Source organism: Apis mellifera, linkage group LG2 (assembly GCF_003254395.2).
Source record: "Apis mellifera strain DH4 linkage group LG2, Amel_HAv3.1, whole genome shotgun sequence".
Classification (NCBI taxonomy): Eukaryota; Metazoa; Arthropoda; class Insecta; order Hymenoptera; family Apidae; genus Apis; species Apis mellifera.
The window spans coordinates 12,467,489-13,492,036 of NC_037639.1; the positions used below are offsets into that span (position 1 = coordinate 12,467,489).

The window sequence follows — 1,024,548 nt, forward strand, 5'->3', positions numbered from 1 at the left end:
ATGGCACTTCACGCGCAGACACGCCTGCGCATTCACCTTCGGAATATATACATAACGGGAAATGTGTTTACATATAGTACAGTACTATTTAAATGTTATCACGTTAACGCTTCATTTTTAAATTATTCCGAAATTATTTCAAAAAAAGAAAAAAATATATACAATTCAAATTATTAAAGTAAACGTTTAATGCGATTATATTTTTCAAGTTTGAAGTTACGTTTAATATTTTGATATTTTTTTTCCTTACAAGCTTTAACAAGATTTATTATAAATATTTAAAAAAATTTGAACATTTTCTTTTCAAGTCATCTATTTACACGTACATAATAAATATTAGGAAAAATACCAAAGGATTTTTGTTACTTTTAGTCAAAATAAGATACGTAATATGATCTTGAATCACAATTTCGTTATAATATAGAATATAAAATGGCATCAGATATTTATACTTAAATTTAAAATTATAGTCGAAAGAAATCCAGTTATTATTCGCTTTCCAATATCGTTCTACCGAATTACACTGGAACAAAAACTCGGCAAATAGCAATTCGAAAGAGAATATATCTCTCGGAGTGATAAATCCTGATCCTCGATCCGCAGGCAAAATGGATCAAGTTCAACAAACTACCCATCATATGTTTCCATGTATCCTTAACGACCGTACAAGATGCATCCGCGTTGTATTTTTCAGCAGGCCATCGATCTCGAATTTTCGTGTTAACATTTAAATCACACCCACACTGTACATCCGGACCAAGACCAAGTCGAAACCAAGGGATAAGTGGAGAGAGAGAGAAAGAAATATATACGTATATACGTTTGTAATATGTGTATCGTGTGCGCAATGGCCCGTGAAAGCTGACTGTCTGCTCGGCACCCAGGAGAAGAGGGATGCAGCCACGCCAGCTATGTTAATTAAACGCGTTTCTAGCCCCCGCATAGGAAATCAGAGAAAAAAGGAGATGAGACGAGCGATGCTCGAGGAGATGGGGCAACGTGAAAGAGGGTGCCGGCTAATAACACGTCCCGTACGACGAACGCACGCCACACGCCCGTCTTTTTCTTCCTCCTCCTCCTCCTCCTCCTTCTTCTCCTGTCTTTCTATCCTCATTCTCATCCTCCACCTCCTCTTTCTCCGCGTGCTTCTTCTTTTCTCGTTCTTCTTCCAGTATTCTTTTTTGTCTTTGTCCCTCGCTTGTCTTCTTGATGCTCGAATATCGCAAGTCCGGCCAACAGTCGGACAATTATGTTCCTCGATATTTTCGAAGATATAAAAAAATTGCAAAGGACAAGATGAAGTTAGATAAAAACTGGTATTCAATTTTCTAATTCATCTCCAGGAGAAAATGATTTCGTTAATTTCGTATTTATTTTTCACAAATTAAGCTTTAGGATCGACGAAGAATCGCGTGGAATTTCTCTTCTCAAGTCTTCAAACTTTTATATTCGCGTTAACTTTTGGAAACGCCTCCGCGGTAAACAGCGATTTCCCTTACAATGATAATCTCTCAACAAGTTTCAATTATCCTGTGAATCTCATTATGCTGTTAATCGCTTAAAAGAGAAAAAAAATAGGACATCGATAAGAGGCTGTCCCAACAACGATTAGCTGAAATCGCGATAAGATTATTGGTTACCACGGTTACCACGGAAATTACGCTCGTCACGGTTTGACGCGTGCACGTGGAGAGAAAAAAAAGAAAAAGAAAGGAGAAAAAGAATAGAAAGAAAGCAGCGTCGACTAGAAAAAAAGAAATATCGTTACTTTAAAGGGACAGCTCAAAGTTGCTCCAGCGACAAATTAGTCGGCCAATAACGGGTGTTGGTGAGGGGTTGGTGGGTTTCACGGAAACGCATACACGGACCACGTGGCTCCCTATTACTATGGGGAAAGGAATGAAGACGGCATATGCCTGACAAGCGTTTAATCATCGGGGAAAATTTTCTGTCGTCGACAGATTAGCCTTTAACAGGAAGCCTAGGTTTTCGGCTCGACTTCTAACGCTTCGATCGTTCGCTCCGTGTTTCGCACCCTTGTTTCCCTTCCGCAATCGAGCCATCGCTCCTTTACGATCGCTCGGCCCGATCGTAATTTCCCCCCTCCCGACGTTTCCTTGTCCTTTTTAGAAGTTCCGCTAACTTTAATGTTTCCGAGAAGCGTCGGGTGAATGGGAACACCGTTCGCGTGCAATTAAGTATCGATTCGCGGCCGCGGAGAGAAAAAAGCCTGTGGAACGGGAGGAGAAGAGGAGGAGGGAAGGAGGGAGGGAGGGGAGATTAAGGGAGCAAATTGTGGTATAATCGTGTGGAGCAGTTCGAGTAAAAATTTCGATCGCAATTTCGGCCACTTTAAACTCAATTTGCACGCGTCCCGGCGTAAGCGAGAGGACGAGTCGAAGAACTCGCGGAAGAGTGTAACGAAACGCGTATAAAGTTGTTCGAGCATGCACGTCGATGATGCGTTAATTCTTTTTTTTTTCTTTTCTCTTTCTCTTTCCTCTTTTTTCACTCCTTCTTCTCTCACCTTTTCTCCCTTTCTCGCTCCCTTCCTCCCTCTCTCCCTACGGCGAGTACGTACGTACGTACGTGCAGGGACACGGAGGGGAGGGAGAGGGAATTGATTCGATTATTCGCGACGAAACGAAGTGAACACCGGTGGAATTATGTAAATTTTTGTTCATTCGATGTTTCTGCCCGGAAAGTTCATTATACGCTCTATGAAACTTGGCCGAAATGCGAACAATAAATCGCGATTATTGGCCAGCGGTATTAAATAACCGTTAAATAAAATAATATATTATACGCGGCCTGTTTACGCGGTTCCTAGTTTACTCGGTGGATTTTAATCGCGTTATCGATCCGATAATTGAATACGATAAACGATGAAATCGATAGAAAATGACACGGGGGAGGGTCAGTCAGGATGGTAGATCGCGCCTTTGAGCGCGATATCCTCGCGATATCCTCCTCGTTCGTTGTTGGACGAAACACGCGAACGCAGGAGCGACGCAGTTTCTTCGATCCGCGACGAGAGGAAGGCGTAGTATGGTTTCTCTTTTTTTTCTTCTTTTTTTTTTCTACGACAACAACGAAGCAGTTTTGCTGAAAAGTTGCCAAGATCGAAGCTGGATGATAAATCTTTGTAGGGAAAGTTTGCACGCGTGTCGAGTTCCGTAAAATCTATTCCCTTCGTTATCGTAAAGTTTTCGCGTCGGCCTTGAACGTTGATCGCGATCCTTTTGACCCCGAAAAACGACCGTAACGGATAATCTTACGTTTCACGATGGTGGAAATTCTTGGGAAACGTCGGAATACTAGCGGAATAATTCGAAGCATCGAGATACGGATAATACAAATTCTCGAATTCGAATAACCGAATGGTGTAAAATATCGAAATAGCGTAAAAAAACCTGTGCTCTTCCCTGGAGCGAGCGTTTTCAACATAAAATGAACGTTCGTTGCTTTGAAACGCTTCAAACAAGTTAACATTTCGGTGTTTTAATCTCCGTTTCGGTGGCGATACTTTGGCAGAGCAGCGGAAAAGAGGAAAAAAAAAGACAAACTCTTTCTGTCTGTTTCGCCCAAAAAGATCTTCTCACGGTGTTCATACCGTGATAATTAAACCGGTGTCTTTGAGGACTGGAATGGAATGGAACGGAATGGAAATCCATGCAACGTGATTTTCGCGAAACAGTTTGCGCTCGGATGGATCCGCTCGATACTCCTTTTTAAACCGAAACTAGCCGACCATTTTCTTTTTTTCTCTCTTTTTTTCCGCCTTTGCTTCGTTATTATTTAGAAAGATTGGCCGTGTTCGTAGCCTCGAAATTATTTTCCGAGCTAACGAGTTCGAGGACGATTTCGAGTACTCGGTGGTCGCGCTCCCACGCAACACGAGAAGATTTTCCAATCTGTCTCGACGAACAGGATAACGGACAGGAAACAAGAGTCCAATTTTTCTTCCAATATTTTCTCGCAAAAATTATAATTACACCTTGAGGGTATAAAGGACAATTAATTGTAGGGATTATGATTAATCGCCGCATCGATAATGATTCATTGTCATCGCATCTAACGATACTTCACGGATAATATCTTTCTCAAAGCTATAATTACACACGGATGAACACACATGGGACAGTGATCCGCACGATTTCGAGACTCTTTTCAATTTTCATATAAAAGCCTGTCGTCCACGTCCGATCCGAATTATTCGAAACGGAAACTGGAAACAAGCTGACTTTTTTTAAATAACCTACCTTAAATTAGGAAAAATATTCGTTGTTATATTTCTAGTTGGGAAATTGAAATTCCCAAAGAGGAAGAGTGGAAGAATTTTAGAGTCTCGTGTCGTAAAGAAATATGTGCGCTGTGAATTTTTAAAAAAAAACATCCGTATCGAGTTCAAAATTCTCTTCTAAAACTGGGCACCAAAGAATATAAAAACACGGAGAGGAAATGTCCCGATCGTTACGTATAAACTTTACACGAAGCTACCTTCCAGGATGTACCTCGTACGCAATCAGAGTTGGTACGTGCAGAAACGCGGCGTTACGTGCAATCTCATCAACTAAAATCGTCGGAAAGCTGTGGCGCAAAAGGAGAGGCAATAGTGGTTGCGTATATATATATATGTATATATATACATATGTATATATATATGTATATATGTATATACATAGAGAGAGAGAGAGAAAGAGAGAGAGAAAGCGCGCGGTCAAAGAAAATATATTTATAAAATTCATGGCAGACGTCTGGCTCGGTTAATCGGTTTCCCGAGGACGTTGATCAATTTCGCCTAGAAAGAGTGGAGAGATATAACGCGCCCTCCGAAACTTCTCTATCTCACCTTCACCCTCTTCATCATCGCCTCTATCCTATCCCCCATTTGCAACGACCGATCTCTTTCCCTCGCGCTGCCCCCGTTTTCGTTTCCCTGCGCACCCTTCTCCTCCTCCTCCTCCTCCTCATCCTTCTTCGCGTCCCTCCTTTTCGAGTCGCCAAAAAAAAATGCCCCTTCGGGCAGAACTCTCGTAGCTTCCGCCGTTCCGAGATACTCGCCGCATTCCCGCCTCCGCTTCGGCCCCGAATCCCCACGTCAATGCCGCGCCACCGCCACCTCCGCCTTTTCTCTCTCGAGCGGTCTGCTCTTTCTGCTAAAGACACGGCCAACCAAAGTGAGCGCTCTCTAGAACCTCTCTCTCTCTCTCTCTCTGTGCATGCTCTCTGTGCAAAACCACGCGCTTCGTCCTCCTCTCCGCCGTACCTGGAGCGCAATATCGGTGTGCATGCATATGCGGGGAGAGAACGATAGATAGATAGATAGATAGAAACGATAGAAACGCGGAGTGGATGGAAAACAGGGACGGAGCGTGGCGGCATAATATACGCGAATATACGGATGCATCGGCATTGCACACGTACGGGTATAGGCTTGTACGGTTTTCTTCTCTCGCACTCGCGAGCCTGTTATATAGAAAAATAAGTACATGGAGCCACCTAGGCACCCAGCGTGAAGAACAGAGGGAGGAACGGAGAAAAAGGGACGCGGCATCGATGGAACGAAGAAAGAAGGAGAGAGAGAAGGAGAGAGAGAGAGAGAGAGAGAGCGGAGTCCTGCACTCTCGGCCCGTTCACCACCTCTCTCTCGGTGTGTCCTCTGCCGTGGTTCATCCGTGTGTTCGCGTGTATCTACGTGTTTCATGTTAGTGGCCCGTACGCTCGTCTTCGTCGCCCGGCTCGCGCCTCTGTCTGCGTGCACGTACATTAGGTACCTGCACGTATATATAGGTACCTATCTATAGGTACCAAATGGTAAATGAGAGGGTAGACGCGAGGTCCGGACGCCCGCAGCTAGCGGCGACCCAAAGCTTCGTCTACCGCGGGGCTGTATGTGCCACCACACGTAACGGGTGAGCTCGAAGTCCCGACTTTTTATCGCTCGTCATTCTCTTCGTCGCCTCGATCGTCGTCGCGATGTATCGATTTCTCCAACGTTTTATCGTGGGGACGGACGACGATTATTCGGGATCGAATCGAAGGTAAACGAAGATCGCGAATTTGGCGTAACGGGAACGAAGTAGAGAGCGAATTTTTGCCAATTTTTTTTTTTCGAGTAGAAAAGTTATGAAGAATTCGTTTCTTTCTTCTTTTTTTTTTTCCGCGTATTAATATTACACATATAATCAATAAAATTCTTTCTTTCGAGAAAAAGAATTTTTAGCCTCGATCGGTTTTTTTTTTTCTTTTTCGAATCGAATTTCCCTCCGAATCGTATAAATTAATTCCTCGTGATAATAATATCCGTCCGTTCGAATTTATTGGTTGGTACGTTTTAATAAGCGGCTGGAAAATATTTTCTGGGCTGATTCATAAAGCCGTTCGAATTGATGGTTTATCGGCCGGCGTGAAACGTTTTCGAAGGCAGCGAATAAAAAAAAGGCGCGGCGGCGACGACGACTACGACGACGACGACGACGACGACGACGACGACGACATGGAGAAAAAGAAAGAAAAGAAAGAAAAGAAAAGGAAAGGGAGGGACGAAAGCGTGGAAGGGTGCGAGAGGCGGAGGAAATGTTGTAAAGTTCGGTTCTCTCGGTGTACATCGCGGCACGAGAGATGAAAAATTTTCTATATCGCCAACTATTATCGTTGCTTTAACTGTATTCCGCCGCCGCGCTTTTTCAATCGCGCCGCCGGCTGTTGAGTGTATTTTGTTCGCAAATCGGAATGAAACTGATGGGGACGGGTGACGGGGGGAGGAGGGGGAGAAGGGGAGGACGGGGAGGAGAAAAATTGCTACGGTTGCACGAAATTTCATATTTTCCCGCCGTACAATAGGCGATAATTCAGAAGCAGACCGAAAGGTGCATCGCGTGATAACGATAACGTGATAACTCGAGGAAAATGGAGCAGAAAGTGCATTTTAAAAAAGTTATGTACTGGGTGAACGGAAATTATTTCGCGATTACATCCTATCGTTATGGAGGAAAATGTATCGTGCGCCTTTATCATTTAGCCTAGACGATATCGAACGGTTTTCAAGTTTTGCCAAACTGTTTGAATGTCTATTGAAGAGGCTCCCCGTAGGCGAGTCCCTCCCTCCCTTCCTCCCTCCCTCCGTGGGCGTTGATATTTGCGAAGTCGTACATTCGAGACGACGAAGAACGACCCCCCCGGAAAATTTCTCCTGCGATCGGCATTGTCGCCATTCCACACGCACACGCGACCGTGCCGAGGGGTTTTCTCTCTTCGCGCGGCCAATGAAACCCGTTGTCGAAGCACTAACGTGTAATCTGCTCGGCCGATCTTCCGAATCGCCCCGGTGATTCGAATTGATTAAGTTCTCCTACTGGTTTCTGATCTCCTCCGTTCGCCACGTTACGGTGAAACGTTTGTCATTGAATCCACTTGACGATGGATACCATGGATATACAGATATACATATATATATGTATAAATGAGATGAATTTTCCTTGCTCGAATAAAAATAAAACATTTTCATATCGTTATTATTTCGATTCGCGAATTACAACGAGCGAAATTAAAACGTTTAAATTTCCCCGAACGTAAAATGAATTTAAACGGTTAGATAATTATTGGACGCGTGTGATCGATTCGTTGATACGAGATAATTATTTTCTCTCTCTCTCTCTCTCTCTCTCTCTCTCACACACACTCTCTCTCCCTCTCTTAATTAACTCCTAATTACAAAACCTGCACACCCGTTGTGCATCGTTTTTTCCCCTTTGTTACGAGGCAAACGCGGCCGTACCGCGGTGTAACGTAACGATGACTCGAGTCCTTCGAGTCGAGATCTCGGCAGCATCGTCGGGACGTTGCTTAGAGAAGATCCTTTTTCTCCTACTTGAAACGGACGGTTCGCGGTGATTAGCAAGAACTCATCACTCCGCCGCTCGGCTGTGACGTGCTCCTCGCACGTGCACCTCGATTTCGCATTCCCGGCTATTCCAGCGTCGCTGACTTCAGCCTTTGGCGTTTCAGAATCCGAAACAATTAACGACGAATAATAAACTTGCCTCGTCAAAGGAAAGAAGCGAAGCTAACGATGCTTCATCCGCAAGCGCTTCCCGCTCTCGCTTACGTGATTCCAATCTTTTATAGTCACGCGAAACTTATCAAAGGAACAGATGCTCCTTCCTTCTTTCCGATTCTACTTGTATATTTTGTCGAAACGGGTATAAGTTCCGTTTTTTTTCTCTCTCTCTCTCTCTTCTTCTTTTCAATTTTTACCTTGATCGCTCGCGATCGGAGAGAAAAAGAAGGAGATAAATAATCGAAAGATTTTTAAAAAAGAATTGACAATGACGCGTCGCGAGACAAGATTCGCGCGGAAATCTAATATTCCGCGGAACACGGCCGGTATTTTCGTTGACGGCCACCAACTAAACACCTGTTATCAATGGTTCCGCACTATTCGACTATTGCACGGGCCTCTGTTATCAAACGCAATGCTAGGCGACCAGAGGCGAATCTCGCGGCACTTTAAATCCGTGCATTGGACGTACGTAGGGCTCGTGTAATTTAAATTGCGACGCGGACGAAAGGCGAGGCGAGGCTACAAAAAACGCTCCTGTCCAATACGAGCTCCTGTGCTCCTTCATCGCGCGATCATTATATTTTTGCGACAATGGTTTTTCGAACAAATTCCCGAAACCGAAGCCAAAAACTGAGCCTCCGCAAGCACAAGCCTCTCGCACGAAAAATCCTATTGTTCCCTTCCCGAACCCTGTAAATAAAAATTCAATTCCTGTCCAATTATAAATCTTTTTCGCGCGAGTAATCGGCTGCCCGAACGTAGACGGGCCGGCGAATCAATCGGTTATCCCTTTTTTTATTTTTCGAAAACTTTCGTTTCGCCGTTAAATATCTCCGATCCGATGTATTTAAATTTCGATCGTACGCGATGGAATCGAGAGAGAGAGAGAGAGAGAAATTGGACAATGCACGGTAGACGAAGGCCTCCGATGTCCTCGATAGAAAGAGGAAAATCCGCGAGTGGTGAGCGCGGTTCTGGAAGGAACACCCGGTATAGAACGACCCGTGTTCCCGTCCACGAACACAGCCGAGGCAGGCCGCGGACTATATCGGTGTAAGAACGGTCGGTCGATGGGATGAGAGAGAGAGAATCGTCGTCCGGAGCTGACGTCTACCCACCGAGTTGATAGGTTGTTCGAGCGAGAGAGCAAGAACGAGGGGAAGAGCGACAGAGAGGATGGAGAACGAGGGTGGGACAGAGAGCAGTGACCGCGGATGCCGCCGGTGCAAGAGAGACGCGGATAGAGCGCGAACGAACGAGGCTGGGTGTAGGAGCGAGAGGGGCGAGCAACGAGATAGAATTAGAGGAAGATGGAAATACCTTTGCCTCGCCGGTGTTCGAGGGTTGAAGAGAGAGAAACCGCGAAAGAGCGCGAGATATTACGGAGAGAAGAAGCGAAAAGAGAGGGAGAGAGGGAGGGAGAGAGAGAGAGAGAGAGAGAGAGAGAAATCGAGAGAAGGAGCGTCGGAGTAAGAGGAGAGAGACTCTTCTTTCTCTCATAGAGGAAGAGAGGCCGCGAGAAAGAGCGGCAGCCGAGTGTGCGTATATGCAAGAGAGGTAGGAGGTGGAGCGAATAAGAGAGAACCGTGTTTCGTTTCGTTCGGCTCCGGCTTTACCTCGGCTTTCGTTCGGCACGAAAACCTAGAAGGGTGGAGAGGATGAGGTGTACGTGGTGGAAGAAAGAGAAGAAAACGAACGGAGGGATGGGCCACGTAGAAATCGTCCTACCGTACCCTGCTACTACCTGCGATCCTGCGGTGAATCCGCCTTCCAGGATCCCTTCCTTCCTTCCTTCCTTCCTGACGCGCTTCTTCCTTCTTTGCTTCGTATCTCTTCTCGTCCTCCCTTTGTCGCCGCTGCTGCTGCCTGCTGCCTGCAGCCTGCTGCTGCTGCTGCTGCTTCTTCTTCTGTTTTCTCCTCAGTTCCATCGACAAAGAACAACCCTACTGCTTTGCATCTCCGTTTCGTCGCTCATCGGCTCACCCGACTCTTCTCCTCTTCTTCCTTTTCTCATTCTTCTTCTTTCTTCTCTTCCCTTCTCCCTCCTTTCGCTCAACTTTTTAAATTTCGAAATTGCAATTTGAATATCCGCTCGCTGAAAATTGAATTTTCTCCTCTCGCCCGGAGAAGATTTTTCCACGCCCCAGTTCCCACTTTTTCGCGGTATCCCTTTCGCGCGCTTCTTCCTTATCCCTCCCCTCGTTTCTTCCCTCATTTCTTTCTTCCTTCCTTTTTCCTTTACTTTTTCGCGCTTATAACTTCAAAGCTTTCAGATCCCACTTCCCACGGCGTACCGGTATATCCATTTTTTCAAGATTGAATTCGCGTAGCCACGCCATTCTCCTCTTCGCCGGGTTTTCTCCTTCATTTTCTCTTTCTCTCTCTCTCTCTCTCTCCCTCTCTGTTTGAAACGACGCGTTTTTCCGTTGCATCTTCGCATCGCACCCTTTGAAATCTCGTTCCGCGCCAAGCTCTTTGTTCGCGGAGATTTCAGCTGGAAATAACGGCCGGGGAAAAATCCTGTCTTCCCCGCGAAAATAACGTTGCTCGTTTCCCCGTGCGAGATTTCGAGCGAAAACGATTTTCATTCGCGTATTTTCCCTCCTCCCCGTTTCCCTTCTCCATCCCCGCTTCTCCCCGTCTTCATTCGTTATGCCTATCCCGTGCCAAGCGTCGTTTTTTATCGATACCTCTAATCTCCAGCCGGTTCGCGATATCGAGGACAACGTCGACTCAACTCGACGTGACCCGGCGCGCAAACTTTATTACAGCCGCCTTTTTTCTTTCCCCCTTCTTTTTTTCTTTTTATTTTTGCCACAGTGGTCTCGTACCACCACCTGCCTCCGAATTTCGTCGGGCGATCCGCTTCCACTCCACGGAGATCCGATCGTCTCCTCTCCTTTTCTCGATTCAGCATCGCGATTTTTCGCGCCTTTTTTCGCGCCGCCCTTTTTGTCCGCCCTCGTTCGCAACAAGAGAACAATCGACGACGCGTGCCAGAAGAAATCCCGTTTTCCCTCTCCTCTCTCCGTTACCGTTTCCCTGCTTTTTCCCAACTTTCTCCTCCAGATCTCTCCTTCCATCTCCCCTTTAATCGTCGCCCCTCCCCGCCCAACGATTGTTCCGTCTTCGCGAGTAACGATCCAGGACACGAAGGAAGAGATTCGAAGAATCTGGATCCTCTCTGGAGCGAAGGAGTTTTGGTTGAAACGGCGCGCGGCGCGCCTATTTCACGACGAGGACTCGGGCGGCCGACTCGGCTGTGAAAAACGAGATAAAAAGGGTGGAGCTGTTTTGAAACGATCGAACGCGTATACGTCGAGTCGGAACTCCGCATGCCTCCGCACGATTAATTGTCTTCTTTTTTTCGGCGTAACACGTCCGCGCCACGAGAAACAAGAAGCGAGAAAGGTGGATCGGTTCGGAAATAGTTTATACGTAGCAGCCGATCGAAAGGAATCGCGTGAAATCGAATTCGCACGCACGTACGACACGCAGGAACGCGAGGGAAGGGAGAGATCCCGGGGTTTGGGAAGGGGAAATAAAAACGAGCCCCGAGGGGGAACGGTGTTGGAACGATCAAAACGCCCTCGATCCTTCGCCCGTGTGTACCGTCTCTCCTCTCGATCCTTCGCCACTTTGAGATCGCCGGTTGCCGAGACGATGACGAGGCTGTTGCCCATCGAAGAAAGCAAATAACGCCACCTCTTATCGAACTCTCGTGCAAACGTGCATCTCGTTTGCCCGATGATTTATCTGAAAAATTTCATCGCCCGCGAACCAGAAACTATTTGCGTTTGTCAAGGAAAAGAGCGCGTGTCATTTTTTTGCCGAGCAACAACCAGCCGCTAATGCGACGGTCATGCTTTCTCGAATTGATCGAATTGTTTCGCTCTCCACGTCCAGAGACACGAATGCGCGAGACAACGACAAATTTTAAATATATATATATATATATGTGTTTCGTAATACATCGACCACTCGATTTTATTACACCGATATTTTGCGATCGCGAGTCAGTTCGGAATATCGAGAAGAAAGATCGAGGCGAAGGAAAATCGTAAAGTCGTAAAATATTCTTCGGGTTCTTTGTGGTTCTTCCTGGTGTTGTACCCTTCGAGCCCCACCCTCGATCATTTTTTTTCTTTCTCTCTCTCTCTCTTTTTTTTTTCTTTTTTTTTTTTTCCCTCGTTTCTTGGCTCAAGCTCGTGTTCCTCGTGAGCGCCAATTTCAAGCATTGCGTAAGACGGTCGTTCGTAAAGTTAAAGGCGGCGAGGCGATAATGATTATCGTTAGCCGCAGATCGGACCACCGAGTTCGAGAGGTAAAAAAGCGATGCGCACGGGATGCCGCGGGATATCGCTATCCCCCTTTGCTACTTATCGGCCGAAGGATCGAATGGAATCTCTGAAATCGTGGGCTCGACTTTTATATTCGGTATTCGATAATTGGTGAAAAATTAATAGACGTCAACGATGTTGCTGATAACGGAATATCGAATCGTCAGATTCCACGGTTGATTTGATTAGAATTAGGAACACGGGAAGCGACGCTAATTACCACCACTACCCTCCTCCTCCCTCCTCCTTCTGATCGTACGTTTAACCGATGTTTACACAGTTGCTCGCGCGAATCGATTAAATAGGAATTCCTCCGAGTTTCAGCCCTTTTCTAAAATGCCATTTCAATCGTCCATCCTTTTTTCTTCTTTCTTTTTTTTTTAGAAAATCAATCGGTTGGCGAGGAATCAAAAGATCAACGAGATATTTATGCAAAAGTAATCTCCGCTTCCTCCTCGCGGATCGGTCGATTTCCGGTATTGCATAAACCCGAGACGATTGTTCGAAGCCAAAAGGCGCGGCACCGATAATAACGTTAAATATTATCCTTGGGTGGGAGGGCGCAGGGCCAACGCAGCCGTCCTTCCTCCCGCTCTTCCCCGACAGGAGGGAGGGGGAGAAAAAAAGCACTGTCCGAATATTTACCAAAGTTTTCCTTCGATTGAAATCCGCGCGCGGCTTAATTTAAAATTTCGCGCAATTATAATAAGAGGCGGGGCGGCGCACGATTAATTCTTTCTTTCTCTCTTTCCTTCGTCGGGGAAATGTTGATTTTTCGGGCTAGGCTCGGAAATCGTTCCCAAGCGCTCCCCTCCTCCCAAGCGCTGGCCAAGAGCGGGAACAGCTATCGTTGATTTTTTAATGACGCCGGAAAATATTTTCGCTCCGGCGAAGATTACGCGCGGAATGCGCGCGGAGAAAATTGGACGGCGGCTTTCTTCGAAATGCGATGGAAACGATGGAAAGAGGATTCTATCTGCGTTTCTTCTCGAATAGTGTAAAAATCACTATGAACGAACGATCTCTGTCGTTTCCTGCGAAACGTATATCACGTGTGATATTATCGTTCATTTCTATCCTCTCTGTTTTCTTCGATTCATTGTTATAAATTCATAGAATAGAACAATTTACGTTCACACCTTGAATTCCGTACGGAGAAAAGGGATGAAACGTCCGTTAATAATTTCACAAGTCGAATCGATCGAATCGATACTCGATGCGAAGTCCCTAGCGGATTTTTCACTGCGACGAAAGTGGAAGAACGATACGCGGCATAATTTGGTTCGCGCGTTAAAACTCGATCGTATCGCGCGCGTGTACGCGCGCACCTATGGCGGAATACCTTAAGCGCGATTCACACTCCCCCGAAGAATCCCCCGCCGAGTGTGCACGCGTACACACGCTTGCTTTTCCGTTGGCCGATCGTGTAGGGCGATAACGATCATGGCCAATTTGTTCTCTCCGAGGGAACGCCTCGGAAGATGATACAATTGATACAATCGCGTTGCCGTAATTATGATAATCACGTAAAAACCGACACCGTGTGATTTTCAGTTAGTCAAGATGGTTTTTCCGATTTTTCCCACTTTCCGCGCGAAACGGTTTGCTCTTGAAATTGAAATATCAGAAGCGTTGCAGCTTCTGCTAGATGCTCGTTCGTTGTCATCGCAAATGCAAGTTAAATCGACGATGACTTTAATCGATCGATTTCGAAAGGAAGATGTATCGAAACGCCGAGTTTCACCGAGTTCGTATAGTTGTCGATGATCGATAATCGATCCGCTTACTCTCCCCTCCCCTCCTCCGAAAGAAAGAATCGTCAAAATGGGGGATCGGCCGATTTTTGGCAACGTTATTAATTTATTGGATTAATTAGAACACGCGGTGTGTCGTGTCCATCTCCACGCTCCGGCCGCAGAAACGTTGAAACGTAAAACCCCGAAATGGAGGAATCCTCGCCTCAACGCGTCCGACACCAATTTATTTTTCCGGACACGGCGTCGTTGGTTTGGCATACCGTTTTAATTATTTCAACATTACGTAGGGGAGGCATTGAACATTATTTAATACATTCGGGACACGCGCGTATGTAACCGCATAAAATGTGGCTTTGTAACCTTTGCAAAAGCTTCGCTTCCAAATATTGGGTAACGCGAGGGGGGCACGTTGGCAGCGGAGGAAACAGTGGCAAATGTAGAGAAGGAAGGGTGTAGGCAGGTTATTAATAATTCTGAACGATTTATGCTGCTTCGAAAACGTTCGTGCCTACAATTTTCAATAGTTCCGGAAGGGAGGGGAGGAGGAAGGAGGGGGGGGAGGGGAGGTGGGCTAAAACTCGAATGCAAACGGTGTATATCGGAGGGAGGGGGAGGGGTAAACTGTTTAGCTTAGCGCGAACAAGCAACGCGGCTGACAAACGCGGTTGAATTCAAAGAGACACAATAGCTTGGACGAAAACGGCGTGCGTACAAACCAAAACCTCGTATTTTCGTTAGTTTCGGAAGGATTATGGTTAATCGCGCGCGTTAGAAAGACGAAGGGCGAAGGTCTTCGACGGATAGGTATTTTGCGGCGAATGCGCGGAGAAGGCAGAAATGAATTTTCGGGATCGGGCGTTTCGGCGAATTCATCTTTCTCCACGGAAAAATCTAAGTCGACGGCCCGGCCGTTAATTATTCGCGAACGAAATCGCAACAAGTGCATAAAACGTTATTTAATCTATTTCAAAACGGGGCGTATGGGGACACGGCCGCATAAAATATCGCTTTGTAACTGCCAAAGGCTCGACTCTCGAAACGAGGAGGGCGTTAATGATCGTGACCAATTTGTTTTCTGCATGAAACGCTTTCCCGCGGCGACTCCGCCGGTCCCGGCCGGAATTTTTTGTTTCTCCCGTTGCGCCGCATTGTTCCACGCCCGTGTGTATCCTCCGCGAGCGTGTACGCGCAATCCGCGCCGCGCAAACGCTGGACACGTGAACACACGCGAACGTACGCTTCGCCGCGTTAACATATTGTTAATCGTTAAACGACTTGATTATGAATTTTCCACCGTACGTACGTGCGACACGTACGCACGATGCGCCGCTATTAATTTGAAAAATTCCACGAGTCGAAGGATTGAAGAGTCGAAGCTTATGCCAATTATATAATTAATCTCTTCTTCGTTCCGCTCGCGCGAGAACGTTGCCGCGCCCAACCGCCTTCCATCTTCTTTTCGTCCTACGCAACTCCGCCAAACTCCAAAATATCACATTACTTGCTTTCCACCAATTGATCGACAATCGCAAGCGCGGTTTACTTTGAAGTTTTCACCGCGATCCCGTATTTTCCGCCGTACCGCCTCTTTTTTACTTTCGCGCAACCCTCCATATCGAAATACTGTCGCGCGTTCGGTGAAAAAAATTTTTCCACGTCGGAAACGCGTACGTAAACGGCCGCGAATGGTCCTCGCAACTTCCGACTCCCCGCGTTTCATCCCCGTTTCACCCCCTTTTTGACCCGCCGCTCCACGATCGTAATAGTAATTATTATTAGCGAATCTGAAATAAACCGGATCGAGCCGATCGTTCCCTTTCCCGCGGCCGGGATAATATCAAGCAACCGTTCGAGGATAAATCTCGACATTTCTTCGAGCTATTCGCGCGTCCTCGTTTGTTCATCATCACTCTCGGTTTCTATGCAAGTGTGTGCGATCGTAGCTAAGACCGTTGAAATACATTCTTGGTTATTTATGATCTGTTTATGGTATTGCGATAAGTGCGTTTGACACGTATTCCAACTGTAATTCCCATGGCTGACTGAACTACGACCATAAGTCTCCTTTAATGTGACTTTCTCGAGTTCTCCTTTCCTATCGAGTCGATATTTCCACCAGAACTATTCCAACACACACACACGTACACGTATGTATATATATATATATATATATTCGTCTTCTTACAAATATACAGAGAAACATGTATTTCTTAGGAGTTCGAAAGCACACGTGGACAAGAGCTACCAGGAATTCCGGATGCGTTTCGAGAACGAGCAACGGACGACACACCTAACAGCCGTTCCGATCCTAATCTCGAGACCGTTCGAGGCTGCTCCTCTTCTTCCCCTTCTCCCCCCGCTCTTAAAACGGGGTATCCTGGTCCAGTGGTTCATGTTCACGTGGGCAGGATTTACGCGCGTTACGCCCCAACACGCGTAAGTTTCTACTGCGGTAAGTTGCATACGAATCGTTTTAGGGATTCCCGCGTGTAAATTACGACGTCGGTGAATCGTGGCAACAAACAATAGATAGATAGGTGCAATGGATCGATGACGAGACGCCAACTTTTTACCGGACGGAATGGCGGAAGGATCCGAAACGATCGTTGGTAATTTTCGTCCGAAGCGAAAATTTATACCGTAGCCGGGGACGAGTATAGCCGGGGGATAATAGGAAGTGGTCGATCAACAACAAAGTTTCCTTCGATCCTCTTCGAACTTCATTCGCTTCCATTCATTTCGACCTCCCGCCCTCCCTCCTCTCCTCTCCGTCCTCCGCTTCTTTCCCTACCGGTAATAGCTACGAAATTATATCCTTTGAAACGGCAAGGCTGCCGGCCACCCAGTGTAATTTTCGTACGACGAAATCGTCACTTCGCATTCCATTCACCGGTTACCGCGAACGAACGGCACCGCGATACCGCGGATACCGCTTCCCCCCCCCTCCCCCTCTTCTGAAACGGACGAAAATATGGATTTCGTTATCTTAATGAGGCCATGTGAACGAGACCACGAGTGGCACGAACACGGCCACGGTAGCATTTCGAAGCCAATCTTAGGGAGTCGAGGCTCGCGAGCGTGACATCCCCGATAAGATTACGGTTTCTTTATAGGCGCCATCGCTCGGTCCGATTTAATTAATTCGACATTAAGGAACGACAACCGGTCAGATAACAGGCGCTGTTTCGAGATTCGTCGATGATTCTTTTTCCCCTCCCTCCCCCTCCCCCCCCCCTCTTTAAACCTGCTCGTTCAAAGGATTATCGGCCCCGCCACGCCATGTAAATTATTTCTCATTACGATTTCTAAGTTCGGGACCGTAAAGATAACCGCGAGGAGCGGCGGGCAAACACTTGGTTGTGCTTATCGACGGGTTAGGAGGAAGTAACACTTGTAAAATATATTACAACACCGTTCCCGCGTATATATTGAAAGATACACCGATAGATAAAGGGGGAAACTTAAGTTCCCCGAGTAGATTTTTCGCGGTTTACGAGAGAAGAGAGGAGAGGAGAAGAAGAAGGAAAAGAAGAAGAGGAGGAGGAAGGAGAAGAGGAGGAAAAAAAAAAATATGAGCGGATGACGATCGTAATCTAGGAAAAACGTAATCGAAGTTATACGAAGAAATGGAGGGAATCGGTGGAACGTGTATGCAACTCGGTTCTGTTTGCCGACGCCTCTTGGTTCTTCGTGCTCGATCTACGCAACACGTTGCTGCAAGTCTATCTGATAACGCAAATCGTATTTATATGACGTTGTAACAGTATATAATCCGACAGCAGGATTGCCTAATAAAGCCTTCTCGTTGATGGCAGTGGGCAAAATATATTGCCGTTTTCATAGGTATTTCAGAATTTATGTGTAATTTTCAGAAATCTTTTCGAAAGATAATGCCTCGTTTTGATAGAGTTGTATTTACCTTCGCTATACCCCAGGTCTTGATCTTTAATTTAATTGTTCGTGATGCAATATAATCGTGTTATACAGTCGTTTTTTTTTTACACGTTTTATTATCAGCAACCAATAGCTCCGTAGCTAGCTTTACTCGTATACTTTACTTTAATAGGAAACGAAGAAAAAAGATAGCCCAATATATCTTTAAGTTGTCGTACAATAAACATAAGCAAGAATATGATTACAAGTAGCATAGGAGGGGAGGGGAGGGGAGGGGAGGGGAGACTTGACACCTTTCGTTCGCGTTTCCGCTAACTTGGGTATCAATTTTTATTTTAAAAGTTCGCCAATTTCATTTCGGGTCGAAAACATCCCGCTTTACGATCAGTCTAGTCCTCTCTGCGATTTCCCGTACACGTTAGCGAAACTCGAGCCACGACTCGATACGCGAACGCGCCATCCCCCGAAACGATATTGCATTCGTTCAATAGGTAACGTAGGCTTTATTTACGTTATCAAAACGCGTAGATCGTGAAAAAAGGAGAGGGAAGAAAAAAGGAGCAAGAGCTGCACAACGACGGTACGTAATCGTAGGCATGCGTACGTCGAGAATAGGTACGTTGCTAGGTTCGCGGGTCACCGACGACGTGGCCACGATAAAAAGTCGGTTTTCGTTCCTTTCTCCCTCTCGTCGATTTGCCTCGAGTCAAAAGTTACGAACGGACTGACGGACAGGTGACGCAGACGGATGCCGCTCATTTGTCTCGCTTCGAGATGAACGACGAAAGGAAGGAGAGAAAAGGTGCGCTCCGCGGTTGGCGCGAAAGGGATGAAGATAGAAGGTGCTCGGAGCGAGGGATCGGGAGGGAGAAGGATAGAAGATTTTTTGGGCAAAGAGGACTCCCCGTCGCGTTCGGCTTCCCGCTGGCACCGGTCAATTTGCTGCTCCTTTTTTTCCCCCTCTTTTTCTTTCATTACGCCAAACTCTCGACCGCGAGAATCTCTCTTTCTTTCCCTCCCTGTCTCCCTCCTCCTTCCACCATTCTCTCTCTTCCTCCCTCCGTCCCTTCCCTCCCCTCTTTCTCCCGATATTTTTCTCTCATCCCGTATCTTTTCCCCTCTCGTACTCTCCTCGTTCTCGTTGTCTTTTGATTTTTCGTTGGATTTTTTCGAAAACGCGGCGCCGATCCATCACCGCCGCGCGACCATAATAATGCAATCGGTGCTGGCTCTAAAAAATAGATCCAGAAGCATTCGCCGCCGCCGCTCCCCTGGAACTCACCGTTCCAGATTCTCTCGCTCGACGATCGAGTTTCTTCGCGAATCGAACACGCGGCCGATCGTCACCGATTTCCTCACCGAGTTTCTTTTCTTCCACCAAAACCGGACAATTATTCTCTTGGAATCTCGACTCTCGGGCGGAAATAAAAATGGTGTACGAGTACGTTCGAGTTCAGATCGATTTGGAGATCGAAAAGAGAATCGGGGCAATCGTCTGCTCGTTCTTGTTGTTTCGCGGACAAGGGAAAGAATCGCGAAGAAGACGAACAAGATCCTAACGATCTCCGATAAGCTACGAAATTTCTTCTCCCTTTAAAAAAAATCCTCGGTCCATAACGTCCTTAATCCGGCCACGGGAAAACGCTTTCCCGCAGTTTCTTCTCCTCCTTCTCTCTCTCTTCCCTCCCCCCTCCCCGCTCCACTTCTTGAATTTCTTTTCTTCCGCGCGAAACGACACGGCCGAACTTGGTCCTCATTATTGCGGTACGAAGGAAGGAACGGCTCTTTTTTATTATCGCCACCTTTTCAAAGGATTCCCTAATGGCGTCTCGTCTCGCCGATAACACAGCGCCAGCGTTCCCTTGTTGTCGCCGCAACTTTTTCCACTTCGGGCTAAGGAGAATGGAAATCTCTCGCGGAATTTCAAAATGGAAAAAGTCACGAAAACGCGTCGATTCGTGAGGGAAAGTTTCGCAACGTTTCGAGCCTCCTCGTCCTTGACGAATCGTAAAGCCTCGCCGATAAATCTTCTTACGAGATGCACCTCCGTGGCGGATATTAAACCGTTTAAATGGGAAGTTTATTCTTTATCTCTCCGGGAATTTCATCGACGTTTCTCCGTTTCTCACAGACATAGACACGACAGACGATGCGTTTCTCAACGATGCGTTTTCGATCGATTGCGGCTCGCCGTTTCTCCGCGACCGATTCACTGCGGCTCGCCAAGAATCGGTACACGGGGATTGAATCGCGAAGAATTACCCGTACCTGTTTATATATATTTTATAGATCTGGATATTCGTTTATCTCGGATAAACACAAGTGACGTGGAATGGAACGAAACGCGTCGATCGATCCATCCACGATCCACGCAGCCACGAAATCGAAGACGCGTTTGCTCGTGTTTCCGTTTCTCTTTTTTCACGCGATCAACGCGGCTACTCGCACGTGAAATCGCTCGCAACAACCGTGGCCCACTCCTTCTACTCCTGCGTTTCACGAGTCGAATTAAAGAGAGAGAGACAGAGAGAGAGAGAGAAAAAGAGCGCGCGCGAGTTCGTCCGCAGAGGAACGTATCGAACGTTATTTCTCCCATTATGTTTACACACACTTATTCTTCTCCGCTCGTCTCTCTCTCTCTCTCTCTCTCTCTCTCTCTCCATCTCTCTCTATCTATCTCTCTCTCTCTCTCTCGGTTCACGTGGCTCGCACCGCGAAGAAGGCGTTACGAGCAATCCCGTTTTCTCGAATACACAACGCGGCTCGCCGCTTGACCAGGAAACTCGTCCCGATCTCGTCTTCGAGAACGGGTTCTCGATTCTCCTCGGTTCGTAAAGATCCTACCATCCCATATATCTAACACCACGCACCGCGGACGCCTTTCTTATCGATTTCTTCCATTTCAACGTAGCCGGCTATTTTCTATTTAACCTCAACTCGGCAAAATCGATCCCCATCCCCTCCCTGTTCCCGGGCCGGATCCGATTTTATTTTATCGCCCACCTCGATCGTCCACCGCTAATTAGTAGTTGGGACGGATTAATGCGCGGGACATCCTCGTTGCGCGATTATCGTATCGGCGGAGGTTGGCCACGGTGGCGAACGCGTCCCTAATCTAATCGGTCGATCGTTGTAGCGATCCTCGGTCGCGATCGATTCCAACGCATATATATATATATATATACATGTGTATATGTATATATGTAGTTGGATGTATAGATGATGTTGGATGTATCGGATATAGTTCACGATTTTTCTTCCCTTTTTTTTCAAAATTGACGACGAATCAACGACACTCGGGTGTATACCAATCTTCTCCCCACTTGCCCTTTCTGCTCTTTCTGCCTTTTTCTCGTGTTTCACGTCCTTCGGTCCAGCAGCGGGTCCGAGGTCCGAGAGAAGGAAGACCGTGGCGGCGGTCTCGTCTTTCTCTCCCTCCCTCCCTCCCTCCCTCCCTCTCCCTCCTTCTCTCTCTCTCTCTCTCTCTCCTTCTCTCCCCCTTTTTCTCGCAGGCCAAAGACTTATGGATATCCATAGCAACGAAGTCAAAGCCATTAATAACTCCGGTGGGAACGCCCATCCTCATCTCGTGCCTTTTCTTTTAAAGTCGAGCGTGTGCAACAAACGCTCGTCTCACGTGAACGCGCTCGCTCGCTCACTCCGGCACTCCTCCGCCGCGCGTTCCATAACGCTATTTCGCGTTAACCAGACAGAAATGGAGAAACGGAGGGGGAGGGGAAGGGAAACTGGGAGCACGGAAAGGGGTGCGTGCGCGTGTGTGCGTGCAGGAAGGGACGTGCGGGCGAGGAAAGGTATCGAGGAAAGGAGGGATCCTCCTCGCGAGACGTTAGGTCGAGGAAGAAAAGGCGGACAAAGGGGGAGAGAAAGAGAGGAGGCGCGGAACAGGTAGATACCGCGCCGCGGAATATATTGGAATACCTGAGAAATTTAGTGGCGGGGCACTAAATTTCACCGCCGTGACTTTGCAGGAGGCGATGCAGAGGCCGAGAGCCACCGGGCGAAACATCTCCCTCCCGCCCCCACCCCCTCGGTAGGCCTCGTGGCGCTCGTGGCCTCGTGGATCGCCTCGGCGGACCTCCAGCGGCCAGCTGGAAGAAATCGTCCGGGATGCGAAATTCGCTCGCGCATTTTTTCCCACTAATTGCACGGTTCAAGCGAAAGGTAGCAAACCCCTCTCTTTCCCCCTCGTGACATAAATCATTAGCCGGTTTATAAGATTTTTCTCGTTTTTAAGCTCTCGCCAACATTTCTTATCTCGCATCCCGGGGAGGAGGGAGGGAGGAGGTAACCAGTTGGCCGAATACGAGCCAAGTCTCGCGTCGCGAATGGATTTCCATTCAACTTTTCTAGAACGTGCTCCTCGGGAACCGTCAAGATTATTAGAAAGCGAATTTTTCCCATTTGTCTCCGAAGGATTTCCATCCGATCCGGTCCGTGTTAACGATCCCGATATCTCTGCTATCCTCTTCTCACTCTCTTTCTTCTTCTTTTTTTCACCCGTAAAATATCCCCGTCTTCTCATACGGAAGTTGGAAATATCGGGGGATAAAAATATCGTCTGGAAATATCACGATGTTGTCGGCATTTTTTCCTCTCTCTCTCTCTCTCTATCTCTTTTTCTCCGTTTCGTCACGGTACGATCATCGGGGGGCGGAGTAAGAGTAGAGAAAAGGGGAAGGTAAAAGGAGAAAAGAAAAAGAGAGAGAGAGAGAGAGGAAATTGACGGGGGAGGTAAAAGGAACGAGGTAATGAACGAGGGGAAGAGTGAAAGGACAGCATCGCAAGCACGGAAACGGCGACCCGACGATGTCGAAGGAACGAATTTTCATGGAAGCGTTTTCGCTCGCTCGAAATGAAAGTGGCGAGGAAGCCGGAGGTGGAGGAGGAACGGTGGGCGCGCTTGCACTCGATTACGCGTTCGATAGACGTTGATTATCGACAAAACACGTTGGTTCGACAGCACCCCTGACGATGACGAGCGGCCCTCTACTACGCGCGTGTGCGTGTATATGTTTGTGTTTGCGTATTTCACGTGGGTGACGATGCGTGGCGCGACTTCGCGATAAATAAACTCCGTGTCTCCGTGAATCGCTATTTTCATCTCCGGTGAAATATTACTGCGAAGGAAATTCGCCAAATTCGTTGGTACTTGGTGGTCAATAAGTAGGTCGTTTCGTCTCTTTCGACGTTACCCTATATTGCGTTTATTGCGGCCTATTTATCGGATTGGAAACGAGACGGGAAGAGGACGGATGTTTTTTGCAAAGGAAAAGGGAAGAGAAGGAGGGACGAGCGATTCGAATGATTCTTAGCAGCGATTTATGGAACGTATCGCGCAGGAAATTGACGCGAGGCAATTGACTCGTTTACTTGCGCCGATAACAAGAAAGGGTCGAAGATATTTCCCATAAAATTATCATTACGAGGCCAAACGGACATTAATCACCGATAAAACTCGTCAATCCGAAAGCAGCCGGGATGACAAACGCGAACGTGGGTGCCGATGCATCGTAGGGGGTCGACGCATCGATGACGCGTATCGTTCTTTTTATGGGGTGTCAAGATGTCTTGTCGTTGCAATCATTGCCTCGCATGGGTCTCACGGGGCAGGTGTTCCGGGTCCCCCACGGTCCTCGCTTCTTTTTTCCTTTCTTCTTTCTTTTCATTTTGCCTCTTCCTCCGCTTCGTTTCATTTATCTCTTAAATATCTCGTGTGGTAAGTACGAGGATTTTTTTTTTCTCCCCCCTCTTCGTGCTAAGAAATCTCGTAATTAGAAGAAGGATCCTGAAACGAAGAGAAGTTAGTTCGCGTTAAACGGAGAATCTAAAGGATAGAAGGAAATATCTCGCGATGTGGAAACGGGGCCGACTATTTATTGGTCATCGAAGTGTAAAAGAAACCGCTTGGTCGCGAGAAAGGCGAATGAGAAAATCCCAAGACCCGATTCCCAGAAATCTCTCACTTACCGGTTAATACGATTCCGGATTGTCGCTGCGGGCCACGGCTTCAAACGCTCGTCTCCCTCCCTCCCTCCTTCCCTCCCTCTTGTTTAAAGGCCGCGTGCACAGTGTCAAGGGGAGAAAGGAGAGCGGCGCTTTCGAGAGAGGCGCAATTCCGATTTCATTAAAAAATGGAGATGGAGCAGCTTCCAGGTGGAGAAACGGACGGAAACAAAGAAAGGAAGGGAAAAGAAAGAAAGAAAGAAAGAAAGAAAGAAGAAAAGGTGGGCCGTATAAGCAATAGAGAAACGAATGGGAGGGTGGGAGTCCTAGGAGGCAGCGTGTGTCGTGTGGCGTGGCCTATCGTGTGTAAAGGTAGCCGGTCGTCGTCGAAAGAGCCCGCAGAAGAAGAAGAAGAGGGCTCAGAGGCCAACTGATCATCGCATGCATTTAAATTGGTTCATTAAAGCCCCACGGTCCACCCCTCCCACCCCCTCTTCTGCCCGACTAACCCCCTCCTCGGGAACCCCTCTCGTTCCCTCGTGACGGCCAGCCTCCAACTCGCCACCGGACGACCCTATGGAAACCCACAACACACGCTTCTCTTTGAGTATCCGGGCGCACCTCTGTCTGCATCCACCGACTGCAACCACCAAAGTGCGCCATCCTACTTATCACGCCGACACCGGCCCAGATCTTCCGCCGTACGTGTTAAATCGTCGATGCAATTACTACTATCGCCCCCTCCCCTTCCCCCCGATTTCTAAACTAATTTCGCCACCGTACGATATCGATCTCGATATCTGAAAACAATTTTAAGGGATTTACAATCCTTTTCTTTCTTTTTTTTTTTTTTTTGAAAAGAAGTTCTCTCTCTCTCACTTTCTTACTCTCTCTCTCTCTCTCCGAATTCATTTTTTTTCAAGCGATTGAATCGATCACGATCACGGCTGAACGAAAATCGCAACGACGTTCGATGCTTCTTCCGATTCGTCGTCACGCGGAAAAAGCGTCGTTGTTCCCTCCTAGCTCGTCTCTCGAATATCTAATTCCTCGTAGAAAGTGTACGAGACTATCGTTTTTTTATTTTATTTTATTTTTTTATCTGAACGCGACTCGAAATATTCGTTATTCGCGCACGCGGTATCGGCGATGACGTAAAAATCGACGGGCAAGATTTATTTTCGCGTGTTGGCAATCTGGCGATCTGCGATCGAAAGGTTAACGCACCCCTGCAGCACGTCTGATTACCAACTGGAAATGTGCGTGCGTGCATCACGCCCAACACGTGCGTTTTCCACGCGCACACGTGCACGAACCGCCGAATGGTGAATTTTTCATATTGAACCACCGATCGGGTTAAGCCCGTTTCGCAAGGTGCAAAATCGGGGAGGGATGCCGCCTAATTTCAATCCTTGGAAAATTTATCTTTTCCTCTTCGTCGCCTCAACTTCGATTACCCTCGTAATTCGGAGAACGGCCGCGATATCGATTAATAAAACGGCAAACGTTTTATCAAAGCGGCAACAATGTTTGTCGTATACGAGAGCAAACGTGGAATTTATTTACACGCGGGTTGTTTACGCGCAGCAAATATGACAAATATTCTGTCGCGGATTGATACGAGTGTTCGCGAATCTTTGAAGGGGTGTTTCGAAGGGGAGGGACAAAAAACGGTACGAGACGCATCCTGTTTTCGGTCGACGATTGCCCGCCGCAATTTGTTAAAGATGGTTAAGGATGAGCGTTCTTGTACGTCTCTGCCTCCAGGTTCGTTCGTTCGCTTTCCCATTAAGATTCCATCGGGATCGACGGAACTTGTTGTACATATATATATATATATATATGTATGTATACGCAACAGGCCTGTATACATATGTACATGAAAAAGAAAGGTCTAGGTGCTTCTTCAAAACCGATTACACCCGAATTGATCCTTCGAACCGTTCAAGGTCGGACATAATTCGAGCAAATTAGCATCGACCCGTCCGATGCTCCCCCGTTCGGGAGCAGGGTCGGCTTTCAACAGCTCGTGCATCGCGTTGACATTTTACCGTTGCAAAATCCTTTAACTTTTCTTACTCACTTTAAAATTCCTATCCTCCTCTCTTCCTTATTGAGATTGACTCTTACGGTACGATCCAAGTGTACGATAAAATTTGAAACGATTCGTTAAAAATACGCGGAGGGAGGGGAAAAAAATAATAATCGCCGATGAACATGTGGTCGGGGAATAATTTAGCGTATTACGGCGTATTGTGTGGGATAAGATTGCCGCGAGGAATATCGGTCTTCCCATGTGTCGAACGGTGCGCGAACAAGAAGAAGCATTTGCCACTTCATCGCGGTTAATTTCGTTGGAATTGCCTTCCCCCGATGCAGTCAAGGTCGCGCGTAATTCGCGTACATTAGTCCCGAATTCGACGATCGATGACCGAATGGGAATGGGTTTAGAAACTGTGTCGACGTCAATTTCCGATATTACGCTTTATTACGGTCTGGTGAATCAAAAAATGGGGAAGAGAGACAGAAAGAGAGAGAAAGGAAGGTAAAAATATGATACGGTTCGTGATACGTCGATCATGTTTATGCTCACCTCGCGGAATCGACGATGAGGTAAAAGTTTCTACAGGCTGCTCGCATTATCCCCTATAAATCACGCGAGGAATGGCCAGGTGTGCCAGGTATGGAAAGAAGAAGAAAAAAAAAAGTGTACGCTGTACGCTTATGTTAATACCCGGACGAAATTATGTTAGTGGGTCCCGAGGAGAGCAGGATTTTTCGATCGACGTGATTAATCGTGTCATTCGTCATCCTTGTACGCGGCCAGTGATAACATTATCGCGTTACTTGGTAAATTCAATTTATCGGATTGAGAGTGGGCAGTAAGCAGGAAAGTGTTGGAAGTACGCGGACCGCGGAACGGTGATGCTGTTGATGATGATGATGATGATGATGATGATGATGATGATGATGATAATGATGATGACGACGACGACGATAATGATGATTGTGATGATGAAATCTTGGCAGGGGGTAAATCTATTATCTATCATTGGTTGGAAATCGCGGGAGAATCATGCATCAGGTGCCACGGCTATCATTATTGTTCCATGAAATATCTGTTTCGTAAAATGAAACGATGGTATCGGTCAGCCCAAGGCGCAACATCGCATCGCGCGCTCGATAATTGATAATAATTGACAGTTTATTCATCGATCCCGGGTACTACGCGTACCGACGATCACCGGCGCCCGTTCTATTCGCCCGCCGACCGCTGCCGTACGTCACTTTCGAGAAAGTAGGATCGGAACGAGAGTTTCCTCGTCCGCGTTGAACCGCGCTGTGAATTCGCGAATCGCGGTCGAATCTGCGATTCGTGGTCGGTTGAACACCGGCCGAGGACGATCTCGTCGTAGCTGGTTACGATGCAAACGCGTTACGATCGGCTATAAATCGGAGGAGTACGAGCAGATCCGCCCTAACACGCGAGCAAATAGGACGTGAGCGTGCAAGGTGTCACGTCACAAAACGATCGGTAGGTGGTTATCCCTGCCGGCAGGGTAGAGGAAGATGGAGCGGATAGAAAGGAGAGTTTTCCAAAGAGACAGGCGCGTGACCGTGGTGTGCAGGCCGTGTGCCGTCGGGGGGCTGTCCGTCACGCCAAGCCCCAGTAGTTACCGTCACGCGGTCGTCCCCGCGATCATCCACGGATCCACCACCCCCGTCGCTATCGCCCTCTTCTCTTCCTCCCCATTGTAGCCAACCCCCTGACTAATCCCATTCCCTTTCGAGAGTGACGGTTGCACGTATAGGTGAGCACGCGATGCACGACGTTTGCACCGAGCAGCACGTGGGAAACACGAAGTGTGCTCGTCCCCTCTCTCTCTTCCAACCCCTCCTACCGTGCTTTCCTTCTTCCGTTTCCGCGGTACACCTACGCCTCTCCTCGTCCATCCGTTTCCGCCTACGATCTCTCTCTCTCCCTTTCTCTCTGTTTTTCGCGCTCTCCCTCCTCTCCTCCCCCGTTCACGGGGGCAAAACATCAACGATCGAGCTAACCACCCTGAACACGAGCACAGGGCCACCCCTCGAGGCGAAGAAGGAGGAGAAGCGTGTAACTGCCGCGAGCTGGCCAAGTGTCGGATCGGGGGTGGAACGATGGGTGAATGCGTGCACGGGACAGGACGCATTCCTGGCCGGCGTGGGGTCGCCGTCCAAGCCGCAGGAATGGTCTTACGGTGTTTGTCCATCACCCTCCGCCAACTTCCACCCTTCGTAATCGTGGCGAGGAGTAGGTTTCGTTAGGATACGTTGGTTTCGGTGTTAGGGTCGCGTGGAAAGGAAAACGATCGCCGCTACTCGGAAACAGTACTCGAGATCTTGGGATCTTCTTTCTGGATCCGAATCTAATTAAGCGTCGCGAAGATCGAAATTTTGATTATTCTCGATGAAAAATATTTTCCCCTTCTCCTCTCCTCCGGAGAGGAACGGAAAGGAAAGTTTTTTCGAGTTAGAAAAGTTTCACGAGTCACGACGGAACGATCAATCGACTCCCTTCCTCTCGTTCTCTTAGTATCAACAATTGATCGTCGCAACGTTGACTCTCAATTATCGCAACAGCCTGCTCCTAGCAAGTTACACTTGCCGCTCCTCGACAACGAAAATATTAGTAAACGAGCAAAGATCGGGATAGGATGGCTGGAGAGAAAGAGAGAGAGGAGAGAGAGAGAGAGATATTTTGTGGGTCGATCGACGAGCAAGAAGGGACGAAGAGGTGGCCGAGGAGGAGGTTGAAGGGGGCTCCACACCGGACCCCTGCTGCGCAGTTTTGTACCAGAAGAGGCCTTGCGCCCGAAAGGGGAACCCCCGTAGTGATAATTAGGGGGCCAAGCGAGTGTTTCTGGCCTTCGTGAAGGTCCTTGAAGTTTCGCCGCCCTGATCTCGAAAAAACGGATCGCCAGTCATCGTGTTTCACCATCGTCTACGTTTCTCTCTTCCTCCTCCACCGGTCCGCCCGCTGTCCACCACCCCTTCGATCCTCCGGGGCGGGTGGAACCAGCGCGGGAACATCAATTTTTCAGTGCCTCGTCCGACCTACGCCCCTCTCTCTCTCTTTTCTTCGCCCCCTCCCCCTTACTTCTCCGTTTCGTGGGATTTCCTAGGTCATGGCTCTGTCATCTGGTGACCGACGTTCGTTCCACTTCTTCTTTCTTACGAAGAACTTTGAGAACCGTCTCGGCGGTGTCGGTTTCTTCCCATCCGTGCCGGCACACGCCGTGAAAACGCGCACCATCTGTCTTCATTCGCGAGTATCGACAGAAATCTGGCAATTTCCCTGCTCCCCCTGGATGAAGGACGGATGAAGCCCACCTCCCCGAGAAAAGAACGAGCGAGATGCGAGAGGATTGGAGGAGGAGAGCTGACGAACGCGCAGATGACGTTACGTCTCCAAGATTGGAGGGGCGAGAGGAGGGGGAGAGGCGGTGAAAGTTTGGGATAAAACGATTCTTCGACCTTTCGAAAATCTCGAAATTCTGTGGAAACGCAGCGCTCGTTTCTCGCCGATCCATCGGACGACGAGCGACAGAAACGGTTAAACGAGGTTATCGTCGACGTGGCATCTCGACGGAATAACGAGAACGGCAGAAGGAACGGCGCGGCACCTGCACGCTACCATCGCGTAGGTGCCGTCCGTCGCTCACGCAGCCGGTCTGTCTTCCGCGCCCTTCGCAATAACCGGCAGACAGTTCCACTTGATTAACCCAATTCATGCGTGCAACGTAGCCCGGCGTGCCTTCTACGCCCTATAATGCACGATCGAAACCACTGTTGCGCGCAAATGATGCACACTTATATACACACGGCTTATACGCGACGAGGCGGTGCCGCCAAAATACGGCACGCACCATGCTCTATTGTCCCGCACGAGTTTTACGCTCGTTTGCCGGTGACCGACCACCGATACGCACCGGGTGTTACGAAAACAAAAGGGATCCACGCTCCACGCGATACGCCACTCCAACTTGAAATCCAGACTGGGGCGGGAGGGGAGGGGGAGAAGACTCTTCCTCGAAAATTCTTCGTTTCGATTCGTCGTTTCGTTCATTTTCTCCCTCTTCTCTTTTCTTTCTTTCTTTCAATTATTTTTATCTCTCTCGTTTACCGTTCGCTCTCGAACGATATTTTTCTCTCGCCGAGGCTCTCCATCTTCTCCGCGCGCGCACGCTACGAATGTCACCGCTGAAGGTATATTTTCCCGCTTCGGGGAATCGATAAAGGCCGATGGTATCTGTTCCAGTAGTACTCGTCTCGCTGCTCCGCATCCTGGCATCGCGTCTTGGATGGAGAAATTACCACGACCACGCTGACGCCCACTCCGTGGAACGTGCCTCCCTCCGAATAGAATTTCTTATTTGTATTTCCATCGATCACACCGTCGAGTTGTTATTATTATCCTCGTAACGCGGCTCCTTCGCGAAAGGGCATCGCCAAGTGTCGTGCGACCAAAGTGATCAGTGCTCGACCAACCCACTTCCTTCGTTCCGTCCCATTGGTTCCAGCGAAGGCGACGCGACAATCGTAACGTTGTTCGTAGGAACCGCGTCCGGTTCGAGGAGGAATCGGCTTGGGGGGCCGTCGACGGTGGCCGTCTTCGATTCGAGAAATTTCCCTCCCCTCGCTGGAATCGGTGACGGGGCCGGTCGAAGGCGGTGGAAGTTTGGAAATTCGTGAGGGCGATCAGTCACCGGTCGGCGAGATAAATCTGACTCATAAGTTATCGGGGAGCTCCCGTAGGCCAAGGGTGGCCGTATCTACGGGGGATAGCGCGCGGGGGAGGAAAAGAGAGGCGAAGAGCGAGAGGACCTCGGTGTAGCCCGTATCAAGATCTCTTTGCATCTCTGCCAGGCGGGGGGGGAGCGGGCGAGTGGGCTACGGGGGTGCTTATCTCCGCGTTATTCCCGAAGGGCGAACCCCGTCAGCCTGGGACCCGACAGATAACGTTTCCCCGTCCCGTGCTACACCCCCCGCCCTATACTGGGTGTCGAAGTCGTCGAATTCGCTCTGCGTGCGCTCTCGCCCTCGGCCGAGATGGAAAGAGAAAGAAAGAAAGAAGGAAAGAAGAGGAGGAGGAGGAGGAGGGGGAGGGGAGATGTATCGAGAAGAAGGAAGGGAGGAATCCGGTGGCGAGTTTCGAAGCGAACGATTTTTTGCCGCGGAGGCAAATGTGAAAAGCCGTGAGGAAAGAATCGTGGAAACAATGACCTCGAAGGGGATGGGGGGAGGGAGGTTTATTGTCACCCGTAAACGCGTCTATTGTACGATCCACGGTACAACGTGGACGCGTTCCGTTTTCAGCGGGCGTAGCGAAAACGCTGGCGCTGTCACCGGCTGATATAAGCCCGTGACGAGCTTAGACCGGCGAAAATACGAACGGATCGGGGAAAAAGATCTCCACCTATACGGATAATTGGCGCGATATCGTCGGGCCCGGATCGACCGGATGCAGCGCAGGATCCAGTACAGGATGATCGAGTCTCGCTTCTGTGCCGAGCTGCTCCGTTGCTGCTGGCTGCTTTCAGATAAGCCGGTCTCTCCGTCTCTTTTTCCCGCGTGTCTAAGAGGGGCTGTCGTGGGAGGGATGGGAGCGGAGAAAGCGCGTGCGGAGACACGGAGTCGAGTAGGGTGGCCGGTCGTTCGTGAAATAAGCTCCGCAGGGTTTTGGTGGTCGCGCTTTGGGGCGGCTTAGGGGCGCCTACACACTCGCCTGGAACGACCGACCGCCGTTGCTCCCTTCCATCCCCCTTCCATTCGCCAAAAATACGGGCTGAAAGGGCCCCCGCGATCCCAGCTGCCGATGATGTTTCCGCATGGCTACCCGCGAGCCTCGCGTGTTTTCGACGTTACCTCGATGATTTCGATTTTCAGCTCGTGCCACCCCTTTCTTCCGCCCTCTCCCCCATCCTCCTCCTCCTTCCTCCTCGGACGGTATCCGCTCCACCTTCTCCGGCGGCGAGAAAGCGTCGTCGTACGATGGACGATTTCGCGCGATTCGTCAAACGCCACGCCGTGCGACGCGAGAAATCGAGAAGAGAGAGAGGATATCTTCTGGGAAGAAGAAGAAGAAGAAGAAGAAGATCGGGAGAAGAAGCGGAGAAGAAGAGCGCGGAGAAAGCGATGGTTGGCGAAACGCGGCGTGGATTCGTGGCGAGAACCGTGTGTCGATCCGGATGGACGACGCGACGAGGCCCGTTCGTATCATCGGCTCGATCGATCGTATATCCCGGCGTAGATCGGTGGCCGATATACACGTGCACGGTAGCACCACCTCGGGCCCGGGAGGATCGCCATAAGTGGTCCTCGACGAGACATTCGGAGGCCTTCCACGCTGCGGGGGTCCTGGCTACGAGATATGCATCGACACCCACTCCTTCGACACCAAGTCGAATTTCTAGCAGGCGCAACAACTTGTCCTCGGCGCGGTGGCGACAAGGTGTGGTTCGTAGGGACGTAACCCGGCCCGTATATATGAACGGCCGCCGCGCCGAGCGGTTTCCGGCTTTTTTCGATTTATAATCGGCCAACGATTACCCGAGGTAGCGTTCTAGGGCTGGACTCGGCCGCCTACTGTTGAGCCTTTCGGCCCGAGGGGATGTTCGATTATATATACCCGTACCTTGCTCTCTCTCTCTCTCTCTCTCTCTCCTCTCCGCTCAGGTCTCTCCTCCCCCCAATGATGATCTTTATGGATCAGACATCGTCCGCTAAATTAGCACCTCTTACGAGTCAAGGACAGGCGGCGAAAAAAAGATAAGAGGATATAGCGTGTCTATGTATCCAGGAAGTGCGGCGGAGAGAAATATCCTCGACGCGGGGGAAATTTCCCTCTGTCTTTTCGAATAACATATAACGAACTTTCCACTTTATTTCGCGTTTAAATTAAATTAAAATCCTCGAGAACGTGTACCTACATATATTATGCGGTATGAAAAGATTAGCATCATAATTAACACCGGTGAGAGGCAAAATTTTCAGCGGGTATAATAAATGTTTTTTAACGTATTTTATTCAAAGCGGTGAAGATATTGACATTTATATTTCTCCAACGGTGTTGGGTCGGACGAGACAATCCATCCGACGTTGGCAAGGTGTGGTTTCACCGACATAACTGCCATATAAACGCCACACGGTTTCGGACGTAAGTGGTTTCCGGCTTTTTCGGTTTATAATCGGCCAACGATTACCGAAGTAGCGTCCTGGGGCCGGTCCCTGGGTGCCTACTGTTGGACTTCCCCCCCCCCCTCTCCCCCCTGATTCAGGCCCGACGGGGGTGTACGATTAGAGGTGTAGGTTTCCTACGCTACAGGCCTGTTCAGCGATGATCAGATATCCACGATCCCGTACCCGTCACGAGCCACCCACCTGATTCTTTATCCTCGTTCTGGAACGGTGTGACACTTCCGACAGATCCCGACCATTGACAAATCGGGCACGATCGAAAGAAAAGAGAAATATCACGGGAGGTGTGTCCCGAAATTCGCTGCTATTCATCGGGCTCGCGACGAGCCAGATCCAGGAATCATCGCGTTTACGCGCGCTGGAAATGGAGAATAAGAACGGTCCATCTTGAGTTTTTCTTCGAGTTTTTACCGATTTTCTATAAAAAAGAAGAAAAAGTCCGTATCGCGAAGTTCGTGTCGTTGAGCGATATTATCCGAAATTTCGGACGGGCGAAAAAATTCCGCCACAGCCCGAGTTTCGCTACTTTTCCCAACATTTTCATTCGACTTGTCCATCGTTACTGGAAAGAGAAAAAGAAAGAGAAAGAGCAGAAATCATTGCGACGAAACGGCGGCGACGACGTTGCCGCGTGGCGAAAAAAAATCGGCGATCGCTTTGAACGGCCCTGTACCGACTCCTAACCGCGTTCACCCGTCGGTTATCCGTGTAGGTGTACAGTGGGATAGAAAGAGGTGGGGGTAAAGGTCGGGGGAGGGTGGTTTAATCACGGGGGCTATCACAATCCCTAAGTGGGCTTCCTGCCCGCTTCGGAATTATAGATAATGTCAGATAATAATAACACACCCTGTAGGGGCAGGCCCCGGAGCCCACCAGAGGCAATAAGTATAAGGTAACCCGAAGAAGAAGAAGAAGAAGAAGAAGAAGAAGAAGAAGAAGAAGAGGAGGAGGAGGAGGAGGAGGAGGAGGAGGAGGAGGAGGAAAGTGGGAGGGGAGGGAGAGGCGGTGGTGGTGGCGACGGTGGTGGTGGTATTAGTAGGAGGATAAGTATAGGCTGTGAGAAGGCAAGAAGTGGGTTGAGGTGGACGGAGAGGAGAAACGAGAGAAGAAAGAAGGGACCCGTAGAGAGAGAGTTCGCTTCTTCAGGGTTAGCCTTCTGGTAGAAGCTGGGAGTCAGGAGTCGGGCCCAGCAGTCTGGGGGCCCCATACGTGCCGGGCCATGGGGTCATCCGGGACCCCCGTTTCCCAGCCCCACCCCCCGCACACCCCCTTGCTCCACCACCTTTTTCTTCCTCTTTTTCCGTACACCTTTCGCGACCCCACCTTTCCAACTGCAACGCGGGATATCGCATAACGTACTCCCTTCGCACGCTCCGTCCCTTTCTTCCTTTCCTCCTTTTGTTTCTTCCTCCTCCTCCTTCGTACCCCCTCGATATTCCTCCACTCCGCTCCTCCTTCCCTCGTCCCTCGGATACGAGATTTCAGCCCGCAACGTTTAGTACACGCACGGGGCCCGTTAAGAACGCCTCTCACGCTCGAATCCCATTCAAAGAAACAACGTATCGATAACCCGTGGAGCGAGGAGGAGAGAGAGGTCGCGGCGATATCGCGTCATTTTCGTCCCACCTTCTCGCCCCTCCTTTCCCACCCGACGCGGCCCCGCATGGGAAAACACGGGGCGAGGATCGAGACGAAAATTAGTTCACTAGGTACGTACCCCGGCGGCACTCCCCGTCCTTTCCAACCACGCTAGAATCCGCGTCCTTTTCGTTCCACCATCGTCACGGAGATAAACTTACCTCCTTCCATTAATTACCACGCAGAAACGTGATTACGCCTTAGAGCCGTGACGAATCCCACGCGTACGTCACGTTCCACCCTTACCGACCATGTAACGCTACCATAACATGGCGTGAAGAGGCGATACGACGTTCATCCTTTCCCGAAACACCCACTTCTCCGCAGACACCTGTTCCATCTTTTTTTTTATTTCTTCCACGCGCGACCAAATATATACGTGCATACATACATACATGCATACATACATACATATATACATATGTATAAACGAGTATAAACGAGTTAGAATTTTCAAAGAGACCCCTCGACGACGATCGCACCCCCTACGGGTTGACCCCGTTCACCCCGTTTGAACGCGTGCCATCGCCTCTATCGAATAGGAGGGAAGTGTCGCGTTCGGCCGAGGGATCGGATCCGAGAAGGGTGGACAGATGGGGGGCGTATCTTCGTCGACGCCTCTCCGCATATCTCCGCAACGCTTTTCCAACCCCGTGCACGCGTTTACGTAAGTGCCTGTATGACCGCCGGTGTCTTCCTCGGCTCGGCCGATTCGTTTTCCGCCTCCTCCCGTTGCGGACACCGCCCATTTCATAGGGGGAGAACCGCTAAAGAGAAAAATTATAGCAATAAACCAACCGGTGCACCGTGTCACGCGGGGGTAATCGTCGCGCGGAGTCGGTGTTACGTTTGTGGGATGGGCCCATAATAACGTATTATTATTAGCCATTGTCGTTACGCGACCAGTTGCGCGACCATAAAAAATGCTTTTTATCGGCGAGCCGTGTTTTTTCTCCATCTTCGATAATTCTTCTCCCCTCGAAACCGTGGCCGGAGAACCGCCGCTTCCTCCCCCCCCTCTCTTCCTTCCCCTTCCCGACGGAAAATAAACGCGTCGAAATCAGTCTTTGATAACACGAAAAATAACACGACGAGAAACGAGATTCGAGTTTCGCGTTTGAATTTGAATTTCCTCCGAACGGAAATTCCAGCAGCATCCCCCTTCCCCTTCACTCGGCCCCCGCAGAAATGAAATATTTTTCCAGTGGCGGTGACTGGTTTCGTGTATATATATATATATATATATATATATATACATACCAAACTCTGGCAAACTATGTTAATTCCCCTATAAGACCTGCTAACGCAATTAGGACAACGCGAAACGTAATTATCCACGGGCGGGGAATCAGCCCGTGGCGCGGCATCCTGGAATTACGAATCGACGGAACACGACGGGTTGGAGGGAAGCCGACACGAAAGGGGGGGGAAAGGAAGAGATAAACCGTCCGTCTCGCGTCCGGTCTGACGCGATCTAAGGCGATATCGCGGCGCGGATCCCACGCAAGGGAGAAAAAAAAAAAAAGAAAAAAAAGGAAAAATTTCTGCTGCCCGATCTCGATGCCTCGCACGCGTCGACGGTCGATCGAAATGTGTACGCGTGTACTCTTCCCCCCCGTTCGATGATCCCACGGCAAACTGAAATATCAACGCGTATAATATTTACCTAGAAACGTGCAAATAAATGGACGCTCGACATTGAAATTGCTTGACGCGAAATCAAATTATTTGACATCAAAGTTAAACGAACGGTTTGAAATATCCATTGTGCGCGCGAAATTAAAAACGAAAAGGAATATTAAACGAGAGCGGCAAACAAATTTATACGTGGAAAAAAAAAGGGGGGTGAAAAAAAAAAAAAAGGAAAAAAGAAATATGGAAGGAAGAAACGAGGGGAGGGTGAGGGGAGGGGGTGCGACATTTTGAAACAAAAAACGACGAACAGAAAAGGTACAAAATTCGTCGCTACGTCGTTTTTTTTTTTCTCTCTTTCTCCCTCTCTTTTTTCTTTTTACCCGGGTGAAGTGAATTTATTTCGGGCGGCGCGGCCCGATCGAAATCACCTTCGAGGAGGAGGGATAGACACACATGGCCGGTGATTTTCGACCTATCTATCGACGACCCTAAGGGCGTCGGTCCGCTCGGGAATCGGCGTCGTCATCGTACTGATGGACCGTAATAGTGGTACCTGTTGTTAATAAAAACACGAGGTCAAACGTGGCGTAACATCATGTGGCCGGGAGGGGGATCGGGACGGAGGGGATGGAGGGAAGAGGGGAAGCGGGGGGTTCCCCGTGCGAAGTGTGATTTCACTGGAGTGTACTCTGTCATGCGCCAGGTGCCGGAGGATGGATCCTCGTGTCCACGGGGGGGTGGAGGAGGGCGAGGGCGGTGCTGATTGCAACGCTAGGAAGTTCTAACGGGTGTTGGCGAGGTTCGTCGCGAGATGAAGTCAAGTGGGGAGAGAGGGGTTCCGCGAGGACCGCCACTTGTAGCTAGGACGTCGGAGGTGTGCAACCCGGTTATTTTCCAGGCCTGGGTTCACCCCAAATCGGGGGTATTAAAGCTCGCTTCAACCCCGTTTTACGGTTTCGACCCTTTCGACCGTGAATTCGAAACACCCCCCCGTGTACAGGGGTCGGGCTGGTGGCCCGCACACAGCAGCCCCGAATCGAGACGGAGCCAAGGATTTGAGAAGAAATATGAACGGAGAATGTTTTATGAATGCGCCCACCATGGTAAAAAGAGAAAGAGAGAGAAAACCGGAGCAAACCTGCCCGCCCCTTCCATGCTTCGTACGCGAGAATATTTCGCAACAGCAGCGCGGTGCGAAAGGAAGCGATAAAAGTAAAAAGGGACCGACGATCGATGTATCTCGGAATAAATAAAATTCTACGACGACCAAGTTCGGCAAGATCGATCGTCGGATCGCGAGAAACTACTGCCACTATCCCGAACTTTCGATCCACGGAGTTACAATCGATTTCGTAACTCCTAGGTTTCATTCTAAGTTTCTTGACGATCTTTCGTCAAGATTTCCTCGCGACGAAAGAGAAGAGAAGGAGAAAGAACGCGCGGGAACCAACGATTTTTCGGGAACCATTCCTCACCGATCGCATCTTCTCCTTCCTCTCGTTGCGACGAAAATCGAACGTTAACTAATACGGGAGGATAATATTAGACGAAGGAGGGTGAAAATCTAGCGAAGGAGAGAAAGAAGAAGAAGAAGAAGAAGGGAGAGGGTGACTGGTCGAGATTGCGTGCGTTTACAAAGCAAATGGCTTGAAAATAACCGAGCGGTGTGCCCCGTGGGCTCCGCGGGGAGAAAGCTTTCGATAGACGTACGAGAGAGTGGCCGAGAGAAAAAGACGGGGAAAATCGAGAGAGGGATGGAGACGCGTTGTACGACAGAGTCAGAAAGGGGGCGAGGAGGAGGGGGGGGGTTGAAACCACCCACCGGTGGCAGAGAATCGAGAAGAGGGTCCCCCCCGCCCGCCCGCGGTAAGGGGCGAGAGAAACGAACGAGATGGAAGTGAGACGGAAGAAGTGGAGGTGGACGGGGGGGAGGGGGGGTCAGGAAGGGGTGGTATAATCGATGCGGACATGTGCAGTTCCCTCGGGGGTAGCAACCCCTAACTCGCCAAACCTATTTATACAACAATACCCGGTACAACCCCCCATAAACCACCCTCGCGCTGGACCGCCGTGGCTGCTGTTGCTGTTGCTGTTGCTGCACACTCCACCGCCCTTCACCCTCGTCCTTCCCCTGCCCACGGTTTATAATCAACCCCTCTTTTTCCCTCCCTCTCGCTCCCTTTCACGCCGTCTTTCACCCTCCTAGACGCACGAACAGTTTATCTTGGGGCCCACGCGGCGAGGACTGGTATTTTAAATAGCAAATACTTATCTCGCTCCCGGGCCAGGGGTGGAAGTACCGATAAGCGGGTTCGAGAGGGTAGATACGCGCACGCGACCGTATCGAAAAACGCAAGACGAAGAAACGCGTGACGGGAGAGATGGAGAGAGAAGGAGAAGGAGAGACACTTCTCTCGGTGTTACGTTCAAACGCGGTGGGACAACTTGAACGATCGTATTTATAATCTATCCGATTAATACGATATCGTGATAGGGAGAGAAAGACAGAGAGAGAGAGAAGTCAAATGTTGGAATTCGTTCATCGTCGTCGCGGGTGTCGAACTTTCGAAAATTTCTCGCTTGTTTTGAAATTGACGCGTGTGGAAACGCGTACACGGTGGATGTAGAATACGCGTACACACCTACGCTTCGCGCTGCACGCGAGATAAAGCGATCCATTCTGTACGTAGCGCGTTGTTATTTACATACGTCGCCGAGTGTCTCGGTAATAGGAATGCCATAAGAACTTCCGTTCCGTGCAGACGCTCTTATAGACATGCGTATATATTATTCTCGTGCGCGCGTGATTCAGCAGATCGAGCGGATGAAACCGGTGGTGGACGAACCGGAGCAATTAGCATAAGTATATTTATGAGGATCGTTCCTACTTAGAAATAGGGAGAGAGATAACGTCCGGAAAAACGGAAATCGAAACCCCCCCCCTCCCCGTTCTTCTTCGAAATTCGTACGACGGATCGAGTGACGGAGAGATCGTTAATGCGGCGGAAAAAAATGCGCTATCGGCGGCGTTACACGACGACGCGGCCCGGTCGTAAGACTGGACCAGCTGAGGCACGAGTAATCCGGATTTCGGATTAGCCTAAGCCCGGACTGAACACCGGGAGGTCGTTCTGGACGCTTCTGGCCGCCGTCTGGCCGTCGTTGAAGCGAGACAGAAGGAATAGAAAATAAGTTCTTGGCCGGTACACGGGAAGGCGAGAAGACACGTTCCATCCGTGTTCATCGTTCTTCTCGATCGGTGACAACGGCCGGTAGACGTTTCCATTGTGCGGCTGTTGGTCGTCGTCGTCGTCGATTCGACTCCTCGTCGAATTTATATGGTTCCAGGAACGGCCGGTTCGCGGAAGAATCGAGCCACGCGTGTTTATACGACAATACGTGGAATTGAAAGGGTTTTTCCACAAAAGAGTAGAGGAATAATGCTCGCGCTTATACTCAATTACACGTAATTAAGACGTCGCAATTGCATCGTTCGTCTTATTAAAACGATACAAAAGGGGGGGGGGGGGGAAGGCGGGGATCGTTGGTTGAAACGCGTAAACGTTAGCGGGAAGCTGCACAACGGTGCAACGATCGATCCTGATTTCCCGAGGAAACGACGGCGATCAAACGGCAATGGCAAGGGTTAATTGGTAGCTTTGCCACGTTAATTCGAGGCAGCGACGAGGCGGTAGGGTTGGAACGTGCGCGGTAAGCCGGCCACGATTTGTAAGGCCTCCTTGCGTAATGATAGGAGAAGAGAACGAGGGGTTTGCGCGACAGGGGCTTGTCTCCCGACACGTGCTCCGCCACGTGAATGTTCGAAACACGCTTTCGACGCTGTGACGCGATCCCCTCTTTCGGATTTTCCGAACCCATCTCGCCTTCCCTTCGGGACCGGAAAAAAAAAATCTCTCGATAAAAATGCTCCGATATAAATTTCTCTTTTAGATCGTGAAACATTTTTAAACATCATTTTTAAAAAAAAGAGAAAAAAAACTGTCTCTGCTTTATGCTTCTCTCCGAGAAAGGATCGAGCAATTTCGTCGATTAAGCTCGATTATCGAAATTGGAATCGTGGCGCGATTTTTTGCGCAAGAATTCGTTGGGTGAGCTTAAGAACGGCCGTCGAGCGAAGAGGGTAACAAAAGTGATACGGTAGGGTGTATACCGACCCGCTGGGACGGTTTGTCTCTGCAAGACTCCCGCGAGACCCCCGTGGTAGTTCCTGGGGCGCGGAGGCGGGCACGCATCTGTCGAATCTCCCGATGGATCTTCTGCGAGAGATCCGCCAAGACACGTATTACACGCTACACCGACGCCCTTCGTCCTCCCAATCACTGTTACAATGTACACACGGTGTACTCTGGCCGCCACTCTATCCGGTTAAATTCCGCGATAAACTCCCGCGAGGACGCGGCTCCGTAGCTCGTCGGGGGATCGAACCGATTTAGAGGAAAAAAAGACGATCCCATCCCTGATCCTTCTCGTCGCTTCTCGTTCTCGTGGAAAATTTCGAAAGTCAGATCGAGAAAATTAATAAATAATAGAAAGTTATCGAACGAGAGTTTCGAGTATCGTCGATTATTCTAAACTCGCAATAGCTCGTTCGAAACGTAGATGCGACCGAAGGAAGGAAGGACCGAATGTGCGAATCGAATGGGAAAAGAAAAAGGAAAAAAAGACGGGTGGAACACGCGAGGAGAGAATAAAATAAAAAGGGGGAACAAGCGATCGTGTGTCCCACGAAACTCATGGAGAAGACAAACGGGCGGGTGCAATATTAAAAAGGTGGCCGGCCACGTTTTCGCGCCGTTGAAAAATACACAGGTATCTGGGGACACGACGGTAAACTGGGTAGGCCGCGCCACGTACGTAGCACTTAAGGGAGGAACACTTGTCGGGAACGATCGTCGAGGGTCGATATCGCGTGTGTACACACGCTTGTATCGCGCGTGTAACACACGTAGCAGAGAGACGTAGGCAGCATCGTTCCTGCCCCCAGCGGGACTGTCAGAGATACGGGGAACGGCGATGCTGAAGCCCCGAGGAAGCGTGCAATCCTCCCCCCTCCTCCTTCCCTCCCCCGTAGGGCAGAAACACATCAAAATCGAATTCACCAGATGTCCAGGAAAACGAATCTCCCGCACTCCTCCTCCCCTACTCCCCGTCGTCGTCCTCGTGGAAAACGACGTTGCACCCGTTTGTTAACGATGTTAGGCCAGCGCCCCGAGTCGCAGATGCGTTTGCGGACACCGGATTGAAGGGGCGCGATGGGGCGGGCCAAAGGACTCGTCGAGTACATATCGATAGTCTCAGGTGTTTATCCCCGCTGGGGATGAATGAAAGAAACCGAGATTTCGACTCGGGGAATGGGGAACGTGTCGGGAATAAATCGGTCCCGATTTCGAGGAAACGGAAGACAAATAAGGAAAGAAAGAGAAAAGAAAGAAATGGAACGTTAAAATACGAATTTCGCGCGAAATTTAATTTTAACGAACCGGATAAAGTGATGATTTACTTACTGTTCCGTGATGATCTTGATGGCGTTGCTTTGGATCGTATAGATTTCTTTTTTTTTTTTTTTTTTTTTAAGCGTGTGGAAAGAAGAAACGAGAGGCAAAAAGAAAAGAAAAAATGCACACAACTGTACGTATACGGAAATACGAGGTGGTTTATTATAATAATATTTATAATCATTATGCATCGAGGCGGCGTGTCTCTTTCTCTCGCGTGTGACGTTTTTTTTTTTTTTTTTTTCTCTAATGCAGTAAGTTACAATTACAGACACAGTTCGATGACAGAACCTCAGCCAACTGATGGTTTTTCGCGCGCTTCTCTCGCAGGAAAAAAGAAAGACAGATTTATTTACATCGATCGCCACCTTAACAGTTACAGGTTACACATTCCTATTTATATTTATACTTTATTGATAAATAGTACAGCGGTTTCTTTAAATGTAGAATTTACGCATGTGTACTGAATGTATCGCCTGTATGTGTACCTGTTGTATTTCTGTTTTTTTTTTTCGTATTGTGTGTTTTTTTTACGTATTTTAGATGTAACGTCTTATGTCTTTTTTTTCTTTTCCGTGATGATCTTTTTTTTTCTTTTTTTTCTTTTTTTTTCTTTTACGTGTGTCTTCGCATGTATTCTCTCGGGTGTAGAACAGCAGATATCTACAGGATTTCTCTTAAAATTAACGTCGAAAATTAATCAACAGGGAGGGTATAATATTACACGATAGGACATTTCGAAATTTTATACACAATAATATTAATAATAATATTTAATAACTCATAATAATAATAATAATAATAATAATAATAATAATAAAAATAATAATAAAATAGTAACGTTGGCGTTGACCAACGACCATAATAATAATAATAATAATAATAATAATAATAATAATAATAATAATAATAATAATAAAATAATAATATTAATAATAATAATAATAAAGATAATAATGTTAATAATGACAATGATAACCGTGAAAGAAACGAAGCTAAACGATCGATCTTCTTATCGTATGCGTATCTTACAGAAACGTACAAGATGCAAAATCGACCTGGCAAATCGACTCTCGCCACTTGGTTCGCACCGCGGCCAAAAGTCTTCGAAGCCGGAACAAAGTCGTACGATCTCCCCATCGGGTACGCGCGATTTTTCTTCTTCGATGATTCGATCGATTCGATTTTTCGCTCGGTCGATGGAAAGCAACATAAACACGAATAAAAAAAAAAAAAAAAAAAAAAAAAAAAAAAAAAAAAAAAAAATAAACGTTAATTAAAACTCGTACTACCAGGCCAGCCCTTCGCTCTGCATCTGGTGCGGCTCCAGGAACCCACCCCCGCCGCCGCCGCCACCTGGACCGCCACCATTCCCACCGGCACTGGGATTACCCTGTGCTCCACCTGAGAAATACCAAATCCATCGAAAACTATTACAGAGAAAGATTATTGAGATTCGAGGAAAGAAAGGAAGGAAGGAAGAAAGAAAGGAAGGAAGGAAGAAAGAAAGAAAGAAAGAAAGAAACCAATTGTTCGAAACGCGTATGAGGTGTTGGAAGGATTTCGATCGCACGATAATTTTGTGCGCGAAAACTTTCTACCATATCGATGCTTTGTTACAATTTGTCAAAGTTTCCAACACCATTACCCAAGAGTCTCGTTAACGCAATTTTAGTATATTAAATGATTAATCGTGTACATCGAGGAAAAAGAAAGAGAGAGAGAGAGAGAAAGAGAGAGAGAACGATTGTTGCGAAAGTGAGGTAGAGGGATGAAATAAAAAAAAAGAAAAGAAAAGAAGAGAAAAGAAAAAGAAAAAGAAAACGTTCTACCGACAGAAAGGCGGTAAAACCTTGTTCGAAAGAATTCAGGTCCGTACCTGAAGGTGCTAGGAACTCTCCAGGACTGCCGCCAGAAGGTGCAGGGGGCCCCTGTCCAGGAGGGCCCGTGAGAAATTCCGGAGGGCCGCCTCCCGCACCCGGAGGTGGATATTCCCCTGTCACCGCCACTGCGGCCGCCATACCCGCTAAACTCGCCGGGTCCAAACCTGTCAGAAACAGATTACGTGTACTATTCAGAGAGGATCGTATCCGGCCAGCTATCTCCGAACCCGGCTGTCATAATTATCGCGACCTACCTACCCGCTACGATGTTTATTATAGCCGCGATAGAACTCGAGACAAGGTTCTGCTTTCGATATATAGCTTCTATGGATAGGATACGTGTGTAACCCAAGTTGAATATCGTATCGAAATTTCTTGCTAAATTCTTCTCCGTCGCGATATAACGGAACGATAACGTACTCGCATCAGTTGCGTCGTTCCCTGATTTCTGAATCGAAAGGAATCGAAAGGAGTGGAAAATCGGGGAATGGGAAGAGTTCGGAGAGAAGGGAATTCGAATTCCAGAGACTCACCAGGATTGCCTGGCCCGCTGAAGGGCGGTCCATGTGGATGAGGGGGCGGATGAGCACCGAAGAATTCATGGTGAAATGCCACGGGCCCGCCGTAACCGAATTCGAACTTCTCCGCGCCGAAATATGGAAAACCGGGCGGCGGTCCGTCCTCGCCGCCCAAAGCACCGGGATTCAGGTTCAAGGGGAAGCCCCTCATTTTTCTAGAGCCGCCGAAGAACGGGCTCCTGCCCATCGACGTCAGTTGTTTTAACCTACGCTCCTTGCTCCTCTTATTTTGAAACCAGACCTGGGAACACCGTTACGCCCGGCTGTTTTTCATTCCATTTAATTGGCCGCCTGCTTAGATTAGGATTAGCCTTGGCCAATCTCTCCTCGAACTCGCTTTATTAATTAATTTCGCTCAATCGAGATATAAAAGAATGCATGATTCCGTCCCTGCCGGTCGGGAGTGCATTAGCGAAACGAAACGAAATGAAAAATATGTGTTATATAAACCTGTATCACTCTCATCGGCAGCCCGGTCTCTTTCGCTAATTGTTCCCTGATGTGCCTGGTTGGTTTCGGGGTAGACGAAAACGCCGACTTGAGAATTTCCAATTGTTTCGCCTTTATGGTAGTTCTCGGGCCTCGCCTCTTCGAGCCGGCACCACCGTCGCCGCTACCACCACCGGCACCACCGTCCGGACTTTTGTTCTCCGTTTGGCTATCCCTCGTTTCGGGATCACCGTCCAGGGAACCTTGGAACCAATCGGCAAACAAACCAGTTTAATAATCGATCCCTCGCCACGAGGGAGGGTAAACGCACTTGTTCCGTGAGAAACAAATGCCCCGAGCGAAAACCTCCCCCCTCCCGAAACTCTCTCCACTTTGTTCAGCCTAATTTCACCGCGCGTCAATTTTCCAATGCACGCGCTCGATTAGAATTCTCGCAGCTAACGAATTTTATTTTTCCATCCGCGAAATCCCCGATGGGGAATTTCGCTTTATACGTATATATGTGTATATATATACAGAGGCCGAATAAATAGCGAACGTTTTTTCTTTTTTTTTTTTTTTTTCTTTTCCTCTCTCTGGACGGACGGTTTCTTAACAAGCTCTACACGCAGACGCGCGTGCATGATATACATATCTCGGAATCTTGATCGGCTGGATCGAGGTAACAACAATCGGAGCCAATCCCCCGGAAGCGATGCGAAACCCCCATCGGATTATCGTGGCTGGTCTACGCTTGAAAGCTACACTCTACGAAGCACGCGTGTGCGTGTGTGCACACGTATACACGCGCGCGCGTAGTTTTGGATCCCAACTCTTCACGATAATCTATATATATATATATATATATATATATATATATGTACCCGGGGAGGTCTTAACCACGGGACAAAGAAAATGTTTGGACAGTGTCACACCGCACTACAGGGGCCACCCTTCGCGAAGACACCCCTCTTTTCCTCTTTGCCGAATAGCATGGTATGGATGCTATGTATACCCGGTGTATAGCTCAGTTCGAGAGAGGTAAAAGCGAGGGGGGTCATTGTGTTACGCGCGCTCGTGATAAAAGAGCAGAAGCGAATAATAGAGCGGGAAGACCTGACGCGCTTAGTAATTCGTGGTGACGTTCCAGGTCAAGCCACCGAATTTCCTCCCTCGTTTCGAGGGTTCCACGAAAGGGCAAGATTGGCCCCGTGATTAAGTCGTTGGTCGATCTCGGTCAATCGTTTCTAAATCGAGTTTCTGCGCGATGACAATTCCTCTTTTTTTCTTTCTTTTTTCTTTTATACGTCTCATTTAAACGTTCGATTCAATTTTTTTTTAACGAGATGATCGATAATAATATTTACGTTTTTCGAATTACGAAAGGTAAATGTGTATAAAATTTGTGTAAAAAAAAAAAAGAAAGAAAGGAAAAACGTTAAACGTTACGGTTATAGTTGAAAGTAAGGTGGACCTACCTTGATCCTCGGAGTCTTCCTGCTTACAGGGATCGCTTCCAAGAGGTAGATCGCCAGTATGACCGACCGTTTGGTCACCGGGACCACCTGGACCCAGATTGTGAGGCCCCAAGTGTGGGCCGCCGACACCACCGTGATGATGGTGAGCACTACCGTCCTCGTCCTCGTCTTCCGATCCTGAACCCATCAACGAGTCTCCTCCTGTCGACAGGTTGGACGATTCTGCTCGTGAACGATCCGAATCGTGTATTTTAATCACATCGCTCGTCGAATCATTGACTTCGAAAAGAGCACCAGTCACTTTTCTGTTCAATGATTTTTTTGTTCGTTACAGCCTACTCAATGCTTTTCGAGTCGCGAAAAGAAACCCCTGTTAAATTTTTCAGGAACGAGGGATCGAATTCCTTTCGAAATCAGCGATTCGATCGGTGGTCGAGAGAGCCTAAAAGATTCGTTCGTTTTTCCCCTCTCTTTCCCTCCCCCTCTTAGAAAAAGACCCACGTTTGTCTACGCGAATCGTAGACAATTTTCCTCGAACGGAATCTCGACTTATTACGATAAAAACGGACGCGAGAAACGGTATTATCGCGTAGGTAGAAAAATTTCGTTGTAAAATAATTGCATCGATCAACGTCAACTTTAGATGTACGGAGCGGCGAAAATATCCGTTATAGTAAATAGAATATAATTTATCAACGGAACGGGTGAATTTGTCGATGTTCTATACGAAATTAGCAATTAAACGTGATTACGGTTACTCGCTCGTGGACACTCTGCGCACGGTACACGTACCATCGCGGTACCGTTCATTTTTTATTCTTTTTCTTTTTCTTCTTTTTTTCTTTCCTTTAAATTTCGCAATTTTCCCCCTCCCCTATATCCGTTCCTATATCTGCGTTTCCGCGTCGCAATTTCGCGTATCCAGGGACAAAAGATGCGACAAAAGTTTTCAATAAACGTTGCTGATTAATCGACACTCGTCGCGTAATTGCTGCGCTTTTCGCGCACGCCGCAGACGATCACCGTGAATTCGACAACTGACAAATGGCTGCACGGTGATAGAGATTAATGTCGGAATACGCGTGGAATATCCATACGTCACGATGTTTGATCATCGAAACGAGTAATCGTTGTCCTCCTCCTCCTCCTCCTCCTCCTCTATGTATACTTTTCGCCAATAGTTCCGTCGCCTCTTCGAATTCGTCTCATCGGAGGAATCGTTTGGAAAAATGGCGCGTAGATATTCGGCCGAGGTGTCGAACGGTCGTCGAATATAATATTTTTTTCGTCCAAGATTCTTCCACGCGAGAAAAAGGGGGGAAGGTGGAGGAGGGCGAGCGAGGGGTGGTCGCGAGAGCATCTCGAGACGTGGAAGGGAAGGACGGTGTGACGCCGCGTCGCGTCGAAATTTGCATTTTCGAAGGAGAAAAAGGAGAGAGACGCGGCGCGCTCCCGTGGCGAAAGAAAAAGGGAAAAGAAAACGAGTCGTCGGACATTTTGCGGTTTCGAGGCGTCGGCATCGAAGCGACAAAAGGTTTGCCCCTGCCTAACGACCTTTCGGTTTTCGTTTCACGGCTTACACACCGGCGAGAGATCCTCGTGAAACCGAGCTGCTGCTCTTTTCCTTCCCTCTCGCTCGCTCTCGCGCGCTTTGCCCCTTTTTTTTTTTTTCACCTCCTCCCTTTCTCCGTTTCTCTTTCGGCTGGTGGCTGGTGGCGGTCGGTTACATGCGCGCTGTTTTCACAGCTTGTGCCGTTCCAACCGGGATAAAACCTACCCCGTGAAAAACCTACCCCCGGCCTCCCTTCCTTTTTTCTCTTTCTCTTTTTTCCTTCTTTCTTTTTTTTTTTTCAACGAAAACCTGACTTCGTGAAATCTCGGACGCGTTGGACGCGTCGAACCGTGCTCTCCCTCCCCCCGTGCGACTCCTCTGCGATCCCTTATTTGTCTTGGAAAAAAAATTAGGAAATCTCCAACGTTCCCTCTCTATCTTTCTCAACCGAACTTGACCACCGAATTACTCGCTGTCGAGACTAATCGGGAGAAAGAAAGGTGAATAATAATGGTGGGATTTATTTTTTCGAAAAATTTCGGAGGAGGTTGAGTCGGGTCGAAGGACGAAGCGAACACTCTCAAATACGATGCGAATTACGCGAACGATCGCGGAACAAATCCGTAACAACGATTTGGTTTACGCACAGGAGCACATGGATGCGCATCGGCTCGGTTTCCACGGCTAAAATTACGATCGTTTTAAATCGCGGCCGTTCATAGAACAAACGAGCGGGTATACAATCGATAACATGCCGCGAGCCTGCAATACCAGTATAGTTCCGCAAATCGGATTCCGGGCAAACGAACGGAACAAAGCGACACGCGGATTGTCTCTGCCTCGCGATGGTGTTTCTCTTCGCGGTGGATAACGAGGGACAATGACACTTGTAACTCACCATGATGACCGTGCACGTGATGCGTGTCCGGCAGCGGCTTGCCCGACAGGTAGTCCTGCTTGCAGACGAACTTGTTGTCGTCCAGGACATAGAGCTCCTCTCCGGTGCTCATCTGCTTCCGACACACCAGGCAGGTGAAGCAATTCAGGTGGAAAACCTTGTCTCTCGCCTTCCTCACGAGATCCTGCGGGCTTATCCCCTGGAGGCAACCGCTGCATTTCGTCCCGTATCGCCTGCAACAGAACGCCGTGCAACGAACCACGTGAATAACGACGAACGAAGCGAGCAAGTTTTTCTTTTCTCTCTCTCTCTCCCTCTCTCTCTCTTTTTTCTTTTAAGTTCGTCCTCGACCAGGAAGCGCTGAAACATCGGATAACGAGCGCACGCGTCACCTCGCGATGATTAATCGTTCGAGGAGGTTTTTCCGTTCGTCGCGAGTTTTCGCGCCTTCTCGAATCTTAGCTTTTTCGCTTCTCTCTCTCTCTCGCTCTCGCTCTTCGGTTTCTTTTATCTCTGTTCAACGCCCGATATGACGTAAACGCGAGGCGATACATAAAATTCACTTTCCTCCGATTTACGTTCGTTCCAATAGTCATAAGTCTTTTATTTTTCTCGCTCCTTTTTTCCTCTTTTTTTTCTTTTTTTCTCTCTTTTTTTCTCTCTCTCTCTCTCTCCTTCTCCTCCCTCCGCGATCAACAATCGCGAACACGTGGACACTCGTCGACGCGACTCGGAACGAAACGAACGAAAAGGAAAGTCAATGTTGTACGTCGACGACGTTTATTGGACTCGAAACTTACAAGTCCTGTCATTAAGCCGCTCCACTCGCAAACGTCGATAAAAGAAATATGGCGCTTTTAAAGAGATGGGACTTTAACGTCCCGATAGGGCATAAAAAGTTAAAACCCTTCGGTGCTGTAAAAGCGCAACGTGGTAACCAGCGCCAGCGCCTGTTCGATTTTCCCTTTTCTTCCTTTTTTATTTTCTCTCCCTCTCCCTCCCTCCCTCTCTGTCTCTCTCCCCCTTTTATTCCTTTAATTCCGCCGTTAATTTTGTATTAGCCGTTCTTTCTTCTCCCTCCCCCTGTCTCCTCATTTTTTTTCTTCTTTTACCTAATCGTTCGTCGAACGAGATCGTTTCTTTGACGTAAACCGTTCCGTTTTTCCGAAGATCGATCGAGCAAAAAAAAAAAAGAAAAAAAGAAAGCAAGGAAAGAAGGAAGGGAGGAAAGAATTACGAGGCGCAAAATAGCCGACGATCCACGCGGGAAAGAAACGGGCACGCGTTTTTCTTTCCTTTCCTTTCCTTTCCTTTCCTTTCCTTTCCTTTTTTTTCAAACAAAACACGCGTCCAACGAACATGGCCGCAACACGTTTCATCGCGCTGCGCGTGATATCGATAAATCTAAACCGAGAAGGATTCGATCCTTCCGCGGCTGTGTTATTACGGAAGCACACCGCATACTTTCCACCTAGTAATCCTCGTAATCTTTTTAATTACAGGAATCGCGCGATTAATTATAGCAATTACCCCCGTGGTCCCTTTAGGGCTGCTGCTGCTGCTGCTGCCACCTTTCGAAAGTAAATATACATCTCAATCGATGGCCGGCGCACACGGAGGCAGGCGAGGTTGCTCGCGGCGCGCGTTTCACCTTCGGCCGAGCCGCGACCACGCGCTGCCTCCGAAACGCGTGTCCGCGTTCAAATCCCCGGTGGGGGATGCTTCCCCTCTCCCTTTCTCTCTCTCTCTCTCCCCCAGAATTTTCCCGCATTGCTCGAGCGTACAATATCGGTTGATCTCGCCACCGCTGTTTTATTATCCCGCGCGTTCCTCGACCGGAAACGTTGTCCACAACGCGACCTACATCGCGCCAATCTCCATTCTTATTTCGTATTCGTTCTCTTTCCAATCTTTTGAGAACGAGAAGAAAATTCGCGAGATTCTGTTGTCGTTCGTGAGATAATCTCTCTCATCGTCGATCATTTCTATTCGATCATCGTTACAGTGGAGAGCGCGCAACAAAGTTTGTTTGCTTAGAGCAAAGGGGAGATAAGTAGGGGATCGAGGGGGAAAAGAAGAGCGGTTACAGAAATTACATGGATTCCGTTTTGTCGATCGATGCGATCATCTATAGATATTTACGCGGAATATCCTATAATCAACCGGCACACTTTTTCAAACTATTCATCAACCTGTCCAAATTAGCAGTCCTACTCGCAGTTCCTAACAATCTTCTCACGGAAGCAGAAGCCGGAGATATTTCTCGACCAACGGTCATTACGCTGCCAGAGCTTCTCCCACCCTTCCCCCCCTTTCTTCGCACTCCCCCTCCACTCCACTTCGCCCATACCGTATCCCATCCTTCCCTTCCTCCTCCGCCTTCCTCCTCCGGCGCACAATCCCCCCAGTCTAATTACAGGAATTATTTAATTAATTATAGCAATTAGCCGATCCCGTGTCAACTTCCCCGAATGCATACGTCACCGAATCGCCGACTCCTCCCCCTCTCCCCGTCCCACGCTTCTTCCATCGCCGCCCTTTCGCCGATGGACGCGCGTCTGCCGTCCCCGTACCGATTTTCTCGTTTTTTCGAGGGCGCGCGAGGGGCAGCAGATCCTTTCTTCCTCGTGGAAGAAAAAGAAACCGGAGGCCGGCCGTAAAAATCATTAATAGAAAGGCTTACGTGGTGCTTTCGTGGCTCGTTCGTGTGTGAGAAAGCGGTTCGATGAGGGCGACCCGCCGTCCCAAGAAGAAGGGGGTGTGGGCTTCTCGGGCTCCCTTAAAGAGGAGAGCGTAAAGAGCCAGGAATTCTTGGCGTGTAGCAAGAAATATAGGACAGCGGGCCTCGGATAAGGAAAAAAGAGAGAGAAAAAAAAAAAAAGAAAGGGGGTGGGTCCGGGCCACGATTTGCCACGGAGCCTCGAGTTTATGTATGCGGTGCGTGCTCGGCTCTCCGCGTCGTCCATCCGTGCTACGATGCGCGCGGTCCCCTTTTTTTCCTTTCGATATAACTATGTGGAAGCTCGTCGCCGCGTTTCGATCGAATCCATCGAACGAAATTCACGGACCGCGATCGATCTCGCCTCGCCGAGAAATCGACGGTCGATTCGTCTCTCCGATCGAAACGAACGGAACGAAAGAAAAATCCGGATCTCTCTGTCTCTTTCTATACATATATATATATATCGATCGTTGAAGCGTTTTTTTCAATTCGGATGGAAGTTCTCTCGATTTATCGTCGATATTTCTTGGCGAACTTCGGTTCTTGATCGACGTCGCTCCCATAATTTCCATCTGCCCGACTCGCGTTGGTTCCCATCGGCGCACATGCGCCTACGCCTCGCTATAAAGGATACGCCGATAAAGGAAATAAACACCGCGAGATCGGTCGGGCGGCGGAAGTCTAATTAACCGAATCCAATTAGCGGCGCGGGAGAACAAACGCTCGTTTCCGTTTCTCGAGACCGATCGATTTCCTCCTCCTCGCTCGATTATTATTCCCTCGTTTGGAAGGGAAAGAAGCGACGACAAGCTTGGACGACACCAGCTTTCCTTGGTTCGAGCGCGGCGCGATTTTCACTTTATCGCGAGGAAAGATCGTAACCCGGTTGCAACCCGGTTGTCGGGACCAGTTTCGGAGCTGGCGCCGATTAATTCCTGAAATATCGGCCGGTTACCGAACGGGGCGAAGGGGGTGTGGAGGAGGGCATGGAGCTGAGAAAACGGTTCGTAACAGTTATGCTAATGTCGGTCGGCGTTGGCCGTCGTGCGACACCGAGCGAAACGTCGCTCCGCGCCGCATAAAAGTCCTTTTCCATCTTCGTCCTCGTTCCTCATCGAACTTTCGCGGTATCGGTCCGGTGTCCGTGCCACTTTCTCCACGATTCGCGGCTAAATACCAAGCGTAACGAGATGACAAACGATCGTTAAACGAACCCGCGCTACGACTGCGCTCACCGCTTACGTAATCCCGATTAAACTTTTGTCACGAGGACCCGACTGGATAATTGATAAGAAAATAAAAGAAGAAAGAAAAAAGGTCGAGAGAACGAGTAAGAGTGAAACAAGAAGAAGAAGAAGAAGAAGAAGGAGGAGGAGGAAGAAAAAAGAATAATTCGACCACGTATGGGCCGCGTACGACGTATGACAGAGAACAGGGTCCTGTCTCGAGAGTATGACGCAAGAGACCGGTGGTTGGCAAAAACGTTCCCTACGTATGAATACGCATCGCGATATATACTATTGCCGTACCTTCCTGGAAGGGAAACAACTCTGTACCCCTCTCTCTCTCTCTCTTTCTCTCTCTCTCTCTCTCCTTCCCTCTAACCCCTCCTCCCTCCCCCCACCTCCCTCCGTCACTCCCTCTCTTTCTCTCCCCCGTTTCTCTTTCTGTTCTCGACCGCGCCGGCCCCGTCACGCCCAACAAACTTCTCCTACGGTTCGTAGCGGGCGTCACGCCGCATTTATAATGTTTCCACGTTCGAGTTTCGACGGGTCTACTCCCGAGGAGGCCAACACCGCGGGTGGAAAGCAAGGACAATGGAGAGAGACCGCTCTCGTCGGCGCCCTTTCGAACCCGAGAAAAGCTACGCCGATCTATGATCGCTTTCGATCGTTTCCCCTGCGTTTCGAGCCGGCCGTTTCCATCGTCCACTTTCTGTCCTCCGCGCCTCCCCGCGCAACTTGGCTCGCACGAGGCTTGGAAACAGGCCACCGTGGCAACGCCAGATTCGGATCCCCCCGGCTGTTAATTGATGCCAACTTTTCCGTCTATCCTCGAGGTGAACCTCCAGCTCCACCCTCTCGAGTTCTTCTCGCAAAGAAACGTAGGCGAAATTCGATTCGATCGGGAACGACGGATCCTCGTGATCGCGTTATTAAGATTATTAAGATTATTCGTTCATCGCTCTCTCTCTCGTTCTATCGACGGATCGAAGGCGCACGGTTGCAACACGCTGGCTATGATTTATTTCTTTCCGAAAGAAAAATGTTCGCGAGCCGGCGCCATCGATGCCTCGATAAATTATCGCGCGAGTACGATTCTCTACGAGTGCGCGTAATTGGTGGGATATCAGCCACGGCGTGGGAGAAGTTTTTTCGAAAAACTGCGAACAAGCGAAAATCCGGTCGATCCTAACCGACTGTTGGCGGATTATTAGCGACAAGGCGCTAGGAGTCTCGAGTCTCTCTCTCTCTCTCTCCGTTGACACCGCCACCATCCCCCTAGCCCCGAGTTAATGTTTTCATCGGGCGTATTTCGACGACGTGGTGGACCATATTTTAAGGTAATAATTTCTTGGTGGGTACACAGAGGGCCATCGACCGCAAGCTACGGCAGTCGAGGCGGCGCTGAAACGGGGACATCGGTTCTTTTGATCCTGGACCCTTTCGGGCCCCCATGGGCCATTATCGACCTTTAAGGACCTTGCTGCGACTCGTAGAGCCGGTTACCATAACCGTGCGTACCGTTCCTTCCAACCTTATACCTTGGACCTCCCGGAGGTGTTACGCTGTATTCCCAACGGCGATTCCCTCCTCGTAGCGGGAGGGAAGGATAGTTCGATCCGAGAAACGACATCGATAGATTCGTCCCCCCTGGTCGTCATCGTCCTAGTCGTCGTCGTCGTCGTGGGAATCGATCGGCCTCCTCCACTCGCCCTGCCTACCGTTTCGCTTCTCCGTACACTTTCTACGGCCAGTTTCGCGTTTTTTCCCTCCCCCTTCTCTTTGTTCCGCGAAACAAACTCGACGCAGACGAGTCTATCGAGATCGAGCGATGCTTATCTCTCGCCGTCCCGATTTCTCACCGCGCGACGCGTTAATCCCGATTTGAAAGAATGCGTGATTGCCGATCAGGCTGTTCGCGCCTGGTGTAACGGTAGCAAAGAGGATAACGCTTAATTAACGGGGACGCCGGGGATCGGAGTTATTTTTGACCCGAAAAGCTTTTCTACGCCGCTCGAGCGTGGCCAACCGTTCGTCTTACATCTAATGAATTTTTCATCGGGATGAAATGCAAAGTGGCTCGTAAAGTATACAACACGTTCGTTATACACTCGTTCGTATAAGTATCAAAGGGCCCCCCTTTAAACACGCCCTCCCCACTTTCCGCGTTCCGTTCTCGGGTCCTTGGCTACAAAGGGGATCGTTCATCGCTTCCAGAAGTCACGAAACGAGAGACGGAGTCTCTCGGAGAATCGGCAAGGTGGATGATTTTTATTTCGTGGTAAACAGGAACAGTCATCCCTATTGTCGGCCTTATTATCGTGAAATTTGTCATCGGTTGATTAATATCTCCGTTTCTCTTGTCTTATCGCGTTAACATTTTTAACGTTATATTTCACCCTCTCTTTTTTATCCCTCGAAACATGAATTCGTTCACAGTATTTTCAAATATCCATACGGATTCGACGTTAGGATAATGAAATTAATTGTTCCCATCTACGCGGCGCGACCGAAAAACCAAAAGTTTCTTCCTTTAACCTTTGTTTTTAACGCGACTCTCGCGTATAATCGAGCTGCAAGTCCTTCGTGCACCATCATTCGTCACACACTTTTTGCAATACTTTTTCTTCCCTCCCCTCCCTCCCTTTACGATTCCACGATTGTACCCTCCGCTTCGTTAAATATTATTTAACGAAGATATTTGCATCGTTCTCAACCTTGCAATCGCGAAAGAAAGAAAGAAAGAAAGGAAGGAAAATTGGAAGAGATGATGAAAATTCCAACATTTCTTCATAATTTAATTCCGACCGATCGACGCTACTTCTTACTACACTCTTTAATCGCATCTCTTTACCTCTTCTTCCTCGAATCCCGTCCCACGACAAAATCACCGGGGCCATCGGCTTGAAACGAAGCGGATCTCGACCCCGTCTTCACGCTCTTCGGATCGGTTTTTCACGCGAATGTCAAGGTCCTTCCTCGACGAGGAAGCGCGAATAACTTCTCGCGAAACCGAGAAGACTCGAAGAGGAGAAAAGTTCCCCTCCTCCCCTCCCCCCTCTCCCTCTCGAGAATCTCGCTCGCGCTCCTCCAACATCGGGATATTTGAAAATCACCGATCCGACTTGGTTCCCGAGTCACTTGGGATCATCAATTCAAACCGCATCATAAATATTCCATACCGAACCACGTTCGTAAATCAATACGTTCGCAATAATCTTCCACGACGTGACTGACGATCCTCCTTTAAAGATTCCCTCGTTCCTTGTCACAATGGGGGGAACAAATAAGAATCGTTAGTTAGTTTACGATTTTGCACCGTTTATTTATTTTTTTTCTTCTTCTTCTTTTTTTTTCCATTTTTCGAATAAACAAGAATCGCACGGATTTATACATATATATATATATATCTTGCCCGATCGAACAGATCGAGAGGACGTAATTATCGAACGAGCGAATTCCTTTTCAACGCGGTCTCGTTAATTAGAATTTTATTTCCCGAATGATTTATGCCGAAAACTTCTCCTGCGCAAAAGGGCAAGCGAGAGAGAGAGAGAGAGAGAGAGATAGAGCGGGCCGTTTCGAGAGGTTGTTTCCATTTAACGCGTCTAACTCTGGACGGTGGAAGGTGGCAAGAAACCGGAGTCTCCAAGTCTGTCGAATCGCCACCAAGAAATCGACTCTCCGTCCGTAGGATATACGATACGACTAACGTCGTCGGTGGAACCGCGTAACGAATCGCGATAGCGGTGGCGCGTTTCGTTCACGGAACGGCTTTCGATCGAGCGAGAGATTTTTGCCTCGGAAGCTCGATCGAATGAAATAACGACGGGAGCTGTCCGGGAAAATGTCAAGGCCCTCCTTTCCATTCGTCGCTCGAAATGCTTTTTTTTTTTTTTTTTTTCTCACCTCGCCTCTCCTCGCCTCTCCTCGCCTCTCTTCGCCTCGCCTCGCCTCGCCTCGTGCTCACCACCGATCAACGTCTTCTAATCGTAAAAAGCGACGAAAAAAAAAAAAGGAAAAAAGGAAAATATCGACGGACAGAACAAACGTCGCCGCGATTGTCCCCTAATGCATCGTAAATCTTTCGATTTCTAGCGGTTCGTCGCCTGCTTGGTACCAGTTGTGACACAGCCAATTATTTAATTATGCAAACGGGAAACAGTCGCCGGTACACCGAGCTTCTGCTTCTCGATGGAAAGGGAGAGGGGGAGAGAGGGAAAAAGGGGGGAAAAGAAAAAAGGAAGAAAAAAATTCCATCTCTTACCGGAGGACTGATCGTGTTAAGCTTTATCGATGAAACGAGCTCGAACGATAATCATTGCATAGAACTGGAGGGACAAGTTCGCGTCGATGAATTACTAACTAATGGCGCTCGTACCTGTTCATATTGTTTCGATCGGCAACTTTTTACCCCCTGCATCGAACGCACGGATTCTAAGTATATATATATACATAGTCAAAGTAGTTGATCAATTTTCGACTGTTCGGTTTGAATTGGAATTACAACTTTGATTCGAGTGTAATGTTTCAATTTTTAAGATTAAAATATTTAAATAGCGACAGTGATAAGATTCGTTTCTATTTTTCATGAAAAAATCATCGAATGGATGAGAATCAACGTAACGATACATTAAAAGAAAAAAAATAATGTCGTTCGATATCCTTCGATTCGAACAACATGTCTTTACTATATCATCCCTCTCCAAATTCGTCAAACTCAAATAGCCTACGATTTTTCCATCGTTTCAGATCTCGCGAGGGAAAAGAAAAGAAAAGAAAAAAAAAAGCAAATGCAAAAGTTGGTAGGAGCGATTACTTACCTGAAGAAATCCTCTCTGCAAAATAGCTTCGCTTCCCTGGAGAAACACTTGTCCTGCAACGTGGTTCTGCAATCGAAGCAGCGGACGCACTCGACGTGCCATGCTCGGTCCAAAACATTCAGCAGGTACTGATCCATAATTGGTTTCTCGCATCCTGCACATGACAGGAGCATCGCCAAACCACGTCTCCCTGCTTCGAAAAGAAAGAGAGCATCTGTGAATACAGAGGATTTAAACGAGACCGATTAACGTAGTTTAACATTATAAAACACAAATATATATATACATATAAAATACATATAACAATTTTAATAAATAACGCTCGCGTTCGATTTATCGCGCGGGGGAGGAGGAGGGGGAGGAGAGGGGGCAGAGGCAGAGGGTTTTCTCGCGGCTATTTATACGCGATCGAGGGTAGGGGAGAGAGGGGAAAAAAAAGAAAAAAAATGAGCGGGTTTGAAAAATATCCATAGAAGCGAAAACGTCGGGCGTCGAGAAAAGTTGATGGAAAGCGCGCGGCTGCGACCTGACGAGGCGTTTTAATTTCGCGCACGTTCGAACGCGCGCGTCATCGTGCGAAAAACGAAACGCGGAAAACGAGGAAATTTCTGCGACACTGTGTGTTTCAACTGTGCACGATACACCGTTTCGACCGTGTGTACGTGTGCGCTTGTGTGTGCGTGCTTCGAGATTGTCCCAGTTTCGCGTTGCATAACGCGTTTTCAAATAAAAACGAAGCTACGATGTTTCGATCGACCCTCCCCCTGTTTCGAAAGGGAGGAAATTTTTGAAGAAACTCTCCCCCCTCTCTCGAGCGCTGAGAAATTTTCCCGGCGCGAACATTTTAATCGTGGGATTAGTTGAAGAAGAAAAAAAGGGAAAAATCCGAACACGCGCGGATCCGATTTGAAACATTCCTGATTATCGATTAGATTACGAACTGAAAGGAAATCGGCCGTACCGGCGGTGATTACGCACGTGCATAACGAACCGCGTATTGTACAGACATTTTTTTATCATTCAAACGCTTTGATTACCGTGCAGCCTGTCAAACTATACAAAATACGAATCGAAAAGAAAACGTAATACTGCAACAGAAATGCAATCTTCTTATTGTTAATGTCGAAGCAAGCTCATCCAAGTGCGTATCTCGAATAAATGAATTTCCCCTTTGAAAACGAAAAAGAAAATTAAACGTTTCAAGATGATCGATAATGCGATGCAATAAAACGGAAAGAATACACGGTAAGATAAAAACAAGCTTCGTCGTGTACGTAACTGTGTTATCCACACCGTTCGAAACGAATTTTCTTTCTTCTTTCCCTTCCTCTTTTTTCCTTTCTTTCTTTCTTTCTTTCTTTCTTTCTTCCTTTTTTCTTGTTTTGTTTTTTCAGAAAAAAGATGCGAGAAAAAAGGAGGAAAAAATGAAAAATCATGCCAAAGTTATAATAACACGGTTAAGGTTGACCGTGTATAACACTTCTGTTTCAAGGAGCAACATAATCTATTATGCCATCAAATTTAATGATCGCGCTTGTATCTTTATGGTATCATAATTGTTTGTCAATAGCCATCAAGCGAGTGTGTGCTCCGTCGAACGAGCCGCTCGATGATTACAATTCGTTGTTAATTAACATTCGTGGACGAGATTGCCCTCTATTACGTTTTCTTCGAGCCTCCCCGCTCGCCTTCCAGTTACCCTTCCAACGCCTGTTCTATCCTCGTCCATTTCTACCTCTCTCGCACCCTCGACCTCCGACTTCTTTTTTCAGCCATTGCTGAACCCTCCAGGGTTCACTCCTCTCTTTTTTTCGCGGTTTCCGCCAATGGGCGGAGTTCCTCCCTGCTGGCAGGGTTGTCAACCTAGCAACCCTTCTCCCACCCCTTAAGGTCTGACCTTGCGCATCTCATCTCCCTCCCGTGCCGCGGGAGGGCGAGAAGAAAAAGGAGGAACGCGACTCGACTCGACCCGACCCGAACCACCCCGCGGTTACCTCGAGATTTAAATCGTTCCACGCGAAATCGACTTACGGGTAATTCCTACGGCGAAATTGTCTTTCCCACGGAATATTTTCTTTGGTCGGACATCGGGATCGGTCACGTCGCGTTCAATTCGCGATAAACACCCGATCCACGTTTCCGATAAACTTGAAACTTTTCATCCTTCAAGATCTACTGCAAATCTAGATCAGATTAATAATAAGGAAAGAAAAGTTGACGAAGTTATAAGAGAAAAAAGAAAAAAGTACAACGATCGAGATTGAAAGAGATAACTCTGTCTCTGAAATACGCAGGTCTTCTAACGTGGTCGACCTTCCATTCGTTAAATCAGATATCACGGAAGAACCGATTTCACGGACGTGGCGCGTGAAAAAGAAGCGGAGGATTTCCCTCGAATCGTGGAAACCAGATTAGGCGTATACGTGAGACGAAAATCTGAACGATCGAAAACGAGGGTTGATTAATCCGATTCATTTCCATCAATCGTGCGACGCGTGCCACCCTTTCCTCGAAAATATTTTTTTTATCCAACCGATAAATAATTTCGCTTTATTACAAATTTAACGATATCGATGTAATAAATTTAATCGAGCAAATTTACTCGATCGAAAAATTTTCGTCCCGAATTTATAGTCGTTCTCTAGTCGAAATGGTAAAAATTCATAACTATCGCGCGTATAACGTAAGTCGTTGGATAGGTTAGAATTATAATGGGAACAGTGGCAAGAGGGTAATTAATCGGTTCAACAGTTAACATAAAACGTTACGTAAAGTCACGGTGAATTAGTAATCAATACGATTGCGGCGCTACGCAAATCCACCAAGTCGAACAAGTGATCCGATACCTTTAGTGTCAATATTTTTCTTCCAGCCACCCTTCGGAATATGTTAACGCGCGTTCTTAAACTCTTCGCGCAGTTTTGTTTTCGCATTGTCTCTCTGCGAGAAGAATAAGAAGAAAGAAAATGTGCCTAACGCGCGATGAAATAGCGGACGGATAAAAAGAGTGTTTAAGGAGGAGAAGAAATTTCAAGAGAAATTGAATTAATTAACGGCGAAGAAAGAAGAAACGATATGGGACAGTTATCGGCAATTTTTTATTTTCATTCGATAACGCCGCGTTGATATTAGACTTAATAAAATATTGTTATTTTATCGCCTCGTCGTTAATATGTTAACGCACGATGGATATTACTTTTCCGTCGCTACGATTCGATATCCGTATCGGCCGCTTAAAATCGATCATAGTTCCATGATTTGTAGCGGATATTTCTCACAGAAGTCGTTACATTTTTTTCTTAGCTCAGCACACTTCGATTCCTCGAGTTCGTCATCGTTCATTAATTTTTGCGAGTAGCAATTCGTTTTTTTTTTTCCTTCTTTTTCTTCTTCTTTTTTCAACCTCTATCATTTTTTCACGGTTAAAAGAAGGAAAAATCCGTCGAACAATCGGTCGCGCTATATAATTCTGCTTACATTCTTTCTGCATCGAGAAAGACGACGATTTTCTTCTCGAAATCCGATCGTTCGTTACGCACAATGACGCGTATTTCGACGAGTGTTCGCAACCCTGTCCGAGGCAAATTTATCCTCGTTAGATTCGAAACGCGGGACAATCCATCACCACGGATAAAAAACGCGCATTCCAATGACACCCAAATTACGGTACGATCAATCAAGATAAGCGAACGAACGGCATTTCTTTCTGAAGAAAAAAGAAAGGAGGGAAAGTATTACAAGGGAGGAACCCCTTTCTCTCGACTCGAATTGCGAGGAATCGGAAAAGAAAACCCTTCGATCTTTCGCGATATTACATACGTGAAGCTAATCTGGCGCCGGCGCTTACGAGATGTTAAAAACCAATGCTACTCCCTTATTGTTTATAATCGAAATATTTCCCGACAATAGAACGCGAAATGTTAATTACTCTTAAAAAAATAAAATTTCTATTCTTGAAAAAAGAACGCAATCGGATTCACGATGGGAATGACGAAGAATACCGTCAATAAAACAGGTAAAACTTAAATTTGTATCGCTTCGCGTATACTTGGAAATAAATATAAATCCAATAAAACTATCTCTTAACAATCACGTTGAGAGAAATCTTAATCTGTTTCGCGCGAATCTTGATCAGTCGACTTCGCATAACCGAAAACTCATCTCGTGAAATATGAAAAAAATCATCTTCTCCAAAAAAAGGAATTTGAATTTTTCGCAGAAATTTCCTCGAAAATTCGCGTGGAAAGGAATTACGAAAGATACGATTATGAAAAATAGATAAAAGAGAAATACGATCGACTTACCTATGTTACAGGCTTGGGTGACGGGCAGGGGTGCGCAGCAGGGCCCGCTGAGGGTCGCGACCCTTATCCGGGGGGTACCAACCCCCCCGGGGCCCCCTCCCCCGCCCCCGGCGCCCCCGTAGCCCTCCACCTCCCCAGCCGCGACTGCGGCCACCCCTGTCCCCACTCCCTTGCCGGGCCCGGGACCACCACCAGGCCCACCTTCCACGGGCCCGTATCGGCCGAACGGTCCCGAGGGCCCCAGTGCACCCACTTTTACTGCGGTGTTATCCCAACGGCCGTTAAATCGCACTTCTCACACTTCCCCCCTTGGCTGCCAGTTTTTTTCCTCAGCACACACTCGATATTTTGACAATTCGCTCCTCTTTTTCCCCTATATTCTATTTGCTTCCAGTTACCTCGGCGTTCGCGTTACTCTCGCCTCTATAAAACACGTTTCGGTTATCACTTTGTTGACGATGGATCTTTTCGCGTAATCTGTCTCGCAGTTGGTACGGTTTTTTTTAATTTTCTCGACTCTCCGTCTCAATGTTTTTCTCGGTCAGATTCTACGGTAAGAATCACTGGTCATTTGAATTCCCAATTTTGTATCTCGATGCCGTTTTATCACCGTTCGTGTATCTCAGCTGACCAGCCGGTACCGCCGGCACATCGTAAAAACTTCGGTTCGTCGCGTTAAAGTCGTTTTCCTTTGGATCTACACACTCCGCGTTGGATCATGGCGCCGATGAGACCGGTATCGCGATAGATCTTTCAGACGCGACGTGCGCGTCCGCGCGACGGACCACATTAAGAGATCTCTGCTTCTTTTAACTTGTTCGCCAAAATCTCGTTACTATCTCTCTTTCGCCGTACCAACAAAACTTTACCCAAATTTCTATAAACAAATTAGAAGAAATCCGCACTCTTTTTTTCTTTCTTTCTTTCTTTCTTTCTTTCTTTTTTATATTTATCTTTCACGAATCGAAGTAAATTGCAACGGAAAAAATATAACTCGAAATGATAAAGCGACTCAAGGAGAACGCGAACAAATCGAAGAAATAAAACCGGTTAAAAACGGTGTGCTTTACCGAACAACACGAAACATGAAACACAACGATCCCGAGCACGCTCGCCTCGAGTTCGCCAGCCAACTGGCTGCACCTGTGACAACCGCGAGGGCCCCCCTCTACTTCGACCAGACGTCGCGCGCCTCGCTAGAACGGGCTACGCCCATTGGACACGACCACGGCGCGGGACCTTCCGTGCTCCGTTTCCATTGGCTGGCTAGGCCCCGCTCGGGCGTAGCCAACCCCGTGCGCCGGCAGACATGGCCGTGGAATGGCTGCGGATCTCTAGCGGCGGACGGGACGCTTCTGTCGTTGCTACTGCTTCTGCTGCTTCTGCCGCCGTGTTGTTGCTCGAAATAGCCTGCCGCCTGATTCTCCTCGTCTCTGACGCGCTATCGATCCCCCTTCGGCGTATACCGAAGAGAAGAGTGCCTCGCGAAATGCCACAGGTTTCAGAGAATCTTTACCACTCGCGCCCGCGAAATATTCCTCTTTTCTCCCCTCCGCCCTTCGCTTCTCGCTTCTCGCTTCTCTACCTTCTCCTTTTCCCTTTTATTTCCTTCTCTTGCTTCTTCCCATTTACCTGATCTCAGGCCATGGCATCTTTCTTCTTTCTTTTTATTTGCCGCTTTCCTTTCCGCGAACGTACGTCAATCTTCTTTCTCGCTTCCTCTGTTATTCGCGCCGATAGCGTATATACCTACCTGTGTACATGTATTTATGCGCCCTCTGTCCGATTCACGAGACATAACCTTATCGCGAGGCTCGTTTTGTGACGGAGGCGTGTACCGAGGCAATGCATTGCTTTCTATCGATTAAGGACCTCTTTGCGCTATTGTTCGATGTTTGGTTTTAAGAATCGATATCAATAAATTTCTGTTTTATATATATCATGAAATATCGTCAATGTCGTTCTCGAGATAAACATTAGGCGATTAATATTTTTTTAATACGACTCAGTTCTGATCCGATCGGGATTCGCGCGTGACTTTCGTATTGTTTGACGACTATTATTTGTTCACTACACAGAGAACGATTCGAAGGAATTATACATATATTTCACGGTGAATCTTTTTTTAAATATATATAATAACAATTTTAATTATACTTTTGTGTTAATTAATTGATTATTTTAAAAATTCTATTGAATTTTAACGTACAAAAATGTCAACAAAAAAAAAGTATAACGGTCATCCGCGTGCCACCATAATTAGCCGTAAACAAGTGGCTTCTATAAATTACATTGGACTGGTTAAGCTTATTACAAGACTATAGACTACTGAAAAGCTGCCAAGATTATTATAGGGTTTCGTGAAAAATCAACCATTCTCTGAATATGACAATTCGTAACATGGTATTTGAGTAAGTAGATATTCCATTGATCATTGTATTTTATTCTCTTTCTGTAAATGCAATAAACATTCTTCTAAAAATTTCCTATAAAATCAAAATTTCCTTTTCTTATTTTTCCATTCTTATTTATCGAACGATTAAAAATTAAAAGAATAAATTCAAAGAAACATCGATTGATAAAGTATGAATAGAAAAGTAGTTTGAATCTGTTATATAAAATTATTCTTACTTGACAACTTTATCAATTTCAGTACATGAAACTGTTAATGATCAGTACAATGATATTCGCGATAAAATGTTATTAGCTTTTCAAATTTTATTGTTACATGATTTACACAATTATTAGCTGTCGATTGTACATTATCACTAATATCAAAATGCTTCCGTTTCGATACATTCCATTATTATTATGTTATAAATTTTACGAAACAGATACATGAAATTTCACAATCCGAAAAGCGTTGTACTTTTTTGTATGTTTTATTTGCAGTTCGATTAATAGTAAATCATATTGTATTATAATATACAGTAAGTATATAAGGATTACCTTTTCAAATTTTATTATTTACGATTATTAACGAAAAATTGATATCCTTTCTCAAATTAAATTCTACTTAACCTCTAAACATTTCGATTGTAACACATTTCAATAATATAAGATTAAATGTCATTCAAATTTAAGATAATAATTTGAAAATATTAATTTTATTTTAATTTTTATATGTGATTTACATAGATATATGATTAATTGAAAAAAAGAAAGTAAGAAAACAAATGTCATAATCAAAAAAGAATTCATTTCAACCTAATATATATGTATATATATATATCTATATATATATACATATATATATATACATGCTATTCATACTTAAAATCATAGTTTGAACAAAATATCTTACAAAATCACGATATTAGTTCCGCGAGCAAAGAAATACGATCAGTTTTTCTTCTTGGTTGACATGGTGATTGTACTTGTGACGAAAAAAATATATGTCACAGGTATGACAGGCTATTCGTTCCTACGCAATGTCGAGCTATTGTTCTGTGGTTGGCTCGTCTGACCCGACAAGACGATAAATGGGAAAATGAACATGGCTATGAATTACGATCTTCCATGTAATTATTATTGATTTTCTAACGAGTCATTTCGGTTTATTTAACTCTTATGATTAATTGAAGAAATCAACATTTTATATAAAAAATTATCAAATACTTACATTATAGATATTTTAAAAACTTTCAATGTTAATTTGTTTTCATTCTTTTTCAATTACTTTTTTAATATATATTAAATTATAATTTATTCTTTATTATATATGGCAATAATTTGATATAATTTGAAAATAAACAATATAATGTTTGTTATTTATTTAATTCAAAATCTTAAAAGACGTCTGACTATATATCTGACAACTCTACTTCGCGCATTCTAATTTTGAACTACAATACCGACATCAGGATTTATATAAATGTATATGAGAATAAACTATTAAAAATTTTGTTGTGCGATTGAAAAAAATTATAATTATATAATTAAAATTATATAATTAAAATTATAATATTGAAAAAAATTTACATATTTACATTTATTTTTTTTTATTGTAAACATTATTTTTAATCAACTGGTATATATAAAGGATGAAATTATAAAAGAAAATAAAAATATTAATAACACATTTTATTTTATTTTTTTTTTTATAGCTGTTTTTAATTTAAAATATATGTTTCAAAGCATTTTCTATATATATGTATCAAAATAAAAATATTCAACTTGTACAATAGTATAATAAAATAAGTATAATTGTATTATAATTTTTGTACATATATAAGTGCAACATCTTTTATTTCATTTGAAAACTGAATCAATTCTCAGAAATATTTGATTTAATTATACTAATTATGATATAATTTTTGATTGGTGGTCATTTTGGATAATAACGTATCCATTTTCTGTATGTAATATTCATTATTTCTTCTACTAAGTTATCTATAGGATGTATTATAATAGGTATAGTTGCTAAACCAATTAAAGTTGGAATCCATCTACTTTTTAAATGCGTATTATTGCTTTTCTTTTGTATAAATTGTACAGCAGCACAAACTCTGTTTATTGTGTAACCAGGAATAATTACAGATGCAAATGACTGCCATAACAAAGTGTCTGTCATAGAAAGTAAAACATTTTTTGATTTTGTAGTAACACTGTTCTGAAACATAAAATGATTTATATAGTAATATTTTTATTAATTATATATTCAATATATATAAATATTTTCTTTTACATTTAACTTACTGAATAAGTGTTAAAGCCACTGTTTATTGTATCTGCAAGAACATATCCACTGGCTACAGTATAACTAAACCATACAATTGAATGTGGAATTATAGGCCTAAAAGCTTCTCCAATTTCATTTGCATATCCTAAAAAAATAATTAATAATTAATAATATATAATATATTACATTTTTTTTAAATAATGTATTATTCAATTTATTTAAGAAAACAAAAATTATTTACGATAATAAAATAGATAATTTTATTTGTTTTACCTAAATATCTAATAGGAGTATCACGATATATATTTATTTCTTTTATTTCGTTCATGATATAAATTTTATTTATAAACTTTCATAGACTTATTAAAGATAACCTACGTCAATTATTTATATCATGTTATTAAATAATACACAATGATATAGAATTGATTTATATAAAAAAAAAAAACAAAAATTTTGTAACTTAATGCTCTGATAAATTAAAATAAATTAAAATAAATAATAATTATAATGCAATAATTTAACAATAAAAGAGAGAAAAGATTCAAAGAATTTGTGATCAAAATTTTGAACATAGGGAATTTTATTTCTTGGTAATTCTGTTAAAATATCTGCAATTAACTTACGGTATTTAAAATAATAAAAGGATAAACTTTCATAAATCAATATTTTATTATCGTATATATTTTTTTATTCATTTATAACAAAAAAACAAATTTATAAATAGTAAAAAGATCGTTTAAAAATTTATTTAAAAAAAAGAACTTTTTTAAATATTATATGAATCTTTGCAAAACGTAATCAGTTATGTCCTTATTATAATTTAAATAAAATTTAAATTTTATTGAAAGAGAATGATAAGTATTGTATTAAATAATAAAAGTTATAGAAAAATGAATTAAAATTGAAGCATATTTATTATGTGATTAAAAATTATAAAAAAATTCAAATATTTGATATAAGGAATATCAAAAGTTACATATAGGAAAGAAAGAATGTTGAAAAAGTAAAGTATTTTAATAGTAAAATAAATAACGAACATTATAATAGTGTATTTATAAAAAAGCATGGCGTCCAATCCTATTATTTCGTTTGTGTATAACATAACCTATCAAAGTCTTTTAAATAAAAGAAATGTTATCTCAAATTTTAATGGAATAGCGTGTTTTTTCAAAAATATGACAGGACCATAATATTAGTAAGTGGAAATACTTTGTACATCATTCAAAATGATAGATTTCAATTTAATTAGGGAATATTTAAGTATGCAAGTTAATGAAATAATTTGTTGGTGGTGGTTTTACATCAATGAAATTTCATGGCAATTGTTAATAGCTATTACCGCATATCTTTGCGTTTGTATTTTTCTCTATTCAATTCTGAAGAAAGTTAGCCACACAGCATGGCAGCTTCCAGGTCCACCTGCTAGAATATTGTTAGTCACAGCACATCCTGATGATGAAGTCATGTTTTTTGGTCCATTGGTATACTGGGTTACAAAATCCAAGGCTAGTGAAATTTATCTTCTCTGTCTTAGTAATGGTATGTTTATTGATCTCTTATAAAAATATTTCAAGAATTAGAATACCTTTACATATTATTTTAGGCGGTGATAAGAGAAGAAAAGAAGAGTTATGGGAATGTACAAAAATATTAGGAATTCCTGAAGATAATGTAACTATAATAATGTAAGAAATTACATACTTAATTTATTTGATGTACAAAATAATTTATTATTAATTATTTGAATGTATAGTTAAATATTATCCTTTTAATCTTCTATCTTAGTTCAATAAATACATGTGTAGGAGTACAGAGTTACCTGATGATCAAAATGTACAATGGCCAACAGAGATAGTGGCAGAATTTATTTTACAATATATAGAAAGTTATAAAATCAATGCAGTTGTAACATTTGATAAGCATGGTATAAGCAGACATAAAAATCATATTTCTTTATATTTTGCCATAGCTGCATTATGCATAGAAAAAAAAGTACCATATTGTAAGTGTTATTATTTATTAAACTATTTAATTTGATAAAATTTTAAATAATTTAAATTTGTTTCAGATTGTAAACTATATGTTTTAGAATCTGTAAATATATTTAGAAAATATGTACAACTTTTAGATTTACCAATTAGTTTATTAACTGCTTCATATTGGTATTTAATAACATATAATCAAAAAAAAATTATAAAAGTAAGTGTACAATAAATATAAGTTCTAAAATGTGTGTTAAAAATATATTTATTTTGTTCATAGTTATTATATATATATAACATAATTTATTTTTACAGAAAGGTATGATTGCACATAAATCTCAATATGTTTGGTTTCGAAAGTTATACATGATATTTTCGCGATATACATTCATCAATACTTTTCAAGAAATGAGTGCTCTTGATCTGGAATTAGATCTCCAATTTGATGATGAGTAATCTAATTAATATATATTACTGTACAAAATGTAATTAATTGTACATACTAAAAAAATTATATTTGTCTATTAATATGTAATAAAACGATTACAGCATTCTCAAATTAATTTTTAAACTATTTTTAAAAATTAAATATGTATATTATATTGTATTAGAAAATGTTTTTTATTCAATCTTACAGACATATATAAATAATTAGAAATAAAAATGTATCTGAAAAGTTATAATAAATTCATTTTTTATTATATGTAATTCGTGCGTCAACTTTTATAATAATATTATTTTAATTCGTATAAAATAAAACGTATTTTTTTAATTTGATATGTATTTTTTATATATAACGTGATTCAGTTTTAATTTATTGCACGCTCAATAGAACTTTGAATTATTTTCGAACAATTTGAGCAAATACAAAATTATTGTAAATTAAATTTATTTTGAGAATATTCATTTAAAATTTTTCTCTTGGCAAATAATATATATTATATGTAACAATTTTTTTATTGTTTAAGTCACATTAAATTTGGCACATTTAAAATTTACGCATAAAGTATAATTTGAACTATTTTTCTATTGTCTTTTTAACATTTTACAATAAATTTGATTTTTTTCAGACAATTATATAGAAAAAATAGATTTGTGATATAAGATAATTATTTATGCTGAAAGAAACCATTATTATTTATTACAAATTCAATTATAAATAAGAACATAAAAATTCTTAATCTTTTTCCTTCAGCATAATTAGAATTTTTTTAATAACAATATACAATATTAATAATTTCCTTAGCTTATTTTAAAAAGGTACAAAAAAGCTGAATACTTTACTTAAAAATATGCTTATAAGAATAATATTAAACACAATATAATAATTTGCGTTAATAAACAGTCTTATGAATATAATATTAAAAAAATTTGTAATATAAAGTAATATATTACTGCAAATAAAAATTTGTTGATATGAATCAAGATATACAATATATATCTTTATATAGTAAATAGTTTATAAAGTATATTCTTTGTGCGTTTATATTTTGCACGTTTATAGTATTGTACAATTTTGTTTGAAATATAATAAAATATATTTAATTAACAAATATGTATGAGGAATGAAATGTTTTTATATGTTATATACTAATACAGAGGTTCAACAAATAATCAAAAAAATTAATATTATAAAAGATGAAATATTTTGTTTTAGTCATTTAATAAATTCATAACTTTAAGAAAAATAAATGCTAAAGACAGTCGCAGAAAATGGACGGCATAAAGTGTTCCCGCAAGATCTTCGATCAGTAAACTACTATTATATTAATTAATTAGTAGAATACTGAGTATAGGTACATAGAGAAGAATAACATTAAATATTTATTAATTTTTATAGATATTTTCAATGTTTTATAAAGGATTCATCGCGAAGATCTCGCGGGCCGTATCCTAGAATCTATCTTTAGCACGATGCGAACTCAAAGTTCCCATACCAGGTTGAGGAGAGTCTGGATCTCCTGGATCTTGCAGGTACTGAAGTTCTTGCAATTCTTGAAACTTTTCATGATCTCTAATGTGTGCATAATTAGCAGATAAACACATCAAATAATGTATGAGACTTAATACAACCAACATAGCAGCTATTGTTGCCAAAATAAACATAACCACTGCTTTTTCAACAAAATCTTTACAAAATAGTTTCACTTCTTGTGGTCCACATACTTTCATATCCTCTATTCTTGTATTATTTGGGAATATAAAACCTATAAAAAAAATTTAAGTATAATTATATGAAATATAATTTTTTTAAAATCTCTGATTAATTAAGAAATATTTTGAAATCTAATTATACAAATCATTAAATAAACAATAACTTACTAAATTGAGTAAAATCAATACATTGATCAAGAGATTGAACACGAGGATTGCTGCATAAACCCCAGAATATAGTAAAAATCCAAGCAATTATAACCAAGAATGCAAATATTAAAAGCCAACCTAGTTGTAATATATAAGTAATTGTCATGAACTAAAAAATATATAACATATCATTCTTTTTATTATACTTTCATACTATGATAATATAACTAATAACAGAAATTACATACAACAGCACAAGAAATACGTCCACCAACTCTAGATCTCCAAGCTCTATATACTTTATGTCTTGTAGCTCCAGTAGCAAGACAACCAACACATAATATCATAAAGCCTAAAGCTGCCATACTAGCACCAATTGTTGCAAAAATCAATTGAACAGCTTCTAACCATCCAAGACGTAAATGAAATACCTTGTAATATATGATTATTAATAACTATATTAAGAAAATAATTGATATTTCACGGAAACAATTATATTGATGATTTACCTGATCCATCATTAAAGAACCCAATGTGACACCTCTATACATTGTTCCACAAAATATACCTACTCCTAAACAACACATTATTGTTGCAATAAGAGTTGCATATGGTACTCTAGCCATACAATCATTACATATACTTCCTATAAATAATAAAAAAAAATTTATTAATAATTAATACATATAAATAAATATTTTTATATTAATTTATAGTGTAGAGGATTATTGTTTTAATCTTTATTGTTACGTATAAATTTATATTAAAAAACTTACTACATGATCGATTATCAAAATAAAGCCCGTGAAGACTTTTTTCGGAAAATCTATCAACACTAATATTACTTTCAAACCGTCTACGTAATGGTAATATATCACCTATATCTTGCTGATTTCTCATGTTTAATTATGAATTTAATATTCAACATTCGTTTTAAGTCTGCCGTAAAACTATGATTGAAACGATGAATGAGTAATCTTATATATGATAGATAAGATTACGATGTGTATCTTATGTGATTATCCGGTGTATTGAATCATTACTAACAAATACTACTATTCGAAAAAGAAATCTATTTTTTTCATTTTATAACATATGCGATAAAAAATATTTTGCAAATTTTTTGCTTACCCATTTTTTAGTTTTAATGTTGTTCAAGGTTAGGTTTATTTTAATAGGTACTGTCTGTTGTTGATTTTGAAACTACAAGTCTAGAATTCTCTCAATTAATGTCGTAATTGAATGTCATTCTATTGTATTAGTGAATAACATCCCACATACTTCTCATAATTACACATCCGTACATTATATACCACTGGTTTATAAAGACTATGATACTAACAGACTGATATTAAATTATTCATTAAAATTAATCAAAATATCTTTTATTTTATTTATTTAAATAATTTAAGTTTAAGAATAAGTCAATTTACTTTAAAATATTTCATACAACAATTATTAATTTTTATATTAAATATTCTTTTTCTTGAAACATCGCTTGTTTTATGGTAATTCTTTAAAAGAAACCAATATGGCGACAAAAGATAAAAGTAAATGGAATTATTGTTTTCTTAAAATATTATAGAATATATAATAGTTATAATACAATATATTTTTTTAGTTAATAAAATTTTATGCTGAATAAAATAATGCTATAATAAATTAAATAACTAGCATTACGTTAAATAGTTTTATTTTAAACTTGATGGAAAATCACATTTGAATTTAAATTTCACACATCCACATCACATATGCATGCGCGCGCTCATACACATAATAATATAAAGATATTAAATTGTTTATATCATAGAATTTTATAAATTAAAATTAAAGTATAAAAATGTAAAAAAAAAAAAAAAAAAAAATAAAATAAAATATATCTATTTTATTATATTCAAAAAATCCGTTATATAATTCATAATTAAAAAATATGTAGTAGATAATTGTATAAAAATTATTTCACTATTATCATAATTATATTACTTTAATTGGTCCAAAAAATATTTCAATTTATTTTCTTCAAAACTAATGTAAATATCAATTTACTTTTCATATATTTAAAAAAATAAAAGATAAAGAAAAAAATTAAAATTGATATTTGCATTGATTTTAAAGAAAAATTGGAATACATTCGAACCACCCTATATATTTTATACAAAATATTTTATGTCTAAATATATAGTTAAAAAATTAAAACTACCGGATATTCTTATGTTTCGGTTGAACAAGATATTCAATAACTGTTGGCAAATGACGTAATTTTTCTTTAATAATATGTGGTACTTCCACATTTTGCTGATAATGCAGATTGTATCTTCTAGCAGTACCATTACTACTTTCATAAATTATATCACCGCCATTGCTGACCTAAAAATAATAATTTTTATTAAGTCATATTCTTTATATAATAATAATAGTAATATTTTAATTTTTAATAATATAATATAAAATATTCTTATTTACAATTAAAGAAGAACCATCTTTATAATTAATATGGATATCTCCAGAAGATAATTGTGTTGCAGTACATATATCTGGGATGGCTATTTTATAAATACTATTATTACTAGTATTTCGTACAGAATTCATTTTTCGTGATCGTGATGCTACTGTTGAAATAACGGAACTCGCATCAAAGGATGGCATCTGAAATATTAATAAATTGAAAAATACCAATATATATGTAACACATATTATATAAAAATTTTATATTAATTATTTACTACGGGTGTATTATTTGTTGCATGCGAAATATTTTCTTTCCCTTGTAAACAAGGAGAATCACTTAAGGCCGAACTAGGCCTGCGTCCAATAATGATAGGAAAACACGAATGATCTGTGGCTGCTTCCAAAGATGTAAAAGTAGATTCTATCAATAAACAACGTTTATAACATTCTGAATAATGTTCATAATAATCGTCTAAATACGGCGGAAATTCACCCTCGATATAAATCGGACCATCACTTTTTTCTGTTATTTTTACAATACCATCAATACGTTCAACCTATAATAATACAAATATTTTAATTTTTTTAATTTTTATAATTCATTTTATTTATTATACCTTCACTCCATTATAAAAATGAACTTCACAATTTGGATGTGGTCCATTTTCCATAAATAAACATTTTGATCGTTGAGTATATAGAGTTATTTTTGGAGTTTTCGCTCTTACAAGTTTTATAAAACGAGAAGCATATATATATTTTTTATGATGACGGGAAGGTAAATTTTCATATGAATAAATACTGTCTGCTCCACGAGCTGGTAATGGAAGTGGTTGATTACCAACATCTGTTGAAGATGTTGGTTTATAGAGAATAACTCTTAAACCATCACTAGATATTCGACATACTTCACTTATTTTTTCCTAGAAAAAAGATGATTATATATAAAAGATAATTAAAATTTATATTTTTTATACATACTATGCCATTTCTACGTTTAATGAATTCAATGCAAACTTCTCCATTATCTAAGATGGTAAGAATTGTATATTTTGTCTTATGTCTAGTAGGTTGTAATCTTTCTGTAGACAGAGGTGAAATTTGTAATTTTCCACCATTTTCGGTACTTTCAAAACAATTTTCAGTCTTTTCTTTTTTCCTATACTTATCATTCTTATGTTTGTCAATCTCCTGATTTGTATCACAATTGCTATATTGTTCATATTGAGAAAAGATTTTACTCTGTGGCGGTAATGGTATTCCGGCTAATACGGAATTTTGTTGTTTAGCGTGATAATCAATACTATTTGTTTTACGTGAATACATTCTTATAATAGGTTCAGATAAAGGTTCGCTTTTTGTACTAATCATAGGTCCAAAACCATTAGACATAAGACCATTAGGTATCGTTGATGTTCTTTCTTCCGATCTAGAACGTATTCTTGGTCTCTCATATGAAGATAATGTTCTTCCAACTCCTGAATCAACAATACCATCTCCTAACAATCCTTTATTCATATTCTTTTCCTATTAATATAAATATTTACAATAAATAAATGAATAGCTTTCTTAATCATTTTAATTGTTACTTACACTATGTAATTTATTTTTTTTTAAATTAATTATAAATGGATGTTTCGGAATATCACGTAAACGAATTCTATCTTTTGGATTTTTTTTTAAAAGTTTATCTATTAGATCTTTAGCATTATCTGATAAATGAGCTGGCATAATATAATCAGCCATAACTACACGTGTTAAAGTACTTTTAACAGCATCTGTATCAAAAGGAGGTTTGCCAACTAATAGAGTATATAGCATGCATCCTAAACTCCATACATCTGCTTCCAAACCATGAGATGATCTTGTTGCTATCTATAATGACATAAAAAATGAATTCAATAAAGTAAAAGTAATATGAATATATCTTTCTAAATGTTTATATATTTTTAAATCATTTAACAGACCTCAGGTGATATATAATTAGGAGTGCCACACATAGTTAAATGTTTTTCATCAGGTCTTGTTAATTGAGTAGCTAGTCCAAAATCTGCTATTTTCTATCAATAAAAAAATAATTGTTTTTAATACATTCAATTATAAAATTAATAATTTACAATTTTACTTACTACTTGCATATCTCTGGTTAAAAGCAAATTAGACAGAGACATATCTCTGTGAAGTATACGATGTGAATGTAAATATAATAATCCTTGTACTACTTGTCTAATTATATGACCAGCTAAAAATAAAAAGTATTGAATAATAATAAAATCAAAACCAAAAATTTATTTGTTAATACCTTGTTCTTCAGGCAATGCACGAGATCCTTGTAATTTAAGAAAACGTTGAAGTTCTCCATTGTGACATAATTCTAATACCAAATAAACATAGTTAGCATCTTCAAAAAAAGTATACAATTCAAGTACAGCTGGATTTTTCAATTTTGAATGAATTGCTACTTCTTGATGTACTCTATCCACCATCCCAGCAGCTTGCATTAATTTTTTGTCGATCTAAAATTATTTATAATTATTTATAGAATAAATATACATTCATATATGTATATATATTTAACCTAAAAACTCATTCAAATTACCATTTTTATTGCAACTTCTATACCGTTGCGAAGACATTTTGCTCGATATACACTTGCGAAACCTCCTTTTCCAAGTAAGTTTAATACTTCATAATCCTAAAATTAAAAATTATTAATTAAATATTATATAACAAAATGCTTCAGGTGACAAATTTGAAAAGCTAACCTCTATCTGTTCACCGAAACCTCCCGATAGATGTGGCATTACCAGCGTCCGAGTGATAAAACTGTATAGATGTCTCAATCACATTTATTAAATTGCACTTTTTTAATACATTTAATCTTTTTGACATTAAATATATTTACAAAATTTGTAAATAGAAATGACATGGCGTGTTTGCCACATATAAATTTATTATATTTTTTCAGATTCAATAGAGGGCGTCTTAAAAACGTATCTCAATTGTCAATTTGAAATGTTTCTAAGATTTAATCAATTTTATTTGTAACAATATATATAAGACTATCACTAAACTAATACTAAAATAGATAAAGATTTAGTGACATATTTTAAATTATTAGTGATATTATAATATATATAAAAAAATATAATAAAAATTTTTATTAAAAAAAGCATAAATTTTTTGGCCTTACCATAAATGTTTAAATTTCTTATATTATAATATTTATTCCAAGTATTATTCTTTATTCAATTTTTACTATTTTTATCTAATCTAATTTTGTATTCATAATTCAAATTTTGTTTAAATTTTACCACTGTCACTTAATAATGCTTCATATCAAAATTCGCATATATATTTTATATATAATATATTAGAAATATATTTTATTAGAAAGCCGATAATATGATATATATAATGTATATTTTTTATATTAAAAGTTAAGATATTTTGAAAAAGAAACAATAAAAATTGATTATTCATATTTTATCTGTTAAAAGTAGAAAACTAATATTAGAAAAATAATAATAGAATGAAATATTGAAAAACATCATTTTCAGAATGTTACAAATGAAAAATAATATAGAAAAAATAGAAAATAATAGAAGAAAAATAAAAATAAAAAAAATAAGAATATACTATCAGCACCATCTTTTGAGTATCAAAAACATCTCAAAAAAACTCTATTCTTCTATTTTGCTCTCTTTGTTTGTGTTTGTACTCCTTCATTTATAGTAGTCTATAAATAATGTTAATTATATAATTTTATTCTATCTATTCTTCTTTCAAAATTTAATCTTTGTTTTGTATGTGATGACAAACCGAGAGAAATTAATTGAACATATTTTTATCAATTTCTTTTAAAATTAAATATAAAAAATATACGTACATCATATTTATTATATTCTATGCTAATTATGTACGTTTTTTGTATAACTTAAATATAGATAAACAATAAGCACTCACATTTTTTATGAATTTAAACGTATTTTCGTTTTTCACAACTGTAATTCATTCTAAATAACTGTAATTACAAATTAATTACAAATAATATACAGCACAATTTTTACATTATGCATTTAGATTGTATTAATGTTTTAGCGAAATTGGACGAAATATTGAAATGCTGCACAATCTTTTGACATTAGAGCACATGATTATTCTCTACAATATAAATACTTTGATGTTTCTTATAATAAATATCTTACTTTTACATTTTTTATTATTAATTTCACTTTCACTGTGTAAGGAAATAATTCATACTATAATTGTACATTTATTACATCTTTCATTTATGAATTATTTGTGGCACAAAATTCGTTTACATCACGTTTTAATTGATTGACCTATGATATAAATTACCATACATGAAAAGTATGGAGTACTTTTTTCTCATAAGGTCAGTCTTTAAAAACAACACAACTACAGTTATTAAGTTCAGCATCATTCAGTACTTTTACTAAAAAAAAAAAAAAAATGACTGACAATACATTAAAGTATGGAATTATTTTGAGTATTCATAGGCATAGAATTCTGAGATCGTTGAGCCGGAGGTTGATAAATAGGTTGTGTGCTTCTTTGTTGATTACGTTTTTTATTGTAAACAGCTTTATTTCCAGGAACAACACCACTTCCGCCTCTTCGAAATTCCATACCTACTATGGAAATTATTATAAATAATTTGCATTTTCATATATTTTATATAAATAATTATCATAAAAAAATTATAAATTTACCACTTATATGATTTTGAGTTTGCTCGTATCGCATCTGTCTATTATTAAATCGTTGATCTGTTTGTTTTTGATCCATAACATAATCTTGAACAACTTGGTTCTACAATAAAATACAATTTTTAAATACTATTTTTAAAATACTAAGAACATATGTATATTTTACGTACATCATCTGTTATAGGCAAACAATCCACTTGAAGCACTTCTTCATAATTTTCAAATCCTTTAAATTGAACAACACATGTCCTGTCTGATACTCCAGTTACTTTCGCATTATAATACTATATTTTAGAAATATTAATCAAAATTAAACGTAAATATTATAGTACAAAGTTTTATTATAAACAATTGTATTATCTTACTCTATTATCTTCCCAATATTTAGCCAAACATTTATCACCTACACGCCAAACCCAAGTGCCAGTAAAAGAAACATGTGTATTTTGATTATTATTATACTGACTCCTTTGGCTGTTAGGTCCTAAAGTCCCTTTGCCACCAGGATTCTCATTTGGTTGAAATCTGTTCAGTTGGTTTTTGTAATTTTTATCAGTTGTGTTTGCAGGATAAGCTCTATGTGTTCCATCTTCTTGTGCTCGATTATGCCTACCGTAAGAAGCATCATAAATTTGTCTATTCCTGACATCAGTCTCATAGTGATTATAATTCCTGCCACTGAAATGTTTTCCTTGTTGATCTTGTGAAGTTTTATAATAATTACTATTATTCATAATATTTGTTCCTTCTGTACGTATTTGTACATTAGAATTTCGAGAATCATTTAATTGAGATTTTTGATAAGTTTTATGTAAAGAATCTTGTTGTGTATAACTATGATTATCTTGATTTCTTTGAAATCTTGGTGGTCTATTTTGTTGAGAATGATTTCCTCCATTATATTGTGAATATTGAGTCGTAGGATTATTAAAATTTGATTTTTTACTATTCTTGTTTTCTTCTAGTCTTGGAGGAATTTGATATCCACGATTTCCTTTTTGAGATCTACAAAAAAATTTTTTATTTTAGTTACATTATAATTATAATTGTAGAAAATTTTAATAATAATAAAATTTACCTTCCACTTTTCCCACTTTGTGATTCGTTATTTTTAAATTCAATTTTTTCATAATTATTTTCTGTATTTTGAGTGTAATTATTTTGGGATAGATTGCTTGATTCCGTAGATTCAGATTGTAAAGGTAATTTATCTTCAAGAAAATCAAAAAGAGAGATTTTTCCGCTACTTGGTTTACCTTCTTCGGTTTTTTTATCGAATCGTTTATTTCGAGGTTCACGCGATTCTCGTGATTCTTTAAATGTACTGAAATTAATAATAGAAATAAAATCGATAATCAAAAAATTATTAATTGAATATATTGAAATAAAAGAAAATAGATATACTTATGCTTATTATCTGTTTTCTGTAAACTTTTTAAAGCTTTATCAACGTTATTTCGATTAACTTTTAAGGCATATTCTGCTTGATCTATAGAAAAGCCTTGATCTACAATTTTTTGTACACTATGATCTAAAAGCTATAAAATAATTATGTTAGAATAAAATTCTTTTAAATTTAAATAATATAATAGATAACTAATAGAATGTACTTGTTTATTTCCTCCTCCAAAAACTTTTTTACTGCCTTGTTTAGAAGCTTCTGCTATAGCATCTTTACGTTGAGCTTCAAATTCAGCATTCTCTTTACTAGATTTTTCTTTTTCTGCTAAAGCTTTAAAATTTTTGTCTTGTTCAGAGACTTTTATAATTTTTTTCCCAAATGGTATCCATGGTGGTGGACCACCTTCTTCTGCAGATCTCATTCTTATATGTAATGCTAATTTCTATTACAAAGAATATGTTTCTTAGTTCTATATATACTAGAATGAAATGATATACATACTTTGTTCAGTTCCCATTTTTCTACAAGATTTGTTACTTTTCCTCCAAGTACTTGTGCTATATTTGAAGGTCTTAATAAAATGATTCCATGAGAAATTGGTAGATTTCCGCAACCAATTAATATTTTTGTACCAGGAGGTGTATTTAAACTATAAATATATAAATTCATAATATAAATTCTTTGTGAAAACTGGAATATAGGGATAATTATTGATTATACATGTAATTAGTCAAATTTTGATGTACCTTAAAAATGAAATGTGTTCAATTTCAATAGCTTGAAAATTATTTTTACCATCTGTTAAAAAGAATTTTAATAAACGTGGAGCTGCACGAGATTCTTCATTATTTTTAGGAGCAGCTACATTACGTATTTTTTGTATTTGTAATACAATATTACCCTGAATTATATCTCCTTGACCACTACCAATCTCTCTTAAATCAAGCTATATAAATAAAAAAAATTAAAATATAAAAATATTATTTTTTTTTTTTTTAAGAAAAAATTATAAAATGCTAGTCTTACATCCAATAATCGTTTAATAATTTTTTGTATGTCAATAACACTTCCAGAATCACTTGCACTATTGTAACCATGATCTGTAATATACCTAATTCAAATATTTATAAATATTTATATGTTCAAATTTAAAATAATATTTGTTTTTAAAAGACATTTATAAATATGACGAAATACATCAGTTTGTATACGCACCACCCCTTATCTTTCAATTTTTCCATAATATGCAACGTCATTTTGTTCTCGAATGAGATTTTTCAGAATGACCGTTTTGATTTGGCAACCTTTTTAGATAAAATTTTATGCACGTTACATGCGTACATTCAAGTTGTACATAAACATGTGTCAGCTGACGTGTAAACCAATAGAAAACAGATCATAAAAGTATCAACAATTTCAAAATCGAAATCAGCTGTTTTTATAGATATTTAAAATCGTTTATTATACGCTACAATGTCACTTTGCTTGTCCAAATAACGAACAAAAGGAACCGCGCCTATTAAACCTTGAATTCTTTGCCACCATCTTGACGATTTGGTGCACTGTGATTTTAAGATCGATATATCGCTACTGTGTATATAATAAGCTAGGTATCGATATATCGTTCATTATTTAAATATAATAATATTACAAGTATTATATTTTAAAAAAATAAATTATTTTGTAACATTTTATTTTATTAGATACGATATTTTATTACATTCTTAAATTACATTCTTAATATGTATCAAAGGATTGTGAATATTCGTTTACTTATATTTTATTTATAGATTGATAAATAAGAGTAATATATTAATTTTATTTATTTATCTATAAAAAATATAAACTAAAATAGTATATAGATTTTAAATCGCAATGTAATAACATATTAAGGGAAAAAATAATTAATTTTTATATCATAAAATAATTATATTTAAATAGAATAGAATAAAAATATAACATTTATATATATATATAAAAATCTTATAAGAAATTTATTAAAAGAAGTCAAATATTAAGGTAAATATATTATATTCATTAATGTATCGTTATTTAAAAATTATGAATATATGAATTACGTGGAATTATGTAGAATATAAATATAAAAGAAAATAGATTCAATTCAGCGATATAAACTTTAAATAATCTAATGAATAATTTAACATATTAGATTGTGATTTATTTTCTATTAATATATATTGTAATATTAAATAATAATCAATAGAAAAAATATAAATATTTATTCAAAATTTTATTTTATTTTATATAATTTTATAAAATATATTATGTGATTTGTAAATTATGACTAGTGAATTTTATTACTTAAGTTTATTATCACTTACAAACCTTATGATAACGAAAAATAAGAAAGATCTCAACTACTGATCGGTTCAATTTGAGTTGATGATTATTACTCGGGTGGAGCCATCGTTTGAACAAACGATGAAATTAGATCAGGCAAGAACTAACTTTGGAGATGACAAAATGCTATAGATGAAGAATATGTCCCACCCATATTGCCAATGTACCAATAATTTTACAAGAATAGGATCTATACAATCATAATTGTCATAAATTATTCATTCAATTTTTTTATAAAAAATATTGACTAAAGATAAATTATTCTTTATTTAAAGTTAAATCATTCTAAATCATTCTATTTTTTTAGATTTTTAAATTCATAAAAAATATTACGATTATATATAAAAATATTCTTTTAAAAATATTTTATATTTTAATTATATTGTACAAACATGAAAAATATTATTTTTTTTAAATTAATATCATGTTTATGAAGTAAAAAATAATTAGAATGTTAAAATGCATCAAATTAAATATAAATATAATTTCTTGCGAAATGAATTTACCATTAGTAATCTTTGTAATATATCAAATTAATTATTACTTAAAATTCCAAATATAAGTTACTATCTGCTATATCACATTCTATACCAATTAGTATATTTCATGAAATTTCTAAGAAGAAAAAAAAATATGTATACACACACACATATATATTTATATATTTTTCATTGTCACGAAAAGAGATACAAATATTCATTCAGAATTTTAATAAATTATAATACGATTATAATAACGATTCATAATATTATTCAGAAATTTCATATACATAATGACCTTTCTTTTATTAAAGGAGAAGAATTCATTAATTAAATCTAGTAATTCTAAGAATTCGATCGAACATTGTGTTATTCGATCGTGTATCGTGCATTCATGTTTATTTGTTTGTTATATTAACTTAAGAATGATACACAATTATCGAATAAGTCCAAATAAATTGGACCCAAATTACATAGATATATATATAGTAATACTCATACATACCAATAACTGGTGACACAAAGATTTATTGAATCTTATTTCTTGTGATTAATACAGGATTCTGTAAATATATGTGTGTGTGTGTGTGTAGCATTCCAACATCATACTCCATCTGGCATACGATATAAAAATATAAGATCTATCTCATTGCATATACATATATCTGACACGCAACGGTCAAAGACGCAGTCATACCCTACTTTCGGTAGCTCTGCCCCTCTCTTTGAAGCATGGATTCTCCGAGCATCGGATCACACGATACACGCAGCATATGTAGAGACAAGGATTTGCGTTGAGTATGTACAGGTATGACAACAAGGACGCTATAAACGATAGCTCGTGGTGGAAAAGAGAGATTTAAGTAACACAGAAGAGGAATGGAACAAGAAGAGAGAGCAAGAAGAAGAGAGAAACGAAGAAAGAAATAATATGAAAGAGAGAGGGAAATAATCAGAGAGACTGAGCAACACGGTGAAGGAGAGAGAAAGAGAGGGAGAAACAGAAGGGAGCAAGAGAGAAGTCTTGTCGGTTTTACCATTTCAGTTTCACTCAGACCCGGCCTGAAATCGCGCGTGTCCACGCCGATACTCGAGCCATAACTTCGTGCCTGAACTAAAAGCGATAATTATCCAAGTTATCGTGTATTTATTGTTAGTATATTATTTAAGAAAATTGTGAAACTAATGATTTTTGCATTTCATTGTTGTCAAAATAATATCTGACCGTGCTCTACGTGAAACGGTGTCACGTTTCATTGGTGAAAGAAATTGTTTATTTTTCGTTTGCTGCAAATATCGGTGACAACGAAGGAAAAAGATTAACATACGGTAAAATCAAGTGAGTAACATTCTTTGATTATCTTTGTTAACTGTCAATTATGATCAATTATACGTGATTTTAAATTCTATCTAGATAAAATTGTAAATTTGATTGTCAATCTTATTTTTAATTGTGAACAATCAATTGTTATTTGTGATATTTTTCTTAATTTCAATCACAATATCCATCTAATTGTTCGCCATAAATTTATTTTACGATTCACATCTTTTATTTTACGATGAAAAATAAAGTATAGTAATTCGTTTCATAGAAATGATAAATATCTATCTATCAGAATCTATCAGAAAATTCAATTTCATCTTATCTCTAGCCAGCTGATGGTAACATTAATATTAATACTCAGATTAATTCATATTCACAAACACGAATTCTAAAAAATTACAGTGATGTTGCAAGTAGTGATAGTTCGAATTACGATTGTGATTGCGTTTCGCCATATCGCGCGAGCAATTTCGATTTCGAATGATCGATCGTAATGAACGATGTTTTCTCGCAATGGCGCATGCGCAGTACGTATATTTACAAATTTACACGAGAATAATCATAGTAAAATACATTAGTATTATATATTAAATAAATTCATTCCAAATGATCAATCATGACAGTCAGGAATTTTCCAGTATCCATATTGTTACGAAGCATGGCATTGTTGCGATCGTTTGCTTTATGCGTCGTTGCAAGGTAAGCCAAGGAAAGAGCGCGTAATTGTAGACGCGAGAGCATCGTGAATGCGAGTTCTGGTTATCGTAGAAATACTCTGTAGACTGTGTAAAACCTGTTGACCTCGGTTACAACACATAACTTTCGACCAACTGATCGAGAGGAACCCTTCCTTTAATTTTGTTTTCGATCCTATCAATTTTTTTTTCTTTTCAAGTTAGATAATGTGTGTGACGTATTGTGATGTATTTCCATATCGCGTGTAACTATTCAATTCTGTATAATATGTGTACAAATGTCTGATTTAATCTTTATTGGCAATGTGCCAAATCTTTGAACGCTGACTCATTTCTTAGTAAATAACTAACCGAAAGCTACAAATTAATTCGTGATATTGTGAATTCGGTGTAAGAAACACCGTTTTTAATCGTTGATTTAATCTTCGTTAAAATAATACCTCAACGTTTTATCAACATTTTACATTCTTAAGATTCTTCATTGTCGCTTCATATTTTCCACATAAATCAACAAACGTTTGTCTCACTATTCATTTCCGAAGAAAAAGAACGATTCATGATAAATAACGACTCCAGAATGAAACGCATTGCTGATCATTCAATATAATAATTTTAATAGATTAAAATTTCGTATGATTCCTCGATTAAAATGTAAAAAAAAAAACAAGATATTATAATTACAATGTGAAAAGGATGTTTTAACTATTACTACGAAATTATTAGTAATTATCCATTATTAATAATTATACATCAATTATTAGTAATTTTTTATTTCTTCTATTATCAATATATATATATATATATATATATATATATATATATATATATATATATATTATAATTTAAATAATCAGCATCAATTTATATATTGTTAAGAATACATGTAAAAAAAAAAAAAAAACATTCTATTTTTTGATGACGAGGGCGACGAGACTCGGACGAAATGTGATCAATACGCATTGAAGTTGTTCAAACGGTCGCAATTACGACGCGGAAAGGAAACTAGACGTCGTCCTAATTAAGTTAGTAACCGCCCGATTACCCGTCCAGGAAGGAAGCATGATGACGTCATATACTCTTTAGTTGCTTTAGGTATTATTTTTATGTTTTATATTGCTCGTGGATTACTTAATGCGAAGGGAGACGGCACTTTCTCTTTCGGATAACGTGTCTTTGAGGCAGTATGTCGATGCGTGACCGAGCCTACTACTTCTCGAGAAGTAGTAGCTCTATAGCTTGTTGCAAAACCGGTGTTGTCCTTCCAGCTCACGATATCGTAGCACTACATGCTGTCGTTACATAACACTTACGCGTTTAAGGTGATTCTTAATTGTCGTTCATCGAGTTACGTCCTGTGTTGCGTCAAGTTCAAGTAAATTATTGTCGCGATTGTTTGTGGATTATTGGATCTATAGCTATAAAAGATAAAAAAAGAAACAACGAAGTTAAAATTTTAAGTTACGGATCAAGTTACGAGCGACGTGTTACCAAGTAAAACAAAGCAGGTTTCGTACCACGATGACTGGTAACTATAAAAAATATCGATGAGGAGCCTAATTATACATGTATAGTATACACGCGATATCACGTGATTTTTTTTTTTTCGTGATGATAAACATGTATTAATTAAGATGTAAAGTTTAATCAAGAGCAAATAAACAAGAGCGTGTGTGTTTATCTAGTTACCGGTTAATAGGACGAAAATGTAATATAACATAACTTCCGTATTCCAAGATTCACTTTTATTATCCTCCGTAATGAACAATGATCGAAGTGCCATTGACAAATGTCAAGGCTTTCGTGCGATTCTATCTAAGGACAATCTCTTGTTGAATTCGAGTTCCGAAGAAAATATTATTTGTCGATTCCTCTGAAGAACAATCTTCTTTTATATAATATCGGAATGAATAACTTGTATGATGATTATAGGTATAAGTACCAGCATTCTCAAACGAGTATTAGCTATTACATCATCGTTATAAAATGCGCGATATTTGACTGTAATAGCCGATGGAAATAATAAATTAAAAATGAGAGAAAAAGAAAAAAAAAAAAAAAACAAAAAAAATAATGTAATTTCGTGATGGATAAAATGCTTTAAAAGCGCCAACTTTTCCTCGAAGCACGATAAGAATCGTTATAAAGAATATATGTAATTGGTAAAAAATCTAAATATTCCTGCGCACGCACGTGTCTAGAAAGATGTGTATTTAAATAACGTAAATAACGTTCTTCTTTTTTTGTATTACACCACTTTCGATGTTATTCGAGTTTTCTTCATCTAGGTCAAATCCTTGGAAGGAAATTGCGCGAGATTACGTGTGATAATTGAATAATTCTCGTGATTCGAGTCAAGAATTCACTTCCTCAAGATTCAAGATTGCGTGCCTTTGAAATTCCACGATAAAAATCATAAAAAAAAAAAAAAAATATCACGGGGTATAATGAGAATTTGAAAGATTAATCCTATCTTAACGATTCTATCTTCTCCCAAGTGCTTATCACGAGTATATTAAATTCCTCTCCCCTCCCTCCTCTATCTTCCTCTCTTTAATGCATTTTCGAGTAGTGTGCATAAAGCACAAGCTAAATTAGCTTCGTATAATTCCCGTATCGATACGTACACGATAGAGAATAATACAATATTAATCACCGATTTGAAGTGACCTATTTCTTTCGGCCTCGAGAGGAGTTACCGATATACCCTCATCCGAACGAAGGTCATCATACATCAGCGGTTAGCAGGTGCTGAAGAGAACTCGGCCGATATTCTATCGTTTTTTCGAAAGGTTGAAACATTGGAGGAGAGCTCAATGCTCATGACGACGACATACGAAATCGATCTTTTTTACGTCAGGTGAAATAAATTCATGTGTTAGTTATGAGAATATAATGGCGGATGTGATATAGTACTGTATGATTTCCTTAACAATAGAAGGGAATATTAGTCATCGTATCGTAGCGTACGATCTTGAAAAAACATGACGCATTTAACCGTGGGGGAGGAATTCGCGCGGTTTATTTAGAAATTAGCTGTATCTAGATTATTTTTCCTGAATGATTCATTCGATAATTTTATGTAAATGAATAGGAAATATTATGATGGAGTAAAGTTTTTTTCCCTCTCGTTTTGAAATTTGAAGTTACACACGATACAAGCAAATATATATATATATATATATATATATATATATATATATATATATATATATATATATATATATCGTTATAATGTGTTGAAACAAAAGTATTTTGACAAGTTAGTTATATTCGGATTCGCTGAAAAAATCATAACATTGCGAATGTAGCAAATATCTTATTATATCGATTTTGAATAAAATTTTACCTTTACACACGTATTTCGTACGCGTAAAGTATGCATAGTGGTGTAATTAAGGTCAATAACAAAAATGTGGGTCGACGGAAGGGAAAAATTGAGGACGAGTTTTATGAAATTATAAAAAATATCTCTAAGATATTGCCGTGACATCAGCGCGGAAACAATTATTAAATCGACTAGGCAACGCCTGATTAGACGTCTTCGAGAATTATAATGACTAAGATTACGCGATTGTTCCTTATACAGATATAGAATCACTGTTGCACTTGCAAAAACAACATTCCGTGGCTTTCCAAGTATCACCACCTTGACGAACACTTTGGATATTTTTAAAACGTTTATCTAATCATCGGTTCACAGTGTCAAATGTATATAAGTTTTGCAATTGCATCCCCAAACGGATCGCATTCACGAAATTACACGTAAATTAGTGGATAAAAGTAATTTGCACGTCGATAATTTACGATTTCTACGTCTCTTCGTGTTTATTTTAAAACTTTGCGTTCACAATCTGAGTTTTTAAATTGATATTTATTTTTCTTTTTTTTTGATTGCAGAATCGAGGAATAAGGAAAAATGGGATACGGCACAGAAATGGATGGCTGCGGTCGTTGCATGAAGTATTCCTTGTTCTTTGTCAACTTAGTAATTTTCGTAAGTATTTGAAGTAATTAAATTATCGTTAAAAAAAAAATCTTTCTAATTAGGGATGATGATAATATGCAAATAACTTTTCAGATCGGTGGAGTGGCGATAATTGGATTAGCAACGTGGGCTCTGTTGGACAAAGTACCATGGATAGGCGAACTAGTGGGGAACGATTTGTTAACAGGTGCTATTTACGTTCTATTGGTCGCTGGGATCATCGTTGCTCTAACATCGTTCTTCGGCTGCTTGGGTGCATCTCGAGAAGTTAAATGCATGCTTCTCACGGTAAATTTGATTATGCCACGCTCCTACGTTTTTAACAAACCAAAAGTTTATTGATCGAATTATGTAATCAAAAAAAAATTGATTTCAGTACTTCATCATCGTGTTCCTTCTGTTCGTAACCATATTAATTGGCGGAGTGCTCGCGTACGTGTTCCGTGAAAAACTAATGAACACGCTTGAGAGGGAAATGTCGAGTTCGATGAGACTTTACGATAGTCGTAAAGCGGTTAGAGAGGCCTGGGACATGACACAGTCGAAGGTGAGCGAGAGAAGATAAGAAATCCTCTTGACTCGCGACAAATATCGAGTATCATGAAAGATATTCGTCTGATTTTAGACTAATATATCTTTGCTCTCATAACTTTTTAGCTCCATTGCTGCGGTGTAAATGGTTGGAGAGATTGGGGGCTCAGTATACCGCAGAGTTGCTGTCGCGAGATTCAACCCGGACAGGTAAAGATTAATTTTCTTAACGAGCTCGTTCTCGGAGTCGTCGGCGAATCCGTGCATATGTAATTGCAGTAATTAGTAATTTACGTGGGATACTCATCGCGCACGAACCATCGTTATACGAGTCTAGCGTTATTACCTCGATGAGATTCAATGATATTTCAAGAATCGAGGAAGAAGAAAAATGAAGCTGTCTGGCGCTCGAATATAATTGCTTTCAATTTGCGTCTATTTGCATAATTCATGAGCGAATGGTTTACAAACAAAGGTGTTCACGTTCTTTGTCGCGTAAATCGCGTATTCTTCGCTAAAAAGAAAAGAGAGAGAGAAGGAGAAAGAGAGAGAACCAGAGAAAAACAATTTTTTAAATTCATTTTTATTTAAATCGTATTCGAAAAACAATGGAGAATACCAACAGTCGATTCGGTAGGTACCTACCATTGTATCGACCAACGATAAAAACTCGTCGACTTCGAATCTCAATCCCCTATATTTGCAATTCGAAATGGATCGTTAGGAAAGCCCGATTCAAACGATTCTGCACGGAATTTCGAAACATCGACCACGACCTATCGATTACATTCAGAAATGCAACAACCATTCCGCGGTAATCCGTTAATCGGACCTCGAGCCTGCAGCTTTGCCTCTCACGCTTTCACATCGATTTCGATCGACTTTCTCAAACCGAATTGTTTCTCATGGTGACCCGATCGATCTTACGTTGCAGCGATTCAACTGTAACTCTGGACCAGACACAGTGAACCCCTCGAATGCCTATCTCGTCGGTTGCATCAATGGAACGCAGATTTACTTGCAGAAGCATGCGACGATCATGGGTGGCGCTGGTATTGCAGTCGCGTGTTTGATGGTAAGAGTTTCGCCGTTTTCATTTGCATTTCAATATAATTTTGATGCAAGTGAAAATCCATTAACAAATGCGTTTCCATCGAGTTCTGCCAATTCGCGAAGAGAAACGCTTTTCCCTTTCTTCTTCTCACTTTCGAATGTTGCGATAATTATGTTAACGTAACACAAATCTAATTACATTGTTTTCGAGAACACCCGTCCTTTTCATCTTTCTTCGTGAAAATTAGATATACAGATTATTTCTTTTTTCTTTTTTTTTTTTTTTTTTATAATTTCTAATATTATTATTATTAATGTTTCTTCACAGTTTTTCGGCATGATTTTCTCGTGCATTCTCTTCAAGTTGATAGAATGACGGGAGAGTAGCGTGCTTTAAAAGACAACTTCGTTCTTCGTGTCTAAACTAACGAAGAGGAAGAAGTGGATGTCAGCCGTCCTCGAGCGACTCATGAATTCATAATCAATGTCATCGTCATTGAGTGCATCTAAGCTGAAGTACGAGAATCAAAATGCATCTTCACGCGCATCTTTTCAATGTACAGTTCTCACCATTTTTTCTTCTTTTCTTCTTCTTTTTTTTTTTCTCTCCTTCTTTTGTTACACTTAGTATTATACTCGATGTACCTTTATTTCCAATTTTGTAAATTTTTAAGAATAATACGTTGAGTATTTCGGGTTTAATACATAGTGTATTGTATGGTATATACATATACATATATATATATATATATATATGCTAATACACTATGTACCTTATACGCGTAATAAATATAAAATCTATATAAAACTTTGTATGAATTTATATTTTGATTATTTCGTTGTTATTTTTAAAGGAAATTGTGAATTATTTTTTTGTAAGTCGATCGATGTATACATTGGTACTTTCGTTGGAATAACAAGAAATGAAACGAATTTCGAGACGTCGGGTAATTCGCGTGTCTTTCCTGGGCGGATATTCAATCGTGTTTTTTAATTCGATTAGGGGAACGTGCATGCGTCAGAATGTTTCCTCGTTGGAAATCCTATTCAAACGTCCCCTTTCGCATTCCCCATATCCTGTCTATCCAATAGCACGCACGAAATGGTTTAGGGAGAAAGATTTGTCACCAACTTCTGCTTGGTCGAACGAATATCAAAAGAAGATAAATATACTTGAAAGTCAATTGAACTGGACTTTTAAATTTTCTTAAAATAAAGCAATTTTTACCTCTTCGTGCCAAACATTTTATTCTCGCCAGTTCAAGTGAATTTAAATAATTTGAAATAAAAGAAAGAAAGAACCTTTGTTAAAGATACAGGAGCAATTTTCATCAAAATACGAAAAACACGATGAGTCAATTCAAGAATTGTAGGAGAACGATGCAAGCTGCGATATTCCAGACGGTCATTGAGCGTACAGCGGAGGCAAGAAATTTTTGTCCGACACGTTTCTAGAACGTACAATTTTTCGTCGATAATTTAAATCAATCGCACGAAAATTGAATAAGTATCTCGACGAGAGTTTGTTCAAATCGAGAGTGTACGCACGAGACTTGCAAAACAGAATTAAAATGATAAACTAAACGGCTCGTCCAACGATTGTCTGACGCTCTAATCGAAGTTTAGCGTTTGAAAGTCTGCGTGTTCAATAACGGCTGCCTTCCGCTATATGTTTGCCCACAGCTTATTCACCCCTTTATTGTCAGGCTGCAAGCCTCCTTGCATTAAAGCACGACGGGTTCCCGTAATCCAGGCGTCTCGCCAAAATAAACCTTCGTCGCATTCTATCAGCCTTGCTTTTTATCTTCCTTTTAATTATCGAACGACGGTACAGTCTACGACAAAAGAGGCCCGCGATGAAAAAATACACGCGATTTATAAAAATATCGTATCGTATCCAGGCATTTTTTTCCAACGTTTCTATATTTTATCCGCGAACCGATTTTACTCGGCGAAGAAGAAATATCCCGTTGCGTTTTAAAATATTCACTAGAGCACGTGTGCGGATAGTTTCTGCCAAATTTCCCATGGCCCCAGGGCAAACCGTACAGACGGAGGAAAAAATTTTCACGGATTGGAGACGAGGTACAATCCTGTCGAAAATTTCTTCTATCGACTCTATCAAGATCTACCAAGAATTATCCATCGTTCAAATTTCCATTATTTATCGTCCAATTGTCCATACACCTCGCGATATTCTAATTATTCGTAATAAAATTTTCCACTTGCGTATATATCATCGTGCGACTCGCATCGTCACGTCCTTCCTTCCCTTTAGATTTATTCACCCCGGCCAGTGTGCGCGTCACCCTACACCGAGTCTTTGCGCCAAGGCGTGACTGGTTGCCATTCCGAAGGCGTTCCGTATATGTGTATCCCGTATACTTTTCCATTTAATCATCCTCCTTATTTTACACCTCTTATTACTTCCTATGTATCGATCTTTCCAATCTGTTGCGTCGATTGGTCAATAGATAGATTACATTTCTTTCTTTTACGAGGAAGAACGAGGAATATCCTTTTCCCCCGTTTTACCCTCCGACTTAGGGTAAACCCCTAATAATGACTCATCGCCGAAAATCGAAGAAACGAAAGAACCTGGAGCTATCCGGGAATTCATACGCTTCCACATATTATTCAACCGTGGATTGAAACTTGTTCCGCGCGATTACTGGCGCGAACAATTCGCGTGCAATCTGCAGAATCGCCCGCTTAACCGAAAATTCAAAAAAGAAAAGAAAGAAGAAGCCAGTCTCTCGATTCGTCTCTCCCTTTCTATCCCTAATTCAAAGTTTCGCCGGGCGTTATTCCATCGGCCCTCGAGCTAGGCGCTCGTCGCTAGGGCCACACACGCGCGATAACTTTTCACGCCGTTTTGCCATTCTGGACACGCGTTCTGGAAAATGCTGTAACCGTGTAAGCGTGTCGTAATCGCACGCGCGCGTGCGCGCACGTAAGTACGAGTCATTCTCGCGCGTTCACCACAAAGGGTCCTCGGACAATGACGAATGAAAGGCAACGCACTACCGGAGCTATAATACTCACTCGCTCCAATCCCTGTGAACAGTAGCAACGCGTACATAGTGTATGCGTGTGTGTGTGCGCGCCGCGTGCACACTTCCCCCCATTCTTTTCTCGCGTTTCTCGCGCCTTGTCGGGGGGACAATTGAAAATCGTCCACGACTCGAGGAGAACGATTGGAATCGGGACTAATGCGGCTCGTCTGCGATCTATGCCAACGTTCGTTGCGAAAAGCGCGAGAATAATATCTCTCCCCTCTGGCGAACTCGTGCTCGCCACTTTTCACTTTTTTCACTCTCGTAAACTTTGCCAAGTTTTCACTTGGTTGAATCTCCAAAGATTCTCGTTACCAATCGAGTTGTTGCTCGCTCGATGATTGTTAGTGTTCCTTTTTTTTATATACAAGGTTGAAAGATTTTCAACGATACAATCGAATTGATAAGATAGAAAATGGAGGAAACTTGATTTTATAAATCGATTCGAAACACGTTTGATCGATTCGGCGCGGCTATCTTTGCATGTCTGAGTGGGTTAAAAATTGGATTTCGCGTTCCCTCCTTTCTTTCTCTCTTTATTGACATACTTTCCGGCCTGCTGACTCCGCTGGTCCCTCATCGGATCAGACGAGAGACGAGAACGAGGGAAAATAAAAAAAAAGAAAGAAAAAGAGGAAGAGGAGCATCGGGTGTGGATGCGAGCAGGGACTCGCGAGATATATCTCTACGTATTGATTTCGTCTCGAGCATTAAATCCGGAATAGAACCGAAGGGAGGGGAGGAGGAGTGGTCCAGGTGGAAACCGAGAACCGCGGTGCCACTTGAACGCCGAGGCGCTCTTCGCTTGCAAATTAAATTGTACTCGAATCGAACTCGGGAAGGCAAGAGCTGCGAGTAGGCCAATGCAATTGGCCCGAGACCAACCGAACTATTATGCAGGATGGAACGTCGTCGTCCGCGTCACGCAACCATTGTACTCGACCAGACTATTTTTGCTTATTATTAAACCACCACCAATAACAACAACGAATCGAGCCATTACGGATTCGACTTGTTGCCACTCCACTATGAAACTGGCGTCACTCTACTACGAGTAAACTTTAATTAGAGACTCATAACGTCGAGGTTACGAACGTTAGAAACTGTTCCCGTGCCTGTTTCCATTGGAAACGCCTACAACCAGCACGGTCGAGCGTTACGTATTCGACGATGTATCTTATCGAGCTGTTTTTCTTTTTTTTCACGAAAACAGATAGAAAATATTATTACTGGGAAGGATTGTAAGAGGAGAATTGCAAGCTCACTCGCGTTGAACGGACACGATCGGTGGCCGATTGATGCGAAACGGGCTCGGACACGCTTTATTCGGCATGCCAATTAATCAGCCGGGCCACGAGGGGCGTGCTTTTTCTCGCTGTGTACACTCTTGGCAAATATTTGCGTTCCACCGTTACTCGTCGCAAAAAAATAGAAGCGGCGTTAATTCGCTCGGCCGAAACGCGCCGCGCGCCACGACGCTGGATCCAATAGCGATGATGCATTCTTCGTTCCGTTCGAGGCTGGAAATCTCGTGGACTGGAAAGTGGAGCAGCGGAACGAGGCGGCGTGCGCGAGTCTTGAACACCTCCTCCTCTTTCTTCTTTCTTCTTCTTCTTCTTCTGTTGGGGTCGCGCAAGGGAGTAACCGACCTAAACTGAAGAAACGAAGCGAAAGGAGGATGAGAGAGGGGAGAAGAGAGAGAGAGAGAGAGAGAAGATGGAATTAAATAGGTAGGGAAAGGTAACGACGAAAAGAGTCCGGTTGGCGTCCGTGTGCTCGCTTCGACTTCTTCCCTATGCGAGATGATGAAAAGGGCCGTTGAAAAGGGTCGCCTTTTGATGAATGGAGCTGGAAACACGCGTGGTACGTTACGTGATCTGGAAGGATTACACGGACAACGAGGAAAGAAGAACGGATGGAATAGCGTGTGTTTTAATTTGGTTGGAGATTTAGGCGAGTGTTTTGGAGCGAGAGGTAAGAGGTGAAGTTTTCAGCGAATATTTCTCGCGTAATGATCGGTTGGGTCGAAGGGTGGATAGGTCGGTCGGTTGGTTGGTTTGGGAAGATAATGAAGAAGGGGAGGAAAAAAGCGTAGAAAGGAGGCTGGGGCTGCATTAAGAAGCTGCATTTTAAGCTTTCCGCTTCTTCCTCATCGTTGTAGACGATCCGTTCAAGCAAGAAACGTTGCTTGCTTCGACTTTGCATAAAACTTTCTTGTTATTGTTCCGATTCCAGCAACATTTCTACGCTCTATTCAAAACCGTAGCTATACTCTACCTCTACCTTTACATCGTTTCGAAGGGAAAAATACCCGTTCTCTCTTCTTTTCTTTTTAACTCGAGATTTACCACTGCTCGATTCGATCTTGGATAAACACGACGAAGAGAGATTCGCGTACGCCTCGCGAGATCCATTTACCGATCTTCGACGATCGCGTGTTCACGGTTCGCGGATTATTGGCTGATGCACCGAGGGTAAGCCGAGCTCTCGGAGGATAAGAAAAAGGGAAAGGAAAAGGGCGGATCGTTTTATAAGTGATTACAAGATGGGCGATAGATAGGAAGGAGGAAAATGTATTCGCGTGGTTTCGCTATCCCCGATGCTGCAACCGTTCAACGCGCCCACAAGAAAGTTATTAAAGTTCAACGCACGTGCTTAGTCTTCGAAAAAGGGAACATCGCGATCGCATCGATAAAACGAGCTGCCCCCGTAACTTTTTCGTCCACGAGTATTGCATCACGATCGAAACATCCGCATAGATCCGTTAAACCGATCGAAATAACGATATTACAATGATAATAATAATTTCGAGAACCAGCCGATTCGACGCTCGCTCGACTACTTTCAACGCTATTCGAATATTCGAAACTTGAAACGTTCGATTAAAAGGATGTACAATTGCGTACAATTTGAAGAAACGAAGGAAACAGTTGGAGAAGTCCCTCCCCGCTCAAGAAACGAAACACGAAAAGGGTGACGCGCGTCTATAGGTGGAAACTGAGCGTCATGTGAACGGAACCTTAGGTTGCGTGGCATCGACACCTGGTTGTGAACGCGCCAGCCAGAGCCCGGCAGATGGTCTGTTCCGTCGATCCCCACCACGGGCACAGAGCTACCGGGCTCCTCCGCTGCGCCACCACCTCCTGCACAGTCGCCAACCACCACCACCACCACCGTCATCGGCCACTACCATGGAAACCGACGAATGCGCATTCTGACTTCAGTTCAGCCGACGGTTTCCAACCTGCCAGGTCGTGCAGGTGTTGGCGAAACGGTTGTTGCCATCCACGGACCGATTTCATCCGCGGATATTCCCTCCGGGGGAACGAGTTCGCGGAATAAGTTGTGGACGGAGGGATTCGTGGATTCGTAGACTCGAGGATCGAGGAGGATCGTCTCTCTCTTCTTGAATTTTTCGGAACGATTTCCACCGGTGCCACGGCGGGAAAACGGGCGTGTGTTAAAAAGCCGTATTGCCGTGGGAGGGCTGCGATTTATGGAACCACCACCCCATGGATAGTAACATGTCGACTGCCGCCTTCATGCACCGGTATGGGATTACTTTTAGATCGATACCATCGCGCTCACGCACACTGGGCACGCGGGCCAGCCTCGCGTGTCTCTCGCTCTCGTCCCACCGTCGGCCACGATTCCCCCGAAAAATAATTTCCACCAAAATGTTCGATCGATCGGTTTGTTGCTATGCAGCGGAGGAGGGGGATTGGCTGCGATACGTGGTCACGGAGTTCGTCAAAGTGTCCCCGAGGAACGGCGGCGAGAAAACCGGTGCGGTTTCGAGGGACCCGGCATCGCGTCCGATAGTCCTCCTATAGTCCCTGATTTTCCACTGTTCTACGCGGCCAAGAAACGCGCCCACTTGCCGCGCTCCGCCAATCGATTTCACCCAACATTTTTCCACGTTCCTCCACACCAAGGGGGAAACCAGATTATTTCGTTATATAGAGAAAAATTTAAATTTTCCGACGCTCGTCAGATATACGTCTGTGTATGTGTGTGAGTGTATATATATATATAAAGGGTGTAGCGCTGGAGCGGAGGGAGAGGAAAAAAGGAAAGACACGCGATGGCATTTTCATCGAGCGATCGTTGTTTGCACAAGGGCGTTGTTGCCCGCCACTTCACCAGTAATCCAGTCTTTCCATTCTTTCCAACGACGAGAGAAAATTACCCCTCTGCCTGTCTCGCGTATATATGATCGATAACTCTCTCTCCGCCGCGGATAATTATTTATTCGCGCTTACGAAACCACTCTTACGATCGACACCCGTTTCGACGATCGAATCGACATTCCTCGTTATTATCTCCAATTATCCGATTATCGAATACAACAATTTTTTTTTCGAGAGAAGAATCGCGGACGAACGTTTCCCTTTCCTCCTTGTACGTCGATATTTCAAAATATCGTCCATTTCGAAACGCCGATTCCGACGAGGACGCGCGCGCGTGTGCCGCAATCCCAACCTGGCATTCCATTAACCTGCATTTTCTTCAGAAGAGCGTCACCTGTTCGGTTTCCCCGTGAACGACACGACGTCGAATCGGACCAGCCCGCTTTCCTTGAACCTGCGGATACCGCAGCCATTGACCGAGGAGAGGCTTATTCCTCCGCTCCGTAACGAAAGGACCTAAGTGCGGTCATTCTCTATTCCTCTTCTCTCTCTCTCTCTCTCCCCATTCTACCCCCTCTCCTCTCTCGCTCCCTTTCTCTCTCTCTCTCTCTCTCTCGTTCCCCTCCGTCTGCCTCTCCCTGTCCCTCGCATTCTCTCGCGCTCGTCGCTATCTTCACCGCCGGTGTCCCAGCCTCATTTGAATATCAGACTGACGCACCTCGATTTATCGAAGGCCACGAAAAATGATTACAAATAACGGCGGTAAGACGCGTTTATTTCAAGTTTATCGGGTACCCGTATTGCGTATCGGCCGTGCAACGACATTACGCACGATACTTTATTTCATTGTTCATGCCTCGTTCGGATCGAAGCTCGGCGTGGAGCTCCTATCGTATCTGCTCTCTCCGTTTCCACTCTCGTATCCTTCTCTCCGTTGAATTGTCTGTAATTGGAATTACACTTCTTCTTATCTTATTAGCGATTTTTTTCTTAAATATATATTTTTCGTATATGGAGAGATATGATAACAAGCGGAAACATCGAAATGAATAATCGGCCGAGAGAAGAAGATACTATCTCTCTCTTTATATACGATACAAACAACAAACTCGTAGAGAAACGCCCGTAGCAAAGCAAGTTAAGTTAACGATCCAACGTAACGCGGAATCACGATGGGAAAGAATAAAACACGAGCCGTTCGACTGTGAACTTCCTAGTGGAGGAACACGCCCTTTCGAGCCGGCACGCCGCGTCGTCGTATCGCATCGTGCCTCGCATACCTCGCTTGCCCGTGGCAAGACGTCGAAACAACGGAGCAGGAGGAGGAGGAGGATACCGTGAAAGGGCGCGGATTACGTAACGAAGAGAGAAAGAGAGAGAGACATTGAAAATGTTTATAGAGGAGAGGTAGCGAAGGGAAATATTTTCTCGATAGCGCTCCTTCCAGCGCCCGCTTAGTCATTCCGCGTTAATTCCAGCCGCGTTACCCTCGTATCTTTCGTGCCCTCCGCCGCTTATCCAAAGTGCATCCTCGTGTCGGGAATGGCCCCACGTTGTCCCCGTGTCTCGTATTCCCGATGGAATCGATACACCGTCCCGAGCTCGCCATAATTCTCGCCGTCTGAATATTCGGATCTCGATTTGAAAAGTTCCTTTTTTGTTTTTCTTTAGAAAAGAATTTCGTGCGAACAAGATTCGAAAAAAAAAATTACAGGTTATCTCTTAGTTATTTTGGATCCGTGACAAATCAGGATTCTCGACAATTTTATTAATCATCGAGAGTGTTCTTTTTTTTTTTTTTTTTCGAAATATCGAACGTGACATATCGAGCTTACGAACTTGTGTACTCGGTTTTATATCTTCTGCTTCCTCGTCTTCTTCCTTCTTCTTTCTCTCCTCCTTCTCTTGCTCCCCTCTCCCTTTAGTCGTAACGACGACACGTAACAGAGGGACTCTGCTTTAGGCGTGATCGAGAATCTCGATACGAGAGTCGGAGCGTTGGTATTCCAGTGGAAAAAACTAGATGCTCGATATGAGTGGCGCGGGGTATAGCAGCTATAGAAAACGGGATTACGAGGAATTTATCGACTTTCGTTCGCGCCTACCGCAGATATCGCCGGTTGGCGATCGTGTGTCGCCTCGAATTCTATGGACGTAGACCAGCTACCGCGAACGGGACGGTGTTTCGTATGACTTATATATACCGAGAAAAGCCTACGATTCCTGTTAGGTGTATCGTTAGGAACAGTTATTTTTTCGATGACAACGGACTTCGAAATGGGCGTCTCACGAATCGTGCGTGAGCGCCATATTCGAAGGGAACGAAACTTTCATTTCATATTGTCACTGTTAAAATCGTAAGGAAATATCAGCCTCGATTTTCCAAGAAAAAAATTATTATTTTTTCCGAAATATTTCAGAAGAGGAGAAGAAGATTGTGTAACTGGAGCAACGGATAGAAAAAAAAGAAAAAGAAGAAAAAAAAAAGGGGAGCGCGAATACCACTTGGCAACCGGTCGTCCTCTCTATTTTTCCAACACGAGCGTGACACTTGGCGAAGGAATAAGGCCATAGTCGTGGTCGTATTAGGGCACGGTGCGTTGCTCGCGTTGTTGGAAGCGCATTCACACGCGTGCACACGAGAGAGATGCTCGCGTACGCGTTCCCGTGCGTACCCGTGACAACGAGGCACGCGGACGAGTCCCGTGGTAACGGCGAGTGCAAAGTGAAACTCGCCGAAGGTTTCCTATAGGGTTACACGGCCATCCATGAGAGAGTGCCCTGCCTCTCTTGTCCCCTTTATGCTCTACCGAAACGAGTTTTACTCGTTGCGCGATATCGGTTACCGAGCGTTCGTTACTTACGTGGAACCCGGAAAAGGCCGATCGATCGGAAGTGGCCCACGCGAACTTGAACGCGAACGCGTCGCGTAACACGGCGCTACCACACGGTTGGAAAAAATCCTCGTTCTCCAGTCAACCTTGAAAAATATTTCGATAACTTTCAAGAGATTTTTTCTTACGTTATGTGGAATGAATTGGAGAATAGCGAAAAGATCGTGCGCTCGATTTCTACGAGATTCTCCGCGTTCTAACCGATTTTTCGTACGATCGAGAGAATGGTTTGGGAATCGGTTTTCACTAGGCGATACTTTCACAGATTATCACAGAAAGGATATCGCGCTCGTGAATGATCACGCGCCTCGAATATGAATGAAGAAGAAGCTCCCATACACCGATCTTTTTCAATAACGTTTACGGAGTTATCCGTGGAAAGAGGAGGAGAGATCGCGCGGCCGCCGCTCGGTTTCGCGTTCCACCGAATCGAAACTAGTTTTACTAGTCGGGTCGTTACGGAATACATACCGGTGAATCGAGCCGCTCGCCACTTATGTGGAACCCGGAAGATCGAGTGGACGGAAGTGATGCGTGTAACGTCGATTCTATGTTTCTTCGTGGAACGTGCGACAGTAATTAATTACCGAGCTGCTCGAACTTTAATCCCAGCCCGGAATTAGATCAGATTTCCAATTTCGAAATTACTTTGGTACTCGAAAAGATCGATTTGATCGTTTGCACTCAAAGATACGACGAACATAAAGCGAAATATTCTCTCGAAACATCGATAATTTATAGGGAATAAAGTTGGCTCTAACTTTTCCCGAGTTTTTCTTCTAACAGAGAGAGAGAGAGAGAGAGAAAAATCTGCACAATACGGTTTAAAACATTGCCTGGATCGTAAAAACATCGAGACGTATTTACATAGTACGGTACCCGGAAGATCTGAAGAAAAAAAGTTCACAGGATTTATCCCGTTTTACGATTGTAAAACGCAATATTGGCGGAAGTGTTTTTAAAATATCGAATCGAAGGATTTGAAACTGCGCGGTTTCGAAAAATCAGCAAGCAATTTCTCCGCGATCTAAAATTTAAATTCCGAATCGAATAACCAAACCTAGGGTAGCAGCACGTGGTACACTCGGCGCGTATCCCTCTTTTTCTCCCTCTCCTCTTTCTCTTTCTTTGCTCCCGCACACGAGAGCGCATTGAGCGCACAATGGAGAGCCAGGTCTCGTTCTACTCGAGGAAACGATATCGGTTACGAGCATTTACCGTACGAACCCGGAAGATCGATCGAGAGGAAGTCGTTGGCGAGCATAAAACCCACTCGCCCTCCTTTTTCATAAACGTTTTTACCACCGTTCCTTCGCGTATCCTACGAACCACTACCCAAGTCTCGTTTCCAAGGAATCGATCAAACTCGAAGCGTTTCAACCGGCTTTCAGAGCTTTCGAATCGAACGGAAAAGAGTGCCGTTGCCCCTTTTTTTCCCCTTCAAGAAGAGCAGCTCCTTCGAGACTTTATTTTTAATTCGAGACCGATAAGAGGTGCGCATCGACTGTGAAAACACCGGTGTATGCAACGAACGAGCCGCAACGTCGCGTCGGTAGGCACGAGAGAATATAGGGGAGCGATAAAATTTTACGAGGTTGCACGCGTCGTTCCAACTGCGGATTATCGCCGTTCCTAAGAATATTCGTTTCTTGCTTATCAAGTAGGATTGACATTTATTAATACTTGCTACAAATTTATTTCTTCATCCTGTTTCTCACTGATCTCCTTCTTCCCCCTCCCTCCCTCCCCTCGATTTCCTTTCTCTCCTTCCGTACACGCGTGTACGCGCACCGTTTCCTCGCGCACAAACACATATCTTTGCATCTTTCCTCGTCGACCACTTTCCTTCCCTTTATTCTTACGCCCCAAGTCCTTAATAAGAATTACCCTTCAAATTATATCCCTCTTGTTGTACCCCTTTATATTACCCTTCTCCTCCATCAACTCCGCTCAAATTTCTCTCCGTCGAATCCTCCTCTTTTGTCCTCGTTCCGATTTACGCGATTTCCGCGTTTAAAGCTCGATATCCGCTCGCGGCTAGCAGCATTCACGGGGATAACGATGCGCTCGCGGTATCATCAAGCCACGAAATAAGCCGAACGTTTTCGTGGTAAGCGGTGTTTGACACGGATTAACATTCATCGATTCAAGCGTGTTGTTTTCGAGGCGTACGACGACAAAGGAACGGGATTATGCGGTGGGCACACAGTCATTATGCTATACACGGCAATAACAGTGCATTAAACCATAGTGTCGTGCATTGGGGAAGACGATAATGAGAGAGCCACATTACACGCGAGAATCGATATTCCTCGCTTCAACGATCCTGCCAACTTTTTTCTTTTTTCTTTCTTCTTTTTTCGCTCCTTCATCGAACTGGTCCTCATCGAAACTTCCACTTTTGTCTTTTGGCCAAAGGGAATTTTCTTCAAACATGATAATTCGAACAATTTTTATCGCTCCCCTAACCTATCCTCCCGTCGCCCTAACCGATCCGACGTTGTTCGTTATACGCAAAGAGCAATCTTGCAACGAGCTGTATTTATCTCTCTTATCCTCGGAGATACAGCCGTTTTAATAATGCACTATTTTAAAGATTCTAAAATTTCCACTTCTTTGGACGACCATGAAGTATGAACTGCTTGTCGTCCAGAAACGCGTTTGTTTTCATAATCGATGCTTCCTAAACGACGGTTTCAAATATATTTTCCTCGAAACAGGGAAACAGTGATCAAAAATCGTGATAATTTGACGATGGAAAGATGATTCTTCGTACGAAACACGAGTGGTAGAGAGAAATAAAAATTCTTCGTTCGAAACTATCGATTTTCTTTCTATAGTCTGCTATAAATGAAAATAAATGAAATGACGATGCGAGGAGAAATAGGTGAACAGTGGTCGCGATTTCAACGGATGGATACATTCTCAGGTACATTATATTCCCCCCGAGAAAAAAAGAGAAGTGCAAGATAAATAGACTCGTGGCGTTTACACGCGTCGAATGTTACCGGACCGAATTCAGGCCAGAGAAAAGAATAAAGGAAGAATGATGTCCTACTTGCATCGTTTTCGAAGAAAAACTTGAGCTCGTGTGATATTCCCCTGTGCATCGAATGCGCACGGTATGCGATGGTGGGGGGCCACGAAATTGCACGGATCGGCATAAAAAGAAAGAAAGAAAGAAAAAAAAATGAGCCGATCTTCTCTTAATAACTCTCTTCCCCTATAATGATTCTCGGCATTAACACATTGATATCACGAGCTTCGAATTTCCAGAATACAGCATAAATGCATACTACTCGCGTAATTATTCTTAAAAAAAAAATAAAAATAAAATCCGATTAATCCGCGATATCGAGCGAATAGAAAATATACTCGTTTGCGCGAGTATAACAGAAATTTTCCAGCCAATTGATTATCCGCGATAACACGCATTTACGTATCGCGTTAATTGAAAGTAAACACATCTCTAGAACGCTTATAATGAATATCTATCCGATCGAGGTACATTGGTTACAACGCGCGTATTACTAATAATTTAACACTTGGGATATGAAAAATTATACGAAACTTGGATAAATCGTGGAATCTCTCTCTCGCGTTGGTCAGCCACGATGATTCAGCCGCGATGGAATTTCCTTTCGTTCACCAACGAAAACGAAAACGTTTAACCGTTTAGAATCGACGATCGGCGAACGTTCATGACGCGAGGAAATTTCTTTTTCTCCTCCCTTCCTGCCGTTTATCCGGACAAAAGAGAGGAAAAGAAAGGAAAGGAGAGGAGAGGAAAGAAAAGAAAAGAAAGGAAAGGGAGGAGGGGAAAAAAAAGGCCTCCTTATGGCTGGAATTGCGGCGTACAAAGGGAACGAGAGAGATGGAACGATGGGTAGATTAGCGCGATGCAATTTAATGCAACATCGTGGCATGGCCTCGGTGCAACCACATATCGGTGGCACTAAACAAACGAACAAGAAGGCCTGTTGCAGTTCGTAAGTCATTATTAACCCACGTATATAATTATACACCGGTTGAACCGAGCTTCCAACCGGCCTAGGAAAAGAAGCCACTATACACCGCGGAAAGGTATTTAAATTGGCTTAGTATAGAGATACGTCGTCCTTTAAGAACTCGCCGCGCGATTATCTCGAGCTGCTCTTGATGCGCCTGCACCACGGATACGCGCGACCGTTGGTGTACCGGTATGCGCGTTCCGAGACATCGGCCTGTCCGATCGAGAATTCCTTTCGACATTCGGATGTTGGACGATCTATACCCCGTATATATCCAGATACGCTCGGGGAAAATTTTCCTCGAGCGAGGAATGACTCGTGTAACGAATGGCAATGATCGGTTATGCTGGACATTCCATTTGGAACGAAGCAAAAATTTTGAATCGATTGAAATTGCCCGATTAAGTGAATTTCTGCTTGTGCGAATTCTTAATATCGAAGTTTTAAATAATAGAAAGAATCAGCGAATTTTTCTTACAAATGAAGATGAGAAATGAATTAAAAGTCGATAATCATAAAGCAGTTCCTTATTAATTTAAATATTTATTATCTATACTAAAAATTGATATTGGATTGGATCAAAATTGTTGTAAAAATTTTGAATTTATACAATAACAATGTTTAAACGAATTGAAATTGAAATTTTCGAAAGGTTTACTTGAATACAGTCAACCATAAAATTAATGCCAGTTCCGTGATCTATCTATCTCTGCTGTAGTTTCCATTTTTTTTTTTTTTTTTTTTTTTAATTAACGACACAGCGATAACATAACAGTTAAGCATCGTTCGTTAACTTCTCTCAAGATTATTACAGAATTCTAACCCAAACACTATATTCCAAGTTTGCGGTCGTTTTTCTTGAAACGCGAGTTAATACGTGGTCGAAAGGAACGGGTCGTGTAAAATTTTATCGCGCGCAATTACGACATAGCTCTCGCTTTTGCCCGCGTACGGATGACAATAATGGCTCGCGTATATTTCATTTGGTGGATGAGGGACGCTGCTCTTTCGACAGAGACCAACGAAAGTGCCCCCAGTGAAAGTTATAGTTTACAGTCACAAATTACAAAGGCCACGCGAACGAATGGCAATTTCACTTTTATTTACAGGCGCCACGGGCACCGGATATACGCGGAAAAAACAGAACACAATTTTCGAACGACGATTATCGAAAGTAGCCGGAGAATGGATGCGTTTCGAGAAAACGTGCAACGATACTGGCCATAAATCAGGAATTATGATATTAATCTAACTTGGATCCCTTTTTTTTCTACAGATTTCTAAGAACCGAAGAGAATTCTTACTTATCACGAGTAAACGTTATATTTTCTCGTCTAAATGTCGTGAGATAGAACGTCGATATTATGGTTCATTCGATTTATACCGATTTTACGATCAAATGCTTTTTCCATAAACTGCGTTAGTTTGATTTAAATGGTTGTTTTAGTATAGGAATGTTATTTTTCTTTTTTTCTGAATCGTTTTATTTATTTATTTATTTCGATTCGTTTGTATCGTGCAACTGTGATGAGATAAAATCAAATAGTAATCCTTCTGAATGAACTAACATTTAGATAGCTGTTGGAAATAAATTCACAACTGCTGACAATTGTTTTTCAGTTGAAATGGTTCCAAATAAATATTTGGAAATTGAAATCTTATTTTGTTGATTGCTAATTCTTAAAATTTTTTACATATATATTATAAACAATATTCTATAGATTTTAATTAAAGAAAAATTTTAATTTGAATATCGCAAGCTGTTCTACCTCTTTTATATAATTCTTTTTTAATCTTCAAATTAATGTTAATGAATTAGCAATTTTTATTTAAGCAAAACTGAACACCAATGATGGACAAATTGAAGTTTTCCACTCGTAATTAATACTCGAGCATGCTTGTACTCGGTTTTCGCAATGAGTATATACGCCGACACAATTCTGGGATTTTACCGTTTCTAGTTCTCTAGCATAGACTTCCTTCGAAATTTTTCCGACAATCGTTCCGACGACTTATGCAATCAAGCATTGTGCGTCTTTTAACGATAGCGATAAAGTAGCGAAACGATAATAGGAGCACGAAGCACGATACGATAAACGTTGAATTTGATTAATCGCGATCTAATTGTTCGACACACGTCGTGTCTGTAGCGCGTGTCGCGTCGTCTGATTCGCATAGTTTACCGCTTCCCAATATCAAGAATTCCGAGAGCGACTCTCAAGGTTCGCCATCGAGGTCGATCACCTCATTTGTTTACAATTACCGACTTACCTACTCAAGGCTGAACCACGTAGGTAAGAGAAAAACGATAAGAAACACATACGATTTCTTTGCTTTTAAACCTAACCTATGCGTTTAAATGAAGTTCCTCGTGCATAAAAGTCAAACGATAAAAAAACTCAATGTTTGAAAAATAGTCTTCCTTCGAAAATGTTTAAGAAACGTCTAATAAAGAATCCATAAATCTTTGTTTATTGCGAGAGAACATTTGTGCAATTTGTATGCGTGAATGCAACGCTCGGTCAATAGGGGATCATTAAACCAAACGATAAATACTGCGAATATTTTAACGTTGCAAAACAAGTGCCAATAGCGTCTTGAAACGTAATGTTGATTCGCGTGAAAACTTTATGCGTGACTTTCCCATAATAATATACTGGTATTTTTTGAAATGATAAACGTTAGACGAATATATTTCGTGTTCAACTCACGTTTTCGATGCTACTTTCCCATCGATCATCTGATTGATGCCGTCAATCGTAATCTGTCATCTTTCGAAATCTTATCGTAATCACGGAACGTTTCGTGTCATTTTAACACTTTGCCCGTTACTCGAATCACGTCTTTTTTTTCCATGCACCGCATTCCGAAGAAATACGCACGATTCGCCCGGTTCGTGTCAGCGATACGGTCACAATCGCACATAACCTGTACGTGGCAAACGAACGAAACGAAACACCGCGTAACACGATCGAAGAAACGCGAACGCGTGTGCAAAGAAATTCCGAAGACCGTGTCGTCCTTGTACGTGTTTCAATGTCAATCGGGACATGAAAACTCGAGACAGGTTCGTGATCGTTATCGTTCCGTTGTTACACAAGACGAGAGTGACACGTAACTCGATATTTGAAAAATTGTTTCGCGAACGCCGAATCGAAGGACCACGAAAGTCAATTGACAGTTACAAGTTTAAAAATGACTCTGCGACGCATGCGCGAAAAAAACTTCGAGTCTTGAAACGCACACACGCCTCTCGTTCGATTTCCACTCGTAATCGTAATACCCCGTTGTTTTACTAGAAATGGAATAAAATTAAAGATAAAAAAAAAAAAGGAAAAGTAAAAAAGCGGTGAAACATTTCCGCAGCGAAGAATAAAAACATTTTTACGTTGATCCACTTTCCCGTGGAAAAACAAAGGGAATAAAGAAGTCGCCACGCAATCGGAAACATCGAATAAGAAGAAAAGAAGAAACGTTGGCACGTCCTTCGTGACTAGATTGTGCAGTTGTAGAAGCGGTAGGCGCTAAATAGCGCGCAAAACGTTGGAAATGCCGCGGTACCAAGCTTGGCATTCGGAAACTCAGGTGCGTGAGAAAACTTACTACTCGCCGTAGCGAGTAAACCGAGAGAACATATCGGCGGGAGATATGATTGGATGAAAGAAGACGAAGAAGAAGGTTGCATAATTAGGGATTGCGATGTCTGTTACGTGGTGGCTAACCTCTCGTGGAAGTGAAGCAAATACGCGGGCTGCCCCTCCTTTTCCATCGTCCTTTCTATACGCGTATTTTTCTCCCCGTCTCGTATATTATACTGTCCGTGGCAGAAATTCTCAAGCGAATGCCATGACATTTTTACGTTTCACTCTTCAACGGAGAAATTGAAAAAACGCTTATAATGAAGTTGTCGATAACTTTTATTCTTTATCGGTTCTTTATCCTTCTTTCAGCAAAACCTATTGCGGGCAATTTAACCATTTTCTTACGTTGGTTGCAGGGAGAAAACAGGCTTCGTTCGTGCGACTCGCGCGAATCAATTGATGGAATAATCGTCTTAAGACCGAAGACTTTGAGATTCGAATCCCCGAGTTCACCAACCTGCGATCGTTGGATTCACTTTCTATAGTTACGAGAGAGAAACGGGATTCATACGATTGATATCGATTATTGGTACCTTTGCTTTTCTTACAGCAGTCAGAATCTCGAATGTTTGCTCAGCGGGCTTAAGCGGGCCCGCTATCTTCTCTCAAATATTGGACGGAGGGAAAAGGACGAACTCTGAAAGTTGAGGTATCAGTTTGCGGCGCCGTCAAGACAGATGTAGACAGATTTTAACTCCATTAGAGAGGATTACTCGGAACGTGTGCGAACGTATTAACAAATACACACTTCGATACTAGTTATTTATTCACAGACTGAACGCGAGCTCGCGCACTTGTGGCATGGGAAAGGTCATTTAAAAATCTCAGCTCGCTCGACGAGCTAGCAACATTGGCAGAATAGAATTGTCGTATTACGTCGTATTACAGGAAGAGACAGGTTGATACTCGTTTCGATCTCGGTAAGATAAGATTCGATCGTTAACGAATTAATCTCATCCTCGAGAAAACGAGTAAAAATCGAATACGAAGTCGATCTCTAAAAATGGAGCAAATTATACGAGTATTTAATATTCGATCGCACGATTTGTAAGATTACAGATTACATATTTTCGATAGTAATGGAGATCAGGTTACGCCTTTTTTTAGATGCTAACTCTTTCACGATCGACGAGTGTAAACAGTCGTGTTCTTCTTCCACGCGAGAAAGTCTGTGTGTCGATAAGTCGCGCGATCTTTACGTGTCAATGACGTTGCATTACCATTGAAAAGCAGCCACCTCTTCGTTCTTCTTACGATACGTTTCACGATCGTGTACCTGTTCTAATCGAGCTCGGAATCATCGTTAAAGGAAAACAAGACAGGCAAGGATCGGATTAATCGGAACAAACGAGCCGACGTTTAATGAATTTCAAAGTCGAACACGAAGCACGATCGCCAGGTTCGTCGAGTTATGTCACGAAACGTGGCTGGTGATCTTGAGAAGGTGGGCTTCTCGGTGAATTCTCGCGATCGCGTATCGCATATTACACCCGACGATTATAACGGACAAGCATCGTCGCGCGTGACGTATGAGCGCGTTACGCAACACACGCCAAGCCTGTGGTGGCTGCATATCGGTTTGAAAAGAGTTACGTGTACACATTCTAGCCCGAAGAGGTTGGATCAACGAATTGACGCCTTAGTAACTTTCCTTTCCTTATAAGACAAACCGGAGAAAACGGAGTCGGCCGTGCTTAAATTAAGCACTCCCTTCTCCCCCATTACACGTAAAAGGAGACTCTAGTTCCCGTTCCCGTTCTATAACATCCCAGTGCAGGATTACTTCCACTCGGTTATTCAATCCGAAGTTCGAAAATATTTTTATCCTTTTCCTTCGCGAGAGATCGATTCAAATGAGACGCGTCGTTCGTTCTTTCCTCTTCCCACTTTTTACATACTAATTCGCTTGCTTGGAAACGTTGCTCCAACGATCATATTAGAGCGTTAAAAATTACGCTCCATCCTGACACAGATTCCATGCATAACTGTAGTTCCGAACAATTAATTTTCACCCAGTCGCTTCTCCTCCCGCGATGGATGCATCCCGTGCGCATCGGAGCAGCGCGAATAATATGTCGAACAAAATAAAAGGAACCACGGTCAGGCCGGAACTCGACGGGACACGAACGACGAATTACACCGATGCTCGTTAAAAACGGACAAAATTGCGGTGGGTCTAGACTTTCACCGAGCAAAAAACTCGTTGTGGTTCGGTGAAAATAACCGATAGAAACAATCGTCCGATAGCGAAACGAGAAACGGATACCGATAGATGGACAGATATAGAAAGCGTCACGGCTCGTGGATTCGCGGTTTTGCGGAAAACCTTATATTTTCGCAGAGATAAATCGGCTGTGATAATTGTCATTTTTCGACGAAATTTCTTTCCATTCCCAGGAAACGATCGAAAAACGGGGGAAACCACGATTTCGATGGAAACCCTGCAATTTGCCACGAGACGCGTTTCCAATGCTTCGTGCCGATTTAGAAAGCGGCGCAACAGCGTCGGCGCTCGGCAAAATGACTGCAATTAACGCGACCGGGTCCCGATCGATCGTCCGCGCGTTTCAAAACTGAACGAAACCTATTAAACGCGGGATCATTTTTTTCCTTTCTCTAATTTATCGAGCGCGTCGAACGAGAAATATCGATAGACGATCGTTTCTCTCTCTATATATATATATATATATATATATATATATTTAACGGTCGATCCAACGATAACGCCGTTAAGCTGGAAAGTCGAATACCTTGGAATATGCATCCCGTCGTATGTACCATCAATGATAGTCGCGTTTGAACGAAAGCGACCGTGTTTCAAGGTAATGGAAATTAACGAACGAAATCCAATACATCTTTGAGATTTCTTGTCGGATCGGCCGAGGAGGTCGGGGAAAGTTGTCCGCGAAAGAAAATCATATTTAATCGGCACGGTTGCGTTGAATCGATAAGGCTAATGGTTACTCGGCTCCGTACTTCGATCGTGGTGAACGGTGCAAGGTCGATAACACCAGGCAGCTAAACATCGAACTTTGTTGCCGCTAATGGGTGTCACTGACCCGGTGACACACTCTTCCCAGTGCACGCGCGTTTCTTCCTCGCCTCGCACTCCGCGGATACTTATATATATATATATATATATATATATATATATATATATATATATAGTAGACCAAACGTGTGTCGACGACCGCGCTCGTCGATCCGTATATCCGATAGCAAAAAGAAAGAAAAAGAAGAAGAAAAGGAAAGAAAGGAAAGAAGAAAAGGGAAAAATCAGCGGTGGATCGAGAAGGATCCGATCGAAAGATTTATCGGCCCTCTCCTCTCTCGGCCTCCCATCGATCAGCCGCTGGTCGATTTTTATCTATAACTCTCTACGTGTATATATATATATATATATATATATATATATATATATATATATATATATATATATTTATATATATGATCCATCTCGACGCGACGAAAATAAACGCGTGGCCGTCCGGTTCGATCATGCGAGATTTATGATTTTTAACGATTTTTAACGATATCTCTCCATCACCCACGAGCGGATACACTGACAGCTACGTCCGAGAAATGGTTAGGCAGGAGAGGAAGGAGAGGATTCTACTTTCACACGCGGAGCGATCGCCATTTTCTTGACATTTTCTCCGCGTCCGACTGATTCTTTCGCTTTAATTATTCCCTTCCCCTTTCCCCCGCCTAATAATAAGAATAAAAATTAACGAACGCGTTACTTTCTACGCGTCGCGTGAAAGCGAATCTTCCGTTTCGTAAGTCGAAAAAAAAAAAGGGAAAAGGAAAGGGAAGAAAAAAAACTGTGGAATGAAACTGTGTTACAACGCGCAGTTCTTTTTCTTGAGCGGGGAAAAAGAAAACGTATCGCGACCCGGAATGATCGGAAAAGGAAAGCGAGAGAAAAAGAGAGCGCGCGATTTTGGCGCGTTGCGCCAAGAAAAATTTACATTACGTTACGTTTGCCAATTCGAAAAAAAAAAAGGGAAATCGATCCTCGAGTTTTAATATTACGCGAGGGAACGCGTTGTAATATTATTTTCCCCTCTGTTTATTTCACGCTGTTGGAAAATAGAAGGATTTTGCAAAGTCGTTTCCTCGCTCGAGACGAATTCCTAATCGCACGGCTCGATTGTTTACCGAGAATAACGTTCGGGAATAAATTCCTCGCCCGTCCACGGGATGAAAAGCGATCCCTTCTACTACTGGAACGCGGAACGAAGCAACAAAAGCGAGCGTCTCTCGAGTTAACGAGCCAACAACAAGTTGCACCCTTTGAGACCTTCTCGGTTCGCTCTCGAACCACGAGGACACGGTTTTCGCGTAACAAGCACAAATTGGTGAACAACGAAGATGCTCGAACGCTAACGAGAAAATATTTGCCTCTCTCCGGAATACATTTGCATTTTATGCGAGTTTCGAGAGACGAGGCGCCGCCGCCGCCGCCATCGCCGCGACACTTGCAACTCGTGAAAATTATCATCGGTCGACCTGGGACTAGACTGCGTTCCCGTTAGGCGTAAAATAATTTACCATTCCGTCGCCATTAAACGGCCATAATCGGCCGTCTTAGAGACGAGTTTGAAAAGTTTACGGCCGCCGGACGATCACCCGTTACCGTTCACCGCAAACATGGCAACCAGTCATCGCGCGCGCTTCTCGACCTTCCCCCCTTTTCCCTCCCACCGGTATACACGCGAAATGGACGCAAAGATGACGAAAAAGAAACTGGTAACGAGGCCCGTAAATCGTCCGCCGAAAGAATCAAAGCGGAAACAAAGCGATCCGTAACATTCCTCTTTCGCTCAGAAGAGGATAGAGAGAGAGAGAGTCCCTTGGTTCTTTGATCGATACATCGCAATCATTTATCATGATTGGACGTTGGACGTGTTTGAAACGGTCGGTCATGGCGTCGATCCTCTTTCGCTCGACTTATTTCTCTCCTTTTTTATTATTCAACGTGGAAGATAAACGTCGATAACGATGAATAAATCATGGTCCCCTTATCGAGACTATGAGACTCGATTAAATCGTTCGTTAAAAGGCGGATCTTAAAGTTTTCTTCGTTCGCGTTTTCCGTTTCGTTCGTTAAAGTCGCTTACTCGGAGAGGAAGAACGGCGAAACGGTGAACTTTAAAAGCGATCGCCATCGCTACTTTTCCGCGTGGCCGTTCGTTGCGTTCGACGGCACATCCAATAAACGGGAATATCGGAAATATCTCAAGGCCAGGAACGGCGGCGTTCAATATCGAGTTAATTGCGAATAAAAGAACGCGGTCGGGGGGGGGGGGGAGGAGGGACTTGATTACAGTAATTCCATTCTTTGATCACCGATATCCGGTTTATCGACTTGGTCGGCCGTCCGAGGCGCTATGTAATTTTTCACTCACCTCGAGGACGATTAGCGTAAAAAAGGAGACGCGAGCGGGGAGAAATCGGCTTGGCTTAGTTTCGTCATCGAAAATCCTCGACGCGACGCTTCGTATCCTTCGAGGAGAAGAAAAAGAGAAAGAAAAGCAACGAGATCGAATAGAAAATCGATCGACGTTTCCGTTTCGACGGATGCGTTGGATATGAACGGAGAATGGGAGGTTGAAAATGGGATGAATGGATCAACGACCGTGGATCGGCGGGGATCGATCGATCGATCGCCGCGGATTCTCGAGATCGAGTGGAACGAGATCGGTGGCGCGTGAAGGGAAGAAACGCGAAACACGCCCGATTCCGAACTATGTTTTTTCCCCTCTCTTTCTTCGATCTCTATCCGCTCTCTACGCTATTCTCCTCGAGGCTTTCGCGCGCGAGCACAGTTAAAGCGGCAACTCGGCCGTGACGAAAAATGAATTCGAACGGAGTTCGAAATTGTGACGCGACGCGTGATCCGACGATAACGGAGCCGGTTGTGCCTCGGACAGGTTAAACGGAGGCCAATTTCGTACACTTGGCGATATCAATTATACACGTCGTTCCAATCGTCGTTGATGAACCGATATCGGCGCCCGCCAATTAGCGACCACGATGGGGGGGGATTACTTTCGAACCTTTGTCTCGTTCCCCGCACTTTCCACGCCAATTTATCACCGATCTCGAATTTCTCGATCGCGAGAAGATTTTATACAAAGAAAAAAAGAACAAAAAAAAGGGAGAGAAAAAAGGAAAAAAATTTTGTTCGAAAACTTTGGAAAACGTGGATCGATAACCGGTTGCGGGTCGGGTAAGATGGCGCGCGCGCGGATGGACGGGTCGTTGGCGAGGAAGAGGGGAGAGCGATATAGCGAATTAAGAGTAGATAATTTATTTCCACGATTAATTTCGCTCTAACATGATGTTCGGCTATTACTCTGTTTCAAAGTTCTCTTGAGCGTACCGCGTAACAGGAACCAGAAAAACCTGTAATCGTGACTTTTCTGAAATACGAGTTCGCTCGATCTTGCCATTAATCGCGGGCCTACGCCGTTCATTACGCTCGCTTATGCGCGGCTACGGCCGCGCGTTAGCGGAATGAAAATTCTTGTAATCGAGATAGCGGAACGCGAAACGTCAATTAGAAGAACCGACCAACATTTCCTCCTTATTACCGGAAATCGGTTAATCGTTATTAATTCTCCTCCTTTTACATAACGCTGGCCATTCCATTCATGAAACGATGACGATCGGCGACGGGAGTCGGCGGGATTCGTTCGGGAAATATCGGTTTCCATTGTCAGCAATACTGTGCACGACTCGTTCCACGGCGCGGAAGAATCGTCATTTTATCGATTCGTAAATCGATACGCCACAATTCGATCACGGTGGAACAGGCTTCGTTGTAAGCCATTTTCCCTCCAACGATTCGAAATCGAAACAATTTACCGTACCCACCGGATCGTAAATATTAATCCACGTTCTCTGCCGGATTAAAATTAATATTTCATCCCGTACGTAGCGTTTACGACCCAGTCGAGACTTCGAGCCACGGTTTTTCACCATCTCCTTCGAAACACGGAGGAAAAGGAAAGTGGAGTCGAAGGCTCCGCGGTTCGATCGTGACCCGATCGTGTCTTCTATTGGCCGAGCGAGCAGGGATCGAAAAGAATCAGAGGAATACTCGTCAGGGCGTGCCTTTTCCGTGCATCGACTTTCTCCGTGCATTGTTCGCGCGCTGGACCTCCCTTCGAGCTCGCATGCAATTATTCGAGAAACTCGAAAGAAAAAAAGAAGAAGAGGAAGAAACGTGGCCGAACTCGAGTCGATGATAATCGCGCGACCGTTGTCCGATCGGTTACACGCGCCACGACGATAAAGTTTTCACGCGTTTCTTCTTTCTCTTCTTTTGCTTTTGCTCTCCTCGAAACGTCGTTGCTTTCTCTTCGTCGAGGGGAAGGCGAACAGGTTAACCCAGACTCCCTTCGCGCATCCCAATTATCATAAAGCGTGAACGGAATCCCTGGTGTCGATAATTCGAGGGTCCTGTTATATTTCGTTACGCTCGCGCGAATCACGGGTATTCGAATAATGCACGCCGCTCCTTCGCCATTGTAATCGAGGCGATGATACAACTCGTTCGATTCGAACGGGCCGATAACTTTTCTCCTTTTCCCCCTCCCCCTCTTTTCCACGATGATTTATACCGCGAAATTCTTTCGAAACTACGAACCAGATTGCCTCGTATATCGTTATAACATCGCGGTTAACGAAACAAAATAATTTGATCGAGAAGCGTGAAATGGAAAAAAGAATGGTAACGCTTTCCCTCCAAAAGCAGCAGGAAATATTAATCCGAGGCAATTTCGTATTCGTATCCTTCCTTTCCTCGAGTCGAAAAAGTCGATAAATTATGTAATAATAATAATAATTCGAGGCATAAACGATGACGCTTCTCGACGAGCTGCACTCTCCTCAAGATTCTTTCTTTCGGAAGACAATAAAAGAAGCGGCGTTGTAAGGAAGAGAACAGTTCGTGACGGTCGTAACACTTTCATGACCGAATCGTTAAGTAGCGATATCGACGACAATAACGGTATGCCGCGAGTGGAATATGTGTATCGATGCCCTTCTCCTCGAACGACGTCCATTGTCCTCCTCAGATTGCATAAGAGATTAAAAGAGTCGGTCTTTTTCAACGACCTCCGGAGTTTTTAGATCGATCACCGAGAAGTGCTCGTTATCGCGTTATCGATGCTTGCAAGATCGAAAGAAAAGATTATCAACGGAGTACATCGACCCCCTGATAGCAACCTAGATAACAATCCTGAACTTTTTTGCTTTCTTCGATATATCGAATTTATATCCACATGCTGTTGGAAAGTTGGCGTATACGTGCACTATCGTTTTCCTTTCTCGGGTCGAACGAACGCTTGTCTCGGATAGAGAAGGGTCGAGGAGGAGAAGAAGGGACGTCGGGTGAACGAATTTTGAAGAGATGCTCACGAACGAGGGCGCGAGGGGCCGCGTTTACCGAGCTGTCGAGAAGTGGAGGCAAGCATCGGGCCGAGTCGTTCAACACCCGTGTCGCTGTTTCCCGGCGCGCCTTCTCTCAAAAGAGCGCGGATCTTTGATAAAGCGACTTCCTTAAGAAACACGGTCGCTTCGAAGGCGACGATTTTAAAAATGCGTTAACAGCTCGTAACGAGTACCTTCCGTGTCGGTGATCCCCGCCACCCGAGGACAAGCCCCTCTTTCTCCTCTCGGGTATCGTCGACGAGAGATTTCGTCGCCTTTTTTTTCGAGGCTCGTGAGAAGAAATCGTCGAGTCGAGGATCGAAATCGGTATCGTTCGAGACGCGGATCTTATTTACCCGTCGGATAAGGAAATTTGTAATTTTCCGATAATTAGGAATGCGCGGTGCGCCCGAGTAAAATGATAATAGGCGTCGTAAAATAGCGGCATGCAAATTGGCTCGGATAGAAAGTGTGCGGCCTTGGCGTCCGACCGAAATGATATCCTCTTTGAAGGAAAGGAAAGGAAAGGAAAGGAGAGAAGAGAGAGAGGAAGAAAAAGAAACGCGAAAGCCCCGAAGGGATCCCTGTTCGGTAAGGAAGGAGCAGACGATGGAATTCCCTTTTGCCTTCGGTTACGTTTGGAATGGGAGGGAGGGAGGAGGCCCTGGGTGGAAGAAAGACGGAGAAGACGAGTCGGAGGCCCTCCAGCTAGGCGGAGTAGTTTCAAACTAGCGTCTCGTTCTTTCTAATGACTGTCATTTACCCGGTGTCATCCTCGTGTTCCACGGCAGCAGACAACCTAGGACGGCCCTTCATACCGTGGCGCGTAATCTTTTCAATGTCCGAGACAAGACGGATTCCCGGCGTCATTAGGGGACATAAAGTGTCTTTCTCTCCTTGCCTCGCCCGCTGCCCCACCCGGCCACCGCTCCTTCTATCCTTCCATCTTTTTCGTCGTCCGCGCTGGAATTTGCCTCGACTCCTCCGCCGACGATTGCGCAGCCCGATGGTGCGCCAGGTGTGGTCATTAATTTCGCGGCGCGCGCTGCGTGGAAAAAGATCCGCGAGATCCGAACAAAGATTGCTCCCAGCAGCGGGCTGCGGCTACAAACACGGCCATTTTTACAGGGCAATTATCGTTGAAGGTGAGCCACGTCGTTGACACGAAATTACTGTAATTCCTCTTTCCACAGTGGACACGAATTTCCCCGACAGTTTTGCTCCTCCTCGTTTCTTTCTTTTAATTGTCCTCTCCTCGTCCAGATTTTGCGCATCGCATTCGTTGGAATTGCGCCTCGAATAATTAAGAAAATATTGATCGTGAAACTGTTTATAGCGAGGAATCGGATCGAACTTTTCCTCGCTTTTCGATCGATTCCTCGGAGAGGAAGGTATATATAAACACGTAGGATATTACCCGCCGGTAATTACCCGGATAGCAGTAGTAAAATCGAGAGGAGGCGGAAATCGATGTGGAAAGGGTTTAAACCGCGAGCGTCGCCGCCATCCTTCCCCCTCCGCGCAAGATATCCCAAACGCGCGTCGGTATCCCACCACAGATATGCGACCAATAATCCCGCTCCACTATTATATTATATGGAGATAGGAGGCGCTCCACTATTATATTAATTGGAGACGGAGAAATCGAAGAATCTCAACGTACGAAGCAAAAAAATAGGACGATTTTCGTTAAATGTATACATATATATATCTCGTATAATCGTAATTATTAGGGAGAAAGACAGTGGTTGGTTCTCGTGTGATTTCACCGAATGTGGAACGCGTATAATGGATTAATACCGAGAAAGTGCAATGTTGTTGCTTTTACGTAACGCGAAAGAGGAGGCTAATTAACGGCGGTTGAATCCAGGATAGAATTACATCGCGAATTCATTCGGTTGAATTGCGAATCGCGCTCCACTTTTCCGGATCGCCGACACGATTCGTTGAACGATGATGAATCGAACGAATATCGTTTCTCTTTTTCTCTCTTCTATATCGTCTCGTTGTTTCGTATCACGAAACGAGGCGCGATCGAAAATTGTCGAGGCGAATCGAATTTAAATTGGAAAAAAATTTTGTCGTTCGCAGGTCGGGTGGTGCATCCGGCACGGCGAGTGCCGGCATGGTTCCATCGACCGGTGGAGGTCCTGGAAATCCAACAGGAGGCGGCAGAATGGCCGTGATCGGTGTGACCAGGAATGTCAGACTGAGGCGGCGCGGAGCGTCCGGATTCGGCTTCTCCCTACGCGGCGGCAGGGAGTACGCAGCCGGATTTTACGTGAGCGACGTGCAACCAGGTAGCGAGGCTCACAGAAATGGATTAAGGGTAAATTCCAAATTCAACGTGTACACCTCGTATTGTATCCGATAAATTATACATCCTTGATCGATTTTTCAAACCGAAGACAGTTCTTTCTCTTTCATTTCGTCGAACGATTTTACTTTTAGTTCGTTGGTTATTTTTCCTCGCTTCCAGGTCGGCGATCAGATCATAAGGGTGAACGGGTATCCGGTGGAGGACGCCGTCCATCAGGAAGTTGCGCTTCTGGCAAAAAATCAGCAAGTGCTCGTTCTCAAGATTCGAAGTAATTATTCATTTTTCTCTTCTCTCTCTCTCTTCCTCTCAATCCTTGCGAGGAATAATAAGAAAGGAAAGCGGAATCGACAATTGGAATTGATCGTTTCGTTTGTTTCAGGCGTGGGAATGATACCGGTGAAAGAGTAAGTATCGATGATTAAAAAATTCCGCGACCGCATTCGCGTCCGTTTACGAGAGACGTTTCTTCTTCTTCGCGTATATAAAAGAATACTTTATGATTCGCAAAGCAACCCGAACGATCCAGTCACTTGGCACATGGTGCAGCAGCAACAGCAGCAGCTACAGTACAACGAAACTGGTTTGGGTACCGTGCCGAGCACCGAAGTCAGGATTCGAATTCTCGTCGGCGAGAAGGGTCGCCTCGGGTGTGGCGTTTGCAGAGGCATCGTGCCAGGCCTCACCGTTCAGGTTAACCATACCTGACATTTAATACTAATTTCGTAACGCGCTCCACATCCATTTTCCTCCAATATTGCTTCCTTCGATTCTTACATATACACACACATACCGATCGCAATAATCGTTTTCGGCGGACAAGTTTAAAAAGTTAATTTCTCGAACGGCGAAATTCGTTTCAGGGTACGAGAGACGACGGGCCGGCGAGGGCAGCTGGCTTAAAAGCCGGCGACATTATAATTTGGTGCAACGGCCAACGGCTCACCGATCTTCCATTCGAGAGAGCCATCGAGGTGATGAGAAGCTCCGCGGTTCTCGACCTGATAGTGCAACGACCCACGCCGAATCACCTTTACGACTGCCCCGAACCACTCTGGACCCGTGGCTCGAGCGGTTACGACTCCGAAACGTCGAGCGTCGCTGCAGCCAGCCCGCAGCCGCAAAATCCTTCCTACTCGCCCCAGCATCACCACGATCCAAGGATGCATCATCGATATCCCCGGGACGATGCTTACAATCGAAATGGAAGGTTGGTAAAGCAAGACCATCTCTGGCTTATCAATCGAATAATTGGGAAACTGGAGAAAATTAGAACGACGTTAGAAATTTCTGTCTCCCTTTCCAAAAATATACGTCGAAGAAGTATAATTGAAACGAATTAAACGGCTCGCTGTCGTAATCCAGACCATTGTACCAGCATAATTATAATTAACTACGATTAGCCAAACCGGAGACTTTCGGGCAAAAGGTACGTCGTTACATGGCAGCGGTTGTATATCACTTTTTCACCGGCGCTCGTTATCGCGTGACGTGGACGAATTTACACCGGGAGAAAGTCGATTCATTAATAGGATATTGGGCGATAACGATCGGCGGGTAGCACGACGAATAATACCTGACCACCGCGTTCATCCTCTGCTCTTAACGTAGTAGCTCGGTAACCATTATCCCGCCGCTTCCTCACGACGCTCTTTAATTGGGATTAGAAAGTTGCCGATGGAAAAATTATCGGTGCCTCCGAATAATTGCAGGATCTGTTGCCCGCTTGCTCTGTCCACCAGCAGCTGCAGTTCCGCGGAATGGCCTCACATGGATCAGGTGAGATAATAATTTTTTCATTATTAAAAGAAAAATGTATATGTGTGTATATATATCGATATTGGACGATTCGACAGGCCCAAGAGTGGACACGTAAACCAAATAACACGACGGTGATCCGTATAAACCAGAGCCAGAACCAAAACCATAGGTACCCGCCCGGCCGGTTGAATTCGCGTGGAAATTACGAAGACGACATCGACAACGAGCCGCTCTACGACCCCGTTGCGCCGAGGATCGACTACGAGGTCCACGACTTCGACGCCAATCCCAGGGACGAGGCGAATCGCCGCTTGGCTTATCGAAGGGACAACATTCGACAGCAGGACGTCATTTACGATGGGCCGGCCGATGACATTCCTCCCTATCATGGATCCAAAGTGAGTGAGATATATATATATATATATATATATTCTTTTCGATAATTAACGAGATTTATTTATTCGAGTACTCTTTGCCTCGAAACAACTTTTAATTATCCCTTAATATCCGATCGAATTGGCGTAACGATCGGCGAGGAGTACGTTTCGAACAAGCAATTCGATTAACGAAAAGAAACGATCGTAAAAACTTATACCGATTCTAATTCTTCCAACGATAGATCGTAAATGTTGTTCTTTTGCAGGAAAACGGGGCACAGGAAGGAGATAGGAAAACGATAACGACCGTGGAGATCCACCAAACCGTCTGCCCACCGGCGCCACCGCCTCCTCTTCCTTACAAGTGGTCCGCAGGTTCGCTGAAATAATCCCCCGAACGATTCTCCTCCTCCTCCTCCTCCAACGTTACGATATCCGATAAATTGTATCGTTTTCCAAAAAAGAAAAAAGAAAAAAGAACGGGCTCGCGCAGTAACCTTAACCTTCGTTTCTTCGGTCGAGAAAAGTAAGAGATGCCGTCGTAAAGAAAACGCAAACGCGTTTCAATCCTTACAGATACGAAGCCAATGAACGCGAAGGGTATGCAAATGGGCAGCACGATGTCGATGGGCAGCACAGGCTCGACCGAGACCGAGTCCAGCCTCGAGTCTTCCTGCAGCAAGGATTCCGCCTCGACCTCCTCGTCCTTATCCACGTCCTCGTGCGAGCCACCGTCGACCGTTTCGTACGGCTCGATCACCGCCACCTCGGCCGGGGCCAATAAAACGAACGACACCACGGCCACGGCACACGCAACGTCCCGTAATTGCGCCACAAGGACATCTCCGATCGCCTGCACCGATCTCGGCACCGCCATCACCCAGGAATTGCAGAGGCGGGCGCAGCAGGTAGGAGAGACGAGCGATTTTTCCTCCTCCTCCTCCTCCTCCTCCCCTCCTCTTCCTGATACGAAATAATACACCGACTGGATCGCGTTACCCGCTTGTTTATAAGTATTATCGTACGCGTTACGTACGGAATCCCGATTTTTCCTTTTTCTTTTTTTTTTTCTTTTTCTTACATAGTATCGATCGATTCTTCGCGAGAGATCTTATTTTTCTTTTCCTTTTTTTTCTTCTTCTTTTTCCTCTTGCGGCTGAATTGGCGCCCGTCAGACGAGACGATATATTCACCGCTGTTTGAATTGGAATTTAGACTCTCGTATTTTTCTTTTTTTTTAATACCTATTGTTTTACGAGCAATTTTGCCTCGTGATTTACGATTCGCGAAGAAATGAAGAGATGAAGGAAAAGGAAATAACTTTTCGAACGATTTTCGAACGAATGGAAAGAATTCTTATGAATTATTCCGTCCCCCCTCTTCGAGTCTCATGAGTCATCTTCGGCGATAACGTTACCCTCGATAGATAACGCAATTCCTGCGACATAATTTCTAATCTATATCCAGCGATGCAAAGTTTCCTTCTTATTCTAATTCAAAAAAAAAAATTTCGTTTCGAATCATGCCTGTGTCATTCGAGTTTGCACAAGCATTCGAAAGTATTATCGATCGATGTGACTCACGACCATCGATATTTTCTCACGTTATGATTAACTTAATAATCTCGCATCGCGAGATAACCCATCAATGATGATACGATAGATCATGTACACGTATATAAATATACATACACTTACGATTCTTTGCAGAGGAATATGAACAACGCCGCGAGAACGGAAGCAGCGAGGGAGAAGGCCGCGGAGCCGCGAAAGCCGCAAAATCCGGAAGCTCTGAGGGCTCAGGAACAGAAGGTTACTCACGATAAGGTAGTCAATATTTGTACGTAACGATAAGGCAAAGTTCTTCCTCTTCGAGTCGTCCACTTGTTGTTGCGCGAAAAGCATTGCGTAAAATCAGTCCAGATCGTCGATTCTAATGCCGATAAACTTACGTTCCTACTTTCCTCCCGTGACTTTTGAACTTTAAACTCTTAAACACCAAACTCGCCTCGTTTTCCAGTGTATTCGCGTTTGCAACACGTTTCGTGAAATCGTGAGACGCAGAACCCGATTCCCGTATCAACAACACCCACTCGATTCCTTCCGCGGCATCCCGACTTGTGCGGCCAACGCACAAGTTCGTTCACTCGCATAAATATATCGGAACGATGATTGGAGTCGATTCGATAATTATTAATTCGCGAGTTAATCGACGAGTTACGTTGTCTCGAATGTCGTAAAACACGCTTTATTCGCGCGTTTTTTTCACGATCGAGACGAGAGAAGGCGTATAAAAAGGAAAGAAAAAAAAATAAAAAGCGTAATTAAATCGCGAGCAGATGCTGAAAAACCGCGCGGTAATAATGAGTAGAGAGAGAGAGGGAAAAAGAGAGAGAGAGAGAGAGAGAAAGCAGGTCTAATTAAAAATTATCGCGCGATGTTGCAAACGATCGAAGTTTCGTAGATGAGCGTTCGAACGACGCCTCATCCGAACTATGCTCGCGAGTTCAGTTTGCGGGCATACGCGGATCGAGTGGGTCGTGAATTTCATATTCTCTGCGTGCCTCCTCTTTGTTCTCCGTTTCCATCTTCGATCGAAAGGGTATAACCGTTGATATTAATATTGGGATAAAAGACAGGCGGAGATAAAAACACGCGTTTTTTTCGCAGCTGATGGAGGAGTTCAAGCGTGCCCACCGAAAGATGTTCAATAGCGCGCAGCAAAAGGTCCATTTCTCAGATCAGGTGGCGGACCAGGTAAGAGAGATATAATAAGATAAAGCTTATCGACGAGCCGATTGTTATTTCTGTATTCTACGAGTTACGGTTATCCTCGGTTCATCGCAAGATTCGTGATATTCCTTCGTTGTTGTTGCTGCAATTGCGATTACGATTGTATCTCTGTTGGGATCATCCAACAGACTTTCGAGAAATTTTCTAAATTATTAATGACCGCGCGTAACGAGCGTGGTCGCGGAGAGAGGCGTTGATTTCTTCATCTCTCTGATCTCTTTCATCGAACGTGGAAGCCGAGCAAAGTTCCTGACGTTTACCATTACACTTTCACCGTTTCCTTTCTTCGAGGACGTTGCAGCGTTTGATTATTACGCGAAAAGATCTCGGCTCGTGGATAAAATTCCTGAGGCGCGACCACGAGCCGATTCCAACACTTCGGAACGTCTTAGCGCTCGCTTTATTTATCAATTAAAAAAGAAGAAAAAAAGGAAAGAGAAGAGAAGAGAAAAGAAAAGCGGAACTAAGCGGGAATACAACACGAGCGATTAATTAAAAATCCTTGTTAAGCCATCCGTTACGAAATTGAACACGTTGCTTGGCAACCAGGAGAGATTCGATGTAAAAAAAGAATCTTACGTGTTCTGGAAAACGACGGATACGCTGTCGCGTCTCGCTTTTAATTGCACAACCTTCTTTTCGAATATCTGGCAAAGTAAATAAGATAAGAGAGACGCGTTTACGAAGAATTCGAAGCCGATCATTGTTCACTGCGAACGAAACATGTGCGCAGCACGCGCAACACGCTCAGTTGCACCTGAAATTTACGCTCAATATATACAGGTATTTACGAGCCACGTTTATTAACACACGCGCGCGTTATATATCGTTCGAATCGTTCCCCAAGAGATAGAGAACGATCTCTTATAATCGCGCAACCCGCTACGTCTCGTCTCAGTCCGAGTGAATCTGCCGCGCGCGCGATTCGAGCCTTAATAACCAGCGATAATTCGCCGACCATACACAACGTTGAAAACGCGCTCCCCTAATTAAGTATCGCGGTTGTAACTAATTAAGGTTGACAATTGATTACGAGCGAATCTTTCTAATTCGATTATCCCGCTAATTAACGATCCAGCTTAATCGTTTCGCGATTGAATAAAAAGAAAAAAGAAAAGGAAAAAGGAAATCTTTTTTATTCCCCCAACGAGTCGCGACGTTGAACGTTCTTGAGGAAAATTAACCGCGAATTCGATGAATCATTATATAATCCGGCGTTATCGGTGTTGTTAAACGTGGTTAATAAACGGTGGACGGTTCAACGGTTCGTTCGAAACAGTGGGTGCTCGGTGTTCGATCCGTTCGAATGTACGCGCGAGTGATCGCCCCCTAGCGGATCGTCATTTCGCCAGGTGGACGGTGTCGGTTCGCTTCTTACGAATTGCGGCAGACGTGGAAAATAATAGAGCTTACATAAGAACGAGTAACCGCTCGCAACTGTTTCCAGTCGGCTCGAATCGTCGTCGCGCGATCGGTTTCAAGGTAGTGCTCAGCGCAAACAACTCGTCGCCGCGAAAATAGCAGCGATTAACGAAAAAGCGCCGTTTAACGTAAAACCGCAGCCAATCAAGACGAAGACGAGTACGACGAGTAATTGGGGGGAAAAAATAGCGAGGACGAATATATGTATATGTATATATGTACGCGTGTAAACGTGTTCGACCTCGAGTTCCACGACCGTGCGCAAAGTGCAGCACTTCTCCGAAAGGCTGACCGTACGTTAAACGAGTCGGAAGTGATTTACAAAAAGACGGTTGAAATTGAACCGTTATGCGCCGTTGCTGTCCGCGCTCCGAGCAGAAGGAAAGTTAATCGAAGGAAAAATGCTCTAGACTTTTGAAACCGAACAAGCATGAACGGTTTGCCGAGCAACGGTGAACGGACGAGCCGCGTGCTGGTTACCATCACGCCGTACGATGTTAGTTATCGAATTTTTATCTCACCAATTACCATTTTTAACCATTGTAATTAGCCATTCTCCTTTTAATCTACGTGCATCTTTACGTGGAAAATTTTTACTTGAATATTTTAAACGCTGCGTTCGGCCAACGACGAGTAAACACTAGTCTCTCTGGAGAAATTTAAAATATCGTATTTTTTACGTACGCTCTAAAGATAAATCGTAAATATTATTATTTTTTTTATCGTAAACAAACTTATCTGTTGAGTTTTCGCCGATATACTTTTTCTTTTTTACAATAACCTCTTATTATCAACTCTGTGTGTTCAACTGTGACCAGGAGCAAGAGAAAAGGGTATTGAACAACGCGACGCCGCCAACGATACCAACACCACCGACCATACCTCCCGCGCCTCCCGCGCCTCCGGCGCCCCCGGCGCCGCCCGCGCCGCCGTCTGCCCCGCCGGCCCCACCGCCGCTTCCGCTTCCCTCCAAGCCCAAGTGCAGCGAGGATTCTGTCGAGATGCAGAGCATAGAGTCGTTTAAATTGAAAGAGACCCCGAACCCGGTCATTCCCAAGCCCCCGCCGACGTACTTCCCCATGCAAAATTCCGCGACTGCTAACGGAAGCCCGCGACACGGGGCCGGAAGCAAGGCGCAAGTGAACGGGAAAGAGTCGTCGTGCCCGTCGTCGAGCCCTGTGTCGGAGACGGCGAAGACACCTGCCCCACCTCCCCCGGCGGCCGCGAGCGCGCAGAAACCGTCGAGCGGAAAGGTGGCCATCAGGATAGGCGCGTACGAAGGGGAAGCGAAGCAGCCGTCTAAACTCGACTTCCTGTCGCAACAGACTCGCGCAGACAGGAACGGCACGGACGAATTGGCGAACGGGCCAGTTGTTTCGAGATTGCAGAACGAACTGGCTGCCACGTTGCAAAGATCGAACCTAAGAAGAAAGACTGACGGGGTGAGTGAAGATTAAAAATTTCGAGTCAAAATTATTTTAAACGTTATTATTGAATAACATTTGTTCGTAATTATAATTGATATAACCTTTGGCATTACGGTAGTCCAGCGATTATTATTATTACGTTTCAAAGGAAATTACAGAAATTATGTGGAAGTAACTTTATTCGTTGACGATTATAAATTTTGCCCATTCATTCTGGATGACGCTCGAAATATTAACTAATTTCAGTTGAGTAAATTGTTATCTCTTTTTAATTTAAATGATATTCTTTTATCCATTTTTACGTTATAATCAAGGTATGTAAAGAAATTTGATTCGAGTTACGAAATAACAAGTTTTTGCCTATTGTTGTTCTATTCGTTTAAAAAAAAAGAAAAAAAACGAACGGTACGCGTGTAAAAAAAAAAGCTATTATTATTATATTGTTGGTAGATAAGCGGTTGGGAATTGTGTGTGTCAGGTAGTGACATCCGATAAAGGTAGAAATTAAGTTAATTATACGTGTATCGCTAAACAACGTGATCGAGTGAGGCGACGAGCGAATTTCAAGGAAATAGTCGCGTATATATATATATGTATATATATATATATATAGCTCGAAAAAAACGTTTCACTTTGTGTTTCAGGAAGCACAGCCGACCATTAAACCGATCCCCGAAAACGCAGCGGTGTCGAACAACGAGACAACCAACTCGGAGCCGGGAAAGTTGGGTCAGAGCAACGTCGAGAAGCTCGCGTCCGCTCTGAACAACAAAGTCACCATCAAAGTGAACCCGGAGCATAATAATCGATAAAAAAAAAACGAAAAAAAAAAAAAACAAAAAAAAACAAAAAAAAAAAAAGTTAGCTTTCGTTTATAAAATAAAAAGGAAAAAAAAAAAGAAGAAAAAAAGGAAAAAAGGAAAACAAAAAAAAAAAAAAAATAAGTCGAAACAAGTCGTTTTTTAGGAGTCCACCATGTACCTCTGCCACTTTGTACATTTTTGCACGCTCTTTCAACTTACATCGACTTTTTTATTCTAGATCGAAAAAGCGCTCCCCCTATTGGCGAGCTTCTTTTTTACTTGTCTTTTATCTCTATGTCTTTTTTTATATGTTATTTATTATCGTACTGTAGCGAGTAAGGAGTAAAAAAAAAAAAAAGGAAAAAAAGAAAAAAAAGGAAAAAAAAAAGAAAGAAAAAAGGAAAAAAAAAATAAATAAAGCTAAAGTACTCTTAATTAACCGAAACGACAGGCACTGCGACACCTTTTACCACGTAGGCCCGAGTCTATTAAAAGAAACTTAGTCCCCTCCGTCGCCGACTAATGTACAGGTCGCGAGACTCGATGGAGGCATTGAACTGAAAAAAAAAAAAAAAAAAAAAAATAAAAACGATGATACCCAATGTGAATTAGATCGTTTCTTCGCTTTCTTCCCCTTTCAAAGTGATCCTAAAAACTAGTTGTATCGTAAGAAAAAGAAAAGAAAAGAAAAAAAAAGAAAAAATATCGTCCCACGATACGACGATACAACAACGATTGATAGATAAGTTTGCTTGCGATCGATTCACCTTTGTGAACCAACTTCAAGCTCGTCGAAACGATGCTTCGAAAAATTACATGAAAACACGCCCTCTAACAAAAGTGATCGGCTTACATCACAACTTCGTTCGGAAGTTTTATTAACCTCTCGCGAGCGGATTCGTCGAACAAATCAAATGGTCGTGTCGAAAAAAAATTAACCGGTCGTGTATCGAATCTTGTACTCACTTTTTTTTTTCTCTTCTTCTCTCTATACATGAATAAAAGTTCGACTCGATGCACCAAACGTACAAAATCAAATCTCGTAATCGCGCGAGGAACCCCGAGGTGGATCAAAACAGGATCAAAAAATTGTTGGCCTCCGAGTATTCAGACTTCTCGGACGTTATCCTCGTGGAATCCCCGTTTGCCGAAACGACCAGGAACGGTCGTGGAATTCGACAAGTTTCCCTCGCTCTCACCCCCTCAAAATTAATCGTAGCTGCCGACGTTTTCAACGAGAAGTCGCAATTCTTCTGCCCGCGTAACCTCGATCCCAGCATCGAAAGTTTCGAGCTTATTTCAGTGTATCCTTTACGATGCGTCAACCTGAGCATATTCAGCAGAAGACATCGAAAAACCTTAAAGGCAAGGTAGACATTTCGCGAGAGGAGGAATGGAGAAAAAAAAAAAAATATCGTCGCAGCGAAAAAAGCGACAGCTTTCACGAGTTTCGCCAAGTTTTTTTCACGAGTAACGTAATTGATCGAACGACCCGTTGACCGATTAATTAAATACCGATTTAGATTTATCGACGGAAGAGTGAACTATTACGAGCTCGGAGGTATACAGAGAAGGAACAGTTTGTGGAAGAAATGGTGCGAACACGTGGAGAATTTGCTCGCGAGCAAGATGAACGGAAGCTCGTTGTCGGAGACAACTGCCGCGAGTTCATCGAGCAGTACGACCTTGTACATCCTTTCCTCGGAGATCGAGATTCGGAAGAACTCGAAGAAAAATGGGAAAAGGGCAGTGTGCAGGTGATGTCGAATAATTATTTTTCTAAATCGTTCTCGTTTCTTTCCTTTCTTTCCCTTCCCCCATCCTTCTTCTTTATCAAGTTGAAAAGAGAAATATCATATTACACCTCTAACTGTAATTCATGAATCGAACGCAGAATATGGACTCATTACGGAGGCGCCGGTGATTACGCGCCTCCGACGTGGTGTCAGAAGGATTTGTATCTCGGCCCATCTTACGACGAGTTGATGAACGGTAAATACGCCCCGATTCCAATACGATTCGCCGGCGCCAGTCTCGAGGACATAAAGACCGAGCTGGAGGATTTCTCGCCGATCAAGATCGAGAAAGTGACTCGTAGCTGGCCTACGTGTCGCTGCTTCAAGGAGAAACACAAGAACGACGTTCTTTGCGACGTGCTGTTCATCAGGGATCACAATCGAAAGTACTACAACACGAGCAAATTCTACACGACTTGCCAGGGTTGCCCCCGCAATCACTTGCAAGCGAAGATCTTGGAGGATCGGGCGATCGAGAAAAGGAGCGTGTGGTACAGGCAGGAAACGTTGGACGAGGTGCTCGCGAAAGAGGAGAGGGAGGAAGCGAGAAGTCCCAAAAAGGGGTTGACGAGGCGGATATCCCGATTCGGATTCGGGGTGCCGGAGAAATGCCACTCGGGGCTGGTCCTCGGCCCGATCAACGCTGAACGCGAGTTCACCAGGGAAATGAGCGTGAAACAGGCGCACAATTTCTACGCTCTGATGGAGAGTGGCGTGAAGGTTTGGGAGGGTAAGAAGAAGGGGCGATGCAAGTCGTTGTACTGCAAACACTTCAGGAGATACGGTATCTGCACCGCGCCCCATTTTCATTACGCCCTTGGCCCGTGGTCGGTCCAGCCGGGAGAACGGTGCACCCTCCAAGGTCGACGATCCTTCAGCTTGGTCACGATACGTCGCCAACCGATCGACTCCGAATTGAAGTTGCCCGTGTCCCGCCGCCAATTGGCGGCCAGCATCTCGTACACCGCTCTTCAATCGGGCAGGTTCGGCTCGATCGGGGCCACCACCAAGGGCCGTATCGTGCTGTTTTGGACCCCGGAATATTGGTACAGACCCAAGCCCGCCTCTGCCGCTTACAGGTAGTAACGAGAGAGAGAGAGAGAGAGAGAAGGAGATAGGGGATAGGGGGATTTGAATGATGGTTCGTTTGTTCGTTCGCAACAGGGAGCTGAGGCAACACTTGACACATTTGAGGAATTTCCGCCAGGAGAAGGAGCGACCGTCGAAACGGAAGTTATTCGGCAGGCGGAAGAAATACCAATACGAAGATTCCATTATCGTGCCCGAGGAGAAGTACAGTTTCCTGGAGAGGATCTTCTCCGGGAACGGATCGTGCAAGAAGAAGAAGAAGTTGGAAAATCAAGAGAGCGGTACCAACGATCAGTTGAGACGATTATTAAGAATGGATTTCAGAATAACAATTTGGGATATAAACAGTGACATACTGGCGATGCAGCTGACCCTGATCGATCGCGACCTCTTCGTACGTATCCCGACGGAGGAGATCGAGATATTGGTATTTCAAAGGAGTTCGAGGAACGCGCCCAACTTGGCGGCGTGGATAGCGTTCAGTCATCGCATATCGTGCCTGATGGCGAGCGAGATTCTGGCCGTGAAAAAATTACCCATGAGAAGCAGGATCGTGGCGAGGCTGGTGAACGCGGCCAAGAAGTGTTACGCCATGGGAAACTTTCATTCGTGCAGATCGATCTTGGCCGGATTACAGGCGCCACCGATTTTCAGACTGCGAAAAACCTGGAATTATCTACGTACTCATCACGCCAATAGGTATATTTAATATCACCTTATACGTTACTTGTAATTTCTGCTCTGTGAACAGAATATTCGACGAATAATTCCTTTGATCGTTCAGATACGAGACCATGGAAAGACTTTGCAAGGTTTACAAGCATCCGTGCACCCAGATGTATCGACAAGAATGGGCCAAAGTTGAAACTTGCAGTTCGTCCTTTATGCCGTACGTGGGCCACCTTTTGCTCAGGCTTTTGGATCTGAGTAGCTCGAACAATTGCCACGACACCGTTGTCCACGTGCACGATGGGGTGAAAAACGATATTTGCAAAAGAATGTCTATCGGTATAATTAATAATAATACGACGTTGAAAAGCGATCAGAGTTGTAATTTGGAGCAGAAGCAGGAGAGCAGAAAGAACATCTTCGCTTCCATTCTGACAAGAATGAAGAATAAAAAGGACGAGAAGATTATTTACGAGGAGAAGTCGGACGGGACGTGGACGATCAAGGAGCAGGATTTAGCGTGGAAATATTTCTTTCGTTGGTACAACGCCGTTTTGAAGAGGAAATTCCGTCACAAGGAAGAGGAGAGATTAAGGGATATGGATCCGAGGATGAAACGAGTTCTGGACGTCGTCACTTGGATGGTGGATTGTCAGAGACGGGCTCAAGGATACAATTTTCCAGGCCACTCGTTCACGAAGGAATTTTTATTGAAGACTCGATACAGGGAGGATCGGGAAAATTTTTTCATCAGCTTGAAACTGGAACCCTCGATGATAACTTGAACAAAAGAATTTAAGGAAACTTGGCAGTTTATTGTCAACAGTAAGAAAGGAAGACAAATAAGGGAGCGGAATTTTTAAGTTATTATTATCACTCGAGTATTCGTTTAAGATCGTCGAGATAGAATTAGAAAAAAAAAAAAATGTATAAAAAACACTTGATAAATAGTAGTGTTTATTAAGTCTTCCTTACGAGTGGCTGAAGTTTTCAATGCAATTTACGTAGTAGTCCTCAAACGGCATGATTAATCATCGTCATCGTCGATCAGGAATAAGTTGTACGCTACAATATAACGATGGATTAAATAAAAAAAAAAAAAAAAATAAAAAAAAAATAAAGATAAAAAAAGAAGAAGAAGAAGAAGAAGAAGAAGAAGAATAACGAGAAAATAAAACAAACATAAAAGAAATTGTAGAAATTAAGTGAATTTATATATACTATATATAAGATATATATAGATATATATACATTTTTTATATACATCGATCATTTGCTGAAACAGTGTATCTACATGTGCTTTGTACTTACATATTTATATATATATATATCGTTTTAATAAAAATTTCAGATCCACTTACAATATATTCGAACATTCATTGATTAAAACCATTTTCTAACAATTACAACAAAATAAATATCTTTTTTCACCATGTTTTTTTTTTTATTCTGAATATAGATATATATATGTATATATTCTGAATATAATGCACACAAAATTGTTGCTATACATGTGCACATATTGTTTTTCTCTTCGATAAGAAGATTTATTCAGTCGTAAACTCGAGGAAAAGAAAAGAGAAAAAAGAAAAAAAGAAAAAAAAAAAAGAAAAGAGCGTTTATAACGATCGGAAGAGTATATCTCTTTCAAAAACGTAAAATTCTTTCACATCAAATTCTTCTGACTAGACACAACTATCGTATATATATATATATATATATATATATATATATATATATATATACGTATATATATACAATTGTAAAATTGCAGTCGATTCGATTTTAATAACAATCAACAAAAAACAAAGAGGGAACGAGAATAATAATCGAGTAAACGCACGATCCACAATGTTCTTTTAACACCTAATATCACGACAATCGACAAAACGCTATTCTTACTCAATGAATATTACGCATACGATAACTTTTTCCAAATACTTTCTCATTGATTTGATTAGCATTATAGTATTTAGAATATACGTGTGTTTGTATTTCCGTTCAACAAGTGAACTTTGTGTCGCCTTACGTATCGCCGGTCACGCATCGAATCATTCCCATTCATTTTGTCGCTTGATTTTCAAGTTTACCCAATTCGATAAAAAAAAAAAAAAAAAAAAAAAAAAGAACCAAGTTCCCTTTGAACTACGAAAAAATACGGAATACACATTCGAGGTACGTAATAATTATCTAGACATTCCAAACTAAGATAAAATGCGTTTAGAAATGCAATGCATCTAAATGCACAAGACAGCAACGATAGTCATTACAATGATTATCAAGAGTATGAGTTTTTTATATATAATGAAGTTCGAGATATATATAATAAATATAATAAATCTCATAAGAGTATCAAAAAGAATTATCTAGAGCAATGGTTCTCTACTGAATGATACATATATATATATATATATACTATTGATACGTCACAGGCAGCTAATTGATAATGGACAATTTGGGCAATTCTGTATAAAGATTTTTATCGTCCAAAAATTTATTTTTATAATATATCATATGTATAGTTGTCTCGATTCTGAATAACTACAGAACTAGTTTAAATAAAAAAAAATCAAGATACTGACTTTGTTTTCTTTTTTTTTTTTTTTCTTTTTTTAATTTTAATCTCTCCTATCTTAAATTCGTATACCTTGATGAAATTTTTAAATTTTAATTTCAGAATTTATGAAACAGTTGAGAACCGCTGATCTAGGATATATTTATTTAGTATCTTTTTTTTTATTTTTATTTGCAAGTGATCTTAATGATTGAAAAAAAGGAATATTTCTCCTTAGAATCGTGTGTTTGATAGTCTTTCTAATACTCTCTATTACAAGGCCCATCGTTAAGAACCGTAAGATTTTTCCTTGCTTCAAGGAAAGAAAAATCGAGAATGTTGAATCAGTCGGGAGACAAAATTATTCAGACAGGTGTTACGTAGGGCTTGGCGAGTATCGAATTCCCAGGGAAACTTTTCTCTTCTTCTCTTTCTCTCATTTTTGTTTGTTTTTTTTTGTTTTTTTTTTGTTTTTTTTTGAATTTTTTTCCGTTTCGATCAATCGAAAAAAAAATCTATATATAGAATATACATCTGTGTACTATTTCTAGCTAGTAGAATTAAGATCACATGCCGCCAGGTTTCGGAAGATTTGTATCGTAAGCTCTGATCACATCCGTCTGAGTCACCGTGCCTCCTTCCTCTTGAGAGAATGCAAATCCATCTGCATCGCGCAGCATGTGCAACAACAAAGATTGCAACCTATTAATCTCTGTTATCACAACATTAAAGAATCAAAACGCATGCAATTTGCAGGAAGAAGGGATTAGTTACAATTTGCTGTAATCGATATTTATTAGATCGTAAAACTACGTTTTTTTTTATAAACTACGTTTTGGAACTACGTTTAGATAGATAATGTTCAAGAACAAATAGAGATTAGTAAAAGATTTACAAGTTACAAAGATATTATTAGTAGTGTAAACTTAATATTAGACTAATAACACAGCGTATATACACTGTTAAGGCGTATGCACGTGCCATTATTGTGATTAAAAAAAATTGCTCGGTTTTGAGGAATATTTTTCTTTATATTGAATAGGCGGAAGCCGTGAGAATAAGCGCGTGCCCTTATATAAAATACATTTGTTAGTAAGAAAGTATTAGTAGAGAAGAAGATACAAACGATGAGCTTGGAAGATTAATAAAATTTCTGTACAAAAGAATTGTTATACTTGTTTCTCTTTCTCTTTCTCTCGATTGCATCTCGTCGTTAATAGATGACATAACTTACGTGATAGTTCCACTTCGACATTAACTCTGGAAGCGGCGTTTGATCGCCTGGTGAAAACACTTTTTACGTTTTTCAGTAGCCGCGCCGTCTCCGTCAATCTGGAAAGCCGTGCATTCAAAATTGTTTTAGAAAACACACTCGTTTGATTGGTTGTCCTCATCCTTATTAGTTCATATTCGATATTTTTTTTTTTTTTTTTTTTCTCTTTCTCAATAACATTCGATGAACCGTATATTTCGCGTGTAACCTTCTCTTCTCATTGGCTATCTAATGGTTATTTACCTCTAAAATGATTCATGCGGTGCTATTATATAATATATTATATATATATATATAATATTAACAAATATCGGTGCGACTCTTTTGATTCGCGATGCTTTTGGTTGTTCTAATATCTATCTAATCTATTAAAATGTCTAAGCTTGTCATCAAAATTTGGATACAAATCGCGTCCCTCGAAAAATTCTATAAAAAAAAAAAAAAATTTAATACCGAGATAAATACAATAAAGATGATATTTAAAAATATTAAAATGTTAATAAAATATCTTCTATGAGGTCACAGCTTATTTCCATCCAACTTTCGATACAAAAAGAATATTAAAGTTGCATTAAAAGATTCGTGATACATAATATTCGTACTTGGTGCCATCGCAAGCGAAACGTCGAAACAATCATGCAATTTGATTTAATTAGCAGTGCTTTTGTTTAAATATAGAAAATTACAAAAGCACTACGAGTTATATACTACATGGGGTACTTACACCTCGCGAGCTCGGCGATGGCATGCACAGGCCTTCACGGGATACCGCGAATAAAACATACCAGAAAACCGCATTAACGAAAAGAGTTTTTACTTCATCGTGACGTGATTTTTTTTTTTTGTGATCTGACAACTAGAAAATTAATTTATTCTCGAAATATTTATCTATTCGTATTATTATTTATCACTTTACGATTATATTTTATTTCAATGTAAATCTAATCGTAAACCAAATTACATAATCAAAATACGAAATGATTAAAATTAGAACAAAGAAAAAAAAAAAATCAAAGTTCCTCTACGTTCATACGCGCGGTATTTTTAAAGATAAATTGTGCTTTTTTTAATACTGCTACTTATGCATATAAAATAGTTACCAGCCCATATCATTTAATAAATTAGAAAGAAAATCTCACTTAACATTAATATAGAATAAGATGTGAAATTAAATAGTAATGAATTGAATGTTAATAAAAATGAAAGTTAATGTCAATGATACAAAAAATGTATGGTTAAATAGAAACACATTTAATGAATATTTTTATTTTTTTTTTGTTAATATATGATGTTTAAATTTATGAAATAATTATTTAATTTTAATTTCTAAGAAAACAAAGAATATATCTTATTTGTATAGATATAAATGTATATGTTATATATAATAAATTTTATACTACATATATATTACATATAAAAGAACAGCACATTCACAATAATCTGTAAATATAATACTCAATAAAAATAAAAGATTAAAGACAAGAATGGAAATAGGATAACAGGAAAACTAGGAAAACAGGTAAGAAATAAAAACATCGAAATGCTTACGGATTTCAAAATGGACAGGAATTTGTAGAAACGTGAATTCGTTAAGGTCATGGAATACGAAATGGTGCAGTTGAGACATGCTCTGCATGGTTAGTGAACCATAAATCCCGTGCCACGAGCGCAATCGGGAAGATTCTGATTTTATTTCGCCTTCGTGGCGACCAGATTGAGGTCCAACACCGAATTAACCATCGCCTCTTCGAATACTTCCTGTTATAATTTTTCTTTTCAATTAAGATGATTTAAAGTTTTAATTATAATTATTGTACGATATCTATTATAATAATTCATCATTCGATTTTTGAGAGAAAAAAAAAAAAAAATAGATGCTACTAAAGCAAATTAAATTAATATCTTTTTTAAGAAATTGTATACTGCATGCATCTAAGTGATAGTTATTTTTGAAAATTTTGTGAGAATTGTTATTCAATGTTATGTATTATAATAATGAATGTTTTTAAAATTTATTAATATTATTTTATTGTGAAGTGATTTTATTAATATGTTACATTCAACAAGCCATGCATATTGAACATTATTTAATAATTTTGTTTTTAATAATCTAATTTTTCATGCATATAAATCTTATATGTTTGATTATATATGAATTTATAATTTCTTGCAAAAATATTAATATTTTAAAAATATTTTATCGATATGAATTATTAAAAGCGTTGCTTCATCATGAAATTTTGATTTTTAACTAATAAATTTTTATAAAATACAATATAAAAAATATATATATATATAAAAACTTACGAGCTTCTATAGTCGTGACTATTAAATACATCTCCGGGATCAGATTTCCGAATCTCATTTTCTCTAGCTGCCGCAGTTACAGATTTCCAAACTGTATTCTTGACTCTAAAAAAACATGTTTCGAAATCTATTAATATATCTAGATATTATATGTTAAAATATTTAATGCATGTATACTCACGCCTTAACTGTAATATCCATAAGTAGTACTGCTGATGGTATAAGTACCAAACCTAGCCAGAATACAGGTGAAGAAAATAACATTCTATCGTTGCCTAACATTACCGCACCCACATTTAGAATAGGCCAAAAATTACTGAAATTACATTAATAAATATTATAATTTAATATTTTTTCACGAGGATAAAATAAATATATATTGAGAAAATTACCTATATATTAAAATAAATAAGAACCAAAGCATAATAGATCCCCACATTGCACAATGAGTGACCCATGTCCAAGAATTAATTATTAATCCTGCTTTTCCACATACCGTTACTACAACATACTATTAACAATAAATAAATAACAATGTAATTATTTGATAATAGATTTCATTAACAATTAATACATACTGTGTATACAAAATTTCCTAAGACAATATAACCACCATCTCGGCCATTTGCCCATACTATTCCTTCTTTTAGAGCCAATAGTGATAACCAATAAAGAAGAGATGAATGTATTAAAGCATTTGCAATCCATATCCAAAATACCTGTGCAAATAATATCAAGATTGTAGTATAAAGATATAATATCAAATAAAACTAATGACATGAAAAAATATAATACTTTAATATTAAATGATGATTCTCCAGTATTTTTTGTGGCATATAATGCTGGATGACTTAAATGAGTTTCCGCAGAACATACTTTATCAAAAAGTCCCATAGCTAATGGAGGTGCTGCTGTAAATACCTAATGTAAATAATATACATACAGTATGTGAAATGGTTTATATTTTAATGTCAAAATATAAATCTATATCTTACAACATTGTAAAGACCAATCGACCACCGCTCAAAAAGAATTTGACCACTCCAGCCAGAATAAATAGCAAACCATAATTCAATGACATAAAGACAAATATTTTTGTAAAATGAGTAAAGTATAAGTTTACACATTCTACTATAATTCCATGATCCATGAACAAATAATAAGCGTTTTAAAAAACGAAATTGTGCAATAGAATAATCCGAAGCACAAGCTGCCTGAAGACCTTCAACACCAGAAATACCTAGAAATGATAAAAATTGATAATATATCTCTTTTGTTTGTTAGAAACTTAATGAATAATAATAATCTTACCAACACCAATATGGGCTTTCTGGATCATTGCTACATCATTTGCACCATCTCCAATCGCAAGTGTTACAGCTTTTTTATTACTTGTAATCAAATCAACTACCTAAAAATTTCTATTAGATTATTATTTTTGTTAAAAAATAATAAAAAAAATTATATAAAAAACTTAAATATATTTGAAATAAAAATCACCTCAGCTTTCTGCATTGGTGAAACTCTACAACAAATAACAACTTTGCAAGATGAACATAAATCTAGAAAATCCATTCTAATATCACAGGATAATGCATATTCTAATGTATTTCCATCTATGATAAGAGCTACATCATTTTGACACTTTAAATCAATTCCAAAATCAAGACAACGCTGTATTATAATTTCTCTTGTTTTCTGCAAAAAATATTGAATTTGAAAAATTTTCTTAAAAATTTTTTTAAAAAAATATAAAAATAATAAAGAATAGTATTCTTAATTTTCTCTTACATCTAAAGATGATTCATTAATTATGTACAATGGCATTCCATGTGTAATTAATTTACAAGAATAGCCAATATTTATAGCAGTTTCTTGTTTATCACCAGTCAACACCCATACATTAATATCAGCCTGTAAAAGAGCCTGTATTGTTTCTGGTACCTACAACATTATAAATTCTCTTCTAATCATTCACTTTCAAAAATGAATACAGAAAAATAAATATCATACATACCTGATCTTGTAATTGATCTTCAATAGCAGTTGCGCCTAATAATCTTAATTTTGTTTCAATAAGATTTGCGGCATTTTCTACCATAGTTTCACGATTTCCTATACTAATTATTGCATTATGATAAGTTTCACGCCACCACTATTCAAAAAAAAATATTGCATCAATTTTATTATAAATAAATATAATATATTTAAGAAAATAATAAAAAATATGTACCTGATAAAAATTGTCAGGTATATCTGCAACAGCAAAACAAAGTGTTCTTAAACCTTCAGATGCAAATGCTTCCAAATGTTCTAAAGTTACATCTCGGAAATCATCCAAACTATTTTGTTCAGGATCACTATTTTCTAAAGAAACTGGGGACAATCTTTCATAAATAACAGAATCAGCTCCTTTACAAAAAAGTTTGATTTTTCCTTCTGGTGTTTTCACAATTACTGACATTCTTTTTCTAGCTGAGGTAAATTCTATTACATTTAATATTTCATAACGAAATCTTTCACCCAAAGCTACTATTTCCACATAAGCAGGTGTTCGAGTATCAAATATATAGTTAAATTTACGTGCTCCATCTACCAGCGCTCTTTCATCTATTTAAATAAATAAATATAAAATTAAATTATAAATAATAATATCAAAGATTAAATTAAAAATAATATTAAAGAAATATTGATATAATAATATATACCTGGAGATGCAGCATGATAAATAATAGTTTCGTCAATTTTCTCGGGAATAACAGTATGACACACAGAAAGCATAATCATAAATTCATGTACTACTTTTGCATGATTTGCAGCCTTTTTATCAACAGGACGAGAAAGATCTTGTATTGATCTTCCTTCAATAATATCTTTAATTAATTCGGTATTGATGCTAATACCATCTTCGTCACCGTTCAAATTTGGATTTGGTAAACTATAAAACATTTTTTAAAAATCATGAGTTGATACATAGTAAATGATTATTGCTTAAAATACTTACTCATATATTTTGCCACCAATTGAACATCGTTTAAACTCCATTACATTTTTTGTAAGAGTTCCAGTTTTATCAGTAAAAACATAATTAACCATACCAAGTTCTTCATTAAGATTACTCGTACGTGCCATTGCTGGTGTATCTGTATCTGCATGATACATTTCTATATCCATATTAATAAATGTAGCTTGAATATATCTCACTACTTCCAATGTAACTTGTAATGAAATAGGTATTAAATTATTAAATAAAATAATAAATGTTAAAAGATTAAAAGCAAAATTTTTAGTCATTTCCTCTGAAACATATAAATAATTATTGTATAATTTTGAAATAATTTATAATAAAATTAAAAAATAAGTTAGTTTACCATTTAAACCTAAATACCATAATCCATCACTATTAGCTTTAGTCCAAAGAATATTAAATATTGAGGATAGAAGGCACAGCAAAAGAAGTATAAAGAATAACATGAGTATTTGTGTATTGGTCAGTCGATCTAAAGTAGATCTTTTTAAAGGTGCAGTTGTAGTATTATTTTGCATTAGTTTTGTATCATGCCCCGTGTAAATTACTACACCAAATACCCAACGTGTATTTCTTAGCATTGCACCACGAAGCAATACTTGATCAGGTCCCAAAGGTACAGATCTAAAAATTGATTTACATATTTCTTACATTTTTTTGCATTTATAAACTTTTTCAAATTTTTACAACAAATATTCATACTGTTTATTAGATTCTCGCAATACTCCATTAAACTCATACAAATGCCTGTTTGGTGGTTCACATTGAATATTTGCACGAAAATTCATTAATTCAGCAGTATCTAAGAGACTGGCAGTGTCAGGATGGGCTTGTCGTATTTTCAAATTGGTCTCTCCATCCAAATTGGCAGTCTCTATGAAAGACATACTCTGTGGCTCCGATGATGATAATAAGATCAAGTCAGCAGGAAAGAAATTGTTGTTGCGGACCTATGCATATTAAAGAAAGCGATTCTAGCAGGAATACTAATAATTACCACATCCATGATCTTGGAGAAAATAGGTGCAACCTTAACCACATCACCAACAGCAATTTTCCTCCATTGTATCCATTGCCAATGACCATCTCTTAAAACTTCTACTTCACGCATATTAATTTCATCATCTGCCCTATGCCTTTTCTAAAATATTATAGTATTTTGTATTATAAAATGTATTATAGTATTATAAAAAATAATATGTAATTAGATACTTACAATATCTTCGACTATTTCCTTTAACGCAGATACACTAAGAATAAAAATTAATGGAACCAAAGTTGTATATCGACCGGTAGGTGATACATCCGGTATTTGCTAAAATTAAAAACAAAATATTATTTACTTAAAAAAAATAAAAAATAAAAAAAAGATATACATATTTAAAAAAAAAGATGAAATTTAGTACCTGCATGAGAGCGATGAATAAGAAGAAACAATTACTATATCGACGAAATTGTTCAAAAAGAAACATAGGTATAAACGAAAGACATGAATACTTCGCAGTAGTAATGTGATTGTTTCTATATTTCGCTGGTTGATGAGGAGCATTTATAAAAACTACTCTCTCTTCACTGCTATCATGTTGATGTGAAGACCGTTGATCGTCACCTTGGGACCCACCATTTTCCGCCCTTACAGGACCAACTGCGATAAAATATATACCATTTTATGTTATTCTAATATTTTCTTTTTCATTAAAACTTAACAATTTAAAATATAATTTGAATGAAAAATTTATTAATATTTTTTCACTTCATCAGTTTTCAATAAATAATTTTAAAAATATTTTTTATCCCGTTTCAATAATGTAAAAATAATTCACGTGTTCATTTATATATATAAATATGATATATATAGATGAAAACAAATTAAATTATTTTTATATATATATTTTTTTTAATATTTGACTTACGATTTTGAGCGTATAGATAAAGATGAAACCGGGATCTGAGTTCGTTGAACCATTGTATCACTTTTGTACCAGCTATTTCCATGTTGTTGTTTATTAAATAAAATGTCTTTCACTTTACTTGTCTTTGGCACTTTGATTCATATTTAACGCGTAATAAAACACTATTATGAACGAAATCTAACATGTCTGATATTCCATTAATGATAATATAATATTATTCATAGGTTATAAAACGATTAATATTTTGGATTTCTTTCTGTTAAATTATATTAAAGATAATTTGAATTTGGATTATAACTTAATTTAAAAATGAAAAAAAACTTAATGATTTTACTATATTATTTAAGAAAGTGACGTAGTTCGATTGTATTATTATCTTAGAGGTTATAATTGCATATTTAAAAAGAAATTCTATAAAAAAACTTCTTTATCACAGTCAGTAAAAATGTTGAACAATAAAAAATTATTCGAATATCACTAACATTATAAAATTATCATTAAATTTTCATTTAACTCATATATATTGAAGATTTTTAAAATAAATTTATATTAATTCATTACTTTATAATTACTACAAAATATTAAAACAAAACATTAATGATAAAATTATAATACATAAAAAATAATATAAAATTATCATATTATTGAAAAATTTTGATCATATATTTATTATAGAGTTAAATTTTTAAAAAATTTACAATTGGTATATACATTTTTAAATATATTCATACTTTATATGAAATTTGTAAAAACATTTTTTCAAGGACAACCGAATATATCTATATTATGAATAATAAATATCTTGATATAAATACTATTACTTCTGTACATACTTTGGGAATATTAAATGTTACGAAATCTACTACATTCAGATCATATTATATACAATAAAAAATATATAATATGAAACATTAGACATGGGTATTGAGTGATTATTCTTTGATAATGCACATACATTATTTCACGACATGCGTATACGCAAAATAATTTGAACTTATATATCCTATAGTTTCTCAACACCAATCATATAATAATTACTTCCGGCGATATATTATCCATCGCATGTCACTACTACTAAAACAGTTGTGTAACAAGTAGCTGAACAATATCAAAATAAAAAATAATGAGAGACAACCTATTTAATATGAGATTATTAGATTAAATATCAATAATGATTGAAAAATAAAAGATATTGAAAATTAATTAATATTAAATTTAAAAAAAATTTAAATAATAAATATTTCAATTATTATAATAAAAAAATAAGAAACAAAACTAATGTATGATTTTGACATTTGATAAGCGGCAACGAATTTCTTGAATTAATAAAAAAAAAGTAATACAGATAATACAAGTAATCAATATTTTATGAAAATCTACACACTTTCCATAAAACAGTAGTTAACATACACTGATCGAACACTTTTCTACTCGAAATAACGATCGGTTAAACAAACTACATATCTGCGTCATTGTAACAGGAGAAGCCTCGCGCTTATTACCGCCACACCCCTACCGATCTAATGGAAACGCGAATGTATAATATAAGCTTATTTAATTAATCTACATAAGATTATTATTTAGAACCAAAAATACTTCACAAAAATTCTCGAATTAAGAACTTCCGTAACCATATCGCGCCTGCGAATTTACTCGAGAGACACTGAATTTACTTCGTAGGTGGCACTGGTCATCATCGGCTTTTCTACCGCGGTATATATAGTCTACTAGATTGTCAACGATTGAATAATTTATACATGCTAAATATTTGGATGACTTTTGGTTTACATTAATATTCAAATTTTATTTATAATTTGAAAATAAATGAAAAAGCATAACAAATGTTAATATAATTAAAAAAAAAATTTTTTTGAATGGGAATATAATTTAATAAATGAATATACCTATATAATATTTTACATCTATATGATATTTCTAATGTATAATGTATAATACCAAAAAAGTTATTACTTGAATTACTAAAAATATAAGTTCCTAAGTTTAATATACTACTATCAAGAGGGTGTCCGCAAAATGTGACAGCCCTGTACACGTGTTACCCCGAAAACGCATGCGCCTGCTACCGGCAACAAGTTGGCGTCAGCACCGTGCTGTACTCCACCAGTATTTTCCATGAATACGGAGATATGTAAGGTTGCATCAATAAACAACCTCGGTGCTCGTAGACTATAGGCCAAGGACACTTCCGCTGGGGTGGGTTGGAGGTAGCTCCGCACCACTGATATTATACCTTATTGGACAATCCGTTCATGCTATTTTGATGGAAATATAACAATGCATGTGCAAAATATGTATAAAAACGTATAATCTTATTTTCATTTTTTATAATATATTAAAATCAAATTTAAAATCAAATTAGAGCAACATTTGAAATGTTTATCATAATCTAACAGTACGTATGAAAAACACTGAAATAGTACATAATTTAAAATCTTGACATTTAAATGTACTGCCATATTTAAATGCCATACAAAGTTGCATTGTGTACGTTAATCCAATACTAGGTATCTAAAATCATGTGTATAACTTCTATCGATCTATATTATTTTTATGTTTTTTATTACAACAAAAAATAAATCTTATTACAACCTTATTAAATTAGTTATTACAACCGTTTTACAAGCATTTATAGATTACATTCTATATGCTACTTCCATTACTGACAAAAAAAATCTTTTCAGTCCTTAATTATATAAAATAACAAAGCAGAAGACATCTTACCTTCAGAACTCGTTTCGTGCGCTCCAGCTTCCTGCAGTTCGATGTGTTCACGTGTCCTTCGATGTCCAGTCGCCAGGGAATCTATATGTAGGCCAATATTATCGACGTTATCGATGTTGCCGAGGTCGATAGGACTACCGATGATATAAGGCCCGGATTGTTCTTGGATTCCATCGTTTGTTCGACCAGTTATAGATGATGAACTGTTACGAACACCGCTGTTTTGTGGGGGTGTACTGTCCATATGAGGTATAGAAGAAAGATCCGGCGGTGTAAATGGACGTAACAAGCCAGGACTGGGAACCTGGGGGTTCCCCCTGGCACTTGGTTGCATTGAACGTAACGGAACCTAAATCAGATCAAATATATTAATGTAACTAATAATATTTATGCTAATTAGTTTAATTTAGTTTCGAGAGAAAAATTTGTTAAAAATTTGAATGATTCAATTATTTAAACATGAAAGAATGAAAATTCGAATTTTTATCTTACAAATAATCTATTTAAAATTAAATTTTGTTTAATTAATGATGAATAATATCGATTATTAGAAATCAGCTATGTTTTTCATATGATAAGATAACATCACAATAAATTATTTCAAATTTTCTAACTTTTTATTAATATAATATAGTTGGCATAACTTTTGGATCAAATCCCAAATCAACAATGCGTTTTCTTCTGCGGTATGCGATAATATAGCAAATACTTAAAATTACAGAAATATATTTTGAAAACGAAACGAACATAAATGATGATTACGATCAAGTAGTAAAATATAATAGTTCTTGACGAATGAAATCCACAATGATGCAATGCTTTCGATGTTAAAAATATCTACATAATACAAACATATATATTTTAAATTTTAAACTGTCTCTAAAGAATCATATTTCCATAATTCTGATTTATATTAAAATTTATTTACTGATTATATTATCATCATTTATATAATATACAAAAAAAATATTTTGGAATAAGAATTACATCATTAACAAGAATTAATATCATAATCATGATTAATTTAATTATTTTTTAAAAATATTTTCTAGATGCTCTAAAAAGCACAGCAGTTTATACATAAACTTTGTACATTAAAAGTGAAAGCAAATATTGATGCCTTGGGTGTGCATCACTGTTAAGTTTCGCGATAATTAACAGTCATACGATAATTTACCTTTGTATGAGTGTTAGTCTAGCAAAAATACGATTATTAGTGAATCAATAAAAATCTATTTAAAGAAAAATAATTCCAATAGTAATGGAATAACACTAGAAGAACAATCTACAATGTAAAAAATTTTCTTACAAGAAGAAGTAAGACGAGAAAAAAAAAATATTTAAAAATTTATATAATTCAAAAATTAATTTTTGATTTTTCTTAATCATTTTTATGTTTTAAATAATTTTATAATATACGATATTTTTTTATTTATAAAAGAATATATCTTAAAATAATATTCACATACTAGTATCCAGTTACTCACTACTTTTAATCGAGTAGGCCAAGGTGGTTTTCTGACGGTCGTTCTTCGACCGCGTTCACGAATTTCAGCCTTCGAAATTTTGTATCACGTTTTACCAGGCCTTTGCTAACGTATGCATACAAAAATAATTTATTTCATCTAACCTTTGCTACAACATACACTATGTTGTACTTTTAAGCGAAACTGTTAATGATTCATCGATACTTTAATCTTATCTATTATCTATTATATTAGCAAGCCACTTCGATACATTATACAAAAAAATTAATTTAAATTAACGGGGAAAAAAAATATATAACAAGATCCTCATCCATGTAATGAATCTCTACGTTTCAATTTCGTCACGGTCACTTATTCAACTAAGATTCAGTAGTAAACTCTATTCTCTAGCCAGACAAGTTGTAGAACACATATCGCAATTCTTCTGCAGCGGAGTAAAATATTCGAAACAACTCGAGAAATAAATTCACCACAAATAGATTGCGTTTATTACATCAAATAACGTATAAATATATAATCACTTCATTTTTTAAAACTATTCTTTTATTTTTAAACTGTTGCGAAGAAAGCGATTGGTTCAAAGCTGATTTCAAAGACTACGCACAATCTGTAATATATCGATGAAAAAAATACCTTATCAATAGTAGCAATATAAAATATACAGTTTATAATTGTGAAATCCTCCGTTACATAAGAATTCGATTTTTTCTTGAACAATTAATCATTATCACGATAAAATCGCTCAATTTTTTTTTTTTACAAAACATACATACGCTTATTGATTAAAATCTATAAAAGATATAAAAAAAAATTTTTTTGATAATGTTATTACCAAAAACCGAAAATGCGAATAATCGTTTATAGAGAATAAAGTTTTTTTTTGGAATTGTTATCTATGTACTTCGATATCAAATATTTGCAAGAAAAAAAATAAATAAAAATCGATCAACGTTCTAATTGTTTTAACCGACTGATTTTATTAATTCATCCATGAACACACTGTTATATATATGATAGTTTTTAAGAATTATAATATACGAATGGAATATAAACTGTGATAAAAAAAGAAAAAATAATCGTATAATTTTATTTACTACGAATACAAATTTCAACGATGACACAGATTGCCTACGTCGAGTAATCAAAACGCTTAAAATTTATATCTAATCAAAATTAATGTAATCATGATGCAACGTATTATCTAATTAAGTATGAAATAAAATTCTCGAAAAAAAAAAATATAGCAATTGATGAAACCGTACACGTGAAACCATAAACGTAATAAGAAAATTTGTATATTTTTCAAAGAACGGCCAAGTTCTCAGAAAAATAATTTCTTAGCATGGCCAGTTGTCATAAAATCCTTATTTCAGATAAGAATCTCGTCTGACAAAATGCACCAAGACACATTATAAAATTTTACGCTGATAAGTTTTACATATTCACTTCATATGCTTTTATTTCCCGCATTCTAATCTATCTCACACGAAGATAATTCAATTTTATTATGATAATCTCTATCTTTTATTTATTTTTTAAAATTTAAAAAAATATATTTCGTTAGTTCAATTTTTATCACGTTTAAAAATCTCTAAAAACAATTGAAATAACATTTTTAAGTTACAATAAATATCACGAACCAATAAAATACGTATCGAAGCACTGTTCTTCGAAATAACCAATCGCTGAATACCACAAGCTAGATAACGGTAATAAATTCGTGATTAGTTTAACAAGGACGTTTTATGCGATAAAATATTGTCAAATATATGCAACGCGCGTTTATTGTCCATTAACTTTTCCATTTTTCTCGATGTCCCTAAGACTAGTACGCGCACACGTGTACTACTTCGTCTCCCTTCCTGAACGCGGGTTTCCATGTCGACGGGACGACGTACACTATTACCTGACAGACGTGTCGGCTCTCGTCTCTCCCAGATATAAACCGCCTACGATCTTCTGCGCGTGCCATTTACTCGCTTCGACTTAGTCATCATTCGATCGCCAAATTAAGACAATAAAATCATGTTTTAAGTATGTATTATTGTATTTTTATTAAATTTCTTTTAAACTGATGATTAAATACGAACATTTAGATAAAATAAAATAAAGCTAATAAAATCAATCGAATTATTCTGATGTATATATGAAAATTATTGGAAGTTTTACAAATAGATTAGAGAATAATTTCCGTTGTATAGCAGCTTCAGGAAGTGAATTTACGTCAAACTATTATTGTTATTCCTCACGCGTATTTTTATGTTTTAATTAGTATATATTGATACTGATGAACAATTAGATAAAATGAATAAATAAATCTTTGTATCACGATGCTATAAAAATTGAGTTGGTAATATAAAAGACTTGAAAATAGTTTTTGTTGCATGTCAAAACGATAAGAAATAAACCTAAAGATTCATATCATGTTCGCTTTTTGTTGTTTATTTCATTTAAAACGAATTGATATATATCTACTAAAATATTTAGCGATATATTAAAATTTCTTATGTGTTATATAGAAATTGAATGAATTCATAAACATAAAAAAAAATATTATTTATTAATATAAATATAAAACACTAAGATAAATATAAAAATAAATTTTCAATTGATTGACAAATTGATTGAACTTATATACTCTTGCTTAAATAAAAAGATGTTTAATAATCCTTAAAATAGTTAACACATGGTTATCTATAATATTTAAATTAAAATATATATATTAAATTTTTAATAAATTCTATACAACATGTAACATGATACAAAACGAATTTCTGATTGTAATACTACGCTACAGCTATAACAAATTAGATCAAGAATTCTTTTTAAGTTTTTTGACTTCTAAAAAATTTCTAATTCCTTACATTACACTGTTAATACTTTCAATATAGACATATAAGAAATGACATATATTTTAAAAATCGATTTTCCAATACGAATATGGAGATGATTTATTAAATTATACTTTGTAAGGGGTAAGTATACTTTGTACATTTAAAGAATGTGCCTTGATATTCGAAATCGTCCTTCACTCGCAACCTATATTCCAGATTAAATATCCTATCTGTTTCGCACGGTCAACACCGCATCCACATTTATCACATTCTATGCAACATGCACAGTTGTCGCTGCGTTATTACCACTCTATTTATCCTGCAACTGCACGTTCGTATTATTATCATTGATAAAATGCAAAAACTACATGAAGCATTTGTCAAAAAAAAAAAAAAAGCTGTCATGTGTATAAGACAAAATAGTCATATTGGTGTTAAAAAATTATGAAAAAAAAAACGTAATTATGCGATTAAAATAATAGAAATAAATCGATCGAAAGGTTATCGAATAATTAAATTTCATCGATTCGAATAATTATATAATATACTTAAAGTTTGGGAATTACGAATAATATAAGAAACATAATCGATTCTTATCCCGTTATTGCCAGGAATCGCCCTTTAGCGGAAATGGATTGACAAGACTCGCAAAGGACATTACACTTTTAACCTATCCATGAAAATGTTAATCCTCCGGAGTGCTTTTATTTCTATCGACTTTCAAGCTACATACAATATACGATTATATACATAAAACGTTTCATTTTTTCATTTATCGTGTTACCGTATTTGGTGGCTACGATTTATGCCATTATTTATGATCCACCTACACATATTAAATTATACAGAATTCCATATATAAATAAATGCATCTAGAAAAATTATATCGATCTATAATTACGATAGAAAAGAAAATATATTTAATCATGCAAAAATTTAAATATTTTTTTAGAATCTATTTGCAGCGAAGTATAAATATTAAGGAAAACTTACTAAACAACCATATAGATGATGAAAAAGATTGCGTGATTCCTATAATTAGTACATAGACGCAATAGTAATTTTTTGAAACAGAAATAAAAGCGAAAAAGAATAATCGAGGGAATGGTGTAACAAGAAGGAGCGGCTCTTTCTATTGGTTCGTCCAATGGGTGCGTATACATAGTTATATGTAAGTCTGTTTATTTATGAGGTTAGCTTTCGTGTTTGCGATCCGTACGACGTTGATGCCGAACTATAGGATATATACATTATGCCACACCCTACTCAAAACGAGATTCTAGTATATTTTTCTTATCAATAAATCGGAAAGTAAATTAAAAAAGAAAATAATGAAACTATAGTATAACTGATGAAAAAAATAATTTTTTTTATTAATTTATATGGAAGGATCGTGCACGAATGATTCGATTCGCGTGCAGATGGAACAACGAAATCAAACCCTAGTAGTTTTTAATATTTCATATTACAATCAGAGAATCTTATTGAATTATTTTGAATGTAACATTTAGATATCGAAAATAAAATAAAATAAAATAAAATCAAAATAATATATTATAATGTTATGGAATCATTTGTCAAAAATTTATTACATTTATTAAATTTATGTATTTCTTACTATTTAATGAAAACTTTTAATTAACAAAGATCAATATTTAAGATCATAAGAATTTTTCTATTTTTTTTATATTACAACGTGAAAATAAATTAGTCTAAATAAACATTTCTTTAATACTATATTTAGACAAAGATAATTATATAACGATTAACATGTTAATTATAATATTACAAAATATCGTTTATGAAAATATTATGTTGCAAAAATTCGATTGAATATTCGTTTATCAGCAAATACAATGTTAGAAACATTTTAGCGCTAGTGAATTGCATTTTAATCACGCATGTAGGCAATCTTCCAAATCACGTTTTTGTAATTGGCACTAGCTAAATTTTGGTTGTCAACGTGATCATGTATCTACAAACTGTTCTGAAACAGGTTGTCTTTGGAAACATCTGTTTCATACACGTGATCGAAATGATATTCCTTCCATTACGAATATCGAGCTACCTGTTGATGTAGACACAGATTTTAAATTGATATTGAAAATGAAATTGAATCTCGAATTAAAATTATCTCTATTCTAAATAGCATTATTTTGGAGATGTATATTTAATAAACAAATCTTCGATAAAAATAAAAAATTGTATTATTTTAATTCAAAAAGTTAAGATTTTTTTTCAAACTTTTTTCAAAAAAGTTTATGATATGATCAGTTGGTGCAATTCATTTAAATATTATCTAACAAGATATAATTTTACAATCGGAAATGGAATTTTTGCCAACTAGTTTTTTATGAGACTGACATGAATTTGAAAAACCATTCTTCTCAAAAATAACCCTATAAAATTGGGACAAAATGAAAAGCTGGCTGATGTTCAGCGACATATGCAATTCATGTGAGAGAAAATTTGTTCCGCGTTTCATAGAATAGCTAAACAAAATGCACGTTGATGGATCATCGAAAGAAACTAGTACAAGAATAATATTTCAATAACTAAAAAATCTAACTATAAAAAATATTTATTATACATTGTTTACATAAGAAAAAATATAAAAATCAATTATAGATATATTTAACGAAATAAATGACATTTTGATAATTTAAAAGCAGAGAGAAAGAAATACAGTTAGATGATAAAATCTAGTATTCAGTATTAACACGCTAACCGTATACTATTGATCATTTGCGAAATTATAGCAAGGCCATTAGTTCATATTGTTGAATGAAAGAAATAAAACCTATCGACTTTTCATATAATGGGATACTAGCACTAGTATAGTATATATACCGGGTGTCGCGCGACAGTTATGTTATTGTCATGCAATTGTTTCATGAGCACACACGTGTAATGCAAACAGGAGCAAATGCATAAAGATGTACAGTTAGGTTAGGTCACCTAAATCGATGCATTATGCAACAAGTAGTCAAACAGAAGTGCAATGTTCAACCGTATTCGCGTGAAAATTCCATAAATATAGTTATATGTTATATGTATATATCAAATTTACTAACATTGCGATGACATTGATATACATAAAGCATCGGGAAAATAATTTTTTTGTTTTTTTATTGTGAATAACTGTTTCGTCCTTGTGTAATCATTTATTTTAATTAGAGATGATGCGTGTACTTACACGCGTAATCGAGTTAAATAAGATTTTAATTTGAATTAAATATAATTATGCTCCCAATTTAAATCACATTTCATCAATGATAGATTTCTAACACGTTTACTATTTTATTTGAAAAAAGAAGAAAAATTATAAGAAAAATAATATATGATAGATTGATATGATTATATTATTTTAATATTAATATAATTATATTCAGAAATAAATAAATTCATAACTGAATAAAGTAAATTAATTGTATAAATTTTTTTAATAATTCTTATTTTTTCTACTATACAATGAAAAAATTGAATGAAAATATGTTTTAAATAGAAAATTAACATAAATTAAAATTGGATATTAAATTTATATAAAATATATAAAATATAAAATATATAATATATAAATAATATAATATATAAACATATAAATAAAAAATATATATAAATATATAAATAATTATATATTATATTTTTATCATATACATAATAATAAATTTCATAAAATTTGTGAATATTATCCATTTATAATGCATTTGTATTGTAATTATAGTTTATTCTCTACAATAAATTGTTATAACATTTACAATATAATTACAATATAACCTCTAATGTTATATACATTTCAGAATAAGAGAATAAAATATTTAAGTATACTTACAGGTACTGAGCCGTATGTCCGTATCAACTATGCTGTCATATGCATGTTGCCAGCTTGTCAGCATTTCACAGCGTTAGAAGATAAATCCAAGCAAACTCCAAGAAAATTACACAGCATGCACTAACACACGAATTATAACCACTAGTATATTCGTTTCGCACTCAGAAAAAGTGGTATAAAAGAAAACGTTTTACACTTAACCTTAACAAAAACATATGATATCCAACTATAGTTAACAGATTATTAGTGTCAATACAATGGATCCTGTTGTGCTTACTTTTAATCTTTGACTTTTTCTTTCTTTTTGAAACGTTTCAGAAATCTGCACGAATTCGTAGCTCGAAAGCGATACTTCGAAGAAATGCTAGCCGCATATGCGACACTATCGAGATCTACGTCGTCTGTCATAGGCACCTAGATTCTAAGGACTAGAAGTAAAACACGTAGAAGTAAAGTACATGTGATAGAATCGGTTATTTATTATTAACCCCCAGGCCATGGGCGCGAAACAACGTCCCTCTACAAGTATCATGGCGCCATGCGCTCAGAATAGTTACATTTTCGTTGTTAGATGTCGTTATATATCAGTGCAAGCGCTCTCTATGATAATAAAAATATCTAGCAACTAAATATTAATATATCGATATTTTAAATTTAATAGAAATATTTTTTAAATTTAAACATTAATTAATATTAATAAATTATAAATTTTATACTTATTAAATATTAAGATTAACTTTAATAAATTTTATCATTTTTAAAAGCAAGATGTAATAAAATACAATTTTATGAAAATTATTAATAAATAATATTCCATATAATATTTCATATATATATAAAAAGAATGATATATTTTTTTAATCAATATTAGTAGTAAATATTAATATTTATTTTAAAATATATTATATATATAAATTAAAAAAAAATTAATTCAATGTACTATATTACTATAAAAACATTATTTTCATATAAACAATTTTTAAACAATAAATCTAAGCGCTAGATTTTGTTAATGCAATTTATATTTACTAGACATGTCAAAGAAGTATTTAAAAATGGCCGCATCTACGAAGTAACTACGAGTGATTTTGAAATTATAATCGATATATTCTTAAAATCATCGTAGTAAATACGTCAATGGCCTAATTTATTTATAGTATCTAATTCTTTTTATTAGCCTGCCAAGTATTTTGACGCAAGAGCCTTGTGAATACCAATTCATACTTTTACATTTCCGCCTTGTCGAGACGGTTTCTGAATCAGTCGTGCATTATTTATTTGAAATGCATCTTTTCGCACAATCGGCTCTATAATACTTGCAGGTAATTGACACTTTTTTTCTCATATAAAATCTTGTTTTTTAAAAGTTGCATCGCAATTAAAATTGTGCAACAAAGTTAACTGTGAACAGCCAACAACCAGAAAGATACATTTTCAAGAGTGTAAGAATTTTGTGCAAAGAATATGTCGCCCGGTGTTAACGATGGTTCACGCAGCACAGGCACACTCCCAAAAAGCAATAGAAGAAATGATAGAAATAGAGAACGATCTGCTGCTAATCAATTTTCTGCTGCTAATCAATTTGCAATCCGTTCTGCTTATCATGGATATGCACAGCATTCTAACAATTTGGTAAACTAATATAAAAATATGAATGATAATTTTTATTTTTAATGTTAATTTATATCTTATATTAAAATATTTATTAAAAAATAAAAAATTAAAGATAAGTTTTAATAAAGTTAAATAATTTTGTTATAATTTAATTATAATATAATAACATATTTCCATTTAAAATCTTAAAGAATATTCTATTGTTAAATAATATTTATAAATATAATATATTAAATTAACTGTAACTTGAACTTTCCAAATGAAAACTTTGTACAGCAATCTGTATATAGTAGTTTAAAAGATAATCTATTAATAGATAGCTGAATAGTGGGGAAGTTCTCTCTAAGAATACATATCCAGATACAATTCTATCTTGAGACAGTAGAGTTTTAGTATTTCACTCATCATTTCTAAAAAATACAAATAATTATTTATATATCTAATTGATTTTTTTTTTATAAATTATATGTAAGTATCAGTTGGATTGGAAACCAGTTGTGGAACAGGAACATTCAAGGATAACAAAGAATAGTAACACAAGATCAGTTTTTTCAGCACTATCTAGTTCTTATCAAGATATACCTGAATTTGGTATATATTAAATTATTTTTATATCTTAATTTTTTATAAAGTTTGTTAATAATTAAAAAATTATTATTTTAGTATCATTTAGTAGTCGACAACCATATAATTATAGTGCAGAAGAATATTCACATTGGCAGAAGATGGTTCCACCAATTGATTCTCAAACTCAATCTCCTCCAAGACTTCAAGGAACAAAACCATCAAATGTTGATAAAATGGTAATGTAGTCTTTAATATTTGATTTATGATTTTATTTATTTAATTTTTTCATTTTATTTAAATTAATAAATTATTATTTCTATTTAATATTTGTTTTGCAGCCTGATAGAAGTCAAGTAGAATCACGTTTAAATCAAATTAGAGATTATATCAGAGTTACATCAACTATGATGGATTCATTGAATCAATCTAGTGATCCTGTAAGTACAAATATTAGTCATAATATAATATTTTCTTTTTTTTTTATAAGTTGAAAGTTTTTCTTTCTATATAATTGTACTATAGCGTGCACAAGCCCAAAATGAGAAGTTGAGTAGAATGGTAGAGGATCTTCATGACAGTGAAAGAAAACTAACTAAACTCTTGGAACAATATCAAAATCATGGAATATTTTGTGAGGTTAATAAACTTCAAGAATTATTATTATTATTAAATTATAAAAGTTGTATATATATAATTTTTTATGCATGCTTCTTTAATTTGAAATTTATAAATCATATTTTATAATTTTATAATTTTATTAATTTTATACATTTACATTATTTTTTAACGAAAGAATTAATAATAATAATTTTAAGTTATTTATATTTTAGAATGGTGAAAATAATAGAGAGGAAATAGAAGAAAATGATGTAAGTAGAGAAATGGAGCTACGTAAGAAAATGGAGGAATCTCAAAGAAAACTTGCACAACTACAAGAACATCAAGCTAGTTTAGTTGGAATGCAATTGCGTGTTAGAGAAAGATTAAATGAAGCACGTCAAGCTCAACAAGCTCTTTTACAACAAGAAAATCAAAATTCAATTGGTTCAGCACTACCATTACCTATGAATATTGAACAACTTGAATCTGAAACAGCTGCATTAAGGGGAAAATTGGCTCAACTTCAAACAAAGAAAAAAAATATGGATCATCTTGTAGCAGAATTACAAGCTGTAGAGATGTCTGATAGAGGCAGTTGTGTCAGTACATTTTTTTTTTTTATTAATTTTATTCAGTTGAGTGATACATATAGTTATATTTTTTATATTTAGAGTTCTGAAGGAATTATTCAAGGAAAATCTTCAAGAAGAAATTCTTCAAGAAATTTCGGAAAAGACAAAGCTGCTGAATTAGAAGCTATGAAAGCACAACTTGCTCATTTGAAATCATTAATGGAAGAAGCAACAAAAGTACGTGAATGTCTCGATTCTAATTCAGATCGTGAAATGGACGTAGATGCAAATGGTGAAACATCTGGTATGGATGGAAATGAAGATGAAAATGGAACAAATATTTCATTTGAACATCAAAGTGATACTGATGAAACAAATCATGAAAAGATCAGAAATACTGGAGATAGACCAACTGTCGAAGAAATTCAAGTATAAATATAAACTGAAACTATATATTATATTGTTATATTTCTATAAATTAATAAATAAAAATTCTTTACAGGCTGTTACCCGAGAACTTCGAGAACAATCAGCTTTATTACAAACTACTAGGGCAGAATTACAACGAATAAAGCAACCCTTATCAGCAATGCATTCTAATTCTACATCTGTATTTTCGACTTCAACTCCTCCCCCATCACTTACAGCATCAACTGGATCTGATAAAAAGCAAAGTAATACTAGTAACTATGAAATTCAATCTGCTCAGGAAAAAAGACGTCAAATCGATGATATTATGCGAAAAGTATTTATTTCAAATTTTACGTATTTATTTTAAATTTTTATATGTAAAAAATAATATTCAATATTTATTTTACTATTTATATTTTTATTAAAAAATAGGAATCATCTCAAATAAATGTCAATCGAGATATAGGAGGACCAAATGATTTAAGTAGTCATAGAAGTTCTAGTTCACATATTAGTCATATAGGTACTCCTGCTAATGTTTGGCCACCTTCAGCAACAATGGGTAATTAAAATATAAGAATATTTATAGATATATTTAATATAATTAAAATTATATTTTGATATATAGGTGGATCTAATGATCAAAGTGTAGATGGCGTATCTTCGGAAAATTTAATGGATATTGGACCTCAAACGACGGCGATTGAAAATGGATTTAGTGGAAATTGGTGGACATATCCACCGCCTCCGTTAAGTCAATTACAACATGGTAAAATATATTTGATAAAAAAAATATATAAATTCTATTATTCAAAATTTATACAATATAATAGTTTTAATTATATTTTATAGGCTCAGCAGAGTATTATCGACAACTCTTATTAGGTTCTCAAGCGCAACAACTTCAAATGATGGGTACTACAATACAACAATGTTGTCAACTATTATGGTCTCAACAACGAGAATTACAAGCTATGCGTACAGCTATTACTCAATTACAATCTCATTTGAGACAAACACAATTACAACAGCGAAACAATAGCGAAAATAACGATGAATATTCTAATTTAAGTCGCAATATTCATCATCTTGGTGAAACATTAGATTCTGCATTACCACCAAGTTCATCTTTGCCAAATCTGGTATCGTTACCAAATTCTTCTCCTGCATTATCTCATATTGCTACAATATCTTCCGTTAATTCTCAACATCAGCAACAACAATTGAATAATCAAGTTCCTCCTGGGAATAGAGCAAACAACTACTGGGATAATTTCAGAAGGTAATAATATGTACATGTATATGTTAATGATGATATGAATTTTATTATTATTTGTCTTAGTGCAGTAGAAATGTTATTGTTATTGAAATGATTAATATAAATTACATCATACATTAAATCGAGATTTTTAAGCATGTAATCATTTAGTACAAAGATGTATTTGATAAAATTTCAAAATATTTATTTTATGATTTATGGAATTCAAATTTATAGCTTTTTCTCTATATAAAATTATTTGATGTTTTCTTTTTAATTTAATATCATTAAAAAAATAATTTTTTTTTATGACTGTAGGTAATTTTATATTCAGATCTTGTGCATATTCATCTCCCATCTTTGTATAAATCTAATGTATCATTACATAAAGTAATAAACTTCACGATCTATCTCTGCACTTTTTTTTATTGTATTTCTTACTTATTACTACCTTCGTTTAAACTATATCACAAAAAATCAATATTAATTTGATTATTTAATCTGTAAACCAAAGATTAGTAAATAAGAATGAGGATAGTATATTGGTACGTAAATTATGGGTACGTAATATATGTTTGAGAATTATATAATAAAATATTTTAACTAACAATAAGTATTCAATATAATAATCATAACTATTTTTCTGTGATATTTTGTTGTGTTTTTTCTTATCATTTTAAAGTATATACTCAAAATTATTGTTTTTTTGTTATTTTAATTATATCATATATTTTATTTTTTCAAGCATGGTATGAATAGTTTGAATAAAATTTTGTATTTGACTTGATGAATATATATTTTTACTATATTTTCAGTTATTCCAGACAAAATTTACTCTCTGGAAATATAAAAACAATGACTGATACTACTTCTGGGCCCATTGCAAATACATCTGGAAATACTATATCAAGTGTTAATACTTCTCTTATGTACGTAATTATATAAATTGTTTCTAACAACTATTTTATCTGTAAAAACTAAATGAAAATTTTAATATATTCTTAACAAAAGGAAGGATAAACGTAATCGAGATCAAGGAACTGATAATATACCTTTACCTGCCTTAAGTGTAGCAGAAACACAATATTCCTCAAATTTGCAACTACAGTCTAACTTGCAGCAACAAGAACGAGAAAATACGGTTATGCGTAGTAATATCTTAACAAATGAAGTATCTCAACAACAAGTTGATAATCTTTGGGAAGATACACATTCATCATTTCGATTACCATCTGTAATAAATGATGATAATCCATTTCAAAATTTAAGGTATATTTTTTTGAAATTTTTTTTATCAAGAAAATATATAACGAAATTAAATTTCTATAAAATTTATTATGTAGTTCTGAAATGAAAGAAGTATTAAGTTCACTGATACATGTGAATAAAAACCGGCCCGATTATCTTGTTATTATATTAAGAGAAATCAAAGCCATAAGCGAAGACCATAGATTGCGACCTCGTTTATGGAGATCATTGCGTGCTTTACAAGATACACAATCTCTAAGTAATCCATTGGTTTGTATATTCATAACATATATTTATATAATCAAATATTAAGTAATATATATCCTCTTGATAGTTTTATTTATAATATATTTATATATGTATTTTTAAAGAATGAAACAACTGATCAAACTGCCAGTGAAAGTTGTCAATCTAGTGATGAAGATTCTGAGGTAGATGTAGTATTAGGTATGGGAACAGAAAATCATTCTATAACAGAATTATTTGTATCATCTCAAGCAGGAACTTCATCTCCTACAGCACATATACCTTTAATAGATCATTTAGATATGCCAGTAAGTATTATTATGAGCATAATATATTTTTAAATATTTAAAGGAAACAAAAATTTATATTTTTCGTATATTTTATATTATAGGGAACATCTTCAGCTGATTCTGCAAGTGTTCTGCCTTTAACATCTATTAAACCAGGTTACAATGAAGATCTAGCAGAAGCAGATCAGTCAAGACCCGAATCTTCTGGTAATCAACAGGTATTTTAAACATATTTTAAAATTATTTGATTAAGTAAAATAAAATATGTCCAAAATATATAAATTATATAGCTTCCTGACAATGAAGAAGAAAGTGAAGAAGGTCAAGGTGAAGTAGTAGGTCATACTGAATCTGCACAAGCAAGATTTAGTGGTGAAGGAGATTTAGAAAGTTTAGCTGCTAAAGCTGAAGATGAAAGGAATGAAGATAATGCAATATTTTGATATTGAATTACATTAAAAACTATCTTTAGTTGTATACATAATCATTGAATACATACTATAAGATTAATACATACCTTTTTTAATTATATATAATATATTATAATGCTATCAAGAGCATATTTTATAGTATTGATTAAAATTATAATTTCTTTTGTAAATTGTTTACTTATTTATATACTAATTTAAATACTTGTCAATATTAATAATTCAAATACAAAAATATGAAATATATGATACAATTTTTTTATTTATAATATATATTATTAGATTATAAGGCTTAGGTTTAAGATTCTCTTTAGAAAAAAAAAATATATATATATATATATTTATTTATTTTTGATTATACATATACTAGAATGTAGTGACATGTATAAGTGCAGTAAGAATGTATGTTTTGTGATACAAATAAAAAAGAATATAAATATTAAAAATAATTATCTATATTCTATTTAAAATTCTGCGCAATCATTATTATCTAATTGTAAACGATAAAACTGATATATTGAACATCCATGTGTTTCAAATAACATATTTTCATATTCAACAATGTTTTCAAGTGATTTATGACTATCATTGAATAACAATTCTTCACAATTTGAATTACTTAAATTAATATGACTTTCTGTTGTCCAATTCTTATTTTTAATCATAGATTGTTGCACATTATTATCAATAATATTTACTTGAAATGCTTCTGATTCACAAGGTGTTGAGCCATAGTCCTTTGTACTTGTTGTGTCTTCATGTACATGGTCCTTACCACCGCCTCTGAAAGGAAACCCATTGCCTTAACTCTTAATTTAACCGAATACCTCCTATACCATTTATTGTTTTCAGCAAATTATATCCTTACCATGAAAAAAAGACCAAACTTACTAAGTGTCATTAGTTTATGAAAAAATATAAGCATCCATGCTTTCCATTGCATACCATTATCCATGGTACAGAAGATGACAGGATGCATTAAGCTTCAAAATAAATTTAATGCCAGGATCGGATGAAAATCTCTGTGATCACATGTAAATATACAACTCTTTTCCCCCCATAGGAAGGAAAACTGAATATTCATATATTGTAATATTTATCATTAGCGATGTACTAATAGAATTGAAGCAATAATAAATAAATTTTACAACGATATCCAAATTTAATATTCGAAAAATATTTTTACTATTACTATATTTAAATATTACATACTTTTCATAATATTTTTCCGTGCTTAAAAATTTGCCGCTTAAAATAAAAAAGGAACAAACAACGACCTCTAACAAGATCTATTTAAAGTATATACGAATATAAATTAATGAAACCGCGGTTTTGTATTATGTATTAATAAATTGATAATCGTACCCTTATTAAGTCTTTATCTTAAAGAAATATAAAAAAATAGAATTATAAATTTTTTCCTACCTCTTCGTAACTTTTTCAGTTGACTTGTGGGATTGAAATCGCTGTTGTGTCGCTTCCGACTTCTGCGTTGAAACATATCCGCATCATAAGTTGTTTGTTGTTGTGATTGTAATTTGTCACTAGCTTTTAACCGATTCTGTACTGTTGCTTTTAAAATTATAGAATCGTTGTTCAAATAATCAGACGTCATAGAATAATCACATCCGTCTTCATCAATTTCCATAAGTGTATCGTAAGAGCAACAATCGATTAATGATGGTTTTGAAATTCCGATATGTTCAAGCATAACGTTATGCTGAGTTTCTTTTTTACAATGTTGTACACAACCATAATACATGTTTGACGATACGAATGATGGAGCAATGATTCTTGATTGATACATAGCATCGCTTGTTATAGCCATTATTATTCTTTTTTACAAGTGGTTTTTAATACTAAAATGAATAATACAAAAATATGTTTTTATATATCACTTAATATAAATTTAATCACATAAAATTGCAAGAAAACATAAAACACTCATGGACACAATGTTCACAACTTTCTAAGAAGAGTAACGAATATTCGGGTCAGAAGCCGAATCCACTCGAGTAATGAATCGGCAATTTTCGGCTTTTCTCGCCCGATTTAGTTAGTTTCTTTAAATCCCCACCAATTTATTTTCAACAATCGACCTATATATGAAAATTTATATCGCTTATGTCAGAATGTGACTCAAGTTCTTAAAACAATTTCTGAATAACAAATTTATTTTTAATTTGATTTCCAGATATTCAAAATAGAATCATAATATTTCCATAATTAATTGCTGTTAATATTGTCTACTAATACTGTCGGTATTATGATTCAATATAATATGTATAATAAATCTTTGAGAATATTTTAGAGATAAATTTTAGATATAATTTTTTGATATAAATTTTTATTTAATTAAAAGTATCAATTATTTCTTTATTATTTAAACATAATTTAAATTTTGTCTTACACACACACCACACATACACACACACACACACACATTATATGCTACGAAATATGTACGAAGTATAATCATAGATAAAACATATTATAGAGTTACCATCTTGTAAAATCTTATATTTTTTATTTTAAAATCCATAAAAATCATTATATTAAATATGTTCTGTACAATTTATAATAATAAGTATAGGAATTACATTTAATCTATCGAAGTTGGTATAGAAATAAAAATGTCGCTTTTGTTACATTGTTATATATGTATATGTAATGTAGCATAATTATCATATATAATATAAAATATATAATATAAAACGAAATACAAAATCAATTTCATAAATATGTCTCTTTTGTTTGAATTTTCTTTACCCCATGCTTCAAAAATACTAAAATTTAATATTATTCTCAATGTTGCTTTAAATATTCATATTAGTATATATTAAAATATATTATATTTTGGAAAGTAACTATTCTATACATTGCAAAATTCAAAAAATTATATATACATTTTTTTATATAAAAAATTAAGAAACATTATAATTTTGAAAAAGACGAAAAAAATATGTTTACTTAATATTTCGTATCATGTCTATAATCAAATTGCCAAATTATATATATATATAAATAAAGAAAAAAAATAAAAAAAGATAGAACTAGCATATAAAATAAAAATAATAAAAATAAAAATAAAAATAGGGTAAGAATTGACTGTCAACGCCATCTTTTGATTAAGATATTTCTTCCAAAATTAAGATAAAATAAGATCAAACTAGCGCCATCTATTGACAATTGGTTGAACAAAAATTGTTAAAATATTTGAAGAGATGTCTTCAGCACTTAAGAGATGGCGCTTACTGTCTATTCTTATTCCTATTTCTATTTCTATCCTTTTCTCATTATTTCTTATCTTTTTTTATATGTTTCATTTGCGCCACTCTGAAGATGGCGTTAATTTCAATATTTTTATCCTATCTCTATCTTTTTCTCGTTATTTCTTCTCCTTGTCCATATGAATTTTGCAAAATTTACATTTTTGATATTTATGATTATTTTAACTATGTTTTCTTTGCTTAATTTATTGATAATATTATTGCAATTTTTTATTTTTATTTTCGATTTTTACATATCTATTATTTTTTTTTATTTCGTATATTTATATATCATAGAATATAAATTAATATATTATATATTATATATATTTTTATATATTTTTTTATACATTAGACAAAATTCAATGCAATAACACAAAGTTTCGTTCTTATGAATACCCTGAAAATTAATATTAATCTATTAATCTTGTATTATATATAAAGAAAAAAAAGAAATAACAAACACTGATTTTTGTACAATCGATATTTCAGAACACAAATTTTATTTAAAAATAGATTTATCTGTGATAGTAACAATAATTTTTTATCTTTTTATAATAATGATCAAATAATAATGATGAATAAAACGCATAAATATTTGTGATTTAATATACAATTAACATATTTAAAAATATTTATGATAAATATATAAATATTCATGAATGAAACATGAATATTATAAAATACAAAATTCGTATGTATAACTTTAGATTATACACAAAATAAAATGCATAGTTTCCACATATCTAAACGGTATAACGATCGAAGAGCAATTAGCTTGTTATTCTTTTTACGCTTAATCGGCAAAATTAAGCGTTACAGGAGGAATATCAATAATTTCTGTAACTTCTCAAACGAATATTTTTAAAATATAAAACATGTAAATGTTACAATTATTAATATTTTACTAACTATTTATTTTATAATTTATAATTATAAAATATTATAATTTATTAAATATATTTTTTTTTAGTTTATTAATCAGTTTATTAAAATTTATCATATTTTAGAAATATTTTTATATTTAGTTTAAAAAAATATTACAATTTATTAAATGTTTATTTTATTTAATAAACTTTTTGAATGTATGTAATAACAATGTATTTTTATCATTTGCATGTATTCTTATTTGTCCACAATCAGAGTAAGACAAAAATGTGATTCCTGATATAAAAATTGATTTTTGAACATATAATGATAAATAATTAAGCAATTTTTAGATTTTTATATTTAATTTTTTCGTTTTTAACTATGTTTTTTTTCAAGTGGGCCAAGAGAATTGAACGTGTTACTATAATAGTTTTATGTTTTATGCTTTATAATTAAAATCAAGTCAAACCAAAAGTCAAAAATTGGATCAATAATATTCGATTATACCAAGATTATAATATTAATCAACGCGTTAAATCATAATACTGTTTTGTTGCTCGAAACAAAATTGTTTAAAATAATCTATCTACAAGAATATTTTAAATTTAGGAAATATCTTCTTTGAAAATTTTCAAATTTAGAAAATGCCCTCTCTGCTCAAATATATTTACCTGGGGAAATGATTACACGTTGCAGTGCTTTTGCCCTTTTTTGCCTTTTCAAAGAGCCCTTTCCGGATAATTTTGGTATTTATGGGATTAATGTTTGTGCTATGAACAATACACACACACACATACACATATATATATATGAATATATATATATATAAAATGATGGGTTTTCGATAGATCGACAGGACAGCTGCCGTGGACACACGCCGCTAAGCAGCTTATGTCGATTCATGAAAATTTTTGCGCTTTTTTGGAAAATCGATCTCTAATCCGACAGGCATTAGAATTATCGGTAATTTCGCCCGAATGAAATGATAATTGATTCGAGGGGGGACGTTGCGGATGAACCCTTCACAGAATGGCGTGTGTTTGCCAAGGAAAAAGAATTTTTATATAAACGTATCTAAGATTCTCAAAAAAAAAAAAAAAAATTCTCATAATATGTAATATCGATTTAATAAAAAGATTCCTACACGTGTGTGAATACGATTCGACATCTTTCTATTCGACGATTAAAATTTGTTTCGATTCGAAAAACGAATTTCAAATTTATATTTCACTCGCTATTTTGCATGTTACAATTGTTTGGCAATTATTAAACTCTTATCTTTGCAAATAAGTAATTAGATTAATTCGAAAACGTTTGAATAACGTTTAAATAAGAAAATTGTTCTGCAACAACATTCTACATATTCTACAGCATTCGAGATGCCCTAATTCTGAATTATGTGTTGAAACGTATCATCGTTGAAGCTTACAAGTTACAAATGAGGCTCATATATCGCCGGATTATATGCCGTTTGATACAGAATTGAAAGAGGAACCGCAGGCCTGAGTAAATAAGGTGGATGGTAATGGGTGGGTTCTTGCCAATGGAGAGAAACAGCTTGTAGAGAAAACTTCAATGGTAATCGCAGTGCATCATGGTTGATACGTGTGAACACGTGAAAATGGCAGCATATGCTCGCATAACTCACAAGAATGTCATTTTCAAAATGGGAATGATCGAAAGGATCGGGCGAAGATCGGTTTATAACAAGAATTATCGCGAGCGGAGAATATTATATACAACGAGATACAAAGAAATAAATAATTCATCGATGTATTTAATTAAATTGTCGATTATTGAAAATTCTATTTGGGCGATGATGTAATTCAACGAGTTGTTGTAATTAATCATATCGTTAATATCGTGCAAATTTTTAGTTTTTTTAAAGAATCGTATTCAAGACTTTGAACGCAGAAAAGTTACTTATCGTTTTATGATTATTTCCATGGATAATGATATTATCTTTTATTTCAGAGATTTCTTTGTTCCACGGACATTGAATGAATGCAAATGAAAGTGAATTAATTAATGAAAAATCAAAGGACAGGATATTCATTATCATTTGTTGAATTGGATCAATCACTCTGTTTATATTTGTAATGTTTCTTCATTATTTATCTTTGGATAACACCTAAAATCATTTAAAAATAACCGGATATTGCAAAATGTAATTCCTAACCTGTTAATAACGGTTGAATTAATTACAAATTGTATTACCTTTCGAGGACATATTCAAACATATTTCTTCGCAAAAGAATATTTGACACGAGGATGAGATACAATGCACTTTGAAACGGAATTTTCGATCATGAAACAAAAAAATAAGAAAAAAAAAAAAAGGAAAAAAGAAAGAAATCCAATACTACGCTTCACTTTTTTTTCATAGACGTTGTTATTTTAGGAATGCTTTGACGAATTTATCTACTCCGTTCACAAGTGTACTTCTCGTCGGACGAATCGAATAACGCGGTGTAATAAACGCGATATTTATACAGAACACTCGAACGAAACTTTGCTTTCACGTCAAAGTTAATTTGCCTTCTATAAATCCTAATACCGCTGCGCGCGCCACGAGTCCAAATATCGGAACAACACATAGAAGGTTATCTCGCCTCGTAATTTTTTCGCTCATTCCCATCGTGAGAACGTGAGTTTGTTTCTACAACGTTCCATCGTCCTATGCTCTTTCCGACGGGATATAATTTATCGCGAAGTACAAGCATCGCGTAACTAACACGGCATAACTAAAGACGAGCCCTCGACGAGTCGGCACTCGAAGCCACTCGAACGCACAATATCGAAATGCTTTTGCTGAAATGGTGTCTCTTTCTCTCTCTCTCTCTCTCTCTCTCTCTCTCTCTCTCTGTCTGTCTGTTTGTCTGTCTGTCTGTCTCTCTCTCCGTGTCGTTCGAGTTTACGTTGGTAAAAAGAAGGAGGGGGAAGTCGACATTGTGAACGTTATACGAGCGATTCGATCCACGTTTACGACACTGGGGAGATGCGTTAAGTAAGTCGAGTTCTCTGCGCGTACGCTCTGTTATTTTTACAATCGACGAAAAACAATCGTGAATTTAATCGAAGAGAATTAATAAGTGGAAAAGTGGGCAACGTTTAATAAATTCTTCTTCGATAACGGATTTACTTGGTTTCAAACTTGATTCAATCTTGGATCGAATTTATAGTTTCATCCTATTTATTTTCGAGAAGATTTCTTTTTGATTAAAGACTCTCTCTTCTCTTCGACGTATATCATTAAGAATCGTTCAATTTTCTTCTCTTTCGCGAACTACTCCATTAGCCTTTCTCGATGAATCATTTCCGGATGGATCGTTCCTCGATACTTTTCCTTTCCTCCTGATATAATTTCGATATACCTCGTGAAAAATTCGTATATATATATATATATATATATATATACACATTAATTTTGCCACGAATCTTGCGAATTTATCCCGTGAAAAAAAGACAAATGCGAGATATTTATACGCATCGCTCCCATAAAAATAGATCAGATTCCCGTTTTAGAAAGAAAGTTTCACTCGAAGCCGGGACCGGTTCCAGGTTTATAAGTGGTTTCACTTCGATTTAAGCTCCACGATTTCCCGTTTTCGACAGAAGTGCGAGGCAACGGGATGTTTTTTGTTCCGTCGGAGGACAGAGAAAGAAGAAGAGAAAATTAGTCTCAGTTGCAAAGTTTCCAACGCGCGTGGCGGGGGGAGAGGAGGAGGAGGAGGAGAAGGAGGAAGGTTTGGCGCGGTAACCGGACCAAATTAAACTTCCGTCTGTGTTTCAGGAACGGAAAACCGAAGAGCGGGGTCACTCTCGTCATCGATTTTCTCGCCTCCCCTCGCGATATTCCGGCTTCTGGAAATTGGCACGATAAATCGTAATACGTTGGTTTAACGATGTCCTCGATGCCTCGAAAACTGCGCGGAAGTAATTTTAAAGCAGTGTACGGGTAATAGTTTCTCGTTCCCCTCCATCCTTTCATCGCTTCCATTCCTCCAAGAGAAATAAAATATACACGCCTATATATATAAATATGTATATATATACGAATCGTCCAACATCCCATGGAAGCTATAAATTATTGTTAAACGTACGTAATTATCTGGTGTGCAAGTCGATGGTAAACCCGTTTGCAATAGGCAGGGAAAACAGGCAGCTTGATTAATATCGAGCCTCGTAAATTACAATGATGCAGAGAGTAATATAAGAGAGATCGTCCAAGCGGATGGGATACCATTATTCGAACGTGAATCATCGCGTTATTTAATACAAGAATCGCGCGATTAGAACCGCTTCTATCGTACCAACGCCAAAAATGTTCTCCGTTCTCGAATGCGATCACGGGCCATTGATCGCTCAATGGGACACACGTTTCTTTCATCGGGAGAGAGAGAAAAAAAGAAAAAGCCACCAGAATTGTACCCTACCTGTTTTTGTGGAAATCACTGTGGAGATGTAGAGAGGAGTGTCCGACTGTTAATCGAGTGGTTTTAGAGGTGTCGGTCGAAACGAGCTAGAATCGAAGAAAGAGAAGAGAAAAAGAGAGGGAGAGAGAGAGAGAATCAGTGTCCTTCGGTGTGAAAGGGCGGCGAAGAGAGGGCGGCGGGGCGAGTGGAGGGAAGGACGGATATTTTCCGACACCTGGTAACACACGCTGCACCCGTACACGATTTCATCGGATCGGAAAATTGCCGTAAAATTGCCGCAAAAAGTGATATTTTATTCCTTTCAGCGATGGGTCACGATTTACCAACCGCGCTCGATACGTTCTTCCGGATTATTTATGGGATTTTATGGACTCGTGTCTCCTCCTCGTGCTCGAGCCTCGTGCACCTGGCTTATTCGATAACGACGACAATTATTTCCATATGTACGATACTTTTTTATCTTCCTTCTCGGATGGATCCGTTTCGACGAGATTTCGATTTTAAACTCCCGTTCATTGTCCTGTATATATATTTATATATACATATACATATATAGTATATGTACGTACGTATATTCAACAAAGCGTATTATTGCGAGAACAATGCGGCCGAGCGATGGCGAAACGCGAGTTCGTTCGTCGAATGAAAGAATACCGTTGGTCTCTATCCCCTATATACGCGTGCACGAATAAAGCATTCGATGAATTGATATTCTATCGAACCTATTGATATTATCCACGATATTGTTCCCCACGGAGAAGATCCGTTCTCCCGACTGACAGGTAGTGAAATCCACGACAAAGATTAGAAAGGTGTATTACAATAAAATATTATTCCTCCGTGTGGTTCTTCATCTTGAATATTTAAAAGTAACCGAGGAAATAGATTTTTCACCAAAATTTTTCCAAATTGGATCGATGATATCGATATATATAAATATCGGTTTTATCTCCTGTGTTATCACTGCTCTTTCTTGGAATCAATCGCAACGAAAAGATGGAATAGAACGCGTTGTCGCGCGTTTAAAAGTTTCAATTTAACGCAATCGCGCCCATTGGCCCCGCGTAATCCTGTTTGCTGCACGCTCGTCGTTCGCGTGATTTTGCGTTTTCGAGGCACGTCCGCAATTCGTAAAACGTGCCTCCCCCCTCCCCCAACCTCCGACGGCTTTGTTACATTCGAGCCCGGCCGTGCACGCCACCCATAATGGGATTAATCACGGCGGGATTGACGCGGAGCCGACAATGAGCCAGTTAGCGCGACGACGTGGCCTTCATCAACCGGTGTCTTCAGGAATTATTATCCTGCCACGCGCTTATTATGCGCCACGTGATCGGTGCACGCATCGAAACTCAGTTACGGGGCAATCTATCGTTCATTGTGCAACCCATCGAACAAACTTTTCCTCGATCGGTCGGAAACGGTTTAACTCGGCCCGCTGTTTCTTCACTCTTCGCACAACGGACCACCGCTTCTCGCGACGCGATTCTTCTCTCGTATTTAGCCCTGCTGATTCGCCACTTGTCTCTTTCGTTTCGCAATAATTTCGTAGAACGGCGAGCGTTGGACGCAGAGGAAGAACGTTAGTCAGGGTGTCCCAAATATGTTGCGATATTCGTAAATTCTGGAGGAGACTTCTCAGGCGTTTTTCGGCCAACATTTTTCTTTCGTTAACGAGTTATTAACGAGGAAACACTGGCTCGAATCGAAGTTGGTTGTCGATCGAGCATAAATAAATTCAATATCTTGGAAAATATGTTGAACACGATACGAGAAAATCATACGACGAAGAAAATTATAATATTCTTGTGTATTGCTCGGAGTTTGTTCGTCGGCACGTAGCTTTCTCGTTAATCTTAAACTCGTTAGACAAAACGAGTAACAAAAAACTTTTGGAAGGAAGGGAAACATTGCTCGAAGTTATTTCGCCAATCTCTAGTTTCGTGTTCCAAACACAAAAAATGTATTTATAATAAATAGATTGGAGAATTAACGTGGCCGGCATCGTATTGTGGAAATAATAAAGGCGATCCATCTTGGCTCGAGTTAGCTATTTACAAGTAGGATGAGATATAACGAGAGTAGATTTTCGATCACCCTTTCCCCAGGTCTCACCCTGATGAATTTATAAAATGATTCAGGACGAACGAAAAGAGAGAGAGAGAGAGAGAGGACGCGGAGGGAAATTGCGAGGAGGAAGAATAGCTCTCGTATCGCCTTGTCATCGAAACTTCATTTTTCGCGATTGTTATTCAACGGGGCAGGGGGATGATAGAGAGAGAGAGAGAGAGAGAGAGAGAGAGAGAAAGCGTTACGATCAACAATGCATCGAGCGAAATACACAATAACCCCATTTTCTTCAGGAACGTAAGCTCCAAATCTGAAACTCTCTCTCGCGCATCTCTTTCGATCCGATTTTTCGCGAAATCACCTTGGATCAGATTCTATTATCTCCAATCGACATTCGCCTGGAAATGGATTCTTCTCCTTCTTTTTTCTTTTTTCTTTTTTTTTCAACTTTATCCCTGACCCATTCGAACGATACACGATTGTTCCGCAAAATTTTAATAATTCTTCATACTCTTTGGAGAGTAACGAGCCGTCCGTTTTAACTGTCCGTGATTTATCGAAGCACGTTGTAGTTACAGATATGGACGTGGAATAATCAGCTTCGAAATTTCAAGTTGGCTGGTTTTAATATCGGCATTATTCAGAGGGAGAATCCTCTTTTGCCCCTTTCTTCTTCCTTTAAGTAATTCATTCTCTCGCAGAGATCTCGAACCGGTCCGTTTGCAAAATTCAAACCTCATTAACAATTAACCCGTCTCTTTTCCATCCCGACCGAGCTCTTTTACGGACAATTTTACATCTGTAAATAAATTTCCTCGGAGAAGAAACAGTGTATCGTTCGAATCTATTCACGCTTTGAACAGGTGTAAAAGTAGAGAACGCTGTATGTTACGTATCCATAATTCACACGAGCTTCGTACACGTTTAGAAAGAAAATCCTCTGGTAAATTTCCTACTGTCTCGAGGAATGGAACGAGCTCGCCTTTCGAGACCTTTTACCCGAAAAGATACACGATTTCCAACAACGTTTGACCAACGGACGGATCGAGTCATTACGCTCTCTACGATACTCTCACGTCCGTCCAGGAAACGAAGAACAGAAGAGGAAGATACAGCGATACGAGGATTCACGGTGCTCAGGAAACCGTGCTGTATCCATGCACAGCGAGGCAAAGATCCGAAGCTGACCGCGTTACTCGTGAAAGCTCTGGGCGCGTGTCGAAACACGGGTACCAAGGCGGAAAAAAAAAAGAAAAGAAAAGAAAAAAGAAGAAAAATCGGTAAGAAGATTGACGGTGGAGCTAGCGAAATTATCGAATGATCCACGCTACGATGATCATCTCGATTCTCTCGTTGTTGGCAACAATGGCGGGCGAAGCAACGAGGGGCCGACAAAAAGGTCATCGATACGGATACGAATTTAAAAATCTCGTGGATCCTTATCTCATAATCTCTACCGGATTTATCCACACGATCCTTTCCTTATTTTCTTCTCGCACGAAAGTTCACAAGTCGCGCAAGCAAAAAGTCATCACGACGATCTCTCTTTTCTTTCTTCCTTTCTTCCTTCGTTCGAGGAACAAGTTATCTCGCCACTCGATTGCTGAGCACGAAGTAGCAGCGGCTTTATCGAGTTGCGGAATGTCGAGTTCGATGGAAGTTGGATATCTCTATGCAGTTAAGTATATACTGCTTACGTAGTTGGCGCGTGTAGATAGATAAGGGGGTTTCGCGGTCCGTCGGATAAACTTTCCTCTCCTCTTCCGAATAGCGAAGTTGACGCGCGACGAACTTTTACTTCGTTACATAAGATTTTCTCGCGCATCGACAACGATACAAATTTCATTCGCGCGATCACAATCTCTCTCGAAACTTGTCTGTCCCCTGAAAGAGTTACGTATTATTTTATCCAGCCTGTGGAGATGATATATATATAGAAGAAGATCGGGGAGAGATGGTTGCGAGCGATATTAATCGAGGGAAGGTCGTCGAAGGAGGTAAAAAGAGCGAAGGGGGTAAAAACGGGAATAAAAAGGATTTCCTCCGAAAAAAACATCGGTTTTTGGGCCGAAGCGTAGCCGAATTATTTGGTCCGGATAGCACGGGAGAAAAGGGAAGATCCGAAATCGTATTTGCCATTCCCATGATTATTATTTACCTCTACCCGCCACCGTTTCATTCTTTCGTTCTTCCTTACTTTCTTTCTTTCTTTCCCCTTCATCAGCCTTCCCTTTTATAGATGACCAATAGCGTAGGTCGAGGTCGAGTTTGGACGAATGAATAGGATGCTCCTTTGGGATCCTGCATTCTAAGAATGCACTTTTCCGCCCGGGTGAAATGAGCCGAGCTAATTTTCTGATCCTTGCCCTCCCGAGATCGAGCAACAGGCCGGAACGAAAAATCGGCCGGCGGCCGATTCGAAATAATGGAATTTGGAAAAGAAAAGGAGTAAGAGTTTTGCCGAGCGCGACGACATTCTCTTCACCCGCGCTCGAGCCATGGAACGCGCCCTGATTTCATTCATTTCTTCTTTCGTCCGACGAAATTGTCGAATCCCTCGAAACGCGTATCGCGCTCGATCATCGAGGAGAGAAGCGACCCCGATTCGTGGGATCGTTGTCTACCTGTCGCCATTGCGTCACGCTTTATCGCGTTAATCTCGAAGGGTTTTCGCTTCGATCGAACCGAGGATTATTCCTTGTTTGTTTGTTTGTTTGTTCGTTGACGTATTTCCTTTGATTTTTTTTCCCCTTTCTTTGAAATTTTGGTCCAATTTTGGACGCAACGGGAAGAAAGGAAAAAACGAGAGAGAAAGAGAGAGAGAGAAAGAGTTTTATTAAGAGCTCGGCTGGGTGATTTAAAAAATTTGGAATCAAATCTGTGTTGAATGTCGGTAGTGGCTTCCAGCCAGCGATTTTTACTCTTTATTATTTGGAAAAGAAAGGGAGGAGAGATTTGAAATATTCATCAGTGACAAAGGATTGTGTTTCTTACGGCAAATTTATTCTCCGTTCAAGATTCCGCGAGGGAGGAAAAAGAAAAGAATTAATAATCCCTTACGTTTCTTGCGAGGGAAAATAGAAGAACGCTTTATCTTTTCCTTCGAAACGGCCGATCACAGAAGAATCTGTCCCGGAAGGAAATTACGAGTCGAAGAGAAGTTTTACGAGTTTAATGCGAATTTGAAAAAAACGTAGAAAGAAAGAAAGAAGAATTCGATTAGCATGAAATTCCTATTACGATCGATGAAAACTTGTCGTTTCTCGACTTTTTTTAAAAAAAAAATGAGAGATAATCGACGTGCCCTCTTCCATTTCACCCTGACTCGAGCTTTCTTCCAGCTTAACCCCCGTTAAATAATTTGGTTCATCGTTGACCCCGAGGCGTTCCGGTTTACGCGCCAAGAAACTTGGAGGTTTGGTTGCCAACCTCGGGTAATCTACGTTGAGGAAGGGGAAGGAGGAGGGAACTCATTAATATCCGCCGTTTAATAATTTTTTGGCAAATGTCCAAATTTATCTCGAGATTATGAACAGGCTTATGCGTAACACGTCAGTATAAACCAGCCTCCCCCCGGATATTAACACAGAAACTATATTGCACTACGATAGTATGAATTTTGAAACTTTGTTCGCACTGATTATACGACGAGTTGCCTTTAATCCATTGTTGAAAGCTAACTATTTTATCGATGGAAAACAGTTTTCAACAGTTGTCAAAAGTGCTCGAAAGCTCGCGGATTCAAATGTTTATTTAAGGCGGTGAGCGAGAATCGAAAGTTGCCATCCATCTTTCAAAATATTCTTACACTAATATCCCGAGCATTAGAGCGGCATCGTTACTTAGGGAAGAAATAATATTGGGAGGAGGAGAGGTTTTAAAACTAGGTCACGAAGGTTATAGGGTATTACCAGCTAGTAAAGAAAATTGAAAAATGCCCAGCTACGTATGCAACTCCTCGAGACGTAACTTTTTGAAACTTTAACAGCAAACAGATTTGGAAGAGGAAAATTGAATTAGAATTCGAAGCTTGGACGACGATTCTCGATTCTCTCGATCCCTTCTTATATTATAGAACGGATTATTATATTATTTTACTCGATATTAATATCAAGTCTCAACCAAGAAATCGAAAATCCGAGTCAAAATATATATATATATTCTTCTTCTTCCACCTCCGTTCGACGAGACGTCTACTCTCGGCTCTCTTCTCTCGAGATTGGGATACGCCCCAAATAAAAAGGGGAGCCAATGGTGATGCCCCAAAGGAGGGGTCCCCATGTGAAATTAAAATATCCTTCGGTCGTAATGATTCGGCGGTAACAAAGTATACGCCGCTGCGCGTCTCTAACTTTTGTTTGCGATATTCGATGTTTCGTTGTCGGAAGGGTGGCAAGGATCCAACCCCTCGCAAGGAGGGTGCGGGCAACCCTTCGAAATCGGCCGGACATATGCTGGAAGAGAGAGAGACACGCGTATTGTATTATTCACGAGCGGCTCCTCGATACAACGTTAACCCCCCCCTCCGATTTTTAATACGGGGTGGTTCCGGCCTCCTCCTCACCTTGGTAACATCGTAATGGGATTAGTCGCGTTATTAGAGGTTTAAAATCAAGGGCTTATGCTCTCTCTCCTTCTCTCTCAATCTTTTCTCAAACGTATTCGCGTTTAATTCGAGCTTGCCTCGAATGCTCTAAGTGGATTAACGCGAAATTATCGCTAACGAAGGGAGCTAAACGTTGAAATTGTTCGAAATTCTCCTGTATCATCTTCATCGACGGAGAGATACGAGTTTCGACGCGGAGCAACGATGATAGGAAAAAAAAGGGAGGCACGATTCGTTACAGATACGTCGTTGTCACCATTATCGTCGACACGTGACGCGGCGATCCTCGAATACGAGGATACGTGTATTCGTGGAGCAGGTGGCCAAGGGTCGAAGAGTACACGTTCGAGTACAGGAAAATGTGGCATCGAGCGACGACGCTGAATACCTCGAAAAGAGGTTTTTCGACGTTAAATATTAATTTTCCGCTTCCTGAACACACACCGTGAACGCGCGACACGGTCGATAAAGCAGCCACGTAGCAATCAAAAGATTAACTCGGCGAGCAGCAAGATACCCTTCTCTAATAAGTCGAAATGGAAGCAAGCCCGTCACTCCGTGTGTTCGACACGGTTCGTTGTTCCATTTCTTCGATGGATTAAATATAACGTATCGGGTTGCCAACGGATGAACTGAAATGAAACTCGAATTCGTTGGCAATTTTCGGGAATAACATAGTTATTCCAGCGAATTATCTCACGAACGAAATTTAATATCTCCCTGCCTCGAAGTATGCGTATTCGTGGAATTATTGAGCGAGCCGCGTTCTCTCCGGAGAACGACAACTGGAACCTGGCCTCCCGTTTTCATCGATCCATGTCCACGTTTTAAGAGTTCGCATAACCGGGATCGTTAAAATTCTCGGCCGTGGAACTGAGTCCTGCTTTAAAATTCATCGTGTATCGATGCTTTGACAAACATTTATTTACTCGTCTTCGATTCTTTCGACCGGTTTAATATTTAAAGATATCTACAGAATAATTTAAAATGTGTGGAAATGTGTGGAAACGAAATTAATGTACTCCTGAATTAAAACGAGAGAGAGGAATCGTTGAAAACCGAAGGATTTTTTTGCAGAGTTCATAGGATTATTATTATTATTCGTTTGATCTAATAAAACGAGCGGCAAACTTTATCGGAAGCGTAAACGTGGAATCCAGATGCTTTCTGGAATGGAAATTGTTCGATGGAAGGAAGAGAGGAAGAAAAAAAGCTGCTCGGATTCGATTTGGATCTTTCGAGTTATTGAATATCGATGTCGGATCCGAAACACTTTTCTCTACGTTCCTACGCGGAGATGAATTCCTGAGAATTTTCTTTTTCTTTTTTCTCCCAACTTAATCGACAAAACTTTTCGACACGATGCTTTCAACGAAATTATTTAACGCTCTTTCCTTTCTTTCCTCTCTCTCCTTCTCTTCGTCGAAATGTAAACCGATCGAAAGTTTCGTACGAAGGAGCCGAAATTAAGGAACGTTACCTGGAAAATTTTCCCTTCGTGAATGTTTCCACTGATTGCCGTAAAACGTTCTCCAATTTCACCCTCCCGAGGAAACCACTAATGACTTAGCTTTCTTTAGTCACGTTGGATTACCACCGTCCCGTCTCCTCCTCCTTCGTCCTATCTCGATCGGCCGAGCAGATTCTTCGACATGTTTTACGCGAACAAATAAAAGACGACGAGCTCTTATTATTCCTATTATTATTACCATTATAGAAAAAATAGTTACAATACCAAGAAACTCGAAAATCATCAACTACTAGACGCAACTCAAACAAACAAACAAACAAACAAACAAATAATATTCACTTTAACCGAACCCCACGCATCCCTGAACGTATATCCTCCGGATTTTGCGCGTGTTTCCGCCAATTTAAAATCATACTTCAAAATCATTGCGAGGAACGAATGCGGCCGAGAATAATAAAAGGAGAAGGGAAGGAGGGAGGGAGAATGGAGCGTGCGGCGCAAGCCAATAATAGTGGAAAGATGGGAGTACACGGGAGTGTATAAAGCTTCCGGACGTATTAGCCACCCGTCGAATTAGCGTTGCGAGAAAATGCCCTACTCGGTGTCGATCCCAGGGGATGCGATCCCCGTTCGGTCCCCGCGCGGGTTTAGGGTGAATCGAAAAGGGGGGCACCCTCGAGAAAAGGGCGGGGCCCCGTACAAAAGGGGGCCCCAAGGAAACCAACCCCTGGGTGGAGTTACCAACCCCCGTCTATACATATATATCTTGGCCGCTGCTTTGCCGGGGTGCAGAGGACGGTTTACCATCGAACCGCGAGCATCTCCGAGTTTTTTATTTTATTTTCTCACCTTTGTCGTTCATTCCTCGTTCGAAAACGATAAGGTTTGGAAAGAGATCGAGTTGCAAGAAAAGTGTTATCGGATACGTTCACGATTGGATCAGATGAAGGATCGAAGCTGTGACAGAGTTGGTGCGGAACGACGAGAGTTCAGTGGTTTCGGGATCGTTTAGCGTTCGAATCTCGAAGGATCTCGTAAGATCTCGAAACTCCAAGTTTCGTGACTTTCACGCGTGAATCGGACGGATAAATTGGTAAACGGTATGTCGCGAAGTTTCCTCGTGGACTCGTTAATCGGGAACAACTCGCCACCCGCCTACCCTCTGCCGTATTACGGCAACCAATTGCCCAGCTACATGTTCAACTTCTTCAACCTTGGGCTGGGCTATCAACCGATAAGGCCGGTGCCGAGGCCACCCGCGATGCCGGTCCCGGTCCCGATCAGCCCGCCCGCTTTGGCCAATTTACGCCCGATGCCTGGCCAGAGCCCCCCGTCCCCTTTCAACACCTCCGCGAGCAGACTTTCCGGTAAATCTCTTCTCCAATTTTTTTTTTCCGCCGAAAAACTCGGATCTTCACCGCCAATTTTTTATTATCTGTTCAGACGTTTCAGCGGCAGGAGAGTCGCCGTCGCGCAACAGCACCCCGACGCCGCCCCCCAAGTCGCCCAATTCCATCAGTAACAGCTCCAAGAGGATACGGACCGCGTTCACCAGCACCCAATTGCTGGAACTGGAGCGGGAATTCGCCTCGAACATGTACCTGTCCCGGCTCAGGAGAATAGAGATAGCTACGAATCTACGATTGTCGGAGAAGCAGGTGAAGATATGGTTCCAAAATCGGAGGGTCAAGTACAAGAAGGAGGATCTTCCCTCGGGACAGAGTCAGAAATGCTGTTGCCTTCGCACGTGCGGGAAGAGGAAGGAGGGGTGCGGTGTTGACGACTCGTCGACGAGTCGGAAATGCGAGCAGGACGACGAGAGGTCGATCGCGAGGAACGCGAGGACGGACAAATCCGTGGACGGCAATGTCGAGGAAACGTGCAACGTCGAGGCGGCGGATCGTTTCGACCGCTCCATCCCGCCTTTCCCCTCCTCTGTGGACAAAACCTCGAAACGGTTTCCGCGAGGGGAGGCGGAGGAGGGATTGAGCGTTGCGGGGGTGATGGGTTACGAGGGGGACGTTCACGGTTTGTCGAAGAGGAGGTTGGACGGGGACGGGGAGGAAACGGACGACAAGAAGAGACGGGTGGATGGGTCGCCGTCGCTTTATCAAAACGCGATTCGAGACACTTCTGTCGCGCCTGTCGTGTTCAGGGGTATAGGATGCACCAAGCACACCGTGGACAGGATCGTTAATTCGTAGAAAATAAGATTCGTAGAAGAAGGAGGACTCGCGTTGTTATTGTGTATGCGATCTACGTAAGTCTTGTAAATATTGTATATATAATGATATTTTTGTACGATAGGAAGAGAAGAAAAACGCTGTATACGAGGAAAAAAAATAAAATGATTGAAATTGATCATTGAAATTTATAGCGTTTCCATGCTTTCAATACCCTCGTTATGGAGCATTACGTTCTGTAATGCACAGCCGTTACTTCTTGATAAACAACGTCTTATGACGTATCCCTCGTTTTTACGTATATATAGAGACGCGATCGATGGTGCAATTTCGTTTGAAATTTATTTCGCGATAATTTCCCAATTTGAAACGATAATGTATAGCAATTGTATGTAAAATACGTGTTATTTCACAAGTTTACGAAAGAATTACGCGTTGAACGAGCGGCGATAAATATTTCATAACGTGGAACGAGATAATCCGTGTCAATTTCATCGTATCGTCGCGCTATTGCTTTGGCCGCAGCGGTAAGCCAGTCAATCACACGATTATATCGATTCCCCTATTATAAAAATTATCATCGAACGAAAAAAAAAAAAATTGATCCGCGAATAGTTTGCATAGTTGTTTATACCTATGAAAAAAAATTGGAAAATGGATCGAAATGTTTATAGATGATACGAATCTTGCAAAAAAAACTCTCTCGTTTCTCTTCCTGCAACGCATTGACAGGATTCGAGTCGTCCAAACAAATAATAAAATCGGAAAGAAATTTTCAATTTTCAATCAGGGAATCGGGGAATCTATAAAAATTCACGGGTTTAAAATACGATATTTTGGATTATTCGTGATAAATAAAACACGAATACGGATCATTAATCGCTAAATATGGATCGTCGTCGTTGGGAACCCGTTGCCAATTATCCACTCTCCGATTGTTAAATGGATTACAAAATGGATTAAAAGAGCGAAAAAGTCGAAGGATGAAAGAAGAGGAGGAGGAGGAGGCAGCAGCAAAGGTGGCAAGGAACGTAGAAAAGAATCGGCGATGAACGGGCGCGTCATTGTCGACGTGAAATCGGGTGTGATGCCGTAAATCCTGGAAATTTGTCAAGAGGCCCCCACTTTGGGCCAAATTTAAGGTAAAACGTAGTTAATGGTGTTAAGGAGCGGCGACGGCTACGACGAGGACGACGACAATGGGCGGGGAGGCACTCGCTCTCGTATCCTCGTCGATCGACAATGGGACACTTGTGACACTCTTCGCGCTGCGGGTGAGCGAAAGAACGAATGAAAACCGGCTGTCTTTTTTTTTTTCTTTTTTCCCTCACCTCCGCCACCAGGTTCCAGGTCCCATTCACGAAATACTCGAGGTTTCGTACTCGGGGGCCTCATTCATCCGCGGCCAAGAATGAGCGACCGTTCGAGGGAAAAAGTCGGAATCAAAAAATTCGGCCGGGCTCGCGCGCCTCGCTTTCCTTTCCCTCCTTCTCCTTTTCCACGGGGAGAGGAGAGCGGTGGTTTCAAAGGATCGGTTTCCTCTTTGATTCACCGGTTCGAGTTAACTCAATGTTTTTAACGGGGGGAGGCCGTTTATTTTACGTAACGTTTCGATGGCTGGAATCGATCGGGCCTCGAGCTAACGTTTTTGCCATTCAACCCGCTCGAGTTTTCGTTCCTCCGTGGGAGGGAGGGGGAGGGTAAAATGTTGAAAGGTTTGGTGAAGAAGTTGATCGGAATCGCGGAGGGAAATACCCGTATTTCGCGTAACGATCGAAACGCTCCTTCCTCTCGTTCGTCCATGTTTCGTTTGTTTGAGGCACAAAGGGAATTGTTTTTCCTTCCTCGCGCGCCAAGGTAAGAGATGAAAGGGGTGTGTGTGTGTGCATCAACGTAGTTGTAATCACATTATCGCTTTGGCATGCAGCGAATTTCGTCTCGTCCTCGAAAATACGATTTTCTTGGGGCGCAATCTACTTACTTAACTTGCTCTCCCTGCTGCGAAACAACGCGTGATCAACAGATCGTGACGGAAACGTGACACGTTATCCCCGCGAATAGTAAATTTTGAAACGAAGATTACTTTCGACGACTTTCTCTAATTTTTCCCTTTCGTTCGTCTTTCGTTTCTTTTTCTCCCTCTTCTCGATCATTCGAACGGAGCAGATTTCCATTTCGATCGCGAAGCGAGCGGCTCGAATTCGAGCGAATTTCGGGGCAAATGATTTGTGCGACTGGCGGTGGCCGGAACGGCAATTCAATTTTCCGGACCCTCAGCCGTGTACAGGCCTCGTCATTCGCCTCAAATTCAATCCGATCCTAATGCACGATATGCAGATATGCAGAGAGAGGCAAGCTCCTTTATTACGAATCCATCTCGACGCTTCGACCAAAGTTTCAAAGTCGAGTAGATAGATGGACGAGATAGATGGAAGAGAGGAAGAAAGAGGGGATCGTGATCGGGGCGAGAAATGAAAATTAAAATCAGGAGACGGACAAATTTTAGGAAGAATTAACGAGGAATCTTTCGTTGACTCGATTCAAAACTCGGTGAAAATTAATCCGCGATTGGAATATCGCGTTAAAGAAGGAAGCCTCGTTGGCCTTTATTACACGATGTTGATTACTATTGGAATTGTAATTACGTTTATAATTGTATCGATGCGCCGCAAACAAAAATATTGGAATCGATTTGGTCGTTCCTGTCTCGAAATCATTCGAGTTGAACAATTCAACCGAGAGAAAGATGTTGAAGAAGCACGACATTCCGTTGGATCGCGCGTACGAACGAGCCGCGTGGAGAAAAATTGCACGAACCGCATTCGGGAAGGGAAACCGCAACGGTTCTCGCGCGTGGAAACGAGGGAGAGAGAGAGAGAGCGAGAGAGGAGGAGGAGGAGAGTGGATGGGGCGAGGAGGGATTGGAAAGGGAAGGAGAGAGGCGAGGATGAAAGGGGGAGGCTTTCCGGTTCCGGAGCGCTAATTCATTTCATCTTATGCGCAGTGAAGAGGCGCTCGATCAAAGTTGAAAAGAGTGAGCGCGACAGCACTCGAGTAGCGGAATGGCGGGGGTTGTTCTCGTCGAGGGGGGAAGCACTCTGGGTGGTGGTGACACGACGAGACGAGAGAGAGTAGAAGCGACGGCCACGGCTCGGTGCGGGCACTCGAAAGTTGAAACCGTTTTCTCGTGTTTGCCATTTGCGGAGGGACAATGGCGAGGCGCGCGGTTTCAACGGTGAATGCAGGGAATCCCTTTTTAACCTTGTCGCACCTCGAGTACCGTAACGAATTTTTTCCTCCTCACAAAGGGCGCGCCTCTTCTCCGCGATACGCGGACGGAATTCCACCCGTCCCCGTGCTCCACCGCTCGCGTCGCTCGCGCTCACCTTGGAATTTATTCGACGCGAGCCTGATACTGAATTTTGAATACCCCGGGATCATACGGGGATTAATGCCTCGTATCCGCCACGGATTTTTATCATTTTCGAAGGCCAACGACGAAATCATCTCTCTCTTGAGAAAATCGTTGAAACGTTTACCGTCGTTAAACTCGATTTCCTTCCTGTCGAATAACGAAAAGTCTTCGAAAAGTGTTCTCTTTCATCGACGTTATTTTCCTTATTTTTTAAAACTCGTATCACGTCTGACGAGCGAACGAATACGAATCTTTACAAAGAACGAATTATTATGGATGGTTGGCGCGCTCACGCGCGCTCCATTTTGTCCCCTCCTTTCGCCTTGACGAAGGCATTTCGCCGCCTTACGACGATGACGGTGCACAAAACCTAAAACGTTTTTAGGGAAACGTGGAGGCGAACGGCGCAGCTTTCTCATTGTGAGGCGGGCCGCATTGTCCGATCGACTGCGCTCGCCAACAACGTAAGCCACCGCAGCTACGCGCACTGTCCTCGACCAATGACACGAGAATAATTCCGCTGCACCGCCCACAACAACGCAACACGGAATTCTTTTTACCTGAATTCGATTTAAAGAACACGCTACACACCTCGACGATATTCAATATCCGAGGCGAGGGCTTGTCATCGATGGAAAGCAATTTCAATTCGAATTGAAGAAAAGCGGTGGTAAAATCATCCTCCCAAATCGTCCATCATTTATCTTTTATCCTTGATAATTAATCCTTCTCCCGTCCCGGTTACATTTACAACTGTTATTCTACTTTTCTGTTATTATTATTAGGGAATTTCATCTACGAGGGAGAATTTGTTCAACTACGACGAGCGTGGAAAAGCGTCAAGTTTCGGGAACGAGTTTCCCTCCGGTTTCTAGAGAAGAAGAATAATAGAGACACGGTTCCGACGAGTCATTAGGGGATCGTTACACGTGGCAGGTGCCTTGTCTCTCTCTCCTCGTGCGCCGTTTGATTTTCTTATTAAACCGTGAACCACGCGCGCGTGTCCCACGCATCTGCCTTCGTCTAATTCTGCCACGCAACTTTCAGGAAATTAAAACGTGCGTGGCCGAGCGTGACGTTCATCCATCCTGGCGTCGAAGAGTTAACGTCGCCAATTCCACGAAAATGGAAAGGAAAAGATCATTCGAAGAAACGAGAAGAAGAAAAAAGTAGGAATCAAAATTTAATGACACTTCAATTCTCAAGCAAAATATGTAAATATTTACTAAAAGAAAAAGAAAAGAAGGAGAATAAAATTTGAATTTTCGAAGTTTCAGACTCGAATTCGATCCATGTTTAAAGATCGTTTGTAATAATATCAGAGTGGATCGACGTAATATTTCCACTTGTTTCTTTTGAAATTCGTCCTTTCGATTCTGTTTGTTACAATCCGCTTTGTGTCTACACGAGAAACTCGAATAGAAATTCTATCCTTTGGGAGGAGAGGATGCAAACGAGACGTCTCATCCTTTCTCATTTTAATCGTAAGTAGAAATAGATGTGCAACCTGTTCGTACACACATATATATATATATCGCTGGTTTGGAGACGAGTGTTTGAAAGTTACGGGATAATGAAATAATAAAATTGTAGAAATGGAAATGAGCATCTGCCGTAGTGGATGATATACGAGGCAGGCTGTTCGTAATTGTTTACGAGCCTCATCGTGGTTGGTTTGTACGCGATGATACGCGAAATATTTGCAAATTGTTACGAATGCTCGACGCGTCTAAATTTCATGCGTAATAAATGTAACGTATGCGAGGAGACCGATGCAATTTCGTTGCATATAAATATATATAATTTCGCGAGTACACGCGGAGAACAAATATTTTTAAAATTATTAATTTATATTTAAAAAAAAAAATAATTATTAAATAAATTATTCTTCCGTTTTCTATCCTTTTTTTCTCCTCTATATTTAACATTCGCGCGATTCGAATGTGAAATAATTCAATTTGAGAGAACGGTCGCAAAACAATCCATGTTAAATTAAAAGCACGAATCAACTTGATGGAAATAATGAAAATTCATTCGCGTGACTTTTTTAACGTCATATTCTTTGACCGTAAAAAAAAAAAACTTGTACTTTTAATTCGTATAAAATGTAATCGTATCACGTTTGGCGGAAGGGATGGATAGCATTGGTAAAAAAAAAAAAAAAAAATACATCGGTCCAGTGAAAGGGGAAAAAAAAAAACGGGCTCAGCCGGGATTTGAACCCGGGACCTCTCGCACCCAAAGCGAGAATCATACCCCTAGACCACTGAGCCTGTTGTGAAAAGTCTCACTTATTACGGCATGTAACCGGTTCCCGTAACACAATTTCGCGGTTTCAAGATTAAATTAATCTCAACGTTGATTGTGGTGTTTCGCGTTTATGAAATGAACTCTCTGCATCGATCGATCTTTTAATAATCGTAATTAAAATTGGAGCTTTGACGTGTAATTTCAATTTCTCTGCGGTTAAACGTAGATACCTATATATAAATGAAACACGAGTAATGTCGTAACAATTATTTGATTAATATTATAATTAACATTTGATTAATATTATAATTAACATTTATACCGATCGTCCGTTCCGTATAATTTGTTATTAATATTTCGTATATTTTTGATTGATTAATCTTTTCGTACACGAAGAAATGTAAAAACAGAGAGAAAGTGGTGAATGAAAGTACGAAGCGCGGCTCGTAGACAATATACACGTAGCGTGTTCTTTTCAAATTCGAGAAGATATTCTGAAGCGCTTGGCAACGAGAGTAACGGTGCAATGAACTTTCAGCGCGTTTTATATCGCGTCGTGTCGATAATCGCACGTATCAAGTGTATAATATTGATAATAGTGATAATCTTTTTTACACAACTCGTTTGCACAAACATCGATACATTATTAGACCAATTAAACCATTCTAAAATTCATCGATCAATTGAATCGTTAATTGAATATCTCGATCGAATAATTTGATTAAGATCCATCTTTAAGACGTGGCTCGTTTTTTTCCTTTCCTTTCCTTTCTTTTTTTTTCACTTTTAATACCATCGTTATCGCGATATTCCCTATATTTAATCGAATAAGTGGATGAAACATCGGTGGGAACTGTTCGATGCTTCAATTTCTTAAGAAACTAGGTCGAAACGATTGCGAAACGAAACGAAGAGCGGAACTCTGTTTCGAGATTAATAGCGAGATCGTAAAGTCTGCCCTATTTGTCATAATTAGCACCATGAAACAGCCACTTAATTTCCATCCCCCCTCCCTTTCGTGAAAGAACATTCTCTCTTTTGTATCATTCGCGGTGATGATACAAAAAAAAAAAAGAAATAGAGAAAGAAAGAAAAAACGCGCGTGTATTGTGCGTGGCCATCGTGATGACGCGAGAACACCCTTCCTCGAACAGGCTACGAACCCGACCAGCAACCCGTGTACAGCTGGTCACGAAGGGGTCGGGAGATTTGTAGTCGTTCCATGATTACACACCGCCTCGCCCGGCCGAGGCAGAATCTAATCCAACCAGAGAGTCCGTAGTTGTCTCGATCCCGATAGAGACGAAGGCAATCGAGAAACCTAGAGATACAATACCTATGAGAACGAGGACTGCTACTATTACTACTACTATTACTATCCTGAGAGAAATGAGAGCTTCGACCTTCGTTGAATTTTCTCTCGATCTCTCCACCGATTCCTTCTTTCTTCGCGTAGAATAGAAATAATAGAAGAGGCGGCGATTTCCTTCCATCCCGAGGATTGCTCCTGCACTGTGTTGGTATCGATCCAAGTATCGATTTCCGAGATGAACGGGGAGAAATTCGAGAGATAAAAAATTACAGTCACGCAACCCTTTGTAACCATCCCCGGGAAGGCAGGAAAACTCGTTTCGATCCGACGGTCACTCTCTGCTCAACCATCAGTGACCACCTTTTAACGTCGCTTTAACAGGTTCAGATACCGATCTACCGACGCTGTTCCCTCAGTTGGAGGGGCACACAGTTTTTCACGCGATGATTCCCGAATCGGAAATTTCGATCGAGGTCCACCACGATTTGGAGAGGAAAGAAAGAAAAACGGAGGAGAGGCGACAGCTCGGTCGATCGGGATTCCAGGATCGAAGACAGGGAACAACCTGTCTTCAAATCTCGTCCAGTCATCGCGCTAATCCTTATTTAACCCTCCCCCTCTCTCGGTTTATCTCGGTACGATCGAGCAGCGGGATTAACTTAACCGTTTCGGGCAACAATGGGGCACACGAGAAGAACACCACTTAGCCTACCTACACCTTCCAACGGTATCTCTCGATCGAGGCCTGGCACCAAGCGGGTACCGAGAATCGGACCTGTAAAGTTGTCAGTCCTCGTGTCCAGATACGTGTCAGCGTAGGAGCCGTTCTGTAATGGAAATCGAGTAAGGAATGCAATTAGCGGGGAACATCGGGCATACGAAAGCGACAATTAATGGTGACACGCTTGACAAGCCGCCGGTACTTAGACAATGCGATAATAATGATCGTTATCGGGTGGAATGATCGTTAACACAATATCTTCTCCGTGTACCGTGTCGATGTTGTGTATTAATTAATCGGTGATATCCGATTGATTCGATTTCATTGTTGCAAACTTCTCTAGTCGAATCTCGTGTTTCATTTTCGTTTGTTTGTTTTTTTTTGAAGAAATCGGTTATGGAGATTAAGATCATCGTACGCAACATCCCTCGTAATTATTATTCGTGGTAAAGAAAATCGTCAACGTTTAAATCGTTTCGAGATTAATTAAACTCGAGTGCGTTGGCTGGAAACGGGGAAACGTGAAAACGTCGCCGTGTTTCAAATGACGGCCCGTTAATGAGGGATTTGCATAACATTAGCCACCCTTCGACGCCGAATTAACGTCCCTCTTCGACGGTGACATAATAGAGGGACAATGAGCTTCGACAGTGCGGAGGGTTGCGTTAACCGATGCTATAAAAAATCGTGCCCACTTATGCCTATGCTAATTTTATCCGCTGGCGTGACCAATCGGCCCGTTGTATCGGCCAAATGTGCCATCCTCGAGACAACGGTTAATTGGTTAAGGATTGCAACGCACAATTGCCGCCAATCAAACCTATTTTCTTTTTTTTTTTATTTCTATAGACCCTATTAATAGATTCGAATAAAGTGAGTTTTAATTCTTACGTTAAAGATTTAATAAGGGAACGGTTGAGTATCAGCTCGAAAATAGCTCGATTTCTTTTCTTTTTTTCTCTCTCTTTCTCCCCATTAAAGTCCTAATTAAAAGTTGAAAATGGCAATGTTAACTCGGTAGCTGAAAAAAAGTTGTTGGTCCAATTGCGTGTTAAGTTTGAACTGGGGCTGGGTTTGAAAGCATCGACCAGGGGCACGATTTTGTTTATTTCTTTCCCGTTTATTTGGTCGTTCGTTTCCCGCGAAAAAAACCAGAGAGGCAATTTAATTAGCTCAGGACCATTCTTGGTGAATTCATCTTTCTCGAAAATAAAACCTCAACGTCACGACGCCCATACAATTACGCTTCCCTCCTCGACTTTTGTTTCTTTTTTTCCCACTTTTCCATTCAAAGCTTGGCCGATAAATTCCCAGATAATAATCACGCCTCTCGACGCCTCGCCCCCACACCGCCTCCATTCCCTTTTCCCTCTTCTTTCGCGAGAAACATCGAGTTCCTTGAAAAAAAATCTCGTCGATGTTGTCCATCCGAGTGTTCACCTCGTGGTGGAAGAAACGAGATAAAATCGTTGCGGTTCAAAAGCGCGTTCGAGTGGAAGTGCGCGAAACATGCGACGGACGTATCTGAACTTGGAGATTTGATTAAACTTTAAATTCGATTTTTGATCCATTTCATCCGGCTCTCGTCACGGTTCTGCGAATTTTTCTTTGTTCGAAACGTGTGGCGTGGATTTTCTGCAAATTTTCTTTTTTACCTCCAACATCGATCGTTACGTTTATTCCAAATTTTTGGAAAAAAACAATCACGTAAATAAACAACAATGGTTCACTATTCTATGTTCGTTCATTAGCCTCGCATTTCCTTTGTATTCGTATTTTAATCACCGATAACTGAAACGTTTCTCGTATCCCGTTTATTAATCGCGCTGCAAGACAGTATTATATCGCCGGCTATTCGTTTCCCGCAAAGAGGACAAAGCACGCGTGATTTACAGCACGATGCAAGTTCCGATTCGTGCGATTATTTCGACGGACAAGTTTCGAAATGGTGGCGACGATCGATAATTTCGCGGTCCGTCGCTTGTAAATTGTTTTTCCCGCCAAATTCCCCCCCGTGTATCGCCAAACTTTTTTGATTTCCTCGGGGAACGAACGCGCACCATTTCCATCCAGTTGAAGAAAGTATGTCGGTGAAAATGGAAAATTTGAATACAAGATAAGTTTACGATGTAGAGCGAAGAAAACGATACAAGTTTGCTTAAAAACTCGCACGGATGTCAGAAATTTGTAAGCATTATTCAGACTTTTTCCTTCGTCTCTTAATTTTCGTAGTATCAGAATCACAAGCAAAAATTTAACAATTTCCTCTTAACATTCGTTTCTGTTATCATCGTTTAGGGGTTATTTGGCGTGGTGTCGCGTATACATGCCGCCTCCTCATAACCCCACTGTTTATCGTAGATTGCTTTGCTCCTGATAACTTATCGCGCAGCTAAGACGGGAGGAGGCCCGGGTCTAGCGGCGAAACGATGGTCGATCGACCTATTTCCTTCGGCTCGTGGGGTCGGAAGGTTGTCTCGCAAGGTCGCGCGCCTTTCCACCGAATTCAACTTAAAGAAAACGTTGTTCGAGACCTCCTTAAATCACCTTTCATTTTGGATCATACAATATCGTGATGTACAATATTTCAAGTTTTCAATTTCTATTTTTTTTTTATATATCGACTTATCAATAGAACAAATTTTCGATCGACAGGTTTTTTCGAAGGTTTTTTCACTCTGGCCAAAAGCAACGAGAGAGAATTTCACGTACGACGATGCTATTTGTTGCGAACCAAGTCTTTCCCATCTGTGGAACAGTGGAACAATGGAACAATGGCGGAAAGAGAAAAGGGTCTGATTTCCTCGAGGCACATTCTTATTTACGCGGTTAATTTAATACGACAAAGAGGGAGTTTGTATAACGTGTCCTTCCATTCTTCGAAATTACTTGGAAAGGCAGGGTCTGGTCGAATCGATACGAGATCGCGGCGAGTACGTGTGCGTGTCTGGGCCAGGTAGCCCCAGCTGGAATTTCGCGGCATCGACGATTCATCGCGATTCTTCCGCATCGCGTGCGAGTGGATCACTCGTGAATCGCTTAAGTTAAATGCCGCCGTATGAATTAACGACGAGCCTCGGGTCTCCTCGATTTTCTTTTCAAAGCGAGCCACTCCAAGTCAACGAGTCCACTTAATTAACGGTCGCCCCCCTTCCTCACTCCACGTCTTTTTAACAGCATTGTTACATGTGACGTGTGTTTACGGATGGGGGTACACCGCGTTCGAGGGTTCGATTCCGACGATTCGACCTGGCAAGTGAACCGTTAAAGCCCGAGTGCCTTTCGTTCTCTCTCTCTCTCTTTTATGCAAACGAGACCGAATATGCATCGAGCCAATTCACCTTCACCGTGCACGAGCATTCTCGAGTTTAATCGATGTCGAGACGTTCCGCCAAGAATTGCTCCACGATATAGCGAATTGTTCGTTCGTTCGAATCATTTCGTAATACGGGCAGTTTAATTTTTGTGTCGAGACGAAAATGGAAGTCGAAGATGAAAACTGACGCGAGAAAAAATTCTGATATCGACTCTACTTCTTTTTCACCGTGGCCGCTTTCTAAACGTCTCGTTAAATCGATGCGGATTGATACGAATCGAAAGATATGATATCCGATGGATCAATTCGGTTCGATCCCCCAGAGAGATACTTTTATCCCTCTCGTGGATCGTTTTAATTTAGTTTGTTTAATCTTCTCGGAATACGGAAATGAAATTTTACAGACACGTTTATCTTGCATTATCCGATAAATATTTAAACGATAATTTTTCTTGATTACGTCGAAAGAAACGTAGAATATCTCGTACACATTTTTCTTCTATTACGAATTGTAACAATGATGATTTATGAATACTACAGATATTCGAGTATAAATATAGCGCAAAAGGGACGATCTCTTACTAGTATTTTCTATGATATTTCCCTCCCTCGTGAAATTAAAAGTATATACTTGTACAATAAATGTTAAAATATATTTCTCAGGCAAGCCCCTCATCCTTTGACTGCTTCTCCATTCCATTATAACGAGAAAATTAAACTTTTAACCTTATGCTATATGATATTTTTGTCCCGAGTATCTTTTATGCACAATCGAATTGAGAGAAAATTGTGAGAAAAAAAAAAGAAAATTCCTCCGACGATGGATCGCATAACGAACTTTCCAAGACGCCAAAAATTATACAAAATTTAATTCATCAGGGTCGTAACTTTTTTAACTTGGCGTCTCTTTCGAACGACAACCCTCTCCGAAATGCAGTTAAAACGTGGCTTCTTGAGTACAGGCGTATAACCCAATAAAAGCGACGAGAGGGTCAGCTTTTCCATGCCAGCCAACATGTCACGGGAGTTCTCAGGTTCACGCCCGTAGATATTTGACGTCGACCCTTTCGAGAGATCCTTCCTTCGTATTTACATTTCCATGTCGTCGTGGTGTGTACAAGGTTACCCGATTGGCCGCGTTAAACGGATTAAAGGGGGGCGTACGTACGACCAACCTTTTCTCATTTCGACTCGTGCACCGCCGATTCCGCCCTGTCACCACAGTGGTACACGCGTGTGTGGAGGATACGACGGGGTTTTACGTGTCGTTACGCTCAACTACACTTTCCTCCAGGCTGCGACCAACCATCCATCCATTCGTGAGTGCACACGGGATTGAACAACGTGTTTCCTCCTCCTTTTCGAGGTCACGGATTAAGCGGTTTTTTCAAAAAGAATTACAAATATAGAAACGTGAGATTTGGAAAGGCTCGATTTAAAAGTGGAGGATTTGTCCATCCATTTTGTCTTCTCTCGAAAAGGACGAGAAACCGTTTCGTCTTTGTACGTTTGTACATTTTGCGATCCTTGTCTAACGCGATAGCGTGGATCACAAAGCGTCGAAGATTTCGCGGCGGATAGGAAACGATTGGTCAATTTTCGAGAGTCAACCGCAGAGGGAAGCTTTTCCTCTCTTTTAAGGAGGAAGGAAAAGGAGAGCGGCGAGAAGGGATTGGCAGTTGGAGAGATTGCACGTCTGTTGCTGGATTATTTTTAAAAAAGGGGAAAGGAAAATACATATACCGTCGTTTGAGAAACGGATGATTCACTCTACCTGTAATTTCATCGATTAATATTTTACATTGGACGGGAATAATCATCGTTTCGAACATTTCGCTACGAGCGTGTTTCGATGTCAAATTGAAAAATTCGTTATTAAGAAGCAACTGTCGGCGAGGAAAAATGGCGGAGGAACACGCGAGTACACGTGTTCCGCATTGAAGCGTTTGAAACATTTACGAGTTCCCGTTCTTAATTGGATAGAGAAATGATAAATCGAGAGAAAGAGATTAAAAAATCGGTAGAGCTCGATTTCGCGAACGGAAAGAGAAATATATATATACCTATAAAAATTCGATAGAAGATTTGTAAAAAAAATTTGATATTTCAACGATATTATTCGGTTGTGCGCAAACAACTGCTCGATCTCGCGGAGAAATCGAGGAACGATCGTTTAATGGGTCGTTTAAACGAGCGGCCATTGTGCGAAGCGGTTCATTCGCTCGGGTAAACACAGATCAAAGTTATGATGCGCAGCTCGTTCCAGCCCGTCGATTATCATTTTTTTTCTTTTCCTCCATAAGGAGCGAAATGAAACGCCCGTACGAGCCTAAGTAAACGAAATCGAAACTGTAGCCTGCGACTCGTTAATAATAAGGCCGTTGCATTTTACCACGCTCGCTTTCCTATATCTTCCTATTCTCTTTCCATTGCTCTTTTATCGCGTCGTAAAAGATATTACTTTTTATAAGCATAATACATTAAACTATAATTTTAAACACCTCGTTATACACGCGATCTTCGATTAAATGTAATATGCACGCGTATCCAAACGTGTACGTAACTTAAAAAAAAAGAAAAAAAGAAAGAAAATTGTAAATAAGCGCAAGCAAGAGATATTAAAATCGATACGGCAATATTTCAAATATCGTTTAACGGCCTTTACAGTCCGATCTAATATTCGAAGCGGAGGGGTTGTAATAATTCGCCGTTCGATAAACACACAAATAACGCGGATGATCCGTGACCTGATATTATAAGGCATAAAGGGCCTCGAGTAAACTCGAGGTACAACTGCGATGAGTGAAAAGTAACCGACTGCGAGATACACACACGTTTCTTTCACGTTTGTGTACGTATCGCTGGCAAAAATTGTGGACGCGCGTTTGATCGAGAAGACACGACCCATTATGCGCCGATAATGCCACGGCAGCATGGTCGAAACCCGGGGCCCGTGGGTGCTCCCCATTGTTACCCATCCACGATGGATACCCTTGGCTGTGTACAGAAGTGCTTAATGCAATAATACACTATAAAGATACCATCGGGAACTCGATGGCCCGTGTTCTTTGCTGCACACCCTGACCTCTCCCCTCACCCTCCCCTCCTTCCAACCAGATTTTCCTTTCCTATACGGGGAACGGTGAAACTAATAAGCGACTGAAACACTTGTATTCTCTCGTCATCTCGACTCTCGATCTCGTCGGTAATTGCTCGAATCAATCGTGTCTCACACCGTAAGAATAGAGCCTAACTGGATGAAATTATTTTTTTCCAATTTTATATCAAGGAGATTTAATTTTTCTTTTTATAGAAACAGTACTATCTTTTATATTATGGCTATATAATCTGTTAAGTGATGAGTGTTTTGAATCTTGGTGAAAAGTAATTTTATAAGTATAGTTTTGCATAGGAACATATAAAAAATCATTGACAGATCATTACATTTGTGAATCTCTAACATGAAGTAATTACTTGATTTTAAGATTCAAATTCCAAAAAAAAAAAGGAAGAAAGAAGAAGAAAAAAATAATTTGTAACGATTTAAATTAAAATAGATGTTTGGATATGTCCATTTTAAAATCGAAATTTAAATGCTTTTTAATAAATTTGCAGAATATTTCTCAGAACTATTGAAACGTGACCGATCAATTAATTCTCTCCCTATATATTTTATTTAATATTTTAAAACAGCTTTAACGTACCTTTATCATACATCGGAACGATTATTTCTTTTTTTGTGAATTTGAAAACGAATTTTGTCTTTTAACTACATTGTTCGCTCGAGTCTATTAATAATGAAATCCGTGACACTGATATTACGGCAAAAGAATCGATCAAAGGGGTAAGAGGGTTAATTTGTTTTTTCGCGTGTTCATTAGAGGCGAGATGGATCGAAAGTGGAGAGGGGAGGGGGGGAGGGGGATTTATCGTTTCATATATGCCAGATCACCGATCTCGAGGAACACACGTTCCGTGACCGAGCCGATCTGGCACGTCAAGCTATTTGCCGCATCATGTTCACGATTTCACGAGCGTACGAATAATTAAGTGGGTCAGGTCAGCTGCCACTTCGCCTATGAAAGTCGTAAAACCCAAAGGAGCCCAACGGGTTCTAATTCTAGGTTTACGAGGTTGCACACAGGTGCTCAATGGGATTAAATTTAATCGAGATACAGATTTATCGGGCTATAATGGAATATCGATGATGTTTACCGGTGAGTTATCGCGCCTGTTTAAAGGGGGGAGGGAGAGACAATGAACGTTACTGTAATCGGGCAACAACGATCTCGGTTTATCAAATATTTAACCTTCCGTTTCTTATTGCGAGCACATTACTCGAAAATGGATAGTAATTGATTCTCGATTCGTGTTAAATGGGTTTAAGGGTTAAGCAAGTTGAAAAGGAGGATTGAACGACGAGGTTTTTTTTTTTTTATATCCATTGGATAATATATTTTAAGTTTTTCCAAGAGAGTTGCGTCGGTCACGCTGATGAAAAAAAGAAAGAAAAAAAAGAAGGAACGAAGAGGGTTAGAGCGCGTATAACAGGGCGACCAGGTAAATTACGTCACACCCCGCGGTGTTCAGGTATCCACCAGGTGTCACCAGCCACTACCCAGTCAGCGAAACCATTAACCATTCGAATTCTTCTCCTCGAAAAACCTCTGTTCGACGAACGCCCCCAAAACTCTTGGCCCTATGTTTTGCCACTGTGCGAGAGTGCAAAGTCGTTCCGTTCGTTCGTTCGTTCCCGACAATTCAGCTTTGTCGGTGGCCGCGATGTCTCGTTGCTTTTCTGACAAATTGGGGAGACGAGGGTAGCCTCGTAACACGGTTTCAAAACAAATTTGTCCGCGCAGGGTCATTGATGGATCGTGTTTCCTCCCAATTTCTCCATTTTGATTCTCCACCCCCCTCCCTTACGAAGAACGTCCACCGATTAATCGCGCCATCTCTTTCTTCTTAATAATTATTTAATTAATTCTTCTTAACATTTATCTTAATAAATTTTAATAATATTAATAAATATATAATTAATAAATTAAATCTATAACTCTTAATTTCTGATGACCAAGTTCATAATTTATTCTAACCAATAATGGTAAACCTAAAACTAATTCACAAACAGAAAACACTAAAAAAATTAAAAATAATCACCTATTAATCTCACATTCAATAATATAAAATAATACAGTAATTACTAAAAATTCTATTAAAATTAAAAAACTCAAAAAATTTACATTATAGTATCATAAAAATATAAAAAATAATAATATTATTATAAATAATAATTTAATAAATCCTAATCAAAAAGCTAAATAGTTTAAACTTAAAGCATTAATTTTGTAAATTAAAATTATATATAATTATAATATTTTAGCTAAATTTATACTCTTCTAGAGAAGATCCAAAGATCCTTTTTCTAGTAATTTCAAAATTTTAAATTCAAATTATCCCAGATGATATTCCTTACTTTCTATATCACTTCCTTTTTAAAAATCTCAAGGAAAAGATCCAGTGAAATGGAAATTGATTATCGACGAACTGGCGAGTCAGTTTCGCTCCACTCGAAGATCTTTTTCTCGTGTATTTACACGGCGCGAAAGAAAAGGTTGCGTAGGATGTCGAGGCCGAGGCGAAGAAAGGGCTTTTGCGGCAGCTGCGAGGCTCGTTGCACGCCGATTTCCGACCAGAAGAGGAGACGATTCGTCGAGAGTGTTCATCGATTTGGAGAGACTCCGTTTAAATTTGATACGCCGGATTTGGGGAGAGATCGAAGAACGCGGTATAGATCGAGGAGCATTTCACGCCTCTCGAGGATATACTGCCGCCTCTTTCTCCGTTCGATCATCTACTCTTGGAACCGAGGGAATCGGGAGAATACACGCGTGCTGCGGGAAGGAAACGGGCAGAGAGGAGGGTTGGAAATCGGTGAATGAGCGCTCGAGTGTCCTCCGCCGTTCCGTCGATTTTGCGGAGAACGCGTGAAACCGGGAGAAATTCATCGCAGATGCGCCTATTCTTCCTCTCCCTCCGATTTTTTTACCTCGATCCATCCTCGTCTCGCGACTCTTCTTGATAGAATTTCGATAATGGCGCAAACGCGTATCAGATATCGCGTAGAGTAGCGCGATCGATATTTAAATTGTTCGTTCAAAAAATAAAATAAGAAATAAAATATATATTACTCGATATATTTCAACCGAATCGTTCGTTGTTCGCTCGTTTCACTTTTTGCTGGGGAAAATTTTAACGATTCAAGTTTAAGAAATAAAGTTACTTTAACTAGAGGTACTTTGAATATAATTTATTATCGAATAATCGCAATTAATTGCGAGCGCCGAAACGAGTAAATTTTATTCGAGCATTTTAAAATTATTACACGAAAGCAAGTAACTTGTTCAAAATTTTAACCAATTAATTTTTTCCATTAGTGGCCAATTTCGAGAATCGTTCTTCGTGTTTGCGAATTATTCACAGAATATGGGCAAGTAAATTTCTCTTTTCTCTTCTTCGAGAGTTTGATCCATCGGTGATCTAATACCTTTCCCAACGATGGAAGTAATATCCTATCTATTCGATTCGTTGTCTTTTCATTTTACCGATCGATCTAATCGAATTCATCTTCTTAAATAACCCAAATTCCATCTTCTTCGTCTCTCTTTTACTTTTATTCTTATGGTTAATCGAAATAAATTTCACGAACGAGATTATTAGAGATTCAGTACGTAGATTTAACGCACTGGGTTGGATCAACGACCTTTTAACGCGGGTCACTCGCGGAGGAAATAATTAAGGAAACGACGATCGTGAGATCATTTCGGTTGAATTATCGCGGATATCGGAAAATTCAAAGCGAGCTCGACTCGTTCGTTCGCGGTCCATGAAACAAAATATTGGCGCGCCAGGGAAAAGGTTAAAGGCACGTTAAAGCGGATAATATACCGTTCCCCGTTCTATTTCTTGTCGATTAACGTCCGTAATTTCCGCTTTATCGCGATCGTGTCCTTATCAAAAATATTCTTTAACGCGATATGCCACGAAGCGTATTAAAGCTTCAATTCTGTTCGAGGTAACAGCTCGAATTCTTCTAACAATTATGAAGAAGTTTTTTTTTTTTTAATACGATTTGCAAGAAATGTATCTTTTAACTTCTTTAAAAATTAATTTTTTTACAATCGTATTATAAAAATTATAAAAACCGAGTTGGTCAAAGACCAAGACTTTATTAAATTGTATTCTTTTTGACTTTGCATACGCGTCGTCTGGTTTATTTTTTTATCGATACCGAGTAGTTTTCCAATTTTCCCGATTTCTTTTCTACGTTGAGATAAAGACTGCAAAGGGAATTGATATCCACGCTTCTTATTCTTTGTCCTCTTCGATTATTATTTCTTTCTGTTTGAAAAATTTAATTCTTTTCGAGTGGAATCTAAAGAAGAGAATTAAAAATAGAATCGTAAAACATCGAAACGGGAAAAAAATAACAACAAATTTACGGAATTCTTCGAGTTTTTCTAAAATAAAATTTGATCCTGCTTTTATCCATTATTCCGTCATTTGAAAGAGAGTATCATTCAGCAAATCCTTCAACGATCGAGAAGACAACTCGAGCGCGAACAAAAGAAGAAAGTTTCTCTTCCGATAAACATTTTTATTGGAAAGTGGCACAATCGACGGTGGAGAAGATGCCAGACGATCGCAATATCGCGTACCGTATTGAATAAAGATAGGTCAGTATTAACAACTAACCGGGGGAAGCGATCGTGACTTTATTACGATTCAATTCGCCACGAAGACGCGAAAGAAAATACGTTCCCCCGAGTTGCCATTTGTCTGTTGGCACTTCAACAATCTGATCGACGACAAAAGGATTTATTTCTCTTTCACGGGAACTGCTTATAGACCGCTCTTTGCAAAATCGATTCCTCGCCCCAGACTTCGAGAAAATTCCACACCTTTCCATTCGAAAAGCTCCCGAGGATTTAGCTCTTCTGTTCGAAATCCTCCGTTTGTATCGATAATTGATAACGACTCGAAACCGTTTCCTTTTATTTTCCAAACCACGTTTTTTAAACGAAATCAATAATATCTCTCTAAAAAAATATCTCAAATTCGAATTACTCGAAATTGAATTATACTCGATCCTATACGAATATTTCCTCTATGTTTCTTCTAATTCGAGATCGCGTAGGCGTGCAACAACTGGGCCACGATAAATTCAACTTAATTCCATAATTCCGATAATTCGGGCTTGTATCGTTAGCAACCGTGGATCGATCGAGTTAAATTTCCAAATACACGATCCTCTTCGATTCGATCCCTTCTGTATACAGGATTCGAGCCGAGAGGAGGATCTGTTGGCGTAGCAACCGCGTTCGAAATATCCCTGGTGGATGGTGCTCGTGAAACGCACGCTCTTTTTCTTTCTCTTCCCGTGACACGCGGGGGATGAAAGGGAGGAGGGCTCGGCTCGAGAGGCTCGAAGATAAAGCCTCGCGCATGATGATAGAGATTCTCGATCGACGTTGGAATCGACGTTTCGTTCGAGATCGAAACGAAAAAAAAAAATGGATTCTCTCCAATTTTCCCTCGCACCTGAGCTCGCTAATACGAAATCGATAGCGCGATAGCTCGACTACGACGACGACGTGGGAGAACGCGACACGCAGAGAGGAAAGAAAGAGGAGAGAGGGAGCGGTTGTCTTCTCTCCCCCCGATTTTTTCTCCTCATTGAGTCGCGCAGGGAACACGTGTCCCCGGGGTCCAGGTCAAGCGATACGGGAAGAATCTTCTTCTCCGTCTCTGGGTGTCATAAACCGGCATAAAGGATATAAGAGAGCGATGCTTCTCGGAGATGCTCGAGGCTCAATGATCCCCGTGAGGCCATTATTATGCTCGTAGTAAGTCGGGGACTGACCAGATGTTAAGCCCGGCCCTCCGACTTGGACCGGTATAGATTTCATTCACAAGACGCTCGGCCGGCTCCTCGAGTCGGGCCCCATTGTGACTTGGAGTACCTGTAACCTAGAAGATGCTAGGAACGGGGGAGGGGGAGGGGGAGGCTGGTGTACAAGGAAGGAACGAAGAAAACGTAAAATTTAAATTTCTCGCACGGGAGGGGGGCGAAGGCTCGAAGGCTCTCATCGAGGAACGCGGAACAGTGGAGAAGAGCTCGGGGGGGGGGAGGGGTACAATGATGAAATGGACGAGGCTGGGACGAGGGGAAGAGAATCGTAGGAGGAACGAATGGAAACGAAGAAATGGAGGAGGAGGGAAGGGATAACCTTACTTGCCTTTCTCTCTCTCTCTCTCTCTCTCTGTTTCTCGAGGGTGTCTCTCGAGGGTGTTTTCTTCTCTTTTGGCGCGAAAGCCGAGTGCCTCTTTCCAGCTTCATTCACAGAGTCGCGGGGATGAATGGAAACCGAACTGGTGGGCGGTAGATGAGAGGTAATGTCATTGGAGAGGTGTTAGGCTCGGCGGGGTGTTTCGGATCGAATACCAGAAACCTCCGAACAAGGGATGGTAGAAGGGAAGTCAACGATGTTTTTAAAGCCTTTGAGGGCGATTAAACACCCATTCGAGGAAATTGGATACGAATGTTATAGAATTTAAAGCTCGCTCGAAATTTTACTTTTATTGTATCGAACGTTGCCAGCAACATCGATATTTCTTCATAATTTTAGCATCTATTTATTTTTCTACGCGTAATTAATTTTATTTTCTACGATTTCAATCTTTTTTTCTTTTTTCGTTCATCGAAAATGAAAGTAAGAAGCGTTTAAATAGCGCTCTCCTGAAGAAAGAGAGAATAGATTTTGAAATAATTAATAAGTCGAGAAAGGAAGGAAGGAAGGTCGATTTTTCGATCGAGGAAAAGTGAACAACGCGAAGAGGAAATGAAGCGAGGAAATCGACTCGAAGGGACACGAGTCTCCTTACTCCTTTTAGCCTCGTCCTTCGAAGAGGCCTTCGATCGTTTTGAAGAACGTTCAGGTGACGCATCGTTCGAAGGACAAGATTTCCAAGGTTCAGAGATTAACCTACATATTCCGTTTTCTCCCTTTTGTGTCCATTTCCTTTCTCTCTCTCTTTTTCCCTCGACACGCGTGAAAGAGATAACTATAAATCGACCACGCGTGTGTTATTTTGTTCGACGTGCACGTTTCTTTAACTCCGTGAATGGCGATACTTTTTCGCCACGACGAAAAAAGAGATGCGAAATTTATTTTCGAGAAATGGCACAATAGGAATGAATTTATTTATTTTTTTCTTATTACATGGAAGAGGAAGGGAAGAGTGCTCCTAAAATTTTTCATTTTCCCAAATTTTCTAATAAAATAAAACCTCTCCTCGCTTTCAAACAACTCTGTTTTAAGATAAAGTTTACCAATTTGCGGTGCGACGTTCGAAATGGCGTCGAACCGTCATTCGAACACTAGTCGATTGACAACATTGTACATAAACCATAATCATTCACGTTGTTGACCATACTCATTGGGCGTGCACGGTGTTCAATGAATTAAACGGAAACGATCGAGCCACTGGATGAGCGTTAAGTTTACTCTTGTACTTTATAGATCAATGGATCCTAATTGAGATATCTGGATGGCGCGGCATAACCGATTCCCTAATACCGAGCGCATAGTTTCCGCACAGTAATTTCGTTTCGACCGTCTCGTTCCGCCGATCATCCAGAGAGATCGAGAAATTGAAGCGAATTTGCGATATCCGAATAGCCGCCCTCCTGCCATTTCGAAGGTGAAACGCGTTTGATTAAGAGAAACGGAGTAGGGAGACGATGGAGAGAGAGAGAAAGAGAGTGATCGGTCGTTAAACGAACGTTTGCGGTAAACGGTTTACGACGATCTAATTTTATAAGCGATATGAGCGAGGAGGGGATCGTAAAACGCAGCGGCGGCTTTCGCAGTCGTAAATTTTGATTTGTCAGAGTTTCTTAAGCCCTGTTTGCAACACCTTGCTCCTTCTGCATTCTTAAGGCAAAAAAGGAAAATGGCCCGGTGGTTGCTCGTAATTTTCCAACGAGGTGTCCCTAAATGTCCCTACCACCGGTTCAACTTTTTCTTAGAAGTTGCATCTCGTTCGAATGGATTCGAATAGGATCCTAAGTTAGAGAATTCAAGAATAATACCAGAGTATTCCAGAATATTGTATTCTTCTAAATGAATTATGTCGCGGCGTTAGAAATTAAGAAGTTAAGAAATGATATCGCAATGGCAAGTTGAAAAATCCTTATGAGTTATTCTAAAAATTTGAAAATATTTATAATTTCGCGAGCGCCGTTGAATCGCGTTGACGTTGACCGTCGTGTTTCTCAACTTTTATTCATTTTTCGTCGCAAAGAAAAATGTGTTTCGTCCGGAATGTGTACCGTTATAAATTTTTATTTATTCAAGTTCCATGCACCACAGTCGGACATTGCGTTCTTACGTTCAGTCGCGACGATAAAAGTCTGCAATGGCCGTCGAAGAAAAAGCCTCTCGCATACCTTTCATCATAATTTTTATTTCGCAAAAGTTGCGAGATAATTTCTCGTAAAAAAAAAAAACGAAAGAGAAAAAATAAAAAACTCGCTATTCACGGTTTCGAAAGCTGACGTAACATTTATAAAATATATAATATTTAATATTATTAATATTCTTACAAGGGAAATAAAAAAATTTCGTCAATGACATCGTCGATTAAATTATTAAACGAGGATGAGATTCGTTTAAGCGAGGATGGAACTGATTTCACTTTGACATACCTACGAGTAGCAAAATAATCTCTCCCGTCTCTCTCTCTCTCTCTCCCTCCGCATCCTCGTCCTTTTCAGGGACGAACCGCAACCCCAGCTTCCTCTCCAGGCGACGTTTATTAAATTAGAAACGAAGGGAGCGCGCTTCTAGATGCAACTAGCGCGAGGGTACAGCTGGACTGCAAGCATCTGGAATACGTGGCGAGGAATCTTTGCCCGCCGTTTTTTGATCAAAAACAGTGGCGCTGGAATTCATCCTTCTGTCTTCCTTCAGTCCACCTACCCGCCTTTTTATCGATCGAGAACTCGAAATCAATGTTTGAACGCGTCTAAAAATACTTCTAGATACGAAAACATGGAGAAAGAAGAAGTAGAATGTAGAGACGAAGGAAATAATTTTCCAATGCGACTATATATATATATATTTATCGTTGGAATATTCGTATAATATCGTTCGATTCGACGGCTCCAGCCGCGTAGCTGTTCGATTAATATCGCATCATCGTAGATTCATCGGTCTGAGAACCCGCAGATTCATCGGATGGCGCATATTCATCCCCGAAAACTAATAATTTCACGATCGTTATACGGCTAGGTGTAGCGACGGGTGGCCCGACGGGATCGACGATTAATCTTCCCGCTCGAGTTTGTTGCCTTAATAAACGCGTGATGTGACAGTTTCGAGCACGGATCCATTGTGGCGATCTTCCTTCCATCGGTGGAGCACCTCGTTACACCTCGAGCACGCTGTGTACACCGCATTTCGTCGAATCACGTGATCGGCCGCCATCCCCGCGCAATTTACATCGCAACGATGCACTTCAAAACGAAACGTTTCCATCCCTCCACAGTTGGCCATTAACGTTGAGAAAAAGTAAAAATTTCGAATAAACTTACTTTAAATGAAAGTTAAAACGAACTTGAATAACGTTCATTTATTACTCGTTGCAATCAGCTTTTCGTACAACAACCTCGTCTTGTTTGACGCTGCGATTATTATTTTCGATCGTTATTAAACGATAAGTTATCGAAACGGTGTAACTTATCCAAGTAATTAACTTCGATTATTAAATTTTGCCCATCACTTGCTCCTATGATTATCCTCGCGTTCGATTTTCAATTCCCGTGAATCAACGCTATCGGTGAGAAATTATCCGATCGATTCGACGTTACGTTCCATTCCAATGGAAGATAATGGATATTTGTTACCATTTCTTGTCTACGATCAAACAAGAGTTTCGAAGATTTATAGAAATTTTCTTGACTTTGAACTTGTTAAAATCTTTGAATAATATTTCGTTTTCGATAAATTACAGTAAACTAATTTCAATTCGAAATATTAAATTTCACTCATCACTTTCCAAATCCTATGTCGAAACCATCGTCTCGTTCGATTTCCAATCAGCGTGACACCGCAAACGGTTCACACGATATCGGTTCGAAATCGACTCGACGTTCCGTTTCGTATAATGGATATTTGTTCTCTGCGAGCAAGAGTTTCGAGACTCTTGTATATGGAAATTTCCTTACGGAGGAGGATACACGCACGCGTATACATCCTCGAAAGGTCTCCGCGTTCAAGTCATCCTTCACTGTCACTCGCGTTTCCATTCCCGGGTAAACAGAGAGGATGAGGAAGGAACACGCGTAATTTGGCCGCGTATGCCGCGATTGAAGGCGATCGCTCGGCCGCGAAATCGGCGAAATGTATATAATATCGGGTGGCAAAAGCGAATTGTGTCCCCGTTTGACGCGCGATATATCATAATTTTGTAACCGGTCTGAGAAAAAAACCGGTCGAGGGGGACCTAGTTTGGGGAGGAGGGGGGAGGGGGCCCAAGATTGAATATGTTTCGTGTATTCATAACCCGACAATGGCCACTTGAACCTGCCTTGTTAGATGGGAGCGGTGAAGCGAGAAACTGGGTGGAGTCTATAGGCCGGCTATAGGTCGTTTCAAGATCCGTTGAACGTTATTGATGATCATATATATATATATATATATTCGCGTATGTGTATGTACTTTGGTTTCTCGATCAATGATCGAGAATAGCTCGACATCGTGTCACTGTAACATCGTGCACGATGTATGCATTCGCTCGATTCACGAGATCGATGTGTAATTTTATTGAATTCATTGATATCGATCGAGGATCACGTTTAAAGGATGCGATTTCTCGGTTTAACGAAAGCGAAAGGCGATCGGTGATCCCTTTGGATTCCGATCGATTCGAGTGGAATCGCATATCTAGATCTTTGTTACGATTGTGATAAATACACGAGGCACAAATGTGTCATGGTATATAAAATAATATTGGAACGATTGGACGATTATTTATCACGGTCGACGATTCTCATCTCGTTTGACGTAATTTCTTCTTTACGCGCGAGGAACGCGAAGAATGCAATTATTTGTCGCCGGTAATCGCTCGTGAATTTTCGGAAGATACGACTCGGAAAGGGTGGATCGATCGAATTTGTTCCGCCATTGGCACAACTACGCAGTCAGAGACCAATATACATATATATATATATATATATATAGCGAAATTTAATTCTTAATTAAAGCACAGAGAGGACGATTCGTTACGCGCTATCGAGCCACCCTAACGCACCTGCAACGCCTATGCCATTCTTCGACACGTGGAATCCGTAGAACGTTGAAACGAATAGCGAGCGAAAACAAATACGCGTCACCCTGGACCAATCCTCGTGCCAGCCAATATGTGTCCTCCACCCTAAATTGTCGAGTTGAAAAAGATGAGGCGACGCGAGTTCGATGCGCCACTCTTCAATCGTGCAATGGCGCAGCGAGTTGTAAGAAATTATTTCCTCCGCAAATTTTTCCAAATTAAATTTATTCGAATCCTTTTCGAATAATTCTGATCCTTATAAATCGTTCTTCCAACGATTTCAACTCAATCGAACGTGGTTCAAAATTTCTTTTAAATCTTAGATGATCGAGGCCACGATTCTTGATCACGATTCATCCTCGTGTTTTTCTTTTTTCTTCCTTTCTTTTCCTCCTCTGACGTGAACCTCTGACGCAGAAGAGAAATCGAAACTGTTTTTCGAAATAACGAGCCAACTTTGAAACGATTCGTTGGTAGCGGCGCCATTGGAGCATCGAGATGCGGGGTCGTTTCGGCACCCCCTCTGCGCTCTTCGTTGCACCGTGCACGTGTGCCATCCCGCGATTCGTCATGCTTCTGGTTTCAAATGCGTTCCACGATCACGCGTGTTAATACACGTTAATGCCCGTTATATATCCACGCGGTGTTTACATTGTGCACCAGTTACAAAAGATATCGAGATCGTTAGCCATCATATTTCTACGCATATCGAAAACGAGAGAAAGAAAGAAAGATGGGCTTGTGGAACCAAAAAAAGAAGAAAAAAAAAAAAAAGAAAGAGAAAAATCAACAGCCTACGAGAAACCTATCCATGTTTGCAGTTTCGAAAAAAAAAAAACGTGTTTACGATGAATGTGAGGAAAGAAAAAAATTAATGATCTTTATCGTTGACCCGACGACCGTCCGGATCGAGAGAAGAGACGGAAATGGAATCGTCATCGATTACACGGTTCACAGTGGACGGCGCTGCGACAAATTTGTATTAATGACCAGGCAACTTTCCTTTCCACCAGTTTTTGCATACTCATCCGACGCAATATGCGCCGTGTAACAGTTGGTAGCGGAGTTTCTTTTATTGTCGATTTCGATTTCGCTTCGCGCGATCATATGTCGAAAGGAAGGAATGGCGTTTGGTCGAACGTCTGTCGCGAGGCTCGCCTCCTTCAAGGGCGGCTGGTTTGGATTCCCTCGATTCCACAGCTCGACTACGTCTGTAATTAATCTGACAGGCGGGATTCGTAACGTCACGTTGGCAGGGGCAGCCCAAATTTACATTCTTCTCCGGTATTGTAAAGTAAACAACGATGAATCGTTATTTGCCCTCGAATAATTACTTGCCAAAGCCAGGCTATATATATTAATCGCGGAGAATTAAATACTAATCGAGCGTGTCGATCGAAATGGAATTGGACGACAGAATTGTTTCTTCCGATCTTCTTTTCTCATATTTCTCCGTTTAAATAATCAATTCCCAAGACGAGTCCCCCCTTCGTCCATCCGAATTTAAAAGCAACCAAACTTGCCGTTTCTGTTTGCTACTCGTTATCTCGAGAGAGAGAAAGAGAGAAAGTTTATAATATTCGATGCAATCGCGATCAAATATAAATACGCGATTTTTGCTTCCCGTGGGACGACGTCCAAATACACGCACACGCACGCGTACGCGTACGCGTGGGGAGGGAAACGGAAGAGCGGTGGACGCACGCGTCTTCGGCTTTGATGCACAATCAAGTGTCTCTCGCGTTATTGTTCGCGGTTATTTGCCCTGCGAAGTAGTCAATGAGGAGTGATTTAGTAAACAAGTAGCATATTGCCGATGGCAGCCCGTTCAACCGTGTGATTTAATGGTTGGAGCGGGATGGTCGGAGCGCGGCTAACCGATCGATTCGTAACCGAATTCGCTCTTATCGGTGGGAAACGGCGGCCCACTCTCTCGCCCTTGTTTTCCTCATTTAAGTGGTTCGCGATTCGTTAAACTTGGCGGATGGATGGACGCCGCGTAACACGTCCATCCATGCGATTTCAGCACGCGTGATTTCGTCCTGGTTCGAGCGATTCATGCGATTAATCAACCGATCGTTGCACCAAGATCGTTTCTTTGCTTCGCGTATTACGTCGATTGCAATTTAACGAATCGAGCGATCGATTAAGGGCAAGAAACATTCACGCTTCGATCACTATCGTTTGTATCTATTGTGGATAACGGATGATGGATAATCGTTAATCGATAATCGTTAATTTTGCCAGATTCCTTTGATTATTTAATTGCAAGAGACGATAAACGTGGCATCAGATTGGGCAATTGCACTGTGAAAGAAGGAACTGACGATTGTTAAAAGAATGTCGATCGTTGAAAGCGTTAATGGAAACAGCTTTGGAATCGAAACGAGAGGAGAGGAGAATAATGTTGAAGAAGTTGGGAGAAGAAGACGCACATTTGGAAGCCCACTTCTTTATCCCGAAGAGGGATAAGTAATGCGAGTAATCTGACAATTTTACGGAACATTGGTTCTCTACAACGTGGACTTGGCTAAAAGTCGCAGGAAGTTGGGTTAGTTTAACGTCTATTTGCGAGAACGGGTCCAACGACTCCACACTCCTATCCCCGTCATCTTTCACCTCGAAAGCTATATTTTTCCTTGCGATACCTTCGCCTCCAGCACGTTCCAAGAACATATGTCGATCCTTTGTGCGAGATCCAGAAGATTTCCAAAAGTTTTTTCCTCTCTCTCTCTCTCTCTCTTTTTTTCGTTCTCGTACCCTTGACACCCTCTAGCCGCCATTCGAACGGGCCATTGGCGCGTGGTCGATCCCGTTAATGACCCACGCCCGTGCCAAACGCTCTTCCCCACCCTCCCTTTGCTCGTCGAGGGGTGGAGAGGCAGTTTCACGCGTCCAGGTATTTTTTTCTCCAAGTCGAGTCTTTAAAATCTTTCGAATCGATGCACGTTTGATCGTCGAAAGTTTTGGTGATAATCGAAGAATCGGACATTTGGAAAACAATTATCTCTCTCAATCCTTTCAATTATCAAGGATAATTATCAGAATAATATTCGTGGAATCACGATAAGATTGTAAGAAGAAAATTCACGCATCGTTCGATTTCTATAAATACTCTAAAAAAGAAAGAAGACGAAAAGAAAAGAGACGATGATCGAATGATTGATAATAAAAAGCGAGCGAAGAAGAGGAGAGGAAAAACGATCCACCGCTACCTCATTTCCTTTAATCCAAAAGTTTCAATTCGATCGGCACCCGCCCGTTTCCGATCTCATTTCCGTTCGAATTATCGAGATCCGGTTTTACGCTGCAGAAGCTAATTAACTTTCGATCAAACATTACCACCGATTTCTTTGACTGCCGGATCGAAATTAATCCGTCAGCCGTCCGTCCATCCTTCCGATGGATCCTCTCGAGAGGGGATTAATCGATTGCGATTAAACGCGACAGTTTTCCAGACGTTCGTCCGGGGAATAAAATTGGCAAACCCCTCGTCGATGATCGTCCAACAAACGGGCGAATGTCAAGGTACGGTTTCCACGATTGGCTCTGATAAATTGGGCAAGAAGACCGGCAAGTGCGACATCGCATGAAATTTTGTGGGCCACGTGTGACAGGGCTTCCTTGGACCACGTTAATTGGACAAATAAACTCGGCTCGCTTTCACCACGGATCTTCCCAAAGGATTAGAACTTAGGAACGATTCTCGAGGGGGGAGAATTCGTATCGTTGATCTGCTTCTTCGTTTTAGACAAGATCGCTCCTTATTATTGCGATTATTACGTTACTTCGAATAAATTTTAAAAATTGGATATATATTGTTATATCTTTTCTTTCCCTCTATTTCTTTCGAATCTCGATCTTCCTTTTCAACGATCTGCTTTTATTCTCATTTAATTACGTCGAAGGAGGATTTGTTATCGCGAGAAGAGAAGACGGTGGTATAAGGCAAACGGTTTTTTTATATCGTCTGCCTGAGATTTCAGCATTTCAAGCTCGCGGATTATTTCGAAATAACGGGATTAAACGGCTGATCGGAATTTAACCGCAATACGCGCGGTTTATTCTCGCGCATAAATCTGCCCATCGACGTTCAAGCGCAAAATTATGCTCGCGTGTAATTAAACGTGGCTATTGGCTATTACTAGTTCCGTTGAAAATCTTATTATAAGAAGTGAGATCTTCCAAAAAATTTCGTGAAAAATTTGGATGGATATTTCACGAATATTTTTCTATAGATACTTCGTGTAACGTAGTTTCGGAAAATCTTTGCTTCCCAACGCGGAATAATTTACATAGGATTTGCATTCGATTTGGGAATAAATCCAACTAACGCGGGAAATAACGCGTTACCCTGGCGGTTAAGTATGGCGCACGAATTCGATTACAACGCGCCACGTTCCTCGAGAGGCGCTGCCAACCGGCTTTACTCCATCCGGCCAAACAGACAATGATCCTCGACGTGGTGAAATAGGGCTACGCCTTCCCTCGAAAATCGATGCTTCCTCGCGCCGGCTGCGAATTAAACCAATATTTTATCCGAACAAGTCGAAATTCATTTACCGATCGTGGACGAGAAAATTCGAAACTGAAGATTCTATAAATAATCTCCTCGTCGATGACACTTTTCGAGTCAACTTCGAAAGTGAATCGATGGAAGGAAAGAGGGAGGGAATTCTTTGCGGTCGAAAGCAAAAAAGACGTATTTCTCTGTGTCATTTACTGATTGTGGACGAGAAAATTCGAAACTGAAGATTCTATAAATAATCTCCTCGTCGATGACACCTTTTGACACTTCGAAAGTGAATCGATGGAAGGAAGGAGGGAGGGAATTCTTTGCGGTCGAAAGCAAACCGATAGCAAAAAAGACGTGTTTCTCTGTCAAGGGAGGAACGAGAGTTCTTTCTCTCGCGCGAACGAAACGCGGTGAATAACGGAAAAATGGAGCGCGCCATTTCCCGAGAAGAAAGGTGAAAAAAATATGCAAATATCAGATGCTACGTACGAGAGGAAGAAAGAGTTTTTTTCTCTCTAACGCGCCCACTACTACTATATTCCAGAGACCAAAATATATTCAGTCTCGTCTTTCTTTTATTACGTTTCATTTCATTCCTCCTCGCCAAAGCGTCGCGCTCTGCTTTGCCGTGGGAACGAATAGTAGTAGTGGTAGTAGTACTTTTTAATTTAGCGTAAATATTCTATATTCGAATTTTTATATATCTCTCGCGTATGTGTAATGCATTCGTGGAAGGAAAAAAAAATAGGATACGTTCTTTGAAAAATCCACGTATAAAGATAGACAGAGAGGGAATGAATGATTTTCGTTTGCAGGAAAGATTTGCAAAAAAAGGTTTGAAAAACGTGTTTTACGATTCTCCTTTCGGGAAACGATAATTTCCCCCAAGATCCCTGCGTGGATAGGATTTAAATTAGCTCGATCCTCAAAGATTTTCACTGGTGGTCACGGTAAGAGGATACACGCGCAAACATCCGAGTTAGAAAAAAAAAGAAAAGGAAAGGGAAAGAGAAAGTTTCTTTTGGAACGATAGTTCGAGAGAGGGATGGTTCCATCGTTCGTCTCGCGCGATGAAATTGCGGTTCCCTCATCGAGGCGGAGAGATATCAAACTTCTCCCCGTTCCTTGACAATTCTCCCTCCGCCTCTCGTATCCTATCCTCCGTCCCTTCCGATTCTTCGCCGTAGAAAACAGGCGTCGAAGGAGGAAGGGAACTAATGCCCAGTGATAGCCATCCTCCGACCGCGTGCCAGAGAACGAAATCAATAAAGCCAAGTTTTACCGTCGCTCTTTCTCTCCCTCTCTTCCTCTCTCCCTCTCCCTCTCTCTCTCTATTCTCATCCTCTTCGTGTCTTTCGTTCCATCTTATTTTTTTTACCTTTATTTTCCTCGTTGCTTGCTCATAGAGTCGTTAGAGACATTTCTTCCATCCAGTGGAACAGGGTTAATCCTCCGGCGAGATGGTTGGAAGGACGAAAAGAAGGGACAGATTTCCAGGAAATGAAAATTAGCTTCGAGTAGATTTGTGGAATTTTTTCTATTTATTCGAAAGCGAGCTTTGGAATCAAAATTGAAAGCTGAATTTTTTCCCGTTTTCGTTCTATATGTAGGTTTTACGTAGAATGCGAATCGAAACGTACGAAACGTTGATAAATGGAGGGATAAGGGTAGGTAGAGAAATTGTTGTTATCGCGGTGAAATGCATATAGCGATTGCATGCATGTAACGTGGAAATCGTATTTCACCACGAAAATATCAAATAAAGATTGAACTTTGGCCGGTGGTTAAAACGGCTCGTTTTTTTTTTTCTTTCTTTCTTCCTTTTTTTTTTTTTTTTTTTTTTAACTAGCTTATGTGCAACAAGGTTTTCAAAGAAGCGCGTTTCCATGGGGGACACGTACGTTTTGTGCACGAAGCCAATTTTAATAAGGTCACGGGGATTAAGTTAGAAAATTTAATTTGCATAAAAAACGTTTTTATCCGCTGCATTCGGAATTATCGAAGTTGACGATGGACCGAATTGGATTAACGGCTGCCTCGTTATTGAATTAAATATATTAAAAAGTGAATCTTTTGATCAAGCTGTGGCGAATATGGTGACCGCAAAACGGTTCACGGTGAAATATTTATTACGCGTGACAAATGAAAATGACGAAGAAAGGGATCACTGATCAATTCTGTTTCGAGTTGATTGACACCGCTTATGTATCTCGTTTACAAAAACGATTAAAAATGTATACATCATTTTTTTTAATTCAACAAAATAAGAATCTACGCAAAACGGTTCACGACAATATTTATTATTCGTGACAAATTGCGTGAAATTGCAATTGAAAATGAAGAAATGCATGTGAAGAAAGATTTTAACAAAATAAAATTAAATAAAACGTTCTTTTTTGAAAATAAATTCGTCGTTCCACGTAAGAAAACACAAAGGAGGATGGTTTAACAGGCAGTGTTTCACAAGAGATAAGGAACGATCGAGACGCGAAAGGAAAGAGGAAGGAATCATGATCGCATATTGAAACAATTTTACACGCATCGTCATTCGATCCAGTGTCTCGTTCAATTATCCCCACCACCTATGCCCTTCTTCCTCGCAGGCAAATGTTATGTCAGCTCCCTTTGATCGTATTCAAAAGATACGATTCGTGCAGGGTGCGACAATGGGAAAGGGGGAATTGTTGCGGTCTTGAGGCAAAGACCGCGCGAAAAGTTCCGGTTTGTCTCGGGATCCGGTTTTTTTTTCACGGTCGCGTCGCTCAACCGTGTGCGTGCGTGTACGTGTGTGTGTGGACGTTCATGCATCGTTCACGGTGGGCGTGCCGCGCTCGACAAATCGCCTTTCGATGTATGCCTGAGTGATTTCGAATGGAATGGAAACAGAGGCTGGAGGAAACAAGGGGGACGGAGAAGCCGTAAATATCATTTCTCTTGGTATCATACGTTACTATCGTGCCTCGCCTTTGCGACAGATTACGAGAGGAAGGGGTTGTTGAATCGTGGGCTGGAAATCTCGAGTGGAACGAAAAAAAATACTCGTTTTTCCAACGATGTGAAAATAATTTTGACGAATTTTCGTGCGTGTTGGAGGATTTTATACGCCGTTCCACGAAAATTTGCCTGCCTGAATGAGAATCCTCGGAACGTTTCTCGAGTAGAACAGTCGAGACATTGAACAGTCGGTGAAACATTGATCTGAAAATTAATTAGTTAGTTGGCTACCCGTTGCAACTCGTGTCTTCGGATACGCTACGTGCGGAAAGAGAGAGTGGCGCGATCGATATTCCCAGCCGAGCCAAAAACTTTCGGCCGGCAAACGGTTCGGGGAGGAGGGCAGGGGGTGGAAGAAATACGTATTCAATGTCGTTCGCAATCACTCGGCTCCAACTTTAATTACATTCTATCCTCGAATTTTAAAATTATTAATAACGCTATACCGCCGTTTGAAACGGGCAATTTTAAAAGTTTCGGGATAAATAATTCTTTCGTTTCCTTCGTCCTTCATCCCCCCCTCCAATGCAAACAATTTGTTTCCATCCGCTACCAATTCCGCGTAAAACGAATTTCTTTTTTTTTTTTTATATAAATTTCGCTCAATCGATACGCTCGCGTCTCGATTATACAATATCTGTGTGCGTTTACTTTCTGAAATAAAAAAAAAGAGAAAGAGAGAAAAAAATCTGTGTGTGTGTGTATAAATTCAGTTCATCGGGTAACAAGCGCGGATGCAATGGAATGGTCAAACTAATGGAAACTTGGAATGAGAGAGACGAGCAAACGGTTCTGTCTGTCTGGATTTCTAAATTCCGTAGTTCAATCGATCTCGATTCAATCTTGTCGTCGGCAAAAGACGCGTCAAGCCTCGTCGATACGACGATACAATGGAAATTGCGAGACAAGAGAGGAGGCATCATCATCGATGCAATATATTCGTACAGACGACGCCTTTTACCCGTTCCTCACAATGCGATCCCTTCCGATCGATCCTTTTCGGGATCCTTTTCCTTTGAAAACGGCGCGGATGCCGTCCTTCTATCGACGAGGTATCGAAAAGGTTAAACGCAATCGCGTCGCCCCATCTGCAGAAAGTTTGGGGAAAGAGAACGGTCGGATGAGATCCGAGACGTGGTTTAATTCGTTTTGACAACGACGCTGTTTGACCCCTCCCTTAACTGCATCTCCGCGCCTCCTGTTATTTCCTCCTTGAATTAGAACGTTGCGCACTTGGGCAGATGCCAGATTTATTTTTGCGATACGAAACATATTCCACTCGATCTAATTCATCGGTTATTATTTTGTCGACGAGGAAAAAACTCTCTGTCTTTTTATCTTCCCTCTCCTCCCCGTTATTCTAGTGGCAATATCCGGAGTATTCGACTATTTGCAGGTGAAGAAAAAAGGATCGTGGAAACTTTTAATTTGCCGACGGGAGTTCGAGTTTGCGTTTCCAATTTGCATGGCTTTAAAGATAAGATAAGAAGGACGATCGCCCGGATTAACGAGCAAATGTCGCGAATTAAATATCGAACGAGAAGAATGCTTCTTGCGTAATAAACGCTTTAGCTTTCTCTCTCTCTTCTTTTTTACTTTCCTTCAGTTAAATGGGTTTATAAAATAATCGACTCGATGTGTACATATCGCTCCCTCCCAAAAAAAAAGAATCAAACGAGGGGAAGTAATAACGCGTTTGTTATAAAGTATACCGTGCGTGAACGGAGTTAATGGTCCTAAAGGATCCATAATAGAAAAACTTTGCGCGAAATGTCGCTTTATCTAACGGAGTCAGGTTATTGCGCCGTTTGTCCACTCCAATATGGCCGGTAATACGATACTCGGGCAACGTTTTGCCTCTTTAATCATAACCTCGAAACCGTACAACGTACGCGTTCCCCGCGTCGGATATCAAGTTTTCGCGATAAGATCTGACCGGCTGCCACGCGCAAACGTTTTATATATTATGAAAGAAAATTATTAGATTCCGATTAGGTGTACCTCATATTTATCGTACATATGTACACCCTTATCTCTTTTTATATACAGCTCCAAGTACACCCTTTCCAACAAGTTTCTCCTAAGCAACTATTACTTTGTCGCGAGCGAAATACAGACAATTCGTCCAAATTCCAAATTCGTTATCATTGTTACTCGAAGTTTATTCGGGTCGCTTACACTTTTACCCGAACTCCGGTGATTTCCAATAATCCGCCCACGTGATACGAAACTCGGCCGACTTTTGAGGCGAGCTATCGACAAGCATTCGACGTGAATAAACTCCACGAAATTTCCTCTCTCGATCGAGAGAATCGTCAGTCGATCAGACTGAAAAAGTTTCGCTTCGCGTCGACTACTTTCGCGAGGCAGCGACATTACATCCGCTTCCGGGGATTCGAAGCGTTTAAGCGTAAACGATATATATGTATATATATACTTTTATCGACCTTGACCGCCATTTCACGCGCGGCAATACGTTTCCATAATCCATACGTTCCACAAAGTTCGGTTTTTCGCCCCTTTCGTCATTAAGGTTTCGACTAATGCTATCTAAAATACAAATAAATTAGTAGTAATATTGGAGGATCAATTTATTTATCTTACAATCTACTATCGCGACGAGGATATTCGTTTTTTCGACACGCAACCGAAGGATTTCGATGGAAATTTCAAAACTATGTTACTGTTCGATTAAACGAAATTAACAGGGAAGAAGAATAGGATTTATTAAACGCGAAAACGCGGATCGATACATCGATGAATCGACTCATTGCACGATATAACGGACAATGAAATTGCACCGTCGAAATTATTCGAGCCGCTCCGTTCAATTTGATCGACCGCAATCAGGTTTAGGAAGGGCGGATTAAACGGGTGCCCAGGATGAATGCGCGATACATACGTTTAAGCATTGTACACGTGCGCCACTTTCTCGGCTCGCTCCTTCCTTTCCCTCCTTTTGTCGGGATCCTTCCTTGTGGATCGTGTGTCACGTGACGAGAATAGAATTGCGGCCCGAATAAAAATCGTCGCGTCGTCAAATGTCAACCCCAAAGTGCAGCCACTCGAGTTACAAGGCAAGGGAAACACGAGTCCGAAAAGGAGAAAAAAAAAAAAAGGTCAGTCTTCGGCCTCGATTGTTGTCGATTGTCGACAATTTCTTGGGAGGGGGAAATTTTCGCGCCTTTATCGATTTTTCCAATTCGATCTCTAATTTTGCGAAAATTTGAATTCTTTCTTCGCGGGGAAACTCGAACATCGCGGGAAAAAATCGGAATCAGGAAATAAAAAAGTAAAAAAGCACGATGAAAGAAGATCGATTCGAGAAATTACCAACGTTGATAAAATAAAATAGAAAATTACGTGGAATAGGATATTCTCGGTAGCGAAATGAAGGTTTTTTTCGCAATTTGAGCATTCGGGGCATCGATGTACTCTCTCTTCGCGAGATGGAGCCTTTCTCGTTATTTTCTCGCCGTTTCATCGGCATCCACGTTGGTAATCCTCTTACTCGCCACGATAAAGCGGCCTGGTGATCCTCCGCCAATGGAATTTAAGAGCTTTGCGCCCGGATCCACGAAGAATCCACGGAGATCCGTGGCCATCAACTCCGTTTTCCCATTTTCGAGGAAACGTCCGGGAGGAAAAGGGGGAGAAGGAAAGTGAGAGAAAAAGATCGATTTATTTCCCTCTCGCGTATCCACCCTCATCCATCCATTTATCTCGACGCCATAAAAAAATTTCCGCTCGGAGATTCGTTTCGACGATCAACGCTCCTTTCGATCGATTCGTAGTTCGAAAAGAAAGAAAGGAAAGAGAGGGAAAAAAGTATGGAGAAAAATTCGCACTCGTCGGAGAACGGCACGGGATCTCACCTTTCCGTTGTTTCCCTTTTTTCGTGCTCGTCCTTCCGGAATACGGGCCGACCTATATTTACATTTAGATTGAATTTCGTATTTTCCAAGAGCGAGTTTGGAGCATCGCCTGGACCACGCTGATTTCTGAACCGGGCGGAGAAAGGATGCGTGTTACCTTCACATTCCCTCCTCCCTTTCTTCTCTACGAAATTCGTGCTTCCTCGTCCCGAGGTTATACGTGAACGAATTTAGAAACGAGACACTCGGATTCGAGTCATTTTTGGCAGCGAATTTGGGTCGTATTCTTTTCTCAAAAAGAAAGAAAAAGAAAGAAAGTTTAAAACAACCAACGAATTAAGGTTCTTGTCTACTGGTTGCGTCGATCGGGCTTAAATCAAGCGAATTTCGATTACAATTCCCCAAGCATCGTTGGTTTATATTATCGACAAGGACGATTGTCTTTTTCGCGATTCTCGGTCATCCCCTTCAATCGTGTTCATTAACGACGCGTAATTACACAGGAAAATTCAAATTTGGGACATCAAACATTCTCTCTTCCTCTCTCTCTCCAACGCAAATCTCTTTTCCTAAAAAAGAAAAATATATCTATCCATAAATATACATATGAAAATTCGTTCATCCTTCTTTTAAATCAATCACGATCCTTTCAAGAGAATACGAAAAATATTTTTTTCGTTCGGAGATACCTTTGTGAAAATTTTACCTCCATCCATTTGGCGAGTTGTTGGCGTTCCAACGTCAGCTTGGTCGTGAAAGCGATGGTTTATGCGCGCGTGGCAGAGGACGGATACGGTGAAGTACGAAAATGGATGGCGATTCGGGGTTTCAAAGGAGACGTTATTCATTGGCTGGTTAAAATGTAAATAGTGTGTACCACGTAGACACTTTTATTCCCAGTTACTCGGCGGTTACGTTATAAATGTGGGTCACAATATTTATTAGTCCATCATTATCGGCTTATAATTATTTCTCGCTCGCAGATGATGCAAATGACGTGACGTAATATATATATATATATATCGCAAGATGATTTAAACAATTTCTTCCCCCCCGTTTCGTCGTTTCATTCTCGATATATTAAAGGATATCACGTGTCATTTTCCTTAACGAACGTTACACAGCTTCCGCCGCTCGATTGTTTGGTCGCGCGTAATTGGATGTTGCGCCTCGATAGTGCATTCGATAATCGCATCGACCGTGGATATTTCGGAGAATCGTGCATCGCTCATCGTCGAAAAATATATAAGTCTCGAATTTCTCTTAAAAGGATAAAAGTGCGAGATTCTTGCGTCGAAAGATTCCCTCAATAGTCTAGAACGCGTCCTCCGTTTCCTTCTCTCCTTTTTCTTCTTTTCTCTTCCCCAATTTACCGTTCGCTGTTTTATTACACGACGAACAGAGCGGGCGAAGTAGTTGCGCGTGCCACGTAAATGGAATGCGACGAAGAAAGATTCTATCGCGGTCCGTGTTTGATTAGCGAGCAGCTGCGAGAAAATGGGGATGGAGAGGGGGGTAATAGGCCATGGAAGAGGAACGACCGACGAGTTCCTCCGAGGGTGGGTTTAATTTAACGAAACACGTCGAGGCTCGCGATAAGCTCTGCACTCTGTATTGAGCGTACCGGTGTCGCGCTCAACCCTCACTGAGGCTGGCTACGTGCAGATAATGCGTTCGCAATTCGACGTTCAATTTATTTTAAACGGCCGCTGCCGTTTATTGACGGAACGTCGTCCATTAAATCGCGGTTTTATATATATATACCACCGGTTTTTCTTTACCGGTGAAATTGTTAATTAGAAGAGAATGTTAACCTGAAAAATTAATCGATTAAAAATTACTTTAAATAATAGCGACTTTGTTTCATCCAATTTGTACGTAATCCGGTTTTAATTAATAAATTGAAAATAAATAAGAATAATACGCTCAACACTGATCCATTAATCATTTTAAATCGTTAAAATTTTGCCCATCTTCGGATTTAGAGATATATTAATAATTTAATATTAAAGAAGCGACAATTTTTCATTACACCCGTGTTGTAAACGTATGACTCGACAACTCCGCAGACGTGGCGTAAAGTAAAGTATAGTGGCACGAAAACCAGTATACGAGAGATATAAAATATAAAGAGCAACTCGTATCCGTTACGTGACACGCGCAACACCAGCGTGTTCTCACCAGAGGAAGCGTCGTGGAGAACGCGTTCCCGAAAGAGCGTTATTCCACTCGAATATATCGCGCACAAACTCGAGCAAGAGTTGTACCGGACCATCTCTGCCATCGAAACGACGACGCGTCAAAAGCTATCGTTCGCAGCACAGAAAAATCGGGCTGAATACACCTGACTTTAAGCAATATCGAAAATATTCGAAGTTGTTAAAGATTCCCTTTCCTATAAAAAAATAATTCTCCATCTCCCAACAAGATCTCGCACACCTCTTCCAGACACTTCTTCGCCGATTCGAGCAGAGACGTCAGCAGCACAAGAGAGCGAACTCCTTATTGGACCCTTTGGAAAAGTTTTTGTCGTGGATGGCGGACGCGATGTCTCCGACAGATCCGCGGTATTCACGATCCACGCTGATCCCATCCTTCGCTCGACGGACGGCGTGCAATTTCGTTCCCCCTTTTTTCGGCGCTGAATGGATGCGTGGACGAGGCGCCGCGGTGGATTTCAATTTTTTACGCGACGAGAGGTGAAACCGGGCGAGGAAAGAAACGTCGAATCCTCGAATTCGTTCGAGTCGACGATTTCGGGCCCCGTCTGAAAGAAACTGTTCCGTAAACTATACTTTGGGGAGTTGTGCGAGCCGAGGCGTATCTCGATCAACAGTATACGGTACACTGTTATCGTACGTGTTTTCGATGTCGATTTCGCGCACGACGCGACCTCTTATCGTTATTAAATACGCAGAGACGAGGTATATATTTATATACATCTCGTACAGAAACGATGATACGATGACGTCGTATGCTTGAATGGGATAGCGGAAATAGCGGAATAGAAAAATGTAACGACGCATACGCGATGGTAAGATCGGTGGATAGCGGTGGAAACTTTTCCTCTTTTCTTTTTCTTTTTCTTTTTCTTTGCAATATGCAATATAAGTGAGATCGATGCGACAGGATATTAGTTTAGGGAAGGGGCGATACGTGTGATACGATGTGAGAGTTGAAATGTTTCTGGTTTCCACCGCTATTTCCGTGTGATTGGGAAGAGAACAGCCGTTCGAACGCGTCGAACAACGGTGAACGTCTACGTTAAAGCCTGGACCAGATTCGCGACACAAGCGCGTGCAAATCGTCTCTAATTTACTACTTTATCTTTAGTTAGTTTCATTTTTTTTCTTTTTTTTCTTTTTTTGAGACACGTCTAAACTTGAGACACATCACCCATCTCTAAAAGTCGAATTCTCGAGAAACGTTGTACACATAATTCATGTAAAATACGCGACGTATTTATGGGTATACATGATTAGGGGAATCTAATCGAAGGAGGGTTTCAAATCAATCGGATGGAGAGATCGTAGAGTCGCGATTTACAGTGAAAAATCGGGAACAAACGAAGGAACCGCGCGACAACAATCAACTTTCTCAGCATCTCCCCGCCGCTATTCAATTAAATATATCGGACGACTATCAAACGATCCAGTATAAAAATAAATAAGCTCTCTATTCTATGTAAATCCAATAATCCGTTAACGCGTTAACATTAGACGCAATCAACACAATATCCGTTAACGCTTATCGTGCTATCTTGCTGATCGAAGAGAAGAGAAGATCGCGAAAGAGAAATCGTCTCGATTCCAACCAAGTGTGTATATTTGGTACCGCACACGAAGTGACGAGATTTCCCTTTCTCGATACATATACATATATACATATGTATATATGTATATAGATCTATATTACATCAATTCTATCGGGAATCGTGGAAACGTTTCTAGTCAAAACTCATTCGATCGATTAATTTGATATATTTGTATTACATTTCACAAAGTTTCTCCGTTCCATCCATCGGTATCTCGTGTTTCCACGGAATATCACCTCTCCCCTAGAAAGGAATAACGAAACGATGATTCTATTCGCGCATTATCGAAACGCTTTCGTCTCTTCTTTCTTCCCTCCCGCGATTTCAAGATCGAAGAACTTTATTTTCTTCTTCTCCTCGTCGAACGCTTTCCATCCATCGACTCGATCGACATCGACGAGAAACAGAAAAAGAAAAGAAGAAAGAAAGAAAGAAAGAATAGAGATACTCGTTTCCACGATTTCCCGACCGAGTTGGGACAAATAAAGTTGTAGCGAATTTTAGTTGTGGATAATTGCAACACACTCGCGTGTTCGCGTCGTTCACACGCATCTGTTCACACACTCGCTCGCACACGGCCGTGAAATTTCGAAACACGATTAATCGAAATAATCGATAATTGCGCAACATGCTCGCGTATGAATCGTCATGGAACAGCGGCACGAGCAAACGCATTTTCGTGCTACACTATATATATATATATATATATATATCTCAAGCTAATTAATTTAACCACACCGTGATTAACTGGAATTGTACGTTTCGTTGACTCGTTTTTTTTTTCTTTTTTTTTGGTTTAATGATCACGAACGAATATTTATTTATGCGACGAAAGCTTTTTTTTTCGATACGAATATTTCAAGAGTAGTTCGAATAGTAAGGATGCGCTTACGTCTGCGATTTTTACGTCGTGACGCGACACGAGCAAGCAGATAAAATTATCGGGAAAGAAATATTTATGCCCGTTTCGAGCGGTAAAAATAAAAATAAATCGCTTTTCGAGAGAATTAAATTTTCCTTTTCGTCGGGAAAAGAAATCCATGTCTGAAACACGAATCGTCGCGTAAGAAATTTCAGACGTAACCGCACATTTATTCAGGTCCCTTTTTTTTTGTTCGTGTCCCACTAAAATTCTAAAAGAAAAACGTCATCGAGTTCGATCATCCTATCGCGTTTTTTCTTCTTCTTCTTCTTCTTTTCTTTTCTCTAATTGATCCGTTGTTCCTTCTTTGTACTTCGTTGTTTGCACACGGACGATATTCATTCTGCGCTCTGGGCCTATCTATTTCTTGTTTTTCGTTTTTTTTCCTTTTTTTTTTTAGAGAAAATTCTAAGGTATCAAAGAGGTTTTTCAAATTTCTCTCAAAATCATCCTATTTTTTTTTCTTTTTTTTTTTTTTTCCTTGGTTCGTTTAATTCGGCTTTATATCGAGCGATTTTTCTACGTAATAATAAAGTCAGGGGAGACAAATCGGCAAGAATTTTGCATCTCGTAAATCGCGACGCGACACACGTACGACGACACGTTTGACAGTTTAGGAAATGAAATTTCCAGTTGATCTCAGGCCAGCAGGCAAATCGTGATTCCACCGATTTATAACGGATTATCCGCGTTCTCGACTCGAAGCGTCGTAAATTCGTGAGTCGCCCATATAAACATATATCATTTTAACAGCACAAATAAATATTTTCTCCTTTTGCGCGTGTGTGTGTGTGTGTATGTATGTATGTATGCGTATATATGTATATCTACAATAAATACATCTCTCTTCCTTTACGTACTTACGAAACATATTTCAAACGATTATCTCACTCGCCTCTTTATCGATCGCGACTAAAAAAGACGAGCGCGATTAGAGATACAATTGTCTAACGAAGTGGTTGCTTCACATACATATTTTTCTTCTTCCTCTTCTTCCTCTACATGGACAAAGTAAATATTGATATTACAGATTTAGATAACATTTACTCGTTACGGACGATTACAAGTATGGACCCGTTTTCCAAATCCACGCAATCATGGACGTCGAACGTGTTGTGAACTCGATGAATTTAATTCCCTTATAATTACAATTCTCATTTAGATGGAGCACGTGTGAAACACACGAGAAAACTTGCACGTTCTCTCTAAATATCTACTCAAGGTTTTTCCTCTTCCTCCTCCTCCTCTTCTTCTTATTTTGGTCGATTCGTTAATTTTAATTGTATAACAGATACAGCGTACGTTTACAGATATTTATATATGTACATATACAGAATATGCATATACGTTATGTGCTTTTTTCCCTCTTTCTATGTATACGTCAAACCGTGTCATCGGCCGGTTTCTTCGTTTCCGACCGGCCGACGAAACGAAATTTCCGAGATTGCGTTGATTTAATTGACACTTATTCATTTTATCCTCTTTCGAGTCGGAGATTTTTCTTCGTGTCCAATAATGATCTCTCAGATAACATCTCTCTCAGACACGCGTGGACGTTTCTTTGGACTCTGCGGGAGGGTGGATTTTCAACGAAGGAAGGAACGGCGTCGATACGTTATCCTCGAAAGTAATTTACAAACGGACGTTCCCCGTTTAAGCTTTTTCTCTTATCATCCGATATCAGCTCCGTTCATCGTGCTCGAGGCACGAATAATAATGGAACGTGACATTTTATTTCTTTTTTGTTTATTTAATTAAAGACGTTTGACGATTTCCATCATTTTGTTTGTTGACAATGGAAAAAAATGATCAAAATCGAATCATCGCATCTAATCTCTTTCGACGTCTCGTGATTTTTGTTTGCACTCGTTTCAACCTGTATTTAACGAAAAGCTCGGTCACGAGACTCCCGTTTCGATATGAATGGATCGTCACGTTACGGAGAACAATGGTTGAAATAGTTTATGGAATAGAAAAAAAGTTGTATCGTATCGATTAAGTTGAATTCAGGATTTCAGTTACTGCTCGATACTGCTCGTAGTTTCAACAACGATATGAATGGGAATCTCATAATCATCGATAAAAAAAAAACTTGTTCGTACGGATTTTCGATGTGACGATAAAACCAGTTAATTATATTACACGCTCCTCAAACATTTGGTTCGAAACTTCATCGATCGCGAATTTTCGAGACGTTCGAAAGTGTTGAAAGAAAGGAAGAAAAAAGAAAAGAAAAGATAAAAGCTTACCTTCGATCCTTTTGATAAATATTAACGATTTATCAACGATTCCTCTCTCTGACGAGATACTCGAGTTTGTTTGCGATATATGTAAAATCTCCTCTTTATTTTTCTGTTATTTTTAACGCATAGGCAAATACATAGGATCTTTTCGTCTATTTTCTTCTTTCCACTATTTGCAGCTCCTTTCTTCTTCCAAATACGCGAGGATTCACGAGAGGAAACCTCCGATGAATTAATTTCGGTTTAATCGAATGGCGCGATACTTTGAATCGACGAGACTTTTGTTTATCATCCTTTCCTTTCATCATTCCATTCCCTCCTCGAAATTTCAAAATTTCAACAATTCTCTTCCTTCCAAGATCGCAAAGGGAAATTTTCTTCACGAAATCCAATAATGCGATAAACAATAGACCGTTTCCAGGAAGTCGTACTTCTTGGATGGATTCTGAGAGCGCACCCACGTTTAATTAGCCAGAAACGTATATCACGTTTATTCTCTTTCGTGGAATCGGGTTTCAACTTGAAACGATTCGATTCTCCCCCCGAAATTCATTCTTCTTCGTTAACGGTTGATTAAATCGGCGAGAACGAATTAATTCGCGATCGAAAGTCAGCAAGGATAAATTTCTTTCTCGAAATTCTCGTTTCTTCTTTCCCCTTTCTGTGCAATCTAAGGTAAGACGCGAGATTTAGTCAGATTTTATTGGCGATATCGCACGATCGGAATCCTCCTTTTCAATCCTCGCAACGTTTGCTAAGTTACAAAGCGGCGGTTTCCATTGTTCGTATCCGAATCGACGTCGCGGCCCAATCGAAAGTGCACCCCTTTTCCATCGGACGGGGCGAGATTACGATCCGACAGGTTAGATTTATTAGGATTAATCTCATCGTTGGGAACGGTGTTTCGTTGTTTCGCACGATACTCGCTCCCCTTTGCGAAACCCTTCACGAGCTGCCCTTGGACGACACTCTCCTCCGCCCGCCCTTTCTCGCCCACCATCTCTCTTACGCGGGTAAAGAACTCCTGCGGTTATTTGTATCTGGAAAAAGAAGCCAACACACGAGTCGATGATAAAAACGTAGATTGTTGTATCTCTGCAGCGCAGACAGATAACGAATAATAATAAATAAATTCGATCGAAAATACGGGAAAAGGATATTTGGACGAGTTGGAAAATTTTTGGAACGAGATAATTCTCTCGAACGAAACAGGTGTATCTTCTCTCCGAGCGAAGTGGAACTCGAAAACACAGCACCATTCGTGTTCGTTCAATATGGCTAACGTCTTAACGCAGCAAGTTTTCATTCGAATCTGAAACACGAATGATCGAGCGTTCGAGAGATATTAAAATTTTATACGGAGAATGTAAAAGAGGAGTATCGGGCGCTGATGTAGCAGTTTACCGAATACTCGGCGTAATTCGTTTTCACGCCTCGAATCGTTGGCATTCACGGGGCGATATTTCTTCACGGTCTTAATATTTCATACGATTATCTAAACTTCCATTCTCCTTGATCGATGGTTTTCCGTTAGCATCGGCCATCTTCTTTCCGCAGCTCTATTTCTCTAAACAGACATCACTGTTTTCCGTCCCCATAAATTACTTAGCTCTCCTCGTATCGAGTTACAAGCTCCGTTTTTATCCGAATTTTTATACGTATCGTGTATAAAATTGTCAAGATCCAAGAGTCGATATTAAAATCGAAAATGGAAAATTTTGAAATTTTATCGCCACTTTTCCCTCGATCCTCGAGAGTTACGAGCGAATGTAATAGCAGCAGCTTTCCTGCTCCGACTCGAAACGGAAGCGCGATATATCACCGCTCGTTAAGATCGGATTCGAGATTCGAAATCGCAAGCTCGCATATTGTTTAACTCGTGTGGTGTCGCGCAATTTTTTCCCGATCGATCTCTCCGACACGCGAAGCGCGATGGAGAAAGACACACGAGGAGATGGGAGGAGAGCAGCGGTGTTTTCCACGCAACGCGAAGGTAGAAAACGCACGCGGTTCATCGACGCGGCCATTTCTGCAACCGTGCTTTCTCCTCGTATTTACGAGGCTTAGCCGCCGACACGCGACCAAATTCGTTGACCTACTATTTTGCACGTAGATCCAGTTAGCGTGCACGTGTACGCCGAGGCGGGCTGATTGCTTTCCGGGTATAGAATATTTGGCTTTCGAGTCGCATGCATGCGAAATACCCTCGGCCGATCTACGCTCTGACCCAATATCCTAAAATATCTCGATTACACGCGCGGCAAGGATTCGTCTCTTGCCAGGCCGAATTCGATTAATCGGTGTCCAAAGAGACTTGATTTTTCGTCATACGATTTTGCCGTGATTGCATTTTTTCGCGAAAAGATCCAATATTCTAAAATACCTCGATTACACGCGCAGCAAATGTCTCTTACTAGAGTGTCTACGTCTCTTACTAGACTGAATCTAGATTAATTAGTGTCCAAAGCGACTTGACTTTTTTGTTATGCAATTTTTCTGAGATTACATTTTTCGCGAAAAGATTCAATATCCTATAATACTCGATTACATGCGCAGGAAGAGAATCCACCTCTTGCTAGGCCGAATTCGATCCAAATTAATCGGTGTCTAAAACTATTTGACTTTTCGCAATACAATTTTTAGATTAATCGAATGGCAATTAGATTAATCGATGTACAAAGCGACTTTTTGCAATATGATTAATTGGTTTCCAAAGCGACTTGACTTTTCGTCATACGATTTTTCTGTGATTGTATTTTTTCGCGAAAAGATCCAATATTCTAAAATACTTCGATTATGCGCAGCAAATGTTCGTCCACGTCTCTTACTAGATTGAATCGAAATTAATCGGTATCCAAAGTGATTTGACTTTTCGCGATACAATTTTTAAATTAATCGAAATTAATCGGTGTACAAAGCGACTTTTTGCAATATGATTAATTGATTTCCAAAGCGACTTGACTTTTCGCCATAGGATTTTTTTGTAATTGCATTTTTTCGCGAAAAGATCCAATATCCTAGAATATCTCTATTACAGGAGCAGCAAGAGTTCGTTCACATCTCTTACTAGACTGAATCGAAATTAATCAGTGACTTTAATTAATCCAAAGTGACTTGACTTTTCGCTATATGATTTTTCTGTGATTGCATTTTTTCGCGAAAAGATCCAATACCGTAGAATACCTTGATTACAACAAGCAAGAGTTGTCTCTTACTAGACTGAATCGAAATTAATTGGTGTCCAAAGCTACTTGACTTTTCGCGATACAATTTTTAGATTAATCGAATGACTATGTACAAAGCGACTTTTTGCAATATGATTAATTGGTCTCCAAAGCGACTTGACTTTTCGCGAAAATATCCAATATTCTAAAATACCTCGATTACACGCGCGGGAAGGATTCGTTTCTTGCTAGATCTAATTCCATCTAGATTAATCGGTATCCAAAGCGACTTGACTTTTCGTATTTTTAGATACTTTTAATACAATTTTTAGATTAATCGAATAACGGTGTACAAAGCGACTTTTTGCAATATGATTAATTGGTCTCCGAAGCGACTTGACTTTTCGCCATACATTTTCTGAGATTGCATTTTTCATGAAAAGACTCAATACTCTAAAATACCTCAAAAATACACGCAGGAAGAGGATTCGTCTCTTGCCAGGCCGAATTCGATCCAAATTAATCGGTGTCCAAAGCTACTTGACTTTTCGCGATACAATTTTTAGTTTAATCGAATATACAAAACGACTTTTTGCAATATGATTAATCCGTGTCCAAAGTAACTCGACCGATTTTTCTGAAATTCTATTTTTCGTGAAAAGAATTGTCGAGAGATCGAGTAAATTCCGTACTATTCCGTACTATACGGAAATTGGGACAGTTGGTGATACAACTGTTAATTATTCGTTGTATGATCTTACCAATTACACCGAAACGGAATTTTGAATAGAAATTTTGCATAAATCGAGACGAATCCGTGCACCACGCTGGTCTTCTCCGTTTCGCCCCGTTTAATTCTATTACACACATTTCGAGCGTAAGCCGCGGCCGCAAGGAACAATCTCCGCAACAAAGAGCGTATCGAAGTATCAATATTGATGGAGCTTCGTAACCCTTGAACTTTCGCTTCGAGGCTTCTATCAAACGAATCCCACGGAAAACAGAGGGAGAATGGTTATTTCTATCTATCCGTTGCTTTCAAACGCGCACAACTTTTCTCCTTTTTTTTTTTCGCTCTCCTTCCACCTTCTCCTCTCCCTCGATGTTTCACCTTTCTCGCGTGCGGTTTACGCGCGCCAGGAATTCCTATTCGGTTTGCCGAATGTACGCGCTTGTACGAAGCACACAACGGGAAGCGGCGGTTTAACGCATCGTTGGCCGACAATCGCTTCGAATACCAGCAACTTCGCACACTGATTTCACCCTGCATGGATCCGCGTTTCGAACCGACACACGGGGCTCGTCCCATGGGGCTTACCTTTCCGATAACGGGCAGGCTAGGATTCTGAAAGACGCCAGCACCGTTACCACGAGTAGCATGACCCCGAACGTGATGTACATCACGCCAAGATGCACCAGCGAGAACATGTAGAGCGTTTTGTGACAGTGGTCGTTCGGGGTGTGCAGCAGGAACGTGTACGACGGCCACATGATGTGAAGTATCCAGTAATTCCCTGCAGACAGAAATTCGCGCCGTCACGGATCGGTCGTCGATCGTTCAGAAAATATGAGAGAAAAAGTATCGAGTTTCGCCGAAGAATTTTCACGGTAAGCGAGCTCGTGTCACGTTCGATTATATAATAAATGCGCGAGCAGAAACAGATAAAGAGAAACAGAAAAAAAAATTAAAGTTGAAGGCTCGTCAATTTTTTTTAAACGCAAATATATATATATATACGTTTATAACTAGGCGCGATCACGAACGAAAATTAGGTTAACACACGTCGGAGCACAGCACCAGTGTCTGGTAATTACCGTGGCGGAACACGATCGATCGCTTTTGCTCGCGAATGAAAAAAAAAACAAAAACGCTCGCTCGATGTCCGCCACGATGAGAGGATCGGCAGCATTTTATCACCCGAACATTCTTTAATATTCGTTCCTTTTTTTTTTTTATCATTCGAACGGAATCATCCCCGAAAAATTGTATTCCCATCGTGAATCGCTTTGAACGTTCTCCCTCCCTCTCTCTCTCTTTATCGAATCGCGTACACGGTGCGTCGATCGTTAAAACGTCGAGACTCGCGACAAAAGCATTAAAACACGGGGGACGATTAAGCGTCGAGTCACGTGATCGATCCACTATAGCCAGAGAGTTGCTCGTTCGAATAAAGTTACGAACCAAGCGATTACTTATTAAAACGTTTAAACAATATTTATCGAGTAGCTATTACAGTCGATCCGCTTTTCACGCAACCTCGGCCGTATTATTATTATTACGTTTGCCGAAACAATAATAAATTATTGCGAAGCAAACCGAGCGGAAGTAGAACTTTATTCGTAGCTATTAAATTTTCCCCTTTCGGTATTAAATAGCAGCGAAATTTAATATCCAGATATATCCTGTGTGGCGTGTTTCCAACAAAGGAAAAAAATCTCTCTTACCCATCACGAACCAGCCGAGCAGGAAGCATGATAAGACGATGATGATCAACTTCATGAAGGAAATTTGGGGCCTGTTGGACGGGACCGGTGGCATTTCCGGCCTCCTCGACTGTATCTGCGAGTAGATGAGCAACATCATGAGCATGGTTCCGAACGTTCCACCGATCACCAGGTACATCGGTATCCTTGGCTCCTTTGGACAGTCTTTCGAGTAATTCCAACCTGCCGAAAGGGAAATTTCACATTTTCTCAATCTTTCTCGCGGTTATTTATCGAATTGGGAAAATTGGATGGATGGATGGATCGATGTCAAAAAGTTTTCGCGGTTGAATAATGCAACGAGGCTCGCCTGACTTTCGCTCACTGTGTCGCGCCCTATTTCGATGCTTAACTAGGCTCGCGTGCCAACCATCATCGCACGCCCGATGCATTCTTCGCTGTTTCTCCCTCTATCTCACGATTATCGCTAATTGCTGGTTAAATCGGTAGTGGACCGGCAATAATCGTGCCGCAATCTTGATTTTCACGCATTCTCGCAAACAATAGAATTATCCGTCGAGAAGCATCGTAAACAAGTATATATAACGATATATAAATATCGTAAACGAAAAAGTATCCTCGACTACAAAATTCTGAAGTGTAACACAATTCTCGGTTCGAGCAAAAGTTGCTCGTTAAAATCTGCCGGATAACGAATCATCGATCAACGAATCATCCTAGGTTGTACGGGCTTTTACCGCAACGCGGCTATAAATCTTCCCTTACGTGGTAGAAACACGCACACACGTATTCACGTAATTTTCCGTGCTTCTACGAAGCAGCCGCGTCGTTTTTATCGATTCTAGGAACGTTCTACGCTCGGCGAAAAGGTGAACGTACCCCGTCCGCGATGTTGCCCCGCGATAAACGCGAGTTGCTGGTGGAGGGTCATTGGTGACCCGCGTAAATAGCGCGCGAACGTTCGCGTGTCGCGGGGCGAGCAGACTCAATTAAAACAACGGGGGCGCCGTTTCGAAGATTCGTGCCTCGAGTCAGATCCTGTTCTCAAATTCGAATCTCAAGTTTCTTGTTATTCGCCTTTGATCCCGTATTCGTATTCGATGTTTCCCTTCCGGAGTTGGAGGGAATTGCTCGCTTCGCGTGTCGATTAATTTTGATTAATTTTCGAGGAGCGAGGTGGTTTTCGATTTTTTGCATCGTTTAGAATTGAACAAGATGATGATCGAATTACAGGAGGAATAGGGAATCGCGTTAAAAGGGTCATCGTGACCTACGTTAGAAATTAATGCGAACCAAGGTTAACAAGCTGCTTTCACATCACCCGCGCATTTCCATTGCATTAACGTCGAATCATATGCAAATTTCATGTGTTCTAAATATATACATGTACGTATATATATCTTTCGGTGAAAGCAATTTACGAAAATCGACAAGATTAGGAAAAAAAAAAAGAAAGATAAATAAAAAAAGATCCTTCGTACACGCTATTTGTATATTATAGCGATTCCGTTCGCGATATGAAAAGAGGGTATGAGAGTTTGGAAGAATGGATTTTCTTCGAAATTTTTCGCGATTTATCGAAGAAACTCTTGCTTCGACTTGCGACGACTCTTATGTTTCAGCTCTATCAAATTGGTTGTTAACAAACGTGGAAAGTAGGATAGGTGATAACGTTACGAATGACGACAGGCCTTCTCCAAGTTTCGCCTCGACTAATTTATTGATAACCGCTTATAAGCCGAGTATCGATTCGAGACTCGAAACTCGTGGAACTCGCCACGTACGTGTTTGCCACGTATGTATTATTTTTTACGCAATTCAATTCTTTTGCCAAGCTTTTCCAAGAGAAAAAAATTTCCTTCCCTCCAACCAATTTCTAATTCGAGAACAGAAACGTAATTTGAATTGAAACAACTCGAAGCAAGTTGAATCAAGACCGGTGAAAATATTTCAAGGATTGGAAGGATTGGTCCGCCTGCTGTTGAATTTTCCTCGCTCACCGTAAATCAACATGAGGATCGGGACTGCCGACAGGCAGAACAGGCACACGGTAACGACCCTCGTCCTGCACACGACCCTCATCCCCCGGAACACGAAGTCGCAGATGTTGTTCGCCTCCAGATTCGCGTCCTTCAGCTGGAACACCACGGAACCGTAGGTAATCACGCCCAGATTCCTGTTCTCCGCCGTGTTCTCGGCCACTTTGGCGCCGTTCGCGAAAAGACGCCGCGACTCGTCACCTGAAAACTGAACGTCGACATCGGGTTAACCGACGTCGTTTCGCCTTCGCTTCGTGGACGACTTCGCCTACGACCCCGACTTCGATCTCAATGCTGCTTTGTAAGGACAAAGGAAGGGGGAAGGGAGGGAAACCGAACCGATTTCCCGTGGTTTCGAGACAACCGAAGCTCAGACGCTGGATAAGCCGCAAGCCTTTTCGAAATTCGACGATGGAGAGGGTGAAAATTTTCGCTTTAAAGTTGGAAGAATTTCGAGGTGAAATAGACTAAATTGATCCAAAAAAAAAAAAAAAAATCGAAACGAAAGATTTTTAGAATCGTCTCTTTTGTTTATTCCATTTATTCGAATAACCAATCGTTTCGCATCCAACGTCTGCTTTTTATTTCGGTTATTTCTTTGTAACGGGCTGCCTCGCGCGCTCATACACACGCACGACACGAGGCAGTTCGTTATATCGTTCGTATAAACTTTCTCGGCCAAGAAGATGGGACATAAGATCGCGAAATATGCGACAGGATGAAAAATACGCGGTCGTATCTCGCGGTGAAATTGCCGTACGTATCGTAGCATGTTACCCTGCTAAAATTCCAACGATGTGCATCGTTCTTGCTAACGAAATTCAATAACCGGGTCGACGATGCGGAAAAAAAGAAAAAAAAAAGAAGGAAAGAAAGAAAGAAAGAAAGAAAGAAAAACAGTTTTCGGATGGTGGTGCGCGCGTGGAATATTTTATTCGGGTATAGTATCTCCGCGTTGATACTTTTATACCATGAATACCACCGTTCTCGTAGTAAAAAATGAAATCATGATTGGGAAGGGAAACATACACGAAACATTCTTCGTGCAACCATATTTCACAGTAGACGTAGAATAGTGGCGTAAAACGTAAAATTAAATTAGTAGAAATTAAAAAAAAAAAAAGAAAAGAAAAATTGTTTCGAGGAAGAATAGCGAACGTATCTCTCCACAAAATTGTAGAACGCTTCGCGAGATATTGTAACCGCGTTGCACTTGTACTTTGTCTAACGAAATTTTCCTAAGAGGAAGGTTTTTCAAGGCGTTTTCAAGAGGTGGCGCGAGCAGGAAAAAGGCTTTATCCAATTTTTCCGTTTCGCGTTCTTTCTTTTCGAATATTTTCTTCCTTTTTTCACGCGCAACAAATATCGGATGGCGCGCGAGGGAAGGAGAAATACACACGCGTCATACCTGGGACACGGAGCTGCTGGCCCGCCTCGAATCCTCGAAGGTGTTCGGCCCATATCCTAAATTGATCTGGACCGTGCTTCCGCGGGATTTCACACTTCCCGTGTTCACTTCCTTCCTCTCCCGAGAAGGGGAGGAGTTTCGATTCCCGTTTACTCCTGCACAAACATTGCCAAAAATCTTGAAACATATATTTATGTATGTTCATCGGTGGAAAGAAGTCTCGAGAAAGGCCGTCTATCTCCTTCATTTCAGCTATTTTTAAATCATTCGAAATCGTGAAAATTATCTTCATTCATGAAGTCGTATCAGGATAATTATTCAAGACTGGAATATGCTTGGAATTATTTTGATATAAAATATTAATACATTTATAGTGTGTAATGGAAAGAAGTTTCAAGAGAAATGTACGAAGCCTATCTTCTTCATTTCAGACGATTACTTTTGAATCGTTCGAAATCGTAAAAATTATCTTCATTCATGAAATCGTATCAGGATAATTATTCAAGACTGGAATATGCTTGGAATTATTTTGATATAAAATATTAATACATTTATAGTGTGTAATGGAAAGAAGTCTCAAGAGAGGTCGAGTATCTTCTCCCTTTCTGAATCGTTCGAAATCATAAAAATTATCTTCATTTACGAAGTTGTGAATTAGAATAATTATTCGAGATGAAATATCTTCGAAACTATCAATTATTTTGATACAAGATATTAATATATCTTATATAATATGTCTAGTTTATTCATGTACGTACAATTATATTTATAAATTAAACTGTAGTTATATAATCGTTTATTAGCTTATATATATATATTATAAGAAGTAAAAAAAAATTGTATATTATATAATTTAATAGTTGAAATGACGAATAAAGTTTATATTTCGATATACAGCTATCGAATAAATGTTAGTTAGTAATTACTTGAAGTAACGCTATTCGAGAATACTTTTTCACGAGTTAGTCGATGTCCAATTCTGCCCCGGATTCTATGCGTACATTAATGCATCGAGGTTTAGATATAGATCGTTTTGAATCCATATATGAATTGATCACGATAGAAACAGAAAAATAGGCGAATTTCCTTCCGCGACACTTCTTTCCACAATAAAAGATGAACAATTACCTTGATTGCTGGGAATAAATAATTTTTTTTCTATTAAAAAAAATAAATAGAGCCTCTGACGAAATGATTTTCGTTCTTATAGGGAGAGGTGCCCTCCCCTCTTTTATTTTTTAATCTACCAAATTTCCGACAAATCGGACAGCAACGCGTTCCGAATTCGCGATCCGTGAATTCCTGGCCAGCATCCTGGCGCAATAAAATACATGGGAATAAATCGAAAGCAGATATCACAGTTGGAGAAACACGAGCAATTTCGAGCGATTGCGCTTTATCCCCGACGGCACGGCACGACGGAGTCGGCACGACAAAATCCAATTATTAATTTTTCCCCTGTTAACTGGTTGGCCGCTTCCTTTCCCGTGAATCTTTCTCCCGTTTCACGAGAACTGGCGTTTCCAATCCAGAGAGGAGTCGATTACCAAGAATGCCGCTTAAATCCTTAACGCGTCGATGATTTATCACTTTTCAAAGATATAATTCCCGGAGTAAACTACTTTTATCAACCTAACCTTTTCGAGATCATCGTTCAACGAGTGGGCGTCCGATTATCTGTCCACCTTGTTGGGAAGTTGACTCTAAACTCTTTCTCTTTTATTTATTTATTTATCTTTTGAACGCACGATGAAAATATCGCGATCAAAGAGAGAGAAACGAACTAGAAAAGAAGTTTGCCTTACACTCATTCGAGGCAATGTCAAATATCAATAATAGGTAAGATGCATCCTATTAGCAATATTCATAGACGAACGGTGTGCAATCTACGCGATGGCTTTAGGCCCACCTAATTTATACAGCGCGTATTCCGAGCTAAACCGTAGCAGTAGCCTAGTTGTCTCGAACTGCTGTGTACACATTTGGGAGATTGGCTCAGAAGGCTTAATGCGGTTGCGTCAAAACCGATGAAGCCACTGACGCTAACTAACTCGCTCCTATCGTTATCCGTAATAGATCAGACGATCAGCCGATATTATTCGCTTCATTAAGAGATCCTGCGTTCTAACGATCCAATGCCTCTCCAACAATCAATCATTGGATTTCGAAAAATCCATCTGTTTCGAAATTCACGGAAATTTATCATTAATCGGGATAATTTTAATCCAATTTAACGAGCGATCCGATTCCTCCACTTGGATTCCCTCCACCGTCCAATGAAATTCTAGGCAAAAAATCTATGAAATTTACGGCCTCCCTTGAGACGTCGCGTCAAATTGGCTCGCTCTAACGAGTCCAATCGACCTACAAGATTCTCAACGAATAATCCAATCCTGTTTTGTCGCGAATCGACTCGCCAACGATTTTAATTTTCCCTCTCTTCCCAATTCTTTCTCAATTTCAATATTCTCTGGCCGAGAGAATAAAAAATCTATCTCATCAAGGCTCTATTTATCTTCCCGCGAAATAAATACGAAATACCAAAACTTCTATCCATCGAATGAATTCTTATTATTACGCACCTTGATCGGCCGAGCCTCTCCTCGGATCCTGCGCTATCAGGCTCGCCTTCGTGCCTCTCCTTTCTTGCAACCCGGTCAGGCTGCCCCTCGGCGTCCTGTCGATCGCGTGCTCGACGGGCTCGATGCCTCGACGCTGGCTCCTCGCCTCCTCCTCGCCCGCCCCGATCGATCCCCGGTGCGCCGCCTCGTTCACGCCGATGCTCCCCCGCGACGATCTCTCGTAAGCCGGCACGATCGAGCCCCTCGGGCTCTGGTTCAAGCACTCCGAGGCTATGGACCCTCTCGGGCTTCTCTGGGGGCTGCGATCGACCAGCTCCATGTTCGTCACGCTCCCCCTCGGGCTTCTCGAACAGTTTGGTATCAAACTGTGGCGGGGGCTTCGAGCCGAGCCGAGGTTCCCGTTCTCGGACATGAGGGACGTCCTCGAGCCGGTCAACGGGACCAGGCTGTTCCTAGGGCTCCTGTTGTGGGCCACGTCCGCCACCAACGAGTTTCGAGGGCTCAACGGGGGCGGGTCGGGGAGCAACGAGTGCCTCGAGCTGTACAGCATGTCCGGCCCGAGGTTCGCGTCCGGGACCAGGCTGTTTCGAGGGCTTCGCGCCACCCCCCCGTTCCGGGGCAACGCTCGGTAGTAGTCGTCCGGGACCAACGAGTTTCGCGGGCTTCGAGCCATCTTCTGGTTGAACGCCGCGCTCCTCGCGTCCACGGCGTACTGATCCCGCTCCGCCATCGGTTTGTGGTTCATGGCCTGAAAGGTCAACGATATCTCCACGCCGTTCCTCCAAAGAGGGAAAAGGGAATTGCGCGTAACATAGGCCAATTTGTGTGTATATATATGGAAAGAGGAAGTATCTCTATTTTTCATTCTCTCCAATTTGACGGTCGGTCGATCGTGTTGTATGGAGAAGAGGAAGAAGAAGAGGAAGGAGAAGAAGTATTGTGCGCTTTGGAAAGGAACTCTCGAGGAATAATTTTTGTCCGTAACGGGGTCACGAGATCCACAGAAAGTTGTTTCTTCGAAGGATCTCACTGTATTACCTTTTTCTTCCCTTCTATGAGATATTGTTATAATCTAGAGCGATATTTAGAGCACGTTTGCGAAGAATAAGGAAAGGAGGAATTATATATATGACGTAAACGGTAAGAATGATTAATCGTGGAACAACCTCGACGCCATTCCCCATATCGAGAGCGATATCAGGCACGATGCTGCCGCGTGGAGAACGTTGACGTTCCATGGTTCCTCTGAGACTCGTCGGTGGCAAGTCGACAGGTTTGTCGGTCGCCACGCTGGCGCGCCGCCCCCTTGGTCCGGCGATCGGCGAGGTGTGGCCGAGATTCGTCATGTTCCGCGATGCTCTACAGCGTCGCGATGATGTGCTCCGATGCAACATCACAGAGGCATTTTCTCATCCCTGGAAAATCGAAAAACGACCTTTTCTACTCTCTTTTTCTCTCTCGTTTCATCGAAATGAAAGAAGAGGAAAAAAAGGAAAAGAAAATTCATTCGTTATTAAGGAATAAAAGGCAATGTCGTTGAAATCGATTAACTCTTATTAATTATTATTCGTTGGTTTCTCGATCGTGCAAAAAGAGGTTAAACGATATATCCGTCGAATATCTCTCGACAAAATTGCCAATTCTAATTAAATCGTTAACGAGAAGGATTAACGAGACCTTGGGGCAAAGGAAACGAGAAGCTAATCGGCTTAATACTTTATTTTCCCTTTTTCGTCGAAATATTTTTACTTTGGCGAGCATGCAAAGTGTCGACGAGCATGAAACGTACGAGCAGAGGTCCTCGGGTTAGCCTGGAAAAGATAATCAACAGTATGGAATCAATTTCTTGCAAGGCAGAGGACACGCCAGGTACGTAATAAACCGGCTTTTATAAAGATGACCCAGATCCCCTCGGTGGCAGGGGTAGGCGTCGGAGCTCATCGAGGTTTCGATCGCTCCTCGATCGCGACGAATATTTTCACGATATCTTGGGTAAGCGAGTCGCGTTCCGCTCGGGCAACGATTAATCATAAACGTGAGCGAACAACGTGATGGAAGTGATGGCGTTATTTAATGAAACGCCTTCGTCGGCGAACGAATCGTAATTGAATTTACGCGCTATTCGTCTCCCTTTTTCTTCGAACGAATCTCAATCGTCCGCTCGCGAAAAGTTTCGAGCTTTTCCGCAATTTTTAAAGTTTGTTAAAAAAAAGAAAAAGAGTTCAATCGAACTTTTCAACTATCGAAAATGTGCAGCAAATTGCAAATAAGTAATAAGTAACTGTATTATAAAGTAATAATGTAATTAATAAATAAAAGTAATAATATATAAATTTATTATATAATTATATATATAAATTTCATTCTGCAGGAAACTTTTCGTTACATTTTTCTCAATTTCCCTCGCAAATAGTAGAGAGAGAGAGAGAGGAAAACGTTTCGTATTCTCTTCGTCCTCGAAATCGTACGAAGTCGAGGCGAAAGAGGCGCCCCCTTTTTTCCTCCTGGGAAAATTGGATTCCGCGTCGGGCATCGGATATTTAATAGCTTGGCACGCCAACATTAAGCTTGACAGAGGATGCGCGGTCGCTGATAATTAATGTTCGCGACGACGGGCTGCTCTTCTCGAAGGGGAAGCGGCAGTGTCTGACGAATCGAACGGAAATTGCACGCCTTCCGTTCCGTTAATTGTGTAACTTTTCTGCAATGTTATGCCCGCCGCGATAAAGATAGGAAAGGATGGATTCGTAATTCTCTCTCAATTTCTATCGAATTAGAAGAATATTAATCCGAAAAAATATTAATTTTTCCTCGCTGTTATCCTCGTTTTAAATAAGATTCTACATTTTTATTTGTGTAATATAATGTTAAAATTTATATATTCATAATGATTATTTTAAATTATTCATTTCATTATTTTATATCGCATTATATTCGGTCAATCTAATTTTCACGCTTTTCCAATCTCGTTTCGCGCTAACTGAAGCAAAGGGATTTAATCCACCGAGTGAGCATTTTATTGATAGCGTCGAGTTCTCCAATTATTAGCCGCGAATTATAAAATTGAACGTCATTCGATTAATCAGATTCGTGTTGTATTAATCATTATACATAAAAAGTGTAACCACCTAGATCTTTACTTTGAGAAAAAGTTGCATTAGTAAATAAATAGCACACAATGCTTCTGTTTAGAGAATTTCATACTTTTCTAAAAGAAAAAAAGGTGAAATTTCGAAAGTTTCTCGGTCAAATCCAAAATTAATAAAGCTCGATCGAAATTTAATTAAACAGGAATTTAATTGAAGACGCTGATTCTTGTCTCAAACGATACACATGATAATCGACTATCTTAATCTATCAATTTGTCGTCGTAGTTTCGCACGTTCACATTTTTCATCGTTAATTGTCTTCATGTTTGTGTATAATCACGATCGAAGAAGGAAACTAGAGCGATTCCATATTTCATTTGCAACGTTAGAAGACGAGATATTCCGCGATGGGAATCGTGGAGGCATGGAAACATCGAAAGAGGGCTATGCGAAGAATGAAATATTCGCAATGATTCGATTATTAAACGAAACGCGTACAATTACGCAGAAAATGTTACGGTTCAACGAATTCTTTATCTGTTAATCGCGGATAACCAACGAAATTTCTCTCTCTCCCTCTCTCGAGTTACGCAGTTACAGTTTTTGCACAACAGCGGAAATTAATTAACCAAAAGCCGTCAATTGTGCGCGTTCCAATTGCTAATCGTTTCGATAACTCGTTATTACTATTTTCCTTTTATTTCCACGTTATCACGGCACGTTTGTATAATGCCTTTTCCAATTCCGTAATCGCGTGTCGGATAACAAGAACATGCGATCGTTGTTTCAACAGAGTTGAACATTTGATCAAGCCTCACTTTCGTTCCGATCCGAGCGACAATTTTTCTTCTGATTTATCAACTCTTTTCCCTGTTTCATTGTGATTTGCACGCAACTTTTATTCCTCGTTAGATCGACGATTATTCAACGAGAGAAGGAAACACTGTTCAGCCTGTTCACCATACCTCATCGTTTTATTTCGCTTCTCTTGGAAAAGTGATCCTCTTCTCGCTTCCATCACGCGAGAGCATTAATTTCATATCGATCTTGGAACGAGAACTTTATTGAAAACTAAAAATTTTAAAGATAAGAATAAAATACACAATAAAATGAGGAAGCAAGAATAATCAGGTTGATATCTTAACAGTGTCTGTAAACTGATCATTCTGAACAACTGGAAATTTAGAACTCCTTCCAAGGGATCGAGAAACCAATCGAATCGAGATACAACATGCCTCTTTAAATTAAAGTATCGCGGTCTCCCGCAAATATTATCTCGCTAAATTAAGTTGAAACACTTTAAGATATTTAATCCCGCGAAACAGCGAATTCGGTCGCCGAGAAAAATCATCGTGCACGAAATTAAAACAACCACTTTACCCACCCTCGCGAAAATATTATTCCACCAGGGAAAATTAGCCCAATTAGAAAGCAGCGACCCGGAGGACCATCCTTCATCCCTCGCGCAAACCCACGGAGCCCGTCTTCCATCCATTCTTCCCGAAAATTCATTTGTCTCCGTCCGCGAGACGGAGGGAGGCGGAGGGAGGCGAGTTTAACGGGGCGGAATCAAGGCCAATTTCCAAGACCGCACGCGATTCTTCTCAATTTCTATCGCGACCAACATCGCCCCAAGAAGGGGGGAATTTTTCCACCTGGTTTCGTAGCGAGAAAGTCGGAGATAAAAGCCGGATCGAAAGGGGGGAGGGGGAGCGTGGAACGAGATCTCCTCTCGGGAGGAGCTCGAGAGGCTTCGTTACGGGAAGAATCCGAGAAGACACGTCTCTTTTTTCAAGATCGATGCGAGCATCGTAAACGTCGTTACCGAGAAAAATTTCTCATTTCCTCGGAAGGCGGAGGAAAGTGGATTTCGCGGATTCATCGTTCATCTAAAGATCAAAGTATTTGTATCTCCATTGATCGGAACGATTGATATTTTCATTCAGGATTGGGAAGGACGGAGGGAGAACGTGTGTGAGAACGATCGTTAAAGGTGGATTAATCGTTCGAGGGAGGGAGGGAGGGGGTGTTAAAGGATAGTTAGGAAATTGTTCGAGGAAGATGGAAGATGGAACGAAGGAGGATGTAACCTGACTACTTCTAGCCTAGGTAGGAAATTTATTCGAACAGCTCGATGGAAATGAGCCTCGGGATTTCAACTTCTCGCCGATATATATAAATTTCGAATCGATTAGAAATTTTACTGGAAGAAGAAAGGGAGAGGGAGAAACTTCGTGGTCGAGTTGTGCGTGAGTTGCGCAACAACGTTTATTAACCAAGTTTGGAAAATTGTTGTTATTATTTTCCGAGGATGGAATCGAAAGTATATCGCGGACGCACAGGTCGTTCATTCAAAAGAAATTTCCGACAATAACGTAAAAAAGGAAAAAAAAAAGAAAGAAAGAAAGAAAAAGAAAGAAATATCGAGAATGGGGGGAGCGATATTCGAGCGTTAATTGCTTTAACAAGCAACGAGCGATCGATCAACCGAATGTCATATTGTCGACAATAAAAAAAAAAGAAAGGAAAAATAAAAAAAGAAGGAGAGTTCCCTTTGATACAGAACCTCGAAATAAACAATTATAATCGATAACATTTCGGCCCACCTTTATAATATATATATATTCCTTTTACTTATATAAATCTGAATAGAAGAAACACTTTTATTGTCCGACATTTACTTTTATTCCCAATTGTATTCCCAGTTTTATTTCATTTGGTATTGTGTTCTTTTTTACAACTACGATTTTAATTTTCGACTCGATAAGATAAAAAACAAAGTACAAAAGTTGTCGAAATGAAATTTTCGAAAGGGAGAGAAGAAAAAAAAAGAAGGAGAAGAATAACGAATATTCGGCGTTGCCGGATATTTACCCGACAAAATGGGATACAGTTCGTGACAATCGTGAAAATAGTTGCATTCGTGAGGATAAGTTACGTGCAATCGAGCTTGAAGTTTGAAGCTGTTGTTCATCTGTTAAACGCCCCGTTCTGTTCTCTTTTTTTTCAAACGAATGACCGGGCTATCTCGCCTAAAAAAGTCTCTCTGGAACGCATTTCGTTTAATTTTACACTGCCAGTTTTTTAATTCCGAGTGAGAGGATGAAAAAGATGCATATCGCAAAGTCCATTTAATTCTTACGAAATTCTTCATGGATTCGAATCGTTTTAACTTTTTAAACGAAAGATACACGTTCTTTTTTATCGATTTTTAAATCCAAATTCATCGATATCTTCCATGTTTCGTGATAATTTTTTCTTTACAAGAGAATTATCGAAATCAAAAGTCGAAGTATCAAAAGTTTTTCGATACGAGCGTTAAAGAAATTAAATTCCCTGACATTTTCTTCTTTCTTATCTCGTTGCCCGTAACTCAGACGTCGCGCAAACGAAGATTCGAATACAGAATCCTACAGGCTATCCGAAGGAACGGGTATCGAATCAGTAAATGGAGCGAAACGAGATCGGCCAAGTTGAAATGAGAATCTTAATCCTCGTCTCCATTGTTCCTCCCTTTATTTTGCATTTCGTATAATATTCTTCGTGTATATGGGATGAAAAATTCACGAAATGGAAATTGTGTGTTCGCATTGTTCCTATCTAGAGTCAAGTAGAATTCGTACTATTTAACATTTGGAACATCGTTGAAAATTCATCGGGGAGATTTCGTTCCATTAATCCACTATTTTCTTCGGTCTGCAAATATATATATACACACACGGTTTATATAAATAATTCCCATACCATTCAATCTAATCCATCGTACAACATTGGTGGGTTCATCCACGGGAATTACATTTGAATACGGAATCCGCCATTTGTTGAGGGAATATAAACAATATCGAGGGAAGGCAGGTGCATAATCTTTTCTTAAGAGTTATATAATAATAATTTAAAACGGGTATTTCGAGCGGGAACTCGGAGAAACAAAACGGGAAATGGATTCAACGAGGGAGAATAAAAATTGTGATAATATGTTGGCAAAGCTAGGTTATGCTAATAATAATCTCGAAACGAAACGGGCGCGAAAACGTAATCACCTCGTCCTTAATTCCACGTTATTTGCATAACGTTTCAGACATTCTGGAATTATCGAGACGCACATAGCAATGTGAATTCCTCAACGTCAGGAAGCTATTGCAAAGATGCAGATTGGTTTACAACCGGGCGTGAGCTACCCGAATTTCGATACCGCGTATTTATGCGCGTGTATAAATTGTCGAAAACCATTGATAAATTTGAAAGTTAATAATTATTTTTCGCTCATCGAGAGAATTTCGCGTGAATTTATAATATTTGAATTTCGTGACGATATCATGCAACAAATAAGCTGTATTATAAACGAATTTCTCCTCTTTCGTATATTTGGAATCGAAAAGAATTTCAATTTCAGTCAATCAAAATTGATAATTGTAGAAATTCGTGGTAAGCAAGATATATTGTCGCAAGAATTTCTTTTCTCTTGTCGCGATAAATGCTGAAAAACTCGCGCAATTTACTTATCAGACTCGTGGCAGTTTCACTCGTGAAAAGTATTCTCCGTATCGTTAATTAGCATCAGTTCTCGACTTGAATCGCGCTCTATCCGTTCTTTCGACCCGCCACGGAAAAATTATATGGAAGAAGGAGCGTTATTTTCCTCGGATATGATATATCAAAGTTTCCAAAGATAGAGCGAAAATTGATGCGTTTTGGAACGGGGCATTAGTCGGCTGCTAATTACGCGGAGGATGCGGGTTAAGTTTGCTCGTGTGCAAGATTCCTCCACGTTCCTCCACGAGGCAGGATTTTCTCTTTGACGCGGAAAATGCGAGCAGTAATCATGCTTAACGATTAATCGCGGCACAATGGCGGAATTTTTACGCTTATTTGATAGCCCAGAAATCCCAGTTTTATTATTTCGCCAACGATAAAATTCACGAGCTTAAAAGAAAGAAAGAAATAATAAAATAAGATATCCGAATAGCACGCGATTCCCTCGAACATTCAATATGTTCGGCGCGAATTTTAAGCCGGTTAACTAGGAAAACGGTATAGAATCGAAAGCATCGCGCTCATCGATTCGCTGCTCGTAAACGTGACTGACTCTGTACAATTTCGCTTATTAACGATTCGCGATCGATATCGTGGAAATAAAAATAGAACGTAATGCGCTTATTTTATATCCAACCGATTGGACGATTGGCCGGACGCGATACAACCTTTGGATCTAGGAAAAGGGTGTCCCTGTGGCGCAGTGGTACGAGTCTTTCACGTGTCAGACGCTCGTGGAGCTCGCAACGACTTGATGGAAGGATATCTGTTCAACGTTTCGAACGATTTAGAATTTCGTGAATAAATATATATATAAAAATGTATGCTTCCTTTCGATGGAACATTCTAGAGATGAAAAATCGTTAAATGTCAACTCGTTATCCATAAGATGGATAATGCGGAATAACGAGTAATTAGGGTTTTGCTTGCTATATATAGAAGGAGAGAGAGTCTTAATTATGTACGATATGAACGAGTTATTTTTTTTTTCTTTTTTGTTCGTACTATTTTTAGTCGATAATCAACGGGAAGAATAATATGAAGTTGCACGAACTAGTTCTCTATGGAGAGTAAATTATGATTGTGCGAGTAACGAGGTGTTATTTTTTAAATTAATAAAGAAGATACGCGGAATTAAAACTTTTGAAATTGCACGTACACGTACACGTGGATTCTCGAAATTAATGAATTCCACGATTTTTGATTTTCCAGAAATAGAAAGATAAATATTACGAATGATAATATTTAAACGGGAAAGTAAAGAAAAACGAGGTTCTTGAATCTTGTTATGGGAAATGTTACAAAGTCGAGGGAATTTTAATATAATTTGTATCGTGGGACATTGATGCCGTGATCTCGGAGATGTTGAATGCTGACGGTTCAGATTCGTCGCTTTGCATCTCGTCTTTACGACGAGGTAAAAAAAAAAGAAAGAAAAAAAAAAAGGAACGCGTTAAGAATTCCTATCGAGAAAAACAAAATCGATATATTTTGATCGCGATCATTCTCGTCAAGATTCAACTCATATGAATTTTAAATAACCTGTAAAAAATTTTGAGATTAAAAACGATGGCAAACCAACTTTTTCTTAACAACGAAGATGTTGAATTTTTTCCCCGAAGAGATCGATTGATTTACCTTCTATTTGAAATTAATATACGTATTATATTTTATATTTCCGTTAAAGAGAAAACTCGTTGATCGTGGCATTAATTAAATCGTTGCTTTTATTTCCCCATTAATGCCCTCCTCTGTGTGGAATAACAACAGAGGATAAACGTTTAACGGGAACGAGAATTTTTGCGATGGTATCATTAAAGAAATTATTATCAGATTTCGAATGGTATATAAATCCTCGTGTAAAGAGGAAATCCAAGAAGAAAGAAACTTTTGTTACTCTTCGAGAACGAATTCGTACAAAAGGGGAAGTTCGATCAAAAGATCGAGTACGAAGAAATTTCTTCCTTGTAAAAAAAGAATTTATATAAATTTATACGAAGAATAAAAGTACTTTGAAACTCATAAAGTCGCGACTTGACTTGGAGACGCATGTTACAGATAAATGTTAACAACGACTGGAAAAACTCTTGAAAAAAAAAAATCTATTGAAATACGCCGCAACCACGATTAAAAGGATGTTCCATAATCGAAGTTTTATTCCTCCGCGTGCCACGCGCACGCCTTCGCAATTAAATCCAATTAGCCAGTGCAGCGGGGAAAAATTATATCTCCGCGTACGAAGAATTTCCCAGAAGCGATTCCACGAATTAAATTCGCGTTATCTCGCATTAAAATCATCCTTAAATCCCCTTTTTCCAACGTCGTGACGAAATCCTCGCCTGCATTGTTTCGCACTCTGGCCGTGGAACAGAACGAAACCCGTGGAACCCGTGGTTCGCGTTCTTGACCCACTAGCGCGCCCAAATTGAAAAATTCCCGATTCCACGTTGAAAATTTGACCCAAATAATTGATCAACGGTTAATCGAAACGGGCAGTTTTTCTACGATGGATAACGAGGGTCATTCGCCCAATCATTCTCTCTGTTTACAAACTCTCTTCTGAAAAAGAGGCGTTTTTCCTCTCGCGCGTAATTGCACGGTTTGTAGCGTTTGTATTTCTTTCTTCTTCTTCTTCTATAAACACCATTGTCGTTCGAAATTGTTTTTGTCCCCCGTGGAACCCAGCGAGGCGTTGAAACGAGCGATCACGTTAATAGAGTTTTAAAGATTGCTCGTTTGAATTATTTACTCCTTCCCGTTCTCCCCGTGTGTGTCAATAACATCCTCGCGATAAGTCAACACCAAGTGTCGCTATTGTCACAATCGATCCTTCGTTCTACGCCACACAGAAGCTTTTCATTCGATACGTAGTTATATTACGTACGTTCCCAAACTGCTCTCTTGTTTTCTTTCATACCAATCCCCGCGTTTCGAAATGTCCGACGTTGTTTCCCACGTCACCTTGCGAACGAATCAACGCAATCGAGCTCCTCTTCCTTCGAGTCTCAAGCACGGACGAATATTAATTAAAATCCAGGGAGAGAAGCGCACGAGAAATCATTCGTATTAATACTCGATTATTTCGAACGATTATATCGATCAGTCGAAAAAGAGAAAGAGAAAGAAAGGAAAAAAAGCATGCACGAGGAACGAACTTACTCGACTTACCTCCGTGTACAGAAACGGTGGTAACGTGTTCACGTCCACCAAAGAGTACGATCGCGAGGTATCCTCCTTTCCCGTTGGTATCATATGTTAAAACGGTCTTCGTCCGAGCAAACGATCGCGAACGACGACTAATTCACCCTCCTCGCTTTGGACGAGAGATGGACGGCCTCGTGTCGAGACGCGAGGCTGACCAGAAGAATTTTTAGAAAATCTATCTCTAGGACAGATTTGTCTATCCTCTATAACAACGGGACAACGATACACGGGAGCGGAGAGGAGCACGTAACACGGTTTGTTTTCGCGTTCGCGTTGGGTGCCGGTCGCGGCGCAAGTTGTCGCGTTCGCGGCTTGGAGCAGACTGAACGCGCCCCGCAGCTCTGGCCAGCGAATAGCGTGACGCGCAGATCGGAGACGCTCTCGGTGATACGCCCCGTGATTGTGGGCTCGACCTTAGCCACCACGATCCTACTACGATTTCTGCTTATCGTGTCGTATCTGGTCGTTCGATTTTTCCCTCCACCCCCCTCGGTAGGATCGATCTTAAAGAGTACGAAATTATATGGGGGAGAAGGTTTTTTTCCAATGTGAAAGGGAAGATTTTGGCGGATTTTTCCTCGTAGCTGGATAAATATTCGAAGATTTATGAAAGAGGTTGAACTCTGGTTGAAGAAAATTCCGATGCGATTGGTTTGTATCGTATTGGAGGAGAGGTTTAACGACACCTAGGGGTAATTTATTTTCTCGTTATTGAGAGAAAATTTCCTCTGCTTCTTTTATCGGGGGAATTTCGTTTAATTCCGATTCTCGTTTAAACTCGGTGGTATAAATAGGCGACAGCTTTGATATTAGAACGATATCGAAGGGAATATTTCTGGCGGTCCGTTTCGAATGTTTGCCCGTTTACAATTATCTCGTCGACGTTGCACCACTTCCTGCACGTTAAATCGACTCTGTGATTATGGTTAATTGATTTACCCTTGTTCTTCATTCTCTTCTCGGTCGGCAATCATCCATCCCCGCTGAGAAGTTTCCAGGAGAGGAGGGGCGATGAAACTCTTTTACTTACTTACGCCGGTCGTAAAGAGTTTTCGAATGTTTAATACCTCTTCCCGAAGAAGAGTTACGATTTTTTTTTTTTTTCCGTATTCCATAAATTTTTCATCCACTATGAATTTCCCACGTAACTCGCCACACTTTTCGAATTCCTCTGGTGACCATCTTCGACGGGTTTGGACGAATATTTGTGAAAATGTTACGACGAACTTGTGTTTATCAACAGATTTTCGAACAGATTTTTACAACAACGGACGGTTTAATTTTAGATTTAGACAAATATTGGCAACAAATATCCTAACAAATATTTCACCGCGAGTAAATACTTGGGACGCAAAGAAACGTAGGAGGTGGATAAAGTAATTAAATGTGATAAGGGAATTATTTTTAAGCGACCCAAAGGTCGATTTCCCTTGTTTGAAAAAAAAAAAAAGAAAAAGCAATGCACACAATCGATCAACTTCTATAAAATATCGGAATATAATTACTTAATAAAATATCAGAGATATCGACAATGTTTAAGAGGCGGAAGGCAGCTAAATCGAAATAATCTTAATCGGACGGATTTAAATTTCCTCCTTGAAATTTTTACCTCGTACTTCGCTCCATCTTTATTCATGGCCGTTCACGCTTCACGTTCCGATTAAAATTAAACGGTTATATCTCGCGTTTGGCTTTCTCGAGTCATTCGTTAAACAAAGAATTAAACGAAGAATTCCACGGAAGCGAATGTTAATCGTCCCTTCCTCTCCAACTCTTTTTTAAAAAGTACGAAGAATCGCGCGTTGCAAATTTTCTCCGCGTACAATTATTTCCCTCCGTTATATCATCCGTGATTTTTACCGCGGAGGAAAAACGGGGGAAAAGACTGGAAAATTTTCATTGCCCGGAGGAGTTTTATAGCACCCGTGTTTCTTTGTAAAAACCTCGCGAGTAAACCCTGATCGAGCAAAAAAGAAGAAAAAAAAAAAAACACTCTATTTCCTTTTTTTTTTTTCCCTTTTTTTGCAACTCCACTATACAACGTATATATTTTAAACAAGCCGTTGATTATTATTTGCACAACTACGTTTCTCTCCCATATTTTTTTTTCTTCTTTTTTTTTTTTTTTTTTTATACAACAAGAGTAAATACGTTCAGCTTTTTTATTCGTCGATGAAAAGATTTCGCGTATAAACGCGAAAAATTACGCGTTACACGAGTAACTTTTGATATTAAGGATGGGAGGAAAGAAGAAATTTTCGCGATATCTTTGAGAAAGAACGCTATGGCCTCTTATGGGAAATTCGAATCTTATCTCGATGTAAAAAGTTTGCGATATATTTATGTACATATGGAGGAGAGAGAGAGAGAGAGATTTATCCTTTGTGTCATGTCTGAAATGGCCGTGGAAGGAGCAAAGAAGAATATGTTTGTTCTCTCGTAATGTTGCATAAACACACGATCTTATTCGGCAAAAGGTTAAGGCATTTCTATCGCTCGAGGGATCGCAGAATGCGCAGCTACTGTTCTCATAAATACCCGGTATCAAACACGTTGAATATTCATATTTCTTTCTTTCTTTCTTTCTTTTTTTTTTTTTTGTTTTCTTTCGTTCGCGAAACACGAATCGAGCGTTCCTCTTTTAATTTGTTTTTAATCCTCCAAATCGAATATCAATCTGTTTGTTATTTTTCCATTTTTCCACGCATAATCTCTGATGATGGGAACGAAAATTTTCCATCCGGTTAATCGATCTTTTCACAAATTTTAACACGTAAATTCAACGGTTAATTGAGTTTCGCAAAGAGGAAATCGTTTGTCGGATCGTTTAAAAAAAGATGAGAATAATCGTGTACGTGTTAACAATATTAGATTTGGATAAAAATATTCTTTTCTTTTTTTTTCAAGCTAAGAATTTCACGTGTAACTGTTATTTTTTTTTTTTTTTCAAATTCTTTAAGCAAAACTGAAATTTCACGCTTGACTTTTCACTTTGTATCGCAAAAGTGAATTTTTTTTTTTTGAATTATCCGCATGAAAGTTTAAAAAAATATATATATATATATATATATATATATATATATATATATATATATATGAAAATATCAAAGTTTCTCAAATACCGTGTGAATTTTGTTCGCAATTTTATCAGCCGATTGAATGGGGAAGGATTAAAGAAGGAGCGTCTTTGAAAAACATTTTTCAAACCTGGGGGGTAACATGAACTTCAACCTTAAGTGAGGCGATGATGAGGAAAGCAAAAAACGTTTTGTATCGTGTTACCACAAGCGTTATCTCCTTTGACAATAGTCAATCCCCTTTATTCGAAGATATCTTCAATTATCTGCCTCTTAAACAAAAAAAAAAACTTTTACAATGAAAAAAATAAAAATGTCCCCGTGAATTTTAAACGATTTAAAGAACAAAAAGAAAAAAAGGAAACTAGAGGAAAACGTGTGAAACTTTGTAAAAAAAAATAACCCCTTTTCTACGTTTCCTTTTTAAAATTAACGTTATCGATCAATTTCACTATTTAACCGGAATATCCAAGTTTTCTGACCTTATTCGAGCCTCGAATAGGGTCATTCGTACTTCGGAACACGAAATTAATTCAAAGTTGGATTAATCGGTGGCAGAGAGAGTTCATTGTCAACTCGATCATCGTGATTGAATTTCGCGAAAGCCAGTCCTATTCGTGGAAAAGACATGTTTGCAATTCCTGGATACTCGAATAATTTTGAGACAGGTTCGCTGCACGCGCGTATGAATAGCTTAAACCGTCGTTCTAACGACGTTTCTTTCCTTTTTTTTTTTCGATTTGCTAATCTCGAAACCGGACGAATCTCGATGGGATCGTTCAACGCTCTCTCGCTGCGCTTTCAGCATTTTCACGAACCGATTTCGGATTAAAATAACGACTCTCCTTATACCTTAAATAAACGTTAAGACAGAAGAAAAGGAAAGAAGAAAAGGACCGATCGTGCGCCATTTTCTTTTTTTTTTTTTTTTTAACACGAGGCGAGAATCGGCAAACGAGGGGCAAAAGATAATTTAACGAACGTGACTATCGATAATTCTCGATAATGAACCTGTTAATCAAAAGCGTGCTTTTAGCTAAATCAATTACGCGCAATTATCCGATAGTGGTGGTAATTCGACACTATTGAAAAAAAAAAAAAAAAAAGAAAGAAAATCAATTGATCCGCGCGCTTTCGAATCCTGTATATAATGGACAAGTTGCAAAAGATATCGAATAATACATCTATTACGTCCTCGAATCTACAAATAGAGCGTTAAAAATATCACAGGGTTAGGATATCGTAAAGCTCTTTTTCCTTTTTTTGAATTTTTTTTTTTTCTTTTCTTTATTATTATTCCTCCGCGATATCCAAAGATAAAGATATCTATTCTCAGATCGTATCCGCTATGCATAAACGATATTTTTTAATTATCCAGAACATTTATACTCGCAGACGACGCACGATTCCGTTATGAATATTCCGTAACCTGAGAAGCGTTTATTAAATTGATCGCGCGCAAACAGTCGAAACTGTTATCGATCTTTATTATCTACGCGACGGATCTAACGATTGCTCTAACGCTAATTAAAAGTAACGTTTGAGGCAGAGTGATAACGAAACGCGATGCGACCTTCGCGTTCGACCTGCGCCCGTAACTATAAATTTTCCAGTGTTATGGGCAAATGGAATTTGTAAACGTGATGGAAATAGGTAGATCGCATCAAAATATGCGGTTTGGAATATTAAGCGATCACTGTGGATTAATGGATCTCGTTTCAAGGTGAGCAACTTGAAAGTCACCTCTCCTTTCTTTCTTTCTAATTTATCATTATTTTTCTTTCTCTTTTTTTTTATTAACTTCTAAATTCAATAATCAAATTTTTACAAAGTTTACGTGACATACGTGAGAAGGAAAGATCGAACTAGCTACTTCAGCTAGATTCCACGTCTTTTCAATTTACAAACTTGTTTCTCTCTCTGTCTCTCTTTATATACACATTCGAATAACTGCAGGGTAGTTCCATTTTTCAACCTGCTTAATTCTCGTTCGCTGTACGAACTCCGTCTCGATTGGCCAGAATCGTACACAAAACTAGTCACGAACTTGGCGTCGAAACGCGAACTTCTTATTCTCACGGGATTGTTACGTTCGTTCCGAGAGAACGTCTTTCGAATAACGGTAAGTGAGTAAAGAAAAGGGAAGAGGTTAGACGGCGAAGAGACTCGCTCTTTCTTCTCATGCGATTCGTCGCGAGATCGAGATTAATTAAAATTGCGGGCAGAATTGTTCGGAGGTTCGTTGATCGAGGCAAGCGAAGCAGCCTCGTCTTCGCCTCGACAACGTTTTCAATTTTCTCATCCACAGCTCAACAACTCTTTTCAAACAAGGCCAGCCAACCGAATTATCATATTCCAGCAGCGTTGTTCGCAGCGATCTGGGATTGCTCGTTATACCGTGGCCTGCTCTCTTTCGTTTGTGCGATGCAAACATGCGATCACAATGGAGAGTAACAATTAGAGATGCGTTGTTAGCGAGAACGACACGAGTGATTCTTTTACACGCATGAATTTTTTGGATCGTTTTAAAGTGAAGTCGTTCGAATGGAAAGGAAGATAAAGGCAAGAATTCGAATGGTCTATCGAAAGATTCGTTCGCGTCGATTTGTACGATCAGGAATCCATGTATCTTCCCGATATCGAGATCGAAAGTATTTTTGCCTGGAAATAGTCTTCGTTGAATCTTCTTTGGACTCGAATTACCATACATATTGCAGTTAATAGGATCGAACTTGACGTAGAAGAACGAAACTTTGTTACGCCCTCTAAACAAGTTTCATTCTTTCCCGGAGATCGAATTTCGATTTCAATCAAAATGGCATTAGCATTGGCCCGCCGGCCAGATATTTGCCATGAAAATGAGCTTTCGAATTAAATTCCGTCCAACACGAATGAACAATCAATTTACAAACTGTATTAATGAACTGTTTAAAAGGATCGATTCGAGCCCCACCATCGTCCAATGAGATGTCGTTCCACTATTTTTTTTTTTCTTTTATATATCGAGAGAATAAATAAAGGATATTATCAAATCCTTCGATAGTTATCAGGAGGTGAATCGATTTCCACGGATCATTTTTCGCTTTAATTATGTTAATTCTTTTTCTTCTTCGAGCAAGCTATCTCTGCTACGTTCGAATTCATTCTTTTTCTTCTTCTCTTAACTGTCTTCTTATCAGCTTAGCTTTCGTTCGATTCGAGGAAAAAACGTCCAATTCTTTAATTCGTTTCTTTCGCTTCGATTTGAGATAAAAGAGTATCGATATTCATCGTGAATTTTCCAAAAAAAGATTGGAATTGTGCACAGGCACGAAATTGTTTAATTTAAAATCCGTCTCGATATCTAAACATTTCGTATTTCGCGGAGAGCAAATGTTTGATCCTTAAAATTTCGATCGTTGTCGATTCTTGCAACGAATCGGGAAGAAAGTTCGGTTGTCTCGGTTCGAAATGTCAAGGACGATCTCGAAACGTTGGCAATATCGGGAAGAAGAAGTCGCAAACTATTATAACGAGCATCTTATCTTGAGGGAAACACACTCGATAACCCTCGGGGAATAATATCCATCCATTTTTAATCATATTCCATTTTACTTATCTGTGAAACAGATATCCCTCCCGGATATCGTTTCTTTACTTCTTCCTTTCTTTACTTCTTTTCTCCGATGCAAATGTTGTTTAGAAGTTTTATTCAAAAATTCCAACGAGTTCCAAGGAAATTGGCGGGGAAATTGGACGCGAATCAGGCTTCCCTTTCGTTTTAGTTTTTTCGATCGGGTTTGAAAAGTTTCGACGATTGTACGAATAATTTCTCAGAAGAAGAATTTTTTCTCTCTCCGATTTCTTCTTTCATCATATTTTACCTCCTCCCTCCTCCTATTAGATTATTCTTCAAAGGGGTAAATATCGTCGGATGAATTCCGTTTAAAACTTGCCTTGTTTCAGGGGAAAAATTCCATGTTATCACGCTCGACTTCCCTCAACCACCGCGTAAAAATTGTAGAAATATTTGTTTCGCGATATGCGAGGGATAGGGTCGAAGAGTGCTCGAGACACCCTTACGTGTATGCACAGTCGATAAAGACCGGGTCACGACCCGTGTGTTGTATTAAAGAGGAAAGGATACTCTCGCGTCAGATTCAACTCCCGCTGTTTCGATCGTTTTCGACCATTACATCCTTTGCACGTTTCCACTTGGTCGCGATATAGCCTCGTCCAAAGGTAGCGCCGAGTATAAAGTAACATTTTCGTGATGTAATTCTTCCCGTTTCTCTCCGCGTCACGTTGACAAGTAATACGCATCGTGGAAATGATATAAGAAAGGAAAAGATGGCGGAAGATTTTTCATTTTTCACGGCGATGCGAGGTTGCAATATTGTCGTAAAATTGGGACATAAAAATTTTCGTTGTGGCACGATGTTTAAAATACTGGTTAATATCGGGGAACAGGGGACGAGAAGAATAAAAAATGGAGAATGGAATTCTCGTGTACAGATTAACTAGATTTTCTTTTTTTTCTTTTCTGAGGGAGGGAAAAATCTGATCAATCTGTGGTCAGTTTCCAGTTTCTGAGGTAAAGGGACAGAATTCTGATCGATCGTTCAGGCTCGAACTTTTAACTCGTTCCATCGTAAGAACACATTTTGTTAATCTGTGAAAAATATCATCTGCCTGTTGTTCGTTCATCGAAACATCAACAAATTGATAATTTTCTAATTTGAACGAAACTTTTCGAAATAGGATGCAGAAAAGCGGAACGGGAACTCCGGTAATTAATCTTAATATTAAAGCTTTTGGATACTCGACGAAATTAAATAGACTTAAAGAGAAGACTCAAAGCTCGTTTAATTCAAACTTACGCAGCGTTAATTCTCTGAATTCACATTGACTGTTAATTAACGTAATATTATATCGTTTTTTCTGTTTATTTTTTTTTTCCTTTCCGTTTCAATCGTAATAATTATTCGGAAACGAGGAATATATGAAAATTCTTTATTTTTGTTCGCTACGTGGACTTCGAAGTTTGCTTTAAATCTCGATTCAATAACGTTAATATCTTAATAACGTTTTTTTCTTTCGTTCGAAAATTTCCACTCATGTTTGATTTAAAGTTTAAGATCAATTTATCGAAATATCCTTCAATTAGATATCCTTCGTTTATTGAAATTCGTTCTTATCAAAAGTTTCCCTGGAATATTAATTAATATTATAATTTGCGTTTAAAAGAATCGATGAAACTTGTCGAAGAGATTTTGCAAATAGTGACGGTTCGTTTCATTTGTATTAAATTAATTTTCAAGATGGGATATTAAAAAACGATGTGTTTCCAAACGGAGCTGTCTTCGACGAAAGAATTAATAATAAGTATTACGGAGGGAATTAATTAAACGAAAAAAATTTCCACTCAATCGAATTCTAACGAACGATTAAACGATTGGCAGCTCGACATTCCAGCGCCATTCTATTTTTCCTTTCTTCTCTTCGTTACGCGTGTGAAACGTGAAAAAGGAGAGGGAGAGGGGGGGAGAAGAAAAACGATAAAAATAGGATTAATAAAAAGATATATCCTGAGAGAATTTTTCTCCTGAGAAGTTGAGACTTGGCGCTCATTCGATTCAGTCAACCTGAAGAAAAAAACTTTGAAACTTGGGACAGGATAATCTTTATTCCCACGGTGGAAGAAACGTATTATACTTACAAAATTTTAATCAAGCCTGTTTAACCAACGATATTCCCTAAAATATCCCATCCTCGATGATTGGAACGATCGACGAGCAGAGAATTCTTTCAAAATTCTTTTCATTATCCGAAGAAGACGAAATTAGAAGTGTTTTATGAAAAAACATCGATCTTTCCAAGATCAACGAACGCTGTTCCATCGAGTGACTCGTGTTTGCGGTTATTTTCACGATCAATTCAATATTAACTGAACGAAATTGCGACTGGAAATAATGATTTTTGTATAGCGGATAAAATAAACGATTGGATAATATCAAATTCGTTCTCAAAATCGAGTATTTGCCGTAATCTTTCCACGTGCATGCGAGACATGCGAGTCAGTGAACCTCGAGGAGTCTCGAATCAAACGGGTGTGTCGACTATCAGATTGGAATTTCCGGTCTCTGACCTTTTTGTTCTTACGGGTGGATTCTTGCAGGTTGTCTCACGGGTCACGGGATATGGGACGATAATTAATTTCTCGTATCATTTCAAAATAAAAATCCAATTCTCGATAAAGCGTAACATCCAATTTGAGTTATGATTCGAGTTGAGTGAAAATTTTTTATATTTAGGATACGAATTTTTTTTCGAACGAAAAATATTTTTCAAACGATCATCGAAATTTACAAAAATATAATAAATGCGACGAATTAATTTGGACGAATGTGAAATTTTGCCCGTTGAAACTGGCCTCCATGATGATATTTCATCGCACGCGCGATTGAACTGGTAATTAAAATTCATAGTATTCATAATTTCATATTGCCGATTATTCGTATGAAATTGTGTATCAATACACAGAGCGGCATTAATAGCCGCATTGATCTAGGGGCGCAATAATATTTCATCGACAATCGGGTACGGGACGTGTAATAGAAACGTGTCCCCCGTTGTCTGACGAGCAATGGCCTTTACTACTGCCAAACCTATTCAACACCGATATTCGATGTTCTAATGCATCTGCGCTGTTACACCAGACTGGTCGCGATGTGAACACCGCGATACCGGTACGGCTGAGTGAAAGTGATGGGCTACGTGTCGCTTTATTGTAATTTTTATCCGAGAACGAACGACACGTGAAGGAGTTATCCAGAATTCGATATCGATATCAGGAGGGGGAGGAAACGTAGCTCTTGGAAGATCTGTGAATTTCATCGATTTTTTTCATGTAAAAATCTTCCTTAAAAAAAAAGCAAATAAATAAGAATTAAGCTTCTTTCTTTGATCAACATTGAAACGAAAGAACGGTCTTCCTCTTTAACAACGTCTGATCAATAATAAATCGTACCACTGTGAATTACTGTTCATCGTTGAATCCAAGGATATTCGCTCGCCGTGGAATATTCTCATTATATTTAAAAAAAAAAAAAAAAAGAAAGAAAAAATCGTCACAAGAGTATTTCTATGCAAATACTTTAATGCATATGATTCGATTGAAGGGAAACTTGATCAACAAAAGGAATATTAGAATTTTGAACAAATGGACAGTCACGTAATCGCTTTCAATTAAACGATATCACCTTCATGAAGCTTGCCCGCTCTGCATTCCTCTACGTGCTCTTCTCTCCTTGTATACACACGTACAATAGAGATTACACGAAGGAGACAGTTTGTACACGGAACTTGTAATTGCAACCTTGTACGATACGTTGGATATACCTCACGTTCTTGCGGTTAACACTGGTATAACTGGCAACTTTGCCCATCTCTCTTGCGGATTACATCAACACTTTTATGAATAAATTGTGCGACAATTATGCGCGAAAGAAAGAGAAGAGAATAGAAGAGACGAGAATCTTTGCAGTTGCGCAATTGTAATAATAATTACAAAAGATTTAATTATTATTAGATTTAAAGAAATTTGTTGTGTTGAATTATACAAAATCAATGTCGAGTTAATTTGATCCCTTTCAAAAAGTTGGAAGCATACCGACAAGATACAAGCGAGCTTTAATTCGGGTAAATTTGTACACGAAAACATTTTGTATATATATATATAATATCATATAAACAGGAGTAATAAGAGAAGTAATTTAGCAGGTTTCGAGATGGAAGAGTGGCGAATAAAACGTTGCCTTAGACGCTAATTAAACGTTTCGTGTATCACGGTTCGTTGAGGTATATCAGAGAGAGATTCAACGTTTAAATTAAAATTGGATTATATTTAATGGGTATTGATAATTTGAACAACGATGTCGAATGTGAACGATTAATCAAATGATTGAGACTAGGGGGGATAAGATTATAATCAATTTCAATTGGTTGCAGTTTAAAAGAGAAGAAAGAATCTCTCTTCTTGTATGTCGTTTCAGAAAATCGTCGGAAATTGTCGCAATAAAAGCTGCTCTCTTCAGCCTCCTGTGGACAAACGGAATCTCGATTGTCCTTAATGCTCTTACAGATTCAATTTATGTTTTATTGCTTTTTACTTTTCATTTTCAAACTTACGTAAGTTTGATTCTTGTATAATTAAATTGATATTACGGGACAAAGGAAATTATAGAAGTTATTTTTAATCTCCAACTTTTCCATAACTTCCCCCTCCCTAAGAAAAATCTTATCGCTCCTTCTATGTTGGATATCGGATATGAAAACACGTTGGATATCGGTTTACCTCTCTCAAGTTCCCCATCTTTTTCCTTTGTGCCATAATTCAATCGGTTATCCATTTTTTCCTCGTATCATCATATTTTGTTTGTGCATATTGTGCAATATTAATCGCACTCGAAACTTTTACAGAAAAGATAAAAAAAAAAAAAAACATTACTCGTCTTTACATCAATTCTCGTCCCACGATCAAGAATCGATAATGAAAGATTGCAAACACACGCTGCAAAGACATTTGATTGTATCGTTAAATCGTTTAATTTTCGAAACAAAAACACCCAACTAGGAATTCTTCGAGACGTACGTATTCCTGGATTTTTGTCGAGAGATAGAGAGAGAAAGAGATACACATAAAACGTGATATATGAAACTAATTAAACTTATAGGATTGGAAACCTGTATTTCGAAGAACATTACTATAAAATTTTCAAGAGCTTTCTCAAGTACATCTTGAAGTGCATTCAATATTTTTCTCCAAGAAAAAAAAGAAAAAAAATCAGGGATTGCATGTTGATTTATACAGAAGGAGCAATATCGATACAGGGGAAAATGATCGAGGAAAAAGATACACATATTTTTCAAGATTTTTCGATTTATAAGTGGGTCACTGGTGCCTCGACATCGCTCGATTTTCCTTACGCGGAAGAAATATTGCATTCCGCGTCTCTTTAAAACGAGGTCGAATGCTTGACTTGGAAGTTACAGAAAATAGTAAGTTCCTTAGATAAAGTTATTGTTATCCTACGAGATTATAGTGGATATCGTAATAAAGTGTTACGAATCGTGAATAATGGTCGGAACTGACCGCTTTGATAAAAATGTTGTCAATTTCGCATCGGTTGAAAAAAGGTTCTGGGATGGAAAGTTTAATTTTATTTTGCGGAGGAAGAAAGGGATTAAAAATTGTTGTAGCGTAAATACGAAAAGAATTATCGATAATATTTGCACAAATATTTTATGAATTGAGGTATGATTGATGAAAAAATTTATTATAATCCGGATTAAAAACAATTTATTTAACAAACTATTGATGAGACATTTATAGTACTTGATGACATCATCTTTTTTTTTCTAGATTGTTTAATAAAAGTTTATTTCAAAATAACAAATTTATGCAAAATTTATAAGAGACTATTCTCTGAATTAGTTTCAAGATATTCGAAAAATCATAAATAATTCTTTTCGCCAAGTCGAATAATTCTTAAATGTCCAATCGCTTAAATATAATTTAAGTTTATTCGCGAAACTTAATTAAAATTTATGTTTCTTTTTAAGTGGCTTTATAGAGAATACAAATTATAGAGGAAATTTCTTTGAATGATTTTACACGAAAATACTAGTCAAATAGAAAGGAAAGTAAAATAAATTCTTTCAGAAATCGAATCGAAAGGATAAACGTTTCGAATATTCAGAATCTTTGAAGTTTAGAAAAAACCAATATCCTTTTATTTTTCTTTTTTTTTCTTTGTTTTCTTTGTTATTTTTTTTTTATGTAAACTCAATTGAGACTTTTCATATTATATATATATATATATATATATATATATATATATATATATATATATATATATAATATGAAAGTGTATATATATAGAAAATTGTGTATATATATATATATATATATATACACAACAATATATACGTATATACCTACATATCTAAAGCTCAAATGGTGTAATAAATTAAGATAAATTCTAGCATCAAAAGGTTATGGTTCGTATATAAAAATATTTTTGAGGCATTGTTTCATTCCTAGAATAATGAATTACATTAAAATAGTGAATCATTTATCCTTCGTTATTAAATTATATAAATTAAAAATACTTATTCGCATAAATTTGTTTATTTCTTCATTTCCCTGTTAAATTTATCAAGTGGATATTAAAAAATTTCCTCTTCATACTAATTTTACTTATATTATAGTTAAATATTATTCTTATGTATTTATTTTGAGCTGTAATTATATTACATATATACTTACATTTTTTTGTTTATCCTATAAGTATTATAAATCGATTACGTAGAAATAATATATGTATATTTGATAATCAATCATATAATGTCAAACTTTGTATATTCTATGCATTGCTTATTTTATATATGCTAAGTTGAATAAAAAAACAATATAAATGCATTGACGTCAATCAGTGATGTTCGATAAATTTTAAATTTTAAACTTTAATCGTTTATTTTATATAATTATAATATAGAAAATTTTTTGTTGCTATATGCAGAATATCTTAATTAAAAGAATCGTATTAAAAAGAACATAATAGAAAAATCGATTCCAATCATTTTTTATTCATGTTCTTTGATAAAAAACAATCTTTTCGTTATTAATACAATCTTAATATATTTTTTTTGTTCATATTGAATATAATTAAACAAATATTTTTTGCTAAATTATATTATTTTTTTATTGAATAATTTCAATGAATAATATTAATTAAAACTATTTGTTTATTGTAAAAAATAGATGATTCAGAAAGCAAATCATTTTATTACACATTGAATTAATATAAATATGAAAATAATTTTGCATAAAATTACAATTACCTTATATCATGAAGTACTACTTTCTTTTATATACAATCTGAAGAAAATAAACACTCTAGTCCTTAAAACTGAAACTAGCAAGTATTAAGATAAGCCGCGAACATAAAAGTTCAACTGATGTATAACTATGATTGGAATCATTCGATCTGAAGATTGTTACTCATCTCGAAATTGTATTTCGATAATATCGAGAAAAATCGAAATCGAAATTATTGTTAAAATTGAAATTTCGAATGATTGCTAGTTTTTGGTACTTTATTAACATAATGGTTTTATTTTAATTTAAATAATCCTCTAAAACATGCGTTAACAAACATATCGGAAAAATTATATATATTTTATATGCAAATTTGACTCTTACAAAAGCATGGATAATTATTTACAAAGAGGCACACATTCTCCGATTTTTCGATGATCTTAAAATATATTATCAAGATCAATATCCTGAGTAATTTTACTTATAGATATAATTGCCGCTCGGCCTTAATTAAATAACTACTAAAGTATTTTAAATCATATTTCTAAGTTTTTAGATAGATTTGGTTAACTTTAGGATATGTTCTGACAAAGACGGATTAGATTAGGTTTATTTAAGAGATATTTTCCATCAAATGACTCTATTAATAAAATGGAAAAATGAAACTATCAAGATTAATTTTAAATTTAACGTCAGGCAAAGATTGACTTAGTCAATATTATTAATATATGCAACTCTAAATATATATCAACATGTATAAATATTTTAAAAATGAAAAGAAAAATCACACTAAATAAAATTTAATTCATTTGGATTCATTTGAGTCGGACGATGAAAAAACCCTGTGAGAGAACCCTGTCACAAATTTTATTAAAAAGAAACGACAGAATAAAATAAGATTGTAATAGACGATGTATACTTTCAACAATTTCAATTCTTCTAATAATAGTATACTTGCTTCTATTAATCGCAATTGTCAATCCATGATTGGATGGATCTAACATTCAATGTTATTGTATATCTTTTTAAAATTAATGTTACTCTATCTAATCTTTTCTGTCTCTGTGGAACTAGAATATATTACTTGATAGAGCTTCAGTGATTCCGAAACTCAACAAAATTGTCGATTAATAATATCAAAAATGATTAGCGGCTACCATTCCCTGTCAAAACTGTATCTGTAGAACTTCATTCTCATATTTCTAAAGAATTATGACAATATTTAAAACCGCAAAACTGTATATACCAAAGCTTATATAATATTTTATTCTCTATTTAATATACTTTATACGGCATAATTAAGCTAAGTACTACAATTGGTACCTGTAAACAAAAAATCTGTGATTTCATATTCTTCATATTGTTAACCGACCTATAAGCTTGTCTAAGCTAAAACTTATGGTCATCATCTTAATATAATAAATACAAATATTTCAAAGTCAATTTTATTCACTTTCACTTCCACCGCCTCGATCAGTACTTGAATGACGTGAACCAACATCACTACCTGAAACTGATTTTCTAGATTCTGGAGTAGCAGATCTGAAATAAAATAATTGTATATACAATTGTAATACAAATATAATATATAATATAATTGTATATACAAATGTAATATATACAAATGTTATGAAAGCCATATTTTATTTTATAAATTCATTTTAATATTATGTACCTTGCTGAACCACTTGGACTACGACTTCGGGAGCCACTTTTTGATCTTGAACCGGAACGCGATCTTGATGCAGATTTGGATTTTGATCGGCTTTTACTCCTTGATTTACGTTCATCTGATTGTGAACCACTTCTAGACCCTGATCTTGATCTTGATCTAGATCGTGAAGCTGCTTTTCTAGAACCACTAGGTGATCTTGATCTTGATCTTGATCCTGCACTAGCTGCAGAACCTGATCTTGATCTTGGTTGTGATCCACTTTTTCTGGATCCACTACGCGATCTTGATCGTGATTGACTCTTTCTTGATCCTGATCTTGATCTAGAACCCGATCTCGAACGTGACATACTCTTCGCTGAACCGGATCTTGATCTCGATGGACTTCTCGATCGCGATTGACTCTTTGATTTTGAAACTGAACGCGATCTAGATCGTGAATGAGATACAGATCGAGATTGAGATCGAGATTGTGATCGTGAACGCGATCGTGAACGTGAGGTACTTCTAGAACGACTTCTGGATTTTGATCTGGAACGAGATCTAGAACGTGATGCACGAGAACCTTCGGAATCAGACATAATTCGTCTACTTCCACGCGCACGGCCTTCATTGCCACTTTCACCTCTGAAAAATATCATTAATTTTATTATGCATTATATATTATCGAATATTATGTGCTCATGAATGATTCTTACCCGCTGGCAATTTTAAGACCACCTGAATCACTATCAGATTCGCTAGTCGATATTGTCTCTTTCGATAAAGGCATTTTACCTTTTGTAGTTTCACTTGTACTTTTTCGAAATCCTTTGTCTTTCTTGGCTCCACCTTTTCTTCCACGTTTCGGCTTAGGTCGATCGCTTTCTGAACCTAAATATTAAAAATTAAAATGTCTTTTTTTTTTCTTAATTTTCAATAATTATTTACATGATTGAAAATTATAAAACGGTATCTCACCACTTTCTCCACTCGCCAATTCTTTCTTACGTTTTCCTTTACCCTTGCCTTTTCTTTCTTTACGTTCTCCACTTGCTTTCCTTTTGCGTTTCTTTTCTCTAGGAGCTTCCTCTCTACCTTCTTCTCTTCCAGATCCACCACTGTCACTGACATATTGATCAGTACGTACTCTTTTTCCTTTCTTTCCTGGCTTTTCTGAAGGCATTTCGCCAAATACTAAAGCATTCTTTGTCTTTTCGACATATTCTTGACGTTTTTGCAACATTTCCTCTTCTTTTTGACGGCGCATTTCTTCAAGTTTCCGTTGTTCTTCCGTTTGTCGCATTTTAAATGCTTGTCTATAAATTAATTCATAATTATTATTATAATATACTGATTATTAATAAATACTGATTATGTTCAAATAATTACCTTTCTTCTTCTTGTTTTCTTCTAAGCATTTTTTCTTCCTCATCTAATCGTCTAGCTCGAGCAACATGATATTGTGCTTGTGATAATAAATCTTGACATCTTCTTGCTTCTGCTTCTGCAAGTTGTTCCATTCTATCACCATGAGCTGATAAATATTGAAAATATTTATGTGAAAGTCCCAATTCGTGAACTGCTTGGAGTACTGTCGTCAAGGTTGATTTTTCATCTTTTAAAATTTGTGTGGCTAAACGTTGAAGAACAAGTGCAATATTATACAATAAAACGGTATCCTGTGGAGCTACTCTTCTTGCCTAAATATTACAAATGGATTAATTAGGTTTTCATATTTAATGAGCAGTAACAATATTATAGCAAATATTTTTTGAATTACCTTTAATAATGTCAATTTTGCTTCTTTCAATTTACCAGCTTTAAAATAAGCCCTTCCAAGATATTGTAAGACTTCAACATGATGATATTTATAAAATTTCCGAAGACAATTTTCATACTACAAAAATAAATATTCATGAAAAATTATTATTTTACTTTTTATGATAATAAATATAAAACAAAACTTACCATTTGAATAGCACTAACAAATTGTTTTTGTTCTACATAAATATGTGCAATATTTAACCAAACATCACAAAATTCTGCTGTCGCTTCTCGAACTTGAGCAAAAATATCTCTAGCTTCATTTACACAACCCTTATGTGCTAATACAGCTCCAATTCCGTTTGCAGCCCAAATATTTTTAGGATCATTTCTTAAAACCTGAAAATTTCAACATGTATTTAAAACATAAAAACTTATTATTTTTTATTATCATACCTGTTTGTACATAGCAAGTGCTCTATCTTGATGTCGCTTTTCTCGGTCCTTATCTTTTCCACTTTGATGCAATGTTTGGAGCCAAATATTACCCAATGCAATTAACGAATAGGCATCAGTGCTCGTTGTTGGATTTTTTAGAATTCTTTCAAATTTCTTTTGACCTGGACCCCATTCCATTTTGGCCAAATGTAAATTACCCAAAAGAGACCATGCATCTGGATGTTCATTATTTATTCTTAAAGCATCTTTAAACCAATCAGATGCTTCATAAATTTGTCCTTTATCTCGAGCCATACAACCAAGTCGTAAATAACAATCCACGTAATTTGGATGCTCCTTTAAAATATCTTTGTATAATTTTTCCGCTTTATCAAATATACATAAAGCTTCATTTAACCGTGCCAAATTATATGTTGTCGTAACTGCTATTGAATTATAATATACAGAATCATGTAAGGCATCTGCTTTGGAACGTGCTAAAGATTCTTCCAAATTTTTTCTAGCTTCTTCCAAATTTCCAAGTCTATAATAAGATAATAAATATTAGTCTTTTAACAGTATATATTATACAATAATAAATTTAAGACAAAAAATATTAAATATACCTATAATGTAGAGCTCCAACGTTATTTAGAATTTCAGGCGGTATATCCGCTTGAACTTTTTCTTTTAAAATTCTAGTTGCAGTACCATATGCATTTAAGGCTGCGTTAAGGTCACTTTGTTCTAATATTTGAGCCAATTCAATCCAGGCTTCAACATCATCGGGAAATTGTTCAGTTACTTTTCGAAGATGGTTTTTAGCGATGTCGCGTTTTGATTGAGAACTTGAATTTGCGTATAACGATCCAAGAATTTTCATTGTTTCATAATTACCTGGTTGAGCTTTTAATACTTTTTCGAAACATTGTGCTGCCTATAATAAAAAAATTAAATTATTTAAAATCTATTATTTTTATTCTTTCACATAATAGAACTCGTTATACTTACATTTTCTGCATCACCTCTATAAACATACATTTGACCTAAGCCAAAATGAGGTAATACAAATACTGGTGGTGCAAATTGTGTTGCTTGATAATAATATTGAAATGCTTGATCATAATCACCCTGAAATAATTTAATTATTTGTTAGAAAATAATTGTCACAAAATATTAAAAAATATTCTATATTAAGAAGAAACTTACTTGCACATGAAATGCTCTGGCTAACTGATAGCAACTCTCAGCACGCATAGCTTCATTTTCAGTATTATGAAATGCATGAAGTGCTAAGTGTTGTACTTTGTTATAATCTTTTTTAAAGAAAAAATGATTTGCCAAATGATTTAAAACCATAGGATTTGTTGAATCAATTGTATAAGCTTTAGATAACATTTGCACACCAGTTCTGATACTATCAGGTTGTTGTTGATTTAGTTTCAACACCGAAAGACCAACTAGTGCTCCAACACATTGACCATCTAATTGCAATGCTCTTTCAAATGCTAAACGCGCCTTTTCTTGATTATTTAATTTCATAAAACAATGCCCCATTCCCAACCTCACGGCAGCTGGACAATTTGGATTTGTTCTTAAAGCTTTTTTATAAAAAGCAAGTGCACCTCTATAATCTTTCTTATTAAATGCTATACATGCTTTTCCAAGTAAAGAAGGAATATTATTAGGAGATTGATTTAATACAAAATTAAATTGGGCATCAGCTTGATCCATCTTATCACCCTCCAAGAGACAGAAATAAGCTCTGCCAAGTAGATGATTCTGTACACAAAAAATATTATATATATAAATAAACTTATATATAAATATTTTTGTTAAATGTTAAATAAATTATTACAAATATTATTATAAATAATATATACCTGATCATACATAATAATTTTATCTGCAGTTGTATATAATAAAGTAGCTTTTGTAAAGAGATCTCTTTTCTTATCTTTATTTTTTTCTCTGTTGGCTTCTTGCACATAATATGCAGCCAACATATCCAATGCACGCATTTGATCTTTTTCATAGTCACGATAGTCAATATTAGCATCAATTCGAGAAGATTCAAGTATTTTAATGAAATCATCGATTTTATGTTGTTTATAATATTCAAGCTGTAATAAATAACAATATATTTTACTTCCTATCATTTTTATATTATACATATTATATTTTATAATACATACGGCCAAATTGACCCAGATATTAAGCTGTGCATGTTCTTGACGTAAAATTCCAAGAACTTCATCACCCTCTGGTAATTGATCAAGGTATAGTTCAATTACCTAATAAAATGTAATTTTAGAAATTGAAATAATTAATCAATGATATGATAAAAAAATTTAAATATATAATATATAACAAACATAAAAAAATAGATAAAAAACTGAAAAATTTTAGTTAATAAATAATATTTAATATTTTACTAAACATAATATACATATCATAAATGAATAACATACTGAAAATAATATGAACAAAATAAGGTTAATAAATCAAATTAAAAATTATATGATTAAGGCAAATAAAACAATAGTAATTTATAATTTTATATTCTAGAATAAATTTTATTTAAGAAACATTATTGATGTTATAGGCTAGTGTACACAATTTATTTTATAAACATATCTGGTGTAGAGGTTAGGCATATGAAAATTATTTTTATATTTTGAATATTTAAAGAATTTGAACTTGTGCACAAATCACATATAACACCAATCATTTACTACTTCTAATCATTTAAAAATTATAAAATTGAGGATTAAAAATAAAAATATTCACCTCATCTGTATCACGAAGTGGAATCTCTATGGAACCTGCCATTGTGGCATTGTCACTGATCTTTGCAAAGCATAGTCAACAGATGTCGTATTAAGTGAATGTAGCCATAGCGTATTTGCTATATTGCTACAGATAATGTGTAATACTCGCGTCAAAACACTCCTATCAAAACATTTATATATCAAGATGAATATTTTGTGAGATAATCATTCTAAAATTATAAAATAACAAGAATATAATATTTATATTTTTTCCATTAAAAATTAAAATATATTATATTGAAAAAAATGATAAAAATGTGTTCAATTGATATTTGTCTATCACGTGCCAAAAGAAACTATAGACAAGAACAACTTTACCAGATCGAGGGATTTAAGAGATTTAAGGAACTTGAGAAAATAGTGGGAGAAAAGATAGTAGTGGGGGGTTACTATTTAGCAACTGCTAGATATAATATAGATGGTATAAATGATATAATAGTACTAATAGTAAGGTTGTGAAAATAGCCTAAAAGAAAAAGGAAGAAAAAACCCTTTGTTGAGGATTTCTCTTAATAATCTTAATAAAGAGAAAATATTAGAAGAAAAATAGAAATAGGTTAAAAATATTTTCAAGATATTACAAATGATAAAATATAAAATATATAAAATATATAAAAATATATAAAATTATAAGAAAAGATAAAAAAATGAGAAAAAGATAAATATAGAATAAAAATTGACCATATGATATTTCTTAAATTAAAAATTAGATAACAAATAGATAAAATAGATATGTGTTTTTATGACACAGGACTTTGATTATTGCATCAGGTAATATTTTTTTATAAAAATAAATATATTTAGAATTAATTTATTCATATTGAAACAAATATACAATAGTTTATTACAATCAATTTATTTTTTTAAATTTATATTTCTTTTTTAAATTTTTTTTTTCAATCTTTTTATATTATTTATATTATTTTCGTTTTTACTTTTGTCTATATTATATTGACATATATATTATTTGAAGAATAAATAAATTTCTTATAGCCTTTCCAAATTGAAAATTCACTTTCATATCATTTATCGAATTATACGAATATATTAAATTGAATATATTCTAATTTATAATTCGATAATCGTAAAATCGTAACGTGAAATGTTATAGTGTCAATAATTGTCGCATTCACTTTTCTTGACTATATGATTTATTTGTTGTATATTTACTTTCATAATCATTTTTCATCATTTGTATCAATGTATATATTATATATTATATTGTTATATACATTATTGTATTAGCATGTAATTAATATGTTTTTTAAATTTATATATTTATATTTTTAAATTATTAGAAATTTTTTGACAGTTAATGCCTTTTTTTATTCATTTGTTTAATAACTAAAATTATAGATAGTTTATATTACATTTTTCTAACATAGAAAAATGTTGTTTTTTATTTTATTTTAATTTAATCGATTAATTTTATAAATTTTAGATATTTAGTTTGATTTTCTTTTGTATAGGTTATTAGCTGATTACTGATCTACTTTCAAAGGCGGGAAAAATTTCAATATGGACGCCATGAAGAAGTGATAAATTTAGATTTTTTGGTCACATGTAATTGTAATAAAATATGTCATATATATTACTTCAATTTTCATGTGGATTTGAAATAAAGAATCAACATTTTTAAGCAACCAAAAAATTGCTAAATAAATTGAGGTATTTAGATTATACTGTACTATATGATACAAAAAATATTAATTAAAATTAGAACATGTAATACGAAGTTTCGTAAGATTTCATGTCTACTTTGTTTCTTGTATCGTGCAAAGATATTTTTAAAGCAAGGTAAAATAAGAATTGAATATCAGCGCCATCTCTTGAGTAATTGTGAAAAGAAACGATAATATTGAATTTCTATTATTTTAGTTTATCTTGCTTAGAGAGATATTTTCAGTACTCAAAAGATGGCGCTTATAGTCTGATTTTACGAACATATTTTTACTATCTTTATTCCTCTCTCATTATTTCTTTTCTTTATTCCAGACAAAAGTCTGGAAAATTTATATTCAATTTCGATATTTGATTAACTTTATTGTCTTTTTTTATATAACCTATCTTAATGAAAAATCTTAATTTTATCTTAATAAAGTTTATTCTAATTTTTATATATTATAAGTATATAAAGTATATAAGTATATAAAAAATTGTAAGTGTACCGTTAAAAGTTTTTTGTGAATATCTCTTGTGAAGACTAAGGAGAAAGAAAGGAATAAAAAAGGATTAATTTATCATTCGTTTATTAATTTACTTCAAAAAAAATATCCATACTACGTGAAATGACATTCCGACAAATGGATGGACGATAGAATGTAAATACAATCTAATGCATTTACGAACAAAGGTAACAAGAACCATAAAAATAATTATCACTGACTATGACTTATCATTTTATAACAGGAAATTATTTAATGTTCTTCAGTACTTAGTTATAGTAACAATTAGTCATCCTATTATCATTTACAAAGTATATTGAGCAACAAGAATGTATTTACTTACATTTCGATAAACAGTTAAATCAACAATGAAAATCGCGTTTATACGCGACTAATCGATATTTATGAATTGTTTAAATTCTTAGAAAAATCACTGTACTAATTAGAACATTGTATAACGCGTATTATAAACTTATTGATCGACAAAGAGATCTATTTATTTTTATCTATCATAGAAAACGAAAAAAATGTCTTTTCCTTTTGAATGATTAGTCTAAAATTTCGTGTAAAATTTCAACAAGAGCGCACACATGGCAAAATTTATTTATTCCTCGGCTTGCTTTATATCTTCCTAAGTTCCTAAGATCCTTCCTCAATCGTAGTAATTCCCATAGAAGGAGGTGAAAGCTGTATCAGAGCTAACACTCGGCGGCAAACTCGTAGCATCCATCGTTTCCTTTTCGCTGCCAAGGGTCGATGTCCTTACGTCGAGAGTACCACTTACGCCAGACATCCCTGAACTTGTTGCCATTTCCACTTCTCCGTCGGGATGAGACATATGTCTTAAAATGACGTCACTTTAATCCACGGTCAATCGTTCGTTAATTTCTTGTCAGGGCAGTTGGTAAAAAAAGAAGAAAATTTAAGTAAAAATGAAGAAATAATATTATCAGAAATTTTGCGATTAAGTTTCGAGGAAATGTTTCTTGAAAAATTAATTTATTTCAAAAAGTACGTCGCGTTGAAAAGAGAATAGAGAGAAAAGAAAATAAAAAAGACATTAACGAAACATTAATTGCATAATCATATAGAAAAAAAGTTTTTCTATATGAATATGAAGTACATTTTCAATATATTCATTTTTGAATATATGAGAAAAATATGAATTATCTTGAAGAGTCTTAAATTAAATAATATATTTAATGACTTTTGATATTTATTTTTAATATTTCTCAATTTTTTTTTTACGTTCTCCTTTTTATTCAACTTTTTTAAGTGTACTTTTCGAGATATATCTACTTGATAATTAAAACAGGTCATATTGAAAAACATTTCGTTGAACATTACCTGTAATCTGGAGCAGAAGGTTCAGCTTGTTGCCTTCGCGAGTTCGACGCCATTGGTGTTCTCTTTATGGCGTAAATATATATACCCGTCATTGTGAGCGTGTACGAGACGAAATATAATGCGTGAAACTGGAACAACGTGGAAAAAGCCTTATTAACATATGTGATTGTGTATTGTGTGTTATGCAGCTGGAATAGATATTTCTATATATAATAACGCGTAGCTCTAAATCCATACGAAGAATCAGAATAATTCAGACGTTATATTGTCCGTTTATGATGAAGAATACTAAGAATTTTGTCTGAAAAAATCAATACCTTGTATTGATGGACCAACATGCCAGCTAAAACGTTGAAAGAATCTGCGGTCAACAATGACAGTTGCAATGCAGTTGCACCGGATTCGTATAGTACAACAGGCACCAACGAGAAAAAGATGAATTGCGTGATGCAATAAACTACCAAGAAAGTGATCACTGGTGTATTAATCCATTGTAACGATTCTATCTTTAAGCTCTCCAATATGGCCCTGAAAATCATATCGATCAATTTACAATCATTTTACGAACAATTTTCTTCTTTTCAACGAAAGACTTACATTTGCAAACAGCACATTATAGTACCGAAGAAACCAATCATGCCAAGATACTCGATAACATCGACCGTCTTCACTGCCAATTCTTGTATCACCGTTGTTATGGAAAACAATATCACGCCTCCGAGGCACAACATATCACCGACAAGATGATTCTTTCCTTCGCACGAAAAATTGAAATTAACAAATGATCGATAATTAAATTTATCAATTAATAATTATTATTAACTCCTCCTGTCTAGATTTCAATATTTGAAATTATGGAACAATTACCTGCGGAAGGATCTTTATTGTCATCGATTCCTGCCCAAACCAAGCATCCCACTCCCATCAATGAAACGGAAACGCCGACTATGTGCACCATTCGATATCTCACCCCGAGAATCAAGCATGATAATGCCAATGCGACCGGTATAGCGACACAATCGAGCAACTGAAACAGAATTACTTCCGGTTAAACATGGTCGATTCTTCGAATCGTTAAAATTTCAATGCAGAACGGATGACGATGACGATGTCCCTTATATTCGCATCGCGTTCGATCAAGAATAGCCGACGAGGGGTGAGTGCGCTGCTGGGTCGAAGACCCGGCATTCTCTCGTTTCGCTGGTGGTGGTAGTGTGTACTCGATACAATAGTTGTTCCATGCCATTCATCCCGACCACGAACACTACCTCGTTTAATTGACGGCTCAGCTATGAAAGATGCATCCTGAACCGCGTATAGATCGTACGATGTGCCAGTTGTGCACCTTATTCCAACAAAGGAGAATTCTGTGCCAACATTCAACGCACCATTTTTGCATTAAATAGGATCTTTCTATTATATAAATACACGTATACGTATAAATAAGCGTGAATTATAAAATTTATACGTATTAAAGTAAAACCGAGAAAAATTAAACGAAGGAAATACGAAAATAATTTTTATTCGTTTAAAAGAAACGAAGAAATTTATTCAGTGGGATATAAATATATCGTTATGCAAATTTCTACGAAATAAATCTTTTGTTAATATTTCTCTCTCTTTTTTTTTTTTTTAATGTAGGTCATGCCAGAATGGAAATAATTAATGGCCTACTTCCGATGTACGTTGCACAAAAACTGTTGAGAACTTCATCATCGTTGTTTGGCAAAGTGATAAATCCCACGTGACATCATTACCACGTACCTGTATGCCAGCTATGCTGGTGAATTGATGCGCGGATGTTATAAGAGTACACGCTTCGACGTCAATGAGTGCTACCAACAAGTACCTGAACCCACGGGCTTTTATAACTGAAATTAGGCCGTTCCCTACTCCTCTGCAGGACATCCAGGTTGTGTACACGAGACACATCATAATGTAATGTGGAAGATTTTGTCCTATTTATATGCGAAAAAAAATTTACACAGCTCGTTATATCGTTATATGATGAGCTTTTCATGCGAACTCATTAATAACGACTTACCGGTCGGGAATGAGAGCTGGTATGCTGTGTTGATGTGATGATTCGCGAGCGTCATGAAGCATAACACAAGGGACAAAAATTGTCCCAGTATTATCGCTTTCCATACTGACCTATTAACAATTGTTGAAAAATACAATTAAAAATATCAAGCGTTGATCAAAATTTAACTCGATAAAATGCCAATAAATATAATGTTTCTAAGCAGATTGCGCGAAAAATTATCCACTTTTTCAACGAAACAATACGCTTTTCCTCACGATCCCACACTAAAATCATGTTCAATCGAAAGTAAATAATTGGAAACAAACTAACGTATGTCGAAACACAAAAGAACACGGGATCAATGAACCGAGACGCGGTGTTTTTCCACCCACACGAACGGAAAAAAAATTGGTCGTAAATACCCGCCACTTTTATTCCCGATGTTCCCCTTCCCCTTGACCGAGTAGTGGAAGCCGGTTCGAGGGCGGATCGGACGCTCGGTTTCCCCGTCGATTGGGAATGGATCGCCAATCAATCTGGCTTACGCTTACCATTGTCCCAGATCCGATATGTAATTCTCGATCTTGTCGCAGACCCCGTTCCTGGCCTGCATCACCGTATTTTCGCGACGATCGCCCGCTGACACTCCCATGCCAGGGTGCATTTTCACCCCGAGGCTTTCACCCATCGGCGATGCAACAGAGGCGCTTGCGCGACCTCTTTCCCTCCATCCGCGCTCCACCAGGAAGGTGGACCGGTATTTTTCGTTTTGCGGACACGATGATGAAACGATGCACGTAAACGACGGGGTGGAACACGGTGTTCTTACAATCCGTCTTCTTTTCTCGCTCCTTCTTCCAACTCTTCGGATCGATCGACGAGAGGGGTATAGGTCTCTCGATTGTGCGTGGACGCCAACTTTGGCTAAATCGATCGATCGTTAAAGATGAATGAATTTGAAGAGAGTATTGTGACTCGAAACTCGTTGACCTTTTGACGAGAGGTTTTGAAATGGAGAAGGGATGGAGAGGGTATGAATAGTGAAAAGGTGAAGGATCGATCCATTTTGAAGCGCGATTCTGGGATTGAAAGGATAATTGATCAAGTTGGAAATTATTAATCGATAATTATTTAGGAATTTATTCAGATTATCGATGAATCTTGGTTTAGGATTGAAAATAGAAGAGTAATGATGTAAAGAAGTATGTCTTTCTTTATTCTCAGGTAATCTTGTATAGATCGTTATTTACACTATATTGACATTGTTTGATTAAATTGCGATTTCAGTCGTCAATAATCTTTTCCTTTTTTTTTTCTTTTAAAAAAGTTCCCACGTAATCGTAGAAACCTATACATTTGATATAAACTTTTAAACATCTTCAACTTACGTAATAATCCTTATAATATCTCAAACATTACACGTTAATGAGTTTAAATTGTTATGCGAAAAATGTGATCATTTCCGACGTATGAAAAGAAGGCAATCGCAACGTTTATGATTTAATGTAGTAAATTTGTGCAGTCGGTTCACTTGTCGATGATCAACAACACTTTGTAAATTATCTATCTAAGGAAGAAACTGTGTCGAATATACGAATATCCAGCCATCCTTACAAAGTTGGAAAAATAAGTTGGAAAAATATTTCGCCCAGTCTCCCGGCTTCTTTCACTCGTTCACTCGTGATCGAGATCTGTTGCGCGTGCAACTCGCGCAATTTCTTCGATTAATCTGCGTTCCAATCGTGTGTCGAAGAATTCGTGTAAAAGTTGGAATAACGATTAGATGTCGAATGTAAAAGGTACACACGCATTCAATGTTCTATGTTTAGTTTATCTATCGACAGACGAGTGAAAGTATAGCGTTCTAAAAATTGAAAATCGCACGTTGTCGCGACGATTTAACGTGCCGTATTTTTTTGCGTATAGAAATTACAACCTACGATTATCGAAGACGATTCAGGAAAGAGATTTTTTCCTTGGTAAATTGTTTGATTTTGGTCATTCGATTATATGAAAAGTGACATAAATACGAAAAATTTTCTTTATTTTTTCTTTGCCTCTTCCTCCACCGCCTCGTTCTGCTTGCGGAAGCAATCACCGACCGGGAAGAAATCCCAACACCTTTGCTGATACATGTTCCACACGTACGTTTCTTGACCGGTGTATTCGGTGTCTGGTTTATTGATTAAGTGCATGAGGAAGAACCTTGAAAAAAATTCAAATCATTGCAGCTAATTGGTTGACCATTTATCGATGAAAAACGAGAATAGAAATTGATCTAAATAACTCACATATAATTAGCAAGATTGTGCTCCTGTTGGACATGAGTATCGAAACCATGTGGTACCGTATCGAAATATTCTTTTCCTAAACCACAAATGAAACAATTGCTTTCCATATTCGTTTTCACGTTCTCAAGTTGATCTCGAAGTTCACCGAACGCATCGATAATCAAACCTAATAAGATAGAAGGAAATATCAATTAAAATCATAAAGAAAAAATAACGAAAGTTCAGATTCAAAAATTTTCCTCGAATTTACCTTGAATAATGGCCAACAGGATAACAATGACGAAAAAGAAGAAAGTGATATCAAACATGATACGGTAAACTTCATAATCATCGCCATCAGGTTCACCAATTTCGTCACCAATACCACCACCAGCTCTGACACCTTTGTACAAATGGAATACGAAGCACTGAAACACAAATATCGATCAATTTATCTTCGTTCCAAGTATATTTCAATCATTAAAGAAAAAAGTTTTTAATATCGTACTGTTAACATGTCGTGGCATTTTTTGTCCACTTCATCGTCTTCTTCTTGAATATAGAATTTTCTGAAGAAATTGAAAGCAATGACCGTATATATGTAGACGACAATAGTCAGTAACATTACTGTCAACACCAATTGTTTGCCATTGTGTGTCACAGACTGTAAGATCGTTCTCAGAGTTTTGAAACCAACTGCGACGTCGAGTAAATGAGCAGCGAAGAAGAAATTGTTATAATTGCCAAGTATTGAAAATGTAAAGTACCATAAACTGTACAAGAATGCCTGCATGAAAAAGTATTATAATTTAATATATTTGAACGAATTAAATCTTCCAAACACTCGGTTATTTACTTACGTTATCCGTGATGGTAACTCCAGCTTTCCATACTTGATACCTCCAATCGATATTAACGATGCTTAATAAAAAAAATAAAAATTATATAATAATTATAAACTAAGAATCGAGATAGGAAAAACAATGTAACAATTTTACTCACAAGTGTATCAAACCAGAACCTTCTTCTTCCTGTTGACTAAACGATGTCTTTTCCATGCCAAGCAAATTACTGATGTAGTCGAAATCGTAGGTCTCACTGTACTTCTGTCGAACTTTCTTCTTCACGAACTTATCCCAATAATTTACAGGGAACGTTTTTGCCGATATCACCATCTTATCCCAATGTGCTTTGATATCATCCTCTTCCGGTGTTTCAGCAATATACAGACCATCGAATTCCACGCGTCGCGCAATTTCCTTCTCTCGTTTGAAAATAGCCAACGGCACCTGTGTCGTACGTTCACGTTTTACATACAGAGATATTCGTATAATCGAAATTTGTACATGTAAAATACGATATTCCGAGAATCATACTTTCAAATGATAGTAGGCAACTAGCATAGCAAGAGAGACGATCGCATGAAGAATAGCCATGAGCCTTATAACGTGTGCCATGTAATAGAAATCCTCCGCCACTTCCACATATTCCAGAGCGTATTCGTCTTCCTCTTCCTCCGATTCAGCCTCCCCGCTACCGCTACCTATTTCAACTCCACTGCCATTTCCAGAACCGGATGCACCCTCGCCAGACATCTCTGCCAACATGTCCACTATCTGACCACTTCCTTCCTCACCTCCTTCGCTATCCAAAGACGAAACCTACGAACCAATAATTTATAACGTGACAACGAAATATTAAATTAATATTCATTTTACTTGAACACAATTATACCTAAAATTCTAGACACAATATCACGCTCACCTTATAGAACAGCAACATAAAATTGATACAGAAAGCGAGCACTAGAGCCACGTATTTCAGATTATAAAAATTCCTTGCCAAGAAGGAGACGACGCGATGCGTGTACTCGGAAAAGTCGATAGAGGAGGCTGATGGTTCTGCTATCGTTTCTTGTTTCGCCTCTGCCTCGACCGCAGCCATTGCTGCTTGTTGAGCTGCCGCTGCTTCTGCCGCGGCTGCAGCCTGAGCTCTAGCTTGTTCACCTCTGCTCGTAAATAAAATACAAATTTAAGTATATTTTATGTGTTTATGTTAGAAAGATAGCATTAAGAATAATTATTCACCCTAACAAATCGGCCAACGAAACAGGCGATTCCATGTCTCCACCTCCCTCAGCTCTCGCACTTTCTTCTCCAGTGGCTTCTTCCGGTGTACTTTCGCCCGTTTCCTCGATACTCGATTGAGGGGTAGACGTAGCCGATTCGTGAGGTGCAATCTTTATCTGTCCCCCTTCCTCTTTCGTTATATCCATTCCGAACGCTTGTACCTGTTCAAAATTTGAATCATTCGATGAATTTGTTTAGTTCTTCTTTGTTTACCATGATTCTGATTATTTTTTTCGAACCTGTAGATTAGACTCATCCGGAGTTGGCGGCAAAGCGGGCAAATGTCTCGATGGTTTCTCCTCCTCCTCTTTCACCTCGACTACGGGCTCTTCCACGTGTGGTCCTTTCATCAACGCCAACAGTAATTTCATGAAATATCCGATCACGCAACCAACGCCAAAACCAGAATAATAGAACGCGTAGAAAATCATCTTGAAGAAACCGATAAAGAGTTCCAAAAATGTCATTTGTTGCATCTCGGCAATCTTGTTCTTGATGTTGCTAGGGGAGAATATGGAGAAGAAGAAGTAAATGCTATCCTTAAACGTCTGGATGCCTCTTCTAATAGGATCCTTGTTTCTTTCTTCGTCGTCATCCGTCATGTAGGTATAGGAAGATTCTCTGGCTTTCCCGATTCCTCCACTTTCTTCCACTGCCATCAACGCACTCGCGTGTTGCATCTCAAAGATAGCGTCTTCGCAGAAGTTGATGAAAGTCTCCAATTTTTCTTTCTCTCCTGCCTCTACTACGGTATTGTAGAAATATGTCCTCTTCGATTCTTTAATTTGTGGTTTCTCCCATTGCTCGATGTTTGATTCCTTGATCTCAAAGTATACGCGTTCGATCTTCTTGTTTCCACCGAGAATCTCGATTCTGCCGAGGTATGGCTCGAAATAGTTCAACACAGAGCCTGCTGTTTCGAGGAATCTCGCCAATCTTGGTTCATTTGGCATGTGCTCCGATAAATTGGTTAATAGAACGGCAAGATTGAAACCGATTTCTTTAGCCGGTTCGTGGAAACGATCCATGAAAGCCACGTAGTCGATTTTACCGTCGTGGTTCGTCTCGCAACAGGCCAATAAGAATTCGATTTCCTCGCTGCAAAAATTTCATTATGAATTTCTCGTTAATCCTCATGGAAGCACAAAGAATAATACTTACTCGGTATAGCTCTTCTGTTGTTCCATTTTTTCTTTAAAATCTTTCGGATACACCCAGCCATCGCTGTTCAAATCCACCTCTAAGAAGCTAGGAGATGATACGAGATCTTTCAGTTTTAAGAACATGTCGAAGTATTTGAGAATCAACTCGACATTGCCCGCAGATTCTACCAATGTGTCCACCATCTGTTTTCCAATAGTTCCATTTACAACGTTACCTGCAATGACAAAAATCGTAAGACATTCATAAAAAAAAAAATTAATTAAATATTATCGAAGTTCTTGATCAGAAGTAATTACCTTCCAGCATAGACAACATCATAGTGATCATATCTTTTTGCAAGTTGAGCAACTCCTTCAATAGATCCACCTGACTCGAGTGTTTGGACAACTTGTCTTGCATGTGAGAGAAAAGGAAAAGGAATCCACCAACCGCGTCCCACAATCGAGAATGTGCCAATGCTTGTTGATTCTGTGCGCAGGGTCCTTGAATCACCTCAGTGAGGGTATTGAACACCTGACTGGCAACGCCAATAGCTTTGAAAAAATTAGCCTTGCCGGCAGGGTCGATGAGTTCCTTGCTGGAATAGTGCCAATAGAAGTCCATGATGGATTCTTGGAGTCGCAGTAGATAATCGACGGTGCAGATGACTACGTTCACCGTTGTTGTGTTACCAGCTTGCGTTCTTAGATAATTCTGCCAGTCTATCGATATCGAAAATTACACGAATTTATTTTTTTCTTTTTATTATTCCATCATTTTGAGAAAGAATACTTACCAAGATTATGACCCTCGCAAGTCAGTTGAATAAAACGAAATAGAGCACATGTAAACTCAGCATCGTGCATGTTCTTCTCTCCAGCGGCTCCCTCGGAACCAACACCAAGACCTTCCGCTTTCGTGTTCCTTTCGAACGCATCCAGATCCAATACACTGCAGGAATTCATGAGACCGGCAATCGATGTGAAGAATCCTACGTCCTTTTTTTCCTTCAAATGGTTCAGCATTCCTCGTTGAATCTCTATATTACCGCCGCGTAGGATGGAGATTCCCAATTCCAAGGTCTTCATCACCATCTCGCTGGGAACACCTTTGCAGGCTGAGATGTGAAGCAGTACCATCTCTGCCACGCCACGATTCGCGAGTCGCGCTTGGTGGAAAAGAAGCTTCTGCTTTTCCATTTCTTGTTCCTAGATATGACAGATGAAAGTAAATTTTGAAATTGGGAAAGTTCAAGGATTTTAATTTCTATTTATCAAGTATCTTACCATAAGTTTGTGCATCGGTCGCTTTAGGAAGAGCGTTAAAGAAAGCATCATAGAATTGATTATTGATAATATCGGGAATATTTACGATATATTGGGTTCTTGGTTATTGATATCAGCAATGTCTATGATATTTTTCGAGAAGGGAATATAATGATGTGGAAACGAAAAATTTTTCAGAGAGTGATCAGGAAACTGGCTACTTTTGATGCAAGCGTATTTACATATTTGTACTCGTATATGTATATGTGTGTTCGAATAGGAATCAATTTTAATCAGATCAACTACGATGAACGAAATTTTTTTGGGTTAATCGATCGATACTGCGACGAGCAAATGGTAGCAATCGGATTTTTTAAATTGGAACGAAGTCAATTACATATATAGAAGCAATTGAATTTCCACAAACGACTACGTGTCCTTACCATAAGTGGCTTATGGCCCCGCTTCTACAGGGTTAGTACGCGAAAAAAAGATACGAAATTGTTAATAAGTTTCAAACATATTGTTAGTCTCTCTTCTTTAAATTTTCCATTTAAAGAAAAAAAATGTGTAGTTCAAAGAGTATTTTAGAGAAAAAAATTTTCTCGATATTTTGATTCTGATATCGAAGAAAATACTTACGTGGATCGAAGCGCCGCCTTCTTCCTCGCCCCCTCCGCCCTCATCTTCACCTTCTTCTTCCTCTTCGCCGCAAGATTTCGATATAATTTGCGCGTAGCTCATGTACAAAGGATCTTCTTGAAGCGCGCCAGATCGTTCTGTCATAGCGCCACGACAGAACGTCGTTACGAGTTGTGTGAGCGGGTCTGGTTTTCCTTCGTCCTCGTCCTTGTCCATTTTCTTCAATTCCGCGTCTTCAAAGGATTGCTTTGAAAAAAATATACACCGATTAGTGAGGCGGAAAATATGAAACAAAATATTTGTATTGAAAGAATATCGAGTTTGATATTTCTTTTCCTTACCGTTAGGTCTTCAATCATCACTTCTTGGCCAACATTTTCATCCTGCAACCAGAGCTCGTAATATGTTCGCGCGAAAATATTTATAGCCCGATGCCTGAAATAAAATAGGAAAATATATGATAAATTTATGGAAAAGTTGAAGCGAACATTAAACTTTTTTACCTTCGTAACTTGTAAAGTGGTTCGCTACGCAGGCATGCGATCGCTGCCCTCTTTCTTGCTGCGCACAACACACGCTTCCATCCATCCCGAGATGGTGGAGGTTTCGTTGCCTTTTAGCAGCATGCACACACAACTATGGTTGTTAGATCACTAACAAATAATCACAAGAGCACAGTGATGGTTAAGGTTAATTTTTAAGAAATGGATTGATGGTTAATTTGATGGTTTAAAAAATATACACGAAACTCAAATCAAAACATGAACATAAGGTTAACCAAAGTTATCAAACGATTGATTATTTTATTATTGCCAGGAACGAAACGCGATTGAAACGAAAACAGGATACCTGGGCAAGGAATGTAGGGAAGTTTGACGGAAGCAAGCAATTACTGCTCGTTTACGTTGTATCGACACCACGGATCGATATTGACCCTTGCTCTGCTGTTGCGGATGATCTATCTACTCGAGAACACAAAATTACTTAGAATAAATAAGCTTTGATTGTTTAAAAAAATAACGATCGCGGAGTATTGCGGGAAACAATGATTTATTTTGTTCGAAATGATTCTTCACTTACCATGTGTAAACCATAAAGAACTTTGGCCATGTCTGTGATCCTCGCAACCACATCCTCCAGTTGTTGCGCTTTCACTGGTTCCATGGAGTCCTTCTTTTGGCCCAACTTGGAGTACAAGTAGTGTTGCCACGACATCTCGTCAGCTGGATCGATCTTGTCCGGTAAAGTCAATTGGGTTTTGGCGAATTCAGCGATTTCGTATTCCGGCATCTTCTTCAGGAATCTGTCCTTGCAGTGTTGCACTAATTCTTGTTCACGACCGGCGAATAAATTGAGACCAACTGGGAGTAATCTTTTCAAACATGCTACCATCAAAGAAGCTTGCACCTCTTTGTCTTTATCCCTCTTCTTGTCTCGATGTTTCTTCTTTTTCTGTTAATCGTATCATTTCATTAATTATAAATTTATCTTTTGATCGAAATATCATTGATACAAACCTTGCCTCCTCCAGAAGGTGCAGTTCCATCCGAGATGGCGGCAGGTCTCCTGGTCGCAGTAGGCATTATGAGCACCATATTATCGATCTCGTTTGCAGATATAAAGTTCTGCTCCTCTCTCAAGAAGTACTGAGATTTCGACCAGATGTTAAATATCGCTGCCACGTGATTGTAAAGATCTTCCGCTTCTGATATGTTATTCCTTAACCAATGATTCCTTTGCAAGTCAACGTACTTGATCAAAAGAGGATAGAAGGAATAGATGTCACGAACCAAAAGTTGCCAATCTTCTTGAATCTGTGCTTCGACTTGAGACGTGTCATCCGTCGACGACTTGATGAAACCACGAAGAGATTCCTCCTTGTGAAACATAGTATCTGTACGCTTTCTGACACGTTCAGCGAGCGGTAAGAACGGATCTTTCAACAACTCCTCCGACGAATTGATGATGATCTGTTGAGTGTAAGCCGCGATACGAGTCATCCAAGGTGCGTTCTCATTACCGATGTTCTTCTTGATCAATTTTAATACATTTTTCAGCAATTGATTCATGTGATCGCTGGTAACCATACTGACATACGTTCCTTCGGTCGGATTTACGTTGTCCGGGCCCTGGGCCCACCAGAAGGGCAGATAAGAGCAAAGTAGAGGAAGAATAACGTCGACCACGTGAGGAACTTCGTTGTAAGTTTTCTCAGACTCGACGAATTGATCGACCTCCGTCAGAATCGTTTCGAGGGTGGGCATGCTCGATTCCATTTTCGTCATAATATCCTGCGCTTCCAACGAGTGATCGGCGATACGATTCAGAAGAGAATATTGATTGTGTTTGTTTAAGTGGGGCTCCAAAAACGCTACGGGGAAACAACTGGAGAAAGCACCTAGGCAAGAGCCTAAATTCGGTTTGTGACGCTCGATTTCTGTCTTCAAATACTTTCTGTCGTGCGTCAACGTCGCGTCTACGCCCAAGGTGTAAAGAGATGCCAGCATTTTGTAGGATGCTACCTGAATCTCGTCCACTGAGAATAGAAGAATAAAGTAAGTCGTGTTAAAAACTCGGATATATTTTACTTGAAAATTGTATACTTACGTAACAAATCGCTACCATACTCGCAGGCAGCCAAATGATCGAACATGGCTGTTAAAACCGGCAGAACTACGCTATTGATGTACGACAAAGACGTGGAAGTCTTCAAATGTGTTCCCCTCAGATGACTGTACTTGCCCTCTTGTAAATTCAGAATCGTGTGTCCTAAATCATCTGCAGTATTATTAAAGAAAGTCAACATTGACGTTCTGATGAACTCGGGACAATTCTTCACCAAACTCTTCGCGTCTATCCCCTTGACTAATACTTGAAGGCATCTGACAGTGATCCTAACATCTGGTCCAAACGCAGCCAATCTAGATCTCAATAGACTTGCCAATTTGCAAAACAGAGCCGCGACCATCTCTTTCTCCTTCAGAGACGCAGCTCCAACGTTGTTGGTAGCCGTGGCCACAGCGATGAAGTAATTCTTGTGCGTGCTGAAATATTTTTCCATCAACGGAAGAACGACCTTGCTGAAGAATTTGATGTCTCTCGTGGACGTCTTGAAACTGTTTCTACGGCTGAACGTGTCTGAAGGTTTCAACAATTTCATATTGATGGTAGCCTTGTCCAAGTAGGCTATCAACTTTTCTAGCAACGAGTATGCAAATCGCAACTCCACCGAGGCACCAGCTGTCGCAACTTCCGATTCTCCGCCTCGATTCGGTTTGTGAAGCTTGTAACCTTGATATTGCAAATATTTTAGGAATTCTTGGGAACGTTCGCGGTCTTTTCGTTTCTCCTTGTCGGTCAAAAGATCGTACGGGACCAGCTGAGGATGGATACCTCCTCCTAAAAAGAATACAAACATTAAAGATCAAATATTTTACTCTTGAATTTCAAACGTAATAATTCATATCGATTCTTTGTTGACACAGACCACAAGTGATAAGTTCCTCTTTCTTCTTTTTCGCCCAAATATCATGCGCATTATCCGCCAGACGTTCCGCCATATTTTGCATTTCTCTGCTCAAAGTCAAGTTGGTCATATCAACTGGATGAGGATTGTAATTGAATGGATTTGCCGAATCACCCTGAAATCATTCATATAATTCAATAATCGTATTCATAGAAATGTGATGGACAGGATTTTGATTTACCTGACTTTTCGATGATCTTCTCATCGAGCTACGATTCGTAGAGGGCACATCCACTTCTGCGTGTTCAACGCTCCATCCTATAGCAAGCAAAGCTTTTAAACTCTCCCTAACTGGCTCTTTGTATCGTTCTCTCTCATAATCGTTTAACATGTTATAAGGCTTTAATCTCGGATGAGTTTTGTTCATGTCGGACCACTGTTCGCCATACGTCCAACCATTTTCTAACTTCCTGCTGGCCCAAGCATCGTGATAATGCTCGGAGAATTTCTGTACTATCTGATTAAGATCATTGTTCAGCACCACACTGTCAAATAACAAAATCAATATTAATTCCATATTATTATGAACCTTTTTATGGTTCTTATGATTAAAAAAAATGTGATACCTGGACGTATTGATAGGTTGAGGATTGTATGGTCCATCGGGCGACTGTGCAGACGCAGATTTACTTCCGTACCACTCGTCATCGTAATTTTTAGATAACGAATAGTCAGGCGGTAACGCGCAACCGATAGCTGTGAGACAAGGCAGAGCTTTTCCGAACAATTCTGGGTCATAATCCATCTTGGACAACGAATCGAATATGTTGCTGAACAGAACCATTGTCAAACGTTTCTCTTCATCGCTCGATGCACCGTATGCACCTTGTCCGCCGGTTGAACCGTAATATTTTGCACAACGATCGTAATGCAAAGTCAGCAGCTATCGTATAATTAATTTTATTTAATTTTTATTCGTCTTTTCTTTTCTTTTTTTTTAATAATAAAAAAATAACTTACCCTTAAAGCGACGGTCGTGTATTCAGATAGCTTGGATACATCCACGGTCAGTTTTCGAAGCAGCTTCAACAGCATACTAGGCTGCATTTGGCTAAAAGGAGAAAAAAATTAGGAATTATTGTAAAAAAAAAAGAAGAATCGAGGGTAATGTAATCTATAAGCATCGTTACCCTCATAGCGTAATTTTTCTGACTATAATCGAAGGCGTGAATTAGCAATTTAGAATAATATTGTTCGAACTTACGAGACATTTAACTCGTGGACTTCTCTTGTTAAGCAACAAAACGATTCCGTTAATCATTTCAATTACGTTTCTGAGAAAGATCTTGCTTACCTGGTCAATGCCACGAGGAAATCCGAGACTGCTTCTCGTTGACCCTTTGTCAGCATTCTGTTCTTGCTCAATCGGTATACAGTGTGTAACGTGGCGTCCAATAAACTCGCGTAATTGTCAGCCTCGTTATAGAACTTGGAATGCTTGATCAATAATGGTAGAATACTGTTCCCGATATAACGATTCATCGCTAACGCCATATCTGATTCGTATCCATCGTTCTAAAACAATTGACAATAGAGATCGAGAACACAATTTTCGTCTATTTTTCTTGATTCAAATTGAATTTGTATTCTATTTTACCTACCCTATCCAACATAGTAGCAGCTCTGAGATCAGGCAAGAAAGCTTCCTCGAGTATTTTGAAGAACAGTTCCCGAGTTTCGATGCCGTAAACGCGTTCCAGAAACAGAACGATGCTCTGCTTGTGTCCAGGAATCAAACCAGACGGCATATCGCTCTTTGGTTTCTCTTCACCTGCTGCTGGATTCAGTAAGGTGAATCTTAAAGACAAGACACCTTGTAGATCATCAAGAGGCACCAACGATCGAAGAATGGCTCTCGCTCGAAGAGATTCGTTCTTTCCTGAAAAATTTGCCTGATGTAATCTCGTTCACAAAACGAGATCATTAAAGAAACGAAAAGCATGATTTTGTATATATTACCGACAGATTCTGTAGAAGCCTCTGTTGCTCGTCAAAAAAAAATAAACAGTGTTATTAGACTTAGAGAATTTTGAAAGTAACGAAATAGGTAGAGGAGCTCGCGATGAATTGGAAATGAAAGAGAATGGCTATAGATTGGAAATGAAACTAACCTCGCAAATAGTTTGTCAACTCAAAATAGTGAAAGTAGTGTGTATACAAGTGTGATGTTCGAGTCGGTGATACTTACGGATGTATCGGATGATATCTTAAATCCAGGGGAAAGGAATTTTGATTTTCGACAATAAAAGAATTTTACCTTGTTCGATAACGGAAGAATCTGGAGCGCAGCGGCCTAATAGGTCCACCAAAGTACAATAGAAATTCAAGATGGCGGCTCCCGTGTCGATATAGTCTTCGTCGTCGTCTGATTCTGGAAGTGGATGTTCGAATTGCATGACCGTTGAACCCTCTGCTTCGTCGTGTACTTTTCGTCGATCCGCGATTTTTTCGGACATCTTATTGGCGTCTATGATGGCTCTCAATAAACCTTCGCCTTCACCACGAAGAGCTGGACCCAAGCATTCTGGTCTTCTGATCAGCAGACGGATCACTAAATTTGCATTTTCCTCGACACTTTCACCTAAAAGGGAATTGTAATTATTTATGTGCAATATTTTTTGGATTTAAATCTCAAGATAAAAAGATAAATTTTAAATTTTACTCACCATTAACCCAAACGCAGAATCTCAAGAAGTCCAAGTATCGTTCACCTTCCACTGGATCCCAACCCAGATCAGGATAACCTTTCTCAACCAATTCCGAATTCGATTGCAAACCGCAACGAGACAAGTAGATGGCAATCTTTTCGAGGTAATGTTCTCTCAGTGCCAAAGCAAGCTCCGTGTTTTCCATAAGAGAGGAATATGCCACGTCCAATGGCGTCGAACCTCTTAACGATGGCCTCGACAGTAAAATATTGCTGTTCTCTAAGAGAAAATCGAAATGATCGAACATCGCCTTCTGATTTTGCCTCGATGTTCGACAAAAGTAGCACAGGAATCTACAGCATGCCACCACCATTTCGTGAGAAGTATCCTTCTCCTTGGAAACTGGTTCTCCTTCGGTTGTCTGCGGTTGTGTTTGAGCGTCGGACTGCGCCTGCGCACGTCTGCCCAGCGTATTCATCATGATCGCCATCACGTTCTCGTGAATTCTCAATACTCTGATCAGATCTGGATGCTGGAAGAAAGTGTGATTGTTCACCAATTTCCAGAGTCGTTCTCTGACCAATTCCTCCTCCTCTTGGGACATTTGGACAGGCAACAGGGCACGTATCTGGCTCAAACCGACCCACATCAAAGCAACGTCGTCTTTCGTCTTGCTGTTGATCACGTAAGTCTTCTCCAAGGCTCGAATTAATTCGCCCACGGTATCGTATTGACGGACAAGCAAACTGAACATTTCTCGAACCAATTTTGGAGTCTCGATCTGAGATTCCTCGGCCCAGCTGACGATAGTCTTTATAAGAACTTTGCGGAATACCTCTGTAAGAGAAAATGAAAAACATGAAGCAATAATAGAAGAAGAAATAATTTATTCTTTAATTTAATTCTTCAAACCTTCTGGAGTCTTCTTTTCAGGTTCCGGTTCAGGTTTAGGTTCCTCCTCCAACTCTTTCACCGCGTTGATAAAATTGAACAGCCTCTTAATGGCGCCAGGTTTCTGAACTTCTTCTATTGACTCCTCCAAAGCATCCGCCGCTTCCTGAAGAGCGTGCAAGGACACGTAAGACATGAGATTGTTGTGGAATTCGTTCATCTTGCTTATCAACTCTTCCCCGCAAGGTATATTCTCGGGATCATCCTCGAATTCCATATTCTTGAAACTTAAGATAGCGTTCATCTGTTCTCGAGGCGGACACCTAAACTCTCTGGTCTTCTTGGCTGCCACCGCCGATGGCAAGTCGGACTGTTTGATCTCGATGTAACGTCTAAGTTGATCGGATTGGAGATCACCGACGAAGTCGTGGCTGAACGCGATGATGGACTCGACGCGATGTCGAAGCTGGATGTCGTTCAGATGATGGAGAAGGTAGCACATCTGCAGCTTAGCTCCCTCGGCCATTTTCATGTGAAGCAATCCCTTCTTGTGCTCGTCCTTTCCCTCTGCAATTCATTTTTACATTCCTCTTTCTCTCTCACTCCCCAAAAAAATGAAAACACACGATTGCACAACTTGATTCCCTACCTTTTTCAAACGTTGGGTCCCAAGTCTCGGGATGGATCATGATCAGAAGCTTCATGATGTCTTCGTTCCTGAGCATTCCAACCAAGAGCAACCTGTCTACAAGTTTCAAAAGTGGTCTGCAACAAACGAAGCACATCGTTGAACGAAAAAGAACAATACGAGGGCACAAGGTATTCTGATTCTGCAGAGCTAAGCGAATTATTATCCTGAAAGCGTTATCTTCTCCTTCTTATTCTGTTGGCGAGCACGCTAAATATGCGAGGATTATGCCAGGCGTGCGCGTATTCGTTGCGAATAATTACATACAGGAAAAGATTCTCATTGCTGCCTCCGATCGGATCTCGATTGTGAACTTGATTGATCTCGACGGCCTCGTTCAAAGCTGTCATCACGTAATCCCGCACCACGTCGAGGGGGAAGTGCGGGCTGTACAGGCTCCTTATGTTCTCGATCGCCTGGTCGCTGGAAGAATCATCCCTTGATGCCGACTATTAGTCACGGGGTTCAAATTTAATTTTCGATTCGTTCTATTTACCTGATGTCCGTCATTTTCATCTGAGGTCGGACCGATTCGGTCTCCAGATACCTGAGACTGTGTTTCATTTCTTCGTTTTCGTACAGTTCCTTCAATTCTTGACCTGAAAAGGATAAGATAGGTTCGTTACGATACGATGGACGTTCACACGCTTTGAGAAAAATTTGTTTTAGGGCTCACCTAAAGGAATAATGTATTCGTTCTTGCACACTTCCATCGTAGTCGCGTGCGATTCGAGGTGCAACGCGATCAGCAAGTCGTAGAATCCTTGTCGTAGGGGTCCGGACATGTATTCCGCTCGAATCGCGTACAACAATTGTTTCTGATCGACGTGCTGACACAGAGCGTGCGCTGCTCTGTAATTCGATTGGTAGCAGAGAGCCGCGTACAGCGTCAGAGTGTGCGCGTGAAAGCTGAAAACGATCGAAAACAGATCGAGTCGATCCTCGAAACGCAATTTTTTTTTCATTTGTCAAAATTTCAATCAACCTGAGTAGCTTGTCCATTTCGATCAGTTCCAAGATATCGATACACCTATCTTCTTCGGGAATGTGCAAAGCCAGCATCGATATGGCGTCCTCGCATAGCATGGACCAACCCCTGATATCGGACAATTTTAACGCGTGCACTTGGAGGGACTGGTTGGGAACTCTGGCCCATTGGTGAGGCTTCAAACATTGAACCTTCAATCTGGGCGGAAACTGCGGTATCACGTGACGCTCAGAGTTCTGCAACACCGCGGCGGACAGTGGCAACGTGGTGGAAGTTCTTCCGAGCTCGATTTGAAGGATCTCTTTACTGGTGGCCTCCACGAAGATGGCGGGGAATAGTTTCGTGTCGGGTTCCATCTTGAACTTGTGACTGGTCTCCTTTCCCTCGCACGTGAACGAGACCCAACCGGTCGCCGTGTCCACGAAACATCCGACGAACATCCCCTGAGACGCACCCTTGCCAGACGCGTCTTGCGTCACTTCGTTGTAAAGCTCGTCCGCTCTCACCATGTAGCAACTTTGCCTGTCAACCCTGGTCAACGTAACGACAAACGTTACGTCGTATTTTCTCCAAAACATTCTTTCTCGTTCGAATATATACAATGGAAGAATGGAGTACTCACTGCTCTACAGGACGATCGTAGTCATCCGTGATAACTACGGAACCCTTCCTCACGCGGGACAGATTGAAGTCCTTGGTGTGCAAATGGTACTGCGAGGTCACCCATCCTACGTAAACGTGAGTGGGATCCTGTCCAGGGAATATTCGTACCCCGTAGAAGTATTCGTTCATCAATTTCAAGCATTCCGTATCGAATATCTCGTTCCCAATCGCCTCGACGCCGCTTCCGGTCAGAACGGACATTGCTTTGGGCGCGTTTCGTTCCGGGATCTGGGGCGGCACCACTTTCAAATCCGTCTGTGGGAAGGAAGAAAAAAGTTTCCCTTTATATCGTCTCGAAACGAAAAGATTGGATAACGAGATTGGACGGACGAACAGACAAACGAACAAACAAATAAAAATAAATAGTTTTACGTTTGATATACGAATTTGGGGAGGCCGGCTACTTGCTTTGTTCATCGATAGCGTCTTTGTGCTTTTGTCAGAGACGTCGGAGCGTATCGGTGGCTCGGGCGTTTTCGATTTCGCATCCGGAGACTTCGCTTTCCGCGAGAAGAATCTGTGGAACGTTGAAAGACGTATGGAATATCCGTGGATTTTCATTTTTTTCATATATATATATATACGTATATGGATTATAAAATATGTTTCAAGTCGCGAGGTTAGATTTAATTCGAAAACTTACGGGGCATCCTCCATCTCTTTGCTAAGTTTGCTAGGAATATCGAAATATCAAAATCCATTTATCTCCGGGGAAGAGAAATTTCGATGGAAATGAAAGAATTATACTAACCGGAACGGCGAACGCCCACGTTTCTTCTTATCGTCTTTGATATCGCCGTTCATGTCGCCGTATCCATTCATGTCGGCCTCGCTGATCGCGTTCTCCATGTTTCCAGTCCTCGATCCGTACAGGGAACCTTTCCTCGGAGGCCTGGCCGGTTTGTTCCTCTGCATAGGAATCGGCGACTCTTTCATCATTTCGTCGGCTTCCACCGCATCCTCCGAATAGTTCCTTTGCAATCCTTCGGATTTCAATCAAATTTAAGGTTAAAATTTATATTAAAAAGAAGACTTTACATGAATATGTTACCTTTGATGTCGCTCATACTGAAACCAGATTTCATGATCTGCTCTATGTGAGCGGAGGGAACTTGTTGAGCTTGCTCCATCTGCTCGGACAACAATTTGTTCTGTCGCATCTTGATCTCCTGCCATCTTCTCAGCTTCTCGCTCTCCGAAATGAAGATCGATTGACAGATAACTGGCAACGACAGTCGAAGGAATTCCCAATTCGCCTTCTCCATCGTCTCGAACGTGTTGTGCGAGATCTTCAAACATGGCGGGGTGTCGGAACCCGCTGGAATCCTGGCCACGTCTATCCTCGTGTCGGCCATGTCGTCCGTGTTCTCGAAAATCGGTTGATCCTTGGTGTACCAGAATGTAACCGGTCGATTCATGTTTCTGTGCGCATCCAAGATTATTTTGTAATTATTCGAGGAACAGGATTTACGGATCGAATCATTGCGTCACTTACACGCAGAACGGCTCGTATCCCTCTTGCAAGCCGCAGGTGGTGAAGAATTTCAGGGTGTTCACGTCCTGTCCAAACGTTAATTTCGCTTTTTGACCGACGCCGAGAGTGAAAGCTGGCACGAAGCAATCGCCCTGCACGTCGGCGAACGAAGTCTCGCCGCCCAACGCGTCCATCAGCAGTTCCCCGTTTAGAGAAAAGCCTAAACGGGGGGAGGGGATGTTTGTAGATTTCAGATAATTTTATGAATTATTGCGGAATTAGTTTTAAAGGGGTCGACTAAGAAACATAGGAGTACAAATAATAATTGCGGCTAGCAATTTGAAATTTTTAAAGAAGCATTAAGGTAATCGGTTAATAGCGGCATACAAAGATTAAAAACGGTAGATAAAATGCAACTATGTACAATTATGCGAAGCAAATTGTGAAAATTGTGGAAACGGAAACGAACGTTGAACATGCATGCAGGGGATTTACGTAAAATGTTGAAAAGATAAAAATAAGTGGACGATGTTATCGGGTGAATCGATCGAGGAAAAATAAATAAACAATTAATTCGAGATTTATAAAAGGTAAAAGGTAGAAGGGCATTTCTGATTTTTGGAAGAATCTTTTTAATCGATACGATGACGATTTCGAAAAGCCGTTCTTCTTTCGAGGTCGTTATTTTTTCCTCAAATTTCAAGATGACCACTCTTGGTTCTTTTTTTTTTCTTAGTGGTTAGCAAATATGAGTCGTATGAGAAATATGACAAGCATTATCGCTGTTATTTACAATATACATTGACCGAATAGAATACTGGATACGAAGAAGTACAAGAACAACACACATGTAAATTGGCATTGTGCGTGATGAAAGTGCACGAATTGATTAAGGCACCGAGCGAAAAATCTAATAATATATATATATGAAAGCATTGCCGGTGATTGACATGACAAGATGAAATTGCAATCGACGATAATGAACATCCGAATCGTTTCGCGAAAGGGAACGAATTGATAAAACAAACGTGATTCGCTTTGCAGAGTACGACGATTGCAAAGTTTGGCCGATCAAACAAACGACGACGCTCACAGTGCAAATTACTCGCGTGCTTATTGATACAAAGAACGAAACAAAATAAGATTTAAAAAAAGCGAACAATCAAAGTATCCATTCTCGAATTTTTCTCCAACTCTGTATACACTCTGTTCCAGAGAGAAATGTATCCAGTAATCTATCTCTCTATTTGATCAAATTATAATATGTATGTATGTATAGCTTGAAATGGCAGCTGAAGCGTTCGCTTGAAAGATTCCGTCTTACTAATCGTTCTGTCGATTAGATCCAGGAAAACCCCGACAACGTCTCCAACCTGCCATTGTTTGCCAAATGTCTCGGCTGTTCCCGAGTATACTTTTTCCTCCTTTAAAACAAAATTTCACCAATTTCAAATTCCCTCGTTTCCGATTTCTGAGTCTGATCGGGAAACCGTGACGCGATTAATTGTAATTCTTTGTACGTTTAAATAACGGAATTCGACGTTGACGTTTCGTTTTTATTTTTTTCGACGTTCTGATGCGCGCGTTCACGAGATTTTTAGATACGAAAGGGGAGAAACGATTTACCTTGATCGATAATAATATCGCACGGACAACAGTTCCTCGCGAATTCCCTCGCGGTTGATAAAAAGAAAAGCCACACTTGGTCGAACGAAATCCCCCATTAATTTCGTTCGATGTTTGGACACAAGGAAACGCAGAAAAAAGAAACAATCAAGTCAACATGGAGAAAAAGAACATGGACAGAGACAAAGACAGAAACAGTAGTAGAAAACGTAACAAAAAAAAAAAAAAAAAAAAAAAAAGAAAGATGATAGACCTGCAGATCGAATTATTTTGGATATATTTTTTTGAAAAATCTTACTGATCGTTCGGTCCGCGACGTCAATGAAACATCCAACAATGTCGCCCACTTGATATTTGTGACCAAATGACTCGTGGGTACCGGCGTGTACTTTAGTTACCTGACATTCACGATTGGTATCATTATGATTAATCCTTCATTCACTCAACACTTAGCGATCGATTTATGAATGAAAAATTTCACGGGCAAACCTTTTTTACCTACGCGTGAAAAATTACTCGCGCACAAATCTGTCCAAAGCAGTGACAATAATAATAATTCCTCATATACGTTTTATTTTATTTTTTTCTTTCTCTCGCGTACTTATGATCGAAATTCTCGACGTGTCAAAACGTGTTGTAACGCAGGATACAAGCTATGGATGACACTCACGTTGTAACCGTCGAATGCCCACGTGTTCTCGTCGCTTCCCAGCATGCTTCCGGGCATGCAATCCGCCTTCGCCCAACCAACTCGCATTGGACCAGCCGTCAGAACCTCGAACTCGAAGTACCACTTTCCATTGCTCACCGCGTAATGCTTCTCAACGCGATAAGTTCTAAACGACAATTGGCGTAACCTGCTGGCCTCCAACAACAGCGCTGCATAATCAAAACGAGCAATTTTTGAACATACGTAACCAATCTACTCTTACCAATATATATATTTTTACCTTCGTGCTGTTCCCCTGTAGGCGGCTCCAACATGTATCCGTAGACCAAAAGCGTCCTCACCGTTTCACTGGCTGTGTCACGATTGGCTTTCTTGATCGCCTCGTCCACCTTCGGGTAGGGGACCAAATGCGGGCTCCTTCTCATCTCCGAGTCCTCGTTCAGGCCGTACGTCCAACCCTGGCTGATCCTTTCCTTCGCCCACAAATTGTGGGTGTTCTCCGCGAGTTGGTCGACCAGCTCCTCCATCTTGGGCGTGAGGGTGATCGCGGTGAGATCGAGAGGAGCGGGCTTGTAACCGCTGCTCTGCAGGAAGGGCTCGTTCGGAAGCCTCAAAGTTTTTATCCTCGACGGCGGTTTGTCTATGGTGATGTAATAGCCCAACGCCAGAATAGTCTTGAGAGTCTGGACGGCCAGTTGAGTGTCGTAACGTTTCTCCGCCGCCGGCAATCTCTCGAACTGAACGATGCAAGGATGTATCTTCCTCATGTCGTCCCTGTGCTCCCCGTACATCCATCCGGCCTCGATTTTGTTCATCGCCCACATCTCGTGGATGTTCTCGGCCAGCTTGTCCCTGATTTGCTCGACGTAGGACGGCAGATTGATCATGGAAGTGTCGACCGGGCCCGGGACGAAAGCCGTGTCGTCCTCGACCAGCCAGGGGCCGGCCAGCACCACTTTGTTCATGTTCCCGAAGTAGAAGCACGGATCGAGGGACAAAATTTGTTGGGGTAGCAGGCTCTCCACCAACGGTGAGAATTCTTCCGGAGGTTGGAACTTGAGCCGGCCGTGGTCCCCGCCTAACAGGAATCTGCAGGATAATTTGGACGAGCAGCTGATGGCGGGGAAGAACATTCCGTCCAGGTTGAAATTTCGGAACGATCCTGTAATGGGCGCTCCGTTGAAGGTGAACGTGATTATGGGTATCGTGAGATCCAACGCGCAACCGATCACGTCGCTTTTCCTGATGTAAGGCTCCGTCACGTTGTGGACAACTTGGGTCTTTCTACCGCCCGTCCACAGATAGGCGCCGTCAAACCCGAACGAGTAGAGATCGTCGCCGACACCGTTTCCACCCCATTTCTCGCCACCACCGGGATACGGCATGTACCTTTGGAGGGAAGAGGGAAGGGAAGAATGAGAGAATGCGAACGCGGGATCTACAATCTATCTATATCGAAATCTACCCAGAAGTGTTGGCCCATCCTATTCTCAAGTGCGGCATCATGTGCGTAGTCTGCTCTATATGATCGACGGTGACTTCGAAGTACCATTTTTGGTAAACAGCTGAATTTTCCACTCTACCGACGAATATGTTCGGCCTCACGCTCGCCACGTGGTCGACCAGTTGGGTTTGCAGGAGTAGATTCTTGCCGGGCAGCAGGAAATCGCAGATGTTGTTCTGGGACGATCGGACGGCGACGCCGTTACCCACGCACAGCGAGCAAAGAACGTCCAACACTTTCGGGTCCCTTCCGTGTTTCTCGAGCAGGGAAATGATCACTTTGATGTGCTCGTCCTGCGGAGATTAACATTAATCGAATCCGAGGAAATCGAACGAGAGGACGGAGTTTCGCTTACCCTCATCATGTTCAAAGCCTCGGGCGAGTCGATGAGGACGCAATGAAGCACGTCCAACATCCCCGTCCCCTCGCTCGAAGCTTGCGAGCCTAAACGGCTGAACAACCAGTTCAATCGATTGCTGTTGGCGAATTGGGCGCAATTCGTGTGATTCCCTTTGATTATCGCTGCCAACAGTTGATACAGGTATCCGGATATTTGGTCCCAGGCTTGACCGCTCTCGTCACCCGAAAGAGCGACGAGAAAACCTTGAGACGTGATCACGTTGATCTTGTCGATGGCTTCCAAGATCAGATTCAGTATACCTTCCTCTTGGAACAGGTCTTGGCGATTTCTCAGGGCTCGGAATTTGTTCTGTTTCTCCTCGTGTTCTACGCGCAGAAACGAACAATGGTGATGTTATTCGTCGCGAGAGAGAAGTTATTCTCTTTTCTCTTACCCATGTCGTCTTCGGGTTGAGCAAAGTAATTGATCAAGTCTTCCAGACACATCACCATCTCGTTCAGATTCACATTTTGGAAGAACATGGACGCTCTTCTATCCACTTGCAGCGTCTCTAGGCCTCTAAAACGTATTCGCTCCTTTTAATCCACTCTGTTTAATTTGCCAATTATGCTCCCATCCTCTGCCGTTTTTTCAATCTCTCCATATTTTAATCGCGGCAAGCACGAACGGCTGATGATGATACTCACGTGATGAATTGGGTAAACAGACTGCTGCACTTCCTAATCACTCGAGCTGTCCTAGACTCCTCCTCTTGCGAACGGGAGAAGACCAAACCGTCGTCCATTTTCCCTTCCTCGTGAAGGACGGCTTGCTTCTCCTCCACCTTGCCCACTCCCTTCTTCTTCGTCTCGTACGACTATAATAGAATCACGGAGCAATTTGATTTCTCTTCAAGGGAGGCAGAAGGAAAAATATTAAAGTTTTGAACGAAAAAGGGGCGTACTTTGTACGAGACCCAGAGGCAAGTGGTGGCGTGTTGCATGATAACGGTCGAGTCGCCGTATTTGATGATCGGTGTACCGATAACCTCGAGATCCTTGTCCTCGAGAACGATCTTTTGATCATCCTTCTCTTGCCGCAACGAGAACGTCGAGGTCTCGATCGTGGCCTCGTTCCTTCCAACGGACGGAGGGGAAGGGAAGAGAAAAGAAGAAGAAGGGAAAAAAAAGAAGATAATTCATACAACTCGGCGATTATCGGCCTGACCCTTGAACTTTTCTAATAATAAAATACCTATCGACCAGATACAATTCGTTGTTTTCTTTCACGCCGAGATACCGGCCTGTAGTCAGGTGTCTGATTCTCATCGGGTGCAACCAATTGATGAAACCGCCTGCCCACTTCGTCCTCGCCAGCTCCAACCTCCATAAAGATCTTGCTTGGCTCATCACGCTCCCTCCCTCGTAGATCACTATACTGTGTGTAAACAATATCGGAATTAAACGTCGGAAACCGTACGTGGTTTCGATCGTATCGCTAATCGAATTATCCCCGACGAGTCGAATGGAAACTGAAGTCTGATTCAGGAAAAAAAAAAAAGCTTTCCTCCCAACTTTAAAACGAACGGATCGGATTCTCTGTTTCAAATATTTACTTTTGACTTGGCGCTGTGCTCCATGTTGATGGTATGGTGAGACATTCGTCGCCACCGTGGAAGAATCGAAGAACGTCACCGCCAAATACGTAACCGACGTATTTCATCCGGCTGATTCCTGTTCCGTACGGTTGCACGGACCAGTGGGTCACGTGGAACGAGGCGTTCACCACCGACAAATCGTTCTCCTTGGTGGTGTGCTAGGAAAAAAAAAAAAAAAAGATGGGAATGGATATTATTTCGAAGAATTCAAAAGGGAAATATCTTGAAATTTTGTACAAATTTTTGGTTGGAATACCAAGTATCTTTCTGTGGCCACGGATACCAGGATAAGGTCATCGCCGACTCGAACCTTCTCACCCTCGGACCTTTGCTTCGATGCTGGATGAACCGTCCACCAACAAGCCTCGCCTAAATCAATTGTATCAGATGTATGCGTATTATGGAAGCACGACAGGAATTGATATCGGTTCATATTATTAAATTCGATCGCGTTCCATCGGCTAACCTTGAGAATGCTGTTGGAGGCCCACGTCGAAAGCCAACTTGTCGTTGGACGAGCTGGTCGATAGACAAGCCAAATACTGTAAATGAGATAACGATAACGAGTCGTTTATTCCCCGAATATCTGTGAAAATGTATACGTATATATATATATATATTTACCATGTCGCTGTTCTGATGCCTTAGTAAAATTGCGTTACCGTACAACAACGTTCTGTGTCCGGATCCTGTACCCTTTCCCTACAAATGCACAGAGATATAGCGATTGAAGCAGATGGAGAACCTAGGCTATGTGAATATGTGAAAATTGGATTAAAGAAGAAGAAGAAGAAGAGGAAGGAAGAGAAAACGTAAATGAAAGTTCACAAGCGTTACCGATAAGAGAAGGCCATAAATAACGATTGTTAACGAATAACAAGTTGAAATTGGCAAGCATGTATATACGTGCTTTTGTGATGGAACGAGTATTTTTAAATCGATTGTTGCGTGTTAATTGAACATAAAATAGGGGAGGAAAAAAAAAAAAAGAAAAGAAAATGCATTCGTAGATCCGCGTGATCAGCGTAACAACATAACGTGAGCGTTTAAAAAACATAAAATGCACAGATACAAATAAACCAAGTGAAGAAGGTATCGAACGAAGGAAAGAAAAGGCAAATGGAATGGAAGAAAAAAAAAAGAAATATAAAGTATGTATGAATTTATGTATGAATATCCAAAAAGAACGCAAGCAAATGACGTTACTTACAAGCGCAGTGAACGTAAACGGTGTCTTAGAGTGATACGAAAGATATACTTACTAAATTTTCTTGCTGCTGCAAACAGAAACATAAGTGTTGTAAATCTCAATTTTTCTGTCTTGCCAATCATGGATAGATAGATAGATAGATAGATAGATAGAAAAAGAGAGAAAGGAAGAGAGAAAGAGAGAGAGAGAGAATAAAAAAAAGAGAAAATGAAAAGAAATTCATCAGGTGAACACGCCTAGAATGTCGATCGATAGGTGAAATGTATTATGTACACATATGTGTCTATATACGTGCGATTTTCACGCATGTGGATGATTCTCGTATTGCGATGAGTTGCAATTGCGATCGGTGCAGACGCAAGAAAAAAATTGGACAATAAACACGAGGGACAGAAAAAGACAATACGGACAAACGAAAGACAATTTGAGACGTGTTACACGGATTGCTACATGGATGCATGCCACAATAATTATTGATTGGACAGAAAAAGGAACGAAAAAAAGTGCGGATGCATTCAGAAAATTTATTTCTTTGCATCTTGTTCGAAGGAAAAAAAAAAAAAAAGAGAGAAAATAAAAATCGAGAGAGAAAAAAGAAAGAGAGAGAAAGAGAGAGAGAAAGAGAGAGTCAAATGTGCTTGACAGTTTGTCGAAAAACAAATTTTTATTTTATTATTGACTCGATTCGGAAATCTACTACTTTCTAAGTGCATCGTTCGGTTTTAGTTCGCAAAAAAATGGAAAGAAAAAAAAAAAGAAAATTAAATATGGACAAATGAATAATCGATTAATCCTCTCCTGCAGAGATGAGATCAAACAAAATTTTATGGCCCACTCCTATGCGGGTGATTTACCTATTGAGATCATTTATATCGTGAACCTTATCGATCCTTACGCACGATGCGCAGGAGAGTTTCGCTCTTTGAAAAAAGAAAAAAAATCTTGTGCTTTGTCGTCACGCAAACTGATCAAGCAAAACTGAAAAATATGATGCGACGAGAACGTCTGAACAGGAAAATAGAAAAAGAGATGACGAGGAGGGATAAGCGAATTATTATTATTATAGAAATCTAAGATACATTTTTCGTCGTCGACGAAAAATTGCTTCGTAAACGTTGTAACGATATTCTTCTATGATATAAATATATATATAGTATATCGTTGCACCATGTTTACGAGTGATAAAGAAGTGGTACGTTACCGTCTCGGAACCGGCAGCAGTGACCAATTCCTGCAAAGCTCGTACCGAGAGAGCCTGCTCTATTACGAATACGCATTGCGACAGGTCGGGCGGTATGTTCTGCAAACAGCGTAAACAAAAACATGCAACTTTTTCACTTTCCCCCTCCCCTCCCCTGCTTTATTTCGTAAGTAGTACGGGAAATAATTGGGCGGCCGTTCGCACGTTAAATACCTTACCTTATCCGCGATATTCTCGAGGAAACAGTGTCGATTACCAAATCCCTCGGCTGCCAGGCAAACTCTTTCACCGGTTGCCGTGCAGGACAGACATACCATATCCTCCTACGAATTCCAATTCCATATTCGATTTCAATTTCTTGCCTTATTGTTCTTCGTTCCAAGTTAAAATTTACGATAAGAAATGCAAACGTTGATCCACTTTCTTTATTTTCGTTATAAATAACCGTGCATTTTATTGCCTTTTTCTTTCTTTCTTTCTTTTTTTTTTTTTTTTCAAAGAGATTTCGATCGCAAGGGAAAAAGAAAAACGATTCATCGATGCGTTAGAGAAATAGCGGGGAGAGCAACGTCGACCTTTGCGAAACTTTGAAATATGACGTGAGGCAAACAGCAGATGTTACACACTGTGCCAAAACCAATTTGGACCGTCTCAAGAATGTGCGCCACACAGTTTTCCACCAGCCAGTATATACCTAGGGAAACGGTTTCGAAGCGGCGGATTTGTCAGGGGAACGACGCCGCTGTGTTTTCACCCAGACACAGACCTTAAAGTGTCGCTTAAGCGAGTGGCATCCTGGGCTTGTACATGAGTCACTCTCTTGTTCGATCGACCCTCGTCACGCAATTCCCACCACGCGTGTGTGTGTGTGAGACGCAATTCGCAGTTTTTGAAATCGAGTACACCGCGGTTTCTCGAAACGTTTCGCGTCGACTCGATTTTAAATTTGGATCTCGATCTTTGCGCGAAAACAGGCGATTGTACGGCGTACAATGTAGCCAAATAGTTTTAAAATTATCGATCGCACGACAAATTTAGAATCCTCGAATCCAGGAATTCGAATTCGAGTTATTAACTTGGAGTGAACGGATCGATCGAGCGGAAAGTGTTGTAACTCGGATATGTAATCGACGAGAAACGATATGTAAAGACGTGTAACAAGATTATTTATTTCTATCGCGCGTACGGTATTGGCTCGCAAAATTCCGTGACATTTCTCAATTTACAATTTGCACCAACGTCCAGACTAATGACGGTTCCGCTCCATTACTTTACAGGCAAATATTTTTCACGCGGATAAATGGCGCACGCATGCGAAACACGCGTAACACGAACATCGTTGGGGAGGGAAAAAAGAAAAATAAAAAGAAAGAAAGAAAAAAAAAAGAGTTCGAATTAACATAACGTGTTACTGGGTTACATGGAAAAGCACGCGAGTCTCATCTGACACGGTTTATAATTTTTCCCAATTCACCGCCGATTTGAGAGAAATTTGATCGTTGAATGATAAAAATGTTGGCGAAAGAGTTATCGATCTCGATCGAACAACCCATAAATTTCGGATCGTGTTCGAGCTCCGATTGCTATTCCGAATCCATCCGAACTACGAGCGAAATGATCGTAGAAGGCGAATAACGGTTTCGAATAAATCAATTATTTCTCTCGGCGGAATTAAACCGCGATCGAAGCTGCAACGTGTTGCAACCTCGGGTCAAGGGTGTGTCTGTATTTTCAGCGTCCGACAATCCGGCGCGATTTCGTCCGAGCGGATACTAAATATAAATCACATTGACTTTTGGATATGAATCGGCAAGTTATATTTGCATTCCGCGATCTTTTTCCACGATTTTTAACGATATTACGTATACTTGCCAAGAAATATGCATATACATAATATAACTGCCTGTATTTACAGCATGGAATTGGAGGAAAGGGAGAGACGAAATTGGAAATTCGAAGAAAATTCCCTGATTACGTCAATTTATTTTATCAAACGATTGAAACAACGATCTTAATCGACTCGATCGAGTCACTGAAATTGCCGCGAAAACGTTCAACGAAACGTTCTTTCCGCTGTTGGAAATATATGAAACCGAGCCTGTGTTATTAACGCACGGTCGGTTGCTTTTCGACGTGAAATCTTTAATGAAGAGCCGTATTGATTACACGGAACAATGCAGCATCGATTGCTAAAATTAACCGTCGCCACGCTCTTAAAGAAGAAAGGGAGAGAGAGTCTGGTAGGAGTGGCTCGGCTCGATTTTAAACGGCCAACGATTTATTATTACTTTTTAATCACCCGGCGTCTCTTCTCGCCGTGGCAATTCGATCATCAAATGGCAACACGCGAACCGAGCATCGGACCAGCCGCGAAAGTGTGCGCGATAATTTCGAGTGGCGCCCCACGATGCTAACGGTTGTTCACTTAATTAATGATCATTACGATGCAGCGAACCGTGTGCACCTCGACATAATTTTCCACAGTTGAAAGACGTCTCGAACGTACTTGTACCACTGTTTTCGAACCTTGTACACGAAAATAACGTACGAGCGAAATTATTATCTTTGATTGCTCCAATTATCGATTTTATTTTTTTAAATCACAATTGATGTAAAAAAGAAGAAAAAAAAAAAGAAAAGCGATACGATACTTGTCGATAAAGGAATATTATCCGATATAAATTTCGATATTTTTCGTTCGATTTTGAACTTTTACTTGATCAATTTCCGAGATTGAGGAAAGGGAAAGCGAAAGTCGAAGAGGAACGAAATTACGCTTCCTATTTCCGCTCGTTCCGGGGAGCGGGGAGAAAATTGATTTACTCTCGTTCTCGTGCTACCAAGGCTACCAAGGCCGCCAATAATTTCGGCCAGATTATTATTCCAGCGTTTCTTTCATCTCTGAAATGGTTGTGCGATCGCATTGTGATCTCGATTCGGATTGCAAATTCGGAACGAAGCGAAGGGTGAAGCGAGATAAACGAGATGAGCGAATTATGCAAGAAGTCGGTGTCCTCGATCGATGTTCGATCAGCGTACTACGATACTATCGATAAGACGCGAACATAGTCGACAAATAGTTCAAATGTTTTCAACCGTTTGGATATGTTAAGTTTGGCTACATATATCAAATTTTCAAGTAAAAATTCAATAACCAAAGACACATCAGCACGACATGAATCGACCCCTCGGCTATGAAAATCCCAACGACGACAGGTGAGCCACGATCCGTTCAAACAGGCTAGAAATCGAATGTTGGGACGCGAATCACTTATCCTCCGTATCGACACGATCATTTCCATTTGTTAAAAACGTGGTTTGACACTCGGTTCCCGTAACTGGATCGTTCAAATTTCATCGTGAATCCTCCGCACGGCGAGGCTTGTCTCGCGACGAACGCAAACGAACGAGTTTCGCGGTCGTGGTCCAACTTAACCCAAATCGAGGGATCGTTAACAGTGTGCTCGTCCTCGAACATTGATCGATATGTTCGACTAAATTTTCGTTTCGACGGATTAAAAGAGCAGTGTCGAAGTGTATTATCCTGTTGAGGGGAAAACGCAAAGCTCGAATCGAAAGATTGCTTCTCGTTCGAGCAGGTGCATATTCGGTTATGTTGCCCAGTCACGAAACAGCCACTTAACAGCCTCAATACTTATTAACTATTTGGAGATACGGTGTAATTAAATTAACGAGCAATTTCCATCCTTCGTGATTCTCGATTTCGATCAAACGCGAAAGGAAATGGGACAAGGAAACTTGATTATTGAGAGGATCACTCAGGTTTGAGAATATTCCTGTGAATGATTTCCTCGGAGACTCGGACGACTACTTTCTCGGAACAACGAAACTTGCTTCCCTCGAAACATTCCAATAATAACAACTCGTAATTTTCGTCGACTGCTCCCTCGACGATTTATTTAAAAAATTCTCGTTGTTTCGAGAAATCTGGGGAAACGTGTCGAAAGATTCGCGAAAGGATGTTCATATTTGAATTCGTGTGGGCGATTTTTCGACAGGAACGCAATACCACAGGATGTTCGATTGGAACCGACTCCAAACGTGGACACGGCTGTGATGGAGAGAGGGAGAGGGTGCCGCCCCCGCCGCCGCCGCCGCCGCCGCCGTCGCTCGAGGAAGGGCAAGTGCATTTGCAAACCGCGTAGAAGAAGGCGAAGGCTGATCCTGTCCTCGAATCCTTTCATCATCTTCTACCTGGAAATGTACTTCAAGTCGCCCGGGGAACGCGTGACGAAGGTGGCACGCAAAGCCGGCAAGATGTGGTGCGCCCTGCCGGAGAGTTCGAAAAGGAAATACATTCAGTTGGCGGAAAAGGCGAGGCGAAGAAGAAGATAGGGATGAACGAAAACTCTGTCCATTGGTGATACCAAGAACCTCGTGATACGAAAGAAGAGGATGGAAGGCGGATCTCCACAGCTTCCGGATCTCGAAAGCTTCTTCTCGAACGCGTTCGCGCGTTTTTTCCAAGACAAGCGGCGATCAATCGCATTCGAATCGAAATGCTCGCGCAACGACACAACAACAACAACAACAACAACAACAACAATACCAACAACAACAACAACAATTCATATTTATCGTTAAAATCGAAACATAAAGTACAAGAAATTCGTATCGAGAATCCATTGTTCGACACTGTTGTCCCGTGTCCTGTGTGTATCCACTCGTAAAAAAAAAAAAAAAAAAAAAAAAAAAAACGCCTTTTGTACTGTATGAGATACAAATATACACTTGTTTTTTATATATAGGTACGTTATATTGCCAAGTTATTGCGGAAAGGAAAAGGAGGGACGAGCGAATAACGCGGGAAAGGTCTAAACGTGGAGGAAAATAAAAAAAAAAAAATCGATGAACACGCGTGTCGATGTTGTTAACATTGTGGTCGCGCTCCGTTAACAGGACCGCGTGCATCAGAAAAAGAGAGAGAGATGTATTTTTACCAAAGGGCGACTTATTAAAGAGCGTGGAGCAGAATCAGAGGCGCGTGTGCAGCTTACGGAAGCTCAAGGCCTGTAGCGGCTACCCTCTCGGTCACTATGCTACCGCTTGATCCTTGCGGCGGGTTCGAACGGGGTCAAGGTCGTCGAGTATGGGAACACTTGAAGTGCTTCCACGATTCACCGAATTCCACCACTCCCAACTTTCCGACGAACGAAAATCGCGTTCTAGACGCGCAAGAAATAAGAGCTCCGCACACGTACACACAGGTGACAACAGCAGTGTAAACAAGGTACACACACGCGCGCGCGCCGACCTCTAACTTTAAACCTAAGCGGATTTGCTCGACATCGATGCTCGTTTTTCCCCTTATATATATATATCCTAGTCTTCTTTCAAAAACGAAAACGTTCTTTCATCCGTTGGATTCTTCAATAAAACATCGCGCGCTTTTCATCCCCACGTGATAGCCTCGATTGTTCGAGCTTATCTGCGCGCGGCTTTTACGCGAGAGCATCGCGTGATACGTGGCTCGTTTAATATTCAACGAACGTTCTTTCTCAACGTTGGATCAACGTTTGCGCGATATCAAAACTTTTGATCGAATAAAACGATTTTTCCTTTACAAAAGAAAGAAAAAAGAAACAGTATTTCCATCGGTCATTTATACCATAAATATTACCATAAATATTAATGGTAAGAAAATTTCCATTCCATAGCCGACAAACGATGAGAGAAAAAAGGGAAAAGAAATACTCACCGTGCGAAGGAAGGATACGTCATCCTGCTCGGAGCCACCCTCGCTGTCGGCCATCCCGTCGGCACGTCTTCACGTAACCTGACGAGTCGAGTCCGCAGTTCACCCCTTTGTCGCGTTATTTTCCTCTCCCGCACCGATATTCTCTCCCCTGCCTCTCCCGTCGATAGCGAATAGGGCGCGGATGGAAACTTGCTTGTCACACTTGCCCACTTGGATGATCCGACATGTTTCGGCTGCTACGGCTGCCGGCGCTGAGAACGTTTCCTCTCGGCGGTGGCCGACGACGATGACGACGACGACGACGACGAACACCAGCGGCAGCGGTGTCGGCGACGTCCTAACCTCCGACGGAGCACCAACGATCACCCGCTACTGGGGAACGGGGTGGGTGGGTGGTTAGCGCGTACCTCGGCACAGACCCTCGCGCAAGCGCCCCTTCCCTTCAATCAAATTCCGCATGCTCGAAATTCCGTCGTAGCCAATCTATCCTCTGTGTGTAAATGCGCGCATACATTCATACGTACACTCTCTCTTTCTCTCTCTCTCCCCGCTAAATTGTTTTTATTTCTGCGAGTAATCCGCTCGTCTCGAGTGCGCGTAAAATTTCGCGACTCGCCGAGAATTTTCGGATTTTCCCACATTTTAATCTTATCGGGGAGGGGAGGAGGAGGAGGGGAAGGAGATCGTGAAGATTTTCGCGGAGAAATTGGATTAAATGGAAAATGGAAAGAATTTTCGGAATTCGTTGGAAACGTATCGCAAGGTTCTATGTCTAGAATCGTAAGAATGGATTATACAATCCCTCAGTTTGAAGAAGGGGGAAGAAATATCGCGACTTGGAGCATCGATTATCGGGAATTAGGGGGAGGAAGTTTTCGTCTCGAGAGAAAGAAGTTCGTTTAACGAGGGGGGGAATCCTGTTTGCATCCTCGAGGAAAGTAATTATCGTGACCTAGAATATTTCTACTCTTCTGTCGCATTTCACAATACATCGTTAATATCATTTAGCGAGGATACTGCATGGAGGATCGATTGTTTTCTCTTTCTTTTTTTTTTTTTTCGATTATTCTTTTTACAACGAATCAGTCGCGGATAATTAATAATTAATTAGTCGCCATTATGGGAACAATGCGATATCGATACTGTTATTGTTAACGATATTATCGGTTTTGTTATTTACGTAATTGCCGTGACCGATGCGTAAACGTGCGTCAATTAAAACTCGGAAAGCCTCCAGAACGGAAGATACGGTATATTTAGATGCGGTAGATTCAACGGTATGACGGGTTTAAAAGTTTAAAAATAGTTTAGACCGAGTGGCCATCCCCCTTGTCTTACTTCCGCGGTGGTGTGGCGATCTTAAGGCTATAATAATCGTAAATTGCTCTGCAACTGCGCTTCCAATTTGTTCACCGAGGTTTCTGAAACCTGTATTTCCGATCATAAGATATATCTGCGCGAAAATCTAATTTACTCGCGGATAAATCCAATTTGCGGGCAACTGTTTCGATCAAACGCGATCTTCTTCGATCGACGAAGAACGATCCAAGAAGAATGACAACGCGGCGTTCGATGACATGGACGCTGAGAGGAGGAGGGAGAGAATCGGAGAATCGGACGTATTTTTCATTCTCGAGTCTATTTCCAGCGAGCGGGCAGAAATAGATGCGTTTACAACTCGGCGGATCGAGCGAACATCTCCACGCTTGTTGCCGCGAAAACTCGAATTAGAATATCGTAAGCGAGCGTTCGATCGAAGGTTAAGGATATCGCCAACAATTTTGAGAGGAAGGGAGGGGGGAGAGATTTCGAGGGAGGTGAAAGTGACGATCGAGAAAACGGAGCGACACGGATACGTCGATAAATCACGAAACTGTTTAACTGGCAACGGATCAAACGAAAATATTGTTCCCGTGCTAAATATTTCCTCAGCCGATATTCTCGCCGTCCGACCGAGCTGAGAAGAAGAAAATACACCAGGGATGAAACCACGGCAACTGGTTACTACCATTAGTCTCGCTGTGTTTCGCAATTTTTCGGAAATTCGTTGCCAAAGAATATATCGATTCATAAGGAGGATCCAAGGAACGTCTTCTCCACTCTCTCGAATTAATCTTTCTTCTTCCTCCGTTTCACGTATACATATATATATACATATATATTTCTAAATATGCTCGATCTCGGATCGATTTCGATCAGCCGGTAAACACTGTGACATAAATGTAATTAAAACAGACACAAACATTCCTAATACACATTCACACTACTATTCGATGCGTACATCGAGGTCGATTAGTTTCTCGAGTGTCCGCAATACAACCCGCGAACCGCACGCATTTTATCGTACATTTCTTTTTTTTCAATCACTTCACAGTGTGAAACGCCATGCAAGAGAATATACAACGGATATATATATATATATACGGGTCAGAAGAAGTTCGATTTCGAAATGTTCGCGTCGAAGGGAACGAAGGGAACGATGTGGAGAGAAAACGATTTACTTTACTTCCACTACGGAGTCGCGAAGAAGCACTCACTTTGAATTTCGGAGGGGTCGATTTCCGGATCGACCTGGCGAGGGGACCTGGTTCGATCGATCGATTCAGGATGGCTGGATCCTTTGGTCGGGACCCACCGCGACGAAATTCGTGTCGAGGCTCGAGCGATTCTGGCGGGCCGCGCCGAGCGGAGTGAAGCGAGCTCTCTTCGGCTATTTTCAGCCTCGAGCCGAGAGCCCGCGTACGCCTCTTCTCACGCGATCGCCACGTTCCAAACGCACCGTGTTGCTTCCCACAGAGTGCTCTTCGTTTCGTTAATTCATCACGGGGTATATTGTATGGGGAGAGGAATATCGAATAATAAACGGGCTCGTTAAAAGTGGAACAGAGATTAATTATTATTACTTTACGTATTTATGAATGGACATTTTTCTTTTTTTAGAATTTTAAATTTACTTGGAAATAATTCTATATTCTCGAAATAACGATAGTGTGCACTATGTGTAACATTGTTGCAAGAGGATGTTATTTATTTACCATTGTTGCATATTTATATGCATATTTACGAGTTTCATTCGAGCCGATTTTACGTAATTTCGTAATTTATTTCACTGTTCATAAACTTTTGCCAAATTTACCGGTACATCGTGCAAGATATTTCTATTCGAAGTTTCGAGCTTCTGATAAAACCACCCCTTATGCGCCCCACCGACGGAGAGTAAACGTCGGGGACGCATCGATAAACGTGGACAGTGTTTCTCGGCTGTTGGTATCCCCTGCGCGCGTCTTCCGCAGCGAATAAAGTAGAATTGATCGATCGGATCATTTCGAACGTGTATACGTGGCGCTAGATGGCGAACACCTTTAATGCCCGCACTTCCGAATCGAAGAATAAAAAAAAAAAGAAATACCCTTAAAATTATTTTTAACGAAAGATGGATCATCTTTCGATTAACCCGTCGCGAAATAAATAAATCCGTTAATGTATCCGTTAATTTACGTCCAATAGAATACGCTTACACGCTCGAGATTGTCACTCGCGATAAATCTTCTACTTCTGTTTGTTTCGCGCTACCTGAGCTACTGGTTGATTGACTTGCTTTTGATCGATGGTCATCCCAGATTTATCGCTCGTCGAAAAAAGGTGAGGGGAGGCGGGACTTGTTAAAATTCTCTCCACGTGATAAATTCTTCCTGAACGGGGGTGTGTGAATCCTGTTCCCTCCAGGAAGGGGGGCAAAATAAAAGAAGAATAGACGAGCGAGTATCGAACGTCATAAAAATTTCGCGCGAAACGGAATTCGTTCGAATTCGTCGCAAACTCTATTATTGCGTCTCCTCTCGCGGAAGAAGAACGTTTCTTATCCTCCCCTTTGTACCCTTTATACACATCGAAATAGACCTCGTCAAGAGAGAGATATCGGGCATAATCAAACACGACGATGCACCCTTTCTTTTTTTATTTCCACTCTCTTTTTGGAGGAAGTAAAATCGGCGTTAAAACTCGGAATCTTTCTTGAGATCGAACGGGAGGCCGAAATAGAGGGCAGTCGAGGGAGAGGCATCCTCCAGACTCAAAATGCCAGTATCCCGACCGTAAAATATCGTTGACAAATGGCCTTGTCCAAGATCCTCCTCGTCCTTCTCGCGATTCTTCCCCGGAGCGGGAGGAACGTGGCCAATAAGCCGCGCGTCAAACGCGAGGAATTATTGACTTTATCTGTCCCTATCCTTCCACGACTTCTCCCCTCCCCTCCACCCCCCTCGACATAGCAAATACGTGGCGGTGGCTTTTTTTATCGAATATGGCAAACTTACCCGGACGATAAATCGCCTTAACCCGACTACCCGCGCCATCCCTTTATTGCCGGGCCCCTTCGAAACGAGGCAAGATTTCGAGGTCGGCCTCGCGCTCCCTTTCGTGCCCTCTTCGCGCAAATAAATTTGCGCCAACCCTGTGCGTTGGAATCCGCCGTGGGGAGGGGCGTAATTTATTTTCGCCCGTCCGCATCGAAGGCAATTGCATCATTTATATACGGGGACCGCAAACGGGTGAAAATTTCAAATTAAAATCCTTACATCGGATACTTAAGGTGGAAATTCTTCGTTCGACGCGTACGATGTGGAATTTTTCACCGAGACGGGAAGGAAAAGTATCCATTTTTTCTTTTTTTTTTCCATCGATTACGTACGATGATTGTTCGTTAACTATGGAGAGTGGCTAAGGGATCGTCTCCTTTTTCGATCGATCGCACGATGAGAGCGCGTAGGAAATTGATGGAGTGCAATCCCAGTTGAAACCCTTACTTCGAACGGTGAAAATTTTATGCGTGTTTCGTGGAATTTTTCCGCGAACGAGAAGAAAGTATGCGTGTCCTTTTTTATCGATTAAACGCGATAGCGCGTAGGAAATTATCAGCGACCGCTAAAAGGTGGAAATTTCAAGTTGAAACTCCTTAATTGGGGCGATGGAAATTTTCCTCGCGTCGTGTATCGTGGAATTTTTCGCCGGGATGAAGAGGAAATATCCATCGCCGTGTCCTTTCTCGACCGATTACACGCGAAACCGCGTCAGGAAATTATTCGTTAAGCAATGACGAAGAAAGAGGATCGTCAAGGGGGTGGATATTTCAAGTTGAAACCCTTACTTTAAATGGTAAAGAAAATTTTCGTTATGTCGTTCGACGCGTTTCGTGGAATTTTTCACCGCGCGACGAGAAGAGGGTATCCGTTGCCATCCGCTTCCTCCTTCATCAATTACACGCGATAGCGCGTAGGAAATTATTACCGACCGCTAAGAGATGGAAATTTCAAGTTAAAAGCGTTACTTTGAAAATTTTACGTTATCCGACGTGGAATTTTTCACCGCGGCGAGAAGGAAATATCCGGTCTTGTTCTTTTTTTTTTTCTTTCTTTCTTTCTTTCTTTTTTTTTTTTCGTCGATTACACGTGAGAGCGCGTAGGAAATTATTCGTTAAGCAATGATGGGGAAAGGAGAGCGAGTACACCTCCATCGAGTACACCACCCTCATTATCGATGTATTAAAACTCTTAATGCCTCGGTCGAACTTGTTCAAACGATGTTATATATCGAACAGTGCTTAAACGCCGTTTCAAACTTTCTCTTATAAGTATTTTCAAGCGTCGGAGAAATACTCGGTTCTCACCGGTGTATTTATTAATTGTATTTCCGAAGCGAAGCAAGGATATATATTCGATTCGATAAAATGGAAACGAACGAACGAACGAACGAACGAACGAACGAGAGAAATTGCATAAATTGCATCCGGTGGTTTGGCATGATGCACTGTATCTGGAAAATTCGAGTTTTTTTTTTTTATATATACATATATATATGTATATGTATATGTATATATATATTCCCAACCTTTTTCCGGAATTAACATTCTACGAGCGCGTAAAGTATTTACCTGTTGTGAAAGTTAACATTTTAGTCCATTTGTTTGTAAATTATTAACGATTTAACCGTCGAATCTACGGTTATATCGGGCGAAAGGGGAAACACGGGAAAAATATAAAAAAAAAAAAAAAAAAAAAAAAGGAAAAAAGAAACAAAATGTACAAATATCGCCACTATGTGTACTCCGTCAATATTTAATTTACTGACAAACCGTTATTATTTTCGAACGAATTAAAACGAGATTGGAATTGTTTATTAAACAATTCGATATATATACCGGTCACACACATATATAAATATATACAACATGATTACATTTGTGGTTTAGGTTTAAACAACGATTATTCTCAGTAACGAATCTCAATCGGTTACGACGAGAATACATAATCGACATTGCGACGTTTTGAGAATCAAAATCGAACTCGAATCGATAAAGAAGAGAAGGAGAAAAAGGGAAGAAGAAAAATGGAGTAAATCGGCGAAAGTGATTTACATAGAAACATGATCCGACGCGGAGACACGCATCGAGTCGAAATTCCGTTTCACCGAAAGGCCAGAGACCAAAGTATTTTTCGGATAAAAGTTACCTGCACACCCGTTTCCACATTGCATCGATGGTTTACCGAGCCAGGCCACGAGACATCGTCCTCGTCGACCTTAATTTTCGACACCCGGGAAACTGTTGCGAGTTGGCAGAAACGAGACGACCGCCGAATCCGCAACCGTGGTTTGCAACCCCCCCGACACACCGGGCATCCGATCGATCGCGATTCTTTTTTTTTTTCTTTCTTGTTTCCATTCGAAAATAAACGAGACCAGATATATATATACGTGTATATTCCGTATATTCTCTTTATATACGTCGATCGATTCCTGCTCTTCTTCGAATCTCTTGGATATTTTAATAATCGTTTCATCCAATTTCTCTGGATCGTTTCATCCAAGTGATCGATCCCCGAAAAGTTATTCGCGACAGAATTATATTGGGTTGGCAACTAAGTAATTGCGGATTTCAGTTGAAGTTGATGACCACCTAATCAAAGCAATAATTGATCGTCACAGTACAACTCGTGAGATTGCAGAGAAGCTTCATGTATCGCATACATGCATCGAAAACCACTTAAAACAACTTGGCTATGTTCAAAAACTCGATACATGGGTTCCTCGCGAGCTGAAAGAAAAGCATTTAACGCAACGCATTAACAGCTGCAATTTGCTAAAGAAACGTAATGAAAATGATCCATTTTTAAAACGACTGATAACTGGCGATGAAAAATGGGTTGTTTACAACAATATCAAGCGGAAAAGATGGTGGAGCAGGCCACGTGAACCAGCTCAAACAACATCAAAAACTGATATTCATCGAAAGAAGGTTTTGTTATCAGTTTGGTGGGATTACAAAGGAATTGTCTATTTTGAACTCTTACCACCCAACCGAACGATCAATTCTGTTGTCTACATCGAACAACTAACGAAATTAAACAATGCGGTTGAAGAAAAGCGGCCTGAATTGACAAATCGAAAAGATGTTGTATTCCATCATGACGATGCAAGGCCACACACATCTTTGGTCAAAAATTATTGGAGCTTGGTTGGGATGTTTTGCCACATCCACCATATAATCCTGAGCTTGCACCATCTGATTACTTTTTGTTTCGATCTTTACAAAACTCCTTGAATGGTAAAAATTTCAATAACGATGATGATATCAAATCGTACCTGATTCAGTTTTTTGCCATAAAATAAAAACCAGAAGTTTTATGAACGTGGGATTATGATGCTGCCCGAAAGATGGCAAAAGGTCATTGATCAAAATGGGCAACACATTACAGAAACTAAAGTTATTTAGTTCCATGAAAAAATTGTCTTTGATTTTCTAAAAAAAATCTGCAATTACTTAGTTGCCAACCCAATATTTTAAAGGGACGATCGCGTGTAACGCGAAAAGGGTAACTTTCCACAGGGATGGAAAAAAATTTCTTCCGCACGAGCGTAGTTTCGTACTTTTGGGAAATTTCAAATTTGTCCAATCCCGATGAACTTTCGACCCTCCCCCCCCCTCCCGAGTCATATAATGGTCTCGAGTCAATTGGGCGCGGAGTAAATGAAGCGGCAGCCAGTCAGGACTTTGTCGCGAGCGGAGAAAATAGAGCGGTTTCTGGACACAACAAGTTAATCTCGGGCTCGTCAACCGCACGAGATTAGCATATAAATTTGTCAAAATGCTTTATCCACGCAAAGCGTGCATGCACCACCGGTTAGAGAGAAAAGAGCCTCCGTTCGTTTCACGACTTCGTTTCTCCACTCGCCCCTTCCCCTTCCCTTCGTTTATTATTTTCCCTTTGTTGATTCGTTACATTCGGCTCGTCGCGAGTGAACGCGATATTTGTACGCGGGATCGCAAGTCCCTTCGGCCGGTCTCGCTTCGTCCGAAACGGCGAGAGAAAGTTCGCCTATGAATAGAAACAAGCGGAGCGATAACTAATCCGGGGAGCCCTCTCGACGAAGGAAATAATGGGTTTGCCCGTTGTTTCGTAATAACCGGAACTTGTACATCCCCGAATATATTGCTCGAATCCCCCCCGGAGTACGAAACTCGTGTCCGTCATCTTGTATGAAATGGTAATCGCGTTATCGCGTGAGAACGGAATAACGTCGAATACCGGCGGAATATCGGCGGGTTAATCGTCGAACGGACGCGTCGACGTTACGACTCGATTACGACATCGCGGATACGATCGAGATCCCTCCACGACCTTCTCCTCCCACGGCCAAGGTTCCGTGTCGTCACCACGTTGCCACCTGCTCGATGCACAATTACTGATACGTTTGGAAGGGAAGGAATTTCGTTACACCGGGTGGCAGACGTGCTGAAAATCCCCGCACGCAGACGCGGGATTGAATTATTTGACCGCGGGTCCCGCGGCCGGCCGCAAGCCTAATTACGAATAGAGGTGAGTTTAGAAACTGGGAGGCATGCTAAAAGTCCAATTAAATTGTTATTCCTCCTCTTCAAACTGCAAGGGAGGATCCAAGGAGTTGTAATTCGAACGAAGAATAGGCGAGTATTCGAATCTTGGATGTATTTGATTAAATTAATAATCTCGTTAGGCGGACGAATGGTTGGGAAGAAGAAATTGATGGAAAAAAATCTTGCGAGAAGAGGAAAACGGGAGATTAGAGAGGATCAGTTTCCTTGGACAGGTATATTTAGTCTCACGTACGATCTCCGAATCGGCGGTGTTTGTTTCGAGCGAGCGAAGAAACGGTGGCGCGCATCGAAATGGCCGTGGAAATGGGTGGAATCCTTTCTCGTGAGCCGATCGTCCAGTCCGGTGTTGATTCATCGCGTTCCAAGCTAAAAGCTTCTTGCCCGATCGAAACGCACAGCCTCGCGCGTTTAAACGCGAGTTGAAATCGCGTAAAATTGTTTTCTTCGTAAATTTTCTTCTAACAAAAGGAGAGAAAGAAACGAACCAATGGCCAAGGGTGAAAGAAAGATGCTTCTTCTTCTTCTTTTTTTAATTTTTTTTTTAGAATCTCGCGATAAACGATCTCGTGTGAATAATCGGGCGGAAAATTACCGCCACTCTCTACCATTGTTGTCTCGTAATCTTTGATACATGGGTGTGCTTTTTTAAAGATAAGTCCCACTTCCTTCCCTCGTATTGTTATTTTATTCAGATATTTGTGCGCGAAGGGAGAGAAGGGGAGAAACAAGGTTTCGAGAGGATTCACCTTCGCAAAAAAGAAGAAAAAGAAGAAAGAAAAGAAATGACGTTTTAATCGTGCAACTTTCATTTCGAAATCGGCGTTTTCGGTGGAAGAGAAATGAGGGCGAGAAAAGGGAAAGGAGAGGGGAAAAGAAATAATCCCCGCGCGGGATTTTGAAAGTTCAATTTTCCGGGAGGGGGAAGCCGGCGTGGTATCCGTAACGTGGCAAATCTGTATGACCTTTTTGTTTCGATTCCGCGGGCAAACTTCAATTCCTGCCCGCCATTGAATATTCATGCGATTTTATTAACCCACGATTCAAACATCGCTTTCCCTCCAAACGCTCTTTATCTTCTTAGACTGCCGCGCGTCCGTCCCCTCCCCACCCCCGATTCCCCGCTACCTGCCATGAAATTAAATTTCGCTCCGATTGTATTGTGCCGTTCCTTCTTTTACGTGTCGGGCATCGTTAACCATTTAGGATCTCTCCATTTTTTTCCTCCCCCCTTCCAGCCGAATTTAAGCCGCCGGATTAAAGAGAATACGTACGTATGAATACTCGAAACAAAAGTTATCGACCTTCTCCCCATTTAAATTGGATCTTCCGTTTGATTCTTTCCGTTTAAGATTTTGGCACAACGAAAATTTTTCTCTCTTAAAAGTGTCATTTTAGAAAGCGACTCGAAATCTTAAAAAAATAACGAAGTAAAAAATAGAGAAGGAATTATCCGCTATTTTTCCCTCTTCTCTTTTTTCCTTTCTTCTTCGTCTTAAAACAAGCAAAACGAGATCAAGAACGTGTCATAACTCTGCCTCTGTTCTTCACTCCTAGTTATCAAGCTCTTCTTACTAGTTTATCAACTCCGTTTAACGTTAATATGATTATATCACAAAGTACACTGTAACTTACGCAAAGTAGATATCAAGTTGGTACGCACAGACGCCCAAAAGAGAGGATCCAGTTTACCTTGGAAACATCGCGAACGCGTTCTTAACGCGGGGCCACGTTATAATACGAATAATAATAATAATAATAATAGTAACAAGGTTGGAATGATCCGACGATATTTTCGAAAAGAAAAAAAAGGGAATAATTCCGTAATTCCTTTCACGGACGACGCCTCGGCTGGAAATTTTGTAAATTGGACGAGATATCGATTTGCAAAGGTCAGAAGGTCGTGCACGCGATATCGATGCATTTTATACGCATCAGTCAAAATTGGAGGAACAGGAAACGAGATTCCCGGTACATCATCGCGGGGGCCGATATGTCGCTCGTATTCGACTCCATCTATTCCGCTACCACTGTTCCGCGAATATTTTTTTCCGCGCAGTGTTGTTAACTTTTCGTTGCAGATATTTTTTGTGTGTACGCCCGCTCACATGTGTGTGTATATCGCGTTTATATATCCCGCCACGATATACACAGCCGAATAAATTTATCGAGAGAGGAGCGGCGATCAGAATTGGAAAATTAAGTAGGTGATTAGGTTAAGTGGTTAGAATTATGATCAATAGTGGATTATTCATGGATCAGTTTTGACATTAGCCTGCTTGATAATAAAAAAGTTGAAGCCAGTAGTAGTGTACTTCAAGGAGGGTGCAATGAAAAATTGATACCGCAATTTATTCTTCCTCGTCGCGAGAACGAAGATTGGTCGTAATTTTATAACGAGAAAGCGACTTGAGATGATATTGTATTTTTATAAAATTGAAAATTAGAACCTTAGGAATGGATATTTATTGTATTAATTCTCCGTATTAATTCGAACTCGTGGATGTTTCAACGCAGTACTCGCAATATCTTTCAAGCGAGCGAGAAACGATTTATTGGGAAAGCAAACTGTACGCTCCTTTACACCCCCTCCTTATTTGCACGTTTCCGCAATTTAAACGGTTTTTATACGGCTTTTCTCCTCCTCTTGAAATTCTATCCGCACTTCGGTCGGACAGTTTGTACCCTTCATGATCCGGGAGGAATGAATTGGCAATAGCGGGGAAACGGTGGTTCGAGGTCCGGCAATAACGCGTCCGTATTAACCCCAAATGCCAAGGGGAACAACTGACTGAGAGAGAGAGAGAGAGAGAGTGGATGAGAACAAAGGGACAAGAAAAGAAAAAGGAGAAGAAAAAAATGTATCGCAGTTCTCCTTCTCCTTCGCAAAGTTTCCAGTAGGGGGATATATTAACTGTCTGATCCCCAAGGACCCGTTCGAATACATCAACGCGGGAAAAATTAGCATTTTATACGCGATCCCTAAACATATTGTAAATTGTAATACCAAGTAATTGGAACGTCGATAGTGATTGGCAGCACACTGCTTACAACTTATTTATTTTTGCCTTTTCTTTTTCGACCCGATTGATACCGATTCGTGTTGATTAAAAACCAAACAGGATAATTATCTCGCCCCTTCTTGAATGCAATTTTCAATGGAGCGGCAATTTTCCTTCCCTCGCGCAATTCCCTCCGAAACGGAGGGAGGAAGAGGGGGAGTGGGACAATGATTTCTAATTGTGTGGCCAAGTTTGCCGGTTAGCCGATACGTTAATGCAGGCGAAATATACTCGGCGGTAATTTAGCAGAGAGCACTCTATATTCCATAAATGTTTGTACGTTATCAATGAATGCACAACTCGCGCGCAACACGGTTAACAAACATGTTGAAACGGTTAATAATATCCTGAGATAGACGCGAAGCTATATATATATATCTATATGTACGGTGTCTGATCAACACGGGCCGGATTCGAAATTATATGGAAGAAGGAAGAGGAACGAAATATCAACAAATACCGCCAATTAAAAACGTTGCGTTAATTAAAGCGCTTACGTGTAAGCCGATTTTTTCCTTTTTTTCTTCTTTCTTTCTTTCTTTCTTTCTTTTTTAAACGGCTCGCATCCCGTTGATTAACGCGCCGTTTCACTTATCCCTTCGATCCCGTGTAATTAATTCTTTACGGTATGGCGAAAAGATCGGGAAAGGGAGGAGGAGGAGGAGGATATACACACGTTTGTACACACGTGTATAAACTTTCGAAATTACAAGTGGAATTATTTCGTCTGATTCGGCGCGGGTCAAACGGGCGCGTTAATAACGGGATACGGATGAAAATTTAAACCTTTGTACGCTTTTTCGTGCGTCGTTAAACGACTCGAAACGCGTCAAAACTGTCGAAACTTTTTCATGCGGATAATTTACCTCGATGATGTTTCCTCCCGCTTCATTTTTTCGTTACTTCTTTGTCTTTTTTCTCCTTCTTCTTCTTCTTCTTTTTCCTTCTCTTCCCCTTCGTTCGAATCGAACGAACAAAGCAACTCGTTACGCGTTCACCGGCGGCGAGTTTCGAAATTTTTCCCTCTTTCATAGGGAAGAAAATTCTTTAGTTCTTCGGCTCTCCCGTTAAGCGTTCATTCGCGTGATTCCGGGCGCAAAAGAGAAATAAGGAAGAACAAAGGAAGGAAGGATCGAAAAGTTGGAGGCGAGTAGTTTTTCGATCCCCTGTCAGCTCGCGATCTATAGCTCCACGCCTCGAATTAACAACTTCTTTTTAACGCGACTTTGGTGCGCGAGCGATAATTCATCTGGAATATCCGAGCGGAAGCGTATCGATGTTTGTATCGATACGCGTAAAATTCCTTTTTCTTTTCTTTTTTTCGTTAAAACTTGCTAAAACGTCGCAAGATTGCCGCCTTCGAGTGGTTATCGAGATGGATAGTTTTTCGATAATCAATTTGCCCGAGAAAATTATCGGGTTGAAATTTGCAATTTTGCAGAAAATGGCGGGGTGGTGGAGACAATTTTAGAATATTGTCTCGAGAAAGAATATCGAATTTCGGTATGCATAAGGAGGGAGCTCGGGCTCCGAGAGCGAGAGCGATGCAAAGAGATCGAAAAGTTGGGGAAAGTAGATTTTCTGCTTTCGCCGTTTGCAAAGCGAGGCTTTGAACGCTGGGTTAACTGGTCGAGTTTCTGGAACGGCGATGTCCGTTGTGCCCCCGGTACTTAACCCTTGGGGGCACTTTAGTCAAAGCGAAATTCCGCGCAGACACCAGTTTCTCCCTTTCCGACTGTGCGAAGGCCACGAGATCCGACGAGAGACTCCATTTCCAATTGATCACGATGCGCGGCAAATTCCTTCTCCGGCCAATAACCTCGAATCAAACGTTTTTGCTTCGCTTCTACCTATTATCGACATTCCACCTGTAATTAATTCATCACTTTTATCTGCAACTCTCTCCCTAACTCACCTCCCTAACTTATCAAAAATAAACGTGATACAGAGATACAATTCTTGTCTTGGAATATTTAATTCGAGTAGCAAAGCTAGACGCAAGTCGAAACGTGAAGAGAGACTGGATTAAACGTTAAACACAATTTTGCACAATTGTGTTCTTTACTTTAATTGTTGTTTTTGCAAATTTCTCCTCTTTGTCATTTATGCGTTGTCGCGAAAATTTCTATCTATACATGGCACGGATTGGAAATTTTTCCGATCCTTTCGATTTCAGGAGGGGGAGGAAGGGAAGGACGCGACACGCGGTTTCGAACGATGGCAAACTTTTGGAAAGTACACGACTTCGCGGATCGGACGATCCATGAATACACAGGGTGGGTACAGGCGATAACTTTGATCACCTTGAATCCCCTTCCCGCGTTATTTTCACACGGAAGAAACTTTGCGTATGAAAGTCGCGCCGCGTAATATAATCCTCCCTTTGTCGATGAAGAAGAGTTTTCGAAAGAGTTTTCAAGGTTTCGCGCTTCTTTCATCCATCTTCTTTAAACGGAACAGAATATATTTTCAATTATATACCCTCCAGATTATAACCAGCTTCGAATCAACCTACGTCGCGTTAATTTATCACTGGCTTTCCCCGATCCTCGTATTTTTCATCTTTATAACAGGGAAAGTTTATTAAGCCCGTATATATTTATCACCATCCCCTCACAAAATACACTTGTCACATCTAGCTTTGGTAAATCTTTGCCTCGAACAAAGTGTTATTCCCTTATCGAAATATTCCCCTCCCTTCCTAAATTGACTCTTCCTAAACAAATTTTTACCCGATCGAGAGATACGACGACGCGCAAGTTAGGAGGAGGAGGATGAAGAGAGAGGCGTGTGGCAGTTTATTACGTTACGTTCGATCGTCCACGACGTCGCCGTGCGCCGTGGACATTTCGAAAAATATATACGATCCTCCCCTCCTCCTTTTCAGAAAGCTCGGTCATTTGCCGTGGCAGCCGGCAAAATTGCTTATCGATCGTCCCCCTACGTCCATTGGTTAAGGTTACACCCCTCCGCCCGCCGGTCCCGGGGAATTAATAAAACGGGCGATAATGTTAATGAGTCCGTTTAGCGACATTTCATTTATTTTCCACTCGCGTGTACGAGCGAGCTATTCCGCTCTTCCCCCGCGAAAATCCCCGGGCGAGCGCCAATTTTCCTGCGCCACTTTTCTAGGTCAAAAGCGCGAGCTTTTTCCGCCCCTCGCCCCTCGCTTGTTAATAGCAATGTAAACTTGCAGATTACGGCACCCGTAGTCCGACCGTAAATTCATTTACGATCCATCCCCCTCTCCCCTCCTAACCGCGGGTATCGAGCAAACCGATCGCTTTCACAACCGGATCACTTGCGAGTGATTAAAACGCACGCGCGAGGAAATGTGTGTGTCGTTGGAAAAAGATTTTTTTACACATCTTTTTTACAAAAAGATATTTTTTTACACGTCGAATGAAAACGTATGTATAGCAATGATAAAGAAGAAGGGAGAGGAGGATATTCGTTCGAATAGTCCTCAGCAAGAATCGAAGAAAGGAGGTTCTTCTTTCTTTTTCATTTCGTATATATATATATTTTTCTCCTGAGAGCGAGAAGATATAAGACTATGTATACATGTAAAACGGAACATCTGTCCGTCGGTGTTAATCGAAGATGATATACGCGATGTAATAACGCGTGTACCGGCTAATTTATAGCCCTGATCGGACGAGTGGTTGGTTACGAGTGTTGTTTTGCGTAATTAATCGGATCGATTAATCGGATTAATCCGCGGAAACTTGGAATCGAGCGTATTAAACGCTCCGTGTATTTAGAATAGGGATACAGTTGGGAACGGCGCAGTTTCTGATCTGGAGGGATAAATATAATGGAAAGGAAAGGTGGGTTGCAATACGTACGAAGTGGCGCCAATAATGATTTTCACGCGCCAACAAGTATCGATATGGTATATATATATATATATATATATGTAATACACAATTTACCTTTAACCTTCGACTATTACTCGATTTCCCTTTCCGTAAATTTATTTCCGTCTCTGCTCGCTCGCGGCGGGGTGCATCCTTTGTGGCGAAGAGCACGGCTAAGTAAGATCTCCAGAGAGATCTCCTCGAGGATTTAACTTCATTTCGCATTGATCGCGAGCCGATGCAAGGTGACGATCATCGTCTTAGCGCGGGCATCATCCCCTGGAAACTCCTCAAGATCGATGGATAACGTTACAAACGTATGCAGGAATGGAGACGCTCTTGCCTCTGAATTATATTCGATTCGAATTTATATAAGCGGTGTTTAGGAAAAAAAAAAGGAAAAAAGAACCGAATCGTAGGGGATCGCTGTGTGAACCGTAGATAAATTTCGTTAAGGAAGAGGTTCGTATAAAATGGGCTTCGTCTCGATTAAGTGATCGAGGTATGGAACGTTCTCTGTACAGGAAAAAAAGAAAAAGAGAGGGAGGAGAAATCGCGCCGGCTACATTACATTTATGCAAATTATTCGTTTTGCTACGTTTCTCGAACGGAACTTTTAATATTACATCCTCGGATATTTTGCGAATTTAAATTTCTATATTTTATCAGCTCGAATTGGCCGGTACCCGGCTCGATACGGAGCGTTGAAATAACGTCGCACGAATTTAGCTGTAACGGTGATTTGGTGACCAGAAACGAGGGGGAAGGCTCGAATATTTTATTCATCCGCGTGAGATACATCGGGGTATTAAATTTGGCCTTCGTAAAAGCGGTTTCGTATCCGCGTTTGAACCGCGAGAAGAAAGAGGGATATTCCGGAAAGATGGCGCGGTATAACTCGAGAGAGGGAGGTAAGATAAGAGGAGGGACGTGTACGAATAAATCACGAGTAAACCTGTGTAAACAGGGGGCGGGGGCGGATGGGGTGGACCGCGTATCCCTTAACCGTACGCGAAGGGAGGATGCTCGCAATCCCGAGGAATTACGAGGTTTTTCGTAAACGTGGACCATCGCGCCGCTCGTAAAAAATTTCGTCGGCTGTGCCACGTACGAGGGTCGGGTGGGTATGAGGCTTTCCGCGTAGCGAAACAACCACCATTACCATCACCACCACACCGGGCCTACCGTCGTTCCTTCAACGGTTTTCCAACCGGAGAGCTCGCGTCCCACCCTTGGCAAAATGCTACCCGTTATTTTCCTTTAACACGCGCAATAGCGGTCGCATTACGAGCTGTTAAACTACTATTACGGCATTTAACGCGATGCACCGTATATACCACCAAGGCTGCATCATGATTTAATTTGTACACCATGGTAACGTGTGTCTTGATGTGTTCATTCCCCGGAACGTGAAACGTACCGTGCGCGGTAATATTTTACCGCGCAAGATACGTGTGTATACGTGTAATAACTGTGTAACCAAGCAACGTGGGAAATTTTCAACCGGTTCCCGGATGATTAGAAAATTAAATCCTACGTTTGAGAGGAACATCTCTACTTCGAAGCGTTTCGTGATCCGGCCAGGGGGAAATCGGTTCACCGACCGAGCACGTGAATAATTAACGAGCTGACTATCGACTGAGAGAGAGAGAGAGAGAGTGTGTATTTCTTTACACGTCGGCGGTGCGTTATAACGCATTCACCTCGCGTATCACCCTATCGACTCTGCCCCATGGGTGGGTAACTGCCACTGTTGGAATCTATCATTTTTCCCAGATATCCACGTAAGAGATATCCGGAGTTTCCCCTTGGATTAAACAAAGCATGCATGATGCAGGAGGATACGCGCGTGACGATTCGCGAAGAGAGAGTACGAACTCGGATCGGATCGGTTTTCATTAGTCGCGATAAGTCGCGATAACTGGAATCCCGAAGGTTAAAAATAAGAGGATTATCATTTGTCTTCGTCAACTTACAACTTTCTCCCTATCCGTCGTCGCCGAGCTCTTTCCCCTCTTAATCGATATTCGGGACATCGCGGTCTTTCATCCATCCATCCATCCATCCGTCCATCCATCCATCCATCCATCCATCCATCCATCCGTCCGACCATTCAATCGTGGGACTAACGCGGCGTGCAACGGGGATGCAAGAACCGTCCATTATCACCCGTACGTATACACAGCTTTTTGCCAATGAACTTTTTTTTCTCTCTTTCCATCTCTAATTCCTCCCCGAATACAATTTTCTTCGAGGAATTCGTCGAATCGGATCAGATTCTCGACCGACTTCTCGAGAAACGATCATCTGACCATTCGTATCCCAAATCTAAAAGATTCACCTGTTAAAAGAAGAAGAAGAAGGGGAAAAGAAAAAAGGAAAAATCTGAAGAATTTAGAAAATTTATCCAAGGGGAAAAGACGTTGTCGAATGGTTCGAATCCAACGAAAACAAGGGGAAGATTGTGAAAAATCAACAAGCTGCGTTGACGGAGCATTTAAAAGAGTGGGGAAGACGAAATGTGGGGAGGGGCGGGCCAGGTAGGGCGGGAAAGAGAGATAGGGGTAGGATTTAAAGGTCTGTTTTCATTGCTATTCCGAATCGTGCGGGCTTCCGCACGGCTTCTGTCCTCCCCGAGTACGGGGGCATCGGCCTGATTGGTAAATCTACGGCTGCTCAATGATGCGTTTATTTGCCGGGGAATTAGGGCAGGAAGCGAGACAGAAGGAGAGCAGGATCGAGGAGATAACGATTGTGGATGGGGTGGTGGAAACGGAAGAGACTCACGGAGAGGGGGACACACTCACGGGGAGGGTGGGTTCGCCCTTCCGTGGAGGGTCGGCGTACTCTCCACCGCAATCAGTAAACCTGTAAAACATTAGATTAGGTGGCCTAACCCAGACCTTCCTCCGGCTTCGTTGGGTGAGCGTACTCTTCCAATTTCTGGCCGCCAGATTTTTTCTCTGTATGTGTGTGTGTGTGTGTGTGTGTGTGTGTGTGTGTACGTTGCATTTGTCCGACATATTCTCGTTTTATTTCGCCCGTCTTTCGATAATTCGTCGTGTAATCGCATTTTCGATATCCTTACGTTCTTTCGTTAATCGAGAGTTAAGAAATTTTTCTAAGCTAACTCGAATTTTTGCGAGGTATATTTATAGCATAAAAAATCGTGTGGAAGAATTTTGGGGTTATTATAAGAAAATAACGGATGGATCGATCCGTTAATATATTTCTATCTAGCTATCAATAGCCGTTATTATTCCGTTTTATTACGCTTGGTAATTCACTGCGTTTGCCAATACAGTTTTTTGTTTGGCAATACTGTGAAAGTCCGGCCTCGGATATTTGTTGCTGACGCTTCGTCCGTTCTCGCATGCATGCTGTTTGCGTTTAATATTTCCCGACCAACTTTCATATTTCCCCAGAAAATAACGTTTTATTATGAAACGCTAGAACGGATAATGGACGAATTCGAGACGGAAGGAGGATTCGCTTTTGCATCCGGATCAAATTTATAGGTCAAGTTTACCAAGTTCCATCCTACTCGATCGGGCAACGCGATATAAATGCGTTTTAATTAATTCGCTTAAGAATTCGATCGTGTCGAAATGAAAATTTAACCAACGCGATGAAAAAATCATTTCGGAAGAATCCCTACTAGACCTTCTTCCACCACGAGAATTCTTCCGTGACCTGTAAATTTTCTTTCTTATTCGCCACCCGGTATTTACCGCTTACATTCCATTCACGCGTAACGTCGAGTAATTTTTTTCCTTTTTTAACGTCAGACGTTAGCCTTCTACGGGCACGCTATTTCAGATATTTTCGATATTAGATATTTTCGACGCGTGTCACAGCGAATGATCAACCAACTGCATTCGAAACGTTGAATATCGCGCGTTTGATTTATTCGAGCAACGTAAGAAAAATAAAAATTTATTTATTTCCAAACGGACCATTGTTCCATTTTACCATCGTTAATTATTTATACGCGTGCCTCGTAAACATTGCGAAAATTTTCACGAATCTCATTGTTATCTTCTTATGTAATAAAAAAAAAACCAAATAGTTGCCGTAAATTATCGATTAAAATTTTGATTCGTGATAACTTGCATAATTAATTAATAAGATCGAGGAACAATTTCGAAACGGAGTAATTTTACTCGAGAAACGCGGGGAAAAATTGTCGGGGGGAAATATTTCGCGAAGCGCAGCACACGTAGGAAGCATACGTGGCGCGTTTCATTCGAGAGGCATTCGCGGAACACGGACGGGCTTATTATCCATCAGTAACAGATGATACAGGGGAACACGCGAAAGGATGTATTCGGTGTGTGCACAAGCGACGGAATATTTCGTCCGCAAAGATAACCCGTGGCGCGCATCCGGTACGCCGTGTTTGGCGCACGGTGAGCGATTCGCAATCCCCCCATATAAATCGAAATCGCAGCGCGTATTTGAAAACTTCCGATTCCAATTTCGATCTACAAACAGGCCGCGAACGGCGCCCATTCTTTTCGAATCGATTTTCCGATTCCATCGCGCGACAGATTTTACTCTCCCTCTCCCTCCTCTCCATCTCCGTCTCCGCCGATCGATCCGATCGATTAATCTCCTACCGATCCCCCTATCTCTCAACGGAATCATTATCGATCCGTGGAAAAAAAAATAATCCATAAACGAAAGATTCGAAGCGATCGCATTAATAATCGGTAATCGAAGTGAAAACTGGCGAGAATAGGTCTCTCGATAAATTAATATTAATTCTGTCAGGGAGAGGGTTTTCGCGCTCTCGATAAAAATTATGAAATTCGACGAGTCCGCGAAATAAATAATTTCTAATAAGATCGGAGCAATTGGCTCCATCGATCGCGTTAATAATCGTAATCGAAGGGGAAAACTCGTGGAAAAGAATATGTATTTATCTCTCTAATAAATTAATATTATTAATTTTGTCAAGGAAGGGTTTTTCACGCTCTCGCGATGAAAAATATGAAATCCGACGTCAATTGGACGGGTTTGGTTTGTTCTAGCGTTAATTGAATCGCGCGTCTCGCCTTCGCCCGATTCGGATCTGTTTAAATTATAAAGAGAAACGCGATAACGAATGTAAACGTCGAACATAGGGAAAGAGGGGAAATTGATCGAGGATCGACGTTAACATCGTTTATCGCGAACCACCGCGTTTCAATTATCGCGCAACTGACTCGCGAGAGTCGTTCTTTATATATACGTATATAGCATATACAGAAGGGAGGGAACCGCGCATCGAATCTTTTTCGAATAAAATTCTTTGGATTCTATCGCGACAACGTTCGAGAGATTGGAAGAAGAAGAAGAAGAAGAAGAAAAAAAACTATAGCCGAGAAGCGGGGAATCTTGCGCGATAAAGTTACGATGGATTCGACTTAATAATTCAACGACTCGATCCTTCCTCTCTTTGAAAAACAAAAGGAGATAACGCGCAAAAGGATCGGTTCGGTTCAATCTTCGGGACGCGAGAATCAAAGCATGTTGCGAGACGAACCGATTTCCGCGACACATCAATATTTCCAAACAAATCCGTCTCGAATCGTACAACTTCTCTCTCTCTCTCTTTCTCGCTTTCGCGCGCGACGATCGCGCAGATTCACGGGGAACGCGGTCCTCTTCGAAACACTTTTGGGATTGTCGAGAATCTCGAGCAACAACCACTCGACGATGTTTTCGTCCGAAATCGTCATGCAGCGTGATGTAATCCGCGTAAGAGAGGCGGTCGAGTGGGGAGAGGAACTGGAAAGAAAGGAGGAAAGAAGGGAAAGTAGGAGGAAAAAAAAAAGGAAGGGAAGAAAAAAGGAAAGAAGGAAGGAAGAAAGGAACGCGAAAGGGAGAGAAGGAAGAGAAAGAGGGAGGGGGATAAAACGGAGAAAGGCGGTGGGGGTGAGGTACCTGGTGCGCTCGCGCACATCGTGGAGGGTGATGGAGCAGCGTGCGCGCAAAGTCCATCGCTGGAGAACCGAACGGGTGCCGGCGGGCGCGAGTATTGTGTCTCGTATACGTTCTTGCGCTTCGTAGTCGGTGCTTGGCTCTAGGTTGGTGCTGGTGGCAACGACACCGAGCTGCTGGTCTCCGGTGGTGGCGAAGCTGGCGGTGGTAGTGGTGGTGGTGGTGGCGGCGGTGGTGGTGGTGGTGGTGGTGGTGGTAGTGGTGGTGGTGGTCGAAATAGTGGGGGAAGAATGTTGGAGGGTTGCTGAAGTTTCCCTAACGCTCGATGGCGTACCAGTGCAGATCGTGATTCTGTGGGACGTGCAGCGTCGCGGTGCTCAGCTGTCTTTGGCCTTTGCGTCGTCCGTCCGATCGGAACGGACACACGCACGACGGCGAGAGTGGCACGTAGACGGGACGTGGCGCACGTCTTGGTCGGTTCACGCCATGTCATCGTGTGGATAAAAAAGAAAAAAAAGAAAAAAAGAATTGGCAAAATTGGGTGATCGGATATCTATGTATAAGGCTAGGGATCGCGAGTAGTAGGGCGCGTGATCGTCGTGTCAGGTTGACGTCGGCGTGTCGCGTGAAATTACGACAGAGAGGAAGGAAGGAAGGAAGGAAGGAAGGAAGGAAGGAAGGAGGGAAGGAAGGAAGAGGCGAGTAAAAAGAAAAAAATAGTGCCCGGAGGAAAGGATCTCCCGCGGCTGGAGACACCTCCTTGGCCCGCGTGTGTTTCGCAATTTTCAACGTCTGTTCCGTTCCTTTCTCCTCCTCCTCCTCCTCCCCCCTCCCCCCGTGTCTCGGCGTGTTCGCGCCTGAAACTGGACGGGGACTGGAAGAGGTACTACCACGGCACACCGTACAATATACCCGGGGAAAGAATTTTTCCAGAGGAGACGCCGCGCGTTTCGCTTCGTGTGACGAAATTGTTCACGCGCTCCGATGGAAAATTCTACTTCCCTTTTGAATATGTTTTCTATGTCCACGAGAAAGAGAAAGAGAGAGAGAGAAAGGAAGAGAAAGGGAGAGAGAGAGAGGGAAAGAGAGGGAGAGGAGGGGAAGGGACAGAGAAAGAGGACGAATGTGGGAGATGGGAGCAAGAGCTGGAAGAAAATTGCACGATGACAACTGGGGCGAATCCTTTTTCATTTCTCTCCTTTTTTTTGTCTTTTTTCCCTTCCTCTCTTTTTTTCTTTTTTCTTTTTTCTTTTTTTTTTTTTTTGATACGACCCATTGGAAAGTACCGCTCATTTTTCGCAGCGTAATTTTCTGCCCGCGCTAAAAGTGTGAACGCCCAGTCCCGCATTGTTCGACTTTTCACCCCTGGTAAATTAATGATTCGAATTCGTTTCCCTGCGCGACTCGTCCCGGCTTAATCGGGCGAAACTGTTGCGAGGTAGAACGCGATTCACAGCCTCGGCGTGCCATTCTCGATCGACCAGCGCCAATCGGATTTGGTGATTTTCACTTAACGTCGCGACAAACGTTTCTCCCGATTTTCACCCTCAAATCGAATTCGCGCCGATCTAATCGATCGATCAATTTTCGCCACCTAGAACCGGATCTCGCGAATAAAGAAGAAGAAGAAGAAGAAGAACAACAAGAAGAAGAAAAGAAACGTGTACGCGTTTTACTTTCTATCCTTTGCTTTTTTTTTTTTTACTCTTCTTATAGAAACGAAGATGAAATTATCAATCTCGTCGATAGTAATTCGTTGATCCAATATCGATACTTTCCATCGAGGTGTCGCGGCAGAGTTAATTCGCGAAAAGAAAGAAAAAAAAAAAAAAAGAAAAAAAAGATGGAAAATTTACGCTTCGCCCGTGCCATTTGAAATCGAAAATTGGACATTGGCGATCGGGGGATGGTGGTGGCTCGTCCTCTCGGGAAAAATGTAAACGACGCGGGACACAAAAGCCCGCGAACCTTGTAAAAAATGTATCTTCGTTGGAAACGAATGGAATTCGTCCTCTCGTTGGAGGACAATCGCGAGGATCGAGAAGGAACGAAAATAACGACGACCGTCATAAACGAATGCTTCCGATTAGAACGCAATTTCCGCGTTCCGCTCGTAAAAAAAAAAAAAAAAAAAGAAAAAAGAAAAAGAAAAAAAAGATTTTTAAAACGTTTCACTTTCCGACAGGAGGGAAAAAAAAAAAAAGAAAGAAGACCTTGCCGTATCGGTTTCGATCTTTCATCCCCCTCTTGCCTCTTTATCAATTTTCATCGTGACTCGGCTCGAACCATTATCTCGATCGTTCCGCGCGCCTCCTTTCGACGAGTCGTTTCGAGGAGGCAACGACGTTTCCGTGACAGAGCTCGATAACGTGGAAAAGGATGTTCGAGCCTGGTGATGGCCGTCCACCGTGCTATGCGTCCGCTGGTTGGTTCGTGACCTTGGCCACTCACGAGCCACGATCGCGAGCCCGGATAATGGGACGCTCGAAGGGGTAATAAGATAAAATTCCCGATCGGTTGGTTAACCTGGAACTGGATCAGGATCTGGATCTGGATTTTATATCGGATCTAGATTCTTCTCGTGGAACAGAGGATCTCGTGGTGGATCGTGTCGTCAGGTGAGCGCGGAGAGATCGTAAAGAGGCCGACCAGTGGACTCATTGTCAGTGGTATTTCCAATTGGCCCGTTGCGATCTCTCGCGAGGAAACCGGTTCGACGACCGGCTCTCTGCCTTCGACGATCCCTCCTCCCCCCTTCTCTCTCTCTCTCTCTCTCTCTCGTTGCCCGCTTGCTCGTCGCCTCCTCGATTCCAGCCGCGAGTTACCTGTTGTCCCTTCCTCGTCTGCATCGCGTCGTCCTCTCTCCTTCTTCCTCCCGCTTGGCCGTTCCACGTTCACGTTCCACCTTCTTCTTCTTCGCGCTGGCTACTAGTCTCTACGTTGCATTTCAGTGTTTACGCGGCGAACTGTACTGCGACTGCGAGCATCTGCGAAGGACGAGCACGAAGCAGGCAAGCATTTCTGCCCGTGGCCCGCTGCGGTGCTTAACTGTGGACGGAGATCGCAAGCAACCTCGAAACACGCATCCGGTTTCGGAGAAGAGAATCGAGGAGACGAGTGACGCGGTGGTGAAGAAATTCCGATTCGTTACACGCACGTTTTTTCCAAGCGGCATCGACATTTCGATTACGTTGCCCAAACTTTGAGGCTTGGAACGAGAAGTCGGAAACATTTGGAAAAACTCTTGGTTTCTTTCGTTCTTCGACGTACAAACTTTTCCCCGGAGCATGAGTGGACGTAACCCGGGCAAGATCCTTTTTCTGCCTCGTGGAAGAGGAATGGCGTGAAACCTCGGTCGAAACCAAACCTTTGTTTCTTCCACGATCTTCTCGGCCCCATTTGCGAGATTTTCTCCGGCCACGCTTCGATCCGTTCTCCGGAAGAAAGGATACGAGGATGGATGTACGGTTCGACGTTGGACGCGAAGCCACTGTGCCGAGGAACGCGTGTGCCAAGAAAATCGAGATTTAAACGCCTCTTCTCCTCTCCTCTTTCTTCAATTCTTCAACAACTCCAAACATTTTTACACGGTTTATTGACGATTCCCCCCTCCCCGCGTCGCGTGTACGCCTCGTGCTACTATTCGTTTCGAGTATTCAGTGTTCTCGATCGACGACAAAAGATCGAGATAAAAGTGCGCGGCTGCTCAGTGTACGATCGCGATCGATCGCGACTCGAAAGTGTCTCCGTCGTGTTTTCCCGTTTCGACCATCCCAAGATTTCAACGATCGAGGAGGAGGAGGAAGAAGAGGAAGAAGAAACTTTCTCCCCGCTCCCCTCCCCTCGAGGAGATCCGTTTCCTTGGAATCGCCCCCCTCCTCGGAACGCGGCAAGAAAGCGCTTAAAAGCTTGATTAATCGCGCTTGGAGGCAGACTGGTGACCGGTGCACGGCAACCATGCATCGGCCGGGTTGTGCCGCTCGCTCCACGAACAGAGGGGCGAACGTCGTTTCCTGTAAAAGAGCCGATCCTGCGCTAGGCCACCCTTCCCTACCGATAACGTATCGAGGACGTTGGCACTGTTAGAGGAGGAGAAGAAGAAAAAGGAAAAAAAGAAGAAAAAGAACAAGAAGAAGAAGAAGAAGAGGAAGAAGAAGAAGAAGGAGAAGGAGAAGGAGAAGAGGTTGGAGTGAAAGGTGGAGAAGGCAGAGGTGGAGGTGGAGAAGGAAGAGGAGGAGGAGGAGGAGGCGGAGGAGGAGGGGGAGGAAGAGGAGCCGGAGGCGAAGGGAGACGATTATTCGACGAAAACGTGAACGATCGGTGAACGTAGGAGAAAAACACACAGGGTGGTGCAGTTGGGGATGGGAGGGAGGGTGGGTGGGAGAAAGCGAGTCGAAGAAACGGAGTGTGGTACACCGTTTAGTATTTGACCGGTCGCGATTCGGACGACGTGCGAAAGCGGTGGTGCGCGCGCGCAACGATACGATATATACAAGGTAATATGCAAAGTGTGTAGTCGTGTGCTCCGAGGAGAGGAGAAAACTCGATCTTTATCCGGGATATAGAATCCCGTGGTATTCAAGCGCGTGGTGGAGTCGCGTGCTCCGGGTGTTTCGTGTTCGATAGTAATCGTCGCGTTGTTATACGTTTAGCAAAGTGTAACGAAACTTGCTGTATAATCGCGCGTGTATCGCGGCTCGACATCGGCGGCGAGCACGTGAAACTGTTGGCGTTGGAGCGCGGTTCCCGTTGTCCGCGCGTCATGACGCGTCCCGAGCTCTCGAGCTCGCGAGCCAATGACAGGCAACGCGACCACGAGCCAACATCGCGATTTCGATGATATCCTCGATCGTTTCGCTTTTTCCTCGCGAGAAGAAGGAAGCAGAGAAGACGAAGCGGGTGGAGGCCGAGTTTCGTGACGCGTTCCGCGGGTATCGCGCGTCTGACATCGAGGCTGATCGAGGATCGGATTAGAAGGGCGAACGACGGGCCATCCGCAAGAGGCCGGGCGAAACTCGCCAACACCATGGATTGGTGGTTGCGGGGACGGATTATCTACACCTACTCGTTATGGGTCGTGTTCAAGGCAGCAGCGGTGGGCGGTATTTTCGGTGAGTAATCTCGCTCCACGCTCTCTTTCTTTCCCTTTCTTTACCACCTTTGGCGGTGGGTCCTTTTGTTCGCGGGCGCAGGGAAAGAGATTTGCCACGTGCTAATCCGCTGCCACGATGCACGCCCTTTGACACGCGATTACGTTATGTTCGAAATACCACGTCCTCGGTTCATCGCACTTGTCAACTCGTTGTCGTGTCGTGTAACACGCCCACTCTTTTCCATTCCGCTTCCATCGCGGTGGAAGGATTGCGGTGTTCGCGTTGCACACAGAAACCGGAGTTGCCTTTGTCACATTTTCTACGCGGAATCGTTCGCTCCCCGAGCTTTTTAATTACCTTTTGCAAATTACGCGGGCCCTTTATGCAAACGAGAAACTAATTTCAATACCTCCGATGAATCTAGCCATCCTTGGGTTTCGATATTTTTTAAAAAAAAATTCCTCGAACCGAGGAAAGTTGCGTTCTCGGGATAATTAACCGTTTCGCTCTCAGCTTCTTTTCTTCGATCGGGTTACACGCGGCGAAACGAACGAATCGACGTGAAATTGCTCCATCGACTAATTATTATGCCTGTACTGAAAATTCTATTACACCGGAAACAACAATGATTCGCTACCACTGGTAAATTTAAGCCAGCTCGAAAGAAGGGTTTTTCCGATAATTGGAAACACGTCCAAAACTGAAACCGAAACGCGTCATTCCCCAGGCATATTTTTTTCTTTTTTTCTTTTTTTTTTTTTTTTGCGCGGTGACTCGCGAGAGAGCCTATTTGAAAAGGCGGACGGAAAAAATGCGCGCGGTGCACAGTATAAACACAGCTGGGAGGAGAGACGACGTTGTTGCATGAAACGCGACTCGAAATTACTTTAACCTTTTCATTGCCGTGTACAAGGCACAAAAGCCCGCGCCCGCTAGTCAATGACTTCGGGAACGCGTACACGGCCACGGCTAAATTGAACACGTAGCATTTTTTATGGATTACTTCCGGCACATTCTTCGCGCCACAAAAGAGTGGCATCGTATTGCGCGTGTAATTCACTGTTAGCGGTGGCGCCGCCTGCGAAATAAGAGAGCGAACGTTGAACGTAAATAAAAGCCACCTTTTGTCCAAATGTGAAAACGTGCTCGAGAAACGCCGCTTGTCCGCGCCACTATTCACGCTTTATTTCCATCGCCATTTTGTTTTTTTCTATCGCGGTTTTCGACAGACAACGCGAAAGGAATCGTTTGAAATAAATTGTTCGATTCTCGTGATCGTCTTACGATCGTATTTTGCCACGTTTGCCACGTGTAATTTTCGATTCGTAGTGCCTTTGTGTATTAATTGTGCTTGTGATGAACGATCCGCTACACGAACGTGCATAGACAGCTCGAACAAAGGATAATCTAACCTCATCAACGGCAATTCCTCGTGCATCTGATAAAGGTAACCGTAATGTTCGTAAAACGTTTGAACGTCCGTGAAACGGTAAAGTTTGGAACAAAAGTTTCGAACGAATTTCGTTTTAAATAACATTACCTTTAAATATTCCGAATAGGGAAAACGTACGTTCACGTATCGTGTAACAATTTCGTGCAAAATATTTCTCGCCAAAGGACATTCCTCTTCGAAGAGCGAATTAATGAACGTAATGAAGTTTGCGTTAGCTTGTCCGCAGCGAAACTATCAAAATTGTTATCGAAGCTGGCTTCGTCGAATCTCGACCATGATAATCTATTATCTCTAGCCCCGGCGTGCAAACTCGTCGCCATAAGAGTCTTTGGAGTTACCAACTATCGCTTAACTTTTCACGACAGCACCGTGTTCACCTGATCGAGCATATTTGTCAATCCATAGGTGTACATAGCACGGATAGGAGATCATACCTCCGAGTTAATCGCTAGCTTACCGCTCGAAATTAATTAGTAACCGCGGTGAACCGCGTTTCGTATGCTTCTAAATGCCTGTTGCCCGTGTTTCGGGGACGATACACCGCAATAACGACCGTCTCTCTCCGTCGATCGTTTACCGCATCGTGCGCGCGTGTTGCGAATGAAAAGAAAAATTTCTATACGTAACGAGCTAATAACCGTAATAACCGTTCTATTATCCGATCATATTCATAGATAATTCCAACGAACACGTTACACATTATCAATTTTTATCATTTTTTCGCTTCAAAACGAAGGAAATGTCGACGATATTTGGACAGATCGGTGATTATACTAATTTTCGAATCACACGTACAATTTAAAATGGTTCGGAGAGACGAGGGTTTCTCTCTCTCTCTCTCTCTCTCCGCGTTCACGTCGTTCAACTTGATAAAATTTCCATCGTAGCGACGTTACGGTGTAAATCCTGTTCTCCAGATCCTAGTTAGCAAGTCTGCGAGCGGGAGAATTGGAAGTATGTTTCGATTAAAATACAATTAAGCTGGGATTCATAGGCCGGGAAATTAAATTAACATAAATTAGCATCGGAAGCGCACGAGCGCCGTTCGCGCGTATTAAATTTTATTTAAGCGAGGGACGCGGAAGTAATATATATATATATATAATATCTACGATCATTAATGAACGCGAGTTTCCAACCGTTTGTTCGTCCAGTCTTTGTCCTTCGCACAATCGGACGCGTTCCCATTACCGAAAACGAATTTGACTGATTTCAAATCTGCTCGAATACTATTTTTTCGAATAGCATTTCAAAAAGTAAGAACGAAATTGATACTAATTCGAGACATCTCTTATCTTCTTTGTCAAACGTTTTAGTATCGTCGCGTGGATAACATTCGTTCCTTCAAGGAATATTCTCCTTTCCTCCTTCCCTCCACTCCACTTCCTCGCGATTTTTCTCGTATTTTCATGAATAAAGAATTTTCAATTTGCACTACCGGAAGGGGGACTGTTCGCGTACGTGCGCGAGCGGCGGAATTCTTGGAAGATGGCCGTATTTTTACGCGATAATCAATGTATGAATAGTAAAGCGGAAAGTAAAGTTCGACGAAGAAGAGGTCTCGTGCCAGGGGAACCGGGTCGAATCGATAATCATTGCGTCCTTTTCCCTCCCAACCACGCATTAATCTTGGAGGAACGCGCTCGATTTGGCCAGGTAGAGCCCAAGTGTTATTAAAATACACCCACCTTTTTTTTTTTTTTGCACGATCGCTCGCGCGGATAAATCGCCCTTCATCGATCCCTCGCAATATTCCTACATTCACGATATAATGATTATCACGATATTTCGGTTACGAATAGGACGAAAAAACGTAGGTTTCCCCGATCATATCATTCGCGACTCGCGGTCGCGTGTCATCGTCCATCCGTGAATTTCGAAGTAGACGCGTGAAAACGCATGAATAGTTTTTTAAAAAGTCCCCACGTGCTTTCCTCTGCTCTCCAATTTTCTCTTTTTTCCTTCTTCTTTTTTTAATCAAACTATATTTCTATCCGTATCTTTTCACGACTCTAATAGGAAGGAAGTATATCGATCGGTATTCCCGTGCATCCCGGCTCGGCTGTTTAACGCGGCTCGAGCTCGAGCCGTATCCATCGATCATCGATACCGGATGAAATATTTTCAATATCTCTCGTCGCGGCCGTGCTCGAGACATTGTTTTCCACCTGCGACGGGGGAGGGGGGAGGTATATAAGGGTGTATCGGTAGCTGTAAATACGTCTTCCAGCCGGAGGAAAATCGCAGTAGGGCAGAATGGGAAATGTACTCGAGGGAGTTGACGGACTACGCGCTTAAATCCGGCAATCGATGCGAGCGTTATTCGAGGAGACGCGCGCGTCGCTTCGTTTTGTTTTCTCTCTCTCGGCTTACGAGGCGGAAAGGACGTGGAAAGGAAAACGGCCGGCTCCAACTATATATACGTAGACGTGTTACTTTGGCTTCTACTCGGCGGGTGGAGGAGAGGAGGAAGGGGAATATAAGGTATACACGTACATGGTACGTGTGTATGGCCGTTGTATCCCGGTTCCCCATCGCGCACGATGTGCGGTGCGGCGCACATTTTTCAATTTGTAGCTTTCGTGACAGCCATCTATTCTCCCGTACGAGTTACGCTTCCTTAAGAATCTCGGGTATCACGAGATAGTATCGACATAATAGTGGTCGGTGATTTATCGGGGATTAACGAGTAATTCATAGATCTCGCATTAGCCTGGGCCGGCGTTAAGCGTTATCGAGCGTGTCATCGAGCCGGATAAAGGAGGGCGAAGGGGATGCGGTTAGGGGTGTGCACGGCTTACGCGTCACGTGACGTCGCGCGAGTCGGTGCCCTGAACCTGAGATTATTTTCGAAAATTTCGTTTCGATCTCTCGATAACTCTCGAGCGGTGGGGTTTTTTCGTTTCCAAGGGCGAAACTTTCGGGCAGGATTCCGCGATAGATAAATTTCTCGATCTTTTTGAAGAAGTTGAGGGGAGGATAAATGTTCGGAGAGGGCGTAAGAACTGTTGGGAGAAGTTGAGCGGGGCTAGGGGACTTGGCAAAGGATTGAAAGAGCATTAAGCCTTATTGGCAACGCGTTTCGCTCCGTTCCTATGCTCAAAGTGTTTTAAACGGGCGAGGCGAAGAGGCGTTGAATGTAAAATGGCCGTTTATCGTCATTATTACAAGTACGAACGTTTCTGGAAAATGCACGAATCCATATCGAGCTTCTTACATATTCGTAGATATATATATATCTTTTATCCTCGAAGCATTTTCAAGAGAGAACAATTTTTTTCTACTCGTAACAACGCACTCAATTAACTACAAACGTTATCGATAAGTTATCTCGTTAATGAAACAGCTAATATTGCGCGTTTAATAACCCAGCACGAATTAAGCTTCGTGTTGTTCTCAACTTATTAATCGTCGCTCGTGTAACTCTCTATTCGTGTTTAGTGGCAGTTGAGAAGAAAAAGTTGAAAGGTAAACGGTGTCACGTTCGGTGGCGTGGTGTTAACGCGATACGTCTTTATCCTGGAAATCATCGAAGCGGTAACGGTATGCATTTAGCGACACGAACCCAGAACGAGAATTCATAGCGTATACACGTATGCATCGAATGACGGAAGTTGGCCGGTGGAACGTTCGCGTGTTAATTATCGTAAAGGGTTCCAACCTCGGGGTGGAAATAGGTACACCTTTGGTCGAAAGATGTCTCGTTAACACGTTACTAAAGTCGCCTCAATTATCCGTTGCCCTATTTCCTTTCTCGCCGATATATTCGTCGCGCGGTTTCGTTACGTTGGATTCGCCACGTTTAATGCCCCGGGTCAGGGAATTGAATTTAATGCACGCGGCCCCCACGATGGGCGTTTGAGCGATTCACACACCGAAGGACGCACCGAACTTCGCACCACGACACCGTAACAGGGAGAACGCGATCGATTTTGTCGCTCCGTACTCGCGTAATTGGGAAGGAAAGGAGGGATCGGAAATAAAATTTTCGCGCAACAAATCTGGTTCAAGTGGCTCGACTTTAATGACACACCGGATACCGATCAATCGTCCATCTCCCCGGAGAAACCGGGTCCGCGGTTCAACGCACGCATACAAACGCGTACTCGCGTCGTTTGAACACGTGTCCTGAAAAATGTTGCCATCGCAGCACCAGGTGGACCCTATGACCCATTTCTAAATCTCCTCCCCCAAAGTCTCTCCAAGATATATATATATACACGTACGTACTGTATTTTCGCAACTATTATTAACGCTCACACCCGGTAGAACGGCCGGTTTTAATGAACACTTACCTAGTGAATATCGCGCTGAATGTAACATCCTCGCGATTCGGTACGTACGAATGGGGTAAATGAACCGTGGAGGAAGAAAGGTCGCATTCCAGAGATAGCGGTACGCGCGCCCTCCCCTCCCCCTTGAATTAGACCTAAGGTATGCGCGTATAAACGCGTGCAGACATCCACTTGTCTATCTATGTGTGTCTGTTCGTGTTACTAAAAGGGACTTCTGTTCTACGGGAAGAACGCGCACATCTCTGACTCTCTCTCTCTCTATCTTCCACTCGCGTGTTCGTGTAAAATCGAGTCGGCTGCGCGTGTTGGTGGACTTAATGATGCCGAGTTAATGCATGGGTTATATGTATACGTGTGGATGAACTTGTGTATCCTCCCTTCGTGTGTAGGCGACCGCAAGAATTCGACTGCGAAAAACCGTGATGGCTGGATTTAGGGGGCCGCGTTTACCGTGATCTCGTTATTAACGGGTCTTGGAATTTCGCTTTATTGAATTTATTGTTTCTTATTCGTGTCGCTTTCTTCTCTCGGTTAATAATTGTCGCTGTTATTGTTGTATCTATTCGTCTTTGGATCAACGGATGGATCGAAGGATAGAAACTTTGAAACTTCAAGGAAAAATTAGACGCGAAGTTTGTTTTCGAGGAAATTCGAAGTATTATAATATTCGATGATTTACCGGAAAACAAATTAATAAAATATACGCGGAGAAGAAAGAAAACTGTCATTAATATTTTCAGCGTAAATTAATAATAAAATTAGAATACGATTCGGTGGAGAGAAATTTATAAATTTTTGAACAGCCTCGCTAATTCGATCTCATTTTTTACACTCAGATTTTATTTTCATGCTTAATCTCGTTCCATAATATATTCGTCCCATAATAACGATGTTTCATTATGAATGAAGCAAAGGTCGCCCAATATTTATATATATCCACGATCGATTATTTTTTTCTATTTTTTTTTTTAAATACTTACATTAAAATGTTCCAAATCAAAGCTCTTCAGATATCTCGAGAACGAGCAACGTTTACGTGTCTGGTCTCGATATTAATGTTAAATACCATTTCCACGCTGGATCTTGGCAACCATTTAACGCTAATAAGTGTTTAGAAACGTCGGTAAACGCTGAAGGATTGCAGAATCCACGAAAGATTCGACGTCGTCGACAAACGCGCGAGTCGAAATGTGTGTTTGAACGATCAGCTGACGCTCTCGCGCCAGTTTCCATTTGATAATGAAACGTAATTATTATCGACACATGTCGGCCGATGTAACCTCGTTCAGACGGACCGATTTTCATTTAGAGATTTAAGTGGAAATGGCTAAATCGGTTATCATTATTTTAATTAAAAACGCCCCGGGCTAGTTTGAAAACTAGCATTCAATTTTGCGGCTGGAAATTGGTGGTGGTGGTGGTGGTGGGAATAAATTCGGAACAAAGTGAAAATTGGACATTCGTGGAAATAAATGTGAAACAGAAATGGAAATTCGAGGACTAGGTTTCGCGATATTCGTCCGTGGATGTTTAACGAGTTCACTGTCGCGAAAGACGGATCGCGGTAGCTGGAGCTAATTTTTTTCCCCTCACTTCTCGCCAAACCCGGCGAGGGAACGAATGAAATTTACGATCAGAAAGTAAATCTGTATCGATAAATCGGATCACGGGATATGAAGAAGCGGCGAGAGAGAGAGAGAAGAATCGATCGATCTCGTAAAGCTTCGCGTGAGAGATGGAAATTTACAATTTAAGTTGTTCCTAGAGGTATCCAAAAAACGATTAGTCGAGTTGGGATAAGTTACGTATCGAAACTTGTCAACGTGTGGAAACGACGGTTTATTCTCCCCGAGTCTCGTTCGAAAAGTTTCGACATCGAAGTAGAATCGAAACGATTACACGAAACGTACGCTCGTCAAACATTTGTCCAACGTAATGACGTATCGCGAGCAAACGGCGGCGCCAAGTCGAGTCCTCCCTTCGTAAAAATATATCGTCGAATATGTAGCTTAACCTCGAAAGGAGAAAGAATCCAGAAACGTTTCCAACAGGCGCTTCGGAACACATCGATTCGAGTCCTCCTTCGAAAGCTTACGAGGAAATAGGAGGTGCGTCTTGGATCGAGAGATAGAAAGAGAGAGAAAGAAAGTGGATAAGGTCAATCATCGTAGTATCGTCGAAATTGAATTTCTCGAAGGCGATTAGACGACCGCGTATGTAAAATGAAGAGGAAAATTCGCGGAGGCATTAAGATGGAAAAGGGATCGAACTGTGACGAAGCACGGGTAACGAAAAGTTGGAAACCGAAAATATCCGGGGAAAACAAGGCGAATTCCGGTGGGCAGACCACGGAGAACACAGGGTGGAAATGAGTCGGTAATGGTCGAAATATGTCGAGGCTTGTGACAGTGAGGTATCGATTCGTGGCCACGGTATCGACGTGCGTGTGTATATATATATATAAATATATATATGTGCGTATATATATATATATATCGATCCACAAGAAGGATGATAGCTTGGCTTTTTGCTCCAGTCCGCGTGTGTGGATGCACTCCGACGGGGGTCAGTTTCGCGGATATGTCGCGTTTACACGGACGCGTGTAGGTAGGACGCCTTTTGAGAGGAGGCTGCGGTCCCATTTACACACGGAGAAATCGAATGGGTGCAACGCGTAGTATCTGCACCGGCCATGTTCCTATTGTGATCCCATTGTGATCATTTGATCAATAGACGCCAAGTCCGCTGCATCGTTTTACAAGGCGTCACTGGTATCGACAGAAGCAGCGATATCATTCCCGATCTTCCATTCGATCCGTCCACTTTTTCGTCTTTCTTTGTTTCTTTTTTTCCCTCTCTCTATCTTTTTTCCCTTTTCTTCTCTCTCGAAATTAGGGATTTCGATCGTGGTACAGATTCTTGAGAGAATATAGGAAAAAAAAAAGAATTTGGCGATCTTCAACTTTCCTCTTCTTGGGGACCAATCCACTCGATTGGTCGAATCAATCGCTGCCGAGGATTTATCGTATTTGTACTTTCTTTCCCATATCATTTCGCTCCGTTACTTTCCCCGACGTGTTTGCCAAGAACTTTCTTGGCCGGTTTCCCCACCAATGATTTGCACCGTTTACAAACCCGGAGCTAATTTACATTCAGAATTCGACGTGTTCCATCCAGAATCCCTATTAACACGGACGCGGCAAAACGTGGTACAAGGATTGCACTTGCCTTTGTCTCGCGACAAGACGGTTCTGAGGTGGCAAAAAAAAAAACTTATCGCTTGATAAGACGCTCATAAACGTCCAGTCTTTGCTCTCCTCTCGAAGGAACAGAGGAAAATTCGACAATTAATTCGTAACGTAAAGTATGTTCGACCTCGTCGTTCTCGATTTTTTCCCCTTTACCCTAGAATTTAATAAACGCTCAAATAAATATCCAAGAATGCGCCGCCTCTCGTTTAACGATCAACGAAACGACGGTTTCATTTCTTCTTCGACTACTTTTTTTGCGGTTCTCCCGGAAGTCCGCTCTTCGTTAGTTCTGCTCGTTATTCGTTTATAGAAGCTCCCGCCGACGATTTACACGGGGATACGTGTTTCCATTCAGGAATGGGGGGGAAAAAAAAGGAAAAAAAGGAAAAAAAGGGGAGGGGGACGAAAGAGAGGAGCAGGGACGAGGTGAGCGAAATTGATGTGCATTCCGTTGCCGACAGTCGTTTCTGTAACATTTTATTCGGAACGGCGAATACGGAACGCACAAATCATTTCTCGCAGGCTCGTGGTGGCGTCTCTTTCCGATTTATACGCGTGCTTTTTTTTTTTTTCGTTTTCTATTTTCTTTTTTTTTCCCCTTCTGTCCATCGTGGACTGATCATCGATTATCGAAGTTTATCGAAAACGTCGTTTCAATTAACGCGAAACGCATATTTTATTTTTATCGATGGATGCCGATTCCAATCTGGGACGCGCCATTTCGCCTCGCTTCTCTCTTTTCACCCCATTCTGTTCCCTTTCTCTCTCTCTCTCTCTCGATTCGGCTTACCTGTAACTCTGAAATTATCGCGAGGATGCTGTCGCAACTTAACGCGGAAAATCGTAGACGACACCGGCCCTGTTATTCACGGGATGACAGACAGGTCATCCGATGCCCCATCGCGCTTCCCTCCACTCGTTGTTGTAATCGAACCAGTCGTGGATCCGCGACAAAACATCGCAAACCAGCCTCTCGCACGCCGCTTGTATTCCGTGTCCATTCCACGCGTGTGGGGAGGGGGGAGAGGCAACGCTCTCTTGTGTCGACTGATTTTTCGAGTGGCGCGCAGCGAGGGATAAAAACACAGCCGACGAATTTGGGGGTTGGATAAGCGGATAGACCGGACGGCGCCATTAGAGATTGGTGGCGAGGCGAAATACATTTTCGTAATAGGATATATCCGAGTTCGAACAGCTCGGGTAGAAAAGTTGGCTTAAGCCAGTGCATCGAGTCGCGATGTCGATAGATTCGTCGTAATTCTCTTTTTTTCCTCCTCCCCCCCATTTTCGTATACATCGAATCGAAATTATCACGTTACGTCATCGAAGCGAAGCGCCAACGTGTTCGAGAATAAAAATACTCTACTTTTTTTTTTTTTTTTTTTTGGCGATACCGGACACCGTTATTTCGAACGATCGTCGTACAATAATTTTCACTTTGCACGCTCACCGAAAAAGGAGAAAGGGAAAAAAGGGAAAAAAAAATAAAATTCGCGGAGAATCGTGATGGGAGAGGGGTTTGGACATTGAACTTATCTGGACCGTAAGTAATGCGGAGCGTAACGCGGTAATTAAAATCGATCGTTAAAGCAAACTGGAAAGTCCAAAGTCTTTGGTATCGCCGCACCGTGGCGGAAACTGTTGAACGGCAACGTCGCGTCGAATCGTTTCCACTTCCTCTCCCTTGTAGTCTAATCTTTCATGCAAAGTGCACCGGTGCACGGCTCTACGAGGATGCTAGCTTTCCGCGATCATAATGCCCTGAAATGGTCGTGCAACGCATGCCGGGGGAAACCAACGGGTTGGTTGCGAACGGTCTCTCTCTGCCCACAATGGAAACTTTTGCCTATCCTGTAGACGCGGTATCGAAAGGCGGACGTGAAAAAGCCGAAACGTACGAGCCTCTCTGGAAAATTGCGGACCGCCACAGGGTTTTAAAAGTACCCGAGGGGAGGGAAAAAAAAAAAAGGAAAGAAAGAAAGAAAGAAAAAGAAAAATTGTTCGCTATCTGGAACAAACGATACCTACCTATACCACTGCTAATCCCGTTTTCATTTCATTCGCGTGTATTCTCCAATTTTGCCTGGTTAATTAGACGATTGAGAATCGCGACGAATCGCGAATTCGAATTTCCATTTCGAACTGGGAAACGAAGAAGGGAGGTTTAATTTATTTCCAGATCGATAATTGCAGACTCCAGATGGGAAGTTTGTTTCGAGGCGAGTTTATAGATCATCAGATCTTCGTTAATTTGAGATAGTCGGGCGAAACTTTCATAGTTTCGACGGTTCGAATTTCAATCTTTGATGGAAGGGGGAGAAAGAACGGGAAAGGGAGCTCTCATAAGATGAAACTTTGTGGTTCGTTATTTTTTTTTTTTTTTCTTTTTTTTAACGTTCCGCCATTCTTCTCGTTACACTGTTCCACGTTGGTAACCCGATTCGAGCCATTGATTATCGATTACGTAATTCTTCTCTCCTCCAACGCCCCTTCGTAAAAATATCGTTTCTCAATCGTTACAAAATATATTTTATATATATATATATATATATATATATATATATATATATATATATATATATATACACACATGTAAGTTGTATTTCGCTTCGTTTAACATTCATTTCGTTTTAATTAATAAATGTTAACACAGGTTGACACCAAATTTAATGTCTAATTAAAATTGATTAAAGATTCGTCTTGCCGCTAATGAACGAACGTTAATCCTTCCCTTCGCATCCATTCGCGCGCTCATTATCGAGAATCTGTCTCCAAGATATTACTAGTTAAATCCCATCGATTAATTTTCAAATCTCGTCACGTATTCGACACGTACACACACACTATTCCGAGATACATTTTTTTTCCTCTCTTTTCCTTCTAAAATTACCAAACTACTTTTATGCGGAAACAAAATTAATTATCTTGTTTTTCCGGAGGAGGCAAAGCAGCGTTGTTGTTTCTTCTTCTTCTTTTTTTTTTTTTTTTTTTTTTTTTGCTTTTGCTTTCGTTCAATTTTTCTCCGATTGAAGAGAAGTTTGCGTTGAAAAGTTGATTGGCCGGGTTCAATCAGATCGGGGAGGGAGGAGGAAGAAATAGAAGAAGAAAAAGAAGGAGGAGAAAGAGAGAGAGAGAGAGAAGGAGAAACGAGCAAACGTAGAAAACACTGTTTTGATCGGCATTATAATTTTACACGGTCGAAAGAATAAAAAAAACAAAGAGCGAATTTAAGCGCTAACGAAGCGTTCGAAATTTGATTTGATTACTTCTCGCTGGCGCGAGAGATTTTAATCAGCGCCTGCCAATTTTTTTTTTATACCATAGGGCTGAATATTTGAAGAATCGCAATTAATCGCGATAGGTAACGATTCATTTAGTCGCGCGGTGTACGGCCACCCGTTGTTCCCGATCCGGCTGTGCGACCACTGTGCGCGAAAACGTGTACGTACGTTTTATATGTATATATATATATATATATATACCGATATCGCAATTGTTGCAGTTATTTAAATTACAAATACACGCCATCCTCTCGTGACTTCTGTCCACATATAATTTTTTTTATTGCGCGCTATTCTGCAGCTTATTTACCCGGACACCGAGAATTCAATATTTTTCGCTATCCTCCCCCTCCCCCTCCCCCTTCCTGTTACAGTTTATCGAATTGTTATTTCATTCCGCCCGATCGAAAATATTTATCCAATTTCCGCATTCGTTCGGGCAAGGATTCGTAATCAAACTCGGGCGAACGCTAATTATCAAAGTCGAGTCTCCCTCGATAACGATTTGTTCGCGCCTCCTTCCTTTTCTCGATTATCCTCGAAATTCTCCGTCTCTCTCTCTCTTTCTTTCGATTCCGTTCGGCGCCAATTTGAAACTTTTGAAACCTTCCATTTGAAATTTCATCGTTTCCACGAAGAAAGTAAGCAGACGAGAGAACTTTTCGATTCCTCTCTTCCTCGTTGGACGAGCAATTTTTAGATATACGACGGAACGGAAAGGAGAGTTTGCCATGCGTGCCACGTGGCGCGATCGCGTTCACTTTCCCCTCTAAACACTCGTTTAGAACGCGTTTTAGAACCGATACTCGGCTGCGATTCTCGTTATCGAGGCGTTCGAACGAGGCAGAGTTGAGGGGGGGAAAAAAAGTTAAAGAGAGAGAGAAAGGAAGGGAGGAAAGTGGGGATAAAAAAGAGCAGTTGGAGGAACAGGAAGAAAAAGCGCGAGCGCTAATTGGTTTCGAGCCTGTGTAACTCGCGTATATGCGATCCGCATTCCCTCGTAACCACTTTTCGCTCGCGTGGGAAAAGTCGGGTCGAGGTAACCGACCCGCTTCGAGATCTCGTCCAAACCGAGAATAATTTCTCGTAATTTCCACAATCTCGTTCCCTTATTGCGACATTTCGCTCGCTTGTTTACACCGCGATAAAGAAGACGATTCCACGACGATTCCACGACGCGGTAATAAAAATTTCCCGAGACGACGGATCTATCGCGACGCGACTTGTCGGCCTGGACGACGACAGTTTTCTGGGTTTATCCTTCACACGTATCGGGTTACTCCACTCTGCGCGCCAGAACGTTCGAGCCAATAGATGTAAATAGGCGTATTCTTCGCGATACGATCCGAGCCGACTTCTCTCGCCCCGGTGTCAACAGGCCGTGCTCATTAATTACACGGAACGGCCGGCTATTTCCACGTTTTCATTGAAATTCCACAGGCATCGGGCTCGATCATTAATTACAGCCCGCCCTGTTCAACCCTGTTCGTTCGTTCAACGCGAAACCGGGTCCGTTGGAGGAGGGAACGCGTCGGGAGGAATTTTTTCGAGACTTGCCAACTTTTGCCCCTCCCTCCCTGCCACGTGCACGGCCTAAAAAGCCGTGACCGTCCGACGAGGAAAGTTGGGGAAAATCGCGATCCATCGTCCATCGTGAATAGACGATGGCGTGGTTTATGAACTTCGATAATCGCAAAGCTCGAGTGACATCGCCGTAAAGCGTGCTTAAACACGATCAAGTATACACGTATATATATATATGTACACGTAATATATTCATCGCATGGAACTCGTTCTCCTTGGAGAATCCAGGCGACGATCTTTACGAGACTGTTAAGTTTCAGTGGCTCTTGCAGCAGGCGAATGTTTCGAGGAAATCGAGACTATAGAGGATGGAGGTTATCCAGGGATGAGGGTAGCATCCGAGTTTTGGCCGCCGCCAATTGCGAAATCGCCGATGAAAAAAAAAAAAGAAAGAAAGAGGGGAGGAAGCGTTTTGACAGACGTGTTTGCCAAGTTCTCGCGCCGCATATGACTGTTCGTAATCCTCGACGAATACGAGGTGCACAAAGCCGCGTATATTCGCGTCCCACGATTCACCGCGACGAATCTCTTTTTAATCAAACGGTCGTCGTACGGTCGAACAATCGCGACAAAACCCTCTCCCGTGCAGGCTACGCGGCGCGATTTTTGCGTCGCTCAAGGAAAAAAACGCGCGTGCATCGGCCGACGCGGATGTTTCGGGGAGCCGAGCATCGATAACACCTCCCCTCTTTCTTCCACATTCACGTTTTTTCCTCCCTCCCTCTCGCCCCGCTGACGGATTCGTATCCCACCGTCCTCTTCACCGTAGGTAATTTGCATTTCGAGGAAATATCTCACGCGAGCGCGAGTTTTTCATTCCTTGGACGAAGAAATCTCGCGTGCTGCCCGAATTGCATCTCGAGGAGCGATATTTAATGATACTTGGATGCGCAACGACGAAAAAAAGAAAAAGAAAAAGAAAAAAGAAAAAGGAGATAACTCGTCTCGTTTCGTTCGCGCAATTCGTTTCTTTCGGGAGAAAAGTTCTTCGTTCCCTTCCGAATCCGATCCGATTCGATTCGATTCGATCCGATTCGATCCGATTCGATTCGATACGATTCGATTCGATTCGATTCACGGCCACGTGGTTGTTTATCATCGATTAGAATTCTGACGATGACGATTTCGTTACCGTTTCCCGTTTGAAATTTCGCGAACGAACCGACGATGTGTAATAACGAGCATAACGAAAGAGACCATCCGAACGATCGATGGGAATGATTAAACGGATACATAAATGCATACGTGTTTATCATAGTCCATTGATTTCTCGGTAATTCGATTTCGCGAGTGATTTGTTTCGCTACACGAATTCGAGCGAAAAAAACCGCTCCCAATGGAATAGTTAATTTATGTGGATACGATATAACGGTCACCTAAGGCTATTAATCGGTATTATTCATTCGGTTCGACTTCCTATTTCCGATACTGCGCGCGATGTAACGTTTAAAAGACTCGAGGAAAGGAAACGAAGGGAGAGGAAAAAAAAAAGCAAAAAAAAAGAATAAAAAAAAAAAGAAACGCTACGCGCTAGAGAAATTTTACGAAATTTTCGTTCATTTTCGCTTCACCTTTTCATTTCGTCGGTTTGAAACAACGACGAAATGACGAGAGGAGAGCGGCAAAAAAAAAAGAAAAGAAAGAAAGAAAGAGAGAAAGAACAAAAAGAAAGAAAAATGGGGATAAAAAGACGCGACTTTTCGACATGCAACGAGTTATCTTGGATGATATCTCCTTCCGTTGTGATTTTTCTCTCTTTTTTTTTTTTTACCAAGGACGCGGAAGAAGTTTATGGGGTAATGAGAACGCGGTATTTGAAGACTCCGGGGGAAAATTCGCGACTCCGCGAAACTCCTGGTGGGGTAACTTTTCGAGTGGTATTTGGAAACTGGTCCCTGGAATAAGGTCGAGACTCGGCGGAAACTCGTAGATACCGTTGAGCGTTGCCGCTCTATCCTATCCGTCTCTTCGTCACGAGAGAGATTTCACTCGTTTCGCGAAAATTCGGGGGGGGGGGGGAGGAGAACGCGATGGGTCGAGCGATGATGGTAGCGCTGAAGGTAAGGAATTCCTTCGTCGCTCGCGAAGAAAATAAAGGATTCCAAGGATTCGAAATAGCGGCCAAGATCTATCCGTTGTTTCTCTCGGAGTGCAACGTGATGCAACCATCTGCAGAGAGTCGCTCTCTCCCTTTCTCGGCTTAGAATCATGGAGAATTACACGTTAATTTGAACGTGGAAAATATTTGGCGCTCTCCCTCCCCCTCTCGCGATAGAATTCCACGGCGTATCGTTCGTACACGCGAATCGAGGGGGGGAGGGAGGAGGAGGTGGGGAACAATTAACGCTTCCGAGCCATCGAAACTCTGGAATTCGTGATTTCGATCGAACCATCGATTCGAACCATATATTTGAAGAATTCCACCAGCGTAATAAACTCGATAATCGACGATCCCTCCCCCGCCCCCCTCCCCTCCCCCTCTCGGCAATTAGCGATCTAATTCCGAACGAAACGGCCCTCCTCTCCCCTCCCGCAGCGTTGTCCTCCGCCCGAGATCGGTTTTAATCGGTCTCGTGTACACACACGATCGTTTCGCTGGACGGAACGTCCATTAGTCACGCTTGCACCTGATGATCCTTCGAGGATAGAGTTCGACAACGGACGAGAGAGAGAGAGAGAGAGACGTCAACAACGATGATCGATCTCCGGCCCGTGATCTCTCCTCCCTCGGTCGGATGGCCGTTCGGTTCGGCCATGGCGCGCGGATTCTGGTCACGACGACGGAATAAGGCAGTCCGTTCTCACCGGGCGGCGAAAATTACAAGCAGCTACCAGGGGATAAAAACGAGCGCGGGGACTTCGATAAATTCGTCGAGAGCGTTAATGCCTTCCGGCGTGCCTTGCACACTTTTCGCCGCACGAAAATTTCATCCGCGAATAACTTATTACAACCCGCGATGGGAAATCACTTTTTCGATTGCTCGTTAAGCGAATTGAAATTTTTTCCTCTTTTCTTTTCTTTTTAAGTTCCTCGTTCTATGCGTCTTTCGTATCTCGTATATCCTTTTTTTTATATATCTTTTTTCTTAAGATGAGGTTCTTCTCTTAGATATCGCAAGGAATATTTAATGTTTTTCATTTCGATGTCTAAAGTATCTATGAATCCGCTAACAAGCGTGGAAAAGCAAGAAAAAGAAGAAGATTATCTCTTTTTCGGCGAAGCCATCCGTAATATTTTAATATCGAGAAAATATCTCGATCAACGAAGGAAATCAAGGCAGGATCTCGAGAAAAAATTACACTCCTCCCTATATAACGTCCTGTCTCCCTTCCTGCTTCCAAGCCAATGTATCGCGTAATTCTGCGGATCAGCGACTTCCCTTCCTCCGACCCGACGTCGCTTAACACCGGCCATTAATATTCATCCGAATCGAGGAGTATTCGATATTAGAGGGCAACCGAGCGGCCAATAATTTAATATCCCGGCCGCAATAACGCAGCTTGGTCACTGCGAATCATCGTCCAAGAACCCCAAGTCGGAACAAGGGGGAGGGTAATGGGACGCGTGGATGGATGGACCTGCGAGCATTAAAGAGATTACTTGCGTCCGCCAACTCCGTGCATGGACGTTTCTTACCGTTTCTTGCGCGTATCATCCCATCGTGTTCCTTTGGCGACACACAGTATTCGCATTTGTCCTTCCGGTTTATTGGTGTTGACCGATTTTTAACCGATTTTTAACCGCCGTGTTGGAGAATTAACGAGAATCCCCTCCCTCGGAGGGAGGATTTGCAAGGGGTGAAGTATAGACGGTAATAAAATGTTGGTATAATCGTTTTCGCAAGCTAAATAAAATCCGCCCTCCCGTTCCCTCGCCTTCGATCTTGTGTATCCTTATATCGCCTCTCTGCCCGCGATTTACAGTCGCCGTATAAATTCCCCACAAATTTTCCCGTGGTTCGGGCAACTACTACGCTTTTTATTCCTTTGGCGGTGGAAACGTTGTAACGGAACGAGACGCGAGAACGACGTCTACGAAGAACGAATCGCGAGTCAAATAGACGACGAGTAAAATGGACGACGCGGTGGTAAAAATAGAAAGGACGTGTGTATACGCCGATGTCCGCCGGTTGTGTAGCGAGGTTGGGAGGGGAAGAAACATCGGCTTGCATAATTTATTTCGACTTTATACCGATGGTGGAAAAAGTGACGCGAGTCGAGCGTTATATTTATTTCGAAACGTTGGAAGGTATGGTCGAGGAGAAGATGGGACGCCTGGGAAGCGGCGGGCAATTGATTTTCCATCCCATGTACGCTGTTGGCGATCCTCCTTCGTATTTCCGAAACGACCGGCCTCCGTCGATACGACCGATTTGTTATCGCATCCGGCCCGACACTCGCGAAATTCACTTATGAAACCAACCTTTAGACCACCGATCTTCCGAGTCACGCCTCTGTGTTTCACCGTTTTCGATCGCACTTTTGCACCGACGTGCGATCAACGAAATAATTGCGCGACAGGGAGAAAAAATATTCGCGTCACGTTTCACCAGATTTGCTATTTCGAACGAAACGCGGCTCTCCACGAGACGAGCGGTTAATTTCCAGTATTATTCCAGGGTATGTTTCCTTGTTCGAACGCGATATCTTCCGCTCCATGTCGCTCCACGGATGAGATAGAGTTATCGATCGATCCTTCGTTTTCCTCCGTGTATAATCCGTGGACGTTAATCGATATCGTATTTCCGACGAGGCAAACTCGCGTGCATCGCCAAATTTCTCGCCGTGATTCGATTGGGCACTGCAACGTGTCCCAACGTAACGTAACGTAACGGTGTACTACACACGTCTCTCGGCCAACGAAATCGACGAATCAACCTGGAAACAACGTATAGACCGGCTTCCTTTGATGTAAACGCGGCGCGGAGAGGAGATGTTCGAACTGGATTTCGTCGAATCGGTTTGTTGGGTGTGGATTTACGGGCCAGTTTCGCCGCTCCACTTCTCTCCACCAAGATTCCATTGTCTCGTAAAATCCGCGAGAATGGGAAACGCAACCTCTGCGCGCTCGTTTCTACGCGCGCACAGAGATGGAACGGCCGCCAGTGGACCGATGCAAAATTGAAGGCCGAGCGGCCGAGTATATACATCGAAGCGCGGTGTTCCGCCCAAATGCCGGACTGTTTACATTCGTATTAGAGAACATTCCGTTAATTGCCGCTCGTAACCGGCTTTCTCGAAATAAACAACCGAACCCGAGGCTCGCTTAAATTCCCTCCCCTTCTCCCCCCTTCCCTTTAAACCGAAAGCTACGATTCTCGTAGCCATCCACGATTCGTCGAATCGTGCTCGAATTTTCGCTGCGTTGTTTACGAAATTTTCCCCAATCTCTCTCTTTCTTTCCGTGGATCGATTTTCGATGATGGAAACTTGATTGAAAAATTTCGAGCGAAAGTGTCTCGTCTATTCTTCGTTTTTCTCATTCGTATTCAATAATCGCGAGAAGAAATTCTAAAAATTCTTCGAACAAGTCTTATCTATCTCGCAATAAACGTATTATAATATTTTTCGTTCCTTTCGAAGTTGGACAATCGATGCTAGTTCGACGAAAGGAATCGTGACTTCTTTCGCGAAAGCAAGATGGATAATCGGAACGATCTATTTGATTCTTAATTACTTACCATCCACCCGGTGTAATAAAAGCGTTGGCCAAGTTTGAAGGGACCGTAAGACGCGAAATTTCTTCCGTAAGAACGGGGGAGGGGGGGGGGGTGGCGAAATATCGCGCGGAAGGAGAGAAAGAGAGGAGATGAAGCAAGTTTCGAGCGTGGAAAGTTGAACAACGAAGATAGTTACGAGACCGTGGCGAAGGCCGAATATACTTGGGATTAAACGATTTCAATTTCCCGAACCTCGCCCCGGAGAGAGTTTCGCTCGGCCAAATTTCATCCATCCGTCTCCGTCCCTCACCCGTGCCAAGGTGAATTGATCATTAGCGACGAAGACGCGGCCAAGGCTAGATTGCACCTGTACCCGTTTCGTCCCGATGTGCATAAACACAGCGGGGAGAGAGGGGGCGGTTTCAATCTAAACTCGTTGGAAACAGTCGCGTGGAAGATTGAACAACCAACGTTGTGTACCAAAGGGAAAGAAAATCGTCCAATCTGTGGCGGCGGCGGCCGCGCAAAAGTCGCGTAAAAATCTACGTGGAATATTCATATTCGCAACGCGATATTTTCCTTGTCTGGCTGGGTGGAAAGAAACCTGGGAAAGAACTCGTACCGTTTAAAATTTGGCCGATCGAAATCTCGATATTATTAAACTTGGCGAGATTGGTATCGGCGAAAAAGCAATCGGCGTAACACGAGGAGGACGATCCTCGAAGCAGGGTGGGCGAGGTATCGATCGTTAACAAGTTAAACTGTAATGGATTCGATAACCAGTTGGGAGTAGGAACTAACTTGGTCGGCGTTTACATTATCAACAACTCTGGTTTCTGGGGTAAGAAGAGAAAAAAAAAAAAAAGAAAGAAAGAAAGAAAAAAAGGAGAAAAAAATACGCAGAAAAATTACATCAAAGTATCTCCGGCTGGGTCCAATATATAGTACCACGGCCACTCACCAATCGCATAGCCCGAGTATATCAGAAGCAACCCACTTGAAACTTCTTTCCGCCGTCTCGCTCCGATCCTCGATACCGAATGATGCCGCCCGATATCCGACGCTGGTTTACCTCTCTCGTGAAAGCATGCCGGCCCGAGAGGAGTAGCTATAATATTAGTTTCGACCGACGTGGAGGAGGGCGAGAGAGCGAAAGCGAGAGATTGGAAAGGGAGGAAGGATGGTGGGGGAGGAGAAAGGGAGACGGAAAGGTGGAAAGAAAAGGGTGGTCGAAGAGGAGGTTCCGACGTACGTGACGACGGAGCTCGCAGTAAGGTGTCTCAGAAGTCGCAGATGTCTCTTGATTTATTGGCGCGACAGCTTCCGGAGACGAGCGGCATTCCGAAAATGGCGGAGGCTGCGCCTCGCTCCTCCACCTCCGATGGCAAACTTCCTCGTTACCTGCAACCCAGAACCTGTAACGGAGACGAAAGGTGAGGACAGAAACGAGAGAGGGAGGGAGGGAAGGAGAGAGAGATCGTCGTTAATTTTTATTTCTGATCGATGTGTTGGTCGGTCGGGGAAGGGAAGGACTGAATCACGCCTCGAATTAAGTCCCGGATAATTGACGAAGGGGGACCACCCGTTAGTTACGGCACGTCAGCTTTGCCTCTCGAATTGTGCTCGTCGAACACCTTAATTAGAGTGATTCACGAGGCGAGTTCGCGACGAATAAATAGACGTTCAACGAACGGAACGAAAGGATTATTTCCTCCCTCCATTCCTCCCCCGAAATTCGTTTATTCCCATAATAAGAGCTAACGACAAAAGATGGAGATTACGTATCTATCTCCTCGTATTGCTCGTAATTGCATTCGTCTCGGTCGTAATTCCGCCGTAATTTCTCTACCCCCTCCCCCCCAAGACGGGTGACGGGAAAGCAAACATTCGCGCCGAGGAGAACGAGTGTCGTCGTGCCTCGAATCGAACGCCGTTAAACGTCGCGAGGAGGAGAAGGAGGAAAAATGAAAAATTCAGCGAGATGTTTCTGAGGAATAAGATCCGGTCGCGCGAAACTGGAGCAAATTAATTCTTCGTAAAGTGAAAAATCGAAGGTTCCGTTTCACGTTTGAACGACGGCGAGGAGTGACGTGGAAAGAGAGAAAGAAAAGGGGGAAAAAAAAGAAAAGAAAAAGAAAAGGAGAAAGAAGAGGAAGGATCAGGAAGCGAGTCTTTTAACCACTCTCTCAATAATGTTCGCGCGAGCGTGAAACGAGTTCGCTTCGTCCCCTCTACACATCCGTATGTACATACACACAGGGATAAAACAAACACAGGGATTGGAATGTGGGTGTGCTCGTTCACGGACAGACACACCGCGTGGACGTCGTAAACGGTACGTACGGCACTCTCTCTCTCTCATGCGAAACACGAGAAAGAAAGGTCGAAACGTCGTCGTGCGGATTCGTGTCTCGAGAAAGGAGGAGGACAAAATTGACTCGGTCGTCGTTCGAAATCGAAATCGCAGGGAAATGAACGGGTACTGGCCACCACCGGCCGAGATTAGACGTTTGGGAAGCGGGCACGTTTGGATCGGCGGCGCGAGAGAAGCTCGATAGGAGGAATCTTGGGGATCGATGTTGGTCGGTTGGATCGGATGTTGGTGAACGACGTCGTCCCCATGGGGGTGTGGCGACGTTTAATTTATTACGCTCGTTCCGGGATTCGACCCTTTCGCCCGGAGACTAATTTAAATAATTGATTCTCAAGAACAACGCGATCTTGCGGAGTTTACCTCTTTTCTTCCAACGACTTCTCCCCCAACTTTTCCGTCATACCCCGATTTCTCCGGTCGTCCCATCGATTCTCCTTTACACCCCGTTTTCTTTCGAATTCCAATTTCCTCGTCCGATTTCGTTGTCTCGATGTGTTAACCGATTCGAAGGGCTCGGTGGTGGCTTCGTTTCTTCTTTCCGGGAAAAATTAACGATTCCGAGCGAATCCGATCGATGTTCGTCCCAGTCTCCTCGGGGCTCGGTTTATTTGGCTTTGGTTTAAAGTAACAATAGAGCGGACGAGACGAAGAAGGTACAACAACGACCGGGAGGAAGCGTCGAAACAATAGATTGGCAACGAGCGTAAATGGTCGAATGGATATCGAAGGAAGGGGACGAAGAAACGAAAACAAAAAAAAGAAAAAGAAAAAACAAAAAACAAAAAAAGAAAAAAAAGAAGAGGAGGAGGATACCGAGGAGCTTATCAAACGGGTTTTCAAATTACGAGAAGTGATCCTCCTCGTAATAGGCCCTCCCTCTCCCCCCTCTATTGCGACTTATAGGAGGATCTCGGTTGGCTCGGAGTTGGGGAAGAAAATTATAAAAGGGAGAAGAGGAGTTCTCGAGGCGTAGGGTTGGAAGGAATGAGAATGGAGGGTGGAGGAGATGGAAAGGAGTAAACGAGCGGGAATAAGGAGACACGGAGCGTGAAGAAACGAGTTAGAGCGACTAGAGAAACGCAGGGACAGGTTCTTCCTTCTTCCCCGGCGGTGGTCTCATCAAGGGAAGGGTAAACGCGTTTCTCTCAGTTGACAGATCGTCGCCGTTCAATCCTCCTCGTTAAAGTCGAACGACCGTGGCAATTGTGTAATCCTCGTTGTAAAACGGAAATATTCTTCCGCTTCGGGGCCCAAACGCGAGGATATAACGAATGGGAATATGCACGGATTGTTTGCATAAATGCATCGAGCAATTTCGTAAACTCGTTATTATCTGTTTATTTTTCTTCCCTCTTTTCTTTTTCTTTTCTTTTCTTTTCTTTTCTTTTAATGTACGTCGTCGATCACGAGCGAGGTCCATCCATCTTCGAGCGAAGGCGCGAATTCACGCGAGAAGTGTGGCGTTTGACAGGGTGCAAAGACGACCGCCAGTGTCCAACCTACTGGAAACAGATTTGCCCGCGGATGTATCCTAACAATAACTTCTCGCCGACGCGTTAAAACGATATTAACGCCGCACACCGTCTACACAACGCTCGTGGCGACGAGGCATGGAATATATATTCAGTTTCCCAGCCAGGAGATAACCGGTCCTGTGGCTCAATTTTCCACGGTATGGAGCCACGGGAAAAATAAGTTACCCCTGTAAGAATACTTTCCCGTAATTTCACGAAATAATGGGACGCGTGGTTACGAACCAGTAGCAGCGAGTATTCGAGAAAGAAATTTAAACGTTCGAAATTACCGTGGAAAAAAAATATATTTAACCGTCCTTTCTCCTTCTTCTTACATTTTTGTCCGATAGATTTTTCGACCTCGCGTTAAAATGAATCGATACTATTTCGTTCTCCTGGAAAGATGGAACGGATAATAAAATCGGGTAAAAGCCGCGTTTAAAATTACAAGAATAGCGGATTTCAATAAACGGATCTCTCGTCGAAATCCGTCGGGCGAAATTTATTTTGACTTCATTACGACGAATCGATTCGAAACGGCCGAGTTTTGTAACCGAACCTTACCCTTCAAACCCGTATAATTAATTGTCGAGAATCAACGAGGCGGGCCGACAAACCCGATTAAACGTGGCAATATCGCAAATAGAAACGAGTTCGATTGATCGGCTCCAATCCAATCCCCCTCCTCCTCAGATTTTCGCTTTTCAGTTCAAAAGTTTCGACCTGAATTCTCGTTCGGTTTGACGTCAGAAACATCGCGTCGGTTAAGCCGCGTTAATTATTCCCGAGGGACGAATTATAAATCCTTGTTGCGGTTTTTGCGACGAATGGATCTCGAGAATCCCTCGAAACGAATTCGCGTTTTCCTTCATCGACCGCGCTCCGTTAAATCGAATGACACGAACGATTGCACTCCTCCGTGCTCGCCGCTTTCGGCCGACTGCTTGGAGGAGTGCACTTTCCTTCGAACGAACGAACAGTTACCTCCGCGATTCTGAGCGGTGTCGCAATTAAGCACGCGCCGGTGAGCCGTTCCATATATACGTATTGTGAAATACACGAGTACGTTTCGAGGATGTCGATTGCGCGGCGGGGGAAAGGAAAGGAAATTGCGAGAGAGGGAATTTTTCACGAGATCGATGCAAATAACCAGGTATTAATTCCTCCCGCTGTTGTTGCGCCGCGGGTATTTCTCCGCTTTTCGATCCGTCTATTTGCGATTGTGCTTAATTCACCGGCGATTTATATTTTAGAATTATTACGCGGAGAAGAGATGTCACGGGACGACGATGATGAAACCGATCGCGAATTCTCTAGTCGCTTCAAAAATTTAAACACCGTGGAAGAGTGGGACGCTTGTTGGAAATAGAATTTAAAAAAAAAAGAAAGAAAAAAAAAGGATGGTAACTAAGATAAGCGATGTATATAGTTGATCAAAAGGGATGGGAATATCGGCGTATCTTCTTCATTTTCCAGTTTAGTTTGCGGGTAATGGAAATAGAATCGGTTCGAGCATTCGATATTCATTCGTGTAACGTTTCGGGCAAGCGACGAGAAAAAAATAGTTTGGTGAAGCGTTTCGATGGAGAGGATGAAATTGCGGTCGAGTATGCGCGTCATCGTGTCCGATAAAGCGTACGTTCTATCCCTTTAATCGTATCTCGGAAAACGTCCCTTTTCATTTATTCACCCGAGTCCCCCAACACCGTGTATCCCCGTGTATCCAATTCTTCTTTTGTGCATAATTAACCGACGGCAACACAACACCATAGAAATATACGTAAGGGCGAAATTTAAAGTGCTCTTTCGATTCATAAATGATGCACGGGGGTTGCGGTTGCGAGAACGCGCGGCTTCGAGAAACGGTGCGCAAGGTTTCGCGGCTTGTTTGTGCACACACAGGGTATATTCAACCTCGTGTAGTAATTTTTCGAGGGGAGAGCGAAAGAGAGAGAGAACGCAGAGAGCTTTGACCGACCTAAACAGATTCATGGCTTAAAGTACTTTGATGTTGAAAGTTCGAGGTCAATGGATGTTAACGTGCTGGAACAGGCTGAGCTACTTGCCGCTTCGAGATACTTCGAGATAGGACATAGCTTTTACTTCTCGATACGCATTCTCGTTCATATACAATACTTTTCAAAGTCCGCTCGAACGAGTCGATTAATTCTGTTCACTAATTCGTGAATACGAAAAAGAAAATAACACGGGATTAATATATTGGATTCGCAATACCTTCTCTTTTTTAAAGGCGCGAAGAGAACGAACGGCCCAAGAATTCATCGAGGAAAGGATCCCTTCGAGATCGTTGTTTGTTTCAATCAGTCAGATCCCTTAGTCGGACGATATTTATCTCGCGCGAACCGAATTATCCATCCGCTTCCCCTCGAAATCGATATCGAGTCCATAATGTATAATTATCGTGGATGTCCTAGGTGACGAATGGACGGATCGTCTGGTGGATGAGTCATACGCGCCGTAAGTCACGAGGATCAATCTCGTTGCCACGGTTATCTGCTCCATTCTTCTCCCTCCCTTCCACGTAACGCGTTTCTCCTAACGTCGCGATCATCCTATCGCGAGAGTTTTTCAATCCCGGATAAAATATCGCCCCCATGGCAATATCGGAAGTAAATCACCAAGACCGCAGAGGTTTTCCGGGAGGGGGATGGCGAGCTGCGAGAAAAAGAGGGGAAAAACCGCTTGCCTCGCGGTTTAATCGAGTTAAGTGAAATTGTGCGACTCATGCACTCCCGTGGCTCGAAAGAGCAACGAAGGGGGAGAGAGAGAGACAGAGAGAGCGATGAAGCGTCTGGACCAACAGACATCTCTCGATCTCCTCCTCCCTAAATCCCGAACGGCCAGCCCCGAATGCTCGAAGAATTTTCACGAGCCTCGCGTGCCGCTCTAACGTGTTGCTCCCCTCCTCTTTGCTCCAGGGAGAGGAAATTTGACGCGACGCGCGGAGGATAGGTTAATCTCGCGATTAGTCGATCGTTTTCCACGAGCTAATGAAATCGACTCCCTCCTCGTTTTCCGCGTCCCCATTGAAAAGCGTCCTCGATCGAATCGAAGGGAACCCTTAATAAATTACAAGCAAGTTTGCACGAAATATTATTTGATAATATTTCATAACAGAAAGATTGGAAACGCGATGCATCGATTAAACGATCGTTTCGTGCTGTCTCGGGTGCAATTTCTTTCTTCGTTTCTTCCTTCTTATCCTAATCCCTTGGACGGTTCACTAATCACCCTGACTATCCCCGGTCACGATCAACGTGGAAGGCGAACGTCGGGACGGCGGTGGACGAGGACAAGCGGACAATTCGAGTGGATCCAAACGAACATCTCTCGCGAACGCGAGAGAAATAATAACCGGGCTGGCTTTTAGCCAAATAAAAGGACGGAGAGTCGGGTTGGAACCGCTCTCGCGCGGTTCTCTCGTCCCTGACCGATGGATTTGTTTGCCCCGTCGATTCAACGAGTGGCCCGAGTTTACCAGCACGCGCGATTCTCCCGCCGTTCGCCGTAGCACAATGTTCAGAGTAAGGGAGGGTGGGTCTACGGTGTTTGCCACGCTACGCACGGGGAGGGTCGGAATACTGTGTCAATAGCCGTACTACGGCCGTAAATGCACGGGACGGGTTTACACCGATACCCGAGGGAGAGGGGTGCCGATTATGCGGTGTCAGCCCTATTACGGCTACGATAATTCGACGAGCCGAGACTTCGAGCAATCTCGTTTCGTTTTTTCACTCCATGAGAATCCACGCGGATTCCTCGTCCTTGATTTCGTCCATCTCCTTGTCGGCGACACGGTTCGTTTTCCCCTGGGCCATCAGGAACCGCAATCTGCATCAATCAGATCCTCTTTAATTGGATAACTGTCGCGTTTCTTTTCTCGATTTTATCGCGGAGCGAAATCCTTTCGACGCGGCTTCTCGCTATCTCGAGCAACGCGTTGTTCGATGCGATTTCAATCAAACGGGAGATAAAAGCAACTCGTCACTATCACGTCACTATCCCTTGCCTCCTCCTCGCGTCGTCTCCCTTTCGTCCCCTCTTCCTTTCTCGTCACCCCACACGCGTTCCAAGCGCGCCTCCTTTTCGCCCCGCATTAGCGTACGCTTTGTCCTCCGAGCGAGCGGGATATGACGTGTCAAATATGCAACACCGTTACGGGGGATGCGCGAAAGAACCTGGGTATAATGGAGGTTACGGTTAGAGGGTAGATTGATCGTCCTCTCCTTAATCCCTTTTCCCTTTCCACCTCTCCCTCTCTCTTTTCCTCTATGGAATTTTATATTCGTCGGGTGGAAATCTCGCCCCGTTCCTTGTCCAAGGTCGGGCACAAAGCGGACCCGACATTTTTTCACCCCCGGTTTGCCAACCGCGTTACCCGCGGTGTCTGGTCTCTCGCGCGTTCATTCACCAGTCTCCCTCTCTCTTTCTCTCCCTATGTGACTGTCTCTATTCCTTTGGGGGACGCGAAACGTTTTGCTCCGATGAATTATACGAATCGATTCTACTCGCGTTTGCGGGACGAATTTTTGTTTCCAATTTAACGTCTCCCCGCGGAGATTATTTTAGCCCCGCTCGCGCAAACCGTTGTTTCATTAAAAAAATACAGAATTAATAATAAGCGCGCGGGGACAACGCGGATACAATATTAGTTCAAGTTACGAAAACAGACTCTGTTAAATGTTTCTCTTATTATTCCTTCGGCCTCCCTTTTTTTTTTTTTTTACGCGCAATTTCCGCGGCGTTTGTTCCTCCGTTTGAACGAATTTCAAATATTACGCGCGAATTATTACACGCCACGAGGCGAAAAAACGGCCGACCCGCGTTAACCTCGCGCGTTAACCTCCGTCAAATTTCAAACCAAAATTTTCCTCCTTTTAATCGTAGAAATGAAAAACGTAGCACGAGGCTACGAACACAACGGTTATTAACGCCGCGTCATTCGTCCCGCGAAATCGCAGCCGGCCGTTGAATACACGCCGACCGCCGCCAAAGCGTCACGTCGCATCCCATTAATTCACGATTGATCCGCATTAACGTGACGCGGCGCGGCGCTTGGTTAATTCATTGCATTATTAACGTTCAGCGGCACGTAGTGTCCCATTTAATTACCTACACACCGTCGTATTGCCTCCTCCACTAGTTTTTCTCTCGCTCCCCCTTTCATTCCTCCTCCGCTCACCTTCCGGCTTCTTCTCCTTCCATTCCATGTGTATTCGCGTCCCTCCACCCCACCCGATTTCCACGCGTGGATCACGGTCCCCCTCGAGAGAGTCCTCCATCCAGGTGAAAATAATCCCTGGACCGTCGTCCATCTCTTGCCGTGTGCTGCGCGCGCAGATTTGTCACGGGCGTCCCTCGTCGCTCCGAATCTCGCGATTCGTCTCGCGGATTTCCACGGGAATTCGTAACGGGCCGACTTTTGAAAATGTCCATGTGTGTATCCATTGGGATGAAATTTCGCGCGAACGGAACGACCTTCGTCCTTCACGATCGAATTTTACGATTGAGGTTATCGCCGGTCGTTTAGGGATCGTTGATGGATTTATTGGTAGGGAGGGATATGGATTATCGATCGGGATTAAACGCGGTTAACCGTGCGTCTTGGACATGGCTGCTCCTTGATCCTCGATAGCGATCCATGTATCGTGAACGGATGACGCGATCGGTGCAATTATAGCCGCCTCGATGGCTATATTTTGTGGTAATCCTTACGTCGAATCTTTTCATGCGATTTCACCTTATATGACCGATCATAAGTGAAAAATCTAAATTGATATCTTTGTTTGGATTTAGAAAAAAGAAAAAAGTTTCGATTTAATTTTTCTTTCTCTCTTTCTTTCTTATTTTTTTTTTCTCTTTAATCGTCAAGATCGTTTCCAAGCTCGAATTTATTATGGCAATAAGCAAAAGAATTTAAGACGCAAATTGATCGCGCTCGCCCCGAAGACGAAAATACGTGAAATCCTTTAAAAGCGATGGTATTTTAAAAATTCAATTAAAACGGGGGATTGGAAAATTGATCAAAAGGGAAATCAAGCACAAAGATGGACAATAAATCGTATAAAATATTCGTATATGAAATATATTTTTATCCCCAACTCGGTGAACAATGAATTCGCGTTTCATCGCTGAGCCCGTTTCCCTGGCAACTTGACGTGGCAGATTGGACGTCGATACGATGGGGAGGGAAAAAAAAAAAAAAAAAAAAGAAAAAAAAAGGAATTTTCCGCCCCGAGTTCGTAAATTCCCGTCGTTATCGCCACTTAACTCTTTGCCCCGGTAACCTCCCTTTCGAATCGTCGCGGATAAATAATCCGTGTAATTTTCGCTTCCTCCTTTTATTCCTCCCTTCTCTTCCTTCCTCCCCTCCACCCCCTTTTTCGTTTCGTTTTTTTATTTTATCCCTCCATCAGTTTTTCATTTCCCGACGACGACGTTTTGTTTATAACCGTGGCCGTGGTTTTTTTTTCCCCGTTTTTTTTTTTTGCCGGAGAAGTCAGCGTTTCACGAATGGAGATTTTATGCGCATAAATTTCATCGGACAGGGCAGCAGAAGGATTTGTATATTTCGAGAGGGGGTTGCGTCGCGACGCATCGTCGAGCAATGATACCGTATTTTCCTTCGACCGTTCCAATAGTTTCTTTTTTTTCCCTCTCCTCTTTCTTTTCCGTTTTCTTTCTCCCGACCGCAAATTATTCCTCGCGCTTCACGATGCTACACCACTTTCCTCAACTTCCTTTCTTTCCTTTCCTTTTCTCTCTTCCTTCTTGCTCTTCCCTTCAAGCTCGATCGCGCTCGATCGCGAAGATTGATATCTCCATTGTTTCGCGGAGCGAAAAATCGGAATTCGCGTGGAGAATTTCTGCTCGCGATGCAAATATGCCGCGAACGTATCCAGCCTCGCTTGCTCGACCGATCCACGTAAATGGCTCGATTGCGTGTCGGACGTACAAAAAGAGGAAACAAAAATCATCGTCTCTTCCTTGGACGAAGCTAGAGGACAGGCGAAAGAGGAGACACGGCCAGTCGAACTTCCTTTTCCATCGTTGATAATAATTACCTGGTTGCGTGATCGATCGAGAGAGCGTAATCGTTTAAAGGGCGTACGCTTTCTTGAAGTTGACGAAGTTATCGATCATCGTGACCGATGATTGCCAAGTACTCCACAGGAGGAGACTCATTTCCGTATGCGTGGATCGTATTCCCCTGGATCTTTGATTTCAACTAATCAACAGTATTGCTCGTGCTGATAATATTCTTCGAAAGAAAAAATCTGCGTCTCTTAATTTCACGTCGATCGATACCGAAAAAAGACTAAACTAGATCGTGCTATGAGTAAAGAAACTCGACTCGAGCGTGAGTCATTCTTCTTCCTTCGAGCAAAAGTGAAAGTGGGCCGCGCGTGCACGTTCCCTTTCTGATTCATAAATCAATGTTTCGATAATTAATCTTTAATGGCCCGGGGCCTATTCGAGAGATCCGCCGCCTCGAGAGTTCTCAATGGCTTTTTATCGCGGCGGAAGATGCCACGTAACTTTTCTTGGATGGTCGTTTGTTCACCCTGGGAACGTCCAACTTTCCTCCTTTCGAGATTACCGTCCGCGTCGCGCTCTCCCCGAGGAAATACAAATTCCTGATTGGCAAAGTCCAGTCCTCGTCCCCCAGATAATTGCCTTAAATTGGACCGCGCCCTCCTCCGCCCCCAAACCTCCCCCCGAGAGCAAGCCCTCGCAACCAAAAGCTGCGAGTCGAATTAAGTAGATGAAGATCGAGTTTCGATTCGAGACGCGTCCGACAGGCATCTCGCTCGTTTTTTCTACGCGACTCGACCGAGAGCATCGCAAAGAGCGAAAGATGGAATCGAGAGAAGGAAGAGGTGTCACAGATTTGTTTTTTCGTCCCTTTCTTTTCTATCGGATATATCGGAAAGTTGTTAAAGATTGAGAGCCGAATTCCAAGTCGAATCGAGTTATACGGTGTTTTTGGATTTAAGATATCCCGTTTTCCGTATTCTGGATTCGTTCGTAAAAGGAAAATTACAAAGAGATTACTCGTTTTGCTTGATCATGCGGTAATTCACGATACATTTGTTGCTATCTATAATTTTGATTCGACTGTCGTTTATTATTCATTTATAGTTGCGTTTATACGCATACCTATCTCTATGGATTATTGTCAACTATTAGATTGTTTACATTATTTATCAGTTTAGTTGTGACGCTGAAACGTACTTATATACTATGTATAGAATGATTATGGATTATATTATGACGTCTATGTTAATAATTATAATATACGGTGATAATATCGCGTACACCGATGACATATTGTAGGATATCAAATTGTATCGATCAATTTATAATTTATCGATGGATCGTTGACTCGCCCCTTAAAAAAAATACAATATTATCCGCGCGTCGACTTTTTCTTCTTTTTTTTATATTTCCAGAAATTCTGTAAAATAATCATAGGAAAATGTTCTTCAACTTGGTCGTAATGATCGCGCACGTTTAATCCCGCACATTCGAGGCAACTTCGTTCCCTCAAGTCGGAACAATTTGACTAATAACTCTTGTTTATTATTTATCCCGACACGTGAAATGAGAAATTCGAACGAACATCCCGAGAGAATTGTTAGTTACGTAGAAACGCATTAAAGATCTTTAAACTTTGATCAGTTTTGATCCAAATCTCGACGGATCTCCCCTAATAAAATCCGAAGTAGAACGCGCAACGTTTACTTATTCCTTCGACGAGGTGATGGTTGTTGTACTCCGTTTACAGGGAGTATAAAGCACACGTAGTAATCGAAACGAGCATCATCGAAGATGTTATTCGTAATTTTATCGAATTCCAAACTTGGCGAAACTTTCGTCGTCGGTTCTCTTCGGTAATATTTCTCTCCCCTTGTAAAATCAAATAGAGAGGGAGAAACTCGTTAAACTTCGGGGCTGCGTTCAAGTAAAAAAAAAAAAAATCGCCAAGGAATTTCAATTAAAACTGAAACGACAAATCAAACAGAAAGGGAAAAAGTATGATTCTTCTTTCGCAATTCTCGAACATGGCCGCGTCATTTCCTTGTTTTCATCATATTTTCCTTACGATTTTCCTCGCAATTCTCTTCTCCTATTTTCGCTCTTCGTTCACGGGTGGGTGGTGGTGAGCGAGAAAATAAAAAGGAGAAACAACGTTTCGTCCAGTTCTCGCGAAACTCTTCCTCTTTATATGGTCACTTTTCCACTTTTCCATCCAACCTTGTTCCTTTCCAAACGAATTGGCAAACGGAAAGAAATATGCGATCGACGCAACTCTCGCTTGTTTCTCGCTTTGCTCTCGCGTGCGATGAAACAGTTGTCCCTTCGAAACTTCATTGTTCTCCAGAAGCAAGCGGGGATCGTATAAAACCGTATACTTTTCTTTATCCGAACACTTTCGCAACTTTTACAACCGCGAGTGTTCGTCCTCCGCTTTGTCCAACGTATAATCCACTCTTGCCAAACTGTCGCGGCCAAAGTTGTTTAAAACGGGCCACAGGGTAGACGCTAGTCCAGACTTGGCCGGTCCCCGAAGCAATATCGATCCAACAATAATTCGATAATTACCGGTCAATAATTAATCGAGTTTCGCGATGTTGGCCAGCGTGACGAAGAATCGCGAAGGAGGAGAGGAGATTCGACGAGGTGTCGTAAAATTGGAGTCCCCGAACCGTTATTTTCCAAACGATTTGTAGCTCGATTCTTCTTCCCTCGATCGAGGGAATCTGGAACGCGTGGTAAATTTGAAATGCAAATGAAAACACTTTGCTCATTATTTCCTCCCTTTTTCTTCCTCTCTTTTTCGATTCCAAGGTTTTCCGGGTAATCGACTTTAACCGCTTTCGATCTTATCGCGTCGATCATCGCTTTTTTTCAGAGACGTAAGAAAAAAAAAGTAGAGGGTTCGGAATGGGAATTTCAATTTCGAATACGCGCGAGAATTTGGAAAAATGGGGCGGTGGAAAGTACAGGGTCGGCATTGAAAACGTTCTTAAAGGCGGTCAGCGTGTCGCCGGGCGGCAAAGTTTCGCGGAGAGTGGAGCGTTGAGAGTGGAGCGTCGAGAGCGGAGCATGGAGCTTTCCAGCGCGGAGAGAATACAGGGAATATTCTGGAAGTTTTGGAAGGGAGGAGTTATATATATATATATATATATATATATATATATATACTATTTGAGGAGGAATAAAATTCTCCTCCTGGGATCGTGAATCGACTCGCACTCGTACACGAGGTATATCGTATAATAAGTGGAAAATATATTTTTGGAACCGATTCAAGAAGAAGGCTGCTCAAGAGCAGTTTTCTTCCTGATTACCTTCGCAAAAAACGTGGTTACTTTGCACTTTCTGTGCAGAGGATCAACTGTAACGACTGCTTTTATTATTTCAGATACATTTCTCCAATGGGAATGTTATTCCACGTTGCTCCGTAAAAATTTCAATTCAACTCCTACTTGGCTCGTAATGAAATTCGAATCGATTTAATAACTCGTGTCCACCACCTTGTACACTCGGTTCGTTAACCACGTTCAAGTTTTTGCAACAGAGACATAGATACGCGCTGAGAGGATGAGTGAGAGCGAGCGAAATATTCGAAATGAAATATTCGCGTGTCCGGGGAAAAATTTCTAGTTGATTAATGCGGGGGGGAGATCCGAGTATCGAGGAATTTTCCGAATCGGTGGAGAAATCTTTTCGTATTTTCGCTTCGACGCCGCGTCGAAAATGATTTTATAAAGTAAATGGGCCTTGAAGCGGGTATCGTTTCGACGCCGATTATCCGGTTTCGCGTTATAGAAGTTCATTGAAAATTTCCACTCGGAATGGCTCGCACCCTCGTCCGCGCCCTTCTCCCTCGCCACCTCGCCTCGAGTAAGCATCGGGCGGGAATGCTTGCCGAGCTTTTCCTCTCTGTAAACATTTTTCCCTGTAAATAGCCGAGAAAAACGACCCCGTCCCGTTATTTTCGGACGTATAATTTCCACGTTGCCCTCCCCTCTCTCCCTTCTTTTCCTCCCCGCTTTCGTCGTTTACCTCCAACCGAGAAGAATCTTCCTCCTCCTTTCGGAGGAAATCGTATTCGCGGCGGCCGAGAAGGAAAACGAAAACAAATGGACAACGTTCCGTCGTATCGAAAGCTTAGCCTTCCCTCCCTCCTTCTCATCTCCCGATCCAACGAAGATTAATAACCCTCGTATGCATCGCGAGAGAATATTTAATCGCAACGACGTTGCGAACGCTGCAAATAAGACGTTCGAGAATGTCAGCAGTTTCCCCTCCCGAATGAAAAATCGGCATTACTCCTGGCAATATTCGCGTTTCGATCGCGGCTAATGTAAAAATATTCTCCCTTCTTGCCACCTTTGTCCACGCCAGACAAACTCATTTACCGTCACCTTTAATCTCGATTCTTCTTCTTCTTCTTTCTCTAATCTAATAATTTATTCCTTCGCCGCCAAAACAAACAATTTAACCGTGTTTCCCGACATCGAAACGAGAAAGAGAAGATTTCTTCCAAATCGTTCGAAGAAGGTGAGTCTACGAGGAGAACTCAAAACTGAGAATTTCCCCGACTTAAGCTCCTCAGACTGAGGAGAGCAAGGAAACCGAAGCTAATCGTAATATCTGTACAAATGATTGGTGTAGGAAATAACACAAGGAATACTAAATAGAATCTGGTCCTGCTTTCGAGTAAACGGCAAAGATGGGAAAAGTTGGTTGGTTGGATCGAATTCTGCGTGCGATATCCTTATCATTTGGGAACGACGTAATTATATCTGGCGGGAACACAGACAGATTGATATCGATTCTCGTCCCGTCGAAAATCGATCCGAAGATTTCTCTTCCAAAGATTCGAAGGATTATTAACAAAGAAAATCGGAGAGAAATATTTCTCGATTTAACGCGCGATCTCCTTCGAAATTCGGATCGGATCGCGAATTTAACACGGCCGATTTATCCTCTTTCTGAATTTGTAACATTGTAAGAAACGTAAGGAGAGTTTCTTTTCTCTTGGCTTTTCTTTTCTTTCCCGAAATTTCTCTATCGAAATTTTTTTCGCTAAAGAATCCGTTCCAGATCGGGTAAAGAGCAGTATCTAACGATCAACCGGTAATCTAGATATAACGCGACTCGTCGTTCCGTAAAAATATTCAGATAGGATCTTATCCGGTTCATTCGGAATGCGGAATCGTATACGATGACCTATATTCGCGATATACTTCCGACCGATTCTTCCTATTTTTATTTCTTGCGCTTTTTCATTTCAGATCTAATAATATCGTCGAAGATATATATATATATTCGATATAGTCGCCCATTACAAACACGTTCTTATCTTTCGATTTGCAAGATGAATTTTAATCGAGAGAGACGAATCCCCTTTCCCTCGTTAACCAGGGGGCTAATTCTCACGAAAGGGAAGTTTAATTAAACGTTTAATTAAACGTGACGTTTCGAAAAGCGCGTGTTTCGGCAGTGGGCAATTTCGCGCATGTTTACATAAACACTTAACGACAACAAGGAAGGCTACGGGATACGTAGATGATACGTATTCGTTTCGAGTTCACGGAAATAATGGCCGAACCTTTCTCTCCCCGCCCTCCCCGTGCAAAGTTACCGCTCTCTGGAACCGAGTGTACGCTTCCATCAAAGGTGTTTGTCCAATGGTGTTGCCTTTGAAACGAATCGTACATAATGGCTCGTGACGAGGCGAGCGCGATTAACGAGGGAATTCGATCGAATTTGTGAATTTCTCGCCGCGAGAATCGAGAAGAGGATTTTAACGATTGAGAATTTCTTAATATTTAACTTTTATGTATATTTTACGTATTTTTAATCGAATTTGGTTGAGCGGAACAGGAACGTAAACAATGTAAAAAATCGATACATTGTCTCGATTTAGCTCCGCTTTAACTCGAATGAATTTCCCGTGTGAAATTTTAAGAAGAAAGCGCGAATAAGTTATTTATATCGCCCGATACGAAGGGGATGATATTATCCGAGCCGAATATACGTCGCAATTTAATAACTGTTAAATTGCATATTTAATTCCGGAATCATTTCGAAACGAATTTAAGAAATTAACGGGTCGACGCGAGTTAAACGAGGTCTTGAATCGATGGATCAGACCTAGAATTTTCATGTTGAGAAAATAACTCGGTAGCACGTTTTCAGTTTTATCGGTTCCTCCGCATCTTGTCACGAGCATTTCATCAGTCGTAAAAATCGAATTTTCTTTCCTTTTTTTTTCCATTCCTAAAAGCCAAGCGCGAGAACGACGAGTCGTAATTCCTTAACTAATAGAATTATCAGGATCGATCGACAAACAATTTTCTAGATGGATAACCGCGGGAACCGCGGATGCCGCAAACGCATCAAATGGGCGTGCGTATTAATCGAGCCGGGTACACTGCGTACACGCGGCCCAAATATTTCCGTCAAAGTTTGTAACCCGGGGATGCGCGCTGCCAATTATCCATTTCGAGCCGTGCTCCCGAAATTTCCATCTTCCTCGCCTCATTCTCATCCATCCTTTCATCGACCCGACTTGTATAATTCCATCCATCCGTATGTTCGTCAAGATGGAATTTTATCTCGTACAACTACTCGAGCCAACTTCGCGTCTAATTTTTGATAAATTCCTTTCCAATCCTTTTCCCTCATCTCTCTCTTTTACGAGAAAACGAACGAGAAGTTTTCTCGTTCGATGATGAGGTTAAGGTGAACTCGAAGGAAGAAATAGCACATCCTTCTTCCCTTTCCTTTACCACCTAATCGATCTTATCCCGCCGAGGGACACCGAAACGCGCGCGAACCAAACAACTTTCCGCCGTAGTTATCGCGGATTGAACTCGTAGTAAGCCACGTAACGAACAGGCGCGCGCCCGTTTCGCAGTTGTCGCGTCATAACTTAGCCAATTAGCCGGTGACAAGATTACCCGGCAATGTGTAAACGTCTCGTTTCTATTTACATACCGGGGGGGTCACTACTCGAAAATACTCGTAACACGCTTCGCCGTTTCCCCGCTCTCCCACCACCCCTAATTACGCGGCGGTCCCAGCGATAGCGCATTACGCGAGGGATAATAAAAATTGCAAGAATAATTGGAGCGCAGGCATGAATAATGCACTGGCCTTATTCGGAGATTCGAGCCGGGGCCGTGATTAAGTTTTTACGAAATAACTTTGAATAATGATAATTTGCGGATTTGCATTCTATCTCTCTTTCTCTCGAATCGATTAGAGATCGCTATCCCTCCCACTTGAAAGAACACCTCCCCTCCATTAAACCTAGGTTTCAATTAAACCTACTTTGCCTTATTTCGTTCGTTATCCGCATTATTCACCCTCTACGATTATTAGTTAATCAAACACCAAGGTTAGAGGTTTTCGCTGAAGTGGCTCGACTCGATAACGCCGATTTACACGCGTCCCAGAGATACAAGAATCGATAGGGTATATACGTGGGATTCGCGTGGGGAAGTTTCGTTGTGGGGAAAAAAAGAAAAGATTCTCTCACGCTCTCACGCGCGCACATGTGGAAAGTTCGATGTCTCTCTCTCTCCCTCTCTTTGTAAATCGAAGCAGAGAGACACAAAAGGGGGGTTGGCGTCCATATATGGATGAATAGGCACACAGACAGGTACGTAGTGTACGTTACGTTTCATTATCTCGGTCGCTGTCTGGCGTTGTTGCTTTATGCAATACGTTATGTTTCCAAGCGCGAGCACGCGCGCGCGGATACGTGTTTGCGTATTCTTCGGCCCGCGCAAATGTTGCGAATTATATTTCACGTTTCGAGTCTCGCGTGTAAACAGCCGGGGCTCGGTAATCTGCAACGCGGTCCGTCCGCGCCGCGAGTAAATTCTGCTTTATCGGTTCCTAGCGACGATCGACCGATGAACAAATTCGCGCGATGCTAATGGACGCGGTGGCGCCAGGATTAACGGTACACGCAGTTTAATCGTATTTCGGCGCGGAGCCCCTTCATCGAGATATATATATCGGTCCAAGGAGAAAGAATTCGTCCCGACTGTCACTTTTTCCATTTATTCTCCCCTCTCTCCTTTCCAAATTTATCACCCGCGTACGGTTTATTATTCACAAACACGCGCTCACGCACATATGTACGTGTATATATATTTTATATATTAAAGATATATAAATAACACGTCGATGTAGGCAACCTTTCGGCAGGGATCGTAATTTATTTTCTGTCAAAGCGATAGATCCCGAGGGAGGAGAACGTAAATTCCCTTATACTTGTACGGTTTCGAGTGAAGTGAATATTATTCCGTGGAATCGGGTTTATCGGGGCGATGGTTGGGTTAGTAGCGGCGAGCAAGGCAAATGTTTTCGAAAATTAGCGAATTCCCTTCTTGGCCTGGTAAGGGTTAAGTTTAACCTCTTGATTATTTCAGTTTCGTGCCCCCTCGCATCGTGCAATTTCCATATTCCCTATCTATCTTTCGACCGTTCTTTTTTTCCCTCCCCTCCCCTTTAACGGTGCAATAAATTCAGCCTCGACGGTTCCCTCGATGCCGTGAAACGCTTACACGGCTGCCCGCTTTTCCCAGCGTGTGCACGCAATAGGTCACAGGTCGCGCAAACACTTTAACCAGCATTCCTCGAACTCGCTCGTTCCCCGCAAACTTTCCTCTTTTCTCTCCCTCCCCTCTCGCTTTTATTTCTCCTCCACTTGTGTAGCCTATAGTTACACCGCTAGAAATTCTATGCATTCTCTCGGCGATACGTTATAGAAACATCGTTGCGACACGGAACGGAAGAAACAAACGGTTTAAGGAAAATATGTATCTAGAGGGAAGGGGGGGAAAAATAATATCGAAGGCGAATATTAGTATCGATCTTTGGAGAGAAATCAAAGATCGCGTCCCAATCTTAAACTTTTGCATTTCGTCCAAAGTTGAAAAACTTTGAGCAACGAAAATATTTCGTGAACCGGAAGGACAGAGAAGCAGATGGACCGATTATACTAGAAAAGGATGCTCGAAGGAGAGGAAAGAAATACGTACGCTTGCTGCCACGACAGAGAAACGCTCCTTCATGTGCTATTCCTCCCCTCCTCTGCTGTATAAAGTTACGCGGCCGTCACAACGGGCGAAACACTCCGAGGAAAGTCCGAGTTAATAGTTTCGGGTTTCTATTCCGTCACGGGACGTAATTATATTGCGGCGACCAACGGCGACAGCGTTGTTTATCGAAACGACTTTTTCACTTTTCGTTTTCCCTCCGGGTTCCGTAAACGATCCACGGTGAACGCTCGCCACGGCCGGGACGTATGAAAATTATAACAGTTTTCGCGTAATAGCGAAATTTTCAAGTTTGAAAATTTTGTCCGCTCCGATTTATTTCACCTCGGTCGGTCGAGTTTCGAGAAAGAGAAAAATTTGTTCTCGACCGTGTCGAAATTGCATTTTACGTCTATCCGATGGATATATATATATATGTATACCACGCGCGTTTAGGAAATGTAAATATAAATTTCTTTCAATTAAAATTTCAAATATTTTTCCCCCGGTACAAATTACTACACGCAGCGTAAAACTTAAATTCGCGGGACCAGAAGTGCAATTAAAGCGATCCCCAGGTTTGAAACTGTCGGTTGAACGCCTGACGAAGGGCCATAAACAAACCATCAAGCCATAAAACGTGTAACAACCTATGCAAAAAAAAAGAAGAAAGAAAGAAAGAAAGAAAAAGAAAAAAGAAGAAGAAGGAAAAAAAGGAAAAGAAACTTTGTCCGTGTGGTCGCCTTTAAAAACACTAGCCAGCTATAGCGGCAGGGTTTGTATTTCTAACGAGTCTAATTACAAGCCGGCTTTTATTTCGCAAAGTACGTATTAATTAACACAAACTTACCTTTCTCTTTTCCTCATCCGTTTACGGTTCGAAGGTTTGCGACCAAAAAGTTCTAGATATTTTTTCGCCGCGACAATTTTTTCCTCTTTCTCTCCCTTCTTCTGTCCTCACCGATTTCTCCACCAGAAACATCGATCGTTACACGTCCACTTGCGGTATTTCCAAGAATCGGTTGTTAACGGTCGATTTTTCGCTTATTTATTTCTTCTCCCTTCGAAAGAAACCAATCTCTTACGATCGATCGTGCAATGAAATCGGAGAAAACAAGCGGAATCGCGGATACTGATTTCACGATTATCCTCCTCGAATTTTCAATGATTCTTTACAAATCCGTTGTGCCGTATCGATATGTACATATACACGTACATAGGCGGTGTGTTTCTCCGATTTCCTCGTTTCCCGGCATTGTCCCGCGGACGGTTGGCTGGGCTATCGAGATCGACGCTTTTTTCCCGTCGACGAATTCCCTCGTTCGTTTGAACCGGCGACTAATGGAAATCGACCTTATGGTAAACGCGTTTTCGGCCGGGCCATCGGTATTCAAACAGCGCGGTGGCAAATCGATCGCATAAATTGTCGTGGCCGCGAATCAATGTAAGTTCACGCGTCGCGGTAAAAGTTTCGCACCCCCTCCACCTCGCCCTGTGAAATTCGGTGAAATAAAGTGGAGCGTTAACGTAAAAGTGTCGCACTGCGATACGGCGCACGTGTGTGGAATATTGTCGGAACCAAAATAACTGTCTGTTATTTGTCTTTATATTATCCACTTGTATATATATATATTTTGGCGCACACGCACGAATCGTTAACGCTCTCGACGAGGAAACTCGACGACGACGACGACGAGGGGTTGGTTGTCCGTTTTCTGTTTTCGAGGCGACATCGTGTCCCCGGTCGGGCGGGGACCGTGTATTTATAAAATTGTTCATTATCTTGGCTAATGAAATCCCAGGCAAACGTAGAGCCGTGTAATAATGGGTTCCCCGAAAGTTTCGGCTGGCTCGGGGGCTGTCCAACTTTCCCGAACTTCTCGAATGGGGGCCGTTTACGTTCCGCGACGTGTAATTTGAAAATTAAATAACCGTTTCGCGCCGATAGAACTCTCTTTCTCTCTCTCTCTTCCATTAAAACTGGTTCTCGATGAGGAAAGGTAGGAGAGTGTTGAAATTTTTATCAATTTCTCCCCCATCTATCTTCGAAACCATCCAAACATTCGAAAACAAATGTAACGAATGAAGAAGGAAGGAGAGAGAAAGGAAGGAGAGAAGATAAATGAAAACAGTGGGAGAACTCGAAAAAGAAAGATACGGAATAGAATAAAATAAAAGGGAGGAAAGAAACATTGTCATCCCATTATACACGCGTGGCGAGCGAACACGTCAGAGTCAGGCCCGATAACGAAGCGCTGTTTAACGCTGAAAATTAAAAAACGTCCCTCCCTCGTCAGTCAAACATTACTTTCCCGTGGCGTGGAAACCTCGTTACCACGCCGTTTAACGGCGATAACTAGACAACCGCTGTATCCCTATCTCGCTGCGCGGGCCGTCGTGAACCGTGATTTTTAATTAAATCACTCGGCGCACTCGAAAAAAAAAAAAGAAAAAATAGAAAATGTCGCCGACTGGACTCGGAAATTTACAAACAGGCCGTCGGGGGGAGGGGTGGGATGGAGGATGAAATCCGTCGGTTATGACGCGCGCTCGCCACCGCGTATTATTCGCGCATCGAACCTCCTCGGATATAATTACGTGCAAATATCGCCGGTATTTCCGGCCCGCGATCGATTTTCGATCTTCGATTCAGGCTCGACTCGTCCCAGGAACGGACGTGTACGGAGAGATTGCTCTCCAAATAGTCGACGCTCGATCGCCGTCCACACATCGGGATATCGGCCGATCGATCGATTACGGATCACCCGCTACGATTCATCAAGAAGCGCGCGTTTGCGCGTCCACGTGCACATCCTTCTCCGTATCCCTCCCCCCTTTCGCGGCAGATGATCGAGTTAAGGGCGCGTGCCTGCCCACCCACGTGGAAGCCACGTACGTCGCGCGGTTTTTCCCTCCAACGAGTTGGACACGATTTGTTTTTAGATTTTGATGTATCGTATTCCAAATTGCAGAACGAACGATCGAGGTTTTGATCGAGAGGAGGTTTAAAGTTTATCAAAATAAAAAGTGTTCGATGAAAAATTCTATCGAGAGGACTCGTAATTTACGCTAAGGATTCGAACGAATTCCTTTGGATTGGAGGTAATCGAGAATACGAAACGAGAGATAAGTGTATCGAAGAGAGGGACGACCGTCTATTATCGGAGAAAGAGGAAAGAAGAAGGGTATATAAAAGAGAAAAAGGAAAGTAAGAAGAAGGGACGTACAAACAGAAATATATAACTCGAGGAAGGAAAAGTCAGCGACCAACGCTCTGGGAAATATCGATTAGTGTGTTCAAGATGTTACACGGTACGCCGAGTTTAACTCGCGACGAGTAAATTCTCTTTTGAAAGTACGCATAAACGTATTGGCATCCGGGGCAGAAAAATTCTGACGGATATTTGAATAACCCGATTACATCCACGCTGCGCCATGACCTTATTTTCCTCCCGGATATTCCGTCGATGCGAATCAACGCAATTTTCTCCCCGAGATATTGTTCGTGTTCCATCCTTTCTTTTTATCATTATTGCATCTCGAGACGTCGCGCGGCAGTCGTTCGACGACCGATGTTTCGCGGAAATATTCGATAGAAGAATTCAACGAGTGCTGCGCTTTTAAAATTAATTCATTTTTACGAATAAATATTTACCTTCAGATGTATCAATTATCAGAAGGATCGCTAGAGTTATCAACGAATAGGATCGTGAAATAATTTAAACGAGATTATATAACGTGAGAAAAGAATATACTTAACGAAGGAAATACGAACGAGTAGCGTTGTGTAGACGCGAATCGTACCGATGCCTTTCCTTTACTGAGCTCGCACGACGATTCGACAAAGGGGAAACGAAGTCAATACGGAATCAAAACAGCGATCGCGTTCAATGATTAATCGATATAAATATACGAGTCACACACTTTTGTATACGTAAACTCGAGAATTTCGCTCTCAATTATCTCTCCATACGATAATTTAATATTTCATCAATTATAATTGAATTATAATTGAATTTTTAAAAAAGTCAAGTTAATCAATTTCAACTCGATACGTATCAATTTAAAGGATGCGAGGTATGCTTTATATATATATATATATATATATATATATATATATAATACCTCGTTGGCGATATTCCGGAGAAGAAGCAAACCCTGGGGAGCATTTTGCCGTATTTAGGGCGTGCTCGTGGGGACGCATAAATAGAGAAGTCAGCTCTCCAACCGAATCTTTGTACGTTGGAGCATTGATTATCCGTATAAATGGAGGAACGATTCCGATAAATCGATAATCGGAATACATCCTCCGCGTGCGTGCGTTCGATTATTTCGTGCGTAGCCAGGATTCATCCAAGGTTACAGAGAAATTTTTCCATCGAACGTTGGAGATGGAAAGAAATGGAAAGAAAGTTGGGAGGGGAATTCGAGCGAATAACTTTTCTTCAACTTCGACCCGATCCTTGAATATTCAGACCTCGGATTCGAGGAATCGTCATCAGCCTCTGGGACCGGCGAAGATAACCCAGTTCCGTGCTACCGGGTTCCGTAAAACCGTGTGGTCGATTTCCTCGCTGCATGTTCCCTTACGGGGAAACGTTGCTTCGTCGAAACTTATTATTCCTAGGCGTGCATTATTCAATAGATCAGAGGCGTGCGCGGATTGGTCGCATCAGAGAGAGCCACTTTAATATCGGCCGGGCACCAACCACGCTTGCATACCCGTTTCCAGCGAAACGGGTTTTCGATGAGTTTGTCGGCCGCCGGTTGGACGGCTAAATTGGTTAAATTGTAAAGTCGATTTTTCCCGGTAATAATTATTCACCTTGCCGCGCACTACGTTTTTCCACGTAATATCTAACGTCTAATAACATCGATCGAGAGATTCGAAAAAGAAGGAGAAGAGAAATATCCGATTTTTCTTCTCGTAGGCCACTTGTATCGTGCGGTAGTGTCTCCGAACATCCGTCATCCGTCCCCATCCGTGGAAAATTAAATTCGATTGCCGTGGAATACGAAGAGATACGAAACAGTAGTTTCCAGTTATTAAGTTCCTTCATTTCGTTCGTGTCCTCCTCCTCCTCCTCCTTCTTCCTGCAGAATCGTATCCTAACGTGGCGCAAATGCACTTTCGTCAAGGACGGACTGTCGGAAAATCCAATAACGGCATAGACGAAAGGAGCCGATCTCTGTGCTCGTTTATCCGGAACGTTGCGTTGGAACGCTCGATTCTCAGCCAGTCACGGAGAGTAATCGTGATCCATTGCGAGGCAATTTATCGGTCGGCGAATATATCGATAGACGCTCCTCCTCTCCACTGTGCTTCGCCAAAATTTGTTAAAATAATTCGTATCCTCTTACGCTGCTAATTACACGTTCCAAAGAAACTTGATATCCGTGAAAACGAATGGAAAAATCAAAAAGATCGTCAAAGAAAGATGAACGCTTCCAAGTGAAGGAGTAAGTTTTATCAGAGAGATTCGTTGCAGGTGGAGCAGGTGATCGTTTACTGGTCGACTATTGCGAACAAAGAGACCGTTAAAGCGGGGGAAGGAGGAAATCACGGTAATTTCGCCGGAACAAAACCGTACCGTTTGATTGAAATATTAATCGGGGCGAGTAGAAGGGCGAGCGGAAATTTACCGAGTTTCGCGTAATGCGCACGATTTCGAGCAGTGTTTACGCGGCGTTCGACGGACGCGGACGATCGCCCTTCGATCTTTCTCTCCCTTTCTCTCCCCCGCCACGTATTTCTCAAATTATTCGAGCAGACACGTATCGTCGACGTCGGCCTTTGATTAAAATATCGGAATCGTTTCTCGTAAACTGCCGCGTTCAACGAATTTCCACGCGTCCATAAACATTCGATTTCGACGCGAAACGTTTAATCCAGCAATCGTGAATATTTCAACGGGTTCCGAGTATATGTAAACTCATCGCGCCACTCTATCCCCGGTCATCGATGACAGCTTTTTTTTCCTTTTCCAACGCTCGCCTCTTCCGGTCTTTTGATCGATACGTTGCGCGGACGGTGAAACGAACGGAGGTCAGTGTCGCGTCAGTAGTGGAGGACGTCGACCAACGGTGGAATCTATCCGTTACGGAAGACACAAGTGCGATCCGTTATAATATAATCCGTTTCGTTACGTATCCTATACGTAAATCGTCGGGAAGCAAGGAGAAAAACGCGCATATAACGCGCACTTATCGAAGCTTTCATACTCGAGCAACTTTCCGATTCAATTGTCGATTCGAACAACGCGATAGAACGACGATTCATGATCGCACGCGTCGTCTTTGAATCGTGGTTAATCCGCTGACTATTCATATTCCAAGTCGCATCAAATCGTATTAACCGTTTGTTTCCGAATAGAGGACGAATAATGGAGGGAGGGAGGAGGGAGAGAGAGAGAGAGGAAGCAACGATAACGTTTCTGTTCCTGCATCGTGGGTGGTTCATCTGTCCGCGTTTCCGCAATGGCCAGGCTAATAACTTTTCCGCGAGGATGGCGTAATTGCACACGGTCAAACTGGAAATACCATTCTCGCGGCGGACAAAGGGTCAACCGCGGTGGACTCGAACAAAAGAACGGACAGGATTCCCTCTTCTCCTCCTCGCTGGGACACGGCACCGTCCCAAAACAATGCGCCGCCGCGTCCGATTCACGCGGGACGCTTCGGTAATTAAGCAGCGATTTTTGAACAGCGGCTCGTAAGAGGGTGGGATCCGCAAAGAGAGGGAAAAGGGCTCCCTTCTGCCGCTGACATCTCGCTCGAGATATCGTGGCGAGGAGGAGGAGGGAATCTACTAATTTAAATTGCATCCGATCCGAATGCGCGGCTGCTCGCGAACAACGAGCCCCGTTTAAATTCTTCTTCTTCTTCTTCTTCTTCGTTCGATACGCACGTGGCGCGTGCACACACACGGCTGCCAAGTTTCGTTTGCTCGCGATACGCTCGATTGGCTCGTGGAACGCGCGATACAGAGGCTGCTCCCCTTTATTCGCGACGCGCGAAACTTTGTGCGGGGAAAGTTCGCGACGGGCTATTAAACGCTTATGAGATATTGATTAACCGAGAGATTTTGGAGGTAATGGGATTTTGTATCTCTTTGAAGATTGAGAACCAGATTTCTCCCGATTTCTCTATTTTTAACGTTCCGAAGATATTTTTGCGCATTTCATTCGTGGAAATTAAATATAACACAGAGTGTTGAATCGAAGGATTGAAATGAAATATCGGACAGGAGAGAGAGAGAGATATTAAAGATCATATTTATTTTTAAAGAGAGATAGTTTATGCGCATAAAAGTCTATCGAGTAATTTGAATTTTAATTCGAGAGGAAGGAGTTGAACACGGATCAATCGTATCGATATCGACCGCATAAAAGAATTAAGCATTTCAATGAATCATTCGAGTGCCGAGATGGAACCATCGAATTTAAATATTTTTTGTCATTTCCAGAGTGGTAAACATTTGTTACATGTTAAAATACATTACATTGCGCACAACAAGCAAGGATTATTTTCGAACGATACATTTATCCTACATCGATGTTCATCCCGTAAAAACCGTTCCGCTTTAAACGTTAACTGAAAAAGCGTTCGAGAGCTCGATTTCCCCAACTCGAATTTGCCGCGATAATTTACACAGGTCGGAAAACGGCGTTTCAGAGCGAACAACCGCGGCTAAGTATCCGTGATTAAGCGTAACGCGGGGGGGGAGGCGATAAATCGGGGATCGCGGTGTCGCTGGTCGCGAGTATGATCGTATTAGTTACGCGCGTTTAACGAGATTTTACCAGTGACGGACGCGTTTACGCGAGTCTCGTCTTGGGTAAATTACCACTCTCGATCCCCTAGCCTCGATCACGAGGATGATGTTTAAAGAGAGAGAGAGAGAGATACTTGGCTGGGAATTAATTACAATTCGAAACGATGCGCCCTCGCTCGCGTCTCCTCGTCCGATCGATATTTCCGAGTTCCCCTCCCTCCCTTTTCTATCGTGAAGAGGATCGAACGTATCTCGAGAAGTTTATCAACACTGCGCGATTAACCGCGTTCGACCAAGTTAGTCTCCGCTGTAAAAATTAATCGAATCGCGGAAAGGAATTTCGAAGGAACGAGTTTTATTTTCGAAGCGTTCGAAAAGGAGGAAGGTGGATGAATTTTCGCGAGCGAGTATCTCGCGTTTCGAATTCCGCGGCCATTAATATTATTGGACGGATAATTAATAATAATAATAATAATAGCGCACGACACGGTTCGACAAAGGAAGGTGATGCGAGACTCGGAACGCGTGCAAGCGAATTAAAAAGCGATGGATGAGCGACTTGGTCAGGCATCGTGGTCGAACGACGCAAACCAATCGGGCAGAGTAAACGATATTATTTGAACGATCGTGAATTAGAACATTCCCGTGATTTCGACCTTCTGTTTGTACGGCGGGGGGGAGGGGAATTAACTGCAAACTGTAGATGCGAATAAACACGATTAATAACGCATTTCTAGTTGCGCGTTCCATCGCGCGAGACCCCCAATCATCCGCTCGTAATCTGGACACGACGAGGCGAGCATGGCGAAGAAGCTCTCACGCGCTCCTCCTCGACCGATACCAAATCTGTTTCAAACACGTACGCGCAATCTTCAACTTATCCTCGCGCGGCTTTTCACCCTTCGGAAAATTGTACGATCTTCCGGGGAAAATCGTGAATTTTCCCAACAGTAACGCGAAAATTGGATGAGCGGGGAGGATTCCTCGTTTCGAAAACTCTCTCTCTCTCTTCGTTTTTCGAAAAAAATTTTAATATCGAAACGATGGATAATCTCTCTCCTCCGGCTCCTCTCGTTGTACCAATATTCGCGAATTTCACGACATTTGCCATATTAAAGGGGCGGTTCTCTCACCGCCTCGGATACTCGGCGCCTCTTTGCCTCTCGACGTGTGCGCGCCGCTAAAGCGAAGTGGTTTTCACTAGGTCGTCGTCGTCGTCGTCGTCGTCGTCTCAGTCTTTCATCTATCTCCGTCTCCGTCCTTCGGTGTTCTTAACCCGAATACATCCGCGCCTATTTCATTCGCGAGATCTTCCCTTTCGCGTTTCTTTCGCCTCCCAGCCAAAGAGGGGAAAAAAGGCGTCGCGATGTTTGCGTCGAACTCCCCCCTATCCTCCTCTTCGAGGGTTAATCCCTCGAATTACGACGCTCTCTGACGCGGAGAAGAAAAGGAGGAGAGGAAGGAAAGGAAGAGGAGGAGGAAGGGGTAGAGGGAGCGCGAGTCGATTTCGTATTTCGATCGAATTTCTGCAAAGGCGAGATATACCCCTCTCTCTCCCCTGGTATCGGGGAAAAAGCAAAGCGACGTACAAGCGCGAGAAACGAAACTTACCCTCGCGATATCGAATCGCGCTATCGTTCGCGCCTCCCCCGTCGCGAAATCCCTCGCCTTTTCGGGACCCCTCCTCCTTCTCCTCCTCCTCCTTCTCCACGTTGCATTTCAATGCACTTCGAGGGAACCCGGCTGCATGCAACAATATCCTTCTTCTCTTCCTTCTCTTCCCCTCCCCCTTTAACCTATTCCATTTCATCCGCCATTCCCGACACGAACAGGGTCGCATACCTGTACGGGGGAGCACGCGACCAATAAACTCGTGCAAAACATGTACGCACCGGTAAAAGGAGTCTCGGATACGGAGGGAGGGAGGGTATGGATGAAGGAAGGGAAGAAAACAGGGTTGGGTGGTGGTGGTGGTAAGGTAAAGGAGGTGTCTCACGCGTTAGTGGAATACGTACGTGCATCGCACGTGGGAGCAGTGGGAGCACCGCCCCATTGAATATAAATAAGGTGAATTTGTTGGATTACAAAGGCGACGCCGGCTGGCCTCGTCGTTGGGATCCCAGCTTCTTCTCTTCCCGGGGGCGAAAGGTGGCTGCTTTCGAAGGAAGAGGAGGAGGAGGAAGAAGAAGAATGCGCAGGTTGAGGAGGAGAGGGTTAAGGGTGGTCGGGGAAGAAAGAGAGGAGAGGGTGCAAGCCTCGCAGGCTTTTGTACACTTTTCGCGCTTTGTACGTGTCGCAAAGTGGGTGGGACTGATCGCTTTAAACCGAGAAGGGTCCCCAAGCGCGACGCGCTCTCACGTCTGCGTGGGGTGCGCCAGGTCCTTCGTGCGGGGAGGATATTGCGGGGAAAGTCGCGCGATGCCACCCTCCTCCTCCTCCTCTTCTTTCGTCGCCGTCGTCTGTCGCCTTTTATGCGTGAAAACAGCCACGGATCCGGTGAAATCGGGAGTTGAGGGATTCGCTGAAAGGATGGAAAGAAGCCGTTACTTTGGAAAGCTTTCAGGCAGACACGAGAGGAGGAGGGGGGCGGACGCGTATCGTAGGCGCGTGCCGCTACAACCAATCAACCGTCCGACGTTGCCGCAATTTCGCCGATGGCCGCGCAAGAGATACACCGAGCAAGGTGCACGGATTTGTTCTCCTCCTCCTCCTCCTCCTCCTCCTTCCCCGGGGATTTTCTTCGGTGGCTGTTTCCGAGTTTCTGGCTGTCAGGTTTATCCTCCCCGTTTCTTTCGGGTCGTTGGTCGGACTGGATGGGACACGGGGAGGGAGGAGTAATGAATGAACATCCGTTTATACGAAGACGAGCGGGACGCGGTTCAATTTCAACGGAAAGGAATGGATGAGGGAAACGTATCAAAGTATCCGGCCAAGTCGAAGAAAATGCGAGCCGTGTGCACCCCGTACCTCTGTATATAATACTCGTCGAGCTGTAGGGTTGGGAGTAGATGCAGCGTGAAACTATGCCACGTGCTTTAAATTTTGATGCGATCGAGGAGACGCGACGACGAAGAATATCCGATTAGGGAAGACGACGCGCGTTGAGAGAGATAGAGATTGGGATAGAGAAATGGAAAGAGAGAGAGAGGGAGAGAGGGAGGGACAAAGCTTTGACAATCGCGTGGCGCGTTAAAAAATTCGACCAACTTTGTCGCATTGAGAGCGTGTTTAAGGCCCGAGGGCTAAGAGAAAACATATAGAATCGAGGTCTCTTGGGTATCCGGTGATGTAAAAGGAGACAAAATACACACAGGCCGGGGGGCATAGGCGGATATAGGTCTCGTGGAAGAATGAAAACGAGATTTCCCTCCGCGCCTGGGAATCGTTCCGCGGCTTTTCCCTTATTTTCCCACCCAACGTTTCTCCTACCTTTTTCCCTCTCCCTCTCACCACGTCAGCCAATCGTGCTCTTTCTGCGTCGAGAATGCGCTCCAAATGCCGCGAACAACGACTTCTTACCCTTATTAACGCGGCAAGGTAGTAACGGAGACAGGTGGTATGCCTTTGGGAGGGGAAAAAGGAAAGAGAAAAGAATGGCGGAGGTGAAGGATCGCGACGAACAGCTGGAAACAGCTCGACTGTATCATCCTTCTCTTCCGATTATCACGCGGATACATATTTCATTCGGCGGGTAATTAAATTCGTTGCCCTCCGAGTTTGGCCGTCGTTAAACGAATGGAGGATTAACGATGACGTTAAGCTATACGTAGCTTTTGTCGTCGATGCGTGTATCGTTTAATGGAATCGCGGCGTACAACCCTTTATTTGATAGATGAACGAAAAGCCGGATCGATGGCCGGCCGGATCTCGTCCGCAAACCGACCGATACTCGTCGCGCCCGCCTTCATAATTTATGCCCCACAATTTCGGCTTATGGATTTCGATCTCGACCCCTTCTCCCCCCCGTTTCGTCGCCGCTTTATCTCGTCACGAAAATATAATCGAAAGTTTTTCTATTTTCTTGTGAAAATTCTCGAAACGATCGTCGTCGTCGTCGTCGTCGTCGCCGTTTTGAAAAAAATGGGGCACGCGTGGAAATTTTTTTTTTCCCCCCGAACGGATACGCGAAAAACAAGAAGATCGGTGCCGGGTTCGTCTAATTTTTCATATAAAGTCGGTGCAGCGTGAATTTTCGAGAGGGAAACAATCGAGAGCCCTCGTTTCCATGGGCGGCGTTGAAAGGGAAGCGGGAAGGGTGACTGATGGGTGACGAGCTTTCCGTCGGGAACTTTTTTTTTTTTGCGATAAAAATTCCATCGAGGGGGATGGATGCACCGTCCGTGTCGGCCTTTAAGAGTTAATTTTACGATGCCCCGCGGACCTGTGCAAATCAAAGGGAGCGCTGCAACTGTTTTAGCCGGTGATTTCACGACTGGCGCGCAACAGCCCCCAGCCACGTGCAACGTTTCATCTCTATAAAACGTCTCGGATTCGTCCTAAACTTTCGTTAAACACCTCTTCCCATTATTCTATTCGCGATCACGGAAATTTTGAAAAAGGGAGCGATCGTTAAATCGTTAATACAATTCCATCCCACGAGGGATGGGAAGTCTCGATCATATTTGCTCGTATTGGGAATTTGACGCGCGTCCTATTTAAATCGGAAGCGAAGCCGTTCGTTAAATTCGAACGCGGTTGGGAACGCCCTCGTCCCGGTTTATCGATGTATTCGTATCGGGGACGTAATAACTCGGGAAATGTAATTTTTCGGCAAGAAAGTCGGAGATGGAAAGGTTCGGTTCGCGACAGAATTCGATAATAAGTACATCGATATCCAATACGACTGATTACCCAGTTGAGCGAGCACCGAGACTGACGTCGTCGTTTCTAGATAATCGAATGCAAAGAGGAGCAAAGAATCTGGGGATAAAGGACGTCTCTCTCTCCCTCCCTCTTTTTCTCCGTGAAACAATCCCGCACCGGATGCCAACATTTTCCGGGTCGATACGTTCTCCGACGATTTAACACGGATCGATCGAATCAATTTCTAATCACCTCTGATTTTCAACGAACGTGTTCAACAAACTTCGAAATGTAAAAAGAAAATGACAAATCAACTCCTCCTGTAACGTATTATCAAGAAGAATTTAATTCGATCGGGAAACAAACAAGGAAGAAACAGAGCCGACGAACGTTTTCAATTCCGAAGGAGGCGAGGGCCAACGAGTTCGGATTGAACTTGCTTCATTGAGATGCAGCGTGGAGTGCATCGATGACACCGGCGTGACGTTGGCTCTCGTATGTACGCGCGTGTACGTAGATGTATACGTCCGTACTCATTGGTACTCCCGGGACACTCGGCTGGCCGAGAGTGTGCGACGTTGTACAGGCCGGTGTACAACGTGTGTGTACCTATGCAACTATGGAGAACGAGAGGGAAGCAAACGGGGGAAGCTGCCTTAAACTCGCAGCTAGTCGAGTATATCGTTTGGAACGTGCTTGGATTAACGAACGGAGTAATAACCGGAAATGGTCGCCTCGTCGGTATTCGCGTGACGGAGGAGAGAGAGGATGGAGGCGCGATTCGGAGCGTCCCCACCGGTGGAAACTTTACCAACTCTCTGGACTGGAGCGCTGATATCGTCGTAGCAGAAATCTCTATGTCCTCGCGATTAATATGCGGATTACGAGGTATCCTTTAAACGGTGTCGGCGCGCGTAAACGCGATCCGATCTCTGATCTTCAGCTTCCTCCCTCTCGCTTTCTCTCCAATGAAACGAGGTTTCTCCTCCTCTCCGCCAACGATCCTCGATTCTTGGATCTCGAGAGAAGCAGGGGAGGGAAGTTGGTTCGCTCTCCGTTAGGTCGCGGATGGGAGGATGGATTTCCAGTTTAAGCTGGAAATTTCCATGGCTGGGCGAATTTACGGGGCGAGTTTACGAGGGCGTTGCGCTGTTACGTTAATACGCGGAATGTAAACCCGCGAACGAACTGTTTATAAAATCTGGAATATCCACGGGGATCGGCCGGCCGGCCGGCCGAGAGATTAACGGCCTCTAACGGGTTTTGCGGAATTCGCGGTGGCCTAGCGTATCTCCACGATACGTGAAGATGAATCCGAAACGGGTGGTGAATATTTCTCCACGGTTGTAACAGCTCGTAACTCGTTGCGAATTAACATTAATCGTCGCCTTTCATCTTCGATTTCTCGGTGCAATTTTCGATCGAGACGAAGCCGTTGTTTCGTGAACGCTGCTACTTGTTTCTTTCTTTTTTTTTTCTTACAATTACGAGAAATTTGGAACGAAATTTTTTGCGTAATCGCGTAACGCAACGCGATACGCAAGTTGGAAGGATTTCAATTTCAATTAAATTCCGTACAAGTTGGAGCGTATACTGTATTTTCACCCGTATTCCCTTGAATTTACTTGGATTTTGCAGAGAGATTGATAACCACTGATTAAAATATCGTCATATTTATAGCACCCAAGAGTTATCTTTCGGATAATTAATGACCGGCAACGGTTAAACGCTTTGAAGCCGGCTAGTAATAAATTAATTTCTATGCATAAACACGATCATCCCCGTCTATATATATAATTCCATCAACCGAGGACAATTTGTCATTCGTGACGGAGTGTTGCAATTAAGAAAAAAATAAATAAAAAAAAAAAATAAAGAAACGAGAGTGTAACCAATCAAATAACGAGGGAATACGCAAACACGTTTCACCCTCGTTCGCCGATCCCCGATAATAATAATAATAATAATAATAATAATAATAATTTTTCCTCGCCACCCTAACCGCAAGACTATCCAGAGAAGAAAGAGGGAGAGAGAGAGAAAGAAAAAAATTCTTTCGAAAGAAAATAACCTTTTCCCCCTCTTCCTTCTTCCTCGAAATCCCAATTTCATTTAATACCGAGTCGGAAACGAAGGAGGACCCTGCGTCCCAGGGCGCGGGAGCTGCAAGAACTCAAGAACTAGGTGTTCGATAAGCGCGTGCAAACAGGGAAAACAGGGAAGAGGGGGGTGGAAGCGACGACGAGCAAATTGGCCACCGACCGAATCAAAAGAACACAAAGTTCCGACTCGCTTAATAGTAGTTTCTGGACGGGAAGCTCGATAGAAGCGGATTATAATAAATAGCGGCGAAAATAGGGAGAGGGGGGGGAGGGAGGAGGAGGGGTAGAGCTCGCGAGCGAACGAGGACAATGGGTAGCCGCAAATAATTTCCAAACTTGAGAAGAGCGGCAGCCAGCTTCGGTTAAGTTCCCCTTGTCGTGCGTCGAATGAAAGGGAAGAGGCGAGAGAAAATAGAGGATGAACAGGGAGGGGGTGGAGGTGGAGAAGGATGGGGGGAGGGATGGACATAAATTCAAGCATTTTTCGCGAAGTTTTGGCCCCCGGGACACAGTAATGGCGTGCAACGAAGCGAGCAGCACGACCGTTTACGTCGCTATATGAGGGAGAGTCGAAGGGGGAGTGGGGGAACGGGGCCGGGAGAAGGAGAGATGGGCAGAAACGAACGAGCCGACGTCTATCTAGGCCGTGGTTAGGTCGGTTCTTTGTCCCTGCCTGGTATTACGGAAATCCCTCGCGGCTTTGAAATCTAGTTTCCCTTTTCGTGAATGCCTGCTGGATTTAATCGTACGCATCGCGCTAATTCCTCGCGAAGACGAAGATGAACGCGGCGACCGATGAGATATTCGATCGCCTCGAATTTCTATCGTATGCGTAGATCATTGGATAACGACGAAACGAGGGTAATAAATAACGGATCGGCCGTTGGACGAGCGCGTTATCGGGAACGATTTGGGACGATTGGAACGTCTCGCGGTTCGAACGCGTTAAACGGTGTCGTAAAAAAGCGAGAAGTTTCCGCTTTAATGCCGCAGACGCTATAAAGGCGAGGGAAAGACGAAGTGGCGTGGTTGGGTGTCGCGCGCACTGCATCACGGAAAATATAACACGTTCATTGGACGGAGGGATTCCGATGGAAAATCTTTGTTCGGACGGAAGTAATCTGGTCGCTAAACACGGGGGATAAAAGTTGTAATGAGATCGAGTCGCTGATTTTTCCAGGGGGATGATGGTTAACGAGAGTACGAAAGGTTATAACGGAAGTTTACGAGCGATACGGAAATCTGGCGGCTTGAGAACGTGACGCGCGACGAGGAAGGCATCCGATCCTCGGCTGAAATAAACAGATAAAACTATTATTCGGCGCGAAACCGGTGCATCGTTCCGTTGTTATTATCCGACGAAATTCTGCTCCTTTAATATCCTATTCACACCGCAAAATACCTGATTACAATCGTATCCAAGTTTTATCTTTCCCCGCGTATATTCGTGCTCACCCCTACTTCGATTCACTTTTTCCCCCGATAATATCAACGATTCGCACGAATTCGTGCAATTTCATCATTCGCGCCATGTTCGAATAATCTCGCCACGCGAGAATATTCAATGTCCGTTCGAGTTTCGCCTTCGTGACGTCAACGAAACAACGTTGGCTCGAGACGCCACACCTCCGCGAGCCCGTATAACGTATCGTTTCCCCGATGTTTTCCCCGATGAAAATGTATGAACTCGGAAAAGTCGGAGGAGGAACGAACGCGGCAACAAGAATCCTCCTCCGTAGGACATCGATTCCCTCGTGGCTTAACGATGCTCCCCCTAATGTCCCTACCTACACGCGACTTTCTATTATTTCTCCTCGACAAATATATCCTCTTCTATCCATCTTCCCTCGTGAAATGGAAACATCGCCAACAATTCTTATTAAAACTTCTTTATATATATATATATATATTTAATAAATATTTGCATCGTGGGATCCATGACTCCATCCATGTCCAAAGTAACAATACCCCCTCCCTCCTTTCCCCGCCCCGTCGTTCTGGGAAGTGGCATTCTCCTCTCGGCGGAAGAGGGAACAATGGTGGGCGCAAGGTATCCCATTGAAAAAAAGCGCCCAGCGGCCGGACCCGGTACAATTTTCCATTATATATTACGCGCGTCTATTACTTTAAATAACGACGTCCATAAAATACGTCCTTGCGCCTTGGTGCGGCCTGCGTGAAATTTAGCTCTCGCCGCCGGTGGCTTTGGGAGCCACTGTTGCAAAAGGAGAAGTTCGAAGCCCGCGGTTCCTCTATCCGGTTGGATGTTAATTTAATATTAAGCGGAGAAGGAGACGGGGGGGAAGGGGAGATTAGAGTTTCCAGCGGGACGATAACGATAGACCGCCACCTCGTCGGATTCCTCCGAGCCTTGGAGGAGCTCGGGGGCAAAGGAGAGCAGAGGCGGGCGCGGCGCGAGAAACGAGGGAAGGAGAAGGGGAAGGAAAAAGGCAGGGAGGGTTGTGAAATTGGAGGGTTGACCCGCAAAAAAAGAAAGGTCGGCCACCGTGCGGAGCCGGCCTGCTTTGTCCGTCGAGTCGCCTTTCATTCCACGGCGCACTGATTCCTTCGACGTCTCGTGACGCGAATTCGGGATTGAGAATTCACGGGGGGGGGAAAGAGTCGTGGAAAGAAGGCGACGCGAAACCAACCCCCGTTCCCGGACAAACGAATTCGATCGGCGTTCACGCATTCGAACGCATTCGTGAGAGCCAAATCCCCGGCCCTCGTTTAGTAATCGATTTTCAACCCCCGACGAAAATCACGTCGCTCGGAGAAGGTTGTTGAACGTTTTTTCGAACCGTTTATACCGAGCTTGACGTACTTTTTCGCAACCGGGACTGGAAAACGTCGACTCGAAAGTTAATTAACCTGTCGAAAATTAAATTGCAGCTTAAACGGGCGACCTAAGAGGGGAATATTTGCTTTCCACGCTTCCTGGGGATCCTACACATACACAACTTTCATACATTCGCGATATACGAGCTTCTCTCTCTCTCTCTCTCTCGATTCTCGGCTTTCGATTAAACGGATCGATCGAATTTCGTAGGAATCGACGATTAAACAAAAACTAATTTTCAGCTCGCGAAATACTCCCTATTCGGTGGTTTCGTTTCTCTCCCCTCCCCCTCCCGGAGCAATTTTACGCTCGGCGGAACATGGCGGGCCGAGGAAACGGGAAGGGAGAGACGCAAAAATAAAAAGCGGAATCTCCGCATCTCGAGATACCGCGCGTTTATTTACCTTCTCTTAAGAAGAATCTTTCCCCGAATGGGATCGCAACAAGTCCTCGCACGAGCTTCGAGAATTATCCTCGCAGTATCGTTTCCGGATATCGTTCTCGACGAGAGCGGCGCAGTTTCGATGTCTGGCCGCGATCGCCGTACGCGTCTCTTCCTCGCTTCGAACGAACGGCGAAGGTATTCGAGGGAACGCGAAATGGAGATTTATGCGTCTGCGTGTTTTCCTCTCCCCGGCGTGCTTACCTCGCGACCCTTATTCGCTCAGGAATTTTATACGGTGGTCGAGTGCGCCGAGTATTCGAATGGCATATCGACGTGGAAGATGGCGCACAATGGAGACAACTGGCTTCCGTTCCATGTAACGAGGAGGGATGCGAGGAGGAGGAAGCCAAGGAGGAGGGAAGAAACGCGCGCTTATCGGGCGAGAGTCGGTTTCCAGTAGTGACGGTGTTAGCTTCGTTCCCACGCTGATAAAAAAATTTTCTCCTCCTCGTATTGATATTATACGTACGATTATGGAATAAGATCGTTTCTTCGATGATACATTTCGATTTTCATCGATCTTCAAATATTCCATCTTCTTTTGTTTCCAAACGTTTGCATTTGAGATTACGCGAATATAAGCAAAATATAAACAAAAGTATCGAGAAGAAAAGAAAGGAGAGATTTCGCAGTTTTTGCTCGAAGGAATAAGAGGCAAGCGTCTTTCGAAAGAAAAGAGAAGGATTTCAATTAGAAAGGGAGGAAAGAAAGGTTGTGTAGAGAAGGAAAGGGGAAGAAGTAAATCGGGGTGGGGTGAGTGTGAAGCAAGAGTATTACTTTTGAGGAGGGCTCAAGGATGGAAAAGGATGTCCGTGTCAGAAGAATTTCCGAGAACGTATAAGCAAATTACTCAACCGGATGCACCGAGCAGAACTTTAAGCCCGCTCGTCACGGTAAGCTACGTCTGTGCGACACCGATTTCCTCTCTCGGTTCTACGGCTTCCCCTACGCATATAAGGACGCCCGCCCTTCCTAAAGGATATCCTTCTTCCCTTGCTTACTTTTTCCACTCCCATCTTCCATATTCTCGCACCTTTTCTCTCTTCCTCCTTGGAATAAAAATATCCTCTTTCCTCCGCCCGTACCGTGCAACGATTTTAATTAATTCGGCAGGGAAAAGCAGTTTAAAGCGGAGAAGCCTTGCTCTCCTTACCCTTCCTTTTCGAGCTCGACAACTTGTCTCTTTTGCGCCGAGCCGCCCCTTTCATATTTCTTAACCCAGCCTCGCCCTCCTCCTCCCGCCGAGGTGCAAAGGTCTTGTCCCACTTTCACCCCACCTCCTCCCCTCTCTCTCTTTCCCTCGTTCAAGAATCAACGAGTCGCATTGTAATTGTAATCAGAGCCATCAACCCGTGTTTCAAACGCTCCACTCCCTTCTTCCGCAAAGGCAAGAAGGACTGGACCCTCTTCTGGATTGCGTGGATGCCTTTTGCAAGTTCATCGATAATAGGGAGGGGGGGAACAACGTCGAATCATAACGCACCCCATTCAACAACGTGTTTACGGAACAACGACAGCCTTGTTTCCAGTTGATTCGAATCCAGCTCCCTTCCCGCTTTACCCTGGATGAGTAATTGCTTTCATTCCTCTGTTCAACGGGGAAAGGGGAGGTGGAGAGAGAGGAAAAGTCCCCTGGATTATTCTTTCGCCTCCTCTCTTTCCCCTCTCCATGAGTTTCCACGGTCTGCGGTTTCGAGAAAGGGATCCTCCTTCCGTACGAAGGGGAAAGACGACTCGAAACGAAAGCGAACGGTTTCTTGCGCAAACTCGACGCGACACCGATTCGTCGGAATATATTTTAGCCCTCGTTACGTATGCACATTAATATGTTATGGTTTCCCGGGCCCTACGCGAATTATTCAAGTTATTCCCGCGGTAAGTTGCTAATTCCCCGCGATACCTCGAGCTCGAACGCCCCCGCGCGCGATAATTGATTTTCATACAGAGTTGAAACTTATCAACTTTAGCAGCCGCCTACGGAGCATTAGCCGGTTTAAGTAGTTGCGCGCCTACTACGCCTCGCCTCGCTTCCGCGATTCTTCGGGAGGAAGAACTTCGTTACGACAGTTGCCGAAGAGAATGATCCAATAACGTAGAGAGAGGAAAGAAAGCTGTTGAGACGGTCGAGGTCGAAACCGGGACGAGTTGTAAAACGTCGACGAAACCGAATCTTGTTCTCTGAGCCTCGAACGTGACGGGACGGAAACGAAGCGAGGAGGCGACGCGCCTCTCGAAGGTTCGCGACGCAACGAGTTTACCGGCGAGCGAATTAAAACGTGCTCGCCCGCGGCGTCTGGGCCGAGATTCGCTTCCGATATCCATCCATCTCTTCCTTTACTGCTCCATCGTCTTTCCTCTTCTCGTCCTGTCTCTCAGAAGGAAGAATAAAACGACGAGAAATGGAATAAAAGGAAGGAGAAACAATCCCGAAAATGGAGAAATGTTTGATGCACGCGCGGACGCGAACAGAAGTTCGCCATTGAACAGCGTTAAGAGAGTTTAACGGTGCTAACGGATGGCATATTTCCAGCTACTCGCCTCTCTCTTTTTCCCCAATTTTTTAGCCGCAACGAGCGATCGTCGCGGACAATGTCGAAACGATTTCATCGCACTCTCGAATTGTTCGCGCGGAAAAGCGCGATTCGAGTCACCGTCCCGATTATTCCATGGGACGCGTGCAGAATTTTATCCTCTTAAAAATTCTTTGCTTATTTTAATCGGCTCGAAAGGATAGTGACGGCAGGCGACGGCTGTTTCGATCGTCGCAACTTTCTTCCGTAACTTTGCAACTCGGTGATGGAAGGAACGCGTATCGACGCGTGAGGAGACGCGGGCGATCCATCATAGCCGATTCCCTCTCGAGAGGAGGAAGGATGATGTAGATAGATCGAAAACGATAGGTCCCGAAGACGGAAGTAATTACGGAGGCCGACTGTTCTCGCAGCCGGTTTCTTACGTTGTTCGACGCGGTCGGTCGGTCGTGACGGGGTCGGAGGAAACTGTTGGAAGCGTGTGCCAATCAGATCACCCAAGATCCTTTGAAACCCTAGTTCGGTATCTGTCGGAGCCGGAGATTGGTTGGCTCGATAACACACGGGACGGGGATACCGTTCCATGCAAACGACATGGAGTCACATGCTCCTCGATTCGTGGAATATAATTTTCTCAAAGGCACGGTCTAATCAAGTTTCCAATACGCGATTTTCGATCTCGAATTCTAGGTAGGGTAAAAAATCGGTGGTCGCTTCGAATTTTACGCAACTCCGCTCTTTTCCTCTTTCGTTTTAAGGTGTTGGAGACGGGAGCCTCGCCACGCTCTTTCTCGTCACTTTTACGATAAAACTCCTCGAGGTTTATTCAACCGGCGTAAAAGCCATCGGACGAATTACCGTCCCTCGCAAGACTGTGTCACCTCCTTCACCAGTGCACGGAAGAGAGGACCGATCCGGCACCCTTTCCGCTCGTTTCCCACAGTCGTTACCATCACGTTGCTCGTCCATCGTTGCGGACGATGGCGCGGAACAAAGAGCGAGGAAATAAGGGCATTTTGGCGTGCCCTCGTAAGTGGGACTTGCGAAACAGTTAGGCTCGAATGGACCATCCGCCCTGACACTCCGAGGATACGTAAGATCGGAGGCGGGGCGGATGGAACGAAAGAAGCGGCGGTCGTTCGCACGTTCACTGTGCACGCTCTCGCCACCCTTCGATGGAACCCCCTTTTTCGTCCGCTTCCGTTCCGCTCCCGGTGCTCGGAGATTGACGTCGAGAGGAGGGGTGGGCGCGAGTTGGTTAGGGATCGATGCATCTTCCTCGACGTAATCGGCAAACGCACCGTCCTACGATATATACGTGACCGAGAGGCCTCCGAGGTAATAAAAACTAATCGAGTCACCCGTTACTCATACTTTACCCTCCCGGCGAAATTGAAAACGGAACACTGACGGAACGGCTCGATCTTCCTCCTCCTCGTCGAAATTAATTTATTCGAGAGAGAGGGAGATCCCGAGTAGCGAACATCGAAATCATTTGCGATATTCTAAGCATCCATTTGACGCCCATTTTTTCGGGAGGGCGCGAAATCGTTGGGGATCGAATCGAACGTTTTAGCGGCAATTAGATCGTCTATTTTCGATGGCTGGCTTTTAACTTGCTGCGAGTCGTAAATACGAAGCCGCGGGAATCGATAAATCGGTATCGGATAGAACGCGTGCGAAAATTGAAGATCGAACGATGGCGTGATTCGCGAATGCGATGCGATTTTCGTCCAACGCCGCGCACACCTGTAGCTCTTAATAGCCAGAAAAAAAAAGGGCTGAAGAGAAGATAAGGGTTCTCCGATCCTCGGCCTTTCCTCTTCCGTTCGCAATTATATTTAGTAATTTTTCCCTCTCGGATCCATCGAGGTCGATAACGACGACTATCGACAATTATCCGAGTGCCTTATTGAGATGTCCACGCGAGAAGGTGGATAAGAGACATCGCTCTCGAGGAGCGATTCTCGTGAAATAAGTCGTCCATTTGTCAAACCTCTTCTCGGGGAGGTTAAGCTCGGTTGATCGAGTAAATCACCGCCTCGCCTTCTCCGCTTCCATCTCCGCTCCTTTTATCCCCTTTCCTTCCTTCCTTTCTCCTTTCTTCCTTTCTTTCTTTTTTTTCCCGATTCCCTCGTTCGTTCCAAAGATACTCGACCGAGTATCTTTGCCAGTTCTCCAGTGATGCGACTCGTCCAGTGCACGGTGAAGCGAAAGAGAGAGAGAGAAACTCTTTGTTTGCCCCGATCGCAACCTCCTCCCGTGAAAAACTCGCTCCTCGCCGCTGTTTGAAATTCAGCATACGTTCTCGCAGGTAGTCGTGTCCCGTCGATCCGAATCGTGGAAGCCGGCCCCGCGCGCCAGCCACGGTTTCTCGCGGAACTGACCGAATCACCTCCTCCCACTCGCACGATTCTCGCACGAACGGCCAATTGGAAATAGGCTCTGACGATTTCTTCTTCCAGCGGCGAGTTTCCTCGGTCACGACGTGACTCGGCTATACGTGTACCTTTTCACGAATCACGATCGATCGATCCACTCGTCCCGGGGATACGTGGATCCCTTCGTCTCTCCGACTCGAAAGAAGAAGAGAGAGAGAGAGAGATTTTTCGATACGTCGAACACGTTGATGGGGAATAAAAAATGGAGGGATAAGACAGAGCTTAATTCTTAACAAGTATCGGCGTTTGCCGAAAGGCGGAAAACGAAGCGGATTAGAAATTGGGGATTGATTTACACGCGAGGAATGACACGCGTCGATGGAAATTTACCGTGGCGAGATTATTGCGCCGTGATTAATCCCCTCCCCCCCCCCCCTCTCGACCTCCCCTTTCGGTTATTAATCTCCGTTGCTCGATTTCGAAACGGCGAATATTCGCGCGGATATTTATTCGAGCGCACCTGACCGTTTAACGTTTCAATTTTCGCGATTATTATTATTATTATTATTATTATATCTCGAAACGAAAATAATCGAAAACGCAAGGAGATGCGTTGACACGAGAAGGGAAGGGGGATGGTCATCGTCGTTAAATTTCAATATCGGGGATCGCCGAGCTGGGGTGATGAGCGGTCATAAATTATTGATCAGGCGGAGGAGAAGGGAGGGGGTCCTTTGGAGGATGACGCGGTTTCGCGGAATCCGCGGCTTGATTGGCAAAAGGCCGGACCGAGAGAGGTCCGAAAAGCGGAGGAGGGAGTGGAAGGAAGAACGGGTCTCGAATCTCTTTTCATTCTTGAAAGTTGCGGAGGAAGGAGGGGGGGGGCGGGATCCCATCCCCAAATGACTTTTTACGAATGTAAATTCCTTATCAAACTCAAAGTCGGATTACAAATTCGGAACGAGGCGAAGTTTTCCTCGTTCGTCGGCGCGGTGTCGCTTCCTCCCCCTTAAGAGGGGCTGGTTTACGGGCGGCGCGAGCAGAAGAAGAAGAAGAAGTAAAAGAAGAAGTAAAAGAAGAAGAAAAGGAAGAAGAAAAAGAAGGAGAGGGAGGAGGAGTGGAGTCGAGAGTTCGATTGGGGGAGGGGAGGAGGACGAGGAGAGGGATAGGCGGACGATTCTGGGGATGGGCCAACGGAGTAACCGAAGAACTTATGAGGAGGAGAATTACGAGCGCGGCTACCTACCTAATATGCATAATAACGTCTGATTCGGAATTTGTATTCATACCTGGCCGGCTCCCCTCTCGAATCGAGACCCAACGAACCGTCTTGGATGCTTCCTCGGATAATAGAATGCCAACATCGTTCGCCTCCCTTATTTTTACGTGTTTTCTAACTTCTCTTCCAACTCTTGTACCGCAACTTTTCAAAATTAACCAACAAGTAGCGTTGGCGATGAACGAATGACGCTATTATGAACGTACGCGTCGCTTGATGGATAACGGACGCGGGGTTGTTGGGAGCAATATTGGGGAAGGAACATCCGTGTCGCGTTTTTTGTGGCGGAGAATCGGAAAATACGCGTTGAAATTTGGAAAATTTATCCCCAATTACTTATAATTAATCTCGGTATGAAAAATTCGATCGACTCGCTCGAAACTTTCGCTATAATTAAAGATCGTGCGACGAATATTTGGAATATACGGAATATTAAAGGTATATATATCGATTTCTATCGTCGAACCAACCTGTATTCTCCATAAGTCATAACAAATCCGTTCCGCAAATAGGTCGCCGATATCATTTTGCGACTCTCAAGTTTGCTTTATCGTTATCCCCGGATTAGAAAATAAAATGGACCGCGATTCGAGAAGAAAATTGAAAAACACCGGTTCCGGCGGAACTTTATTATCGCGGGTGTGCGATCCCACGCGTGCGATTCGTCTTCGATTCCTATACGAACGCTATCATGATCTAGACCTCGTCTCGAGAATTCCCCGACCGATCGTACGCGTCTCAACGACACGATACATGGCGCGCCGAGGATTAGCAGAGATTACGTAGCCCCCTCGCGTTCCAACTTTATCGTTGCATCCGTAAATCATAGGTGTACCACCGGTTAATCCTGGAAAGCAGGAGGAGGAGGAGGATGCAACGAGGCAACGATTCTCGTCAGTTTCAGTGGACGCGACCGCGTCCCTAATTCTGAATTTCCAAGTGACCTCACGTAGACGGCATAAGTTGCGCTTAATAAGGAACGAAGGCTCGCATGCTGGAGCTAGCACGATTCGAAGGACGATAACAGGGAGGCCGACGACCATTCCCGCCAACTTGGGAGCGGGAGCGCACGAATGGGCGGCGTCGGCGTGACAATTATGCAACGGCTGGATAAAGGGATGCATTCGTATCCGGTTATAGAACGAAACACCCATCGCGCGCTACGAGTTTCCGTCGCCAATTCTGCCGCCGCCGTCTCCTCCTCCTTCCCTTTCCTAACCATCTCCGCATTACCGTTTCCAGTTTTCGGCCTAGCGGCGGCGACGGCATACAAGGTGATCCTCGCGAAATTCGCGCCCCATGTTTTTCGTTCGCATGAAAATTTCCCGGAAACTGCTTGGTTGAAAACACGGGATTAATTCGAGTATATCTTTTTCTTTTTTTTTTATTTACAAACTTGCTGTACCACCAGTATTCGTATCGTATAATATCGCGCGCTCTTGAAAGCGGATCTTGAATTTTGCATTACAGTTTTTCGTCGATTCCTTGGCAGATTGCGACCAGACCGTCTTGTAACACCGGAACTCTTTGATCCGATATTACTACTGAAAGAAAAAAAAAAAGAGAGAAGAAAATATCTTAAGTTTATTTATAGCAGCGATAGGAGGCAAGGTTTCCTCCGATAATTATTCCACGTCGTCGGCTATCTTCGACATCTTTGCCACTTCAAAGACTCGTCTGCTTCCCTGTAACACGCAAAATAAATTCGTTTCTCCGGCTCCTCGACATCACCTCTGAGGGCGTCGCCCTCTTATTTCGATATATATATATTATTATACCGTTGGATCACCCGGTATATCGGTGGCTGCGGCGGTTCCTCTCATTGTCAGGCGCTTCCATCCGTATCCCGGGGCGGAGCTCGGGAGCGTTTGCGGTCTCGACACTCACACGTTTGCTCGAGTTGACAACAAGCAGCAGTCGCCGGCCGACAGTTAAGCTACTTGGCCTGATAACGAAGCGGACGGCTCGGCGCAGCCTCGTTATTTATTGAAATGCATGCGTGTGGGCGGAGGTGGGGGGAGAGAGGGAGCCCTGCATTCTCGCATAGGGAACAAGGTGGACCCGAGCCGATTTATTCGGAGAGGCGCGTAGGGCAGCGTGCTTGGTCGCGTGCTTTTCGTTACGCTCGTAATCGGGAGCGGATATCGGGCAATATCGAATAAATAAACAAATGGGCGAGCGGTTATGGACGTTGTTCCACGCCGGGCGGAACGACGACACCCGTGATTAACGAGGCCTCTGCCATAATTCAAGTAGTCCCAGGTGTTGAACGCGCGCCCTCCCGTGTAGTCAATTTTGAGAGACGTAACGGATCGAGCGGAAAATTAGAAACGGTATCGAAATGGTGGAGAAAGTATTACAGAGATGTCTTAAGCGTTCTTATTCGAAATTTCGTTTTTCTTTCTCCTCTTCCCCTTCGCTCCTCGAAATAACGCAACTTCGGTCCCCCCGAAAGAGCTTTTTCATAAGGGGCGATAAACAAGGTAGATATTTAGGTATATGTATCCCATTTAGCCCGATCTACCTTGCTGTGTAAAGGAAGAACATCAATCAGTAGCGCCTATAGCGCGATAATTTATGACCTCGCCACACATACCGACGACCCGCTACGAGGTCGCAATACGTTCCACGCCAGAAACTGGTCGCAGTTTCGCGATAGATAAACCTTGCAATTTCCTTCCAATAATGCATTCCGCCCCTAAAATCTATCGAAAAGCTTAAAAGAGCGAAATCGTCGACCCTTCGATCCCCCTTAATTTCGATTGACTAACTTTCCACGAACTGGGTGGCCGACAAATCGATCGAAAGTGGAAGAGGAAGATCGGTTCGACTGAGGAAATCGGCCACTGTGCCCGGCCTTCCCCGGAAAAGAACGTCGCGTTTGATCGCGTTTCATCGTTTCTGGGAATAATTTCCCCGTGTATCTAAACCGAGCCACGTCCCAGAAACTCGTAGTAGGCGAGGAACAGGGTTGCTGCAGCCTTGATAATTCTTTTTTCGTGTCGTTTCTTTCCCGGGAATCGACTGTATCGGCGGCGACTCTGAAAAGTGGCAAGCAAGTTCGCCTGTACACACGCGGCCATGCAACTTTAATGCAACTGAAGCAACACGGAAACAACACGCTTCCTCGCCTAACGCAAACCGAAGACAAACTGTGTCGATTCGAGAGGGGAAGAGGGGGAGATTGGGAACCCTTTGAAATTCTCGAAAGCCACCCGCTTGGAATCTGTCGAATATTTTCCAAGTGGCGCATAAGAATTTTTATGGTTTTACGTGATGGTTTCGATTATTGGACGAGTAAAGAGCGCGATACACGAAGTATAGAAACGTGGATCGAGTAATGATCGCGCAGCGTGAATCCGTTTAATAACGAATGAGATCAGGGGAAGAAAGTTTTGCGCTGTTCCTTTTCTCTTTCTTTCTTTCTTTCCTTTTTTTTTTTACGACAGCTATATCGTACGTGGTCATTATTAATTTAAGAATGTTGATAAGCGTAACCTATAACGACGGCTTACAGTTATTCTAGGATTACTTAGAAGCTTTTAAATACTCGCTCGAGGCCCCCCCTCCCCCGCGTTTTATGTGTCGTAAAGACGCGTCGTAAAGAATGTTGTTACCCTGTTTCTTTTTTTTTTGTTGCAGGTAAGTGCCCCGTTAAACGAGACCCACCTTAACGACGATGATTCAATTTCCTGCGGCTGGCCTGGCTCGCCTCCCGATGCCTTCCAAGCCTTAAAAAAAAAAGAAAAGAAAGGGTACGATTATGTAGCTAATAAGAAATTGCCGCGTTAATATTTTTTAACCCAACTTGTTAAATGCGATTTCTTTCTTCCGAGGCACGAACTTTGAGAAAAAAGGAGGGGAGATTGTATAATCTTTACAGAAGGGAAGGGATAATCCCTCCGAAGTCAAATGAAATTTCTTCCCCTTCTGCGTTTCCTGGAGGGGGGGAAGGGGATTAAATGCTACGCGTTGAAAATCTTGGTTAAAAAGAGCAACAAGCGACCAACTCCCATTTTCTTCTTTTCTTGTTTCTTTTCTTCTTCTTCTTCTTCTTCTTCTTCTTCTCCTTTCTCTCTACCAATCTATCCGTTAGTCGATGTAAACACAATGGACAAAGCGAAAATGGGCGGCGCGTGTCTCTGACCCAAAATCGGAAATTGTTAATCTAGGTTGGCGGAAGTTACACAGGCGTTGGCCAATAACTCGAGGAACAATCGAGGACTGATTCTGCATCTCGATTAAGTTGGCTTGGCCGGCGAGGATCGCATCCGAAGTTCTGTTGGAAGAAAGGCAAAAGAGGGGAGGGATTCGTTTGGCGAGAGGCGGAAGAGAGAGAGAGAGAGAGAAATGTACTTCGGGGACGACCACTGGTTGAGTTTCCTCAAACGGCTCAAACGAAACTTACTTGGCAAGTTTCCATGACGCGGCCCGTGGAATAACAATCAATTAAATTTCCGGAAATTCGGTCCGCGTTCCAACTACGGTCCATCTCGACGTTCGCCCCCGTTTCTTTCCCCCTTCTCTTTTCTTCTCCGTCGCATGCGTCCCCGATTCCTTTCGATTCCGATCGATCCGATCTCGAATCATCCGGCGATCTCGAGGATCGATCCAGGTGGAAAGCTCCTCGATGGGAACGCGATCGAGGAACGCGTAATTAGCAAGCGTTCCCGATAAATTGATTTTCGATATCTAGCACTATCCTCCCCTCCTCACTTTCTCGATATCGCTCCTGAACAATCTGAAGCGGATAACTATTTCGATACCTTGCGTACCGATGTTTAGCCAATCAATGATGCGCGACACCGTGGAAAGAAAGGACAAAAGCGAGGGAGGGTTGGATGGTAATGGGAAACGAAGAGCCGTTGGCGACCGTTGTTACGATAACGCTGCGTGAATAACGAGAGGATGGCGAGGTTGCCAAGAAATCGGTAGGAATCGGTGGACGAAATCGAAGGAAGGTGGAGGAAACTTTGTCCGGCTTGGCAAGGTAAACGTTAAACGTTTCGTTTCTTTTCGCTCTCCGACAATCGTTTCGCCTTTTTTGCCTCGACGAGCCTCTTTTCTCCTATTTTTCACGGGAAGAGGGAGGAAGGGGGATCGATAGTTGTTCCTCGTTCGAGGACAAAGCTCGTCGAGGCGAAGAAACTCGGACAAACTCGGGCGAGGGGAGGTTGACCAAAAAGATATCGAAAATTAAACGTGGTCGATAATCGGGCACGAACGCCTCTCCCGCGAAAAAATTTCAACAGCGCTCGTCTGGTTTTATCGCCGTCGGGAGTATCGAAGTTTCCCGTGTGAAACGTACGACTTCGAACGAGCCTCGAACGCGAGAGACGTCGGATACGACCGCTTGGAAACGGATGACGAAGGAAAGCTCTCTGGAGAGAAGACACGATACAAGACATCGGCGCACAAGTGCACAAGTTTTGCGAGATCGTGTAGAAGTGAAACTGCCGCTGCGGGTGAAAATTCGGGGGCGGCTAGGATTCGGCGGATGCGAGATGGAGAATAGAAAGAGAAGAGGAGGGGCGGTGAAGAAGAAAAGAAACGAAGCGGGAGGAGAAGTGTGGTGGTGGGCAAGCAAATTTGGAGGGCCGTCTATGAATGTACATCTTTACGCGTCAGCGCGACCGTGCTCCCATGAATAAATTACGTTCTCTTGAATCGCTCGGATTTCTGAGTAACGCGATTTTTAAATAATTCCGAAGTAATCTCGTGAGATGGCGAGGAAAATTCGCGTTCCTTCCGCCGAGGTGGAGCGGCGGCGTGTCCTTCGTATTTCGCCTCCTCCCTCTCTCCCTCGTTTCGACCTCGTTTATACCTCGAATCCGCCGTGTAAATAATTACACGGTCGTTGGTGGAACACGAGAAATATATAGGAATCCGTCGTGAAGGCTCCTCCGAGAAGGAGCACCTTTGACGTTCTTTCTATTAGTTTCCAAGCGTTTCGGCGTCGCCGTTTCTTAATCCGATTCCGATTTAACCAAGTCTCCGACGACGGCGAGAGATTGGTGAGCGACGGGTTCAGAAACGCGTGGAAAATGGCCGCGTCAGAGGAGGCGAGGAGCCGCGGAGGAGGAGAGATTGTCCGGAATTATCCGTGTGATTTACGCGACGAATAATTCGATGAAATCAGTATGTGCGTCTGAGCATGAAATTGACTCCGACTAGCAGGACCGGGCATCATTTACGGTTCACCGTAAGCGGACCGCCATACGCTACCTCCAATTCCCAATGGCCTCTTGGACGCATTTCTTGCCTCCCCCCTCCGATCTTTCCAATATCGATGCCGTTAAACTCCATCCGCCGTCTATTGAAAACGTCAGCGATTCGACGATATCTTTTACGCGCGACGAATAAACATTGACGTCGGTTTCCAAATCTCTCTCGTTTCGCGCGTAAAAATCATCATGTTCGAGCTCGAAATATTTTCAAACGCGATACGGAAAATACAAGTGTACGTTGATCCGAAGAATGGAGAAAAAGGTTTTTTTTTCCCCCTTCAACAATTTTTCAACGCGTATCTAGTCTCGAGTAGTATTCGTGGAAACTTTAACCGGTAATAAAAGGCTAAGAGATCCCATTACTTCCCCAACGAGGACAAGTCGAGCCCGTCCGATTTAACATACATTTCGTACGATTGGATCGCGACTCGTTCACCTCTCCTCCCCGTGACAACGTTTCTAATTATTATCGTCGTATGGGAGGGGGCGTCTAACCACGTTATCGCTGGCCCGAGTTACGAGCATGCAAATGCTGCGGCGAGGAGAAAGATTTGCCGGCCGGATACACCGCCGTGTTCCACCGCCAAGAATTACGCGGAATCTTGCCGCGATTTTATTAGGCTTGCGGCGTAACGATTAACATGCGAGTTCTCGAAACAATTACGCGAAATACGGGAGGCCGGAAACAACGGGGAAAACGAACGATCTCCCAGGATCTAAAGGCTGGAAACTATTCCTTGCCCTCGGCGAGTCTCCTCGACCGATCCGTTTTTTCTTCAACGAGTTAAAGGAAAATATATATATATATATATATATATATATATAATGCGGGCCATATCGTTCGCGTGGGGAAACGCGAGTTTCTTTTTACGACCCGTGTCTATTTATCACTCGCGTGACTCCCCATTATTTATTTCCCTCCCGATGATAATTCGAAGAGAGGGGAGGGGATGGGTTGCGAAATGAGACGTTCCTCTCCACTCGCTTAAACTCGATCCCTCCCCGATAAAGAGTTCGAAACGAGCGCGTAAATTGCATTCCCCGTTTTCTCCTCTTTTTACGAGGGCCGCCCCTCTCGCTCGGGTTAACGGCAAAGCGAAGCGTGATGTAAAAATTGGCAAAAGATCGGAGATCGATAGAGCGAATCGGGCGAACGGATCGGAAAGAGAGAGGAGGAGGAGGAGGAAGAATCGGTCGGAAGAAGGAGGAGGAAATGAAGTTGGAGGGAGGAGGAACTCTGTCCAACAGATAATTCGAACTAAAAACAGCTCGTTAACGACAAGAAAGGCGGCCGGCTTCCCGAAATAATGCTGAAACTCCGGGGATGGAGCGAGATAGGGGAGTGGGAAGAAAAGAAGACGGGCAGAAGAGAGAGAGAGGGGATAGTTCTTGCCTCGTTCCTGTTAAATCGAGTTCTCTCCTCCCAGCCAGGCATCGAGAAAATATTGAATGCCCCGTCGTCCACTCCGCGCGAGTTTTAATGGATCCCGAGCAAGGAGGGAGCCCGAGAAAGGTTTCAAGAATCACGCGATATCGCGTCCAAGCGAATTTGGAGGGGGAAGGACGAACGACGACGACGACGACGACGACGGTGTCTCCTCGCACAAAGGAAAAGCCCGAAACTCGTTGTCAAACGGAGCGAGGACGGATCGAAAGTGGTGGATCGAGAAAAAAAGAAAAGGAGTAAAAGGAACCTTGCTAACAATTTCTTTTCCCTCATTAAATCGATTTCGACGCGACGCTTCTTTTTCGTACGGCTAGATCTTTCTTTCTCGTTGCTGACGATTCGATAATCAACGAGGAGAGAGATGTTTCGTGGAAAGGCTTGCGCGATTCGCGTGATCCGCTCCCTATCGACTTTCATTCTTCTCCATCCGTTCCTGTTCCCACGGTCAACCACCTCCTATTGAGTGGATGAAAAACTTTTCCCTACCGTCCACTCCTCCCCAAATCCCCAGAAACGATATCTCGTCGCGTACGAAACGGGGTCGTAAAACGAGGCTGGCCCAAGTCCTTTCGGACGAGACGCCGCGGCCGTTTCAAACACCGGGCTTAGAAGGATGGCGCGTATCCTCGATCGCTTTGTTTTTTACGATTACGTCGGAATTAATGAAGGAGTAACCGTGCTCGAATAATTAAGAGTTATTCAACCCCAGGAATTCTTTTCGCCGAGAGGATTACACCTTCGGATTAACGCTTCGGCTCGATTTAATGAAATTATAGGCGAACCACGATCGGTCCGCAGCCGAGATAGAATCCTCCTGGCTCGCTCCTATATATATATCTTTCTCTGGTAAATAATTCCGCCGTTTCGACTAACGAGGAAAGATGTATCGCGAATAGGCGTTCATAGTCTTTCTCGTCGTATTCCTGGAGAAGAAAGGGCGACAAGAAATCGTGGTTATTGTTTTCTTGCCTCTGTATCACGATATGGCGAATATTGGTCGATCGTTTTCCAATCTCATCATCGGTTAAATCAGTGCGCGATGTGTATACACGTAGCTGTAATTGCAGAGGATTCGCAAGAAACGCAAGAAACAGAAGGGAGATATTGGCGCGGTTGTAACTCGATCGCCCGTGCTTGTCCATGGACGTTTCGAGGAAGGGGGAGGGACACAGAGGGAAAGTTGGACAGGATCAGTGGAAGCGCGCGTTGCGAAAAGGAGGAGGAGGTTGGATCGATCCCGTGTCCGTGTATTTCAACGCGATTAAGTACAGGTGCGTCCAATTAAAGCAGAGGCGCGTAACTAGATGGCGGATAACGCGACTCGAATGTCGTTACAGGTTTCGCGAGCGACGTAAATCGAAGCGAATTGACCCAATCCCGGTTCGTGGATGTCGATGGAGAAAGAGGGAGAGGGAGGAGAGAGAGAGAAAGAAATCCCTTTTCATTCCGTGGAACGTCGTTATTTTCTCTATTTCATTGATTCCTAGTCGGTGCACGAAGGGAGCGGCGACTATTTTTCAGAGGAAATCTGCTCGCTCGTTTCGTTTGCAGGGATCGAAATTTAAAGAAAGAGAAAATTTTCCAATCGAGCAGGAGGGAGGAACGGATTGATTTGGGGGAGGGGGCACAGGCATACATTTGGGGAAAAGGGAGGAGAGGAAGGTTTGGAGCGGGAAAGACCGCTTATTGGAATCGAGACGATCTCGAGACGATTCGGGTCACGGAGCCTCGATGGGGTTAATGTTATATCACCGAAACTTACGATTCTCCGGGGTGGAAACGAGGCGATTCAATGGATGGGAGGGAGAGGGTGGGCAGAGTTTGGTCGAAGTCTAACGATAATACGTTGCCCCTTTTTTCCCTTATGCGTTCTTATTTGCTTCTATCCCTCGAGTATCGACTCCGCTCTAATACAAATTGAGGAAAACGCGTTCACGTTACGCTCTCGTTCGAACGTGGCGCCACTTCAACCGTTCGAAAATTGATCGAGTCGCCGAAATATCGAAATTTTTCCCCTCCTCCCGGAAAATTAATTATCACCGCCATCGATTCTCCGTTTTGTACGACTAGTGGGGCTCGAGCAGCGAAAACTCGAAATTCCATCAATTAAAGTAATGAGAACTGTTCGAGAAAAAGGAATAAAGCAAAAATATAGTTGCTTTGAATATAGAAATGAAATTATTTGATGAAAATAATTCGAAAGAGTTTCGAGTTTCAACGATTCTCGATTTTTATATTTTCTAACGCTTCCATCTTTTCTCTTTCGTTCTTGGTCGAGTTTCTTCTACTCGATCGAGCAAACTGCCCGTCCAGGAACACACTCGTACGCCCAAACTTTCAAGCATACTTTTCCTTTCGCGCCCTCCAAGCTCGGCCACTCGCGATAAACAACCCCCCACACGGTTCTCTCTTTCCACCTTATTAATCGTTCGGATTCCCATCCTTCTCGATCGAGCAAACACCTTTATTGCTCACGCAACGCGAGCCGCGTGTAACACAGCGATTTTTCCGGCTGGGAGGCGTTCAAGGGGCGACGAACGAGGAGGAAAACGGCGGACAAAGCGGCGTTGAATATGTAAACGAGGGGCGGGGGATACGCGGCGGTGTTGCGTTGTCGTCCCCAGCCCTCCTCCTCCTCCTCCCCGAGTTTTCGTTCCGCTCGAGACGTCTCCGCTAAAACGTTCGAAGCGTATAATTAACGCGGCGAACTTGAAACGGTGCAAAAGCGAATCGAGAATCGCGTCACGCTCGGTTTGCGCTTTCCCAGTTTCCGCCGCCGCGCGGAAATCCGTCGATCGCGTCGAGGGGGGACGGAATCTCGAAGGGGAAGTTATTAAACTGGGGGAGGGGCGATTTTGGAACGAAAGCCCAAATCCTTGGCGATACACTTTGGATCCCGGTTGGCGAGGCCTTCGATTCAGATATTCAGAATTCCAAGGGTTTGGAAGAGGAACAACCCAACCCTTCCTCGCAAGTTGGTGCGCGCCGCGACTTCTCCGGGCGGTGATCAGAGGAGTTTCCCTCAAACTCCTATCCTAGCCAGTTTCCTTCCTTCGCTTTCCTTCCACTGTACAGTCGTACGTATGCATCATTCCATCCACGTATCGTTTTTACGATCTGTTTCATCTCGTCCTCTCGTCCGCTACATCTATTCGCTCGATCGAAAACTCGTCGTCGTTGCAAACAGGGACGAGATTTTCGTTATACGCGTATCCCTCGATAAATATTTCCCCCTATCCACGTGATAAACAATATTCGACACGGTTTTCACGTAATTTCTTATCCGAGTAAACTAAGACGTTACGAGATGCGGCCGAGAAATATGTAAACAAAGCGAGGGGAAACACGTTTGGCGCACGTAACGTGGAAATACGAGCCGGATCCGTGGAATCTTCGCCGATATAATTCAATTAAAGCCGGCCGCCTCTAATTCATGCCGGACTAACTGGAGGGTCGCGAGGGCCTGGATATTTATCGATACGCCGTGTCGAGTCCATAAATCTTCGCCGCGGTAGCCATGCGACCGTTTCGCAACAGCTTTCGCCCGTTCCCGAGTCGAATGAATAAAAGAACTTGGACGCCGAATCTACAAATTTTTATCGGATCGTTTCGCGCCGTCCGTTCATCGAACGGATAAATCGGGGGATAAAATCGTACGAGCGAAATAAATTTTTCTCCTGCCCTCCCTCGTATCGTTTCGAGATATCTATCCCCCGTGTTATTCCGTTTTCAGCGAGAGGGGAGGGAAATCCGGTGGAATAGCGAGAATGGAGAATCAAGCTGCTGCTTGATCCGAGTAACCGGACGCGGCGGACGGACGCCGTTCGAAAGCTTTGCGACATCGCGTTAATGAGAAATTCGTTGTTCGACGAGGAACAAACGACGAAACGAAATTGTTTTTGATCCGTGGATCGCGTTGAATCCGCGAGATTCGCGGAGGACGCATCGGTGGCGAGGTTAATGTCGAGGAATCGGGGAGGGGAAAGAAGGAGAAAGGAAGGAGGAAAGTTAAGCGCGGTCTTTGTTTCCTGGCCGCCTTTCTTGCCAGATTTTTCCAGAACAATGTAAAATTGTAAAAAATTCGACCGCGTATGAAATTTAATCAAAAATATAATTTCATCCGAACGTTCGAGGGAGCCAACGTTTCTCGTATTTTTCCAAAGTTTTCTCTTTTTTTCTCCCTCCCCTTAAACAAATAATCCCCGGAGCGAGATTCACGAATTCGAAATTCTTGGTTCGCGTCGCGTCGAGAACCAAAGTCTCCTCACACGCGCGTGTGTTCACAAGGATCGCCTTTTAATAAAGATATTTGGCCGGAAACGATGGAAAGGAAGAAAAGAGAAATTTGTCAGAGAACGGGGGATTTAATTTGCCGCGACACATTTAAGCGAAACACGATTTATTCAGCGTGGGCCGCTGCTGAGTCATGGACAGAGTGTATCGGTGCATAACCCGAATAAAACGGGTTCGAACGTTCGAACGTTTTTCCACGGGTCACTCATCATCCCTAATATATCGCGGATCCGCGAGCAAGAACGCTTCGTTCGGGAACATTATTTTTACATTACCAGAATTTATGTGTGGAAGATGTACGGAGTTAAAAGCGCGTTAGGAAGGGGAGGAAGGGGAGGGTATTCTTCGGGAGGGTTGAAACAGCGGAAGGTTTGTCCACGCGCACGCACGCGCTTCCAAGGGGAAAGGGCTTCGTCGTCTTTGCGCTCCTTTTGCAAATTGCAAAACTGCTCCCCTCGACTCCTGGACGAGAAATCACGCGAATATTTCTATCCCTGATGGTGGGATCCCTGGAAGAAAAGTCGAGAGTTATTAATCGTGTTCAACCGAGAATTACTACCCCTCTTTCCTCCCTAATGCCGCTCTATTACGCTTTAATAACAGTTCTCATAATTTTTCCGAGTGGCAATTGTTTATTTATCTTCAAAGACAAAGGGGAGCCGCGGACCGCGGGTGGAAAGGTAAAAAAAGGATTAATGATTAATGAGGAGGAAATGCCGGTCGTCTGGAAGTCGCGACATTTGCCAGAGATTCGACTCGGGGGTGGAGGGGACGTGGAATAAATTGAAAGTTCACCGTGGAATATCGGGCGCGAAGGGCGAAAATGCCGGCGATAACTTTTCTCCACAATTTTGCCGCGCGTATGCTGCCGCCCTTTGTTCCGCATCCGACTTCCGGTGTCATTAGTTTCCCAGTTGCGAAATTTCACGCCAACACGCCCCGCGATTTTAACGATCGCGCCACGGAGAATTTAAATATTTTCCATCCATCCATCTCGCTCGTTTTCCCACCCGATCTCAAACCCCTGACATTTTGTCACGCGATCGAAATCCTTTCCTTCTCTCCAAGACCAAGTCGAATCGATTGGATGGATCATCGTGCGCGATCGAAATCACCGTATCGGTGCATCCAAATTTTGTTTCGTAGTGCGCATCGCTTCTCTGCGTCGTCGTGTGCGGCGATATTGAGGAGAGAAGGAAAAAAGGAGGGAGGGAGAGGGAAGAAGAGTGTAATATAGCGAAAAGCGTGCGCTTTGCCGTAAAACCGAAACGAGAGGTTTCCCGGGGTCCACTTTTGTGGTTTGGTCGCAAAGGGCGAGGCGAATCGAGCGTTTCCATCGATACGAATTTTCGTGGGAGAGGAGATTTCTTTCTGCAACTGCTATCTCCTCGCTCTGCGCTTCCATACGCGTGTTCCTATTCGCCGCGGAACCATACACCCCAACCCGGTGAAAAAAGGATAACCAAGGGGATATTATGTTTACGTAGCCGCCATCCACCAAGACCGCGGGCGCATCGAGATTTCTCCACAAAGAGTTTCGAAACCTTTTCACTTTTTCATAAGCGTTGTAAACATGCTCTATCCGATCAATATTTATCGGTCATATATAACTACTTCAAACGTTTCGACTGTGCAGAGTAATCCGAGAGAGGGAGGGAGGGAGATAGAGAGAGAGAGACGGGAGGGAAAAAAAAAACTTTGCAAGCTATAGATGAAAAATGAAAAGATCGCGATAAAAATGATCCTTGTTGAATTACTTCTTATTTCTTTTTTTTTAGAGTTAGAAAAGTATTCAAAAAATTTTAATTCGTTTAATAAAATATTTGATCTCACACCGTTCGATTAAAATTGATCAAATGTAAAAAAAGAAAAAAGGATAGAGGAATTTGGAAATTTTTATAAAATTGTCAAGATAGCGGTGGGCGAAAGGGGAAGGGCGAGAGACGAGTGTGTAGGCGATCGGCGAGCACAGGTGACGGCACAGGATACAACGCCGGGCTGGCCACAAATCATCGTGCATTTCAAGTCGTCGGATAGAGCACCGAACTTCGTACGTCACGAGAGCCGGTACACGTAGTTGCAGACGTCAACTGAAATATTATGAGATTACGTATAACGAATACGCTTGGCCTGCAATCCACTCGACGGCTCGCGCTTTCTGCCCTTTCTCTCCCCCCATTCTCTCTTTCCCTCTTCCTTGCACCCTCTCTTCATTGTTGCCCCTAGGGTATACATACATATATATATATACATATACGTGTATACCATATTCACCGTTCGCTGGCTCACGCATCGCGCGCGAGATTTACGAGGGCCGCCGATCTTTCTTTGCCCGGTGGTATTAAAACGACGCCAGGTTTATGATTTTCAATTTACCGGATGCTGGACACGCTTTTAAGCTGCCACCGCGAAATTGAATACCGACCTGTTTTTTTTCTTTTTTCATTTATTTATTTATTTTTTTTTTTGTCAATCCTCTTGCTCGTGCTCCACGCACGACTTAGCCGGGATAAAAGTATCAAATGAATTTAATGCGACAATTTTTTGAAATATATATACATATATCTATGATTTTGTTCCTTTGTCGCTTAAATAAATCTTTTATCTCTTGAAACGACGGTACGCACGAAACGATCACTCTGGATGCAAAATTTTAAACGCGAAAGGCGACGGGGTGTATTATACGAATATACGGAGGGGGGGAGGAGGGGATCGATTTGCCGATGCGAGAAAAGAGAAAGATGGGGAGGGAGGGGGAGAAGAAATTCAAAGGATTTGATAACAGTTCGCCAGCTCCCGAATTCGATTTGATACTTTTCCAATTTTCCGTCATCGACGGTTAGCGAAGAGGAGGGGGATGGATTGGGGGCGCGCACATTCCCGCATTCCCGAGATTTTCCTCCAGGAATTTTCCTAGTAAGAAGGCGCAATGTTTCCGACCCCGCGTGCGATTTGTCACGGTGAGAGAGCGCGCATTGGCAAGTTGGCCATTTTTCATTTCCCCGGGGCAAAACCTCGATTCCTCCTCCCTCCCTGCTCTTTCGTGTTGACTTTTGTTCGAGTAAAGTATTTACGTCTTCGACGAGTAGGGCGCGAAGTGTGTCCGAATGTGTCGGTCGCGAAACGATGAGGGGGGAGGAGGAGAGGGGAGGAGGATCGAGAAATGGAAAGGGGTATGCGCGACGACGTAAATTCACTGAAATTTATTCCACGCTGACGCACTACATTTTTCATGGAGGAGGCGGAGGGGAATAAATTCATGAGTTAGGACCCCCTCCCCTCTTTCGCGATCGGTTTCGATTTCGATGCACGCTCTGGAACAAACAGATCCTCCTCCCCTCTCAGTGTTAAAGTCCAATTTTGCTTATCCAACGAAACTGTTGGTGTTCCGTTAGTCGAAGGAGGATTGCAATCGCTCCGAAAGGATCCGATCGACCAACCGTCGTGGAATTGTTCGATTGTTTCCGAATGTGAATTTCTAGCGGGAACTCGGAAGCGATGACTTGATTGACCGAACTCGAAGGATTTATTCATTGTTGCGCAATGAATGTTTGACTAGAACTTTTCAATAACTCCTTCGTTTCTTATTCGACGATTTTTGTCGATTTTTGTCGACCATTTTCTTCCGAATCACTTTCGATTTTCGAAAATTATCTGTTACGCGATTATTTATCTTCCTGCGAAAATTAAGAAATTAAGGAAGAGAGAAAACTCGTAGTCGTATCGAATGATCCAAACTGTAACTTACAAAGTATCTATTACTATCGTACCTTAATTTTTTTTTTAGGAAATTTGTAAAATACTGTGAATTAAAAACCGAAAATTATCGAAACTATTGAGAAAATTAAATTCGATTAATATCACTTCGCAAGTTCTAACCACCTGTTCCCATATAAGATAACGAGACGTGCACTGGGTTAGGTCCAACAACCGATACAGAGAATAAGGATTCTAAGAGATTGCCTCTTTAATTCATTTCTGGAAACAAACATTTCTGGGGACAAACGGTTCGAGCTAGACATCGTGTAGAATAGATCCCACTGGGTGGAGAAAGAGTTTTAACAGGGCGATGCATCGGCTCGGGCTCCATCTCCCTCGTCTTCATCTCTTCGCAGCGGCTTCCTCTCTAAACGGCCTTTTTCCACCTTGAGCCGAGAAATATTTTCGACGAGGGAGCTCGAGCGTTCCGCCCTCGACGTTCAATTCGGCTCAACTCGGCCTTTTCCCTGTAAAAAAAAAAGAAAAAAAAAAGAAAAGAAAAAGCCTATTTTTATGAATCAAACGCTCCAGCCTCCCTTTTGTCCGTTTATCCGCCGCTAACTCCAGCATCCTGGCGAAATTGCTTTACGCGCGAATTCCGTGACAGTGTAATTACAAACGTAATTAACCCTTTTGTATCGCGATCCCGCTACTTCTTCCGCGGCCGGGAAATTAAGTTCACGTTTGAGCTAATACCGACTGGATCCCCGGTAAATAAATAAATATATATTTCCGTTACGATTTTGATTTTGAAGGAGGATCCAAGAATGACACGATTTACACGACGCCACCATTCTTGACGTTCAACCTTATCGTTTAACTTGCTTCTCTCCGATGATTAAATTTACGATAATTCGAGATCTGAAATCATTATATTTCGCACGAAAGAAGAAAAGAAAAAAATTATTTATTAATTAAGTAATTTTTGAAAAAGGTTCCAAGAAAGAGAATCCAAAAATGAAACGATTTACACGAAACGATATCACCACATTTCTTATCGTTTAACTTCCTTCTTTGATTAAATTTATGATAATTCGAGATCTGAAATCATTACACTTTGTACGAAAAAAAAAAAGTTATTTATTAATTAAGTAATTTTTGGAAAAGGTTAAAGGAGGATCCAAGAATGAAGATAATTCGAGATCTGAAATCATTACACTTTGCGTGAAAAAAATTATTAACTAATTTTTGGAAGAATTCAATCCAATTCTCCGGGCAGAATCGACGAGACCTTCTTTCGACATTTATCGACAGAACAAGAAGCGAGAAGCGAATTACAAAAAAGAAAAAGAAAAAAGAGAAATGACTTAACCGGAAGGAAGCGGGGTGTTAGGTGGAGCAAAAGTGAGACGAATGCGAGATAGCCGGGCCAATGATTTATACGGGTCACGATAATTCATCATGTCGGTGGTGACCAACCCTCCAGTCCCTCGATCTTCGAAATCATCCCCCACGATTTAGCGAACCGATGCCTTTCCCTTCTTTATTCTCTAATATCGCGACCGCGACACAAGGAAATTGAGTGCGAAAAGGAGAGCGAATTTCGCTCCAATCGGCGACGTTCGCACTGGCCAATTTATTCGACGATTTATAAATCATGGGAAATTTCGCGAAGAGGGGGCGGCGAACGATAAGGGAAATCGTTGGCGTGGAAAATTACACCGCGAGATGGTGGCGAAAACGAGATTTCGTTTAATTGACTCGATCCCGCGACACTTTGAACGAGCGCGTGTTTTCCTTTACGTGTCCACCCTCTCCCCCGCCTTACCGGGGTAAAAGTAAAATTTCCAGGAATTCCGGGGATGAAGCGACGACGTACGAGGTAAAAGTCGTTGCAAGTGTAATCCAAAGTTGGCGTCCTAGTTAACGGTGAAATCTCGCCAAGTGTCGGATGAATCTCGAATAACTTCTTCGCGTTGAATTTCCCGTAGCCAGGTATTTCGGGAATATCTTATTCCAGCTCGCGTGATGGATCGGATTATATATCTTCTATATTTACCTTCGCTCCGAAAAGTGATCATCTTTGTAAGTTGAGATATATTTCCCGAAAGAAGGCTGCGTTTATTCATCACGTACGATGCGTTTGTACTCGAATAACAGGGCGGTCGAGAAATCCTAGCGAGATGACGCTCTTCTATTTAGTTCGATTCCGAGAGGAAGACGAAAGGAATAGTTCCCCTTAAAAAAAAAAAAAAAAACAGAAAGAGCGGAATCATCTTTTCAACACATCAACTCTATTCGCAGAACTCTGTCCGTAATTCGACGCGGTTATCAAAATTTATTATTCGAACATTTACAATGCGGGGGCGAACACCTTCGAAAAGGTGGTGAAATCGATTCTCGCGACACTGACCAGGGGGAATAATAATCTGTGAAAAAGTGGAGCCCGCCACTTGCTCGGCGGGCGCACGTCGGCCCGAACCTTTCGAAAACCGTTTCTCCCCGTCGCTTAAACATGTCAGCCGGATGGAGCACAGGGGGCCTTCCAATTCGAGAGGATCGAGGAAAGCGAGTACCCGTGTAACCGGTCCCAGGGCACCCGAATGTATTTTTCACCCGGCCTACAATATTAAAGGGATCACGTATCGAGGCGTCGGCGGCTTCTTGCGTTTCGTCGATGGGAGGGGAAGAGGGGAGGCGGTCCTCTTTTACTTATTTCGAACCGGCGAGAACCGGGGTATTATAGCCGCGAGAATGAAGGGATATGCCTTGTAGCCAGCCACAAATTTATTCTAACGAGTGGCGTTTCTATGCACATATGTTCACATAAATATCACGGGATACGCCGTGTTTCGGCCTGCCTGGGTAAATCACGAGGACGGGCCGGCCGCCTATAGGGCTCTTTTCGCTCACGATTCGAGGGATATTCAAACGAAACGTAGAGAGATGTTACTACGGTTGTTATTACGGTTAAGCTGTCTGTTTGGAAGATGCAATTCAATTCAATTCTTCTCGAGAATTTTAATAAAAGGTGTTAGACCAAATTTAAAACAGAAAATTTTATTCGTTTAATGTAAGAATACTTTTCAGATGGAGTTTCGGAGGGATCGTTAGTTTTTTTTTTTTTTTTTTTTTAATAAGTGGAATTTATAGAGGATAGAGTCATTAGTATTTTTTTCTTTTAAATGAGATTATACGTTTTTTAATAACTCCAATGCGAAACATTTTTTTGCCACGCGAATAATAACGCAGAAATGAAATGGTAATACGTGACACGTGTATACACGTCCCCGTGTATACGTATCCGTTCCAATTAAAATTTCCCACGCAACAAATATCATGAATAGAAAAGAGCGATAAAACTGGGTCCACTGGATGATGATAATAATTTCCAGAAGAGAAGAAAAATCAATAAGGTTTCGTTCGCTCGAAAGGGATTTTTAGTGTGGCAATCAGGCCAGACCCGATTGTGGCTGGGAAAAAGCTTTTTCCCTACGAAAGCTTTCTTCCGGCATCCCGTGGCGAAATTAAACATTCTCAAAGCTATTTGCGGCGGTGTGCTCCGTAATCGAGGACGGCACTTAGTGCCTTTTATCGACACACGCGAGAAATTAGGGTGGAAATGGCCTCTTTATATTCGTATTACCTCGCCCCCTTATTCCCCGATAGTGGGGAATCGAGCGCCTGTAAATACATTCAATTTGACCGATCGTATCGCAGACAGGGGAAAAATAATAAGGGATAATAAGGGATGGTAAAAGGAATGTTTACAGCGCGGAGAGAGGGGGCCGCCGAACCTCCCCGTGATTAAACGCGTAATTAAAAATATATTCTTCGCCCTCCCTGCGTCTCCTTCTCCGCGGAGGAAAAGAAAATATCCGGGTGAAAAGAAAATTTACATTTTTCATCGCGAGGAAAGGGAAAAACGATTCTTTTCTTCCGTTAAGACCTCCATTCTCGGAATCAAAAACTTCCGCGTGAACTCCGTCCTCTTCTCGAGGATATGAAAAGGTGGTGAGACTTCGCGTTTCTCGCGAGGCGTAACTCGAGAGGCCACATATTAACACGAATAACGATAACGGTTATTCGGCGAAGGCGACGATTCTTTCTCGACTTAAGTCGTCGTCGTCGTCGTAACGTGAATTGGACTTGAGGTCGTTCCCTCGTGACAAACTGGCAACCTTCCGGCAGAAGAGCCGCCGTCGTCGTCGTCGCGAATAATTTTACAAATCGCTGTAACGAGCATCTCCCTCCTCCTCGTCTCACCTTCTCGCGAGAGAAGATCGAAGAAGTCGAATCTCGGTCGTGTTCTCGATGAAAGGAAGAGGAGATTTTCTTTCTCGAAAAGATGGAGAAAATTAGTGAAAACGAATTTCTCGTTAACACTCGCGACAGATCGATCACGTAGCCGCTCGATTAACCAATTAATCCTTGAAAACTATCCGTTGAATCTTGCAATCCTTCAGGGCTTGGGTTTACACGTTACAAGTCAGACGTCATTTTTTCGACCCCCGTTCTAACGAGGGGCGGGAAACGCGAGCTCGTGCATTCTTGAAACCCCTTTTTGCCGTAATTCACCGCATATAAATATCAGCGCGGGAGGTCGGCCACGTACGGTGGCAGATTACAGAGGTGGAAAATAAAGAGAGCGGAGAGATGTTTCAGGGGTCTCGTTTAACCCACCGCGAGCTCGAGACTCGAGTGGATCTACTCAACGATCCCTCACCCGTATCATCTCCTTTATTTTTCTTTCCTCCTCCGCTCGTCTTTCCTCCCTCGCGTTTCCCCAGTGTGCTTCCTTCGCACGCGCGATAAACATTGGCAATCCGAAACAGGCGGGCGGCTGCTTCGAATTGCGATTAATCGCTCCAATTTGATAAAAGCACGGAGGGGGCGATCGATACCTCGTCGCATCCGACCGAGTGACAAGGATTCTCTCTCTCTCTCTCTTTCTCTCTTGTTGAAACGGAAGTTTTTTCTTTTTTTTTAAAATACATTTCCTGTCGAAGATAGTTCTCGATGTTGGATAATCAGCGGCGCGGATTTGGAAAACGTTTCGGGATCGTTATCGGATGCCGTGTTTGGCCGGAAGGGTGGCGTAACGACACCCTTTGTTACCATCGACAATTTTTACCATCGAGAAAGACAGAGAAGAACGAAGCTGTCGCTGCGCGCCTCCCTACGCTCCCTGTACTCCTGTGTACCCGTGCGACGATTTATCGAAATAACATTCCTCCATGGATTCTCTCCTGTCGTCGGAGAGAGGGAGAGAAAATGGCGAGGATGCGAAGAGGCGGAGGCTCGCTTTGTACGGCGACGCGACTTTGCAATCGGCGGATGACGTTGGTTTTAAATGGAACCGCAGGGCCGAAGGGAAAGGACAGGTCAATTAGTGATGGAGAGGCGGCAGAGAAGCGGCAGAGGGCCCCGCCCTTCGCTTCATTTTTCCCTCGATCCCTGAGAAGGCTATCTCGATCGGCACCTCGCTTCATTTACAATATCATAAAATATTAATATAGGCGGAAGGGGGGTTATCCTCGCAAAAGGTTCAAAGGGGCGGCAGCAGCCGGTGGCCCCGATCAAAGGTTTGCGAAAAATTGTGTCGCGATACGAGACGTGTCCCCTCCGTCTCCCTTTGTGCAGGTGGGACATTATTATACGCTCAAAGTTTCGAGAATGGCGGCGGCGGGCGTGGACCTATCCGGAGCGACATCTTTTCGAAAAGTGTTGCAGCGGCGCCGGATGGGCGAGAATATTCGGCGAGAAAATGTCTCGATCGAAAAGGTTTAATCGGGCGGCGCGATTAATGCGCGACGAAACGGGTGCAACGATGTTTTAATTACGGGATTCCGCCGGGGAATGGAAATATGGGGATGGGGGGAAATTTTCGGTGATTTGTGGCTGCCGTTGATTTTCATCGAAAATCAAACTCGATTATACGCGAGTATATATATATATATATATATATATATATATATATATATATATATATATATATATATATATATATTCGAGGATTGAAATACGCGGTGTTCGATTTCGAGGAATTCTCTTTCCTTTCCTTTCCACCCCTTCCATCCTTTTCTTTCTTTTTTTCCTATTCACACCGCGAAACTATCCGACATTATGTAAATCGATGCTGATTCGAATCTCTAGGGAGTAAGCGAGTAAGATCGTTACGATATAAGCGCACGTCTCGGGGATAAGGCCTGCCGTGCCTTTTCTTTTTCTCGAACCCAGGCGATGGAAGATGGAACGAGAATCGAGCAAAAAGGAAGGAAGGAAGGAAGGAAGGAAGGAGTCAAAGGTGCGGAACGAAACGTGCGCGCGAACCAAAAAGGAAAAAGCGGTATCCGGTTTTTCATATATCGAAACCGTGCCACGGATCCAACGAGATTCGAAGGAAAGGGATGGGGGGAGAGAGAGGTAGTTACAATCTTAACTTACTTCCGAATGACCGGCTTGGGACTCGTATCGTGCCTCGATGCCAGCCACGGCGGATATTCCATCGTAACGAGGCCATCCCTCAAAGAGAATAAAAATTCCTTTGCTGTTCTATTGTACGGCTCGAGAAATTTATGCGCTGGCCAAATTGTGTCTGATCTCTCCGCCAGACGAGGGAGGGAGGGAAGCTTGGATATTAAGGAAACGATTTGATCGAGTTTGATCGAGGATTTCGCCATTGATTTCTCCATCATTCGTAAATTTCTTCATAAATTTTTACACGACGCGTATCCATGTTCCGATTCAATTATATTCTACGTCCACGCGTCCGTCTCGACACTGAAATGAACAACAGCAAAGATACTCAACTCGACGCAAAAAAAAAAAAAATTATTAAAAATAATAGTAATCCCGAATATCTCTAATCTTCTCGCGCATTTCGTCCAAAGAACAAAAGAAATTCGTTTCTCCTCGATATAATATCCGTAATCCCGGGACAGAAGCGGGAGTAGAATTTTTGCAAGGCCGGGAAACGCGTCTGGATGGAACGCGTCCATTAATTCAAAAATGGTGTCTGATCGACGCGGCCCGATCCTCGTCGCATTGATCGGCCTCTGTGTAGCGAAGCGCGTTTCATCGTTGTCGATGCCAATAATGAGTCGATCTCGTAAACAGGGAACGCTGTTTCACCGGTTCTCTTCGAGAGAAACAGAGAGAGAGAGAGAGAGAGGGAGACGGAGACAGAGACAGAGACGCGATAAATGTCGCGCGGCGAAGACCCGACGGAGCATTAATTCATTTGTCATTCCAACGGCGGAGCAATTGTGTCCTCCGGATTATGAAGGCAACTTAATTAGTAGAGAATTAATTAGCCTCCATACGTAAGCCGGGGGATAATACGCCGCGTTTCATGCGGCGTGCGCGCGGACCCAAGCGTGCCCCGCGCAACGCTGTGCTGCGGATCCACCAGCCATTTTGCGAGCTTCTTTACCGAAATACATTAATCGTGTCCGCGTTATATGGCGGATGGAACGTGATGCCTGCCGTCCCCCGGAAAGACGGGGGAAACGCGCAATTTCGCGCTGCGTTCGTCACCCCCCTCCACCCTCGAGTCGCATTATCAGAGAAACGCTAATTAATTCGAAAGCGGCGCGACGAAGCCCCTTGAACAATAAGCGCCAGACGCTCGGGATAAACGCTCTGGACGACCGGTTTTAATCGAGCTTGGAACAATTTATTCATCAATTTTTGAATCTCCACCAAATTGATGTTCGTTTCTTTAACGCGCTATTTTTCTTTTCTTTTACTTTCGTATGTAGAACTACAACGTTCGTGAGGCCCCACCTCGTCTTGAAACGTTGTCCCTTTGCCAACCCATTACCACACTCCTTATATCGAAGCTTTAAAGCAAAGGGAGAAGGTGGTTCCTATAATCGTAAAGCGCAGGGAAGGCGGAGGAAAGCCATCTTGGAAAATTAACATCCGTCCGTAGGCGCCAGCCAGAATGAAAGACGAAATTGCGGCCGATAAAAAAAAAGGAGAAGGAATGAAGGGACGGTGGAAAGGTAGCCACGGTGAAAAGTTTCGTGGTAAAAGGTAATGTTCCTCTCGGAATCGAGGAACCCGCCGTTTAATTTTTCGCGCTCTAATTGCCACTCCACGCATCGTCCTACGCGTCTCTCTCTCTTTCTATCTCTCTCAGTTTTCTTCTTTCTCGTCATTTCGGGTGAACGGCGACGATGTAATTGATTTCACGTTTCTTCAAAGAAACTCGTAACTCGTTCAATATCCACGGTGGGAAATCGTTCTTCGAATCGAATTGCCGTTAAACGAGATTTCGCTCTTTTTCCATGTTTTAAAATTATGGCCTAACGACGACGACGACGACGACAGGATTGACGCAGTTTACGAATGCGGCGGCTCGAAAATAGAGATGGAAAGGAGAACAGGTAGGAAAGGAACACAGAGGGAGTGGAAAAACTGGGGGAGAAGGAATATTCAACAATACGTGCATTAGGGAAACGCGAGCATTTCCGTGGAATGGCGGAACAGGCTTCTCTATTCTTTTTCGTTAACGAACCCCGTTCGAGCAATAGAACGTCTTTTACCCGCGGCTTTGATCTCGCAGGATATTCGCGAATAATGTCGCCCGTCTTTTCCTCGGCCAACCCACCAAATTCTATTCTTTGTCGTGCCTCCCTTTCGCGATACCAAGCGCGTGTTCAATGCGACCGTGTGCATACACGCGCGTCTACGTCACGATCGAGGAAATGAGAGTGTGTTGAATGAGAAAGAGTGTCTGTCGCTCGATAATGACCATATAATCGAAAGATCGATCGATTTATGAATGAAAGCGTTGAGAAGAGGAAATTTCAACGGCAATTTTTAAAAGATTTGATAAAAGGAATAATAATAAATTATCTAGAGACGGTTGGAAGAAATGGATATTTCGATAATCTCGTGCTATGTACTTATGTAGCCGATGACGATACGCTGCAATCTGAGCAAAGATGCAGAGATAAATCTTTCACTCTGCTCCCTTCTTCGCTTAGAGAACTTTCGAAACGAATTCGCAAACAAGTTTCGATCCAACGACACGTTTGCCAAAGGGACGAGTTCTTGGAGCAACCAGCCTCACTTTTTATTCGTTCGATGCACTCGAGAGAATATCTGCTTTAATAACCAAGATGAATCGTGTGATCGAAAGGATATCCATCCGTCTCCCTTAACAAGACTTTAAGACGTTTTTTTCTTTCTTGGTTTTCGATGACGAACGGCGCAATTACGATCCACGGATAGGCATCCACGGCTCGACGACTCGGGATCCACGAACGTAATCGGGTTCCCGTAGGTAGCTGATTTAAACTTATTTCATGGCGGGAGATTTTCAGAGGAACGAGCGGCTCGCTGGGGAACGCGAAGATTTACGACGCAGATGCCGGAAGATTCTGGTTGCTAGCCGCGGCTCAACTCTCTCGAGGCAGCAATGGGGTTACACCTCCAATTTCGATGATATTGCCGGTCATCTGCGTATATATGGATGACGGAATTCGTTACTTTTTTGCGTGGAACATAAACGCGTCGAGTTGAATCTGAGAGATTCCGGATTCGATCGTTGCAATGATACGTTTTATGGGTTTAATCTTGAGTGATCCAAGTTTGAGCGAAATTTTTGACGAATTTACGAAAGTTTTGCTTTGGAAAATCATTAATTCTTTCAAATCTTTGGCTATCCGTGAGCTTTAATTTAATATCTGCTGTTAGAACATTGTCTGAATGAATACACGAATTATCATAATATGATAACTCTTGGATAATAGCAGCATAATTTTCAGCATAATTTAGAACGTTTAGATAAATGGGGGTGAACTATTAGAAGCGTTGTTCGACCAAAGTCAAACTTTGGTTCCTCTGTAGCGTGAAGCAAAAAAAATTATAATCCATTTCCCCTGAAATCGTAGCTTCCGTTATTGTTGGAACGATCGAGTCCATTTATCCATAAGTTACGTACGTATAAAGGGCCGAGCCGTATCTCGTTTTCTTTCCTGGGCGGGCACGCGTTAACTTCACCTTTTTCGTAGCCATTTTCTTTACGGCGCCGCGCAACCCTCCCGTCCATCTTCGAGCCCCATTCCATTCGCTTAGCCCTGCTTTCTTTTCAACCTCTTTTTCCGCCATTCTCTCGCAGACGTTGCATCGAGTGCCGATCCAACGACCAGCTTTCTCCACCAAAACGCTCGCTTTATCCTCCAAGTGGCCGCCATTTCGGACCCACCCTTTCCCTTTCTCCCCACATTCCTGTTTCTCAAAACGTTGACATCCGACTCGCTCGATCCCGCGAATCAACTCTTCCTTCTCTCTCTTAAAAGCCTCGATTTTCCGTTTTCACATCCGTTTTTTTTTTTTTTTTTTTTAAGAATCGAGAATGGAAGTCTCTTCGCGATTAAGTCTCTCGCGTTCCTATTGCATTTTGCATTTCTTCATTTTATTCCTCGTGTATCACGGTAAATATCATGAAATATCCATTCTCCGTGAAATTTCCTCTGAATATTTCATCTGTAATTCCTCGTCATTAAAGCAGATTAGAGAAGAATCGTCGATTGAAATAATAAAATATCGAATATCGATATTTATCGATCGATAAATATTTCCAAATGATAAAAACGTTTAATCTCTGGGATAAAATCCAGGGGAAGTACGAGGAGTCCCGAGTAGTTCTCGAATTTAATTTCCGTATACGATGATAAATGCAAAAATTGAACTTGCTCTTGCTCGAATATTTTTCCTTTTCTCCTCGGCAAACGCAATTATTTCCGAATTTGGCCAAGCTCTTGAACCGTGGTTCCTCGAAATTAGGGAGAGGGGAGAGGAAATCGAAGAGGTCGGGCAAAGGGGGCGTCGTAACGATTGCGTGGGTAAGCCGGGGGGCCACTTAATACACCATCGAGCTAAAAATAAATTGCGCCCCGAGAAAGATTTCCCCCGCGGCGAGAAACGTTCCGCAGACCGAGAGCAGACAGGGGTTGGCCCATCGAGGGGATCCTCGAAAGGATGGCGTATCCCTTTCGCCTCGAGTATCCTCGAGAAAGGGAAAATGTTTGCGCTTTTAAGAGGTCGTGATGTTTCGACCAACGCCCTTCCATCGAAATTTCACTCGGAACAAACCGTCTATCGATCTTTCCTCTCTCTCTCTCTCTCTCTCTCTTGTTTCCCATCCCCTTTGAATCGAGAAGTGGATGGGATTCGCAGTCGAATTTCTCTCGCGTACCCTTCCCCCGTTTTCGAGATGGCGACGAACCGAAATCGAGCGTGCAGAGAAAGTTTGAACGCGGGGAATGCGAGACGGAAGAGAAGATGGTTGTCAGACGATGGAAATAATTCTTTCGGCCGTCGAGAAAGTTCGTTCGGGGAGTATGGAGTGGCTTTGGAAAATGTTCTTTACGTCTTCTCGTCTCTTTCCACTATCTCTCTCTCCGAATAAAGAAACTTGCTCTATCATGAGAATTTCCTCCCAGATCAACCGACGCGATCTTCCTCCGCGATATCTCTCGTCGTTTAATGGATCGAACCTTTCCCTCTCGTAATTAATACGATTTCCAAGGATCTTAAGAGCGATCAGATTTTTTTTTCAATCAATCTCCCGACACTGCTTTAATCTTGCTGCTGCTATAGATATATATATAATAATTAAAAGTAACTCGATTTATTTAAATACGAAACTCTTTTGATCGCGCAAAGTTTAAAGATCGAGGATGAACTTCATTGCACCCTGATATAACACATTAGAAAGATCTTTTCGCGATGACGTTTAATTCCATCCTCGACCTGATCTTTCCCCGAGTGAAAGCACGCTTCCAGGATCGTAGCTTATCGTTCGGGTCCAACAGGGTTCTCGCGTTTCCTTCTTCGCGGCGGAGGAAGGCGAGGAGCCGCTTGTCATTCGCAGAACATCGCTCGGCTCGGCAATCTCTTCTTCTCTTCGCCACTGGATCCACCCTCTCCCAGATTCCGACCGACGAGCCTCCATCTTCTCTGTAATTACTTTCCGACTCGTCCGCGTCAACACTCCTCCCGCCTTTTTTCTCTCCTTTCCAACGATCATTGCGCGCCACGTGTCGAACAAAAGCCAGGCAACGAATTCGGTTCCTTCTTTCTTGCGCATCAGCCCCAATTATTTTCTTTTAATTGGATCGTTTAAGCGATCCCCACTGTTTTCGTTTAATAAGGCCGCGAGTGTTCCCGTGTCGCGAGGAGATAGGGAATCGTGGTTTCTTCGAGGATCACGAGCTTCTTCGCGTATTGGATCACTACGGAGACTTCCGCCCTAGTCGTTTCATTTTTTCGCTACAAAAGCCTTTTCGAGGAAGGAAAAAAGCGTACCGAGTCACTGAGAATTTCGCCGGTTTATTCGATTTTCGATGCTCGATATATAAAAAAAACTCTTTCCAAAGACTTGAACAGAGAGAGAGAGAGAGAGAGAGAGAGAGAGAGAGAGAGAGAGACACTCTTGGACGAGGAAATATTTTTCCCCATTCGATCAAATTCCATCCAATTTTTCCTTTAATAACAACGACCGCGAAAAGGGGATGGCCGCAATCGCGTAAAAGTTCCCAATCGTATAAAAGTCAGCTTGAATACGTTTCGAATCGCAATTATATCTTCTTCATTCGGTTAATACTAAAAGCTTTCCCCTCAACTGTAAACGGTTTTCCAAATTTCTCCTATCTCTTCGCCTTTAATGGCGAAACCTATTCGCGACTTTGCGTCTCTAATGCGGGGACTACGGCCGGGAGGGAGGGGAGGGGACAAAGGTTATCGGCGAAACGCAGGAACGAAGAAGCTGCGGAGGAACGGTAACAGCGGTGGCCCGTTACACGGCGAATAAAAGCCGACCTTCGCTTTCGCTAATGCTCTTTTCATAAACGCTCTCTCTTTCTCTTTCTCTCCCGCCCCTTTTGTTTCGACACATTTATTTTGTTTGTTGTCGCGGCAAACTGGCGGACGATTCGTTCCACCTGATGGACACCCGTTTTGATAATTAAGTCGCGAGAGTGCGCAGCTTCTCCCTTACGGGAGGGGATCCTCCATTTTTCACCAAGAATAAAAGCGCGATTGTGAGACGAGACGCGAAAATTATTGAGTGAACCCGGGATGGGAGGAGGTCGGAGGGGCAAACAGCGTTTCCCGGTTCACGGGACGGTGGCTCTGAAAAGAGGGAAGGTGGGAAGGGGAGGATAATGCCGGACAAGCTTTTAATTGTTGGCTTTAAATTGTTTTCCCCGTTTCCACGAATCCTCCCCCCGTTGGCCACGAAAACTTCATCCGGTGACAATTACGATCTTGATTTTCAAAGGATCTGTAATCCTACTCGACTTTCCCGTGATCCGTCGATTTAATCCTTTAAATATATTCGCGCGTATATATTCGTTTCTTTATCTCGATGATTTTATTTTCGAAAAAAAAGAGAAACCGTTTTAACTCGAGATGAATAAATAAAAAACGACGGGGATGTTACGGGGGTGTAAGAGTGAGAGAGACATTTGTAAATTACAAGAGAGATAGTGAAAACGGGAAGAGAACAAGTGCGCGGAATGTATTTCTTCTTGCCAAGATTCTTTATTTCCCGTGAAACGGATGGAAAAATTAGAAAAAGATTGCCGGCAGAACGACGCGCGGCAGACAATTTTCCCGAAATAGAGAGCCTCGGGATAATTATTCGTAAAAAACAGTCGTTATATTCTCGCTTGCAAGGAAAGTTTAATACAAAATAGCAAAATTGTCGAGACATGTCTCTCGAGCGTTCCGCAGAACGCGACGAAAATTACTTTTACACGGAATACGGATTCCAAGATTCCAAAACCAAACGTCTTACGCCACGTTCCATTACGAACGAAACAATTTTTCACTTATTCGGATCAAGATTCATAGAATATATTGGCAGTTCCCCTTTTCCACAGGGGAGGGAAATTCCGCGATCGAAAAATCTTTCCACCGTATCCTCGTTACGTTGTGATATCCAACGCCATTCTTCTCGCGAGGGAGCCATCATTTCCTCGATCCTCGAGGAAAGGAAGCAGGCAGCGCGTATCGACTTAATCTCGCGAGCGGCCGACATCGCGGATTCCGATATATCCCCCTTGGCTAAAATTTGAATCGATAGCCGACACCGCGTTGGCAACAGGCCGCCCGTTTCGTGGAATCTGTCACGATCCTCCTCCTCGCCCCTCTCGTTCGGGAAAAATCCGATTTATACTCCAACACGGGTCGAGGATCTGGTCTGAGGGGGAGGGGGTAATAACGTCGAGCATCCTTGGAACGTCGCGAGGAATCGATACGGCCTACGTCCTCCTCCTTCTCCGCGTCTTGAGGACGCCCAGCCAGCTGCACGTGGAATGTGCGTGTAGCGCGTGGTACGCGGAGTGGATAACGATAATCTCTCGGCGGAACAACGATGGCCGCGGGGCGTCGCCACGCCGAGAAGATAGGGAGCTGTATGTATCTAAATAGAGCCATCAAATATAGATCAGGAACACGATACGAGGCGGAACTATTATCTATACGGCGATATCCTTCGCGTGGCTCACCCTTCCATATCGCGGTTCGCTAAATTACGGCCGTATTTCCACCGACCGTTGTTACGTTACACGTTTCTCGAATATGCAAGAAGGCGAGTGCGCGCGTGTCGACGGGAAACTGGGCCACCGCAATCGAGTCGTGGTATAAAAAAATTTCACCGTAAAGAAATTCTGTTCTCGATTATTGTTCAGTTACGTGTATTTCGTGTATAATAATCAATATATGCAAGGGAATCGTACAATAGATTTTGTAGGATACCGTGGAGAGCGAGTGAAACGCGAGACTTAGCCTGGAACGGGAGGGTAATCGCATTGCATCGTTGCGATTGAACCGTGGTGGATGTAGCATCATTGCACGATGCACAATTTTCATACGTTTCTCGCAGAATCTTTGTACCGTTCGAGCGCAAAATTTCCCCCCCTCCTTCCAAGTTTATCCTTTGAAAAGTCTCGTAACGTTGAGGATTTTTACGTCCATCTCTTTCTTCCTTTTTTTTTAAGATGGCTCGTTTACCCGTCCGCTTTTCGAATCCGAGTATTAATTGAAAATTTCCTAGGCGAAAATTGATTAAAGAGACGGGTATAGGCGTAATTTTTCGGCCAAAGAGAAGAACGTTCAAGGCCACTCGAATCAGCCCCCTCCACCGGCGATGAAAAAAAAAAGAAAGCTCCTTCGTTATGCATTCGTTATGAACTGTTGCTTTATCCCCGGTAACGAAAAGTGGCGCGATGAAACAAGCACTTCATCGCAAATGAAGTGGATTCTGCACGCGAGTGGCGAGGCCGGATGTGTTTATAGAATTCATTTCTGCGCCGTTCCGCGTAGGGTTGCTCGGGACGTACTAAAGTGGCGTACTTTAGATGGGGAGTCGTTTGCAAACGTTACGCGTACCGTGTAATTTTTTTTCATCCCCTTTCCCTTTAACGCCGTGTATCGCCGTAATCCCCTCCCTTCCTCTCTCCCTCTTTCTTTTTATTTTTCACCCCCTCCTCTCGGCAGCACGGAGTCGGATATCACGTTTCCGCCCCGGTGTTCATAGCTTATTAAGGCTGAGCCGAACACGGGGAGAGGGCGAGCTCGAGGGTGTGCTTGGAAAATCTGAAATTAATAGAGAATCGATGGTTAACAATCGTGAGAATAAGCGATTCGTTACGAATCGGCGCGACGATATTCGATTTTCTCGTGGGTCACGTTTCGTCTCTCTCTCTCTCTCTCTTTCTCTTTTAATTTCCTATTCGCTAGAGCAATCTTGCCAGCTAGAGACCGATTTTCTTCTTACTTACTTACGTAAACGTCCCTAAGAGCACGCTCTCGAAGTATGGCGAGTATTTATTTTCATCGCCCTTTAAAAACACGAATCGGATATCACGTTCCAATACCTTATTACGAACATCGAGGGAGCGAAGGAACATCTAAAATTAATAGAGAGAATTCTATTCGGTTAACAGTTAGGAAGAATATTATAAATCTCGAACGATATTCGATTTTCTCTCTCTCCCTCTCACAGATCTCTCTTTTTCTTTCCTCATTTCATCCTCCCTCTCTGTTTTTCTTTTTTTCTAGATCGATCTAGCTCCACCGCTGTAAAGACCGACTTCTCCCACTTACGTAAACGTTTCTAACAGGGCGTTCTCGTAGTGGCAAGTGCTTTTAAGAATTCATACTTTTGTTAGACCCGACTTATCACGGTTTTGTTTTATGCATGCACGATGTTCTTTTGATGATCCCCGCTCGCTTCCAGGATGGGCTCGATGGAATATTGATCGGCGCAATAAAAAAAAAAAAAAGAAAGAAAGAAGGAAAGAAAAAAAGAAGAAGAAGGTAGAAGCGTATATCGACCCCTCGATATAATACAATGTTCGAAAACGTGGATCTTTCGGATTAGCTGCATATTTTCACACCATGTTTCGCTTCAAGTTTGTTTTAGATGTTGGGGAGGGGAGAGAAAGAAACCAAGCTCCAAACGAGGAGAATGGAATCCGGCTGGGAGGATCGAAGTGATATTTTACTTCGATTCGAGTAAAGAGAGATCCTTCGCGCGCGCGGCACAGATAAATTCGTAGAGCGGCTCGATAGGGGACAATGAATGGGCGCTAGGCTCGAATAAACAACGACACGTGGGAGGGAGGGAGGGGGGGATGGGCTTATTTACATTCTATATGAGCTTCCGGATAATCGATATTCCTGGCCAAGTGGCGCTGCGATAATTCAAACGGATGGTATTTCGATAATCTCGCTCCTCGTGTGTTGTAATTGACGTTTCAATCTTTCGCCATCTCCATCCGCACTCCCTCCCTCCCTCGCTCGTCGATATATTCACCCTTCCCTTCCCTCCTCGAATATAAAATGTAGAGAGATAAAAAGAAGGGAGGGAAAGTAGTAGTAATGCTCGTCGCTTCGAGATTGAACTCGCCAACTTCGTCGTGGAAACGTTGGATTTATAATATATATATATATATATATATATATATATATATATATATATATATATACATACATACATTTAACTTGGTGAAGATTAAGCGAGTCGATTCATTAAACTTCGCGTCGAGATTTATTCGTTGGAAATTCTCGCGGCAGCGGGAGTGGAACGAGGAACAGAGTCGAGCGGGGAATGGTGAGAGCAAGGAAGAAATGGGGGAGGCGAATGACTGGGGAACGAGACACGAGTCCAAGGATGATTTTCGAAATCTTACGCGAAAGATTTCGATCGAGAAATGCAATTTCGCGAAATTGTGAAACCATTGGATCGGTCGAATCGTAGGGATGACGTGGACGAGGGGGGAGGAGAGGATCAGAGAGGAGTCGAAGTTTATACATTGGACGATTGGCAAGTTTTCCGAGCGGTCTATGCCTTGGCCGCGTCTCACCTTGGCAAAGTTTTTAAAACGGGAGAAACGGTGGAGAGGTCGTCGAGGGAAATGGCGAAGGGGGAAGGGCGAGAAGATCTCTTCGAGAGGATGAAGTTGTTGGAAGCTAAAGCTATCGGCGAGCATCGGTTAATAATTTGCAGAAGTAAGGACGTAATGGAAACCGCAACGCCAAGTTATATATATATAACATCGCGGCGAGTGATCTGGCACGTTCCGAGTTGGCGTGACACGCCTCAGAAATGAATCAAGTTCCGAAGTTTGCATATCTTCTGACATTCCTCCATTTCCAACTGGCCCTGCAGCGCTTCTTCCCTCTCTTTCGATTTTTGTTTTCGATCTCTCTCTCTCCTTCTTCTATCCAACCCCCTCCTCTTTTTAATTTCTTTCCTTCTGGCCCGTCCATCAACCGCTCTCTCTTATCCCACTTGCCTGCTATTTTTTTTCCCTCCCTCTTCCTTTTACACCGCGTCTCCCTTCTCTTCGTTCCCTCTTCCGGGCGAGACGAGCGAGGTCTCGTTTCGTCTAGCCTCGTTCGTTCGAACGACCTTATCTCTAAAATATTCCAACCACGGGCCTTAGCCGGGTGGCGGGCATTGTCCTCTGGCAGGCGTACAGCCAGCCAGAGTACGTCAACGCTCCTACGTCCTCTATGACACGTTATTAAAACGGACGTTACGGTGGTAAAGCGGTAAAGCCACTGTCTACGACCTTCGACCCTGCCCCGTCTTTGCTTCTCCACCTTCGAACTCGAATGGCCTACGAGCCTTCTTCTTCAACATAGCAGATTACCAATCCATTCGGCTCGTTTCCCATTGCCTTGTGAAACTGCATACTTTTACGAGATCTCCTCCGATTTGTCGCGCGAACAATATTGAGATAGGGATGGAAATACGAAAAGATTTGTTTCGAACAGTTTCGAAAGGATATTTCATAGCCTTCTCGTGGAACGCTTGATGAAATTGCGTTACGAGTTTTGAGATATGGATAGAGAAATGGTATATTATTATAAATCGATTGACGTAATTGAATTTTGTCGCGAGAGAATTTAAACAATAGAAGTTAGTTTTATCGGTGTGCATTCCTCCTCGTCGATGCGCGCCAATTCGGATTATTTAGAATTATATAGACGAAACAAACGAGTGGAATTTTAATAACCGGCAACTACATTTCGATTCATTTTTATTATCGACACTCGTGCATAAATTCGTGCTTTTGTGTACGCGAATCAGATTCTATATCGCGTCTTTTGAAAATTTACGATGTAAATGTTGGTATCTCTGCGGATAAACGGTTGAAAAGGCGAGGTGTGACGCGGGCCGGGACGCGGTATCTACTGTATCGAAATATCATCGATTTTTCGTCGCTCCCCGCTCCCCACGCATTCACCCACCCCCTTCCCCACCCGATGTCCGAGCGTTGGCGCCGCTTTATGAAGCGTTCACCTGCGCGTACCATAATTTCGCCGCCGAAATCGTACGGCGATTTACGACGACAACGTTTGTTCCCGGCCAGAAATTCATTAAACGAGTCTATGAACGACGGGGTGGGGAGGGGGGGTTCGAGTTTTCGGTGAGCACGAAGGGGTGAGGGGGTCCAAGCCAGCGTCAAACTCGGATAAAATTGATTTTTCCCGCGTGGGCGGGGTCGAACAAGACAAGTGTGATGCGTTTAATGGCACGCGTTTGGCCAAAGACGACGCTCGAAATTCGTAAAACGTCTCTCTCTCTCTCTCTCTCTCTCTCTCTCTTGATATATATGGTAGGATAGATCGAAGAGAGGGATGAAAAAAGGAAGATTGAAAAATAGAGAGAAAGAGAGAGAGAGAAAGAAACGAGCATCTTCTCTTTGTCCCTTGAACCTTGCCCATAAACCACTACACTTTTATCCCAAAACCTACTCGACCGATCATCCCTCGTCGAACGATTTGTCTGGCAGGAAAATCGGCGGCTCGAAGATAGCGCGACCCTAACATCGTGTCGTGCCTTTTTAAAGGGAGAGAAAAAAAAAGAAAGAAAAAAAAAACGATCAGAGATATTTCATTATCTTCGAGCACCACCACCCCTCGTTCGATTACGTTCGTTCTCTTTCCCGATATCAGCTCAGTTTCCACGCTTGATACTCGCCCCCTTCGATTCGAAAGACGTCGATAAACCTTTTCGAGTTTTCCCTTCGAGGTCGATCATTCGTTAAAGAGACGAGGAAAGGAACACCGATATCGAGTTCGTTCCCCGCGAATCGTTCTCCGATTACCAAAGGCGGCGGATTTACGACTGCGTGGAGGACGAGGAGGAGGGAAGGTCGAAGGGAGGGAGCTCGACGAGTGAATAACTAAAAACGTTTAACATAATATCTGATCTCGCGTAAAGGCCCCGGGGGCGCCCTTTCGCGCGGCGCCGTTCCTTATTCGAAGCCCAAAGGCTGCCGGGGACAAATGCAATTTTTCCACGAGCATGGAATCAAATGAAAGATCCGACCGCCATCGGTAACTACCCTCATTTTTATTCCACTTCCTGTTCCTCCTCCTACCCGAGTTTCCTCTCTCTCTCCACCCCCTTTTTCTCTTTCTTTCCCCTTTCGCCATTTTTATATCTCGTCCCCTCTTCTTCCTTCGCGCGCCTCCTATCTCGAGTTCCTCTCCTCCTCCTCAGGGATCCTTTCGAGGATGATTTCTCGCGCTCGATATCTCGGTTTTCCCTTCCCAGATGTATCTGGCGCTCGTTGTTTAAGCCAGCAAAGTCACGCATCGTAGATTACCTGGCCGTGCTGGATCGCCACGTGGAATCCTTCCGCGGCACACCTTGCGGTTTCCGGCCACGTTCTCGGGCCAACCTTGAGTCGACGAAGGGTTTGTCTTTGTCCGGGCAAAGCGAACTGACGTCTGTCACGTGCCATCCGATCTCTCGACTCGTTCGTGATGATGATTTTTACTCATCTTCTTCCAGGATTGTATTGGAAATATATTTTCTGAAAAAAAAAGAATCGGATGGAGATTATTGTATCTTTTTATTTTACACGAGGTTTGTTTTAAAAGATTATAATGTTACACAGGATTGATCGTAGGATCAAATTGTAGGTTAAAAAAGAACGCGACAATTGTGTCTATCTTCTGTTCTATTTCCATCTTATTCTCTCGCTTGTAACTAAATAAATGTTACATTTGCCGATATTTTTTGTATACAAATTTTCGAATTTGTTTTCATTCTCTCCAAAGCTGTTCCACGGATATATAACCATTTAATTTGAAATAAATAAATGGAACTCAACGTCGATCGCGAAGCTCGGTATTCAAGAGAGCGTGGAAAACTTTAAAGAGGGCGATATTCCACGACGCGGCAGAAAAAGAAATGGGGAAGCGAAGAGAGAGTAGGCTTTTTTCTGGGGCGAGCACGATTCAATAACGAAGGGATGCAGCGCGGGATACAGTTCGCGGTTAAGTGTATTTGTCTCGAAGCGTTCGCGTCAGACTTGTTTGTCCCACTTTACCGTTCGTTCCCGCCTCCGATCCTGCCTGTCCCGGAAATGCGCCGGATTTGTAGCGTGATTTAACGGCGGCGTGGAAAAAGGCGCGAAAAGGGAACGAGTGAATCGGAAGGGAAATCGGAAGGTGGCAGCCAAGTGACGAAGAAGACTCAACGAAGTTGAGAATAAATGATAAAGTCGCATCCACCTCTCGAACCATTCTTCCGTATCGAGGAAATCGATTCTTTTCTTTTCTTTTTTTTTTTTTTTTTTTTTTCATTTCGGATATCCATTGAATTTTTCGCGAAAAGTACCGGAATCCCAGAAGAAATTCGAGGCGAAAGACGAAGAGGTAAAAATATGAAACGAGGTAAAAAGGTCTGCCACTCGCGCGTGTCTCCGAGCGAAAATTTCGTTTTGAGGAGAGAGAGAGAGAGAGAGAGATGCGCGGGGAAAAAATCGTGGAAAAAGAATCGATATCTTGGATAGCTTAGATTCCGAAAAGAGTTCGAACTTTGCTCAAACTCTGTGCTTCTCTCCTCTCTCTCTCTTCCTCGCGCGCGAGCGCCAAGGGCAAAGTCCGAAGGATTAGCAGGATACGGATCCAGGTTGTTACGACGCTAGTTGCCGAGCCCGCGTTCGTGTACGTTACCGTGAAACCTATGCAAATTGCCTTCCCCAACCTCGCATTAACGGATTTAAAAGCGATATAACGCTTCGCATTCGGGTTTCGACCTACGAAATAACATTAGGCGCTTCATCGTTCAACTAACCACGAAGTTGGTTATAATAAAATGCTCTCTCGAATGCATCGATGAAAATTCGCCTCGTGGATCCTTCAACGTTGGATGCGGCCGCTGAAAGGAATTATATCCCCTCCTCTCTTTTTCTTTCTCTCTCTTTTTTCTTTCTTTCTACAAAACTCGGGAGGCATCCTCTCTTTTGTTTGTAACGAAGCTCGAAACGTTAAGAGAAAAAGTACGGTACGATGAAAGAGCGTCTTAGGAGCCATCGAGCGTGACAGAAGCGAGGTGAACTCGTGGAAAGTCATTTTTCAACATATTAATGCTCGACGTTAAACAGCGATGCTAAAGGCGAAAAAGCAGGGAACACGGGTTATCCATCATGTTCTTTCCTATATCTTTCTCTCTCTCTCTCTTTGTCTCTTTCTCTCTCTCTTTTCTAATCAACAAGAAAAATAGATAAGCAAGGAGGGAAAAGCGAGAGGATCCAAGTGGCAGGCCGGCTAATGATCGATTAATCTTGATAGCCGTTTCGATCGGAATAATGGACGGAAAATGGGACGGAAAGTTGGCGGAGAGGCGTGCAACAAACACGTAAACGAAATAACGAAACGTCGAAGCGTGTAACAGCGAGCCGTAGGCTGGCCTACATCCGCGAATTTCGAAAACGAAGCGAGAATTTCGCGTGCTAATAAGCATTCGGCCGAACGTCTGTGCACGTGATGCTATGCGCCAGATTACAGATTCTACGCCGTTAATGGAATAGCCTGTATCAAGATTTTCCAAACCAGAAGCCTACCTCGTCGCGCTAATTACGACCTAACAATAGCTCCTACGTCCCCGTTCGACCCTGTTCCGATGTATCTTTAAAATTCTATCACCGAACGTTTAAATTATTTCAAGTATTCCTCGACGTGGAATCTCTCACTCTACTTTAACCGAATTCAACTCGATTACTATCGCTTGTGATTCTTTCGATTAATCTAAATGCGTCTCCCCGATAAGTTTCCAAAATCCAAAACTAGGAAAGATGGTATACAGCGACAATACTTGGTGCGCGTTTTGAGCTACGAGCGGAATTAGGAAGCCACGAATGACGCGGCCGAAACTCTGTTGATCTCGCTGCGCTCGGCGAAGAAATTGGATTATTCTTGTTTACCTGGGGGACCCTTAACTAGAGCCACTCGCCGCCCCTCGACGAGCGTCGTCGTCGGTTATTCCAAGATAAGGTGTGCTCGATGGAGATCGGAGGAGGGAGAGACTCGTGACGAGACGAAGCAACAGAGGAGAGCTCTGGGGAGGGGAGAGGAGAGGCCATGGTAATTTGATTAATTCGACCCAACTGAATTAGGATTTGTCCGCCATCACTTGTGCTCGAGGTAAACGTCAAAGGGCTCGAGTGTCGGCACAATGGCGACGCTGCTCTCTCCTCCCCCTCCTCATCCCTTTTGCGCTTCCTACGAGAAACGACTGCACATCCTGGCCCCCCTCTGTCTTTGTCCATCCGCTCCAACGAACCGTCGTCGTCGTCTCCTTCTTCTTCGGTGTCCGCAGGTGATAAACGCGCCATCCAGAAGAAACGAACGAGCGGAGAACGGAAACTGAAAAGCCTGGGAATTGAAACCCTCGACAATTATTGTTCCTTTTAATTACGCCACACTCTGCGGTTTCCTCGTGCAAACAACTTATAACCAATATTGGACTCGCGCGATATTTTTCCCGTGCAGGAGGAACGCCGTTTAGGACGAGCAAGCTGTGCCAATTCGTCGCTACTTTAATTCGCTACGAAATTGATTAATCAACAGGCGGAAAGAACGATCGAGGGGGTGGATTTAACCGACGAATCCGCATTTTTAATCGTTTACGCAGATGTTGCGCCGGGGGGGAGGGCCGCGTAAACGCCTGTTCATAAATCGTTATCGATTCAATGAAAACGCGTGAATTTAATAATTCGATAAATTCGCGGTAACCGAATGAAACTCGGCCGGTAATAGGATTGCGAATAACATTTTAAGCGCGATTCGAAACGAAAGCTTCTTCGATTATATTTTCCCCACCGCTCGCATCGCCCATTAATTTCAACCTCGGATCCGGTAATAACGGATGGGTTCGTGGGAGCGTGGCTCCCGTCATTGTGTCGGGCCGTGATAATTTTTGCCGAAAAATCGATTCCGTTCGATCCGCGGGAGGACAGGATTGCTCGCACCCCTCGCGGCAATTGCCCGGTAAGCGATATTCGCGGCGGGAAGTCGGGGCGACGCTACAATTCCAGGGGGTTAATTTTCCATCGATAAGCGAGAAACCGGGGCGGACGAGGAAATTTGACTTCAGAGGCGACGCCACCAGCCACGAATTAATGGTATCGATAAATTCATAAATTGTATCCGCCCCCCTGGTCTCAGAGGGTGCATTTCCTTTCATTAGATCCCCCGTGACGCTTGATTAACCGGCCCTAATAGCCGCGCAAATATCCACGGATTCGTGACCGACAATTTCCCCTGTACATATGCTTCCCGCTTAGTCCACGTTTGCGGCAAGGATTTGCGGTCGCGTTCGTGTCGCAAACTGTCAAAGAGCCAACGCGTTATAAACGCGACGGTTGAAACGATTTATTAGAACGAAGTCGAATGAAACGAATTTTTAATTAAAAAAAAAGGAGAAAAAGAAATTCCTCTCTCGCGGATTCCTCGGAGATATCCCATGGATCGTACTTCAACAACCGTTTACCCAACGTTGAACGTCAAACATCCGCGGAGTAACACGAGGAGCGCAGCTGCGTTCCTCCCTATCTCTATCCGTAATTACTCCGGAAACAAATCCCTTCCGAAGACGCATGCTTTAAGCGAGCAATTACGGTATCTAGATCGCGAGACGAGAGCTACTCCTTGAGCGCTCAACCGCCATTTACAACGACGCGTGGGATTAAAATGGGCGCGGAAAATGGGCGGAGAGAGAAAAGAAAAAAGAAAGAAAGAAAAATGAAAAAACGCGGAAGAGAATGGACGAAACGCGAGGGAGGAGAGGCGCTCGATTCGTGCCGATTCGAATCCGCGGAGGGCAAGTTAGGCCGATGGCGCGGAAAATTCACGGCGACCTCCATTAAAACCGTTAATTTTCCCGGCCCGACACGTAATATCCGGCGGCGTGTTATCGACACGGTATCGATCGGTGTCCCCGGCAAGCGTCACGATCCATCACGCGAGGCCAGACAACGTCGGTGCGCCGCGTCAGCTCGAAGAGGGATCGGAGAACGGGGGCAACGGGCTGCGTGCTGCAAGAAGTTTGCGTTGGAATCGAAGTTCAACCTCGATCACCCACCTCGTGTGCACCCACGAAACTACGCTTCCCTTATCCGGGCAAGGCTTTCGATCCCTCCACCTCTTCCTGTTTCATCTTCCGTTTCTTCGATTCCGTTTCCGCGCAACTCGCTCCCTCGGGCCATCTCTTCGACCTCCCGCGATCGTCCCGTTTCCCAACGACACAATTGCGCCGTTTCCCATCAACGGATCGACCCCTCTCTTCTCTCCATCCGTCGTCTCATCACGGTTTATAGTTAACAATCCAAACGTATTGCATTTACGTATGTACAAACTCGTATACGCCGCGTGGGAACTCTGTTGCTTCGCGTGCTCCCCGGATAAGCCGGATGGAAATGAGATTCGTCTCGAAGGGAGCGAAGTTGGTGATCGTGGATCAAGGTTAATCGAGCGGGGAGCGTGTATGTGTGCGTGTGTGTAATTAGTTACGTTCGACGGAGATGCTTTAAAGAAGAAAAACAAGGGGTTGTTTTAACTGCTCTAATAACCAGCCATACATTTTTATATATGCTCGTGAACGAAAATTTTCCAGATCTTATAGAGTTAATTATAGAATATACATAAGCATATACGTAATTTCGATACTTTGAACAATCTTTGGATCTGTTATATTTAACGAAACACGCGTGAGAGAAGCGTTAATTATTTAAATAATTAACAATCGCCTTTGCGCTACGCATATTAATTATTCTCGAGTGCCAAGTCAATGTTTGATTTTTCGTAGCAGATTCTATCTATAGAACAATAGTGTACAAAGCTTGTGTCTCATTTGACGGACACTTTCACCTTATTGCACCCTGTGCACCTAATTTCACGATCATATCGAGATTTCCGATACGATTCTGACGTCTCCTTCGATGTGGAACATTGCTCTTGTTTACCCGGATTGTTTACTCGGCTCACGCGGCGAATCGACGATCGGGTATCGAGAATAAACTTCACGGCCCTCGCGGTAATAATATCTCGCCCGTTTGTGCGAAACGATACTCATCTTCTCTCGCGTTCCATCCATTCTGATATCTATTATTATTATTATTATGGAAATATTATATTTTCCAGGCTATAAAGGTACGCGCGACAACACGTCTATTTCTAAATTTTACACGGAAAATGAATGTCATTCTCGAGTATTCTAAAAATAATGGATATATACACGTCTGGTGGGAAAAAAAAGGAAAGAAAAGAAAAGAAAAGGAAAAAAACGTGAATAAATCCATTAGAGCGCGTATCGACACAGAGAGAGGAGGAAAAACAAGGATGTTTCATTTTTTTTCTCGCGCCTCCGAGCGAAATCCGAACAATCGCGGCCCATTTGAAAGCGCGTAGGGGACGGAAATAAACGAAGCGACTTCCTGGACGATTCGTTTCGCTTCGTTTCGTTTCGTTTCGTTTCGTTTCGATCGAGATCCAACGTTAGAATTTGGTTATCGTGGCAACAATGAAAAACTTTTCGCCCTTTTTCCCTTTCTCCTGCTCCGTAATTACGATTATCCTCGTTCGCGGACGAGAAAAATGGCGCCACTCGACGAAACACGCGACCTGTAATTATCGTTTAAAAGCAGATACGATTTATCGCGCAACCACGTTAAATTTTTGTTACGCATCGCTCGCGAAAATAACGAACCGTTTCGAGCGACGCGAGACCCAACCGCGCCAATTTCTTCCACTTTTCCATTACACAAATTTGTACGAATCAAATTTTCTTCCTAACAAATATTTAAACGTAATTAAATAGTAACAATATATGATGGATTGTTAGTTGCATGTGTCGAATTCAGATGTCGATATATTTCTTAAAGATGAGTGGTTACATGCTGTGCGTAAAACAGTTGAATCTTTCTCAATGTCCCAGCCAGAACACGATCTATAGTTGGAACAAAACTATCTAATTATCGTATCCTACGATTCTCTTCGCCAGTGAAGCTCGTGCCTTCAGAAAATTCCTTCTTCGATTGGGAGGATCTCAGTTTTTCGATGGGGCACGAAAATAACATCAGTGGTCAATGGCTGATTCATGACACTTCCTTTCCTTCCTATAGTTAGTGGAAAATTCCTCGAGCTAGAACGATGTTCGCTGTACCCAGAGTACTTCACCCTTGGCAATTATACAAGTGTCGAGTAAACTCTCTCAAACAACAATCTTCTCATCCTTTGTTCAGTTGCTGAATAGAGGGCCTATGCGAACGAACCATTGCGATGAGGATACGAGAGATGTAAAAGAAAGAAGGATCAGTAAAATTTGTTCAAGTGTAAAATGTTGGTGGAACATTATTTATAGGAGCGTGATTTATACGGGAGTTTCTTAAGACTTAAGGGGGAAACGATATCGTGTAAAATTGGTCGGTGAAAGCCGCGTGCTAAGGTTTCCAAGACGTATCTCTCGGGGAGATGGTTAGACATCGAAGGCATCGGGTGGAACGAGGCAGCCTCCTCCATTTGTGGGAAACGAAGAGGGGAGGGGGAGGCTCGGTTCCATTTGTTTTGTCTCTACCGAATGATCCATTAGCGGAAGCGTCGACTATCGGAATCTCACGGGCCGCGCAATTCCAGTTTCGTTTTTCAACCGGGGAATCGAATAGACTACGGTCGAGGGGAGAGGAAGGGGAGATACTGTTCGTGATCCTCGAATCGTCTAACCGTGGCAGCAACGCCCGTGGAATACCATTTCTTAATGATCGATCGCCGATTTGCCGATTCACTCTACTCTCCAGCTTCCTCCCGTTCCGAATGTAAAACGAAATCAAAAACGCGGAAGAGAAAAATAGACGTAACACGCATCACCTCCTGAAGGGAGGGGCAAATTCTAAGATTCTTTTCTCCCTTCCCTTTCCTCGACTAAAATTCCGTTTGTTTTCGTGGCGACGATAAATGTTTCGGGAAAGGAAACTCCATCGATATAACGTTCGGAGAGGTGTGATCGAGTGCTCTCGTACTCCTCGTTCGAGGAGAAAAATCAAAGAGGAAAGTAAGTGATCGAAAGGAAATCTTCCCTGCGTAAAATAGTTTCCAGTCGGTCGAAAATACGGTGGGTTACACGGATGTACTAATCGACTCGCCGCGGGAGGAAGAAACGTTGCAACGATCCAGAGAGTCAGTGATTTACTCGGCGCGATGGCGATGTCTGCCCACTGTTACTCTCTAAGAGAGTAAACGCTAATTAAACGGGAGGTAATTAACGAGCAAGCCTGACCGAGTGGCCAATTAAACCGGGAGAAGTTTACGTATTGCCGGCATCAACTTTCCGTTTTCGGAAATCGTTCATAGAAGAATTCTCTTCTTCTAAGATCGATCGATCCCCACGTAGATAAATAATTTCTCCGTATATATATATATATATATATTCGTAATTGTATCGAAAAATGGGAACAGATATCTAAAGTATTCTGAATATTCCGCTGTGGAAAAGTTTACTTTCGAATCTGTGCTCGCCGATTCGATTGTTTATCGATCGACCAGGGAACTCGGGATCGAGTCGAGCATCCAAAGTTCTCGGGGCGAACGATAAATTCGAAGGGGGCGTGAGCGAAGCCCTCCGGATGGACGAGGGAAAAGGCAAAGATTCGAGGATGGAAACATTGTGAGGGCGTGGAACCGCGCTCGAGATACGAGAGGACGCGTGTAGAAGAGAGAGAGAGCGTAGAAAAAGACGTAGGGGGACGAAGAGAGAGAGAAACTCCTTCTCCCGGCAAGTATCGCGGATTTAACGAATTCCAGACCCCCTTTGGGTAGGGAATTTTTAAAAAAATCGTTGCCTAGGAGAGGGGCGCGCCGTTACTCGCCACTCCACTCGTTTCTCGGCGGTGAATTTTCGAGTAAACACTTCGGCGCGAAGAAGTCGAGGCGAGTCGCGAATAGTAACAAACGCTCTCGTTGAAATAACGATATTTCCTGGGCGGCCGCGAAATAGAGATACACTCGGTTGAAGCCGCGAGCGGTAGTGCGTCGGTTGAAAAAGAAATTAGAAAAAAGAAAGAAAGAAAAAGAAAACCAACTCCGCAGCTTTCATCGTGGCGCGTACTTCCTTTCGTCACGGTGTTCGTTTACATAATCACGTTGCACCGCGTTTCTTCGTAGTTACGGTTCGGCGATCGTTGATATAATGGCACTTGGAAGAAGAAATTCGTCGTCGACAATTGCGGAATAACTGTGATCCGTTTTTTCGCGATCCTCGTCCGGAAATTTCGCAATACGCGTATTTCGCGCGGACGAGAACAAACGTTACAAGATCGACGATTATCGTCTCGATTCTACGTATCCACGCTTCAATGTTCCGTCGAGCGTGTTTTTCTAAGCGGAATAACGAGGTGTCGGCTAGCAGCGGTTAGCGAGAAAATTGGCGGAACGACCGGCTCCGTTCGATACTCCCTCGAGAGGATTGTCACGCAGCCGCGCCGCACGAGTGATCAGGCATTATTGCCCTTGAAGAGGATTTTCCACGCGGAGGGGGCGACGAAAACCCTGGAGTCCAGAACGAAGGGAAACGAGACCGCGAAAACGGAATTCGCGAGGGAACTCGTGATGAAAGGGAGGGGAGGGGATCGGTGAAACGGGACGGGGGCGAAGGAACGGATAGGTGAAACGAAGGAGAATTTTTCGAGGAGACAAAGGAAGGGAGGAAACGAAAGGAGATAGAGTTAGGAGAGACGTATCCTTCGTGGAGTCAGAAAAGCGAAAGCAATTAAGATAGTTAGTTGGTTATGAGACAAAAAGGGCGGGCGGAACGAAGGTAGGAAGGTAATTACCGTGGTAACGGCTTGCCAAGGCCGCGCGGGTGCATCCCGCGGAGTGGCGGCGCTGGCTTCTGGGGAAATTAGCGCTGGAAAAATTCATGCCCGTAGAAGATTTGCGTAAATTAATTTACGCTGGCAACCCGGTACCGGCAAGCTACACGGTGGGAGGGAAAAGAGGACGAAAATTCAATTTCTAGATGAGGATGGACTCGTCTTGGCCGAGTCCCGGTTTCAGAGAGAGGGGGGATGGGTCGCGTAACGTTTCTAGTAACGGCTAGTTTCGCGGGAAATTTTGTCGTTTGCACGATGGACGAGAGGCAAAAAAAAAAGAAAAAGGACGAAGAAGGAGGAGGGATACGTCTTACGGGAACGAAGTTAACGTGGTATGTGGCGGATTTACGGCCAAAGTCGATCGAGAGAGGACGAGAAAGTTGGACGTCGAGACACGTTCCGTTAGCCAGCGTTCGTCGACGTAATTACGGGGGGAAATCGGATTAATCGTAACGACAACGCGAAAGAAAACACGAAGCTGCTGTCTGTCTGTCTGTCTCTCCCCCTTCCCCCCTTTTTCGCACAGTTCTATCTCTACTTCCGCTCTTTCCTCCCTCTTCTCCCCTCCTTGTTTTCCTCGATCTCCCGCCGAGCCCCCCCTCCCCAATACCACCTCGCCACGCCGGCGTCCGTACTTTTCTATTTATTTGCATTTGCAGGCAAGTCGGTTAAGTACCGTGATCTATATCCTGTCTGGGGATAGAATTCCATGGTCCGTGAACGAAAAACGACCAAGAAATCGTTTCCGGGACGCCCTTCGCCTCGCTCGTTAGCCGGGGAACGCGGAAAATGGGACGCGCCTCCTCTTTTCATTTTTTTTCCTTTCTCCTTTCTCTTCCTTCTCTTCTTCTTCTCTTCATCAAGAATGTTATATCGAAGGATTCTCGCGAGTGGATCAGCGCGAGAAATCGCCGAAGGGGCGCGGTTTCTCTGTAACAACAGTTTTTAATTACACCGACTTACTCGGGATTCGGTTAATGCGAATTCCACTCTGGCTTCGGAGAGGCTTCAATCCAACGCGCGGACTCGTGGCCTAAAAACGCCGGTTTCAACTATTCAATTAAACCAACGACCCTCTGTTAAGGGGATGACATTTCCTTTGCGTGCACATTTCTCCACTACGCCCTCCACTATCCCCTCAAGACTCTGCCAACTACACACACACACACACACACGTACACACACGTGGTCAAGTTACGTCGCACTTTAATTATCCCGGTGATAAAACAGCGTGGAATATCACGAAACGGCACCACCGGCTCTAATCTAATCGGTTAATTTCAAACTTCTCGTGTCCCTCCACTCGACGATTTATTTTTTTCTTTTTGGAGGAGGATATCCTTCAATATCGACTGTATCACGAGCGTCTTCGTAAAGCGATACGATGCTTTCTTTGACGAACGAAGGAAAGATGATCGTGCGAACGAATCGAGAGGCTTGTTTCCTCCGCGGTGACTGTCGACGAAATAGAGCGACGCAAAATCGAAACAAGGGACAAGCGTTCGACGCACGTTCGAAGGTGAACGCTTGTTTATTTTCCTCGCGCTCTACCTTTGTTTCGATAGTTTACAATCCCTCCTTCCCATTTCCGCGAATTGTATCTCGCCGGGAACTTCTTGCGTATAAACAAAGCGTTATCGCGGGTTTGCTCGCGATAATGGAGGATCGTTTTAATATATATATATTTCTTTGTGTTCGAACGCGCTTCTCGCCCGTTCGAACTCTTCGAGTTTAAGGGGAACTTGTTATGACACGGCCGTTTGAATTTCACAAAAAGCGTTTCGTCTCCGAGGAAATCCCTTTACGCGTCGAGTAATTTAGCCTCGAGTAAACAAGGAAGCGCGCGCGTCGACTCCCCATTCGGGAAGTGATTTTACCGCGACTCGCTTTCTTTCCTCCATTCCATTCCCCGATTTTGCCCGGGGAAAAATTGCATTGAATTCGTATAAGTATCGCGAGCGTTATCGATCCCTCCCCTCCCACCGAAATAATAATCGACGATACTTTTAATAAGAATCTCTTCCTCTCGATACATATATATAGCTCGAAAATATTCCAGCTCGCTGAATAATCAAAAATCACTTGCCAATTCAATTATCTTTCTTTCGCGAATCCCGATTAATATGGCCATTGTGCCCGATGCATTTAACAGATTGGATACAATTTCTTCCCCCCTCGCACTCCTGTCGCAACAGCTTTCCTTCAACGACCCATCCTCCCGAATCCTCGTATCGGGCGAAAAACATCCATCTCGTGTTTTCATCTTTCGCGAGCACCTTTTTTGCCACTGTATCGCTCGCAATCCACGGGATTCCCCTCTCCGCAGCTGCAATTCCTTCCAAGTTTTTACGACCCGTTCGAGTCACCACCTATTTCTCGCGTAGAATCCCTCTCTCGTGCATCCTAACTCGTCCACTATCTCTCCCACGTCTCTCCACGGAAAATCGACGAAAAGCCGGAAGACGGAAACCCAATTGTAAATGGAGGAGGAGGAGGAGGAGGAGGAGGAAACGCGTTTAACGGGAGAATAGGGGATGTTCGCGCAAAGAGAAAGCGGTTCTCGAAAGAGGAAGATCTCGGATCTTCGAGAAAAAATTGTAGGATTTTGATTGATTATAAGGTAATTATAAGGGATTAATCGAGAGATCGTTTATCAGACTAGGTTATTATCTAAGCATGTTTCGTATATTAGTTTAGTTTTAATTTTTGAATAATTGTTAAATAACGTCTTCTAACATTAAATGTTGAAAAAAAACGAATTATTCTCGGATAAACGCTGTTCTACGCCTTCATCTTCCTGAACAAGGAGAGTGAACCATTCTCACGTGGAACATTCTCACAAATCAATATAGAGGAAAATACAATATAACAAAAAAAAAAGAGAGAGAAACGACGGAAGGATTTTCAATCGATATTAAAAAGTTAATTTCTCGATCGAATCTCGGCGCAACGGAATTCGATATCGTTGCACGAAATGCAAGGAAGCGGGTATACCGGTCGTTTGATGATTAGCAGGAACCGTGGGTGGGGGGCCGGCTTGATGGGGTGTACCGAAGTTATAATGCAGCCGATGAAATTACGGCAAGGTCCCGGGGTAATTTCCATAGTAACTTCCGGCCAGGAATCGATGCAAAATGTCGGATGATCAAAGTTGAAAACGGGTGCGGGTGATCTTCTCCCCGTTGATCGCCGCCTACGAAAGAGGATCGAACGAGGATCGTTGGTGGATCGCGGCACGTACGATTGGGGAGTTTCCCTCGGAGAGATGATGAAAACTCGACAGAAGTAGCGAGTGCAGGGAAAGGGCTAACTTTATTCACGCGTGAATCGAACACGCTCGTGCAGGGATTTATCAGAGATGGTTTTTTTTCGAATTATACTACGTCGTAGTATAATTTTTTCCAAGATCGCGCGATTTCCAATCCACTCTCTCTCTCTCTCTGCCCCACTTTTTTCCGTTCAATGGAAAACCACTTGCTGATTTAATGGAGCTACACGCCCACGGGTCGAAATCGCGGGCGGGATATAGGCGAAAAATGGAAAAAAAAGAAGGAAGAGAGAGAGAGAAAGGAAAAAAAGGCGCGTGGAAATTTTGTCGAACGGAGGTGGAAGAGGGGAGCGTGAAAAATGTGAGAGGCGTAGGGGGAGGATGGCGCGCGGTTTCGGCGCGCGGAGAAACGGTGGAAGAATTTTAACGGCTAATTCGTTTCCCTTTCCCTTGTAATAACGGCGGTGGCCCGCGAAACTTCAGAAATATGAAAACCGCCGCTCGAATTCCGTTAATTGCTCGCTTCTTGTTGGAATTCGAACCCTTGGATGGGTGGGGAGAGGGTCGAGGAAACCGCGAACAGAAATAATAGACCAACAACGGAGTCGTAATTACTACTCTTAATTGGAGTATAGATATACACGGGCTTTAAGGTAGCCGGTGTTTAGCCGGATGGTTATCCGGAATCGGGAATCCGGGCAAGAAGTAACCTCCGCGAGGAGGTTAATGGTTGCATAGTTTCCCCTTATCGGTGCTCGTCCATCGATGGCCGAGCAATTTGGAATCGAATTCAGTTCAGAATTTCCGGGGATGAAAAGGCGAGACGAAAGTAACGCGGATTAAATGGTGGAAAAGTCGTCCGTGTTAGCGTCCGATCTTGTTCAAACAAGGTTGCCTCGTAAATTCAAATCGCAGCCCGGGAGAAGGCTCCCTTTGAGCCGGCCGACTCAACGTTCCGAATCAACGTCGGTTGTGGGAGGGGAGGGGATTATCCGAAAACAAGGAACAGTTGAACTCTAATTGGACTCTTTGCCAGGGGGTTTGAGACTCGAAATTGCTCCGCGACGCGAGAGACACCGAGTGGAAGAGCGTTTAACGCCCGGTCCCGCTTCGAGAAATTGCACTCGTTGCCATTTGATCCGTCTCGTTGCATTTAATCTGCGCGAATGTCGCCGGTTACGCGGTGTCCTAACCGGAAGAGGAGGAGGAGGAGGAGGAGGAATGAAATTGTTCGGAAGAGAAAATATATCGAGGAGGTGATTTTAAAGTCGAGAGGTGAATCGCGAATATCGACCCGTCGAACCAAGTCCAAGTCGATCGCGAAACGCTGAAACTTCAAACGTTTCGGGCGGAGTACAGTTGTATTTGAATAGCTTCGACTAGTTTCCTCTGTCGAGATTTCTACAAATTTATCAACCACATCCGGTTGACCGAAAGCGACGCGATCAAACTCTGTCGACTCGAACTCGGGTTTTTCTGGCCGAGTGAAAAAAATTCGGTTGACCGCTGCGAAAAGGCAAGTTGCATTGGACTCGCGTTTGGAAAACGGCATTGGCCGCGGTCGTATAGAATCGTGGTGAACCGTGGGGAACGTTTTATCCGGCCCCTGGCAAAATGGTCCTGACGCGGGCTGATCGTGCAGATCCTCGCGTCCCGTCCACCGGATCGTTTTTTTTTCTATTCGGCCGATAACGGCCACGACGTGACGGATGTAACGACGGACCAACGTCTCTGTTTCCAGATTCCATGGTGGGGGAGATGGTCGTCGAGGCTGGGAAGAACGTGACGCTGAATTGTCCCGGTGTGACGGAGAACTCTCTCATACTGATGCTCGAATGGCGGGTTAACAGTATGCAGTTGCTCGAGTACAGCAGCAACACCACGATAGTGTGGAACCATCAGAACAGGGTTTCGTTGTCGTTGAAGAACTACTCGCTCCAGTTTCATCCGGTCACCGCGCAGGACACCGGCGAGTACACTTGCTTGGTGAACAGTCGCAGCATGCCGGAAGCTGTCATCAGTCTCATAGTTCACGGTGAGTCCTTTCTTTTTTTTTTTTTTTTTTACTGCGTTTTTCAAATTGACTCGATTTTGATTTGAACGCGACGTTCACGAAGAGATGCTTTCATCTCGTAAAAAAAAAAAAAAAAAGAAAAAAAAATTGTCGAGTCGAATTGGCCTGAAAGGTAAATCGAACTGATATAAAATGCTATCGAAGCATAGAGTGGGGGGAGGTGGGATTAAATCGAAACGATATATTCATTCGTATAACACGAGCTCTCTTTTTCTCGTTGAAAAAAAAAAAGAAATGAAGTCCATACGGATTGAAATGAACCGAGAATCGGGCAAATGTGCGCATCGTAAAAATAATCACGGAAAATCCCGGCAAGTCCCTCTATTTAACCCGTCAGGATCGTTCCCCCTTTCTCTTTCTCTCTCTTTCTCTCTCTCTCTCTCTCGGCGAGTAAATTAAAAATTAACCCGGTCTCGCATCCCTCGTCACTTGGCGCACCGCCAACGAGCCAAGCGGGTCGCTACATTTGCGTTTTAACCTTGATGTACCGTAATTCCTTCCTCGTTCTGTTTAACGCTGTTCTCGTTCGAATACCGATCGCGCAAAAGCCAAGAGGCGTTACTCTTAATGTATCGCGCGTTGTAAAACGTGGCCCAACGATGATCGATGATCCACGTTTCGTTATGCAAGTGGAACGCCGCAGGGTCATGCGCCGAATCTCACCGATCTTATTATTTTAAAGGGTCCTCCAGAGAAAGAGTGGTGGTCGCGTAACTAACGAAGGCAATTTTCGAGTGTTACCGCGTTGCCTTGCCTCGCCTCGTCGCGCCGCGCCTCGCCTCGCCTCGCCGCTCACCCCTGCGGTAACCGAGCTCCCGGCAACTTCAAATCCCACACCCCTCCTTCCACGATATTGGATAAACTTGCGAGCCAGCGAGGGGGAGAGGGAGGGGTTAAATTTCCGGCGTAATGTCAAGGCAATTTACATGGTATAATCGGGCAAACTCCCGGGCGAAAGACCATCGAAATTGTACACCGGCCGTTATCGAAAGGTTTTTCGATCGTTCGTCGTTACGATCGAGTTACCGCTCGAGAGGCCGTCGATAAATCGTCCCTCCCTCTCTTCCGAGGAAAGAAACGACGACGCTTGTTTGGCGGAGGAAAATCCCTCCCTCTCGCGACCAAGTCAACGCTTCCAACTTTGGAATGCGCTTCCTCTGTTTCTCCCCTCGTTAAAAATGGAAGGAAACTTTTCTCGGTCGCTTTTAGCGCGCGAGGCAGGACACTCTGTGCGCGCAGAAGGAGTCCCGCGGCCGTTGGGAATTCGATACAAGTTGCTGGACGAGTGGCCCCGCTTCGAATCCCGATGGAAACTAAAAATTCCCAACAGTTAAGAATTATCTCGAAACGTGTCCCCTCTTATCGTTTTTTCCCTCTTGCCTCGTCTCGTATCTCCGCGTATCGTAGAGAAATTAATCGATCCTTTTCCCACAACTGGCTTTCCCGTAATGGCGCGTGTTCTTTTCTTTCGATCGTTCCTCGCCCAGTGTCTGGTAATTTGTGTTTATCGAACCCGTGAAAGTTGGCCGAGTTTGTACACAGTTTCGCACAACGGTCGAAAAACAAAAGAGCAAAAGGAGGGGAAATGGATCGGGTGGAGGAGAGGAGAGGGGGAAAGAGAGAGATAGATAGAGAGGGTTAACGTCGCAGCTTCCTAACGCTTTATCTCACAGAGCCAGCCCAGAGTTTCTTTACTCGTCGCGAAGTGTTTGCACCAAGTATTTACGGCTGATTTGAATTCGTCACGTGTTACCTACCGCGTCAAAAGCTAACTTTTCCGCTCGTCCCATAGGCGCCGGAATCATGGGAGTTCTCGTTAAAACTTCGCCCCCGCATAACTTGGCTGAAAGTTTTGCACGCGCGCGTGCGCGCGCGCGCGCATCTGCCCCGAAAGACGGAGAAAAACGGGAGGGGAGGTGGGAGAAAAAGGGAAAACGAGACCCCTATCGCGTTATGTCTCGATCATTTGCATTCAATGCACGAACCGCGACTCCATTTGAATAAGAAGTTTCCCGTGGTTGAAACGAACTGCTTCGAAAAAAAAAAAAAATAAATAAATTCAATATTTTTCTCGTAGATTCTTTCTCTCAGGGGAGATGCTTCGATGACCTTCTTCTTCTTTTTCTTCTTCTTCTCCTCCTTCTTCTTTTTTTTTTTTTTGATTTGGTTGAGCATGAAACGAGATAAATTTAAATCTCTGTACGCTTTAAATCGCGACAACGGACTATTGGAATTTATACAAAGTCGGATTTAGAATTTTCATACGTAAGGGACGTGAGCGGAAACAAAATATTTTCGTTTGTCGAAACTCATTCGGAAATGTGGAGGAAACCGTGTCGTTTTTCGATCGGTTGTCGAGAATAATATAGAGTTCAAAAATATTCAGTAGTATTTATGGATGCGGGAATTCGAATGGGTTTGCAACTCGGTTATCTGTATTTTTTTTCTTGGAAATCACATCTCTCCAGGGTATGATCCACTTGTCCGGAATTGGATCAGTGAGACGAGGTGCAAGAGGAAACCAAGCAAGAAGAGCGTAGTAAATAGCGATTAAGAAACGATTAAAAAAAAAATTATCCTTTTCTTTTGCACGACGACATATTTGAAGGAAGAAATCGTATCGAGAAATCCACGAAAAAAAAAAAAGCATTTTAAAAGTTCCAACGATCTCTCGTTCATTAACCGGAAGTCGCTATCTTCGTAATTATAACGATCCAAAGTTTTTTTTTTGAATTTTAATAGCGTTCAACAAAGTTTTAACTTACGTCGAAAGATACGTCTATTATGTAGGAAAATATTGCTTATAATAACGATCTTATATAATATCGAAGACTATCTAAATTGATTTAAAACTTATCCCCGAGTTATCCCAGTGAATCGAGTTCGATCGATCGAAAAATACGCGTCCGCGCGAAAGTTACGAAGGGGATGATCGTATCGAAAGACGAAAAAGGGGCGAACGCCTTTTTTGTGTGTTAATCGCCGAAAATTCGTATTCGACAGGTAAACGCGGGGACGATAGGTGAGGAACGTACTTTCCCCCCTTCCCTTTCCACCGGTTCACTCCGGTTCCCCGATTTCAAATACCTGCGCTCGGGACTCGCCTTTTATATCGTATATTCCGCACGGCGCGTGATACCGTCCGGAATTCCGGACACGTAGCGTTTCAACGGTAACCAATATCCGCGTTATATCAACCATTAAAATGAATATTTCTCGAGTCCATGCCGAGTGTGGATTCCGCGACGGCTCGTTTCCCGCCGGAAAACTACCCCATGATTTCTTTCTCCCCTTGCGCGCCTCCAAGCTTCGCGTGTATTGCTGTTTCACCTTTTCACCGAATCATCGAATTTTTCTTTCTTCCTCTATCGAACTCGTCTGCGAATCCTCCGAGAAGACATCGTGAAAAAACGATTAGGGGGCGAGAAGACGATTATTGATCGATAACCTGGTTCCATTATAATCGCAGACATGGATTTTCGCTTTTCGAATCCCGCTAGAAATTAATTCTACTTTTAGAGCTTTGTTCCACGCGACGGATCTTTCTTTTCTCCTTTCTTCTTCTCTCTCTTTCCCCTCTTTTCCTCTTTTTCCCCCCTTGGTTGGAAAGATAGATGGAACTTTTTACAGGTTTTTTCCGTTTTAAACTTTTATGAAACGTAGATACGTACGTAGGGGGGGGGGGAGAGGGAAGAAGCGGGGTAAGTGGTATAACGGAAGAGGTGGTTCAGTGTCCTTGACGGTCTTTGGCGGTGGCCGATTATTTGGTCCGCTCGAAAAGTCGAGCCCCTTTAAGAACGGGGCGTAAAAGGTTCCGCGGAACGGAACGGTTTCCTGTGATTTCTCAACCAGATTTTTCTGCTGGAAGTTAAATCAAATTTCGCCAAAGCGAGCCCGCGCCAGCCCCACACAACCCATATCTCCAAGCTTTGAAAAATTCTTCGTGTCATACGTTCCTTCGTGACATCGATGTCCCCGTTTCTACCCTCGTCTCCGAAAGAGCCTTATATCCTTTCCCCCTTCTTTTCCCCTGTATTCTGTCATTCGCCCCGGATACAGATTACACACGCGATCGAAGAAAAAAAAGAACCAAACGTTCTGCCATTTTGCACGACGGGCGCTTTTGAAATTTATATTGTTTCGGGCGAGCCGTAAAAAAAAACCTTCACTTTCAACCGTCGTTTACATTTTTACAAGCGAATTCGAAAATGATTCCCTCGGAAAAAGAAAAGGTTTTGCTCAAGATTTGCGCAATCATCTGCGATTGGTATTTTCAGCTAGTTTCACGGGTAACAAGAACTCGTGAAATCGTTTTGTAACGCGATAACGACAGATTACTACTTCGTTCATTACATCTAATTTCCATCTCGATCAAGACACCTTGGTTAAAAAAAACTGTGTAATTTCTGGACCATTCATTCGTTGCGAATTTTCGATTTCGTAACGAATAACGGAACGTTTCGAAATTTAATCTGCCTATCATTGTGTATTATATATCATCGTCGATTTTGAATGGGGAAAAAAAATAAAAACGTATTGTTTTCGTACGAATAATTCGTAATTCATAACTTTTCGATTATTAACCGATCACTCATCAAACTTTTCGATAATCAATCCCATGTAACTATTAATTGTAACAATGAAAGCCGCGGAAAGAATGATCGAAAACATCAACACGATTATAACTTGGGAACAAGATAAACCCGAAGCCGAGTTTACATTCCCGAAATGATAGCCAACGCTTGTTGTTTGGACTTCAGCTGACTGCTCTCGTTGAAATTGCGAACGCTGCTGTTTGTGACGTCGTGGGAAAGCACGAGGTGCTCGTCGGTCGACTTTCAAGGTTCGTTTCACGCAAAAATTAACCGAGAGACAGCCAACACGTGGAGGAGGAGGATTGGATCGGTTGAAAGAGAGTAAACGACGAGAAAAGAAAGTGGCGGTATAAAGACGAGGGGAAAAGTGTGGGGAAAAGGAGGGGATCTGATAACGATCGCCGCTTTTGTTACTCCATCTCGCACGACCTGTACCTTTGTTTTCCCCGTTTCTCCCCATTTTATTTCTCTGAATAGGGGCGCTCGACCCTCCTCCTCCCCCCCTCTCTTTCTCTATCGACGCGCGAAGATAACTACGTTTTCCAGAGAAATGGTTCGAATTCGGTCGGATGCGGTCCCTGGAACGCGCGAACACCGCGCGCAGCCAAAGAAAGGAGCCCGATCGAGTGTGGCAAGGGGCGGGGAAAGGGGCTTCTAGGCCGGTCTCGTTAATCTTCAAAGGGCCACGCCGACTCTGGGCCAACGTCGAAATCGAATAAATGTTTTCGCCTTTTGTCGATGCTCGCGGGGGGAAGGGGAGGCCCGGCTCTCCAAGGTCGAAACTTTATCTTATTTGTTCCGGGCTCTCTGTCGTTTTGCAAAAAGTGGAAGGGAAAAAACTCTCGTCATGGATTTTCAATTACATGGTTCGATCCATGGATCGATGAATAATGTTGGTCGAAATCGGGAAGCAATTCTCTTGTATTTGAGAGATGAGACAAGAATTTGGAATTATCGGTAAAGAAGAACACGTTTCGTTCTTGTCGTTGAAATATCGAGCGGAAGTATCGATCGATCGAATCGTTGGACGAAGAGTTGCTCAACAGGCAGCCTGATTAGAACGTAATTCGAGAGAATGAGATGTTTAAATTCGATTCGAGGGAATGAATTTCAGCGGATCGTTACGCGTAAACAATGAGAAAGGCGAAGGAAGGCGAAGCACGCGTTTTCCTTTACTTATCCGCGTTTACGAGGTCGCATGTGCGCGACCCGAATCGATGCACTTTGTCTCTGCGTTTACGACTCGGAACAGCGACGACGCGCGACAATAAGGGAAAAAAGGATGCGCGAACACGGGGCGTCGTGTGTAGCAGCGGCACGCGGTTTCAAATTCGACTCTCCCTTTTTTACCTCGCCTCGCGAGTTTTTGTTTCCTTCCGCCGCTATTCTCGCTTTTCCTCGCCTCTCTGCTTTTTTTCTCAAAGCCGCGTCGAGTGTTCGATTAAATCAAATGGACCGGTCGCGTCGATAACGGGGGAAAAAAAAAAGAAATATCGAGACACGAAAAAGATTCCTGGCCACCGTCTTACGAGAATTTTAATCGATCGATCAAAAGTGTTTCGAAACACGCGACAACTATATTCTCTTTTCTTCGATCGATTCAACGATGGATTCGTTAAATAAACCGCGATACCGTTTTACTCGCGTTATTTTGACGCGGTAATGCGGGAGGAGAGGCGGCTCGTTTCGAGGGTTGATTCGAGAAAGAGAGAAAAAGGGCGGAGATACCGGTTGGAAATCCATTCTTCTGAGACGCACAAAGCAGACGGGAATTATCGTGGTTTACTGCATCGGAATCCGGTGTTCACCGAGCCGGGCCATGAATAAACGGCAGTCGTTTAACAGCGCTGCAGTTTTTTCAACTCGTGGCGAAATCGTTTCATTCATATGCATGACAGACTACGGCCAGCCCGGGGAGAGAGAGAAAGAAAAGAGAGAGAGAGACAGAGTAATAGAAGGAGAGAGGGAGAGAGCCAGGCTGTGGCAAGGAATAAAGAGAGGGAAGAAATAGCGCGAAATCTCAGTGATGCCTAACGAGCCACGATTATTCCTCCGGATAACGACCCCCCAGCTTCCCCTCCTCCCAGACGCGCCGAATCTTTGTACGCGACTAGGGTGTATTCTGTTCGCCTCGATTCGTATATTATTTTCAAATTCGTGTTATTTTCCATTCGAATGTAATCGTAGCGATTAATACGACGATCAATAGAATCGCGACAATTCATTAAGGATCATTCCGTTACGCCTGTCACGATCGCGAAGCGCTTTATACTTGGAAGTACCTATAAGAAGTGTGCTCGAACAGGAAGTTCGAAACAAGAAGAACACTTCCAACAAGAAGTACCGTCTTGCAGACGCGGTGCCAAGAAGTCGGCCGATAGGAAAACGGTGCGAGTCGAGATTTCGAAACTGGCGTTGGCTACGTTAAAAGGGCTATGTTCCATTTCTTTTCTCCTTTTTTTTTTTTTTTTTTTTTTTTACAATGCCAGAAGCGTAAATAACTCCAAGTGTTTTTTTCCCTTTATCGCGCTCACGCTAAGAGATAACGGTAGGGTCGCGCGATACATAATTAGAGCGAATGGAAGAAAAAAAAAAAAGGAAAAGGGAGAAGAGAGGAAAAACAACGTAGGAAAGGAATATCTCGCGTCACAGAGGTTTCCAACGGGAGAGAGGTATCTCGCTGTAAATGGAGGAATAAAGCGGCGAAAACGATCCTCCGCGTCAGTTGCAAAGAGTAAGTGGAACAGTTGCTCGAGGAAGGTGGAAAGCGGTTGAGAAAGGCACCGATGGAAGGAAGATGGCATGACGAGCAAGAGAGATTGTCCCTCCACGACGGGGCAAATAAAATGTCTCTTTGTATCTTGCCAGAAAAGCCGTTCCATCGTTCCCTCCCCATCGCCAACCCATCCATTCCTATCCTCTTCTCCTTTTTTCCCCCCCTTTCCTTCTCTTCCTCCTCCACATCCTCGTCGTCGTCGTCGTCGTCGTCTCTTTGTAGTCCCGCGACTCAGCCCGAATCGAACTTGACACGATTTCCAGCCGCGGATATTGCTCCGCGAGCCTCTCGTAATCAAAGCTTCCGACGATCGAGTTAATAAACGTGCACGTTGCGGCACGCAATCGGTTCAACGCCGGATCCGTCGTTGACTTCGTTCACTGTCGCGCGGCCGCGAAATTATCTCATTTCACGAGTATTGCGCGGTTTTACGTTCGGATACAGTTTACGAACGTAATGAAGAAGCTTTCGAGATCACCGCTCTCATCGAATCTCGTGGAATTTTCATTCGATCTGAAAATTTAATCGAACCTTGAATCGAATCTCATAGCTGGGAATTAATCGGTAATTTTGTTTCTCGACTCCTTGCCGTTCTTGAGAATGGGATTATGAGCGATTGAAGTCTGGAATAACGAATTTTTACACCATTTTTTACCAACCGTCGTATATATCTCTGGATGAAGGAATCGAATAAATAAAGCGTATTGGCGGAAGTGGGTCATAGTCGACAGGTGACTCGAGTTCGAAACGGATAGAGTCAAAAGGGTACGACCGTTCCGTCGGGGCAAATAAAATTTCTCTTTCTCGAGATTACTACACTACTTGTCTTCCCGCCGTTATTGTCAGCTCGAAGAAACGCCGAGGTCTCCACCGGCTCCCCTTCCCTCCTTCCTTTCTTTCGTTCATCCTTTGATACCGACGAATCGCGCAACTATTCGCGACCCAAATAACTAAAACATCGCCGACTTTCTCTCTCTCTCTCGCCTTCTCCACTTTAGACTTTAACCTCTGAATGGCGTTTTTCCATTCGCCACTTCCATCTCGCTCCGAGTGGACAACAATGGGCCGCAATTGCTGTCTCGCTGTTCGAATTTCTCCTACATTGCGACGCAAATTGGAAATTCGAGAAAGAATATTCCCTTTTTTTTTTTTTTTTGAAATTGAACATCGATCGATCAACCGAGATACGAAAGACGATGATCGACGTACTTTAACTTTGACGAGAGAAGAGTCTTCCTCGAATATTCGGTTAAAAATCAGAGCTTTCGACGAATCGATATTACCTCATCCAACATGGCGAACACGAAGGAAAAAGCATGGAGAGAGAGAGGGAGAGAGAGAGTCGATGGTTCGCAAATCGGTACAGCTGCTCGCAATTGCTACAAATCTTGCAGCCGCAGGTTTGCGGCTATCGAATTTCGAACCGTGCGAGAATTTCATCCTCTACAAGGTGTAAACATCAGCCAGAACTATTTGTAAATTTCTCGCCACCGATCCGATATCCTATACGGATGAGGGAAATGGCGGATACGTCTCACCTCGAGGAGAGATCGAAGGAAAGAAGAAACCCTCTCCTCGGGGGAAAATAGACAAACTTGCGGACCATCTTCTAGAATGACATTTGATTAGCCAATTTGATCGGCCAGTTGGGGATGTTTGCTCGGTTTGCTCGTTTCTTGGACGCATTTTGCCAACCCGTGAAAGGGTCCGCGCTTCGAAAATATGTGGACGTAAACGTGCGAGGACGTCCTCGAATCGAGGTCGGGTCCCTGGCGGCCAATTGAATTCAACCCTGAAAAGGACGTTACCTTCCGCTCGACGACGTATGCCGGGATATCTAACACCGTTTCCACGTTTCATACTTGATGACACTTTATCGGGGAAAAATTGTTATTTTCATCGCTGGTAATAACTTTTACGCAATCGTATACACCACCCATTTTCTTCCTGTCGTTTTTCGTACGGAACGATCGGGAGAAACAATGTTTTCAAACTCTCTTCCCTCGCGACTCCGATATTCATCGAATAGAAAAAAAAAGCATATATGATATTCATGCGAGAACGTGTACACACGTGTGTAAAATTTGCGAAAAGGGAAGAGCAAGATGGAAGGAAAATTCGGTCGGATAGAAGGGAGAGAACGGATGGGAACAGGAGTGGAAAGTTCAACTCGAGCGAAACAGGCGCCAGTCGGCAATCTCATTTCGACCGTATAACTGTCGTCCGCAATCTCCGTACCGAAATAAAGTTCAGGTTCACCGAAAATGAAGCTGGCTTCGCTCGCTTTCGCCCTACTTATCGAGTTGATATATATATATATATATATACCTAATATGAACAACCACGCACGCTTTCCCTTTTCGCGAACGCCTATTATATATATATATATTATATATATATATATATATATATATATATATATATATATATATATATATTCCTCCCCTCGCAAATAATCGCCCCACGCTTCTCTCCTCTCCGCTCAGTTCTCTTCCGCGGGACAGGGATTGAAACGTCAAATTTTGAGGCGACACGCGAACAACTTCCTCCACCCCCAAGAAGGAGCGGTTTAATATCCGAGGCTACGTCACGCGACTCGCCACTTTGGAATCTTTTGGTCTTCTTTTTGGAACTCGGAACGGGCAAAACTGTTTCCACGATTTTCACGTTATTACGCCTCCTTGATTTACCAAAAATGGTAAGAGACGGATGGTATGGAAATTCCGCGCGGCTGTTACTGTCGCACGGAACTTACATTCCGCTTATCCCCGACCTCTCGCGGAGATTGAAGTTAGCCAGAGTTCACCGGCCAATCCCGGTGAACTACACTTACGGAAGCCTGTGATCACCTTCCTCCTCCTCCTTCTCCTTCGATCGATGCCGCGATTAGCGAAATCACTTTGCGAATAAATCATCGCCAACCGAACCGGAAACTTTCCAACGTTCCCAACTTTCATTAATCCCCCGGCTAATTGTCTGGGTATTCCATTTCTTCCCCTTTTTATTTATTTCTTCTTCCTTTCTTTTTATTTCGAGCGGTAAGAAAATCGTGAGTTTGTTCTTTCGGGTTGGATTAACGTCAGGTGAGCGGTGAAACGATGTAAATTTCTAAAAAAAAAAAAAAAAAAAGAAAGAAATATCGTTTCTCCAGCATCGGGACAAGCGACGATTGGCTTGCACGCGATTGTCGAAAGTGTGTGGTGTTCGAGTGGCGGTTCGAGTATCGTTCGTGATCTCGAATTAGCATACCGTTCGTTACTCCGAGGAGGAAGAGGAGGAGGAGAAAAATCGGGGAATAATCTAGAAAGCGGCGGTAACAAGGAGCGAATTTTCTTTTCCTTCTTTCTTTCTTCCTTCCTTCCTTTTTTTTAAGCGTCTCGTGACGCTTGGCCGTTACCTTTGTCGCGTTCTGCCTTCTTTCTCTGACCCGGCATCGGCAGACAAAACTGTTTTTTCCTGGAAAACCAATTACTCGAAACTACTGTACTCGAATCCACCGCCCCGTATGCACGTCCCGTGCGTTATCTTTCTCCTCGCCGAGGTTCGGGAGCGGAAAGCTTCTGACGTTTCACGTTCGAGGGAAATTTATGCAATTATCCGGGTTCATATCGGATGGGAAGGAACCGCGTGCACCGCGTGCACGAAAGGGAAGAAAAAGCGAGGAAGAACGAAGGCAGAATTATTCGACGGTCGAGTTTCGTTCGACACCGCGACGACACGAAATTAAAACTGTTGCGAGCAGAGGAGAGCTCTCGAGTCGAATCGAGGAGGAGGAGTATGTAGGGGAGTATCGAGTGGGAAGAACCGATACATGCAAATGAACGGAAGCGACGCGAAGAAAGAGGTGTACGGTCGAACAGGGGTGGATTAATGGGGCGGCCAGGGTGCAAAATAAGAAATAAACGAAACGCGGAAGTTGACTCTCTCTCTCTCTTTCTCTCTCCGATTATTCGCGTGTTGGCAACGACACACGTGCACGTGTAAGAAACGTGTACGTGAAAGATCGATCCTGCGACGTATGTGCGAATCGTTGCTGCGGATCTCCTCCCCAACCCTTTTCGCCATCCTTGCCTCCTTTTAATCGAGGCATTAACGGGGCGGCGCCAATTCGTTCCAATCGATCGGCAATTAACCAGCGTCCCAGAAACGGAAATGTACGAAACGAGCCTCGGCTCCCGTTACGTTACGTACGCGCGGATCAAACGCGACGCAAACAAACTGCTCGCGGATCGTTCGACATCGTCCTTTCGAATTGGGAAACTAAACTCCCCACCCCCGACCATCGTGCTCGAGTTATTACCCGTTTGATCGACGTTCACCTGTTACTCCCTCCTCGCGCAAAATCCCCGCCCCCGGAGCGAAGCGTAATAAGTCATCGGTCGCGCCACCACTTCGGGCTAATCTCTAAACTTCGCTTCGTAATTTATAACGGACACGTTTATAGCAGGGCCCCGTACCTGGCTGGATTCATTATTTTCTCAACTATGCCCATTACGCCCATAGTCGACCAACCAATTTACCTTCGATTCGATCCGGCAAACACCCGGATTCAACCCGATAAATCGGCGGCCCCGACCAAATTTTCACGTTTTCACCGAATTCACGGTTTCATACTCGACGCGTAAAGTAATTTTACGCGCCATTAATTAAATCGGATCAAAATTTGCCCCTCTCTCTCCTTTTAAACGTAGAAAGCAAGCTCGATTCGATCGATCCGCATTACCGAGCGATCCATTTCTCGCGATATTTCCGATCGAGGGAGAGAGAAACGAAAAAAAAAAAGAAGAAGAAAGAAAAAAAGGAAAACGAGGGATGGTGATTTTACGCTATATTTTGATTGGCCGTCCCGAAATAAAGCGATTCAGGTATTAAGGGAAAATGGCGTGGTATCAGGAGGCGGATCGTTGAAAGTAAAGCGCGATTAGTGAAGTAATCGTCTTAGCGGAACGGAACGGAACGGAACGGAAGGGAGCGGGGGCGAGAGGTGAGAGCCGGAGTGGTGGATATTCGTGGCCGGTAGAGCGTGGCTCGATTCCGCGAGACAAACTACGACGACTCACGTTCCCGGCCCGGTGAATAAAAGGAGCGATTTAACATGTGAGCACCGGGCATGCTACGATATATATAAACGCGGCCTCCGGACCGGAAAGTGGTCCGGTTACTAAGATAATGAATCGCCAGCTGAAAAATGGCGACTTTCCTCAAATAAGCCGCTAAACCGCACACTCCTTCACCCGGCCCCTCGTTAAATTTTCGGCATTATACCGTAATGCTTCCGCTCTGTCTTTCAACGGGCATGCAACGGGTTCAAAATGCCGCCCCTTCCCCTCCTTTCTGCCGCGAAAATGGAACGGAACGTTAGTTACTTTCGAGGGCTCGATTACGAGTTATCCCTCGCTCAGTTTTCAACCCCGAGTAGTTCGGATTTGCCTTGCGTTCTCCATTGGATAAATTTAAAAAGTTGAAATTTAAAAATCGTTTCCGACGGATTTTTATTTTCTTCGAATCTGCGAAAATTTATCTTTGGGGAACATCTAGTGGAAGGATCTTGATAGTCGAGATACGAAGCCGGGATATGATCGAATCACGAGTAAAAGTAAAAGTATCGATACGTCGGGATATAATTTAAGGAAAAAACGTAAATTATAATATATGCGAATATGACGTAGTTGGGAAATTTCGAGTTCATTCATCTCCTCGCGCACGAAACTTTGCGGGATATCGGATATTTTTAAAGATTTCATTCCTCCTCGATGGGCCGAATACAGCTTCTGTTGCTGAATTTTACGATCATCTCAACGCTCGATGCTTCCCTCGGCATAATTTTATTCACGCGTCGTTTGACTCTCGATAAACCGACGTTTCGCAAACGTCACGTAATCGTATCCCTTCTTCCTTCGAAGGGAAAACCTGCGCTGCTCGCTCTGCGTTAAAAGTTGGGAAAGAAAGAAAGAAAAGGGAAAAAGGAGAAGCTCGAATAGTTTTTCCTCGGAAAAGTCATTAGGGGATAGCCGTGAGACGTTGATGACGTAACGACGGAGGGAACGAATTCGTTTTCGTTGTTTCCCCGCAAACCGTGCAACGGGCGAACCATTTTAAACGTAGCGTTTATTCATGCAGCGAAAGTGGTTCACCAGCTGTGTAACTCCGTAAATTTTGCGAGAGGAGAGAGAGAGAGAATTCCTTTTCTCGGTTTCCCCGGCGATCCATTATTTACCCGCTCTTTCCCACTTCGCGACTAGACATCCGACTCCAACTGCTTCTGCCACTCGTGATGCTAAACATTTATGAATCGAGTAGGGCCCCGTGAACACAGCGCGAATCACCGTCGCGAACATCGTTCCATCCCCGTTTCCCGAGGAAAAACTTCCATACGTCACGAATTCCTACAAAGTGAATTTGTTACCTCGAGACGCGAGCGACTAAATTTCGACTAAATTTCAACATCTTCTTCTTCCTCTTCTTCTTCTTCTTTTTCTTTTTCTTCTTCTTCTTTCTCGAGACTTTTCGTACGTTTCTCGTGGGTTTTTTCTTTTTTTAATATTCGAGGAATGATATCACCGAGATCGTTCTAAATGTCAAGAAAGAGTAAATCTCGTCGGCTCGTTTGCATTTAGTTTGCGAGACCAAACAATCGTGAAACTTTTCCACCGGCTCTTTAATTGGATATCCTTATTTCTCGTTTTTCTTATACTTCCGAGTGACTTCCTTCTCGGATGGAAGGAATACCGAGATTTAACTTACGCGACAAGACGAGACAAAAGTTAACCTCGATCAAGATTCCCTCTTCAACGTTCCCTCGAATTCTCGATGGAAATTTTCGATGGAAGCGTTAGAAACAAAGGGGAGGGGAAGAGACAGAGGGAATGAGAAACGGAAGATGCGATCTCTGAAAATTTCGATGCAAATTCGCGTGGAATTCCCGCGTCCCTGTACTGGGATCCATTTGCAACCAATGTAACTTTACGGGTCCCCATCGAACCGGGGAATCGGTTGAATTGGAATCGATAACTCGAGTACCCGGATAGTTTCCCCATTGCTCTTCTATTTTCAAAGGGCTTATGCATCCGCTTTGCATTATCTAAACCTCTCTTATTTAAATACAAAACCTAAAACGAGACCCATTAAACTATATCAATTCGCGACGGAATATGTAATATCGAGATGAATCGTCCCAATTATCATTCACTCATTCGTCGGAATGGAAGAGATAATATAGAGAAACAGAGTGGGAAGGGGAAAAGGCGTGAACTTTTAAACGGTACAATGCGTCATTCGTGAAATCGCCGGAACAGTTTTTGCATCGTTCTCGCAATTACCGCCTCGGTTTCACCGGAACAACGATTAGTCTGCATTAAGCGGCCCATATTACGGTCGAGACTCATGCAACGTCTGCGCTCCCTTCGTAAAAGGAGCTCCCCGCGCGATGACCTTTCCGTTTCCGGTTATCACCTTCGAAACGAATCCAACACCCATGTCGATACTACGATCTTGATACCAACTTTCCAACGCAACAATTTTCGGCTCTCTTCGAAATTATTTCTTTCTTTCGCGTCATAATCGGTAGAAGCTTGGCGCGTTACTCGTGCGCCACGCACATGCACGCCGTAAAAGAGCGTGGCGTGCAACGATCCGTGGAGAATCGAAGAGGAAAAGTTTGCACTGGCGGCCGAGTGGAAAAGGTCGAGGGACGAGGAGGCGGTAACATTTGCCCACGCACCTTGACATTTCCCCTCGACACACGAGGGAACGTTCCAAATCCTCTGGCTAATATCCAACGATATCGGTTGTACACCGAAGAGACAGAGAGAGAGAGCTGGCCTCTTTCCGCCTCGAACCGATGTGGGCCGATGTTTCGATGAAACTCTACCCTACCCTCCCCGGACAAAGAGGATTTTCATTTCCTTTGTGTGCGGAACGCCAACCACGCCCACGCGTACGGCCACGTCGAGCGTGGAACGATCGACGACCATCACGGCTCGCAACCGGGCTGTTTTGGCGCGAGCTAATTGCAGATCGGAGGGGAGGGCATTATCGATCTAGCTGCACCGAGAGGATTCTCATTCGTTTCATCGGGGATCGGTTACGGGATCGTCCGCCGGTAAAATTCAGGTGTCCTCGAACGAGATCACGGCGAGATTGCGTTGCGCGCGCTCCACGATCGGGCATCGAAATTGATCAGTCGGTGTCGGCCGGGACCACCCCGGCCATCGTCCACCGCGAAACGGACTCTCGTTCTCCTTTGTACGTGGAAAATCATCGACACGCCCCCTCGTCTCGAAAGAGCTCGCCTCTCATCTCGTTGTTCGTCACGTCGCTGGTGGACGTCCGTTATATTCTATCCCCGCGGGACCAAGGTCGTTTGCAATGCGGTCTCGAGGCTGCTAACGCAAACGATACGCTTGGTTTCGAGCACGGACAACGTGGCGCACCGACCGTTTCACTGGCTACGTCCGCTACGTTGCACTTTTCAAACTACGTATATTTTACCAGAGAGCTATGCGAATTAGAAGCTTGCTAGACTTTTCTACTAATCCAATCTGACACGATCCTTAAACATTTGCCACAACGATTTCATCGTTACGTCTCCGCGATGTTCGATTAATTACGTATCAACGGTTTCACTGGCTCTATTTTATTAGAGGACCGAATTAGAAGCTTTTCCTATTTTAGTAATCCAATCTTCTATTCTACGATCCTTAAACACGATTTATCACGATTTCATGACACCTTCGTGATGCTGGATTAATTAATAATGGATTAATTGATATATAAACGTGGCATCAGTTTTACTGGCTTCGTCCACTTTTCAAACTACGTATATTTTACTAGAGAACTTTTTTTGCAGAAGCTTTCGTTGGTAGACGAATGGAAGAGTTTACTTATTCTTCGCACGATATTCCGATCCGATCTCGGAGACGCGATTTCGTCGTTATGTTTCGAGGACGCGATAACTCGGACTCGCCGTCGATGCTGGATTAATTGCAGCTGATAAGTGACCAACAGGGGACGGAGCCAGTAGACGTTGTCCGGGGTTGGCTTCGCGCGGTATCGAAACCGATCAAAACCTCTCTCTGGCAATGGCGATGGCGGGTTGCGTGGCCGGAAACAGGGTTGAGGCGGTTGCACGTTGCCCCGGCCAGGAATGAATAATGCAACGCATCACGTCAACCGAACCGCTGCGCGTCCCTGCGAATCTCATCCCCGTCTCGAACCCGCTTCCATCCGTCTCGAAACCGGATCGCTCTCTTGTCCTTTGCCTCTCTCTCTCTCTCTCTCTCTCCTGTTCCCTCGCTGCTCATTTTCCGCCTTCTTTTCCCGTCCTCTCGCCATTTCCGCTCGGTTTCCCTCGCCCCATTTCCTCCTTTCCCCTTATATCTCCCCTTATATTATCTTCTCCCAACTTTTCTCTCTTTCCTCGATTCTAGCCTCTAGTCATTCACGCTACGATTCCCTCTCCTTCTTCTCACAGTAGTTGGCACTACTACTACTACTTTTCTTCCAGACCGGAAGAAACCTAACCTCCCCTCCTCCCGTCTGCCATTATCTCTCCAACTGCACCCCGATTCCGCGCCTTCGGACACGACGTCGGTTAATTGGTTTACGATCGGCCCGGTTATTAATGGGCTGCTCGTTACGCGCCTGTCCGTCCCGCCGTCCCGGTCGATGTTCGGCGCGGGTTGGGTCGCTCGTTTCGCCAATCGAAGATTGGCCGAAAGGCGAACCGTTTCACGGCAAATCGTTCTTCTCCCCTATGTACGTGGGGTGGGTGGAATACTGGTTCGTTGAAACGTTGATTACCATTCCTCTTAACGATAAATACGTTTCACGCAGCCTCGCCTGCAACCGTTTCAATAATAAATTCGAATCCGTATATATATATATATATACGCGAGATTCGTAATAAACCGTGCGTGTGTGAACCACGTAGGAAAAGCAGCAGGTACCGATAGGTAACGAAGAATGTAACGCAACGTCTCGCAACACCGGCGTGGAATTTATTCTCGCGATCAGTCCATTTGCGTAATTGTTGCGTGTCGGGGCTTATCTCGTCCCGGGAAACGTTAACTCCACCGCCGCATCATTCCTCATCTCCGACTGACATCGCATCTGATTTCGAATCCAATTATTCCCTTTGACCGGAGAATTCGAGGGAACCTCGGTTTGTCCTCGCAAAAATTTATCGGTCGACCGACGCCAAAATCCCGTTTCGTAATTTCGAAAGTGCGTCCATTGATGCGTTCGCGCGAAAAGAGAAAAACGATATTTTCGAATAATTTCTAGGAGATTCGCAGTGAGGAAGATCCGCAAGAAATACAAGTATCGCGCGTGAACTCGTAAATAAGATAAACTTGGCGGTGATCTGTAACGCGAGCAATTTGCAGCGTTACGCTCCTCGCGGATAAGAAGATTCGGAACCGAAGAACTTGTTTCCCTATCTCTTCATCAACGACCGTTTCACCCTTACCTCGCCTCGCCTCGCCTCGAATATGCAGTTTCTTCTTCGGCTCGGATTTAAATTAGAATATCCACTCTATAACCGAGTATATATCCTCTCTGGAAACGCCGCCTCCTTCCACCACCTCGTGGATATTTCCGTATTCGGTTCAACCGAAGGTGTTTTCAATCCATCTCGTTTTCTCTGTTTGGAAAATGGTGTCAAAACGGCCCCGTTTTGTTCGTGGAAAGGAGAGCAAAGGCTGTCCGTGGACGCTTAAATGGTCGCTTAGACGAATGCGCATCCTATTTATCCATTTATCCGTTTCGAGGGTGTTTTTTCTGTACGCGAGAACGCAATATCCCTTCGAATAAATAAACTCGAACGTGTAATAACTGCAACGTGGATGAAAGGACGTTACGTTAGCTCGCCCGCTTTTTCCCCTGAATTGCGGCTCGTTCGGAGCAAAGATTGTTTTTTCAACGAGATTTCTCGCCTCTTCTTAATTATCGCGAAATGACGTTCTCGCGAAACGGGTCTTTTAATCCAGCGAGAATGGGGAGAGGAAGGAAGGGGGAAACGGACCGAGGTTTCTTTCCCCCGAATAAATTACACGACCGTCCGATCGAGCGAGCCTTCCCTCTCTTCGGGGAAAAGGAACTTCTTGAAAAAGTAGTTGAAGAACGACGGAAGATCCTTTCTTCCTTTCTCTGGACCATCCCCTTCGTGGTGTGCCCCGTGATACGCTTCTCCGCGGAGCACTCGAGACGGCGACGAAACGGCGAAGACGACGTTGGAGGATGGATTCGAAACGAAAAGGCCGGCTGGAAAGGAGAGAGGACTAGAGACGCGAGCGATCCTGGAGGGCGTATAATTTCTTAAAAAGCCGAAGGGTAGCGGAGAAGGAGGATCTACCAACCTTTTCCATTATCAAATTACTCCCCCTTGAAAATACAAACGGGCTCCCCGCAATCCGAATCCGGGATGGGATTCTCTCTTTCCTCCGCTTCATATCTTCCTCCGCCCCTCCTCGTCGGAATCTTGTCTCTTAACTCGATCGCATTTTCCACCGCGATGATTAATAACCCACGAGCAAGTTTGTGTAAAGGTTTGTGCAAAGGGGAAATAAGGAACACCACGATGGTTTTTAAAATTCTATTTCGCGTTGATACCGCTACCTCGTGAGACGCGTATGAATATTTCCACGGGTGCCCTCGTGAATGATGAAACGTGTCCCACGAAGCGGACGGATAACGTCCCCGACAATATCGGCCGACGGTTTTCGAAAATATATAATTACATCGGTGGAGTAGTTTCTTATCGCGATAAACGAGGTAAACGAGGATCGCGCTAATGTCCATCGAGCGGGCGGGATAACGAAACGAGGCTCGGGAGGGTTAATTTCTGGGGGAGGAGACAAAAGTTGGACGAGGAGGGAAGTAAAGTTTTAAAGCATTCGACATAAAGGGAGATGGCCGGGTCACGGTCTCTCTTTACTCTTCTGACGAACCGGCGGCGTGCGAGGCGAACGGGACACGGTGGGGGGAGAGGGGGTGGGCGGAGGGAAAGTAGATTGCTCCGGGGGTAGTTCGGAACTTCTAAAAGAAAAATTGTACGAAAGGCCACCGCGGGAAAAAGGAAATTTCCATATAATAATTAGATCCTCAAATTACTCTAATAAAAGAGTATGATTAACTCCGGATATCTACCCGGCTACCTTCCCTCCCTTACGTCCCTTGCTTCTCCGCCGTGGACGCGGATAAAGCCGACCAGCTGGCACGGGTTCCGTTTCGAATTCTTTACGATCTCCGTCAATATCCTTTCTAAGAGGAAGCCGAATTCGAGGGAACAAATTATATCTGTCCTCTCCGCGCGTTTAAATCGCGGATAAATCAAGCTTAAGGTGAACAGTTCGGAGAGAAAATTATACAGGGATGTATTTCTAATAATAATGTAAAAAGAAGAAGAATAAAAGAAGTTTTCGAGACCATTCCTCTTCCGTACATATAAATGTATTTAATATCATTAGATACGAAGAAGATATTATTCAAGCGAGCTCCGGTAAACAGGGATACTCTGCATGAAAAATTCGTTAGATCGTACGTGCTCGTGTCATCGTGCACGCGTTCAATCATTCATCACTCGACAATAAAAAAAATGAGCACGAGGACGTACACGTGTAGGGACAAGCGTCGTCGTTCGTAATTTATTTAACAAGCGAGTGGAGGAAGGGGGTGCGAGGGGAAGGCTAATGATACGCGATAAAAGGAACGATGCCATTACCTCGTGTACAGATACCGTCAACGGATAATTCAGTGGCGTGGAGGGGGGGATGCAGGGGAAAAAAGCACGGCGAAATTGTTCACCGTCGATCGAGCGTGGAATGCCGGCCACGTTTCCGTGTTTAATTGACATCCATCAGGCGAATAATCACCGGGACGAGCATAATAAACCCCTCGCGCTTTGTGCGCCAACCCCTCTTCGTGCCTATGTATGGACACACGGCTACGATTTAGAGAAATGAGCGGCAGGAGGGCGGCAGAAGAAACGCTCGCCGGAATTTTACCAACGTGCATTTTCGAAAAAATCCAAAAGACCGCATCCCCGCTTGGTTGTTGCTCGTATTTTCAGGATTCCTTCCATGAATTTGATGAATTTTAATGCAGCGTAGAGTACGCTTATGATAATTTTTTTTTTTCTCCTTTCTCTGCTAATTACGAAGTTGTTGAACCCAACGTTCTATGCCTCTATTATAAATTTATCTCTGAACAAATTTTTTTCTCTCCGAACTTTCGAAATCTCTTCAAAATTCTCTCTCTCTCTTTTTTTTCTTTAAAGGGGATATCTCGTTCACGAGAAACGTGTAATGTAAAGTATAAAAATCACGAAATGGGCGAGAAAGGAGGAAAATTTCCAGGAAATCGATCTGGAAATTCGCACGATAATCGAGCACCGTGACAATTTCTGCCGCGTTCTCGACGGGAAACGTGACATCTTTACAGAGTCCACGATAATTATTCAATTGCACGTGTTACCTCGACGATGTCCGGTGATTCGATCGACGGGGAGGACATCTTCGTGGCGAATTTCTTCGACGTCGAATCGACGTCACCCGTCGATGACGTTTCGAATCGTCCCGTAGACAGATTTCATTATTAATCCGTGTCCATTCCTCGCGTGGCCGCTTAAATTCGACGAATCGATAATATTCAATGTATGGACATATTTCTCAGAGTACATTCTTTATGCAACCACGTTTATTCCATTGTTCCGTTAATAGATTAAATCAATTAAGGAACTACTTCTTTTTCGCAAGTTGAATCGAATTCCTGTGACGGGCCGCTCGCCCGAGAAGAATGGAAAAAAGGGTAGAAGTCTTTCAAGATACCCGTGGAAAAAGATAAAGAAAAGGAGGCTTGGATGAAAGAACAAGCGAACGCGAAATAATAAATGCCAGTGCATTTACGGACGGTTACGGGTCTGAACAATGCAACCGCACGACGACGTTTCATTTCGTACCTTCCGTTCTCTCGTTCCTCCGCCTCTCGAATCTTTCTTCCCTCGTTGAAACAACTCTGTACGCGTACTTTGTTTATCGTCCGAAAGATTTTCCTCGAGAAGGTGAAAGATGATTCTCAAAGATTTCCTCTCTTCGTATTTCGACAAAGTTCGTCAACGTTCGATGCGTGGGGAGGAGGGATGAAACGATAAGAGGATAGCACGACGGGGACGAAGAGATAAATAAAACGTACGAATCTAGGAGGAAAAATGCGACGCGTGATAGAGCTTTGAATTGGAGCAGATGGTTTCCTCGGCCATTTTCAGCGGTTCTCCAAAGTTTCGATGACCTTCCCTCTTCTCTCTCTCTTCGCGCGACGTTTTCCTCTCGATTTACGATCAACGGCCCGAGCTGAGATATGAAGGGAATTATTCTTCGCGATATCTCGATCGAAGATTCTGAAGAGAAAGAGAGACAGGATCTTCGAAAAGACGACGACGTCTTTCCGTGTTCATTCTATGGAGAAAGGAGAATTGTTCGACTCGAAGCAATTAATCCTGCACGTTCTCCCGCTAATCCCGCCGTTACAATTAGAAACGTGTTTCTAGGAGAAACGGGATCGTTTCTTCGAACGAATTGCGTTTGCCTCGAACGTATTCGCTTCAAGCGAGATACGTTAGCTTACGTACATCGTTCGTAATAATACTACGGTACTTTATCCGTCCTCCGTTAACGATTATTGCTCGTTCCTTACGATACTATCTTGTTCTACTGAGTGCTCGTTGGAAAAATTAAGAAAAAAAAAGAAGTCACCATTTTCGGTGACGAATGTATTAAGAGTTGTTAATTTATTCCCCTCGAGAGGAAGCATAATTCCTTCATTCGTTTCTTTCTAACGAATGAGAGTAGCAATTTCACTATAAAAGGATCGTAGAGCTATCAGATCGATTTTCACATACATTTTACGTATTTAGGTTTCTTTTCACGATACACGTACTCCTCTCGATTATTATCTTAATCCTCAGTTGAGAAATAGATTCTTGGAATTTATAGGCCAGGTTAAAGAGCATCGTATCGCTCAATTATAATCGTTGCACGTTTTTTTCACAAAGCTCCGTTTACATCGCGATCCGGTCGGTATCGGACGTTCGATTGAACCATCCTCTCGTATCGTTCGAACGAAAATCACTCGCCGATAAGACAAGCTCCCCGCTTAAACTCCCGAGCAATTGCTCCGAGCATTGATCCGAACTTTAAGCCGAGTTCCATCTCGCGAACACACGAACGGAGGAGTTCACGCTAGCTTTGTTCCGCTTGGAACAACGCGAGGAGAGGAGGAAGGAAAGCGTCGATAGTAGCCTCTTCTCTTCCTGCTCCGTGGCCTTGCCTTCTTTTCTCTCACCCTCCTATCTCGTCTCTTCCCCCTTGCTCGCGTTGCGAAACGATCGCGTGTGAATATCTGGACCGTTCGCTTGGCAAATCTCCAGCAGCTCCGTTTCTCTTTGCCCTGCGTGTCGGCCGATCGAAAATTCCGACCGAGTAAGCCCTTCCAGTCGTCCTTCCGGATCGCGTTCGCCTTCCAAAAATCCCCTTTCCCTTTCATCCCTTCCCCCGTGATGAAAATAATCGCCCGGTCATTGATTATCCTTCCCCCTTCTTCTTCCGCCCGCCGGAAGTTTTCCATCCGACCATCACGCTCTCCAACACGCGTCCTTTCATCGAGGATCCTCGTCGATTCGGCACGCAACTCGTGCCCTCGTTCCATCAGTCGTCCACGGCTACGTGCGACTCGTCGATGAATTCATTTGCACATCGGAACTCTGGATGGCACTTCTCGCTTTCGCTCCCCTTTTCTTCCTTTCCACTGTTCATAGTTAACCCTCCTCTCGTGTGGATAACGGAGCTTCCACGTTTTCATCTCTCGGGAGAGAAAGAAAAAAAGAGAAAGGAAGCAACGAATATTGGGATACCGACGAATACTTCCCCAAACGAGATGTTTCGAAGAGAAGCGCGTCGAGTAGTCGAGGGCAAATAATTGCTCGAAGAATGAGGCGAAATAGATAAATAGAAGGAGAGGGGGGAGGGAGTGTTTAAAAATACAATTTGCAAGGCAGAAACGTTCTCTCGACCGGGTTTCCGAGGGGGTTACATTAGGCCTTCGCCCGGTAACTGTCAAACTCAATTTCCGACTGTATTTTAACCAAGATGGAGGGAAGGGGTGGGAGGGTGTTCGGGCCGGCAAAGTAGAGAATCGTGTAAGCAGAACTATTTCGTTATTTAAATCTATTCTTCTAATAGTTGGCCGCGATAATGCGCTGAATTAATCATAAGGAACTCGCCATCTCATTCGAGATCTCCCTCCTGCGTTTCCCTCCCGAAGAAGAAACTGGGGATTAAAGTTTTGCACCCGCCTCGAAGAAGGATGAAGACTCTCTCGATGAAGAGCCCCTGCGACTCTGTGTAGAGTCCTCAAACTCGAACCAGGATGCCGAACCTTTCGTTTCGCCCCTCGTTTCGTTTCTTTCCTTGCGCGGAAGAACGAAACGTCCCCTTAACAATTTGTCCGAGCCAACGAGCGCCGTAGTATCGATGAAAATGCTGGGTCGTTCGCATGCAACGGAAGCAAAAGTCGTCGCCGCCGTGATTGGCCCCGATGACTCTTTGAAATTCCTTCGAGCGTACGCAACTCCAACAATGGTAACGTTCGCCAACAGATTTCACCTGATCCGATATCCTGTCTGAGCTCGACTTTTTCTTTTCGAGAGACTTCGCGTGCCGGCCCATGAATATTGCATCACAGGGGGAAAAATAGCCGGAGGCAGTTTTTTTCCTTTTCTTTTCTTTTTTTTTATTTTCGACACCGATTACACCGATCGTGTAGAACGCGTCTAATCGAGAAAACGAATCTCTCTCTTTCTCCTCGTTTCAAGAGAGCTTGGACTTGGCGTTTTCTCATGATACTTGCACGCATCACGTTATCGCGCGGGTTTACCTCCCCCCGTCGTGTATCTCTGATACGTCCGCTCGATCCCGTATATATTTTATAGTCCTATTACTGCGGCCGGCTGAGAAATATTCCCCTTATTTCCATATCTTCAAACATTTCCACGCTCCCATTTCTATAATATTATTCAACCCGTTTCATGTTTCTCAAATATTACCTCCCCCTCCGACCATTTATTCCGCGTCTCGGTTCCATCAACCGAGGATGTCAAATAATTGCTCGAGAAACGTCCTCGTCGTCATTGTCGCAGTTATAACCTTTTTTACAAACGCTTCCCCAATTTCTATTCGCCGTTTCAGGTTGCGTATGTATATATATATATATATATATATATATATATATATATAAAACGGGCAAGAGATTTAAGCGAAAATGACGGGCAAGCGCGTTAATCGCGACCCAATTGACACCATTATACCCAATTACCGATGCAAATGCGATTTATCGATCGGGCTCGGCTGTAAAATATTTCCGATTCCGTGCGATTTCCATTTTTCGATATCTCTTCGGTTCCGTTACGTGCCGAAATCGATCGATTTTAATAACTAAAACGTTGCGGTTATCAAGCAAGCTCGATCGAAAGCAAGCAACGATCAAAGTTTGATCGTTGCACGCGCGTATATAGTATATATATATGTATATATATATAATGAAATTCATACCGTGAAATCCCGAACGATTTGGCTCGGAAGGCAAATGGAAATCAACCAGTGTCCCATCCCGTCACGTTGTCCCCATAAATATTGATTTCCTATCGGGCGGGAGCGTAACCTCTGCCGAAGTGTTTGCCACGCCGTGGTCCACGAGCGTGCGAACCGACGTAAATTCGTTAGGGATTACCGTTAGGGGAGGGAAGAGGAGAAGGAGGGGGCCACTCGTTTCCTGATCTTCGACCACGTTCTTCCGCGCGAGATAAGTCGACACTTGATATCCGTCCCATGCTTATATCAACGTTTATTCCATTTCGTCGGCTGTAAATCGTTCGGCTCCATCCAGCTTTCCCGTATTGTATTTGTTGTTGTAGTACGAGTTTTCCATCCCTTTCTTTTTTTTATTCAATCCAACTCTTCGTAGGCTATTCCAATCCTGGACAGCAAAATGCAACGGGATATGGAAATCGTTAAGATTGGCTGCTACCCCGTCTAGTTATACATATTGATAGAAGTGGAAAAGCCATCGCGTACGAGCGAAAGGTGTTTATTTTCGGAATGAAATACAAATTTAATCGAATATAACAAAAATTCGAGATCGAAAGATTTTTTTTTCAAAAGTTCGTTATTCGATTATTCGGGCGCGTAAAGTGAAAATATAATTTTCCTCTTCTTCGTTGAAACTGTATTCCTCTAATTACCTCAATACAATATATATATATGTATACAATGAATCAATCGTTCGTTGAATCGAATTCACTTAAATGGAAACGAGAGATCGAAACAGGGACGATTATACGAGTTTTCCCACGCGACGCGATTTATTGCCACAATTTGTAACAATGAAGCAAATTCTCCTTAATGGGGGCAAAGAACGCGGTCGTTTCCCTTTCCTTTCGGCTAAACGCGGCCAATTCTCGATTAACGTTAATTTAATGTTCAATTAACTGGGTGCTCGCCTTGGGAGACCGCGGATATTCCTCGATCATACATTACGCGCGTAAATCGGGCACCGGCAACCAGTAATACGATATTAAATTACAGGGCCGCCATCCAACTTAAGCTATTCCTATGTAACGTCCACTCCCGTATTTGCCCGTAACGAATTCTCCTACAGCCACCGACCTCAATTGTCATGGAAAACTCGTGCCTCGGATCCTAAGCCAAATTCCTCCTCCCTTCCTTCCGAGTCTTCAATTTGTTCAAGACGGATCGCAAGTCCATTTTCGCACATTTAATCTCGTCTACTGTTAACGACGCTTTAAAATCCGGTTGACTCGGCGATTTTCTAATCTCGTTAAAAGAATTTAATTCGGTTATCCTACTCTTCTAGAAAACGACAATCGATATACATACTTAGATCTCTCGCATTCTCTCTCGATCGTTAAAATTTTTCAAAATAATATGGCAAATTCGAGCGTATTTATCGTTGACGATATTTTGAACGGTTCGTTTCTAAGAATAGAAACGCAAAAATTTCGATCATTCGTTATGAACCGTTTCTCTTCTCTAAATTATTCAATTATCGAGCTTCATCGCGTTTATTTCTGCATCGATCAAATGTATCAACACCTCGTAGATCACTTTCATTCAAAACGTCACGAAACTCGGAGAGATCTCCGTTCGCAAGCATCTTAAATCCCTCCCCTCTCTGTCCAAGCAAGCGCTAATGAATGCGCCTCCCCGAGAAATCCCTCCCGCCCGATTGTCACCCGGCATCGAGGGTCGCCAAGATTAAACAGAGAGCAACCTCGTCAAAATTCACCCCGCCCTCTAATTGTCAGCTCTCTCTCCGCTTTTACGGAGAGGCCAGCTCCACCATACCAGCCACCCCGTACGATGATTTACGTCGCGAGAGAAGGGACGGGACCGTGATTCCCTTCCAAAGGGAAACCTCCTCTTTGTCGTGATCGCGCGGATATCAGCGCGAGCTTTCCCCATCCGTCCATTGTTCGAGGCGGGCACAAAAGCGCTCGCGTGCGAGATTTCGCAGCGTCCGCGCGCGAATACATTATCCGTGACTCCGTGTCCATCGCCGCGATCGCACGAGAGAGAAAGACACGTTTTCACGCGAGAAATTGCTTAGTAACGCGATCACGATTTGTTATGGCGCCGTTACGGCTAAGAGGCTTAACGACGATCGGCACCGATGTGCGTGTATGCTGCGTGCATGCGTACGCGCGCGTGTATGTGTGTGTATGCATCGTTGATGCGGGGAGAGGAGAGGAAAATCGAGAGGCGAAAGGAATCGGGGCGATCGATCGACATCGACCAACTCGCGGGAATTGGACCGAGGATGAGAGAATTAATTAAGCCGAATCATTAAATCGATTAAATCACGCGGGTGGTAGGAGGCGAAGAGGGGTAGGGAGGAAGGGAGATGGGACGCGATCGATCGCGGGGTGGCGAGTCGAAAGAGGTTATAACGCGCGTGTTTAATTCGGTAATGGGAGTCTGATCAGAGGGAGATGTTCTCCTCCGGGTTGTATTTTTTAAAGAAACGTGGAACGATATGGTAGGAAATCGGTATTCGTATCCTTCACTAGCGTATAGTTAAGAATCTGCGAGGACGAACGTTTTCATTTTCAATTACTTTGTTATTCGAGGGTTAATCGAAGAATAATAATTCATCGTTTAAAGAGAGTTGATCGAAGAATAACTAATCTCTCGGTTTCGCATTCGTAAGGATAATATTCTTCCATGCGCACGGATAACAACGTGAAAATCGTCAGAATATCCCCCTTCAATCGTAATTGTTAATTATAATTCAGGTTGAAAGGGCGTGCGTGTTCCAAGGATGTGATTAATACATCATGCCCGAAAAGTTTCGTTAACTTCCTCGTGATGGTAATTGGCCACCGCGTGGACCGGCGTGTAAACTTTACACGACGCCATTTTTTTGCTTCACGTATCGTGCTCGACTGCGTGCACGCGTCGCGCTCCTTCCTTCCAAGAGTAATAGGCGTTTCTCGTGCCTAGCTCGCGATTTCGCGTGGGATTTGCGCGGATGATCAATCGCGATCAACTCGCTGAATTAGGGGTAGTTAATTGGCCGGCTCACGGGACGATTGGAAAGAATCGATAGCTGGCTCGTTATTAACGAATACAACGAGCATTTTTCGAGATCGATGTCGCTTCCCCGTCGATTGCACCTTGGAAAGAGATAGAGAATATAAATGAGGGAGGGTTGGGGATTTGTTCGTTCGAGGAAAAAGGTCCGAATATTAGCTGGACTTACTCACGTGCCGCGTTTGATAAGATAAATGATAAAATAACAAAACGTTGCCCCGAAAAAATATATTGCGCTCGAAAATTAGATATACCACGAGAGAGAAATTATTTTTCCTTACTCTCCCTCTCTCTCCCTTTCTCTCATCTTTGTTTTCGCGTTGTATTTGCGTTGGATATACAACGTTGATCATCAAAAATATCCGATCGTTTTATCGAGTACTTTATATTTGTTTTTATTTATGGTTTCTAATGGATGACTTTTTTGTGCGCCCGCTTTATTTCATTTTCGGAGGGAATCGTTGCAAAATGACGAAAATACGAGATAAATGTTTGTCGAAAATAAGAGATCGAGTTTCGTTTTTCATTATCGATGTTCCAATTCTCGTAAAGTTTGCCGATCGTGATCGAACACTTTCGAGACTGATTGTACAATATATACATATACATAGATATTGCGTTAAAATCATTTTCCCCGTTCTATTTCACAATATATAACCGGTATCTGATATTTAAAATTTAATTACGATTTAAATTAATCCCCTATAATAGGACATGTTTAAATGGCGCACTTAACGAACCGACTATACGTCCATTCTGTTCGTTAGCGAAAATTGGATTTTCCATAGTAGAATCGATATTATTCGTGATACTTAAATTTTTCCATCGGGAGCGATTTTAAACGGGATAAGGAAGAAGAAGAAGAAGAAGGAAAAGAAAAAAAATACTTTCATTTCCCTTTTGGTGGACTCGAGATGAGCTTCGAGGGGAAGATTAGTTATATTACTCGACGTTCAAGTATGCACGTGTGCGGAGCAATACTATAAGCGTCTCATTTCTCATTCGGAATCTTGCACGCGAGTTTTTCAATGTGGTATAACGTTTGCGTTACGTATCGCGTTATATAGGCAATAGCGTTTAACGGAAGAAACGCTGTTTGCGCCGCTAATGTTTCCCTGTATTTCGACGATTTATCGCGTTGGCTATGGTGTTCTTTCGGCAGGGAATTATCAACGATAAATTTGCACTCTAAAATATTAGATTGAAAGCGAGTTAATAAATCACACGTAACGATTGCTCTCGTTATTCCAGCGAAATTTTGATATCCAACCCCATTTATTTTTACGTTCGTTATTCTTGGTAAAATTTTAATAGCCGCCCTATATCCGATATTCCAAGTGAGAAATTTTTTTTATCTTCCCTCTTCTTTCGTCGTGCGATTAGAAAAAGGAAATTCGATATTCATTAGAAATTTTTCACGATTGAACAGAGTAAACTTCTTTCCACACATTCTCTTTTTTTCTCAAACAACTTGAAGCAAGCACGTATCCTGAAAATCCTCACCCGTGAATAACAACAACAACAACAAGAAGATTGGATCGATTTTGGCGAATCAAGCACGAACCACTTACGGATATTCCACTCCCCCATATCCTTTCTATTCCGACAAAACACACAAATCGTTGGTAATACACGCGGTTTCTACAAATTCTTCCATACATTCGAATATACGGTGCGCGTATATTTGCCCTCCGATAAACAAGAAGAGCAAGAGGGGGGTGTTCTCCCTTCCGTCGTCGTCGTAACTTCGTTACGTTCGGTTTGGTTATGGTGGCTTTTCGGTCCCGGCCGTATAACACGGGCGGGCAACAAACGAGGAGAAAAGAGGGGAAAAGCTGATTTACCGGGGAAATCTTTTTGCAGTCGCGGGACGTCTCCGCGGCGGGAGGGCGGTCTAATCGAAAGATCGAAAGGGGGGGGGGGAGGATGGGAGCACAAAGTGGTCGACAATAATACGGTCCGCCGGAGAAAACGCGGACGTTCCGTTCCTGATTTATCCGCGGGCTTTGATGTCCGCCAATTTGCGCCAACTGAATTTTCTCGCGGAGACCTCTCCCCATCCTTTGGAAGAAAACCGTTTTCACGGAGAGAGGTGTTCGTTTTCAACGTCTTCACGGGGGTGATTTTTGACTCGGGGAGGAAAACGTGTTCCCGATAGAGAAAACTCCTTTCGGGGTCGATTTTCGATCGAGTATACGACGCGAAATTTATGGCCATGGATGTTCTCGTTCCAATTTATCCAATTACTGTGCTTTGTTTAAAGAAGAAACAAATTTTTCCTATGAAATTCGTGAATTTTAAGAGATCGATATCAGGTTTGAAAGGAATTTCGAGATATTTATAATCAGAATTTGTAGCATTCGTTCCAAGATTGATTCATCGATCTAATTAAATGAATTGATCTTTGAAATTAACTAGAAACATAATAACGTAATATCTATAAAAATAATTCTCTGAAATGTGAATGCTTGAATGTTAAAAAATTCGAATTTGCTCGATCAAAGTTCGATTATTTTATCTAGGACTGTTACATTTTTCAGAATATACTTATTAAAATGTTCGAAACCGTTCAAAGTATTTCATCACGGTTCGTTCACATCGATTTACATCTCTCGTTTTCGTCCATTATTTGTATTATTTGGGGGAAAGGCACGAGTGATTTCGATGCGAAACGAAAGGGCAAACGATCTTCGAAACGGACCATAACGCGAGCGTTCTTGGGCAAGTGTTCGGCCGAGGGAACGTCGTCTGTCGGAAAGTCGTGGAAGTCGGGGACAATAAATCATGAATATTAAAGGAAGAAGGACGGTCGGATTTTCCTCCGGTTCTCGTCCTTCTGATAAGATTATATTCAAAGGGAAAAAGGATACGAAACTTGGGCCGGATTGAGGGTACAGATAAATTAAAACCCCGTCTGCATAGGTAGACACCTCTATAATTTAAATGCAAATCAGTTTTTAGTCAATCGGAGAGGTGGCGTTCGTTTAACCGACTCCTATGGATACGTCTCGACACGGCGCGATTCCTTTCTTTCGTTTCCTTCCTCTTCCTTCTTCCAGTACTCTCACGACTTTCACCATCCTTGAAATGGAACGAAGGAAAGAGAGAGAGAGAGAGAGAGAGGGAGGGAAAAAAAGAAGGAAAAGAAAAGGAATAAAGTAATCGTTCCCGGACTACTCGCGGCGATTTGCATATTGCAATTTCAATCGTGGTGGCTTGGTGAGAAAAAATGCAATTAAAACCGTTCAGTGATGGAAATTAAGTCAAGATTACAGTTTCTTATAAAACTGTCGAGTTTTTCCTCGAAGCGAAAACTTCCTTTCCCCGCGAAAAGGGATAGACAACTGAAAGTGTAACGACTCCGTCCTTTTTATTACGCTTGGAATACCTATAACCGGTTCAAGTTGAATAAAGCGGAACGAGGGAACAACGCGAAGGCCAGAATCGATTCGAGGGATTTAGGAAAAGCTTCGAATCTATCGCGAGACAAGTTTTACAACCCTTGAACCGTCTCCACGGCTATTCCGTCAATTCGTCTTCGGGATAGCTCGCAAATCCGGACCAAGTATCCATTCACGGGGATACGATCGTTATCCAAAACAAGAGGAGAAGAATCTAGAGATTGGGTCACTCGCGAACGCGACTCGATCCAATCAATTCCCCCCCTCTCTGTCTCTTTCTATTTTCGTAAGCGGGAAACGGGCCTCTTACATTGCGCCGAATTCCGAACGAGCCGCGCACCTTTCACGCGACACATTTTCGCGAGATCGATAAAGAAGGAAGCAGGGATCCCTTCCTCTTCTTCCATCGTGCGTCCATCGAATTCCCAGGACGACTGGCCATCCGTCGAGGAATCAAAACGAGCGGGTGGAAAATGGATCGATCGTGTCTCGTCGATGGAAATTTCCGAGGGAAATTCTCTTGGAAAAGGGTGGACCGAGCTTATCGGAGAAGCGATACCCGTTCGGGGAAAATAGGAATGGAGGAAGCAAATCGATCCAAGATCTCTCTTCCCTTTCTGATCTTTTCGATCGATGTCCCCTCCCCGCCGTTATTTAACGATCGTGTAATTGCGCGTGACGAAAACGTGACGGGAGGGAACTGTGTGAAAACAGAGAACGGCGAGAGTATATAGGCGCATAATAATTAAGAGACTGTGGTGGCCAACAGTGGGCCAATGCCAGTGTTTATCTTCAAATGGAAAACGAGGGCGGTTCGAGGGCTTTGCACAGAGGCGCGCTTACCCCTATCTGCCGGTTTAAACGCAGACGCCCATCCCACGGTTAACGGGTCGGATCCCAAGTGTTTTTGCTCCGTCGAGTTTCCCAAACTGGAATTCGAGTAACACCGGAATATAGAGGGGTGCCGATCGGTGGAATTTCGTCGCGGGTGGCTGATTGGCATATGCTGTTCGTTCGTGGCTCAAACTCTTTTCCTTGGAACGATGCATCGAAAATACATCGTGAAAATCAAATCCATCCCCGCGTCTTTAAAAAGAAAAACGCGTAAGAAACATAATGGCGCAATTGCATCGCGTGGATGCAATTTGACAATTTTTCCCCGCGAAAATATACGCTTTTATACGATGGAACGTTCCACAATCGATGCAAATGGATCGCTTGCCGCCTTCTTTCGGTAAAAATCCCTTCCGAAATTTGTTTAATTCGCTTTCAAAAATAAATCCTACCGCGAATACGCAGAATATGCCCGTCGGGATGGAACGAAAACACCGCATTACGAAATCGAAACAGCGGGGGAAAAAAAAAAGAGAGAAGAAAAAAAAATAGGACAGGGGGCTGATCTGATCGATGCGCTGGATCGTCGATCCCGATCGTATCGCGCGACCGCGTACAAAAATTCGAGGTTGGACGTTCGATTGATGGACCGATTACATATCTGATCGGATATGCATCGATTATCGTGGCGGCCGTGAATTGCCAACAATCTTGGACGTTTCGATTGCGACCGTTCGACGTGTTTGCACACGTTCGAATCCCGATAAAATTCGACGAGTAAACGCTATTGTTTTTCGAAAAAAATATGTATATATATATAGGGATTCTTTTTTGTCGGTTTTTATGTAATTTAATTTCAATTTTTCGAATGTTCGAATACTTTTCGAACGGGGAGGAGGAGGAGGAAAAAAAAAAAAAGAAACGAAATTTTAAAGCTATTTACGCTTATAAAATTATACATTGTTACATTCGTTGCGTTCAAAGGATCTGGATTATATCTCGTAACAAAGTTAATCTCTGAGAAAGAACAGCGGCTCATCGTTATGACTTCTTCGTTTCCGCGTAATCTTCCTCCTCATCGAGTTTCTTTCGTTCGTCGAGCGCGGTTTGTTGAAATTCAAGATTGTTTTCAATTCAAGAGAAAGGAAAAAAAAAAAAAAGAATGTAAAAAAGAAAAAAAACCATAAACTTCCGTTTTCATCCCTTATACTTACTCAAGATCTGTAGAAACTTTTATCGCACGACCGTCTTCGTTTATCTTCCTTCTTGTTTTCAATTAGAGAAAAAAGGGAAGATCGTCTCGCACGCGCATTCCGCGGAAGGAAAAATCGTCCGGAATGTGCATAATACATCCCCCTTTTAATTTGATTAAGAGGTTGCATACCCCATGCTATGACAACGAGAGAAAGAGGAAAAGAAGAAAGAAAATAAACCAAACCAAAAAAAAAAAAAAGAAAACGAAAAAAAGAAAACGAATAAATAAATATGATGGTAGAAAACATCGGGCTCGTATCAACGGGCGATTTCAATAGCTGCTATTCTTGTCCCCGGTAATGTCGCGGCGTTTTGTTTGTTTTTTTTCTTTTTTTCCATCGATCTTTCGACAATGGAACAGGGAGGAGGAAGAGGAGGAGGAGGAGGGGAGGAGATATCGACGAAGCTGCATACCTCGGTTGATCGGTTCGATTGAATCGCGTCAAAAGTTTCTCGCATGCCCGCAAAAATCGAATATCCCGGCGTTAGGCTCGAGTTGTGCGAGTTTCGCGCCACTGCACATATGTTCGCCGGTGCGCCCGCGCGAACACATGCATATTTTTGGGGTCGAGGTTCTCGTTTCTTCACCCTTCGTTCTATTTTTCCTCCTCTCTCTTCCTTTTTCTTCACCCCCTTCTCTTCGAGTAAATCGTCGTCGTCGTCGTCGTCGTCGTCGTTACGTTGTTTTCGTTCGTTGTTTCCGCCTGATCGATGTGTTACCACCGGAATAAAATCGTGGAAAAGTATTCAACATCAACGTTCAACGAAGAAAGGAAAAAAGGGGGAGGAGGAAAGAGGAAGCAGGAAGAAATCGAGGAGCGAGTCGATGCCTGTTACAACGAGAGAGAGAAAGAGAGAGAGAGAGCGCGCGGAAAAGTTTTAATAACGTCGTCGCACGTCGAGTCGATGCCGAGGAACGCGATGGTCGCAATTGCGAGGGCCGGTCGGTTCCTTTGATCCGTCGCGAAATTGCTCGCACTATTTGTCCAATCTCATTATCGTTCGGCCGGTTACAGTTTTTAATGAGTTTTTAATTCGAAGCCGACGTTAATTCGAGGCGAATATTAAAATCCGTTCCCTTCGATGCCAGGGGACACCGATCTCCGGAGGAAAAAGGGAGTACTACGAGGATGGAACTTTTCCACGGCGAAACTTTCGACTCGAATGGGGGCAGAGGAAGAATGGCCTCTTGGTTCGTCGCCTGAAAGTGATTCCTCGTCTTCTCTTCCCCTCCCCCTCCGCTCGACGAATCGTTCGGTGAATAGGAGAAAAATACGTCGGGCGGGAAGGGCGAGCTATTATTGCCACTCGGTGATAAGTTCCTTTTTTTCCTCTCTCTCTCTCTCTCTTTTTTTCCCTCGAGTGGCGCGCGATATTGCTTCACCTGGATCGCGTGGACGAGAGATACTCGCGAAAACCCGTGTCCTGTATCGAAACTACAGCCCTTCCGTTCACCCGGCTGTACAATAACAAGAGTTGGGGGTATCCTGTGGGACAACCCCGAGCATCTATTTTCGCGAAACTTTGCGAAAGAGTTCTTTTTCCCCGTCCCATCATCTCTTTCGTATCCGTGTAACTTCTTCTCCGTTCCCTTTTCTTTTACCTCGTTGACCTCTTCATCTACTAGAATGTCCATGCGTTCTCGCTCTTCTCGCATTTTCCACAGATTGAAACGAAGGATAAGGGGAGAAGAAGTTTAATTTAATTTGCACGACGCATGTTTAACTACTCGCAGCGAGTGGAAATCCGAATGATCGAAATTTGAAGAATTTATGATTCCCTTCCCGCAGTTCTTTCCTTCATCAAATTTCCGGGGACACGAATCGCGGCGTCGTTGTCGTACGTTGATCCAGTTTGAAACCGAGAGACCGTGAAGTAAGAGAAATCGTCGTTAAAGTTTTCGCCCTTTGTTTCGCCGTGCAAACAATGCATAATACATTCCGGGAAGAAGTACAGCGGTAATTTTCTTGAAACCTCGCCACTGCTTTCTTCCGTTCCGTAATTTCGTTTAATAGGAAAAAGAAATTCGTTGGGTGGCCGCTTTCAACGAGATTCCTTTATATATATTTCGCGTTGTGTGTACACGTCGACCCCGTCGAATTTTTGATGCGACACACGTATTCGCTCGTATTTCCTCGTCAACCTTCATTTTTCAAAACGACGAGAGAGACGTCGTTGTAACTACTTGCGCACGGTCGAAGGGCTGGCCGCGAATTGCGGCGCATCGACACTCTCACGTTTGCATCGAAGAATGCACGGTCCACATTTAACGAACGTGTAATTCCTTCCCTTCCTAATAATTCTTTAAAAGATCATCTACCGCGAGAGAATATAGGCGACCCACCAGGTGTCACTGCCCCCTCTTCTCCTTTTTCCTTCGTTTTAATTAAAAAACCTTCCGAGCGGAAGCGACAAAGGCGGAACCAGGTCGCGGAAATAAAAAGGAGGACGCGTAACGTGCGTTGAGAAAGCGTGTAATCGATCCAATCACCGTTCAATTATCGTTAGATTCGTACAACGATTTTTTTAAAGTTGTTAAAACAATCGATCTTTATCGTCGAGAGCCAACGTTTCTTTTTAAAGAAAAGAAGGAAAAAAGTGGCGAGACAATTTATAGAAAAAAAGCGTCGCTCGTTGAGCGCGCTTCTCAATCTTCGTCGAGAAGGCACGAGCGACACCGTTCAACCACGGCGGTGAATCCGGTGATTTACGAGCCGGTATTTAAATAAATTAATGGGCCGGGAGAACGCGTGGATCGGTGAGGTATCGCGGTGGTCGGTGCATGCGGCGAAAATCGCAAAGTGGTTCGGGAGAAGAAAAGGAAGAGTGAGAGAGGAAGGCAGAGAGGCAGAGAAAAATCGCTCGGTGACCCAGATAGAGGGGAGGAGAACGTTGTCGGCGTGGCGTATATACGTCTCCTAGGTGGACGTAAGTGGCCAAGGCGTCTTCCGTTCTGGAACTCGCGTACCCGCCGCCACGTTAATTTTCTTCGTGGAAAAGTATGTTACGAGGAGGCGGATACGAACCAGTCCCGCAAGAAAGGAAATATGAAGTGTACACGGGCCTCTGAAATTGATGAAGTAGCGGATGAAAAAGATACAGCCGGCCTGTTTTCCCGCCTCTTTGTCCACCACCGCTCAGTGATCGCTTATCCTTCTACTCCCCTTCCCTTCGTCTTTGGTAATCGACGAAAGAGGAAGAAGAATTGTACGCGTCACGAGTATTTTTATATATATCTGTATATATTTAATGGAATTTCTGCTTGGAACGATACGATACGATAAAGTTGAATTTTTATTATCGTGACTGCATACGATATTGGTTGAAAAGTAGGTAGAAAGTAAACAGGGGTTCTCTCTCTTCGATTTTTCGACATAGCGGCGACGTTAGTTTCAACGATGGAGAGACTCCCGCTAACGAGATTGTCGGATTCGAACTTTCGTTTGCAACCGTTGGCAAATAACCCTTGACCCGGTATCAACTGCGCTTTCCGTTCCCCACATTTCGTTCGTTCCTTTTCAATTCGAGTCTCAAAGAAATTTCGAAACGGATTACCCGTTATTATAGAGAGTTTAGAGATAATTAATCGATCGATCCGGTTGGAAAATGGATGGATGGTATCGCGGGCACGGGATCAACGATTCAAGGAGCGAAGAGGTTTTCGTCCTCCCTTGGATAGATTAGACGTCTCCTTATCGTCGCTTATATTAATGGTATTGCAAGGATGTGCATACGTAACCCACTCACGACACCGTGTCACGTGCTTTAAATGCAAGAAGGTTTGTTAGCCGCGGGGAAACGAGACCGCGACACGGGTTAAGCTGACTCTCGTATAATAATTCTATCACGTCCCCGGGCAGAATTTGAAATTTGATTTTCTTGATATTTTGCAAGGCGGTGGTGAGTCGCCATCGCGCTGCTAACGAGGTTAAAAACTGAATCATGCCGAGTACCAGGCAAATTCAACTACGTGGTAACGCGTTAATTTCGAACAGAGAATGTTGAAAATATGGATGGGATGGGATAGGATATATCCGGTTAGCGAAGTTAAGGTCCACCGAACCCTTTGTCCCATTCGATTATCGATAAGGAGATACTTCGTCGATCGTATATATATGTGTGTATGTGTGTGTGTGTACAAAGCCGCGTTTACATCGATCTACTTTCGCTCGAACAATTCGACAAAGGTGGAAACAAAGTTGGAATGATTTTTTATTTCCACGAATATCCACAATTTTTTTCACTTTTTCTTTATTCCAATCTTGGCGACGTAAAAAAAAGGGATCAAACGATGATCAAGTTGGGTGTAAATGAAGAGAGGAAAAATTCCGTTGGAGGAGCGGAATCGTGGTGGATAATGTATGCGCACACTCGACTCGCGCTGTTCACAGTGGTAAGACGAGAAATTAAAAGGTCTGTCGAGAAATCTGAAATATTACCGAGTAGATGTTGTTTGCAGGTTTCGCGGGCTGTCCGTTGCAGCGGCAAAGAGGGGTAGAAAGAAATTACTCCGCGTGACAAAGTGCAAAGTGTGGCGCGCGTGCGCGTGTGTTACATGAGGGAACCGGGGCTCGTCGAGCAGGATTTTCGTGAAAATATCACCGAAACCGCATAATTAATCGCAGTGAAAATAGGAAAGCGCGAGAACATAACCTAGATATATTCGTATGCTCTTTGACTTTGGTCGCGAAATGCACCGAGGTGAAAATTCGGTTACATTCGTTTAACAATTAACAAGTCCCCTGCTTTTCCCCCATCTCGTCCATTAGCAAAGGCATCGCTATTAGAGTTACGTTACGCTACATTTAATTCTACATTAGAATCAAATCCTGGAAATGTTCGGCGTGTTTGAAACGAGATATTCTACCATCACTGTCCGCTCGTCCAGATTTTTCTTCTTCTTCTTCTTCTTCTTCTTCTGAAGAAGAAGAAAGTGACGGCGCGATTAATAAATAATCGAGATTCCAAACAGACGGTATTTTGCGCGAATAATACAAATCGTATTGTGTGCACGAAAATTCTCAATTCTTCCAAGACGTTTATTTCGTTCCGATTGATTTTTTCCCCTCCCCTATGTATTGTGCCACGCCGCTTTTGTGCTTTGGGAATGCGTATATTAAAATCAGGACAGAGCTCGAATCGACACGAGACTTTTTTAAATTTAAACGCGATTGTTCGGACTCGGATAGAGATATTCAGATATTTCTATATTTTTATTCGTTAGAAAGAAAACTTCGAGTCTTCGTTATTCAAACGACGATCGGCAATAATTTCCACGATGTGTAATTGCGTCCCCAATCGATCCCAATTTATAGATATCTACTAAGATGACGCTACTATAGTATCAACCGTCGTGGCCGTGGAAATAATACATCTTGTTCGACGAAATAAAATCGAGTTAGTCATCTTCATTTAATTTCTTCGGATACTCGTCTTTATTTATCGTTTCCATTGAATCTCGAGATCTCGTTTAATTTCGATTGATCAACGCTCGAATCCATTCACCATCGGTCGTATTATTCTAGCCGAACGGGAGAACATGCTTCAAAGGAATTAGAGAGGATCGAGAAGGACGGATCGCATATTATTTCGAACCGTCACGTCTTCTCGAATAATTCAATTAGCCGCCAAAAGGCGTACGATAAAAATAAATCGGAGGAAAATTTTTTCTTACGATTGATCCTTTTATCTCGACATCTTTCGATATTTTAAACGTGGAATCTCGGATGTGGATCGATTTGAACGGAAGAAGGGATCCGATAATATTTTTCTAATCTAGCACGCTAGTTGATCTTTCTCCTCTTGTTCCAATTATCACCGATCGGCGAAAGCTCGGTGGCGTTTAAGGTTTGACGACGCACGTCTATCCGGGCATTCCATTGGCACGCAGCGGAAGGACGATATAATTTACAGCCTGATTGCACGTTCGTGCACCACCGCCGATGTAATTAACTATCGCTAACTGGCGATAATTAATAATTGCTTGATCAAAGAGGGATACGATCGAGCAGGGTAACCTCTTGTTGATACTTCCGCAACCGTATTGTCCCTTGGCTGGCCTCTCGCCTCGTACCAAGATAATATTAACGTGACTGGAGAGATACCGTGGAATACGATGTTTCCCACATAACTAACGGTCTAATCTAATCTAACTACGGAAATAAAGCTCGATCGATACGGGGATTATAAATTTGAAATTAATGCGGTAATCCATTCCCAGATATTCCAGATATATATATTCGTAACCTCACGATTATTACAACGCACTTTTGATTTAAATCCCTTCGAAATATTTAACGAAGGCGATCAAAATTGGAGAATCTTATCCGAAACTTGTCAAACTTGTATAAGTATTATCGTATGCTCGACCGTTGCCTCGTTTAAATCACGCCCGTAACGAACGTACGTAACATGGGCGAAGGTTGCCTCCACTCGATGCGCCCCGTAACCGTGGCTGACCGTCGAGAGAAATTGGGTCAACGAGAAGTGGTGCCGCTGGTTCCGCTGCTCGTTTTTCTTCGCCGCGATCTCCCCACCCTTCGTGTTCCGATTCCCCGCGCGGTCCGCCGTTATTGCGTTCATTAGCGCAACTCCCCTCCAACTCCCGCGCCGAGTTTCGAATCGCGCGTAATTAACCGTGTTACCGTGTAATTAATAGTCGCGGGCCCTGTAGTGGCGCGATGTCGAACGTCTGAAACACCGTTCGATCGAGGGAACCTAATGAAATTTCGTTTCCCTCTGTCTCTGCCCCGCTTAAATATTGCCCAAAAAGGGAAAAGAAAAATCGAGAAACATGGGAGAAGGAGAAGAGACAGATCGTAGAAACTTGAAACAACACTGATCGATACGATCGTCGTGGATACTCTACGATACAATAAATAGCTAGGAGATTTAAGGGGAGCTTGGCGAGTATCGAAATGAAATTAACTCCTTCGATTCGTCTAAATCGATCCTGCTTTCTCGAAGTGAAAGAAAGAGGGGAATCGATACATGTCCCGATAGATGATATCTGATATCTCAAGGTTTATTTGTCGCTTTAAAACGAGTGCATAACAGGTTTAAAATTCGAAAAGAAAAATCGGAAAATTCGAGCAGAATCAGCTAGATTCGAGAGGCTAGGTCCGAGGAAGTATCTACTAAGCATCGGTTTCCCCATTAACGCGAATTCAAGCTCGAAAGAAAGGAGATGAGAAGGAAGGCGACGGTGAGATCGCGAAAAACGTGGAAACAGGGTCGAGATGGACTCGTAGGAGGGGAGGAAGAAGGGAGACATTACGGAGGCTCGCGGCAAAAAGGCGAATCGAACGGGCCGTGATGACGGCGGGAGGGGGATGCTCTAATCGCATTAAATGAACCCCGACGATTCCCTACGATCCCGGGACTCGAAGCTTCTCTTTTTCACGGCACGGCCTCTCCAAATGTCTGTAAACGCGCGAGCCGGCGCGTAAAATTGTGGGAAACTCGACAGGTGTGCGCGGAAACCTGGTCTGCCTGCAAACCCCTGTTCGAAGCGGCTATCTTCGTCCGACCAGCGAGCCGGCAGTTAACGTTACCAAAAGTAATTTAACCTGACCGGGCTTTCATAATCACCTTTGCGGGCAAGGAAAAGGGGAAAAACAAAGGTGGAAAGAAATACAGAGAGAGAGAGAGAAAGAGATAAAAAAGGGTGTAGGTAGGCCGGAGAGGGAACGTTTCGAATTACACGCGGATATCGTTAAAGAGATTTCAATCGGGGCCATTTGCGACGATTTTCCCTCCGGTAGTTTTCTCGTTTCTTTCCTTCCTTCGTGATTATTCAAATCGAGGGGACAAACGGACGAGTTCAACATCTCTGTTTCGAATCGAATTAATCGTGGAAGTCGTGAGTCGAATTGGCCGCGATAGTCAGCCCGCGTGCACGGAATCAAAGAAAAAGCGATCGAGGAGAAAAGTGGGGATGTATATATATATATGTATATATATATTGGAAAGGAGAGAAGCAGTGGCCATCGTCTCTTTCGGATCGATGTCCAATTACGTTGAAAAGTCATTGGAACCCATCACCCAGGTAGCCCATTAATCAACGCGATTTCATCGACGGTTGATCGCACCAGATCAAAATCATTAGCCATTAAAACGTTAATTAGGAAAGAAAGGTCGTCTAGGCGGGAAGCGAAATCGAAATCGAAATCGAAATCGCGTTGAAATTGCGCTGTTTCCGTCCGATCGCTATCCACCATTTTCTATCGGTTCTCGCTATTATTTCCCCCGGCCGATAAATTAACGGGCTCGTTAATGCGGAATCGTGCGATCTCAACTAACGATTTCCGGGTAGCGAAAGCTACCGGTTAAAAATAATCAACGCGTCGTAATTCTTGTAACAGCCTTGGCTTTGCGCCAATTCAACCCGATCGATTTCGATTCTTATAATATTTCGATTCTACGATTTGTCGAGAGAATCATATTTGTGAAATATCGTATAGGATCGTCGTTACATCGATATCGTTACATCGAACGTTAAAGTAATAAATAATAGAGCAAAGTAAGAACGGATGATTCAGGACGAGAGGGATTTCCATTTATGGAAATGAAAGAAAAATATTGATCGCGAGAAGTGGCGATCTTTCAATTAACGAATCGTACAGAATCGGCGGGTAAACGACTGCGAAATCGATGCGAAACCGTTTTAATCGAGAGGGGCGGGATAAACAATGGCTCGTCAATGGGGCAAACCGTGTCGCGCGCTCTCATTTTGATAAGCATCCGAGGTAACCCGGCACTTGGGGCAACATTATCGTTTCGCAATTACCGGCGAAACTAATCAGAAATTAGTACTATTGCCGCGCTCGTATAACTGCTTGCCGGTATTATTTCATCGCCACTATTGCTTTCAAAGCTATTGTGAAATCACGTCCCGTTCCCGTGTTAATTTAACATTTCGGATAATTAGTTATATCGTATGTAACTTAATTCGACGTAATAACGATAATTTTCCACTTGCACTCGCCGTGGAACGGGCGATTGTTATTTACTTGCGGCAACGCGACACGCTCCCCGACTTCCCTCCCCCCTCTTCAAAATCAAATTCAACCGCCCTCCTACATCCGTTTTGTTTGGACAAAACGTAGTAGAAATTACAGTTGTACGGGGAAATTTAATCGCGAAAAGGGCCCGTGTTCGTGGATCGTTTCGGATCGTGGCGGCCCACGGGAGGTAAAACGGGCGGACTCGACGTACAACGTGTTTTCGCTAACTCTCCGCCAACTTCTTGCACGAATATATTCATGACGCACGAGCGACTTTCTTCTTAAACTTGGTCGTACGAAAAAGCCTCTGGTATCTTATAAAGGGGAATATTTAAAATCTTCCCCCCTCTCTCTCTCTCTCTCTCTCCCCCCGCCAGAACCAACATATACACGAGTTAAGAATTTTAAACGAAATTATTGGTTAATCTTGCATGCCCTTAAAGTGCTTCCGGACAATCTTCTCCCTTCGCATTCTGGATACAAGTTATATAATATACGGAAACAAGATCCTTTTACTGGTCACATCCCGCTTTCTCGTTTGACAATTTTCAATTTCTAATAAAATCTCTTGAATGATACACAAGGCCGAATAGTTGTATATCCAGAAGATAAGAGTATACGAGACTTCGTTAAAAGAAAATATTTATATTATTTCGTAGACGCGTCTCGAATCCTCCGTTTGGCCAAGTTGACGCGGGGAAAGGAACTCGAACTGTCCGATCTTTTTCATCCAGTCCGAGTTTTCCATACACGAAACGAGATAAGAAAAATCTCGCCACGATATGGCCGGACTCGAGTCTTTGCTTCCTCTCTTTCTTTCTCTCTCTCTCTCTCTTAATCGCGTGAATTCCTCGTCGGATCCAACTATTTGCTCGAACTCATTTACCGAGCAAAGTGTCGTGATGTTTTTTTCCCTTCCGTGTTTTTTCTTTTTATCATCCCTCTCTCTTGACTGCTTCTAGAAAAAAAAAGAAGATATCGATAAAGTTAAATACCCGTGTTCAATCAAGAAATTTACGTTAGAAACTACTAACTAATGAACTTTGAACAGAGTTACAAAACGTCTGTCTCCGAGAGTCAAAGGGAAACGAACCGGTTTCAAGGAAGATAGGATGGCAGCTGTTCGAACAGAGCTTTCGATAAACGTATAGCTTGTTTGCTCCACGAGTCGATGAATTAACTCGTTTCCACCGAAGGGAAGGGTTTCCACCGGGATGCGGTTTCCGTATCTGCGGATACGCGTAAGTCGGTAAATCGTGTTCCGATAAATCCTGGTTAACCCGCCAGTAGTCGGTTTCCCTTTCTTCCCCGACGAAAGTGGGAGGAAAGGACGCGCGACTTTGTTAAAATAAGTTGGTTGATTTACAATTACAACGGAAAACCTCCTCTCTCCTCTCGTGGCGAGGTAGCCAAGGCGAAAGCAGGGGGAGAAGAGCGTTGAAGAGCCGCGCGACGACACACGGGCGAGGCGTTGAAGAAGGGGGATGGGTGCAACAGACGAGAAAGAAGACACGCTCGTAGACACGCATTGTTCGCTGTCGAGAGAGAGAGAGAGAGAGAGGGGGGAAGAGAATAGCGGGGGACGCGCTTCCTTTCTCGCCTCTGTTCGTTCTCTCCCTCTGGTCGTGGAGAGTGGCGGCAGACACTTTTGTGAGGACCGTACAAAAGAACACCCCGCCGAGGATGGTGTCGCGGTGGACGAAATCCCGATGATTGGCGCGCGTCCCACCCTCGAAATTTTCCTAACCGTTCGAATTAGGTTAGATATCTGTTGCGACCGGTAAGGGTAATTTTTCTTTTCTTGGAGGGAAAGTTTTCGCTTTGATTTTGTTGATGATCGTGGGGAGTTGCTTGTGTTTTATCGGTGTTGTTGTTGTTGTTGTTGTTTGTGATTTATCGACGGTATTAACGGGGAACTAGCAGGGTGGAAGTTCAAGGGAATAATGGTGCAGGCTTGATTTCCCCTTGAGAATGATGTTGCAATATCGGTTATTGAACTTATCCTATCGATTATCATGTCGAGAGATAAAGAAGCATTCTTTCGCGCAACGAAGGTATCTCGCGTTAAAAAAGTAGCTGGAAAAGAGTTCTTTTCTTCCTTTTTCCTTCTTCTTTTTTTACAAGAATAACACGGGAATCGATAAGGAGAATCTCTTCATGAATTTCGAATTTCGATTTCAACTGGGAAATTATTGTACGCTGCGACGGATATTTCTCGCAGCGGATCGGTCGCGATAGACAACGTTCTTAAAAGAGTTTCTGAAACCGGGATTTCGATAAAGAACTCGAGTTTTAGAAACTGTGCGCTCTGCAAGAATCAAAACCACGGGATTGGATGGGAACCGAGAGTGGAATGCCAGGAATCGGAGGGATGCAGTTATCCACGGCTTTGGCCATTTGTTCGTCCCTCCTTTATCCTTGTTGTCGTATAAATTTCACCCTTAAATCTACAATTTTCAATCGTACGTGAAACTTCTCGAACTTCAAATTGTTCGAATTTAAACAAATTTTCCAACTTCAAAATTCGAACGGATTCATTTCATTCGTTTCGAAGAAAAATCTTCGATTCATTAACCGAAAAGAAATCACAAATCTTCTTCCAATCTGTTTCGCGCGTCCAAGATGGCGGAGGAAGGAGAACGGAAGGAAAATCGGTGAATCCAGAATGGTTTACCCGATTACCCGTCCGCGTTGGTTCATCCATGCGCACGCAACCAACATCATCGCTAGTTACGCGAGAGTTGACACGTGAATGGGCTCCTGGCCGAGCGTCCTGGCCGCCGGGACGGTTGATCGGGTCCGGCCAATCCCGGCTGACGTGTCTCCACCTCCGGGACCGGAATTACCTGAAGGCGTCAGATTCACAATTGCGCCTCGTCGCGCCATGCCCCGTGCGTTTCATCGATTCCTCCTCGAAGTAACAAACACATCCGAACGTATAATCTCGAACCATTATTGAACATCGTCGTCAATTAAACTCATTGTTTTCGCACGGATGAATATCGCTCGTGACGATGCTTTACGTTTAAAAATTATTAATCTCGGATAGAAATTCTGAATCTTTTGAAAAAAATATTATATTATATCGATCGAAACCGATTAAATAGGTATTAAAAACTCGTTGTCTATTAGAATGTTCAATCACGTCGGGTACATTTAATCGAGGAAAGCATCTTACCAATATCTGTTCGTCGATAGAATTCGCAACCAGCCCGGAACGTCTGAATCGGAGCGGCAACCGAAGTAGAAAGGGGAGAGGGAGGGTCCGTTCGAGCGCTCCGTATGAATTATAACACGGAGGAATGGCTAAGTATCCGGGTCAATGCTGATAAACTGATTTACTGCAAAACCGGAACATTATCTCGGTCGAAGTTCCCGTTCTCTTTCCAATCAGCTGTGCAAGTATTTTTCGAGGATGTCTTTTCTCTTTCTTCTCTCGAGAGAGAAATTTTCGCGGAATTCAGCCGATCGCGGAAAAGATCCTCAAGACGGAGACAAAACCGAGATCGAAAAGCAGTAGCTGTAGCGAAAGGCCGTTGAACGGCTCCGCTCTGTTCTTTCCCGGCCAACTATGCAGGCATTTTTCAAGGAAAGAGCCTCTTACCCTATACCTTGCAAAATTCTCGGTATACCCGATAACGGGAGGGGGGGGGGGGGATCGGCAATTTCTCGAGACGAAAGGAAAACTTTCGTTCGGTCGAAGAATGGGGCTATAGTGCGGATCGTTGAATGATCGTTTCTCCTCAATGAATTGTAGGGAGTATTTCTCGAGGGGGAGGAAGGAATCTCACGAAAATTCATCCTGGATCCGGGAATTGGTCGAGTGGAGATGGCGGCAAAAGTGGTGGTGGAAGAGGAGAGGGGTTGGAGAGGGTAGCTATCGGTCGGTCGGTGGGATTTAAAATTATTCAGAACGGGGAAACACCCCTGCGTCCGGGTCCCGCGTTTTTGACTCGGTATAAGAAGGAGGGGGGGCAGGAACGGGATGCGGCAAAGCTGCTGACATTTTTATACGATCGAGCACCGGGAATCGCATCGACATGGAACGCGAATCCATTATGCATGTTCCCCGCCCGAATTCGCCTTTGCTCCTTCGCCATAGTTCTTCCCCGTCTCTCTATGCTCTTGATTTGACACCCGCGATTCGAAAACGAAAAATGTTCCAAATCGGATCGATTTATCTTCGTTATTTATTTTTATTTTTTATTTTTTTTCCGTGAGAAAAAGTAGCACGCGTAAATCTGCAATAATGCGCGATCGTTGAACGGGGTTAATCCGCTCAATTTACAAACTCTATGATTAGTCGGCAAACAGGCGTTTAATAATGTATCAAAATATTCAGAAACTTGGGTGAAATCGATGCAGCCGAACACGTATCAATCTGACTAATAAGGGCAAATTTGCCCCGATGAATTGTTAATAACGTACCCAGTTTATTATAGTTATAACCGATTACAACGATTTCGCGGCTATCAAATCTATTTACTCGCGCAATCAATGCGCCAATAACAAGGGACTCGATAAAGATAATCGAATCGAAAGATTTAATCCAAACCCCTCGATCGAACCATTATTTCCATCGTATCGTCAGATTCCCCGAAACTACCCAATATTTCTACAACTCGCTATTTACCTCGAACGCATATTTGTAATACATTTCCTCGTGAAAAGAAAATTAGAAAACTCTCCCAACGTTCCTAAGATTAATTAAGAATATTCGAAGTACGGAGAGATCTAGACAGATAACTATTTCATAATTCCGTGTTATTTTATCGAGTCGGGGATCGGGCACTCGGTTTAATCACGGTTTAACCAGCTCCTTTTTTTTTCTTTTTTCACCTCCCCCTCCCCCTCCAATCCCAATTGGATCCGTGCTGGGTATTACGGGTAATTCCCAATTATTTCGCGAGCGTGAAGCGTAAGCCGTGCGTTCGATCGAATCGGTTTGCTCGCGAAGCTTTATGGCGGAGAGATAAGCGGGGAGAGAGGGAGGCGGCGATTGGCGATTGCCGATCTTTCGCCAACAGGACTGCCCCCCCCCCCTTCGACTTTACGCTTATCGTAAAAGCGGCAGATGCATCGAGATGGTTGCCAAGCTTGCGAAAATCTGGTTTTCCGATGGGCGGCAGGAATGTGGCGAGCACAGAACCCCGTCCCCGATACCGTCCCGCCATATCCGATTTCTACGCCCCGATTTCGTGGTATTTTACTATAGGCGACGATAAAACCTGACCGATCGTCACCGCGCCGTATTAACACCGAAAACGCGAATGAAAAATTCATATCCGCTCCCTCGACTCGATACATTTGAGCGCGTGCGTACGATCGAAATCGAACTCGATTGATTTCGTATATATATATATATATATATATATATATATATATATATATATATATATATATCTACCACGGTTTAAAATTAACGATCGTTGTCGCGCGACGAAAGGGGGATAGGAAAAAAAAGAAAGAAACGAGGTGGCGAGAGAAACGAAGGAAGAAGCTTGCGCGAGATTCGTCGACGACCACGATTGATTTTTTTTGTGGAAAAAATAGAGAGAGAGAAATAGAAGATTGGAAGCAATCGTGACGAGAAGAAAAGCGTGGAATTACTGTGTCGCGAGATGGAAATTCTGGCAACCGTCCAACGAAAGGGAAAATGAAGAGATACGGCGGGGATAGTGATAAAAAACAGGTCACGGAAAAAATTGGTGCATCCGTTGCACCGCATGAGCGAACATAAAATGTTCGAACGCAGGGAAAGAAGGGGGAAGGGAAGGGAGGAAGTTTGAGCGCGCATGTAAATGGAAACGGTGTTAGGAAAGTTGTTGAGTCGGTGGTGGGATCGGGTGCACGGAGGGCACGGTCGAGGGGGGATGATGCATGGGGTTGGTACGTGAGGATTCACGCGAGAGATCGCCGGTATTCCTTCTATCTCGTATATCATGAGTTTTATGTTCGCCCGTCGAAACATTTATTTGTTTGACTGCCTTGCAAGTAAGCCGCCAACTTCCTCTCCCTCCTGTCTCTCCACCAACCCCTTCCTTTCCTTTCCCGCCTTGGAAGGGAATACTTGCAAGGATACTTGACAATTATCGCGGATTTTAATAACACCCTCCCCCTCCCCGTCTCTCGTAAGATAAGCTCGGGGAATAAATAATAACACGCGTGGGCCGAGATTTCGATCGTCACGCGATGCGATTAATTCCCGACGCGTAAACGCGAGGCAAGCGAGATCGAGTTAATTTCTGCCGGTGGTAAAACGCGATACGTAGGAACGTCGTCCTCCGATTTCTTTCAACCCTCGGCGAAAGAAGGGTGAAAGAAAAGCAAAGCTCGAGTTTCTTTTCGAGCGCTTCTTCCTTTCTCTCTTTCTCCTTCCTTTTTCAAAATGGAAAACGTAAACGGAGAAAGGACAGATCAGAAGGAGAGAAGAGCGTGGAGGAATGGAGGAGAAACGAGGCCCGAGCGCCAATATTGCTGGCGAGGAGTGGATCGTCTAGCAGAATGGTGGAAGTGGATAGTATAGCGTGGTTTTAGCTTGGTAATAAGGGTGGTCAGAGAGTCCGCTATCTCGAATGCCTGGTTTATATCGCGGCCGTGGCGTGTATGTGGAGTAATTTATTAAAAGGAAGTGTGTCACCGACTTCCGACGTTCTTTCTTCTTTCTCCTTAGGACTGGCTACTTTCAACGATGCCCTCTCCAGTGCCTTCTAGTTAGGGAGGAGTATATCTTTGCGATCGCGTGGCACGAAAAAAAAAAGAAAAAAATATGTGTCGTATAATCGTATAACATTTCCTTCCTCCCCCATCCCCCGTCTCCTTCTCTCGAATATATTTTGATATGAAAGAAAATAGGTAAACGACGCGTTACTTCATCCGTATATCCTTGGTTGATCTTATTCAAATCAAAAGGTTTCGAGTCGTTGCGGTTTTTATTCAAACACGATGAGCGATAACTCGGTTTCCTCCTATAAAATAAACCTACGTAAATTCCTCGTCGTAATCAACGTCCGTCACCTCTTCTTCATTGGGATAGGTTTCGTACGCGAGGAATGAAAAGAGGCGCGATAAAAGGCAAGAGTGAGAGAGATACAAACGGATAAAAGGGGGAAGGAACGCGCTGTTTGACCGAGTGCTGGCTCGAACGAAAACGGACAAAGAGAGAAGGAACGGTCGAGTTTGTTGTACGCGCCTTCGAGGCACACTCGTGGCGAGCAAAGAGAGCGAAGATTTATCTTAAAGTCGCGAGTTAGAGGATCCGTGACCTCGATACATCCACTTTTCTCCCACCGCTTAATAATCGTCCCCGAGCTTTTGCATATTCATTCCAATTCGTGCACCCGAATGAATATCAAATATTATTCAACGACTGGCCGCGTTTTAATTCTACTCATTTCGCCGCCTCGAATCGAGAAATAATTATCACTCGCGTAATCTGGAAAATCTTTCGACGAGAGAAAGTTCCTTCCTTCCTCCGACCAAGAAAGAGATCTCTCTCTCTCGCTTTTTCTCTTTCCCTCCCTCGAAAGAGAGGAAAATCGCTCTTTCTCTCCCTCCCTGACACTGAGACGAGAGAATAAAGCCGAGGATCTTGATACGCCTCGATAAGCAAAGGTGAAAACGTATCGGTGAAGCGAAGGGAGGGAGGAGGGCGGCTACGTGCGTGTCCCACATCTCATCGATCCATCCACGAGGGGGGAAGAAACTTTCCTGTTACGAGCACGATGTAAATATCCGATAGGGGCTCGGTGAAAGAGCGCGGGAACCTAGCGATCCTTAGACCTAGCTTTTGGGTAAACATCGCCACCACGTCCGATATCATCTCTCCGACCCATCGAGGAAAAAAAAAAAGCTCCTGACCTGCGCCTCTTTCTGTGCACACCTTATGGAAGCTTTTAGATGGAGGACGATAATAAAGGATCGCCTTTAGTCTCGAGTAATGTCTCTCGCTACCGATATACCGGCATAATATACCTAAAATTTGCAACGGGAAGTCAAGCTCGAATCTCGAAGATACCGGAAGATGAATGCGAATCGATCGATCCGTACGATTTTTAAGGTTTAAAATTAAGAGAATCTCGTAATAACGAGTCCTTCGATTCTTTCGAAAACAATAAAACTTATTATTACGCCGTTGGATTACGCCTCCCCTCCGAGTTAACTGGAATTTCATTGGCGCTCCTCGGTTCCCAGGAGAAGAGAGCCAGAGAGGCTGTTGAAGAAACGTGGCGTGCTCTGAAACGACGGGCCGCGGCAACCCCTCGGCGACTCCCTCTCCTTCTTTTCACCCCCTAATTCGAATTCGTGCTTAATCCGGTGCCGGACGTGATCATATTTCGCGGATCCCGCGGAGCCAAGGCAACCGTGAAAGGCTTATCGCCGACTCAACTGCGCGCCCGCGTTATGAGTTAAGACGGGGAACGGTTGCATAAAGCAGTTTTACCTCGAAATACCTCGGCGGTGGCTGCAGCGTGGAGCCGTCAGGTAATAGCGGAGAGAAGAGGGACGGGAAGGAAGGAAGGAAGGAAGGAAAGAAGGAAGAAAGAGGGAAGCGAGGTGGAAGAAAAGAAGCCAGAAGGGATGAGAGGAGGCGAGAAAGGGAGAGAAGGATGAGATGGTGGTAGGGGTGTGAAGGTGGTGGTCGGAGTTAAAGTGTGCCAAGGAGAGAGGAAATAAAGGCAAGAAGCTTTGGGAAGAGGGGTGGAGAAGAAATAGATTAAAGGGAAGAAAGGGAAGAGAGAGAGAGAGAAAGACTCGCTGTGACGCGGAGCTGAGACGGAGGGGGAGAGGGATGGCGGTAGGGGAAGGGGTATGAAAAAGATAAGGAGAGGAGAAACTTGAAAACTCCCGGGTCTCAACAGCAATTAAAGTAAAATTATACAAAAGTGCATCTAGAGTGGCGCGTCTCGCGCGTCAGGCAGCCGAGAAACAACTGCAAGGGACTTATTCCTCTCTCTCTCTCTCTCTCTCTCTCTTCACAAGCCTCTCCTCCGCTTGTTTCGTTCGCCTTCCCTTCCTCCGCTCTTCCACCCCCTCTCCTTTCTTCTCTCTTCCTTCTTTTTTTTCCTTTTTTTTTTCTTTGCTCTACCACCGTACGTGTAGGAGCACGCTCGACGAGAGAAGAGTCTCGGCAACGAGATCTCTCATATTTAATGACCCAGTTGGACTGCCTCCGGCGACAAGCTGAACGCGCTGAATTTTAACACCGTCACCGAGTCGCGAGTGCCGCAGAAAAGAAGAAGAAGGAAAAAAAAAGAAAAGAAAAGAAAAGAAAGAAAGTACACCGCCGAGGAAGAATCCTCCTCGTGGCGCTCGTGTAACGAACTGCCGCCGACATTGAACCTGATTCGCGCGCTCTTCCGCGCCCGCCTCTTGTCGAGATTCCGCCGGGAAACCGGAATCGGACACCTTGGTCTCACTGGTGACGCGCGTTTATTCGCGCCGCGAGGAGGAATTAAATATTCAAACGACGATTTGTCCTTAAACATTCACGAGGGTTGTTTCCACTTCCGTTCAGCTGCGGGTTCCATTGTCACTCTTCACTTTGATTCCCGATTAGAGGGAGATAAAGCAGCATCGATAATGTAAAGCAGTTGGGATTCGTTAAAAAAATTGTATCTTTCGGTATCTAGCAGATCGTTCAAGGATTGTTCAAGGATCATTGAAGAATAAGATTCTTTGCTATTATTGATCTTTCTTGAAATTAGTTATTTCCTTTCTATTTCCGTGAAAAAGTTTTTTCACAAATTTTCCTTCCAAAAAAGAAAAATAATTAACGAGTTCAGCTGCGGGTTCCATTGTCACTCTTCACTTTGATTCCCGATTAGAGGGAGATAAAGCAGCATCGATAATGTAAACCAGTTGGAATTCGTTAAAAAAATTGTATCTTTCGATATCCAGCGGATCGTTCAAGGATCGTTCAAGGATCGTTAAAGAACGAGATTCTTTGCTATTATTGGTCTTTCTTGAAATTAATTATTTCCTTTCTATTTCCGTGAAAAAGTTTTCTCACAAATTTTCCTTCCAAAAAAGAAAAATAATTAACGAGAAAATTTATACATTATGCGTCCGGTAATTGCAGTATTTATAAAATGCACGATTAACATTTTGAATAATTCCTGCTGTTTTCGTATTATGAACTCGTAATAAAATAATTATATTAATTGTACCTTGTTTTCCCACTGTTACGCCGACAGATTAAATTAATAATGGCAATTGAATGCGGAGAACAAAAGTGTTATGACTAAATTACTGTGTAATATCTACAATGCTTATATATATACGGTTTAAATATCGTAAATAACAAAGCGTAAAGTCAAAATTTCCACCTTCGGAAACGATCCCCCGACGATTCTCTCCCCCGATTTCTAAGCGCGACGAATCGTAAATGAATTGAAAAACCCTATCCAAAGCAAATCGTTTCTCATCTTCTCATCTCACTCCATCGGGAAGGGAAGGAAATCCGTTTGAACGAATCCACGAGATTATTTAAGACATTATCCGTCTCGATTAAATTTATATCCGCGATCGGTGGTGGATGCGGGTGGTATATATATAGAACGAAAGAGTGGCGGAGGGTGATCTCGCGCGCGAATAAAAATTCTATTAGCGCGAACGTAATCAATTTCCGGTTTTATGGATAGCGGACGCGCTAAATCTCGCGGAATTGGCAAAGATTTTAGACCCGTGGGCGTCCGCCACGCGGTATATACTTCATCGTTCCCGTTCGGCCGAAAATGAAAAACTGGAATTTCGCGAAACCAGCCACCCCGCATTGTCGCTTCGCCCCTCCCCCTTTTCCCCTCCCAATATATTTTTATCATGCCGTCGCTGATTACGCGGAAACGTTTGAAATTGCTGCTGCTCGCCGCCACCGCTATTTTTCAACTCTCGTCGTCCCGCGTCGATCGAGCGCCTCTCCCCGATACTTTTTCCCCCGATTTAAAAATTTTGTCACCGATTAAAAATTTGAAACCGAGAGAAACGGCTTTCGTGTCATTACAGCAGTAATACGTAACAACGGGATCGAGCTCGGATTATTTCAACGTCGAAACATCCCCCTCTCTCTCTTTCTCCCTATCTCTTCTCTCCGTTCTTTCACCGATTAATAATATACCGGATCCACGATACTCGGATACAACGATTGTAAATTCGTCCGTGTAACTTTATGAATTTCTCGTTTTCATTATAAATCCCTTCCGAGAGATGTATCCGACAGGGATATCTCCCGGCCGAATCACCGAGCGCTTTTAACACCGTCAAGTTTATTAATCGTGCAAAGAATATCGATTGCCGCGATATATTCCTTCCCCTCCCTCGTTTTGCATTCCTTTCGCCGGACGATGACGAGATTCTTTCGAAACAAAATTTACCCCGAAGTTATCCCGTCGACGAGACTCGATTTTTTTCAGAGAGGAAACCAGTCTGCGTTTCTCCTCGCGAAGAGAACCCCGCCCCACGAATTTATCGAGTTAAGAGAACGAAAGTGTCCTATCGCGTTCCGCATATCGGATTCCTCAAAGAGAGGAGTTTAGTAAAGAAGAGGAGAAGATAGCAACGCGTTGACCGTCCGCGGCCGCCGATTCGTCGCGGGAAAAAGACCTGTTGTTTGTCCCCCGCGTTGTCCGTCCGTCCATCCGTCCGTGGGTAATAAATTTCGCGTATTTGCAGAGCAATTATCGTCCAACGAAGGACGCGCTTAATCACGCAGATTTCCGGTTGGCCGGCGTTGGCTGCGGATTTCATCCCTTGCCGCGCACAATTTCTGTAACAAATAAGGCGTATTATTTATTTGGACACTCGACGTGTCAGCGGTGAAGTTAAGGCTCGGTTGCCGGGGGAACGCCGCTTCCAGAGAAGAGGAGGGAGGGAGGGAGGGAGCTCGCTTCTGAAACGCGAAATAAGGGGGTTGTGGAAACGTCTCTCCCGGATAATATATTTCGGGGTATCCTTTCCCCGTCCCGGGGAATACAGTGTAAACCGGGACAAAGACGCCGATGCTGCTCACGTCTCGGGGGTAAATTTCGCCAAGCGAAAAAAATGCCAACGTTTAATTCAACGCGAGAGGGGCGGTCCCTTGGTGGGAAATATGGGCCGCACGATTGTCAACTCGGATCCATGTCCGAGAGTGTGTCACGCGCTCGCCTAACCAATTTTCCTGACAAATATCTCCCTAATTCGTTTTTTAATATTTATTTTATTTCTTTTTTCTCTTTTCTTCTCTCTTTCTTTTTTTCTTCCTTCGTACGAATACAAATGGACGTTGGTCCTCGCGTATCTTTTGCATTGTGCTTTTACGTTTGCTCTTCCATTCGGTGAATAAACTAGAAAAACGGAAATCTATTGGGAAGAGAGAGAGAGAGAAAGGGGGGGCAAAAAAACCGCGCGTTTTCCCGGGTTGAAATATTTATTAAAGTTTCCGCCCGTTATCACGCCATTTTTCGCAACAGACGGATCTGAATTTAATAATTTTTTTACCAAGATAAAAATCCTCGGCGCGCGTTTAAGCTTTCAACGAGCCTAGTTTGAACACGCGCGTCCGTTTCTTCCCGGCAAATTTTTCGAGTTCTAAGCGATCCACTTGATTTTACAGAGAGGAAAGATAGAAAAAAGAAAAAATATCTTTCCACGGCGGTTATTTCAATGGCGGATAACCCGAATTCATCCGCGCGCGCTGTGAAAATAAGATATACGAACGAGATACGCTTCGTACGAACGAACCTCCTTTCAACCCTTATCCAACATTTTCCTCAAAGTATGTGTTCGACCAAACGCAACGACCGATTACCAGACAAATTTGTCCCACCATCGAGAACTTGTTACTCGACAAAATATTCAACAACTAATCCTCTTCTTTCTTCTCTATTTTTTTTTCTCTATCTCCTTTAAACATGCCATAACATTGAAAACCAGGTCGCCAGAAGTGGACTCGAAACTTTATTCTCGCATTGAAACGGGTGGAAGAGTGGAGAAAAGTTGGAAAGTTTAATCTGGGAAAAAAGGAGGGGGCGACCATTCGATATTAATTAATCGACGGATTGCACACCAACGTCGAAATAATCTCATCAACGATGGCGCAACAATCTTTCTCCCCGGTAATCGGAAACGGGGTAAGCGTGGATTCAGCGAAACTCGCTGTGAGTTATTATCTCTCTGCTAAGTTGCGAGTAAACCTGGTGAAGCATCCCTTGGTCGGTTGCCTCGGCTGACAAAACGGATTGAATTACCTCGTTAAGTTGCCGAGTTTTTTTACTCTGTCACGCTCACGCATTTGTATGCTCGTTTACCTTCCCTCCGCCCCGTCTCCCATCCCACACCATTCCGAGGAGCGTGTCCCTTCTTCTGCATTCGTTACGTGTAACGACGCGTGCGGTTCTCTTTCTTCGCCACGCGATCAAGCGCGGGAGGAGTTTAACTTACTCGAGTTTCTTCTTTCGAATTTCTTCGCGATGCTCTCCTCTTCTTTCGAGTGGAAAGATTGTTTGCAAACTTTTCAACGCTTCCGAAAACGCGTATCCGAAAACGGAAGAAAGGGCGTTAAAAGTGGAAAAGTGGATTAAGCATCTCGAAGAATCGATATTTGTGAATGAACGAAACGAAATTGGACGAGTGACGCGAAACCTGATTCTTATTATTAATTTTAATAAGGGAAATGGGTTGTAGAGAGAGAGAAAAGATAGAGGGATTGGATAAAAATAACTTTTTAAATGTATAAAATATGGATTTCGATTATACTTGAAGACGCGTATGAAAGCAATTTTTTGTTAAGTATAATTATATTATCATCTCGGTTATGAAGTTTTAAATATTTTATATCTTTGAAATATTAAGTTAATTATTATATGTTTTCCAATTTTATTGTTTTCTTCAGTAATTTTAAACGAAATTACGAAACGTTGTACAGAATATAATCTTTTTTTTTTTTCTTCTTCTTCTTTCTCTATACAGTAAAATTTTCAACAAGTTTTTTTCCATTCGTCATTTCCATTTAGAATTATAATCGCTCGTACTTTATTTTACAAAGTAAACAAAATATTACAGTATTTCCACATGATATCCCCCATATTCAACAAAATATGGTATGTATATTTTTTTTTTTTATCAAAATTTAAATTTCAGAGATTAATCTGGTTTAATCCGACGAGCGTTGCCCCAATTTCTCTGAAAACTCACCACGTCAAATTTTTTCCCTTACGTTCTTCTAGCATTTTTAACAACCGAGCATCGAAAAAAACCTTTACTGCTTCCACCCCTCCGCGCCTCTTTTCGTTTCTTTCGCGATTGCAATTTTTGCCCCGCTGCTACGCGACGGATTCGTTGACGATCGCCAGACCGCTTTACGCCTCGAGTTGAGTCGAAAGTCGCGAGCAAAACGCGCGAACGACTCGTTTTATTATCGTAGTTATCGTCGATGATCCGTTGCGAGACAAAGGACGATGAAAGATGAGTTTTGTGAATGAAAAATCGTTCCTTCGATTTGGATATCGTCTTACAAGATGATCGATTTATTAATGAACTAGATGATTAGAATGTTTCTCCTTCCAGAGAAAAGATTCAAGCTTTTTTTTTCCACGCTGTTGATTTTTCACCGACGAGAAATATTAATTCTTTTACTCTCCAACGAGTGGAACTAGAAATGGAATCTCGTAGAAAATGATTCGAATTTCTATTTCTGGTCGCAACAAGTATCCATCGATGCGACAACGGTCGAAGAATATAGAAAATTAAATCGATCAGATTTGTCAGCCAGGAAATACGAGCACGACGACGTTTATCCAGTTTCTCTAAAACGAAATTTGTGCCGAGCTGTCGATGGTCAATAGTTGACATCGCTTTGGGAAATTGTAAACATCGATCTCCGTGAAAGCTATTTTCCAAAAATACTGTCATACGTTTCATACACATCCACACACACACACACACACATACACAAACTCGCGCGGAACAAATACGCTTATTTCAAGCGTTTATTCAATTTCGAGGATGATCGCGACTTGATTCGGGGACCGGCGAGAATCGAGGAATCGGAGGGAGCTGTTTCGAGTGCTTTTCGATGCACACGAATTAACCGAATTCCAAGATCGAAAGTTGCGGCAACTAAAACCTCTTAGGGATTGTTCCCAGCGTGATAGAATTTTCTTGTAGTCCTCCTCGCTTCGCGAGAAGTTTCACCCGAGTAAAAAGAGATGTTGTCCGTGTTCTCTTCCCCAACCAGCATTTTCCCTCGTTCGAAAATTTTCCCGCAACTCGACAGAGAGAGAGAGAGAGAGTGAGAGAAAGTCTCTTCGATGTCTGTCGAATGTTCATCCGAGATAATCCGTTCCCCGTTAATCCTCTCGTCGTCGTTTTCCATTAAAAATAATTCCGTTCGAGGTATCTTCGCCGGCAATCACCTCGAAAATTTATCACGTGACCCCGCCGCGCTTATCGCGACCCTCAACATCCTCCTCCTCTTCCCCTTTTCTTCCCCCACAAACTTCTCTCCCCATCCTCCGAGGATCGTTCGAAACTTAGGAAACGCAACCGATTATCCGTCATCCGTATTAATTTACAACGCACGGATGTATTCCCGAAACGCGCAAGGTGTTGCTTTCGCGTTGGATACGAAAGCGGACCGAGGCGGGCTGGATTTCGGCTGGTTACAGGTGGACAGGAGGGAAGGGAGGGAAGACGGAGAGAGGACTAGACAACTCATTACCGGGGGCTGGCAAACAGAAAACTAGGTTATGCAAGCTCATACGTCATCGGAATTAGAACCGTAGTCCGCTCCCTGTATCTCAAATGTACACTATCGCGCGAAACACGTTCCACACGCTCCCCCCTCCCTCTCTCTCACGCGCCTGTCTCTCTCTCTCCCTCTCTCCTCCATCTATGAATTTATGTAATGCGCGCGAGGCTCTAGATTGCGAGGGAAATACGAGGAGAAGGAGGAGGGGAGAGAAGGAGGCGCGGATACGTTGCGTCGCGGATACGACGTCTCTCCTCGATCCGACACAGGCGCGAGCAAGATAATGCAAGGCGCTCGGCCACAATCGATACGTTGCGGAAATTTGCCGCCCTGTCCTTGTCCCCCGGAATTACCGGTCGCAACCCTTTTGGCGGAAGGGGCGCGCCCGCAGGCGCGACCGTCCCAGCTGGACCACCCCGGGATCCTGGATTTCTTGGAACCACCGCTGCCGAGTGGAAACGTGGTTTAACGCGACCAGCGTCCCATCACCCTCCCAACAGGCAATTAAACGGGAGTCACGGCTATCGATTGTATTTTACGCCGTTGCGTCCGTTCGGATAAATCGAAACGCGTTCTATTCTCCTCTCTTCTATTTTGTCTTGGGAGAGAGAGAGAGAGAGAGAGGTTTCGGGGGCGATTGATCAAAGGGGGATAATTATAACGGGGAACTCGATTAACAAGGAAAAATATCGAATTTCAATTTTCAAGCGTTGGATTACCATCCGTCCGAACGAGATCCCGTTTCTCCGCGCTTGATACGTGTCGAGGGAGGGAGAGAGGCCACTTTTCCCGTAACTTGGGCGATGTTCTCCAAGATTCCGTCCTCCGCTCTCGCGCGCCTCTTTCCTCTCCCCGAAGTATCAATTATAGAGGTTCGCGAACAGCTCCGCGAAATTTCATTTACGCGTATATAGGGCTCGATACCGTGGCGGAGTTTAAAGTAAGGTGCCGCGTTAATTAAACCAGCTCGCGGAAGTGTGAATACGAATTTTCCCCGCCGTCGTTCGGAACAAGAGATTGTGTGGGAAATCGGAGATCGTCGCTTTGCGACGGAAGTTTTTTCTTTTTTTTTTATTTGATCATCGATGATTCGTAAAATTAAAATTGCGAATTTTAACTTTTTAACAGGAAAGGAATAATTCGCGGGCATTAATGCGTTCGATACGAGGAGAAATTAAACGCGGAGTGATTAAACGCGAAGATACGATATTATATGCATAATACGTGCTTTCCAGTTTTTTCTTTTTTTTGGATTCCAAGGAAAAGTTGCGAGAAATTTTTACCAACCCGTGTGTACTCTGAAAGGATTTAATCTACAATCTCTGAATCCTTATATTCCGCGTATAAAAAAAAGAAAAAGAAAAAAACCGTAATATTTCATCCAAATCTTCCGTATAAAGTTGAAATAAAATTGAATTTCCTCGCATTATCCCCGAGCTTAAAAAATTTATATCATACGATCATACGTAGGATAGGATAGGATGGGAAGCAAGGTTAAATAGCGTTGAAATCGCGGATATATAAGTCCCTCCTGCCGGGCTGATGAAAATACCGGTTTGTCTGTCTCGGTATATTCAAATAGATTTCACGATGAAATACAGTTATTTAGCCACTAGTACACGGCATACATTACAGGCAAGAAGCACGCCATGCATTCAACCTTTGTCCGCATTAGGATTCTTCGTTGCCTCTCCGCGATATTAGAGCACAATGTCCTTCGTTACTGCATAGAAATACTTCGCGACTTCGTTCGGGTCGCCTCGCGAGCCCAGGTAAATAAGCAGAAACAGGGTCGTGCAGATGTGTGCAGATACGAACTTTGCGTGCTTCCCGTTCTCCCACGGAGGGGGAGAGAGAGGCAAAGTCGCTCGAGATGAAAACGCGACTGAACGATGCCGCCTATATAACCAACGTTAACCTCCCGAAATGTCTCGTGCCAACGGTATAAAGTTCCGTGAAATGAAACGCTGACGTGTGCTCGATCAACAAAAGCAAATTTGAAAATAAGAGACACGACGAAACCTTCGACAAACGTCCTAATCTCATTCTCATTACTCGCCTCGTTCCTCCTCCTCCTCCTCCTTCTCTCGAAGAACGAATCTCTTCTCTTCGGGAAGGGAAAAGTCTATCTCTTGGTTGGTACGAGGCGGAGGCGACGATATTTTTCACCTCTCGGTGGTGGGAACGATAACGACGCGGTTGGAAAAGTTTTCTCCGAGTTGAGTCTCCATCGAGACAAGGCGGCGGCAGGCGCTTGCTAATTCGCCAAAACCCGACCACTTCGCCGGGCGAAAATTGAAAATCAATGGATCGGTCGTTAGATATGCTTTATACGATTTTCTTCCTGACTGCGCGTCAGCCTGTGTGCACTTTCTTCCACCCGCCTCATGAAAGTTCGCTTTAACGTCGCTTCATCGAATCCCCTCCCCCTCAAACCGTCGTCGTTTCTCCTTTCACCTTCGATCCTACGAAGGTAACGTTTCATCGTTCCTCCTCTTCCAAAGATTGGATTCCTTCGGGAGGGGAAACGAAAGTGAAAACGAAAGCATCGTCTCGTTCGGAAAAAATTCAATTCGTTGAGGGAGTGAATTCGCGATCGAGAATTTTGGAATCGAACGAACGGCGTTGATCCGTGGAATATGGAGGGGGAGGAGGGTGTAGGTTTGTCGGGACACGAAATAGCGAATTCCTGAAATAGCGGCCACGAAACTGGAATTTCCCGCGTCGGTGATGCATCGTGGACGAACGAACATAGGAGAAGAGAGCTTTCACCAGCTCTCTTTGATTTAACTTAATAAATCGTGGATGTATTAACCGAAGCATGGCGTCCTTTCTCTGTCTCTTTCTCTCGTTCTCTCTCTCGTTCTCGAGACTTCCGTCCCAAGTTTGAACATGGGTTGAAACCGGGGGAACCGGTTTAATTGTTAAAAAATTGCAGTATTTTTGAGGCGGCTTATGAAGGTCCGTGGAACGAGGTCACTCGAGTGGACACGTTAGAGCGGTCGATTATTCTGGTACTCGGCTCTCATTAGGTGGTCGACTTGGATTCTTTTAGAGAAATGCGGGGAAAGCGAACAATTAGGTCGCGTTAAAAATTGTACGATTCGTTTAGAAATTTAGCACATTATCGTAAATTAATATCGTCTCCGTGAAACGGAAAAGGGAAGAAAATCAATGCTCCCATCCAAGGTTGATTTCGGATCAAAAAAAGTCGGGTCAAAAGATATATACACACAGATACACGTATATATACACGATATTCATAAATAGAATCTTATGAAAATTTTATCCCGCTTGTACCCGCTTTGTGAAAGATAAAATGAAAAATTTGGAACAGTTTTAATTTTTCGGCAGACCGATTTTACGATTATAAACGTATACTAGCAGTTCCCAGTTTGCAATATATACGCGTAGAAAATCCGTAATTACGATGTACGGGTATAATTTGGCAAAGTTTATGATAATTCGGATATTTATTCGAACGAGGTTAAAATTCATCCGGTTCGCGTGGCAAAATATTCCGTATTTCCGACTACCCGTTTCATCGTTCGATCGATCGGATATAATTCAACTGTAATCTCTTTACAGGGATTGGACACATTTTAAAACACCGCATTTACACCGGTTAAATTAGTTTTCTTTGACGATCCGCTTAATTTTCGCCACCAATCCCGCGCAACCGTTTTTCGAAAACGCGACTTTCATTTGGATAACGGACTTTCGCGCGGATAATTGTTCCCATTTCCGGACCAAACCGTTTCCACGGATTTATCTCGATAAAGAGGAACACTTAATGCTCCAAAAAAAAAAAAAAACAAACGGTTAAAAAGTGAAACGAAAAGAACGAAGAAGAAAATCATCACACTCATAAATATTAAGAAGAAGAGAAAAACGCGTGCGATTCGAATTCCACGGTTTGATCAATCGGTTTCGAAACCAATCGGTTTAACGCGGTTGCCTGATCGTTAAATCGCCGCGACACGGTCCAAATATTTATGCAATCTTGGTTGCGTCGTTCGCAGCAACGGCCGCGTAACCATAGCCGTCAAAGGGCCGATGAAACGAAACGCAAGTACGACTATTGTCGGCTGCCATTCCCGTCAACTGATATTGACGTGACTCGTAACCGGTTTACGCGATCGTCGTTAAATCGCCGCGAGGCTGCCCCTAATAAATCACACCTGCCACCATCAAGCCGGACCCCCAAAGGACCGGTTATTATACGCAACTCCCTCCCGTTACGCCTTTCTTTATCGGTTTCCAGCTTTGTTCGCCGCGATATTTACCGCGGATGGTCGACATTTGCGTAGAGAAACGAACGAAACGGGGAGGGTGAGGGGGATGCAGGAAACGACCATTAAAAAGCTATCTGTAACCTTGGCAATTTCGTCGAGGTGAGGGCCGGTTTAATAATGGGTGTAACGTTTGGGGAGCGCGGTATCGGGCCGATGTATCAGCGACCGTGCTCGGTCGCTCGTCTCCTCCCTTGACGAACGAATCAACGAGCGACGAGGTCGGAGGAAGAAGAAAACCTGGAGGGAATTTCCTCGGAAACAGCCCCTTCCCCGGGGTAAAGTTTCGTTGAATCGACAAAATCATCGGACCGGGACGCTCGACCCCATCGAAAACCCATTCTCTCCTCGGGTGTCGGCTAAGGACCACTCGTTTTTTTCGCCCCGGATAAGTGGATCCCCAGTTTATTTTAAACCGGGAATTTAACCCATGCCTGCGACAGAGAGAGAGGGAGGGGGATTAGCGCGGTGGAACGAACCGACGCTTTCGAGGGTGGCTTTCGAATTTCTTCGACGTTATATAGCGTATAAGAGAACTTCTTCCCTTCTCGAAAGAGAAAAAAAAAAAAAACTCTCGGGATATACAAGATTTAGATCCTTTTTCTTCTTCAACTTTCGAAGGAAGTTTGCTCGTTCGATCATCGAGACACGATCAAGAATCGTGAAAGAAACATAATCGAGGAATTTTGAAACGAGGAATATCGAAATAAGGAGTTTCGTGGTCGAGTTGAACCGGGGTAGGTTTACCGATCCGTTTCCGGATTGGTTGAAAAGTTGGCCAAGTTTTAGGGCTTCTAATTGCGTAAGTTGTCGCGCCGCGGAGAAGCGAGATATGGGAAGTTTTCAAGAGTAAAATTAAGTATCCAACTCCTTGAGCTCGATCTATCGATTCACACGAATTTTCTCCTAATTCTTTTTCGAAGGAACGTCTCAGAATTTTCATTCTTTCAAAAAAAAAAGAAAAAGAATACGAAAGAGTAACCAACGATGGAACGTCTGTGTCGTTAATATATTATCCGCGAATATCACGTAGAAAATCGAAGAAAAATCGGCGGATCGATTATGATCGAAGATTGTAAATTATGCTAATCAAGAAACGAAGATAAGAGGAATTGGGTGGCTGAGAATCGACATTAAAAATACCTATCAAAATCACGAATCTGGAAGGGATTCGCTCTCGAAAGCGATACGATTCGCGTGGATGATACGAGGGCCATTTAACCGCGCGAAGTGCGGTGAACGGCTCGCGCGTAGAAATCCACTTTCGACGGCCGAACCGGGTTAATTGATATCGATCGGGGGCCACGCTCTCCCCGTGTCGTGTATCGCGCGCAATTCCGTGCGATCACGTGACTCGTCATCCTTAGCACCTGGGATCCCATCGCGGTTCCATTAATACGCGATTGGCGACAATCTATTCGTGTTTCGAATATCGCGACACGGCGCTGCTGTATAATTCGAATCCAACCAGGTTTACCGTTAATCTCGTCGTTTATTGAGGGGAGCACGACGACGAGGTGTTGCAACGCTATCATTATAAATTGAGGGGAGCGCGATTAGATTGCATTTCGCCGCGACAACCGTTGTCATTCTTGTCTCCGTTGATCGTTGCAAAGTGTTGATGACGTTAGAAGAGGAAAGACATAGGTTCGGTTAATTTGGAGAGATGACGAAAAAAAAATTGCTCGAGGGTGAAATTCTCGTGGGAAATTCGTTGGAATTTTTCGTCGAAAATTTCTGCTGCCACCGGATTTTGTCGTGACATTTTAATCCGTTTCCGTTGCGGTCGAATTTCTCGAAAAGGAGAGGAGACGAGGACCCAGAATTGGCGAAGATCGTCGAGTTTTGCTAAATACGTAATCGGAGTGTTAGTCACGCGCCGCGTAATTGAACGCGATCGGAGGAGCTGTGGACGAGCGCATCGGTCAGCACGTTTCGATTTTAATAAGTTACGTTCGGCCGATCACCTCTGCCCTCTCTGTTTGCACCGGCCGTCCAACTTTAATCCCGCAAATTTTCGGATATATTCCCGCGACGGTGGATTGAAACCGCTTAATCGGGAAAGGAACGAAAGGGAGGCATTGGCGTCGGTTGACGGCCTCTCGCCTGAATCAATTATCCGGACAACGTTATCAACCACGGCCTTGCCCCGCCCGTCACCGGTCGATTTCAATTTTTCCGACCCGGCACACACCGACCCTCGATCGTCGTCGTCATCATCATCCCCTACTCCATCCCGGTTTTTTATAATTGTCACGGTAATTCGTCGCTACGCTCGATTCATATTCCCTTCTTTATACCCACCCCCGTTGCTCGATTCGACACGTCGGATTGAAACCGGGGGAATTACGGGGCTTAACGACATTGGATTTCGGAGAAGGATTATTCGCCTCTCCCTCTCCCAGACAATTGGACTAATCTTCTTACTTTTAATCTACGATTAACTCGTTTCACGTCCCTTCGAAATTGTATCGAGGATCTTTTTTTACCGGCAGGGGAGGAAGGGGAATATTACGTACGCAAAGGCTATATATACACACACGCACACATGAATTGTATCGTTGATGCAAAAGACGAGGAACGAAGGATGGATTTTCCAGAAACGGGTTCGCTGTCGGCTCAACAGATATCGTAAATTTTTTAACAATCGCAGCGACGCGGTATTAATCCGTCGTAAAGCGGGCAGGAAATCGGAAAACAATGCGCTCGATCGTGGCCAACGACGCGTTTCGACGACCCAAGAGTTTCCTTTTCGTAAAGGGGAAATCCATTCGAGCGTGAACTTCGAGTGAAATTACATCGCCTGTGTTTTGTTGGATGGCAACCCGATGGGGCCGACGTTTCGATCTTACGTTCAACAGCGCGCTCGATCGGATGCGAGGGGAAACGAGTCAAAGATAGCGCAGCCGTTCGGGATATTTGGAATCTCTATTTCCTTCCTTGGTCAACGACCACGGGAAGGAAATACAACGTTTATTGCCTCTATTTTTTTCCTACGTAAATAGGAAAGATTCTCGACGAGTGACTTTTAAATATTAAATTGGAGAGAGAGAGTAGGATATTTTCGGAAAGATTCGATGGAAGAGTCGACGCCAATTATTTCCGACACCGATATATATTCGTCGACCGCACGAGTTTCAACTTCACGTTCGAATTCCACGGATACTCGACGATCGATCAACCGACTCTTCGATTAAGTCTTCCATAGCCGACCGTAGTACGTCTTTCGTCGAGAGCACTCTGACAAACCCGTTCGAGGCTTGTTCAGTAGTACGTCTTAATAACGCGTGAAAACGAGCATTTACGGAAGTTTGGGGAAATTTCGAAATTGCCCCGTTGACATCCCGTTTACACAAACCAATTATATTCTATACCTTCCCCGGAGAAGAATCTCGGTTGAAACGAGCGAGAAATCGTTTGATCATCGACGAATCGAAGCCTGCTATCTTATCGATCACGCCACTTAAGCGTAATAATCGTCTGGCAACACCGTCGCTTGACGTTAATACGCGAAATCATACTTAATTAACTAACATCCGGCTAGATATTCGATAACCCGTTATCGACATTCCGAGCATAATTCGGGCTCTCGAGCGAACGGAGGAGGAGAGGAACGGTCCGTTTCCGTCGAAATTCCACGGACGAAGCGAAACTTCTGATGCTACTAAGCTCTGATCAAGCTGGTCAACCGGCTTCTTAACGCGGCCGCGAACGATAAACTCCTTGATGAGACGAGCCGATCTTTAATCTGCGAGGAACCACCTCGCTCGTATTAATACCTGTAGATTTAGTGCGAGGGCGGTTAGCAGTAGGCGCGCAGCATGCCGCGCTTAGGCACGAACTTAATTAGTATAATTACCGTTATTGGTCATCGGTCGCGGGGACACGTGCGCACGTGTTGTAACCGCAAATTAATTACGGCCTATCCGGCTAGAACGACGCCACAATTAAGCGCACTTTTCCCCGATGAGAAGAGCGTTAACGATTCTCGCGGCGATCCAAGACTCCGCCGATAATATTATCGATGTGCGAAACGAACTTGATTGGATCGATCTCGCGATATGAAATGAAGTTATTCGTTTACGAACGATCACCTCGTACCAAGACTCGTAAATCGCAGGTTTTTCGAGCAGAGAGAAATATAAGCACGCGTTGGATAAAAGGGTAGAAATGCAACGGAATCGGGGGTGTGCAACCGCCGAAGGGAAGTTGCGGCCGCCACTAAATAACGATAATGTTACTTGTGCGACAGTTTATAACCAGTTTAGATGTAGAGATGGCGCGAAGAGGGGGAAAAAATACAACAAAGGGGGATACGATAGTGTATGCGGTAGGTGAATCGCGATAAACGGGACTCGAATAAATCGTCCACTTCATTTATGTATATACACACATGTATGTATCACCGTTGTTCTAATGAGATATATCGTTAAGTGCGTTTAAGGGGGCAATTGTCGCAACAACTACCGTCCGCATGGTGCACGTACGAGACGTGCAGGGAGGATTGGAGAACGGAGAGTCGTTGTTTCGAGGGGAAATTATCGTCGATCCATCGGCGAATTTTCGAGGAAAAGAGAGAAAATGGGGATAATATCAAAAGTATTAGAGTCGAACAGCTACGAAATTACGAAAGATTCGAATTCCGCGATAGTAAAAGCGCAAAAACGAGTGTTTACGCGCGTTGATGCTGCAATCTTTTGCGCGGCGATCAGTGGTCGAAAACGCGAGGAGTGACAGCGCGCGTTGGAAACTGGTCGACGGTCAGCCGTGGCCGTGCATCGTTCGCCAAAGTTTCCGCCCAATTACCGTCGTGCCCGCTTTAAAAGAACGTTAATCGGATTAGCCGCGGTCGAACGCGGCGAGATATCGAGGGGGGAAAGACGCTCTCTCCTTCCTCTCTCTCTTTCTCTCTCCTTCACCCCTTTCGCCCGTTGATCGTCGGTAAACGAGAATTTAAATCTATCAGAGGGAGAGGAAAGGGAAACTGGGTCCATCAGGACGGAAACGGGGGGAAAAGAGGGTCGATGAATCGTGAAAAAAACAACGAGCTGGCGATCGGATTTATGGGTGAAAGGGGAGGACAGTTTTTTTCCTTTCTTTTTTGTCCCGAGATACCGCGCGCTCCATGCTAGCTGATAAGAATGGACGTGTAAGGCGGGCGCAACATGCGGGTTGTATCAAGGATTTGATTAGCTTCGGAGCTGTTCCATTCAACTGGAGTCAATAGCAATGCTCTCTCTTTACATCGGCTTGGTCCACCTACCGGTCGAGAAGCGGAGTTCAATTCGATTCGCGTTCCTCGATTTATAATTTCCGAGCTCGAACCGTTCACGAGCTATTCGTAAACACTGGATCTCCATTCGAAACTCTGGTACACGCTTGTGTATTCGAGACGTATCGGTGAAACTCGTTGGCTTATTTTCCAAGTGAATTTTTCCGTCCATCTATATATACATCCTCCGATATATGTATTCCTTTTTAATTTTATTCTATTTTCAATATCTTATTATCTATTTCTTTTTTACAATAATAATAGATTTGCGGAGAACAAAAAGTAAAAACGCAAATGAACAACATGTATTAAAATAATTCCAGCCGAGGAATATTTCTAGATACTTTTTACGCTTTTTTTTATTCGAGATGATGAGCTTCCATCGTCACTATCGACGCTGTCCGATGAATTTTATTTCCGAATTGTCCATTCGCTCATCTCGCTCGTTTTCACCGAACGCAAACAGTCCATAGGGATCGCGAGACACGGATATCGAGTCGTTTAATTTCCAGGTGAAAGCCGTCAAATGGGATACTTTTCCAACCGTTCTCCCGCGGTCGGAGCGCGGCCGATGATTGCGCCGCGGAATAAAACGCGCAGGGCGTCCGTATCCGCTTTTCGATACCTCTTCCAACTTTCACACACCGCAAGCCTAAATATCGGAGAGGCAGAACGCAATCAAACGGTGGACGCCAATCGCCGCCTCTCTAAGAGCGACGCTTTAGCCACGGCTATTCTCCGGTTTTGCGGCTTGATTGAGGGTTGCTCTCGATATCGACGAGCCGGTTTATTGTAGTGATTTAGAGCTTACACCGGTCGTTGCACCCTTTCATTCCTTGCATCGGATCCGGATGTTTTTCGCTCCATACCGAACGATAGTTGGACGCCTCGTTAAGATCTCATTTCGATCGAGGGAACGTGACCGTGAAAAAAAAACACGGGATTATAAGTTCGGATCGATCAAAGCCCATCCATCGATCGGCAAATTTCTTAGCCGAACGAAGTAGATTGCTGCCTGCATCGTTAACTTTTCTATCCCTTTCACTCGAGCAAGATTATTTAACGAAGTATTATCATCGAACTTTGCTTCGAAATATATTGGCGGGGATTAAGGGATGGAAGATTAACAGGGAGAAAGAATTGGGGATGATCTATTTAGAGAGAATAAATCGAAGAATCCGCGCGATCAAAGTTAATTTAAAGATTACATACTTTTATCGAAAATTCCGTCAAATTATCGACGAAATGTAGAAAATCTTCTGGCAAACTAATCCGATTTATAATCTCTCATTCAATCCAATAGTTCCATGGTTTTGAAGATCTTGGGCCTGACGATGTTTCTTCTCGTCATCGGCGCAAAACTCGATAATACGTGGTTTCATTCGACAGAAAAGCAATAATCGTAATGATAACGGTGTTTTCGAATTTACGACGTCGGTTCATGCACGACGAGTCCTCAAGTTTGGAATTTTAACGGGAGATATCGTTATCCTCTCTCGCGTTAATCGCATTCAAAGATTGTAATACTCGTTGGCTTAAAACGTTTCCTCCCTTTTATTTATTATCTTTCGAGCATCGTGGATACGTGTTCGATAAACAATGGCAAATGGCGCAAAGCAACGAAAGTCGTCGCCATTCTCTTTCGAGCAACGCGTCAGAGGAACACGTTCTTTCTTGTTCCTTTTTTCCCCGTTCGAACACCCTCCAGAGGCGATATTCGTCGACAGCCTTCAATGGCACGCGACGAGGGGAACGAAAGAGGAAAAATCGGAGCGGAAGTAAATGAAATGCAACGGATGGAAAGAAAGAAAGAGAGAAAGAGAGAGAGATGTCTCGTCGAAATAAGACTCCTCGTGCGACGAAAATCGTGACGGCGAAAGTGACGATGGTGGAACAACGAAACGTTCACTCACTTCTCGCGAATGACACTCGATCCAATAATTTTCTCGCGAGAGACACCCCGACAAAAGACACAAAGTCATTAGCCGCGATCAAAAGCGCTCGAGCTCTGTCCTTCAATTGCGAAAACCTCGTTAAACCTCGCCAACCTATTGATAATCGTGCTTCTAAGATTGAAGTGGATCCTTCGGCATTTTCCGAAACGAATAACGAATAAAGTAATTTCCCGAGATCTCGGCGATCAACATCGGTTACTTCTACTTACCTATTCCACTTGGAAATGGAATACTTGGACAATTAACTTCTCTTCGACAATTACGCGAGTCTTTACCCATTGGAACCATCTTCACCGGCAAATAATGTCCATTGAAGCCATTCCAGAGACCGTGAAAATACGACAATCCATTTGCCCCGTATATCTCGATATATACGGAGCAAACTGCCTCGCTAATTCCGAACACAGGTTTAATTCCGAGCCCCTCTTCTCGCGCCTGGCACGCCTAGCAACCAAAAGCAAATCCCAACACTCGGTACAAATTAATAAGCTGGGTATAAGATAGCAAGGGTGAATAACGGGGAACGTGCGAATAGGACGAGATGAATCCCGCTTGAATTTCAATAAAGATGCAATGACCGTATGCACAACCCATAGAGAGAGAGAGAGAGAGAGAAAGAGAGAGGGAGGTAAAATGAAAAATGGAAGGAGCGAAGCGAGAAAGAGGAACGGATAGGAAGATAAAGAGCGGCGAGGCGAGGGAAGGTGGTATATTCGCTGTGGAATATTCGCCATTCCCTCGTAAATTGCGAAACGTAAATAGAAAAATACGCGCGGTATCGTTATACACAGGAGGAGGGGAGGGATGTGTGTATGAACGGAAAGAGAGAAGCGGCTTGCTCGAAGAAAATGCGAATAAGAGGGAGAGAGAGGGGGAAAAAACGAGAGTCTACTATACACACGCCTCTGTATTCTTCGAGAAAGTTTTTTAAGGAGAAACTACTACGTACCCGATAGAGATGTCAGTTTTGCGGAAATGGATGGGGCTCCGGTTCGGTTCTTTCTATCGTTGCATTATACCACCTTTGTCAACCACGAGTGGGTTAGCGACGCGTCGATGCGGGCCTCGGGCGTTTCTTCTTTCTTCCTCGCCTCTCTCTCTCTCTCTCTTTTTCCAAGCTGTTATACGCTCGAGGGGGAATACAGAGAAGCTTCGTCACGCGCCGCGACAGGTGCCTATTGATATCGAGAGCCGAGCCTTCTTCTTTCTCTCGAGATTAAAGGGGCGAGGTCTCTCTCTCTCTCTTTCTTTCTCAGCTTCGTTGATAATTGGAAAGGTTATTATCGAGAACAAATGGAAGTCGAGAATCGACGATACTCGAGGAAATTTACACCGCGTGAAACCGTGTAAAATCCGCGGGAAGCGGATTAAATTAAACCGCGCGATGATCGAGGCGTTCGAAACCGTAATCTTGATATTCCAGACGAGATTGGAAGAGCGACGAAATTACGAAGGAAACGCGTTTAAGTATGTGGAAGAATCTAAAAAATTTAATACTAATTTGGATTCGGTCACTACCGACGCGCTTCTCGAATTCCCAACGGGGGATAGGGATCCGATCGAGCGCAGCCTGGCTGTACATCTCCCGGCGGCGGACGTGCACTTCGTCGAAGAAGAGATATAATCCGATACGTAACAGCAACGGTGGAAGAAAAAGGAAGATAACGGGGAGGAGAGATGGGAGGAAAGACGGTGGTACAAGGGAAGAGCATCCTTTGGACAGGCTAGCTAGCATCCCCCAGAGTGGACCGGCCGATAGATCTAAACCTTCTACTAACGCCGAGCACCATCGCCACTACTACTATACAACACTGCTGGTACCGTGCACCACCCGTTCTGCCAACTACGAAATGGACCCAGGAGTAACGCGGCCGATAAATTTACCGACCAAGTTCGTTCCAACCTTCCGATCCGAGAGAGAGAGAGAGAGAGGTGGTCTTATTTCCTCCTCGATGAAAAAAGAACAGCCGCTACTTGTACGAGTTCTCTGTCTCGCCTCTCGATGTTAGTTACATCCAATACCCGTTCGATCTACCGAAGCGAAGGAGGAAAATAGGCCAAATAGGGAAACTTTGTAAGTGGAACAAAAAAAAAAAAGAAGAAAAAAAAATTGAAAGGCGATCGACGGAATCGTTTGAAACGGTGATTATGAAATTCAACAGAGCAAGCAAGTGTCATCGAAAACGGGACGCGACACGCGTCAAAAATCGTGTTCCGGGCGAATGACGGACGGAGGGACGCAACGCGATCCGTCATACGGCGAGATGCACGCGCTCAAGCTGTGCTGCACGCGAACACTGTGTACACATTCGGCCGTGCGCATTTCCAGTCCCCTCCATCCACCTTTGACGGGCATAAATTCGATAACACCGGTGACGTAAATCGAACCGTTGCTAATTGACGATTCTGATGAACAGAGTGGCCGCCGCTGTCTCGCGGAGGGCCATTCGTTATCTACTCGAGCTTTCCACGTATCTCGTCCCCCGATCAACGACATCTTTCGAGACCAAGTCGCATTATTTGTATCTTTGGCGTAAAAGAATCGCTCGCTCGAGAAAATGGGAAGAGAGAGAGAGAGAGAAGAAAAAGTCAAGTCAGTTTTTCTGCAGCGATATTTTTCCACGAGGTTTCGCGGGTAAAAGGTTCGGAATAATTCCGCCGGTCTTAATTGCAATTTCGCCGGTTTTCGGGCCCTGTAACATTAATTAGCCACCGCGAACGCCGTTTAATAACTCATAACGGGCGATTCCGTCTCCGCGAGTTAAAATTCCTTCCGAGAAGTCGATAACTAGCCAGCCACGGGGATGGGATAGGACTAGTTAGAGGGGGTGGAAGAGGCGCCATCGCCCTCTCCGGATTCCATTACGATCCTCCGCGTTTCCGGGCAGACGGTGGCCCGGAAAATGGAAAAGAAACAAATGGCAAATTTACCCAGCATAAATGGCCGTGAGAGTCGTGAAAATGGCGGGAAATTTACTTAGTTCCTGGGCGTGCCAACCGATCCAATTGCATAATTCCTGGGGAAGAAGCGAAACGGATCCTCCGAACGTCAGAAATAGTAGAACAAGTTGATATCCTCTTTTTTCTCCCCCGCCCCTCTTTTCGTCTTTGTCCTCTTCCCTTTCCCTCGAATCCTTTTCTTTCCTATATCCGTATATATATATCGTGGATCGCTTTCCAAATCGGAATCAAACGTGGTGAAATTTAATTCGCGACAAAGTTTATAATCGGTATATATAGATCTTCTCGATAAACGATTGTTCGAATTCTGGCGGGAATAGATCTGATAAAAGAATTACGAGGGAAGGTTAAACCACGATTCTCGAAGTGAACGTGGAATTAAACGAACCGACGTTGATTTAATCCCAAGTTTTTCTTTTCTTTTTTTTTTTATCGACGTCTCGTTTAACCGACCGTTATTTAATAAAGATCGTGCTTCGCCACGGTACACGGCGTTGAAGCGCGAACAGCGCATTAATAATGCTCCGTTCCGTGGGGAGCATTTTTAATCGCGCCTTCTTTACCACTCCGGCCGGATACCGCTTAATTATCGCGTTTCACAATTAACCCCTTGGTTTCGTCGCGAATTTCGATCTCGAATCTGGAGTATTAAAGAATCGAAGAAGGAAGGGAGAAAGAGAGAGAGATCGATGGGAACAAGCGTTGGTGATGCGCCACGGAACAAACAATCGTTCTATCCGACGATTGTCTACGATACGAACGATACGTGACAGCTCGACACTTACTTTTTCAAGAAGACGAACGCGAACGAATAATAAATTTCTCCTTCCTTCCAACCATCTTATATTTCCAAGGATTGTTGCCTCTCAACAAAAATAGACGATGATACCTTCAACGTTTCGATTACGTAAGAAATACGTATACATAATGCATGGGGATATCCACGAATCTCACGTATCACGCTTCATCCAATCCCCACATTTCACAAAATTTGAAAACAATGGGCTCGATTCGCGCACGTGTCCACGTTCTCTCGGGATAACCCGAGAATCTGTCCGAGCTGGTTAGCCCTTAGGGATCAAAAATCTTGCCGATACACTCGCTAGTCTTAGATCAGCGGCCGATGCAATCAGAGATTCCCCTATCAAAGTGGAAGCTCGGTGATCGGGCGATAATCCAGCGGCGCAACGACAAAGGTATCGTGTTCGTGTGTCGCGCGAGCGAATCTCTGGTGATTGAACAGGGAGATTTGTCGCACAGGAAACGGAGGAGAGGTTCGAAGCCGTGGAATTCGAATGGAGACTCGTCTACACGATGGGATACACAGCTCTATAGTCGAATCCGTCACCCAGGGCGAAGAACCGGTGCAGGCAACACCTGCGCGACACCGCCAAGATCTACGTCACCTGTCCCCCATCCGATCCGACGCGATCTCTCTCGGTAGAGGCGCGTGTCATCCGGCCCGGAAGATCGCATCGCAAAGGCAACCGCTGCTGCTAATTCCATCGTCCGGAGTAATTATGCAAGTATAACCCGTGCTGCGAGCGGGACAGCTCTGGAAACTCTGTCGGCGTTTGATAATCGGGACCGGACGTTGAAATCTATCCACTCGGAAACGCGTTATTGTTCCGTGGATCCAGGATTCATAGGGCGGAGCCTTCGCTGCGGAGATGGACTCGGTTGATAAAGAACGGTGGATCACGAGGGGTTCTATTCGAATTCGATCGTATCTGTCGATCGAGCGAACGAATAATATCGTCCTCGAGGAAGAGTAAACAGAGGAGACTCTCCGAGGTATCGTTTCGAATCGTTGGATAAAGTGGGCGGTGAAAAAAAAACGTTCCGCTGCTCGTTTTGCAAAGGCTGTCTGCAAACGGGTGGAAAAAAATAAAAATCATCGGGCGAGAAGAGCGTTGGACCGTTTCACGAACGGGCGGCACGCGTCACCGGTGACGTCAAAAGCACGGCGGCGAGTCGTGGAAATATCGCGGAATAAAATTTCGCGGCCGGTTCGCGTGTTGCTGGTCGGACGAGCGTCGGACAATCGCGTTACACGGGAGGAAGAGGGAGGGAGGGAGGGAGAAAGGGAAAGGGAAGCACGGCACGAGTCTGTGTAAACCAAAAAGTTCCGCGGAATGAAAACACGTGATCCGTCGGGGTTTGAAGTTTCTCGTATACCCGGGAGGAATTGCTTGGTTATCTTGGAAATTGAATAAGGTCGGGAAGGAGGGGGGGAGGAGCGGATAGGCGAAGAAGGGCAACGGTGAAATATTGAAATGCGTGCGGTGGAGAAGAGGGTTGGAGAGCATAAAAATAATTACGCTGATAGAAGGGTGGCACGATGCCAGCCGCGGTACTGCCGCGACCCTTGCCAAAATCGGATAGCCCGTTGTTGCGCCCGGATGTATTATTGGACGAGAACAGCGAGAACAATAGGGGGTGGTGCGGTGATGGAAGAGAGATGGACACGCGAACAAATCGAGGCGAAAACACGGGGATAGGATGGGATGGGGAGAGAGAGAGCATATGACGAATCGTCGCCCGTTCGCCGCTTTTTATTCGCGCCACCTGCTTCCCCCGCGAGGTTCAACCTCGTTTGCTTGCTTTTGCGCCGACGAAACGAACCGCGGAAACGGTTTCCGCTGCTACGTCGTGGCGCGCTGGCCTGGCGTGCACTTGCCTCGCGGCCCATCGTGAAATATTACTCCGAGCTTTAGCACGTGCTTCAAGATTTATTATGCCGAAAAGAAGGAGCGAAGCTTTCCGCGCGGGACGTCGGCAAGATAAACTTGCCGACACGTCCAATGGACGTTTCACCGCTGATGATTATATCGGCCGTGAAAAAGTTTCCGGATCGATTTCCCTTTGTTCTTCTCCGAAAATGAATGCGCGTTAAAAAAGATAAATTCGAATAGGAGAGTTGAGAGAGAGAGAGAAAATTGTGGATAAATCGCAAAGAGGAAGGATCGATTTAAGAAGATGAATCGCGTGTATTTTACGAAAATATCTCGCGCCTATTCGCGACGGAGGTGAAAAAGTATTCCTTTCCCAATCGTGCACGCGTTTTGTTTCGGAAATGCTAATCGTCGGTTAAGCCGCAAAAAAGCATCGATACCATCGAGCGTATCCATTTAAACGGTTTAATCCCGAAAACTCGATGCGCGAAAACCATCGGGATGCTCGTGTGTCGGACGCGGGGGGGAGGTGGGATGGATATAATAAAAACGTTTCGAGATCATATTCCAATCAATTTGAAACGCCATTAAAAACGAGCGTGCATCGAATCGTGCTACAATCTATGTCCGATAATTAACGGTAACCGATAGAAAAATTGATCGACAAAGCGACAAAGCAGAACGAGCGGCGCGTAGCCCGGGAATGAAAAAAGTTTTGGTTCAACTGGACCAGGTCGAAACCGGGCCAGTTTCCGGCTCCCATCAATGAGCACCTGCCGATGATTAATTGCTCGTAATTAGTCGGGTCGATAAGCGGGGCGAGAGCGTGATTTTATCCCCCTCCATCGGCAATTTATCAACGATTTATCCCATTTTCAGGGGGGAGGAGGGAGGGAGACAGCCTCGAGGACGGCTTCGACGAACTAACCCCTCCTCCCTCCTCCTCCCCTAAGAAAGATTCACGTCGGTCGGGAATATCGCGTGCGTTAACGCGACGGAGTATAAATTATGAATAATTGCGGATGGTGTCTGGCGAAGGAGTTAACTAACCGCGGCAAGTGAATAGTTTCGTTAGGGATGGTAATAAATCGTGCCACTCGCTTCTCTCTGTCGTGCCCGATTCTATCTTGAGAACAGGGGGTTAAGTAAAAATCGTCTCGCACGCGTACAACGATGACGAATTACGAAATCGAACGAACGATATCGATCAACGCGTTACGAAGATTGTCGAACAAATAACGAAACAAGGATCGAGACGAATTCAAAGTTCCAGACGAATCTTTTAAAAGGAAAAAAGAAATGAATTCTCTCGTCGTCGAATTAAATATAATTAATTGAAAAGCTTGGCCGACGCAACGCCGCTTTTTATTACGTTGAAACGCATTATCGGCAGCCCGTATGTTCCAATTACGGTAACACGATCTTCCATAGGACGCGACGTTGCGGTTAATGAATATTAAATTAGCACAGGGCGACGAAACTCGGACTTCTCCGCACGGAACATCCGTTGAACACGAGAGGATGTTCGTGAAGAAGAGGAGAGCAGAGATACATGGAGGGAGAGAGGGAGAGAGGGAGAGTGGGTCGATGTGGCACCGGCGGTGGACGTGGATAAATTTGCTCGAGTCGAACAAGTTGAAAGCGGGGAGGGTAGGTTAATAGAGAAACTTCGGGTCCGACTCGGAGAAGTCGCGCGGCGGATACTTTGATCTACGCGACAAGGGAGGAATATAATGTATCAGGATCACCAATTGGATTTTCTGATCAATTAGCAGTTAAAGCCAAACTAAGTGTCTGTCACGGCGGGTTAAAGTTTCGTCCGGCCAAGTTACGTGGACTCGCGCGATCGGTTAAGCCGCACCATCGATATCGCGTCCGCCATCGCCATCACCTTCCGATATCATCCCTCCGACTCTCCGGCTATCGCACGCCGAGCGGAATCACGATGCGTTCGACCGCATCTTCCTTCCATGCAAAATCGAATCGAGAATCGTTTTAATCCGTCCTGCTCGTCTTATCGCGTCCTCCCTCCTCTCCTGCTTCATCCCGTCCGCTATTCCAACCGACGATAAACATCGCCCTGCCCGCTCCAACCTGGACAATTTAAACTAGAAATCATAACGGAGACAGGTTTTATTTACTCGTCCCCGTTCGAGTACGTGATCGTCGTGAATAGTGAATCGGCTCGATACGCGAATGGAATATCGAAAAGTCAGCGTACCGTTACTTTTGTCTCCCTCCTCTCGATATATCCATTCCTCGATGTGTATACGTGTCTTTCTCTCCGTTTCCTTTTTCCTTCTCTCTCTCTCTCTCTCTTTTTTTCACTTTTTCAGCTTCGGTCCGTCCGTCAATCTCGTAACTCGGCGTCGAATCGATACACGGCGGGGTTTTGGATACACGGGGTCGAAAACCGAGGCCAGTTCCCTCCCCTTCCCTCGGTTTATTTATGATTTTGTTGACACGGAAGCGCGTACCGTTGACGGCCGACGCGAGAAATCCCGCCGGTCGAGAGATCGGCCGCGGAGGATATAATACGCGGCCGAGCACAATGGCGGCGGTCCGCTCTTGCTCGTTGGCCCGCGTTTTGCGGCCGTAAACGGCTCGGCCGCGTTTGCCCGACCGTAGAAAACGCGCGCGCCAATCCATCCGATTCATTCCATACGTGTGTTATTTTATCACGCGTCGACCCCTTTCCTTCCCCGAATTATGAATTATTCACCGGCCGCCAATTATGCCGAATCGAAAATCGGAATAATCGTTCGATCCGCCGAGCTTCTTCTTGTCGAGAAACCTCGTTTCGAGATATACGTACGTGTCTTGACGTGTCACGTTGACGATGCCTGATCGCGAACGTTCGTCACTTTTGTCGAAGATATTTTCTCTTCTCTTATTATTGAATATATAAGTTACAGCTACATAGACAGTTTTAAGCGAAAAATAATAAGAGAAACTTGTTTAAAATTACGAGCATGGACATGGGTTTAAATGCGAGGATTTCTCTGGGCGGTTTGGTTTAGAAATTCAAAGAAATTGAAAGGTTCGAATCGAGGAGGATCGTTGAAAGTTTCCGTTCCGATTGTTATTCTTCCATTTGGGCGGTTAATAATCATCGGTTGCCGGCCGGACTGGAAAGTGGAGATTAGCAAATTATCGATTCCCAGGCTTTGGGAGAGATCCGTCCCAGGCGGGGCGAGCAAAAATAGGGAGCAATCGAAAGGGGGGAATTGAATGCGCAGTTTCTGCATACGCGGCACAACGCCACCTCTCTTCTGATTCACTTTGGCCAGGAAAATATTTGAAAATTTACGATCGGATCCGGCGCCCTCCTCTTCCGCCCCCTTTCTTCGACTCGGCCGTCTTCGTCTCCTCCTCCCCCCTCTTTTTTCCACCCAACCCCCGTGCTGAGTCGACCAGAACCACTCGGCAATTACTCTTGAACGATCGTTGCGAGCAAACGGGAAACAATCCTCGAGCTTGTAGACAGAGGTTGACCACCGGTTACGAACCGTAATCACGAGCTTGGGAATCCGAATCTTCAGGTGTACGGGATCCCTTGAACTCTTGCCCGGTTTAACGAAACTCTTGCGTACGTTTGACAAATATTGGCAACGACGGCCAATGCGAAAAATTAATTTTCTTTCTTTATTATTATTATTATCGTCGAATATTGAAATCGATCAACGCTGGTATCAACGTTGACAGTTAACCAATTAACGTGGCACCTAATTCTCTAGAAAAAAAAAATAAATATACAATACCTTGACTGCGTAGCGAATTTTATTTCTTTTTAACCCTTATCGAAACTCGGTCAGAACGAAGTTACACAATCGCTGGAACGAAAGCAGATCCTTAAGCAAATCGCGTTCGCCTTTTCATATTCCCGAATCGAGGCGGTTGGAATATCAAATTTGCTTTTTAAGTGGGAAACATGTAATATATTTCGTCCCGGTGGTCGTCATGCCTGCTCTCTCTCTCTCTCTCCTTCCGAGAATCCGACACAGCGCGGGATATACGTGACGGCGCAGAAAACGTCTCCCGGCGATATTTGAAAGGCGGGCGACGCGATATCTCGGCGTCGTAGAATCCAACGAGCAAAAAGGGAGGAAGAGGGAGGAAGAAGAGAGAAGCTCTTCTCCTATTGAACCATACATTGAGTACGATCTCCGAATTTTGACGCACACGCGACTCCTGAAGGGAATTTGAATTCGCGCTATCGACCTATTCCTCGCGCGCGTTTAAAATTCACCGCGCTATATCCACCCCGCTCCACTACCCACCCCCTCCCCCATAACCTCTCCCACATACGTGTATAATCGATAAGCTCGAAAACGAATCTCGCGTAACACGCCTAACATTCTCCCTCCACAATTGTCGGCCAAAACTGAAGCGTTGATCTTGGCTGTGTCGTTTTGGGAAGAGAAGGCGATCCGTTTAACGCGCGAGGAAGGGAAGGCGAGAGGACGACGCGAGGCGGGTCAATTCGCGAGGAATTCGCGGGGAATCGAACGTGAAAAATTGATGGAATATTCGAAATCGAGGATGGATCCGGCATCGCGTTGATTACAATACAACAACGCGGAGGGGGGGAGGGGATATGCATATGCACTTTGGAAACGTCTACGCATCCGCATCGCCAGTTGGAAATCCAATATCGGCGAGCACCGTTATAATCGAGCGGTATAACCGATATCGGCGGGGATGGGCCAATAACGAGCCAATAACCCCCTTTAGCTTACCATCCACGAAACGCATATATGAAATTAGCATAGATTCTCGTGCCGCAGAAGATCGGCACGGTATTGCCGGTGTGTATACGATGTATTTCTGCTAATGCAGTCGAGGAAAATCCGAACATCGGTGTTTGGCGACGCGTAAACGCGTATTCGCTTGCGTGTAACAACCGTTCCGCGCGTATCCCTCCGATACAATGGCCGGTCATCGATGCCGGATCGTATCGATATATGTACAAACGGGATGGGTGTATGTGTATGTATACCGTATATAACACCGTTGAAACAACAATCGTTCCACTCGATTCCGAATCGCGCTCTTTCTTTTTTTTTCTTTTTTTTTTTTTTTGCACTCCCGTCCCTTCTTTGAACCAAAAAAAAAAAAAAAAAGTTTTAAACGAGATTGAAATCAAGGCCGATTGTACGTCTTTCTATTCGGTCCATGCTTCCTTGATTCGATGCTTGAAATAACCTGGGAAAGACAAGGCGAAATAAGGAGGTGGGATAAGATCTTTATAATTTTGATTTTTTGCTTTCCCTGCGTGAAAGTTACGACTCTTCGAAAAACCGACTCGAAAAAATTTCGAGTGGTGAAATAACACCGGCACCTCGAGCGATTTATTTCATCAACTAATATTATCATCGCGAAAAACGGTGCGAGCCAAGCGTTTTGCTTTCCCGCGTTCCCGCTTTCAACACAAATCAAGCAAGCTTTCGTCGTGTATGTGTTGTTGTTTTTTTTTTTTTTTTCCCCTCCGAAATCACGGCTGCCGGTTAAATCACCCGATAAAATATCGTCGAAATCCACTCGTTCCCCAAACAAAACATTATCGAATGAAATTAAAATTTCGCGTCTCCATATAAATTATGGGAAAAAAAATAAAAAAATAAAAAAAAAAGGAAGAAAGAAAAAATCAACAAAATACATTATCCGATTATCCGATTGCGCCAACGTTCAAAACGAAACGTTTTAATTGCTGATATTTCATCAAGCTGATATCATTCGACCGTGTTAACCCGACAAAATTCACAATTCCGTGTGGCGCGACGTCGTCTATAAAAATCCAATTGAATTGAAACGCGGGAGGATCTGTCGGTTTGCGACTGTCCCCGACTTTCGACGTGTCACTTAGCATATACGTGTATCTCGTGCCCGGAAGTTATGGTCAGCCGACGTAACTAATATTCGCGTCTCGAATTCATCCTGGCTTTATTCTCCTAGTGTTGCCTCTCTAGTTTGCCTTTCCGTATCTATTATGCCGTGGCCGCCACGAAAATGATCCCTCTGGAGAGGAGAAAGTTTCGGGTTGGCGAGCGTTGTCCCGAGGATAAGCTCGATTAACGTTAAAAGACGGGAACAACGAGACGTTGCTACGAATTCGTTACGATGGCACACATCGCGACGACATCTGCGGAGAGCAGCTGTCGCCTCGTCAAAGATGGATCCAACTTTGGCCGAGAATCGACCAAACGAGGATACCAGTTTAAACATCGTTGTCGGAGAAATGGATCGAGAGTAAAAATATAAATAAACTTTGGAAAATGATCTATCCTTTCTCGACGATGGAAATTAATTTTATCCTGTAATATTCACTCGTAATTTTTTAAACAAACGCGAGAATTCCATCTGTAAATATTTCGTAATTCGACGAGTTCAATGGTTAGAAAAATACGAATCAAACGAATTTCGAAACTCTCGCCACGATGATGAATCGTAGACGAATCGTAGCCGGCAATACGCTAATGGTTCCATTCGATTATTGGCCGATTGACGAGGCTCGTAAAAGGCGGGATGATCGGAGCGCGTGGCGAAGCGAGAGGAAACGATCGCAAAGCCACGTGGATAGAGAGGTGAACGATTGGCCAGATGCACTGGCGCGGTGCACGCAGTAGAACAGATAGAACGCAGCTCATTAATGTTGTACCGCGATAGCACCTGCTCGCAGCTGATAAGTTCACATGTGTTCGAGCGTGGCCTCGTACTCCACTCGCCCCACCTATCTCCGACCTCGACCATCTCTTTCCACCCATCCGTGGCTTCGGTCCTCCCTTCCGCGATTCCTTCGTCCCTTTTCGCCTCTTTCGCGTATGACCGCGATTGTGCAATTCGTTCCAACGAGTGCCTCCTCCATTTATCTCGATTCCCTCTCCGATTATATAAAGTTTCGAATCAGCGTGAATTATTATTATTGACGATATTATTAATTCTCGCGAAATTAGCGACGAGTTAAGGGTTAATTTCGATATTCGACCGATTAGAAATGGAAGGATGCCGCTTGATCGCGTATCCCCTCGTCGGAATTAACGAGTCAACTTGCACGCCTCAACCAATCCCTGCAAAGATTGGTAACGATCCTCGCATTGTCAATATAATTATCCGAATAACGGAGCGAGGCGTCTCTAATTATCCGGATTTCGAGGAAATTCGAAAGGGTGTCGAGCGAAGAGTGTACAAAGCGAGGCCATATAATCAGAATGATCTCTTAACGAATACGATACGAAAGCGGGGAAGGGAGCGCGGAAAATCTCAGGGATCGTTCGCAATCCGGACACTGCGACATCCATTCAATTAAGCAGGGATGCCAGGGGACGAGCACTCGGGGAATAGTCGGGGGTTGAAATATTCCCCGGGCTTCTTTGCCGCGGCGCGCAACGGCACAGGCCCCGCGTGCTCGTCGCCGCGTGCCACGTAACACGGCGTAACACATATTACGCCGCCGCGCCAGTTATAAATTGGATCGCGGCGTATGCATTATTCATGGTTCCGAAGGGCGTCAAAGCTCTTTGATTCATTTCGTATCCAACCGGTAGACAGGTGAACGAATACCACGCCTTCTAAGACCGCCACCTGACAGACGCGTCGGCTTCATCGACGCGTGTGTATCGTCGTCGTCGTCGTCGACATCCTCGTCCCGCCCATCCCTCGATTCACCGCCATTTTACCATCCTGCGTTTCCGCTTCGCAGGCCACGCGCGATAAAACGATCGCCGATTTGAAATATATTTAAATTCTTCCCACTCGACAAGTCGATGAAATTGTTCTTCCATTGTGAGATGAGACTGGCTACTACCGCGAAAAATTCGAAATAAATCTTCCAACCTTTCCCTTTTATTCTTACTTCATTCGTTCATGCTACTATTTCGCCGTGCGTGGAGAGAAAAATATCTGAAACAAATCGCAATTTTTTCCACTTTTATAGCAGGTGGATTCTGCTCGGTGAAGACGAGCGGAGCGATGGGTAAAGTTTGAAAATAAATTTCCGGCCTTTTTGCCGCGTAGGATGAACGTGTCGGGTCAAGGCGGAGGGGGCGACGATTTTACTCGAGACAGGCCTCGCTCGCCACTCACCTGCACCCTTCTGTTCCCCGGGCGAAGGCGCGAATTTATTGCCCCGGTGAAATTGAGCGCGTATACGGACACGTATACGAACACTCTTTTAATCCGGAACGCAATTATGCCGGCATTTTCTATATTCCCTTTTTGAATGTAGATTTACAGGGCTCCACAATGTGCACCACCTTTCCTCGCTTTCGAGGCTACGCCGCCGGTTTTCAGACCGGAGAATTATGAGCATCCTCTCTCTCTCTCTCCTCTCCCCTATCCTCTCCGAGCTGTCGTGCCCCAGCTTTCGAGGATGCACCGGTGTTTACACCGAATGTAGATTTTAGGCCGCACCCTCGTTTATCCAAAGACATATTCGCCGTAACCGAGCCCCGTCGTCTTCCTCCGTTTCGTCGGGACAAAACTTCCCCCTCTCGAAGCGAGCTTCGAAGACGGTTTATCCGAGACAGTTTCGGTTTATGGAAAGATTAAGAGGGATTTCCCATAGAAGAAACGGACTCGTTAAACCGCGAATAAACCACGCCGCTTTACGAGCGCGGGTGAAACAAGACGGATGGAATATATTTATTCATTTATTTATTTATTTATTTATTCGAGGAATGTTCGGCGAGGGATTCGTCGATTCTCTTAGGCGGAGATGATTCTCCTCACCGATCCAGACACTGGACGAAGAATGGAGAGACGGGGCGACAAGAAAATTGTCCGCGGGACAGCAATCGGTGCACCGATAAAAGTTGGAAATCCCGGGCTAGGATTCGACCGCGCGCAAGCTCTAACTTTCACCCCCCTCCACCCCACCTGCTCGAAAACTCATCCTTGTTTCCAACTATAAGCTTACGCATTCCTGAAATTGAATCTCGCGGACCTTATCGATATCGGCTCCCTCCCGTTCGGGATAACGCGTTTCCACATTTCAATGGAAACTGGAAACTTGTGTGTACGTATGTGTGTGTATGTATGTATTTCTGTTATTTTCCACTGATCCTCTGTCCCATCCCGTGGCTCGGAATCAAGTTTCGAAAACATAGATAATTCATCCGTTGACTTTGCTGAAAACTAGCCTCGAACCGCTTAAATAATACAGCGCATACGCGATGAGAGGCAAAAAAAAAAAATAAAAATAAAAAAAAAAGAGAGAGAGAGAAAATAGCGCACTCGTGCAACTTTTAACTTGGCGCAATGTTTTCAGCAACACCGAGGCACACCTAGTTTAATAACTAGCCGGGCTCGCGCTTCCGTGAACGGATTAACGAACGAAATTTATTACGCGACCAGAACGGTGGAAGGGAAGAAAATGTTCCCTATCCATTCCGGTGAACGGAGGAGGGTGCTTAATGAACAGTAGCCAGTTATCGTTACGAAGGAACGAAGAAGCTGCGTCGAAAATACGAGAGAGCGTCTTCTCCGATCTTTCTAATTTATTATTCTCTCCTACGGCTGTAGCCATTTTACCGGCCATCGACGACATGTTAATTTGCATTAATTATATCCCAGTTGTCGAAAAACACGTATACAATCGCGATAAGTGAACGGATAGACGCTTTCTTCCTTTCTTCCTTCCTTCCTTCCTTCCTTCCTTCCTTCCTTCGTCTCGCGAGAGAAGCTCCCGTTTTTCGAATTTTGTCTTCCTCGAAGAGGTGGATGTACGCGATAAATTGGACAACATCCCGCGTTCGCAATTTGTTTAATAATACGCGAAATACACGGGAATTATACGCGAAACTAATTGCAATTAAATAGACGATTTTTGAAACGGTCCCGCGCCGAGCCGTAATGAGGGGATGATGCTTTAGCGCGGAAATAATTGCATCGTCGATATCGTTATGCCAGTTCTTTGTATTTGTTGTGCCAACAGCGTGGATTATTAACGTTGTTCAGCCGTATATTATACCGTTCTCCGTGCATGATGTAATTATCGATACGAGAAACTAATATTTCAACGGGAGGGAGGGAGGGAGGGAGGGGAAACGCGTTGCTCGGCGTTGCTGATTAGCAACGTAAAGTTCGGCCCGTAACCGGCTCGTTTCACAGGAATTATTCACGGGGGTTAAATTTCTACGGAATACGCTCTGTTCGATCCTCTGTGATTCAAAGGCGACGCGAGTCTCGTCTCTCGTTATCACGCATTCGTATTTAATGTCGCGAACGCGTTATTATATTCTCGGGGCGAAAAAAAGAGGGATGATAAAAACGGGATTCGCGCGACAACAGCCTATTGGCCAGGTGTTTTTCGAGCAACGCGTCTATTCGCAATGCTTGCGTCCGAAATAAAATTCCTCCGCGTCGAACAATATTCCATTATTCCGCGAATGCACTTACAACGAATTCGCGTATTGTCCCCTCGAAAACCTATCCGCGCCGCGGCAAAATAGTTTTTTTTACAAGCTCACCGCGGTATCACGGAACGTAACGAACGTGGGTGGCGAGTATGCGGTCGGGATCGGGAGAAAAAACGATGGAAAATTGCAGAGCCCGATCCGCGTTCCCAACTTCGAAATAGAAACGATTCCACGGACGGCTAATTTTCCCCCGTTGTCCGATCAACGAACCAATTAACCGGGAAATACGAATTCTCCTTTCAAGGATTCGATAAAATTCCGCGGCATCGAATCGCGAAGATTCGCAGAAGAATTTAGAATCGATCAGCGTCGCGACGAAAGGGTATCGACGATATACCCGATATCCCCTCCCCCCAAAACGGACCGTGTTTCGAGCACAGTTACAAGTACAGGAGCTGCGGCACGGGACGTACGTGAACTATGAGGTCGATAACTGGCGTGTTAAACGTTGACGCGTCAAGTTAACGTGCCCCTGGTTTCGTTGCTTATGGAAATCGCCCGATCGAATTAAATGCTCGATGAATTAAATAGAACGATAATTTCCGCGTGTTTTCCTCCCGTGTTTCTCATATATATATAAAATTAACATCTCGATTAATTGGATCGTGATCGAAAACACGGTCACGTACGTTTACGAGTAGTGAAAAGGATTAGCGATTTTCGAAAGGGCGGTGGCGCGTGAAGAGAATGCCGGGAGAATAATAATCGGGGAGGGAGGGAGGGATAGAAATCGGGTTGACTTCGTTAAAACGAAAATGGGATGGGGAAACCTTTGAGGTTTCGTCCTGGCGACGACGATTAATCGGTGAACCGAGCGTGTCACCGGAACTGGTAACGGGTTTAATATCATAAATCGTGGTTTCAAACGACGCGGCCGGGGAATTCGCGACGCGTAAGTAGATTACTCGATATATGAAACAGATTACGAAAGTCTATCGGCCGTCTCCTCCTCTCGCGAGATAATCCGCGTGATCGATCATCCGCGTTTCGCGTTACGTTGTTTAATATACACGTAATGGTAGTAGGTCGTGTATCGGTTATATTCGTTACTGACGTCATTTCGTAATTAGATCGCGCGCATGTTTGGGAAAGGAAGGGAGGGGAAAATTATATCTTTCTTTTTTTTTTTTTTTTTACGAAATTTATTCCCCTCGGATATTTTGCTCCGCGCATTCCGTGTATTTTTCCATTTTTTTAAATTTTTCATAAAACGCGATATATCGTCCGGTAGTTTTCATCCTCTTTCGATATTTCAAAGACAATTTATTACGGTCATTGTTTGATGCTAGAATATCTGTCAGATTTTTTTTTTTTCTTCCCCCTCCTCCTTTCGCTGAAAATATGATACGAATACGAGTGTTTCGATACACGTTTCCTTCCACAAGTCGGTAAGAACAATTTGAAACCGGAAAAAGAAATCCAATAGCCTCGCGTAGAGAAATGTCGGAAAATTGAAAGCGAGAGAGATAGAGAGGGAGAGATGGAAGGAACGACGTCCTTTCCCACCGAATGAAAAAAAAGAAATGCCCTTTTGCGGACAGATCTACTCGAAAGCTTCAGATGATCTCGCGCGGCGTCTATTCAACCGAATGTTACTTTTCATCGCGCCTGTTTGAAAAACTCGCGTTTCACGCAACGGCCGAAAAAGAAACTCTTCTTTCTCGCCGATACTCTTATGCCTCTTATAATGCTCTATTAGATTATCGTGCTTTCTTCTGTGAGATTATAACACGGAAGAGAGAGAGAGAGAGGGAAAGAGAAAAAAGAAAGAGAGAGAAGCAAAAGCGAAAGCTCTTTGTTCTTACCCCCGGGGACAGAATGCAATTTTGTCGCGGCGTTTTTACTTGTGGCACGTTTGACGCGTGGAAAAGCTCGACGCCGGCGCTGAAACTCGCCGCGCCCGCTAACCTACATTCCTCTTCACGACCTTCCCTTGCGTTATTGAATTTCGACGCGCGACCAAATTCCCGGGCTTCGACTGAATTTACATTTAATCCCGACCAACTTGCTGAATGAATAAACAAACGTCAAAGTGATATTTCACGCCTTTCCCACCTCGCCGCTTCTCGCGAAATCCTTTGCCACGAGGTGGCCTTCGAAATCTTTCAAAGTTTTTTCCGAGAATAAAAATCAATCTAGCCGGGTTCAAGAAGGGAAAAGTTCCATCCTCAAAAATTACTCGATCGTGATCATTGAGAAAACGGAGCAATTGACAACAATTGACAAATCTTCCTGGCATACATCAATCAATAAACTATGAAAGAAAGAGGAAGACAAGGATGTAACACGAGTTTGAATTATTCGAATAAAGCTATCCTTGTGCAATCGTTTCGCTCAATCGTTCGATCGATAACCCCTCCCCCTCGTTGAACTTTCCTCTCAGTCGGCCCAACAACTATAACAAGAATCTTTACGCAGAAATACTTCGAATACTCGACGAGTATCCAGCCAAGAATCTCTTCCCTCAGGCTGCGCGCAAAAAAAAAAAAAAAAGAAATGTCCGCGGGTGGAGGAGGGGAGGAAGGGCAGATCGAGATAAAAATGCGATAAAAATAGTAGGTAAACGGCCGCGGAGGGCGTGTTCCCCCGACTCGAGGAAGGACCCCGAAGACGAAACTATTCCGCCCCGTCGAATTCAATGCAGCCACGCGGATTCCTTCGCATGCATATATTCATGGCCGGTATGCGCATAGTTTGGCGCGCGTGCAGATGCGGCGGGGTAGACGCGACGCGAATTTATAGTCGCGCGTCAAAACGTGGAGGCGCGTAGGGCGCGCGATCCGCGCGAGCTCGCCCGACACCGCGAGCCCCCCTCGATCGATCCCCCACCTCTTCCCGTCGTGTTCCACGACCGCTACGTACACGCTGCTGCTCCCCTCCCACGCGTCGATTTCTCGAGTGTCCCGAAAGACGCTGACGGGACGAGTGCAGGAGGAATGGAGCGGGAACCGTTTTCGATACTCCCTCGTGTCCTTCGCAGCTGCCGCTGCGACACGTCGCGCCACTATTCCGCCCTCTCTCTTCCACCGTGAATCAATTTCGACAAGTATGCGCGCGAAAGTGGGCGAGGAAGGCGAGGGGGATAGGAGATATTCTACTTTCCTTCGTGGAGATGATTGTTGTTGAGTCGGAAAAGATCGAAGGAAAGGACGTTGTTTATAAGAAGATTTAGGAACGAGCGTTTCGACTTTACAACGAACGAAATCGTGGAAACCGTGTTAAGCGAGTTCTTGCGAGTGTTCGGTTTCTTTCTTTTGAAAGAAATCTTGGATTTCTCGCGACGTTAACCAAATCTTGAACAAAGTTTTTTTCTTTACAACGATATACATACACATCTTTCGAGTATTTCGTTGTATTATGAGTAGCTCGTCGGATACTCGAGCGAGTTTGGTTCGAGATGTCCGATTAATTTAACAGTGTCGCCTTCCGGCACGTACGACTCGCTTTGACGGATCTCGCGATGACGGGAAGGGAGGGGAGGATTAATTAAGCCTTGACATTTATTTCGGAACGGCTGCCGTTTCGCAGCCCCCGATTCCCAACAGGGAGATCCCTTCCCCTACATACGAGGATTTCATTAGAGGGCAGATTAGAACATGGATTCCCGATTATGTCCAACCAGATTGCTACCAGCCCAACACGTAATGGAACACTCGACTTGATCTCCTAAACGATTCGATTCATACCGTGAAATCCGTGATATGAGATTCAGAGGGAAGGAGGGGAGTGGAGGTCGGAGGATGAAACTTTTCGTCCGATCCGAATTTAAACCAAGTGTTTCGAAATCGCGAAAATAATTCGTCGTACTCGAATAAGGCCGAGCGTGCGTCAATCGGTGCGGATTATGGAGAAAAGATCAGGTGAGATGAGAAAAGACAGGGCCGCCGAAATATAAATTAAATTTCTTCTTACGGGAAATAAATTCTCAGCCTGCGAGACAATAAACCATCTCTCCTCCCTAAGTCTGATGCGCGCGCATCATCGTTTCGACACGCATACGAGACGTCTTGCGATGATTTAATGGCACGAGCCACCATCCAAATATCCACACAGGATAAATTATACTCTGTGCCACGACGGAATAATATTTAGAGGTGGAAAGGTGAAAAATTTGTGGTGGAACGATGAGCGTAAGGTGGCCGCTCGATTGTTTTTCGGTCCTCCCCCGAGACGAGTGGCTCCCTCCTTCCCCTTCGCTTCCATGAAATTCGAAGTAGCTCGTGATCGCGGACGGGACGGGTCGGGATCGAATGCCATTTGACTGGGTCAAAGCCGTGGCGTGTGAAAAGTGCTCGAGCCGGGTCGAGAGACTGGTCGAGTGAGGGGTGGCGGCATTTACGTTCGCGAGTGTAAAACAAACGGGCGTGAAACAATTTTAACGCGAGAAAATATTTTCGTCATTACGTAACGTTTCTTCTTCTTCTTTTTTTCTTTCCTCTTCGTAACGTTTTTCAACCAAATTCCGTTTAACTATGGCGGGAGAGAAAGAGAAGGAGGGAGCAGGCACGGATCGATGAACTCGAACAGCAAGACAAAGATTCGAATTCTCGATTCCGCGCTTTCGGCTCGAATAGATTGGTCGTTGCGCACCCACGCAGTTGGTGGGACACGTTAATTATCTTGTCTTTCGGAGTGCACGCAGCATGATGGAGGCGGCCGCTTGTACGTGTGCGCGCAGATACCATCTCCCTCGTTCATTATCTGTGTTGCCGCGCAATCTGACAGACAATAAGCATTATGAGACAACAATGGATCGAGATTCCTCTCCGGTGTTGGATGATTCGAATACGATAATGGACCGAAGAAGGGAGCATCGCCAGTTCTCAAGGAAATTATTCAATTTTCTCAATGGAGAGCGCTCGACACGCCTGAAAGAAACTTTGTCGCTCTGGGGAAGGGATTACGCAAGGGTTACAACTGAGAGAGGATCGTTTCCTCTCGTATTTAACCTCGGTTAAAACGATTGTCACGCGAATATATATATATATAGGTCACCATTACATCAACCTCGAATATATACGACGGGGATTGTGATACCGAGATCGTTCGCTATTATCGAGTGAATGGGCGCGTTTCAATTCACCGCCATTTTCTTTCCTTGGTTTAATAGCGTTCCACGTGTACAATATGGCGCAGCGGGAAAATTCGAAGAAAAGGAGAATGGAGAATGGAAAGGTCAGTGGTCCCGAAATAAACGTCTGGTTTAACGACACGATTTCGGAAACGTTTCGAGTTCCTCCACGATCTCTTCGCCGGTCATTTTGCCGAACGTTATTCTCCCCTTTTTCGTAACGAATTTCATTACGAAACGGTTGCCACGGCAATGTTGCGAGCCGAACCGAAACTGGGTCGTTTATGAATCCCGGGACCCGGGAGTGGAAAATTTCCCCCGTAGTGGAAAAGTTGATTCGTTTATTTAACACGTCGAATGGACGAGAGGGAGAAAAAAATTAGCGAATTTACCCGCCTTTCCATTTGTTTCGCGAAATAATGCATGCGCACACCGATGTATTTACCGACGCGAAGTCAATGGTGGATATTCCATCCTTTCTTCTCTTTTCTTTTCTTCTTTCTTCTTTTTCACCACCGACGACGTTTCGTCGAACGAGTAAACCGCAGCTTGAAACGACACTTAATTCCCTATAAAATTACAAGGGAATCTCGCGCGGGGTTGAAAATTGGAGGAGGACAAAAACGTTCCCTTTAGAGACACTAACGCGACAACGCCTCCGTTAAAGGTAATCGATCGATCGATACGGGATTAACCCTTTTAAACACGGTACCTTTTTTTTTACACGTGTCTCGTACGTTATTAAGAGCGGGCTGCAATTTCGACGACAGACAAATCGGCCATCGTTTCGATCATCGGCCATCAGTTGCCTCGCGTGATCGAACCGTTCGACCAACTTCCAAGAAGCCAGTCGGCGAGCAAACAAGACTATGCGTGACCCCCTTTTTATCTGATCGCGTCCTGATTACCCTTCTTCTCCCTCTCTTTCCATCCCTTTATCTATCATTCGTTCCCGCCACGAGCCATCGGGATTAATAATACATGCGATTCGCGGAAGGGAAAAAAAGGTGTCATCGTGTTCTCGTGACGCGACACGTGTCTCGCCTTCGAAAACACGCTGCTCGCGTTATTTAAAACCCGTAAATTCCCGTTGTTTTCGTAATAATGGGAAGTTTGGATATATCGTTCGATGAATAATCGCAACTTGTCCTTTTTTTTTTCGAACATCGAGGTCGAATTAGCCCGTGGGGCGGGTATATTTTCAGTAAATATCGATCCACGCATACGTGAGGGATCCTATCTACAATCTCGATTCGAATGGAAATCAGGTGTTCACCGCAGGGATACTAATGGCGATCGGGAGATTCATCGGATGATCGTAAAGGCGATTCGTCACCTCGGCGGAATCCCATCTCTCGGGGCTATAATTCCAAATAGAATCTCTTCGAGCAACGATTACGCGATTTCTCTCTCTCTCTCTTTCTTTCTTCTGTTTAAAATTTCAGGAGGAGATTAAAAAAAAAGGGACTCGATTATAAAATATTAATTCACGGCATTCCCCGTATAATCGAATGGCGATACGATAAAATTCCCGGCTGATATTCATCACCTTCAACTATTCTCCGTAGTTTCGAATATGGAAATTGTCCGCGGACCGTTTGAAATTCTTTGTTCCTAATAATTTCCCGTTATCTGAAGGGCGTTGGGAAAAGAATAGCGAGCGAGAGAGAGAGAGAGAGAGAGGAAAATGGGAGGAAGAGGAGGGGAAATTCGCGTTAATTCGGGAAATGGTAGGAGAATATCGATCGACTCATCTTTATTTCGTCGTAACTGCAAGATATCGTTTCGCTCACTCATTACCGGTAATTAACTTGTCCGACGCAATTACGAACTTTCGTGGTCAAAATGTGCTCGGGCCCGTTTTAACCGCGTCTGCCGTCCGTTAAACGCGTTACCTACCATAGAATTCCATCAATTTACGGTAATTAACGTCAGGATGCGGCAATAATTTCATTTGTACGCGATTATTGTGACCATAGTCGCCTGCACGGCTCACGACGATGCCTCCAATACATAAACGATCGTATCGAACTTTCTTTCTCTTCGACCCCCTTCCGACTTCACTTCATTTCAGATCGATGCCTTCCTCCTGTGAATAAATCTTGAAATAATTGCAAACACTGCTCCTATAGAAAGAATATAATGGAAATGACCAACAACGTAATATGTATCATGAAGAATAATATTAATTGAAGAATTTGATAGCATAATTCCGATTAATCCACCAATAGTATGCAACATAATAAAACCTAAAGATCATGAAACTGAAATATTTAATTTTAATTTTGCTCCATGATAAGTTGCTAATCATTTACAAAACTTTAATTCCTGTAGGGATAAGCAATAATTATTGTTGCTGAAGTAAAATATGCTCGAGTAAAAAAATATCGAAGAAAAGAAGAAATGATGGTGGCACATTTCGGGTGTCTATTATATTTCGGTACAATAGAGAGAGAAAGAGAGAGAGAGGAAGAGTGAAATGGTTTAAAAAAAAAAAAAAAAAAAAGAAAAGAATCGATCTCCGGTTACCACGCGCCGCCCATCCATCTACGTTGTTTCAACTATCCCCTCGACGTGTTCCTTATCTGCTGTTTCAATTAACGGCTTCAAAAAAACGCCACAAAGGATCGTCAAAGACGCCACCGAATTTCCCCTTCAACGGACGAGCGGCCGAGTCGTTTAATTAACTAACCGGAAGCTCGGAACTAGAGGAAGGTTGAGCAAGAGGGACGAGGATGCGTCCTTAAGCACGAGGGCGAACGCGAGTTTCCTTTCTTACGGCTGGTATTAGGGATGAGGGGCCATTCAATGGGATTACCATTCCGAGAAATGGGAAGAGAAATCTTTGGCCGAACACAGAATCCGAACAGCGAAAATATATGGAATTATTATTGTGAAAATTCGACGTTTAATTGTCTATTTCCAAGTATATAAGAATACACGAAGAAATCTATGAATATTTTTGAACTCCGCTATCGGAGATCGAAAATATTTCAAACTCAGTAATCGCGATCGGATATTAAAGCAAAAAAAAAAAAAAAAAAATGTCAAATAAAAGTTTCGATCGAAATTAGCCAAATATTTTTATGTTACTTTTTAAAAATTTACTTCAAAAGATAAATCTGCGAGGAAAAACGAGTTCATTTCTAAACTTGTCGATCCATTCATAGATAGTACGTACTATTTCCATACTATATACTATATGTATCGAGTTTTCAATAGATCTTAACTTTCGATACCACGAAAATCAGCTTTCTATTTTTGTTTAATCTACTTTACAACGATCACGATTTTATATATACATACCCATATAAAATAAAAATTATCCTTCCCTCGAAGAAGATTAGAAATTGGAAAGAAATCCGAGATTAAAGTAATCCGAAGCAACCTCGCCTCTCGTATCAACGTAACGCGACAAACCTGTTTTCAAAGCGAGCGCCCTGTTTATCTCCGCGTTTACCCAGCCCAGCAGTTGTCCACAGAAATCGAAATAATTACTCCATCCCGTAGCCGAAATCTCTGTAAACGAATATATATATATATATATATACACTCCATTTCTCTACGTTTCGGCGAACGTGTACGCGTAACTTTCCATTAAACGTGATCCAAGGACACGATTAAAAGGAGGCGAAGAAAAGGCGCGGGGACGTTGAAAAATCGAAATAGGATCGCATTAATCCCGCCGTTCCCTTTTCTTTTTCGCGGCGACTGACCCGATCCACGGGAAAATAGATTAAACGACCGGTCGGTCGGTCCGTGGGGGTGTATTAAGCGGCGGAAATGGGGGAAATTCGGTTAAACTCGATAGCCGATACTCCATAAAAGGAAGATTAACGAGAAGAGGGAAAGAGAGAGAGAGAGAGAGAGGAAAGCTCGATGGACGCCGGTGTTCGTTTAATGCGGCCCGCTTTTCCCGTCTCCGCCCGGTTGAAACATTAATAAGAATTTCAGGATCCCGAAGAAGGCCGAGGCTCGTCTCAACTTGGAGCCGGGGCGGGACACGCGGCGAAACTTTGGTCGCGCGGGCTCCAACTTTGGACGCGGGGCGGTGGATGGAAGGTTCGGCTCGCAAACTGGCTCTTACTGGAGAACTTTCTCATTTGTCGAAGCCCTGCAAGTCTGGCTGGTGGCCGAAACACCGGTAATTTGTCGTTAATGTTGCAAACGGGAATCCTTATCGAGGGAAAGGAATGGACGGAATTAAGAGTGGTTGCGTGTCGGGTCGGGAAAATGGATCCCGATGTCGCGTCGAGTTTTGCACCCGAGTTACGAGCGAAGATAAAAAGGGCGGAACGCGGACGTCGTCGAGGAAATTCCTCTTTTCCCCTAGAAAAAAGTTTCGTGAGGGAACGCGGATAATTTTTACGTTAGATTTCGTTATCTTCGATTAATAAGAGCAGAGAAATATATAGAATGATTTCACGTTGCTTACAATAACTCTTGTCACGCGTGCGTAAAATCATCTCGAGTCACTGTTTCGATTGAAAAACTCGCCGAGTTGGTCTGATTTAAATTAATCGATCTTTGTCCGTGACTGACTTCCATTCTACTTGTCCTATCGTACTATCGTATTTTTACCCAATGTTATTTTTAATAGATATTCCCCGTCACATGTGTCGACATACGTTCCGTCGTTCGATCGTTTTCGAGTCGGCAAATAAAAAAATAAAACGGTTATATACCGTTGATCTCGATAAAAAAAAAAACTGAACGAGCAGCAGTTTGGTATTCTTTTATCTTTTACCGCTGCCTCGCTGTTTGAATTTTCAAGATCGGTGTAGAGATAGCGACACGCGACAAAGATGGCAGACGTACACATCCCCGAAGGGATGTACGGATCGTTAGAGCCGTCACAAGGCGTCGTGCGTGAATAATTTGCTGACTCGGGTTCCGTTGGCGGCCATGTAATGACAGATGGACAGCCACGATTCCACGTCAACGTGGATTATCGTCCCTCGATTGTGGCTCCCTCCGGAGAAAAAGTGGCCTCTCCGCCGATGGGGGCGAGTTGCCGCTCCCGGCTCATCGAGCACCGCTTGGCAACGGTTAATACTAAACGGTGTCTCCATCATCCGGTGAATTTTTAAGCAGTCAACCGTGGCCATTGTGAGAATTTTTTTTCAAAGGGGGGGGAATCGATCCGTCCGTTTATTATATTTCGAACGCGTTATATTTTACACGGGTTACCCCGATTACTTTTACATTCGTGATATTTAGTTAACGCTCGAACGATCGGTGTTTAAGAGCATTAAAAACACTGATTGCGTGCAACTCGGAATAACGAACGAGGGGGAGGGGGAGGATTAAAACGGGCGCGTAAAACCGACGGGCAAATTTCCCAAATAATTGCATTGATTATTACGCCTTTATAAATATTCCGCATGGAAACCTGGAATATTAATTCGAAACCGATATACTTTCCGATTCTCTGTTCCTTCCCGTTTTGTTGATTATCCCCGTGCCCAAATATCATATACTCGTAAATTGAACTAATTGACCAATGAAATCGTGTGCAAACGTACGAAAGCTATTATCGGTGATACTAAAATCAAGTTCATACAGAGATATTCATCCGTTCATACGAGTATCTCCAAGTTGAATAAAATTCCCGGGAATTTTAACCGATTTACGACCAACATTCCCCAAATAATATAAGATATTCGAGGGAAAAATTAAACTGGGCGATGACCCAACCCAACCCGGCCGACCTATAATTAACCCCTTCTCTTCCTCTCTCTTCCCATGACACAGTATCGACGGGAAACGAATCCGTGTATCCATTAGTCAGAAATTACGTGGCACGGAATACCACGTGAAATATACGATGTAACGTGGACAAGTATCGCGCAACGACAATGTGGACGCGCGGAATAATTGGAAAATCAAATAGAGAAGTTACGTTTCCAATCGGTTCGCCGCGCGTGCCAAACGTTTGACAAACAATCGTATTATTTTCGCTCGCGAGTCTAACTCGAATTCGCACTCGGCCGCGCTCTGGATCGTGTATCATCCGAAGATAAATCGAAATAATTTCCATTCGATTCGAGAGACACCTCGTCTCGAGGGAAAGGATCTTTCGACGAATTAACGCGGTCGGTCGAAGAAAAGCCGTGGAAGAAGCTGTTGCGAGTTTAAGATCAGACGAAACGAGAATAAGCGGCTGGGGCCGCGATTTACGAGCCAGATCGGCGAAACACTCGGGGCATCCAAGTTCTAAACCGACTTCCTAGTTGTTTCTAACAGGGTGTAACAACAACAACAACAACAACAGCTCCCAATGGCACAGGTAACCAACCCTCGTTCCGTTCCACGCGTTACACAATTATACATCTGTTCTTCATCCGTTCGAATAATCGATTCGATGCAACGTATTCGTTGAAAAAAATCGACGATACATTCGTCGACCGATTTTACAACGCGTACCACCGATCGTAAACCGCTGATCGTTGTTCATTCGAATCACCGGAATAAAATCGGCGGAGAATTGTCTCTGTCCGTCTTTACGCGTCCACTCGTTTCCCCGATCGGGATCAATTGCCGAAAGCGGCGTCGATTTCGACGCACGTACGCGCCGCCGTTGCTCCGTTTTACGACGCCGTCGCCGCGCCCCGTCCCAATCCCCGCGGCCCCCCTCCTCCTCTATCCATAATTCCGCTCCGTAATATGCCATTACTGCTTTCAGTTGCCGGCATTATTCTCTAGTTCTAAGCTTTACGATCGGGACGTAACAAGGTCCCGGTAATTCGGGAATTCAGAATCGCTCCTACCTCTCGTTTATTCCGCCCTGTTCCGGCTATAATTTGTACCCGCTTTGTTCGATGCTTGCGCCGCTCGAAAAATCCTTCGCGACTTTGTCCGTTAACTTGTACGTACGGGGGCTTCGTTTCGCGGGTTGTTGCGCTCCGACTGCCGAGGGTATTTGACTGGAAATAACCATCGGAGAATCGATTTCGTTACACGTCGTTTAATGCAATTTTTTTCTTTCTTCTTTTTTTTTTTTTTTTTAATTTCACTTTGAATTTAAAATTCCATCGGAAAAAAGATTTAAATTGGAAATTTTGAAAATTCAAATTGGAACGTCCGCGTGGCTTTGAAATGAAGTAAATACCACGAGTGCCGCGACTGTTTCCCATGTATATACCGTGTTAATTCTCCATTTAGCCGACCCTTTAAACCAGTCACCGAATAGGCCGATCGAAATTCAAAATTGTGGCCGGGTATCGAGCATTCCCATCGGCCAAACTCGTATCGCCAAGAGTGATTGATACTTAATCAAATTTCGTCCGCGGTGTTTATGGGTGGATAGAGATGGAAGGAAATCGCAAATGGAACGGAGGTAATGGTCGACTGTCGTAAATAACGAGGTTGATCAATCCGCGAAACCAGCTACGCCTTCTCTCCCAATTTTTCTCGCGTTCGATTTCGAATTGTTTTCCAATTGCGATCCAGACGATCGAGGATTCTTCCCTTCTTTATTCTCGACGAAACTTGACGCGATAATTGATCAACCAATTGATTTCGAGTGTTTCGATTTTCATTGTCATTGAAGGGAAACCCGATTCGACCCGATTAGCCAAAGTTTGGCGGTGTTGTTCTTCGTTCTTTCCCTTGAGGAAAGCGGAAGACGCGAGGATGACGACAAAAATCGCATGAAATTGGAAAACGTATCGTCGACGCTTCGCCGAGCGGGATAATGAACGAGAAATTGAAACGCTATGTAACACCGGTGTCCAGTAGAACGTGAAATGGAATGTTAAATAAGAGGGATGATATCGATAATTTGATTTCAGTTACGTTTTAATCATGACACTTTTGTAAATATTTATATTTGTAATTAATATACTGTAATTATATTCCGCGCAGCATAACCCGTTGCAACGTTGCACACACGCGAAATTAATGTCGCTAGAAACCAATGGCTTCATTTAGTCGCATTCCGAACGTAATCATGATCGACATGACAAGATTACATTACCCGTCCATTGCATTCTCATCATCGCTCGTCAATGGAGATATTTTCCCGCGCGGCATTCCTTCGCCCGCAATTTCGCTTGGAACAAGCAAATCGGGGCCAAATATACACGTGCGTCGCATATAGGTAAAAAAAAATGGCCGCAAACACTCAACTCGACGAAACGTCGCTTTTTCCATTAAATCGTAAATGCTCTTCGACGAGTAAACAGAGTTTCTTTTAAACGAAAGAAGGGAAAATAAATGAATTTTTGAGATATTAATGGAGTAAAAAAAAAAAATTCGAACGTTTCATTTATTTAAAAAAAAAAAACCAAAAATTTAAACTCGGTTTAAATCTCCAAACCAAATACCTTTCTCCCCGCGAAGAGATTTAAATTTACCAGTGTCGATCCCTTCTTTCATCCCTTTCCGTCCCACCCCGGCCACGATGGCAATTCGGAAACAAACACGCTCGTATTTTAGCACGGGGATCGAGGAGACGAGAAGAATTTGCGGTTAAAATGGAAAATTGGCGACGGTCGCATCCTTCGAAACAGATTTCCTTCGTCCCTGGGAAAAAAATTCACTTTCCCCTCGCGAATGATTCGTGATCGATGCGTAGGCGTGACTCGTTGGCAGCGCAAACGAACCGATTTGCGCTCCTCCAAGGGGATCCATTTCTCTCTTCTCTTCTCTTCTTTCCCCGTGTCGAAGCGGGGAAAGAATCTCTCTCACGGTTCATTGGTCGAGAATGGGAGCTTGGAACGCGTTGGATGTTTGAGAGAAGAGAGACACGCAAGTTTCGAATCGCGTGGCCGAGTATAAAGAATACCAACGTTATCGAAGAGTAACCAATTCGCAAGATGGCGTTGCATTTCGTCACAGTTTTCACGAACGAATGTCGATCCTCTCGAGAAATTCCATCTCGAACCGATATCTCGTCCTCGAAAGCGGTCGAGGCAACCGCTTTCTTCGATTCGAATATCGCAACGGCCAAGCTTGTCGTAGGATAGTAGGATCCTCCTCGCGACGATAACGATCGTCTGGAACTCGCGAGGAGCACCTTGAACCCGAGAGGAGCGGCCTACATTCTCGATCGGCGTGGCTTGTAGTTGGCAAGTAGCGGCGCGATAACTTCATAGTTTCGCCAGTAATGGATTTCGAGCCGGCCAAATGGTTATGTCGGCGAACTCCCCCCTCCCCCCTCTCTCTTTCTCTCTCGGCTTCGTTTCGTTCGTTCAACCTACACACCGTTCACCGAATAAATAGCAATTTCACGGTTCGAAATGCCCCCTGAAGAGACTCCTATGACATATTTTATATATATATATATATATATATATATATATATATATATATATATATATATACATATATAGACGCGGAACTCGGCCCCGCCGACATTGTTAGGAGGGTAAAAGGAAACCGGAGCTCCTCGAATCTTCCATACAATTGAAACTCCACGGAAATGAAGTAATGGATTGCTATTCTTGGAAGGAGTTCAGAACGCGGAACGAAAAATTTAAATCGGGCGGATTATTTTCGTACGGCGATATCGAGATTGCTGGGAAATCTCATTAAAATCCCTTCGATTAAACGATATTCGCGGAGATAATACCGCGATCAAAATTGTACGGGACGTTGGATATTATCGAGAACTTGACACCGCGAATCCGTCAATTATCGGATGCGTTCAACGAGCAGAAAAATCGGGATACACGAGTGGCGGTCTGCCTATTCACGTTTGTTTCCCTTACGAGTGGATTCCATCGATGGAACGGCTGTCCGTGCAATTCGTCCGGGAAACGTCTCCGGTAATCCCGCTCCTAAAACCGTAACAAATGCGTCGCACCTGGCCCTCGCTCTCTCTCTCTCTCTGTTTCTCTCTCTCTTTCTTTCTCTCTCCGCTCGAAGATCGATTCGACGCTCGAAAACAAAAGGAAAACGAAAAGGGAGAGGTGGAAAAGAGGAAAGATAGAGAGAGAGAAAGAGAGAGAGAGAGGGTTGTGATCGAGAGCGTGCAGTCTACCGTGGACTCGAGCGAAACTAGAGCTTTACCTAGTTTAACCGCGACCGACCACCACCCGAGCAAAATGGATAGAGCATCGAGGATGTAAAAGTTTTCGCGCGGAATATGCGCCGCCGCGTGAAAAGCGTTTCATAAAATGGCCGAGCCGATTTTATAAGATATCAACCTCGATCCCGTGTGTACGCGTTATATACATGTTATACACACATATTATATACACGTATATATCGTGCAAATTGTATCAACGTTTTATTAGCGGTGTAACCCTCCGTAATCGACGCTAATTGTTCGCCGAGTTCCCACCTGGCCTGTTAAAGCATCAGCCCTTAAAAGCATCAGGAAATTCCTCTGAACGAACCTTTTAATTTTGTTTCCCCGCTTCCCCCTCTCTTTTCCTCTTATTTTCTCGTTTCACCCCCGACAAGGTACACCGCGGCCCCACGTAAACCTGTACACTTGGCGGTGTTCGTTTGTACGCGGTTCGACGGGGTGAATGGGTGTGGAGAAAGAGGGAAAAAAAAAAGGAAAAAAGAGAAAAAAAAGGGGAGAAATCCCCAGAGAGAATGCGAAACAGTTGCGCGGTTTCGCTCACGCGCGCAAAATTCGATTGTTCCCGCTCGAAACGGAAAACGGAGAGAATAATTTGTGCCGCCTTCGAATCTTCCTCGATTCGCGCCGATTCTCTCTCCCTTTCGTTTTCGTTTCCAAATCGTTTGTGGATGGGGGAGATCCGTCGCTTTTATCCAAACGTATCCGTCATCGCGATTAATTAACAATCGACCCCGCGCAAACCGATAATCGCGATCAAACTTCACGGGCCATCGTGTCCCGTCGCGAGATCGCCGTCACCCCCTCGAAGATAGTTCGATATTTATCGAATCGCTCGACTTGTCGCCCATCCCTCTTCCCTCCCCTCGGCCGGTTTTATCGGCGATATTCGACGTGGCGCGGTAAACGCTTTGGAACACGGTTGGACCGTTGCTGCAAAGGGTGGGTCCGGGCGCCGTTGGCGCTCGAAAACACTTTGCTCTCCCGATGGGGTCGGCCGGAGACGCATCAATCAAGATCGCCAACTCTGCAAATGGCTTCAGACGCTTCCACTCTTTCCGGTGGCGGCCTTCTATAGCGCCGCTTTGCCGCTTTGATACACTACGACGACGCTGAGACGCAACCATCCCCTCCCTCTTCGACAATGCTCTCGATATCGCGACACGAGTTTCGTTCGGGTTAAGGTATTTGCTCCGTCGTTTTCTAAAGGATGTCCACTCGCGGTCGGTGGTTTAGTAGGAAATTTTTATCTCCGCCACCGGATTATTTATCGGCCTTACTCGTGAATCGATCGAGAATATATCGAGAGACATCGATTTTGTAATTAACGAGTTTCACGTTAATTAACGCGCGATTTAAACTTTTTAAGAAATATTCTCGAACGACAGTTTAACAATCGAGGTGATTAATCGCGATTCTCACCCCCTCTCAAAGATAGAAATATCCCATTCGTTTATTCTCATTAGTCCATTACCAATTTCTCTATATAAGCTCGTAGATGGAATTAACGAGAGCCATTCACCGAAAATTTGACCACCCTCGAAATGGCACGCGTGATTAATAAGAGATTCGAATTCTCCTTTGCTCTCCTTACTCTTCGATCCAACAACGAAACAACCGATCTTTAACCGAATCCTCGATCGATCCTCGGGCGAAGAAAAGCGATCGTTTAAATTTCCAACGAATCGGGGAGAAGAGTGGCAATTGTCGAGCGTACGTACGGAATTAGCGCGATAATCTGATTGTTCGTGATACGGGGAGGAGCGTGTAACGGGATACTGGCCGCGTTGACTAGCAAACTCGATACCTCGTTACTCGAATGGCCGCCAAGAGTTGCCAACGATACCCGACGAACGAAGTTGGGAAGCGGGGGAGGGGTTCGCGCGCCCCTCTCGAAACCACCTGTCCTCGCGGCTCGATCAACATCGAAAACCGCGCAAATTTTAAACTTACGTCGAACCCACGTCGACCCACGTATAATTATATTCCCCTGGCTAAACTGGGCTGTGTAATCAAGTTTAACAACGATACTACCGGAATACCAGGGGGGGATCCGGTTTAATCCGCTTAAAGCTATGGAATTTGCGGCGTATGCCGCGTTGCAGACCGACGACCGTTCGTCGCCGTCTACCGACTTTGCGAATTCGACGAATTCCATCCTCGCCCTTCGTCTGTCCGCCTCATCATGTATCCTCTTTCGTTCCTGATAACGCGTTTGAGAAAATTTTCTAACGAGACGGAACAGAGTAAAGAGGGAGAGGGATATTGTCCAATTTCGGTTGGTTAAAACTCGGAGAAAAGTTTCGATAAAAACTACGCGGGCGCGGTTCTTTGTTTCTCTGTTTCTCAACTTTCCGATCAGCTGCGTCGATAATGGGTTTATTGTTAAAGCGCAATTAGTAGTCGCGGCGTGTTTCTTGGAAATAGCGGCGAAAGAGGGAAAGAGAGAGAGAGAGAGAGGAGAGAGGAAAAAGCGAGGAGATAAAGCGTGGAGACAAAGGAGAGTTGCACACGGGCGAATCCAGTTTATCTAGCCCGCAATTTCCAGTCGCAATTGTCGCAAGAAAAAGGACCTCGAGCAATGAAATCCTGCAGTGCAGGTACCCATCTGGCGCAATTTAAATTGCCGTGCGGGATCTCCCTGTTGGCCATTCGATCTCTTTTCCCCTCTCTCTCCCTCTCTATTCCTTCCCTTCCTCCGTGCGAATCCGGCGATTCTTTTCTACAACCGAGTCAACCGTTTTCGCAATTCGAATGAGTGACCACTCCGGATTCTCATTACTCTCATTAGTCGTGAAGCGGTTCGAACGGCAGTAACGTCCGGTGACTCTCACCTGGAGCACCGTGCGCTTTGTCATTCGGGGGGAGGAGATCTCTCCTCCCTGCATTCCATTTCCTTCCTTCCTCTGTCGATCGTTGGCCGGTGAAATCGAATCACACGCTGCGATCACGCCACGACGATCCTCGCCCGCCAATTATATCGCGATATACAAAATAGATGGTAATCTCCTCGAATTCGGTGTTTGCTGTAATCGTGAATATATATGAATTTTAAAAGATGATAATCGATTTTGATAAATCGTTTTAAAAGTTTTCAAATGGTATATAATACTCGTAATACTCGAAACCCGCCACTCGATCAATTTTTAAACATGATTTCTCTCCAATTTGTAGTCTCTGTGAAATGGAAATTTCCATTTGACGAGTATCTAAAATTACGTTTATACGTCTATCATATCATTATATCCAATATATGTGTATATATGTATGTGTATACATATATATACATGTTGTAATTCATATAGTTTACAATACGTGTATACATTATGCCAATATACACGTATATCGCGATACACGGATAGCAATACACATGGTGTATTAACATATTCATATTTCATTTTATGTGATTATTAGCATATAACAAAATTTCAGAATATTTAACCGCATTTACGCTAGTATATTTGCAAAATACAAACATGATTTACCAAATTGGACATATAATAATAATAATAACAGGCAACATGATAAATTCGATAAACTTTACTTATCCCTTAAATAATTATCCCTTCCAATTTGATAAAAAAAAAACAATTAACGAATTAAGATCTTTTTTTTTCTTCTTTTTCTTGTTTCATGTTTCCTATTTTCGATAACGATATTTCTCGCCACGATATGGAAAAACGTATCGTTCCACATTTTTTTCGAAACTTTTTTACAATTATCCGATATCTGTTTGTCATCCATGTCAATTCGATGATCGGATCGATTATTCCGTCCTACATCAATTAATAATCGCGCGAAATAAAATATGAATGTATAAATTAACACGCGTTCCTGACCTATATATCAGAATAAATATTAAAACGCAAACAATTCATATTTTCCATTCACACATCCTCCCTCCCTGCACTCCCTTCGCCCTATTATAAAAATTCGACGCGCGATCTCGATACGAATCTCTGTGCAACGATCGATACGCGTCGCCTGTGACCAACATTTCCGAATTCGGGAGAAATAACGGAAAAAGCGAAAATTCTCTTCTGGAATATCGCTATACGCCATGATATAATCCGTTCAACAGGTAATCCGATTTGTCCGATCTCCGAGCGTTGTTCCATTCCGCCAGGAAATCGTGAGCGGTTCGTCCACGTCTTTCCGAACGCGTCGCGCGAGTGATCGACGCGAGCAAACACGCAAGAATCACGGTTGACGAAACACGGGGGCCGCGACGTGTCAACAAACAGTGGGGAGAAGGAGAAGCTCGAGTTTACCCGAGTCGCAAGGAGAGGACGAAACACGAGGATGGATCGACGCGGAATCTTTCGAATCGAGCCACCGTCTCCGTTGGAAAACGAGCCGTTCCATCGATACGATGGATCGAATTAATCGCGACGATCTCGCCGCGCCAAGAAATGGGTAAATATTGAAAACGTGGGATGAAAACGCGCGTGGGATAAGACGCGACTTTTTCGTTTTATTCGTCAACTATGAATGGCAACACGTTTGAGGGACAGTGGAATCGATGAAACTATTTCTATTTTTTCCCCGCGAAATTGACGTGAAAGTCTAGAGACGGATTCGAAATCGTTAATAATACAGATTGCGAAAAAAAGATGAACAAAGTTGGGTTAAAATAAAACGTACGTTTTACACGTTTAACGGGTTCTATAATTATATCGAGATAATGGCGCGTTGTTACTTAAAAATTTTTCGAGAGAAGTAATTTCGACGATAAAACTTAGGTAAAAACTTAATTTACTTAAATATATATATATATATGTACTTGAAAGTATATGCAACAAGATAATTCTTGAGATCGAGATTCTCTCTCTCGGAGAGAATTCTCGGAGTATTTGCTTCGGAGTTCGTAACTGGAAGTCAAACGTTTACTCGGAGTTTATAATAAAGAGAAATTGAAATTCGTTGGATAGAGCGAGTTGGAGACGTTTAACGATGTAATCATCCGCGCGCAGGCCAGCCGTTTAACGCGAAATCCCACGAAGAAACAAGCCGTCGCGTCGAAGAAGACAAAGATAAGAAAGGGGGGGAGGATTTCTGGGGCAGCGGGATAACGGGTCCACAGTTAAGAGGCGACGTATGAATTTTCTCTGTCGTGGAGCGACATCAGGTAACTCGGAGGCCAGCAAATTCCTCGCGAGTAACGCTTGCCGCTGCCTAATCCTCTTCCCCGATGCAGCCACATGAATTTCATTCCCATGAAATTCCCTGTGTGTACACGGTTCCTGTGCGGCACGCGTTATATCATATACACCGACCACGACCTAAGAGGCGATGAATTTTTTAATATTTCCGCTCACGAAGTCCAAAATCCAAGTCGGATGAAATTTTTCATCCATTCTTTCCAAGTTTCGGCGAAAATCTATCCCAAGAATTCTGACCGGATCGAAAAGGGGAGAAGGGAGAAGCAACGATTTTTAGCCATCGTTGCTCGTATTCGTTTCGAACGTTTCTAACCCAAGTTAAATTCGAAAACCCAAGTTTCGTTTGACCAGTTTTGATCTGTTGCGATCGAGTTCGAAACGCCGCCCTCTTCGCCGGGATCTGTGAAACTCGTGTGTCAAATGCATTCCTCCTCGCGATCGAATCCCAAAAGTATCCTTGGCAACGCTTTCACACCTCGCCATGCACTCGCGAAAATTGCTCGAATACGCGGCGCGAGAACTTTTCGCGCGCAAAATACATCGATAAATGGACGCAACTGGAACGATGTAGCGCGGATGTAAAACTGTGAAAAAGACAGTGGGAATTTATTATATTTCTCGCGTTCTCGTGAACGGTTGAACGGGTGCCCCGCGGAGCACGATACCCGTTTTTCTTTCCAAGTCTTCTTCTTCGCCGCCTGCCTGAATTCTAATCAGCGTTGCTCCCGACACCGAGAAGGGGCCAAGCTAGAAAGTGGCTAGTCGGAGATAAAGCTAACAAATAGGGACGGTCCCGGCCACCGACATCATTCAAGATTTTTACGACGTTTTTAATTTCGCTGGGGAACGATCGTTCCTCGAACGAATTCTCTCAAAAACCAACTTCGTACCAAAAGCGAGGAAATACGTTTTCATCCGCGAAAAAAATATCCCCGCTGACTGATGTTTCCAGATTCGTCCGACTCACCGGTGGACATAAATCACGCGGAATGGCCTGTAAAACTTGGCCTCGTAATCGAGAATCGCCACGACTTCTCGTCCAAAGTCAACTTATCGCTCGTGGAGTGGGAATGGACGAATGGGGAGAGAAGCAGAGAGGTGGGAGAAACGGTGGCCTATGGATAACACGATGTCTTTTTACGTCTTAGCGGGGTCCCGATCATAAATTATTCTAATGTACTCCCAGGGCAGGTCACCGATTACACTGATTTACCAGGTGCCACCCTCCTTTTTCCACGATACCTCATCCACGGCCCTGGGGATGCATACGAGACGTGGCCTGACGCCTTAATGTCCATCTTTTCGCCTAACACTCCACCAACTTAAACTGCCTCCCCTTCGTCTCAAACCCGTTCTTCTCCTCTTCCTTCCCGTATTGGCCATCACTCTCTCTCTCTCTCTCCACATTTTTCTCTCCCATCGTCCATTCTGTTTCACCCCCTTCCATCGCCTCCCACCTTTTCCATTTCTACTCCGTCCACCTTGGCTCGATTCTTCTTCCCCTTCTTCTTCTTCTTTCCCTGGATATACTTTCCCCTGGCCAATCTCCACCCGCGAGGTGGAGATCTCCTGCGGGAGAAGTTGGGCTGAGTTATAACGAACAATTAAAGCTGGCCTGGTATCTAGTCTAGGGGAGGGAGAGGAGAAGACATTAATGGACCAGGCAGCCGCGGGACGTAACGAGCGCGTGGAACGCGTGAACGATCAACGGGGAACAAAGGGTTCGTTTCTTCCGGCGAGAGCCACCTTTAAAAAAAGACGACCCCGATGATGATGATGATGACGACGATGATGTAGTCGGGAATTATACATCACGCTATTACCTGGCCCGGATGAACGTGCAACACTCGCGTGACAATCCCCCACTATTGTGATCCTTAACCCTCCCCAGCCGCATTCCTTTGTTCCACCGCGAGGGATAATTTGCGATACGATCTCTGAAAAGCTGCATCCCCTCCCTTCCTTTACCACCTCGTGAATATTACTATTCAACGGTAAAATTCGAGCTGTAACGAGAATTCGCGTGAATTCGTGAATCGATAAAAAAGAGAGAGAAAAAACGAGTCGATGGAGTCGCGGATAATCGGATAATTCGACAACTTTCCATCTATCGATTGGATTCCGGATGGACTTGGATCGTTCGCGCAATTAGTCGAAAGTTATTGGTGTTTTTTTCGTTTTTTTTTTTTTTTTTATGTAACACCGGAAGGTAGTTGGACGAATCACACGCCACTGGTGTGCTGGGATGATCGCGTGCCTGGGATAGGGTTGAAATTGTACGTACAACACCGTGTCATAAAAACGGTGCGCATCCGTTCGACGATTCACAGAATCAAATTCAGTGGTGATCCTGGCGTTGCTTTCTGTGTCGCATTCCGATCAATTCATCATTTCGGGTAGCGAAATTAAATCGTTCGCACAACGATCGATGTCGTTGAAAAAGGGAGGAAGGAGGGAGAAGAGAAAGAAAGCATTGAGAATCTCGTTTCGATCCTCCGTCAACGAGAGCTGATTAACGATCGATCGCCAATTTAACTATCGAAACACATCGGATACTAAAAAGAAAATATAACGATAGTAGATAATATTCTTCGAGAACGATATTGATTCTCGTGATTTTTCTACGATTTTTCCAAGATGATTCTAAATCCTCCGCGCACAAGTTTTCGAGCGAATCGAGTAATAAATATTCTATGAAATGTTTTCATTAATTTAGAAGAAGAACGGTAGAAAAGATGTCGTTTTAAAGTAAAGTTGGGAAATGATATCCCTCTTTGGAAAAAGAAAGGGAACGAGGTGAATTAGTAGACGTTTCCAGGGTTAACCAGACACGAGTAATACGTCATAATTATAAGATAAATCCAGTTGGCGCGGTAGAAAAAAATTAGAGCCACCGTGAAATTGGATGATCGCGGCGTCACGTCCCCTCCGGCCAACTGCAAAAGGCGGACCACCGTCCTCCACTCGGCCGACTAAATTATAGTCCGATAAATCAGCGAGCCGATCACTCCAGCCTGCGCGAAGACGCATTCTCTCTTCGATCTCCTGTCTTTCCTCCCTCCTCCTCCTCCTCCTTCTCTCGGGAGGGATCCGCCCTCGCGCCTTAAAACTCAATTTGCCCCGCTTTGACACGCGCGGGGAAAAAAGCGGCAGAGACGAGAATCGCGAGATGATAAAATCGCGCGCGCACGTGTTCCATTTGATCGCGGAACCGGATACGGAAATGCGGTGATCCGTGACTCGTGGGAAGGACACGTAGCAAAACGGGGTTGGCGGCCGCGTAATAAAGAATATCAAACCAGGAGGCGGCGCGACGTGAGTTTATGCGCGATCTCTTATTCGCCACGTCCACGGATCTGAATTTCGCGTGAACAACATTGTTGCACGAAAATGGTAAATTTGGAGGAGAGAAAAAAAAAGCAAACGAGGTATTATAGTTGAACGAGTTTCGTCGAGAATGTAAAATACGAGGGGGAAGAGAAAACACATCGAGGCGAAGTAGCATCGAAGAATATTTCACGGGAGCGAAATCCTCGCAAATCCTTCTTAAATCGAGCAAAGTTGCGTTCGTTTCTAAATGGAAGAGTGGAGGCGCATTGGCCGAGGCAGCCCGACCGAGTTGTCATCCGAGTTTCGTTTCGAAGAATTCCCAGAGAAGAGATATTTTTAATAGCGCGGAAGGAACAACATTGGCACAGGTGCGCCAACGGGTCGGAGTTAACATCGCCACGGTTGGGAGCTCCATCAAAGTCAACCGGTTCATCGCGCGTAACTGTTATGCTTTCCTGCGGGGTCAGTTTTGAACAAACAATACATTGTCCAAACAACGATCCAACTTGGCCCGATTTCGGGCTCCGTTCTAAGTGCAGCCTGTTCGAGGGGAAGCTAAATCCCGAGTCATTCCGCGCGGTCACGGCCGGGTTATACCGCGACCCGCCTCTCCCTTCGCTCCTCTCCCTCTCTCTCTCTGCCCTGTAACCGGCGATAAAACGAAAAGGTTAAGTGTCTCGGAGGAAAGTTACGCCTTAAGGAACACGGAATCTTTCCAAGTTGCGCGATCCGGCAAATCTTTCGCGTAACTCAATATCGTTCCAAACTTTTTTATACCACCGTTATTACGTTCTATCCCGATCTACGATTTTTCTTCCTAACCGATACCGATTTCGAGCTGACTCCTCCGGTTCCATCTCCTCGCCCCGCGAGAGGAATCGTCGTTGGGCATTTCCCCGGCATCGAGAAGAGATACGGGAGCGCTTATTATCAAAATTAAATTTTGCGCTGCCCGACCAATCGTACGTGGTCTCGTTGCACGTGTGTGTAATCGTGCGTTTACTTTATACGTATGTGCGTCTGTTACATATATATATATACTCGCGAACGAATCGAAATGTTCCTACGTAGATATATATATGTGTGTGTGTGTATATACGTATATATATGTATACGTAATGTATACGTACATAGAGGCGAAGGACACGTATGTAATTCCTACAAGGGCAAAAGGTTGAGAACGATAACAAGCTCGGATAAAGGAGGGTGAGCACTGTTCATGGCGATCCAAGCTGTGACCCCCGCTATAAATTTCCCGAGAAGCCTGACGCCTGAAAATTCCAACCCGTAAGAACCGGGGGCCGGCGCGAGGCTTTACCTCCTCCCTCATCCTTCTCCTTTCTCTACTGGCTGTAATCCCGGCCGAGGACTATCATCGATCCGAAAAAAAGGTCTCATTTGCTCCCGGTGACGCCATTTTGTCACCGCTGACAGCGTTCCCGTAATATCCAACCGAGTTTTTAACGCCGATTTTTCTTCCCTTTTACTTATGCCTCTCCTTTCCTTTCCTCCTCTTCGATATATACGCGTAAACAATCACTCCATATTTCCAAATGGAAGTTCTAAATGGAAAATTTGGAAGATTCTCTTTCGAGAGAGAGAGAAAGAGAAATGGAAGAAGCGGTCGGATAACGATGGATTCGATCACGTAAACCGCGTCCTCTTGCACGGATAAAAATCAAATATTTCCCCAGGAATCCGATTCCCCAGCCGGACATGTATTCTCAAAGCTTCGCATTTCCCAGACTTATTCTTCGGGACGCTCGGCGTTCTTCGTCCCCGTTTCTCTTCCCTTTGTTCGCCCTTCGATAAAAATACGGGAGGGGGGGATATGTACTCGGTGTCCGACTTTCAACGGAACCGCGGCTAATATTTTCCAAAAATTTGCCGCTTCCACGAACAGGAACAAGCGATTTGCCTTGTGGAATCCGGTCGAACGTGATAACGTTGTTTGATCGTATCGAGCGGCTAATTAAATCCCTCTGGGTCGCGAAAGGGGACGCGTTTCCTAAAAAGTGTCTTCTCGCTTAAACGTTTAATCACGAGTTGTTTGTGTGTCCCCCTGCTTATGCCCCCCCCCCCCCCCGCCGCCGCGCTATTTTCGTCGACCCGTCAAAGAACGCCGTTTAATTTTCGCGTCGAGTTTGAACGGAGAAGCCGGTGTAATTTCCACCAAGAATTCCACTCCCGAAACTGATTTCCCCCCCATGGACGATCGAATACCTCGAATAATTCGTTTACCCGTGGAAAAGATTAATTTGCAGAAAGAATGCGAAAGGAAGAAAGAGTAGACAGAGACAGAGAGAGAGAGAGATGCAATAACGAACCGTTTCGAGAAGTGTTAATTTCGATTCGAACTGCACACATATACATATACACACATACACAGTCGTCCATCTACGCCATTCGACGAATAATCGTGGCGCACGACAGGGTTCGTTACTTCCTTAGCGGTATGCGCACGAAGCTGGCTCGCGCGTTCATTAGTTGGCGAGCCGGTAACACGAGCACGCGTGACGCCGCCGTTTTGCATAGTGGGAATCGGCTGGCCGCTTGTTGTAATTGGCTGAAGTAGCCGCGCCGGGTAATTGGCAAAGTAGGTGTATTTGACCGACGAAACGGTCTATTGGGAGGATCTGATTACTTGGAGGTTGAAGCGCGTTGTTATCGGGAGGCCGGGTTTCCCATTTGACGGCCGTCTCCGATGTATAATACAATCGGATCCGTGCCGAATTTTCTCAACTTTTAAAATCCATCGTTAAAATCGAAACGAACGAAAGGAGAAGAAGGAGGGGTGTGGTGTTTATCCTGGGAATTTATCCGTAAAATTCGTCGAGAATTACCCTATTAACGATATAAAATAGCCATTAGGTAGAAAATCTGTCGGATTGGACATCGGAATAATCGATACCCGACCGGCCCAATCAGGACTCCCGCAACCGTATAAATTCAATATCGACGCGTCTACCCGGTTCGCGAGGCATCGCGATTATTTTCCCTGCCGCGTGCACGGGAAGGCATCGTGATTGCCGTCACGAAAATTCGATAATAAAATCGGGGGGAGAGGGAGGGAGGGGGCTCGAATCTCCGATACGTCGACGCGCAGGAGAGAGAGGGGGGGAGAGATGGTTCGCCTACGACGCGCAACATTGGAACATCCAATTTTGAGAGGAAACGGGTTGGATGTAGCAAGAATTGTCCGAGAATAATGGTTTCCTGGCATCGGGTTTCTTTTGTGAAATAGCAGAGCGACATTTTTCTGGCACCCATGGATATTGAGTTCCCCTCCTCCCCACCCGCCACGTGGAAGCCTTTGTGTCATCGCGACAAATCGATCGTTACCGCGCCATGTATCACGCCCGTTGACACCTTGATTTTCCCTCCTTTCGTCCCCCTGTCCCCCATGATAATTTATGTCGCGAGGCGGCGGCCGCCTTAAGAAACGCGCGGCTCGATCATCGTTTTCCCACGAAAACGAGATGGCAAAGTGGTGGAGGATGGCCGGTGACGGCGCGCGCGAATAAACGAGGAGGAATGAAATTCCCCCATAAATCGTCGCTGGTGGCTGGTCCACCACAGGGGAGGAAGAGGAAAGAGGGGATTTTTCGCGGGGCTTCGCGAGATGTTTGCGAGTATCCCGCAACTTCCGTGGCGGGACGTATAAATCAAAACGCGGGACATTCTTTAGCCGGCCGAGCCCCGACACCGGGAATAAGCCACTTCTGTCCGCGAAACGCCTCGATATATATTATCTTTCCTATAAATTCCAGCGGAGAAGCCCTTCCGACTCGTCTCGGCGCGCTCTTACGAGCCAACGTGCGCGCCGATTCTTTTCCACCCTCGTGCGCCGATTCTCGTGCGAAACACGTCTCCACCTCCGGAACAAGTGCACCGTCCCTCCTCTCCCCTCCTCGCGCCGTAAACAACTCTGCCTCTTTTACATCCTTGGGAAAACGTAAATCTGCCCGATGGATGTCGGTATTCGAGATTCAAAAACCCAAATAAACCCCTGCGTTTCGTCGATAAAATAAATTATTCTTGCGCAAATATTCCGTTCGACCGAAATTTCGACTCGTTCCAGCGAATAAATACGGATTAAGATTAATTGCGGAGGAGGAGAGGAGAAGCTCGACTTGAGAAACATCGTCGACAAGCATTTTCGCGAGCGTGACGCGATCGATAAAATCGTACGTGCGTTCGTTCGTTCATTGGATAAGTGCGATTTTTAAAAAAGTACGTGGCTCGATGAGGGAATTATTAGCTCGTTGAAACGGGATCGTAAAAGGTTTATGAATCGTTAATGACACGAACTTTCCGCTGTAATGGATAACTGTCGCGTTTCGGAGAATGAAGCGCTAATGCTTTACATTATCGCGGATAGCCATATTGTATCGGCCACGTTTTCGCGCCTTTTATTTTTTCATTCCTCTCCACGGGGTTGAAATTAAAATCCCCGCTTGTCCCCCAGAAATTTCGAGTTTACCCGCTCGACGTCTTCGCGATTATTGCAGACGGCCGTGGAAAAACATCGATCCTCGTCGTTGTTTCGTCGTTGATCGGATCGAAGCGAGTTGGAGGAGGAAAATATATGATCGAAACCATTGATCGTTCGGAACGTTCCACAATTCGTGAATAAAGACAAAACGTAGGAAAGCGGGTGAGAGACACTCGATCCGTACTCTGCGATTCAAACTCGTTTAACTCGTAGCGCTATTCGAACCGATGTACACTTGGACTCGATTGGGTTGATATTCAATTTCCCTGGGAGAATAAATTGTGGCGATAACGGTCTATATAGGATAGTTTGAGAAGTTTGTTGGCCGGGAACGGTGAATCTTCGGTATACCGCGAGCGTATTAGACGGGTAAAGGGTACGAATGACGATTGGATGGGTCACGGAGGAGCGAGCTGCGGAGGAGCAGCAGTCCTGACACTTTTGGCAAATTTCCACGCCGAGTCTACGCGTTATCTTTTGTCTCGGAGTAATTGTTTCCCCCGCGGTATGCGCCAACAACAGCGAAGACGACGACGACGAGGAGGATCACTAGGAAGGCGACTACCTACACCAACGCAACGAACCGGTTTCGAACGAGACGAACGGGAAGAAGGAAGAGCAGAAGGCGAGGGAGAGCGAGACGGGATGCAGAACTATCTCAGATATGGACGCGGACATTTATGTCGTAATGAAACGTCAGCCAGTTCCGCCCAACCGAATTTTGGGAACTCTCCCTCTCTCTTTCTGTTCCGGGTTGTAGATGCTAATTCGTATCCGCTCGTATTTCTAGAATTTCGTACAGCTAGAAATCTCGCCTTTCCCTATCTCTTGGCAAATTTCTGCACCCTTCTACTAGTTTCGCTATCGGTCTCATTTGCCCGACAGACGATTTCGCTCGCATTGATTTCGCGGGCTGCCAACTCACTCCTCGTGGATCTCGCAATGGATCTCGGAACGAGATCGAGCGATGCGCGGGAGAATATTTCCGATATCAAATTCCGCGTTAAATAACCGTAGGAAAATATTTCCCTTCGCTCTCTCGCGAATCTTCTCTCCCCGAGCTTCCTCGAGGATGGAAAAAAAGCAAGAGGATCTGGAAAATAGAGGGGAGATGGATGATCCGTCGTTGGATCTTCTTAACAATCGTACGGGAAACGTGGAAACGACACCTTTTACTCGATAAATGAATAATTCGATGGAATACGAGTATAAAAAGGAAATGAAAATAGCGAAGAAAGGAAAGGAAGATATAAGAGAATCTTATAGACTGGTCGCCTTGATAGCTACGTCGAGTAACGTTTTCGGAATTAAAATTATCGAAAACGGAACCATAGGAAAAATTAATGAATATCGTAAACCGAGTAATGAAAAAGAAAAGGAATCAACAACGTTGGTTAAATGCTAATTACAACGCTAACGATTATAAAAAGGGGGAAACCGAGAACCCATTACGGCGTTGATCCCGTTTCTGTTAACCAAAGAAAAATTAAACGATCGAATAAAAGGAAATTAATTTTCCTATCATTTCTAATTTTCTTTCCTTTACAACATCTACGTGACCGGCAATAAATGACTCGCAAATCCTTTTTACGGGGCTCGAGAGAACAACCATAGTTACGCGAGGAGCGGTTCAGTATCGGCGTCGATTATCAGATTTATTAACGCCAAGAGTTTATAAAACTCTTGTGCGAGATTAAGCGACGACGAGTCGATAATGAAAGATAGAGGAGAGCAGAGAAAGATCATCCGAGGAAGAGAGAGGCTTCGAATCAAAGAGCAGCATCGATGGCAAAGGTTTTTGCGCCAATGTCAACAATTATCCGCGATTAAAATCCACTTCGCCTTCTCCTTCTTGCTTAAACTCCAATTAAACCTTTTCCTCGCAACGTTTTTCTACCGTGGATCCTTTGTGGACTGGACCACGTTTTGTCCTGGTTGAATCGCGTTTCAGTTAACAGTAGGCTACGATCCACGCCGAAAAACGAGCAACCGTTTTCCCCGCCAATCTCGCGATTGTTTTGTCACTCTATCCTCGTCGAAACGCACACGCGCGCGCACACACACACTTCCGTTTCCATAGCTTTCAACGTTCCCTCCCTATCCCTCGTATTTTCCAAGGCAATTTTTCACGGTAACCCAATTTTCTAACGTAACGAGATAATTTTCTTACCATTCTACACCATTCCATCGTTTCATCCAATTAGCATTTTTCCAGTTATTCGTCGCTCTTTCTTCGCGAGAAGAAAAAGAGAAGGTTGTATTTCTCTGCTATTGTGTAAAAAAAAAAAAAGAAAAACGCGAGTTTCGCGAAATTGCATTACGTAGACGTATGAAGAGGAGGAGGAGGGGAGGCAAGGTTGGAGGAGGTCGAGGAGGAAAATTTCTCTGTTCGTTGGCGGTTTTTATCGGGAAACCGCGAGGTTTTAGCATAAGCTTCATTTACGGGGCTCGACGAAACGGATGGGCGGCACTGTTTGCCGAGCGGATCCGAAAATAAATAGCGCGCGCGCTTTTCTTCGTTGGTCGGAGGCGGGCACCGGGACTCGTTCACAAAGGAAAGGACGTTTGAACGACGGGACGGTGAATGTTTAATCGCGTTCCCGCGGTGAAAAATCGCGCGTCCATTTACCGATGTCGAACTTTGTTCCCCGACAACGGGTCCCCGCCGCTTTTTATAATGCTCTTATCGTCCTCGTTATTCCGTGGGAAATTGATGTCTCGGCGACGGTCGGGTGTTACGAGGCCCTACGAGCGATCTAGATACGTTTAAAGCGTTTCTCCCATTTTTTTTTGTCCTTTTCCGTTTAGTTTTAAGTAGCTTTACGACCCGTTCCAAGATTTTTCCCCCTCCCTCGACGAGTCGAAGAAAAAAGAAAAGACGCTTTTCCCCACCCCCAGTAATATTAAAAACGTACATAAAGCTCGCCTAAAATATTTATCATCCTCTCTCTCAACGTTTTCGATCTTTCGCGGCCATTAAGACGACTCGCGACGACAAGCATACAAGATTATTAATGAATTGTCCGGAACACACGAGTCTGCACACTTTTGCCACGTGTCATTTTCCTAGACCGCGGAAACTGTGCGCGGAATCTTTCAAAGTGAATTATCCTCTCGATCCAAACACCCTTCACCAACACCGTTATTAAATCATCTTATACACGAGGACTTTATTACCCACCAGCGAGGCTCGATGCTCGCGACAAGGTTGCGCCGTTCCGGAACCGATCCACTTCTTGCGCTTGTTACAAAAGGGGTTGTTACCCTTTCTGAAAAGTTCCGTCGTCGTCGTAGTCGTCGTCGTCGTCGTCGTCGTAGTCGTCGTCGTCGTCGTAGTCGTCGTCGTCTTCGTCGTTGTCGTATCCGCGCCATTATTTCGTCCAAGCTTTTTCGCCCGCGACCGCAAGTATTACGTCGCACTAAACAAATGGGTTATTCGCGGCAACATTTGTCTTTGTACTTCAGCCACCGTACTTAAAGCATCCGAGACGCAAGTAAAATATTTGCGGGAGCAAGCAACCGCTCTCTCCCCTTAGCCCGCGATTCCTCTTTTTGCCCCTCCCTCCTCGCCACTATTCCTCTGTCTTATTCCATCCGGTTGTCCCCGCTAAATCCCCGTTAACGTGTATTTTTACGAGGGATTACGGATCCTATCGGTAATTCTGTCTAAACTATTTGCACGGGAAACATCTGGCCACTAGCGCAAACAAACGATTCGCGGAATCATTCCCCCTCTTCTCTCATATCCTTTCTCCTTTCTCTACGATAATTCGAATTAACGCGAAAATTATTATTATTCCTATTTTTATCTTCCGCATTGAAAATTATCAAAATTGTAAACGAACTTGTACAAAGATATACAAGTCCACGTTTGAATCGAAATATATCGATGGATCTCGGAAAAAAAGGAAGAGAAAAAGAAGAAAAATTAATCGGAGAAAATCGCGTTTCGGTGTTGCAACGCGCCAACTTGGAATAATAAAGTATTCAAGGTGGATCTCGGCGCCAACTCGAGATTTCCCCGTCTCTAATGCGCTGTTTTATATTCGATTAATTCCGTCCGGTTTCACGCGAGATCCGACCGCCTGGAGGAGGAAGGGTCGCGTCCAAAAAATTTCGAATTCAGATCGGGTGGTCTCCCCTTCCCCCCTCCTCCGTATCGGGGAAACTAACCACTCTTTCCACCGCGATTTCGCCCCGCCGTTTCTTCTACTCGAGGGGTCGTTGCACGCTTGTAAATGGGACACGAATGCTGAAGCGATGCGCACGAAACGCGTGCACGATCGAGCGGCGAGGATGTCGTAAATAGACCGACAAAATCATATACGCGCAAACATGGGTGCTGGAACGCGTGTTGCGTCGCAGCGACAAACATATTCACGGGCAGGTGAACAAATATTACATGTACGTGGGTCGATAATAAGGACGAGGAACGAGATATATTCACCGCCGTACGTAAAATCTGTAAGGAATCGCTTTAAGCATCTTCTTCATATCATGTCTTGGTATTTCGTGTTTCTCTATTCTTATCAAAATTTCACGCACGATATTATTCTCGTCCAAAGTTTAAACTTGGGATAGTTTTACAGCGTTGCATGTAACAAGCGAACGAGATTGAAAGATTTGGTCAAAAGTTTCCAATATCTGGTGAATTATTGTAGAAAGAGTATAATACTCGACTATCTTTCCCCGCGTCTTCTATCAAAGTTCGCGTATCGTCGCGCAAGGAGAAGGATTCTCCGAGTGTCTGAAGCCTTTTACACGCGTTTACCGATTTTTCCCATCGTCCCTCGCTATCGCTGCATCAATATCACGCTCTCTTTATACACCTCTGTTCGCGGATATTCGCCTAGCGTTACGAATGCATATTGCATTCCGAGATCGTTCCACGACTGTTACGAGTGAGAAGCTTTCGTCGCGTCTTGAAATGGTCTTGATCACACGCGCAAATATGATTCGATTTCGAAAACTCCGCCTATGCGCGCAAACATCGAATTCCGGGATCCCCGCGATCCGCGTTTCACAACTGAATATCTCACGGTCTGTCGGAAATCGTGAAAGGAAACGCGCGAAATCGTAAATCAATCCTGCCGAAAATCGAACTCTGAATTTCCTCGTCGATCGATCAATCCTGCGAACGACGAACCAAATCCTCTCATCCCCTTTCCCCCTTTTAATTCTTCTTCGCGGCTAACGAATAACGATCATCGAAAACCGAGAAGCCGAAGAAAACGACGAGAATAAAATTTCCAAGAAGAAAAAATAAAGCGTGAGAGCAGGAGGGCGCTAATTTCCCCTTCTCCTCTCCTCCAAAGTTTGTAATGGGACGTTGTAGTCGTACATATACGTGTACCAGGAGTTGGACGAGCAAGGAAGGACGAGCAAAGCGAGCAAGGCCACACACGAGTCTTCTTTTCTTTACGTTTTATCCGGAGCCTCCTTGGACCTCGATTTTTGTCGGAGGTTGGATGCACGGTTGAAGGAAAAAAGCTAGAAGAGAGGGGGTCGTGTTTCCGCGGCACACGTGATCCGGCGGCCGCAAAAATTCGAACGGGGAAAGCTCTGCCTCCGGCTACCCCCCGGGGCCATCCACATCGCGCAACCCTCTTCAACGTTCCCTTTCCAGGGATTTCTAGTGTAAAATACGGAACGAGCGTGCCCGTTGCGGTGGGAAATTTCAGTAATATCAGCGGTCACTTCCGGACCCGTGAGGAATATTAAACCTTCCCTCCCCTTCTCTCTTCTCCCACGAATTTTTTTTCCCCCCCCTCTTTCTCACGAAACCAACACGAAATTAACCGGACGATCGTACAAAACGTGTTCAGGAGAGAGAGGGGGGATTACAATTTTTCTCGAGCGAATGTTTCCCTCGTTAGTTTTTTAATTGGATTTCGGTCAGTTTCGATCTCCCGTTCGAGGGAAGGGAGAAGGGAGAGGGATCCGTCAATTATTTATTTCGTAACGAGCGCGTCGGAAATCGAGGTGAGGAGATTTTTCGGCCGACCGACTCTCCACTTCGGCTTATTAATTTCCCAACGCGAAACAACGTCGATTGTGCAAATCTCGGCTAGCCGTTCGCGATAAATTTGCGGTCACTGCGGAGGGTGGGGGAGGAATAGCGAAACGAGCGCAAATATGTGATTTGAAATTTACACCGGCCCGATATTGTATTATGTTCCGTCAACGCGTGCAAACAGGAAAATATCCCGCGCTGGGTTACGTTAACGAGACGACAATCGACGACACACACGGTTGAAACAAATTACAAGGAAGGAAAGTATAATGCGCGCGCCCCGTATAACCAACGATTTGGCATTGGTTGTAATTTCGATTCAGGATTGAAAAGTCGAGTGGAGTTCAACGCGTTGAACGGAAAATAACAGCCTCGATCAACGATGCGATTATACGTGCCGCGATTTATCCAGCCCCGCGTTTTCAACACTCGCGCCTTTTTCTCCTTTCTTTTCTCTTCTTTCTTCGTCGTCAAAGATATGGAGCAACGTAACGGGGAGAATAAAGGAATTTGGAAAGGTCAAAGGAACGGATGAATGGACGGATGGATGGATGGATGGATGGATGAGAGGAAGAGGATCTCCTCCTCCTCCGGTTTGCAAAACTATTCTTGAACGCACTTGGTGGAAACTGGCTTCTATTACTGGCGTTCGATCCACACCTGGGTACCAAACCTCTCCTCCCTTCCCTTCCTCCTCTGGCCACGTAGATCCACGCAAATCCTGGCGTGGATCGAATCGATATCCCCGAAGGAAGCAACGGCCAAGAACGGACCACGGGCCAATTTCCTCGGGACAGTTTGCGATTTTTCACTTTGCACGCTGCCCTGCGTAATCCCGTTCCTCCCCTTCCATCTAACGATAGTCCCGGGGCCACCCAAGGGGAAAACGTCAGCGTATATCCAGACAGAAGGGAAATACCGCCGCGCGTCTGGTCAGGTTCACAGAGGGACGGCGTAAACGGGTCTGGTATATCCTGCCCTCTTTGTATTTATCAATCGGAAATATCGTCCCACCCTTATACACTTTTCGTCGCTTCTGACGACAACGCGTTTGTTATATTTTTGCGCGCTTCTTCTTCTTTTCTTTAATTAGGAATTCGTAATTACTTACAAAACTTTGGAGTAGAATTTCGAAAATTTCGAAAACTCGATTCGATTTGGGACGGATCCAAGATCGGGAGAATTTGGGGGAAAATTGCAATTTCTACGGACGATGAGGTTAGAAACTCGGGCGAGCGAACGGGTGGGGTGGAAAAATTTTGATATACACGAAGAATGACATACGAGACACGATGATATCCGAATCCGTGTACAGAAATATCCGGGACCGCTCGTTCGACGATGTAGCAGACGCTTGTCAATATCGAGATCCGAGCGTTTAGAAGGCGTCAGAGTTTCCTCGATAGCCCGCAACTAAAAGAGGGATATTTGCGGATAATACCGGGGAAATCTTTTTAAACTTTCCGTTCCGCGTGGGTGGGTCGCGTTAACCGAACCTCCTATCGGAAACAACTGTTTGTATTTCCAATAGAGAGCCGTCGCGCATCAAGTGGATGAAACCTTGGGAGACGGTTTATCCTTTAAAGTTTATCCCAACAAGAGACGATGCGCCTCCCTCCTTCGGCTTTCCTTTGCCCGCCGCGCCGCGAGAAATCGATTCGACGCGCGTAACCGATGTGTTCCGAGCAAAATTGCCCGCATCCCGTCCCTTTCAAAATCTGCTTTTTCCAACGCATGGGACAACGCTTTAAATCTTTCGCGCGCGCCTTTAAATCCAACTTTTTCCCCTCCTGAATACGTAATCCGTATCGCGCACCTTTTAAATATAGCGTAACTGTATCGTCGAGCGTGGGATATACAAACCGTAGCCAGCCAGAGAGAAAGCAAGCTTCGAATTTCGTTGTGTATTCCGCGTATTTTTTTAATTCTACGTGTAAAAACGGAGAATAAAATTGCTTCGTTTAGAGGCTCCATTTTTTTGAGAAAATTGAGTTTGAAATATTCAAACGGGAAATATGAAGATTAGACGTACGTACGAAATTTTCAAATTAGATTTTTACTCTCTTTTTTTTTTTTTTTGTACCCGGATATACTTTTTTTCCGAACGAAAATATTGTATTCTACGTTATTGACGTTCTTTTTTTTTTTTTTTTTTTTTTTTTTTCCCTCACGTAGAACAATCTCCTGCCGATTATCCGCCTAGCTGAAAATTATCCAAACTGTATTCGAGTGTGTGCGCACGACAAGTTTACACAAACTCGTCTCTCTCTCTCTCTCCTATACAGCTCGAAATGAAAAAACTTTTTGCTCCTTCTCTTTTCGACATATTTTCACGCTGTTAAAATTTATAACGCTGTTCGCTGTTATTAGTATACTCGTATAATATATATATATATATATATATATAATCCAGTGCAATCCCATTGCGATCGATAAGTTCGTTAAACGGATCGTTAAAATATGAACAAGCGCTCGCCGCGATTACGTGTCTGCAATCGAATAAATACAAACATTAGAGAAAACACACAGAGAGGGATAGATAGAGAGAAGAGGGAGAAACAATATCGGGCGGAAGTACGTCATGCGGAAGCGTGAAATGTAATAGAGACTCAGGTGGTACGGTAACGGTATCGATAAAGCTCGATCGAACCTCGGGGAGGGAGCCACGTTACGTTATCCGATCAGGTATTATTTGACTTGAGGAAAATTCCATGTCGAAGGAAAACTAACGTTTAAAAGATGCGACGCAGAGGCAATAATATCGATAGAGGGGTAGGGAGATCGATGCGTACGACGTTCAATATTGAATGGATCGCTCTTCGACAAATGTACTCGTCTCGCCCCCCTGTATTTACGCGTGTAACGCTTCGATAACCTCCCGAGAGACGGCACAAAGGGAAAAACCTTGACGTTTTAATTTGTCTTGAGGTTTCCTCGGAGACATAGACAATTGTCTTCGAAAGTGAGAAAGGAAAAATTGATCGACGTAATTCTGAAATTTAGACGTAGATTCTGTCTATCTTCATCCACTCATCCTCGAAAATCTTGAGAATTTTCCAACTTACGCGAAATGACATTTCCAAAAAAAAAATTACTTGATTAGAAGACACTTATTTTCTATGCAACGCACTCAAGATGTAAAGTTTTAAAATCTGACAAAACTTCGTTGAGATCGGATTCATAGAAGAGTCGATTCGACTTGCACATCGAAGTTAAATAAATCACAACATTCGAAATCGGAACGCTGGTATATCAGTTCAATTCTCCTCCCTCCCTCCTTCTCTCCCTTTCTGATTGTTCATTTGATCGACGAATTTTCGTCGGTCGGGTCTCACCGCGTCGCAGCGAGAATGATCGATGCGAAAATGAGATGAAGGAGGAAAGGAGCAAGAAGCAACGGTTGAGACGGCGCGCATTTAACGACAAAACCGTAGCGAGAGATATTTACGTGGGAGCCATATGGTTGAGCAAAGCAAAACAGTTCTTAAAATGACGATCATAAATTTTGGTAAACGGCCTCGTTGGAATTTATATTCCGCGTATATAGGAAAGGGACGGGGTGGCAACGGCGGCGTCCCTCTGTGCGCAGTTACGTCGGTATGCAACGTAACCTATATATATATATTTATAAAACTTCCGGTATCAAGCTTCCGGATGCTCGTTACCAGAGGGCAAAAGACACATTTCGTGGCGAGTTCAGGTAACGCGGTTGACTCTAATTGAGAAAAATTGTTCGTAAAACGCCCCTACCGGACAAAAGAGACGAACCCCTCCCCTTTCGCCACAATTTATTATACGATTTCTTCTTTGCGGAATTTACCGCGCGCCTCCTGCCAATTAAACTCGCTTCAATTTGGATTAATCTCGAGAACGTGAAGAGGCTCCCGGCTATCTTCTTCCCTTTTTCTTCGCCCGGCTCTTTCCTCTCCTCGTTTTTAACGTTCGAGGGATTACAGGACGCCGGAGAGCGATCTTTTCATTAAAAAGTTCTATCTGCTCCCGTGGAAAACGTTTACGTTGATATTAATATCTCAAAATTTACAAATGATTCCCTCCTCTTGTCCCCCGGATTACGTTTCCCCCTCTGTTTATAACTCTTCCAAGTTGAAGAATATATATAGATATATATATTTCTAATATATACATATATATATTTGGACGCTTCGTTTTTAAAAAAAAATACACGGTACACAGAATCTTTTCGAGAGTGGGTTTTTGTTTTTTCGAAAAATAAATGAATGACGATACATATCCGAACGTAAACAATAATGGTAAACATTCGAATGGCTATTATTTTAAAAACGTGCTTTCACGATCCGCCTATTGGAAAATATGAAAAAACAAAAGGTAGAAACGATACGAATCTGTCCCTTTAAACGATCCTCCCCCTTCCCACCCCCTTTCCCGCTCGTTAACCATCGCGATGTTTCGATCGCGCGTTCGAGACGAAAGGGCGGTCGACGAGGGAGTGACCGGCCAATAAGTCCGGAAGAAGATTCGATCGCATTCGCGTTTCCATGTCCGCTCGATAAGACCCGAGCCCGCATCGTTTTTTGCTTCCTTTATTTCTTTTTTTCTTTTTCTTTTTCCACCTTTTTTCTTCTCTTTTTCTTTTCAAGCACGATGACTCGACCCTGTCGAGAGGCGATTATTTTTCCGCGTCCCCTGCAACAGAGGAGAGATCGAGTTCGTTAAGCCGTGACAATACGGTTTATTTTCGCTTCTCTTGGCTGATGGTCGTTTCGCGTTCACCTTCGTGACGCGTGCCATCGAGGAAATATCAGCTGTGTCGATCTCGCTCTCTCTCCGTTTGCCGCCGTTTCTCTGTCCTCGTCTAGAAATGACGTGAATTATTAACGAGGGGGATGAATATTCGAAGCGACGCCTCGGTGCAAGACTACGTTTAACCTGTCCGCGAAATTAGCATGCGGTTTTTCGAGCCTTCCCAAGCCTCGACCTAATTGTTCGACGATCGGATAAAAAGAGGGCGTCAAAGGCTACGTATATAAACTTGGTCGTTTATCCCGGATCGTTGACTAATTATCGATGCATCAGGTTGTCGAGATTATCGGAAAGGGGGGAGGTGGAATTATTGGTATCGAGAGGGAGGAAAAATAAGAAGGAAAAGAGTCGCGAGAATTGGATGCAAATCGAGGATAGAAATCCGATAATTCGAATTAACGAAATTCTTATTCCAATTTCTCGAGTGTACGAATCTGTATCGTATATCTTCTATTATATATAGGATATCGGGTATTCGAAACTTGCGGATATTACAAGATATTAAAATCAATAGCCGGCGCAATCAATCGGCTCTCTTCGAAGAAATAGAATTATAGACGCACCGCGTCGTAGTGTAGTGATCATTTAGACGGAAAAGAAAGAAAGAAAGGAAAGACGTGGATCAATAGGGGATAATTCGAGGTTAGCCGACGAATGAAATGCGAGTGAAAATGTACGCCATGAGAGCGGGCGAGGGAAACTATGTTACGTGTTTGCAACAGGCGTTTACAATGGACGATTAATTGCTCGAGGCTAACTGTGACCAGCTTTTCGCCCCGCTTTGCAAAACGTTCAAACGGCCGAGGTCAGGGGAGGATGATGACTCCATCGTTGCGAGGGTTGCGCACCCCTTTCTCATTTATGATCTTATGCAACGTGCAACGCAATGTTATATCTACGTGGTTCGTGGCGATGCATATTAAACAGCCTCTTACCCCGAGTTGACCTCCACGGTATCGGTGTTTCTGAACCGAGGATTCCTTCGAGGAAAATGTCTCCTCTTCGTAAACCGGTAGACGACTCTTAAAAGACATAAAGAGAGAGAGAGAGAGAGAGAAATTCCTCGTCTCTCGAAGATCTCGAAGACGATCTCGGTAAGGATAATCGTCAAAAATCTTCGTTTTCGAGGAGAAAAGAGGAAAAAAAAAAGAAAGGACAGAGAAATAACGTGGCGCTTGTAACGAAGGATTTTAAGTGATTCTTTTTACCCGCGGAGAAAATAATCGTACCGCTAAAAAAGTTTCTCCCCTATCTCCGTTCTCTTAATCCAAGTTTTAAAAAGTTAAGATAAACTCGCTTACTCGCTTGGCTCGATTGTTAGAGAGTAAGAATAATATTTACATGTAACGAGAGAAGGAGAGATATGATACAGCTTGATAAGTTACACAGCGGGGGTATATAAATGTACTTTACTCACCCCCTCCCCTCTCATCTCTCCCCCGCTCTCCCCCTCTTCTCCTCCCCCCCCCAGTAACTTAAAGTCGTTTAAAGACCGGCTAAAACTTGGAAATTTGCTTTCAGATGTGCCTGATCCACCGGACCGCCCTCTCATATCCAACTTCACCTCGAGATCCGTGCGTCTATCCTGGGTGGCGAGTCGTAATTCTCATAACAACCCGATCTTGTACTACGTCATCGAAACTCAGTAAGTCCTTTAAATATTGACTCTACACTTACCTCCTTAGATAAGATTAGCCTTCTCCTCCCCCTCGAATCGAGAAGGAAATTAATTTCGTCGGAACCGGAAGCGAGTTTGAAACATCCAGCAAGCAGTTGCGCGGATCCACCAAGTTCGATCCGTGTTTTTTTTCCCGAATTAATTTCTTTTCCTCTTCTTTTCCCTTCCTCTCTCTCCCTGTTCTCTCCTCTCCTTTTCTATCCGCACGATGATATTTCCTTTTCGGCACGAAGGCTCGAAAGTAACGGCACGAGAGGGACAAGGGGCGCGGTCCAAAATAGCCGTCTGCATTCGAGTACGTCTCAGAGAGTCTGATTATCTTTCAGATACAAGGTACGAGTTGGAGGACGGCTTTAGCCGGGAGGGGGGAACGGAAACGGATAAAATAAAAGGAGTTACTAAGGGATAAGAACTGCGGTGTCGATAAGCACCCTTTGTTCTCCCTCGCTTCCTCCAACCCCTGTTATCTTCTCTCATCCTTCCTGCCCCTTTTTCTACCCCACCCACCATCCTCTTTCCGCTTCTTTCTGTCCAACACGCCCTTCGCAGACCCTGCCGCCTCCTTCTCCTTCTTCGTTCACGTACGAGAGGAGGAAGCCAGCCAGCCCATCCCACCCTCTCGCACTTATCCCACGGCTCTCCCTCCTTCTCTCCCTCTCCTTCTCCCAGAGTTTCACCGATTTTCCACGGCAACGAAATTCGCTATCGACATTTCCGAGTGGCACGTATATATCGAATGACCACTCGCGAGGTTTGCACGAGGGTGAAACGCGCGCAAGGAAATTGGGAACCTAAAAAGGGAAAAAGGGGAGGGAAATCGTGGGAAAAATCTTTGTTATCCCGTTTTCGGCTAACCCTTATCGGCGAATAACCTCGGTTTCAACCGATCACCCTTTCCAAGTCCTCGCGATATGGAGAGTGGGAAATTCGGCAATGGCCGTAATTCTCATCCGTTGGACGGGGCGCGTAAATCGTGGCCGAGTCGTGCGTCGCGAATAACGTCGGTTTAATTCAATTTGCCGTGACTGTCATCGTTCTTCATTCGTGGGAATCTATGTACAGTAAACAACGCGAATATGCGATTCTTCTTGTCACTAGTGATTTTATCCGCGTGACAAATTTTATTTATCCGTAGATGGTAATTAGATTTCTCGCCGATGAGTCGAGGGGGAAACGGGAAAATAAAGGGAACGAAAAATACATCGATACACCGAGATGCAACGAGATACGATTCGAACGAATATGGTTTTCAAAAAATCAATTAGACAAGATTCGTCGAAGCAATGGGCTACGTTATTAAGCTTGCTCCATTACCATTTCTTTTTTTTTATTAAGCCATCAAACGAATGAGGTGCGTGGAATTTCCTATGCGCAAGAAAGGAGAGCGACGAAAGGGAAAATAAAAGAAGAAAGAAGAACAGTGACGAGACCCCGTCGTTGTGACGGAAAGGAAGGGAGGGTAGAGCGTTGCGCGAGGAAGAAAATTAGTTAGAGTTTCTTTGAAAAAGAAAGACAATGAGAGCCCACCCGCCCGCGTCTGCGGCTTGGAAAGTAGACCTTCGATTTTCATCTCTTCGCCGCGTTTTTCGTTTCGCGGCGTAAATAGTTTTAAATTACGCCGCCCCCATAAATCAATGCTATAATAAGATTCCCCGTTAAAATCCGCTTCCCGCCTTTAAATGCCTTTCAATTTCTTGCCAAGAGCCGGGCCCTATCGTTCCTCTCCCGATATCTACGCTCGAGGTGCGCGATCCGATATTCGAATATCGAGATCGTACAACTATCGGCAGGCAATCACGTTTAACGGGGGTGGCGAAAATTTCTTGATAGCGAGATCAAACGTCACGAGCGACGCGAGAGAGATCGATCGCGATTTAATTATTAAGTTGGAATCGGTCGAGAAGAGGATTCGGCACGTACGACCATTCGTTTCTTAGGAGAGGGAATGAAAGAGAGAAAAAAGGAAAGAATCCAACTTGGGGAAGGAGGAGGAGGAACAGAAGGGAGAGATCTCGGGTGGGAGGAAGATAAAACGGAGGGTTCAGAGGGGACGGAATTCTTAATCAAGTTTCTTTTCCGATCCTCTTATCCCGCTCGTTCAACGGAGCCAGACAAAGCCGTGAGAGTGAAGAGAAGTTATAGGAAATAATATATCAGCCGGGTGTCGTTATGGTCGCCGAATATTGAAGTTTCGCCCGCGAACCATTTCGCCTTGCCGCTCTAGCTGGCAGGCCCTTTCAGAAAACTATCGTAATACCTCATAGAACTTGGAAAATATTAGTTTTATAATAAAGTTCGAACAAACTTCCTTCTTCGTCTTCCTTCGTCCTCCTCCTCTCTCTCGGTTCCTATACCTCTCGTTCTGTTCCATCCTTCCTCCATCTTTTCTCCCAACCACGCGGAGAGTTTCCAACGAAGCTACGAGGGACGACGGTCTACACTCATTTCGTCCGTTGGATTATTAATCTTTGAAGAAATCAAGCGGCGTTTTGACGAAGAACCCGTCCGACGACGATTCCCTCCTCCTCCTCCAACAACTCGGCCCAAACGTCCCAACTTCTTCCCGAGGGATAAGCGGCGGCGGCGGCCGTTCGAATTAAAAATTCGACGTCGCCTGGGACCTGGGTCGAGACGTTTGTCATTCCACAGATATCTCGGCCGCCTAATTGACCGAGGAACCTCTTTGCAAATTTTTACTCGACGATGTTCGACCGAACGATTTATCGATTTCGATCTCAAGCATCGTTTGCGATTACGATGACATTTATAACTTGGGGGACTCCCTCTAGTGGCGAGAAAAAAAGAAAAAGGAAAAGGAAAGGATTTTTTCGAGCGCGGGAAGAATAAAATCTCTCTTAAATTCTCATCGAGAGTTTTATTTCTATGGGGTTTAATGAACTGTCGACGGGAAAGTAATCCTCCGCTATATTCACGCCCGTCGGACTCGACGGACTATCAATCTTCGTACCTTCACGGGGGAGCCAATCAATTTCCTCGAATAATTCATTCGCAGCCGTCCGTGTAACCCGCCTAATATCGTTACACTCGTTCAAACTTTCTTGACATTGGCCGTAATTGACTCGTTACAAGATTACTCCAATTTTTCGTCTTTTTTTAATCCTCTGTTCAAATAAACCCTTAAAATCGTGTTCGTGTATAAATAATTTCTCGTTGTTTAATCCTCCGCGCGAAATCAAGTACGAACACATCGATTACGATTAAGTTTCCCCAAGAAAATCGAACGATATTTGATCACGATATGTGGGACACCCTTTGCGCGAATGTGAAGGGAGTTTGTTTTCACTTGCTACACAGAAATCGATTCGCTGGAATAAGATATATGTCATAGGCTGCTTTGTCCCGATTCTCGTAAAGAAAAAAAAAAAAATATATCGTTCGATGAACATCCACGACGTCGTGTAACGAAAGCTGTAACAACACGCGACAAACACACTTATCGATTCTCCTCCTCGTAACCGAGCAATTAGTACACACTACGCTCGATACGGTTGAGAAAGACGAATTATTAAAATACATTATTCAAACACGGAGGTAGAATTCATTAAAACAAGGAACAGATATACCGTTCGAGCAGTGGAAAGAAATAAATATTGCATAAGCTCGTTAGCTTTCGTTTCGAGAAATCAAAGAGTCGAGGAATCACTTTAGAAAAAAAAAAAAAAAGAAAAAAGAGAAGTGGATTAAGTCAAAGTATGACGAATGATTCGTAATTCATATAAGAAAAGTAGTACATTGAGTAGAGTATTATCACGATCTCGACTTTTTCTTATTTTTTTTTTTTAATTTCGACGCGATAAACAAGCGATTTCAACACAAGGCGCAAGCTACGCGACACCGTTCCTCCTTTCCAAGTTTTCACCCTTCACCTTCTTAACACCACTTTTCCCCCGTTCCTTTCGAACGCTGCGACGTAGCTTTGAAGCGGGGGCAGTTGTGCAGCTGGCGCCCCGGATGAGGAACACGGCCGTATGAAAAATTCCTCACCGCTTAATGGATATAATTTCATCCGTGGAGGAACGGCCAACGTTCTTCCCCACGCTCCGATTTGAATAACGGATTAATGACACTTACGTGACGCGCAGTCGAATCGCGATGAGAAGACGACTTTGACCTCTCTCTCTCTCTCTCGAGGTGAGAGTCATTCACCACTCTGACCCCGTTGATCGTTCATTAAGTGGCTGGCTCGTCGTCGATCAATTGTATCGAAAGAATCTCGTTAATTTCGTTTCGACGTCAACGGGCTATTGTACGGCCAATCATTGACCCGTTTCACTCGTGACTCGTATATTACTCGTGCCCACGCTCCGGGATCAAACAATGCGCCCGGGGACGACACAATGGGGACAGATGACACTTATGAAAGTAACATCGAGAATGTTCACAGGCATCCCAGCCTCCTTTTCAATCGCGTCGCCGATCGAGTGCTCCATCGAAATTTCGCGTTCCACGGATATAATTCGCGGATCGTCTACGCCGGCCGATTCGACACCGTTTTTGTCACGAGGCGACATTTTTCTCGTCGTAACGCCGCTCCAACATCTGTCTTCCATCTATTAAATTACGATTAAAGTCACGCGAAAGTGAATAATCGAAAGTTCCATCGCTGGTGTATTAAAACAAAAATATCACACTTTCAATATTCGTAGAAAAAGAAAAAACGATTGTAATCGCGGTTTCTTAGCGGAACAATATTAACGCTTCCCGAGTATGTAATCCGCTGGGATGACAGCGAAAGGACGGAGAGGATATCGTCCTATCATCGGAAATACAGGGCGAGTTGTCGAGAAGAGGATTGCCTCTCGATACGTTTCTTCTTCTTCGAGAAAGAGAGAGAGAGAAAGGACAGAGAATTAAGGCGGATAGCAAAGAAGGGAAAGAAAGGAGAAGGCAGAGATAAACGTCCCGATCGTTGTCGAAAATCCTCGAGAGATTTGCCGCTTCCATCAACGTGCCCTTAGTTTTGCGCGATACCTGGCCAGGGTCAGCCGACTTAATTCCAGAAATTGTACCGTTCCTATGTTTATAGAATACAAAGGGGGGGAAAGGGGAGGGAGGAGGGGTTGAAACAACGACGGTTAATCGACCATCGCGAAGATTAGGAGGAAAACTTAATTATAAAGATCCTGATTGGTGGAAATCTCCGGGGGCCACCATCGCCGCCTCCAAGAAGACAGACTTATCCCACCGCCAATAACAAGTTTCGCGGGATTGCATACCGCGAATTTTTCGATATACCCTTATCTTTACACCTTCATCTACTATACACGCTACTCCTTCGATTCATTTTATCTCTCTTGGAGATCAATCGGGGAAACGGTGAGTCACACTCTCGATAATCGTTTCTCGATATCGAAAGAGCACGAACGCCGCCTAGTAATAAACCGAATTTCCAACGAAAGAAGAAAAAAAAGAAATACCTAATCGAAGTTGAAATTCAATTCAAAGTGAAGGGCATTTTAAATACGCGTCCGTTTGTTCGAGGAAAAAGCGCGCGATAAATTTATCGACGATTCGAATTTTCGTCTCCAGCCGAGTTTCATCGATCCCTCTTCTCGTGCCCTTTGAGCAAATACGGGAACTTTTAATTACGCGCGACGTGTCCCCGCCGCTTCAGCATGCGTCCCGACAACACCTTTCGAGATGATTTAAAAGGCCGCCCTCGCCGTCGAGAAGAAAGAAAAAATGAGGAAAGAAGGCGACGAGGGAGCGGCAGGCAGCCGGGAGTCGCGTAGAACAAGCAATTTCACGGTCCACGGAAATGAGAGAAAAAAGGAATGGATAGGCGGACGTGGAGCCGGGATACATTCGCGCCAAGATGTGGAGAGAAACGTAGAAAGGATGATCTTAGCGCCGAGATGATGAAAGCGCGTCGACTCGCGCGTATTTCGTGTCAGTTGGGGGAGAGGGCGGGAAAAAGAAAGGAAAAGAGAAAGACGATCTCGCGGGAAGCTTTGAACGCCTCAAAAAGATTTATCGAGACGGGGGGAAATTTATTTCGACCCGATTAAATGCCCATTTTATCGCAGTCGGTCGTAAGTCGACCGCTCTCTGTTCAAACGAGGGACCAGCCATCGTTGCTGCTATCGATAGCTTCGTCGAAAATATTGGGTTGGCAACTAAGTAATTGCGGATTTCAGTTGAAGTTGATAACGACCTAATCAAAGCAATAATCGATTCGGATCGTCAAGTACAACTCGTGAGATTGCAGAGAAGCTTCATGTATCGCATACATGCATCGAAAACCACTTAAAACAACTTGACTATGTTCAAAAACTCGATACATGGGTTCCTCACGAGCTGAAAGAAAAGCATTTAACGCAACGCATTAACAGCTGCGATTTGGTGAAGAAACGTAATGAAAATGATCCATTTTTAAAACGAGTGATAACTGGCGATGAAAAATGGGTTGTTTGCAACAATATCAAGCGGAAAAGATGGTGGAGCAGGCCACGTGAACCAGCTCGAACAACATCAAAAGCTGGTATTCGTCGAAAGAAGGTTTTGTTATCAGTTTGATAGGATTACAAAGGAATTGTCTATTTTGAACTCTTACCACCCAACCGAACGATCAATTCTGTTGTCTACATTGAACAACTAACGAAATTAAATAATGCGGTTGAAGAAAAGCGGCCCGAATTGACAAATCGAAAAGGTGTTGTATGACAATGCAAGGTCACGCACATCTTTGGTCACTCGGCAAAAATTATTGGAGCTTGATTGGGATGTTTTACCACATCCACCATATAGTCCTGACCTTGCACCATCTGATTACTTTTTCTTTCAATCTTTACAAAACTCCTTAAATGGTAAAAATTTCAATAACGATGATGATATCGAATTGTACCTGATTCAGTTTTTTGCTAATAAAAACCACAAGTTTTATGAACGTGGGATTATGATGCTGCCTGAAAGATGGCAAAAGGTCATTGATCAAAATGGGCAACACATTACAGAATAAAGTTATTTAGTTCCATGAAAAAATTGTCTTTGATTTTCTAAAAAAAATCCGCAATTACTTAGTTGCCAATCCAATATAATGGAGGGCGAGATTGAAAAAATTCACCATTAAATACGGTGTAAATTTAATAAATTCTATAGCCGTTGAATCGAGGGATGAAGCATGGACGCACAGTGTTTTGCGTGTCGAATCGTTCGAATCGTTTCTATTATATTAGAGCGATGAGAAAAATAAGAAGAAACGAAGAGAGGGCGGGGGAAAAGACAACGAAAAAAAAGAGCGAAGATCGCGCATCGACAACGATGATAATAACGGTATAAATCTTGTCGCGCTCGATCGATTTCCGTGTTGGAGGGAACGCGGGCTGCGATGACCCGGTTACACGCCAAATAATAGTTACCGCGTATGTGTACGCACACACGTTGAACCGGCTACGATTCAATTGACGTTATCAACGTTTAACAGAAACTCCGCTCCTGTATATACAACATGCGCGTGTGTCAAGGGGGGGAGGGGAGGCGAAACCGAATCAAAATAGCGGCGCGTGTAACTTAATTCGCCGTCTGAAACGAAAACCGGTATTTATATAACGAACAAACGCGGCTGATTCCGCGGTGAAAGTCGGTTTTCGATTCGGCCTGGTATCGATCTTTCGACTTTATTACCGGCGATCGTCGCCAAACACGTTGGGAAAATCGATAAGCGTAAACGATAAGCGCGGAGGGGGGAGGGCGCTCGTTTGCATATCCGTATTATGCGGCGACCTTTTATGGACAGATTAATCCACGGCTTAACGATACTTTCCCAGATTTCGAGGGGTTTTAAATCCGCCGTTTTCCTTCCACCGCTCTTTCCTCTCTCCAACTCGCCGCCCTCTTTCGTCCGACGCGGAGGCCTTCGAGGAGGGAAGCCTTCGAAACGTGGGAAAGTTGCATGGAGAACGTTGGGATCACGGTTTGGAAACGGATGAAATTTTGACAGATAGTCAAAATGGGATGCGCGCGCGGAGAGAGAGGTCCGGCGTAATCGTAATTTACAGATTTGTTACCGAAGCGTTATTTGAAATCCCGCTTTCCACGAGCATTACGACCGTTGGTAATTACGGCTTTTCGACGAGTTGCTAATTCGCCGGATTTCTATGCTAAATCCAGTTATTAGTGGCCCGTTCCAACATCGGATAACTAATTATCGGCAATCGAATTAAATCTTTATTTCGTTCGTGACGATAAAGGGGAGGGCAGAGGCGTGTATCGTGCATATTGAAAAGTATCGATAAGCTGCTGATTAGAGGGATTCTCGCGACGCGATTAGATTTCCCAACCTATGGGAATATAGACCTTCCATCCTGCGAAATTTGCTCCGCGAGATTGACTCCCCGATCGATCGCGATTACCTTCGCGTTGCCCTCGTGCCGTGCCAACCATTTGTCGACCCCAAGTGTGCCAGATCCCAACACAAACTTATATCCTTTCTTTACTCGTATCTTCGTGCAAGCGTACCGCGACTTTGCTGGTAGGATCGAATCGATAAAATTGAAACTCGACGATGGAAAAGAAAATTTCCCTCCCAGTTTTTTCCATTCTTGGACGAAACACGAGACGAAAGACTCGCGAAAGACTCTTCTCAATTCTCGGCGGGGATCAAACGGAGGGAGATTGTGCTCCGCGCGGATTCTAATCTCTGGACGGAGGGGGAGGGAGGTCAGTGAAAACCCAGCGATGACGGAGGGATGACGGAGGGATGAAAGGAAACGGAAAAAAAGCCGCTGAACTCGGCTCATCGAGGACTCCCGAGGTAAGCGTCCGACGAATCTTTATTGCGGCCTCGTTGAAATTCGAGACGATCGTCGGCGTCGATACCGTTTTACCGTGGGTACAGGGAGGTGCCTTACGGTGATTATCCCTGACTGGTTAAGCTCCGTGGCGGGAACCTCTCCAGGGGATTATCTCTCTGTCTCGACCTCTATACACCCTTCAGCCGCTGTCGATATTTCAAAGCTCTTATCTTCTCCTTCGGGATATCCATTGGAATCGCGCGCGCTCGCTCGCCGCCCCTCCCCCCCATGCAACCCGGTTATCTATTGTCGGCTTAATTAGGTTACATATTACACACCGATGGACCTCCGCCTTTGCGCATTGTTCCTCAACGTTTAACGGAAAACCGAATCGAGTTCCTACCGTCTTCTTCGCATTTATCGCCAACTTGTCAAATTCGTGGTTACAGCTCGAAACGTGGCTGCCGCTCCGTTTCACCGAAATAATCGAAATAAGGAAACGGAATCGTGCTATCCTTCCGTACCTCGGTATATATATATATATATACATAGAAACTCGACGAACCGAGGTTAAATGAGATTTAACGAACCGAGAATTATCATTCACGAGCGTGGCGTGTGGCAGGATATCGTGGGAATTAAGCAAACAACGGGTGGAATCGGCCAATATTATTTCGTCTCACGGTTGATTGGTAAAGAATAATAAATCCGAAACGTTTCCAACCGGCGCGTTATTATCCTCACGTCCAGTTCGTTCCACCCAGAACCCGTTCCCCGTTTCTTTTCTTTTTTTTTTCCCCTTCCTTCTTCTCCTCGGAGAGATTTCAAACGATCGTACATCGCAAAAGCGACGAAAAACACGATGTTTTCCAAAAGGAGAGAGCGAGCGGGGGTCGGCCCAACGCCGTATAAATAATGCAATTATCTGCGGGAGCTGCGGTCGGCGGACAGCGGCGCATGTCCGGCCCGGATAATAATTGTCATTAACCTGAAAATATGTGCTGGAAGTAACTCGTGGAATTGTGGTCGACCGAATTTTCTCCGCCCCCTTCTCCCTATCCTACCCCCTCCCCCTTCGCTCGCGTGCTCCATTTTCGTTTCCAGTCGACGTCGACTCTCGTCTTCCGCGCGTCGTCCGCGACTTCTGTTCCGCTTTTTTCCCCCTTTTTCCCTCCTCCCTATAAGCTCCCTATCTTTCCTCCCCCCGAAGTGCCTACCGAATTTAAACTCGCCCCCTTGCCTTCCGGGATAAAGAGTTATGCGTTTTTAACGAGGCCTTTTCTCGCAATTTTTCTCTTTCACCTATCACCCCACTTTGACTTCTCCGCCCGAAAGAAACATTTGTAACCGCGAGGAGGACAATCGGTGGAAAAGACATCTCGCGTTGAAATTATTGCACGAGGAGAATAGAATATTATTTCGAAACGGAAATAATCGTCGATCCCGTCGTTGTTACACCCTGATTGTAAAAGCAAGAAAGATCCTTTTTTCTTTTTTTTTTTCTTTCTTTCTTTTCACGAAGCACAACCTTCGTTTCACCCTGTTGAAATCTCCGCCCTCTGGAAAAACCATCTCCCACAAAATTTCTTGTTCGCCGTGGCGGAAAGAGCGTGGAGCGGGGAACGAGCGAATCCCAAAAAATAAGGGTGAAAATCTGCGACGCTTGACCCGTGTGCGCTACGGCTTGAAAAACCGTAACCTCCGACTTACGACAGCGGTAAAACTTGGTAAAGGGTGGTACGCGTTTCCGCAGCGAGCATCCAGCGATACGTCAATGCCGGATATTCATTCCTCCGCTTTTTCTCCGCCGTTTTTCTCCCGACTTTTTCCCGATCGATCGCGGCAAACCGGGGAGGAAAAACGAACGCGATCGAACGCGGGAAACGCACGGATCGTTTAAGATCGTTTGAAGAGGGACGCGGGTGAAGAAGTGATGCGAGAGATTAGGCGATTTGGAATTAGGAAGAGAGAGAGAGAATTAGGGAGAGAGAGAGCTCTGTAAGACGGTGCAGAGGAGTGGAAGTGCGCGTCCTCACGGAGGAGGCGCTGGGTTGTGTCGCCTAGCAACCGGAAACGGTCCCCGCGCCGCCTGTCCACCGCGATTAATTCATTCGGGACGCAGATTAAACCGTCGAGTTACTTTCCATTGTTCGACCGTACGATTAATTGTCAACGTCGCGGTGTCCTTCGCCAATGTCCAAGATAAACCGCCGCGACCGCTCCACATTCGTCGGTCGATCGGGACGGAGAGGCAAGGAAATTAATCTACCTTCGATCAATGTCTCGAGACGATGTCGGAAAATATTCGACTTTCCTCGAAAATCTCTTCCTCCCCTTTCGTTCCACTCGTGGAGAAGGAAAAATTTATAAAAGAGAGAGAGAGAAGTTTAATATCGGTAGAGAAAAAGAAACTTGCAATTTGTGTTAATTGTACAAACAATTTTTAATAAATGTTGAAGTTTCGTGCCGAGGATCGAAATTATTACGTTAGTAAAAATTAAGCATCACACGATGAGGAGACAGAAGAAGAAGGAGAAGAAGAAGAAGAAGAAGAAAAAGAGATTAAAGGGATGGATCCGTTGAGCCGCTCTTATAAACCTAACGCGCCGGTTACCGTGTACGGGTATCTTAAAGTTTTCGCCCGAGGCGGCACTTCGGGCCTTTCGTAATTACCTTTATTTTCGCGAAATTCCGACGGGTTACTTTTTCAACCAATTTGGAAGGAACTCCGCCCGGGAGAAAGAGTCAACGACGCTTTTAAGCCCCTCGTTTAAACGAAATTCTTCGCCCCTTATTTTTAATTAATCAGTCTCGGTATCCTTTAAACCTGTAGAAACCCGAGGAGGACTTCATTCAACGCTCTATCACGATCAGAATGCGTACCAGGTATGTCTGGCTGCCTCGAACAGAGATTCGAGGCGAAATTAATCTCCTTCACCGATCCACTCTCTCTCTCTCTCTTTCTCTCCTCCTCTTTTCCCCAACAATCCGGATTCGAGAGGGTGAACGGTCACGGCCAAGCTTTTCGCGGTTTCTTCAGGGTTTTGCAATGTTCGAGGAAGCAATGGACCCCCGGCAAGGCGATCGATGAAACGCCGGCCGCCTCTCGCCCTACCTAGGGTGCATCAGCCGTAATTAAAAAATACCGTGCACAGCTTAAGTATTCCCGGCGTAATCAGCGCAAGATGGAATTAAAACTAATGAAAGACGCCCGGGGAAACATGTCGACCGAACAACGACAATGGCCGCTATCTCTAAAAAAAAAAAAATCAAACTCTTATCGCGCCACACCGAAAATTCCTTTCATCCTTTAATCTCGCCCCCTCGTTCTCCTCTCGATCGTCGCCAACCTTCTTCTTCTTCTTCGAACGAAGAAATCTCTAGAAACAATGTAACAGGGAACGTAGGGGAGAATCGATCGGTTCGATCGTGTTTTCTCTTTTTCTTCGTCCAATATCTCGCGTGTATATGTATCGATTATAATAGAGCGAAAGGTATGGGCGGGACCGCTCGTCGAATTTGAATTTCAAGCTCGGACGCGTAGACAGATTCAATTTTTAACGAGCCACGTTGTCCATCCGCTGCTCTCTTCGCTACCTCGGTTGAATAATGTTGCAGCCCCCGCCGATCCGCCATAAATATAAATGGCCGGTGTCCGGTGGATCTATCGATCGCGGTCGCGGATTACGCCGGAAGATCCCTCGGAGAACGATCTCTCGGCCTCGTCGAGGGGGGAAAAAGAGAAGAAAGGGAAAAAACAAGGTCGGAAATCGAATGGTAAATCGTGCGGGGAAATTGGCGCGATTCGGGGGAAAACGGACGACGAAACGAAATCGGCGCTGGATTTTTGATTCGCGGGGGGAGGAGGAGAGGAAGAATTCGCGCGGTTACATGCAAATTTTCGTTTCCACGCGTTACGCCTCGTCCTCGTGGATCCCCCTAACCCGATTCTCTGTTTCTCTGTTTCTCGTCGGGGATAAAAATCGGTGTCGAGTTTTGAAAAAGGTGGGATTCAAATTCGAGCGCGAACGAATCTTTTATCGATTCGAAATTATTTATTTTTCCAAGGGGGAGAAGGGAAGAAAAGATATAAAAAAAAGGGAAGGAAAGTGTGTAAAAAAAGAACGCGGCGAGAAAGGAAAAGAACGTGTAACTGCGTTTGAGTTATTATGCGAGATCGATAACGGTGGTCACGTTAAACTCTATTGTTCACCGGGCAAGGGATTTTAATGCGAAACGGAAATGAAAAAAGGGGAAGGGAAGAAAAAACGGCCGTTACTCCGGGTAGACGGAGGGGGGAGGGGGAAGGTGGAAATGGAAAAATGCCGGTGGAATTCGTGAGAGCGGAATGAGCAGCCCTGGGTTAGAATTAAGGTAAAAGGAAGGCGGGAACATTATCGGGCGGGTCCATAAATTCAAGAAGATTAGTCCATAGCGAATCTTCCTGGCCCCGCCAACCCTCGACTCGGTATTATAAGCCTTTGGATACTTAAAACCTTTTAAACTGCGGGTACAATGACGGCCGTTCGGGCCCTCGTCGATTTAGATTTTACTTTTCTTCTTCGGTGGAGAAATTTTTTATTTTTATTTCTATTTTCATTATTTTTTTTTTTTCCTTCCTTCCTTTTCCTCCATTTTATTTTACCCTCCTCCTCCTCCCCCTTTTCGCTTTTTTATCTTTCGCCCCATAATTAAAAAGAGGGAAATCGGGGGATAGCGGAAGCCTAAGGGAGAAAGTTAATTAAAACCGGGTTCGAGAAAAAAAAATTGCGCGCGATCGGCACACACCGTCGATAAAGCTTGTATCTTCCCCTCCGGTCGAAAATTAATTAGCAATTAATTCGTCAAATAAATATCGATTACTCGTTAGAAAGATACGGATTTTCAATCGATTGCATCGTCGAAACGATCGGGTGTGTGCGGCGAACGACATCCAAGTGGGTTATTTTTTTTTTCTTTTTTTTTTCTATCCAGACACGGAACGATAATAGGATTGCGCTTATATATACAAGATACCTACTTCTCTCCCCCACCTTCTCGCTTCCCATTAGCTTCGCCGCATTCTTATTAATTATTGCTAACGCCCTAATTATTACTACTAACTAACCACGCCACCACGCCACGAGTAATTTCGACCGCTATTATCCGCTACTTTTCGCGCTATAAGCTACCCACCCAAAGCTATCCCGCCTGAATTGCCACCCGCGATATTTAAGCCGACGTATATACTCGCATTAAAAAATTGTGGATTCATTAACGCCGGGTGGAACAATGCCGTTCGTCGAAACGGTTTCTCCTTTCCCCTCTCCCCCCGATGTAATGAAAGTCGTTTGGGAGAGGGGGAAAAGACGTTGGAAAGGATAGCTCGTTAGGAAGGCGAGATAAGAGTATGGAAACGATCGAAATTCGATCGAAAAATCTTGGCGAGACCTCAAACCAACGTCGAGTCACCGTTAAGCCGTTAAGCGATGCTAGAGGGTGGAGGGACGAGGAAAGGGTAGGAGATAGGAAAACGTTGGAGGGACGACCGGAGAAAGAGAGAGAGAGAGAGGGAGAGAGAGAGACGTCGGTTGCACGAGTAGATAACCAGATAATCCACCGAATCAGCAATTAGTACACATTGGAATAATTAACGCCGCTTTTCCCATAAACCTCGTCGAGACATCTCCGCCGTAGTTCTCAATTACGAAGATCAATTGCTCGCCTCGTCTCGATGGTCTCGATTCTCTTTTAAGAATAAAACCAAAAGGGATTACGAGCAGCGTAATCGTTCCGTTCCGTTTTAAAACTTCGAAATGAACGAAACGTTTTATCCATCGAACGAAATGGATGAAATTACCCCTCTCTTTTACAATTTCAAATGTTACGTATAAAAAATTCGTGTACTCGGATAAGAAGAAAGATAAAGATATTTTAATTGATTAAAATAATTGATTAAAGAGCGGCGGCTTATTACTTTTTCGTCCGAAATTTTTCGCGAGAAACGAATCGAACGATTTTATGGTTAGCATTGCCGTCAAAAGCAACGAGGTTTCGACGTTTTTTCGATTGAATTATTCGTCGCGCCATATTTTTCTATTTCATTGCTCATTCTTTCGTCGATCATTGTTCATCGATTTACTATTTATTGCGAAATCCATCAGCGTGTATAGTTGAATAAGGATACTACGATCGAATCCAGCGTAACCCATTCGAGAATCTTTCCTTTTTCTCCCTCCCTCGAATCATGAAAGTTGAGGCATAACTTCCGCGACACGACAAACATGGTCATTGCTTTTAACGGTCTATCGAGCACGCTTAACCCGTCTGGATTACGCACATTTCGCGGTGTTTTCGAGTACGGTTCAAGTACCGAGAACGATCGTAAAACAGTGGTTGTTTTCCAACGTGTCCACGCACCATTGAAGACGGTGATTCCATTTTTTATAGTCGCGATGAAAGTAATCGAAAGAGGAATTAGCAAAGATCCATCGCGACAGGTTGGAGAATGATTTAAATTAAAAATAGAAAATATCGAGACGACGATAGCCACGATTTATTCTTATATATACACGAATATCCGCTGATGGTTATATCGTGAAGATATATTAAAATAAATTAAAATAAAAAAAAAACCAACGATCGATTATATATAAAATGAATTAAACGTAAAGTGATTGAACATAGCAGAACGGTTTGACGAATAGCGAAATTCGAACAAGTGGATAGGACGAGTGCCACGATCAAACGTAGATGGCCAATTCAATTTGCAATGATCCAGAATTAAATGCGGCCGGTTGTAGAGTTTACGTAGCAACGTGAAAGTTTTATCGCGTTTCTCGAGTATTCGAGTTAACCTCCCTAAAAATAAATTTACCAGGCTATTTACTTTTAACGAAAGCAACGAAAAGAAAGAATAATATTATACGATACAATATACTACCACGTACAATTTCAATCTATCTCTATTTTACTCCTCTCCCCGTTCATCGCTTGCTTGAAATTAATACGCTTATAATTGCGCTTCGTAATTTTTGGCTCGGTGGACGGAACCCTTCAGCGTTTCTTCTACTTGGCCGACTGCCAGATTTACTTCTACTACTGCGGATCCAACCAAGGACACTGTGATCTTCCCTAATTACGTGGAAATTAGCTCGAGCCAATTAATGCGAATACATCATCCTGTTAAATTAACGCTAATGTCCACCAACTTTCTTCCCGGGCGATAAGGTTGATCCTAAGGAAAAATCTCTTCCAAGTTTCTTCCTTCTCCTTTTCCTCCTCCTTTCGTTTCTCCCCTTCCTTTGGCCAACTGCGCGCTTTAGCTAAACGTGAAATATCACGGAGAAATACCGTTATACATTGTCAAAGTATTTTTTTTTTTTTTTTTTATTTAACAGAACATATCACCATGAACGACCGTCAAACGTGTGTATGTTTGTTTGTTTCCTCGTGCAGATTGATACATTTTTTTCGATACAGTTCCATCGTTATGCACCAGTTAATATCCGTTAATGCAATTATTCTACACGTTTCAAACATCGAATACAAACAATACGTTTCGCTCCAATTGTATTTTTCGTTTCTTTTTCATACGTGTGCACGCGTACATATATTTTTTTTTTATTTATTTATTTTCCTTTTTCTCTCTTTTTTTTTTTTTTTTTTTATTCAACGTTCTATTTTGATTCAATGACGAAAAATCGATGCTGTTCGATCTTGCTCGCTTTTATCGAAATTAAATATACAAGAATAGGATCGATATAATACATATAATACACGAAAACTGAAAATTTCGCGAAACGTTAAAATTTGCTTAATTTTCGCCTGCTTTATCTCGGATATAATAAATGTAAAATCGCATATTTTCTGTACCGTTTCGAACAGAAGAGAGCAACGGTATGTGTTCTCGAAGTAACGATTCGCAAAATTATTCAATGCCGCGACGAATGGACTAATCGACACCGTGTATCATTACTCTTTAAACGCGGGCCACACTTTAAATTAATAATCGAGGTGATGAATACGAGAAGGAGATAAAATCGGAATTCGCATCGCACGTATTGTTTCATCCCCGACCCGATTTATAATGGATTCGATCGAGTTTTCGAGAGTATCGTGGCAATCGGGAGGTGAAAGACCGGAATATTCGGCGAAATAGAAAATGGCGAAAGACGAACTCGTTTCGAATCTATTTCCCCGAAGAAAATTCAATTGGATGGCCCGTCGAGATCAAGTTGGATACGAACTCTCAATATTTCCCTTCGGTTCCTTGGCTTGTATACTTTTGCATTAGTTTAATTAACCTCTCCTCTCTTCTCCGCGAGCTTTTTCCAGCGGGTAGTGACCTAAAAGTTGGACGATCCGTACCGAGCAAGCGAATCCCCCCACCTGATGATCCCCTTAATGAAATGAGTTTGAAATTGAGCTCAATCTTCGGAAATGAAGATCCCGAGTTAACTCCAAGACCGACAAACTCCCTAACCTTGGAATTGTTTAATAGTGACGCGGTCGTTGCACGAGTACCGCCACCCACTCTCTGTCCCTCGTAAAACCAACCGAACGTATCGAAAACTCTCCTCCTTTAAAAAAATTTCCCTCCTTTATCCATCCCCTATCAACCCCTTCCATTCGCTCGTTTCCCCCTTCTCTCTTTTTCTCCTTCTTTCTTTTCTCGTCTCCCTTTCTTCTCTCCCCCCACGAGTTTCCTTTTACGTCGCCTTCGACCTCGTTTCCAAATTCTCCGCATCATCGTGCAACAACGCGTGGAGCAGTAGGTTGTTTGGCGGTGTCGCGTCTGTGTGCAGTCGCGGCATCCTTTCATCGCGAACAATCACGCCCGGGTTCAGCCAACGTTCAGAAACTTTTCCATTGTCTCGAACCGCGTCAAACGCGATTAGTTCCCGGCAATTGTGCGTCGAAAGACGGGAACGGTCAGAATTAAGTCTGCTGTATAACCGAAAGTCGCCGAAGAAGAAATGGATCGTAGTCGGGAAGAATTTATTCTCTCCTCTCGCGATCAAAGAACTTGGCTGGCAGAAAAGTTTTATATTTTTATCTACACAGTAAGACTGTGTAGATTTCCTTGGACTCGAGTTCGAGTAGTTGAAATTATTGCGAACGCGTATTATCGTAAGTCAATCTCACACACACACCGCGATTCTGAATGAATGGCAATTATACGTGACCGGAAATATCAAAAGCGAAGGACGCGCGGTTGTCGCCGCGATGTAAATACAAGATTTTTTTCCGTTTCTGACGTTAATTTGCACGTTGCCGCGCCTCGGTGGAAAAGCATTAACATATGAACGGGCCTATACCGTTATTCCGCATTAATGCCCAATATTCATATGGAAATTTTAGCCGAAGAGTATTATGTATCTAACAACCCGTGGATAAGCTATTTACATAAATGGTGGCATCCGCTCGATTTTGTTCGTCGCCTGTTTCCGCAGCCGCCGCGCAGGAAACGTTAAAACGTTTCCAATACGAATCGATTCAAACCCTCTTTTCTCTCTCTCTCTCTCTCTCTTCCCCTGTGTTTCTCCTACCCTTTTTCCCACCACCACTTTTTCCATCGTTTCTTTCGCTCCAATTCCGCGTCCCAACTTCTTCCACCCTTATTCTTTCTTTCCTCTTCTTTATCTTACCGTTTTCTTTTATCGTTCCTCCACCCACGAAATTCTCTCGTTTCCTCCGCTTTTTCGCACGTTTTCCGAGTCACGGGAAGCAAGAAATCGGATAGAATCTCGTCACTTACGGAATCTCTTTCGAGAGACGATTATCTTTTCGTGTCGTTATCAGTAATGCACGGCAGGGGGGATCTGGTATTTGCATATATCGACCAAAAACCACTGCTACCCTCGGCGCAATTCCCGCTCCTCGCCTGATCGAGAGAAACGTCAACTGTTGATTCCGTTCGGTCGGTTTGCAACGCTTTGGAAAATGACCGTTCGATCGTCTTCGTTTCGACCGCGAAGAATCCCGTTCTCCTCCTTCGAAGGCGCAAAATCCCCGACTTCCGGCCGCCGCACTCCCAGCCGCGAGTCATCAGGGAGTAATTGTAAAACCTGGCCACCCTTTCCCCCCATCTCCTCGGTCGTCGTTGTTAAATAACGCCGCAGAGGGCCTCGGCGCCGCTATCAAACCGATCTCGACCGATCGATCTCGTCTACCCCTCCTCCTCCTCCTCCTCCTCTTCAACCAACCGGTTGTTACCCTGGGATTAATCCGCCGATGAAATTTTCAGTTGGCAGCCAACCGGTCGGGAGAAGAATTACTTAAAATTGAACGAAACACGATGGCCCGTTTAGCGGAATGGTTTTGCGGCCAAATTCTCGTTTGATCGATTGCTTCCTTTAATTTCGTCCGCGCCACTCGGCGGAACGGTACCCGCATTCCAGGAGGCTCTCACCCCCTCCCTTCGATGGCCGACGCTCGTCGAAAATGGAGTGCACACACACACACACACACACACACAGACACACTTCTCCCCCCTCATATCTAGATTTCAATTTTCCTTTTTCTTCCAACACCGCAGGCTTTTCCATTCTGTAACCGACTCGATTAAACCGTTTCGCTGTCCAATTAGAAGAATCGAACGTATTCGTTTGGGAAGAAGAGCCGGAGCGATAACCCGTGCCGACGACTAACAGACCAGACCGATGCGGAAACAATTAAATAACGAGGTATTGCGGCCGCCGGGTGGTGTTTATTTTCCACGGGACACGGGCCGCTCGATCGTTCCGAACGCCAATATTTTTCACCCTCGCGACCATAAAGCGTCAAAATCGCGACAGCCGCGTGACACCAGTTCCGCCAATTAACTTTCATGCCGCGACGAGGCCGGAACGTGAAATTGTGCCGCAACGCCTCCGTGCGAAAAATAAAAAAAAGGGAAGGAGAACTTTGCTCGTTTGCTTCTTCGTTTAATTCCATTATCCTCGCCGCTCGCTCGACGACGAAACGGACAACTTTATCCCAAATCGGTGAATCGAATCTCCAAAGGGTTCGAAGAATCGATTCGATTCGGGACGAGGGAAAATTGAGAAAAGAGAATAGGGAAAAAAATATATATATATCGAGAGAAAAGTTCTAATTTCGTAACGATAAATGACCGCGACATTAATCATCCAAGTTTTCATTTATCGATACGATCGGCAGTATAGTAAAAATGAAGTCGTAAAAAGTTTTCGGAATCGAAAAACTTTTTTATTCGTTTTCTAGCCCTGATTCCCTTCGACCACGAATCCCTTTTTCTTTCCTTCTTTCTTTAATCGATCCCTTCCCCCCCCCCCCCTTCTCCAAATTAAGCATCGACCGAAAACAATCTCCTTTTCCTTTTCCCATTTTTTTCTCCCCCGATCCTGATTCTCATCTGACGAAATGTCAAATATCTGATAGCAGAAAATCTACGTCCTCCTTACTCGATTCCTTTTCACTTTGCGAAGATAGAAAAGATAGAAAAGAAACATAGCTGGTGACTTGTAATAGCTTAAAACTGATTGGACCGCGTCGAGGAAGATGTCGGGTTGGAAATGTGACGATTGTTCTCGTATCTCGCGAAACGTATCGGCGGATCGATTTTACCACCTTCCGTGAAAATTAACCTCCGACGAACAATAATGGCAAAACTTGGAAGCTCGCCGCTTCCAAGAAGAAAGAGACGGCGCCGATGTTAATTCCACGTCGTGACCCAATCCCCCTTTCACGATTTAATTCATCGATCGGGAAGCGCGACGCTCGCGACGACGACGACGACGATGCTTCGCGAGAACCAATCTCTCCTCTTTGAGTCTTCGTCCCAGCTTTGACGTTCTCACAGATCATTTTAGGCAATCGAAGGAAGAGGAGTTCGATCAACTTCCTCGAAGGTCCTTAATATATCTCCAAGAGCTACTTCCATCCTCGGAAGCCACTTCGAATTGAATCGAGCGCATTCTGCAGGTATAATGGTGAGAAAGGTTAGGGATTGGGGGAGAGATGGGGGAGGCGGGCAGAACCCGTGAAATGGGAAGAAAGAAAGATGTAGAGGTGGCGATTCACGAGGAAACGACGCCGATTTATTCAGCCACGGTTCATGAGATTGAATAAGAGGCGAATAATAGGCTCGTGACCAAATTGTCGGACGAGAGACACACCTGACACCTTTTTCTATCCACTCCAGGTGATTCCGTCAGGGAATTGGAACCCTTTCCACTTGCGATAACGTACTATTTCTCTGTGAGACAGCATTCGAATGTTCGAGAATGATACGACGAGGATTAAATGATTATTCGAGAGGAAGAGATCGAGCCTATTTTCGATCTCCACGCACATGTACGTACGTATTTGCCGCTAATTATTTTCACGCGTTACAGATTGAAATAATTTATCGTAATACCTTGTGTCGTATTTTCACGCGCGTTTCGAATAATAGAATTTTTTATTAATTGTTTTTCCTTTCTTTCTTTTTCTTTCTTTTTTTTTTCGTAATATCGCTTTATACCGACATTTAACGAAACGCGCTATCAAACGACTAAACGTCAAAGAACGATGCGAAATCGGGGGAAAAACAGCGCACAAAGGAAACGAAATTATTCCTTCGTACGTTTTCGAACCGCCCTTTGTGATGGCACGTCGTCGTACGATCAAACCCTCGTACGAGAAATTAAAAATGCAAACCCTCCGCCACCGTTTTCGGCATCTATGTGCGCACACACGCGTGTACGAAAACGTTCCCACTCCGGTTTAAATAATTATTAAATAATTATTTTCACGCCGGACGAAACGTACGTACCCTTCCCCTCCCCGCCCCAAAACCAAGAGGACAGAAATTTCTGTCCTCTGGCGTGGATCGCGTTACGTTTCATTATTTTGATAGAGCGAGAGGTCTTTGTCGGGATCACGGGGCAAAAAGGGGGCGGCTCGAACACGAGCGGTGCTTTCAGCGATTTACAAGTCAAACGAACACCGAAACACCGCTCCAATCCCCCTCCCTCCCTCATCGGCTCCAGCACCACACCCACCGTTAATCCCGAAATCTTCGAAAACGTCACCGCCCGTTGAATCCGCCCGTTTCGCCGCCCCCTGCGTATAATTACACGCGTATCACTCTCTAATTGCGTCCCGTCCGATGCAACGAGTGCAGAAATCGATCGAAGAACCCCGAAGAAATCGAAGAAACTGAAGAAGACACGTTGGAAACGTGAAACGATAAACGCGAAAATTCGCAAATTCGTGCAACGATAGTGAAACTCGATCGATTCCTCCTTTTTTTTTTTCCTCCCATTATTCGAGGAAAAAATGCGTGTAACCCCGGCGTCGATGTCGTTCGCTGACGTATCGTCGCGCTCGAGGACGGTAAATCACACTGGCAAACCAACGATGGACACGCGCGCGACACGAGGGTGGAGCGAGTGTGTGCGCGTATGTGTACACGGGTCAACTGGATGGCCGTTACCATACGTTATTAGAGCAGATGCGAAACAGAGGTTCGAGATAGCGCTTCGAGATCCCCGGTGTTTCGACTGCCGGTTATGGCAACTGGCTGGTCCACGTTTGATGCGGCGTATCCCGCACCGGTCAAGAACCACGCGCGATCCCGCAGCAACTGTAATCGCTATCTCCGCTCCCACTGGAGATTTTGCGCGCGTCAGATATTCGGCTCGGCTTCGTTCGCGCGAAGATATATAACCGAGGCTCTCAAACTCGCCTCGTACGATATCCATGGCGGGTTCTTTATCGAGTTAATACCAGTGAGATCCCGAAACACGAGAATTACGAATCGTCATTGCGCGTACGAACCTTGGTTGTTGCGTGGGAGAATTTTTCATTTTTAAAGGGAGTAAATTGTGGTATTTTTTTTTAATAATTAATTCGTACGCGCGAACGGCGTTGATGTACGAAAAAATGTTAGTTGATGATTCGGTGAAGTAAAAAATGAGAAAAAATATACTAATAATTAAAATTTTCACGTATTTTACAGCGTAATTTCGAGGTTATTTCAATCAAATTGTCAAGACCCCTCCAATTAATTATTTTAAATTAGTACGGGTAGCGTGCAATGAAAAATCGAGATATAATACGAATATTATTTTACATTACACACGATAACAAGAGTAATAATTATAACGATACGAAATAATTTATTATTTTTTATCGAAATGTATATAAAATTTCCGCACTTCTAATTAAATACCATTGAACGAATCGTAATTTTTCCTGTCTCTTGTATAATTATATCGTTCTATTGCAACGATCTTTGTTTTCGTCTCTCGAAAACAAATTGGAGACGAATTCGCGCAACAATCTCTTCGACAATTTCTCGAACGCGTATCTCCTTCGATCGAAACGATTGATCACGTTGGCGATAATTGATCGGGGGGGATTCGCGTTACGGAATCGTAAATATCGCAGAAACTCGCCCCCTCCCCGTAATGTACAATCCCGCGGAATCCCATATCCACGTAATAATGCAACTCGTTCGTTGAATTATTCGAGTTATGTAGAATCGAGCAATTCACACCAAGTGAATTCCGTCAAAATTGCATTCGTCAGTTTACACGCCGTTTTTTTTTTTTTTTTTTTTTCCCTCCTCCTCGAGAACAACAACGATTCTCTGTAGTTCGCGTGTATTCTCAATAAAAAAATTCTCTCGTCGTTCCATCAAGGGACGACGAGATTGAAAAGGAAAATTTTTTTCGACGCGTCGATCGATTCCCGCCCCGGGATTATTCAAATTGAACGATTCCACGATCTTAATCCGTTTAATCCAAATTTCATTAGAATGAATATTTCTCGTTATTCACGGTGGAAAACAATGGAGGGGCGCGTGAACGGGGGAAGCCTTAGGCGCGCGAGGGAATTATTTCCGCGGAGAAACAACAGCTGACGAAACAACTTCTCGAAAAGAGGGAACATCGCCTTGGGCTGGAGGGGAAGGCGTCGGTTATCCGCAACAATCCTCGTTAACGAATTCTACCCGGCGGCCGCCGCCCGGGTCGAAACGTTCGGTTCGGTTAACAACGGAGCCGCCAATTCCACGCCTCCGCCACTTTCGATTGGATTTTCCGTTCGATTTTTCCTCTCCGATTTTTTCCTTTTTTTTACTTTTTTTTTTTCACTCTATTCGACCGCCTATTATTTTTGCCGCCCCACCGATGAGATTCGGTTCCGGCGAACGGTTTCAACCTAGTCGAAAGCGAAACATTCGACGCGATTTCGCGGGATCCATGAGGCGACCGCAAACACTAACAATTATCCGTGGCGAGTGAAAAAAAAAAAAAAAAAAGAATCGATCGATCGATCGCGTGGAATAACTGATTGAGGGGAGGAGGAAACTATGGGACTTGGATGACGCTCCTCCCTCTCTTTACCTCTCTTTAAGCCCGTCGAAACGAGTTGACGAGGAGAGAGAGAGAGAGAGAGAGAGAGAGAGAGAGAGAGAGAGAGAGAGAGAGAGAGAGAGAAAGAGGAAGAGTAAATCGTATCGATAGGATGCATACGATCCGCAACGCTGCAGAAACAACCAATTTTTATTTTGCTACCATCGAAAGGGTGGGAGGGAGTAAAAATGGGGAGGAACGATATCTTTGTTAGGGTGTTCAATGGCGGCGTGTTTGCGTCAAGCCGGTTTCGGATGGAAGGGCAACAGGAAACGCCTAACGTTACTTTCCTGTAACGAGCTGTTTTTTTTCTTTTTCCTTCTTTTTTTCTTTTTCCTTCTTTTTCGCAACGAAAAACAAGAGAGAAGCTCGTTCGAAGCGAAAATAATTGCTCGGATCAACGGTGAATTTATTCCCACGTTTCTGGCCCTCCGTTCCCGGTCTCTTTCGCTAGATTTCGTTTCGTCGGAAAATATCCCTCCCTCGCCTCCAGAGGAGCAGAGCTACCCCGCCGGTTCCAATCTCGTAGCGACTCGGAACGGCAAATATTTGGAAATGTTTAGCGCTCCTTCCCTGCGCGCTATTCCGAGAATTCGACCAATGAGATATTGCACCGTAATCCGTTTCGAACTATACCTTGCGGGAGAAAAAAAGAAAGAGGGAAAAGGGAAAAGAAAAAAAAAGAGCAACGTTCGAAAGCACTTTATACCGCTTCCTTACAAATATTTTCCTAATACGTTACCGACTCGAAATCTAATATCTTCGAGGTGATCGTTGTTCCTCAAGTTTCTTGATTCTTGATGACGTTCTATAAGAGGATAAATTTCTCTTCCTCGTTTATAGAATCTGTCACGACCATTTCATTTATTTTTAACTCGTATCGTATGAAATTTACGACGAATCGAGATTGTGGGACGTAAATTTGGAACGTTTCAATCGATTCGAAATTCGTCGACTTCTCGAAATCTCTCGATATCGAAAAAAAATCGTATCCCTCAAAATTTCTCCAATCGAGAGAATTCGCGGAAAGAAGAAAAAGAGGGGGGGAGAAAATGAAAATCATGGCGCGGAAATAGATTTCGCGTGTTATGCGAGGAGGGACAAGGGTTGCGGACAAACGTGACGCGTTCATCACTCAAAATTAGAACCCTGCCGCAGGATTATCATTGACGTCCCGCTGATTCGTTCGAACAGAAGGTAGAAACGCGATACGCGGTCGGCCAGATAATACGGTCCAATTTACTATTCCAAGCTGGCATAAACAGCGGTCCTGGCTGGCCGGTGGACAGTGGACTATACAGAGGTCAGCGCGTCGCTCAGCTATCTCTCCGGGTACGTTTACCACGTATACCGCCCTGCAACAAGATCCACACAAATCCCTGACAGCCACCGTGACGAGACTCGAATCGAGCTACCGCGTCGTCCCATACCGATCTCCCTCGCTCTCTCTCTCTCTCTCTCTCTCTCCCCCGCTCCAATGCCTTTAATTCTTGCGTCAACAATGGGAACCGTGTTTTTCTTGAAATGTCAAGGGACTGAAAAAAAAAAAAAAAGAGAGAGAAAGAAACGCGGTTCTCGTTAATTTTAATTATTTTAATTTTGCACCGCGCTTCCATTCAGAAATATATATATGTTTACGTATCGATGATTTGATATTTCCCTTTTTCTGTCGGCGTGTCGTTCGACGCGAAACGATTTCAATTTTAATAGAACGTACGCACTATGTAATTAATGAGCTGTCATGTTTCCAAACGATTCCCTTGTGCGGCTCGACACTGTTCATTTAATCGAAATAATTATCCAATGTCGGGCAACGCGGGGAGCGCGGAACGAAAGTAGTCGTCCGTGGGAAAAATACGAACGATTTAACAAAAGCGGTTATTAATCGGGATTGCGCGCCGTCCCAACTTGTGCGTTTCGAATCAGCAGTCGGCCAGATTGAAATTCACCGATTTTCGAAAAGCCGATCGAGTCGATCAAAACCTCGCCCGTTCCGCCTTTCGCCTTCTATAATTATCCGTGTTTCACCCGACCCGCGATTCAACATCATTCAACGCATCGCATTCGAATGCACCTTCGAGCAACGACGAAGACCCAGCCTCTAAATACGATAATGATATGTTAAATTGGAATATTCAAAACTTTTAAACCCTCGAAAAACTTTACCTCGACTGTGAGAAACAACGTATATTGCGCCGATATAAGCTTAGATCCCGTGAAACTTTTTTCCTCTCCTTTCATTCGATTAACGAGTCTTCGTCTCATCGTATCAATTACAGTTGGAGAAATTATTTTTTTCTTTCATTCAAAAATCTGTAACTGTGCAGTAGTCGAGATAGTTAACACGTTCAAACAAGTACGCTACGCGCTTAGGTTAAAGTTAACGCGAGAAAAGGACGTTTCACGCGCGACAACTAGTAAAGGAAGAGGGTTGGTTGGAAGCTTGTTCTCCAACGGTTAACTAAGAATATAATTGAGATCATTTACAGAGCTCTCTCTATCTCCGAGACGGCCCCCCGAGTTTCCCCGAGTTCGGTCTCTTTGTTTCACCAAGGCGGAGAAGAAGAAGAAGAAGAAGGGGAGGAGGGGAACCTTTCGCAGGAAGGTGGAGATCGGAAATAAGTGCGGCGGAGAAATTCGGCGGGCGCGCGAGGAGGGGAGGGGAGGGGAGGGAGGTGGGCCAATCAAAGAGATAACTGGATCCCCATTAAACCGCTTGTAACTTAATTAATTGCCCAGGCTAATGTAGCACGGCTAACCCCCGTAGATAGTGTTCTCAGAACGCGATATCACGTGTAACGTGATTTGCTCGTTAACCGAACTTTGGCAAGTGGAATACGTTCACGACATGGCCGGCCTGTTTCCGGCCAACGTCGCGCGTTTTACGTCTTTCTCGCCACGTGTGTGTGTATAATGTAATTCGAACGAGTATCATTCTTCTATCTTACTCTTTTATTCGCCTTTGGATATATCTATTATCTGGATATATTTGTATAGAAGAAAGTGTGAAACGAACATATCGAAATATATTATTTAAGATGAATCCTGAACATTGGTATTATTTGATTGTGCGAAGAAGGAAAGATCGATCGAAATCGATATCTCGATATTTTAATCAAAGTTCCTAAATTATGTATTTCGTTCTGTTTAAACATTTTCGTCTTGTTTTGTCGCGCGACAAAACGGATAGGAAGGCGAAAAAGATTGAAAATTTCTGTGAAACCGACCTTGACAATTTACAACGAAAACGAAATCCAGTGGAACGGTAGAGTTGAAAAGGGAATTGTTAAAAAATGTCTGTCTGGGGCGAGGAGAATGACGAGAGGACAGACGGGCGGCGTCAACGCGTCACAGAGGATGAATTACGCGAGGTGGCGCTCGCGGGACAGTTTATTTTTACAAGATGGTTGTCAATGATGATATAGTGCGCTCGTAGTACCGTTCCTCTCCTCCCCCGTTGTGTCTCGATATACATCGAGTTTTATTTTTTATGGATCGTTTCGTTCGTGGAATGATTTAATAACACGAGTATTACGATGGGGGAAAAGGGGAGGGGGAAGAGGTTCGTCAGGGGTGGATCGTTCCATCGCGCTCCACGCACGGACGGACATTCGAAGAGGGGAAACGCCGTGTCTCTTCTTTTTCTCTCTCTGTCTCTCATCGCTCTTACTCCATAACCAGTCCCTCTTTGTTTTAGCTGTAACTCGATGAGTTTTTGCTTGTCTCGCGGTTGCATAGCTTGAAAATATCCGAATATATAATACACGTGTGTGGACGCGTATATCTGTTTTACGTTTCACGCGTGAATAACGTTACTGGAGAAATGGAGAAATAGAAAAACAGGTCGAGTGTGAATTTTTCTTTTTTTTTTTTTTTTCTTGCTTTCGCTACTTGAATTTCTATATGAAAAAATGGCGTTACCGAACGAGCGAAAATACGTCACGCAAAGGGAACAAGAAGATGTGGTATTTTATATAGTTTTCGGGTGGCGAAGTGTTTCGATGTCTCGCGGCGACGGATCGCTCTCATTTCTTTTTTTTTTTTTTTTTTTATTTCACAAATTTTTATAAAACTCCATAACTGTCCGTCCACGCACAACCGTGAAAACTCTTCGTTATCCCAAGTGTTTACGATTTGCGCGCATTTGAATTCCCGGCCGTGTGGGAGATTGAAAGGAATAAAAAAAAAAGAAAGAGAGAGAGAGGAGTTGAAAATCTGGGCAACGCGCGAGCCTCGTGCGATATATTCGGGTAAATTTAAATTACGCGAGCGCGAATCTTTACCGTTCATTAATCGTCGCAAAATATCTTTTTCATTATCCGAGCTGATCCGAAATGAAACGAGACATGACGACGCGGAAAAAAAAAAAGTCGCAATTTATTAGGGGAAAAATGGCAAGATCGCGTTACTCGCGAATACTTTTATTCCGCGCTCTCCGTGTTTTTATCGTGATTCCTATTAATAAGATCGCCGTGTACATTTTTCATTCTCGATGAATGATTAAAAAAAAAAAAAAGGATCTTTGCTCGATCGAGGATAATTCGTTTGAATCGAGACGGGAAAATAGGAAATTTCTCTGTCATCATCGCATTCATAGAGAAGGATGACGATCTCCTCCCCCTGTGCGTCCCGATGTGTAGGCTAAAATTCATTTCATACCCGATGCGGTATTTCGATCGGTTCTTCGAAATCCGCAACAATCATCCGGGAATTGACGATATATTTGCCGCTCACATGAGCGGCCGATATCAATGGCCAATCAGGGTATTAGGCCGATTCAAAACGGGCCGAGAATGCCGAGGATTTTCCGAGGGGAGGCAAATATCGGTCACTTTTAATATCGACGTCTTTCGTTCCATTCCTTTCTGTCGTCGAGGAACCTGTTCCTCGCGCAGATTCCGACGCAATATTCGTCGAATAACTGGGGAAGAAAAGAAGAAAAGGCAAAGAGGAAGGGAAAGAGGAAGGGAGAATGAAAGCAAGAGAGAGAGAGAAGGAACGAGGGAAAAAAAAAAGAAGAAGAGAAACGAGTTTTCTCGAACGGAATCAAACAGGTTGCAGAGTTTCACAATCGTCGTTATGATAATCACGCTCAAAGACTACTGGGCATGGTGTTATTCTCGCCCGTGGTACGCAACCAACACACCGAGTTTCCATACACGCAATATCGAGTTGCGCGACGTGTCTCTCTGTAAAGGGCGGACAGCCCCCGATAACGCTCCTCGGGGTCACGGAAAAAACAGCGCCAATGATATAATATCGATTCTTCTTCACGACCGCGGTAAATCTAGATCTCCGGTGATTCGGATGAAACGGCGCTGAATTATTCTCTTTCTCTCTCTTTCTCTTTCGTTTCTATTCCCGTTTTCAAGTGAAATCGACAACTCGATTCCCTTTGATAGAGATCAAAAAAATTCGAAATGAAAGGTAGGGAAAAAAGTAGGAGAAATTCGCGAAAGTGTATTTCAACTTTCTCTCGATAAAAAGCGGGCCGATATTATAAAATCGGCGAATTTCACGCGCCGTTTCAACTCCAGCTTCGTGAAAGGCCAAAACGACGAAATTCGAAATCGTCATGCTCGGCCCATGAAAATGCGAATCCTCTCGCGAAGAAGAAGAAGAATCTTTTATTTCCTTCCACGAATTCTTTCTCTCCTCCTATGGAAAATGCTCGTTGATCGAAAAGTTAAAGGAGAGCGATTTGTTTGGATTGGCGGCCACGGCGGAATCAACGAATCAAAATTTCTGATACGATGACTCGTTTCTTGGAAAACGACCGAGGGTATCCCTTCGGGGGTAAAACTTTTCGTCGGCCAGAAAGAGTTTCAAGAGCGCGAAACTGAAGTGGGCGCGAGAACTGTCACTTCCACGCCACAGTGGACGAAGAACTTATCGAAACGGGACGAATTTCGAGTTTTCGCCATTCCTTCTCCTCAAAAATTTCCCTCCTCCCCTCGTGCTCGTGCTTCGTACCGACCGACTTATCGAATTTCCATTTTTCCTTTGTCAGGAGGGGACCACGATAGATAACGAAATCGATATACACAGTCGATGCCGATAAACGCGGATCTAATAACAAGTGAGCGAGCGAGGGAGGGGAGGTTAGAGAGGGGGATAGTCGAAGGGAAAACAGTCCTGGTGAATTTAAATCGACGTAGTACAACGATATCGATTTCGTGCACGGTCGGAAAAGCCAGTGAATGATCGTGTCCCGAGCGTGACCAAAATTGAAATGATCTGCTTGTACAAACGATAAGCAAATCGAAGGGGCAAATAAACGGCGGCCGAGTGACGTTAATTGGAAACGAGTTATCGGCTTTATTTCTTTTTTTTTTTTTTTTTTTTTTGCGCCGTTCCCGCGGGAACTCCCTTCGCGAGTTGGAAATAATTTTTATGCCCGATTTTTACCAGCCCGTCGTGCCGCGCCGATTTCATTTTTTTTTTTTTTTTTTTTTTTTTCGAAACGTTGATGGAACGATCGCGCGGAGGGTAAAGGAAAGGGTAAAATTCCATTCCCTCCGTTTCTCTCGTCGCTAAACTATTGTTTTGGGAAACAACTTTTAAAGATAACAGATAGTATCATAAATAAATCTGGCGGGAAATTCCAGCATTTTCGAATTCTACTTTCCGATTTAAACAATTTTTGACGGGTTGAAATATCAACGAGTATTATTCTTAAAAGTATAATAATAATGATGGAAAAATAAACGTCACCGCTCCGGATCGGTATGAATTTTTATACATCGGAATAACGGTATAATAATGGTGAAAATTGTAATTGATTGCGTGGACAATATCGTAATATCGGATCTCGTCGTTTTTATCAATTAGACGCACTAATGGATCCCCAATGTTTTCTAAATAATTGTTTCGGAAACACGAATCACTCTAGAAATGATCGATATTGATAAACTGGTAATGTCGTTGATACAGAGATATCAACCATTTTGGTAAACTGTCAGGGAGCGTATGTTTCCAAACGTATTTCCAAATTTCATTGGTAGCTACTAATTCGAAAGTTGCCAATACAGCCTTCTACACGCGATGCTTGTATCCAGAATCACCGGAAATGTAAATATACCGTGAAGCTAATACAAGCTGCTCCATCGACCGTATTCAATGATCATGTTTCTGAAATAAACGTGGTTCCAATTTCCATTACTAGATCCAACTTGAAAACATATATCGCGTTACGGGATTATAAAAAAAAAAAAAAAAAAACGAACACGTTGGAAACGCATAATATGTTTGTCGAAAAATATTAATTTTAACTCGAAATAGGGTAGTAGTAGAAAAAGAAAAAGAAAAGAAAAAAGGGGAAATACCTTCGGGACACAACTGGAAATTCTCGAGAATAACAACTCTAAATCCAAAAGATGAAAAAATATTTCTAAAAATATTTTTCCACTGAATATCAGTAAGATCCGTAATTGCTTTGAACTTACGGTCGGACGCAAACGAATAAAATCAGTCGATGTATAAAAATTTTTGCAATTTTCGGATTTCCCCTCTCCCGAAATCGAATTTCGAATGAAACGTAACGAACAACGAAGGAAAGAAAAACTCGGGCGGTGCTCGTTACGAAATTCGCGCGATGCGGCGAATTCTGAAAAGAAGGGGATTCGACAAATGTTACGCAGAGATTTCAATTAGAAGAATTAGAATACCGCGTATATAACGAGGAACGGAAGGGGAAATGCAAGATGAACGAAGTGGAAAATCCGGGATATTCTTCTCGGACGGAACGAATTAATTAAATCGGTCCTTTGAAACGTGAAGTGGAAATAAAAATTTCATTGCAGAACAACCGAATCAAAGACCACGAAATTCAAACAAACGATCGGAACTCGGTTTCCGACCGAGATATCCTCGAAAATCGAATAATTTCCCGTCACCCGTCTCGCAATTTCGATTTGAAAAAAGGACCTCGTTGCGATATTTAATCGGACCTTTTTCGAACGACGGCTTGTTAATTGTTAAGGAGCGACCAATCTCTCGAAAAGGGAGGGGAGCAAGAAAAAAGTGGAGCAAAACTGTGGCAATTACTCGTTGCCAGAAACTTTCCATAGCAAGACAATTAATGGCGGCGTATTAATTAGAAGGGATAGGAGGGGGGGAGGGAGAGAGGAGTGGTGGAAGAGGAGGGTAAAATCTCGCGGCAAGCGGCCTCGCGGTGTCGCGTCTTCGACCGCTCATTACTCTACGTCGAACGATGTTTCCGTAATCGGAACTTAGCTGGAACCGGTGGCTCGTGGCAAAATTGTATTGTTCGTTCGAGGCAAACCGTTTCCCATTAATTAATCGGGTGCGCCGGGTCCAACAGCACCAGTTGATTTGCATCCGATCCGCGAGCGCCAGGATACATCCGGATTGTCAGCGACCCATTAATGTCTAAATACAATCGTCGTCGGTTTCTCTGGTCGACGAACCATTGAATTCTAATCAACCGCGAAACGTGGCGTCACGAGTTACGATATTTCCAATGATATCGAGTAATAATTCGGCCGGAATAGTAAACCCGGAAAACCCTGGTTTTTATCTTTGCAAGGGGTGTTTTCGAATCCCTGATGCGAAGGAGGGGGAGGGGCGACATTCAAAGGACCGAAGGATATATATATAGACGGTCGATAACGTGGGCACGGTTTTTGAAAAAACCGTTTTTATTCCCCCTATATCTATCGGAATAGAAAGAATATTTTTAGCCGGCGAGTTGCGTGTATAACAGTCCGTATATATTTCGAAACTTCTCCCTACACGGTTACTCTATAAAAATACTACTACTACTACTACTACTACTACTGGAAAAAAAAGAAAAAAAAAAGAAAAAAAAAGCGCGAGGGCGAAACAACAAAAGCTTCCACCAATATGCTACCGGTTTTCCCTGTCAAATCAACGCCCGCGCTCGCACGACCTTCACTAACGATAGCGCAATTGTTTCCAGGACCGGGGTAGGCGGAGCATGGAACGCAACGGAGGAAATCGTAACACCGAACAACGATACAACTTACAACATCGAGAATTTGCAGCCGTTCACAGTCTACAGTTTCCGCGTGTCAGCGGTGAACGCCATGGGAAGAAGCAAGCCAAGCGAAGAGACCTTCCACTCCGTCACTCTTCGAGAATGTACGTCTTTCTCCGATTTAAAATTAAAAATCTTACGCCTATATCCCGTATATTAATCATATTATACGATATTTCCCCTCCTTCCTTCTTTATCCCGTCGTATATCCAATTCTCCTATAACTTTTGCCTTCCTGAAACATGGGAAGACGCATTAGCGGAAAACACCAGGGGGGAAGAACGATAATAGACATAAAATCCAAGGGAAGGTGTCCAAACGGAACGAGTCCCTCCGGGGCAATGTTAAAGCTCGCGAGAGTAAACGGCCCGAATATAACGAAGGGTGGAGGCGTAAAAGGAAGAGGGAAACGAAGAGCGAGAAGATGAAGGAGAGCGAGAAGAATGGTTTGCACGGCCGGTTTTCCGCGGCCGGGCACCAAGCATCACGAGATTGACGCAGCCAACTAAGGAGGCGCTAATTGCAGCACCGGAAGGAACACAGTGTACAATCGCGCTTAACTCGAGCAGTCCGTCCACCAAGCTTTCCTCTCTCCCCCTCTCTCTCTCTCTCTCTCTTTCCCTCTCCCTGTGTTCGTCGCACGAGCAACCTGGAAAATAGGTTGAGCGGACGCGCGCGCGAGCTCAGCCCTATAAATTCTGTCAACGCCGCCGGGATTGGTCGACGCCTTGTGTATGTGTACCCACGACAAACTTTGCATTCGCGAGAAACTATGACGAGGAAGATTACGACGAAGACACGACGCTAACAAACGCGCCGCCGATGGTTAGCGCGCGCCCAACCAGCCCCCGCCGATACCCTCCATTCCCATGCGTATCGCAATGGCAATTAGCGCGTTACACGGTCCCAGTTGATGGAATTAGCTGCGAGAGATTCCCTCCCTCCCCTCCTCCACTGAATATTTGATCTTAGCAACGGATGCATTAATTTGCTATACATGGAATTTCTTATCGCCTTCTTGCTCTTCGAGGACAATTAGTAAGGAAATTGGAACAGGGAGGGTGAGAAAAAAAAAGGAGAAACGTTGCTTCTGCTCTTCTGTTCGTGAAACGTTGAGGAGGAGATGCGGTTTTAATATAGATAGAATTTCTTGCCTTACGTTCTCGCGTCCTTGTTTTTGCTTCTTATATTCGGATGGATATAATAATAGTAATGGTATGATCTTTTTTTCGTCTTCTCTGTTTGGAGGAAGGGGAGAGGGACTGGTTCGTTTTTCGGGCAACTTCCAAACTCGGAGAGGGGGGCGTTGATCCGATTAATTATAATCATTAATACAATCGGGGCGAACTAACGTCGGTGGAATTACCACCTGTGGCTAAAATTACGGGCACAAACGTTAAAGAGTTTGCTCGGTGTGCATTTGCTTTTAGAAAATTGATACCGGCTTTACCGAATGAACACAGCTCGATCACATGATCGGCTAATATTTATACTGCTTTCGCCGGCAACGTTACAAACGTTTCATCGCACGTTTCAATGCAAACGGATCTCTTTGTTTTTGAAAAACAAGGTAAATACATATATATATACGCGGGATCGCAAGTTTGCAAACTTCGTGGATTACCGCAGAATATTATTTTCGTTTGATGAGTTTATTGATACGAAAAATTAATTCACTGTATCGTGGAAATAATCAGATTTATCGAAGGGTCAGGAGGGGAGGAGAGGGGGAGAGATCGATCGGGAAAAAGAAAAATTCGCCCGATTTCCCTTCCTTCCTTTCTTTCCCTCTCCCTCTCCTTCCTCCCCCGATATCGAAAATTACGGAATAATTAATATCGGACGAGATATATCGATATATCGCGTTAATCATTAATATCCAATTTCATCGTTAACAAAACTAAACACACAGAATTAATTAAATCTGTAGCCAACGATTTTATAGAAAATTTAACGTGTGAAATTTAAGTAACATATGTATTCCGTGCAAATATCGAGTTACAATGAGTCATCGATTGATATATTGTATTACTCGATTAATTCGTTTTGCCTCGCTACGAAATAATCCCGATAGGTTGGAGAAGAGAGAGAGAAAAAAAGATATGATTAAAACGTAAAATTGCCGATACTGGATGCAGTCGAAAGCAATTTATTATCGCGGTATCAATTGGACGAAATACAGAACCGGTCGAAAAGAAGGGGGAGAGGGGGTGGGGAAAAATATACGATATTTCCCAAAATTTTCGCATCGGCGAGAATTTTTCCACAATTCCGCTCCAAAATTATCTCCGGTTACGTTAACATTTGGGCTTATAATGGTAGAGACCGGAATAAATATATTTTTGAAGAAACGTTTCCTCGTATTATCCTCTTATTCCCTCTTTACATATTTCTTCCGTAACGTTGATACGGTTTTTCCCAAAAATTTTGGACATGCTACCCCGTAACCAGATATCTGATGCACGAACTTGCATAAAACAAACCAGTACACCGGAGTATAATAGTAAAACACATTTTCGAGACGGAGGATATAATGGTGGAGAAAACGCGAAACGAGTTTATTAAAGCTTATCGAGAGAACGGAACGAAGGTAACGCGTGCCGTTTTTTCGAGGGAGCGTAATATTTTCATTTGCCGGTTGATTCAAGATCGTTGCGCCGAATATTTTAACATTATATCATTACACGTTGTATAACAACTATTTACGTTACGAAACGATTAGAATTCATACAGATTCATTCACATTCGCGAAAATGGCTTTTCTATTCCGATGACGCGAAATATCGACACCGTTTCCGTTTTTCGCGGTGTTGTTTCGAATTAACGGCGTGATACGCGACATATCCACGTTAGAACGTCAATAAACCGGTATTGGTAATAAGCTCGTTGTTCAAATAGCGTAATTAACGAAGCGATAACCGCACGTTTAATAAACCGGCTTACCGAAACAGATTAACAACGGGGACTATTTCTGCATTACGTATTAATCTTTCCGCGCCGTGAAAACGTGTTTTCCGTTCTGGATCAATTACCGTGTATTACAAACGACGATGATTAATTGAATCTCGTTGAAAAAGGAAGAAGAAAAAAAAGAAGAAGAAGAAGGGGAAAAGCGATTTTCCCAACTATGATGCGATAAAAACTCGATCCTTAACTGAAATACGCAATACCCGCGAGATTCTTTTAAAAAGTTTTCCAATAAACAACTCACGGCGAATGGATCACGTGACGAAAGCAAATCCGCGCGCGTTAAAACCGATCGTCGATCGGTCGCTCGAAATCAATTAAAATCAGGCCGCGAAACGAGCATCGAGAGCTTGACGGGGGGTGAAAAAAAAAAAGGGAAAAAAGAATCGCGATGTGGCAAACGCTCGTCGGTGTGGCAAATACGGGCAAAAATGGCAGACATCGATTTGGAAATCCAGCAACGGTATGTTTTCCATGTCCCGTCGAATCGAATCGAAACACGGAAAAATCCCGTCGATCGGTTGCCCCCAACTTAATAAAGAAATCGTGGTTAAATGTACAAATTTGCACGCATGCGCGCGCGGAGTCGGAAAGACAGATTGATCATGATGGCGGGTGAGACAGGAATAATTATCGGGTTGCCAAGATCGGACAGCGATCGCGTGGATTCGAGCTTCAATAACCGATTTAAATACCGAGGGACCGTGGATTCGTCCTCGATACGAATGCATTCGCGGGCGAGTGGCGAGAGACGGGGACCGAAAAAGAAAAAAAAAAAACAAAACTAACAGAAACGTTACGAGTTGTTAAACCGAACGCGATTATATTCGTTTCGCGATATTGCGCGGATCCGTTTTGTTTTTCTCTATGCTTTTCCCTTGCCGCCGTTTCCCGATATTGCGATCGGAAGCGAGGTTTAAACGCCGTTTTCACAGGAATCGTCGCAACGATAACGTCCCACGATCGAGCAAAACATTGACACGGTGGAAATTCTAACGTTTAAAAAAAAAAGGAAAGGTGGAGGGGAAAACCTTGGAGGGCGAATTTTTTACCGCGAATGAAAACGAAGCGAGTAGTTTTGTTTCTTTTCTCCTCGCGTCGCGAATAATTAATACTAGAAAAGTCAATTTCGTTTGTCTATTGTCTACGAGATCTCCTCGGAACGAAGCGATCGTATCGATCGTCGGGAAGGGAAACGTGATTCTTTTCGACGATAATACACGATGCACGAGATTGGAATCGAAATGCTCCCCCTCCCCCCGATGTATTCGAAACAAATCCGGCCGGATTAAAATTCAAGCTCTCTTCCTCGATTCGTACATGGCCGATCAAACAGTGAGCAGATATGAGTAATTCAAGAACGTAATTCGATTGGCCGTTTTCGCGTGCTCGAATCACGACCGACTGATGTGACATTCTATCTGAAGATCGATGAAGTCTTTCCGGATCCGGAGTGAACACCCGTTTGAAACAGGATGACAAATCTTTGCTCGATAGTGAGCGACGAGTAATACGTCAACCGTGACAGGATGCTTTCCTCGCCTAGAGACGAATGAATTTTTCAAAATCGCCCGATCGAAGGAAAAATCTCTAACGCTTCCCACGTCCGCGGGAAAGCAAGCATCGTGGCGACAATGGATCAAATTCCAAATATAAATTTTTAATAAATAGAATACGAATGGAACGAATAGCGTGAGAGATCTAAATTTCGAGCGCGTTAAAATCGAATTTTCAAGTAGAAATTCTACGAGAATTCTATCATATCCGTGTGGAAATACGATGTGTAACGATAACGAGAAGAAGGGAAGTTAATTTCGTGAAAACCGTGAAATTCCGTGAAACGTCGAATATCGAATGATCGATGGGGAGGATTAACCGAATAACGTCGAGGTTGCCTTTTACTTTGGCAAACACAGATAAATGAACGGTTGAACGTCGATACACGGACGAACGCGTAAATGAAACGTGTAGGTTAGATGGCAATGATTGCGCTGCAATAACGAGATAATAACAGTTATCAGGATAATAAACAGGCAATTAATACAAGGCCGTGTATTTAATACCGTCAATACGAGACGCGTGTGTATCGACCAACATAAAAGCTAATAAATAAAGAGATAGATATGATAGAATACGAGTCATCATTCGATTATCGCCGTCGAGACGCCAGAATCGTCGTTAACGTCGTCCCGAGATTTGTTATTCAACCTCATCTTTCTTAAAAACTGCGCGAACAACTCTATTTGTGTTTACGCGTTTTTTTTCTTTCTCCTTCTTTTTCTCCTTTTTTCTTTCTTTTTCTTTTTTTAATAAAATTTCTACTACTAGTTTACCGAAGTGTTTCTTTGATCTTCGCCTCCGAGAGATTGAAGGGAACTCCTCCAATCTCTTCGCGCAAATAGATACACCTTCAGAGAATAATTAATTTCGCAGCCGGTAAACGTTCCACCCCTTTGCAGTCGTTAATGAGATGCTACGAAACTTTTCCTTTTTTCCCCTCTTTATCTCTCCTCTCTCTCTTTTTCTCTCTTCCCGTCCCTCGTCCGTTTAACTTGGCGCACAACTACCCTTAAGCGGCACGCGGGACCGTCGTATTCTCGATCCTCCTGCGATAAATATTCGAATTAGGTGTTCTCTCTACCCAAAGACACTTTCGAGAAAATAGCCCTCCTTATCGTAACATTGACCCATATTCAAACGCGGAGGAAAAATTGTTTCGCCCATTTTCCACGCTTCTCTCGAACTCTGAATATATATTTTTCCTTCGTTCGTTGCAGGATGTGAAACAAGCGAAATTGACGATGGTTGCACGATTAACCGATAATACGTCAACATCGCGTTCGTTAGCGCAATTTATCGCCAGCATATTCTAATTCGCGATACTAATTGTTCGGTACACAAACGTACATGCAACGCGTAGTAGATGCGCAAAGGTATGACGAGGGATGCCCACGTCGGTGTACAGGAATCCACACCAGGGTTGGCTTAAATGAAACGCTGCCCTTTCTCCCTCCCTCCCTCTCTCTCTCTCTTTCTCTCTCTGTCTCACCCAGATCAATAGGGGTGAGACTCGCCAACGAAACTTCTCCTCTCCGCTTTAACCCCGGACCAATACGTACACCAACTCTCTCGTCCCCTCCGAAGGTCGTTGCCGCCTGTCCCCCATAAATATATCGCGTAACAGAGCCACCAATTAGCCATCGGGACAGCCGTGTCGGCGTATATATATGTGTATATATATACACACACACACGTTCACACAGGGAGTTCTAAGTTTCGTGGGGAGGGTGTCGAGTCCGCGCGAAAATTGGAAAATTCGTGGCGCGGTCGCAGCACGGCGGTAATTTCGGCAACATCCTCCGACCCGCGACCCTGGTAATCAACCTGAGTTATGAACTTGAACGCCGAGACCGCGCCACCGGGAGCGCGGTGGATCGCCTCGCTTTTATTTCCCTTCGGAGCTGATAAGAAGGGATTCGTGGAAATTCTTATCCGTATACGTCCTTCTCTCTCTCCAAGTTCCACGTTGGTTACTTTTTTTCTTTTTCTTCTTCTTCTTCGTTTTATGTCGCGCACCAGGATGTGGAAAGTGTAATTCGCCAAGTGGCGTTTTTATTGCCCGAGTATCGCGGCAACTGCGTCTATTTAGGTTATAGAACCGCTACACTTTACCTAAAGCGCCCCGCACTTTATTATCGCGGAGATATTGAATTAGTTTTCCTTTTTTTTTTTTTTTTTTTTTTTTTGGGAAATTCGAAGAGAAAACGAAAGAGTCAGGGGGGTTCGAACGAAAATTTAATATTTGAAAAGAAAAAGAAAAGGAAAAGGGATCGACGTGGCGTGGCGAGACAAAACGCGGAGGGAAGCATAACCCTCGTAGTCGTAAACGTAGCCCTGGCACAGGATCGTAATAATTTAACGCAGATTTTGCGACGGTAAAAAAAAAAGAAAGGAAGAAAGAAAAAGGAAAAAAGGAACGCGTTTATTACGAAAGCTGAATTACCTCGGCGAAGTGGCCGGCCCGGAATCGCACGAAAGACTTATCGCGTATACCACGTAATACCTGACCCACTACAATGTCTTCAGCTAGGCATTAATAATTCTGGTTGTTTCGTTAATTGACTGCCACCGCAACGGTGATGGTGATAGTGATGGTGGAGGGAAACGGCGGTTTTGCTTGAATTGAAATAAAACGTGACTGGAATAAGAACGAATGCCCCGAAGCTAGTAAACTCGAAAAAATACAATCATGATGTATAAACTAATTTGCAGATATTAAAAGAGTTTTCTCGTATTCGCGATAAATTTTTTTTCTGAAATATAACCTGTAAAATATGTTTACCGGTTCAATTTTATTTTTCTTCTCGAGAAATATTGTTCAACGTAATTTGAATCATCCTGAATATTGTAGTCTGTTTTGAAAAATATATTAATTTAAACGACAAAAATATCAAGACTTAAGAAAATCCTGGTAAAAGGTAACGTGGATGAAAATTAAACTATTATTATCAGTGAAATGGAATTCAACTTATATGAATAATTGTGCGAGAAATCGGAAATAAAAACAGTCAGTTTATTAAATTATTCGATCGTTCTACGTATATTTCGCGTGTAAATAAAAAATAAGATGATCGCGATTTAAATAATTTTGCTAACTCGAACAAGATAATCGAGAATTTTCAATGTAATATAACTAATTGATTCACCGAACAAAACCGTGCTCTGAACCGATCATTCTTATACTCGAAACTCTTCGAAAAACCTTCGACAAGTATTCTCTTACCTTGCCATCCTCTTATTTGTAACATTTGATAATAAAAGAATAATCATTTTGACTTTTCTTTATACCCGTTCCCCAAATATCTCTCAATTATTATTCCTAATTACTCCGGTTAATCCAATCCACGATGTCTCGCCATTTTCCCGACCGACACGAATTTCCCCTGAATCCGCGAAACAATAACAGACATGACGATTCGTCCGAGCAATTTCTCCGTAAACCAGCCGACTAATCGTTGTCACTGGCAATTATTCACCGAGAACGTCCGTTCGAAGTTTCGGCCGGGACGCGTTAATTAATCCGTCGACTTTCACCCGCGGACGCTTTATTTTCGCGACCCGGTTATCGCCGCCTTCGCGGCCAACATTTCTACTACGGAGAAGGTAACGAGTCGGCGGAGAAGTTTCGTACCCACCACCTGTCATCGAGGGACGCGTGACGCGCATTAAACGTCTTCAAATTATTTCCAAGCCGATCCCTCGTTCCACGGAGAAGTAAACACGGAACGGAGGAGGAACTTTGACAACTTTCCATCCGCGAATATTGGCCCGCGATAACGCCAACAAGTTTCCGTTACAACGATACGGACGCCGCTTAAGTCAAGTTGGGAAGCGAGACCGTTTCGAAAGGGTCGAGGGTACCGTGATCTCGGTTGCTCGAGATAAGAGAGAGAGAGAGAGCGGGAATTAATAAGGTTTCTAGACACGATTTAAAAAGGTAACGCGAGTTGCTCAATGCAACGCGATCATACCCGCATTACGTGCCAACTCGTGTTGGCTTTTTAGGAAAAACGTTGTTTTGGGAATTATAAAAACGGACGTTACGTGCCCGTTGTAGTGTTCTTTTTTAGCGTTTCTTTCTTTCTTTTCGACCTTGGAATTTGGTTGTAGTGTATTCCGTTACTGCGAGAAACTGGTGGCTAAAAGTTTCGTTGTTACGATGTAACTTAGTATTCGGTGGAGCAACGTCGGCGCCAAGAGGAAAGTAATGAAATAACATGTGCTTATGAAATGTCTCTGGTAGTGGAAATGCACGGAATACGATGAAGAGAATTTTAAGGAGGATATATTAAACCCGGAAGTCAGATATAGCTTGGGGAGGGGAGGGGGAAAGAAAGAAAGAAAGAAAGAAAGAAAGAAGGAAAGAAAATAGCAATGAAAATTTCTATTCCATTTCATTGGGAAGATTCCGCGACTGCAATGGTCGATAAATTCTTCGAGACGTTTGTGACAAATAGAGGAGTCGAGATGAAATAAGCTCGATCGGATCGTATTTCTTCCCCGGGGTAATTGCTATTATTTTTTGAACGGAACGATGGTACCGTTTTGATCAGCCAGCAAAATTTGATTATGCGAAAAGTATTAAATTACACGCGCACGAATTTTAAACGAGTCGAAAGCTATCAATTGTTGAAAATATTACGACAGGGGAGGGTCCATTGAAACGCGTGTACCTGGATCACAAACGAGGGGAGGATGGAGGGAAAGAGAAATAATGGGAAATACGATTAAGCGTGCTTGTTCGAATTTTATTCGCGACGACGGCCAAAGGTAGAAAATAAATACGATCGATCCGATATTTATTGCGAGCTGATCATCAAACAATCATTGCAAATACGTTTTTATCCGATGGCACTCGTGTTGATCCGCCTGTTTCGATGTTTCCCGCCCCTTTATCATATGTCTTCAACTAGTACATCGATTTTTTTCTCATTATAATTCATTTGATGATATTTCCATTGTTCTTCAATTTTTTTCTTTTTTTTTTTTTTATTAAGTCAAAGATGAAAACAAATGAATATAATGAGTAAAAGAAATTGATATAGAAAAATTTAAAATTTTAAATTACTTCGATTATTGGAACGAAAAAATTATTAATTACAAAATTAAATTAGAAATTTGGAAAAAAAGAATTCATTCTTTCTTTCTTTCTCTCTTTTTTTCTTTTTAAGAAGATTAATCGAGAAAATTTACGAAAATATCTATTAATGGAAATTTTTGTTGAAGTGTTTTTACAATATTCGATAAAATATTTTGCGAGCATAAAAGTATTTTATATATATATATATACATTTATGCAAAAATATGATAATGCATATGTTTCATTTTCTCATTTTAGTGCCATCAGGAAAACCTATAATTACCAGCGCTCATAATACATCTGCCACATCTATATATTTGGCGTGGAAAGCGCCCAGCCCTGACACAATTCACGGCGAATTTCTTGGGTATCGAATCGGGTATAAACCTCGAGACAAACCTTATATGGAAGAAAAAGAAGTATATATACGCAATCCAGCCATTGACGTAAGTTGAATAAATATTTGTAATATCGAATATCTTTTATTATCCGTGTTGCATTTGATTTTATATCGATATTTTCCGTTTAATAAATTTTCGCACGTTTCATTGCAGAATCATACAATCCGCAATCTACAGACGTACACCCAATACCTGGTGTCATTACAGGTTTTCAATCCGGAAGGACATGGTCCTGCAACTACCATCTCTGTAATGACCGACGAAGGAGGTGAGATTAAAATTTCATTATTTTTTATGATTAAATATTTAATAAAAAGGAAAGAAATTTAATTGATGTCCGTCTATGTTCAAAACTTGGCGCTTTAAAATTGAAGCTATCGATAAAACAGAAACTTCTATGTAGCTTCGGTCGATAAGCAGAACTTTGCGGATACATACTTTAACAGAATTCAGAAAGGACGATTTCTGTAATAATCTTCGTTCTTATCATAAATAAAGAACGGAAAAAATGAGATATTTTATAAAATTTTATATCATATATTTTGAAATATTAACTTCAAAAAATAAAAAATAAAAAAATAAATCTGTCTAAATAAATAGTACTTATTTAAATAGAAATAAACTCTACAAAAAACATTGGTTTTTAGCAATATTTTCCTATTAAATATAATTTCATAAATATTCTAAAAGTATATTTAATCTAAGAGCATATCTATCTAACCATAAATTTAATTTAAAAATATTCTACCTAATTATAAATCTAATTTAATCTGCCTATTAAAAACCCAATATTTTTTATGAAATGTGTTTACATAAATATCTAGGTATAATAAGAAAGAATATAATAAAAAAGAAAAAAAAGATACAGCTTAATATAAAATACCCTTCCAAAACATTCAATGTTTTTCATATAACATCATATAATCCTACTTTCCTATAAAAAATTCTAAAAACATTACATAAAATTTTAAATATTTTAGAAACTCTGTCTATTAAACGTATAAGAGTTTCTTTTTATAGCTCTATATATATATATACATATTTAAGATACTACTAAATATTTCACACACATACCAGTAAACCTATAATAAATTCATTTACTGAATTAGAGAAATAAAATATTTTTATTTGAAAAGAAAATATATAATCAAATTCATAAAACATTGTTAGATTATTTATATCTTTCGTTTTTTTCAATCAGATAAATTTAAAATAAATTTGTAAATTTAAATTTAAATTTAAAAATTTGAATTAGAAAATTTAGATTTCAATCTGATTTGAATTGATTATTTCATTGTAATTAATAATAATTTTAAAAAATAGTATAATAAAAGAAAGATATCCATTTAAAAAATTAAAACATTTTTTAGTATTATTTTTAACATTATTTTTAATAACAAATACTCTATTTTTATAAAAGAAGGTTAAAAAAAAGGGAAATAAACAAAAAACTACTAAAATATAATAAGAAATGCATTAATGTGAACGCGAACAAAACGTAAGTGGAATTTCATTGTTTCTGCAATACTAAATATACTAGATTTTCAAAAGAAACCGCGAAGAGTGCTCCATTTTATTCACAATACGAATTAATTTATAAATGGTAAAAAAAAAGAAAAGAAAAATTCGCGAAACAATTATTCATAAACGTAATATTAATAAATATTATTCTATGCACTCAAATTTCAATACGCAACACTAATAACGAGATATTTAATTCAGTTTCCTTAATAATTGGTCTAATCCCTCATGTTTTAACTATACAGGAACAGGAATTTGCACAATTATAAAAGCGTGGGCATTCAATATTCGCAACTACTAAAATAAACGCGATTATTTTTCAACGCAACACTAATACAAAATCGCGATGCCCATGATGATTGGATGATAGGCCATGCATGCAAATTGGCCGAATAAATACAACAAAAATATATTACTAAAACGAGCACAGTGACAAAATAGTAACAATGACTTCCCATTCTTTGGCGCTACAACAAGATCCAAAAAATGAGAAGCCATTCGTTGCAGCCCTCTTCGCGACAGTTTGTCGGGCCTCTTCGGTCTTCTTTCTTCGAGCGCGATGCTCGCTGAAACTTAAAACTAGGCTCGAGATTTCCTAATCGCGAACAAAGGAAATAAAAAAAGATAAAAGAAAAGAGTTCATACCCAGAATCTCGAGCGCAACGTTCGTTTCGAAACCCATTTCGCGACCGCGGACCGCGGAATTCGAAAAATCGATGAGCGAAACCAGAGACGAATAGCATAGTCCATTCATCCACTCTCTTTACCCTCGATTTTTCAAATGTTATCTCCTGAAACAGGTTGTCACGCGAAAACACGCCTACCCGATAAGAGATTGTGACAACCTGCCCGGCCCTACCTACTTATAATTAACACTCATGCCAGAAAACATGCTACCTATCCTACCTAAACCTATATCTAAAAAAATATAGCAAACCAGACATGCCAACACATTCATTCCACGATTCTCACACATAACACTCGGGCGCAAAAAGCCTACACTAGGGAAAGCGTCCCGGGACGCCTCCGACACCCGAGCTTGGCACACTACTTTCACACTCTAACTTTACGTACCTTTTCTCTGAAATCGAGTGACGATGATTAATGATCATTGCGTGTATCGCGATAAAAGATTATAACTCAATTTTAATTATCAATATTAACGATAAAAAGAATGGAATACATATAGAAGAATGAAGTAATACATGTATCTTTATATATGCATTACATATAAAAAAAAATAAAATTCTTCAGATAAATGATAATGTTCAATTTAATAATAATAATAAGAATAGTATATATATAATTCGTAATCATGTAAATTTTCATTGTAATGATAATAATTTTCATTATGTGAATGAACGTATAATCGAAACGACGCAATTCCACAACCTAACCACACACACAATGTGAAAAATACGTCGTGCACGATACACTAATGCAATCGTCAATCGCTCAATAATTGTTATAAACTTATAAATTACGATCATCATGCCCATTGCCTCTCTCTCATTCAAATAGCACCTGAGCATGTGAATGAGATCCTGGAAATGGACACGGAAAGGATTAAATCTGAAAATCCTAAGCTAAAATAAGTATTAATATCATTTTCTAACGGGCTAAATTTTTTTGATTTTACTTTATTTCGACTTTAGTTTAAATTTATTTCATAATTAAATCTAATATTGAAAAAGGAAAAATATATATGAACTATGAATGAGGAATTTATTTATAAGAATTAATGAAAAATTTATTTTTGACAGCCAATAATTAAAAATAATTTACTCTATATGAAATGTTAGCAACCTCAGGTGATTTCTTCATCAAAGTAAATTTTCAAAAAGTTCAAAACATATTAATATACATTTGATTCCAAAATCTGCCTGTCGCGAAATATCTTCTTGTACATAAAATTTCATATATTTTCATACGGAAAAGATAATATATTTTTGTCTATATTTCAAATTATATTTAAATACATAATAAAAAATTATTTTGTTTATTATATCAAAATCAAAGTCATCCGATTTGTTCATTACTTAATATTTAATTAATATTTATTTGTTATTCATAAATGTATATTCATTTGACTTTACAAATATTTATATATTAAATATAGTTAATTATAGTTTGATTTTACAAATTATTGTAGTAAACATACATTCAAATTGATTATTAATATCAATCATATTAATATTATCTTAATAGAAAATTAAATATCGATATTATTTTTTTAACTCGATGTACAAGAAGATCTATCCTGATCTAATAAATAAAACACATAAAATAGATATATTACTATTCACGGATATAAATAATACCCGCGGTCACTGTGCTCGTACAAAAATCTAAATATACAACCAGGCACCCGTGTCGATTCGGACTTTTCATCCTACGACATGATTGAGTGACCAGAGGAACAAAAATGCATGCAACTCACCAATAGATGCGAAGAATGTACATTGGCATCAATATGGGTTATGAAAAATCATCATAAAAACTGAAAAATATCTGCAACAAATATAAAATATCATTTATAAATATAAGAATAAAGATTCTAATATAATATAATAATAATAAAAATTAAAATCTTGAAATAAAAATAAAAATTTAAAAAGTGGAAGGAATTTTATAATTATTATTATTATTATTATTATTATTATTATTATTATTATTATTATTATTATTATTATTATTATAATTTCATAATTTTCAATTTTTCAAAATAAAAATGAAAACTTAAAAAGAAAGAAAGATAATTACTTCTTTGCAGTTTAATAAATGACGTAAACGCCGTATTTTTTTCATGCATTGACTTTAATATATACCAAAAACGAATATTAAAAAAAAAATAAAAAAAAATAAAAAAACTATTGTTGCATTTATTTTAGTGGCAATCAGCGAATAAGTATTGATTCTACTTTATTGTAATTAAAGTTATTATATTCTAAAAAATATTAAAAATTATTAACAAACATTTGATTCTACTGATCGTATTGCATGCAGCTACAAATTCTGTGAAAGTAAAATTGTGCTAGTGTAAAAAATAAAATAGAAAAAAAAAAAAAGAAAATTTATATTTCTATTGAAAAAGTATTTATTCTAAACAATGTTTTTATTATTTTGAAATTTCAAATTGATTGTTAATTTTTCAAATATAAAATATTTCTTATATCATGTATAAGAAAATATTATATATATATATTTAAATAAATACTATATTATGAATTAACAGTAATCATTAATATTCCAATAAAGAAAAAATTAAATAATAAGTACAATGAAATATAATGAATATATTATGCATATAATGAATTGTTAAACTTTACCGCGTTTCCACAAAAAGACATTGGCATCCATATTGCATTTTTTTCTTCGAAATTAACTTATATCAGTAATCGATTAATAACCTACACAAAAAAAAAAATCTTTAAATAAACATGTATAATATACAAAATTAATCGATTATATTAAAATAAAATAATAATTAAATATAAATTCCATTTTAGAAAAATATAATATAAACTATTAGCAGTACTAACCTATAACTTTACGAAATGAATACGAGATGAATAGAATGAAAAAAAGAATAATTTTGCCGATTTTCGATTTCGATTTGTAATACAAAATCTTTGTAATAGATTAAGAATATATAAGTCACAAAAAATAATTATGAAAATAACACTGTACAACAATAAATCACAAACTTTGAGGAAAAAATGACGTCGAAACACTTATTACACAATTATCGATACTAAAGTGACATCTCGTGATTCGATTTCGATTATCGAAAAGGATTAAAGGAAAGAAAGTATATACTCCACAATTTAGCAATAAATCGAAATATATCGAAATATATTGAAAACATATCGAACGTAGAATAAACGCAAACTTCAATTTCTTGAAAAAAATATATGATAAAAAATATTTATATCCTTCAGAATAATACAAAATAATACAAAATAATAAAGAATAATAAAGAATACAGAAAAAAGAGACAAATATATAACTATATGCATTTAAAAAAGGGAAATCTATTATTCAAATAATTTAATTCGATGCAATAAAATTGATTATAATGAATCATTTACTGTATTTCCGTTTCACTATTGAAAATGTGGATAAAAATGTGGATAAAAACCTATGTTAAATACACCTATTCTTGTGGAAAAATAGAATAAAAATAAAATTTTACCTGATATATAGAAAATTTATCGTACCGTGACATGGCATAAATCATTATTTCTTCGACATTATCTCAACAATTAAACAATAATCTAGACAAATAAAAATCAGAACGATGCAACAAATGTATAAATTTACAATAATATTACAATAAAATTGAGCTAAAATAGGTTATGATATAATATAATCTGTCGATAACCTCAATAAACAAAATATCGAAAAGAAAGTACAAAGAAACTTAAAAGATTAATTAATTTTATTCTTATGATGCTTAATAGATTATTAAATAAGCCAACTAACAATAAATTATATATTAAATAATAGAATTACTTACTGCGTAATAGAAATCAAACCACTCGAATCTATGACGCACCCTGTCACCATGATTTTCGGCAGATAAATGATGTTGCATGCTATAGGTTCATCTAAGTCGCTTCTAATTGGCTGGAATGGCACGATTCTTTGTTTACTTAAATCGCGCGAGATTTGAAGATTACTATAATATAAATTAATTATAAATTCCTATAATATTAGATTCTAATAATTTAAATAAGTTAAAAACTCTAATAATTAAATAAATTAAAATAGAATAAAACATACAAGAAAGAAAAATATAAAAATTAAATAAATTTGAAAAATCTGAAAAAAAAATTAATTAAAAATACGTAAAATGAAATAATTATTTAAATTAGTATTTAATTAATTATCTAAATTGTATTTACAATAATCTTTATAAGAATTTTTTATCATTCATTACATCATTTATCACTCATAAATTAATCGTTATCCATCGATGAGATTTTAAATTAACTTAATCCAAATCTCTAATACCAACTCTAAAATTTATAATTTATATAATTTATATACTATGATACTATGATACTAGTTTGCAATATCCGTATCAAGAATAGTCTTGTCTAATTTAAAGCAAAAGAAAAATACAAAATGTTGATTATTTATATCAAAAAAAATTACAATACTCAAAATGCAAGTGATTGAAAAAAAAAATCAACGAAACGCGAATTGAGAGAAAGATAAATATCGAAAAAGAAACAAAGATTAATGTAATGAATAAAAATGAAAAAAAAACTTAAAAAATAACCCCCTATAAATCACTATCGCCCTCATATTACGATTTACATCAATGGACTTACGAGAGTTGTCAAACAGAAGATACTTACTAATCGTGACCAATCAAAAGTTACGACAGTGGTCTAACAGAAGAACGATTTACATTCTGACGACACAGAAAGGAGCAAGGGATACTAGATGCCCGATCACTGAAGCTGATTTATGAGACCGGTGTTCGACCACAAGACCTAATTCTGATCAAATACTCAAAGGTACCAATCGACCAAAGCGCGGACCCTCGACTGGTCACCGGAAGTAAAGCATCTGTCCAGCGACTCTTTTGCCACTGTTGCATGATATGTGGTTAATGGAGACTCGAAATAATCGATGAAAAAACAATAAATCGTAAAATAATCATAAGAATAAATTGAGAAAGAAGTGAGAAACGATTCGAATAAGAATAACAAAAAAATTTGAGATGAAAAATAATGAAAACGAAAGAGAGAATATAAATGTGTAAAAGAATTGAGAATTTTATTTTTCGCTTTAAGTTAGGAAGCTTAAATATAAACATTTAAATTTAATCAAACTAATATTCATTAGTGATCTGTGTCAAGAATATTTTGTGTCAAGAATATTAAATTCAAACATTTATACAATTAAAAAATATAACAATATCTACTAATTTTTTTTCAAAATTTAATTTAACTTATACTTAATAATTTAAACTTTGATAACAAACACTATCAATCATTCGAAAAAAATGAATTTTTATCTGTACATTACAATAAGAATATTAAATAAATTAAAATTATAATAATTATATATAATTAAAATATATATATAATTATTTTAAACAATATTAAAAGAATTAAAAAATATTTTCATGAGTTTTTAGCAGTTTTTAGCAGTATTTTCATTAACAAATGAATATTTAGAGGCGTTAAAAAAAAAGATAGCCAGAAGAGTCTAAAAAAAATTACTCTCTTGCAGCTCTTATAACTACACTTGGTGATCCCAAAACAAGATCTTGTAGCTTTTATAATTGCACTACATGATCCAAATATAGAATCACAATTTCCATAATATAATTGGAAGATTCATGGGTTTTTTATATATGCAACATTACTTTTAAAAAATATGATCATTTTTAATACAATATTATTTTCAAACGCGATCATTTTTTTTAATGCAACACTAACTAACAACTTAAAATGAATTTAATAAAAATGCAAATAAAATTAATATCTCTAATATTAATGATTAAAGGAAATATTTTATTTTATTAATATAAAAAAACAATTTAATTATAAAAATTATATTTTATTAAAATCAAAATTATTAAAAACATTCACGATATCTCATAAATATTATTTTTCGCAACTCTAATTAAAAAATCGCGATTTGGCCATCGATAACCAATTCATTTCAGCTTCGCTCTCGATTTTTCAAATTTTATTTCCAGAAACAGATTGTCAAAAATGTGACAAGAAGAGATTGTGACAATCTATCTATAATCAGCGAACAAATATTAACTCTAATTTCGCATTATTCATTTAAGAATTTAAAAAAAACTTTTACGAAGCAAACTGGCTCTAGTGACCGCATTGCGCATAATTATAAATTCTGTTGAAAGTAAAATTGTATTAATAATAGGAAGAGATATAGCAGAAAAAGAAATAAAATATTCTTTCAATATTTCCCATCTTTTTCTTATCAAACATTTGTTTAAGAAAATGAAATAAATATAAATTATAAAATATTTCTTGATACTCAAAAATATTTATGAATTTAAATTAATTTAAAAAAGTAATTAAAAAAAATTACATTATTATCAAAGTCTAGATTGCATAGTTTAGTTTACAATAAAATACATCGCGAATTATAAAGATTCGAAGTTTTTTGCAAAATAATAAAAATTTATTTAAATTGACAATATGAAAAAAATAAAATTGCATATAATATAAATAAATTAAAAGAATCTGAAAAATAAAAAAAAAAATTAATTTAGTACTTAGCTTAGCATCAATTTTCAAAATCTATTCTTATTAATACAATAATTCTAATAAAATAATATAATTTTTAATTTAATATAATCATTCAATATATTTTTAACCAATTAATACAATAAGAAAATTAATGTCAATTACCAGATCTCACCAATGAGGAGATGACTACATTCAGATCTATAAAATAAAAAATAAATTATCAAAATTTATTTATATAACATTACAAAAGAATGAATAAGATAAATCTATAAATAAATAAAAAAATAAATAAAAATTAATAAATAAAAGTGTAAATGCATAAATATAGAAATAAAAATATAAATTAAAAAATAAATGGAGAAAAAATGTAAATTAAAAAAAAACGTGAATTAATAAAGACACGTATAAATAAATATATGAATAAATAAAAAGGTAAGTGAATAAAAGTAAATAAATGATAATATAAATTAATAAATAAATCGATAAATAAAAGTATAAATAATTAATGGAATAAGTAAACGTAGCAATAAATAAATATTAATTAAAAAATAAAATGAATAATTAATGTATGTATAATGTATTTAAAGTAATATCAAATGTTAATTTAAAATAAAAATAAATAATTAAAAATTATTTCCTATATTAAAACAATTTATTTATTATATTATATAACTTCCATCTATTAAGAAAGATTGTTGGATAATGAGCTCTTCGTTGTAACTTCCTTTGTATATATAGAAAATTGGGACAATCGAAATTCGGCGGAAACATACGAGCTACGCCGATTAAATTAAAATCGATTTATTGGACATAATAATTAACAATTTATCAATTTTTAGATTTTTATTATTAATTTACATATCTAACAATTCTTAACAATAATATATGTAATAATTAATATATATTTTTAGAAATTATAGCTAGATTTATTATTTTATTAATATTGATTTTCGACTTTTAACGGTATTAACATGTTAATTAAAATTCTAATTGTTATTTTACATGGAATATAGTTATAAAGTAAACACAAACGAATTTATAGTGGTCAGTAATTTATTAATTCTAAGTTTTTTATAATAACGTTATTTCTAACGATGTATTGCAATAATAAATATATTAATTGAAATATTTTTACAAATTAAAAATATATTATAGTTCAGTATTAATTTTTTATTTGTAACTATACTAAGATATTTTAAATACCATTTTTTTTAAATAATTATGAAATAACAATAAATTAAGTTGAACAATATCAGTTAATAATTACGTATAATTAATGAAATAAAAATTCATTATTAAAAGATATTGAATTTACTTCAATCTATTTATAAGAATATTTTATAACAATTTATATATTTTTCTATTAATACTCATTCAATCTATATATTTTATTGGCTGATAATAATTTTTATTTAAAATAATTTTACCAAGTTGTTTTAAACGAAAAGAAATGAATGATTGTTTAAAATTTTTTATATAAATAATTAATTTAATAAAACATTGAAATTTTTTCGATTTAATAAAATAACTATATCGAAATAATTTACTTTTGATTAAAAATTTTAATTGAATAAAACAATATATTCTTGTATTCTTTCATTTTAAAATCAAAAATAACGAATGATATAGAATCAAAACACGAGCTTAACATTTTTTTTTTAATTTGATTAAAAATAAAATTAAAATCTATAAATTATTTTTTATAAAATTTTTTGAAATGATATTAGAAATTTAAACAGAAATGTAAAGAAGCTATGAATTGCTGAAAGAAATTAGATATTAAAATTCACGATAAACAAGTTTAATTGACCTGTAATTGAGTTTCTATTTAAGTTCCAATTATCATATTCAAAAATTCATTTAATCCATTAGCAAAAAAGCTAAAATGTGCGACTCATTGATCGTAGAACGTATAATCGGATAATGAAATTCAACAAAAATATTTTGATAACTGTTGCTTCGTATTCGTATTCCATTCGTATTCGTGATCATTGTTTAAATTCTTTACTTTTTAAATTCTGAATTTATTTTGCAATCAATATTCAATCAATTATAATAATAATTATAATAAATAAATAAATAAATAAATTATTAAAATTTAGATTTTGAAAAATTGTAAATTATATTGTATTACAAAAATAATAATTCAATAATAATAGACAATATCAATAAAGATTAAAAAATTAAAAATTAAAATAAACTAAATATTTAAAAAGTAAAGTAATAATTAAAAGAATAATTGAATGAAAATTTAAATTAATAAATAAATAAATAAATAAATAAATAAATAATTATATAAATAAATTAACCAATCAATATATGAACAAATAAATGGAAACATAAATTAATAAATAAATCAATTAGTAAATAAATAAATTAGTAAATTGTTAAATAAAGAAACAAATATTTAAATAATAAATAAATATATAAATAATTAAACGAGTAATAAATTAATAAATAAATTTATAAATAATTAAAGAAATAAATCAAAAAATAAATATTAAAATAAGTGAATATATAAGAGATCAAATAAAAATGATATTACTTTTTAATAAAATAAATTTTAAAAAGTTAAAATTAAAAAGTAAAATGAATAAATGATATATTAATATAATAATATTAAATATTGATATGAATATGTTATAAGAATCATAAGAATAAATGATTTGAAATTATTTTTTATTTTAGTAAGATTTTGACAGTGTTATATTTCCAATTTATCTTTCAGAAATGTTCATTACGGAATGATCTTTTTCTCGATCTTAATATGTATATGTATAAAAGATTTCTATTTGTTTCTAATTGCCATGAAGTTTGGTGAAAATGTACATTCTTTATTGATTGTATCAAAAATGATTTTTTGAATACAAAGATTAATTATTTAGCAATTTTTTAATGTTTTTTATCATTAATTTAAGTAACAACATTAAGTATCTAACAATTTATTAAAATATAATTTTTCATAATTATAACCGATATAATAATAGATATATTTTCATATATTATATTTTTATTAATATTAATTTTTTATATATAAATATGTATTAAAATATTTTAAATGTTATTTAGGGGAAAAATAATTATAATATAATCACAAGTTATAAAATGATCGATAATCGGTCAATTATAATAAATAAGTTTCATTTTGTATTAAATTAAAAATAAAAAACTAGCATAAAAGTTGAACGATTTTTCATATTATTTTAATTATTTTAACACAGTATTCAAAATATTCTACAATAATTTATAAATTCTTTAATGTTTTAATATAAACTTTAAAATTTATATATTTTATAACAAATTATAAATTTTCTTAATTCTATGACGCATACATTATCAATTTTCTGATATTTTAATATAAAATTCTTGATTTTCTTCAAACTTTTATTTAAATAATTTAAATTGATAAAATGTTTTTCTACTTTTTTGACTAATTTTTTTTTCCATTTTAAGATTTACATAATTATAATACATATTGTTATATTTTATTTATGATTGCATATTAAAGTTTGATTTCTTTTCCAACAGTTGCTAACATTATAATCTCATTGTACACTTTATCGGTAAAGTTGGGAATGACGCTAAAATGATAAGGAGTCTCTGGAATATTGGAATTCTTATATCTCGTTTGTGCTTTTACCAACAGTCACATAGAATCTGAAATATCTAATCTAGAAATATAGTATATCGAATATCTAGTCTTAATATAAACGGAATATTACTACAAAAAACAAATAAAGTAGTATTAATGAAAATTATTGCTAAATTTTATTAAGTGTCATTTAATTTTTGTTTTACAATTTTTTTTACTCAGTAGTAATAAAGGTGTGATAAACTCTCATTTGTAGTTTATTATCATATCAAGATCATAATAGTTTTATCTTTACTACATAAGAAAGATACGTTGCATAAGACATTGAAAATGGAGAAGTATTCCATAACGTTGCAATTTTATTGCGCTTTGTAATCATTCGGCTGAAAATAGTTTAATTGTGTGCTCTAGATCAATTTATTTCTTTGAGTCTTTTCTGTCGAGTACAATGATTATGCGAGAGAAAGATAACACTCCTAACGTAACACGAGATAGTGTACAATCTTCTTGTAACTGACGCAGTTAATATTATTTGAATTCACCAAACACATATCACTTTTTCCTGTAGTCGCAAAGATTATGTTTCATAAACTTTATATATATATATAAATATTATTTTGGAATTGTGTCTACATATCATTCCTGATTTATTCATCCTGGTCCATTTATTTGTAACTACGTCCCTGATTTCCATATGGTCTTTAATTTTGTCCCCCTTTCTCATAGCTATTACAATCCATATTAGCTTTCATTAAATTTTAGATTTTGAAACAGTTTACTACATATGTACTTTTACAATGATCTTTTTATAATTCTTCCGTTGAATAGTATATTTTTTAAAACTCTATTACTCTTACGTCTAAACGTATGGATAATATATGTGTTAGATAATATTAGATTGATAAATTCTTGTTCCTTTCTTCTTCTTCTTTTACCATCATGTTCATAAGGTCATAAATCATAAAAAATTCAACGTAAGAAAATATATATAATTTTATTCGAGATGAACAGTCTCGTTTCTCAACTAGCCTTATCAATTCCAACTATTATCATATCCACACTGATACGTAATTATCCAACTAACGCATTATCGGGATCTCGATGTCTCGGAATTTTATTTTATTCTTTATAATTACAATTACATGTATAACTGATATATATTAAAGAGTATATCCCGTTATTGATCTCAAATCTGCCATTACTTGATCTCGAATCTGTTCACTTGTAATTTTTTATCAATTAATATCAAGTTCTTGCAACAAGATCGGTTATTTTCCGAAGGAAAAATGTTTCGGAACGAAGCGACATCTGCTCCAAAATCGATATGACGATCGGAGCGCCGATGTTACTCTAACGATATTATCACGAACGATGCTAGAGATTCTTATCGGCTGTTGAAAGATTGCTGGAGAATACGTAATCAGCAATCGAATCACGTTTTTGACAATGACAGTTACAGGCCACGTGATACGATGATTGGATTTTACGTCCCTGAAAGCCCAGTTGCCGGCAGGTTTCCAGTTGCTCTTCTCCTTGTCCATCAACAACCATCGTTGTATGTCGTCGTTTCACTCTCTCTCTCTCTCTCTCTCTCTCTCTTTCTCTCTCTCGAAAGAGAGAGGGTATGGTCGGGATTTTCATGGCCATCCGCACGTTTTTCAGTGACCTATCGTTATCGTTTCATGACTCATGCGAAACAAGATCGCGTGAAAGCCGATTCTTCTTTACCGCGAATCGTACGAATTTTCGTTTCTCGGATTTCTCCGAAAATTTATACACGTTGTACACAAGGAGTAGAGAAGACGAAGACAGCAGGCAAAATATCGGTCGCACAACAGAGCGAAGAAGAAACACAGAACGATGAAAAACAAGAACGGAAGATCCGTGAACAAGAGAAAGAAAGTACTTAGAGGGAGGGAGAAGTGGGAGAAAAATAGAGAGAAAGAAGGGACGAGTCGGGGTTTGCGAGAGGAGAAGAGATAGACGGAAATGTTGGTAGATAAACGGGAAGGAAAATGAACAAAGAGGGAAAGGAAGAGGAAGATGGAGATAGAATATACAAAGAGGTATGGAAGAAGAAGGATGGAGCGAGAGAGGCGAGCAAAGTGGGGATTGCCACGCCGTTTCGGTCGTCGCCACCGGCGCGCCTCTTCGTTCTACGATCGATTTTCCACGATTTTTCACTCCAGTGTGCGGTGCCTTCTCGAGAAGAGGAGTATCGGAGTACGTGGTGAACGAGACACGACAAAGTCGGCTCTCGTCTCGACTCGTGAAGAAGACGCGATAAGCGAGAACAGGCGAAGGAAACGCGTTACAAACACGACACTACACATGCACATACGTATAACCAATAGTCGCGCCTTCTCGCGTGCGACTGTGTAACGTGTTCTCCACATCCCCTTCTCTTGCTCGTTCTCCCTCTCTGTCGCCACCTTTCTTCCTCTCACGCACATTTCCTAGCGCACGTGTATACCGGCTTGCTCGAAGTAGTGTGTAATGTGCTTGTAGTGCGCGCGCGCGTTCACTCTCATGCATTCTCCCTCTTGCTCTATCCCCTTTATACGTACACGTTTTACACGCAGCGCGCCAGTGTTTCGAACCTGTGTTTGTCAAGCGTGAGTTTCTCTCCCTCTCTGTGCCTATCTGTCTGTTTTCTTCCCGGCTGGGAGCAAGTTGGAGTAGCGAGTGTAGAGAGCCGGAGTCACGATTTACCGTACGCGCGAGAACGTTGTATGTTGGTAATCGTGAGAGATAGTTGTGTGCGTGCCAGCGTTCGTGTTCCTCGCTGGAGAGCAGTGCGTTTTGTCACTCTCGCAGGATCGCAACAGTGCTCCCTACTGCTCGTCCCGAGGCATCGGAGGGACAGTTTCGATCAGGTCTTTTCGTGGTTAATCGCGATTAGATCCATCGTTTTGTGATATACATGAATTCTTTGTGTAGTTGAATTTGAAATGGCGTTTGATTCACCGCGCAAACGACGCCTATCCAGTGCCAGTGACGCCTAGTGTGAGAAAGTTTGCAGTGATTCGCACACAACGTACCGTACAGTAACAGTTACATTTTTCTTTTAGCTTAAACGAGGGATATACGAAATGCAGAGAATCGCATGGTAATGATCGGGTACGATTCGGGTACGAGTTCGACATGGGCGGAATCGTGGCTCGAGGTTGAAAGGGTCGATATGGCGTAAAGGGTTCCTCGTAAAGTGCCAAAACTGATGATAGATCAACGGGTTTAATTAATCGAGCGATCGTTTCCTCCGAGTTTTTTCTCAATTCGTCCGCGTAATTTTTTTCAGATCGTAATTATCTATCGCGCGATGCCATGACAATTCAGTAGCACGTTGCTCTTCTAAAGTATATCTAGATACAAACTTGTACAAAAATATTATCCTTTCGTTTAATCCGATTGTTGTTGCTGTGTCGTATTATTACGATACCATAATTGTATTAATAAAAAATAACTTTCCGTCCACATAGCATCGCACGAAATACATGTCAATGTCATCCGCTTTGATAATTTATTCTCTCTATATATCCGCGAATGTATATAGCATATCTTAATCGATCTTCGCTGGTGTGTAATTGTACGTAACCTCATCGATGCTTTTCTCCCGAGAATATTGGAAAAGGGATCGTCGATGCGGTGTCAGGTATGAAGTATCAGCAGTAAAGTAAAGAGTGCCATCGACGACAAAAGGCAACACCCTTCGCCCTCGAATCTGTCTGTCTGTTCGAAGACAGAGACGTTTCGTACGAAAAGAAATCGATTCGTCTTCTAACGTGGTCGATCGGTGTGATCCCACGCGACACGATGCCATCGGTGCGTGCGACCTATGCAAATACATCGTTGCATAATACCAGTCGCTTCGTGGCCTGAGTTTGAATGTTTCCCGATGACTCGTCGCGGAATTGGATATTTCTCGTCGCAAAGGATATTGAAATCGGAAGCAGCGAGCGCTTCTCTCAACATCTTTCTTGCGAAACGGAAATAGGCAGGAAATCGTCGATAGGATCATTGTAAAAAGAATATAAGGTTTACTTTTTTTTTTTTTTGAATAATCTTCCAATCCATCAGAAATAATATATAGAGATTATTTTCACAAATATTAACGTACACATTAATAAACGTACAAGTGATATTTACATTTTTGCAATTTTATATAAATCACGTTCAGAAATAGGTGATTGACTCGTGGACATAAATTGGAAAAAATGGAAAAATATTTTATATAAGAGCGGTGTACACTTACAATTTGGACAGAAGGATGAAACGAGATGAACATACAACTTTTTATTTAATTTAATATCCCGAGTTTACCCTTGAACCGATGCCCACACGTTACGATACACCCTATGTAGGTGCATTCGTCGAGGCGTCGCACGCCAGTGAGTCATCCTTTATTGCGGAACTGCTTGAATTTTCATCCAAGATCGGCGGAAACGTTTTTTCCACGTTTATATATATTCTCTCCGTCCAAGTTGGTCGAAACTCTCTGTTATTTCTTTCCGCCTAACTTTCCACACACAACTAGGATGAACATAGGACGTTGAGTTTCTCCGTGACGTATAAATGTCAAGGCTCGTGGTTCTCGTGCACGCGTGCAGCGCCGCTGCGGCCGGCTCTCGGTTAACTTGCGGTTGATATTGCAATCGTTGAGTCATAATTGTGAGTCGTCCATTTGCTGGTACCGTCTCCTAAATCGAACGTAAACAATTCCTCTTTGTCCACAAGCTCCTCGTCGTTATTCCCAAACACCGGCAGAATTCTTTTACCATCGTCGAATCTCGTTTCCATCTTTTCGCACGAAACTTTCTGCATCGCCGATTCCCAATCGCGCTGCGCAAGATAGAATTACATCGATAGATGGAGAGATAGAAAAAAGAGAAAAAAAAAAAGAAAAAATAAAGCGATGGTGCGTTTCCCCGATGATCGTGGATAGTTTTTTTCGACAACCCTTTTTTGTGGAAACAAGAGACGACGAAACGTTGCTGGATCCTCGATCCACGTCGCGGAGGCGTTCGACCGCGTGTCCCCTCGATCTTGACGTACTAAAAATATAAGGGGAAGCCGCTTTAAAACGTTGCAGAGGGGCCGTGTAATTATTGCTTCGCGACCAGCGAATAGCGAAGCTGATGCGCTCGTTGCTGCCGCCGGTCGTCTCCGCTGTTGCTACCGGCGCTGTCGCTGCCTCTCGGTGTGTAGCTCGACGAGAAACAATCGAGGTCATAATTCCGACTAATTGAGGCACTCGACGGCGCAATTAGGACAACGCGCGAGCCGGGAACCGGCGATGATCAAATTTATTTTTTTCACCGCCTCTCTTTTCATCTCGCCATTCCCACATGTATTTATCGCGGTCGAGCAACAAAGGTAAAAAAAAAAGAGGGGGGGAGAGAGAGAGAAAGAGAGGGAGAGAGAGAGAGAGAGGGAGAGAGAGCGAGAAAGACAAGAGGACAAGTCCAACGGGAGACAAACCAAATTGGGCTAGCCAGTTCGATCTCGAGCCACGTTGATATTCCGGTCACGTTGCACGGACGTGTACGTGGCGCGCGGAGGTTTATCGGGTCGCCAGGATGCAGCGCGAACGCAATCACTGCTTCGTTAGCTTCGATCCTTACTGTCCGATACGCCTCGACAATTTCCTATTGCCTCCAGGCGAGCGAGGGACACGCAGGCCGATCGATCGCTTTTCCACTAATCCCGTGCCCCCCTTCCTCGAACGGATCGAGATGAAAACATTTGGAAAATGATGATCGTGCGCCAGTAGTGAGCATCCCCGTTCGGGTCGGACGTGTCCGAACGAGATCGGATCCGGGAGCCGAACTTTCGCTTCGTTGGAACAATCTCGTGCCATGAGACGACGCAAACTGACGTGAACCATTCCCCCGTGGAGCACGGGCCCCACGTTTTAAACGTGGCGCTGCACGCAGAAGCGAAAAAGCAGCGATGAACATTCGCGGTTGCCCGATTCGTACGGCGGACCATCCTGTCGCGTGTTCTTCTCGTGGTTGGTGTGCGTGCCCGTGGCGAGTGGTCGTGTTCCGAGGGTGAAACGAGCGCGATGAGAACACCGCCAAGAGTAACGAGGATGGACGAATTCGTGAAATAGCCCGGTGGAGAGCGAGCGAGCCACGCCACGCCACACCGCGCTTCACAGCTGCAGCTGCAAAACGAAAATGTCGTGGGCCAGGATAGCCAGTGCCGCTCAACTCGCGGCCGCAGTGGCTGTCATTCTACGGATACTGTTCGCATCCGCGGACCCGATCGCGTACACGGACGAGCAGACCTACGACCAGACCACCTACACGATGCCGATCTCCTCCACGGAGAACGACACCGATGTCTATCGAGGTAAATCGGATTATTCCATTCGATCGTCGAATATTTTCCATCGTCTTCCCCGATGGGAGCAAAAATTTCTTACTCTTTCTCTTTATCTCCTATATCGTAACAACGAACGATAAATTGATAAATAACGATGAATATTTCTTTCCAAGATTCATGTTTCATTTTTCTTTTTTCTTTTTTCGATTTAAACGATTCGATTTCGCGCAGAAGAAGCTTCAAACAACTTTTTCACCGTCTCTGGAACTAGAGGCGGACTGTTTTCGCTAAGTAATTAACGTGAAAGCAGAAGTATATCGTAAAAAGAGGGAGAAGAGGCACAACGAAACCGTGACAAAGTAGTAATTTCTACCGGTAAAATCTCTAGGGAATTTTACTATCAGCGACCCCATTACGTGTCATCTTTATTCACATGTATTTCTACGTTATTCCATGCAAGGAAGTTGCTCTTATCCTATATATTCATTTCCTTATCCCCCTTTCATCTCCAATTTCTTCCAATTACCCAGATATTCTATTCCGTTCTAAACGAACATTAAAATTTCCCTAAAAAAGAACAGCACAGCGTACGTTACGTTACGCGCAGAGAAAAGAATCTTTCCACCGCGAGACGTGCGTTCAGTCAGTGTGTTTGCGAGCACACGATTCATTTCCTTTTCCGTCTCGATTCCGGGGAACAAGGTGCACCGCGCCTTGTACTACATTTCTCTCGCGGAATCCACTTCTGCCTGTCCACCCGGCGCAACCTAGCACAGGTCCATACGTTATCTACCTCTCTATCCGCCTCTGTCCTCCTCCCCCTCCCACCTCCCCTACGACTTTACTCCGCTTCTCCTCGAAACGCAGCTCGCTCGGTTACGTAAGCGGTTTTAACAGCGGATTCGCGGCCGTGCACGCACGCTGTCGTAAAGGCGTGAAAACACCGCGTTGCGTTTCCTTTGGAACCGCGATCAGGTTCCGAAGCGTGACCACGGAACTAGTTCTGGCCGCGCGAGGAAACGGCGCCACGCGAGAAATCGTCGTCACACGATCCTTTACACCGCTCCCTCCGCCAGGAAGCGAGTCGCGTTTCCGCTCGGTGGAACAACCGACCCGATCCCCGCCTTCCTTCCTTCCCCGAGCCGCTTTTTACGCGCCGTTTCGGTCCAGTTTCGCAACCGCCTTACACAGATCGTCACTCGCGTGGACGCGTGATCCGCGTTCATAGAGAAATCCGGATTTTCTCGCTCGCATCGTTGCAACAATCTGCTCGGTCCGATCTGACCTCGTGGCATCGAGCAGGTATAAAATTATAGAAACTCGACCGTGTCGAGCTCCCCGTGAAACGGCTCCTTTTTTCTCTTTCTCTCTCTCTCTATCTATTTATCTATGTTTCTCTCTCTTTTTCTCTCTCGTTCTCGGTCCGTTTCTTTCCAAGTCGGAGCACGTTAACCGTACGCGAGGCATTTTCAGCCGGTCTATTTTTACGCAGAAGGCACGAGGACATCAAGGTCGGCCACTCTAATTCGCATACTCGAAAACTGTTCAGAGCTCGTGTTCGCGCTCGAGTTTTGTCCATCTCGAATCGATCAGACCTCTTAACGGCCTTTCGCCGCGCGACAGTCACCTTGCTCCCACGTGGACGGCGGACGCGGAGGTGAAGTTCGATCCTTTTTTAGCCGATGGCGCGCGTTCTAATATGTGTATAATGCTCTTAAAGTGATTCCTTCGCGCGGACGTGATGCAATTGTTTCCCGTCGATGTATTTTTCTTATCGCGTGATTTTTTTTTTCTACTCGGCACGCCTTGTTTGTTAAGTGTTCGATCTTGTTTCCAATCGATCTGAAAACGATTTGCAAACGAAAGTGCAATCTCGAATAAATCTCGCGAGTTTTCAATCCCATACGATTCATACGGTTAAATATTAGATTAGACTCTGGAATTCTAGAGAGTTTCCACGGAGTTGGAATTCAGGTTCAGGAGGAGTGCCATGAGTCACCCAACGTGAAACTCGCGTTAAGACAGCGAGCGTTTTTGCCGGGACACCGGTTCGAGGACGAAATTGCAACGGTGCAGGCTTTGCTACGGACGGAGAGGGTAGAGTTTCAAGTTCATAAACAGTTTCTTCTCGGCGAGGAAGAAGAAACGAGAAAGCCAGGTAACGAGAAGCAGGTAGCCAAAGATCCTCGCTTTTCTTATCAACCTTTCCTTTCACTGAAACGTTCGTTACGTATTGCGAACCGACCCTAATAATACTACTTTCGCCCGTCTTACCTGTCTTACACATCGGGAAACCACACGGGATCCGTCTCTGGGTCGGCTGTTTCGAAGAAAAGGAAAATGGAAAATCTATTGTTCCAGATAAATTGTGAAAAATTTCCAAGAGATTTTAAACGAAGGGATTGAAAAAGATTTTTGATTCGTACCCGCGTGTAATATAATTTCGTAATTTCGACTCGACGTTCATTTTTCCGCCTGACCAGTTTTTTTTTATTTTTTGCCAAGATTTATTTTGAAAGAATCGTTACCAAAGAACCAACTTCCAATCTTGTACGTTATATAAGATTTTTCTTGCTGAACATTTCCCGAACAGTGGCGATCCAACCAGTCGTCCAACTTCGAAAGAAACTCAGCTCTAAATAGCAGCCAAGTAAAGGGATTAAACGATATCCTCTTTCTCGTGTATATAACTTTAATTCTCGATTGAGAAAAACGTAACGAAATTCACTAATTTTAATATTCGCTCGATTGAAGCGAGGATGTTCGTGAGAGCAAATCGACCCTGATTTTTCTTCTTTCTCCCTTGGTTAATTTTCCTTAAGCCCGATTAAGCTTCTAAGAATCCCGCCTCGTTCGACTCGCATACAATTTTTTCTAGAAGCCGCTTTTATAATATTTTTCATCGCAATTCGGATGCGAAATTCTAAAGATTGTCGCGCACGTTCTCCCCCGCGAACGCGGCGTGAATGCGAATGGGAAGGGAGCCCGGTTCTCTTGCTCGAGCGCTTGGTTTTTTCAACGGCGAAGAAAAGGCGGGCTCGGGGGGTGGAAGCTTGCGTGAAACGAGACGCGTCGCGAGACTCTTTTGCGACGAAACGTCACGGAAAAATCGTGGGAAACGGCGCGAATCTGCAAGGGGATCGAGCGCGAAAATGCGACAAGTCGCGTGGATAGTCGCTTTTTCAAATCCTTTTAAATCACGAATGATCGTGTCGAGAATGTAAATGGCGCGTTCGTCTCCCTCGTTGGGTTATTGGGTGAAAATGGAAATTTTTTTGAATCGCTCTGATTCCAAATCATTTCATTCTTCGCTTCATCTCTTCGTCTTTAATTTCAATTCCCGTTTTTAAGACATTATCTTCATCTCCTTTCGAGAAGGCAAATCCCTGTGTAATATTAGTCGATCCAATCATCCGTTCACAAATCGCTCGAATGTACACGTTCACGCGACTAACGTGCCGTTGATGCGTAGGAGTATCGCGTTACAGAGAAGCACCGAAGGGTATGGCTGTAATTACCGAACTCCGTTTCGTGCACGTAGGATATCGATTTGCCCGATCCATCGTTTCAAATAAAACATATATACGAAAGTTTCAACGAACCAAATACACTCGTTCCGATTTTGCGAATCTGATTTCGCGATATCCGACCTGTGGTGTCGTTGGTCGAACGGTCTTCAGAGGAGAACGCTGATGGAGAACCGTGGAGTACCGCCACGTTTCGCATCCGCGCGCGATCCGCATCATTCGTCATCGTTAAAACCTTGGCGTAATTCAATCGCGAAGCCGTGCAGACGAAGCGCATCGTTTCGTGTGCATATTCCATTTCGTCCCTGTCCCTTTTCCCCCCTAAAAGCGAGCAGATGTTTCGCCGCCGAAAGGAAGGTGGATCGAAACGATGAAAGCGACGCGATAAAATTCGATCCGCTTCAATCGTTTCTCCGCCGGCCAGTTATACGGTACTTAGGTCTTAGCCGGGGAGAGAAAGAGAGGATGAAAGCAAAGCCACCATCTTAGAGAAGTTGTGGCTTCGCTCTGTACGAAAAGTGAATGGTGTCTATAGAGTTACTCGTCACGGCGCGAGGGGGTCTGAGAAGACACTCGAGGCGAAATTAATTATTCAGACTTCGGCCGTGGCAACCTAGCTCTTGTCTTTGTGCGCTGAAAATTGGAAAGCCACCTTGGAAGATGATAAGCGGCCGACGAAAAGGAAGGAAGGAAAAACTGACACGGCGACGAGTGCATCGACCGAAAAATAGTTTACGGAGCGATGCTTCGCCTCGCCGAGTAACGATCAAATCCTTGTTTTCGACGATCCAAACTTTCTTCCAAACTGTTTCTTTCTCGCGAAAACACATTTCGAAGAACACAGGAATAACGAAGGAATACGAGAGTCGATACGTCCACGTACCAGGCTTTCAACTTTGTTCAAGTTTTTTCTCGTTTTTCGTTTCAGTGCCAACGAAACCGTTAAACTTATCGTCTCACGGCATCACCTCCACCACCATCGAGTTGTCCTGGGCAGAGCCTGACTACGCCAATGGGATCATTTCCGGTTATCGTATTTACTACATGCATTCCAATTACACCGACGTCCAAATGTACAGAACGGACGAGTACGATGGGCCAATTATCGAATTCGTTTTAAAGGAATTGGGTGAGTACTCTCATTCGTCGAAACGTTGTGCAGGTTAAATTTAAATTCTTTCGTTTCTCGTTTCTTCTCTCGTACCGAGGGGCTGGAATGAAATAAACAATCCTGATAACGTCCGTTTCGAGAATTGTCGTTCGGGTTAAAGGAATAGGAGACGTCAGTATATGCGTAGCTCGACGATAAACCGGAACTCTTATCATTGCGCTGAGTTACGTGCTCGATGACTGCAGGTGAATGTATCGTTAGATAATACGTTGGTATCTGGGCTTGGTATCGCGCAATGAAGCACAAATTCGATCTTACTCGCGAGATAAAACGCCGGTATTCGTCGCAACATATTTTGCGAATCGATCGAAACTAAACTCTCGTTTGTCCTTTCCTCTTCGTCACAATTCGAAATATGCGTAGAGAAATAGTGGATATTAAATATTTTATCAAAACGATCAAATATCAAATTTAACTTTTTACTCGTATATTTAAACATTTATTTTTTCTTGCAAAAAGAAAGAAGAAAGAAAGAAAAGTTAAAAGAAAAAGAAAGAAGAACGATCTTCCTCCTGTTTACTTGTAAAATTGCCCCGTTGTAAAAATACTTGATTACGGGCTACGATATCGAATCGACTAATCGATAATCCTCTTTCAGAACCGTACACCGAGTACGAGATATGGGTAAAAGCTTACACGTGGAAGAACGAGGGCGAGCCTTCGGAGCACATCATTCGTCGGACAGATATTTCAGGGCCGAGCGCTCCGTTGATCTTGAACGTCACTTGCCCGACCCACGACTCCGTCTACATCCAATGGGCCAGGCCGAACATCTTCTGGGGCTCGATCGACTACTACTTCATCAATTATAGGATCGAGAATGACAATCGTTACGAAGAGATCGAAGTGATGACGGAGAAGAATCATCTCGAGAGCGCGGTAAGCTTTTGAAATTCGGGCTCCGCGCGACAGTGGTCAATCTCTTTCCACTTTCTTCGCTCCTCGCGGTTTCACCGTGAATTACCGCTGGTTATTTATTTCACGCGATGCCGCGTGAATAGAAAAAAAAAGATTTATGAGAATTAGCGGGGCGGAACTGTGTTTCTATACCCCGGCGAATCTTTTCCAGCCGAGTCGACCGTTTCTTTAACCTTTCTTTGGATAAACGATTTTCTCTCTCTCTCTCTCTCTCTATTTCTCTCTTTCTCTCTCTCTCCTATCCGATTCCTCGATGGTATTTCAGATAAAATTGTTTCGAGCAAGAGGCGATTGTTCGAAACGGACACGAGTCGAGCTGTTGCGAAAACAACATCCTTGAACGATTAAAACGTTTTGTCGGTTATCGACTGCAGACGTGGCGGAAATGCACAGAGGGACAGAGAAACTTCGTTATCTCGTTGAATTTCGAGTTGAAATTTTTAGCATGGCTCGACGGGGCTCGCGTGTAGAGAGAAGTAAGAGAAGTTGCGGGGGAGAATCGGGGAAACTACTGCGCAACCGAGTTAAGTTTTTCGATAAACGTTGTTTTATCCACAGATGATCATACCCAACCTGACGATGAACAGCGTATACGAGATCGTGGTACGCGGAGGCACGCGGAGCGCTATCGACAATCGGCTGATTATACGCGGAGAAGGCTCTGCTCCACAGAAGGTGCGCGGCATTCGCGATTGCAACAGAGCACCACCGTTATTGCCACACACCACCATATGGTTCAGCAGCGGAGTGATCGCCGGGATGATCTGCGCTTGTCTCGCGGTGATGCTGATGATCACCTCCTTCGTGCTGTGGAAGTGAGGATCAACCGTTTATTTCCTCTCTCTACATCTTTTATTTTGCACGCTATCCCTCGCCTTCTCCTTCTTTCTTCTTCTTTCTTCTTTTTCTTTCTCTTCCTTTCTTTCTTCTTTTTTTTTTGGTTCTCTCGATTCTTTCGAATTCTTCGCAATTCGACGAAAAGACGAAAAATGGGATGGCGAGAGAATTTGCAAAATCTCTCGATACTCGGTGTTCCTGCCGCGACGCAAGCACGCGACACAAGCCGGCCACAGACTCGTGTTCACTCATTCAACTTTAGCGAACGCTATATCTGTGCCCCCATCGCACGATAATAGGCATTCGTTCGTCATCGTGCAATTACAAACGATCCACGATGCAGTCACGCAGTATTAAATGGCACGCAGTCGGTGCGCCGTGCGCGATTAGTCGGGTCGGCGAGCGTTCAGTATACCGGCTGGTCTCATGGTATTTAGACTGACCGCGCAATATCGTCGTTAATGGGACAGGGGAAACAATTACACGAACGGTGAACATTCGGTTTCTCTCCGAGTAGGTGCTTCTCTCGGATTCGCGGTTCCTCTCTGTCCCCTCCCAACCCTTTCTCTCCTTCGATCCCCGCAATCTTTCTCCTTCTCTGTCGCCGGCTGACCTCTTATCGTTCGCGATAACGGCAAAGTAAGAACGACAAAGCGACGCTTCTTTCAGTCGTGCGGCGGCGTTTTCGTCGAGCGGATCGTCACGTTTCCCCCGTTCGCGCGAACAGTGTGCAGTATCTCGTCCAACGATCCGGCCGAGTCGTGTGCCAAAACACGTGCCGTCGCGTGCAATCTCTCTCGTATTTTAACTCCCCGATTCGTATTTCGATCGCCATTGTCCAACATATATATATATATATTCAAGGACGTCGATTCGACCGTGATACCTGTACGCGCGATCGTACGCGCGATCGTATTCGCGAGGGAACGATTCGTAAAGAAGGAATATTTTCTGGGTCACGGACGGCCAGCCTCGGCCTGTGCTCTCTGCGTTCCTCGCTCTCCTAGTCTATTCGAGGAACGTTTACCTTACCGTTCTTCTTGCTCTACCGATCTTGGAAATTTTCTCTTTGCAAAACTAGAATGGATAGTGAGAGAAGCTCGTCGACGGGATGAACAAGTTCCTCGAACTGTGAGTTGTGAGAAACCAGAAACGGGGGGAAAAAGATTGGTTTCTCTCTTGCGAAAATTCTTTTCTTCTTCCTCTTCTTCTTCTTCTTCTTCTTCTTCTTTTTTCCATTACGAAAAATCGTCGATGAACAAAGAATACGGAGATTTCTCGCGTGGTATACGCATCGGTTGTATGTAGATCGATGGATCGATCGTAAACGATAACGCGAAAAGGAAACAAATCGTAGGTAACCCGTGTCTTTTATCGCGTTCAAATTATTGCGCTTTGATAAGGATACAAGTTTTACGAAAGAAGGTCGTACAACTTTTATGCGCCTCGATGATAAAAAAAAAAAAGAAAAGAAAAAAAAAAGAAAGATTCGTATTCGATGTTCGTTTTCTCTTTTTTGCGCCCGTCTTTTCTCCCTTCCCCTTTCCCCTTTCGTGCCCGTCTTCCACGTTTTTTCGTTCGGAATGCATGCTTATGACGAAACTCATTAGGCCTTGCCTGAGGCCAATTTTCAGGAAATGCTTCCACACCGCGTACTACTTCCTCGATTATCCACCTCGCAACGTGCCCACGCTTCAGGAATGGGAGAACAGCGAACAGGACGGCGAGCGTACCGCGGTCGCCATTCAGAAGTTCGTGCAACACGTCGCGAGCCTGCACGCGGACGGGGACATCGGATTCAGCAAGGAATACGAGTTCATTCAATCGGAGAGCGGCAAATTCACAGCGGAGAATTCCCAATACGTGGAGAACAAAGCGAAGAACCGATACTTGAACATATTAGCCTGTGAGTAATCGCATCCATTACTCGCACGTGTACAACTTTTTTCCTTTTTTCTCTCTCTCTCTCTCTCTCTCTCTTCTTTTTCCAGCGGAACGAAATCACTTCGTGGAACGAAACTTTATTTCCATCGAAGCGCACGGATGGTTTCGACAGGTCCACCGCTCCTGTTTTTCTTCTCCCGGCCCACCAGCGTCGAGCCTCTATTTTTAAACCCGGTTTCCCTTTCATCCTCGCGATACATCGCGACGTTTAATTTCGTTCTATTCGTATCGTGGACGATATATCCTCCGCGTTATCTCTATCCTCCCGGCAACACCGATCAACAGCGGCCCCGATCGATCGATCGATCGATCGATCGATTAACTCCGCGCAACCGCCGCGTTTCCGCTTCCTCAAGGTTTCCTTCCATTCCATTACTTATTCGTTCTTATTCGTCATCGGGCACACGCAAGGTTTCACGTACGCCGTGGCAGAGGCAGAAACGGACAATGCGGCAATTGTAATCGCGGGGATCGGAAGTCCGCAATCGTCGTCGACGAATCGTCGTGGCTCGACCTCGCGTCCTCTTCACTCTGGATCTGATCTTGAATACAGTTGAAATCGAGCTCGAGCTCGTTTTCCATTTTACGAATTCTCGTTTCGAACCTCCCTCTTCTCTCTCTCTCTTTCCTTGAACAATCCGTCTCCTCGTCAATCTCCATTTTTGATATCGATCGAAACGATTCCGTCATTCCGTTCCTTCGCTCAATGCTAGATTATAACCTTTATTACTCATGTTCCTCGATAAGAAAATTCCTGTGTTATTCCCAATAATCGATCGTTCCTTATCGTATAATGGAATCAAGGCCGTCTATTAATGAAGATAAGCGCGCATCAAGTGCACGTTACATTAAGATTCAACCTTCATTCGCCATTCATGCGCTCGTAATAATCGTATTCAATTGAACACCCGAATATCGTTCTCGCGATAAGATCTCGTAATCTCCCTCTCCCTCTTCCTCTCCCTCTCTCTCTCTCTCTCTGGAAAAATATCGAACGAAAAATTTATTATCGATAACGATTTTTAAGGTAAGAAGGAATATTAAATCTAGAACTAAAATTTTATTATATGGATATGTCAAAATTCGCGATGCTGCGAGCCACTTGCCTCTCGGCCAGTTTCACGATGTTATCGGATTAACGAGCTACTCTCGTTCGTTTTTAATGCGAGTGACTGGCAGCACTCGACAATGAGGTCACAGATGTTTCGCGGCACTGCTTGTTAATGCCTATCAATGCTGATAGATCAGAGAAAGAGAAGAGAGGAGAGGAGAGGAGAGAGATGAGATCACCTGGACGATTTTTTCTTCTTCTTTTTTTTTTTCAATATTTCCCTGTAAATCGTATTCCACGTGAGTTAAATATTAAGGAGGAAAAAATCTCTGTTCACAGATGATCACACGCGAGTTCAATTGTTGTCGTGCGGCGGAGGACCGCCGAAGAAGGGTCACGATTACGTGAACGCGAATTACATAGATGGCTGGCAGCGTACTCGCGCGTACATCGGTACGCAGGGTCCGTTGCCACCGACTTTCGACGGATTCTGGAGGATGGTGTGGGAGCAGAGGGTGTCGATCATCGTTATGATTACGAATCTCGTTGAACGTGGTCGCGTGAGTATCGTTATAATTGCGTTCGTGTCCGTTTATTTTGTATTTTAGTAGCCGTGATTTTTCTCTCGTCTACAGAAAAAATGTGATATGTACTGGCCTAAGAAGGGGTCTGAGACGTACGGGTGTATTCAAGTGACGTTATTGAGAGAGGACGTTATGGCTACGTATACCATTCGTACTCTTCAAATTCGTCACATGAAGGTTGGTATATATATAATTTATATCTAGAATCAATCGATTAATTTTCATTATCCTTTCAATTTTGTTAAAGGTGAAGAAAAGGAAGAATGGAGTCAACATGGGAGAACGTATAATTTGGCAATATCATTACACCGGATGGCCTGATCACGGGGTACCTGAACATCCGTTACCCGTTTTAAGCTTCATCCGAAAATCTTCCAACGCTAATCCACCGGATGCGGGGCCTATCGTTGTTCACTGCAGGTACAAGAAACAATCGATCGGCCATTTTTGACGGAGAAGAAGATATAAAAGGTGTAAACACGAAAATCGAAATCTTTTTTTCTTTTCAGCGCCGGCGTTGGCCGCACGGGTACCTACATTGTTATCGATGCCATGCTGAAGCAGGCTAAGTGCAAGAACGAAGTGAACGTGTTTGGATTTCTAAAGCACATTCGTACACAGAGAAACTTCTTGGTTCAGACCGAGGAACAATATGTGTTCATTCATCACGCTTTGCAAGAGGCTATTGAAAGCGGTGAAACCAATATCGAGGAAAACAATCTGTTAGAATATGTGCAAGACATGTTGAGTCCCAACAACACCAATACCGATGCGTGGAACAACCTTGAAGCTCAGTACAAGGTTGTACAATAAAATGTTTTATTCCCCACATTTTCTCCAATATCTTAATTTCTTTTTTTCGTTTCAGCTGGTGACTTCGTGGAAACCGAAAGAATTCAATCTCGTGTCCGCGATTAAACCGTGCAATCTTCACAAGAATCGGAATCAAGACGTAATTTCGATCGAAACGGCTCGCGTCCACTTGACGCCGAAGCCCGGGATCGATGGGAGCGATTACATCAACGCCACATGGATTGCTGGTAAATGACGAATCCACTGTGTTATTCCAAGCTCCACGTAACTTGGAATATGCAAAGCGAATTCAAATTCTCTCAACATTCTCAGGCTTCCATCGCAATCGTGAGTTCATCATCACCCAACACCCAATGGAGAATACAATAATGGAATTCTGGCAGATGATGTGGGATTACAACGCGCAAACTGTAGTTATGTTAACCGAATGCGACGAGGTAAATAAATCCTTCGTTTTCACGATATTTTCACAATAGATAGATAAACGGTAAAAAAGAAAAAATTTCAAATCGATCCGCAGGAGTATCCCGAATTTTGGCCTACCGAGGGAAAAGATTTAGAATCGGAGACTTTTCGGGTACGATCGTGCGGAATCAAGGAAACGGCGAGTGGAATGATACTGCGCGAAGTGGCGGTCCGATCTTTGCAAGACGACTACGAATTGAGTGCCAAAATCGTGCAAGGGCCGCGATCCCAGCCAGGCTTTTGGCCGCACAACGCCAACCCGCGACCCCTCGTAACATTGATCCACGATTTGCATCGGGATTACCAGAACGGGCCTATCGTCGTAATGGACAGGTAATAACGATCTTTCTCCATCGTGGACTACTTGAAACGAACAAATAATAATAAAAGTAACATCGATTAGGTTCGGTGGTGTCGAGGCTGCAATCTTCATTTTGCTCACGACATTGAACAAGCAACTGGAGTTCGAGAAGAGTGCCGATATTTATATGTTCGCGAAATTGTTGTACATGAAACGACCGGGAGTATTTCGATCAAAGGTAGTGAAACAATTTGTACATTCGATACAATCTTTTTCTCGACACTCGATTCTCTCCGTTTCTCCTAGGAGGATTACGCGTTGCTGTACCAATGCCTGGAAACAATGCTGTCGTCGAAAGCCCACGACGAGCCGGATCTATACTCGATGGCGAACGGCCACGTGTCGACGATAACGGATCCGGCGGACGTGGCCACCTCGTCGATGCAACACATGCAGATGGACTATTCCCCGAAATCGACGATGATCAGGGAATACGCGACGGTCGAAGTGAACTCTATGTCCGACTATTCTATCCCGATCCGAGTGGACCACTCGATGGAACCGTGCAGTAGCAGAAGCAGCGATAGCTGTATGTTCGCGCATACGGGGAACGAGCACGAGAAGAACATCGTGATGACCCATAGGAACGTAAGCTATCACAATCATCCGGGCAGTGTCTCAGTTATTGTTGACGCGAACGGTTACGTGACGAACGGCAGCATGCGTATGAGACCAGAGGGTATGGAGTCGAGCTGTAAGATGTTACCTCAATGATGCCTGCCGATCTTCGGTTGCAGTGTTTCCTCGAACCGGTCTGAGCCGCTGTAACCGATCGAGCTCCTCACTGCCCGAAGTGTAATCCTGATTCTGTGAGTATTTTTCCTCCTCCCGTTTCGTCTCCATACAAATATTCGTGCCTTGTATCGCCTTCAAAATTGTGTTACATTATTATAATTATCTCTTTTCTATTCCTCTCTATGAACTCGCGTACAGGCCACAGCGCAAGGAGTTCCAAATTGGACACGTCTTCGCACAAACGGAATAATAACGGCTATTCGATCGTGGGATCAGCCTAAAGAGGATTCTCTCTCAGTTGTACTGTAAATAATAAATCGTTAGATGTAGGCGCGCGTACGCGTACGCTCTCGAGGATGTCGGACGTCGGCGAGGGTGCGCGTACACGTGATTAATAAAAAGAAATAACGTGAGACGAGGCTTCCCGTTTCTCGGTGTCGTTGGGTGCCAAAAACAAATTTTGTTAAACGCACGCCACCATGGGGCATCCTCGTTTAACTTCGTTCATCAAGCGTGAGTGTACACACTTCTCTCGTTTTTCTTTTTTTTCTTTTTTGTATGTACATACACCGACACACGCATATATATATATATATATATATATATATATATATATACACATACCATTCGCTCGCATACGTGCACACTTACATAATCACTTACTCGCGCACACATTTACGCATACACTTACGCGACACTTCACCGGCGACCATACATCGTGTAAATACGCGTGTACGTTTAAATTTGCACGCGTAATATGCGTACTAACATGCAAGTTGGATCATTCGACCACTTCTTTACCAAAGAATCGTTTGTACTCGTTATTCTCGTTTCGTTTTCGAAGTCCTTCCCTAAAGCGGTTTTATTATTCGAGCGATCGAACAGTCGTGCACGATTTTTTTCTTGTCAAATTTGTGAATTTACGCGAAAGAAGAAGAAGACATCGAATTTCCACGATCTTTCACCCCTCTGTCTCTTCTCATCGCAGCGAATATGCAATGTCACGAGGAATTGAGGATTCAAAAAAAAAGAAAAAAAGAAAAAAAAAATGTTGTAAACGCGTCGTCGTGCCTCCATTCGATTTTCTCGAGGTTTATTACGAAATATTAATAGCGGGGGAAAACGTTTAGAGAAAAAGAAAGAAAGAAAAAAATATGGAAACAAATTATAGAGAATCATGCGAAGCGCGATGCAATCAAACTCGTTCAGAGATATTTGCGAGCATTTGTTATATACGATTAATCATGATCGATCGAGAATAATCGGTAATAAACCGTGATGAATCGTGGTTCAATCGCTGTTAAATTAACTCGATGAAAATTAGTTAACAGCTAGCGAACGTGAAATCTGTTTTTACGTGTGTACGTTTCGTGTCTGCGCGCGAGTAAGAGAAAGAGAGAATGAAAATGAAAGAGAGAAAGAGAGAGAGAGACGAGCAAACGTGATCTATCTTCCCTTCTAATTAATTAATGTCGTAATCGTATACACTTTCTAACGTGTAACATTCGAATTGAACGAAACGCGAAAGATGTATCGCAGCAAAGTTGAAGTGTAGTTAGAGTTTTCTTCATAGCGCGAAGAAAAGTTTCGTTTCCCTTGTTCGATTTTTTTTTTTTGGATTTGTCAGATCGAGCGTCGAAAATCTACGGCGACGATTATTCGAGACGTTCGATAATTAAAACGAGATTAATTTCCAATCCTCAAAAATCCCCGCTCCGGTGATATCGGAGATCTAATCTAGATCGGTATATCAACGACGATTCAGCAACTTTTATACTAATTAATTGCTGTTCAAAATCATGTGATCCAGTGAGACTACTTTTTTTTATTGTGATACAAAAGAAAAAAAAAAGGAAAAAAAAAAGAAAGAAAAAATGAAAAAGAAAGAAAGAAAAAAAAAGGAAAAACACAAACATTTGGACACTTTGTTGTAAAATTATTCTGGCCACGAGAGTTCCTTTGCAGCGCGCGCGATCATTTTTCTATCGAATCTACCATCCGTAAAGACTGTTTTTCTCACCTAAAATTCTTATATAGTCTTGTACCGTACAATTAAGACAACGTTACGTGATACGGAAACGAAAACTGCCTGTGACACCTTCGATCCATCTACTGTGCGTGTTTTTTTACCGTCTTATATATATATATATATCTATATATATACATGTATATCGTGACTAATCGTTGACGAACGATCAATCGTCCTTCGTTTTTACCTTTTACTGCTGATTAATAGATCGACGACGTGGAAGATTATTAACAAAAAAAGGAGGAGAAAAAGAAAAAAAAAACGTAAGGAAAAAATTAAAAAAAAGAAAAAAAAAGAGAGAGAGAGAGAGAAGAAGAAATTATATGTGTGTGCATGTACATATATGTAATCGTGTCCATTTTGATAAGACGTGTGTAACGTGTGTAATCCAGGATTGAACGATCTTTTTAAATTCGTCATCGGTTTTTTCAAAATGTCGTTGTCAATATAATTAACTATTTAACTATGTAAAAGCTTGCTTCTTCCTTCGGTCCGAATCGACGCGATCGAAAAATGAGGAACCAAATGTCTTTTCTTTTTTTACTAACGAAACCAGTTTATCGATATTTCATTGAAATTATTCGAAGACATTTATTCTTAAAAAAAAAAAAAAAAAAAAAAAGAAATTTAATCGCGTAACACGAATTGAAACAAAATTGGTTCAAGGATCCCGAAGGAAGATTAAAATAAAATTTAAGATTTAAGTATAGTTCGCGTGTCGGAAAGATAGGAGATAACAATTATTGAAAAATAATTGAAAATCTAAATTCGGCGAATATTTTTCTTTTTTTTTTTTTTTTCTAACTTTCGGACACGTTTCGAAGAGAAACATAATTAACGAAAAGTAATTAACGCAAAGAGAAGAGAGAGGGGTATAAGAACAATAAAAGAAAAGAGAAAAAATGATTGCACGACTACACGATGTTCGATTTCCCGATCTTTCGCTTTTCTTTTTTTTCTCCCATCTCCGCGAATATTCTTTTTTTTTTTTTTCGTCAAGAGAATTCGATCGTTAGACGTTCGTTCATGATTTTCATCGGTACAAGATCAGTCTAGTATCGTTTTCGATAGACAAAGGAACGTTGGTCGATGATTCATTCAACCGAGCGAGCATTCAACCGCTTCGAGCCTTGCGATGGAAGAAGGCTTCTGACGAATCAGAGAAACCGAGCCGACGTCCAGTTTCGAGCATCATCGGTAATTAATTCGCGGGTATTCGCCATATTCGAAGAACACTGTTCGTCTCCCTCTCGTTGAATAAACGCGGCGTGAATTATTCGAGGGAGGAAGGAAATATCTCGTATTCGCGAAAATTGATCGATAGAGAGGGAACGAATGGTGATTGATTCTCTCGCGTATGTATTATCCGTTGAAACAAAAGCATGAGATAAAAACGCGAGAAGCTCGAGCTGGACAGAAACAACACGATGTCTTCCTCCTCGTGAGCGTAGGATGGGGAGGCATCGCGAAAGTAGATAATTCCTTTGGACCGATTGAACCAGCGAATCCCTCCCTACGACGAGAAAAAGCTAAATATGTCTGTACAATACGCGAATAATAATAATAATAATATTAATAATAATAACAATAAAAGTAATAATAATAATAGTAATAATAATAATAATAATAATAGTAATAATAATATTAATAATATTAACAGTAATAATAATATTAATAATAATAATAATAATAATAGTAATAATGTAATATCGGTTCCGTTATTGTAATTAGGGATAAATTAGAACGCGAGAATAATAATATTGTTGACTCGTGCAAAGACGTGTCTGGATGCCAACTAATACACCGTATATACATATAGATATGCACATTGTACACAAAACCACGGATGCACATTGTAAAACCGATTGTAAAAGTCCATAGAGGATGAACGATGACGAGCTCACTTGTGGTCTCTTTTAGCCTCTTTTAGCGGTAAAAATGAAATTATAGCGCACCACCGAATCAACCGACTGTTGTTAAATTGAAACGAGCGAGTAAGGATCACACGACAAAACGCATAAACGTATACATATAAAGAGAGATAAAGAAAAAAAAAATATATATATATAAATATAAATATATATATATATAAATATATAAATATAAATACAAATATAAATATATAAATATATATATATATTATATTCAGATATTTATAATATGAGTGAAAAACTAAAACGCATTGTAGCTGCCGCGCGAGATACCGTAATCGGCATGCATGCACGCGCGTTTCCACGGGTGTTCTCGAGAATTGGCCGTGTGATAGTTTTGTGGGCAAAACTCGCGTGGACACCGTCATTCCAAGTCCCTCCTATCGCGGCACACGGAGGAAAATTAAAAATATAGAAGAGAAAAAAAAAAAGAAACAATCGATCGAAAAATAAAGATTTTCTTCCCTTGCATGTTGCCACGGTACCTCGTCGAATGGCATCGAATACGAATCTGTACTGTATTTTACGATAAGCACCGTAAATTCTGAATGTACCTATACGGATACAAAAGAATGATATATAAAAATGAGCAGAGAGAGAGAGAGAGAGAGAGAGAGAATGGGAGTGCGCGTGTGCGTGAGAGAGTAAATAGGAGCGTGCAACGGAGAGGGATGCGTGTATATCGATCGATCCTCGAACTTGGTATCGGTTCGATGCATCGTTTATACATATATAAATATTATACATAATTAATTCGGAGGATAACGGAGATAGGTGTGTATAGAAGAATAATTCTAGACTCTAGTCAGCATAACACAATCGACGACGCACACGTTTTTCCTTGTTCATTTTCGGTTTCCGTTCTCACATTGTCACGGGGGAGAACGCGTTTGTTCAATCATCGCGTTCCCGTCGTTGTTTCTCTGTACTCGACGCGTTCGGGTTTTTTCCACACTTAGGGACGAGTTGTAATGAAAATGCGTGGCTGCGTTTACGGCTGTTCGTTTGCTCGGAGGGGGTGCGTTGGCGCGGTGAGGGTCTCGTACGTATTGTGACGTGTTCGTTACTACGTAATCGTCGTTAATTGTTTCCTAATCTTATCTTTAATTTCTTTCCTCTTTCTTTCTTTCTTTTTCTTTTCTTTTTTCTTTTTTTTTTTGTAATTATATCTTCGCACTTTTTATCGATAATTAAAATTAATTACTTACACGTAATAAACGCTAAACCCTTATAGTCGACATTTTGCATTGGCTTTCGTTGATTTATTTTTTCGTTTCGATTCCATAAATTCGATTATATATATATATATATATAATCAAATGACGAGATCGATTGGATGAAAATCGATCGTTTCTCGAACTGACTGCAGACGCAGCCATCGAAAAAATCCGATAGAAAGAAAATACACGTTCGAGGGTAATATATATATATATTAAAAAAAAAAAAAAAAAAAAAAGGAGCGCGAAGCACGCGTATCGAAGGCCTACTACCACTAAACTTTGACACTTTGTGATCGAGGGATTTTTTTTTTTTTTTTTTTTGTTAAAGAATCGGATATGGTAACGAGCAAAGAAAAGTCGAACGCTTGATCGTACAGTCCGACCAAGAAGCCATTAGAAAATTAGCGGGTTACGAAAATATCATCGGGGAAATCATCAGTTATATATCGGTAATTTTTGGGTCGAGCATGATGTCATCACGTTATTCGTATTAGAGAATCCGCGCGCGGGGAACGTACAACGTCACACACTAAGACTGCAACAAGTAAACGAATTAAGGAAGAAAAAAAATAAAAAGAAAAAAAAAAAGAAACTACGAAGAAGAAGAAATCGCGACCGATGAAACGGTGTTTTTTACAATCATTATTGTACCAATCATTATTACGATTATCGTACGTTTCTTTTTTTTTTTTTTCAATGTGTTAATTTCCGCGGCATCGAGCCAATCGACGCGCGACATTTAAATGCAAGTATTCGCACAGGCCTACGATAAGAGAAACTCTTTATATACGTATCCATGATGTTTCACGTGTACACTAAATAAAAACACAAGCATTAATTGTCATTCAGCTAATCGACGATCGGACGACATGCGTAGCGCTCTAGAAAGAAAGAGAGAGAGAAAGAGAGAGAGAGTGATAGAGAGAATGAATGAGAGAGAGAGAGAGAGAAATGGGATAACGACACACTGAAAAGCTTTTGCCTCCTATCGTAATGACGGAAAGACTTTTCACTCGCGTTACACCACATGTGCAATTGGCCTAATTGATCACGGATCCTATTTGACCTTTCTTCCCTCGAGTCTTTAAATTTTTCATAGCACGCTATTTCCGCTACGTAATGAACGAATATCGTAATGAAACTGCGTGGAGAAAAAAAAGAAAGAAAGAAAGAAAGAAAGAAAATGAAATATCGCGAGATCGAATTTGTTAATTATTGGTTAATTTTATACGAATTTCGCGCGTACGATCAAAGCGTATAAACGATTGACCGAGCGTATATAGAAATAATTATTATTTTTTACGATAATACGACTCGTAGACGAACGTAAGAATTAAGTTCCGGGAAATCGTAATCTTTTCTAATCGATAATTTTTATCTTGGGATAATGGGATTAACGCAAGTCAATTGCGAATTAGTTTCACAATTCGAAGAGGAAATTGTGCCGCAGTTACATTACGATTAGCACGCTAACTTTTCAATTCGACATAGTACAAAAAAGTTGAAACAACTCGACGAACAAATAATGCGTACATATAATTTGGAGAACAACTAGAAACTCGAACGATTAAATTTGCGAGAACGATTCGTTTATTAATTTCATAGATACGAGTACGAGATTCCGGTTGTTGTCGATCACGAATTTCTTTAATAATAAAATGCGCCGACTTAGTGAAATGCACGAGAAGAGAAGAAGAAAAAAAAAAGGAAAAAAAAAGAAAAAGAAAAGAAGAAAACAAAAAAAACACGCGTATGTCCTTTCATCGTAAACAATATCTTGACCAATTAAATACTAAGCTAGCATGGATGTAATAACTCACACTGAGATAAATGTTAACCAGTTACCTGCGTAATACTCAATGTTAAGTGTCGAACTGATGCTCGTTCAGATTTTCTCGACGACTGTCCTCGCTCGTGTGAAAACTCACGATTTTCTTTCTTCCATTTTGCGCGAAAAAGAGAAAAAAAAAAAAGAAAAAAAAGAGAAAAAAAGACGAAAAAAAGAAAACGAAACATTGCCAACGACTGTCTGCCAATCATCGTTTACGCGAATTTTTTAACGAACGAAAAATGATATAAAAAATGATACGAACGGAACAAAAAACGAGAAAGAAAACGAAAGAAGGAGAGAAAAAAAAAAAAAAAAAAGAAAGTGAAAAGAGACATTCCACGCCCATTTTTTTAGACGATCAACGAAAAACGAAACATTGTTTGACTGCCATATACGTATTTTTATGATAATTTTATAGACGTGAAAACGGGGTGGGCCGAACGATCAGGCACCATTCCGCGTTCGATACAATCTATCACGATTCGAGTGAAGTAGTTTCCGTTTTTTCTATATGCGACTTTTCTTGTAATCTATCCTGGTGAAAAAAAAAAGAGAGAGAGAGAAAAAAAGAAGAAGAAGAAGAAGGAGAAGAAGAAGGGAAAAAAAGAAAAAAATGCAACTACACGACACACACACGTATTACGATACGCGAACAAATTATTGTCACAGCTAATATGTGTGTATTTTTTTCTTTGTTGTATACGTATCCGCCGTGTAGAAGAGTAGCATACCCCCGCTCCAGCTCCCCACCCCTTCTCTGATGCGATCATTGTTGCAATCGATATCCCACAAGTATGTTGTAGTAATATACACTTCTTACTATCGAAAATAATCTTGAGTTTTTTTTTCATTACATCGACACAAATCACGCTAGTACATCGATATTTTCTTTTCTTTTCTTTCTTTTTTTTTTTTTTCTTTTTTTCGTTCGCCATTTAATTTATTTTGCATTTATCAACAGTAGATTATAGATTATCAGGAACTCTTCTCGATGTTTGCTTGGATTCTTTTTTTTTCTTTTTCTTTTTTTTTTTTTTATAGTAAGAATATCGATTTAAAATTTTTCATCGTTATCTATGGTAAATGTTCTTAAAGGAAAATTCTTACGATTCTCATCCCGTTGTTGCGTTTGTTATTTCGTATGCTTTTCGATTTGGAGCGATGATTTATAATTTCAATCGAAGCAAAAACGTAGATCTAAGAAATAATTTCTTTCAGTATAAAAATAAAAGACTCTCTGTTAAGATTTTTAATTAATAGATTGGTAAAAAAAAATGAAAGTTCAAATCAGATACCGGAATCGTCTTTCGAGCGCGTAAAGAATAGATAAGGAGAGGAAATAATAGGAGAAAGATAGAGATAGGATAAAAATATTGAAATCAACGCCATCTTCAGAGTGCCGCAAACGAAACATACGTAAAAAAGGATAAAAAATAATTGAAAGAAGATAGAGATAGGATAAGAATTAACTATCAACGCCATCTCTTGAGAAATACCAAAAACATTTATTCAAAGGATAAAGAAGAATAAGAATCGACAATTAACGCCATCTATCGAGTCCCAAAGAAAAATATTTTCAAATAAGACTCGGAAGATGGCGCTGATAGCCAATTCTGACTATTTCTATCTCTTTTCTATTATTCTCTATCCTTTTCACGCGTGTTTCGTTTGCGGCACTCTGAAGATGGCGCTGATTTCAATATTTTTACCCTATCTCTATCTTTCTCTTACTATTTCTTTTCCTTGTTTATCTTGTTCCTGCCGCGTAATCACAAGCATTACATTTAAATGACCATATTTTTATCGTTTTTTCTTTCTCAAAACTACTAAAAAATATATATATACATATCTTAGTATTTAATGTAAAAAAATATAACGTTCTCAGCTTTAAAATATATTTTTAAAACGAATTTGCAAAACATAGTACATCTTAATGATGCGCTTCGAATGTTTAAGTCTCTTTATTAAATGGAAAATTCAAGTTCATACAGTAATTTTTACTGTATAATTTTTTTAAGAAGAATCGAATCGATATCAAACAGATATAAAATCGGTAAAACACATTCGAACGTATCGTTTATCGATCAGGAAGACAAACGCAACGATTCTGTCTCCAGACAGAATCGAATTTCTGTCCCGTAGAAACACGACTGACGCGCAACTGATAAGCGTTGGTAATTAAGCTGATTGACGTCTCGTTTATGACCGCGTCTATGGCCACAAATTGTCATTTTAACGAATCACTGTCCTCGCCAGGATGGAATAGCGATCGATCGGTTCGAATTTCCAAATTCGCTTCGATGTTATCTATTCGATCGCCGCTCGTAACGAAGTACCACCATCAATTGTTGATGAATTTAAACTTGAAATCGATAAACTCCGTTGACATTTATGTAAAATAACACGGAATAATAATGTTCCTCGATATACGATTTCATACGTATACGCGTATGGGAGATAAGGTTGACGAAAAAAAATCACTCAAGGGTTAGCTTCTTTTCCGGTTTTTCTTACAAAAATACCTCTTTATTGTAAATGGATCGTCGACGGTAGTTACACGGAAAGACCAGTCATCCATCCACAGAGAAGCGTTGGGGGATCCCGACAATCTCATCGGCGAGGAAATTTTCATTCTGCGTTTCATATTTTTTTTTTTTTTTTTTTTTTTTTACATTTTTGCTTTTTTGAATTAACACTCATCATGCTTTGGCATCTTTATTATTTTACTGTGTCTGTGTGTCTGTATGTACGTGCGTGTATCTGTGTTCCTTATGCGATATATCGTTTCATTTTTTTTTTTTTTCTTTACTCGTTTCGTTTTAGCGCTTCGTTTTTTCATTTCGTTTCATTTCGTTTCGTTTCGTTTCGTTTCGTTTCGTTTTCGTTTCATTTTTATTATTTCTTTTTTTTTCTTCGAATATTTGATCAACACACTTAGACAGTGATAGTGAAGTCTTTAGATGATTTGGAGAGCGAGTTAGAAGGGAAACCCGTCCTCTTCCTGTGGAGCTTCAGCTTCATGTCGATATCGCACTCGGCCTCGCTGGTCTCGTGCGCGTCCGTGAAACCTGTCGGCGGTTTCAGTTCCAACGTAGACAGCTCGCTGCCCCAGTCCTCTTCCCTCCTTGCCATTCTGGACGATCCGGGTTCCTCCAGCAGGCACAACGACTCTACCGACTTCCTCGGGCTCGGATCTTTGCCCAGCCGATCGCAGGACCCAGGCCTCCCAGGCTGACTCGGCGACGCTCCCCTCGAATACGAATGCATCCCGGATTCCGAGAGCTTCATCACGGGGCGCAGTATCCCCGGCACTCGACCGTCCATCCCCATGTCGGCCGTTGCTCCTTGATTCCTGCGAATCAACCAAGGGAATGGATATCGGCCTCGATAATCGTTTTCCAATCTGTATCGTTTTTCGAACGGAGGGTTACCTTTGCTTCTCGAGCCTCGGGAAAGTCTTCCTCTCAGAAATTGGTGACGGCTCGGTTGATGTACTTGATTCGTGCGTGTGGTACAGCACATCTAGAAGGTGCACGCGAGACACGTGGATGCGAGAAACGTGATGCGTTAGTGGCGGCTTGGATGACGTTTTAAGGCTGTTGCCGGCGTCGACACAGAAAATCGAATACTAACTTACTATGATGAACCGGCCTCGGGACCAGGGCTAGTCGCTGCTCCCTCTGCCCGATCGAATTCGGCCCCGGGGAACGCGTCATTATCGACGCCGGCCCGGAGTCGTCCAGGTGGTTCGAGGACTCGGTCCGACTGCTGGTACCGACCTCCGTGTCGCTGTCCGAGCCCAGGGTGTCGTACTCCTCCGATTCCGATTTGAACGACTTCGACTTCCGCCTCGCCCTGCCTCGCACCTTCGTGTACTGCTCCATGTCGCACTGAAACGTGTGTCAAAGTTGATCATACTTCTCTCTTTTTCTCCTCCCACCCACCTATCCACCCACTTTCTTCAATTTCCCCGCTCGAAATCGAAAAATTAGATTTCGAAGTTATTATCACTTTCCCGAAGCATCCCTTCATCGAGATTCATCCCGGTGTATCGTATCGGTAACGAGTTTTCCCCGACCTCGGAGAGTCGTTTACTTTCGGGACGAGCGAGTCTCGAAGCAAGACACATCGACGGAGGGAAGTCGCCTTACGTTTATACGCGAGATCGTATCGTGCTTTCATCTCTCGCGGGATATACACGTTTATGGTGTGTGTGCGCGTGTGTAGAAGCGATACATCACATCGACTCGATCCTTTTCTTCGACGCGACGAAGATATATTTCTTTGCCGCACGACGGAAGGAAGGAAGGAAGGAAAGGTCTTTTTCGATCGATTAAATTACACCGTTGCGTGTTGCGACGGTTTATCGTTCAACGTTGCTATGTATGTACTCGTACCTGATTGCCTTGCAGCATGGTTTCGCTGCGTTCGTAGTAGAACGCCTGTCGCATCGGGTTCGCCGACAGGTTTTCCTGCTCGGGCAGATTGAAGGTGGCGTACGGATAAATGTCTTCGGAATATTCGGGTATTCTTTCCAGGGCGCTCACCTCGCGACAGGGCGACTGTTGCCCCGGCTTCCTCACGGTCGCGTAGTACTCTTCCCTCTGCTCCATGTTGTGCTTGTTCTCCAGCGCCGCCTGGGTTTGCGAGCTCGGATCGTTCGCTCTCCCCGACCGTTCCGCGTCTGCAATCAACGCGATTCGCTCGTGAGTGAGCGACAACAACGCGATCTACACGCGGCTATAGAAATCTCGAGAATCGAAAGAGAGATATATCCCGACGCTAAACCGTTTCTAAACCGTTTTTCCGAACGATTCGAACCGGAACACTGTTACCACCATCATTTTATCGTCGTTATTGGCATCACCGAAGAGAAATTCGAGCCAGGCTTTCATCGTCTACCGTTCAAAGTGTTTGAAAGCGAACAAAGGACTAGCGTCGATTAAACTTGTAACAACACTTACGTCGAAAAGGAATCGCGGTTATCTCGTAAGTGCATAGCACCTGCCATCTATCGAGCATGGAGAGGAGATCAAATTTTCGCCGGAGAGGAGATTACCCGGCGAAAACGAGGCGGATGGAATTCGACGATCGAGAAACTTGTCGTCGTGTCGCGTTCCACTAATAGTGGTCGCGTAAATATTTACCGGGGATCGTTCCACGCATGCCGGGAGGGGAACGATCGTAGCGCGTTACCGTCAACAACCGGTTGATATAATTGCGCGAAACGCGCGTGGAAATGCCTCGTTCGCCGGTGCTTTTAATTAATGGAATAGCACGAGCTCGAGCTCGTGGCTCGGGTTGCGATTGGATAAGTGGTCGGTCGAGTAAAAAGTCGCGTTCGTGGAGGAAAGAAACGAAGGAATGGCCGAGAAGGAGGGACGGAACGAAAGGAATCAATTTTAGCCAGGTTGATAGCGATATCTCGCCACCCCTCGAAGAGTGCACGGTAATTGGAGCACGATATCGCGACGTTTAGCTACTCGATAACGACGAGTGGCACGAGTGTGGCGCCGGCACGCTCTTCCGCCTTAATGCAAATTACCGCCATCGTTGAAATCCTATCCTGCCCCTCTCGATATCCTTTCGTCTCCCCTTTTCGAGGTTCCTCGAAATGAACGCTTCGAAATCCAGATCCAGTTGGGCCAATGTCCTTTGATCAATCTTCGATTTTATGCCACTATGATTCGATCGAGGGAATTGGAGAGTTTGGCGGAGTGGAGTGGTCGATCGTTGAATCAGAAATGCAATCTTAGTAGGGTCGAAAAGCATAGTTTGCGATTGGACGGGCAAAGGCGAGAATACACGTCGGGTGAATTTCGTTATAGAGAGGTGGCGTGCGATTCCGATACAACGCGGAATTATGATTTCCGCCGTGCGCACTCGTATATTATATATATATGTTTAAATATAGGCAATTAGAATCGTTAATTGAACATCGATTCGATGGTTCTTTGTTTGATACCGCTTGTTTCAATACAATACGAGATACACATCCGCCGGCGATTTTAATTATATGTACGGTTATTTGAGCACAAGCGATAACGATAACGCGGAAACGAATTTTCGGGAATATTTTCCCGATCCCAATGGTTCGTAGAAGCGTTGTAAAAAAATAAACGTTCGATAAACGTTCGGACGAGGAGATTCTTTGGCGGCACATTCCAGAAATCGATTCGATTACACTTTATCCTTAATATCGTACCTTTAATATCGTAATATTGAATAACAAAGCGGAGGACTTACGTGTTTTCAAGCAAAAGCAGACGCCAGCCACCGTGAGGAACACGGCCAGAAGCGAGATGACGCTAGGCGCGAGCACGTGGGCGTCGAAAAGAAGGGAGGTCTCCTCGGTCTCGGGCGGGTGCTCGTCGTGTATTCGATTACTGCCGGTCGGCGACAACGTGGTGAACAGGTATTCGGCCTGCGTCGAGCCCGCGTTATTGTACGCGGTGACACGGAGCTCGTATTTGGTGCCGCTGTCCAGATTCACTATGGAGAATCTCGATTGTGGTTGCACGTTATTCGAAACTGCAACAGAATTAGGGTCGTTGCGTGAAACAGACCGCGACGACGCGTTGGGGGTGGGGGTGAGGGGGGGAAATATCCCGGGGACAATTTTCCGTTCGAGGCTTTCGAGATTTTTTACACGTTTTACCGCAAATATTTTCCTCTGCCTTTTCGGATCGATCGATCGACGAGGAAAGCAAAAAGAGGAAAAAATTGAAACTATTCGAGGGAATCGAATCCGAATATCGAACGAGACTTACAGAGCAACCAATCACCGGGTAACCTCCTGTACTCGACCACAAAATAGAGCAAAGGGCAGCCCCCGTCCTGCCACGAGTTCAACTCCAACGTAACGAACGTTTGATTCGCTTTGATCAACTGATGCTTGATGGGCGGGATCGGTTTCGTCCCGTTCGTCTTCGCCGTCTCGATCTTGCTCGCGCTTCCGCTACCGATCCTGTTGAACGCCGCCAACGTGAACTGGTACCTGGTCCCGCACTGCAACCCCTCCAGAAGATGCGTGTTCGCCTTCCTATCGATCATCACTTCCTCCCACTCGGAGAACTCGCGACGATAGGCCAACAGGAATCCCTTGATGGGGGCGCCACCATTGTCGCCCTGTTTCCATTGCAGTTGGACAGCGTCCGTTGTGGTGCCGGTTGCGAGCAAAGTCGGCGGAGTTGGAGGCACTGCGCACGATTAACAAGATTAACTTTCGACTGATTATTAATCGCGAGGAACGATTCGTTTCGAACGAGGGAAGAAGAAGCTTGGTGGTCGAGAATTTTCAAAGTCTCCGGATAGAGACTTGAAATTTTACTTCTACGTACTTTTCTTTCTTTTTCCAGAAACTATCTAACAACACGATCACGCGAATTCGAACGAAATCGTATGATGTTTTACGCAACGAGAGAACAGCGGCGTTTCACGAACGAATTTTCAACCGTGGCCGAATTATGCAGGATAATTGTGCGACCGCCGCAACGAAAAAACGATTTGGTTTTTGCAACTTTTAACGAACCCTGTTTCACCCCGTCGCTGACAAGCTTTTCCACCCCCCTTCTGGCCCCTTCCCGTTCATTACCGAGATAATATCCACGCGATGCGCGCGAAAAGGGATTGAAAATTTCGCAGAGAAGGACACCGTTCCGTGTCCTGTCGTCGAGTTTTCGACCCGTTGACCCGATTCCCTTCCCCATCGCGGTTACTCGCGCGGTATTATTCGTTTCTATCGAGAACAACGTTTACCGACGACGCGTTGGTAAGCCTTTTACGCGAGCGAAGAATTTTAAATCGAATCGAATGGAATCGCGGGGATAAAGAAAAAAAAAAAAAACAATTTCATCGAAAGTTAATCCTTAACCAATAACTGAAATTGAGTCTGTGGGACGCGAGCCCGATCTTTAAACCTCCATGAAATACAACTTCATAGAGAGCACTAGTCAGTCGATCGATAGCATTAACAACTAGCTTTCACAAGAGATAAAAATATATGCAACGAATGTAGAATTTTCAAAAAAAAAAAAAAGAAAAAGAAAAAAATCCGTGTCCTTTATCGAATAACAGGAAAATTATTGCCAAAGGATCCCAAGGGACGAAGAATCCCGACCCCGGGATCTTATTCTCTCCCAAACGACCGAGTTCCACGTACCTTGTACTTGAAGCGTGTACACGATTTCATCGGAACCGAGGGAATTCTTCACGTGGCAGGAATAGTTGCCCTCGTGAGTTCTCTGCACGTTCCTCAACGTCAACGCGTTGTCCGCCCCGATGTCCGACCTGTCGTGAAAAACCCTGATGTGATCAACACGCCCGCGTTATGTATATATATATATCTCTCTCTCGTATTCCTCTCTCCATCCACTTACTTCTGCTGCAACTTGACGTCGCCTCGACGCCATTCCACCGTGGGACGTGGAATACCGACGGCGAGACAGGCCATATTGACGTCCACCCTCCAAGGCACTACGAGCGGCACTCCGAACGATATTATAGCTGCTGGAACTAATTAAAAGTCCCGGTTATCCTTGCTCTTCGTTAAACTTCCTCCAGCTATGATCCGTGTTTGAGTTCACTTTCCAAACTTCCCCCGTCCGCCCCCCTCTCCCCTTCACTTTGTTTCTCTCGAATCGTGTATATATATATATATATATATATATATATATTATATGTATATAATATGGCGTAGGAGGGGGGGAAGGAGATCGTATTCGACGAAAAACGAAACTCGCGCACAGATTTCTATTAACGACGACGCGTGTGAGAGAGTTATGGATTAAAATGCATAATTCTCTGCGCTAACTATATATATATATAGTATATGTTGGAGCTGGTCGATCAACTTTCACGAACTCCGTCGAACTCAAACGCAAAGAATCGCGGGAGCAGGGTCGATTAAATATCCCATGCATACGGAACGAGATTGCGAGCGAGTGCCTGCAACGTTTATCGAGAAATCTTGTTCTTTTAAGAGCGAACTTGTGAAAAGTATACTGTAGAGAAGAATATCTTATTGTATCGACGTTAATTAACGATGGTCGATCATCGGTCAATCGATCGATATTTGTTGGTTAATCGATGCGAAATATTCCAATTACTCCATCATTAATACTATATATATCTAAGTTTCTTCTACGTAAGCTTCATTCACTGCATTCTAAGGCTTGTACGCTCTATTAAATACATTGTCTCCTTTCGTTCGTGTAAAATCGATGCTCGGAAAGATCCGTCGTGGATTCGCATCGATACGAAACCACGATTGCGCGGTTTCATTCCTCCGGAGAGTGGCGAATTTTTCATAAAACTTGCACGTTTCATTGGCCCAATTTCCCCGCGCATTCACCGCGCGATCGTTGGCGAATCGAGCCGTTGGAAATCGATTCCTCGGGGAGGGAATAGCGAGGAAGGGAATAGGGGAGGAAGAGAAAGAGTGAGGGAGGGGGAAGAAAACGTTTTCCTTTCCCCGAGGAAAGTTTGGCCGAGGGAAGATGGCTTACCGGTATTGCTCAGTTGAAGTTTGATGACCGGAGTTCTAGGTCCTTGCCCTATTTTGGTAGAGGCCGTAACCCAGGCCTCGTAGGACTCGCGCTGCTTCAGCCCGGTCGCCTCGTGGTGCAGGTTCTGCGCAGGCAGCGAGCTCTTAATGGTCTTCACCTCCTGGCCCTGGTCCAACACCCGGATATGGACGGTGTACTTGGTGAGAATGCCGTTCGGTCGCCGCGGTGGCAGCCAAGATATCACCACCGCGTCCTCGTTACTGGTCACGGCCTTCACGCGCTCGGGCGCGTCCGGAACTAAGGCAGGGAGGCGAGTAGCTGGCTTCCGAATACGGAGCGGAAGAAATGGACGAAAGTCGAGAAACGCTCGCTCATTAATCGATCGTCGATGGGGGAGGAGGGGGAGGAAGGAAGGTCGTTCCCCTCGTCTTTAATTTTGGAAAAAGCCAAATTCGATCGTGGAGAATAAATATATAAAATGAAACGGTATTTCGTGGATTTATTACCCTCTCCTTGCGGTTAAATCCGATAGAATTTTACGAGGGATACGTTATTTCCACTACATTCGCGTTACCAGCCAGGTGGATCGTTCGTTCCTTTATCCCTCCTCGAATCGTGATTTTTACCTCGCGATACACTTGGTCACTGTCGCGGCAAATGACCAAGGCAAAAAGCTTTGCCGAGCTTTATCACCGTCCACCGACCTTTCCTCCTCCGTTATTCAACCTATTATCCCAGAGAATACAAAAATTATTACCTACATCCCTCATAACTTTGCCCTCTGGCAAAACTTTCCCTCTATTTATCGCTTGGTTGGCGCGCGATTAAAAAATCTCTCGCTCGACGAATCCACTCGGGCTGAATATCTGTCGTTGACAGGGCGCGTCCGGGGCCCAGCCCTTTTCTTTGCGACACGCGAAATTTCACGGCGTTTCGTTTGCCGAGCGTTATTACGAGTTTCGCGATAACGCGAAATACAATTATTTCGCGACCCATTTTCGGGAATTTCCGCGGAATTTCAGGGGCCGCGTGCAACGTGTGCAGCTGCGTTTAATGGAAAAGCTAGTCGAGTTTCCACGGCGAGGGGGGCGCGATTGCCGTCGTCGCTCCTCTGGATATAACGTTACTTCAAAGGAGCGGCAAAGTTTCCATCATTGACTCTTTGGTCCACGTTTCCACGCTCTCGTTAAGCAGCGGCATTCCCCCAAATTCACGCGCCCACCCCCGCTGTAAAGCGCACCCGTTCCCACTCTCGAGACATCTTTGAAGAGAAATTTTCCATCGTACGTGACGCAACTTTCCGCTCTCTTTTGGAATCGAAAATACTGGTTGAATGATAATATCATAAAAACGTAAAAAAAAGTCCTTCTCTGATCGATTCCCGAGTTCTAATTTCGAGAAATTTTCGATAATTTAACTCGACAATTTTTTCGCATCGATATCGGAACCCATAAAGCACGGATAGCCCATTAACGTTTCGATAATCCCGACTTACGTCCACGATCCCCTAACAACCCTCCGATCTGCGGGCCAAAACGACAAACTGGCCGACGATCTCGTGGACATATTGACCTATCGAAACATCAACAGCACGGCTCGTCGTAAAGCATCTCTCTCTCTCTCTCTCTCTCTCTCTCTCTCTCTCTTCCGATCCCACGGACGCGTGGAAAATTTACTTCTGTTTGCCCGTGGCTGTCGCTCGTTTGTCTTGCGCAGAGGGAGAGGAAACTCGACACGCGGGGGCGAGCAAATGGTTTACCAGTTTCTTCGGTGGTGCAGGATACAGGGCTGCTCGTGACACCCTCCCCGGCCCTGGTGTAGGCGAGCACCTGCACCGTGTAATTGGTGTACGGGCTAAGTCCGTGCAGAACCGTGCTCAATGCATGGCTGATTTTCGTCTCTCTGCCCGCCTGCTGCTCCAGAACCGCGCTGCCCGCCTCGTACAGCAACTTGTACCCCTGCACGACCCCGTGAACTTTGTCGGAAGGCGGCGGCTTCCAGGTCACCTGGATGTTCTGCCCGGTCAGGGCGGCGCACGCCACGTTCTGCGGCGAGGCGCTTGGAACTGCGTCGTGCAAATTCGTCGTGATCAGGGGATGAAAATTAAGCTTTATCGTGGGGAAGGAAGGAAGGAGAGAGGGAGAGGGAAGAAAAGGGAAAGAGAATGGGTGGGATGGGGAAATGACGGTGTCCGTGGAAATTCGAGCGGGGGCGGGAGTGACGAGACGGGAGTCTGGTTACCGATGCGCGCCACGGCGAATGGCGCGACTAGGGAGTTTTCAGTTTCGAGAGGAAATTCGAGGACAAAGAGAGGAGAGGTAAACTGGTGTCGAGTGGATTGTTTTTGCGTTGCTGATTGGAAGGCTAGAATCCCCCCGAGTGAGTGGCAACTTCTTGAACCGAGGAGTGGAGGAGCGATCGATCTGTCTTCGCTTTTGCTCGTTATTCGAAAACGCGTTGTGTGTCGTTGCGCCACGATGTTTGCCACGAGTGGGTGGGCGGGGAGGGGAGTCGACCGTCTCGTTAACAGCGATCGGAACGCCGATCTTCTTCCACCGGGTCGAGTGTCGAACGGGGGCAAAAGCGCGGCACGCGTGTCGCGCAAAATGGATCCATCGCGGTTTCCGCGGAACGCGAAAGGCTATTCCTCTTCCTCGAGAGGAAACTCGTTCGACGGTTATCCGTCTCGAGTTCCCCCCGCCAACGAGCAAAGCGGGCAGGGAAAATGGGAACGCGACCGCCGAGCATTTCCGCTTTCCTCTCGAGTAAACTCGCGCCACCGAACTTTATTCTTGTTCGAATATATATATATATGTGTGTGTGTGTGTGTGTATAACTGTCGAAGCGTTGTTACAAATTTTCTTTTTTCTCTCCCTTTTTCTCTTTACGCGCGAATGGAACGGATGGAGACAGGATTATCGTCGAACGACGCCCTTGTTGGAAAATGTGTTTCGACTGTTTCCTCGAGTGTTGGCAAAGGAAACCGCGCAATTAAGCCGCGCCATTGTTTCGAGCGGAACGGACCACGGGAATCGCGCGAGCGTTCAACGGATTTCATGCATCGCGGCCATTCCCCGCTAAACTCGTCCAAACTCGATGCTCGACTCGATGTTGTGGAGGAATGTTTCGCGACCTGGACATCTCTATCCGTCGCGAATTAATCGATCCTTGCGACAACTTTACGACACACTTTATTGCGTCCTTCGAAAACGGGTCTGTAAACCGCACCGGTTATCTCAACGACTGAGAATCTTAGGAAAAGGAAAAGAGAGGAAGAGGGATATTAGAATTTTTCGCGGATTCGAATAGAAAGTGGAGCGACAACTCGACTCGAAATATTTTCGATCAACGGTCTCGAAAAAGGTCTGAAATTCGATCGGTTTCCAAAAACGAAACAATTTGTTTATTTGTTTGTTTGTTTTCTTTTTTCTTCTTTTTTTTTTAATCCTCTGAACAGATTTCGTTGGGTGAAACTCAACAAGTTAGAACAACGAGTCATCCGATTAAAAAATAGAGATATGTCGGTTAACGAGCCCCGACTTGCGAGATGTACCGTGCACGGAAATTTTTTTAATCCCCTTTCTCTCGCGTTGTTGCAGATTTTTACATGTAAAACTGCACCCTGTGAAAATTAATTTCGCAGCGAGGCACGAATCTCTGGCCTCATCAGCGCTCGAGAATGCGCCGCATCTCGTCCCATATTACTTCGAATACCGCTGAAATCTCCGATTATCCTTTATATTCCTCGAGAATATAATTGTTTCATTCGATAATACTTCTCATTTAACGGAGAGTTTAGATCGAATTCTAAAGGCAAAGAAGTTGTTGCTCCACTTTCTGTCGCATTGCATAAGAGAATAAGTTCTTTTTTTTTTAATTATTAATTAACCATGGAATCGAAATAATTTAACAGATTTGCAATTTAATCGAGAAATTAATTCAAAAAATTTTCGAAAGAAAAAAAAAGAGAAACACAAAAGAGAAGAGAAATAACCTTGATGTCGTTCGCTCACCGTCTTCGAGAGTCTGCACCGTGACCGGGTCAGATCCTGGACCGTCTCCTTTATTATTGAACGCCTTCACCACGATGCTATATTGGGTGTACTTTCGAAGTCCGGTTAGCCTGTAGGAGCCATCCCCGTTCTCCGTGATTCCCACTCTGGTGATGTTCACCGATTGATCATTCCCACTGAAATAAAGCCACGATCAGTGTTTCTCCGGGCGGAAAGATAAAGCGCGAAAAGGAACTCGCGACGATACTTAAACCGATCCCGTGGAAATTGGAGCGAAAAATAGTCTCCTGATTTCCCCCTCCACGTTTCTCCCCTCCTCGATAATCGTACATATATATATATATATATACAATCCATTCCAATCCGATATCAAATTTCCTTTCCTGGAGGAAAGGAAGGGCGCGTTTCCGCCCCTCGCCTAACGAACCGGCGCGCGCGATTCTTCGCGAATTATAATCGAGAATCCCAAGAATCCCAACGAGGGCCAAGAGAATCGGAGAAATTCCATCGTTTCGGGACGGTTAACGATGAATTTTATTCGAAATCCGTCTTGTCCTTCCCTCCCTCTCTCCCCGACCGAGATTATCAAAGTTTCCTCCGGCAAAATCCTCCTCGAGATTCGTTACACGGCGAAATTGGCCTCATCGTTCGTATAACCCGATTTAATAATCGTAAGTACAACGAGGGACAGACGTCGGCGAGAGACGGAATTGGACACGGCCCCGTTTAAAAGGAGGAAGGAGAAACGTTCGCGAAACATCTGTTACGAGACAAAAGCGCGGCGATTATCCGCGAGTCGTGTCTCCTTATCGTAGACGCGGAATCGCCGCGATAATCGGGCAAGACACGATCAGGTCTTCTTCTCCCATGCTGCTAAATTCTACGGTCTTCGAGTGTGCTTTGGAAACTATTCTAAACAGCCGTTAAACGGATAACGATACCCTAGATTGGCGTAGCTGATGGTGTATCCGAGAAGTTCGCCATTCCACAGGGATCGATCGGGTGGTTGCCAGGTGACCTTCACTTGCTGCGGTCCTAAGGGTTCGGCGATAACGTGTCTGGGCGATCCACCGGGAATCTCGCCGTCGGTCTGGGCCTGTTGTCGTTGCCGTTGTTGTCGTCCAATCGTTGCGGTCGATCGTGCAGGAAACGAGGATCGAAGAGTGAAAGGAGAAACGTTCGACGCGTTAAACGAAATGGCGGAGAATCGTGCGCTATCGTTATTATTAACGAATATATTATAATAAGATGGATAAGTGATATAATGATAATTTTCTTATTTTTTTTTTCTTTCTTTTTTTTTTTTTGAGATATGCTGAAATGTTTTTTGATACTGACATGAAGGATGTCGCTTGGCGCTGATGTTCCAAGATGATTTTCCGCTAGCACCCGAAAGTGGTAGGAGGTCGCCGGTTTTAGGGGCGACACCAGCGCGACCGTGTTGTCCCCCGCCACCATCTTCTGCGTGTTGTGCTCATGCCACACGTCTTTCCAGCAAAAGGCAACGACAACGCTTAGAGGGCTTGTGTGCATCGTTGATCGCTAAGGTAATCGACGAATTTACGAACCGCTACGACTTTCGCGCGTACCCCCGCCGCCTTACTCCCCGAGGCGGTTACCCTCAAATGCCACCACAATTTCAAATGCTCCACGTTATACGTGTGTAAGAGGATCTGTCGACGACGGTTAAAGCGTCTTAAAGCCAGTTTCGCAGTTCTTACTTACGTACGGTTACGAGAGAATTCGAGAAAAGGAGAAGCGAAGATCGCGTTTCTTCGTCGATGACCTTTCCAAACTTTCCAGATGAAAGTTTATCAGAAATCAATTTAAACTGTGTTACGTGTCCGTGTTTAACGCCTTGTTGTTGCTTATATTCGGGGCGAAACTTCTTTGCCAAAGCTTCCGCACTTTAAAGGGAAACTTTGGAAAAATAAACTTTTCACGGAAGGCTATCAAGGCCGCGAACGTTTCCTCCTCTTCGTCGTCTTCATAGGCGAGAACCGACCAACTTTGCCTTCCCGGCTTTATCATTGGCTCGAAAGCGACGAGGATTCGCGAGGGGCGGCGGCACGTAAGGCGGCGTCGAGAAACGAGGTTAACCGGCGTCGAGAGAATTAGTTTTACCACCGATAATCGGTGGCCGGACCGATAGAGTAGCAGAGTAATCCGCCTCGAAGCTGAACTCGAAAAATCGAACGTGCGAACGTGTACAGGAGATCGATGGGAGGCAGAGTGGGGGGAGAAAAAAGAGAGCAAAGGTGAGCGATGGTACGCAAGGTTTTCCAAAGTTTTAAAACAAGTTAATCAAATGTATCCCGCTGCGAGTGAGCAGAAATAAAAAATAAAAAATAAAAAATAAAATAAAAAAATAAATAAAAAGCGCAAGTGCGTTTTTTTATCACGTGCCCTCGATGCTCGTTCATACGTGTAAAAAATTCACCGCTATCACGCTTTGCTCGGGAAACAAAAGGGAAAATGAAAGAGAAAGAGAGGAAGAGGGGTGGAGGAAGAAAATCGAAATTAAACGCGTGTATATTTAATTTCAATCCCGTGGCCCGCGTAAAGAGAAGAAAAATATTATATACATATACATATATATATATATATACATCGATCGATCGCGTATGAATCGAAGAACGATCGCACGTTCGTCAACGATCGATACAACGATCGGGGCTGATATGGCGGGAAAAAGGAATCCGGGCGGTGATAGCGGATATATAACCGAGTCGGTGCTTGCCCTGAGAACGTGTTTCACGCGCGTTCACACCACGACACCTCGCTGTGTCCTTCCATGTGTTAAGTTCGATAATTTAGCGGTGGCCACCCGATTCGAGTCGATTAGGCGTAAATGAGGACATCCGAAGTTAACGAGGGAGCTGGGATCCTGAGGGGGAGGAGGGGGCTGGTTAAGCGGCGAAAGAGAGGGAGGAAGGGAGGAGGGGTGGGTATCGCGTGGGGTTGATGCTCCCTTTCAAAGAGAAGTTTCCCAACTGGTGGAGAAAATAAAAGCACGAGACAGAGCGGAGAGAAGAAGCACGGCGTCGACTTCGCGGGCAAACTTCGACTTCCTTTTCGTGGCACGCTTTTATGAAAACCCTGACCCACCCCTCTTTTTCTCTCTCTCTTTCTCTCTAAACTCCGCTCGATATAGCGCACCCCTTTCGACCTGACTCTGGTCGCGCCGTTCTCGAAAGAAACGAAAGAAAAAAAAAAAAAGAAAGAAAGAAAAAAAAACGGGTCATTCCACGCGACGTAATTAAATATCGTGAAATAATATCGTGAAATACAGGTCCAGTTCGACGACAATACGTTTGATTCGAGCATCGGCTAAAACTCGGTGACGGCTTTCACGAAAATTGAAAAACTTTCTCCCGAACCCGGAGGACCATTGCGAGGAGAAAGAAGCTGCGAGCCAAGAGCAAAGAAGCCAACGACGCTTCGAAATTAATTTTTCCATTAAAATGTAAAAACCGAGGGCGGGATCGCTTTCGAATTGGCTCGTTTTCCAGGGAGAGTGGCAAGGGATGGTTTATTATTTCGTTTCGGCCGAAAGTTGGTCTGCCTGCCCTTTTCGATCGAAAAGTCGCGGAGGAAGGAAGGAATTGTGCGCGATGTCTGTCCAATCAGCGAGTGAAAGAAACGGAGCAGCGATCACGGTGCCACGATCACCGGCTTCGGATTGATTATATATTGTTTGCCATATTGCGCTATAATTTCATTCCCCCGATTGGCTTCGGAGCCAGCCGGCCAGGCTATTGATTAAACTTGAGATCCAGCCTGACAGTCCAATAATGGAGTCTTAATGTGGCATCGTCGAGATATTACGAATCAAACTCCTTCCGACGTCCGGTTGCTTCGTAATGAAAACGACGATCCGTTGCGGATGGAAAGCAATTAAAATATAGGCAAGAAGGCAGACGGACCGAGGAAGTTTTTCGTGTAAACAAAAGGAATCCAAAATGAGAAATACTGTCGTGGACGATAATGAATTTCTCTTTACGAAAAGAATCGATACATTCTCGCGAAATCTCCTCCACGATTTTCCAACGAAAATTCGCAAGGAGAATTTCGAAACGAACTCTTGAAGTTTCTCTCCTGGATATTGCCCTCGAAATATCCAAAAAATCTACAAGGATATTTTGCCTGGTGGCGGACTTTGTCGCACGGAGGGATCGATCGAAAGGTTCGCACAGCGTTTCTCAAATTTCACCGAGGAGGAGGGGATGCAGGACTCGAGTTTCGCGATCGATTAAGAAAGAACGCGTCGGAGACGTGGACGGAATCGATTCGTGAAGAACGGTGTGGTGAAAAAAAAATAGAAGAAAAAAAAGGACGTCGAATCGAGAAGAAAATAGCAGCGGTGAAAAATAACGAAGACGTTTTGGAAAGTGATAGGAATAACGTCTGTGGCACGTTCCCCACGGAAATCGTTATGAGCGAGCGAAACGACATCGGCAGAGGAATCGAGGAATCGCCGTAAGATGGATCTTAGCGACGCGATGGATAACACCGTCACAAGCGGTATAAAGCTCGCTATTTGAATTCCAAAGAATCTTTTTCAAAGAGAGTCCTTTTCCTGGCGCAGATGTCAAAGCGATAAATCATCCGCCTCTATAAAGATTCCGTTATCTTTATCGGGTAGCAGGAATAGGTTACGATTCTCGGGATCGATCCCTTATCCGAAATTAATTTACTTCCCAGTCTGGGAAGGTAGGTTTCGATCCAATCTTTCATATTTTTTTTCCGATCACGCGAGTTTCCACGACATTGAACGCGAACGAGATGAAAAATGACCAAGCTTGAGAAACGCTGTGTTCGTGAAAAGGAGCCGATGTAACGTTGCCAAACTTTGCCGAACTCTGTTCCCTGGACCAAACAACGTATCTATTTCCTTCGTAGGCGTGTCTGGTTTCATCGCGTTACGAGGCACGTAGGAGCCAACAGCTGCGTGAAACGATCGAGCATTCGTATTAAAAAGTAATCATCGACGTCGGGGGGCGAAGCAATATCTTTGACACGACGTACTCGATACGTACTGTACCGGGAAATAATATTCCGCGAATCTCTCTTGTCTCCATTATCAAAATGGCGGTTCGCAAGTAGGCTAACTCTGGAAAAGCCTGCAAGAGTTATATAATAGAAATAACAAGGCTGCTGAAAACGAGGAAAGAGACGAAAGTCGGTCACGCCATTCGACGAATTCAACCGTGATGATCGCGCTACGCTGACTCTCGACTCGAAATCGGTCTCGGCCCAACATCCGCCATTTCTCAAAGAGTTTGCGAGAAAGTAAAAAATAGTGGCGTGAATACGGTGATAGCGAGTGCGCTATGAATATGCGCTATGATATCTAGTGATAGGAATGAGTCAAACATCGTCGTACGCGTCGTGATTCCCATTGCCGCGATTCACGAAACCTCGATCCATCGATCCACGAAACGTCATACACGCGTTTTCCCGTCGTGTTTGACCACGATCAATCGAAGTGACGGCGCTCATCGAGTACACGCTCCCGAGACACGCCTCTCTGTCTCGAGGCAAGCCGGAACCAAGACCACCTCGCTCGGTCCACTGACCTCCTCGTTTCCATTCCATCGAACGGAATCACCGCACCGCGTCCAATCTCATCGCGACGCCGCCACGATCGAGTTTCAATCCATTTTAATCATCGGGCCTTTGCATCCGGATTAATATATACCGTGCGAGTGACCGTGGAGAAAATTCGCGGCAACGTCTCGCCCGTTTATTTCCTCGATCCATTCCATCGCGATTGCCCGCTCGATCGATAACCGTCACGGCCGACAATACGAATCGTCCAACCTACCCTGCGCCTCCTTGTACTGCACGATGTATTTGGTTATGGGCGAGCTGGCGTGCGCCGGATCCTGCTCGCTGGACGGCGACGACCAGGCCAACAGCAGCGATCTGCTCCCCTGCTCGGCTACGTGTAAATTCCGGGGGAAATTCGGCGGCTCCTGCACCAACAGCTTGATACCGGCCCTCGCGTGGCCGTAAGCGTTCGTGGCAACGCACGTGTAGTCCCCACGGTCAATGTGGTTCGCCTGGGTGATGCGCAGCTCCGAGATCACCCGCCCGGACACCTTCTGGTTGTCTATCGTGTACCTGCGGAGAGGGAGAGCTTCATCTAACGAACATCTTTCGATTTTGTGTCCAAAATACAATAACTCGATTTCAATAATAATAATAATAATAATAATAACCCGCGAGAAGACGACGAATTCGAATTATATTCGACCGAGGGATGCATCGCGTCGAGTAATTTTGCGCGAGCGAAAGTTAGCGAGCGAGGGAATAATTTCGTAACGAAGGAGCACGGCGTTGTTGGGAAAATGTTCCGTGGAAACTCCCTCTCCCCGCCTTCCTCCAACTATGGCGCGCGGTCACACGCTCCGCGGAGTGGAACCGCACTGAGTGTACCGGATGAATCCCTCGAGGAAGCCCTCGAGGAAAGGGGGGAGGGTTGCGTCTAACGTGCGTCCCTCTCTTTTTTTCTTCTTCGTCCGTGGTAATTTTTAAAGGGGAAATTTCGGGATTCGAGCGAGTGGACGGTCGAAGTTTAATCAGAGCCGCGTTACGGGTCGCGATCGCAATTAAGCCGCGCGCCATCTCTGCGTCAATCGAGATCGATGGGAGATCGAGATGTCGGTCTCATCGATCGTCGGCCGCAGCGAAAGCCCAACAACATGCACGCGGGAGGGAAGGGAGGGGGACTTGATTAATTTCGATACAAACCTAACATCGTAGTTGGGATCGACTCTGCTGTCACGCGCACGCCAACTCAGATCAAGAGGAGCGTCTCCTTCGGCCTCGCAACGCAACGTCACGCTCTCTCCTCGCCTCACCGACTCCTGCTGAGTCTTCACCGACACTTGAGGGCCCGCTGTTTCCACAAGTTTTTGCATTTTAACTATTTTTCTTCCAATTCGTTATTGATATCTTCTTTTCAGGGGAACGCCAAAAGAGAAGAAGAAGAAGGAGAAAAAGAAAGAAAAATCGTATCAAGGATATCATCATGGAAACTAATCGATCGGATGAGACACGTATGTTATGCTCGAATGGAAAATCGGCGATATCGTAAACGGATAGTCGTCCAGGGATCGAATCGAATCGAATCGCGATAAAACCATCGAAATTTCCCACGAATCCAGTTCTTTCCTTCCTTTTTTTTTTTTTTTTTCCCTCCCCTCCCTCCAATTACTCCGCATCGACGCGCGTGTATCGCGTCGTAACGTTTCGTACGCTGCACATAAAAGTGCAAAAGTTTTCAAAATTACGATCGACCGAGTAAACTTGAATGGACGAGGCGTGATACACGGCGTCACTCGTCGAAAACCCACGTAACGAGATTCTTAAAGCAATATTCTCACGGTAAACTGAGATAGACTGTAACCACCCCTCTCCCCTCCTTAGATATAGGCGTTCCCCTTGAATGTATGCGTGGAGAATATTCGGCCAGGGAACTGAAGAATTTCGGAACGAGGTGCTCGTGTCCGGAATCCCAAGTTCGCGGGCTGACACGGATATCCACCTTCCTGGCTCGTAACTCGTGTGTTGCGTGAATATTTTACCGTGAACTGTTAGCCGAATGAGCTTGCTGAGGCCTGGCCCGATGCCGTTGCTCGCCTGGCACAGATAGAAACCGGCATGATCCCTGGATACCCGTGAGATCACCAACGATCCGTTCCCCGCAACCCCCGCACCCTCGGTCCCGCTGAATCCTAGCTCCCTATAGTCGCCTGGCGTGTCCATCCCTGTTCAAAGAGACAGAGAGAGAGAGAGAGGGTAACCATTAAGGGAACCTCCAAAGTAACTCCCGTATGATAATTCTCTGTATATTCCGCTTGTTATCCAAGATGGATGGATTTCGAAGGAATTTCGAACGCAATTCTATTTATGTGAAAACGGGGATGGAACGAAATTAGAAGAATTCTTCTTTCCTTTTTTTTTAACTCGAATTCGATTAAGATTATTGGAGGGATTGAAATTTTCGGTGAATTAGAGAAATAAAAATAATTATTAAATGTATTCATCTTGGACGTCTTGTTTTTTTTTTTTTTTTTTTTAGATAGGAAACGTTTTATTATTGTCGGTAACGTTGATCCAAAATTGGATTCGTCTCCCTTATTCGCGATATAATTTTAATAGACTAATGAGCGTTATCTTCAATACTTGTCCCTATCGAACAAATTTCAAAAGTAGAATCGAATTATTACGACGAATCAGAACATTCGATGTCCTGATTTTATATAAAAAGAAATATAGAGAGAGAAAAAAAGAAATTTCAAACATTTATCGATTCGTCGAATCGCAAGAATTCGGCTAGTGAGACAGGCATTTATGACGTTACAGAATTTTATACAGCCGGGGGTATATCGGAATATCCTTTCGGAATTCGCAGTGTCGTCGCATTCTCGTAAACGGCGTAACCACCGCGGCGGATCAACGTCACTCGACATTCTTTCCGATACAATAAGTATCTGGAAGCGGGTTGGTAAATGTCCAAAGGAAACTCGGCGTTGCGTGAAAAGATACAAGCGTGGGTGGAAATGCGATCGAAAAGTACACTTTCCGATTCCGACTCTTTCGATATCGAGTACGTGGGGCCACGTTGTCGTAGTTATCCATCTTTCTCCCTTCCAAAAAAAAAAAGAAAATAGAAGAAAAAGGAAAATCGCAGTGTTGGATGCGTATTAAATCGTTTAATTGATACGCCGCGGCTGATTGGCCGGCTCATTTGAAATGTATCCCTCGCTTAATGAGCAATTTAACTTTGGCGAGATTGAAATAGAGAGAGAGACAGAGAGAGAGAAATGGCCCGCGATCGAGGAAAAAGGGAAGAAATTTCATTCCTGAGGGGGCGCAATATAATGTTCGTGAACGGGCAACGAACCGGTGAAACTAATTGTACTACCCCGTTTCATCGGGCGGAGGGCTTATTTCAGATTGAACGAGACCCGGCTGGAAACGGCCGATCAGCGAAATTTCTGATGGATATCTTCGTCAACCAGCCTCGGGTTAAATACACTCGGAACCTGGTAACTCGATGAAAACGACGATCGATCGATTCGCGTGAAAAGTCAGCCGGAATTATCGTTAAACTTCCTTTCCGGAAGGGGAATAAAAAGAAGAGATGTATCCCTTCTGTTTCGTTTCTAGTATTCGGTGAGAACTAGCTAACTCTAAATTTCTACGGGAAAAATAGATATTTATAATGGGAATAAACCTTCGAATAGACCTTCCCGTCGTTGCTTATAAATCGAGGCGGAAGCGGCTCACGAATCGATTCCATCTGATAGAATTTTAAATTTTCCCTTACGGTGGGATTCTCCATTTTCCTTTCATTTCTACATTTCCTTTCCCGCTCTTCCTTTTTCTCTCTCCCCTCGAAAAACATTATACGGAATTCTACGGAATTATTTCCTTTTCTTTCTCTTTTTTTCCTCGGAATCATTATTACCGACGACGCGAGTGACGTGAAATTCCACTCTCTCGTTCTTAACGAGGAAATTTTCATTGACCGTCTGTCTCGCGAGATAGAGAAAAGAATCGATGAGAGTGCACTGATCTTGCCAATTAAGTAGACTCGAGGCACGAGAGAAAGCATTAAAAAAATAAATAGGAAGGAAAACTTTTCGAAAGGAATCGCGTTGCATACACGCGCGCGCGTGTGCGTTTATAAAGATCGATGCAGACGAGTTTTCTCTCGTAAAGGGGAAACAAGCAAAGCGAGCATTGAATTCCGCTTATTAAGTGGTATCAACCTCTTACAGCAACTTGCCCCTCCCCCTGTAAAACTCAAAGGCGCGTACGTACGAGTACTCGTGCGCGGCAAAGAATTTTTCTGCAGTGGAACGCTGTATTATAAATCAGCCGACGAGCTTGGCGAGAAAAATACCGTAGTAATTTAAAAATACACGAATTTGGAAAAATCTAGAAAAAATGGATACGACGCTTCTCTCTCTCTCTCTATAAAAATATTCGAAATCCATCCTCGATACGTCATACCTGTCCATTAACAATATTAATAGATCACTGTCTATTAACAAATTAATAGATAATATTAATATATTAATTAATCCATTAAAAGTAAATCCATATTCTTTAATTTCGATGGGAGAATGATGAACTTTCCCTCGAAGGGAAAGAACAGGAAGTAGATAAGAAAGGTTCTCCTTAAGGTGGTTGACTAATCGCGTCATCGTTGGGGATCGATGGCCGACGTAAGTCACCCTACGTAGGTAAGACAGAGGGCCAGTTTTTCGGGGAATCTCCGGAGCGGAATCTCTCACGTTTGGGACGATGGATACTCGGGGGGCAGAGACGTGACTTACCGATCGATTGCTTCCAAGTCACCGTCGGAATGGGGAATCCTTCAGCCTGACAGGCAATGGAGACGCCGTGACCTACAACGGCGTTCTGGTCGATAGGTTCGACCGTCCAGCGTGGCGGCACTAAAAATACCATCCAATTGGCTTAAAAATCTTCCGGATCGCCGGCTCCCCGCGGACCGGCGTTTCGTCTTCGCCCGAGAGATCGGCCCGGATCCCCGTCGATCGCCTCACCCCATTCTCCATCGCTTTATCCAATTATACCGATCCTGGCAATCGTTTCAGATTTCACAATCGCCTCGTTTTCGCGCCCACGTGGCCGATAAGATCGGTTTTACAGAAATCGAAACAGTTCCTGTTCTTTCGTTCTCGATGTAAGCAAATGATAAAGGCGCGGGAAAATTCAATTTCGATGTAAACAAGAATGGAGAATCGTCGATGAAGAAAAGTAGCGTTTTAGTGAATGGACTCGATGTTCCTCGCATTTTTTCGAAACGGGGATTCGAATTAAAGGGGACACGTGCACCAATCGATCCCTTCGTCTTCTTCGATCCAGGGAAGAAGAAGGGAAATCTGATATTTCGTTCCAACTAATTAGCCATTGTTCGCGGGGAACATCGATCCGCTTTTTTGTGCGGACGGCGTGCGAGACCGGGTTTCTCGTCGACGAGGATCCCACCGATTTCCGAGCGTTTTCTCTCTACCTGCTACAATTGTCTTTGCTGTCGTGTGGCTGTTTTTGTAGTCGCGTATATAATACTCGTGTGTGTATATGTATGTATGTGTGTTTGTGTGTGAATGTGTGTGTGTCGTGAAAACGCATGCAATTTTCCAACGGGTTTCGAATGTTACTGGATACTTACTGCAACGCTAGTATATAATGATACGTGTGAACAACAACGTGTGTGGCAACAAAATCGGTAGTGTCTGTGTTTTGGACTACTTGAATTGACGATGTCGTATTCAGAGGGGGCGGGTAACAGAGTAAGATGTTTATTCATTCGTTGTTGTCAGATCAACAAGGAACAGACTAACTAATTTATCAGAAATAACTTCGAGCAGTGTTTAATGAAATGAAAAAAAAAAAAAAAAGAAAAAAAAGAAAAGAAAAACGATCGTCGAGTAAAATTAGAAACTGAACGAAGAGAGAAGGGGGGGTAAAAAAAAAAATATGCGTGCGTTTGTAATTAATCTGAAACGAAAACGTGCTCGGAAAAATTAAAATTTGTAAAATGGGGGAATTAAAAATATACTCGATCGAGAAGGGATGATGAAATGAAATTGAATAAAGTGTTTCGAACGAATTAAGGGAGGATATCGATGCGATGGTAGAGGAGAGGAACGGCATTCCTTGATGGATTAATAATAATACGAGAAAAGTATTATATCGTGATTAGGATAGGATAAAAGTGTTGCATGCAAGAATCGTCGTTTCATTTCGAAAAATATAAAAAACATAGGCAGGCATCATTCCAAGTAAAAAAGATGTGAATATGTAATCGAATAATAATAAAGGTTTTAAAGAACAACGTATACGGACAAAGCGATATACGGTATATATCCTATCTCAAAGAACGTTACTTATAATCAGTATAAATACGAATAAAGAACACGCAGAGAAAACTTTCGAGGCACACAGTAAAATAACGTAAACGTTAATCTCAACATTCTTTCCATCGTCATTCCAAGTTGCTCGTATGTATATAAAGATAAAAAAATATGAAGGTAGGCGAAAAAAATCGTACGAGAAAATGTACTGAAACCAGTAAACGTTAACTACGCGAACGCATGCTTTTACATCCGTCACAGACATTTTGTTGCATTACACGAGCACAATATAAGTAATATCTCTCGGTACACGAAACCGCTACAAAACGAGAAAAAAAAAATAAATAAAAAAAAATAAAAGGATAAAAAAACAAAAAAAAAATATGTAAAAAATAAAAAAAAAGATAAAAATAGGAAAATAGAAAATAAAACGACACTATAACTATATGGATGAACACGCGTGGAACAAAGGGAACGAAAGACACGAGATAGAGAAAGAGAAAGAGAGAGAGAGACAGAGAAAGAGAGAAAGAGAGAAAGAGGGGGGGAAAAAAAAGGAATAAATTCGTACGCAATTAAAAAAAAGGAAAACGACCGAACAACAAAAAAACGTTCTAATTCTAGTCAGAAATCAGCACGCTCAACTTTCGAAAAATCTACAAATCGAACTCTTTACAAATGCTGATGATCAAATGAGGATGTACAAATATATAGTAACGATGAAACAACGAGAAAAGAAAGTAATAATAATAATAACAACAACAATTAAGTTTTCGTTCTCATTTTTTTCTTCTCAGCATCTTTCTTTCTTCTTCTTCTTATTTCTTTCTTTTTTCTTTTTTCTTTTTCTCTCAATTCGTCCATTTTTACTTTTTCCAATTTTTTTTTCTTTTCTTTTTTCTTTTTTTTTTTCCTTACCGACTCGTCGTCAATGGATTAACTTGATGTTGGCTTTTAACCGTTGCTCGCTCGTTGGCGAAACGTGCTCTTCCGGAAAAAGTTACACGAACGAAAGAAATTCGTGTATCTCGAATACGTTGCGGTTAACCGGCACGTCGATTGGCATGCATTAAAAACGAAGGACAGAGAAAGAGAGAGAGAGAAAGAGAGAGAGACAGAGAGAGAGACAGAGAGAGAAATAGACAGAGATCGAAAAAAAAAAAGGAAGATAAATCGTACGACTCGTAAGCCTGCGGTCCCTAGAAAATATTTCGTTCTTTTTCTGTGCTGCGTGAAGGAAATCCTGGACTCCCGGCTTGTGTGCTATCACCTATCGTGTCGTATATACTTATACATACATAAATATATATATATATAGATATAGATATCTTTTTTCCGCCCTCTTCTAAAAAAAAAAAAAAAAAAACACTCTCCTTACGCGCAAGTGCTGTCGCCTCGAAGAGGATTGGAGTACCTGTGTCGCGTCAGCGTTACGTGGCTTCGAAACCTTATGCAAAATCGAGCCATTTTAGCGAACGAAAGGTATCGGGTTGATAGGATGGACACGTCTCTCCGGCTGGACGCTTCGACCCATATTCAACTCCACGCGAAATCCCTGTGCGAGTCTCTCTATCGAGTAAACAGTCTTCCATTTCGATTCTCGGGTATCGAGGATCCTACAAAGATCCGGAATAATTATGATTCTTTCATTTGGAAACTTCAGGATTTTTATTATTGATTCAAAATGAATCAAACAATCGTTTCGAAGAGATATTCGAGACATATTCGAGAGCGTCGAAGATGTTATCGTCTCAGTCTTTCATTTTCCCAGGCAGAAACAGGACGAAGGACGAGGTTTGTTCGTTGAAGAAAATTGCAACGACAACAGGTGCAAGTTAACCTGTGTACGAAAAATTGTTGCGAAAAAATGAAAGAAGAGAAACGGGGAAAGAAGGTTGACGAACGTTGGCGGGCAGGCAGACCTAATTACGCGGGGGGGTTCGCTATTTTGCGGGAACAGCCGGCGAGGAAATTCGTTTCGTATTTACCAGCGACGGAAACGAAACGCGAAACTTTGAATCGTCGGTCGACGAGATCTCGACAATTAATTACTCGTGGATGCGGCGCACGAAAGGCTCGAGTAAACGTTACCCGAACGATAAAGATTACCAAAGGATGTTCCGTTGTGTGTACGTTGGCGGTTGGAAATCGGTTTCCAGTCGCTGGCTTCTACGAGAACGAAGATAAATAAATAACGGGAGGAACGAGGCGAAATGTAAATAAAACAGTGTTGGCGTCTACGTGTTATTCTCTTATCCCAACAACAACAACAACGATAATAATTGTTGTCTATCAATTATAACGACGAGAAGAGGAGAAAGGATCCGTCGTTAATATCGGAGAGAATACGAATATTTATCGCGTTACTTTTTACGCGTGGAGAAAAATTCCATTTGTTTCCATCGATTTTCCGCCTTCTTTCTCCTCCCGCTTTTTTCTTCTTTGCGTCGAAATAAAACGATCGAAACAGAAGGAGCTCGAATAATCGGATATTAATTTCACTTTTTATGTGTGTTTAAAAGAGAGTCGGCGAATTAACCTAAAGAGAGGAAACGTTGAAAATTAGCCGGTCGACAATCACGGAAATAAGATGAATATAATTCACCGTGCGTTTTAGTATAATTCAGTTGAAACAACTTAGCGAAGACTCGGAAGTCTCTGGAAACAAGCTTCGCAACTTTAAATTACTCGCGTTCCTCGAGGGAGCTGGGATCGTTTATACAGGAGGAAAGGGGGAAGGGGGAGATCCTGCAGGATGCGCGCTCGCAGCCGGGAATGGGATGGCTTTCGAATGACGAGTATAGTAGGAAGCGTCGTTTTATGCGCATTAGGACACGTGTATCCGATAACGCGCGCGTTTATCTGTACACGTCGTCGTTTCCGTTTCGCTCGCTCCATTCCGCACACTCGGCCAGACGTTATTCGTATCCGGATCGTATCGTCCTTCGCTCTCCAGGACGCCTCGACGCCTGGAGAATACGCTACTCCACTGGTACGGCCGTCGGCACAACTGGTCCACCGCCCGGTAATATCCCGGGGCGAAACAAATGCGGGAAGTCAGGTGTTTCTTATCGCCCATCCACGACGAATCTTGCGACGTTCCTCTTATCGTTTCCAAAGCTCGATCGGCGAAGAATCGAGCGCTCTATTTTACGCTCGATTGACTCTTGTTTCCTCCCCCCTCCAAACCGACCCCTCTTAAATTCGACCGAAACTTTCTTATTGGCGAGGAACGAGTTTCGCGACTTTCCATCGATTTCACACTCGAGTCGCGGAACCTCCCCCTCGTGAAATTTCACGATCGATAGAGAGCGGATCGTTCTCGAGAATCCTCGTGAAACCGGCGGCCTTCGTCTCGATTGCCTCGATCGATCTTGCACGGCGCGAGTAATTCGAGGCGTACGACTGACCGGCGAGCGACCGGTTTATAAAAGACGCTTATCCCCCATTGATTCCGCCGCGCCGTTAACTTCGACGTGCTCCAACCTTTAATTTACGATCCTTTGTTTCACGAGACGTTTTCTGCCCGCAACGTTTCATCCGCACAATGCCCCCTCCGGAATCGAAATCCGTCAATAATACAAAGCGAGAACGACCTCGAAGAGTCTGCCCCTCCCCCGATACGAGTTTCGTCGATCGATGGAGAACAGACGTACGCAGAGAAAGACACGTGCGTGAAACTTCACGAAAAATCTCGAGCCGAGATTTGGCCGCGCGAAATGAGACGAGAGAAAAATTGTCGTAATTTTCGAGGTCGGCGAAAATAGTTCGTTAACGGGGTGGGTGCACGCGGCGTGGAAAAACGATATCGAAATCACGGGGAATATACTAGCACGTATCGCATCGATTCGGCCGACTCGTAACACGGCTAACTCGAATTTACGGTAGTTTTTACGCCCGACCCAACGCCATCCCGCCTCTTAGTGAATATGAATGGCGCGGAAGAGGACATTACAACGCGTGTCGGCCCCCTAATACTCGTCGCATTTCGCGCGTGTCTCGAAAAATAACAGACCATCTTCTCCTACTTCTCTTCCTTCGCTGCGAGAAACGTGTTTCGTCTCTCTCCCTCTCCTTCGAAAGAATTAACTCGCGATTATAAAGATCGACGAGAGACACGCGGTCTCTGACGGAGGTTTCGCAACGAGATTGTCCACGCGAGAAAGTTGACGCTCGTAAAGAACGGATGGAAATAACGCGAAAGATCCGACGGAAAGGGAGATAAGAAAGTGATTTAGATTGGATCGAGTTGTCGCCGACTTTCGAAGAATCATCGACCGGGTTGGCGAAGTTCTCGCGTTTTCGACCCCGCCTCACCCGGAAACTCGAAACTAATTTGCCTGCGCGCGCCTGCATCCTCGCGAGAGGCCGCGATCCGAGCAAACTTCCGCTCCGGATGAAACTAGGCTTGTAACGTCGTTCGAAAGGAGGGTTGGGGAGGACGTCGTTGGGGAAAAAAACGTGGTCGAAGGAAACGTGGGAGGAGGAAGAGCGTGGAGAAATGTAATAGCGAGGCGAGCATCGAGGTGTCTTTGAAGGAGCCATCTGGCTGTCGTTATCTCTCGCCTTTCTTTTCCTTTCCTCTCCTTTCTTTTCTCGTAGAAGAAATATTCCACCGGTCGGGAGCGTTATCCTCCTTAAATAGACCTTTCGCCGCTCCTCTTAGCGGGATATGGCCGCGTGGAAAAAAAGAATCCCCCGGTAACGCGATATCATATCCACCTTAATATTCTATCTTCGCGCGAATTCGTTGGGAAAATAAGAATCTCTCCGTATTCAGGGAGCAAACTCGCGCGACCAACTCCAACCACCCGGGGCTTTGCGTGGAAAATTCAAACGCGAATCCTTCCCCACAAAGACAAACGTATCCGTATTACCTTTCTCTTGCTCCGCGATACATTCTTTCCCGATCTTACCACGATCTTCGAGTTAAGATTTCGTGGGAGGTGAGGATTTTCGACGAGGTTTCGATCTAATCCATCCACATCCAAAAAGCGAAACATCAAAATTCAAAGCGGAACGGTGACGAAGAATCGAAGAGGATGGGATCGCATCGAGATAAGGGGGAGGAGGGGGTGGAAGTGTCATCGAGAGGAAGGAGAAAACGCGACACTCGAATCGATTCCGTGTCGAAACACGCCCAATGTACTCCAATCCTCCCTGTTGGCTGTTCCGTATCTGTGCCGTAATATGTATATACACGCGTGTACGTATATATATATGTATATATATTACATATATATATATATATATACATATACATATATGTGTATATATACATATAAAGAGAAAAACAGTCAGAGACAAGTATACATCTGGCTGGCACACGGTTTATGTACACAGGTTCTTACAGCTACCATATGTCGATTTTTGTTGTTGCTCGTTTGAGACACCAACCAGCAACGGAGAGGCTGGTCGAGTATTCGGCCAGGCCAGCGACGTTGCTGATCTGGCACGTGTAGTTCCCGCTGTGCTTAGCGCTGACGTTATTTATCGTCAGGATGCTGGAAAACGGCGGATAGTCGCTTATCTGTATGTTGTTGTTGCCCGTCTCGAGAAAGGCCGCGGTGGATCCGCCCGACGACGACGACGACGACGATGACGACGACGAGGACGAGGATGACGACGAGGACGACGACGCCGAGGACGACGCCGAGGACGACGCCGACGCACCGTCACCCGATCTGACCTGAATCGGTTTCTCGTCCATCAACCACGTGATGTTGAACGGCTGGTCACCCTGGCTCGTGGTACACATTAGCTGTGTCCTCATCCCCTCCGTCACACCGTTCTCGAAATAAAACGGCGAGATCCGCGGTGGAACTATAAACGTGACGTGTGATAATAGTATGTACTACCTGCATGCCGGCCATTAACCGTCTCTCCTATTAGCGTATCTCGGCCAGAGATTACGCTCTTACGTCCTCTTCCCCTATTCTTTTCTTTTCTTTTCTTTTTTTCTTGTTTCTTTTATCGTTTCTTTTTTTCTTTTTCTCGTTTGCGGTGGAAAGTATTATTAAAGTATTATGGGAGTACAGTTTCGGGAGTATGGACGACGAGAGGGAGTTTGAACAGCCGACGAACGCGTCGTAGGAAAGACGTACAACACCGCCGTCGCGCGACGAGACTCTCCTGTATTTTTACTCGCGATCCTCTCCAAGTCTATTCCTCCTATTATCGAAAAGGAGTCAAGTGTTAGGCCGCGGGGAAATGGAAACGGCAAGTCGGATAATTACATCGAAATGGTGAAACTTGAGAGGAGCGGGAGGCCGTTGGAACGGAATTAATAGCGGCAGAGGTACGCGTCGAAAACAACGGAGAGTTAATAAATCTTCTTCCCGAACGTCTGAAATTAACATTAAAATACAAGTGGCGGATACAAACTGTTCCGAGTTTAATCCGTTCCTCGGAGAATGACGGAGGGGGTTAATTAATGTTCCTCTCGAAAGAATATCTAGAAAAAAAAAGAAAATCTGTCTGATACAAATATATATATGTTTCGTTCCAGTTCGATCCTCTCGCTTCCTCTTTCCCTTCGAATCGAAGTCTCGTCGCGGAACGGGGACAGGAGGTCACGAAATTCGCGACCACCGTTGTTTGATCGAATCCGCACCGATCCCCCAACGTGAAATGGACACCGGCGGTTGCTCCATTTCGTCGTTGTCCGACCAAACACGGACCTACACCACTTCCCACGCCCCACGGACGAATTTCGAGCAGCTCCGTTTGGGTTTGTACAAGAACCGAGCTTGATAACGGCAATAACTTGGAGTTTCTGCTACGTGTTTCCCGCTACGTGACCTCCGGAAACGTGGACGTTGGACAGGTGCGGCCCCAGCGGCGGCCGGAGCACGTGAAAAATGGCGGCTCGGCCATAAATATTCGGTCGCAGCGCGCCCACGTATATACCTCGTGGCCTGGAAAATGAACATTTATGAGCCGGGGTAACTGTTGTAATGTTCAGACCGATGCGTCTTTACGAGGGCGGCCGGGTAAGTAAGGTAAAGTAAAAACCGAGAGACGATCGCGCCGTTCCTTTCTCGTCCGATCACCATTTTCCATTGGAGAACCGTTCGAACTCTTGGCTGTCCTCGTTGTTCGCTTCCTCGACGCGTGTTTTTTCGCGAGATAAATTCGAAAAAAAAATTATATCATCGATTATTATCGAATAATAATTCATAATTGGATCGTTTTTATTTTTATTTTTTTATTTTTTGTTTTTTGGCTTTCTTTTCTCATTCGAGTTGATTAGCGATGAACTACTTACCATCACTCATAGGGCCGTTGAGCTGATCAATTATCGAAACGAGCGTGAAAACTAAATGTAGGGCGAAAAAAACACGAGAGAGAGAGAGAGAGTGGAAAATTCGGGCGAAATTTCGTGGATTTCGTTGGACCGATCGAGTTTCTTCGTAACAAACATGATTTAACGGTATATCGAGTTCGTAATGATACACCAGGATCGGTTTCATTCGCGCTGGTTGAGAATTCTCTCTCTCTCTCGTATCGATTTCCCCCCTCGAAATATGATTTATACTACTACTGATCCCAAATATATAATATTTGAATGGTGTAATAATGATGATAATAACGATGACAGTACACAAACGATAGAGAATATCTCGAGCGTAATAGCATAGCATAGTCTTGATAAAAAGATATACTGTACTACTGGATAGTGATGTATATAATATAATATGCGACTCGGTCAGAATCGGTCAAATATATATATACGTGATTGATACACGATGTGATACAACACAAATATCGAGAGAGCAACAAAGGTGGACGATTCATTCGAAACGGGACAAAAGAGCACGACTCCTACTGTATTTGCGGATCGTGTGTTCGAGGTGTCGTTGTTGTACAACGATCCGACGTATAAAGAATACCATAGAAATTCCATATATATATATATATATTATAATACGAATAATAATAATAATAATAATATATATATATATATATATATATAAAATATAAAACGCAATACTCAATCAAAACATTGCACGAATCTCTCGTTTCAAAAACATATTAATGCTGAACGATGCAAAAAAAAAAAAAAATACACACGCGCATGTTGTTGTGCGAAGATTAAAAAGTCAGCACGATACGGTTACGTTTCACGTGAACGAAACGATCTCACGCTGTGACATCGAGCCCGATCCCGCGGCTGCCGAGCGCAAAATTAAACGAAAAATCCTAATCTGACGCCGGATTCCCGTTTAATTTCGCGGCAGCCAATTCGAAACCAGTCCGAACACGAGTTTCTCCGCGAGCATTTGCCTGAGAGAAGACAGGAGAGACGAGCGGACTGGAAGGGCGAGTCAGAGAAACATAGAGAGTGAGTGAGAAAGAGAGAAAGAGAGAGTGAGGAGACAGAATGTACGTACGTGTGATTGCAGGGATTCTACGTAGTATGCGATTGAACGAGTGATTGAACGTGTTTGTACATTGATACGTGTGTGTGTGAAAATAAGAGTGCAACGAGTCGAAACTCGCCCCCGAAGCAGATTTTCAACGAGCGTTTCGATGTCACAGATCACAATTATATATAAAATACACGATATATACGAGCATATATATATATATCTTCGAAAGTCCGATTGGTTCAGCCCGATTATTGCGCGCTGTTTAGATTAAAAAAAAAAAAAAAACGTTCGTGAACGACGACCAGCACGTGGAAACACTGTTAACTGTTATACATATACAATATATTTACAATATTTACACAATGTAGCGTTCGTAGCGTATATTAATAATAATATATACACATTCATTTATTCGAAAAAAAAAGCGTGCAATCGAGGCGTGCAAAAGAGAAGAGAGCGTGCAGGATAGAGTCGTTATGAATAGAGAGTGTTGAAGAAAAAAAAAAAGAAAGAAAAAAAGAGTACGGTGGGATTAAAAAATCGTAAGGAGAAGTAAGAGAATCGAAAAAATTCGCGGCACGTCCTCACCGGGGACACATTTTCTCTCTCTCTCTCTCCAACTCCCACAGCGAGGAGCAACGAATCATCTCGCCGTCTCGATTTTCACCCACCGCCGCCACTTCTAATCTAAATTGAAATCTAATAATCCACGACGAGACGGCGCGCGGCACGTTTCACCACGCTCGATATCCTTCGCCCCGCGATATTCCTTGGGACCGTTTTCCGTTGCGAGAGAGAAGAAAAAGGAAAGGAAAAAGGGGAGGAAGGGAGAGAGAGAAAAAAAAGTTTAAAAAAACGAGGTTAAAGAAATGGAACGGCGGTTCACGGCGAGGTGGGAAAAATCGTGACGGTGACGAGAAGAACGACGAGGTAGAGAGAAAGGTCTCGCCAATTGTCGCCGGTCGAACGTGCCGGTTGGGCGTGCACTTTGGACTAGCATCATAGCAGAAACAGGTCGCGTCGAATGACTTCGGACAGCCTGTATAATCTTTCCGAGATCATCCTCGACGAACGTCCATGTACGTGGGTGCTTAAGAAACGTCGACTCGCGAACGACGACAGAGGTGGATCTCGAGGAGGAAGATGCCAAAAGAACGAAAAAACGGAAAAAGAAAAACTCTCGGCACTTCTTCGTTGCGCGCGTTGATATAGCGTGTCTATATAGCTCTTTAAGATATATCTCGATCGATTGTTTCAAGAAGGAAGTGGAAAAATTCTTTTTCTCGAAGCGGAACGGAAAATTGATCAAATTGCGTCACGGGGTTCGAGGAGTCGCTGATTGATCGATCGTGCATGTAGCAAAGTTGGATTTCGTTGTTTCCTTACCGACCGATCAATCAGCTACTTTTCCAGCGCGAGCACATAATCCATCGGGTTGGAAAATTGCCAGTCTGTCTTTATTATGTTCCACGAGTCGCGCGAGCTATAACGCAGCTTCGTTGCTCCAAATCGATCGGAATAGTAGTCGGTAAGGATGATCGCTGCGTATCGACTAGAACGCGACGACGAAGCAAGTCGTCGGAATTTTTCGATCGTTTCTCATCGAATCGAGGATCTCGCCGATACGCTGAACGATCGAAGGAACGGTTGCAGGTAATAAAAATTGACGACGATCTTGCGACGCGTCGGGGATGGGTGCATGCGGACGCGTCGAGATCGATGAGGCGGTGGAAAGAAATATGGGAGAAAGAGAAGAGAGAAAGAAAAAGTAAGGAAGGTAAGTGTCACACCTCTGCGTCGTAGTGAGAGCGTGAACGAAGAAGTACACCAACGGTGTGCGTTTACCGTTGACGTGAAGGAGTGCAGAATGAGCGACGGTGGCAGCGCCATTGGCCACGCGACAGGTGTACGTGCCATTGTGCGCGGGTGCGATCGTGCTAATGCTCAGGGCGCTGGTAAAAGCGTCATATTGGCGGACGGTAATGGCCTTTCTCGGGGACTGTTCGGCCTGGCCCTCGGCCTTGGGGCCCCGCTTGGGCCCCTTAATCGCGTCTCCAGGACCGGCCGGGGCCTGAACGCGGCTATGGCTTGACGGCGGAGCATCCTGCGACGTCCTGATCTCTATCGGGACGTTATCTTTGAGCCACGTGAACGTCAGTGGCAGATCGCCAGTCACGACCACGCACTGTACGCTAGTACGGTCCCCTACGTTTAAATCGCGAGCAAAACTGAAAGGCGTGATTTTAGGTGGCACTGAAAGAACAATACAAAGACAAAGGTGGCATTCCAGTAAAAAGCGGTTCAGAAACGCTATAGAGAATTCGCGTATATGTATATATATATAATATATAAATATCTATATATATTTAAAACTGTTCGATGATAATCATGGGACAGAAATATATGGTATATTTTCATGGAACAGAAAGAATTTGGGTTGAGCACACACGTCGAACGGTTTTTTTTTTCATCGTCCACCGGTGTCGTGGAATTTATACAACGTGGAAACGTTGAGAATTCCGCAACATCGGTCGAGGAAGGAAGCTTGTGCATTTAAGACGCTTGAAAAACACGATTCGAATACTCGAATTAAAGGAGAAAAGATCACGTATCCGTGTATTTCGATTAGAAATTCGATCGTGGAGATCCAAGTGTCCTTAATGCGCGAGAAATATCGTACGAAATTGCGATCATCTATGTAGAAACAAAGAGCTTGAAAGAGATAGAGATAGAATCCGCGTTGCGGACATCACTCGGCGCAAACACCAATTTTTTCCCTTTAATCCCGACTTCGTTACAAACCGTACACGACATTTGGTTAAATTTTCTTAAAGCTTCGATTTCCCTCGCTAATTTTTCAATCCTAGCGTTACGAATTAATCCAATATCAGTAGAATAACTTGTTTAATTGGATGAAGCGAGCGTAGCAGTTACTCTTTTTTTTTTCCTTTTTTTTTTTTTATCGAAATCCAATGAACAGACCGGTTCGATCGGTTACGCAACACGCGTTTAATCCCTTCGATTAAGAATTAACTGGCGATCACCGTACGCCGGAATCTCGTTGGAAGACTTCTCTATTCCTCTCGCCATCCATCCAAGAGAAAAAGAAAGAAAGAAAGAAACGGACAGATAAAAATAATATAATCGCAAACAATCCTCCCCCTCTCATAAAAGAAATAAAAAACGTGCCGTCGAAAATCTTTTTCGTTCGCGTTGTTTTCGTTAACTCGGCCGAGTTAATCCACGAAAATGGCGTGATCAAAGGAAACTCCCGTTAAGCGCGTTTTTTTTTCAAATCACTACATATCCAATTCACGAGCCGATAATTATATCTCTTTGACTCGGTGCTCGATTCGCGCGATTTTTCTCCGGCGTTTCCCCCTGATTTTACAAAGCCAGCCGACTACGATTCCCCTCCCCCCCTCCCCTCATTTTTATTTCCCTTTTTTTTTTTTTAATATCGCGAAACGATCTGGCCCGGCCGGATAATCGTATCCCGCTTGTTGTAACGCGCTTCTTCCCCACGAACGATTCGACGAATAAACCGGCGTTAGCGGTGGAACAAGGGCTGTAATTGATATTTAACCGTGGCCGGCACGGCGTACAATTTTTCGTCGATCGGTTTTCACTTTTCCACCCCTTCCACGAGTTACGAGTGGCACGAGAAATTCGCGAAAAATTTATCCTCGCCGCGGATCGTATTAATGAACTCGACTCGCTCCCCCCCTCTCTCCCTCCCTCGATCGATCCTCGGTCTTTTTTCCCCTCTTTTTCTGCCTCGTTTCAAAGATTCCTCTCACCTCCCCCGGTGCGCTTGTCGAATATCTCCTATGTCGACAAGCTTTCGCAATTAATTCGCGGTGGCTCGCGAGTACCACGGTCGAAACGCGCCGATAAACGGACTTTCGCTGCCGACGAATCGCGGCAAATTCTCGCCCCGTGGAACACAATCGATCGGTTACAACCACTCCGGTTGATTGCTTTCGAGCCGTGATTCAACCGCGTTTATACATACACGGGGTTGCGGGGTTTCGCGCTTTTACACGTCGCGTTGCGTGTTCCTTTTTCGGTCTCGATTATGAAAATTGCCGGTGAAAATCGAAGCTTGTCGAGCAACGTTGAGTGGGTGATACGTACGTACGAGGAGGAAGGGGGGGCTTTCGAAGAGGTGCTTTCGGGGCCGGTGAAGTGCGCATCGCTCTGCGAAAGAAACGGCGGCTCGAGCCACGTTAATAGAATATCGATGCTTCGACAACAGCATATTTATGTACAAGTGGCGCGTGCACGTGCGTTCTCGAATATATAGGGAACAGGGGGCCCCCTCTAGTTTGCGAAATCGCGCCACTCGATCGCCAATTCTTGCTCTCTACTGTACTCTGGCACCTTTATCCACTTCCCTTTCTTTTTTTTTCTTTTCTTTTCTTCCTTCCTTCCGCGGGATACTTGGAAAATTGCGGGAACGAGCGGTTCGCTTTGAACGTGACGAGTTAAACGATCGTGTTCATCGAAAAGCGTCGAGCAAAAACTTATAGAAACTAAACTAAACTGAATTTCGATTGATAAACTTACGCGATACTTCAGCGTAATGATAAATTGTACAGGATCGCGGGAATTGAATAGAATCGAAATTTTTATTTTCTCTCGATATAAAAATTCTTCTTGGGAAACGACTTGGGTAGAATTTCGATACTCTCCTTTCGTGTTACGATTTATCCAAAAAAAAAAAATAAATAAATATCGTTCATATCCCTCTATCCTATACTCTTTACACGATAGATAAGGACAAACGCGTTTCTCGTAAGTAACGAGGCATCGTAACACGCGAATATCAAGCGATATCCGGTATGGCGCGTCGATATTAAACCGGTCAGCGATATTTTTCGCTTGGCAGAACGTTATCTCTTATATATATACATATATACTTCGTAGAAGGGAGAAAATTTCTTGGACGTGGCGCACAAGGCTTGATGCACGAGGCGATTAAACGACGAGATCCTTTTTTAAAGGGGCGGGAGGGGGCCGTGTATCGCGCGAGCGCGCACGTGCACGCGCGCGTACACCCCATATAGGGGGCGGGGAGGGGGGAGGAGTAGGGGTGTACGCGGCGCGCTATGAATTTTTATGTACAAAAGTACACGTACGTAACGTAATATACAGAGAGCGGAGTTTAGGCGAGCGCGTGCAAGGACAGATGCTTGAGCGATGCAGTGAAGTGCTGTGCTCTTGGTGCGTGGCTTCGTTCGCGGAGTGTTGTCAAACGCACGGATATCCGTTGACGCACACATAGAGAAGATGGATAAAGAGACGGAAAGAGAGATAGATAGATAGATAGATAGATAGATAGAGAGAAAGAGATAGAGAGATAGACGCATATACACGCACACACTCTAGCGCACATTTATGTATATATATATATATACACACGTTGCACCGTGATCCCTGAGAGATCGTGTACGATCGTACACGTAAAGGAATTATTCCTAAGTAAACTGTCCTGGCCGAGAAAACTATTTTTTGTCGTGAATCTTTTTCCACAGATCTCTGGCATCCGTCGCGCGGTTTCACAGAAGCATTCTCTCTATGCGCGGATCCTTCGATCCTTCCCCTCTGGTCACAGCGTATCCACATACGCACATACGTAGCTTCGATGATGGACGATCATCGAACGTAAGACCAAGTCGATCGTCGCGCGATTCGTCCATCGATTCGGGAAGCGATTATCCATCGTTGCGGTGTCGGAGGTAAATACGGGGGGGGTAAATAGGAGGAGGACGAATAATGGTTTCTCGACGAGTCGAAAATCATGTGGGAGAGAGAGAGAGAGAGCGAGAGAGTTAATTAACTTCGGCGTTGGCACGAGGATTATCGATTCCATCGTATCACCTCCTTCGTTGACTCGGTTTGACGTTTAATCGAATTCCCATCCCTCTTCCCTATCTTCGTCTTTTTTTCCCTCTCTCTCTCTCTCTCTCTCCTCGCGAGGAAACGCGAAGAAGCAAGCAGAGAAGCGATTACTTATTCGACGGAGATCGCTTTTAAGTACTTTCTCAAAGTATACAAAATGGCGGGTGGGTTCGAAGGGAGCGCGATACGATTTCCAAGGCAGGTGCACGATTAAGAGTCGCGCCAATAAGATATTCCCCGCCCCACCGGTGAGCGGGCGGCCAAAGAAGAGAGAGAAGATCCTTTGAGAAAACTTGGGCCAAGTTTCTCGAATTTTTCTCCAACTTCTGTCGCGCTTTGGCCGGGATCATAGGTACCGTGGATAGATCGTTGGCAGCCGAGCTCTATTAAATTGCGCGCGATCCTCTCTCGAGTGTTTGCTCCGAATCGAATTTAACCCTTCGAGATCCGTTTTCCTTAAACGTTTTCCATCCCAAAATCGATAAACTGGAAGAAAGGGAAAGGAGGGAGAGAGGACAGGGGAGAAAACGGATGAGAAGATCGCGAAATATCGCGAATTTAATTCGATGGAGGGGGGCTGCGCACGAGGACGCGATTAAAGGACGATAACGGTGCAGGTTTCGGGAAGAGATAAAACTGGTTGCCCGCGGTTGTTTTACGCCATTTTGAAAATTCGCGCACGACTCGATAAACACGAAACTCGAAGCGATGATGCTTGGCCCCGCGTTAACTAATCTCGGCCAACGATGAACAATGGGGTATACGGAATACTCTGCCTCGTAATACCTAATACAGAAACATCGTGCGAAGGTAAATTTGGCGGCACGCATCAAACACGCCGGGATGTTATGCATACACGAATCGTAATTAATATGCGATTGCTATAGGGATGGAAAATTACCGTTGAAGGGAGGAGGGAAGGAGGGGCAGAACGTATCGAACAAAGGGATGATGTAACTTCGGGTATGTCACCGTTCCGATTATCAACCGATAATCGGCCTTTCGTACCTCGAATCGGTCACACGCGGTGTTCGTTCACTCCAAGATCCTCCACTTTTCGAATCTGACGCGAAGAGAGAATGGAAAAGCAAAGATACGAAAAATTTAAACGCGTTAACTTACATATATATATAAATCTTCGAGCGTCACGTGAAATCGATATATCGTTTCGTTCGAAATTATAGAAATTACATAAGCTAGACCGCGCGTGACCGATAAAGTATTCGGATATCGTGGCATCTGCTCTGCGAAAGCCTGAAAAAGAGACCGGTATCGGAAAATATTCGTGTGCAGTTTACTCACCTAGAACGCGCACTTCTACCGATCGTTGAGAGGTGAAATTATGCTTGTTCCTGGCGGTGCACGTGTACGTGCCCTGATCGGCGGCTCGTTGCACCGTATCGATGAACAGGCTGCCGTTCGCAACCCTCTGTCTCATGTTTGTGGGCAACCTTACTCCATCTGCTAACAACGTGACCGCTCAATTTCTCTCCCCTCCCGCGCGATCCAACGCGAATTTAAAATAAATTCGAGGGAACGACCCCTTCTCGATCAAAGTATCTACGATACTCTATTTTTTTTTTCTTCTTTTCTTTTTTTTTTCTTTTTTTTTTACGAAAGGGGAAGACAGAAGGGGAGAGATTGATACTCACCTTTCTCCCAAACGATCGATTCGATGGGATAACCGGCGACCGGGCATTTGATGTGAAACTGTTTCCCAGCGACCGCCGAAACCGTCGACATGGGCCTGACATATGGCAAACCTGCGATTGACAAGCAACGAAACATATATTTCTCGCTTCGAGCGAGATTTCCTCCCTCCCTCCCTCGATGTCGTCGCATCGGCACGATCCTCCGTGTTCCCAGTGTCGCGAAATTACAAGACTCGTTATTTCCCTCTTAAATCAACTCTAATATCGTCGAATCTGTCTTCGCGAAATTTCGCGATGCGAGAAATTTTCCCATTCGCACGCGGTACGGCAAGTACGGAACAAAAAAAAAAGAAAAAAGAAAAGGGAAAAAAAAATTCGTTGATAAAACAAAAGCTACGAGCCAATTTTTAATTAACAGAAATCGCCCCTCGAACGGTGGTGGTGGTTAATGACAAAGGATCCCATCGAGCCGATATTCCCGGCGATCGATTCGAGCCACGGAGAAACGGAGAGGGAAAGGAAAAACGAGAGAGAGAGAGAGATGGAACGTAATATTCCCCGGGGTTTCCAGTCAATTTCAATCGACACTGGTCGACGATTCTTCTCCTTAACAATCTTTACCCTCTCTCTCCCTCTCTCTCTCTCCACCCTCTCACCCCTCAGAGGGAGTACTCACCGTAAATATTGAGCCTCGCCGAGTGGCTCGCCTCGCCAGCGCGGCTGCTCGCGATGCACTCGTACTCGCCCCCGTCTTCGGACTTGACCGACGAGATGTTCACGTGCGATATTACGTCCCCGTACACGGTCACGTACTGGCCAATCAGGAGTCTGTCGTTTTGCGGAAGCGGAAATCCATCCAGCAGCCAGGAAATTTGCGGCGTCGGATTACCCGCCGCGCTGCATTTCAGAGAAACCGATGGACCGGTCTGCATTGTCTGTTCGATAAACCTGTAGACCAGTTGCGGCGCGATCTCTGTTAACAGACGTTACGCTGCGGATTACACGTATCTCCTCCATATCTACCGATGCGTGCTCCACCTTTTCCCCTCCTCTCCTCTCATTTTCCCTGCCTTTCTTTCTCTCTCTCTCTCTTTCTTCCGTCTCAACGATCCTCCTCCCCCTCTTCCTCGAGCTCTCGATTCCCTCCTTCGCTAATTACCACCTATTTCTGCCCCGCCGCTCCCACCGCTCCGCTAATATCCGGCTATTTATTTACGAGATAGACTTCGTGCTGCCGATCTCGCAGCGATTGCCCAACCTTCGATCGATGCTAGATTAAATTCGTGTTTGAGGGAGGAAGGGGGGAGAGTAAATACGAATCAAAATCGAAGGGATCTTTTCTTTCTTTCTTTTTTCTTTCAAATGGATATTTCGATCGGATGGAAAACCCCCAGAACGAATCTTTGATTCGTCCATTCGACGTATCTGGGTCACACAGGTTGTGCTCCTCGCGATAAAATTTATAACGTTTTTCCTGTCGCGGAAAACGGAAAGGAGATTCATCCCCTCGATACGTCGCATCCCTTCTCATTAAGTGGACCTTAATAAGCGGGTGGATTTTCCATTAAATAATTGGCCCGAAGATTAATGGGAGGCGGGGAAGGATTAAGAGGAGCGCGACTTAACGAAGAAACATTGAAAATAAGCGTGGCGCGTTCGCAGGCATATACGTTCCAGTTCCAGAAGGGGGCTCTAAATGAACGTGCCACCCCGCGTAACGAGCCCTCTCGGTAATGAATTCATGAACTTCATAAGCGCGAGCACGTCGGCCACGAAATAACAGCCGACTTTCCTACAACTTTTCGTATGCATACCTTGATTCTTGCACGCCGTGTAACAACTTTGATCCTCTCCGACGCTCTACGAGGCGTCGCGAGGAAAACATCGAGTGGGAATTTCCCGCTTCTTTTCCTTCCTTCTTTCTTTCTCTTTTTAGAATCGAACTTTGAATTCGAAACGATAAGATTCGTTCCTTTTTTTTAATTGCCGTGTTCGAACGAAAAAGAAAAGGATTCTCTTCTTGGGATAATTATTTGAAACGAAGAAATCGAAACGAAGAATCGCGTTACGGATATTTCACGGGGCTCGTTTGCCTCGTTCACGGGGAGCGATGATCTCGTCGTGGCGGAGCGTAAGAAACTTTGTAATGAAAATTCGAAATCACGGCGGTGCGAGAAGCGGCGAGAACGTGTAATTAAAAGACTGCCGGACCTAGGAAGCTATTAGTAAATTAACAATTACGTCTGTCCAATTAGTCCGCCTCGTTATTTCGCCTTCGAAGCCGGGTGCACGGCCAACTTTGCGTCCTTGGAGGGCGCGGAATAATCTTTAAAAGCGTCCTGTTTCGAGGTTGCCTGTTTACCAACGTGGCTCGAAACGGACGTCCGAGAGAGTGGAAAAGAGAGAAAAATCATCTTGTTAATCTATTTTCCTTTCTTTTCTCTCGCCCTTCTTCGTAATTCCTCGTGAAATTATGCGAATTTAACGAGACGAATCAACGAGACGAATTTCGAGTGATTTTTTCGAGAATGAAAAAGAAAAGAAAATATTTCTGAAAACTTCTCGTTCCAGTTTAACAGTTTAATCCAACGAACCGAGGTCCCCCGCCCCGTTATAATACGAGACAGTTTCGCGGAGGAAAAGCGGCGGCTCAGCGAACGAGGTTGATGTTAATGAAACGTTAACAGGGTAGACCGCTTGTTTATCGTTCGCCTGGAAAGAAAACGAGAATCGCCGTGTAAATAATAGCCGAGGCTGTCGTCAAATATAACCAGTACTCGCGAGCGTGCCTCTTAGCCGGAGGGGGGAGGTGATTGCAATTTAAATTAAAAATCTGCGGAGGCCGACGCGCCTCGTAGAGAAATTTCATTCTCCTCCCCCTCCCCTTTCCTTTTCCGTGAAGGGAAAAAACATTGTACATCGTTCAGCTTTTTCTTTATCCAACCGTAACCAACCAATTTCTTATTATTATTATTATTATTATTACCCGATCCAATCTTTCCTCGAACTGAACTCTTATTTCCTCCATTCCTCGTTAACCGAATTTCGTAATCGACGTTCGTTTCGAATACACATTTCCGAAATCCAATTGGCTCGAGGCATATCGGCGATAAATACCCGATGGATGGTCGCACGTGCGATGTCAATAATCCAAAAAAAAAAAAAAAAAAAATAGATATCACGAATATACACATATACACATCGTGTATAGTATATAGGATAGGTGCACAGGTGAATTCACGATAACTGGTATAATATTTGGGCCGAAACTTGTCCTTTCGATACGCATCGAAAGGCAATTGGAAATACGGTTCCTGATACGCGAATTTTCCCCTAAAGTTGAACGACACGTTTAATAGAAGGGGAACGACATTCGCGCTTCTCGAGACTACTCGCGGTATAACTACCAACACGATCCTCTCGCTCTCGAAACCCCATTTTCCACGTAGGCATCCCGTTCCCTCTCGCCTTGGTGACGCGCGCCGCCTTCTTCCCTGACGTATCTATGACGCATAATAAATAGACGCAGGCAGGTGGCGCAGGATGGAGCTCGGGATCGTGCTCGGCCGGCATGCAAAGCATCGGCAAAACCGCAGGAATCTCGTTAGCGTATGCAAATCCAGGCTGGCGGTACTAACTATCCCATCGTGCTGCGGGCAATCCCCACCTAATGTACACTGTAGCGCCCTGCAGCTTAGAAATCATGCGACCGAGAAGAATTCTAACGGCGGGGTGGCTAATGGCCACCGCGTCGAATTCGAATCGAATCGTGGAAAATCGACTCGATTCGAATACTTCGATCGGGGATAATCGAAAGAATATTTTCTCCAATCTGAGAAATTTTACATTATATATATATCTCTCTCTCTCTTTTTTCTTTTTTCGTCGAGTCGAATTTCTCGGATTTTTTCAATCATCGATGATGTATAAACTTGCGGTGGAAGGAAAGAAAAAGAAGAAATCGTAGCCACGTTTAAGGCTAATGAAAAGTCGCTTAAACGGTGTAACCGGACGGTTGCGGCATGTTATTGCGGCCAGATGCAATTGCGAGCGAGCCGTTCAAAGGTTGAATCCATTACCGTTGTTTGCTCCTGTTCTTGTTTCTATAGCGGGCCGCCACCAAGAGCAGTGCTCCCCCCCACGCTTCCCCTTCGCCTCTTCAATTACCCCCACGCCGGGGATTGAGCGGCAGTTGCGAAGGGGGAAAGAATAGTTTCGCCTCTCCTCGATACTTCCCCTCTCGTCCAGGCTTGATTGTCGGATCGAGGGTGAAAGAAAGCCGGCGCCATTGTATCGTTCGGCCACCGACGTCAATCACCGCCGACGTTTCTTTCGCCCGTGGGAAAGAAAATTTCAAGTTTCAACGATGGGATCCAAGTTGCCGGCGCGGCTAATGGCGGGGAAAGTACGCGGCAAGTTTCATCGCCACGGATACAGATCGTTCGAGGAAATCTTTGGAGGAATGAACTGACGTCTTCGAACGAAAAACAGAAAAAAAAAGAGAGAGAGAAACAGGAAAAAGCACATTAAACTCCTTCCTTCCAACGAAAGGAGAAAGGAACAATTCGATCGACAGTCGAAAGATGAACTTTCTAAAATTCAAAACGAAACGAAACGTGGTTTGTTTCCACGTATCGTTGTAAAAAAAAAAAAGAGAAGAGAGAAAGAAAGGAAAAAAAGAAGAGGAGAAAAAATGCAGGCGCCGTGAATTGGCTTGATTGTGTTTCCCGGGATATTCGAGTATCGCGTGGTTCTCGATAGTGTATTAATGCGGCACGTTGGGGCGGAGAACGGGTGAACAGCGGTGGACAGCAAACGAGGCCATTTTCGCGCAAAAATAGCGCGTGATGCCCGCGGCAGTGTGGCGCGGCGCGATGGAAAATACGTTACGGGGGGAGTTTCGGTCGGTGGGACGACGATAGCCGCGAAAATGGGGGTGAAACGAGGCCTCGATGGTCGCTCGGTCGGCCGGAGGAAGCTTTGCCGGGCGCGAAATCGCTCCACGGACACTTTATTCCCTGTAACCGTGCCCGGGGCCGGCCGAAAGGCAATCTGCCACGGTAAAAGTGTTTTAATTGAAATCTTCGGAACCGTAACCCCGATCGCGGAGGGGACGAGGGGGCTCGATGCCCCGTTTTAATGGAAAAAGCATTCGCGGCCCGGCCTCTCGATACCGAAATATGACCGGTATCGATATCGGAGGGGGAGGAAAAAAAAAAAAAAAAAAAAAAAAAGAAAAAAGAACAAGAGTTGCGGGAAACGGTGGCGCGTTCGTTGGCGGCTGTTTTACATCGAAACGACGAAACGGGGGGCGGGGGGTCGCGCTTCACAACAACGGCAAAGCGTCTCGCGACGAGAGAGCGAGACGCGGAGCCTAGACGGCCACGACGACGACGGTCGATCGCAATCGTTTGACACACTTTATCGTGCCGGCATCGGATGAGAGGAGAAGAAAAGGTCTTTTTTTTTTTTTTTTTTTTTTAGTAGGACGACGAGCGAAAAGTACTTTAACGTTTTAACGTCGCCTCGACGACGAAGCTTTGAATCGCGTATTCGTTGCTCTGGTTCCACGCTTTCCGCGTTAAGTTGACGTTTCTATCGTATACATACGTGTATGTATATGTATGTATACGAACAGTAATCCGAACGATCGGAATGGAAATCGCCTTAAGGATCGAGCATTAGCTACCGGTACGTGACTATCGAGATTCGATAATTAAAAGCGTGGAGGAAGGATGGGAAGCGGGATGGGTGCGATTAACGGGCGAGCAAACATCGGTCTCCGTGGCGAGGCATGGATCGGGAAAACGATGTGGCCGTTTTCGCGCAAAAATGGCACGTACTTCGCCGGAGGAAAGCCAGGAGGGGGAAGGGATGGGGTGATGGAAAACGCGTTACGATGGAGTGGCACGCAAACCCGGAATGGATCGTATGGGGGGGAAGAGTTCCACTGCATTAACCATCGGCAACCTATCACCGCGGAACCATTCGCTCGACAAACAAGCCCTCCCCCCTCTTCCCTTCTTCCCTAACCCCTTATGGATACGCTCTCTTTCCGATTCGGTCTTTCAAACAAATCTCCCTCCCTCCGTTGGACCGAGTTCCAAGATATTCCCGGAATCAACTCGATGGATGGATTTTTCGAAAGAAAAAAGGATCCCTCAAGAAGGAGAGATCTCTGCCTGGCCCACGCCGCATGTCCGGGATAAAATGCAAATTCCTCGCTTTCACAATTTAACGAGCGGTCGAGTTTTAATAGCGCGGGCGAAGACTTTGGAGCGGAGCAATTGAAAACTGTGCGACGCGATGTCATTAGATGGCACGTCGGAGTGCCTTAAACGTTTCATTTCGCGGAACGTTCGTTAAGCTGTTTCTGTTCCAACGAGGGAAAGGTGGGAGGGGGCTGGATAGGTGGAGGGACGAGGGTTGCTTAAAATCGTTTAAACGGTATAATGGATATTACTGGAAGGTTGGGAAGGACAGGCCGAGCTTTTCTCCGTAAAGAAAAAGACGATGGCGCGCAAGAATTAAACGGGTAATCTCGAATATATATGTATATCCCCCGTTTCGAACGAAATCTTTCCTCGAAACGATTCTTTCGCTCGGCCAGACTATTTCCTTCCTTCTCTCCATTTTCTCGGCGCGCGCAACGTGACGGTAAAAACGGTAAGCAAACAAAGACTCACCGCCCAGCCGCAATTCCGCGATTCCTTGAGCCATTTCATACTCGTTCCTCACAAAGCACTGGTACATGCCGCGATCCTCTCTTGCGACCGACATCACGGAAATACGTTCCCTGGAAACCGCCCTTATGCGAGCGCCCGTTCTCAATGGCTGGCCGTCCTTCAGCCAGTACAACGCCGCCTGCGGAAATCCACTTGCGCTGCACGTCTGAAAAGCAGTTTAGAGAAAAAGGGGCTTGATGAGAACGGTCCCCGTGTCCGCCAATCTCACGCGTTTCCTTCCCCTTTTCCTTCCCCTCGAACACGAGATTGCCACGAGCGTGGGAAAAAACGGCATCCTCCCTAAAAATCGAATTATCCCCGAACGTGGACCGCGGCGGATCGCTCGAATGCGGACGAACAATTTACCGAATCAACCTCGTCGAGATTCGAGTCTACGTGCGTGCATTTATATCTTCTTCCGTTCTCTTCAATTCGTTTTAGTTACAAGTTATTGTTGGAAGGGACAACAAACGTTCGAAACGTTTACGTTTTTCACGATAAACGGGGATAAATAGGGAGGAAGGGGGAGGAAATGGAAATCGTCGATTACCAAATGAGCGGCTTTCCCGAGATCAACGGTCTGGATCGATGGTTGGACGTGCACGTTTAATGGCGCAGACACGGTTAACCTCACTTCCATAGACTCGCTGCCCTCGGAATTACTAGCGGTGCACATGTACGATCCACCGTCGCTCTCCTGGACGCCTTGTATGATCAACGAACCGTCTCGCACCACGTAATGCCCGGACGAATCCTCGACCGGCTCCTCCCTCTGGTTCCTATTGTAGTACCACCTGCGGCAGAACAACCACATGAGAAGAATATCGTATCCAGCCTGGATTTTCCCCAGTATCGAAACTTTTCGTTGGAGGGGAGGGCTTTCCGTCTCGAGATTCGCGATAAAAGGGAACGATGCACGGGTTTCGTGTCGTGGATCGTAAAGAAATCGTGTCGTCCCGCCACCGATATCATCTATCTAAAATTTTATCTTACAATTTTGCCAACCGACGATCGACTAAATTTCCACGAAAGTTGGAACGCGGAGATATCGTTTATTTATAGAAATATCCATATCCGTTTCCCCCGAATTGAATTAAATTTCATTTCGACGAATCCTCGCGAAGGGAGGAGAGTCGATAATGAAAGGGGGGAGAAGGGAAACAACGAGCGGCACGCACGTCGGAAGATTCCGTCTCACGGAGATATACCACTGTCGACTCGAGCGTACGCTCGCTTCACTGACTGGCCGGACTCGATGAATCGTAACGCTCCATCGTTGCAGTCAACCGTCCAACCATCCGACCAACCATCCAACCGTCCAACCAACCAGCCAGCCAGCCAGCCAACCAACCCATCCGCCTCGCTACGATACAGCGTTACATTACGTTCGATCGTTGCTCAAGATTCAGCCCGCTGTGGCGAGGGAAAAATAACAGCGCAGAACCGGAGCGAGAAACGCTGGCATCGGACGGAGGCCGATATCGCCGCTCTCTGCTATCCGACCGAGCCTTTCCATTCCAACTCTCTCCGGTGTATCTCTCCAGTGCACTCGCCGACCACAAAATAACAACTGTTTCATTGGGAACACTGAATACACACAACGCACGGCCGTGAATTGTGCACACGTTCGCCTCCCCTCTTTCTCGTTTTCCTTCCTCTCCTTTTCTCTTCCCTCCCTCTCCCCCTCTTTGCGCGCGTCTACGCGCGTTTTCGCAGCAAAACCCGCGCCTCGGCGTACTGGCACGTTTTCAAAACGGTCGAACAAGCGGATGGATAAACTGCGGTTCTGTATCCGCAGTCGGATACGGACGGGGATCGTTGGATACAGGCGGATCTTTAAATAAAGGGGATGAACGGAGAGGCGTTGGTTTTCCCCTTTCGAGGGGAGGAGCGGACGCGAATTCCCGAAAATGGTGAAAAGCGTGGGTTCCCCGTAGACGCGGGTGGATAATCGAATCGATGTTCGGCGGGCACGCGCGACCTTTGACCTCGCCAACGCTCGAAACACCGAGCGAATTCGATCTTCTCGGGGGGAGGATCTGGCGACTATACCGTATTTATACCCGCTTCTAAAATTAACCGCCGTTATTAATACGGGCCCCCGTGGCGACATTTCAGAGACGATTGCTCGCAGCGACGTGCAAAACGAAGGAAAACATTTGCGTTACGTTGAAACGCGCGCGAACGGGTGCGTCAATATTTACCGAGCCGAGCTTGGAAAATAAAGTTTTCGTCGCGGTCGCTATTGATTTTGTTCCCTTAAGCGGCCGCGATTCGACCATTTGCCTTCGCGTTACCCCGATAAATATTATTCTTGGAAACTTACTTTTGCACCGCCTCGTCCCTTATCTTTCGCTAGGAGGTGGGAGGGGGGGGGAGGATCGCGACCTGGCCAGAAACCTCGCAAAATCGAAGATCGCCAGGTCCGAGGAACGTTGGTTGGGGAAACGTGGCAAAGTTGGGAATCTGGGCCGCGGGAATCTCTCGCCAGGACGAATATTTTCCAGCCTATCCAATCTCGGTGCTAAGGTAACGTCCCTCGGGGACGTAGCGGTATCCTAGCAGTATATACCCCGGGTCCAAAAATGATCTTCCACCCTCTCCTTCTCTCGCTCCTCCCAGCTCTATCCTCCTCGGCCGGTGATTGACCTCCCTCTGTCCTTCTCCCGTGCACGCGCGTGTGTACGTGCAAGGTTCGGAAAAGCGGAGGGAATGTCGGTGGGCTCGCGGGAGTACGAGCGCGGGATAAGGCAAGAGGCGCGGAAGGACGCCGATGAGGTTGAAGAGTCGTCGGACTCTGGTAGTCTGGGGGAGGAGGAGGAAAGAGGAGGAAACGGTCGTCGACGAGAGGAGTATACCTATAGATAATCGAATTTACGGAGGGAAATTGGCGGAGGGAAGGAAAGATGGGCGGTGGTGGTAGGGATGGAAGCTAGGACCACGCTCCCTCTTTCGCCTCTATCCGTCTCCCTCCCATCCTTTTGCTTATCCTTTGCCGCCATCCTCTCTCTTCGTTTCTCTCTCTTATCCCCCCACGGCTGCCGCCTCTCTCTCCTCCGTCAAGCCAGTCAACCGAACGGAAGAGGCGGTGGGACAGAGGACGAAGATCGAGGCGAGAGAAGGAGACGACGAACACAAGCACGGAATACTCGGTGACGTCGACGTACACGTAAATGCGGAATATTTGATGGGCTGTCAGAAGCAGTCTCTGTAATCAGCGGTCGGTTTGTTTGCGCTACCCACACCACAACGCTCCTCGCGTCTGTGTACCTTGGAGCGGCTCCTCACCTTGCCGCATCCCCGACATCCGTGCACGCGCACACACCGCGCACACACGGTCACGCGTGTGCGCGCCTCGTATCGCGTCCTGCCTCGCGCGTCCCGTCTCCTCCCCCCTCTTATCCTTTCTCCCGCTAATCGATTATTATCCACGGATGGAGAAATTCCTTGGAAGGCGACGATGCACCGACGGCGTTCGTCGTCGAAGTATCGATCAACGGGGGTCAATGGGGGATTGATTACTCCAATGTCGAACATCTGGGAGGAGGAAACTGCTAATAAACCGATATCTCGTTGTTTGTACCTTCCGCCGTGCGAATTTGCATACCCGCCCTGACAATGCCTGTGTATCGCTGTTGTAACGATCAAGGTTGCGTATGCGATCTGCGAATTTTGGAGTTTTGGATCTCTGAGATAATACGATCTTGGAACGGTACGAGACGCGAGAAATTTCCATTACGAGAGATGGAGAGGAAAAGGACATGGCTCGTTTCACGTTTAATAATCTTGTCGAGGTTGAAGTATGAAAGGAGATATATGAAACCGCTGAAGAGATCGTTTTTTTTCTCTTCTTTCCTTTCGTTTCGAGCGGGATCGAATAATAAATACATTAATACGCGATTCCTTTGTCTTTTCCACCCCTTTCCGCCTTATTTCTATCCTTTTCCCATCCGTTCGAATCCGCATGGGAAACGGAACGATCAACGAAAAGAAAATTCATCGAGGCTCTCCTTTCCTTTTTTCGCTTTCCCTTTGTGCCTGATTCCACGGCTCTGTTATACCCGTGGTTTCGTTTCTTATATACACTCGAGTTTATTGGATTGGTCGCGATGTATCGAGGAGAGAAAAAGAGAGAGAGGAGTCCGAGTTTTCCAGATTCAGAGTTCATAACTCGTGAAGTACCGCCTAAGGAAAGATCGAATCTTCATCGATATCGGCCGAGTAACCGAATAAACGATTCCATTTTTATCCAGTTTCGCGCCTGTTTCTTCTCAATTTAATTTAAATCTGTTGTACCACTGCAAAAGATCGTTCAATCTGTGCTTCCCTAATTCCAACTCCTTCAAAGACGATCAAACTTTCTTTCTACTCTCTCTCTTTTCTCTCTTTTCATCTCTTTTTTTTCGGGGCGCGATACCACCCCGTTAACGAAGAACGCGTGTCTCTCACCTTTTCGCTAAATGGAAATGAACTTTCGCGGCCGAAATAACACACGTTTCATGTTCGAAATTAGCATTAATGTAAGAGAAACACGAGGCTCTCTCGCCTCGTTTCCTTCCACGTCGTTATTATTATCATTCGCGTCACCCTCTTCAAACGAAATCGTGAAAATCTTGAAACGCGTTTTGTGACGAAACAACGGCGCCTATAGTTTTCCTCCTCGTTGAATCGACCAACCAGTCTTTCCATTTCGAAAGGCGCGTACTCTTCTCGAAATAAACGTTTCTTCTTCGTTCAAAAATGCAGAGAACGCGCGGATCTCGGCGCGGAAATTGAAATTTTTACGCTTCGATAACGAGCTGGCCGGCAACCGGCGGAAACAGAATTACGAATCGTCAATTTATTTAAAGGAAATTTTAACGGAAGAGGTGGGGTCGCACGACGCGACCGGATGTCTTATTAATCCAGAAAGAGCCATCTTCAATTTAGCGTCTGGTGTTGCGCTGCCTGGTGTGACGCGGTGGCAAGCCTCGACCACGGCGAAAAGTAAATGGTCGTTTACCGGTTAATTGCGCGGCGGAACATCCGTTTACCCGAGGGAGGGAACGGAACAGAGAAAGCAATTTGAAACGAGACGAGCGAGAGGGGATGGGTCGTCGTGTCGCGATATTTAAACCTTTTCTCGCGAACCTTACCCTCTCGAGAGGAGGCGAGTGGACGACCGCACGCGCGCCAACCTGGAGCGAAATATTTTTCAACGGAGGGGAAAAGCCTCCTCCTCCTCCTCCTCTCTATCCAGCCGCCGAGCCAATTAAACTTCTCCGATACCCCACCCACCCCTGCCTCGTTGTATCGGGAAACTGTTTGCCACGTAAGTGAATCGTACTCGAGTATACCGTTCCGCGAAAGTCGGCAATTACGGAACACATCGGGTCTCGGGCCGGGAAATCCTTTTGTTGCCCCGTCGAACGGGCGCGTATTCATTCCCTCAAAGCTTTGCCTCTCCTTTCTCCAACGCGTCTCCGTTTCGAATTCGATGCGAATCGGCGTTCCGATTCTAATCATCGCCGCAAAAATCTCTTCCTTTTCCCCCCGGAGGCGAGGCGAACACACTTTCCATTTCCGCGGGAAAGAAAGAAAAAATTGTCCAAGAAAGAATTAAACGAGACTTTCGACGAAAGGGATCAATAACTCGTTTCGATAAAAGGGTCTCTATCTCGTAATCGAGATAAGTGAAACAACGAGATGCAAGGAGAAAGCGAAGCAGACCGTCTCCCTCTGGAACAGACGGATTCAGAATACCGAAACCGGGTCGGATAAACGATCCGGGGGATCGATTTTCGCGCGTCGAGAGAGAATCTCGCGCGAAAATCCGGGGGATCAGGAGTCGGTGGTCGCCGCCACCCCCGTTCGGAGAAGTTTCCCCATTCGTGGATTCGGTGGGGGAGGCGGAACTTTACGAGGGAACCGCGATGGGAAAACGCAAAAAAGAGCAACGAATTCGTACGTTCAGGATATATATATATCCTGTTGGTGACGTTCTTACCTGTTCGTGGGGGTTGGATTCCCGTACGCGACGCACGGTATCACAACGGTGTCTTTCAGCCGGGCGGACATATAAACCACCTTCTCGTTTATCATCGGCGGCATGGTGCTGCGTATCTCTGCGAAAAAAAAACGGATAAATCCTGTAATGATAGCGAGGATGGAAACGACACGTGAAACGATCGAGAAATATATATGCATACACATATATATCTATTCCAACGATCGAGAGGACGAGCCAGCCTCGTGAAAAGATAAAATTCCCAACGAAATTCTCGTGAAATTTCTCCGTAAAGGGTGGTGATAATTTCTCGCGAATATCCTCCCCTGGAACAAAGCCTCTTCCTTCGACTCCTTCGTCCTACGCACGGAGGGGGGGGGTCACAAGTTGGATCCAAGTTTTTCCCCGCGACGAGCGCGGGAAATATATTCCTAAAGCCGGGGAGAGGAGGGGAGGAAACGTGAAGGGAGGAGGATGGCGCTGATGCTGCGAACAGAAGGACCAAGGAGGTCGAGTTTAATAAAACGAATAGAGAGGGAGGAGAGGGGGTTGGGATTAAAAGCCAACCGCTGTATATTACGAAATGAAATTCTCTTTAACGACGATCGTTACGTATCGTTCTTTCCCTCTCTCTCTCTCTCTCTCTTTCTTCTCGTCCCGAGGGTGGAGGAGCGTGGAAAATACGATACGTGGAAAATAAGGTGGAAAAAGCGGGGAGAGGAAAGTATTGGATTACATTGTTTGGAAAATTGATAGTGACAATATCGGTGAAGATTTAACAAAAGGGAGGGAAGGAAACGACGGTGGAAATACATCCTGCGCGGGATCGTCCGGGCGGATCTTCTTCCTCGAAGCGTGCGCGTACACGTACGTAACACACGACGAAACGGTGGGTTAGTTCGTGGCAAGGAAAGAGCCCTCTTCCCTCCTCTCTTACTGTGCTTCTCCTCCTCCTTCTCCTCCCCCAGGACGAGTTCATGTAAGTTTGTTCCATGATATACGGGAAATGTTTTCCACGGCGTATCATAAATAGCCGTCGGCTGAAAAAGGAACGCGGGAACAAAGCCTTCTTCGTGGTGAGGCATAAAGAAGGGGAGGGGGGAGGCTGGGAAGAAAAATGAGAGGATGAAGGGAAGGGAGAGGAGGAGAAAAAGTGAGGGAGGAGGAAAGGAACGCGTCAAGGCAACGTTTAATGGGGAATTATGGTCGGAGATAGCGGAGCCGCGTACCGTAAAGGGACAGATAACCCACCACGGTGTTACGTATCTCGTCGCTGCACGCCGAGAATTTCGAATCGTACGCCATTAAGGAAGCGGATCCATCCATCCATCCATCGTTGGCGGCGAAAACGAAGGAATCGATGATATATTTATCATCCGACGTGTCGATGGAAATGCCAATTAACCCACTCGCTCCATTAAGATTTCATTAACGGATGTTGGCGTAATTAGCGATGCGGTAAAGTCGGGCAAACGACATCGATAATAATGCGGTAATGAATATTACAACAAAACGGAGATAGTGTGTTTGCGACGAAAACGAGGGGCCGGTGTAATTAAAGCGGAACGTTTTTCGCGGATCGAAATCGCGCCATTAACCCTCCTCCTCCTCCTCTGTTTCTCCCTCGAAACCCGATCTACCCACATGTTTCGCAGCTTTTACACGAGCGGCATCGATCCACGCGCGATAACTGGCCCACCGTTTTTCGCGATTCGCCCGCCACGAATTAACTGGCCGCGCGTTTGTCGTTGCATTAGCGATATCCACGGATGGAGAGAAGATATTGGCGCGACGAACGAAAGGGGTCTTGTCAAATAAAAGGGGTTTAGATTCTTATCTCGCGCGATTAAAAGCCCGTAACGGCCCGATTTCAATGGGATTATTTCGCTGTATATACGCGCGTATATACGCCGCGTTTATTTGAAAATTTCCCAGCTGTAGAGAAGGATAATTCTGAAAAGTTTGCTCGTTAACCCGGAAAAATGGAGTATCTCTCGAGTTTTCGATGTTAATTTACCACCGTGTTCGGGTGAACAGGGGTGGAGGGGATCCGCCGCGATGGACGACGACTATGGACGATTGTCCGGGAATATGCAAACGATCGAGGCACACCCTGCAACTTCATTATTAAGTTGGTAAGTACGTAAGCGCGCTTAGCATAAATTTCTATCCAAACCCGGCCAACTTGTTGTATCATGATGGAACGTGTACCCGCCAAAGAATCGAGCAGCTGCTCCTTTTTTTTTTTCTCTCTCGCCAAACTTCAAAAGCGAATCATCACGGGAAAAATTTAATCGACTTCGTTCAAAGGAAAAATTTCCATTCTCTCGATTCATTGACGAGAGATTTCGAGGAGTAAGACGCGACATTTGTATAAAACGGACGAGGAGTCGAGGAAGAAGTGGAAGAACGTTCGAGAAATTAACGCGCTCCCGCCAGAAGCGAGGGAGACGCCTCGACGATCACAGCGAGGATCCGCTCGTTGATACTCTTAGAAAAATTACAGCCTGTTAATAAAGTTTCGCTCGAGTTAATAAAAATTCGTCTCGAGTAATTTTGAACTCGAATTTCGTCCGTTTACGCACAATGATTACAGCGAAACACTGGACGGAGCAACTAAAAGCGACGATAAAATCTCTTTTTCCACTCGTTTTTATCTCTTCCTATATTATACACACCCCTCCTCTCCTCCCCGTCTTCTCTCCTCCCCGATAATCCAAATTGTTCTTCGTTCCCGATTCCCGGTATACAAAATAAAAAAAGAAAGAACCATAAATTATTCCAATCGAATCGCTTCGTTATTATTATTATTTTCCATAAATTAAACCATTTACCCGTTTCGAAAAGCAAAAATACAACGTGCAAAGCGCATAGAGCGCTTGTACACGTTGCACATAAAGCGTGTATAGAGGGAACAGGTCGCGAGGAGAGTTAAACGAGGAACCGATTGTTGTAAACAAATCTTGCACAACGCAAGGGCAACAATTACGCGATACTCGCGCTTCTGCGTTCCCGGTGCAACCAGTGCACGGGCTAATAATAATTTGCAATCCGGTTATAGGTAATCATCGTTTACACAGCGTACGGGCGAAACGTGTGTTTATTTAGAAATTCTAAACAATTGTTACGCGGGAATTTTCCATTTCTATCCGGCCAGTTTCCCGGATCCCGCCAGGTAAACATCACCCAGTTTCGGGATATATCTCGTGGGGACGTTCGTCGATCGCGATAAACGATCGCCTACGACCCTCTCCCGCTTCCATTAAAGCGGAATCTCCGCAGAGATGCACGATTCGCAAATAAACCCGGCGGCCATCGATTCGCCGCTCTGTTCCGAATTTTCGTCTATGAACGTGTAACGTTAAATACCATTCCCCCTCTCTGTGAACGTGGCCTTTGGAAACAGGTTTCTTTTATACCCGATCCGATGTTCTCTCTCACGTTCCGCCATTCAGGGAGAAACATAGAGATTGTTACCACTTCGATGTAGCAGTACGTATATACGTATCGTAGTCTCGGTTAAACATCCTTTTGGCGCGATGCTGCGCGAGCGTAGGATCGAGTTTATATAGCGAATACATTCCATAAATCGTGAATCTTGCGTTCGCCAACATTTCTCATCGCATTTTTTAAACGCGCCCCGCTGTTTTATCATCCCCGAATATTTTTCAAATAATCGCATAACTTTGATTAAACATAAATAACAATTTTGGTACGAGGGATGGAAAAAAATAATAATGAAACGTGACTCGTTTATCCGACCAAATCGCTTATAGCGAACCCAATTTTCACCGAACTTTCGTTTACCTTCGCCTTGATTACGAGAGTCTGGCAGCGTATCCATAGCTCGCGATTAAACCGGCGGTGTATTAATTATTCCCCGTCAGCCTGCGCAGACTTATCGACTGAATGACAGGTCGATATATATATATACACATAGGGAGCCAACGATCGAGAAACGATGGAAGAGAGAGAGAGAGTGAAAGGGAAGCTTCTGCAGGGAGTAAAGGAAGAAACAGAGAAAAACCGCGAAGAAGGGTGTGCGTACAGGAAACGAAGGATGAATTATGATACATGGAGGATCGGTAAGAGGAAAAGCGGTAACGAAGAATGTCTTGCTCCTTTCTTCTTCTTTTTATTCTTCTTTATTCCTCCTCCTCCTCTTCTTCTCGTATACGAAGCCACGAAGCTTGAACGCGAATCTGGAGGGTTAGGCGAGGCATGTGAAGAGAAGCATCATTAGTTAGCCCGGCTCGAGTGGAGATTTCTCCTCCCCCTTCCCGCTTCTTCTTCTTCTCCTCCTTCTCCGCTTTCGCCTCCTTCTTTCGCCTTTTCCTCTCGTTCGTTCGCGGTGCTCGTGGCCGGGCCACGGAACCAAAGCACACGTTACTCGGCTCGCCTCGGTAACAAGCGATGCCAGAGACTCGAGGAAACCTTTTCAGACTCCGCTCTCGATCGCGGCCGCGCAGCCCCTGCCAATTACGCCTGGGCTAAGAGAATTTTTCCTTTGATCGGGCCTCGATCATCCGATGGCTCATTAACCCCTTCGACGGCGCGACGACAAGTCGAGGGATGCCGTGGAAATTTATGGATTTTGCGAATCCGACGAGGGGACATTTTTTTTTTCCTTTTTTTTCTTTACGCTGATCGTTAAACGTGCACCAAATTAACGAGCGATCGTTTCAATTTTATCATAAAATTCGTATTGAAATTCGTTTATATCGCGATTAGGAGACGTTATTCGTCGAAACGAATGATCCTTTCAATTTTCCTTTTCATCTATTCCGTTTAAAGGAACAATCTTCGACGTTATTGATTATTGGCGGTGATCGACGCGTTTAAATAAGGCGTTTAATTGGATCCCGGCCTCAATTTCGGCGTTCAACCTCTTTTTTCACGCGCGCGTCCCACTTCCGCGTCTTCCACGTCGATGAGATCGAATCGAAAGATCGACGACGAGTTTATCGCGGATTCGTAATGTTTGCGCAACAGAGACACGCGTTTCGAAGCTTGAAATCCGAGAATAATAGAAAACCCGAGCTATTTATCCCCTCGATTTATCCACGGGGCGAGAAGAAGAAGGATCGTTTGAATATTCAAAAAAGAAGCCGAAAAATTCCCTCGATTATTTTTCTGTCAGCCTCTTTCCTCAACACATTGTTTTCCCAACGATAATCGCGAAGCCAACGTTTAATCGGAGTCGGGCGAGAGAGTCCTCCGCTGGGGTCATCGGCGAAGCCGAGTTCAATTTTCCTCCTCGCGTACGAGAGAAAAAAGAAAAAAAGAAAAGAAAAAAGGTCGAGAGAATGTCCTGCAGCGGTTAGCGTCCCGTTTTTCTTGCCCGCCTTGCCCCACTTTGTTATTGAAAAAAAATTTAATAACCACGGCTACCCGTGTCTTCCCTACCCGACCTACGTTGAGGAGGAAAACAAGAAAAAGAAGAAGAAGAAGAAGAAGAGAAGAAGCATCTGAGAGAGAAACAGTCGCGGTCTGATACCGTTTTGTCCAATTACAGATTCGCGCATTTGGAGGGGTTCGGCCTGGATTTCCGTGGCCTCGATAAACGATCCGCAGGGGTCGGAGGAGAGGGGAAGAAATCCAAAAGCATCTGACGCTCTCCCCCGTCGAGGGGGTAACTGGCTCATAAATATTCAACGCTCCTCGCGAGAAATTTGTAAATATCGCATCCGGCTGCAATAATAAGTTCCCGTTCACAAGTATCCGCACGCCATTCTCTCTCTCTCTCTCTCTCTCTCTCTCTCTCTCGAGGCGATAAAAGGCGAAAGTTCTTTTCCGCGTCGATGGGAAGCTTCCAAGAACGATGCCCTCCCTCTCCCTCTTTCGATAGTCTTATTAATAGTATCCTCCTCGACTCACGCTAAAAATCTCCTCCTCCTTCTTATCCTCCTCCTGCTCTTCGCCCCACGTTAAAACTTTATTAGTCAGGTTAACTGGCGAAGCTTCGAGAGAAGACGCTCAAGCTTTCAAGGGGATACGGAAGAGAGAGAGAGAGAGAGAAATTGAGGTGGAAAGAAAGTGTGTTAACGGATAGGAAATATCGTTTTCTTCCTTTTCTTCTCCCCCTCCTCTCTCCCGAACTTTGCTTCGTAAACGGACGAAAAATATTCAACTAACGTCCCTCGTTCCTCGTTTGTTAATAAACCAGGCCTGAATCGTTTATTCCACAATTATCGCGTAATAAACGAGAGAGGAGACGCTCATATCTACATATATTATTATCAACAAATCTTCGAAACATTTCTCAAACGTTGATCCAGGTCTGGAAGGAACCACGTAAATATATAAAAACGGGAAAAGAAATGAAAATGATCTCTACGTAATAAACGAGAGAGGAGACGCTTATATCTTCGAAATACGATATATTATCATCAACAAATCTTCGAAACGGTTCTCAAACATTGATCCATGTCTGGAAGGAACCACTTGAATATATAAAATGAAAAGAAACGATCTCTGCGCGCATCGATTAATCGGAGGATCATCGGATTATCTTATTTCGCGTCAAAGCGAATTTTAACGTGTACTCACCGGTCAACTGAAGTCTGCCGACGTTGCTGCTGACGACCGTTTCCTGCGTCAAACGGTGATGCGTCCTGCACCGATAAGTCCTTTCCGCGTCCTCTCGCGTGATGTTCAATATCATGAGCTCCCCGCTCGAGAGCATGTGGTATTTCCCATCTGCGGAGGGGAGAGAAATCACGCGGGTACATTTCGGCCATACATCCCTTCGAGTTTCATCCCCGAGTTATAAATTTCGCGATTGAAATTTAACTCGATTATAACTCGAGATTTTCAAGTTCAAATTCCCAAGGAACGATAATAATAATTCCGCTCCGGCTTTTCCACTTCCGTTTTCGAAGCGAGTTCGTTCAACTTCGAACCCGACCGCTCGACCCGGCGAAACTTTGCTCGCCCTATAGATCGTCTTACCTCCGATCGACGAGTGATATTAACAGATCCGGCTTTGCTTTATTAGCCAACGCATTCAGAGCCACAACGCCGCCGCTCAGCTAGATCCAACTTCTTGCGCGATAATTAATCAAGTTTCCCCTCGTTAACGTTTCGCGCATCCACGGTGGAAATTTTCCCCACAATTCCGACAATTCTCGATTCAATTCTCGAAAAAAAAAAAAAGAAAAGAAAAGAAAAGCTACGGTTTTTCTTCCGATTCCACGAATTTGCAGCGAACTGAAACGGAAGAGGATGGTCTCTGTCTCGCGAAACAGAAAAAGGATAGAAACGGAGAGACGCCGTAATCTGCGGGAGACGTGACGTTGGCCGATTCTCGAATCCTCTCCAAGTTACGTCCAAGGAGATACCGGTTTTTTCTTCGATTTTTCTTTCGCCAAACATTCCACGAAAATCATCTCCATTTCCGCTCCGATCCAATTTTTATCCCCGTCGAATTCGATTCTGGAATAAAGTCGCGAGAGAACGGGTCGATATATATATCTCTCTCTCTGTCGCGCTCGAGCGAGAATTCATCCCTCCTCTCATTCTTATTTATGAGCGGGCGTCGTTAGAGGATAAGTTGGGGGGATGGTTGGCTGCTCGCTCACCTCCCATCGTGGAGGGGTAGATGTTGAAAGACGGCTCCTGAAGCCAAGATGTGATGGTGACGTGATCGCGGACGAAACTGGGCACGTTGCATCGCATAAGCACGTTGTTGCCGAGGAAACCGCCGGGACATTGCACTTCCGGATCGTAACGCTGATTCACCACTGAAACACGCAAACAACACAGCCGCTCGAAAAAAAAAGAGCGTCTCGAAAGCGTGGTGGAGGGGAGAGCAGGGTCGGATTCGTCGCGCTTGAAAAAACCTCTGAAAACCGCGTAGATAGCTAGAGAGAGAGAAAAAAAAGGAAAAAGAAAAAAAACACGCGAGAGACGAAGAAATATTTTCCTCGACTTTCCTCGACGGACTTTCCATTTCTATCATCTTCGATTTTCTCCATTTCTCGTCCCTGCCACGTTCATTTTTTTTTCTTCTTCTTCTCTTTCTTCCCCCTCCTTTTTTTTCTTCTTTTAAATAAAGTAAAGAGTAAAATCAGATGAATACGCATCGTTTCATTCGGACGCTAATGAACGAACAGTTGAGTTTCATTGTTGCAGGGAGCCGTGCAATATGGAGCGTCGATAACCGAACTTTGGTAAACGTAATAACGTTAAACGGAGCTTCATTAACCGGGCTTCATACGTAGCTTCACGCACCATCCCCGATACATCCCTCATAAATTCATGACGTATCAATTAAACGGCGGAAGCCGCGCGCGATTTCGTTATTTCATTACGACGGAACTCGATGGAAAATTCGACAAATTCGTCTTTCCGCCCGATACGTCGCCCCAGGCTGACGAGGATATAGAGATCGGGCCGAATATTTTTTCTTCCCCTCCTCCTCTCCCCCCTACCACCCGCGCTTTACCCCGAACGAATAACGATCCATTTTTAACAGAAACGAACAGGTGACCAAAAATTCGCCACTTTTATCGACGTTTCACACCGGACCAAAAAAAGATTAAATTATTTCGATACGAATCGATACGAAACTCGGATTCAAATATATACCCGAGTATATCTGTGTCGTACACGTCGCCTAAGAATGTTGATCCCGCGCAGAGGAACGAGAACATCGCGAAATTCTCTCTGCCGGAATTCTCGAAACGAGAGCTCGAATATCGTAGCGAATACCGTGCGTGATGTTTGTTTAATATAATTATGATAACACAACGTGCCGACCAATGTATATATTATTCCATTTTCCACGCCCTGTGGGAAAGGTAACAAGCTTGGTGTATAGATCCGGTGTCTTGCGGAAGATTTTTAAAAATTTTTTCCCACCTAGATTCCTGGAGATTGCGTGCCGTGTAATTTTTTCTCGAGTCCGGTTCGGATCGATACGATCCGAAATTCCATTTCCGTGCGATACGAATTATTTTTTTCACCGCTAATAATTAACAATTTTCATTTCTTTTTTTTTTTTTTCATTAATTGGATCGCGATACACGTAAGGGTAATTTGAAATTATATTTTTTTTTTATATTTCCATAATCAATTGCATCAATTTCCGTCTAAATTAAATTTACGAAGCATAATTAAATTATATTTTATGCGTCGGAAAAAAAAAAAAAAAAAAACGTAAAAAAGGAAATCAATGGAATATCAAATCCAATTCGATGCAAGAACGCGAACGTTTAAACGAATATAACGCGATAAAATAATTCTCCCAATTTCCAATATATGAAATCTCCCTCTCGAAACAATGTTAAAACAAATACGGGGGGAAAAAAAAAAAAAAAAAAAAAAAAAAGAAAGAAAAATAGACGCGTCCCAAATGTTTGCGCGAAAAATCTCGTAATATCGATTCGAGGTATTCTCTCGGTGGCACGAATCCGTTCCTGAAGCCAGTCTGCGCGCGACATAATTGTCTCCGCGCTAGAAGCTTGCTAAGGACACGAGTGGTGGAAAGGCGAAAAAAAGAAAAGAGAGAGAGAGGGAGAGAAGGAAAGGAAGAAGAAGAAAAAAAAAAGTTGTTAAGTGGCGCGGCGAGGGTGTAAGGCAAAATGGAGGGCGGCGATACCTCGGAATTAAATCCGGGGAGAGGCTTTGTGCGGGTGCGACTACAAGATGTTGATACCCGTCGCCGCGGAATCAACTTTCACGGTTGAAAGCCGGATAAAAAGCGTGACGGACTCGAAATGAAGCGGAGCTCGACTCTTAATTAAAAAAAGGAAAAGAAAAAGAAAAAGAAAAAGAAAAAAAAAAAAGAAAAATCTCGATAGCAGGAAGGATCGCAGCCGTCGACCTCTCCGTCTCCGCCTCCCCCCGGCCACTGCCTCTCAATAGATCCGCGCGAGCTTTTTGAAAAGATCGTATGAATGAAAATTGAAGGAGGAAGGGGGGAGGGAGGCTACGACAAAACAGATGTGACGAATCCCGACTTCTACGAGGGTTGTATTAATTACCTAACACAAATGGCGCGCGTGAATCGTCCCCAAAGATAAAGAGACTCGTGAGAGAACTCTGTTGTATCCAACCCGGTTAGGATATTATTTCTAACGAGTCGAAACGAGAAAAAAGATAGAAAGAGAACGCTTCTCTTTTACAAACCGTGGTATCATCGATATTCATATCAAGGTACAATATTGAATCGAACGAGGATGGAAAGCTTACGTCGCTTAATAGCAAACACGCATGACTTTACCTTATCTTTTCTCTCCCTCCCTCTGATAAGCTAAAGAAGAAAAATTTGCAAATCGATAGAAAGGGCAAGATTTGGGTAAGGATCGCGGTATCTTATTCGAAATCTCGAAGCTGTCCCAATCCGGCCATGAACTAACGTTCCGCGTAAGTCGATGGTCCCGGCTGAAAGGTTGGCAAGAGGGTTGAAAGAGGGTGCGGAGCGAAGGAGATGCAGAACGAGAAACCGATGCCGGAGAAAAAGACAGGGCATAAGAGGGGGGAGAGGAGGAGGAGGAGGAGTTATAGTCGGTGGAAAAGGAAGAGGAGGTTGGTGGTGGTGGTGTGGTGGCGAAAGAGGCAGGGGTGGAAAGGAAAATGTGGTGCGTGTGTGTGTGTGTGTAGGACCCGGCTGTGCAACCCGTTTCGAGAGTCAGCGGAGCGAGGCACTCAGACTCCAGAATGGGGTAAAAACTCGGTGAGTTCGCCTCTGCCTTCCACCCTCTTTCTCTGCCTCCAGCGCAGCGGGTTTCCAGCCTTGCCATACACCCCCGTATCACACGGCTCTCGGTTACGCGGCAACCAAGCCAAGCATAAACTCGGCAGACGTATCGTGGCAGGTAATATTTACAAACCATGAAACCTACGGGAAGAGAGAAACGACCGGCTGCAGCCCATCTAGCCTAACCCTCCGCCTTCCCCATCCGCGGCAGCCACCTGACAGAAAGACCGGGCCTCGCCTCATCCACCGAAACCGCCCTCTTTTTTTTTGAACCCGCCTCGAATTTTACGAGACGCCAAGACGAGACCAAACTGCGTCGCGATTACACGTCGCGTTTTCGTCGTTCGCTCGTCACTAGACGACGTCGATTTGATCTTGGCCAAAAGGAAAAGGATCGATCGTTGTCCGATTCTCTGTGCTCCATAACAATGGAGCGTTATTAAAAAAATTCGATTACGATAGAGAAGAATGGCGTAAACCTATTAGCTATACTCGATAAAAAGTTTAACACGCGTTTACGCGGCGGTCTGAAACGACTGAACTACAGCAGAATGGAAAAATGTAGTGGAATCGAATAGCGTTGGGAACAGTCTGGAAATTAATGAACGAAGAGGGTATTTGTCGGAGAGCGGAAACGAAAGATGAAAGGGGGAGAACGTGTGTGCTCTCTGTGACGAAGTTCAACGCTCGTTTAGCCAAAGCGCGAGCGCGCGCGCACCTCGTCGAATTAGATCTACGATGTAACTCGACCCCGGGGCGAGTTTAATTATTTCCGTATAAAATTTCCGCGAATTTCGTTCTCGCTGCGAAATAAAAGAACAACCCTCGCGAAGCTCGAAAGAAATTTCGCCCTTTTCGCGAACGACACATTTAATCGCGTTGAATTAAAAAATACACGCCCCTTCCACGTAAGATTTATATTTCGTCGCGACGAGAACGGCGACGAGAAGAGTAAAGAAAAAAAGAAAAAAAAGAAAGGGGAAAAAAAGCGAACGACCGACGTACGTTTCCATTTTTACCAAGGAATTTCATCTCTCAACGTGTGTTCAAGTTTCAAACGCACGCGTAGCGCGGTTACGATAATAAGATCACTTTAAGCGACTTGTTACGACCACGTCGAATATGCCACGTAGTGTGTCTTGCATCGCGCGGAAAAAGGGGAAATTCCGGCAACGTTTTTCGTCCGTGAATTCTAGAATATAAAAAAAAAAAGAAAACGAACCCCTACAGTTAATATTCGCCGATGAGGGAGCGCATTGTATATACTTTTCAATTTCATCGACGAAATATATCATCTTTCAGCTCGTAACGCGATGCGAGCAACTTGGCCGTTTAATTACACCGTCGAATCCTTTGTTCCTTTGGAAATTGAGGAATTCAGCAGCAACGAGTTGATCGCGATATCTTTGCCGATAAACGTAGCGTATCTTAATCAACGCGCTCCGCGTTTCAGAAGCGGAAGAGAGAGAGAGAGAGAGAGAGAGATAAAACCGTAGGGCGAGGCGGATGCGTTACGGTATATTTGCGTTAACGCCTAGCGGCGCTCCGTCCGGATTTCTCATTACCCCGACAACCCGGCGTCAAACGCAGCCTCCGCACTGCGCTCGAATTAAACTGGAACAACGAAAATTTACGAGAAGAGTAACTCTGCGGAGAATGGTATACATAGTCGGAGGTAGAAAGGAGACCGAGTCTTACCCGTGGGATCGGACCAATGGCTGGTCGCGATCGAGCTGAAAAGCGGCGGCACGCCGCTATCGGTGAAAGAGAACAATACGGTTTGCCTGTTGTTTTTGTTAACAAACGTCGTTAAGCCCCTCTCTCCGTCCTCCCTTCCTTCGCTCGATTCCGTGTTCTCCGAGGGGCGAGTGGAAGACCGATATTAAACGGTAGTCGACTACAGACTCGATTCTCCTCCTTCGAGGAGGATCCAACTTTTTATCCTTCCCGATATTCATTCGGCTTCGGTTTTTCCTTCTCTCCGCTCGCCATTTTCTTACCGACTGGAGGAAACTATCGTTGTTTCGGGGGCAAATATTTTTCTGACCGCGAGGATAACGAGAGGAGAGACGAAGCTATTCCAAAGCTATTACTCGAAACGGTATAAGATAATTTTTATTTTATTCTCCTCTCTGCTCCTTTTTCGAGGAGTTTAATTAAGTTCTTTGGCGCGCGAGGATGGCACTTTAAATTAAGTTAAAGGAAACGAAAAATACGAGGGGAATGTCCCGCGCAAAGGACGCGCGCTTTAAATCCGCGAGATGACGTTTGTTGCGCAAGACGGGTTTAAACGGGCTACTTGTCGGGCTACGAATTTATCCCTCGAGGGAACTTCACCAACGGCGCAGAGACTAGTAGATATACCACCGTACTTTATCGATCCTAAAGCGGAGTTCCAGAAAAAAAAAAGGAAAGGAAAAAAGGATCGATCGACCATCCTACGTACGACGAAATATTTTAAACAGTTTACGAGTACTCGCTACTTCGTAAAAATTTGAAATTGTACGGTCCAACGATCTTCGAACGAGGTTTCTTTTCCCCTTGTATCTAACCTATATATCTATATACACATATATATATATATAGTTAGTCTCGTTACTTGGAAAGCCTTATTCGTAAAATCGTTTGGACGAGCGACAAATCCTGGCCGACTGTACGTGTCGCCGACGAGGGATCGGGATTGGGATGCAGTTAGACGAAGAAGCTCGAGAAAGGGGAAACGAGATCTCCATTGTTGTTATTCGATTCGCGATTCGAGCACAGTCAGCGGGTTGCTCGCCTCGAATGCATACGTAAGCCACCGCGACCAACCGGGTATGGCGCTCGCCTAATCATATCCGTTTTGCTTCGAGGAGTATACTTATATCCATCCTGTTCGTTCGAGAGAGAGAGAGAGAGAGAGAGAGAGAGAAAGAGAAAGAGAGAGGGAGAGAGAGAAAGACAGAGAGATGCAAGGAAGGAACGGAGTCAGCGAAGTTGATCGGCTCGAAAGGAGCGTGGAGGCTCGAAGGAACAAAGGGAGGGGGAGGAGGAAGGCCCTGCTGTGACAGAAGCTGACGTAGCAGGGGTAGCGGGCATGAATCTGAAGAAAAGGTATGGGCTACGTTCACGCGACGATGATTTACGGGCATATTAGGTCGATAAGATATCTTCCGGTTCGTTGACCCGGACCAACCTTCTATTTTTAAGACGCCTGCTCGCGGAGACGCCTCTTTCCAATCCCTGTATCCCTCTCGTCCCACGGATTCCACGGTTTTTCGAGTGGCTCGCCCCGTAAAACAACCAGGGTAAACAACCAACAGCCATGAATACATTTTCCGCCAAACCTGAGCGACGCTCGTGTTTCTGATCGAGATTCGACGATCGAGGGCGAAGCTTCGATAAGACGGATTGTATTTTATTTTCTTTCCTTTTTTTTATGGAAAAGTTGGAACCCAATTTCAATCCCGATCGAGGAAGGGTGGGTTTTCTGGAGAAATTAGAAGAAAAAATAAATAGAAGGGGAAAAAAGGGAGAAACGTGTTCGTTCCGTTCGTTTCAACAACGTGTCACGATTTTCGACGGACAAACGTCGTCAACGACGACGAGCCCGTTTATTCCCCGCGTCTCCCTTGGTTACGGAGGAGAACGAATGGAGGAAGGAAGGAGGGTGGGCGGGTGCATCAAAGCCAGGTACGAAGCAAATCACGGGGCCGATGGGAATAAATATTTCATAGCATCGAAGACGTACCATCTTCCGATCGAGAGGATGAATTATTCCGTGTAAGGAACCGCCGCGCGTTCGTTTCACGCGGCCGCGGACGCTCGAGGGGATGTTTAATGTAAAACGTCGTCGAGGATCTCGTTCAACGCGTGACGAATATTTTCTCCGCCTTCAACGCGGCCATCAAACTTTTATACTCCCCCAAACTCCAGGTCTCCTATGCGCCATTGCTTGGAAGACCACGAACAAACCACAAACTAGAAGGAAGACGAATATCTCCGTATCGGAGCGATCTCGCACGAATAATCGAACGCAAAATTTTTCCATCGAATGGAAAACGATCCCTTCTTTCTCCTTTCACCGATGAAAGAAACGAAAAGGGCTGCTCGCGAGGAGGAGAGGACAGGATAATGCGGAATGGGATAACGAGGGAGAAGTTTCTGCGTGCCTGCTCTGACAGTGACGTCTCTGCTAACGATGGCACCGACGCTGTTCACGGCGGAACACTTATAAATAGCCCAGTGGACGTCCTGTCGGAAGACCTCGGCCTCGAAGCCAGGAAAGTGGATGGTCCCGTTGCCAAGGACGTGCCTGATTCCAGGGATACTCGTTATACTGCCACCGTCCGCCGCCAGCCAGTCGACGGTAGGTGCCGGATTTCCTCTCACTGTGCAGTCCACCCGGCCCCCGTTCACGTTCGTGAATTCCACCCGCGACGGTGGCTCCGACACGAAGCTTGGCCCCTGCATCTCGTACGAGGCGTCGCAACCTGTAACGAAACCAATAACAAGCGTTACATATTCTCGCATACCTCGCTCCCTTCCAACGACCCGATTTCTCTCTTTTTCTCTTTCCAAACTTAACCTCATCTTTGCAGTGGAACAAGAATATTAGCGTGATATTGTGTGCCTGGTAATTAGATCCGCGACTGTTTCCCTCGCGTTAATATTTCTAAAGGGAGGGGAACAATGGAGAACTATTATATTCTCGGAATATAATAGTTGCTCGCTAAGACGTTTTTACGATTTCGAATTGCTTCTCAGTAAAAGTACCTTATCTTATAGAATAAAAATCGCGATCAATCAACGCGTTGAACTCGGTTATAAATATTATTGGTAAGTGATGACGATCTAAATTTTCCTTACCGGTTTGGAATCGGCAGTTAGAAGGGCATTAATCACGGCCCCAACGCGGACACCGCGGGTTGATGAATTTTTTTCGCTCGGGTTGCCGAGTTCAAAGTAATTTTCCGAAATGTAGTAGCGCGGGACGCGGCGCGGCAGCGTGGAGGAGGGGGGGGTAGCAGTGTATCGCGGACGGGACACGAAGCAAGATAATACGGGTGGCCATAAATCACACATTTAACGCTGAAATTCGGGCGTAATAGCTGGCCATAAATGGAGCGCGTTGCGTCCCCCGCGAACCCTGTTAACCATTCATCACCCGAGTTATGTTGATTTAAGTAGGAATGCCTGCCCGCCTCGATGTATTCCGCATTCCGTCCAACATTGCCCATCTGGAAGCCGGCCCAACGAACTGCGCCCAATACCCGGAGGAACGTGCAACGAATAGGGCACGCCTACTTCGCCCCCATGCGCCGTTACATTTTAGTTAATAATGTCCACGGCTTTCGCCCCTTCTCCCGAGGAAAAATCCATTTCCATTATTATTACGGAATCTCGACTCCCTGCTTCTGCGCGGATTGAGATTAATCGTAGAATCGTAGAAAAACTTGAAACAGTCTTATCTTTTTTCCCTTCCTTCCTTCCTTCCTTCCTTCTTTCTTTCTTTTAGTGGTAGTTTCGAGAAAAGATAAGATTTCGCGAGAGATAATGCAATCCGCCCAGGCAACGAGAAGGAAGAACAAGGAACATTTTTCTTCCCCGCGAGAAGTCGGCGTTAATTAACTTCCTCTTGGCACGGCAGCTTCAAACGAAGCTTCGTTTGGCCGCGACGCGACAATCTTTATCCTCGCGAAGGAAAAGCACCCTTTTCGAATAATGTCGAGAATTTCTGCCAGTTTCCAGTTTGGATTCCTTCCAAGATGCGCTCGAAACCGAACCAACGATCTTCGAAACTTCCGATCGTTCCTTTATTCTTCAAAAGAAAAAAAAGAAAAGGAAAAAATAAACCGTCTTTCGCGAGACGTTGTGTTATTGGAGGAAGGGGTAGAAAAAGTCCGGTATTCTTTCGTTCGCGATTTCTTCAACCTCGTTCTTTCTAAAAGGTTCTCGGTTCCGCGCAGACGGTAATACCTTATGACCTACATCCAGCTCGAATCACCGCAACAATTTTTCCTCGAAGGAAAAAAGAGAGCAAATCTTGCCCCATCACCGGCGTAACTCTATACCCTTCGTTCCAACTTCTCCTCGCATTATATAAAGGAAAAATTTAATTTTCCACGACCACTCCCTCCTTCGATACGTTCGTTGCCTGTTCGCTTCGAAATGCTCTATCCCCGTTTTCTCGTTTTCCCCCGAAGGAAAAATCACACGCGGTTTGTTTACGAGGAAAGAAAAGAGATCGGTCGATGGATGGAGGTTAGGAATTAACGACGGGGAATTCAACGGCGGAAATTGCAAAGTTTACGAGAAATTTCCATATTCTGCCCGCTTTTTTGTTGTACCATTCTCAGGCTCCGCCTCCTCGCCGTCCGCCGCGGGACTCATAATCCGGATTAACATCGAGAGAATCGAGTATCACGGTAATTCCATTTTCCCTTCCCGCGCTGGATGGGGGGGGAGAAAAAAAAAAAAAAAGAAAGAAGGAAATCGGAAGAGCTCGCTCGCCAAAGTGGTATTTTCAATTTCGAATAATGGCATATAATCACGCGCTAACAAGTGAAAACACGCTTTTGATCGAATAAAAAGCGTTCTCCTCCGCTGTCTATTCACCGTTTCAGCTTTTTAGCTCGAATAAAATAGAAGAACAAAAGAAAGAGAAATAGAGGAGGAAGAGGAGCAACGGCCGGGAGGCGGAGAGAAAGCCGGGGAGAGGAGAAAAAGGGGGACGGGGAAACCTTCCGCGCGCGGTATTATTGGCCGACAAGCGAAAATAAAACTACATATATATTATATACACACACATATATATACAAACTTTACACGGAAGAAGAGAGAAACACGGGGAAGGGAGAGAACGCGTGTCGTCATTGATCGATTTCTTTCTTTAACAAACGGCCCGTCCAATTCTCTCTTTGTACGTGCAACAATCGCGTTTCATCCTCTCCTCTCCAGCCCCTCTCCCTCCACCCGAGAAAAGGAAATCGTTTACCACGAAGAATCAACGAGGTCCTCGCACGTGAAGTGGATATCGCCTAGGAGGAGATGCCTTTGAAGCCACGCACCTTCGCGGTTGCGTCCAATTAACGCCGCGTCCTATCCGCAATATCCGGATCGAGACGACGAGGGGAGGGCTGCACGTGGCCGGTTGGCGAAAGGAAGCGATGCGTTCCCCGATATAATGGCCCCGCTCGAGTGTATTTGAAACGTACTGGCTCATCAGAATAACTAAACAATAGACGGCCACGGGAGGAGGAGGGGGAGAGGCGAAGGGAAGCGGCGGCAGGTACTCGAGAACTACCCTCCTCGGGACGACGTACTCGGGACGGCGTAACGGTGGAGAGGAAAGGGAGAGGGAGACGAGCGTCCGTGGCACACTCTCGGGCACGCGTGTGAATGTGCGTCCGCCACCCCGCGGCGAGTTGTACGCGATACGCCGAGTGGCCTAACCTTAGCCAACCCTCGATGTCATCGGGAGAGCTGCTCTCGAGCTGTACACCTCTGTTTCTACTACGCTGCCTCGTTCGAGAGACGAGACACGGCGGCCGTCCATCGACCATCCGCGTAATACTTTGCGTCAACATCCCTCGCCAAGAGTGGCCGCGTCCCCTCTACGCTTTTTTCCTCCTTCTTTTTTCCTCTTCCACTTCTTCTTCCTTAAGCGCGCTCGTGTAACGACCAATCTCGTTTCCCGCCGTTACGTTTCGCAACGTTTCATCAACGGCACCGGGGATCAAAGTTTGCGTCTCTCCTTTGCCATTTTTCGCTTCTCGTTCCTTCGTTTTCCTCTCCTTCGCTTCCTATTCGAACGTACGTACGCATCGAAATTAAAACTCGCCGATGCTGAAAAATGAATCGCGAGATTGACGGACGGGGGTGAAATATGAACGAGTTGAATCGCGGACAGTGATTTGCAGTTTTTTCCTTCTTCAAAATTGCCGTGCTAAATTTTCGTAATTTCGCGACACGTAATTTCCACCCAGATGCGGGAAAAGGATTGCTAAAAAATTCGATTACGGTGAATTACGCGCCGAGACAAAAATTCTGTACATCGAACTTAAGTTCGATCTCGAAACTTCTGTCCAAGGAAAAGAGAAAAAGAGAGGAAAATTTATACTTGGCGTATAATCGATCCACCGAAGCGAACGAACCGTCTACGAGACTCGTAACTCGTCGCGATTTAAACGGGCGCGGCATTTTTATCCGCAGCGGCAACAAGCTGGGGGCGCAGAAATCGTGATATAATTTCACGGTTGCGTCGCCGGGGTGAAAAATATCACGAGCGATCAAGTTTACGCGCTGCTGCAAACTTGCGTCCGTATCGCGCCGTGAATGGGACGACACTTGAAAAAAACCGCACACGGCCGAGCCTTCATTCGCGGTTATTGTATTCCCCGCCATTGTTCCCTTCCCCTCCTCTTCCCCCCGAGCCATTGTCTAAAAAGTATCTTCGCTCGAACACCGTCGTCGATAGGAAAACATCTTAAAAATTCCATCCACTCGAGCAACCCGCTCTCTCTCTCTCTCTCGCTTAACGAGAGAATGCGGCTGGTATGCGGCCCGTCCCTGAACGGAGGGGTGGAAGCGACCCGATTAACTTATTAAAATGCGCTCGGAAGGGAAGAGGAGACGTATCCCCTCCCCCGACTAATTGCCGATGCTCGCGTTCCGCGCGTCGTGCGTGCTCCATCCATCCATCCATCCATCCGAGGCTCGAGCTGGCGCGCGACACCCGTACAAGAGGAGGAAACGGCGAATGGAGCAGTCCCCATTCCGGAATCCGCGGCTCATCCGCCGGTTTACAATCCTTTCTTTCAGCCGGCCGATGGGGAACGAGGCGGGGATCCCGTCTCCTCGCGGAGGAAAAAAAATGGGAGGAAAGAAAGGGGAGAGAAAAAAAGAGGAGATCTGTGCGCGACACAGAGGGGATATGGAAGAGAGAAAGAGAGAGGAGGGAGGAAGGGAGAGAATCGGGCACACGTACGTAGCCCACAGGCACAAAGGGTAAAAGGCAGAGACGCGAATGGAAAAACGAGCGTGGAAAACGCGAGGGAGGGGGGGTAAGAGAGGTTGGGGACGGAGAAAGAGGGACGCGGTTAGAAGATAGACAGACGCGGGGCTGTGTTCCCCTCCGCGGTGCACGCCGCGCCGCGCCCGCTTGCTGTCCGACAATGCAAACCAACTTTCTCATTTCAATGTATTGTTTCCATTGTTCCAGGCTGCGAGGGGTTGTTGCCAGTGATGCTGGAAGCGAGGTTCGGGGGATCTTCTTTCCACCACCGATCGTCATCGCGAAACTTCCCTCGTGCCTCCTCTCCTCGTGTCTCTTCCAAGATTACGAATAATTTCGGGGACGGGCCACGATCTCCCCGACTATCACGGTACACCGGCCAAAGAGGCAAGCTATTGAACCTCCCATCTCCCTTTCTCCTTCCCTCCTTCTTTCCTTCGCATTCTTAACGCGAAATATTCTCCCGCCGAGAATATTTAGAATTCTTTGCCTCCCGCGGGGATTTCATCTTCTTGAGGCGAGGAATCATCGAGATTCGCCGCGAGTACACGCTTGCGACGAGGGAGCGCATGCCTCGCCTAAACGGAACGACCGCGTTTTTTACTCGCCCATATTTCGAAGGAACGAGATTCTTTCGAACCGTGAAAACCGTTCCTCGATTTTTCTCTTCCGCCCGAGAATCTTTTCTCGAGAAAAGGGGAAAGAAAAAGAAGAAAAAAAAAGGCCAAGTTTCGATTAAAAATAGAACGATTTATCAAAGATCAAATTTTCGAAACTTTTCACTCGAACGGTATTAAACATTTTCGGATTACGAAAAAGTAAGTAAATGTAAAGTCGCGTTTAACGTCCGATCCCGGATGTTACGACGAATACATTAGCCTAATCGCGGTGCCAGAACTTCTTGGTTGCCTGAGCTGGGAAAGGGAAATCCCCAGGATTTGTTACGTGACGCAGAGTCACGCGCGACGTAGGACCCCGTTAATTAGCACTAATTCGTTGTACTCCATTAGCAACGGGTTCCACAGGAGGGGAGGGAGGAGAGAGAGAGAGGAGGGGGTGAGAGGGGGGACACACGAACGAGTCTCGCAGCGCACGCGGCTTCCAACACGCCGCGCAACCGTCGCTTCCGCTCTTTCGCGTTACTACCTCCGTCGACGCGCGCGCCTGTTTAATGGCCTGTACCTCTGCCTGCCTATCCAATCCTATGCGAATTAATTTCATTGCAATTACCTTGCCTCGGCCCGAATCATAGAATCCGCGAATTAAACTCCCCCGATATCGCCACCCCGCGCCGCTTCAATTTTTCACCGTTCACGCTCCGCCTCCGTTTCCATCCCCCGTTTTATCCCTCGATAAAGCGAGATTTCATTTCTAATTTTTATACGTTTTTATATATAGATTTTATATAGTTTACTGCGAATATTAAAATTTTCCCAATTTCCTTCTAGTATTTTTTCTTTTTTTTTTTTTCGATGCGTTCCCTTAAAACGTCCGCGAAGATGCATTCGGGCACTTATCGCCATCTTTTATGCACGAAACCATATACATGTATATATGTACGTGTTTTGTGTGTGTATATCGCGAGAATTTTTCTTCCTTTTCCCGCCAAGTAAGTAAAATTTAACGTTGTTCTAGCCCCAAGGGGGGCCAAATACTCGACCTAATCTAGAACCGCAACCCAACAATTCGAAGACGCCGGATGTTGGAACGAGCGCTCGCAACAAGGACGTTTAGATTGAAAACTAATAGGGCCGGTGGAAGATACAGGCGGAATATTCCTGATACCACGATAACGTAAACTGCGTCGTGAGTATCGTGGCATTAATATTCAGGAAAGAGGCGGTTACGAGGTTACCGTGTTTCGCAACCGTACCCCCTCCCCCTCACCCCTTCCTCCTCAATTTCTATCCACGTTGGAAAAGTATGGCAAATTTATGTTCGACGCTCGTATTACCATCTTAACAAGGCCCGCACAAGTTCGCGGAAAACCGGGCCAAATATTCAAATATTCGGAAAGCAAAGGGGGGGGAAACTGGCCGCAGGGTTGAAATCGGTCGCGCACGCAACTCGTCTCCCCTTGCTTCGTGCTCGTCCAAGGAATTTCAATTGCTAATGAAATTACGGGAACGTATAGGTCGGGAATTCGTCCCGATGGGTTGTTGGGTTTCGGCCTCGTGACATCGCGTCCCTCTCCCCCCCCCCCTCCCCTTTCCCCTCTCCCTCTGCTCATTGGACGACGACCAAACACGGAAACGCGTATTGCGCGCCAACGTGTTTGCGGCCGCATTGTTTCGCCCCCGAAATTTCGATCGACTTCCGGCCCGAAGACGCGGTTAAACGAGCCACCCACTCGTTTCCAATTTCTCCTTCTCAATTTCGAAAAATATTATTCCAGTATCGCGTGTGGAAACTCGCTTTTTCACGAAACTCAAAACTCGTTTTTCACCACACGTTCGAACAATTAGAAACTGAATTAAAAATATTCTTCGTAGCTTTAAATTACGTCGATTTAAATTCGGTTTTTTTTCCTTTACATAATACTCTCTTTCTCTCTTCCTTGTTTTTGTATCCAACTCGGAAATTTGAATTCCCCGGGAGAAGTTATGTAAATTTAAATACACGCGTAATACTACTAGCAACAAGAAAGTCGGTCGGTTTTAATACGTTATTTTCATTTTATACCGCGATACGAATTCCACGTCTTACACGATCTTTCGAACAAAAATAATCGGATAACCGATTGGATCTTTCTGCCGGATAAAAACGAAAATATACCGTATCACGATCCATCTTAATCGCGGGCAGGGAAACGATCGTTCCGAGCCAGTGGCCGCGCTTCCAGCCAATACTTAAAGATCGATCACCGTTGCTCCTTGCCCGAGAAACCCTACAAAGACCTCTCTCTCTCTCTCTCTCTTCGAGTTTCTCTAAGAAGATAAACACCCCCGGCAAACCGTTCGAGAAGCTCGATATATATATACCCGATATATCTTGCGCGGGTTCCGCAAACATTTAATCCCGCATCGCGTTATCGCGCGATTACCGTGGAGAAATCATATCTCATCGCAACGACCCTTCGAAATTTCCCTCCTCCTCTCCTGGATTTAATCCCTCTCCTTTACAACACCCGAAATCTCCCCGATCTTCCTTTCGATGCTGAATTATTAACCCGAATCTGGCCCAACTCCTTCTCGCTCTCCCCGTTTATCGATTCATCCTCCTCTCCACCCAGATGGAGATCACGATCCGCTCCGTCTGCCGGCCGACGATGTCTCGAATTTAACGCGATGCTCGTCCACGACCACAGCCTCTCTCTCATTCACTCTCTTTCTCTCAGAGTCCGTTGCTCCGTTGTAGAAGCAGCCACTCCATAGAGGAGACTGGTCCCCCCTCCCTCCCTCCCTCCCTGCTTCCCTCTCTTTTCGCGTTCTTTGTCCGTGAATTGAATTAAAACCGCGCGGCGATCCCGGCGGGGCGCATTATTTATCCTTCAATGAAACAATGCGGGCCCGAAAATGAGCAGAGGGACACGGGGGAGGGGGAGGGGGAGGAGAAAAGCGGTCTCATTGTCTCCGTTAGGCACAGTGGAATATACACTGTGTATAATAATATCGAGGCTCGAAATGAAGCGATAAGCGGGAAGCGATGAAGAACGATCCCGTGGAATTTGGGAAATAAAATAAAAGATCCCTTTAGCGTTAAATCCGTTTAGTCGAACGGTAATTCACCGAGCGCACGAAACCTCCTCTCTCTCTCTCGGTCGTGGAGGGGAATTTAAATAGGATTTGAAGCGAAGCGGATCCTACGCGGAGCACAATCGGCCGGGATTTTTATCGTTCTTTATATATATATATAGATCGGCGAATGGTTATGAAAAATCGTCCGGGATACACGAAGGGGGGAGACACGTTGGAGGAGGGGATAGATGGTTCGTTTTCCACACCCTCTGATCCGTGAATTTTAAACTCGAACAGGTGCTGTCGGGGAAATTTGCGATCAAAAGGTGCGAATTTACCCTTCGATACACTTTCTACGCTTCCGATTCATAAAGGGAATCTCTCTCTCTCTCTCTCTTTTTCTTCCCTCTTTCTCCTTTCCTTTTTATTTTCCAATTCGAGAGATACGCGGGCCGGTTCGCACACAGAGACAGGAAGAGGAGAGAAGGGTAATTGAAAGGTGGAATCATCGATTTCGGTTAACGCGGTGTTTCAGCCTCGCGATCCTTGATATTTCTACCCTCTTTGCGGTGAAAAGTTCAAGCCGCGTGATAAATCGAATGGGGCATGCCGCGAAATTAACCCGAGCCCATTATCCGCCTCGATAACGTAAACTCGAGAACAATTGACTCGTGGAAAAAAAAAAAAAGAAAGAAAAGCTCGGATTTAAACGTTTCTTTCTTTTATCGCGATATTAATCGAAATCGGTCAATTCGGAAATGAACGATGATCGGCGTTCATTATTGCGCGTATATTCGCGGAGTAGGTGGGTGTAAATTCGAGCAACGCGATATAACTTGCGTCAGCGATATATCGCATCGATTTAGCCAAAGCCCGGGAGCGGCCGCCGCGATCCCCCCAACTAATTATTTCGTATCATCGAGTGGCTCCGCGTATTAGCCGTTCATTATCTTGTCTCCGCGATTCAGCATGATTTCTAGCTGAACGGCTTATCGTATTGCTTTCGCGTGATCGCCGCCCAAATCTGTTTACGATATTGGCCCGATTGGAAAGGACGCTGCCGATTGATCGGATTCGAGTTTCAAGCAACAGAGACTCAAAAGGATATCCTTCTTCCTCGCGTCCAACATCGGCCAAATATTTCGAAAATTATCCCCGCTTAACGAACATCCTTAAATTCGGCAAAAAACATTATTGTTTGAAATTGGAACGATAAGAAGATGGAGAAGAAGAAGAGAAAGAGAATCTGGTAGAATCCTGACTCGCATCGAAGTGAAAAGGGTCGCGAAACGGTGCATCAACGGAGGACGAGGGGGAGGGACGAACGCGCGAGCATCCTGTCATTATTTCCGGCACGCAGGAGCCACGTGCCGGCTCGCTGGACCCTGTGCTCAGCGGTCACATGTTCCACCCTCATCCACCAACGTAAACAAAATAATAATCGTGTCCACACGTTGATCGGGTGACCGAATCCACGCGTATACGCGCAATCACGCGTCGGGATCGGTTTTAATTGCGACCGGTTTATCTGCTATCGGCTGAGGGGGAGAATTCGAATCGAAGGAACAAGTGGAAAAAAAAAAATTGAAAATAAAAAAAAAAAAAAGGGAATAAAGCGGGAAAACGAAAATTCGCCGGAAGCCAGAACTGTATGTATATTCGAAAAAATATTTTTTCCCCGCGGCCAAACGCGTGTCGTTTTATACCCATGAAATTTCCCCGCTTCAAACGTTAATCCCGTCCCCTCCCTTTTCCTCTCCCCTCTCTCAAAGTATCTCGCTTTTGATTTCGCTGCTTTTCATACGGTGGCAATACTCCCCTTCCTTTTCCTCCCCCCTCATACGACCAATTTTCTACCCGCCACGCACACTTGTATCGGAGTTAAACGACGTTTTTGACCGGAACGCGGAAAGAGAGAAAGAGAGAGAGGGAGAGAGAAAAATTGCTCGCCATCGCGGACCCGGTGGAATATTAAAACGATGAGGTAAAACGGTCGCTCACTCGCGGTTCACGCTGTGAAACCAAGCCCCGGGGTCAGAGGCTGATTCCTCTTCCGAGAGGAGACCTTTCGTAACTCTCGGTAGCTAGCAGGAGTGCCGCGAAAACTTTCTCCCTTGCCTGGCTTAAATCCACTCGTTACCAGCCGTACGTACGTACGTTCAAACGCGGAAAACCCGGTGAAACTAATTCGTCTACCCGACCGCGAACGCCGCACTTATCTTCTCCCGTTGCCTCCGCTCTTTCGTCTCTGTTCCTCTCTCTCTCTCTCTCTCTCTTTCCTTTTCGGGAACAATATTACGCGGAGCTCAATTCTTCGCTTTCCCTCCAACGTTAATCGACCAACGTTCTTTCATTGCCATTATCCCGCCGAGTTAATACCACCCCTCTTGATTATTAGCTCTTTGTGGTTAGGATTAATTTCCTGGTGATTCGTGAAGCGACGACGAGGGTGTTATCAGGTAAATACATACGCTTGAAGCGATGCATAGATATATATATAAGCATCGTAATCGTGAGTGAAAATGTGAGTGTCTTTTTTTTTTTTTTTTTTATAATATATTTTATGCTCGTCGATAGAGGAGAGGAATTGTTATTTCGTTTCGTTCATTTCTCTGTGCGTATTAATGAGAGTGATTGTAATTTTAAAGAGGTAAAATACGGATGTAATATCACGTTGAAATAAATAAGATGATCGGAGGACGCGTTGAATTTATATCGGTATTTATACGCGAGGGAGAGAATTTATTGAAGAATTGCAATGTATGTATTGATAATTTATATATTATATAACGCGTAATTCGAAAAAATTGCGATGAAATCGTGATACCGTAATTCGGTTAATGCGTAATAAAATCATTTTTTTATTTTTTTTTTTTTTTAAACGACTGAGATTCGTCGTATCAAGTTTTAATTCCCTACACTACCACCACCGATGCTGCAATTTTATTCTCCATCCCCGGATCCGGTGACAATGGAAAGTAGTACGAAAAATGATTAAAAAAAAGAGAGAGAGAGAGAGAGAAAAGGAAAAAAGTTTTTAGAGCCCTCGTATTATATAATATAAAAATGCATCGTGAGCGTCAGGTCTACGCTGTCGGCGCATTATAACGGAATATCGGGAATGCATCAAGTTCCTCCCCCTTCCTCCTCCCTTCTTCCCTCCGCGATAAAGCGACATCATCGGCGGTGTTGTAAGTTTTTCTCGAATTGATTTTTAACGCGTTGTTTTCTCTCGAGGGAAGAGGAACGGCGTTGTAGAAGCAATCGCACGACGAGAAACACGATAAAGGGCAACAAGGGGAACGCAAATTTCCCTATGAAATTTTAATGCGAAATATCAGAACGTTGCACAATCACTTCGCCAAAGATCGCAACGTATAAGCAACGTGCATATATATATATATAGATATAGACAAATTGATATTGAAAATTGATAAAGCTTCAAAGTACAAAATTCTATATAAAATAAATAACATAGGAGGAAAGATTGGATAAGATTTTTTCTTTCTTTCTTACTACGAGAGAAACTTTTCTTTTCGATTAATCCCTCCGTCAAAATTTTACGCGTTCGACGAAACCAGATTGCTCGAACAATGGAGAAGCGAGAGAAGAGCATCTTCCTCGAAAATGAGGAGTAGTTAAGTAAAAACTCGCGTGCTTAACAAGGATACGCAACGAGCGATATTTCCGGATTTATGGCTCGAGCCATCCCTCCCCTTCCATTCGAAAAGTTGGCGCGTTAAATCGATCGTGGATAACCGTTTAAACGGTATAAACCGATAAAAATCCTTTTGTCCCCCGATCGAACTTTATCTATTGCGGCGAATTTGCGGAATTATTTCGGTAATTGGCCGTGAATCGGGCGGCCGTGGCCGTCGAAACACAGCGTGAAACTGCGTCTACTCTCCCCGTCGATTCATGGTGGTGGAAAAAAAATAAATAAATAAATAAATAAATGAGCGAGCGAGCGAATGAATGAACGAACGAACGTACGAACGAATGGGGGGAGAGGGGGAATCGATAGGGGTTTGAAACGCGAGATTGAAACACGAGGGATGCATTACTGGGATGCGCGCGATTTAACGCGATGCCTCGTAACGCGATAGAAAATAATGTGATTACGGTCATCGCAGCGCCGCATAATTTCGCGTCACGCGTCATTGAGCGACCGCGCGATTTCGTAAATGAAATTCAACCCCCGGCTTCACCGCCATTGTAAACTATACCGCGTGTAAACATGTCGCGAATAAACCTTCCTTGGCAAAGAGGAATTAATTGGTTCCGTTACGTTACGGAAGGGGAGAAGGGGCGGGACGCTTCGCGTTCGATAAATATTTATTATCTAGATTAGATTTATTATTCTTCTCAAAGCGTTGCAAATTTGACGAGAGAGAGCGGGAAGGAAAAAGAAAAGAAAAGGAGGAAAAAGGAAAGAGAAGGAATGAAGAGGAGGTTGAAAGAAGGAGAGGGAGGGAGAGACAAAAGAAGGTTAAATTTTTTAAAAACGGTGTATAAATTATCGCGAGGATTTGCGACTGGCCTGGAAAAGACTGACACGATTTAAAAATGTGAAACCGAGGCGCGCACGTTCCACGATGGCTGTTGAAAAAATCATGAAGGACACTTTCACGGGGGAAACCGTGACCACGAAATGAGCGGTTGTTTCGTGGGGTCACGCTTAAAACGTGGAGGCCGTGCCTCAGGGGAAAAAATTATCTCGGTGGAAATTCGGAAAAGGCTGATCAACGGGAGGGAAAAAACGTTTCTTTGAAACTCGAGGCTGCGCCTTTACGTACCTTTGTCCTGGATAGAAACCAGCCCCCTCCCCCTTCCTTTTAAAATTCCACTCGTATTCTCTTATTAATTCGAGCATAACTGTCCGGGAAGAATTACCGCTCTTGAAACGCTGTGTGCCCCGGGTATCAAACGACTTTTTTTCCTTTCCCATAATAATTTCAACTCCTTCTTTTCTTTCTCCCGTCTCTCGACAAACGTCAAAGCTCGAAACTAGAGATCGAATCGGGGCAAGCATATTCGACTAGCGATATTCGAGGAATCGATAACGATTTACGACGGGCAAAGTTGTTTAACCGATCCTACTCGAAACTACTCGAGACGGAGTGGGAGTGGGAATCGTAAACTCCGATAGCGGTTTAAGGATGATTTAAACGGAAGTTTGGCTACGGCAAATAAGAGTGGTTGTTGGGCCGCGTGAATCCTTGACCGAATCGCACGAAACGTAATCTCGAACGGGAGAGTTGGAAGGGGAGAGAGAAAGCGAGAGAAGAGGAAGTCGCGAAAGTCCGGAAGGGTGGAAAAATTTTGTGAAATTATTGGCCCATTTTGTAAGATCTGAAAGGAGGAATAGATAAAAGCCGTTCAATTTAAAAGTTTCGCGCGGGGCTGTCGAGTTGGCTGGCAAGAATTTTGGCGCCGGCGCCGGTGATTAATTTAACAGGGGGAGGAACTACTAGGTAGGAGCGTCGTAAGTCTTAAACTCTGGCCGCTTTAACGATGATTTACAGGGCAGTCGCGAAATACCGTGCCACGCCAACCCGGTCGTCTCGTCATCTGGCCAAAAGTAGGGAAAAGTGAAAGGAGAATCCTAGACAAGTAGCGGGACGCGCCGCTAATGGCATAGAAAATCCATTTCGCTGTGTCCACGGAAGCGTTAAGTCTTTTCGAGTTCGAGTGAGAAAAAAAAAAAAAGAAAATCCAGTCGTAATGCCCTGGATGCTTGATAACGGGAGAAAGAAATATCGTTCCCGTCAGACTACGGACGCCTTTTCGACTTTATCGCTTACTTCTTCCGTTCCCAACGAATTCCAAAGAAACTTTGCCGCTGATCATCGAACACGACTCTTGAAATTCAAAATCTTTAATTTCCTAAGATTTCATATTTTAATCTCTCGAGCTAAATTTTAATTACCCTGTCTACAATCGAGGATTCGAATCGAGGAGACACGTAATTAAAGACACGTGCATCGTAAACGGACAATTATTTAACAGCTTAACGATTAATTCCTAACGCATCCCACTCTTGAAATTCAAAATCTTTAATTTCCTAAGATTTCATATTAATCTCTCGAGGCAAATTTTAATTACCCTGTCTACAATCGAGGATTCGAATCGAGGAGACACGTAATTAAAGACACGTGCGTCGTAAACGATTGCGGACAAATTATTCAACAGCTTAACGATTAATTCCTAACGTATCCCAAGTAGCATATCTGAGTTTGAGTCGTCGAGGGATTAAAACGAAACCGCAGCGCGGTCTCGCGAGAACGTCGCGAATGCATTCGTCCCTCGAATGCGGAAGGGATCGAGGAAAAAGATCAAACTCCTTGAACCGGATCGTCTGGCCCTTTGGTCGACAAATTATTCGTACTTATGCTCGTGCACGCGACCACGACCGACGCGAAACTCGGGGAGAGATTTCGGTGTCTCTCGAACTCTCGCTACCTTAACGATGATTTAATCCCAAGTTTATAAATACCGACTCGCATGATAGTCGAGGGACTTAGAGAGAGACCGCAGTGCGGTTAACGGGACGCGAGCGGATCCTGCTGACCTGCCCGTATGGAGCCGGGTCAACGTTGAAACTCCGACCGAGGGTGGAGGCTGGCCACGAGAATATAGAAACACCGAATCAAGCGCGCGAGGGAGAAGGAAAGGAGATGAATAGAGGGCAAGAAGGAGAAAGACGAACAGAGGCTTTCGATAGAGAGAGAGAGGAGGAACCGAGAAATCGAGAATAGTGGACAAGGATGGAAACGGTCAAACGAATAACAAGGATATGTACAGAGGAGAGAGAGAGGGAGAGGGAGAGAGAAACGGAGAAACAGGAGGACGAAGACAGATGCACGTGAAACACTAACAGGGACACACCGGTACAAAGACCGAAATGCAAATACGTATTCTGTGTACTTAGGAAGCTGTAGCTCCAGTGAGCCTCATGCATAGAGATTGTACGTTGTCCGTGTAAAATCGACCCTCGACCACGCCGTCGGTTTCCTCCCCGGAACTCTCTCTCTCTCTCTCTCCCTTTGTACATCCGTCTTTATTCGTACACGCTCTCTCACACGCGTTCCTCTCGCTCCCATCCGCCGCGCTGATACTTTCCAGCAACGAGCTTTGCGCACCGAAACCGCACACGCTGTAACCCTCGACTACGATTCTAAAACTGTCCGTCCTTTATCCGATCTTCGATTCGACTCAAGTTTCAACAACAAACACGATTCGAATCGATTTCACGATTTTACGTTCGAAGAAACGAATCTTTGCATCTTCCCCTCGTGGAGAGGAGAAGCTCTCGATTTTCGAAAACTCGCAAGTGTACGAAAATTTACATTTAATCGCGGATTAAACCACTTACGCGAAAATCGCGCATCGCGATCGGTTAAGTAAAATCCTGCTATTCCTCGTGAATTATTCATTCATCGCGAGATTCGTATACACGATTATCGGTATTGTTTATCGCATATTTTGCAATTCGAAGCTTCCTCCCCGAAAGGAGGGAGAGAAATCATTTAGCCAAACGCGTTCTTTAACTCGATCGGCAGGTTTCTCTTGCGGCCGTCTCGCGTTTCGATTGAACGAAAGAAAGAATGAAAAGGAAAAAGGAAAAAGTACTCGTAAGAGAAAAGGTAAATAACAAATTCAATCGGCCCCTTCGAGGAGCATTTAAAAATTACGTATCGCGCGGACGAGTGTGGTCGATCGTTTAAAAAGCAGCCGCGATTCCAAATGGGTGGAATGGACGAAGAAGGGTGAAGAGCAGAGAAAGAGAGAGAGAGAGAGAGAGAGTAGCAGCGTGTATTTTTAAATGCGTCGAGTGTTCCGTTGACGTTCAATTACTCTTTCAAGTTCGCCAGGCGAAACGGGGAAAAAGCTGGTACATATATATATATATATACACGGGGTAACGAGGGAAGAAGGGAGAAAGAAAACGAGGCGAGCGAGCGGCCGCAAGCTGGCATCGTATCCGCAGCGCGTCTTTTGTAAGCTTCTATCTCGTTTACGTATCTGGTAGTACGAGGCCGGCTACAGTGAAGCGTCGCCATAACGACGGCATTCTTGTCTATCACGAGCAGACGCGCCGCTCTCGCCAACAGAAATGTCTATTTACCGTCGGCCGGCCTCCAGAAACTCTGTTTTCCCTTCTCTCCTGGACAACCGCCCTTCCACCTCGAATACGAAAAAATTCCTCCACGATTACACGTTTACAATAATATTCGTCCTCGTGAAAATGAATCGTGAATGGAGAAAAAAAGAGAGAGATAAAAAGGAAAAATATATATATACATTCCGGACGTTTCGTTTTAATGGCGTTCAACCACCGGGCAATATTTTGTCGAGCCACGACGAGTTCTTGCTCGTTGTATATTTTACCAGAGATGCGACAAGCGCGACGAGTGCTTCTATATTTAATTGGTTGTTAACGTTATTTAAATATACGCGATGGCGTGTTTGTCGCGGAGCAACATACGGTAAACACCCGATGTAACACCGAGTACTCCGCTGTGCGAATGATAACACGCAACCGCGGATGCAACGCGGATCTACTACCGTCTAATACGTTACGTCTTAACGAGACTACCCAACTTCCCGCCACTTCCAGCGTAAGCTTCCCTCTAAACACCAATTAAAAGTACTTTAAGCGGTTTATCGGACGAATAAACGCAAGCGGGGCAGATTTATACAAAGAATAAATCTTCCCGTTGTTCCGGGGGCTGTTAAACGTTAATAAGGCGATGAGGGCGGGGAAAAATGGCGAAGGTTCAAGAGTGGTTTCGAGGTTACGAGGAAAAGGGAGAGAAGGAGAAAATTAAATTCGTCGGTGAATATGAAATTAACGGGTTGGAAAGAAAGAAACTGGGCGGGAACTTCTGCTTCGAAACTTCTCTCTTTCCAGATTCTTTAGCTGAGGAAAAAAATATCGAGAAAAATTTCCCCGACCAAAATGGCGGAAATCGCGCGTTCGATTATTTTGGAAAAAAATTATATCATTGTAGCGCACATTCGTTCAATTTTTCGAAGCAGTTTGATACACATGCTTGACACAGAAAGTACGTTGTCCAATCGAAGTGGAGGGGGCGCGTGGTGCACGCGTCGTATTTATACGATGACAGAAGAAGATGGGGGCAAGTGTGTTCGTACACACATCCCCTCCGGAAAATTATGGTCCCCTCCCCTTTTCCTCGTGATCAAGGCAAATATAAATTCAAGCCGCTTCGTCCTTTTCAAACTCGTTCGACCACCGCAAACACCGTTCACCGGGTAAACTCGGTCCCGTTCCGAATCATTGGAATTCCAGCGCGAACAAATAAACGCTGAATATTTCAACGTGGATGGGGAAGGGAGATGCGATCCCCTTCGCGGCCCTTCCCTTTTTCCGCGGCGGAATCTTTCTTCTCTCGCGCGAGAAAAAAGCGAATCCTGAGGAGAGAGAAGGATTCGTGAAAAGGGTGGAAATAGTGGAATAGTTTTTCGCGCGAAGAGCGATTGGACGGCAAAGGGAGGGAAAAAAACGGGAAAGAGAGACAAGGTTGTTTCAACGGGTTGGAGAGTGCATCAAAACAAATTGCGTGTATCGTGTCCACGACCAAAGCCACCACGGCTTCTGACCGGTTCTTTTGCGGTCTCGGAATTGCGGCCGTGTTTCATCGTCCTCGGGGATCGACGAAAATTCACCGATCCCCGTCCACCGCCGTTTCGATCCCGCAAATTTTAGAGAAAAAAACGCGCCTCGAATCTTGAAAAATCGCGATTGAAAAATCGTAAAGCTCCGTTAAAAATCTCTCGCTTCGCTACTATTATACTCCATTCTCGATACGAATTTCTCGATACACGTTCTAACCATTTTCTACGTTCATTTTTTACATACATTATATACATATATATATATATATATATACACGATTTATCCCATTTTATCCCACTTGTCCGCATAAATCATTTTCATCGAATATTCCCGCGATTCTAGTAGCTAGACTCTTTCCATAAATCAAGCCCACTCGATAATTCATACACGTATGGAATTCGACGAAATACCACGGAATATCGTATCTCGCGTTTCCTCAGCGAGAGAGGAAGAGTTGCGATCAACAATCGGATACTCTTCTTGGAACAAACGAAGCCAATGTGGAAGACAGAGAGAGGAGGAACAGAGAGCAGGAGAGGTGGGCGAGGATATTCCGAGGGTGGATGGCGATCGCGCCCAAACACCGTTGCGAATCCCGCTATCATCCCGTGGCACGGCGTAGTTTTCAATGACGGTTGACAAGCCGGCGACACGGCTCGGTGCGATGCTCGACAGTGATTTGCTTTGCGGTCCCAGCCGAATGAATTTGCGGCGGCGTGCCCCCGTACCCAGCCTGCGGTTTCGTATAATTACGCACTTAATTGCTTCTATTGCCAAGACCAGTCCTCCCCCTCCTCTCTCCTCCCTCCTCCCTCGCCCGAATCGCGACAGGGAACCGTCATCTCTGATTAGCCCTCTTACCAGCGACCGCGTTTTCATTTCGTGCGCTTCCATTTGAACACCGTGTCGACGATCCCACGTTGCGTGTATCGACCATTAATTTCGTTCAACGCGAATCGAATTAAAGACAGAGGAAGAGGGGAGGGGAGGAGAGAAGAAATGGTAGATAGAGAGAGAGAGAGAAATAAGAAAAACGAAGCGATCCTTTCGACGAATTAACTACGATCCTGTGACTTTTCCGAGGGAAATTTTTCAATTTTTCGCATTGGGCATCGAGCGCGAGGCAACGAGCGATGCGCTCCTTGAAAAAGTGCGGCGTTTAATTAAAATCTCATTAAACCGGAACGAAATCGATTACGTGGCGCGCCGTTTCACGCGAATATTTGCGCCAAGGATATAGAAAACGCGGGCGGCGCGTTTCATTCACCGGCTAATAAGATTGCGAATACGTCGGTTAACAAACGGCACAGCTCGGATCGGATCGGTTTACCAGCCAGCCAGCGTGCGGATTAAAATGAAAAATTTTCGTTCCGTCGTTCATAACCGAATCGTTTCACGAGGCAGAAAACGTAAAATTATGTAATCGATCGTATGTAACGAGTCTCAGATAAGTCGACGATCGAAAATATCCAAGAATTTCTCGATTTATAGACAATTACTATACGTCGGTTAACAAACAGCTCTACATCAGTACACGCATGCGAATTAAAATGAAAACTTTTCATTCGATCGTTCGAGATCGTTTCACGAGGCAGAAACGTAAAATTATGTAATCGATCGTATGTAACGAGTCTCAGATAAGTGGATCGAAGATGATCGAAAATATCCAAGAATTTCTCGATTTATAGACAATTATTCTGTATACGTCAACAAACAGCTCTACACGCGTGCGAATTAAAATGAAAACTTTTCATTCGATCGTTCGAGATCGTTTCACGAGGCAGAAACGTAAAATTATGTAATCGATCGTATGTAACGAGTCTCAGATAAGTCGACGATCGAAAATATCCAAGAATTTCTCGATTTATAGACAATTATTCCGTATACGTCGGTTAACAAACAGCTCTACACGCGTGCGAATTAAAATGAAAACTTTTCATTCGATCGTTCGAGATCGTTTCACGAGGCAGAAACGAAAATTATGTAATCGTTTTTCTATTTCTGTACACGAGTGTAACGAGTCTCAGATAAGTCGAAAATATCCAAGAAAGACAATTATTCCGTATAGGTCGGTTGACAAACAGCACGGTTTGACATCGTCCGACATAAAATGAAAAATTTTCATCGGCGATAACCGAGATAACCGGATCGTTTCGTCGATCCACGAGGCAGAAAATAATGCGATCGATCGTGTTTTTCTATTTCTATACACGAGCGTAACGAGTCCCCGATAAGTCGACGATCGAAAATATATTTCTCGATTTATCGGCAATTCCGCCACGTACGTTTTATCGCGGCGCGAAAATCTAGGGACAATTTCCGCGAACGCTCGAAACCATCGTTTCGCGCATCGTGTACCAAATGTCGGATCGACGATCCCCGTTGGGACGTCGGTGGAACGATAGAGCTGGTCGTCTTCCACTCGAGACAAGATAGAACACCGAGGCCGCACCGACGATTTAATCCGAACAACGTCTGCCCCGTATCGAGTCGGAAATAAGTTTCCGCAAGTTGCGCGGAACCGGAGGAAATCGTTGCACGGATCGTTCGCCGCTCTTTCCTCCCCATCCCCCCCTCCGCCCACCTCCATTGACCCGGATCGCCCCATTCCCCTTTCGCGATCGTTTTTTCTCTCCTTTTTTTTTTTTTTTTCAACCGCCCCGAGCAGAATTCTAACCGCCAATTATAACGGACGATTCGATCGAATATCTACCGTTTGGGCAAACACTTTGCCACTCTAATCTCTCGATATCACCACGGTGTCCTCGATTAATCGTCACGCTTCTTGTCCCGGAACGATATTGGTTACGCGTCGAGCTGTTCCATATCCAGGGAGGTATAAAACGTATAATTGCTCGTTACGTCGTTATCGTGTATCGCCCTAAGCACCACGGACTAAGTTAATCGAGCTCGGGGATAGTTCCTCCTAGTAGGAGGACTGGGCAAACGGGGAATGGCGGTCCTTGGATCTCCCCTTAGCGCAAACATCGAACCGCTCTCGTGCGCGAACAAACGTTACGGGATTGTTTAAGAATAGATTCGAGATAGGTATGGAGTACGATGATAAATAACGGTACATAGAGAGTCTTTTTTGTTTCAACAATACAAAGAAGAAGCAGCAAAGGAGCAAATTCAATAACGATCGGCGGACATCTGAAACTGGCTTTATAGAGAAGTAGAGAAACAAGTTGATCGTTTATTTTATTTTCTTTTTTTTTTTTTTATTTAGCGGATACGGTGACACGAAAAGAGTGTTTTCCAACGACACCGCCACGATAGGAAGGGGGACGAAAGTTATTTAAGTTAGCCGAGTTATTCCGCGAACAGGATAAGTCGCACGCAAAAATAAGTCGGCTGAAAGTCTCGGCCAACTTTCATTTCGACAAGATTGAATGGGACGAGGGGGCGAAAACCTTTCCCCGTTATCCTCCAACAACTAGGGGAATCGATCAATTTTTCCACAACTCACGACGCGAAAGGGAGAGAGAAAGAGAAAGAAAATGCTGATTTTACGATGATAGGATCGCATATCAACCGGGGGATGATAAATTTCTCGAAATCAGGAAAGACGAGAAAGATAACGCGGAAAGGTTCGCTCAACGATATCCATCAACGTCCTCCGATTCGATTAACTTCTCTTCGAGTATCCGCCAGCTTCGATGTTTACGGAAACGTCCGGAAGCGGTTCATCGTCGTCGTCGTCATCGTCGCGATGGCGCGCCAATTACAAACGAAGTAATTACGTTGCAATAACCGTTACGAAGATCCATAATTATCGAGTAAACAGAGAGAGACGAACAAACGAAGGATCGATCGATCGATCTCGAAATTTTCGAAACGACTCGAGCTGGAAACGAATTTTCCCCCGTCTCCATTAAACTTGGGATCCTCGAGATCTTCTTCTTCTTCTAGATCCGCGTAATCGAGCAGAGTAGAGACACGAATAAGTTCCTTCCACGTAATCAGGGGGAATTTTAGCCGGGAGCAACGCGTCTCTCGATCGCGAGAGATTTCCTATTTTCTTCCGATCCAACTTCATTCCCCTTCCCCCTCCCTCCCATTCCAATTCCATCTTCCTTTCTCCGCGCTGCTGCTTTCACCGTGCACGCGAGCAAACTCGGCGGGGAAAAATGAGGAAGGAATGGCCGAAGAAAAAAAGAGGAGCTGCGGAACAGAAAAGGAGTAGAAAAGGATCCTGCCGCGAAGGTGGTGAACGTAATTTCGATTCCCTCGCAACTCTTTCGACGACTCTTTTCCCCGCCCCCGTTTTCCAACCAAACTTTCCCCACGGAGGGAAGTCTTGGCCGACAGGTGGATGGGAACCTTCCTCCCCGGCGTTCCAATCCTCCTTCCAATTGGGGGATTGGTAATTGTTTGCCCGTACCTGGATCTTACCACCACGGCCGCACGCTTCAACGATAACGAACACGCCTCACGGTTGAACGCGATACCTTCGTTGCAGTAGCGCCACACCACCGGTGGTGGTGGTAAGAGTGTCGACGAGGCGGATAGGGTGGTTAGGTCGAGGGTAGTGGAGCAACGGTAAGGTTGATTGTAAAGAGAGACAGAGGCGGCCAAGCTGGAAGGGCTTCGTCGTTCCTTCACCTCTCGACTAATGAGACCGCGCGGTTACATCAGAGGCCGGCGACAAATTGAAACGTACGAGTCTAGAGGGGCCAGAGAAGAGATGTGTAGAGAGAGAGAGAGAGAGAGAGAGAAAGAGCAACTTTCTAACGCGTGACTACGAGAGGAACATCCGCAACATCCGCTCCATGTACCATTGGCGCATTAACGTCCATCCAGGAATCGTCCATCTTCTAATTCCGTCCCGGCGATTAACCGTCGAGGTGCGCCGTCATCGAGGTCACGAATGTCGCGAGTAACGACTCGTCAAATTAAACTAAAGAGCGAACTTGTGTAGGAGAAAAGTAAGGGGCACGAGGAAAGATCGTGTATCCCCTTCCTCCGGACGAGGGTTTACAGGGGACAGGTAACGAGCCGGGCGTGGACTTTGGCGGAAGTGGAAGAAGAAAAAAAGGAGGGGGAGGAGGGCGTTTTCGAGCAATAAGTTTCCAAAGTGATTTATGTGCAATCCCTTCGCGAAAAGCGTCATTATTTTCGCAACACCCGCTCTTCCCTTATCCTCCGTCCGCGCGAGACTTCTTTTTATATCCCCGTGCAAGAAGGTGGTTGCCGCGTAGAGAGAAGAAAGAAGCGCGGAGGAAAAGAGCGTGATGAAATGGCCGAGGAGAGAAAGAGAGAGAAATAGAGGATTATACCTCTAGTAAGAAACAGAACGATTGGGGAGGGGAAGACGCATAAAAGTCAGCTATAAATTAACGTTTGCGTACACGTCTTAATCTTTACCATTCTTGCAACTGGCGCCAATTAAAAAAAGCGGGTCCACCATTAAGCCATTGCTCGTGTCGGTCGAGCTAGCCGGAAACTTGTTACCGGTAATTGTCGTCCATTTCCCGAACAAGGAGAATTATTTTTCCACCTCCTCGTTGCTCCGCTCTCCTCCGCGGGAACGAACGTTGGTGGTAGTCCGAGTTTCGTATCGGGGACAACGTCGAAAATCGTCGGGGTTAAAAATGGAATCGCGTTTTCGAGCGGCTTCCGCCTCTCCTCTTCATTGTCCCGGTGACCCATATTAAACGAGCCCGTGTTAAAGCGACGCGCTGCGTTATTCGAAGCCAATCAAATCCAGCGGTGTGTACTACCAGAGATGTACTACTCCGAGTCGAGTTCATCGTTCTCTCTCTCTTCCTCTCCATCTTTCCCGGATCGACAACGAACGCGCTTCGATTACACGATTATTACCACCGAGACCGAAGGCGGAAGGCCGAGATTCCGAATAGGGGAGGATAGGACGCGTATTTCGGGGGGAGGAGGGACGTATTCGCGAATACCCGGTAATTGATGAGACTTGCACTGCCTGCAGGGGATGGCGGAAGCCACTGATAGGCGGTGGATGGGGTAAGATGAGCGGGAGAGCAGGTAGATTACGCGAGTGACGCGACATGGTCTGTGAGGGGCGTCGTGAGCAGGGAGGAAGAAGGGTTAGGAGCCGAAGGAGTAAGGACGAGTAGTAAGAAGGAGAGGGGATGGAAGAGAGAGAAGGAGGAAGGAGAAGGATAGGAATGGATGTAGCAGTCTAGCATGCAAAATGCTGCGTCGACGTTATCACGCCGCCAGAGATTAAGGGGCTGACGCGGTGGATACGGGGGCGGCGGCGGCGGCCTTCAGTCCTCCTATTTTTCGCCCCGCTCTGCCGAGTTTTACTTGGCAAACACCCCGCGCTACCTTCGGGGTCCTTATTGTTCGACAACGCCGCTGCTCTCTCCGCTCCTCCGTCTCTCTGTTTGCGGCTCTCCACGCGCCGTCGTTTCTTCCCGTCCGGAATACGCGCATTCGCTCATTTTCCCCCATCTCCCTTCGAGAAGTCTCGCTCGCTCGCTCGCTCCGCTCGCGTTTATGACCGGAACTCATTTACTCGCAGTTCGCCGGTTGCACAAAGGAACGAACGTTGCTTTTTTGCCTGGCTTATCAGGGGGATCAAATGCGCGCGGGGATTAGCGACGGGGATTCGCATCTTCGATCCTTTCTTTCTCTCTCTCTCTATCTCTCTGTCTTTCTTTCTTTCTACCTCTGCCTCTTTGCGAGCATCGATCGAAAAGAAAAGCCCGCAAAACTCGACTGTTTACGTTGGAAAAAAATCTGACGACGACTTTTACGAAGCGTCTCCGTATTTACGCGGGATTAAAGGATGAAACTCGGTTTAATCCGCCCGCGCTATTCCCGTCCCGTTACTCGGACGGATAATTAAGAAAGAGTTACGAAAGATAAAAGAAAAGAAAAATCGTTTCGCCTCCAACGATTCGTAATCGACAAGGAGCAAGACGTTGGAGACGAGGGGAGGAATGGATCGTTTCTCGTTCGGTGTCTCGAAACCCGATATCCCATTGTCCCGATCGTACATAATTCGAAGACGAAACTCCGAGATCCGAGACGTCTCGAGAGATTGCGGGAACCGAGCAAGAAGACAGACACGTACCATCCTGTGATTAGCGAGAGATATTTCGGATCCTCGCCTCTGTTCCTTCGTTCGCGCGATCTCTGCTGAGCTTTCATTTGGCAAACGTTCCGTATTAGTCGCGAAGTATTGTTCGCCACCGTTTGAGCGTATATCGCGTCTCGACTAAACCGTTTCCCCATCCCTTCCCGATCCTCCTTCCCATCCAATGCAGTCGGCCCCGTTGTGTCGTCTGCCACCATCTTCGCCGGTGATTTAAACCTCCACGCGCCCCCTCCTCCCCTCCTCGCGAATTACGCCTGTTCATGATCGGAATTTATTTATCCCTGTCCCATCCGGCACGTCTCCTCCAACAAATTCGAGCAGAGGGAGAAAGAAACGGACGCGATTAGATAGGCTGCGCACGCTATGGGAAATCATCGCGCGGGATCGATAACCCTTGAATCCCGGCCTTTCGTTTTCTATTCGAATCCTCGACGAGAATAGATCGAAGCAACTTGGTTTACCATTAGGTTGACGTGCGTTCGTGCGCGGCATCGATCGCAGCGCCACGAGCGGTCGTAAATCTCGCTACTTCGATTTCTCGAGTTCCACGTTGGGGAGAGGCCCGATAATTTGTAAAAATTTTCGAGACGGAAATAAATGTAAAGAGGAGGGAGTCGTAGTAGTCGGTGCACGCGTGCCACGGATAAATCGAGAGCGTTAAAATTTTACGTGTATTTCTCCTCACGCGTTCCGGTAGTCAGCAGTCCAAGTTGCGAGAGTTAATACCGTTTCTTTCTTGGTAGAGGCGAGGCGAGCCAAGGGGGGAAGAGTGGAACTTTAATGTCGCGGTGAGCCCGGCGAGTTCGATGCTGAATCAGCGCCACGTCTGGCCATATTATCGGTTCCGACTACTGAAAGAACCACACGCGCATCCACCGAGGCACGTACGCTTGCCAAGGGGACGAATAATTTCACGGCTAACTACTGAACGCTCTCACATATTCAACGCGTTTCCATACCCATTCCGATCCGAGGGAATTTCATAATATCTCTCTCACCTTTTTAATCATTGTATTCCTCTTTTCCCATCTCTCTTTTTCTCTGGTTTTAACATTTAGCCGCGTAATTCGTTTAACAATTCTTTTTTTTCCATCTCTTCCGTGTTTAAAGATCTTAATTAATATCCGTTAGGAAACCGTGCAGGAGGATTCACGTCAGAAGTACGGAAATTTAAAGATAAATAAAAAAAAACGCTCGTTTCCCGCGAAAGATAAAATTACTTCGAGCATATCCTGTTGCATTGTACAATATCATTAACGATAACTTGTTTAATCGTTTGATAATTTTTATCAAAACGATCGTTAAAATTTGGACGAACTTCCATTCCTCTTTTTCGACGAACGGAAAACTTTCATCCCTCCAATTCCGAATTCACAGTTAATATTTTTCAAAAACAGAAAGGCCTCGCGTTTTCTTAACCGTGCCTACTCCAGTACCAGTTGCGAACGATCCAGCCCGGGAGAGAAAGTTTTCGATAAACGTATATCGCGTGCTTTCTGTAATACAGAGAACGAAGAGAGAATCCACGGCGAGCGACGGATGATCTCCGTTCAAGCCGGGCAACATTCTTCGCGTTCTTCTCGAAAATTCCTTCTCTCCCGGTCGGGTAAATCCGAGAGCGAAGTGGAAGAGCGTTTAAGCGTGTGCCAACTACTCGACAAACGGTTGCAGCCTCGAGAGCGAATCTCGTCAATCATTAGCGACGCTAACGAAAGGAGAGAGAGAGAGAGAGAGAGAAGAAGAAAAAGAAAGAAAATAATCGTAGGCGTTTAAACGTGGCACAAGTTCTTCGTGGCGAAACGCGTATATGAAACGCATAAGCGAGGTATGCGCCAACGCCAACGGTAATGATTCGGTCCAAGAGCCCTACACGATCACAAAGAGAACGAAGCGAAAAGAACGGCCGTCGACGCCACGCGAATTTCCACCGTTTTCCCTATACCTCAACCTATACGCGCGAATTTAACCCCGAATCGCGTTGACGAGGACGCCGGTCTTCGACTCTCTCCCCCTATTATATCGGCGTATCGTTCGAACCGTGGTGCAAGAGGGAGAGAGAGAGAAAAAAGAAGGGGAAAAAAAACGGGCGCGCACAACAAGAGAAGCGTGTCACCGACGCCGTCTTATTGCGACGGTTCGTCCTTATCCTGCTCGCGCGTCGAACAAACGCAACCGGTTCCTTTCTCTTTTTTTTTTTTTTTTTTTTTTCAGCGAGACGCGCCGCGCCGTCTAAGGAGGAAAGAACACAGCGGGGCGGTCGACGACTCTGCTGGTAGAGAAAAGAGGCTTTCCTTTTTCCTTTTTTTACTTTGACGTGTGCTTCTCATTTATTTCCGCGGTGGCGTCCAAGGGCGGAGGTTTGGTACGCCCGGCAACGGCCACGATCACGACCGCGACGACGAAGATTGCGAGGGGAAAGAAACGAAAGCGAGAGAGAGAGAGAGAGAAATAAAAACGGGGACGCGAAACGAGAAGCGAAATAAGAAGAGAAGGAGAAAAGGCTGGAGGGAGAAAAAGGGAGGGGGGAATAAAGGAGGGGGAGAAAATATGCGGTGCGGGTAAGTCGGAGAAACTCGAGAAGGGTGGCGAGGAGGGAGGAAGAAGTAAAAAGAGGTGAGTTTCACCTTGGATAGGGTTCTCGTAGTGAGTCGTAGGCCGCGCAGCCGGAGAAAAGATGGTGGGACGGGGGTGGGGGTAAGGTTGGTGGAAACGAGCGTGGAAACGAGCAGTGGTGAAGGCGTGGATAGCAGGAAGAACCTCGACGGGGGGGGAGAAGTTGGGTTGCAGCTAAGGGTGATGGGGTTGTATTGTTGTGCGACGGCGGTGACCCGTGGAGCGTTTGCAACCTCCTGTAACCTCGTCTCCTTCGTGCTTTTTCTTCGCGACCCCGCCACGATACTTCTTTCTCCCTTTTACCTTTTCCCCCCCTCCTCGTCCCGCTTTCTCTCTTCGTCTCAAAGTCCCCGAAGAATCTCCTCCGCTCCTCCCTCCCACCCTTCCTTCCTTTAACTAAATGCTGCCACCGACAGCAGCTACCCGCTTCTTTCGTCCGCGAATAAAGAATAAACGAGCGGAGGATTCCGCCGATATCGCGCCAACGATAGATCCGTGATTGCATAAAGATTGTCGAGCAAGCAAGTCGGGATACCGTCTCCCGATAATTGCTCCCGAGAATTCCCCCATTGTCCGGCTTCCCACGAATTCACCTCCTTCCGTCCAACTTTGAGACGCACTCGAGACGAGCGTAGTAAATAAATTCGATTTCCATCTCGACTCTGTCGACAGATTTCTTCTTGCCTCCTGATCGTATATCGTACGCAACATTTGCTAATCCTTCGATGCGGTTCCACTTTGCCCGCCTTTTTTCATTATCCCGCAATTCGCTCCCCTCTCTAGTTCTTTCTTCTCTTACGTCTTCCTTTCAGTTTTATCTTATCGACTCTTATCTCGCTCGCGTTCCTCCTCCGTTTCCCCCGACGCTTTCACGAGCGTCCCTCCACCGACAAAAGAAACAACGACATTCTCGGCAAAGTTGGACCGAGATAAATGCTGTCAACGACACGCGGCCAGTTTTATCGTTTACGAGCAAGTTGTAAATGGAGAAGGTCGGTAATATCGGTCGGGGAAAGGGTGAAGCACGACGCCGTGATGGTGAGGCGGCGGCGGCGGCGGCGGTGGTGGTGGAGAGGAAATGATATTGCACCGGAGAGAGTATTGGTTCCCAATAATACTGGACGTAATTACGCCGGGAGATCTTTGATCGTTGGACCGAGCAAACCTGCAAATTGATTTTTTCCTCCGGTTCGTGATTATCGCGCTAACGAATACGAAGACGAATAATTGGTTAACGACGGGATCGAAGATTTATTAAGAATCGCGTCACCTTTGGATTTTTATTTTTTTTTTTTTTTTTTTACGCGAACGACGATGTTTTATCGAGAGTTAAAAGAGAGTTGAGCAAGAGCAATTAAGAAAAGGAGAAAGTGAAAAATTACTTCGTTATTTTTCTTTCGAAGTCGTCAATGAAATTCCTTTTATTTAAACACGTCCGATATTTGGTCATTCTTTGACGGAAAAATGGAAATACAAATCGAGATTGTAGCCGTCTACGATCATCACCGCGGATATATACGAGAAACGAGCTCGTTTAACGAAACTCTCCATCAGCTTTAATACTTTATTTTTTTTCTCGTGATAACAATAGCCACAGTTTTCAGTTTCATCGAGCAACCATTATTCCTAAAATTTCTGAATAATCAACGAGACATTTCCCATAGGTAGAAAAAAAAAAAAGTCCCGAACATATCCAATTCTCGGATACGCGAGTGGAATTAATATATTACAATAATTATTATCATTATTATTATTATTACATCGATATAAGACAGACTGCAAATTCGAATAATTAATTTCAAAAATCAACCTCGAGCTCTCGAACAACCTCTATCGAATTTAAGCTTCGAACCGGAAACAATGCGATATTACAATCGTATCGAGATCTCGACTTTCGTCGGATCCAATCCGTTGAATAATTTTCTCCGATGGAGGAGAAAAATTGACGTACACCGGGGAAGGGGAGAAAAACAGAGGAGATCCTTCGAGCAGGTGCTCGAGGATACGTCGGGAAAGAAGAAAAGCGACGTCAGTCATTCAACGTCATCGAGCTGTCACGTGACGCGCCCGCCACTCGACACCCAACCACGGAATTAATTAAACGACGTATGCGTATTTCCGTGCCGGTACAAATTTCCGCTTGTCAGAAATTCTCGAATTCGATCGGTAAATACGCTCGATCGTCGTTCGTTTCGAGACGAAAAAGACGGCGAATCTCTTTGCTCTTTGCTGTAATAATAAGATCGTAAGGACTTATTGCATCGCGATTATCGTTCGAAGGAAGGGGAAGAAAAAGGGAGAGGGGAAGGCAATTATTACTTTACCGCGACGAGTTTAATGACAATTATTCGCTCGATACGCATAGGAGGAAGAGACACTCGTAATTAGCGTGTAACGGCGAATTCGAACGAACGTATTTATTAAATTTCAACGACGTTTCCGTATCGACGCGCGGTATTTCCACATTAATTAATTGTTCATCAAACGGAACGAGCGCAGCGCGTTCCGGCTGCCTCGTTTATCGAATCGAGAGTAAAACGGGTACACGAGTTTGAATTCGGAAGCGGATTGACGACGATAATGAAGCGAAAAATCGACGAGATACGAGAAAAGGGGAGAGTTGGACCACCAAAGGAACCGGATCGAAGAAATAATCGACGAAAATTAATTATCGTCGAGCGTATTTACGACCTGTTAAATTCTCTCCATCTCCTTTCGAGCAAGGATTCCGCTGGAACGAACCTGGTTCGCGGGGGAAGAGAGATAAGCATCCGGCTCACAATGGCGTGGGTGCAGGTGAAAGAACTGTCTTTTGATGGGCGGCTGGGAAGTAAAAGTCTGGAGGAAAAGAGCAAGAGGAGGAAACGCCTTGATACGATGCCTCGGGGTTAAAGTTCTTCTGGTTTCCTCCGGTCCCGGCTCCGGTTGGCATGGGATAGGTTGTGGGCGGGTCTCGAGGAAAAATAAGAGTTAATGGAACAACGAAAAAAGCACCGCCGGCTGGAATGGGCCAAGATGAATGGACCTTTATAGCGTGAAACGTTATATTCCATTGTATCGTGTATTTTATATATACCTTGGCGAAGTCGCGTTCCCCAAATCGACGTTAATCGGTGGACGCATCGGTCGAGCAAGCCTAGTAACCCAACGTTACATTCGATAATCGCGTAATGTAAAGGCAGTTGAGCGGAAGAATTCGAGCGATCGTGAAAGAATAGAGTCGTAGATGGAATTTATAGAGACCCGTGCTTTAGCCGGTCGGGTAATAAAGACTTATACTCGAGTGGAATGGGTCAAACACGATCCGATTTCGAATTCCACGCGAGTCCCGGCTGGCGCGGGGGTTCTCTATCCCGCTCGCTGCGAGCGAGCGTCCCGTGGAATTCGATATAAGGTTTCGTCGGCGGATCGACGTTAATCGCGTTCGAAACACTCGCCGACTCCGTTCCTTCTTTCCTCGCCTCCTTTTACCGTGCACGAATCGCGTTTTCGACTGCGTCTCCGACAACGTAACAACGTTCCTCGTGTTCCTCTATGTCTCGATGGAACCGTAAGTTCGGGCCACGGTATGCCCCCTTTGCGAGTATATTTTCCAATTCCCCGACCAGGGAGTCGGAGCTGGCAAGTTACGGGGGACAAGATCGTTGCCGATCGAATCGCCGCCCAAGATTTCAAAGGCCCGCTTTCTTCTCCTCGGTAATGGAAATATATTTGGCCGGAAACGGGTATGGGTGCACGCCCCACGTTCAGTGGGATTGCGCTGCAGCCGCCAGATCGGAAATACGTAAGGAGGAGGAGGAGAGCTTAACCGGCGGATGGCACTCCGCGCCTCCTTCGATTCGCAACTCTTTCTCCCCCCGGGCGAATTCGATCTTCCGTTCCATTAGATGAATCTTAGAAGGGGAAATAAAGTTAAATTTCTCCGAGTAAACTGAAAAATTGACACCGGTTCAAACAGCTCCGAATTCGTGTGGGATGGAACGGGTAATCGCAAGCCTTTTCCTTCTCTCCACTTCTTTCAAATTACGCGAGACGTTGGTCGAGCGGTGCATGCGCGGAATATGGCAGCATATTTTCCACGTCTCCTCGTGGCCCTCCCCTCCTCGGTTATGGGACGCGGTTATGGAACGAGGCAGCGATTCGCTCGACGTGACAGCCGAGGAAACGGAAAAAGGGGAGAAGGGAGACAAGAACAATGGGTGACAGGGTTGCAACAAAACTATATTCCCACGAGTGACATGAATAGCATTGTTACGGTTTGGGGCGTGGGTTGTTCGTCTTTCCCCGCGAAAGCCTCCTAAACAGGTCGCTCAAGACAGGCAGCGTGCACCTCGGGCTCATGATTCTTGTCGCGTTACGCGTCCACCAACAACCTGTCCCATCTAACGCGTACACGTGTACGAATACTCTCGTGGGAATTTATGCCGCCCGTAAATCCTCCTGCATATCGTTATCCTGCCTATCTGAAAAAAACTGCCACGACAAAACTCGAAGAAGAAGAAGAAGAAGAAGTCGACGAGCCGATTCTTTCATTTCCGGGGCTAATTCCATCTTTGCCGGTTCGATGCCTGGTTAGTCGGGATAATTTAACGAGGGCGCTGGAATTTTTCCGTCGAATGATTCGAAATATTCGCGCGACCGGCTAATACGCTAATCGAGCCGGAAAATCGGACCGCAACGATCCAAGCGCGCTTTTCATCCCCTTGTCTCGTTCCAATCTACGACTCGATCGAAGCGAAACGATGGGACATCGCGCTCTGTCTGAAACTGGTGACGGACAGATTTTACGCGATTGCACATTAATTTTCACGGTGGCCAATAACAACGGTCGACCGAGCTTGGTTTATCCCAAAGTTTGGGCAAAGTTTGTAATCGTTTCCCGATCAGGGATCGATTTCGAGAGACGCGTGCCATCGACGATACATCGGCGCGAGGAAAATCAACAGGCGGCTGGTATACGCTTTTTCCATATTTCCCCTCCCCCCGATTGTAGGAGGCCAATCGAGCGCGGCGTTGTGTCCATTTAGACGAAGCCGCGGTATTTGGTTTAATATCGACGATGCCTTAACCCCCTTCGATTCGAGTCGTCCCGAATTGGAATTTGATTTTGAAAACGTCAAGCGTCGATACGAATGCTTCAAATTCTTTGATACAACGGGGATCGAATTTGATTGGCGCGAGTAGTAGATGTATATATACGAGAGAAATTAGGTTAACGACGTTTGAGTACACGTCCAAGTGATTTTAATCGAAGTGAATGAATTATTTTAACGGGGGAAAAAAAAGGAGAAGAGGGTTTAAATTAATTTTCCAAACGTAAGGTTTCGTGAACCTCGTCCCCGAGAAAAACGATATTAATCTCGAGCCATTAATCTCGAAATGATCTAGACTAATGTAAAACACGTTGGAGCAACAAAACATTGCGGAACAAGCCTTCTGTTATTGATTGGCCGACCCGAAATTTATGCCCCATTATATTCCATTGGAGTAATGTATTGCCGTGTAAATTGGACGGTAATGAAAATTGACGGTATAATAATTCGGTAAATTACCTAGGAACGATCGAGTCGCGGCAATCGAGCCCCGACCGACATTACAGGTTGTTTGCGCATTCACGGACCCCCTCGCGCCCCCACCGTCCACGACGAGCCGATACGACTACAACAACTCCTGCGAAAGGACGAATCCGACGTTCCATTAAAATTCTGCGAGGCACGAACGGGTGGCCGTCCTTGTTTCCGACCCATAAATTTCCGACCGAAACAAGGTCGATTTCGGAGAGGGGGAGGGGATAGGCGGCGAAACACGCATTCCGTCAGACGTCGATTCGCGATTCGAATCACGATTGATCGCCATCGCGCGCCATTTCACTCGTGCACTTTGCTACTGCTCGTTAACGGGACAAAAGAAAATTGGAAAATATTCATCCTCGAATATTTCCAAGATGCATAATCGAAGATATCAAATTCGATGATAGGGATAATATCAGCGTGTCCCTCGTGTCCGGGAACACGCGCAATTAACCGGATAATGAAGAGAGAAAGCGAATCTGGATTCGTGAAATTTGTCGCTTTTAATAAGGGAGCGCGAGTGGCCGATCCGTCCAACCCTTTTAATCGGCAAAGGCTCGATAAATGAATTCAGTAGGCCAGCTTCCTTTCAGAAAGGAACGGGTTATCGTAAAAGAAGGGGGATTATTAGAACTGGAGGCCGGCCATTATGGAATTAACGCTGGGAAATCGGTGGACCGGCGGCGCTGATATTTGCCGAGGCACGTTTAAAGTAAGAAAAACCGATAGATGGGCCGGGAAGGTTCGCGGATATAGTTTTTGTGCAGTTCCATCGCGCAGTCGAGTGGCCAACTCGGCGAGAAAAGGAAAGCTCCCGGATCGCGGGGAGCGAGCCTGCCATTCTCCTTATTAAACGGCCGTTTAAAAATATACCGACGGACATTGAAAAGTCCGAGGTCGGGGAGGAAAATATAGGCCATCGACCCCTTTCGTGGCCGGGCAAAATATCCACGCCAAGTGAAATTATGAGATTTATATAAAAAGCGATACTTGGTAGACGTACTCGGGGATATTAATTCTTACGATCGTAATATAAAACGTATATGTCAGCCTCGAAACACCAATACGCTCCAACCTCCTTCCCCGTTTAGCAGGAAACGATATCTCGATAATGTAACGTTTTCAAACCACCTCCCCCTTCGATTCGATTACACCCGAACCGCTTTGAAGGAGGTAGAGCCTGGAGAAAAAGGAGGTGGGGCGAAATGTATGCAAATTTCTAAAAGACAAACGTCGATGAAATTCAACCCCGTTCCTCGTCTTCTTCGCTCCAGCCCCGCATAATAATGCCCTCCGAGTAGCGGAGGTGTCTTAAAATCTTTAAACAAGATTATACTCCCTTCCCTCGCCTGTATAGTAGGGATAACCGCGTATCCACGCCTTTCTCTCCCCCTCCCCCGTAAGCTTTCACGGGGGGTGTCGCGTCACCGAGCCATTAACCGCGAATTTAAGAAAGCAACGTGCCACTTGGAAACATTTGAAAAGACGGTGTCTCCTGTGCGAAGCGGGAGGAGAAGCGGATATCTTGGTCACGTTTTACATCGTGGTTTCCCGTAACGACCGGACCGTGGAACGGTGGAGGCCGGTGAATGGGAAAAGCCGAATGAGCTGGAAGAAACGCGAAGGAAAGAAGGCAAGGGGAGGTGGCTCTCTGATCAAGAGGTAAATGAGCGCGGGCTCGGATCTCTGCCGACTCTCATTATCCGAGCTCCGAGTTATCATACGCGTTATTTTCTCTCTCTCTCTCTTTCTTTTCTTCTCCCTTCTTAACAAGTCTCCGCTAGCCGATTCTCTCCCCGCGAAAATCGCGAATCCATGCATTGCGCAACGATCGCCGATGAAATGATAAAAATTCGAGAGAGAAAGGTTTATATATTATATTATACTTAGGTGGAAGACGTTGCAGGAGATCGTAGAAATTACGAGGCAAAGGTTTCGTTATTGTTTGAGCATTATTTAATTGTTTCCTAGTTGGGGGATTTAAAATACAGGAGGGAAAAAAGGGTCGAGACGAGACAAGTTTTTCCTTCGAACAACTTTGTTTACGAAGCTCGTTAACCGGACGTTGAATCGCAATGCGCGCCGATATTCTTGAAACGGGACTTTGTTCCCGACCCTCCCGCGTATAAAGCCGTTGTTAATTTACTAATTAATGCCCCGGTATTATATCGGCGGACGTGGCCTGTATTATATCGCGGAGCATCGATTCAATCCATTTTCAAGCGATACAATTACCTTTATGTGTTCGAGCTTGTACGAGTATAACATCGACGTTTTTCGATCATTAATGTAATCACTTTTTAAATAAAATAAATTCGACGCGGGGGGGGGGGGATACGCGGGGATGCTTTCACGTCGGTGCGCGTCATCGGTTTCGCCGATTGGACGGGTGTAAAAGGATCGAACAAAAGCCGTATCGAAAAAAAAATCCCCTTTCGCGACACTCGATATCGTTCGATAAACGATAATTTCACCGCGCAACAATTATCATCAACGTTCGTCATATCCCTTCCTCCATCGTACAAACTCGCAAAGTTTCGCGAGAAAAATTCGAAACATTTTCCCCCATCGTATATACTTTTTTCCTCCCCTATATATATATTTCCTCCCCTATTTGGTCCATCCTAATGGAGAATGTCAAACATCGGGAGTACGTGGAAACGGCATCTCGTAAGGCGGCGTGTTCCGTTCGTTCGAGAAAGGGGAGGGGGATAGATCGAGGCTGCGTAGGCGATGGTTTACTGCATTCCATGTCGTAGATATCCATTGTGGCTCCCAAGGATTACCCACCGGTTCAATGGACGCCAACACTGGATCCAGTCTGGCGGTAGTTGTGCTCGGTATTAACTACGACTACGGTAATTAAACACCCGATGTCCGGTAATCTTTCGTTCCAATAACACAATGTATCTCCTCCCACCTTTCTCTGCCCGCCATCACTTTTCCCTAACCACTCTGTTCTTCTCTCTGTCGAAGTTGCGCCACTCTCTCTCTCTCTCTCTCTCTCTCTCTCTTCCAACGAGAAGAGAAACTTGTTTAATGCTCGTCAATGCCGGAAGACTGTTCGACAAACAACGGGGCTCGCACTCGTCGTTCCCCTCCCTCCCCTCGGTATTCCCGCTCAGCTTAAACTTCGTTCGTAAAACCCTGTGTTTGAGAAGGTGGATGGAGCCTCTTTGCGGTGTATCAATTTAACACGATTCCAAGGAAACGATATATACACTATACGTAGATATACGCATACATGAATGGAGGGGGGGGCTCGTTAGGAGGCATCGATTTTCGCGTGGAATTTCCCGTGCCGAGCTCATTATGGATTTTACGTCGCCTAAAGTATTTGCTCGCTGCGGGATAAAGACGACCGCGATGTTTGGAGGGGAGGGGGAGGGGATCCGCCGAAAACGCTTCGCGGTTATCCTTTGTGCACTTTAAACGTTAAACCCGCCGCGTTATTCGAAACGATTCCCCATCGATCCGGGGATCCGATGTCGTCCCGACAAAACGTCGGGAATTCCTTTTGAGACGCGTTTTCGTGCGCGCTTCGTTTTTCTTTTTTTTTTTCTTTTTCTTTTTCGGCCCTCGACGGAAAAACGTCTCGTATCCGACGATCTTTTTAATTACACTGGAACGGAAGCAAGTGGTTGCCGCACTCGACCGGAAAGGCTCTCGACGCATCGGTGAAGAGACCAAGTCATCACCATGGCGACGCGCAATCAAAAAAAAACCCGAGCGCAAAGGGAAGACGTGCGTTAGCAGATCTAAGAACGGAAAAAAAAAAATTCGACGAATATCGACGATGTATCGTTAAATACCGATCCTTTTCGATCGATCGATAAACGAGAACGAATTTGAAACCGGCGGTGGCCGGTTTGCGGACGCGCGAACCCTTTTGCTAATTCGATCCGTGGTAAGGGAGCATGAAAGAAAAACGAGGTCTATCTGACTAGTTGGGAAAGGTGCGGGTAGCCGTCCGTTCCGCATCGACTTCGTGGTGAATAGAAGCGGAAAGGAAAGGAGATAGGAAAGGATTCGTTGTTTTGGCTGAATGGATCGCTTCTGTGAACGGGTCAGACGGGAAGCGTCGGCTGTACTCATTATTAGTCGTGAGCTTGCGCCATTTCCACCCTTCGACCCCGGTTGCTGAGCAAACACTTTGATTTATGTACCATCGATAAGGATGAACCGAATCCTAGACCTAGGGGTAAGGAGAATTAGAGGCAAGTTTCACAGCTCTACGTACGCGTGCTACTCAACTCTTCCGCTCACTCCTCCGAAATCTCGTGTAAATTTTCCTATTCCTTCGCCTTCTCCGTCTCGTTCGTTCCTCCCTTCTCTCTCCGTTTCCCACGTTTCTTGCTTCTCCGTCCCTCTTTGTTTTCGCTTTTACATATACATATATACATAACATAAACATATATATATATATATGTTTATCCTATTCTTTAGCTTCTCTCTCCGATTCTCCTCGCCTCGACTCGACTCGATGCATCGGGCTACATCAACAACCGCAAGCAATGTACACCACAAGCGTATACGCACGGTGAATCCATTTCCCTCTTCCCCCCTCGACACTATATCTAGATCTATCCATCCTCGTCCCCATCCAACGGTATACCGTGGCTCGTGTACGTGGTTATTACACGGTTCCGTTGCGACCGGCACGCCTGTGCATCCAGACAACGGATATCCAACGTGAGCCCGCCAGAAAACAGTAGGAGCCTGGGAGCGACACTGGTTCTCGGCTTTTAACGAGGTACGCGAATCGCAGGGAATCGAGGAAGTGGCGTTTCATTGGTTGTTTCATCTGGCCAAGAGGTGGATGGAAAAAGGAACAAAGGAAGGGAAGAGAGGGGGAGAGGGGGAGAAACGGAAGAAAGGAAACACGAGAAAAACGTATTCGAAACGCACGCGAACGTTTCGATACGTTTTTGAAACGATCGAGGCGAACCGCCATCGCAAAACGAGCGACTAGAAACGAGATTTTTCCCTCCCGACGCCATAATTTTTGACGACCAACCTCGCGAAAATTTCCTCGCGAAAGTTTGTCGTATTTTGCGCGCGGCTTTTGTTTAATAAACAAATTGCGGGATTATGCGGCGGGGGAAAAAAAAAAGGAAGAGAGAAAGAAATAGCGCGCAAGTACGCCATGGAAAATGGCGTAATTCGTCCTTGTTCGTACAGGGTGGCGGTGCTTCGTGTTCCGGTTCTCGTTATTTTAAAATTGCCGTGTACTTCCGGTTGCGCGTACGAATTAAGATCCTTGGCGTTCCGCGCAACGAATGGAACGTTACTATTTCGCGAAATAACCGAGCGTGCTATCTCGAAGGTCGAGCGTAAACCACAGAGAGGCAACTTTTAACCGCGTTCAAAATAACTCGTAACCGGGTGGCGATATTTCGAATGATTAACGCCTACCTAACTGTTCCATTCCTTGGAGAGTTCCCTCCTACCCACCGTGGAAACGTGGAGAGCTGTATAATTCCGTTAACGACCCCCCGTGCGAAATAAACGAGCCGAAAAGAATAATCTCGCCAACGAAAAAAAAAAAGAATGGGAAAAAATCGCGGGTTAAGAAGAAGGATTAAGAGGATTATTAAGGGGGAGAATTTTTACGACGAGGGAGGAAATTTTCGAATCGAATTCCTCATTCGATTCATTCGTAGCTCATAAACGCGATTACCGTGATGCGATTCCATCGGGCCGGAACAGAACACATCCGAACCTGTGCCTGCCTCTGCCGAACGGAACAGAAGTCCATAAATGGCACTCGGTGACGCTGTTTAACGACTTTCACAAAACCAACAACCAAAAAGCAAGTTGGCGTTGCTCGTCAAGCCCGTTTTCGCTCTGCTTGTATGCCGCGTGATCGTTGATCCGCGAGTCTGGAATCCTCGGTGCATAAAATTCCACTTGTAAATACATTTCGCTCGGAGCAAATATGATTTTTACACGCTTTCGTTCCTCCCCCTCCTCCTCCTCCTCCTGGTTTTACGCGCTGGTATCCACCTTGTATCCGTACGCGACTACTTCGATAACCGTATCGAAAACTTGATTGTACTCGATTTTTTTTCTCTCTCTCTCTCTCCCCCCATTCCAAGGTACCAGTTATTTCTTTCCACTTTATCTCCACCTCTCCTCCGTCCCGCTTCTCTCTCTCTCTTTTTTTTCTTTTTCGCCTCAGCCAGAGCTTTGTTCTATCCACGCCCACCGATATTGAATTTTCATCACGCCGGATTAACTTTTCCTTTTTGTTATCGGCTATCCCATATTGATTAATGTATCCATCTGTTTCTTCGTGCTCGCGCTTTCTTTTTATTGTTCCCCGCACGCCTTCCATATTCCAACGGCTAGCCGTCGGCCGTTTTTATTTCTCCCTTTCCCCCCCCCCCATCCTTCCATCGCACTTTTCCATTCTACCCGCGCGGAATCCACCGGACACGGACCCGATAATGAATATTCAAATTTCGAGACGAGGCTTGGCCGGTGGCGCGCGCGACGCGCGATACAAAAATTTAAGAGCGATGGACTTTCCGATACCCGATGTCGGGGAACTCGATGTATCATCGATTACGCTTACGATCCCCCTCGATATATATCTTCTGGCCACAGTTTAATTTCTAATCGAACTATATATATATATATATAAAAATACATACAGAACTTCGATCGATTGTATGCTCGTTGCTTTTTTTTTTAAATTCGTTTTTCGTAATTAAAAAAAAATATCCCGCGTATTTACCGAACCAACGTTCGAGAATATTTTTTCTCGAGTGGAGTGACGCAAACTGTCGAGAACTTTTTCATTCTACGAAAATGTTATTCGCATTTCCCTTGCTGAGTTAAGAATAAAATGATAGCGAAATGATCAAAGGCTAAAAAAAAAAAATATATCAAAAAGCTTGCTGTCACCGACTCGATCAAATTGGAGAGACCCGCGTGATTAAACGTAGATTCGTCCGCTCGATATACGCTTCTATACACGGCTACATATTCATTTCGTTAACGACCGAGTTCAACGTCCCCTCCTTAATGCCCGCTTTAATACGTTAATACGCATAATACTTGACACTTAACTCCCCCGGGGAAAAGTAGTCGAGGCCTCTATTAGTCCGACGGTCGCCCGACCCGAGCCGATCTTATCCACTGCGCGCGGCTCAATATCCGATCTTACGTACTTACGTAAATAGAGCTTATCCACTTGGCGAAGTTGAAAAGTTATTCATTCCCCGCGTTTGATCGATGGTATTTTTACCGTAAACGTTTCATCTTGTCCTGTAGCGGGTGATGTCACGACAAATTCGTAACGTTATATGTTTCGCGTTACCAATCACCAACCATCGGGAAAGTTCGTATCGATTTTTTTTCAGATCGATAAAGAATTTACTCTCCGTATCAATTTACTGCTCCCTCCTTCCCTCCCTCTCGATAAAAGAAACGCATCGAACGTTGAAAATGAATTTTATCTCTCTTTTTCGAAATATTATCAAAATATTTCTCAACTAAAAAATTTCAATTTATCGGGAATCGAGATCTTTTTTCCAAGAGAGAGGGAGAGGGAGGGCAGGGGAAACACGCGATTCTATTAATTTTCATTCGTTTCGAAACTCGTCTAAAAAAATTCGACACGATTTTTCCAAACGATATTTCTTACGAACGTCCGAATTTTAATTCTTCTTTCTAAAAATCAAAATATTCGAAGAGAAAAGTGAAGCAACGAGAAAAAAAAGTTATCCGCGAATCGTAAAGATATACTGTCGTTATCGCTTCGACGAACGTCTCTCCCTTCGAAAAGGGAGATTTAACCGATGCGAAGAGATTTGATTAGACTGTTGCTGTTTAATTTGCATGCTGGCTCTCGTTGCAACGAACTTTCGAACCGTCGCGATGAAAACGCGAGAAAAAGTGTTTAGTGGTGCTTCCCCCTCTCATCCCTTTCAATATCCTTCCGTATCGAGAGCGGAAGATCGGTCGCGTTAAACGGATCGCGTCGGCACGCGCAACGTCGAAATAAATTCGATCGGGCCGGCGACGAGTTAAACGGCGGCGGCGTTGATAAAACGGCGTGGTTGGACGCGACACCGTGAAAAACGAAGGCTGTAATGTCGCGTTAAACGGGTAGAAGAGTCGCGAGCGATCTTGATCGGGCAATTTGACGCGTTCCACGACCGTGTACGATGCCCGGCCAACGTTGAACATCCTCCGTTCCAACATCCTTCCATCCTTTCATCCATCGTTTCATCGTTTTAATTAAAATTAAACTAATTGCCTCGCTATCGGGGGAGACACGAGGGAGAAAAACGGGGGGAGAAAAGTGAACGTGGCGTTATACGCGGCCGTGTATACGTATAGAAACGACAATGAAATTGGTATTGGTTATAATTGCGTCATTCCAATATTGTTTGCCCGATGGTTCGAATAACGATCATCCATTTCCACCGTAGATGTACATTGTCCAAATATTTGTCGAGCACCGTGAAATCGCGTATACGCGCGCTAACTTATAAAAACAAGGTTTCTACGTGCGCGGCACGTTAAATATTCGCCCAATACACGGATCCACGGGCGAGCAATTTTTTTTATTTGTTCTTCGTTAGCCGATACAGTCGCCGCAGATATGCGATATCTACACGTTCGTTAAGACATGGCGTTCCGCCGTGCAAACACTCGCCGGTTCCGGATTTCGGAATCGCGTCCAATGGAAAATGGCGGCGGTCGAATTAGCCCGATATCTAATGTATTCGGCTCGCGCGTTCAGACAGGAAATTAAAGTTCACGAGTGACGGGTCGTGCGAACGACTTCCGTGAAATCAACGATCCTCGTTGTTCCACCGCGGCGTTCCATCAATTAGCTTCGTCGCTGGCGATAACTCGCCCCCGCCAATGATCGTAATCCCTGAAAATGTATTTCGCCGGACGAGCTGTATCCATTTACGCGTCCTTATTCTCTCTTCTTTCTTTTTTTTTTTTTTTAAGAAGAAAGAAAAGAAGAAAGAGGCACGTTCGATTTTAAAGAGACGAAAAGAATGCCTAAAACGTTTAAATTCGTTAAGAAGGGTAAGAGAGGAAGGAAAGTAGCATTGCGTTCCATCCAGCGCGGATGGATTAAAGGAAGCGAGAATTTATCCACCGCGTCGCGGGAGATACACCGAGCTATCGACTTTCAAAGGCGGCCGACTTTATAATTCCTCGTACATCCAAGAGTTAATCCTTTAATCCAATAACGATGAAAGCGAGGTTCGGTGTTCGAACGCACTTGAATTGAAATCGGAAAAGGCGTCTCGAGATCCTTCCGAGCCGAGTGCGATAAGGAGAGCTTCTCAAAGGAATGGAGGGGGAGAGAGAGAGAGAGAGAGAGAGAATAGGGGGAGGGGAAAATAGAGCGGTTGCTCCATTTCAGCGACCGCTCAAAGAAGAATATAAATGCTAAGTGTCCACTCTCTTTCTTTCACTCCTTTCTTCGCGATTCCTGATATTCTTTTTTTTTTTTCTTTTTCGAAATAACGCACGATTCCTCTTCGATTCCTGGACGAGACATGTTTTCGATACGAAGCTGGATAATTCTCCTTAAAAGACAATTATTTCTCTACACTTGACACAATCGATGCATTCTCCATTAACGAAATTAGGCGGCCAAGTAGTCGATCCGTTCTGGAATTGCCCGTCCTAGTTAACTTCCCACTCTCCATCCCTAATCGCCTTTGATGGCGGTAAATTGGTCGCGCGATGTCGGGATCGGAGAAAATTTCGGGATAATCGGCGATACTATTTTCTTAATCGTCGAATCGAATCTCGTTGCTTGCATCTCGCAGAGATGATCGTTCGTAGGAATGTTCGTATCGACGATTCGATCTTTCTTTCCTTTTTTTCGAATCGATCCCAATTTTGATTTTATACACGCGAGATCTTTCGAAGGGGATATCGCTCTCGTGAATTTTCATCGTATTAACTTTCGGCTCAGGATGGAAAATGGGTATCGACTGGCGACCGATACACTGCGAATCACGCAAAGTGATATAATACCATTGATGTTTTAATAAGCGCCGATGAAATTCCGAATGATGGAAATCTACTCCGGAATTCGTCGAGAACGATGAACCGGGAGGAGGGGGGAGGAAATTGGAACGGACATTTTCATACACCGATTTTCGGACGAATTAAATTTCGAACGCGAAGTAAACGTCCAGTTAAACGTTGAATAAAGAGAAAATTTGGAGATATCGAGTGAAAAGAAACGTATGAGTTTCGAGAAATTTTTGCGATAATTTCTCGTTACCTTTCCCATCCTTTCGCACGATGTCCACAAAAAGTATCGTTAATTAATTGCCCGACGCATTCTCGAATTTCTAAACAAACTTGCAACAAAAATCGGACATCGGATCCGTTCGTTGAATTATTTCAAACGGGGATGTAAACAAATCGTTGGTTTAACGTTAAAAAAAAAAAGAAGGAGGGGGAAAAAGATTCGATATCTGTTTCCGCAAATGTTTCGCTGGCCTCGATTCGGTAATGCAAATAACAAGATAAATTAAAGAGCGGGCCAGCTCTCGTTTCACGGTTCACGTTTGAAACGCGAAACGCGATCAATCGAGAAGCTTCGAATCAATTTTCTTTCGGCGTTGCTCGATCGAATTTATCCTCTCCGCCCGATCTTCCTCCTTCCTCTTACCCGATTTGCTTCTCTCGAGGCGAAGTCGTGACCCTGTTCTCTCTATTCAAAAGTTAGATCCGGAAGTTAACTTCACACTCGAGGCTCGACCGTCCGCCGGACAGACTAATTTCGACGATGCAGTCGCGTAATACGCGTACGTGTCTCGCGTGATTTCCAAGTTTAGGCTGCTTTTACACCACCTCGGAAATGAGCGAAATTCGTCCTGAATTTTCTCGACGCGAGCAGTAGTAGTACTAGTAATAGTAATAGTAATAGTAGTAGTAATCGTAGTCGTAGTAGTAGTAGTCATAGTCGTAGTAGTAATAGTCATAGTAATAATAGTAATAATAGTAGTAAAAATAGTAATAGTAGTAGTAATAGTAATAGTAATAGTAATTGTAATTGTAGTCATAGTAGTAATAGTAATCGTAATCGTAGTAGTAGTCATAGTCGTAGTAGTAGTAATAATCGTAGTAGTAGTAGTAGTAGTAGTAATAATAGCAGTAGTAATAATAGTAGTCGTAGTCGTAGTCGTAGTCGTAGTAGTAATAGTCATAGTCGTAGTAGTAATAATCGTAGTCGTAGTAGTAATAGTAGTAATAATAATAGTAATAGTAATAGTAGTAGTAGTAGTAGTAGTAAAAATATTAGTTGTAGTAATAGTAGTCATAGTCGTAGTAGTAATAGCAGTAATAATAATAGTAATAGTAATAGTAGTAGTAGTAGTAGTAAAAATAGTAGTTGTAGTAGTAATAATAGTAGTAGTAGTAGTAGTACGTTTTACGGAGCGGCTGTTGTCGTTTTACGTATTAAATCGGTACCGATGCTACAGTTTAGAATCTCATCTCTGCTTGAACCGGTCGATTTGGACACCGGTTGGACAGACGGCGCACAAATGCCATCGATCAAACGTCCTCTGGCGATCCTATCGCCTCTGGCAGAAGGGAAATGGATTTCATTGGCAGGAGATCGCCGATGTTCCTGTCTCTATTCACGCTCTATCTACGGCCGGCTATTATCATAATTAACTTGCAGTTTTGGACACCGACTATCCGAGAGGTAATCGACGTGAGACGAGGCAACGAGTCTAAGTTTAGTTGTAATACGCAATAATACGACTTTATTTATACGTATATTACGCTCTAACGTAACGTTCGTCGAAATACGTTTAACGTTTGTTTGTTGTCTATTGGATCGACACAATTACGACAATACGATACGCGTACACGAATTCAATAGATGATCTCATCAAAATATATTCACCAAAATATAGACGGAAAACGGAGAAATGGAGGCAAAGGAAAACGAGAGTAATTCCGAGTGGCCGGCCAGGATTTCATTACATCGGTTGTTAAACTTCCATAACGAAGCGCATAGTGCGTCCTTTTGCAGGGCGAAGTACACGTTCGCGCAGTAAGTTTACGAATCGAGCCATAAATCCGGCAACGATTCAACTCTTTGGTTGAATTTTAGAAGAGCACGGCGATAAACCACGCAAACGGAAGGAATCCTTTCGCTTCGAGGTAACGAACCAAAAAGGAAAAAATCACTTTATCGACGACGACGTTTCTCACTATCATCCGTGTAAATCAACGTAAACCTCGTCCATTAACGTAAAATAATTATTTTTATTTAATATATCTAACACACAGTTGAGCGGAATGAATATCGTTGGAAGCCACGATAACCACATAAACGCGTAAACGATCGGAGAACACAATTCGTTTTATCGTTGCCGGCCAATTAAATAATCTAGGAGATCTGTCGATATGCGTAGAAAGCCGGCGAGCAAATCTCGAAGAGAGGTGTTCGACACGATCGATCATTCTCGTTGTTTGCGGTAATCGTATCGATTGTTCAAACAACTCGCTCCCAACGAGTCGTAAAAATGGCAGCTGCCAATCTATGCCTTCGACTCCCTTCGTGCCTGCTCCTATCAAGTTGGCGAGATTCGTTCGAACGCGGGTCACGGACTGCCCGAGTTCGTTAGCTTTTTGTTCATCCTTTTACCCATCCGAGGTCGAATTCGTTTACCTGCCGTGGCGAGTCTTGCAAAAACTTCTCCTTTCTTTCTCCTCGTATTTAACGATTCGATAACACAGAGGAGATAACACGGGGGGAGAGGAAACGAACTCGAATAATACTCGCTCGTAATAAGACGCAATACGTGAAACGTAATACCGTTCGATCCACGAATTTTCTCGTGGAAAAACGAATCATACTCGAACAATCGATCGATCAGTGAATGGTAGATTCTCTAGATAAAAAGTGATGAAATTTTGAAAGACAGGGAAAATGTGAAAAAAGGAGGAACCTCTCTATGGAAGCGATTCTGCTAATTCGGAGGGAATTTGGCCTGATCAACGGATCGAAACGAAGATTGTCTACCAACAATAATATCCTTTGTTGATCGATCGTTTTTACTCGTTCACTACTTCTATCTATTCCCCCTTTCCCTCTATCTTATCTAATTAAACACGGTCCTAACCTCGTCTATTCTACGTCTTTTCCCAAATCGGAATAATCCCGAATCTTCTCGTTTCCGAAAGTATATCGAACCGGGAATCACGTGTTAAAAAAAGGTGAAGATTGGTTCACTCACCGTTCAGCAGGATGACGAAGATCCAAAGAAACGGAAGAGCCGGAGCCACGTGGCGTGGGGAATTGGCGAGCAGACAGGGGCTCATCCTGATCCACAGTCGATTCCGTTCCTCGCGTGCCGCGGTCATCGAGCCTCGAAGAAGGGGGTAGATGCTCGCGGATGGAAACTCTACCACCGTCCACTCGGGCCCTCCACGCAAGGATCGACTTCCTTTCTCTCTCTCTCTCCCTTTTCCTTCCTCCCTCTCTTTCTCTCTCTCTCTCTCTCTATACGATGTTCCTTTCGATGTTCAATCCTTATCCGTCCAACACACCAGATCTGCGCCTCTTCCTCGCACGAAATCCTGTCTCTCAAGGCACTCGCCGCGCCGGGCGCCAGTGAGAGACTGTTCGACTTTCGTGGCGCGCGACAGGTTCCCGCGGCGATTCGTGGCTCGTGCGCAGTCGGTCGTCCTCGGCCATCCTCGGCCTCGCTCGACCCACACTCGAGCCATCCTGCGCTCTCGCGATCCCGCGGCCGCACCACTACTCGCCCGCTCTCTGCACCTACGCCCCGCCACAGGCCTAAGTGCCGCTCGCGAGTATCCCGTGCCACGGGGGAAGGGAGGGGAGGTTACGAGAAGTTCCGACCGCAGCTCAGGCTGCGCACCAGGGAACCACCACCTCACCCACCTTCCTTCTCCTCTTTCCTTCCGTACGCGCGTCCGTGTGATCCGGCTACAACTCCTCCCTCGTCGCATCCTTATTCAGCGAACACCGTCCGTCCATCCAGCCTCGACCACCGCCGATCCGTGTACTGCTGCGTGTCCAGTCTGAACCGCCGTATGGTATCGTTCGTTGCCCAGTCCTCGCATCGAGCATCCACCCTCGAACAACGCGGGTACTTGTTACCTCGTAACACCTTGCCACCGTGTCACCGAATTAAATAATAGAGAGCGCCGTTTACGTCGCCCATTAACCCCCATTTAAACAATTCTATTCCGTTTCTTTGAGCGGACGGAGTTTGGATGCTCGTCGGAGACGTATTCTTATCAAAAAAAAAAAGAAAAAAGATTTTATATAGATTTATAGAAAATAGGTATACGATAAAACGAGGTGGAAAGTAATAAAGCTAGGATAATCAGAGAGAGAGAGAGGAGGGGAGGGGGATAAGTGATATTATTATTCGAGTTTAAATTCTCTAACGAGAGAAAGAAGCCGTAGAATTTCACGTGAAATGTTCGATCTATCGGCAAAACGCGATAATGATTTTCCCCTTTAATTAAAATACATTCCATTTAACGTTGTATAAATATTTCTTATTAATTCCGGCATAACGGGTATAATCGCGAAATATTAAATATTACCGTATCGATAATCGTTGCACGTGATACATACGTTTGGCCGACGATGGCGATCGTTAAATCGGGATGGGAATTAGATTTCAACGGCGTGAATTATTTTCCAAGATTTCAACCGGCTTTTCAAATGTCAGAAGCAAAGGTGAGCTCGACAATCGACAACGAGCGGCCACGGCACAGCGTCAAAGAGCGATACGAACACGTTGTTCCATGTGCTATTGGCGCAGCCATAGGCACGAAATTAAATAGCGATGCTGAGCGCGATCGGCCCGCTTTCGATCAACCCGAGCTTCATCTTCCGTTTCTTCGAATTCCCATTCGCAACCGTGTTCGATGCGCGTTTTTTTTTCTTTTTTTTTTTTTTTTTTGAAAAATTACCCAAGTTCTAACCATGCGTGAACACAGCAGCGGAAACGCTGGGGAGCAAAAAAAAAAAAAAAAAAAAAACGTGCGTTTCATCTTCGACCGATTCGAAGTATCGAATGAAACATTATACACGATTTAACGTATTTCGCGATTATAAACCGTGCATCTGCATCTGCGAGGGCGATACTGATAACGATACGTAAAAAAAAAACAAATTCGATAAAGCGAATAACGAGATCGATAAAAAACAATTGCGCGATGACTTCAAACAATTGGTTACAATTCGTCGCGATACGCTATTTTTCTTTATTAAAACATGTATAAAGTCAATTGGAATACGTCACAGAATGAAAGTACTATCGCATCGATCGATAAAAAAAACAATAGTATAGATAAATATAAAAAATACACTATAAAAATTTCCACCTTTTGAGCTATTTTTTTCCTGAAAACGATCTTTGATAAAAAAACAGTTTGGTAAAAGGTATTTAATAACTGATACAGCGCAACGATTAAATAATCATACGGCATGCGAGATAAACCTCTCTTTCCGACATTTCGCTTTTACATCTATTTTCGAGCTACGTGATAAATTATCGATACTTACTTGACTTTTGATATTATCACGCAAACTTTTCCGTTGTTATATGGTAATTAAGCCAGGAGAAAAAAGAAGTACAATATCATTGACTGCGAACGCATCTGAAAAATAGCAAAAATATAATGTATAAAGCGTGCGTGTAATACGCATTTAAATAAAATTTTCTAACTTTTAATCCATTATTTAAAAACGAAACAGCCAAAGAACTATAAAAGAACTTTTCGTCGATTCTCTCCTCTTCGATTGTCGAGAGGAGAGGCAGGTTTAGAGCACCTTTTTTACGAAGAGAAAGAAACATCGATGAACATCTAGCAAAACGATTTCAAAAGCTATCGTCTGATTCGCAAAACAACAACAGCCGCTATTATACGAATAGATTGGCGAGCAGTTTTTATTGGAAACTGATACGTCGAGCGGCTTTTTGTTGAAACGAAATCCATTGACGCGGACTTGAGAAGCGGCCAGCCATGCAAATTATTTGGAAACTGTACGCGTAACAAGAACACACGTATCCGGGGGATCATTTGCGGCCAATCCCCTCCCCTCGTACCACGATCACCTTGTTTCCTGCTATTATTTGTTACGAGCGATCAGCGAAGGAACGCCGCGTGTAACCACCACGTGATATGTCGAAAGTAACAGATTCTCGTCAGCTAACATTTTGCGGTAAATTAATGTCAAGGAATGATAATGATTAATTGATCCGTTCGATGATATATCGTTGTTCGCGATTCTTGTAAATTAAAAAAAAAACAAGCGAAGAACGGATAAATAAAGTGTGATTACATTCTCGATAAAAATTGGAACGATCGATGAAATTTCTCGAGAGTTTCGTAATTGAATGTAGAATTCGATAAATCATTATTAAGATTAAATAAAAAGAAAAATTGATAATGGAGATTGAGAAAAACTTGGATTTGACTTGTGTTAAAAGTTAAGAAACTGTCTTGGAATCTTTTCCACTGTTCCCTCAATCCATAATATATTACGTTAATCTATTTATGAATATTTTTATATTCAATTACATGCTGAAAACAACGTTATGCATAATTTAATGTTAAGTTTATTCTTGCTTCATATATATTAATGGCGCATTAAAATATACGTAATCTTTCATATTTACCGCTCAATAACCACTTCAGCGTGAATTTCGTCAAATAACGATATAATTTAATAATAGCGCAATGTTCAATACATTCAAAATACATTAAAACGATATAATACATTTTTATCGATATTATCACACTTTTTAAAAAATATATATATATATATATACACATATAGATATTCGTTATTCGTTATGAATCTTTCGAAAATGATTTAAATGATTTGTAAAGTAATGAAGTTTTTTAAATATTAATTCCATTCGAATGTTTAAAAATTATTCAGAATTATAACACCAACGTTAACTTAAAATCATGTTAAGGCATTAAAAAATTCTTCCAAAAGAATTGAAGAGATTGTACGAGATAATTATATAAGTATTGTAATTACTATAATGCAAAACGATGTTTTGAATAAAAAGCCACTTTCTTCATATATTGTATTATCAAACGCGTATAATAATTTACATGATAATAATATTGTTAATATATTTTAATTTTAATAATATTTCCTAATTATCTTACTTTTGAATATCATTGACAAAATAGATGTAAACGCATGTACGAAGATAAGTGTTTATAACCTCTACAATTTTTAGCGTAATAAATTCTTTTGCTTGGCATCGGTGTATATATATATATCGATGTATATTGGAAAAAACAAAAATAGAAGAAAATTTAAATTTGAGAGATTATTCCTTGAGAAAGAGTGTCGCGTAATTAAAAATATATACATACATATATTATATAAATCTGCATATATAATATATAATTTCTAACTATTTCACATAAAAAAAGTAAAACTTATCTTTATTAAATAAATTTAATGATGCACTCATAATATACAATCTTTAATATAAATATTAAAATAAAAAAAACTATGAAACTACAAAATAACGTGAAGTGTTCTTTATTGAACTCTTTATAAAATTTACCATCTAATTAGTAGACAAAGAGAAGAAATAATGGAAGAAAGACATAGATAGAGTAAAAATATTGAAACTAGCGCCATCTTCAGAATATCTCAATAGGATATACAAAAGGATAGAAGATATTGAGAGAAGGATAAAAATGCGATAAAAATAGATGATCAGCACCATCTCTTGAGTATCAAAAATACCTCTTTAAAATATAAGAATAAAAACTGAAGATCAGTGCCATCTATGGAATTTTAAAGACTTTTCTTCAAATATTTTTTAATAAAATAAAATTTTTAAAAAATAAGAAATTTCAATAAATAAAATTGGGAAAAGTTATAAAACTATAAAATTTCCGTATATTTCAATTTTTTAATAAAATAATATAAAAGAAAAAAAATAATTGTTAAATAAATATTAAGGAATAGACAAAACACACAGAATTATACGAAAGAAATAAAAGAAATATATAAGAAATATTTTTAGCTTTGGGCTTTCGAATATAAAATAAAAATAAATGGAAATAATAACACGAATTGAACGTACAAATAACGCAATTAGATAAGAAATATATGTATATGTGAGAATATGTATATGTGAGAATATATGTGTAATTCGTATACATATGTACGAATTTATTATGATATTAATTATATCTAGTTATTTCTATTTCTATACAAATAAAAGAAATTTATAATTATGTTTTCATTAAAAAATAAAATCTTACCATATTTGCATAAAAATTATTGAATTATCTTCTAATTATCACGATATATACAAAATATTTTTCCATCCCGTGTTCGAAATTCCAATCAAACAATAATGTTCACAAAAACGTTTAATTCTGATATAATAATGATTAAACAAATACGTATTTAATTATTCAACACTTAATAATCAATAATTAAACTTAATAACCATAATATAATACAAATTATCAATAAAAATTGTATATATTTGAACCGTAAAAATCACCACACAATCCATCACCACAATTTTCAACTGTAGACTAATGTCATGCGCATTAGGATGCGCATTATGATGCGCATTGATTCGTCTCATTACTTCAGTTTTTTGATTGGGTAGATTTGCGCAATTAATTTATTTTAAATCCGTACAATAATTAAAGTACAGTATAACATATCATATTCCAATTGCAATCAACCAAAAAATTCAATTTAATTATTCTTTATAATGTTCATATTGAAATTTTTCTCAGTTTCAAAAAAAGATTAATAATAAGTTATGTAAAATCAAAATTTTTAAATAAATATATAGAATTAAACTAAAATAAAACAATAAACAAATCCAAAATCTTAGAAATATATAATATGTACTAATTGCAATTTCAGTTATTAGACAAATAAAAAAAAATACTTTAATAGTTAAAGAATTTTTAAATAAAATAAGAAATACATATTAATTAGATATTAATATATAAATAAAGAATAATTATGGTATAAATATTATGCAACAAATAAATAATATATCTCAAGCAAAAATATATATCTTAAAATGATAATTATTTAAAATTTCATACTATAATTTCAATTATCATTACAAATTATAGGGAGATTTATTTGACAATTCGATAAACCGAGTTTACAATATATCAAGCATGATGTAAAAGCGGATTTCCAATTTTCAAGAAAGATTATAAGAAATGTTTTCATGTATCAAACATAATATAGATAAAAGATAAAGACAAATATAATGAAAATAGCATAAATAAATATATTTTATTAAATATATATATATATTTAATAAAAAGATAATTAGAACTTATTCTAAATAAATCTATTTTTATGAAAAAAAAAAAAGTATTACTTGATGTAAATGAAAGTCATCGATAATAATTCCCAAATTTCTATGATACGAAAAAACATTGAATATAATCACGTCCATTTTATATCTTACCTTATACTTTGTATTTTTTACATTCAAGAGATGGCATTGATAGTCAATTCTTATTCTATCTTTTCCTTCTATTTGCTATCCTTTCTATATTTATTTCATTTGCGACATTCTGAAGATGGCGCTAATATTTCCCATATTTTTACTTTAGCTTTCACTATTTCACTATTCTTTCACTATTCTATTTCTTTTTTGTTTATGCTTATTTTTAATACGTGATCATAAACATTGTATATACTTTCATTATTTTTATTTCAAAATTACTAAATGTTTCAATTTTTAATGTAAAATCAAATTAAAATCAAATTAAAATTTGTTTAATAATAATTTATATAAATATAATTGAAATAAATATAAATCTTATATTTTTTTGTAATTTTAATATTGATTTAAATTTAATTACAATTGCTATTTTTCTTAACATTGTTATCTTACTTTGAATCGAATTAATAACATTGAAAATGAAAAAATCTTGATTTTCTTAACACAGAAGAAAAAATATATTGAATATCTTTTTCTTGCCTTATGGTTATGGAATTCCTTTCAATAATTTACATAAAAAATTAAATATAAAAGAAAGAAGATAAAGAAAAAGTATAAATCTTTTTAAAAATAAAAATATTAATAAAATAAAAGTTTTTTTTCTTTATCATAAATATACTATGAAACTTACCAATCATATACAAGAATAACTAATAATTAAATTATTATATTATCCTCAATTATTATAATTTATGATCAACTAATATGATTATAACAGTATTATAAATATATACAAAATGTCTAAGTATGAAGATTTAATACAAGCTATTGCATGCTTGAGTAAAAATATTTATAATTTTCCAATTGGAGCAGTTTCTATAGAAGATTTTAAACCAATTGAAGAAAAAATTAGAACTACTCGAGAGTCATTGAAACATTTAAATGCCAAATTATTATTACTTAAAGCACAGAATGAATACAGTATGTTATAAAAGTATTATATATAAAACAAATTATGATTATATAAATATTTTTCAATATGATTTTAGAAAGAAATGAAGATTCGGAAGAAGATACAGAAAATATAGTAACAAATTTACATGAAGCAACAGCAAATTCTCTTATAAATAATGCAGCAATTAAATTATGTTTGCATTCTTATGGTATACAAGCTATTCTAACAGGTGAAGAAGGTGATCATGATATGCAAAAGTATGAAAAGTCAAATAATTTAAGTCTTAAAATTTTAGAAAAAAAAAAAATATTTAATAGTTTTAATATCTTTTCAGAAAAATTTATGCATGTATGTGTAAACTTTTTGTTTTGAACGATAATATTTTGTCTATAGAAAAAGAAATAGAAAATGCATTAAAAAAGCAATTAGAGTTAAAAATTCAATGTCGAAATGCACTATTTGAATATAAAGATTTTCTAAAGGAACAGGAGGAATTACGCAACAAAAGATTAGAAGAAACAAATCCTCAGCATGCAATGTAAGTATATCTGTGCAACAAAATATATCAGTAAAATTTTAACTTATATTCTGTTCAATTTTTTTTAGTAACAAAGAAAGAATAAATAAAACAATAGAAAAAATTAATATGATGAAAAAATTAATCGTAAATTTTATTGCTGCCTCAAGTCATATGTTAAATGAACCATTTTACGTACAAATGCTAGAAGATCATAGAGAATTAGTTAATTTTGAAACAATTTTAAAAATTTCTCAAAATTCAGAAATTACAAATGAAAATAGCTAAGTATATAAAAGAAAACATTATAAATGACATTCTATTCTTTATTACTTTTGTACTTTAACTTGTACTATGTTTTTAATGGAACAATTTTATGTAAATTTTAAATAAAATATATTATGTAATATTTTGAAATAATAACTTTTTTAACTATTATTGAATACAAGTCCTTTAAAAATATAATTTTATATCACCAACTGATAATTTCACATAATAACAATATGAAATTTTAATTTTTTTGAAATATTTTTTTATATAAGGATAAAAAAATTTTAAGTACATCACATATTTTTTCCCCTATAGAAAAAATGTATACGTATATATATATGAGAAGATTCTTAAAACAAAATAAAAAACTTAAAAGTTAGATGTTTATTCTCTCTATTTACCGCATATTAATATAACTTGAAGCTTTGGAAACATTTTCTTTTTCTACAATATACGTTGAAAAAGAAGATAAAATATACTCGAAATGTATATTCGAGTTGTCAAATTATGTAAAGATAAAAAGAAATCGTACAAGAAATTTAATAAGAATTTTTTCGTTTGACTAAGTGCGCAGGCACAACGCTTATTTACAGGAAAAAATTTTCGCGCATTTTCAATATCTTTTTCAAATTCTATTAAAGCGGTTTTTATCAGACGGTTTTATGCATATATGTATATGTATATATATATATATATATATGTATATATATATGTATGTATGTATACATGTATACATGTATACATACATATATATATTAATCGATAAATAACAATTCGTAAGCCAATGATTACGAATTGAAAGATAGGATTTCAATCACAGCTTACAAGTACGATAGAAATGTATTATATAGGGGAGAGAGGTGCACATTTGCTGACATAATCGATAAAAACATGATTTCATTTCGTAAATTACATTGTCATTTTATATTAAGTGAATATAACGCGTTAAATTTTTATGGTCCGGTGTGTCTTTCAGTCTCGTATTTCTCACCATTAGGATGCAAACCGCTCTCCACCCTTTATTTTCTTACACGCTTGCTAGCGTAAACACAGAATCCATTGGAATAGTATTCAAACAATTTAATTTCTATGTACATTAATCTTCTTTTTTTTTTTTTTTTTCTTTAATAGATTATTAATTTCGTAAGTGGAAAGAAAACGAATCCACTAATATAATAACAAAAGCATGATAAAAGTGAACAATGTCGTTTCATTAATACAATAGAATATCCTCGCTCCGACATCTTTGTGTTTGTAGACATGTATGAAATGGACAAAATATTTCGAAGCATCTTCGATATTTTTAAATTGTCTATAAATTAGCGAATGGAATAATAATTATTAGTGATTTCATACTCCTTCATCCAATTTCGTCACAAAGAACACATCCACTTCTCACTGGCATCATTAAGATTACATGGTAATAAAATTAATCGATCGCTGCCGTTGCGAGACAGTGGTATTTACTGTAACATACAGCTTATTAATCGTGATTATTGATATTGATATTATTTATGCATATATATATATATACATATATATATGTATATATATATCTTGAAGCTGATACATCTCCCAACATGTGACATTTCTTCACATAACTTTTCATGTTTCAGTGTGCGTACTTCTATATCCATTCCAATAATTTCTATTTACAAAAATTAATCGTCGCCCGATTTGTTTTTATTTTTCATAGCATAACGTCTCCTCACTATATCGATAAACTTCTCAAATTTTTATAACATCATCGATCACACTTATCACATGAGCATACTATCATTATGCACATGAGCTGCCAATTCCATACAAATGGCGAATAATCATTGAACACAAACTATAAAATGCTTCAGCAATGAATACATAGAAAAACGAATAATAATTAAAATGTACATTAATCGTATATTATCAGATCACGTTCGCTGAATAAAATAAATCGCATGAATAATTTACTAAAAAAAAAAAAAAAAGTGCGAGTTAATAATACATTTAATGCATTTTTAATAAATGTTGTAGACATTTCAATGCAAAACAATTAAAAAACAAATCGGAATTACTTTAATAATAAATTGGAAATAGAATAACGAAGAAAGATTCCATTCTTAGAATGCATGCAAAAAATAACCAGGATTAAATAAATAACTGATAAACAAATATATAATTATAATTAATATAAAAAAAGAAAAGAGATATCGAGTAAAATTTTTCAAAATATACATAATAAAAATACTTAATTTCGCTTTGTAATGGCTATAAAATAATCGATTGAAAAAAAAAAAAAAACGCAATGGAAAGCACGTATTTTCTATGCATCATTTTGCAATCAAATCTTACATGAACGCATATTGTTTTTTCTAATTGAGAAAAGAATAATACGTCGCGTATTATTGCAATTCATTAAAAACGAGGAAATGAAAGACATATACGTATATTGATCTTGATCCGAACTATTCGCACCAATTTATAAATATACAAATGTAATCACTTTCAAACTCGATCATTCTTTCGGTAAAGAACGATAAAATTTTTTTCATTAGAACAAGATTAACAACCTTTTTATATATGAATGAATAAAGAAAAAAAAAAAGATCGTCGCGAAAAAGGGACATATAGTACATATCCTGAATAACATAGGGAAACATTTTTCTTGTTCGTTCACAACCATACTTAACCAGCAGTCAGTCGTGTTGTATTAAAACTGGTGACGCATGAAAAATCGACTAAAAAAAACTACAAACTAAATTGCAACATAGTTGCAGCATAATCGTGCCAACGATATGTGGCAGGATAGCCATATAAATACGGAGGCTCTCGTTCTCATTCACGCATTTTTGACTTGCTTTCACTCTCTTCCATACATTCTCATTGTCATTCTTCTTCTTTCTTTCCCTTTCTCTCTCTCTCTCCCTTTCTCTCTATCTTCTTTCATAAAGATATTGTTAATTAATTTTGGAATTCATTATTAATGTATATTCTAATTACGAAATTTGGTATATGTGCATATGTTGTATGTGTATTTTGTGGTATAAATATATGTTCCATCAAGAGATCATAATTACAAATGATACTATTGACAAAAAGTAAGGAAACATAAGAAACATCAGTCCCTTAGCATTCGAATAACACGAAGATTCGTTCTCTTTCCACGTAAAAGCATACACACCGAAGGACAACAAGATGTCCTTCCACTTCTTTCTATATTCTATCTCTTTAGCTCTGTCACTCCTCTTTTCTTCGTTTCTTTTTTTCTCTCGATCACACATTTCAGCGGCCATTCTCTCCTCATAGCACATCGCATTCGCACACTCTTTCTCTGTATACAAATGTAACGTCTGATTGTTCGACGTTTACTTGCGCAAGCAAGTTTTATAAAAGGAACAATACTCTTGCATATTTAGTGGGAAGATACAGATAATAACGAGAGAGGAAATCTACAAAGTTAATGGGTTTAGTTCTCATCTCCATTTAAGCGTATTACTTCAAGACATCCGACGGTCAATAACAACATGATACATTCAGATGTGAAGAAGCTAGCGGCATAATGCTTTCTTAATATTTTCTCTTTTTTTTTTCTTTTTTTTTTTTTTCTTTCTTTCTTTCTTTTTACACAAATCATGATACACTCTCTCTTTTAATCCTGCTCTTTCTTTCTCGCTCTTTCGCTCTCGTTCGCTCTAAGTACATCGAACGTCTCGTCGTCGGATGTGCTTGGCCATCGTTAAATATTGAAACGTGTACGGGCACTCACGGTACACTAACACGGTACATCATTATGGCTCGGCAGTGGTACGCAATCGTTGGCCAGACTAGTAGAAGTTCGGACCTTCGGACACGATAATCTTAGTATTCGCCATCTTCACGCGGAGATAAGTGACAATTTGTCAATTATATTGCCTCTTAATATATTCCTGCAAGAAGAAAAACATCTATGCTAACTAGCCGATTAAACTCTCTTCTTCGGTCAATCGATTGCGTTTTGTTACAAATTTGTGTGGTCCTAAATCAAGTACTTTTCTAATAAATAAAATTTTTCTCCGAGAGAAAATTTGTATATCATCGATCACGTTACGTTACGTCTAATTTATCCTTTCTTTTTATTTTCTATATCAACCAATGGATTATCTAATGACTTTACCTCGATAGTTTTTCTCTTCTGTTATCATTATTATCTTTATTTCTCTTTTTTATTAATTTACTTATATATCGTTATATGTATTTACTTTCATATCTTGGTAATCTTTTATATATCTTTTATATAACGAACAGTATTTGTAATATTTATAGATAAGTAAGTAATTTTTAGAAAATCTATTCTTTCTTATTTTTTTTTTTTTTTCTTATTCTTTCTATAGCTTCATTTTCATATACGAATAGCAAAGGATAAAAGGACGTTTTTTTTTTTTTTTTAACAATGCATCTTTTTTGAAAACGTTTCGACAATTTTCAAAGATTTAATATCTACACATCTTATATGTTACAATATGTCGGAAAATATATCGATCAATTTCATAGATATAATAAGAACTTGAGATTAAATGTACTCCAATCTTTTTATTATTGATCAGTCTGCAAATAAACGAACAATACAAATTTTTCCGCAACAACAAGTTTGTTCTAATAAAAATAAATTCATTTAAAACATATATAACTTATTTTAACGAATCGTATTGCAAATTTGTAACAAAACTATATTATTAACATATTAAATATTCTTACTTGCTCGTTTAATCGGCAAGGCTGATAAGATTCTTTTCTCCTTCGTCTTCGCGCGCTTTTTTCACTTCATTTAAGTATCTCTTCACTGCTTGGATGAATTTTCAAAAACATCCACGAGGATTTCAAATATATCACGTCGCAACGCTCTTCTTCTTGTTAACTTCGTGGAACAAACATATTAAATAAGCCCTGAACAAAGTTCTCCCCAAGTGCACAATATTCTATATCTATGTCACGTACATTTTTTATATTGTTTTTTTTATTTACTTATTTATTTGTTTTGTTTTATTTTTTTTTTTTACTTTTTTTTATTTATTTATTTATTTTTTTTTTTTTTTGGTTTAAATTCAATATCGTTCGCGTCGATCTAGCAAACAACGATTCGTTCCAAGGAAATTCCGTTTCATAGAGTTAAACAGAGACGGTAAAAGTTCTTTTTATTGCTTTAAAATCAAATCTATATTGATGTATATTCAATTACAAGCATACTTTGGTTCTCTTTTTTCGTTACAATTCTAATAATTATCTTTTTTTTTTTTTTCAACACACGTGTTTCAAGAATAAAAAAGTTTGTCCGAAATGAACGGATCCTTTTATAGGTGATAAGATACGATTCAAGAAAGTTTCCCGAATCTTCGTGTTTTGATAGAACACGGATCAATTATATCGAAATACATATGTGTGTGTATAATATGTTGATCTACGTTCTATTCAATTTTCATGGTAGATATGAGAATCTACAGACGAAAATTTTTAATTTCTCTTTTTATTTGTTTTTCGATATGTAATGTAAAATGTAATTTGTATTGATTCCTGCGACGTATAAGCTTTTATTACATAATGAATTGATGGAAGGCATGAAACCGAAATCGGACAATTTAGAATTTGCGATCGTATTACTCTCCCCACTTTAGAATGTATATATATATATATATTATTTTTTTTTTTTTTTTTTTTTACGAAGCTTGTTTTAAATGATATGCGATTAACTGAAATATTCGATACAAAGTATGAGCAGCTTCGTAGCAAAATACGTAATTTCTTGATATTGTATTTTATGTACAGTAGGTATAAGGATTTCATATATAATCGTGTACTTATATAGAATAACAACAGGCAGTGTAGGCGTAAAATAAAAATTAGTTAAAAACTTTGTTAACTAAAACGCGATAACGTGCAATTTAGCACGAATCTGCTGCTATCTACTAGATAGCGTTAATACTGTTATACTTCGTGTATCGTACAAAATAAATGGGTAATTTTTCATTTCAGACGGGAAATATTGGTTGGATAATTAATGAGGATGACGACGAGAGAGAGAGAGAGAGAGAGAGAAAAAAATATTCGGAAATTTCGAGAACAAGAAAGAAGTGTAAAAAATACGTGAATTACATTGATTGAATACATGAGTTACAGTTGATTCGACTCGATCGATTTATTTCTCGTAGTCATTGGAAAGGAAGAAAAAACAAAGGAAAGGCAACTTACACGATCACGAGTTTGAAGAACGCCGCTGTATCTAAACGCGTTTGAGAACTGATCGGAGTTTAAACAGTCGCGAACGCGTTGAAAACGTTCGTTTCAGTTTCATGCCTTTCCAGTCGATCAGACTTCATAAATGTTTTGTTTATAAACTTCGATACAAGCAGGAGTACGCTACGCTCGTTATCCGGGACTTTGAGAGTAAAATGAGATCTTCAGCTTCAATTCATTTACGATTTAATACACGTATATGCGTAACACGTATTTCGCAATGATGACGTGTTGAAAAGCGCGCCACCGCGGGACAAGATGAGAGGCACAAACACGTTCTTTTCACCATCCGTACGTCAATTCCTTACATATGCGTGTTACCGGTAGGTAGACCAATTTGCCGGTTAATTAAACGGTCGGGGCCAACGGCTCGACTGTGTTCAGTCAGTAAGTTTGCAATATATTCGCTATACATCGACATTGATTGACAAACGATGTTCTTCCTTTTTCGTTTGAACGATGATCGTACACGAAATGACGATGATAATCCATAAACGATGATGATAATAATAATAATAATAAAATAATATAGCAATAATATAATATTATAATAGTGATCGTAATAATAATCGTAAGAAGAAAAAGAAGAAGAGCAAAGTTAATCGTGATAATAATAATGATAATAATAATAGTAATAATAATAGCGGTAATAATGATGGCTGTGGTTTAATTCGATAACGACGGAGGCGTGACATCGCGACGATGATGTGCAGCACCGAATCTTGAGAAGCGGATCGACTTCCGGCACGTAGTAGCAAGGTAACGGCCCTCCCCTATATTGCGGATCGGCTGCAGCTTTTCTTGTCCATGGTCCTTTCACGCACTGCCGCAACAACAATTCATCCGAAAAAAAAAAAAAAGAAACTTCATCTGCACTTCTGCGTTACACGCGCACTGTATTGTCCCCCCCAAGACTGACGATAACAGACAGTCACTTTTGTCTTCCAGTTTTCTTCTTCTTCCGTTTGAAGAAACAACAGCATCTGCAAATAAACCAAACACTAATAGGACTTAGAGTCGTCTTCTTTTCATCGTTTTATTCTATGACACCAACATGCAGTATACGACATAAGGCATTCCAAAGCGGCGACAAATCGAATTTGTTTTCTCAAACCAATTTGCTAGTGAGAGAGCTAGAAATATTGTCCCAGACCAACGATCGACACATGACTCACTTGTTAAATAAAACATAATATAAAAAGAAAACAAGGAGTTGAGAAGTGATGATTCTGAAGGTTATAATCATGTTTCGCTGTTTGATTAGTGTTTGATTAGTGTTTGAATGAAATCGTGTCATCCTCTTCTTCTAATCTTTTACAAATTTTTTTCTATTACGTAACGATATAAGAATTATTATAAATAGATAGAAAAAAAAAACAAAAGAATATTTTAAACAACAAAATAATACGAATATGTATAATATAATTAGATTAGATAATTAGTAAATATTATATTTTTTCTTTATGTTGTATAAAAGAAAATTCTTTAATGGCCACTTGTGCTGGGATAATAAATTTAATTCAGGGATCGATCTAGGATCATCAGTAGGCGTAGGAAGGCAAGAACTTCGGCGTAGGATTTTTCCGCATCCACGACAATGCTTTTTTGTCGGCAAACATTTCTTTCTGAAATAGGACAGATAGGGCGGTTAACATATATCATGCAAAGGATACGAGATTAAAGTTATACGATGAGACAAGGATGTGACTTTGCTAATTTTTATCTACAATATTAGTGTATCGTTTTTTTGTAACGATAGCTTCTTCTTTTTCTTTTTTCTTTTTTTTTTTTTTTTTCTCTAAATCTTTAATACGTCACGTATGCATGCATTAGTCACATAAATATTATTGGTTCAATTATAATTTATTTCTCACTTATCAAGAATTCGCAATCTACTAGTAGTTATATAAGAAAAAAAAAAAAAAAAAAAAGGGAAATGTATAACAAACGCAATACTAACTTCGTTTCGTCGACCATGTCTACTTCTTGAGGCGCAGTAATTGGCGTATTAGAATGTCCTGCTGTAGGATCATCATTGGCTAGTTCTCCATTCGTCGAAGATACCACCTAAATACAATAACAAAACATATTATCCAAAAGATTCTGAATAAATAAAAAATATATTTAATTGTGTAGTATAATAAGGACATAAAAGCTAATATTCAATTGAAATTTCAAAAAGTAATGTTTCATGATTTACAACAATACTGTGAATTCAAAATATAACACGTATATATATATATATATATATATATGTAAGAAAAAAAAAAAAATATTGTACTGAACTAATTACATAAAATACGTGATATCTGTTTATGTACACGTGTATAAAACCTCTACTTTAGAGGACCAAGCCCATAATTTACGTGAAACAAGCGGCACTTTATATTCATAAGGCGTTGTTAATACAAACGAAGTGAAACTCTAAAAACATGGTACGGCTAATCAACTTGGTTAACAAGTTACTCTTCAAAAATCGCGGGTATTATTTTGTCGAACTTTGGACAAACATTGGAATAATAAAGAATGAAGACCAAAAAAAGAAAAAAAAGGGGGAAAAAAAAAAACAAGAGGTATAAGGCTCGATTATGGAAAATACATGAAATAGACTGTATTAGTGAAATAGTAATAATTGATTATAGAAGTGAATCGATCAACGAAACAAACGTTCGCATGCTGCAACAAACCAATTTGCAAATAGATTTCTAACTGACCATAATCCGGCGTTGCTTTGTCTAGAAATAGAGCGAACGGTTTACTTCGTGGACGCGTCTGCACGTCATCTTCTTGGGCTAAGAAAATGGAGGGGGGAGGGGGACCAAGGGAACAAATGGATAACGCGGACAGAGGCGCACTGTCTCTTCCTATTTAAACATAAACTTGCACTTAAACTTTATCCGACGAATCGAAATGAAATTACAAACACAAAACTCTTTTTCTTTTAATCATAGAATACAATAATAGTAATTAAAAAATAAAAATACTTTCTTTTGTTTTTTAAAAAACATTGATCAAACGTGGACAATTTACGATCGTAATATTAATTAATGTCGATTAATGTTTATCGATAAAAACGAAATTTACAGATCGAATGAACAAAAGCATACGATAAAATGAAGAAAAAGAAGAAGAAGAAAAAAAGAGAGAGAACGAGATGTGATCTTTTTGGATAGATAAGTGAAATAAAAACGGATACAATGGACTGTACAAAGGATTTGGCCAAGGTCCACTCACCTGAACAGAACCGTGCCTATCAGCGGGTGTCAATGTACCACCAGCTCCTGATTGCTTCGCAGTATCTGTCCTCGAGGTTCCCACCCATTTACCGCCCCCGCCTCCCACCCCTGGTTCTGTCACATCCTAAAGGAATAAGCACTAAAGACCACTTTCCAACGGCAATGAAGAAAAAAAAAATTTTTAATACTACGGCGAATCTGCTTCCTAATATAAAAATTACGAATGACATTTGTTTTTTTTTTATCTTTGCTTATCTTTTATCTTTTTTTTTTTTTTATCTTGCTCAGCATGGTATAACTTTCTCGATCGTTCAACATTGAAGCGTTACGATACATACAAATGTATTAACAGATATACTCCGAGTGATATTAAATGATTTTCAATTTACTCGATATTTAAGAGCTACGCAACTACTAACTACTTCGTTCAACGTTTTCGTCAACGATAGAAACAACACTTGGGGAAGAATTGTCAATAAGGATTTTAAATACGATATCTTTCAAATCCTTTCTTCACACATGCGTTTTTTTTTTTTTTTTTTAAGATTCTGGAAAAGTAATTGGAATCGAAGCTCGATTAAACTTCGTCTTAATAAATAAATAAAAAAAAAAAAAAAAGGAAAAAATCGTTAAAACTTATGATTTTATTATATATCGGAAGAAAAGAAAAAAAAAAAAAAAGAGGTTTTATCTACACGATAACCGATCCTTGTATAGTATATACATTCGACTATACTCTTTCAAGTTTTATCCGGGATGTACACGATAAGATAATACATGCGTGAAGAAGTAAGATCAGGTTATTACAAAAATTTTGATGGCTTACGTAGTTGCCTTGTATTTCGATGTGAACCTCATCCATTGTGAGGGCAACATCTTCCTCAAAATCATCATATTCCTACACATCGTTGATTTCCGGTGTTTCGCAAAGGAACAAAATCGTATTTATGTAATTTGTTCTTTTTTTTCTCTCTGTCTCTTTTTCAAAAAAATAAAAAATTTGTCTCTCTTTCTCTCCGATCGAAAAATCCAAGTTTTTTTTCGCCCAAATTTTTTTCCAATTTTTATTAATTTTTATTATCTCAACAATTTGTCTCGATTTCCTTTCGACAACTCAATTTTCGTGAAAGTTGTTTGAAAAAAATATAGTGTATATATATCTATTCCGTTACCGATGAGGTGTATACTCATGCTGTTATTTCAAATAGCTAAGCTTCACACAATCATGCTCTTACTTTTTTTTTTGTTCAAAAGGAAAAAAAAAAGAGAAAAAAAAAAAAAAAAGAAAAAAAAAAGAAAATAGAAAATCGGTGTAAAATCATATACGTACTTTGTACGGATGCCGATCACGATTTGGAGATACGATAATCTCTTGTCCAGTCTGCAAGGATCCAACAGGTGTAGACTGAAAACGAAACACAAATATTACGTTACAAAAGAGCGTATTATTACCAGATGTGTATATATAGGATAGATGAATTTCAGTATAACATACTTGGAGACAGGAAAAGAACAATAATTGACATGGTAATATTCAACATTATTATTTCGTACACTGTTCTTCGTATTGGACAGAATAGAGCGTTCAAATCGAAATAAAAAAACCGGATTAATATCATGATTAATATCGTCTGCAAACAAAAAGCATCCCAATTAACCGATAAAAACATGCTGTACGATTCATTCACAAGCATGAAAGAATAATAATAATAATAATAATAATATAGAAGCGAAAATTACAGATTAGAAATCTAAACTGGATTTACTTGGATATTAGCGTTCTACTAAAAGTTTCAAAAGTTTTTCCCAACGTGGCAAAGGATATTTCCTGTTATTAAAATCCTATCCAAAGAATAATTTCACTACGAGTTTAAATTAAATAATTGGATATAAAGGCAAGAGGAAAGGAAAGAGGATACGCATGCACAAGTAAGTAAATACAACTCTTAAGCGTTTTTTACAGATGTAAAATCTTGATCAGAACGAGATACCGTGTCTCTCGAAGGATATAAGTAAATAAGAATTTTCACGCTCAATGAAATAAAAATCGTTTTCGACATAGTTCCATGCGCTTTAGCGACTTTTCTTCGAGCAAAAATAAAATAAAATAGCAAATCGCTTGTTTTTTTTTTATTTTTTCATAAATTATTTTGGCAACACAACGTTATTCTTTCGTTAACAAATAATTTCGATCAAATAGAATAGATATGTATATTCGAATATAACAGGTAATAGAAACGTGATCCTCGTGTACCGTTTATCACCCACCTTTTCGGATCTAGTTTTTCCAACGTGAGAGGGAGCAGCCATCTTCAGAATTCTAAGCTGGTCGAAGTTGTGTGGCTAGAGATACATTGGAGGCAGCATGCAAACGTTAAAAATTAGTGATATATGATTTTCACCAAAAATCTCGGAGGAACGACGTAGAGAAAGAATCCTCAGGACGACTTACTTACCCGTAAGAGACGATATCTCGAGGTATTTCTAAGTACACGACATTGCTAAAACAACTACTATGTGCGACGTAAAAAAAAAAAAAAAAAAAAAGAAAAGAAAAGAAAAAATTTCGACAAACGACACACGATTGAGAAAGATAATCGAAAAATGTCATTAATAAAAATCTTTTAATTTACATAATCTAATAAATAATGTAGACATTGTATTGTACATTGTGTTAATTGTAAATAGGAATCGTTTAAATATCAAAAACAAAAAGAAGAAAGAAAGAGGGGGCAGGAAAAAAATAACTTTATTAATGGGTATTTTTGATATCGACTCTTGCGATACGTGCTTCGTCCCTGGCAAAATCGACCATCATGCAACTCTTCTATTATTCTGTCTTCCTTTCTTGCATGCATTGCGAAGAGATAAAAGAGAAAGTGACGTATACTTGGGATCATTTGACATTGAGCAGCAATGTATCACGTACCATCGTCTTGCCGGTCCAGTCGAATTCCTCATCGTTGACAAAACCCCGTTTCTCGTACAAGTCGTTGAAGAGATTCCTCAGGTACTCGTAGTCGGGCGTCTCGAAGAAATCCAATCTACGCACGTATCGCAGGTACGTAGCCAATTCTTCGGGATGCCCCTCGCAAAGAATCTCGATTGGTGTGTTCCGCTTCGTATCGCCGATCTTCTGATATCGTTCTTTCAACGTGTCCGCTTTCAGCCCTTGCCACGGAAGGCTACCACGCAGGAAGTACATCAGCATGTTGCCCAACGCTTCTAGATCGTCTCTTCTGCTCTGCTCTGATAATAAAAATCCAAAATGAACGTCTGTTCTCATTTCACATTTCTACTCGCTAGATTATTGATATTTTCGCTTAAATATTTTATACAACTTGATAATATTATTATATAATTTTCTCATATACACGTATTTTATACGTATTTTTTTATTTTAACGAAATACAATCGGAGATATCGGCCACGTAACGAACAAACGTTGCTGGTGGATTTAATATAGCGTATCGCGACGCGTGCTCGCTCACAACTTTCTCCAGGACTCAAAGAACGGGGAACAAGCACGCGGCCAAGTTTGAAAAGTTTGCGCAGATGGGCCGGCCGACGGCGGGTGGCCCAATCGTCTCCTCGTGCACGGATATCTAACTAAACCGTGCGGCGGTAAGTAAAAGTTACCTTTTCCAAGATGCGTGTTGATGCTCATGTAACGCGCTGTGCCCGTCAGGCTTTTGTGTTCCCGATACGGTATGTGTTTGTTCGTCTCCAGGTCTATGTACTCTTTGGCCAATCCAAAATCGATGATGTGGATAATCTTTTCCCGTTTCGTCGAGGATCGCCCTATCAGGAAGTTTTCAGGCTTGATATCGCGGTAGATCAAATGCCGACTATGAACGTATTCTATCCTATGGAGCTGCGTTGAAAAAGAGGAATTAATTTCTTATTAAATAACTCACAAACATCCGTTTGTTTCTTTCATCGTTTTAAAAATTATTTTATTATCGAGTCTCTTTTAAATTAAATTTTTCGTAAAGGATATTTTAGGAAATTTAGATATTTTGATTAATCCAAATGGAAACGGCTATCGATTAATTCTCTACTTACGATTTGTGTGGCGATTTTGAGAACGGTCTTTAGAGTAAACCTCCTACCGCAGAGATCGAACAGATCCTCCAGACTTGGTCCGAGAAGTTCCATCACGAGGGCGTTGTACTTCCCGCAAGGACCGAAGTAATACACCTCTGGTACACCCTCTGTACACAATTCAGTGGCAGTTGATCGATTAAATCGTGAAACGTTCGAGTAAATTCAATTAATCGCTTGTTCGTGGACGCTACTCACCACTAGCTCCTAATAATTTGTAAAACCTATATTCTAAGTGTAGCTGCGGCGCCTTCGACCTCATTGGTTCCTGGAAAAAGGAAAAAGAGGCATCAGAATAAAGCTAATGTCTCTTTTAGAGACTTGTTACTTGATTCAACGTGATATCAATTTCAACTATCGTTAAAAAAAAAATTATGCTAACGAGATCTTTAGACGAATATTCGAACTCACCAATTTAATTGCTACATGCTCGTTATTGTAGAGGTTCTTTCCTGTAACAAACGATACAAAATTTATAAAATACAAATTTTATACATCTATCTATATATGTTCTATTTATATCTGTTTCATTATCGTGCCAATTTGAATGAATGGCACTCACATTCGGTGCTACGCTGATTTTATTAATACCATAAAGAATATTTTTACATACATAAACTGTTCAAACTGCATTTTACAAATAGCGTATATGTAAATATTTAATCGTTTACTCGTCTCAAAATTTTTACAACGATAAATATCAATCGATATACTCATTCTCTTCGAATGATGGATAACCAATTATACAGAGAACAAAAAAAAGAAAAGAAAAAAAAAAAACTTCTTCAATTTTATTCCGCCTTCGTTTTAACGGCATCATAATCGCGCTATAATTCTCTATCGAGACGATTCCCATCGTTGATTGTGCTTGGCGCGAGAAATTGGATTGACCAGATTTGTGGAATAACGTGCGCGGTCGTTGCGGTATTATGGTTACCGGTCATTAATGTTCACAAAGCTTCGTTGTCGCTTTTAAATTTATAATTCGATTTATACGCCGATTTAAGCGGAACTTGTTACACCTTAGCGCACAAGTCGACAAGCGTGCACGAAAGGCGCGACGCGAAAGTGGCTTCCGAAACATTCTCCAAGACATAAAATCTTGTCGTCAACCGAATTCGTATGCGCCAGAGGGAAGATGGAGTGACCTCAGGAACGTCAACTCCGTGACGAGAATCGCAGAGTATCGAGCGAGGAGGAGTCAAAGCCTCGAGAAACTTGCTTTATTTTGTTGCGAGCCGTTTTCTTCGTTGCTTCGAAGAAGAAGAAGAAGAAAACCCGCGGCTGTTTCAACAAAACCAAAAGTTTCTCTCCGCTGCTGCTTCCGAACAACGAGCGAAAACTTTATTGGTAATTAAACAGGCGTGCATAATAATAACGGTTGATAAGAATTCATTTCGTCGACGCGTGCATTTGCCGAGGAATTCTGTCGAGAAGTCAACGCAGCAGTCAACCTTTTCCAATTATTCGCCAATATAAAATATTTCGATTCGAATTCGAGAACGGTGGTGCATTGGTCGCATTGGAACGACGGAATAAATCGATAGGTTAGTTAAGACTTTGTGCCAAGTATTTATTCCGCTAATCGACATGGAGCAACGTTGCTTGATCGTTGCTACCAGGGGAGTTTAGAATTTAATCCCTCCGTGCCCGCTATATCGACGAGTCACGGAGCTGGATATGCACGGTAAAGTCGTCTAAGCACGAGGAATCGACACGGTCTCCAAGGGGAATCTAATGTTACTTACCTCTCGCCAGAGAGTCGAGGCTCACGTGAACTCGCGCGATTAAGGACGACAATTGGAATCTCGAGTCGCGGATCGCGAATGAATTACACGCGAATGTAATTGACGAGTGCGCCACTAGCGTTGAATCAATGCCGGATCTCACGTGCCGGCCGAGACGAGCTTAATGCGTGCGCGTGCGAATGCGAACAGACAACACGTCTAGCCTAGGCGCGTGATCATATTGTACGCGAGCGGACGTACGCGGAGAGGAAAGTACGCATTTAATAGCGTACGAAATTTAATAGCGACGATGAGGAGAAATGTGGTAAGCGATCGTCTATGGATCTACATCGAGCGTGAAATATATTTGCCAACGCGTATCCATCCGGTCGGACATCCGTTCCGCTTTGTATCGATCCATCGGGCGAAGACGATGTATGAAAAGTCGTGTATACACGAGCGTAGCGAGATTTCTCTCGTTGCGAAAAGTATGACGTAGCGATATAAACGATTAATCGAGTGTTCCAAAGTGTTTAAAGATAGTATGCTAATTAAAATCGATGATTTTGAAGATTTTTCGACCATGAACGAAGTACGAAAGAAAGATCGAGAGTTACAAAGAGTTGGCTCGAATCTGCTAAGGCGATGAAAGTGAAGAAAGAAAAAAAAAAAGAAAAGGAAAGGGATCGTACAAGTGCAAAAGACGCGTACTTGTTTGTGCGCCAATCCTTTTCCTATACGGGACAGCTGCACACCGATCCAATTCCACTAAGGAGATAGTCGACAATGGAAAATATGTCAGCGGGAAAGCGCAAGACCCGCGGAAATTATTACAGCTCCGAATACCGTGGAAAAATTGATTTGTCCTCGAAAATAGGCCAACCCTCGCACAGTCTTGGCGATAAAGTCTCTGAAAATATTCGTAGATGTTTAAACGTATGTATGTATGTACGCTCTTGTCCTTCTCTCGTTCCTCCTTTTTTTTTTTTTTTTTCATTTTCGACTCGATTAGCCAACCAATTATGAATCATACTTTTTCACGACGTAATTTCATAAAAATAGAAAACTCACACGGAGGAAAATTAAAATCGAACTTCGAAAAATTCCGAACGATCATCGACCGAACGAGTATGAAAGAAATCTTGAATCTTCGAGAAGAATAGAATCGCGATTCGATTGTTAATAACGGACGCGTTAATTAACCTTCCGATTCTCCTTTAAGAGGAAAAGAAGAAGAAAAAAAAGTGAAAGCGGTATAACCGTCGTGGACGAGGCGCACGATGGGTTCTCGAGTCGAAACACAACGCGACTCGAGAACAACGTTAACGTCGAAGAAATAAATAGTACGTCGGAGTCGTGGCACAACTCTCGTCTCAAAACCGAATCGCCGTAACTCGCGATCGCTTTCTCCCGCTTTCGTTCCAACCTTCCACGATCGATCCCAATTACATAAAGCGAGAAATTACGAAACGACACCCGACATATCTTATACTTTGTTTTTCGCGCGTTTTTAAACATCGGCCACGCGTAACGCGTGAAACTCCCGTTTAAAAATTCGTGCCTCGAGAGCGGCCCACGCGCGTCGTTTTTTACGCGACAATTAACGCGACCGTGGCGACTCGTGCCCGCTCGCGCTACACATACCAATTACGAATTAATACTATATTATCTGCACACACAACAACAACTGTGTGTGCTCCACAACAAACATCTCCTATTTTGCACACGTCTACACGTGCGACGTTCAATGTTATGGCTCGCTCGGGCGCGAATTTATCGCGTTCCAGGGACAAAAAACGACAATAAAGAAACGGCTCGAAAAAAGGATATTACTTTTTTTCTCTTCCTTTTCTTCCTTTTCAAGCGGTATCGATCGTTCCAGCCGGACACCTTGTTTGTCGCGCGATCGAACGTGGAACAGAACAGACGGTATTTGCAACGGGTCACCAGCCCGTTCGAAATTTTCCCGACCGATCGATCAATTACGATGCAAGTTTGAATCGCTGCGGGCCGTGCTCGGTTCGCAGGATCGATCCTCCTGTCCACGATATCGTGATTATCGAATTTTCGAGCTTCCGTAACCTTGATGATGAAGTAACTCGTTCCGGAGTAACAACTTTCTGCCTTGACTTGGGAAACTTGGCGCCATCGAATTTCGACGAAACGTTCACACGAATATGGGATCGCGAGCTCCCATTATGTATATATATTTGCATTGCACGAAGAAAAAGGAAGAGTTGAATAGCTTTATTTTTTTTTTTTTTTTAATTATTTTTAAAATATATATCAATATTCTCCAAATAAAGTAGTTGAACAATTTTTAACGGAATCGTACGATAGATAATGGTCCCTTTTCAAATCGATCTCGAATCGAAAGAAATTGAAATTACTCGCTTATTAGAAATATTTGCATACGTTCTAGCGTTCCCCTTCAACTCGAAGACCTACGTATTTACATGATCGATTTCATAATTATATTATCTCCGTTCAACCAATAATCGTTGTTGTTCCGATTAATAATACAGTCCTCCGCTAATCGAGCCTGCGATAACAAAAATATTGACGAAAAAACGCAAAATGGAAAAAGTGTGGGCCGTGCAACAGATAGATAAACAGGAGGATCGAACAATCCGTGTGAATAAACAAGAAGCGACTCGACTCTCTCTCTCTCTCTGTTCATCGACCGAGAATTCGAAATTAATACGCGAAAGGGATCCAGGTCAAGTAATAACGCTGAAAGAGCTATTGTTTCCACCGTTTCAGCAACGAAACAAGATTTTCATCCGCAGACACCCTGTCTGTCCCGGGAGGTCGACAAAAGCGGTCGACTCCTGCACCCGTTTCCCGCCCACGCGTATCGGAATTGCCACTCCGCCAGCCAGCGTGTGGATTCGTTCGGTATGCACTTGACGTCTTTGACCCAATCCGCTCAAATGGCGATCTCCTGTGTCACGTGTGCCGATAATTAGACACAAAGTTAAGCACGCTCGATAATTAGGATCGGAGTAAGCCTATTTCGCGTCTTCCCACTGGCTAGGAATATTGTTAAGACGATAGAAACGCTGCGTCTCTTCCAGTTTCACGAGTTCAATTACTTGTTGTTCGATCTTTATCCGCGTCAAAGCTAAAGGAGAAGTTAAGGGGAAGGAGATCGGAGATTGTTGCCCAATGTGGAGAGGCTGGTTAAATTAAATTTGTTTAATCGCGGTCAACTTTTTACCTTAATCCGGTTTCGCGCGCGATTCTTACACGGCATCTTTCATTCATAATCGCCTTTCTCGAAATCGAGGCAAGGATTCCCCGCCATAATGCAAAAATCCGACGATCCAATTACGCGGGAGGGGAGGGGATATCTGGCGGAAGTTGGGTTCGAAAAGGGCGGAAAACGGAGATCCAGTTTGGCCGGTTCGCGATTTCTGTCGGAAGGCCACGAATTTGCGCCGCCCGGCCCACTCCCGGATCCCTCTCTCCCCTCCCTCCCACTCCACCCCGACACGGAACCGATAACAGAAAGTGGTATAAAAGGAGCACCGAGGCGGCGAATAAATGCTCGAGGCGAGAAAAATTTCTCGCTCTCCGATCTCTCTATTCGAGAGGAAGAGAGGAAGAGAGAGAGAGAGAGTTGATCGATTCGATGCCCCCTCCTAAAAGTAAATAACCGCCTCGAAACGACGGCCCGCCACGACGCCAATTTTCTTCCCGAAACGCGATGAGATATTTTCCTCCCACTTGCTCCTCTCTCTCTCCCTCTCTCTCTCTCCTCGATCGTTTCCATCGAGGAAACTCGAGACTCGCTTTATCGTGCCTTGTATCTCTCCTATCGCTTCCTCCGCCAACTTTCTCGATCGAATCGCTTTTTTATACAGTTTACGTACGCGTCCCGTCGTTTCCAAAGCTTATGTCCGCAAGTTGGGTGATAAGAGAGAGAGAGAGAAAGAAAGAATTCGAAGATGACTGCTTAAATCTCGTTCAACAAATTTATCTTTTCCCTGCCTTTATTATATTTTCGGATATATACGCGAAATATCGGACAAACTGGACCAAACGTTGAACAACAGAAGCCGATTAAGATACAAAGCTTGGTGTTTGCTTCGGTTTGGAAAAGGTTTCCCACTCGGGCGCGGAAAATCTAATAAATAGACGAGCGGAAGAAACTGGCTGGGAAGTGAATCGAATTCGCTTTAGCCTGTTGATCTCTTGAGTCACGAGAATGAAATTTTCGTGAGAAAAAAAAAAAGGAGAAACAGGAGTTATTGCGTTATTACGTAAAAGGATCGCGGAGTAAAGGTGGTCGTTGTTGGTCGATCGTGCCGTTACCGGATACCGATTCCATTCAGCCAACGTGCGTTTTATGCAACTGCATTTATCGCGAGGATGTTTTTCTCCGAAAGTGTGTCAAGCACCAAAAAAAAAAAAAAAGGAAGAGAAAAGGAAAAAAATTTTCACCGCAGCCAATTAATAAAGTGTCGCGTTTTTTGAACGCGATACGTCCCTTCAGAAGTCTCTATTTTTCCAAGGGAAATGAAACTTTTCCCCCATTTCTTCCTCCGGTTTTTCGCGGGATAACGATTTCTGGACCAAGGTTTGGAACAAAGGATAGTTCGGCCAGATCATCTTTGTCCACATCCTTGCTTCTTCATTCAATTAGATGAATAACGAACAGAGATCTTCTGAGAAATCTGCGATTCCAATTTAATTTTCTTCCTACGTCTTCCGACCAGAAGTTTACAAGTTTATATCCTCCAACACTCGATAATCTTACATCTCCACGGAATATTGGAACGAGACACGGGCGGATATCGATGTAACGGACGAAAGTGAACGCGTGTTCGGAAGTTGGGAAGAAATTTCTGGCGGCAGGCCAGAAAGTTACGGATAAGACGTTTCTTGCGATCGAAGTCGCGCTCGATCGGGAAAAATCTGTGCGACGTCGATGATAAAAACAGATTCAGAAGAAACAGAAACGAATAAAGAGCAACGAGCCGAGAGATATACACGTTCGAGTCAAAAAAGGTTGGAAAGAAATCGCGCGAATCCGTAGAAATTCTCTCGGTCCGTTTCCGTCGCAGAATCGAGTCGGCGATTAAATCGCCATTTTTAACGAAGATGAACGCGTCGAACATAAATCAAAGCGCGCAGAATTTTTTTTTTCGCGAGAGAATATCCAGGATGTTTAGAATTTTCGTATTCGTGACGAAAGATAGTCGAGAGATAAACGATACGCGTTTTTTAAGAGAACAGTAATTGGAAAGGGGTTAGGAAGATATCGGATGTAAAATACGATTGTAGAGAAAATTCGATCGCGTTTACCATTCCGTTTCCATCGATCGCAACTCTTCCGCTCGCTTAAGATCCGAATCAGTGAAATATCGTACACAATTCTCTCACGCGATCCCGCCCTATAGAAATCACAAATGTAATCCCTGTGTAATTTCCTCGCGACGATTACCAATATTCCCCTCTATTCCTGTTTATGGAAACGACGATTATCTAGTAAAAAATATTACTCCACGATGCTTTCCTTTTGCATCTGCCGCGCGTTCTCCGGAGAGCTTCCGCAGCTTTGAACATCGACCGTGTTCCGCGTCGAAGAAAGAAAAAAAAGGGAGGAGAAAAAAAAGGCAACGACGATGGTCCCTTTTTATCGTCGTTCGTTTTTTTCTCCCCCCCTTCAACCGTGTATTCTCGCGACGAGACTTGGTGACAAATTCATCTCGAAATTTTATAGAAGTTACGTTCGAAGATGGATAGACTTTAGGATCGTTGGAAAAAAATGGAAAGAGATGTTTCGAGATGTTGGAGGAAGAAAAAAGAAACGGACGATTAGGAAAAATGGAGTCGAATTGGTCGTAAAGTGCGCATTCCTGCGTCCACTTGTGACAGCCGGCAATAGAGCAAAAGATGATACAGTTGAGCGAGTCGGAGAACCAGATCCATAGATCTGGAGGCGAAGGTCGTTGACTCGCGTAATTAGTCAGTGAGGCGCCCACCGTGCGTCGCGTCTAATTTGCGACGAGACAATGATTTCTGATAAACTGGCCACGCCCTTCCCTTCCTTCGTCGGTTCCTCCGCGACCTTAAGAGATTCCTTCGCGTCGTTTACGCGTTACCGTGTCGTTCACCGACTGTTCACCGCGAAAACTAACGCGTGTATCGCTGTCGTTGCAACGTCCGACGTAAATAAATTATCGTCGATTCATTTCGAGAATTAAGTACGTTCTCGTAGGAGAGTATTACATCGTAACGTGACAAAAATCCGGGAAAATAAATAAAAGCTGAATAATTATCAGACGTGGAAAAATATTAATTTACACGCGATTCATCGCATACTTTAACGTGTAAACACACGAGTGTATGCGGGAAGAATCAGCACTACGTCGATTCAAAGATCATCGAGAAATGAAATATGAGAAAAAAGAAGAAAGAGAGAAAAGAAAGAATCAAGATAAAAACGCGACGACAAATGTGTAAACATTTTTGACTACCGAAACTTTCTTTGTGCGTCGATCATTTCATTCTTAGGATTAATCGACAGATGAGATTGCGATACGAGTTGGAGAGTTGAAAGTATCCGGAAAACTCGCACGCGTTACATAGTTGGGAAAGCTCGATGAATTGAATCGTTGTTCCCCGAACAAGCAGAGTTAATTACGCGAAAGGATTAGTCGTAATTAAACATCACTCCCGGTGACAACGATGAAACAGGATGCGAGAAGGAGAAAAAAGGGGAGGAAAGGAAGGATTTTCGATGAATCGATGGAGAGAGAAATTGCGAGGATCGTGAGAGAAAAATCACGTGCGCGATTATTCGATTCGCTGTTCGAAGAAACGGGCGATCGAGACTGGCTGTATCGAAGTAAGCTACTGCAAGGATTTTATCAGACCGGCGGTTCTGGGTGGATATAACCTGTCCTACCAGTGCAAACGAGATTCCCGGTAGACAAAAATCGCGACGGCAAGCTGTAAGAAAATGGAGCTGACGTTGCACGGACAGCCCGTTTCTAAAGTGGGAAGAGCAACGTGGCGCGGCCGTATTTAAGTATTCGGAACGGGGCTCTGCTTATTTACCTGTCTCGCTGAAAAACAAGACCACGGTGCATAACAATGACGCGGATGATATCGAGATTATATATAAAGGAAAAGGGTGGCAGAAAGTAGGCCGCTCTAACAATCGACATGTACGATTCCCATTTTAAAAGTGTGCTCCTTGTCGCGAGAATAAATTTGCGAAGATGGAAGATAAGTTAGAAGAAAGAGGATAATAATCGTCGACGAATAATAATCGTGTCGAAATTTTCGAATATCTCCGTTCGAGATCGGCGGTACAGAGAAGCGGCGGCTTGATTTCGAATTTGAAGCGTGGTGTGTGACCGTGTTCCAGAAAATCGATATCCCGAGCCCTCGACGACAGTAATGCTATTTTAAAGCGCAACACGAAAGCTTAATAATAACAACGAGCTCGAGCCTGCTCGAGATATGCCGCCGTGCACCGCCGCCCGATCGGGGGATAATTAAGAGAAGCCAAATGACGACGGTGTATCGGGAGAAACCGGATGACCAAAGCGAAACGCGCGACTGGACGCGACATCGGCGCCGGTATACATAGAGCGCAAGTAGGCGGTGAAAGGGAAAATTATGCCGCGGCGCGAGTTGACGTGGCCTAGGCGGCAAAGATGCACGTATTGGAGCCGCGTTCGAGTTCTCGGCGAGAGAGGAACGAGATGGCAAACGGGGAAGAGAGAGAGAGAAAGAAGCGAGTGGACGAAGTACGTAACGAAACGAAGGGAGGCGATCGCGTGGATAAAGAAAAAGTGGGTCGCGACGCACCATGGAAGAAAGGAAAAGCGTCTCGAGGTCCACGTGTCGAGAGAACTCCGCGCGCGGATACTTTTAACCCTCTAACCTAGTCGAGAAGAGCCGCTTTACAGAACGCATCAAGCGACCAACCAGCGTGCCGACCAGTCGACCGAGCAACCGAGTCGACCCGGCCTTCCGGCGACTAGAAAATCGAAGCGGAATATACGTATACGAGGAACGGAGGCAACATCGCTCCCATCGATCGTGGCCTACCGGAGAGAGCCTATTCCACCCTCCGTGTCTCTCTCTCTCTCTTTCACCCTCGTTCTCGATCCTTACCCTCTTTTTACCCCTCCCTTCTTTTAATCTCATCTTTTTCCTCGCACCACCCTTACCCCGTTCTTTCCCTACCCTCCTTCTCTCTCTCTCTCGCACAGCCCCTTCGCACACCATCATCCCTTTGTTCCTTCATCTCTCTCCAACCCGTTTTTCGCGCGCTCTCCATCGATGGCCCCTCCGTGTTTCGAGTCGCCTCTCTATCGGGCTGCTCCCGCAATAACGACGCACGCGTGCCACTCCGCATCGGACGTTGGTCACACTTTGCCCGCGTTGTCTCCGTTTCGCCGACCCCCTCCTCCTCTCCCCTCTCTCCCTCTCTCCCTTATTTCCCAACCTTCGCTCTCTTTCTCGCCCCCTCCTCTTTTTTTTCCTCTTCTTCGTCGGCGACCACACTCGAGCGCGTGCCACTTATCTCGATGCGTTCCACGATTATACCAACACCAAAGGGAAATCGAATTCATTCCCTCCTCGACGTCATCCGACGATTATTAAATCTTGGAATCGAATTTTACCGTACTGTAGCCTGTCCCAAATAACTGCCCGCCCGGTTTCCTTTCGCGGTTTCCAGCAGCCGAGACGAATCCGAATTTACCGTGAAACGAATTTCGGTATAGGAAACGCCTTCCTTTCCCAATTAATCGACGCTCGCTTCCATTCTTTATCTTAAAAGATTATTACGCGCCCGTAAATACTTTCGTAATCCGATGAATCGACACGAGAAATGTGCGCTGGGCTACCTCGTTATCGCCAACTATCGACAACGATATATATATATATTTATATATATATAACGTCACCCCGTCGTTATAGATATATATATATATTTATATATATATATATATGTCCGCGAGAGAGTAATCGGAGCTGGGAGAAGCCTGGCGCTACGCAGCGATGCGTTACCAAGCTCGTTCCGAAGTGCGAACGAGTCCCCTCTATGACGGGGTGACGTTACGTCCCCGTAAGAAAGTAACACGACTCCATTCGTCAACTTTTTCTCCAAGTAAATATAAAAGTTAACGAGACCTCGGGACGCGACCCAGTAACATTCTAATCCTATCAACGTCGTTCGGCAAACAGGGGGAAAAGGTCGTGATACTTTGAGAAAAAATATCTGTAAACTCTTTTTTTCTTCTTCTTCTTTTAAGCGTAACTATTCGATCGAATTTTCGAGGGAAAAATTCGAGGGTAGATCTATCGATTGGATCGATTTTCGATTTTTTCTATTTTAAATTGGAAGAAAGAAAGGGAAAAAAGAGTCGATACGGGTGGAAACTCTATCTCTGGGAAAATCGTGACAAACGTTCGACTAATTTCGAGCGAAACGGTTTAATCGAATCCGCGATTAGGTACATAGTTCCATCGAACATCGCTCCATTCGATTGCTTTCAAACCAATTAACGCGTTGGTACGCACATAACCATGATAATTCCCTTTTCACCGTTCCAAATGTCCACATATTTTGCCTCGCTGCAAGTTACCCAGTTATTCTACTCGCGCGATTAATTTCGTCCGAGTAATTTTTTTAAAATGGATATTATTAAATAAATTTACGGCGTATCAGAATGTTTAATGTTTAATTTTTGTCATTCATTTGTGTACGCGAGATAAAATCATCGATAAAAAGATTATCCAAAAAAAGAAAGCTCGATAAAACAATAATGCCAAGTCATAATATAATCCGATCCGATTAAATAAACACTCGAAATCTTCGTATCTGTATCGTTGTTTACATTCTTTTCTACATCGTTTTATGGAAACGAAAATTCTGAAGTATCAGCTGCTCCCTCGTTTTTTATTATACGCGCGAGACAAAAGGAAATCGTTTCCAGAACCTTGACGTCCCACGCAACAACGGTAGAGTAGAACCTTTCTTTCGGTCGGAAACGAAAGGAAGAATTTTGAAAGTGTGGCAGCCAACCAAGGACCTTGAGAATCCCTCGTCGAGGATCCCTCCAACCGTTACCGCAGACAGCTGTCCGCGCGTAATGCCGCGAACCGGCATAAAACGAGAGGCTTGTCGGCGATGTTCATCCGTGGATGGCAACAAATGAACTAAAGAACCAATGAGGAACGGAGAACGAAAGGAGGAGAGAAAGAGAGAGAGAAAGTGCGCAAAGACGTGCAGGTGTCACGATCGAGACTTTTGTGCGTGCATTTCCCTCTTCTCTCTTTCTTTCTCTCTCTCGCCCCTCCCTCCATTTCTTCTCGTTCTCTCTGCCCCGTGTCTTTCCGAGATCTCTTTCCCTCTCTGCGTCGCGCTCGTTCCATGCCCCTACCTCCTCGTTCTAGCATTTCTTCCTACACATGAAGCCCCGTTCACACGATATCTCGACCTTCCTAGACCTGCTGCATCCTCCTCGAACCAACCGACACCGGGTCAGGGATGAAAAGAATGTTTCCAACCGAAACCGAATTTTTCTATTTTCATCTTAATTCTTCCCTCATAATGACTAATAACGTTCTCATTTTCAATGAATTGTTCATCGAATCCAAATGGAAATATTCGAAGTGAAACTTTAAAAACAAATTTGTCTATTTGTTGGACGAAATTTGTTGAAAAAGAAAGATGAGGCATATACTCTCAGGCATATTCTGAGAGATATTGGAGCAGAGCACGTGTTGACAAAGCCTCAGAACGTTCCCATTTTCAACGAATTGTTCATCGAATCCAAATGGAAATATCCGAAGTGAAATTTTACAATTTTGAATTTGTCTATTTGTTGGATGAAATTTGTTGAAAAAGAAAGATGAAGCGTGATACTCTCAGGCATATTCTGAGAGATATTGGAGCAGAGCACGTGTTGACGAAGCCTCAGAATGTTTCCATTTTCAACGAATCGTTCATCGAATCCAAATGGAAATATCCGAAGTGAAACTTTAAAAACAAATTTGTCTATTTGTTGGATGAAATTTGTTGAAAAAGAAAGATGAGGCGTATACTCTCAGGCATATTCTGAGAGATATTGGAGCAGAGCACGTGTTGACGAAGCCTCAAAACGTTCCCATTTTCAACGAATCGTTCCAAATGGAAATATCCGAAGTGAAACTTTACACGAATTTTTCTATTTGTTGGACGAAATTTGTTGAAAAAGAAAGATGAGGCGTATACTCCCAGGCATATTCTGAGAGATATTGGAGCAGAGCACGTGTTGACGAAGCCTCAGAACGTTCCCATTTTCAACGAATCGTTCGTCAAATCTAAATGGAAATATCCGAAGTAAAACTTTACACGAATTTGTCTATTTGTTGGACGAAATTTGTTGAAAAAGAAAGATGAGGCGTATACTCTCAGGCATATTCTGAGAGATATTGGAGCAGAGCACGTGTTGACGAAGCCTCAGAACGTTCCCATTTTCAACGAATCGTTCATCGAATCTAAATGGAAATATCCGAAGTGAAACTTTAAAAACGAATTTGTCTATTTGTTGGATGAAATTTGTTGAAAAAGAAAGATGAGGCGTGATACTCTCAGGCATGTTCTGAGAGATATTGGAGCAGAGCACGTGTTGACGAAGCCTCAGAACATCGGCGAGCTGAATCCTTAGGATGTTGAACGGGCTGCGGAAGCGTCACGATATGTTGCGCGTGAAAAATTGCCCGGCCTCGAAAGGATCTCGGAATGTCACGATCCTCGCCTCGATGAAAAATGGCCGCCGTTTATTCGACGACGACGAGGACGACGTAACGGGCTCGTCGGCCGACGCCAACGATCGACGCCATCCGTTCTGCTCGTTACGTTCCCCGCGCGAATCTGGAATGTGCGGTGAACATCGCTAATTTATCCGTGACGAGAACGAATTCCATCGATCGAGACGGGACGAATCGTGGCGGATGGAAAAACACGGGATAGGGACGATAAACTCCCGGCCACTTTCGGCTATCGTTTGATAGCGTCTGATCAAGTCGATACGCGGTTATCAACTTCAAAAAAAAAAAAAGGAAAAATTTGTTTAACGTCACCTCTTAATCGCGTTTTCTAACAAGATGTACGAAGCTGAGACTTTCAAAAGCTCGTATTTACCTCGATGTAATCTCATTGATGACAAAGGGATGGTATCCTTTATTTATCGCGATTTCCAATGAATTTCGAGGGCAAATCGACTCGAGAACGAAGTATATTCGTCGAGATTTCGATGTTGCTTCTTTTTTCTCTTTTCATAAGGAGATAAGAAGCTCGGCTCGAGTGACCTTGACCGATACGAATAAGTTGGAACAATTGAATTACAAATTAGCGCCCGCCGAACTGCTTCGGTAACTGTAAATAAATTAATTCGAAACCATGCAAGTCGTTATTGGTTAACCAAATTAGTAGTATAGAAAGTTCCGGGATTTTATCCGGTTTGAGCAGATGGATAATAGTGGAATTGAAAAAAAGAAAGGAAAAAAAAAAAAAAAGTCTTACACACGAGCGCAAATACACGAACGTTCTGAGATTGGAGAGCGGATATATCATCGCTTACGAAGCCATTACAAAGATCAAAATACAAAGCGTGCATTGTGAAACACGCGTCCAGATAGCATAGAATCACTAACACGTGGGTCGGTTAATTAAACCGATCCAATTAGCAATAGTGGTAACTTGTTTATACTAAGACAATTAGTTGTTAATATATCGTATATCCAACTCCACTCGATAGAAGGGGCGAAAAGAAGGAGGGATCGAGCGACAAATAATACGGCAAAATTACACACGTGCAATTTCATCTTGATTCAAGTGAAAAAGGAAAAAGAGGGATCTTCGTCCGGCGCTAATTGATATCGAAAACCGAATAACGAATCTGACGAAGTTTCCGACAGCTCGATCCGGATCTGTCAGGAATCGTCCACCCGGCTATGTCGAACTTTTCCAGATACATCTTCGTCGAAACCTTAATTTTTCACGAAACTCTGACAACTCGTATATTAAATTCGAATCTCGTCGAAAAGCTTATCGATCTAAATGAAACGTTTGTATATTTGTTAATCATCGATTCGCTTCATCGATGGAAAAAGATCTTTCTCCCATTCGATTCGAGTTTGCAACTGCAAACGAATCTTACGAGATCGAATTTGCGGGATGAATTAGTACGCGTCCCGTTCGACGATTACGGCGAACTGTTTGCTACTTGACATCGTTAAAACATTCTACCAATCTGCATGCATTGACCCAAATCTACTTGGTTGTTTTTTTTTTTTCTAAATTATTAAAAATTAGGTCGAGTCGGGATTACATCGCGGACAGTTTGATCTTGAATCGAAAGGTCGTTGATCAAAGCTGAAGTCAAGGTTGAAAAGATTAAAAAAAAAAAAGAGAGAGAAAAAATGTAGTCGAAAAATGAGTCGAGTGAAAAATTTTAATTCAACCAGCAAAAACCATCCGAACGAATATACGAGTTGCATTGCGAGTTCGATTATTCGTGTTGCATCGACAACAAAAGGCTGCAACCTAAGGTCTCGACGATACACGAGGGCTTCTCGAGATTCGATTTATCGATCTTACAGTGGCCTCTTTTAACGTTCAAAAGTCAATTTCAATGTCGCGATGTGACGTTACCGGGACGACGAAACGGGGGGCCTCCTATCCAAGAATTTTTTTTTTTTTCTTTTATACCAAACAAGATCGATGATAATTAGAGAAATATCGTCGACGAATTAAGAGGAGGAAGAATTTTTACATTTATAATTACGTTTCTTAGATTTGTAATCGAATCAAATTTATCATGAATAATAGAAATTTCAACGTGGCACAATTTCCTCGTAATAACAAGATTTGTGTGCATTTTCTCTCATTTTTTTTTTCCTTGGCAATTTTATGAAAATCGTTCGTCGGTAGTTTTTACGGGAGCAACGATGAAACCAGATATTTCGCGGTTTCCATTTTAACTTCATTAATTGAAAAGCGTGTTTTAACGATGCTGTTATTGTCGTTAGACGCGAATAAAGATAATGGACGACGGCAGACGAGAAAGAAGAGCTGCATTATCGATTTACCTTCTCCCCTTTTTCTTTACGACCACTCTTTACGTTCTAAGCCTTTGATCTGATGCACCATAAGCATTACACATTAGCTCGTAGACGTAATTAATGAAAATAATAATGGAAAAGAAGGACCCAAAAATAGATCCCCCCCTTCCTCCTCTTCCTTACCCATCGCGTGTGTCTAGTTCGAATAACGATTCGCAATTAAGAGGATAGAGCTACTTCCGGTTATAGATCTAACTGAAATCCTTCGTAAGAACAATCGTCACGAAATTTTCAAGAATACGAAATAGCGAAATTTTATTCGTGATTCGGAAAAAAAATTTTATGTTAAATTAATCCAGCCAACGAAACATCACGTTTGAATAATCGTGGTGAGAAACAATAGTTCGAATAACGATTCGCAATTAAGAGGATAGAGCTACTTCCGGTTATAGATCTAACTGAAATCCTTCGTAAGAACAATGGTCACGAAATTTTCAAGAATACGAAATAGCGAAATTTTATTCGTGATTCGAAAAAAAATTTTACGTAAATTAATCCAGCCAACGAAACATCACGTTTGAATAATCGTGATGAGAAACAAAAAACGCGAGCGAATCGACCTGGATATAGGCTCGAGTGTGAAATATTATTCTCTTCTCTATATAAATGGCCGATGAAATAGTTGATTGAAAAAGGAAGACGGAACGTGTGGTTCCAACTTAACGGTTAACCTCCCTCTCTCGAATAAGACGTTGCTTAATATGAGCGAGCACGAAAGTTCCCGATAACGTCGGATAAAAAAAAAAAAGAACCGAAGAAAGCAGAAAATACGCAATTATCGTTGCATCGAAACGGCAAACGATCAAGTCGAGAAAGTCCTTCGACGAAGTAGCGGTCGCGAACTCGCTACTTTCAGATAATAAAAAATCAGTGTTATCTCACCGGCTTATCAACGCCGAGTAACGAATCGACCGGCAAACAAACAGTCGTGACGTTAAATCATCGTGATTACGTGTAAGTTGGTCGACGATCGACCAGCCTATGCACTATTTCGATCCTCTGCAACGCTTCTATACGTTCCTTTCCTTCTTTCTTTCTTTCTTTTTTTTTTCTCCCTTCCCCATTTGTTCTTTTCATCGTCGATAGAACAGGAAGCAACAGGTTCGATATCCACGCCGTAAACCGCGTCGACACAAATATATATATATATATATATATACGTATATACATATTTTTTTGAAAAAGCTTTCATTCGGTTCACAGATATCCATGGAGAATGTAGGACAGGAGAGGCAGAGGCTAATTTCGAAAATATTAAATCAGAGCGGCCAGTTGCCAAGCAATCGGCGCGGGACGGACGGTCAGACGATCGACCGTGGTCGTAGACATAGGTTTAGACGTAGGTGTGAATGTAGGTCAGGGTACCAGCACGTGCGGCCGGCCCATTCGCGAGCAAAAGAATACACGTTGCAAATGGGAAGTTCGCTCACGAGAGCCATTCTCGCCCTCCCCTCCCCACCTCCCTCTTTTCCATAATACGATATCTCCGGAAGAATTTCGCGGTAACGCCCGCCTCGAAAACCTTGGGCGGGATTCACTTCAGAGATCTTTCTCTCCTCGACAGCACTTGGATTACAAAACTAAATCCCCTTCCCCTTTTTGGGAAGAGGAAGAGGGATCGATAATACGACTCGACGGTGGTGGTGGAAGGATGCAATCCGGTTCGACGGTTTTGCGACGAGATCGTAGACGCGCTTGTTTCTCGAACAGGGTATTATTATCGTGCGCTCCGAATCTATCTCCGAAATCTGTTAATTATCGCGTTCGATTAGAATGGCGTATCCAGTAGTAGCGTTTATAGCGGAGATACGGAGGATTTAGTCAGCCGCTGAATAATTGGTGCAACCGCTAATAAATCGTGCAACATTTTCTATAAAGAGAAATAGAGGGAGTGATGATACGATATTGAAATATAAAATAAGTGAGAGATAAGCTCGAGAGAGCAGAGTCTACGTGGGATGAAACCATTTGGAGAAATTACGAGTTAAATTTAATCGGTTATAGGGAGAATAATTAAAAAAAGAGGGATTAAAAGATATTGATTATCAGCTAAACGGATAACCTTATTAGAATTATTATTGGTTTATCTGTAAATTTGTTGAATATTTTTTTTTTTCCCCTATTTAAGAGATATTTAAAAGTTATTGGGGGAAAAAAAAAAAATTCGAAACTGTTACGAGATACTTAAATCAGGCGCCGCTGTAATCTAAACGCCACGTTCAATTATTTAAATAAAATTACTAGCCTAAACCTTTTTAACGAGTAATCTGCTTCCGTCAACTCTTTCCTCGTATAATCTACCGAGCTTAATTTAAGTATCTCGATTCTCATAATTGGCAATCTTCCCGCGGAAAACTCGATACGAAATTTTTCTTCTTTCCCTCCCTCTTCTTCTTCTTCTTCTTCTTCTTTTTCTTTTTTTTTCCCCCCCGTTTACATTTCGAATTTTGCGCCAATAATCCTCGTGGATACCATATAGGTCACGAGAGCAATTATAAATCACAAAGAAGCGCGACATTCGTAGACAGAATTCGAAATTAACAGAATTCGAAGGAGGAAACGATAGCAGAAGCAAGGCGTTGCCTCGATAATTCAGATTCGCTCGGGTCATTAGCCTTAATTATTTATCGTCCCCCCTCCCCTCTTCTCTAAACGCAAATAGACAACATTATTCGATTCGAATAAAATTAATAATGAATCGAGATATCTTCGTTCTCCGGCTGTGGCTGGCACTAACGATACGATACAGAAGGAATAGAGAAGGAATCGATCGATCGGCAATATTTGTCGCTTAAATTTATCGCGAAACAACTTGTACAACGTTACATAGCATTATATCCTTTAAATAGAACGTCTTACAAACGTGATGATCGATCTGCCTGTTTCCAGCCATTTAACTTTTCATGAATTCAGAAATTGAAAAGCAAGAACCGTGATTATCCTCGATTTTCTCCGGTGTGGAATAAACTTTATTATCTTCTTTAGAGATTGAAATTGAACGGACAAGAGCATCGAATTCGATTTGATTGGCATTCGAACGAAACATTCCTTGTTTTGCTAACCTTCGAACGTGTTACGTGAATCAAATTTCGAATGCTTCTTCTTCAACGTTGTAACGACGTTGTTCGGAGGGAGGGAGGGAGGAAACGGATCAGTTGGTATTTTCCTCCATCTCTCACAATTGCCTCGGCAAGTAGGTAATGCTTGCTGCCCATTCGAATGATTAAATTTCATTGCAGCGATGTGAATCGGTTTCGTTTACCGACTTGTTGCGCAAGACGTTCAAATTTTTCAATTTTAAAATATATATATATATATATATATATATATGTGTGTGTAACGGTATTTTAACCATGTCGATGATCGAGTTGCACGGAAATAAAGCTCATCTTCTCCCTTTACAAGACTTCGTTTCACTTCGTTAAAATATCCACGAATTTAAGCGCTGCCTTCTCTCAGAGATCCCCTTTAATTATGTTTGCGATGGGTATGGCAATGACGCTAATTAAATGCAGATTGATAAAGCGATGGGTATTCCGAATAGCAGGATAAGATCCAATTAGGGAGGAGTCCGCAGGTTCAATTACACGCGAATCTACGAGAAACAACTTCTATTCGATAACGTTTGCCATTATAATACCGTCTAATGTATTAAATTAACAAGAATTATTATACAAATAATCGCCTTCCCCGATGTATCTCTATATATGCGAGACGTTTATAATTTTTATAATTACTTTTACAATCGATTTAATTAAACTTAACCTTCATTTTGGACGAACGTTAGACACGAAACGAAACGTTTGTTTAGCGATGGATTTTCGAAGGAGGATTTTTATTCGATGGAAAATATAGGAAAATCTTCGGGAAAGCGAGTTGAAAACGAATACTTATGAAGCTTTGTATTTTTCCTTGGTCGACGAAACGTAGAACAATTGGCACGAGAAATATCTTTCCCGTGTTGACATTTTGATCTCGAATGTGCAACTCTTTCTCGGGATAAAATTTCATTAGAAAAACTAGCTCTTGCATCGAGGTTAGGTTCGTTAAACGTGGCTCTAGGAAACGTATTTTACAGAGGCGTAAACCGCCCCATCGTTTTTACTTTTTCACGTGTAAAGAAAAAAAAAAAGGGAGGGACAAAGGGATCGGTAAAAGACACGGAGAGTTTCGGTTTATGTTTCCTTTGAGATGGGTAACGATAGTAATTAACGAATAAGAGGGAACGAGAGAGAGAGAGAAAAAATTGTGCAAAATTTATCACACCTTTGATAAATTTCCACGAAGATTAAGTTCCCAAGTGAGGAGGACAACTTTAATTGACCCTATATAAAAAAAGAGTATAGAAGAAAAAAAAAAGAAATTTGTTTCATAGAAGATGGAACGTAAATGCGAAAAAAAAAATGAATAAATTTTCAGAATTTTAACGAGATACAAAAGATCAAACTCTCGCTCTACTCGAAAGTGAGGAAAAAGCTGAGTCCGATTTTAACGACTGAACGATAAAGCGAAAGTAAAAGCAGAGAAAACGAAGGATTTTCAGGATGAAGAATTAACAAAAGAGAAAGTATATTGTAATTATTCGATGGATTCCCAACTATCATTATAAATTTAAAAAACTGCCAATCAAGATAACCTCATTTTTTTTCTTTTTTTTTTTTTTACACACTTTTTCATTTCCTGTATTCTTCTCCTCTCTAATAAAAAAAAGAGAACAGAACGAACTGAAACGGAGATCATGCGCCAGAGTCGGCGCATTATGATTCTCTAACAGGGTTCTTTCCAATGAACCTATCTTACACTGCGAGGAAATTGGAACCGAAAGAAGAAAATTCTGACACAGCTGTCGAGGCGTTTGATCCAACGAGAGAGAAAGAAAGACGAAACGTGAAGAGTGAAGCGTGAAAAGCGTCGAAGCTGAAATGTCGCCAGCTAAGAAAGAAAATACGAATGAGACGTTGTTGTTGTCGTCGCAAACGACGAAGAAAAACCGAAGAAATTCGTTCTAGTAACAATCAGTAAAAATTAAAGCTTGAAAAACGAGATCGTGGGAGAACAATAGCGTTCTCGACTCTGTACTGGGAATCGTACGTTCTCCCGATTAAATTCTCGATGACAGATCTTCAAGGATCGATATAAATAGACGTCGAAAAGGAGAAATATAAGGCGAGTGATCATTCCGTAGTGAATCCGTCCGGAAATCGATAACATACGAAATGGAAACGGAGACATCGTTTTGCTTATTTTAATTTTATTAGATGGAGGAGGAGAAAAAAATGTAATAATGGCAAAGGGGGTCGATTCGATCGAGTCATCGACGGCTCCCTCGGAATCTACCACGTATCTCATTTCCACGACATTAATCGAAGGTCACGAGTTGCAAGGAACAGGCCTGTATCAACGAAAGGTAAAGTTTACATCGCGTACACCGGTTTGTATATTCTCGTCCCGCATTAAGTATCAGCTGGATAGTGTAAACTATTCGCGATGTACAGGGTGTTCCATCCACAGCGAGTCGATCACTCGACCAGCTGTGTTCATAACACTACACCGTGCATTTCTCTCTCCCAATTCCATTGTTCGACGACGCGTGCCACGACGCGCGTTTACGATCCTACCATCCTTTGTACATAGATTATATTTTTTTTTTTTAACCTCCCTTCACCCGTGTAAATCGTACTCGAAACAATACGCGAATTAGAGGTTATGAAAAATTGAAGCACGGAACAGGAACGGATCGAAATGAAAGGAGAAAAGCGAACGGAATTTCGAGGCTGTTCAAACGGCGTTCAAAAATATAAAACGATAAATTCATCTAACGATCCTATCCGTAACTGCAAAGATCTATGAAATATGATGGCTTTCTTTCTTAAAATTCTCGCTCCATTAGTAAGAAAAATTTACACGAATATGCAAAATGCATGTACACACTTATGCTGGGAAACTGTACGACCGTTTCTCCCCTTCTGTTGAAATTTATCGGTGAAACCAGGAAGTACGAATAGTCCATTTACGCGATGATAAAGTCTGGAACAACAACATCGGTGTCGCAATCAACGAAAAGAAACACGATACTGGAGTACACCCTGTACAGTTCGCAAAGCTTTGGAAAGCCAGAAATTCTGTGCGTGCGTGTTCACGTTTAGAAGCCGAGGCCGACTTTGGCTAAAGAGGCCATCGACGAAGACCTCGGTATTATGCGCGCACGTGTGTGTGTTCGTGCGTGTGCAAAAAGCGATTCGCCTGTTGACAAAGCGAACGGAATGGGCCTCGACGAAACAACAACGAGCGAAACAACCGGCAGGCGCTTTGTTCCTTTAAACTTTTTCCCTCAAAAATTCCTGCTCGAATCGAGCATACGTTTCTCGTTCTCGCGTTATGTAACAATAACGAGGCTTTCGAAATAATAAATTTTTAGGGATAATAATGATAATAAGAAGGGCCGAGAATAGATTAATGCGCGGTAAAGAGGATCAGATCGTAACTTAAAAGGCGCGAACCATTTTCCATTGTGCGGAACATAGTTTCTTCTCTTTGTTTACCCAGCCTGAATCTCTATTTCATCGCGTTCGACAAGATGGACATTGTAAGAATTAATGAAACGCGTACCACGGAGCGGGGGAAGAAATGGGAAAGGAGAGAATACAAAGAACGCAAAGATGCCTCCACTATTACGGCCCAATAATAGCGAACGGTCGGTTTGTAGTTTCGCGACTCGGAATACGAAAATATTTCAAATCAAGACGTATTTTTAGACCGTGGCTAGCTTCTGCATATACGCACAGGTGCATCGGGTGATTGCAACAAAAATCAGGAGGAAATCGCTTCCCGTGACTCAGAGACTAACGTTAAAAATATCGCGAATCTATTTTCTTTTCTCCCTCCTTCCTGTTTTCTCTTCGGGAGATCGTTTTATAATTTAGAAGAAAAAAAAGAAAAGAAAGAAAGAAAACATTCGATCGAAGAACCGCGTTTATTCAAAAAACTCGTTCCGAATAGTAACAGAATGTGAGTGCAAAACGAGTGCACATAGAAAGGGAAAAAGATTCTTGTCGAACCTGACCTCTGGCAAACGCCATCGGGAGAAAAGATATATATTCCGTTTACATGTTTCTTTATCGACAAAGAACAAAGGTTATGGTTAATTCGAGGATAACATTGCACGTAATGTTTTTCTTTTTATTTTTCCTTTTTTGCAATGTTAATCCATACCCTCGTTTCAAAGAATAGATAAAAAAAAAAAAAAGGAACGCGAAAAAAAAAAAGAACGTTAAACGAAAACGCGTTGTTAACGTGCCATTACAGCGCCCTCTTTGCTCGCCAACTGATCCCCAAAGACTTCCGGTTGCGGGAAACCGATGTCACCGATGTGGTATGAGGGTCTCAAAATGGCGTCAAGATAACGATCGTCTCACGTTATCGTATCATCTTATGAATTATTCCACATATATATATATATATTATTCTAAATTCTATGAAACGTATAAATCAATGTTCAATCATACTCGATATTCTTTTACATAAACGACAAAAAGGGTCACGATAGATCGAAAGAATAAATGGAAAAATGGTAGTATGGCGAGAAGAGGAAACGAATATATTTTTTCTTCTCTTTTTTTTTCCTTTTCCTTTTTTTTTTTTTTTTAATGTTCGAAGCATGATAGTCCCGTTAATCAGAGCTCAACGCACGAACGACCCAGTTTTTTTTTCTCCGCGATCAAACGTTTTACCACGATGCTCGGCTAGTTTAAACAATAGAAGGAATATCAAACCCTGCGTCTGGCGGACACAGATAACCGAGCTCGAACGCGGCCCCGTCCGATATACGGGAGGAGGACACCGGGATCCTAATTTTCCGGAACGGTGAATCGACTCGAGCTTAATAGTTTTGCTACATTCGAAGCGAGCAACAACACCAGAAGGGATCCATCCACCAGTTTTTTAATTGGAAAAGTTTGAGACGACCGTTGACGGATCGACAGAAGAACGGATCGAATTCTTCGACCGAATAATCCGCGACGCTTTCCTTTCGAGCGTTTCTCCCTCGCAACGCGCACCTTCTCCACGCGAGACGCATTCCCATCACGTTCCGCCACTTGCTTCTCGGGATGATTACGGATGTAATCGTTTCTGTAACGTTATGTATTTGCAACGACCTCTGCGCGATAAATCCACCGACGACAAGCGTTCTCCCCCGATTATGTCATAAAGCAGAAGACTCCGGTGTGCCAAGTGGTTTGCGCTAATAGCGACGATTCTTGGAATGTATTTAAACGTATTAATTCGAACTAGACTCGAACGACGAGCAGTTAAAAAAATATATATATATATTTATGCCTTCCGGTTGCGGAACTTCCTGTTTACGCAATTTCGTAGAATTAGGAAATTTCGATCTCTTCCAACCAAGAGAACGAAAGGAAAACAAATAACGCGATCGCGAATTGTTCCAATTCATTCGAGTCGTCGAGGGAAAAAAAAGAAATCTCCGAAACCGAGTCGTCTTTTTTTTTTCTTCCTCTCTAATTGCTCGAGAAATATAAGAATCTTCACGACGCTTTGAAATTTTTCAAACGGCATCGAATAATCGTTAATTGTGAAAATAAACTTAAGCTTTGGTAAACGACAAATCGTATCTACGTGTAGGAATACAAGCAGATGCACGCCGGGGAAAGCATTCCACGGCGAAGAGTGGAATGGTACGCGGCTCGAAGAGCTAACGTTTTCCTGCGGAAACAACTTAGCCCCGAACAAAACCGCGGAATCTCTGCCAATACTCGTGGCCAGGCATAAATCATTGTCGGTGGCATAAACCCCGATGGACGGAGTTAACATAGGCGGAACGAAGCGCGACGAGCAAAAGGGAAACAAGCGATCGCGCAGCGATTTACCGCATAGCTTCACACGCGCGCTCATAGTTTGTTTCGCGCTTTTCGTTTCACACGTGCTCGATAATATGCAACCATGCAAGATTCGAAGAAAATGTGGAAGACCGTGACAGCTGTTGAAGGAAAACGAGAATGTATCGCGCGACGCCTGGTCAATGTCGAAACGCAAAACTTTTCCCATCCCTCCTTCCCCCATTCGTCCGTTTCCAAACGGATCGTTCGTTAATACCTCCGCGTAATATCCTGTTTTTCTCTCAAAATCAAAAAAAAAACAACGATCGATCAATTTCACAATAAATATCCGATAATCTACGCTCTAATCTCTTATATCTTCGATTTTATGCTGTATCATATTTGTTTTCGCCATGCAATTTATGTATAGAAGGATGAAATACAAATACGATTATATCGTTGTCGAAAATTACTTGCACGAAATCTTTCGTGACGATTGAACAAACGTCACGATTAAATAAACTCACAATTCGATAATCGCCTGGACAACGAGCGATTCATTTGTTTGATTACTGAAGCTGTTTTTTTTTTATGATTGGCAAAAAAACGCAGAAGCCATAGGAAAAAAAGGAGGGAACACGGAAGAATCGTTCGGGCGAGAGGAATAAATCAAAGAACATCGCGATTTTATCGACTGTGGCGAACGATAAAGTAAGTACATTCGATGAAATACAAATAAGATCGATGAGAATTGTTTTGATTCCCTTCGAAACGGGCAAGTTAATTAACAAAGTTCATACGGAAACGTCGGTGTGTACCAGCCCCGACGCCAATTACCAACTTGAAAGCCCCGAACAATAAAACGCGGAGAAAATACGTAAGCCGTGAAATATACCAGGCCAGACAGAATAAATATGAACACGTTGGAAGAGCATGAGAACGTTGATCCGCTGGACTAGCAGACCAAATATGGCGTAACCGATCGTTTTTAAAATCCGCCTTGAAACAACCGCTTCGCGATAAACACCAATTCCTCCTGTTTTTTTCCAACCTAAGATACGATACACACCGCGAAGAAGAAGAGCAAACACCGCGAACGGAACGCAATAACACCGAGCCGTTCGTTCGACTTTAAAATCATACGACGAATCGCGGAAATTCCAATTTATCCCCCCTTCGGATAATGCAGGAGATCGCAATCTCTCCGTACCTTTCGTCTTATCGTATAACGAGCATCGGATCATCGATCGTATAATTCGGTATACTTTATCGGTCCTTCAGAACGTTTCCATCCCATCCCAGGGAACGATCAAGAGGCAATTAACGAGAGAACAGGTAGAGGAGTAGGAGACGGACGAGGAGCAGGAACACGCGTGTGACACCGTTAACGCTCCGCGTGGGTCAAGTCCGAGCGGTAGCCGAAGAAGTGGCCGTCTAAAAATATGTATCGCGTTTCCGTTGCCGAGTTGGCAAAGAACGCGTAGCCAGCCCACATCAGGGGGTTGGGAGAGAAGGGAGGGACGGAAAAGAGAGACAGGCGAGGCAAAAGAGACGGGCAAGCAGGCAGGCAGGCAGGCAGGCAGGCAGGCAGCGACGAGGCGGCGTTAAAAGGACGTTACACGGTGTGCGGCTAGTCTAGCCGGATCCGGGGCCGAGTTCATTTCACTTTGCAGTCATCAGGTTCTCCTGAGTCACTCGAGCCAGCGAGTCGGCCGGCCAGACAGGTTGCTACCTGCCCTCCAACGTACGTTTCACGCGGCCGTGTGCGTGCGATACGAGTCTGTGAACGAGCATTCGCATTTCCCTCGACGCGAGAATCGACCCGCCAGGATTCCACTGGAAAATTGCGAGCGCGATGTGTGACGACGAGGCGTACATCTCGCACGCCACGCTCCGTCTACGCCCCAGACACCATAAGGGAAATTGAGAGAGTCAGCTGGATAGCCGATGTGAATCAGCTGACCGAAAACTTAACGCGTTGCTTGTTGGATGGAAAGTGGATCGGTCCCGGAATCATCTCTCGCTCCGGAGATTTGATCCGACTACACGCGAGCTAATTTCGACGAGTTTTCTTTCCCTTCCCTCTGTTTATTCTCGAGGCAAATGCTTATCTCGATCCGCCAACTTTGGGGGAGTTGCGTAATTATTACAAGTTGCGTAACTTAAAATATGAAGAATCGTACGACAAAATTGTGGACGAAGAGAAAAGTATGAGGGAGAGGAAAAAAAAGATTCTATCGCGAATAATAAAATTGAACGAGTACGAAACGGCAATCGAGACACGAACGCAGCCCCCTCGAAGGGGGATCGATCAATTTTTCAAAAACGTAATCGTGGGAACCGTTGTAACAGACACGATCGACCCCCTCAGGTAGCGGCCGGAAGGTTTTATGTACACCGTTCCTCCAAGCCTACGGTTTGGAATTTCGTACTTCCTGTCCCCGGACGAGCACCAAAGTTCCGGCCGAATAAAGGATACAACCAGCTTATCCGACGAGGCAGCAACGAGAAGAAGCCTATTCGAAATATACGTATTCTGTACCGTACCTCGACTCTCCCGTTCGACCGGTTTTTACATCGGTTTTACCTCGACGGTTTCGAGAACGAGGGGAAAAAAAAATGAACGTGTAATTAACGCGATAACGCGTCAACGATGAACGACTAGATTAATCCGTCGAGAGTTACGAAACGGATATAATAAAACGGGGCTCGTTCGACTTTCCACTCAGAATTTCGAAAGTTGTACACCATCGGTGGTCGTGACCACCACCGTGATGACGTCACAGCATCAGCTGATCGAGTTTTCCACCGGCGACCGTGTATTATATAGGGAGAGACGAGAGAAGAGACAAGAAAGTTCCGTCGTACCCATCTGCGAGTTCGAAGGTGGAGGGGAGGGGGGCCGGCTACGAACGTCTGTTACGACATGTAACACGAGCACGTGCGCACCGCAAATAACTGCGCTATAGCTTCTCCCGTTTCTCCGCCGCCGAAAGCGGAAATCAATTCAAAAGTCGGCTTAAAAAGAACCACATGGCGCCTCGAAAATGTAGTAAACACCACTTCCTATTGTAAACGTGCCGACCTTCTCTGCTGAGAGCTAATAAACGTTCATCGATAACAGGAAAAAAAAAACAGGAATTTATTAACCAACCTACTCGTTTCCTCGTTTACGTTCTTCTTTTCGATACGTGCAACCAATGTTAACTAAAAATCGTGAGAGCAGCGGTCGATCAGAGATTTTTCCTCCCCTCCCCTCGTGTCGTCTTGGATCGATAAACGGCATCCTCCACGCGAGTTATTCCGCGCGAACAGTCCGCTGAACGTTGCCACGAAGCGTAGAAGCCGATGCGACAGAATATGTCCATCCATCGCGGAAGATAGCTCAAGCCGGTGCGCTTCTCGAGAACACAAGCATAGTTTCACCGACCGTGACGAAGGCAACGTTGCTTCTGGAAACCACGGCTGATCCAAACTCTTGGTCACCGAGATGGCAATACGAGAAACGTCAGGGAGCGCGCAATGACCGCATCATCGTCCCTCGCTAAGTGCATTTACAGCCTGTCCACGTGTGGCCACCAACGAGCTGATAAACTGATAACCGAGACGGAGAGAAAGGAAGGAGAATAACGCCACGTGGCTCGATTTCCTGAGATCTAACGTTTCTAATTGTTTTCGCATTCTGAACCGAGTGAAAATGCGATTCGATGATTCGATCCAATTTGACGATAAAACGGAGTGGAGCTTTTTTTTTTTTCAATCGTTGGAAAATCAATTTACGTAAATTGCTGATTGAATTTCAACGATAGAAGTGTTTGTCGTGCAACTGATAAAACAAACTCGAGTTTCGTTCTTCCGTGATAGATACGCGCGCGCGTATTTCAAGAAAAATTTGTTGTTCGGCAAATGATTACAGGTGAAAAGATTATTAAATTGGTAGAGGAACGAAAGAAGATAGAGATCTACTAGAGAAAAGGAAACGAAAGCATGATCTGATTAATTTATCTGGGAATCTAAAACATCTAGGATTATCGTGAGAAATGGAGAGTGAACGATTGCAACGGTTACTCGATAAAATTGAAAACGAATCCCGGCATTGGCTAATCCATTGTTCAATCGAATCGCGTTTCCATTGATTTCGAGAAAAATCGAAATAATAAAATGGATAAATAAACGAATGTTTCGCGCAAAGTGACTGGCCAACTACCTTTCTTTTCTTTTTTAGTTCTTTTTTTCCTCAAACTTATCTTCGACGAAGGAATATACGAAAAAATTTTCCACAAACGTTTCACCTTCAATTAGCCGTATCAGTCGACGAAATAAAATAATCTAAATGGCGAAAGAACGGCGAAATCGAGAATTGATATCCGGAGTAGAGTTGGGAGCATGTGAGGGATCAATGCGAATCCCTCCCCAGTTCATCGGTGAAATTAACAAATTTTTAGTTTCGTCAAAGAAATTTTAACAACGATGTGATAATCACAGCGGCAAATCTTTCGTGGTCACGCGATTGCGCCGTGCTTATTTAGCTAACTTTATTCCTGCTGTAATGAAACGGGCAACGAACTAATCTCTCAAGAATACCCATTGGCTGGCTCGATGCATCAATGGAAGTCGGAGCGTGCAACGTCGAATTCAAAGTACGAATCTGCAATTAGTATTAATGGAATAGCGGACAAACTGGTGGCGTGTGTCCCTGCTACGATGCCATATCCATTGCATTAAAGTAATGAACAATATCGTTCACCATCTTTCGATTCGAATACGATCGATCGATGTTGAAAAAAAAAAAAAATCTATCAAATTTTGTACATCTCTTCTTTCTATTTATAAAAAAAAAAAAAAACAAAATCTGAATTTAGAAAGTTAGTTTATAACAATCGAACGATCGTTAGATGATGGAACGATTATCAGAGACGACGACATCGATGGAAAAGGAACACTTCACACTTGGATGATTTAGTCGGACAACCAATGTTCGCGAACAATAACGACGGTATTAATGTAGTACCTTTATCGCTACCTATGAAATCACTCGAATGTAAAGCGACGCCGACTCCAGACGGTTAACCCGTCGTCGTCGATCGATGCGATCGACGATTTTACGATACCGCGAAATACATCTCGGATACCGGTGTATACACACCCACGATTCAAACCATTTGAACCGTTGAAAAAAAGCTTTCCAATCGACCGACAAACTACTCCAAGATATTCCGCCAATGAGCGTGATGTTCACCCCACGAGGACGATGATACTTTCCTCGGGGCATTATTAAGGTCACAGTTTGAATCCGCGCAGGACTATAAATTATGGAAGTCCTAAATCACGGATTATTTATACCAGCCACTTGGCCCGTGCACAAATCGATACCGAAGTTTCGTCGGTAGGAGGGAAACGAATTGGAATCCAACCTGGTAAAAAAAAGAAAAGAAAAAAGAAAGAAGAAAAAGGCGAAAAACACAGGGGAACAAGGTTGCGATACGTTCGGCAAAGTGCAGCCATTGAACGAGAACGTAATCACGCGACAAACGCTTTAATATTAAGAATGAGTCATACGCCTTCGACGAACATCGTTCTAAATGCAACCAAACCAGCCTGGTATATGTATACTAGCGCTAACTTATCAAGAGATAATGTCGCTAAATCGTTACTAGTGCCGTTATAGTCGCTCATAAATTACCATCGCATCTCGTAATTGCACGGAGATATATTACCAACTACGATTAATAACAATCACGATTTCTTCTCCCGATTAATCGTCGTCTTTTAATATTTCGTTTAATTAACGGAATCCACGAATCCAAATTCTCGGTAGATCTTATTACAATAAATTCTTTTATCTGAATGATTCAATCGAGGTTTAATCTCGAATCGTTGATTCAAGTTTTTTACGATTTTCCGCTTGCAACGAGCATAGCAAAATTACGAGAATAAAATTGAAAAGTCCGTATTTTCGTATCTTTTCTCCTCCGACAGATGACACCACTGTTACGAAGACCATAATGTATAATTTATGGATTATTTACGACGATAAATAAATATACTTTTTCAAAATGTAATCAAAGAATAATATCCGCGCGTGAACTTATATTGTTCTACGGCCAACTGTTAAGTTTAATATATTCACACTGCCAACTGATCGATAGAAATTTAAATAACGCCGGCGAAACGCACATTGATTTTTCAAAGGGTTGAACGAGTGAAAACCGGAATCCTCCAACAGTATAATAACCACAATAAGAGACTGTGCAAGCGTCGTGTACAAGGCCGAGGGACTTTAAGGAACCGCCGAGGCAGAAGGACTAAATGGGGATTCACACGTGGCTGATCTTTCAGGGATGAATCACGGGAAGAGGCTAAATTTTTCAACCTCCAATATATTCTCGCCTCGTATTCCCAATATATATATATATAAGATACGGAGAGAAATATATCTGGAGATTAAATTTTTTTTAAAAGAAGGATTAACAAGAAATTCATCGATCGCAACGAACCTCCTAAAAAAATAAATATATTCGAATAGATGGGTCAGTCAAATCTGCTAATTCAAGTCAAGTTGAACATTATACATTTTACATGTCACGAATGCAGACTTCGATCATTTCGTGTGAATATTTAATTCAATTACACTTTATGCACGAAATTTTTTGCAACATATGCTCTGTTCCCCCTCACAAACAATAAAATTCGATCGCTGTAATTTTTCAAAGAGTCTTCTTATGTCAATGATTCGCGAGAAATCGTCATGAAATTGCTACGATTATAAAAAAAAAAATCTCAATTCAAAAGATAAACAATCTTTAAAATGTATCGCGCGAAAACCGAACAGTAAAATGTTAATTTCGTATACACGCTCGACGAACTGTACGCGATACGTCGATAAAGTTAGCACGAGGGTCCATTCGCAGCTGGGTAATAATTCAGCTGATAACGCGTAAACATAATTTAATGTAATATAGAGAGGACAATATTTGTCGGAACGCTGAGTGATTTCCGAAAGACAACAGGGAAAGAGACACGGAAGTCGCCCTTTTGTCTACGTCCCCTAAACGCGTAATATCTTGTTTGTCCGAGAAGCGTACAACACTTTGATAACACAAACCCTATACCTTTTGTAATATTTAAACAATTGATTACTATTTAAGATGGATCTAAGTATGAATTTTCTAATATTTTGCATTTCGTGGTATTCTTTTTTTTGAAAACAAGCCTTCAAAAGCTTCGTTCTCGTCATAAAATTCCGACCGGATGATCGTATCGAAAAGAGATTTAACGCATTATATCTAATATAATATCTATAAATATAATCTAATCTAATATATAATCTATAGCTTACGTGTAATAATATCATAAGGATATAAATATTATAAGAACGAAAAGAAAGAATGTCGTTATCGTTTTTCGAAAATTTGTCCAGAATTTGAAAAATGTAAAAAAAAAAAAAAATAGTAAATTTTTAGATGACGAATCACTATCACAACTACTGCTTACCATGATCCTTCAGGATTTCAACACCAATCCCTAAACTTCGATAGTTCTAGTTTCCATTGAAGGTAGGTTAGAGGTTTACCTAACTCGGTCTCTTTGAGGACGAGCCTTTGTGCCATCCAAGCCAGAGTGTTTCCATTACAGCGAAGAATATTCGATTGACACGAATTGATAGAATTCGTGGAAAATGAATTTTTTTGTCTTCTTTATTTTTTTTTCAACGAGAATACGCGACTCATATATATATATAAATACCACGAACGACACCAACCACAAGAATCTTACATCTATCTATCATATCACGATGCAACGTGAGAGCCAGTGGTAGGCTCTCACCAATGTGAACGAACAAAAGATGGCAAAAAAAAAAAAAAAAAAATTTATACAAGATATTGGTGGCAGCTGTAAACATTGACATATAATCGGTCATAGCATGCTTACATATAAAAACATTTGTACCTGGTAAAATTCAATGTTTATTGAGAGAGTTCATTTAATCTTAATCACGCGGAAGAACAAACAATTCGATGCATTAATTATCTTCAATAATTATATCCTATATTATTAATAATATATATTTAATTTGTACAATAAAATCCAATTATTTTGGAATTCGTGAACGAATACGTAATAAAATCTGGTGAGAAGATGATGGCTGGTATAAACATCTCTGTATTCGGTGCACTCCCTCTTAGCATAGATAAAAGATATAAATTTATCACGGTAGAATTACGTCACGCGTAAGACCCGAACTTCGACGATAACTGAAACGCTTAAATTCAACGTCATTGTTCTTAATTTACGCGATGGTCATCCCTATAGTTGATTTTTTCGACAAGATAAATCATCATAATAAGATAAATGACAAAAGGTATATTGTAAATGATAATACGAAATGAAAAAGATAAAAAAGTTTGCAAATAAAATTAAATGAGATCAGTTAAATTCTATTTAAGATCGATCGAAATGAAATATTGCTTCAAAGTTCCATTCGTTCCCGCAATGCGAACACTTTTGAAAAGGTTAGAAAGAATTTTCTGAACGACAACACATGGCTCCATTTTGTTTAATACGTATCATAAAAAAAAAACTATTTCATATCCAAATATCACCATGATTAGAGATATTTTTAGAAGAAAAATATAAATAAAAAAACATAATAATAATGATCATTATGTATTCAAGATCGTATTCAGAACAAACGTGTGTGTATATGTGTATGTGTGTGTGTGTGTGTGTGTATGTATATATATATATATATATATATATATTGAGAGATTAAGAAAATAAATATAAAGAAAGAATGGTTATTGCAAAAAAAAAGATAAAGAAGGAAAAAAAATAAACTTACCAAGTCGAAGTTCTCCAAAGTTGCCAGAGCCAATTTTCTTGCCAACACGGAAGTTCGGACCGACCATGAGTACATTAGAGGAGGAGGTGACACTGTACCTGGAGGAATACGCGTTGAATCTGGTAGCATTACCGCTACCACGAGAGATCCTCTTGGTCGTTTCCTGTTCGCGTTCAGAGCTACGCGCGAGCTGTAGCTGTGTATCTCTACCGTCTCTTTTCTGCATGGTGCGAGTGTCCTCTGTCGTGGCAGAATAATCCGCGACAGTCTGTTTAACGTGACAGAAAGGATCGATTGTATGATAAAAAATTGCCAATGTTAGTCCCGGATCGAATTAATGGTGTAAACGATGCACGGCGTTTAATTGGGGATCGATCCCCATTCTTGACATATTTTCTTCTTTGGTCTTCCCTTGGATGGCCGCCGATGAAAAATAATACTCCAGCGGCTTCCTGGGAGAATACACATATGCACGCACACACACGCACACACCGTAACACGGCGAGTCGCAGGTGTCACGGTTTGTCGGTCGATGCCTTCAGGGGATCAATCCCCATGCTATCCTAACCTCGAAATGAATTTTGGGAAATGTTTACACTTAAAAACGTAATGAAGAGAGCAGATGAGAACACGCGCGAAACACACACAGCTCTATCTCTCTCTTTTTCCCTTCTTCTATCTCTTTTTAAGGGGCTAGTAATTATCACAGACGGGAGAGAGTGTTCGTCGTGTCGAGGACCCTGGACGATTCCATACCAATTTCGACCTGCCTCTTTCACCCGGCCGGCCGGGAGGAATAGTCAACGATAGATATCGCGTCTCAGTCAATACGGCGTGCATCGCCGTGACTGTTCTGTCGCACGGGAATACACTCGGAAACCTCCTCCATTACAAACGGCCCCGCCGCGTGCGATCGTGATCGTACTCAATCGTGCCCCGATAGTGCCGCGGCCTCACCACCACAGACTCGATTCTGCGGTTAGATTTGGGAGCGCCGCCGAAGCGGCTCTGAACTCTTTCCAGTGACACGCACACTAGCACATGCACTTTGCGAGCTTCGTATGTTCTTTCTTGTTGAAGGAAAATCCGCAATCGTGTCACCAGTATGCCCGATCGGCTATTATATGCCCACACACAAGCCCGTATTAATTGTAGTTCCTTCGCAGTCTTCACTTTCCAAGTCTTCCCAAATTTTTATTTCGAAAACTGATTATACAAATATGATTATCTTTAGATATACTGTTTAATGATTGCACACACGATATTTGAAAGACTTGTCGAACGCGGACAAACGATCGCGGACAAGCTTACGCTCCTGTCTCTCGCGCTCGACTCGACATGGGTGAGATTTGTTACGAGGCTAGCAGTGCTGCCAACTTAAAACAAAATAAAGCTGCGTTTTCAATATTATCGACCTTTCTTTTTAAATTATCTATTTTTATCTATCAATGATTTCTAATTGTTTTTTACGTGATGAAATATTTTTTTATTTATATTTAGATTTCCTTACAGATATATATTTAAAGTTCTAATAAAATAATTTAAAAATGAAAAATTAATTAGTATTAAAATTTGTTACTAGACCAGCATGAATAGTTATTTATGCGTCAGTATTTATTTAGTGATAATAAATATAATAAAATATGGCGTTTATTTAAATTTTCAAATAGAATCAAAAGAAATCTAATAAATCTAATATCATATGTGCAAAATTTTTTATATATATAATCTATTCTTTTTCTAAATAAAATGTACTTTGTATATATTTATATGAATTTGTATAATTTGTATGTAATTTGTAAAACTAGTCTTTGTCATAAATAAAAATATTATTATATTAAATACTTGCGTATCCATAGTAACCGATTTGAAATTTACGGATTTCTTTAATATTTATTAAATATTTGCTGAATTTATATTAATTATTTTTATGTATTATATTATGATACAATGGGGGAGGAATTGGCAAATTCTGATGTTCGAGTTGTATTAAATATAAAAGAAGGTACATTTTATGATTATTTATTTGTTAACCTTTTGATATAACATTTTCTTTGTATAAAATAATAAACAACATAAAATATTATTACGATAAATAATTATTATTTATTATTTATTATCATTTGCACTACAAAAATGATTTATAATGAATAAAATTTTATAATTGTTATTTTTAAAAAGTTTAACAAATTTAATATTTGATGTTAATGACTTTAGGCAAAGGTTTTGAGCAAATCTTACTACCTACATTAATTGTTGCAACATTAAATGGACATTCTTTAGAAACTGAAATAATAGAACCAAATCCAAATCCTGAATATGATCATGATTTGGTTTGGGAAGTAGATAAAAATAAATTACGAAAGTATGTATCATATAATATTTAATATAAAATAATATTTATTATTAAAATATAATTTTAATTTTATAGGATGAGATCAGGGCAAGTTCCATTAAAATTAGAATGTTTTGCTGTTAAAAGCAATGATAACAAAGAAAAATTAGGATATCTTTTACTTAGTTTAAGATCAGCCCAGGTTTTTACTAAATGGAGTGCTAATAATATAAAACCTAATTGGCATAAATTATTAGGTTTGAAAAATGAATTCAAAATACATAAACCTGAGTTACTTCTTGGTTTAAGTATTCATGATCTGGAAAATACCACAGGAAATGCTCAATTAGAGGTAAATTATATATATTTATATAAATAAATGTTTAATAATATATAAAATTATATATTATGAAATTACAGTTAAAAAACTTAAAAGAATGTCAACAAACAAATGTTCAACTTAATAAAGTAACACCAATTTTACTTCGCGATGAACGTCTTATACAATTAGGTCCATTAAATATTTGTCATGAATTATTTTTAATGAATATTACTGCTATATCTGCAATGCATGTAGATTCATTATTACCAATGAAATATTATACAGATATGAAAAATAATTTGTATTTTTGGTGTAAAATATTAGAAAATGATGTATACTTTAATCAAGCAAAAAAGGAATATGGAGATCTTTGGGCACTTAATGAAAAAATTGTAATAAGGATCAGAAGTTCATTAAAAATTTTCAAAGAATATTTACAATTAAAACCATTTCTGTTTATATATTTAAAATATAAAGATAATATAATAGGTCAATCAGAAATAAATTTGCAATCATTAATTCCTACTGATAATATTGAAGAATTTCTTAAAATCACTGAAAATAGTAGTAGTATTTTAAATCAACGATGTTACTTATGTAAAACAAATTTTGTTGAAAATAATGAAATAGAAAAAATATGTAAAAATCCATACCTTGATTTACAGTTAAAATTACAATATGTAGGTAAAACAAATGTAGGAATGGATGTTTCTAATGCAATGATTAATGATTTAATCATTCCTTTATCTAAGGATATAAATAACTTAAAACAAGTAATAAATTTTTTATAAAATAAATTGTGCGACAAATTATTAAAAATTATCAGAAAATTTATCATTTTTAATTTTCAGAATTATAGTGAAATAGATTGTCATAGAAATCCTGCTGGTGATTTTGGAAAATATATTTGTGGAATTCAAACTATTTCAAATGAATATGATAATGTAAATAAACACATTATAGATTATAATTTTATAAAGGATCAACCGGTTAATGCTATTTGTTCACATTCAGTTGATACATTCCTATGTCAACCTAATTTTGATAATTATTCTAAAAGTGTAGAAGCTTATCATTCTTATTATTTGAATATTTTATTAGAAGCAATTAAAGCAAAATCTTCGAAATTAGCAGTACCAAATATGGAAATTCGGTATTAATCATTAATTATTATATGCTAATTTAATAATTACAATTAGTTTTTTAATTTACTAAGAATTTTTTTTTACTTACAATTATATTTTTTTTTTTGAATTTAGGTTTCATCATCCAAAAACTGGAGTTACATCAACATTTCATTTAAAATTATCCTTTTCTTTAGGAGAAAAAGTAAAATTACAAGATATAGGATGCAAATTTCAATTTATATCGGCAGTAGATGAAATAAAACAATTATTATTATCTTTTCCACCAAAAATTAGCATATATAAAATAGAAGGAAATACTAAGACTTGTATATCCCAACTTAAAATTAATGCAAAAGAATTATTTTGTCCAAATAAGGTAATATAAAATATATAAAATAATAAAAAGTATGATATTTTATTCTTGTATATACTTGTTAAAGTTTAATAAATATATCTCAGCCTGAGTGCCAATATGATATACCATTGTATGATATGGAACATAATAACATTGGTAATTTAGATGTTATATTAAATTTAGAAGATCATGGTCCATATTATAGAATTAAAAGAGTTGTTCCTAGTAAGTTTATTTTTCAATAAATTTATTTTTTTAATATAAACAAAATAACAAAATAAAATAAATTATTTCGATTTAGATGAAAATTTAGGCCCACCAATCTTTGATGATACTTTAGCATATAAAATAGTAGATGAATTAGAGACTTGGAAAGAACGACAAATGGAAATATTTAAAGTTGAGGTAAAACATTTTAATATAATAGAAAAATATATATATAACGATTTTAAAAATATATATATTTTTCACAATAATTTAGTTAAAAAGAAAGGAAGATCGTCATTTAAATTTATTAAGTCAAGAATGGCAAAAACATAGAGAAAATTTAGAAACAAAACTCGCATGCAGTGTTGAACAATGTAAAATGCTAGCAAATAGTTTGAATAATGCTACAGAAGATTTAAGAACGCGAAGATTAAAAAGTCTTGAGAAAGAAAGTAGACTAATTAAAGCAAATGAAGATTTACAATGGAGATATGAAATGAAATTACGAGAACTTAAAGAATCATCTCAAATAGTTCAAGAAGAACTTATGGCAAAGGTTGGTAAAAATTTATATTAAATAATGATATTAAATTATATGTTTTTAATACTTTATAGATAAATATTCTTGAAAAAAGAAAAACAGCTTTAGAAGTACAAGAAGAACAATTAAGTATTGAAAATGAAAGATTACAATCACTTGTAGCAAAACAATCTGAAGAATTAGAAAATTATCAAAAAGGCTCTTTAACCCAAGATCAAACGGCAAATTTATTACAAGAATTAAAAACACTTGAAGAAAAATTGCAAAATGCACAAGAGAATAAATCTTTTTTTAAAGAACAGTGGGCAAAAGCAGTTCGTGAAATACATCGTATAAAAATGGAACATCAACAAGCTATTCAAATTCAAATTAAAAATAGTAAAGAAGAATTACAAAATTTAGAGTATGTGTATTATGTAGCAAAAATATTGAAATCGTTTAAAAAATATTTTGTATTAATTATTTTTTTCTCTTTTTATTTTTAGCCTAGAAGAGATATTGTGTGCAGATACTACTGCTTTGACAAATGATCAAATATTATTAAATGAGATTCAAAAAGAAATCGATGTAATCAAGCCAAAAGCATATTTTATTGAAAAAGATGCTTATTCTCAAGTATTTACACCAAATTCTATAAGTTCCAAAATTTCGCAAAATATTAACAAAAGTACATTAAAAAAATCAGAAGAACAAAATGAACGATTGCAAGCATTACTTGAAGAACGTGATTCTCTTTTAAAAACGGGGAGTTACACAATTGACGATACAATTATTACGAAATTAAATAATGAAATCAGATCTTTAATGATGAAATGATTTTTTTATATAAATTATACTATAAAATATCTCAATATGATATAAAATACTTTACAATTCCTTTTTACATGAATATATATATATACACACACATGCATATATATATATATATATATATATATATATATATATATATATATATTTAAATAAATATATTTTATTTGATTTTTTCTATTAATTCTTATTATATTACATATAAAATAATTATTTTCATGTAATTTAATTAATTAATTACAAGTAAATTAATTAGTTTTAATTTTTAAAAATAATATACATAAAAAAAGCTATAATTTAAAATTTATATTATAACTTGTTTATACTATGAAACATAATTATTTTTTTTTAATTTTTTAACAAAAAATATTAAGTTAAAGAAAATTTTTTTGATTGCATATCTATAGCTTCTACGAGATCCTTTCCAAGAGTATAAAAGTCTTGAATCATTGCCGAAATATTTAAAACTAATTGATTATTGTTATTACATTTTCGGCCATTAATATTTGATATCTTAAAGTCCTTAATTTCTAATGCAGAAGGTTTTAATAAAACTCCAATTACATTACCACCATATGTATCATGAAAAAATAAGGCAAATTCATCATATCCATTCTAAAAAAAAAAAAAAAAAAAAAAAGGAAAAAGATATTTAATATATTAAAAAATGAAAATATTAAGTACTAATATAATATATGAAATTTCATTTAAACTTACTCTAAGATCTTTTAAAAAATATTGCACAGGATCAAATCCTACAACTGGAATCTTTTGAGCTGAATGTCGCTTATATGGATGCCATTCAATAATAGGATGTGCATCATTGATATCAACTGCTTGTAGTCTTCTAGGAATCATATGTGATTTTAAATATATCAAACAATCATATTCTGTAAGTGGTGGCCTAAATAATGGTTTAAAATCTAAAAGAACTTTTGTAAAAAATTGAATTTCATATAACTTTATACATTGTTTAGCTAGCATTGTAATACGATTTAAGACTAAAATAGATGGTGCTTTTTTAGTCCACAATGATCTTTGTTGATCATAAGGAGTAGAAATAAATAATGGTGGTAAAGAATTACGAGATGATCCAAAAAGAGTTTCCACTGCTATTATATCTTCTTCTAAAATGAAATATATTAGATAGAAATAATATAAGTATAGTAATATAATAATATAATATAATAACAGTTTTTTTAATATCAATTGCTTACTTACTAGACATTTCATTATTGAAATTTACAATAATAGGATCTGTATTCCAATGACCTCTAGCAAACATTTCTAAGACTCTTAAAAATTTTACTTGAGGTGTTTGAGAAGATCTATATGGAGTAGGAATTAAATAAATTGAAGCTACAAGTAATTCAACTACTATATCTGGTATGTGAGAATCATCCAATAACTGAGCAGATAACCAACGTTTCGTTAAACAACAAGTCGCTCCAAAGGATGGTTGTTGAGTATGTAATCTAATATGTGACAATACTATATAAATAAAAATATATCAATTTTTTAAAATCATTCTAAATTATTCTTACCCATGCAAAGCACTAGTTAGCTTTGGTAATTCAAATAATGTATTTTCTAATTCTATTGATTCTTCATTATCTTTATATTGGATAACTCCGTTTTCAGTTACTTGTTGTTTCAAGCAACTAATTTCTTTTTGATGTGATATTCTTAATCGAAATACAAATCCATCCTGAAAAAAAGTTAATTTTTTTTATAGTTTCATTATTTTTTAATATTATTTTTTTTACTGATATATAATAAATATTTTCTTATTAATAAATATTTTATTTATTTTCTTATCAATATTGAAAAATAATAATAACCTTATATACATCGATATGCGAAAAATTTGCATTTGTTTTTAACATAAATTGTTTTCTAAGACATTCTGCTATTTGTATATGAAAAGCAGCTTTTGTTTTTCTAAAAGCTTCCAATTCATCTGGCCATTTTCCACTAGTTGATAATTGCAAGTTCACTTCAAGTGGACTAACATATCTAGGTGCTATTGTTACATTTTTAGACAATATTAAACAATTTTTAATTTTTTTAAATTGTTTAGTAGGCCGATAAACTGTTGCAAGTGGTGGAAAAACATCCGTATATCTAAAAACCGCGCTAGATCCTTGAACCCCATGTATTGATAGGGGAATGTCTGTAAGAGACATTAAATCTTTTTCAAAACGATTAAATACATTTATTGCTTTTAGAGCTGCTTCTTCCCCCGTTCCATAAACAAAATGCGTTATTTTGACCTAAATATTGTAAAATTAATTTATTATAATAATAATTTATTATATTAAATTTAATTTATCTATAAGATTAAAATTTACTATAAATTGTTACCTTTTGCAATTTTATAAGTTCCTCTACTTGATCAGCAATGTATGTAAATTTATTTTTAGGAAAACCTAATTTTTTTGTTAATAAAAAATTTATAATTTTTTTACATATTATTCTTTTTCCTGATAACGTTTTGCCTTTTGACCAAATTACTGCTTCTCGAATAGTTCCATCTTGAAATCGTCGTAATTCTGACTTTTTGTTCCAAAATTTTTGGAATTCAATTGCCTAAAATATAAATATTATTATTAAAAAATATTAATAATCTATAATCATATTTAAATTGATTACATACTTCTGGTAAATTTGCTTCAGGGCCTTTAGTAACAATATTAAAACAGTGTTCTGGATTTAATTCCAATCCAAAAAAAATCTTCCCAATATTATCGTAATTATCCTCTGTAAATTCCCACTCTGAAATTTCTTTCGGTAAAACACAAATTTGATGAACTCTATTTGTCAATCCTTTTTCAAAAATATTATAAAGTATTTTTATTATTTGGGTTCGATAATTTGGACCATAATTTAACTTATCTTTATTACTTGAATTAATATTTACTATATTTTTTAATATTTGTGGATCCTCAAACCTATACATTTGTTATATAAAGTTTATTATTTAATTAATTAGAATATTTCTTAATTTATAAAAACAATTACCATATAAAATGATCAAATGCCATATAAAATGGTACTTTTCTCATAAAAAGTGATTGAAAACTATTTGCATGTGCACTGTCCAAATGATTTAAAGAAAGTTGTGCTTCTTTTTGTATCCATTTATATGTAGATTTAAATATATGTGTAGTGATATTATAATAACCAGTGCTATCCAAAAATACACAGTCATAATATTTATGATAGCTAAAAATTCTATTTTTACTATCTTCATTTTGATTCATAGTTATTCCAGATTCACACCAATCAACTTGTACTAATAAAATAAACAATATCAATTAATAATAACAATGAAAATATCAAATTTTTTTTATTCCTTTTTGTGTGTGCGCACATACGTGTGTATATATGTATATATATATGTATAAAATATCATACCTAAATAATTCCATACATTCCTTATTATTTGATAACTACTCATAAATGTATTTAACTTTTTTATGGATAATAAATACAAAATAAACATTGTTATTACATATCCATTAAAAGCTGTACAACCTTTTGATAATCCACGTTGAATCAACCATATCTTCAATAAAATAATGCCATCTCTTAAATTTGGGTATTCTTTTATTATTTTCATATTTTCTGCATGTATTTTCATAGTTAAATCATGAAGAATAATAGAATTATAATGTGGTGTTGGAAGTAAATCTTCTGTAACTGTTATATTACATATATTATAAAAATTATATATATATATATATATATATATATATATATATATATATATATAAAATATAAATTAAAAAGAAGAAACAAAAAGACATATTACTTTTTTCTTCATTAAAAAACCATTCAGATCTAACATTATTTTTTTCTGGTAATAATCTACTTAATTTAAAACTTCCTTCTTGAGCTGATATATGTATAAATACATTCATTTTAGTGCCTAATTTTCCATTTGGTATAATTTTTAAAAATGGTCTTAAATTATCATTCATAAATGTTTTGCTTTTAGCAATATCATCAGTAATATTAAATGCTATGAATGCCAAATATATTGCTTTTTTTTTCATGTATCTATAATTTTGATAGTCTTGTTTTTGAAACATTTTGGCTGGCATTTCAATCATTATATCTACAGTGATATTTGGACTAATCGCAGCATCAAACATATAAGATCCTATAATAGCAATATCCGATGGCTTAAGAAATTTAAATATTCCTTTTGTTTCCTCTGGTACCTTTGGCATTGGAATATGCATATTTAATTTGTTCTTCAATTCTGAAATCTATACAATCATAAAATAATATATAAAACTTTTATTATAATTTTTAATATTGTAATTAAATAAATTTAATTACTTTATATTCTTCTGTTTCCTTTATGGATTCAATATTTTTCTTAAAATTTTTAAACCAAATGTCAAATAAACGTTTATATTTTTCTTTAACTTTAATTTCATTTAACATTTCTTCTATCTGCAGTCTAAATAAATTGGAATGAAATAAATTTTCTGTTTCTCTAAGTTGATTTAGTTCTTCTACTGTTGGTGGCTTATATAAATTTTTATCTAGTTTTCTTTTCTTTTTTAATGAATTATCAATAGAATCATCAATAATTTTCGTTCTTTTTTTATTAGATATCAAGTGAACATTTTCTTTAATTTTTTCTTTTTCTTCGTTTTCTTCATCCCTATAGTTATTTCTATCAATTTCATTGTTAGAATGATCATTATTTTCAAGTATAAAATTATTAGAATGATTCAAAAAATCATTTATATTTGCCTAAAAAGTTTATATGTATGAATTTTTAAGGTTATGTAAACGTATAATAAAACTTCTCTTTATAAATAATTACCTTATAAGATATTTTCATGTTGATTTTTTTCAATTAATTTTATTTTCATATAATTATATTTTTAATATATATATATTACTTTTATATATATATTGACACATTAAAAATTAATTTACGATATGAAACAAAATATTTCATACATACACAGTTTTAAATTTTAATAGAACACGTGAATTCGTAGCTAGTAAATTACTAGTAATATTAGCAACGTTGTATTCATTATACTTCAAACAAACTACAAAACATTATCTAGTGATATCTAAATAAAATTAATTATTAGATAACAAAATTAAAAAATCCAAATTTTTTATCTTCTAAACTAAAATATTACTTTTATTATTTTAAATAATAATTTGAAATTAAGATTTTTAAAAAAATGTATAATTTTCACAAAATTAATTTAATAATTTATTTCTAAGAATCTTTTTTTTTTAAATCTTTATTTTGCACTATAAAAAATTTTAATTATGTCAATTATTAATAATAATTTCTATAAAAAAATATTTAAAAAATTTTTTTTAAATAAATTAATAAATATATTATTCTTCTAATATTTATTGTTTACATATTTATATCAAATTAAAATATTCCATATTTTAAATTACGAGTTATTATCATAGTTATATCATTAAATTATAAAATAAATAATAGAAAAAAGATTATTATAATTTTATATAAAGAATAATATTTTAAAATAACAATGATCTTCACTATGGAAGCCCACTTTTATTTAAAAGAAGAACATGGAAGAAGATATATTCTTAAAATAAGATAATGATACTATGCACATGCATCATTATAAATATATATAATAACATGATCTTAAAAATTTGAATAATACAAACATATAATTTTGTAACATAAAAATTACTTTGCATAATTCTCGAAGGATTTTATCATATATAAAGATCTTAACATCACCATATATATATATATATATATGTATGTATGAAAAAGATTTTGATACAATTAAATTATATATCATATTTCATATTTGTTTTCATTATGAAATATAATATAATATTTTATGACTGAATAAATAGATGAGATATTAAAAACTAAATAAGACAAATATATTGCAATTAGCACCTTGTTAGATTAATAAAATAAAACAAACATTATCCAACAAAAAAAGTGCATTTTGATAATAATAATAATAATATTAATAGTAATAATAATAATAATAATAATAATAATAATAATAATAACAATAATAATAATGTGCAAATATAATTATTATTAATGAAATTATGAAAATGAATTTTTGATAAAAATAAATATTACATTCTACTGAACAATAATTTTTTTGTTTTAAATATAACAAAATTTATCCTATTATATTTTACTGCATAATTTTTATAAAAATAATTTGTAATTATTAAAAAATCAAATAATAAAGTTAAGTTTTACATATTGATATTTTTTAATAATTTATAAATTTTTAGATTAGAAATAAATAATATATTTAAAAAAATTATACAGTAAAAATATGATATAATTATAACTAAGTAAAATACATAAACTAATTTGAATATGAATATCATAAAAATTTGAAGTAACTAATAAATTTATAACAAAATAACAAGCTGCACAAATAAGTAATATAAATTTTTGAACAAATACATATTACAAATTTTTTAAATTGATATTTTCAATATATATATAATGAGCTTAAGATCATTTCTAGATTATACAGATCGATATCAATGCATTGATCGCATTAATTTTATTAAGCGAGAATGCAACTTTTTTTAATAATCCAGATAATTTCACAATATGTACATAATTTAATAAGTATGTTTCATTATACTAGTCAGTAAAAAATAAAACATAATACTTTAATATATATTACTACTTTAAAGCATATTATGATCACATCAAGTGTTAAATTATTTAATATAAAAAATAATTGTAATGATTCATTGCATCTTTTGAGAGCAAATAGTATTTTTTTTCTTATATGTACCAATATTTTTGCAGAAACATGAAGAGCTCATATATATTATTTTATAATATATGGAAGTTTTTGTATTTTACTATTTTACTATTTTATATTAAGCAGAACATATAATTTTTTATTTATTAGAAATTAATAATTTAGTAATACTTGTAATGATATATGCTGATTCCAATAACATATAAAGAATAATTGATTAAAATAAACTAGAGAGCACACGCTATCATTAAAAATTAAGTTTAGAAATCATAATATATATAATATGGATAATACAATAAAATATAGTTAACATAATAATTATTAAGATATGAGAAAATTAATATTTTTATATCATTATTGGTCCAATTACATACATTTTTTCTATTATATATTTATTATTTTTAGGCCTAGCATTGGAATTATGATATTTTCCAACCATAAATTCCAAAAGATTTTAGCACATTTATTTTTCATTCATATAGTATTTATTTTTTAAAAGTATTATATATTTAATATGTATAACCAGAATTTATATTATGACAAAAGAAAAAAAAATAATAAAATAAAATATGAAAATGTTTAAACATAAATTTTATGCAAATATGCATTAATTTTGTTGAACATTAATACTTCAACTTAGAATAGTACTGACAGCCATATAGATCTATAGATTCTTAATGTTAAAAGTTGCAAAAAATAGAATCTTTTAATATAGAAAAGATTTTTTAACATTTTCCTCAGTTATAATTTTATATAGAACTATTCATGGAGCAATCTTGTATGAGAATCAATCTCTTTTCTTAGTCTTTATATACATATAATTAAAGTTTTTATAATTAGGTTCATTTATAATATTGTTAATAAGTTGACCTTTAATAAATTGTAACTTCATCTGCAGATATAGCTAATTCTTCATCACTCCAATCACTAATTCCAAATCCTGATGAACCATGGAAACTGCGTGATCTTGCAACATTACTAAAAACAAAACAAATAATATTATTTCTATCTATTATAATACATTAAGAAAGAACCAATAAAGTATATTATTATGTAATATATAGCAATATTTTAAAACATACTAATACCTTTTAAATCTATATAAAATAAGATTCTGATATAAAAAGACCTTAATTTTATTTATATATTCAGAAAAATTTCTATAAAAGTTATTCCATTAAATAAAATTTTCAGTTTTCTATTTTTTTTTCTATTTTATTAATCATTTTAAAATAAATTTATATATTGTGCAAAGACAAAAATATGCTTGGTTCTTTCTTTGATCATGCAAATAAAATAAATTAATAAATAAGACATAAATCTAGCTATATTGCATTAATAAGCCACAACAAACTAGACTGAAATTTATAATTTACACACTTATAAAATAAGTATATATTGTCTTATTTTAACTATCCTGTATATAAATAACATTATTTTAGTGAAAATCCATTTTTATAATGTACTCCATTAAAATACAATTATGAAATAATTATATATAATAAATAATATGGATTTGATAATTGAAACATTAAAATATTAAAATTTTAAAACACTATATATATATATATATATATATATATATATATATATAATAAAGGTGATGTATTTTATGTAATTCTTATATTCAATTATATCCATAGTATTTACTGATTAATAGTGCATTGGCGATAGATTAATATAAATAATAAATAATACCAAAAAGCAGCATTGCTGCGATAAAATTTTCTTAAGAGGCTATAAAAAAAAAAAAAAAACAAATAAATATTACATTTTTTGATGTACCTCTTAAAAAAATCTATATCGCAAAATCAAACAAGTCATTTCCGTACCACTTGCTTGTATCGATGGTCTCTATCATTAGATTATCGATCGCTATCAGTCCTACCAACAATGAAATAATTATTTTTATATTAACTAAATAATAACACATTTTACATAATTTTTAATTTAATCTATATAAATAAATGTTCACCTTGGAGAAAGATTGGCATTCGTATTTTTCTTTGCCAAACCTGCTTTTCTTCTTCCTTCCATTGCTGCTTTCATAGGATCATAACTTTTACGACGTTTCCAATTTTGCATTTCAACCTCTCTTGTATTTGGTGTTGCAGGTTTTTTTGTTTCTTTTGGTTTTATTTTAGATCCCTATAATAAAAAATATTTTTAAAAATATAGAAAATATAAAAACTATCTTTTATACATAAAATATAATATAAAATATAATATAATATAAAAAATAAATACAGTATTTGCAGTTCTGCTTGATCTCATACTAAAACGTCCAGAATCGGTTCTACTAATACTTGTAACAGATTCAGATTTTCGAGTATCTTGTATAATTGATTTATTCTTATTTATACTTCCTGGTACTTTTGTTGATTGTGTGTCTAATCTTGCTCTGCGTAAACTGCAAATAAATATTTAAAATATACATAATGATATTATTCATTAATTATATTCATAAATTTTTACCTAAATGCTCGATTATATTTAGTATTTGAAAGAGCACTCTGTGTATTAGGATGACGATCGTCGCTGCTCTCTGTATCACTAGGTTGATGTAATGTTTTTGACATATTTTTATGTAAACTATGACTAGTGTCTTCATCACTATCATTATCTGAATCTACTAAAGGTGAATGACAAACCGTAATACGAGCTGACATAGCTGACATTACATTTTGTGTTGTTTGTAAATAATATGATGTTTCTATATCACTATCACTTTCCTATATATAAAAAATTAAACAATAAATATAAATTTTAGAAAAAGATATTTATATACATTTACCAATTGTGGGCTACATGGTGGAGGTACTTGATTATCATTTTGAACAATATTTATTTCGTTGTCAGACCATTCATTAGCTAGTGAAAGAGCAGCACCAGTTCCATGAAAACTTGCTGATCGCAATACAGAATTATCATGACTAGAAATATATTAACAAAAATTTAATTATATTCTATAAACATTTATAATATTATATTTTCAATATATACATACTTTCCTGAACTATCTTCTGTACTGTGATGTTTTTTTGAATTATCTATTAATTTTTTTCTACCTTCCGCAGCTGCTTTCATTGGATCATAACTTTTTCTTCTTTTCCAATTTTGAAATTCTACTTCCTTTGATGTTAATGTTGAATTACTTCTACCAGATTTTTTTTGATCTTTAATTACTTTCTGAATAGGACGTTGTGTAGTAGAAGTTAACTATAAAATATTATCATAAGACATATATATTTATATATAAATATATATAATATATTATATATAATTATATTAAAAAAAATTTTACAAATTGAATAGAACAAAGATTTAAAATATGAAATACGAAAAAAATTAAATATAGAATAAACATTTATAAAAGTATAAAACACTTACATGAGATGATTTTGGTGTTCTCATACTAAGTCTAGTACTATCAGTTCTTGATATAGATATAGTTCTTGGTTTTGTAGGCTCTGATTTTTTTAAAGATTCTTTATTATTTACATTCATATTAGTTATACGATTTCGATTTTGTTGTTTATTTGAAGATGTTAATTTTGTTTCACTTTGTGCTCTTCTGCGTCTTTCTTCAGGAGTTGTATTTGGAGTTGTATCAGATTCACAATTTAATCTATATATTATGAAATAATTACAAATACATTATATTAGTGCTAAATTTATTATTTTTATTATATATTATATTTTAAAGTACCTAGCTCTTCTTATGCTAAAAGCTCGATTCAATTTAATTCCAGAAGAAACTGAACCTAATGAAGATTTTGCTTGCTGTTCACCAGTTTCACTACTACTGTCTGAAGCTGGAAGATATCTTCCTCCTAAAGATGTTCTATCAATATCACTACTATTAAAACTACTGCGACGAGATGACTGGCTTTGTAATTTTATATTTCTAATATTTGCATTGCTACATGATCTTTGGATATTTAAATTATGTTTAACATTTGGACTATTTTGAAGAACATTATTTATTGTATTAAAGCTGATATTTTCTTCGTGATAATCTGCAGTACTATTAGACTTTCTTAACATGTATGGACTAAAAAAAATAAAACGATTTTAAATATGAAAGAAATGAAGTATTTTCAAATTTTAATTATTATTTATACCTATTTTCAACACATGTAAAATATCCAATATTTTTTGCTTGTGGAGAAGATTTTGCCAAATGTTTAGTTTTTTCCAACACTGGTGAATTAACAATTTTGGTGACTGTTTTACGAGTTATAATTGGACTATTTGTTAATTTTGGTGTAGACGGCCTTAAACGATTTAAAACAGGACTATTTGAATACTTAATTTCATCATCTTGATAATACTTCATATTATTTTTGGACGTATTACATTCTGCTGTATTAGATGTATACTCTTTCCTATATTATGAAAAATCAAATTATAAAATTAATTTAAATTATATTTTTTAAATATTGAAAATAAATTATATTTTAAATATTTTTTACCTGTCCAAGGAACTACTTCGTCTTCCTAAATGAAGAGAAGTAAAATCTTTGGACGGATTACTTAATTCTGTATTTATATCTTCAGTCTTTGATTTATTTGAACTTATATATTTGCGAATACTTCTTCTATTTTCATTGGTATTAATTCTTCTAAAAAGAGATTCAGAAAGACTTCCTCTTCTACTCAAAACTCCATGTACTGGTGTTCTTTGTGAACTTTGTGGAGGTGTATTATAACTATTACTAGTATCATCATCTGATTCTCCACCAGAATCAATAAATATATGTTGATTTGAAATTCTTTCTTTTATTCGTAAATATGATTCTGCATCTAAACTGCTATCGCTTTGTTCCTAAAAATTTATTATAATTATCATATATATATATTTATCTATATATTATTCATTATATATATATGTTATTATATAAGATATAGTAAATAGTAAGCACAAAACAAAATGTTAAATTCGCTCTTATTGTAATACTTTATAAGTACATATATATTCTATAAATATGTATATAAACAATAAATATTTCATACATTGCGACCACGAATCAATCGTTGCGATCTGTTATGAACAGGAGATGGTATTTTAGAAGGACTTAATGGAGGTGTACGACCAGTTAATCCACCAATTGCTGGTGGTAAAGAATTATGTTCTGCTACTTGAGTAGCCCATTCTGATATCCATGTATTATTATCCCTTGAAACACTCATCTTTAAAATAAAAAAATATTTTAAATAATAACAGTTATCATAATAATAATAAAATACATAGAATATATTTACCTTAAAACTATGAATACATGCTTCATTGCTTTCATCTTCAGTTAAAACACCAACACTAAATACTTTATCTATATCCATTCTAGCTTTTTCTTCATCTGTATAATCTTTATGAATTGTATATGTTCCTGCTTCACTAACTGCACCATCTGATCCTCCATCAATATTACTAACATTGAAAACATCAATATCTGTCTCAGCTAAATCATTAGGATTTACTTCCATTGTATAACTAATGCTAGATAAATTAGATTCCTTAACATTTATATTTTTATGTTTAATATAACTGATATTAGATACTTTTTCAGATACATCAGATGAATGTTCATATTCATCTTCTTGTTCAATATTTTTTGTATACAACTTTTCATCATCATCATAATTATTTGCTTGAATTCTACTTAAATCATTTATAGTAGCAGATTTCTGTGGTACCCAATATGATGTTGCATTTGTTTTTTCTGTATGACTAAGTTCTAAAGATAGATTTTTATAAGGAAGTTTAAGTTGTTTTGACTGTTCAAAAGATTTACTCATTATATCTTGTTTATTTTGAAAATTTGATGCTCTCATATTAGATTCAGATTTTTTAAAAATATGTGATGGTAAAAGTGACTTTGAACCTAAAAATAAAATATAATGATTATAAAAAAAACTATAAAATTTTGTAAAAACTTATAAAATAAAAGAGAAAAAGTATTAAAGTTTTTAGTATTAAAATAATTTTAATATTAAAAACTAAGAACATAAAATTTTCTAATTCAATATATATAATATAAAGCTTTAATAGAACTTTAATAAAAGAGTTCATATATGATATTACAATCATTAATATTGGCAGTCTATATACTGTGAATATATTGAAAGTACTTGAGAAGAATATTAAAAAGCATAATAAAGATGACTTCATCATGACTCATACATTATACAGATATAATCTTTCATATATTGCTTTTCAAAAGCAATTATTCTTTGATAATTATAAAAATTTTAAATGTTAAAATAATTGTAACAATAATTGTAATTGTTTTGAATATTAAAATTTTTATAATTATATATAATAACTATATTTATTATAATAAATTGTTAAATTATATTAATAATTAATAAATAATTCTGTTTAGATTATAATTTAGATATATAAAACTTATAAAAAAAAATAATTATTAATTTTTATAATTATATTATGTTAGAAAAAAATAATTTCATTAAATTTTAAAAATATAAATTAAATTTTCAATTTCTAGATGTAATTTTAAATTAAAATTAAAATATTACCTAATTGTTTTAATTTTTCTGATAATTGATCTGTTTTTCGTCTTGTATCATCTTCACTACTAAAATAACCTTCAGAATGTATACTAGAAACTTTTTGTTTTTGCATTAAATTTGAAGAAACTAAAGTACCAGGTTTTTTCGTATTTATTTCTACCTAAAAAATATAATTCTAATTTTAGTTATATATTTTACTTATTATATTTTTATCATATTTTATTTATGTAAAAAATTATTTGATACATATTTTAATGTTATATATTTTTATAAATTATATTTTACAATACATCTACCTTAGATGTAGATAAATTTCTTTTATGTCTAGCATTATATCTTTCAAATAAATTTTGATATTTTGTTGTATCAATTTCCTTTTTACCAAAATCAATTGTGAAAGCTAATGGAGCTTGAGATACATAACCATCAGTAGAATTTTCTGATGTTACTTCTATTTTTTCAGTCTTACAATCATTTTTTAAAACTTTCTCGTCTTGTGAAATTTCTTTTTCTTTATCTTCATCACTTTTTTCCTCTTTTTCATTAGTAGATACTAAATTATCTTCTAAATTTTTTGCATAAATTTGAGAATTTTCAACTTGTGCGTATATAATAGTATCGTCACATTTCTCGCTATCAATTGTTATATTTTTAAGAGAAGACAATGAATCTTCAATATCTTTAATATTTTCGTTGTCTATCTGAATATCATTATTAAATTCCATCGAATTGTTTGCCAAAAGTTGAGTGTCAATCTTTTTGGATATATTCTTTTCTACTTCCATATTCACAGCCATTGAACATTCCAATTTTAAACATCCGTAATTAGAATGTTCACGTTCTCTATGACACTACTATCTATTACAATTAATTTGTAAATGCCACTTCTATAATTACATCTCACTATTTGACTGTAACGTCATATAAAATGCAATATAGTATAAAATTTCTCTGACACATCGACACAGTTGCGTCTATCAAACGCCATTGACGGCAAAAAGTGTCAACATTCGTAATTACCAATACATAAAAGAAAATGTTACTAAAATAAAAATATTATATTATTAAAATCATCCTATGAAATCGAATAATTATTAATTGTACGAAAGAAATAATAACAATAATAACAACTTTTTACCAAATTTTATTTTTATATAAATAAATAATAATTGTATAATATATAATATAATATTATAATTTTGATTATAAAACTAGATTGCTGTGGAACGAATGGCGTGATATACGCTTCTGTATCGACGTTGATGTTTAACGTTTTTGGTTCTACGCGGTCTTCCTAGTTTATTATATCTTGCATGACGTTAAATTTACCCTTGTTAGGAGGGCGTGCAATTTTCACGATCTCCATTTGCTTATTTTAGTAATAATGCCAAAGAGAAAGAATCACGCTCTTATAGATTCTGATAGTAGTGGCAGTGCATCGGAAAGTGGCTCGGATTTGGATAATGTAAATGATATAACCTTACATAAAAATCTTAATTGCATATCTTTCATTTTATGCTTTTATTCCATTTCTTATACAATGAAAATTAAACAAACCAATTTTAATAATAATATTACTTGTTTCATATTATTTTTGAATCTTTAAAATATATTATAAAGAAATATATATATAAAATTTATTTTACATAACCTACTGATATATGTTTAGATTTAGGCATTCAAATATTTAGCTTTTAATTTGTAATAATTCATTACTTATAATTAAAAGAAAAAATATTTTTATATATATTAGTTTATATATATTTTTCATTTATACATTTAATAAATTTATCCATTTTATATAAAACAATTGAATTTTAATTTTAAATTTATGTATGTTTGATTTAGGACTTACTCTCACTTGCCAAAAAGAAAAAAGGAAAAGCTCAAGATGATTCTCAATCTAATGAAGAAACCAGTAATATTAAAAAAGATAATAAACATGATTCAGATACATCAGATTCAGATGATGATTGGGGTACAAAAGCTGGCAAAAATAAGAAAAAGAAAGTACCAACTAAAAGAAATAAACGAAAAATGACAAAGTCTAGTAGCGAAGAAAGTGCTAGTGAAAAAGAACCTGAAAAAGTCTCAGAACCAGAAGAAGGTAATTATTTAAAACAAACATTAAGATAAATTTTTTGTATGTTAAAATATAATTAAGATATATTTTATAATTCTATGATATTATAGAATTAATAATTTTTTGTTTTTAGGCGAAGTTTCAGACTCGGATGCTAGTGTTTCTGATTCTAGCCAGGAAGAATTTAATGATGGCTATGATGATAAATTAATGGGAGATGCTGAGGATCAAGCAAGACTTGCTCAAATGACAGAAAAAGAACGTGAACAAGAAATTTTTAAACGTATTGAACAACGTGAAATTATGAAAACAAGATTTGAGATTGAAAAAAAATTGAGAATGGCTAAAAAACAAGAATTAAAAAAACAAAAAGAATCAAGAAAGAAAGAGAAAGGTACAGAAGAAAAGAAAGTTGATAGAGCACCAGATCCTAAAGAACGGAGTAAAGATCGCAAAAAAACTATAGAGGAAAAACAAGATAAAAAGTTTCATGCAATGTCTCTTTTAAAAGCAAGACGAGAAGAGAAGAAGGAAAGAGGTAAAATATTAAATAAATAATTAAAGAATAAATATATAAAAAATAAGTTAACTAGAAATTATTATGATTAAATATATTTTATTTATTTTTCTTTAATTAGAGGAAAAAGAAAAACAAAGGATAGAACAACAGCAACAACAATCAAAGGATATTGAAGAAGAAGAATTAGAAGATGATCATAAAGGAGGAGCAAATAAAACAAAACTTAAAGCATCTGATATTTATTCTGATGATAGTGGCTCATCAGATAGTGGTGAAGAAGAAGACATTACTAAACCATCATCTCAACGTAGATCATCTTCAAGTGATAGTAGGGATACTGATTCTGACACTGATAAAAAGTTAGTTTTTTTTCTTTCTTTTTCTTTTTTTTATTAAAAGCATCAGTTAAATGATATTAATAATCAAATGATTTTGCAGATCTATTACCAGTAATAAAGCGAAACCAAAAAAACCAATATATGTCAGTACCAAGGAAGATCTTAATAAAATTAGATTATCTCGTCATAAAATGGAAAGATTTGTACATTTACCTTTCTTTGATAGAGTGGTGCAAGGTTGTTTTGTTAGAATTGGCATTGGAAACAATAATGGTAAACCTGTATACAGAGTAGCTGAAATTAGTGGTGTTTGTGAAACAGGAAAAATATATCAACTTGGTGGTACAAGAACGAATAAAGGATTAAAACTAAGACATGGCGCCCAAGAACGTGTATTTAGATTAGAATTTGTATCGAATCAAGAATTTACCGAATCTGAGTTTTTTAAATGGAAAGAAACTTGTGCTTTACAAGGAATATCAATGCCTACTTTTGAAGAAGTTGAACAAAAATTAAAAGATATTAAAGAAGCTTTAGTATACGAATTTAAGGAAGAAGATATAGAAAAAATAGTACGAGAAAAAGAAAGATTTAAACAAACACCATATAATTATGCAATGAAAAAAGCACAACTTATGCGTGAAAGAGATGCAGCTAATTGTAGAGGAGATGATGAAACTGCCAGTCGACTTAATCAAGAATTAAGTGAACTTGAAGAACGTGCTTCCGAACTTGATAAAATGCGTACTGCAACAATATCTAGTATATCATATATTAATGATCGAAATCGAAAAAAGAATGTTGAAGAAGCAGAAAAAGCAATCATGGTAAGTTATAAAATATTTACTTTAAAATATAAAATTATTAAAATGTTAATCTATATATATTGTATATTATTCATATAATAGGAAGAGTTTAAAGCTAATAAAGGTAAAAAAGTAGATGATCCATTTACCAGACGAAGTACAAAACCACGAATGGTTTTTAAACCAGAAGATGAAGAAGTATCATCTACTGCTCTAGTAAATGATAAAGTAAGTCCTCAACAAACTGAGACAGTAACAGTATGTAATGAAAAAGAAAATGGTCAAGAAACAAAGAAAAAACAAAGTACTGAAGATTTATTTAATGCTCATGACTTTGATATTACAATAGATTTAGAAGTACCAATTCCAAGTAAGTCATGTAAAAAATATATTTATTCTATTATTATATTTATCCTATAAATGTTTTTTTTTTTTTAATATAAAATATATTAAAAAATATACATAATATTTATTTTACTCTTTTTTAGATAATCCTGTTAGTGTATTACCGAAACCTATTAGTAATATCAAGGATACTGGACCTCGACGATCTTTGAATTTAGAAGATTATAAGAAAAAACGAGGACTAATCTAACTTTTTATTAGTTTTAAAAGTAAAAAAATCAGTCTTTGATGATCTGATTAATTCTAAAAAAGAAGACGAAGTCTTGTAACAGTTGACTGAAAAAGCTTATGTATAGTTCTCATATATAATATTATTTTTTGTTATAAATAATGACTCCTTCTTTTAGAAAGGATAGATAGGTGGTTCCTACCATATAATTCTATTTACTAATTGTATTCTTTATGATAGAATACAATTTAATGTTCATTAGAACATATTTGTTTTTTAAAGAACATTATTAAGGGGTACTTAAAAGAAAAGTATTACAATTTGAGTTATTTAAGAACTTTATAACTGCATTTGTTTTTTTCATTCAATGGTACAATTTTTTCTACCTTTTAACAAAAGTTCTACTTTTTTATTTAAAAGAAAAAATAAAGTCTACATTTAGAATTATATATAATTAATTTCTTAATATAAATCTTTAATAGATAATTTTAATTACAAAAATCAGCATGGATCACAAATATATTAATCATGATTTGTGTATATTATAATGTGACATTTCTTCTGTGTTTTATACATTAAAATAAATATTAATAAGCGGCCACCTTATAGTAAAAAATATTAAAAATTACATATATTTGAACTGGATGAAAATATGCTTTTAATAATTAAGTTTATAATTAATTGATTTACATAAGAACATTATGAATACGTATAAATATTTTTTTATTCCTTGCAGTGTTATAATATTACAACTGCAAAATACTGCCAATATAATTTGGCTACAGATGCTTGAATAATATGTTTTACTATAAAAATTTGTAAATATTCTCCAAACAGTTCAAATAATTTAAACGCAAAATTCTTATATATATATATATACATATATATATTTCTGTACTAAATAATGATAAAAACATATTTTTAGATATATACTTTTCTTATGTCTAGTTAATCCAATTATTGTTAACTTTAATCTGTCAAGTTTGATAGATATTTAACAACTATAATATAATAATATGATTTTTATTAGTATCTAAAAATAATTATATTTTTTTTTTCTTTTTTTTCTTTTTTTTTTTGCATTTTCCATGATATCACTTTTTAATATATATAATTTTAAATTAGATATCTTGAATAAATAAAAACTTCATATTTTATTTAAAAAAAATGCATTTTTTTATAAATACAAAATATTTAAAAAACAGATTAATTAAAAAAAAATTATCTTTATAGAATAAATAAATATTTTTGTTTTGAAATATATTATAATTTTAGTATATAATTTTATTTATCCAAGATATCAAAAAATTATTAATATAATTTATCAAAATCACAAATAATTATGTAAACTGATAAACAACATATATATAAAATATTAATTAGAATCATTACTCTGTTGTTAAAACAAAACATGTTTGCTTCTATCCACAAATTCGCCAAATTGTACATATATGTACCTAGACACTATTAAAAAATTTTAGAAAAATTCATATATTTATTTGTAAGAAATAAGAATTTACTTAAATTATCTATCAAATGGAAACAATTCTTTAAAAAAATTTAAATTTATTATGCTTTGCAAAAAATATTCTAGAATCTATGAGATGAATATTTATAATACTCAGTTTTTATACTAAAAATCATTACATTAAAAAATAAACTAATAATAAATTACATTTTGATGTGATTAATAATTTTTAGCATGTATTATGAATTAATTATATTTTAATATTTGATATAAATTGCTTTAGTATTTTTTAGTTTTTAATTTGTGCTTATGTAGCATAATTCATTATTTTATTTATATATTATTATAAATTAGAGCAATAATCTAAGACTAATTGTATTAAAAATAAATCTTTAAATGTATCGCATATGCTTTGAAGCTGTATGATTGGCAACAGTATTACAATAATATATATATATATAAACATACAAATATATACTTATATTTCATATTTCTTCAACCAAATATTTTATACAGATTTAATATATAAAAATATTATATTTAATTATATTTGGCATATTAAAATATAGTATTTAAGAATAATATATTTATGGAAATACAAATTATGAGTTTTTGTGCTTCAAATAATCATAATGTTATTTCTTAAATATAAACAATGTCACATTAATATACGTATATCTATCTATCGTACAAATTACTTGAAGCATCTATATGAAATTAAAGCTATTTAATTTAAAAAAAATATAATTTTTTTAATTTAATAACATTTAATAAAAAAATTCATTATATCAATAATTTAGTATTTAAGATAAAATTACTGAAAATTACCCTCAATTTAATATTGTGTTAGTAAAGGTCGGAATATTTTTGAAAATGTCAACTATATTGCGCGTTGTGCGCACGCAAAGCATGCAGCATGCGCACAGAACGACGCGCGACGGCTGTATGCGGTCGCTTGCATGCCGCTGCCCATATAAGGTAATTTCCCCACGTCCTTTACTATGATTGGTTGGTATGACCGGCAGATTACATCGATGATTAATTTCTACAAATTATATATCATTGCTCTTTCAATGACTTGTACAAGTGTTTTATGATATTAAGAAATTGATTGATTAATCTTATTTCCAAGATAACTTAAGAAAAAATCGTATTCTAAACGAGATTAAATATTGTATAAATACCGGCATGACCGCATCACACAACGCTTGCGCATTAAAATAATTCTACCGGTTACAAAATAAAATTTAGGCTTGCATGTATTTAATTCGTTGATTTGCAATAAAAAAGAAGACAGTATTCAAAATATACAATTTGTTAGTGAATTTTTCTAAAGAAAGTATTCGTATAATCAATTATGAATTTTTGTTAGTCAATGATCAACCAATCAAGACAAAGTTAATAAGAGTGCGCGCGCGCAGGCGTAGGGATACAGGATTCGCAGAAAGCTAGCTAAGAGAGGAGACTCCCTTCCCGTTCGTTCGTGAGCCGCGACCCCCGCGACTGGACACTGCGCCTATCCAGTTCCACCAGACCAAGGCTCTCGTGAAAGTGTAGGTTAAAGTGCTTGTTTACGTGATTCTTCTCACCGGCTACTACATCACGAAATGGTAAATATTATACTGTGCATGTATCTATATCTCAAAAAATGTCAATGATCCTTTAGAAACTGATACAAAGCTTACTTTGTGGTTATGGCCGAAGCAGACGCGCCGGTCGCCATTTCTGTCCCGGCAATACGCCGCGAGAACGACTTTCTTCTTTTGGCTACACCAATCAACTGATATCATTTATATTATACTTGTTTGAAATCATCTGTGTTATTAATTTTCATAGTTTTAATAATGAACAAACAAAATTAAAACTTCTGATGTAGGTGCATTTTTACGTGCCATTCGCGATTCCTTGTTTCCAGGAAACGGATGATTCATTTCCAGTTTCGTGATACAACAGTCAGACTCAAAGAGCAACTGTGATCGATATCGAGAAAAAATTATATATCGTTGATAAGTAAAAAGTTGCAATTATATTGTAATACATCGTCGCATAGTAATGGTTTCGGTGAATTCTTTTTCAGTTGTATTTAATTAGAAGGAAAGAAGAAACTTGTTTCTCCAGTAGAAAGATGTTTTCCCGCTAATCTAAGATTTTTGACGGTTAGTCTTCTTATTTTTTTCTATATACATGTTTTAATTTAATAAATTGTTAAAATTATATTATTCTAATTTCTTCACAAATATTAGAATAATCATATGAAAATAAAATTTCATGTATAAATTTTAATAATGTTGTGCAAATAAGGATCTTCTCTTTGTTTCCTATATACTATGTTGATTTATTATTTGACATTGATTTCATTGAATGCTATGAAATTCATTTAAATATTGTTATTATGGTATAATTTTATTCTGAGTTCAAACATTTCTCAAATTTTCATTATAATTGCCAAAAATTTATATAACGAATATAGGTTATGCCAGATTTAAATTTCATACTAATCTTCATACGATGTCGAAATATTGAACTCTATTATCGATCAGTTTTATTTTGTATTTAATTTTTTAAATTCCTATTTTATTACATTTTATTTATTTATTTTTTTTTTTTTTGATAATTACTATAAATTTACAAAAAAAAACTTTCTTGAATTTTTATATGTAATAAAAATTTTACATTTGTAGGAATATACATATAAATGAAAAATGCAGTGTGCAATTTAAAAATAAATTATTTATATTATCAAATTTCATATTTTTGTATTATCTAAAGTGCTATTTATTAATTGTGATCATATTCTATTGATAAAAATTATTTAATTATTTAAAAGACATAATTAATGAATCATAATTTTCATAAGCTTTTTTTTTTTACTAATTAAGAATTCATGTTTGTAGAATGATTTGTTTTGTGAACGATGTATTTATCGAAGTTCCGGAAGAATTCATTAAGTAGTCGTATTTCGTTTCCGGCAAATTGGCGACAGAGAATTAACCATGTGAAACTAGCACAAGTAGTAGTAACTACCGTTCTCTGAATACATTTTAAATATTTATGCTAGCTACCAATAGACGCTGTATCCTTGGTAATGAAGAGTTGAGTTTCCTTGCGAAACTAACCCTCCCCCTCTCTTTTGCTTTGAGGATGACAGTGAACTACAAGAGTATGGTAGAGAGGGAAAAATTCAATGAGCCTGTAAGGAGGTCGGTTCTTGCAGGCCAGTGACTCTCAGTTCACTGACGCCTTCGTTAAACGTGATGAATACGTTATCTTCAGCAATGCGAGAATTAATTTTCTTTATTATTTTTTAATTCATAATAATCTAACATTTTCTCTTTCTTATCAACAATTAAAACAATTAATATTGATTAAAAATTTTAATTTTTCATTTTATTTTTTTTTATGTAAAATCTTTTATGAAAAAAATACTTATTATTAGAAATGAAAAAAATTATAATTAAAAATTGAAATTATTAAATATATTATTGAAGATAGTACAATAAAAAATTGAAAACAACTATATAATTCTTATCGAAATTTTATATATTTTCAAATGGTATTTTTCTTTAATAAAAGTTAAATATTTACTGACTTTTAATATTTTTGTACTAAAATAATATAATATAAAATAATATAAATATCGCATATGTAAACGAACTGTATAATCGACAGTTAAACAACCGACTATGTCGCTCCTCATCGGTGAATCATCTTCCGTTTGACCTTGTGCCACACACAAGAGACGTTTACAACAACGCCCTAGAGGGAGCCAAGTCTGGCCCTAACCGGCATCCCCTGTCGTGCCAGAATATCGACCGAGGAATTGCATCCTCCATCCACTGGCTATCCTCCAACCATGTTATACTTTTCGTTAGACCCTTTTACACCCCAATAGATCCTTACGTTCATTATACCAAATAAATAAAAGCTTTAATTATTTATTTAAAAATTCAAACGATCATCAATTAAGAAAAACGATTTAATTTTACAAATATTATCTTTAAATAATATTTTTTGTTTATGTTTTAGTCCACCAATTATGGTCATTTTCATATGTAAAAACCGTATCGATTTAATATATAAAATTCATATGTTATAAATAATAATATGAAATAAATTTAGTTGAAATATATTGTGATATTGTGATATAAATATAAAATAAATTTAGTTGAATAATTTTAAGTTAAATCGTTATTAATCATAAATAATTAAGATTATTTATTTTAATAAATAACTAAGTTTAAACAAATACATAGGAATTGTATACGTGGTCTGGCAAAGTATCTGTTTTATCTTCAAATATCGAATTACGTTTTACTCGACTAATTTTAGCGATCTTGCAATTTCTTGTTTATAGTCGTGAACCTGCTTGTTTTGTCACGATTCTTTACATTCATCGCAAGATAACCTAAAATTTTTCACAATTTGAATAGATTTTCGAATTAAAAAGGTTTATCCAAAAGTTCTTTCAAAAATAACTATTCTACTTCGAACTTTTACTCTGTGCATGCCGCCCATCAGTATCGCTATCTCCCTTCCTTTCTCTTTTTCTTTCCATTCCTCTTTCCTCTTTTTCTCCCTCCCTTTTTCCTTTCTTCATTCTTTTGCCTTCTTCTATTCTTTTGCCTTCGCCAGAATCTATCCGGGTGTCATGTCATGGTCGTATTTCACAAATTTCCACAGAGTGGAAGAAACAGGCAGTCAGACAGACCTCCGTATCGTGTGGCACGTGCCGAGAGCAAGGGATAACTTTAGAAATGGACGTCGGATCTCTTTTAGCATCGAATTCGTGCGTGGGAAGACTTTATTTCGGTACGTCCCCTACGTTTGCCCGCGAAATAAGCTTAAACGGCCAGACTAACATGACGCGCATAGTACTGATAGTACCGATACTGGCACGATCTCATCATTAGTCAAACATTTAGTCATATATGGTAATGCAGAAAGATGTCCGACGCTCGTAATCTACGTTCACACGATGCTAAAAGAAAAAGTTACTTATCTAAAAGAATGGTATTGTAGAGATAGGTAGGGAAGTTGTTGAAAAGTAAATTACTGATAATATACAATCAACGAAACGAACAGCGAATGCAATTTCAATCGAATGCTTATAATTAATTTTCAATTATATGGTATTCAAATTATTATTGAATTTTTTAATTATTTTAAATAAAATAATCTAACAAGATTTAAAATTCTAATAACATTTCATATTGTTATACATGTAATAAGGATACGTATCATAAACTATATAAAGAGTTACAAGTTTCTTGTCACCGCTATCAATTTCAACGAGTACGATTGAGTTTTATAAACAATTTTTTTATCAGACTCTTATGCAACCTTGTGACTCATTATTACATTTGATTCGTCTTTATGATATCAATGATTGCATGTAACTTCGATAAATTTTCATTTATTGAAAATTATTTGTTATAATTTAAAAAAAAATTATTAATAAAGAAATAATAATTAAATGTTATAAAGTTAATAAATATTATTAATAGGTGCCTGCTTGTTTGTTTAGGCATCTGGAGTAACAGTGGCTGACGTTTGTAAGACAACGTACGAAGAGATTAAAAAAGACAAAAAACATCGATATGTAATCTTTTATATTAAAGATGAAAAACAAATTGATGTTGAAGTCATTGGACCTCGTGATGCAGCATATGATGCCTTCCTTGAAGATTTGCAAAAAGGTGGTAGCGGAGAATGTCGCTATGGCCTTTTCGATTTTGAATACACTCATCAATGTCAAGGAACTTCTGAGGTAGTATTTTTAATATTATTTGAAACATTAAATATTGATAAATGTTAAAATGGTTATTTATTTAGACTTATTATTTTTTCAGGCTTCCAAGAAACAAAAATTGTTTTTGATGTCGTGGTGTCCTGACACGGCTAAAGTTAAGAAGAAGATGTTGTACTCTAGTTCTTTTGATGCTTTGAAAAAGTCCTTAGTTGGTGTGCAAAAATATATACAGGCAACAGACCTATCAGAGGCTTCTGAAGAAGCTGTTGAAGAGAAGCTCCGAGCCACTGACAGGAATTAGGAGTATTTAAGCAAATCCAAAATTATTAATATTATTGAGAGAAATCAAGTGAAAAACAGTACGCAAATTCCCTTCCCCAAAATAATGCTCTGTACCGTCGTTGCATCGAACGTTCACGTTTTTACACATTTTTCACGTTTAAACGAAAACGATTACTAAGTATTTGTGCTACATGTATTAGTCATTGGGGAGCGTAAACATTAGCAGAAAGGAACATAAAAGGAACAAAAAATATATAAAGAAAAAAACACTTTTCATACTGCGAACGTTGTGTGAATCTGTCTGATATAATATTAATATTATACTATTATTATAATTATAAGATACTTGTAAAAGAATAACAATTTACAACCAGTCAGGCAGCAAGAATGAAAGCATTACATTTTTGTCATCGGCTGTATAATGTTTAAATTAAATTCATTTCATAATGACTTCTCGTGAAATCCCGTTAGTAAGTCCCATATTTTCCTGATGTTGTGTGAAATTCAATTGTTTGGTTTGTTGTAAAAGAAAAGGTAATTAGTAATATCGTTTGTATGATAAGTGAATTAATCGTTTTATATATGAAATAAAATTTGCTTTTCTATTATTTTCTATAATTCTTTATATTGAATTTAAATATAAAAAATTTCTCAAATTATTTTTATAATTATCATTATTAATATTTTTATATTTTTCGGATTATTTAATATATAAATAACATTATTACAATCATTAAAATTTTTTAAATTCTTATAATTAAATTCATTATTTTTTTTGTTAAATTATTGAGATTTTTAATCTTTATATTATATGATTTAATGGTATTAATAAATCTCGGTTGATATATTTTTTTTTCTGTATCTATGTTATTTATAAAAAAAAACATATATTTCTAACTTTGACATTTATTGATTGTATAAAAATAAATTTGAATATTATCGATTTCTTTATCTACTAGTTTTGAAATTCGATGTCGGAATATGGAATCGTGAAATATATCTTTTTTGTATATTAATATAGTAAATAAATATGCATATAACAACTTTATAAAATATGTTAGTTCCTAATAGTCTTAATTAAAATATAAATACTATTGTTTTATAATTTTTCTATATAGAAATTTATTTTTCAGTCTTGAATTATTACAACAATAATATTATATATATAATACTTATTCAAATTGAATTTTGAAATATTATTTTTTAAACCTTTGTTTTTTTCTTTTATTATACAAAAAAATTATTGTAATTTAATAATTAATAATTAATAATTTAATAAAAAATTATATTTTATATTTTTCCTCATTTTATTTTTGTTATATTATATAAATATACTAGATATAGTATATTTTATAATATTTTATTTACATCCTGAATGCAGTGCATTGGTAGTATGTTTTTGATAAAAAAACAGTATTACATTTATAATTATATTATAGTTTTCCATAAAAATATAGATTTTTGTTTATATAGATATATATAAAATTGAGATTTGATTCATATGCAGAAAAAGATAATTATCAAAAAATTCTGACATATATATATATGTGTATATATATATATATATATATATATACTAAATATTATTAAATTTTTATTTCTAAGATATTAATTTAATATTTGATAGTATTTAAAATATCAATATTATTAATTATAATATTGTATAAATATATTAGAATTAAAAATTTATTAAATCAATTAATTTCATATTTAACTAATATCAATTATTAAAATAAATCTAGAAAATATAAATTTTATCATCGTGTCTGTTCTATAGATGTGACGTGGTTTATGGTATCTAAAGGCGTGCACTAATTTTGACATAAATTGCCGAAATATGAAATAGTAAGTGGACTGTTAAAATGTTTGGTAAAATATCATTGTTATATATAATACGATAAAAGAAATATGATTTAATTACTGTAACATTTTCTGCAATTATATTAATTTTGTAAGAAGGTAAATTGATGTCATATAACATATTTATTATGATAATATAATACTAATTTTATGTATATATCACTTTCATAATACTAATAAAATAGTATATGTAGTTTATGATTAATAATAATTATGCATATAATATAATTTTATATGAAAAAGATTATAGATTATGTATAGTTATTTATATAATTTCATTAGTTTTTTATTCTTAATTAATAAAAAATTATCTATATTACTTATAATTCAATTTATTAAATACTTGTTTAATAATATAAATTAAATATAATTTTATATAAATATAGCATATATTTACAATGACAACACCTATGTGTGAAGATGGTGGAACTTTACGAGAATGGGCACCTCTTGCTCTGCTTCTTCAACAAATACCTGCTAAAATTCAAACTGGACTTTTTACACATAATATTAACTTTACTTGTATTGATGCAGTGCCTGAATTTATAGCTATTGGAACTAATTATGGATTAGTATATTGGTTTGATAGAGAAAAGCAAGATTTACAAAGACTTCGATGTGAGGTAATATACATAATATATCTATTCTTAATTAATTAATGATTTTATATTTAAGACATTTTTGTTTTTATAGAATGTTAATTCAAAAATTACATGTATCCAAGTAATATCAACTGTAGATTATATGGTTGCTGCTGGTAATGAACATGGAGTGGTAACTGTATTTCAAATACCTAAAAATCCTCCAGATTCATTACCAGATAGTTTGAAACCAAAACAAAAGAAACAGGTAGAAAGATATAGCATAAGTGGTTTACATAATAGTGCTGTAACAACAGTTGAATGGTCTAAGAATGGAATGAAATTATTTAGTGGAGATCAAGATGGTTTAGTTGTACTTACTGAAATTGATTTTTATATGGTATGTAATACATCTAATACAATGAAATGAAATAATATAATTTTGTTTATTATTTTTTATATCTTCTTCTTATAAATATATTTTGTAGCATTTATCAAAATCATCAGAATTGTTAAATGAAAAATATACAGTAGTACAATTAAGTTATCAACAAGGTTTATTACTAGTTTCTACAACATTACGTACAATATTGGTAAATAGAAATGAGAATGGAAAGGTAACACAAGTTGGTCAGAAAGAACGTAAAACGTTAGTAAAAAAAGATTGAATTAATATAAAATATTTAATGAATTATTATTATTATTATTACAAATGAAAAAATAAATAATATATATATTTTAGATTGGGTAAATTAGGTGCTGTATTTGGTTGTAAACAAAATTATGTACAAGATTTAATAATATATGCAAGTAGACCTGGATTACGTCTATGGCAAGCTGATAAAACTGGAACTGTCCTAAAAACACTTATTTTTAAGGATGCTGTTCGATCTGGACATACAGAAGTAGAACTTTTAAATCCAGCACCAGAAAGTTGTAAAAAAAATCGTGGTGAACCTACATTCGGTGTTATTTTACCTTTTTGTGATGATTTATTAGTTACATATAGTGATGATATTATATATGTAGTAAATCCACAAACTATTGCTATAACATCTATTGTCACAGACTTACGTCGTGTTACTGATGTTGCTTGTACTAAAGATGAAATATTTATATTGGAAGGAGAAAGAAACATAATACGTATTGCATATTATCCTGAAACTAATATATTTTCATCAGGTAGATTTTTATTAAATATTTCTTTAATGTGTTATTAAAATTTTAAAAATTAATTTTTATTTTTTAGAAGTAAAAGATACATTAGATTCATTATCATCATTTGCTGAAATTAGTAAACCAGTCACAAATGGTATATTAGAATTGACCTCAAAATTAATGGAAAGCACAATAGTGCCTGCAATTCCTTTTCACAAAATTAATCCAACTAATATCATTCAATCTGTGGGGTAAAGTAAAGTATTTAAATAGAAAAAAAAAATGAATTTATTTTGTATTAATAAATAATATTTAAATTATATATCTAAAATTATTATTTTTTAGAATTGTACCAATGGTTACTGTTGGTACTGATATAACTTCAGTTACAAATGCAGAAGAAGCTATTGAAATACCAGCAATATCGATTAATTTAAATTCTTCATTAATAACAGACAGTAATAGAATAACAGAATATAATGATGTTTCTAAAAGAAAAAGCGAACAAAATGAAAAACATAATGATAGAAGGCAAATATTCCAAAAAATTAGTCAACAAGAATTTGAAGATGTTGTATTTACTCCAGAAAGAAAAATTAAAAAATCACGTAATAGATTAATAAATGGAAATGGAAATTGTTCATCTTTATCTGATATTGATTGTGATTTGTCTACTTTCAAAGACAAAGTAAATGCTAACGATGCAAAGACAACACATTCTTCTTTATTAACACTTAATGTTGATGATGAGTTCATATTAAAAACTGAAAGAAATCTTGAATCAATTCAACGTGATGTAGAAAATAAAGAAAAACTTTTAGCTGATGTTTTAGATTTTGATTTATCAAAGTATATGAGCAGCAGTCAAATTACTACTACTAATTCTAATATATCTCAATCAATTGATACAATTACATATATAGATTGTAAAATACATTCCAATAATTCTATCACAGAAGAAAAAAATGTGCAAAATGAATATAATGAGCATAGTGATCATACAGAAACTGAATCTGGAGATGAAGATGTCAGTTATCGTACTGAATTAAAAAAGTTAGAAGATTTAGGTGAATGTAGAAAAAAACTTCTACAAGATAAATTAAATGAACCTTTACAACAAAATAATTATGTTGATGGAAGAAAAATGTTACATTCAACAGGTATGGATAAACATGAATTAGAAATTTAATTCTGCAGCAAGAATAAAAAATTATTCTTGAAAAACATTTATTTCTAGTTGTATCAAATGAGTTTATAATATCAACTACACTTGAGGAAGAAGATTGGGTTTTAGTTAAAAGTGATGTACCTCCAGTTGCAATGTAGAATTCAATTGAAAAGAAACTAATTTATTATAGATATTACTTTAATTTTTATGCATAATTTTTTGTTTTATGCAGATGTACTTTCGATTTACTTTTTCACATCTAACTTGTTTTATAATTAGAATAAAAATAATCATATCTGTGCATTTTTATATACAAAATTTAAACTTTAAATAGATAATATATTTTCTAGTCTTATTTTAGAGTAATTTATTTTGTTTTAATTTTAAGCAAAAAATTAGAAAATATTCAAATGAATATTAAATGTACATTTGAGTGATACATACATATTTTATTGGGTATTGTTATTTATTTTATGAAAATTTTTTAAAAATATTATAAATGAATTTGTAACAAAAAAATCAATTTTTTAAATAATTTATTATTATTGTTTTGTGTATGTGCGCGTTTGTATATATTATTATACATTGAAAAATAATATGTGAATATATTTTTATGTGCAATAATTAATGTCATTTACAACATTCCATTTTAAAAATTTTTAAAAAGGCAATAAAATCACTAATTGTGTTATTTGACAATATATGTATTGATCATATTCAAACATAATGCTAATAGAAATTGTTGCAGATATGTTATATATTATTTTATAAAATGTAATAATATTTAAGAGTTATCTTTTAAACTCATTTGCAAATGCATATATGAACATTGTAAGTACTTAACATTTAAAAATAAAAATATTTTCCAAATGATATTCAAAGTTTTATTAACAAAAAATAATGATTATTTTATGTAATCTTATGTATTCTATTATGTAATCTTATTAAAAAAATTTTTTATTTATAAAAAAATATAAAAATTGCTTTTATTTATGGTTTAATATAAGAAAAAACAAACCTTTCTAATAGGAATAAATAGATATGGAATAATTTATTGTTTAATGACATACACATTGTTCATAAATTATTCTATATGAGTACTTTAACTTTGCTCATTTTACTGAATGTTATAAAAAGTAATCACAATGTTTCAGCAATAATATCAGAATATTTTTTTATTTTACTAGCAACACTCATATCTATATATTTATCACCTATTGATATAATCATACCTCCCATAATGGAAGGATCAACTTTTGCAGTAAGCATAATAGATTGACCTTTACTTAAAAATCCTTTCAAAGCTGTTTGAAGCTTAGATGTCATTTCAGCATCAAGAGGTTTTGCAGTTACTACTTCACAAGGAACTTCACCTCTAGTAGCAGCCATTAATAATTTAAATGTATTAATTACATTGTTAATTTGTGAAAGTCGACCATTTTCTGCTAATAAAGCTAATAAATTTATTGTTTCACTTTTCAGACTAATTTTTCCTCCAATTGATTTAAGTCCTTCTACTTTCTCTTTTCTTTTTATTGCTGGATTTTTCACAAATTCATTCAATTTTTGATCTTGCTTCATGAGATCCTAACAAATAAAAATATTATTAATAATATTATTAATAACTTTAATTGAAATTAAATATAATATTCATTATACATACTTGAAATTTAAGAAGATCTTTTTCAATATTATTTAATGTTTTTTGTTTTGAACCTGCTGAATAAAGTGCTGTAGCATATCGTCCTCCTATGCCAAATACTTGAATCGGAGGCTAAAAAAAATCAATAAAATAGCATTTTTCATTATTAAAAATGAAATTAACAAAATATTCTAAAAAAAAATCTCTAAAAATAATTATAATTTATTAAATATGTATTTTTTACATACATATATTTCTTTTGTAGTTACATAATTTTATAATTTTTTAAAAAAATACCTTAACCAATTGTTGAGCAGCAGTACTACTGAAAAATGACCGGACCTAATAAATAATAATATAATATAATATAAGTTTTTTTTTATTAATTTGATATGTATAATATTTTTTAAACTCAATGTTTTCATTCAATAATTGAATTGTACAGTTTATTTTATTATCGATAATTTAATTCATTTATATTTTTCTTAAATTTTAAGACTCATAATTAAATTATGTGTTATATTACTTACAATTATTTTACTGAAAGACATTGTTATTTATTTCCAAAAGCACGATATTAAAATCCGAAAACGATAAATGAAATACTACAAGTCCACCATTATATAACATGACTATTTCACAGTGTGTAAGTATATATATTTTTCATTTTAATAGCGACATCTCTAGAGGGAGCAATTTGTAAGTTTTAAGAATTTATTTATAATAATTAATATGAAATTGTACGTACATTATTATTATTATATTTACAAATTATTAAATGAATTTTTAATGAATTACAAATGAATTATTAATCCTAACTTTAATTATGATTTCAGATTTATTTTTATGTATGCTTCAAGTTTTGATCATCATTTTATAAATGCGCGCCATATATTTTCTTGTAAGAGGGCAATAGTATATTATTATACTTTGAGAAAGTGTAAACCAATTTAAATGAAAATTCGATAAATATATAGACGAAAAATGTTTACACAATTAAATTTATTGATCTCAATATTTTTACGTGTATATTTTAAATAAGTAAGTAATAAATTAAATTAAATAATTGTTTTATTTTTCTTATTTTTCATTTTTCTCTATTTTTATTTATATATATGTATCTATAAGTATTAATTAGAGGATTTTTCTTTCTATCAAGATTAAACAAATCTTTAATTTCTAATGATTTACTTATTTATTTTCTATACATGATATAATGTACAATGAAATTATTTATCAATAAATTAAATTTAGTTGCACCGCCAAATAAAAAAAATATTCAAAGATTCATTAAATAGATAATGTTTTTATGAATAATTACATTAATAATATGAATATTAATATTTAATTTTGCATATAATTTTTTATAGCATCGTGAATTTTAGTTTTTTTTTCACATATGTATGTTCTAATTCAATATTCTATTTATATATTTAAATATTTAATTATTTTCAATAGAATGATTATAGTATTTTATATAAATATTTTTTTTCGCAATATTTAAACAAATAACAAAACATTTCATTAGCAATATATAAACCATATACATAAAGATTTTACATATGTATACATGTGTGTGTATTTTTAATATTTATACATATAACAATATATTTAACATCAAAATAAATCGCATATAGAATATGCGATCGCCAATTTGTTAATAAAAGATGATAAATAAATGAAATATTTTATCATATTAATTTATAGATAACAATCTTATAATGATAATGAAAAATACAAATTTATATTTTTACAGAAATAAAGATTTTTAACAATAGAATATTTTTTAAAAAGTTTAATACGATTAAATTTTTAAAGTAGTAGAAATGTTTTTAATTACATCACTTTCATTGCATACAAATGATACGTTGGTCCACTATTGAAATAATCAATGTCCAATTCAATTGGCATTTATTTCCTTATTATCCGATGTGATGTAGTTTTTTATATCGATCAGCGATAAATTTGAGCTCGTTCATCACAGTTCGGATTTTGATAATTATACGAATATAAATGATAACACCACATCTATAATAATTGTTTTTACATTGACTTTTCCTTTTTTAGATATTAAATATCATTCCATGGTTATTGGTGCTGATCGAAGAACAAGAGGGAGTGTAATAAAATTCATCAAGAAATCGATCTTAGTCGTTTTACGATCGTCGATTACCGATGTGAGACAAATTCCATCGTTTGAGAATCGTAAGTTTTAGATTTCTTACTATTATTTAAACAATTCCGCAATAAATGAAATTCCTTTATAAAAATATGTTTATTGAATATTTTTCTATATTAAGAAGTTTGTACTTATTATTAAATGGTTTGTACTATTAACTAAATAAAATCTCAGTATTAGGTTTCTTAAGTTTCTCATCTAATCGACTAATTATAAGAATGTTTCGTTTCATGATTGCAAAACACAACGAGAATTTCTTTTTATTTATGATTTAAAATTTGAAACAGAAAATCTAGCAAGGAAGGAAATTAATAAAAAATTTTCGCAAAAAGATTTTTTGTAAAGAAATTTGGCGGGCAAATATGTCTAGTAATTAAACGTAATTTGTTCTTGCTGCGCAACAAAAAAGATTCAAAGCTCCGCAAAAGTAGGACGATTGTCTGGTAGTTCTAGTAGGTCTATTATGAGTTTGGTTCCATCGGTGTATCCGTCTACCGTTGGTACGATTACTCCAACTTGCAGCATTTTGTAAAGCCGTGTACTTTTCTGCAAATGAAATTCAAAAAAAATGTTCTTAGTTAGGTAAGCTTTATAAGCCAAATATACAGCCAAGTCAATGGCATTTCAACCAAGGAATTATTTAATGAAAGAAAAAGTAAAAAGAGTGATATTATTCAATGGAAGTTCAAGTCAATATACATTTCTAATTTAAGAAATTCTCCATAAATTTTTTTTTCGAAATTAAAACAAATAGTATTAATAATGGATAATTTCTTTACATAATTTAACAAAAGATTTTTTTTTTTACGACTCTATTCGTAATTTTCAAAAAAAATTTTTTTCTTATCTCAAAATATATTATTTTTAATGGGAAAAATATATAAAAACTATTATATAGAAATTTCATATCCTGAAAATTTATTTCACAATTATATGAAATAAAGACATAAAAAAAAAGATATGTCAAAACGAATTGTAATGCGAGCTTCTTACATAAAACATATATTATTAATATTATTATTAATTTAATAATTTTACTTTACATAGTATAAAATAATACGGAAAAATCACATGATGTTTCAATGAAAAAGGGATTTAATTCCTCGGTTGCTATGATAAATAATAAATTGCGATATCTGTTCGTTGAGATTTGAGATCACATTTGATCCTTTACATTATCACGATAAAATCACGAGTGATATCATCGATCATTAGCGACAAAACAATGTTTCGCGAATTTAAAAAAGTTTAGTTTAGTTTTTTCCAGTTGTAACTTAAATTAATTTATCGACGAATTCGTCATAATTTTTCATTACATAATTTTGTAATGAAATATTTTATATTATCACACCTATATTGTTTATTTTATTTTTACTATAAATATACATATTTTTTCTAAATTGCGGCCTGTAGTCGCAATATGAATATGAAAATGAATTCCATTCGTCCTTGACCTCAAGAATTGCATTTCACAGTTGACGTTACGTGTACATATTAATTTTATCGCGACAAACAGAAGATTCGGGAAGAAAAATTGAATAAAGAACGATTAGTCTCGACGGCAAGGTATTTGCACAATCGAGATTCTTTCTCAAATCGTGGCTCGAATTGCTTTATCGGTTCGTGATCGGACATATTTCCCTCTTTATCTTTGATTTTCCCACCCTTTTTCCGCGCCCAGCGAATTCTCGTTTCCTCTCGTGGAGAACGCAGAAACGGTTTCCATCTATCCTTGACCCGAGCTCTGTTTAATGTTAAATATTCGCGCACCTTTCGCGTTAATACACTTGTTTATACGTTTCGGTATATCATACATTGATCAGATTCCCAAAACGATCGAACGTCTTTCGACGATTATTAAAAATATCGCCATTTTTGTCTCGACAACACCTTCCTCCGTTGTACACGAGTATTACAAATAAGTAAATATATCTTACTTCCGGCTCCGGGAATAAACCGTCTTGCGTCTCTTTTTATTCTCGCTTCGCTTCCTTTCAGCCCGTTCCTCTCTCGTCGTTTCGCACCGTTTCCCCGACGAATTCTCTCGACACGCCATGTGCACACCGCTACTCGACCTGTCCTTTCTCGAAATTCTACCTACGAATACAACGATTCCACTCCTCGTTTCTCTTATTTTCCCTTCGGAGACAGTGGTCTCTGCGATCTTTCTCGAGCGTGAATTTCCCGTTCGTAACACACGGCGAAGGAAATTCGTGTTTCGGATCGACCTTGACCTCTTTCTCGTTCAATGTCAAATATCCCCTGTCTCTCTCTCTCTCCAACTGTATCGTTATTCCCCTGATAAGCAAGCGAAGTTTCGAATTGACGTTTAGGGGATCGAGGATCGTGGTACACGTGGTGATTTTCGTGCTATCTTTCTCCCTCCTCCTCCCCCTCGACGGGCCACGGGGACACGGCATCCGAATTCGCTCATTATATCGATAGATAATTAAGGTCGCCGTGCACTAACCGAGCTGGGAAGTGAACCACCGCCCGATAACTCTAGCTAGCTCTATCCTGTTGGAAGGTAATACGTTTGTTCCTTATATAGAATCAATGGGAGGTGGAGAGCGCGACGAGGTAAGACGCAGTGAAAGAGACGAATAGAGAGAAAGGGAGGAATTGTTCTCCTTTGAAATCCTTGGCCTCTGGAGTAACCCGATTAGAGACGGTTGAATAGATAGGTCGGGAGAGAGTAGTGGAATAGGAAGAAAGATGGCCAGAGAAAGAAAGCAGTGAACGAAGCGAGGGGAGATGTGTGTGTGTATATATGGAGTGGTAAATAGAATAATCAAGAGTTCTAGTAGAATCGGATTAACCACTATTGTGGAAAATTTATGTTATCGGGTTATACGAAAATCGAATACTATTCGAAAGTGGCTCCAATTGGGAAATCCTATTCGAGGCAAGAACTTTCGATGTAAATTCGATCATTTTGTGAAAATCGGGTCAAGATATAGAGGACGTCGTTGAGAAATAAAATTCTAAGAGGTATAGGAAATGGGAAGATGGAAGAGAGAAAAATGACAGTACCTATATCGCCACTTGATTGAGGCATAAACTCTTGCAGTTCGTTGATCAGACCACGAATTTCTTCGGAATCTTTCTGGATACTGCACAACTCTTCCTCGTAGAAGTCTGGCGTGATTTGCTTACAGAGGACTATTTGTGAGATCACATTGCCGATGTTGGATGGGCCGGATCGAGTTTCTGAAACCAGAGAGAGAAAGATTTATGCCGATCGTTACTATGAATATTATTGATTCCTTCTACGAAAAGGAATGACATTTATACTCTAACGTGATGATATTTTTAACTTAAATACGGATTTTATAGCATTATTTAACGTAGCGGGATTATTATAAATGAATTTATAAGGCGGCAAGATTAATGAAAATGTTTGATTCCTAAGATATGAGGATTTATAGGAGGATTGTGAAAATTACCGTAATACTCCGTCATGTCCATCGGCACGATGCGGATGAGGTTCTTACTTTTGCACAGCTCGCGCAGAAACAATTGCGCGACATAAAAGAGAAGCATCAAATTTGGACTGTCTACAGGGATTCCGATATCCGTAGTTCTGAAAGCAAAACCCATTCCCAGACCTATTACTTTTTTATCATCGAAGTTTTCTCGTTAGGCATTTCGTCGTCTACTTTTTTTCCTTCTTTAATTATTACACTTTCTTCCTTTCCTTTTCCTTTCCTTCATCTCCTCCCTTTCTTTCCTTAGCCAATAATTTCGCTATTCTACATTTCTATGCCGAACTAATTACTCTTCTTCTCTAAATCTCGATTATCCACATTTATAAGAATTTGGAACATGGGAAAATTCAACGGAAACGTAGAATTTCGAACAAGATCCAAGGATTTTGATTCATTTCGAATTATCTTTATCACGATTCAAGTTAAATTTGTTACATTAAAGACTTAGCTTAAGAACTCTTTTTATTACCTAATATAAAACGTTTATATCGTTCTCGTAAATGCGTCTCGTGAAACCGAGTGATTCATTTCGTAACGAGGCTGTTTTGTGTCGGTTTGCGGCCAAATGAGGAATCTCCTCCTCTCCCCCTTTTTTTTTCACCGTGAAAAGGAAAGACGAAACGCGAGATCGTAGAATCATAATGAAGTGCGTCGGCATCACGCACTAAAACAAAGGTGTTTAACCAAGTCGACGGAGAGGAAGAGTTTTCTGGCTTTTTTTCAATTTTGTAATCGTCACTTTGAAGCTCGAACGACAATACTTTGGCTTCGTGAAAAGTTTCTTGCGTGACACTTTCGTCTATATTATTTTTATAAATAATGCATACACACACGCGCGCGCACTGTGATAAAATTTCAAAAGTAATTAAAATTAAATAAAAAGTAATTACTCGCACGGATAAAATATTTTGTTATTATGATATTTATGAAGTTTCATAGAAATCGTAATAGCTTTACGAAGCTCTTTTTTTTTCAAACACTTTGCAAATGGTTTCCTCGTGTTTCTTCGGTTCTAACTTCTGCTCGAGACCCATAATTTTAAGTATCGCAAAAATCTAATAAATCAGGCGAAGGAGGGAAATAATTTCTTTCTCTCCGACGGCTGATCATTTATACGTATTATACTTGGCGTTAGAGTTGTCTTGCACGCGGTTTATACTACTTATCGCTCAATTCCAGCCCCGCGATTTTACGGGCGAAAACTTTCTCGTACTCAAGAATTATATAGCGAATATGAATGAACGATTATATAGAACGAACTCGATACTTTTCTTTATCGTTGTTCCATCAAAAATTGGCAAAAACAATCTTTCAATTCGTCAGAATTCTCGAGAAAGGAATCGACAAATGACACGTAATTTGGAATATATTTATTATAAGGGATATTAAATTATTTAAGATCGAATAATTTATGCAGAGTTTGTGATTGTTGGTATTGAAATAGATTTTTGCATAAGCATTCGAATGAAAAATTGTTCGAATCAAAGAGGTGAATGAAATCGGTGAAAAGAATGGTATCCACGTATAATAATTTTCATAAAAGAAAAAAGAAAAAGAAAAAAATAAAGAAAGATAAATGTGCTGTCGCGTTTCGTGTAATCGATACAAAAGTCGCGTGATTTTGCAAGATATGTTGCACGAGATCCTCTATTACGACGCACGTATTGGAAAAGTTGTTTGCACGATCAAACATTCAGGATATTCTTAAGCGTTTCGTCGTACATTAATGTTTTTGCAATAAAGATATCGAACAGGAGTGAGTTTCTTATTTAATCGTGTTACGCATATTTTTTCCTCTTTTCTTTCTTTTCGAATCTTTGCATAAGTTTATTCAATATTTCGATAATTATATGCGTTTAATTTTCACGGAATGATTGTATAAGCAACGTTTAAATCACAATTAGAGTGTGTTTGACGTTTAAAACGTAACAGAAATTATGCAACGATGTGTTGGAAGCAGAGAGAGAGAGAGAAAAAGAGAGAAGCGTTTTGTATACTTACACGCGGGATTGCACCGTAATTAAGCAATTATATAATGAATAACGTGTAAAAAATAAATGAATATGTAATTATATATATATAATTTGAAGATAAGAATTGATCTAAATAAAAATAACTCGTCACAAATACGAGAAAAATGATTTACGTTTAATTAACAATTCGTCAACAATCGAGTTTTTATTTGTTAAAAAAGTAGATCGGGATGGATCTTTTTGTAAATTTTGTAAAAAAAAAATAGAAAATTCCAACTGACTTATCTATCTGGTTGTGATATAAGATAGTAATTAATAAGAAAGTAGAAGAGGAAGAAATTCATGAAACATTTAACTTTTCATTAAAACAGGCAAGCTCATGAAGAAAGAAAAAATTCAAAGGTGACGTCTTTAAAGAGTGGTCGATGGTCGACGGTCATCGTTCGTTTTTCCCCCTTTACCTTTTTTTTTTCTTAGAAAAACCAATTCCGTAGAATCGATAACATTCTTTGCAGCACACTTCAAAGTAATAGAAACTCTCGTGATGCTATTATTTCGCTCTTTCCTTTATCCGATCCTGCTCGTATTTTTCTATGATGAGCTGTTTGATAACGAAACGACTAGGTGTAACGATAATTAACTAATAACAACTTGTTCCATTCTTACCGTTAAATTAAACGCGTGATTCGAAACGATGATAAGATTGAACATAATTAAACGCGAACGATTTGATTTCGATAAAAAAAATCGTTCGATATCGTTTTGTTAAAAAGATGTAATTTTGGCGAACAAAGTTTGGCGACGAGTTTGATATAAACTCCACGCCAGGTAATCCACGTAGGGGCAAGACTTAACTTTTATTTAAAGATTTTCTTGGAAACGATGCATTTCCAAGTATCGTCGTGGAAAATCTTTGATCATCTCGCATCGCGGGAAGCTAGCAACATATATGTACACGATCGCTGGCTGGCTGGCTGGCTGGCTGGCTGGCTTCTATCATAGCAATCTATTTATCGTGTTAATTGGAATCCCATTAACCGGAAGCAATTCGAGTTCGCTCTGCGCGATGTCTTCGTTTAATGGTTGATTCCGAGTAATTGACATAAACTGGTTAATCAATCGTTCGGTTTCCCCTTTCCCCCCTTTTTTTTTTATTTCCTTTTGACTTGTCAATTTCAATTTCTGACCTCTCTCTCTCTCTCTCTCCACTCCACTCGCTAATTAGCAAGTTTAATGGCTCGTCGATACGGCGGTTCTTCCGTGGGAATTTTACACCGATTTGAAATACCGTGTCAAGGACGGTGAAAAAAATTTTCCTTTTCTCTTTTGCTTTTCTCTCAACATTTTGGAAAAGAAAGCGGGGAAAAAGAAAAAGAGGAAAGAAATCGTAGCTTGTGCCATACCTTCGTACTTGTGGCAGTATAAGCTGGGACGTGTGTCTGCACGTTTCTACGCAATTTCGTCTCAATCTTCGAATTTTTTCTCGAAGTTCCGGACAGTCCCGTGGCTGGCCGATGTTTATCAGCAAATCGCGGTATTGCGCCACTTGGCTGTTGATCTCTTGAATTTGCTGGGAAATAAAATAGCACCTATTAACCCCGTTTCCCCGTTGTGTTTAACGTTAAAGTAAAGCGCACCGATCACAATGCGTAGAACGCGCTTCGATGTAGTCACAAAGCGGAAATTAAGCTTTCCAGGATCATAAACCGGGCAATTTGTTACGCGACTCACGATTATTACGCGTATAAACGTGGTAAAACGATTTACCGTTCGAACTGCTTTATACGAAACTGCTTAATACATTGCAATTTATCGTCGTATAAAAGGATTGGAAAGAAGAGAGAAATATTATTGGAATGATACACTTGTCGAAATATATTATATGAAACTAATCCAGTTAACTGTACGCAGCAAATGATTAACAAATGATATTTGATTAAGATATGAAAGATTACCGAAAGAACAGCCTTCTCCGTTTTTTCGCTCTTGTCATCTTGAGTTTGCATTTGAGATTGGCTCCTGCTATGAATATACGAGGTCTGAATGTTGCTGGCCGAAGGTATTGGCGATTCCGTCATTATTGCGCTTTAAGGAGCACCGTTTGATTGCCAATCGCCGCAAGGCAATTAACAATACAAGTTAAATTAACGATAGTTTGCAAACGCTGCGATGCTTTATGCTACGTGGCCATTAAAGGGACACCGAAAATACCAGTTTAATTTACACTTCCAACCATCGATAATTAACACAATTCGTTTTGTTTGTTCATTGTTAATTCATACGATTCGGAATGTGTGTTATCAGGAATTATCAGTCGCGAATATTATTAACATTTGGCGTTTATCAATATTTCTGAGATAACGATAGAGCAAGGGAAATTAGTTTTATATCGATATGTAATTTAGTCAACTTTCCCCCTTTATTTTTAACGTTTTTTTTTTTTTTTTTCATTCAACGTCGGTTTTTGAGCAAACAACGATTCGAGAGAACGATCGGACATACGAACAACATTTTTACACTAAACAATATTAATACCGTGATGAACTGGATCTTTCATGGAGAGAAAGAGAGAGAAAGAAAGACAGAGGGATCTTGTTAGTCCGAGAACACGAAGTGAACAGCATTCACGTGATCCATCTAGTTGAGATGCAACCGCACGAACAGCTGATTGAGAGCCGCGAACACAATGCTTCTCCGTGTATACGACCCGACTACGATTCTTCCTTTTGTCTTCTTCCCCAATGATCGAAAAGATATTACTTCAGATCGGGCACACTCCACCATAACACGGATATATATATAACGAAACCGGTGGCAGTAGATCAAACGATTTACGAAGGAGTCCAACGACGATGATTAAATTACAAAGTTCCAGAGACGATGAATTATTGTTTGGGACGAGGCATTTTGCGCCAATGAAGCGTTCTCGATACGATGAATCTGGTAAGAGGTGGTGAAGGTGGTATTGGAATTCGTTCGATCCGATCCTTCCGTTCCCCTCGACGACGGATTCATCTTTTTCTCTTTGCGGAAATTCACGTGAAGACGCGGGACGACGCGTTCTCGTGCGAGGAAACGGCCGACTCGCGTGCGTTTCTTCTTGTCGAGAGAACGTTCCACGTTCTCCGTGACATTGTTCATCGAGTTTGGTCGAACGGTATGCGCGCCGTGCCAGCACACGCGACAAACTGAAACGTGGGTTTTGCTCTCGAGCTCTTTCACTGCCGCGATTCCCACTTTGAGGGCGCATGTCTGACTCGGTCTGTCATTCTACTACTCGCGTGTATTTATTCCTTTCTCTCTCTCTCCCTCTCTCTCTCTCTCCCTTCCTCTTGTTGTCTTTATATACGCTGTGCATATATGTGTATCTGTGTGTTGAATGTGTGTTAGACGAAATTTTGGAGCATTTATAATAGATAAAAGCGAGTTAAAATATTTACAACGTACGTACATGTTTTTAATATTTAAACCAATATTTAACCATATTTTAATAATCATCGATCTTCTCTATTCGGTTTTAATAATAATAAAATAAGTGAAATATTTACAACGTATGTAAAAGTTCTCTAATGTCATTTATTAAAATTTTACACGATATTAAATACGCTCCTGTTCACGATATTTAACGATAGTTTAATAATCATCAATCATTCCTATTCAGTAGTTTTTATGAAACTACTTTTTTTTGTTTTCCTCTTTTGAACGTCTTTTATTTTCTTTTTCTGTGCATTCACAATGCGAAGAAATTCTAAATGCGATGCAATAGGGAATGATAACGTGAAAGATTACATTGTATCTTCTTGTACGATACGAGACGAGAAGAGAGCCGACTTTTATGGAGAAAAGCGAAATCTTTGGTCAAAGAAGAGGCTAATATAGTATCCGAACAGAGTCGTAAAATATAACTGAAAGACAGTAATAATACCTCTGTCCTTTCGATATCTCTCTTTGTGCCGACGTGTATTCTTTAGAGAAAGCTGAAAAATGAAAATTCGTACGGATTTACAATTTTAAAAAAATATCTTATATCTGTATCTCTCTCTATTAATATCTGGCGGACAGATTTTCAACATTCTGGACAAATGTTTAATTAAAAGAGGCTGCGAATTGTATTTCTCAAGATTCTGTTCTATGTAGCAAGTAATTACCGGGGGAATTCGTGTCATTAGCAAAAGGAGTTTTGCATGCCACGATAGATGTAGAAGCATCGAAATAAATACAGACGTGCTGGAAAATACGTCACATTGTTGTTCAACATATTTATTCATATTAATATTAAATTTTTCAAATTTTTTAAAACTATATTCAATTATTGTCTACTTTTTTATTCAATCAATAAAATATATTGTTAAAGTAATTAAAGTCTAACGTAAACAAATTCTCTTCGTCACAGATTATTTGCCTGACCTTTTTCGCATTATTCTACTATGCTTTTAAAAATCTCTTAATCAACATATGTATTTACAAGTTATTCATATAAATATCAAAAATCATCTATATTTTCCAAAAGTTCATAAATTTGTATAACTCAATATATAAATTGTATATTTCGCATTGTATTATTCATTTCATTCAGTATATATTTTTACGAAATATAATAGCGAGATAAACCTATCGGTAAAATTCACAACAGAATTTTCAACGAATTGTCACATGGAAGATAGAATAGCAGAAGAGAGCTTTGAACTGTTTCTCGAGGATCGTTTCTTCACGGCTGGCTTATTCGATACTATACTACTGCGGTCTTTATATTCGTTAAAGATACGGAAAAAGGAGATACGATACAAATATCGCGGACAAAGTACACGTCATTATCAAGTTTCGAAGAACGTAGAATGGTAAATCGATTGATTCCTATTTAGATCTATGAATTCCTGTCTTCTCTTGTCGAAAGTTTAAGCGAATAGAATAAAGAAATAAAAGTCGAAAAAGAGAGAAAGAAGAAAATTAAATGTAAAGAGATGAACAACGATAAAATAAAATTTTAATGACACGATGACTATACGTTTTGCAAAATATATTTGTAAAATAACAAATTGAAATACGATAATATGAGGTCAGATGTAATATTAAGAGATAAAATATTGCACGTACGATATTCAGACGATATTCTTCAAAAAATCTTTGCTTTTTTGATCCAAGATGGTGGCGAAAGCACTTAAATAATTACTCTTCGTAGTAAATAACAGGTATATCATCCGTGCACAAACTGAAAGTGTGTTATAGCAACAGGCGCGATGAGCTGGCAGACTAATTTCACGTTAGAATAATATCATTGGGTTCGATCATAAAATCACACCGTCAACGCCTCGCAATGTTCTGATAAAATGAAAGATTCTCTTATCTTCATCATCGATCATCGAACGAGTATCGAATAATCATCGTTGAAAGCTTTGTATCATAGAGTTAAAATTCAATTTGCATTTTAATAAACACATTCAACTTTGATATTATGACATTGTAATTGAATCGTTTCAACGATTCATCGAAACATTCTAGATTCTTAGAAGCAAAAAAAATCTTTGGCACGAAGGATACTTTTTATACAATTTCCAATTTTAAATTTGTAAATTCTCTGTTTAATTTGTATATTCATTGTTTAATTACTTTTTGTTAAATTTATTAACACGCGATAATTGACATTTATTAAATATTTAATCAAATAATGCGTATATATTTTATACACAGAATGTTGCATAAATATTAATTTTTAACTGCACGAGGGATTTAGGTATCGTATGCCCCAACAATATTGGTTTCACCGCGATATTCCTAATTAACCGGTAAATTTAATGTCTCCTAATCGATTAAGTAAATATATTTTCGTTTCGTACAGTAGCAGAAATTTTCATGATATCAAGCGATAGAAGTAGTATCGATCGCGTTTGTTGATGAAACTATTACGCGAATGAGTGGAATATCCTTTTAACGCGGCAGATTGTTCCGAAAATGTTTAATTAATTTATCAAAGTGAAGAACAATTAACTTGTTGAAAATTCGAAGGAAATCTATCCATGTTTTCAATTGGTATGGTAATTCATTTTTTTTTTCCAATCCTCTCCCTGTCTAATTTTTTTTATCCATCTTTTTTCCCTCCTTCTCTCTCTCTCTCTGTCAAAACGATATCCGTGCCATTTTCCTTCCTGTTTGTTCACGTGATGGTAAACCACGCCGCTTTCCACGGTCGTTGGAGAACGGCCCCCGATAACGAGCGAAATTTGTAACGTGGTTCTAGAATTTACGAGAGCCCTTGACATCAATCATCGCCAAGTTTCGCGGGCAAAAATCCGCACGGCAAGAATTTTCTTCCTTCCTTTCCACCGCTTTGCTCCGTCGTCATCAAATGCGGGACTTTTCTTCTTACCTTGGTTTCAAAAACAAAAAAAAAAATCTCTTCCAACGAGTTTTTGAAAAACTTTTTTTTTTCTTCGTCCAAAATATCGAGATTTTCAAGAGATAAGTAAGATCGGTCATTTTTTGATAAAAATTAAACTTTACGTGTCTCGATTTACAATTACATTTACACGTGAAATCGGAATAAACCGATGTTGTTTGTAAATTTCAATGTTTCGTGTTCTTAATAATAAAAGCGAGCTGCTCGTTCCATTATTTCGCGTATTAAAACCGCTTCCGTTTTACCTACTTTACGCCAGCCAGGTTTTTTTTTTAATCTTCGAAAGTATAAAGACATAAATTTCCCAAGGCTGCCAGTGAAATCAATTTCTGAAATGGGATTGATCGAAAAACTCGCCAGTTTCGCGTTTTATACCGGTCATGCTACTCGAATCTTAGAAGTAATTTAATTTACTTAAGGGGAAACAAGTGAGAAAGATGAAAGAATGAAGATATTTTCATATCTTCTTCGAATATTCAATTTTATATATATATTTATTTGAAATTAACGGTACGTAATTTGAATATAATCCTTTCCACGTTCCGTAAACGCGGCCAAGTTTTATTGTTCCATCAATATGAGATGGTTTTCCATTTCGTGGGCATAGGATGAGATGAAGGTTTAGAGAGACAAGCATCGTCGTTCTACGACCCTCAGGAAAACGGATATCTTCAGCAAATTTCGTGTCATAAATGTCGAGCGCAGAATAGTGACTCTCAACCTTTAGAATGCTGGTTGAGGTGCTCTAATATCACTCTTTCAAATATTAATCTGGCCAGGTAGTATCGCGATATGGGCAAATACATTCTTCGCGATCTTTCTTTCTTTCTTATCTCTCAATAACGGGAATAATATTGGATCGAGATTAAATCATGAGCATTGGACGTGTATCGTCGAATCGAACGAAGAGTGAGATTAAAAAAAAAAAAAAGAAAGATACGAAAATTCAAGTTTATCATTTATCGGATAAAGTTCGAGGTTGCTTATTAAGGACTCGAAGATAAATAAATTCTTGAATAATAATGTTACGAGACGTAACAACTTTTCAACATGGAAACGGAATGAATATTCAAGCCTTTCTTGACACATATGGAAAATTTTTTAAAAATAGTCGAAAACAACGTGAAGTAAAACGACTCGATCGAGTAAAATTCATTAATGGAGGACTTTTGACACAAAATTTATTAGCGAAATTTAAGCTTTGATATCGAATTGAATGAGCGATCTTGTATAATACACGTAAACGAGATTGTAATATATCTCGCTTGAGATCTATTAATATCAGCCCTAATTTTCGGTGTTGGTGTTTCGTTGACGCACGATATATCGACGCCAGATGTCAATTTACATTTACATCGACCCCATGCGTCTTGGGGTTGCCAAGCATTCACGGCGTTTGACAAACGTAAATCGATAAAAGGGGGCAATTGATATCTATTCAATTACTCGTATATCGATACATCGATAAAAAAAAATCTAAAAAAAAGAAAAAAAAGAGAAACGAAATTAACAATCGTCTCGACGGTGAAAAAAATTTCGCTTAACGAAACACGAAATCAGATTCTCCTATTTTCCCGCGCGAACTTTTCATTCTGGAATATCCAGATTCTTTCTCGATCAATGCGTTCAATCGCACACATTGAACGAGATGCGACAACCGAGTTGTATTCCTCGATTTGCATGCCGCTTTGCATGTATGCATTCGTTTTGCATCCATTAAAAATCAGAACGTGGTGGTCAACGATAATGGAGAATCATAGGGGGTGTACGATGAAAATGTAAATCTAGAAACAGTCACGGATGAGTGTTTCGATCTCGTTTAGTTTAGTCCGAGTTAATTTTATTCGTGACTTTTGAAAATAGCAACAGCTCGTATTTAAATAATGATTAATTGACATTTAAATTTAGAAATAGAAATATAACTCAAGGATCTCGTACGTACAAGAAAGATACAAAAGATACAAAAATTTCTGAATAATGAAACACGCGTTTATTTTTATCATTCTGAACTTCTACGAGTCATAGAAAAAGTACACGTAGAATTGTATCAATAAATTAATTTTATTTTTATAGCGACTTTCATTGAGAAATATTGAAGAATTTTTAATTTTTTTTACATCCTCAAGATATATTTTTTTTTTTTCTTTTCAAAATTTTTCTACCGATATCCACGTTCTACATGCATATTTTACCATCAATTCTATGTATGCATTCACGAACGAATCTGCACGGAATAAATAAGTTAAAACGTGCATGAAATTCTACGAGAGAAAATAAAAATAACGCTTTGCTCATATTTGTAATAAATAAAAAAGAAATTAGAAAGAAAAACGTTAAATCAGGAATATAGATAAACTATTAAAGAATAGAGAGAATGAGAGGTTCGTGCCTAAAACGATAGCGTGAGGAGGTTAACGGTTAAGTTTCATGTATAGCTCGTGAAAAAATAAAACAAGGGGAAAACTGAAAGAAAGTGGGCTATGAAATCAGGGGTGAAGTCGCGTAAAGTCAGAACTGTTAACTCATAGATTTGCATTAAAAAAAAAAAAAAAAGAAAAAAAAATTCTATATAGAAAGAATCGTGGAAAAAATGGTTTAGTTGGAGAATTCAGTGTTGGCGAAACGAACAGTTAAAAACGAGAAGAACGTTTTAAAAGAAAGGGAGGAAGCTTAAATTTGTGTGTCAGTGGGTCAATCAAAGGTAAGAGGAGGCGATCATCGTTGCGGACCGTTTTACTTCTCGAAATGAAAGGAAGTGGATGGAAGCATGCGAGTCAAAGCGGTTGACTTGGTAGAAATAACAGAAAGGCGAGGGTAATAAAGGGAGATATAGATAAAATGGATATAGAGAATGGACAATACGACGAAAATTCTCAAAAGCGTACTAACAATAATTCAAAAATATAATCGTATCATTTGCAAAAATATGAGAATAAAGCTACGATAAAAATTACTTAAAAAATGAAAACATATTCAGATATTTAAATCTCCTATTTCTGATTTTGTAAAATGAAATCCTCGAGGAATAACCTTTTCACGATTATAAGCAGAATCGTTTAAATCATTTCTATTTTTAATTCCATTTTTAAATCTTTATTTTCACCAATATTTCCATTTATCGTAGCAATTTTTATAGCGAAATATTATTACTAATCTCTCTCTCTCTGTCCCTTCTCTGTAATTAAATTAAATCGATATTACAAATATGAGCTCGACAGCTGTGGCAAAAATCAATTAGCAATCTAGGAACTGTACGCACAGAGCGTAATTGGAGCGAGAATACATATTCGTAATCGTAGGAGATTGGTGTTTCCGGTTCGAAGGCGCGGACGAAGAGGTTACGTGGTTAACGTTTGCGGCGTGACAGTGTGGCAAGAATTTTCTAGCAGGATCTTTAAACGAGCTGAGACAAATTCGTTAGAAAGATCTCTCCGGATGACGGATTAACCGTTCACAAAGAGAATTGAAGGCTGTTGGCCCTTAACTACGCGTAAACTTCGTTTACCGATTCGTTCTCCCGCTGAAATTACCGATTTACGGGACGCGGCACCGGAAATAAGCTGCTTCGTTATTTCTGCCGTCATTTCGCCCCAGATAAACGGTAACGACTCGTTAATTGGATTTTCATCGTTTCATTAACCCGTAGATTTTCATCTCGAATATATTAACGCTTTTTTTTAGCCTAATGTCATACTTTGATTCCACATTCTTATCTATCTTCTTATTCATTCGATATTTTCATGTATTTCTTCTGTGCATCTGGAATTTTTCACGAGAGAATATAAGAATTCCGGGAAGGATGTTAAATTTTGTTTGATTAATTTGAAAACAAAGTTGAAAACTTTGGAAATCTATGGAATTGGGAAGAAAGTTCGCTCGATAAAGGAACAGATCTCTCTGGAGGATTTCTTCGACAATCTTGTCCTCGGAAGCGCGATCAATAGAGGCTTTTCAAGTTACTTCCTGACGCTGGCACTTAGCTTCCAACGGTCATCGAAGATTCTATTTATCGCAATGTCCCTTAAGGAAATCATCGAAGACAAGCAGCATGTAAAAATGATATAACGATGATTTGAAAATAAAAGCTTGTCGATCTTACGTTTCTTCGTCGTTTTTTACATAAAATGAGGCAACAAACGCGACGACTTTTGATATAATATCGTTATATAAAGATTAATGTTCCTTAATTGAATGTTATGGAAGAGAATCACCACGTTTACACTGTTCTCTGGTCTGTATTTACCATGATAATCTTTATTAAGTCGTACCTAAGCCTCTTGGTCTGGCAAATTTACCCACTGCAAAGCGTCGGGCTAAATCATCCAGCCACCATAACTCGGCTGGGTCGTTGAGTTATTCAAGAACGAGAGTAGTTTCAAGAGGAACAGTTCTCCCCTGAATTCCATTCTTAAAAAATACATTCGTCGAAATTGTCGTTCAATGGATTTATTATTAACCGTACCAAATACGGTTATTAGATAATGTATATTTCATTCCGTGAAAACCGTGAAACTTCCTGAAACAGATACAATTAAGCACGAAAATTTATGCATTATACTCCGTGAAACGAAACTTTCCTCATACACTTTGTATTCTAATCGGATTTCGTTTCAAATCTCGTTAGTCGACTGACTTGTAAGTTGAATTTACATGATCGGGTTAATGGCTTTTATCGTAAACTCGCAACTATATAAAGCGAGCCAATTAATATTATAGCGATTAATAATAATTAAAAGAGCAGTGTAGATTCAAATAAATACGAACTGCTTTTCTCATCCTTTCCTAATTTATAACATTTTTATTATTTAAACGTGTATATCCGTTGATTAATAAGCTATTGATATTTTTTGTCACGATATTAACACGGGGATTATAAGTTTTCGTTAATGAAATTATCGAAATTTCATCGATTAACCTCTATTCTACAATACAACGATGCAATCCGTCTCGATATAAATAATATTAACAAATACGCATGGAATTTCAATATATTGTATGAATCTTCTCTCGAGCGATGTTATTATTGATTAATATGTCTGTATCGAGACATCGATCGAATTAATAGGAATTCAATAAACGAAGGAACGCTGGATCGCGCGTCCTCCTCGTGCGTGCAATTTTTATGAATCGAAAATTTTAGAACCGTAAACTAATTGAATTCATCGGATAGATATCGAAATTCATTAAACATTTCTATCATGCGAATTTTACAATCATCACCTTTCCTCCTCCCCAAAAAAAATAAAATAAAATAAACTAGCGAATTTACGAAGATCGTCAGAAACGTAAATTGATCAAGACAACTATTAAACGGGAAACTTTCTGAAGACCATTTCGAAGTATTATAGCCAATACTAATCGAATTCTCGAGAACAATATCACGATTCATTAACGTCCATCGAACATTCTCGCGGCGGTCGCTTTTCACAGAGAATTATGCACTTCGTATTGATGCAGATATTGCGATATTCTCGAAGCTTTGACGCGCTCACGTCGCATCTTGTTTCTATTTGATAGTCTTGGATCGAGCCCTCCGCCGAATATGTCCTTGCCTTCCTTCAAATTAATTGATCTACGAAACTAAGTCACGTCAGGTTTATTCTAAATAAATCACCGTCAATTACAACGACCGGATTATTCATAGTGTTTGTATATTCTCGAAATATGTCGAGGTTGTTCATTTGATACGCAGTATTTTATTTACGCGTTTGCGTGCGTTTTCGTCGGAATTGTCGTCGAGGAAACAAACGACGTTTCGCGCATGTACGAAGGGAACGACTCGAAATATTGTCCGTGTTGTACCCACTGTAACGCGGGACATCGATAAAATCTAGCCACATAAAATTGCGTTAATTCACGGTGCAAAATTAATTGGTTTGCTTTTTTCAAATCTTTTCAACCCTCTTCAACGAGATCGCGTATCTGAGTATTTTTTACGCAATTTAAATCAACGTATCATTCAAGACGTATCATTTATCGTAACAATGGATGCATATTTTTGATAATAGAAATTGAAAAACTTGGAAAAAGTAGAATGATTAACATCTTTTGTTTACGTGTAATATGATTTATTTCGCGAATCATCGAGCTTAATTGAAAATCTAATTACGGGATATCGATCGATGCAATCGAACGAGCATCGTTCATTGCATTTTAAGCATCTTTAATTCTCTTCTGCATAAAATATGCATGCGCTTTTTTCCCTCGCATTTGCAGCGATTAAGCGTTCGTTTAGGAATCGGTGCGTAAAAAATTTCCGGTACAGCAACATGACCTGCGCAATTAATCCCATTTCCGTCTTTAACTAGCAGATATTCCTTTGAGCCCTCCGTAAACACGCTTCACAACCGACAATGGCTCGCTTGGGGTTAGTGCTTCGGTAAATTAGCTTAATTAAACCATGAGTTTTTAGCTACTGCCTTGCCCGTCGCGGTTGACAAGAAGAATTTTCTCTTCGTGAACGTGAACCGCGAGGTTCAAAATCGATATTTTGACCGAGAACGTCAATTAAAATAACAATAAGGGGATGAGTTCAAAGATGAGCAAGATATATTTATCTTTTGCATTAAATTGTATCAAATCAAATTTTAAATATTTTTGTTGAATGTTACTCGTTGAAAAACGCCCAAACATTTACAATTCATCGACCTCTCCCTCCCCAGAAGCAAATTTTACAATCAACTTAACAATCCTTCTATGTCACTTTATTCAACGTATCAAATAATTGAGAACCGCACTAAAGTGTCTTCTTCTTCTTCTTCTTCTTCTTCTTCTTATTCTTCGTATTGGATTAAGCATATTCACACGGATTCGCACGACCACGCGTGCAATCGTTTCGAACGTAAGAGGGGAGGATTATTCCCGCCCTGCCCGTTTCACTTTCTCGTTTCTTCTTTTTCATGGACGAGAGGCCAACGAAAAGCCTAGTCGAAAATAACTACCGAAGCCAAGATATCTTCTTACCTTTCCGCCGGAAATATCGGGTGCCGTAGGATTATTCGAAATACGCACAAGTAATGCATAAATAATCGATCTTCGCGAATAATCTCGCCCATAAAATTTTGGTTTATAGACGAAGTTCAAGGATAAATATTTCGAAGGCTGGGAAGGAAGGAAAGAAACGGCGTGCAGGAAGCGGAGAAACGGGATTGAATTTAAAAAGGCATGAAACGGCGAATTATCGAGCGAATTACCGGGCCGATTTTCGTGTACTCCGCGCGCATTATTCATGAGCACAGATTGCACGAGCCTTATTATACGCGAAAATACTTCAATCAGCTTTCTGTGCTTTTAATGCTTAGTTGGACGAGATACGTGGGAAACAGGTCCCGATTTATTTCGATCGTTACGACGATAAACATAATAGAGCGATTGAAATGCACGATGCACGCAATACCTTTTTAAGAGGGCACAATTAAAGTATTTATTCAAATATGAATTAAAACTCGAAACAGCGATGGGTAAAATGAAAGAAAAATTCTTGATATAGATAGATTTGTGATGGAAAAAGGCGCAAAAATCGTGAAATCGAAAGAATGATCAACAGCGAATGTCAGCGAATCGTGTGACAAACGCATTCGTTTTCGGTGTAAGAAAAAAGCGGGAACGCGTGTCGCCGTAGGCAGTTTGCACAATTTGTCAGTGGCAGCTGGATGCAACGCGAAAGAAAAGAAAAAGCGTAGACATCGTTATTGTCCGTTCACGTTTTTTGGTAAGAACGAACCAACTTCATTCCGGTTATGCATATTTAAGATGGAATATCTCGAGGCGGGTGTAGAAAATAATATCTTCGAAAAATCGATCGCTCTTCTTAAGAATGCAATTATTATATCGTAACCTTCGAGAAGAAAAAAATTTATACAAATTCTTCGAGTTCCTGATAAAAATTCCGATATAGAGATGGCTCGAAATATTCTTCCCAGATATATCGTGATATATATTTAAGATTAACAATACGAATCGAAGGAGGAAAAATGAGCGCATTATGTTCGATCACACGATAAAAAAGGAAAGAGATTAGAACGCACACGATATCGGAAAACACGAGCGTAAAAACTCAGTCACACAATTTTTATGTCGCGTGCGAGTTTTGAATTATAAATTAATGTATAACGATATTTTAACAAAATGTAGGTCAGTGTTAAAAATCTTTTATCGCTTCTATATATATTTCACCAGGCTATTGTTCATTGCTTTCTTTTTTTTTTTTTTTTTTTTTCGTATAGCATGCATATCTCTCATGACTGGTACATTTTTCACGAGAACGCGAAAAAAAAATTTTCATCAGCGTTCACGAATAACAAACTCTATACCATATTGTTTCTTTATTCTGGATTAATCTCCCGTCGCACAGTTAAAAACGTACGGCCAATTTATAAATCTGCCACAACTGAAGCACAACGTGTTCGCACCGATCTATTCGAAACGTTTCAACTGTTACATCGAGCCGCGCGGCGCGGCGTTTAGCAAAACCTCGCGTTAATTTTCGGTTATTTATAGAGGTCTAGCCATCGTGAATGAATTGCCCCGTTTACCCCGTGACGTCGATATCTGAATGAAATTCATTCTGGTTAATATTATCAAACAGCATCGAGCTGAAACGTTGGTTAGACCGTGGACCACAATGCACGAACAATGCGATTCAGTCGCATTATTTGCGTCGATGATGCCCATTATTAAACAGGCCACTTTTATATCTTCGATACAATCTTCTGCGTGTGCATATATGTCTCGTTTATCATTGGCATTCAAGGGCAAGAAGAAAATTACAAATTGGCAGGATTAATCGGTGAATGAACGATAAGTAAAGAATACAAAGGATTAAAGAGCAGAATTTCCGAAGCGATTAATACAATTGTGAAAATTGTGCGCCGACCTATTATCTAAATAAGATCCATGGAATTACCATCTGATAGAAGTCAAGCGCCACTCGTAACCAATTATTGCGAATTGCGAACGATCTCATTTCAAATAATGAGTCCAAGTTTTATAGTAAGATTGAAACTATTCAGTTTTGAGTGAAAATAATTTTCATGTCTCTTTACCCTACGTTTAATAATTAAGGATATTTGAGGACGATTAAAAGTAATCTCTATACAGAAGTTGAATCGTTAATTTCTCACGATTCTGTTTCAAAATATTTTAAAATGGTACGTTTTTACTCTCCTTATTCGTTAATTTTTCTATTCTTTTTGACATTTCTACCATCAAGGGAAATTAAAATCAATATCCTTAATTTGTTGGATTATTTCGACCACGTTTCCAAGCTGTACAATTCGGGGAGAAAAAAAAAGACGTTATCACAATGAAAAAAAAGAATTTGTTTTATCTCGTGGCTACTGAAAAAAAAATCATCTTCCTTTCATTTTGTCGATTGAACAATTATTATCATTCCTACCACGAACGTCGTCTCATTGTCTCTCGAATGATGGCGTAGCAGTGACAATGAAATTTTCATTTGTTTACAATTGCAACGGATAATACACGATTTGTCGCCTCCTTTTAAAAAGGGGCCGTCGATTCATATATTAGATTAACGATTTAATGGATAACTCGATGAATGACTCTATGTATGGTACGTGTCGGTGCGTAAATTGAACAAATTATAGAAGAATGCCTTTGGTGTTGGTAGATGGACACCCTATGCGTGTAATACGTAGTGACAGCAGTTGCAATAGGGCGCAAAGGTTCTCAATCGGAATGGAAACCTCTCGTTTGAATCTTCTTACATAAACATGTCATACAGTGCGCATGTACTCTTACATGTAAATACGCATTATCGATTGAATACGTTCCTTTGATCAAAATTCCAATCTTCGGGGGATACACTCGATATACTCGAATCGAACATTGGCAGATATTTGAGAGAGAAAAATTACAATTACAATGTCAATTCTATAATTTTATAATTTTTTTCTAAGATTTTCTTCCAAGATATCATTGCTTCTCTTCTTCTCTCGAACAAGTGACAAACGTTTTTCTAGATGACAACATGAGCATCCCTGGATCACACAATGACCAACTGGTCATAATTACGCTGGACGACGAGTGTGCGTGAGCGTACATGCGTGTGTGTGTGTGTGAGTTAAGATCGCATGGAATACGATCACCACCTTAACCAAAGATCAGTGTCTCGTGAAAAGTTGAAGAGTACACGCGTATACACCACGGTCATCATTCTCCATCATTTTCTATTCTTCGTTTCTTTTGTAACACGAGGGTGGTAAAACGTATATACATGTTTTTGTAACATGATGGTTTTCGGCTGGATGCTTTGCATTTTTATCATAGGTGAGCGGAAAAATTACACACAAGTTTACCAATCACATGTATCCCCCCCATAATTGTATCTCATATCCCCATATATAGAAGAAAACATACAAAGATTTCGATTTTCATCGAAATTTCTCAACTCTCTTACTTACCTCCTTCGATTAAATTCATTCAAATTAATCGAATTCGCCCATTAAGATATTTTCTCGCCCACATCGAGACAAAATAATTATTTATTACTTGGAAAAAATAGTGGTGCAACGGGCGCGGAAATGAGTTTTACACGAGTTTCGCTGAAAATTTCGCTAGATTGTTTCCGCTCTGTTTATTTCGTTTCTATAATCATAAACACTTCCGCAAAACTGTTCCCGCGCTCTTTCCTTCTTCTTTTCTCTTTCCCCTTTCTTTCGCTTTCTTTTTTTTTTCGTTTCTCACTTTTTTCGTTTTAATAGAAGAAGAATAAATGATTCGCTATGTTTCCGGAAATTCAATCCGTTTGAACAAGAAAGTAGTCGTGTTCCATTACTTGAGTGCTGTCACACACACCACGAAAATTGCTTATACATAATGCATGGAAAATCTGCATTTAACTTTTCACGAATTCACCGCGGCTGTACCACTGCTTTTCGCGAAAGCTAAAAAGCAAAATTTGCAGCAATATAATTCTAAAAGTCAGATTTTTATATTTTTGCAAGATGAAAAATTAAACGAAAAGAAAAATTAAAAGAAGAAAGGAAAAGAAAGATCTCTTACAGTAACGTGTAATTCCAAGATTTTTCGGGGTACGAATTTATCTTCATTTAAGTTATTTATCGTTACAGGTAGTCGAGCGACAGCGAACAATGGATTTAAAAGTTATCCTACAACGGTAAAGACCTTCGAAAACGATACAGTTTTGCTTCCGTGTTACGTGGAGGATCTTGGTAAGTACCTTTTTTCTCATTCTTACGTATTTTTTTTTCTTTCATTCGTCGTTTTCCATCCAATCCAAAAACGAAACACTTACATATCGAAAACAATATCCCAGTGTGTTACTTGGAAAAAAAATAAAATAATTTTGAAATAAATATGATATTTATTTTTATAATTCGATCGTAAAGAGAGAACGACGTCGCAATTTCGGACAAGGATCAATGTTAATTTCCTTAAGCAGTCCATTCGCAGACACTGACTCGTGTACAGGTATAGAACGCAAACAATTTACTGTACAATCGATCGAGCTGTCATCGGTGATTTCGCCTAACTGGATTGTCTGTCAGCCATTTGCTTTACCCTGTCGCAACTTCGATAAGAAGGGCATAGGTTAAGACGGATCGGATACGAATTGTAGACTTTGTTTCGGATTATGCGGATCCTTGGGATTCTGGAACGTAACCATCGATCGCTTTTAATATTCCATTGAGTTAAGGATTAATTGGATAAATTGGGTCAGGGAAAAGGCATTCGATCGCTTATCGGTCTGGAACCACGCGCGCATACCGGATACGCGATTCGAACGCGGGTTATTGCGATAAATCGAGTTTATTAGGGGAAAATAATACATTTATTCATAAATGTTGGACGTTAAATGGAATTTCGAACGGATGAAAAATTTCCACATATATATATATATATATATATATATATATATATATATATATATATATTATTCTCGTATACGGTTAGATAACGTGCAGACGAGGGTGAGGTGGTGGAGAGATGGTATCCTTTTAGCTGACAGCGGCGAACCACGACACGAACCACCTGAAAGAGTTAAAATGTACTCAAACAGAAGCTTGGAGGTCTCCCACGTGAAACGGAACGATACCGGGGAATATGTATGCCAAGCGTCTCGACCAGCTCCCTGGGGACATGCCACACAAGTACACGAGATTGAAGTAATGTGTAAGTAGATCGGTATTGAGATCAAATTTTATCCGAAAGAGATTTTCACTTTGTGGATGTACACCCACCGTTATAGATATTTCAATCGTTTACATTTTCTTGTTCAATCATCTGAAATTTTATAATTCGATCCTGATGTTTAAATTGCTTAATAATATTTTATATATATATATCGTTAATTGGTTGGAAAGAATCAATCAAGAGTAACAAATTAAATCGAAATCGAAAATTCAGAAGAGATAGAGTTGAAGAAGGTTGAAGAATATGATGTGTGTTTTGTAGGAAAGTTAAACACAGATATCGATTCTATCGTCGTTGAAATTATGGATGACCCGAAACTGCTATTCGAGCTCTACATCGTTTCTCAAACAAATTCAAAAAAGTTTCCCCAGAATTTTCAAATTCTCCGTGGAGTTTTTCCAATCGTAAAGATTTTGCTTCCATTTCGTGAAACTAAACGCAGATTTCTTTATCTTCTAAAAGAAAGAAGAATTCTAACTAGCTCGACTATTTGTCGATGCAATTGAATTTTCTAATTTTTCCAAATCTTAGAGGAATATCTATATATTTATATATAGTCATTCGGATTCAATTAATATTATCCGTTTGTCGTTTTTATCTGTTGGAAAGAAGCTATAGAATTCAATTCCAAAGATTTGCACGCTTTCATAAAATAGTTTTTTAAATATCTCGATTAAAAAATTTTTAGCAGTTATTTTTATCATTTTTATTTAATACGAAAAAATTTTCAATGGGGAAAAGAATTTGTATCGAGTGTGAGAATATAAAGAATGAGAAAAAAAATATTATATATTTTTGAATATATGCAGATCCACCTAGCGTCCATCCAATACCAGAATCTGGTAAACTGGAAGTGAATTTGGATGAAGAAGTAGATATGGCATGCGTTGCAAAAGGTGTTCCAGTTCCGATCATTACTTGGAGGAATAAGGTAAGGAAAATGAGAAATAAAAAAAATTGGTTCAAAAACGGTTCTTAAAAATATTTATCCCTTTAATAGGACGGGGAAATACCACTTTTATACGATAGATCACGTCTACGATTCCACGCTGAGAGCCCGAGCGATGCTGGTCGATACACTTGCGTCGCAAACAATGACGTTGGCGAACCAGCCATGGCCACCATAGATTTGCACGTTAGGTGTAAGTATCACTTTGTCAAATTTCTTATAATCCCACGTGATTGCATAACGATAAATTATATTTTATTATGATTGCACGGTTGTGACGCAAATTTGTGATCCACCTACGTAATCGACTTTAATCGATTTTATATACGCCTATATATGTATGCACGGAAATAGCAGCGTGTACCATCCTGCATACGTTGTTAAACGATTGTAATTAAATTAGGAAATTACATTCTTCTCTTTTGTATTCCAATCAAATGTCCGCACGATCTAATTGTAGCGTCTCTATTCTCAAATATGTTAAATTGTTGACGCGTAATTTACAAGACAATACATAATTTACAATTCTAATATTAATTAAAAATCACGAGTCGTATGTTCGATAAATATTTTACATTTACGTAATAGAGTTAGTCCACAAAACATGCGGATATTTTTAATTATTTAACCTGTAATTTAAATGATTTGAATGATTGAAAAAAATGATTAAAATTGTTTTATATCAAATAATCAAAGTTCCTTTTCTTTTATCGGATCAATATTTGTTTCAATCATTGATCGACAGACAAACCTAGAATCGAGATGACGAAAACATGGATGCATGCACCCGCTGGGATACGAGTGCAGCTGCATTGTGGGGTTACTGCTTGGCCAGAGGCAACGGTGAGCAGTTTTGCAAGACTACGAACGATGTAATTACGACGCTAGTAATTAACAGTTCGAACAATAATGGGTTTGGAGAGTCGAGACTAACGTAACTAGGAATACCTTCGTTATCGTTTAATTACTTCCTGCCTTCACTTTTGAATTCGTTTTCATTAGACATCATCGTGAAAAAAGGAATTTCTTCATTTTTATTTCGGCATCTTCGGTTTCTTAACGAGTTATTCGTTCGGCATAATGGTATTATCTGTGAAGCAATTTCTGTGAATCTATCCCTTAGAAGCGGTAACGTGTGACAAATCGATTGGCGGGAAACGTGACTCGCGATACTTCTTACGAAAAATAGCTACTAAGGTTAAATTCATTGCTGACGCAGCATTTCTCCTAGACTTCTCTCGAAGAATGTATCGCAGTGTTGTTCTGCCGAATTTCACAATTTTCTCATCGGATGATTTTTAACTAATGGATAAATATAACAGCAAGAGTGATATGATTTTTTTTACACTTTTACATCATTCTAAAATTTTATCTTCAGGTGGAGTGGTATTTCAACAATAAAAGCGTGAAATATTCATCGAGGATAGTGAAACATAACGCGGGCAGCGATCATAGTTTGGTAATAAGGAACGTCAGGACGACAGATTATGGTTTCTATCTATGCAGAGCTTCGAATTCCTTAGGAATTACGGAAGCGGCGGTCGAATTATCGGGCATTGCGAATCCGGCAGTTTTTAAAAAGACTTCGCACAGTTTGTCTAAGACTTCGTACAATTTCGTCTGGGAGGTTCACAGTTACAATCGTATCGTACAATACGAATTTAAATTTCGTAAATATGTGGTAAGATTTTAATAGGATTTAATCGATCGTAACGTAGAATAAATGGGTATTTTATCGTTGTATTTGTTTTCAATTTTTCAATTTTTAGAACGGCGTTCCTGGACAATGGCGTAAATTATATATACCCAGTGGCAGCGATGGAAATAGTTACATTCACACGTATTCCTTCAAATTGACGGGATTAGAAGAAGCAACGCATTATGAGGCGCTCGTTTTGTCGAAAAATCGTTATGGTTGGAGTAAACCGTCGGAAATAATAAGATTTGCTACAGAAGGCGCTTGTAAGTAATAAAAATAAGTGAACTTTTCTTTGACTTGTAAATAATTTCATTTCATTTACATGTTTTCGTGACCTGTATAATTTTTTTTAGCAAATAAGGATAATTATATAACGAACGCGATACAAGAGGATACAATAGTACCAGGTAATTTAAAATCTCGGTTAAATTATTTAATTATAATATATAATTAATAATTATAATACATTATAATATACATAATAACGAAATGTGAAATTTTTTTATCGTAGCTGTGCAACTTGCATCGATATCGCAACATTCTCCTTTAGATACTGACAGAAGTAAATCTTCTTTTATCCAAGCAAAAATCACGATAACAATGACAATGATATTCATATTGTATACTTTTAATGTAAATTTTTGTAAAGTATAAAATATTTACTAATTAGATTAGGTTTTATGAGTTAATATCTTTCATAAAAAAAAAAAAAGAGAAAAAGAAAAGAGTGTTGGAGAAAAATTAATTTGTATCCTATATTAGGATAAATTTTTATAATGTTAAGATATTTCAGTTTTAAGATTGTAAATAAAAATTTTAACCTGCACTTTGAATGAATAAGTCATATTCTGAATTATTAAACTCTGCTAATATCTTTATTAGATATTTCTCTTTTCATACCCATACTCCTAATCATTTAAATATATTTTATAATGTTTAATTTTATTTATTAATAATAATCAATCTTTCAATTGTTAATAATTATAATATTTTATATATAAAACGATAACCCAGTTATTTTAACAATATTTAGTATCAATTAATTCTATATAAATAAATTATTATAAAATTGTTTTAATATTGTATATATTTTTGAAACGTGAATATTTATAAAATAATATATTTAAAAAATATATGTTCTATGATTTAAAATAAATATAGAAATTATATTTAATTCAATTACAAATTTTTTTTTTCAAAAAATAATCAATAGATTTTAAAAATAATTTCTGCAATGCAATTTTTTCATAAATATTTTCATATAATATATGTGCTAATTATTTTTTTCTTAAAATATAATGAAAATAATATTAATTTGTGAAATTTTTTTATGAAAATGGATTTAAATATAATGCTATGAAAGCAAAATTTATTTACATATTATATATTTCCCGTATAAATACATATATATATAAGTTAATTATAAATATTCGTATTTATGCAATATAGATAATTACATATACATTGATAATTTCATGAAAATTTAGTAAAAAGTAAAGAGTAAATTTAATAAAATCATAAAAGTTACTAACTTTCTTTTTTTTATTTTTTTTTCATCGTTTTTCAATTACTACATTTGTTATATAAAATGATACAGATTGTTAATTAATTCTTCTAATGAAATATCAAAATTTAAATACATAAATTTTTCAGAACAAATATAGACAAAGAAAATAAATAATAAGAAAAAGATAGAAAATATAGAATAAAAATATGCGAATAAAAATATGCGCCATTTTTAAAGTGTTGCAAACTAAATAGACAAAGATAGAAAATAAAACAAAAAGAATAGAGAATTGACTATTAGCGCTATCTCTTGAATATCAAAAATATCTCTCCAAAAAATCTTTTTAGAAGTATTTAAAAAATGAAGTTGATTCTTAATTCTTTATCCTATCTTTGAAAAGATATTTAGCATTCGAAAGATGATGTTGTTGGTCAATTTTTATCCTACTTTAATCTTTCTCTTATTATTGACGTTAATGAAAATGGCGCCAATTTCAATATTTTTATCCTATTTATCTTATCTTTATATTTAAATATAATTTCTAAATTCATTGCGTTAAAATATAAATGAGAGAACAAAATTTTCGACATTTTATAATGTACATTTATAAATATGATCGTATTTCAAAACATCATACTTTAATTATTTAATAGTATTCAATACTTACTTCATCTATATTTATATTTCATTTGTGAAGCTTTACTATATTATTATAAGTGTGTTTTAAATACAAAAAATGTCACTTGTAACATTATTTAAGTTTAACAGAAATTTATTTGTTAATCTTAAATTCTCAAAATGCAATATTCACAGTATGTTGCAAATATATAAAGACAATTCTGAAACTAATATAGGAAGAAATATAAAAGTACAGGTTAGCTATATTTTATAATTTTTTAATTCAAAATCATTAATTTAATATTTTTTTTATATAATATTAAAACAGTTTATTATTGAATTTTATGTTTTTATATCTTATTATATATTAAATTTTCAATTTATTAAAGATAGGGTTGGATTCATGCAGTGAGAAAGATGAAAAATAATATTTTTATTGATATTACGGATGGATCAACTCCTAAAATGTTACAAATTGTTATACCAAAATCCAATAAACCAGATAACTTAAGTTTTGGAAGTAGTATTATAGCAGAAGGAAAATTAGTCTTAAGTCCAAATGGTAGAATTGAATTACATACAAATAATGTTACTATAATTGGTACATGTGATGTTATGGATGGGTATCCTTTTGCTCCAAGAAAGCATTATGATATGGATTATATTAGACAATTTTTGCATTTAAGATCAAGAACTAGAAGATTTTCTTCTTTATTAAGATTACGTGATATGACAACTGCAAGTATTGAAAATTATTTAAGAAGCAAAAATTTTATTAATGTACATACACCAATTTTAACTTCAAATGACTGTGAAGGTGCTGGTGAATTATTTTTAGTAAAACCACATTGTGAAAATTTATTAAAATCAATGAAAAAAGAAAATATGTCGGAAGAAGAATCATATTTTAATACTAAGGCATTTTTAACAGTTTCTGGTCAATTACATTTAGAAACAATAGCAAGGTGAATAAATTATAGAGTTTTATAAATAAACAAAGTTTTATAAATAAACAAATAATGAGAAATTATATATTATATATTTTAGATCATTGACAAAAGTATATACTTTTGGACCATCATTCAGAGCTGAAAATTCTAAATCAAGATTACATTTAACTGAATTTTATATGTTAGAAGCTGAATTAGCATTTATTAATAATATTGATGATATAATGATTGAAATTGAATCATTGATAAAATATGTTATTAAAGATGTATTTGAAAAAGGTGCTGCAGATATACATGTAATAGGTGGTTGTGAAGTGGCTTGGTTAAATAAAAAATTTATATGTATAACATATGATGAAGCAATTAATATTCTAGAAAATAATGCAAATTCCTTATCAACTCCTATTAAATTTGGAACAAATTTATCTAAAGAACATGAATTATTTTTAGTGAAATATAATGATAATATTCCAATATTTATTATAAATTGGCCAAAAGAAAGCAAACCTTTTTATATGAAAGAATGTAAAGATGATGCTTCAAAAGTAAGTATAATAATACTGAATATGTTAAATGTAATCATTATAAAGATACATATTTATAATATTTTTTTTTAAAGGTTGCTGCAATAGATCTTTTAGTACCTACTGTAGGCGAATTAGTAGGAGGCAGTTTACGTGAAGATAATTATGAAAAATTGAAATTAAAGTTACCTCCAGCATCTGATCTTTCTTGGTATTTAGAACTCAGAAAATATGGCAATGTTCCAACTGGAGGATTTGGAATGGGATTTGAAAGATTTTTACAACATATCTTTAATATACCAAATATTAAGGATACTCTTCCTTTTCCAAGATGGCCTCATAATTGCAATTTATAAATAGAATTTTAAAACTATTTTACTTATCATTTATTTATCATTATTATTACATATTATATTTTACAAAAAAAAATAAATATTATAAGATATAATATAAAATAAAATTTCTTCTAAGAAGAAAATAAGGAAATATTTATATAAAGTCATAATGTATGGAAATAAAAAATTTTTGTTTTTTACTTATGAATATTTAAATAAATAAATACTTATAATATTGTGTTCTAAAATATAACTTTATTCATTTTAGACTTTATTATGTTCTAGTATTACAAAATCATTATATTAAGGATAAGAAAAGAACACGAACTTTAAATCAATTTTTTCTAAAAATAAGATTTATTAAATACCGAGACAAATCTCAACTAAAGTGTAACTTCTTATTATTATCTGTTTATTTGTTCAAATATTTTTTATAGTTAAAAATTTAAACTTCTAAAGTTATTCAGCAATAGCGATTATCATAAAGGATATTTTAGAGAGGTAAATTTAGTAGGATCATAAATAAGCAACCAAAGGAAGTCAGACCCCGAATAATTAACAAGATTTTTTTTATACAACAAAATAATCCTTTTCTAGTAGTAACTGTTTTTCTTTTTTACCCAATATCATCGGGATTATTTTTGTGTTGGTATTATGTACATTATAATCAACAATTTTATATCACACAATTTGTACACCTAACTAAATTGATTAATCATTCATTATTTTTATGAGACCTCGTTTTCGTGCTTTGTAAAATCAAATAGGAGATGATGCTTCTAGAAAACAATGTATCGAATACCTTTTAAATGTTTTTACAAAGTACAAACGGTATGAAATTTTCAGTTAGTCTTGTGCATATCAGTATTACATTTTTGACATTTTTCTGTCATGAAACACGATTGCACTCGATATTATTAGGAATGCTACTATATCATATCTCGCTTCTAACTAAACTGATTATATTAAATATGTACAGTTCTTGTTCTCTTTTCGCCTTAATTAAAATTTAAAAACTAAATACACGCATACACTTATACAGTCACACATTATAACACATATCCTTTAACTTATACGACGTGATGTTTGAAAGTAAATGAATGTGATTAATTTTTTATACCACATTAGTAGATCAAAGAAATATTCAGATAAAAATTGTGCATATGCATTGAAAAAAATAGAAAAGTAAAATACAGAAAAATGAATGGTATAATGATAATTTAAAAAAAAAATCAAATTATAATATTATACATCACGTGATATAAGCTGCACAAATATGATGTACAATGCATCAATACTTAATTTTAAGTAGCACTAAACAAATTCATTCAAATCACACTCCCGCACATACATATTTCAAATACATTACGTACACTATTTACATAATTGAGCAGAGTCCTGATAACTCTTGCCCTCTTTCCACAGGAGGTAAATTTGAAAGTTTTCTACCTTGTAAAGCAGGTTTAATAGAAGCAGGCACCAAAGGTTCTATTATTTCTTCAGTAGATGTTTCAATTATAGATTTTTCTTTTTCCTTTGATTCTTCAGGTTCTTTATTAATACATAATGGTTTCGTAATATTAATTTTAATTCGAGATGGTGCTGTCGGAATTGCTGCAGGTGTAGAATCCAATTCTACATTTCCGTCTATAGAGCTCTTCACAGCAGCATATGTTGTGTCAACTGTTGCAGGTTCGGTTATTATACTTTCTTCGGGATCTATTTATGAAATTATTTTAAAAATTTTTAGATAATTGATATATATATTAACTTTTTTAAATTTAAATTAAAAATTATAATATTAAATATACGATATATACCTGGTTCTGGTTCAATAGGTTCTTCTTTAACTTCTACATTAGTAAAATCAAATTGTTCTTCTTCTAATTGTTCCTCAGGTTCATCAATTGGTTCCTCTTTAATTTTAATATTTTTAAAAGATTTATCCACATTTTCCGTTTCTGGTATTTCTGTTTCAATATTTTCTTTTTCTATACTTTCTATATCAAGGTCTTCTTTATTATTGTACTCTAATTCTTGTTCTTCTATTTTTTCATTTTGTTCAATACAATCTATATTATCTTCAATTATAGTTTCCTCCTCTTTATTATCTCTTTCAACAGGTTCTTCTTCTATATTATCTTCTATTACATCATTCGACGGTTCTATTATTTCAAATTCAGTATTTAATGCTTCCACACTTAATTCATCAGTCTTATTATCCTCTATAAACGTTTCATCAGAGCTCTCCTTTTTTTCATCTTCCATTTCTTCAATTGTTTCTTCAAGCGCTAATGCAGATTTTTCCAAAGCTCTCTAATGATGTAAAAAGAATAGAGTATTAATATATTAATTTTGATAAACTAATATATAATATTACAATATATCTATATACAATATATATGATATAATAAAAATATACAATATAATAAACGTGCAACAAAATTTAATGTAAATAATATTTTTTATCATCTTTTAATTTGTATGAAATTAAATAAAAAAATTTGAATTAATAATTTAAATTACTTATATCGTAAAATAATGTATGTATTCAATAAAACTCAAATCTTACCGAATACATATAACCAGTGATGTAACATGTATGACTTTTATTCCTACTTATCTATAAAATGTTAAAAATCAATTCATAATAAAAAAAAAATGGTATATAATTTCTATAAAAATAATTTAAAAGATTGAAAAACTAAATTAAATAAAATATATATTGCAGAATTTACATTACATCTTTCACTGCCTAATTCCACTATATCTATAAGTGCGGAAATTGTCTGGAAGTGCAATATATAAATATGAATTATTAAAAAGCACATACCACGAGACTCTTTTCCTATTTTTTTTTGTAAGAATGCAACAAATGGAAAATTCGTTAATAAATTTATATCGATATTTAATTGATTGAAAATATGAAAAAATATTAATATAATATTGAAAATATGTGTATAAAAAGACAAAACCAACCTTGTAATCATCGAGACACAATGGATGATAATTCTTTCCTTCAAAATTAATTGCTGGTCTTAAATGCCATTCTTCCTTTTCTTCATTATAAAATTGTTCAAATGCATCATGACACACTTGACATCTGGAATCTTCATCAGTTCCAGTAGGAACACTAGGTTGTGCAGCTTCTTGAGGAGAATCCTCTGCAGTAATACCTTCTGTATCAGCTGTTTGTTTTTCAGTTTCAAACCAACTTTGTACTATTGCAATAATGTAAGTATAATTAGATATTTCGTTACACAATATATTATATATATATATATATATATATATATATATTAAAAAAGAAAATAATCATTAATTAATCATTTTTTACCTCTATCTTCTAAATCTTCAATTTCTTCAAACTGTATCCAGTCGCTTACATCGTAATACCAAGGTCGTGAATGAGCTTTCCTTGCAGAATCTCTTTCTCGTCTATTTTGTCTAAAATGCCAATCTAAATGATGACTATATCGAGTTGCCAATTCCGGTGCAAATCTAGCACCACAAGAACTACATTGCATACCACTGTATAGTGCTGCTGCAATAGCTGGTTGTTTACTAAAATAAAGAATATTTTCAATTAAAAAAAAATTGACTTAATAATTATTTTATTAAAATACTTACACTTTAAGTGTCTCTGGTTTATCAAATGAAACTGGAATAATTTCTGGTTCTTTCTTTTCTTCCTCTTCTTGTTTTTTTTGTTCAGAGAGATTTGATACAATACCAGTTTCAACTAATCTCTGGAACAATTCATTCATATTCAATGGCAATGATAATGGTGGAGCAGCTGCAGGTGGATTTTCTGCTGGTTCAGCTTGATATGATAATCCAGATGATGGTGCCATTGCAGAAGGCAAAGCAGAAGATAACATATCTAATTGTAAATCTGGAACAAAACAAATTTTCGCTACAAGTCTAATGCAATATTACGTAAAAAAATATATTATTTTCTTTCAAATATTATTACATATTAATATTACTTGCATAAGATATACCATTTTATAAATATAATATTTACCCGGTTTAGGAGTAGATCTAAGATCTGAACCATCTTGTGATGTTGATTCATGTTCAACGGCGGAGAATTGCGTTGGTGTAGAAGCTGTATCCACTTTCGGTTTTTGTGTCAATAAAGGTGGGGTAGGTGGTGCTTCAATAGGTTCTTCACCTTTCATACCTGCAATCTTAACATATCCTGGTCGGACACCTCTAGGTAATACCGAAAATCTTATAAAATGTTTTTTATCTCTGACTATAATAGGCTTAGGTAATCCTCCAAATTCTACTTTAAATGGTCGTCCATTTAAAAGGACTGTTTGTAATGAATCTATAAATTCAAGCGTATGAGGTTTTCCTTCAATTTCAAATCTGTAAATGATATTATTATATATTAAAATGTTGTTTTATATATTTTTAAATTACTACTTATAAAAATATGAATATAACTTACATTTGAGGTTTTGCATCTAAAAATACAGGAACCATATTACGAGCATTAATAATAAGATTAATTTTGGCAACTACTAAGTCTGTTCTCTTTACAGTACCAATCTTAACAAGGGGTGGAGGTCCTTCCAATTTGACACTAACCTTTTTACCACCAAGATCTACTGTTACAGGCATACCACCGAAATAACATTCATACCATTTATCATCAATATATAATTCTCGTGTCGGCGCACCCAACTTAATTCTGAAAATAATAATAATAAATAAAGTTTAAATAAATATTAATAATATTTTTAATTAATCAAAAAATAAATAAATAAAACAAAAAACAAAACAAAATATTTTTTTATATAAACCGATTTTGTACATACCGATGAACTTCACCTTCATAAATAAATTCTTTGTATTGATCATTAAATGCGCAAGTTATAGTGATTTTATCGTCAATTAAAACTCGTCGTATACCGTCTTGAAATCCGATTTCTCTTGGATCGTCCCAATTCATAAAAACAACTCCAGTTTGACCATAATATCTAATTTCACGTGGTATATGTTGTATATCTATATCTATAGATTTCATAGTATCTCTTGCAATTTCATCCAATAATTTTGGATCTGGTGGTGGTAATTCACGACTATGAGGATTTGGATTCTTTATCATTGTCGTGGTATAATTTTGATCACTATCTTCAAGGTCATATTTTGAAGATGAACTTGGTGATACATTTCTTGAAGCATTCAAAGACATATTTGGATTTGATATAAGATTCGTCATTGGTCCATTATTCATTATCATTCCAGGTCCATTCATTCCAGATAATGACATAGGTGGATTACCCATAGGTCCGATCGGGCCATTAGGTAATAAATTTGACATAAGCGGCCCATTCGGTCCTATAGGTCCCATCATTCCAGGTCCTAAACGAGGATTTGGACCCATAGTATGATTAAAACCTCCATGATATTGGTAATCTGGTCGCATTGGACCGAAATGTCTTGGATTCTGCCATGGACCAACTGGTCTAAAATCTGAATTAAAATGTCCTTGTGGACCACCATATGGAGGTCCTGGTGGATGAGCCCATGGTCCTGGTTGTTGCCAAGGTTGAGTTTGCCATCTAGGACCATTTGGATTTCTTGCAATAGGATGATCTTTATTTCTAATCATTTCTTTATCAGCAGAAGGACTGAATGTAGATGTACGATCTGATGAACCTGTTATATCTAAATTTACACCTTTTTCCCATACAATAGAACCAACTTCCTTTTCTTTCCGTTGTGCAGCTCTTAATTTTCGATCTTCACTCATATGTAAAACTTCTTGAATAAGAGTATTATATTGAGTTTTAGTAATAGTACCTTGATTTAACTGCTCAGCAGCTTGTTTCATTATTATTTCAATATTTCTATCCTCATTTTTTTCAGGTTTATCATTTTCTCGACCCCGTCGACCTGATCTATTATCTTGATCTTCATTTGATAATGTTCTCCTTCTTTCTTTAGGATCATCTGGAAGTTTGTTATAAAGCCTGAGTCTACCCAATCTATCTCTGTTACGATCTCTGTTATCCCGCTTATCATCATTATTATTAGCTTGTTTTTCTCTATCATTCTTTGATGGTGTTTTTAATTTTGCCCAACTATCTTTACCATCTTCACCAGATATTACAGGTGGAGGTGGTGTAGGTGGCCGTCCAGCTTTAGGATGAGTCAATGTTCGTAAATCAACATCTTCATTTCCAAATAATCTATAAAATAAAAAAATTTATATTAATTAAGAATAATACTTCGTATAATTGAAAAGAAAAAATAAAACAAAAATACACACGCATCAAATTTTTCAGCTTTTGTTTTCTTTGCTAAAGCAGATTCCATGTGTTCTGAAGTTTGTCTTTTGTTGGTATTAACTGGTGGTGGTAATACACGTAAATCTAAGTCCTCTTCTGAAAAAAATTTTGAAATAAAGTGAAATAACTAAATATTATACAAGTATTATATGTATATTTAATTTTACCAATATATAGGATCATTGCATCCTCTTTTGCATGCTAGTTTTATATCTTGAAAAACGAAAAATATTTGTTCGAAACAGAAATAAAGAATATATTATTTATAAATAAGATATTTTAATGCTTCACCCTTAAAGATTTAGAGTAATATTGCAGCTGAAATTCTTTTGACACTCAATATTTAGGATTAAGGATATTATAGGAATCATACATCATATAAAGTAACTCACCATTAAACAATGAAAAGTACTTGATATGTGTTTATAAATAGTTTATATTTGTACTGAAAAACGTAAGATATTAACTCACTCTTTTCTAATACCGAAGTGGCTGCACCTGGAAGAGGTAGAGTTGCTCTCAAATCTTCATCCTTGCTGGATGATTCCACAGTTGGTTCCACAGCAGTTTGAACGTTTCCAGCATTTGCTGGAGAGCGTTCGGGACTAAGACTGCCATCCTTATTACGCCTTACGTAATTTCTTTGTCTAGCATTTGGTCTGATTTCTTTAAATGTAGGTGGATGAGGAGGAGAGACTATCAATGAACCAGATTGCTCCTCCTCAGTAACACCACCAGAATTATTTAGAACTGAATTGGATTTTGCATCGTTACGCCTGGGAATTCTATATGGAGGGCTTGGACTGCGCTTTCTCGATTTTGTATTCTTTTTTCGATTTTTACAGGTTTGAAAGGATTGAGGAGAGGTACGCGAAGATGGTGAACTGTCTCCACTGTCTTTTTCACGAGATTTGGATCTAACAGGACTGGCATCTCTATCGACTTTCGGTATTTTACTCGGAGATGTTTGAGGTTGTTTAGATCGCGATTTATTACCTACTTTTCTATGCGAGGATTTTGAGGAAGCGGAAGATTTATCGATTGTCGATGACGAAGAACTTCGAGAATTCGAAATCTTTGAATCTTTCGACTTAGAATCGTTACTCCCACCTCCTCTATTACCCACGGATAAAGAACTATTACTACCCACAGATAGATTTTGAGAACCTTTGGAACTATTACTGTTTAGGTTACCACTACTATTACTAGACAATCGAGGGTCTTTCTTTTGACTTGTTCGATGCGACACAGCATCTTTATTTGCGTTACCACTGAAATTTTTATTATTATTATTATTGTTGAGGTTCGTATTAGCATTATTGTTATTACTAGCGTTTAATGTCGCAGTATCGGAGCCGGCAAGATTTGTCGGAGACTTGTTGATAGTGCTAGTCACAGCCTGTTTCGAAAGTATCTGCTGTTTTAATTGATCTGAAAGTACAGTGTTTGTATTTGCTGCTAACTGCGCTTGGGCTTCACCCCGCGAATCCTTTTGAGTTGGTGTACTTATTCGCTGACGAGGATCCACACTTGAAACTGATATATCTTGAACCGAGGTAGTCTTTAATCTTGGATCACGAGATACAGGTTTAGCTGATGCCACTGCTATACTACTAGCTGGTGCAATTCGTGGGCCATTATTTATTCCTGCATTTTTTAGAAGCGAAGCTGTTGCTGCTGGAAACTAAAAATTAAAAAAAATAAATAAATGATATATTATAAAATAATTTAGTTTTATTATTTAAATAATTATTGAATAACTACCTGTTTAGCTACTTGTTTGGGTGCTTGGCTTGGCACAGTAGTTGCAACAAGTTTCCCTTGTGTGATAGTTTCTGTGCTTGACGTAATATGTGTTGTAACTGTCACCTATAAATAAAAATAAACAAAATTTAACTATAATTCAAATATATAATTAAAAAACATTTTATAACTTACCAATTCAGCTTTTAAATTCCCAGCTTGTTTATCAAGTTGTCGTTGTTGTTGTTCTAAATTAGCTTTAGCTTGAAGTAATTCTAATTCAATTTTTTTCTTTTGCAATTCTATCAGTTCTCGTTGTTTTTTTAATAATTGTTCTCGCATTGCTGCTTCTGTAGGTGTTACTGGATCACCTGGTGGAAGCTTAACAGGTGCTACAATTGGTTGTGAGACAATAGATGTTGCTGATTGTTGAGGCTAGAAGTAATAAAAATACATATATCTTTTATTTTATATATATATTTTTTTATGTTTAGAATTATATCTATCATGAAGTTAATTAAACTAACCATTGAAAAAAAACGAGGATTAACATGAATAGATCCCGAAGAAACACTAGTGGGAGAGGCAGTGATTGGCCAGGCAGGATCAATACTTTGCACTCGTACATCTAAAGAAAATAATTTCTTTGCTGGAAATACATCATTCCAGGTTTGCCTTAATTTCCACATGCTAGCTCTTGTATTTTCATCCACCTGTACATTCATATATTCATATTATTCTGATTTTTATATTCATATTTCTTTTTTTTTTTCTTTTTATAAGAAGTTAGCTTTACACTAAAGAGTATAAAAATAAAAGTACAATAACCCGATATTGACTAAATAATTATCTTATAGACCTATGGAATATAAAGCAGTTTTGTATTTGCAATTGTATTCTATTAAAATACAAATATAATATCAAGATATTAAACTTTGTAATATAATAAGACATCTCTAAAAACATTTTACACATATTAATTAGAAAACATACCTTTTCAAATACTCCGCAAAAAGTGTTTACAATATTTTGAGTGAAGAGATTCAAATATGCTCCATTAACATTCTTCACAATTGAATCAATCAAATAAAGAACAGGTAATTTGATCTCGCTTCTCACCTATTAAAATATATATTATAATTTATATTAACAAATTTTAGTCATTACTTCATACCATAATAAAGATAACAAATACAATTAAACAAAAAAGAAGAGGTGATTATATAAATAATTACAGTGTATTGTGCAATTTATTATAATCTATGTAACTTTATTTATTTTTATTTATTTTTGTTTTATCTTAAATAAGGAAAAGTATGAAATACAGCTTCACTATTTTTAGCAATATATAATTTATAAATATTTGAAATAAAATGCAACATATAGATTTCCAAGATTTCCTATTCTCTTATATATAATACAAAATTAATATTAAAGTACATAACAATATAAATTAATTTTAATTAATTACAATAGATAAATAACCTTTTGCAAATGATTTTCAACAGCTTGAACAATAGCTGGTGCATGTTCTATATTATCTTCAGCCAGCATCGTAAGCATATTAATTAATGGTTTACTGTTGATCGTCAAATCAGACAATGATGAGATGTACTCATCTGCTATTTCCTTAGATTTTGTTGATGTCATGATGTTGTGTTGCCAGTTGATAAATGCAACAAATCTTCGTCAAATTGACAGTGGTAATCAAACTGTGACACACAAAGAAATAGACATTAAAAATACTAATATGTTTTTTAATACAGGAAGGCAATAAAATAAACACAATCTCTTATTTACTTTTTATTGAAGTAACATATTGAATGACAAGAATTTATCAATATTTTAAGATGCAACTTCAATAATTATTGTAAAGCATTCTTAATATAGAAAAATATTTTATATAAAACTTCTTTAAAAATAAAGATTTTATTTTTAAATATAAGAATATTAAAAAATATAAAATTACAAAAATTATCCATATATTGATTGTTTAAAATTTTACATATTTTTATAACTTTGAAAAGAAATAATAAAATATTAATTGAATAAATAAGTAAATAATTATTGTTTATTATGTTGTGATATAATAAATATTAGAAAATTCTAATATACATAAAAAATAAATAAAAAATTTTAAATAAAATTATTTATTGTATAAATAAGAAATTAATACAAAATCTTTGTGCATTATTTTTTGATTTTCTGGTTAGGCTAGTTTCAATGAATAAATATATAGACTAAAAATATTGAATACATATACAATTATTCAAAATTTTGTTGTTCTAAACAAATTAATCACAAATAATTAACTTAAAACATCATCTTGAACAGAAATAGTACATTACTATATTCTATTTATATAATATTACTTGAAATCTTTTTACAAAAGATTGAGAGACGTCATATACATATCGATTTTTTCTTTCACTTAACAATTATACACTTTCCAAAAGCTTTTATTACACTATTATTGCAATGTCCATGCACGTTCTAGAAATTTAGCACAAATACCTAAGTGTATACGAATAACTAACACGCATCTGGATTTCCTTAACGCTTGACGAGAAACTTGAACGACATTCAGTATTATAACTTCACGTTCTATAGTGAGTTTTATCAAGAACACTATAAGTGACACTAGTTTACATTTACCTTTTTAACGCATTTCGAAAAAATAGAAATATCCCGAAACACGATTATTTTGACTTTTCGCGATAATCACGCGGACACTACTGCTACGCCAAACGGGATATCCACGTAAAATGGCTACCATTCCTTTGTACCTTCTAACGGGATTACAGATATGTAATACTCATTGTGATTGGACAAATTTCTTACTCTGTCGGTTGAATTTTAGTAAATGACCAATCATATATTCCCTTATAGAATACAACTAGTTTGCTTAGTATACCAGAATTTTACAATTATCCGCGCGTGTCGCTAGTGGCGAAATGGAAGTATATAGGTGCATTTTCATTGTTACGATATTTATATAAGAGAAATTTATATTAAACGATAAAATAATATAAAATTTAAAAATATTCAAATTTATTGAGTTATTGCAAATATGATAAATATTTATAGTTTGATTGTTAATTATATAATTGTTTTAAATATATAAAATTTTTATTATATTCATAAATATTGTTTAAAAAATTATAATTTATATTATTGCAATTAATATATAATAATATTTTTAACTTTTTAATAAATATTTGTATAATTTTAATTTACAAAATCAAATTTAAAAATAACATTATAAATATAGAGTGTTAAAACTTATATATATATATATATATATATGTATATATACATATATATATGTATACAAAAGTAAAAATTTCATTATTTCTAAATCATGATAACGTCATAATTCAATGGCGGGGTCGAGAGAAAACGTCATTTTGACAGAATGGCAGAAAGTCTAGAAAGTCAATTACAATTTATATTAAAGTACGTGTTTTTATTTATCTTATAAAAATGTAAAATTGTCTATTCATTAAATCGTAAAAATAAGAAACAGAAAATAATGTCATAAATAATTTTCTTTAAAATAACTAAAAAAAGTGAATTTCATTAAACGAAATATATTATAAAATTTTATTGCGTCGTCAAAGTGAACGGTTGCAAAAATTGTACGTGTCGTGTTTGCAAATGCATCGTTAGTTTTACACAGAGTTCCTGACCGTAATACGGTACGGATGTGATGGAGGATTACAAATTTCTCTTTAAAGTTGTACTCGTAGGAAATGCGGGTGTCGGCAAGACTTGTCTCGTGCGTAGATTTACCCAGGTATATATACATATACATGTGTATTATTAATTAAATCATATTTTTTAATAAAAACATATATTTTTTATATGTTTTATACACTTTTTATGTATATTATTCCATCTGTTTTTATAATTATATATATATATATATTTGTATATTTAAAATATAATATTTTTATATACGCTTTTAATTATATATATTTATCTTGTAGGGATTATTTCCTCCAGGTCAAGGTGCAACAATAGGTGTTGATTTTATGATTAAAACTGTAGAAGTAGAAAATGAGAAAGTTAAGGTATGCATATGACATAATATATTATGATTCATTCAATGTTTAAATATATCTTTTTAGAGATATATTGTCCTATTATATCCTAATTTTGTTGTTTTAATTATGTTATTTTTTTTTTAGCTTCAAATCTGGGATACTGCTGGTCAAGAAAGATTTCGATCAATAACACAAAGTTATTATAGATCAGCTCATGCTTTGATTTTAGTATATGATATTTCTTGTCAACCTACATTTGATTGTTTACCAGATTGGTTAAGAGAAATTGAAGAATATGCAAGTAACAAAGTTCTTAGGATATTAGTAGGTAAGTAACATTTATATTATTATAATGATATATTATGTATTAAATATAAATAATTATTTTAGGTAATAAAATTGATCGAGAAGACAGAGAAATACCAACACATGTAGGAGAAGATTTTGCACAAAGACATGGAATGTACTTTTTAGAAACTTCAGCTAAAGAAGCAGAAAATGTAGAGCGATTATTTATGGAAATAGCTGCTGAACTCATGGAGGTAAAATAAATTCTTTATCTAAATAATTTTTTTTGGAGAATTAATTAGAATCAAATTAATATATTATTTTAGCAAGCACGCAGTAAAGAGCTACCTAGATATGAAACAAATACAACTTCAATAAATGGAAAAACAACATCAATTGGTGATACAAGTAACTGTGGTTGTAGTAGACTTTCTTAAGTAGCTTTTATATCTATGATTAAGTCATTCAACAAATGCATAATTTCAGTTGCTAAATATGTATGTAGAATATTATCATACAGTTTTTATAGAATGTGAAGATTGAATTGCAATATTAGTCAATCTTCTATAACTAAATGAAAAGAATTTTAATATTAAAATCTTTGATATTATATGTTAGCATCTAGTGTTAACAAGCAGAATTATTGATAATTTTGTTGCAAAAAATATTTAATATCTGAAATTAAAATGAACTTTAAATATGTTGATATATACTTGTCTAAATTTGTTTTTATAAATACTGACTGAAGTTTTTATATTAAAATATTTTGATTGCATTTAAATGATAAGTTAAAAATATATTATTTGATGTTGCATCCATAAATGGAAGTTTACTGTATATTTTATAGTATTTTTTGTTATGTCAGAAAGTACAAATAAGTATTTCATATTTGGTGACTGAATAAGAAGTCATTATGAATATAAGATTTTTACTAAAAATTATAAGCCTAATATTGTCCAAAATTTTCCCAGATTTGCAGTATACATAAATATTTATAATACTGCTTTAAATCAACTGAAGTAAACTGAAATTTGATATTAAAATGCAAACATATATTTATTTATATTATCATAATTAATGTAAATTATTATAAATAATTTTTTACTTTATCATTGCTTATTATAATGGGTGCGCAAGATTTTCCTAGTATATTATTAGCATTTGCACAGCCAAAGTTTTGTTGTATTTTCTAAGATTTTATATTTATGTGCAATTTTTAAATAATAGATAATTAATGCTTGTCTTTATATTATTTAAAGTTTATAATTTATAAATTTTTATTATTATTTATGAATAAGATATTTCTTGTTCGTATAATCAATAATATAATTTTTTTAGCACATTGTTCTAGTCTTTATATCTTTTTATATTTTACAAATAAAAATTCACAAATTATCTCATATTTTGTACAATTATATTATAGAATTTTATAATCATATTATGTGATAGATCACCATTATTTTTTACATGTTTTTATAAAAAAAAGTTAAGTATTTATCTTTTTTACTTTACATAATTTAAAAATTAAATAATTATAAAATAGAATCATATTATATTCTTTTCAAATATATTTAAAATTATTTATTTGTGTTTCTATTTATATTTATCTCAGATAATCTATACTAATATTAAATTATAATAATTATCTGTAGAAATATAAAACATTTTATGTAATTTTTTGTTAAGAATATTGTATGTTATGATATATAAAAATTGTTGCGATTCTTATATAATTATGCTATTCTAATGAATGTAGTTTTAAATTCTGATTACACTTTTTGTGCAATAATATTTTATTAGTAACATAATTTTTAAATAATACAGAATGCAAAATTTATGATAAAATTTTATTGATAAAAACATATCACTTTAAGTACAGATAAAAGACAACTATAAAGTCCTGGATTTTTTTAATTTATTTTAAAACTTAAAAATATTTCATAAAAAATAATAAATCTATATATTATTTAAAATATAATTTAATATATAGAAATATTATATTATTTAGAAATGATCAGTTTTGAATTTAAAAATTGTTATAATAAATAACGAACAATTTTGTTTTGTTTCAAAATATTTTATTATTTTATTATAAAACATTTTTAAACAGCCTGTACTTTATTTAGTTGTGTTTTATGTGTTCATTTTATATTAGTATATATTATATTGAATTATTAAAAAAAATCAGAATACTTTTATTAAAAATATATCTAACTTTTTCAATTGATAAAATCTTTAATATACTTCTGCCATGTAAGTTTGTTGTAAAATTTTAAGACATCCATTTAATAATATTTATATAAATAAATATAAATTGAAAATATATATATTTATTTAAAAAATGTTTCCTTTCAAAAATATATAAATATGTATATATATTTTATATATATATATATATATATATATATATATATATATATATATTATTATTATTATTAAAAAATACTACATTAAAATATACTACATATACCCATAAATACTACAAAATACTACATTATTATATTAATTTGTTTAAATGTAATCATTTATATTTTCATTGTACATAATGAAAAAAATCATTTAGCTGTACTTGTTGAAGGGATAAATCAAATAATTTTTTTTGAATAGATAAATTCGATGCATCTGAATGAGCCTGACTAGAGTGACAATTAGTAATATATATACCACCACAGTTTTCAATTGTTTTATTTATAGCTGCATATATAATAGATAAAGCTCCTTGTTTGGGAGTCTGAAAAAAATATTTTTATTACTCTAATCTTTTAATCATAAAATAAATATTAATATATTTACCTTAAAAATATATTGATAAAATGATCTATATTTCCAAATATAGGAATGTATAAAAAGTTCTGTAAATACTATTCCAGGATGTACAGAATAAACTTGTATATAATATTGTTTTTCTTTTAACAGATTTTGTAGGCCTTTTGTGAATATTTCTTGTGCTAATTTACTTTGTGCATATGCATATTTAGTGAGAAATTTGTTTCTATCTGAAACATGAAATTTTCATGAATGAAAATATAAATTACAAATGAAAAGTAAAATAAGAAATGTAAAAATATGATAATATAATACTTACTATTAATGTCATTAAAATTAATTTTACCTATAAGATGAGCACAAGAAGTAATATTAACAATTCTACTACATTGTTCAGGAAGTCCACCAGCTTTTAATAATGGTAAAAGTTCAGCTGTTAATAAAAAATGTGACAAATAATTTACAGCCCATTGTTGTTCAAAATTATCCACTGTTTCTTGATAAGGACAAAACATGACACCAGCTAAAAACAATTAAATAAAATTGATTTTATTTTAATTTTAATATAAATTTTTATATTTAATTTTTTATATTATTCATTTTCTTTACCATTATTAATTAAAACATGAATTTGTTTGTAATCTTTCTTTATTTCTATAGCAAATTGTTTTACAGATTGTAAAGATGAATTATCAAGTTTATATATTTTTGCTTTGCCAGTATTAATACCAGATTTTCTAATTTGGAGAATAGCTTTTTCACCTGCAAAAGGTGTTCTACAAGCTAAAAAAAAAAATTGTATATAAAATATTAAAAAAAAAATTTAATAAATAAATGAAATATAATTAAAATTTTAAACCTACCAATTATTACTTCCATATCAAGTTCTAAAAATGCTTTTACCACTTCATATCCAATTCCTCTAGATCCTCCTGTTACGATTGCAATCCTTCCTGTCTGAGGTAAATAATCTTAAAAAATAATTAAAAGATATATAAAACATTTTTATAATAAATATACATGTATGTAAAAAATCTAATTATTTGTTAAAAATATTTGTTAAAATAAAATATTATCATTTATTAATTTTTAATTAAATTGATTAAATTTAGTTAAATTTAATTATTAATATTTGAGTTAATAAATTAAATTAATTATCAATTGATTTAATTTATTATATAATCAAATATTTTTTATTTATTATTTTATCTATTATTATTTATTTTTTATCTATTATTTTAATTCACATCATTTGAAAATTTTTTTATATATAAAATTTTTTATAAAAATAGAAAAGAATCGATTTTAGTTATATATATTATTTTCAGAATATAAAAAATATAAAATATTTTATAGATGTAATATAATAGATATATATTTATTATCTTCAATACTTACCATTCTTACTATTTTTTACATTTCTCCAATCATTTATAAATTCTTTAGCAACTAATAATAAATATTTTATCTCGCAAATAAAACTTTCGATTAGAAGGGGTTTTTGTCGTAGATTGTAGTAAATCAAACTTATAATTATCACACATATTGAACTAGTGAATAGCATTCTGCTAAATTTATCTTTTTTAATTAATAAAAATTGTAATTTTTTTTCTCAAAATAAATTATTAATCTAAACTAATAAATGTAACTAAAGAATTGGCTTAAATTTATATAATATCTTTAACATGATACTTTACACCTTTTACGTATACTTTTCTATTTATCTTTCTAATTACTACATACCGTAAATTTTAATACCGTTATTTTATAATGTTTGAAATACGCTAAATTAATTATAATATACATTATTATATATACATTTATAATATACATTTTATTTATTAAAAATATTTTTTTAAGATATTTTAATTTTATATTTATAAGAAAAATAAAAATTAAATATCGTTATTCATATTAATTTTGCTTAAATGATTTTAAATGTTTTACGTAATATTTGTATAATAAATTGTTGTATAATAATTATTATAATACGTACAAAAACTTCACATATTATATCTAATTTTTTACATTAGCAATATATTATTTATATTAATTTAGCAATATGATGAATGTATTATAAATATCAAAAAATTCATTTTTAATTATTTCTTAATATATTTTTAAATGTTTCTTAGTATATAATTTTATTTAATTTTATTTTATAAATATTTTTGAATTTATAACATCATTTTTCAAATAAAAAAATATATTTAAAAGATATAATAAATATTTAATTAAAATATATATAATAGATTATAATAGATATATATATATATATATTTATAATATATAAAATAAATATCTGGATATCATATACATAATGATTGCATTAATGAAAAATTATTATTTTAAACGAAACGAAAAATATTAAAGTTAAAATCATTTCCGTAAATGACGTATTCATTTTTATTAAAACAGTTTTATAATTCAATAATATGCCAATAGAGTACGTCAGACAACGAATCATGTACACCATCTAGTAGAGAAATTAAAAATCTTAAAGTGGAAACTCAGAATATTTATTAAAATACTTGTGAAAATTATAGATCTGTAGATAGTGAATTTATTTATTAAATACTTTATCTTATACTTGTTATAATTTATGATATAAATTCGTGTGAGTGATTGTAAGAATTAAGATTTTTATTAAATAAACAACTGTTTAACATCATATGAAGTAAGTTCGTTTTAAAATCTTGAAATTATTCATTGGTTCAATGCAAAAAGAATTTTTGTGTATAATAAAAAATTATGTTAAATATTTTTTAAAAACATAAACTTTTATTTATATTTTTTAAGTATAAGTTTCAATGATATAAATTTGTATAAATTTTTTTCGTAGTATTGATAAAAATAATTATGTTTAATTATGTTTAAAATATTTTATTAATATAATTTCTCATACTGCTTGTATTAACTGCTTTCGCTTTAGAAAATAGGACATGATTTACATTTATAATATTTCTGAAAATTTTTTTTTGAAATAGCAATACATTTAAATATGTTTATATATATGAATATTTTAAATATGATAAAAAAAATGGAAAAAAAAATATTTTAAAAAAATTTTGCACAAATATTTTCAAATTGAAAATATAAATTTATTTTTAATATAGAATGGCAGATACAGCATCAAGCAATTCAGTACACATGGAAAAAGGTTGGGGTGCTTTGAGACAACATATCATTGACAATAAGATTAAAGCTGCATTATGGGTTACAAGACTTTTCACTATTATATTTACTATTGGTTATATTATTCAAATATTTGGGTATGTTATTTTAAACTTTTGTTTTATGGATTGAAAAATTAAATTTCATATTTTATATTTCAGCAATCCTTATAATATTTATTATAAAATATTAATGAATAATGCAGCTACTAGTGCATTACGTCTTCATCAAAGAGTACCACATGTTCAACTTAATAGGCAATTTTTAGAACGTTTATTTGTTGAAGATTCCTGTCATTATCTATTATATTCTTTAATATTTCTTTATACAGCTCCTGTTACATGTATCCTTTTTAATATAATAAATAGAAAAATAAAATAAAATTTTTTGATACAGGAAAATTTTTTTATATTTATAACATGTAATTTAAGATTATTTTTCTTAAATATTATTAATTAGTGGTGTTAACTCCTATATTTTTATTTGCATTAATGCATTTTGCTAGTGATTCTCTCACATTGCTTGATGTAAGTAAAAAAATTTTGTTTTGTAATGCTGTGTCATCTTGTTTAATAATATAATGTATGGTAATTATAATAATTATATATCATTATTTTTTACATCAGTGTTTAGGACAAAATAGTTGGTGGGGAGCACGTCTTTTAATATCATTAATAGAATTTCAATCACGAAATATTTTACGATTGTGTGGATTATTTGAAATAATTATTTTGCCATTCACAGTTCTTCTTGTATTTACGTATGTATCATATTATGTATTATGTATTACGTATCATATATGTTTTTTAAATTTAAACTTTTTAAAATTAATTTGCAAAATTAATATTTTACAGGGGCCGTGCTAGTTTATTAACACCATTTATTTATTTCCAATTCTTAAAATTCCGTCTTGCATCACAAAGAAATCCATTCACTCGCAATGTTTTTTATGAAATTAGAAATGGTTTAAGTTCTGTTTCAAGAAAACCAACAGTGCCAATTATAATACGACAAATAATTGAAGGTCTACTATCACTTACACAACAAATGGCTCCTCTTCGTCAGTAACTTTTCATTTTAAAAAGATGTATTAAATTATCAAAACAAATTTTTTAGGGTTTAGGGTCCATATAATAATAATTTCATATAATAAAATGACAAAATGAGTGCAAATATAAAAACTATAAACTTTTGATCTGTTACTCAAAATGAATACATAATTTGTTGAAATTTTCATTAATATTTGTACTCATTTTTGAATGCAGTAAATAATAACATTTTTGAAATTGTTTCATACAATTTATTAATAATTATTAATAAAGTAGATTTAGAATTTATTTACTAAACATTAAAATACATATAAATATAATATATAACTAAAATTTTAATATTTTATCGTACATAATATTTACAATAAGATTTTAATTATATGATTCTAAAAAATTTCATATAAAATATCTCAGTGAATATATAGTAAAATGTATTTGTTATAATGAATTTCTTTAAAATTTATTCTACATAGATTTTATAGATTCCATATTCATATTTGTTAATTTTTTGAATTTCAATATCTCTATTTTCTTATTATTCAATATCATGAAATGAACTTTACATTATGTACAAGAAATATGAAAATATTGTTCAATATATATTATATCTTATTTATTAAGATATTTTTAAAATGTTTAATTTTCGTTTATATAGATCTGATTTTTTTCGGGGAAAATTTAATGCAGGTTAATATGTTATATAAACAATATAATATAATATAAATTTTCTATTATATAATACAAATATGGATTATTCCATAAAGCTTTTAGTAAAGTAGTATTTAGTTAAGTATTACCTTAGTCCTAGCTAGTCTTGAAAAACATTTTAAGATAATTCTATCAATAATGAATGTCATTTACAAATTGTGCTAAATATTAAATTAAATTTAAATTTAATTGTGAAATTTTCATAAACATAAAAATTAATTTTTTTTTTGTTATGTTGCATTTATGAAAGAGAATGTTCTTACTGTATTTCTTTCTTTATGTTATTATTACATTAAAGAGAAAATAAAATATTTTCATCAAAATAAATTAAATAAATATAAAAAAAAAAATAAAATATTTCTTTTAAAAGTTTATTTTCACTTTTATATAAATTACACTGCAAGTGGTATTGGTTGTGGTAAATCCTTTGATGCTTTTACTTCAGATGTTGGTTGTGAAGGAAAAACTTCATCTTTTGGCTCAACAATTGAAACAGAATCTGGAAGAGGTTTTTTAGGACCCGTCTTGCCATGAGGATCATATGGGAGCATAATTTTTACTTTGATACCAAGTACACCTAATACAAAACATTAATTTAAATTAAAAATTATTTTTTTTATAATTTATTTTTGATTATTTTTCATTGATTTATTGAACAAACCTTGTCGAAGAAGTACATGACGAGTTGCAGTATTAACATACTCATTAGTTGGTTCTCCAGAATGAATCATTAATCCATCAACAAATTTCATTGATTTTGCTCTTTGTCCACGTAATTTACCACTAACAACCACTTCACAACCTTTTGCTCCTGATTCCATAATAAAACGAAGTACTCCATAACAAGCTCTGCAATTATACAAAAATAATATACAAAATTTACAAAATTTACAAAATAATAATATGATTTATACCTTCGTACAGCAAGACCTCCAATTAATTTAAAACGTAAAGATTCTGCTTGAGCAATTGCACAAAGACCACGTGTTGCTACTTTTTCAGCATATAATTCAATATTTTGTGTTTCTTTGAAATTAAATCGTTTTTGTACGACAGAAGTTAATTCTCGAATCCTACGACCTTTTTCTCCAAGAACACTTTGCGTATGAGTTGCCAACAAGATAATTTCTGTACGATGGGGAGTGACGCGTACTTCTACTCCCGAATATCCATCTTCTGACAGTTCACGAGTTAAAAACTCATTTAATTCAGCTTTAAAAACTCCATCTCCAACAAACTAAAAAATAAAATTATTCATTAATTACTATTCACTATATAATTTTAAAAGATTACAAACTAACCTTAAAATTTGTTGATATAAACAAATTTATACAATGTAAAACATAATTTTATTAATCTAACTTGTTTAATCTAACCTAATAACATATAATATATTTCATTATTTATAAAAATAAGATATTTAGAATATATTTATAATATAAAGATTATGATCATATCGAATCAAAGAAAAACAGCTGAAAGTATCCATGTCATCTATAACTTTCACATGTCATTCATGCCTATTTTATAATAAAATACTACTTATATAACTTCAATTATTATAATTGACATCATATTTTTATAAAATATTAATTATAAATTATGGAAATTCACAAACCTTTCTCTTCTTTGAAATGGAACGGTTATCCATGTTTTATGCCGATGATACAAAAGGCATCGAAAATCTAAAAGACTCAACTGGAAGCGGAAATGATGTTTGTATGTAGCATCATATTAGTGTTAAATAAATATTTACGCTAAAAAGATTTTACTTAAAAATATTGATTATTTATACTATTTTTTTATAAAAATAGTTAATATTTTTTTAATGAAAAAATATGAAAGTAAATATAATATAATCTTAAAATATAATCTTAAAATTAATATGTTACTAGATTCATAGTCTAAAAGTTAAAAAAAGCACTAGATATTTGAAATATATATTACACACACATACACACATATACACATATACACATCAAACAATTCGTAACAATGAAATATTGAAGTGTATCTTTTAGAATATGTAATTATTTTTAAATAAATATGTAAATCATTAAATGATAAATTTATTATTAGATAACTTTTACACTGAAATATACACCTGATGTGAATTTATTTCACACACATAAAAACAAATATATTTGTTTAATTTTAATGTATATATATAAAAAAAAATAAAATAATAATTTAAATTTAATAAAAATCGATTTAAAAATGTTATAAGATAATATTATAAAATTCTATATATTATATTTATTATCAACTTTTTTTATTTGAAAAATATGAAAAATATTGACCGTTATTACAAGACTAATTAGATTTACTTCTTACGTCCCTGGTACTATCAAAACACACATGCATATCGTGATACATCTTTATATGATTGTTATATATGTATATTCTATTGAGTCATGAAATGAAGATACACTTGTGTATGCATTTGTTGCTTTACTGTGCTTCGGAATTATGTCTTACCCTTGATATGGAGTGGAAAACAATAGTATTTACAATATTAGTTGTAAGTTTGTGTTTTTTGGCAATACCAATTAAAGTGGATCCAGATAATAATGAAGATATTAAACTTTTTCAAAATTATGTTATTCGCTATAATAAATCTTACAGAAATAATCCATCAGAATATGAAGAAAGATTTAAACGCTTTCAGGTAAGCCATGGAAAATCGCTATTCATAAAAGTATTACATAAACAATTCAATCTCACACTACATATTTTTATTTTTAAAAATTTCATTCTTGTTGACAGATAATAGTTTTAAAAATTTCCCGCGTTCTTATATATATTCTTCGTTTTTATTTTTATTTATTCTATTTTCCAAAATATATTTCGAAATCATATGATATTAGTTTAGATATAGTATATAGCTTGTTTTGATAGTATAATGTTCGATATATTTACACAATTGATAATTGATTATGAAATTTAAAGATATTTATCAAGAAGTTGAAATTTCTATAATACTTATAATAAAACATACATACATAAAATATTATAAATTATTTTTGTGGAATTATATAAAAAAATAATTAATTTCTTTTATATAATTCTAATAGATTTATAAATATTGTTTTTATCGCAGAGATCATTGCAACATATAGAAAGAATGAATGGTCTCCGATCATCACAAGAAAGTGCTTATTATGGACTCACTGAATTTTCTGACATGTCGGAAAACGAATTTTTGTTACATACCCTTTTACCTGACTTACCAATAAGAGGTAAGAAATAGAATCTTATGAAAAAAGATGGCTATTTGATTTTTTAAAAATTAAAATGTATGTTTTATGTATTTTATGAAGATTTAAAAAGATTGTAATTAATTTCATTATATTTATACGAATAAATAAAACAACATAAATATTTATTAGAAATAAATAAATAATTTGTTAGGAGAAAAACACATGAATGCATCGTATCATCGCAAGCATCAGGTATCTATCGATCGAATGAAAAGATCAATTAGTATACCTTTAAGATTCGATTGGAGAGATAAAGGGGTCATCACTCCAGTACGTAGTCAAGGATCTTGTGGTGCTTGTTGGGCTTTTAGTACTATTGAAGTTATCGAATCGATGTTTGCAATAAAAAATGGCACTCTACATTCTTTGAGCGTACAAGAAGTAGGATATTTCATATATATTTTAAAATTCAATAAAAAAAAGAAAATATCGTTTTTTTAATTTCTTTGATTGATCAGATGATTGATTGTGCGAAAAATAGTAATTTTGGATGTGAAGGAGGAGATATATGCAGTTTGCTCTCGTGGTTGTTAATATCAAAAGTTCAGATACTTCAAGAATCTATTTATCCGCTTGTAGGAATGACGGGTACATGTAAACTTGGAAAGTAAGTATATCAACAATTATATTCGAATAATATTATTTGTAAGATATGGATCGTGATTAAGTAATATATATTGTTTTTATAGAATGACAGATAAAACATTTAATATAAAAATACAAGATTTTACGTGTGATAGGTAAGAAAATTATGTTGCTTTAATTATATGATATTGATAGTTTTAAATGATGGATTATTTTTAAGTATTAAATATTCCATTGGTAAAAGAACGATATAATGTAATTATTTAAAGATTTTTTTACATAAATTAATTATTGACATTCTCATATCATCTATGCATTGATATTATTGAATTTATACTATATTTTTATTAAAAATAAAAATCTTAGATTTTTTTTCATTAATCTAATTGTCTGAAATTAAATTATATTAAAAATTTTAAATTAAATTAAAATTTCTACAAATTTTAAACTTATTCATCATTATATTTATTCATCGATACTTGAAAATGGTCTGTCTATCGTCTGCTATATTTGCCGTTAAGAAGATTAAAGGTTTAATGGATTTTAGTTTCGTAGATGCAGAGGATGAGTTATTGATAGCACTGGCCACTCATGGACCAGTAGCGGCAGCAGTAAATGCTTTATCCTGGCAAAACTATTTAGGTGGAGTAATACAATATCATTGTGATGGTTCTTTTAATAATCTGAATCATGCTGTACAAATAATAGGATATGATAAATCAGTTGCCGTACCACATTATATTATAAAAAATTCATGGGGATCAAATTTCGGAGACAAAGGCTATATGTACATAGGAATAGGCAATAATTTATGCGGTATAGATTTTTTTAATTTGTACTTACATATTTTAGAAGCTTATTTTTTTTTTATATCAAATATTTTTTTATTAACAGGCATAGCAAATCAAGTTTCATCATTGGATACTTTTTAAGACAATCCATTAATATAAATGAAAATACTTGAAGAAATATTTATATCAATTTTAAAATGTACATAAATTTATAAATGTGTTCTTTAATCGAGATAAGAAATGACATGAAATAATATTATTAATAATAATAATAATATATATTAAATTATAACTCCAATATTTGTTATATAATTAACAGAATATTTAACGTTAATATTGTACTGTATATTTATCTTTATACAGTGATTTACATATTTTTTTATAAATATTTTAATAAAATACTATAATAAAATAAAATATAGATTTATTGTCGACGCTATATTTATACCTTCGATATTTCTATTATCTTAATACTTACGTATTCTGATATTTAAGGTATTATCAAATTATAATCATCATTTCTTTTTATATCCATTTTACATTTAAAATTGTTTTTTAATTATCGTCCGAATTCCAACCATTGCAGGAAACAGATAACATTGATTTCATTTCTTTCGTTAATGGTGGAATCATATGACGAGGTATTAAAAACGTGGATAGATTGAATAAGTCCAAAAATACTTTGTACCTGTCACTATTGATGAAAAATCGAAATTATTGATGAAATGTGTCTTATTATAATAATAATATTATAACATTTTTTATAAATATAAATATATAAATATATAATATATTTTTTTAACCTTAAAGTTGATTTTAAATATTGATATCCTGAAGATCCTCCGGTTCCGAGTTGTTGAGATCCAATCATTCTTTGAACCATTAAAACATGATTATCTAATGAACGAAAGAAACAAATTATTAATATACTAATATACATTTGAAAATTTTTTTAAATCGATTAAATAAATTTTTCTTTTCTTACACCTCCATTTAGTAATTAAAGAATCAATGTCCATTAATGCGTTCAAAATTTGGTGAGGTTGACTAAATCTTGGTTCATCTCGGTATAATGTGATTAATACTGCTCCTTGAAGAGCGGCATACGCGAATCTTCTTTCTCCTCGAGATACGAGTGCATTATGAAGAGATTCGTTGAAGATCGTTTCGAATACTGCTTTTCGAGAATGTACATTTGCTAGATGATAATTTCTGAGTTGTTCCTTCGTGTATTTCTGTGAAAATAATAAGAAACATTAACAATTATTCGATAAAGTTATTCGTATAATTCAAAATTTTTGAGAAACACAATTACTCGAGCAAGTTGTTCTTGTTCGTCGAGCAGATTCTCCACGGATCTTTTGTACTTTTCCCAAAAATCGAAATTGTGAGTTTCAAGACCTGGTGTTCTTGCTAACCATTTTTGAACGAGACAACTGAGACTAGGCTCTTCTTCCGAACGTTTAATCGCCTCAATAGCTTTTGGATCTCTTCCGAACACCCTGGTGTAATTTTGATTATACTTAACTCTATGCTCTTGTTTCACACCTAATTTATTCTCTAATAAACGAAATTGTAGCGATTGAAAACCCGAGGCTGGGCATAGATAATCTCTGAATGCCATAAAATCTAACGGTGTCATTGTTTCCAAAATTGTCACTTGGTCCACTAACAACTGAAAAATATAAGTAAAATATATTAATTTAAATTATATAGCTTTTCAATAAAGAAATGTTAATATTCGTATCTTCATATCATTTTTTCATTAAATTATATCCTTTTTAAGTTTTATTATTGTCTTTATATATAGACAGTCAATCGATTTTACGAAGTCTAAGGAGAACCGCATTCGCATTTATATGGTTGCCACACTCATGCTTTGCAACATAGGGAAGAAATAGTCGCTAACGGGTAATGTAGAATTAATCATTTTTTTTCTGATTCTTTATATGATTAAATATTATGTGATTTAAAGAAAAAAAAAGGGATCAAAATAATAAATAAATAAAAAATAAAAAAAAAATTTTTATCATAATTGTAAGTTTAAATGTTTGTTTTGGTAACTTAAATATTTTGTTAAATAATTTTTAATAAAAAATATAATTTTTATACGATTGACATAAAAAAAAAATAAAATTGTTGCATTAAATTTTCCTTATTTAAGATTTATTAAATCCTGCGACAGGATTTTTTTAATAGAACAAGAGAAGAGAACATGACGACCACACCTGGATTCTGCGGCATGGAAAGAGTGCCATTGAGCTTGTTACCTAACTCATCTATATATGTTGGTACAAGGTGTCGCATATCATCCAGCAATATTAAATTACTTAGATCTCACTATTATTTTTGTAGTTCTCATAATTTTTCTCTCTTCTTTCGATAAGAAAAAGATAAATAATAATAATAATATAATAAGTGTCGCATTGCTAAGTACCTTGATCTATTTGACAATATATGTGTAAAATATTTGATCATAGATTATGAAAAATATATATACAATAATATATTACGATAAGAAGTTTTAAAGAAGTTTTTTTAAAATAGATAAATCTTTTATAAAAAATAAAAGATTAAATTTACAGATTAATTTTCAATATTTTTAATTTTTTTCCATCATTCTATTTTTTAGTAAAAAAAAAAAAGATTGTAAAGATTACCGTTATTTGATAAATTAAAAATTTATTAATAGATCAAAAATTAAAAATCCTATAAATAAAATAATGATTTTTAAAATATGATCAATTTTACATTATTTTATAAAAATAGTAAATTTTTTTTCAATAATAAATTTTATTTGTCATAGAAAAAATGTAATATAAGATTTCAGTGATGTTCAAAATTTGATTAAAGCATAGAGGACAAAGTACGCTTGTCATAAATTTCAATATTCTAATTGGCTTGAGATTAAAGGTCGTTCACATTTTTTCCATCACTGTCATTGTCAACATATGATCACTGGTCAGCGGCCTTTTTTTCTAGAGTATAGGATTATCGTAAAGAGCGCGATGCGTTCTCTTTACGCGGGAAAATTATTTACCATTATTTTTTCCCTTTATCGTACATTGTTTACTCATTTTTTTTTCTATTATAAAATTTACGTAATACGTAGTTATTTTAAGAACGAAATTTTAATTTTGCTTACTTTTAAAATGAGAACGATGCGGTTTAACCTTTTCAAAATTTCTAGAGTTCTTGATTCGTCTAGAACTTCGGAGATTCTGTTTTTCTGAATGGAAGTATGACAGTTAGAAGTGCCATTCAAAGTGCCACGGTTGGTTGGTTCGGAGTTAAAGAGTGCTCTGACTGAATCTAACTCGTAGATAATTTGTTTGAACCAAAGTTCGTATGCTATGAAAATATAAGAGAAAACATAATTGATCAACCTATAATTTCATCAAATTATATTTTTTTTATTTCAAACATGAATAATAATACTAAAACTACATTAATAATAGAAATAAATTGAAAGAGATGATTCAATATCTATTATATAATAATGATTTATGTTTATAAATTTTTATGCGTTGTAAATTTTTAATGATAAAATTTTTTACCCTGATGAGTGACGATAAAAAGATGTTCATCGTGCACTTCTTTGTTATATTCAGCGCTCAGTAACCTTTGTGCGGTCAAAATTTTATCCAACCGAAGGTATTCACCATATAGCATACCTTCAGCCAATTGATCGTTCTCTTGATCATGATCTTCCCTAAGAATAAATCATTACAATTCATTATCAATAAAAATTATATAATTTAAAATATATTTATAAAATAAATATATATAATTATTAATTTTATCTAATTTTTCCAAATGAAAAAAAAATAATTTTAAAACCAATAAAAAATTTCGTCAATATGCTGTTATCAAGAATTATATAGATTTTGATAAACAAGAAAATATTTTTAAATGATTACTTACGCAATACTATCCGATAAGGGACAAGCCATCTTCTTCCAACTTTTGTACTTTTTTGAAAATAAAACGTATTTCGAAATTAAATTAACTTAGTATATTATTTTTTAATTAAAATTATTACACGGAGCAATAAATAAATGTTGCAGTGAATTATAGCACTAACCGTTCACGATAAATAAACTTTTTTTCAAGATAACATTTTCCGTATTTCAATAAATAACATTTATTTAGGCGAATAACAAAAAGAGATACATGTTGTTAGTGAGGTGGTTGAGACACGACTGAAAACTGAATGATCGCCGCGACTTGTGAAACTGTCCCTCTTATATTTCTAAGATTGAGAGACATATGAATGAACGATTATGTTTTATGTTTATGCTTTTTTATAAGATTTTCAACAGAGCAATTATAAATAATCTGAAGATTTTTATTATATAATTTTACTTAGATTTATTATGTAATTTAATCGCCTAGAAATTGAAGTTATAAAATTGTTCAATCGATAATTCGATTAAATATTATATCTATTTTTATTTTTCTAATTACAGAATATCAATTGTCGAATGATCGTTGGATATAAGATTTTATCTTGATAAGTACGTTTTTTTTATTTAATTATCACGAATGATAATTAAATTGATTTTAATTCAAAGCGATTCTGTAAATAAATTGAATGAAATTTATCTCAAGATAAGATCTTTTGATAAATTAAAATTTCATGATTATATCATTGTTTGAAACAAAAATTATAAATGCAATTTATTTTTTTAAAATTATTAATCTAATGCGAAATTGATAGATGTCGTGGAAGTGATATTTTTTAGGATCAATGTATTAGGATAAAGTTTAGAATATTCCGAATATAATAACATTACAATATTTATTTATACGATATTATATAAGAAAGATAGATATAAATAATAATAACAGTTGTAATAAGTAAATATATACTTATTCAATTTTCTATTTATTTCTTCCACTTTCTCTTTGTATCATTTTTTATCTGTCGATAAAATAGATAGTGATAAAATCGCTATATCTTTTAGTCATCATAGGTGCATAATGAAGATGAAAGATGTCGCAAGTAGTACAAATTTGATCATCAAATTTTATATTTAAAAATAAATTGTTATATTCGTATTATTTATATATTTAATAAAATTAATAAAAATGATTAAATAAATTTTTCCTGAAATAATAATTTTGAAGATTATTAAAATATATATCTTTAATTTTTTAAAATACTTTATTTTTTCATTTGTTATCTCATTAATGTATACAATCATGATCATAATATTGACCGTTTTCATGTACGCAAATACATATTGCGTAATGCTGACCCTTGTGATCATTTACATAATTATTTTATGTCAGAAATTCTCTCGAAATTATGTACGATTATATCTATTATTGATATAAAATTCATTGACATTCATAGCAAAAATAATGCAACAGGTGCATAACATTTTTAATATATTTTTTCAAAATGTAAAAATAATTACTTTGATATTTGTAACATATAATTTTTTATTTTATTTTACTAAAATAAATAAACGAGCATAAAATTTTATATTAATTTTCAATTCAAACGAAAATTATGAACAATTGAAAATTGTGAATCAATCATTTTGTTAAAATAAATTCAGTTTAATGATTTTTTTGTGTTTTGCGATAACATTAAATATTTTTAAATATTGCGATAATCTATATCCAAGAAAATTAAATTAACTTTATCGATGCAATAAATTAGCTACGATCGAATATCGAAAATTTATAATGCATTTATAATATACAAGATAAATTGTCAAGTCGTTACATAATAAATATATACAAATATAATTTTTTTTTTTTATGAAAAAAGTTTTCTTTTAAATTTTACGTTACTGTAACAATAACCAAATGTTTTAATTTAATTTAATTTAATTTAATTTAATTTAATTAATTTATTTATTTATTTAACATATAATTGTCCAATTTTACGATACATTTTTTTTGCAATTTTCCGAACAAAATGAAAACTACCAGAATAAATAGAAAAAGAAAAATACACAACAAAGAATAAACAGAAAAAAGAAAAATACACAACAGATTTGTTTATCTAGTTAGCTTGAATCATATGATGCAACACTTTAAATTCCGTTTCAGCAAGAACTAGCATTTCGTAATAAGTACTTAGAAGTAAAAATAGAATTATACATCTTTCGTACAAAAAAAAAGATACTTTTCGAATTTATTGTTTTATGCCAATTCACTGATTTTAATGAGTTTGAAATTATTATTGAAATTTATTGTTATTTTACACATATAATATTATATGGAAAGAAGTGTACAATAGGAATGGAAAAATAGATATCGTATCGTAGTTTTTTTTTTACTCATTATATAGAGAGATTCTGAACTTTGCATATTATGATATATTAAATTTACGCGAGCGTTTACTTTATGCGAAAATATGAAACAACTGGTATTTAAGAAAATAAAGCATCCAAGATTTATTCACTTTTCACCAGAAGATAAAATATATTGAAAATCATTCTATATATTTCGAAATATCGGTTCACTGAAGTCACGATACTCTTATAGACGCACGTGTGATTGGATTTGATGTTGGGGTTTGAAGTTTGATATCCCGAAATTGATACATTAAAATTAAAACTTACTTATCGAAGAGATATTTAAAAGTGATTAAGATATTTCTATTCGATCGAATTATTTTTAAAATCGAATTCGAATTTTCTTGATAGATTAATCCTTAACATTCCAATGAATGACGAGAACAATTTTATTTATTTTGAACAGATAATCATCAATCAATGAATATTTAAACAAATTTTTTAAAAATCAATCTTATTTGTTTGCGCAATAAATTAATATTAATTTTTACTCAGAGGAAGAAATACGCAACAAATGATTCTTTATATTCGAAAGATGTTTATATCAGAACACTGTTCAATTGATTTCTCTTCTTCTCAAGCAACGATGGAACTTTTTCCAACTTCATGGAATGAAATGAATGAAGAAAATTGTGTAACTGATTCATTTTTGTCATATTATACAATAAAATTTTCCTCATCTTATTTTATCCAACGATGTTATCCAAAAATATTTTCACCATTATTTTTGGAAAATGCACAAAAGATAATGCAATAAGAGAACAGAGAGTTGATAACATCTGTGAAAAATTTTTCAAATTTATCATTACCATAACGCATAATTGGGCAAAAGAATTTTCATCGTGCGCAAATTTAATCCTTTAAATGTTTAAACAGAAAGGAAATATACGTACATTTTACATTTACACGGTTCACGTATTCTTATCGATGCTATTACTATGAACGAACGCGTTTGATCAAACGATCGATTAAATGCGAAAAGAGGTTGATGCGATTCGTCTTTCCTGCGGATACATACGGGTAAAGTACATTATGCGATACCGGGACGAAGTTTCTTAAGCATTCAATGTATCTTTTACGACACCTAATAAAGGCAAGGAGTCGCTACATTTAAATATGATTTCAAAAGTTTGAAAACTCGAGGCGTCTCTGCTGAAAAATCTATCGCGCCGACAAAGATCTAATAAGATAAGAAATCCATTAACCCCTTTATTCATTTTTCTCTCCATTTTTTTTCATTTCCCTTTGCTTTTATCGCGTCACAAAGCGATACACTCGAAGAATTTCAAACTTCTTCCGAGGAAAATAAGATAAAAGGATCAAAAGAGAATCAAATTTACTCTAATATATTCTTAGAATACAAAAATGTGATCCCTATACTGCGTTGCGAATATTCGTATTGTACCACTGTTACCACCGAATTTATTCCATTCCTGCTAAAATAAATGTCGCAATAAGTTTACGAGTTACGAACAATTTTATGAATATTCTCTTTCTGAAAAGTCGAGAATGTGAATCCGTATCCATATTCAAATAGTGAAGTTTGGGCAAGGAGGGATGCGAAATTTTACCAGAGGACACAATAAGTAAAAGATCTTAATGCCTTGGATATTTCAACAATTTTATTTATTTCAACAAGCTTTATTTATTCCTTTCAAAGATATCTTCTATTATCGCTAAATGTTTATATTTTATATTTCAACTCTAAATTTATAGAGAGAAATCTATATCTAATCTAATAAAAAGATTTTCTTTCGTATCTTTGATGAAATGAAAAAAGAAAAAAAAAAATCTAATCCTTTGAATAACAGTGCATTCGTAATTAGCGTGCAGTAACGCACGAGCGAATTTTTCGTTTCACTGTTGTCAGTATATAGTGCATATCACTCAGATAGATGCTTCCCGGAAGGGTAGATAACTTGCACACTGATTAATATGCCCTCTTTTGTATCATTTTTTTTCGCATTGTTATTATTTTTTCTTTTTTTTTTTTTCGACTCGTGATTCGTAGCGATACGGATTAGACGCATTCGTTTTAGATATCGTAAGGAGCAACGATCTCCGACGATAAAGAAGTTTCTGTTCTTCATCGTTGTCGTCGAGGCAACGATCATCAAGGACGTTGTGTCCTTTGCCAGTTCACACACACACGCGCGCACAGGCGCACACACACGTGTTCATTATGAAACGAGATGTCCTGTTTGCTCTGGACATATTTACACAACGAATTTACAAATTGCAAACATTTAATCAGAATCTCCTATACAATTTCGTAACCGTGAGAATGGTATCCGTCCACTCGATTATTATTCCAAACGTTTCATTTTCATCCCGTTTAATAGCTAACCTAAGTAATAAAAAGATCGGTTTTGAAGTTTTAAGCCTCGCAAAAATTGTTATCCGATGTTATTACGAGAAGGGAAGGACGGAATAAGAAGAAGATCCGTTGAATCATCCTCGATGAAGAAAAAAAAAAAAAAAAAATTTACACGAAGATATTGAATTAATTCACGTAATAATCTTTGCGCGTAATAATTGACATTGAATTTAATCGTGGAACAAACACTTTTCTTATTTTCTTTCTTATTCAATCGTGTCTTTTTTTTTTTTTCCTCTCCTCACACAGTAATACATTATTTATAAGTAGCAATTTGCACGAATTAATGCTTCTTACCTATCGATAGCTTTCCTAGTTAACGCTCTAATGTATTCGTCGATTTGAAACTAACCTCGCGCACGATATATAACGGGTGACAATGGAATATTTTTCATATTTTTTTTTTATTTTTGCTTTCTCCAAAAATAAACTAAAATTCTTACTAATTCGTGCAGCAATGTCCGATTCTACAATTGCGTTTCGTCAAAAAGTTCTAGTATTCGATTGCTACTTTTGAAGAAAGCGATAGAGATTTCTCGCGAATGCATCGATTTTATTTGAAACATCCATCGAAATGGAAATCGTATCGTTTCCAGTTAAATTTCAACGACGCAATACACACTTAATAGCCTATATCTATGATCAATACATTCCGTATTATTTTCTTCTCATATTATTAAACATTGTATGGAAAATAATCGTGATTGCGCGAAAATGTAAATCAATTAAATAATCATTCGCCTTCATTCTCCGTCTCTCAAGGTTTTTTTTATATTTCTTTATATTTATTTTTCCATTTGTATTTCGTGTATTTACCGTAATCGAGATATTTTTATCGTATTATTTAAGATAACCCTCGATTACACAGATCGTGGAGATTACAAAACAGATCGTTCTTTCTTTCCTACTGGATCACTCTCCCACGTGTATTCACGTAATCACTTCTTTATTTTCTGACGTAGCCGCATCATCCGATACCAGGTCGATATAATACGCAACGCGTACGCGCAGCCCGGCATTCTCGATTTCCACGAAATAAGACGCGGAGAGGCCGAGCCCCGGAGAGGTCGGAGTAGGTTCGCGCTTTTTGGCTCGTTTTTTAAATACCAAGCGTTTCATATATTTAGATTCGGGTCTAGAGTTAAAAAAATACAGGCGGAGGATAGGATTTTCGACTCGGTTACTCGGTCTGCTATTCCCTCTCTTTAATAGGATTACCACCTGGTGGTTGATAAAGGATAGGAGAGAAGAAGAAAAAGTATTTCTCCTCTCCCCTCCCGGTCTTCAGGACGCTCTTAGTCCTTTAGAGTTTGAAAATAAAAGGAAAGAAAGGAAAGAGATGCATCTAGCGTGTTCGGTTTCTCTTCCAGGTACTGTTAAACTGTTCCATCGAAACGCAGGTTTATTTACGAACCGAAGGACTCGTCTTTGAGCCGTTTATATCTCTTCAAGCTGCGCGAACGTCAAAATACGTTTGCTTATTTTTCTCTCTTTCTCTCTCTATCCTCCTTAAAATTATCCCCTTGCCGACCCGGGGCAAAAACACTTTCGATTACTTTTACGGAACGGCTTTAAATCTTTGCGAAAGTTTTTTAATTCGTTTTATATATATTTTCGATCGATGCTTTTCATGCTGTTGACGAAAGAAAAGATTCTTCTTGAATCATTTTCCAGAAATGGATTACACAGTTTTTTTCGTTGGATCCGCCTTTAATGGAAAGAAGTCGGCTTTTCGTACGTTGTTCGCGATGTTATCGAACAAACGTCCGTTGCAATATTTCGAGATGCAGCAATTGGTAACGGGTATATACTGGAAAACATCGTGATAAATATGAAAGGAAAGAGGAGAGATTGTTTCAAGGACTCGGATGCTAAGTACTTAGCATCATCTCGAACGACTCGTTTATCATTTCATTCTTATAAGTCTTCGATTCTTATTGATTTATCTTTAACAACAATTTATCATGTGTGTATTTTTCATTCGAGGAGGAAATAATTAACTTGAATCGTGAAATTTACATATAACAACCTCGAGCGTTATGGTTATGACGGTTAGAATTGCAGATTAGAATTAGATGAAATTCGAATTTTCAGGAATTTCAATTGATCGAGTTTCAAGAATAATTTATACGCGTTGTTTTTCGTATTATTATCGTTTCGTATTCGTGAAAATTTTCTATCCGTTGTCACGTATCGGATAAATTCTCATTATCCATGATTAATTTATCGATAATAACTTAAAATAGAACTGTTTATCACGGGTAATCGAATATGTGCATCAAAAAGTTTTGCACAGTGTAACAAGGGATTCGATTTCAATACTCGGAATCGTTTTTATCGTGTTCCTAAGTTGTACGATGATAATTGCATATCTCGTCATAGCATCCTCTCTAATTCTAAATACGCATCTCTCAGGATACAATACATTATTTATCAAGGTAGACGAAGAAGAAGAAGAAGAAAGAAAGAAAAAAGAGAGAGAGAGAGAGAGAAAAAACTGTTTCCTGTATCGAGGAAAATATTTATTTTCATGATAACGCATAAATTTTAATTCGCGTGTTTTTCATCCTCTCGAATAACAAATAGCTCGATAATTTCGCCATTTCGCATTCGTTTATTTTAATAATGTTCTCTCGAATAACGTTAATTGATACTAATTAATAATTGAAACAATCGCACGATCGACGATGAGGATGAGTTTCGATAATGACAATGATAACTCGTCGCGAGGCGATCTGGCTTCGCTCGAACATTTCAATACAACCGGGATCAACCGATCGACCTGTTTGTCTCGAGCCTCGATCAATATATTTATTTCCTATATACAAATTCGACGGTTAAATCGCTAACCAGTCGTCGTCTAATTGTATAAATATCATTTCGATTTATAAGAATTTACAACAATATTCGTAGAACATATAAGAGGAAATTTTAATTTAAATCGCGTGTTAAAATACTTACGTGATACTTGTTCAATCGTAATACGAATTGAATACGAATCGCGAATTCGAATAATTAGTTTCTCGATATAATTGCGCCGAAAAAATTAAAAGTTATTCGATAGAGTCGTTTGAATTTCAAACGGAATTATTATGGGTAACGTGACATTGCGTTAATTTCAAACGTTGAGAATTTCGGAATAATCGAAACCTTGACCAATCGTGTGTCAAGATACGCGTCGAAGAATTTCAATTTCAATTTCTATCATTCGAAGAATTTCCCTTCGAGTTGCCGCATACTCCCACGACGAGGATCCCACCCAATGTTTCGGGAATGTAATATACAAATCTTGGCGATTTGTATATACAAACGAAAATAAAGATTATCGATCGTATCTTTGAAAATTTCCACGGTGGTTATTCATTTCCTTCGAAAGGATTAATATCCGAATATCGGTGGACCGTGTTGGTCTCGATTATATCTCTCGTCCTCCAAGAGTGGACGCGTGAAATTAAAAGAAAGAAGGAGGAGGAGTGGAAAACAATAGACGGAGGGGGTTTAGGAAGGAATTATCGGGCGCGTTCGAACACGGTCGCGGCCGATCGGTTTTATTCGAGCGAAAGGTCGGGTCCGAAATTGGAAGAGGAAGAGGGAAGGAAGAGGGAAGGAAGAGGAACAACGGACAAAGTTGAAGAGGGGACCATTCCCGGGTGAGAAACACACGCGTACAATCGCGTCGCTGTGTACAAGCCTATAAATACATATTCACGAGCGGATGTTGAGGCATTGGTGAGGTCCACGTGGTCGTGGATCACGGTGGTGGCAACAGTCGGCCTCCGACCGTCGTACAAGTGTGCATAAGCGCGAGCCGGTGTGTTTCTCTTTCGCGAGGCGAGCGATAGCGAGAGCGAGAAAGATCGGTGAATCGGGAGAGAACAGGTCGGGAGACGAGTTCCCTTTCGTCTGGTGCGCGTTTTCATTCGAGGCAAGCCTCGAGCTCGAACGGGACGGAACGAAATTCGCCAAAACTGGTGCACGACATCTCCCTCCCCTCCCTTTCCTCTGCTTCATAAATCGTAATGAGACACCTTCGGGGTGTCGAGACTCGTCTCCTCTCGACTCGTGACTGACGACCACGATCCGTCCTTGACGCAACATTTCGCCAACTTGCTCGTCTCGATCGAGCAAGAAGCGATCATCGTGGGATCAGTCGCGATCGGTGCAACGACGTTCTCTCGCCTTATTTTCTTCTTTTTTTCTTCCTCCTCCTCCTCCTCCTCCTCTTCTTTTTTCCCGCGTTCGACGACGATTGCTCGACGAACTCGCTTACGGTTGCAACGCGCGGTGTTGGTGACTGCGGTTTCACGTGTTCGCGATTCCGTCAGATCGATGAAGCTCTGAGTGATATTATTACAGGCGTGTAGCGTCGGCCTTTGTTCCACGAGGCAAGCGTCGATCCATTCGGGGATTCGGGAGGGGGGACGATTTATCGAAGTGGAAAACGTAAGTAGGAAAACGCGATTCGTATTGTTGCGCTAGCTGTCTCTATTGTTTACCGATCCGTGCCGAAACCCGGGGACCCCGATTCGCCTTCGTTTCATGAATTACGCGCCATAACGTGAAATGCAAAACATCGGATTGAAATTCAAAACGGTTGGACGAGGTCTGGCCGAACGGTTTGTTTTCATCCCGCGTCCACGAAACGTGTTTTCTCTCTTCGCAAAAATCCCCCTTCCTTTTCTCCCCCCTCTCCCTATTTTTCGCGTATTTACGCATCTTCGATTTCTCACTTCGGTCCTTTTTTTTCAGTATTTTACGCGCGTACGCGCGGTCAGAATTTTATTTATCTCGAGGAGAGAGAAATCGACGAATTATTCGATCCGACTTGGCGCCTCTTCCCTCCTTTCGACCGGATACAAAAATTTTCAATCCGCACGTTCTCGTTACGACCGAACGTGGGAAGAAATGTAAACGATCTTTTCGAGATTTTTTCCTCCCCCTTCCTCCTCTGCCCATCTTCGCAATGGTCTACGCAATGGTAATGGGAAACTCGTTCGACCGGCTACGCTCTGCCGTAATCTGTTCAGATTTCCAACAGGAGTGTCGTTGTTGAATTGCGTCTGTTCGTTATCGACCGATGATCGAAGCGATCAACGAATCGAGCGACTCGAATCCATTAATTCGAAGATTTTCCTCTTCTCCTCCTGCAAATTCCGTACGATATATTTATATAATTATTTTAATTTTGCTAATTAATTATATTCGCAAAAAAAAGCGAATAAATCACCGTTTTCTCGTTCATTATATACGACGTAATTGTTAATGATCGAGAAGATACAACAAAGTATCGATGAAGTTGCCAGCAATGATTTTCAAATTGAAATTACGAGGTAAATGTTGGGTTGTCAAGTGTGTCGGAGCGAAGGAAGAGGGAAGGGAGGAATGAATCGGAGGAGGATAACGTTTATTAATAATATAATCGCGTGTCCGTAGATTTTTTTCCTCGTTTAAAAGAAGATACTACACTCTCTCACTCTCTTAAATCTTCTCTTATTTCGGTTAACGTTAACTCGAGGAAGCGTCACGGCGGTTCAGCATAAAGGAACGTTACTTTATAGATAATAATACGGAAAAGAGGATAGAAAAACGGTACGTTTTTTTCATCTCGCCAACTTTGATTTTTTTATAATTACCAAGGATACAAGGATAATAACTTTATATAATACGGGAGGATGAGAATGTCTCTTGGAAATGAGATTTCCTTCTCTTCTCGTTACTCTTTTGAGGGAAGAAAAACCGGAGATTTCTTATTATATTACTACCAGTAGACATTTTCATCATCGTTGCAAAAAAAAAAAAAAAGAAAAAAAGAAAGAAATACTCTCTAAATGATCTCTCTCTCTCTCTCTCGCGTGTTTCACTCGTGCAGCGTAGCTGGTTGGCATAATTTACAAACGCAGTGAAAGTGCACACAATCTGTGACGCGTTAATGAATGAAACCATCCTTCTCTACTGGAATCCTTCCTTCGAACGAGTTTCTTCATTATTATTATTATTATTATTATTATCATCGTCATTTTATTAGCGGGATAAAAAGGATGAAAAATATTAGGATAGACTCGTATATAAATGTACAAGACCCAAAGATTGATGTAATGCGGCGAATGCTTAATTCGATTTACTAAAAAGATCAATAGACTCGTGTATTCCATTCGCATGTATTATCATTTTATTGGCACAATTGAAATAGCAGAGCGAGAGATCTTCTCTCCGTAAGTTCCTCGAGTAATTCGTATATACCGCGGAATTTTATCCACGCGAAATCTTTTGCGGATCGGATAATTAGGCCATCGAACAACAAATGATAATCCCATTTTTCAACCGGTTGACTGGTTTAGTTGGTGATAAAAATTCACTCACGTTGTTGCGAGAGAAACGGTACACAGATTACGGTTCCCGTACGAGGATTATTAATCAAGAGGGAAAAAGGATATTTTCGATCGAAGGAAATAATAAATAAAAATAGAAAAGAAAAGTCTCGAAATAAATCATGAATGTATGTAATAGATTACGGCTTATATACTCACAACAACGGAGCACAAACGGAAACAGTAAAAAATTTAATTCACGGCCATGAGTGTGCCAGATAGCGTCATGAAAATTTTTATTCAATTTATCTAACGACTGCGTTATGTATATTCATATTTTTTATTGCGCTATCACGAAATGCGGAGAACTTTGGTTTCGCTTCAAACTTGTGCACGATTCTACGTCACGAGAAATCAACGACGGAAACGTTTATTTCACTCTTCTCGCTCCGCGGATTTCTTTCCTTTTCTTTTTCTCGTCGACGTTCTTTTCTTCTTCTTTTCTCTCCTCCTCCTCCTCCTCTTTTTCTTTCTTTTCAAATTTTTACTCCATCCATCCTTCTATCCGATCTTTCCGAGTAGAAGAATTTCCAAGAATTTACGCAAACGCATCCGCGCTGTGTGATTACGCGAATCATAGAGCGGAAACGTTTGATTTTCGAATCAATAATTACCTCTACGTCTTCGTAATAATCTTCGAATAATAATCGGGTATAGGAACAGGTGGAAGAGCCGTGCTGTATACGCCACTCGATTCGGCGGAGGTCGACAATCGACAAGAAGTATCCTCGCGCGAATTTGTAATCGATTGTCGTCGTCGACTTTAATCTCGTCGAATAATCGAGCGCTCGAACGGAACAGACATTCGATGGGATAGGCATCGATTCCACGCTTCAATCTCCTAATTGAAACCGATGCAACGTGCAAACTCTTTCCCTCTCCCCCTTAATTTCGAGGAAAATTGATCAAATAAATCAGCCATTTTTTATCTCCGATTCCGCGCTGCTATTACGCGTACGTAAAACTGTGTACAAAACCGTGAAAAAACGAACGCAATCCGATCGATTTCAAGAGCTTTCGATATCAAAGGAGGGGAAAAAAAGGTTATTTCGTTTCATTTTCATCAAATAGGGAGAATTATTATCGCAATCGTTAATCTATTCGCTGGAAATTAAAAATACGTAGTTTTTTCTCTTTTCTTTTTTTCTCTTTTTTGGCCCCGTGTACAGAAACTCGTTTATCCTCGTGGCGGAAATAAAGGTTTGGCCCGTGTATCGATATCGTTATCGATAGGACACGTACGAATGATCGACTCTAGGTTCTTCTGGGTAGAGGAGAAAAGCAATCCGCGCGGTTCATTGTTCCGTTTCCCCGCAATGGATCCCGGAGCAGCACGCGACACAGAGCGAAGCGCATTTCCGGTTGTCGGTGTATATCGGCGCACACGCTCTTGTTACGCTCTTCAAATATTTGTTCTGCCCTCCCGACTATATATCAACGATCGGTTTCCCTCGTTTCAATCTTGATTTATGGATCGGGCCTTCGCTTTTCCACGAGTGCTTCTCGTCATCCATCTTTTTCCACCTGACGTTTTCGAAATTTCTCCCCTCCCCCCCGTCGCCGAAAGTCGGCCACCGTAAGCCGGAAAACCTGTTCCCAACGAATTTCGCTTTTCTTATTCGGCGTACAACAAAGCGCTTTGAAAGAGCGGCGACAAAGCAGCGATATTTCGAATGTTACGACGATCAGATTCGCGAAATAAAATTTCTATCGATGCTTGGCCATCTTCGTTAAAAGTTTCGAAAAGTTGCATCGATCTTTTTCAGAACGATTTATATAAAATTTGGAAAATTTCCTTTCCTTCGAAAATATCTTTCGATCAATAAAAAAATATATCGTAGCTATTTATCGAATCGACGATTTTTTTCTTCTTTTCAAAAATGTATAATTATGTACAATTACACTCTCGTGATTACTTTTTTTTTCAGATCTACACTGTTCTCGAAAATGAGGGTCGACCAGATCGGGCTTCTCTTATGGAAGAATTACGTCGTCCGAAAACGTCAGCCGGTAATTCACGTAGCTTGTTGAATCAGACTCGTTCGAAATTATATCAGAGTTGGGTAAAAAAAACGCGTGAACTTGGATGTTTAGGGCATACTGGCTCTGGTATTCGTATGGCCGGTGGCGGTGTTCATGATCCTGTACACGATTCGCGACAACGTGGATCCGAAATACTATCCAACTTGCCAATTTCCTGCGAGGTCGATGCCGCAGAACGGGCTGCTCCCGTTCGTTCAGAGCTTCGTATGCAGCATTGGAAACCCGTGCGATCCCTTATCGGAATACGAAGAAGTTCCTTCTTACAAAAACGCCACGTTAGTTCTTAGTTTTTCTTTTTTTTTTCTCTCTCTTCCAATCTCAAAAATCCTTTCGCTCACGCTTTGGAAAATTTATTTTCGACGATCAGTCTAGGTCCACTGGTGGTCGAGTTGCAGCCCATGCTGGCTAACAAAACGATCCTTTCCGCGATCGACACGTTGCCGAACAGCATCCAACTGCTCAAGTCAATGGCGCAGATACTCACCAGGCCGGAAATCAAAGCGCTGTTCGGTACGAGTAACGACAATTCTCCTTCAATTTTCGTTCAAATTTCTCCAAGTTTACGTTGTGTGTCGAATTTGTGTGATATTAGATCGAGGCGTTCGATTGGGCGATCTGTTCCACAACCAAAAGGAAATCAAGAATCTTCTCAGGCTTCAGATGCCGTACGCGAGGGAAGGATTGATCGATCAATTGTTCGATTCGTCCATAAAATTGATATACGTCAGTATAATAAAATAAAACTCTCTCGAATTATATATAATTCGATCGATTCACTGATCGAACTTGTTCGCCGGGACGATTTTCAGCTGATCGAGGCGTTCGGCTCTTCGAATATCGACGGGGTTATTTGCTCCTCGGAAAGTTTAAAGAAGTATCTGATTCTGCCGAACAACGAGGATTACGGGGAGATCTCGAAGATACTTTGTAAGATCGACTCGAGCATGATACCGAATATGCTCGAGAATTTGGCCAAACACCTTGATTTCTTCGGATTGTTGGAGATGGTTGACCGGGTGATGGCGAAATTTCGCGATTACGACTTTTTCGAGGATTTGAAGAGAGCTGTCGAAACGATCCTCGATCTTCGAACCGTGAACAAGTACATCCCATCGTACTTGAAGATACGCCAATGGATGCCGAAGATGATAATGGTGTTTAAGAACGTCACGTTCAAACAGATCGATCTGACTTTGTGAGTAACTTCGAGGTCAATTGTTTTCTTTTTAGAGTAATTGAATAAACGATAACACGATTTTCCAATCTAATTCTCCAGCGTGAATAAATCGCTTCAAGTTTTGGATCCGTTATTCTCGAAGGAGCGCGACTGGTCCACCGTGCGGCCGATGTTCTTGAGATTGGAAAAGTTACTGGAGCTGGCGAAGGGCATGGCCGAGGATCGAACCGTCCAATCCGCCGAGACCTTTTTCACGATTGTGAAACGTTTGTCCAACACGATTCGATCCGCGCTGGACGTGGCCAACACCGAGAATCTCACTCAAATTTTGGACTTGAGCGTAGCCATTTTGCACGATGGCGCCAGACTGACGCAGAAGATTTTGGACCGTCACATCGACGACATCGAGCTGTGAGATTTTCCCTTCCTCGAAACGACTACTTTTTTTTTTCCCTTTTTCTTCTTCTTAAAAATATCGAACGATTTTTCTTCTTTGCAGTCCGACCGAGATATTGGACGGGCTGAGGGATTTTTTATCGGACAACGTCTTGGCCACGTTGAGTTACATATTGTCCTCTATGAACTCGATCGTCAGAATGTTGTACCAAGCTGCCATCGTTCACGAGGACGTCCAGCACAGAATTTACGATATCTCGACGAAACATCACAAGGACACGGTGCAAAAATTGTTGACCAACGTCGATCCGAATTTTTATCGAACGTTCGTCAAGTCGTTCTCCAGATTAAATTTCTTAGAGGTTAACCTTTCCTTTCCGTCTATATCTTATTTATTATAATCTTATTTCTATATATATAGATCGCGTAGATCAAAGCCTGTTGCGTCGTCCATTTTCCAGAAATTCGTGAACGAAGTTAAGCGAACGAGTCCCGAGGAGTTCTTTTGTCAGGAGGAGACGCTGAACGAAATTTTCGACCTCTTCAAAGACGGTAAAAACGAATCTAGATACATCGAGGAGCTACTGTGCAGCGATACAGGGAAGAAATTTATCTCGGACGTATATGGAAGTTTGGAGTTGAGAAACTTTGAAAGCATAGTAAGGGATACACGCGCTTCGTTCTCGTAAGAAATTTTCGAGAGACGAGCATTTCTCTTCGAGTAACTCGAACATCGTTGTCAGGTGGACGATTCATTGTACACGGTCGTCAATATGGCGTTCCACAAAGTGGTCGCAGTCGAGAGATCAAATTTGACTTCCCTCGTGGCCAACACGAGAAAATTGGTCTCGTACCTGAAATCGCCGAAAAGGTCGAACCCTGACTGGAGCGTTTTTAAATTCGACCAAAGGTGGCGGGAAACTTTCGAGGAAACTCAGGCCCAAGCAAGATTGAACATGTGAGCGATATTCTGAATAATCACTTTCTAGTTCTCTAGAGATTCGTTCGTCATCTTCTTCTCTTCAGCCTAGGGATCCACTTGAGCATAGCAAAGATGATTGGATCGCGCAGTCTGTCTTACGTGACCATTGAATCCGATCTTGAGAAGATGGACATACTGGCCGAGATAATTCTTCAAGACTTAAAGGAAAATCCTACGAGCTGGATCGAGGAATTTAGACGGCGGAAGATGCAATTGATCGAGTCGTTCTACTTGACCATAACGGATAAAGACAAGGTATACGAAACGATAATATTCCAACACATCTTTCGTACCTTTTCTCGCAAACCTGTTTCGAAAGAGTTACATCTTGCTCGTACTCCTCGAGTTTTCTTCTTCTTCCATCTTTTTTGCTGCAGGCTTTGAAAATTTTGGAATACGACAATTTCACGAGGAGCTACTGCACCGACTCGCACCCACCCAATTTGTTGAATTTTCCGAAAGACTCGAATCGGACGGTGTTGAAGGCGCTCGTCTGTCGCATCTCGGAGTCCGTGCAAGCCGACTTGGAATTAAACATGACGAAGATCAAGAGCAGGGAGGAGATTCATTACAGGAACAGGGATTCGTTCAATTGGACCGACTTCAACGCGAAGATAATCGAGATTTATCGTTACATCGATACCTTGGTCCACCAAGAGGACGCGGGCTACGATCTGGCTCGATTGGAAAAGTTGAAGGAAGATTTTCAAACATCCTGGACCATTGATATCGGCGTCAAGGACGTTTTCGAGATGAGGTACGGGAGGAAATGGAAACAACTCTCCCTCTTCCCTTCCACTCCCAGCCTTCCCCTCTTCTAAAAGGATTGCAGATATTTACTTTGGTGACACGCGTTATATCTCTCTGCAGCGTAGGTTTGATCTGCAAATTCTTCAACCTGATGGAGAGCCCTCTTTTCCACGCGAAAGGCGGATGGAAGGAGATGCACGCGATCGCGTGGGCGTCCACGGTCATCTTCGACAACGTGGAGAAGATCGTGGATCAAATTCAGAGGAACGGGCATCTGGTGAAGCTGTCCCAAGTGTTGGAGGACATGCCGCAAACGGAAATACTTTTAACGGCCATCCTGCAGAATTTGTCCCCTCTGGTTCTCGACGTGGTCGACATCATAACCATGAAACCCATCCATCTCGTAAGTTTTTGCTCTCTTACTTTATATCTTTAATCATTAACCCACCGCTTCTACCAAATTTTTTTCCTTTCGAATTCCTTTGTTTCGTTTCAGATATCGATCCTGGACGATTACAAATCCCAGGAAGAACAATGGCCTTGCGTACAAAGGGAAAGCGTGGGCGCAGCGATGGAACTGCGATCCGGTACTCGTGAGATAATAAGAGAGATCGAGAGGATCTCGTGCAATCCAACTTTGTTCGTTCAAGAATGGAGGGAACAACCTGTGTTGACGAGGGCGAAGAAAATAGCGAGTATCTTTATCGAACGAATCTTAACCATTGCCACATTTCCACGAGGCAATCCGACCTACAATCTCCGCGTACGTACGTTCTCAGTTTCAGAACGACAACATGATACACTCGCCGCCTTTCAACTGGACCTCGGGTTACATCAAATTTCGTCAATTGGCGAAGAAGCTCGACGATCTGGTCAACGACGTGAAAAGGGTTGTTCTCGTGGAGCAGCCGACTTTCTGGGACGACTTGGAGTTTCTCGTCCCCGGAGTGAAGAGTATATTCGACAAGAGGTGGCCAGACATGAAAAACGATTCCAGGTTTGGATCGATAATCGGATTAAAATCGGAAGAGAAATTGATTAATTCCTTTTCAATATTATCCGCCCATTAGAGGGATCCTGGACTACGTTGATTTGGAATTAGACAAGACGGTGGCTGCGTTTCAAAGCTCCCTCTCCGCCAGCGAAGTATGGAATTCGAACGTCTCCATAGAAAATCGTATTCTCATTTTAGCAAAATTTGTCGCGCATGTCGTTCACAACACGGTCAAGACTGCGACCGGAATTTTGCACGACGGTAAACGTCGACACTTTTAAAAAAAATCGAAACAAAATTTCTAAAAAATTTTATCGAAATAAAGTATATTTTATTCGTTTTCAGTTTTGCAATCTCCGACCGTAAGCTTGCTGCCCTTGATGGGATTCGACAGCGGCACAGCCATTTCGATCTATTACAACAAGCTGCCCTACATTTTGGCCTCGATCATCTACGGATTGACGGATCCACAAGTGTACAATCGTATAACGAAGTCGGAGACTGACGATACCGTGATCGCTTGTTCCAAATTGTTCGAGTGGTGGTCCAATTCCACGATCGGCCTCACCCCCATGGAATACAGAATCTTGGAGAAGTTCACCTGCGATCTCAATCCGGACAATTTTAACGTTTACACGGATTTGTATATGAACGAGGCGCTCGCGTGGAAAAAATCTGCCAGCCAGTACAACTCTTACGTGACCGCTGTGATCGGTGACGCGTATGATTTCGCGTCCGAGCTTTGGAAGATGATCCAAGACAAGAAGGAGATCGTGTTCGAGGCGCCCTTTTCCATGCAATATCTAACGAACACTCTTCAGAAATTGAAGGAGATTCTGGAATATGTGGACGATAACGTTCACAAGGTGATGAATCGTTTCTTTAATTATTGGGTTGGCAACTAAGTAATTGCGGATTTTTTTTAGAAAATCAAAGATAATTTTTTCATGGAACTAAATAACTTTATTCTGTAATGTCCCATTTTGATCAATGATCTTTCAGGCAGCATCATAATCCCACGTTCATAAAACTTGTGGTTTTTATTAGCAAAAAACTGAATCAGGTACGATTTGATATCATCATCATAATTGAAATTTTTACCATTCAAGGAGTTATGTAAAAATCGAAACAAAAAATAATCAGATGATGCAAAGACTATATGGTGGATGTGGCAAAACATCCCAACCAAGCTCCAATAATTTTTGCCAAGTGACCAAAGATGCGTGTGGCCTTGCATTGTCACGATGGAATACAACACCTTTTCGATTTGTCAATTCGGGCCGCTTTTCTTCAACTGCATTGTTTAATTTCGTTAGTTGTTCAATGTAGACAACAGAATTGATCGTTCGATTGGGTGGTTCAAAATAGACAATTCCTTTGTAATCCCACCAAACTGATAACAAAACCTTCTTTCGATACCAGCTTTTGATGTTGTTTGAACTGGTTCACGTGGCCTGCTCCACCATCTTTTCCGCTTGATATTGTTGTAAACAACCCATTTTTCATCGCCAGTTATCACTCGTTTTAAAAATGGATCATTTTCATTACGTTTCTTTAGCAAATCGTAGCTGTTAACGCGTTGCGTTAAATGCTTTTCTTTCAGTTCGTGAGGAACCTATATATCGAGTTTTTGAACATAGCCAAGTTGTTTTAAGCGGTTTTCAATGCATGTACGCGATACATGAAGCTTCTCTGCAATCTCACGAGTTGTACTGTGACGATCGGAATCGATTATTGCTTTGATTATGATCGTCATCAACTTCAACTGAAATCCGCAATTATTTAGTTGCCAATCCAATATATATATATATATATATATCTTTCTTTATTCAATTCGAACCGATTTTTCTCAGGACGTGAAAAAGAGCAATTACAAATTGCTGGTGGAAGGCATAGCCGAGGCTTTGGAGCACGTGACGAATGCTATGAAAAATATCAACTCGAGGAACGGCCACGTCGACATATGGGATTTCGTGGAAAGCGGTGACGCGCGCCAATTGTTGAGAATCCTCGACAATCATCCCGAAGAAACGATCACTCTGGTGGCCACCCTCAGCACCCTGAACGCGACTACGGGTGGCTTGATGGGCTACGAGGACGTGAGGAAAACCATGTGCAACTTTCGATTCAACTCGAGCTACTGGTCCACCCCTAACAGGACCCGATTCATAAAAGAGATATGCTCGTTCGACCCTTATCAATTGTTGAGGAGCACCACCAGCGCGGAATATTACGTGAGTACATATATATACATTTCTTTAACGTGTTCAAACATGAGTTGAAAAACTTTCGACAGTCTCTCGTGACCAGCGAGGTAACCACAATGTTAAAAGTAACGAGGTTGTGTTCCTCGGTGGCGAAATTCTTGGACGCGGCGTTGAATCTGGAGGCGAGGGAGGGTCCGAATTTTTCGGTAAGATCGAGAATTTTCAACTCGACCACTTGGAGGAGGCTGTCGAACGAGACTTGGTCGGCCATAAGCAAGGCCGGGCAAAGCTGGATACACAAGTACGCGACGAAGGCTAGGGATTACCCGTCGATGGGGGTTGCGGACCCGATCACCAAACTGATGAGAGCGTATCAACTGGTGGACGTGACGATCGAGCTGGTGGGTGGGGGCGACGTTTGGCAAAAGCTTCGGGTCGCGTACGAGAATTCGAAGGTGAAGCCTGTCCTGACCCTGATGGAAGACCTGCCGAATCTGGTGGTGAGCGGTGTCGACACTTTCGTCAAGTCGGAGAGATTGAACGATTTCGTGGAGAAATTGTCGGTTGGCAAGCTGCATCCGTGCGACATCGACAAATATTTGATCGTGCCCAGTTTCGTGAGGAAGAAGGTCCTCTTGTCGAGCGTCACCAACTTCTGCCAAAAGATCGTTCTCACCGAGGGCCGGCTCACTTTGATCGATATATTGCCCCTCGACGCCAAGTACGAGGTATACACACGCTTTTTCCACTTTTCATTTTGCGTGGTAAACTCGTGTATTAAATATCTTAATATAACTCTTCGCAGGAAAGTTTAACGGGGAAAAAAAGGAGGCCGGCGAGTAACAACGAGACGTATCTGATGGAGAAATTGGAGCACGTCCGTTCGACGATAATCCGAGTCGTCTCGGAGGGTTTCAAGGATCCGAAGATACCGACTTGGTGGACCTCGTTCAAGGAGGGGACGTTCAAGGACTTTTTATCCCAGTATAAGAAGGAGGTGAATTTTTGAAATTTGAAATTCGAAAATCGTATTTGTTCGTCGTATGCGTTTGAGAAAAGGGAAATTGTTCTCCAGGATCCGAGGGCGCTCGCTCACTTGGTGGTGAAAAAGGTGTCGGATATAGCCAGAAACGTTCTGAATTCCAGCGGGAATACCGAGTAAGCTCCCTTCCTCCGTTAGCAATTCGAGGAATTTGTTTATCGCAACTTTGCCTCCCGTTTATTAGAAAAGTTTCTTTCAGAAACTGTTCTTGGTGCGTCACGTTCCCCCTGGAAATTTTAAATTCCCAACTGGTCAACCATCAACTCTACGGGAAGCTGCTCTGCCAGTTGACTCGGCTCAACGTTTCGGAGATTCACGACATTTTGACGCGCGACTTCTATTGGAATAAAACCTCGAGCATGGTAAAGTCGATCGAATAAAAAATTACGCTTCTTGATTGCGCGTTAATCTCGAAATTCGTCTCGAAATCCAGGTAAAGAATTACAAGTATTTAAGCGTGGAACGAACGAGAGACGAGTTCGTGACAACGTTGGAGGCAACGTTTCATTACGTAGCCGACATAATGGTGAATTTCGAGAACGAGACCTACAGAGGGAAGATGAAGGAATGCTTTGAGAAATTCGTGGGGAAACCTGCCTACTCCAGACCCGGCCTGTAAGTGTAATCTTAAGTCTTAATCCTTTGAAGAAAGCACGAATAAAAAAGGAATTTTTGTATATCGATCAAGATATATAACAGTGATACTCGGCGTGTTGGACTCTCTGCGGAAGAATCCGTTCATCCTGGACACGGGGCGGAATCACAAGAACATGGACGCGTTGTCGAGGGCGGCGGAGATGTACGTCCCGATCTGGAAGCCGGTACGCGAGGTGGTGAAGGCGTCGGACGCGGATGGCTTCGAGGCGTTTTTGCCGGGTGCCATGATCAACGCGAACTCGGTGCTGAACGACAGGAACGATTCCCTGTGCCGCACGAAGGCCGAGTGTCGGAACGGGACGGTTCTCTACAACTACCTGAGCTCGAGGAAAGCGGGGAAAGCGTTCAAGTACGACGCGTCGAGCAACCGTTCCCTGATGGAGATCGCCGATCGATTGTCCAAGAGCTTGGATCTGGAGCGGATCGATAGCGAGTCGAGGAAATGGCGGATGGACGCCTCGTGGAATTTAACTTGGCTGAGGGAGATCCTTGCCCACTTGTCGATCGTTATCGGGGAGAGCGGCAATCTTCTCGACGTCGCCAGTAAAGTAGACTTCCAAGACGTCTCGGACGTCCTAGGAGTTCCCGATATCGTCGACGGTGTGGTTAATATCCTGAAGGATAAGACGGTGGACAAGCTTTTCGATGGGTAAGAATGGATCTCGATCGGACGAACGAGATTAGAGAACGAGACGTCGAGTGACCCGAGTTGTCACGCGGACCTTGCTCTCTTCTTCGTTTTCCTGCATGCTGGAAACTGGACTCTCTCTCTCTATATATATATATATATATGTGTGTGTGGATGTGTAATATATAATTCTCTTCTGCTTTTTTTCTTTTCTTTTTCCTTTAGAATGAAGGAAATAGTGGAAGATATTAAACCGTTCGTCGAAGATCGAAACGCGTTGAACGATATTTATCGGATAATCGTCGCTCTAGAATCGATGGACATCTTCAAGAATTTGGGATTACTCGAAATGAAATGTATGATTTCACGCCTCACGTGTTTCCTCCGGAACGAAACCTCCCGCGACGTATATCATATTCGATATTTTTATTTTCAGACGTTATCAGAGACATGTTCGACAACTGGGACGTGGTGAAATCGTATCTGGTGGATAAGATTGGAATTTCCAACGACGTGGCGGTGATGCTGAGCCAGGCCAAGATAGACATGATTTCCGTTTTCATGAAAGAAAGAAGGGTTCTCGGTTTCAAGGAGATCATTTGCTCGCCGAAAAAACTCGACGACATATTAAATTTCATCGATGACCGCATCACCGCCGAGGAGGTGAGCGCCGCGCTCTGCCAGCTCGAGGATTCGCAAACGAAGAACGTGACCACGACGTTGATCAAGAATTTAAATTTTCAAGACGTGTTCAAAACTGTGAGTAATCCGCATTTCGAAATATCTTTCGATCCGAAATTTTCTTTCCACCTTTCCAGCTGATGAGCGCCAACGTGAAAAGTATATTGGCCAACGCAAATTTGACGGAAGCTGAGGGGAAAATGGTGTTGGATAATCTCGGTGTAGCGGCCGAGTTGCTGCCATTCTTCAAGGACAAACTTTCCTCCCAAATGCCTGCGGCGGAGGAAACAGACGCAGGGGAGGCGGATCGAACGGTCTCCAGTGAGTTGTGCAAAATTCAAGAACGAAATTAGCGCATTACTTTTTAACGAATATTCAAACTCGATCCCCGCAGCCTCCAAGTTCCTTCAAGATTCGAGTAAGATGCTGTGCGGACAAGCGATGGTCTCCGATAACGGTGATTTGTACAAGATTATTTCAAGGATCGAGGACAACAGCAAGGAGTTCGATAAAGCTGAACTCGATTCCTTGCCCAGTACGTGATGACGTAACAAAAATAAAAAAGCAACACGGTTAATTTCTCAAAACTTCTCGTTCAAATTTCAATTTTGCTTCTCAGCCGATTTTTGCAGAAACACTTACAAGGGTATAGTAGCCATGGGAGGTGGAAAGATCATATGGTCGTACGTGAAACCTTTGCTGCGCGGTCGAATCCTTTACGCTCCCAATACGACGGTGATCAACGGTGTGATGAAATTGGCGAACGAAACGTTCGTGGAGATGGAGCAATTCGGCGCGTTGATGGGCAATTTCGAGAAAACCTTGACCTCGTTGGCCAATCTATCCGACATGAGCGACAATCTGAGGGAGCTTCAAGACATAATGTCCTCGGATATTATAAAGATCGCGATCAAGTCGTACGGTGGAAGTAATTTCGAAGGTGCTCGATGAACACGTTTTCCTATATTTTCTTTTTTTTTCCCCTCGAAAATATTTCGAAATACGAATCCCGTTTCCAGGAGATTTTACCGACATGAATCTGAGCGAGATTTCGTGGCGACTGAAAAGGTCGAAGCGTTTGATAACTATGGTCGGCATGTTGAACGATTTGTTGGAGTGCGTGCTGGTGGATCGAATAAGAGGATTTCGGTCGGAGGAGGAGATGGAAGCGGAAGCACGGATCCTGATGGAGACGCGGGAATTTTTAGCCGGTGTTGTCTTTTTGGATAAACCCTCGAAGAGGTCCACCAGATCTCTGGACCGTGAACTGCCGGAGAACGTGGTGTACAAAATTCGGATGGACGTGGATTACGTGCAGTCTACCAAAAGGTTAAAAAATCAATTTTGGACACCCGGGCCTGAGAGCAGTTTCATAGAGAATTTGAGATATTTGCGGGGATTCGTGCAGCTTCAGGATTCCATCGATCGGGCAATCGTGAGAACGAAAACGCGGAAGGATCAGAATTGGAAGACTGTGACGCAACAGATGCCGTATCCCTGCTGGAAAGACGTGCCGTGAGTGACGATCATTGTCCCCCCCCCCATTTTCTTTTTTTCTCATTTTCTCTTTCTTCACCCAATAAATAAATTTCTAATCGACGGAATAATTTTCACTGGATGATTTCGATCGTCAGTTTTCAAACAACCCTCTACGAGTCTCAGGGTATTCAGGTGGGTTTTTTCTTCGCGCTGATGATGTGCGTCGGAGCAGCTGTGAGGCACATAGTTTGGGAAAAGGAATCTCAAAACGCGATGGTGATGAGCGTGATGGGATTGAAACCTTGGAGGAACACCGTTGCCTGGTCCATCACCACGTTCGTAGAACTGTTGATCGTCATGTTCTCCATAACAACGATCCTGCTAGCGGGGAAAATCCTACCGAAATCCGATCCCTCGTTATTCCTCATCATGATAATCGACTACGCCTTCTCCATCGTGACTTTTTGGTAAGTACTTACATTCGTATTATCATTAATTTCTCGGCTTGTTATTATAACTCGTTCGTCTCTATCGAGATATTTCGAAATTTACGAATATTTTCAGCTACATGATCTCGACGATGTGCAGCTCGGCGAGCCTGGCTGCGATCACCACCGTGGTTATGTTCTTGCTGACGTTCATGCCATACGTCATTGTCATCGCTATGGAGGCCGTTATTGGTCTCGGTTATAAGCTTCTCATCGTAAGTTATCATCACCCAGCGTTGCAACAGCATTTTCGTGACAAATAACACGGCTCGCGGTATGCGCCACCGCGTTAGGCGCGCCTCCCCATAAAACCGCCATTTTCTCTAATGTTATGTTAATGCCTTCCACTCCCCTCCCTCGTACAGCAAAGCAAAGCAAACGATTTATCAAACGCTCTCTTTTCTTCCCTCCTCAGTGTCTCAGCATGTCGACCAGCTTTTGTTACGGTTGCTTGTACGCGGCCAGGAAGGAGGTTCAAGGCGTTGGGCTAACTTGGTCCGCGATGTGGGAGGAATCCAGCCCGGGCGATTCCATGTCTTTGGGTTTGATCCTGTTGACGATAGCCTTCGACGGTTTCCTTTACGCCGTTATCGGCTACCTCATCGCAAGATACACGAATTCAGGTAGAAAAACTTGAAAACTCCAAAAAAACGAACCCGCTTACCCCCTCTCGCCACCCAGGGGCGTCGTCAACTTTTTACGAAACTCTGTAGAGTTGATTTTTCAATTCCAAAAGTTTGGTGGAGGTTATCGAGAGCTTAAAGAATCTTTTTACGATTTTTACTCCTCGTTCTCTGACGTTTTATTTTCTATTTTTTTTTTCTTCTTCTTCCTCCTATTCTTCTTCTTATCGCATTCGAAAAATTCGCTCGATTCTTCGTACGCGAAGATTATCATTAATTTTATTCAACTGTTTTATTTCAACGAAGATCTCAACTGGAATACTGGGGATCTGTGGTGCAGGTGATGTCACGGATTTATCTCGAGTGTCTCTATGCTATTTGTGTCACACTTTTTATCGTCACACTTTGTTGTCAATAACTGAGAGAGGAACGCATGGATGATGTCAAAGTGAAAAAAAATAAAAATTCGGATCATCTTGGCATCATGCATCCGTGTTCCACGACGAAGGAAAGAATTCGTTCACCCGCAAACATATACAAACAAACAAACACACACACACATACATCTTGTCGCGAATTTTCACAATGTCACTTGAAAATCTTTCTCTTTCCTCTTTAATCACCACGATCGATGATGAAAAAAAAGAAAGGAACGCCAGCAGGGCGTTGATGATGAAAAGAAAACTGGGATGAAAGAGAGAGAGAGAGAAAAAGAGGAAGACTGTGCCCCTCCCTCGATTGAAAGAAGTCGACCGAAAGTCGGCGTGTTTCTTCGGAAAAAAAAGAACAGAACGGACGAGCATTGGCGGAAAAAAAATTTTCCAGGCAGGGGATTTCACGATTTGAGGTCCCGTAGCTTATGGTGGGCCAACACACGTTCTCTCTATGGCAGGCCTGGCTACCTCGCCTTCGTCAACAACCTCTATTTCACTAACGACGTTCTCCACCCTTCAGCCACTTACCAAGGTATCGCACTAGCTCGCTCTTCCGCTCTTTGCACGATATTTCCGCTTCTTCTCCCCCTTCTCCAGCTTCCGCCGTTTCTAACGCGCGCTCTCTTTTTTTTTTTTTCTTTATCTCCGCTTTTCCTCAAATGCGCCGCCCAAATATTCGGATACGAATATTTCAATCGTTACTTTTACTTAGCCCGCCCTCCATTTTCTTCGAAATCCTCGAAATGTCTCGACGAATTTTGAAAAAGAAAAGAAAAAGAAAATTGGAAAAGCTTAATACAATCTGCGCCAAGAGAATTCTGTTTCGTAAAATTTGCACTTTTACGGGGGAAGAGAATATCCGAATATTTGGATTGCGCCAAATATGCAAATGACTGGTTGTTGCTACACTTCCACGAGAATGGAGATTTGCGAATGCTTAATTTATTCGATGTTACAGTCGTGGACGGATCCATGGGCACGACTGGCTGTGTTTCTTCTCGATAGTTTGCCCGTGCACGTGTTTTGCTTGAGTTTCACGACGCGAGCCACGTCAGATCGGATGCACCAGATATCGAACATTTTGCGTTTTGCACGCGATATCTCTCCTTTATGTACATAAATATATATATATATCTTCGGTTCGACAGATGGTTACACTACCGATGCTGCATGTGATGCATGTGAATTATATAAAATTTGCTTTTTTCTCTTCCGATTATCCTCTTCGAGAGAAAGAAAGTATGTGAAAAGAAAGAAAAGAGAAAAATCACATCCAAGTATACCTGCTTCTTTTTTCAATATCTCAATATCTCAATATCTCCCGCTTTCTCGAGAATTAGACAAAGCTGTAAAAAAATGGTAAGAGCTTGCTTCGCGAAACTATCGGTTACCTTGTTAAAAACACGTGCAACTTTTTTCCACGGTTTTTGGAATGGGATACAGACGAAGAGAGCAACGCCACCAGTTTGACGGTGAACGAGAAACAGACGGGAGTGAGATTCGACGGCGTGAGGAAGATATTCAACACCGATCAGGGCGAGATCGTCGCCGTGGACGACTTTACTCTGAAACTCAGCGAGGGGGAAGTGACCAGCCTCCTTGGGAGAAACGGCGCTGGAAAAACTACCATCATGTACGTTTCTTCCTTAATATATATTTAAATCGTTAACGACAAGAGTGGAGATTTTCTGCTGTTCAAGTTCCTTTTTTTCTAACTTCGATCGATCCTTTAGAGATCCATTGTTTTCGCGCGTTTCAGCAAGATGCTGACGGGGATGCTGGCTCCGACCACCGGCGAGATATGTTTGAACGGCGAGGAGGGTTGCAAGCCCGACATAGGGGTGTGCCCCCAGGATAACGTGCTGATAGGCACCCTGACACCCAGGGAACACCTCCTCTTCTACGCGAAACTGAAACGGTCCAAGGAAGAGTACGCGAACGTGCAACGAAACGTGGACGAGTGAGTGGAACGAACGAGGGAAAAATATCAATCTCGATGGAAAATTCGAACAGGAGATATGATCGTTTCGCAGGATGCTGACGTCTCTGGAGCTTGGCAGCCAGGAACACGAGCCGGTGTATAGACTCTCAGGCGGCACAAAGAGGCGGCTTTGCGTGGCTTTGGCGTTTCTAGGCTCGCCAAAGCTGGTGATCTTGGACGAGCCAGGCGCCGGAGTGGATCCAGCCGCGAGGCGTAGAATTTGGCGCCTAATCGATCAACACAGGACAGGGAGGACCGTCATCCTGTCTACCCATCACCTCGACGAGGCCGACACACTCAGTGACACGGTGGTCGTGATGCACAAAGGAAAGATACTCTGCACGGGATCACCCTTGTCTTTGAAGATGATGCACGGCCGTGGATACAGACTACTCGTCTCGTTCCCCGCCGATCGTGACGAGAACACGGATTCGATCGGGGGGAGGAAGAGAGCCGAGACGGTGAGAAGCGTGGTCGAGGAGGTGGTGGCCAACGCTGTGATCAACGAGCTCTCGGCTACGGAGATGGCGGTCACTCTGCCCTTCCAAGGGAAGAACGGTGTAAACAACAAGTGGGTCGTGAAACGAAACGATATTATTTCGACGTCTTTGTGTAAATTGTGTAAATCGTTATGCTTATATTTCAGTATCGCGCAAGCCGCCAAGGTGTTGGAAGATAGTCGAAAGATCTTGGGTTATTCTCACTTCTCGTTGGAGTGCGACACGTTGGAAAGGGTGTTTCTCGATCTTTGCTCCAGAGCGGAGAGCGGCTCTTCTATCGTAAGAGCCAGCCAGGATAGCGTTATCAGTATAGATAACAATAGCGGTGCGTAGAATATAGTTCGTTTTAATGAATCGGTGATAATTTAATTCAATTATGGGCGGGGATAATTTAACACTCGATAGGTTTAACGGTGGCGAAGGAGGACGTTGATTTAATCCATAACGAATCCACCACGAACCCCACCCCAATTAGGCAGATGAAAGCCTTGCTGAAGAAACGAATATGGCACTTCAAAAAGGATTGGTTGACATTCTTGGCCGGCCTTCTCTTGCCGACCATGTTCGTCGCGGTTGCTATGGGATTCTCTTTGATCAGGCCACCCTCCGAGGACGAACCACCACTGGTTCTCACTCCAAAGTTATACGACACTCATTCCACGTATTTCTATAGGTGATTAAACCGCCGTTGTCAACGATCCGTCCAATTAATTCGTAATGTTAATTAATATCGTCCATTTTCTAGCATCGATAATGGCGTCGATTCGTTTTTGCAACGCGTGTCACTTCAACTCCACAATCGATTCGGGGACGATTATGCAGGGGCGTGGCAAACGTTGCCCAACGTATGATTTTTCTTTTTTTTTTTTTATTGAAAAATTACGAGAAGAAAACGAAGTAAAGAGAGTACATTTCGAATATGTTTGGTTCAGGACACGGGTACTTGCGAATGCGAGGATGGCCAACAGGTTTGCCACGGTTTGTCCAAAGCCGTTGAAGGTCTCCTCCAAGTATTACCCGGCAGACCTACCCTGGATTGGATAGTATCGACTCACCAAGAATACATAGAGAAAAGGTGGCAAAGATAAAGGAAAAAAAAAATAAAAAATTCGAATTTATTTGAATTTCAAATTTATTAAATCGCGATACCGATCGACAGATACGGAGGATGGTCACTGTTTCACGCCGACGACGAGCCACTCTTCGTTGTCTGGTACAACAACAAAGGTCATCACGCGCTTCCGTCTTACTTAAGCGCCTTGAACGAGGCAATCCTAAGGGCGTCAGGTGTCCACGGTCATCTAACGACCTTGAATCATCCCTTGAAGCTGTCCAGCGATCAACTAAATCGAACGACCCTGTAAGCTGCAATTTCCATTAATTCGCTACATTAAAGAGGGAGAGAGAGAAATAACGCATGAATATTCAAAAACGCCTACCGTTATATTTTGATTAACCGAATTCAATTAAGGTCAAGGATTAGCATACAAGGTTGATCTTACCGTGTCGACAAAATGAAGCGAAAAATGCGAATAATAAAACGCCGCGTGTTCCGTTTACTTTTAATTAACGCCCTCGACGCCCATACACGGTCATATCTCCAACCAGGATTCCCAACCAGGTTTCACGGTTCATTATTTCCATCCCGTTTCTCGCCTCTCCGTTAATCCTCTTTAACGATTTCGACGTGAATTCGATCGTTAACGACATTTCCATATTTCGATTCAGATTGCAGCACGTGGCCGACGTCGGAGTCGCCCTCGTGCTCTTGATCGCTTTCAACCTGGTCGCCGCCCAAGGCTCAAAAGAGCTGGTGAGAGAAAGATTGTCCGAGGAAAAGAGAATTCTTTTCTTGGCCGGCGTCCATCCCGTCACGTACTGGATCACCGCCTTAATTTGGGACTTTCTCGTAAGCGAAACTATTACCACGAGAGAAGAGAATCGAATCGAATCGGAATTTCTTCTTCTTCTTCTTCCAGGTGTTCGGATGCTCCATCGCTTTGGCCGCGTTCGTCTTCGAGATCTTTGGCCTGTCCGCGTACGTCGCCAGGGACAATTTGTCAGGCATCTGTTTATTGCTGTTCCTGTTCGCGTAAGTTTTTTCGCGAAATCTTTCTCCTTCGTTTCATTTTGATCGATGATAAAAAAATAAATGTTAAAGGTGGGCGGCGATACCGTTCTCCCATTTAGCCGAGAAGGTGTTCGACGACTCGAGCATGTCGAACATGGTCCTGTTCTGCGTTAACACGTTCATAGGCGTGGCATCCCTCGCCACTATCCTCGTACTCGACATCCTAGGAAGGACGAAAACCGCGGAGGACGCGCGAGAAATTTTGCACTACCTGCTGCTCGTGTTCCCCCAGTACGCGTTGGGCGACGCCCTCGTGCAAATATCGCGCAACGACATCACTGCCCAACTGTTGGAGAAGTTCCACATGGACACTTACCAGTCGCCCCTCGGCTGGCAACTGTTGGGCCTGCACTACGTTTTCCTCGCGACGATCGGCGCCGTGCTGTTCGCCGCCAACCTGGCGATCGAGTGCCGCCTCGTCCCGAGTTTCAGCAGGCAGAGGTGCCCTTACGAGGCGTCGCACGAGGAGGACGACGACGTGTCCAAGGAGAGGATGAGGGTGGAGGGTGGGATGTCGGACGACGCGTTGCAGACGGTGAAACTGCGCAAGGAGTACAGCAGCGTTTACGGGACGAACGTGGCCGTGCAGAACTTGAGCATCGGCGTCGAGGCGGGCAAATGTTTCGGCCTGTTGGGGACGAACGGTGCAGGGAAGAGCACCACGTTCCGGATGTTGACCACGGAGATCATACCTACGGCGGGCAGGATAATTGTGAGGGGAAAGGAGATCGGTTCCGGACCACTGTGCAACGGCGAGGTCGGTTATTGCCCTCAGAGCGACGGCATCGACGGTTTCCTCAGCCCGCATCAGTGTCTGACGATTCACGGAGAAGTTTGCGGCTTGAGCAACGTCCCCAAGGTGACACTTGATTTATGCTCCAACTTTCGCTACCCCCTCCTCTCTCCTTCCTTCCACACTTTTCTTCGAGACCTTTGAAACAACTACCTCTCCTCCCCTTCCCACGCGCCTCTCGTGCGGATTGCGTTTTTAATTATTTCTCGTCCCGAGTTTCTTTTTTTTTTTTCCCCCGAAAGCGGAGGCAAATTTATCGCGTTCTTTCTTCTTTCTTTTTCCCTCCCTCCCCATTTACTTGTTTATTTTGTTTTCTTATTTTTATAAAGACAAACAATTACACAACTTCCTCTTCCAACAGTTCCTTCGTCATATATATATATATGTATATATCTCTTGACAAGAATTTAATATTACCCGGTGAAAAATTGTTTGTTTCAGGCGGTCGAGTCGGCGCTGAAGAGACTCGATCTTCTGAAATACGCGCACAAGAGAGTGAGCAGTCTCAGCGGAGGTAATAAAAGGAAGCTATGCACCGCCTTGAGCGTAATGGCGCCGGTACCCGTGGTTCTTATGGACGAGCCAACGAGGTATTTCGTAAAACGGTCTATTAAGGAGCACCTTTCTTTCTTTCTTTCTTTCTTTCTTCTTTTTTCTTTCTTTTTAAACGAGAAATATGCGCATTTTTCTTATGCTTGTTCGTACGAATAGCGGTATGGATCCTGCCACCAAAGATCTCGTCACCAAAACGATCAAGCATCTGACGAGGAACCAGACTTGCGTGATTCTAACGTCGCACAGCGTGGCTGATTGCGAGAACGTGTGCAACAGGGTCGGTATTCTTGCCAAGGCTGGCCTCCGGTGTATCGGTACGCCGCAACACTTGAAACACAAGTGAGTGTCCTTCGAATCGTTGCTCGCCTCTGTCTTCAACCAACCAATCGATTTAAAAGTTCGATTTAAAAATTCGATATTTAACACCCTATTAACGAAACGAAACGTTCGATTATTCCCGGCGAATATGCGGGCCTCCCTCCTTTATACGCCCCGGACAGGATTAATTTCGAACATTTTAAACGATGTTGTTTCAACTAATGGATCGTTCGTGTTGATTTCATCCCCAGCTTCCCGACAAAATTCGACGATTTATTTGCCGCCCCCTTCCCCTTCGATTGATTTTTAATTTCATCCCGTCATTTTCCGCGAAACGATCCAATTCCCACCGTGGGGAATTTCATTAAATTTCATTTCCAATTCGAACGAGAGGAAGGAGATTACGTTCCGGATACTCCGCCATATTGCCAAAGTTGCGCGATCGAGGCGCCTCCTCCCTCTCCCTTCCCATCTCCACAACCTCCTTTTCGGGAAATATAAATTTAAATCGCCGCAAGTATTCGGCCGTTGCCAAGTCTCCGACTCGTTCGAGCAGAATCTACACCACGATTCTACGCACTCCTCGACGGATGAACCATCTCGATCGAACGTTTCCAAGAAGAACGAGTGATCTCTCGTTTTTCTTTTCGCCAAATAAACAACGTTTCTCCTTTGCATGAAATCTCATTCGGATTCATCAATCGTTACTCGTTCGTTTTCGCGACGTTTCGACGAATATTTTTCCACGCTCACTGAAAATTCAACGTACGTTTAATTAACGCGATTAATCGGGCATCGAGAGAGACAGAGAAGCATATAATATCGGATCGGTTTGTCATTTTCGTCAAATCCTTTGATCGATTCTCTCTTTCTCCGGTGATGTCGTGTGTAAATTTACGGAGAAATAGGGGCCACTTGCCGCGGGATAATAATTAATCCGCCCTTTCCCACGGTACATAATTCATCGACACGCGTGTTGTGATAAATGAACGAGAATAAACGGTTTTTCCAACTCGAGACGGAATAAACGTTCGTTGCTTTCCGGGTTTATTTTCATTTTACTCGATCAACCATCGTTCCGTTTCTCCCTCAGAATTTCTATCTCAGCCGAAGGACACTTTTACGACGATCGTTCATCATGCAATTCTGTTGATAGATTCGGCGAAGGTTACGTGGCGTTCCTACGATTCAGGCAGCCAATCCCGGCCACGGATCTGAGGAAAGCCGTGCGGAACTACTTGCCGCAGGCTGTGGTCTCCTCGAGGCAGGGCAGCGCGGCTCGTCTCCTCATACCTCGAAGCCAGGACATGCCCGTGAGCGCCAGCTTTAATAAGCTGAAGCTGTTGGCCGACGAGCTGAAAGCCACGGACTACACGCTCACTCAAAGTTCGCTGGATCAGGCACGTATCGTAAAAGTTGCAACCGCGTCTCCATCACATAGTTTTACTCTTCGAGAAATTACGTTTCGCTTCTTCCTTAAACTCGAGACGAAAGGGGAACACGTGAATAGCTCGAAATTGTACAGGATTTTCAATACCTTCGATTACTCGAAAAAGTTCCAGTTTATCGAATTTTATCGAGGGAAACATATCTTCGATAAGTAAAAGAATTTCGTAAAAATTTTATTTACGAATACGGTTCTCTCAGGTTAATTTACAAGTTAGACGAAGCCAAGTTTCCAACTTTAAATATAAACGAACGGGCGATGATCGACCTGATATTTTGGCGCGCCAACTGTTACAAGCGTTATCCCGCACGATGGAACAGAATTATCAGAGGTTTGCGAAACGGTTTGCTCGAATCGAACGCGAAATCGATAAAGTTCCGGGTGACTGTCTCTCCTACGTACAACAGTGTCGAGCGGATGATGTACAGTCGATGCACGTTGCTGCCAGGCCGTTCGATCAAGGACGATCCTCGTTTACGTCTCACCTACCTCGAGGAATATTAATGGATTTGCCTTACACTCGCATTTGCGTACAATCTCTCTACCTCCGTGTGGTTTCCAATCTTCTCAGCCTCGCTCTTACGTAAGCTCGACTAAATGCTTTCCGATTCGCCCTATCGTTCCACGCGCGTTTCAAAACTTCTCCTTAATTGATTACGTCCTGAAAGATTCACTTTCCACCCTAGATCTAAATCTCTAGAAGAATTTTAATGCCCCGACCGAATGTGCCTTTCGCTCTATCCATCCTTTCCTTTCCTTCTTTTTCCCTCCGCGCAGGAATTTCTCATTTAATATAATCGATAATCCTCTCGAACGAACAATCGATCCGCGTTTGTCTCGTCCTTCGACGCGAGGATCAAATCCTCGCTTCTCACCTTCCATTCCTCATTTTCCGAGAGATTACCTAAACACTCACTGTGAAACGCAATTAGAAGGGGAAAAAGAAGACTCCCCCTCCTTCGGTTTCTATTTCATAGAAGGACAGAGCGAGATTTTCGAGGCGGCGCGAGCATTCGTTAATAAAGGCGCGCAGTTTGAACGCTAATTAAAAAAGTTTCGCGTTGATTAAACACCGTTTAGAAATTTATATCCTTCGGAGGAGTCCTTTGTTCCATCGAAATTAAATTCCTATATTCTCTTTGAAATTTTCGAGGCCCCCTTTTGACTTCTAGTTTCTTGATTCCACCACACGAAGCGAGAGAGAAAGAGAAAGAGAAAGAGGGTTTATTTTTCACCGGTCGGGGAATGGCGCGCGACGTTTAAATAATTCATAGGCGAGCGATCGCGAGGTTGGTGATGGAATAAGCGCGGGATTGGCGAGAAACCGTTCAATGGAATCACGTTCGCATCGTTTGTCCGCGTCCCGTCTCTCTTAACGGAGATAAGATTCCGGGGATCGTCCGGGCTGTGACAGGATTTGTTGATCCGGTTACGTTTACCCGTACACAAAGCCTGGAGATTAACTCCGGAGGAGGAGCGGTCTAAGACGCGCTCCCCTTGATAACTTTAATTTCGAGCACCTTCAGTCTTTGTTCTATCATCGCGATGCATGCGTAAACGGAGGAAAATGCGTGTATACAGAATTTATATCTGAAGAATAATTGTTCTTTCTTTGAGAAGAATTTATCGAAATTCTTTAACTTAGTTTCGTCATTCCTTTTCTATCTTCTTGTCAATGTCTGATACCAGAGGCATTTCAATTTCTTATGCACACCTGTACGTGTTTCGTTTAATTTTAGCATTCACTAAAGGATTCTTTCCTTTCTTTCGTTTCCTTTGGATCCTCGATTAAACGAAGCGGTTATTTTTTCTTTCGATTAATCGTCGTCTCATTGAGAGAGAAGGAAACGCGAGTGCGTGTCCGAGCGTGCGATATCGATTCTCTTCGAATCGAATTAAACGTTTACTTTGACAGAGTTTCGAGACGGGGAGAGGGGGCGTGATTAAAATAAAGCGATGATTTCGTGATCAAAGAGTGCGGAGCGATCGGATAAAAGCTAAATACAATTTATCCTATGATAACGCGGGAATATTAATTAAGCTCGGAACAATAGCGGACAGTTGAGAAATTATGAAAATAGGTGAATAATCGGGGGAGGCGATCGTGTATTATTTCTATACCGTTGCGTCCGGCTGCTTCGTTATTTATTCTTGCTTGTTATTGCTTCGCCTCTGATCTCGCTCGATTCACCCACCGGTTATTATTACGCGCCCCCTCTCCTCGTCCCCGCAAAATCGAGGGAGGCAAAGGTTGAAACGAAAGTAGAAGGAAATTCGAGATCGACGCAAAATTTCGAGAAGCCTCCTCTCGTTTTCTCTTCGTTGCGTGAAATAATTGCAACAGCTTTGTAACAGCGCGAATCACGGGGGCCGATCTCCATGAGATCGGTCGAGATAGATTGTAAAAGTGCAGCCGGGCTTCCTCTTTCACTCATTTTTCAACGTTCGTGGGTGACGTTCGTTCCTCGAGAGAGATTCGGAACGAATTTTTCTCCTTGTTGAAGGGAGGGACGAAATTGAAAAGGAATCTCTTTCGTGGGAATCCCTTCTCCTTGGAATGGAGTCGAGGAAATTCGTGTAGCCTGGTAGAATCGCGTACTCGAAGGTGATCCAACGATCGGCAATTTAATCGTCGACGGCACGGAAAGTGAGCGTGTTTTCGAAAGAAGAGGAAACGGCATAATTTTTATTTAGCTGAAATTATATCTTGTCAAAGTTGCGTGCGCGCTTTTTAACGCTTCGAGATTTAAATTAAATTAAATTAAATTAAATTAAATTAACCGCTTTCTCATTTCGAATTCAATCAAATATTATGTATTCCATATGTATATTTCGAAACAATTTTTCTTCCAAACAATTTCCTATGGGATAATTTTTAATCGAAAAGGCGGAGGACGCGTTGCAATTGGCGCGATAAAGAAACGAGGAATCGATGGTGTCAAGTGTCCTTCCCCTTTTCCCACCGATGGAATTTTTCCGGCCAAGCGCAACCTGTAACGCAAGATAAACCCGGCCGCAAACGAGTCGAACTCGAGACGCGGTTTTTCGCTCGTCCAGGGTGAGCTTGTATGTAAACCGCGAAACTCGCCTCGTTCCGTGAGAGTTTCGATGATTTTTACGGTTCCGAAGGGGAAAGCGAGCCGTCCTTCCTCCTCCTCTTCGCTTTTATTCTTCCTCGTTCGTGCATTGGATCGAAGATCGCGACGGTATTAGACGATACTCCACGACGAAAGTTTGACAGCGTTGGATAGATCCGATTCTCTAAAAATTCTATTCCGATAAATGGATCCGCGATGACTCATCGCGGTGGAAAAATAGAATTGTCGCGTGTTCGTGGAATAACTTTTGTTATCGATCTTACTAATTTTCTTTTTTCTTTCAAACGAACGCAAAAATTAATATGAACGATTGATTGAAATTAAACGGAGCTATGAAATATTAATCGCTTCGTCTATTTAAATTGCCTAATGAATAAGGGTCTCGATCGATATTTTCGTATATCAAACTTTTCCGTTTGTCTTTGGAATCGATTCTCTGAAAAATTAGAATTATGGATTACACTCCCTCTATAATATTTTGCGTAAATTTTTTTTTACTTTTTCTCGAGGAATTTTACGAATTTTCGATCAAATTAATCGAGCGTTTTTCTTTTCTTTTAATTTTACAGGTACTGGTGAATTTTTCAGAGGAGGCGGAAAACGAAAGCGATGGACAGATGTACGCGCAAAGCGGTAGCAACAACGTCTCGAACGTTCATTCGAGCATGGACACCATCCATATGGAAACGTTCTGATCCTCGATTTTATTAACTCTGAGATGTTTATCACACTTGTTTACACCGATTTTAAATCTTTTACTTAATACGTGTTTTCCACGTGCGTCTCTTATATATTATATCCACGGAACGCTCTTATCGACGCATACATCATAGAGATTTCTGCGATAGCTTTAATTTTTTTCGTTCGCGTTGTAACGCGCTCTACGCTGTTGGACGCGCGATAAGAGCTTTGGACGCAAGGTGTCGGCATCAACGACAACAAGTGCTCACAGATTAATTTAGTTTATTGATCTATGTATAAATCGCGATCGATATATTTTTATACCGCGTATGATGATAATTTTTCGTTCGTTTTTACAATGATATTCCCCTCCCTCCTCCCCCCCTCCCCAGATATTCGTTCGAAACGCGTGAAATTTTATTACTCCCGCGTTACGTGTTACGATCAATCGATATTGCACGCGTAATAATATTATTTTGCAGGCCGTTAATTGATCGCCGCTCGCGCGATAATAGTTGGCGTTAATTTTAACCTACGTAATTGTGTACATTGTCTTTTTCGATCGAAAACAACGGGCATGCGACATAGATAAAACTGCTTATTCCATCCATCGAGATAATGTTGGATCGCGTTGCATAAAGCTGGGAAATTAGGTCAACCTATACCTAAAATTTTCCACAATAACCACCGGGCGATAAGTAGAGAGAATATTCGATTTCTCGTGACACGTGAATTCGTCGATTAATTATGCGTAGATAATAAATATTACACACGCACGCATACACACACACACACACACACACACACAATGTTTATAAGATTTTACTATTTTACACGTCATTCAAGATGTACGAGTATAGAGTTCCTTATTAAACGAATTTCGAAACAAACTTTTTATTATTCAAATCTTTACAAAAATCTTCTCGATATCTAATCTAGGAAAGGAAGAGAGAATGAAGGAAAGAAAAAAGAAAGAAAGAAAAAGGGAGATTAGAACGTTAAATAACAAAACGATATCGCGTCGAGTGTAATTGATACGCGTTTTACTCTCGAATAAAAACAACATAGTACAGTATGTATACAGTCCTCGATACAGTCTCTCTCGATAAACGCGCTATAGTATGGTATATAACATAGTAGAAAATAAAAAAAGGAGAAGGAAAAAAAAAAAGTAAAAATGCGTGTAAAAACGGATAACTCTAGAAACGAAGCAATGTCGTAACGATTACGTTAGCTCGAGTATTTATCGATTACGCCAGTGAGAACTGGTACGCGCAGGTATGATTCGCGTTTTATATCGCGCGAAACAAAATTCTCCGCTCGAGATAGGCGGCGATTACGCATCCTTATCGCGGTCATATCTGCCCCGTAATTGATCGAGCCGTGGATATCCTTTTATCGCGGGCTCGTAACCGTAGAATCGCCGTGAAATTCGAGCATGTCAAATCGTCGAAACGCGTGCAACGTAACGAGAGCGAGACCGAGAGAGAGAGAGAGAAGCTTTGTACATATATATATACATATATATATATATATATATAAAAAAAAGAAAGAAATATCTTTGACAATCGCAAACGACGCGTTTCATTGACGAGAATCCTAAATCCCTTTCATCCCTTTCGAATTACACGCTCGTTGATGGACCTGCAACACTGTCTGTCCACGCGTCTCTCTGAAACGAAACGTTGACGTTGTCGAGAGATGGAGCGCGCGTTGCGAAATGCACGGAATACTACATCGCCCGTCACGAATTTTCTTCCCGTGTCCCAGACTCGATTCGATTCGCGCTCCAACTCCCTCCCTTCCCCCCCGCGTCGACGAAATTTTCGCCAGTGTCAGCGAAACCGTCGGAAATGATCCGGGGCAAGGGAGGAAATATTTGGCTGTATCCGGCCGGTGATTCCAACCGCACACGGTCTGTTTCGATTCGTCGACCTCTCATCTTTTTTTTCGAACCGCTTCGAAACAGAGGAGAGACGCGCTCTCGCTCTTGCGCACTCATTCGATCGTTTTCAACTGCGACAGATATATCGCCAGCTAATTAATAATCGAAGAGGAGTTAATTGTTCCAGATTTTGCTTTGATTTTCCTCTTTGTGTACAGTATCGGGTGGAACGTTTATCGATGACGACGATGACGATGACGACGATGATGACGATGATGATAACAATAACAATAATAATAATAATAATTCGATCGGAAATTGTTTCTCGAACGTAGGCGAGGCGAACAATCGTTAAATTGTTCCATTTCGTCGACCGTGTTTTTGTTTTTAGAACGTTGTTTCAACTCGAGGTCTCGTTTCAATCTAGACAATCGTGAACGAAACTTGATACGAACGATGGCGATGATCGGCTTTTTGTTTCTCTTTTCTTTTCTTTCTTTCTTTTAGAATAATTTTAACCTTACCCAAAAATATATATATATTTTTCTTATCTTTTCTTCTTCAAGTTCTTCTCTCTCCCCGGAGAATTAAAACTCTCCTCGTGCAATTTCCTCGATTAAATAAACGTTCCGTGGTGTAAACGCAGTTTACTTTTTTTTTAAAGAGGGACGAGACAGAGTTGTCGCGTTTCTCAGACGGAGAAACGGGAACGGAAATTATGTCTATATCGCGAGAGGAAGCATCTGTAGGTAGGGGATAGTATCGTTCCTTCGTTCGTTCCTCGAGTTAAGTGCAGGGAACAATAATTTTATCGAGCGAGTTTCCTTCGTTCCTCGCTCTCGTTTACTCTCTTTCCATACACTCGTACAGCGTTTTATTTATTCGTAACGACGCCGGTATCCGGGCATTTGTCACACGTACGAACACGTGATGTTATTACACGCTCGTGTTATTACACGCGTGACTTGCGTATCGCGATTGATAAAACTAAAAAGAGCCAATTTTTCAGAGATTGCATACGTACACGGGATATCTGATGTAATAGAGCCAAATTCGTCGAAAGTACAAAAAAAAGAAAAGATATGGAATAAAATTTTTTCTTCGAATTTTCAAGTGCAACTAAAATTGTTCCGTTTTCAGATTAGATATTTGAATTATCGGTAAGTAAATAACCAAAGGTATATAATGATACAGAGAGTGATGTTTTTCCACTTGAAAATCAATTTTCGAGAAAATTGAATTTGAAAATTCGCCAATTATACTTTCTTTGCTTATCGTGTGCGTTTCACATTTAACGATAACCTTATATCTGATCGAGAAAAAGTAATGACAATAATCTAACGTATCGAATAATTTTTCCTCGCTTGAAAATTAATTTTCGAGAGAAAATTGAATTTGAAAATTCGCCAATTACTTTTTCTCTACGATATGTACATTTTTTCTTATCTGCATTCCACGTATAAGAATAACCGATCGAAAGGTTCAAAAAATTCTATCCTACATCTTCCAATTATTATTTATCCAATCTCGCCAATCTCACTAATTCCATACGTTGAATTGCGCGACAACAATACTCTCTTCGTTCTCAAAATCAATTCTTTTTCTCGAAACGTGCTCCTTCTCGTGTCTTCTTTATTCTTGTTCTTTCGTCTCTTGATTACGAATCAAGAGAAAGATATACGCACGATTCGAGCAAACGTTAAATTCGTATCGACGTTATCGACAGGATTGATCGAGGATTCGGCTCGAATTAACGCGAATATTAAGGGGGCACTCGGATCGAATTGGTTACGTGACGGGATTCCGGAGTTTGAAGAAAGGGAGGGGGGGGAAAAAAAAGGGAAGCAGAAGGACAGGGATTAAGTCTCATCGATTTCGCTCGATACAGGAGGACGCGTTATTAGCTCGGCCTGATTCTCCGCTTTTGCGAAGAAGAATGGGGAATTAGAGGCAGTTGATCTTGAATTAATCTTTTCGGGAGGAAGGAACGGGAGGAATTTCACGAATGGCGGGATTTAAATACGAACGAGACGAGATTTATCGATTCCATTTGCACGGCAACGAGTTTTCATCCCGAGAGAAGGAGTCGAGGCTTGGTAAGGTTGCGCTTTGTAACGGGAATAATCGAATGATCGAAGACATTGGGGCACGATTTATATCTCGTTCGCGATCGGGCATGCGCGCTCGAAGAAATTTTCGTCGCCGGTAATACAAAACCGGTTTGCGCTCTCGCCTCGCGTCTCAAATCTCAAATCCTCTCGAATCTTTGATCCTTCTCCGCGCGTATGGGTGGAGTGATTGAACGAAACGTGCGGGGATAAGGTAATTGTTTTAAACGTGGCTCGAAACCAGTGACAATCGCGTGGCGTGGTATAAATATCGGAATAATGATTAAACGTGAATTGGAACGCAAATTGGAAGAACGGAAATTAATCACGCGATACGAGGGCTTATTAATAATTTCACAAATTGATCGTTAGTGAAAATTATTGGATGCTTAATTGTTCCACGGGCGGCGAAACGGCCGCTCTCTAATCGAATTGCTTTTACGAACGCGAGTTACTTTCACGTTCGTTAATCGATCGATCGCAATTATCGTTCCACGCCGTCTGCTAAATTTCCACGAATCCCATTGTTTTCCGTTTTCCGTTTTTCCTCTTATACGCGAGAGAGGGGAACGCTTGTCCCCGACATATCGCGATACTTTGCATCGAAAACTTTCTACGTAATCCTCGCTAATAAAGGAAACGATCGACTCGATTAAATTGGATCCCTTAATCTCTGAACCTCGTCGAGCCACCGTAATGGCTCTTTAGCTTCGAAACTGATCCGCGAAATAGACAAATTACCCGCGCTCTTAACAACGGCCGACAGAATGACGGATCGATGATCGATGTTGTTTGAACTCCCCGTATCGTAACGATGTCAATTTGCCATCAATTTGCGTGCAATCGATGCGAAAGGATGCCGTTTAAAGGCCGATTCTTTGGATTCGAACGAATCTCGAGGCCACGATTATTCTTTATCGCCATTTCCACTTCCTATTTACCCGACGAAAACGTAACGTTTCCGTCCGCTCTCTCTCTCTCTCTCTCTCTCTCTCTCGAGATGGAATAAATTTTCTTGCAAGAGGTAAGGAAAGAAAGTATTTCTCGATCGAGGCCGAAATTGGTGGCGGATCCTCCCGGAGGAGACTGGCAGAAGTAATGGGCGCGAAATTATTCCGACCGTTTTACCGCGGGAAATTGGCGTGAATACACGTGCGAGCGGGCGAATCGGGAAACCGGCTACGTACAACAGGGTTTTCGGTTAAACTTGGAAACAAGTGCTGTCATTTGCAGATGCGCTCGCGGAATATAGCGCGTCGCCCTTGCCTCGCCACGGCGCAAGAAAGCGTGGCCGTGGCGCGCGTGCACCGAGTGCAAACCGAATTTCTCCGAGGGAGCAACGTTTTCCGCTTCCGATTCCGAAAGAATCGAATCCGCCGTTTTCTCGGAACGAGAAGCTAGCTCCAGGAGAGAGAGAATTCATTCCTTGCTTCGACCGTTTGACGCGGCTCGATCGATCAATAAAAATCTTTCACGGTATTAACGTTATTCGATACGTGAATAAACGTGGCCGGTTGCGCACATACTTGGTCCAATTGAACGATCAACGTATACGGGGTGCTTGAAAAGTATCTGCGCAGTTTTTAGCGAAGATGGAAAATTCGATCGTTTCTCTCTTTCTTCGTCGTGTGTACGTAACATCAAAAAGACTCGTTCATTTTATTATTTATTATATCTCTTCTCCATTTATTTCGTATCTTTTTCAGAGGAATCTCTTGTACGTTGGACTCGATTCGGTTAAAATCATTTATCGACGAATATATTTATATTACGAAGTATGCGTGGAATGCATTCACGATTTGTAAACTTACCCCGCGCAACGTGTACGAGTCAATGGCAAATTAAAGCTAATTAAAGCTTTTTCTACTCACTACGATATGTAAATTATATATATATATAATTATATATGCGATTCTTGAATAGTTTTCCTTTTTGAATGCTTGAAAGTAACGCGGATAGTAATATTTTGTTTCTCGAAATTTTGAACAATCTAGGAACAGCAAAATGACAGAATACGAATGCTTGCAGGAAATATCTTCGTGTCCCAGGTATCCAGCAAGCAGCGCACACACAATGCATCGGATACATTTATAGAGAGGGATTAGGGGGAAGGCTTGGTGACACGAGAGACCATTCCGTTATCAACGTTCTTCGAGCATCTTCATCGGGCTATCTCTCTTCATCCGGTGACGATAAGTTACAAGACTTAAGAGGGTTAATCTCGAAAGGGGTCGCCTCGAATCTCCAACTTTGTCACATCGTGGGATATCGTGGATCTCAGTGTCGTGAAATGTTCGAAGTCGTGTTGTTCTTTTCTTTTTCTTTTTTTTTTTTTGATTCGATCACGGACAGAACAGAATAATGATCTCGTCTCTCGAATCGTTATAATCATCGTATAATATAATCGTATTTTCTTGATGATTAAATTTATTTATTTAAAAAATTCATTCGACAGGTTATGCCAGGTTGTAATAAAAAGAAATTGTCGTGGAGAAAAGAAAAGCTTAGCCTCTCCAATATCTTTTGTCCTTGCATCCTCTGCTAAGCTAAGATCTAAGGAAGAAGGAGGATCGTCCAGGTATGATTTTCCTGACATTTCCATGGAACGAGCGTTTTCAGCCCGAGTGAATTATCGGCAAAAGGTTTCGTCAAATTCAAGATTTACCTGATCCTCGCCTTTCGAAAGTGATTTGTAACCTTAAACCTGACCTGCCACGGTCGGTTGCCGTGAAATTAAGCATCCGGAATCCGGATAGCTGAAAAAACAGTGAAAACGTGTTCTCTCAAAAGAGACAGATGTATGTATATATATATATATATATATAAACCTGGCCTGGAGCTGTTTAATAGCTTTTAAATGGAAACCACGCGAAACAGGGTCGTAATCCATGCAAAAACCAGCCATTTGTCCACGCGAGGAAATCGATTCGAATAATTTTCGCGGAAAAATTCGCGGAGAAATTGCTCGGTCGATGGATCGAGCCTGGTTTATCGATCTTTCTGTCACACGCGTTCGAAACGGTTAACCGCCGTTTAACAACTTGAAAATCAGCCGACTAGCTGAAAACGATTTAATTTCCCATGTTATTTACCTTCGTTGCGGCTTAGTTACGAGCTTGCCATCCTTTTCGTTTCTTTCTCTCTTTCTCTCTCGCAAGATCGAGCGTTCGAAATTCCGTTATCAGGCGAAAATATCTCGATCGCGATCAATTGGCGTGACGCGCGCGTGTTATCGGGTTAGAAGAGAAATTTAAAAGACACGCGCATCCCTGTTACTCATTGTTATCAGATAATTCGGCAGACTCGATGGAGCTCGGGACTGATTTATCTCGCGCGACACTTCCAACACGGTGCTTCTCTCTGACGCATCGATTATAAATTGCTTCGGCGTGGCCACAAGTTTTTTTTTTTTTTATTTACTCTGATTTAAATCAACATCGCTTTCCCGCGAGCCCGTTCAATTATGCATAAGTTACATTCTCCCTTTCCGCTCGAATATTATTTTCCTTTCCTTTCCTCTTCTTTGATTAAAAATATCGAGAAAAAGAAATGGATACTTTTGATAAAATCAACGTCGATTCTTTTTTCTCCGGATAGAAAATATAATTTATTTCCACCAGTCTGTTAAATATTATTTGTTGTATTACGTTCTGTATATATCTTCTTTCGTCTCTATTAAATTATTTGTACAGACAATTTTTGAAAGCAATTTTTCAATCAAACGGAGCTAATTAATCGTTAATCAACTTTATCGAATTCAGCTTTATCGAGAGTGAAAATCGTTTTTCAAGCGACATCAAGGGACGGGAAGAGTTAACGATCAAGCTGGAAGGAAAATTATGGCGGCAAAATCGTTGTTCCGTACGAATAATTCATAGACGAGAGTAAACGTGGCCTGCGACGCGGTCATGGGGCGAGAAAGGTAGAGGCGAAAGGGATGGGCGGAGGAACGAAAGGTGAGGAACGACGCCGCCGCCATTGCTATCGGAAATTGAAACGGGTCGAATTTATTCGGTCGCCTTTCCTCTCTCCTAGACTCTCGTTCGACTTCTCGATCGTCGCCTTGCTCCAACGAAAATATTATCCACGGCTACACACGTGGATTCAACAGCTTGATCGTACGGAAAATTTGGGGAGGGGGAAGTTGAAATTCCTCCTATATATATATATATATATATACGAGGGGAGGTGTGAACCGAGGATCGCAGTATTCGAGGAATCACGGGATGGAAACGGATGGCCTTTCCACGCGGGGAAAATATTTTCAGAATGTTTAAACGGCGCGATCGGATTATTTCGCGAGTGATATATTCTATCTTATCAACGAGCAAAGCGTTTTATATCTGCTCCGTCCTTAGCCACGGAAGGAACGGGAAAATAACGAGGCAGACACGTCGACGCTGTACAGAAGTATAGAGGATGCGTTGTGTCAGCCGATCGTCCATATAGAATACACGTGTGTTCCGATCCGCGCCAAGGAACCGACCTATGAAAACCGATCGACGTTGAAACCTCGCTTCGGTTGATTAGAACACGTCTCGGCTCGAGAACGTGATCTCGTCTCGATCGAATATTGCGCGGCATCGCCGATTCTCCACGGGTTAGGGTGATTCAATCAATTTCCTCTCCACCCATTGGCCGGGGAGGATTGTCTAATTAGATCAATCCGCCGAATATGTCTCGAGACGAGGCGAGGCGTAGGCATAACGATCCATCACGAGAGGGGAAGGGAAAGGTTTGATTCAATTTCGAAGCCGCGATCTACGGTTAGGCACAAGCGGCGATTAATTTGGTTGGAAAGGCGTGACTTGGCGCTCGATTCTTCCCGGCTTCTCTCGACTTGGGCGGGAAACGTTCGCGGGAAAACCAGTTTAATCCGCTTTCGGCTCGCCAATGTCTCCGCATCGCGCCGATAGAGAACTGCGTCTAATTTCGTCGATCCATCCGCTGCCAGACTCCGTGAAATTCCGTGAAAACGTGCACGATCCGTCAACCGTTTACTCGTCATTATATGCGCGCCGTTTTTTTTAATTAACGAGCTACATCGCCGAGCTTTTCCATTATTGCTCCCGATTTTTGGCAATCGCCCTTCGATCCCTCTTTATCGTATCCTTCAACTGCGACCCATATATTTTTCCACATCGAGCATTTTATTATCGAGATTTTATCCGCCATGACATTTCGAGTGTTGGAAGGTATTCGAATCTATCGCTTCGCGTGGCGAAAGGAAAGTCTACACGATGAATCGTGGATCGCGAATACGGCGTCTCGCGGCGAAGGGAGCCGCGCAGGGACGTATCTAATTAGATCGATCCTCGTTTCGACGAGGATTTATCCCGCGGTATAACCCGAATGTAACGATCCATCATGGGCCTGTGCCAGCCTCTCGTCGTTCCGCCTGCGAAGACGGAGGGTCTCGACGGAGGAGGGTGGCGGAGCAGTGATCAAGATTAATCGTATGTAAATTACCAGAGCGCCACGGGGAAGATCCCAGGAGAGATTCGGGGCCTCGTATGACGCCGCCTCTCGCGGGCGAGGATGAAGCCATTCCAGATTTTGGTAATTGAAAATAGACCCCCGCGCCCTGACAAATCTTCGCCCATTTGCATGAAACGCCGTGATCTCGATTGTGGAACGAGGAGGGAGGCTTCGATGGATTCGTCGAAATCCTCTCCACCCTTCTGTACACAATTTACGGAACAATTCTCTCGTTTCCCGGAATTGGATCCGATCTTTTTAAATTAGATATAAATAGTTATTCGTTATTTCGATTGTAAAACTGAGATTTCGCGTATTACAATTATCGCTCATCCTTGATGGACGAGAATTTCGAATTAAATGGCGAACAGATGTTTAAATGGAAGGCGAGATTTTAATCGCGAATACCAGGTTCATTTATCACGGTGGAACAGGTTGGAGAATGGCAAGAATGGCGCGTTTAACTTTATTTTCCTCGATTGGTTGGTTCGTCGAATTGAGATTATCAAATCGTTCAAAAAAAGTAACTTTAAAAAGACGTGGAGTGGGATTTAATCGAAATAATTGTACGTTAACCGCGTAATACGTGTGAAGAAATGTTTGTAGAAAGTAAATGTATTAATACCGGTGATTTGATAATGCCATCGAACCGCGATAACGAGTTTCGCGGGTCTGAGACAATAAACCGATGATTCGCGTTATCGCGTTGATAAACTTTTGATGAAATGTATGCCAAGCAAGTGGGTTAAGTGTTCGCGGTCGAGTCACACCGAAGAGAGGAGGCAAAAGTGTCCCGGTATTACGAGGCGAAGACGCGACATATTCGTCGAGGATTCCGTTCTTCCGTTTCGTCCTGGGCCCTCGAGTGACTAACATTATCGCGACAGATGGGATTATGAGTACGGTGATCCGTGTTTCCAAAATGTGTGAAACGTCGCGTAAATTTCGTTTCGTCAATGAGACGTTTTAACACGGCGCTCGATATTTCGCGATAATGTCGTTTCGATCGAATCAACGATAGATATTTCTCCTCTCCTGTTCTCCGATTTTTTTTCTTCTATTCTATATTTTTTTCCCCCCCTTTTTCGCGCGTATCTAAACGCGTATCTACTCGTGATAATTTCACGTCGTATCCGCCAAATACGCCGCTTTACGAAATTTAATTATCGAGCCATTATTAACGCGCGATCCCAAGGTAAAATCGGACGGTTTTTCGTCCAACCCTCGATGATTCACGTCCAACCATCGATTCGGCCAAGTGACGTTACACGAGCACGATGCGATTGTTTTATATTATATGTGCGAGGAATTTCGAAATATGTCGTGACACGATTTCTTCGTCGCGTTAAACTCGTAGCCGAGATCGAGAAACAAATTAGTGCTCGTTACGTAACCCAGCCGACTGGGACTATAAGGGAATTTTACGTAAGTATGATTCGAGGCGATTAAAGATAATGCGAGATGTTCGATCTTCTCTGTGTTTCCTGTCGTTTGTCATCAACGTCGTAAATCGATTCGCAAAGAGAATTGCCACGGATCGAACGGATTTGATCGTCTCGATTCGTTTCGCAAGTTTCCAACTTCTCTCTCTCTCTCTCGAAAAACGATCGTTCTTCGAAAACATATTGCTGTAGCGATGATCTTGAAAAACGATTGCGTATTACGAACCGAGAATAGCCGATAATGTTAATCAAATAGGACTGGCGGTATGTTAATGTAAGGATATAGAAGGAAATAATATTTTGGGGGGAGAGATGCAATTTGATGACGTCAATAATGTTATCTAAATCGCGAATGGAGATCGCAAATAATCGAATTCGACTCGCCTCTTATCGTGCCACGCGTGATTTTTTGATGGAATTCTATTTTTCGATTAATTGAGAACCGTTGTAGCGTGTTTTCGAGCATATATATGTATATATATATATATATATATATACATAGAGATATATATTTTTCGCGATAAGCTCGTATAGCACTGTTTCGCATTCCCATTCATCGGTTTCAGCCCGTGGAAGATTGTTCGATCAACCGTGAACGTGAACTCGTAGAATAAACATGATTATTTATTAGTGAATAAGTGAAAAACGGATTACGTAATTACGCGTAACCTCGTGGAAATTTTATCGCCAATTCTAATTTCCGATTGGCCGATTTCCAATCTTCTTTAATCTCGCAATATGGCTTACTTACATTTTCCTCTAATAAATTATATATTAATTATACACCTTTTCTGCAAAGATTAGATTATCTCTATCCGCGAATCTTTCTTCTTCACCTACCTCAAAACCGTCCACTTATCAGCTGCTTACATAACGAGTCAAAAGTATTGTCATTTTTCAAACGACAAATCGTAAAATAGCGGTGTCGATCAGAATCACGATACGAGAATCCCCCACTCCTAATATCGAGGAGCTATTTTCATTTCATCGTTCCGGTCGAATTACGAACGATTCTATCCAAAAATTTTCCATCATTAAACTTCCGTTATTAAACCGTTCGAATTTCTTCTTTTCTTTCTTTCTCGATCTTTTTTGATCGTTGTAGGACAACGGTTTTTTTCTCAACTCGATGCAACTTCGAATATGGAGAGTACAAAGAAGAGAATTCAAAGTTCTTTGTCGTAACTACGTAAGCGTTTCAGTGTATACAGTTCCGTGGGAGAACCTGACACTTACGATGGCATGCACACCGGCGCTGAGCAGACTATAGGCAACGCACACACAGGCAAGCACGCAACATGGCAACCGTGGCAGGACGTAGACGATGGTTATACGTAGAAGTTCCAGTGGCAGGGGGTCAGTGTAAAACGGCCTTCTGTCCGCAACGTGTCGAACGTCGTTCCTATAAGCTTCGTCTGTTCACCGTGGTGTCACTCTTGTTCGTTTACAAACACGTTTCGCAAATCGAAACGGGTGAGATCGTTTCGTCGTTAGGTAACACGGACAGTGTGTCGATCGTCGAAACGTCGTCGTGGCCATAGTCGATAAAACACGCTGACTCGCGTTGTACGAGGATAAAAGGTAAATCGATGGGACTGCTAGAAGCGAAATCGCGATTTCCATGAACGAGGACATGCACGACATGCCGACGTTCTTCCGCGTACTTCCTGTATGTTACTCCGCAGGACGTGATGCTTCTCTTTGTTTCGAAATGGCTATCGATGTATTTTTCCTGGTAACGAATTTACGCGACTTTCATTGGTATTGGGCTTCTGTTTTATTCCATCTTTTAAAGAGAAATTGAAACTCCGTTCGACCGAACGTTGATATTTTTCGTATTATTTCGTACAATATTTTCTCTTTTTATTTTTTTCGTCGTTAAATCGAGATTTCTCGTTTGAAAACGAAATACACGCTACTCGATGCTCGTTTTCTTGGGATACAGCGTTATCGTGTCTGCATGTCGTTTACTCAGATATAGTACATTCGGCATATTTACTAGCAGAGCTGCCGTGTAACGTTCAGCATCGGTGACAGAATTAGGCGATCTCTCTGGTAGCTTCCAGAAACGTACTCGTCGCGTCGAGGACGTCTGCTTCCCTCTACACAACACTCTCAAGACTCACGAATGCATACGAAAGAATTCTGTCGCGTTAAAAATCTTCGCGAGCTAAATTTTTACAGGACGAATACCGTCTCTCGCAAAATCTCTATTGGCAAAATTTTTGATTTCGTAATGGATTTTCTTTTTTTTTTTTCCTTTTCCAAGAAAAGGATATATTCAAGCATACAGTATCATCGTTGGCTTGTTACCATTCTCGTAACGACGTATACGAGACCTCGTGTTTACGTTTTCACTCGCGTGTTAGCTGTTTTCATGGAATTTAAATTTTGGCCAGTGCTCGGAACCAGTTAGTTACTCCAGCCAGCATAGAACACGGCCAGGTAAAATTGTTCTGTGTTGGATCCTGTCCCGTACTTAATCTTGCGCCTGTGTGCGTGACCCGTTCCGTTGGATCCGTGTTTAACCTGGTCGAGGCAGGTAACGTTAGACGTTATGATTTTTAAAATCATTATGTTTTAAAAATGCACGCGATATTATTCTTCGCGATGAAATATCGACTTTTCTAAATCCGTTTATAATCCGGATACTCGCTTACATTTCTCGTTTGAATTGCGCGCGCTTTGATTCGTACGCCCTCGTACGGCCGATATTTTATATTTTCAGTTAAGTCGTTAGTGTCGCACGAATAAGCGTTCGGATGTTCGTTCGAGAAGAGACGAAAAATGAAAATAAATATCTCAACGGGATTGAATTCAAGGTGGGAAGAGTGGTATTCCTGTTTACATTGGACCATGTTCTTTATTAATAACGATAATATCGCCGAAAAGATGGAAAGTAATAAGTAAATAAAGGAATAAAGTTGAAAGATCGCGATGTTTTGGCAACGAGCAGTGTTGTGCAATTTCAAGAGCGTGTAATCAGCATATAATATAGAAACCAGGTATCGACTTTCGAGACAAAAGTATCATCGATTCGGGTCGCGAGCACGTAGAGGCACGCGATACAAAATGCAGTGGATGTTTTCCGAATAGCGTCAGCTAAAACGAACCGTTCAGGATCGTGGAAAGCCTCGTTCCAATCGCGTTTAGAGCTGCGAACGTGTAAACATTCGCGATCCTTTACCTACCTGGGATTCGTGTACGATGCGCCCGTATCGCACATAAAATGAAATTTGTACAGGAAAGGGAGATTCGATCGAACGAAGTAAAATAAACAGAGGCGTTATACAAGAGATTCTCCCCTCCGTATTATGTTATATGCGCTGTTTGTCGTTAAATCCATTTCCATATGGGAATATAGTGTGTGTTCATCGAGCGTTCCAAAAGCGAGATTCGAAACGCGGTGTGAAACGGCCTTCGCGTGGAAAATAGCCCGTCGACGATCGTGAATCACGCGAGATAGCAAGCTCTTTTCGTCGATCGTCGAAACAGGAGGAATCACCTTCGAAGTCGAACGCGGTTTTATCTGAAAGTCCACAAATCTTACGTCAGTTTGATAGCCGGGTACAAAGGTAGCTGCACGCCAGCTTCGAAATCCATAACTGAGGCGAGCACGTACTATTATCTTAAACCCACCATATATTTTACAAGAGTGTAGCGCTTTCGCGACACCGGTTACATAGCAGTTTGCCATTTCGCAAAATGCACAATGCAGTCTGTACAGATGTTTCGAGATGTAATACTTACTTATCGCATTCACGAAGAGAAGATTCTCGAGGATGAGCTAGGTATAACACAAATTTCTAAAGAATCTATTTAGAGAAGGAGATTTCAGACCGACTATCGTCGCTTCAATGCTTCGCCTCTCTCGAAAGTATTATCGCCTTGTCCCCCCCACTCCGAGCCAAGACCCTTACAACCAGAGATCGCCTCGTTTCAAGGCCTAGGCAGCATGACGTCACGTCATTTACTTACTATTATAGATATCATCTGCATATTTTCAATATATATATTTCTTTTTCGCCAAAGAAACATACGTTTTCCGTTCGCGAATTTGACGTACTAATCGATCCATCGTATATTTCAAATTGTCGTTTCTCCGTCGCACAATCGCAAAATAAATCGTTCCACGGAACAGAAAAATATTTCTCGAACGCGGTTGCGAAGCCTTACGTAATCGTTCAGATAGCATACGAAAGCACGTTATCTCGGGAGATTTTTCTCCGTGAGCTTACCGAAGGTAAACGAAGTCGATTAGCCGGGTAGAAACACGTGGACGTGATTTCATTCGTTCATTGTCATTCTCGTCGGATGAATGGCCGCATATTTTCCTCGCGGAACCCATATATCTCGTGTTGGGAGCGTCGCTTTTGCCAGTGGACGTGTGTCGCATGGAAACACCTATGTTCCACGAACTCTGTTGGCATTAGAGTTATTTCGCACGCGCATACGTCCGTTCCGTTTTGATCGACCGAAAATAAAATCATCTCGAGATGAATGAAGATACACGAGAGAAGAAAAAAAAAAGTCTCTCTCTCTCTCTCTCTCTCTCTGTTGCCACGTATGTTTCTTCACGGTCGATAGGAAAGTTCCGCTGTGTCTCGTCGTCACCGCGTCATGTCATTTGAATGTGAATCGCGTTCAAGGAGCTCTGTTTATGACACTCTCGATCGAAGATAATTAATATTTCTAAGAATACGATTTACCTCGATTAATTACCTCGGCTATTGTCGCGGGCAAAATTACAGCGAAGCTGTAATATAGCGAAGATTTTTAAATTTTAATTTGGACTTTATCTTATTTACTGCGTTGCCATTTTATCCGAGCAGCATTAAAAAATACAACAACACGGTAAACAAAAGCGCGGTGAACTAAACGTACGGTTTAGATACGCCACCAGGGACACGATATGCAAATGGAATTATGCTCGTGGCGATTTTCCATCGAAGGCTACCGTGTATTATTATTAGCAGGATCGAAATTATTTAGAGGATCGAATCAGGCCAGGCAATATTTTCCTGGTGATAATGAATTTTGTTTTTGGGTCAAATCTGATAATTCGTCCGCCGTGAAATTTATGTATATCGCGAACGATGCGTCATTTTCGTTCCTGACAAGTAATTAAACAGCCTCATCACTTCGTCATCGTGAACATTTGTTCGATTCGTTTTTAAAAACCGCGTGTCGATTTTCCGAAAAAAAAAAAAAAAAGTAATTAACAAAAGCCAATATTTAGTTCCAAGAATTCTAGAATTCGTGCTTGGCACGTGGTTGCTTTTATTCCATGAAACATTAATTGAAAGAGTCGCATGATGAATATTATAGTTCGACGTTTTTAAACGTAGCTCATTTTTTAAACATTTCATATGAATTTACGTAATGAAATTGACGTCAATGATTTAAAATAGATATTCACGTCTATTTTAAACAAAAACATATTTGTTTTTTTGAACGAAAATTGAGTCATCGAGAAGGAAAAGTTTTCAATCTTTCATGAGAATTTTCATTCTCTAAATTGGACTCCACTTGGGAAAAAGTCGCTTTCGGTCGATCGTCGTTCACTCGATTGCTAGACCATTTCCAAAGATCGATGCCTCTCGCGAATGTCCGACTCGTGCAGAAAGGAAAAGAGGATAAAGTATGTATACCGCGCGCAACTGTTTCATCGCTGATCTTTCTTCATCCCGCTTTTTGCACCTTAATTTTACATCCTGCACAAGTGCAGCCTTGAAAGCTGGCTGCTGCCAGCTCTCGCTCGTTTAGCTCGTTTCTCAGTTGTCTTATTACAGATAACGATAACGTATATCGAGTCAGGGAGATAGATAAAAATAGGAGTTGCATCCTTCGCTAATGGGGGACAGTTTTATTGCTTGTGCAAAATGATGGGTAACCCTCTTTGTCGAACCTTTCGGATTCTTCTTCGTTTCAATTAATAAAATATATAAGCTCGGCGCAATATTTGAATAATATTAAAAAAAAATATGGGATAAATGTCGGAATAAAAAATAATTACGACGGAGAGATAATAAAAAAAATAGGGAGCTTGGTGTGAATTTTATCGAACGGATAAAACGAGCGAAACAATCTTTTACCTACACTCTCTCATATATTTTTCCTCCTCTTTTTTCCCAATTGTAAACGTCGCGTTAATCCGTGCAAGGCAATAACGAGTCCTTCGAACGTGGCTCGCCTCGGCCGGAGGATTTCGTTCCAAGATGCCAGATGAAAAATGCGAACGACAGTTAACGCGACAGTCGCGCATAACTCGCAGTAGTATCGCGCTTTAACGAGAGACCGGATATCGTGATTCCTGCCTCCAAGAATTTCGTAGTATCGATTTAATGACGCATCCGTTTCACCAACCAATTGTTATCGATCTTATTCACCGATTCATGCTTATCCCTGTTATTCGTTCACTTCACGCGAACATGTTTTTTACGATCGCACCGAGAGATTAAACATCCGATCATTTTCTTTATTTCGATACCGTTTCCTTTATTCATTCTCCTCGTTTTAAAATGGAACGAAGAACGAAGCGATGATTAATCACGCGAATCACGTTTCGCGAATTTCGCTTAGCGATATTAACGGAATAGTTGTTGCAAAGTGATAGTTGTTGACTCGTAATCAGGCGGTCGGAGTTCTAATATCTCCGCTGCGGTTTCCGGCCCGTCGTTACTCGAGACACTGCTCGAACACGATTACCGTTGTTCGATTTCATTTCACAACGGGTATCATAATAATATCCATTTACGATACCAATCTACCCATCCGTCGATATCACCGTTTCGGTCGATCAACTTTAAACGCCTCTTCATCCGACCAATTCACGCATCTAATCGAATTTATCCACTCGGTCGAAATTACGCACCTTTCTCGCAACGGTTTCTCTTCTTCTCCGCGTGTTTCGCGTAATTTTAGGCGATCGAGAAGTCCCGACCGCGTCCTAATGGTTTACCCGCCGCGCGATGGTAAACGTGGAAGGGTAATATATAATTTGCTCGGCGGGCACGTATGCATGCAGAGAAGCAGAGCAGAGAGAATGATCGTCGAGCCGGTTCTTTTCTTGCTTTCCGAAATTCGGTTTAGAACCGTTCTTCCTCCATCGATCGCTTTCGATTCGATCGTTTCGGTATTATTCTTCGTTTCATTTCGCGGGAACAAGTTTATATATACACTGGTTGTATAAATAGAATGGGGTAGCGCCGATTCTGGTTCGAGTTTCGCTGGTTCTACAACGTCAGTCCTTTTCTGCAAACGCGATGTTTACAAAACGTCAGCACGGCTGGAATCCGCTGCGGTCGCGCGAGTCTCCGCGGCGGAGAATCTTAAAATTTCGAGCGTGCGCGCGTCGGCCAAGTTTCCGGCGAATATCTACTTATGCCAGACGCGTTGTAACGGTATATCATCGGTATTGGGTTGCGGCTGCAAAACTTGGGAATAAACGTTTGCGAGATATCTACGAGATTCTACTTTTGAATTAAATGGCATTCCCTTTCGTTCGAAAGATTGCGAAATTTCGGGCAAATTTGTGGCCGGTTTTAGCTGTTTTACAAGAATCGCGAATGATTGGTCTATCCCGTCGGAGACGATCGATCGAAGCTGTTGCAACAAGAGCTTTGCATCGGTGTGCGTGCACCTTTAAGTACACAGCCTGGAGATACACGATCGATCGTTGCGGAGGTCGACGTACCCGCGTTAACTTCAACTTTCGCGCAATTTATTGTCCTGTTCTTTTGAGGGAAACGGTCGTATCGGTTGGATCGTATCGAACTCTCGCCGTGGACTTTCTTGGAATCGTGGCCAGCGCGAGCCAGACAACGTCATCGGCAAAGGTCAATTAGCGGTAAAATTCATCACGAAATGAAGCAAAAAGAGACTGGTGGAACGGGGAGAGAGGTGTACGGTTCGCTGATCACGATAATCCTTACTTGGAACTAAACTTCCACGTTGACAACTTTGTGAAGTTTTCAATCTGGAAATCGATCATGGAAGTCTTTTTGTTTCTTCTTCTTTTTAATATCACAGGAATTTAGAGCATGCGCCATGTGTTGTATTAATTTCGATTTTTTTTTTTTACGTCATTACTTTATTTTAATTTCGTCCCAATTCTAAAATTTTCTAGTACGATGTCACGCGCGAATGGAATCGCGTCGCTCGAGAGAAACAAGAAATATTTTACACGCATTCGCAATTCGTCTTTAAACTTACGAAGATGCAATCCGTTTTCCACTCTTCGACTCCTATTCGCGAATAGGAACGAATAGATTTAGCGGGTTTTTTATTTTTATCGTGAATATTACTCGCTTTAATCGCCCGTTTTTTTATCTCCCCGCCATTAATTTGCCGATAATAACGAGGTTACCTTTCAATCACGACGAATTCCTTTCCCCGTGTTTTAAAAGCCCACGTAAACTTGTGTGTCGCAGTGCGACGATTTACGTCGCTTCGACCAAACTGGTCGCGTTCCACGAGTGTGTGCAGTGTAACCAAGCAACGTGGCGCATAATACCGGCCCGTGCATTTATCGTCCACTGTCGTCGTCGTTCCGTCGAATCGTCGTTTCGTCGATCGTTACTCGGCCATGCCAGAAACACTTAGAGAGAGACTTTTAGAAAAGTCTGGCGGAGGAGGGGATCTTTCGTCTTCGCCAAGTCACTTTCTCCAAACGCAATTTCGTAAGTCCGCTGCATTTTCGGTTGAGAATAAAAAGGAAAGGAAAGAGAAAAAGAAACGATCAATTTACTTCACTTTCACCTCGACGCGGAAACGACAAAGTATTCGATGAAAAATTATGTGCATGCCTCCTAATCTCGCGTGAAATAATTTGCTCGAATAGGGTAAATATTTTGGTGGAGATTGGAAATCTTTCGTGACAGAGACACTCTCTCTTTGCAACGGTTCTCGGTGTCTAGACGCACTTTCGCGTTTCATCTGCCCGAGGCATCGTCGCCGTCGCCGTCGTCGTAGTCGTCGTCGGGATTCCTCGGCTCGCTCGAAGGGAGAACAGAAATTTTCCCCGACCACGGTGCACCAAAACTCCATTTCCCCTTTTTCCACAGTGTCGACGTCGGTTTGAAGGGGAGGGAAAGTTTTGGAGCGCAGCCTCGAGGTGGCAAGCAAGCACGGGATCCGGGATGATTGATAGGAGCGGGCAGCTTTGCCGCGCACTCGTATCACGATACGGAGGATGGAAAAATATGAGCTGGATGGAATAAAAATTCACCCGCGATTCAGATGCAAATGAAAGAGCCGCCAACTTTTAAACACTTTCTCGTGATGATGCGTCGTTGGAGCGGCCAATACCACTCTTCGATGCCCAGTTCACTTTCAATTTTAAAAAGTCTTCAACTTTCCAACGATTCCTCGATGACTCGTGTTATCGGGAAAAAATTTCCTTCTCTTTTTCTTCGCGTCAAAAAACCATCCGAAAAACCCAGCATTCTCACCTTGGCAATTTTATCGATCGATGGTCACAACATCGCGATATAATATAATAGGAAAGAATTTTTCACGCGTGCGCAGCTGGATCAGGTGGTGGATTAAGATAAAAGCGTTCCTTCTTACGGATTAGATTCGTGTAAACAATCGAATTGCCGACCGAGTAGTTCGCCTTCTCCTTCATTTCTTTCGTTTCGAATCAACTGTGATCGAGCGACGAGGCTCGTTCTCGGAAAAAGAATTATTGACATTGGCATTTTTCTGTTTATATAGATTATCGTGCTCGTTAATGGCTGCCAGGGTCGTCGGCTAGAGGCCGTTCAGCGAAGTTTTCGAGCCGCCAGCGCGATAACACAGCCCGTACCCGATGAGTGTAAGTATCGATCGTTCGTTCCTTCTCGATCCACGAATTCTCCTTCCTCCAAGGACATTCTTCCCTCCCCTCTTTTCCCCAGATTCCCTCCGCGATCGCGACTCGTCGCGACGTGTATTTTTTTCCACGAATTCCTCGCTTTCGAATTCCTCGAGCGCGCGAAAAAAAGAAGTTCTCGTTCCTTCGATCGATTTTCCCCGATAATTTTCTTAAACCAACGGGGTAGCAGTGCGCGGTTTAAGCTCGAATTAAACTGTGGCTTTCGGTGTCATCGCGCCGGCAAAGTCGGCGCATCGAATTAAAACGACCGGTCGAATTAAGTCTAATAAAAGCTGGCCGGTTCTGCGTTCGAAGCGCGGTCATTTAGCTCGGTTAAAGCGATCGGATTCAACGGGGCAACCCGCATAAGAAGCGCATAAATTAATTAGAACGGTCTTAGAAAACGATTGCGTCATACACCGCGACGCGATATCGCGCGATATGGAGCAAGATGGTGTGAAAAACGAGGGGCTGAGGGGAGGGGAGAAAGAGAGGAGAAATGTTTGAAAAAAGATACCGTTACAATATATTTCTACTTTACGATTCTTCGAGGGGGGGAGAGAGAGGAAGATTGGAAGATTTTAACCGAAATATTGTTTTGTTGGAACAGGTTAGATCGGCAGGCGGACACATGGTGAAGCAGAGGAGGTTCATCGGCAATACGAATAACAAGATGATCAACATACGAGAATATTTATAGGTTTTTTTAGGTGAGGAATACGAATATACACACGCATATATATATATATATATATATATATATAACGCACGTGGTGGTCGTATCTGGTTGGTGGAGGATCGGTGAACCGATCGAGCGGATCGATCTGCATGCCGGTGAAGGAGAGAGAGCGGCGTAGTAGCCACGGCGACGTAGCCGGTCACGTTTCGATAGTCGACAAATTGTAACACGTGTGCGCTGGCCAAGGTGTACGGAGTGAATGTGAAATAAACGTTCGACGATAGATTTCAGAGAACGACGGGGAGAAAGGATAAAGAGAGAGAGAGAGAGAGAGAGAGATATACCGCGTCCATGCTATGGTCAGCCTTTGCAACGACCACGCGACGACCCGATTTCCCGTTTTTTACGTAATCCTTAGCGAGATGTTTGATTTTCACGCACAGGTAAGTGGAATCACGTGTCATAACGCGATACGAATATAAAACGTGAATTCAACTCTGTCTCTGTTTTTTCAGATCCAATTTTCGTGCCGACGTTCGTGCGAGAGAGGACGAGTTTGAGATTGATTTATCGGCGGAAAAGTGATATAAAATAATCATCGTGGACGGAGGAATAGAGAAAGGGAACGGAGTGGAACGGAAACATGATTTCTCCTTAACGCGGCGAAAACCATCGATCAGAGATTGATAGATACACATAGGTTGTATCTTCGTTCCACTCGTATCCGCAGCCATATTCGAGTTGGCGTTTCGTTGGAGTACAGGTACCATCCACGGGAGAGATACTTTCTAATGATACGCCTCCGTGAAGTTTGCCCGAGGAGAAGGAAGATGGATCTTTCGTGGTGTCTCGTTTCTATCTTCGGTCAAATCGGCAGTGAAAGTGAAGTCTTTGGCGAGTTCCTATCACGTACTCGATTCGTACAACGCGTTATTCGTCCTCGTCGGCAACGCACCGTGGAAAATTTATTCAAGTTGGCAGGACTTTTGTCCCTCTTTTTATCGCGTGTAATAATTCTTCCCCTCGCCGACGAAAGTGACGCGAGTCCGGATAATTTAGAAAGTGAATCTAAATGTCAATGTTGAATGGACAAAACGGGGACATGAAAGAAACGGGGTCATTATTTTTCACGGTGACGGAAGAAGCTTTCTTCTCTGGCCCAGAGAATCGGAATTCCAACGACGCGAAACACGCGGGATTCTCGAGATCGATCGAGAATTCGAGCGGAGAAACGAAATATTTGGAATAGCGAGGGACAAAAGGCGCAAATATATATATATATATTGTTTCTGTAAGAAGAAATATCATGTAGCGCGAATGGCGTCGCAATATGCTTTCGAAACGGAATGATATGCTTAAATATTAGTTAAACTTAATATTGGTTAATATTAGTTAACGGTCGAGCTCGTTGAACGCCACTTTATCATCATTTAACGACGACTCTGTTCGAACTTGCGAACGTCGTTCCAAACGTTGTTAACGTCCTCGCGAAACAATGGAGGAGTATCATTCGAATTCATACAATTACCGATTTCTCTCAATCCTCCAAAATCCGCGCTATCTAAATCCGTGAATTTTTTTTGTTCCAGGTTTTTCTTAGGTTTACAGGGATTGTTCTAGTATTGGTATCGAAAAGAGATAGAGGATAAGCCAAAGCGAACCAGTGATATTTTTTATGCAGTATTTTTCTTCCATTATTACGAGCAAATAAAGCGAGCAAAAGAGAAAGAAGGAGAAAACGAGAGTATTTTGATGAAAAATATAAAATAAGGACGAAAGAATTGATATTTATATATACATACATATATATATATATATATATATATATATATACATATATTGGACGAATTTATAAACAGAGAGAGAGAGAGATTCTTTTCTTTTTTTTTAACTTGTTTCTACTCGACTCGAGAGCCGACATCGGCAGGTTTTCTTCAAAATGGTGAGTACCACGAAGCGCAACATCTGTCTCATTATTTATAAACGCCGTATCGCTTCCAAGTGTGCGCGTCTGTCGTACCCTTGACATTCTATTCGAAACAATAATCGCTATTACTCCAGAGGGTTGGGGGGAGAGTGTTCGTCGATATCTTCAAGACACGATGGGCGTGTAAGCGTGTTGAGAAAAGGAGAAGTAAAAAGAAAGAAAGATTAAAAAAAAAAGAAAACGAGAGATGATAATCGTGGCGAAGAGGAGTTTCATCGGAGGCTTGGATTTACACGAGCGTGGTGGACGCGATATGGACGCAGCTAACGCGATTGTTTCGCTGTATCGATGCATCTCGACTCGGTTCATCGCGCTTAATTATAATTAATGAAACGACCTATGCCTGGATTTATTTTCGCGGCTCATTCATCGCCGATAATTGATTCCACCTGTAATAACCTGTAATATGGAAGAATACTCCTTTCATAATTTTTCGAAAGGTGTAAATATGCTTGATAGAGGAACGATTCGGAGGATAATTCGTAATTCCAAAACGAATCCAACCGGATCTCGACTTACGTTTCGCGCATGATTCGCCGCATCCGGTTGATTCATTAGTTAATTCGAGCGAGCGCAAAATTCTGCGTATTTCCGGAACAGGACACACGTCTCTGCCTCCCCGCTCGTGTCTCTGCCAACTCTGTTATCCGGTCGAAACGAAACCAGTGAATACCCTAAAGATAGCGAAAAAAATTGGACAGATTCGAAACAGACTCGAATTTTCCCATCCCGCCACGACTCTTCCTCGAAATAACTTGCGCCATTCATTCGTCCCACCGCTATCGACGACAACTTTCGAGCCAAGCTCGAAAACCTTGCAACTTACTCGCACTGTGAGAGAGTGAGATATCGAGTCCAACTATTTCAAAAAGTATCCACGTATTTTAAAAAGCGACGATCGTAAGGTTCGCGAGTTCCTCTCGTCCTTTCGTTTCCTTTCGCTCCCCTCGTCGAGAAGAGGGTGGAAGAGACACAATAATACAGAGGAAATGAGGGTGACCCGGATCTGAAAAGCAAATGAACCCGGACGTTGAACGCGCGGCCACGTGGAAAACTCGCGCGTGTCAGCGGTTTTCCATATCTCTGCCCGCCACCTCGCCTCGGCTTTTCCGCGCGAGCTCGATTAAACTCCGCTTCGACGAAGAATAATTAGCGGTGACGCGGCTCGCGAGACTGGTATTAATCGGTTCGGAAATAATAGATAGGAACCGGCGGGGAGATTAAACGAGAGGGGGGAAAAATTTATGCGCGGATTAGCGGCAAGGGGTCAAGTTCAACGCGTAAATCTAAATTAAATCTAGATTCGCTCCAACGAAATTTCTCGATCACACGATTGTATTTATTTTGGAAAAGTATCGTAACCGAGATACAATTACGCGACAAGAGTAAGGAGTTTTGTAAGTCGAGATGATAAATTGCGTCCACGAAGCCGGGGTTTATTAACGTTAATTTGCTCATGCTCGAATGACAGCGCTATCGAGGGAGAAAAGGGAGAATCGATTGCTAACAATTTATGGCTCGATAATGGAATTATTGTTTAATAATCGTGATATAGGTGAGATAATTGTACCAATCCTCGTTCAATTTCAGATAATTTTCTTTCTCCTCTTCTATTTTCGAGATTCCATCGTTATTAACCGAATAATTAAAATCCTCCAGGATTTTGTATTTTTTCCACGTCACGGCCAATTCTTTCACCAAGACGAAATATCTCATTTCCATTACGAATAGATTTTTTAGATTCTCAGTAAAGGAGTCGAGCGGAGGATCTCTTCTAATCAAAACGCATAATAGATAGCCGTTGAAAATCCTATCCTTCCCTTTACTTTCTACTTACGATTCGCTTAATCCCATCGCTAACTCTGTGCACAATAACGGCGATAATTCCGTTTAATTAGCGAATGCCGCGCACGCTGTGTGGACGGATAGAAAAAGTTGGAAGGCCGGCGGTTCGTAGCGAAAACCTTCCAATTTGTCGTGGAATTTGTTTCGTTCTAGATATGCTTGCTTTCAACCGAGTGTGCGTTTCCCCGTATTGTCACGTCACGTCCCCTCCCCCTCCCGTACTCCATATGCAGCTTGTTGTATGGTGACTGATTGGATTCGAAGTACGATCCGTCGTTTGTCGCGATTCACTCCCCGCGCTGATGGATTCGCCTCCTCCCTCCTCCCCCGTGTTTGCGATTTGAAAATAGTCGGAACGATTGGAAAAAGGTTTTTCTCCCCTCCGCTCCCCTCTCGATCTCTGACGGCGTTCTCGCTTTTCCGTTTCGTCCACTTTTCGCTCGGATATCGGGGCGAGGGAGGAGAATTGAAACGCGTCAATTCGATATAATATAACGATATTTTTCTTTTTTCTTCTTCTTTTAAATAATATAACGAATCGATGTTGTGTGGTTTCCTCGTGGCGTGTATTGTTTCGAAAAAAAAAAATCGATTTTTTGTAAAAATTCGTAAAAATCGTGGAATGGATTGATCTATATTCATAGATCGTTGCACGGGTATCTTTCTGCGCGCTTTGAATCGAATCTTTCTGTTTGAAATATCGTGATTTAATCGATTCGTGTATATTATTATTAGAATTTGGATTTCCGATTCGATGTGCTTCCTTTCGCGCTTTTGCATCGAATAAAAAAAGGATATCGACGTAGTAACGAATAACTCGGTTGAAGGAGGAAGAAAAGGATTGGTGGTCGAAGGTTGGCTTCGTCTGTGCTCGAAAGTTTTTGTTCGATCGGAGGGGAGTTATGATTACTTTCGGCTGCTTGGATGAAAGAGGTGAAATAATGGACGGACGGAAATGGATGGATAGATGGACGGATGGATGGATGGATGGATGGACGCGGTGTCGAGGAGCTGTCCCAGTGAACTGGAGACGGTGCATTCGTTTCGAGCGATAACGAGGATGATTTTCGTCGGGTTAAGCAAGCGATAAAATATCGTCGCCCATCAATTCGTCCGTTTTCATTGCCCCTATTTTTCACCGTTGTAATCCGTCAATAAATCGTGGAAGAAGATAAACTGCCACCGCACTGCCGGTCGCAAAAATAGGAGCATCGTTACAGAGTATCGGTGACGAGAGTTGAAAACGGAAGGGAAATGGAAATAAAAAAGGAAAAAGAAATGAGAAGGGGAGAAGAATTACTGGTGGAGAGAGTTGGACGATGTTCTCTAGATGTTCGATTCTATCGGATTGCACGCCTCGTATCCGTAAGAGTATCGCGACATTTATTATTTAACCGTTTCGCTCGAATTGGCGCGAATGGTTGGAACAACGCTTCGACTTGCTCGCGTTTAATTTAATTGAATCCGTCGCTCGAGGTATCGGCGCGTGACGCGCGTGAACGGGAAGCGTTACAGAAGCGTGATAATTCGATGCCGATCAATTTTTTTAAGGTCGAGTAGGTTCACGAAGCGATACGACGAAGCGAGATCTCGTGTCTGTTCTATTTCTGATTCACTCGACACGACACGGTTTACGAAATCGGCGTCGGTGAAAACGCGACGTGGCGTTATATATATTTGGGGCGCAGTCCCGGTTTATTTCACGCGGTTGGAAACACAAACACCGGCCGCGTTTCGATAGAACGAACTCGTACATCCTCTAGCGGCAGAATTAACAAACTTGCATCTCTTCTTTATTGCCCCCTTTTCCACGCGGTATTAAAATATATCCCGATTTTATCGAGATCGGAGATAGATTTAACGCAGAGAGTTGGCGAGGAAACGCGTTAAATTTACTTCCGTGGATTTTCCATTCGTTCGGTTTATCGCGCGCGTCGTCTATCGCGTTGCGCAACGCCTAGCGGTGGGATCGCCCTCCCCTCCCCTCTTCTAGAACTCGCGCCATCGCGGCATCGTCGTCGTTTTAAACGATGTCAATGGAACTCGACCCGCGCGCGGATCGCTTACGCGAAACGATCGATCGATCGACACTCGAGTTGTACGGCGCGAGTGTCGTGATTTCATTTGGCCTGGTGGGACGGCGCTCGTTCACAGAGTTCGTGTCACGGACGGGATGAATCGCATCTTTGTCGCCCGAGTTCGAGGTCGCGGGGTCGAGTTTCGCCGGTCGATCGTTCAACGTTGGCGGATTCTCGCCACGCCGCGCTTCTATTTCTGTCCGCAGCCGCGACCGCGACGTGTCGTGCGTTGACTTCGTTTCAATAATTCATCCCGATTACCGGCCGGAACCGATTCGCGAGCGCACGCTTATTAAGCTCGCGCGATCTCGGCGTAGGCGAAGGGACGACAAAAGAAGGAGGGATTTGGCGAACGATCGCCGCCCGTCACTCGCGCCTATTTTTGGAACGGACCGATCCACCATCGGGTACCCGAGTTTCGTTTGAACGTGATTTCGGAGACTTGCTTGCGATTATATCGATCGTCGATAACCGATTTTAGATATCGTTAATGGATGGGAACGATTATTTTTTCCTTGTTCCAAGTTGTTATTTTTAAAAGTATTTGCGTATAAAGAGGCGCGACAAAAATAAACAGAAATTTTTCGTCGAAATATTAATATATTGGGGAACTATTCTTACTCCTCGTATCTTATCGATATTTCCAAGATATCGGAAAAATTCAATTGAAATATCGTCGATGCATGGATATAATGAGCATGAATATTGAAATATTGAAATTCCAATCAATTTCACCTGTTGTTCTTATTGATGCCTGAATTATATCAATTTTATATTCCTTTTCTCTTTTGAATATTTTAATTAACGAGACACACGAATTTATCTTCTCACTTGTTCTGGGAATACCGGAGGAACTCCGCACGCGTTTAAATCTACGGGATTATCGCTGGAAAGAATCGAAACACTCGACGATGATAAACTTCTTCGACGCTCGACGTCTCTTGAAAAGATCTCCGCTCCGACCGTGATCCTCATTGACGATCTTCTCTCTTTTCCCCTTTTTTCCCTCTTCTCGCGTTCCCCCTTTGTCCTCCGTCTCTCCGGCGAGAATTAAACGAGGGCGCGGAGCTACGAGGGGCGCGACCCTCGAAAGGGCGCCGTGAAAAATCGTCTCAACCACTTTTTCTTCCACGTTTCCACCCTCGCGCCTTTTCATCGCTACTTCCCGAGCCTTCTCCCCTTTTTTTTTGTTCCCTCCCCCTGTTGTTGTTGTTGTCGTTGTTGCCCTCGGTCGTTCGCGGGCCGTGCGAGCCGCGTTTTAATGCTCGCGCCGCGATTTATGGGGTGTTGTCCGCGCATCCCTCGGGCGGAAGAAGGAGCGAGGGGCGGAAAAAAGAGAATCTCGAATGAAAAGAGAGAGAGAGAGAAGTCGTCCTAGCGAAAACAAAAATCGAATGCGAGAAGCGACAGCAAGAGGAGGAGGAGAACGTCCCTTTGAGTGCTGGTGCTCGTTTTCAGAGTCGCTGCTTATTATTTCAGAGAGAGAGGGACGGCTTTGCAATTTCAACCCTCGCGCCATTTTTTACGCGATACCGTCTCCGATTATATTATATCTCTCGCGACAGCCTCTCAACAATAATTATCTCCACACGCATTCCACGGCTATCATAAATCTCCGGCGAGATTCCATAATCGGGGAAGAAAAAGAAGCGTAAAGGGGCGTTTAATAGCTCGCGCGCCGAACGTTTCGCCCGCTTGCGAGTTTAGGGAGAAGGGAGGGAGGTGGAAACGGGAAATGAACGTTTTGCGGCACGGATTTCGATTCTAGCCTGTTGTCGCCGCTCGTAATCCGCTTTGCGCCAACTTTTAATAGCCGCGCGCCATCGGTCCGCTCCGCCAAGTAGAAAGGTCCGAGAGGAGAGATTCGAAACATTGGGACGAGCGTTAACGAGCTTTCGCCCAGGGGGGAGAGAGAAAGGGAGGCGCAATAAACTGCGCCGGTTTTTAACTTCAACCCGCGCTTTGCATTCGCCGCGGTTTCTTTTTCCTCCTCTTCTTCTTTTTTTCTATCTTCCGTCTCTCTACCTTCTTGGTCTTGTTTAAGGAGAGTTAGGGATGAATTTAAAACCACGAAATAGAGGTTTTCTTTCGATATATATATTGTTACGATGATTCTACGCGAATTATGAAAATTGCACTTGTTTGCGATAGAAGTTGTGAAAGTATAGGAATCTGATCCTCGTTTACAATTGTTTTTGCATATGGAATTTTTGTTGAATTTTTTACGAATTATCGCCAAAGGGAGATCGTTCTTTAACTCTCTTCTCCGTTAATTTGGTTTTTCCACGCAAGAGGAAGAATTTCGTCGAGCGTGCGGAAGCAAGGGGAACGTTGATTATACGCGTTAACGTTTGTCGGGTGAAATAACAATCGGCCGTTCTCGATTCCTTTGTGAGACGCGTTCCTAAGTGACGCTACGCCACTTTGAACCGTTTGTCGAGGTCGACGGAAACGGGCGGCAGAAGGAGGTGGAGCGGTTGGATGGATGAGGCAAATGGATGATATCACTGGCGCCTAATTAACGTTGTTGTAAATATATCCAGTGTCTCGTGACAAATCGATTATGTTTACGGTTCGTTGACATCGAATAAATTAACGCAAGGGAGGATCCCGTCGAATCTGGGAATAAATTGCGAATTATCTCTCGTTCGCGCGAAAGATAATTGTTGAAAGAAAAAAGAACCGTACGTTTTTCTTTTCGCTTTTCTCTTCCTCTCCGAGAAATTCGATCAAAAAAATTCGTTAAATGAACTTGGTTCGACTTGGTTGGAGAAAGAAGCTGCTCTTTCTTTCCTTCCACGGACAGACATCGTCGAGGAAAAAGGAAAAATATATATATATTCCGGTTGGAGAGAAGAGGGTGGAAGGATGGAAAGCGTAGATCAAGAAGGAAATGGAAGGTGAAAGATCCGCTCGAGACGTTGCATCTTGATGTTATTAAACGATCTTTCTTGTAAACGATCCTTCCATCTTTGTAATATTTCTCGGGTTTCGAATTTTTTCTTTTTTTTTTTTTTAATCTTCCCGTTGCTCTCCTCCTCGGCTGTTTTTCATTCCTTTCTTTACTTCTCGCGAGCTCATCTCTTGAAAACACAACTGCCTACACTTTGCTTTCTCTTGCGCAGTCTCCTTTTTTTTTCTTTTTCTCTTTTCGAAATCGTAAATCGCGCGGCTTCTTCCTCTTCTTTTTCTTTAATTTTTCGCGTTAAAGCTTGCTAAGAATTCCCTCCCCCTTTTTTCCTCTTCGTCCCACTTCGTCGAAAGTTACGTTATTGAGATCACTCGAAGCGCGCTTACCCGGCTGGAAACCGAGGTTGCACATGGTGTCTCTGATAATGCGTTCCGCAATAAGAGTTTTGTCATAACGTATTTTTATCCGGCAATCGCTTCCATCTTTCTCTTTTTTTCTTCGAATTCCCGTAATATCTTTTTTTTTTCTCTCTCTCTCTTTTCCTTTTCACAATATTTACTCTTCCACGTACGAAGACACAGACGATTTCGATCTCTGTATAATTTTTTCAACAAACATCCATCCATCCATCCATTTCCCAATCGTCCTTCTCGAAACTCGTAGAGAAATTAATTCCTCGAACAGCAGAAATGTCACAATTGTAACACATCGTTCACGCTTCTCGCACCTTCCCTCTCCCAACATAATTTCTTAATCGCCCGATCTATTTAAAACTCTCTCCGCCGTTCTTCCCATCCCTGTCGAACTATTTATATCTCCGGCCTATCGATTCCAATTAAATCTCGAACGCTCGTGACTCATCGACGAGCCATTACTCCTAAACTCCCGCGCGTCATCGATCGCCTTCCTTCCTCGCGTCATCTCCCAAACGCAGCGTACGAGATCCCCGTTCCGAGATGACCGAGGGGAGAGGAGGAAATTTTCCCTCCACGTTTGCATTTCCCGCGTATTTCCCTCGAATTTCGGCCCCAACAATTTTCGCCGACTCGAAGCATCGGCCCTCGATCTCCTCCTCCTCGAACGGATTCCAATTAAAACGAGGCCAGGGGTATGCACGGTTTCGGCCTCGAAAGGGGAGGACGGAGCGCTTTCATAACTGTTAATAGGAAACAATTGCCGTCTCGATTAAATTCCGCTCAACTATTGCGGAGCCGCGTCGTCGCGAGAGGGAGCGGGAAGGTTTTCGGCCTGCCGAGGTGACTGCCCTTCTTCTCCATCCCTCCTTTCCCCTCCGCTCTCTGTTCTCCTCCTAGTTTTAACCACCCCTCGGCCGATCCTCCACCGATTCCCAGCAGAGGTTCGTCTCGTTCGTCGCGATTTCGAAGGGTCTGAGGCCGAAACGGGGCCACGGTTAGCGGCCGCTTCGAATATCGAGCGACCTCGATGCAAATTTCGAGGAAAATACCTAACGTGTAACGGAATTCGAGAGGGCAACGAATTTATCGGGATAAATAACCTCGTCCAGAGTTGCTCCACCTTTTCCCTTTTTTTTTTTTTTTTCAACCTCCCGTTTTCCAAATTGTTGTTGTCCGGACCTGTAACGGCATCCATCAAAGGCATTCCACGAGGGAAGATCGATCGTGTTTCTGTCGCGGACATCTCGGTCGATAATGGTCGGAGGGGAGGGGGGGATATCCACGTACGTCTTTCCTTTTATTATATTGTTCGGAAATAAGGTTCGGGATCCTTTTGGAACAGGATCGACGTTGATCGATCCACTTTCACCGGCGCGTTGTTTACTCGATGGTTAATTGTCTTCGGTACACGAGGGTTCCAGTCGATTATTACAGTCGGCTGGTTTACGCCGGTTTATTAGTCGATGGTTATCGGCTAAGTAATACACCCAGTTGCCGTTGCATTGTCACCCGGCCGCCGACCTACCTGCAAACTGTTTACCACCCTCCGGTGTACAATTAATCGTGAGTCACAATGGCTCGTTACAAGCTGATTAACCGTGGTCGATTGATAAGAATCAATCCATTTCACGGGATGATGTATCGTTCGTTCGATTAAATTCCATACTTTGACGCTTCGTTGGAATTTTTTTTTTAATTTTTATCGACTTTGTTCTATTGCATCGCAAGGTTTCGTCGGATCTTGAAGATGGCGTGTAAATGTTTTCGTTTTTTAGCTCAGGTGAAAGGATATTGTTAAAGATACACCGAACTCGAATTATTAATCACAAAGAAGGGAAATTGGAAATTAATGGAAACAGTGGAACGATTGAGACTTGCAACGTACGAGAAATGTGATGATATTATCCTAACGTAAACCTAAATGAAGTGGAATAAGGAAAATTTGTTTTAATCTTTTAATCAGTCGCTGCCATTTTCACCGTCGATAACTTTTCGTAGGAATCGCTCCTCATCTTGCATGCAACGAAATCTAATCAAAGTTGATTCAAGGCCGCGTTAAAATTATTTATATCGATGTGTACGAAAATATCAACGCTATCTTCGAATCACGGAAGCATTATCATCCTCTAAAAATAAAACCTTCGGCACGATCCGTCTACTCGAAATTAAACGCGAATATTTACGCGGAGAATTACACGAGTTGGCAAAGCATCTCTTCGATCAACGCCGATGACTTTCGTTATTCCTCGTTATTATCTCTATTCCTCGAGAATAGTTCTCAGAAGATTTTGGTCTGGATTTTCGACGCAGAGCATTTCTCTCGTTTCGATGGACAGATAGAACGGGCGCAACACCGTTCTTTGGAACGTTCTTGGGAAATTTTCTGGCAGCCGAAATGGGTCAGTGTGTCTAGCGTGATGTCGAGGTCGATCCGCTCGTTGCAGACCGTCTATCCGCAGTGGGTTAAAATCGCGCCGCATATAGACGCCACGGGCATACGTGGAATAATCGATGTCTGTGTGTACTTGTGTATATATATATATTTTGCCATCCGTCTCGTGTCACTTCCCTCGACTCGGAACACGGTTCTGTCGCTCGAATGCCGCTTATCTCGAGATCGTGGCAGAGAAGATCCAAACGTTTCCTACCATTTCGTTTCCATCACTCGAAAAAAAAAAGTCAACTCGACTGAATATAATTAAACTCGATGAAAGTTTAATCCCAAGATACGATAATAGACACGTATTGCGGATAGAGAGGAGAAGTTAGGGGGATAAGTTGAATACAAAGATAAAGTGGGGCCCGGTCGAATTTTAATTTCGAAACGGGTGGGGATATCGGGATAAATCGGGCGGATTACATCCATTCATCGGATCGAGGGAGGCTGTACGTTTCGTCGCGCTCCAGCAACCCACATTCATCTCGTGCCAAGCCTGCGCCTTCGTATTTGCGGGCTTCGCACAGGGGCCGATGGATCGTATCGTCGCGGATCTCGCACCAGTGTTCGCGCAGAAAATTTTTCCTACTTTTTTTCGTTTCCTGCCCGCGATCGATCCCCTCCCTCCTCGCGTTGTTTTCTCACAGAGCGTCGATCCTCGAGAGTCGAGGGAGAGAAGCGTCCAAGATCGGGGGGAGTCTAAAAAAAAGTTTTGGCAAAGATCAACCAAGATCAGAGAGAGAGAGAGAGATAAGAAGAAGAAGAAGAGGAAGAAGAAGAAGAAGAAGAGGAGGAGAGGATTTCCGTTCAATTAGAGCGCAGCGTCAATACTCGAACACACGCGTCATCGAGGGCGGGCGAAAAGAGCGGCGGCGGTTCAGACGTCATCGTTGGATCCCAGGGGCGTGACGAGGGATCCGCGCGCCACGAATCTCGTTCCTAGAATTTCGATGGTATCCGGTTCGCACCGGTTCCCGCTGGCTCGCTTCCGATCTCGTCGACGCACACACGCCGTCCCTTTTCGACTCGCCGCCTCGCTCTCTGCCTCTATCCCACGGGGTTGAAAAAGAGGGGACGACGTGGCGTCGTTGCGTAAGCGTCTGGACGCCGAGGCACCGTTGCGTCAGTCGTTCGAAAGCTACTAAGCATCGCGGTCCACACGAAAAGATCCCCCGACGCACGGAGAGAGAGAGAATACCGGCTCGCTCCTCGACGCACCCAGTGAGTTTCTCAACCGTGGGGGGATAAAAACCTCTCTCTCGAGAGAGAGGGAAGAAAGAGAGGATTAATCTCTCTCGAGAAAGCTCGGAGAGGGTTTTCGCTCTTTCCCCTCCCCTCGCTGAGCCGCGCTGGGCATCCTCTCGCGTTCTCGAGGTCGCGTCGCGTTCCCGCGGAATTTCGAGTGTCGCGACCTTGGTGGTGGAAAATTCAAGGCCAATGGCGGAAGCAACCTCGACAATAGGGACGCGCAGTCGCGATGGAACACGTTATTGCATGGGACGAGCGTGTTCGAGGGAAGAAGAGCACGGATCCATCTTTTCGTTTTTAGAGAGGAAGCGAGTTTCCACCCCCCTCGATTCGATCTCGTCGAGATGGAACGAGCGCCTACGGTTCTGCGAGGAACGCGTGGGAGGCGAGACGAATGGTGGAGGGAGTGTTGGAAAACACGTGCCACGTAAACGGGGAAAATTTAACGGTTCGAGTTAGTTCGATATTTCGAAACGTAACAACAATCGCGAGGAAACGAACGAGGTTGTACGGAAAACGGGTCAAATGTCGTTATTCCAGCATTTTCGATATTAAATTTTATACACGGTGGTGTTTTTCGTTTTCGAGAAATTTTCAATTTACTTCTTCTTCTTCTTCTTCTCGATAACGGGTTAACGGCCAAGTCTGGCTTCCCGTCCCGACTGCGGCATCGGACGCGGCCGTGGCTGCTCCCCTTTAAGGTGGCGCGTCACTTTTCGCGCTTGAATTTTTTCCACGGTTCGACCCGGTTCGAGCGTCGCTGCGTTTTGCGCAAACTGGCGACGATCGAACGTGTTCTCGTTCACCTTCGAAACGGTGGAAAGAGACGACTCGACCTAAGTATCGTTGCTCTCCTCAACCTTGCGTTATCTTTGACGTTGCGTAAACTTCGTGGTCAATTTTCCACGAAGCTGCGGAGGAAAACCTTGGTGTATTTCCTCGTCGTACGTCCTTTTCGTCGGTCATCCGTACGTTTTTCCTTGTTTCCGTCTAACGCGTTTTTAATACGGAATGATTTGAACAAAATTGCGACATATTCTCGCTACTAGTCTACGCGTTTTTTCCCTCTGCACACGTTCCCCGAACGATACATTCCGATTCGAGGAAAACCCTTGTTATCCGATCCGAAATTAGAGGTGCCGTTCGACTCGATCAATTCGTATTCCATTTTTCTCACCCATTTGTTCCGTTCGAATATACGCGGATCGATTTCTAATTGACCAACCTGGTTTATCAACGCCTTATCGTAACCTGAAATAAGCGTATATCTTATACTTTACAATCGGATCTTCGAATCGACGTATCCAAGCTTTTTCTTCCCCCCCAAAAATGTTGGCTCCGAAAACGAATAGGAATCCTTCTCCTCAAAGCTTGGAAGGAAAAACGAAACGTACGCAACAAAGTCTTCTAATCGTTCGCAACGATCGCGAATAATTAATTATACAAGCGAGCGTAATTCTAATCACCGTTGAGCCCGATCGGATGTTTACGACCGAGAACGAGGAAACCCAGCCGCATGTAAACCCCGAGAGCCGGCGTTATCTCGAGCGTATAAAAGAGAGACTCTTTCGACAGGTGGCTTCAGTAATTCGTACTCGTGCGAGGCCGATCGCTGCGCCTTTCATTCTCTCCTTCGCTTCCAACGTCGCGGACCTTACCGTCCTCCCCCAACGCCCTCCATCGACGCTCGACGCGCCAACCCTCCTCTCTCTCCAATCCTCCACCCGATCCCCCTTCGCTTTGGATCACCACCGCCGCGATACGTGCACGTACGTGGGACACGCGTGTGCATTTTCAACCCGCATAGTGAAGCCTAGTGAAGTTGCGAGGGACACTTATGAAGGGGTCCGTCAACGCACCGAGGCCTATCGTTGATCAGAACAGATACATTTGGGATAACGATTGGAAGCAGTAGAGCTTGGACAAGGTACGTGATATCGACGAATATCTATTCACGAGGGATCCTCGTTCGTTTCCTCCAACAATTTCGTTCTTCCTCCATCTCGATTCGATTTCGATCGAGAAAAATGTACAGCTTTTTTTTTATCAGAGAGAAAGATTTTTCTCGACGGATAGATTTAGGACGGGCGTATAAGGGAGGAGAGAGGAAAAAAGAAGAAATAATAGTAATAAGAGAATAAAATTTGTCGAATTCGAAAAAATTTTCGAGTAGTAAGTGAAATTGATTAATTTTCGATTAGATATAAGTGGACTATCGATAAAAGGTTGTTCCGAACGCGCGAAAGTAAACATAGAATATGGAATACGATTTTATCGTTGTTTAGAAAATCGAGATTGCGAACGTTATTATTACCGCGAAGAAAGCGAATTTTTTTCCTCTCTCTCCATTCTCACGTATGGAACGACCTCTCGTCGATAATCCATTATCCGTATCGGACAATTAACCGGCCAATTTCTCTCCACGAAAGAAATTATAATAATATCTTTGCCCCACATATTATGTTATTCCGATAAGCTATTATTCCGTATGTACAACAGGTAGCGATTGTTCGAAGATAGACGTCGCTATCGTTTCATTTTCACAAGTGGATATGCATCCGATGGATGCAATTTCGAGAAATTAGGAGATTAGAACGTTCGGACAGGACGGGACGGGGATAATGCATTTCCTTGACGCGTTTCGCAATGATTAATCACCGACGGCGTAGACGCTCGCAAGCGTCTGGAATACCAATCGAAATCGATTCGTGCAAAGCGTATCGAAACGCGTGCCATCGAGCAGTGGACGCAACAGGAATTCTCCGATTGATTCCCGACCTATATATCGCCCGCGTGTACGATCCATGTTTCCTTTGCGACCGTCTCCCACCTTGATCGCGCGATATCCTCGCGTGTTATCCTCCTCGCAATTTTGGGGAGAAGGTGGAGGCGGTTTTCGAGGCGAAAAAGTCGATGAACCCGAGCGAGGGGTAAACGACCACGAACGGAAAGGGAACACGAGGCGGGGGATGAAGCCACTCTCGTCGACGTAATCCTGTTTAAAATATTCGATCGAACCGATGGGGCCGTCCCTCCACGGTTTCGTGACCTTTCGTCCCGCGACTTGTTGCCGCGTAAAATGGCGCGTGTCATTCCGCCACGTGTGATCGAGCCTTTCCTCCGTATTTTTTCGAATTTTCCACTCGAATGAATAATAATAATAATAATAAAATCCCGACTCGTTATCTCGGTTCGTGCATCCTCGATCAGATTTTCGTTTCCTTGAAACACGTTTCGAAACGTTTCGACGGGCGGAATCGAAGTTTGAAAAATTGAAATTGACGCTCTCGGATGGCGGCCAGACCTCTATAGCTGTTCTCGGTTGCTTTCAAAATAATCTTGGTACCGTTTATCAAAGCTCGGAAACTGGCACAAGGATAGAGAGTTCTAGTAGGATAGAGTCGTGCACGTTGACCTACATGGATCGAGAAGTCGGACGATTCTACCAATTTTTCCCCCTCTCCCCTTCCTTGTTTCCCGCATTTGGTCCTATTTTCTGTGCACGTGTCATGGAGAGTGATTCGCGGGAATAAAAGATTCGAGGAGAAATGTACGTGAAATAAGAGGGGAAATTAAGACGAACGAGGCTCCAACGCACGACTTTGAAATTCGAACAGTTGAAAATAGTTGGAACAGAAGCGAGATCGATAATAATTCTCGAATCTTGGTTTGGTAATAATTTAATCCAAATACGAAAATAAGCAAAAAAGTCGGGAAATAAATTCTCTTTAAAAATTAATTTCGAGAGAATCGAATTTAAAAATTCATCGATGATCGCGCAGTCGATCCCTCGATTTGACGCGATAGGGGCGATCGTTTATCGATATCCAATCAAAATTTAGCCGATTTCGTGTACGAGAAAACTTGTTCAAACGCTTGGAAATCTTCCGAACGAATTTTATTTTTCTCTTATTTCGTGACGAAGAAGAATCTGTTCGACCTCGTTTGTTTGTGTCATGAATTACAGACCGCGCTGTTCCTTCTCTTCCACGAACGGGAATGAAGTCTGAACCAGGTGTGTTGCTTCGACGTTATTATCGCACTCGAAATAAACTTTGCCGATCCGTTATTAGTTTTATGGAGGTAAATTGGTCGGACGCCAAATAGTAGTCCCTCCGTCTACATTTATACCGGATGGAAACACTGTTTCATTTCGCGATAGAGAAGACACGACACGACAGTTTTCGACGTCGAGTGCCACGCTTAAAATTTCGGATAAGATTTCATCACCGAAAGGAAAACATATATATACATATATATATACATATACACGTTTCTCGAGAAGATTTACGATAGAAACAACGATCAACGAAATATCGGAAATATTTCCTAACGTTTCTTTCTTCTCTTCTTTTTTTTTTTTTATTTTTTTTTATTTTTTCACCAACGAATGGCGGTTGAACGAAATTACTTCTCCTCCGAGAAACCTTCTCTTTTTCCCTCGTTCTTTTATTTATTTTGATTTTGGTAAAAATCGAGCGAGGGGGGGGATCAAGATTCTATCGAGTCGCATTATTATCTAATGAAAATAAGAGTAAAATTTCGTATTATTTATCTGTCGAGTGGATTGACTATTACTACTACTACTATTACTCTCGGCGCGAGTCACGTGTCCTTTTCTTTTTTTCGAATCGAATTATTACGTAACCCGAAGTTGGGATTTCTCGAACTTCGCGACAGATTTCGGACACACTTGTAATTAGGCATGTGGGAAATCGGCGACTGCTTACGTAATACGTAATATCGCAGCCAGACTTTTCATCGGTTCTTATCGTAACTGTAATATACAATAGATTATGAGATCGTTCGATTGTATAATTGGCGCCGTTTCTTTTGTCCCCATTTGCTATTTTTTTCATTTCCAATAGTCAATATCAATTTTCGATAAATAATCGTTGCTCGCGTAGAGCAACTTTTCTATTTATTTATTTATCTATTTATTTATTTATTGGGTATCAAATGTGTATAAATACGTATATACTTTATAAAAAATTCATGTATATCAAGTTCATATTTCCGAGGAAAGAAAATACGACGATTCGAATTTTGTCTTTCAGTTTGAAATGTGTCGAGAAATTCCCGTTGACGTATCGATGCGACGCTTTTAATAATTGGCCGTTTTATCCACGAAGCTGTTCCACCTCCAGCTATCTTTGACACGATCGTGGAAAATCTGGTGACGTTCTCTCGGATGCACAAACACTTTCGTGTTTGTCAATACAAACAACGAACCCGCAACAGTCTCGCCGATGATAACGAGTCAATCTTCTCCGCGTTCCATCGTCATTGTCGTCGATTATTGAAAGACGATCTGTTTCGTCACCCGATCGATCGATGGCAAGAAAAAAAAGAAAAAAGATGGTTAAAAATAAAACAATCGGGCGAATGATTCGAGATCACTTTTATCAACGTCTATTTCTAGTTTCCACTAATCCGTCGGAAATTATCGTTCCAAAGTGTACTTTACGATTACCGTGACATTACCAACCGAGTCGTGTATCCTCCTCGCGTTCGAGGCGAAGGCAAACACACGCACGTCCTCTTCTTCGCACCGGTATCACCGGTGCCGGGTAAACGAAGATGATTCGCAGTTATCGCGCAAGATGTTCAGCGCGATTGCATCATCGATCGTCGCAATCGCTAAATCATCTCGAACGCGGTTCCGGGGGGACGCGAAGCCCGGAGGAACCCGTCTCTTGTTTGACGAGAGATTTACCATGGATGTATGGAGATATCCAAGTATAAGATTTTCTTTGTAGCCGATTCGAACGGGATCATGTATCACTCCTCCTCCTTCCCTGTCAATTGCGAACGATTCTAATCAATTCTTCCAATATCGATTATATTCGCGCGTCTTTATAAACGTCTCGCGCGAAAAACAGCGAGTTTAAGCGAGGCAGAGACGATAGAAATAAGATGTGAATTGATCACAAACACGTTCTTGATTATTGAGACACTTCTCGATTAATATCATATGGCTACATAATACAATTACCTGAAACAAAGGATGAGATGAAGGGATGGCAAAGGAAGAGAGAGAGAGAATCGCTCGTTCCTTTTTACCTCGATGCATTGTTTACGAGCCGAGAGAGAGAGAGAGAGAGGAGTATCCGTTAGTATTATCATAGAGTGTTTGGATTACCAATTGGATTTTCGAGGCGTACACGGCAGGGCGTGGTGGAATCGAAGAACAAAGGAAGAGAAAATTCGATTGGGGGGTGATGAAAGGGCGGCAGGGGGCGGAGAGGGGCGGGAGGAGGTCGTTACCATCGGCGGCGAAACTCGGGCGATCGGAGGAGGCGAGAAACGAGCGGAGATTTTCGCGGCGACGTCCCGTGTTGATTCGCGTAACAGCGTTAAACTCGAAACTCCCTTAACTGGATTGGACGGTCGACGAGCCGCGGATAGTTAGCGGCAGCTGTTGCGCAAAGGATTGCCAACCTACCCTGTCTGCTGACAAGATCCCCCGCCCGCTTTAATCTCCTTTGTTACGCGAATTCCCCTTGCTCTCCCCCTCCCCCCATCTTCCCTCCCGTATCCATTTTAACGATGAAATTCCCATGAAACTTGGCCCCCTCCCCCCAATTATCGTCACTCTTCGACTTTTTTTTTTTACTCTCCTTTTTTTTTCTATTTTTCTTTGTTTTTTTTTTTAAATCTTCGTTTTTTAATTCCCTTCCTTCGATTCGCCGCTACTCGCGTTGAAAGAGTGGAGGGGGAAATTGGATTCGATCGAGGGAACACGAGGCGTTTCGGAAATCGGTTGGGATTATTTGGTGTCGGTCGAGGGAATTGTTGGGTGTATTTTCCCCAAATTTATCGCTTTTTCTCGATCGAAAAAGCGTTGAAATTTTCATCGAGGTTCTCTAGGATAAAAAAGAAAGAAAGAAGAGAGAGAGAGAGAAAGAAAGGGCCGGTTCGTTTGCATGGATATTCGACGAGTGATTTGTTTATGTTTCGTGTCGTCTCGGTTTATCGAATTTCCAGATATTATCTTCTATTTGGATGTAATCGGTTCGTTTCGTTAAGCCGTCTCAAATTAAACAAAATGATTCAACGAAGGCGTAGTATCACGATTATCGATTAGATTAGGGAGATCATCGGTCAACGAATCCACTTTCAACAGTCGGAGATTTCATTTTTTTTTTTTCCTTTCTCTTTTTCACTCGTCGAGAGGAGAAAGAGCATCGCGTTGCAAATAGCCTCCCGTTTCGTCGCGACAGATATACACAGAGACGAGAGGTATCGAGAAGTTACGATTGGGAATACGACGGAATTCCCTGCGGCGGAATTAATTTTTACAACGGGATTAAACCGGATCGGACACGGAGAAGAAGAAGAAGAAGAAGAAGAAACCGCACGGAGATGGAAGATCTTTTTTATTTTTCTCTTTTTTCCTTTCCATTTGTATCACGAACGATGATTGAGATTACTTTCGTTACCCGCGGAAACGAAAACTTTCCTCCCGTCATCGAATTTCCAATTTCTAAGAAATTTCTTCTCTTCCGCATTTTCATCCTCGGCGAAAAAATTCAATAGATAACACGGCAATTGGGTCAAAAGCTATCAATCGACGCGATATCTCTCGAATCAAGTATACCTGATGACTGACTATACCGACAAACACGAAATTTCCGAATCGTTGTTGCGTTCCTCTCGCAAAATTTCTTTCTCGAACGAGGGATGTTGACTCTCTCTCTCTCTCTCTTTGTCACGCCACTTTGACGCTAGAAAACGTTTCGACGCTTTTCGTTCCGGCAATTCGAATCGTTGAAAGCGTGGTGGAACAACGAGACGATTGTAAACACACGGTGTGTTTGCGTTGCTCGACGGTTGAAACGTCAAGGAACAAGTCGTCCCGTTCCCGATCCCCGTGTTCCTCCTCCCTTTGTTTTCTCACGAGAATCACATCGAGAAGACAATGGTACCTAATGGTATTCCGAGATGCAAAAAAGAATAGAAAAAAAAGAAAGTCACTCCGAAAGAATCAGGGCCAGAAACGTTTTTTTTCCGCGGGAGGATGAAAAAGGAGAGTATCATTTATCGATCAGAATCTATAATTAATTTACGAGGATACGCACGATTATAGGCAAAATCGGATATATTATCTATTTTCGACGATAACAATCGTTATCCATCCACTCTTCCCTGCACTCTTTCCGCATTCATCTTCTCTCCAAAGATTCGCAACAATTATCTAAATCTATCCGAGATCGGGGCGACGCCGATTTCATTCGATTTCCAGATGCCGATTCTTGGCAACGCAACGAATCCATGCTTTTTTACGGCTTAAAAGAGTAGTTTGCTCGGTGACCTCGGGCAGAAGAGCTGCAGCTTTCGCGTGTTCGAAACCGGGGTATGCGCGTTCCTTGTTCCGCCATTATCGCGCGATATTTCGGGTTCTCTCTCTCTCTCTTTCTGCACACAGCGGATAACGCTTTCTGCCAACGTCGAAGAAGCTTTCGCGAGTTGGCGATAAAGTGGGCGGCGTTGGCCAGACTCGCCCAAGGTTGCAGACGATCTCGTCTGTCAGGGTCCCTCCACTGTATTTAGCTTTCGATCGTGGACTTGGAGTCGCGCCCGTGCGCGCGCGTACGCGTAAAAATACCACCACCACCACTATCGTCGACGTTTGTTCGCGAAATTCGATTCGAGCTTTTCTACATTCCTCCCGTCAAAATTCCTCCCTCTCCCCCCTTTCTTTCCCTTCAGAACAGATCGAGATTGTTGTACTCGGCACCGCGTTACCGATCCTTCTCTCAAAATAGATCGTCGAGTCTAGCGGCGAGACACGCTGTTCGTCGATTTCAAATCTGCAAATCTTCGGTCGTAAATACGAATTTAATATCTCTTCCAAAATATCCGCAATTTTTCTTCGGCGATAAAACAATCCGTTCATCCGGAATAATCGCACGATAAACAATTCGAATCTCCACGTGTAATTTTCGTTATCGCGATAGGAAGATAGGATATATATGTATATCCGAGTTATATTTTTACCGACAAGTTCGCGGAATCGAATTAATTCCATTCTCTCTTTAAGAGATCCGCGATAAATCAGCTTCTCTCGAAGGATTCACGACGCGGCTCGTTCTTTGCCCCGATCTTTCGTCGAACACCTGGCTCCTCCGATCGGTGTATAAGAGGATCTGGAATCGTTTCCAGAAGGTGGCCGGTTACCGTGGGCCGTTCTGAATTTCTAAAATTAGTCGGGGAGAGGAAGGGGGATCGCGGAATTCGCGTCGCGACGAAAAGGAGAGATCGTACACTCTCGATTAATAGAAAAACGAACGACACTTCGAGACGTATCCTTCTCGAATAACGCTGTCGAGCCAAGATAAATATCGAAAGCCAGGAATAAATAAACGATCCGGTGTGTGCCATTAAGAATATCGAACGACAAAATTGTTTAGCGTTTCCAAACGCGAGTATATTGTGCAAGATGATAATGCACGTTTGTGTAACTGAAACGCGAATTTAGAGAACGTTGAGAGGGGAAATATTTAACGATCGATCGAATATGGAACGAGTATACCGTTATTTTTACATTTCCTAATTTCACGAGAATGGAAAATCCGCTTACGACGAATCCCTCTAAAAATCGATCCTCAAAGGAGTCGCTCTCGGCGCGCGATTTCATTAAAAAAGGAAAAAAAAAAAAACGGAATTTTCGTTGATTTTTAACAGCGCAACTTTTAATCGAGTTGGCCGTAACACGTACAAATCACGAGCATCCAGGCAGCCGGGCGACAAATTTTTAACCTTTCGTTTCTCGACCAATTTAAGCCCCGCCATTTTTCGAATAAAAGATTCACGATTCGCGTAACCGGGGAAAACCGATGAAACTTTTCCTTCCCCCGACCGAGGGGGGAAGGAAAGTTCAAACATTTGTCGATCGAGCTGCTCCCTCCTGGAGAAAAATTTTCTCCCCGAATTCCGATCCCTCCCTCCCTTCCCTCCCCCTTTTTTTTTTAACTTCTTTCAACGGGACATCGTCGAACGGAGGAGGGAAAGGAGGAGAGGGGGTGGCGTGGCTCGAACTCACGGTTAAAGGGCGCGAGAATTGTGCCCGCTGGCCGTTTGAAAATACAATGGAAATTAATTTGTCGAGCTTAACGAACCTCAGAGGGCACAAAGCAACCGAGGACCGCGGGAATTGCTTTAATTATAACTCGGTCAGGTCGAGGATCTCCTTCTCGCTTCGTCATTCACGAATAAAAAAAAAAAAAAAAAAAGAAAAACTGAGATTCTGTTAACAAAATTTCCATCTCTCGCTATCGGTCAGAGAGATGATCTCTTTCTCGCTCTGAGGGCTCTCCTCCTCCTCTTCCTCCTTCGTATATTTTCGTCGCTAATTAAAACGACCGTCGTAAATCACGCGTCGATCGTAAATACGCGGCCGTTTGGCTACGCGTGCTTCCGACAGATACGACGAGGGGATTAAAACGTGTGTTTCTCTCTCTTTTTTTTTACAATCGTTATGCACGCGGTGTTTCGTCCCTCCCGTTCGTTTAGGGAGGAGAGGATTTAAAGAAGATCGGGAAATATTTGTAGCTCGTTACGTTTGAATGCGTTAATCGTGGAAATTGATTAGGTTCTTGATAATTGGTAAGGAGGTTTGCGAGAGAGCATAATTGCGAAAAGAATGATTATAGGATATAGCGTGTATCAAAATCTGGAGAGAATAGCAAGAGGTAACGAAAGGGAGGTCTTTTTCCAATTCTCCAATCAACTTGATTTTCGTTTGATATTTTTCATTTCCTGTATTGTATTGATATGCTTTCTTTTTAACAAAGCATTACATTATTGAAAAAATAGTTGAATGGAAAAGATAAGAGATTCTCACCGTCGTCTAATTCTAATATCCCAAAAATTTCACGAAACCTACTTATCCTCCTTCAATTGGAATTTAATCGAAATTATCGTTTGTCGAATCTATTAGATTGCACTCCGATCCAACAACGTTCGAGAGAAATTCATTAACGCCGCAAATGTTTATTTCGACACGACGTAAAAAAAAAAAAAAAAAAAAAGGAAGAAATTCGATTCGTAAAAGGCTGTTTCCGGTAAAAATAATTCCCGAGACAGGACAGGGAAGGCGATTACGCGATGCCGGCCGCGAAAACCCGGTTGGAAATTAGTTTCCAAGCTTAATGGAGTTTCGCGATTGCGACGAAGGCGCCGCGGCGAAAGTCGGCGGCCAACTCGCCGGTGTAACTTTACCAATTTTTCCCATTAGCCGCGATTTTTCAACCTGGTGTTGTTCCTCGTCCAAGTTTAAAGTTTCGGAGAGGAACTACATCCGTGCAGAGGCAAATACATTAGCGGGACAAAATCTGGCGCGGATTGCTTTCCCGTGTTTGAAATTTCTTGTTCCGCGGAATTTCGAAAAGATTGGGGGGGGAGAGGAGGGAGGCCCCCTCCAAAATTCGAAAAAGATGGGCAGCCAGCTCCGCAGGGAAATCGTGCAACTTTTCGCGCGACGAGCGTCATTCGTCTCTCAGAATAATAATCTGAAAATTTTAACGGATGGAAAGATAAAGGTTGGATCTCGATTCGACTTTTCTTCTTGTATTCGATAAGATATGAGAAATTTCTTCAAGTATCTTGGAGAAATTTTTGAATGATTGCTTGAGTTATGTGCTGAAAACTGCTCGAGTTTCGATTCCTCGTTTCTCAGTTTCGACGATCAACGATCCGCGAGAAAAGAGTCTACGTGCAACTTTATTTATCGTTGCTTCGATCTGGTAATCAAGAAGGGAGAGAATTTTATAAACCGGCAACGAAGGAAAAATTAGATGGCGCGTACCAGCTGATCGGCCTAGGATGAGGGGAAGGTTATTGGAACGGAGACAAATGAAATCGGAAAGCTCTCGTTCACGGTGAAATAGGATAATTCGAAATTGACCGGGCGCACGATGTCGTCCGTCCTCTCGCGGCTCTTTATTACTTCTCGTGTCCCGATTCTCTTCCAGCCGCAGTGGAATCGTTAATAAAATCTCGATCTTTTCGTCCTCCCTTTTTTCTCTCTCCTTCTTTTTTCCTTGCGACCGAATTGGAAAATATCGCACGGAGACGGAGTTCTGTATCTCTTTCTCACTCGTTCTTGCTCTCCGTTCATCCTCTCTAAGACTAAGAGGAAAGTAGCTCGTTTCAAGGGGATATCGATTTTAAAAAATATATATAAAGGGTGGAGACATTGATGGCGGTGTCGCGTCGTTACTTCTAGTTACCTCGAAGGCGAGGCGAAAGATTAGACGCCATAACAAAGAGATGGTTGATCAAAGGGGAAAAGTAATGAAAGATACCGATCGAAATAAAAAGGAGAATATCTTCTTCTTCTTTTTTTCTTTTTGTATTTTATTAGTTTTCTCTCATTTGCTCAAAGTCTCTCCAAGTCTCTCGTTTAGACCAGTTTTCCCGTTCTTATTACTGAGTTTTCCAAAGACTTCGTTGACAGATGTTGAAAAGAAGAGGATGGAGAAACGTTATCTTATAACATCGTACACGACTACTCGTTACGTTAATTACGTTGGATGTTTCGAATAAATTAATCCACTGTTCTCGATCGAATTGTCTCGATTCGAAATATCGAGATCCTTCTTTCGACAATCGGAGATCAACGTTGTCGTCCTCGTTTCGCCAATTTCGTCGAAAGGAACGTAACGTTTTCGAAAGCGAAGGGGCTCGCCCCGTGTTACGATTAAAGGCCTCCTCCTCCTCCAACTCGGTTCGCGACACGACCTAACGACTTGAACAACTTTTTATCGTGCCGTTCATTCGACAATTAGAACAGCAATTAGACGCAAGAAAGTCCGAGAGATGTGGGGCACGAGTTGGAAATTGCAGTTGCCGAACAGTTCCTCGTGGTCTCGTTCGTTTCTCTCTATCCAACTTCCCTTTTCCTTTTTGCGTGAACGCACACATATATAAACTTTCCATCCGAAATCGTTTTTAACCGTACGAACCGAAACTAGAATTACAAAACCAATAATTAATTTAAAAACCGACCGAGGCTTCGGAAAAATTTACTTTAAAATTAATTAATTGATTAAAAATTTTTAAAATTCACCTCAATAACTTTATCAACATTTAAAAATAATATAACGTAGATAAAATCATTTGATAATTCATTGAACATACTTCTCACATTCTCGAATCTTGCCCATCGAAATACCTCATTCGACCCGTCGAATCGTTCTTGAAAGGAGAACGAGATCGGCGATTAAAAAATATCGATCTAATTTACAACCCCCTCCCCCATCCATCTTTCCATTAATCGAACGAGATCGATCATGAAACGAACGATTTTCGTCACTGTCATCGCATAATCCGCCAGCGGACAGCCAGCCACCCTCCCCCTCTCCCCTCTCCTTTAAACGTAATCATAGGTCCCATCGGTCAATCGATTAATTAACACGTATTAGCGCACGTTCTAGCCATCGCTTAGATTGTATATATCCTGCGCGGTAAACGTATGATACAGTGGATAATGACCTGGGTAAATAGAGTTTGTTGTCCCTGGATTATCGTTGCTAATTGCAGTTTGCGTTTGCAAAGCTGGTGGACCTCTCCCCCTCCCGCCCGGCCGGGGACGAAACAGACCGGTCGCAACGGTCGGTCGGGTTGGACGACAATGGATCGAGCGGGGCAAATATTGACCGCAACAAATATATAGGCCGGGGCCGACAATCAAAACGTCAGCCCGGCTTTAATTTATCGCGATCGTGCAAGGCCGCGTTTTTTCCAATTCTCCGGCGTGACGCCGTTGTTGCCGATCGTTTATCGAAAAGCTCAAGGGTTCCCGACATTGTTGCGCGTCACGTTTCGAAACGTCGCTTAAACAACCGTATATAGCATGTGTGTGTACATATATATATATTTGTTGTGAATAACAAAGGATGGAACGTTTGTAAGAGAATTGTCCATCGTGGCCCCCCCTCACTCAGCGATTCGATTCAACGGAGACGGCTTTTGTCTCGATCGAAACAACGAGATTTCGATAATTAGCGAGCCATTATTCGAAGAATTTATTCGTGGATAGTTATGTAGGTAGAGGAGGAGAAAGATTGGAGTAGGATGTGATTATACGTTATTTCTTTTATTTGTTAATTTATCGCGAAGTTATATCGAAGAATCGATTATAAAGATAAGAATACGTTGGAAGCGATAAATTTCGAAGAATCGATTTTCTCAACCGCGAGTTAAATTTTGGTTAAATTTCCTCATCTTCCGTTTCTTCTTTTGCAGAGTTGTTAATTAAGAATGCGCAATGACACGGCGAATTTGTCAGTGGACAGCAAACCCGCGCGAGAAGGCGCAGGGTATGGAAATGGAACCCCAAAAAACAAACTCTCACCGCCAGGAAAAAATATTCTTGAAGTGTAAGTAAATACGATTGTTAATCCATTCCCCGAACCAACCTGTCGAGTTGTATCGTGATCGAAATTCTCCCAGGAACGGATCGAAATCCGCGATGCAAGTTTGGCGCGCGAGAAATTAATTTACATCGAGATCGAGACCGGTTTATCGACAACTTGGCGGCCAAACTAAACTTCTTTCGACGAGGAGAAAGAAGTTCGTATAATGTAGAAATAGGCGAGCTTATCCATTGTTGATCGATGGTTATAAGCCTGGTGATCGATGAGATGAAAAATTTTGCAATTTTCCAGCCTTTCTTTTTAATCGATCGACCGCTCGATCACTCGCTCGATCGATCGTTAACTAATGATCATCGAGATTTCTCGGATCGAGAATGTTTCGAGACCTTTATGCTGGATTATTAAACCGGAATAATTCGCGGCCAATTGTTTCCGTATTTCCTCCCCCGTTTTTTTCGCGAAAGTTGTCGGACAAAGATCGATCTCCCCGATCGGGAGATGACAGGGACTACTGGACGAGAAGGTGGATACAAATTTTTCTTTCGACGAATAATTTCTCGCGTGCGATGATTCGAGGGAGAGACGATGATCGTTCATCCCGAACGATGGATGGAAGCGAAACGCGATTAATACTTAGAAACCGCGTGTCTTGATAAATTACCCTCACCGACTGAAGGAAAGAGAAAAGTATAAGAGTATAAAAAAATTGTGTAAAAACGCGAGAGAGACTGAAAAAGGCGAGACAACCTTGCCCAAGTTTTCGTCAAACTGTGCCCATTATCCGTAACGAACAGTGTTCCTCGAACTCGTAATCGCGCACACGCTCTTTCGTCTCTTTCCTCTTTTTTCTTTTTCCATGCGCGGAGGAAAGTTATGTCGCAATTCAACAAAACCGTATCGTAACTTTATAATCTAATTGCTTTACTCGGAATTACTTCAAAATTTTCCATCCCTTCCCTTATTGCATTCCATGAAAAAGTCACTTCCACAAACCTTTTTCGAACGGCCAAATCGATCGCGAAACGCGCAATTACCCGAATCGAACGTGTGATCGAATCGAGGAGGGGGGGAGTTGGTCGGGCAAGTTGCGAGAAGGTCGAAGTTGTCGGACGCGTGCACCGGGGGGTAAATTCGTCGATGGACGGGGAGACAGTCCCGTGCATAAAATGCCGATCGTCGTAGATTCGTCGCAGGAGTTTGGAACAGCAATTACGCCGCTAATGGAGCCGGCCCTCTCCACGGGCGGGGAAGATGGAGGAGGAAGCGTTGGAAGCTCGACCAAAGGGGCGGCCCGTCCCCTTCGCAACTTTGGCGTTTCGTTTCCTTCGGTGCTTCGTCTCCGTTGATCCGCGAATCCGCACGATTTACATACCGTGCCGGCCAGATTTACGATCCTTTGCGCGCGAACGAAGGTCGCCGTCGTTTATTACGCCCGTGAAACAATGGAGGAGATCCTTGTCCAGGAAGAATGGTGAAGTTTCTCCAATTTCGAGGAAAATTCGCTCGAGACGTTCGATTATTTCTGTGGAATGGCTTCGGTTCTGGAAACGTTGCGAGATTTAAAATGCGAAAGAACGGTGGTATTTTTCGAATAAGTTTCAACGTAATTGGATCGTGGAACATTTTTCGTTCGCGTTACTTGATTATTTTCACGATTTAGAATAAAGAAAAAAAATTGAAACGCGGATATGATTTACGATATTTTCGTCCCAAAAGAGGATCGTTTCTTGTACGATCGAATTGAGAAGAAGGAGGAAGAGGAGAAGAAGGAAAAACAAGCATTTTAAGTTTCGAGAGTTTCGAGAGAGCAGAAAGTTTCGAATTCGAGTTTCTCAAACTCCAAATCCATTTCCATTTATTTTGCCTCCCGGAGAGGAACGCTCGAGGAAACATTTTCCCGATGTGTATTTTTTGAAACGGAGACAAGAGAGTTATTATCTTTGGGCCAATGTTATTACATGGGAGAGGATAAAGGCTCTCGGGCCGAATTTAATGGGGCCATTTCCTGGGAGTCGCCGGATCGTTTGTCACGCTCGTTTCAACCGAACCGAAGCCGGAGAAGCCGTTAGTCTCTTCCTAAGCGAAAGTTCCATTTGTATTTTAGACGTTGGCGCGCATTGTTTTACGAAACGCGCATCCACTCGTTTCCCGTAGGAAACGATTCCTATGAACGTGCGCAGCGCTTCAACATTTTTCCTCGCTCGATTCATTCCGAAAGAAGTGAGAGGAGGGAGAGGACGTTATCGTCGAAGAAACGCGCGTTGAAAGGCAAACGATTCGTTCATGATTTTTTTTTTAAATATATGTTTGTATCTAAACACGCGTGTTTAATAATCCAGCCAAGGTTGAACAATCTCTTGAAACAATCGATAACAATGAGAAACAAATGATCGGACTTTTATGAAGAAACAAATAATAATTCAAATACTGAACACGAACAGAAAATGTATTCGCGGCACGAAACGTGTATATATTAAATTACACGCTTCAACATCGCAAATTTTGTTTTATAAAATATATCGTTCGAAGCGCGCAATTTTCATCGTCGAAATGATATATTTGGAAAAGAAAGAAAAGTCATCGGAGTCTCTTTTTGCTTTATGCCGATATCGGTTGCCAAGATACTGAAAAGACTGAAAATATCCATAGCGCGTTAAAGACAATGCACTAAAATTTATGTATTTTATGAATGATCCCACGATTCTGGTGAAGTCGCTTCTGACACTTGTTCGTGGTTTGGGATAGGTCGGTGACGAGGAGCGACGAGGACGGGTAGAGAGATGGATAAAATGAGATGAAAAATTACCTTTCTCTTTGCACGACGATATCTCGGCAACCGGAAGTCGTATTGGAGCGAAAAAATATTTCCAAGTATTTTTCGCTCCCGCGCTTCTAACGATCGTTCATTTATTGATCGGAAATTATTATTCTGAGATTCAAAATTTTAATCAGGTTTCGGATAAACGATTCGATATCTCGAATAAGGATAGACGAGTATTTTAAAGCGCTTTCAACGATCGAAAGTTAATATCTTCCAAGTTTCTCTTAAAATTTCGATGCACTTTCGATCGAAATTTCAAAGTAATTTCAAATTTGGGGATATTTCGTTCGATTTGATTAATGTTATTCACGTAAAAGAGGCGAACGTTTATGTTTAAGATTTCATTGGCGATGCATACATGAAAACAATATGTTGTACGATATACCTGTGTACGGTACCTTTTATATTTCATTTCAGACACGCTCCAAGACGCGGAGAAGGATAAAGAGGAAACTGAGTATATGCTACAAGAGAATGGGAAACCAATGTACGATTTCTCACACAGATGAACGATATTTTTGTTAAATATAAAAAAGATATACATAACACGGAATTCCTCCTCCCAATGATTGTAGAAATTATTATATGGGAATAATTACGGGAGAAATTCTGCTCGCCCGTATATAGAGACTGGAATCAATCGTATAAATTTATTCATAAACATTTCCTAATAAAAATTGTGAACGCAAGAGTATTTCTGGATTGGAAGAAAAATGCAAAAGAAAAAAAAAAGAAAACTTGAAAACGACGTTAAACGCGTTCCTAATCAAGCGAGCTTTCAATCGAATCGCTTTCCAATTCGCATCCGGAACTACTCTTGGAACGAATCGCACAATCCATCGTTGTTTCGTGTTTTCGCCTCGATCGAGCAAACCACGATCGACGCAACAATCGCACGTGGGATCGAAGATGTACGTTAAAAGGGGTGGTTGTTTGTGTTCACAGTGAATTTGTGCCACCACAAACGAAGGAGGAGGAGAAGTCGCCTTCGGAGCCATCCCTACCGCCAGTGCCTTACTTCAAACTCGTAAGTGTTCCAGATAAACGAAAAAAAAAAAAAAAAAAAAGGAAAAAGGAAAAAGCAGATGTCGTCGACAACATTTGTTAAACAATCGAGACGCGGTTGATATATCGGTCGGCCAGTTTCGAGCGAAACGACGAAATCCATCTCTCGGGGGATGAAAGAGGGGGGGCGGCCACCCCACGGACACTCCCCTTTGTCTTTGACAAATTTAACGAGCGCGATTCTGTCGCGATCGATCGGGCTTGTTTTTGTTTAGAACCAGCCGGATCTCCCCCCCATTAATCACCGTTAGGCCAGCATTAATTTTGCCCGGGGTTAAATCTGCCGGAAAGGCACAAGTTGCTCGCCGCTAAATCACCCGAGAATATGTTTCTGAAATTTTCGACTAGTTTCGCGACAAATTACCCGGCGGAATCTGGCCAATTCCCCGAGAAACAACCCCATCATTCGGAAAATTAGCATAAGCGTCGAACGCGCGGCGAGATTAATTAAAATCCCCCCCTCTATCCCCTTTTTCACCTCCCTCTTTCCTTTCAATGTCGACGAGGAAAAGTTGAACCTGACGGATTCTGTTCGCAGTTTCGATTTGCAACATGCGGGGAGCTGATGCTGATCTTCGGCGGCCTGATCATGGGAACCCTGACAGGCCTGTGCATCCCCATCTCGACGATACAATACGGCGAGTTCACCACGTTGCTGGTGGATCGAAACATGAAGAATCACACGAGCACGCCGACCCTAATAATGAAGTGGTTCGGTGGAGGAAAGGTCTTGTAAGTCTTGGCGTGTCCAGACGCGCCTGCCTATATACCTAACCGCCTACCTAAATTCTTGTATTTTTAGCGCGAATCGCGCTCGCCTTTTCCCGCGACGCGTCACGCGTAAAGAGGAAAATAGAATCGCGTCTGGTTCAGTTTAGACCGAGTTTCGTAATTTCTTCCCTCGGTATAAATATATATCATATTGTAATTTGGAACGAAGAGCGACGAGTGAGAACTCTAATCTGCCTCAATTTTCCCGAGAGGTATCACGATATCGATATCAATATTCCCATTGCAGAGGATCTAATTCGACGTACAAGGAGAGGATGGAGGCGCTTTACGACGACTCGGTCGCGTTCGGCGTTTCATCCGCAGCGTTGTCCACGTTCCAATTCGTGTTTGCCGTGTTCACGGTCGATTTGTTGAACGTAGCTGCATCCAGACAAATCGTTCGGGTACGCAAGATGTTCCTCCGCTCTGTCCTCAGACAGGACATGACGTGGTACGACATCAACACGTCCACCAACTTCGCCAGCAGGATCACCGAGTGAGTATTCCTCCCTTCTTTATTTATCCCGAACGTTCGAAATTCAATCAAAACAATATATTCGAACGAATTCTAGTCGATTTTTTACGCCACAGCGAAAACAATCTTGTTAACAATCTCAGAGACGACGCGGTATTTTGTCACAACGGAAACCATGGTGGATTCGATCTCGAGGACGAATGTAAACGCGACAGGGTAGATGGTGGAGCAAAGTTCAGGAAACGAGAGAGTTCTGCTCATCAACAGGTGGCCGCTCGCGAAACTCGAAATCCTTTGCCCCGATACAATCTCTCTCTCTCTCTCTCTGTTTGCGGACGCGTTGCGGACCCGTCTCGCGTAATTATCGAAAAGTCAAGGATGGATCAATAACAGGGGCCAATTAAATCATCACGGCGCGGCGACGAAATCACATTGCGTTGCGCAATTTTATTTATTTCGAGGCGAGAATGTTCGAACAACAATGGCGCAAGTAATACAATTGCGACACTCGGAATCGTTGGAATCTCGAATGGGAAATTTCGACGCGTATCTTTTACATTTTTCTCTCCTCTCATTGCCGCCGCCGCCGTTTAAGACAGACGCGTTACAGATCGACGTGAGTCACGCTATCTTTGATTATCACGCAGGCGATAAATGTCGCCTGTACGAGAATACACTCATCTGGCGTTAGAAATGTATACATACTTTTCACGATCCACAACGACAATTATATTTTTTTTTTCAACCGTCTACAAACAAGGGAATCCTTTTCAATTTTTCTCAAAATTGTATCGTATTCGTCGCGTGCAAAGATCGAATGCAGTCGTTGATAGTTTTTTGTATCTCGCGAGTTAAATAATAATCGCACGTCAAATAATCGTCTTATCGCTCGGAAAACGTTGTTCTAACAAATTTATCGATCTCACGGCACCCACCAGCGCGTGTATTATTGTACGCTAATTGCACCCGGAAGTGTCGTAACGTGGCGCCAGAACGATTTTACCGGATTTCGTAGAGAGAGAGAGATATATATATATAGAAAGAGAGGGCGCGACGTCTCACGACACGCGAGAAGATAGAACAAAGTTAGATGCATGCAACGACGACGACAACAACGACGAGGACGGCTCACCTTGACATTTACGAACTTTACACTGTTACGCCGAAAAGCGCGGCGTCCCAAATAGATTATTCTAATTTTAAATCCCGAATGATCGATACTGTACGACTACTCTACTCTTATAATTAAATTCCAGATAAATAGGTACACTCGTAGACGATAGGGGAGATCTCGAGTTTTTTCGAAGGTGACATGCAAGATAAGAGTGCGAAGTTTAATTAATCCGCTGAATGGTTGCCCGCTGTTATTTTCGTCGTCGTTGAAATCGTCGTGGACTCGCTTCCGATAGGATAGGATAGAGATACAGAGCGTGCATATACGTTTTCTAATTACTCGCCTTGTCTTCTCAAAATTTTGGCCGACTCGAATTTTCCTCGATCCTCCACGCTCTCTGCTCGCGTTTCAGGGATTTGGACAAGATGAAGGACGGCATAGGGGAGAAGCTGGGCGTGTTCACTTATCTGATGGTCTCCTTCATTTCCTCCATCATCATATCGTTCGTCTACGGATGGAAGCTGACCCTGGTCGTGCTGAGTTGCGCGCCGATCATCGTGATCGCGACCGCCGTGGTCGCCAAAGTTCAGAGCTCCTTGACGGCCCAGGAGTTGACCGCTTACGGGCAGGCGGGGAGCGTGGCCGAGGAGGTGTTGGGCGCCATCAGGACCGTGATCGCGTTCAACGGCGAGCAGAAGGAGGTGAACAGATACGCGGAGAAGTTGATCCCCGCGGAAAAGACCGGGATCAAGCGCGGTATGTGGTCGGGCGTTGGTGGCGGAGTTATGTGGTTCATCATATACATCAGTTACGCCATCGCGTTTTGGTAAGTTTGCAGGCCAGAAATATATGTTGCAACGCTTTTTCTCATCCGAGTAGGGAGAGAGGAGGGGATGAAAGCGAGCATTTCCGGGACAAACGTCTTTGAGACGGGTAAACAGGCACGAGTGGGGCGGAAACGGGTCAGGGGGAGTATAATTCCCGCATTGTGTCACGAGTAAAAGTTGTTTGCTTTAAAAGGGAAACATCGCGCGAGGCCGTTTCCTTTTGTTCTACCTTGGATACTTTAATTCGATATAAAACGATCCTCTCTCCTCTCGGGGAAATTCTTCTCTCCCCTTCTTTCTTCCTTCATTTCCATTAGCAATTGTTTACCTTTTATCGATGTATCGTTGACGCGGTTCCATGGTTCCCAGGTACGGCGTCCAATTGATATTGGAGGACAGGCCGAAGGAGGTGAAGGAGTACACGCCCGCGGTGCTGGTGATCGTGTTCTTCGGCGTGTTGGCAGGCGCCCAGAACATGGGCCTCACGTCCCCCCATCTGGAGGCGTTCGCCGTGGCGCGGGGCTCGGCCGCGGCCATTTTCCAGGTGCTCGATCGCGTGCCCACGATCGACAGTTTGAGCAAGGAGGGGCAGAAGCTTCCTGCCGTGAACGGCGAGATCGAGTTCAAGAACGTGCACTTCCAGTATCCGGCCAGAAAGGACGTGAAGGTGCTGCAAGGCTTGAATCTGACCATCAATCGGGGCGAGACCGTGGCCCTCGTCGGAGGATCCGGCTGCGGCAAGTCCACCTGCCTTCAATTGATCCAACGTCTCTACGATCCTCACAAGGGACAGGTGAGCTAAGAAAGAAACAAAATTATAATCGGATAAATGTTGCCGCGACACGATGAATTTATAAATCGTTGGAATTGTTATTGTTACGTTGCTTTTAAATGAGGGCCTGTTGTTGATTCGAAAAATTATAACGAGCCCGCTATCATAATTAAACGATAATAACGATAATTCTTGTATTAAATCGCGCAATTTAATCTCCGGAATAATCTCGCGTTCATTATGAATTTTCCATTCCGCGAAATCTCGCGTTTCCAATTTGTTTATCTTCAGGCGAGGAAGAGAGTAAATTTATTAAAACGCAAGAACGCGCGCAGGTCCCCCCTTTTCAGAAATCAGTTGTGTCGAAATCACTCATTTAACCGCAATTTTTCGAAATCTTTCCAATGCCATATAATTTTCCTCGTATCTCGCATCGATTCTCACCGCTTACGAGTTCGTTCGTTCGCGAACTTCCTTTGGGAAAATTTTAGGAGTAGCAAAGGAATACACTTTCGTAAGTGAAATTCGTAGGCTTAAATTCTAGAGAGTGGAATTTATTTATTGCGCTCGCAACGTTAACGATATATATGCCAGTCGTGAATATTCCATTGTTACATTTGTATTCGCGAACGTGCGCGGGCCAATAGGAATTTTACGGAACAAGTTTGAAGCGTTTCCACGCGGGGTGGAAAACAGTGGCGGCGCACCAACAGTTTTCCAAGTAGTAAAAGTTTTACGGTTTTCCGCATCCATTCCGCAGTTTCCTTCTCCTCCGTTGAAAATATCACGCCGTATATTTGACGTATATTTGATTTCGACCCCTTTCCCCTCTTTCGATTCCAAATTCTTCAACTTCTTTCGCTTAACGTACGCCTAATTCTCGACACGAAACGCTGGACGAACCGACTCGTCCCCTTCCTCCTCCCTTTCCTTCCCTCGCGGAATTCGTCCGTCGAGAAGGAGAATTCTAAGTGGGATTCCGTTTGTCGGGACAGGTTCTGCTGGACGGCGTGGACGTGTCGAAGCTGAACGTGCAGTGGCTCCGCTCGCACATAGGCGTGGTCGGGCAGGAGCCGGTGCTCTTTGACACCACGATACGGGAGAATATCCGGTACGGAAATGACAGCATCACCGAGGAAGAGATGATCAAAGCGGCGAAGGAAGCGAACGCCCACGACTTCATCAGCAAACTGCCCGAGGTGAGTGGCTTCTCCTTCCAATTCTTCTTCTTCTTCCCGATTTCGATTCCATCGATGCTTGGCCTTCAACTGATTGAAATCGAATTGGAATTTTCATCTTCAACCGATGATCGGCGGATAATCCGTTCAGAGGGAGGTTCGATTCGATCGCGTGTAATACACAGTGTTGACCGCGGGATGTTGGATATCCAGCTGGTCGCGCAACGCGTTAACAATAGTCTCAGGTGCGAGGGACGGAACACGCGTGCAAACAGACGATAAAACACCCGTTTAAACCCCGTGGCCGGGGCAAATAACAGTATTCCAGATTACGGCCAGCGTCAACCCGATTAGGCGTTTATTACCGAATTATCGCTGGCCGAACTCGACGCCCTCCCATCGCGGTCGCCGCGACGCGTGTTTGCCCTTCATCCGCCGCGTGACGCGTTTAGGACGCGTAACGATCCGCGGGAACAAGTGGACCGGACATTTTCCAGTTTATGGGAGGCCGCCGTGCAGTTTATTTTACGGATCGGCGCGCCGCGATCGTGCGCGGGAAATTTTATCCGATAAAAAAGGGAGAAGAGTATCGTTTCTCGTTTATATATATACGCATCACGTTGATGCAAGGACGAAACAACGTGAATTAAAGATATTGAAAGTTGGGTTCTTTTATTATCATAGAAACTCGGCGTAAAATTCGTAACGTCGAGAAAAATCGCATTATTCCAAGATTTCATCGAATCGCGAGAAGCTCGAACGATATTATACGGCGGTGGCAGAGTGGCGCGCCTCGTAAATTTATTAAATCTCAACGCGGCGCGCTATGTGTGGCCGCGTCACGTCGTACTTCCGTTAATGAAATAATCGTTGTTTGAAACCGCAGCGATGGCCTGTTCCTACGAGCACGGTAATCGAACGGGCAAATGGGTCGCGGACACCCGCCTGCCTCCCCCCAATAATTATCGGCGGAAACGTGACCGTGGCCGAAAATCGCGCTCCTTCGATTCCCATTAAATTCCCCCCTCGATCCTCTCCCCCGCCCCATTCTCTAATTAAAATCTCGTAATTAACGCGAGGGAGAGGATTAACTTTCTATAATAAAGGGATGGGGTTGTTCGATCCCCGTTTGATGGAGAGTTTCCGTTTCCAGGCGTACGACAGCCCCGTGGGAGAGAGGGGGTCGCAGATGTCGGGCGGGCAGAAGCAGAGGATCGCGATAGCTCGTGCCCTGGTCAGACGACCGGCCATACTTCTACTGGACGAGGCTACTTCCGCGTTGGATCTTCACAGCGAAGCAACGGTGCAGAGGGCTTTGGACGCGGCCTCGAAGGGGAGGACGACGATCGTCGTCACTCACAGGCTGTCCACGATCACCAACGCCGATAGGATAGTGTTCATAAAGGACGGCCAGGTGGTGGAGCAGGGCACCCACGAGGAGTTGCTCGCCCTCGGCAAGCATTATTACGGATTGGTGTCCGCCGACGCCAGCGCCACCGCCAGAGGTAATTTTTGTACCAAGCTCGTAGTGTACGCTTGGAGTGTATTAAAGAGGTACTCTCTCTGAAATCGAAGCTAGAATCGAAGGGAATTAAAAAAAAAGATAAAGAAAGGAAAAAAGTTAAGTTTTGTCCCTTTTTGCATCTCTGCTTTCAAAAGGCAAACGTTCGGTCGAATTTTCAGCGAAAGCGACGGCCTCGGCCGCAAAGACGGTGACCGCAGCTATACCGAAACAGAAGCCGCCGTTGAAGAGACAATTCTCCACTCTGTCGATGCACTCCCATCGATTGTCGTTGGCCGGCGCGTCCGAGACCTCGGCCAATCAATTGGAGGAGCACGAGAAACCGTACGACGCGCCCATGATGAGGATATTCGGGCTCAATAAACCGGAATGGCCGTACAATATCATCGGTAACGATCACGTCGCTGTGAATTCGCGAAACGCGATTTTATCGCTCGAAAAAGAGAAAGGGGAGGGTTGGGGTGAATGAGAAAAAAGAGAAAGAAAAAAGAAAAAATTACGTTCGACAGGGTGTCTGGCGGCGGCGATGGTGGGCGCCTCGTTCCCAGCGTTCGCCGTCCTCTTCGGCGAGGTTTACTACGTGCTGGGTCTTCAAGACGACGAGGAAGTGCGCCGCGAAACCGTCAACTTCTCCATTCTGTTCCTGGTTGTCGGAGTGGTGACCGGCCTCGGCACCTTCCTGCAGATGTACATGTTCGGGTTGGCGGGGGTGCGAATGACCACGAGGATCAGGAAGATAACGTTCGCCGCGATGCTGAAGCAGGAGATGGGCTGGTACGACGAGGACACGAACAGCGTGGGCGCCCTCTGCGCCCGACTCTCGTCGGACGCGGGGGCAGTGCAGGGCGCGACCGGGACACGGGTTGGCGCCATTCTCCAAGCCCTGTCCACCTTGGTCCTGGGGATCGGCCTGTCCATGTATTACACTTGGAAGATGACCCTGGTCTCGGTCGTCTCGATACCCCTCGTGTTGGGCGCGGTGTTCTTCGAGGCGAGGGTGATGAGCGGGCAGGGGTTGCAGGAGAAGAAGAAGATGGAGGCGGCGACCAGGATCGCCATAGAGGCGATCTCCAACATCCGTACGGTGGCCAGCCTCGGCAAAGAGGAGGCGTTCCTGCAGCGCTACTGCTCGGAGCTGGACCACGTGGCCGAAGCGACCAGGATCAGACAGAGGTTGAGAGGATTGGTATTCTCGTGTGGTCAGACCACGCCGTTCTTCGGTTACGCTTTGAGCCTTTACTACGGCGGCGCTTTGGTTGCCACCGAGGGGTTGAATTATCAGGACGTGATCAAAGTGTCGGAGGCGTTGATCTTCGGCTCTTGGATGTTGGGCCAGGCGCTCGCCTTTGCGCCCAATTTCAACACCGCCAAGATCTCGGCGGGGAGGATATTCAAGCTGTTGGACAGAGTCCCGGAGATCGCCTCGCCGCCCGATTCCGAGGACAAAGATCTCGATTGGGTGAGTTCACGCGTTAGAGATTTACGTCGCAAAAGAGCGCGCGGATAGCAAGTAAGAAATCGTAGAAACGTTTCTAACAATTATATAGCTCGCGAAACGTATCGATAATCAAAGTATAGGGGCGAGACCGTTGGCAAAGCTGGCCAACCTCCCCCCCTAGTTTCGACTAGTAGGTTTCATCGACGACTGTTTAGCAAAGCGTGGAATTTATGACATACTGACAGCGATGCCTCCGGCTACGAGCGTTAATTACGCCCGAAACGAGAGGAGCTCTGTTTGATCGAGGTTTCGGGACTATCCCTCCAGAATTCCAATCCGTTTAATGAAGCGATGTACGTATAAACGACGTTTCCAGAGTCTCGCGCCACCACTCGCGAACGCGAGTCACGTGTAACTCGTTCCACGAGCAAATACCCTATTATGCGCTCGCTCGAATCAATTTTCTTCCGTTCCTTGGTTAATTGGACGGGTCGGGCGATGACTAATCGATAAAAATACCCCGATAAATAAATTGCAGAAGGCGGACGGGTTGATACAATTCTCCAAGGTCGAGTTCCATTACCCGACGAGGCCCGAGATGCAAATTCTGCAGGGGTTGAATTTGATCGTGAAGCCGGGCCAGATGGTCGCTCTGGTTGGCCAGAGCGGATGCGGCAAATCGACCTGCATCCAATTGTTGCAACGACTCTACGACCCGATTTCCGGGACCGTGACGATGGACAGGCGCGACATCTCCTCGGTCTCGTTGCGCAATTTGAGATCGCAGCTGGGCGTCGTCGGCCAGGAGCCGGTCCTCTTCGACCGGACCATCGCGGAGAACATCGCCTACGGCGACAATTTCCGCCTGGTGCCGATGGACGAGATTATAGAGGCCGCCAAGAAGTCCAATATCCACAGCTTCGTCAGCTCTCTACCACTAGTGAGTAGGGATAATTCTTTTATTATCGTGCCATCTTCTCCGTTCTTTTTTTCTTCAAACGAAAAACTTCACTTAATTACTTTTATAACATTTCCACGTATGCAATTTATTATCTTGAATAATTATTTAAGAGTTGTAAAGTGAAAAGTTACGTAAAACCATCTCATCCGCACGAATTTATCCCACGTTTCATCCTTTGTTACAGGGATACGATACTAGGTTAGGTTCTAAAGGCACGCAGCTGTCAGGAGGACAGAAGCAACGTATCGCGATTGCGCGCGCTTTGGTCAGGAATCCACGAGTCCTGCTACTGGACGAGGCCACGTCCGCTCTTGATACTCAGAGCGAGAAGGTAAGGGACACGTCTTTCTTTCTCCCATGCGTGTTCGTCTTCGAAAAGTATTTCCTTGCGGGTCGAATGCGAGAGAATGAGAGAGAGTGAGGAGGGGAAAGACCGCGGGCAAGCAGAGAAAATGGGTCGTGAAAACGGGTTGAAGTGGATAGCGCGGCATTCAGTAATATAATACGCGGCGGAGCTTTTTAACGGCGGGCACAAGTGGAAAAGGCGGCGAAAAAAATGACCAACCGTCCTCCTCCCGAGGGGTCGAAGAAGCGGTAGGAATTCTCGCGCGGACAAAAGGATTCTCGCGTTTCTCATCCCCATTGTTCCATCCGCTCGTCGCCAATTAACAGCCTCGTAACTTTGGGCGAGGCTGTTCCTCCTCCCTCCTCTCCTGATCATTCTTTACAACGTTTCACGCGGTATATGCCACGAGGATGACATCGTTGTTGAATTAAATGTCTATTAAGATATCGTACGAGGATTGGAAATTAATTTCATTGTGTATTCCATGTGTTTGAAGTTTATCGTTTAGGGTAATTGTGAGGTATTTTTATTTTCAGTAATTTATGGGTAACTTTTTTGTTACGACAATGACTTGGAATGAAGAAAAAAAAAATAGTGAAAGCAACAGTCATTTTTACTCGACTTTTAATATATACAGACTTTTAAACGATATTTTGACGAATCGATAATCAGGAACTTTTTTTTTTAAAACGTTTTTGTACGATGAAGATATACACGTCCGTAGTGTAACGTTTGTAATTCTACTTCGTTATTATTTACTTTCAATGCTGTTTCTTTTCTTACATAAAATATTTGTTCGTGCTCGTTCGTGCATTACGTTTATAAAGAAAATAAAATTGAAACGAATTCGTGCAGGGAAGAAATTCGAAAAAGTAAAAGAGAAAGAAAGGAAAACGAGACCGTATACTTCGTTAAAGCAGAGAAAACAATATAATTTATAATACATGCTATTCTCGAAAATAATTTCACAAAAGCCGCACGCAATTTCGTATTCCTTTATCATGTGTCTTTCACTACGGTACACTTGAATAGCGTAGTTTTCAACAAAAATTGAAATTGTTTTGTTTACACGACGAAATATTTCGTATATCGATCGTCTTTTCGAACCATAGAGATTCGAGAATTCTCGAGCCAAGACTTCCTCGAGACTTATTTCTCTTTCGAGTCGAAGGAAAAACTTCTTTCGGAGATGCTTCCTCGATTAAAGTTTAATTTATGCCCCGATCGAGACGAGTTAATTGATTCTTAGCAAATACTTGCCTAAGAATCGTGTCTTGCCTCTTAACTCGTAAATATCATTACACGCAATATCATCGTCGTGCACGAGTATTATCGCGGATGGATTTAACGTTTTGCATAAATAATCGAGTTTTACATCGATACTTTACACGCGAAATTTTACGTCGGTTCTCGTTTATTTTCGCCGAGCAACTGGCGTCTCTGCCGTCAAAGTTGCTTCAAAATATTTTGTTCCCGCGAACGTTGAATAAGAGCGCGCAGGTTCGGTAATGTAAATTAACCAAGTAACTCGTAGTGTTGCGAGTACGCGAGCTGATGAATATTAATGGATCCTGATGGATTTTAATGAACAATACGCGAGTAAAAAACGCGTGAACCGAAGCAGTTGAAAAAGAAAAAAGAAAAAGGAAGAAAAGGAAAGGATACCTGTACAAATTTCTATCTCTTTGCACCGCGTGTAACAGGACCGACACCTTTACGCGTTAATTTAACGAAATTAAAATTCATGTATTTGCGAGAATTCGCTGTTAACGAAACGGTTATTCCTACGCCTCGTCATAGCGTAATTATATCCGCTTTTCTCGCGTTCTACATTACCTATTCGCGCGTTTAAAACTCGTATCTTCGATAAAGTAAATGATATCGTTCTGTTCAAAAAATGTGAATGATTCTTTTCTCTGTCGGGCAATTTTTGAAAAATGTAAACGCCTCGTTTCCTAATCTTTTTAAAGTACAACGCGAAATTTCTCATGGAATCTCGAAAGAAAACGAAAGCGATTGATTTCTTAAAAAAAAAATTGTAAGAGAATACCATTAGATGAAAAAAATATTTGTAGGGCGAGAATCTCGCACATTGCTTTGAACGATGAAACAACAAATATGTATATACATATTCGAAAAATCGACCTGAGAAGAGAAATCAAAACACGGAATTTCGCCGATGCACAATTCCATCGACTTATCTGAACGGAGCAGCGATAATAATAAAGAGAAAGAAGAGAAAAAGCGCGAAAATGGAATTGTCACGCCCGAGTGCTATCACGATCCATCTTACTTTCTCGCCCCTCTTCTCCTCCGTCCTCCTATTTTCCACTATCGACGTTTCGACGGAACGGAAAGCCTCTTCTCTTCCCGCCTAGCCGATTATCTCGGTTCGATTGCTTAATTTTCCCGGCGAGAGAAAGATCGATTATTCTAGGCTGGCGGCGATCCCCCTCGAAATCGGCAACAACGGAATAGTATTATCTATGGCAACAATCGGAAATACCGCGCGGGCAGGCAGGGAGAGGATGTTCGATTGTTGTTCCCGCGGACGGAAAAGCGGCTCTCCAACGAATTTCACGGCAATTATTGTTTCGCGGCTGCTTACGGCCAATCGTGTTTTCCTCTTTGTTGTGCCGCGCCAAAATAGACTCCCATTATACCCTTGCTTGCTTGTTTAACGCCCGGGATCGTGTCGATTCCCCTCTCCTTTTCGCGCCTATCGCTCTTGTTCATCGTAACGCGTCCGTTCATCCCTCGACACATTTTATTCACGTGCAAATAAAATAGTAAATAGAAAAAGAAAAAGTATATATATACATATATATTTACAGGTGGTGCAAGCTGCCCTGGACAAAGCGATGGAAGGCAGGACCTGCATCACCATAGCTCATCGGTTGGCGACGATAAGAAACGCCGACGTGATCTGCGTCCTGGAGAAGGGAACCGTCGCGGAGATGGGCACCCACGACGACTTGATCGCTGCGGATGGCCTCTACGCCCATCTGCACGCACTCCAAGAGGCCGCGATGGAGTAGAGGAGAGCGTCGAAACCGAGCAGCGTCCTCCCCCTCGTCGACGCTCCCCTCTCGGGCCGACGGTCGAAAGAAAGCGGCGTCCCTCCCCAAGAAGCTAGGATTAACTCTCTCCGGAGACAAGCGGAGTAGACGATATTTCCCCTGACTCGTCGATCGAGAGCGCCCGAGGAGAGGAGAGTACTCGTGACGGAGCTTTCGTATTATTATATTTTCACACCGACGGATGGATATGCTCCCTTCATCGTCCCAATTGCTGATCCCACCCTTGTCCAATTTTATCATAGACGTTCGTTTCAACGATAGAGTTTCTCACTCAGTTTTATTTTAACCGTGTATCTCTTCGTTTCTCTCTTCCTCCTCTCCCTCTCTCGAGACGAGCAACTCGAAAGGAGAGAGGAGGAGAAAGATCTTTCGCAACGGATTCGAATTATTAACAGATCTCATCGATATTCTGTCCTTCGTTCCGTATCTTGGACGTCGAGTTTCTTTCCTGTTTCGCACGGTGCTTGCTATTCTCCGTGGCGGGTGTAAAACAATCTAATAAGAACAACCGCGCGATCCAATCGATGAGCGATGCCTCGAAATACCGGAAACTGACAAAAATCCGAATTATTGTCGGATTATTCTCTTCGCTGTGATCATCCCTAACGAAAGATTGGTTCTTCGTTTTGTTTCTTTTCTCTTTTTTTTCCCGCGATAATCCGAATCGATACGAAGAAGATTCTTGCACGTTCAACCTATGCCACGATTCAAATACGACGCGATGGATCTC

General features: G+C 41.3%; 43 protein-coding genes, 2 long non-coding RNA genes and 1 other non-coding gene across 119 annotated transcripts in view; 22 read left to right on the forward strand and 24 right to left on the reverse strand.

Moving 5' to 3' along the window:
- Positions 1-42,946: 42,946 nt before the first annotated feature.
- On the reverse strand, positions 42,947-62,062 carry LOC100577751 (LIM/homeobox protein Lhx5). 5 transcript variants are annotated; one of them, XM_026439188.1, is made up of 8 exons: positions 61,937-62,060; positions 57,633-57,825; positions 48,865-49,097; positions 46,415-46,615; positions 44,958-45,199; positions 44,463-44,748; positions 43,926-44,093; positions 42,947-43,450 (listed from the first exon to the last, which is right to left on the reverse strand). In XM_026439188.1, exons 2-8 carry the CDS (start codon positions 57,803-57,805, stop codon positions 43,335-43,337), a joined length of 1,419 nt encoding a protein of 472 aa, XP_026294973.1. In that variant the 5' UTR covers positions 57,806-57,825; positions 61,937-62,060; the 3' UTR covers positions 42,947-43,334. The 5 variants fall into 5 exon arrangements, with proteins under 5 accessions (XP_026294973.1, XP_026294969.1, XP_026294971.1 ...); XM_026439184.1 differs by having other exon boundaries at positions 46,415-46,636; XM_026439186.1 differs by having other exon boundaries at positions 46,415-46,636; positions 57,633-57,846; positions 61,937-62,034.
- A 4,093-nt stretch (positions 62,063-66,155) lies between these two features.
- LOC724600 (mitochondrial fission process protein 1) lies at positions 66,156-67,074 on the reverse strand. The gene is made up of 3 exons (XM_001120497.5): positions 66,891-67,074; positions 66,635-66,762; positions 66,156-66,548 (listed from the first exon to the last, which is right to left on the reverse strand). Exons 1-3 carry the CDS (start codon positions 66,943-66,945, stop codon positions 66,264-66,266), a joined length of 468 nt encoding a protein of 155 aa, XP_001120497.1. The 5' UTR covers positions 66,946-67,074; the 3' UTR covers positions 66,156-66,263.
- A 452-nt stretch (positions 67,075-67,526) lies between these two features.
- On the forward strand, positions 67,527-69,165 carry LOC724648 (N-acetylglucosaminyl-phosphatidylinositol de-N-acetylase). Its single transcript, XM_001120540.5, has 5 exons — positions 67,527-68,159; positions 68,224-68,305; positions 68,426-68,622; positions 68,689-68,819; positions 68,918-69,165. The coding sequence occupies exons 1-5, from the start codon at positions 67,847-67,849 to the stop codon at positions 69,056-69,058; spliced, it is 864 nt and encodes a 287-aa protein (XP_001120540.2). The 5' UTR covers positions 67,527-67,846; the 3' UTR covers positions 69,059-69,165.
- Positions 69,166-70,073: 908 nt separating this feature from the next.
- On the reverse strand, positions 70,074-72,435 carry LOC410844 (neuronal membrane glycoprotein M6-a). 2 transcript variants are annotated; one of them, XM_006569077.2, is made up of 5 exons: positions 72,038-72,435; positions 71,416-71,552; positions 71,155-71,337; positions 70,925-71,075; positions 70,074-70,809 (listed from the first exon to the last, which is right to left on the reverse strand). In XM_006569077.2, the coding sequence occupies exons 1-5, from the start codon at positions 72,039-72,041 to the stop codon at positions 70,496-70,498; spliced, it is 789 nt and encodes a 262-aa protein (XP_006569140.1). In that variant the 5' UTR covers positions 72,042-72,435; the 3' UTR covers positions 70,074-70,495. The 2 variants fall into 2 exon arrangements, with proteins under 2 accessions (XP_006569140.1, XP_394320.2); XM_394320.7 differs by lacking the exon at positions 72,038-72,435 and adding an exon at positions 71,683-71,927.
- Positions 72,436-73,008: 573 nt separating this feature from the next.
- Positions 73,009-76,337, reverse strand: LOC550739 (serine/threonine-protein kinase PLK4). 2 transcript variants are annotated; one of them, XM_006569076.3, is made up of 11 exons: positions 76,120-76,337; positions 75,954-76,049; positions 75,657-75,870; positions 75,484-75,596; positions 75,322-75,414; positions 74,948-75,229; positions 74,336-74,881; positions 73,972-74,277; positions 73,633-73,911; positions 73,370-73,552; positions 73,009-73,273 (listed from the first exon to the last, which is right to left on the reverse strand). In XM_006569076.3, exons 1-11 carry the CDS (start codon positions 76,156-76,158, stop codon positions 73,103-73,105), a joined length of 2,322 nt encoding a protein of 773 aa, XP_006569139.2. In that variant the 5' UTR covers positions 76,159-76,337; the 3' UTR covers positions 73,009-73,102. The 2 variants fall into 2 exon arrangements, with proteins under 2 accessions (XP_006569139.2, XP_623133.4); XM_623130.6 differs by having other exon boundaries at positions 73,630-73,911; positions 76,120-76,335.
- Positions 76,338-77,342: 1,005 nt separating this feature from the next.
- On the reverse strand, positions 77,343-81,063 carry LOC724775 (tudor domain-containing protein 3). Of its 2 annotated transcripts, none has more exons than XM_006569075.3 (11): positions 80,705-81,063; positions 80,516-80,600; positions 80,236-80,435; positions 79,991-80,138; positions 79,698-79,931; positions 79,492-79,625; positions 79,166-79,411; positions 78,453-79,092; positions 78,258-78,371; positions 78,091-78,190; positions 77,343-78,009 (listed from the first exon to the last, which is right to left on the reverse strand). In XM_006569075.3, exons 1-11 carry the CDS (start codon positions 80,743-80,745, stop codon positions 77,846-77,848), a joined length of 2,106 nt encoding a protein of 701 aa, XP_006569138.2. In that variant the 5' UTR covers positions 80,746-81,063; the 3' UTR covers positions 77,343-77,845. The 2 variants fall into 2 exon arrangements, with proteins under 2 accessions (XP_006569138.2, XP_001120674.3); XM_001120674.5 differs by having other exon boundaries at positions 77,343-78,012; positions 80,705-81,062.
- Positions 81,064-83,151: 2,088 nt separating this feature from the next.
- LOC552124 (CD151 antigen) lies at positions 83,152-91,150 on the forward strand. Of its 3 annotated transcripts, none has more exons than XM_624504.4 (7): positions 83,152-83,668; positions 88,246-88,342; positions 88,427-88,621; positions 88,710-88,880; positions 88,991-89,074; positions 89,799-89,939; positions 90,246-91,150. In XM_624504.4, the coding sequence occupies exons 2-7, from the start codon at positions 88,265-88,267 to the stop codon at positions 90,291-90,293; spliced, it is 717 nt and encodes a 238-aa protein (XP_624507.1). In that variant the 5' UTR covers positions 83,152-83,668; positions 88,246-88,264; the 3' UTR covers positions 90,294-91,150. The 3 variants fall into 3 exon arrangements, with proteins under 3 accessions (XP_624507.1, XP_016766306.1, XP_006569136.1); XM_016910817.2 differs by lacking the exon at positions 83,152-83,668 and adding an exon at positions 85,308-85,440 and having other exon boundaries at positions 90,246-90,293; XM_006569073.3 differs by lacking the exon at positions 83,152-83,668 and adding an exon at positions 85,850-85,873 and having other exon boundaries at positions 90,246-90,293.
- A 5,017-nt stretch (positions 91,151-96,167) lies between these two features.
- Positions 96,168-127,572, forward strand: LOC552101. 2 transcript variants are annotated; one of them, XM_016910816.2, is made up of 14 exons: positions 96,168-96,523; positions 118,182-118,419; positions 118,570-118,678; positions 118,790-118,814; positions 118,899-119,100; positions 119,271-119,617; positions 120,120-120,186; positions 120,264-120,566; positions 120,812-120,920; positions 121,122-121,453; positions 122,255-122,371; positions 123,215-123,301; positions 125,578-126,201; positions 126,831-127,572. In XM_016910816.2, exons 1-14 carry the CDS (start codon positions 96,486-96,488, stop codon positions 126,996-126,998), a joined length of 2,766 nt encoding a protein of 921 aa, XP_016766305.2. In that variant the 5' UTR covers positions 96,168-96,485; the 3' UTR covers positions 126,999-127,572. The 2 variants fall into 2 exon arrangements, with proteins under 2 accessions (XP_016766305.2, XP_624483.4); XM_624480.6 differs by having other exon boundaries at positions 96,169-96,523; positions 118,920-119,100; positions 126,831-126,998.
- A 117-nt stretch (positions 127,573-127,689) lies between these two features.
- LOC102653857 lies at positions 127,690-128,401 on the forward strand. The gene has a single exon (XM_006569055.3). The coding sequence runs from the start codon at positions 128,004-128,006 to the stop codon at positions 128,361-128,363; it is 360 nt and encodes a 119-aa protein (XP_006569118.1). The 5' UTR covers positions 127,690-128,003; the 3' UTR covers positions 128,364-128,401.
- Positions 128,402-128,498: 97 nt separating this feature from the next.
- On the forward strand, positions 128,499-131,471 carry LOC100577719. The gene is made up of 4 exons (XM_006569056.3): positions 128,499-128,746; positions 128,884-129,864; positions 129,950-130,573; positions 130,659-131,471. The coding sequence occupies exons 1-4, from the start codon at positions 128,619-128,621 to the stop codon at positions 131,326-131,328; spliced, it is 2,403 nt and encodes an 800-aa protein (XP_006569119.1). The 5' UTR covers positions 128,499-128,618; the 3' UTR covers positions 131,329-131,471.
- A 490-nt stretch (positions 131,472-131,961) lies between these two features.
- On the reverse strand, positions 131,962-143,314 carry LOC552074 (probable phospholipid-transporting ATPase IA). Of its 6 annotated transcripts, none has more exons than XM_026439158.1 (22): positions 143,215-143,314; positions 141,619-141,804; positions 141,112-141,350; positions 140,922-141,020; positions 140,736-140,846; positions 140,408-140,655; positions 140,049-140,329; positions 139,682-139,976; positions 139,386-139,615; positions 138,911-139,287; positions 138,695-138,832; positions 138,469-138,621; positions 138,178-138,375; positions 137,989-138,088; positions 137,673-137,917; positions 137,473-137,598; positions 137,256-137,396; positions 137,070-137,188; positions 136,859-136,993; positions 136,678-136,782; positions 134,332-134,429; positions 133,664-133,809 (listed from the first exon to the last, which is right to left on the reverse strand). In XM_026439158.1, exons 2-22 carry the CDS (start codon positions 141,698-141,700, stop codon positions 133,664-133,666), a joined length of 3,666 nt encoding a protein of 1,221 aa, XP_026294943.1. In that variant the 5' UTR covers positions 141,701-141,804; positions 143,215-143,314. The 6 variants fall into 6 exon arrangements, with proteins under 6 accessions (XP_016766304.1, XP_026294943.1, XP_016766303.1 ...); XM_016910814.2 differs by having other exon boundaries at positions 141,619-141,779; positions 143,003-143,287; XM_016910813.2 differs by having other exon boundaries at positions 141,619-141,795; positions 143,003-143,287.
- On the reverse strand, positions 143,008-147,834 carry LOC113218551. 2 transcript variants are annotated; one of them, XM_026439160.1, is made up of 3 exons: positions 147,754-147,834; positions 144,361-144,709; positions 143,008-143,869 (listed from the first exon to the last, which is right to left on the reverse strand). In XM_026439160.1, the coding sequence occupies exons 1-3, from the start codon at positions 147,817-147,819 to the stop codon at positions 143,634-143,636; spliced, it is 651 nt and encodes a 216-aa protein (XP_026294945.1). In that variant the 5' UTR covers positions 147,820-147,834; the 3' UTR covers positions 143,008-143,633. The 2 variants fall into 2 exon arrangements, with proteins under 2 accessions (XP_026294945.1, XP_026294946.1); XM_026439161.1 differs by having other exon boundaries at positions 143,631-143,891.
- Positions 147,835-153,550: 5,716 nt separating this feature from the next.
- Positions 153,551-159,831, forward strand: LOC552044. 9 transcript variants are annotated; one of them, XM_006569050.3, is made up of 18 exons: positions 153,551-153,835; positions 153,911-154,145; positions 154,601-154,718; positions 154,791-154,930; positions 155,033-155,131; positions 155,217-155,330; positions 155,525-155,893; positions 155,966-156,295; positions 156,369-156,611; positions 156,710-156,839; positions 156,906-157,046; positions 157,130-157,559; positions 158,351-158,464; positions 158,547-158,804; positions 158,879-159,053; positions 159,155-159,337; positions 159,421-159,537; positions 159,610-159,831. In XM_006569050.3, the coding sequence occupies exons 2-18, from the start codon at positions 153,978-153,980 to the stop codon at positions 159,760-159,762; spliced, it is 3,282 nt and encodes a 1,093-aa protein (XP_006569113.1). In that variant the 5' UTR covers positions 153,551-153,835; positions 153,911-153,977; the 3' UTR covers positions 159,763-159,831. The 9 variants fall into 9 exon arrangements, with proteins under 9 accessions (XP_006569113.1, XP_006569114.1, XP_016766432.1 ...); XM_006569051.3 differs by having other exon boundaries at positions 153,558-153,835; positions 153,925-154,145; XM_016910943.2 differs by having other exon boundaries at positions 153,558-154,145.
- A 349-nt stretch (positions 159,832-160,180) lies between these two features.
- On the reverse strand, positions 160,181-162,000 carry LOC725101. The gene is made up of 2 exons (XM_001120007.5): positions 161,173-162,000; positions 160,181-160,528 (listed from the first exon to the last, which is right to left on the reverse strand). The coding sequence occupies exons 1-2, from the start codon at positions 161,573-161,575 to the stop codon at positions 160,212-160,214; spliced, it is 720 nt and encodes a 239-aa protein (XP_001120007.2). The 5' UTR covers positions 161,576-162,000; the 3' UTR covers positions 160,181-160,211.
- A 15,279-nt stretch (positions 162,001-177,279) lies between these two features.
- Positions 177,280-178,797, forward strand: LOC725058 (GS homeobox 1). Its single transcript, XM_001120954.5, has 2 exons — positions 177,280-177,836; positions 177,913-178,797. Exons 1-2 carry the CDS (start codon positions 177,572-177,574, stop codon positions 178,671-178,673), a joined length of 1,026 nt encoding a protein of 341 aa, XP_001120954.1. The 5' UTR covers positions 177,280-177,571; the 3' UTR covers positions 178,674-178,797.
- Positions 178,798-184,268: 5,471 nt separating this feature from the next.
- TRNAP-UGG lies at positions 184,269-184,340 on the reverse strand. The gene has a single exon. It is a non-coding gene; the product is annotated as a tRNA-Pro (tRNA).
- Positions 184,341-216,312: 31,972 nt separating this feature from the next.
- Positions 216,313-259,041, reverse strand: LOC100577635. Of its 4 annotated transcripts, none has more exons than XM_016910765.2 (8): positions 258,850-259,041; positions 235,229-235,477; positions 234,063-234,810; positions 231,481-231,635; positions 230,034-230,280; positions 228,034-228,255; positions 226,907-227,102; positions 216,313-223,464 (listed from the first exon to the last, which is right to left on the reverse strand). In XM_016910765.2, exons 2-8 carry the CDS (start codon positions 235,454-235,456, stop codon positions 223,455-223,457), a joined length of 1,806 nt encoding a protein of 601 aa, XP_016766254.1. In that variant the 5' UTR covers positions 235,457-235,477; positions 258,850-259,041; the 3' UTR covers positions 216,313-223,454. The 4 variants fall into 4 exon arrangements, with proteins under 4 accessions (XP_016766254.1, XP_006569112.1, XP_003251317.2 ...); XM_006569049.3 differs by lacking the exon at positions 258,850-259,041 and adding an exon at positions 244,844-245,238; XM_003251269.4 differs by lacking the exon at positions 258,850-259,041 and adding an exon at positions 244,853-245,237.
- A 126-nt stretch (positions 259,042-259,167) lies between these two features.
- LOC413130 (RNA polymerase-associated protein CTR9 homolog) lies at positions 259,168-265,841 on the reverse strand. The gene is made up of 14 exons (XM_396581.7): positions 265,473-265,841; positions 264,878-264,976; positions 264,566-264,805; positions 263,892-264,464; positions 263,694-263,813; positions 263,309-263,619; positions 262,701-263,226; positions 262,449-262,643; positions 262,261-262,377; positions 261,870-262,180; positions 261,459-261,796; positions 261,197-261,371; positions 260,502-261,125; positions 259,168-260,368 (listed from the first exon to the last, which is right to left on the reverse strand). Exons 1-14 carry the CDS (start codon positions 265,512-265,514, stop codon positions 260,272-260,274), a joined length of 3,768 nt encoding a protein of 1,255 aa, XP_396581.5. The 5' UTR covers positions 265,515-265,841; the 3' UTR covers positions 259,168-260,271.
- Positions 265,842-267,745: 1,904 nt separating this feature from the next.
- LOC408681 (solute carrier family 35 member F2) lies at positions 267,746-271,956 on the reverse strand. 2 transcript variants are annotated; one of them, XM_016910766.2, is made up of 8 exons: positions 271,603-271,956; positions 271,070-271,179; positions 270,790-270,983; positions 269,893-270,052; positions 269,623-269,779; positions 269,343-269,553; positions 269,026-269,153; positions 267,746-268,535 (listed from the first exon to the last, which is right to left on the reverse strand). In XM_016910766.2, the coding sequence occupies exons 1-8, from the start codon at positions 271,737-271,739 to the stop codon at positions 268,331-268,333; spliced, it is 1,302 nt and encodes a 433-aa protein (XP_016766255.1). In that variant the 5' UTR covers positions 271,740-271,956; the 3' UTR covers positions 267,746-268,330. The 2 variants fall into 2 exon arrangements, with proteins under 2 accessions (XP_016766255.1, XP_392218.2); XM_392218.7 differs by having other exon boundaries at positions 267,746-268,520; positions 271,603-271,953.
- A 290-nt stretch (positions 271,957-272,246) lies between these two features.
- Positions 272,247-305,995, reverse strand: LOC408680 (ryanodine receptor). Of its 9 annotated transcripts, XM_006569035.3 has the most exons (60): positions 305,843-305,995; positions 303,306-303,745; positions 297,805-297,909; positions 297,587-297,685; positions 296,438-296,452; positions 295,800-295,877; positions 295,642-295,717; positions 295,432-295,544; positions 295,134-295,333; positions 294,773-294,955; positions 294,483-294,654; positions 294,226-294,395; positions 293,973-294,097; positions 293,534-293,904; positions 293,140-293,471; positions 291,955-293,063; positions 291,675-291,883; positions 291,303-291,402; positions 289,400-289,598; positions 288,956-289,326; positions 288,656-288,887; positions 288,277-288,421; positions 287,864-288,159; positions 287,239-287,772; positions 286,930-287,162; positions 286,750-286,852; positions 286,521-286,691; positions 286,215-286,330; positions 285,587-286,132; positions 284,693-285,511; positions 284,284-284,607; positions 283,986-284,006; positions 283,628-283,905; positions 283,321-283,541; positions 283,231-283,254; positions 282,987-283,077; positions 282,593-282,909; positions 282,208-282,511; positions 281,988-282,141; positions 281,108-281,899; positions 280,018-281,036; positions 279,581-279,952; positions 279,350-279,462; positions 278,842-278,935; positions 278,501-278,746; positions 278,302-278,325; positions 277,880-277,900; positions 277,390-277,801; positions 276,911-277,315; positions 276,612-276,828; positions 275,690-276,548; positions 275,409-275,611; positions 275,086-275,329; positions 274,698-274,982; positions 274,324-274,610; positions 274,182-274,242; positions 273,830-274,108; positions 273,593-273,749; positions 273,343-273,508; positions 272,247-273,256 (listed from the first exon to the last, which is right to left on the reverse strand). In XM_006569035.3, the coding sequence occupies exons 2-60, from the start codon at positions 303,357-303,359 to the stop codon at positions 273,094-273,096; spliced, it is 15,429 nt and encodes a 5,142-aa protein (XP_006569098.1). In that variant the 5' UTR covers positions 303,360-303,745; positions 305,843-305,995; the 3' UTR covers positions 272,247-273,093. The 9 variants fall into 9 exon arrangements, with proteins under 9 accessions (XP_006569098.1, XP_006569110.1, XP_026294831.1 ...); XM_006569047.3 differs by lacking the exons at positions 278,302-278,325; positions 283,231-283,254; positions 283,986-284,006; positions 296,438-296,452 and adding an exon at positions 288,548-288,577 and having other exon boundaries at positions 286,521-286,676; XM_026439046.1 differs by lacking the exons at positions 277,880-277,900; positions 278,302-278,325; positions 283,231-283,254; positions 283,986-284,006; positions 291,303-291,402 and adding exons at positions 288,548-288,577; positions 290,703-290,802 and having other exon boundaries at positions 286,521-286,676.
- On the forward strand, positions 297,919-302,260 carry LOC113218597 (protamine-like). The gene is made up of 2 exons (XM_026439048.1): positions 297,919-300,802; positions 301,606-302,260. Exons 1-2 carry the CDS (start codon positions 300,762-300,764, stop codon positions 301,940-301,942), a joined length of 378 nt encoding a protein of 125 aa, XP_026294833.1. The 5' UTR covers positions 297,919-300,761; the 3' UTR covers positions 301,943-302,260.
- Positions 305,996-325,327: 19,332 nt separating the features above from the next.
- Positions 325,328-329,211, forward strand: LOC102656010. Its single transcript, XR_411320.3, has 2 exons — positions 325,328-325,943; positions 328,012-329,211. It is a non-coding gene; the product is annotated as an uncharacterized LOC102656010 (long non-coding RNA).
- A 247-nt stretch (positions 329,212-329,458) lies between these two features.
- LOC725294 (tyrosine-protein phosphatase 99A) lies at positions 329,459-648,013 on the forward strand. 2 transcript variants are annotated; one of them, XM_026439116.1, is made up of 20 exons: positions 329,459-330,171; positions 444,179-444,472; positions 570,741-570,864; positions 603,936-604,117; positions 613,879-614,066; positions 614,175-614,289; positions 637,161-637,361; positions 638,002-638,282; positions 638,880-639,136; positions 640,769-641,064; positions 642,493-642,713; positions 642,789-642,914; positions 642,985-643,157; positions 643,247-643,538; positions 643,606-643,777; positions 643,863-643,987; positions 644,071-644,348; positions 644,419-644,554; positions 644,623-645,185; positions 645,310-648,013. In XM_026439116.1, exons 1-19 carry the CDS (start codon positions 330,087-330,089, stop codon positions 645,088-645,090), a joined length of 4,014 nt encoding a protein of 1,337 aa, XP_026294901.1. In that variant the 5' UTR covers positions 329,459-330,086; the 3' UTR covers positions 645,091-645,185; positions 645,310-648,013. The 2 variants fall into 2 exon arrangements, with proteins under 2 accessions (XP_026294901.1, XP_026294902.1); XM_026439117.1 differs by having other exon boundaries at positions 640,793-641,064; positions 645,310-645,680.
- A 6,602-nt stretch (positions 648,014-654,615) lies between these two features.
- Positions 654,616-771,157, reverse strand: LOC408670 (Down syndrome cell adhesion molecule-like protein Dscam2). 9 transcript variants are annotated; one of them, XM_006569017.3, is made up of 30 exons: positions 770,024-770,178; positions 767,712-768,737; positions 721,034-721,354; positions 713,761-713,922; positions 712,730-712,879; positions 706,181-706,298; positions 700,745-700,988; positions 700,156-700,360; positions 694,146-694,442; positions 693,470-693,580; positions 693,120-693,281; positions 682,939-683,364; positions 675,997-676,116; positions 673,234-673,416; positions 672,398-672,545; positions 671,469-671,767; positions 666,980-667,128; positions 666,583-666,737; positions 665,642-665,817; positions 663,388-663,693; positions 661,629-661,925; positions 660,501-660,636; positions 660,284-660,411; positions 658,893-659,321; positions 658,369-658,653; positions 656,670-656,806; positions 656,520-656,594; positions 655,760-656,012; positions 655,554-655,644; positions 654,616-655,474 (listed from the first exon to the last, which is right to left on the reverse strand). In XM_006569017.3, the coding sequence occupies exons 2-30, from the start codon at positions 767,836-767,838 to the stop codon at positions 655,057-655,059; spliced, it is 6,108 nt and encodes a 2,035-aa protein (XP_006569080.2). In that variant the 5' UTR covers positions 767,839-768,737; positions 770,024-770,178; the 3' UTR covers positions 654,616-655,056. The 9 variants fall into 9 exon arrangements, with proteins under 9 accessions (XP_006569080.2, XP_016766381.2, XP_006569078.2 ...); XM_016910892.2 differs by having other exon boundaries at positions 656,520-656,806; positions 770,024-770,177; XM_006569015.3 differs by lacking the exon at positions 682,939-683,364 and adding an exon at positions 687,759-688,166 and having other exon boundaries at positions 656,520-656,806; positions 770,024-770,177.
- Positions 771,158-774,352: 3,195 nt separating this feature from the next.
- LOC100577606 lies at positions 774,353-775,814 on the forward strand. Its single transcript, XM_003251251.4, has 4 exons — positions 774,353-774,914; positions 774,983-775,145; positions 775,223-775,426; positions 775,495-775,814. Exons 1-4 carry the CDS (start codon positions 774,731-774,733, stop codon positions 775,691-775,693), a joined length of 750 nt encoding a protein of 249 aa, XP_003251299.1. The 5' UTR covers positions 774,353-774,730; the 3' UTR covers positions 775,694-775,814.
- Positions 775,815-778,508: 2,694 nt separating this feature from the next.
- Positions 778,509-824,158, reverse strand: LOC410831 (casein kinase I). 11 transcript variants are annotated; one of them, XR_411318.3, is made up of 12 exons: positions 822,807-824,158; positions 789,673-789,713; positions 789,460-789,529; positions 789,223-789,371; positions 788,797-789,031; positions 788,087-788,406; positions 787,426-787,500; positions 786,488-786,562; positions 785,156-785,281; positions 783,882-783,988; positions 780,389-782,922; positions 778,509-779,580 (listed from the first exon to the last, which is right to left on the reverse strand). XR_411318.3 is itself a non-coding variant. In XM_006569004.3 (11 exons), the coding sequence occupies exons 1-11, from the start codon at positions 823,030-823,032 to the stop codon at positions 782,853-782,855; spliced, it is 1,476 nt and encodes a 491-aa protein (XP_006569067.1). In that variant the 5' UTR covers positions 823,033-824,158; the 3' UTR covers positions 778,509-782,852. The 11 variants fall into 11 exon arrangements, 10 of the variants coding, with proteins under 10 accessions (XP_006569067.1, XP_006569066.1, XP_026295076.1 ...); XM_006569004.3 differs by having other exon boundaries at positions 778,509-782,904; XM_006569003.3 differs by having other exon boundaries at positions 778,509-782,922.
- A 432-nt stretch (positions 824,159-824,590) lies between these two features.
- Positions 824,591-828,554, forward strand: LOC725589 (centrosomal protein of 120 kDa). Of its 2 annotated transcripts, XM_006569001.3 has the most exons (11): positions 824,591-824,811; positions 825,024-825,171; positions 825,238-825,493; positions 825,562-826,236; positions 826,315-826,616; positions 826,723-826,966; positions 827,050-827,170; positions 827,247-827,350; positions 827,427-827,708; positions 827,768-828,096; positions 828,179-828,554. In XM_006569001.3, exons 1-11 carry the CDS (start codon positions 824,757-824,759, stop codon positions 828,507-828,509), a joined length of 2,847 nt encoding a protein of 948 aa, XP_006569064.1. In that variant the 5' UTR covers positions 824,591-824,756; the 3' UTR covers positions 828,510-828,554. The 2 variants fall into 2 exon arrangements, with proteins under 2 accessions (XP_006569064.1, XP_006569065.1); XM_006569002.3 differs by lacking the exon at positions 825,562-826,236 and having other exon boundaries at positions 824,604-824,811; positions 828,179-828,553.
- Positions 828,555-828,864: 310 nt separating this feature from the next.
- Positions 828,865-832,958, reverse strand: LOC551689 (nucleolar protein 6). Its single transcript, XM_016918016.2, has 11 exons — positions 832,851-832,958; positions 832,318-832,777; positions 831,921-832,205; positions 831,525-831,798; positions 831,160-831,454; positions 830,868-831,092; positions 830,345-830,776; positions 830,048-830,211; positions 829,725-829,978; positions 829,221-829,630; positions 828,865-829,118 (listed from the first exon to the last, which is right to left on the reverse strand). The coding sequence occupies exons 1-11, from the start codon at positions 832,956-832,958 to the stop codon at positions 828,873-828,875; spliced, it is 3,153 nt and encodes a 1,050-aa protein (XP_016773505.1). The 3' UTR covers positions 828,865-828,872.
- A 2,658-nt stretch (positions 832,959-835,616) lies between these two features.
- Positions 835,617-842,824, reverse strand: LOC409221. Of its 2 annotated transcripts, none has more exons than XM_006568999.3 (14): positions 842,113-842,824; positions 841,823-841,976; positions 840,548-841,167; positions 840,299-840,475; positions 839,758-840,110; positions 839,407-839,670; positions 838,992-839,336; positions 838,673-838,910; positions 838,290-838,501; positions 838,077-838,215; positions 837,758-838,014; positions 837,530-837,692; positions 837,258-837,430; positions 835,617-836,260 (listed from the first exon to the last, which is right to left on the reverse strand). In XM_006568999.3, the coding sequence occupies exons 1-14, from the start codon at positions 842,611-842,613 to the stop codon at positions 836,155-836,157; spliced, it is 3,702 nt and encodes a 1,233-aa protein (XP_006569062.1). In that variant the 5' UTR covers positions 842,614-842,824; the 3' UTR covers positions 835,617-836,154. The 2 variants fall into 2 exon arrangements, with proteins under 2 accessions (XP_006569062.1, XP_026294760.1); XM_026438975.1 differs by lacking the exon at positions 835,617-836,260 and adding an exon at positions 837,143-837,166.
- Positions 842,825-843,044: 220 nt separating this feature from the next.
- LOC725696 (RNA polymerase-associated protein Rtf1) lies at positions 843,045-846,299 on the forward strand. The gene is made up of 7 exons (XM_001121513.5): positions 843,045-843,281; positions 843,665-843,923; positions 844,033-844,437; positions 844,538-844,778; positions 844,858-845,584; positions 845,666-845,933; positions 846,052-846,299. Exons 1-7 carry the CDS (start codon positions 843,201-843,203, stop codon positions 846,156-846,158), a joined length of 2,088 nt encoding a protein of 695 aa, XP_001121513.2. The 5' UTR covers positions 843,045-843,200; the 3' UTR covers positions 846,159-846,299.
- A 2,478-nt stretch (positions 846,300-848,777) lies between these two features.
- Positions 848,778-854,244, forward strand: LOC725718 (cofilin/actin-depolymerizing factor homolog). Its single transcript, XM_006568998.2, has 3 exons — positions 848,778-849,215; positions 853,130-853,372; positions 853,455-854,244. Exons 1-3 carry the CDS (start codon positions 849,213-849,215, stop codon positions 853,653-853,655), a joined length of 447 nt encoding a protein of 148 aa, XP_006569061.1. The 5' UTR covers positions 848,778-849,212; the 3' UTR covers positions 853,656-854,244.
- On the reverse strand, positions 851,791-852,630 carry LOC107964096. Its single transcript, XR_001702262.2, has 2 exons — positions 852,090-852,630; positions 851,791-852,010 (listed from the first exon to the last, which is right to left on the reverse strand). It is a non-coding gene; the product is annotated as an uncharacterized LOC107964096 (long non-coding RNA).
- A 1,099-nt stretch (positions 854,245-855,343) lies between the features above and the next one.
- Positions 855,344-859,080, forward strand: LOC551595 (WD repeat-containing protein CG11141). 2 transcript variants are annotated; one of them, XM_026438965.1, is made up of 8 exons: positions 855,344-855,481; positions 855,883-856,119; positions 856,190-856,477; positions 856,566-856,726; positions 856,820-857,259; positions 857,327-857,486; positions 857,581-858,395; positions 858,473-859,080. In XM_026438965.1, exons 2-8 carry the CDS (start codon positions 855,895-855,897, stop codon positions 858,559-858,561), a joined length of 2,178 nt encoding a protein of 725 aa, XP_026294750.1. In that variant the 5' UTR covers positions 855,344-855,481; positions 855,883-855,894; the 3' UTR covers positions 858,562-859,080. The 2 variants fall into 2 exon arrangements, with proteins under 2 accessions (XP_026294750.1, XP_026294749.1); XM_026438964.1 differs by having other exon boundaries at positions 855,367-855,595.
- A 342-nt stretch (positions 859,081-859,422) lies between these two features.
- LOC409236 (ATP synthase subunit O, mitochondrial) lies at positions 859,423-860,721 on the reverse strand. The gene is made up of 4 exons (XM_392760.7): positions 860,576-860,721; positions 860,343-860,387; positions 860,067-860,177; positions 859,423-859,990 (listed from the first exon to the last, which is right to left on the reverse strand). The coding sequence occupies exons 1-4, from the start codon at positions 860,594-860,596 to the stop codon at positions 859,544-859,546; spliced, it is 624 nt and encodes a 207-aa protein (XP_392760.2). The 5' UTR covers positions 860,597-860,721; the 3' UTR covers positions 859,423-859,543.
- Positions 860,722-861,797: 1,076 nt separating this feature from the next.
- Positions 861,798-869,763, reverse strand: LOC725758 (regulator of G-protein signaling 7-binding protein A). The gene is made up of 5 exons (XM_001121567.5): positions 869,641-869,763; positions 869,089-869,255; positions 865,671-865,807; positions 865,258-865,434; positions 861,798-862,770 (listed from the first exon to the last, which is right to left on the reverse strand). Exons 1-5 carry the CDS (start codon positions 869,761-869,763, stop codon positions 862,598-862,600), a joined length of 777 nt encoding a protein of 258 aa, XP_001121567.1. The 3' UTR covers positions 861,798-862,597.
- A 14,425-nt stretch (positions 869,764-884,188) lies between these two features.
- LOC409235 (neurotrimin) lies at positions 884,189-889,782 on the forward strand. Its single transcript, XM_392759.7, has 10 exons — positions 884,189-884,369; positions 885,173-885,274; positions 886,017-886,235; positions 887,066-887,187; positions 887,257-887,398; positions 887,951-888,048; positions 888,584-888,886; positions 888,975-889,167; positions 889,258-889,311; positions 889,416-889,782. The coding sequence occupies exons 1-10, from the start codon at positions 884,330-884,332 to the stop codon at positions 889,556-889,558; spliced, it is 1,416 nt and encodes a 471-aa protein (XP_392759.3). The 5' UTR covers positions 884,189-884,329; the 3' UTR covers positions 889,559-889,782.
- A 1,299-nt stretch (positions 889,783-891,081) lies between these two features.
- On the forward strand, positions 891,082-892,914 carry LOC551476 (probable asparagine--tRNA ligase, mitochondrial). 2 transcript variants are annotated; one of them, XM_006568994.3, is made up of 4 exons: positions 891,082-891,285; positions 891,419-891,994; positions 892,077-892,524; positions 892,599-892,912. In XM_006568994.3, exons 2-4 carry the CDS (start codon positions 891,447-891,449, stop codon positions 892,857-892,859), a joined length of 1,257 nt encoding a protein of 418 aa, XP_006569057.2. In that variant the 5' UTR covers positions 891,082-891,285; positions 891,419-891,446; the 3' UTR covers positions 892,860-892,912. The 2 variants fall into 2 exon arrangements, with proteins under 2 accessions (XP_006569057.2, XP_006569056.2); XM_006568993.3 differs by having other exon boundaries at positions 891,095-891,285; positions 891,423-891,994; positions 892,599-892,914.
- A 319-nt stretch (positions 892,915-893,233) lies between these two features.
- Positions 893,234-903,691, reverse strand: LOC409322. 5 transcript variants are annotated; one of them, XM_026446398.1, is made up of 17 exons: positions 903,542-903,691; positions 902,372-902,598; positions 901,880-902,005; positions 901,414-901,599; positions 901,082-901,321; positions 900,908-901,012; positions 899,615-900,827; positions 899,125-899,239; positions 897,668-899,044; positions 897,298-897,540; positions 896,866-897,215; positions 896,469-896,733; positions 896,176-896,402; positions 895,818-896,059; positions 895,411-895,461; positions 894,659-895,154; positions 893,234-894,557 (listed from the first exon to the last, which is right to left on the reverse strand). In XM_026446398.1, the coding sequence occupies exons 2-17, from the start codon at positions 902,534-902,536 to the stop codon at positions 894,217-894,219; spliced, it is 5,742 nt and encodes a 1,913-aa protein (XP_026302183.1). In that variant the 5' UTR covers positions 902,537-902,598; positions 903,542-903,691; the 3' UTR covers positions 893,234-894,216. The 5 variants fall into 5 exon arrangements, with proteins under 5 accessions (XP_026302183.1, XP_026302186.1, XP_026302184.1 ...); XM_026446401.1 differs by lacking the exon at positions 895,411-895,461 and adding an exon at positions 895,672-895,686; XM_026446399.1 differs by having other exon boundaries at positions 903,401-903,663.
- A 550-nt stretch (positions 903,692-904,241) lies between these two features.
- LOC412030 (ras-related protein Rab-30) lies at positions 904,242-905,928 on the forward strand. The gene is made up of 5 exons (XM_395496.7): positions 904,242-904,682; positions 904,876-904,959; positions 905,077-905,260; positions 905,323-905,474; positions 905,547-905,928. The coding sequence occupies exons 1-5, from the start codon at positions 904,596-904,598 to the stop codon at positions 905,655-905,657; spliced, it is 618 nt and encodes a 205-aa protein (XP_395496.2). The 5' UTR covers positions 904,242-904,595; the 3' UTR covers positions 905,658-905,928.
- A 1,743-nt stretch (positions 905,929-907,671) lies between these two features.
- On the reverse strand, positions 907,672-909,704 carry LOC725930 (retinol dehydrogenase 12). The gene is made up of 6 exons (XM_001121718.5): positions 909,385-909,704; positions 908,850-908,957; positions 908,596-908,769; positions 908,306-908,509; positions 908,014-908,216; positions 907,672-907,951 (listed from the first exon to the last, which is right to left on the reverse strand). Exons 1-6 carry the CDS (start codon positions 909,548-909,550, stop codon positions 907,754-907,756), a joined length of 1,053 nt encoding a protein of 350 aa, XP_001121718.2. The 5' UTR covers positions 909,551-909,704; the 3' UTR covers positions 907,672-907,753.
- Positions 909,705-910,435: 731 nt separating this feature from the next.
- On the forward strand, positions 910,436-912,246 carry LOC725957 (Krueppel homolog 2). Its single transcript, XM_006568988.3, has 6 exons — positions 910,436-910,663; positions 911,103-911,258; positions 911,322-911,503; positions 911,620-911,687; positions 911,787-911,920; positions 912,015-912,246. Exons 1-6 carry the CDS (start codon positions 910,659-910,661, stop codon positions 912,226-912,228), a joined length of 759 nt encoding a protein of 252 aa, XP_006569051.1. The 5' UTR covers positions 910,436-910,658; the 3' UTR covers positions 912,229-912,246.
- Positions 912,247-913,272: 1,026 nt separating this feature from the next.
- Positions 913,273-914,665, reverse strand: LOC551330 (40S ribosomal protein S3). The gene is made up of 4 exons (XM_623728.4): positions 914,536-914,665; positions 913,832-914,154; positions 913,579-913,766; positions 913,273-913,494 (listed from the first exon to the last, which is right to left on the reverse strand). The coding sequence occupies exons 1-4, from the start codon at positions 914,566-914,568 to the stop codon at positions 913,310-913,312; spliced, it is 729 nt and encodes a 242-aa protein (XP_623731.1). The 5' UTR covers positions 914,569-914,665; the 3' UTR covers positions 913,273-913,309.
- Positions 914,666-915,321: 656 nt separating this feature from the next.
- On the forward strand, positions 915,322-917,727 carry LOC551290 (cathepsin O). The gene is made up of 7 exons (XM_623687.6): positions 915,322-915,585; positions 916,018-916,156; positions 916,329-916,558; positions 916,636-916,784; positions 916,867-916,917; positions 917,310-917,578; positions 917,657-917,727. The coding sequence occupies exons 1-7, from the start codon at positions 915,337-915,339 to the stop codon at positions 917,692-917,694; spliced, it is 1,125 nt and encodes a 374-aa protein (XP_623690.5). The 5' UTR covers positions 915,322-915,336; the 3' UTR covers positions 917,695-917,727.
- A 30-nt stretch (positions 917,728-917,757) lies between these two features.
- LOC410828 (tryptophan 2,3-dioxygenase) lies at positions 917,758-921,789 on the reverse strand. Of its 2 annotated transcripts, XM_006568986.3 has the most exons (7): positions 921,478-921,789; positions 921,111-921,265; positions 920,699-920,904; positions 918,869-919,228; positions 918,539-918,788; positions 918,357-918,450; positions 917,758-918,247 (listed from the first exon to the last, which is right to left on the reverse strand). In XM_006568986.3, exons 1-7 carry the CDS (start codon positions 921,504-921,506, stop codon positions 918,109-918,111), a joined length of 1,233 nt encoding a protein of 410 aa, XP_006569049.1. In that variant the 5' UTR covers positions 921,507-921,789; the 3' UTR covers positions 917,758-918,108. The 2 variants fall into 2 exon arrangements, with proteins under 2 accessions (XP_006569049.1, XP_006569050.1); XM_006568987.3 differs by lacking the exon at positions 917,758-918,247 and having other exon boundaries at positions 918,351-918,450; positions 918,541-918,788.
- An 8,183-nt stretch (positions 921,790-929,972) lies between these two features.
- Positions 929,973-959,876, forward strand: LOC410829. 4 transcript variants are annotated; one of them, XM_026446474.1, is made up of 49 exons: positions 929,973-930,687; positions 934,541-934,622; positions 934,707-934,930; positions 935,023-935,165; positions 935,248-935,378; positions 935,465-935,850; positions 935,932-936,243; positions 936,332-936,590; positions 936,690-936,887; positions 936,972-937,186; positions 937,255-937,465; positions 937,588-937,967; positions 938,081-938,363; positions 938,457-938,651; positions 938,740-938,957; positions 939,031-939,215; positions 939,300-939,820; positions 940,808-941,188; positions 941,251-941,889; positions 941,967-942,158; positions 942,237-942,319; positions 942,403-942,565; positions 942,637-942,818; positions 942,892-943,509; positions 943,714-943,844; positions 943,925-944,247; positions 944,307-944,490; positions 944,564-944,704; positions 944,789-945,109; positions 945,189-945,684; positions 945,804-946,115; positions 946,213-946,351; positions 946,552-946,759; positions 947,585-947,725; positions 948,637-948,826; positions 948,953-949,153; positions 949,227-949,745; positions 949,821-949,999; positions 950,080-950,347; positions 950,420-950,519; positions 950,607-950,749; positions 950,834-951,034; positions 951,403-951,583; positions 951,654-951,766; positions 951,836-952,664; positions 953,040-953,188; positions 953,310-953,492; positions 954,628-954,871; positions 958,586-959,876. In XM_026446474.1, the coding sequence occupies exons 2-49, from the start codon at positions 934,560-934,562 to the stop codon at positions 958,709-958,711; spliced, it is 12,204 nt and encodes a 4,067-aa protein (XP_026302259.1). In that variant the 5' UTR covers positions 929,973-930,687; positions 934,541-934,559; the 3' UTR covers positions 958,712-959,876. The 4 variants fall into 4 exon arrangements, with proteins under 4 accessions (XP_026302259.1, XP_026302261.1, XP_026302262.1 ...); XM_026446476.1 differs by having other exon boundaries at positions 939,300-939,813; positions 940,804-941,188; XM_026446475.1 differs by lacking the exon at positions 929,973-930,687 and adding an exon at positions 931,684-931,833.
- An 11,084-nt stretch (positions 959,877-970,960) lies between these two features.
- LOC551167 (multidrug resistance protein homolog 49) overlaps positions 970,961-1,024,548 on the forward strand; it is a 55,824-nt gene continuing 2,236 nt past the window's right edge. Inside the window, exons 1-20 of one of the 7 annotated variants that reach the window (XM_623561.6) lie at positions 970,961-971,191; positions 979,328-979,427; positions 980,077-980,176; positions 980,430-980,588; positions 980,661-980,908; positions 981,735-982,087; positions 1,007,318-1,007,451; positions 1,010,687-1,010,756; positions 1,011,215-1,011,296; positions 1,011,873-1,012,066; positions 1,012,353-1,012,601; positions 1,014,107-1,014,520; positions 1,014,891-1,015,314; positions 1,016,289-1,016,492; positions 1,017,625-1,017,976; positions 1,018,155-1,018,382; positions 1,018,503-1,019,452; positions 1,019,970-1,020,371; positions 1,020,577-1,020,723; positions 1,023,573-1,024,548. The exon at positions 1,023,573-1,024,548 is cut by the window's right edge and continues 2,236 nt beyond it. In XM_623561.6, the coding sequence (XP_623564.3) occupies positions 1,007,340-1,007,451; positions 1,010,687-1,010,756; positions 1,011,215-1,011,296; positions 1,011,873-1,012,066; positions 1,012,353-1,012,601; positions 1,014,107-1,014,520; positions 1,014,891-1,015,314; positions 1,016,289-1,016,492; positions 1,017,625-1,017,976; positions 1,018,155-1,018,382; positions 1,018,503-1,019,452; positions 1,019,970-1,020,371; positions 1,020,577-1,020,723; positions 1,023,573-1,023,776 (4,032 nt within the window). In that variant the 5' untranslated portion in view covers positions 970,961-971,191; positions 979,328-979,427; positions 980,077-980,176; ... (2 more) ...; positions 981,735-982,087; positions 1,007,318-1,007,339 and the 3' untranslated portion in view covers positions 1,023,777-1,024,548. Of the gene's footprint in view, positions 971,192-979,327; positions 979,428-980,076; positions 980,177-980,429; positions 980,589-980,660; positions 980,909-981,734; positions 982,088-992,577; positions 993,041-994,166; positions 994,995-1,007,317; positions 1,007,452-1,010,686; positions 1,010,757-1,011,214; positions 1,011,297-1,011,872; positions 1,012,067-1,012,352; positions 1,012,602-1,014,106; positions 1,014,521-1,014,890; positions 1,015,315-1,016,288; positions 1,016,493-1,017,624; positions 1,017,977-1,018,154; positions 1,018,383-1,018,502; positions 1,019,453-1,019,969; positions 1,020,372-1,020,576; positions 1,020,724-1,023,572 lie in introns of those variants that run through there. The other 6 variants (XM_006568983.3, XM_006568981.3, XM_016918087.2 and 3 more) reach the window with 6 other exon arrangements.

Bases quoted from the DNA above. Each gene is read 5' to 3' on its own strand.
- LOC100577751 (XM_026439184.1), bottom strand. From the start codon at position 57,805: ATGCTCCTGTCATGTGCAGGATGCGAGAAACCAATTATGGATCAGTAC. The intron at 49,098-57,632 runs GTAAGTAATCGC...GTTCTGTTGCAG, and splicing joins TGCAGAGAGGATTTCTTCAG to GCGATACGGGACGAAATGCA. The intron at 43,451-43,925 runs GTACGGACCTGA...GGTATTTCTCAG, and splicing joins AGAGTTCCTAGCACCTTCAG to GTGGAGCACAGGGTAATCCC.
- LOC724600 (XM_001120497.5), bottom strand. From the start codon at position 66,945: ATGAACGAAATAAAAGAAATAAATATATATCGTGATACTCCTATTAGA. The intron at 66,763-66,890 runs GTAAAACAAATA...TTATTTTTTTAG, and splicing joins TACTCCTATTAGATATTTAG to GATATGCAAATGAAATTGGA. The intron at 66,549-66,634 runs GTAAGTTAAATG...TTTATGTTTCAG, and splicing joins GTGGCTTTAACACTTATTCA to AACAGTGTTACTACAAAATC.
- LOC724648 (XM_001120540.5), top strand. From the start codon at position 67,847: ATGATAGATTTCAATTTAATTAGGGAATATTTAAGTATGCAAGTTAAT. The intron at 68,306-68,425 runs GTAAGAAATTAC...ATACATGTGTAG, and splicing joins GATAATGTAACTATAATAAT to GAGTACAGAGTTACCTGATG. The intron at 68,623-68,688 runs GTAAGTGTTATT...AATTTGTTTCAG, and splicing joins AGAAAAAAAAGTACCATATT to ATTGTAAACTATATGTTTTA.
- LOC410844 (XM_394320.7), bottom strand. From the start codon at position 71,806: ATGAGAAATCAGCAAGATATAGGTGATATATTACCATTACGTAGACGG. The intron at 71,338-71,415 runs GTAAATCATCAA...ATATATTACAAG, and splicing joins GTTCTTTAATGATGGATCAG to GTATTTCATTTACGTCTTGG. The intron at 71,076-71,154 runs GTATGTAATTTC...TATATTTTTTAG, and splicing joins GACGTATTTCTTGTGCTGTT to TTCATGACAATTACTTATAT.
- LOC550739 (XM_623130.6), bottom strand. From the start codon at position 76,158: ATGCCACATCTATCGGGAGGTTTCGGTGAACAGATAGAG. The intron at 75,871-75,953 runs GTAATTTGAATG...AAATAATTTTAG, and splicing joins TAGAAGTTGCAATAAAAATG to ATCGACAAAAAATTAATGCA. The intron at 73,912-73,971 runs GTATAATAAATA...GTATTATTATAG, and splicing joins ATTTTTATAATGGAGTGAAG to GTTGAACGTATTGATGGTAT.
- LOC724775 (XM_001120674.5), bottom strand. From the start codon at position 80,745: ATGACGTTGCATATTATGGAAAAATTGAAAGATAAGGGGTG. The intron at 80,436-80,515 runs GTAAGACTAGCA...TTATTTATATAG, and splicing joins TTATTAAACGATTATTGGAT to CTTGATTTAAGAGAGATTGG. The intron at 79,093-79,165 runs GTAAATTTTATT...ATTTTTTTGTAG, and splicing joins CAAAGTGGGAAAAGTGGAAG to ATCTCAAAAAGGAAATCGTG.
- LOC552124 (XM_624504.4), top strand. From the start codon at position 88,265: ATGGGATACGGCACAGAAATGGATGGCTGCGGTCGTTGCATGAAGTAT. The intron at 88,343-88,426 runs GTAAGTATTTGA...ATAACTTTTCAG, and splicing joins TTGTCAACTTAGTAATTTTC to ATCGGTGGAGTGGCGATAAT. The intron at 89,075-89,798 runs GTAAAGATTAAT...CTTACGTTGCAG, and splicing joins GCGAGATTCAACCCGGACAG to CGATTCAACTGTAACTCTGG.
- LOC552101 (XM_016910816.2), top strand. From the start codon at position 96,486: ATGGATAGTAACATGTCGACTGCCGCCTTCATGCACCG. The intron at 119,101-119,270 runs GTTAACCATACC...AATTCGTTTCAG, and splicing joins TGCCAGGCCTCACCGTTCAG to GGTACGAGAGACGACGGGCC. The intron at 121,454-122,254 runs GTAGGAGAGACG...GATTCTTTGCAG, and splicing joins TGCAGAGGCGGGCGCAGCAG to AGGAATATGAACAACGCCGC.
- LOC102653857 (XM_006569055.3), top strand. From the start codon at position 128,004: ATGCACCAAACGTACAAAATCAAATCTCGTAATCGCGCGAGGAACCCC.
- LOC100577719 (XM_006569056.3), top strand. From the start codon at position 128,619: ATGAACGGAAGCTCGTTGTCGGAGACAACTGCCGCGAGTTCATCGAGC. The intron at 129,865-129,949 runs GTAGTAACGAGA...CGTTCGCAACAG, and splicing joins CCCGCCTCTGCCGCTTACAG to GGAGCTGAGGCAACACTTGA. The intron at 130,574-130,658 runs GTATATTTAATA...TTGATCGTTCAG, and splicing joins CGTACTCATCACGCCAATAG to ATACGAGACCATGGAAAGAC.
- LOC552074 (XM_026439158.1), bottom strand. From the start codon at position 141,700: ATGGAAATAGCTGGTACAAAAGTGATACAATGGTTCAACGAACTCAGA. The intron at 141,351-141,618 runs GTAAGTCAAATA...ATTTTATCGCAG, and splicing joins TTATCTATACGCTCAAAATC to TTGGTCCTGTAAGGGCGGAA. The intron at 140,656-140,735 runs GTTGCACCTATT...TAATATGCATAG, and splicing joins CTGTTGGTGATGTGGTTAAG to GTCCGCAACAACAATTTCTT.
- LOC113218551 (XM_026439160.1), bottom strand. From the start codon at position 147,819: ATGGCACGCGCAGAAGATCGTAGGCGGTTTATATCTGGGAGAGACGAG. The intron at 144,710-147,753 runs GTAATAGTGTAC...GATCTGATTTAG, and splicing joins AGAGCCGACACGTCTGTCAG to GTTCCGTTACGTTCAATGCA. The intron at 143,870-144,360 runs GTAAGATGTCTT...TTGTCCAATAAG, and splicing joins GCACGAAACGAGTTCTGAAG to GTATAATATCAGTGGTGCGG.
- LOC552044 (XM_006569050.3), top strand. From the start codon at position 153,978: ATGTCGCCCGGTGTTAACGATGGTTCACGCAGCACAGGCACACTCCCA. The intron at 157,047-157,129 runs GTAAAATATATT...TATATTTTATAG, and splicing joins GTTAAGTCAATTACAACATG to GCTCAGCAGAGTATTATCGA. The intron at 158,805-158,878 runs GTATATTTTTTT...TTTATTATGTAG, and splicing joins AATCCATTTCAAAATTTAAG to TTCTGAAATGAAAGAAGTAT.
- LOC725101 (XM_001120007.5), bottom strand. From the start codon at position 161,575: ATGGCTATAACAAGCGATGCTATGTATCAATCAAGAATCATTGCTCCA. The intron at 160,529-161,172 runs GTAGGAAAAAAT...TTCCTTTCAGAG, and splicing joins ACTGAAAAAGTTACGAAGAG to GCGGTGGTAAGGACCATGTA.
- LOC725058 (XM_001120954.5), top strand. From the start codon at position 177,572: ATGTCGCGAAGTTTCCTCGTGGACTCGTTAATCGGGAACAACTCGCCA. The intron at 177,837-177,912 runs GTAAATCTCTTC...TTATCTGTTCAG, and splicing joins CTCCGCGAGCAGACTTTCCG to ACGTTTCAGCGGCAGGAGAG.
- LOC100577635 (XM_016910765.2), bottom strand. From the start codon at position 235,456: ATGTTGCATCGGAGCACATCATCGCGACGCTGTAGAGCATCGCGGAAC. The intron at 234,811-235,228 runs GTTGTTCCACGA...TTGACCTTTCAG, and splicing joins ATATGGGGAATGGCGTCGAG to GCCATGAACCACAAACCGAT. The intron at 230,281-231,480 runs GTATGACGCGTG...GTCGACGTTCAG, and splicing joins CCAGCAGCTCCGTGTCCCAG to TTTTCAGGTGACGAGTCGCG.
- LOC413130 (XM_396581.7), bottom strand. From the start codon at position 265,514: ATGGCAGGTTCCATAGAGATTCCACTTCGTGATACAGATGAG. The intron at 264,465-264,565 runs GTATATATTATT...TTTTGTGTACAG, and splicing joins AAATTATTATGTATGATCAG to AATCATCTACTTGGCAGAGC. The intron at 261,126-261,196 runs GTAAGAATCATT...GATATTTTTCAG, and splicing joins GGTCTTAAAATTGCCAGCGG to AGGTGAAAGTGGCAATGAAG.
- LOC408681 (XM_016910766.2), bottom strand. From the start codon at position 271,739: ATGGGTGAAAGCCTCGGGGTGAAAATGCACCCTGGCATGGGAGTGTCA. The intron at 270,053-270,789 runs GTACGTGGTAAT...ATTCTGTTTCAG, and splicing joins CCAGCATAGCTGGCATACAG to TTGCTCGATTGTGTCGCTAT. The intron at 269,780-269,892 runs GTAATTGTTCCA...TTTCGTGCGAAG, and splicing joins CAATAAAGATCCTTCCGCAG to GAAAGAATCATCTTGTCGGT.
- LOC113218597 (XM_026439048.1), top strand. From the start codon at position 300,762: ATGAATCGACCCCTCGGCTATGAAAATCCCAACGACGACAG. The intron at 300,803-301,605 runs GTGAGCCACGAT...ATTTTTCGACAG, and splicing joins GAAAATCCCAACGACGACAG to GAACGCAATACCACAGGATG.
- LOC408680 (XM_006569035.3), bottom strand. From the start codon at position 303,359: ATGGCCGACAGCGAGGGTGGCTCCGAGCAGGATGACGTATCCTTCCTT. The intron at 297,686-297,804 runs GTAAGGTATTTA...CGCTGTTTGCAG, and splicing joins TCGAGAATATCGCGGATAAG to AACATACCGCCCGACCTGTC. The intron at 282,142-282,207 runs GTAAATCAAAAT...GAATGATTTCAG, and splicing joins GAAGATCATCGAAAAGTCAG to GGTGATTCGGCAAATCCATT.
- LOC725294 (XM_026439116.1), top strand. From the start codon at position 330,087: ATGGATTGGTGGTTGCGGGGACGGATTATCTACACCTACTCGTTATGG. The intron at 637,362-638,001 runs GTGAGTACTCTC...ATCCTCTTTCAG, and splicing joins ATTCGTTTTAAAGGAATTGG to AACCGTACACCGAGTACGAG. The intron at 644,349-644,418 runs GTAATAACGATC...AACATCGATTAG, and splicing joins CCTATCGTCGTAATGGACAG to GTTCGGTGGTGTCGAGGCTG.
- LOC408670 (XM_016910892.2), bottom strand. From the start codon at position 767,838: ATGACCGCGGCACGCGAGGAACGGAATCGACTGTGGATCAGGATGAGC. The intron at 693,581-694,145 runs GTGAGTACTCCC...TGTCAATCGCAG, and splicing joins GGCGAGGCTCAATATTTACG to GTTTGCCATATGTCAGGCCC. The intron at 667,129-671,468 runs GTAGGTTGGACG...TTTGCTGGAAAG, and splicing joins GCAGTACAAGGAGGCGCAGG to ACGTGTGGCATGAGCACAAC.
- LOC100577606 (XM_003251251.4), top strand. From the start codon at position 774,731: ATGTCTAAGTATGAAGATTTAATACAAGCTATTGCATGCTTGAGTAAA. The intron at 775,146-775,222 runs GTATGAAAAGTC...ATATCTTTTCAG, and splicing joins GGTGATCATGATATGCAAAA to AAAAATTTATGCATGTATGT. The intron at 775,427-775,494 runs GTAAGTATATCT...AATTTTTTTTAG, and splicing joins ACAAATCCTCAGCATGCAAT to TAACAAAGAAAGAATAAATA.
- LOC410831 (XM_016910873.2), bottom strand. From the start codon at position 823,032: ATGCAGAAAAGAGACGGTAGAGATACACAGCTACAGCTCGCGCGTAGC. The intron at 789,714-822,806 runs GTAAGTTTATTT...CGTTTGTTACAG, and splicing joins CTTTGGAGAACTTCGACTTG to GAAAGAACCTCTACAATAAC. The intron at 783,547-783,881 runs GTTAGTATTGCG...GTCCTATTTCAG, and splicing joins GACATGGTCGACGAAACGAA to AAAGAAATGTTTGCCGACAA.
- LOC725589 (XM_006569001.3), top strand. From the start codon at position 824,757: ATGGGGGAGGAATTGGCAAATTCTGATGTTCGAGTTGTATTAAATATA. The intron at 825,172-825,237 runs GTATGTATCATA...TTAATTTTATAG, and splicing joins GATAAAAATAAATTACGAAA to GATGAGATCAGGGCAAGTTC. The intron at 826,237-826,314 runs GTAATAAATTTT...TTTAATTTTCAG, and splicing joins ATATAAATAACTTAAAACAA to AATTATAGTGAAATAGATTG.
- LOC551689 (XM_016918016.2), bottom strand. From the start codon at position 832,958: ATGTTAAATGAAATTAAAGTTAAAGAAAAATATAAACGTTTATTTGAC. The intron at 831,093-831,159 runs GTATGTAATCAA...TTTATATTTTAG, and splicing joins CTGAAGCAAATTTACCAGAA to GCAATTGAATTCCAAAAATT. The intron at 829,119-829,220 runs GTAAGTTTAAAT...TTTTTTTTTTAG, and splicing joins ATTTTTTAAAAGATCTTAGA to AATGGATATGATGAATTTGC.
- LOC409221 (XM_006568999.3), bottom strand. From the start codon at position 842,613: ATGGCTGTGAATATGGAAGTAGAAAAGAATATATCCAAAAAGATTGAC. The intron at 841,977-842,112 runs GTAGATGTATTG...TATATTTTTTAG, and splicing joins GAAATTTATCTACATCTAAG to GTAGAAATAAATACGAAAAA. The intron at 840,111-840,298 runs GTATGAAATATT...ATAAATTTTTAG, and splicing joins GATTGATTCGTGGTCGCAAT to GAACAAAGCGATAGCAGTTT.
- LOC725696 (XM_001121513.5), top strand. From the start codon at position 843,201: ATGCCAAAGAGAAAGAATCACGCTCTTATAGATTCTGATAGTAGTGGC. The intron at 844,779-844,857 runs GTTAGTTTTTTT...ATGATTTTGCAG, and splicing joins GATTCTGACACTGATAAAAA to ATCTATTACCAGTAATAAAG. The intron at 845,934-846,051 runs GTAAGTCATGTA...ACTCTTTTTTAG, and splicing joins TTTAGAAGTACCAATTCCAA to ATAATCCTGTTAGTGTATTA.
- LOC725718 (XM_006568998.2), top strand. The intron at 853,373-853,454 runs GTAGTATTTTTA...TTATTTTTTCAG, and splicing joins AATGTCAAGGAACTTCTGAG to GCTTCCAAGAAACAAAAATT.
- LOC551595 (XM_026438965.1), top strand. From the start codon at position 855,895: ATGACAACACCTATGTGTGAAGATGGTGGAACTTTACGAGAATGGGCA. The intron at 856,120-856,189 runs GTAATATACATA...TTGTTTTTATAG, and splicing joins TACAAAGACTTCGATGTGAG to AATGTTAATTCAAAAATTAC. The intron at 857,260-857,326 runs GTAGATTTTTAT...TTTATTTTTTAG, and splicing joins AACTAATATATTTTCATCAG to AAGTAAAAGATACATTAGAT.
- LOC409236 (XM_392760.7), bottom strand. From the start codon at position 860,596: ATGTCTTTCAGTAAAATAATT. The intron at 860,388-860,575 runs GTAAGTAATATA...ATTATTTATTAG, and splicing joins TGTCTTTCAGTAAAATAATT to GTCCGGTCATTTTTCAGTAG. The intron at 859,991-860,066 runs GTATGTATAATG...TTTATTTGTTAG, and splicing joins AAGATCTTCTTAAATTTCAA to GATCTCATGAAGCAAGATCA.
- LOC725758 (XM_001121567.5), bottom strand. From the start codon at position 869,763: ATGACGGAATCGCCAATACCTTCGGCCAGCAACATTCAGACCTCGTAT. The intron at 865,435-865,670 runs GTAATTTTCACA...CTCTGGTTTCAG, and splicing joins GGACATGACGGAGTATTACG to AAACTCGATCCGGCCCATCC. The intron at 862,771-865,257 runs GTACTGTCATTT...TTTCATTTGCAG, and splicing joins TCAATCAAGTGGCGATATAG to AAAAGTACACGGCTTTACAA.
- LOC409235 (XM_392759.7), top strand. From the start codon at position 884,330: ATGATGGTTTTCGGCTGGATGCTTTGCATTTTTATCATAG. The intron at 886,236-887,065 runs GTAAGTAGATCG...GAATATATGCAG, and splicing joins ACACGAGATTGAAGTAATGT to ATCCACCTAGCGTCCATCCA. The intron at 888,887-888,974 runs GTAAGATTTTAA...TTCAATTTTTAG, and splicing joins TTAAATTTCGTAAATATGTG to AACGGCGTTCCTGGACAATG.
- LOC551476 (XM_006568993.3), top strand. From the start codon at position 891,148: ATGTCACTTGTAACATTATTTAAGTTTAACAGAAATTTATTTGTTAAT. The intron at 891,286-891,422 runs GTTAGCTATATT...TATTAAAGATAG, and splicing joins GAAGAAATATAAAAGTACAG to GGTTGGATTCATGCAGTGAG. The intron at 892,525-892,598 runs GTAAGTATAATA...TTTTTTTTAAAG, and splicing joins GTAAAGATGATGCTTCAAAA to GTTGCTGCAATAGATCTTTT.
- LOC409322 (XM_026446398.1), bottom strand. From the start codon at position 902,536: ATGACATCAACAAAATCTAAGGAAATAGCAGATGAGTACATCTCATCA. The intron at 902,006-902,371 runs GTTATTTATCTA...ATATTTTAATAG, and splicing joins TTGAAAATCATTTGCAAAAG to GTGAGAAGCGAGATCAAATT. The intron at 901,013-901,081 runs GTAAGTTATAAA...TTTTATTTATAG, and splicing joins GGAATTTAAAAGCTGAATTG to GTGACAGTTACAACACATAT.
- LOC412030 (XM_395496.7), top strand. From the start codon at position 904,596: ATGGAGGATTACAAATTTCTCTTTAAAGTTGTACTCGTAGGAAATGCG. The intron at 904,683-904,875 runs GTATATATACAT...TTTATCTTGTAG, and splicing joins TCGTGCGTAGATTTACCCAG to GGATTATTTCCTCCAGGTCA. The intron at 904,960-905,076 runs GTATGCATATGA...TTTTTTTTTTAG, and splicing joins TAGAAAATGAGAAAGTTAAG to CTTCAAATCTGGGATACTGC.
- LOC725930 (XM_001121718.5), bottom strand. From the start codon at position 909,550: ATGCTATTCACTAGTTCAATATGTGTGATAATTATAAGTTTGATTTAC. The intron at 908,770-908,849 runs GTAGGTTTAAAA...TTTTTTTTTTAG, and splicing joins TGATATGGAAGTAATAATTG to CTTGTAGAACACCTTTTGCA. The intron at 907,952-908,013 runs GTAAATATATTA...TATTTTTTTCAG, and splicing joins TTTATCAATATATTTTTAAG to ACTCCCAAACAAGGAGCTTT.
- LOC725957 (XM_006568988.3), top strand. The intron at 911,259-911,321 runs GTATGTTATTTT...TTTATATTTCAG, and splicing joins TATATTATTCAAATATTTGG to CAATCCTTATAATATTTATT. The intron at 911,921-912,014 runs GTATGTATCATA...AATATTTTACAG, and splicing joins ACAGTTCTTCTTGTATTTAC to GGGCCGTGCTAGTTTATTAA.
- LOC551330 (XM_623728.4), bottom strand. From the start codon at position 914,568: ATGGATAACCGTTCCATTTCAAAGAAGAGAAAG. The intron at 913,767-913,831 runs GTATAAATCATA...GTATAATTGCAG, and splicing joins GGAGGTCTTGCTGTACGAAG to AGCTTGTTATGGAGTACTTC. The intron at 913,495-913,578 runs GTTTGTTCAATA...GTTTTGTATTAG, and splicing joins TCATGTACTTCTTCGACAAG to GTGTACTTGGTATCAAAGTA.
- LOC551290 (XM_623687.6), top strand. From the start codon at position 915,337: ATGAAGATACACTTGTGTATGCATTTGTTGCTTTACTGTGCTTCGGAA. The intron at 916,157-916,328 runs GTAAGAAATAGA...ATAATTTGTTAG, and splicing joins ACCTGACTTACCAATAAGAG to GAGAAAAACACATGAATGCA. The intron at 916,918-917,309 runs GTAAGAAAATTA...AATGGATTTTAG, and splicing joins CAAGATTTTACGTGTGATAG to TTTCGTAGATGCAGAGGATG.
- LOC410828 (XM_006568986.3), bottom strand. From the start codon at position 921,506: ATGGCTTGTCCCTTATCGGATAGTATTGC. The intron at 919,229-920,698 runs GTAAGCAAAATT...TATATTTTTCAG, and splicing joins GCATCGTTCTCATTTTAAAA to TTGTTAGTGGACCAAGTGAC. The intron at 918,789-918,868 runs GTAATTGTGTTT...TTATTTTCACAG, and splicing joins AACAAGAACAACTTGCTCGA to AAATACACGAAGGAACAACT.
- LOC410829 (XM_026446474.1), top strand. From the start codon at position 934,560: ATGAGGGTCGACCAGATCGGGCTTCTCTTATGGAAGAATTACGTCGTC. The intron at 950,000-950,079 runs GTGCGTAGAATA...AACACTCGATAG, and splicing joins CAGTATAGATAACAATAGCG to GTTTAACGGTGGCGAAGGAG. The intron at 953,189-953,309 runs GTATTTCGTAAA...TCGTACGAATAG, and splicing joins CTTATGGACGAGCCAACGAG to CGGTATGGATCCTGCCACCA.